The 1,141,497-nt window shown below is 46.2% G+C and overlaps 1 protein-coding gene across 3 annotated transcripts; it reads left to right on the top strand.

Moving 5' to 3' along the window:
- Nucleotides 1-184,807: 184,807 nt before the first annotated feature.
- On the top strand, nucleotides 184,808-1,118,776 carry LAMB4 (laminin subunit beta 4). 3 transcript variants are annotated; one of them, XM_069629158.1, is made up of 36 exons: nucleotides 184,808-184,912; nucleotides 267,600-267,667; nucleotides 405,118-405,275; nucleotides 415,223-415,358; nucleotides 438,669-438,742; nucleotides 439,051-439,239; nucleotides 447,355-447,418; nucleotides 468,343-468,557; nucleotides 487,840-487,960; nucleotides 514,912-515,100; nucleotides 550,588-550,767; nucleotides 598,348-598,457; nucleotides 638,060-638,139; nucleotides 646,831-646,981; nucleotides 648,439-648,627; nucleotides 660,864-661,043; nucleotides 709,137-709,258; nucleotides 717,026-717,146; nucleotides 725,631-725,799; nucleotides 733,122-733,265; nucleotides 744,109-744,340; nucleotides 756,707-756,864; nucleotides 803,783-804,004; nucleotides 836,893-837,110; nucleotides 838,754-838,850; nucleotides 863,219-863,594; nucleotides 867,131-867,283; nucleotides 926,123-926,283; nucleotides 980,169-980,383; nucleotides 1,004,973-1,005,176; nucleotides 1,014,724-1,014,868; nucleotides 1,016,433-1,016,631; nucleotides 1,063,142-1,063,280; nucleotides 1,082,202-1,082,378; nucleotides 1,086,837-1,086,990; nucleotides 1,118,427-1,118,776. In XM_069629158.1, the coding sequence occupies exons 1-36, from the start codon at nucleotides 184,827-184,829 to the stop codon at nucleotides 1,118,564-1,118,566; spliced, it is 5,736 nt and encodes a 1,911-aa protein (XP_069485259.1). In that variant the 5' UTR covers nucleotides 184,808-184,826; the 3' UTR covers nucleotides 1,118,567-1,118,776. The 3 variants fall into 3 exon arrangements, with proteins under 3 accessions (XP_069485259.1, XP_069485260.1, XP_069485261.1); XM_069629159.1 differs by lacking the exon at nucleotides 867,131-867,283; XM_069629160.1 differs by lacking the exons at nucleotides 184,808-184,912; nucleotides 405,118-405,275 and having other exon boundaries at nucleotides 267,605-267,667.
- The last annotated feature ends 22,721 nt before the right edge of the window (nucleotides 1,118,777-1,141,497 follow it).

The raw sequence follows: 1,141,497 nt of genomic DNA, 5'->3' as shown, positions 1-1,141,497 counted from the left end.
CAAGTGAAGAATAGGCTGTGTTGATAGGTGAATGTGAATGGAGACATAATGGGAAGAAGAGAGAGACATGAGTGTTTAGCATACATGCACTAAAAGCCTGGCTATAGTCCTGGCTATAATCAATCTTATGCCTTTCCCCAGACCATTTCAGCGGTGTACCCCCAGACCACCCTTCTGGTTGCAGGTCCAAATATTCGGATGGGTGTTTCAGGAACCCCATCAAAGTAGTAAGGGGGAAGGTTGTAGAAGGTCGAAATTGCAGGAGGCAGCCTTCACCGGGCGGCCTCATACAACATCGGTCTCATGTTTCGTTTCGTGAGACGTAAATTTACGTACCTAAAAGGAACATTTTGTGTGTGGACTAGCAACCTTGTGCCTCTAACCCACTCTCCCTGCTTTCCACCAACCCCAGTCTATTTCAGAGTGGTCCTCCCCGACCCCCTTTCTCACTGCACAGCTCTGCAGACCCCTTCCCCAGCCCAACTCCACTGCTTGCACCCAGCCCCGGATTACCTTTAACGGCCCTGCTCCAACCTTTTCCCACTTTCCAGACTGTGTCCCCAAAGCGGGCAAGAAACTATGCACCAGCCAAAGTGACAGTATTTGTGTATTGCACTTAGGGGGAAATGGTCTGCAGCCCCTCATTAGTCTACATTATGAACAGGGCATTAGAAATGATCTGCAAATGGGAAGACGTAGGGTATTGGGGGGAAAGACATGTCACAGGGAGAGTAGAACAAAGATTCATTGTCAAAATGAATAAGGTATAACGAGAGAGAGAGAGAGAGAGAGAAAGACCAAGATGCTGCTGAGGTCTATATGTCAAACACTGGCTGAGTCTAGCGCCAAATAAAATCAAGAACCTGCCAAGGATCGGCCTGGAAGAGACCAAACCTAGAGTGAAAGAAAAGAACACGGGCCTACTGAGGGCTATATCTCAGACGCTGACTGAGTCCAGAGATGGAGAAAGCCAAGCACCTACTAAGAGATACACCTTAGAACCTGGAAGCCACTAGATAGCGATAGTGAGGACGCCAAGATCTTGCTGAGGGATATAACTCAGACGTTGGCAAAGATCAGATGCAGAGGAACAGAGAAAGAGCCCAGTGAGGTCTTCATCCAAGATACTCTTCCAAGACCAAACGCTGAGAGAGAAAAAAGAAAGGGGGTCTTGGCCCAGGATAATGACTGTTAGCTTGTGTGGTAAAAGGAACACAGGCTTACAAAAACCCTGATCCATGGGGGAAGAAATAGTTAGTGGTAGGCGTGTTTAAGAAAGGGGTATTAACATCCTCACAGAGGGGCATATTGTGCTTAGAGGGTAATAGTATCTAAGGCTGATACAATCCCTAAAGCAAATGAAAAGTGTTTGCTGGCGGTTGAGGTCACGAAGCATGATGGATGATATAGACCTGAAACTGTGCTTCCAGAAGGCTGGTTGGTGCTTTTGCCCCTCAGAATGTTTGGTGGATTCAAGAAGTGCACTGCACACTTTATTCCTGAGCCTGTGTGCTAATTAAGCAATTCGAGGGAATTGACCAGCATTCCTGTAGAAACATTCTTGATTCACATTGAGTTCACCGATCCTGACACCTTTGGTATTCATATCCTTTGTCACTCTCTTAAATGACCGTTTTTCTAATGTGTCCTAAATATTATAAGAATTGCACCGTTGGGTTTTGATCCCTAGTCATATTACCATTTATGGACTAAAGAGCTAGGATATGTGTTGAAAGTCAATTTGTTAGTAAAATTCATGGAATAGATGTAGCTAGTGGAATTCACTAGTCTCCTCTCTTGGGCCTCCTCTCCAGTAGTTAAATAAATAACAAAGAAGAGTGTTTAGAACTTAAAGGACAACATTTTAGTAAAGGAAAAGTAGACTGTGGAGTCAGTAGCAATGAGAGAAGTGAGCATGCCTTGCCCATGGGGATACTTTTTATTGGTTGCAGAGGGAGTAGAAATAAGAGATCGGAGCATTCCTTGCCACAGAGAACACTTGTTATGGTTGTGGAGACAGTAGACGTAAGAGATGTTAGCAGGCCCAACTGATAGGGAAAGCCCTTTCAGTCGATGTAGAGACACCCATTTGGAGGAAAGTCACAGACCAGTCCTGACCCCTACAGGGAATCTCTTCAAGGAAAAAGCCTACTCCAACCTCCAAAATCATCCATTTGAATAAACCCTATTCGTCAAAGCGTGGCATTTGCAAGAGGCCTGTGTCACCATGAATATCCCAGGCATTTGAGCAGCAGGTATGTGTCTTGCACACCCAGATAAAGTAGAGGCAGTCCCTAGCCCAGAAAAAAGAAGGAAATGAAATGGATTGCAACCCACAAAGTATTGATGAATGCGTATTTATCCTCGAAACCTCGAAATGTAATGAGGTCAAAGCATTTAGCTGTCAGCTTGGTGCAAGCTGCCCACAACCCACCATTAATGAAAAGAAAAAGCAAATAGTACAAACTTGTTTCAAAGTCAGGCTGAAAATACTCCTGTACAATTCCGAGATGTTCTCAAGTTCACACCCGTGTCCTCCCCACCAATTTTCAAAACAATTCTAACAATAATTATACTAATCATGAGAGCAAGAGTGGTGCCTCAAAGCACTGAATCTTTGAACGGTGTAAGTAGGCAGTGATAAAAGTGTAGCAAAAAAGTAGTGGAATTGTGACTCCGGAGGGGGACAGAGTAGGAAGGAAGGGAGCACATTGCAACACATTTGTCAAGGGTTGCAGTCATGCTGGTTCTCAGCCAATTGAGTTGAAACAAATTTCAGTTTAGCTGTAACTGATATCCAGTGGTAAAATGAAGAAGAGTGCTTAAACTTCACAAAGAAAAGTTCTGGAATGGTGAAAATAGTTGCAAAAAGTAGTGGAGCTGTTAACATTAAAAAATGAAAATAGTGGAACACTGCTCCCGACCGTTCCCATTCACTTCGACCACTGTAAGCAGGGTCCTCAAACATGAAACCGACTCTGATGAAACCACATTGAAATACCTTGTCCCGGACGAATAATGGGCGTGTAAAGAGAAAAAGCAGGAATCGTGTCGTTTATCAAGTAAAATCGACTGTTGCACCCACCAAACAAAGGTCAATTTAGAGCTAATACTCCTTTATTTCATGACGATATCAACTGTCAAAATGAATAAGGTATAACGAAGAGGGTTATATTATGCAGTGATAATTGTTGAAAATGAACAACCCTCGTATAATATGCACCTAGAATCCAGCTTTGTAGATCTTGAGGTCATTATGAGGTGGTGGTGACGGTGAATCTTGCAGAATTTGCTAAAAACCACTGATTTTACGGGTCACCCAATTCAAGTCCGGATATCATCACCAAAATGTTGAAATGCTGCTGGCCTAACATATCACCCTTTTACAAAAACCCTCCAAAAATACCAGCAGCCAAAAAGAGGGGTTAATGACATCCAGAACACCAGTAAGGTAATGAACAGCCTGCTAATAATAATAATAATAATAATAATAATAATTTGCCATTTATATAGAGCTACGAACCCTGAGGTATCTGAGCGCTGCTTATTATTACCCACACTGTGTTGCCCACAGAGTCACACAATACATGCACACGCCTTGAAATAAGACTTGTAGCACACTATACGGGTGGGTGACACACGCCCCTCGGCTCCCAACACCTTGCATGGTCCATACAGTGAACTGCACACAGGAAATTACAAAAAACCCTGCTTCCCAAATGCCAGCAACAGGGCCACAGGAGGATAATGCACTCACCTGAACAGTATATGAAATAAACAGCTACTGGTGATTCCCATCCCTTACACACAAGTACAACAAAGGCAAACTAGGCTGAGGCACACCATGGGCCAATATAATGGGATACAGTGTGCTGTACTAACAGGTGCACTAGTGATGCACAGAGGACTAGGGAGACAGGCAGCAGGACAGACAATCATAGAGGATGAAAGACCCAGTGAAAAGTTGCATGAGGCTGACCTATGTACCCTGGATGACATTATAACCTAGGTGCTCCTGTCAATGATTAATGATTACAATTGGACTCCTCTGATGACAGAGACAGACACAAAGGTATAGCTTTCTTAGTGTTTTCTACTTTATTAAAGTAAAAAGGGTGAGATAAATGTTTATCATTCCCTATCCTAATGAGAATGTCCCTACCTAGCAAACTAAAACTAAAGCAAGATGACCTAGTGTCTAAAAAGCATCTGACCCTCACGCTCATACAAACACCACAAATGTACATTGAATATTTGGCTATCTTCTGTTCAACAAAACAATCCGAAAGTTCAAACGTATAGTTTTATAAAAGTACTCTTTGTGGCCAGGGCTGGGCTCCCTTCCTCTGGATCAATTCAGGAGTGTTCTTGGACCAGTTCTGTTTCAACATAGTTCGATTCAACTCAACACTAAAGGTTAAAGGTTTTTTTCCATCCACTGTGTCTTTCCACTTGGCAAAGATTTTTTTTTCCACAAACACTTGTTCAAGAAAACCAAAGCAATGAATCTCCTCCACACCATTCTTCCCTGTAAAGCAAATGTATCTTTCATAAACACTTTTCATAGATCAAGGCGTTTGTTTTCCTCTGCACAATGTCTTTCTCAAGTTTCAAATAGAATCTTATCATATCACAATTATTCCTCCTCTGAAATGCTCTTGTCGGGATAGCACAACTTCTACTTTTGCATAATGCCACAATTTGTCAAAATGGTGCAGTTATCAATGTCTCTTCTCAACACTTTTTTTTATCACAACCATATTTCTTCCACTCAACTGTTTCTTTCCTAATCTACTCGCCTGCCAGGACTAACTATAAATGGTCCCTTTCCTGGTTCACTCTCCTACCAGAAAGAAAGCTCCTACTACTACAGTTGATCGCCTCTTAATGGCAATATGGGTTACAGATTTCCTCAGGTTGACATCTCATACACGGAGAATTGCGGGCTTGCTGCATTCTTGCTCCTTCTGGATAGCCTCTTGGCTGTTGGCAATGTGGGCTACAGGTTTCCCCAAGTTGACCTCTCAAAAATGGAGAAGTTCCCTTCTTGCACTTTCACTTCTTTCAAATAAGCTCTCAGCTGTTGGAAATATGGGTTACAGATTTCTGCAATTTGACCTAAAAAATGCAGAATTGCGCCCTTCTTGTGATCATACGTGTTTATTTGTAAAGCGCTTATACACAAATGAAGTGCTTCAAAGCGCTTCAAGGCGGGAAGGGAGCAAGGGAATACAGATTCATTCTTAGACCTTGAAGTTTCCGAATATTCTAGCAAAATGGATTAGCAAACTAGGCTGACAGCATTAATTACTACTAGTGCAAGTGCAAGACAAGAAGGGAAGCAAGAAAGGGGGGAGGAGAGGGAGAAAAACATACAATCCTTAACTACCGTACTAGGCCAACAGCGTCTCAGTGCAAGTGCATGACAGAGAGTGAGGTTATAAGGGGGGAAGGAGAAGGACAAGAACATACAGAACAAAAAACAAATGTACTAGGCCTGGTGAACTAGGCCTAGTGCATTCTAGGTAATGTAAGTGTGCAGGCAGGAGTTGAAAGGAAGGGGGAAGGGAACAACTGCGCCCAGTCCAGCAGGGCTCTGGGTTAAGTGCAGAGAGGTTACCCTTCTCATGGAATGAATTCCAGAAATGCAGTAGTGGTGAGCAGAGTGCAGAGGCCTGAGGCAAGTGCAGGGACTGGTGGGGGAGCCTGAGACCTGTATGGCTCTGAAGTTGCACCAGGCAACCAGCCAGCAAATGGAGCGTAGTTAGAGAGAGAGGGAGGAGGGAAGTAGGCAAGAGTAGAGAGGGGGTTAACAAGGGAGAGGGAGAGAGAAAGAGGAAGAGAAGAGAAGGCCTTGAGGAGTTTCCGGAACTTAAGGAGATCAGGCTCAAGATGGAGAGAGGCGGGGAGGTTGTTCCAGCAGGAAGCACCTGTAGAGGATAATTATCTATCCCCAAATCTCTGTTTTGAAAATCAGCTCACCCACAGAGAGTTGGAAGAGGATGAGTTGAGGCCTCTAGAAGGAGAGTATTTAGGTAGAGAGTGTTGTAGATAGTGTGGGCCCCAGCCCCAGAAAGCCTTGTGGACTATGCAGAGAGACTTGAACTTGATCCTTGCAGCTACAGGGAGCTGGTAGCAAGATATCAGCATGGGAGAGATATGGTCTCTGGGCTTGTGGCCAAGCATAAGTCTTACGGTTCTGTTCTGGATGAGTTGGAGAGGTTGGAGAGTAGACGTAGGAAGATTGAGAAAGAGACTTTTGCAGTAGCCCAGTGTAGAAAGAACCAGGTCTCTTTATATGGTAAGCCTCTAAGGGAAAGTGAGAAAAGGTAGGATACCTCTGAGGAGGTGCAGCTGATAGTGGGATTTTTTAGAGATGTCCGAGATGTAATAGAAGGAGAGAGTGGGGTCGAAGATGACCCCTAGAATTGTTGCCTCACTAGTGAGTGAGGGCACAGGGCCAAGGGAGGCCAGCCAGAGTGAAAGTGGGAAAGCAGGACTGGGGGTCACAATGAGGATGATCTCAGTCTTGCTGGCATTGAGGCAGAGATTGTTCGCAGCACACCAATAATGAATTGCAGACAGCCAGCCAGGAATGAGCGAGGAGGAGGAGGCTGTAGGTAGCCTGAAAGAGAGCTGTGTGTCATCCGTATAACACTGAAAGTCAGAGGTGAAGGCAGAGATCCTGTGGGCCAGAGGGGCCATGTAGTCATTGAAGAACCAGGGAGATAGACTAGATCCCTGGGGGACACCACAAGTAGATAAAGTGATAGCAAAGCGAAAAGACCCAAATTCCACCTGGGAAGGACGGTCAGAGAGAAAGGAGGCAAGCCACGCCAGGGCCTGATCTGTGATCCCCAGGGTGTCACAGAGACGGGAGATCAGGATGTTCTGGTTTACTGTATCGAAATCAGAAGAGAGGTCAAGATGAATGAGGACAGAGGGAGAGTTAGAGTCATGATTTGAGAGCAGGTCTTACAATTTCACTTCTTTCAAATAACTTCTTGGCTTTTGGCGATGTGGGATACAGGTTTCTCCAAGTTGACCACTTAAAAATGGAGAATTGCACCTTTCTTGCAATTCCACTTCATTCAAATAACCTCTTGGCTATTGGCAATGTGGGTTACAGTTTTATCCAAATTGACCTCTCAAAAATCAAGAATTGTGCCCTTCTTGCACTTCCACTTCTTTCAAATAACCTCTTGGCTGTGGGCAATGTGAGTTGCAGGTTTCCTGAAATTGACTTCTCATAAATGAGGAATTGTGCCCTTCTCACCTTCTTTTATTTCTCCATTTAAGGGGTTTCAACAGGCCTTCACTTGATTCTCTTCGCCTCCCCCTCCTTAGGTTATTCTGCTTTCGACCTCCCTGTGACTTAATTAAGGGAGCTGCAAATGCTACGAAGCACCCAATGACTCATCGGAGGGTCACCGGTTAATGTTGGCAGCGTTGGCTTCCTTCATCGGTGCTATATGACATAGCGGCTTTCCCCTTCAACATCTCTGCATCTCGGGGACCTTTCTGTTTCTCTCACCGTCTCGGCCTCTCACCCTGGGGGCTTCTGTTGTTCCGTTCTACATGAAAATGGCTCTCTCGGCTTCATTCTGGTCACCAGCATGACCACCTCCTAGCCTTCCAGCACCTCTGCACTGGGAATTTAACACTTGACTCGGGACACTGGGCTAGTAGCTTGTTATCACTGGTTGATAACAGAACTAGGAACGGATCGCTAATCTTCAAGATGCTTAGGTGGGCATTTTTCTAATGCACATTTTTACGTGGCCTGTGCACCGTTACCAGTTTTTCTTGGTCATGGAGGTTTGAATGAGCCTCATTCTTTGCAGGGTGTTTTGCATTAACTCAACCATATTGGGGCTATATTTTCCTTATGATATGGCATTTATAACGCGCCTATACACAAGTGTTTCAAGGCGTGACGAGGCAAGGGAGGGGGAACAGAGGGAAGACAGAGACAGCGATCCTACTAGACCAGGTGACATTGAGATAGCACAAGTGCAGGGGAAAGGGAAGGGGGAAGGGGCAGTGCAGTACATAGCATCGACAGTAAAAAAAAAAAATAGAATAAATAAAAGCAGTAAGTAAAAGTGCAGCCAGCTGGTGGCAAGTGCAAGGGTAAGTGCAGAGATCAGGTATCAAGTTATGGTAGGGGACTGTAGGGATACAGAAAACAGTCCCCAGGTGCAGGGGTTGCCAGGGAGGCAGTGCAGGTGTGCAACTGGTGGGGGAGGGGACCTGGGCCCAGATCAGAGGGTAGCCAGGTGACCAGTGCAGTTTCAGCCAGGAGTTCAGCTTGGGAGAGGAGGAGAGAAAGCAGAAGCAAAGAGGAAGGTTTTGAGGTGCTTCCGGAACCGGAGATGGTTCTCCTCAAGTTTCAGGGAGGCAGTTCCAGAGGGAAGCCCCAGCCGAAGAAATAGATCTACCACCAACTCGTTGCTTGGAGAAGCGACTGACCCTGAGGGAGTTGGAGGCGGATGAGCGAAGAGCTCTAGAAGGAAGATATTTTGGAAGAGAGAGTTGAAGGTATTGAGGCCTCAGGCCCCAGAAAGCCTTGTGGACAATGCATAGGGTTTTGAACTTAATCCTTGCACCCACTGGGAGCCAGTGCAGAGATTTCCGTCCTGGAGAGATACGATCCCTGGGCTTGAGGCCAACGACAAATCTTGCAGTTCTGTTTTGAATGAGTTGCAGAGCGGAGAGTAGAGGCAGGCAGATTTAGAAAGAGGCTGTTGCAGTAGTCCAGCCTAGAGAGAAGCAGATCTCTGGAGACAGTGACCTTCTCGGGGAAGGAGACGAAAGGTAGAATACCTCTGAGGAAGTGCAGCTGGTAGTGTGACTTCTTAGAGACATCAGAGATGTGGGGAGAGAAGGAGAGTGTGGAGTCGAAGATGACCCCAAGGTTTTTAGCCGCACCGGTGGGAGCAGGAAGAGGGCCAAGAGAGGTTGGCCAGTGAGCAACAGCAAAGGAGGGAACAGGTGTGCCGATGAGGAGAATCTCAGTCTTATTGGCATTAAGGCAGAGATCATTGGCGGCACAGCACTCCTGGATAGCAGACAGACAGTCAGAGATGAGAGAAGGAGAAGAAGTGGCGGAAAGGAGCCTGAAAATGAGTTCAGTGTCATCGGCATAGCACTGAAAGTTGGGGCAGATTGCAGCAAAGAGGTGTTCTTCCCACTCCATCCAGATAATGCCTACAACATGCAGGGAATTTCTCTAAAAACTATCTAAATTTTGGAGAAACAGGTAGACGCTTCAGGAGGATTCCAGATGGCAAACAGCAGTCAGTGTAATAGCAAAACTGAGTTTGTCCATTCTTGTCAGCCACCTTACTTAACAGAGGTTTTAATATCTTGTTCAAACACTCCTTCAATTCTTCCATAATCCTAGGCAAGATGAGAGTACGTTTAGCTGTTAGGCGGTCCTGACGGAATTCACTATTTGGAAGTACTATAGTAGTACATTTAAGATATTTTGGGTGGTATTGGCCCATGGTTGAAATGCCTTTGGGTAATGAGTAGTGTAATTCAAGATGCCTTTTATATATAATAGACCAGACTGAAAGATGTGGTAAGTGGTCAGATTATATCCATCGGTATTCTCTCAAAAGGCATGTCAGTGAGAGGCAATTTTTTTAAATTTGCCATGAGAATATCTGTCAAGCTGAGAAATACACCCCAGTTAGGGACCCCAGCCCTTCACTTGGCTTCCCTAGAAGCAGTCCACCATGCTGCAGCATGTCTTATTACAGGTGCACAGAAGAACGACCGAACCACCCCATCCTACGTTAACTACACTGGCTTCCTCTCCAAGCAACAATACTGTTCAAGACTGCATGTATCAATGTATCATCTACAAAGCACTTACAAGTAGCATACCAACACACCTATTGGCTAAGCGCCACCTATTTGGGGGCACACGCTCCTTGTGCAGCAAATCAACAAAATGGCTCAAATCACAACTTGTCCACAAAGAGGGAACATACAAACAATCCTTCTCTTGTCACGCACCCACCCTCTGGAACACGATCCCGGTATTGACTCAGAATTTCCCCACAATTCTCCAGTTTTGCCAATCTCTCAAAATGTGGCTTTTTCAACAACACCTGATCAAGGACTAAACCCAATGGATGCACAGACTGCAACTCACAGTATTGCGTGACTTAAAAGATGCCAGCCCAAATGCTGGCTACCCTCACCCTGTACAGGTGTCCACTGCTCTCGAGATAGGTCTGCACTTTAAACATTAAAACAAAGAATAAAATAAAAGCTATTTGTAAAGATGACAAGCTCACGAGAAGTCGCTCCCAACCTCTTGCGAGATTATGGACTGGAACGAGGGAGCACGGCCCGAGAAGCACCACTCTGAGACCGGGCGGCAGACAGATGCCATCGCAGCCGCGGCGCTCCTCCTGCACACTGGCCCACGGCCTCCACTACAGGTCATCCCACACTCCATTCCCTGCATCACCAAGTAAGACAATAACCTACCAGTACAGAGCAGTGAGGCAACTGTGTCATATTTTGTGTACCTGTTGAGCAATAAAGCCTCCTATTCCAAGTATCCAGAGTGTGCATGTTTTATGTTGGCCACAACACTATTTCATAGACAAATAATGTTTTTTGATTCTGCCGTGCATTTCTGGCTTGTAGAAGGAGTTCAAAATAAGGGCTTGCATATTGTATGTGTCCAAATGTACATCTGCAAGACAGACATGGACCAGATTCATGGGAGCTCCTTCTAATGGTTTGGGGCAGTAGTTGAAAGCCAGCTTATCAGCCCTGTTTCAGATATGGCTCCACCATTTACAGCAAGCGTGAACAGATCTGGATCTTCTCCATGCTTTCCTGGCACAAGGTGCTTCATTCAGACTCATATTTTAAAAGAGTATCTGCTGGGTGTGAAGAACGAACGGATTTGGGCATCTTCTGAATTTCAGAAGTATTGATAGGATTCATGAACTGTTTAGGAACTGTCGTTAGTTTTTTCCGCAAAGTGTGGCAGAGATTTATGGCTGAAGCCAAAACCTCTACTTCTGCTTTCAGGTGTTCCCAGGCACTATACCCTTTCCAACCATGTGTGGCAGATTTGTTCACATATGAACTGGGTCACCAATTTTTCTTTCTGTAACTCAAAAAAAGATGTCACTTAAGTTTAAGAATATGAGGCCCACATGCTTTCTGCAGTCCTCACCTATGACTCCTGCTCCAAAATCAGTATTTCACAGCTGGACCTCACCCGAATGCAGTTCTTCTGTAGTGGCCAATGGGAATCGTGATCTTCCAATCACTTGAAACACGACATGCTGCCTCATCACGAGTTTAGCGGTAGCCCTTAAATGCAGTGGTAACGATGTTATCGCTGCATTGGAGGATCTGCCCAATCACGGGTTTGGGTGTATTTACCCCCATCTCTGAGTTGGGGGTAAATGAGCTGGGAAATTCCTGATTTTTGTCGCAATTACTGCGCGGTAATACCAGCAACGGTAATTGCGCTGAAATTTCTCCATTGGGTCCTATGGACCCAATGGGGAATTACAGTTACTGCCAAACCTGTGATCCGGCGCTAATACCACCAGAAGGTTTGCCGGTAACGTTATTAGCCTGAGTGGTAATACCACCGGGATAGCGCCCAACTCGTGATGAGGCCCATGGTCTTTACTAAGAACACTAAATTGGTGGGTGCTAATCAAATCCAATCCTGCTTCTTGTTCTAAAGCTATGTTAGCATATAGGCCACTTAAGTAAGTTTGGTAAATCTTAGCATCCAGTTTTCTGCATTTGCCACAGTTGTAGATGTATACTTCCCTCTAGTGGTTTGGGTTTAGGTTTAGGTTCACTTAGGTTGGATCCCACTAGCAGAATCATGAGTGCTGATATCATAAAATAACATTAGAAAGAAGACTGGATTAAAAGTATTTCTTATAAACAAGGTTAGTCAGGTGGTCCTGAACTCTAAATTTAGCACATTAGTCAACCACAGTACTTTCCTTTCCACCCTAAGACTTGTAAGGGCTGTGAGTTTCAGGTGTCAGGGTTAACTTAATCATGTTATTATCTTATCTGATGTAGGTGGGTGAATTTATTTCAATTCCCGGGATTCAATTGTGCTCTTGTGATTCTCTTTATTAGGTGCAGCTAAGAATTTATGGTAATCTCCCCTAGCATTTGCATTGGAGAGAATGAAAAAATGCCTCTCTGGTTTGAAACATTTACCTTATATGTTATTCTTAAATCCTAAACATGTGCAAATATAACGAATCCTTCAGATCATTTGTTGATCTGCTCCATTGTTATAACAGTCCCGTGCTGCGGCCACGGACAGCGCCATGCGTCCATCTGGGCACATTGGTGGCTTCTGTGGTGCCTGGAAACACAAACTGCAGTTCCCAGGTGAACCACTGTCACATGACCGGCAGCCACGCTCCAAACATGTCATCGAGCATCGCTCTGGTGGCGCCAGAACAACTTGCTGTAAATACAGCTCACACAGCGATGTCGGTGCTCACCAAACTACCAGAGAGTCCTGTTCCATTTGTTTGGCTGTAAATCTAATTAGCCTTGCCCTTCGATAATCGTGCTTCCGGGATCTTGCTTGCTTCTTTGGACTGCCTTAGCCTTGCTCTTTGATACTCGTGCTTCCACTGTGTACCGGAACCTGCTTGCTTCTGTGGACTGCCTTAGCCTTGCTCTTTGATACTCGTGCTTCCTCTGTGTACCAGACCCAGCTTGATTTTTGGACTGCCTCCCTGAGGCCCACGCACCAGTCCCAGCTCGGATAGGTCTCATTCACGCTACACATTTTCCCTTCCCATTAGCCCTTCCAGAGAGGCTCACAGGCAGGGGAGTTGCTAGGTCTGGAAAAGACCCGGGGCTACGCTGATGTCGGAACTGTTGGGACTGGGGGCTAGCTAGTCTTTTGGCTGTAGCTCCTGAGATTCTTTCCGGGGCTACAACCAAAAGATCAGGGGCTATAGCCCCCTTAGCCCCCCCTAGCAACGCCCCTGCTCACAGGAGATCTACAGGCTTACTGTATGTCTAATAACCAGTGTAAACTACATTTCCCATGTCACCCGGCTGTCTTCCCAGATGCCCCAGCCCAGGCGGCATGTGTCTTATCATATCTGAGTGGAGGTGCAGCTATTTGGGTCACCCCTTTATTAGAAAGAGATGACCCACTCCTCTACAACTTTGATGCATTGATTATTGGTAAAGTGTATGATACCAAACACAAGCAAGAGACCTAGAGCTACTTGATCTACCACAAGAGCGCTATGATTTATTAAGGTATGTTGCCAAATTCAATCAACTGGCTGCAGAGATTAATTGGCCTGAGGATAAGAAGGCAACCGTGTTCTACCAAGGGCTTAATCAAGAATTTAAGGATGCACTAGCTGTAATCCCTATGCTTCCCAGTTCCTATCCGGCCTTCCTATACCTTGTGTTGCGGGTGGATAACCATATTATACAAAGATGCAACGAATGCAGGCATGTCTTTGCTAAACCTACTCATCTGCCCTTAGGCGTTGTCGCTCTTCCAGTTGTGGTACGCCCTTTTTCTGAGTAAATGGGTGAGCACATGCAAATCGTGGGAATCCGTCCACTGCTCACTTCGGCTGAAAGGGAAAGATGATGTAAGGGCAACTTCTGCCTTTATTGTGAACAATCTCGACATTTTCTATGTGAGTGCTCCCAAAGACCCAAAAGGAGATTGATCAAAAAACACCCAGGCCAGTCCATGATGGGAATCGATTGGGTGAGCCCATTAGATTTTGGTTCCTTTGATAATCCGTTCACAGAACCCCTCTTATTCCAGGTGCAGGTGCAAATCATTCATAACATCAGACTCTTGTTGGAGGCACTGCTTACATTGATTCCGGTGCTTCCCGGGTATATATGGATAAAACACTATCACGGAATCTAGGTCTGTTTTCCATCTAAAAACTGAATCCAAATCTGCATGAGCAGTGAATGGGCATGAGTTGTCATCTGAACCTATCATCGCCAGTACCCCTGAATTGATGCTGGTGTGCAAAGGCATACACAGAGAAAAGACCAGGATGGACTTGATTGATACCCCCTACTATGGAATCATCCTAGGGATGAGTTGGCTCAAATTCCATAACCCATTGATAGACTGGTCCCTGGGGACAGCAGTGTTGGCTTCTCACCACTGTGCTTCTTCTTGCCTACGTAAAACCCAGTGGAATGTGACCCATTGGACTCCTTCATGCGTTGGTATGTACCAGCCATAATATAGCATTGAGAGCATTGGGAGTTCCTGAATGGTACAGTGACTATGCAGATGTGTTTGATTAAGGCAAAGCATAACAGATACCTCCCCATAGGTCTTATGATAGTTCCATTGATGGTGTACCTGTGTATGACCGTGTCTTTTAGCGTCCCCACTCCCTTGTATAGGTCCAGGAACATCTCTTTCAACGTGTCCATATCCAGCTCTCATTGTGAGAGACCCTGTAGGGATTGGACATTCAAAGGCAGTCCTTGTATAGTTTCAGATGGGTCGTATTGGATATTTATTAGCGCTAAGGATGTGGCTGTCTTGTAACTGAGAAGGCATCTCCCCATTGTGGGGCTGTGTATGGTATGACATGAATTGTGGCGGATATCCATCGTCCTCTGTGTACCAGGTCACAGCTGAACTGTCCTTTGGGTTGAAGATGAAGTGTTGCTGCCCACTGGAAGATGCAAGCTTGTGAGGGTTGTAGTGGGTAGGCGCTTGCGATGATATCATAGGCTCCTTCATTCATGACGTTCATGGTGGCCTCTGTATCATGAGAAAAGGGGTGTATAGCCCTCCCATCTGTAATGTCAATTTCAGTGCAGCACTATCGTCAGAGTTGTCGTATATCAGTCTGACGTATTCTTTGCTGTATCTGTCATGTTCATAGTAGGGTTCCTTTGTCGAGAGTTCCTGTTCTGCCGGAGGGTTTTCATATGGGTCACCCATGGAGTATCCTTGTCCCAATCATTGTTCCACTGCATGACCTACTTGTGCGTGTGAGAGGTATAGTGGTGCCTCCAAGTGTCTGCCCTGTGGGTCGACGTACAAATGTTTTACGGCTCTTATGAACCCTGGGTGGTTGGTTTGTGTCACCATGTTCTTGTTCTGGATGAATCTCCCGCTGTCTCTTTCTTGGTATGGTCGCGGGGTATGTCTCGGTGGATCATAGCTCTTGTTAGATGTTGTCTGTGTAAGTGGTCTATATGCGGGCAGCAGTTGTGTTTTCTCACAGCACATGATTTGGAAATTATTCTCTTGCTCACATCTCATGCACATTTGTCCAATTGCTGGGCATTGACCCTTGTGGGGAAACTCAAAGCCGCATCTATATAGCATTTCTCTCTGCTGGGGGGCATAGATTGGTGTTTCATGGCTCTTGGCGAGTCGGTGTGTCAGAATATCTGATCTGTCCTTGTGTGGTGGTGGCAATTGCAGCCATTTTGTCTGTTTTCTTTGGGTTTTCTATGTTAGCTGCTTACACATCCAGTCTTTCGTACACCCTCGCAAGGTCTGCTATTTCCTGTAGTGGGAGGGGTTTCTTTAACGGGTGTTCCCTAAATTGCGAGGATATGCATCCTTCTATTACTCTCACCTTGATGGCTTTGTCACTGTTGAAATTTGCGAAGTCACAGTAGGTTATCTTCCTTTGGAGACAGAGTATGAATTGGCCGATCGTCTCGTGCGGTACTTGCATACACCGGTTGAAAGTTTACCTTTCGTAGTCCCTGTTGGGAAGGATGACTGACGTTCCATTGATTGCGGCTTTGAGGCCTTGCTACGTTGTTTTTTCTGGAGGCGGGATGGTTTTTATAATCCCTTTGATCTCCTTTCGCAAAAGGTTTGTAAAGATGTCTATCTTGTTTGGTACATCTTGGTTCCCTACCGCCCTCATGAAGTCTTCGAATTTCTCCATCGATTCCTGCCATCTCTGACCCTGGTCTTCCTGTGGTTCTAGCATGAACGGATTGGGCGTTGTAGGAATGTTACTGGGTTTGTGGGGATTACTCCTGTGGCGGCTTGTGCCCCCGCATTTACTGCTGCTTCTTGTGACATTTCAATATGAGTGAGTGCTCCACTTGTCTGTTTTGGTGGATATAGTTGTGGTATCTGATGCCGACGTGGTCTCTGCATGTGTTGCTTCTCTTCTGGTGTGTTTCTGGTTTGTTGCTGAGGGTGGCCTTCCTTGGCTTGGGCTCTCTGTTGGCTCTATTGTCTGGTTATGCTCTCTGTCATTGTTGTGGGGGACACATGGTTGTTGGGGAGTGTGTCCTCATTTTGCTGAGAGTTTCCACTGCCTTTTCCATGTTAATTAGCCCCTGCCCCTCCTCATGGTAGGGACAAGTGCCTTGAGTAGCATGCGGTGTCTGTGTGTTTATTTTGCAGCACACAGCGTCCGTGCGTTCGTACTGTGTCCTCTTTTCCGGTTTTGCATGTCCTTCGTGGCATTGGTGATAATATTGGGAACACAACGTGTCCATTTCTCTATTTTGGAACACACAGTGTCTGTGTGTGCGCGCTGTGTCCTCTTTGCTGGCTTTGTATGCCAACTCTTGGCGTTTAATAGTAACAATTCTTGGTCTTCCAGGCCCTCATGGCATTTTCGGGGAGAGGCCACGTGATGCTGCCACTACATGACCTTCAGCACCTCTTCCTTCCCCCACATGGTGGTCCTCCTTACCGGTGCAGTGGATGGTGTTGCCGCCTCCCACACACGTCGCAGTAGATGCTTGCTGCTGTGCACCTTCCGGTCCGCTCCAGCGTCTTCCTTTCACTCCGCCGGGCTTCCTGTCACGAGGTTCTCCAGGCGCTGGCTCCTTCAGGTGGATACACCTGCTTCTCCTCCTCTTATGTTGGCCTTCTCGTTCGGCTGCAACACGTCTCCAGCTGGTCGTGCAGCGGTCCCTTCCTGGTACGGTTCCCGGGCGTCAACCTCCTCCAACGGTCACGCCTGCTACTTCCTTATATGCGCTGGCCCCCTCCACTGGCATCAGCGGTTCCCCTCCTGGTCCACGCAGTCTCCTCCTCAGAACTGCAATGGCGTGGGTCCTGGCACCTCATCTTCAGTTGTTGCGGCTCACTGGCCTACATGCAAATAACAACATAGGACAACTGCGGGATACGTCCACCTTCTTTAATCTCCATACACATTCGAACCTTCCCTTGTCCACTCCCCTTCCCCTTCCCTCCCCCAGCTTCCCTCTTCCCTTTGAAGTTGCTACCTCTTAAAGAGGCTGAGTCCTTTTCGTCTGTGACAGACAGGGTAGGGCCTGAGCGGGTAAGGCTCAAACAAAATCAGTAAATGCCCACTCAGCAGCGCTGTGTGGGCATTTACAGATGTTAATGACAGTGCGGGGGGTCCAACTACATTAGCTTCAGTGCCCATTTGTTAGACAATCCTGGCTATGCCTCTGCTGTTTGTGGTAATTTGATCTATCTCACAAGATATGATGACATGTTAGTGGTAGTGCAGGATCTTACTACATCAATCAGGGAACTGATGAGGTTAATAGATGATTTTGGCCTACTATCAAATTTTAAGATTAACTGGTCCAAATCTGAGGCTCTGCCCTGTACTAACTCTACAAACAATATATTAATTAGGAATTTTGGCTTTAGATGGTAACCATCAAAGATGAATTACCTGGGCATTTGGATCACTAAGAACATTTAGGGAAATTATGAGTCCAAACATGACTCTGAGTGTGCAAAAAATGAAATCTGAAATAGATTGTTGGGATTCCCTCAATCTGTCAATAGGGGGCAAAGTCAATGCCATAAAGATGACGTTGACACCCAAAATTACCTATGTTCTTAGTATGATCCCCCTCCCAGTGATGAAGTCTACATGGAAGAAGTTGGACAGCATTCTTCAGTCATTTATATGGAATAAAAAGATTCCAAGACTGAAACTGTGGAAGTTACAGCTACAGTCTGACAAAGGAGGTATGAACATCCCATACTTCGAAAGATACCACCAGGCCTTCACACTATTATGCCATTCATATCTGGAGAAGATGATGAATGGGCAATTGCAGAGTCGATTGGGGGAGGTCCTTTGGACACTTGGGCCATCCTCTCCACAACCAACACAGATTGTGAAGCCCGTTCTGATTCAACAAAATTCCTAAAATCCCCATTGAAGGCTCATGAGGTAACAATGAAACTGTGAAACTGAAACCTGGTAAGACCGACCCTTCCTCAATCTGGTTGAATCCTGTAATTAAGATGGATAATAAAGTCTTATTCTGGCTTAGCTGGTTCGCTGCTGGTATCAGGAGAATTGGAGATTTATTTGAAAGGTCGAGACGGAAAACTTTTTGAGAAATACAAATTTAATTCAAAATGATTGACTACTCGTATGACGATTACAGGAGATTGAAAAAAGCAGTGAACATACCAACATTAGACAGATCCAATTTATTGAACAGCCTTAAGAAAATAAGCATAAGTGACCATATGGCTTCTAGGATGTACAATCCATTAAGTGGGTTCTCTGAAGTGAATCTGAAGTGAATCTGAAGGTCTTAGTTGCCTGGTCAGCGTGTTTGAAGGAGCAAATGACGAAGGACAGATGCACAGTTCTTTGTGCTAACATCAAAAGGAAGTCCTTGAACATAGGTGAGAGGGGTCGTCAAGTAAAGATCCTCAACCAGGTGTTTTGGACTCCAGTTCGTTTGTTCAAGCAAGGCCTCATTGCATCGGACATTTGTTGGAGACGTGGTCATGATCGCGGTATGATGGAACATATGTTCTGAGAGTGCCTTAAGGTGAGAGACTTCTGGCGTGGTGTTGCCGGTGTGATGAACAGAGTGTTAAAGGAACATCTGGATTACGACTTTGAGCCACTGATCCTGGGGCAACCACCTTATTGGAGGATCTGGATCTAAATCAAATAACATGGGCTGTAAGAGGGGCCTAAGTGGCGAAAAAACTGCAAGACTGGAAATCAGCAAGTTTTCTGAAATGGAACAATTGGTTGGAGGAAATGTATAGCATTTGCAATATTAAAAGGATGGTTCTCTCAATGCAAAAGAAGGTGTTGTTATTTCAAAAGATTTAGGGGGCATTCCTGAGCTTGGACCTGTCTTTACCATGTTTATTTTGGAGAAGCTTGCTGCTAAGATAAGTAACTCTACCTTTTATTCAATATTTATGTGATATAGTTGTGCACATTTACATGTTCTGTGTTTACTGATTTTTGTATACTGTGATTCTCTTTGATGTATATAATCTCTCCTGGTTGGCTGGAGTTAGGTTGTGATGTGTTTTCTTTTCTTCTGTTTCTTCTCCGCCTTACCTTTCCTCCTTGATAGATATGTTAATTATATTGTTGATACTTGCTTTTGGGGGGAGGTTTGTAATTGTGACGCTGTTTTAAATTTTCTGGTAGGGGACTAGGAATATTTCTGCATATTATTGTTTGTATTTGTTCATGTCTATGGACATTTTTTTAATAAATCGATTCCAAAAAAAGATATGATGTCATGCCCGTTGGCTCCGTGACGAGTCTGCCACCTTGGCAATAAAACATCACACATGGCTTGCAGTAAGGGGTAGTTGGGAGGCACAATGCGGAGCTTGATATGCTAGCCAAGCTAGGCTAGCCATGAAGCAGCATTCAAGCTAAGGGTGTCATGCAGGGCTTGCTACTCTAGTGGGCAAAAGGCCACGCCACACATAGCGGAGCTGTTCTGAATGGCAGAGTGCAACAAGCAGACATTTTGTAGATCTAACTAGGAACCCCATTATAGTAATGTTGATTTCAAAATCGGCATTAAAAAGTTAATACTGCGGTGCAAAGCTTAATATAAATGGATTTGTAGCAACTAAACACACACAACCCGATAGTGATGTCCAGACAGAAAAGGAACGCTCACAGAGGGGGTTCCTTTAGTACAGTCGGGGGGCACTTGGTGGCACTTTTGATGTAGTCATTTAACACGAGAAGAGGTCATCCGATTTGACTTCACGCCACATAATATTTTCGGACATGTATGCACCAACACATTAGACCCCACCATTGGTGTCTCTCCACAGGTCGTTGACTATGTTCACTCTCTGGATTTGCAATATGTTCAATAGACCACATCATGCCTGTGATTACTTTTAAAGAAAGAACAAATCTTTTTAATCAGGCAATCTCGTTATTTGCTCAGGTAGCTGTCTAATCTGTTCTATTATTGCTGACAATAATCGTCTAATCGCCGGGCCATTTTTAGGATCTTGGATAAAAGTATGCACATCAGTGCTGTGCTCAACAAGAGCAGGGTAAGATTGCAGTATAAAAAAACAAAGACAGCAAGAAGTAGTCTGTGAACATCAACATCAGACATTACCCTTTACACATCCAAAGAGAAATTCAGTGAGAAACGGGTTGGGGAACAGTTCCCTTTTCCAATCGTCAAAAAGGAAGTCAAGATCGGCATTTTGCATTTACTTCAGCACTTCCTAGGGTCCAATATCAACAAGCACTTGTGGCTCAAGAGCAGTAACTTTCTCACACCTTGCTATAATATCTATAAGGAGTGTTCAGGGGAGCCACAGTCCAAATGTACATCTGGATCTATCTACTGAATAGTCTTTGTGTCCTTCTTCCTCGTCATCGTTCGAGTCTGCACATGCTGAACTTGTTCTTAACTTACTTCCGAATGGGTTGGGGATGTGACGGTCTCACCAGCGTACACTTTTACATCTCCCAGGTGGATCCAAGTTCACCTCCCTTGGACTTTAACTGCTGAAGCAGTAATGTCTTCCACAATTTCATGTTGGACTCCTATGTAACCAGGAATATTCGCAAACTCTCAGCTGAAAACCTCAACCCAATTCTAAAAAATACATTCACAGATAAGATTATTACTAATGATAGCCTGTGCTCCCTTGAATATATATACCTTAACTGCCTCACAAACATGATAGATAGCACCCTGTGTCACCAAAACCAGACGATCCGATAAAAAATCCTCCTTTTGGTTTAATGAGGAACTAGTGTCACTTAGCCGAATCAAACACTTGCTTGAACATCCCTACAATAAATCACATACTCCTGAGGCTGCTGACGCCTTCAACTCTGCGAACAAAACTTACAAAGCAGCCATCATTGCACATAAAGCAAATGCACTCAATACTAGGATTAGCAACGCATTCTCAGACTCAAAATAATTGTTCTCCATCCTTAAAGAGTTGGAAAACCCCATCCCGATCATCAACCCTGTCCAACCGAGCAAAGAATGGTGCACTACCATTCAAGATGCTCTCGCCGCTAAAATCAAACTGCTACAAAATAAAATTATCACTAAAAGAAAAGTATTAGCTGAAAAATATACCATGTCCGACTCAACCACTAGACTTATAGTAGGCAACACCCCAGCCTTCCACTTCTCTTCAGTATCCCAAGAAGTAGTGTGCAACACCTTAGCTAAATTGAGAGCTTCCAATTGCAAAGGGGACAATTTCCCAGCGCATCTAGTCAAGCTATGCGCTCCCACCAATACCCCTATTATCACTAACTTTGTTAACGCGTCCTTCAATTCTAACTTGGTATCAGCCAGCATAAAAGAAGCGTGGGTTACGCCACTACTAAAAAAGCCTACACTGGACCCTCTAATTCCAACCAATTACCGGGCCATAACTACGGTCCCATTCCTTCTTAAAATTATTGACAAAATAGCATACCATCAAATACAAACCCAACTCGAACAGAACAAACTCTTAGGAGCCAGACAATCCGGGTTCAGGCCCAACTATAGTACCGAAACCGCTCTCACCGACCTGAAAATCCAAAAAGATACTATCAGAGATTCAGGAAAAATGGCTATACTTCTGCTGCTGGACCTATCAGCAGCGTTTGACCTTGTAGACCATGACAAACTTTGTGACACACTAGCAAAAGACTTTAGCTTTAGACTTTTAGGATTAAATCATTTTTAGCAGAACGTACATCCAGAGTTGCCATTGGTAAAGTTGCGGCTGATCCTATAGCTGTCCCCATCGGAGTCCCCCAAGGTTCATGCCTCTCCCCCACCCTCTACAATGCTTATACAAAACTCCTATTCTCAGCACTAGACAATATGGGTCTCATCTACACAAATTTTGCAGACGATGCCCAGATTCTTATCCCCATCACCGGGGACTTTGCCCAAGATACCCAGACCATTAACCAAGTCTACGACATTATTCAAAATTGGATGGCAATGAACAGTCTATGGGGGTCATTACAAGGTTGGAGGTAGCCATGCCGCTATTTGCTGGATCCGGGTTCACTGAATGGGGAAATACCAGGCCATTACAACCTTGGAGGACCCGGTATTTCCCCATTCAGGACACACATCCCCATTCCCATTCGAGACCGCATAGGGCTCAATGCGAATGGGGACCATGCTAACAGCGGGCCCGTTAATAACGGGCCCGTTGTTAGCATGCTGGTCCTTTAGCGGGTCCTGCTAAGGGCACCTGGTAAAAGGACCTCGTAATGTGGTGGTAAGGGGTTGACGGCTCCGGCACCTTTACCTGCGACATTAACCCCTTACCGCCAACCTTGTAATGACCTCCTATGTCTTAATGATGAGAAGACCGAGGTTCACATTGTAGGCTCCCAATCTAGAACAGTCACACTCCACCCAGACTACACACACATCAATATTCACGGCACCTTTATCCCAGTACTTAAGCAAGTCAAAACTCTTGGCGTTTATCTAGATGCCAATCTCAACATGAGTAAAACATATCTCAACATGAGTAAAACATATCTCAGCCGTCTCATCCTCCACAGCATACACAGCCAAACTCATTGCCCTGAGCCGCCAATTCCTTACAACCTCCAAATGTATAACGTTCGCCAGAGCTCTGATCTTAACCAAGCTTGACTACTGTAATGCCCTACTACTAGGAACCTCCAACACCAATATCAGTAAGTTACAATTGCTGCAGAATAAAGCCATTAGAGCTGCACTAGGTATAAAGAAATAAGACCACATCTCCAACATTAGGTGAGAAAATCACTAGCTGCCCATCAAAGCCAGAATCATTTTCAAAACCCTATGTGTTGTACATAAATGCCTCACAAATAAAGCCCCTAGCTACCTCAACAGTGCTATAAAGAAAAATATAATTAGTAGGAAACTCAAACAACAAGTCATTACTAGAAATCCGGCATCATAAATGCACCAGAGTAGGAGGGAGCAGCTTTAGAGTCCTCACCCCGACCCTATGGAACTCCCTACCACTCAGCATAAAAACGAGGTAACTATTTCAGGTTTCAAAAAAGCGCTGAAAACTTAGTTGTTAATAAGGCTACAGACATTGCCAGTTTATCAGTGCTATCCCATCGCCACAATGCTTCGGAAGGGGATAAAGAACACCCCCTCCATGTCCTTAGCTCTTTTTCTTCCTGTGGAGCACAGCCTTGAACTTCCATTAATTGCGTTCTTGACAAATGATGACACTGTTCATTTACAATCATAATTGTGATCATTTTTTCTTTCACATCAGGAGTATCAAAACAGAAAATATCGGATGAATATGCAGCCCTTTTGGCCTCTTCGTCTGCGGCTTGCTTCTGCATGAAATAAAATCAGTTCTCTTAGTATGTGCTTCACACTTAACTATTGTGATTGCTACTGGGAGTTGTAGTGCTTTAATAAGCCTGTCCAATAATGCTGCGTTTTGCACTGGAGTGTCATCCGCTCAGAGGTAACTCCTCCTTTTCCAACTTGCTAGCCCTGCGTGCACTGTTGCCGCCACGTAGGCGGAATCACTGTACACCATCACTTTCTGCCCTGCGTGATTCTCGAGCACAACATATGCGCCATCAGTTCTGCAGCCTGTGCTGAAAAATGAGACTGTAGTCTTGCACTAGCTACAACTTCAAATTCCCTGTTAGCCCTGTGCCTTACCACAGGTGAGCCTGAATGTTTTTCTCCATGAGTTTGATCGATTATGGAAGACCTGTCCATAAAGAGAAACTCACCCGCTGATAGAGCATTCTCCTTTACCCTCAGGATCTCATCATAAAATTCCTCATAGAGCAATCATGCACTTGCTCATGCGCTGCCAATGGTTCGCTACAAATGTGGCAGGATCACTATTTTACACCTGATTATTTTGATTGCTGGATTTGATATAACTACCTCATTAGTTAGCAGAAGCTCTCTGAGACATTAATGCACTCTTAGGTTTCTCCAAAACAGCAAATAATGCATTCTCAACAAATAAATTCATGGAACACCCCATCCCTATGCTTGTAGACTTTTCAATAGCGAATGCAGCTGCTGCCAATCATTGTTCGCATGGAAAGTGTCCTCTCATAACTGGATCTAGAATCCCACTATAATATGCTAAGGGTTTGTACCCTAATGTGGCTCTCTGTGTGAGGATTGCTGTCATGACTATTCCATTTGTGTGTAAAAACAGAAAGAACTCCTCAGAATAATTGGGAATTCCTAAAACTGGAGCTGCACAAATTGCTTTTTTCAATTCGTCAAATCCTTCCTCCATTTCCTCAGTCCATTCAATTTTTTCCTTATTCACCTGTGCTTCCTTCAGAGCCTGCAAAAGAGGTCTTGTATATGAACTATAATCAAATACCTATGCTCTGACATAATTACACAGTACCAGAAACTGTTCATTTGCTTTATCGTGTGTGGTTTTTGGCGTTTTCATAATTGCCCCAGCTCTTTCAGGTGTAACTTTCTTTCCTTCATGCAAAATTAACTGACCCATGTATACCACTTATTCCGGACAATATTGCAATTTCTCCTTATCCACTTTGTATCCTTTTTTTGCTAAAACAATAATCAATTGAATACTCACCTCGATTTCAATCGAATCACAGTGCAGAACATGCTGTGCTGAGAAAACATGCAAAACCCTGTCTCTCCGTATCTCCAAAATGTATGTTTATATGTTAAGAAGGAAGGCAAACTGACCTATGCAGCACTAATGAGCTGTAGACCCGTCAGGCACTCGTCTTTCTCCAATGCCATACGTGTGCTCAGAATAACAGTCAGTCACAGAGTTGTCAACAAATAAATGATGTCTTCACAACCATCAGCCAAAATCGCACTGATGTAACTCTTTCTCACTCTAAGGCTCTGTCTAAACTCTGCAGCTACTAGTTCTGTGAAGGAGCTCACTCTAAAGAATCATCGCCTGGGGAGCCAAAAAGCAACTTGACAGACAAACAAAATAGCGGTCGGATCAAACACCCAAATTGGTAGGTGGTCAGAGTGTTTAAAAAGCCATACCTACCGCCTAAAGCAGTAGGGTTGGCAAGTATGAGCATACATTGGAAGAAAGCAAGTGAAGAGATGAGGCAGTCCTTTCCCCAACCTCTCCCCCCTCGTCAGCTACCGCATGTAAGACATTGCGAGCTGCTACCAGTGTGATGGCCCTCAGTTTACCCTCCTGTGCATTAGAATAAGATGGCTGCCCTAGCATAGTCCTGAGAAGGAAGGCCTGCCTCTGGAAAACAGATCACTCTGCGGCTCAAGCGTGGAAAGTCATGTGACAGTACTCCTGATTGGGAGAAAAGACGTTAAATAAGCCACTATTGGATTACATCAAATAGTACAACACAAATTAACACTTAGTGCATTGGCTATTGTATGGCAAAGCATTTCCAGTTATCATTCCAAACAGAAGAATGCTTTTGGGAACCCCTTTGTAGCAATGTTTTGGTGATATTTGGTGGCGTGAGCCACCAAAAAGTGCCAAAACCAATAAGAAACATCTGGAAACACTGAAGGAAAGGCCTCAAGAAAATGGGAAAATTGGTGGATTAAGGACAGAATTTAAGAAAGCACTTCAACAAAGAATGAACAATTTGGTAGGCGAGAAATTATTCAAAAAATGATGCCCATATACCAGAGGGCAGTCCAATGCCTGCTGTTTTAACTTTAAAAAAGCCCAAAATCTCCCCTGTAACGCTGACAAAGGTTTTACATACATTAGACAGGGTGCACCCACAAAATTGTCCTGGGCTTGATGTTGTGTACAATCAGATATTTAAATTCAAGATGGATCGATAGGCCCCACCTACCACAGTGGCATTTAATGACATGGTAAATATCATTATCTTTACAGCCACTTGGAAAACATGGAGTTATTGCCATATTTGACAAAAAACGATTTTCCAATCACTGTACTTGATGGCACTTCTAAACATTTGTTCTGGATCATTTTTACAAGATTGATGGAATGGACAAACAACAACAATGTATTAACAGATACACAGGTTTTAGGGAAGGTGTGGGGACTGTCCATCAAGGACGGAATCTAAACATGATCTGCAGGTGCCTATATTGCATTTGAAGATTCAACATCTGGTTTTAAGCACGTAGACAGGTCTAACCATTGCTTGTTGAAGCAGAACATTCCATCCCTCCTGTTGGCCATAGAGATGGATTAACAGATGCACTTTGTGTAAAATGTGAGGTTTGGAAAGGATGGACAGTAACAAATGCAATTTATGTGAGGAACAGCTGGGCCCTGTCTCCCATCTGTTTAATATTTATGTCAAATACTTACGCTCTTCCCTGGAAAAAAGTACTTCTGACTTCCAAAACATTGAACTATTGTTTCCAGTTATGGGGACGATATAGTCCTGTTAGCCAGATGCCGAATGGACAACCTGTCGTTGTGCATACTTACACAACCTATATCAAAGAGCGTGGGATAATGGTGAATATAGGAAAGTCCAAGGTTATGAGTTTTTGGAGCACAAAAGTAGGTATACATTCAAATCCATCATACTAAACTAGAAGAAACTTCATGTCTGTGACCTTTTTGACCACAAAGGTATATGATTCAATAAGAACCTAGAGTGAAAGGATCACATTCGTAGACAAGTTCGGTAATGGTGGGATGCAGAGGTTTGCCTCTCATGGATCCAAATATCCCGTTGACATTATTTTAATCTTATACAGAGCTTAGTCAATTGCATTGGTCCTGGGTTATAGGGAGGTGAGGCTAAGGGCTTCACCAATATAAGGGAACTTCATATTGTTGAGAATGCCTTTGCCTGCTACCTGTTGGGTGTCCCACGATCCGTCCCAACCTATAGCCGCCTGTAGGAGTCAGACTTGCAGTGTACCTCTGATTATCTCCAGATAACAACACTGCGTTTGTGCTGCTCAGCATGGCATTGTAATGAGGGTTTCTTGACAAACCACCTTTTGGAAGAATTCGTAAATAACTTTGATCCAGCCAAAAATCCCTGCTTGAACTATTTAACTGAAGACCCAAAATTGATTGGGATGGCCGAATAGGATTGTACAACCACGCTGCTAATCCAATAAAAGTGATAACATCTGTAATGGATACCTTCTTCACGTCTTGTCGTAAGGAGTAGCATTTACCCATTGTTCTGGCTCAGCAATGGCAGGCTATTTAACACTAATCTCTGATAAAAGTCTAATGGTAGACCTTCCAGACCTCAGTTTGGGCACTGTTACAGGGGAAAGGACAAGCAAGGACTTGTCTAAAAAGCTTATACCCCTGCCAGACATGGGATTATGAGACTGTGATGTACTTTTGGATCATAAAGCTTGTGCCCCTGCCAGACATGGTATTATGAGACTGTGATGTACTTTTGGATCATAATGTTTATGCCCCTGCCAGACATGGGATCATGAGACTGCGATGTACTGTTGGATCATAAAGTTTGTGCCCCTGCCAGACATGGGATTATGAGACTGCGATGTACTTTTGGATCATAATGTTTATGCCCCTGCCAGACATGGGATCATGAGACTGTGATGTACTTTTGGATCATAAAGTTTGTGCCCCTGCCAGACATGGGATCATGAGACTGTGATGTACTTTTGGATCATAATGTTTGTGCCCCTGCCAGGCATGGGATTATGAGACTGTGATGTACTTTTGGATCATAAAGCTTGTGCCCCTGCCAGCCATGGGATTATGAGACTGTGATGTACTTTTGGATTATAAAGCTTGTGCCCCTGCCAGCCATGGGATTATGAGACTGTGATGTACTTTTGGATCATAAAGCTTGTGCCCCTGCCAGACAGGGGATTATGAGACTGTGATGTACTTTTGGATCATAATGTTTGTGCCCCTGCCAGACATGGGATTATGAGACTGTGATGTACTTTTGGATCATAAAGTTTATGCCCCTGCCAGACACGGGATTATGAGACTGTGATGTACTTTTGGATCATAAATCTTGTGCCCCTGCCAGACACGGGATTATGAGACTGTGATGTACTTTTGGATCATAAAGCTTGTGCCCCTGCCAGACATGGGATTATGAGACTGTGATGTACTTTTGGATCATAATGTTTGTGCCCCTGCCAGCCATGGGATTATGAGACTGTGATGTACTTTTGGATCATAATGTTTATGCCCTTGCCAGACATGGGATTATGAGACTGTGATGTACTTTTGGATCTTTTGTCCCCTTTATGAAATGTGGATGTAGTTTTCTTGATCCCACTTTGGAGGTTATGTGGTCTGTGCCATCATAGACAAGCTTTAATGTACACACTTATACTACCAGACTTTCTCTTGCCTTGCTGTGGCCTCTTTTATTGCTAAGGCATGGAATATAAAAACTAAATTTCAAAAACTTGCAATCATATTTTGTTAGCATAAGTAGTGTTGCTAATATCGACATAATATTTTTATATGCCATAAAAAAGTACGACTTTTTATAAATTGTGCTAATTTATTTACATGTCTGGATATTCATGTTTTGAGATTAGAGGTGACTTTATGGAGTTTGTATGATATTTACTGTTATATTTATTGTTCTACGCTTGCACTCTGATGGATTGATTCAATCCAAATAAAGTACTTCAACGGTCAAAATATCTCCTGTAGCCTACAGGATTCGAATTCTGAGAAATCCTACTTACACCTATCCCAGCAGCAGTCCACCTAATATTATAGTTTTGATGTGCAGTGGAACTGGGTCTCCCCCACAATATATATGGGTATTAATAAATACTTTGCTTCATTTTATGAATAGTGGACTTGACGTGCATGTATTGATTGTAAACACCCTCTAAAGGTTACTCTTTGCCACTCACCCACAGTATCTCGAAAATCTGATACCCTGACACATGGGTCTCTAAGCTACTTACATGATGGATGCTGGTCATGTCTTTGTGGTCCTACATCACAGTCACTGCTATTCTTTACCCTATGGGCATGCACGTGTAGTATGGCTCAGTGGCAATGCACTAGACGATGGGAGCAACACAGGTTCGAATCCCGGGTCCGTACTTAGAAACCGCTTCGCTATTAAGTGCATTATAAATAACCAATAATAATTATAATAACTATATGCACAAACACTGGTTGCATATATTCTCTACCTTAGCTTGACATTTTATTAAAATGTCGGCAACGCCCAAATCCCATCCAGTTTGAGAGGCAAGGAAAGCATAGCATCTGCCACAGGTCTGGAGGATGAACATACAAAATGTGCCCACAGTCTGTGGGACACTTGCATCCCCTGCACTGCTATAGTGGATAATATCAGTCAAAGCTTCAATTTCTAAGTGGAAATTCTTAGATCAATGACCCCCCACTGGGAAATATACATTTCATTAGCAATGGTTAAGATTTATCTTCATAGATCTATCTTACTTTGGGTGTAAAAAAGCACACATTCACACTGTAATTTTGCCAAAAAATCAAATTCGAATATTTATTAGTTTTGTTGTGCAATAAGGTATAAGAAACGTAACATAAAGTGATTTAGTGCAAAAAAATACACAAAATACAATTTGCATGATTTAATCTTCATACGCTCTACACGTTTTCGTTGACATTCCACTTCCTCAGGAGCAATTGATCTTATTTTAGGTCATAAGTATCCTTCCTATTCTGATAGAATCTGTACAAACATATGTGTATCACATAAATGCATGTGCTTCCTCTTTTCATTACACATTCTACTTCCACATATATAAAATACTCATGTTGTTTTCTATGTCATGATTGGAATTAAACTCATTTACCTGGTGAGGGTCTAGAGCAATGTACATTAGAAGATTCGACTGGTGTCCCACCCTGGCTGATTTGGTGAGAAAAAGGGCTGAAACACTGTCAATAAAAATGTAGCTACGTTTGAGAAAAAGCGTACACAATTGCTAAAAAAAAGTCCAAAATACTATAAGAACAAGAACAGTGGTAATGGCACCATAAATTGAGATTCATTGAGCAAGTAATTATAACGAGTGGGTCAGGAAACCCTTCCTTGTCACTGTTCGTCCAGCAAAGGTCCCCAAGAATAACTTCCAGGACTCTGGTACTCAAGTTTATGGATGAGCTTTGGGATAAGCGCTCTGTTTCCATATGTCTGGAAAACCAGCGTGGCTCTATACGGCAATCCACAAGAAAAAGTCCCTGGTAAGATTATTACCAGTAGAAATCTTTACAGAAAGCATGGCGTATTCCGTATCCTTAGTCAGAGATCAAAGCAAGCAGTGAAGCTTTACCTGCTCTTCAGTTAAGAGTGCCATTCTGTAACAGCATTCTGCAGCCGTCATGCGTGCGAATGAAAAATTGATGCTTTCTTCAAGACTAGTCATTCGGGCATAACTGCTCACGGGAGTTGGAAGTGTAAAACATCACATTGCAATGTTATCAAATTATAAATCCCAGCCTTTCCCCAAGCGGGTGGCATGTCGATGTACTAGAATTACTGATGCATGTACTGATAGCAAAGTGATCTACCGAGAGCTCACTGATGACTACATCTGTGCACGATGCATGAATGCACATGTTCCTGTGAAAAGAGTTACCAGTACTCACGACTGGGATTCTACATCGTTCCACATAGGCACAATAGTTCCTAACCGTCCTATAGAATTATTTATATGCAGAGAGCTTGCCATTACTCCTAGATCAAAGTATATAGTGTCGCATCTAGTCACTATTGTGACGAGCCGGTCCACATGCAAGCGGTATTGGGATGTTCAATAGGCTTTTTGGACCGCTGCAGAGCTCCAACTACTTGCAGGCCTAGAGGATCAAATTGCCTTTTTACTACAGGAACTTGGGTTTCTGGATCGACTTGCCTACCCTACCAGATGCCTACTAGGTATTCAGAGATTGGCTGACAGACTAATTACAGGACCTCATGGCTCTGAGGACATGACCCCTTTGCATCATCCATTGCACTTTCTGCCCATCTAGGACTGCATTTCCTTCAAGTTCCTATGCTCACTGTTTCCTAATTTTGTGACAGTGCCTCATTTATGGTGTAACAGTTCTCTACGGTCTCGGCCACTGCCAGCTGTGTCCACAACATTAGTACCAATATGTCTCTGGGTGATATTGCCCTCCGTATGCTTGTAAAACATCATAACATATCATGCCAGAGAATTCACAGGGTAAGGTAGAAAACACTCAAACCCCTACTGCTTAGGGTTGAAATCAACAAAGGATGCCTATTTTAGTTTGGGATATTAGGTGGCGCTGAAAGCGCTACCTTTAAAGCCGAAACTAATGTCATTAACATAAGAGCTTCAAATATGGCCTTTGAATGAGGGTCTCTAATGCTTTTCCAATGGAGATGACATTTGAGGAGGGATACACAGTTGTAATCCCTCCCTTTCCCTGCCCATAGCCAATGTAATCCCTATGGCTAACCCCACCCATTGCCACCCATCTCTGAACTCTTTGAGTTTTTTTAGCTCTTCCATGGAGTCAGCCATGTTGGATGACTGTCTCTAAGGAAGCTCTCTGGAAACAAGGCAGAACTAGTGCCCATTTTTGAATGGGAAAGATACCATGCATCTTCCAATTAAAATGATATATTGTTTAAAATAGCTAAAGTAATTTGCATTGTGGGAGCTTGATTTTATTGGTGGTCATCTCCAAAATAAGACATACGGCCTCATTACGAGTCCGGCGGTAACCTAGCCAGAAAAACCGGCAGGTTACCGCCGGACTCGTATTACCATTCCGCCTCCGTGATTCCCGGAATCACCGGGGCATTACAACCCCGGTGACCTGGTAATTCCGGAGGCAGAATTCGGTATATCCCCATTCCCATGGAATCCCATAGGACTCCATGGGAATGGGGAAGTGGAAACACTGGCACCATGCTGTAATGGTGCCGGTGTTTCCATGTCCGCCTGCAGGCGGGTGGTGTTGAACCCGCCAGGTCAGACCTGGCAGGAGTGACACCTCCCGCCTGCAGAACTCGAGATCAGCTGGTCCGGAAAGAATAGTGGTGGCGGATTTACCACCACCGTTCTTTCCAGACTGGCTGACTCGTAATGAGGCCCATAGTCAGCTTAAACACATTCAGGTACGAAATGCATTTTGCATGTTGGGCCACATCTACTGAAATATAAATGTTGTGGCAATTTTATGTGACTGTGTTATAATTTTCTCAAGAAACTCTTGAGAGGGAATGATTAATGTTGATATTGGTGCCCTGACACATAATGTTGATATTGGTGCGCTGAAACGTTCAACTGAGTTGCTTACACTGCACGTTCAGTGTGTAAGTGGCTGCTGCAGGGTCAAGGATTTGACTGATGACTGGTGAGTGTGCGTTTGGAGGGGGCAGTCCCCTCTCCCCAGCCCGCACACATGTGCAGCACTCCCCAGAGTGTAGGGCAGAGGGGTGCCTTAATGGACAGGTCTGCCATCCCAGGCGATGGGCGTGCGAGCCTGGGACACACCTGTGCCATGAAGGCACAGCTCTATGAGCCTTCCTCGCCTTCCGATTTTTGACCTGCATCACCTCATCATTCTATATCCTTCAGCATGCACCGGCCGCTGACTCTGCATCAGCCGCATGCCAACATGATCATATGCTACCCCTGTTTGTTTACACGTAGTGCCCCGGCAGTTACTGGCATCATGGGTGGAGGCGGTGATGGGGCCACATTGCCACTATGTTGTTAAAGCATGTGTACAGTCAATGGGGCACATTATGCACTTGTATGCAAAACCCTCTCTCCTTTGGAACCCCCTCCCCTTCTGTGTACACCTTTCAGCTCCGGGCAGTCACTGTCAGTTGGGCAGCGACGTGCAGGGCTCGATCTCCATGGACAGTGCTTCCCTTGCTGGGAAATGTATTTTAAATGGGGCTGTCGTCAATGACCCGTGTGCTTCCAGGCCGACAGAAACACACAGTGGCCAGTTGTAGAGTTTTTCACTGGATACGTGCATATGGGTATTTGGACATTACTGTCCGATCTTGGAGCCGGATATGGGTGTCTGTTGGCTGCAGTTGGTGCATTTTGTTTAACCAGTATTTGTTTCCCTGTATTTTATGCTGAGCCTGCATAGTCCATTGGAGCCAGTGGAAACCCTTTGCAACTGGTTTTTGCTTGTGGTCGGGTATCAGGGATGAATACTTGAGTATTTTATACAGAGCTGTTGTTTTCTGATGATGTCCCAGTTCTGGTCAGGATGGGTGCAGTAGGACAATGGTTTGGCAATGTGGGCTTATGTTGAAGAGGGTGGCGCAGGGGATAAGGGTAGACTGCGTGCTCTCCGGAAGCGGTGCAGACAGGATGCCGTCATAAAACAGTTAACCAAGAATGAGGCATTGTGGGTGTGGGGCACAAGCAACAGCAGTAGAAGTGCAGAACTTCAGAACATTGATATTTCCACTTAGTAGAAAAGGAAAACTGTGCTATTGAGCTGTGCAGGTGTGGAAGGGCCTTTCTGTTTGTTCACTTAACAGGGGCGGACGTTGCTTACTTTGAATACAGCCCTTCACTGTCAGAGCCTCAGTGAGCAGACCGTTGCATGAGAGCACAGCGATTGCCTTGAATGTCGATTTAACAGCGCGGGTCCGATTTCAATAAAGCATCTGAGCCGCCTGGGAGACCCTCTGCAGGCGTAGTTACAATCGCTGCATCTGCACAAGGGCGGCATTTCCGCTCTCCAGGCCTGCTGGGACAAGGCACAGGAGGACACGCACAAGGCAATTCATGGGCTCTGAACACCTTTTCAGGCAACTGGAGCAGCCCAAGTTTCCGTTCAGGACCCACAGCCAACATCATCAAAGTTCCTTAAACATTGAACTCTCCCGTCTCCTTCTGCACAGCTATATCTGTAATGAGACACTCATCCCAGGCTGGTACTTACTCCTGCAGCAGTGCACACAATATGCACCAGGTCATCTAGGCCCTAACAAAAAGGCGGGCCGGTTTATTTAGTGCGTTATTTTGCTTAACATTAACGTGTCTCCTTGCGGGCACTTCAGGGCGCTATTACAGTCTTCTTGGAGCAGGTGGAAATGCCAGTGGTGTGTGCCTGGTGGTTTGGCGAATGTTACGTCAGCAATCGTGGTGCTGGATGAATCTTTAGGGTGTTGTGGCGTGTTCTGCCTTCTAGGATCGCTGCCCTGCACACACACAGCGGGTGACGGCATCAAGAGATTGGTGACGCTATTATGGATGCAACGCCTCTGAATATAACAGCTTGAAGCACTCTCGGAGGTGTACAGAAGCTGTGCTCCAGAGGAAGGTTAGTGAGCGCTCCACTGTCGGGCATCTCCTCCCCCCTACGCCCAGATGGGTGGCTGTCTTTCCTGGTTATGACGTGATTGGACTTGAAATATCTAGCCAGGATTTGACTTTGCACTTAGGCTGCTAGATCTCCTTGTTTCGCTCTGCCTCCTAGTGCTGCATGTCCCCACTGCTCATCCAGGGCCATATCTAGGGATGTTGGGGTCCTGGGGAAAGACTTATATTTGAACCCCTAACCAAAAGAATCGAGGGTTCTCTATGAATCTCTGGTCGCTTCCCCGCCCTACTTCGTCGCAACCATAACCCGTGCACTGACATGCTGCCGGTAATCACTGAAGCGTTGTTCAATTGCCCTTAGGCCCTGCATCCGTGTACACTGGCGTCAGAGTAATAAACTAGGGCAACGTTAGCAGTGCACGGTGACGGCACCTGCGCTCTAGCATAGACACGCCCCAACAGTAGGACACAAGCAAAGTATATGGATATCATTATAGATCCAGGACAACGATCAGCTGCCACATATGCAAGCATTGGCAATGCCAACAATGTTTTCTTCTGTGTAGGCATGGGAAAAACATTTGCCAGGCCCTGCAGTAGAGGTATTAACTGGCCACCAATGGTAGCAGGTGCAAAATGCCAGGAGTCTTTACACACAAAAGGGAAGCTGAGGGAGTGGCACTGCCCACTACTAACCAGCCCTCATTAAGGTTCTTCACCTTTCCAACAAACATTAAGGTTAGGTGGGCTATTGAAACTGTTTTCACAGTAAGAAACCATGGATGAAGCCAAAAACCAACATCACCGGTTAGTGCTGCCACTATATTAAATTCAGAAGCACACACCGGGATAAACTTAAAAAAATAGACAAATTTATTAACATATAAAGATAAAAGCTTAAACGGTGCCAATGGTCACCATAAGACAATTCGACAAAAAATAGCGATACACAATAATCAATGGTGCTAACTGAAGTCGATATGGAACAGTGCAAAGGATGTTATAGACAGTAAAGCGATAGGACAATGGTATTAAGTCACAATGGCCTAGAAGGTCCGGTGGTGTAAATGAAAGCGTCATGTGTTGTGCAAATTACACTTGTAAACTTAATCTAACACTCCATTCAAACTCACCATTACTCATTCATCCACATACATACAATTCATACCAACATGTTTCTTTCCAAAATGTAACAGGTGCAAAGTTTGTGCAAGGAAATTCATCAGGGACTGTCAACAATAAGTAACAAACAAAACAGAACACTGTTGTGCAAATACAGCTAAAACAAGACAAGGAAAAAACTTATGTCAATGCCAATTACAATATTAATATGTTGTCAACCCTCATGAGAGTGTTACTATAGACACATTTCGCAAGCCTCAAGATACTAAATATCGAGTTGGTGATGTGTCCACAATGTGGCTACTAGTTTCACCACGGATTACCTAGAAACAGTAAGAAAATGGGAAAAAATTACAATTTTTCTGGTGCAATCGCGTTCGACAGTCAACATAAGATTGCTAATACAGTCTTAATACTGTGCCTGTATAAAAGAGGGCGAATAAATTGGTCAAAAGGCTATTATTTTGAGGAAGTGGTTGCGCGGAAAAAGAGGGGGAAGCAAAGATCCACAGGCGGGAACAGTGGCAGAGTGGATAGAAAAATATGCCGGCACCAGCCTTCTGTTGTGCAGGTTGCCTTAGAACAGTAGAGAGGGGAGCCCACAGCACCAATTGCGTGGGAAGTGGTCCAACCATAAAATCATGCTCAACGGGGATCAGCTGGAGACTAGCCAAATCAGAAGAGCCATAGGAGAATGTCCCGAGAACACCGAAGGTTCACGCGTGAATCTTAATGAATGCATGCAAAACTCCTTACCGTATGCTGCTGGTGCTAAATGAGGTCACCCTTAAGCTCGGGAGCGCGAAACGTTGTTTATCGTGTAGCGAAGCTTCCCAGGGTGAACTAGAATACCAATGGGAGAACTAGATCACAATCCACACGGGTTAGGCTGTTATGCGGAAAGGGACAAAAGCAAAAGCAAAAAGAATGCTACGGTTACTGAAGTGTCATCCGAGTGTGGACTAATTATTTTCGTCTAACTTCCAGGAGCGAGTAAATGCGTTTCAATACCTTCATAAATTGAAGGGTCGGGCACCTGCGGTTACCGCTTCTATGAAGGGCACATGTGTGGCTGGTTCGTAAGAGATTGAGTGCGAAGGGACTGCCCAGTACAGTCTCGCTGGAGAACTCTGAGCGCGCGCCGCTGCTGAAAGGGAAAAGATGCATTGATTAAGGTACCCATAATACTGCTGGGGGACCATATCCAGGGAATGGGAGCTAATGGAAACACGGTGGACACAGACGTGTGTCTGTTTTCAGGATTCAGAGTCGCATTCGGTAGTGCAAAACTTAGGAGTACCTGTACATATAATAGCGGTGCCTGGCAAATGCCTAATACTTACCCATAAGCCTAAACTGTTGGCTATGCCAAAGCTTATTATTCAAAGACATGGCTTGCTCAAGGCTTGCTGACCTAATTACTGGCCCCAGAGTCCTACATGTTATTCCCCTGCTGCTGTGACTGGTGGCCTTGCGTGGGTGATGCTGTGCACACATGCTTGCTGTGCATGCTGCCTGTCATGCTGAAAGAGCCACAAGTTGACAAGCTAATGATGACCTGGCCTGTGGTGACATCATTCACCTATTTAGCCAGTTCCATTCATTTAGCAAGGCAGTAACACATGTCCTTCCTAACCAAAGTGACAACAAATCCATGGGTTGCAATCACTCGATCTCCCTCTCGGCCGGCCATGACAGGTCCACCTGTCTCCCGTACCCCAGCACGACCACCTTTGCTAATAGCTCGTTCAGCAAACTATTCCACTCTGGTGGTGGTAACATATTTCTTGTTTCTTCCCATTTTTTTTGTACCATTATTCCTCCAGAAAACAATCCTTTTTACTCCTAGACTTACCTCCACTCATAACCATGGCAATTGTATCTACCCTCCAGGTATTCCCAAGGCTGCAGTTAGTGACCTTGGATTATTGAATGCACGATCGGTCTGCAATAAATCCTCTGCCGTGCTGGATCTCATCTAAGACTCAATCTACACTTTCTTTGTATCACAGAAACATGGATCCCTCCGTACAACAGCACTGTTGCTGCCTCCCTGTCCACCTTGCAGACTTCTTTTTGTCATACCCCACATCTCATTGCTCGGGGAGCGGGCATTGGCATTCTTTATCAAGCTTCTTTTTCACTTATCTCTTCATCCTTGGCTCTCTCTACCTACTCTTCCTTTGAATTCTCTTATATTATTGTTTCTAAACCCTATTCTATATCTTTCCTGATTATCCGTCGAGCTTCTGGCCGCTGTCTCCTTTTGCGATGACATTGATCATCTCATTTCCCATATTCTTCCTTCTCCCACCCCTATCACACTGCTGGGTGACTTCAAACTTCACCTTTTGTTGACACACTCCACTCTCACTTTTCTCTCCATTCTTGACTCTTATTTTCTTCACCCTCTTTCTACTCCTGTGTCTCACATTTCTGGTTCCTGTCTTGATCTTATTTTTACTTCTTCCTTTTCTGCCTCTCCTGTTTCCTCACTCCCAGTTTATTTTTCTGACCACTATCTTCTTTCTGTGTCACTTTTCCTCAGGTTTCTTCACGTCCCCCTGTCTCCCCTTCCGTGTCACTGTTCTATTGTGTGATTTACGTAACTTTAAATCTGCACACTTTACTTCTACTTGTATTTCGGCTCTCCCCCACACCTCTTTTTCAACCCTATCAGCTGATGAGGCTGCCTCTACCTTTTCTCTGTCTCTCCCTTCCTCCCTTGACTCACTTTACCCCATATCGCCCTTCCGTCCCACTCGTAAAAATTCTGAACCCTGGCTCTCTCCTCATCTTTGCTCCATGCACTGTTTGCTCTGTTGTCTTGAAAGATGCTTGCTCAAGATCAATTCTACGGCGGATTACTCTTTTTACTTTACCTATCATGCTCTTTATGATGACTGTTTGCTCTCTGCTAAACACCTATATTTTTCTGGTCTCCTGCATACTCAGTCCGCCCATCCTAGGTGTCTGTTTCAAATTTGTTCTCGTCTTCTATCCCCTCTCACTCCTGGACTTGTCTGCTAGTTCTACTCTTCCAGCCTCTGACTTTGAGCAATTTCCCTCCTCTAAAGTAGCTCCCCTTTGTTCTGTCATTGAACCTTCCATCTCACCCAAACCTGCAACTTCTTTCACTCCTGCTTCCTCTACCTCTATTTCCTGCTTTCAACCAATATCTAATGCTGACACTTCTCTTCTGTTGGCTAACGCCCACCCCACTGCCTCTCCCACCGACCCAATTGCTTCTGCACTCATTCTCAAAGTCTACCCTTCTTTGGTATCCTACCTCACTTCTTTCTTTAATATCTGTCTCTCAACCTCCATTTTTCCCTCATCATTTAAGCATGACTCCATCATCCCAATTCTAAAAAAACCTACCACTGACCCATTACTCGTCTCATATTTTCGTCCTATCTCCCTGCTACCATATCTCTCACAACTACTTGAACGGATGGTTTCCTCTAAAGCTTCTACTTTTGTTATTATTATTCCTGTATTCTTCCACAATTCCAGTCAGGCTTTCACCCTTGTCACTCTACTGAAACGGCTCTTCTGTCTGTTTTGAATTCACTACTCACTGCACGCTATTCTAAACATTCATTCCTTCTTATCTCTTGGACTTGTCCGCTGCGTTCAACACTGTTGACCACTGCCTTTTATTGACGTCCCTTTCCTCCTTTGGTTTCCCGGGTTTGATCCTTTCCTGGTTTCAATCATACCTGTCCCAAAGAACCTTCTCTGTTTCATGAGCTGGCAACTCATCTAAATCCTTCTTGCTCGCCCATTGGCATTCTGCAAGGGTCCGTTCTGGCCCCCTTTCTGTTTTCTCTCTACACTTCCCCACTTGTTGCTGTTATTTCTTCCTTTGGTCTTTCGCACCCCTTTTATGATGACAATATGAACTTTTTCTTTCCTTTTCTTCTTTTCCCTCTAAGATTCACCACACTCTTTCTGCTTGTCTTTCAGCCATTCAATCTTGGATGTCTTCTCACTATCTCACACTTAATGCTGGGAATCAGAGGTTCTCTTTTATTCCCTTCCAACACTTTTCCCCCTTCTCTTCCTCCATCCGTTATTTCCTTCTCCCACCCCAGCTTCCCTTCTCTCTTACTGCTTGCAATCTGGGGCTCTATCTTGACTCTTGTCCATCATTCTCTCATCACATTTCTCTAACATCATCACGCGCTTGCAGTTTTCAGCTACACAATGGCCCTCATTAGGACCCAGGCGTTAAGGGGTTTACGGCGCCGTAAACGGCGCCGACCCTTAATGCCTGATTCCAAGGTCCCTTTGCGGGATGGTGATTTTAACGGCTGCTTTTTGCAGGCGTTAAAACCCATGCCGCAAAGGGACCTTGGTGCTAATTACGCCACCGTAATTTACGGTGGCGTAATTAGTGCCTTTCCCCATTCCCATTATGCCCTATGGGGCAAAAATGGGATTGGGGAAGGGTAAAATGGGAAATGGGGATTTACCGCCCCACTCACCTTGGAATGGGGCGGTAAATCCGCCAACCACCATGGCGTAAACATAGTTTACGCCATGGTGGTAAGGGTACGACCCAGGCGGTAACTTACCGCCTGGGTCGTAATGAGGTCCAATATCTGCAAAGCTTGTCCATTTCTTACCTTTCAAGCTTCAAAACTGTTGATCTCTTCTTTGATTTTCTCCTGACTCTTCTAGTGTTCCTCTGCTTTCTTTCGGCCTCCAACTTCTTGCCTTACCCCCTATAATCTGTCTTTAACTCATCTATTCATCTCCTTTATCTTCTTTCCTTTACTATCATCAAAGACTGTGCCCGAAACCCTAGTAACCTTTATCACAAGATTCATCAATGCCTCCTTCACTTCTAGCATGGTTCTTGCTAACCTTAAAGAATCTTGGGTCCTCCCACTGCTGAAGAAACCATCACTAGATCCTGCACTGCATAATAACTACCGCCCAATCACCACAGTCCTATTCTTGCTAAAGCTATTGGACAGAGCAGCCTACATTCAAATACAAGACTTCCTGGAGACCAATCACATCCTAGGTTCACGACAATCAGGTTTTAGGCCAGGGCATGGCCCTGAATCAGCCCTACTAGGCCTGAAAAACCTATTTGACAATTTTAGAGACAAGGGATAACCTGCACTTCTCCTTCTCCTTGACCTGTCGACTGCTTTTGTCTGAGTGGACCACAATATACTCTGTCACCACCTTATAGCAGCTGCCAACTTCTCCCAAGAAGCCACAACCTGGGTTGCCTCCTTTCATAAAGGAAAATCAACGAGCATCTTGTCAGACATATTCAGCGCCCCTCCCACTCCCATTCTCTCTGGCATCCCCCAAGGCTCCTGCGTCCCCCCCACCCTATACAAAATGTTCACCAAACCTTTGTTCGACCTCCTGTACTCCACTGGCATCTCGTACACAAATTATGCCGATGACACCTTGACCGACATTTATGACAATGACTCCATCACTATCAATAAAATGTACCCGACAATCCAGGCGTCGATGGCCACAAACCAATTATGGCTCAATGGTGACAAGACAGAGATCCTACTGGTAGGATCACCTGCAACACTGAAGAAACTCAACTTTCCATTCACTTCCTTCACTATCAACGGAAATCTGATCCTGGTTTCTACCTCAGTGAAAACGCTTGGATTCCATATGGATGCCACGCTCTCCCTCACGCGACAAGTGAACTCGATCGCCTTATCATCTGCCTACACAGTCAAGTTGATCAATGCTGCCAGACAATTCCTGACACCTTCCAGCTGCCTTACCATTTCTCGAGCTGTAATTGGGTCCAGACTACACTATTGTAATGTCCTCTTTGCAGGGACCTCCCAACAAAACATCAACAAAATGCAGATAATCCAAAACAATGCCCTTCAATCGGCACTCAACATCTGCAAAAGAGTACACATTTCAGCAGCCAGAAGGCAAGCCCGCTGGCTCCCCATTCGTGAAAGGATCATATTCAAAACGCTCTGTATCACACACAAATGCCTATCGGATACTGCACCAGTGTACCTGGCACAAACGATTGTAAGAGCCAATTCAATATGCCCAGCCAGCCAGGTCAATGCGCGCACACTGCCTCGCAGTTCCCAAATTTAATCGAGTCAAAGGAGGAGCCTCTTGCTTCACTACGCTAGCAGTAAAGCATTGGAATGCCCTCCCATATGCACTAGAGCAGAGGAATCATACTGGGCCTTCCGAAAAGCCCTAAAAACATTGCTATTCTCCTAACCTGTGGACATGATAAGGCGTGCCCCTTGCATGCCTCAGCAAGTGACATTGTGAAACCTCTCATATGCTTGTAATGCTTTTCCCTCCACGCTCATCTTATGAAGCTTCCTTTTTGAGTAACTGGTCTTGAAACAGCACCTTGATGCCTCCGGATTTAGGCGCTTTACAAAGGTAAAAATAAATAAATATGGGACCTGGCAAGAAACATACTTAGCACTGGAAACAGGGTGTCCTGCTGACTTGCATTGGAGTGGATTATAAGCAAGAAGTGGCAAAATACTTTAATGCTTGCCCATTAAATAAGGCGCACCACTCACCAATGTAAAAGCCTGCAGAGTGCTCATTTGTACAGAAAATGGTAAACACACTATTGTGATTCGTTGTTAACAATTAATTCTTGTGTGACATAAGATGTGCATTTATTGAATATCAGTGTTTCACAGAGCCTGGGTGTAGAGGCAAATTTTTGACTACACCTTTAAAAAGTTGTCACTGAGTGAAAGTGTGCTGCTTGTCAAAAGAGAAAGGGACTAAGGGCTAGTGAGACAGAGTGATTTGCCCACGATCACCCTGTTTCTCAAATGGAAATTTGAGATTGATCGAAGATATCCTGGAGCTGTATGTGAAATCCTGCCCACACCAACATATGCTATCACATTACGGGGACCACAAATACTGTCCACCGAGATTCTTTGCATCCTTCTCAGTTGTTATTGGTAAATATACGCGTTCACTGTTTAATTCCGCGCAAGTCATTCATTTAACCATTCCTAGTCACGTGAACACTACCCTGTTTTGAAAAATGAATTTGAGGGCATTCCTCTCAGTGGCATTGGGACTGGGGAAGAGTATCACAGCTTCTAAGTGGGGATCTTCAGACAGACTGAGCCTCGGCCGTTGGATCAATGAAGTGGGCCGATTGGCATCCCTCGAGAAACGTGTTTACAACGCCAGGGGCTGTCCGGTGGAAGTTTCAGAAGGTCTGGGGGAAATGGTCCGGAGCAGGGTGAACACTTGGCATGGAAACGCCTCATGGCATAGAACTCATTGGGCCCGTGCAGTTCAGCGTTCTGAGACGCTCACCCTGCCCAACCCCCAAACCCCCCCCCCCGCCATGTTTTGTCTTCGCTTGTAATTCCTATTCCCTGTATTGTCCTGCAAATGTGAAATAATGTACCTGAAATGCGGCCTTCTTTTGTTAAAATCGTTTGTTTGGTTTGTCTAGTTTGTTCACCCGGATTTGTGTTGAAAACCAATAAACCGATTTCATTAAAAAAAAATGATTTTGAAAATTAAGCGACTGGGCACTTTGGGAAAAATTATAGCCGGACACACTCAGACGGTTCTACTGCTTCGTGATCTCACGCTCTCTAAAACGTGTAATGCAGAAGTCAGGCTTTTCAAAGTTTCAGCTCGCAAGGACGGTAGGGTCCCTTCAATAACTGGTGTTGCAAGAACGGCGCAGGAGCCTGCAGTGTGTGTTGTCTAATAAGAATGCCTACAATGGTTGCTAAAAATACGCACTCAAATGCTGTTTCTTTCAAAATGCACTAAGCAGAGAATGGGATATTATATTTGGGGTGTTACCCCTATTTTAAGCCATGAACATGGTCCGGGAGGATAGCTCAGGGGCAATGCGTGTGTCTTGGAAACAAGACAGCGCATAGCAGGGCTTGCGCTTAGAAACTGAGCCTTGGTATTAAGCGAGTTATAAAAGCAATTATAATGTGAAAGACAAGTGATTTGTCTCACTGCGGTTTTACTTCACATTACATTTCTTTGCATAATACTCTGTCAAAATGTACATAGAAGCTTTTTTGAGACTGTTTCAAGCACAAGTGCATTGCTGGTCTTGTACACATAGCTTGTGGATATTTTGTTTACCCATCCATTGACCTCCCATAGTCATGACAATAATAATGATAATAATATTAATAATAATAATAATAATAATAATAATAATAATAATAATAATAATAGTAATATCTCTCTATGGTCATTCCCATCCACAATATTCCACTCCCTGCCAAAAGCACTTGCTCCTGGGATCTTTTGGAGCTATCGATGTCATGCAGCAGCATCAAACTTTGTGATGTGGTTGGCCTGCCAGTGTTATTTCTATGCACCATTCAAAGAGTGAACAGTATAGTTGTTCAAATAGAGGAGCAGGTGGTGTAATCAAAATGTCTTAACCAAGTGTTCTTATAGCCACTAGATGTATAAGTAAGATGTGTCCTTACATGTGTTCTTTGCACTGAGGTCCTGTTAAATTCTTATCACAGTTGATGCGTGTTCATATTTGTGTACTTACGTTTGCTAGCTAGCATAGATGGCTGGGTTGAGCGAATGCTGCTGACTGAGCACAGAAGGCAATCTATAGGTCACATGCTTGAATCCCATTGAGGTGGAATCAGGATTCCATCCATCTGTAATTGGCCAGAACTAGGACAATCGTGTTTCAGGATATTGTTTTTCTTTTAAGTAGCACAGAGCTGATACCTATGTTTTCCTTGCAGGCGCTGCGGCAAATGCTGTTGTGGTTGCTAGCTTATCTTGCAGCCAAGCAGAGCCCAGAACTGATCACTTGAAGTTGCGGCTGCTTCCGCTTTAGTGCATTTTGTTGCATCTCTACGGATTGTGTGTGTACCGTATGTTCGAGATGACACAAAGCTTGTAGGTGTTGCATTGACCATGTGTATACGTGTTAGGCATTTCGCAGGCAATGCTGTTAGATGCCCACAAAAGCCCAAACTGTTGGCATTGCCAATGCTTGTTTAATTTCATGTTATTATCTTAGGTAGTCCCAGTATGCTATCAACTTGCAGCAATTGTGTTACATGGTTTATGGATAGAACTGTTCTGATGAGAAATTCATGATTGACTTCTATTGTTATGCTCTCCACATTAATATTGACCCTTGTGTTGTTCATAACGTGACGTGTGTGCCATGTCTGATGGATTTCCTTATACTGATGTTTTAAACATTATTTCTTCAAAACAAGTTCATGTGTTTGTGCTACTGGACAAAAACCGAAATAAATAGGTAATAAATCACACTGAGCACGCATAAACACTATTCAATAGTACATTGTATCCATCTTTCCACACACGTACACCATCTCCCAATCATACAATCCCATCTTCCCTACAGATTAGGTTTGGCACATAGGCATAGATTGCAAACACACATGATACAAGCACAATCTGACAGTGACTGTCTGTACATAGTGCAGGGAATGGAGAAACTGCCATGAAAGGGCGTGTTCGGCCCTGGCCGATGGCCCAGCCACTGCAACAGCGCGTCTAGGCTCATTAGCCACACATAATCGTCGTGCAAACATGAACATAATAATTTTGGGTACGTATATTGCGTTTCGTCGCGATTACTCTCAGGGCCAAGTCATGCGAACCCGTAACTCAGCAGCCATCGTGTAACTTAGAGGCGCGAGGAGGGTGCGTGAGGGGGGTGGGGCGGGGGCATAATTCAAGGTAGGGCTGGCAGCAGCCATCGTGTAACTTAGAGGCGCGAGGAGGGTGCGTGAGGGGGGTGGGGCGGGGGCATAATTCAAGGTAGGGCTGGCGTCCAGTCTCTTTTCAGATAATTGTGTGCAACCTTCTGTGTTTTACAGGTGGGTGCGTTTCCCCTTTAGCAAATGCATGGGATTAGACGGAGAAGCGTAGTCAAACAAAGAGCGTGGCCCTGTCCTGCAGCAACAAGCAGGCTGGGGCCTTCCCGAGAGCACAGGCATGCCAGTTATTTGTGCTCGCGGCAACAGTGCGTCTGTAGTGGCTGCTTAGAAAACAGCTGTACAGCAGATTCACAAAATAGTTCCTTCCCCTGTGTATTTCCTTCCCCTGTGTATTTTTGATCAGTCACACGATGGCTGCTCCGTTGAAGGACTAAAGGGTAAAATCCATCCAGGCTTCCAGACTGTTCGCAATGGGGGTGCATGAGAAGAGTTTTCAACTCATGACTTTCGATGGAGATAATTTACCTAATTCGTGATTTGATGAGCGCAGCCCTGATTGAAACTGAGGGGGAAATGAACCCCCATGTGTCAGTGCGAGGCAAAAGCACAGGTTTTGCAAATGCTGAACCAACATTCATGATATGTTAATATAAGATTGCACTATTAAATATGTTTGGGAATTTCAGTATGTATTTTCCCTTGTATAATTGCAAGAGAAATCTAGCGTTTTCTCTCCTATCCCAGACAGATCTATCGGTGTCCCCTACCCTGGAAGGATCTAGAATTCTCCCCTACTCCAGACTGATCTAGCTTTCTCCCTTACTACCTCAGACTGATCTAGTGTGCTCCCCTACCCTGGAAGGATCTAGCATTCTCCATTTCTCCAGATTGATCTAGCTTTCTCCCTTACTACCCCAGACTGATCTAGTGTGCTCCCCTACCCTGGAAGGATCTAGCATTCTCCCCTACTCCAGATTGGTCTAGCTTTCTCCCTTACTACCCCAGACTGATCTACCATACTCCCCTGCCCCAGAGGGATCTAGCCTTATCCCCTACCCCAGACGAGTTTAGCGGTGTGCCCTCTCCAAGAGGGATCTAGCCTTCTCCCCTACCCCAGACTGATCTAGCCTTATCCCCTACCCCAGAGGGATCTAGCCTTCTCCCCTACTCAAGGGGGATCTAGCCTTCTCCCCTACCCCAGACTGATCTAGCCTTCTTCCCTACCCCAGAGGGATCTAGCCTTCTCCCCTACCCCAGACTGATTTAGCCTCACCCCTACCCCAGAGGGTCTAGCCTTCTCCCCTACTCAAGAGGGAGCTAGCCTTCTCCCCTACCCCAGACAGGTCTAGCGGTGTGCCCTCTCCAAGAGGGATATAGCCTTCTCCCCTACCCCAGACTGATCTAGCCTTTTCCCCTACCCCAGAGGGATCTAGCCTTCTCCCCTACCCCAGACGGGTCTAGCGGTGTGCCCTCTCCAAGAGGGATCTAGCCTTCTCCCTTACCCCAGAGGGATCTAGCCTTCTCCCCTACCCCAGACTGATCTAGCCTTCTCCTCTATCCTAGGCAGATCTAACATTCTCCCCTACCCCAGAGGGATCTAGCATTCTCCCCTACCACAGACTGATCTAGCGTTCTCCCCTACCCCTGAGGGATCTAGCAGTCTCCCCTAACCAAGAGGGATCTAGCAATGTCCCCTGCCGAAGAGGGATCTAGCCTTCTTCTCTACCCCAGACAGATCTAGCGTTCTCCCCTACCCCCATTCCTGGAAACTAGCAAGTGAAGTTATCAACGGTTTGAGATTGCTCATGTGATCAGAAAGCATTGGGGTCCTAGGAAATATTTGCAAAGTAAAAGTCGTGCGTGTGGGACCGCTTCTGCTCTGCATAGTGCAGTGGTTGGCCGTTAGGGCGCAATACTACTGCATGAACCCACACCGTTATATTGGAAATGCAGAATTTACCTGCATTGCGACTACTGTGACCTTGTGAAACAATGCAAGCACTACTGCAAGTACAAAATTCAAGTATGGAAGCCTGCTGTCCGTTGAAGGGTTCAGCATCTGCATTTGTTTTTGTGCTCAACAAGGATCCTAGGCGAAAGACACATCATGCTTATTAATGAGGTGGCCGTGTGCATCGGGTGCAGACCGAAGTTGTGGGCAAGTTGCAGTACTATGCAAACAGAGAACTCCGCTGCCAATCAGCCATTTAGAACATCCGGTCCACATAACGAAAAGAAAGCACGGGTGTTTGTGTACTAAGGATACTTTCCTCTAACTGGTGAACCTCTTCAAATGTGGCGAAAAGGTGGAGGCTTGGTCCAGCCATGCAGCATGGTTATTTAGTTAAGCAATACACTCCAAGGGGGGTATTCAGGCCAGTAATGACCCAGCAACAAATCTATTCCTCAGAGCTGAGTCGGACTGGGCATGAAAATGGCTGAGCATGAATTCAAAAGTGGTCCATGGTCTCAAACTGCAAGTTGTTCCTTTCATGACAGAATTTATGAATAGTGCGTGCCGTATTTATTTGGATACAGTGGGCCTCATTACACGGTAGGCGGTAAGGGTTTACCCTTAACGCCTTACTACGAGGTTCCTTTGCGGGTTGGTACATGAACGCCTGCTTTTAGCAGGCGTTAAAAAATGAACCCGCAAAGGGACCGGGGTGCTAATTACGGTACGGCAATTTGCGGTACCGTAATTAGCGCCTTCCCCATTCCCATTATGCCCTATGGGGCAAAAATGGGAATGGGGTAGGGCAATGGAGGAAGGAGGAATTACCGCCTTCCCAACCTTGGAATAGGGCGGTAATTCCCCTTTCCTCCAAGGCAGTACCGGTAAATTACCGGCATGAACCATGGCGCTAATAGTGCCATGGTTTACCGCCTACCGTGTAATGAGGGCCAATGTCTTGCAAACTGCATTTTAGAGGCTATTTGCTTAGTAACACTTGTCAAAACCAGCAGCTGCACAGTGAAGTAACTCATTGAATGGGCCCAATTTGGTCCCAAAGGTGGTGCCATTATAATCACTAAAACTGACCCAGTTTAGCAACTTGAGCCTGCACTTCAGGCATTATACTGTTGCACTCGAGGCTGGTTTGAGTCTGCTGCAGTAGGATTCATAGCAATTATTATCCGGAGACACAAAATGGAGTGGTGGCTCCGGGGCACTAATGGGTTGAGGCAGGCAAAGAATATTTCCGTGCACATGGTCAGCAATGCTAGGGACAGGCAATAGAGAGGGAGGTAGGATAAAATGCTGTGGGGCACGTGATGGATACAGGCTGAAGAAAGCGATAAAACAGCCAGTAAAATAGCTCAGCGGGTTGAGTGCTTGCTGCTGCAATCTGAGCGTGATCTGCAGGCCGCAGGTTCGAATCCTGACAAGGCCAACTCAGCCTTTCATCCTTCCAAGTTCGATAAATGAGTACCAATTTCGGTTGGGTGATATTGTATGTATAAATATGTGCTCTGTAAAGTGCTTTGGAGTAAGGCGCTATGTAAATAACACATTATTATCATAAGGAGGTAGAGCAGAGGACACATCTGGAAATGAGAAGGAGTGGTGAGGCTGGCAGAGTAGGGTGAAGAGGTTTTGAGAATAGAGGGATGAAGCTAGATGATGACATAGGTGAGGGCCTGCCCCGGAGATAAGAGGGAGTTCTCACATTAGGCTGTTAAGTTGGAGAGAAAAGGAAACTCTGAGCTTTACCATAAGGTAAAGCTTGGAGTTGGACCAATTACGAGACTGTGGTGGTGAGGCCAGAATACTAGTAAAAAGGAAAGGTCTATCATATTTCAAGATGTGCCCTGGCATTAGAGAACATATGGCTATACAGGAATAGCTAGTTAATCATCTGATATCTGAATGTGTGGCTGGGTGTTGCCTTCCTATCAGCCTTGTTTTGTGGCTCACGGTTGCATAGCCTGGACTGCCTTTGACACTGCCTGCCTAGCAAACCTTTAGATGGATCACCCATTACTGACCTGGTACTGCCTATGGACACTGCTTGCCAAGTGACCTGTTTGCTGATTACTAAGTTGTCTGTATTGATTATCCCCTGACCCCCTGAGTCTCCCTTCCACCAGATATCCTGTTTCTGACCTCAGCTTTGCTTTACTGCCTCCCTCCCGACAGTGCTCATTGCCCAGGGCCCTGATTCCTGAGGCTTGCTGTTATGTTTTCTGCAGCCTTGAGGTCCTATGAGGCTCAGTCTGTCAGGTTACCATTCATTGCTCTGATCTCCAATTGCTGGTTTCTCCATGTGTCTTCCCTTTCCTCGAACACTTTCGTTCCTGCCTTAGCCTTCAGGGACATTGTTCGGGGGTCGCCAGGGGTCGCAGCTGTGACCCCTGCTGTCTCACTTGCTACCCCTAGCCAAGTAAAACATTTTTATTATTTTTTCAAACTGGCAGCGGGCGGCTCATTAGTCTCTTACAAGGACATCCCAACACTCCCTGTTGGGGGAGAAAGGTTTGACTTCGCCACATCAGATACACGTCAATGTGCATGTTTTAACTGTACATGGTGTGCAGCATTTCTTGTGTGGTCACATGAATATGTGTGAGTGCGTGTGCATGTACATCTATTATGAATTTTAAGCCGAACCAGCTCCAAGCAGGATGAAGTCTCGTTGTGTAGGGAAGATGTTTTGTACACATGTGAATTAGGAGTGGGGGAAACTGGGGGCACTTCTTGAGTACCCAGCATGTCTCCCACCGCACGGCTAACAACGGTATCTAGTCAGTTCATCTAAACCCATTCCATCTAATATCATTCCATCAAATTATTTCCATCTAAAAAATGTCCATCTAATGCATGTTCTTGGGGGGGGTAAAGGGTTCGTTTTTGTTCAGGTGTATTTTAAAGGGTAAAAAACGGGGGCTTGAGAAAAAAAAGAAAAAAAATGCATTAGGTGGAAATTTTTTAGATGGAAAAATTTCGATGGAATGGCATTAGATGCAATGGTTTTAGATGAAATGACCATAAACCCTAACGACAGGTGATTGATAGACTCTGGCCCTCATTCCGAGATTAGAGGTAGCCATGGCGCTATTTGCACCATGGCTGCCTCCAATAGCGGGTCCGGCACCGGTCTAGTTGAATGGGGACTCACCGGTTCATTCCGACCATGGAGGACCCGGTAAGTCCCCATTCAACCAACCATTCCCCATTCCCATTTGAGCCCCAATAGGGCTGAATGGGAATGGGGAAGGCGCTAATAACGGGCCCCCGATTATCAGGCCCGTTATTAGCGCCCTGGTCCCTTAGCGGGACCCGTAAAGGACGTGTGGTCAGACCACACGTCCTTTACGGTTCGGTTCCCGTTAAGGGACCTCGGAGTTGAGCGGTAAGGGATTGCTGGCACCGGTCTCATTACCAGTGCCCGGTATCCCTTAGCGCCCCACTCATAATGACCCCCTCTGTCTCGCTAAAGACTGCATTGAACGATTGAAAAGGCCAGGCATTGCCCAGTTTTGTGTCCATTATCTGCACCGTGCTTTGCTGATGATAGTTATATTGGGTCTGTTTAATTGCTAGGACAAATATAAAATGCCAGGCAGTTTACAGTTTCAGAAACGTAAATAAAGCCTTCCTCTTCCAGTGCAGTTTAGGGAAATGAAAAGGTTTGTTTTCTAACGGAGAGAGAAATTTGGATAATGCCGCGTGGTGAAATGGTTTTGCTGCCCCATCCCCTGATAGCAACAGATGACTCGTCAGCATAGAGTAAATAAATGCACTGATTAGTATATGCTGCACTGCTTTTAAACTTTAACATTCTAATTTCTGGAGAATAAACTGGATCAGAAGCGCACATTAAATTGGCTTTGACTGTAGCAGTTTCCAGATGACAGGAGAGTGCTCTTAATCCATCATACATGCACAAAAGATGCCATTGAACTCAATTATGTGTACATTTATTTGTTTACAAGAAAGCGCAATACGTCGACTAGAGCACTGATGGCCTTGCAACTGCACGTTGCATTGTGGCTTGACAGGGGGGTCTTGTGTGTTATCGTGCACTGGTCATTAGCATCTTGGTTTGGCGATACCGGTCAATCCTCAGCTACTTTGGCCAGAAATCTGGGTAGGCAAGCTGGGTTCTTCGCTCACAAAGTGCACCCCTACTGAAATAGCTTAATTTGCTCCCACAGTGGCATGTCCTGCCCCTGGTTGAGAATACCTCTGGGCCATGGAGCAGCACTCCTCAAGTGTTGTGCTGCTGTGGGTAGATAGCACGCACCCCTAAAGTGATGTTGGAGGGTGGGCATGGCTCCTTACCTGTCCCAAAACATCTGTGCTGCAAGGGTGCACTGTTTTGGTGTGTGCCTAGTTCATTGTGTGCGAATCGACCTGTAATTCAATACTGGTTGCTTGGTAGGTCATATTCCTTGGTACTGGCCACGCCCCCTAGGGCTAATTCACCACCAAATGTCAGCACGCTTCCAACAGAGAAGGGACAGCCATTGGGCAGATAGCACAGTGAGCTAAGCGCTTTCCCTGGCTATCTGTGCGCAGCCTGCTGTGGCCGGTTCGAATCCCGGAAGAATCAACTCACCCTTTCATACTTCCAAAGTTGATAAATTAAGTACCACTCTGTGAAATAAAATGTCTTCTGTTATTTCAGCGCTCTGAGACCGATGGGTGTGTAGTGCTATATAAGAAATACATTATTATTATACACGTATCGCCGGGACTGACCGCTTCCCGACGACAATTAGACTAGCCAGAATAAATCCCACCTTTCACAAGCAGGATGAGGCCATGCAGTATTTTGTTGTTGTTTTGTATTTTTTCATTAGAAATGCAAATTGATTCCCCAGAAAATACTGTACAATGGCATTTTCATGGCTGACACCGCCCCGTTGCCGGGTGCTTTACATAGACGTGATATATTGTAGGCGCTTACCGTGTTTTCATCGCAGGCATTTTACACGTTGTCATTTTAACCGTGTACTCTGCATCGTGACCGTTTTTGCTGATTTGTTTTTTTAACTACGTACGTGTTGTGTATTTGGAGTAGGGAATGGGGGGGGGGGGGTGGGGAGTGGAGGTGGGTTAGATGGAGGATTGCAGGGGAAAGAAACCCCCCAATAGAAAATGGCGAAAATAGCAGCAGTGAAAACTACACGGTTAAAATGACAATGTGTAAAATGCCAGCAATGAAATCACCTGGAAGTATAGGAGGTAATGCATTAAACCGGGTGATGCTGGGGAAGAAGGCATGACGAGGCCAAAACATGTCTGCGGATGCTTGTTCTTCCATGCAAAGGGGACGTGGACTGGGCAGTTGCCACTGGTGTCAGTGCCAATGCTGATTTTCATATGGCTGATTCCCCTCCTGCAACTCGCAGACAGACTGAAAACGTGGCGTGGAGGCACCAAGAAAGGAATGGCAGTAGTTAAGATACATTCTAAACCTCCTACCCATAATCCATCACGTGTTCTGTGCAGCACCAGGCAGATATTAAACACATCTTCGGTAGTACAGGATTTGCAACTCTGCAAGTATATGCAATGCCGTGCTGGTGGCTGCAGGGCCACAGTGGCGGGGGTGGGGTGATAGCGCCATAAGATGCTTGGGCTTCCCTTCCTCGTGGGGGAGGTGGTGGGGCTTGAGGGCGATGGTGAAGTCAGTCGCAGTAGGTATGGGGTAGCACTGACGGGTGCAAGAAAACCAAAGGAGCGAAAGCAGGAGGCAGAACTGGGTGGATGAGTGTAGATTGAAGCAGGCCTGGGAACGCCGGGAGCAATGGTCCGAGAAGAGGGAGATGGATTAAGGGAGGCTAGTTCATGCATCTAGCCTGCTGAGGATCTGATATGAGAGGGCTAAAGCGTCCCATTGCAGACCCTGGTTCTAGTGCCAAACTTAGAGACTGTCTCATAGTCTATATCTTAGTGCATTTAATCACTGCTCTCACTTCTGATTCTAATTACATTCAGGGAACTGTTCTCGCTTTGAATCTAGTTGCATTTTAGGAACTGTTCACACTTTGGCTCCCAGACACCCCCTAAACGCAATCTAGTTGCCTTTTAGGAACTTTTCACACTTGGAATCTCGTTGCATTCTAGGACTGTCCACACTTAGGATCTAGGTGCACTATTCACACTTTGATTCTAGTTGCATCTCAGAAACTGCTTCACACTTTGATGCTAGTTGCATTTTAGGACCTTTTCACACTTTGGATCTAGTTGCATTCTAGCAGCTGGTCACACTTTGGATCGAGTTGCCTATTCACACTTTGGTGCTAGTTGCATTTTAGGTATCATTCTCACTTTCAGTATCTAATTGCATTGTAGGTCCTGTTTAATTTTTGAATATGATTGAATTTTGGGTGTTGTTCAAAATGTTATTCTAGACACATATCTAGATACTGTTCCCATCTGAATTTTAGCTGCTGAACTAAGTATCTGTTCAATGTAATGTTTAGCTGCCTTTCATTTCTGTGCATATGTTACCCAGCTGCATTTCCAGGTACTGTTTTTATTTGTTTATATCTTCTTGGCAAGATACTGCTCTCTGTAAATGATCCACATCTGAATAGAGCTACTTTTTCAGTTCTGTTTCTTGAATCTTTCTGCTTCTCGATACCTAGTGAACACTCGGAATCCAGCTACTAGACCTCGCCTTTCCATCTGAATTCCTCAGCCATCATCTTCAACCATAACTCACAGCTCACAGTTTAGAGCTGCCTATTGGTGTGACAGAAACCAAACCCTGCCCTCCCTCCCATGGCCCCCTCCAGTACACCCACCTCCTTGCCTGAAACCCCCAGCTCCCTACACAAAACCCTCTCGCACCCGTCCACCACATCCAATTCATCTCTTCTCTCACCTCGCACCCTCCTTCCCCCCTTCCTCCTTCTAACACCCCTTCCCTCAGAGAAGCCCGGGCTGCTCTAGCTAACGCCCCCCATTCCTCAGCCCCTCACACAATCACACACACACATTTAGCTCCCAGACACCCCCTAAACTCAAAAGTCACAACCAATGCAGGACATCAAACTCACCTTTGCTCCAGCCGAGTTCCCACCCCTACCCTACCACATATACTTTCCTTTCCTCCCCTCCTACTGCCAACCATGTACAATCTCGCTTTGCCTCTCCTCCAAACTATCCCAAACCCTCCTCTCCTCAACACAGCCCTCCCTCTCCAAACTCTCCTCTCTCATCTGCCTGACCCCCTTCTGCCCATCACTTGCCCCTTCAGCCCTCCCTCCTCTACCCCATCTCAACCTTTCCAAGCTCACTCCACCACCCCCCACCAATCTGACCTCCTCTGCCCCCCTTCCCTTCTCCTCCTCCCCCTGTCCTTCATGCACTCTCTTCCTCTCCAACCCCTCACTGAACGTCTTATGACTACCAGCATCCACCTCCCCTTGCCCACCATGCACACATTCCCCTTCCAAATCCTCCCTGGAACTACTACCAGAAGGTAATATCCCCAGCCCCCTCCCCTTGTCCTCCCACTCTTCCCCCACGAGCCTTACTGACTCTCCTGCATCGTCATCAACGCAAGGTCTGTCACCAAGGACCAACACATCATTTTTGACTTTGTCTCTGATGAAAACCATGATATACTCTTTATCACTGAAACCTGGTTCTCTGATGACTTCGAACCTGTCACCCACAAAGCCTTCCCACCCAGCTACTCCCTGCTTGTAGATAATAGATCCAACAGAGCTGGTGGAATAGCCATCCTCTACAAACAACTCTTCACACTCCTGCACACCGAGAAACAACCCTGCAACAAAGACTGTGAATCTCTACAAGTGAACCCCGGTATCCAGTCACTATTTCGGAATACAACGCATCGAAAACAAATCAATTGAATACTTACCATCGAAAAGCCATTCCCTTGAATGGCCATTGCCTTGAAAAATAAAATCGATGGTGCCATCGGAATGGCCATTCGCTTGAAAAAAATGTGATGGTTCCATCGACATGTTATGGGTAATTATTGGGTTGGGGTTAGGGTTAGTTTAGGGTTAGGGTTAGGGGCTAAGCCTGGGTTGGGGTTGGGGTTAGGGTTGGGGCTAGGGTTAGTTTAAGGGTTAAATTAGGGTTAGGGATGGGGCTTGGGTTAGTTTAAAGGTTACATTAGGGCTAGGGTAGGGGCCAGGGCTAGGGTTAGGGTTGGGGCTAGGGTTAGGGTTAGGGTTGGGGCTTGGGTTAGATTAAGGGTTAAATTAGGGTTAGGATGGGTCTTGGGTTATTTTAAGGGCTACATTAGAGTTAGGGTAGGGGCCAGGGCTAGGGTTAGGGTTGGGTCTAGGGTTAGGGTTGGGGTTTGGGTTAGATTAAGGGTTAAATTAGTGTTAGGGTTTGGGCTAGGAGGGGTGGGGGTTGGGGAGGCTGGGGGGAACCCCCCCCAATAAAAAAAAAACGTTACAGGGGGCTGGCCAGTGCTGAAATTTCAGCACTGGACAGCGCCATGTAACGTTTTAAAGTTAGGAAAAATACATGGAAATGCTACTTTTTACATTGAAAGTGCATTTCCATTGAAACCAGTCCATGTATATTGTCAATGGACTGGTTTAGATGGAATTGCACGTTTACATCTAAAATATAGGTTTTCGATGCTTTGGCATTCGACTGTTTGTAGTCAAAGCTTTTGATAGTCGACCCTTTATTTTCGAGGGAATCACTATAAACCGTGAACTCCAACTCACCCCCTCCATCTCCCACAGTTTCCTAGTCCTTTATAGACATCCTGGTTACAATAGACATTTTGCTGATTCCCTTAGTGATTCCCTTTCCGCATCCTAACACCTCACCCATCCCTTCCCATGTTAGAAGATTTCAACATCTGGTTTGATGTTCCCACTAACACTATGAACCTGTCCTCTCTTAGACAACATGGAAGCTCTTAACATGACCCAACTGATATCTGACCCCCCCACTCACAGAGTAGGACATACCCTTGATGCCTTATTCAGTTCTACTGATCAGATTTCCATCCTGCCTCCCCGTCCTCTAATTTGGACTGATCACTCAGCCATAGTCTTTTAACTCATTACCTCCGCCTCCTCCCCTATTCTCCTTCCACTGATCCCTCCTTCCCCTGTACGCCTCTGGAACAAGGTCATTGTTACCCCTGCCCTAGCAGACTTCCTGCTACATGCCTTCTCTACCCTAACCCTCCATGAAGTGCCATCCTCTATCAAGGTTTTCTACAAGTGGCTCTCCAAGGCCCTCATGCCTGTAACCCCCACACGATCCATTTCACAGAGAGCAGGGCCAACTCACAAGTGGTATACTCCCACCATTAAATCCCTTAAAATGCTCAAGCATTGCCTGGAGCACAGAGGGCAGGCCAAACCCACACCTCTAAAGAGAGCCACTTATGCCAGGCAGTCCAGGTCCTACAGGATTGAAATTAGGAATGGCAAACATCCTACTATAGAAACCGAATAGCCAACTCCTGTAACCCTAGCAGGGAACTCCACAGGATCATTGCTGAATTCAAGTCCCCCAGCTGTTACACCCTTCCTTCCCCCAACTCTCAAACGTTCTGTGATGCTGTCTGATCACCTTCACAATATCGCAATAGAAAGACACCGCTCCATCAACGCCAAACAAGCATCTTTCTCCCCCCTCTTCTCTACTCTGTCTCCTGTCCTGCCCCGACCTCCACCCGCACACCTAGTTCTCTCCTCTGTCTCACACCCGGTTCACTCCTAAAGAGTAGACTTTCTTCTAACTGTGCATACATCATTGCTAGATCCTTAATTAACCACTCACGCCTTTTTCCGGAAGCCTTCAAACTTTCTCATGTAAAGCCCCTTCTAACAAAGCCCAACCTGCACCCACTCCTTCCATCCAACTACTACCCTATCTCTAGCACCTGCTTTATCGCTGAACACCTAGACCACACAGCATACTCCCAGCTCTGCCTCTATGTAGAATCAAATGCCCTACTCAAACCCGCCCAATTGGTTTTCAGACGCCTCAGAGGAACGGAATCCACGCTCGTCTCCAAATGGGATGTGTGAGGGGCCTGAGTAAAGTAAGGGGTCACATATGCGAGATGGACACAAAGGTATAGTTTTCTCGCAAGTTGTCATTTGTATTAAATAAAAGGGGTGAGGCAAACATCTATCTTTCCCTAACCTAACAAGAATGTCCCTACCTAACACACTAAGGCTAAAGAAAAATGATCTAATGTCCAAAAGGCATCTGACCCTCACACTAATAAATACAACAAAATTGTACAAGGTTAGTTTGGCTGTCTTAAATTACACAGAATAATATATCAATTAAAACTCAAAAGCTTTACGTGATACTCATAGTGACCAGGGTTAGATTCCCTTTTCTTTAATCAATTCAGCAATACCTTGAGCAAAGTTCAGGTTCACGAATGTTCTATGTAATAACAAAGTTCTTGTCAGCATAGCATGCAAAGTCATATCTATTCAATACATCCTTTCACTTGGTGAAGTGAATACCTTTCTTCCAAATGCTTGTTCATAAATCAAAGCAACTGTCAATTTTCCACAATCTCCTGCTTGGCAAAACAACTGTCTTTTCCTCAAAACACAAGTTCATAAATCAGGGCAGATGTTCTTTTCTCAATGACCAACCGATTGTTAATACATCACACTTCTTTAAAATAAACACTTGAGTCAGGATGGATCAATAATCATGTTTTAAAATGCAACAGTTCATACAATGTGATGGAATTACCACATCATTTTACCACCACCTCAGTACTTTAAATCATCTTCTTCTTCCTTCGCGGTATCCTTGCCTGCCAGCATCAAACGCCTACTACTACAATTGGACTCTGTGGTAATTCTTCCTCCAAAACCCTCCACACCGGGAACATAAACGAGGAGGTTTGAACCAACAACTGCTTTTCTTTATAGTCTCTTGACTATTAACAAAGTGGGCTACATCTCTTACAAAATTCATATTCCATAAAAGAATTAGTGTTGTCTTGTTCACATTTTGGTTGTAGGCAATGCAGGCTACAGTTCTCTCCCCCTTGGTCTCTCATACAAGGAGGGCTTTGCACCTGCTGCCTTTGTCTTCTGTGTATGTAACCTCTTGGCTGCTAGCAATGCGGGTTACAATTATCTCCCAATTGATACCCCTTACCAGGAGAGTTGCACCCTGTTTTCCCTTGCATTACTCTTCTACAGATTGGGCAATGCGGCTACAATTGTCCCCTAATTGGTATCCCTTATCAGGGGAGTTGTACCCAGTTTGCATCAGTTCATTCGTTCAGTATTCAAATTATTACTTCCACCTAGCGGTCTCCTTCAGAACGCACCAGGGTCCCCTGCTTCAGGCCAACTCACTGGTATGCCTTGGCATCTCCTTCTGACTTGCTGGTGTTGCTGCAGATCTCTTTGGTCCTTCTCTGCTTCTGCCAGCTCCTGTTTGACTGCTGTGGTCCTCAGAGTCCTTCAGAGGAACTCTGGCAGCTCTGTGTGATCTCCGGTGTGACTTCAGTACTGGAGCATTTCACGGTGTGGCTTGCTTCAGAACTTCCTTCCGCTGCGCATTCTTTGCATGGCCATGGTTCCCCAGCATCTACAGCATCTCCTGCAGAGCATCCTGCTGCCGACACAACTACACTGTCAGCTTCTCTCTGCTCCTGCACCTTAATCCCTTTATATATTTAAAGGTCCCGCTCAGGTGCTCTCTGCCATAACAACCAGAATGTTAATTCTGCTTCATCGCCTCTGAAGCCCTCTGTCATGATGCCTACCCCCGGGGACCCAGACCAAGTCCAGCAACCCCGGAAGCAGGCATCAAGTTACCCCAAGCAAGCCCAACAACCCCTGCTAGGGGCTATTTGGGTGCAGTCCTGGCGCCTATGGTGCCAGGCTCATATGGAGAGTCAGTCCTGGCGCCATAGGCGCCAGGCTCATAGATTAAAATTTACCTGATGCAGACCAGGCTGCAAACTTACCTGATGCAGACCATGCTGCAAGAGCTCCAAGCCAAAGAGGCTTGGAAGGGACTATTTTACCTAGGGACTATTTTTTACTCAGGTGGGGCTGGGGAGGAATAATTACCTGGGACTACTTTGGAGGCTATTTAAACCACGCCCGAAGAGCAGCACACGCTTGGCGTTTTTCTGCATCCAGCAGCGTAACGCTCACCGTGCCTGCAAGCCTGCATCCAGTCTTCTGCCACGCCCGCCTCGAGTTTGGAGCTCCTAGAAAAAGGGAGAAAGAAGGAGAAAAGGTTAGAACAAGAGCAATACCTTTGATCCTTACCTGAATTCCCGATCCATCGCGCCTTTGAGCTAGAAGAAAGAAGTTATTTTATGCACGTCACTTCGCCTGCTGCAGCGCCGCGCTGAACTCGCCGGCCTTCGCAGCATCTTCACATTCCACCGCATCCTCCTGCATGTTTCCGCCGCACTACGGCACCTAAGGAGAAGACAAGAACAGCAAGGTGAGCCAAGGGAATACAAAGAGGAATACCCCCCATAGATTTACCTGATTTTACCACCGGGGGTACTATTCCTCTTCACGGGTCGGCGCAGCTCCCACTTCATCCTAGCTGAACCCCGGCCCCTAAGGGGAAACAAAAGGACTGCAAGGTGAAACAAAGGGATTAACAAGGGGAACCCTCCTCACCACAAAAGACTTACCTGATTTTACCGCCAGAGGCATTATTCCCCGAAACTTCATACTTTCTCTCAGCACCTGAAGAAGGGAGAAAGCAACAGGTTACATATGGACATTATTTTATTGAACCATGTTGGATAATACAAATCCTTAACAGAATATTACCGGTTGCCACGAGGAACTGTTCAGTAGGGTCAAGCTGCAACCTGCAAGGAATCAGACAAGAGTGAAAGTCAGGCATTTGAATTATTACGAACTACATACTTACGGCGTCTTGCCGGGAATATCGGAGTCAATATTGTTCTGGAACTCACCAATTCCTTCGAGCCAGTAAAGCAACTGGTTATCTACGCAGCCCTGCGCTGAATGCAGGATGGAGAGCTCATCTTTTCAAACCATCAGGTGAAACTATAAGAGGGGACATCAAAGGTGATCAGTGGGGACAACAGCAGGGTGGGGGGATTTACGCTCAACTCCACGAGTGGTTAATTCACTTTCTCCATTCGCAGAAGAATATTCCTACAGGCCAAGCAAACGAAGCTAGGTGGGCCAGTCCAGTCCGTCATCTCGGCCCTATGCGTCACATTGGTGGAGACCGCAGCTGTCCAGTCCAGATCGACGCCTCTGTGGGAGCCAGGTGAGCATAACACCCTCTTCCTCGTCCCAGTACCATAAACATTATGGGACTCGAAATCCATAATAGTTTTTATGTCAAAATTGTCCATTTGTTTACAATAGGCCATTGGGCCATTGGGAACATTAGGGTAATCATTTAAAGAGGTCTCCCCCCACTCCCCTTGACATGAGTCCCCTCCAATGTGATCCTCCCGCATGAGCCCAGGGTCAGATCAAGAGGGTCTGGGGTTGGCTATGATCTTGTAACCCTCAGGAACAAGAGTGTCAAAAGCAGTGACAGAGCTGGCCTTGAACCAGGCCTCAGTAAGGGTGAGGACGTAAAGGTCAAGGTCTTCAAGGAGGTGACAGATGTCAGTGGAGTGTTTAATGGCAGAGCGAGACCTGAGGGTTGCTAAGTGAAGCTGGTGATCGCCTTTGAAGGATTTGCAAGGAGGGAACAGGGGTGCGGTGCAACCCTTGCGGGGGATAAGGGGATAAGTGAAGGGGCGGTGGAAGGCAAGGGTGGAAATTTATCTAGAAGGAGAATGTTGGGCTGAGAGCCCTGGGCCATGATAGTGCCATTGTAATCGACATTAATGGTGCATTTGGAAGATGGGAAATGAGCCAAGAGCACATCCCATCAAGTGCCACCAGTAATGGGTGAATAGGAGAAAGGGGAGAGGACAGAAACCATAAGAGGTGTCCATAGGTTAGTTGAAGGAACAGCAAAGAGAATGTCAGTGATAGTTTGTCTGAAGGACAAACTATCACTGACTTCACCCAAATAACCCACAATTTCTCCTTCCTTTGGTCTCCTTTTATCCCCCTCTCCCTCTCTGGATTTGAAGTCTGTCCCTGGCCAGTCTGGCCTTGCCTTCCCCACTTGGGATGTGTTGAGGGTAGCACATGTTATAAGTCCTGCCCTCTTTTTATAGGTGGGTCTGCCGCAAAATAATATGTGGTGCCCCGAAAAAGTTGAATGTCCTCTTTCGTGTTAGAGGGCCTTTTTCCTGGTTCTCCTAATGTAAGTCCCAGAGATGTGATGGTATGAGTCCCCCAACTTAGTCCCTGGTGGTCTTGGGTGCTCAGTTGCAGATGTCCATGCTCACCACTATTACTCGGGTGCACAGTGCAGCCTCTCTGTCTGCCACATGAGGACATTGTTGTTGTGCTACTCTCTCACTACTGTTCTTTCTCTGCCAGCGGTGTATCGAGAAACACCAGAGAGCTGTTTTCCAGTGATCATGTTTTGTTCTTTCTGCAGCTAGTATGCAGCACTGGATAATGGCTGTCATTCTCTGGAACAAAAGCAACATTTAGGGGACTACATGTCGCCATGGGTCCCCTGATTTCTGTGGTCCTGTGCCACCCACAGTCCACCAGTCCTGGCCCGGCTTCCTCTTGTGACCCACACCCTCCCTGGGTACCTTCCTCTTTCTTTTGACAACCAGCAACTAACAACGATTGTCCTCATGAAAACAACACAAAATCTCCTTACAAACGCCAACTCCAAAGAAGACCTAATTGCGAGCAACGACTCTGCTCAATTACTGCCTTTGCCGACTGCGTAGAACTCCAAACCAACACTGTCACCAGAACCCTTCTCCGGACTGAGGAATCAAGAATTCTTCTGTTCCTCACCTGAGAATCAAGAGCAGAAATCACACTGTTAGGGTGGGGGGATGCACAAGTGGCATATTCCAGGACACGTAACAATGTCACATTAACAAAACACATTATGCTGCATCAGAATTTCACAGGTGGGATAATGCTTGCCTCTGTGTCTTTAATAGCATCGAGATTCCCCTGAGCTGTAAGCCTGGGAAATCCTATCTTCATTCTATGTCAGGACCGGAGGCGAACATTATGCTTGTTCGAATGGCTTAAAATAAAAGGTCTTAAATATTGCATCTGAAGATCAATCTGCCAACTTCATAATATCTCCATGTCTCCAGAGCACTGTTCCTCTCTAGGCCGGACTACTGCAAAAACTCTTCCCCAATCTGCCTAAATCTTTCCTTACCCCCTTCAACTTATCCACAAGGGGACTGCAAGCACACTAGCAGGTCCAAAGCCTTGGAGGGACAAAACGAGAAATGTCACTGGAATTTAAAAAGAATTCTGAATTTGGAATACAGTTCCATGATTATCCCTTGCTTATGCCAAAATCTATACATTCTGATAGATGGTGTATCTCAATGCCATACATGATCGATGGCATGACTTTTCCTATGCAGAAGTCTAATAACGGTTGGATAGAAAAGCGGCCATATCAGTGATAAATTCTCTTCATTTGCAGTGTATTTTCCACCAACACCGTCATTAGTGCTTCCTTAGCAGGTTAAGACTGTAAACGGAATCCCAGGTAGGTCAACTCATTAGTGGTTTGCAGAGTATGATCACCTGCACTCCACCTATAGCCATATATTTGTACATATTTTTTTTAACAAACAAGTGCTGCAAACATTTACTATCCTGGTCTAATATCGCACTCGGTCCATAGTTCGTTGGAAATTCTTTACCCCTTTTCTTATGAATTCGGATAATTTTAGATACTTTTCATGTTTCTCGTTATGATAATATCTTGAAATAACATGCATAGCATAGCTGCCCAAATGTCAAGAGCATTTTTAAACACATAATTGCTACGTCAGTTGAGACCTGTCACTCTCAACGTCAAGTCCCTCTTAATTAGTAGCCAATGGACTCAATGTCAAAAGCAAGTGTCCATGATTGCTCTCCAATGACCAGGAACTTAATATTTTGGGGTGCTTTATAGAGATCTGCATAGTACCGTTCCCAAATATTTGAGGGCACTGGGTTCACCTGAACTGAGGCTTGTGGGGAATTTAGCTTCCTAATTAGTGTCCAAAAGTTACATAAACTTTTTTTTAGTCTGGTTCTTAACATGTCTTCAGTGTCCTTTTGAGCTAGAATGTATCAGTGTGATTTGATCCAATGATTGTAGTCTTGCTGTCATTTTAGAACTATCCTGGCTTTTGTGTCCTATGAGGATTTTAAAGTGCTCGCTAATTTCTCAATTTGTTTCAATTACTTTTTTCTTTTCAGTCACTGTTGGATCAAAAATATGTCTTCTAGATGTAATACTATATCTTAAGACAGGTAAATCACTCAGTTGGTTACTAATGTAGTAAACAGTTCGACCCGGGGAGTTTTACTGCTATCTTCCAATGCAGTAAGTTAGGTATGAAACCTTTTTGACATTGTTTGGATGCCTGGTTATGGCTTTATTAAAATTGTTAACGTTTATGTTTTTCATCATTACGGCTATTTAATTAATCAATATTATTTTAAAAATCAACACCAAAATACAGTGATCACTAAAATTTGAATTTTGAGCATAATAGCCTAATAGCTCCCCTTTGAAACTCCTGTTTATTAAGTTTACATTTCCATTTGTTTGCAGTCATGAACTATTAGAACATCATTTTGGAGTACAATCTTCACCGATCCCACAATCTACAGTGAGGAGTTAACACATTTTCGGGGTGATTCATGGAAAAAAATGTGCACCGAAAACGGGCGCAAGCACCCGTTTCCATATTCATGGAACACATTGGGCGTGTTTTACCCGCGACCTGCACCAAATCCACGGGGGTCCAATACATCACTGCGACACCACGAACGCCTTGCACGATACGCCCAGTGAAGGCACACAATGTCCAGCGCCCACACCTAAAAAGGGGGCGGAACACATGCAATGGGGCACAACACGTGAAAATGTGGGAGTAATGGGGAAGCACTGCAGTAAAACCCTTGCAGCACCCACACGCGTGCTAACAACACGTATTCATGGAATCGAACAGGGCACACCGGCACGCAGCAAAAGACCTGCAAACCCGGAAACACGAATGCCACGCGAAAGCAGGTGTAAGCGCCCCTGCGCACCAAAGCCAATGCATAAAAGTGCATGAAAACAACAATCACACATATACAGCTACGATGAATGTACCATTCCTCGCAACAGTGATGGTGGGACACCACAGGAGGAGGAGGAGGAGGATAGCCAGGCCCCGCATTTTTTTACCCTAGACCAGGGATGCCTGATGATCAGGTCTATGGCAGGTATAGATTTCCACCTCATATCATCCTAGACCTTGTCACTGAGTGGGAGCACCCTGTGCTTCAAAACAGTGAGCCCTGTGAAAGGTTTCTCAATGTACTGCATTTTTTGGCCACTGGATCATTTCAGAAGAGAACTGCCATCGTTGGGGGCCTCTCACAGCCCACGCAGTAACGTTGCCTGTCTACACAAGGTGTTGGCAATCCTGACTACACGACCCTGAGTCCGCAGGTACATATACATGCCCAGAACACCCGCAGAAAGGCAGGCCGTGGTCCAGGACTTTTACGGGGTGGCACACTTCCCCAAAGTGCTTGGTGCCATAGATTGCACTCATGTGGCCCTACATCCACCTAGGGCCATTCAGCACATCTATCGCAATCGCAAGTACTGGCATTCCATCAACATGCAGGTTGTATGCGATGCAAAGGGAATAATACCCTTTGTCTATGCAAACTATCCAGGGTCCACCCATGATAGTTTCATATTCAGAATGTCACCCCTAAACCGGGACCTGGAAGGTGGGAGGCATGGCAACACATGGCTCATTGGTGAGGTACAAGTGCCTATGCACATGCATGCATGTCACACACAGACAAATAGACAAACCCAAGTAATGACAACCATTCTCACCTCCCCAGGGGACAGTGCCTATCCTCTGAGTGCCTACATGATGACGCCAATACGGAACCCCACCACATCACCCCATATTGCAACCAGGGCTATAGTGGAGCGCACATTTGGAGTACTCAAGTCACGCTTCTGCTCCCTTGACAACTCCGGTGGACAGCTACTATATGCACCACCAGTAGTGTGCAGGATCATTGTGGCAGCATGTGTCCTGCACAACGTTGTAACACGGCGGGCCGTACCGGTGGACATGGTGGTGCCACCGCATCCCCAACCACATGCACAGCCGCTGCGCATGGGAGGGGAAAGGGCATGTGGTGAGTGCTGTCCGTACCCAGATTGTGGCAACATTTTTCACCTATAATCCCACCCCTGCGGAGTGCACACAGGCCTGGCACATTCCAGGTGACAATTGATGATGACAAAGGGACAATAAACTGTCACAACCTTACCACCCTGAGAATGTGTCCTTGGAAGTGCTAGATTGTGTGCATCCCTAGCTACTTAAATCAACACAATCCTGTGTGACCAAAAGGCACACATTCAAGATGCAGTATGCCACTAACCCCATGTAAAACAGCACATCCAAATACTGGTATGTCACCTAAACCCTCCCAAAACCCATGTTACCTGACCGACACACCACACCATGGCATGCAATGTAAAAAGTCCAAAGTAAATGCATAACACATGACACAACTGTCACAAAGTGCACTTTGACAAATGGAAATATGTCAGAAGCAATTCCCTCTGACACATCAAAATGAAACCGTACACAGGAACATCCATTTACCAGCATAACATATCATAAACACAGGACCCAACAGTGAAAATGTCAGACAGTGACCAATCCCAATAGCACAAGAGCCTCAATGTAACAAAGCCACCACATGGACCCCTTCCATCTTGAAGGGGTCTCTGCTAGCTAAAGGGGGCAGGGCAACACATACAGCATGAAGGGTATCAATGATGGAGACAGGCAAGGTAATACATGAAGATGTAACATCAAAAAAATACACATTTACCAATATCCAAAGCAAAATGCATGCTAAACATGCACTGGTCAAACAATCATGAATCCCCACAAGGGGTGTATACACAGGTTGGACTTCAGACTGGCCACAGAAATGAGGGAAGCCCAATGCCGCTGTGTAAGTTACTATCACACGCTGCCCTCCTTGCAAGCCCAAGGAAAGGTAAAGCAGGAGTGGCATATGTGTCTGGACACCAAGCCACAAACACAAACACGAAACAAGTCTGTATGGGCCCAGCCGGAACACACAGTGGATGCCTACGGGTGCCAAACAAAGCAACACACTGTAACATGAATGCACAATAGACAAATAAAATTCAAAAATAAATAAATGGCCATGGTGGACCGGGGGGGACACCACCCAGTAGGGAGGAGGTGCAGGGTGATGCGTGGATGTTGAGAATAAAAAGAAAACTCCCTGGGTTCATGGCCTGCACGGCTAGCCTATAGTGGGATAGCTCTCTCCGCTGTCGGCACCCTCTGGTGTAACATTAGAAAGTATGCGTGGCAAGAGAGGCTGACCACGCATAGCCCTGGTAGGCTCCTCAATGGCAGCAAGCATGAAGGCCTCAAAGGTCTGACTCTGTGTGATTATGGTACGAAGATCCCCATGCAGAACCTCACGTGTTGCACAGAGTTCCACCTGCAAAGCCTCACCTGATGCACGGATCTCCTCCCAGGTTGCATGGAGTTCAGCAGAGATGTGTGTGTCAGCTGCTCCGTCTGCTGTTCTGCCTGTGTACTGCTGGCCATCTCAAGTGCAGCCAGAGTAGTTCTGAGGGAGGTGTTCTCTTCCCTCAGGGCATCCCTGTGGGCCTCTGCAGCCATGGCTGTGCGCAGAGCCCCCATTTCAGCCCGTCGGTACCTGTTGGCAGCCAACATGCCCAGTCTGTGCGAGTGGCATGTGGACCGCACTGACTGCTGCTGGAGATCCATTTGCCTTTCAGGGAGGAGAATGGAATTGGCCACCCTTTCCACACCCTGAGCCATCATCTCACATGATGCCCCATGTTGCTGTGCAAAGGCATACATGGAATTCTCCCACACAGTATTCCCGGGTGGCACACGGCCACTGCGTTACTTGACACCACACCTGTTGGGCTCAAGGACACCTGGCCCTTGCTGCGCTGGCGCTGCCTGTGGCTTCAGGACTACATTCCTACCTCGCTGAGCTTCCCCAGGAACAGGAGCAAGTAGTGTGGAGCGTGACCCTGAGTCCGTAACCACAACAGATGGACGTACCAACACTGACTGGCTCCTTGAGGGGTCTACCCCCACTGCAGGTGTGTCAGACAGAAAAGCATCCGCAGAAGAATCACTCACCTGCGACAGCAACAATGGTTCAATGTCCGATTCCTCACCAGAGGCATAGGGTTCCTCAGAGGTGTACTCCGAGACACCCCTGGCCATGATGGTCTGTAGCACCAATGTATTTTCGTGGCTCGCACACCACGGCCTCCACTGGTGCCTGGTTGGGGCTCTGAATACTCCACCCCCTCCGCCATCTCCTCTTCCTCCACTGCTTCCAATGCCTCATCACCTGCACAAAATCAAAAGAAGACATGAGCACACATGTTAACAGCATAGGCAACACACATAGGTATTACACTGTTGATAGTCGAACACATGAAGCAGCCATGCCACACATGACACAAACTCAGGCATGCAGTGTCAATGAGATGGAAGGGGAGCCAGAAAGAAGGCATGGATGCGTGTGAAATGGCAAAATAATACATGTATTGCATGGTGAATGGCACCTTCATCACACACAAGCTTGTGACTGGCATAGTCTTTCCACAAACATGACAGGTGCCAACACACAGATGGCACGTAGCATAGCCATGCCCGAACTGTCAACCAGACCCAAATGGAAGCTCAATACTACTGTCCATGAGCCATGTACAATGCATGTCATTTGACATTTCATTGAAATCACTATGATAAAACACAAATGTGTCACAGGCTGCAACGACGCCAGGTTGTTGAAATACAATGAAGGAAGGCACATGGATTCATTAATGGCAGGTCACTTTGACTTCACCCAAATAAATAGGCATGTGGAAGGTGAGAACAGGGCTCAGAAGTGTGTGGGTGCAGTGCAATGCACGTTTACTGCCTCAAATATCATTGAGAACACAGAGGCAGTAATGTAAATGTCGTGGACTGATGGCAGTGTAATGGCAAGTGTAGTCATTCTGTGTAAAGTGTTGGCAGCGGGTTGCAGGGATACAGAAAACCCCACCCCTAAGGGCGGGGGATGTCTTGGAGGCAGTGCATGGCTCAAAATGGTTGCTCAGAGTACTGTGTTGTAGCAGACAGTGTGGACAGGTGTCAATTGCATTCTTCCAGTCATCTGGGACTACAGGAGGGGAGAGGAGTACAGTAAGTAGAACACATGAGGAAGTATCAGAAGTGCCCCGAGACGCAACAACAGCAGTTGCATAAAGGCAGGGAGGCTGTACCAGAGGGAGGCTTCCGCTCGACACAGATGAGTACCCCAAACTAATGGCCATGAGGAACAACTGACCCTGAGTGAGCAGGAAAGGGATGATGAAATACCATGAGAAGGAAGGAAATACTGGAGACGGAGTTGAATGAATTGCTTGCCCAGGACCCATATGGACTTGCTGGGAATGCACAGGGTCCAGGACTGAACACTCATAGCCACTGTGAGCCTGTGCCATCCGCACAGTCCGAGTGAGATAACCTGCACCAAGGCCAAAGGACGTTCCACACAGTCCAGGTCTGGCAGAGTTGCAGAGGGAAGAGTGTATATTCACAGAAATTCGGGTACTGCCGTTGCAGTAGTTCGCCATCGGAATTACCAGTCCCATGGAGACAGTAAGCTGCTGGGGGATGGAGAGGAAAGGAAGAATGCCTCTGAGGAGGAACAGCTCACAGGGTGCCCACACAGAGACATCAGTCATGTGGCGATAGATGGTGAGTGTTGAGTGGAAGATCATCACAGGCTATCCACGACCATAGGTAGGAGCAAGAATAGGGCCAAGAGAGGCTGCACAGAGTTTGTGATGGAAGGAGGGAGCAGGTGTGGTGATGAGGATTGCCTCTGTGTGCAGGACATGGTCCGAAAGCTGTCTGCATGACAACAAGCACATATCAGTCCAATATCACATGGGTCACCCATGGAATTTATGTCAATGTAGCCTGAACTGGCAGACAATCATAATACATCACCCAAGCTACATACACATAGCTTGGCCACACACGCATCACCACTCACCGGACAATGTCTCATAATTTGGCAGCTCTCCAATGCCTTAGACCTGCTCTACTGCGGTGAAATCAGCAGCAATCTCCTCATGTGGCGTGAGCTCTTCGTGCTCTGATGGTGTCCCACTGCCAGTCACCAGATTAGAGGCGAACTTAGCAGCCAGCTTGCCTTTTGCTCGGCGTCAGAGGTCATTCCAACACTTCTGGCAATCATCTGCTGTGCACCTCTCATATCCCAAGGCGCCAATATGTTCTGTGATGCACTGCCAGTGGGCCTTATGCTGATCAGGTGTATGTTTGCTCCCTGACGTCACCAGCATGTCACAGCCGTGTTCCAGCACGTAGCTCACAAGCGCATCCAGTTCCTCACCACAGAAACTCCACTTTCTTGACATGTTGGAGGCCTGAGCCGTGTCTGGGGTCCAAGCCTCTTCTGCTGCAGCACGCTTCTTCCTCTTGGGAGGTGGTGCAGACCCTGAGTGGCTTGTGCCGCTCTGGTCAGTAGGGGCTGAAGTGCAGGTGGACTGGCCAATGGAAGCAGGCAATGGCATGATGACCGAAAGTCGGACTTCAGGTCTTGGCAGCTGGGTGCTGTTGCCAGGACCCTGCGCTGCACCTGCCTCGGTGCAAAGGTCTGGGACCAACACAGACCTGGCTTGGTGACTCAGACCCAGGGTGGTGTCCGCTGCAGCTGTCCCTGCAGCTTCCACACCCTGGCTGCTCGGGGCATCAGATGACACTGCTGCCCCAGATCCACGTGACCTGGTGACAGCAACTTTCACAACACGTGCCTTGGCCTTTCCTATACGGAAATCGGCCTGTGAGTCATCCCGTGCCTGTTCCGTGACCAATCCAGTCTGGGCCGGCTGACCTTGAGCCGGGGTGGTGTCAGCTGCAGCTGCCCCTGCAGCTTCCACACCCTGCCTGCTTGTGACAGCAGATGGCACTGCTTGTCAGGTCTGACGGATGTTGGGGATGGCAGCATCAGCTGAATCTCCCTGACCCACTTGTGGTGGGGCATAGCTGTCCCTGCATGTGCCTGGACTCCCTGCCCTCATGGATCACCCTTGCCACATCCCCCACCGTGGCCACTTTGGCCACCCTGGCCACGTCCCCCACCGCGGCCACCTCTGGGAGGTCGCCCAGCTTTGCCTCCCTTACCACTTGTTGCCCTCCCAGTCATGGAACTGATGTACTAGTGCAATGGGAGGTGCAGACAACAATTGTCCTGGGCAAATGGGGTGAAAGGAGGCAGGGCACATGATGGAAAACGTACCCCTGTGCTCCTGCAAGGCTGTATGTGCCCTCTGGGGAGATATAACGGGTCACACAATGCTCAGGCACTCAAAAAACAAAAACATACATGCACGTGACCCCTCGGTAGCCCATGTGCGATGAAAAAACATCCCGCAGGATGCTGTGGCACCCAGGAACACAAATAATGCGTATGCGGGAACACGTAGGCTACTATGACCTCGTAAATGGGGTACGCGACGCACGGGGGAAACCACAGTGGAAAAAATGCATGCACAACTCACTGTCTGCCTGGAAAAATGAAGAAAAACACACCCGCCAAAACCAGAAGTACGCACTGCCACAGTAGTGAACAAATCGCGTGTGAACCAACAAAAACAAGAATCTCACACAACGGTCTCCACGATAAGCACATACAGTGCACTGTTGTCCTGCGCAAAACTTTAACCCATACTGAACAGCAACGCACAAAGTCCCACGCGCGTCACGTAACTTACACGCTTAGGGCCTTTCCTCTGATTACCCACGCTGTTTCCGCACATGCAGAGTCACTCTGCATCCAGCTGGCCACGCAAAAGCAAACAGAAGACCCACGCTCCTGCCCACAAGGCCATTTACCTGCCTCAAGCGCCTCAGGCTGCCTCCTACGAGCCGTCTGCTGCTGTCAGCACACTCTGTGTGCCTGCTGCCTACATGCCCTGCAATTTGGTGCCTGCTCATCATCCATTGCCAGTGATCCTGTTGCTGTGACCACCTCTGCTGACTCAGAAGACTCCCGACTGCCATTCCATCGCTCCACAGCCCAGCCCCAGGACCAGGTTTCCCACCCACACCTGCCTCAGGGGTTGCCATGTCTGGCCAAGCACCATCTGAGGCAAGTGGCAACCCCCCTGGCAGAGAGGCAGAGGGCTGCCAGATTCTCTACCACCGAAGTTGGCATCCTGGTGGAGCAAGTCCTGGGGCATTATGATGCCCTCTTTCCCAGAACATTGCGACTCGACAAGGAAGGGCGGGGTAAGATCTGGGCAGACATTATGGGTGCCATCAACGCAGAGGGGGTGGCAACCCGCAACTACATACATGTTCCAAAGCACTGGGAAGACTTCAGGTCCAGGACCCTCAACAAGACCCAGCGCCTCGTCAAGTCTGAGGATGGTGGAGTGGGGCACCGGGGGCGGTTGACGAGCGATGAGATGAGGGTCCTGGAACGCATCAACCCAGCGCTGCATGCCCAGGTCATGGAGTTGGAGCTCCGTCCGGAGTCGAGTGGTAAGTGTCCATGTGTTCTTGTCCAGCGTGGTGCATGTTGAGGTGTGGCTGGAGTGTGCACCTTGGCCTCATGTCTGGCATGCCTCCGGTACAGGTGTCTGTGTGCATGTCCCTGACAGTGCTGCATGTGAGTCCATTCAAGCCTGACCCACTTCAATGGCGTCTGTGTTGCAATGCGTGATGCGCACAGCCATGTAACGAGGTGCACATGTTTGCATACCTGTGTCTGGACTGGGGCATGCAAGAGGTGTGACACATGGGTGCTAATGTCACCATCATGGACATGCATGATGTACATGTACTTGTGTCTGAGGAGTGAGTGTGTGACAGGCCAACCCCATGGATGCATGACACATGAGCATCTCAATGCGTGATTGACTCATGCAGCCCAGTTGTCCCCAAGTGCACTGTGACAGGATGTCTACATGTCCTGATGCATGACTGTCAGGTGATGTGTGTGTATGTGATGTGCATGTACCATGATGCATGTGAGGTTTAGCCCCTCCTCTGATGACGGTTGTGATGTTTGACAGTGCCACTCATGTGCATTTGCTTTGTTTCAAGCAGACATTTGTTCGGTACGATAATGCTTGTGTTCAATGTCTCCCTATCCACAGCGACAATGAAGGAAGAGGGTGGGGATGGCACTGTGGAGGACCGTGGCAGGGATGCCTCCACCAGGCAGAGACGCAAGGCCCAGTCATCCTCCCAGGTAACAACATCTTCCGGGAGCGAGGGCACTGGTGCTGCGTCCGCAATAATGGCTGCAGCTGCTGAGGGGAGGCCCAAGAAGGTGAAGCTGGTTGTGGGCTCCTCAGCAGCGGGAGGGACAGGTGAGCCCCCACAGGGGCAATCCAATGTGGCAGACAGTGGGGAGTCATCCAGGTTGGCGGTGGACGAGGAGGAGGAGGAGGCCACATCAGCCCAGCACATGGGGCCTGGCAGGGGTGATGAGGTAGGTGCAACTGGTGCAGTCCAGGGTCAGGGGCAGGAGGCAGTTCAGGTCACTGTCAAGGGGCCTGTGCCTAATCCTGTCCCTGACACTGTGCCTGCATCAGTATGCACCTGCGGGCATGCCTCAAGCCAGACCTGTCCGCAGGTAGCGGATGTGTCCACGTCAACTGACTTTCCACTAACTGGCAATTCGTGACAGGGTGGAGCCCTTGGTAGCCGGGCTTGCGAGGCGCACAGGCGACCTTAGTGATGATGTGCAGGCTTCCAGTCGGGTGCTTGCATGTCATCAATGAAGAGGTCTGGGCCCTCATAAACTGACTAGCTCAGCTAATTGTCGTGAGTTTGCTACATGTGCTGGCCACACCTGCGACCCCCTCCTCCTCTTCCTCCACTGTGCGCCAGTCGTCCTCCCTGCTATCTTCCAGCCCAGATACCACCAGGGCCCCCTGTGGACCTGTTCCAACCACGACAGCCAGTCTGTTGGAGACCACATCCCTGCCACAGTCGGGAGTTGGAGGAGGATCAGCAGAGGTGGTCACCCCAGCAACAGGAACACTGGCAATGGAGGTAGTGCAGGCACCTTGCAGCAGGGCATGTGCACGACTGCCCCGGTGGTTGTCATCATCCCAGAGGCAGTCTTGGAGGCGCAGACACAGGGCTTATTGGCAGCAGCAATTAGAGGCGACAGGACTCAGGCCAACAACATCACAGGGGCAGGTATCGGCCATCGGGCAAGAGGGAAACGTGGACCTTGGAACAAGGATGTCTTCCGTGTGGCAGCGAATAGCCCAGCATATTGGAGCAGAGCGGCAGAGGGCACGGGGGGCATGAGTCACCATGGCCAGGGTGGAGAACACCCTGCGTCAGGCAGTGAAGCAGGCGGTGTTCCTCAAGGAGACTCACAGGGAGTTTGAGAGGAGCATGATGGAATTCATGCGAGCCCTCGAGGGTAGAGCACAGGCCCGCCTCTGGGAAATTGACACAGAGTTCGATGATGCCCTGGCCGAAACTCTTGGGTGAAATGGTGAGTCGTAGGACTAGCCCGGTGCCTATTAAATAGTTATTTAGTGGTAGGTTTCCTTTTTTATGATTTGGAGTTCATGAACTTTGCTCCACATTTTGTAAATAGTTATTTTTTTATAGGGTTTTTTAGGGTGTACATATCTTTTTGAGATCATGGACCCTCGAACACTGTACATAGTTTGACACATTTGCTCATTTTTTTGATTTTTTTCAACATGGAGTAATGTTTTTTTTAAATTTATGGTTGCAATTGGAGGACATTCATTGGACATGGACCACTTTTTGGAGTTTTGCCTTTTTTTGTCATCACATTTATTTTTGTGTGAAAATTCATTTTCATTTGCATTACATTCTTTTTTCTTTTTCATGGTTATCTTTCAGTTTGTGTGGATTTTAGTATTTAATACATTTTTATTACTAATAATCAAAGTGGTGTCTGCTCTCAATGGTTTGGTGCATGTGTCACTCTTCATTGGCTCTGTTACGTGTCCCTGCTGTTGATCAATGTTGGTCATGTGTTTGCAAACATGCATGTGAGAATTAGTGATTCCCATGCCATGGGGCATGTACTGGGGAGTAGGACAAATGGATGGGTGTTGAGTTGCACTGTGGGGGGGCAGCGTGTGTTGGCATTTTAGTGGACATTTGCTACATGATTGCATGTTGGGACAATGTGTTTGGTGGGGGGGGCATGAGTCGGGGCTTGCCTGCAGGTTGCCGCCACTGGTGGGGGTGGGGGGGACATGAGTCGGGGCCTGCCTGCAGGTTGTCGTCACTGGTGGGGGTGGCGGGACATGGGTCGGGCCTGCCTGAAGGTTGCCGTCACTGGTGGGGGTGGAGGGACATGAGCTGGAGCCCGCCTGCAGGTTGCCGTCACTGGTGGTGGTGGGGGTACATGGGTTGGGGCCTGTCTGTAGGTTGCCATCAATGATGGGGTTAGGGGACATGTGTCGGGCCTGCCTGCAGGTTGCCATCACTGGTGGGGGTGGGGGGGACATGGGTCGGGACCTGCCTGCAGGTTGCTGTCACTGGTGGGGGTCGGGTTACATGAGTCGGGGCCTGTCTGAGGTGTATGGTACCATGTGGGCTGCCTGCAGGTATAGTCACAGGTGTTGGGGGCGTCCCCGGGGGTGTGGGCTGCCTGCAGGTATGGTCACGGGTGATGGTGGTCCCTTGGGGTGTGGGCTGCCTGCAGGTTATGGTCACGGGTGATGGGGGGATCCCATGTGGTGTGGGCTACCTGCGGGTATGGTCATGGGTGGGCTGCCTGCGGGTATGGTCTCGTGTGTTGGGGGGGTCCCTTGTGATGTGGGCTGCCTGCGGGTATGGTCATGGGTGATGGGGGGATCCCATGTGGTGTGGGCCGCCTGCGGGCATGTTCACAGGTGGGCTGCCTGCGGGGTATGTTCACAGGTGATGGGGGGATCCCTTGGGGTGTGGGCTGCCTTTGGGTATGGTCACTTGTGTTGGATGGGTCCCTTGTGCTGTGGGCTGCCTGCATGTATGATCATGGGTGATGGGGGGGTCTCTTGGGGCATGGGCTGCCTGTGGGGTATGGTCAGGGGTCAAGGGGGGTCCCATGTGGTGTGGGCTGCCTGCAGGTATGGTCACGGGTGGGCTGCCTGTGGGTATGGTCAGATGTGTTGGGGGTCCCTTGGGGTGTGGGCTGCTTGCGGGGTATGGTCACAGGTGATGGGGGTCCCATTTGGTGTGGGCTGCCTGCGGGGTATGCTCACGGGTGTTGGGGGGGTCCCTTGTGGTGTGGGCTGCCTGCGGGTATGGTCACAGGTGTTGGGGCATCCCTTGTGGTGTGGGCTGCCTGTGGGGTATGGTCACAGGTGATGGGGGGGCCCTTGGGGTGTGGGTTCCCTGTGGGTGTGGTCACGTGTGTTGGTGGTCCCTTGTGGTGTGGGCTGCCTGCTGGTATGGTCATGGGTGATGGAGGGGTCCCTTGGGGTGTGGGCTGCCTTCGGGGTATGGTCAACGGTGATGGTGGGTCCCTTGTGGTGTCGGCTGCCTGCGGGGTATGGTCACAGGTGATGGGGGATCCCTTGTGGTGTGGGCTGCCTGCAGGGTGTGTTCGTGGCCCTTTTCACGTGATATGGCTGGCGTGAGCGGGGTATGCGATTTCGCGGGGGTAGGGCGCGAGCAGGGTGTGCGATTTCGTAGTGGTACGCGGGGGCCTTTTCACACGATTTGGCTGGCGCGAGCGGGGTATGTGATTTCGCAGGAGTACGCCAGGGCCTTTTCACGTGATTTGGCTGGCGCGAGTGGGGTACGTGATTTTGCGGGGGTACGCAAGAGCCTTTTCACGCGATTTTGCTGGTGTGAGCGGGTTAAGTGATTTCACAGAGGTACGCGAGGGCCTTTTCACGCAATTTGTCTGGTGCGAGCGATCTGATTTTTCACACGATTATGATGGAGGGATCTGTGTGCTGAGTCACGGATCGTGCAGGGCCTTGCGCCATTTTGCACATTTAACTGACTTTTTCCAGCGCACAGGGCGGTGTTAGCGGCGTAACTGCCGCTGCTGGGTGTTCGATGTGCCACTGCTAGTCATGGCACGGGAAATCCATGACTATGCGCTGCACACAATTGCTGTTTTCCGTGACGACTGGCGCATGTGTGGCGCACGCTCCCCCTCGGGGCGTGGCGCTTGCGCTGCTTCTGTGCGGGATTCTATGAATTGGGCCCTTTGGGTGCAGGTAAATTCTTCAATATTCTGGTTTATTGTAGGAATCTATTTAAGAATTTCTAAACCAAAACTAATGTTTTTGCTTAATACTTTTGAATTATAGGACCATTATAATATGGATGTAATATGTCTAATGAAGATCTACTTAAGGTTAGTACTTGATTGGGGTGACTTCCAGATATAGAGACCTAGAACTAGGTAAGACATGTTTAGTGTTAAGTGGACTATCATGAACTATGCTTTGGATTTGTATCTGACAATCCTCTCCGGACCTTCTTTTCTTTCTCCTCTAACAACAGCACAACTAATGGATGTTTTGAGAAAATTGTTGGTTTAGATTTTGCATTGGACATAAGCATTACAGCTAGGATACAGTAGCCTTGACAAAACCCCAGGGGGGTGAAACACAATGCACATGCACCAATAGGCTTGTATAAGCATTTGGTTTTGTGTTTACGTAGTTTGGATTTTTGATGGACATATATTATAAGCTATGGCTGCAGGCCTATCTATAATTTTGCCTTTACGTTTCAGGATATAATAACACTCATTTTAAAATGTAACTTTGAATTCGGTCCAGACTTCAAGGTATAAAGTACCCAGCACATTCTGCCTAATAGTTGTATTTACCTAACACTAACATGTACACTGTTAACTCTGTTCCACAAACTGTTGTGGGTCAGAAGAAGGACAAGGACACTCTGAGGACATTTGCACCATATCTTTATGGAAGAATAAGCTCTATCTATCCCTATAGCTATGGGATATTCCCTACCTACTTTACTAGATAAGGTGCTTGTCAGTCATTGGCCAGTGTCCAAAAGTAATAAGTCCACTGTCCAAAACTAATCCTAACTGACCCTACCAATAGGTTAATCAACTAAGGCCAGGAGAACGACTCCCTTCTCACGATGGTTGCGCTTTTGCACTTGTCTTCCCTTCTTTTATAGCTCTTGTTAATATGCAATTTTTAAATAGTCTCTCCTTTATCTTTGTATCAGTTCCTGTAACTCCCTTATGGGACTGGTAATCTTTCTCTCCTCTTTAGTATGGGTTTTCAATGTCTAAATCCTGTTTTAGAGAGTTCTGAATGTGGCTTTGGCTTTCCATATAAGTATAGTTCACCTTTTCCTGGTATGGACTTTCTTGTACAATGTTTATCCTAGGGACCTTACAGTTATTTCTCTCTGTTCCACTCTTTTTTCTTGGATAATGGGTTACTTACCCCTCTTCCCAAGGTAGTGATACCCCAATTCTATTTCTCTTTTTGAGGTTTCTGTGTTTCTCTTGATCACATTCATACAGTTCAAATTCATCAACTTGGTTGTCACTCTTTTATCATTCCTCTCTGTTATGTTCCGCTCTTTGTTTCTTGGATAATGGGTTATGTTCCCCTCTTCCCAAGGTAGTAATAATCAAATGATATTCCTCACACTCTTTAATATTTCTATGCTTTGCTTTATCACATCAATACAGTTCAAGTTCATCAACTTGGGTTTAACGCGTTCATCATTTGTACTGGGACATGGTTCTCTGATTCTATAACGAATCCCTTTTTGGCTTTCCGGTATTCCCGTTCTCCCCACTTACTCACTATTGCAGGGGAATATTTCTGCTGCCTGTAGATATGGGGACCTTCTCCTTCCTTCCATTTGCTTGTCGGTTCTCTTTCTGCGCCGTCCATTTCTTGTGGGTTTCTCTCTCCTTCTCGGCTTCTCAATACCGCTATGAGTAACAAGTCAGTTCATTGCTTCCTCTGTGGGGTAGTGTGAGTGTCGTTGAACGGGCAGCCTGCCCACCACAATTGCTTTGTGGTCGTCCCACTACCAAGCTTTCTGCTTCAGCTGTCTCGGTTTCTGGCTTCTTGTCCATGCCGGGTTTCCAACACTTCCGTCTCCTGCTCACAGCAGTTCTGAACTTCGCAGGCTTTTCGGTCTGTTTCAGCTATGCCTCCTTCAAGTGTTCTATGCACAGACTCCTCTGTCGGCATCTGCCTTCCTCTATTTCTTGATCTATCTCCTCTTTCCTTGTCATGTCCTTCCTCTTCAACACACCTGTCACAGTTAATTGGAGATTTTGATTTAAAGGGACACATTCCCTTTCTTTCTGGTAATGGCATAAATTCACTTTCTCTTCATCCCAGTCTTGCAACTGGTAATTATTTGTGTATTTGATAGTCCCAAATAGGTCATCATGTGGAGGGGCATCCGGAAGTTCCTCAAGGAACGGAAGTCTTGTCCACAAAGGGGGAGTATCTCCCAGTGAGGTTCCACATGGCTCGGCCCCTAGGGAAGGTGTTGCAAAGTAGGATCACCTCCCTCGCCTTACGGGGGGAGGTCAGCCTCCACCTGGGGGAGAAGGGACAAATTCCCGTGATTCATCACAAAACCGTAAAATTATAACAACTGTACAAAAGTACTAAGTGTACAAAGATTACTGAAATATATATAAGAACAACTAGCATACACTGTATTTTCACATGTTGAATAGGGTCATTTAAAGTATAGGTTGCGTAATGCCTGCACTGCCATAGATGATTAGGTGTAACTTAATAAGTGACGATGCAACTCTCAATCACTGCACCCCCACCTGTTGCTGTGTCTGGGAAATAGAGAACAATGTGAGGTGGGATGACGCACTACAATATCAGTAATGTATTTCAAATAGTTGTATGGATAAGAATCAGAATGTCACTCTACACATTTAGTTAAGCTATAACCCACAAATAAGCCCTGCATTTTCAGGACCTGTACATACCTACCATAGCGCGCAAATAGAAGCTATACTGGATGGAGTACCACATTCATATGCAAACAAGGAAGTAACAGAAACCAAAAAAGACTGTCATGTGTTTTGCCCCGATCTTTGGTATAAGGGCTGTCATGAAGACCTCATGGGATGCATAAATGACTTCACTTGGACTTCACTTGGAAGATATAGTTTACAGTCTTTGGGACCAAAATTGCAACACAAAACCAAAAGGAATAGCAAAAGGAAAAGTCCTAATTTTTATGAAGTGAATTCCTTCAGCCTGGGTTACCAAGTCTTCTAATCCCAAGTGATGGGCAGTTCTTGTAGCCTAACCAAATGCTGGCTTTCATGCTAGAGCTGCCAAGCGCAAACATTTTTCTACTAGTTCAGGCACGGGTCTGCATTTTGCTGCTCCTTCTTTATGTTCTGCTGCATCACCTCCAACAGTTGTAGTAACAGCTTGAGTTGAAGTTGGAGCCAGGCGTTCCCCCTATTAAACTCTAGATCCCTTCTTCAGCTTCATGGTTGCACCCTGGATGTCCTTAGCATTCACCTTTCTGATCTGACGATAATCTCCTTGCCTGTTGCTTATACCTACTCCCATCATCTGGTCCTACTCTGACAGTCTTTGTCACCCACTCCTTTGGCTCTTATGACCTCATACTTCTTCTTGCTACCTCATTCTGCTATCACCACCTCTTCCAAGTCTTTCCCTCCTGATGTTACCACCTCCTACCCACCCCTCCAATCGCTTACCACTTGCTCATAGTACAACTACCTCTTCCAGTTATCCATGTGATGAATCTGTAAAGTCATCACTTGTCCCCAGCCTAAAGTCTCCACACATGTGGCCAGGGGGAGTCAGCCGCTACCTGATCCTAACCCTGGGGGTGGTATTCAGAGGGAACATTTCATGGGAGGAGATGGCTGTCAGGGAGATGGGGTGACTCCAACAGGAGGGACGCAGTATTTCTCCCTCTCAGGTGAAGAAGACCCTATAAATCCCAAGTTTCTAATGGCATGTTGTCATTTTACAGATCTCTCCAGTTGTAAAACCTGAAACCCCTTTGTGTCAATCACCCGAGGAAGGACATTGTACACACCTCATATATACATACAACACCTTTAACATCTCCTGTTCTTTATGGCTTTTGTTCCTATGCAAATTCAAAGGAAAATAGCTTTGAAAAGTTCAAAACGCTTATGAATTTCAAGTCCCATTAAGCTTCAAGTACTGAGAAGAGGAAGATGAAGGAATTCATGAGGAATGAAGGGAACATTAAGATGAATGTACAGTCTAGCTACCATAAAAGAGATCAGCTGCATGGGACCTTTACATCAAATGGGCAGTTTCCATTCAGGAGAGGAGAAGGAAGCTGCAGAGCAAGCGGAGTGGGAAGCAGTACTGTCAGCAGAGGTAAATGTACAGAGGTCAACTGTGCTGGGCAAACCAGACGCTTACAAGCATCCACTTGGAGGCACACCTACCCAGAGAGATGAGAGACCGGGAAAGGTGCTTCTGTTGCTTCAGAGGGACCACTAGAGGAGCAGCAGCCACTGCAAGGCTGTTGAGAGCGTAATCCAGCGAGAGCCCTGCAGTTTCACCGGCCCACGAGTGAGGGGCCGACTCTGGAACCAAGTGAGGGTCAGCAAAGCCGGAGAATCTTTCCAGAACCCCCAGCTTCAGCAGCAGCGTGTCACAGTCCCGAGATGCCAGAAAACACTGCTGAGTCTGTCATTGAGTATTGGGTACCCCGGGGCATGCAAAGAGGCATTTAGACAAACAAATAAGTAATTTGAATACTGACCATCTAAATTGAAAAGATGGAATTTATGCAAGTCCTCATATGAGAGACAACAATATGGGGAAAGCTGGAGTGAATGTTATCCTCTGCAAATAAACTTTAAGGAAGAAGTTGAAAGGCAGGTTTTGTACAATTCCCCTTATATGAGAAGTACATTTTGGGAAAGTTGGAACAAGTATTGCCACAAGAAAAAGCTTACTAATGTAGAAAACCAATCCCCATGTAAGAGATGCAATATGGGAGAATTTGGAACAAGTAGTAACTGAAGCTAAAGGATTATAAACAGTGAAGAGGTACAACTGTGTTATACTAATAAGGAAAATAACATTGTGGAAGTCCTGGTGAATGAAATCAATCAGGCAATCAATCCTTTTTGGGCAGAAAGATCCCTGGCAAGAGAGCACACTAGGGCATATGTGAGACCCAGGGGCGAGGATCCTGGCAGGGGAGTATACTAGGTAAATCCTCTAGATCCTGTGAAAGGAAAAGACTTTGTCGAAGAGATAACTGGCAGGAGAGTACACCAGGAGATCTAGACCCATATTGAAGAAGAAAAGATACTTCTTGCCATCCTGAACAATGTATTGTAAGAAAGAGATATTTCATTCACTCTTGAAATGGCTTGTTCTCATTGAGTCTTTTATCTACTCTTAAAGGCTCATTGGTTGAACAAAACACCCTTGTTATTCTACCTGAAATAATCCTAGGGAAGGAAAACCAGACCCCAGATTCAGAGAATATTTGATGAATTTTCCTATTTAATTTTTACACTTTATCACTTACTCAAAACAGAAACACTTACCACACACCTTTGATTGTTCATTAATAGTGTGAGGGTCAGATAAATTTTGCACACAAGGACGGTTAGTATAATTTTGATGACAAGACACAAACTGATCTTTAGTTTTTAGTTTCCTAGGCAGTGAAACTCTCTTTAGGATGGGGACAGAAAGGCCTTTATCCAACCCTTTCATTTTAATAAAGATGTCTGATGCTGAAAACGTTTCAACTTTGTCTCTGCCTCTCATTTTTCTGACCCCTCACATCCACTACATCCTCCTAGCATTACCAGCCCTCCTTACTTTAACCCCACTCCAAACTCTTGGCAACTCCTCCTATTACAGTAAACTCCAGCAGATCTTCAGCATCTCCTCCTGATGTTACCACCTCCTTTAATATCTCACCACCTTCTCCTAGCTCCTTCTCCTCTGTCTTCCAAAAGCTTCTTGTATTTCACAGTCCTTGTAATGCACTAAAAATTCCTCCAAACGGCAGCCACAACCTACTCCAAAAACTACAACTGGGGCTGGTCCCATTTATCATGTGTTTTCTCCTCCTCCTGGGTGGGTTTTGTACTGATGGTCTGTTCCTGTCAGGGATGATTGAGTGATGGCTCGGATTAGCTACATTTGGTGAGTTCTCTTTTAACTGTTTTGGGCTCAGGGGACTGGACCAAATCTATAGCTAGCCTGTCTTAAATCTCGGATCTTAGATTTACTGTTCTGACCTTTGCTGAGACTGCCTACACTGGATTGGGAGTTGCAATGTTCCCAGTGTGTAAATTGCCAGTTGTAAACATGCTAGTTAATCTCTCAATATTGTTTGATACACTGGTGGCACTATGTAAGGGGGGAGTGTGATATTTCCTTTCTTCGGCATATGACTCTGTTGCCAGGGAACATTGAAGATTTAATGTTGCTTCCTGTGTCAGTTTCATTTGTTCAAGAATTCATGGACTTGAAAACATGTATCCACAATATGTGTTGCGGTGCCCGTGGACATTCAAACAAAACTCAGTTGATGTTGTAGGTGAACTGGCAACAGCGACACCCAAACATATTCTCTCTTGAAGTGAGTGGAAGTAGAGTGGGTGAGATGTGGGTAGAGTGGTGTGAAGTGGGTTGTGGGGTGGAGTGAGGTAGGATAGAGCAGGTGGCAGGGGGTACAGTGAGGTGAGGTATGGTGCGGACAGTGTGGGGTGGGGTAGTGTAGTGGGGTGGAGTAGAGTTGGGTCAGGTCTGGGTAGAACGAGTCAGGGTTGAGCAAGATGGGCATAGGGCAGTTGGGTGTGGAGTAATGCGTGGAGTTAGAATGAATGGGGGTGGAGTAGTGAGCAGTGAGTACATTGGGGTAGAGGTCGTTTGGGCTGAGATGGGAGAGAGTGGGGACAGGGTGGATTTGTGGTGGTTGAGCGGAGTGAGGGTGGATAGGGTAGAGCTGGGTCATAGTAGAGGTGGAGCAGAGGAGGAAGGGTTAGAGTAGAGTGGGCAATGGGTTTGTGCACTAGGACCCCAACCGGCCCATAAAGCTGGGGGTTGCCCAATGGCACTTTAAGATGAATAGCAGCACCCGTGAGATGGATGGGGATGCAGATTCATGCTCTAGCATCAAATCAATAATGACAACTTAATAGTTTGGCAAAGGGAGTCCTTTTAATGACAAGTACAAAATAACATGGAGTTTCATGAATATCAGCGGGTGCTTGATCTTCCTTCTCGCTTCACAACTCCAACGAACTTCATAAAGAACACATCATTTATACTAAATCTCGTCATCACTGACGTATAATGCTTAAAATGTTGCATGCATTTCTATTGGTTCTAGGAAGGTAACTTTAGTATAGGTGCTATAGCTGTATATGGTAATGGAATGAGGGGATTGGGTAAAAACTGTTAGGTGGGGCATCTAAGCCCTATCTTAAAAATGGCTACTGTAGACATTACTAAGAGTACGACATCCCATTGGTTCTACTAAGTATAGGGCCCTAGATTACTTGGTCCACTATGATTGGATTGGCACCAACCCCACTAATTCTTTTCCACTTTGCCTAGCAGCATGCAGAATGGTCACCCAGATGCAGGGTGCTTGTCAGCTCCCCCAGCCTTCCTCCAATTATTGCTACAATCAATCATAACTTTATGGGTTATGTGTCAATTATTTCACTGTGGTTGGCCTTGAGACTGCATCTCTGTCTGGAAAGGTTCTGATATATTTGCATGGCCTACTGCCATGCGCAGGTGTGAAAGTCCCCCTTCTTCTTGCTCGGCTGGTCATGTGATTCAGACACCGTGGAATCGCCTCATTCTTCATGCAATTCGTGTATTTGATGTTCGTTTTACCCACCACCTGCCTTTGACTTCTTATCTTGACCTTTCTGAGCAGGATATTCTCTTCTTTGCTTTATTAATTGTAGCTTCTGTAAGTCCATTTTAGCTGATACGACCTTGGCTTTTTGGCATGATTTGTCTCTGTCTGAGTTTCGCTTCTGTCTTTTATTCTTGATTTGTTAACTCTGAAACTCTATTCATGCGGCCTCCAGTAACCTGTGGTTGATTCTGCCTTGTGCATAGTGGAAGTATACTTATATAAAGTGCTTATTTTGAGGTAGATATGTATAGGTGGCGCTTGCCGCAATATATCTTACTACCAAGAATAGCAAGCTGCACGATTTTCTTACTTTCTTGCAGTTCCAAGCATATGTACACGTGTAAACTAACTGAATATCTTTGTCATGCTCATGGCATAAGCTTCGTACATTTGACATCGTCCTTTCACTTTAGGTTCGCAATGTCCCTTATCCATGGCATTTCGTCTCTTTTCGTCATTCGCAGGTCGTCATATCTTCTGTATGCGAGTCAGTCCGGGTTCTTGTGATGCCGCCATTCGTCTTCCATTAAGATCTTTTTAGCTTCTTCAGGGACTGTACTCAATCTTCATTCCGTTTCATTTGTTGATATGGTTTTCTCAATGGATAACTTACTGTCCAGGTTTTCTTAGGTATAGGTACCTCAATGGGTGTGGTTATTCTAATTGGTACTGGAGAGAGCCTCGCTGCGGCTCTCTGCTGATTTATTTGCTCCTCGTTCGTCATATACTTTGGCATGAACGTTCCTGGTACTTCAAAATGGACGGTTGGAGTGCAGGCTGTACTTGGGACCTCCGCTACACTCCCCCCCTCTGGGCGATTCATTGACCACTTTCATTTCTTCCTTTGTATCCATCTTCTTTGGATCCTCTATATTCACTTTCACTCCATCTTCTGGGTCCATTTTTCCTTCATCTTCTGGGTCTATACATGACGATCTAAAGAAATGTCTCTTAGGGGTACATACTTTTACAACTCCCTTTAGACTTCCCGCTGTTCTTATGTGTTCATCTTTGTTCCACGTCATTAGTTGACACTGTCCATTTGGGCTGCAATAGATCCATCTTCCCACATCATTTCTATGCTTCCTGGGATATCAAAACTTTGTTCCTTCTGGTGCATGAATGCTGGCCTTCACAAAGTCTCTTATTTCTTCATCAGTCAGGTCATTGGGCTTCCACCCTGGGTCGACATCAATCATGATCTTCATCCCTATGGCTTTTTCCGCAGTCTTCTGACACTGGGATATTATTATCTTGATAACACAGCATCCAAGCAATATCATCAGTAGTAGGGCTCCTAAGAATTTGAATGCGACTGCCATCCATTGCAGAACTCATGAGAATAGTGATCCAAACCAACTGTCATCGTCCACTTTGTCAGTTTTCTCAATCATTTGGTTCTGTAGTTTCATCAGCATACATATGGCCTCTGTCAGAGTTCCATTTTCTTCATCGTGAGAAGGTATAAATGTGCAACATATTCTCCGATTTTTGCACAAACATCTCCATCCATGGCTGTGTTCATGTCAAGGACATATCAGTTCAGGAGAGTCATTAGTCGGATTGCCCTTAACTCTTCTTTGATTGCGTTTAATCCTTTTATGGTCGTGTTGATGGTTTGCAGTAACTCCCATCTGGTTATCTGTAACCATTTAGTATTTGCTCCAACCTGAATTCTTGGCATGAAGATTGCTGTGAACACTGAGGAAGACTGGCTGAACAGCATATGTTCTTAGGGGATAGCCTCAAAAACTTCTATGGATTTGGCAGAAAAGTAATTCTCTCGCTTCATCCGATTCATCAGTTCCACAGATCTCTTCTTCCTCGGGTGAGAATCTGCTTTCGGGAAATTGTCAATATTCAAGTCACTTTTCGGAATCACCAATAATGATCCATGATCACTGCAGTACCGTGTACCATTCCTGGAGCGTCAAAAACTTGTCCACAATTTTGATACTCCCCCATCTTCCTGGTGCCATTATTCCAGAAGCAGAGTTTCGGATTCTCCAATGGCACTATCTGTAAGGGTCCTCCTCTGTCTTCGACCCATGTCAATAGTTTAGCAAGTTTTGGCCATAATGGCTTGCATATCCTTTGTGCATTTTCAATTGCTTCTTTGCAGGGTGCAGTGACCATCCATGCTCTGCAAATCACTACTCCTTTTTCCCATCTGTCTGGTGAAAGCACTGTTCCCCAAATTTGCATTTGGCCTCTGTTCTTCCAACTTCGAGCCTCTTCTGGCATGTTTCCTTGAACGTTTAGTTTGTGATTTGCTTCTCTTCTTATTTCTGTTCCTTTAACTTCAGGCTTCTCGTATCTGATCACAATGTGTTTTGTTTTTCCATTGTTTCTTGTCTTTATGTCCTGGACATAATCATCTTCATTTGGATTGGTTCCTCCAGTTGCCATTTCAGTGAGGCATCACTTCCCATGAACTTGCCTCTGGTCTTGCACATTGCTACGTGTGATAGACAGTGTGCTGTCTGGACATCAATTTCTACAGCCACAAAGATCTTTGACTTCCCCATGCTGTAAGGTAGGAGTGCACAAACAAAGCATTCCCCTTCTGAACTCCATCTTCCAACCTCCTTCATATGCTGGTACCATATGTTGTTTCCCAAATGTGCTGTGCTGTCCAAGTAGTCGTTTAGCTCACTGCCATCTCCTTGTATGCTTCTCTTGATTCTCAAGGTTTTCATGTAGTTTGCTATAACTACATCCTTGAATGCATCCATATTGCTTCTTCTTGCTGGAGGATTCTAAGGTATCCTGGTCCATGGTGCAGGCATCTTCATCTGTGCCAGTTGAGTAGAGGAAAGTCTGGCAATCCTTTCTTTTTCCTCTTGCCTCTTCCTGGCTCTGGCTATGGATGGCCATATTGATTCCGCTATCATCTGTGCTCGTGAGATTTTGGTTGGGCTTGCACTTGCACTTTTCAGTAATGGATCGGGTGTGCTTATCAATGCTGACTCAGTTGGCTTCATCTCCAATTCCTTTTATCTCTTTACTAGTTCAGCTTTCTTCATTTTGTTTTTAACTTCACTTATAGTAGAGCTTCTCATTGTTGGCTGTCCAACCTTCCTTTCTTCTTTGGCCTGTGGTTCTGTAATTATTAACACTAGACCTGGTTTCTGTGCATTCATCGTTTGCATGCGTGTGGTTGTCAGTAACCTTCTTCCATTCTTACTCTGCCAACCCTGTCTCCGGCTTTTCAATTTGCTTGTTACCATAAGTGTGTGTGTGACATTGCTAATTACATCCATCTCAAGTTCACTCATTCCGCTATCAGACCTTCTAGGGATTGGAATGACTATATAGGGTCTGGTTGCCTTTGTGTGCTTCATGTGTATATCATTAGGTGGGTGCACTGGAATCGGAACACTTTGTGCACCAATAAAAAATCCAGTTCTAATCGTCAGTGACAGAATGCAATGCATAGGTACATGATACCCCTATAGGTTAATCTACAGCATTTAGTTCTGGAAAAATAAGGACGTCTCTCCTCCTGAGGGATGACAAGATTGCTACTTTGGTTTCCCATCTCAATCATCTGAGGAAAGAAACTAACTTTTAATGTACTCTAGACAATATTATCTCTGGATTCTGCCATTTTTCCTTTGGGTTGCAGGAACTGAAACAATTGTCCCTCTTTGCCTGGACACTGGATTGTCTATTGTCTCTGGATGCAGTTCCTTTTGCTACATATGAGAAAATGTCAAAATCGGGTAATAAATTCAGCAAGTCTCTTTACTGTGCATGTTCAAAGTACACAAGTTCCCAGTCGATGCCTCTTATTTGCTTCACTCCAGAAGACATGTCGTTCTTGTCAGTATAACAAAAGTGAAGTTTCTGGCAAAACCTTCTTGATCTGTAACTCGGCGGAAAGTTTAAAATCTTCTCAGATAGTTCTGTTGATGGTTAGAAAGTTCGACCTGCATCACGATACCATGCAAGAGCATGCTCATCTGTGTAGAATTAGCTGGGTCTCTGATGAACGTGAGGTCGTCAACACTGGCGGGCCTCCCCACAGGTTCTGGAAAATCCTCGATGAGGCGAAAGAAGACATTGCTCGCCAATCTGCTATCTTCTGGTGACAGGGACATTTGTCCTGCCCTTGCAAACATTTGGACTGTTTGTCTTTCACTCGCTATGAGCAGTTTCTGCAATCTCGATGTGTGTGGAGAGCAACTTGGATGATAATTCCATTCAGGATTATACTTAAATGTTCTGTGTTTGCTGGATCGCGAAGAAATGTCCAAACGTCTGCGGTTCAGCCAACAAGATCTGGACAGTCTTCAATTAAGCGAAAGAATAGCACGTTGATAAGCCTATTGGCTTCTTCCTCTGCTTGGGACATTTGTTTTTTCCTCGCTGTACTCCGGAAGCAGGAGGAACTGCTCAGCAATCACATTGAGCAGCCTCCTTATTATCGTTTTCAGGATCTTGAGGAAATTCAGTGATGCTGGTGAGCCTCCCCACCAATGATGGGTATAACCTTAAGACTAGGTCAAAATAACTCAGGACGTCTTTGGTGATGTTGCTACTGTGGGACACCATATGTGAGTCCGAACAATATTTCTGTGTGGAATCAGTCTGGATACTGTATTTTCTTCCAATTTGTGTGTCCTCGATCAAAGTTTGGCATATTCTTTCTTATCAAGGCTTCAGTGTGCCTCAGTCCAAAGTTCAAAGTCAACAAATAATGTTCTGGCTTATACGTGCAGTTTTCTTCTCCACCCTACAAATAGGATGCACAGAGTGTCCGTTTTTATGTCCTTATCCTCTTTTTTTGCTCATAGGAAATTTCCAAAATTATGCCACAACCTTGCATAAAAGATCTTTTGTTCTTTGCAGGTCATGCGTCCTTCTTCCTCGTCATGGATCTCGTCTGCACGTGCGGTGGTTCTTCCCCGTTATCTGTAGTCACTACGCATTGGGGTGCAGGCAGGGGGCCTTCTCCGATGTATGGCTTGATGTCACCCAGAAAGATCCAAGCTCTTCTTCCTTATAACTTGACTGCAGAGGGAGTGACGTCTTCCACTGTAAAGGGACCGTTAAATCTTGGCTCGTCCCAATTCTTTCTCGTATGATTCTTCATCAGGACGGTGTCTCCAGGGAAGATTGATGGAACACTTAGACTCTGAACTGAGTCTGCAGGAGTATCTCCTTCTGTGTCTGTGCTGCCCTGCACCCTTTTTGTCGTCGCTGCAGCTGGCCTGAAATTACAGTAAGACAAGATGGCATGCAATTCAAGTAGTTTTGCATTTCAGACCCTAAGATTTCTCCTGTTGGCTGGGCATCACATCTAGCTCTGACTTGGGGTGTCAGGGGAGGGTGCATTCTTCTTCCTGTTGCTATTTCGTGCGGAGTAAAATGATGGTCAGAACCAGGCTGGTTTCTGAGTGCAGACAGTGCCAAAGGAAGGCAGTGTAACCATCCCTTTCTTAGAGTAAGCTTCAACTTGGCTATCCTTTCCTTTAAGAAGCCGTTGAGCTTCTCACAAAAATTCCATTACCTTGCGGGTGATACACAGACATGGACTTGTGCTTTATACCAAGCAACAAGCTAATCTGTTCAAAGACTTCGTTAACAAAGTGAGCTCCATTATCTGACCTCATGACCTCACATACTCCACACCTGGGAAATACCTGTCTCACCAGAAATTTGGCCACACAGGTAGAGTCTGGGTGTGCACATGACCTGCTTCTATTCATCTAGAGAATGGACACAACACAACAATTGGGTACCTGTACCCGTTACATACTTGAATCATATCAACATAATCGACATGCAAGTTCTGAAAAGGTCCATTGGGCCTGTGATGACTCCTCTTATTACTTTTAGTGTGTGCCCAGCCGTTGTCAGGAATGGCACTCTGTCAAGAGTGGCACAGGGCACCCCGGTAGGGTTTGGGTGGCTGTGCTGAAGTAAGGTAGCAGATAAGCACACACAGCAGGAAGTTCAACAAGAAAGAAGAGTAGGAAACTATAGCTGGGAGCCAAAAGGGGCAAAAGATACAAGGTACAAACAAACTGGATTCCCTCTTGGGGTATATGCTGAAATGGGAAAGAGTGTTCCACAAACCTTAGGAAACTCCAGCCTTCTGCACAGATTGCTATAACAGAGGCCCACGCTGTATGCTCATGGCTGGGAACAACAGCAGTGGATGTCTGTAACACTGAAAACGTGACAAGGGAAGGGGCAGAGGTTGCCTGCCGGAAACCAACGGGCAAGCTCTGTACAAAGGGATTACATAAGAAGACAAGAACAGAAATATCCAGCGAAAAGGAAGTCAATGAGCAATCTAGCAGAAGGAAATGAAGGAAAGGTAGTTAGACTGAAGTAGATAACCTAAGGTGGAGTACAGAGGACTCAAGGAAGAGAACAAGGAAGCAGCAGTCAGGAAAACAGAAGGGCTGCAATGTAGGAAGCAGGTCTGCAGTCAAGAGTGGCACTAGGTACAGGCAAACTGTAGTGGACTGCGGAGGACTGTAGTAGGCTGCAAGGCAGGGAGTCCAGAAGAACAGGACAGAGAAAGATTAGTAGTAGGCGACAGACAGAGAGCACAAAAGAATAGGGCAGCGAGGTAGGGAGCCCAGAGGAGCAGGGCTGTAGACAGCGGAGGGAGCAGGCTGCAAGGAAGGAGCCCAGAGGACAAGGGCTGTAGGCAGTGAAGAGGTGCAGGCTGCAGGGCAGGGAGCCCAGAGGACAAGGACTCTAGGCAGCCGGAGTGAGGCAGGCTGCAAGACAAGGAGCCCAGAAGAGCAGGGCAGCAGGGAGTGAGCCCAGAGGAGCAGGGCCGCTGACTGTAGAGGGCTGCAGAGGACTGTAGTAGGCTGCAAGGCAGGAAGCCCAGAGGACAAGGGCTGTAGGTAGAAGGCAGTGGAGCATGATCTGCTGCAAGGCAGGGAGCCCAGAAGAGCAGGGCAGCAGGGAGTGAGCCCAGAGGAGCAGGGCCACTGACTGTAGAGGGCTGCAGAGGACTGTAGTAGGCTGCAAGGCAGGAAGCCCAGAGGACAAGGGCTGTAGGCAGAAGGCAGCGGAGCGTGATCGGCTGCAAGGCAGGGAGCCCTGAAGAGCAGGGCCGCAGGGAGTGAGCCCAGAGGAGCAGGGTCACTGACTGTAGAGGGCTGCAGAGGACTGTAGTAGGCTGCCAGGCTGAGAACCCAGCGGGAAAAGGTATGTAGCAAGCAGCGGAGTGTGATCGGCTGCAAGGTTGGAAACCCCAAAGGGCACAGGAGGGGGCTGGAAAACAGCAGAGCGTGATCAGCTGCAATGTAGAGAGCCCGGCAGGGCAAGGGCGGAGGCTGGAAGGCAGCAGAGCGTGATCAGCTGCAAAGTAGAGAGCCCGGCAGGGCACTGGATCCAAAACAGGGAAATGCAGCAACAGGAACAGCAAACAAAGTAGAGGGTCAAGGCAAACAGGAGCGGGGAGATCTCAAGATGCAAGACCCTGTGCTCCTGCAGGCAGCTGCTTATATACAGCCCTGCCCTGTTCTGAGGCAAGCTAATTGACAGCACCTGGAGCAGCACACCTGAAGACAATCTGCCTCCTCCCTCTCTGGTCCTGAGCAGGTGGAAGCAGCACTGGCCGCTAGGGCTTCTGGGGATTGTGGTCCCAATAACGATGAATGAGAATAGCCAGGAATTGAGGACTGTAGCAAGGTGCATTGTGGTAAATGTAGTTAGTTGAATAAAATAAGAAAGAACCAAAGTCGAGCAAATGGAAATTAAAGACCAAGGGGTGAATAGGAGTTGTTCAAAGAGTATTGGGAGGATAAATGAGTACCAAGTAGTCCATGATGGTTGCCAATGCGTGTGCCAGCGGCGCAGGCATGACAGTATTCCCCTCTCCATGCCCCTCTCCGGGCCCCCTGAAGACTGACCAACAAGAAGAGCATGTCCAGGGCCTGTCACACCACGAGAGAGTCTTATACCAAAAAGGCACATCATGAAGCACCAAAAACTGTTTAATGCTGCAAGGTGAGAGTCTTGAAGGGAGGAGACATTACCAATGTTTCGAACCTTTGAGGTAGAATTCAGAAAAGACAACTTCTTAGGGACCCAAAACCCAACAGTGCGTTCATGAACTGAGGAACTATGGAGATGTGCTGCAGGCTCCATGGCATATATTGCTTTGAAAGAAGTGGTCTTCCTTAGGACTGGCAATGGTACAGTGCTGAAAGGTGGAACCAGAGATTCAGCTGAAGTGGTTGCTCTAGGACGGTCGTCCAAATAGTCAGAAGCAGCCATGGCAACTTTAAGATTTGCGACAGAGACTTCAGGAGTAACAAATGTTGCAAGAACTCCATGAGTTGTAGGGAGACCAGGAATGGCAGTAGGAAGTTCAGATGCTGTAACAGCTGGAAGTATATGTGTCACAGGAGCAGAAGCGGACAGGGACGCAACTGAGATGGATGGCGTCATGACTGGTAGTTTAGGTGCTGTAGAGACACCAACAGGATCTACTGGAGTTGTAGCCTTAATAGGAGAGCTTTTAACTGGCTTTGCAACAGGTACTGTCCTTACAGGCAGAGAGGAAGGGGGTGCTTCGACTGCAGTAGGAATGATTTGAGATGCATCATCAGTAGTAGATTCAGGAGTACTAGCAGGAGGAGCAGCAGAGATTGGGCTTGCAGATCTTGTAACAAGTAGCATGGTGGATGTAGGACCAGGAAAGGGTAAGCCTTCCGAAGGCTGGCCTGTAAAGTCTTGTGTGCCCAAGTTGATACATGGATCTGGGGTATTGACAGTACGCAAAGTTGGATTCCAGACAGGTACTGGGTATGTTTCAGGATCTGACTCATGGTCAGGAGTGCCAATGTTCATAGAAGCAGAGTACATCTCAGATCTGGTCACTTCAGTAGAGGCTGTAAGTGGGAGTAAAGGAACGACGTCAAGGGCAAGAACAGAACAATCCTTTGACTCAGCGGAATCTTCAGTCAGATTATTACACCTGATTTTTGGCGTAATGGCCGTGTGAGCGATCTGGCCCACTGGAGGAGTCAATTCTTCACCATCTGAACGACAGCCTGAGTTACTGTGGCTAGTAAGTGAATGAGCGGTGTCAAGCTGTAACTGGTATGTATATGCCAAGTTCAGGTCTTCCATCTGCTCTGTATAAGTCTGTATCCTCTTCTGTGTTACCAGTACAGGCCTTAATCTGTTAAACTCTAAAGACAGAATGTCGGGTGTGGGACATAGTGTCAGATGGTCTGGTAAATTGTGTCCCTTTGCTAGATTCTTATAATGCAGATAGACAAATTCATCATAGAGGTCTAGGGTTTGTCTTTTAAGGCGCAAGAGCTGTTCTTGAAAGTGGTATGTTCCATTAGCCAGTTCTACAACTTCGGAATCTGGTGTAGCAGAAAAGCCAGGTGTTACCATCTGAAGACTGACCTTAGAGTTATCGTGGTTAGTAGTTACAGGGGAAGCATTAGGACAACCGATGGTCAGTATTGGTCTTTTGTACCCAGGACTAGCAGCTCTAACTTCAGGATACTGAATGTCTCGTCCTGTTAAATGAGTGGTATAGGTAGTCTGGGGAGGTTGTGTACCTTGCCAAGCTGATCTTGAGGATGTCACTTTGGCAATAACGTACTCTGGTTGAGAGTTTGCCACAATGAGTGCAACATCTTTGGTTGAAGCAGTGTCAAAAGAAATGCCAGAAAGCGCATGAGTGTCTTCCACTGGTTGGGCTAACAAAATCTGCAAGAGTTCGTTATCTAGCTGTAGTTCTTCTACAGATAGAGACTGTGGATCATAGTTGCAAATATCATAGTAGTTATGCATAGAAGCGTCAGAGAGCCAGTGAGTGTAGTACTGTGCTTGTAAACCTTTGTTTACTAGGACGAGTCTGTCTTTTAAACTAGGGTTCTTGTTTGCTGTCCTTAGAAAAACTTTAGATCTTTGTAGAGGTTTCTTGAACCGAAAAGAAGGCATCTTTGGTCTGTGTGTGCTTTTCCTGCCTATGGAACAGGTATCTTTTGGGTCTTGCATTCTGTCAGGAATGGCACTCTGTCAAGAGTGGCACAGGGCACCCCGGTAGGGTTTGGGTGGCTGTGCTGAAGTAAGGTAGCAGATAAGCACACACAGCAGGAAGTTCAACAAGAAAGAAGAGTAGGAAACTATAGCTGGGAGCCAAAAGGGGCAAAGGATACAAGGTACAAACAAACTGGATTCCCTCTTGGGGTGTATGCTGAAATGGGAAAGAGTGTTCCACGAACCTTAGGAAACTCCAGCCTTCTGCACAGATTGCTATAACAGAGGCCCGCGCTGTACGCTCATGGCTGGGAACAACAGCAGTGGGTGTCTGTAACACTGAAAACACGACAAGGGAAGGGGCAGAGGTTGCCTGCCGGAAACCAACGGGCAAGCTCTGTACAAAAGGATTACATAAGAAGACAAGAACAGAAATATCCAGCGAAAAGGAAGTCAATGAGAAATCTAGCAGAAGGAAATGAAGGAAAGGTAGTTAGACTCAAGTAGATAACCTAAGGTGGAGTACAGAGGACTCAAGGAAGAGAACAAGGAAGCAGCAGTCAGGAAAACAGAAGGGCTGCAATGTAGGAAGCAGGTCTGCAGTCAAGAGTGGCACTAGGTACAGGCAAACTGTAGTGGACTGCGGAGGACTGTAGTAGGCTGCAAGGCAGGGAGTCCAGAAGAACAGGACAGAGAGAGATTAGTAGTAGGCGACAGACAGAGAGCCCAAAAGAATAGGGCAGCGAGGTAGGGAGCCCAGAGGAGCAGGGCTGTAGACAGCGGAGGGAGCAGGCTGCAAGGAAGGTGCCCAGAGGACAAGGGCTGTAGGCAGTGAAGAGGTGCAGGCTGCAGGGCAGGGAGCCCAGAGGACAAGGACTGTAGGCAGCCGGAGTGAGGCAGGCTGCAAGAGAAGGAGCCCAGAAGAGCAGGGCAGCAGGGAGTGAGCCCAGAGGAGCAGGGCCGCTGACTGTAGAGGGCTGCAGAGGACTGTAGTAGGCTGCAAGGCAGGAAGCCCAGAGGACAAGGGCTGTAGGTAGAATGCAGCGGAGCGTTATCTGCTGCAAGGCAGGGAGCCCAGAAGAGCAGGGCAGCAGGGAGTGAGCCCAGAGGAGCAGGGCCACTGACTGTAGAGGGCTGCAGAGGACTGTAGTAGACTGCAAGGCAGGAAGCCCAGAGGACAAGGGCTGTAGGTAGAAGGCAGCGGAGCGTGATCGGCTGCAAGGCAGGGAGCCCTAAAGAGCAGGGCCGCAGGGAGTGAGCCCAGAGGAGCAGGGTCACTGACTGTAGAGGGCTGCAGAGGACTGTAGTAGGCTGCCAGGATGAGAATCCAGCGGAAAAAGGTAGGTAGCAAGCAGCGGAGTGTGATCGGCTGCAAGGTAGGAAACTCCGAAGGGCACAGGCAGGGGCTGGAAAACAGGAGAGCGTGATCAGCTGCAATGTAGAGAGCCCGGCAGGGCAAGGGCGGAGGCTGGAAGGCAGCAAAGCGTGATCAGCTGCAAAGTAGAGAGCCCGGCAGGGCACTGGATCCAAAACAGGTAAATGCAGCAACAGGAACAGCAAACAAAGTAGAGGGTCAAGGCAAACAGGAGCGGGGAGATCTCAAGATGCAAGACCCTGTGCTCCTGCAGGCAGCTGCTTATATACAGCCCTGCCCTGTTCTGAGGCAGGCTAATTGACAGCACCTGGAGCAGCACACCTGAAGACAATCTGCCTCCTCCCTCTCTGGACCTGAGCAGGTGGAAGCAGCACTGGCCGCTAGGGCTTCTGGGGATTGTGGTCCCAATAACGATGAATGAGAATAGCCAGGAAATGAGGATGTAGCAAGGTGCATTGTGGTAAATGTAGTTAGTTGAATAAAATAAGAAAGAACCAAAGTCGAGCAAATGGAAATTAAAGACCAAGGCGTAAATAGGAGTTGTTCAAAGAGTATTGGGAGGATAAATGAGTACCAAGTAGTCCATGATGGTTGCCAATGCGTGTGCCAGCGGCGCGGGCATGACAGCCATGAACTGCTGGCAGATTATACAGTTCACCATGAAAAATGCAACGTGCTCTGCTAAATTCAGTATAAACCAGTCTTCAGCGAGCGTTGCTTCGAAATTCTCTTTTGTCATGTGTGCTGGATAGTGCAACTGTTCCAATGCTAATTTTAACACAGCTATAGGCATTACTGGTTTACCACTGCTGTCTTGTAGCCACAAGCTTTTGGAGGGGTTTAAAGAACACCCTCGCCACTTCCAGAAATTCTTCTCCTCCTGTGGTGCCTCCTCTTAACTAGGTTTGGCCCATATTATTATAGCTCTCAGGTTCACTTCGTGCAACAATCATTTTTTCATTCACATCAGTGATTTCCACATCCATGATGGTCTCGCCCTTGGATGCCATATGCTTGGCCTCTGTGTCTGCTGCTTGATTTCCTTGTGAAATATAATATCTGTCCCCTTCGTGTGGGCTGCACGTTTCAGGACCGCTAAGCCCACTGGGAGCTGTAGTGCCTTAATGAGCATGTCCAATAGGGCTGCGTGCTACACTGGCCTGCCATCTGCTCGGAGGTAGTTCCTCCTTTTCCAGCGCGCTAGGCCTGCATGCACTGTCGACGTCACATAGGCGGAGTCACAGTACACTGTTACTTCCTGGTCTGCATGATTTTCAATTTCGAGTATCAACGCCAATAATTCTGCAGCCTGAGTTGAATAATGAGATGGTAATCGTGCACAATTGAGTACTCAAAATTCTCCCTTCGCTGTGTGCTTCACTACAGCAGTGCCTGTATATCTTTGCCCATCGTTTTGATCGATTCTCGAAGAACCGTCAACGAAGACAATTTCTCCTTCTGCCAATGCATTTTCTTTCACTCAAGGAATCTCGTCCTAAAACTCTTCATAATTCGCGCAGTCATGTATTGGCTCTCCTTCAGTGGCTGGTTCTGCTATGAACATTGATGGGTTCACTATCTTACATCGAATTATCTTAATCAATGAATTTGATATGATCACTTCATATGCCGAAGCTCTCTGAGATGTTAATGTGCCCTTCGGTTTCTGTAGGATAGCAAATAATGCGTGCTCGACGTACAACATCATGGAGCATCCCATCACAATGGTTGTAGCCTTCTCTATGGCGAACGCTGTGGCAGCTAAACTCTGTTTGCAAGGGAAGTGGCCTCTCATCACTGGGTCCAAATTCCCACGGTAGTATGCCAGGGGCTTGTACCCCAATGTGGTTCTCTGTGTGAGCACTGCCGTCATAACACTGCCATTCGTGTGTGAAAACAGGTAGAATTCCTCTGTATAATTGGAAATTCCTAGATCTGGTGCCGTGCAAATGGCTCTCTTGAAGTTCAGTAAACCCTTCTTCCATGGTCTCAGACCATTCAATTTTTCCTTTCGTCACTTGTGCCTTCTTTACAGCCTGTAACAAGGGCTTGGTATATGAGCTATAGTCAAAGACCCAAGCTCTGACATAATTGCAAAGACCTAGAAAGCTCTGCATGTGCTTTATCGTGTGTGGCTTTGGCTTCAGCCCTTTCAAGGGTAACCCTTTTCCCCTCATGCGAGATCAGCTGTCCTATGTACAGCACTTCTTGCTGACAATATTGTAACTTTTCTTTGTCAACTTTATATCCTTTCTCAGCCAATATGGTCAATAGCTGAACAGAATCGCATCTGCATCTTTCCTCTGTAGTGCTGCAAATTAGGATGTCATCCACATATTGCAAGACAACACTGTCTAATGCAATATTGCTTAAGTCCATCTGCAGGACTCTGTTAAAAATCAATGGAGACTCACAGTACCCCTGGGGCAACCTTGTGCTTTTCAGACACATCTGTCTGAATGTAAATGACGTCAAGTGTTGTGAGTCTGGGTGCAATGGGATTGAGAAAAATGCATTTTTCAAGTCAATCACCGTGAAATATTTTGCCTCAACAGGTATATTGCATAGGATTGTGGCCGGGTTAGGGACTAACGGGACCTCGGCCTCTACAATATTATTTATTGGGCGTAAATCTTGAGTTAGTCTCCAAAACCCTCCCTTTGATTTTTTGATAGGGTACATTTCGGTATTGCATGAGGACTCTGACGTCACCAAGTTGCCCTGTTCCATCATAGCAGAAACTGTCTTGAACATTCCTTCATCTGCTTCCCTAGACATAGGATGCTGTCGTACTTTGGGTAGAATTGCTCCTGGCTTCAATTTAATCCTTACTTCTCCTACTCCCTTCAATAAGCCTACGTCATAGGGGCCTGTGGTCCATACTGAAACAGGCACCTGGGCCATGTCGTCCTCAAAATATTCAGGACTAGTCTGTGCCAACATCATTCTCTGAGGCACTTCTCTCTTGATCATTCTCACCCACAAAGTGAGATTTACCTGAACTGTTGTTTCGTCTCCATCTGCTTGATTGTCAAACGGAACATCATCAGTGATGTCAGTTAATCTGTACCCTTCTTCAATGGCGATTACTGTGCACCATTGTCGGCCTTCGTCATCGCAACCATCGATCAAAGCCATTTTCTCTCACACTATAGCTGTGTGTATCATCAAGGGAAATACTTGTGCCTTCTCCTCGTACATAGGTATTCTTGGCCTAAATAGAAATTCATCTGGGATACTCATGGTTTTGTCTGCAAGGCCTGGTAGTCCCACCATTAGTACACATACTCCATACACAAATATTTCTGGCTGTAATGAAATAGCTCTAAGAGCTGTGTGTCCTGCATATCCTCTAATCACCTCGCATACATTCAAATAGTGCATTCCAGGAGTTGAACATATTATGCCCTTCTCTGTGAACGAGATTGTCATGTTTAACTTCATCATTAGGTCTCGTCTCAAGATATTTACTGGGGTTTGTCTTGAATATAACAGTGGTACATTCATATCACATTCTCCTATAGAGACTGGAAGCATATCTGTAAAAAGAACACGACTTGTAGCTCCTGTGAAGCCCTCAGTATTTATAGCATCGCCGGACAAGGAAAACTTGTCTTCACGTATACACAAGCGTGTTGCACCTGTGTCATCTAAGAAGGAATAATCTTTACCCCCTATAATGACATCCACCCTTGTTTCCTGGTGAGGGTCTGGTGTCACTGATAGGATAGAACACATCAGGGTTCCCAGTGAGCTGTCCTAGTCCATATACAATTTTGTCCCGTTTTGAGTGAATGGACTTCCTCCACCACCAGTGTTAGCTCTTATTCCAGAGTTCGCATCCTGTCCTGCACTTACTGTCTGTACCAGTTGCATCAGCGAATGTTGAGACTGTCCTTGTGGAAAACTCATCAAGTTCTGAGGTTGCAAGCTTTGCTGTTCTCTTGGCGTTTGCTGCTGCACCGTGTGATTCTGTGCAATTTCCTCACTGCTGTAAAAACACAGGTGGATTCCCCGTACCTGCTCTTGTTCCTTGGTTGTTTTGCACCATGCCTTGGCTTCTGCATGAGCATGCTAGATGCCCTGTCATCCCATGCTTCCAACATATTGGTGGTGGTCTGATTAATTGCCCATTCGACATATCTTGATTGCCATTTTGCATGTTTTGAAAGCCTCCCTGATTGTTTTGAAAGCCTCCCTGATTACTCTGCCATCCTCCTCCGCTAAATCCTCTCCCTCTGGGATAAAACCCATTATTGCCCTGATAAACCTGCTGTGGATTATTGAACTGCTGTGCGTTCGACCTGTCTGTGTTAGTGATCATTGCCCCTTCAATGGCATATTTTGACAATTTTTTCTGCACTAATTGTGACTTTTCGGCTTTTCGTGCAGCCTCTTTTTTGCGATTCTTTTCCTGCAGCAATCTGTAATAGTGCTATGGTCAACTGTATTTCAGACCACGGTTTGGCCTCGATTCCCACCAATTTATTGAACTGTTTCTATACCTGATATGGCAGCCCTTGGCATAATATATGGTAGAACACGGGTATAGATTTCCCCCAAGATTCACGATTCACGAGCGCCCATGCGTCTTGGAAATTCTGAATGTAAAGCAAAGGATCCTCCGACTCTTTCATTTTACGTGTCATTATAGCTTCCATGTCAGAAGTATCCGGATACAGCAATCGTAATGCTTTCCATACTGCGGCTCTGCAGTTGTTAAATGGCACTCCGTCGTGCGCAGTATTAACTGTTGTCACACCACGATAACCTGCATGTGTCCACACATCGTCAGCTCTGTCACCAAGTATGGCAATTAAAAGACCTTTGATATCCCCTATAGCTAACGTGTTCCCTCCCGTAATTTTTTCTAGCTCATGTATCCATTTTCCGGGTCCCGATGTCAACATTGGAAGCTTATTTTTTAGGATTTCCCGATCCATGTGTGGCCATGGAACATACTGTGGTCTCGTTCCTCTTTTCTCGAGCAATGGAAATTGTGACGCATAGCCCTCCCTCTCTTCTTTCATCGTTTTTCTGTCTATTGCAGGAGTAATGATTCTGCATCGCTGCCTACCTGGCAATGTCCTTAGTCGTCTCACATAGGGTGGTGGAGACACCCCCCTCTGACCGTAAGATACTTCTCTGTGTTGGTCTGACTGTGTGGCTGACTGTGATGCCCTAGGTGCAGACACACTAGAATCTGACCATCTTATCCCTTTTCCCCCAGAGAAGTGTTTTTTGTGTATTCTCTCTTCCTCCTTTTCCTCTTGTTCCTCTCTTTCGGCGTCTGATACAACCTGTGCCCAACTCGTGCAACTTCTCCCCTCCTCCTCGTCCCTATTGATTGTCAACCTGTCTAGGGACAGTTCCCTATTTCTACTACTTCGGGAGGCGTCCTCAGTGTCATACAACTGAGTGCTTTCCAGGCGCTCGTCCTCCCCCTTCCCCTGGGGTACTCTTTCTAGCCCCATTTCATCATATATTCTATCGATCGTCTCTCCGATGCTTCTGGTATTGAAGTCATCCTCGATATTTGCCCTAGATGTGCCTGGTACTGAATCGTACTCAGGAAAGAATTATTTGATGTCTTCCCAATCTACTACTGGGTCAGGTTTTTTAACCTCTCTTTCCAAATATTCAAGATTGCGTGCTCTCTGTCTCTGTTTGCGTTCTACATCGTCATCGAATTCTCAGCGCTTCCTCGCTTCCTCTCTGACCCTATCTTCTTTCTTTTTCTTTGCATCTTTTCATTCGTTTGCCCTTCGTATTTCTTCATCCATTCATCTCTTTATTCTTCTCTCCCTTATCTTTTGCTCTTCTTCTATTCTCTGCTGCTTCTGTCTGCTCTGATCATTAGCTGCTCTCTGCTTATGATCGCGTTGTCTTCCTTGCTCTTCGCGATATAACTGCTCTCATCTATGTCTATCTTTTTTCCTGATCCTTTCATCTCTCAATCCTTTTTCCTTTTCCTTCTCTTTCCTTTGTAAATCATCTAGCTTCCCTTTTTGTTTCGCGTCCTCAATGCCTTTACCATCTAGTTTCAATAAAATCTGACCTCCCATCCATTCGTTCTGCGTGAATGCTATCTCATCGGTTCTATCCTCATTTCTTTTCATCTTTTGCCCTCTCTCACTCTGTATCGAGAGATGTACTTGCTTGTGCCTGGTCTTTTATCTCCTTCTTGTGTCTCTCCTTGTCCCACGGGACCTTGGAGGTGATATCTCTATCTCTATCTTTGTCTGGATTTTTGTCACTACTTTGCATAGGTGACTCATATGCCGGGTTGCTATACCCCGTGGCTGCTTTGAGTTCCCTTAGCGGGTATAATCCATCGTCTTTACTGACTTTGCTTTTCGTTTCAGATGGGGCGGGTGGCGCAGAAGGCGTCTCACACCCCTCTGTGTATACGTCAAGTATCCAATCTAACGGCAGCTCCTCTTCCTTATCCTCTTGATACATCTTCCAAAGCTCTAAACTAGGTAGGCGTTTGTCCAACTTTTTTGCCAGTGTATGTGTCGTGCAAATATGTCGTCATGTGCTGCAGGACCGTCTTAGACAGCGATCCACCCTGGGGCCATGGCATAAACATTTTATTTGCGGTTCCCTTAACCCATTCTGCACTGTACTTTTTCAGCTTGGTTGCGTGTTTTGGCAATTGCTTGCACAAGTGTATTAATGGTGTCATGTCTTCCATGCTTAAATCTGTTCACCTTCACTTTATATAACACTTGTAATGCTTTTCCGTTTCTTTAAACAACTTCAACAATATGAGCGAGCACCAATCGTCGTAAGCTCCAATCCTGTTTTTTCTCAAAAAATGTACACTTTCCTTTTCAAACAACTAACATCAATTCGTATTCTACACTGTCTCAACTAAATAATCGCATAATTTTTATGCTAATTCCTCAAAGGAAAAATGTCATTCAATGCTTGCACAACAAACAACACATAAGACAGACGTTGACAGACTAGACAAACACCAGCCGGCTACACAAATCTCTGCCTCTAAATTTTACCTTGACATGGGGTGTAAACCCATCCCTTTCTAGAAAAGCGTCTTTAACCGCTTCGGTTTCCTAGTTATTCCTATTTTATTCAGGACTTTGGATGCAGGCTTCTTCTAACCACCCGGCATCTCTCTCTTCTCAGGTATCCCCCTGGTATCTCTCTCTTCTCAGGTGTCCCCCTGGTATCTCTATTTTCTCAGGTGTCCCCCTGATATCTCTATTTTCTTCCCTATATATATATATATATATATATATATATATATATATATATATATATATATATACATATATATATATATATATATATTCTACTCTACTTCTAACTGTATTTTTGTTTCCTGCCTCCCTCTGTTACCTTCCCTACTTGTTCTAAGGCATGCACTTTTTGCCAAAGCATTCAGTCTTTTTCACTCACCGTTTGCATATTTCCTCACTGGATGCTTGGGATCACCGCCTTTGTCACCTCCTCTCCTGCCGGTCACCCGATCAGCTGCTCGTAGAAGTGGGAAGGGGTTTTGTGGGGGAAAACACAGGTCCCTTCAGACCTTGACATGTAGGTTTTTTATTTATTTTAGCCATTTTCTACGGGGAGCTTCACGGTCTACTTAGCTGGATGGCAAAGGACTTGTGATATTACCGAGGACCTAGAGTTACTTTATGTCAACGGTCAATGGGTGTCTTGTCTAATTGATAATCGATAAACCGTCCTGTGCTACCAAGTGTGCATTAGGACCCCAACCGGCTCATAAAGCTGGGGGTTGCCCAATGGCACTTTAAGATGCAATAGCAGCACCTGTGAGATGGATGGGGATGTAGATTCGTACTCTAGCATCAAATCAATAATGATAACTCAAGAGTTTGGCAAAGGGAGTCCGTTTAATGACAAGTGCAAAAAACGGGAGTTTCATGAATATCAGCGGTTGCTTGATCTTTCTTTTCGCTTCACAACCCCAACGAACTTCATAAAGAACACATCATTTATACTAAAAACTCGTCATCACTGACGTATAATGATTAAAATGTTGCAAACAATTCTATTGGTTCTAGGAAGGTAACTTTAGTATAGGTGCTATATCTGTATATGGTAACAGAGGGAGGGCATTGGGTAAACACTGTCAGGTGGGGCATCTAATCCCTACCTTAAAAATGGCTACTGTAGACGTCACTAAGAGTACGACGTCCCATTGATTCTACTAACTATAGGACCCTAGATTACTTGGTCCACTATGATTGGGTTGGCACCAACCACACTCGTACTTTTCCACTTTGTCTAGCAGCATGCAGAATGGTTGGCCAGGTGCAGGGTGTTTGTCAGCTCCCCCGGCCTTGCTCCAATTATTGCTACAATCAATCATAACTTCATGGGTCATGTGTCAATTATTTCACTGTGATTGGCCTTTAGACTGCATCTCGGTCTGGAAAAGTTCTGATATATTTGCATGGCCCACTGCCATGCGTAGTTGTGAAAGTCCCCCTTCCTCTTGCTCGGCTGGTCACGTGCTTCAGACACCGTGAAATCTCCTCATTCTTCATGCAATTCGTATATTTGATTTTCGTTTTACCCACCACCTGCCTTCGGCTTCTTATCTTGACCTTCCTGAGCAGGATATTCTGTTCTTTGCCTCATTCATTGTAGCTACTGTAAGTCCATTTTAGCTGATACGACCTTGGCTTTTTGGCACAATTTGTATCTGTTTGAGTTTCGCTTCTGTCTTTCATTCTTGATTTGTTAACTCTGAAACTCTCCTCATGCGGCCTCCAGTAACCTTTGGTTGATTCTGCCTTGTGCATAGTGGAAGTATACTTACATAAAGTGCTTATTTTTAGGTAGATATGTATAGGTGGCACTTGCCGCAATCTATCTTACTACTAAGCATAGCAAGCCGCACGATTTTCTTAGCCTTTTTGCTTTTCCAAGCATATGTACACATGTAAACTAACTGAATATCTTTGTCATGCTCGTGGCATAAGCTTCTTACATTTGACATTGTCCTTTCACTTTAGGTTTGCAATGTATTTATCCATTGCATTTTGTCTCTTTTCGTCCTTCGCAGGTCGTCATATCTTCTGTATGTGAGTCAGTCCGGGTTCTTGTGACGTCACCATTCGTCTTCCATTAAGATCTTTTTGGCTTCTCGAGGGAGTGTACTCAGACGATCTTCATTCCGTTTCATTTTTTAATATAGTTTTCTCAATGAATACCTTACTGTCCAGGATTTCTTAGGTGTAGGTACCTCAATGGGTGCGGTTCTTCTAATTGGTACTGGACGGAGCCTCGCTGCAGCTCTCTGCTGGTTTATTTGCTCCTCCTGCATCACATACTTCGGCATGAACGTTCCTGGTACTTCAAAATGGATGGTTGGAGTGCAGGCTGTACTTGGGACCTCCGCTACAGGTTAATAAGGGTGGGGTCTGGATAGAGTAGGATGGGATAGGGATAGAGTGAGTAAGGGTAGAGTGAAGTTGTGTCTGAGCAGAGAGGGGTGAGGTGGGGCAGAGTGAGCTGGGAATAGTGTGGGGTAGGCGTAGGATAGTCTGGGTATGGGTAGACTAGGGAGAGGTGTGGTAGAATAAGTTGAGATGGGGCTACCCTAGGTTTGGGAGATGGAGTGGAGTGAGGGCAGAGTGTGTGGGGGAGAGAAATGTTCAGCAGGGTGGGTGGGGTAAAGTGGGGGTAAAGAAGAGGGGATCCCTGGGATAGAATGAATTGAGGTAGGTGGTTGAGTGAGATAGGTTGAGGTAGCAGTAAAGGATTGGTGTAGCTTTATTTGGGTAAGGCATGGTGAGGGTAAATTGGGGTACAGTAGGGTGTGTGGGTGATGTAGAGTGGGGTGGGAGCACAGTGAAGTGGGGGTAGAGTAGTAGGGGTGGGTAGTTTGGGTAGAGTGGGGTTGGGTTTAGTAGTGCGGTGGGGTGGAGGAAGAATACAGCAGGGTTTAAGGTAGCGGTATAGTGTGGCAAAAGATAGAGTAGGTTGGAGTATTGTTAGTTTTAATGGAGTAGAGTGGGGTGAGGTGGGGGAAGAGTGGGGTGGGAGTAAAGTGATGTGAGTAAGTGTGGGGTGGGGTAGAATGGGGTGGGAGTGAGGGTAGCGTTGAGTTGTGGTGGTAGAGCAGTAGGATTGGGCTAGAGTAGTGGGGTGGGTGTACCATTTGGTGTGGTGGGGTAGTGTGGGCTGAAGTGGGGGTAGAGTGGATGGGGTGAAGTGAGGTAGAGTGGAGCTGGGTGCTGTTTGTTGGGGTAAAATAGTGGGGTATGAGTAGTGTGGGGTAGGGGATTGTGTGGGGTGAGATGATAAAGAGTGGGTTGGGGTAAAATATGGGTGGGGTAAAATGGGGTTGAAAAGGTATGGGGAGAGTGTGATAGAGTGGGGGTGAGAGTGGGGGCAGAGTGGTTTGATGCTAGTTGGGTTGAAGGGTAGAGGTAAGTGGGATGAGGGAGGATTGAGATATGATGCGGTGGGTTAGGGGTAAGGTTATTCGGGGTAGGGGTAGAGTGAGGTGCAGTGTAACAGTAGAGTAGGAGTAGATAGAGTGGGGTGGGATAGGGATTGGACTGGGTGGGGATAGGGATAGACTGAAAAGTGGTAGATTGGGATGAGGTAGGGTAAGTAGGGTGAGATGGGGTAGAGTGGACTGAGGTGATGTAGAGTACATTGAGGTGAGGTAAAGTGGGTGGGTTGAGTTGAGTGGGGTAGAGTGAGGTAGCAGGGGGCTGAGTCGGGTAGGAGTACAATGGGGTGATGCTGGTTAGAGTGAGTGAGATAGAGTTGAGTGAGGTGGGGTAGAGTTAGTGAGCAGATTGGGGTAAGGGAAGGTGGTTGGCTTCAATGTGACTCTGACCATGCCCACGTTACAGACATGATCACTTTATATATATTTATTTAATGTGGTACAGTTTACAAGTAAAGTTTTCACATAATCAATCATGCAATTCATACTCATAATCAACTAATTAACACAATTCCTTGTTACTTAATAAATCAAAACAAAAATAATGCTGAACAAAAAGGACTTTATACCACTCATACCTATACATTTCTCATAACTTTAATAAGAACATTCCCAATTAAATTAGATAAAAGAAAATAACTTTCACTGCCTTACACTCAATCAGTTCATTAAGTTATTTACCTGAATGTTATTCTAACCATATCCATTGAGTATGTTTGTTATCTTATAGAAAGAGCATAGGAATTACTTATTCCCCCTGTCCGTCCGATGTATTCTAAACTTAAATGCTTATATTCAAGAGTTTCTCTACTGCTATACAAACATTATATAATGCTATAAGGCGAATCATATTTCTTGAATTTAGACATTCCAGCCAAAAAAGGGCCTCACTTATTGAGTTCAAATGATGAACATATCTATCGTAATAACATTGATATGTCTTGACCATAACTAGACACTCAGTCAGTATATCTTTAGCAGTCTCTTGTATTGCAGTGTTCTTACATATACGACAATAACGTTCCGTTACCGGCTACTGTCTCTCACATCCTGTCACTGCCAACACAGGAAGATGGTCAATTCTTACCAGTAATATAAATCTTCTAAATCTGGCAGAAGGACAGAGGTTCAAATATTGTTGAGGACTCCTATATGTGTATAAAATATGTGAAAGGAATTTATATCTATTGAGACTACTGAGATGCGCATAATTTTCCAGCCAGTCCCAAAGATCAACATGTTTAGCTAATGAAGTCTTCGTTGTATTGACATCACCCCCCACCCCCCAATCTAGGTGTACAACAGATCTTGCGGTAAAAGCTTTCCATGCTCTTCCTGAATCCAGGTGTCCCTGCCTCTTTGAATATTTCTTGCTTCATGGAAGCTAGCAGGAGATATTCAGGGGCATTGCACATTTTCAAATACATTTCAGCACGCTTTTTTAGCACAATCGATTTTAATGATGGTAGCCCTAATTCTAATCTGATAATGGCCATTGGAATGCAGGTGGGGAGGCCAAGAATCTTCCTCCAAAACTTGCCCTCCACTTTCTGCAGCCATTTCAGATCCATCGACATAAGTGATTCCAGGCCATAAGTAATCATTGGTAATAAGACCTGGATGTACAATTGTCAAACTCCCCAGATCGTATAACCGCTGTGATTAACTGTGAATTGATATAGAAGAGGAGTGATCTGCGTAGCCCTAGTGATGCGTGAATGTATTATTATTATTATTATTATTTCTTATGCGCAACCAAATTGGCCCGGTGGCATATGGGCGCAGATCGTTAATAGTACTCGTCCAGGAAATAGGAGGGTTGGGAGCCTAGTTATCTAAAAAGATGTGTCTTAAGTTTGTTTTTAAATTCCTTAATCGTCCCACAGTTTCTTATAGTCGGTGGTAGTGCATTCCATTTAATGGGAGCAATTGACCAGAAAGCGCCTTTTCTCAATAATTCCAGGGAGGTTTTTGGTACCTGTAGGTTCCGGTTCCAGTCTCCATTTGAGCAAAGTGAGTGCAACGCCTACTTGATTTTGTATCTATTAGCAATGTAAGGTGGTGCATCACCGGCTAAGGCCTTAAACGTGATGGTGAGGAGTCTAAACTCCACTCTTTCTTCAATTGGTAGCCAATGCAGCTTCCTTTTTACATCCGATACATGTGCATATTTACGTAAGCCCATGATGGCTCTTATAGCGCTATTCTGTACTACTTGATGTTTTTTCAATTCAACTTTATTTATGCCAATGAGGAGTGTACCACAGTAATCTAGTTTTGAAGATACAATAGCTCTAGCAATGGTTTCAAACCCCGCTTGCGACAGAAATGATCTTATATGTGCTAAAAGCCTGATGTAGTACGCGGATGAAGAAACCAAATTATTAACATGAGCTGACATACTCAGTGATTGATCGAAAGTGACTCCAAGGATTTATTTTTTTCCTTCACTTGGATGTCATGGTTGGCGATACGAAAATGTTTGGTATTCTGATGTCAATTTATCGAGTCTTGGTTTGGAGCCGATCAACATCAGCTCTGTTTTTCCATGATGCAGGACCATGCCGTTTGCGTCCATCCAGTTGCAAATGAGCTCATACATAAGAGGTACTCTCCTCTGGCTTCAATCTCTACCCCAAGATATTTATATTTGGGCATATAAAAGATCTCTAACCTGGGATGAGTAATTTTTTTGCCAGAGAAGACCATCATCTGGGTTTTCTCTCCACTGATAACCAGGCCATTAGTTTCTGTGTATGCTCACAATGCTTCAGCTGATCGTGATAGTCCACCTAAAGGATGGTCTAAAATGACGAGGTCGCCAGCATACACTAAAACGAGACATTGGGTGAGACTGAATTTTGGTGGGCAATTATGCACAGCTGCAATTACCTTGGGCAGGTCGTAGACAAAAAGATTATAAAGGAGCGGGGCCATCACGCATCCTTGTTTAACTCCTCTATTTTGATTTATGCTATTGGTCATTGTACCATGAGAGTTAGGTTTGAGGGAGACCGTCGTATTCTAGTGAAGAAGCTTCAAATAATACAGCAGACCCTCTGGTCAACCCAATAGTTCCAACTTAGACCATAGCTTTTAAACCCCCAACAAGATCAAAAGCTTCTTTAAAGTCTATGTATAGAACATAAAGTGGAGGATTACCAGCCTGCCTTGATCTCGTTCGAAGGGTATCCACGATCAATAGATTATGTGTGGTAGAGTAGCCTTGTCTAAATCCACTTTGGAATCTATTGAGTAAACCTGCCTTGCTTGCAATTCATGGAGAATAAACGTGACAAATAATTAGCCAGAGCAATCAAGCATAGACAACAGCCTATAATTACTTGTCTCCATCTTATTACCCTTTTTAAATACCGGTATGAGTATAGCAGCCTGCAAAGAACTGGGGATTCTACCTTCTGCCAATACCTTGCAAAATAATATCTCCAGTAGCTTGGGCCAAAATTTAGGGTTACTTTTAAGTACTACATTAGCAAGTCCATTAGGACCTGGCGCTCGGGAGGGCTTTAAGTACTTAATTTTGGTGATCAGTATGTTAGAGGTTACTACAAAAAAGGAATAGGAGGCGAGTTATTCATATCTGTTGGAACTACGACCTCAATGGCAACATTACGGTTTTGTAGGAAACTCTCCCACTCCCGAGCTCCAATTGGGTTGATCAAGGGTACCCTTCTACTTCCCCTGGCTTCCCCCAATAGTGCCGAAATGTTTCTGGAGTTCCCGGTGCATACCACTTGAACTGCATGTTGCCACTGAGCAAGCTTTTTTGTATGCCTCTTAAGTTTTAGCCAAGCTCTAAACTTTTTCTTAAGTGCCCTGCTGATAGAATGATATATCAGGGGAGTACGTGAGACGTATTTAGCTTGCTGAATTTCCACGCTAAGTTTCCTTTTTCTGTCTCTGATACTTCTATCAAATGGATTCCTTTTAGATGACTCATTACTTATCAGTACAGCCCTTGAGGTAGCATGACTGTTTGTAAAAGAAGAAATCCACTTCTCTATTTCATTTATTCACATTGTCGCAAACTGTTTATAGTTGGTAGTGAACTTTGCTGAAGTTATCCTTGGCGCCCTATAATTCTTATATTCAGACCAGCATATGTGAGTCGCAGAATGGTTTGCCCTCATATTACCCAAGGGTTTGTACTCATGATTATCTTCCTCAGTGGCAAAAGTTAGGATTAATGCATTATGGTCGCTTCAATTATTGGGGCTGACCATCATATCCTTAACATAAATTGCTATTTCAGGACTAATGAATATGTAATCGAGGGTGCTTTGTGCACTTCCACTGTTTCAAGTGTGCTTCCCCGGATAGTCACTAGGGGTCCGGCCATTTACCATTTCAAGGTCCCAGCATCTGAAGAAGTTTAACCAATATCGAACTTCTAGATCTTCCACTGTACGAGTCATTTCACTTTCAGGTTTTAAAAGTGGATTAGAAGTAGTACCCAATCCCCCACACATATGGCAATTAAAGTCACCTACAATTATGACAAAAAAGTTTCTGGAGTCGACAGTCCATCAAATCAGGAGGTCATGCAAGGCCTCCTGAATACACTCCCTGATGTGTGCACCCGGTGTATTGTATAGGCTTATCAAAAGTATTTTTTCCAATTCCCCACAGAAAGATCTTTCAATTTCAACAGCGATAACGTTATCATCTGATTTAGTGATTATTCTACGGGAGTTAACAGTATGTATGGCACCTATAATTTGCCCACTATATGGTCATCCCCGCTGGCCCTTTTTAGCAAAAGAATGATAAATATTATACCTATTCAAAGTAATTGATGAGGTCAACCAGGTTTCCTGGAGACAAAAACATGTATGGCTAGAAAAATAAGGTAAGGAACCTTCAGGAGACAACAAATGACTAAAACCCCTGCAGCTCCAGGGAAATATTGAACAGTTTCAACGCTCTTGGACAACCCCAGGCAGTGATTCTGCAAGCCACTTTAAAATGTTTTGGATACGCACCATATGAACATCATTTCCTCTTGGCAAAGACGATGAACCATGCCCATGTTCCAGACATGATCACTTTGTTTCTTGTTAGACAACCATGCATCGCAATTTTCCTATCTTATTTCAGAACCACATAAACCTTCCCATAATTACCTTCGATCACTCCACATGATGTACTCGGACCTAAAGTACTCCACATTAATCTTATCTCCCAGACATAGTGGATAGGCTGATCATTTCTGAAATACCTTAATGGTTATTGTGTCTCTCCAGGCCAATTACGTTACCCTTCTGTTCATTTAAATATACTGTGCATTTTGAGAGCTGGAATCCTAGAGGCTAAAAATAGTTTTGATCCACACCAAAATCCTGTGTGTGTACCAAGGCCCGACCGCAACTATTTCTTCTCTAAAATTGTTAGTACCCTAAATTGAAGACGAACTCAGAACTCCCTGTTTCAATATGTTGATAGCATACTGCACATTTTAAGTGGCACAACACAATCTCTAAATATGAACTTGTCCATGTCTGCCATGCTGCTGAGAACTGGCACCTGTGGTAGGTCAGAAAAAGGACACAGACTCTGGTTAGCCATTTCACTGAATATGTATTAAAGAATATTAATAAGGCCTTTCTCTCTCTGTTCTACAGAGTGTCCCTACCTAACAAAAGTAGCTAATATGCTCATCAGTCGTCAGTGAAAGTCCATTAATAAACGTCCACCCTCCGACTATAACCTATCGGACCCTACCACTATGTTTAACAACTGAAAACATTGGAAAAGTCTCCCCTCGCCTAAGATTTGTTAGCTTATGGTTCAGCCACTTTTCAATAGATAACCTTCAGATAACACCAGTGATCACTTTTATCAGTTTGTACAGTTCACATGTTAATGTTTTAGAGTTTTGTTTCTTATACTGTTTTCTTCTAGTAGAATGGATCTTTCTCTCTACCCCTGAGGATTTTATCCAACAATTTTCTTTCCCTGCTGGGCTATTCCTTAGTTTCCTAAATTGTTCATCAATTTTGATTTCCTGTTTTAGTTCTTCCGAATATCTTATCGCAAAGTCCAGCTTATTCTCAGGTTTCTCCTTTATGTCTTGCTCTGTTATTTCACCTATGCCTTTTCGGTAGGAATCCTTACTCAGTGGAACCTTTCCAAAATATATTTTTTCCTCTTCTCTTTTTGCTGGCTATGCAATGCTTCCTTTCAAACTGAGATGAGAATGAGTGTTCCAACAATAAATATCATTCAATTTAGTAATATTTTCCCTCTCCTGAATGTGATGAATATTCAAGTAATGATTCCGATTCGCTCTTGTTATGTTTTCTCTCTCTTGACTGTGACTAGTATGAACATTCTCTTAATGATCCTTCCCCGGGTCTCCCGTTATACCTGTTATCTTAAGTGCTTGGGAATAATGTCAATAGGATTCTCATTTGGCAATGATCCGCTTCCTTTCCAGGTGGTCTGGCATCTCGGGCCTTCTCACCCGCCTCTTCTCCCTTCGTTTGTCATGGATGGCGTTCTACCAGCTTAGATTCAGTCAGCCGTAGCAGAATCGTTTTGGCGTAGTTATATAGACCTCTGGTCCACCACAGACTCTGTGCGGTCATGCAACTAATCTTGCCTTCCTTCTCCTCTTTTGCCCCAACACGCCACGCGTCTGGTTTCAACTCATCTGACCTTCTCGCTACAGACGATAGCACACATGTAAGCACTCGGTCTCCTCTGACTGGAAGATGTTGTGAGTCTTGCTTCTGCTGTTCTACAGAGTCATTGTGCGTCTCTCTTTGAAACTCGCTAGCCCTCTGTTTATTTTCCCATGCTCGTGCCCTTGCTAGGCTGATGTAGCCATGGGGCTTCCCCTGCCCGAATCGCTGTTCCTTCTTTTCTTTGTTTTGTAAACTCTCTTCTCTTCCAGATACCCTCTTCATCATCCCAGTAGGATTGGAACTTGTAAGGAGGTTTTCAATGCCATGCTTGAAATAGCACATATTGGGCCTCATTCTGAGTTTGGAGGTAATCATGGCGGTATTAGCGCCATGACTACCTCCAATGCCGATACTGAGTCCACCCTCGTTCAATGGGGACTTACCGGTCTATTCCGACCTTTGTGGGACTGGTAAGTCCCCATTGAAAAAGCCATTACCCATTCCCATTTGAGCCCCCTTAGGGCTCAATGGTAATGGGGAAGGCGCTAATAATGGTACCGCAAATTGAGGTCCCGTTATTAGCTCTGAAGTCCCTTAACAGGTCCTGTCCTTAACGCCTGGTAAAAGGAAGGGACTCACTAAGGGAACTCGGAATAGGGCGCAAAGGGATTACCGGCACCGGTGTCCTTACTGGTGCCAGGTATCCCTTTGCGCCCAACTCATAATGAGGCCCATTGATTTTCTCTTCATATAGATTGTTAACAGAAAAATTAAAATATGGTGTTTAGGCAGGTCCTCTAGGGTGTTCCTTTTGGGAACTGGAGTCTTTGTCCCCAAGGGGGAATCTCTCCCAGTGAGATCCCACTTGCCTCTAGCCCTAGGAACGGTATTGCGGATCGGTCTCACCTCCCTAGTCTCACATGGGGCAGGGAGCTCCCTTTTGGGGATAAGGGACAAATTCCTGTGATTCATCACACACCCCTCAAACAAAGAGCAGGAGGAGCAGACTTTAAAAAGAATTTCTGTGAACCAGCCTGGCCCTGGCAGCACATGTGCTATCAAATGGACCACCTGATGTGCACATTCACTGTAAAACAGCCACTGATTGATTTAAATGGTGCAAAGGCACAGAGAAAATAAAATGCACCAATACCAAAGAGCAGGTGGGTTAATGTTCCACTGATGTTACTTTTAATGTTAGTTTTATTTTTTGTAATGTTTACTGTTTATGTTAGTTTTATGTTTAATGATAGGTTAAACCAAAGTTTATAGATTTCAACTTTGTATTGATAGTAAATTTAATTTTTAAAAAAATGTTTTGTTCACAAAATACAGCATGGGTTTGGGTGTAGGTGTGCAGTAAATGACTACAGTACTATACATTAAGTACTTTACTTGGAACATCTCGTTCTTTATACTGCACAAAGAATGATTACAATAATGAGCAGAGAACAATTATTATTAAAATCAACAGATCATTCATGAAGAGGATCAAACCCACCTCTTCTATGGCTGCTCACTAAACACATGAATGCTGTAACTTCTGTTCAAACGACAGTACAGCGATAACCGTGTCTGACTGCATGAAAACCTACTTTAAACTGAAGACGCCTGCACACTGTGGATAGAACATGTATGCACAGGTGCGATGACCCAAGCTTAATGACAAGGAGACACCTAGTGGCAATGATAAATAGCATCTGCTGTGGCTTTATTGGTTACATCTGAGGTAGATTTGGGGGTCAAAAGAGTGCAAATATGTGTCAATGACACAGCAAGAAAAAGAGAAGTATGTCCAAATATTGCTCTCAAGTTAAGTACCTTGAAAAATTAGGGAACTAGACACATAGTTAGTGCTGCTCCTGAGTCCTATCTTACTACAATGTTGTCCTTATAGCTATCCATCATCATATTCCAACACGTCTCCAAAGGTGTGCACATTAAGCCATCATTAACTATTAAGGAGTAATGATGTGAGATTTCAGTTATATCTCCCCAAGGTAAAATGACAATGCCCCTAGGAATCACCTTCAAGACATTGTTAAGGATTCCAACCGGGCGTCACACACTGAACCAGGACACTTGGGGGTCGATTCATGGAATTAATGTGTGCCGAAATTTCCTGCGCAGAGGTGCCAAAACGTGCGATTTGCAGTAAAACTGCGGAAATCGCAGTGCAAGTGCGAAAATCGCAGGGAAACCAGCGCACATCGATTCATGGAAGTTCGTGCGCGAGAAAAACATTGGATGTGCGCTGAAAAAGTGCGCCGCACATGCCGGCGCACAGGTCATCCAACAGCGTGCGCCACGGCCACTGCGAAATCGCCCATAGCGCGGCGCACATCACAAAAGTAGGCGGAACACAGGGCGTAACACTCGAATGGGAAACAACGCGTGAAAATATGGGTGTCACGGGGGAAGTACAGGAGGCAAGTGCGCGGAACGCCCACACGCTCGCCTACAATCCGAATTCATGGAATCGAATAGGGCAAACCAGCGCACAGTGAAAGACGCGCACAGGGCCAAACAAGTACGCCACAAGAAAGCAGGCGGTAGCGTCCCTGCGCCTGAAATAAATGTGCGCCAAAATGTGCGCTAACAAAAAGCACCCATATACAGCCATGATGAATGGACCATACAGTGGCCCTCTAGGACAAATGAGGTGCAAAGGGGTACCGACAAACACGGACACCCGCTGTGTGAAAAATAGCATGTGCGTGTGTTTCTGGGTGCGTGGGAAGTCCACATGCGATTAGCCTGGGTACGTGTACTTCGGGGTGCGCGGGAAGTTCCACACGCGATTAGCCTGGGTACGTGTGTTTCGGGGTGCTCAGGAAGTTCCACACGCGATTGGCCTGGGTACGTATACTTCGGGGTGCACGGGAAGTTCCACACGCGATTAGCCTGGGTAAGTGTGTTTCGGGGTGCGCGGGAAGTTCCACACGCGATTGGCCTGGGTACGTGTACTTCGGGGTGCGCGGGAAGTTCCACACCCGATTAGCCTGGGTACGTGTACTTCGGGGTGCGCGGGAAGTTCCACACGCGATTGGCCTGGGTACGTGTGTTTTGGGGTGCGTGGGAAGTTCCACACGCGATTGGCCTGGGTACGTGTACTTCGGGATGCGCAGGAAGTTCCACACGCGATTGGCCTGGGTACGTGTACTTCGGGTGCACGGGAAGTTCCACACGCGATTGGCCTGGGTACGTGTACTTCGGGTACGCGGGAAGTTCCACATGCGATTGGCCTGGGTACGTGTATTCTGAGGTGCGCGGGAAGATTCACACGCGATTTCAGCAGGGTACGTGTATTTCGGGGGTGCCGGGGAATGCTACACGTGATTTGGCCATGTGGGTCCTCCCAGGTGTTCCCTCTACACCCTCCACGGCCCCTGCAAGCAGCCCAAACCACAGGGGACTACTGTGCACCCCTGCTCATGTCCCACAGGCAACCCATCCACCATGGCCATGCTCCCCAGCCAACCCACATGTCACCTTGCACTACTGATCACCAACACATGTCTCCCAGCACCCTGACCCCCTAGCACTGTGGGGCACCCTTCACCAGGCCCCCACTCATGTCTCCCACCACCCCCACCCCCCAGCATCCAGGGGCACCCTCCACCAGGCCCCCACACATGTCCCCCTGCACCCCCACCCCCCAGATGCGCAGGGCAGCCCCCACCAGGCCCCCACTCATGTCTCCCACCACCCCCATACCCCAGCATCCAGGGGCAGCCTCCACCAGGCCCCCACTCATGTCTCCCTGCACCCCCACCCCCCAGCAGTGCAGGGCAGCCTCCACCAGGCCCCCACTCATGTCTCCCACCACCCCAACCCCCCAGCAGTGCAGGGGCAGCCTCCACCAGGCCCCCACTCATGTCTCCCTGCACCCCCACCCCCCAGCAGTGCAGGGGCACCCTCCACCAGGCCCCCACTCATGTCTCCCACCACCCCCACCCCCCAGCAGTGCAGGGGCAGCCTCCACCAGGCCCCCACTCATGTCTCCCTGCACCCCCAACCCCCAGCAGTGCAGGGCAGCCCCCACCAGGCCCCCACTCATGTCTCCCACCACCCACATCCCCCAGCAGTGCAGGAGCAGCCTCCACCAGGCCCCCACTCATGTCTCCCTGCACCCCCACCCCCCAGCAGTGCAGGACAGCCTCCACCAGGCCCCCACTCATGTCTCCCACCGCCCCCACCCCCCAGCAGTGCAGGGGCAGCCTCCACCAGGCCCCCACTCATGTCTCCCTACACCCCCTCCCCCCAGCATCCAGGGGCAGCCTCCGCCAGGCCCCCACTCATGTCTCCCACCACCCCCACCCCCCAGCAGTGCAGGGCACCCTCCACCAGGCCCCCACTCATGTCCAACTCATGTCTCCCTGCACCCCCACCCCCCAGCATCCAGGGGCAGCCTCCACCAGGCCCCCCACTCATGTCTCCCACCACCCCCACCCCCCGGCAGTGCAGGGCAGCCTCCACCAGGTCCCCAATCATGTCTCCCATCACCCCCACCCCCCAGCAGTGCAGGGGCAGCCTCCACCAGGCCCCCACTCATGTCTCCCACAACCCCCAGCAGTGCAGGGCACCCTCCACCAGGCCCCCACTCATGTCCAACTCATGTCTCCCTGCACCCCCAACCCCCAGCATCCAGGGGCAGCCTCCACCAGGCCCCCACGCATGTCTCCCTGCACCCCCAACCCCCAGCAGTGCAGGGCAGCCTCCACCAGGCCCCCACTCATGTCTCCCTGCACCCCCAACCCCCAGAAGTGCAGGGGCACCCTCCACCAGGCCCCCACACATGTCCCCCTGCACCCCCACCCCCCAGCAGTGCAGGGCAGGCCCCACCAGGCCCCCACTCATGTCTCCCACCACCCCTAGCAGTGCAGGGGCAGCCTCCACCAGGCCCCCACTCATGTCTCCCTGCACCCCCACCCCCCAACAGTGCAGGGCAGCTTCCACCAGGCCCCCACTCATGTCTCCCACCACCCGCATCCCCCAGCAGTGCAGGGGCACCCTCCACCAGGCCCCCACTCATGTCCAACTCATGTCTCCCTGCACCCCCACCCCCCAGCATCCAGGGGCAGCCTCCACCAGGCCCCCACTCATGTCTCCCTGCACCCCCACCCCCCAGCAGTGCAGGGCAGCCTCCACCAGGCCCCCACTCATGTCTCCCACCACCCCCACCCCCCAGCATCCAGGGGCAGCCTCCACCAGGCCCCCACTCATGTCTCTCATCACCCCGACCCCCCAGCAGTGCAGGGGCAGCCTCCACCAGGCCCCCACTCATGTCTCCCTGCACGCCCACCCCCCAGCAGTGCAGGGGCACACTCCACCAGGCCCCAACTCATGTCCCCCAGCACCCCCACCCCCCAGCAGTGCAGGGGCAGCCTCCACCAGGCCCCCACTCATGTCTCCCTGCACCCCCAACCCCCAGCAGTGCAGGGGCAGCCTCCACCAGTCCCCCACTCATGTCTCCCTGCACCCCCAACCCCCAGCAATGCAGGGGCACCCTATACCAGGCCCCCACACATGTCCCCCTGCACCCCACCCGCCCAGCAGTTCAGGGCAGGGCCACCCAGCAGGCCCCCACTATGTCTCCCACCACCCCCACCCCCCAGCAGTGCAGGGGCAGCCTCCACCAGGCCCCCACTCATGTCTCCCTGCACCCCCACCCCCCAGCAGTGCAGGACAGCCTCCACCAGGCCCCCACTCATGTCTCCCACCACCCCACCTCCCAGCAGTGCAGGGGCACCCTCCACCAGGCCCCCACTCATGTCTCCCTGCACCCCCACCCCCCAGCAGTGCAGGGCAGCCCCCACCAGGCCCCCACTCATGTCTCCCATCACCCCCACCCCCCAGCAGTGCAGGGGCAGCCTCCACCAGGCCCCCACTCATGTCTCCCATCACCCCCAGCCCCCAGCAGTGCGATTTGCCTGGGTACGTGTATTCCTGGGGTGCGCGGGTAGTCTCTGTTAGGCGGAAACCTGTGCAGTTCCCTCTGGGACCACTGCAAAAGGTTTAGGACTGCAGGTGTTTGGCAGTAAACCCACTTGGTAGCAGTCTGTACCACACAGATTTACTTGGTAGCTGTGGCTGAGCAGTCAGACTTCTCTCAAGAAGAGTTAGGCAGTATGTGGAGTATACAAAATAGGGCAATCTACACAGTAGAACAAGCAAACACGGAACAAGGCTTCGGTGTAAAGATATAAAGGTATTTATTTATAACAACACATCTATGGAAAACACTCGGGCACTAATACGGCAAACAACTTCAATCGCAATTACTATAAGAAAAAGATCAATCCCCCTAACAATAGTTCGACAAGTCTAGGTTCAACGGCACCACTTATTTGCAGACAGAGGTGAATGCTTTAACCTAGATGGCACTCCAGTATTCGTTAGGACGGGAGAGAAAAGGCAGGTTATGAAATCACTCGGCACCAACACTTTTACGAACAAATGCAAGGCAAGTAAGGCAGAGTCTACTGCAGATCACAAAGTTCAGAGGCCAGGCCCACTCGGAGAGAGGCAAGGCGATATGTCCCAAAAAGTGTCTCAGTGGAAATGCGCTTCGAGTCTTTATCGTAAATTGTTATGGAAAGATTGGTCCAGTTCAGAACAGAAAGTTTAAGAAAGCTTGGAGGCGACCCAATGGAGAGGCGAGGATTAAGACACCTCACTCTATCCGGCAGAAAGGGAAGCCAGGCGGACACGGTACCTTGCTTGTGGAGAGACAGCTCCGGCGGGGGCAGTTGTTCCTGGTGGTGGATGCACGTCGGGTCTTTGCCAAGAGAAGAGATGATCTCGTCGTCGAAGGAAAGTTGAAGATCGTTGCACCACCAGGGAAGAGACCAGCCGCAGTGTGCTCCGTCACAAGGCACCACCTTTTGGTCCCGGTACAGGGGTAGTGGCTATCCGGTTGCCGGGGTGCTCTGCACGGGCAATTCGACCACTGCGTCCTGGAGTGAAGAAAAAGCAAAGGGGACTGGTTGTTCCCACCAGTCAGGGGAAGAGACTCTCCGGTGGGGAGATCTCCTCTGTCGTCGGGAAGTGGTGAGTCGATTCAGCAGGGCTCCACCGGAGGTATCGTCGTTGCAGGTCGGCTCAGCTTTACCCTCGTCGGATTCTTAGGTCCTGTGGCGACTTCTGAAGATCCAATCCCAAAAGCCCTGCTTTTATGCAGAAAACCCCCATTCATTCAGCCTAGCTGTCAATCAAAACACGCTAAGTGGTGAGCGGGGTGGCTCACCACTTGGGCCAATCACACCAGAGTGCCACTGGAGTTGGCAAGGCAACTCCGTCCAGGGTGCCTAAACCCCCTCCCACACCCCCTGTGGCACCCAGACAGAATGGCACCACTTTGGAGGGCCTCTGTGTAGAGGCCCGCCAAAAGTGGAACAAAGGGCTCAACCTTTGGTTTAGGAGTCACAGAGACGAACACAGACGCCATTTTAAAAACCGAATTCTGGCAGAAAATACCACCCGATAGACTTATTTAAGATAAGTAAACCGGTGGTATGTTAGAGATTAACGAGAAAAAGTATTAATCTCCAACAATGGGAAGAATCCCATAGGGTTATATTCGGGGTTGAATATAACAAGTAGTTTCCACTGCCACCAGCCAAAACTCAACGAGGGGGGGACGGGACAGCGCCCCCTCGAATAACAGACCCAGGAGTAATCAAATTACCCCTACTAGTACGTCCACAATAGGATGGTTTGTACTAGTTCTGTTAGTAAATTTAGGTCTAGTAAAGCCAATGGTGACTTTACATGCCCGGGGAGACAGTAGTCGGTGACCTATCACGTAGTCAGTCACTCTGACTGGCTTGGGGGAAGGAGCACTCTCCAACCCCTCCTTAATCAGGGCCAATGGACCTCTGACGGGATGACCATAGAGAAGCCCGAAGGGAGAATAACCTACTCCCTCCTGAGGGACTTCTCTATAAGCAAAGAGAAGGCATGGTAGTAGAAGGTCCCACTTACGCTTAAGGGGTTCCTCTAAAGCACCTATCATGCTCTTCATGGTTCGGTTGAACCGTTCTACCAACCCATTGGTTTGTGGGTGGTACGCCGTTGAGAACTTGTAAGTAACTCCACAGGTTTTCCACATGGCTTTCATGTAGTGGGACATAAAGTTTGACCCCCTTTCAGAGATTACTTCCTTAGGAAACCCGACCCTGGTAAAAATACCAAGGAGGGCCTTAGCCACAGCCGGAGCTGTAACAGTCCTCATAGGAATTGCCTCAGGATACCTAGTAGCATGGTCTACTACAACAAGTATAAACCTGTTGCCTGAGGAGGTTGGAGGATCAAGAGGACCAACAATGTCAATCCCTACTCTCTCAAATGGGACTCCCACAACTGGGAGAGGCACTAAAGGTGCCACATTCTTGGAGCCAACCTTACCAGAGGTCTTGCAGGTGTGGCAGCTCCTGCAGTGTTTTTCCACTTCGGCCCCCATCTTTGGCCAATAGAAGTAGAGAGAGAGCCTTTCCTTAGTCTTCTTGAAACTCGAGTGACCAGCCAAAGGAATCTCGTGGGCTAACTGCAAGAACCGTGGTCTGTTCTCTTGGGGTACTACAAGTCGTTTGTAGTCTCCAGGTGCAGACTCGGTCAGTCCACTGTAGAAGAGGCCATCTTCCCAGTGCAACCTGTATTTCCCAGGCTCTTGCCCTTCAGCCCGAGCTTCTGCCTGGGGTGAAGACCTTCCAGAGTTGGACATTCTCTCTGTCCCTTACTGAAGTCTGCCCTGCTGGGTCCACCTTCTGCCAGTAAAGACTGCAGCTCAGGATGGTCAACAGGATCCAGATCTCCAATGAGTTCCTGGCCTTCCATTAGCTCTTCCTCAGAGTCTAATTCTACCACACAGGGTTGTACCTCCCTCTCAGCCTCAGCTGGAGGTGGAGTTACGGGTGTAACTTTGGACAACCGCGGGGAAGTCCTTGTTGGCTGCACTGAAATGCTGGCTGCTGGTTTCGGGGTAGAAGTCTGAGGTTTCCCTTTCGCTTCTGATTTGTTATAGACAGCGGCTGACAATTCCAGTGGAGCAGGAGTGATTTCTTTCTTCATCATCTCCTGGAGAGTACCGCGCATGGTCCTCTCTCTTGCAGGTCTGGTTAGCTCCTGTGACCATATACTAGGAGGTCTGGGGGTGTGTGATACAACTCTGTGAGTTTTCAAATCGTTACCCAATAGAACGCGTCCTGGTACCTCACTCTGTATGCTGACAGGGATCTTCACAGTCATGTCGTTACACTGGATGAGAACTGGTAATTGGGGAAGCATCTGCACAGGCCCTCCAGCTAACTTGGTGAGGCGTTTGGGTGCCTTAGCAACATCCTCAGCCTGAAAAAACGATTTATCCACCGCTGGCCCCAGTGTCCCTAATGGCAGGAGTCTCCTGACCATTCACCTGGACACTGCCCTTATAATACTCTTTAGTATTATTGGGTATTATCGGGGATAGAATTATAGACATCTAAATTCTGTTGTTCCCACAACCCCAGAGACACTTAAGAAACGCTGGCTGAGACTGCAATGGGTTCATCAGCTAGCAGTAGAAAGTTTCCACTTGCCATTTGGACTTCCTCCTCTGGAGCGATGGCTAAGGAGACAAGCTGGACCCCTGAAGGTTTACCCTTACATCTGGGATCTCCTTTCACGTGGTCAGTCGAGCCACAAACAAAGCATTTACCAAATGCTCTGTGGAATGGTGGCTTGTTCTGGCCTCCTTCCGGTTTGGCACCAGAAGACACACTATTCTGCTGCGGTTTTCCTTGTGGTTTACCCTTCTGGTTTTGTTTGGGGCCCTCTTTGGAATTTGAGTTATTCGAATTCTCTTTTGAGTCTTTCTTAGGCTGTTTTCCCTCATCCTTTTTCTGAGTTGCCCCAGAATCCTTATGAGTAGCCCTGTTGACAACCCATAAGTCAGCAGCCTTAGCTAGCTTCCGGGAATCCAATTCCTTCGAATCAGCCAAGTGCTGTCTGAGCTCAGGAGAACAGGCATCATAAATAGACTCCAACATAAAAAGATTCTTCATACCCTCATAAGTGTTCACTTTGTAACCCTTAATCCATCCCTCTAAGTTTTTCAACCCTTCACTCACCCAGGTAGCCCAAGGGGTACCATCATGCTTTTTGAGGGTTCTAAACCTCTTAAGACACTGGGAAGGGGTCTTCCCGAATCTAGCTATCAAAGCTAGTTTCACACTTTCGTAATCCGTCTTATCCGCCTCCCCCAACTCCATTACCACATCAGTCGCAACAGGGGGGAGCCTAGAGAACAACCAGGGAAGTAAATCATTCCCGGTGATGTCCTGGAGCTCATGATTGTACTCAAACAGTTTTAACCAATCCAACACATCCAATCTCGGTTCATACATACCCACTAATTCCTTCGGCATCCGGGGTCTTTTGGGACTGGAGCTCCTAGAGGAACCAGAGGAGAGAGAAGCATTTTCCACAGACAACTTTTTCATCTCTAACTCGTGATTAAGTTCTATTTCCCTGAGCCTTAACTCAGCTTGCTTCTGCTCAGCCTGGGCATTCATCCGTCTGAACTCGAGCTCTTGGTTTCTTTCAGATTGAGCCAAGAACCGTTTGTATTCTAATTCGAGCTTCATTTTTTCAAGTTCAAAATAAGCAGGGTTACATGTGGGACCTGGTATGGGCCCCGTAGGTACAGCTGGTAAGGCAGGTAGAGGAGCAGGGGAGACAGTTTCGTTAGCCTCTCCTTCCTCTTCAATCTCTTCATCACTATCATTACTTTGATTTAGATCAACACCATTACTGTTTTCTACATTTGCTGGAGAAGTTGGTTCCTCTGAACCAGTACCCAGACTTTGGTTCGCCAGCAATCTCGCTATCAGTTCTACTTTCTTGCCTTTTACAGAAAGATTCTCTTGTCTACAGAGGGCTCGTAAACTCTCCGTATTTTCACCTGACAAGGATTCTTGACTGTAAACTTCGATAGTAGACATGTTTTTGAAAGTTGTTTTTTAGTGCTAAACTTTGTGGTTAGTTATCCTAAAGTGTCGAAACGCACTCTAAACTGTATTCTCGATACAAATCCCACCGCTGTACACCAGTGTTAGGCGGAAACCTGTGCAGTTCCCTCTGGGACCACTGCAAAAGGTTTAGGACTACAAGTGTTTGGCAGTAAACCCACTTGGTAGCAGTCTGTACCACACAGATTCACTTGGTAGCTGTGGCTGAGCAGTCAGACTTCTCTCAAGAAGAGTTAGGCAGTATGTGGAGTATACAAAATAGGGCAATCTACACAGTAGAACAAGCAAACACGGAACAAGGCTTCGGTGTAAAGATATAAAGGTATTTATTTATAACAACACATCTATGGAAAACACTCGGGCACTAACACGGCAAAAAACTTCAATCGCAATTACTATAAGAAAAAGATCAATCCCCCTAACAATAGTTTGACAAGTCTAGGTTCAACAGCACCACTTATTTGCAGACAGAGGTGAATGCTTTAACCTAGATGGCACTCTAGTATTCGTTAGGACGGGAGAGAAAAGGCAGGTTATGAAATCACTCGGCACCAACACTTTTACGAACAAATGCAAGGCAAGTAAGGCAGAGTCTACTGCAGATCACAAAGTTCAGAGGCCAGGCCCACTCAGAGAGAGGCAAGGCGATATGTCCCAAAAAGTGTCTCAGTGGAAATGCGCTTCAAGTCTTTATCGCAAATTGTTATGGAAAGATTGGACCAGTTCAGAACAGAAAGTTTAAGAAAGCTTGGAGGCGACCCAATGGAGAGGCGAGGATTAAGACACCTCACTCTATCCGGCAGAAAGGGAAGCCAGGCGGACACGGTACCTTGCTTGTGGAGAGACAGCTCCGGCGGGGGCAGTTGTTCCTGGTGGTGGATGCACGTCGGGTCTTTGCCAAGAGAAGAGATGATCTCGTCTTCGAAGGAAAGTTGAAGATCGTTGCACCACCAGGGAAGAGACCATCCGCGGAGTGCTCCGTCACAAGGCACCACATTTTGGTCGCGGTACAGGGGTAGTGGCTATCCGGTTGCCGGGGTGCTCTGCACGGGCAATTCAACCACTGCGTCCTGGAGCGAAGAAAAAGCAAAGGGGACTGGTTGTTCCCACCAGTCAGGGGAAGAGACTCTCCGGCGGGGAGATCTCCTCTGTCGTCGGGAAGTGGTGAGTCGATTCAGCAGGGCTCCACCGGAGGTGTCGTCGTTGCAGGTCGGCTCAGCTTTACCCTCGTCGGATTCTTAGGTCCTGTGGCGACTTCTGAAGATCCAATCCCAAAAGCCCTGCTTTTATGCAGAAAACCCCCATTCATTCAGCCTAGCTGTCAATCAAAACACGCTAAGTGGTGAGCGGGGTGGCTCACCACTTGGGCCGATCACAACAGAGTGCAACTGGAGTTGGCAAGGCAACTCCGTCCAGGGTGCCTAACCCCCTCCCACACCCCCTGTGGTACCCAGACAGAATGGCACCACTTTGGAGGGCCTCTGTGTAGAGGCCCGCCAAAAGTGGAACAAAGGGCTCAACCTTTGGTTTAGGAGTCACAGAGACGAACACAGACGCCATTTTAAAAACCGAGTTCTGGCAGAAAATACCACCCGATAGACTTATTTAAGATAAGTAAACCGGTGGTATGTTAGAGATTAACGAGAAAAAGTATTAATCTCCAACAATGGGAAGAATCCCATAGGGTTATATTCAGGGTCGAATATAACAAGTAGTTTCCACTGCCACCAGCCAAAACTCAACGAGGGGGGACGGGACAGTGCCCCCTCGAATAACAGACCCAGGAGTAATCGAATTACCCCTACTAGTACGTCCACAATAGGATGGTTTGTACTAGTTCTGTTAGTAAATTTAGTTCTAGTAAAGCCAATGGTGACTTTACATGCCCGGGGAGACAGTAGTCAGTCCCCGGGTATGGAGTCTACGATGGAGGTCCGCTAGGACGCCCCAGTGTTACGGCACGGAGGGTGTGGTGTAACACACATAGAAAAACATATGAGACCCTATGGAGTACACATTCATGTCCAAGAGTGGGAGAAAAAGAGTCCCACTCTTGGCAGGATGGAAAAAAACAAACTCCCGAAATCCAGCAAAGTTGCTGGGGGACTCACTAGGTTAGGAAATTCGGCATAAACAGAGAATTCTCCCTAACAGTCTCCCATGCAATACCATCAGGGTACGTGTATTATGGGTGGGCGTGAACTTCCACACGCGATACCAGCAGGCTACGTGTATTACGAGGTTTGCGGGAAGTTCCACACGCGATTGGCCTGGGTACGTGTACTTCGGGTGCGTGGGAAGTTCCACACGCGATTGGCCTGGGTACGTGTATTCTGAGGTGCGTGGGAAGATTCACACGCGATTTCAGCAGGGTACGTGTATTTCGGTGGTGCCGGGGAATGCTACACGTGATTTGGCCATGTGGGTCCTCCCAGGTGTTCCCTCTTCACCCTCCACGGCCCCTGCAGGCAGCCTACACCACAGGGGACTACCGTGCACCCCTGCTCATGTCCCACAGGCAACCCATCCACCATGGCCATGCCCCCCAGCCAACCCACATGTCACCTTGCACTACTGATCACCAACACATGTCTCCCAGTACCCCCAGCACTGTGGGGCACCCTCCACCAGGCCCCCACTCATGTCTCCCACCACCCCCACCCCCCAGCATCCAGGGGCAACCTCCACCAGGCCCCCACACATGTCCCCCTGCACCCCCACCCCCCAGCAGTGCAGGGGCAGCCTCCACCAGGCCCCCACTCATGTCTCCCTGCACTCCCACCCCCCAGCAGTGCAGGGCAGCCTCAACCAGGCCCCCACTCATGTCTCCCACCACCCCCACCCCCCAGCAGTGCAGGGGCACCCTCCACCAGGCCCCCACTCATGTCCAATTTATGTCTCCCTGCACAACCACCCCCCAGCATCCAGGGGCAGCCTCCACCAGGCCCCCACTCATGTCTCCGACCACCCCCACCCCCCAGCATCCAGGGGCCGCCTCCACCAGGCCCCCACTCATGTCTCCCATCACCCCGACCCCCCAGCAGTGCAGGGGCAGCATCCACCAGGCCCCCACTCATGTCTCCCTGCACCCCCACCCCTCAGCAGTGCAGGGGCACCCTCCACCAGGCCCCCACTCATGTCCCCCAGCACCCCCACCCCCCAGCATCCAGAGGCAGCCTCCACTAGGCCCCCACTCATGTCTCCCACTACCCCCACCCCCCAGCAGTGCAGGGGCAGCCTCCACCAGGGCCCCACTCATGTCTCCCTGCACCCCCAACCCCCAGCAGTGCAGGGCAGCCTCCACCAGGCCCCCACTCATGTCCAACTCATGTCTCCCTGCACCCCCAACCCCCAGCAGTGCGGGGCAGCCCCCACCAGGCCCCAACCATATCTCCCACCACCCCGACCCCCTAGCAGTGCAGGGGCAGCCTCCACCAGGCCCCCACTCATGTCTCCCATCACCCCCAACCCCCAGCAGTGCAGGGGCAGCTTCCACCAGGCCCCCACTCATGTCTCCCTGCACCCCCAACCCCCAGCAGTGCAGGGCACCCTTCACCAGGCCCCCACTCATGTCCAACTCATGTCTCCCTGCACCCCCACCCCCCAGCATCCAGGGGCAGCCTCCACCAGGCCCCCACTCATGTATCCCTGCACCCTCACCCCCCAGCTGTGCAGGGCAGCCTCCACCAGGCCCCCACTCATGTCTCCCACCACCCCCAACCCCCAGCATCCAGGGGCAGCCTCCACCAGGCCCCCACTCATGTCTCCCATCACCCCAACCCCCCAGCAGTGCAGGGGCAGCCTCCACCAGGCCCCCACTCATGTCTCCCTGCACCCCCACCCCCCAGCAGTGCAGGGGCACCCTCCACCAGGCCCCCACTCATGTCTCCCACCACCCCCACCCCCCAGCAGTGCAGGGGCAGCCTCCACCAGGCCCCCACTCATGTCTCCCTGCACCCCAACCCCCCAGCAGTGCAGGGCAGCCTCCACCAGGCCCCCACTCATGTCTCCCACCACCCCCACCCTCCAGCAGTGCAGGGGCACCCTCCACCAGGCCCCCACTCATGTCCAACTCATGTCTCCCTGCACCCCCACCCCCCAGCAGTGCAGGGCAGCCCCCACCAGGCCCCCACTCATGTCTCCCATCACCCCAACCCCCCAGCTGTGCAGGGGTAGCCTCCACCAGGCCCCCACTCATGTCTCCCTGCATCCCCACCCCCCAGCAGTGCAGGGGCACCCTCCACCAGGCCCCCACTCATGTCCCCCAGCACCCCCACCCCCCAGCATCCAGGGGCAGCCTCCACCAGGCCCCCACTCATGTCTCCCACCACCCCCACCCCCAGCAGTGCAGGGGCAGCCTCCACCAGGCCCCCACTCATGTTTCCCTGCACCCCCAACCCCCAGCAGTGCAGGGGAAGCCTCCACCAGGCCCCCACTCATGTCTCCCTGCACCCCCCAACCCCCAGCAGTGCAGGGCAGCCTCCACCAGGCCCCCACTCATGTCTAACTCATGTCTCCCTGCACCCCCAACCCCCAGCAGTGCAGGGCAGCCCCCACCAGGCCCCCACTCATGTCTCCCACCACCCCCACCCCCCAGCAGTGCAGGGGCAGCCTCCACCAGGCCCCCACCCATGTCTCCCTGCACCCCCAACCCCCAGCAGTGCAGGGGCAGCCTCCACCAGGCCCCCACTCATGTCCCCCTGCACCCCCAACCCCCAGCAGTGCAGGGCAGCCTCCACCAGGCCCCCACTCATGTCTCCCTGCACCCCCAACCCCCAGCAGTGCAGGGCAGCATCCACCAGGCCCCCTCTCATGTCCAACTCATGTCTCCCTGCACCCCCAACCCCCAGCAGTGCAGGGCAGCCTCCACCAGGCCCCACTCATGTCCAACTCATGCCTCCCTGCACCCCCAACCCCCAGCAGTGCAGGGGCAGCCTCTACCAGGCCCCCACACATGTCTCCCACCACCCCCACCCCCCAGCAGTGCAGGGGCAGCCTCCACCAGGCCCCCACTCATGTCTCCCTGCACCCCCACCCCCCAGCAGTGCAGGGCAGCCTCCACCAGGCCCCCACTCATGTCTCCCACCACCCCCACCCCCAGCAGTGCAGGGGCACCCTCCACCAGGCCCCCACTCATGTCTCCCATCACCCCCACCCCCCAGCAGTGCGATTTGCCTGGGGTGCGCGGGTAGTCTCCCATGCGATTCCATCAGGGTACGTGTATTATAGGTCCGCGTGAACTTCCACACGCGATACCAGCAGGCTACGTGTATTACGGGGTTTGCGGGAAGTTCCACACGCGATTGCCCTGGGTACGTGTATTTCGGGGTGCATGTGAAATTTCACACGTGATTTTGCAGGGTACGTGTATTTGGGTGTGCGCGTGAACTTCCACATGCGACTGGGCTTGTGAGAGTGGGGTACGTGTATTCCAGGGGTGGGCGGGAATATTTACTCGCGACTGGGCCTGGGAGAGCGTGTTACGTGTATTCCTGGGGTGGGCGGGAAGATTCACACGGTTGCCTACAATGCACTGAAAAATAAATGGTCCAATCCTGAAACACGTACGCCAGCATGAAGCAGGCATACGTCGACCAGCGCAGCATAAAAGTGCGCGCAAGCAACAAACAAGCTCAGACGCCAGGACGAATATACCGTTCCTAGCAGCAGAGGCCGTGGGTTACCAAAGGAGGAGGAGGAGGATAGTGAGGGCCCGAATTTTCACTCCCAGAACCAGCCTTTTTGGGATGCCTGATGACCAGGTGTATGGGAGGTACAGGTTTCCACCACACATAATACTAGACCTGGTCAGTGAGTGGGAGGATGACCTCACATCACCCACCCTGTGCTCCCAAGCACTCAGCCCCCTGGAGAAGGTCCTCAATGTACAGCACTTCTTGGCCACAGGATCATTTCAGCGGACAAGTGCCATAGTGGGTGGGGTGTCACAGGCCACGCAGTCACACTGCCTACACCAGGTGTTGAACATCATCACTGCACGCCCATCAGTCCGCAGGCACATATACCTGCCCAGGACACCTGTAGAAAGGCAGGCTGCCGCCCTGGATTTCTACAATTCACAATTCCCCAAAGTGCTAGGTGCCATTGACTGCACCCATGTGGCTCTACGTCCCCCCAGGGCATCTGAGCACATCTATAGGAACCGCAAGCACTGGCATTCCATCAACGTGCAGGTAGTATGTAATGCCAAGGGAATCATCACCTCAGTATATGCCAACTATCCAGGGTCCACCCACGACAGCTTCATTTACCGAATGTCTACCCTAAGCCGGGACCTAGAAGCTGGGCGGCATGGAGATACATGGCTGCTTGGTGAGTATGAATGCCACTGCACATGCATGCATGTCAGATGCAGAGTTATCTCACTACCCCACTAATGATACACATCACCTCCTCACCAGGGGACAGTGCCTACCCTCTGAGCACCCACATGATGACGCCAATTCGGAACCCCATCATGCCTCCCGAGGTAAGATACAACACAGCCCATATTGCAACCGGGGCATAGTGGAGCGCACATTCGGAGTGCTCAAGTCACGCTTTCGCTCCCTTGACCGTTCTGGCGAGTAGCTGTTATATGCGCCCCCAGTAGTGTGCAGGATCATAGTGGCAGCATGTGTCCTGCACAATGTTGCAACACGCCGGGGCCTGGCTGTGGACATGGTGGTGCCCCCACATCCCCAACCACATGCACGCCCGCTGCGCATGGGAGGGGAAAGGGCACGGGGTGAGGCAGCCCGTACGCAGCTGGTGGCTAATTACTTCACATAGAAATCACACCCCTGTGGAGTGCACACAGCCCTGGCACATACCATCTGATAAGCAATGATGACTCAACCTGACAATTATGACGAACAAAGGGACAGTCAACTGTCAGAACCATAGCAGCCTGAGATTGTTCATGTTGAAGTGTTACAATGTGTGCATCCCTACCTACACAAACACCACCAATGCAGTGTCATCAAAAGACACACTTCCATGCTGCAGAAATGAATACCCACTTGCAAAATACTACATGAGAACAGTGCCATGTCACCCAACCCCTCCCCGGCACGGCCACACAACACACCATGGCATGTCATGCAATGTGAGAGCAAACAAATTAATACCCCAACATGCCCCAAGTGTCACCAACTACAGTGTCCCTAATGGAAACATGGCCACACATGAAATGCTCACAGTAATGCAGGACCTACAACACACATTACCAAATACTTACCAAGAATACCAATCACCTACACAACCTCCAACCTACCTTAAATATGACATTACAGACTTAAAAAATTGGTAGCCTCACTACCTGATGATGCCAGCACTTTGAACACTTCCAAGTATACAGTGTTAGCGCCACGCAAGAGTGTAGGTGCACTGCTTACAACATGGACTCCAGTTCCAAGGTGGACCGCCTTGTGAAGACATGAGAAATGGACCTGAAAATTAGGAGGATGAGATGGATGCAGAGGCACATATCAATACACCATGCAGTGTACAATACAACAACAATATGCACTATGAATGTATACACAGTATTGACTACAGACTGCCCACACATCGAATGGGAGTCCAACGTCACCATGTACATCAATGTCATTTGGGCACAACCTTTGCAAGCCCATAGAAACGGGAAGCAGGAGGGGTGTGTGTCACACAAACCCAAGCATCTGAACCAAATTCATGACAAGCCTGCATGTGCCCAGCCACAATACAGAGTATGCCCACGGGAGCCACACAAGGCAACACACTGTCCAAAAATAAAAATTAGAAAAAAAAAAAATCAAAAATGGCCATTAATGGGCCCCGGGGGGGGGGGGGGTGGAGGAGGCCACCCAGGAGGTCCGAGGACAGGGTGCACACCAAAACCCACCTGTGTGGATCTTGCGGAAAAAAAACACCTCCATGGGCTCATGGCCTACACGGCTACCCTATTGTGACAGAATCACTGCTTTCGCTCTCCTCACCCTCTGCAGCTGCATCAGGAGGTGGTGGCACTATTGGAGGCAGCCCACGCAAAGCCCTAGCCTGTTCCTCCATGGCAGCAAGCATGCGGGTGTGGTAGGTCTCGTTCTGGAGGATAATTGTGTGTAGGTCCCCATGCAACAACTCACGTGATGCCCGGACCTCCGCCCTAGTTGCCTGCATCTCAGCTGAGAGCATACGTGTGAGACGCTCCAGCTGCTGTTCTGTCCTTCTGTTTGTTGAAGCCTCAAGCTCAACAAGAGTCGTCCTGAGGTGAAGGAGTTCCACCCTCAGGGCTTCCCTGTGGCCCTGGGACTCTATGGAAATGGCTTCCCGCAGAGTCTCCAGTGCCGCCCGCCTGTCCCTGTTGGACGCCAACATGTCCTCCCTGTGTAACTGGCAGATGGAGTCTGTTGCCTGCTGTAGTTGCTCCATCAGCCTTTCGGGGGGGACAATGGAAGTGGCCTCCCTATCCATGGCCTGAGCCATCATCTCTGATGATGCTGCTTGTTGGGTTGCCATATCGTATATGGATTGCTCCCATGCGGTATTGCCAGGTGGTGGACGGCCACCACGTCGGCGGGCACCACACCTGTCTGGGGCAAGGCGAACTGCGCCTGCTGTGCCGGCACTGCCTGAGGCTGCAGGACTGCATTCCCCCTCTGATCTGCTGACCCAGGAACAAGTCTGCACCATCTCCACAACCCCAGCAGTATCAAGTGCGTCATCCCCTGCAAAGACATAAAAGAAAACAAATGGAAACAGGCATTAGCACTATGGCACAAAATTAGGGCTGAGAATCTACAGAAACAGTACTTGATTGACACATGTCCCACATTACTAAAACCCTCCCATGCATGCACCGTCACTGCGTTTGAAGGGTAGACAGATGGCACCGATTGATGACACCAAGATGGAAGATGAACACATTTGCTGCATGCTGCCTAGCAGTGGCATCACACATTGGCCAGTGATTGGCAGGTCAAATACACATGCCATCAAATAGATGGCATGTACCCAAGCCATAAAGTGAAGAGGGAGAGGAGGGCACCAATTGTTCATTCAGTCCGGTTTGCTCATGAAATTGATTTCTTCATTGAAATGGTTCAAATGTTTAACCTCGAGCTGCCAGTCCAAAATGGTCCTATAGCACAGGGACATGTCTAAACAAATCATGTCCAGGAAACAAAGCCAGTCCACTGTACCATAGCCATGTCAGACATGTGACAATAGGACTGAGAAATGCTTAGTAAAAGTGGTGGTATGCAAACAATCTGCCTGAATAAACAGAGGAAAATAAGCAACAATGTTGTGGCAAGATGACACTTCAAGGGCAACTGGCGTGGTGTTGGGCTGGATGTCTAATGTTGGCAGAAGGGATACTGCTATACCCAAATGCTGGTGCGCAGAATGTATTGGATGAGGCACATGGGTGACCCAAACCACTCAGGCACACACACCCTCACCTGGCACCCAAACAGAAGCCCTCCCACACACATCATGGACATGGATGACACACACATGCATGTGCACTCACCGGACAATGCCTTGTAATCTGCCAGTTCTCCCACGCCTTGGATCTGTTCCTCTGTGACGTAGGTCCCAGCAACCTGCTCATGTGGAGTGAGTTCTATGTCCTCTGCTGGAGACCCACGTCCAGTCACTAGAGTTGCGGCATGACTTGAGGCCAGCTGATTCTTTGCCCTGCGCTTCGGGTCATTCCAGCGCTTGTAGCATTCAGTAGCTGTGCGCCTCACGATTCCAAGGGCACTTATGATGTCCGCGATGGTCTGCCAGTGTGCCTGACGTTGTGCAGGTGTGGTCTTGGATCCTGCAACAATCACCATTTCGCGGTCATGTGCGGAAACATACTCTACAAGTGCATTCAGTTCGGCCTCATTGAAGCTAGGCTTCCTTGACGGGCCGGACTGTGTAGCCGTGTCTGGGGCATCAGCCTCTACTGGACGAGCACTCTTCCTCTTCTGCTTGGAAGGTGGTGGGGATCCTGAGTGTCCTACGCTGCTCTGGACACTAGGGGCAGGAGCCCCGGTGGACTCTGTACTTGGAGTGTGGGATTGCATACTCTGCATGGGAGTTGGTGCAGGCATTAGCTCAAGTGTGATGGTGTCAGGGGGAATGTCAGCATGATGGACTTGGACCGACACTGTCCTGGCTGGGTGTGTGAGAGGTGGGGTGGATGGAGCCGCAGCAACCCCTGCAGCCTCCCCAGCCTGCCTACGCAGGGCAGCAGATGACCTAGCTGCCCCTGATCCACGTGGCCTGATGACACCAACGTGCACCGGCGCACATGGCCTAGACCTGCTGACCTGGAAGTTAGCCATGGAGTCACCCTGTGCTAGGTCTGGTTCCACAGTGGGCTGGTCCAACAAGGGCTGAGCATGGATGGTGTCAGCCACGTTACCCTCAACCAGGGGGGGGGCATGGGTGTCCCTGACTGCTCCTCCACACATGGGGGGCTAGGGGCACCCTGCAAGTCACGGCCACGTCCCCTACCGGATCCACCACGGCCACCACTTGGGGCTCGGCCACCTTTGCCACCCTTACGGCTTGTTCGCCTCCCAGCCATGGCACTGATGTTATTGTGCGTATGGGAGTCGATGTGAACTATTGTCCTGGGCAATTGGGGGTCATATGGGTTGGGTACCAGATGGTAATCATACCCTAGTGCTCTAGCAAGGCTGTATGTCACCCCTGGGGAAAGATGACGGGTCACGCAACGCACAGTCACCCCAAAAAAGGGAAGTAAGGTGCACGCAACCTCTCCTAGACCACATGTGTGGAAAAATAAACCTGCTTTACGCTGTGGCACCCAGAAACACAAGAATGAACGTATGCGTGTCACACGTAGCCTAGAATGACCTCTGAAGGGGTATGCGACACACGGGGCAAGCACAGATGTTAAATACGTGCGCGACTCACCGGTTGCCAGGAACAAAAGCGTGAAAAATATGCGCGTGTACGCGTTGGCAACACCCCCGCCAAAAGAAGAATTGTACGCTGTCTGAGGAGACAGGACAACAGTAGAAGGGAACGCTGTTTGAGGAAACAGGCCCAGGAAAAAGAGGAAAAGAGAAAAAGCTGTCAGAGGTAACAGGGAGTACGAACTTGAAACGCCGTGAAGTAAATCGCGTGTGAACTGACAAGAAGTACAGATTTCACCAACTCGCTCTCCACGAAAAGCACGTACAAGGAAATGGCATGCTACACGTACCTTTTATACACACGTCACAGACGCGCATACGCGATGAGGCCATTTCCACCAATTACACGCTTTGACACTCGGACGTGTATCTTTTTTTTTACACGCGCCATTCTCTACGGCCATGCGCGTGACATCATAGCTGCGCATGGGGGACTTTGGGCCAATGAAATCGCATATGCGTGCAGACGCGCTTACGCGCTAAGGGCCTTTCCTCGAATTACACGCAGACGTGCAGGATTTTCACGTGCCAAATCACTCCGTATCAAGCTGGCCACGCGTGAGCACCCGGAAGGCCACGCTCCTGCCCAGAAAGCCGATTTACTGCCCCCCAGAGCCCTGAGCACGCTCCCACCTGCCATCTGCTGCTGACTGACTGCCTGCTGCCCACGTGCCCTGCCATTTGCTGCCTGCACATCAGCCAGGGGTGCTGTTGCTGTGACCACCCCTGCTGGAACCGAAGACTCCCGACTGGGATTCCATCGCTCCACAGCCCAGCCCCAGGACCCAGTTTCCCACCCACTCCTGCCTCTGGGGTTGTCATGTCGGGCACTGCAACATCTGGCACCACTGACAACCCCCGGCCAGAGAGGCAGAGGGGCACCATCTTCAGTGACAGGGAAGTTGGTGTCCTGGTGGAGCAAGTCCTGGGGCAGTATGATGCCCTCTTCGGAAGTGTGCGCACCGACAAGGAAGGACGGACTCGGATCTGGACGGACATCGTGACTGCCATCAACGCGGAGGGGGTGGCAGTCCGCGACTTCCAACATGTCAAGAAGCGCTGGGATGACTTCAGGTCCAGGACCCTGAACAAGGCCCGGCGCCTCTTGAAGGCAGCGGATGATAAGGGGCGCGGGGCCACTTGTCGGAAGATCAGATGAGAGTCCTGGAACGCATATCCCCAGCGCTCCACGTCCAGGTCCTTGAGAGGCAGACCCATCTGGAGTCGAGTGGTAAGTGTACATGCATCATGATTGTAAGCTGTGCATGTGGTGATGTGCCAGTAGTGTGCCGGTTGCACATCTGTTTGTGTGGGGCAGTGTATGGGTGGGGGTGTACAGGGCCGTGAGGCTAACACATGCGAGGGCTGTCATGTGTGAGACATGGATGGTGCTTGTGTGTGTAGGCTTGCATGCCAAATGCAGTTGTGTGGGCACACATGTTTGGATGAATGTGTATGTAAGTAGGCATGTTCGTGATGTCACGCATGTATGTTGCTTTCAGCTGCATGTATCAGCACTGTGTACATGTGCATGTGTGTGTATTTGACAAGGGTGCAACAGTGATGCCACATGGATGCATGTGACAGCGGGATGTGGAAGCCTGATTGGCAGTTGTGACATGGATGCCCATCTGAACAATGCAACAGTTGGCTGGGGTGTACACATGCATGCAAGTGTGGTGGTGTGCATGCATGTGTAGTGCACTCCCTGTGTTGCATGTGATGTCTGGCTCACCTTTGCCTGCTCATGCTGTTGTATGTGTATGGATGGTGCTGGCAGTTGCGATGTGGCTGTGGTATGGCTCATGTGTGCAAGTTGAAATGACATGTGTGTTGCCAATTGTGATGCCATGTCTGAGGTTTGCCAATGCCACTCATGTGCAACTGTCATGTGTGTATGTGTCCATTGTACAGTGCCCTGATGCCTGTGTTATATTTCTCCCTGTCTGCAGCGTCAACTGATGAAGAGGGCGGAGAAGGTGCTGTGGAGCACAGCGGCGGGGATCGCACCGCCAGCCGGAGACGCAAGGCCCGGGTCTCCTCCCGGCTTGTGATCTCGTCAGGGAGTGAGGAGTCCGGTGCCGCGACCCAGGCCGCAGCTGCCGGGGGGAGGTCCAAGAGGCGGAGGTCGGAGTTGGACTCCTCGGCAGCAGAAGGGACAGCTGGGACCCCACAGGGCCCAACGGGGGAAGATGGCACGGAGTCATCCAGGTTGGTGGGGGGTTTGGTGGAGGAGGAGGCCGTGCAAGCAACAGAGACGGGGTCTGGAGGTGGGGATTCCACTGGTGCTAGTAGTGCAGTGTAGGACCAGGGACAGGAGGCAGCACAGGTCGCCGCGGAGGTGCCTGTGTGCAATCCTGTCCCTGATCCTGTCACTGCATCATCTTGCACCAGCAGGGATGCCTATGTCCAGACCCGTTTTCAGGCAGGGGATGAGCTCACGACAACTGGCCTTCCTCTGCCTGCGGACGTGGCTATCCGGGTCCGGGTTGAGCCTGTCCTGACTGGTGTGGCGTTGCGTCAACGGGCCATGCGAGGTGACCTGCAGTCTTTTCATGAGGAGACTGCACGTCATCTCGAATGGCTCGTTGACCGCGTTGGCCTACTGGGACAGGTCACCCAGGCCGGATTCCTCCGTTTGATGGGGCTTGCTACGACCCCCTCCTCAACTGAACCCCCTATGCGCCAGTCGTCCTCCGTGCCATCTTCCCACCCATCAGTCACCTGGGTGCCCTGTGGAGCTGCCTCTGACGGTGCGGCCAGGCTGGTGGAGGAGGCATCCCTGCCAGAGTCGGGAGTCGGACTGCACCCCAGCCAGCGGAGGACGTGCAGGCAGCAGGAGGCAGTGCACGGGCAGAGGCACAGCAGCAGCAGCAACGTGGTGGGAGCCATGATGGCTCAGGGCCTTCGACATCGGAGGGGCAGGCATCGGCCGGAGGGCAGGAGGACCCAGGACGGGAAGTGTCTTCCGTGTGGCAGCGGTTGGGCCACGCCATAGATGCGGAGCGGCAGCGGGCGGAAGAGGCACGGCTCACGATGGTCAGGGCGGAGAACTCCATGCGGAGGGCCCTGAGGCGGGCCGAGTGCCTCGAGGCAATCCGCAGGGAGTTTGGGGGGAACATGTGGAGGGCCCTGTGGAACCTCGGGGCCATGGAGGAGGGCCGCCCTCGGGACATTTAGCAGGAGTACGATGATGCCCTGGCCCGGAACATCCCGAAGTGAGCCGTCGGACTAGCCCGCTGCCCTTGTAAATAGTTCTGTAGTTAGTGTTAGTTTTCCTTTGGTTTAGCATTTTTTTTGACCTTTTGGACAATGGGCCACATTTTTGTATATAGTTTTTTTTAGGTAGTGTTATTAGATAGGTTTCATTTCTTCGGTTGGGATCATGGACCCTGGATTGTTTATCTGTACATAGTTGACTTTTGGATTTTCATTTTATTTAATGATTTCCCCATGGAGCAATGGTTTTCGATTTTAATTTTCCATTGGATTTACTTTTGTGGACTGTGACTTTGGACACCTTTCCTTTGGATTATGATTTGTGGTTTTGCATGATTTCACGGACATGCTGGTTTATTCTTTTTTAATTTCCATTATTGTTTGTTTATTTTTGATTCAATTTATGTTGCTTTTAATACATATTTTTTCTTCAAACTTCAATGTGTAGTATCATCTCATTGGTTTCATGCATATCATGATATGGGTTTTGACATTCACTGACACCCATTGGGTGTATGTGAGGGACATGTGTTCATTTCCAAACTTGCAATTGGGGTTCTATCATGTTTTTGCCATTTCTAAGTGGGTGGATGCAATACTCAGGTGGGTGTTTGGCATTTGGAGGCTGACCATAAGGGCCAGGGATCTAGATTGTGGTGACATGTTGGCTGGGGGACATGAGTGGGGGCCTGGTGGAGGCTGCCCCTGGATGCTGGGGGGTGGGGGTGCAGGGAGACATGAGTTGGACATGAGTTGGGGCCTGGTGGAGGCTACCCCTGGATGCTGGGGGGTGGGGGTGCAGGGAGACATGAGTGGGGGCCTGGTGGAGGCTGCCCTGCACTGCTGGGGGTTGGGGTGCAGGGAGACATGAGTTGGGGCCTGGTGGAGGCTGCCCCTGGATGCTGGGGTGTGGGGGTGCTGGGGGACATGAGTGGGGGCCTGGTGGAGGCTGCCCCTGCACTGCTGGGGGTTGGGGGTGGTGGGAGACATGGGTGGGGGCCTGGTGGAGGGTGCCCCGGGATGCTGAGGGGTGGGGGTGCAGGGAGACATGAGTTGGACATGAGTGGGGGCCTGGTGGAGGCTGCCCCTGGATGCTGGGGGGTGGGGGTGCCTGGTGGAGGGTGCCCCTGCACTGCTGGGGGTTGGGGGCGGTGGGAGACATGGGTGGGGGCCTGGTGGAGGGTGCCCCGGGATGCTGGGGGGTGGGGGTGCAGAGAGACATGAGTTGGACATGAGTGGGGGCCTGGTGGAGGGTGCCCTGCACTGCTGGGGGGTGGGGGTGGTGGGAGACATGAGTGGGGGCCTGGTGGAGGCTGCCCCTGGATGCTGGGGGGTGGGGGTGCTGAGGGACATGAGTGGGGGCCTGGTGGAGAGTGCCCCTGCACTGCTGGGGGGTGGGGGTGCAGGGAGACATGAGTGGGGGCCTGGTGGAGGCTGCCCCTGGATGCTGGGGGGTGGGGGTGCTGAGGGACATGAGTGGGGGCCTGGTGGAGGGTGCCCTGCACTGCCGGGGGGTGGGGGTGATGGGAGACATGAGTGGGGGCCTGGTGGAGGCTGCCCCTGGATGCTGGAGGGTGGGGGTGCAGGGAGACATGAGTGGGGGCCTGGTGGAGGCTACCCTGCACTGCTGGGGGTTGGGGGTGCAGGGAGACATGAGTGGGGGCCTGGTGGAGGCTACCCCTGGAAGCTGGGGTGTGGGGGTGCTGGGGGATATGAGACCCCTGGAAGCTGGGGTGTGGGTGTGCTGGGGGATATGAGTGGGGGCCTGGTGGAGGCTGCCCCTGGATGCTGGGGGGTGGGGGTGCTGAGGGACATGCGTGCGGGCATGGTGGAGAGTGCCCCTGCACTGCTGGGGGGTGGGGGTGCAGGGAGACATGAGTGGGGGCCTGGTGGAGGCTGCCCCTGCACTGCTGGGGGTTGGGGGTGGTGGGAGACATGGGTGGGGGCCTGGTGGAGGGTGCCCCGGGATGCTGGGGGGTGGGGGTGCAGGGAGACATGAGTTGGACATGAGTGGGGGCCTGGTGGAGGGTGCCCTGCACTGCTGGGGGGTGGGGGTGGTGGGAGACATGAGTGGGGGCCTGGTGGTGGCTGCCCTGCACTGCTGGGGGTGGGGGTGCAGGGAGACATGAGTGGGGGCCTGGTGGAGTCTGCCCCTGCACTTCTGGGGGGTGGGGGTGGTGGGAGACATGAGTGGGGGCCTGGTGGGGGCTGCCCTGCACTGCTGGGGGGTGGGGGTGCAGGGGGACATGTGTGGGGCCTGGTGGAGGGTGCCCCTGCACTGCTGGGGGTTGGGGGTGCAATGAGACATGAGTGGGGGCCTGGTGGAGGCTGCCCTGCACTGCTGGGGGTTGGGGGTGCAGGGAGACATGAGTGGGGGCCTGGTGGAGGCTGCCCCTGCACTGATGGGGGTTGGGGGTGGTGGGAAACATGGGTGGGGGCCTGGTGGAGGGTGCCCGGGGATGCTGGGGGTGGGGGTGCAGGGAGACATGAGTTGGACATGAGTGGGGGCCTGGTGGAGGGTGCCCTGCACTGCTGGGGGGTGGGGGTGATGGGAGACATGAGTGGGGGCCTGGTGGAGGCTGCCCCTGGATGCTGGGGGGTGGGGTGCAGGGAGACATGAGTGAGGGCCTGGTGGAGGCTGCCCTGCACTGCTGGGGGGTGGGGGTGCAGGGGGACATGTGTGGGGCCTGGTGGAGGGTGCCCCTGCACTGCTGGGCGGTGGGGGTGGTGGGAGACATGAGTGGGGGCCTGGTGGGGGCTGCCCTGCACTGCTGGGGGGTGGGGGTGCAGGGGGACATGTGTGGGGCCTGGTGGAGGGTGCCCCTGCACTGCTGGGGGTTGGGGGTGCAATGAGACATGAGTGGGGGCCTGGTGGAGGCTGCCCTGCACTGCTGGGGGTTGGGGGTGCAGGGAGACATGAGTGGGGGCCTGGTGGAGGCTGCCCCTGCACTGATGGGGGTTGGGGGTGGTGGGAAACATGGGTGGGGGCCTGGTGGAGGGTGCCCGGGGATGCTGGGGGGTGGGGGTGCAGGGAGACATGAGTTGGACATGAGTGGGGGCCTGGTGGAGGGTGCCCTGCACTGCTGGGGGGTGGGGGTGATGGGAGACATGAGTGGGGGCCTGGTGGAGGCTGCCCCTGGATGCTGGGGGGTGGGGGTGCAGGGAGACATGAGTGGGGGCCTGGTGGAGGCTGCCCTGCACTGCTGGGGGTTGGGGGTGCAGAGAGACATGAGTGGGGGCCTGGTGGAGGCTGCCCCTGCACTGCTGGGGGGTGGGGGTGGTGGGAGACATGAGTGGGGGCCTGGTGGAGGCTGCCCCTGCACTGCTGGGGGGTGGGGTTGGTGGGAGACATGAGTGGGGGCCTGGTAGAGGTTGCCCCTGCACTGCTGGGGGTTGGGGGTGGTGGGAGACATGGGTGGGGGCCTGGTGGAGGGTGCCCCGGGATGCTGGGGGGTGGGGGTGCAGGGAGACATGAGTTGGACATGAGTGGGAGCCTAGTGGAGGGTGCCCTGCACTGCTGGGGTGTGGGGGTGGTGGAGACATGAGTGGGGGCCTGGTGGGGGCTTCCCTGCATTGCTGGGGGGTGGGGTGGTGGGAGACATGAGTGGGGGCCTGGTGGGGGCTGCCCTGCAGTGCTGGGGGTGGGGGTGCAGGGGGACATGTCTGGGGGCCTGGTGGAGGGTGCCCCTGCACTGCTGGGGGTTGGGGGTGCAGGGAGACATGAGTGGGGGCCTGGTGGAGGCTGCCTGCACTGCTGGGGGATGGGGGTGCAGGGAGACATGAGTGGGGGCCTGGTGGAGGCTGCCCCTGCACTGATGGGGGTTGGGGGTGGTGGGAGACATGGGTGGGGGCCTGGTGGAGGGTGCCCCGGGATGCTGGGGGGTGGGGGTGATGGGAGACATGAGTGGGGGCCTGGTGGAGGCTGCCCCTGGATGGGTGGGGGTGGGGGTGCAGGGAGACATGAGTGGGGGCCTGGTGGAGGCTGCCCTGCACTGCTGGGGGTTGGGGGTGCAGGGAGACATGAGTGGGGGCCTGGTGGAGGCTGCCCCTGGATGCTGGGGGGTGGGGGTGGTGGGAGACATGAGTGGGGGCCTGGTGGAGGCTGCCCCTGCACTGCTGGGGGGTGGGAGTGGTGGGCGACATGAGTGGGGGCCTGGTGGAGGCTGCCCTGCACTGCTGGGGGTTGGGGGTGCAGGGAGACATGAGTTGGACATGAGTGGGGGCCTGGTGGAGGGTGCCCTGCACTGCTGGGGGGTGGGGGTGGTGGGAGACATGAGTGGGGGCCTGGTGGAGGCTGCCCTGCACTGCTGGGGGTTGGGGGTGCAGGGAAACATGAGTGGGGGCCTGGTGGAGGCTGCCCCTGCACTGCTGGGAGGTGGGGGGGGTGGGAGACATGAGTGGGGGCCTGGTGGAGGCTGCCCCTGGATGCTAGGGGGTGGGGGTGCTGGGGGACATGAGTGGGGGCCTGGTGGAGGGTGCCCCTGCACTGCTGGGGGGTGGGGTGCATGGAGACATGAGTGGGGGCCTGGTGGAGGCTGCCCCTGCACTGCTGGGGGTTGGTGGTGGTGGGACACATGGGTGGGGGCCTGGTGGAGGGTGCCCCGGGATGCTGGAGGGTGGGGGTGCAGGGAGACATGAGTTGGACAGGAGTGGGGGCCTGGTGGAGGGTGCCCTGCACTGCTGGGGGGTGGGGTTGGTGGGAGACATGAGTGGGGGCCTGGTGGGGGCTGCCCTGCACTGCTGGGGGGTGGGGTGCAGGGAGGCATGAGTGGGGGCCTGGTGGAGGCTGCCCCTGCACTGCTGGGGGGTGGGGTTGGTGGGAGACATGAGTGGGGGCCAGGTGGGGGCTGCCCTCCACTGCTGGGGGGTGGGGGTGCTGGGGGACATGTGTGGGGGCTTGGTGGAGGGTGCCCCTGCACTGCTGGGGGTTGGGGGTGCAGGGAGACATGAGTGGGGGCCTGGTGGAGGCTGCCCTGCACTGCTGGGGGTTGGGGGTGCAGGGAGACATGAGTGGGGGCCTGGTGGAGGCTGCCCCTGCACTGCTGGGGGTTGGGGGTGGTGGGAGACATGGGTGGGGGCCTGGTGGAGAGTGCCCCGGGATGCTGGGGGGTGGGGGTGTAGGGAGACATGAGTTGGACATGAGTGGGGGCCTGGTGGAGGGTGCCCTGCACTGCTGGGGGTGGGGGTGATGGGAGACATGAGTGGGGGCCTGGTGGAGGCTGCCCCTGGATGCTGGGGGTGGGGGTGCAGGGAGACATGAGTGGGGGCCTGGTGGAGGGTGCCCTGCACTGCTGGGGGTTGGGGGTGCAGGGAGACATGAGTGGGGGCCTGGTGGAGGCTGCCCCTGCACTGCTGGGCGGTGGGGGTGGTGGGAGACATGAGTGGGGGCCTGGTGGGGGCTGCCCTGCACTGCTGGGGGTTGGGGGTGGTGGGAGACATGGGTGGGGGCCTGGTGGAGGGTGCTCCGGGATGCTGGAGGGTGGGGGTGCAGGGAGACATGAGTTGGACATGAGTGGGGGCCTGGTGGAGGGTGCCCTGCACTGCTGGGGGGTGGGGGTGATGGGAGACATGAGTGGGGGCCTGGTGGAGGCTGCCCCTGGATGCTGGGGGGTGGGGGTGCAGGGAGACATGAGTGGGGGCCTGGTGGAGGCTGCCCTGCACTGCTGGGGGTTGGGGGTGCAGAGAGACATGAGTGGGGGCCTGGTGGAGGCTGCCCCTGCACTGCTGGGGGGTGGGGGTGGTGGGAGACATGAGTGGGGGCCTGGTGGAGGCTGCCCCTGCACTGCTGGGGGGTGGGGTTGGTGGGAGACATGAGTGGGGGCCTGGTAGAGGTTGCCCCTGCACTGCTGGGGGTTGGGGGTGGTGGGAGACATGGGTGGGGGCCTGGTGGAGGGTGCCCCGGGATGCTGGGGGGTGGGGGTGCAGGGAGACATGAGTTGGACATGAGTGGGGGCCTGGTGGAGGGTGCCCTGCACTGCTGGGGTGTGGGGGTGGTGGGAGACATGAGTGGGGGCCTGGTGGGGGCTTCCCTGCACTGCTGGGGGGTGGGGTGGTGGGAGACATGAGTGGGGGCCTGGTGGGGGCTGCCCTGCAGTGCTGGGGGTGGGGGTGCAGGGGGACATGTCTGGGGGCCTGGTGGAGGGTGCCCCTGCACTGCTGGGGGTTGGGGGTGCAGGGAGACATGAGTGGGGGCCTGGTGGAGGCTGCCTGCACTGCTGGGGGATGGGGGTGCAGGGAGACATGAGTGGGGGCCTGGTGGAGGCTGCCCCTGCACTGATGGGGGTTGGGGGTGGTGGGAGACATGGGTGGGGGCCTGGTGGAGGGTGCCCCAGGATGCTGGGGGGTGGGGGTGATGGGAGACATGAGTGGGGGCCTGGTGGAGGCTGCCCCTGGATGGGTGGGGGTGGGGGTGCAGGGAGACATGAGTGGGGGCCTGGTGGAGGCTGCCCTGCACTGCTGGGGGTTGGGGGTGCAGGGAGACATGAGTGGGGGCCTGGTGGAGGCTGCCCCTGCACTGCTGGGGGGTGGGAGTGGTGGGCGACATGAGTGGGGGCCTGGTGGAGGCTGCCCCTGGATGCTGGGGGGTGGGGGTGGTGGGAGACATGAGTGGGGGCCTGGTGGAGGCTGCCCCTGCACTGCTGGGGGGTGGGAGTGGTGGGCGACATGAGTGGGGGCCTGGTGGAGGCTGCCCTGCACTGCTGGGGGTTGGGGGTGCAGTGAGACATGAGTTGGACATGAGTGGGGGCCTGGTGGAGGGTGCCCTGCACTGCTGGGGGGTGGGGGTGGTGGGAGACATGAGTGGGGGCCTGGTGGAGGCTGCCCTGCACTGCTGGGGGTTGGGGGTGCAGGGAAACATGAGTGGGGGCCTGGTGGAGGCTGCCCCTGCACTGCTGGGAGGTGGGGGGGGTGGGAGACATGGGTGGGGGCCTGGTGGAGGCTGCCCCTGGATGCTAGGGGGTGGGGGTGCTGGGGGACATGAGTGGGGGCCTGGTGGAGGGTGCCCCTGCACTGCTGGGGGGTGGGGTGCATGGAGACATGAGTGGGGGCCTGGTGGAGGCTGCCCCTGCACTGCTGGGGGTTGGTGGTGGTGGGACACATGGGTGGGGGCCTGGTGGAGGGTGCCCCGGGATGCTGGAGGGTGGGGGTGCAGGGAGACATGAGTTGGACATGAGTGGGGGCCTGGTGGAGGGTGCCCTGAACTGCTGGGGGGTGGGGTTGGTGGGAGACATGAGTGGGGGCCTGGTGGGGGCTGCCCTGCACTGCTGGGGGGTGGGGTGCAGGGAGGCATGAGTGGGGGCCTGGTGGAGGCTGCCCCTGCACTGCTGGGGGGTGGGGGTGGTGGGAGACATGAGTGGGGGCCAGGTGGGGGCTGCCCTCCACTGCTGGGGGGTGGGGGTGCTGGGGGACATGTGTGGGGGCTTGGTGGAGGGTGCCCCTGCACTGCTGGGGGTTGGGGGTGCAGGGAGACATGAGTGGGGGCCTGGTGGAGGCTGCCCTGCACTGCTGGGGGTTGGGGGTGCAGGGAGACATGAGTGGGGGCCTGGTGGAGGCTGCCCCTGCACTGCTGGGGGTTGGGGGTGGTGGGAGACATGGGTGGGGGCCTGGTGGAGAGTGCCCCGGGATGCTGGGGGGTGGGGGTGTAGGGAGACATGAGTTGGACATGAGTGGGGGCCTGGTGGAGGGTGCCCTGCACTGCTGGGGGTGGGGGTGATGGGAGACATGAGTGGGGGCCTGGTGGAGGCTGCCCCTGGATGCTGGGGGTGGGGGTGCAGGGAGACATGAGTGGGGGCCTGGTGGAGGGTGCCCTGCACTGCTGGGGGTTGGGGGTGCAGGGAGACATGAGTGGGGGCCTGGTGGAGGCTCCCCTGCACTGCTGGGCGGTGGGGGTGGTGGGAGACATGAGTGGGGGCCTGGTGGAGGCTACCCCTGGATGCTGGGGGGTGGGGGTGCTGGGGGACATGAGTGGGGGCCTGGTGGAGGGTGCCCCAGCACTGCTGGGGGGCGGGGGTGCAGGGAGATATGAGTGGGGGCCTGGTGGCGGCTGCCCCTGCACTGCTGGGGATTGGGGGTGGTGGGAGACATGGGTGGGGGCCTGGTGGAGGGTGCCCCGGGATGCTGGGGCGTGGGGGTGCAGGGAGACATGAGTTGGACATGAGAGGGGGCCTGGTGGAGGGTGCCCTGCACTGCTGGGGGTGGGGGTGGTGGGAGACATGACTGGGGGCCTGGTGGGGGCTGCCCTGCACTGCTGGGGGTTGGGGGTGGTGGGAGACATGGGTGGGGGCCTGGTGGAGGGTGCTCCGGGATGCTGGAGGGTGGGGGTGCAGGGAGACATGAGTTGGACATGAGTGGGGGCCTGGAGGAGGTTGCCCTGCATTGCTGGGGGGTGGGGTTTGTGGGAGACATGAGTGGGGGCCTGGTGGGGGCTGCCCTGCACTGCTGGGGGGTGGGGGTGCAGGGAGGCATGAGTGGGGGCCTGGTGGAGGCTGCCCCTGCACTGCTGGGGGGTGGGGGTGGTGGGAGACATGAGTGGGGGCCTGGTGGAGGCTGCCCTGCACTGCAGGGGGTTGGGGGTGCAGGGAGACATGAGTGGGGGCCTGGTGGAGGCTGCCCCTGCACTGCTGGGGCTTGGGGGTGGTGGGAGACATGGGTGGGGGCCTGGTGGAGGGTGCCCCGGGATGCTGGGGGGTGGGGGTGCAGGGAGACATGAGTTGGACATGAGTGGGGGCCTGGTGGAGGGTGCCCTGCACTGCTGGGGGGTGGGGGTGATGGGAGACATGAGTGGGGGCCTGGTGGAGGCTGCCCCTGGATGCTGGGGGGTGGGGGTGCAGGGAGACATGAGTGGGGGCCTGGTGGAGGGTGCCCTGCACTGCTGGGGGTTGGGGGTGCAGGGAGACATGAGTGGGGGCCTGGTGGAGGCTGCCCCTGCACTGCTGGTGGGTGGGGGTGGTGGGAGACATGAGTGGGGGCCTGGTGGAGGCTGCCCCTGGATGCTGGGGGTGGGGGTGATGGGAGACATGAGTTGGACATGGGTGGGGGCCTGATGGAGGGTGCCCCTGGGGGCTGGGGGTGCAGGGGGACATGCGTTGGTGGGCAGTAGTGCAAGGTGACATGTGGGTTGGCTGGGGGGCATGGGCATGGTGGATGGGCTGCCTGCGGGACATGTGCAGGGGCCGTGGAGGGTGTAGAGGGAACACCTGGGAGGACCCACACGTGCAATTCACATGTGGTGCTCCCCACGCACCCCTGGAATACACGTACCCTGATGGAATCGCGTGTGATACTTCCTGTGCACCCCTGAAATACACGTACTCTGCTGCTTTTGCGTGTGATACTTCCCGCGCACCCCTGGAATACAAGTACCCTGATGGAATCGCGTGTGATACTTCCTGCGCACCCCTGAAATACACATACCCTGCTGCTTTTGCGTGTGATACTTCCCACGCACCCCTGGAATACACGTACCCTGGTGCCACGTACCCTGATGGAATCGCGTGTGATACTTCCCGCGCACCCCTGAAATGCACGTACCCTGCTGTTTTTGCATGTGATACTTCCCGCGCACCCCTGGAATACACGTGCCATGATGGAATCGCATGTGTTACTTCCCACGCACCCCTGATGTACACGTACCCAGGACAATCGCGTGTGAAACTTCCCGCGAACCACTGAAATACACGTTCCCCGCTTGGCGGTTGCTGTTTGGCAGCCCTGTGAACTGGTCCAGGGTTAGCGCAGCCCTTTGCGATGATTTGGGAATTTTGAAGGCTTTTCCTTGCGCAAGGGTGTTCTTGGGGGCATAACTGGCGCTGCTGCAGGGTCGCTGCGCCACTCTGCGCCACGGCTGGTTTCGGAGGCTAAAATCCATGAATACGCTGTGCGATGAAAAGGATTTTTTCGCACGCGGATGGCGCAGTGTATCGCACGGGGACACTGTGCGCCAGCCGCGTGCGCCACTTTTGTGCGAATTTCTATGAATTACCCTGTAGGTTTTAGCCTCGGATGTGGTGCTCAATAGAAATGCTTTTTCTTTAATTTCAATGAATTCAAATTTAGCCGGTACCCGACCCGTCTCACACCCCCTTTTACAAATACCCCGGTTCACAATGGACCATGAACCAGGCCGGTTGGTGAAAATACAATATTTATTTATTTTTAAAATTCACAAAAATCACACAAATTTAAATATTGGGCAGCAATCACCAATGGGGTGATAATTACAATAGAAATGGAAGCAATGCACTTGGTTAACCTTCTAATAGAACATATTCAAAGCACAAATGAATGGGAGAACTTTTTGAATTAAGATAGATAGCACACAAGTTAAGGTTTTCCCCTGCAATTTCCCTCAACCCTCAAATAATCGAATTCTGAGTGGATAGAAAGAAGCAGCAGGTAGTCAGGGATAGGAGGCAGCAAACAGAATCAAAATCTGACCTTCTATCACAAAATAAGATTTGCAAAGGCTTAAAATGACACTCGGATTTTGACAAATAATTAATTATATGTGTATTTAAATAATGATCTATATATGTTTCATCACAGTATTAGGGATGTCATATCACTAACAACCATACGGTAAGGTATCACATAAGCATACAGTTCACAAAACAGATTGAAATTAAAAACCTGGTGCAGCCGAATTCACAAATGGAAAAGTTGCATTTTTTCGAGTTTGCAGTTTCAAATGCCAAAATGGTTTCTTTAAAAAACGGGTGAAAAACACTGTGCCTGATTCATGGAACATTTTGCTATGGGATTGCACCATTATATAAAACACTTCCATGAATCCGGCCCACTGAATCAGAATGCAGTTTTTGGGCAGAGTGAGAGATGCACTACACAGGGACAAGATAGAAGTGAAAGGAGGGCTATGGCTGGTGAATTGAGAGAGATTTGGAAGGTAGAAGGAGGTTCATTTTTAGGAAAATAGAGCAGTTAAAAGAGAAAATCGGTTTTAAAGATGAAAGGCTAATTTTACTTAAACTAAATTATTTAGACTATATTGTTAAAGAAAGCCACGGTACGTTCAAAGATTGATTCGCAAAGTCAACCTTTTCCCACCGGGTTCTGATCTATGTGGGAATTCATTTAAAGGGATGGTCTAGTAAAAATGTGTATTTAAAAAATAGATAGGCCACATAAAAAAAAATACTAGCATTCTCCGTTTTAAAACTTCCTATGTAAAATTTTGAGCTATTCAAGCTCAAAATTCGAAAAAGCAAGCACAGGGGCGCAGCCATTTTGTGAAATGGAGGCCCTCCTGTGCTGGCTTTTGCTTTTGTGGCACTAATGAAGGAAAAGCCAGCCAGCTGTAGTAAACAAAGGCTACCGCTGGGTGGCTTTCCCTTCATTAGTGCTGTAGGCGGAGGACGGGGACCGGAGACCAGAGCAGGAAAGCTGCAGCTGAATCTCTGTAAGTGCTATTTATTTTATTTACAAAAAATAAGCACTACCTGCATTTTTTTTCTAAGTTTTCCGGGCTGGAGGAGCCCGGAAAACTTAGAAATAAAACCGCAGCTTTAAAAACGTTGTATTTATGTTTGCGGTCGCTTTTGAAGCGACCGCAAACATAAATACAACGTTATTGTGTTGGAAAACGCTGTGTTTTTTCTTTCCAAGTTTCTCAGGCTCCTCTGGCTCGGAGGAGCCTGAGAAACTTGGAAAGAAAAACCGCAGCATTTTCCAACACAACCGCGTTGTGTCTGCCTGAATCTGCTTTACCATTTGGGGCTCTCGGGCTCCCCACGGGGAGCCCGAGAGCCCCAAATGGGAAAGCAGATTTAGGCAGACAACGCAGCATTTAGCATTTCCCATTTCGGTCTCTCGGGCTCCCCATGGGGAGCCCGAGAGCCCCAAATGGGAAATCAGCTGCAGGTAGAAACACTAAGCGGCATGTAAACATAACCGCGTGTGTTTCTGCCTGCTGTGGCTATCACTTTGGGTCTCCGGTGCTCCCCTGGGAGCACCGGAGACCCAAAGTGATAGCCACAGCAGGCAGAAACACACGCAGTTGTGTTGGAAAACGCTGCGGTTTTTCTTTCCAAGTTTCTCAGGCTCCTCCAAGCCGGAGGAGCCTGAGAAACTTGGAAAGAAAAACCGCAGCGTTTTCCAACACAATAACGTTGTATTTATGTTTGCGGTCGCTTCAAAAGCGACCGCAAACATAAATACAACGTTTTTAAAGCTGCGTTTTTATTTCTAAGTTTTCCGGGCTCCTCCAGCCCGGAAAACTTAGAAAAAAAACCGCAGCTAGTGCTTATTTTTTGTAAAAAAAATAAATAGCACTTACCGAGATTCAGCTGCAGCTTTCCTGCTCTGGTCTCCGGTCCCCGTCCTCCGCCTACAGCACTAAGGAAGGGAAAGCCACCCAGCGGTAGTCTTTGTTTACTACAGCTGGCTGGCTTTTCCTTCATTAGTGCCGCAAAAGCAAAAGCCAGCACAGGAGGGCCTCCATTTCACAAAATGGCTGCGCCCCTGTGCTTGCTTTTTCGAATTTTGAGCTTGAATAGCTCAAAATTTTACATAGGAAGTTTTAAAATGGAGAATGCTAGTATTTGTTTTTTTATGTGGCCTATCTATTTTTTAAATAAATTTTTTTACTAGACCATCCCTTTAAATTACTCCAACTATTACTAATGAGTTACAAGATAAGGTGAAGGAAAGAATGGCGCTAACACTAGGAAACAAGAACAGGGTGCACAGAAAATTAGAACAGTCCATACAAGTTGTCAGGGTATGATATGATATGATATGATTTGATTGTTTATTTATATAGCGCCTATACACAATGTGTTTCAAAGCGCTTCAAGGCAAGGGAGGGAACAAGGGAAAATACAACCACATTCTTACAGGCTATGAACAGTAAGGATGTGAAATTAACTATCGTACTCGGCCTGACGACATTTCAGATAGTGCAAGAGCTAAGACATAGATAAGGAAGGGAGGGGGAGAGTGGGAAGGAAATGGAAACAGACAGGCGACTACCGTACTAGGCCTGATGACATTTCTGGTAGAGCCGGAGAAAAACAAAAGGTGAGGGAGAGGGGTGCAGAAAGGGAGGGGAGGAACAAAATAAGCGACTATCATACTAGGCCTGACGACATTTCAGATAGTGCTGGAGGGGTGGTGGGGAGGAAAAAAACAGTAATGGGAGGGTGGAGGAAACAGACGAGGATGCTATCATATTAGGTCCAGGGATAATTCTGATAGAGTAAGTGCATAAAAGAAAGTAAGGGGAGGAGATAGTAAAAGGGAGAAAGGTAAGGAGGAGAGAAAACAGAGTAAGCAGGCAAAAAGAGTGGAGAAGCAAGAGTGGAGAGCGAATACAATTGCAGAAGTCAGTAGTAACACATAATGTTGCAAGCCAGGATACAAGATGAAGATGGGAACAGCATGATTCAGGGCCATCATGAGTACAAGATGCAAAGGAAGTCCAGCATGAGAGTTGAGAAAGAGTGACGCACCGTGAATGAATGAAGTCCATAAAAGTCAAATCCAGCATTGGCCACAAAACAGTGATAGTGAAGGAAGGCGCCAGGTGGGCGGGGGCTTGCTAAGTGGTGAAAAAGAGCAGCAGGCAGGAAGGTATCAGGTTGGTGGGGCTTAGGCCAGGTGACCTAGATCCACTTGCACCTGCTCCCCATCTGCAAAGGAAAAGAAGCTGGAGGGCTCCTTAAGTAGGGAAACAGAGCGGCAAGCAGGAAGGCACCAGGTGGGCGTGACTATGGATAGGGTTGCTTTGAGAGTGGAATAAAGAGAAAAGTCAAGATTGGGTAGACTATGTGTTATGGAATGGGGGAATACGCACAGTCCGCTCTTAAATTTGGGTTTAGGAACAGTCAACCGGGTTCTGGACTCCAGGGCTCGGGTCACCAGGTAACGGCGGACTCTCCTAGCAGAACAACATCTGGGCCTGTCTGGTCACCGGATACAAGGACAGCTGGATGGCAGGGTTGCAGCGGGCATGAAGTTAGTGGGCAGAAAGCCAGGCTGGTCTCAGGATGCGTCCCAAAAAAAAATACCATAGCTTTTCCCTTTGGTTATTGGGTTTTATTTTAGTGGGATCTCTGGATTGAGGCCTTGCTGGGATGGTCAGCAATGCTTTGGCCTTGCTGGGATAGGATCAGCTATGATTTAGCTTTGCAGTGGGATCTGGAATCTGCTATGCTTTGCCTTTGCAGTGGAATCTGGAATCTGGCAAGATGAATGTAGAAGATCAGGAACGCCGGCGCAGGAAATTCAAGAAAGAGTGTCTAGAGTCCTGTCAGGGACCCTTTTTATAGAGCATGATGACATCATAGAACTATACAGTAGGGCAGGCTTAGCTAAGCACGCCTCTAAACCACTGGATTGGTCAGGGGATATAGTTACTACCTTCCTATTAGCTAATTGGGTTTCAAGAGCATGATGTTAGATTTATGATGTGAGTTTTACAATGTCCAGAACCTCCCCCAGTTACTTTAGCTAAAATCCAGTTTTGCCTTAAATGGCACATTTGTACAGTTGGGGCCTTTTAACAAATTACATAAGCAGGTTACATATTTTATGTAGAACATGCCAGTCCAAATCTCCAGTTTGTGAGAGATTGGGCCTGATTCATGGAAGTGTTTTATAATGGTGCAATCCATAGGAAAACGTTCCATGAATCAAGCCCATTGTTTTGCCCTTCTAATGATTTTTGGTAATTTTTAGTGTGAAATATTTGGGCTAAAATTCTATAACTTTACACGTGTGTATGGATTATCATCAGGCATGTCAGTATTGAATTTTACATTGGCATCATGTACACTTTCCTCAGAATAACCAATTATCTGCCATTTCTGTTCCCAAGGTGGCAGTGAAGGCTACAATGGGCCTCATTACAACCCAGGCGGTAAGTTCCCTACTTTACCACCATGGTGTAAACTCCGTTTACACCATGGTGGATGGCAGATTTACCGCCCCATTCCAAGGTGAGTGGGGTGGTAAATCCCCATTCCCCGTTTACCCTTCCCCATTCCCATTTTTGCCCCATAGGGCATAATGGGAGTGGGGAAGGCGCTAATTACGGCACCGTAAATTACGGTGGCGTAATTAGCACCAAGGCGGGTTAGCGCCTAGCATTTTAATGCCTGCTAAAAGCAGGCGTTAAAATGTTAATCAGACGTTAAGGGTTAACGGCGCCGATGGCGCCGTTAAACCCTTAACGCCTGGGTTGTAATGAGGCCCAATGTCTTAAATATAAAACCCACAAAATTACATTAAAACTGTTAACATTTTACATTCCTGCAAAGTCTGGTTGCAAAGATAAAAGTCTGAAAAGTTTCTTAATAAAATAGCTGTTTAAACCAAATGGTCAGCACTGTCCTCCAAATATGGTCATGCCTTTCCAGCCCACCCCCCTTAGCCCAGGGTTGTCATGGAGTTTTTCTTTGAAGCTTCTTGTAGAAGTCACAGGGAGGTGTGATTTTCATTTTCACATACTATTGTCCCAGAATTTCTATTGCAAGAGTCCTCAGCCCAGATGAAACTCTGATGAGTATGTGGACTTTCTTTGTGTTTGTCAGTCAAAGTTTTCCAACCTAGTAATTATCAGCCAAGTATCCTGGAAGTTTATGGTGGTTCCCTTTTGGGGGAAGCCTTAGCTTTGCCAACAGGAAAAACCTGTTCTGGAGCTTGCAAAATCCAGCCAATGCAGTTTAATTCCTTTATTTTATTTTATTTTGTCCTGAATCAAAAACAAACCTGTTGGATAAAACATACCATATATGTTTCCCAGCAACAAACCCCTTCACATTGCTAGATAAGAGCAGGGCCTTGTCCAACATACACTTTTAAACAAGTATTATTCTTTCTTTGCAAAGGTACATTTTAAACATGTGGTGACTGCTGGCATTGTCCTTGCAAATTCGATTTTTCTCTTCCCTCTGATTTCCCACATTGTTTTGGAGCCAGAGTTAGTTTCTTGTATGCAGAACTTTGTTTAAATGTAGATGCACTGAAATTGACATAGGCCCTGATAGCCAGGGCCTCGTTGACGCATTGATCCTTGACATTTTGTAGCCAAAATGTAAAGCATTTCCCGTGTAGCTGAAGGAAAGCTTCTTTTGATTTCTTCAGGTCTGAACACCAGCCTGTCATTTAGGAATACTGCTCTTGTCTGCTGGAGCATAATGTGAATGTGGCTAAGCATGGCATTGTCTCATTAATAAAAGTATTGTGATGAGGAACAGAGGCAAAAGAGCATCAGAGCGGCATCATTTTTACATGTAAGTATTTCCTTTTTCAATGGGAACTTTGGGCTTGCAGCAAAGCAGCGCTGCTTTTTCACTCCCCTTCTTTTGTACATGTAAGAACACACTGGCGGGCTTTCTCAGTGTGCCCCCTTGTTCCATCCTGCCCAATATGTGCTTGGCAAGATGGTGCAGCCATCTTTTTGTAGCTGAAAACGCAGTTTTGGTGTGAGACAGTCGTGCTCACAGGAGCCAGCGGAGGCCTTTTGCGCTTCTGCTGAAGTGCAGCTTGGTTATGGAAGGGAGTACAGCTAAATATATCCCACAAATTCCCCCCCACCCCTGACTATTCTGAGATTCCTTGTCAAGGGCGAGTAGGGCAAAGTGGGATTCATCGGTAGGGCAAAATGGGTTTCATCAGGTGGACAAAACCGGGTTCATCAGGTGGAGTCCTTGCGTCATCAGGGAACGGTACTCCACGATCCTCCCGTTGTCTCTCGTTGTAGTGTGGAGCGACACCCCCAGCTTTTCCTTGGCTCTTTCCTTTCCTGGCCCCCGTGGAGGTCCTCCTTGGTGATGAATGGGCAAAACCAGTACAAATCTATCAAATACATAAGAACCGGTTACTACACATTTTCCCACTGACTGTCCTCCTGGAGGTTGACAGCAGTGGGACACACATACATTCAATACTGACAGTTTTTTTTAGACAGTAAAGATAATTGATCACTCACAAGACACAGATAACTATGGATTTGGCCCTATTTTTTTTTTTTGGGGAATCCCTTTCATCCTAACAATGAAGAAAAATACTTCCTTTAAAGAATTATACCTCTGAACATATCTGTTCCCTTCTGGATTTTCTTTTTCTGATTTTCATTCTCCAGATGTCTCCTCTATTTGCTGCAAAGTGTGCCTAGGGTGACAACTTTTTAACTGATTAATATGGACCAATTTATCTTCTGCCTACTCTCCTTTGGGGATGCGGGTTCTGTAGGCGTCAGGTGAAATTGTATCTACAATTTAAAAAGGACTGCGCCAGCTTGGCACACATGTTCGCTCTTTGGTCTGGTTCCTTTGGAAATTGGACAAGTATGCCCTGTCTTCTACTTGGTATTGTTTTTTGGTTGTTTTTAAGTCGTATTGAGTCTTCATCCCCAGATTTTTCCAGATTCCGCTGAGCGTACACAACAGCATGTTGAAGGTGCTTTCGTAGATTCTCAACATACTCATGTGTTGTGGAGGCGTTTATCAGTGTCTGCTCTTGTGTTCTATAGAGCAGATGGTAGCACCATCCTTCGCCCATTCATCAGCTCAAAAGGAGAGATCTTGGTTGCAGAAGAAGGTGTAGATCTGATGGCCATCAGGACATGCGGAAATCGGATGTCCCAACTTGGCCCAGAATCCGCCACAAACTTTGTTTGAATTCTCACAATTGTTTTATTGTACCTCTTAACTCCCCAACTAGAGGACCGGCGGTATGCAATGTGAGGTTTCTTTTTTACCCCAAGTATCTCCCACATCATTGTCATCTCTTTGCTGGTGAAGTGACTACCTCGGTCTGACTCAATCCTTTGGGGTAGGCCAAAACGCAAGAAGATGTGGTTGATCATCAGGGCAACTGCTGTTTCTGCCTTGCAATTTGGGGCCAGGAATCATTCCACCCATTTGGTAAACAAGCATGTTACTGTTAACATGTACTTGTTCCCCATAGAGGAGCGAATCATGGGCCTGATGAAATCTACTTGTAAATCTGACCATGGCAGTGTCATCCCCCTCTTCTGGAGGGGAGCTTGGTGTGTGAGTGAAGTTGGCTGAAATTGTGCACACACAAGACGCCCCTTCAAGTATTGGTCGAGGTCCTGCCCCATGTGTGGCCAGTATGCAACCTCCTGCAAGATTTCTAAAGTAGTGTGAAACCCCTGATGACCGGCTCTGGGCGCGTCATGGGCGTGACTTAGCATCAGTCTTCGGAATGAGGTAGGGACCACGCACTGGTCAGAGCCAGATATGGATCTCCTTACCAACAAACTGTCTTGGATTCAGAACATTTTTGGACATTTCATCAACACTCTGAGGTCCTCTTTCCCAATGTAGTCGATATCCGTCAGGGGAAAGTTCTCAGGGTCCTCAATGTGTTGATCAAATTTTCCAGTTATCGTATCCCCTTTTTGTGCCGTGATTAAATCAGCATCTGGGGTCTCCTTACTCCACTGGGCGGTTGAGAGTTCATTGTGAGAATTTGTCTGGCACCCAGTGATAGCAGGGACCTGGATTTCCCCCAACAGAGACTAGATCTCGAGGAGATCCCCCTGGATGGCTCTGGGTTTGGCCAGCTGATCAGCTAGGTCGGTTCCAGTTTTGTCCGAACCCTCTATTCTGCAATGACCCTTGATCTTCTTCCAATAGTTGGTCATCCCACTAGAGGTGACCAGATCATGTATATTTTAAATTAGCTTGCCATGTTTGAGCTGTTTATTATTAGCACATAGCATGCCTCTAGTTTTACAATTAACCAAGTGCTCCACAGACCCGTTCCGGACATAATCTGAATCGGTGATTATGACCAGTTAGTGGAGTTGGTGCTGGACGGCAGTGAGGATGGCCTGATGAACTGCCATCAACTCAGCCAACTGACTACTACAGGGACCAATTTTGTACCCAGAAGAGGGTTCCGGGGCATCATTCACCCAGGCATTCCCAATGCCGGCCACCAGTTCCTTTTCCCTGTTGTTGTCAACATGGTAGGCGCACCAGTCCACATAAACTGTGGGCATTCCCTGGCACTTGTCTTCTTCATAGACTTTGTGTGGGGAATTCAGGTACAGCTCCATGTTGTCCTGGATTTTAAGACTTTCGTCCTCGAGACAGTTTTCTCTGGCACAATCATGCAAATCAGCCAGACCTTGCGCGAGGGGACTCTTCTTGTTTTGGCCATATCTGACCTCCACAGGAAAGCCTTGCATTGACAGAATGCAGGAAGTAATTCTGGAATTACTCACATTTCCGGCCCGGATTCTGTCACTTTGGAGGTATTGCAAAAGCTGGTGTGTAGTCTCCTGAAGAGGGAAAATGGGACGTCCCCTTCCCCCGATTCTCAGCCAGACCATGGCCTAGTTCGTCACGGTCTAAGCACCCACTATGAGAGGAATTCGACCCGCTCACAAATGCCCCAGACGTAAACATCTACCGTGGCCATGCCCCACGTGGCCAGGGAAACTGCCCGTCAGTCAAGCCACATGCCGGGACCTCTGGCGAAGCTGACATAGACCATATGGATCAACTCGACTAACGCAGCAGCAATTAAAGTCACCATCGTTAGAGATGCCATGACGACATAGCCGACGGGCGGTAACACACGTGCCACCATGCACAACTGGTCAGACCCACACCAATTTTACACGAAGAACATACTCACTACCATGACATAACGGATCATTTACACAGACTGATGCATCGTTGTTATTTTTCACATAGGGCTAAGCTACAGCACTGCAGAAACGCAAGACGCAAGAAGAGCTTGTGTGCATGCTTGCAAATGCTTCATCGCTACTATAACCACGACAACATAAGGCACTCATGTATAAGGACCAATGCCGCTCACCGCGACCCCCATGTTGTGAACCATATGCCTCCTCTCATGGATCAGGCCAACGTAGGCCTCAGCCCCAGAGTAGGCCACACACTCAAAAGCCACTGGCCCAGAGCAGCTCGGACGGAGCTGCAAAGCGCTGATCATGCAGAACAAACCCTGATGAGGGCCTCACAGCCAAGGCCACAAAGTTGCAACCTACACGCCGCGCGCCCTGAGCCAAGGTTACACCTGGTGCAGCTAACCGCCCCTCAGAGCCGAAATACAAATCAAATGCTCATAATTCTGCTCCAGCCACAGTCTCACCACACGTGACCAAGCCGACCTGATGCTGTGTCAAGTACCAAGGACCAGGGAAACTCTGGGGTCTCACGTATGGGACACAGACTGCAACAATGAAGTGACAAATTGGACACTGACGGCGGTGAGAAGAAGCGTTCCTGCAGCTAATGGCTGACCTGTCCATTGTCCTCCGCTGACACATAGTCACACATTGTTTCTAACCTCAGGTACCCTGTGAGCTGGGAACAACAATGGTCCCAGGCTTGGGGGCTCGCAGATGAACCAATCAGGACACAGGGGGCTAACCACTGACGGCACTACAACCTAGCCAATCACTAACCTGTTCCATGTAGCATTTTTGGTGTAACCATTTCTAGGGACGGCCCAAGCGTACCACCTGATCTCTTCTCCGCCAACCAATAATTTACCTATATGTTCCTATACTAACACTATTACTCGGGGAGCCAACCCAAGGTGGCGCTAGGTTTTGGGGGAAGTTTCCCAGGTGACGCACGATGAAGTATCACACATGCTGAAAAGGGGCCTAGGATCCCAGAACCTGTCCCTGCCGTTTTCTAATAAACAGCATTAACGCCTTGCTCTTGCGTGTGTCTCATACTTATTGGGGACTGCGGGAGTAGTTGGGGCCTCCCTACCCCCGGAGGTCCGCGGACGGCCCTGCCGACTGCCGGGAGATCACCCCAACACTTCACTATGATGTGTTCCCCTGGATAAACGGGCAGTAATTCTTCAATTCCCACACCATTGCCAGGAGTGCCTTCTCACAATCGTTACATTTTTCCTCCACAGAAGATAAATGTCTTGCTTGCATAGGAGATGACTTTATTGACCTCATGCTTTGATATAATACTGCTGTCAAGCATGTATTTGAGAACCCTGTCTCCATGAAGAACTCCTTGTTTTTGACAGGGTAAGCTAAATGCTTGTGACAGGCTTCTTTTGAGTTGCTTTACTGCCTCGGCTTGTTCTGGACCTCACTCCCACTTGACTCCCCCTTTCAACAAATGGATCAGGGGTCTTGTGATCTGTGCGTAATACTCAATGACCTTCCTACTGTAATTAGTTAGTCCAAGGAGGCTTATTAGCTCACGCAGAGTTGTGGGGTCTTTAAGTTTTAGGAGTGGTTCCACTTTCTTCTCCTGGGGACAGAGACCCTCAGGAGTTATTTCATGTCCCAAGAAGTTGATACGGGCTCTGCACCACTGTGCCTTTTGAAAGCAGAGTTTTGCTCTGGCAACCCTCAAATGGGTCAGAAAATAACGGATTTCCGCTATTTGTTCCTCCACAGTTGAGCTTTTTATCAGGACAACATCCACATAGGCCAGGTTACCCCTTTCACCCAAGTCGAGCATGGCCTTATGTAGGATGATGTTGAATTTGTTGCCAGAGTTTATGTATCCGAATGGAGTCTGGGTCCACGTGAACTGCTGCCCCCCAAAGGTAAAGGCCAGCTTGTATTGGTCCTCCCTACTGACGGGCATAGTTCAGTAACCATTTTTCAGGTCAATGGCAGTGTATACCTTTGACCCCTGGATCTGGGCCAGCCCCTGGTCAATGTAGGGAGGGGCCATCGGGACATGTGGACCCCGTTTATTTGGCTCCCTAAGGTCTGCGCAGAGTCTCCATTGGCCATTTGGTTTTAAAATCCTCAGCACCGGATTATTAAAGGTGCTGTGGACTGGACGAATTATCCCACGGGACTCAAGGTTTACGTTGATTTCTGTCAACGTAAACCTTGGATGGATGAGAGAGGCAAGCGATATTGCTAAACAAGCACAGGAGTCATTCCAGGGTCCGTGGAAATTGTTGTTTTATGGATTTTGGTGCAACCACAGTCGTACGAGTCCACAGGAAAGAGATCTTGAAAATCTAAGAACATCTGTTTCAACTTTTGCTTTTGCCGGAAGCCTGGAAACACTTGCGGTTGTGCTATCTCAGCAGCCTCCTCCAGCTGGATGGAGAGGTCTCTGGTTAGAGTATTGACCTGGACAGAAGATTTCTGGTAGGAGAGGCAGTCATTGTGGACCTGGAATATCACCTTATCCTGTCTGATGTCACAAGTCACCTCTTCCTCCCCGTAAGTGCAGGAAGAGTACACCAAGAAATTCCCCCCTTGCCAGGTGAAGATCCTGTCTGGTGGTAAGTCATTGTCACTGTAATTGTCCAAACAGTCATTGGGGATTGGTCCTATCAGTTAATTTCCTAGATCCATGGAAAAATGTCAATCATCAACCGCCATTCCAATAATGGTGCCTGCGTCCACAGTGATACTCCTAGGGCCGCTGTTATCCATCAATATTTGAATGGTGTTGTGTTCTACATTGACTAATGGTGCTGGGTTTAACCCCAACCCCTGCTGTTGGAGATGGGCATTGAGGTGTACATATGCATCAGGATTTTGTAGTTTGTGTCCTCTTTTCATTTTCAATTCAAGTGGGAATAGTTGTGCCCGTCCTGGGATGGTGACCTCCTCTCCAATTTGTACTTCAACTGTATATGGCAGCAATTGGGCTGAACGAAATGGTTTTTCTGAATCATAAAAGTACATGGGATTTCCACCTAGTCGGGACCAGGCGTGGTAATTTATCAGGTCCAAATTAATGGCAAACCAATTGAGAATGTCACTGCCTAAATAGAATGCAGCAGGGACATCTCGCACGACCCAACAATTATGTTCTATGCTTTTGTTACCTATAGAAAGTTTGAGCATACACCTGCTATGCAGGAGATGTTTGGAATTGGGAGTTTCCAGGCCCATTTCCCATTTATTGATCAATTAAATGTGGGAATGGCTGGATCTTTTGGGAGCTGCCTGAACGTGGCTTCACTGATGAAGCTCTTACCGTTGTTAAAGCACACTCAAGCGAGAACAGACGCCTTCCCCTCACTTAACTGAATAGGGATGAACGACTGTTCTCTTGTTTTCTGAATATCAGCTAAACTTTGAGCTGGTTTCTCATCACTTTTGACTATAGAATTGGGATTTTCAGATTGTGAATCAGTATAAAATTTCAAAGTACTTCCTTCCAATGTGGAATGCCACTTAAAACTGGAAGGAAGGTTGATTTTCAGGAATGGAGAGGAGTTCCCATCACCAGTTTGTTGTCCTACAGCAATTACTGTCACGTCAGGTATTTGATTGTTCTGGAAACGAAACTCAATATGATCAGGTTTTTGTTCAACCATGTGGCATGTGCCATTTAAACTAACATGGTTGACACCCTGTTTTAATTTTATTGGCCTGTTAGTCTGAGTCCAGAGGACCTTGTTCACACAGTCTATTAGGGGGGACAATGTGCGCAGGATGTCATTCCCTAGTAGACAGGGTGTGCCCTCTGGAGTCACGACTATGACCGGGTGTTTCCCTTTGTGTCACCCAATTTTTATTTCCAAATACGCTCTCCCCTCGACAGGAATTTCATTCCAGTCGAAGCTCTGGAGTTGTCCAGGAAGAGGGGTGGGAGGGATCTGGTACCTCTCCCCCATTCCTGAATTTAGCTGATCGAAGGCACTTTTTGACAGAAGAGTGGCTTTGGATCCAGTGTCCACTAGTGCTGAAAATGTAATTGCCATTGCACTTGGACCGGGGCATAAAGTCTACCCTCCTCCTCCCCAACTGGGCAAAGGTAATGTGCATTTTGGACAAGCTTGGTGGTCATTTTATTTATTTTGGACTCAGTCCCCACACCCACCCAGTCTTCATTTAGATCTCTTGGGACCCATTTTTCTTTGGGAGGAATTCCCCCAACCCTGAAAGAGAAGATTGTTTTCCCAGAATCCTGTAAGGATTCTTCCCCTTCAAATTTGAGGACTCTAACGTCCTCCCCAAAATGGGCCTTTTTGAGGTCTTTATTTCTCCTACACACCCTCTGTTCCCTAAGTTGCAGATTTTCAGGGGCAGGAGATTTTTGTTCCGGTTCCGGGGTGTCCAGGGGCTCTTCACGGGTGAGGAAGGAAGCTTCCTCTAGGGCTGTACACCCCTCTTACCCCATGCCTCCGCCTCCGGAACCGGTGAATTGTCAGGGTTCTCCCCCCATCATTGATCTGGGGTACCAGACCCTTGGTTTGTGTGGTTCTGAGCCGCCATGTTCATCTGAGGGTTCTGTTGAGCCCTCAACATGCAACCCAGATCCTGGGTAAGGGTTTGGACCTGCCGCTCCAGTTGGGACACCTGTTCCGGCTGGTACGGGGGTCTCTGCTCATACCTCAGTTGTTCACAGGAACGGTCCCCCCTTGGCCTCCCCTCTCCCGGATTGGGTTGTCTGGGCTCCTGAAACCGGGGAAAGAAAGGAGGGTTGCCCTGCAGGTTGGGGTTTTGAGGGTACTGCGGAAAGAAACTTAACCTGGGATTTGGGGGATTACTGCCCTCCTGAGGGAAGTTAGGAGGGAAGTTTCCTGGGGGAGTACTTACCTGACGGGACCTCCCCCTTGGGTGGGTGGAGTCCATACATACCCCAAGATAGGATGGTTGCCCTTGTACCTGGGACTGATATACTCAGGAGAATTAGGGGTCCTATTAGTGGGATTACTTCCCTGATTGCCACCTATTTGTGATTGGCCTGAAGGCCTTCTTGGCCTCCGGTTTTGCTGGTTTGGGATTGGTGCATTTTTAGGCTCCCCCATTTCTAGGTCTAAAATGGGGGCAACCTTCACCTCCGCTACCTTAGCAGCAGCAGGGGTGTTGGCTGGTTTGGGGCTTTTGGTCTGATTTTTGTTTTCTGCAGGTTTTTGGACTTCATAAATGTGGGTCACCTGCTCTACGACCCAGTCCAGAGATCTTGTATCGTGGAAATCCCTCACCATCTGGGTCATAATATACTTTGGGAGTGCATGAAAGAAGGTAGTTATAATCTCCCTGCTATCCGTGCACACCCCCCCTTGTGGTTTGTGCAAAGGCGCGTTTTAGCTCCTGCACAAATTCTCGTGGGGCCTGATCTTCCCTGCACTACAAATTGTAGGCCGCTTGCCAGCCTCTTGGGGGTTTCTGTGGGCGAAAAAGTGTTTCAAGATGGCCGCCCTATAGGTGGACCATCATGAATGGTTCTGGTCCTCCAGCCCAGCAAAGAAGCTGGAGTTCTCTGGGGAGAACATCCACTTAGCATACTCCATGCAGTTCTGGTTGTCTTTAAGGTGAAAAGTGTCCATCATTTGCTCATAGAGTTCCAAGTGTTCCCAGACAGAATATTTTGCGTTTTTGTGGTAATGGGTTATGAAACTCCCAATGGCCTTAATCTGGCTAATGGGGTCTTTTGTGCAAAGGGGTAGATCAGTAGAAGCACTCCCTGGTATTCTAAAATTAGAGATTGATTGATTCAATAATGTGTAGAAGTATACATATTTTTTGAGGTGCGGGGGAGGAAACGTGAACCTGGCACAGGATCACAATAACAGTATAAGTAGAAACAAAAGTCGAGGATCCAAAGTTAGGAACCCTCCCGTCCCCTGCACTCTATCATAAGTCCATCGATTGATGGTTCAGCAATTTTAAATGCATTTGTTGTAGTTAATTAATAATGTTCTGATCAAATTAGTAGTAAGACTGAACACTCAGTGATTTTGTAAAAAACCCAAAAACAGAGGGGGGGGTTTAATTAATGTCACAGTAAATTCAATTATACAGATTTGAAGTGAAAAAGCCAAAATGACTGTCTACAAAAAAACATGAGAACAGTAAACAATGATAGTCCATTTATACAATTCGTGGCTGACGCGTTTCGGGATATTCATCCCTTCTTCTTGAGCCTATTGGGTTTGGACTGCAAAACCTAAACAGACATGAAAAACAACATTTAAAAAAACATAATATTCGCATGTAAAGTGCCAAACATAGTGGTCCTTATTGAACCCACATCGAATTCACATATATAGGTATATCCTAACTGGAGTAGTTCAAATGTAACTATCTGAGGTATTCATAAACGTTACTCCCCAATAAGGGGTACCCACTGTGGCCAGTGCACCAGGAACAAATCCATGTTCTACATCAGAAAATAATCAAAGGGATAAAGGTGATTACCCATCTGTGAGAAACATCTCCAAGGAGTGTGTGCCAAAGAAGTAGAGTTGCGGCATACCTTAAGTATAGTGGAGGTGAGGCGTAAGAAAACCCTCAAAGTTTGGTGAATTCGTGTTTCTCAGTTCTACCCACCAGCTGGTGGAGAAAACCCTCGTCTCAGGCGTGCAAGATGCCTATACATGAGACATAAATAAAACGGTTCTAAGAGTTTGGATATTCATTACACATGTAATTGGTCAAAAAAAATTATTATATTGAAAGTTTGTTCACAGAATACGCTAACAACAAAGAAATGAAGGGACAACAGTCCCTTATGAATAGAGATGAGTAGAGATGAATTAGGTCCATAAGTACATAACGGGCGTGAAAAAACAATGGAAGCATATGTAGAGCTCTCGCTTACCTTACAATCTGCAAGTTAAAACGGGAGTTACACGTGCGGATGCACTGCTTGCCCGGAAATATTCAGATGTCCCAAAATGTCCTCGGGAACCAGAGTCTAAAGTGCTCGGCTGTAAACATGAAAGAAGCAAAAAATTCAGAATGCTCCCCAGTGGAAAGAGGGGATCTAATAGAACGTGGTTTGAAATAGGTAAGGCGCCATTGATATCCTGTTGTGTTTACCTCTGCCAAGTAGTTTCAATGAAGCTATACGATCGCGTGTGAAGGCAAAAGCCGCTTCTGTTGCTAAGTGTAGCTAAAAAACGGGCGCCTCCCGATCGGGGGGATGAGATGCTAGTGTGGACTGTGGAGGGTCTCAGCGTCTCCCTGGCAACGCTCTACACAGACACCAGCCCATCCAGAACCGAGTGTGTGTGTGGGGAAGATAAAAAAAGGACTAAGTGAGATCTTCATGTGCACCAGAGCTGAATTGCTGGTGTTAAAATGAGCGCCATTGTGGAAAGTGTATTGCACAACAGAAAAGCGCCTGCTGTTGGATGACAACAAGCAATAATCCACCTTATAAGATTGAATAGTATGTTAGTGATGAGTCTCATAGAGAATTCTAATTATATTAGTTGTCAAAGGACCCCAGAAAAATTATTTTACGGATAATATAGGTTAAATGAATATACGTGCTGAGTACTATGGCCACAGCGGGAAACCTCCCAAGTGGGAGCCCTAGTATATATTAAAGAAACCTAAATACAGGACATGTTATATGTTATAAAGACTATAAAGTGCACTGGTGTAACCATGGAGACGCCCCCAATGGAGTAACCCCCTTTTTTTTCTTTTTTATTTTTTTTCCCCACACGAAAACCCACAAAACACATATATATTAAAAAAAAAAAAATTCGACCATTTGGCATTCGACCAAATGGTGTCGACCAAATTGCAATCGACCAAATTGCAGTCGACCAGTTGACTGGACACCCATCCGCACGTGTAACTCCCGTTTTAACTTGCAGATTGTAAGGTAAGCGAGAGCTCTACATATGGTTCCATTGTTTTTTCACACCCGTTATGTACTTATGGACCTAATTCATCTCTACTCATCTCTATTCATAAGGGACTGTTGTCCCTTCATTTCTTTGTTGTTAGCGTATTCTGTGAACAAACTTTCAATATAATAATTTTCTTTGACCAATTACATGTGTAATGAATATCCAAACTCTTAGAACCGTTTTATTTATGTCTCATGTATAGGCATCTTGCACGCCTGAGACAAGGGTTTTCTCCACCAGCTGGTGGGTAGAACTGAGAAACACGAATTCACCAAACTTTGAGGGTTTTCTTACGCCTCACCTCCACTATACTTAAGGTATGCCGCAACTCTACTTCTTTGGCACACACTCCTTGGAGATGTTCCTCACAGATGGGTAATCACCTTTATCCCTTTGATTATTTTCTGATGTAGAACATGGATTTGTTCCTGGTGCACTGGCCACAGTGGGTACCCCTTATTGGGGAGTAACGTTTATGAATACCTCAGATAGTTACATTTGAACTACTCCAGTTAGGATATACCTATATATGTGAATTCGATGTGGGTTCAATAAGGACCACTATGTTTGGCACTTTACATGCGAATATTATGTTTTTTTAAATGTTGTTTTTCATGTTTGTTTAGGTTTTGCAGTCCAAACCCAATAGGCTCAAGAAGAAGGGATGAATATCCCGAAACTCGTCAGCCACGAATTGTATAAATGGACTATCATTGTTTACTGTTCTCATGTTTTTTTGTAGACAGTCATTTTGGCTTTTTCACTTCAAATCGGTATGGTGAATTTACTGTGACATTAATTAAACCCCCCCCCCTGTTTTTGGGTTTTTTACAAAATCACTGAGTGTTCAGTCTTAATGGGGTCTTTTGCCATAACTCTCTTTAGTTTATTTGCCTTCTTTGGCTTAGTCACACGAGTCCACTCGGCCTCAGAGGCGCTACTGTTGGAGGATCCCACCTAATCTTCTAGGCGTCCCTGATTCTTTGAGCTTGGGAGGGGCTTGCAGAATGGTGGGGCCTAGTTTCTGACTCCTCCCTGCTTCCGGGGTTGGCGGAGGATCCCCACACTGCCCTGATTGGTTGGAGGTCGTCAAAATGCTCTTTTTGGCCCTTATTTCATTCGATTTTTCTACAAATTGAACCAACTGGTCCCTTGGAAGGTAATATTTCTGTAGATCTAATCCCCTGGCTTTCCCCTCATAGGAGACTTTCTTGTCAGAGACATCAGCTTTAATGTTTTGATATCTATGCTGGGACGCCTGTCCATCAATTTCCGGTGGGGAACTGACCCGTCAGATCCATCATACTAAACCTATTTAATTCCGCCGGCCTCATTGTTTCTGGTCCATGTGAACCAGTAGACAGGAAGTCAGCAGTGTTCAATGTATTAAATGGGTTTCAGTCCATTAGCACAGAGGTCATCATACTATGATCAGGGATGGCCCTGTCCCTCTCCACCTGTTTGGGGTCCCTCCAGTTTGTTTTAGATCTAGAATATTCTTTCTCCAACCTTGCTAGTTTTTCCTTCTCAGCTCCTATCTCTTGATAATATGCAAAGATCTGAGCATTTTGCTCTATTAGGGTTTTACTGGCCTCTATGACCCGCTCTTGAGTTTGTGGAGTCCATCATTCTCCTCACAGAGGGCCTCATTATCTCTTTGTGCTGCCTGTATAGTTTGGACACCCTGAGCCAATTTTTGTTGTAGGAGGTGAGCCTCCCTTTTCTTCACATTTGGGCCTCTATGGCCTGCTCTATCTTGTGTTCCATTTGTCTCCTATGTCCCATTAATTTATCATATTCTTCCTTTAGGCCAGTCAGTCCATGAAGGTCTGACTCCCTTTCGCCAGATTGTTTTTTAAATTACACATTTCCTGGTGGAGGGCCTCTTTCTCCTGATACAGAGTGCCCCTTTGTACCGCCAGGTCATCCCTTTGTTGTGTTATGGCGCCTAATTTCTGCTGCTCTTGATCAAATTCTGCTTGAGAGTGGAGGTCTCTCATAATTTATTATTTTCCTCTTCCAATTTTTTCATCTGATCTTGTAGAGTAACTATCTGCTCTGCGCATACTCTATTATATTTGATTTGTTGATTTAACTTCTGTTGACTCTCTTGCAGAGACTAAACCTTTTCCCTATACTCCTCTTTCAATGTGAAACTATGTGGCACCGTACAACATACACCTGGACCAGTAGGTAAGTTATAATGGGTTTATTAGTTAAGATAGTTCACAGGGCACCGGCACGTCCCTCATTGCCAGCTTCACTCTCCAACTGTCCCACTTGGAACACAGTTCAGATAACAACCAACACTGACAATTCCATCCTGACATCACCACATTGAGTGAGCAGTGATGTCACACACACACAAGCCAGACATACACTATAACACTTCTCCCTCCTTTCTCTCTTGAAAACCAAAATGACCTTACCACATGTCTCCCTCCTTACACTCCTGAAAACCTAAACTATACAAATACTTGTGGCCATCACGTACTTGCACCAACAACAACAGAAACCAGATGGACACACCCCTAAGCTAAGAGAAACTGTCCACCTAGAGCATCACTCACACTCCAAACAAACACCAATGTCCTCCTAACCTAGACTGTCGGGCCTAGACTGCCCTACAACACCCCATAGCACACTAAGAGCAGGTTATATACAATAATAAACCCCATGGAATATATCCAACCGTGCAAAGCACTAAATTCCACTCCAAACACTAAATTCCACTCCACTCCATTCCCAACAATGACAACCAACGCGAGGAACCCACCAAAATAGAATAAGGGCTAACCCTTAAACCTGGACTGGAAAACACCACGAGGACTAAAAACAGCAAACTACGCACAACCACCTGTTTCAAGCTGCCCCTTGAAACCTAGAGCCTGCCACGCCCCAGCGTTCCACAAAGCTACATTACACTAATCACCAAACCCAACCGTGCACTAACATCCTTCCACCCTGGTCTGCACCCCAGGGCACCAGGGCTGCCACACCCGGGCACTATCCCAGCTCAACAGAGCAACAACAAGCACACACCCTAACATCAGTCCACAACAGCTCTCACATTGAACACTCAACTGAAAATATGGTCAACCACAACAGTGACAAACAAGCGTCACAGAACACAACACCCCTAAATACCCCAGGTCCCTGCCAACTGCACAACCGCAGTAAACACACCTTGAGACCCCAAGTCCCGGCCCAAACTTCAAAATCACAACACAACCAAAGGGACCACCTCTCCCCAAGAACTTCCCACAAGGGAGCAACAAATAAGGAAATGGGACTCCTGGCACTAACCAAGCTTCCACAACCAGCACTAACAACACACCTACAAATTTCACTACAGTACCCAACTGCAACCCAAATTACTACACACCACTTCAGAGCCCCAAGCCCCTGCCAGACTGCACCAACTGCAATACCACCACGATATGATGTGGGACCTCTAATCATGTAAGGCCAACACCACACCCGAACCTTAATGGTTATCATCCAACGCGCTTCCTCACACACACCACTCATAATACATGCCACGCACGAGACAAATGACAACAAATGGCATGTTACTAAACTTTGGCATTAATATGCAATTGCACCAAATCGCAATGATAATCAGAGGTGCAGTCTCACTGGACGATGAAATAATCCAGTTCTCCATGAAGGAAAATTATTTTCCTTCAACAACAAAAGGAATCCTAATATGAGGGCAACAAATAAAGAAATGAACCAGCAACCCATGAGTTCAACCAACCCGCGAGTCCGGTCGGAAAGACCAATTCGGCCCCACCTGCAAAATTAATCATGCTAAAACAACACATCATAAATAGAACCTGCAACCCACGAGTCCAAACACCCGTAGTTCCAGCCCACCAGCAAGAAAAACAGGTTACATAGCAAAACACAACAGTTTTAAAGCACGTATCCACTTTAAAATAACATTTTGTTGAATTAACATCCAGGCCACAACAAAAACACATTCACCCATACTGGCCCATAACATCATATAGATACACACTCTCACCAGTCCCAACGCACAAAAGGCCACAACACAAAGACAAGACAACACACACACCGGCCTGACATCATTAGCTTACTATTGTCCTTAACAGAAACATGTTGTTCTCGTCCTCCTGATATGGACCCTCACTAGGCTATTGACCCTGGACGCAAAGCAACTCCTGACAAAATCCAGGGCAGAACGCACACCCGCCACTCTGATGAGACAGGCTGTCCTTAATACGATGCATGTCACATGTTCTGGTGTCGCACTCTCTGAAACTCCATTAACGATCCACCACGTCCTGGACCTCGACGCAACGTTGCACACCATCCAGAACATTACTGCCACAAACATTCCATAAACGCGCGCTGTACATGCAGCGCATCCTAATCCTCTTCTACGTTCCAGCTGCTCACGCTGGAACGCGTCGTGATGACCCCTCAAAGTCATCATTTTGCCCAAGGCGCCACACAATACACATATCTGGCACCCTTCCTTTAGGCGAGCAGTTCGGTGTCCATAACACCTGACAACCGTTACTCTGGTGCTCTCCATAGTCACAGGCACCTCTCACCAGGACCGCTGGAACCTTCAACATGGCAGCAGTCCGCTTCACCTGCGCTGCCTGCAAAGAGCTCCCGGTGACTGGACCAACCGGCCTCCAAGTACGATCTCGGGCAAACTCACAGCTCTCCTCCTCCGCAGCACGAGCCTGAGTGCCGCGAATGGTTGAATGTTCTTCTGCCTCTGCTAGCACTTCTCGGCCACAGGTCCCCTCCTCGTCACCTTCTGCGCTGCCTGCTCACACACACCGGTCCTAGACAATCCGGCACCAGGCTCAGCGCAAACCCGAGACACTGTACTAGATCGCCTCCCACTCCAGACTCACAGCTGTGTGACCACAACTCCAACATAGCACCAAAATGGATATTAGTTCCTTCAGCACCACCCGGCCTGCTGAAGGCACCCTCAGCACCCAGATCAGACAACTGGGGCTAAAACTCGCTGGCACCCCCAATGTGGGATGTGAACTCGATGGAGGGCGATGTTCCTAACTCTTCACTGTCCCCTCCTCAACAGGATCCCATCCTCGTTGCCAGTGAAACGATGTGACACCGTATAACATACACCTGCACCAGCAGTTAAGTTATAATGGGATTATTAGTTAAGATAGTTCACAGGACACCGGCACGTCCCTCATTGCCAGCTCTAACTGTCCCACTTGTAACACAGTTCAGATAACAACCAACACTGACAATTCCATCCTGACATCACAGCACTCCACACCGACATCACCACATTGAGAGAGCAGTGATGTCACACACACACAAGGCAGACATACACTATAACACAATGCATCTAATTGGGTCTCTTGGTATACATTATTCTGCTGTTGGAGAACCAAGTCCTCTTTTAGCTTTTGAATATAACTTCCAGATTCTACCTCAAACTCTTGGCTCTTTTGCAATTTTCGTTCCGCTTATTTTAGTTCAGTCTGTATCTGAGATAAAAGTTCGGATTGATTTTGGGCAAGAGGTGTATTTTCCTCATGCTTTTCCCGCATCACTCCCATATGAAGATACATATAGGCCGCAATTCCGACAATTTTAATCTGCTCCTCTTTAATTTTCGGAGTCATGTATAACTCGCTCAATGCTTGGTGTAATAGGCCACCGTCCTGCCATGTATCCATGTCTATGGCGGTGACCTGTTGCGCCATTTCTTCTAGCCAGACTTTTTCATCTTGTTCTGGGCATTCCCCCCTGACAAATAATGTGTACAGAAGGTGCTCCCTAGCTATATTGATTTCTACAGTGGTCATTTTGGAAAGTGTTCTTTCTTTGTTTATTTATAGAAGGGTAATCTGTATTCTATTGCTTTTTGCCTATTTTTAGGGTTGATTTAACTTTCATTTTATACACAGGCCTGGCACTCAGGATTTTTGTTTTGGGGGGCACTTCTACAGCATAACAAAGTGTTCCAGCCACACAAAGTATTCCTACTTTGAAGGTTAGTCTGCTGTGTTAGGCTGTCACGAGTGACTAAACAAACTCAATCCCCGACTCAAGCCCCCAATTTGTTAAGGAGTCCAATCGGGCATCACACACTGCACCAGGACACTTGGTCTTTGTAACGCTCACCTGATTCCCGTAGAGGCGCCGGTCTTGACTGGGCGTATACTGTATCTTCAAAGGTGATGTGTAACACACGGCTGGCTCTTTGGGCTGGACCTCTGTGCACTGTATGTCTGGCTCGAAGGGTAAGATGTCTTAGGTAAGTGAACGCCGTGCTATCCATCTGCCTCGAGGCAGGGTGCTGTAACCAGTTTCTTCACTGGATAAGAGGAGCAGGCCTCTTGACTTCAGAGGACTGCTGTCCGTCGTTTACTGCACGAACGGTAAGTTTCGTGTAATTCTAATGTCTTTAAAGTCTTTAGTAATGATGTCTCTTGTTTTGCAGGGTTCCGGCGATGGCGGATGACGGGCTGAAGTGAGTTGAAGATGGAGCCCGTGTGATGAATAGAAGCGCCTGGAAGCACGTAAGTAAGCGCTTGTTGCCTGCTTCACGATGCGCTCTAACTGTCTTTTTATTTTGCAGGTACAAGTTCGGAGCGGCTGCAGGGTGCCGGAATGCCCACTGGGTTAGATGTGGAAAGGAGTAATGGCACGTGAGTATTAAAGTTCCCCAATGTCTTTAAACGCACCTTGTTTTGTCTTTCAGATGCGGGATGCAGCGCCGAAGGCCTCCGGAGCGTGCGAAGAGTTGGTAAGCTTTTGTCTTTCAGATGCCGGAATGCAGTGTGAAGACCTCCGGAGCACACGAAGAGTAGGTAAGCCTTTGTCTTTCAGATGCCGGAATGCAGCGCGAGGCGTTGGTGACAGCCGATGGACCAGGTAAGTGAAGAGCTGTCACTGAAGACCGTAATGCTAACCTGTTCTTTCTTGTCTTTATAGGTGTTGCTGAAGACTGGATTCAGGATGGTAAGCCTTTTTCCTTAGGCCCAGGATCAGATGCAGAAGACATGATGAGCGTTCTGCTGCTGAGGATGCAGAATAACGCAAAGCAAGATTCATCCATCGGGTGTGGTTTAAATAGCCTCCTGTAGTGCTTAGGTGTCTCCTTCCACAGCCACGCCTAGGTAAGAAAAGAGTTCCTGCTTTCCAGAAGAGTTCCAGTGTTCTGAATATAGGGAGTGGCTCCTGCCCCACCCAACAGGAAAAGTAGTTCCAAACAGAAGAGGATCAGAGGCTCAACTGGCAGGCAAGTAAGCAGCATGGTCTGCTGCAGGTAAGTCCACCCAAGCATTATGAGCCCGGCGCTTCCAGCGCTGGGACTGGGCATATTTATGAGCCTGGTGCCACTAGCGCCAGGACTGGGTCCAAAAGGTCCCAATTGGGACTGGTTGGCACTCGGAACCTGGGTTATGGATCTGCTTCCAAGGGAGTTGGGAAAACCCTGACCTTTTGGAAGCAGAGATCATGACAGTACCCCCCCTCAAGGCCCCTCCCAAACCGGGCTTCTCCGGGGGTTTTGGCTTGTCAGGAAATGTTCGCTGAAATCTTTTGATTAGGGGAGGAGCGTGGACATATTCAGCAGGTTCCCAGGATCTCTCTTGGGGGCCGTAGCCTTTCCAGTCAATTAGGTAAAATAGTTTAGATTTGGAGATCTTGGAGTCCAGAATGCTTTTGACTTCAAACTCGAGTTCTCCATCAACTAGGATAGGTTTTGGAGATTTGGTTAGTCGGGTTTGAGGTTGCACGGGTTTTAATAGAGAGACGTGGAAGACCGGATGTATCTTCATGTGCGGGGGCAAGTCCAACTTGACCGCTACTGGGTTTACTATGGTAGTGATGGAATAGGGACCAAGGTATCTTGGGTTGAATGTGCGTGGCCCTTTTAGAGGTAGATATTTGGTGGATAACCAGACTTGATCCCCTACTTGATATTGAGGGGCTTCCTTCCGATGTTGATCTGCTCCTTTCTTGTATTGTTCTTTAGCCCTTTGAAGGTGAGAAACAGCTTCCTTAAAGGCTTGGGTGATTGTAGAATGCAGGTAGTCTACTGCTGGTGTTTCAAGATCTTGGAGGGGATCCAACTCAGAGGTTCGAGGGTGACTGCCGTACAAAAGAAAAAACGGGGTTTTCCCAGTTCCCGAATGGACAGAGTTATTGTAGGCATATTCGGCTATCCAAAGGATGTCTTTCCAAGTTTTTTCAGTTTGTTGCAGCATGCAGCGTAAATACTGTTCCAGAGTTTGATTGGTCCTCTCGGTTTGTCCGTCGGTCTGAGGGTGGTGACTGGTCGATAGTCTCACATCAATTTGAGCCGACCGACAGCAACTTCGCCAAAAATGAGAAATAAATTGACTACCTCGATCCGAAATTAGAACCGAAGGAAAACCGTGCAGTCGGACGATGTTTTCGAGAAATTCTCGGGCCAGAATTGCTGCTGTTGGCAAGCCTTTGAGCGGAATGAAATGCGCCATCTTGGAGAATAAGTCCACGATTACTAGAATCGTATTGTATCCGGAGCATGGAGGTAGATCGGTGATGAAGTCCATAGAAAGCGTATGCCAAGGGCGAGGTGGGATGTCAATAGGGCGTAAGAGGCCTGCTGGTCTTTCCTTTTGACTCTTGTTTTGGGCGCATACTCCACAGGACATTATAAAGTCTCTGATATCTTTTTTCCAAGACGGCCACCAGAAGTAGCGCTTGATCTTTTCTGAGGTCTTGGCCATACCGGGATGTCCTTCCATTAAAGAATCGTGATAACAAGAGATTACTTTTTTCTGTAAATCTGTGCTGGGTAGGTATAATCGTTCTTGGAAATACAATAAGTTGTCCTTTACTGCAAAGTCCTTTCCCTGCAGATGCCAATTCTGTATGTCTGCTGGAGTTACAAGTTGCCTGGCTTTATCCTTAACTTCCTCTATGGATTCTGTGGCGATTACACCCAGAATTCTTTGTTCGGGAATGATTGGTACAGGTTTAGGGTTGATCAAGTGTTCTTCCACTCCCATCCGAGAAAGGGCATCGGCTTTACCGTTTTTTGTACCAGGTCGATAGGTAATTATGAAGTCAAACTCGGCAAAGAATAATGCCCAACGGAGTTGTCTAGAGGATTGGGCTTTTGCGGTTTTCAAATATTGCAGGTTTCGGTGATCCGTAATCACAGTAACGGTGTGTCGGGCCCCCAGCAGATAATGCCGCCAAGCCTTAAAGGCAGACTTGATAGCCAGAAGTTCCTTGTCAGTAATCGTGTAATTGATTTCAGGAGGCGAGAATTTGCGGGACCAAAATGCCACGGGATGCAACTGATTGGTTACCGGGTCCTTTTGTGATAGAACTGCCCCCATGGCAAGGCTCGAAGCATCAGTTTCCACGATGTAGGGGAGTTCGGGGCGAGGGTGTTTTAAGATTGGTGCAGAGATAAATTTAGTCTTCAAATCCTGGAAAGCTTGTTCCGCCTCGGTAGACCATTCAAAACGTTTGTTTTTCTTTAACAAGGCAGTGATGGGCTGGACTATTCGAGAGAATTCGGGGATAAACCTGCGGTAAAAGTTGGCGAAGCCTAACATGCTTTGCACACCTTTTACGGAGGATGGTGATAGCCATTTGAGAACTGCATCGACCTTCTTTGAATCCATACGCACTCCGCCAGGTGATAATATGAATCCCAAGAATTCAACTTCAGTCACGTTGAAAACACATTTTTCCAACTTAGCGAAAAGTTTGTGTTGACGCAATCTTTCGAGGACCATTTTCGCGTGTTTCCGATGTTCAGATTCCGATGAAGAATAAACGAGGATGTCGTCAATGTAAATAACAACACACACATCTATGAGCTCTCTGAGGACATCGTTCATAAAATATTGAAAGGCGGCCGGGGCATTGCAAAGTGTGAAGGGCATGACCTGATATTCAAATAGCCCATACTTGGTGCGGAAGGCCGTCTTCCATTCATCGCCCTCTTTTACTCGTACCAAGTGGTAAGCTCCTCTAAGATCCAGCTTTGTATATATGCATGCTTTTCTGACTTGCTCCAGGAGTTCAGGGATCAAAGGTAACGGATATCTATTCTTAACGGTGATCTGGTTCAGGGAGCGATAATCTATACAAGTTCTAAGGTCTCCTTCCTTTTTTGGAACGAAGAACAAAGCTGAAGAAGCAGGGGACTTGGAAGGACGAATAAACCCATTTGCCAGGTATTGATCCAGGTATTGTCGAAGGTGAAGGTTCTCAGGCTCGGTGAGGGCATAAATTCTACTACAAGGAGGAGTAGATCCAGGTATCAGGTCTATCTGGCAGTCATAAGACCTATGAGGAGGTAGAGAGTTAGCCTGATCCTTCCGGAAAACATCTTGGTATTCTAGGTATTCGGGAGGTAACTGGGGAGTCTCTGAAGAAATTGCTGCCAGTGCAACACCAGGTGGAGGGTGACAAGTAGAGACACATTCTGGAAACTGGACCGTTCTTGCTCACCAATCGATCAGAGGATTGTGTTTCTCTAACCAAGGTATTCCTAGAATAATCTGAAACTGAGGGGCCTTGATCACATCGAACACGATCTTCTCATGGTGTCCATCTTGACTTACTAGCGTCACTTCTTGAGTGGTATGCGTTACTGGCCCGGAGGCTATCTCCGTACCATCCACCGTAGTAATGACGTCCTTTACAGCCTTGGGACAAAGAGTTAGATTCATCCTCAAAACCATTTCATGATCCACATAATTGCCGATGGCACCGCTGTCGACGTAAGCTTCAATTGCATGTAATCGATCCGGATTATCAGGGCTAATGAGGACCATAGGTATCACGAAATGCGAGGTCACAGAACTGGTTTTCACGCTCGGCAAGAGGACCTCTGTTCTTGTCGGGCGAGGTCGTTTCCCTGCTCAGAGTTTGTAACTTTGGTAACTGCAGCTCCTACTGCCTTCTTGGCAGGTTTCACCGGACAGTCTCGAAGAAAGTGCCCTGAGTTTCCGCAATAGAGGCATAATTGCAACTGTTTTCTCCTTTCCCGCTCCTTTTGTGTTAGAGGACCTTTCAGACCCCCTATTTGCATGGGTTCCCCGGAGTCTACTCCTTTGGAAGGAGTTGGCGGTTTGGAAAATACTCGAGCATCAAACTTGGAACGATCGGCCTTCCTGTTCTGCAGTCTGTGATCTATTTGAACGACTAAGTCTATATAGTCCGAACAATCTTGTGGGGGATTCACTACTTGGGCTAACACATCTTTGAGCTCTCCACGTAGACCTCTATAAAACAGCGTAATCCTTTTGTCCTCAGGCCATTGAGTTTCCACTATCAGTCTGTTGAAAGACGCAATATAAGCCAAAAGGTCTTGATTACCTTGTCGCAATGAAAGAAGCTCATTGTCCAAGGCCTGCCCCTGTGAATGTCTTGCGAACAGTTTTCCCATACTGAGCTGAAAAGCTTGAAAATCATGGAGGACCGGATCATCTTGATTTACTAGAGAGATCGACCAGTCTGCTGCATTGCCACTAAGGTACGAAAGCACGAAAGCTACTTTAGCTTGATCAGTTGGAAAGGCTGCTGGAGGGCATAAGAAATGCAACCGGCACTGATTGATAAATACTGCAAACCTCTTTGGGTCACCAGAAAATCGTTTGGGCGGAGCCAGAGGTACATTCCCAGGTAGGTTGATCTGCACTGGATTCATAGAGGATGTAGAAGGAAGATTTCCCCCAGATGCGGGTAACGGGGTCTGTCCGGCTTGTGACTGTAGCAGTTATTGCTTCAATTGCATCAATTGTAGCATATTATTATTATTATTATTATTAGTTGTCTAGCGAGATCATCTGTTCGCTCCTTGGAAATAATCAGTTCCCTTCTTAGAGCGTTCGTTTCCTGACGGGCTGCATGCACTTCTGCCCTTAGTTCCCCAAGTAACTGGGCTAGCTGGTCGGTATCCGAGGTTTCCATAGCGCCTGGACGGGAGTTTTGTGGTAGGCTTTGCGTTCTGTAACGCTCACCTGATTCCCGTAGAGGCGCCGGTCTTGACTGGGCGTATACCGTATCTTCAAAGGTGATGTGTAGCACACGGCTGGCTCTTTGGGCTGGACCTCTGTGCACTGTATTTCTGGCTCGGAGGGTAAGATGTCTTAGGTAAGTGAACGCCGTGCTATCCATCTGCCTCGAGGCAGGGTGCTGTAACCAGTTTCTTCACTGGATAAGAGGAGCAGGCCTCTTGACTTCAGAGGACTGCTGTCCGTCGTTTACTGCACGAACGGTAAGTTTCGTGTAATTCTAATGTCTTTAAAGTCTTTAGTAATGATGTCTCTTGTTTTGCAGGGTTCCGGCGATGGCGGATGACGGGCTGAAGTGAGTTGAAGATGGAGCCCGTGTGATGAATAGAAGCGCCTGGAAGCACGTAAGTAAGCGCTTGTTGCCTGCTTCACGATGCGCTCTAACTGTCTTTTTATTTTGCAGGTACAAGTTCGGAGCGGCTGCAGGGTGCCGGAATGCCCACTGGGTTAGATGTGGAAAGGAGTAATGGCACGTGAGTATTAAAGTTCCCCAATGTCTTTAAACGCACCTTGTTTTGTCTTTCAGATGCGGGATGCAGCGCCGAAGGCCTCCGGAGCGTGCGAAGAGTTGGTAAGCTTTTGTCTTTCAGATGCCGGAATGCAGTGTGAAGACCTCCGGAGCGCATGAAGAGTAGGTAAGCCTTTGTCTTTCAGATGCCGGAATGCAGCGCGAGGCGTTGGTGACAGCCGATGGACCAGGTAAGTGAAGAGCTGTCACTGAAGACCGTAATGCTAACCTGTTCTTTCTTGTCTTTATAGGTGTTGCTGAAGACTGGATTCAGGATGGTAAGCCTTTTTCCTTAGGCCCAGGATCAGATGCAGAAGACACGATGAGCATTCTGCTGCTGAGGATGCAGAATAACGCAAAGCAAGATTCATCCATCGGGTGTGGTTTAAATAGCCTCCTGTAGTGCTTAGGTGTCTCCTTCCACAGCCACGCCTAGGTAAGAAAAGAGTTCCTGCTTTCCAGAAGAGTTCCAGTGTTCTGAATCTAGGGAGTGGCTCCTGCCCCACCCAACAGGAAAAGTAGTTCCAAACAGAAGAGGATCAGAGGCTCAACTGGCAGGCAAGTAAGCAGCATGGTCTGCTGCAGGTAAGTCCACCCAAGCATTATGAGCCCGGCGCTTCCAGCGCTGGGACTGGGCATATTTATGAGCCTGGTGCCACTGGCGCCAGGACTGGGTCCAAAAGGTCCCAATTGGGACTGGTTGGCACTCGGAACCTGGGTTATGGATCTGCTTCCAAGGGAGTTGGGAAAACCCTGACCTTTTGGAAGCAGAGATCATGACAGTCTTAGCCTGGGATGTGGTGCTCAATAGGAATGCTTTTTCTTTCATTTCAACAAATTTCAACTAATTCAAATTGAGCCGGTACCTGTCCCGTCTCACACCCCCCTTTACAAATCCCCCAGGTCACAATGGACCGTGAACCAGGCCAGTTGGTGAAAATAGAACATTTATTTATTTTTTTAAAATTCACAAAAATCACACACATTTTAATATTGGGCAGTAATCACCAATGGGGGGGTGATAATTACAATAGAAATGGAAGCAATGCACTTGGTTAACCTTCTAATAGAACATATTCAAAGCACAATTGAATAGGAGCACTTTTTGAATTAAGATAGATAGCACCCAAGTTAAGGTTTTCCCCTGCAATTTCCCTCAAACCTCAAATAATCGAATTCCGAGTGGATGGAAAGAACCAGCAGGTAGGCAGGGATAAGAGGCAGCAAACACAAATCTGACCTTCTATCACAAAATAAGATTTGCAAAGGCCTAAAATGACACTCGGATTTTGACAAATAATTGATTATATGTGTGTTTAAATAATGATCTACATATGTTTCATCACAGTATTAGGGATGTCATATCATTAACAACCATAAGGTAAGCATCACAAAAGCATACAGTTCACAAAACAGATTGAAATGAAAAACCTGGTGCAGCCAAATTCACACATGGAAAAGTTGCATTTTTTCTAGTTTGCAGTTTCAAATGCCAAAACGGTTTCTTTAAAAAACTGGTGAATATCACTGAATTGGAATGTGGTTTTTGGGCAGAGTGAGAAATGCACAGCACAGGGACAATATAGAAGTGAAAGGAGGACTACATCTGCTGAATTCAGAGAGATTTGGAAGGTAGAAGGAGGTTCGTTTTTAGGAAAATAGAGCAGTTAAAAGAGAAAATCGGTTTTAAAGATGAAAGGCAAATTTTACTTAAACTAAATTATTTAGACTATATTGTTAAAGAAAGCAATGGTTCGTTCAAAGATTGATTCGCAAATTCAACCTTTTCCCGCCGGGTTCTGATCTATGTGGGAACTAATTTAAATTACTCCAAATATTACTAATGAGTTACAAGATAAGGTGAAGGAAAGAATGGCGCTAACACAAGGAAACAAGAACAGGGTGCACAGAAAATTAGAACAGTCTATACAAGTTGTAATGGTATGGATAGGGTTACTTAGAGAGTGGAACAAAGAGAAAAGTCAAGATGGGGTAGACTATGTGTTATGGGATGGGGGATACTCAAAGTCCACTCTTAAATTTGGGATTAGGAACAGTCAACCAGGTTCTGGCCTCCAGGGCTCGGGTCACCAGGTAGCGGCGGACTCTCCTAGCAGAACAACAGCTGGGCCTGTTTGGTCACTGGATACAAGGGCAGCTGGATGACAGGGTTGCAGCGGGCATGCAGTTAGTGGGCAAAAAGCCAGGCTGGTCTCAGGATGCTTCCCCAAAAAATACCACAGCTTTTCCCGTTGGTTATTGTTTTTTTTGTGGGATCTCTGGATTGAGGCCTTGCTGGGATGGTCAGCAATGCTTTGGCCTTGCTGGTATAGGATCAGCTATGTGTTGGCTTTGCAGTGGAATCTGGAAAGATGAATGTAGAAGATCAGAACGCTGGTGCAGGAAATTCAGGAAAGAGTGTCTAGAGTCTTATCAGGGACCCTTTTTATAGAGCATGGTGACATCATAGAATTATACGGTAGGGCAGGTTTAGCTAAGCACGCCTCTAAACCACTGGATTGATCAGGGGTGATAGTTACGGCCTTCCTATCAGCTTCTTGGGTTTCAAGAGCATGATGTCAGATTTATGATATGAGTTTTACAATGTCCAGAACCTCCCCCAGTTACTTTAGTTCAAATCCAGTTTTGCCATGAATGGCACATTACATAAGCAGGTTACATATTTTATGCAGAACATGCCAGTCCAACTCTCCAGTTTGTAAGACATTGTTTTGCCCTTTTAATGATTTTTGGTCATTTTTAGTGTGAAATATTCGGCCTAAAATTCTATAACTTTACACGTGTGTATGGATTATCATCAGGCATGTCAGTATTGAATTTTACATTGGCATCATGTACACTTTCCTCAGAATAACCAATTCTCTGCCATTTCTGTTCCCAATGTGGTAGTGAAAGCTACAGTATCTTAAAATAAAAACTACAACATTACATTAAAACTGTTAACTTTTTACATTCCTGCAAAGTCCGGTTGCAAAAATAAAAGTATGAAAATGTTCTTTAAAAAATAGCTGTTTAAACCAAATGGTCAGCATTGTCCTCCAAATATGGTCATGCCTTTCCAGGCTACCCCCCTTAGCCCAGGGTTGTCATGGAGCTTTTCTTTGAAGCTTCTTGTAGAAGTCACGGGGAGGTGTGATTTTCTTTTCCACATACTCGTGTCCCAGAATTTCTATTGCAGGAGGCCTCAGCCCAGACGAAAGTCTGATGAGTATGTGAACTTTCTCTGTCTTGGTCAGTCAAAGTTTTCCAACCTAGTTATTATCAGCCAAGTGTCCTGGAGGTTTATTGTGGTTCCATTTTGAGGGAAGCCTTAGCTTTGCCAACAGGAAAAACCTGTTCTGGAGCTTGAAAAATCCAGCCAATGCAGTTTAATTCCTTTATTTTATTTTATTTTGTCCTGAATCAAAAATAAACCTGTTGAATAAAACATCCCATATATGTTTCTCAGCAACAAACCCCTTCACAATGCTAGATAAGGACAGAGCCTTTCCAACATACACTTTTAAACAAGTATTTTTCTTTCTTTGCAAAAGTACATTTTAAACATGTGGTGACTGCTGGCATTGTCCTTGCAAATTTGATTTTTCTCTTCCCTCTAACTTCCCACATTGTTTTGGAGCCAGACTTAGTTTCTGGTATGCAGCACTTTGTTTAAATGTAGATGCACTGAAATTGACATAGGTCCAGAGAGCCAGGGCCTCCTTCATGCATTGAGCCTTGACATTTTGTAGCCAAAAAGTAAACCGTTTCCCGTGTAGCTGAAGGAAAGCTTCTTTTGATTTCTTCAGATCTGAACAACAGCCTGTCATTCAGGAATACTGCTCTTGGCTGCTGAAGCATAATGTGAATGTGGATAAGCATGGCAAGGTCTCATTAATAAAAGTATTGTGATGAGGAACAGAGGCAAAAGAGCATCAGAGCGGCAACATTTTTACATATAAGTATTTCCCTTTTTCAATGGGAACTTTGGGCTTGCAGCAAAGCAGCACTGCTTTTTCACTCCCCTTCTTTTGTACATGTAAGAACACACTGGCAGGCTTTCTAAGTGTGCCGCCTTGTTTTATCCTGCCCAATATGCGCTTGGCAAGATGGTGCAGCCATTTTTTTGTAGCTGAAACGCAGTTTTGGTGTGAGGCAGTGGTGCTCACAGGAGCCAGCGCAGCCAGTTTGCTGCTTCTGTTGAAGTGCAGCTTGGTTATGGAAGGGAGTACAGCTGAGTGAGTAAATATATCCCACAAATTCTCTACGGTGGCATGAAGGTAGAAATTGCTTTTTGCTATCTGATTGTAGGGGTCACTTTATTGGGTTTCCTAATAAAGAACTTTGCAGCCTTAATTATTTAGCATTTGCACCCAGGGAAGGGCGCTCTGCCAATCTGGTGCCTGGAAACGTGGGCAAAAACACAAAGTGTGCCGCCCACATTTTCCCAGCATAGTGCGCATAGACCTTCTCTGGATGCCGCCATTTTCATCGTGGGCAGGCAACAAGGAGCCCCTTCCTACTGGTTAACCACGCCCTCACTCTTGCCCTCACCTCCAAGACATCCCTTCTCACACCCCCTCTCACGCTTGCTAATTATCTGCTGGACTGGAACTTTCTGCTCCAGTTCCGGCACTCCATCCCATCCTCAGTCGCCACCATAGAAATAGAAAAGGAACTCTGTCCCTTTTTTATTTACTATGGCGGTGGCCATCTTGTTTTGATTTTTCATGGGCGGTTGGGCTTGCGCAATACACACAGAACCCGTCGCCCATGAAAGAATATATATTTGCACCCTAGACTGAGCTCTGCAGTGCGAATAGCACTCATCCAATTGTTGGGGGTGTGTACTTGTTTGGTAATTACACTAAGCCTTTGCTGAGGCACTTGCTTCACTCGTGCCTGCCTGGACTTGGGCTGGTGGGCTGTTACTGTCTATGTACACCCACGACGTGGGGGTGACTGCTACATTATTATCACCTAAGTCTACTGTTAGGATGTCTCTAGTTAATATGATTAAGTTGTTGTATATTGGCTGGGAGAATCGCTCAGGCGCAACGTGTCCGTCTTGGATGCAAGACAACGTAGAGCAGCGCAGGTCCGAATCCCGGTCCTGCGATTAGAGACTGGCCTCCCGTCTTTAGCACATAATGAAAGATTCATTAATTAATATAAATCAGGGATCACCCCTACCTATTGTTCCTTCACATCTGATAGAGTGTAATCTTCACAGTGCCTTTAATGAACCCAACGGTGTGCCTCTAGAATCGTACAACAGACTTTACACATGTAATGTGTGTGAACGTCCACTGTGCAAAACAGGGAAGCAAAAGAGGCAGAACTGGGTGGGCAGTGGTGGAGGAGGAGTGCTTAAGTGGACAGGGAGGATTGGGTAGGGGCAGACGGATTTGGGAGTGTATGGGTGGAGAAGTGAAGGTGTAGGGGTGACAGGCAGAGGCGCCCCCAGTATAACGAGGGAAGGGAGCTGCTGGCAATGTGGGTGGGAGTTACAAGGGTGTCCCTCAGAAAGTTAGTGGGAAAGAGGAGGTGGCAATCGGCGGGGAGAGAAAGAGGTCCTTTTCTCGACCCGTTATCACATAGAGCCAACCCTGATGAAGGTGCTTTTCTTCGGGACCTATCCTCCTAGAGTAACAGCACTGCCTGATTCAAATGCCATGCATATCTTCCCAGAGGTTTCTCTCTCCTCCATTAGCTGCATCAACCCTTAACATAAATTGGTATTGTCAACCAAATGGGGAAATATAATTCAGAGATTTTCAGTTTAGGAGTGTATTTAAAGGTGCCTGTGGCCATGAAACGCAATGCAGCCTAGGAGGCACCGCTCAGACTAGTTAATGACATTCCACACGCATGCTCGCTCAGAGCCGCCACCGCCATATTAAGAGGAACCTCCAAACAGGACCCAGGTGTCAGCTTTGACCTTTCCCCGACACTGCCTAAGGCTGGACCAAGTGGAATGCGGGGAAAGGGGTGGGGGTGGGGGGGCGCTGCGCTACTGACAGTGCATCCCTCTAGGAATAAGGAAGCGAATTCAGGATATGAAGGCCCAAATGCAGTGTGCAAATATCCATACAACCTCTTAATTAAATTAGAGCTATTGGTATTGGTACATATGCAATGTCTTCAGCTGCTTATTAAATGTACCCTGGCAATGTTTTAAGAAGCTTGGTGGGGGCAGATAGATCAAGTCTCTCTGTTTCCTCTGCCTCCTCTCTTGCGAACCTCTGCTTAAGCCCTTGGTGTGAAATAAGTACATCTTAAACACGCATGCTCAAGGAAACGCACAGCACCGACACAGTTGCCGTTTCCCATATCGACTCATATCTCCTTTACTCACACAGACCGGTGATGGCTGTATCTAATCTTGGTTGCTTATCGGCATTATATGTTAATAAGAGAGGGGGCATCTTATTCACAAATATCCGTTCGTATTGAGCAAGTTGCAAATACATGCTAGTGTACCCCCATTTTCCGCTTGTGTACCCCCATTTTCCATTGCATACGTCCGCTGTGTGCTGCTTTAAAATGCAGCGAGCCCAATATATAAATCATGTGTTTGGCATGTTTCTGAGCTGCTCTTGCTTTTTTTTTTACAGCCAGGTGCCCGGGGGGAAAGTGTTGCCTCCTTTATTTGAATGCTCTCTCCCGGGTTTGCCTTTACACGCCGCCTGCCTCTCAAAGAGCTCTCCTCTCCAGGAGCACCTTCCCTTTCAAAAACCAGGTTAGAATTTTCTAAAGTATTTTCACAAACTCGCGCTGCATTTAAATTTGAAAAGGCATTAAACTATTGCAATTTTTTTACGAAAAGAATAACAAAGCAGCGTTTGTGTCGGTTCCTATGTGGGGTTCGCGTAAGGGAGCGGTCGCAATTATTCAAACTTTGATAAGTATTTTCAAACTGGAGCGAATAGTTTTATTACTAAAGCCCAGTAATAATAAAAAATCATAAAAAATTAACATTATTGCACTGATGCCTGTTGCGTGTTTATAGTGCTATGTACTCCAGGAACTGTAGGACTGGGCGTTTAAGTAAAAATGTTATACCTAACACAAAGTAACCATGTTAACTTCTACAGGTTTTTCTCACTTATTCATTTAGAGAATCATCTCACACTGGTTCTTACATAATATGTTTCTGATAATCGAAAGAGATTACTCTTGGAACCGGTTTTTTTTTTCTTATTGAGCGGGGTCTGAGACTCAGAGTGAATAATACGTTTCAGTGTTGTCGTTTTGCACGCGCACGCTGCTGCGCACAGACTGTTCCAAAGCCATGGCACCCTTGCGGGTGCGAGAGCGTGAGCATTGTTGCGTCTGCGTATCAAGGCTAACGCCCCGCTTCCGCCTGGACGGTGGCACGTCTCCCCTGACGCCTCACTCGTGTATCCGTGTCAGCGGTATGAGCAGGAAGACTTGTGCGTGGGGATTAATCACGGTATTTTGTGTCCACTGCATTATTTCTGGCAGCCATGAAACCTATCAAGGGCAACGGGACAGAGCAGCATTGGTGTTAGACAAGAATGGATACATAGACATATGGCGAATGCGAACATTACCTTTGTGGGCTTCAATAGACAGGGAACAAGTTAGCACTCACTCCAAGAGCCGCCTAGCTCTATAGGTCAAGGAGCTGATTACAGAAACTTTGCACCAGTGCAGGTGCAAAGTTTGCATGGTATTAGCACTAGGGCAAACTTTACCCTATTTTTAAAAACACCGGGCCACATTACAAAAGCATTGCACCTCGACAAGGGCATTTTGGCCTATTAAACGCACCAGGGCAAAAATTGCCCTACTGCAAAAAGAAGCATTTTCACTACGTTTTTGCACCAGGGAAAAGTTTGCACTTGTGCTAATATGGAATGGTATTAGCACTAGTACAAACTTTGACCTGATGCAAAAAAGCATGAAAAATGTATCTTTTAGCACTAGGGCAATTTTAGCCCTGGTGCTTTTAATATGCCAAACTGCACTTGTCGAGGTGCAATGTTTTTTAATGTGTGCCAGTGTTATTAAAAATAGGGCACACTTTGCCCTAGTGCAAATACTGTGCAAACTTTGCACTTGCACTGGTGCAACGTTTCTGTAATCTGGCCCCTGGTGTTGTGCCAGCGATCTAAAACGCAAAACAAAAAAAAAACGCCTGGGGAGGAGGGGGCTAAGGGGCGGGTTTGTTGGATGCCAGAATTTTCTTTCTCAGTCCTCTGACCTGTCATTTTCAAATTTAAACAACATAATGTTTTGCAGCTACACGTTAAAGAGAATGCCTGTTAAAAATGACATGGGACACATGCATGCATGCACCTGTTGTAATTTATTTAGGCAGCTGCCCGATGTCCATGTCCCTAGCATGCCGTGTAACACTCTGAGTTGTCACACAGGCTCTTTTTTTTTAATGGCACCCTCAAACTAACACTTTCACCATGTTTCAGCTGCCTGCACTATTTTTCCACCTTCTTCAGGATGACCACTGAGGTCCAGAGAGGCCCCTGTAGAATGCAAGTGAGCCCCATATGGAGAAACGTTAAGTGGTGCGCGAGCCCGGTGTCATATCTCAGACTTGTGGCTATAAGATAATAAATATGCCTCTCAATAAAATAGGGCCAGTTAAGAGGGCCTTTATCATAGGTTATTCCCTAAGTGTCCCCGCAATAATGTCTGGGCACACCCACTTCGGAGTGTACGGTTGGCCAATGTGTGAAATGCTGCTTCCTCATGAAACACAAACAGCAGGCTTTTCATCCCCTATTCCCAGCGCTGCTCCAATATCGATCCCTTTGTAAGGAATGTGAAACGTTTAAACCATTAGCTAGCTTAAATCACTACTTCCATGTTTATTTCTGCCAAAAGTTGGCTGATTAACGGAGCAGCTGTATTTGTATTAAACACGCAGGACCTACTTTCATTAATCCTTCAGATTGATGGATGGACTGTGTTGTTGTGCTGTAGTGAATATGGCATGTAATAACCTAGATGACATTATCACTCTTGCTGTTGATAAAGCTGTGTTATTCCCGTAGAAGGAACCTAAACCCACTGTGAATGACCAGAAAGTGAGGGTGGAGAGACTACAGCGACCTCAAGTTGCATGTCCTGTAATGGCATTCATGTCCCATCAAGAGGTCGGTCTGACTAGCTCCGGTAGTTCGTTTGTAGTGTGGCCCAGCTTATCACACGTTACTAGTGCGTTTAAACATAAAACGTTGTTTAGGCAGTTGTTGGAATCCTTTGATCAGGATGTGCCAAAGTTTGATAAAACTATGCTTCAGGATGTTGGCCATTAAGTACACAGGCTATTTAATTGTTATGTTTTCCATTGGCTGTCATAAGTGTGTTCTCGCCGTCTGACTTATTGAAATAGCCCCTCTCCTGGAACCCCTGCTCTGGTGTGGCAGGCTGTCTCTCCTACTCAGCTGTCACGGAGGCAAGACATTGCCACATGATAGCTTTTCCCTGAAAGCTTTTAGGTGGTAACTGAAAGAGTGCAAAAGTGAATTAACGTGTGGATTTTCTCATTGAATGAATGGACCCAGAACAAATACGTTTTCTGAACTCAAAAGTGAATTGCAGGAAATTATATTGCATGTTCAGCCATTGCCAAAATGAATGCAGAAGTTCTTGAGTTTTTGCCAAGGTAAGAAACATGTAACCTAGCCACCTCATTCGCTGGTTGATATTGTTTGTGTATGGATTCATGGTGCTCCAAATATGCTTGTCTCAAACCATTGATATATAAATTAGCCAGAGTAGAAGTAAAACTGGCTCAGATGGCCGCTGCAGAGATAGGTTATACAAATGACCCCTTAAAACAGTCCTAGTTGTGAGGAGCTACAAATGAGACTCAGACACAAGGGAGTCATGGGTTTGGTCAAAGGCATTTATTAAAATAAAAGGGTGCGGGTGGGGAACTGCCGCCCTGTCCCTGCTCTTAGAGGTGTTTCCCTATCTAAAACCAAAACTAAGGGACTGTCAGTGACAGAATGTCCAAAGCAAAACTGTCCCATGACCAAAATACTATTCTGGCCCTCACATTCTAACAAACTAAAGTCTAAAGTGGAAAGGGTAATGTCTTTGGCCTTGAGTAAGATTGTTGTTTTTGTCTCTACTTTGTTCCCCTGCCTTGCCTTGTAATGCTCTGAAACACTTCTTTACGAGCGCAATATAAATAAAATATCAATATCAACTGAGTGGTTCACAAAATGTTCAAAAAGGAAAATCCTTAATTCCAACATAACATTTTCAACAGGATAGAGTTCCTTGTTCCAGAGGGTGGTTCCCTTCCCCTTAAGTTCTCTTCCCTTTGTTGCTTATTTAGCAAGGTCAGTTCCTTGGGTTTCTCCTGATCGGTAACATAACTGGTATACAACACAACTTGGCTCTCTGTCTTTGTCTTGTTAGGATACTTGGTGTACTTTCTTGCCAGGATTTCACTCCTCTTCCCAGGTTCAGTACAAGCCTTTTTGCTAATCCTGATGTGTCTTTCTCAGGACCTTTCTGAGTCAGGTATTTCCTATACAGTGTTCAACTTATCTTTGCCTGGTGTACTTAACTACCAGGGCTTTATTTTATGTACATACATGCAACTGCCTGGTATACTCTCCTGCCAAGGCTTTCACATATAGTTATCTTCCTTACACCTTTAATTTGCCTAGTATACTTACATGCCAGGGCTTTTTTCGGGTGGGCTATGGACACCCCTCCAAACTGCATAGTCTCTTGCTTTTGCTTTTCCTTATATTTTATCTGCCTGGTATATTATCCTGGCAGGACTTCTTTTACAGGTGTATTGCATACACCCACAAACCTAAAGTCTTGTTTTTTTATTTCATTCTCCCTTTCAAAGAAATCCTTTCTCGCTCTTTCTCATACGCTTCAGTAATATTCATTCAATTTTGGCATGGCTGCCAATACGCCTCAGTGTCCCTGCTTCCCTTGGATGGACTCACCGGCTCTGGCTGGGGTATTCTCCTTCTCCCATGGTAAGCCAGTATCTGTCGTTCAGTGTTTTCTGCTCTGTTGCTGTATCCGTTTCTTGGATTCTCCCTCAACCGCGGTCCCTGCTGGGATCTTCTGATTCACGTCTTCAGGCACTGGTAAGGCAAAGGCTGCCTCCAAACACCTGCCAATGCCCATGAGTCCTCCATTGGCTTCTGGCCTTCCGCAGTGTGTTTCTTCTCGCGGTCAGCTTTTCTCTCTTTGCTTCGCGAGCCAGTTCACTCCATGGCCCTCTCTCCAGCCTCACAATCTCTCATGTTCACGCCAAGAGAAGCAGCTTTCTCCCTCCAGCAGCTCGCTTCAGTCAGCTGCTCCGCTTGTTTAAATCTCCTGGTCACAGGCAGTGGTCAAAGTGGGCGGGAGCGGTAGGGAGCGGTGCTCCTCTACTTCTTTTAATTAAGTTTTACCGCTCCTATACTTTTATTTTAAAAAGAAACCGTCCCGGAAGAAGTAGAAACTTGCACTTTCACTGCACTGCACAGGACGTTTCCTTAAAGAGCAGGCACATGTGTTTTGGGGTTTTTATTGTGCATGGGAGGGGGCGCGGTGATGGAGTCTGTGGGGAGCGGTGCAGGCCACTAGGGAACATAGTTCCAATACTTCTTTTCGTACACTTCGACCACTGGTCACAGGTACGTTCTCGCAACAACTAGAGCGCATCCTGTGTTCCTGGCCTTCGGGTATCTGAATTACTCTGTTCATCTTCCTCGTTGCAGTTTTCTGGTAGTTATGGGAATGGAAGTCCATTCTTGATGTATTATAGGTACAGTCTGGAAATTCTGGGTAATTGTTCTTTAAAGGCAAGTCAGTTGTAGATGACTTGTAAGTAGAGGCTCAGAAGGGGTTTTCATTAATTTTATAGGGTAAGTCAGATTTCAAAGACTTATCTACTGCTCTCATTAGATGGTCTTCAGAATTCTGCTTTCTAGGTGAACAAGGAGAGGTCGAACAGTGTCCCATTAATGCATTAGGCAGGGATGGGTATCCTAAAAAAAAGAAGGGGGATACCATGTATCATCTGATGGTTCCATGATATTCTGCCAGAGGCTGTCTACCCCCAAGTGATCCTCCCACAAATAGCCACCTCCAGGGTCAGGATCAGGTAGCGGCTGTCGTTTCCTGGTACATGGGGAGAAGTCACCGCCAGGAAAGGAGTGATGACACAATCAGATTAATCACACATGTTGCCATGGGTACCTCATGATATTGATTGTGTGTCAGTAATGGTTGCTTAATTACTCTCAATGATTTTGCTTGCGTAATGCTTGTGTAAAATCTTCCCTTGACACAAAGGGCCAGAAATACCACTAAATGATGTTCCTCTGACCTCACGGTAACTTGAATGGGCTGCATGATTCAGAGTCATGCAGACCCTCCGATTATTCCCCATGTCTTGCAGTTGCTTGACAATGTTCACTTATTTATTGTGTATTGGTTTAAAGTAAAATGTTCACAATTCTTCAATACACATGCATAAAAAGCACAGTGAGCACACATTAGAAAAATGTTTTTAAAAAATGGTGGAAAAACTACAATTATACAAAAAAAGAAAATACTTATAACGATCAGAGCTAACGGACGTTCAGGGGAAACATTAATCACTTGTACAATTCAGTCACTGCCAAAATTAGGGAAATGTATTCACCCAATAACAATGGAAACCAAAAAGCTTCATATGATGACATTTGGGATTATGAACAAAATAATTGCAAATCTCTAATCAGAAGGTTCACCTACACTCACATTCAGTACTAAGATCCTCTAAAGTTTCTACAATATGGTTATTACACAACCTGCAAGTCCCCTGATCCCACTTCACTCCATATCGTGGGCCTATAACTTCAAGCGTTTTAAAAAGATCACAGTAGAATTTCATAAATATCATATGTTGACAATTTAGATTTTTAAAAATGTATTGCTGAGCGATGCAATATTTGGGAAAGATCAGTGCATACTCTGTCATTAGAGATAAGTAAATTTGCCACTCATAATTACAACACTAATTATGTTCTAACAACTTCTTTTTAATATGTCGTTGCCCTGACCATTCCCCAAGCATATTTATCTCAAGACCAATAAACTTCAATAGTGCTTCAAACCCTTTCATAAGGTTAGTAATGAGGGGGCTAGCCAGAATTTTGTGTAACTAATTAATGAAAAAAAATAAGGAGGCCTCATCTGCCACCCTCATTTTTAAATAGAGACAATTTATTTCCTTAACTTTCCTAGAGCTACAAATGAAGTCAGCCCCAAACCAATTCTTATAGCGCTCATAGGTAAAAAGCAAGGAAGACCTAGAAAGCTTCTCCAAATAAATCCTACTAGAACAAAGCAGGGGTTCTAATTTGTATGTGACTTAGCTCTATCCTGATTAGAATGAGCATAATCCCTTCGGGATTGTGAAGCTAGATAAAAGGAATCAAAGACAAAACTACATAAAGAAGATCACATTTCTTCATCTTCACTGCCAGCGTTACTATTTTAGACTTAAGTCCTCATTGAATATCAGCTTCTGCCTTGGAGGAGCTAATGGCAAATCCCAAATTTTTTAGTTCTTCCATATGTACCTTTTAGTGCTTCCAATGATATATAACCTTTTTCCTCTTATTCAGAAATCAGATTATGTTAGATTTATTTGTATTGGTGATTATCAGCCAAATAAGCCTCATCAGCATCTGCATTTAGTTGTAGTTCTACAAGAATTTGATCAAGTATAAAGATATCATCAACATAGGTGAGCCACGGCACCCTGTAATGGCCCAATTTCATCATGAAATCCCTGGCCAAAACCATTGAATCTCTCATATCCACTACGTGTAATTTGAGGAATAATTGGGCTAAACACACACACACCAGTTACCTTTATAAATATATGGATACAAATTGATATCTTTTAAAAGGATACAGACCACATTCAACCTCATCTGAACCACGGTATCGGTATGTAGAAAGGTTAAAATCTTATTAGACAACTGATACTCCAATTTTGTAATTTCTGTCGTATAATTTCTCGAAGCAGGCAGCATGTGAAGGAGCACCATCTTTCACCAGGGCTTGTTGTTTATGAAGTTGGAGAGAAGCCCATTTATTGTCATGCCCATAGTTTTGTGAAAGCCTGTTTCATATTTAGTTAATTGCCGCACATCCAAGGCCCATGTAGAATATATTTTGAGAATCAATGTTGCAAATATTTTGCTACTCATGTCCAAAGTTTATAATTATTGGGATTCTCTCTGTTAACTATTTTGTATATTAGTATTACAGCAGACATATGCCAAGTGAGGGGGATCTCTGACCTTTTAATGGCCCTCCCATATAAAACATAGAATATGTCTGGTCACAATTTGGGGTTGCTATTGTTACATTGGTCATATTTTCAGACACCTTATCACTTCCACAATATCTAATGCAGAGAACTCATCCAGGCCTTGTAAATGCATAAAAATGCCAATAGGCCTGCAGGGCAAGTTCCTTAGTTTACACACCCGACCTAAGAGAAATACACTCGCCCCATGCTGACAGTCGGCACAAGATTTACCATGGTTTCTGTAAAATGGTGCATGTCACCATAAGCACAATTCATATTTTATGCAGTGATGCAATTCAAAGGCCAGCCATGCACACTGACACTTTTACAAGTTAGTTTGATGTAAATCTCAAATCAAAATTCCAAACATCCTCATACTCACCAGCAAGGTTGAGAACCAGGGTAATAGTACTCACCCATCATAAAATCTATTTGTCAATGTGGGTGGGTTAGTACATTTTGAGAGCCCTGTCATCCATCCGTGACTCCAATGTTGGCAGCCAGAACCCTCTGACTACCATTTTAACAGATGCACAAATAAAAGAGAAATGATTGAACTTAGTTGCTTCAAGTAAATAATTAAACTGCACTGGATTTTGCAGCGCATCTTGATTAGTAACAAACTCTCAGCAGTTTCTTGAATATTATTTTATTTCTAACAGCATTGTATGGTTTCTCCCAGTCTTAGCCTGTTGTATGATGTCTTATGACAATTTTTGCATTTCTGTTTACAAAAAGAGTTAGATGCTTCCATATATTGCTTCCAAGTCAGAGAGCAAGTTACTTTAAGAAGTCTCAAGTCAGTCCTTAAGGATATTTTCCTGATCCTAATTATAGGATCCATTCTTTTCACCTGGCGATTCCTAATCAACGGATCAACAATAGCAGCCTCACACCCAATTTTACTAATCTAAACATTGGCTGACTCAGAAAAAACACAAGGGAACACAATTGCATATTCCCCAGGTCAGATTAAAAAGAGTTTTCTGAAATAGGGCTTTATAATAGTTTCTAAAGTTTTAATATTTTTGAGGGGTAGACAGCTTGATTTAAAAACCCTTTTAAGTTCAACATTTTCTAAGTCAGTCAACAGGGGGAACTCGTATTTCTTTATTTCTAATCTTACCATTAAAAATGAATGTCCCTAACATCATTCTCTGTTATAATCAAATCCTTAGATCGATTATAGAAATCAGAAGTCCCAAATACATATTCAATAGTCGAACAGGTAACTCCATTAGACCAGGTGTAATTACCCAGGATGTCTCCTGTATTCCTCCAATTGAAAACAACACAACTCTAGCAATGGGGCAAGTCTGCCAGAGGAATTAAATTCCATCCAGCCTATTTTGTGTCATTCAGGCACATGGAATATCTTCTGTTATTTTATTTTTGCAATTTGTATAGCGGACCCAACCCAGAGGCATAGGGGTGCTGATGGGTTATGACAACTCCATGCAATTTCTCGTATTTAAATATCTCTTGAAATTGACAATTAAGATCACCAGACACATTGATTTTGTTTGACGTATAACTTTCCAACCAAGACTGCAACACTCTGACCAAACACGTCTTGAGTGATTCACTATATTTGTTTGGAGGATTATTATAAATATTTATAATCAACCAATCATCTAGTTGTCATGCAGCCTCCATTACAATCCATGCTGGCAAGATATCATCAAACTCATCATTGAGGAGCTCAATATTCAACAGCAGATCATTTTTAAAAGCTATGAATAACCACCCTTTTAGCCGACCCTTAGGACCTTTAACAGATTTCTCTAATACACAAGTAGCCATTGATATGCGGTACCTCTTGCAACCCAACCTCCTGTAAGTGTAAGATCTGATATTGTTGAAGAAACTGTTATACCCTCGGATGATTTAGAAACTCTTTTGCTAGTGTAAACTGGGTGAACCTTAGGGTCACTTTTACTGGTGATATTGAAAAGTAGCCGACAACCAAGGCCGATCTACAGTCGAAGACTGCTCACACGTTATCTGTTTCATCACACTCTATAGCACATTTGTCTATGCATTTATCTAGACACTTAATCCACGTCTTAGTTTTTTCTCTTTGATTACCTACACCAGTACCAAAGAAAGTATAAGAACTTACATTGACCTTGACACTAGCTGTCCATTACACAGTGTGACGATCCATACAGCAATAGATGGCATACCCTAACAACATGAAATAATCTAGTTCTGAAAGTAACATGCTACAAATGAGTTAAAGCATATGTTTACTCCATCAGTATTGCCCTGATCCACAAATTAAATTCGGTCAAGATCCTGGGAGGAAATGACCTGCAGTCTGGGGCTCCATGGAGAAATGCGATTGTGCTGAAATGACTACTGCTAGGCAGGATTGCATGGGAGAGTAGTGGCTAAATCACACACTCAGTCCAATACCACTATCAAACCAGCAGTGATCACAATTATAAAGTTGAAACAGACGCAGACCAACAACTCTTTCACCTTTTATTGTAGCTCAAGCCGCGGTCACACCATGCCCTTCAGTAGGGGTATGTGGTGATAGCCATAGCAACCCAAACAATTTAAGTATACACTAATCTAAAATTAAAGAATGTGTTTTTATAGAACCTTTATTGGACAGACTTTTAATCAACCAATAAAATGCAATCAAACTAAGTAGAAAACACTAGAAGAACCTACCCTGTCAAAGAAAAAGGGAATGCAGACTTTTGTGCAAGGGCTCTCTGGGTAGATGAGCAGGGGTGTTCAGGCACCTAGTTGGCAGAGTGTCAATGTTCAAGATTATGGGCCTCATTCCGAGTGTGGCGGTAAGGGGTTAAGGGCACCAGTAAGGATTCTGGTGCCGTTAACCCCCTACCACAGCATTCCGAGGTCCCTTAGCGGGTCCCACTAGGGCCGGCTGGTTTTACCAGCCGCCCTTAGCAGGACCCGTTAGGGGACCAGGGAGCTAATACCGGGCCCGCAAATAGCGGGCCCGTTATCAACTCCTTCCCCATTCCCATTGAGCCCTATGGGGGCTTGAATGGGAATGGGGAATGGTTTTCGGAATGGGGACTTACCGGGTCCGCAAAGGTCGGAATGTCCCGGTAAGTCCCCATTCCGACACCACGGACCTGGACATGGGTTTGGAGCCAGCCATGGTGCTATTATCACCATGGCTGCCTCCAAACTCGTAATGACCCCCTATGTCTTTACAGAAAAACACTGAGAAGGGGGCGTAAAAGTTACAAAGTTCCCAACAGTGGACATAGGGGGCAGAGACTCTTCACAGTACCATTTCCTGTCTTTCAGGCTCAGCAACATTGAGCCAGGCTTTTAGGCATAGAGCTGGAGGTGTGGGCTGGGCAGGTGTCCGGTTGTGGTGCAGCGGGACTATGTCCAATGGTGCAGTGCTTTGTGGCAGCTGAACTGGCTTGCAAGTCAAAGATGTCGGGACATTGGCACTGGAAGACTCGGTTTTCTTGGGTGCAAAGAAGCAGAAACTAGCCTTCAGCTCCAGTAGTGCAGTGGCGTCAGCTACAAGCTTGAACAAGCAGGAGTTTAGGTGGTGGTGTAGAATTGGGATGCTAGAAGACACAGCAGATCTCAGATTTGGAGAAGGCAGTGCTTTGGCGTCGCGTGAACTTGGAGATGTGAAGACTGTTCAGTGTTGAGGCCAATGACTACTCCAGAGTTTACTGTGGTGCAGCTTGGATGACTTCAAAGGTACCCAAAGCGGAATCCAGTTGGTTCAGAGATGAGGGGAGAGCTAAAGATCACTTCCTTGTTTGCTTCTGTAGTTTCTGGGAGCCCCTATCCAGGGACTACAGGACAAGGTAAGCCCTTTGTTTGCACTCCCACTCATGGGAGCTTGGCTGGCACCTAGCTGCAGGGGATACTTCATCTCCAGTAAATAGTAACATTGTTCCAGTGCAGCAACCAGAGAGAACTCTTGGTTTAGCAGCAGTAACCCACACTGTTCCCTAGGGATGGAGAGCTCCCTTCTGCCTTGGATTCTTTCTTCACCTCCCTGCCATGTGACTTGGGATAGACTCTATCTGCAGCATAGGTGCAGTGAATTCTTGTTCTTCAGGGAGTGCACAGAGGAATACAATTAGCCCATCTCCTTTTAAAAGCAAATTGCCCCAGGGAATTGGCCCAAATCAAGCCTGCTTTAAGATGTCCAATCCATGTTGTTGTACAAGTGCCCTTTGCTTTATGCCATCACACTCATACATACTGCATTAGCCACAGGAAATAGATGGGGCTGGAAAAAGGAAGAGCGTCCTCACAGAATCAAGTTGGTGGGAACCTTTTCCAGGGCTACCTGCCCCCTTTGGCTTTTCTAACTCTGCACCTTTCCCATGCCTCACTGGACGAAGTGAGCGGGAACGATCAGGAGCCGCATTCCACTACTTTTATTTTTTTTACTGTTAACAGTTCCACTAGTTTTTGCAACCATTTTCACCATTCCGGAATTGTTCTTTGTGAAGTTAAAGCAAACGTCTCCACTTTACCACTCGATAGCAATTGCAGCTAAACTGTCTATTTCAACTCAATTGCCTGTCAACCAGCATTGCTGCAACCCTTAATACATGGGTTTCACGTTGCTCCATTCCTGCCTTCTCTGTGCCCCACCAGGGTCACAGTTCCACTACTTTATTTGGTACTCTTCTACCACTGCCATGCCTGCTGATATAAAAGGGACTCCAGTGATCAATACACTGGTGTGAGACTGACTTTGCTATGTCAGTGCTGCCTCTGCAGTGCCGTTCCCAGGAGACTTCCTGAAGGAAGTTTCTATGCCCTAGGGGGAAGGTGGTACCCTTGCTGCAAGAGAATTAAAGGGGCAGCATTCCAGCCATTGTGCCACATAGTAGCTGTGGAGACAGCCTAGACACCAATATACACCAGTCATGCCATAGCTGGCCCTTATCAAAGAAATAACACTGGTGCAATGTCAAATTGCTGTGACTGTGTCATTTTGTGTCTTTATCAGCCACCATGCCGCAACCAGGTTTATATTAGAAGATGTATATGCTAGCAGACCTACTAAGGCCTACAATTATTATAATTTAGATCAAGGGTGCAGATGATTATAAATCCACCGCAGCCTGCACAATCTTTGCTCCTCTGCAGCTGTCATGGACGCACATGTGACATTTGAATGTATCTCCATGCTACTACAGAACTAGGGCTGTAGTTGTCAGGAGACTGGTTACAGCAAAGCTACATGTGTGCACTGTAATGTTGGCATGGAGCTTCTATGAACGGGTATCCATGTCATTTTAATTCATTAAAAATAAAAAAACTAGGGTGTCACCAAATGGCATTCGGTCAGAGCCATGTAACCGCATGCAGTACTATTGCATATGATAATATCGCATTCGTTAATGCTTTTGTGTGGAGATAATTACTGCAAAACAAAAATAAACAGAATTGAATTTCAGGATTGAAACTTGGAATTTTGCAGAGCCCCTAAGCATGCAGTATTTTCAAATACAGCATGTTTTACCTTTACCTGCAAACTTGTAATCAGGCCTACATTGTCTACGGACGTGCGGGGGGTGGAGGAGAGCAGTGCCATTGTGAATCTTTGTAAGTGCACAAAATGGCAGATTCTGATTGTTCTGGGAATGGAGAAATCAGCCCCATTTCATGTTATCCAAACCACTGTCAATTTTTTCTCTTTGAAAGTGCTGATCTGTGTGGCCAATCAATGGGATGGAACATGAATTAATGGCAATAACGAACTCAAGATGGAGTTTCGCACCATTTCTCATATGCAGTCATGTCCATGACAACTGTGGCTGTGCTTTTATAAGTCTGTTTAGTAACCAGCTCTGTGTCTTGCATTAGTGTTATTATAACCCCTTTTTTTGTTTACGGTCATATTAAGGTCGTGGTATTGTTGTGCCTCTTGCAATGGGATTCTTTGAGTACTGTCTTCTCACAATGTTTGTTTCAAGCAACAGGACACATGTGGGAGGAGTGTATGGATGAACAGCGTAGAGCAGTGATGCCATGGCACTTCATCATCAATCTTTATTTCGGAATATAAATTTCAGGGACTTCATTTCACCAAAATGCCAGGGGTAGCGGACGTGACATCACACAACCCTTGACCTCTAATGACATCACAGGAAGTGATGGCATACAAACTTTCAGCCCTTGACAAAACAGGAACTGGCATCACATAGCATTGGTCCTAAGTACACTACAAAAAATATGATTACGATATCACTGTAATGTGAAATACATTTCATACAAGAAAGAATCACCTTAAGCATCGTTAATATCAATGTGTATGGGCCCATATTACCAAATTACTGTGAATGCAAGCAGACGTCCAAGGCCAAATGATAATGATGCGTTATTATATATCACTTATGCTTAAGCACTTTATATAGAACAAATGTACATACCATATCACCCAACCTGTGTTGGTACTTATGTATGGACCTTGGAAGGATGAAAAGGTGAGTTGGCCTTGCTGGGATTCGAACCGACAACCTGCAGATCACACACATCACAGCAGAGAGCACTCAACCCACTGAGCTATCTTACCGGCTATAGTAAAATCAGCAATTACATGCCTGAATATTTTCAAAGTCGAAAGCAAATTACACTCTGTAGTGGATACAATTAAACTGGTAACTGCAGGCCACCTCATCTGCAGGTCTGGTGCAAATTTGGCCACATGTCATGCTTGCGTGGATCTACATTTCAGGTTGGCAAAATACATACCATTGGGAGGGTTCATTAAATCATACATGCAAACAAACATCCTGAACAGCATGCCAGGGAGATAGGACAAATGTAGGGTCACTGTTACATTTGTGGAACCCCCTGTTTTTTTTAAGAGTCCTGAACACGAATTCCAATCACTCCAGAAAGAAAGAGCCACATGGTGCTGGCCACAGCCCAGGATGTTTGGTTTATAAGAAAGATTAAAACATAGAGATTTTCTTTTTTTTAGGGGTAGCAAAGGAGACCACAGAGGTCGCAGTTGCGACCCGCAAATGATGTCCCTGATAAAATGCATAAAAGAACATTAAAATTCCACTCTGCATATACATATCTAATAAATAGATATAAAGTAATCGTCACAACAGTAAGACAATCTCAGTTCTAAAATCATAGCTCATGTTAAATCTAAGTACCACATATCCAAACAGCCAGCAGTTTAGCAATGTACTCAGTACAAGAAGGGCTAATGGTTCTTGATATTTTTATCCCGATGTGTTACACAATTTGTCCTCAGAATAAATGCAGTTGTTAAAAAAGTAGCAACGCACATGTCAAGTCATCAGGTCTAGAATTAATTTAAACTAGAGGTTCACCATGCTAGAACTAAAAATGTGTGTTTATGCACACCCTAAATTAGTTTTCTTGTAACCGAGGTGTACAATTCACAATGAATAAGAAAATGGATCAAAGTTTTTAAATCCCCACTTCCACGTGAGCACCTTAAGTTATTCTTGACCAAAAGTTTCCATCCCAGTTTCCACGTTTTCAATGGCAAAAGACCAAGCCTACAGTGTTCTTTGAACTGATATTTGTTTTAATTGACTAGCAAGACATGCAATAGGCAGATGCGGAACAACTATTTCTTTCAGCACAACCGAGCTTCACCTCACAATGATCTCTAACTGTCAAAACATTATCTAAAATGATAGCTTGTGAAGGTAAGTAATGTGGTCTATCAAATCACTAAGTTAATCCAAAGGCTGTTAGCCCAATTTTAAAATAGTTCAGCCAGGGGACAGACTCAACCTGAAAATTCCTTACTAATCTAGCAACAAAGCCTTCATTAGATCTGCAAATAATTCCTCCAGATTAAAAACCAGCAGTGGAGGAAAAGCTGTGTGATTGTCAAGAAAATTTAAGTCAAGTTCTAGATGAGAAATAAACATTGAAGTTGTTCTAGGTATACCCAGGCGTTGACAAACAAAACATTCTGATATTTCTTTAAGTTCACTGTGCTTGCCTCTCCCAAATGGAGACTAATTGAACATTGTATTAAAGAGGATCTGAGCTTGGCTGAGGGGGATCTGTGGTGAACTGTGAATCACCCATGAAATTGGATGCATGGATATCCTACAAACATTGTGTTAAGAGGATCTGAGGCCGTCTGAGGTGGATCTAGACTTTAAAAGGCAAAGAGACTTGGGCATGGAAGGCCCTGATGCTAATGATTGAATTATATCCTCATGCTAGAAAAGCCAGAGAGTGTGCTAAACTCTAGTGTACCGCCCTGTCCCGTGCTGAAAACGCACAGAAGGGCAGCCAGCAGCCTGAACATCTTGACATATTATTTTGTGAACACTTCTTTCTTTTTCGTAACACTGTTTGCCACACTATTGGTATTTAGAGGTAAGGATTGGCAATAGGTTTATTGGTATAGGCCCTTTTATGTTGACAAGACACCACTAGGACTTTGTTATCATTATTTGATGTGGAAAGTGGGGAGGAAAGTGATATGCGGTGCCTGTAGCACTGCAGTATTTTGTCCATTTCACGGAGAAGGTGTGGCCTCTGAACTCGTTCAACAGCAGAAGCAGTCATAAGCTCCATTCTGCCGCGGAACGCGGAGTGGAAAGTGGTGAGGAAAGTGATCTGTGGTGCCTGCGTGTAACACTGCAGTATTTTGTCCATTTCACGGAGAAGGTGTGGCCTCTGAACTTGTTCACCAGCAGAAGCAGTCATAAGCCCCATTCCGCCACAGAACTCGGAGCGGAAAGTGGGGAGGAAAGTGATCTGTGGTGATCTCGGGACTCGAGGGAGCCGAGAGCCGCTTTTCACTGCTACTTGGACTTTGACACTTAATGGGACACAGTACAAAAAGCCCAGCTAACAGCGACCAACCCCAGTATTAAACCATGGAACCGGGATTTCAAATAACCCATAAAATCAACAAGGCAACTGATGAAGGAGAAGGCCGTCATCTGAGAAGTTAGCGTGCACCCAACGAGCCCTTACCGGATTGCATTGTCAAAAGCACCTTAAAAAATATGCGTTCCTCACCTTTGACACCTTCGGCAGTAGTCCATTCAGCTTTGCCTCCGTCATCCCCTCGGGCCGTGACGGAGGCAAAGCTGTCCGTGTCGTGTTGGTGACGGACGTGGAACTCCCCCACCAGACCCGGGACCCGCTGCCAGAGCTGGGGTTGGAGTCCTGGAGATCTAGCGATTGGCGGGGCCAGAGGGGCCATGGAAACGCCATCTGCCGGCACCTGTTTCTCCGCCGGGGGAGAACGAGAGCCGAGCATGCAGACTTACCTCTGGTGATCGTCCCGGCGGTGAATGTGGCTCAGTGTCAACGCCTCCTGGCAGGGAGGGGCCGGCTCCAGCAGCTTTCAGAGAAGGTGCTGATTCACTTGCAGCTCCTCTCTCCAAGGCGTCAAACACAGCGAGCGATCACGATCACCACTGCAGCGATCCAGTCCGCTACATAACTCCCTTTCACCATCTAACAGAATTAAAGGAAAAAAACCTGTGAAATATTGAATGCAGGTCTTTTGGCATCCATCTCTACCACTTCTAAGTCAAAGAATCTACAAATGGGGTGCGGGCCGAGCAATCTGCTCAAGGTCCTGGCAACAGTACACCCCGAACCTGAACTCGAACTTGCACGGCCCATTGACCCCCAAGCACTTTTCCAGAGCTCTAACACAGAAGCAGAATCCCTCTCGGACGTACAAAATGAGGAGGCCCCTAACCCCCAGTCCGAAACACTCCCAGGCTTAAACCCCAAGCCGAACTTGAACTCTGATTAGACCAGCGACTTTGAAACTTCGGACAAAATGATGCCAGTCCCTTCCATGAGGTTGTTTTCCCCTGGAACACGGTGCCTCAAGATCTGTTGAAAAACAAAAACGGGAAAGGTGAACGATCTCCTCCAACATACAAGAAACATCTCAGGCGCTTGCTTAGCCCCTGGTGGAGGAAAATAAATCACACGTACTATTCATTTTCATCCTAAGAAAAGAGGAGGAATTAAACCTAAATGCATGCCAACACTGTTACTTTCAAACGCCTTAAAAAAGTCTTTCAAAAACAGTGCAAAAGAAAATTAGACTCTTCCGCAGAATTATCTGACAATTAAATTTTAGAAGCAATATTAACACAGCGAGAGGTCCGGCCACCCGCATTGGCTGAACTATCGATCCTCCCGAAGCCCTCAGCGAAGCATCCCGATCTGGGCGTTCACAACTTGGACCCAGCGGCCACTGAAGCTCGGTTAGTAGCTTCGACCCTAACGGTCCCTGACGCCTCTGTGCAGGCAAAGCACCAGCCTCGATGGCAAGTCCTGCTGCAGCCAACTGCGTCTCCTCTTGAAGATCTTAACCTGATGAAGAAAGCTCCCGTGGACAAACACGAGGGGGGAGCACCATTGCCCCCTCAACATGATCTCCCGCGGAGTCCAGCTTCACAGAAGTTACCACCTTCCATGAACTTAACACCACTGAGAATCAGAGACCCAATACAGGATGTAGCTGACTCAGAGCAAGGAGCTCACGACTCCAGCCAGGCAGAGAACTCAACAACTACGCCTACGCGATTGTTTAACGGGGGAGACCGACAGCCTCTGCACCCTCAGAATCCATCCGGGTTTCATCCAATCGCCAGATTTCTTTTGGGTACAGCCCAAAAACCAATGGAAGATTGTGTGATACACATGGAGCTACTCCGAGAACCCCCCAACAAAGAAGTCTGAGCTACTTTCAATAATGTCCATGGTAACAATCTCTTTAGCTCCTTTTAGCAAGCTGTATGAGGCCCTGAATGACTCATTGAAGGATCAGACAATGCTTATTGCAAGGACACACGCTAAGCTAATTTTTCTGGAAGGCTACATCACCACCATGGAGTCAAAAGCGAAAGAACACCAGTCTGCGCTGGAACTCCAAATATTGTCACTAAAAAACGCTTACCATCCACCAACCAAATTGTGCCAAATTGCTAGAGGCACACAATGTAATCTGAGTCTACTAGTGGACGACGCGAGGAGGCATATTTCTTCTACGAAGACTAAAGCCTGGTGCCAGTCTACCACGACCACAATTCTTAATAACGTAGCAGCTACTACCTCCCACCATTCAAAAATCTCAGGGTCAAAAATCTCGACCACAGACCCAACGGTTTCCATTGACCTAACGGCAGGTTACCCAATCTTCAAATAATCTCAGACAAAAGTAAAAATGGCGATTGCCACCAGGGGTCGAAGTGTACAAAAAGAAGTAGTGGAACTATGTTCCCTGCTGGCCTGCACCCACTCCCCACAAACCCCATCACTACACCCTCTCCCACACACAACACAAATCCCCAAACACTAGCACCTGCTGTTTAAGGGAACGTTCAGTGCAGTGCACTGAAAGTGCAAGCTGCAATGTCTTCCTACACTTTTATTTTAAAACGAAACAATTCCCGAAACGGTTTCTTTTTAAAATAAAATTATAGGAGCTGTAAAACGTAATTTAAAAAAGTAGAGGAGCACCGCTCCCGACCGCTCCCGCTCACTTTGATCACTGATTGCCTCTAAGAGGCAAGTGGTGTTACAACTATCTACAAAACAACCTACGGATGGGGAAAGGGCTGCATCTGAGCAAGTGAGTGCAGGACATCCGGGCGAAGCTGCTATTGAAACACACTGAGACCAGCCAAGATGTCGTGAACCTGAGTCCGATTTGGTGGTCTTGGCAACCTCGCCCATTACAGCAAATGCATTTCTGCAAGATCCCGAATTGATGGACTTAACTATACATATGGATCCTGACCAAAGTCCTCAAAAAGAAAAAGCGTCAACTCCACTGTTAAGGAAAGCTTCAAACCAAAGCTCATTGGAGGCTGACCAACGTCTAAAACGAGCAACTAATTGTGCATCAAATCAAAAAGGTCCAAGCGCGTCTCAAACGATAGACGATCATGGTCGAGACATCCAGGAGTCTTGGCACATCACCCCTGTCCAACCTTCAAGATGCTGTCTCTACACCTCCTCGAATAACGATTGTAGGGCACAGCGGAGATCATGATCCATCGAGCCATCAAGAAAAAGGCGAGTGTAAGTTTCGATCCCCTGGAGGACGGAAGACAGAGGCCTGAATTGAACCACCAAAAAGCACCTGACATAAGCATATTAAACCCAGAGGCCAGAAATAGTAACATTTCCCAAAATGAGATCAGGCTTTACAAACTTGAACAAACCTCGATGATAAAGGAGGACCTGATATTAAACAGGTGGACAATTCTGCATTTGCTTTCAAAAATAACTAAGTTGAAGACACTGAGAACTGAAAATTTTGTTCTAATAGAACCCTACCATCGAGAAAGGATGGCAAAAGCCTATCTACACATCAAAGCTTGTGCATTTAAGGACCTACAGTCATATGCGTACACAGATCTTGAAAAAAGAGGTTAATGGCTAACGGAACTTGAAAACCTAAGATCCACCAAGACAACCCGTAGAGGTGAAATCAATATGGACAGCAACCGTAACCGCTTCATCTCGAAAAACTGAGGATCTTTACAAAAATTCAAGATGGGGTAGATACCCCTGTGACATTGCAGAGACAAACAAAGGTTCCCCTCATCACAACACACAAAGACACGGCCACATTTCTGGAGGTAGAACACTCGCTGTTAGCCATAATCCCGGACCTTGTGATTCAAATTTCCCGAACAAAAAACACACTAACTGGGACCAAGTCTTTTACACTAGACCATCACACCGAAACTCAAGCACAGCGAGAGAAAGAACATGTAGAAGATCTTCTCATCCTTAAAAATAGTAAAATTAAATCAATGGAAAACTAACGTGGGGTAACCCCCAGAAAAGGAATATGTGCCTGGATCCCGAAATCCTTTGAACCTAAAATTAAGAGATAGCAACCATCTCAACATTCGCAAGTCTCCTCCATCCACATCGACAACCTGACAAAATCATCCAGTGCCTCAACCATAAACCTGGGATCATGGAACACCAGAGGCCATCAACACCTAACTATACCTGGGGGGATTGACTTAGGTGCTTATGATATACTATGCCTCCAAAAGACCTGGATAGAGGAGAAACTGGCCCTTGATGGTTACACTGTAATAGTTTCTCCTGCTGTCAGAGGCCTTTTGGGGAGGCCTTCTTCCGGCCTTCTCTTGGCAGTCCGAATGGGGTCTGGAGTGATCCTCATAAAAACAAATCTGAATCCTATGGTCATCTAGCAGCCCTTCTAACGTGAGACTCCTCGGATACTTCGAAATCGTATCCCAGGAAAATCCAACTGGGAATAATTACACTCTATTGGAATCCCCAGCGAACTACCAGCGAAGCCTTTTGTGGAAGAGGCGATTGATGAATTTTTGGTGGATTATCAACTCTCCAATATAATAATCTGTGGGGATCTGAATGCAAAATGTCTGAAGCTGGATGACCCGACAACTGCAAATCCAACTAGATCATCTATCGATGAGAACAGAGTAGCCTGCCAAGAATTGATGAACTCCAAAAACTTTCATAACACCGCATCCATTTGTCAAGGGGACTTTTTGCTCCCAACATGGGAAAGAGCTTCATCGAGCGCAATCCGTGATTACATCTTCGTCTCTCAGGCCCTCTTGCCCCAACTCTCCACTTTTGCAGTCTTAAGTATGGATACAAGTGACCACAATCTCTTGACTATGAGTTGGGCTACTACTCGTATCCCAAACTCCATATGGAACGTAAGAATCAAACCTAATCAGCAACAAACGCGACTTAGGTTGACAGCCTCCAAATTAGCAAAAAAAATACACTGAACAACGAAAGGACTATGTAGGAGAAGGAACGACAGGTACAGCAAACTACCAAACTCTCCTCTTGAAATACAGTTCGCACTCTAAATCCAAACCCGGGATTGGTAACCACACATACAATAATGCTCTCGTTCAACAAAGATGAAAAGAGCAACCATAAAACAGAACTCCGCTGAAGCGTGGTCCATACTATGGATTGAATACAACAAATACAGACATGGTTAAGAACCCACCGATCCAATATATACCAGCAAGATTCCGAGCAAATGCTTAAGATCATAGCGTCAAAGAAGACAAAGGATTTCTGGGCATTAATCAGACCTACTGCCACCCAAGCCAACGAAATCCTAACCAACTCATTTAGCGAAGAAAATGGGTAGACCACTTCCAAGCGCTCTTCGCCCTCCCTGACAACGCCCGCCAGCCCGGAATGGAGATTTCCTCAGCCTTATGGGAAGATCTAACATACAAGGATGATATCATCAGAATGATTAAGAACTGAAATCTTCTAGAGCTCTGGGTCCGGACGGTCTCACTAACTTCGACCTGAAGCAAAACCCAGAAGAGTGGGCTCCTTTGATCAGTGACATTTTCGCCCGATGCAAAGTCTTTAAAATTATTCCCGTTTCATGGACATCAGCGGTGGTAGTCCCCATTTTTAAGAAAGGCTCAAGAGAAGATCCGGCCACCTACCACCCGATTGCATTATTAGACACCATTGGCAAGGTCGTTGCATCACTTCTCCTTGAAAAATTTCAAAAATGGGCCAAGTCATCTGACTGCCCGGATCCTTTCCAAATCGGCTTTTGAAAAACGCAAATACATCAGCGAACATTATGCTCCTTAACATCATAAAAAGCAAGGTTAGAGCGGGTGCTCCAAGAGTGTACCTGGCATTTGTGGACCTTAGGCAAGCTTTCGACCGGGTAGCTAGAACCAAGCTTTGGGAGAAGGTAACAGCCTCAAAGTGTCCACAATCCAATTTGGCCCCTATTAGAGTCCTCCACATGGACATAAGAATGCCTGTGCGTTTCAGCTGCCAAGGCCTCCTCTCTTCAGTGATACCCTCCATCAAAGGGGTAAAATAGGGCTGTCCTTTAGCCCCGGCCCTCTTTATCGCATTTCTCGCCAATTGTAAGGGGGCTGCAGCAACAGTTCAGTCTTTTCCACCAAAAATTGGCAATATACCCGTATCTCATTTACTCTACGGTGACGACATGGTCCTCATCGATCAAACCCCGATCGGGCTTCAAAGAAAGCTCGACCACTTGTCAAAATATCTGTCTCACAACAATCTTGAGATTAACAAAAGTAAAACTAAAATCCTTATAATGGAAAAAGCAGCAAAGAAAACTGTGAAACCGTGTTGGTCGTTGGAAGGAACCAAAATAGAGTCCGTCAACTATTTTAAGTACCTGGGTGTAACTTTTGACTGTTCTAAAACCGACACCCACATGCAACGTGTTCTCTGGTCCAAGATTCGAAACCTCACTGCCCAGACCCGAACAATCGACAGGAAATATGGAAGGTTCTCGCTGATGCCTACTATCCAATTTTATAAATCAAAAGTCCTCTCCTCGATGGTTTACAGCATGGACGCATGCCGGGAGTCCCTCCAATGATATGGCCTAAATTGGGAGGGTTTCGTTTGGCGCTACGTCCTAAATGTTCCTAAATCGACATCAATCGCCACTATACGGCATGAATTAGGTGTGCTCTCCCTATTTGTTATGATAGACAATAGTAACATGCAACTTTTCAGAAAACCTCTGATGCCAGACAGTCCAGCTATCTATAAATTGATTGCTGAGGAGGTGGCCAAAGGCATCTGCATCCCGTAAAATGTTTGGCAGGAAAAGAACAAAGCCCAGTTTAAGATGATTGCATCAACTGAAGAGGACCTGATGTACAATCCTCAGAAGATAAAAACAAAAATGGAAGACCTGGATTGGATCAAGAACCTAGACCAAGTTTCCGGCAATAAGCTATTGAGCAATCTTCCTCCAATATGCCGCAAAAGAAAAGAGATAGTGACTTATAGAAAGACATTTCCAAACAAAAGTCTGAGAGGGACATACCTGAGAGCACGGCTCAACCTTTTGTCGACCAGAGAAATTTTGAAAATTCGATCACAATCTCCCACGAGCGATTGCAGACTCTGCTTGGAAATTAATCAACCGGAAACTGTAAGGCATTTAATGATGTCCTGCGCTGCCACGCAAATCCTCAGAAAAGTTTATCTTTACCCGCTATTCTTAGACTGTGAATTCTGTGACGAAGACCTGTGGTAGACGCGCCTCCTCTCTGGCGATAACAATAGACGGACCTTCTCCTCAGCTAAAATATTGAAACTGACAATGGATAAAATTTTGAACCTCCAAATCCTGAAAGAAATCATTTTGTGAGAGGATTGTAGTTTACCCAGGATTACGTCTCGACTTTGAATTTCATCTGAATTCAATTTTAGCCCTTGTAAAAGCCTAACGTTGGCTATAAACAAGTAAAAAATAAAATATAAAATAAAATTATTTGATGGTCGTAGCTTGCTCCCATCTGTAGATTTAGGACCCTTTTTGAAGTTCAATAAACACCCTTGAACCTTGGTAACCTGTGTCTGTCTTACTGTTGATACCATGCCTTCCTTACATAGGGCAGTAGGAGTCTCAGGAGTCTCAATGTTCCTTCTTATAAATTGGGACTAGCACCCTCCTCCCTCCCCAGGACATTGACATCCTGTAAACACTATTGCATTAAACAGTATTGTCAGCAGCGTGGCCCATATGGCAGGTTGTTATTTGAATTCGATATTGGGAAAACTATTAAAACTGGGGCTATTATGCTGCCTTTGACCCCTAAAAGGAAAATTCACCTGTTTCCAAGAAATGGGAAACGTTTCATTTATCTTGTTCAGCCTCATCTGAGTAAGGATTGATACTCTTCTTGGACTCAATACCTTCACTGTTACCAAGGCCTTGCTGTTGTTATTATACAGTCCCTAGTAGTATTCTAATCAGCTATTGAGGGCAACATAGCTCTTCAGACATCCTTCACTCTTTGTTCAACTACCAGATTTGCTCATAGGTTTACAAAAAGCTGCAGAATAATGTTTTCTCACTGCCTCTTGAAACCTGCCCCCCTTTCCTCCTGCAACTCGCATCATTTAGACCTCAACGCCCTCTTACGTTTCTGAAGAGCAGGCATTTCCTTGATAACCATTAGTAGATTCCTTGTTAATTGTTTACTCTCAGTGTCCAGCCAAGAATGCTGTCTGGATCTATCATGCTTTGTTCTTACTGGCCTAATTATAACTCCCATAAAAAGGCTCATAAGGTCTTCAAAGGCTGTGATCCTCTCTAGATTCGTTATTTTGTCATCCAAGCAAAATGTATTATCACTACTAGCTATGTTCACTGTTTGATGCAATTCTTGATGGGTCACCTGTGTCCAATTTAAATGATGTAATTATTTATATTTATAATCTGATCCAATGCATTTTTGGATTTCTGATGCAGACTATCGTAGCACATTACTAGCAGGTCATGATCACTTTCACTTTGTGGCATTACCTCAAATGATCCTATAATCAGTTATTTCCGAATCCCCTTTGAACTACGGGGTAGCATACGAGATGACCTGTTATTATTAAAGGTATACTGAGCAAGAATGTCAGGCCCAACTGTAAGATTAACCACCCTTAATCCAACTCCTATCAGGAGGTCCCAGAGAAGTAAACTCTCTGTACAGATGCTACCGTTTGTGCTCATTATTGGCAAAAAATCATAAGCTGTGTCTTCAATAAAATAAAATGTCAGTTCTTAAGCATCTCCTAATTTAGCATAAATAAATCCCCCGAAAATAATAGCAATATTTCCATTATATATCATTAGCCAGTCCCATTGGATGATGTTCTGTATATCTCTTAATTCCTCAATATCAGAGCTGTGCATCTATGTCTTCTGTTAAAATAATAATATTGCGTCCCAATTGCTATCTAAAGTCACTGCAAATGGTTATCACAGGATTGTTTCAGCAACAACTGAAAAATCAGCAAACCCCCAATTGGCATCCATTCTTGGCAGATTAACGCTACATTTGAGGGACATATAAACCTTTGTAAGTTAATGTGCTCCATTGCCCATGTCTTCTGTTACATAAGAATGACATCTGACTGGAAAAAGGAACACTATTCTTCATCCTATACGCTTGCACTAAAGCCCACACTGTTCCAATATACAATTGTTAATCTTTGCAACGTGGCCTTGGGGTCAGAACCCACATGCATTAAATTAATTTGATCTCATTCCCTGTCAACCCTTTATGGATATCTCTTCAGTGCACATAGGGCCCTCTATAATGGGGAGCGCTCCCATTGTAATTTGGGAGGCCGTACAGGGGTCAGATCACTGAGGTTTGTTACGTGCCCTCTTCTTCCTATCTGACTAATCAAAGGTTTGCCTACAGTACTTTGGATCATTATTGAGTAAATCCAGGTAAGGAGATGTGCTGCAGCGGTTCCCTGAGATTTCGGGAATATCCCCATGTGGAATCCCACAACAATCAATGCTCGCAGAGCTCCAAGAATCAGATTTCACAATTCATTTAGTCAGTCTACCCACATCCTCCAAGTAGAGAATATGTTCATTGATTCCAAATAGGACAAGTATATTTGGCTTGTGTAGCACCACTGTTCCGCCATTTCGTGCCCCCATCATCAACATTCACCCCCGTCCCATTGGTTTTTTCTTGATCACTTGGAGTGTGCATTATTCACATGCCCAGGTCTTTAAAAGTAGCCAAAGGGAACGGTCATTATCTTGGAATCCTGAAGCATCTTCATGCCATACCTGTGTAAGAGCATGAGAAAAGATCTGGATTCCTAAAAGTCATCAGGAAGATCTTTCCCTTGCCAGCACACCCACCCTGGATGAATATCTCATGCCTCATCTTTAGTTGAAGTGAATGTTCCTAATATAATATAATCAATATAACACAAAACCTTATTCCTAAGGGACAGAGTGTCGTCATTCATTATGGCAGTGGTCACCGGTGTTTCTTGTAGGGTAGATGCAACCAAAATCTAGATTTCAACTCACTGGCATTATCATTATATTCTGCATTGGTGGTCTCAGAGCACCCTACTTTCGTGTACAGTAGTAGGTGTCTGAGCTATTATGGTAGTTTACTGCATGTTAGCAGCAACAGCCGGTGATGCATGAGAAGATTGTTCTCCAAGGTCATTATTGTTATTACTAGTTCCGCTGTTTCCATTATTTCCTTCCACCCGAGCATTGTGGGGCCTCAAGGTTCTCTCCTTACCCTTCTCTTTAACTGAAAGCAAGGCATCAGTAATCCTGCGCTGGGTGGAATTTATATAAAACAATAAAACTCTTTCCATCATTATCAGCCTGCAGATAATTATTAATCTTCTTACAGAACTCAGCAATTTCATTTTCCAATAAAGAAAACGATTTGCTATAATAATTTCACAATAATGATGAGAGTTTTACGCATTGCATATTCAGGCAATCTCTCCTTAAGAACTGCCTTTCCAGACAATGAATCCCCATTCTCTAGCCCCACCAACATAGCTTGTTTGTCCACTAAAATACACTGGTCCTCATCACGAGTTGGGTGGTGCAGTAAAAATGCAGTGGTAATAGCGTTACTGACGCATTACTGCACCGCCCAACTATTAGTTCGGCAGAAAATACCCATTGAGCCCAATGGATTCCAAAGAAATTGGGATTTACACTGCCACTTGTAATCTGGCGACAATTCCGCCTGACCAAGTGGCGGTAACAGTAATTGCATTGGGCTGTATTCCAGCAGATTTACCGCTGAGATAGCACCCAACTCGTGATGAGGCTCATTGTATTAAATTTGAGTGCGGCGAGTTGGAAGTTTAAACGCTGACCCCTGTGTGCAGTGCAGCAAGTGCAGTTGGCTGCAGTTGAAGGAAGGTGGGGAAGCACAGGTCCCTCTGAGCTCGAATGCATGTGTTAATTTTCAGATGTATTAACTCAGAAGCAACTTCAGAAAGAATCTGTGCCAAAATACTTTAACACTTCTAATAAAATCATGATGACTGGGTCTGGGAGAGCAACCATCCCAGCGTCAGCGAATCAAATTACAGTGGTAGTGTTGGATTCCCAGGGTGATCAGGATTTAAATCCAGAAGAATACACGTTAAGAGCAACAAACATTAAAAGAGAGAACAGAGAAGTGCAAGTGAAGGTGACATACTGACCTCTCAGTTACAACCTATGTCGTTGATGGAGCTGAGTTCTAAAGATGGACTTTGACATGGTCATGAAACTGTGGAAGCAGGTGAAGGTGAACACGTCCATCACAAATAAATACTTCCTGGTTGCCGTCAGTCCCCATTCTGAGTCAATCCTTGGGCTCGTTATATACCTTGCCGGTAGATAAAGACAAATTCATCTCGTCTCTGGATTCAGGCTCGTCAGTTTTTGAGAACCTTCAAAGGAGGCTTCGACTGTGCCATCATTAACTACATTTCGTCCTCAACTAATTAGTAAAAGTCTATTAATCTGTTAAAGGAGAAGTGAAAAAGCAAACCATTCATTTATATGAGATTCAAGAAGAATTGTACATGATGATGGAAGGGGGTAGCAAGAAATCTGGTAATTTATTTTCAATCACAAACTCTGTCCCGCAAGTAAGGGAAGAGCAAATAAGACTGACGCCAACTTCACATCACTCGGTGATTGTATTGATAGATGCGCCTCTGTCTGCATCAGTGTTATTTGAGTTTCAGAGGCCGAGTCAGCTCTTAAATGCATCTCCAAGTCACGGCCTGGCTTAAAAGGCCAGTATGATACAACCATCAGTAGCGAGATCTCAAAATGCAACTTTGCCTAATAAGACCGAAATAGGCGTAAGAAAACCAAAAAGCAAAAGGCGAAAAGAAAATCATAATAGCACATCTTCAAAATGTGTCATTGTTCCAAGGTGGATTGCTTATAGATGGGTATTATGGAGATATCCCGGATGATGTCATTCTGATTGCTGGAAGTCGAGGAAGTGTTATTCAACCCTAGCTTGTTGGAGAAATAGTCTAATTGAGCCCATTTGACTTTTCTGCTTTCTCCCATCTACAGGAAGTTGATCCACAGCTTTCCTTTTCCCCCATAGGTAAGCAAACTAATGCACCAAGGAAGGCAGCTTTATTTATTTAGTTTATTTGTAACGCGCTGGGACAGCGCCGTAGGGCACAGAAGCGCTGAGACAAGACAAACAACAGATAGACAGATACATAATAAGAACAATTTAGTCAGCCAAGACAGGGGAACCAGGAGGGAAGAAAACACTGAGATTATTCAAATAACAGAGTCTTTAGCCTGCGCCTAAAAGTCAAGATTGCCCACACACTCTAAGATCCGGTGGGAGAGCATTCCAGGGCCCAGGTGCAGCCACTAAGAAGCAGTCTTTCTGGACATGGGAGAGGATAGCTCCCAGGGATTCCACCAGGCCAATGTTGTTAGTACGTAGTGTTCGCCTAGCTGGCAATCATCTAATCCTTTTGGTTAGATAGGCTGGATGTTTGCCATACAGGCAGGTATGCATGACGCATAGAGTTCAGAACTTCTGTATTTGCAGTCATTGAAGTGATCTTCTTGCTGCAGACACATGCTCAGTTCTGCGCAGACCAGTCACCGCCCTAACTGCATTATTCTGGACCACCTGCAGCCGATGTATCTCTGTTTTTCCAATGTCCTGCAGAAGAGTGGCACAATAGTCCAGACGTGATCCAATCATCTGATCTACCTGAGGGTTTGTAGCGCTATATGAATGCGAAATTATTATTATTATTATTATTATAATTGCACGGGCCAGTGTTTCGCTGTCCGCCTTATCAAGAAATGGTCTAGCCCGAACAAGTAGCTTGACATAGCAGGAAGCATGTGATACCAAGTTACTGATATGTGCTTTCGTAGTAAGCTCCAAGTCCAGTATGAAGACCAGTGTTTTAACTTTGCGGAGTGTTGTTAAGATACAGTCGAAAATTTGAAGAGAGGCATATGCAGTAACCAATTTACATAGTTTTGGGACTGTGCCTACCAACATAATCTCTGTCTTCCTGCTGTTAAGTACCAGGCCATTAATAGTCATCTAATGATGGATGCCATTATACACGTTATTAATGGCCTGTGAGTCAAGCTCATGATTGCCGGAGAGGGCAAAGAGACACTGAGTGTCATATGCATAGTTTACATATCTAACCCCTTCCACATCCAGGCAAATGAAAAGAAGCAGAATAAAGATGTTGAAAAGCATTGGGGATAGGCAGGAGCCCTGGGGCGCCCCACACTCCAGGACATATTCTTCTGCAATAAAGTTGTCAATGAAAACTCTCCCCATCCACTTGGCAAGGAAAGAGAGCACCCAACTGGCTGCCTCAGTAGTGAAATGGGCAGTGTCTTGCAATCTGGTGGTTAGGATGGTGTGATCAACAAGATCAAACGCTGCGGTAAGATCTAATAGCATCAGAAGCAACACTTTACTTTTATTTGCATGTTGCAGAATAGAAGTTTTTAACTCAAGGAGAGTCGGTTCCGTGGTATGATTGGTTCTGCAACTGGACTGATTGGAGCCAAGAATGTTATTAAGTTCCAGAAACATTTGAATTTTATCAAGGATCTTCAAAAGAAACAGTGAGTTGGTAATTGAACGGTAGTTGGCTAGGATGTTGGGATCCAAAGAAGACATTTTTAACAGTGGTGAAATCCATGCCTGTTTAACCGAGCATGGTACAATATTCTCCCTGAATGAAAGATGGACACATTTGGTTATCAAAGGCATCAGCCATTCTGCACATGATTTCATAACGGTAGCCGGGCAGATATCACTCTTGCAGATTGTAGGTTTGATTGTCACAAGTAGATCAAACATATCAGCATCCAAAATGTCACAAACCCCAAAGGGTGGAGGAGAGGAAAGTGTGTGTTCTCTGCTGTCGCTGGTGCATGGGTCCTGTGAGATGGAAGGCATGGAGCGCTGTCCTTCCCTAATGTTAGCAATTTTCTGCCGCATAGAATTCTGAATGTCCGTACACCAGAGGGTGTCTTTTGTCACTGGGGAGATCACAGGGCAAGGGTCATCAAGCTCACCAAGTACTCTAAATAGCTCTTTAGAGCATGCTGAGGCATCCTTAGTCCTGTGTTTATAGAATAGGTTCTTTGCATTCTGTATTGCGACTTTGTAGGATTTAGCTGTTTCGGCATATCGAGCTTTGTCCACCAATGAAGATGTGCATCTCCACCTCTTCAGTGCCAGATGTTTCTTGCACTTCAGAGTTTGAATTTCATGAGCATACCATTGTTTAGAGGGTTGGGATTTAGCCAGCCTTTGCTTGAGAGGGGCTAAGGAATTAACTGCCTCTGTCATTAAAACATCATAAGCCGACACCAATTCGGTTGATGATTCAAAGCTCTCAAGGGCCTTAAGTAGTGGTTCAAAGAATGGGCGCATAGATGCAAAGGTAGGTTTGCGCAGATTCTGACACCTGACTTTTGTCTGGACAGCTCTAATTTTCTGCCCAGGTACAGGATGCTCTAATTGCAAATGTGTAGATAAATGATTCGACTGAGGGCATAGCATGGTCTCCACTTTTTCTTCCTGGATCCCATGTGTAACTACCCAGTCCAGAATCCTGCCTGCATTATGTGTGGGCTGCAAGATGTTCTGAGTAAAGCCCAAACTCTGTAGCGAGGTTTGGAGGGTTCTTGCATGTGTGTCAGATAGATAATCAAAGCCTAAATTAACATCACCCAGCATAATGGTCTTAGTGCCAGGCTTCAAACCTACGGACAGCCGCTCACATAATTGAGCAAAACTCTGGCATGTTATTAGGGGGGCAGTAGATTAGAAGTAATTTACAGGTATTGCTGGAATCAATGGCCCACTTCATCTGTAGGCATTCACAGTCTGAAATGTTCTCAAAGTTCACCTGCCAAATATTGAGGGAGGAATGAAAGATGAGAGCAACCCCTCCCCTCTTTCCTGTTGCCCTATCAGTTCCAAAGTCAAAATCTGGGGGTATTGCCAGCATCAGTGCAGGACCTGCTGCTGGATGAAGCCAGGTTTCAGTTATAGCACAGATGTCTATGGTATTGTCTTGGCTAGAGCTAAAACTAACAACATCCCATGCAGCTAAGCCTCAATAAATATCTAGTATCCTGTGTTTGCATTAAGTAGTATCCCAATCAAAATATAGAGAATTCAGCAAACTAGGCATACCCCGCTTAAATATCTATGAATTAAACCAATATACCCAAAATTGATCTGCACAAATAAAACATCCACATCAGCATTTAGATGTAATTCATTTCCAAAATGCCTTACAAGAGCATCAGAGCCCTCAGTCCACCCGTCACTATGGCAAAACAAAATCAATAATACATTTATCAATAAGGAATGGCATCTGGGCTGCCAGTCAAAGCAATTTTACTGTTGTTCGTCACTGATCCCAGCTCACGGTTGTTCCATGGATCCAAAAGTCCCAAATGATCCAGTACTAACCCATTAAATCTGCCTCAGCCTAACCTTAGGAGCACAGTCTCCTGCTTAGCTCAGCCCAGTTCTGCCCAGACGGCCGCTCGCTGTCTGCTTCACTCACAGAGGGGGTCTTCAACACCGCCCTGAACCTGCTGATCCTACTGAATAGAACTCCTCACTCAACCATCATGGGTCCTAAAGACTGCCCATTCTGCTGCTTGCTGCCAACTTCGCTCTCAGATCGGCTTTTACTAAGACAATTTTCTGGATGAAATTCAAATTCAAATGAAACATGGCTGCAAGCTCAGTAATGTTTTAACGTTGCTTCTGTTCCGGCTGCACACTGTCTGCTTAATGCCAATAAAGTTTTGTCCAGAAATGATTGGCTTAGTCAGAGTTTTATCAGGAGCTGTGAAATTTCAATCCAGATCTTAAAACCATGATGTCTTGCAATATCAACAAAGTATAGCTAATTGTGGAAACCTTGAACTAGGGTCTTACCTGTGAGTGATGAAAAATTCACCACTAATGATATGATATGATATTTTATTTGTATCACGCTCATGCACAAGTGTTTCAGAGCACGGAATGCTGCTCTTTTGTATACACCCTCCCTATGCTGCCTGTAATCCTGCATGCACCTCGCCTGCATGTAAATTGAACTGACATTCACTTTAATTTGCAGAGGGAAATATCTGTTGTCTTCATGTTGGGACTATGGAACAGAGGCCATGGAAGGAAGTGTCCACATCTAACAACCCCCCTGTTTTCTATATCTCCCTCTTTTAGATAGGCCACGCAGCAACTTACCAACATCGCCAGGCTCCTCTCTAATAGGCACACTGGCAAACACTCAGAATGCTTAGCTATCACTCATTAGGGGACACCTTTCTTACGGGATCATATATTTTCATCCGCAAGTCAACATCTATTGCTCTCCCAATATCACAGCCTGAAGCCAGCCACATTCAGCAGTGGAATGGGGCGCATAGAAATGAGTGCCCGACATAGAATTGGGGGGCAGAAGGATTATGATGTCCTTTCTAACAGCATCTGCTAAACCAGATTTCTCAGCGTTGTTCCAGTAGGTACAATCAATGTTGGGATATTATCTGCACCAACCTGGCATAGTTCTAGAATTGCAGCACAGGAATGTCATGACTTGCTCGCCAGTTCCCAAAGGGCATCAGTACACCCCTCCTCCCTCAAACACATCTCCCATCATGGCACAGCCCCTTTACAAAATGAACTCTGACCACACTCTCTAAAATTGCCCTCACATGACTGCTCACCCAAGGTGGCTTCAAGGGGCCTGGCTTTCATAATGTATAACGTGCATGTTCACTCGTAGCATTGATAATAGATGTGTGCTGCTATCCAACCCAATGGTGTTCATTCGATTGGCCTCTGAACGCTGTGTAACTGAGGGGACCTCCCAGAATTGAAACATTTGACCATCTCTGCAGAGGGGTATAGTCCACTGAGCCACGGACCCAGCTAAATGCAAGCTTTATCCTGGATCTCCAGTTCACTTGGTTGTCATGCTATGCATCCCCTGAGCATGACTATTATAGCCATGGCAGATTCCTGGATTGCCCAGCATTGCCAGTGTGTGTTTATGGTGCACCCCTTTCAGTGTCATTTCTTCATCCTGGAAGTACCATGATTCATTTCATCTAGCCAGATATTGGAATCATGAATGTGACAGTGCTCCTGTGAGCTTTTTTATTGTTTAATGACAAAATGAAGGTGGTTACTACAAAAGTGTGCTCTGTTCAAATGTAGCAGTAATTGCACCGGCGGTAATTGCACCGAAAGTGGGCAGAAAGCTGGATATTTACCACCAGATCAAAACTGGAGGTAAATCGCCAGCTGTCCACCCCTATTCGGGATTGGGCGGAGCGGTAATGCGGTGGTAATAGCGTTACTGCCGCATTTATGCCGCTCCGCCCATCCCCTGATGAAGCCCATAGAGAACAAACTACTACCCCTTTTAATAGTGTAGGAAAAATATAAAGATTGTGACACCATGATGATGCCATTCAGTGGGCTTAACTATGGCTGTGCCTGTGCCAGATACACCAGACCTCGAAATGCCACACTCTGACTTCATTACAGCACTCATTGTTTATGAGGCTCCGTGTTCATGGTATGTCCTGACGGTTCAAATAGGGAAAACTGACAGATTCAGCTTAAAAAACCACAACAGAAAAAAGAAAAAGAGGAGAAACTGAAAAAAAGAGTAAGAGGAAGAAGCATAAACAAACAGCTCAGAAATATCCCTTGCAAAGGTCCACTGCAAAAGTGGACCTCTCCTTGTACCCAGCTCTCCAAGAATCAAGACCCACTAGCAGTGGCAAAATGAAAACATTCACCTATGTAAGTCCAGATGAAACAAGAGGCAAAACATCGTATATGCCCATGTTTATTGATCTTATTTCACGGATCACGTCACCATCTATCTGTCAATAATAAACAAAAAAATGACATAACTTCCTTCCAATACCCTATGTGTCTTGTTTCTCCCAGCACTCTGGGGTTTTCTCCTTTCAGTTATATAGATCTGTCTGCTCCCAACCTCATGTGTCCTTCTCATGCCAGTCCCCAGTGTCTTTCTTCTCTATGCTTGCTGCGTTTCTTAATTCTCGACCTTCAGGGTGTGTCTTTCCTAAGCCTCCTGGTTCTCCCCTGCAGCTTCCTAACTCCTCCTTACACCAGCATTCTCTGCCTCTATTCTAGCCTCCTGCTCTCCCCATGCTCCTGGGGCTTCCAAATCATTGGTGTAAAGGGCCTCAGGTTTGGTAACTGAGGTGTGGATTGGCTGTCAAGCTCCACCCCTTGGAATGGTGTACAGCCCTGAGGTGGGACTTTGCATTGGATCGGTCCTCCTCTCAGGAAGCTTACTCTGTCTGACGTACCCTAGCAATTTATTGCACTGTTTATGTGGTGAGGGAATATAGGTGTGTCTCTTTAGCCTGATTATGTAGCGGTTGTCTCATGGACCACGCCCCTGAGGATGTCTTCAAGTTCTGAAGTGATACTTGTGGTTGGTTTGTCCCTGCTCCTAGGTCTTCCTTTCTCTATGCATCATTGTACAATATGTGCAAAATAGGAATATGGAAATTATGCAATTTGGGAAGATCTCAAAATGCAAATTAAGCAATATCTACCAATCAAGCCTTAAATTCCCATACTTAAATGTGCCATATGTGTAAACCTTCAGATTCTGAAATATCTATCCTACACTATGTTATGTTATGTGGGGGTTGTTTATGCAGCAGCACGATCACCCGAGGGTATCTCGGCACTATTAACTATGAATTACTAAGGGAGCTATACAAACTCCATTAAGCAGGTAGGTTTTAAGTTTCTTCCGAAATGGTAATAAGTTGGATTCTCTTTGAAGTTCGGTGGGTAGATTATTTCAATATCTAATTCCCTGATCGAGGAAATACCAGCTGTTTCCTCCTTATAAGCTCGAATGACCAATCTCCTGTCAGCCCTTAATCTTAAGCAGCGGGCAGTGGTATAAGTGCTGATTTTTATCGATAAGGGAGTAGCCTTAGGGTGTTGAAGACTGTTGAACATTAAACATACTCATAAACATAATTCGATTCTTCACCTACAACCCTTGAAGGGAACGAAGTGCCGGGTTCATGTGCTTGTGTTTTTTATACTTTGTTAGCAGCCTTGTTGCTGTGTTTTGAACTTTGTTTAAGCCTGAGAATGGTTCAGTTAACATGACCAAGATAGACTGCAAAGTTAAAATCCATGTGTGATGAGACAAAATAGTTAACAACCAACAACCAATGGGAAAAAGGAAGTATGGGAGGATCGTTTTAATTTCCTCACAAGAAAATAGCAAGAATTTGTTACAGCCGAGACTTGTGAATTTCGTGTGAGACCATTATCAAGAATGGTGCCGAGATTGTTTTACCACTAAATTAGGACTGGGGCATTGGCGAAAAGACTCTGGCCAGCAAGAAGGAGTCCACTTATTACATTTTTTCATTGATAACTAATATCTCTGTTTTATCAGGATTGATTTTTAGTAAGTTTGAATCCATCTGGTCCTTTACAATCAGTAGGCAGTTCCTTATCTTACTTGAAAAAGAGTTATTGTTCTCTTTGAGGTTTACCAATAGCTGGGTGTCATCTGCATAATTAAAGAAAATGATCTCAGCTTGGTGGAGAACATTATAAGAGGTTGGAGGTATACGTTAAAGAGGAGCAGTGATAATGTCGCACCCTGAGGCACACCACAGAGCAAGGAACAAGGAGAGGAAAAGAAAGGTCCCGGCTTTATCTGTTGTGAATGATCCTGCAAGAAAGATTTGATCCACTTGAAGAAAACTGTGCTGTGGATCCTCAGCATAGACGGCCTGTCTAGCAGTAGTTAGTGATCAACCGTGTCAATTGCAGCAGACAGGTCTAACAGGATTAAATCACTTGATTTATCTACCCTCCATTTTAGGTGATCCAGAACCCAGACGGAAACTATTTATGTGCTGTTCATCAGCGTAAAACCTAATTGAGCTATATTAAGTAGGTTTTCTCCTACGAGAGCAGTTTGTAAGTGAACAACCACAGCCCCTTTCAACTGTTCCAAAAGAAAGGGAAGTTGAGAAAAGACCTATAATTGGACAGTTGTAAGGGATCGAGTGTAGGCTCTTTTAGTAGGGGTTTAATTACTGAGCATTTTTAGGCTGAAGCAACAGTTCCTGTGGAAAGTGAAGCATTAAACATTGATCAAAAATGGTCGATGAATAGTGGGCATATTTCCTGCACGATTCTGGGTGGTATCAAGTCCAGTGGAGAGCCAAAAGGTTAAGAGGTGGATAACTTCAGATATGTCAAGTTCAGGCAATGTCTAGAAAATAGTGAGAGATGTAAGGTTATTACAGCATTTACCCATTAAAGAGGTTTCACTGAAAACCTTAGACTGAGTTAGTTCGGATCTAATTGTTTCTGTTTTAGCAGTGAAATGACCTACTCGCTACTAAGCAAGACTTTGTGTTGGGGTGATAGAAATCGGGTTTGGCTTCTGACAAAGATCCTTTACCAGTGAAAAAACCTGTTTGGTAGTATTAGGAGCAGCATCAATTATATGGTGTGGTGAACCAGAAGAAGGAGTCAGACTAAGATGTGACATGTTCAAGGGTGTTTATTTAAATAATTTAAAAAACGCCTATGTAGCCCTACCGCTATGTAGGAAATTCCCTGCCTAAGAAACTAAATGTAATGGTGCCCATCACATGTCCAAAAGAAATAGTCCATAGTTCAAACACTATGTACTATCTGGCCCTACCACTGAGAAAAATGTAACAAAAATATGGACTGGAGCAATAGCCTCTATCCTTGGGCCCAACCACTGGGATCTCTTTCCAAAAGAAGGTTTTAAAAGTTCTTCAGGTTATCACAATGCAGTCTCCTAGTGACTCTGCAGGCTTTGAACGGCCAGTCTTAAATCTTTATACACTTCCACCACATTCTCTTCCTTACATGGAAAAAGGGTCTCCTTAATGCAATGCCACCATTTCTGACCTGGTGTTGGAACATTTTCCTTTCTTTGGTTTCAGCATTTGAACCCTCCAGGTCCTCTCTGTTCCCAGTCTTCCATTAAATGTTTTATAGTCCAGGGCTCACAAAAGCCTATTGATCCTCTAATAGGCCTCACAGGTGGCCAAAAGCAGCTCAGGTGCACGCCATGGGCACTGGAAAAGCACAAAAGAACCACTCCCACACCCCACACCCCTTCCAACACAACCATGCATGCAGTAGCAGTAATGGAGCTGGAGGACCTGCATGCAGGGATACAACTGGAAGAGCCAGAAAGGCAGAGAGGCAGAGGAGGCGGTAGTGGCACAGGAGGAGAAGGAGGGACATCATGGCCATGAAAAATAACAATGGCAGCAGGTATCACCCCACAGGCAGCCACCCATATCCTGCATAAGGGCCATACCCTTCAACCTCAGCCAAGCACAGATCCACACGCTCTACCAGCTAGACAGGGACACCATCACCTCCATAGTGGACCTGATCCATGATGACCTGGTCAGCCTCATCCAGATCTGCAGCTGTGGTCACTGTGGCTGTTGGGGTTGGCGGGATGGCCGCAGCTGTGGTCACTGTGATGGTTGGAGCTGGCAGGATGGCCGCAGCTGTGGTCACTGTGATGGGAGGGGCTGGTGGGATTTCTGCAGCTGTGGTGACTGTGGCAGTTGCGCCAGTAGAGGCTGCGGTGTGGTGTCTGGCGGCACGGCGGTTGGTGCCCCTTGAGGTGTTTGCATGGGCCACTTCACTGCCAGATGATGTGCCTGAGGGAGTCAGAAAGGCATGTTGTCATTGGCAGTGTGGATTAATGAAGCACAGATACATGCATTATGTTGGTTGTGGCTGTGCTGTGTCAGGGACATGGCGTGGTACACACATGCTTGTTTTTTGCATACTGAGCTGCAGTATGTGTGATGTTTGTACATGGTATAGTACTGCGCTGGGGATACTGTCGTGGTGTACTACCACTTGCTGGGTACAGTGTTAGGGTGGGAATTCATGCTGTGGAATGGTGGGGTGCGGTGTGGTATGGATGGGGCAAGCATGGGCTTGCTGCCTGTACCAGTTACGGTATAGTTGTGCATTTGTGCTCAGGGGTCGGGCTGGCTGGCATGAGGGGGACACATGTTGAGTTTGTGTGCAACGGTGGTCAGGTGTGGGTGGAGATGGGGCTCAGCAGAGCTCTGATTTGATGCCAGTGGAAGCACGGCGGGCACACATGCAGTACACTCTGACAGGGTGATGTGTGTCTGTGAGGGAGTAGATGCATGTTCAGTTGGCAGTACAGGGTGACGGTGCTGAGTTAAACGTGTATTTCTGGGATGGGTCATAGTTTGGTGGCCAGGTTGTATGTCCATGTATGTACCCAGGATGTTGTTTTCTTGGGTAGGGGTATGCAGGTTGTTTTTGGCATTGTGGACAGTGAAATTCCCATTTATGTGATATGTTGGTACAGTGGTCTGAGCAGGATGTACAGGGATGTTGATTATTACATTGGGGTTATGTGTACTCACCGGCCTCTTCAGGTATCCTGGCTCCAGCCTCTGCAGCACAGACCCCTTCAATTGACTCTAGGCGCAGCACACTGCTGCAACTCTCCTGGTATCAGGCGTATTGGTGATGAGCTCCCGCTACCTGTTGCCATGCCCTGTCTCTGCTGGGCCTAGAGGAGGTTCTGTACCTTCAGACGCAGGTCATCCCATCGCTTGTGGCAGTCTCACACTGTGTGTGCTGTTGTGCCGACTGCCGACACCTTCTGGGCCACTTCCTCCCAAATGCTCTTCTTGCGCAGCTCGGTTTGCCTATGCTGGTCATTGCTGAAAAGCTCTGGTGCATCACTCTAGATGACATGCTACTGGTGTAGTTTGTCTGGTCTGGAGGGGTGGATGTCACCTGTGGTTTGAGGATTGCAATGGTTTGTGATTTTGTAATGACTGCCGGCCAGTTTCCTGTTCCGTCAATCACTTTGTTTCTGGTCACGGTAATTGCGGTACAGCAGTTTATGGTGCAGTTGGGTCTGGCATCGTGATGCCGGATTTGGAGGCACAGGCACCGAGGACGATGTTGTCAGTTTTTGGGAGTTTTTCATGGTGTTTCCATGATGCCGGCACTACCTGCGCCTGCCTGACAACCTGTAATCATCCAGTGATTCAGGAATCACAGGTTGCCGGAAACGTTGGCATTGGCTTGACGGTAACTAGGAAAACTCACTGGCATACTTGTAGTCAGGCCCATGCACTTTGTACAGTATCGTCCTGCACTAATTATTTTCTTATGGGTGGATTTCCCAAAGGTAGGATGGGCATTATAACATATTTGAAGGGAGCTCTGTATAAAAGAAAAGTTTGATCATCATCTTAACTCTCTTGTCTGGTGATGTAATTATCTCAAAGTGTGGAGAGACGTACTACTTGCATGTCTGGCGATGCTGGGATCTTCTTGGTCTACATCAATATTTTACCTAAAATTGCAGAGCATATGTATCTGTACTGTAAATCATTTGTGTTTTATAATAGTATGTTCATATGGTAACTATGCTAGGAGTCTTTTAGACCATCCAAGGACTTTCTTATGTCGACACAGCTATTTTTATTCAAGATTGCCAACTATTTATGTACCTGTATTGTAATATTGTATGTTTTCTGATTGTATGTTTTAATGGAAATTTTCTGTCCAAAATAAACTTTGATTGATTGATTAAACTCTCCTTACAGGAATGTATCCCTATGTAATAAGTCACCTATAGAGGTGAAAAATGATAAAAGAACAGGATTGTGAGAAAATAATGGGCCATATCCAACTCATGACTCATGTTGTTCTTGTAGATCTGCCACAAATATTAGACTCTGAGCAGGCACACATATATTTTTTTATTTTGAGTGAGCAAGGAACATAGTAATCTAAACAACAGGAATTAATGTGGGCTTGTCAAAATAATCTAATTCAGTGTTAGAAATTGATGGGAGCTGGGAGCTATTAAGTTCCTAGGTATAGCCTGGAGGAGCCTAGTTTGCTTTATACCAATAGCGACCAGGAGATACTTTTGGCTCCCTAAGCCAGCTGGTGCCACAAAAATATACCTATGTACCTGGGTAGTTGTATAGAAGGTGCATTAGGTAACCTCTACAAGAAAGTGAAATCACAATGGTCTATATGTACTAGACACACAGTTATAAGTTGAATCACATGTGTGTGGCAACTTTTACATTAGCTTCTTATTCTGCAGCAGAGAAAAAGTGAGTGAAGTGCCATCACAGATTTTGGGGCAGTAAAGTAACAATCAGTACGTATCTTTGCTAATCTGACATTACATCTGTGTCTGTTACTGCCGTGTTCCCTGTTGCTAAGTGAGTGGTAGCAACAAGACAGAAGAACTGTCATGAAAGAAATGTAAAACGGAAATAAAACTGAAATGTAATATAGAGAGAAAGCAAGAGTGAAGAAAAGTAAAGCAACATTGAAGAGACTGAGTGGAATTAAATAGTCAGCAATAAGGTGTTGTAGTGAGAACTCTAGCAGTAGAAAGAGGGGTTTATGGTGTTTGCACTTTCTATTGCAGGCAACAGTTTTGGCAAAAAAATAAGTTTCCTCATCTTTCAAGCACTCCATAGCGGCTATTCTGAACTGCACATCTCTCAATGTTAAATTGCAAAAAAAGTATAGTTTTTCAACCTCTGCGTTTCTTTTAATCTTCTTGTGTGCTACATTTTTTTAAGTCTTCATTTAACATAACCAGTCTTGAACTCCTTCATATGACGTTGTGTTCTCCTGGGTCATAATGAGAGAAAATGGCTAGGAAAATATTCCTGATGCTAAGAAGCTACCTGCAGCTCCTGCACCATGAATTTCAATTTCGACCCCTGCTGAATTGGACAATGGTTGTCATTACAAGTATGGCAGTCCGGAAATAAGAGTGCTGGTAGCAATGTACTGGCACCCTTTCCGGACCGCCAAACTACGAGAATGCCGTTAGGGGCATGGATCCCCCAGCAGGCCTGACCTGCAACAGTGCCGGTGCTTCGGTGTCCCCATTCCCATGAAGTCCTATGGGTCTCCATGGGAATGGGGATTTATTGTTCCGCCGTCACTTGTGATATCCTGGTGGCACTGGTATATCAGGTGGCAGAATTGGTGTTACAGGGTTGGCGGCAACCCGCCGGCAGCACCGTAAGGTTGCCGCCAACCTCGTAAGGAGGCATAATGTCATAAATTCAGATTGATTTATGTAACGTCATTAAAAGAATCCAAATGTGGTATATTCATAGTGTTCATTCCCACTGTATGAGTTATAGCCTTATAGCATAAGTTCCTAATTGTCATCTTGCACTTTGTCCAATACTGCACATTGTTTGTCATGTAAAGTGCTGGTTCCAATACCATACGATGTATCATTGTGCCCAGATAAACATTATGTACCCCAATGCATGAAGGGCACTTACAACTAAAGGCTTCCTTGTTATAGCCTCTTGGTCAACATATTTTTTTGATCTTTTGGGATTTCAGGAAAATCCAACCTTATCTGATTTCTGCCCCTAGAAATAATGTTCCCATCTAGGGGTTTATCCAAAAATACCTGAAAATGTCCATTAAATAGCAGCACTGACCTTGGTACACATGTATTCATAATTTAAATGGAAAAGGAAAAGCAGGGTCAACACTCCCATCTATTGATATATTCTGAAATGATCATGCCTGAAGATGATCCAAAGTGAAATAGGCTATATAATTTGCTCCCCTTAATAATGTATTAATTTTATGAACCATATATTTAAAAAAGTAGCAATTTGGAGGTAATTGTTGGATTCCCATAGATACAGGTCTGAAAAATATCAGTTTGCCATTTGTCAGAGAATATCAGAATGGAATGGAATGGAAACAAGAGAAAGTCACTTTTATTCCCATAATGTAAAGTTTTCAGCAACATTTGGTTAAAGAATGGCAGTTATGTCCGTGATTTGTAATCCCTAATCCTATCAAGTTAGATATCTTGCTCTATTATATGGTTCCATAAACCACTTAACCATCCAATATTCCATATATTTTTTACCAAGGGCTTCATTGTAATCTTTGTCATGAGAAGCTTAGGTTAAAAGGTGCTCTGTCCTTTGTTCCGCATGCAGTTTTGTAAATGAATATACAGATAAACCTGCCACTGTCCCCCATGCAACATCCTCTCCTGTGCAAAATGAATTATTTTAACTTTGGATAGTACATGTCTTAGGGCTCACTGTAAAATTAAGTTGAGCTCTTATCTGTCTTATGTCAGGCAACTGGAGCCTATCAAGCCCTTATTTAATTTGCTGCATTTTGGTGGTTTGTAGTTTCCTTTTCCATTATAAATGTGTGACTAGAAGTCCAAGAATGCAAAGAGATAAATAGGGCTGCATCTGCATACGCTGTGATGTTTTTGCATAAAAATAAATTATGATAACGTACAAGCAGCATTACAAGACAGATTTTTAAACTTTTTGAAACCTTGGAAAAACACACCTTGAATTGGAAAACAATAAACTGAAAACAGGAACCGCGACCTACTTAACACCTACTAACAACTCATAGACTTCCAGTCCTCATGTCAATTCCTTCTCATTTGCTCAATTCAATATATATATATATATATATATATATATATATATCCTTTCTCCCAAAAGGCACACAAGTGTGCAAAACCTGTAAATCCTTACAACCTACACCAAATGTGTACCCAAGTATTTTTCAATGATCTCTGAATCTCTGAATCTATCCACAGTCTGTTGGATGGCAGAGCTAGTATATGAGCTGCTAGTATATGAGAATGTTTTGGTTTTGCTTGCAACTTTCTTTGTGCCAGTATTTCCTGTCTTCACATATATGACTTATGCTATTCCCAACAAATAAATGAAAGCATTCAAGTCCGTCTGCGTGTAGATTTTTTTATTTTTGTGATAATTCTAGGCCCTTTTGGATGACACGTGTTTCGGCATTACACTTTGCCTTTCTCAAATGTGGGCATTTCCTAAAGTATGGCAGTCCTGATAGTCTGCTTTATTGCAGTCCAGTTACTAAATAGGGTTCAAATTCCATCTGCTGAATAAAGTCCAATTCGTGCTCAGGCGTGCTCTGACGTCATCACTTATATATTTAATGTTATATCACATATTATGAATGGAATGCAAGGCAAGCTGACTTGCCTGGTACAATATGATGCTTTTTATTTTTTAAACAATGTTTATTAACTTTTACAACAACCAATCAACACATAACACCCAACAGTACATGTTATATAATATCAAGACACCTTTTCCAAAATCGTAGCGTGTCTACTGTCTCCCCTTCACCCCCCCTTAACTCGAGTATACTCCATTTCGCTCTCTGCCGCCATTTCCTCTGGGGGTGCCTCCTCCTATGTGCTCGCGGAGGAATCATGTTCACTTAGGCGGGCCTGGGAGGACCCAGACAGTGTGGCCACTAGGTGTCTCCAGGCCATCAAGGTTCCCGCTTCCTCGCCCCCCCCTATTGGCTTCTTCATTCCATACCGCCGATTCTGCTTCCGCCCATTTATGGAGGTCATGCAACCACACCTCTACCCTTGGCATAATATTCACTTTCCAGCCCATGGCAATTCTATGCTTGGCAAGTATATAGGCCAAGTCCTTGAGTTGACCCACGTGTTTCAGTTTGCACGGTCTGGAAAAGAACCCCCACCATGCATGCCCACACGGATTCCACGCCTAACGTGATCCCTTTCTCGGTTAAGTGGTGGGCTACTTCTCCCCAGAATTTTCCAATTTCCGGGCATGCCCAGAACATATGTATCATCCCAGCGTTAATTTCCCCACATTTGGGACATGTTTGTATTTGTGCTTCCTTAAATCGAGCAATCCTCTGGGGGGTCATATATGCTCTGTGGGTAACATATAGTTGAATCTGTTGCAGTCTTGCATTCCTGGACACTTTCATATGGTATCTCTGAACCCTTCCCCACAACCCATCAATCATGAGTTCCCCAGCGTCCTCTTCCCAGTCCTGTCTCAGCTGGGTCGCTTCCTTTCCCACCCTGGACATCAGCAGTTCATAGATCCGAGAGTCCTCGTGCCCTCACTCTGAGATATCATAAATTGTTTCTATGGTTGTATCGGGTTGTACGGGTCACCGTATCAATCTGGTGTAAGTAATATACTGCCCTAGGTGTAAACCAGTTTCTTCTACCAGTGCGTTAAATTCCAATATCTTCCCATTTTGCCATACATCTCCCAGCGTTGCAATGCCCACCAATTCCCAATACATGGAAATCATCCTCCTCAGTTGCCCGTCCACTCCGGGTAATGCCACCAATGGCACCTGCGGAGAACACAGGTTAGGGTTTCCCATGGGCTGGCAAGCCCATCTTCCATCCCAGTTCTAACATCCTAGCGCACCCTTTTAGCTCTGATTTTGGCAGCCATATCCATTCTTTCAAAAAGAACGGAATACATTCAGATCTCCACAATCTGGACTCCGATGTTGAGTCTTCCATTAACCATACAGCCACATATTGTAATTGGCTGGCCAAATAATAGACCTCAAAGTTGGGCCATTTTATGCCCCCTTTGTCATACATGTTCTGCAGTTTGCAAAATGCAACAGCCTCTGCAATACAACTATCTGCAACAGTGCCACCCTCCCTACCATGGCCAAAGGGAGCTTAGCCAAAAATCTCATGCTATTCTCAATGTTTGCCGCTGCCTTCTCTGTGTTGTGTTTATATTCAGCCTCCACCGTGTGATAGATGTCAATCCCCAGGTATCTAAAGGTTCTGGTCTCAAGGTATTTGTAATACTGGCACATTGTTCCCGGGAATCCCTTCATATCTACCCAGAGGAAATATACACAACTTCTTGGGGTTGACTGTAATGCCAGAGAGCAGCGCAAATCACTCCATTACTTCTAAGATATATTGCAGGTTTTCCTCCGGATACCTCAGGTACAGCAGCATATTGTAAGCATACATTGATATTAGATGAGGCCCTCCTTTCGTGTAAATCCCCACCACCTCGTATTGTTGCCTCAGATAAATCGCTAAGGGTTCCAGCACGAGAATAAACAGCATCGGGGACCAAGAGCATCCCTGTTTGGTGCCCCTTCTGAGTTGCCACCTCTCTGAAATGATTGCTCCCATCTTGGCTCTGGCTAGTGGCGCACTGTACAGTAGTTTCACCCACTTTAGGAACCCGGGCCCTATTCCATATTCTTTTAGGGCCACCATCAACCAAGGCCATTTGACAGAGTCGAAGGCCTTCACTGCATCTAATGAGACAATTGCAATCTCTTGCGTGTCTCCTGTTTGCACTATGACACGGTGGAGCCTTCTGAGATTGTCGGATATGCTTCTGTACGAGAGCATATCTGGTCTGGTCAGAGTGTATGAGTTTGTTAATGACCTGTCTCAGACGGTTTGCCAGCACCGCCGTGAGTATCTTGCTGTCTTGATTCAGCATGGATAGCGGTCTATACGACCTGCAGTCTATGCTCGGCTTATTAGGTTTGAGAAGCGGAATGATGATGGCCTCTCACAGGGATTCCGGCAGTGTCTCTATTTCTAGCACTTCATTCAGCATTGCCAGTAACGGGGGGAGCACTTCCATTTCATAAGTTTTGTAGAACTCACTGGGAAGGCCGTCCGCTCCCAGGGCCTTACTAGTAGTTAATAGTTTAATCACTGCTTCTAGTTCCTCCAGTGTAATTGAGGCATCTAGGTTCTCTCTCTCTTCAGTACCCAGTTTAGGTAAGCCAATATCCTCTAATGTTTCCACCATCTCGCTCCATTCTCCCCCTTCAATGTCTCTGTACAGTTGTTGATAGAACTCAAGGAACCCTCTGTTCACGCCCTCTTGGGTGTCAAGTATTTGTCCGTTCTCCCCCTTTATCGATCTGATTCTTTCTCTGGGTGTCTCATTTTTATACAACCATGCTAGTAACATCCCCGGCTTGTCCCCACCTGCATGCTGCCTTTCTGTGTATTTCTTATAATTTAAGTTGCATAATCTCTCCTAGTGCCCTTCACACTCCTGCTGCAATTGACTTATGGTTTCAGCGTCCTCAAGGGAGTTATCTTCTCTACGCATTATTGCTTCTAATTTTGCTTCTGCCTTTTGCAATTCCTGCATTATGCCTCCTTGCAGCCCTTTGGATTTAGATATAGCTGCCCCCCTCACCACCACCTTTAATGCCTCCCATAGGGTGCCAGCTGATTCTACGCTTCCAGTGTTAATTTCAAAGTATTCTACAATTTCCTTTCTCAGGTCCCCCCGGAATACTGTGTCTGTCAATGCTTCCGCTCTAAGCCGCCACGTTGGGATCCTGGCTCTAGGAGGCTGGTATTGCCATGTTAAGAGCAGTGGAGAGTGGTCGGAGAGGACCCTCGCTTTCCGACCGCACTAGCTCCCCTGTCAACAACGGGGTAGCAAACATATAGCCTAGCCATGTATGCAGGTTTTGTGGGGCCGAGTAGTGGGAGTAATGTCTTTCATGTGGTTGGTGTAACCTCCATATATCTTTCAGATGAAAATCTCTCAACAGGGTCCTCAAGGTTCTGGCTGCAGGGGTAGGTTTGTCTAACTTCCTGTCTGATCTGTCAACCCTGGGGTCTAGCGTGCAATTAAAGTCTCCTCCCAATATCGCTGCACCCCCAAGGTACGGGCTAATTGTACTATATAGAGTCTTGAAATAGGCCACAGTGTCTTGGTTCGGAGCATACGTATTAATGATACACAACTCTCTGTTTTCTATCAATCCCCGTATCGTCACCATTCTCCCGTCTGACTCTACAGTGGACTGTATTAACTGAAAGGGGACATGTGGTGCTATCCAAGTGATTACCCCTCTGGCATTTCGCCGAATACATTGCCCCAATGGTGGTCCCCTTCCATTTCTTCCTTACCACCTCCTGTTTTTCTTTCGTGTGGAGGGTTTCTTGTAATAGGGCAATATCTATTCTCTGCCTCTTTAGATACAACAAGATTGTATTCCTCTTCAAGTAATTGTTGAGCCCCCTGACATTCCAGGTTGCTATCTTAAGGTCTCCCATCTTTCATCCATGCCAGTCCCGCTACTGTCCTCCCTTGTCTTCCGCACCATGCACAGTAGCGCGTGGATGTAAACCGGTTCCCTAACTAATTCCACTGCAAACCCCCCAACTCCCTTCCCGCCCCCCACCATACCCGTCCCCAACTGTTTCCCAGCTCCATCCCTGGATCTCAGACTACCCCGCATCTAGTCCCTTCCTGGCCTCCGCCGATACTTGAAACACAGCAGGGGGATACCGCCCTATGAGTATGCCGACTAATCCAACTATTGGGGTGGGAGTTCGATGCCTCCGTATCTCCCACACTCATGCCACAATATACCACTCCTGCTTACATCTCCCACCCTCCAATGGATTGTTCCTCTCCTCTATTATAATATGCTATAATCAAGTCCCAAAGTCACATGTTATACAGCACCTCAGGACCAGGACCACTGCTTCATTTGTTCATCTCGCCCTCCGTTTGGCCTTCTGCTCTGTCGGCAGTTCCGTGCATCCAGCCACGCCGTGGCCTCTTCCGGGGTATCAAAAAATAGGGCCACACTCATGCGTTCTGCTAGTGTTCTCACATCTTGCCGTAATAGGTTGACATCTATTTGCACTGCGTCTATTTTAAATTCTAACAACATTTAAAGTTCTGCCATAGATGCATCAAGCTTAGTTTCCCATGTTGCTTTCAAATCTGCAATCCCCTCCAGAATTTGTTGATCGTTCCGTGTTTGTGCCATATCCGGTTGGATGTTCTTCTCTCTATTGCTGACCCTCTCTGCTGCCTGTGGTGTTTTTGTGTACTCTTCTATCGTCAGTTGTTTCCCCTTTGTCTTTGGAAGCTAGGATGCAATGTCCGCTCTATTTTGTTCCACCCTTTGTAAAGCCATTGGGGTGTTACTGTTTGTGCATGGGCTCAGCTTAGATGGGGCCACAGTTTGGTTGCGTGCAGAAGGGGATCTATATACTCCGTATGGTTCTAGGAGGGGGGTGCCTGTTTCATGTGTGGGTCCTCCTCTTGTTCAGTCTGGGCCCCCACACTCCCACCAACCTCTCACTTCTTATCTGCTGACTACTTGTTTTGTCCCCTTTGTGCGTGTAGTCGGCATGCAACTTCCTGCATACCGCAGTTTGTAATGCTATCTGCCACGTTCAGTTATTTCCTCAGCCTGCATCCTGCACTGGCACTGCTCACGTGTTTAATGTTTCAGGCCAGCCTTTCACCGGGCCAGTGCCTGATTATATACTGGGGGAGGCCAGAGCCCTCACACAGTTCCAAAGAGTGGCCAGGTGGTGGGGGGGCCCCTCCGCTCTGGTGCACGCTTGCGCGGTGCACTGCAATCACTCAGCAGCTGTCCCCGTGGTCCGCACCCGTAATGTTTATTAGTCCCCCACAGGCGCACTTCGCATATTGCTCCATCCTGGGCTGTCTCTTAGTGTTCCGCATGTTGCCCGGCAGCTGTATTTGGCTTTGTGCGGGCTCCCAGTCCGGCTGTTCCACAGGATGCTTTGCTGCTTTCACACTACGTGCGTCCGTAGTGCACTGTGCACTATATTTTAATTTCCATTGTCTATGCCAATAATTTCACATCTACCATCGTGCTCACCCGTCTCAGCCCCACCCCCAGCTGCTCTCCTCCGTTGCCTCGTCAGTTTCTTCCTTTCCCCACAGCTCTTCAGCTGCAATAATTGTGCTTCTTCAGCAGCTCTGTACCGATCCACGAGCCGTGTTCATATCTTTACCCTTAGGGGAATGCCTCCGGGTCAGTTCCCTCTTTACTTCTTCCACAGCTGCTTTCCCACGATCGGGTTGTTGGGGCCGAGCTATGTCTCCCAGTCCGCCCTTTGCCCAAGTACTGTTGAGGGGCTGTGGGGGGGCAATCCGCTTCACCTCTGTTCCTTGCAGCATGGATGGGATGACTTCCAGCCCTCTGTCGCGCAAGTGTAGCCACCTCCGCTCTCACCCGCACTGGCGCTTCGTGGTCCCTCAGCGAGTCACTGCATTTCTTCTGCAAGCCTCCCCACATCCGCAGATGTCATCCGCGACTTGGCATTTCGTTTCCGCACGCCTTGCTCCTTACTCTGTGGTGCGGTGGGCCATCAGCTTAACGACCCTTTGTTCTCGAAAGTCACTATTTTGTCTTTCAGTCCGGGTCAGGCTCTGCAAAACTTCCATGCAACGGTGTTCATTCCTCACTCTGTGGATTCTTCCATGTTAGGGCTTGATGTATGACCGCCCTATTCATGCTTCTTTAGATGTGAAATAATCACGCATGGTTGTTCAAAGTGCATCATCTTCGCAGGATCAGCGGCGGATCAGCGGGAGCTCACGGAGAGCACGTCCTATCCTGCGGCCATGTAGCCACGCCCTTGGTACAATATGATGCTTCATTTGAAATTACTTGCCAACAATTTATTAAATCAAATGGTTGTGCACTGTGATGCTTCATTTGAAATTATGTGGCAATATTTTGGTTTATAAAATAAGGTGAAAACTTAAAGTCTTCTGGATTGGTTAACAACTGGTGCTGGGTTCTCTTTTATGCTTGTCGATCAATTCCAAATAATTGGTGGCATTCCTTTGACTTTCAGTACACATTTTCCTTTGCAGTTCCATGTTAAGGTTCAATTTGTGATGAAATCCAAACGGTATAAAAGGCGCTACCCCTTGAGTGAGCAGGTAACTACAGGCATCCCACAAGTGTACCCTTTTGTTAGTAACTAAAAAAAAATATGTGAATGAAGCAAGGAATTATTCTGGTGCCTCTAACTTTAGATTCAGACAATCTTTATTTCTCTTTTATTCTCCCCTACAGGGCTCATTTGAAAATATGGGTTTTAAGTTCCCCTCATAAACAATGTCAATATAGGTAGCTTACAAATCTGTAATGTGAGGGCATTCCAACGCAAAAGGAATTGTCAAAACACTCATATCTCTGATAATCTTGCAATTTTGATGGGGCACCAGAAGGAGGTAGGTTTCTAAGGATCACAAGGTTGTCGAGGACCATGGGGCACAATGATTTTCAACAAATAAGCTCTTGCAAGGTACTGGATAAATGCCAAACAACACACCGCAAACTCATTTCCCATTTGAACCAGTAGCCAGTGCAGTTCTCTGTAAAAGGAGGAGACATTGGGCCTCATTCCGAGTATGGCGGTAAGGGATAGCGGCCACCGGTTACGAGACCGGTGGCGGTAATCCCTTACCGCCATACTCCGAGTTCCCTCTGCGCCCTCGCCCTTAACGCCTGCTTTGAGCAGGTTTTAAAGTCGAGGGCGCAAAGGGGCCTCCAAGCCAATAACGGTGACCGTAATGAACGGTCACCGTTATTTGCATCTTCCCCATTCCCATTGAGCCCTATGGGGGCTCATTTGGGAATGGGGAAGAGCCTTGGTGAATGGGGAATTACCGCCCCGCCAACCTTGGAATGGGGCGGTGATTCCGCCATCCACCAAGGCGCTGCCGGTCCGGGTACGGCGTCAACCAAGGCGTTAATAGCGCCATTGGTTAGCGCCGTACTCGGAATGAGGCCCATTGTCAAATGTGTTCCAATTAAAAATGAGCTGCACAGCAAAATTCTGACCATCTGAAGACAGCAGACTTGAGTAAGAAAAAGACCTGAATAAATCAGGTTAGCATAATGCAATCAGGAGTTGATCTGCTCGCAAGCCACGATTTGATTGATTTTCCTTGGAATGTATGATAGTATCCTTCTGAGTTAGCAGGAAGTGAAGAATTAGTATTGCACAACCTCACTGATCAGAGCCTTAAGAATCAGGCCAGCGTCCCATAGGACCACTGCTTTTTTCCTTTGCTTGAGAAGCTGTCTTGGTAGCCCATAGTGACAGGAGGTGAAGGGAAAGTTGTAGGGTTATTCAAGAAACGGCAAGGAAAAAACAGAATCACCACCGTTTTTTAAAGAATTAAACATCAGCCCACTGTCTTTATTTATGTATTTATTTATGTATGTACTTATAAAGCGCTGAAAGCCTGCAGGCATCGGGGCACATCACATAAAACTGGGTTACTACAGAAAGACATAACACCCTATACTGAAAGTGATCTGCCTACTCATGGTGACCCTCAATCACTTGAAGATATATGTTTTTAGGCTCCTTTTAGGTTGTAGCTTTATATGAGGCAGCATGTAAAAGGGGGGAATAGAAATGTAACCACTAAGAATAGCTCTATTATGCAACCCAATGCTGACACATGTGCCAATGCCGTCAATGGTGTACATATATGTTTACTAGACAAAACAAATTAAATTAGTAAATCCGCAGCCGCAGTCAGTAATAGAAAGCTTAATGTAACTGCTAGTGATACACCTGTCCACAGCAGCCCATGAGGAGGGGAACCTGCTCGCTGACAACGTTGCACTCAGTGCTTCTCCTGATCCCAGAGAGCATTTAATAAAGCTCCCAACAACAGCACATGTGATGGAAGCATCCACAACGATTCCAGTGCCTCCGCCCATATTCTGCATCCTGCCAGAGGAGAAAAAGAAGGAGTTGAAGTTGCTCAGAAGAGGAAAGTCCAATTATCTCTCTCTCTCTCTCTCTCTCTCTCTCTCTCTCTCTCTCTCTCTCTGTCTCTCTCTCTCTCTCCCTCTCTCTCAAGACTGATCACAGCTGCTCAAAGAAATACCAGATCAATATAGATTGTATAGCAAGGAAGAGATATTAGCAGCTAGCACCAAATGGCACCAAGATTGTCCTTTGGGAGGTGATACAGCTGGCAAATGACACTGAATAAGGCCTAAATGCGATCAAGATGGAGATGTGCGCAATCCAGCTGATGATGTTGCAGAACAGTTATGTGCTGGAACTTCTCACAGCCATGGGAGGATCTGCCGAATAAATTGGCAATTCCTGTTGCATCTACTTGCCTCCCACGATGCAGGCAATGGGTCCCTCACCTAAATAACAGGGGCCCTTCAAGCCTTCAGCACTCACATGGAAACAGAAGCTCGCATTCAGCGGAGTGACTGGTTGGACAACTTTTCCTGGGCACCATCCTGGATGCAGGCAATCAGGAAGCTACTGGTTCCTGTGATCGTGTTTATGATCTTCTGTACCTGCCAGGTGGGGCCCCGATGCTGTGCCAAAGCTGTGCCTAGCGGCGCAATGATGGTCTCAGTTGGGATACAGCGTGCACCTTGCAGTACAAAAGATTGTGCAGTACAAACTGATGACCCAAAACAAGCCACGCATGGCTGCAATACAGCAAAACCTTCACCCTCTAGGCACCACCACAATTACCCCACCAGATCCTGAAAATTATTTAGAACACTGGGTAGATTTAGCTGGGGATGCATATGCATGATGTGTACCCCTGAGCAATATGCCCAAGTTGGGAAAAGTGTGCCAAAGGAAGGGTCAGTGCCATACTTGGAAGCAGAAATATTGGAACGGGAAAAAACGGAGAAGGAGGGCCAAAAGCTCAAATTGAAGTTTTGTTAATATAGTGTTAATGAAAGGGGGAATGTTGGGGGGCAATTGTCACAGCCCTCCTCCCCCCCAGTGGTTTCAAATGAGGCAAAGGCCCAGAAATTATGATAAGGCTCAAGGGGGGTCACAGCAGGGGCTATAGTGTGGGGAGGGTAGTGCATGTTGTGGGTTTAGAACAAAAGGGGGAATCGGACGTGGGAATACATCCTTACATCCATCTTTATAAAGGGTCAAGACTAGAAGATATCTCTGCGAAATCGTCTAATGGGACATCCACTCAGATCAAAATCTGGCTTTTATCTTCATAAGAGAGGTGCTGAAACCCTGTGGCACTATAAAGAGACAGCTGTAGGCCAGATATCATCGACACAGTTAGGGAATGCAGAACTGCAAAGCTTTTCACAGAGTGCTTACTCGTTCTACAGAACTTTTGATACTAGTTCAGGGGCAACATGACAAGCTTTCAAACATTGTAAATGTGTAAGAGGCTGTGGGACTGTTACGCTCACCTGACTCCCACGGAGGCGCTGGCCTGGATTGCGCTGCTGTGACCTCTTCTAAGGTGATGCGCAGGGTTCGGAAGACGAACTGGACCGGGCCCCCAAATCTGGCTTGTCTGGCTCGCAGAAGTATCCTTCTTAGGGTCTGGAAGGACGAGCTCTCCATCCTGCTTCTGATGCAGGGGCGCGTTGGTATCCAGTTACTTCACTGGATTTTCGGATTGGTGAGAACCAAACTTGCTTGGCTTCCAGGTAAGTTTTTTGATAAGAGGTTCCCCTTGTGCCCATGCATTAATGTACTAATGCTAGTGTCTTTTTCCCCATAGGGGCCGGGGTACGGAATGCCGGGGAACATGCACTGACCCGAGATGAGAGGTGAAATCCTTGTAGAAATCAGGTAAGTCTTTAATGAGCGTTTTTTGGTAATGTCTTTTCATTTGCTCATTAACGCTGATGTCTCTTTTTCCCCTTAGGGGCCGGGGTCCGGAAATGCCAGGATGCGGCGCGGACCCGAAATGAAGAGGGAATGAATCAACAGGTAAGTTTTAACATGGAGATTTAGCTTTCCTTATTCCCTTCTCTCTCTCACATTTTGTTCTGGTCTTTTTCTCCCTAGGCGCTGGGGCGTGACTGCGAATCCGGATGATCGCTGCTGAACATGGAGGCGCCCTGTAAAGGTGAGTGGAATGCGGCGCTGCAGCGATGGACGCGATGAGCTTTTAAATAAAAGTTTTCCTTTTCAGGATTGTCGGCGAGATGTCTCCGGGATGCGGATTTAGCAAGTAAGGACTTTTCCTTCTTCTGTTCTCTTCTTCTCTTCCTTTGCAGGTGATCCAGGATGCTTGCAGGCGTGGCAGAAGTCAGGATGCAGGAGCAGATACGGTGAGCGTCCAGCTGCTAGATGCAGAACAACGCGAAGCACGTGTGGCTGTTCGGGTGGGGTTTAAATAGCCTTGGAAGAAGTTCCAGGTATGTATCCTTCCTCCAATCAGGTATGTATCCTTCCCCGACCACGCCCGGATGGTAAATTAGTCCCACAGGTAAAGTAGTTCCTTTCAGGCCTCAAGGAGGCCGGGATCCTGCAGCATGGTCAGCATCATGTAAGTGCACCCAAGCACTCCCATAATGAGCCTGGCGCCCATGGCGCCAGGACTGATGTCTTTTATGAGCCTGGCACCATAGGCGCCAGGACACTGTCCAAAGGGCCACTATATGGGGTTGCTGGGTCCTTCCTTGGGGACTGGATGTCCGCTTTCGGGGACGCAGGGCTTGAACCGGCTCCCCGGGAACGGGCATCATGACAGGGACAGACTCATCCCCCAAGTCTGTACTGCTGTAGTCATTAGGGTCTTCATGAGAGTTCAGTGGGCCCACTGCTGACTAGGTGGTTTATGCCTCTGATTTGACATGTCAGCTGTGCAGTGATCAAGAGCCACTGTAAATATGGACTGGTAAGTTTCAGTATAGCCATTTGTACTTGTTTTGTTAGTTGTAGAAAGCCTAAACTAACCCGCAGCTTGTATGACATGTGAACAGGGTTTTAGCACTGCCAGAGCTTTTGTGTCAGACCACAGGCAGAGGCTCAGTGACACACTTAAGAAAGCATACTTTCATAAAAATGCACATGCATCGTATTAACATAGGAGGAAACAGTGGACCAATCCTGGAAAGCCACACCACAGATTCTTCATCTGATGAAGGTGTGTGTGTGCAAGCCAGCAACAGTCATATCAATGGATCGACATGAGGAAAGGTGGTGGAAACGTTGACGCTGACATTGCAGGTTGAGTGCATTTCAAAATTAAATGTTTAGTGTACTTCATCCTCAATGTACTTGGTTCTACCTTCCAGTGAATCCATTAATGTGTGCCTGATAATACCATAATCACAATAAAGAGGTTTTTCTTCAATTTATTTGGTTCTACAAATAAGCAGTGCCAATCTGTGAGTCCTAATCTACAGGTAGTCACAATATGGAGCTTGTGCCTCCATTTATTTGCCTGTATCAGCCAGCAAAGCCACACTGTCCTAGTACTTCACGAGTAAACATCTGGAGGTGCTGCTTCAATTGTTTAGCTCTACATACAAGTGGAACCACTCATGCCTTTTTTCTGCACTCTACCTATTTTGCATGTCTACATTTGTACTTCTCTCTTTTCCTGTCACCTACAGGAGGATAACATGACACTGGACCTTCTCTGTCCGTGGCGACTGCCTGACAGATGAGAAGCAATGCATGCAGTATTTACCTTTACGTCTCATCACTCCTGTCCTGTTCAAATGGCACCACACTATGACTCCACCGCCAGCAACAGGAGGCTGTGCTGATAGTGGTGATAAAGTGGCCATGCTAGTGGATGGTGCCACATGGCCAGGCTGTGCTAGTCCAGACATGGACAGCCAGAAACATAGTTCAGCTGAAATTGGTGTAATTTTCTAGAGCGTGACCAGTGACTATCTGAAATTTCAGCAACACTCCCTTGTGGCTGCCGTCACTGCTGGGAAAAGTGTGGAAGTAGTGGTTTTGTGTGGGTCCTGATTCAAAAACAAACAAATCTCCCATAGACCTGCAAGACCAAGGACTCTGTCTGCATCCTGCCAGGGGAGGCAGGAAGCAATCTTGAGTATTCTGAATGGCTCCCATAGGGTCATGTGACACACTATCCCATTGTTATTAACTCAATCCGTGGCAGCCAGCCCAGATGTCCACAAGTAAGGCCCAAAAGTAACAAAGGGTATCTCCCTCTTAGGGTATGATAGGGCCTATGGCAAGTGCCCCTGCTCAAGCCAGGACTAACATTATATAGCTGAACCTTTAACCAGAATCTTGCTTCCACGTAGAGCTTGCCATTCACTGTGGAGCTGCTATTACTATGAAGAACCAATGAACATCCTGTTTTGGGCCTGCTACATCTGCCTAGGCTTGCTAACTGTCTTTTGGTCACCTATAGCCCCACTCTAGCCCAACGCATAGCTTTCACCTGCTCCAACCCAGTCAACCTTTTACCCTCATTCCAACTACCCTTGCTGCTCAGCCAACTACCTCCTCCCTCTTGGGCTTCACGCATTCTCCACTGTATTAGGTTGCCTACTTCTTTTACCCATCATCATTAATGATGACCTTTCTCCCTTTCACCCCTTAACCTCCACTTCTCTCTTACTCTTCTACCACAGTGGAGTCTATCTTCTACCTCAATCCTCCCTCTCCACATCTCCCTCCTCACCCCCTGCACCCTGCAATCCTAATACTGTCATCTCCCAGGGTCTCCAGCCCAATCTATCCTCCTCGCCTTCTGCTCAAGACCTGCTCCATTCCCCCAGCCTATCACTCTTTCACTTGACCTCTGGAAAACAAGACTTTTTATTAACGCACCACTTCTGCCTATATCCCTCTCAACTTTTACTTCTTGCAAAATATAGCTTGATCTCCCCTTCTGATTCTGCTACAATACAAGGCTATGCAATACAATAGTGGTTCTCCATGCTGCGCGGCTACCTTCTCTACACCTTCACCGACCTCTTGGAAAGGACAATGGAGTGGAGTTTCTAAACAATAGGACCCTACCTCTGCCCATAGCCTAACTCTGATGGCACATCCTCCTCTTTTGAATATGACACTATTCAACTCCTCATTCCTAATTCTCTCACTGTTTTGGCTCTCTGCCGACCCCCTCATCTTCTCAACCTCTTTCCTGACATGTTGAATCACTTCTCACTGACATCCACATTGTCATGTTGGGGCATTTTTACCTTCTCAAGTCCTCAGTAGCCACCTGCCTCTTATCTGACCACTCCCTCTACTCCCTAAATGACCAGCCTACCCACTCTCGTAGGTACTCCTTCAACATTGTCTTTCACTCTATTTCATTTTACTCCTCTGACCTCTGCATTAACCCTTGTCCCTCTCATCACTCTATTCCCCTCAACATTCCGGTCCTTCCACCCTTTCTCATCTTGCAAGAACACATTCATGCAGGACTCTCCTGCCCCTTTGGTTGATCATGCAACAACCTCTCTCCTGTCTCTTTCCTCTACTCCTGACTCTTTCATTAACTCTGATTTTCTGACATTCACTATGCACTCAGGGCTCCCTTTGACTAAAACTATCTCAGACACAGATTCACACATTCCTGCTCCCATCATCAGCCCTGGATCATATCTGAGATTCCTTCCTCAAAACAAACATATGCCACACCTTGGGACTCTGGCACAAATCCCTGTACCCCACCGTTCTCAGAGCCTACACAATGTCCATGCTGCTCTCGCCACAGCTGCCCTAGACTGCACTGACACTTCCTCCTACCATTCAAACCTAATCTCCTTCCTTCTGAATTACTCCTGCAAACATTATTCCATCCTCCAAGCTTTGCTCATTCCTCCTGAACAAATATATATTGCCTCCCCCCTCTTTGCTATTTCCTTTTCTCACTACTTCTCCTATATAATCTCTAAAATGTTTGACACTCTCTTGTCCCTCCACCATCCTCGTTCTTTCTATCCCCTCTCTCATGTACCTCTTTTCTTGTCAACAGTGCTTAGCTACCTCTCCGGGTACATTAGCACCCATACTTAGAAACACCCACTCATCTTTCACACTGATTGACTTGCTTGCTCCTCAAACAGTCCCATTCACCTTCCCTTATCTCTCCAAACTCTATAACCCCTTTCTCCTTTGGAGTCTTCCCTGCATCCTTCAAATTTGCAACTGTCCCTGTCCTACTCTTTTTGAAGAAGACCTCTGCCAGCTCAAATGCTTCAGCAAACTATCTCCTGGTTAGCAAGCTACCCCATAATCTAAAGGTTCTTGAGTGTGTAGTCTTCAACCATATCAGTAAGTACCTTGAGGGTAATGACCTTGGAGATTCATTTCAGTCTTGTTTTTTTAGTAAGAACTCCACTGAGACAACACTCCTCTCGGTTGCTTTTAAAACTGCCAACCACTCCCCTCTGCTCCACACTCTGCAGGACTTTGCATTTTGCAGTTCTGCCCTATCATGGGTTTTCCCGATCTGGATTGTTACCTACATGGAAGCTCACTCCTTCAAATTTTCCTACAGCTCACAAAGCTCTGACCCCACCCCTTTCCCTATGGGTGTCCCTCAAAGATTAGACATTGGGCTTCTGTTCTTCTGCCTCTATTTTTTCCCTGCTAGACTTGTCTTGTACTTTGGGGGTCATTACGAGTAAGGCGGTAGGGGGTTAACGGCACCGGTAAGGATGTTTAACCCCCTACCACCGCATTCCGAGGTCCCTTAGCGGGTCCCACTAAGGCCGGCTGGTAAAACCAGCCGTCCTTAGCGGGAACCGCTAAGGGACCAGGGAGCTAATAATGGGCCCGTAATTTTCGGGCCTGTTATTAGCTCCTTCCCCATTCCCATTGACCCCTATGGGGGCTTGAATGGGAATGGGGAATGGTTTTCAGAATGGGGACTTACCGGGTCCCCCAAGGTTGGAATGGCCCAGTAAATCCCCATTCTGAGAACCCGGACACGAGTTTGGAGGCAGCCATGGTGCTAATAGCGCCATGGCTGCCTCCAAACTGAAAATGACCCCCTTTGACTTTAACTACCTCCTATTTGCTGACAACACTCAAATATTTGTCTTATTTCTCTCCTGCACCTTTGACATTTCGGAATGGATTATCATCTGTCTCGCTGCAATCCGTAACTAGATGACTCTCTGCTGCCTCATACTAAACTCTCCTGGATTCCAACACCATCCCTACCACCCCCCATCTCCTTTATGCATGCCATTCTTGCTCCCTTGCCCAAGACTTGCAATCTTTGGTCCTCTTGATAGAGACCTCTGACTGCAACAATTCATTGCTACCACCACGTCTATTGCTCATGTTAATGTTCTCAATGTACAGAAAATTCCTCCATTCCTTACCACCCTACGAGAACTCTAATCTCCCCACTTGTTCTAAGCAAACCTGACTACTGCCACAGCCTCATCCTTGCCCTTCCTCTCTAATCCTTCCTCCTTCTGTACAATGTTCTCACCTTCTCCACACGCACTCTTGACAACCCACCAAGATATTCCACAATATCTGCCTACCCAGACCATGCATATTGGTCCTCCATGCACAACCTCACCCTTTTAGAATTCCTTCTCCTGGTCTACAAAGCTATCAATGGTCTTGCTCCTCAGTGCCTTGCTGGCTGTATTTCTGTCTTTTTACCATTTAATTCTTTCTGCATCTCCTCTGCTCTCCACTCAACCTCACTGTCCCATGCCCTCTGTGCCTCCTCTGCACTTCCACTCCTTCTCCCTACTTTTCCTTCTCCATTGGAAGCTGTTGCACATCACAATCAGACCCAGCTTAACTGTAGATCCCCTCAAAGCTAGGCTTACATTTCACATTTTAGTCAAAGAGGAAACACTGCTCACATTCTACCTGACCCCACCTCTCCCTCCAATGCTGTGTAATAATGTATTAGTACAGTAACACTTTTTAGTTTGCATCGCTTGCCCCCAGAGTTTAATGTTACCCAAGTAAATCATCTGTTATTTTTGTTTTTTTTCGTTCCTGGGCTATGTCCCACTTTGTTCACACCCGCAAAACCTGTTTCACCACTAGTTCTCATCTTTATGCTATTGTACAGGTAACCTTCCTAGTAGTCCCTCAACCATCTGTAAAGGTGATATTGTAAGTCATGTTTTATCAAACTTGATATCCCTGTCCTTCGAGAGAATTGACATGTGATGCTTGTTCCTTTAACACATTATTGTGTCACAGTCTACATTGTTTTCCAGCTACCACCGCCTCCATTTGATTGGCGGACAAATGCTTCTGCACACGTTCTGCTTGCCACTCCTCATCCACTACGACCCCTACCTCAACCACCATCTGCCTCTCTTAGGCTCCAGTTCTCTCTACTGACTGACGCCCTCAACCTCTGACACAGATGTTAAGGAGTAATCCAATTATTCCTCTTCTCCCTATGGTACACCTGCCACATATTAGGACATGTTGCTTAAGGTGTAATTTGCAAAACACAAATGTGTTGAAGGTGCCCACTTGTGCTTACAGTGTCAACGTGCAGAACAAAAACAAGTTACAAAGACAATCAAAGGGATTCAGACAAGACTCACATGGTGGGAAGGTTTTCTCGGAACACAGACACAGTAGAGAAGGTGACTGCGACTGGGCAAAGCACAGGAATAATTCTCAGGTTGACAGAAAAGGTTTCTTTACAACCACAGGCAAGAAAGGGTGTTAGGAAAAGCTTTTGGCATATACAAATGGTTGGGGTGACACAAAAAGAGGTACATAGGAAACTACAAGAAGAGTTTTTTTAAAAACACATTATTTTTTAACTTTTTTTTATGTTTAATGGTATACAGTTTTGTTACAGACTTTTACCAAACACAAATCATAACAAAATTACACATTCACTTTCTGAGTCCGATACAGAAAACATGACTATAAATCCCATGGGCATCGGTATATTTCATGGTCTTCGGTCAGTAGGTCATGCTTTCTGTCTCATTGTCCTTAACATTTCTTAACATTTCTTCATCTCAGAAAGATGTCTATTAAACAATGTACTAGCACAAAAATGTGTTTAAAATAATTTCCATGATAGAAACGCTCCAACCACTAATCTGCAGCACATTAAAAGGAAGAATAGAGAGGAAGCCTGAAGAACACACCCAAAAAAGCAATGGGGAAAAAGCAGGGATCAAGAAACACTAAAAACACCACAAACAGCGCAGACAACTTGCAAACGCCTCCTAAACTTGCCAAATCACTTCAAAACCACCAGTTGGTGAGGAAAACCACTCCTAACACGATAGCCAAACAAAACCCACAAAGGAAGCAAGCTGTATGTTTTACAGGACCCCAAACCTTTTTCGAAAGGCTCCGGGCCAATGGATTGCTGGTTGAAGACCCCTCCCAAGCCTTGGACCCTGCAATTGGACAGTGTGCCTCTAACCCTGCCTAGAGAACGAATATGGTGGGGTTCAACCCTTGGTGAAATCCTGGGTGAATTCCATAAGGTGGGTCCAACACACATAGAAACCTCAACCTTCCAACAGGTCACATTTTTTGAATTTCGAGCACCGAGGGCCTTTGATGTTACCACCCAATACGACGGGCCGGATCGTGTGTTATTGATATTAGCACCCGGGGTTGCCAATCCTGCAACCAGTGGTGCTGAGAGCAATAATTATTTTGTATCTATGAATGGGACACCTCAGAGTGTCCCATTCATTCATACGAAATACTTACAAAAGATGGCCACGATGGAGCTGGAAGATCGGGCTCCAGGTGAAGCCCCTCTTCCATTTCCATGGCGGCCAGCAGGGACCCAGTGCGGCTAGACGCGGTGGTGGCGGGGCACCGTTCCAGCTGAAGGAATTCTGTATGTGGGGCTGGTGTTGGGAGGGACGGCAAAACAGAGGGTCAGGGAAGGGAGGGTATCGGAAGATGGCGGGTGGGGAAGCAGCCGTCAAGTTGCTCAGAACGTGGCCTTGGATCATGGGATTCAGCCCACGATCCAAGCAACCTCATTGGTTCCTACCACTCTGGCTGTTAATATGTGTTCTAGTTCTTCACATGAAGTTAACCATTCTGCCATGAAGATTAATAGGTAATTCGCCTACAGTGCCTTATGTTTTCCCTACCATTGGACATACATAAATGTGGGATCCTTTAGCAGGGCCTTATTCTGTGTGCCAGAGGTTTGCTAGAGAATGCAAACAGGGCATGAGGCACATTAGCCCTGCCTGGTACCTCCAGTGAATTCATTTTTGTTAGATAATTGCCCATTTATAAAGATGTTATCTCTGGGGTTACTGAATAATGGGTTAACCACCGCCATGAAGTGCTCACAAATCAGAAACCTATCCCGAACTCGCCCCCGACAATTACAATTAAATCAATCAGATACTTCCTGTGTGGCAACCACACATACTGCCACAGAATTCCTACTTTTCTGAGCTGCATTTAATGTCTGTATTAATTGTTATGAACAGTCTTGTAGATGTCTCTTATGAAGTAATCCTTTTTCATCTATCATGTTTCAGAATAATTAGGTGCTTTTTCAGCCTAATGCCCAACAATGAACCATACATGTTTTGCTTTGCTGTTCAGTCTGCATCTCTGCAGAATGCTGGTGTTTTTCCGGTTTCCGAATCAATACATTATAAGCCTTGTGCCCAGGTGCTTGAGCTTTGGAAGTTCTCATAACTTGTCTAACCAACATTTTCAAAGCTGGGGAGATGATGATAATGACAGCTTAGTATCTTTGTAATAAAGAGCAAAAATGTTGTCAATTGGGGTGAATCAAAATGTATTTCAACAAACAAGACAAATGTCAAAAAAAATGTGTATAGCCTGAATTAACCATTCAATATAATTGAAGCCTAAAACACTAAAGTGCTATTGTGCTACATGTAAAGTGTTGAAAGTTAAAGCCGTCAATTATTGTGATGTTAATCATCCTTCATCAAAGATATGTAAATATAAAAAACATCCAGCAACTGCAACTGATCATAAAACAAACTCAACAATATCGTAGACATCATCCAACAAATAGTTACGGTCATAGTTCATAAAGACCAAATATTTTCAAGGGCGTCATACAACTATTGATTGTGGTTATTGCAGTCGACTAGTGGACACAAGACAACATTCTTGCTGTCTTGATAATATTTGAGCTCCAGTGGTGCTAACTAAATAGAGCCATCGTCACTAGTTTCAACAACTTTGGCTTTTAATTTGTAAGCACTGTGATTATGTTCCACATAGAGTCCTTGTTTCTTTTTTTTTTTTTTTTATTAACTTCAGCCTGAATGACTCAATGTAAACATTGAGTTCTCAAGCTTTTGTTACAGGTTGTTGCTCATCAAAGTTTAATTAAAAAAACCATGTTCGTAGAAAAAAAGCATGTTATACGCCTAAATAGATATATAAATCGCTAGATAATCACAGTTTATCAAGTCGTAGTGCATCTAAGAAATTTACTACAGCACAGCTCAATTTAATGCAGTGTCCAGCACTGGCATAAGTCCACCAGTCTCGATTTCCTTCTGCTGCAGGCATAAATTCGCTTAGATGCAGAGTTCGCTGTGCTGTGAGCCGCTCACACTTTGTTAACAGATGTTCAGTTGTTTCTGTATCACTATTACAGAAGCAACACATATTATCTCTTCCTTCATTGATATGTCGGCGCCACAGCATCTCTTTTGTTTTGAGCGCGTTTAAGCGGAGTCTCAAAAATTGGGCCCTGTGATGACGAGAGGGACAGTTTGTCAGATACATGCTTGGCACGTTTAGTTTGTGGGCGCCAGGTCCGGAGTCTAAAGTAGTCGGCATATGATTGCGACGATCAGTGTTCTGGATCCAGCAGCAGAGTTCAAATTTCTTTTTTGATACTTGGGGGCGCATGATTAAGTCATTTAGGTTCATATCGGCAGCAGTTAGAATTGAGATCATCATCTCTTTCCACTCATCTAGTAACTTCGATGAGGTCTCGCCTGGTTGTGTGCAAAAGATTTGGAAAGCTGGAATCACTGGAGTTAAGCACATCTTGCGCAGAGCCATTAGTGATTTCCACAAAACGCAAGTGTGAAGCGGGTTCAAGGATATTTCGTATCTTATTTGAACCATCGAAATGTATGACGGTAGACCAAGAACTCGCCGCCAAAAAAGCCCTTTCATTTTCTGCCAAAATAAAATGTCAATATTCCATGCGGCTTCTGTTCCAAAGGTAATTGCTGGAACAACCTTTAGGGCGTAGAAGGTTAGAACTGGGGTGAGAGTGAATTTACCGTAATTTCTGTTCAGCAGCCGCGCTTGGATGGTACGTCGTATCATTCTGTTTTCTATGTCAAGTTTCCAATGGTGTTCATGTAGGTACTTGTTGAAGGTGATTCCCAGGTAGCGAATAGAGTTAACGATCCCGAGGGCTTTCCCATCGACTCTCCACGAGAAAGCTTTCCGTTTTTTGGAATCCCGTTTGCCAATTATAACGACCTTTGTCTTGTCGGTGTTCAGGGTCAGGTCGTTGATGTTTAAATAATCTTGTAAGTTTGTTAACTGCCGCTGAAGGCCAATTTGGGTACGGTCTAAGAGCACCACGTCGTCGGCGTAGATTATGCAGCCGATTTCGTTTTTATTGATTTTGGGAGGAAAGCATCTTAGATTTTTTCTGAACTCTGGCAGATCACAAATGAACAGTTTAAACAGGTCGGCTGCTAGCGGACACCCTTGTTTTACTCCTTTAGTTGTGGTTATTTGGGTAGATAGAGCGCCATGATCATTCAGCCTGATGCGGATGGCGGTTTGGGAATGAAGGGCTTTTATGGGACCGATTATGTTGTGAGGACAATTCCAGTTATTCAATTTTTGCCACAATTTGACTCGATTAATGCAGTCAAAGGCGCCTTTCAGAATGATGAAAGCCAGGTAGAGATGGGTCTTGGCCTTTAGAGTTTCCAGCTTTAGTATGTTCAATAGTAGGAGATTTACTTCCACACCCACACCTTCACGCCAGGAATCTGGAATCGACGTTGATGCAGACAATCGCAGGAACAGCATTTCAATGAACGTTGACCACTGTTCGACATTTTCCTTGAGCATAATGTTGGATATTAGGTCAGGACCAGCAGCATGTGATCTTTTTAAGGCTCGTATTGCTAACTCAATGTCCTCCTTGGTGATACTCAAGTCCCATGAAGTTAGACCGAGGTCAGGGACGGTTGATGGTTCCAGGGATGGATTACCGAAGAGGTTTGAGAAGTGTTGCTCCCATTTTCCGGCATCAATTACATTTGATATCATGGAAGAGTGCCGGACATTGCCTGTATTCAGGATTGCCCAGATTTCATGGGAATTCTTAGTGATCAGTTCCTTCATTAGTTCCTCAGCTCGTTCTTGTTCGATGATTACTTTCTGCGACTTTAGCCAATTACGATATATTCGACGCCGCTGACGAATTTTTGTTTGAATCGAGTTGTTGTCGCTGGTCGCGGAACTAGATTTTTTTATCACGCGGATATCGCGTCTCATGGCCTTTTTTTCTTGCGACAGTGTCGCTGAGAATATATGTTTGTACTTGACAAAGTCATATAATAGAGGAGTATAGTTCAAGGACAAAGCTGTGTCCTGGTGAAATTTTTGGCCTATTTTCTCGATCATTGGTCCATCAATCCGCAGGCGATTTCCTCCCGCGTTGACAGAGATAGTGGGTTTAAATAGGCTACAGTCTGATTGCCACTCTACGATACAAGATAGACGCATGAAGATTGTGATCGCTAGATGGCATCTCAGTTATTGTCAGGGTTGTATCCTCCTCTAGTAAGTTGCATGAGACACAGAAATAGTCAATTATTGAATGTGCCTTTTGATTTGACCAGGTTGGTCGTGGTGGTTGATCACCTGGGACATGTCCATTAACCATCATGCAATTGCGGTTTCCGAGAGAGAGACTCCAGTGATGACTCCTTATTGAAAGATCGTCAACTGGCAAAAGTTTGTACTTTCCAGCGCTGGGATCATAGCTGAACCAGGAGCAGTTCAAATCACCAGCACATATTATTGTCAAGTTTTTGTGAATCAAAAGTGTCTCATCGATGATTGTTGTAACCGCATCTATGAAGGTATTTGTGCTTATTTTACTTGGATTCCAATATCCATTTAGGACTAGTAAGTGATTTCTCGCAGAAGTTCTTGTTTCAGCAGTTTTTAGTAGTGCTCCTTGTACAAATGGATTCGGATTAAATGAGTCCATGAGACTCCACCAAGAATTGATTTTAATCAGCATCAGGAGCCCGGATGATGGGCGTCCCATCGGGTTTTTGATGGCCGGGTTTAATAAAGAGACAAAGCCGTCTCTAATCGGAGCATCGGTTAGCCATGTCTCTTGGAGACAGATAACGAATACATTGTCCAATTCCAGGTCGCAAGAGTTGAATAGATGGATGAATCCGCGGGTATTCCAGGATAAGAATTCCCGTTTGCATTCAACAGGGATAGCTGATGGCTAGCGCTGAAATGTAGCAGCGTGTCGTTTGACACTTTTTTCCGCCTCGATGGAAAGTGATCTTGAATTATTTGGAATTGATATTGCTTGACGAAGATCCGCACGTCATTGTTCATTGCTTCCTTGGGGGCTGCTCCTTGGTCTTGGTGGTGACGGATTAGGCCTGAGGGATAATTGTTCGATTCAGATATTGAACCCAAAGACGAGCAGGTCTTCTGTGGCGTTCAGCAGGGTATTTTTGACTGAGGCTGAGGTTATATGTAAGAGAACTTGGTCACAACATTTCTCCGTGACATACTCCACGACTCGAATGTCTTCGGATCGAATGGTGCGGAGTGATGGAATACAGGAAAAAAGTTTCATCACATTATGCCGATTCAGATTAAGTTCGCAGTCTTCGTGGTGGACATTTTGTAAACAGAGTTTACAATTCGGGTTTCCAGAGTCAGATTTTGAAGCAGCATGGACTCGTGAAATAAACCGAGGTTGTTTTTGTGACTGGAATCTTGGATGTTTGGGGTTCAAGAACCCTGAAGTTTGGTGTCCTTGTTCGGCATCTTTTGTTCTGTAGTCCAAGATGTTCTTCTGCCAGGATTCTGGTTTGGAACTAGGCAAGAGTGCCGCACCAGCAACTTTGGGATTTGTATGGAGTTGATCAGTTTGCTGGTCGGTAAAAGAACCATCTGAATATATTGAGAGATCGCAAAGATCGATCTTCGATCCTGTTGGGTTACTCACAAGACTTTCATGGTCGGACTCCACACGTTGTCTTTTTTTTGCAGGCGTCACAAGGTTTGGGTGATTGGCCATTGAGGTTTCTTCCAGTGAGATGCCATTTTGGGGCAGAGGGGCTTGCAGTTTAGACCGCAAAATGAAACCTTGTTTGGTTGGAGGTATAATATTTCTGATATATTTTCTTTGCTTCGTTTTCTGTTCACAATTTTTGTTTTTTTTCTCTTTCATGCCTGCCGAAGTGCGGTCAATTGAAACTTTTTTCACAGGTGGTTTTTGAACCGGCTTAGAGGTGATCACTATTGATTTAGCAGGGCCACCAAAAATGCCGAATGAACCAGTAGGATTCAATGGAATGGCAAATTGAGGTGGACATTTTGAATGGTCCTTTAATGTGGTATTTGAGGTAAACACTTGAGGTATTGTGTCCAGATTAATTATTCTGACTTTGTCAATTGTACTGCCAGTGCCTTTTTCAGTATGTTCATGCTCAGAAGGAATAACAGGTAGGTGTGGATTGTTTGCGCAAGCAAGAGAGGCCATAGAGTCAGGAGCAAGGATTAGAGGTTGTGATGGAGGCTTTACGATGGTATTGACCGCTGGCCTTGGAGGATCCTTAACGAGCGCCAAATTTGAGTTCATCGTTTGTGTTGAATGGCGCATCCACTTTACAGCTTCAAGAAGGCCATCTGATAGAGAGTCATTTTGACAATGGTGCCGTGCGGCAAGATCACTTAGCCGCTCTTGCCATCGCAGGGTCTGTTCCGCCTCCTGAGATAACTGAGATTGTAAGAAATTGGTCACAGCTTCAAATTTATCCATCTTTTCTTTCAGAGTAATGATTACGGAAGTCTGGTCTTTGATGGCTTCATGAAGTGATTCATACATTTTTAGGAAGGGTAGCAAAGCAGTGGAAGAAGCAGCCAAAACGTTGTTGTAAATCTGCATCGCTGCAGCGGACGAGAGACTCGGTTTAGATTTAGATCCGGATTTTCAGCAGTGCTTGACTGAGAGTTGTTGGCAGGATCAGAGTGGACGTCGCTAAAACCAGAGATGTTGACAGCTGGCAGGACATGACTGTCACATGGTAGCTGTGCGACTTTGGTGCGTGAGCTTGCTCTCCTGGATGTAGAGAGAGTGTCTTTGTTGATTATAAGCACGTGTGGTTTTAGTCGAGTCTCTTTCACGCTGAGGCCTCGCAGACCTCCAAGGTTTTCATCTTCGACTAGATTTACCCTAGAGCGAGGAGAGGTCAGTTTTGAATTTCATGAATTATGTGAATTGTCACTTGTGTGGAAAGGCAGATTGTCTAGACCAGCATCATATTGAAAGATATTTTGAGTATTCATGATAGAGTTAGTCAGGGGGAGTGGCTGAGGAAGCTTTGGTATGTATGGCCGATCTTGAGGATCTGTGCAAAGGGGCTGAGGTGAAATGGTGGCATTTTGGTGTTTCTTTGGTTGTTTTTCATTTGCATCGCCTTCTAAAAAGCGAAGATTGTTTATTTCATGCCCACTACGGCTGACATCTTGTGGGGTCATGGTGTTAGATTCAATGTCGCAACCAATCACAGCTTTGATGTTTGGGCACTGGATTTCACGTGTGTGTTGGTCAGTGGTGTACACGCTCTTACTGATGCTCGTGTTTTTCGTCACCATCTTGAGAGGCTTCCATTAACTCTGCGTCGGTGAAATCAAAGGGAGAGAAAAATTCATCAGCTGTTGCCGAGGTTAACAGGTTAGGATCAGTTCGTTTACAGGTAGCTACCAAAGACAGACCTGATAGGCTTACAGGTACATGAGGTAGATCAGTCAGCATTAGTGGGTTACATGGAGGAAGGGTTTTGGAGTGCATAGAATTGTTATTGGGCGCGAAGATTGATTCGCGCTCATCGAAGACTTCAGCGGGAGCTGCAGCCTCTGCACAGGCGGATGTATTCAGCTCACCCGTTCTGGCGAGCTGACAAGTGATTACTTCTGGAAGTAGTGTGGCCTGATCAGGAGCAATGTCACTGCTATTGGGTAAGGAAAGGTTATTCATCTCGTCCCTGTCAGCTATTAACTCGGATGTTATAGGGATAGATGTTGGGGTGCGCGATGGTGAGGAAAGGGGGGGAGAGGCGGCAACACACATTTCCGATGATAAGATGGGCCTTGAAGCTGAGACTGATGATATGTCAGACAATGCGTCAGTAGGGGAAGCTAGTTCGATAGGATGTCGAACACGTTTAGAAGTGCTTACCTTTACAGTCTCAAGAAGTGGGTCTGCTTTTAAGGCAGTCCAGGGGTTTTGCATCCGGCGCTGTTGGATGGTTTTCTGCGCGTGTGTGGTCCTTCATTTCCTGTTTGTGCAGTCATTATGAATTGGTCGCTGCCGGTCGCGGATTAACGCGCTCTCCACACGTGAGCTGAAGATTTATGAGCTTGGATCTCTGAAAAAACTTGGAATGGTAGTGCACGAATGGTAGTCCCATAAAGGAGTTCGTAACTGCGGCCCCTCGCCGGCTGATTTTCTATCTACAATGGAGGAACATAGAGTGACTTTGGGCACAACTCCGTAGGGCGCTCAGAGGGGATCAAAGAGGTAAATCCCCCGCAGTCTTCCCGGATGTAGTTTGCGCGTCACCAGCGCCAAACAGCCGCTCAACAGCCTTCAGGCTTTACCCCTGTTGGGCTTAACGCCGCAAGGGTGGTGGCCTGTGTCTTTTGGCTGCTCCCGAGGTCACGTGATCGGCACACGTGTCGTGCGTGGTCCCGCCTCCTCCAGGAAGCGTGTGGCAGGGATGATGACGGCAAGTTTCGAGGAGCGACTCGCAGTGCTGGTCCTTGGTCGGGAGACTCTATTCAGTGCAGATTAAACAGTTCCCAGTAAAAGCAGCGCACAGAGCGGGAGGCAGCCTGGTCTTTTGGCTGCTCCCCAGGTCACGTGATCAGCGCACGTGTCGTGCGTGGCCCCGCCTCCTCACGGAAGCGTGTCGCAGGGATGATGACGGCAAGAATTGAGGAGCGACTCGCAGTGCCGGTCCTTGGTCGGGAGACTCTAGTCAGTGCAGGTTAAACAGTTCCCAGTAAAAGCAGTGCACAGAGCGGGAGGCAGCCTGGTCTTTTGGCTGCTCCCGAGGTCACGTGATCGGCGCACGTGTCGTGCGTGGCCCCGCCTCCTCCAGGAAGCGTGTGGCAGGGATGATGACGGCAAGAGTCGAGGAGCGACTCGCAGTGCCGGTCCTTGGTCGGGAGACTCTAGTCAGTGCAGATTAAACAGTTCCCAGTAAAGCAGAGTCCTTGTTTCTGTATATTCATTGCTTGCAAAAAACAAGATTTGATGCCATAAATATCATTTATATCCTTTCAATAAGTGTCTAGAAATCGAAAGAAAAATGCAGTCTGCACACATACCCTGTTTAACGCTGTTAAATAAAACCAGTGTGGTGGCATGAATAAGAAAGAGCTTCAAGTGGAGCCTACATTTCTTTGCAGAATCTCTTCTCCATAATCCATAAACGTGACATCAAAAAAGGGCAAACTGAATGCCAGTTGAAAATGTAAATGTGTCTACAACCATGGTGTTTTCGAAAAAATACTTTTCCTTAACCAGTCTCTGGTGTGCTAACTTGCAAAGTAATAACTCTACAACCATTTCTAGCTGGGAACCCTTTTTGTGCATATGCAGAGAACGTAAGGAGCTATCACGTGATTTCATGTGTGTATAGCATTCGTGTTCTCTGTCAGGAAGCTTACGATTTTCTTCTACACTTTACATGTGTACAATGCGACCAGTGATCTAATGTTCGTAGCGGTGGCGCCTGTTTCTAAAGAGTACACCTGTAGCTTTATATTAGTACATTCCTGTGTGCAAAGAGTCATGTATACATTCCTGTGTGCAAAGAGTCATGTAAACATCCTAAAATGTATTCTGCTGGTAAATAGGTGAAATAATTGAAAGAATTTACCAAACACAGTTCTTTTGATGTCATTCATCGTGGTCATTCGGTCCAAAATTATTCTCTAATTGACCATTTTTCTTCGGATCTAATTCTTTCAGAAGTATTAATTTTTTCTATCGTCCACCATTGAAGCTGGTCAGGATGATGACCCATCATATTGAGGTGTAGTACAGATTTTGGAGCGATGTTCAAAGATAGGTGTGCTAACGTGCCTCGAAATTTTCCACACATAAATTTTGTTACAAGAGCATTGAGTATAGCGTTAACTAACCGTTCCACAGGCGGCCCGGCAGCCAGAGCGAAGCAAGGGTGTTTAATGAGGGCACCAGAGGGTTACCCCTCGTATAGCCAGTGGAACAAGTATTTAACGCTATTAGCACCCCGGGTTACCAAAGCGGTAACCTAGGGTGTTAAAAAAAAAGCGGCGTCCCATTCAATGAATGAAAATACTGTGTCAAGATGGCCACCATTGTTCTGGAAGGCAGGGCTCCATACAGAGCCCCTCTTCCATTTGCATGGCGGCAGGCAAAGCAAGATGGAGGGAAGCTGCGGCAGGCAGAGCTGCTGCCACAATCCGGTAAGTGGGGCTGGGGTTTGGGATCAGTTAAAAATGGACGGGAAAGGGCGGGTGGTTGTGGAGAAGATGGCTGTGCAGGACGGGGGAAGAAGCCAGAGGGGTTCCATGGAGCGTCGGCTCTGAACGGGAGTATCAGCCCACGATCCAAGGACCCTGATTGGCTGCTCTCCCCTGCCCCCGGTGCTAATAACATATAATATTATGACTTTCACCAGTTGTATGAGTGTTTACATCCCATGTTTATTTCTCCTACCTTCAAAGTAGTTTTTGGTGATGTGAATTTACACACACTACGAGTGCCACAAGGATAGTGGCCTTTTACTGGATCCAGGCCCCAAAGCGTAGTTAATGTATTCAGAGGTTTGTTCTTTATTCTATCAGCACACACAAGTGATTGTCTAAAATGTTTCCCTTTCCTAAATGCAAATAGTGATTGTTTGAGCTCAGGTTAATTCAGTTGTAAAAATGCGTTATTATTTTAAGACTAATCTCTTGATATATTGCTGTGTTGGCTAAAAGTAGTCATGCAAACCAAATTGTCTGAACCTTCCTTCGTTTGTTGTGTCTATAACAGAATAACTCTGCCTGGCCCATGACTCATTTTTGGTCGTCTGAGCAAATGTTTGTGATAAACTCTTGTTTGAAGTGTAGTGGTGATTTCCACCTGTTGATGGTAATCAATAAGGGTAGTGCAACTATGTCTTGCTCTTAGGAACTGGCCATATGGGATATTCTCTATGAGTGCCTTGGGATAATAACTATCAAAATGTAATGTAGTATTTTGGTCATTGGGTTTTCTGAAGAGGCCAACTGCTAATTGCAACATTCATCTTTGATAGTGAGATCTAACAACACAATCTCTCGTTTATTAGAAGAAGTGAATTTAAAATAAATTGGAATCTAAAGAGTTAATTGATTTGACAAAATCTTTAATTTGTCCTTTTTCTGTGTCCCAAAGTATCAGAACGTCATCAATATATTTTTTTTAAGTCATTTGCAAAAAAATTATTTTGCTTGTGAGGATGTAAAGCTCTTTGTACCTAGCCTTGTAAAGGTTAGCAAAATGCATCCCCAACACTGTGCCTTTAATCCTTAAATAAAATGAATCCTTGAATCTGAAGTAGTTTTACTTAATGATATTTCCAATAGTTCTAAAACAAACAAAGTAGGAATAGAATGTTGTGCTTCTCTGGAATCTAGAAAATCTTTCATGACTCTAATTTCCATCATAACGATTAATTCTGTCATTGTATTAAATGGCTTTCCTTCAATCAATGTATGACATCCCTAGAGTATGCTAAAAAAGGAGGTGTCTGTCAAGCTATGGGTCTAAGAATAAAGTCTATGAATTGGCCCAAAAGCTCTAGAATGGTTCCAAGTAATGGAACAATAGGACACCCTGGCTCATTTTAAGGCATGTGCCTCAGTAGCTTTGTCACTTTGAGTGCTTTCGATTATCTCTGCTATTAACCAATTCTTCATCCAACTCATATTCACTGTTCTGGGTAAATCCAACCTCTATAGAAATTCATCTATGGAAGCATTCTATGAGGCTAAACCATCCTTAACAAATCTTGTTAAAAAACGTAATGAGAGACTCGTTCCATATCTCTTTCTATATCCTGATCTAAACCAGGCTGTTCTCCTGTAGTTGGGTGAATGATAAAAAAGGGACATAGTTTCTGAGTTACTGAATACTCCTTGGTCTGGCGGCCAGCATGAAATACTGATTAGTCAATGGGTTGGTGGATGAGGAATGTTTTTGTATTTTTTTCTGATGTTTGGTTCAACAAATTGAGATCTTTTGAGTCAAGATGTTCCCTTAGTTGGGTCAAAAATCAGAGAGATCTGACTCCTGAGTTCCTGAATGCACAGTGGCCTGGGGGCAAGTATGAAATTGAGGTTAGGTGACCGATTGGCGGTGGGGATTGCTTTTATAGGTTTTTCAGCCCTTTGGAACAACAAATTGAAATAATCTGGGACACCAATTCTGCTTGTCTGCCTTTTAGTGTGATATAAACACATTTTCAGCAGATGTAGGTAGATTATTTTCAAGGGAATACAAACACTAAGAAACAAGGAATATGATACAATGACGTTGACCAGTGAATTTGAAGTCGCTTGAAACATGTATACAATGTGCGATTTTCAGAATTATTTAGTTTTTTGTTTTCTGCAACCATGCCTTGGAAAATACAGAAAACTTAATCAATGTAGTCAACTGGCAAAAACGGTTGAGGAAAGAGAGGAGTACAGTAGGTGGTTTGGAGTAGAGAGTGGGGGTAGTTTGAATGGGTGGGGGTAGAGCGTGGATGTAGGGTGGATGGATTGGGTAGAGAGTGTGCAGGTAGGGTAGGTGAGTGGGGGTAGTGTGGGTGGGGGTAGAGTTATTTGGACTAGGGTGGTTGGGGGTAGGGTAGGTGGATGAGGTAGAGAGTGTGAGGCGGGGTGGGGGTCAGATGGATGGTTGGGGTGAGAGGGAGTGGGGGTAGGGTGTTGGGTGGGCGCAGGTGTGGTTGGTTGGGTAGAGAGTGGGGTATGGGTATGGTGGGTGGGGGGTAGAGAGTGGAGGTAGGGTGGATTTTATTTTTACCAACCACAATTTCAGAGTGGTACTTTTCATCGCGGCCATAATACCCCAAAGCCCCTTGTTTTTCTATCCTTAAAACGCCACCACAACCCCATTCCAACTCATTTTAACCCCTTTCCCCACTACCGCATATATATTTAATTAATATTTTTGGTGTTTTTTGTGGTTATGTACTTCGGTGAAATTTACCACTCTGTTTTGTATTCAGTAAAATGACTGGGTACCGATGGGTGGGGGTAGAGAGTGTGGAGTTAGGGTGGGTGGGGTAGAAAGTATAGAGGTAGAGTGGGTGGGGGTAGAGAGTGTGGAGGTAGGGAGAGAGAGTCTAGAGAGAATGGGGTTAGGGTGGGTGGTTATGTAGAGATAATAGGGTAGGATGGGTGGGGATAGAGACAATGGAGTTTGTGTAGCGGTAGGGTGGGGTTAGAGAGAAATGGGGTAGGGTGGGTTGGGGTAGAGAGAGTTGGGTAAGTGTGGTGGGTGCCAGGGGTTTACTGAGTGGCTTGGGGTGGGTGGACTGGGGTAGAGAGGGTAGGGTAGAGAAGGTGGGTTGGAGTAGAGAGGTTGGGGTATGTAGACAGGGTGGGAGGGTGGGGATAGAGAGAGAGGGTTTTGGCGGGCGAGGGTAGAGAGAGCAGGGATTGGTCAGGTGGGTGTGGATGGTTGAGAGAGTGGGTGTAGGGTGGGTGGGGAAGAGAGTATGGGGGTAGGGTAGGTGGAGGTGGTACAGAAGGTATGGTTATATTATGTTATGTTACGTTAAGTAATCCTATAGAGCGCAGCATACACCGGAAGGCCTCTTGGTGCTATAAACCATCAAACCCTGGCTGAAACAGAGGCCAGAACAGGTGGTTTTAAAACAAATGGGTCTTTAAAAGGCAATGAAAGGATAGATCATTCATCACAGCTTGCAATGCAAAGGGGAGAGAGTTCCATGCTTTCCATGCTTTCGCAGCAGCCACCACCGAAAAAGTTCACCCCCAACACGAGAGATATAAGGACAGAATCCGGCCTCAATATATTTGGATCCAACTTTATAGAATGCTTTGTGCACAATACACAGAGATTTATGTGGGATGCATGGACCCACTCAGCAGAATTCCCATCCATAACCAAGCTGCATTTCAGCAGTTAACAGAAAATGGCTGCGATGGCTCCTTTGAGCACCACTGCCTCGTATCAAAACTGCGTTTTGCAGCTACAAAAGGATGGCTGCACTGTTTGCCAAGCACCTCTTGGGCAGAATGGGAAAGGGGACACACTGAGAAAGCCTGCCAGTGTGTTTCTTACATGCACCCAAGAAGAAAATGGAAAAGCAGCACTGCTTTGCTGCTAGCACAACATTTTCCCTGGAAAAGGGGAAATATTTTACGTTTAAAATGATGCCGCTTTTACGCTATTTCCATCTGTTCAACAGCACATTGCTTTTATCAATGAGGCCCTGCCATGCCCACCCATATCCAGATAGTGCTCCAGCAGAAAACAGCATTATCCCTGAATAACAGGCCATATAAGGCCAGAACTGGGGAAGCAACAGAAGCTTTACTTTCAGCCGCATGGGAAACGCTTGACTTTTGAGTTACAAAATGTCAAAAATGAATGCTTCAAAGAAACCCTAGCTCTATGGGCATATGTCAATTTCAGTGAACCTGTGTCCTGAACAAATTACTGTATAAATGAAACTGACTAGGGCTGCAAAACAATATTGTTTAAAAGAGACATCCCAGCAGCCTTCACCATGTGTCAAAATGGGCTTTTGCAAACCCAACAAAATGCCTGTTTTAAAAGTACAATCTATAAAAATAAAAATGTAAATGTTTGTTTGTTCAAAATCTTAAATCTCTGAAAGTTCTTCACCGATTGCTTTGAAATTTTGACACCACGTTGCATTCAAATAGGCGCGTGTTTTTATATGCCTACTATACATAGATGTCACACCTGTGACAGGTAAAAACATGCTTTTTCTGAAAAACAGCGCCATCTGTTGGACATAAAAGCAACACACGCTATTCTGAACATTTTACTGCCAAACCGCGGCATCTGTTGGCTGCAAAAGCAACACACACTATTTTACGATTCCATTTCAATGCTCAAATACGTGCCGAGGAAGCAGCAGAGCGATGTGCAGCAAGACTTTAGGATGCACGGTTGCGAGCATGGCGATCCCGTTCTGCAGCTTCAGATCTGCTTCGTTCTAAACAGAATGTACGTGACAGGCTGAGAGTGGCTGAAAGATGTCAACGAGAAACAGCAGATCAGCGTCAAACACAACTCCATGCTCAGCAATCACACAATTACAATCGCCTTGCATTCTGGTACAACCCAGCTGATGATTATAGTTTGAGCCAGCATTTTCTAATCAGCACCATGACTGAAGTGTGTCCTTATTGCAAGGCTCTGAAATTTAATGGAGAAACAAAAGGAATGTGTTTCGCCGCTGGGAAAATTAAACTGCCTCAACTTGGAGAACCGCCAGAACCATTAAGAAGTGCCCACAATCATTGTCAAATTAAACATATTCGAAATGTGCACTTTTTCTTTTCTTTCTTTTCCATTTAACCAGACTGAGCCACAGAAATGCATGGCTGGGGACAGCTAGTGTTGAATAAAAACTTGTCCTTGCCTAGTAATGTAAAGGGGGTTTTGCTGGGAAGCATATATGGGATGTTTTATTCAACAGGCTTGCCTCTGATTCAGAACAATATAAAATAAAATAAAGACATAATGGCAGTGGCTACACTGGGGAAATCAGCCCAAACAGGTTTTCTGCCATGGCTCAAGGGACATTTGGCTGACAACAGGAGTGGCCTAACCCCCAAAAGAAGGAGCTACAATAGATTCTAGGACACATGCATGCTAATTGCTACCTTTGAAAACTTTGAATGGACCAAAAGCACTAAACATACCATGCCCATCAGACTTTTGTCTGGGCAGAGGCCTCTTACAATAAGAATTCTGGGACACATGCGTGTGAAATAGGAAATCACACGTCCTCGCAACTTTTACTGGTAGCTTCAAAGCCAACTCAAGAGCAGCCTAATAAGCTATGCCCTTATTTGGGAGACAATGTTGACCATTTGTTTCAAAATACTATTTTATTAATAAACTTTTAAGACTTTTATCTCTGCAACAGGATTTCGCAGGAATGTAAAAAGTTAACAGTTTAAATGTATTTTTTGTGATTTTTAAACAAGACATGGTAGCCTTCACTGCCATATTGGGAACAGAAATGGCAGAGAATTGGAAATTCTGAGGAAAGTGTACATGATGCCACTTTGAAATTCAATACTTACATGCCTTATGATAATCTATACCCATGTATAAAGATATAGAATATTAGGTCGAATATTTATCACCGAAAATGGCGAAAAATTATTAGACGGATGAAACAAAGTCTTACAAACTAGAGAGTTGGACTGTCATACACTGCGTGAAATATGTAAACTGCCTAGATAATTTGCAAAAATGCAACAGTTGCTTAAATGTGTGATCTATGTGAAGAATGATTTTAGCTAAAATAACTGTGGGATGATACTTTACATTGTAAAGCCCACCTCATAAAGCTGATGTCATGTCCCTAAAAAACCAACCAGCTGACAGCAAGGCGGTAACAATCATCCCTGGCCAATCCAGTTGTTTAGAGGCATGCCCAGCTAAGCCTTCCTCACCATATATTCCTATGATGTCACCATGCCTTATCAAAAAGGAGGCTGGAAGAACTCTGGAGAAACTCTCTCCTGAATTTCCAGCGCCTGCGTTTCCTGATATTCTACATCCATTTTACCAGATTCCAGATTCCACTGCAAGGCCAAAGCATAGCTGACCCTATCCAGCAAGGCCTTGATCCAGAAATCCCACTAAAAACCACAATAACAAAAGGGACAAAGCTGTGGTACCCTTTTGGGGAGCATGCTGTGACCAGACCGGCTTTTTTCCCACTAACTGCATGCCCGCTGACCACTGCCATCCAGCTGTACCTGTTATCCAGTGGGGTATCCACGTACTGGACCTAAAGGGCAGTCTAGTCTCCAAATCTTCCCTTAGTTATGATATTTTCACACTTGGATTTGGGTATTTTTATTTAAATGATTTTGTAAAAGACAACGTCTTTGCAGAGCTTTGTTATTTGTCATAAAAGAAGACTGTCCTCAAAGTGAAACATTATTGGCTTTATTGAGTTTCCCTTGGGGGCAGATTTTTCTTAAAAAGACCCACAGTTCCTTAGTTGATGTTTATGGCAATTTTACCACTGCAACCGTGGTGCTAGGGGGTGGGTATGATTAGTACATGGTGGACCAGGGATCCTCGTGTCAGTTTCTTTTTGTTCTTCTTTTGTTTTTTTCTTAATATTTAAGGTTTTTTGTGTCCCTGTGTCCTGGATACACAGTGAAGATCCTTGATCAGTCCTTGTCTTCATTTGGATAGATCAAACTGTAGTCTGGCATATTACATTCAATTATGTTGTGCTGTTACAGTGTTGTGATGAGCCAACCTATTTCAGTGGTGAAGACCATTTTCATCAGGGCTGGGACAGCTGACAGTTAGTGGCGCTGTTGTTGATGGAAGAAGCTGAATCTAGCTCATTGATTTCAAATGGACCATTCTGTAATGGCACAGAGCAGGGTGGGGACGGGAGGGGAGGAAAGGGGGAAGAGAGAAAAGGCACAGACATGAGTTGTGGTGGGGATACATCATGTGTCCTTGGGTTGCCTTGTGTGGGTGACATTTTACCCTCGACATTGGTGTCTTCTCTCTTCGGGTGGTCCTACTTTGTGACTGTGGAACTTCAGTCCCACTGCAGGTGCTGACAGTGTTCAGCCTTCTGCCAGAAGCACCTAGATGTGGACCAAAATATGGTTTAAATCAATCTAGGCCACATAGATTACTTTTGATTGGCAATGTTCGCAAAGAACATAAATGTACAAACACATCTATAGCTGGATGCGTGTGTAATGTACATATATACCCAGCCCGGTGGTTGGCAACACAGGGGTGCTATACCCTAATGCAAGCATTACAACAAAAACACCCACAGGTCTAAATGCAGCTGGCATCTAGGAAGCTTCACATGCAACTAGCTGTGTGGCTTTTATTAAAGATGAGTGGTATTAATCAAGGAAAAATCAAACATCAAAAGCAGAATAAGGCAGAGTAGAAATAGACTGACCTGTTGTGACTCTAACTGTGCTACAACGGGTGTTATCCAGTGACCATACAGGCCCAGCTGTTGTTCTGCTAGGAGAGTCCGCCGCTACCTGGTGACCCGAGCTTTTGAGTCCAGAACCCAGTTGACTGTTCCTAATCCCACATCCAAGAGCGGATTGTGAGTATTTCCTCATCCCATAACAACACATAGCCTACCCCATTTTGTACTTTGTATTTGTTCTACTGTCTAAGTAATCCTATCCACACTCTGGTAACTTGTCCAAAACTGTTAGAATTCTCTATGCAGCCTGTTCTTGTTTTTCTAGTGTTAGCGCAATTCTTTCATTCATCCCATCTTGTAACTCCTTAGCAATATTTGGAATAATTTAAATGAATTCCCACATAGATCTGAACGTGGGGTGAAGGGTTACGTTGCAAATTAACCTTGGATCGTACCATGTCTTTCTTTAACAATCTAGCCTTAATAATCTAATTTAAGTCAAACTTGTCCTTTCTGTTTCCAAACCGATTTCCTCTCTTTAACGGCTTTATTTTACCAAAAAACAAACCTCTTTCTATCTTGCAAATCTCATCCAGTTCTTCAACTATAGCCATCCTTTCACTTCTATATTGTCCCTGTGATGTGCCTTTATCCTCCAGCCCAAAAACCGCATTCCAATTCCGAGTATTCCACCCGTTTTTCTTAAAAAAACATTTTGACATTTAAAACTGCAAAATAGAAAAATGCAACTTTCCAACATGTGATTCGGCTGCATCGTGTTCTTACTTTCAAATTGTTTTTGATCTGTATGCCTTTTGTGATACCTTGCCTTATAGTTGCTAGTGATATGACATCCCTGATACTGTGATAAAACATATGTACCTCATTATTTAACTAGACATTTAATTTATTATCTGTCAAAATCCAAGTGTCATTTTTAGCAATTGCAAAGGGTTTTGAAATCCGTTTTTGGCTCTTATGTTAATCTTCCTGACTCCTTGCTGCTTCTTTCTATCCACTCAGAATCCGATTAATTGTGGGTTGAGGAAACATTGCAGGGGGAAACCTTAACTCGGCTGCTATCTATCCTAATTGAAAAAGTGTTCCTATTCATTTGTGCTTTGGATATGTTCTTGTAGAAGTTTTATCAAGTGTATTTCAGTGGTTTACATTGTAATTATCACACCATTGGTGAGTGAGGCCCAATATTAAAATGTGTGTGATTTCTTTCAATCTTAAAAATAAATAAATATTACATTCCTACCAACCAGCCTGGTTCCTGGTCCATTGTGACCCGGGGCATTTGTAAATGGGGGTGTGAGACGAGTTGTGTGCCAGCTCAATTTCAATTTGCAGCAAATAAAGATAAAGCATTCCAATTGTGCTCTACATCCAAGGCTAAGGGCAAGGGTCCTGGTCCGGTGTGTATCGCCCGATTGAAATCCTTAACACTTAAATAGAACACGTTTCTTCACCAGGAGCCAGTGCAACACGCAAAGGAATGGAGTCATACAAGAGCCAAAATGGGAGTATAGAACCGCCCTGGCTTCCATCTTTTATAGCAGCTCGAGGTGGCGGAGCAAGTAAGCTGGCTGTGCCACGAAGAGGGAGTTGCAGTAGTCGATGACACTTAGAATCAAAGAGAAAACCACTGGGGCATGAAACAAAGGGGAAGATAGGGAAGGACCTTACGAAGGGTCATCAGGTTTAAATGCCTGAATTGACAGACAGTGGCGACTTGACCTTCATCGACAGAGAGGCTGAGATTTGTACACCTAGATATTTCACCACTGCAACTGTCGAAGGACAGGGCCCAAGTGTGGAGGGACACAAATCAGAGGTCCAGAAAAGAGAAGGGTCAGAGGAGCCTACAACCAGTACCTGTTTTTTCAGCATTCAGCTTAAGCCAGTTGTCAGCCATCCATCCTCCCATGGCCTCAAAGCAATCCCTCAGCCGCCTAGCCATCTCTGAAGAAGAGAGATCAAGCCGCAAAATAATGTGCCTATCGTCGACGTAGGAATAACACATGAAGCGATGGGAGAGGATAAGTCTGATCAGTGGCTGGATATAAATGTTGAACAAAATGGCAGATAAAGTGGAACCAACTTAAAGGCACAGATTTAGAATAAAACGGTGAAAGATGGATAGACTGAGACCGTCACGACAGAAAGTAGGAGAACCACTCAAGTACCTGTCCAGAGAGTCCAGCACAGGTCAAATGAGCGATCAGGGTGGGGTGATCAACAGTATCGAAGGTGGCTGACAGATCGAGTAAAATCAGCACCCCCACACCATCCTGATCAACATGGCGTGCCCTGATCAACAAGGATAGGTGGTTAAGGTTAGAGATTGTGACAACTAGGTGGGTGAGGGTAGAGAGGGATGGGGTAGGGTTAGAGGGTGGGGGTAGGCTGAGTTGGGGTGGGTGAGTGGGGTGAGAGAGTGGGGTTGGGATGGGTGGGTGATGGTAGTTGGTTGGGGCAAAAAACATGAAGAAAAGCAGCCTTGGGAGGACTTGTCAAAAGTAGCCCAAAATAGCCCAAACAAAACCCAACCAGCACATTCAATGGGCATGGGGTCGGTGGGTGATGGTAGAGAGAGTGGAGGAGAACCCCCATTCCCTTTCTCACTCTCTTCTGCAACAATGGTTTCTGCAATTTTGTGGAGCAAGCACCACAAACAATTCCCCAAAACCAACAAGCAAGCATAGAAAAATGCAACACTTATAGCTTGTACATAGGTTTTAGATAGGCATTTGCCAGGCACTGCTATCTTATGCAGAGGCAATCATACAATTTTCCAGATGTTGCCATCTTATGGCTAGGTAACAGCAATATGGCCGTGGCTGACAAATACCCATCCAATGGCTACGAAAAAGCCAAAACTGTTTTTGTTGCCATTGCTTGTTTCATTACCATCCCGATGCTTGTCAGGGGGAAATATCATCCGCGGTGCGTGCACTGCCACAGGAGGTCCATTGTGCAATCCATACGGCCGAAATGGATTTGAAGCTACTTCTGTTCTAGCAATGTGAATGCCCTGCTCAAAAACAGTCAGAATTAGGCAGTCATGTACATAATGTATCCTGCAGCTGGAAGCTTCATTTAAGTACTCTGCCACTTTGTGATGCATGCTTTTAGGGCGTGGTATGCTTTTTACCTCCAGCTCTTCTCTCTGTTTGATGATTTATTCAATGTATCAATGAGTTGCTGTAAGACCTAATGCATGCACCCAAACATTCAAATTCTGAGCAGAGTGGGTGAACGCTGCATATTGTTCATGTTTTTCCTTCTTCTTACAGAAACCAATCAATTTCTCGCTCTTTTTCAAGGACGATGAGGCTGCCTCTTTTACTTGCCTACATTCTTGGTATGTGCAATGCCTTTTCTTACATTTTGACTTTATTGACAATAGTACGATCAGGTTTAGCAATTTAAAACAAATGCAGAAATGTAAAACAACCTACACTATGAGAAGCATGCTATTATACGTGGTTGCTCACTATCCGGTCCTGGATGTCGATATCTTTCTACACCTTAATTCTTCTTAAGCAAAAGTTATCGTTTTTTCTGGCTTTACCATTCTGCCTCCATTATCCTTTTCCGCTATTCCCCTCCATCTCCTGCTATCTACGCTTGTAATCCTGGGTTACTGGTTGACACCTCTCATTTCTTTTTCTCCTGTTTCCACTGCTGCTTAGTCCTGATGTTTCCTCCTTTATAATATTCGAAGGCTCATCCTTTTCTATCTTTTCTTGCTTCCAAACTTCTAATTTCTCTGCTAATGTTTTCACATCTTGATTATTGATCTTTGTTTCTTGCTGGCCTTCCTTCTAATCCATTGGCTCCTCTTCACTTGATCTGTAGTTCTTCTAGTTGCTTCCTCTTTTGTCTCTGCCCCTGTGCGATGGTGCCTCCTGAACTAACTCATCCTTGCTGTTTGACCTTCGTGTGTCATTGATATTTCATTTTCTCTATTATTTTCAAGTGCCGTCATGGTCTGGCTCCTCCATATCTTTCCTCTCTGATTTTCCTTTGCTGTTCCAATCACACTCTTAGATCTCAATTTCAGGTTCTTTTGGTTGTCCCTTGCCCTCCTTGTGCCTAATCTTGATTTCAATATGTTTCTCTCCCTGCTACCAGACACTGGGATACATTTCTGTGTCATTGGGTATTTCTCTTCTTTCACTCTCTTGGACTCTCACCTAAAAGACCATGTTTAGCCTCTGTCCTTTTTCATTTGATCATGTAATTTAATTTATTTTGACTCCTCCAGTCACTCTCTTAGATCCCATTCTCAGTTTCTTTTGGATGTCCATTGCCATCCTTGTGCTTAATCTTGATTTCGATCTTTTTCTCTCCTGCTCCCAGGCACTGGAAGACATTTCTATGTGTCATTAGATCTCTCTCTTCCCTCACTCTCCTGGACAGTCACCTAAAAGACCATTTTAGTCTCTGTCATTTTTTTATTTGATCATGAGATTTAATTTCTCATATACGATGTACCGATGCTTTACATTCAGTACTTTGGTGGAAGTGCTTTTTAAGCCAAATTAAATACAAATACAAATAGTTTCTGCATAGTTATCCTGTTCAGAATATGTGAAATACATATTTTTGTCTTATTTCCCTTTCGAAATGCATCTTTCCTGATACTGTATTATGCATTATTTTTCAATGACGCACAATCTTTTGTTTGAAAAAACTAATATGGGTCATCAACCTATTTACCTTTTCAATAGCAGGTAGCAATCTTTAATCCCTGTTGAAACCCAACCTTAGTAGTCGCAATAAGTTGCCTTTTCCAAACATCTTGAAGTCAGAACAACACACTCATAGGGTAGATTCACCAAAATGTTACTATCAATAATACTGACTTACCCTTGACTCTATGGCACTCATTATAAGTGAGTCGGTTCAGAAATAGGCTGCTGGTAACAACAGTGCCTGTGTTTCAGTGTTCCCATTCCCTTGGAGTCCTGTGGGACTCCACGAAATGGCAATTTACCGTTCCACCGTTGCCTGTAATATTGCGGTATTACCAGGATATTGTGTGGCAGAAACGGTAAGCCTAGGTTGCCGGTAGGACGCCAGTGATACCAGTGGCCTGCCAGCAACCTCTTAATGAGGGCCTTATGTTTAAATCTAGGTTTAGGCAGAGTTCGTTCTTTGTACATCAGCTCATGTAGTATTGAGGTGGCTAGTGTTTTTTTATGTCAAGGGAGGACCCGATGTGTCTAGTGTTTTTTTATGTCAAGGGAGGACCCCAAACACCAGGCAAGCTTACTGGTTTGCACATGATTAGCTATGCCCTAATTGTGTATTAGATCATGTTCATGCCTCCTCACTACTATTCGGGTTGAGAGCCTTTCTTGGAAACTACTATTGAACCCACTTCTTTCCAGCAGCTTAGCAATATATCAAGCAGTAAAACCTAGAAAAAAGGCTGGTTCCTAATGTTTGGGGTTATGCTTTCTCACATCTCACGGGGACATGTCAGACCCCTGTGATTGATGTAGTGTGTGTGTTACCAGTTTTAGTTCTCTTGTGTAACTTCCACATCCAAGAAGTCTGTCTGCCCATTCCATGTTTCCAGGGGGCTTTCTGTTGGAATATTGTTGTTTGAATGCATGTGTACAATGCAAGCTATCTATTTATCTTTGGCAAGGAGTACATCTAAAATGTTCACCCTTCTGAGAACTGTGGATTGAGAATACTTGAATTGTGAAATAATGACAACTGTTCTTCACAGGACTATGTAATGTCAAACACTGTATCAGCACAATAATGTAAGTTCAAGAGCCTTCGAGTAGTACAATAAGTTCACAATATTTTAGCTTTTTGTGCGATTTGCGAAATAAGGTTCGACTGAGTATGACCTCACATCTATATAAATGCAGGTGAAAACTCTGTGGTTGGCATTTACTGAGACACCAGTGACAACCCCAACCTCTGGCAAGTTAGGAAAGGAAATCTGTGCAGCTGGTTGGTAATTTAGGATTAGTAATAGTGTGGGTTATGGCATACAGGGCATTGGTAGAGTTACAGAATTAGGGTAGCATTCTGTGGGAGTTTATGGGGATACATGATTTGTGGGTGGAGGGGGTTCACCAAACCAGTGATAGACAAGCAGTGTTAGGTGCAAGCTTATTTTATAGGTGGAGGAGAAGGGCAAAGCAACAAGAACTCCATGCATTTTGTAGACAGGCACAAAGGCATGTTTTGTGGGCAGAGTTGAAGATCCGAGCACTGTTAGGTTCATTTGGATTTTGTAGGTGGAGAACACCAAAGCAAAGTAGCATGCCAAGGCATTGTTGGACACTGCGGCAAATTCCATTGCTTTTCGCTTGATGTGGCCGGGTGTGTATCCATGGTAACCAGCTAAGTGAGGCTGGGTCAAGGAGCTGAATTGGGAGGATCTCCTGATTTACCCCTCTACATCCGGCCTTATGGCAGGGGTGTATCACATGCAGTGAAGTCAAGTCAAGATCCCGTTCCTTTAGGAGTTCCTCATAACATGGAGATAAATGTGAAAATCATGATACTCCCTGGATGTGATGAACCCAAAGATATACTCTGCCATAGTAGTAATTCCCTCATAAGATCATGGTAGAATAATGAAGGTTATCGGCCCAAGTTGGCAGGGAGAATAGTGATCAGAACAGCCCGGCAGCAATGAGGCAAATGGCAAGCTTTAGTGAGAGGGTTACCACACTCACTCTGTAGATTTGCCAATACCATGAAACATATGGCTCCACTGTGCCAGTTGCTTCCTGAACATGCACAAACACAGAATCCAAGATGATGGCGAGCGAACATAACAGGCTCATATAATATGGAGGGGGGCTAATAGATAGGGAGGAGTGGCCTGATCTAGTGGAGAGTAACCAATTGTGACAAATTGACATCTGCCCTGTCAGAGTGTAAGGATGAGTAAAGGCTAAAGCGCCCACTCAGCCCTCACACTTCAAAAAACCAAGAGCCAACGCAATCATAATGGTAAAATAGGCACAGTCAAGAGATATATCTCCTTTGCCTGTTGTGGTAACGCGGGCGAGGGAAGAATATACTCTCAAGAGGGGTGTAAATGTGGTCCAGTAGCAACCCCTACCAGCAAAGTATAACAGTCGAAAATAAAGGAATGTCCAATCAAGGTTCTATACAAATATATCCTTTAATCAAACACATTATATACAATAATAACTAAGTAGAAAACACCGTAAAAACGTGCCCCTGTAGAAATAACACAGAACATGCAAAGATAGAAAAGATGCAGCACTCTGGCTAATGAGTCAAAGGCAAGCAAAAGCAACAATGTTCTGGAAAAATAATATGCACCTATGAGTAAAAAGGGTTTAGAGTGACCTAACCAGTCTCTACGGCCCACTAATGGACCAAGGGGGCAGAATGAACCAAGAATTCCTGGTGCTGTGCGAAGGTAGGGAGAGAGCAAAAAACTGCAACGGTGGGTCCTGCTCGTGCAAATGTGCTGAACAGTTTCTGAAATGGTTCTATGTGAAAATGTCCCCAGGAAAATGTAGTCATGTGAAAAAGTAGTCAGCAAAAACGTAGTTTTAAAAAATCACGTCATTTAATGCAAGCAATGCAAATTGTGAAAATGTTGCCATCGATAAGGCCGCCAAAAAAGCTATTTTTTAATATAGAAAAGTACATGTCTGTAACCCCAACAATGACTCAAACCACAAATAAACCCTCCACAATCACCCTAACTTAATTCATAAACCTTACCCAACTACCTCAACCCTTATTCTACCCTAAGCCCTTAACATACCCAGCCCTAGAGCGCTTTATAATATTTTATTTTCTTGTCACTGAAAACACCAAATAAATAGAAAATGAATAGTGAACATAACTCCAACCCCATCACCAGCTCTCCAATCATTTCATATTCCTTGACCGAAACCAAACCCTTGCTCTAATCCTAACCTTAACCTTACCCTAGCCACAACTCTAAAACTTACCTTCGCCAGTAGGAAAGCTGAGCAAGTTAAGCACTGCTGCAATCTGTGTTTGATCTGTAGGTCGCATATTCACATCCCGGCCAGGTCCACACAACCTTTCTGCCCAAGGTTAATATAATGGATAAAAGCGCAAAATAAATGACAAGTTATTATTACTCTAATGCTTACTCTACACTACACTAACAACAAGGTCTATACTAACCCCTATCTTACACCAACATCACCAGCCTCCTCCAACCTCCCTATCCCTTTAACTCTTACCCAAAACCATTATTCTAACAGCCGTCGCTTTACCATAACCCTAACCCGGCAATCACAAGCCTACTAAACCCTGGCAGCACTGCATTTTTAGCTACTTTTCTCACCTTGAAACACTTGTGTATAGGCGTGATATAAATGCCATATCATATCATATACTTTTCAGCTACATTTTTTGACAACTTTGTGCTTGGTGATTTTTACACTGCAGAGTTATTTTTACCACAATGTTTTCACTGACTAAATGTTTGTAGGCAACATTTTCACTGGATACCCTTGAAACATGGTTGAAACAGTTCAACTGCAAGAAACACTAGGATTCTGGTTGTTTTGGCTCTCAGGGTGCTATGAGTACCTGAGTCCTTGTTCTAGGGCACCCTAACACAGGGGAGGCTGGTACAGAACTACAGGGCTCCTCCAACCTGGTGAGGTCCTGGGTACTTCTGTGGTTGGCAGAGAGACAGGTCCTGTTCCAGCAGCAGATCACCCCCAATGGTCCATGGGAATGGTTAGGGGACAGAGCTCTCCTTTGCCTGGAGCACCTTCCTTCACCTCACAACTGGAGGACTCTGGAAAGGACTTCTCTCCCAGCAGGGCTGAACAAAATCTTCTCAAGTGATGATCTAAAGATGCTTCAAGATTATTCAAAGAAGTTGTGGGAGACCTCTTCTTTTGTAGGCAAAAGTCTCCAGTTGATTATGGTTCAAAATACCTGCTCTTGAAATGAGTGGACTTTGCCCTTCTGACATCACTCCCAAAGTGCTTTGCTCCAGAGAAAGTGAGGGGACAGGAAAGATAAAGAGAGGCAGAGAGATTCAAGATGGTTGAAGTCTGCTTCCCTTGAACAGAGTTCACCTGACCATTCAAACCCTGCCTCTGCTCTCCTCTCTAAGAACAAAGGCCTTCAGAAATGCAGCCCACTGGTATGGGGCCTGGATCTATGTGAATGGGTATGCCCATTGATTCCTGTTGACATGCCAGCATCCTGTGGAGTGGCTATCCGTGGGAGTAGGGTGTTACCAGTGCTTACAAAATAACAAAGATAGGCAATCGCACTAGGCTACAACACTGTCAGTAGGGAGGAGTCTAGCCTGTCTGGGGAATACACATAAGCCTTCCACAGTTCAACTGGGCCTACAGGGCTGACACATGTGTGATATCAATTTAATGTGACTCGGATAACTCTTACAGATGCTGACCACCATACCCTAACTCAGGTATGGCTTATTTTTACAGTTTCGCCTGCCGCTATAACAGGATCTTCAGAGTTATGCAGGTTTTTGAACAGGGTACATATTTTAAATGCAGCCCCTGCGCTGCAGATGCTTGGATGCCTCTGCAGCTCACAAGAGGGCACCTGTGAGCCCTGAACCTGCTCTTTGCCACTGGTAGAGCAGGTGCTGCGAAACATGATACTTATTGAATGCAGCAGGACACAAGTGTACACTATGCTTTTGACATGGAGCTTATGAAAGGGGAATCTGATTAGCAGATTTCCCCTTCAGAGATGGAATTACCTGTATCATTTTATTATTTACTTAAAAAAATAAAAAGCCAGGGTTTTCACATCCTTTCCAGATGGGAATTAATCACACCAATTACATAAGTAAAAGCACTAATACAAATCCTGACATACCTGGGCAGAATGAAGCAAAAGAGTTCCTTCGAGGCAAGCCAGGCTCCTAAATAGGGTCCATGGGCCTCATTACAACCCAGGCGTTAAGGGTTTAACGGTGCCGTCGGCGCCGTTAACCCATAATGCCTGATTACCATTTTAAAATGCAAGGCGCTAACCCGCCTTGGTGCTAATTACGGCACCATAATTTACGGTGCCGTAATTGGCGCCTTCCCCACTCCCATTATGCCCTAAGGGGCAAAAATGGGAATGGGGAAGGGTAAATGGGGAATGGGGATTTACCGCCCCACTCACCTTGGAATGGGGCGGTAAATCCGCCATCCACCATGGTGTAAACTCCGTAAGGAAACTAACCGCCTGGGTTGTAATGAGGCCCCATGTGTTTCAAGAGGATCGTGGTCATTTGGAGATGTGGTGTGAAGGCACAGGAGTCTGGAGAATAAAGGACAGAGAGGAGGTGGGGAAGTTGGGGAGGATGGAAGAAAGCTGGTGAAAGGTGGAGAGAAAGGAGAATGTGAAGCTGCGAAAGGAGTGAGAAAGGGTGGAGATAGGGAGAGAGAGAGAGGAGGAGAGCGAGAAAGGGTGGGGATAGGGAGAAGGAGAGAGGGGGAAGGGGTCCTGGAAAATGAGAGGAGGAGACTGGGATGGAAGGCGAGGGAGGAGGTAAAAACCAAGGCAGAGGTGACAAGTAAGGGAAAGGTGGTGAAGAAGTACTCAAAGAACACCCAGGCAAAGGAGGAGCTAGAGATGGTGAAGAGGAGGAGTAAAGAGGAGGTGATGAACTGGGATAAAGAGGATTAGCAGGACGGGGAGAAAGACTAGAAGGTGGATTAAAACCATAAAGGTAAAAGACAGGGAAGAGTGGAAGAGACCGGGAAACACAAATCTCAAGGGAGGAGAGGTGGAGAGAAACAATAAGTTGAGGAGAGAGACAAGGTGCAGCTCCGCACCCCAAGCCCCTTAAGAACAACATTGTCTGGAGTCATTGAGGAGGCTGGTGAAATTGTGTAGCAGAGGTGGGTCCCCAAAACAGGAAGAGCTGACACACTACTGAAGTTAGCCTACAGGTCAGCCAAAGCGCTGCAGAACCCGATGGAAAATCTTAGGCATGGCCTGGAGACTCTCAGCCCTGTCCACTGTGACTGACTGGGACTAACATTCAGGTGCACCCAGGCCCTGAGACTGAAGAGAAAGGGTCTCCAATGAACCAGAAAACAGAGGAGGAAAGGAGACTATGACCAAAAAAAAACATTAATCAAGAAAGTGTAGTGGAATTGAAAACCAAATACAGTGAGTGACTGATATAGTCCACCAATGGAATCCCAGATTGATTAACTTCATATCGATTGAGGAAACTTTCACTTACAGCAGAGTAATTTGCCTCTTTGAAACCCACAGAGAAACCATCATGTTTTTATGTTTCCTTGTCCTTATTTAACCCAGGCATTAGGAGCATCTTGATTGTTCTTACCGACTTCTTATTAGCAATCAGAGAGAAGCCAACTTGTGTTTATGTTACCTTGTTGTTGGTTAACCCAGAACATCAGGAAAACCGTTTCTTTTGCTCAGAGACTTTTAATTTATTGGAAATCACAGCAACAACATCCTGTGTTTATTGGCCGTTTCATTAGTTATCAAAGAAAGAAGAAGTAAAAACACGTTAAAATCCAAAAGGCACATCCCTGGGACTTCCCCATAGTGACAGGAGGGAAGAGACAGGGGCTAGGAGAGGTAGGTTAGGGGCTGTGGGTATTTGTATATATTATTTAAATGCAACTAATGACCATCCCAAAAAATACGTTGTCAGTATTCAGAACCAGTGTCTGCGTAGTGTTGATCCCACTTGACCTCTTGACATCACATGTGCACTTTGTAACTGGCCTCCCACACCCCTACCCTATATATTTCAAGACTCTAATAATCACAAGTTGTTAATACTTATGAATCAGTTTTAATTAAAATGAACACGTTTTATAAAGTGAGCCGACACGTGTATTGACCTATTCAAGGTCTTCCTTACGGCTGTGATAACAATACTTAATATACCGACATATTCATGACACCTTTACATAAGTAAAGAAACAATCCTCGAAACAAAATAACCAATTTGTTGAAGGTTTAAATTCACAGCATAATATAAAATTGGCAAATATCTGGCACAATAAATGAAATGAAAAAGGAGGGAGGGAGAGAAGGGAGGTAGCAGGGTGAGGGAAAGGAAAAACATCAAAATCATTAGTCATTTATGGATTTATTGCTTCAAATGGTCTAATCTCTGATTAATAGAGTGTCACCACTATTCCATAACCAAACCTATATTTGATATGTGGTATACATGCCCACCACCAATAGAACAAATGTTCTGACTCAATTTTGGAAGACATCAAAATCATTAGTCGGTTACAGTTATATTGCTTGCAATTATCTAATCTCTGATTAATAGTGTGCCACAACTATTCCATATTTTAACTTACAATTCTTCAATTCATATGTGGTATGTCTGCCCACCACCAAGGGAACACATGTTCCAACTCCATGTTTGGAGTGCGTGCTTTCTTATTTACTTTTAAACATCGATAGATGGAATCAATTTTCAAAGCTAGGTTCGTTCACCCCTTTATCCTGATGGATCCTAACCAAGAGTTCACAATCATCCTTATTTGCAAACCCTATTTTCCAACCATGCAAGAAATGTGTGTTTTAGCTCTAAGCAGTGCCTTTGCCCGGTCACGTTGGCTATAAACATATCAATATTTACCTATTCACTCATCGATTTCTGCTTCAGAATGCAATTTCTCAATTGTTTTGGTCTATTCCTAAATGGTTATATCTGTCAAGGCATCATGAAGTAAGACACGTACAACAGTTTCAGTTTCTTAATGAAAAGGACTTTTATTTCAAATGTCAGGATGGATTAAGGCCTAACTTTCCCTACGCTAAATTGGGATTTCCCTACCTAATGAAACTAAGGATAGTCTGTGTCAGTAAGTTCAACTTCAAAGTATATCTGTGTCCAAAACATATGCTTGCACTCACAATTGAAGATATACAATGTGTGCGGATGTCAGCACAAAAAGAAACAGTTTTCAAAATAAACGTTCTGAGCTTCTTCCAGCTCGGTCCTGTTGAGCTTCCCCTTCCCCAAGTCCAAATAGTTCCACAAAGAAAAGCGTGGGGTTCCCTTCCCCAAGCGTAACACAATACAGAAATATCTCAGGGGTCTCTTCCCCAAGATCAACAAACTTCCAGAATATCTTGAAATTCCCTTCAACAAGATCAACACAGTTCCAAGAAGGCTCAAGTCTCTTGAGATACAGCAATATTGTCCCAAAAATGTCAATTCTCTTGAGAAGCACCAGTTACACAATATCCACTGGCATACCTTTTACTTTTATCATAAATGCCTTTTCATCACTTCAGCACTGCTCTCACACAGCTCTTTCTTGGCTCTTTCCCAGATTGGGCTAATCGGTCTAGGCGCAGTTGTCAGACCACCCGGTCCACCCATTACAGGTCTTGCGACCAATAACCCTTGACACTTTGTGATGCTTTTGATCCTTCTCCAGTAACACTGGTTTTCCACTTGGCACCAGTGTCAACACTTGATGTTTGCTGTGGTTTCTTTCTGCAGTCTTTTGACTTTGCCACAACTTGTATTTCAATCATATATATTGGCAGTATTTTGGCTTTGCCATATATTACATTCAGCTTGATCTTCTTAGTTTTACAACTTTTTTCTCAAAATTGCGTTCATTTAGTTCAAAGTTGTTCATGCCAACTTTCCCTTTGTTTCTCAATACTTGCAACTATTTTTACTTCTTTCAACATAGTACGTTATTAAATTGCCATATGTTTTCTTTAGTTTGGTATTCAATATTGGTAGTTTTATTTTCCCCAATACTTGGCCTCTTTTCCATGTCTCATTTCTTCAGATTATTGGGTAATTTATGCACAACTCTTGTGGCTTCACAACTCTTGTTCTGCATTCGCCCCAGAGCACCCCGGTATGAGTACCTTCTCTTGGGTACTCACTGGAGCTGTGATCCATCAGGCGTCCTCGAGCTGATCTTCGTTCTTCTTTCTCTTTTCCCAGTTAGTTGTTGGGAGTTACAACTAGCAGCGTTCGCTCTCTGAGAACCTTCGGGCTGCATCCCATGGCAATCAGGAGTTCTCTGTGTTCCCCAACTCCAGCTGGGAACACATAATACCGACTAGTAGTGCTGGGGCTTAGGTCCTCTCATGGCTCTCAGGTCGCAGCACCTTCTTACTCCCCTGGGCACACATGACGTCCTCTTTGCTGGTCTGGTTCACGTTTGCTCCTCGCCACAAGCCAGCCACCTACCCTCCAGGCAAGTTATCCCTTCAATGCGGTGTGGGTCTTCTTTTAAGCACCTGTGGGCTCTTAATAGGCTGTTGGTGCAGGAAGGTTGCCTGACCCCCATTCTGACAATTAGAAGGACATCCCTGATCCTTCATATGCCTCTTCCTCGTCACAGTACTAAAGTGGTGAAACTGACTAGAAGTGTGTATTGCTCCTAATCGCCTCTACCTCATCCCAGTTTTAAAGGGGCACATTTAAAGTTATAGTGTGTGTGTTTGCAAGAGGTATAGATCGACAAAACCCCATGATGGAAGGGTGCGGGTAGGATTCATTTTCATAGGGAAGAGAGGGATACCATGTCTCACCTGCAGATATACTCTACCCACTCCCCAAGGACCCTCCAGCCAGGTGATCCTTCCTTGCATATCCACCCCCCAGGGTCAGGATCCAAAAATGATGGCCTTTCTTTGGACACCTCAGAGGAAGATCCATGGGGAGTAGATGGGAGGATACCCTCAGGGGGCTGGGCCTAGTAATTTCACATGGAAAATCGGAGAGGAAGTGGGCGTTGCGTTGATCTCGACCTTTCCTGTATTCCACAGTGAAATAACAAGACTGTAGTTCCAGGAACCACTGCATGACCCGTGAGTTGGATTCCATCCGCTGATTTATCCAGACTAACAGGAGTGGTCTGTAATCAGCCTGAACCTACGGCCTAGCAAGTAGTATTTTAGATGGAGTATTTCCCACTTGATAGCTAGTACCTCCAGCTCAATGGCAAAAAAAATGTTCTTCCTAGGGAAGAGCTTTCGACTTATGTTCAAAATGGGCTGCTCGAAGCCGTCATGATTTTGTGATAAGACCGCCCTTAAACCCATTAATGAAGCCTCAGTCTGGAGAATGATTTTATTCCTTTCTTTAATGTGCATTTTTCAGGCGCTTATACAGTAAGTCAATTCTGTTTCAAAGCGCCAACAGGGCAACAGGGAGGGAACATGGGATTGAAATAGGGGAAGGAACTTGGGATTGAAACAATAAATACAGAGGCGGATAAAGACAAACCTACTATGCCTTGGGAGTATTTCCTATGTACAGGAGCAGGGAGAAGAGGGGAGTCAGGGTAGGTGCTGGAGTGTCCGCGCTCGTGGGTGAGCAGCAGATGTAAGTGCCTAGCGTGGTAAGTGCTATGAGACGTGGAGCCGCATTAGGTGGTAAGTGCGAGCCTACAGGATGGGGTATGAGGGTGCTGAGGCAAGTGCTGTGAGTGGCAGTGGCTGAGCCGATTGGGTGTGGAAGGCCAGGACCCCGAGGACACATAAGGGCTCTGGTCACCAATCAAAGTGACTGTGAGATTAGGAGAGGAGGGAGGAAGAGAAGGAGGCGGTCATTCGGAAAGTCTTGAAGAGCTTCTGGAATTTGAGGAGGTCCTGCTCAAGACAAAGAGGAAGGGGGAGGCTGTTCCACAAGAGGGAGCCAGCTGAATACCAGCTGAAGAAAGAGATTGGTTACCGTCCCTCTGTTTAGCGAAACGCTTTACACACAGAGAGTTAGTGCTAAGGGAACGTAGAGGTCTAGAGGGGGAGCATTTAGTGAGAGAACGTTGCAGATAGCGTGGTCATAGGCTCCAGACAGCCTTGTGGAAAATGCAGATGGGTTTGAATTTAATCAGTGCAGTAACCGGAAGCCAATGAAAGGTTTTTTAGGGCGGGAGAAATGTAGTTCCTGGGCTTGAGGCCAAGGATAGGTCTTGCTGCCCTATTCTGGATTAGCAGGAGGGGTCATAGAGAGGAAGAGGGTAGATTCAGGAGAAGACTATTGTAATAGTCAAGCCTAGTGAGAACCAGGGCTCAGGGGGCATTGAGCTTCTGGGGGAAAGTGTGTAAAGGGAGAATTCCTTTGAGAAGGAAGAGTTGAAATTCTTTGGAGAAGTCAGCTACTTTCAAGACATGACTTTGACAAAGGGTTTGGTTTAAAGTGTAGTAACAGATCTCATCTTCCTCATCCCGCTTGATCTTTTGAGGCTCTACATTTTTCAATTTATCTGTAAGGCATGAGGTCTTACTAGAAATGTTTGAGATGAACCGACGGTACTTTTGGATTAAACCGAAGAAGTCTTTTAGGTCCTTTGTTGTTTTCGTAATGGGTGTATAGATGATGAACCATCCCATTGCGCACAAAGAACCCTAGATATTTTACAGCAGATTGGGCCAGTTTGCACTTTCTAGGGTTTGCAGTTAACCATAGTTTCGTAGTACTCTCATAATGGTGTTAAGGTGGTACAGATGGTCTTCCCATGTCTTTCTGTGTATTACTATGTAGGCTCCACGAAAACCTGAATAGGGCTGTAGAATCCTATCCATTAGTCTTTGGAAAGTTTTGTGAGCCCCATGCAGGCCTAATGGCAAGACCTTAAACTGAAATAGGCTTAAAGGGGTAGCAAAGGCCATTTTTTCTTTGTCTGGTCAGTGTAGGGGAATCTGCCAATAACCTTTCGTAAGATCTATAGTAGAAAGATAGACAGCATTACCCAGCCTGTTGATAAGATCTCCAATAGGCAGCATTGGGTGAGCGTCAAAGGCAGAGATGGTATTTACCTTTCTGAAATCAATGCACAATCTCCAGCTCGCATTAGGATTTGCCACCAACAAGATCGGAGAGGACCAGGGGCTAGTAGATGGTTTGATGATGTTAGCCTCTAACATTTGCTTTACCTCTTGAATGATGGTTGCCTTTTGGGACTCAGGAATTCTATAGGGTTTTAAATGTACCACTTTGCCCTCTGGAGTGTGGATACAATGATAAATATCATTCACTCTACCTGGTGCTTCATTAAACATGTCTCAAAATTGGGCTATGAGATCATATACGTCTTGTTTCTGATTGTTAGTCAGTTTGGGAGGAATTAAGGCCATATTATTGGAATCCTCAGGTAAAAAGCTGTCCCAACGTTGCAACTCTTCAGATGTCATGCCATTCCTGATTTGTTTAAACAGGGTGTTAGTCACACTCCCTATGATTTTTTCTGGTGATACAATAGGAGTATTTTCCGTGTTGACGAGGGCTGGTGGATCGGGATACCTGGATAGTATATCAGCCTTCCTGTTCTCTTGCCCTGGCCGATACGTGACCAGGAAGTCAAAATCTGCAAAGTACATAGCCCACTGCAAATGGCGCGGGGTGAGTGTGCGTGCTGACTTTAAAAACTGCAGATTCCGGTGATCAGTTAGTACTGTTACCGTATGTCGTGCTCCTAAGAGATAATGCCTCCACTCAGCAAAGGTGGCCCTGATGGCTAATAACTCGCGATCTGCAATGGTGTAATTTTGTTCTGCTGGATTTAGTTTCCTGGAATAGTATGCCACTGGATGTAACTGACCAGATTGATCTTGTTGGGAGAGAATGGCTCCCAATGCATAGCTGGAAGCGTCTGTCTCCACCAGAAATGGTTGCGTTGGGTCCGGCTGCAGGAGGACTGGTGCTGAGGTGAAGGCCTCCTTTAACTGCTTGAAACTTTTCTCGGCTTCTGCACCCCACAAGAAGGACGTTCCTTTCCTGAGGAGCTGTGTTATGGCTAACACCTTTTGAGCAAATCCCTGAATAAACCTATAGAAGTTTGCGAATCCTAATACAGATTGTACTTCTTTTTTATTTCTTGGGGCTGGCCAATCCAGGATGGCTTGGACCTGGTGTACGTTCATTTTGACTCCTTCTGGAGACAAGATGAATCCGAGAAACTCCACTGTTGTACAATGGAATGAACATTTTTCTATTTTCGCGTACAGGTGATGTTCTCGCAGTCGCTGTAAAACAGATTTTACATGCTGCACGTGTTCTTCCATATTCTGGGAGTATATCAGGATGTCGTCGATGTAGACGATAACAAAGATATCCAAATAGCCACAAAGGACCTCATCTAGGAAATGTTGAAAGGCAGCAGGTGTGTTGCAGAGACCAAATGGCATGACTTGATAGTCGTATAGTCCAAACTTCGTTCTGAAGGCAGTCTTCCATTCGTCCCCTTCACGCACCTGCACCAGATGATAGGCCCCTCTCAGGTCCAACTTGGTATAGATGGTGGCTCCACGAACTTGGTCCAACAGCACGGGTATGAGGGGTAAAGGATAATGATTTTTTACGGTAATACGGTTTATGGCGGTATTCAATACACATCTGGAGATCTCTGGTTTTCTTTGGCACGAAAAACAACGGTGAAGAAACCCACGACGTGGAATGGCGAATAAACCTGTTTTGCAGATGAGTTTCTATGTAGTCTTTCAGATGTTGGTTTTAGGCTTCCGTTAGTGGATAAAAACTGCTGCACGGCAGCGTAGCCCCAGGCTCTATATCAATCCTGCAATTGAAGGAACGATGAGGGGGTAAGGTCTCTGCCGCAGATTTGCTAAAGACGTCTTGGTATTCCTGACATTCAGTAGGCAACCCTTCCAAGCTTCCTGTTTTTGTGGCCCCTAGGACCCTGATCATGCATCCATTTTTTTGATACAATGGCTGTTACAGAAGCTGGAAGAAAATTGTACCGTACCACAGGTCCAGTTGATAGCTGGGTTATGGAGAGCGAGCCATGGAAGACCTAGTATCAGCCCAAACTGAGGGGCGGCTATGACATCGAACCATATACATTCCGAGTGTCGTTGAATGTCCAACACCATCTCCCCAGTATGCTGCGTCACAGGTCCGGATTTCAACGGTGATCCATCTACTGAACATACCGCTTCATGGTTCTTTTTAGTGCTCACGGGTAATCCTAACTTCTGTGCGTATACTTTATCCACAAAATTCCCCGTAGCTCTGTAGTCCACCATCAGGGTTAATGGATGATCCTTTCGAGGCATAGATAAGATTCCAGTCACAGTGATGTGAGTTTCCTGTATGTGTGCGATGTTAGCTAGCATATGTCTAGGGGCGTTACGGGTGTTTTGGCTCGACAGATCCGTCCCTCTCACTGGGGAGCACCAGTGTTTCCCTGTGGCTGAGTCCCTTTTGTCTTGGCCTTGCACTCTTTCACAAAGTGCCCTGACTTACCACAGTACATGCATAATTTTTCCCGTCAACGTTTTTCTCTCTCTTCCTTGGTAATAGGTCCTCGAACCATCCCTATCTGCATGGGCTCAGAGTCCGGAACCTTATCGCCTTTTCCCGTGGTCATAGTGGGTTTATGATAGTCGAATCTTAGTGGACCTGGCTTGTTTTCCCATTTCTTTTTGTCTTGCCTTCTTTCAGCCTGACGGTGATCCAAACGTAAGGCTAGATCGATCATTGAGTACAGGTGTCCGGTTGTGGATCAACCTAGCTATGAGGTCCTTTAACTCTTCTCAGAGCCCCTGGTAAAAGAGTGCCAACCTCTTTTCATGCGGCCAATCAGCCTTACCACTAGACGGTTAAAGGCTGTAACATAAGTGATTAAATCCTTATTACCTTGCCGAAGGGTGAGCAATTCACGGTCCCTGATTAGTGAAGCTGCCCTCCGATTGAATATCTTTCCAAACTCCTCTTGGAAACCTCTCCAATCGTATAGAACCACGTCATCTTTCTGCACTAGGGGGGTAGCCCAAGCTGCAGCATCCCCCGTAAGGTAAGAAATAACAAAGGCTATGCGTGATTGGTCAGAGCGGAATATCGTGGGCTTTGTGAGGAAATGCAATTGACACTATGTAAGGAAAACTGAGTATTTCTGTGGGTCGCTGCTGTACCTTTCTGAATTAGCTAGAGGTATTGGGGGTTCAGTGGTTACCTGTACCTGAACCGGAGTGGGACTTCTGGAAGGCAGTGGGCTCCCCTGGGCTGTAAGAACTTGGACCCGGGTAGCCAATGTGGCACAATCCTGGCTAGTAGCGGCCAACTTGGCCTTCAGTTCATGCAGGGCTTGGGCAATTTCCTCCATTGCGGCGTATTCGTGCTGCTTAGGAGCTGTACAATACACAGCTCGAGCTACTGTTAGGTTCTGTTGTTGGTCCTCAGCGCAGAAGCAGCACGAACACCTACCTCCCCTAGGCAGTCTTGGCACCTGGTTTGTACAAAGCACAGGCCACCGTGACCCCCCGGGGGAAAGAGGGTTAGGGTCCTTGGTTTGGATAGGTTTCGGGAAGAGAGGATCACCGGGTGGAGGGTTAGGAGATTCATTAGGGACTGGTAGGGGGATTTTTAGGGAAACATGCTCCAGGGCTCTTGTCCTGAGAGCCTTTCTACAAACTCTTACAGTTACATACCATTCTTACATTGGTTGAGGTTCAGCACTCAGTTGGGCATCAGCACAGAGTTTGCCCCTTGCCTGTTACTTTATACTATGCAATGTTCACACCTGTAATGTCTAGAATGCCCTGAGTTGCCCCTTCACAGATTGCACCTACAAGCGTAACACAGTATTCACATCTACTACACCATAGCATTAATATAACTGTAAAATAGCATTGCGCACAGAGCTTTACCAAATATATAACACATAAACAAAAGGTAACACTTAGCTCTGGATGTTCGTGTCCATATGGTTAGTGGCAATGTTCAGAGGTCGGGGCCTTGCAGCCTCGGGGTGCCAGAAGCGGCGTTAATGCCTGCCAAGGAGGAAACAGTTAGTATGGCCTTTCTACCGTGCACCTTCTTAAGCACACGACTGTCACATTAACATAAATGCAGGCCGAGCGTGCTGCGCCACATGCGGTTAGTTTTATTGGCACCGAGTATCCCTCATGCGAGAACTCCATCTGATCTCCCAAGTGTCATGCGGGGTAACACGTGATTAACAGTCACGTGCTCGAGCGACCCTTTTGTGACATTCAGCATGCAGTCTTGTTCTTTTCGGTGGCTCTCCATTCTGGGCTCCCTTTGTCGTGGGTGTCCATCTCCTTCCTGTTCTGTCCTCAGGCCCTTCCACCTGGACTTCCTTTCCTGTGGCCCTCCTTTTCTTGCTGCCCCACTTTCTGGGCTCCTTTTGCTGCTGCTGTCCTTTCTGCGCTCCTTTTCCTGCTGCCCTCCTCTCTGGGCTCCTTTTTCTGCTGCCCTCCTTTCTGGGCTCCATTTTCTGCTGCACTCCTTTCTGGGCTCCCTTTTCTGCTGCCCTCTTTTCTGGGCACCTTTTTCTGCTGCCCTCCTTTTTGGGCTCCTTATTCTGCTGCCTTCCTTTCTGGGCTTCATTTTCTGCTGCCCTCCTTTCTGGGCTTCTTTTTCTGCTGCCCTCCTATTCTAGGCTACATTTTCTGCTGCCCTCCTTTCTGGGCTCCTTTTCTGCTGTGGGTCTCTTAAGCCTCCCTGCTACTTGTGCAGCGGGCTGCCGTCTATGTGAGCGGATTGCCTTCCTCTCATTTCTTGCTGTTGGGCAGAGTGCCCCCTTTTTGCTGCGGGTGGACTTCCCCCTCTTCCTACCACCTTTCCTTGACCCCCTCCGTTCTTGGAAAATCTTCTCTTGGGGCTGTCTCATTTGCCGTTGCCCCGCGGTCATTAAGATCTTCCCCCATCACCTGCTCTTTGCGGTACTGCTATCCTGTCGTTTTCCGGTCCTGCTGTCAATCCGGTCACCTCCTTGCTTCTTCTCTTCCTTAGTGGCCCTCCGGCGCCATGCGCCTGATTCGTAGCAGGCCATTTTATGTCCTGGTCCTTATGCCGTCAGTGATCTGTTACATGCTGTGTGCACCATGAATCTCACGTGGCAATCGTCCTTGTGTCGTCCCTGTGTTAGCTCCTCTGCAGCACCACTGTGCTAGACTGTTCGTGCTTGACCCACTATTGTGTGTTTCACTGGGGTAGCTGCTGACCAGCTGAGGGGATCAGGTCCTACGCAGTATCCATCCAAGGGGTTCTTAGTTCTGCATAAGATCTCTTGATGCTCCTTGGGTCCTCAGTGGGTGATGTGTGGCGTTGCCAGACCTCCTTTTCCCATTGCCAGCTCTCAAGTCGTTCCCGCGTTATTGGTGGCACGCAGATGATCAATCTCTAGTAGTCTATTCCCTCCCTGGCACCATAGCGCTGCTGCTGGGCTGGTCATGCTCGGCCCCTCTTCTGCAGTACGTACTGCTGTGCTGGCCTTCCCTGCCACACGGTGGGCCTGGCTGGAGTCACCTTAGCTCTGCTGGGCACTGAGGTCCTCTCCCTGGGTTGTGCACTGGGGTTCAGTGCTGTTGGCAGCGTTTGCGGGTGCTACCTCTGATGTTTCAGTCATTGAGTGTGGCAAGTCGTGGGCTTTGTTTGTGGCGTTACTTCTGCCTGGACATAGGTGGAGATGTTGTGCGTATGTCTCTGGGCCTTTAACCTATGTGTTTGTGGTGCTCCGCGTGTTTCGCTGGTTGCAGGAGCTTGCTTTTGCTCATTCTTGCAGGTTAGCAGGAAATCGTTGTTCTTGCCCAGATACATTGGCAGGTTGACATCATATTTCCCACAGCCTCGTGAGTGTTGGTGGCAGCTGTGGCGTATGATGCGTGGGCTTGGGTGTGGTATGTTTAGCTCCCACTTTCCCTTCTTTTCACTTTTTCCAGCACATTGTGGTATATGTTAATGTTCTGATCTGCGCTGCCACATGCACGGTCGTGGTTGGCTTAGGGTATGGTCCCTGGGCATGGGCAGAGTATGGTGAACTCCCGCCGAATTCTAACAGTTGTCTGGACACAGGGATGTCCGTTGCAGTCTCTACAGTGCTTGTGCACTCAGCTGCCATACGTGGTGGTTGTCCCAAACCTCCTTACCGTCAGCTTCCAGTTGCCGGATTCTCCTGCTGGAGCACACGTGTCATGCGCGCGGACTGGACCGTGATGACCTCCTCTCCGGTAGCGGGTGCGCAGGTTGTATCTGAAGCTGCTGCACGCTGCAAGGCTTGCTGTCACCTTCCGGGTGCTGGTGCGCACCATCCCCTCTCTGCTTCGCAGGCCGTGGAGGTCCTCTTCTGCTGATCTTATTGCTCCCATTCTTTCCGCTGCACTGGGCTTTCTGCGATCTCTGCTTGCCGGCTGCTCTGTCTCCCTCCCTCCATGGTGCGGGCTTCTGGGCACCTTTCTTCCACCGTGCGGCCTGTTCAGGTCAGGTCTCCTCTGCCGTGGTAGGCGCTGTGCACGCCTCTACCTGCTGGGCACCATCTTGATGTCGTGGGGGTCCTCGTGTGCCACTCCTCCTCTGTGGGCTGTGCAGCGGGGCGCAGCCCATCCGTTCGGCTCCTTACTGCAGGGCGTTGATTCGCCCCCGTCACAATGTTGGGCACATCGCCACTCCTCCTGTCCAATGTATTGCGCAACGTGGGCTGGGCCTTCTTGTCGCTGGGTGCACCGAGTCCTTTGCTCTGCTGCACAACGTGGGCGCTCGTTTTCCCCTCGTCGCCAGTTGTTGTAGTCCTCCCTTGGACCACACTATGGTGTTAGCATGCACCTCTGCGCTTGCGAGCCCCAAGGGGGCCATATCATACAAAGACACGTGGGAGAAAGCTCAGGGAACAACCTCCTTTGTTGCCCTCTACATGCATCTCTCCCGGGCTCTAGTAGCCCCTCCTCTTCCTCCCCTGTCCCTGGTGTCAAGTCCTTCCTCCTTGCCTTAAGGTGGCCCCTCACTTAAGGTGGCACACTCACTTTCACCCTGCAACAGTTCCCAAGATAATATATCCAAGCAGCTCAGGATTCCCTTCCCTAAGGTGAGTGTCATTTTTCACCAACAATCTCAGAATGTTCAATAAGAGCTTAAATTCATCTTTTCCCAAGCTGGGTGTACTGCTTCAAAACCAATGTTCAGTTCTTACGCACGCTATCCCCATAATTTAGGGTTGCTGGGTTATCCACACTTGGATGATTCAAATATAGCCCTTTTACTTTCAATTCGATATTTTGCTCACATTTCGTTGCTCCCATCGGCTGCTCATTTGCAGAAACTCTTATCTCACCATTTTGGTTTCATCGGATGCTTTCGAGTGCGTGCTGCCTGAACGCGACCCCTCTGATACAATGTTGCTTCACCAACTTTCAAACGCGCACCGGGTTCCTCTCATTCATTGGAACTGGTCACGTAACTGTTCTTTCTCCCTCTTTCAGTTCGCACAGTCAGGATCTCACTGCTTCCCGCAGACATCTCTAGACTGTGGCTCCCATTCGGGGAACAAGCACCTCTCGGCTACAGCACAGGAACCGCATACTTCCATGGCTCCCTGCTCTCCCCCGCTCCTTGGAGACACGGCTCCCTCTCCACGCAATGACAGTCTACCACACTTTGTCCTTCTCCAGCATCTCGGCACTCCAGTCCTCTCTTGGCTTCTCGTGGGCTGTACTGGCCTTTCTGCTCCTCCTGCCCACATGCCTCTCACTCTTTCCAGGCTTCCCCGGTGTCCTGGACTTCCTGGGCTTCTCTGGCTTCTATAGACCCGTGAGTCTATAACAGGCTGCAGGTGTAAAGTCTCAGCCTCAATTACTTAACCACAATTAGTCAACTTAACTGGACAAGCCTGACCTTCAGCTCTATAGCCTTCAGCCTCCCTCTTCTTCTTCGTCTCAGTACTACAGTGGTGTTTCCCATAGGTAATCTTCATTACTCTTGGGGTTAGTTTCTTCTTCTCAGTACTTAGTCTGACTTCAGGGGGAGAAGTAGTATATGTGCAACAATATCTTACAAAGGCTGAGCGAGGGTAAAATGAATCACTGTTAGCAAATGGGGGATACCATGTCTCACCATCTGACACCCTCTCCCCAATCCTCAAGGATGCTTCACTGAGATGATCCTCCCTCGCTTGTCCACCCCCAGGGAAAGGATCCAAAGGCTATGGCCCTATTCTTGCCACCTGACCAGAGGTACTGGGGAAGTGGAAGTGAGAGGACCTTCAGGTTTCTTACAAAGGCCCTTCAAATACAGCTATGCAACCCTAAAATCAGGTAAAAAACTGGTAATAAGGTATGGCATCTTTTCATTTCATCTTTGTCCCAACTCATTTCCTTGTTCACTTAAAACCCAATTGTGCTCAATAAGTACAAGGATTAAGTCAAAAAGTTCTCATTTCCTTTCAGTTCTTGTCCATGGCATTCCGCGTGGTTTGTAACAGTGGCCATTTTTTATTATTGCGATATATAAACATGCTGTATCTTAAAGTGCGATCAATCATCCAAGGTTACCAACAATTTATTTCCTGTCAAAAGTGCACCAGGCATGCAATTTAAATATATAGCTGCAATTCTGAGAAGTGAGGTTGTGAAAGTGCCATCATACTTAAGGGACACATGCACCTTTTTAAGAAAAATATGTTTTTATTATTTTTAACTGATGTACATTATGTTTAATCAGCAAACATTCAAACAAAAGGGTTCAATAGATTTTATGGCAATGTTCAACTCCTTAACTCTGTCATTAAGTTGTCTTGGTTTCTCACCTTTTGCTGAACATCAGTCCGATATCCATGGCTCTGTCGGTATAAGGGTGTATTGTTTTCATCTGGGGTATAGTCTTTATTGTTGTAGCCTAAAGCGTGACATATCTGAGTTTCTCCACTGTCAGGAAGTGACTTCTTTTGTCCCGGTCTGGTTCCTTCTATCATTGCGTTTGACCATAGTCCTGGATGTGTTTCCATAGTTCTATGTCCCTCAACATAAACAAATCCCTATCCCTGTTACCCCCCTCCCTCCATAACTCCCATTGCGAACGTCCTATCCCCCTCCCTCTACTCCTTCCCCTCAGACCAAAGTGCTGCTCCCTCCCGCTGTACCCCGTGACATCCGCCCGCTGCCCTGCCTTGCCATGGGTGGGGTGCCCCTTCTATTAGTGATTCCATTATCTCCCTCCTACGTTTCCTGTGTTCGCTACTCTGCGCGCCCTAGGGTGGCTTCAGGTCTTGCATGGATGCTAGTTCATTCAGTAGTTGACCCCAGTTTATCTCCAGTACATTTGTCCCATTTGGCTCTCTTAGCTGGAGTACACATTCCACCTCTGCCAGCCCCCATCTATGTATCTCACGTACCCACAGCTGTATTGACGGGCCAGTTCCCTTTTTCCATTCCATCGCTATCCTTCTTTTGGCTAGTATGAGGAGAAATCTGGCAATTTTATTATGACTTTTATACCTTTTTGCTCCCTGCAGGAGTCCCCACAAACATACCTCATAAGAGCATTCATAGTTTCCTCTCAGCAGGTTATTTATTCTGTGTACCACCCCCTTCCAGTATTTCCCCACCACTGGGCAACTCCAAACCATATGCCAGAAGTAGGCATGATCCCCATTGCATCGTGCACAGGTGTGTGGTGCCGTGCTGTTGATCATGTGGATCCTTTCCGTTGTTAAGTATACCCTGTGTAAGTAATAGATTTGCGTGAGCTGGAATCTCGCATCCCTGGATACCTTTTTAACCTGTTCCCACATCCGAGCCCATTTCTCTTCCGTGATGGAAGCCCCCACATCTCTTTCCCACTTCTCAAGATGTTGTGCAGCACTCCGCCTGCCCGTATGCTCATATCTGCCTTGTAGGACCGAAAGTATCTCGCCAGTGGTTCCAGGGCCAAGGCACATATGATGGGGGAGACTGGGCATCCCTGACATGTTCCTCTCGATAAATGCCATCTTCCCGATACCCATCCTCCTGTCTTAACCCTGGCTGTGGGGTGTTATATAGCAGTCGTAGCCAGTTTAGCATCCTTTGGCCCAGGCTGCATGCTTCCGGCACCTTAAATAGCCATAGCCGCTCCAGAGAATCAAAGGCCTTGACCACACCAATCGCCACCAGAGCCAATTATCTTCGCTAGTGTTTGACCAGGTTATTAGATGGTGTACCCTACGTAGGTTCATCCCGGTGTCCCATCCCCCTACAAATCCACACTGGTCTGGGTGTATTAACCCCAGTGTCACTTTTGCCAGTATGTTTGCGATTACTTTCCCCAGGATTTTTGTGTCTATATTTAATAGGGAGATGGGTCTGTATGAGGCGCAATGTTGTGGATCCCCCCTTTTTTAAACAGCACCGTAATTATCGCTTCCCTCATTGAATATGGGAGAATTCCCTTCCTGGGTGCGTGGTCATAGACTTGCTTCAATTGGTGGACCAAAGTGTCTGCAAACGTTCTGTAAAACTCCACCGGGAACCCGTCACTGCCTGGTGCTTTGTTGGCTTGCATTGATTTAATTGCCTCCCAGATCTCCCCCTCCTCTATGGGCATATCTAGGCTTTCCCTGTCCTCCTCGTTTACCCTGGGCATGTCTACTAGTTCTAGTAGGTCTGAAGCTACTAGTTCTGAGTATGTCTTTTAAGACAAATACAGTTGTTGCTAGTACCTCTGGAAGAACCCCATTTATTCCCTGCTGTGATCACACCAGGTCCCCTTCCAGGTCCCGTATTTGTGTGATTTCCCCCCCTGGTGTTTCCTGTTTTGTTAGCCAAGCTAACAGCCGCCCGCCTTGTCACCTTCCCAGTGGATCTTGGCTGTTTGTGCCCCCTTGTCAAACTGCTCCAATGAATTCAGAGAACCCTTGTGTAGGCTGAGTTTTCCTTCTAGTGCATCCCCCACCTGGACGCCCCCCTCTGGCTCCACCTCCAGTTGCCTTAACTCGCCCTCCAAGCACCTTATGGTATTATCTAGGGTTCTCCTGACACCCACTGCTTGGGAGATGCAAACCCCTCTTAGTGTCACCTTAAATGCCTCCCACTGTATTCCCACGTCCTTCACTGACCCCTCATTGATCTAAAAAAAGGATGTGATTGCTTCCCGCAGGGTCTGAACATTGGCTGTGTCTCCTAGTAGCCCATGCCTCATGCGCCACAACCTCGTATCTGGCCAGGTGTACATGCCCTTCATCCTGGCGATTAGCGGCAAGTGGTCTGACAGAGTTCTGTTTAGATACCTTGGATCGTGAAAGCTATGAAACCTTTCCTTCCCTACGAACAAATACTCGAGTCTGGAAAATTACCCATGTACTCCTGAGTGAAAACAGTACCCTCTCTCCGTTCCATGAGTTTCCCTCCAGAGGTCCACCCAATCCATCATCTCTATCACCTGTTTCAGTGTTTCCCTTGTTTGTGGTTTCGTGATGCCCCCTTTCCCAGTGCGATCTAGTTCCGGGTCAATTTCACAGTTATAATCCCCCCCAAACATACAGCCCTGTCCGATGGCCACTCGTGAGCTCCAACACTCAGGGGAAATAGGACCTGTCGTCCGCAGTTGGACCGTATGAGTTCACCACATAGATCTCGTGACCCTCCCATTGACCCACCAAGGATATTGTTCTGCCTTCCGTGTCTCCTGTTGTGCACATAACCTGTATGGGAATCCCTGGGGCGAACCAGATCAATAAGCCTCTTGAATAGGTGGAGTATGAGGAGCCAAACACCCTGCCCCCCCATTTCGTTTCCAGTTCCTTCAGCTCCTTCCCCTGTAGGTGTGTCTCTTGCAATAATGCTAGTTGTACCCCCTGCCTTTTCAAATAATGACCCACCCAAACTCTCTTCTCGTTGCTTCCCAGCCCCCGCACATCCTATGTACCTATTTTAAGGTGGGTCCCACCTATGCCAGTTTTGGTATTGCGTCCATTTGGACATGTCGCAGGTATGTAGCCATTCCTTCTTATGGCCATTATCTCGGGGCTGAGCAGCACTAAAGCCCATGTTATCTTCAGCCCCTAGCAAGTAATTAACCCCAACTCCCTCTTCTCAAACCGCACCTCCCCTCCCCCTTCTGTGCCCCCCCTCAACTCTTCCCCCACCCTCCCTCCAGCCCCCTCTATGCCCTTCAACTTGTCTCAACCGGGAATAGCCTCCAACTCGCACCTCTGACGTGGCGCATTGGATGGGTCCCGGTTCGAGATGGATAACAGGTTGCCCTGCTCCGGCCATCCTGGCAACGTTCAGTCATTGTTCTCCCTTCTATGGGCGTCACTTCCTTTCTTGTCCTCTCTCTGGGCCACAGTGCTATAATTTCTCAGACTCTGCCATTGGGGGGTCACCTCATTCCCTCTGCTGCCAATCATCCGGGTCTTTCGTCGCTTGTTCTGGGTCTCTCCTCGTCAAACAGTCCCAGGCATCTTTCGGAGAGATGAATATATGGGATCGCCCTCTGTCCACCACTTTCAGTTTTGCCGGGAAGATTGTCATGTAGCAGAGATTTAGTTCCCGCAGTATGCGGCGGACTGAATCAAAGGACCTTCTTTGTTTCTGCACTTCCTGTGTAAAGTCCGGGAAGATCAGAATTCTAGCCTTGTCTGCCTTGATGTATCTGGCTTTAAGTGTTTCCTGCAGCACTGTGTCTATGTCTCTAAAGTTCAGGATTTTGCCAATTATTGCTCTGGGCTGTCCCCCTGGCAGATATGGTTTGCCTGGTACGCCATGTGCTCTCTCAACTGTGAAAGGTTTTGATAGGCATTTTGGGTGTAGGGTCTCCATTATCAATTTTTCCACATACAGTTCTGTGCTAGGCCCCTCATGACCTTCTGGGACCCCCACTAGGTGTATGGTATGCCGGGAGCAGCCTTCGGCATCCTCCACTCTCATTTCAAGCCTCTGTGTCGCTCCGACGAGCCCACGCATCTGGTTCTTTAGCATGGTCAGGTCGTCCTCCACTGCGCTTACACGTTGTTCCACCTCTGTCACCTTTTCACTGGTTTTGCGCAGGTCGGCCCTCAGTAGGGACACATCGGTCCCGACTTGCTGTATCTTCCTCTCCAGTGATGTGCAGGACTCCTGAATGGCTGCCATCAACCCGTCCAATGTGACATTTTTGCTTCTTTCCCCCCTCAACCCTATGGTGTCTTCTTCTTCAGTGTTCTGGGGGTATTTCTATAAAAAGTAGCCTGCAGAGAAATGAGAAATGTAAAATGCTCTGTGAGAAGCAACAGGCCATGGTAGTTGCAATCTTGTTTGAGACTACCGAAAAAGATATGTGGTTAGTAGGCAATACAATAGATAATCAATCAGTGAACAGAGAATGTTTTCATTTGAGATCTGTTAAAGCAGGATACATTTCACTAGAGATGTATGAACCCTGAACATGTAGATCTCATTAATATCATGTTATGTTATGTTATGTTATGTTATGTTATTTTGCACTTATATAGCGCCTTATATACCATGGGTATGGTCTGAAGGCGCTGGTAGGTTGAACGCCCTTGGGAACCGAAGTTCAGATCAGTAGAGAAAGTAGAGAGATTCAAAGGTGCTCGTGCGGTATTCGAGTAATAGCTGCTTCTTAGTGGTAGGTGTGGTGGTTGAGAGATCAGGAGAATGTGTTAGTTCTTGCAGGTTTTATGCAGAACGGCTGTGGCTGCGTTAGACCTGAGGAGAACGCCTGGCTGGGGTGTGTGAAACCAGCAGTGTTTACTTAGAATGATGTGCAGTGAGCGGCAGATGTTGGTATGAGAACAGTTATACCGAATGGTGTCATAGTATCTCTGTGTTCTAGTTGAGTGGTGATGTAAAGGAGAGAGTAAGCGTGGTGGTGTGATATGAATGGTTATATGCTCTTTCAAACGCTCTCTGCATTCCAAGCCATACTATATACGTAACTCAATTCTATACGCTCCAGTCCGTCCAATACTCCGGTCTGCCCCGCGTGCTCTACTCTGCCCCGCACATGCACTCTTGTCTGCCCCACACATGCCCTCTTCTCTGCCCCACACATGCCCTCTTGTCCGCCCCACGCATGTCCTCTTGTCCGCCCCACGCATGCCCTCTTGTCTGCCCCACGCATGCCCTCTTGTCTGCCCCACGCATGCCCTCTTGTGCACACCCATCCGCTCCATACACTCATCCTCTCCATACACTCATCCGCTCCATCCACTCATCCGCTCCCTACACTCATTCGCTCCCTACATTCATCCGCTCCCTACACTCATCCGCTCCATACACTCATGTGCTCTATACACTCGTGCTCTATACACTCATGTGCTATATACATTCGCCAGGTCTGTTCATGCATCTGCTCCGGCGATCTACACAATCTCCGCACTTCCGCATTCATCCACTATCCACACTCGTGGGCTCTACATACTCGTCCGCTCCACATATTCATCTGTTCTCCACACTCATCCGGTTTACGCTCATCCGTTCTGCATATTCGTCTGGTTTGCGCATTCCTGCATTCTACTCGCTTCGCTGAGATTTGCGCACTCATCCGTGCTACGCACTCCCCCTCTGTACCCCCTCTCTACGCACTCACCCCCTCTCTATGCACTCACCCCTTCTACGCACTCACCCCCTCTATGCACTCACCCCCTCTAAGCACTCACCCCCTCTACGCATTCACCCCTTCTATGCACTCATCCCTTCTGCGCACTCATCCGCTTTAAGTACTCATGCTTTTCCCGCATCCAACAGCAATATCCTGTTCTATATATTCATCTCATACACTCATCTGTTCTATAACTTCATCTGCTCTGCACACTCATCTTCTCCATATACTCATCTGGTCCATACACCCATCCGCTCCATACACCCATCCGCTCCATACACCCATCCGCTCCAACACCCATCCGCTCCATACACCCATCCGCTCCATACATTCATCCTCTCCATACACACATCCGCCCCATACACTCATCTGTCCTATACACACATCCGTCAAATACCCTCTTCCGCCCTATATACTCTTCCGCCCTATACACTCTTCTGCTCTATACACTCATGTGCTCTATAGACCCAACTGTTCTATACATTCATCTGCTCCGGCTATCTACACACACTTCCGCACTTCCGTATTCATCCACTATCCACACTCGTGCGCTCTACATACTCATCCGCTCCACATACTCATTTGTTCTACACACTCATCCGGTTTACGCTCATCCATTCTGCACATTCATCAGGCTTACGCATTCCTGCATTCTACTCGCTTCTCTGTGTTTACGCGCTCATCCGCTCGTCCGCTCTACACACTCATCCGTTAAATATGTTTATCCATTCTATACACTCATCCGATCTACATATTCATTCGATTTCCACATTCATTCGAACTATATAGTGATCTGTTCTTCCATTCATGCATTCTTCCTCTCAGCGCGTTCATCTGCTCCACCTGCTTCATCTATTCTAACTATTTCATCCACGCCATTCACTTTGTTCACTCGTCATGCATTCTGTCCATTTCAGGAGTTTAAATCTCGTTACTGATTCCGTAAGATTTACTCTTATTAACCAATTCACTACTTTGATCTACTTTATTCGTTTAATTTTGTTTGTCCTTCTAGTTTATATTGTGGATTATTAGCTGTCAATTTCTTGCATCAGGTAATTTGTTGGATTGGTGTCATTGAGTTGCTGTTAGTCTGTTTGGGTTATTTGGTACAGGTTGGTTTTTAGGGGAAGAGCCAGGTTTTCAGCAGTTTGCGGAAAGATGTTAAATCCTTGGTTAGGCGGATGTGGGGTGGCAGTGAGTTCCATAGCGTGGGGGCCAAGGCTGAGAATGATGATCTGCCTAACCTGACTGAGTTTGTCTTTGGTATGATTAGGAGGCCGGCTGAGCTTGATCTTAGGGTGCGAGGGGGTTGATAGGGTTTTAGATTGTCTTGAAGATATTGAAGTCCAGTTTTATGCAGTGCTCGATGGGAGATGCATAAGGTTTTGAAGGTCACCCTTCAGGCTACTGGGAGCCAGTGCAGCATCTTAAGGGCTGGGGAGATGTGGTCTCTTGGGCCGAGTGCAAGTAGCAATTTGGCAGCTGTATTTTGTGCCCTTTGGAGTTTATTCAGTTGGTACGTGTGGAGTCCAAGGTATAGGGGGTTTGCGTAGTCCAGTCTTGATATAACGATTGATTGGACTGCAGAGAGTCTGTTGGGAAAGGAGAGATATGGAAAGATGCACCTAAGGGTTTTAAGGTGGTAGTGGCAGGACTTTGAGACGTTGTTGACTTGGCGCGAGAGTGTTAGATCAGAGTCAAGGGTGCATCCAAGATTTTTCACTGAGTTGGAGGGGGTCGGTGAGTTGCCCATGGCGGATGGCCAGGGTAGCAAGTGCGGAAGAAGTTCTGAGTTGCCACATACCATGATTTCCGTTTTGGAGGGCTTTAACAAGAGGTGGCTTTGGGACATCCAGAGTTCTATGTCAAGGAGGCAGGAGGCCAGGTCAGGTCAGGAGTTGGGTTTTGAGTTCAGGAGTTTTAGAATTAGTTGAGTTTCGTCGGCGTAGTTGTAGCACAGGATGTGGTGTGAACGAATTATCGGTGGGAGGGTGATCAAGTAGAGATTGAATAGGAGGGCGGATAGACATGCTCCTTGTGGGACTCCTGTGTCGACTGGTCTGGCTTGAGAGGTATGGGTGGAGAGTATCGTTATTTGGTAGCTATCTTTGAGAAATTAAGCTATCCATTTAAGAGCGGTTCCACAGATTCCTAGGGAGTGGAGGCGGTCTAGGAGGATTGAGTGATTGATTGTGTCAAAGGTGGCGGGTAGGTCAAGAAGGATTAGTGCGGCGCATCCCGCGGAGTCTGCTGTCATTTTAAGGTCATCCCAGATTGATGTTAGGGTGGTTTCAGTTCCGTGACGGGCTCTGAAACCTGATTGTGCGGGATCAAGGAGGTTGTTGGCTTCGACAAAGGCATTTAGTTGTGAGTAGGCTTGGCAAGGATCCAGCGGAGAGCTAGATGGTTTGCGGACAGATAGAAGTTTGAGAAATTGCTCTGGAGATATTGGACTAAAGGATTCGAACGTTGGTCGGGTAGTGGTCGCAGCCGATGGACTGGGCGGTATGGGGGAAGTATTGTCTGGTGGATGTAAGAGAGCTAGCTTGGTGGCTAGAGTATTTGTTCTTTCGAGAGCTGTGGTGTAAAAGTGGAGGGAGAGTGAGTCGCACAGTGATTGGGAGGGGGTCGAGATGGTGGTGGTGCAAGCGGGTTTGGTGAATTCGGGGATGATTTTGTGGAGTTCTTTGCTTGGATTTTTGCAGTTTAGGATTCGGGAGTTGTAGTGGGCTTTTTTTTGCTTTCCGGATTTCAGCCTTGTACTGATAGAGGTGTCTCGCCAAGGTGGCCTTGCTCTCCTGGGTTTTGTTATACTGCCATTTGCGTTATAGGTATTTATATAGTTGTTTAGGGGTCTTCAACTCCGGAGTGAACCATCTGGGGAAAAGGCCAAGGCGTGTTGATGGTTTGCAAGAGGGTGTGAGCTGCATCAGAGATGCATTGAGCCACGAGTCAAAGGCGTCAGGAGTTAGTTGTTTATTGAGTTGGCAGGTAGATGGTGGAGACTGGAGGAGTGCGTCAGCTAGGTCCGGCACAATTATTAGTTTTTTCCGGCATTTGCGTAGATTCGGAGGTTCGGATTCAAGCACGCAAAGGGGGTCAGGTGAGTGAATGGTGAAAGAGAGAATGAAGTGATCGGACAAGATGATAGGGGTGGATGGGTTTAAATGAATCCGGATGTTGGAGCTAGAGATGGCATCAAGAGTGTGTCCTTTATAGTGAGTCGGGCCATTTATGTGGGGTTGGAGGTTCATTGCGTCTAAACCGTCAACCAGAGAGTGTGTCATAGGGTTGGTGGGGATGTCGAGCCATATGTTGAAGTCTCCAAGAAGGGTGAGATTGGGATGGTTTAGTTGAAGGGTGGAAATAGAGTCGCAGAGGTTGTTTGCAAATTTTCTATCGTAGCCAGGGGGTCTGTAGATAATTAGGAAGCTATGTGAGAGCGACGGGGAGAGGGATAGTTTAACGAGGAGAGATTCGCAGGAAGGAATGGAAGGTTGGTTGTCGATGATTGAGGCGCAGAAGAGAGACTTGAAGAAGAATGCTACTCCCCCTCCTCTAGAGGGACGGTTCAGTGGGATGAGGGAGTAGTCAGGGAGGAAGGCTTCATTGGTGATTGGGGCGAAGTCGTCCGAGAACCAAGTTTCGGTGATGAAAACCAGGTCTGGTTTGTCAGAGGCGAGGAGGTCAAAGATGCAGTGTCTGTTTTTTGCTACGGATCGGGCATTAAATAGGATGCAGTTCACATCGGCAGGCTAGGATGGTCTCGGGGCTGGAGCGGAAGGGGATGTTGGCAGAGAGAGTGGAAGCTGGAAAGGGGACGGGGTAGTGTGGGTGATGATCGTTGGGAATAGTGGGCGCGCTGACAAAATGGTGCACTTCGGGCAGGATTGGGTGATTGCATGTGTTAGGATGATCGGGTTTGGCTCGGGGGATTTGAAGGTGGGCTGTGGGCGGTTAGGAGTTTCAGTTGCAGTTGATGAGAAGTCGAGGGAGAGGGGTTTCAGGAAGGGTGAAGCCAGGGGGGAAGTAGGTGATTGGGGAAAAGAGGAGGTGGGTCGAGACAGGGGAGGTGAAGAGTGTTGAGAGATTGAGGGGGACCAGGTACGTTTCCTCTTTAGTTCCTTTGTTTACGATTGGAGTGTGAGAGAGGGTAGGGAGGTCAGAGGGGGAGAGGGATTCGGCTTCGGTTCTTGCTAGGGCCAGGCGTGCAGTTTTTAGGGAGGGAAAAGGGTGTGGTCGGTGGTGGAAGGTGGCAGGGGTTTGTGGGCAAGGCGGGGGGTGGATGGTTGCAGGGCGAGATGTCCCTGGTATGATAGTGAGAGGAGTGGGCATGGTTATCCTTGGCCAGTCGGTGGCGGGGTTCAGGGGAGGAGTGGTCTTAGGGTGGATGTTTGCAGGGCGGGATGTCCCCGCTATGATAGTGAGGGGAGCAGGCATGGTTATCGTTGGTTGGTCGGTGGTGGGGTTTGGGGGAGGAGTGGTCTTAGGGTGGCTGGCTCGCCATCATGACCCTCTGGCTTGGTGTTTGGAGAGGGGAATGGTATGGAATGCGAAGGAGGGTTGGTTGATTTGGGAAGAGGGGGGCCGAGACGGGAGGGAAGGCCGATTGTGAAGTGGGGGCGGTACATGGTGCTCGTTTCCAACAAACTTTGTCTTCAGGTTCAAATCTGTTATTAGTCATTATTTACAACCGTGAATCTGCGATTGTGGGGACCAGACTCTTTGCTCAATTATAAGATTGAGTTGCAGCTTGGAGATTTAAGAGTACTGATTCCCTTAAGATTATAGTTATTGATGATATTAATCTCCAGTACGAGCCGCTTGAAATTATGCCAACATCCTTGATGAAGAAGATAGAGTCTAGGATATAGGAGAACTAGTGGCTCACTAACCAAAGAGGAAGTATGAAAATGGTGAGGAAGTGACTAGCCTAATGATGCCATCTCCCTACAGGACTTGCAATGGCAGACGGCCCGATAGGGCAAGTCCCCACATATGATTATTTGGGGATTAGAGTAAAGGAGGATTGTACATGGAAGGACCAGCTAGATAAAGCCAAGATTGCCTTGGCTAGGCAGAGCGGTGCTCTAGTCAAGTTCACTAAGAAACATGGGGGCGGTGCTGTGAGGGTTGCCCTTGAAACACATAAAACTAAGGTGAGACAGCACTTTATGGCGCCAAGCTTTGGGGGCTGGTCTTACAGTTTGGCCCTGGTAGTGGTGGAAAATAAATGTTTAAAGAACCTTCTGGGTATGCCTACTAATTTATCAGGCTATTGTAGTAGCTTGGAAAGCCAATCCCATTAATGGATGAGCTAGAGGGTGGACCAAGGAGAATTTAATTACGTACAGGCAGGCTTCAATGGATGTGATGTCCCAGGAAAGAGCAATGCATCTGCTATGGTTCCAGCACTTAAAAAAAGGAATATCAAATATTGATTTCTGAACTAAACCAGACATCATTTTTAGTGGTTACAAACCCCTCATTAGGGAAGCCCTAAATGTAGTGCAGAAGGATGAAATCCATTCATGGTGAGGGGGGATAGCTGAGGGGCAATGTGTTTGTCTTGGAAGCTGGTATTAAGCGCGTTATAAAGGAACAATTATATGTAATTATAGCTGACTCAATCTAATCAATTTATAAGATATGGCTCGTTGAAACAGTCTCTGCACTATGAGGTCTATTTGGATAGAATGCATCCTAAGTTGACAAGATCTTTGTTCTTTAAAGCTCCCTGGAAATTCTTTCACGGGCTGCTGTTAAGAATAAGAAGAATTATAATGCCATGCCCTTCTGTCTATTTTGCCCTAATGCAATTGAAGATATGATTCACTTTGTTTTGCCCTCACTATGGAGCCCTGTGGAGAAGTATCCATAAACCTCTTTTTAAAATTCGATTAGTTGAAAATGCTGCAAGACTCTTGCAACTCGTGCAATTGGCAAATATTTACTTAGGGCATGGAGAAGAACACAATGTGTCAATTTGTTTATATTGGTTTGCAATTTTAACTACGTGGAACCCTTGTAATTTTGGCAAGTTTTTTTAGCATATGTATTTGTGGCTTTTAGAATGACTTTCTTGTGGTTGTGGTGTATTGATTTCACTGTATTTTATTAGTAAGTATATCTTGGAGCGTTTTTGTAACATCTCATGGAGTGTATTTTATCATTGTTTTTATTCTTGACATTAACAGTATTAAGTGTTGTTTTTACACATGTTTCTTATATGCATTGTATGTGTTTGCTTTTATGACATGCTTTGCCGAAATGAAGTATTAACGAATGTAAATATGGCACGTCCCCTTAACCGCTCCATAAATGAGGTGAGAAAGGCACGAGGCTGCCTTAGAGACTCACCTTCCTGTAGCACGGCATGCGCCGGGACCGAAGTGGTGAAGACGTGCAGAAATGGGCTCCAGACACTGAGACAGCATGTCAGTGCAGAGTTTAGAGGGGCGGGGGAAGGAGTGGTGAGCAGGAATTGGGCACCTGGGCTGTGTGTTGAGATATCGCGTGAAGCTAGGTCTTGAGAGATCTCGCACGGGAACCCGGAAGAGCCAGGCGAATAGAGGCGAAGCAGCAGAAGAGAGAGCAGAGGATACGGAGCAGGTCAACCTCCCGGCGCTCCTCTCTTGAGAGGAAATAAACCCTTTCTACTATCTTCATGGCACTACTTCACTCAGCACAGTTGAGGACCGCACTAGGACTCTATGCCTTATAATTTAACATTTCCTCCATTGCTGATACCAGTGTCACAATAAAGAGTTGAGTCTGTTACACAGAAGCATCCTGCTCATTATTTCACTACACATTTTGCAACGAGGATCAGGACTTGAACCCACGTGGCGGCATGCAAGGAGCAACTCCACCCCTGCTTTTTCTACAAACGCCAGGTAGGCCTATCATTCCATGGCCACAATGGCAACCCCTATTCACTACGTACCTGAAAGCACTGGGAGGTGCGGGGTACACGGCTGCAAGGTACAGAGCCATGTTATTGAATGCGCTAGGCATGGAAGGCCAGAAGGTATTTGCAAGCCTTACGCCCGAATTGGTGGCTGATGATAAGGACGACGTGTACAAGTAGGCGGTCAGGAGAATAATAAAAGGATTTGCCAGCAAGGAAAATACAGAGGATAAGGTTCTATAGTCGCAAGCAGGAGGCATCCGAACCCGTGGAAGACTATGTGACTAAGCTACGTGAATTAGACGCACTGTGCAATTTTGGAAATAACGCAGAGGGACTGATCTGCGACATGCTAACGGTACACACCAACAGCAGGAAAGTGCAGGACAAGTTTATTTTAGGAAAAGAATTACAGCTGGAAAAAGCCGTCAAGATTGCGAGGGCGGTTTAGGAGACCGCAGGACGACGGAAAGAATATGTTGGTGGACCCGGCCCAACAGAAGTCCAGGCCATCGCCTTCCAGACCAAGAAGGAGAAACCAGTCGCTGATGCAAGAGAAGGGAGGTTGGGAAGGAAAGAACCATTGAAGTGCGACAGATGCAGCAGCACAAAGCACTTGGCAAACGACAGATAATGTCCCGCAAGAGACAAAGAGTGCTCAGTGTGTAAGAAAATCTGACATTTTTCGCTGGTATGTAGATGGCAAAATAAGAAGGTTACCAACGTCAATTCAGAGTACAACGCAGAGAGAGAATCCTCATCCGAAGAAGAAGGGAGGCCCACTGTGTTAATGGTGAACAGCCCATGAGCCAGTAGAGAAAAGCCCCACTGTGCCATCAGAGTAAATGGCATGGAGACGAGAGGCATGGCAGACTCGGGTTCGGACTTAACCATACTGCCCCCTCGCACATCCAAAGAGATGATGGGCACCGAAACGGTTGAAGTCCTCAGCACCCGCCACAAGCCCACAGTGTTCGGAGTTGCATCCATTGACTTACTAGGATACATCAAAGGGAAAGTGGAGTTCAAGGGGAGAGAAACTACCACAATGATGTATTTCAGCCAGGAAGGCTCAGCAGTCCTAGGTTGGGACGATCAAGCCAAACTCAAAATCAAACTGGACCCAAGCACAGAGGATCAAGTGTTGACAGTCAGTACAAGAGGAGAGCTGGTTGTCAAAGAAGATGTTCCCAAGCTGTTCTCGGAAGGGCCAGGAAAATTCAAGAACTTCATACTTAAGATACTGCTCAAGGCGAATGCAGTCCCCGTAAAACACAAAGTAAGGCCTCTGCCAGCGACAGCCAGAGACATACTCAGAAACCAGCTTGACAAAATGGTGAAGGAGGGCACCATTGAGGAAGTCGAAGCCTCGGAGTGGTTGAGTCCTGTAGTTCTCATTAAGAAACAGAACTCACAAGACATAAGGGTGTGCATTGATATTCACGGCTTAAACCTGGAAGTCACCTCAGACAGCTACCCCCTTCCAAGCATTAGTGAGCTCATGCTCATGATGAAAGAAGCCAGTGTTCTCCAAGTTAGGCATGAGGGATGCATATCATCAAATTCCCTTGCACAAAGACTCCAAGCCACTAACTGCGTTCATCACCCCATTTGACACCTATCAGTTCACCAAGATGCCCTTTGGCCTGTGATCTGCGGCTTCGGCGTTTCAGCGAATGATGGACTTACTACGAGACATAGGAAACATGTCCTACTTCAAGGACGATATCCTGGTCTACGCTGCAGACAAACATACGCATGATGTCACTTTGAAGAAAGTCCTCACTAAGCTACAGGATGCTGGAGTCAAGCTAAAGTATGAAAAGTGTGTCTTAAGGGCATGCGAAGTTGAATACTTGGGGTACAAGATTTCGTCACAGGGCATAAACCCCAAACAAAACTTGGTACGAGCCATAATCAAGGCTCCGGAGCCAACTAAAAAGGAAGAACTGAGATTGCTTTTAGGACTCGCAGAATTTATGCTAAATTAATCCCCAGGATTTCAGAAATTAGGATGCCACTGCAAGACCTACTAAAAAAAGGCACAGAGTTCACATGGCTGGAAGCCCAGAAAGAAGCAGTGAAGAATTTAAAACGGTGCATAGTGGGAGCACCGTTCCTACAGTCATTCAATCCGGAATGGAGTACAGTCATCACCACGGATGCCAGTGTGTGCAGGTTAGGTGTCGTACTCACCCAAAAGAAAGGAGACGCAGAACATGTTCTGGCATTCACCTCTAAAGCCCTGTCCATGGCCGAGAAGAACTACCCCACAGTGGAGAAAGAGATGCTGGCCTGCGCATGGGCTGTTGAACATTTCAGGACTTATCTGTGGGGCACCAAATTTAAACTGGTCACCGACCATAAGCCCCTTATTCATATGCTCAGTCCAGGAGGGACAAAATCGTCGACACCCCAGTTGGCATGCATCGCCGCCAAACTGCAGGAATACACTTTTGAAATTAACCACATTGCAGGATAGGGAAATGCTCAGGCGGACTGCATGTCAAGGCTACCGGAGGACAAAGACAAAGCCACCACCTTCCTGCAGGATGAATGTATTGTAGCGTCAATTCAAGACCTCAGTAGTGCAGATTTCCTAGAACTAAGCGAAGGGCATTGGAATGAAGAAGACAGTAAAGGCCTTACGATGGTGAGACTCAGAGAGTGGGTTAGGAATGGATGACCAGATGAAAAGTCTGTAACGGAAGGCATGAGGCCGTATTGGAAAGTGGCAGAAGAAGGTTCATAGGTGGACGGATTAATCATGAAAAACGATCAAGTGATGCCACCGGTGGGGATGAGAAATCTGTGCAGAGCCCACTCAGGACATCTAGGGAACACCATGACTAGGCGAAGAGTGAGGGAAGCGTACTGTTGGCCCTCCATGGATCAAGAAATGTGCGCAATGATAGAGAGATGCCATGAGTGCCTCAACAGTGATAAACGCTTAAGGACCAGGCAAGCTCTGATGATTCCCACGGAGATCCCTGAAGCAGTGTGGTCCAAAGGTTCCATGTAATAATGTCCCCACAAAAATATCGCCATGCAAAAATATCGCCGAAAAATGGCTGTTTTTTGTGGGGACATTATTGCATGGAACATGCGGGGGACACCCCCGAAACCCCCAAACCCCTTTTTTTTCTTTCTTTTGTTTTTTTGGCTGCCCCTATCCCCATATATATGGTCACCCATATAATATCGCCACAACCTTTTCCCGGCGATATTATGTACGGCGACCATATATGGGGATAATATTACCTGATACCGGTCCAAAGTGGGGTTAGACTTTATTGGACTGTTTGAGGCAATGATGCCTGAGCACCGGTATGGCATAGTACTGGTGGACTACCTGTCGAAGTGGGTAGAAGCAGAATTTGTCCCCAACACCACGACTGCCACAGTCATAGAAGATCTCACGTCCATATTTCAGAGGGAATGTCTCTCTAAAGAGCTATTCACAGACAATGGGGTACAGCTAGTATCGAGGGATATGGAGCAATTCCTGCACAAAAACAACATTTATCAAAGAAAAGCCGCGCTGTACCATCCCCAAGCCAATGGACTTGTGGAGAGAGCCAATAGGTTCATTAAAGGAGCCATTCAACTGGCAACCGATTCAGGTATGGATCCCCTCAAAACCGTCAAAGAGGCCATTTCGGCCCACAAGTTAACTCCCAACGGGATCACCCAAATTTCGCCATTTCGCATGTTGAGAGGGAGGAGAGCAGCGTCTACACTGGTACCATCATGGTTGACCAGAGTAAGAGAAGATGACAAAGTAGGTATGACTGAAGTTGTGTGGAGACTGGAAAATAGCAAAGCACGCATGAAAAGATGGAGCGACCAAAGAGGAACAACCCAAGGTCGCAGGGTCATGGAAGGAGACTGGATCAAACTACGACTACCAAGCAAGGACCAAATGACAGGTTCGAAGTTCAGTGAACCAATAAGAGTTATCCATAGAGGGACCCACCACGTCCGCACCGAGGATGGCCGTACATGGAACATGGAGTGGGTAGCCATGTTTGAAAAGCATTGTGAAGCAGAACGGTCACGAGAGGAACCCAACCCTTGCAAAGGCCCCGATAGTGAGATTGCACGAGAACAAGAACCAGAAGCCAGTGCGAGAGAGATCACAGAGGAAGTAACAGAAGGAGATGCATCGGAAGCCGCCCGGGAAACAAGTCCAGTACTGGACACTAGTGGCAGGAAAGAAGATCGGCCGAGAAGGGAGCACAGAAGACTGGCGAAGTATAATGACTATGTTATGCAATAAGCTTTGCTGCGTTATCAAGGGGAGGTGTGTTGAGATATCGCGTGACGCTAGGTCTCGAGAGATCTCGCACGGAAACCCAGAAGAGTCGGGTGAATAGAGACAAAGCGGCAGAAGAGAGAGCAGAGGACACAGAGCAGGTCAAGCTCCCGGCGCTCCTATTTTAAGAGGAAATAAACCCTTTCTACTGACTTTATGGCACTACTTCACTCAGCACAGTTGAGGGCCAGTTGCCCTAGGGCTCTATGCCTTATAAGTAAAAGCTTCCTGCATTGCTGATTCCAGTGTCACAGTAAAGAGTTGAGCCTGTTACACAGAAGCTACCCACTCATTATTTCACTACACTGTGTGCAAGTGCTTAGGCATGGGGAACAGTGTTGAGAGAGAGCAAGCCAGGTGTATGACTAGGGGGGACTATGGGGAAAATGCTGCTTGCCGAGCGGAGAAGGAGAAAAGAGTCAAGCAGCGGCGGGCGCGGGGGGGGGGACAAGAGACAAGCAGCAGGAAGGGAGTGGTGGGCAAAATATTTTGCTGAGAGCTGTGAGTGCCAAAGGGGTTAAGAACACATGGTTTTGGATCACCAAGTAAACGCACTGGAAATACACCGAGAAAAGAAAAGGGGGCGCGGTACAGTACGGCCACAAATATAAAATACAAGGAGCGAGTGGGTTGTTCGGCATTAGACGCATATTCAGCGCAGGTACTCCTTGCCTTGCCAGAGTGTTGCTCTTTGCCCAGACACAGGGGCTAGAGCATGACCCTCACAGATCTGGCTTAGCCGAGTTATTGCATGCAGGCGCGAGCAGACGGCTTTCAGAAGATTTGGCACAAAGCCTCGCATACCACCAAAATGCTTTACATGTCCTGAAATGTACAGACCTTTTTAGGAAGGGTGAGGCCTGTGATTAATCAAAACTGCAGAGCTCAACTTCCATAATTCGCTCAAAATGTTTTCTTACTGAGTCACTACAAGACATGTTTCAAATTTAAAATTGTCGGCATTCTTATGTTGCCATAATGCTCTTTGCTTTTATGCAGATCGCCAGGATTTCGTAACTGAGGTTTTGGAGGTGATTTATCCCCTGTGTAGGATGTGCATATTGAAAATGTACACTGTGAAGTTGCAACCTTGGATACTGTTTCCATAGTGATTTCAATGGCTGGCTTTTGAAGATATGAATTCGGAGTATCTGCTATCATCAAAGTTGGAGATTTGATTTCAGGCAGTAATGCTTGTTCAATCTTGCCTTGAGAAAGCCCCCCTTCTTGGGGTACAACTGAGGGCCATACATTCGGGACGTCTTCATTTTGGCACATATTGCGTCAATGAAAACGTTTTTTTTCACATGTCTACTAACCCACGAAAACATTTGAATGTATAAATCTATGTTTGATTTAACAATTTGAAGTAAAAACAAAATGATGATACAAACAACCTGATTTATTTATTTTTAAAAGGGGAGCATGCTTTGTGAAAATACAAATTTCAATTCTTATGCAAAGATACAGTGTTGCTGGACCTGTCCTGGGTACACGCTCCCAGCCAGACCCCTCTAAACCCTCGCCCCTCCAAGGGGGAGAGGGTTGCTGGAAAAATGAAATACCGAATGGGACAGCGGGGGCGGCTTGTAGAGAAAGGCGTGGTTGTGTACTCCTTGTGCTTGGGGTTCACGGGTCTCTGTGCAAGCCATGCATGGAATTGGGACCAGCTGAAGATGTGTGGGGGCCCATATTCAACATGATGGTTGGGCGACCCCTGCTCTGAGAAACACCAGTCTGAGGCACCACTGGTGTGCATATATAACAATGGGGACAAAGATAAGGTTAATAACCATTGATTATCACTAGATGGCCAGCCACCCGCCTGCTGAAAGCAATAAACCCTTCTTTGTCAGCAAGGGGGATGTGGAGGAACCAGTTTCAGAAGGCAATAAGGTGATAACACTTCTGTATATCCCGTGGGAAGTGACGGCCAGAAGGACTCCAGGAAACGCAGCTTGTAATAAGAGTGCTTAAAGGCACACATTTTAACCCCGGGAGAGAAAATAAAGAAAGGAATATATTGCCCAGTTACAAATCTGCTGACTGACAAAATGGCGGCAGTTGCAACCTCCCCCCCACCCACACCTGAGGCCAGAGGCCGCTTTCATGTGAAAAGAAGGCCCGGCGACGTCCCTGCATGCCATTTATTAAAAGAAGGATTTTGGTAGGTTTTTTACATTTTTTGTATGGGAGTATGAATTTCAATCTTTTACTGCTCAGGATTCTAAACTGAAACTCAAAGGGCCCGATTCATGGAACGTTTTCCTATGGGACTGCGCCATTATAAAACACTTCCATGATTCAGGCCCTCAGATCTCTAGAGATTTCATGACTTAACACTAGTATATGCAAGACTGCTTAAAATCCCTTGGGCAATATGACATAGCTTTCTGTCATTAGATGTCAAAATCAAGAGTGAGTTGCACATGCAGAATGATAACAGAAGGGTGTGCTTGATGTCCACGGTGTTCTTAGACATGCTAGCTTAAGCATGATACATCAATACTGATCAAATCCATCACTTATTTTTCCACATTCTTTTTAAAATGCGGTAACACGTGTGCCTTAGAAATTTTACGCTCCGTCATGTCAGAAACACGTGACTGGCTGCTATTTTAAGGATTCATAAAAGGCATCCAGGCTGGCACGGGCATGTAAGGTATGGTGCTGAAGTGACTATTTTGCTATAATGAAATGCCGTTCATCCGTTTTTGTGACATTTCCCAAAAATGAAGTCAGTACTGCGAATACGTGAGCTAGAGACTGCTGTCCCGAGAACGTTATTTCAGCCAAACGAGACCACACGTTAAATCCCAAACCGTGCATCTGATTGGTTGATAGATCCTGAAAAGGTGTTGGTGTGTTGGCATACCATATTTAAGAACCCTGGCATATATTGGCAAACCGCTGTACTTCCAAAACAAAGGTGAAAAACGTTGGTTTTACAATTTTGTCAAATCCGTTCCTTTGTTAAATTATTCAGCATGGCTTCCTGTGCCATTCAACGGCAGTGCCATCTTGGGGCAAAACACATACACACTTCATTCATATATATAACATGCTGCAGACACACATGCCGCACCTATCTACATACATGCGACATTTATTGGCAGTCTCACATGTGTTTCATATTAGCACCCTTATGCCCACTACATCCTAATACCCACAGTGCCCCATCGCATCAAGACCTGGGTGCCCTGGCCTACATTAGGTGCAGCTGTCCAGACACCCTACTAGTACACCAGGACCCCATTCCCCTTTAAATACCAATACCCCCCCCTCTCAAATCCCTTGTCCCCATCAACATAGCTGTTAGCTCCTGTGATGCCTTCTACTTCCATCAGATATTCTACTGATGCCGCATCAATAGGACCGTCAGGTCCCAATATCAGGGCTCTGGCACATAACTTCCGGAGGGCCCCTGGCCCTTTTTTTCAACAGTCTCTCTATCCCATCAGTACCTAATTGCGCACTCCCTTCCGATAACAGTAGTCAATCTTCCCGCCAGGTCCCCCAACATCACGTCCTCTGAGGGCCCCTTCATCATTAGGTTGCCAGTGTTTTTCACCCACCACCAGGTCTTGGGTAGCACTCTCACATCTTTTGTAATGCACCATGCTAAAGTCCTTCATGAGTCATTAAAACTCCTGGATGATACACTGCTGTTACTTTGAAAACTTGTGGAGAGAATATTTGGGGAAGTTTTTTGAGGTTGATTTGCAATTTACTAGAGACTTGCTGTGGTCCCAGTGTATGTGGGGTACAAGAAAGACGCTGATTCTGGCGATGACGCGATTTTTAATGCTCATTCAGGAGGACTTTACGGAAATGGAGCATCACACTCCTGACTAGGTTTAAGATGTCCTGATATACAGGAATTCTGTGAAAATTGGACTTAATTGAGTTAAGTTACGAAATGTTCCCAACCAGATGGTTCAGTTAAATGGGAATCTTTTGAAAATCAGTAATAATTGATCTCAATTATGAGTTCTTTTTTATCAGTTTTAAATTGGATGTATATTTTAGGTATATTTTGGTAACAAGAAATGTAAATGTAAATAAGTCTCTGTGAATATGTTCTTTTGTATTTTCTTTAACTATGTTTTAAATATTTGTAAAGGTGCCTTGTGCCAAATACAAATAAATACATTTTTTTTAAAAAGGTCCTTCACCTGGATCTTGTTTTCCCACCTACTCTCAGGTCTCTGGAGGTGTCATCCTCCCCACTTGAAAACCCCATGACCCCCAATTAGATATCCTGTGAGGATGGTCTCCATGAGGTCCCCAGATGCCTCATTCTTATCACCTCCACCAGTGCCCCTTCCCATATGAGGTCCTATGAGGATTCTGCCTCATCAGTTGCCAAGTGTTTATCCCAGTGCCTCCTCCCCCTATCAAGTGCTCAGTGGCCATACCCTCTGAGCACACCTCTCCATTAAATCATTTGATGCACATTACCCTTAGAAGCTATTACAATCCCCTGTCCCATTTAGTAGTCCAACTTATGGTCCCTCTACATCAGCTCGTCTGTGCCTTAGAGCTCCCTTCCCAGGTTTCCTCACCTCCCACATCAGGCCCAAGGAATCCCCTCTTCATCTTGTCGTCGTATGGCCCAGCAACCTAGGGACCATCAATGCCTCTCCTCTAATAGGTCCTCCAATAGCCCATCTTCCATTAGTTTCGGTATCCAGAGAACGTATCAGGTTCCAAGTGCTCCCTTACCATGTCTGCTCTCCACTATCCCTTTGAACCCATCAGGTTTTCCAGCATCCCCCTTATGTGTTGCATATATTATCATCAACTATCACACCATTAGATACTGTGAACAAATCCCCTATTCAGCTATGGGGACATTTAGTGAGGTGACAATGGAGGCCAGGGAGTGCAGCAATCTACTTGATGATGGACCCAGGGAAGGTATGGGGAGGATTTCCTGGTTGGCCCATGCCATCCCGAATATTTTGTAGGAGTAAGGCACATTATTTCTGCACATAATACTCTCCGTTAAAGGGGACCTAGTTTGCCTGTGGAATTTCATTTCACCAAGGAAATACACAGAGCAGGTCCTACAAAGTGGATCCCATGATCAGATAAACCATTGCTAGGCACACCTGCGAACAGAACCCTGTAGACACTCACCACAGACCCAGAACAATTGCATCACTGATCGGTGAGCCCAGCATCTACGTGCATGCAACTTCTGTCCAAACTCCTTTCCCAAGATGAGGAACCAGATTATTAGAGCCTCAGTCGGAGCGCACATGAGGAGACATGCATCTGTATTATGTGCATCCAGTTTTGCAAACTGTACGTGTTAAGAGTGAATTCCAGTAACGCACACTAGGAAGGAATAGCTGCGGACCTTTGCCTCAAGGCCGACCAAAGGGGAGAGGCCCCGAAGGATTGAGCTGACAGACAGTACAGTGTGTGTTTGGGGGAAGAAGTGGCTGGAGCTTGGAGGAAGTAGATGGACAGAGGATCTTGGAAGAATGATGGGGAGACAGGATCTCGGCAGAAGGAGTTGAAGTGGTAGAGAGGCGCATGAAGGAAGGCGGTAGAAAGAGGAACATGGAGGGAGAAGGAGGATGGTTACCACCTAGAAAGTTTCCATCTGCAGGAGGGGAGCTGAGTAACCACTGGAGGGTTGCCATAAGGAAAAGGATGGGGGTCAGCAAGAGAGTGTGACGAATGAAAAGGGGAAACATTCCAACAGGAGGCAGAGTGGGTGAGTGCATGTGGTGATCAGGAGGATAATATGGAAGCAGATAGGAAACACAGGAAGGTTTGCTGGAAAGACAAAGGAGCATGTGGTGTGCTGACTAGGATGAGCAGCTGAAGCTCAAGTATAGAGGGGTTGTAGTGCAAGTAGAAGCCCGGACTCTTGGACTGGTGGGTGGTAGAGTCATTAACAGCCTGAATGTGGGAGCTGGGGGAGTGGCAAGGTTGTTTGTGATTTGAAGTCAAATGGAAACTTTGTAACGAATCCCGGTGTCAGAGATACAGAGCCAACTACCAAGCCAACAAGAGAGCATGAGATGATCATACATCACTCGCAGCTCAAAGAGACCAAGGAGAACATCAAAAGTCTCTTAGCAAAGCCTGTGATAGCCAGAGGGGGCACTATCAGTAAGCCTTATGACAATTTGAACACATTTCTGAACTTCTTCCTTTTGATTTTTACATCTGCATTGAAGTTGTATTGCATTGTGGAGAAGTCATCTTGTTTACAATCAATTTAGAGTACAAGGGGTTGGTAGCAATATCATCAGACAGAGAAGGATACAAAGTGACAGATGTATGTGTAACTTGTTGAACACAAGAGGGGGAAATCCCACTTCCTGAATATCTGCTCTTAGAATATCCCCTGTAAGCATAGCAATAATAATTGTGTCTTATTTTAGTATGATATGCAGTCTACACAAAAAAGGAAAATCCTGAAAAACAATATTATGGAAACCTTTAAAAAAAAGAATCCCCATAATATAAATTGTTAAATAAATACATTGAAGCAAAAATACAAGAATGATATCAAAAAGGAAAATAAATGTGTTTATGATGATAATAATTTGTCCCATTTTGTTGAGATAGTGGGAAGGAGAAGCATGCAACTAATATAGCAATTCAAGAACACCGGTTTGGGAAATCAAAAACAGTTATGTACCGTAAATATCCAAGAACCAGATTGGCAAGATTGAATAGTCCATCTGAATCAATTGTATAAAGATTGTGACAGGGGATTGTGACTGATAACACTTCGAACACAAAATACTATACTGCTTATTTAATTACTAAAGAACACATTTCCTCCTACATAAAATAAATACAATCTTTTCATGCTTGCGGTCCTGAAGAATTACCAATGGAACTAATAAAATTAAATATGTTGTTTTGGGTCTCCCATTTTTCATCAGGTGCTTACATTTTGTCTCACACTTTTGCCAATACTGAATAATAAGAACAGTTCTTTTACGATCCAATTGAATAAAATGGGAAAAATAAGCCCCCCCCAATACTTACAGAATGATTGCCCTACAAGCAGAGCATAACCATCTTATCAAATCTTATCAAAGCACGTGTTATTGGGTTTACATGGCTGGCTCGATCAAGATAATATTATACAGTTTATTCAAATTGGTTTCAAAAAGGGTTCCTCATTAATTGATAATGCATTTGGGATCTCGTATTTGATTACTAGGTAGGAAAATTGCAAAGAAGTATGCCTAACTGTAGGTTTATAGCTCACTTTTGATAAAGTAGATCAGCTTTTTCATGGAATAAAAAGAGTCAGGTGGGAATTCCTTGTTCGTTATTGGATTTCTTGACTGATTTACATACAAATAACTGGACAAGTATCAGACTTTCAGACGCTGGCCAGTGATGTTTTTCTATAAAGTTAATAAATGGTGTGAATCAGCACCTATATTATATAAGACGAATATACTATTTAATAAAACTATGGGCTTAAATCCACAAATTGTAAGTAAAACAAAAATATGACTTATCATATGCAGACAATGTTTAGTAGGGTAGGGTTGCATAAAGCACTGTTGGGTTTTAATAAACATTTAAAGGCACCTTATCTATCAATATCAATCAAACAAAGATTATGATATTTATTGGAAGACACTCAAAATTTAAATACTCTTGGTTATTTAAAAAAACATAGGCTCGAGGTAGAGAATTCTATTATTATTTCAGAGTTCTATTAGATACTTAATTTAAAATCACTATAAAACCGTGCAAATGAACATTTTACTCACGATGTATAAACTACTTACATTTCAAACAATATTTCTGATGAAATCTTGGAGTCCTTTATTGAAATTATATGAGTTAATGATAATATACTTATTCATGCCTCTGTCATTCCTACGCAGGCCTACTCCTCTTTCGAATGTCTCATCTGTAGTCTCCATCTCTCTCTCCTAGCCATTCCCTTACTGTGGCTACCATCTATCGGGCACCTGGTCAGATCTCCTCCATCCTCTCTGAGTGGGCAGACCTCTATTCGTACCTCCTGGTCTCAACCACTCAACTCCTCCTTCTTGGAGACTTCAACATCCACCTGGATGCTTCCTGTCCTTCCTCTGGACTCTTTCGCAACCTCTAAAACTCTCACTCTCTATCCTCCCCTCTAGCCCGACTCACTAAACAGTGCACACTCTGGATGTTCTGATCTCTACAGACCTTCCCCTTTCTATCCCTCTCATCACTCCTCTCTCCTACAGTGATCACTTTCTCCTTTCCTCCCAGCTCACTCTCTCCACCCCCCAGGCCAAGCCAACCCCAGCACTGCCAACTACCTTCTCGGTTATCCGACCCATGAAGCATGGGTCAGATGAGGCTTTTGCCGCCACTTTCTCACCCCTCCCTCTTCGGCTGACTCACACCCTGACACAGCCCTTTCTATGCTCCACTCTGCTATATCTGATACTCTTGATGTTCTTTCCCCTGTCAAGAGGATCAGCTTGAAGCCCAATACTAAGTGCAACTCCTGGTACGACTCAGACCTCGTCACCCTTAAATGCAAGTGCAGGGTGGCTGAGAGGAAATGGCGTGCTTCCTGTACATCCTCTGAAAAAACTGCCCTGCCGCCTGCTCCAAAGGTAATACCGGATTTCTGTCCGCAGCAAGAAGAGAGCCCTCATCCAAGCCTGTGTCTCTGCGGCATACAACAACTCAGCCAAACACTTTAAAATCTGGAAACAGCTGGCCAATCCTGCTGCAGTCTCTACCTCTTCTATCCCTCCCAGGCCCTCTGCACGGCCCTGGTTTCTCATTTCATCTCTAAAGCTCAGGACATCCTGTCCGCTCTCCTCCTCCCTCTATTCCCCTCTCTTCCTCTGGCCCTTCTGTGGCCACATCTCCTCCCACCTTCTCTGCCTTTCCCCTGTTCTCCCCAGAAGAGGTTTCCAGACAAATCTGATCTATGAAAGTCTCATCAAAATAGGTTCTCCCATGTTCCTCTAAAACCATCAAGGATCACATTGACACCCTGGCTCCTACTTTGAATGACTTCTGCAACCACTCCTTCACCACTGGAGTCTTCCCTTCCCCCTGAAGCACTCCCTTGTGCACAATCTTCTTAAGAAACCCTCTGCCGACCTCTCCTGCCCTGCTAACTACCGCCCAATCTCCATCACTCCTTTCCTGGTCAAACTCCTGGAAAAGCTGTCCATCTCCCAGTTTAATCTTCACACTGAATTGGTTGGTTGTCCCCATGACCATCAGCCTGGCTTCAGAGCTGCCAGAAGCAAGGAAACTGCACTCTTGAACATCTGTGAAGAGCTGCTCTCCAACTTTGACTCCAATATCCCCTGTGTCCTCTTCTTACTTGATCTCTCTTCTGCCTTTTACGCGGTCAACCATGGCATCCTGCTCAACCGTCTCTATAATAACCTGGGTATCACCGATCAGGCCCAGGCCCTGGCTTGGCTGACCTCTTTCCTCTCCGATCGACCCTCCCAGGTCCAACTTGGGTCCTTCCTCTCCTCTATTTCTATATCTACCTGTGGTATTCCCCAGCGGTGTAACCTCTCTCCCTGGCTGTTCAGCCAATACCTGCCACTTCTTACCCAACGCATTGCCGCTCTCTGCCCCAACTTTCAGTGCTATGCGGACGAAACTCAGCTCATTTTCAGGCTCTATTCTATCACCTTCTATTACAAATACAGCAACGGGATGAATAGAACAAAACCGATAGTTGCAGACAAGTTAAATTACACACAAAAAACATAGGCTGAATGGAACAAATTTGATAGTTGCAGACAAAAACATAATCAGGTCGGTTGCAGACAAGAACTATATACTACATCCTGGTACTAACCAGTAGTAATCATCCTTGTACACCTGAATCCAATCTACCTCCCTGAAGATTGCTGAAGCATGAAAGCACACACTAGGAGGAGAACACCACTGGATTGTGAGCTGATTACAGCTGGGACCTAGAGTTGTGCCCCTGCCATCACTCTTTTTATTTACAAATCTTAAGGGCAATTGGGGTTCCAAAGCGGCAGCACACAGGTTACCTATGCCTGACCCTGGCATGCAACACTGTTGGTAACTCCCCACCCTCCCCCACGAAGGGCAAATACTGAATAATGGGTGAGCATTGGATCATGGCTGCCTTTGAACTACAGGAACCAGAATTCCTTGCTGCAACATCCTGGCACCAACCAGTAGGATTCAACTTTGCACACTTGCATCAGATCTGCCTCTGCAAAGATTACTAAATCATGAAAGTGCACGCTAGGAGGAGAACACCACTGGACTGTGAGTTGATTAAAGCTGAGACCCATAGTTGAGAAATATATATATATATATATATATATATATATATATATATATATATATATATATATATATATATATATAGACATTGTTTTCTTCTTTTTGTTTCCCCATCTGCAAGCTATATGGATACAGCACCAAATGCCAGCGGCAAAATTGGCTTACCTATCCTGGTCAGCTTGTGCTGAGGTATTGTAGAAATTTGTCTGGAATGGGCAGGTCACCTGTGGTAAGATTGGCTGAGTGAGTTGGTTTGTTGGCACAGATAGGTTTCTGGGAAAAATTGGAAATAATAAATTGTGGGCTCGAAGGCTATATTAGCTGTCTAAATTAGAATTTCTATAATGTAATTATATAAGTATGCCATGTATGTAGTGGGTAAAATATACAGTTTTGAATGGTTTCAAATAGCAGAAAAGATGATGTGGCTTTTGTAGAGTAGCCCCTCAATGCACACACCAGAAAAAATACAACCCACTAGGGAAAAAGGCCCAGCACACCTCTTGGTTTAATCTCATAAAAATACAAGGTACTCTGCTGCCATTGAGAGCTATGACAAAAACAGCATAAGCAATGAGTTTTAAAGATACACAACGTCACAAATGACGTATATTGCATAGGCTACAAATCCATGTAGATTGTGGTGCGACCCTATAAACATAAAGCCTGCTCCATACGTGATGCAATTGGTTCTGTGCATCTCCTTCCACGTGGGGATCTTCTTCTTCCGTAATCAGGTACAAAGACACTAATTGGCAGTTTAGTTTCACAATTCATTATTTCATAGTGCTACGGTGCACTTGGTACCAAGGACATGAGTGAGGCAGATACTTTTGAGGTTGTGTTAACTTCTCAGAACTATGTGAACCCCTGCTCCATCCCAGACACACCAGCGCCTCCACAACTTTACCACATGCACTAAATTTGTTACTTTTCTCCCCTGGCACCTTGCGGCACAAATCACATGAACCGATAGTGGGGGCAGCCCGTCACTGCTCTCTGATGTTCCTGATCGATTGGCCACTTTATAGTTTTATGGCCAGGAGTCTTGGGCTGGTCAGTGCACTCAACGGCTTGTGTCCTGCGCTCGGGGGTCCCTGGCCGCTATAACTCAAATATCTGGAGTGGCAAAGGCCTAAAGCCCTACCCCCCTTCATGTGGTATAGCTCTTCAAAGATCAATTCTGGCCCTCTCTTTGCCTTGCAGGGCACATTCCTTCTGGGTTACATGATATGATATGGCATTTATAACGCGCCTATACACATGTGTTTCAAGGCACGGTGAGGCAAGGGAGGGGGAACAGAGGGAAGACAGAGACAACGATTGAGATCGCGCAAGTGCAGGGGAGAGGGGAAAGGAGTGTGAGGGAAAAGGGATGGGGCATTGCAGTTCATAGGATAACAGTACAATAAATAAAACCAATAATACAATAAATAGGAAGTGCAGCCAAGTGGTGGCAAGTCCAGGGTAAGTGCAGACAACAGGTGTCAGGTAGGGGGCTTTAGGGATACAGAAACAGCCCCCGAGTGCAGGGGGTTTCCAGGGGGGCAGTGCAGTGTGCAACTGACAGGGAGGAGGCCTGGGCCAGAGAACAGAGGGTAGCCAGGTGACCAGTGCAATTTAAGTTTCAGTCAGGAGTTCAGCAGGGGAGAGGAGGAGAGAAAGCAGAAGCAAAGAGGAAGGTCTTGAGGTGCTTCTGGAACCGGAGATGATTCTCCTCAAGTTTCAGAGAGGCAAAGAGGGTGTTCCAGAGGGATGCCCCAGCCAAAGAAAGAGATCGACCACCAACTCGTCGCTTGGAGAAGCGACTGACCCTGCGGGAGTTGGAGGCGGATAAGCGAAGGGCTTGAGAAGGAAGATTTTTGGGAAGAGAGAGTTGAAGGTATTGAGGCCCTAGGCACCAGAAGGCCTTGTGGACAATGCAGAGGGTTTTGAACTTAATCCTTGCAGCCACTGGGAGCCAGTGAAGAGATTTCAGTCCTGGAGAGATATGTACATGCATTAGTATATATATGCACTAATGATAAGACACAACAGACAACTGTCTGTCTTCAATGAATTATTGTTCTGCAGGGATGCCAGGGCTGTGAGCAGAACACACACACACACACACCCTTCTCACCCCGGCGACAGGATTATGCATACTTGTATAGCTATGGCACTGGGCCTCAATGTAACGCTCACCTGATTCCCGTAGAGGCGCCGGTCTTGACTGGGCGTATACCGTATCTGCAAAGGTGATGTGTAACACACGGCTGGCTCTTTGGGCTGGACCTCTGTGCACTGTATGTCTGACTTGAAGGGTAAGATGTCTGCAGATAGAAAATATGGGATTAAGGAACTGGGTTATTGAATGTCTCTCTCTTCTTCCCTTTCTCTTCTCCTGTAGATCCCCAAAGGTTAACGCTCTCACCTTAGGTAAGTGAACGCCGTGCTCTCCATCTGCCTCGGGGCAGGGTGCTGTAACCAGTTTCTTCACTGGATAAGGGGAGCAGGCCTCTTGACTTCAGAGGACTGCTGTCCGTCGTTTACTGCACGAACGGTAAGTTTCGAGTAATTCTAATGTCTTTAAAGTCTTTAGCAATGATGTTTCTTGTTTTGCAGGGTTCCGGCGATGGCGGATGACGGGCTGAAGTGAGTTGAAGATGGAGCCCGTGTGATGAATAGAAGCGCCTGGAAGCACGTAAGTAAGCGCTTGTTGCCTGCTTCACGATGCGCTCTAACTGTCTTTTTATTTTGCAGGTACAAGTTCGGAGCGGCTGCAGGGTGCCGGAATACCCACTGGGTTAGATGTGGAAAGGAGTAATGGCACGTGAGTATTAAAGTTCCCCAATGTCTTTAAACGCACCTTGTTTTGTCTTTCAGATGCGGGATGCAGCGCCGAAGGCCTCCGGAGCGTGCGAAGAGTTGGTAAGCTTTTGTCTTTCAGATGCCGGAATGCAGTGTGAAGACCTCCGGAGCGCACGAAGAGTAGGTAAGCCTTTGTCTTTCAGATGCCGGAATGCAGCGCGAGGCGTTGGTGACAGCCGATGGACCAGGTAAGTGAAGAGCTGTCACTGAAGACCGTAATGCTAACCTGTTCTTTCTTGTCTTTATAGGTGTTGCTGAAGACTGGATTCAGGATGGTAAGCCTTTTTCCTTAGGCCCAGGATCAGATGCAGAAGACACGATGAGCGTTCTGCTGCAGAGGATGCAGAATAACGCAAAGCAAGATTCATCCATCGGGTGTGGTTTAAATAGCCTCCTGTAGTGCTTAGGTCTCTCCTTCCACAGCCACGCCTAGGTAAGAAAAGAGTTCCTGCTTTCCAGAAGAGTTCCAGTGTTCTGAATCTAGGGAGTGGCTCCTGCCCCACCCAACAGGAAAAGTAGTTCCAAACAGAAGAGGATCAGAGGCTCAACTGGCAGGCAAGTAAGCAGCATGGTCTGCTGCAGGTAAGTCCACCCAAGCATTATGAGCCCGGCGCTTCCAGCGCTGGGACTGGGCATATTTATGAGCCTGGAGCCACTGGCGCCAGGACTGGGTCCAAAAGGTCCCAATTGGGACTGGTTGGCACTCGGAACCTGGGTTATGGATCTGCTTCCAAGGGAGTTGGGAAAACCCTGACCTTTTGGAAGCAGAGATCATGACAGTACCCCCCCTCAAGGCCCCTCCCAAACCGGGCTTCTCCGGGGGTTTTGGCTTGTCAGGAAATGTTCGGTGAAATCTTTTGATTAGGCGAGGAGCGTGGACATATTCAGCAGGTTCCCAGGATCTCTCTTGGGGGCCGTAGCCTTTCCAGTCAATTAGGTAAAATAGTTTAGATTTGGAGATCTTGGAGTCCAGAATGCTTTTGACTTCAAACTCGAGTTCTCCATCAACTAGGATAGGTTTTGGAGATTTAGTTAGTCGGGTTTGAGGTTGCACGGGTTTTAATAGAGAGACGTGGAAGACCGGATGTATCTTCATGTGCGGGGGCAAGTCCAACTTGACCGCTACTGGGTTTATTATGGTAGTGATGGAATAGGGACCAAGGTATCTTGGGTTGAATGTGCGTGGCCCTTTTAGAGGTAGATATTTGGTGGATAACCAGACTTGATCCCCTACTTGATATTGAGGGGCTTCCTTCCGATGTTGATCTGCTCCTTTCTTGTATTGTTCTTTAGCCCTTTGAAGGTGAGAAACAGCTTCCTTAAAGGCTTGGGTGATTGTAGAATGCAGGTAGTCTACTGCTGGTGTTTCAAGATCTTGGAGGGGATCCAACTCCGAGGTTTGAGGGTGACTGCCGTACAAAAGAAAAAACGGGGTTTTCCCAGTTCCCGAATGGACAGAGTTATTGTAGGCATATTCGGCTATCCAAAGGATGTCTTTCCAAGTTTTTTCAGTTTGTTGCAGCATGCAGCGTAAATACTGTTCCAGAGTTTGATTGGTCCTCTCGGTTTGTCCGTCGGTCTGAGGGTGGTGACTGGTCGATAGTCTCACATCAATTTGAGCCGACCGACAGCAACTTCGCCAAAAATGGGAAATAAATTGACTACCTCGATCCGAAATTAGAACCGAAGGAAAACCGTGCAGTCGGACGATGTTTTCGAGAAATTCTCGGGCCAGAGTTGCTGCTGTTGGCAAGCCTTTGAGCGGAATGAAATGCGCCATCTTGGAGAATAAGTCCACGATTACTAGAATCGTATTGTATCCGGAGCATGGAGGTAGATCAGTGATGAAGTCCATAGAAAGCGTATGCCAAGGGCGAGGTGGGATGTCAATAGGGCGTAAGAGGCCTGCTGGTCTTTCCTTTTGACTCTTGTTTTGGGCGCATACTCCACAGGACATTATAAAGTCTCTGATATCTTTTTTCCAAGACGGCCACCAGAAGTAGCGGTTGATCTTTTCTGAGGTCTTGGCCATACCTGGATGTCCTTCCATTAAAGAATCGTGATAACAAGAGATTACTTTTTTCTGTAAATCTGTGCTGGGTAGGTATAATCGTTCTTGGAAATACAATAAGTTGTCCTTTACTGCAAAGTCCTTTCCCTGCAGATGCCAATTCTGTATGTCTGCTGGAGTTACAAGTTGCCTGGCCTTATCCTTAACTTCCTCTATGGATTCTGTGGCGATTACACCCAGAATTCTTTGTTCGGGAATGATTGGTACAGGTTTAGGGTTGATCAAGTGTTCTTCCACTCCCATCCGAGAAAGGGCATCAGCTTTACCGTTCTTTGTACCAGGTCGATAGGTAATTATGAAGTCAAACTCGGCAAAGAATAATGCCCAACGGAGTTGTCTAGAGGATTGGGCTTTTGCGGTTTTCAAATATTGCAGGTTTCGGTGATCCGTAATCACAGTAACGGTGTGTCGGGCCCCCAGCAGATAATGCCGCCAAGCCTTAAAGGCAGACTTGATAGCCAGAAGTTCCTTGTCAGTAATCGTGTAATTGATTTCAGGAGGCGAGAATTTGCGGGACCAAAATGCCACGGGATGCAACTGATTGCATACCGGGTCCTTTTGTGATAGAACTGCCCCGATGGCAAGGCTTGAAGCATCAGTTTCCACGATGTAGGGGAGTTCGGGGCGAGGGTGTTTTAAGATTGGTGCAGAGATAAATTTAGTCTTCAAATCCTGGAAAGCTTGTTCCGCCTCGGTAGACCATTCAAAACGTTTGTTTTTCCTTAACAAGGCAGTGATGGGCTGGACTATTCGAGAGAATTCGGGGATAAACCTGCGGTAAAAGTTAGCGAAGCCTAACATGCTTTGCACACCTTTTACGGAGGATGGTGATGGCCATTTGAGAACTGCATCGACCTTCTTTGAATCCATACGCACTCCGCCAGGTGATAGTATGAATCCCAAGAATTCAACTTCAGTTACGTTGAAAACACATTTTTCCAACTTAGCGAAAAGTTTGTGTTGACGCAATCTTTCGAGGACCATTTTCACGTGTTTCCGATGTTCAGATTCCGATGAAGAATAAACGAGGATGTCGTCAATGTAAACAACAACACACACATCTATGAGCTCTCTGAGGACATCGTTCATAAAATATTGAAAGGCGGCCGGGGCATTGCAAAGTCCGAAGGGCATGACCTGATATTCAAATAGTCCATACTTGGTGCGGAAGGCCGTCTTCCATTCATCGCCCTCTTTTACTCGTACCAAGTGGTAAGCTCCTCTAAGATCCAGCTTTGTATATATGCATGCTTTTCTGACTTGGTCCAGGAGTTCAGGGATCAAAGGTAACGGATATCTATTCTTAACGGTGATCTGGTTCAGGGAGCGATAATCTATACACGTTCTAAGGTCTCCTTCCTTTTTTGGAACGAAGAACAAAGCTGAAGAAGCAGGGGACTTGGAAGGACGAATAAACCCATTTGCCAGGTATTGATCCAGGTATTGTCGAAGGTGAAGGTTCTCAGGCTCGGTGAGGGCATAAATTCTACTACAAGGAGGAGTAGATCCAGGTATCAGGTCTATCTGGCAGTCATAAGACCTATGAGGAGGTAGAGAGTTAGCCTGATCCTTCCGGAAAACATCTTGGTATTCTGGGTATTCGGGAGGTAACTGGGGAGTCTCTGAAGAAATTGCTGCCAGTGCAACACCAGGTGGAGGGTGACAAGTAGAGACACATTCTGGAAACTGGACCGTTCTTGCTCGCCAATCGATCAGAGGATTGTGTTTCTCTAACCAAGGTATTCCTAGAATAATCTGAAACTGAGGGGCCTTGATCACATCGAACACGATCTTCTCATGGTGTCCATCTTGACTTACTAGCGTCACCTCTTGAGTGGTATGCGTTACTGGCCCGGAGGCTATCTCCGTACCATCCACCGTAGTAATGACGTCCTTTACAGCCTTGGGACAAAGAGTTAGATTCATCCTCAAAACCATTTCATGGGGGCGTGGCTAGCGCGCAAGCGATGCGGACGTGAGCCGAGTGAGCTCCCGTAAGCGCCGACACAATCCTGTACTTTTATCCTGATTCCTGGGGACATCGAGCGACATCAACGCCACGATTGTGCCCGTGAAGCTGTGGGCTACGACCGGCTGAAATCCGGGCTGTCGTCTGCCCGTTTAGAGGGCTATAATCTGCAATTTACCGAAGGCCGGGGGCCCCGAACTGCGAAACCAAGATGGCCGCCGGAGCTTGAGGGCAGACCACCTCCTATCTGATTGGGGCTTGAAGCGGCCTGGTGTGGTACGGCACACGCAGTGGACACTGACTTTTCTTACAACCGGAGGTCGGCCGGACAAACGGCTCCTGCTCTTGGGCTGTCTCGACCAAGCCCCGAGTGGTGGAGGACGGCAGCGGCCTGGCCCGACGGTGCTAGAAGGTAGGTGGGATTAACTCTCCCCCCCCCCCCTGCTCCATACAGACGGTGGATTCGTGGAACCTGTGTGTTGGAAAGTGCTTGGAGGACCCCGAGGCCTTTCACCTGGCCTGTTGCGGGGCTGCGACACGGTACACCGGAGTAGATCCGGAAGGGCGTAATTAGCACTGTTCGACCTACCGTGCCGGACGCCCCACGCCTCCCCGGAACTATGGGGAAAGAAAGGCAGAAGAAACCCTCCACACAGAGCAGCATGGACCAATTTGCCGTCGCCACCACCCCGGCCCCGGCGGCCCCAGCAACGCGACCGAACTCCCCTAATGGGGAGGGCCCTCTTTCTCTCCATGATGTAATGGCGGCCATTGCTAATTCCCGATCCTCCATGGAGACCAAAATAGATAGCATGGCGGCAGACGTCTCCTTCCTACGCCACGATCTACAGAAGCTAACCTCCAGAACGGGAGAGGCGGAACACCGTATTTCTGAAGTGGAAGACAACATAGGCGGGATTAACCGCCAACTGTCCCAGGCCTTAAACCGCCTTAAGACCCTTGAATCAAGAGTGGAGGATGGAGAGGGGCGATCCCGTCGCAATAATGTCCGTATCCTGGGTCTGCCAGAAGGGGAGGAGGGACAGTGTATGGAGCTGTTCTTGGAGCAGTGGCTTGTAGACATCTTCGAGGCCACATCCTTTTCAAAGTTCTTCTCAGTGGAGAGGGCTCACAGAATGCCGGCGGGTAGACCACCCCCGGGTGCCCCGCCACGTACTATCATCGCCCGCTTACTCAACTACCGAGATAGGGATGCCCTCCTGCAACTGTCGCGGGCACAAGGCTCGATTACCCATAACGGCTCCCGAATCGCCTTTTTCCCGGACTACACCCGAGAAGTGCAGCGGGCACGACAATCGTTTGAGCCACTCAAGAGACAGCTGGCCCAACTAAATGTGAAATATGGCCTGCTCTTCCCGGCCCAATTGAAGATATATCATGGTGGAACCACGGTTCATTTCAGCGACCCGCAAGAGGCATGGAAATGGGCGGAGGCCCATATAGAAGGTGATTGGACTGCGAGACCGAGGAGACCGAGAGGAAGACCGAGGCCCAGGCACGCCTCCCCGAGGGGAAACCTGGAGAGGAATGAACAGGGGGTCCTGGACCCCGATGCAGATCAGCGAGAACATTGACCGGACTGTCGCCCCTCTGGCCTAGTAATAGCGCTCTGAAGTATTCTTTCTTTGTACTCTTAAGCCGGACGCATGAGTAGTCCACCATGGAAGATGTTGACATTGGCGCATGGGAGGGGACTCTGGAGGAGCCTCTGAAACCCCCCCCCCTAGCCGAACTTCCTTCTTTCCTTCTCCTTTTCCCTCCCCCCCCCCTCTTTCTTGTTCATCTAGACCCGGCTCTAGGGTCTGGGTTTTTGAGCTGCTACCTTAAGTTGAAGGTCCAGCTATGTTTGGGCGACAGGTACTTCGTGTTGGGGTGGAGTATAGGGTGGGGGTAAGTTGGGAATGTTTGAAAGTTTGTTTGTTACTTCAAGACTGTCATATGTTTATAAGGGACACGAACCACTGTCTTTGGTCGAAGTTACCACTCCACCATCTCTCACTGATTGCTACAATTGTACAGACCCCCATCATGTGTGATAGATATCCTGTGCACAGACTCACGAGACACCCATGCGACACACCAAATCCCTGAAGTTCCTCACCTGGAACGTGAATGGGATGGGGTCCGGGATTAAACGGCGCCTGGTTAGGCAATTTCTAAATAGACACTCCCCTGATGTGGCCCTTTTGACAGAAACCCACCTGGCCGGATCACACTGTACCTTTTTTCAGAGGACTAATTACCACCTTGCCCTTCAGGCGGGGTACACAATGGGCTCCAGGGGCACCCTCATCCTGATACACAAGCGCATTCCATTTACTCAGCAATTGGTTGAGCGCGACCCAAGGGGTCGATACGTGTTCGTCATGGGGACCATCTGGGGTCAGACGATGGCCATTGCCGCAATTTATTCCCCACCCGGGTTGGGACAGGAATTACTGGACGATCTTACTACCCTTATAGGGAAACACCATCCTGATACGTTCATTCTGGGGGGTGATTTTAATGATACCATGAATGATAACTTTGACCGTTCCCATCTCCGAAATCGCAACCCTGACACCTCGACTAGATTGGCCAATTTTGCATCGGCCCTTGGGCTCCGAGATGTATGGAGAGAGTTACACCCGACTGATAGGGAGTACTCCTTCCATTCCGGCGCTCACGGCTCCATGTCCAGACTGGACTACTTCTTCTTGCCACATACCGACCTCCATAGGGCAATGTCCGCAGATTTACTCCCCCGGGGCATTTCGGACCACTCCCCCCTCTTAGTTGAATTGCGTATGCAGGGTCCCCTTCCCCCTAGAACGTGGAGACTTAACAATTATTATCTGGGGTCCCCGGAACTGATAGATCGCCTGGAGGAAGTTTCTGGTGAATATTTCGAAATTAACGAGAAGTCGGTGGACAGCCCCGTGATATTATGGGAGGCCTATAAAACAGTGCTAAGGGGTGAAATCCTTTCTTGGACGACACATAAAAGAAACACCCGGTTCCGGGAAATATTAAAGGCCGAGGAGGAAGTGAGAAACAGGGAGATTGAGCATATATCCGATCCTACGCCCGAGACCCACCGATCCCTCCAGCGCGCCCAGGAGTGCCTCCGTAACAGAACGATGGATGACGCCAAGCAGGCCCATTGGCAGGCTAGGGCGAGGGTGTATGAACTTGGGGATAAGTCGGGTAAACTGCTTGCTTGGTTGCAGAGGAGAGACGAGGGGCAGTGCTATGTCCGGGAAATTGTCACGGCACAGGGCGACACCCAACATTCGGACTCTGGGATTGCCGAGGCCTTCACAGAGTTTTACGCAGATTTGTATCGGGCTCCGACCTCACCGCTAAACCCCTGCCTCCTAGAAGAGGTGACGCTGCCGACCCTCTCGGGGCAACAGAGGGACCAGCTGGACTCTGCTTTATCAGAGGCTGAGATTGCAGAGGCACTGTCTCAGCTCCAGTCGGGAAAGGCACCGGGCCCGAACGGATTCCCAGTTGAAACTTGGCAGAAGCTAGGAGTAGACAAAATGGCCGCTCCTCTACATAGGATGTTTCTTGCTGCCCGGGAACAGGGTACCCTCCCACCAGATCTTTGCAAGGCCACTATTGTGGTCATTCCCAAGCCTGGCAAACCTCCACATGATTGTGCTTCTTATAGACCTATATCGCTGATTAACGGGGAAGCTAAGGTCCTTGCTAAGCTATTAGCGAATCGGTTGCAGTTAGTCACATCCTCCTTGATCCATCCGGATCAATGTGGTTTTATGCCTGGCAAATCGACCCGGATGAATCTGCGCCGCCTCCATTTAGCATTGGAGAGATCCCCGATTATAAACGAACCCTTGGCCTTGTTGGCAATCGATTTTGAAAAGGCGTTCGACTCCATTCGATGGGACTACCTTTGGGAAATAATGCGCCGCATGGGGTTCCGAGAGGCCTATTTAGGCTGGGTGCAGCTACTTTATACTAACATCAAGGCGGAAATGAGAGTGAATGGCTGGTCTTCTGGGTCCTTCCCCCTGGGCCGTGGTACGCGACAGGGATGCCCATTGTCCCCTCTTTTGTTCGCTCTTGCTATCGAGCCATTAGCTCTTTGGCTTCGCCAAAACACCGACTGGAGAGGATTCAGATGGCCAGAGGGACACGAGGATCGTACATCCCTGTATGCGGACGACCTCCTTGTGTACCTGGGTGACCCACTAACATCCTCTGCCATTGTAACGCAAATGTTAGTCCGCTTTGGGGAACTCAGCGGACTCAGAATCAACTGGGGGAAATCAGTCCTCTTTCCGGTGAAGGGGGGGGAACAGGCAATCCCCCAGGACTGCCCGTACCGGGTGGAACGAGAGGGGTTTCGTTACCTGGGAATATGGATATCCGGGGATTTAACAAGCTATATAAGGAACAATCTCCGACCAATCACAGACCGCTTTATTATTGATGTCCGGCACTGGAAACTCCTCCCCCTGACACTTATGGGAAGAGCGGCACTTTTTAAAATGATGACCCTCCCTAGATTCCTCTATGTCCTTCAAAATGCCCCACTTAAAGTCCCCGACTCGGAGTTCCACCAAGTGGAGACACTTCTCAGAGACCTCATATGGGGGGGAGGCCAGTCACGAATTGCGTTAACTACACTCCAAAGATCTATTTGGGAGGGAGGAATAGGAGTTCCCCGCCTTCAAACGTATTACTGGGCATCACAACTGGTGGTGGTTAATGACCTTCTCCACGGGGACCGAGACCTGCCCCATATACGGGCTGAGATAGCCACTATGCGCAACACTGACCCGCTGCTTCTCCTCTATCAGCCCCTCTCGAGAACCTCTCCGCCCACAACCACTACGCATATGATCACAGTGTGGAGACAGGCACACCGATTCATTGGGTGGGAAAATAAAGCTACTAGAGCACAACCCCTCTGGCGGAACAACAACCTAGCTGAGACCCAGAAGTTGGAACCGTGGCCTAGGTGGGTGAACGCGGGGATTGCCAGGATTGGGGATATGCTTACACAGGAGTGTTTGGCCTCATTTGATGACCTACAATTGCGATTCCAGATTCCGAATACGGAACATTACCATTACATTCGCCTCGCCCATGCTCTGAGACCCTACCTGACAGCAGATACACAGTTACCGGACTATACCCCCATAGAGCGTAACATCCTTCCGGCGCATATCCCTACCAAATGCACTTCCATCCTTTACAATGCTATATCCTCCTTTGCTACCCCCGAACTGAATGAACTAAAGGCAAAGTGGGAAGTAGATGTGGGGGTGATAGATCCTGAGGATTGGATACAAGTCCTTATGCATCCCCGGGAAATCGCCATTTCCTCTAGGCTTCGACTAGTGCAGTTGAAAATACTACACCGGGTCTATTACCCTAGGACACGTCTATATGGCTGGAAACGGGCTTCTAACCCAAACTGTTTGCGGTGTGGGGATGGGGAGGGGACCTTTATTCACATTTTGTGGCTGTGTCCCCAGATACAAACTTTTTGGAACGCATGCTGTAGGGAACTCTCCCGAGTTCTGACTCGCACCATACCACTGGACCCAAGGGCTTTGCTTCTGGGCGTGCCCTTTGAGATAGAAGCTAATAAGTGGGAAAGATTGCTCCTACACACGGCGATGGGGCTGATTAAGCGCAATATAGCGCAGAAATGGGGTGCCCCTGACCCCCCAACGCTGGAACAATGGAAATTGGATATGGACATATGCGCTATGATGGAGCGTAGGATTTACTCGGCACGAGGCTGTCCCAACAAAGCGTCGAAAATATGGGACAGGTGGGAGGAAGGTGTGGCCTGAGTGTCCCATGTACAGGCGGGGGAATGTGCACTGGGTGTTTTGTTTTGGGCTTGTACCATACTATACATTATTGAATGTGATGAGATGATCGCTCAACTGTTGATGTTCTGGGTACCTTTTCTGATTGTGAACGACTATGACAGTCTGGAGTTGTTTTTGTTTGCTTGTTGCTTTGTTATTATGACCACTGTATTATGTTAATAACAATAAAATACTGTATAAAAAAAAAAAACCATTTCATGATCCACATAATTGCCGATGGCACCGCTGTCGACGTAAGCTTCAATTGCATGTAATCGATCCGGATTATCAGGGCTAATGAGGACCATAGGTATCACGAAATGCGAGGTCACGAAACTGGTTTTCACGCTCGGCAAGAGGACCTCTATTCTTGTCGGGCGAGGTCGTTTCCCTGCTCAGAGTTTGTAACTTTGGTAACTGCAGCTCCTACTGCCTTCTTGGCAGGTTTCACCGGACAGTCTCGAAGAAAGTGCCCTGAGTTTCCGCAATAGAGGCATAATTGCAACTGTTTTCTCCTTTCCCGCTCCTTTTGTGTTAGAGGACCTTTCAGACCCCCTATTTGCATGGGTTCCCCGGGGTCTACTCCTTTGGAAGGAGTTGGTGGTTTGGAAAATACTCGAGCATCAAACTTGGAACGATCGGCCTTCCTGTTCTGCAGTCTGTGATCTATTTGAACGACTAAGTCTATATAGTCCGAACAATCTTGTGGGGGATTCACTACTTGGGCTAACACATCTTTGAGCTCTCCACGTAGACCTCTATAAAACAGCGTAATCCTTTTGTCCTCAGGCCATTGAGTTTCCACTATCAGTCTGTTGAAAGACGCAATATAAGCCAAAAGGTCTTGATTACCTTGTCGCAACGAAAGAAGCTCATTGTCCAAGGCCTGCCCCTGTGAATGTCTTGCGAACAGTTTTTCCATACTGAGCTGAAAAGCTTGAAAAACATGGAGGACCGGATCATCTTGATTTACTAGAGGGATCGACCAGTCTGCCGCATTGCCACTAAGGTACGAAAGCACGAAAGCTACTTTAGCTTGATCAGTTGGAAAGGCTGCTGGCCGGCATAAGAAATGCAACCGGCACTGATTGATAAATACTGCAAACCTCTTTGGGTCACCAGAAAATCGTTCGGGCGGAGCCAGAGGTACATTCCCAGGTAGGTTGATCTGCACTGGATTCATAGAGGATGTAGAAGGAAGATTTCCCCCAGATGCGGGTAACGGGGTCTGTCCGGCTTGTGACTGTAGCAATTGTCTAGCGAGATCATCTGTTCGCTCCTTGGAAATAATCAGTTCCCTTCTTAGAGCGTTCGTTTCCTGACGGGCTGCATGCACTTCTGCCCTTAGTTCCCCAAGTAACTGGGCTAGCTGGTCGGTATCCGAGGTTTCCATAGCGCCTGGACGGGAGTTTTGTGGTAGGCTTTGCGTTCTGTAACGCTCACCTGATTCCCGTAGAGGCGCCGGTCTTGACTGGGCGTATACCGTATCTGCAAAGGTGATGTGTAACACACGGCTGGCTCTTTGGGCTGGACCTCTGTGCACTGTATGTCTGACTTGAAGGGTAAGATGTCTGCAGATAGAAAATATGGGATTAAGGAACTGGGTTATTGAATGTCTCTCTCTCTCTTCTTCCCTTTCTCTTCTCCTGTAGATCCCCAAAGGTTAACGCTCTCACCTTAGGTAAGTGAACGCCGTGCTCTCCATCTGCCTCGGGGCAGGGTGCTGTAACCAGTTTCTTCACTGGATAAGGGGAGCAGGCCTCTTGACTTCAGAGGACTGCTGTCCGTCGTTTACTGCACGAACGGTAAGTTTCGAGTAATTCTAATGTCTTTAAAGTCTTTAGTAATGATGTTTCTTGTTTTGCAGGGTTCCGGCGATGGCGGATGACGGGCTGAAGTGAGTTGAAGATGGAGCCCGTGTGATGAATAGAAGCGCCTGGAAGCACGTAAGTAAGCGCTTGTTGCCTGCTTCACGATGCGCTCTAACTGTCTTTTTATTTTGCAGGTACAAGTTCGGAGCGGCTGCAGGGTGCCGGAATACCCACTGGGTTAGATGTGGAAAGGAGTAATGGCACGTGAGTATTAAAGTTCCCCAATGTCTTTAAACGCACCTTGTTTTGTCTTTCAGATGCGGGATGCAGCGCCGAAGGCCTCCGGAGCGTGCGAAGAGTTGGTAAGCTTTTGTCTTTCAGATGGCGGAATGCAGTGTGAAGACCTCCGGAGCGCACGAAGAGTAGGTAAGCCTTTGTCTTTCAGATACCGGAATGCAGCGCGAGGCGTTGGTGACAGCCGATGGACCAGGTAAGTGAAGAGCTGTCACTGAAGACCGTAATGCTAACCTGTTCTTTCTTGTCTTTATAGGTGTTGCTGAAGACTGGATTCAGGATGGTAAGCCTTTTTCCTTAGGCACAGGATCAGATGCAGAAGACACGATGAGCGTTCTGCTGCAGAGGATGCAGAATAACGCAAAGCAAGATTCATCCATCGGGTGTGGTTTAAATAGCCTCCTGTAGTGCTTAGGTGTCTCCTTCCACAGCCACGCCTAGGTAAGAAAAGAGTTCCTGCTTTCCAGAAGAGTTCCAGTGTTCTGAATCTAGGGAGTGGCTCCTGCCCCACCCAACAGGAAAAGTAGTTCCAAACAGAAGAGGATCAGAGGCTCAACTGGCAGGCAAGTAAGCAGCATGGTCTGCTGCAGGTAAGTCCACCCAAGCATTATGAGCCCGGCGCTTCCAGCGCTGGGACTGGGCATATTTATGAGCCTGGTGCCACTGGCGCCAGGACTGGGTCCAAAAGGTCCCAATTGGGACTGGTTGGCACTCGGAACCTGGGTTATGGATCTGCTTCCAAGGGAGTTGGGAAAACCCTGACCTTTTGGAAGCAGAGATCATGACACTCAATTTCAAAATGGAGTCTCATTACATGTGTGATATTAATACCAGAATTCACTACGCTTCCACCACAATCCAGCTCCTGTGGGTGACCCCCTTCCATTATCCAAGTTCCCCTACAACATCTCTTTCTACAATTTCCTTTTCTTAAATTGTTGAGGGGTCTGGGACTTCCAGCACCAGTCCCCAACATTCTCCCCTTTCAGGTGACCCCCCTCCAAAATCCCAGTTCCCCTACAACATCTCCTTCGACAATTGCCTTTTCTTAAATTGCTGAGGGGTCTGGGACTTCCAGCACCGCTCCCCAACACTCTTCCCTATTGTTATTTCTATATTAATGAATTCCCTTACCATCTTCTCAGCTTCCTCATACCTCCATTTCCTTTGCTTGGATACCCACACTCTACATACTGAACGCACACTTTCTCCTGCCTGAGAGTACTGCTCCAGAGTGCAAGTAAGATACATGCAGCCCCTATCTCCTTCTAAGTCAACCCAATGCTCTTCATATTTTTGGACTTAGGTGGTGCCATAGTAACTGTTACAGGTTGCAATTCTTTGCTCTATTCTCATCATGCACTGCATATTTGGGTCAGGTTTTTACCTGCCCAACTTTTGTACTGCGAGGTGCACTGCTTTCCCCAATTGAGACCATCATCATCACACTATTAGGGACCGATTTAGCACAGCATCAAAGTCCCAACTGGCAAGTGCAGTAGATCACCAGCATGAACACCACTGGCACTAGTATCTTCTCAAATGCTCCCAGCCATGATGGTGCCTATGAGAAGAGATCATCAAACTCATCACTGTTATGATTCCCTGCTTCTGTCTGCATATGTTTTCCAAGGGTGTGTACGGCCTCTATTATCTGTGAGAGAGACCTATTTGCGGCATCGTTTGGGGGTACATAAGTGTAGCAAGATTTGCCTATTCATTTACAGATGCCCCCTTCCATGGCTGTGAGCAGATCGAGCTCATACCAGTTCTGCAACATCATTAACTGGATGGCTCTCAGTTCAACCTTGATCATGTTGAATCCTTGCTCAGTATCATTTGCCAGCTGTATCAGTTCCCATCTAACTATTTGTAGCCATTTGGCATTGGCTGCTGTTTGTATCTCTGCCAAGATCCGGAATCCAGGGAGCTGCAGTGGCAATGCAGAGGCGGTTGGCCCTGGCAGTGGTGTGAGGGGTAATGAAGCTCCCTGGTCTCATAGTTAGGTCTGCTTCAGGGATCACAAGAAAAGCTGATTGCATATCCATCAATGCTGCTGTTCTTTCTTGAGGTCTGGAATGTTTATTGTCACATTGCACTTGTCATTGGTACCCACAGGGACATCTCCTGCATTATAGAAGCACAGTTGATATTCTTCTTGTTTCTGTACCTTCACTGTCCTCTCCTTTGCTTCAATCCATGTTAGCTTTGCCACATGCTCCCCCCGGTACTCCTAACATGCCTCGTTTACCCTCTGAATTACTTATTTTCTATATCCTATGAGTCCTCCTGCCATACAGCTCATTGCAGTCTCTTCCCACCGATTTCCCACAAATCTCACTCCTTCCAACTGCATGTATGGTTTTTGTAAGCACTGTGGGCTTTTGGCTTTACGGCACACTTCTGTTCATCTGGGTCCATCATCACAAGGTGTATGCTGAGCACTTGGAACGTGCTTCGCAGCCTACAATGTGCTAGATGGACAAGACCTTGAGCATCCAAAAGCCGAACATCTTGAAGTATTAGTACGTTGGGGGATCCCGACGCATGTGGTATTAGGGGGCAAATATAACACCTTCCATTCACCCTCTGTTTCCCCACTGAGCTCATGTCAGCGCAACAACTGTTACTCATCTCCTTGGTGGTGCATGTCCTCTATCATGTCAATACATAATCCTCTGTATTCATCATACATTTTCTTCTTACTCTGCTTTCTAACACATTCTAATATGCTTGCATAGGGCACATATAACTTTGCATCTGATAATATATTTATATTTATTTTTCATGTCAACACATTCCCATTCGTTGTTGTATTAGTGTAATTTCACAGTAGTGTGTTATTGTCCCATTCTGATATGTACACGCGCCCATGGTACAACCATGGTACACCTCTCTCAGATATCCCCCCTTTTTATATGGGGATGTGTAAATGCATCACACACATATATGCAGAGAAAAACACAATTATGATGTCTCTTCTTAACTTCATGTCGTACATAAGTAATAGGCGCATCGATAAGTAATTGTAGTTTCATTATTAGATAAAAAGGGAAGGAAAAAAGATAATTTGCCAGAAACAATGGGAGTATACTAGGGCTTAAAATAAGAATGCAAATCGACGCAGCATTCAGTTAAAATAGACCATTTCTGAAATTCTGTATGTAGTTCATATACATATGTACATCTGGTGAATTGCTTTGCAAATGTATGATCACTGTTATTAAGCTCTACTCATGTACTACTGTTGGGTTCGTTAGTGGGGGGTGTGGCATTCGGAGTCCTTCAGACATCAGAAAGGTGTAACCAATATCGCAACTCCTGGACCTTTACTGCAAACGGAGTGGCATACACAACAGTAAAAGGCCTGTTGTACTTTGGTTCACTCTGCCTGCTGACAAAGTTCCTAATGAACACAAGATCACCAGGAGACTATTAAAGAGGTTCTGATGTTGGCGAAGCAGATGCAGCGCTGGTTGTTTCTTCAGATAGCCGTGGTGCTATCTGTTGAGAAATACATTTGATTGATCTTGTCAAAACAGTCAAATAATCCTTAAATTCCTCACCTAGAATGGACGCTGCCATGTGAGCATCAGAAGCCTTCATAACAGGGGATGGAGGCATGTGCATTTGCTGCCTGTTACCACTTCATGTGGCAATAAGTGATGATCCCTAAAGGGCTGCCTGTGCAAACTGAATAGAGCAAGGGGAAGACAATGCACCCAGTTTCTCTTAAGTGTGGCACACAACTCAGATAATTTAGCCTTTAGCAATCCATTGATTCTCTTCCCTACACTGTTGGCTTGGGGGTTGTAAATTGTGCACATCTGATGCTTGATGCCCAATAACATGGTCACTTCTTTAAAGAGTTTGTTAAAGAAATTGATTCCATTGTCTGACTGCAACACATTGCAAACACCCCAGCAAGGAACACCTCATACTAAGAATTTGGCAGCGCATTTATCATCTGGATGTGCACAAGGACCTGCCTTGATGATCAGGTACCTACACCCATTACACTGCTCTCCCATATCAGCATAATTTATATCAAGCTCCTAAAATGGCCCAGAACTGTGAGGTAGTGCACCTCGTATCGTTCTTAGTGTGTGACTAGTACTGCAGGTCTGGCATGTGATGCAATTTATCACCATTTTGCTAAGAACTTCCTGCAGATTGGGGACAAACCAGTCCTCCTCTATATCCGCAGTGATATGTTGCTTTGACAAATGAACGGATGATGCAACTGGTCAAAGGCAACCAGCAACAGTTTGTGCGGCATAACAACTTTACCTGTGCTTCCTTGTCACCATAATAAATCTTTGGGGGATTGTGTACACCCTCTTTTCTTCGTAACACCTTCTCCTCCTGTGGGGCTCGTCCTTGCAATTCAATTCTTTGTGCTATTGGAAGTGAAGTGTCTGGTGCTGGCAACTGCTCTTGTCCCTGTGCTATTACTGGATACTCAGAGATGTTAGGCAGTTGGAGATAAGTGGCCTGATTGGCTACCACATCCATGGTAGCATTGCAGAGTGAAAATTTCTCTGTATTATTGGCATTGGCGGTGTATTTAACCACCACCGACATGGAGGTCCAGCAAAGGGCTTCAATCAGTTTATCCAGCAATGCTGCATGTAGGACCGGGGACCCGTCAGCCTTCTTAAACCCTCTCCTTTTCCACCTCACAAGCCTTGAATGCACTGTTGTGGTCATGTAGGCTGAATCCGAATAAATGGGCACCCCTGCAAGGTGTCACGCTTTCTCCCGCACACCCTCTCCCTGCTCCCTCCGCACGCCAGGTCTCTGCCAAAATCCATCAGGGGATCCCGTTTATGCACTCTGGCAGTCGGAGACTGCATCATCTTACCCGCCATACCAGGACACTGTTTGGAACAGGGGTTTACCGGCCATCCCAGCGCTGGAAAGCACAATGGAGACTCCCACTGGCAGCCCGTAACAATCCACATTGTTTGCAACGATCCTCGCGTCACGTGAGAGGGCCAACACGATCACGCATCACGTGAGGGGGCGAGCACTACCAGGAGTCACGTGGCGACAACGCTTCCGCATCACGTGATTTCTCTCAAGGATTCAAATGCGGCCAGGAACACGGAAGCGTTGCTTCACAGCTGAACTCTTTCAGTACTGTACGGCTCTTGTTCCTTGTTTTGAACCTTGCTCCTACGATCTGTCACGACCTCGGATTTTGTCTACTGGATTGCTTTTGTCTAACCCTTGGCATTTGTGAACTTTGGCTTGAACTCTGTCACGACCTCGGATTTGTCTACTGGATTGATTTGTCTACTCCTCTGGCACCTTTGAACTTTGGCTTTGCATATTTTTACGACCTCGGACTTGGATTTGGATTGCCTCACGGATTTCGTTGTGTTTTGGTATTCTTGGCCACCGGCCTCTGCAAGGCGTTCGCCTGGCTGCATAACCTGGATTGCCTCAAACCTCGGTGTGCGCCCATCCACAGAGTCTCGCACACCAAGCCCCGTCCAGGGCCCCACTATCCATCTGGGTGTCATTTCCTATACACTAGGTAAGCGGTGCTCTTTTCCTTGCTGGGTATTATTGTACAACACGCACATTGTTTTGATAGTCACTTATTGCCTTGCAGTGCTCCAGGGGTCCTTCTGGCTGTTCCCGGTTCCAGACCTGACGGCTCACAAAAAATCCTGTGGCCTCAAAGACTGCACAGACACTGAATAACTCGTTGTCTGTGTGGTACTTGGGGACGGAGGCTTACTAATCTACACGACCATCAAGACCAAGTCCGTAACAGACTGTGAAGCCTGCTTGGTCGTGCTGATTATGGATACCTCCGCCGGGGACCCTGTGACCGCTCTAATGCAGGCTGTCGCGGCCCTTAGGACCGACATGGCCGCCGCAACCACTGCCATTCACCATCGTCTCGACGCCTTACAAAGCGCACGCCAACCTTTGCCTATTGACGCTGAGTTCGGGGATCCCGACCCTCCACTCCAGCCTGCCCCTACTCTGCCTCCTACTCCCATGCCTGTTCTACTCCCAACCCCTCTTCCCCTGGCAGCTCCAGAACGCTACCAAGGCGATCCCCGCAAATACCGCACATTCATCAACCAATGCAAACTACATTTTTTGTGCAGACCCCAGGCCTTCCCCGACTCCGTTACCAAGGCCGCCTTTCTTCTGTCCCACTTATCCGGTGTAGCCGCTACTTGGGCGAATCCGTTACTAGAGAACGACCATCCAGCCTTGTATGATTTCGAGCTACTAGTGTCCGAGATGGCGAAGGTGTTCGATACCCGATATAAGGCCCAATCACAAGACCTGGAACTCCTTGAACTATCACAGGGCAAGCTATCTCTGATTGAGTACATCACTCGTTTCAACCAGCTTGCAGCCGAAACGTCCTGGCCAGAGCAGAAAAAGGCGATTGTCTATTATCAAGGGTTATGCAACCCCATGAAAGACGCCCTCGCGATGGTTCCATCCCTTCCTTCTGTTTTCTCTGATCTTGTTGATCTCACTCTCCAGGTGGACGCTCGCAGAACCGAGCGTAAAGCAGAGACGTTTATTTCTGGTCAGCTCTCTTCCGCTCCAACTGCCACTGGTGGTGAACCTATGCAAATTGGTGGCATCCGTAGTCCTATAACCTCAGTTGAGCGGGAACGCAGGAGAACCAGTAATGCCTGTTTTTACTGTGGGACTAGTGGGCATTATGTAGGAGAATGTCCCCGTCGACCAAAAAACAAAACTCTGGGTTTTCCGAAGGCTCGCCCTTGAGATCGGGGGTACCGGCGAGCCCTTCATTGACCCCCACTGGACCCGTATTTGGCCCTATTAGACCCATAGTCGTACAGGCACTGCTGAAACCCTCTAGGGAGGTCATGCATGCCGTATGCATCGTGATTGACTCAGGGGCCACTGGCTGTTTTCTTGACATCACTTTAGCCCAGCATCTCAATCTGCCCCTAGTTCAGAAACAACATCCTGAGCCTGTACAAGCGGTTGACGGCACCCCCCTTTCGTCTGGTCCAATCAAACAGCCGACTGCCCCTCTAGAAGTGGTGATTCAGGACACCCATAAAGAAACCATGTCTTTCGACCTTATCACCACGCCCCAGTTTGGTATCATACTGGGCATACCCTGGTTAAGACAACACAACCCCTTGATCAATTGGGGCACTGGGCAGGTAACGTTTGAATCAGATGTATGTCAGCATTTCTGCTTAACAGAACCCGAGAGACTCACCTCTCCCGCCGCTATTCTTGGCGCCATGGCCTCTTCTCGAATTGAGGATGTTGATCCAACCACACCTACACATACCGTGGGGGCTGTTACAGCTGGTATTCCTGCTGACTACCACGATTATCTGCCGGTTTTTGATAAAGCCACGGCAGAGGGTCTCCCTCCGCATAGGCCTTATGACTGCCCCATTGACTTGATTCCCGAAGCGCCAATACCAAAGGGTAGGATTTACTCATTATCCCATTCCGAAGAAACCGTTTTGAAGGACTATATACAACAAGCCCTACGGTTAGGCCACATTCGTCCCTCTTGTTCCCCAGCCGCCAGCCCTATCTTTTTTGTGCCCAAAAAGGAGGGTGACTTACGACCATGCATAGACTATAGACGGTTGAATGCCATCACTATAAAGAACAGGTATCCCATCCCGCTTATCTCCACCTTGCTTGATAGACTGACACGTGCGTCCATCTTCACTAAGCTGGATCTAAGGGGGGCATACAACTTGATCCGAATGCGCCATGGAGACGAATGGAAGACGGCGTTCTGCTCCCGACAAGGGTTATATGAGTATACAGTAATGCCTTTCGGGCTGTGTAACGCCCCTGCCACCTTCCAGCGTTTCGTCAATGAAGTCTTCTCTGACATTCTTGATGTCTATGTTGTTGTCTATCTGGATGACATACTAATATTTTCGTCCTCCTTGGAAGAACATGTCATGCATGTCAGAGAAGTCCTATCCCGTCTCAAGAACAATGCTTTATTTGCTAAACCTGAGAAGTGCTTGTTTCACTCGAAGGAGGTGGATTTCCTGGGCTTTCACATCACCCCCGGGGGTCTCTCCATGAATTCGTCGAAAGTTCGAGCCATCATGGAATGGCCTGCCCCGGTCAATGTTAAACAGCTCCAGTCTTTCCTTGGCTTCGCCAATTTTTACCGACGCTTTATCGCCGGTTTCTCAGCTATTGTTTCTCCCCTCACAGCCTTGACCAGCCCTCTTGTTCCGTTTAATTGGACTCCCGAACACCAAAAGGCATTTGAGGCACTGAAATCTAGGTTTGCCTCGGCTCCGGTCTTACAACACCCAGACCCAGAACTCCCGTTCATCCTAGAAGCAGACGCCTCCTCTTTCGCATTAGGGGCAGTTCTTTCCCAGTCTTGTCCAACTACAGGCCGTCTCCATCCGGTAGCCTATCATTCCCGGAAATTCACTCCTGCCGAATCCCACTATACAGTTACCGAAAAGGAACTGTTAGCCATCAAGGACGCCCTCCAGACATGGCGACACCACCTCATCGGGGCAAAACACCAGACGGTGGTATATTCTGATCATAAGAATCTGCAAGATCTAGCTACGCTGAAGTGTACAAACAGCAGGCATGTCCGCTGGCATCTCTTTCTTGCAGCATTTGATTTCGTGGTGAAACATAGGCCGGGTCTCTCCCACGGCAAGGCGGATGCACTTTCCCGGTCTCCTGGGGGGGATCCGTTACCTCTATTTCCCGACACATTGTTAAAAAAGGGCCACATCATCTGTGTTTGTACCCCATCCCCTCCTATGCTTACCACCATCAGACACTGGGTTTCCCAACACCCACATGCCTTAAATGAGTGGGATGTTCAACTACAGGAGGGGTTGCCTTTTATCCAAGGGAAACTATTTCTCCCAACCAGCGATGCACGCAATCAGGCACTCGCTTGGTCTCATGATGCTGCAGTCAACGGGCACCCGGGGCAAAAACGCACTCTAGAACTCCTACAGCGGTGGTGCTGGTGGCCTTCAATGAGGAGAGACATAGAGAACTACGTCAACACATGTTCGATATGCGCTCAGTGCAAGTCATCTAGGGGGCGGCCTCTGGGACTGCTCCAACCACTACCAGTCCCGCCCAGGCCCTGGCACACGGTCTCTATGGACCTTATCACTGACCTACCCCGCAGACGAGGCTACGACACGATCTGGGTTATCGTTGACTCCTACACAAAGATGGCCCGCTTCATACCTTGTACGGGAATACCCTCAGCACCCACATTGGCCCGTTTGTTCTTTCAGTCCGTTTTCTGTCTGTTTGGTCTCCCGCAGGTCATTGTTTCGGACCGAGGGTCCCAGTTCACGTCTTGTTTCTGGCGTGCTCTCACTGGCCTTTTGGGTATCGATTCACGCTTCTCCTCTGCCTATCATCCAGAAAGTGATGGGCAGACCGAGAGAGTGAACCAGGCCCTGGAACAGTATCTGCGCTGTCTTACCCTCCAGTACCAGGATTCCTGGTTTAACCTGCTCCACCTAGCTGAGTTTGCCTATAACAATTCCTGGCACTCGTCTACTGGTTTCTCCCCTTTCTATTCCTTGTACGGCCAGCATCCTCGTGCCCTTCCTCTTCCTGATTTCCCCTCCGCCACTCCTGCTGCTGACGCCTGCGCTCGTGACCTGGTCGCGATCCATGCCCAAACACTTACCCACCTGCGCGAGGCCCAGGCGGTGATGAAAACCAAGGCAGATAGGAGGCGGCTGGCGGCTCCTAAATATTGTGTGGGTGACCGGGTTTGGCTCTCGACCCGCCATTTGCATATACCTGGCTGTCGCAAGCTGCTGCCTCGCTTTGTTGGTCCCTACAAAATTGCTAAAGTCCTGAATCCTGTGGCCTTGCGCCTTTCAGTTCCACCTACCTGGCGGATTCACCCTGTTTTCCACACCTCCCTCCTCAAACCCTGTCTTGCTCCTACCCGTCTTAGTGCCCCTCCTGCTCCTGTTTCTGTGTCCTCTCCTGACGAGTACGAGGTCAGTGCCATTTTGGGTTCTCGTTTCCTCAGAGGTCGTCTTCAGTATCTTGTGGATTGGGTGGGTTATGGCCCTGAGGACCGCTCCTGGGTCCCTTCCCGAGACGTGCACGCCCCAACCCTGGTTGCCCGTTTTCATAGGGACTACCCATCTAGCCCACGGGGTCGTGGGCCTTTGAGGGGGGGCTCTGTCACGCTTTCTCCCGCACACCCTCTCCCTGCTCCCTCCGCGCGCCAGGTCTCTGCCAAAATCCATCAGGGGATCCCGTTTATGCACTCTGGCAGTCGGAGACTGCATCATCTTACCCGCCATACCAGGACACTGTTTGGAACAGGGGTTTACCGGCCATCCCAGCGCTGGAAAGCACAATGGAGACTCCCACTGGCAGCCCGTAACAATCCACATCGTTTGCAATGATCCTCGCGTCACGTGAGAGGGCCAACACGATCACGCATCACGTGAGGGGGCGAGCACTACCAGGAGTCACGTGGCGACAACGCTTCCGCATCACGTGATTTCTCTCAAGGATTCAAATGCGGCCAGGAACACGGAAGCGTTGCTTCACAGCTGAACTCTTTCAGTACTGTACGGCTCTTGTTCCTTGTTTTGAACCTTGCTCCTACGATCTGTCACGACCTCGGATTTTGTCTACTGGATTGCTTTTGTCTAACCCTTGGCATTTGTGAACTTTGGCTTGAACTCTGTCACGACCTCGGATTTGTCTACTGGATTGATTTGTCTACTCCTCTGGCACCTTTGAACTTTGGCTTTGCATATTTTTACGACCTCGGACTTGGATTTGGATTGCCTCACGGATTTCGTTGTGTTTTGGTATTCTTGGCCACCGGCCTCTGCAAGGCGTTCGCCTGGCTGCATAACCTGGATTGCCTCAAACCTCGGTGTGCGCCCATCCACAGAGTCTCGCACACCAAGCCCCGTCCAGGGCCCCACTATCCATCTGGGTGTCATTTCCTATACACTAGGTAAGCGGTGCTCTTTTCCTTGCTGTGTATTATTGTACAACACGCACATTGTTTTGATAGTCACTTATTGCCTTGCAGTGCTCCAGGGGTCCTTCTGGCTGTTCCCGGTTCCAGACCTGACGGCTCACAAAAAATCCTGTGGCCTCAAAGACTGCACAGACACTGAATAACTCGTTGTCTGTGTGGTACTTGGGGACGGAGGCTTACTAATCTACACGACCATCAAGACCAAGTCCGTAACACAAGGCTGGAAGTGCTACAATAAGCACTATGAGTGCAGCCTAGGCTCAATAATGCGTGGACAGCCTTTTTTGTACCAATATCTCGTACTCACCATCCATTAGGTGGACAACTGCTGCACCCATTTTTATCAGGCCTGTCTCCTGGTCAATGGTTGCTGAACTGTCAGCAAAATGTATTTCTCACCCTTCAAGTGGGCTATATTTTACTTTTGGTATATCTGCCTCCTCCCCCCTCAAATGTCGCAAAGTCATGCTTAGCACTATCTTCCTCAGTACACAGTTCTGTCAGGAAAGTGGTGAGGTTTTCGGTCTTGTACTGCACTATGTGGATGTATTGGCTGGATCAAATAACCTCATATGGGGATGCCCTCTGTGTGGTTAGCGTAGATTTAGATTGTTATACTATGTTAAATACTGCATGTTCCATGTACAATGTTACTGAACACCCCATGGTGATTGTGGAGCTTGTTTCTATTGCGAATGCGGCAGCAGCAAGTGCTTGCTCGAAAGGGAACTGCCCCTGCATTACCAAGTCTAGCATTCCACTGTAATAGGCCAATGGCTTGTGGCCCATAGAGCTCTTTTGAATGAGTATGGCCATCATCATCTGACCATTAGAATGGGAGAACAAGTAGTTGCCAACACTGAGGTGGTGGAATTAACCTCTTTTAGTTTGTTAAAGCTTGTGAGCATGTCCTTTGTCAATGTTATTGTATGGTCTGTCTTTTGTGCTTCTTTACGTCCTTGCAACAAGGGTCTAGTGTACACATCGTAATCTAGGATCCATGCTTAGCAGTAATTACACTGCCCAAGGAACTTCTGCATTCCTTTGACAGTTTTTGGCTGAGGAGCACTGCGCACTGATGCAGTGTGTTGTGCTCTAGCACCTTGAAGTGTCTCTTGTGCTAGATGGAATTACCAATAAATATCTCAGACCAAATAACCGGACAGACTCAAGAAATATGGCACAGTACTACGTTATTCTTTATTTAATAAAGCAGCGTCATCTGACAGACATCAGACCGATGCTTGAACACTCACACACAAATTTGATTGCAGAGGGGTCTTAAACTGCAACATGCGTCATCTATGATATCATCCTACGTGGCAAACCAAAAACCTATTAGCAGGAGGCATTGGATTAGGGGAACATATCTACTTATAGAAGGTGTACGGGTTAGTACTTTATTGTCTGTCTCTTATCTGTAAGACAAACCTCAAACTACCTCTACATACATGTAATACTAATTATAGCAAACACAATGGCAGCATATTGGTCTATGCAACATTGGATAGCAGGTTGCCCCATAGACTCACTAATTGGTTGGCATTCCCACCCAATCTTAGACTTTCGACTCGGCTAGCAGCTTGTAAGTAAACCGAATCCCAGGTGCTTAGATCATGTCAGATTACTCCCCACCTTCCCAATTAGTCCATCATCTCTCATAAGTTCATCCATGAGCCAAAATGTCCTGCCTGTAGTTCACCTTGTAGCCTGCTCTGTGTTCTAGGACATTCGAAGGAGTGAAAGCACATCACTATCTTCATTCAAGACTTAATGAATAGCCCTTGTTTTTGACTTTTGGGTCATGTGTGAAGAGACCACGAATTTGTCCATTTCAGCTCTTATTTACTGCTATTTGATTTAATTATACTGCATGTCATTGCTGCTCTTGGCCTCTAGACACTTGCTCACTCTATCTTGCATAGACTTTATAACAATAATTTTGCATTTATATAGCGCTACAAACCCTCAGGCATGTGAGCGCTGCTTAATATTACCCACGGTGTGTGGTGCTCATTTATCGACCTCGGAAGGATGACAGGCTGAGTTTGGCCCTGCCGGGATTCAAACCTGCATTGGCAAGCTCTGCACGGATGTCAAAGCGAGCGCTCTACTCGCTGTGCCACTTGACCGGCTATGCACCTTTAATTGTCCCATACTTGGCTCTTGCAGATGTTTTCTTCTTCCTTAATCTTAGAAAAATATGTCTCATGTCCATGACTCATCCATCTGCCTCCCTTTGTTCTTTGTAGCTATTCCTTAAAAATATTTTCCTTGATCCCAAGCCAACATCGACTCCCCTTGTTTTGCACACAAAGCTGTTTTTCCAGCGTCTCCTGACTCTCCAACCCTGATTGGCTTCTGAGGTAGTTGAATTGAATATTTACACAAGCCGGCATCAGTTTTCCAATAATTGCCATCCTTGCCACTTTATATATTCCTCGATAGCAAGCTTCTATGCATTTTCCTACCTTGCATCACTGCGTATTTCAACTTATTGGTCAATAAGTAACTTTATCCTCTTTTGCATTCATGATTCCTTTATCGTTTTGTACATGTTTCTCTTGTTACTTCAGTTACATTGTCACTCTTAAGTATTTTCATATCGTTACAGCATGACATCATATATCTTCTTTATGACATCACTTTGCCCACGTCAGATTTCACTCAGTGCTCCATGATGTCCAATGGTGCATGCTGACATACTTGCATAAGGCATCCTTCCACACTTTCAGTGCGTGGGTACATTCGATACGGGTGTCTGAGTGCATATAGTCTCTCATACACTCTGAGGTATGGGCATAACAAATGGGGCCCACATATAGCCCTTCTCCTACTGTTCCAATTTGACAGCTGTGAGGGGGTGGTAGCTAGGGAAAATGTGTCCACCTGCTCCTCTACATTCCCCCCTCTGGTCAAGTTCTCAACCACATTCCTCTCTTCATTCTCTTTTCATTCTCCTTTATCATCTCTTCATATGATCGTTTCTTTGGAATCCATATCTTTGTCACCCCCCTCAGGTGACCTGCATTCTTTATATGTTCATCCACACTCCAGGTCATGTGACAGCAATCCCCTGATGGTCAACAGAATATCCACCATCCCACATATTTTGTATACTCCTTGGGATAATAGAACTGGAGGTGCAAGAGTACTTTTCTTTATTTTCCCATGGGTACTTTCTTCATTTTGCATCTGCTCAGCAGTTACAGCATCGATATCAATCATGATCCTCATCCCAATAGCTTTCTTGGCTGTCTTCTGGCAATGCCCCAAGATTATCCTCGTGAGACAAAATCCTAGCAATACCAACACTAGTACTGCTCCAAATAATTTGAAGGCGTTTGACAACCAAGTTGGAATCCATGAAAGCAGAGACGAAAACCAGCCGTCGTCCTCAATCTTGTCTACCTCATCCTCAATTTTTCTCGTATGCAGGGTTGACAACATCGAGATTTTTTCTGACAGAGTCCCATTATCTTCATCATTAGCAGGTGTAAATGTACAGCACGAAGGCCCAATCTTGGCACACAAGCCTCCTTCCATTGCTGTAATTAAGTCCAGGACATACCTGTTCTGGAGGGCCATGAGCCTGATTGCCCTCAACTCTTCTTTGATTGCATTAAATCCTTTTATTGTCATGTTAATCTTTTGCAGCAGCTCCCATCTGGTGATTTGCAGCCACTTGGCGTTCACTGCAGTCTGGATTCCTGGCAGGAATATAGCTGTGAATATCATTGCTGTTTCATCTGGAATGTTGTAATATTCATCTATTGATTTTGCTGAGAAGTAATTGCTTCTCCTCTGTCTGCTTCGGTAAATCGATCTTTTCTTCCTTAGGTGTGTGTCCATCTTTGGGAAGTCTGTAATCTGCAGGTCACTTTGTGGTACCACTAAGGCTGGTATTGCACCAATGAACAAACTCCTCCCCATTTTGGTGGCAACTTTATATATGCTCTTGACCCACAAGCCCCCTTAATGGTCCATCAAGAGTGCTGTTCGATCCTTCATGCTTGGTACATCAAAAACTCGCCCACACTCGCGATTCTCTCCAACTTTCACTGTACCATTATTTCTGAAGCATTAGATGCATTCTTAAGGAGAAATATTTGCAATTGTCCTCCCTCATCGTCGACCTATGTCAACAGCCTTGCAATCTTAGGCCATTGGGTTTTACATTACTTTCCTGCATTTGCCACAACTGCTTCCCATTGTCCGTTCAATGCTGTTGCTTTGCAAACAACCAATCCTTCCGCCATTCCTTTGTGAGTAAGCACTGTTCCTTTAATTTGTAGTTGTCCTCTTTCCCAGCATTCTTGTATCTCATTCCCTTTCTTATCCTTGCATTGCGGCATTTTGTTTTCTTCAATCTTGATTCCTGCTCCATTTATTCCAGGTTGCTCATATTTTATCATTTGATGCATTGTTTCTCTCTTCTCTCTTGACTTAAAATCTTGTACATAGTTGTCTTCTCTCTGAGATGTTGCTTTATTCACCCACACTATGGATGCTGTTCTGCCTTGGAACTGTCCTCTGGTCAGGCACAGGGCGAGATGTGTCAGGCAGTGTGCCTTTTTCACTGATATTTCTATTTATATACATATGTTAGAGATTCCCAAAGCAGAAGGTTTGAGGGAACACACGTAGCATCTTTCATCTGACGTTCTCCTTCCCACCTTTTTCATGTGCTGACACCAGAGGATATTCTTTAAATGTGCCGAATTGTCAAGATACGTATCTATATTCATGATTTTCTCAAACATCCCTTTTAAATTGAAGTAAATTCCTAGTAAGATTATAAAAGATGCTGTTCGTGATTTCATCAGGGGCCACAGTAAATGTTTAATTGTCATTTACCATCTCTGTATTGTTTCTTTTAACTTAACACCACCATTTTTATTCCATGGAAACGCATGGATTTTCTTGATGGCATTGAGCCTCTTGTGTACTGAAACCTCCCCATGTTTGCTGAAATCTTTAATATATAACTTTGTAAGTCTCTATAAATCACACCTTTTACCTTTTTATCAAATACTGCAAGATGATTGCAACAATTATCCGAAAAATGAAATAGTTATTCTTAGAATTTCCCAAACACGTTATGACATTAATGTATCTTCATCTTCTTATTAAGAAGATAAGCTGGATAAGACTGTAATATATAGGTGAAAACAGCATACAGGAATATGTGTAATATTATTGCAATGGGTAACATAAAGATAAAGATTGCTTTTCTTCTTTCAGCTCTGGTACTTTAATGCATAGTTCCTTCAGCTTGTCTAAACAAAGTTCCAAGATAACTGCAAGTCTGTTCACCCCTTGTCAAATGTTAAAGGATATTGGCCTTTAGTCCACAGTGCTGCTGTACTCTTCACTTCCCTTGTCTTTATTCTTGGCCATAGAATATGCATATGCAGAACTTCTTCTCTTGCTTCACTGTGGGTAGTAGCATATGGCTTGATGTCGTGCAAATGAAGTCAGGCTCTTTGTCCTTTTAACTTTGGTGCTGTGGGTGTAACTTCTTCCACCTCCAACGGACCCTCAAAATGAAGAGTGTTCCATGTGCGTACAAATTTACGCAGCAGCACCTGGTCTCCTGTGATAAGCTTAGTTGTTTTAACAAATCCTTTGCTTCAACGGGTTGATCGTCTTTGTCACTTCTCTTTGACCCCTCCCTTTGATTCTTGACTTCTTGAAACATGAAAGAAACCCTTGCAGCCATAGTTTTTAGGTAATCATGCATCTTGTCACCTAATGTCTTCACTGCACTATGGGCATCAGTTTTTAACCTATTTGAGGAGTAAGGAGCATTCTCATGCAGCCTCCAGTCACAAACTCATGAGGAGTTAGATGGTGATCTCAGCCTGGCTGACTCCTTAGAGTGTATTGGTCTAGGGGTAGGCAATGTAGCCATCCCTTCTTCAAAGTTATCTTTAACTTTGCTATTCTTTCCTTCAATAATCTGTTTAATTGCTCACAGATGCCATTTGCTTGTGGATGATAAGCAGAAAAGAAGTTGTGCTTAATGCCTAATAGAAGAACTGTTTATTCAAATAGCTCATTCACAAAATGCAGTCCATTGTCAGACTGCAAAACCTCACACACACACCATCTTGGGAACACTTCACGCACAAGGAACATAGCAGCGCACATGGAATCAGGGTGTGTGCATGGACCAGCATCGATCCATCAAGAGAAAGGAATACCACGACCAGCAATTATCTGTAACCGTTGCATGTCTGCGGAATACTTACACAATCAATTTGTAGGTGCTGAAATGGTCCATTGGGTCTAGGAATTGCTCCTCTCACTGTTTGCAAAGTGTGCCCTGCAGTACATTTCTGGCACACAATGCAGTTTACAATAAACTGTGCCACATGTTCTAACAAATTCAGCAAGAAACATCCCTCTGCAATTGTTGCAGTGAGGCTCTCTTGAGTTTTATGTGCAGGGTAGTGGAGTTGCTCCAATGCTACCCTCAATAATTCTAGAGGTATAACTGGCCTTCCAGTGCTATCCTGTCTCCTAATTGCCTCAGTGGGGGATAAAGAACCCCTTGCTTCCTCTATAGATTCTTCTCTTCTTGTGGAGCTCACCCTTGTATCTCATTTAACTGGACAATAGACAGCATGTTAAAGCCCTCCTTTACCAACATGCATCGACCTGTCATTTGTTTAATACTTTCAATTTCAAAAATATAAATGGCTGGAAACTAGGCTTCCTTTTTGGCTTCTAAATTTGCGACTTTGTTTCTGCAAGAAATTAAATCTGTCCTATTAGAATGTGCTGCCCTTTTTAAAACTTCGAGCATCAAATGGGAGTGCTAGTACTTCAATAAGTTTATCCATCAAGGCGTATGCTGCACTGGAGTACCATCTGCATGGAGAAAGCCCCTCTTTTTTCAAGCATGACAGACCTGCGTGTACGGTTGATGTCACATGGGCAGATTCAGAGTAAACCGTCACTTCCTCATCTTCAAATCTCTGAAGCGCTACGATAAGCACCACTAATTCCACAGCCTGTGCTCAGCAATGCGAAGGCAATCTTGCACTTGTCACTACCTCAAATTCACCCTCTCAGTTCTGCTTTACTACTACTGATCCAGTGTGCCTTTTGCCAGTCGTTTGATCAATTTTTTTAAGAACCATCAATAAAAACAACTTTCCCTCCTCCTAAGGGCATTTTCTCTAGCTTGGGGAATTTCATTATAATTCTCAGTATAGGTTGTTCAATCATGTATATAATCACCCTGTCATACTGGTTCAGCTATGAACGTTGCTGCTTTCACTGTCTTAAATCTGAAAATTTTAATCGCAGGATTCAATATTATTACCTCGTATCATGATGCTCTCTGTGTGATCAAAATGTACTCTTATGTTTCCCTTAAATCGCAAATAATGCATGCTCAACAAATAATGTTACTGAACACCCCATTGTTAACTTGAAATATTTTTCAATTGCGAATGCAGCAACAGCTAAAGACTGATTACAAGCATAATAGCCTTTCATAACTGGATATAAAATCCCACTACAATAGGCTAATGGTTTGTGTGCATGTCCTAATGTCATGACTTCTCCATTTGAATGAGAAAATAAATAAAAGTCTTCATGATAATCTGGAATTCCTAACACAGGGGCTGTACTGATCGCCTTTTTTAATTCTTTAAATCCTTCAGTCAGTCCATCGGTGCATATTATTTTGCTCTTGCCCACCTGTGCTTCTTGAAGCCCTTTTAAAAGTGGTTGAATACAAGTACTGTAATCGAAAAATCAGACCCGGCAATAATTGCATAGGCCAAAAAACTGTTCCATCCCCCTCACTGTTTTAGGTTCTGAGGTCTTCATAATTCCTTCTGCTCTCTCCAGTGGCACATTCCTTCCTAAATGGGAAATCGACTCTTCCTGACAGTATTGTAACATCTCTTTGTCCACTTTATATCCTTTTCCTGCGAGGATAGTCATAAGCTTAATGGAGTCTTCTCTACATCTTTCTTCTGTCTCACTGCACACCAAAATGTCATCCACATATTGGACGATTGCACTTTCGAGCAGAACATTGCTTAAGTCCCTCTCGGAGACTCTATTAAAGATTGAAGAGGACTCACAGTACTCCTGGGATAATTGAGTATGTTTCAGGCGGATCGTTCTATACGAAAAGGAAGTCAAATCCTTTGAGTCTTCTTGAAGGGGAATTGAAAAGAACGCATTTTTTAAATCTATGACTGAAAAATATTTGGCCTTAGATGGGATGTTGCACAATAATGTCGCAGGATTTGGAACCAAAGGAAATTCATCTTTGACTATATTGTTTAGAGAGCGAAGGTCCTGAATAAATCTCCACAACCCCCACATCAATTTTCTCACTGGGTACTGTGAGAAATCTGAGGGTGTTCTCCCCAGTAGTCGGATCCATTGCTCAGGTGGTCAGGAAAGGGCCGTCGCTATTGGATCCCAACCCTGTGGGCGGACCAGCGAAGGATGATCACCTGGGCAGGGGTTCTTTGGGGACTGCTGGTAGGATGCCTGAAGGCGAGACATGGTATCCCCTGTTCCTTGCCCCAATCCATCCTACCCACCCTCGTTGTTCATGGGATATTGTCCCCCAAGTCCCATCCTACCCCTCAACCTTCCCTCATGAAAAGGGAAGATAAAATATCCTGGACGGCTAGGGAGAACAAACCCTTTTATAACACTTGGCCCTAACAGTGCCTTTCTTTGTGTAAGACCCATTATTCATGAACCCAGAGTGAGAAGGCGTGTCGCTGCATATGTCAGCACACAAGGAATGTGATTGCTAATGTCATAAGATCCAGGCCATGTGGCACCGAAGAAGGACAGTGGTCTGAAATGCATAGGCCAAATACATGACCTTTCTGCCTCTGATATGCACACCAATGACTTGGTGTGATGAAGCTGACTAAAAAGAAAATATATTTACACAGCAAATAATTTGCAAGAATCTCTTTATTTTACTTTACTTCAAGAAGTTTCACAATAGTAAACAAATTGACAAACAGATTGACCCTCCTTGGGCTAAAGGGTGTGTGGTCCACACCGATGGCTCATAAGCCTTGGTCTTTTCTCTGCACTTATAGGTACCCAGCACGGTGGTACTGAACAGTGGACTACACCCCACAAGAACAAATTGGAATATAAATTACATTTTTAGAACACACAACAGAGCTAAGCTGTGCCTACTCACCACCACAGACAATAAGTACCAGCAATGGAGTCACTGACTGCGGGTTCATACCATATACCATCCAAATATATTCCGCAATGGTTCCAGGTTAGAAAGGCAGTGAGATGCTGCCCACGCATGTCTGGCAGCCTCTTAAGAAGATTGCCCACAGGCTCAGAAAGACTCTGCACCATTCCCCATTAGCACCCGGGCAGTGGGAATCAGCCAATCAGATGGCTAGGAAGACGAACATGAACCGCCAGGACAATCCCGCGTTTCAAACTGCCTGATGGCTGGCTTCCTCTGCTGCCATCTTCCCCCACCGTCTGTTTCCTTTTCTTTTTTTATCCTCCGCCCCACCCCCACCCAACCCCCTGACTACTTACATTTTTTCAGCTGCGGCGAATACCGCTGCCGCATCCGCTCCTTCTCCTTGTGTCCCACAGGCCACCATGGAAATGGAAGAGGGGCTCCTGTGGATCCCCTCTTCCCTTTCCATAGTGGCCATCTTTGTAAAGGATTTTCCCTCATTCAACGGGACGCGTGCAGCGCCCCAGGTTACCGCTTTGCTAACTCGGGGTGCTAAGGGCATTAACACCCGATCCCGCCCACCGGATCTGGTGTTAATGCTGCATTATGTCATGGAGGAAGCAGCAAGTCACCTCAGGGAATGAAGATATCTAGGAGACAGGATGATGGATGCCCATTTGATACCTCAATCAACAAAGCCACAATGACAACACAAGCAATCACAACTACTGAAACAATTACTTTTTAGAAGTTAGTGTTAAGACATTTTTTTCGACTGTACCCGGAAAACCTTGTATTTTGAAAAAACGTATTAATCAGAATGCTTCAAGATCTAATAAAAAATGTATGATTTTATCCGTTGGGTTCTAATGCCAGAACATGCATTGACATACGCGAAACACTTGTGGTTCTCAGTTAATACCCTAGGGATGTATATTTCTGATTCCTCATTGCCATCAATTAGTCTTGCTGTGGACGTCATCCTCAGCACCACCTGTTGATTTGACGCAGAAGGCGTTATTCCGTAGTGACCCCGAGAAACAAAAGACTTTGGCAAGCACAAAGCACTTATACAAAAGCTGTTTGTGCCTGTTCATGGTGGATTAGGACAGAAACACTAATCGGTATGAGTTAGCTAGCATTAAGCAGCCCTGTGTACTGAGCTGTATCGGTCTGTGCCACTACTGATGATAGTCCAAACCAAGCTGTGCAAATACATATTTTTACCACCACATCAACACCCAGGCACTTCTACAGATGACTGTGTGTTACTGCATCTGGACAAGACATGGCAACAAAAAGTACACCTTCCCTTATTCAAAATTGAACAACCACATTAAAATGAATCACCCCTCGGCACGCATCACAACCAAAACCCTCATGAAAATATATGTACATGGCTTTAATATTCCTAATGTTCCCTCCCAGGTTAGTAAACTACTTCACCCAATCATGGTAGCCATATTAATTTAGATAGATAACCAATCAACACCTATTCTTCAATATACATAAAATATTAATGTACTAGTCGAATGTGTGCATTTATGAATGTGAGATCACCAGTATTGCATGCACTTATATTAGGCAGGTATTTGGAAATTCTCTTTATTACCAAAGCATGGTTCAATTATGTTTTTTCCCAATGAAAATTGTTACTTCCCTTATACCCCAGGGTTCCCTTGTACCCCAGGGTTCCCTCATACCTCAGGGTTCCCATTCATTTGCGCAACCACTATTAAAAAGCAGGCAGCGGCGTAGCCCTCGCATACACATCTATGCGAAAAATACACTGACAGCCCCAAGACGTGTGATAGAGGTCAAGATGATTATATCGTATAAGTCCTCGTATTCCTTTTGGCTCTTATACAGACACCCTAAATGAAATAAAATGGTATTCTCTAATGAATTAAAAGAAACACAAGCAGACTTAAAACTCTGGACAGACAATACCAGAGACCACGTCAAACAGGATATTAGAGATCAAACCAAATCACTAGGCTGCCAATGTCTGGCAATACTAGTGATCGCTAGGCTGCCAATGCCTGGCAATACTAGTGATCACTAGGCTGGCAATACTAGTGATCACTAGGCTTCCAAAACCTGGCAATACTAGTGATCACTAGGCTGCCAATGCCTGGCAAACTAGTAATCACTAGGCTTCCAATGCCTGGCAATACTAGCGATCACTAGGCTTCTAATGCCTGGCAATACTAGTGATCACTAGGCTTCTAATGCCCGGCAATACTAGTGATCACTAGGCTTCCAATGCCTGCCAATACTAGTGATAAAGGCCATAAACTAGTCTGGAAAGCAGTCAAAACAGTCATGCCTCTGACATTTGTACATGCACATTGTACTGTTCTTCTCACTTATGAATTTTACTATTACACACTGCTAAGATGAATTTCTAGCATCGGGCCGGGTGGACAGATTTCAGGAGGCCACCATAGTTATAGTGAACAGGGAACTCTGAGCGGCTAGTGTGAGGGTGCAAGAGACCGACACAGCGGGGACATAATGATTGCTATACACTTTTGTTATATTTCAAAAGGAAAAAGAAAAACCTATCGATCCCTAAAGCTATAAACCAGCTGTTCACAGACAGCACAATTCAAATATCTGAATCTTTTCTTAACGCGACAGACATGTTCTACTGTTCTCGTTTCAAGTTGTATGCTGTTCGCACATTATTGCAATACTACACACGCTGTCAACTAGGTTCTGTCTGCTGGTGGAGGTTTAATGTTGATTGGGTTACCATTCGGCAGAAATCACTTGTTATCATCCTCTATCTTTATGTTCACTGTGCCCGCATGACTTTTTAATACTCTGTTTAACGAGTAGACTGCAAATCACTGTTTATCTTGTTTTAGAAGTGCATTGCATCGAATTCACAATAGCACGATTGTATTGACATGGGGTGTCAATACTCTCTGTATAGAAAAGAAAATATTAGAGATTTCTTCATGTCCGGTTTATTTACGTACCAGGTGTATATCAATGCTAATTGATAAGGCACGTGGACATTAATTACCTCTATCGGAATAAGGTTTGTCATTTTTACACCATCTTAAATGATGCACAATTTGTGAACAACATTTCGCACACACAATTTTAACCCACACAATTTTTGCATATGTGTATTTTGGCCTTGTAATATTTATGATAAATATCCAGTAATTTATCTTATACTTAGCTTGAAAAAGATGCATGTTGCGACAATCTGAACGTTGTCAGTGTTTATTTACTATTACATTTGTGCAACGTCATCAGGACTCGCACAAAACAGAGATGGTGAAAATAGAAACGCAATGCACAGGCAGTGCAAATAGTCTTTAGTCCCTTCCGCATTAAACACAATCCTAACTGAAAGGCAGTCCAATTCCTAAGAAGAGTGGAGCCTATTGCTCAAATGTACTTGGAAGGCTGGCGCATGCGGTAATGCAGATGGGCAAAACGGGGTCTCTTCAAGGGTCTGTAGCAGCTCGGGAAGGTGGGAGAGGTGATGTAGAATAAGTTCCCACTATTCGTGGAAGGTTTCCCCAACAGGGAGGAGCAGGTTCCAGAGTTTGGGAATAGTTCGGTAGTTCACACTAGCAGTGGAAAGGAGAGGACCCTCAGGGGCCACTCGTGCGTAAAAATGGATGGGTGAGCTAGGGGACACCACCTGTAAGGGTTGCAATTACTCACTGACCCCCGGCGCACTACGGACCAAACTTTGGCATCGAGTCCACTTCCGTTGCAGGTTCAAATGCGGCAATCTCGCGGCTCTGCGGCTTTCTGCGACGAAGATACAGCGTTGATTCCCAAACGTGACAGTGCCGATTTCTCCGCTCCTGATGGATGAATGAGGCCAGTTCCACTGTAGCAGGCTTCAGGGCACAGAGGACCACAGCTGCAATAAACTTGCATAGTTTGTCACCATGGCTGGGTGACACGTTAACCGCATAAACTCCTGTTCGGGCGCACTCACTTTACTCCAGACGTGGGACCGCCAGGTACGAAATTTGGTGTGAGAGTGCCATGAACACAGAACTTGCGATTTACCAAGTTTCAAGGGCCTCCTTTAAACGGTGGTGGTATCAGGGCAAAGGTCCTGCGCACGCTGATCAGCCCACTGATTGGTCCAGGGACACTTCTGAAATGGCTTTCTTGCAGGTTTTGATGAAGGTGCCAGGAATAGTTGGTCCCACTAATCTAATGTGTCCAAGCGTCTTCGCAGACCTTCTAGGACGACCAGATGCAGAGGGTTTCCACGGGCCGACAGCGGGCTCAGGGTGCCAAACCTTCCAGCAGGTCACCAGTGGTTCCTCGACTCGGCATCTTAGTTTCAGGATACTTGGATCCTATCCTTCGTTCAGTGAGAACTCCATGATCGACATGGTATGGGTGTTTGGAGCCTTCTCCTATCCAAAATCTCCTTCGCGCCAGAATAAAGAGAACCCAATGGGAGATCTGCTCACATACAGGCATACCATACGTGGACCAATCATGGACCGCAGTGGTCCAAAGGATTCACAGCCCACCAGACTCTCTGGCACCCAGGATGTGTATTGGAACTAGACAGTCAAGCCCACATCCAACAATTTGGAGCTCAGAAACATTCAATCCACTTTGTAAATGGCAAGTAAAGGTGAACATGTACTTGTTAACACGCGGCGAACAAATCACAAGTCCAATTAAATTATTCTGTATATCATACCATGGCAATGTCATCCCTCTTTCTTGAAGAGGTGCCCGGTAAGGGGAGCACTCGGGTGCAGTTGGGCATATGCCAGACGTCGCTTTAAATATATGTTTAGGTCTGGACCCAGTGTGATCAATAAGCAACATCACATAGAATCTCCATCAGATTTTGAAATCCCCTTTGACTGGTGGTAGCCACATCATGGGCATGATTTAACATAATAATTCGTACTGAGGTGGGCACTACCCACTAATCGTAACCATATTAGATCTCCTAACCAAAACTCATTCTTGAATTTGAAATATCTTCTGAAATTTCATAAATTCTCCCAAATCTTCCTTGCTCTGGTAAACTTGGTCTGATAAGGGACGGTTTTCTGGATCATGTAGATATTGGTAAAATGTTCCAATAAGTAGTTCTTCCGTTTGAGCAGCAATGATATAGATATCCGGGGAATCCCGGCTCCATTGACGAGTGGGAAGTTCAATTTTAGCAGGAGATTGCGACGAGTCTCTGCTATTATTTGTATTTGTATTACTCCTAGCAGGTATTCCCTACTAGTGGATTACCCTTATATAGCTCCAGTTTTGGTAATTGATCTGACAAAACATTTTCTGTTTTGTCTAGAACCTTCATCTTAGAATGACTTTTAATCTTTTTCCAATATATATCATTATGATGTAAACATCTCCAAATAATATGTTTTCCATGTTTCAATGGTTTGTTGTTAGCGCACAGCATAACTCTGGCTTTCCAATGTCTCAACTGTTTTATGAATCAATTTCGGGCATAATCTGAATCGTTAACTATCTCTTGTTCCTGGAGTCAATGGTTTACAGCTGTGAGCATGTCTTGATGCAAGGCTATGATCTGTACCAGCTGAGCACCACGTAGATCAATTTTATAGCCAGTTTAGGGTTCAGGGGTGACATTCCTTCAAGCATTTCAGAGATCCGCTACTAATCCCTTCTTGTTATTTTCTGTGATTTAGTAAGAACATACATCCACAAATGGTCAGCATTCCCTGACTGGTGGTTTTTTTGTACTCCTAGTGAGGAAAAGCTAGATATGCCTTGCATTGCCAGTTGTTTGAAATCTGCATCTTCTATACAGTTATGCTCTACATATTCATGTAGGTCTGAGCCATCAAACTTTTTATTTTGCCCGTGTCTGGTCTGTATTGGGACACATTGCATAGGAAGTGAAGTGGGAGAATGGAACAACAGGCTCCCGCCAATCCCCTCTCGCGCTTGGCCTAGAGGATCACGGCCGAGGCACCCGCCACGAGAGGAGTTTGGCTATCTACCAGACGACCAAATACCCTGGTACAGGAACATACGGATGTGCCCACCCACCTGCCCAGCAGCCCGCCCTGCCCATGCCGACACCTGCGGCATGGATCAACTCGACTAAACCAACACATCGTTAGAGATGCCATGACGACCTAGCCAACGGTCGGCACACCTGTGCAAACATGCACACTGGACACTCCCACACCAATCCACACGAAGAACATACTAAGTGCTATGACGTAGGCGACGGACACACCCACGGACGTGCATCTTTATTATTTTCCACACAGGCTCTCAAATGCAGAAACACAAGACGCATAATGAACTTAACTAAAAAGGCTTGCTCACGCTTCTTCTAAAACCATGTACCATAATGAAGAATATAACGGAGACACGATACTGGGGATAGAGCAATATGATACCGTAACCTAAAGCCTGTGCACCAAACAGTTCCACTTATGCACCAGGCCCAAGTAGGCCGCAAGCAAAAGCTTCCATGAACATTGAATGAGCAAGAGCTCGGTTGCTGACCCTGCAGAATGAGCCCGCCGAAAGCAGACAGCCGAGGGCACAATGTTGCAAAATCGCATGCCACAAGCCGACGCCAAGGTCGCACCTGCAAGATAAACCAGGCACACAGTGGAAAAAACAATATTAATTGTGCAGAATTCTGCCTCAGACACGGTCCCACCTCACGTGACCAAGCCAAACCTGATAGGATGCCAAGCCCAGGAGGAAGGAGACGCCTGGATCCCACGTTTCAAGACACAGGCAGATACAATTAAAAGACTCAATGGACATCTGCGACAGTGGGAGTAGTCGGCCTTCCAGCATATGAATAAATCCTCACATTGTCTGCACCTACCCATAGTGAAACATTGTTGCGAATGACAGATGCACCGCGAGCTGGGAACAGCGATGGTCCCAGACTGGGAGGCTCGCGAGCGAACCAATCAGAACATGGGGCTCTTACCACTGACGCCATTAACATTGACCAATCCTCAGGGGTCTTCATGTAACAATTTTCATGTATCAAATTGAAGGGACAACCCAAGTATATCACCTGACTGACCCTCAACCACTAACACCGTTCTCTATATGTATGCTATACTAACCCTACCACTCGAGCAACCAATCCAGAGTGGAGATAGGTTTTTTGCTAACTTTCCAAGGTGACGCAAGTAGCGCGTCATACTAAGGTAAAAAGGGCCTGCGAGCCCCACGATTGTGTGTGTGTCAGGACGGACGCGTACGATCCTTGACCCATCCCTGCCGTTTTGTTTAATAAACAGCAGAACCACCTTGCTTCTTGCGTGTGTCTCATACTCTGTTGGTTTTGGGATATACGGGAGGAGTTGGGGCCTCCCTGCCCGGAGGTCTGCGGACGGCCCGGCCGACCCCGGAAGAATTTCCCCCCGACAAGTTGGAGGCACTGCTGAGATCTGTTTAAGATCTGCTTTTTATTTTATTTTTCCAAGTATTCCCGTTGCGAGGAGGTCCGGCGCCGCGGCCCCCTCTGCCGCTGCCCCCTTCTGAGGACTACAGGACCATCGCGGAACTGCGAGAAGACCGGACAGCGCAATCCGGAGATTGGCCTTCGGGAGCCGGTTGAGAAGTATCCCGCCCGCGGTTGGCGAGTGTCCAGACGTGGTCCAGACAAGGGGAGGTGGCGAGCCGCTTGGAGGGGTGCACGCAGTCGAGCGGCCGCACATCAGGAGAACTTGGTGAGTATGCCACGCACAACAAGCAACGTGAAATTTTGAGGGAGGGGGGAGGAATTAGATAAGGGAGGTGGGAGGTGTTGCACAGGTGCGCGGCAAAGGTTTGACAATTTAGTGTTGGCAATGAAATGAATGGTAGCCGAACGAGTGCGAGAGCAGTCGGCTACGTTACGCGAGAGAGGGGGGCGGAGCACGAAAACATCACGTGCGGCCGCTCGTAGACACTGATCGGCCTAGGTCGCGACTACGTGTAAGGGTGTGTGTGTGCGCAGTTTCCTACGATTTGGTAATTATTGATCAATGAGTAGATGAGGATCCCTATTGATCGAGCAAGAAACTCGATAGGTAGATGACGTGTCCCTGTAGACGGTAGCTAGCTGGTTGCCCAATACGGAAGATAATTGGCTAGTTAAGCCCTCCTGTCGAGGGGCGTATCACACGCGAGGCGACGCAGTGTGCGCAGTCCGTTTATATTATTGATTACCTTGTTCCAGGAGTGACAGGAAGACAGCTGTGAGGTTAACGGGGGTAGATTGCAAGTGTATTAAGAACTTACCAGTAGTTTGAAGAGATCGGTGACGTCACCAGTAGGACTTTCATAGGATATCCCGAGCACAAGGCACCTTTCTTTCTGAGAGTGGTGGGGAAGAGAGTTGTGGTAAGGGAGTGGAAACAGAGATAAACGGTAATGAGTTGATCGGGGGAAGGCGAAACGGGGGACGTGGCTGCGCACGGAGAACGCTGGCCACGGCAAGTGTAGAAGAGGGAGGAGGAGCAAATGAAAATAGGACGGCTGTATAAGAACGTCACAAGGGGTACGCAGCCGCAGGGGGCTACGTGCACCTCGGCCGCAGGGGGGCGTAAGGGCATTCTGTAAAGGAAGAAAAGAAAGAAAAGAATATACAAACGTAAATACTATATTTTAATAATTTTCCTTAGCGGACTATCGCAAGTCCCCAAACTCACGGGGCCAGGTAAAGGTATAAGGCTGTGTATTGTAAGTGTTAGTAAGATAACAGCTACCAAATAGGGGAAGGATAACAAGTGGAGCGCTACTATGTCACACGGGGCAGGATCGGGAGGGTGGGGGAACACCCTCATTACCCCACTACAACACATATGTAAAACACTGTCACCCCATAGGGAGAAACTGATCAAGTATAGCATAGAGTGGACACAGGGGACGGACAACAAAATGACAACACCATGGCCGCCTAATGGTAGCTTCGATCCATATACCCAACATTCACTATTAAACCATCTGCATAACACATACAAGGGGAAGAAGTTGACACACCACGTGGATGCGTTTAGCTTATGGAGGATGTTCCAGGGGTCCCGACCAGGACCAAATGGAATGTTCACTGTGGGGGAAACACCGGAAGAAAAAGAGATTAAGGAGAAAGGAGAGAATGGGGAAAAGGAGAGTGAAGGCCCAAAGAACACGGGGAACGGACAAGAGGGAGGAGAAAAGAATAATAACTCAAAAGAAAATGAAATAAAAAAGGAACAGAGCGACGATATACCCCTAGCGAAGGTAGTGAAAACAGAGGGAGGGGGGTTGTACCCTTTAAGAGAACTAGGAGAAATAGAAAGAGAACAGTTAAGGGCGGCTGAGGGGTACTCGAAACCGGCATACAGCCCGCCACCATATGCAGCTCATAGGAAGGTGCCAGTAGGGGAGAGGAGGACTGGAGAAGAGCAAACTGCGGAAATAGGACATGATGAGTGGGTAGCTGCGCAGATACTATTAAAATTACGAGGTTCATTAACAGGAGAAGAGAAGGAGGTAGTAAGGAAAATGGACGAGGATAATACCAGGGAGAGTGAAATGAAAGGGGAAGAGCTGTTACGACAAAAGGAAGAGATTTTGGAGGAACGACTAGCAGAGTTAAGGGATGAGCAGAATGAACTGATCAAACAGCTCGAGAGGGAGGAAAGAGAGAGAGCGAGGGAAAGGAAAGAAGGTAATAACGAGTTGGAAAAAATAAGGGAACGAACTGAGGAGCAAAGGAGAGAAGCCGAAAGGGTAAAAGCAGCAGCAGAAAGGGTGTCAAGAGCAGTACTACGAGAGAGGAAAAAGGAAGAAGAAGAGAAAGAAAAAGAAATGGCAATGTGGAAGAAGAGATTACTATCAGAAACGACTAGGAAATACGAAGAAGGGAGGGTGATAGAGAGTATATTAGAATGGGAGAGGGTGAGATGGGAAAGGAAGAAAGAGGATGAAAGGATATTGGAAAAGATGAGTAGTGAAGTAATGGAGGAATTAAAAAGGAAAAGGGAGGAAATTGGTAGAGAGATGGAGGAGAGAAATGAAGGGGAAAGAGAAGATAGGAGAGGGGAGAGTGAAGTAAGGAGGTATGTATATAGAGACACAGAAGTAGCAACAACATCAGCGCAAAGGGGAGCGGTTGGTAAAGGAGAAAAGGGAGAACCGGACCTAATAGACTTAAAAACAGTAACGATTAAGGGGAAAAAGACAGAGTGGGGGCTGCCATTTACAAATGACTTTTGTAGTGAGGAAGAAGAAGGAATGGAGAAGGAAGGAAGAAATAGTGAAAGGGAAAGCCTAGATAAACTATATACCACCCGGACCAATACAGACTCACCATGGATCTGTAGGAGAAAGGATGAACTGGAGAGAAATGAGGAGGAAGAGCAAGGAATAGCGGAAAGACAGACACATGAAGCCACACCGTCACCATCACACCCTCCCCCATCCCACCCTACATGCTCAACCACCTCACGCTCATTACGTACAACCAAACTCGCGCCCTTCACAAACGAACTGACACCCTATGCAGGTAGGCTTAGAGACCTCCCTAGACGCAGGCAGGAAGGACGAATACACACGCCCACATTAAATACAGGAAATGATGAAAGAAGGGGAAAAGATGGAGAAGAAAGAGTTACGAGCAGGGGAAATACAAACGAAATTGACGATGTAGGAGAGAGGGAAGAAGAGGAGGGGTGTGAGGACTCGATTTTATGGAACCCAAGGGGTAAAACGAGACACAACGTAATGCCACTTCTGGAGAGGGGAGGGGTTAGACCACAATACGTCCCTTGGAAGCATGCAGACAAAGAAAATATAAAGTGCAGGCTCCCATCATTAAGTGGAGGTGCGGGTAAATGGATATATGAAATGGAAAAACACACCGCAGGACAGAAACTGGCAGTGGGAGATGTAAAGGGCCTTCTAATATCTATACTAGGGGATGCAGCGGATGACATTTGGAAGAGAGCGGGGTTCACTGGGGTAACAATAACAAACACATCGCACGATGGGGCACCATTCGCAAACTGCAGACATGCACTATGGCAGGCACTGAGGGTACAGTACCCGGACACATCAGACATAGGAGCAATTACCTCACGCAAGATGCGTGAGAACGAAGATCCTGTTGATTATATCCAGGAAATCCAAGAGAAGTGGCGCATGGAAACTAGAGAACAATGGGACAAAACACCAGCAATATTCTATCATATACTAGTACAAGGGCTCCCAGAAGGAGTTCAGAAACAACTGAAGAAAGTAGTGGGAATGGAAGCAAAAGCATGGGCAGAAATACAACTGACAATAGTGCACTATTGCAGGATATGGCAAGGAAAAATGAAACAAAAGGAAGAGGACAGGAAAACGGAAGAGGCTAAACTAGTACAGAAAAAACTTAATAAATACACAATGGAAGGGGCACTAACAACTACACCTGCAACAATGACCCAAAGCCCCACATAAGTAGTGGCTGCACAAGATCCCTCCCAAATACCATCCTCACAGACTATAACACAACAGGTGCCGCCACTCCAACCATACACGACCAACATGGGAGGAGGATACTCAATGCCAGGAGCTGGGTATTATAATTACAACAGGGGAAGAGGAGGAATAATGAGAGGGAGAGGATACGGATATAACACACAACAACAGGTGGGAGGACTTAGAAATTCCTACCCCACCGGGCAACCAGTATACCAGGACAACACAGGAAGCTTTCCATGGCAGAATAGGGAACCACTGGTGTGTTGGAGTTGTGGATTAGTAGGGCACATGTCACGCACGTGTAGAGTAAGACCAGGAACACCATCATGGAGCGAACAGGGACAACTAAGGCCCACACAGGAACAGCAGGGCATACAGCAACAGCAGACGTTGCAACAGGGAAATGAACAGCAACAACTAGTAACACAACAACAGCCACAGGCATATTCACTGCCACAACAACAGGTAGCGATAACACAACAACCCCAAGCACAACAAACACAACTGGGTAGGGTGACGGTCTTGGGACATAACCCTTACACAGGAAATGGTCAATCGTTGTACCCTCAATAGGACAGCCCACAGACGGCCTTGGTGTGTCCCATCCTGTCGGTAACACCTAATAGTGCGGAGGAACCACGCAAAGAGGTAACGATAGGTGACAAAAAATTATCATTCCTTGTTGACACTGGGGCGACCCGGTCTTGCATAAGGGAAGGTATATTTAAGATGTCAGGCGAAGCCATGAACACCCAAGGATTCTCTGGGGCTAGGGGGTTGGTTCCCTTTACTGATAACATTCCCTTATCAATAGGGGATTATGACATGTCAGTCCCACTTTTATATTCTAGGGTCTCACCAGTAAATATACTGGGGAGAGACATCATGAACAGGTTGAATATGACGATCTCCTTTACGGAGGACGGCATAATTTGCTCTACTCCAGGAATTAACATGCTCACAGCACGACAAATTATGCAAGCATACTGCGGACAGACAGCGATTAGGGCTGAGCCAGTAGATGGCGAACTATTCCAGTACGGGACAGACATGGCATTTGCATGGATGCCAGGGATAGAAGGAAAGATCTGGAGGAGGCCAGCAGCCTATTTGTTCAGACCAAAAACACCAGCCAATGAACCAGAAGGAAAGGTGATTTCAGTGAACATAGAGAGCATTATAGCAACAGCTGAGTACATTGCGGTACATGCCCAAGACAGAGAAGGAAGAGCATGGAGGGCAGTGATAGCACTAGCAGAAGGATGTAGACTCACCCGGGTGTCAGATGAGGAGCTGTTCTCAGAAGAAAAGGAGGAAGGTGAAATGGTGTTTATGATGAGTGTGGAGATATGGCTAAGAGTGGCGTACAAACAAGTGGCACAGAAAATTGCAATGGCACTTGAGGCACCCACATCCACCCCAGTTCCCTTCTTTGAGGAGGATATGACAAAAGTACCCACATCATTATGGACTACTAGCCCCTATGACGTGGGGTGCATAAAAAGTATAGGGGGAGTAAGGATAAAATTGAAAAAAGGTGCAATACTCCCCAGAAACAGTACCCACTATCAAAAGAGGCAGATGAGGGCATATATGAAACAATAACGGCCCTTATAAATAATGGCATATTGGTCCCCTCAGAATCACCATGTAACACGGCTGTATACCCAGTGTGCAAGGCTAGAGGGGGGTCTTGGCGCTTCATACAGGACCTCAGCCCCTTGAACAACATAGTGGAAGCAGAATACCCCATAGCCGCAAACCCGGCCACAATATTGTGTGGCATTCCAGCAGAAGCATCACGATTTACAGTGATCAACCTTAAAAATGCTTTTTTCTCAATACCATTGCACCTAGACTCACAAGATCTGACAAGCTTTACTTACAGAAACACAAAGTGGAAACACACCAGATTGCCACAAGGGTACTGTGAATCACCCTCAATCTTCAACAGAGTAATACAGATGGATTTGGGTAACATTGAAGTGGAAAGCACAGTGTTGCAGTATGTCGACGACATAATAATTTGCAGCACAAACAAAAGAACATGCAGAGAGGACTCATTAAAGATGCTGACAATATTGGCTGAAAAAGGTCACAAGGTAGACATGGAAAAGTTACAGTACTGTCAGGAACAGGTACTTTACATTGGTCAGTTCATATCCCAACATGGAAGAAAGATTGCACCACAAAGAGCACAGGCCATTTCAAAAACGCCAGTGCCACAAACAGTGAGGGAACTGCAGCAGTTCCTGGGTCTGTGCAACTACTGTAGAGCATGGGTATTTGATTACAGCTCATACATAGGACCCCTGCTTGAGGCGTTAAAGGAAGCTAACAAAGGGGAGAAAAAATTGGGGTGGACAATGGAAATGAAAGAGGCTTTTGATAAACTGAAAGATGCGATATCAACTGCTCCGGTACTGGCAACCCCAGATTATGAGCGACGATTCTTTATATTTTCACATTGCGACTCAGCAGTAATGAAAGCAGTGTTGGCTCAAAAAACAAGCATGGGCTACAAACCAGTAGCGTTTTACAGCGGCCACTTAGATCCTGTGATGTTAGGTCATTTACCTTGCGAACAAGGTCTCGCCGCAGCTGCTTTTGCGGTAGAGAAAGCGTCAGCAATCACCATGGGGTGCCCAACCACACTATTTGTGGAACATGCACTATTTGCAATATTGAATAAACCTAAGTCCACCCTAACCACGCAGAGGGCATCAGGTTATGAGATCATCTTATCAAGAGCTGAACTATCAATTGTTAGATGTGGCTCGGTCAACCCTGCAAGGTTCTTAGCAGAAGTAATTGAGGAAGGAGATTATGCACACGATTGTACGCAAATTACTGAAATGTACTCATGTACTAGAAAGGTTGAAGAGAACGCACTAGAGGGAGGTGAGCTCCTGTTCATTGATGGGTTATCAACAATTGACCAAAGGGATGGGATAAGAAGGACTAGGGCAGCGGTGGTAAAAATGATGGAGGTACCGGCGTGTTTTTTTTCAATGAAATGTGTACAACTACCACAGCATTATACTGCTCAAGCAGCAGAACTGGTTGCACTGATTTTGGCGTTGAAGGAAAGCTTTGACAAACGAGTGACCATATATTCTGACAGCGCATATGTTACGTCCACTGTCCACTCAGGGCTGTCGAAATGGAGAAGAAGAGGGTTTAGGAGAGCTGACGGCACTCCAGTGCAACATGCTCTCTTATTGGCTGAACTAATTGAAGTAATAAATGACCCCCAAGAATTAGCTTTGGTCAAATGTACCGCACACACCCATGAAGAAGATCATGTCTCAAGAGGGAATGCAGCAGCAGACGCACATGCGAACTATGCTGCATATTTTGGTGAGATATGGAACCCCCCCAGAGTCAGAGAGAGGGAGAGGGAGGGGAATGGCTAAGGAGATGTTGATAAGAGAAGGGTACACCCATCTCCCAGCCACACAGATAATGGAGCTACAAGCGGCTGCACCAATGGCAGAAAAAGAAATATGGGTAAAAAGAGGATGCACAATGTCGCCAACTGACGCACTATGGCGCCAGGGTGACACTGGAAAGATTGTAATACCACTGGCACTATTGAACACCGCCCTGAGCCAACTACACCACCCAGCCCATACAGGCAAGGAAGAAATTGCAGCACGAATTAGGGAAGACTGGTTCTGCCCCGAGTTAAATTCTCATGTGTCAAATTTTACCAGCAATTGTCTCACATGTCAACAGTTTACGGCCGGTCACACTCTGAAGGTGATAAGAGGTACTATACCCCGGCCAGAGGGACCCTTCCGACATCTCAATATTGACTATGTTGATATGATCAACGTATGTCAAGGAAATAGGTATATGATTGTAGTAGTATGCCCATTCTCGAGGTGGATTGAAGCAGGGCCCTGTTCACACCCAGATGCATTCAGAGCAGCTAAATTCCTAGTGAGGGAGGTCTTCCCCAGGTGGGGAGTGTGCGAGGTACTGCGGTCAGATAATGGCCCGCATTTCGCAAACAAAATGTTCCAACACATCACATCCTTACTGAACATCAAGCATAAATTTGCATGTGCATACCACCCGCAGGCCAACGGTATATGCGAACACCTGAATGGCCTACTAAAGGAGGCAATTGCAAAAATACAGCAAACAACAAAGAAGAGTTGGTTGTATTGCCTTCCACTAGCCCTATTTGAGCTAAGGAATAAACCAGGTTCCGACCACCACCTCACCCCTCACGAGGTGGTTACCGGACGTCAAATGCGCCTTCCCCTGACGCCAACATCAAGAGCATTCACCGACCACGAAAATACTGCAACTGTTCTTGGTGATGAAATGTACCAATATGTGTCTTCTTTGATTACTAGTGTAGTGTTTGTGTCTCAACAGCTTGAGCGCACGCGGGGCGGGTCTAACAGCGATCAACAAGAAAACGCGGATAAAGAATTGGAAAAGGAAAGACTCTGCAAAGTTGCTAAAGGTGACCACGTACTACTCCGCAATTTCAACAGAAAGTGGGACAGCCCATGCTTCACTGGCCCCCATCTGGTAGAGGAGGTATCAACGAGAGCAGTAAAGCTACAGGACAAACGTGCCTGGAATCACCTACACGACGTAAAGATCTACAAACTCCAGACCCGCCCCAGCGCCACCGACAGGGCCACTGGTAGAACAGCAACAGCATCGCCAACGGAGGAAGGCACTTCTACCACAACTAACGGCCAAAGTGTCCCCATACCCTGCCACCCCCCAGATTCCCCAGAGACAACTACTAGAAAAGAAAGGGGTGATACCCATACCACCCACCCCATGGTCACACGATCAAAGAGTAAAGAGACTCCCGCCAGTTGAGCCCCAAACCCTCTGCCCATCGGCCCCCTACCCACTGCAGTAATAACTGAACTGAAGGACATTGTCTTGCACATATACATATGTAAACACCTGAATGTTCTCTTTCTTTTCTCTCGCACATGCAGGTACAGCGTATTATTGTACTGCTAAGAAAACAGATAACTAACAAATTCACTGCCCAGGAGTAGATGGTACCCTCAGACGATAACTACCCAGAAGAATTGTCACACCAATTTGTATATGAAATAAAAAGGCCAACGTACCTGAAAAGAAGGAGGGTGCGTGTCTACTACACAGCATTCCTCTAGGCCATAGAACATTCAAAGCCCCACCTCCAACCATACTTGCCTGCCCTAAGAGATAGATCGCTTAGATTGGCGTGGGAACAGCTCTTCGCCTGGGCACTGAATGACTATTTGATAGGGAGAGCTTAAAAAACAACAACTAACACTAATAACAAGCATATTGAGAATTTTCAGGCGGGCAACTTTAACATCGCAAGAATAAGCTGCCGGACTGCAGCAAGGTAAGAGCAAAATGCCGGTGAAATTAGCCTCTGTAATAAAATTGATAGGGATTTTAATGATCACCGGGTTCTTGGCTGCCTCTGTATGGCAGAACAGCTGTGCTATCAATATTATTGCTGTACCCAAACCTAATGCACCCCCACCCCCAGCTGCAACAGGTGTTACGTTAGGTGGTACTAGTAAAATCCCACACAAGGAAAATAGAGTTAAACGCAGCACATACTCAGATAATAAAGGTATTGACAACTACATACAAGATTCAGCAAACATCTCAAACAACATATGGTACCAACACATGACCCACATAGGTAAGCAGACAACAGAAGACAGCTGCTACGTTTGCTCATTAATCCCATACGCCATGAGCGCTTCTCGAACATTCGTTGCCACGGAAATAGAGGAAAAGATAGCACGATGTATAATATACCTGGCACTGTTCCAAACGAAAGGAAGATTTCAAGGGACAGTGGTGAAACTGGTGTGGAAAACACGAGACACATATCCATACGAAAACAACTTCCTCAAGACTTATTTGAGTTACCACAAGAGCAGTTTACATGCTGAAGCATTCAGATACATAACAAGTGGTCCTGAAAAAGGAGAAACAAAGAAAGTAACACTACAGTACCTACCATGTGATTGGTACGCCACTGAAGTTCCTGGTAAAAAAGGATGTTGGGAAAGGCCACTGGTGACAATAACAGGGAAGGTGTACATGGACAACAGATGGGACATAGGAGTGGTTGGCAGCAACATGATAACAAGAGAAAATATTTCAACTATTGATGAACACAACCATAGATGTTGGATGACTTGGGTCAAGTACGTACCCATGCTCACGTAGATCGAGAAGGATGAAGACCCAATAACAATACTGCCGCTAACTGCGCCTAAGGTATGTTACCAACATAAAGGAGAGGTGGACGTAGGATACAACACCAACTGTGCAAGCGTGATGGAGTTACCTGAGGGGGGAGCAGGAACAGCAGTAGTAATGGACCATTACTGGGCCTGTGGAGAAAAGGCATACCACACACTGCCCCCTCTGTGGAATGGTATATGCACAATGGTGCACGTTAATGTACCATCACTAGTGGTACCCCAGAAACATGTGAATGTGGCGAACTTCCCCAAAATGGATGAAGGGAACAAGAGGAAGAAGAGATCTGTACAACCTCAGAAGGGGCCAGAGAACAAAAACAACGGCAATAATACTGTCCTGAATAGAAAGAAAAGACAAGGAGAACCTCTGACAGGAAATTACCTATGGGGAAGGTCGGAAACAGCACTCACTTCAATTCCGCCAGAACACAGACTATTCAGCAGAGCAGCAATGTTCTTCTCCTCAATAATACATCCAGGACTACAGGCTTACGCAAACGCAAAATGGCTCCAGATAACTAGATGGGAACTAATGATGACGATTAATTCTACAGTAAATGGATTCAACGCAATAAAAGAGGAACTGCGAGCTGTGAGGATGGTAACACTCCAGAACAGATATGTACTGGACCACCTCACAGCAATGGAAGGAGGAGTTTGCGCAAAGATAGGACAATCATGCTGCACATTCAGCCCTGCCAACGATGCTGACAATGGTACACTGACAGAAGCAGTTTCACAATTGGCCCAGATGCACTCCAAAATGATGGATGAAAGTAAAGGTGTGAAAAAGGATGAGAGCTGGTTTTCAATATTATGGTCATGGATGCCATCTTGGCTGTCAGATGGACTAAAGATTATAGTTGGATGTACTATCTTGGCTGGAGCTACACTGATCATAATAAGATTTTGGAAGGCCCGGAAGGCACGCACCACAGACGAGATGATCGAAATGGTTGGTATGCAGCCCTTGATGCCAACAGGTGACGGCCAACACACAGGCACAATCATAAAAGAGAGAGAGAAGTTGCGCAACCAGATCATCACCAACCACCTGGACCCACCATCTGTGAAGCTCGAAAACCCAAGAAACCCAAGGAGCTACAGGGAAATGGGTATACTGCACTCCCGGAGGAACCTGTGCATATATGTATTGGTCATTTGAAGACCATGTTAACCACTATGGACATTTGGGAGGAATAACTAAAATATGGAGAGTGAGAGGAGATAAAGAAAAGGATATGTTTGTGGTCGACAAGTCGACCAGAGGGGGGACTGAAGTGGGAGAATGGAACAACAGGCTCCCGCCAATCCCCTCTCACGCTTGGCCTAGAGGATCACGGCCGAGGCACCCACTACGAGAGGAGTTTGGCTATCTACCAGACGACCAAATACCCTGGTACAGGAACATACGGATGTGCCCACCCACCTGCCCAGCAGCCCGCCCTGCCCATGCCGACACCTGCGGCATGGATCAACTCGACTAAACCAACACATCGTTAGAGATGCCATGACGACCTAGCCAACGGTCGGCACACCTGTGCAAACATGCACACTGGACACTCCCACACCAATCCACACGAAGAACATACTCAGTGCTATGACGTAGGCGACGGACACACCCACGGACGTGCATCTTCATTATTTTCCACACAGGCTCTCAAATGCAGAAACGCAAGACGCATAATGAACTTATCTAAAAAGGCTTGCTCACGATTCTTCTAAAACCATGTACCATAATGAAGAATATAACGGAGACACGATACTGGGGATAGAGCAATATGATACCGTAACCTAAAGCCTGTGCACCAAACGGTTCCACCTATGCACCAGGCCCAAGTAGGCCGCAAGCAAAAGCTTCCATGAACATTGAATGAGCAAGAGCTCGGTTGCTGACCCTGCAGAATGAGCCCGCCGAAAGCAGACAGCCGAGGGCACAATGTTGCAAAATCGCATGCCGCAAGCCGACGCCAAGGTCGCACCTGCAAGATAAACCAGGCACACAGTGGAAAAAACAATATTAATTGTGCAGAATTCTGCCTCAGACACGGTCCCACCTCACGTGACCAAGCCAAACCTGATAGGATGCCAAGCCCAGGAGGAAGGAGACGCCTGGATCCCACGTTTTAAGACACAGGCAGATACAATTAAAAGACTCAATGGACATCTGCGACAGTGGGAGTAGTCGGCCTTCCAGCATATGAATAAATCCTCACATTGTCTGCACCTACCCACAGTGAAACATTGTTGCGAATGACAGGTGCACCGCGAGCTGGGAACAGCGATGGTCCCAGACTGGGAGGCTCGCGAGCGAACCAATCAGAACATGGGGCTCTTACCACTGACGCCATTAACATTGACCAATCCTCAGGGGTCTTCATGTAACAATTTTCATGTATCAAATTGAAGGGACAACCCAAGTATATCACCTGACTGACCCTCAACCACTAACACCGTTCTCTATATGTATGCTATACTAACCCTACCACTCGAGCAACCAATCCAGAGTGGAGATAGGTTTTTTGCTAACTTTCCAAGGTGACGCAAGTAGCGTGTCATACTAAGGTAAAAAGGGCCTGCGAGCCCCACGATTGTGTGTGTGTCAGGACGGACGCGTACGATCCTTGAGCCATCCCTGCCGTTTTGTTTAATAAACAGCAGAACCACCTTGCTTCTTGCGTGTGTCTCATACTCTGTTGGTTTTGGGATATACGGGAAGAGTTGGGGCCTCCCTGCCCGGAGGTCTGCGGACGGCCCGGCCGACCCCGGCAGAATTTCCCCCCGACAGAAGACTCCATTGAATGAACCTTGAATTAGAAAGATTCCCAGTCCATATCCTCTCATTCTACATATATTGCAGAAGCTGGTAGGGGGTGTCTTCTATAACGTGTTCCCCATAGATCAACAAAGGTAGTTTGTCAACGCCCAGGCCATTTTTGGAGTGATTTTTCACACTCTGTACCTTTTACTTTGACAGTTGATAATCACTTGCACATGATGTTATATTATTAACCTGTTCATGCCTCTAAGACAAGACTGCAGTTATATAGAGGCCAAAGAAATCCTGTTTCTAGGAACTCTTTTTTTAATGGGATAATCTAGGCAGGGAGTTTGCAAAGGCTTTTTCTGTTCAATTGATCCATAGCCTCTGTGAGTCCCTGCCATCAATAAAAGGACCATAGGCTGAGTGGTGATGCAGAATTCTCAATGAATGTACGACTGTAGTTAGTGATTTCTAACAAGATGTGCGCTGTGTTAATGAGTGTCAGCATGTGAACTCGTCACATTTATTTTTATTTTTTGTATGTCTGTTAGCTTTACACTCAATAAACCAAGAGAAGGATGCTTAGGCTCACTTTCTGGGAAGTGAAGTCTTCCATTTATGGTGTGGTTCACAAACTACAAGAATGCACTCTTTGGCTTCACGGGTTTCCAGATATTATTTAGATATATTTTCAGAATCAGTGAATTTGGGGCCACCTTCCCTGACGCCCTATTACTTGACTTCCATGACTCCACCCTTTGCCCTGCCCTCGGTGCTCACACCTCTTCCTCACCAGTGGTGGGTGCAGAGAGAACGTATTTGTCAATGCAAGCACTAGCTATAGTGCATCTAAGCGGTGTGATAAAATGTGCCTTTGTTACCTAGTGCAATGGTACCTAGTTTATCAACGTAGGAAGGATGATGGGCGGAGTCCGATCTACCAGGATTCGAACCTGTGTCTGCATGTTCCATACACGTCTCAAGAGCCATGAAGTTGATGAGCTAAGTAACTAGCTACGCATGAATGAATGCACTATGTATGAATGCTTCATTGCCACCAATTTTGTTGATTATCCGCCTTGAGTATAAAAGCCTCAGAACCTAACATTACACAGGGCAACAACAATGCACATGGAAAAATACTAAGTGTGACGCCGTCTATTTTTACGTACTAAAGGTAAATGTAGATTACACAGCTGTAGGGCAAGCGTAGCTTCTCCTACAATAAACACACGGGTAACATATCTACCATGGGCACGGGTTGACTCCCAACCGAGCACTGTAATGTATGGAATGCTGCGTGCCTGAAGCACATTCTGAAGGGAGCCATAATCCCCAGATGACAGACAAAGTTAGGCAGCAAATATTTGCACTCCATGCAGGGCTTCTAAAATGAAATGATTGATGCGTTTGATTTTTATTTTCTGGAGAGCCGCTTTTATAATACATATACGTATGCACCTTTTAAACAAGTTTAGCCAAGCAGAAGCAAACACAGGTGAAGTCTCTCAGGATACTCGCTTTCGCGGTTGTTCAGGACGCAACTTGTCGAGGAGGCCAAGGCCCGCAAGGGGCCTTCAAGGCATAGACTGGGAGGCCACAGTCACCAGCTCTCGGGTGTCAGGCTCTGGTTTATGTTCCAGTCACGGAAAAGCTTCACAAAGATGAGACGTATCATCGAGTTGTCTAAAAATGCGACTTTTTGGAGGAAATAATATTTGGGTTGTACAGGTGAATAAAATACACAATGCCGCTTAAAGTGCTACTTCACTTCACTGGCCAAATATATCTTTATTTTACATCCATGGGTAGAAAGTTCAGCAGCGAAAAGCGAACACGTCTGAAATGTATGGCAGGCTTGTGCCCGCGAAGCAGATGGCGTACATGGCAAGTGTCACTCATTGTGAGTGATTTCGATTCACGTTTTAAGCAGCACAGTTGTCGGGAAGATGAATTTCCACAGACTTTTTCAGAGGGGGTGTGTGGCAGGTAATGTTATCTCTCTTTGGCGATAGGAGGCGTTTTCAAGTAAGAATGCATTGGCCCTCACTTGGTCATAGTCCGAAAAGGCATGGCAAGGCTTTGGTCACACGCGTAAATTGGACCCACTTTTCAGAATCGAACACATATATATCTGCTTGCAAGTCAGAGTAGTTTTAAACAGATACAGCAACATAAGCTGAAATACCTGAGATTAGAACGGAAGACCCTAAGATCTGAACAGACGTTTTGGACCTTTAAATCGAAAACAAATTCCTGGCTTGCGAGCAAGAACTAACGAAAACAAATTCCTGGCTTGCTAGCAAGAAATGCGTACGTGTCTGACCGTTCTCTGTATCTCAACAGTATTGTATGTCTTCATGTACCTTCTTTGCGACCATCATGTGACCTGGTCACTTGCACTTAACACTGGTACTCTTTGCCTGCATAATATGTAACTACAAGTAACCTGTTGTTCTTGTCTAAGTCTCTGGCGCCCAGTTACCTCAGGGTTCAGCGCGCATTATAAATAAAGAAACTAAACTAAACCGCCTCATGAATCTGACACGTGCTTGCACTGCCTTTTCTTTCTGTATTCCTGGTCTTAAACAGCCTTCATTGTCCAATGAATGTATTTGAGTTATTACTCTTGTTCTCACGCTTCTTCATTGCACAGAGCCCTATTGATTTTCATCACAGTTCTTGTTGAGTATGGATTCGCCCATCAAGGCTGCATCATGGATCAATGCTGACTTAGGTCAAGTGGCTTTTGGGTGCCTCTTCCTTACAAAAACGCACATATTATGGTGTCTTGATGCTGCGGTAGTAAAGAGGAGGGCAACCCAAAAACCAAACGGTAAAAATAATCCAAAAGACCAAATAATCGCACCTCTTAGCCAGGGAAAACCAGGTTTATTACATGCAAAAAGGACTTGGACAGTCCCATAGAGCCGGAATGACACGGAGCTCGTCACTTCCCAAGCAGTTACAGGTTGTATAGCGGAAAACGCAAAATCTGAATGCACAAGTTACAATGTTATCCCACCACCCTCAATGCCTACCGCCTGTACAACATGCTAATACCCCCCTATAGTCGGTTGGCCACCCATTACCCTAGACACGTGGAGCACTACATCGTCGCTATTAAATCCATGTATGGGATTAGATGTTTGAACTTATTAACATATTAATAAATCGAGACAGTCACGTAATGTGCACCCCTCTGATACGGGCGCGATCAAAGTTATCTGGCGAGGCCAACTCTGCTTTGATAAGGCAATAGGCATTCTCATTATAACAGACGCCACGGCGCACACTAGCTGCACCCCTGACCTTGTACTAAATGTATTGCCATCAGCTCTGCTCCGTCTATCCAAATCACAGAACGGTCCAGACATGGCACTCCTCTTATCTCATTCACCCCCAGGTGCCTGGGTTATGATGTGAATGGGGCAGCGTTCTTGAGTCTGAATTTCAGGGATTTATTTGTTTTCGGTTATACGTGTGCTCGTAATTACAATTGGGATGACCGCCCATGGGTGAGGGCAGTAGCGTTCTAAATCTCCTTGCCCATTGGCATCACAAAACCTTATGACCTATTCTCATGAATTTGTCCTTCAATGGGTGCATCCCTTCCTGCTCTCCCAACAATAAACATTCCATTCCCACCACATTCAGGCCCTGCAGCTGGATACACTTAGCGTTTATCTGTGCACCGTGGGTGCCTCTGACCTCAAACTCTCTCCTGGGGAACAGAAAAGGACATTGTTTTTGGGACTGAATTAAACAGAACCGTAGCTCCACATCAGGGCCTGAAATCTATTGCGTTCATGGATTACTAGCCCTTAAAACCCAATATGGCGACACTTAGCCGGTCAGATAGCACAGCGAGTAGAGCGCTTGGCTTTGACATCCGTGCAGAGCCTGCCGACGCAGGTTCGAATCCTGACAGGGCCAAACTCAGTCTTTCATCCTTCTGAGGTTGATAAATGAGCACTACACAACGTGGGAAATAAGCAGCGCTCAGATGCCTGAGGGTTCGTAGCGCTATTAAAATGCACAAACAAACTTCTGCCATGTTAACACACCACCCTCGCTTCTACCACAGTACCTTTCTAACTCCATCTTCTGCTTGTTTCAGCTTTTTCTGTGCAGCTCACTACAGACCATAACATAGAATACAACAACTAAACACAGGGCCTATAATACTGTCCTATCTATAACCTCTGTAGCCACAACATTAATACGTTTGTTGCTCTTTCTGTGTAGCTATAGGTGAGTATCTAATATGTGTCAAACCTAACTAAAAAACAATACATGCGCCTTCTGCTGCACAAACCTCAGTCTACTCCCACAAAGGTACGCTTTAATAGGTTTTTCTCTGCCTGAACTTTTTTGCCTGGGTGGGATGCTGTACGTGCATCCCAACACGGTTCAATTATGTCATGTCACATTCTGGGTTTGCCGAAGACCTTGTTCACGGAGCCAGCTTTCCCTCTGTGACAAGACATTGGTTGGTCCACATTCTCCTTCTCTTTCCTGATCTAATGTGGAGTATATACCCACAACTCTCCCCTCCCACCACCCTCACTCTCCATCTCCCTCATCTCCTGTGGGGGACACCGCTGCATCCCCTAGTCTCCCTCCAAGCCATGCTCTAATTCCTCCTGTGACTCCCCCTCAATCTCCCAGGTGTCAAACAAAGCTCACCCTGTACCCTCAGCCACTCCCCTGTCCCCCCTGTATTATCTTTATCGTCATGCCACCGGCACTACTGCCCCATCTTCAGCATGTGGGAAAATGCATGTGCTATTCCCCAACAGGATGCATATGACAACAAGATTACTGCTCTGCAGGAGTACATTGCTAATTAGTAGCTAAACAGCCTTCTCAGCCCCACACTCCTACTAAACCCGGAGTGATTCCAGTGATAGAGATGAAGCAGGCGCAGCACTAAATGTATACCTCCTTCAACTTGTGTAGTAGCGCAGGCAGAGGGAAGGCTATATTTTCGGGAGGGGTATGAGCTAATAACAGTAGAAACCCAAACAGCAATATTACAAGGCCTCCAAAATAAAGGAATGTCCACTCACTCAAACATATTTAAAGTATAGACATTTTAAATAATGAAAGGCAAATAACTGTCTAAAAACACCAGCAAAAACTCACCTCTGTAAAGAAATACAGAAAATGCAAGCGGTTGTAGAATAGATCCCTAGTTAGATGAGCAGGGGTTTTCAGGCACCCAGCTAGCAATGCCAAAGTCAATGTTCTGAAAGGTGTTTTGCAAGAAAAAGGCAGAGAAGCAGGTCTTAAACACCACTTTGGTCCCAGAAGTGTACTGTGGGAGAGGGCCTCTTCAGAATACTTTATTTATTTGTCTTTGCCACTCAACAGCATTCAGCCATGCTTTTCGGTGTCGAACCAGTTGCTGGGCACATTCGGCATGAGGCCTGGGTCAAGTTATGGAGCAGCGATGACAGATCCCAGTGATGCGCTGCAGTTCGGTAGTAGCTTCTGCTTGTTGGTAGAAGATTGTGGAAATGGCAGGCAGTGCCAGGTCAGCAGTGCTGGAAGACTCAGTGACCTCCGGACAATGAAGTGGAGACTTGCCTTTGGCAGTGAGTGGGCTTCAGTGGCCCAACACAGCGTCAGGGTACTGCAGCAGTGTTGCCTTGGAGCTCAAAGACCAGGCAGCGGTGTCAAGTTGGGGATGAGAGAAGAATCGGCAGGTCCCAGATGCAGACAGCAGAGCTTCAGCCTCATCAAACTCAGAGATGCAGGGGCAGCTGACCGCTCAGGTACTGGTTCATTAGGGTGTTTCCCATGCAGAAGATTGGACAGTGTCAAAGGTATGCAAACCAGTGTCAAAGTGGTTTGGAGATGCAATCTGGAAGACAAGGGGCAATTCCTTAGTTCTGCAGTCACCCCCACTGTTCTCTGGGGATGTGTAGGGGGCAGAGCTCTCCCCTGCCTCGGATGCCTTCTTTCTTCACCTCCCTAGCAGAGGACTTTGGGACAGAATGTATCCCCACCAAAGGACCAGATGAATTCTTCTTGTCCTTGTGAAAGTGCAGCGATGCATTAAAAGAATGAGGGGCAACTCCTCTCTTTTTAAATGGAAAACGCCACTGGGGATTAGTCCAAAGCAAGTCTGCTGTAAGGGGTCCAGTCCCTGTTGTTGTAAAAAGTGTTTTATACTTTATGACATCACACCCAGAGCACCTTACTTACACAAAATGGAGGGACAGGAAAGAGAAGAGAACCCTAAAAGAAGGCAAAATGGCGAGACACTTCCCCAGGCCTACCTTCCCAGCCTGGCTACTCCAACCCACCACCCTCCCGTGTCTGCTGACTACAAAGGCATGCCAGTGATCAACATGCTGGTGTGAGTCTGCTTTGTTATGCAATGGCTAGCTCTGAAGCAGCATCCGAGTAAACCTTTCGCAGGAATTTTCTATGCCCTGTGGTAAGGCGTTGCCCTTCTTGCTGGATCACCAAAGGAATCAGCATCATGGCTATTTGTCCAGGTAACAGCTGTGGAGACAACTGTCTAGTAACCAATCTACACCCATCATTTCATGGTTAAGCCCCGCTTACAGAGCTGTCACTGGTGCAATATCAAATTGACGTGGCTAATATATTGTATGATTCTAGTAGTCACCATGCAAAACCAGACAATGCTTATATTTGCAGATTTGCATGCCACCAGACTGTCTATATCACACATCCACCAGCATTTACTGCAGAGGTGCAGACAGGTGAAAGGCTACCTCTGCCTGCTCGGAATGTGTGTCGTAGCACCTATCAGGAATGCACGGGTGGCCTTTGAACCTGTTCTGTTGCACGGTAGAACTGACGATGTAAATGTCAGTCGATTGATTACAGAAAGGTACCCGAGTGCATTATAATTTTGGCATGGAGCATTTTGAAAGGAGGGTCTGCTTATCAGGCTTCCCTTTTAGAAACAGAAATACCTGCATCAATGTATTGTAGAGAATTCAGTGGTTTTACAGCTTTGCAGATGGTAATCTGTCACAATTCTATTTGGGAAAGGTGGCCTGACTGGCAAAAAAGTTCACAGAAAGTGGTTGATTCTGTAAATCGACCACAATAGGGATTTTGAGTGACTGCGTGAATGGCGGTGCATAGCAAAGAGCAGCGACCATGCAGCAGACACTGACAGTTATGCTGTTAACCTCATTTGCGCAGTTGCTAGGCAGGATTGGAGCATTTTGACAATAGGCTTTTTGGAAGTCATGCAGGCCACCACGCAGGTGGTGTGTATGCTGTATGAAAACTGTAAGTATTTGGTATCCTACTTGACCTGCAAATGCCTACCACTAATCCCTCTGTAGAATCCCAATACTTTAGAGGTTTTTTGATAAATTATGTAGAGGAGCAGTGAATAAGAGGGAGAGAAAAACCATTATACAGAGGCTGTACATTAAAAGGCAGAACTGTACGCAGCCGGAGCTTGGACAGCCAGTTGATGTTTCTGGGACGAAATCAGAGTCAATCGCAGTTAACGAGACTGTTTCCTTACTATGAAGGTGGTCCATTCGAAAACAGAGGGCGTGGCAACTCATTTCCCGTGCATAGAGATATGGATAGTCCATTAACTGTAAAGAGGGAAGAGAGACATCATATTGGTAGTGGACCTTTGCTGTGGTGATTGATCCCAATCAGTGGTTATTGGTGGCTGGTCAAGCGCAGAAGACCAAAGCAGAGAGCGGGACAGTGTGGAGCCAGCTTTGTTCACCATAACGGGAATATATACTACTAAGAAGATATATATTCTATTGGAAATTACAAGCTCAAGGGAGACAGAAGGCAATAAGTTGCATCATCACTTTTATGAAGAGACCTCCACATTGCATGCTGGGAAGTTTGCTGTATCCTCAGGATGACTACGGTAAATAATTCTGACATCCAACAGTTGTGGGCCACCTCATAGGGCACATTGCTTGACTAACATCGCCTTTGGCCATTATCAAAATACAAGTGGGAGTCCTCTGCACAGTTGTAAAAACAAGACTGTGTGTGCATCAATTGAGCCAAAACTTAATTTAAGGTCTGAGTTCAATTAAGATTATGGGTTTTAATGTACACGTTACCTATTCACCCTTCTCTCTCATAATACTCATTAGTACTTGGGTAAAGCAGTGCCAAAGAACAGATTTACACAAATCTGAAATTGACACCTTGCCAAAGAATATATTATGGAATAGTTGTGAGATTATTGGAAACAAGCAATGGACACAAACTACAAAGAAGCCATCTCAGTCCTTCCAAAGGCAGTAGAAGGTGCTAGGTTCCAAGACAGGGACAGGAGCAGAGAAGGGCAACCAGTAGAGGCATGTAAGTCACAGAAAAACAGTGGTTCAGCCCAGGAAGAGAGAGGCTGGCCACAGACTTGCAGAAAGGCTTAAAAGTATTGGGGACATGCAGGAAGACTAGACAACACTCCCAAGCTTCAGTAGGTAGGGAAAGCCGCTAATGAGCAATAGGTGAAACGAGGAGTTCAGTGAAATAGTGCACTAATCAAAAGATGTGTTTCAAAGTGATGTCATTGTGATCACCTCTACCTCACAGAGCCCAAAGGGAGTGTCCTAGACCTCCTGCCCCAGTAGGAGCTGTGGTAGGAACAGAGGTAGAGAAAAAGCATATACTTGTCACTGTGCATCAGAAGACAGTGTGGGCAAAGAACCCCTACAGTGGATATCCACACTCATCCATCCACACAGGACTGATTTACTAATGTCATATTTTATTGATGGTCCACTTGCTTCACACCTTCTACTAACTCCTTTTGTATCAAAACATGCACCATACACAGTATGTCAATATACAGTACTTCGAATAGTTGCCCCACACTTAATACATGTGCTCTTATGCTTCTGACTTAATTCTCAATAATGAACACTCAATGAATGCTTTTACACTAAACAGGAGAGTAACTCTGTTTATTATTAGAAATGAGTAATAAAGAAACATTGCTACTTTCATTCTAACTACACATTCTCCAGCATGGGGTCTGGCATGGATTGACATGCTCATGAATATTCCCCGGCCTCAGGCTGGGAATCCTCGGTAAAAGAAAAAACAGTTTCACTTTCACTTTAAAACTGTATTTCTCCTTTAAACCAATCACTGTGCTCTGTGTCATACGTCCCCATCCAATGACAGTCCTCTCCCTAAGCTCCACTCCTGGTGGCCATCTTCAGATTTGTGCTGCACGCTTCAGTGTTGGGAGTCCTCAAGTTGCTCTCTGAGCTATTTTTGTGTTTATTTGTTTTTTCATCCAAAATAGTTCGTTTTTTGACCAATTTTTGCTTAATTAGATTCGACAAAAGAGGAGGCTGGTTGCGGGGATCCTCTACCGGCAAAGATCTTCATCCACTGTTGGATTGTCACCAAAGTTTTGAAAATGCCTGGCATTGGGCCTAATTCACGCCTTTCAACCATGAGTCGAGAGAAGAAGGAAAGTCGAAGCCTCTACAAACTCTGCGCGAAGTGTGGATTAAGGAACGTCTTTGTGGAAGATTGTCATCGTAAATTCTTGTATTGCCTGCATCTGGAATATGATGAGGAGGAATGCGAGGTGTGCAGTGGTTTCTCAAAGAAAACCAAAAAAGACTGCTACAGCATGCTGTCAGTGTGGCTCAAGTCGAGTAAGGCCACTGACTCAGCCACAGAGCAGAGTCAAGCCTCATCTTGAACCGGCCGGTCCGAGGAGTGAACTCCCTCCGTGAGGAGGTCGAGATCCTTTGAGGACACCCCGCTCATGGGTGTCCAAGAGAAGGCCAAGCTCTGCGACCGCTAGCGCTGATGGGTTCTCCGCTGATACGGGCCCGAGGCAGGCAAAAGACGATCACCGTCACCATCGGCCTCTTCTGTGAGCCTACCATTGAAAGGGTCCGCTTCAAAGAGTAAGTCCCCAAACCCGGCAAAACTCTGTGTGTCTGCAGATAAGCAAATGAAGGACAAGTCCTGAGAGGACTCTGTGAAGCTGGCATAGACCTTGCAGCATTCCATGTCAACGGAGTCGACGACGGCACCATCGAGAAAGGCACCAACAAGCTCATTGTCGACAAAATCAATGATGACCAATGCAATAGCGCTGAAGGAGGGTGGGTCTACAAAGGAGGTGGCGGCCACTCCATAGGTGTCCTTACCCCAGAGGCGAGATACGGCTGCAGAAGCAGCGACAAAGGCGGCGGCCACTCCGGGGTCAGGGAAGGACCCGGCCACTGCACAGACCCAGTAGCCTCCTGAGAAGGAGAGAGAGAGAGACGGTCCCTCTGGTGTAGCTCTCCGGGTAGATGGTCCCAGACAGACTGGAGCAGATCTACTTGAGTACCAACAAGGATGAAGATCTGCAGGACAATTCCTACACGGATCATGGGGGGCTCCTGCTCACAAGAGGAGGTATGTCAGCCCAGAACCTACTCCGCTGGCTCCGTCCACCCCTAGACCTAGGGAGCTGTTGCTGGATATTCTAACAACCCTGCACACACTGATCACCAAAATCAAGCAGAGGATGCCTTCACAGGACATGCAGGGGCCTCTGATGCTAAACTCGCCCCGTGAAAGAGGAAGGCCAAAGGAGTGCTGGTCCTCACCATCATCTGACTCCTCCACCACCACCACAACCTTGTTGCAAAAAGACCCCACCCAGAGCTCTGAATCCACACACAGGCACGGACACAGCTACCTCGTTCACCGACGAGGATGACGACTCCATCGTGCCAATGGGGAGATGCTGCATGTGTACAAGCCCCATAGGGCCTCCCCAGCAGACGAAGTTGGATCCTTCCATTCTGTCATATCAAGGACCTCAGAACTGTTTCAGTTAAACCCCGTGGAGACCAAGAAAGAATCCTGCCTATACCAACGGCGCAAGTCAAGAAGAAAGACAATCTGTTCCCTTCCTGGGTGACGTCTGGGAGAAAGTCCTGGTGCTAATAAAAAACCTGAGTACAGCTCCGACCAAGCAGGACAGGCTGGAGAAAAAGTACAGGGTGCCAGATTCATCCCCCCGGTGCTTAAGGTCTCAGCCCTCGCCATACTTAGTGGTCTCACCAGCAGCCAGGTAGCACTCAGCAAACGCGTCATCAACAGTCATGGTACCTCCGGACCAGGAGGGGAAGAAGCTGGATGCATTGGGCAAGAGAATAATTTATACGGTAGCCTCTACCATCATGGCAGCTAACGCCCTAGCCATCTTGTCCCAATATGACCCGGAACTATAGTTCAAGTTGGGTCCTATTCTGCCCGAAGACAAGAAAGTCGAGGCAGTGGAACTCTTTCAGGAAGGGGGGGTGGCCTCAAATCAGGCCATCACGGTGGCTGTGGACATCAAGATTGGGTGAAAGCAACTCACTTCTGCCCGGATGTTCAGATGAACGTACTGAATATGCCATTCGACAGGGAGAACCTCTTCGGAAAGGCGATCGACAAGTCTTTACAAGTGACAAAGACCAACAAGGAGATGGCATGCTCCTTGGAAACTTTGCAGAAGCGACAGCTGTCATCCATTCGCTCTTTCAGAGGAAAACCAGGAAGATCCTCCAAAGGCTATAATACACTGTACCAACAGCCCTCATGCTCCTCCTCTTAAGAAGCATACAGGGGTCGCTCTCAAGGCAGCGGAGGCCAGCAGCGGCACCACGCACATGGCAGAGCTCCAACTGTCCGTGGCCTCTTGGCACTCCTGCACCAAGTGTAGCCCCTGTGTCCTGTTATACACCCACAACCCCAACAGCCCCACCCCCCCCACAGGGGTGTTACCCACTGCAAGTAGCCACAGGTTGCACTAATCCCAACTATGTGCCCTATTCAGCCCAGCGACAGAGGGCCTCACCAACCTATGAACATGTCTCACAGCCCCCAGCAGCAGATACCACTCGCAACCCATTAGTCATGGAAACAGAGAACAGGGCACAAAGGGATTTAGAAACAGCGTTGCAAAGTACAGCGGCAAAGTTAGCATGAATAAAGCAAGAAAGGGAAGACGGGCAAAGAGCGCCAATAGACACTGATGAATGAAGAGCGGGTGTTATTTTAATTATGTTTGATAGCACTGCAATTAAGGCCATGCACATTGATGCAGGAGCCACAGAGGAGGAATCGGGCACAGATGAGGAGCAGAAGATGAGATACTGCCTTAGATGAAACCGAGAGTAGAACGTTTGTGGTGTCCAAGACTGAGAGCATGACCAAGTCGCATGTCGGTGGAGAAGGGGAAGCGAGTGGGGAAAAAATGACCAGCTAAGCAGGTGGGAACACAGTTTCCATTGTTAGGTAAAGAAACTGGCAGAGCACAGTACGTGCCCTGGCCACGCATGCATAGAAACAATTTGATTAAGGCACTGACATTGCTCGTTGCGTGAGCAGGCAAATGGATATATGCACTTGAAAAGCAGACAGCTGGCATTACACTAGCGATAGGACGATAGGAGACATGAAAAGTTTGTTTGCTGCATTATTAGGAGACGAAGCGAATGCTATTTGGAAAAGAGCAGGGTATCCAGAGGGTGATGACAACCATGACAGGTGCATTTTAAGGATTGTCAAGTTAAAGTGTGGGCTGCCCTAAAAGCAGCATATCCTGATACCCTCATAAATGTGGACTAGGTTGACACAATATTTAATCTTTTAAAACCATCAAGAGTTCTTGCTACAATCACATAAAAATCGAACACAATTGTTTGATAATCAATAAAAAATACATCTATAACCATTACATGTCAAAGACATAAAGCTCTTTCCAACCCCATATGGGTATGGCATAAATCCCAATCCATCTTGACTAAGACTTAAAGCCCTGTCCAATATTAGAGACAATTAATATTCAAATATACTGCTCAATTCAAGGCAACACATTTTTGTCAAACGAAGTCAAACACATATATCAATATGTCATCGTAAAATGCTAAGCACATCTCAAGATATAATGAAACGCATAATTCTTTTCACTGTTTCAAATCAAAAAAGCATAAAATCATAGACCAGTATTAATGCACATTGCTTAGGCAAGCAATCCCTGTTGCAATATAAAGGACTGAAAGGTGCTGACAGGATTTCAGCATAGCCCAGTCTTCAGCCAGTCAGCCAGCCAACCAGCCCCTGTATAGGCACATGTAGTGTATTCATAGGTTTTTAGCATGGACATCTGGACATCCCCTTACCATCAGAAGGTTCTGACAGTTGATGGACAGACCCTATTCATCTGATATTTTTAACCTTTATAATTGCTTGATGTAGGCAAACAAATCTAAAAGCACACCCCTCTCTAGAAAGTGGCTGAAATATCAGTTCCTCGCAAGGGGCTTTCAGGGTCTGGCTACGTTATCAATCTTTAGTACGTCGATTCTTGGGGGCATGGTGCTCTTAAGCATCGCGTTTTATGAGTTCTAGCTCATCAATCTGAGCATCTCACCATATTCTCAGTTCTAGACCTGAAAGTCAAGGCGGTCTTGTTGTCATGTGTGATCTTAAGACTGCCATCTATTCCTTTATTGTGGAGAATGAAATGGATTTGCTGTCATGGCCTTGCAGTCTGTCTGAATGCATTTGAATTGGCTCTTGTACTGACCTGCTGTTTGCTCAAATGTACCTATTTAGACACGTGTACATGCATGCTTCCATGAATGGGCTGTTCAAAATGCTTAGCAATTTGCTATATGGTTACATGAAAGGCAACACATACAAATGCATTTCACATTGCTGTTTTGAAAATTAGGCTATTATAGGCCTTTAAGAACCTAAAGCAATTTGAGTGCTTCTTGCTATTCTAAATATACCATGGCGAACTGCTCTTTGGGTGCATAGCACATTAATTGCTTTTTTGGGTGAAGACACTATATTCTAGCACTATCTTCTACTAGGCCTTGTCAGGCCAATGCCAAATTACTATTAAGGGGAATACTGACATGTAATGGTATCTCATGTGCTGCTAGTACCCAGCAGGGGTAGAATGGATGAACTACCATGTCACTTTCCCACGGGTGCTTGATGTTGTTGTGCCTGCATGGCATTGAAATGGTTGGTCGTTGTTAGGGCCTTCAACTTGTCTTGCAAGGTTTACAGGGTCTGCACCAAGGTTGTGGATTTGGTACCACCTGCAGCAGCCGCCGCCATACTGATGGTGTGTTACAATGCTTCTCATCTCTGAAGGGTCCCAGGACAGGCACAGGAGAAGTGAAAGACAACCAGTAGATCATGGACTGGAAGGTTTGTAAACAGCAGAGAAGTCGTTTTTCAGACTATGATGAGAGAGGGCTGGTCCAAGACTTGTAGGAAAGCTGAGAACACATACACATGCAGGAAGACTGGACAAGACTTGTTAGCTCAGTAAGGCAGAACAAGTTGTTCAGATGAAATGTGTATAATGAGTAGTGCAGTTAAACAGTGGACTAATCATAAGAAGTGTATCTAGTTGCTCGTGGGTAGCGGACCAGCTAATGCCACAGCTCACGTGGTTTAGAGGTCTACATACATTGACATCGAGACAGCAATCCAGTGAGGAAATCTAATCAGCCTCTTGGGAGAGGGAACATGTAAACATGCACACCTGTAGTATTGCCAGGTAGAGGACGTGGAGAAACCAGGTGCATGTCGGTAAGTGAGAATTTATTGAACTTCAAAAAGGGTTTGCAAAACGCCTATCACCTTCTAAATCTAAAGATGGGAGCAAGCTGCAGCCATCAAATAGTAATAATGCAGTCCTAGTGGTGTCTTGTCAAAATAAAAAGGGCCTATACTAATTAACCTATTGCCAATCCTTACCTCTAAATACGAATAGTGTGGGAAACAATGTTATGTAAAAGAGAGAAGTGTTCAAGAAATTATATGTCAGGATACTCAGGCCGTTAGCCTCCCGTGACCATATTTTCAGCACGGGATAAGGTGACACACTCAAACTTGGCACAGTCTCTGGCTTCTTCAGCACAAGGGTGCAGTTCAAACATTAGCATCAGGGCCTTCTGTGCCCAAGTCTCTTTGCCTTTCAAAGTCTCTTCTCTCAGAAGGCCTGATGTGAAAAACAAATAAAAGGTTCTTTACTCAATTTCTCAGGTGATTCACTATTCACCTCGGATCCCCCTCAGCCAGGCTCAGATCCCTTTTAATGCAAGGCTTGTGGAATTTCCATGTATCCAATTTCTCAGAGGTTGCAAGGTTCACCCCGAATCTCCCTCAGCTGTTCAATCAGTCTCTGTCTGCCGGGATCAGACCAATTTTAATTCACTTCAAGACAAACTTGCTTTAAGCCAAAGCTTTCAATTGATCTCCCTCGTTCGGGCATGGACCAACTTTATCTACTGTAAGAGGATTCAATTCAACACTACAGCTAAGTCAATGCCTAGTCTGGGATACTGAATGGAAACCCTTATTGATATATCTTTATGTCCAGTTCATGCATTCTGGATGACTACCCCTATATAACACCCCTCTCTTGGAATCCCCCTGGCCCCACTGAGCCAAGAAGTAGTTCTGTTTTGCAAGTTTAAAAGGTTTATTTGATGATTTAAACAATCGATATATATATATCACACTTTATAATAATTAATAATTGAATATGACACTTAATATGAGCAGTAATCAATAATGGATAGTCTGGCACTAGCACACTTGTGAATAGGAACAGAAGAATAAGGTGGTAGAGAATGCTTTATATAAGTTCAGATGGATGCAATGTTGAATGAAAATGCAATACAGAAAATACTCAAGATGATTTCAACAAAACAATGTAATCACTTTTCTCTGGCAATCCACTCCCCCCTTTATGCAATGCAAGGAAATGGAAGGAAAGCACACAGTTCTCAAAAATGCAATCAAATGTAATTCAGTTCACCCCAGCAAGCTTAGACTACAGAAGTTGGAAACACAGGCCCAAAATGCTTTTATATGTGCTGGCAATGAAGTGAAAAATATGCTAAAATGCTTTTAATTCCCTCTAGAGGTTCAGGGTGAGTGGTATCAAGTTAATATTAGTCCAGGCTCACTTTAGCAATGATTCAGGGATGGTTCTTAAGAGGCAAACAAATTTTTAGCAAGGAAAGCAAGAACTGCTGTTTTCACACGTGGAAAAATTTGCAAATTGCGGCAAATTCACGAGTGCGTTTTTCGCGATGGCGGCAAAAGTATCGGGGGTAGGAATGCGGTTCTAAGTTCGTAGGAAAGCCAAGATTCTAAGCTTTCAGAGGAAAGTTACTGCAAGTCTCTAAGACAAACGGTCACGGAGTTATGAGCGATTAAATAAAGGTAGTTTTTCAGATTTGAAATTTTAAAGTTCAAAAAGACAAGTGACAGCTAGCAACTAGAAAATGACAGGTGACAGCTTTGCAAATGACAGGTGACAGTTAGGAGGCAGTTCTACTTAGATTAAAATAGGTTGAATTATATTATTTTAACTAAGAGATTGGTTCTGCACAGTTCTGCTAGGTACTCACACTATATTCTTGAATTAGAATGGGCCTCGCCACGGATCTGGTCAGGTTTTAGACTGGACTCTGGTCTGGTCTCTGCACTTCACAGTGATCTGGGTCACCTCTCTGGTTCTGCTAACAGTGGTCTGGGTCAGCTCTGCTCTGCCTCTGGTTCTGGATATTGATAGATTTGAAGTCTGGATCTCTGGATGTGGTATGGTCCGGCAGAGCGCGTTGCAGCAAATGGAATTGAAGGTCCCTATCTGTCCTGAGTGTCTGCTTTTATGTGTTTTGAAAATGGGTGTGTGTGAGCAGCATCACTAGCCAGCCCCTCTCCACTTGTCATTGGCCACTTCCTCCTCTTCCCCTTGATTGGGGGAATGAAATGAAGTGTCATCATGATGAGGTCTGTTTATGGCACAGAGAACCCACCCCTGTCAAATTACACACAATCTAAATTTTGACCCAAAAGACATATTTGCACAGGTACACATTTGTTTAAAATTACATGCACCCATCACATATCACAGGAGGTATACCCTGTCCAAATCTGCTCTTCCTGGGAGCTTGCATTCAGAAATGGCAACATATTTCACTTTTTGGTCAGGTTACCAATATCAGATTCTTACTCAAATTTATACACATGTGCGCAAGGAGTATGGACATTACTTGATGAAGTATCAGACTTTTAACATGCATACATTTTAAGTAATACCCTCTTAACTGCTAGTTTGCCCCCAGATCATGCCACCGGTTCTAAAAACCTCTTAAAATGTGGGCAGAAAAATCACAAGAATTATGGTATCATTTAAATAATTATGACAAGTCCGTACTATGAGTTATTCATCTTTTTCTAAAACCATATTCTGGCTACAGGGGTGTGTCTTTTCAGGTCACATGGTACAGAAACCAGTCTTTCCACTTTCTTCAAGCTCAGCCTCTGTCTCCAGTTTCTCCCCCTCCCAGATTCTGCCAGAGGAAGCCATTTTTATTACCCCTGCAATAAACCATCTGCCTGGGCCCTGGAAGGCCCTTTGTTCAAGAGGAAGCCATTTATGGCCACTTCCATAAACCCTCTGCCTGGGTCCTATGTTTAGCCTCTAGCAGTCCCTTGGTAATCCAATCAGAGAAGTGTCATATCCCTTTTGGTGGGAGAAGCAAAAGGCAGGTAGGCATGGGAGCACAGCAGTTGTGCAAGTCTCATCTCCTGTCGGGGGTAGCTGGTGGACAGAATACAGTTTCATTAAGCCAGGTTTCAGATAAAATGTCACTTTTTGTTACCCAGTTTAAGTCAAGACAATGTTTACATATGCAGCTAGAATGCTGATTCTAAGTTCAAAACTATGGCATTTCAACAATTGCAACATATGTGACACTCAAAAGTAGGTCACTCATTTCTTTCAAACATTTACATTTTTAGTGTCTTTCAGTCCAAATTTACTTAAACGGCTGAAATCCGTTTTCAGCTCAGTTTTCAGCTCAGTCAGTCTTGTTATAAACCTTCAAGTCACTTCAGAATATAACTTTACATTGGATCCACCTCTCAGTAAGTCTTTCTTTGGCATGCTTTGGGTTCATCTATTAAGTTTTACACATATAAAAAAATCTGGTGCTGTTTTAAAAGGCCGGCTTTCTGATAGTGGTGAGTACTGATACTGCACCCATTTTCGGGATTTAAGAAAATGAGTTCCCCACAATTCTCTTCTCCCGGTCTCCGGATCGTCCTCCTTGTCTCCGGATCGTCCTCCTTGGCCAGTCTACAGGTTTTCTTTCTCCTAGGACGACAAAGGGAGAGCGGCAATACCTATTCATGGACATTTCTCCCCCACCATTGATATAGTAGGGTGGCATATACATTTATAGTCAAAACATATGAACATGCACATTTCTTTTTGCATTCAAAAACAAAAACACCCACATTGAGAAACTCAGAATTTGATAGGCGATATGTCGGATATTTTAAGTTAAAACTGAATTAATCTGAGACAGTACCCTCTAGGATTCCAGAGGATTCCTCCAGTTGTTGCAGAGTGTGCCTGGGATGGCAACACTTCAACTGGTTAATGTGGACCCACTTGTCTTCCCCCTCTGCCAAACCGCCTTTGGGGATGCGGATCTTGTAGGCCACACGGGAGATTTTGTCTATAATCTCAAAGGGTCCCTTCCATGTAGGCAAAAATTTTCGCTGTTTGGCCTGGTTCCTTTGGAAATTGTATAGATAGACCCGGTCCCCCACCTGATATTCCTTCCTGGAAGTCTTCAGGTCATAGTGGGTCTTCATGCTATCAGCTGATCTTTCTAGATTCCGCTGAGCATAAGCAAAAGCATGTTGAAGGTGTTTCCTTAAATTCTCCACATACTCGTGAGTTGTGGAGGCATTTATTAGTGTCTGCTCTTGGGTCCTGTAGAGCAAATGCTGAGGAAGCACCATCTTGCGCCCAGTCATCAACTCAAATGGTGACATTTTGGTTGCAGATGAAGGGGTAGATCTGATGGCCATTAGGACCAGAGGTAATCGGATATCCCAACTTGGCCCAGAATCTGCCACAAACTTCTTTAATATGCTCACAATGGTTCGGTTATATCTCTCTACTGCCCCAGAAGAAGCTGGCCTGTAAGCAATATGTAACTTCCTTTTGACCCCCAGTATCTCCCACATCTTTGTCATCACTTCACTGGTGAAGTGGCTACCTCTGTCTGACTCAATCCTTTGAGGTAGACCGAAACGGGAAAAGATGTGGTTAATCATCAGGGCAGCTGCAGTTTCTGGCTTGCAATTTGGGGCTGGGAGACATTCCACCCACTTGGTAAACAAGCATGTCACAGTCAACATGTACTTATTTCCCCTAGCAGAGCGAATCACGGGGCCTACAAAGTCGATTTGTAAATCTGACCATGGCAGTGTCATCCCCCGCTTTTGGAGAGGCGCTCGGTGCGTGAGGGATGATGGCTGAAATTGTGCACACACAAGACACCCCTTCAAGTATTGGTCGAGGTCCTGCCCCATGTGTGGCCAGTATGCAACCTCTCTTAAGATTTCCAATGTTGTGTGAAACCCCCTATGACGGGCGGTGGCCGCATCATGGGCGTGACTTAACATCAGGCTTCGGAATGAGGTAGGAACCACCCACTGATCGTGGCCAGCTTTGGATTTCCTTACCAGCAAACCGTCTTGGATTCGGAACATTTTTGGACATTTCATCAACACTCTTAGGTCCTCTTTCCCAATGTAATCGGTGTCCGTCAGGGGAAAGTTCTCAGGGTCCTCAAGGTGCTGGTAAAATTTACCAATTATTGGATCCCCCTTCTGAGCGGTAATCAAATCAGCATCAGGGGTCTCCTTACTCCATTGTGCAATTGAAAGGTCGTTGTGAGCATTTGTCTGGGACCTAGTGATAGCAGTGACCTGGATTTCCCCCAACAGGGACTCAATCTCAATTAGATCCCCTTGGATGGCCCCGGTTTTGGCCAGCTGATCAGCTAAGTCATTTCCAGTTTTGTCTGGTCCCTCTACTTTGGAATGACCCATGATCTTTTTCCAATAGATGGTCATCTCATTCGAGGTGACCAGATCATCAATGTTTTGGATCAACTTCCCATGTTTCAAGGGTTTGTTGTTAGCACATAACATGCCTCTGGTTTTCCAATTAACCAGGTGCTCCACAAACCCGTTCCATACATAATCCGAATCTGTGATTATGACCAGTTCGTGGAGTTGATGCTGGACAGCAGTGAGGATGGCCTGATGCACAGCCATCAATTCTGCCACCTGACTACTTCGGGGACCAATTTTGTATCCAGCGGAGGGTTCTGGGGACTCATTCACCCATGCATTCCCTACGCCGGCCACCAGTCCTTTCTCCCCGTTGTTGTCAACATGGTAAGAGCATCCATCCACATAGACAGTGGGCATTCCCTCACACTTGTCTTCTTCAAAGACTTTGTGTGGGGAATCAAGGTATGCCTCCGTGTTGTCCTTGATTTTTAGACTTTCGTCCTCGAGACAGTTTTCTCTGGCCCAATAATGCAAGTCAGCCAGACCTTGCGCGAGGGGACTCTTCTTGTTTTGGCCATATCTGACCTCCACAGGAAAGCCTTGCATTGACAGAATCCAGGAAGTAATTCGGGAATTACTCACATTTCCGGCCCGGATTCTATCACTTTGGAGATATTGCAGAGGCTGGTGTGGAGTCTCCACTATGATGTGTTCCCCCTGGATAAATGGGCGGTAATTCTTCAATGCCCACACCGTTGCCAGGAGTGCCTTCTCACAATCGTTGAATTTTTCCTCCACAGAGGATAAAGTTTTGCTCGCATAGGAGATTACTTTATTGACCTTGTCATGCTTTTGGTATAATACTGCTGTCAAGCACGTATTAGAGAACCCCGTCTCCAGGAAGAACTCCTTGTTTCTGACAGGGTAAGCTAGGCAAGGCGCTTGTGAGAGGCTTCTTTTGAGTTGTTTTACTGCCTCGGCTTGTTCTGGACCCCATTCCCACTTGACCCCCCCCTTCAGGAGATGAATCAGGGGTCTGGTGATCTCTGCGTAGCCCTCAATGAACTTTCTGCTGTAATTAGTCAGTCCAAGGAGGCTCCTTAGTTCCCGCAGAGTTGTGGGGTCTTTCAGTTTCTGAAGTGCTTCCACTTTCTTTTCCTGGGGACAGAGACCCTGAGAAGTAATCTCATGCCCCAAGAAATTAACACGGGTTCTACACCACTGTGCTTTCTGAAAGGAAAGTTTTGCTCCGGCGGCTCTCAACTGGGTCAGAACATAACGGATCTCCGCTATGTGTTCCTCCACAGATGAACTTTTGATGAGGACATCATCTACATAAGCCAGGTTACCCCTCGCACCCAGGTCGGGCATGGCCTTATGTAGGAAAATGTTAAACTCATTACCGGAGTTAAGGTATCCGAAGGGAGTCCGGGTCCATGTGTACTGCTGGCCCCCAAAGGTAAAAGCCAGATTGTATTGGTCCTCCCTACTGACAGGCACAGTCCAGTATCCATTGGTCAGGTCTATTGCAGTGAATACCTGTGACCCCTGGATCTGGGCCAGCCCTTGGTCAATGTAGGGCAGAGGCCATCGGGAAGTATGGACCCGTTTGTTGAGCTCCCTGAGGTCGGCGCAGAGTCTCCACTGGCCGTTTGGCTTCAATATTCCCAGCACCGGATTATTGAAGGTGCTGTGGACTGGACGGATTATTCCCCGGGACTCAAGGTTCTTAATTATTTCAGTAAGGGACTCCATTGATGCGAGAGGCAAGCGATATTGCTTCACAAACACAGGAGTCATGCCAGGGTCCGTGGGGATTGTTGTTGTGTGGATGTCAGTGCGACCACAGTCATATGAGTCTACCGCAAAGAGATCTTGGAAATCCAAGAAAACTTGTTTCATTTTTTGCTTTTGTTCCAGAGTCACACAGGCACCAGCTAGGTTGACTCTCTCTTCCACCATCTGCCTGAAGCCTGGAAAGACTTCTCGTTTGGCTATCTCCGCGGCCTCCTCCAGCTGGGTGGAGAAGTCCCTGGTCAGAGTGCTGATTTGGACTGGAGGCTTCAGGTGGGAAAGGCAGCCCTCATGGACCTGGAAAATCACCTCATCCCTCCTGAAGTCACAAGTCACATCTTCCTTACCATAAGGGCAAGAAGTGTACACCAGGAAGTTCCCCCCATGCCAGGTAAAAATCCTGTCTGGTGTCGTATTGTCATCACTGTCACTGTCAAAGCAGTCCTTGGGGATTGGCCCTAACAGTTCATTACCTAAGTCTATGGAAAAATGTCGTTCATCAACCACCATTCCAATAATGGTGCCTGCGGCTAGAGTAATACTCTTTAAGTCACTGTTATCCATCTCTATTAGAATGGTGTCATGTTCTATGTTGACTAATGGTGTTGGGTTTACCCCCAACCCTTGCTGTTGGAGAGAAGCATTTAGATGTATGTAAGCATCAGGGTTTTTCAAATGTTGTCCTCTTTTAACTTTCACTTCCAGGGAGAATTGTCAGGTCCTTTCTGGGATGGTGACTTCCTCTTTGATCTGAATTTCAACTGCATAAGGTAGCAATTGAGCTGACCTAAATGCTTTTTCTGGATCATCAAAGCCCATGGGATTATCCGCTAATCGGGACCAAGCTTTGAAGTTTATTAGGTCCAAACTAATGGCAAAGCGATTGAGAATGTCACTGCCTAAGTAAAAGGCGGCAGTGATGTCTCGCACGACCCAACAATTATGGACTATGCTCTTGTTGCCAATGGAGATTTTGAGCATACACCTGCTTGGCAGGAGATGTTTAGAATTAGGTGCTTCCAGGTCCATTTCCCATTTGTCTATCAGTTTGAATGTGGGAATGGCTGGATCTTTTGGGAGTTGGCGGAACATGGCTTCGCTGATGAAGCTCTTACCGTTGTTCACACACACTCGAGCGAGAACAGAGTTCTTCCCATCATTTAACTGAACAGGGATGAACAACTGCTCTCCAATTTGCTGAATATCAGCCAGGCTCTGAGCTGATTTCACATCTTTCTGGACTATAGGAGTGGGAGTTTCTGATTGTGGATTAGTATAGAATTTCAGAGTGTTTCCTTCCAGCGTGGAATACCACTTTAGACTGGAAGGAAGGTTGATTTTCAGAAATAGAGAGGACCCTCCATCACCAGTCTGTTGTCCTACTGCTATTACTGTCACGTCTGGAATTTGGCTATTCTGGAAGTGAAATTCTACTTGGTCAGATTTTTGTTCAACCATGTGGCAGGTGCCGTTTAAACTAACATGGTTGACACTCTGTTTTAATTTTATTGGTCGGCTAGTCTGGGTCCAGAGGACCTTGTTTACACAATCTATTAGGGGTGACAACCTTCTCAGGAGGTCATTCCCTAGTAAACAAGGGGTGCCCTCTGGAGTCACAACTATGACCGGGTGTTTCAACTTGTGTCGCCCAATTTTAATGTCCAAATCTGCCGTCCCCTCGACGGGAATTTCCTTCCCGTCAAAGTTCTGGAGTTGTCCAGGAAGTGAGGTGAGAGGAATTTGGTAATTCCCTCCCTGCATTCAGTTCGTCAAAGGCCCTTCTGGACAGAAGGGTAGCTTGAGATCCCGTGTCCACCAGCGCTAAAATTGTACCCTGCCCCTGTACTTGTACCGGGGCATAGTATCTCCCCTCCTTCTCCTCAAGGGGGCACAGATAATGCACATTTTTGGACAACTGGTGGGCTAACTTTCTAGTTTTGGACATCGCTAGCGAAGAGATTTGGGCAGAATTCTGTGGAGAGCCTTGGGAATCTGAAAGAAACAATTGGCAACTGGAGATCAGAGCCATTGTGGGTTCCCCTGGCTCCGGTTCCGGGCCCCCCCCTTTTTGGAGGCAGTCACCAGGATGGGCTTGAACCAGGGGATTTTCTTGCTGTTGGTTCTGGGATGAGATGGTGGGCGGCGGTAGCTCAGTCTCCACATCTCCCCAGTCTGGATTTGCATCCCTAGGGACCCATTTTTCTTTGGGCGGAGTTCCCCCCTCTCTGAAGGAGAAGATCCTTTTCCCAGGATCCTCTGAGGATCCCTCTCCCTCAAATTGGAAGATCTGTACCTCCTCCTCAAACTGAGTCTGTTTGGGTCTTTTGTTTCTCCTACCCCCCTCTGCTCCTTAGGAGGCAGACTTTCAGGGGCAAGAGATTTTGTTTCCGGTTCCTGGGTTTCCAGGGGCTGTTTACAAGTGAGGAAGGAAGCTTCCTCCAAGGCTTTACACCCCCCTTCCCTTTGTGCCTCCTCCCTGGGAACCGGTGAGTTATCGGGGTGCTGCCCCCGTCATTGTTCTGGAGCACCAGGTCCAGAGTTGGGTGCGTTCTGCGCCGGCATGCCCATTTGAGGGTTCTGCTGAGCCCTTAGCACGCGACCCAGCTCCTGTGCCATGTTCTGAACCTGGCGCTCTAACTGGGAAACCCGCTCAGGCTGATACGGGGCCCTGTTTTCTCCCCTGGGCTGATCCCGGGAAGGGTAGCTATCCCTTCTCTGGTAGTACCCCTGGTTGGGAAGATTTTGGTACCCCTCCACCCTTGGCCTCCCCTCTCCCGGATTCGGTTGTCTGGGCTCAGGGAATTGGGGAAAGAAGGGTGGAGGATTTTGGGGTTGGAAATTGGGTGGATACCTGGGGAAAAAGTTCTGCCCAGGATTCAGAGAATTTCTGCCCTCCGGTGGGAAGTTAGGAGGAAAGTTCCCTGGGTTAGGTTCTTGGCTGGATCTCCCCCCTTGGGCTGGAGGAGTCCACACATAACCCAGGATGGGTCGATTTCCCTTGTAACGGGGACTTACATAGTCAGGAGAGCGAGGGACCCCATTTGTGGGACTACCTCCTTGACTCCCTGTTTGTGACTGGCCCGAGGACCTTCTGGGCCTAACATTATTAGGTGCAGGTAGGTTTTTAGGCCCCCCCATCTCCAACTCTAAAACGGGGGTGACCTTTACCTCTGCCACCTTGGCAGCAGCAGGGGTGTTGTTGGCTTTGGGGTTTTTTGGCGCATTATTTTTATTTTCTATTGGCTTCTGCACCTCATAGATCCGGGTCGCCTGTACAATGACCCAGTCTAAAGATCTTTTCTCGTGAAAATCCCTCACAAGCTGGGTCATTATGTATTTGGGCAAGGCATGGAAAAACGTATTAATAAATTCTCTGCTATCCGTGCGCACCCTTCTTGTGGTTTGTGCAAAAGCACGCTTTAACTCCTGCACAAATTCTTGTGGGGCCTGATCCTCCCCACATTATAAATTGTAGGCTGCCTTGCGAGCCTCTTGGGGATTTCTGTGAACAGAAAAATGTTTTAATATGGCCGCCCTATAGGTGGACCACCTGGAATGATTTTGGTCCTCCAGCCCTGCAAAGAAACTGGAGTACTCTGGGGAGAATGTCCACTTTACATATTGGATACAGCTTTGGCTGTCCTTCAAATGAAAAGTCTCCATCATTTGCTCATAGAGCTCCAAGTGTTCCCAAACAGAGTACTTGGCGTTCTTATGATAAGGCGTGGTGACACTCCTGATTGCCTTAATCTGTTTCAATGGGTCCTTAATCAAGGCCCTTTTTGCCTTATTGGCCTTTTTGGTTCGGGTAACCCTTGTCCATTCATCTTCTGACTCAGAGGCACTGCTCCCAGAGGTTCCTGTCTGATCTTCCAGGCTTTCCCGGATTCTGCGAGCCTGGGAATGGCTGGTAGAATGTGGGGACCTGGTCTCCTGTGTCCTGTACCGTTCAGAGGAGTCTTCAGATTCCTCTTTGCTGCCAGGATTTGATGGGTACCCCCCCCACTGACCTAACTGGGCAGAGGTTTTCAGGATGCCCTTAATGGGCCTACTCTCCTGGGGTTCCCCACTAAATTTCCCTGTGCCTGGGTGCCCATACCCGGATGCCCGCCCATCCATTACTGGGAGGTACTGGCCTATGAGCCCCATGCTTCTGGCTGGATAGTAATCTGCCATCCCTGTGGCCTGGTGCTCATGTGCGCCAGGGGACATGGGGGTGTTAGAGTCCAGGGACTGAGAGAGATAAAGGCCTCTGGTACTAGGGCTCCTGAGGTTATGCTCAGGAGTTTCCCTTTCCCAGCGAACTTGGTCTCTATCCGCCCCTGCTCCCTGTTGCAATGCAAGAGCCTGCGCCTTCAGTTCCTCAGTTAAGGCCTTACTAGACTCTATCAGTCTCCCTTGCATCGCTACCTGTTGTTGGAGCCTATCATTGTGCTGGCAGAGAGCCTCATTCTCTCTCTGCGTTTCCTGATTGGTCCTGGAGCACTGGGCCAGTCTTTGCTGCAGGAGGGTTACCTCCTGAGCTGTGTCCCTATTGGCCTGCTCCTTTCTTGCCAGAGCATCCTCCACCTTCCTGGTGTGCTCTAACAAGTTATGGTGTTCTTTTTGGAGGTCACCCAGTCCCTGGAGGGCCAGGTGATTTTCTTCCATTTTCCTTTTTAAGTGGCAGACTTCCTGGCCTAAGGTATCCCTTTCCTGACTAAGAGCCTGCATCTGTGCCACCAGGTCGTCCTTTTGCCTTTGGAAGGCACCAGCTTTCTGGTGCTTCTGATCAAACTCTGCCTGGGTATCCAGGTCTTTCAGAATCAGTTTATTGCTCTCTGCCTTCTCCCTATCTAGGTGGCTTTGCAGGGTGACTACCTGCTCAGCACATACTCTATTGAAGTCTAACTGTTGCTCCAGCTTTTTCTGGCTCTGCAGTAGGGAGTCCAAACCTTCTTGGTACTCCTTCTGCAAGGCCAGAAATCTGGTATCCTGGTCAGCCTTTTCCTGTTGCAGGATGTCCATATCCTTCTTTATTTTAATGATGTGCTGTCTACTCTCATTTTCTGACTCCTGGCTCCCCTGCAGCCTCTGCTCAGAAGAGACCAGGTCAGATTGGACCTTCTCTAACGCCATCTGTCGCTTATTCGCCAGATCTTGGCTTTCAGTACATTTATCCTGCATGTCTCCCATATATAGGTACAGGTATGCCGCTATCCTAACCATCTTGTCTTGTTCATCCTTAGCTTTAGGAGCCATGTATAGTTCACTCAGGGCCACATGTAAGGGACCCTGATCTCTCCATATATCTGACCCTGTTTCCGTGACCTGTTGCGTGATGGCCTGCAACCAGACCATGCGGTCCTAGTGAGTCCACTCAACTCTCACAAATAACTTATGTAAGAAGTGCTCTCTGGCTATTTTCATGTCTACTAAGGTCGTCATTCTAGAGATTGGTCTCTGTCCTGACTTACAGAAGTTTATATTATATTTTTGCAAAACAGACCTTTTCCTTAGAGCGTTCCTTTGAGGAGTGCTTTACAGCGTAACACAGCATGGTGATCTGACCGGATATGTGTATCTGGTCAGCTGGCACACTGTATTAATCTGCACAAATAGTAGATCTAACCCAAACGTCCCGGACGAGCCCCCAATTTGTAAGAGGATTCAATTCAACACTACAGCTAAGTCAATGCCTAGTCTGGGATACTGAATGGAAACCCTTATTGATATATCTTTATGTCCAGTTCATGCGTTCTGGATGACTACCCCTATATAACACCCCTCTCTTGGAATCCCCCTGGCCCCACTGAGCCAAGAAGTAGTTCTGTTTTGCAAGTTTAAAAGGTTTATTTGATGATTTAAACAATCGATATATATATATCACACTTTATAATAATTAATAATTGAATATGACACTTAATATGAGCAGTAATCAATAATGGATAGTCTGGCACTAGCACACTTGTGAATAGGAACAGAAGAATAAGGTGGTAGAGAATGCTTTATATAAGTTCAGATGGATGCAATGTTGAATGAAAATGCAATACAGAAAATACTCAAGATGATTTCAACAAAACAATGTAATCACTTTTCTCTGGCAATCCACTCCCCCTTTATGCAATGCAAGAAAATGGAAGGAAAGCACACAGTTCTCAAAAATGCAATCAAATGTAATTCAGTTCACCCCAGCAAGCTTAGACTACAGAAGTTGGAAACACAGGCCCAAAATGCTTTTATATGTGCTGGCAATGAAGTGAAAAATATGCTAAAATGCTTTTAATTCCCTCTAGAGGTTCAGGGTGAGTGGTATCAAGTTAATATAAGTCCAGGCTCACTCTAGCAATGATTCAGGGATGGTTCTTAAGAGGCAAACGAATTTTTAGCAAGGAAAGCAAGAACTGCTGTTTTCACACGTGGAAATATTTGCAAATCGCGGCAAATTCGCGAGTGCGTTTTTCGCGATTGCGGCAAAGGTATCGGGGGTAGGAATGCGGTTCTAAGTTCGTAGGAAAGCCAAGGTTCTAAGCTTTCAGAGGAAAGTTACTGCAAGTCTCTAAGACAAACGGTCACGGAGATATGAGCGATTAAATAAAGGTAGTTTTTCAGATTTGAAATTTTAAAGTTCAAAAAGACAAGTGACAGCTAGCAACTAGAAAATGACAGGTGACAGCTTTGCAAATGACAGGTGACAGTTAGGAGGCAGTTCTACTTAGATTAAAATAGGTTGAATTATATTATTTTAACTAAGAGATTGGTTCTGCACAGTTCTGCTAGGTACTCACACTATATTCTTGAATTAGAATGGGCCTCGCCACGGATCTGGTCAGGTTTTAGACTGGACTCTGGTCTGGTCTCTGCACTTCACAGTGATCTGGGTCACCTCTCTGGTTCTGCTAACAGTGGTCTGGGTCAGCTCTGCTCTGCCTCTGGTTCTGGATATTGAAAGATTTGAAGTCTGGATCTCTGGATGTGGTATGGTCCGGCAGAGTGCGTTGCAGCAAATGGAATTGAAGGTCCCTATCTGTCCTGACTGTCTGCTTTTATGTGTTTTGAAAATGGGTGTGTGTGAGCAGCATCACTAGCCAGCCCCTCTCCACTTGTAATTGGCCACTTCCTCCTCTTCCCCTTGATTGGGGGAATGAAATGAAGTGTCATCATGATGAGGTCTGTTTATGGCACAGAGAACCCACCCCTGTCAAATTACACACAATCTAAATGTTGACCCAAAAGACATATTTGCACAGGTACACATTTGTTTAAAATTACATGCACCCATCACATATCACAGGAGGTATACCCTGTCCAAATCTGCTCTTCCTGGGAGCTTGCATTCAGAAATGGCAACATATTTCACTTTTTGGTCAGGTTACCAATATCAGATTCTTACTCAAATTTATACACATTTGCGCAAGGAGCATGGACATTACTTGATGAAGTATCAGACTTTTAACATGCATACATTTTAAGTAATACCCTCTTAACTGCTAGTTTGCCCCCAGATCATGCCACCGGTTCTAAAAACCTCTTAAAATGTGGGCAGAAAAATCACAAGAATTATGGTATCATTTAAATAATTATGACAAGTCCGTACTATGAGTTATTCATCTTTTTCTAAAACCATATTCTGGCTACAGGGGTGTGTCTTTTCAGGTCACATGGTACAGAAACCAGTCTTTCCACTTTCTTCAAGCTCAGCCTCTGTCTCCAGTTTCTCCCCCTCCCAGTTTCTGCCAGAGGAAGCCATTTTTATTACCCCTGCAATAAACCATCTGCCTGGGCCCTGGAAGGCCCTTTGTTCAAGAGGAAGCCATTTATGGCCACTTCCATAAACCCTCTGCCTGGGTCCTATGTTTAGCCTCTAGCAGTCCTTTGGTAATCCAATCAGAGAAGTGTCATATCCCTTTTGGTGGGAGCAGCAAAAGGCAGGTAGGCATGGGAGCACAGCAGTTGTGCAAGTCTCATCTCCTGTCGGGGGTAGCTGGTGGGCAGAATTCAGTTTCATTAAGCCAGGTTTCAGATAAAATGTCACTTTTTGTTACCCAGTTTAAGTCAAGACAATGTTTACATATGCAGCTAGAATGCTGATTCTAAGTTCAAAACTATGGCATTTCAACAATTGCAACCTATGTGACACTCAAAAGTAGGTCACTCATTTCTTTCAAACATTTACATTTTTAGTGTCTTTCAGTCCAAATTTACTTAAACGGCTGAAATCCACAGCTCAGTCAGTCTTGTTATAAACCTTCAAGCCACTTCAGAATATAACTTTACATTGAATCCACCTCTCAGTAAGTCTTTCTTTGGCATGCTTTGGGTTCATCTATTCAGTTTTACACATATAAAAAAAATCTGGTGCTGTTTTAAAACGCCGGCTTTCTGATAGTGGTCAGTACTGGTACTGCACCCATTTTTGGGATTTAAGAAAATGAGTTCCCCACAATTCTAGGTTGCTTTTGGCAATCAGCATTGCCATTCCTAATGGTTTCAGACTACTGTGTGGGTAGTCCAATGGTGGTTTTAGGCAGTGCCCTTCTGTGCCCATAACATCGGCAAAATGGGTGGCAGCCTATTCTTCATGCACTTCCCTGGGCATTTTCTGGGAAACTCTGGCCATCATGATGTTTTCCATGTCAGTACTGCACAGTTTTTGAGGTAGGGCTCGGATGTATGGGTAAAAACATCCCACACTACTTCATCTTCAACTTTCTTTACTTTATCAACATTGAAGACCTTCGATTGTGCATGGGATTTTGCTTGACCCTTTGCAGGACCACTTTGATTCACAATCCTTTACCACTCTTTCGCTTTTGCAAGGATGCAGGGATTACATTTAAAACCCTCTGCATTGGCCACAAGGCTTTCTGGGGCCCAATAACTTTAACTATCCCTCCGTAAATACCTCCCCTCTCGAGCCCTTTGCTCCTCTACTTCTAACTCCCTCAGGGTCAGTCGTTTTTCAAAGAAACAAGCTGGGGCAGATCTCTGTCTTCGGCGGGAGCCTCCCTTTGCAACAGCCTCCTGACCACCTTGAAACTTGAGGAGAACCATCTCCAGTTCTGGAAGCTCCTCAAGACCTTCCTCTTCGCTTCTGCCTTTGCCCCTCTTCTCCCCTGTTGATCTGCTCTCTCACAGCACCATGCACCTGGCCAACCTCTGTCCCTTGGGCCCAGGTACCTGCTCACCCTGCCTCCCTCCTTCACTGCATCCGGGACCACCCCTGGCACTGGGATCTGTATCTGTATGCATACAGTCCCCCACTCTTCTTTGGCACTTATCAGATATACCCTATCTGAATAATCATGCACTACCCTTTCACTGCATTTATTTATTTATTTATTTCACTTATTATTTATTATTTTCTTTCCTCTGTTCCGCACTTTCCACTTCTCCCCCTTCCACACACTTTCCCCCTTTCCCTTTTCCATGCACTTGGCCTAGAAAGATCATTATTTTTGCCCTCCCCTGTACCTCTCCCTTTGCTTGGTCGTGCTCTGAAACACTTGTGTATGAGCGCGATATAAATAAAATATAATTTCATATCATATCATACCTCTCAGTTGGATAACTTACAGAGATCTTCGAATGAGCACGCACGCGGTGCCGGACCACTCTGTCAAAGGTATTGCATCTTGGTCAATGATATTTTATTTGTATTGCGCTCGTACACAAGTGTTTGGTTTCAAAGTTCAATCACTCATCTTTTGTTCAATTTTACTTGCGTTGGTTTTCACATGTATTTCATATACTGTTCGCTTGAGCACTCAACATACAATGTTCCTGCTTGCAACCTTGGCTTCAACACAGACCGGTCTGGTTTCGGCCATGGCAACTCACCGGCTGTGTTGATTTGATTGGTGCTGCTTTGTTGTGGGAGCCAAGGACAGTACCATGGCAGCAGGAGATTTTCCCCACCTTGATTATCGATGTGGGAGTGCCCCGGGTACTTCCGACACACACAATGCAGGATTCTTCAGCTGGGTTTCATGGTCTTACACATTCTATTCTTGTTGAAAAGGTCAAGGGCACTTCCCTCCTCGCAATCCCCTTCTGTTTATCTGTCTTTCTCCTCATGTTAAACTGCCATCTTGGAAATTCTGTTTCCTTGTGTGCTTTGCCTCGCTCGTACAATGCCTTCTCTCTCCTCTGAGTTTCTAAGTAGCAAACCTGTTAGGATGGGGTAAAGTTGTTACAGGGAAGGGGATACCGCGTCTCACCATGCAGCACCCCACTCCCACTCCCTGAAGACCCCTCACCCAGGTGACCCTCCTGCACTGGTCCATCCCCAGGAACTGGATCCAAAAGTGATGGCCGTGTCCGGCCCACCTGGATGACAGATCCCCAGGGACTAGTGGTTGAGATACCTTCAGGTTTCTCACAAGTAGCTTTCTCCATATAGAATGTGGAACGGGATCCAGAGTCTCAGGGGCCCTTACAGAAGACAAGTCCTGAATTTTGCCCATAAAAACAGAGTAACTACGCCCACATGGATCTCGGAACCCAGCAAGTACCACCAAGGGAGCTCAGCGTGAATGATTTAGAAACGGAACTGCTACAGTTACATAGTTCTATATAGCTGTGCTATATAAGACATAATAAAATACATCACATGCACAATTCAGCTGTGCATTGGTTTCGCATTCAGTATGTCTGTAGTAAGATAATAATCATAGTAAAACTGTTTATCATTCTGTATCAGAATATGACAATTACAAATGTACTATCTTTCTGTCTGGCGAAGGTCTGGGAGGACGGCTGTATGCACAGGATGACTGTGAGAAAGGACACTGCCATCCAACGGTTGGAGATCTCCTCGTGGGGCGCAATGGTCAACTGACTGCCTCCTCCACCTGTGGACTGAATGAACCTGAGAAATACTGCATTTTAGGATATTTAGAGGTTTGTTTTTAACTTACATTCATACTACACATATGTATTCATGTAAGCAACAGGTCGAACTATATCTCATTGCACCTCTATGTTCCTCAATGTTTGCTGGAATTATCACGTTTTCATTGCCCTCTTGTTCCTCAATGTTTGCTCGGGCGAGCATATTTGTGATGACCCTTTCTACCTCAATGTTTGCTGGGGTGATTATGTTTGCATTACCCCCTTAAGTGGCCAAGAGCATAGGGGGGGGCATTCAACAAAGGCTATGCGTGAAGGCCGCAAGAGAATACACAGAGCTATATTGTCTGCTGCATTAGCTGGAGAACATTAAAGTGATCTGTGAGGTTTAGAGGCATATTTGAATACCCCATGTCACTTTATATACTAAATAAGGTCCCCTCAGTAGAACTTTATAAGTGGGATAAAGTACACCCCACCCATCTGCACATTTAAATGTATTGTGGGGCTCCATGACTATATAGAGGCACATGGCCACAGACTGGATGCCTTTAGAAGGACCTTTAACTCAGGTAAATTCAATATCTTTAATCCGTGCATTTAGGGAAATGTTACTCCTTATAATCTTAAAACCAGTACCCCTTTAATGCTTGGCCACGTGCTCCCTCTGATGCAACACCTCCCCCTGATTGAACAATTTGTGTATAATCTGTAGTGTAAGACTAAACGCATTGATATGTAGCTTGTAATTTGTTGCAAAAAATAATTTTAATTGTTTTATCAGAAATCACAGTAAAGCTTTGTGGTGCAAAATTAGTAAAAACATGCAAGTAGGAGGCTGCTCCCGTGTGCTAAAGTCCAGCGTGGTCTAAACAAACCTTCAGAATTAAATGTCTCCCTATCAACTCATGAGACTATGAATTGTCAGAGAAATGTATCAGTACAAGGTTATCTGAAGACATTGCCATCCCTCTCACTAAGGGTTTATGTGTTGTTTGCTCAAGATTCAGAGAGTAGCCTTTCACACTGACTGCGGGGTGTGGCTGCAGGCATTGTGAGGTCACAACAGATGCAGAGTGGTTTTATAACCAGACTGCAATAAGATAATGATGTGCAGATTTTTACGTAGATGCTGCAGGCTTCTTTGTATTACAAGCATCCTACTATATACGTAGGGCTTCGTGTTTTCAGTGGTTATGTTTTGTGAATTCCAATGTTTTCCGCTGTTTAACAAACCCTTAAATCTGTATTGTCTCAAATGATATCTTTTGGTATGCGCCAATTTTGGTACCTTTTTAATTCGGGTGAATGTTATTGAAAAAAACACATTATATTGTCCATGTAATAGTTGTAGATTTCAATGATACTTTATTTTTTTCTCATTGTTGATTTAGCACAAGTTATTCATCACTTTACTTAATTTTTCTCTCTATATTCATATTGCTATATTTCTTCCTCTCAACACGTGTTTTACCTTGTTTGTGACAATGATCTTTGTTTCTTTATGAATTTTCAAACCAATTCTTGCATTAGCTTTGTATTTCTTATGACTTCAGACTGTTCGTTTTTTGGGACAGCTGGTTTGTGATCCTTGGCTTTGGGAGATACGTTTGCCTCCTTTTCTGTTCATCCGCGATAAGAAATACAAAGCTAACAAGTTGAAGCTCCTGGGCTGTGGCCAATGCCATGTGGCTCTTTGTTTCTAGAGGGGCTGGCTGTCTTGTTCAGGCTTCTTTATAAAAATAAAAAGGGGGTTCCACAAGTGTAACACTTTGAGCAGTGAACCTAAATAAAAAAAGAATAGGAATAACAAATAATTTGTCTTTCTGGAATTCTATACAATAATTGCTGGACTCATTAAAGGTTTATTTTAGGGACACTTAAGGCGCGAGTCACTGATTTAGTGGGCCTCATTACGAGTAGGGTGGCAAGGGATACCGGGCACCGTTAAGGAGACCGGTGCCGGTAATCCATTAACACCCTACTACAAGTTCCCTTAGCGGGTCCCTCCTTTAACGCCTGCTTTTACCAGGCGTTATGGACAGGACCCGCTAAGGGAAATCAGAGCCAATAACGGTACCGCAAATTGCGGTAACGTTATTAGCTACTTCCCCCTTCCCATTGAACCCTATGGGGGCTCAAATAGGAATGGGGAATGGTTTGGTGAATGGGGACTTACCGGTCCCGCCATGATCGGACTGGACCGGTAAGTCCCCATCTCACCAAACTGGACACGGTACCGGTATGGACCTCCATACTCGGAATGAGGCCCAGTATGTTCTTAAACTTCTCAAATTTACAATGCAGGCAAACTACTCCAAAAAGCATTTAGAGTAGAATAAGCATCCATTTCAGACTATTTATTTTGCTTTTTGCAAGTTGCAGTTATAGCATGTTTTTTCTGCTGATACATATGGTGATCCATTCTTGTATGAAATGCGTATCACGTTACAGTGATATTGTAACCATATTTTTAATAGGGGGTCATTACGAGGTAGGCGGTAAGGGGTTAACGGCACTGGTAAAGGTGCCGGAGCCGTCAACCCCTTCCCGCCTCATTACGAGTTCTGCTTGCGGGACCCGCTAAGGACGCCTGGTAAAACCAGGCATCCTTAGCGGGTCCCGCAAGCAGACCAGGGTGCTAACAATGGGCCCGTTATTAATGGGCCCATTGTTAGCACCCTCCCCATTCCCATTGAGCCCTATGGGGGCTCTAATGGGAATGGGGATGCATAGGGTCTGGGTTCCCTGAATGGGGACATACTGGGCCCTCCAAGATCGGAATGGCCCGGTATATCCCCATTCAGGGAACCCGGACCCGGGATCCGGTATGGGGGTAGCCATGCCGCTAATAGCGGCATGGTTACCTCCATACTCAGAATGACCCCCATAGTGTACTTAGGAAAAATGCTATGTGATGCCACTTCCTGTTTTGTCAAGGGGTAAAGGGTTGTGTTCCATCACTTTCTGTGATGTCACTTCAGGATGGGGTCAAATGACATCACTTCCTGTGATGTTATCAGAGGTCAAAGGTCATGTGATTTCCCTTCCACGACCCCTGGCATTTTGGTGAAAATACATCCCTGGCTATTTCCCTCATCAAGACTGACAGCGCATTCCACATCACAGGAGCCCAGATATCAAAGCTGGTCCCTCCGAGATTTTTTAGGTTGTAGCGTGGGCAGGGCATGGTTCAATTTTTATTAGATCACACATTTTGTCTTATAGGAGCCTTTTGCATGCGTGAGCAGGGATACAAGAGGGCATTACCAGACATGCACTTGTACACAAGGGAGTTTGCCTTATCTTGTACTCTTTGCTCCATCGGGAGCAGGTGGAGCTTCCGGTGAGCCTCTGATACGTGCGCTTGCTTCCTGAGCACACATATTGCATGATCCGCTGCATTCTGCACGGTTGGGATGCAGATAAATACGTCATTCATTGCTTCTGCCCGTCCTCCAGCCAATGCTGCACAGGGGAGAAAAATTGCTTACTAAGACAACGTACTGCCCTTACCCCAGGCAGGTGCAGAAGGACATAGAGACAAGTTAAGCTGAAGATGGCAAAAGTAGTCAAACTAACATTGTAACAGTACATGTGCATGCATGTAGACACAAAGGAAATGTATACTCAACAAGAATAACACGTACAATAGGTAATATATGCATTTATTCTTGAAGAATACTAACATAGCATCCACTAGATGTGAAGAGCACTAACAAAACCAATGTATAAGCTAAATACAACATGAAAGACACACAAATACTGCCCACTAACAAGGAAAAACAGATATAAAGGGGCAGTCATCTTCTCCCAAATGGAATCCGTGCATGCATTTAAATAAACGAAGGTCCCAAGAATTCTAGAGAACTCAAAGTGCTAAATTCACAGAACTACAGATCTGTCCAGAACTCAGGCAGCTAACAACCAAATCCAAGGTTACAGTGAAATTGGGGAGGATAGCAACAGCAGAGAGAAGGCCACAAGCAGTATACTTGAAGATTAATTAAGAGCAAAACCAGTTTTTGTTTGCCAGGTGCAGTCAAACTGTAAGCCAAAAGACTCCATGAATAATAATTCGAGAGTGTCTCCAGTGGCAACAGAAAACATGACACACACATTAATATTAGCGAAATTCTCAATAAATACTGGATAAATCCATTCCCAACACGGCCCCATCACACCTAACCAGTATTGGAGAGCACTGTCTATTCATTGGAAGAAAATACAGATAGGACAGCCGCCGTACTCCCTACATGTACACACAAACATGAGACTTCGCACAAGGCCAAGTACAAAGAGATTACGCTGGTTTATGGCCCAGGAATAAGGGAAGGTAACTTTCTTAATTGGAAGAAAATCAATCCGTGGACCTCTCTCACCCTACATCATAAGGGCAAATTCCACACATTTCAAAAGCCTTAATTGGACCCATAAAGCAGCCTAGATTCAGTTCTATCATCTGGGGACCTTTGCCTATAAAAGACGGGGTCTTCCACCAATTCTTTGAACCATCTTGGGAATCATCTTGAAGCATCTCTGTATCATCTCTTGAGAATATTTTGCTGGACCCTGCTGAGAGAGCAATCCTCTCTAAAGTCCTCCAGTTGTGAGGTGGAGGCAGGTGTTCCAAGGCAGAGACAAGCTACATCCCATAACAATCCCCACGGACCATTGGGGGTGATCTGCTGCTGGAACAGGACCTACCTCTCTGCCAGCCAGAGCAGTACCCAGGACCACACCGTGTTGGAGGACCACTGCAGTTGTATGCAGACTCCCCTGTGTTTGGGAGCCCGAGAACAAGGAATAATCTGTCACGCCTAAGGGCCTGCCTAGTTCTCCACCACATGCCCCTCGGGCTCTTTCATTCAATAAGGGCATGGGGAATAGATCTGTTAGGAGGGTAATTGCTCTCCCGAAGAGTGTGCGGCGTTTTGTGGCTCCTTTCTATTCGCGCTGGCAGCTACCGTGGAAGATCGCTGCAGTGGTATCTAGGGGAGGCAAAGCGGACTACAATACCCAGAAAACCTGCCCTCTCAATGTAGTTCTTGTACTTTCGCTCGGACACGCCCCTTTTTGGAATATGAGCTGCAGCAGCCTGTGGCTCGCGGCTTCTGATTACTGTTACCTCGGCATTTTGTGAAGTCTTCGTTTCTCTTGAATCTGCTTTCTCGTGTATCAGACCCTGTTTTTCCTCCTTACGGACTTCCTTCTGGTTATTCCTTAAACACTGTGTTAACCCCGTGTACCAGGACCCTCGTTTGGTAAAAGGACTGATCTGGATCTCGCTTCATTCGGCTACCGTCTGCCCCTCAACCCGACTTTATTGCCTGCTTGCGGACTGCCTGTCTACTGTTTTGCCTCATTGCTGCCGACCTGTGTACCGAACCCGTTGGCCTGCTAGAAGACTCTCCTTTCATGGAACAATTCCTACCTGCATTTCTGGAACAAGTAATTCTCCTGCCGAAAACACAGCATTCCGCCTGCTGCTGTTTTCAAACTACATTTTCACCCGCGCTGCAAAACTACAGATCCCAGCATCCATCTGCTTAGCTGCTGATTCAAGTACTAAGGACTGCATGACTCTGTACTCTGTGTGCTGCCCATTTGATGACTTCCTAATTTTGACTCCTGCTTCCTTGGATTGATTACTGGCATCAAGTGCACACAGGACGCTCTGCAGTAGGTGCACCTTCCCGTATCTAGTGCGCTCCTCGTGTCGTCCGGGTACAGAACCCTATACTAACCTTCCCTATTTTTTGTTTTACACTATCGTTGTTTTCTGATACTTTGACTTTGGACATCTCTCTTTACATCACTGGTAAGGGTAAAGGAAACATTTAGTATTTATTCTTTTCTCCCATCATAGTCAAAACCTAATTCTTAGTTTGTGATTGTAGGGTGGTCTCCAGATTATTCTGTCGGGATTTCAGGACAGTTTAATTCAGGTATATATAGTGGGGGGTTAAAAGGTGGTTCCTCTTGGTGACTGTGTGACTTACCTGCTGTCTTTATTCTTTCAGCTGGGTCTGTGGCGGTGCGTTCTCCCCGCTCTTTTAAGTGATCAGTCACCTTGGTTGTTACACGCAAACAACAGGGTGTCATATCATTGAAAATGTCTAACATCCCTCATAGAGAGGAGGCTCGGTTGGAGGCTCCATAACGAGCTCTTCAATGAACACTTATTGATCCGATTCCTAGAAGTCCTGGCTCGCTGGCTTTTGTGCTCCCCGACTGGTGAGTAACATAATCTTGTTCACAAGTCCCTGGATTGGGACTCACAGCACCCTGAGAGCAAAGACAGATGGATTCCAGTGTTTCTTGCTGTTGAACTGCTTGGAGCATGTATCAAGAACTGTTCAACACATTTAAACCAGAAGTACCCTCTGTTGCTGCCTTTTGCTCTATCCCGATCTTCACACAGCCCCAAGAAGTCTGGTTCAGTGCTGCTGAACCACCAAGAACCACCAATAACTTCAAGGAGGGATCTATTGACTGCTAACAGCCCCTGTGGTCAATTTGTGGGACCTAGACACTGTTAGGTCACTTTGAAACCTTTTTGCTCACAAGTACATATCCTTTTCCAACAACATTGTTGCTTTTGCTTGCCTTTCGCACCTGCTTCATTACCCAGAGTTCTGTGTCTACTATCTTTGCTTGTTCTGTGGTCTTTCCTCAGGGGTGGGTTTTGTGTAGTGTTGTTCTACTTAATTATTGTTGTACATGGTGTGTTCAATTAAACTGTACATATGAGTGTAGAACCTTGATTGGACATTCCTTTATTTTTACTTCGCTGTTTGGGCTGCTACTGAACCACATTCACACCCATTTTAAGAGTATAGCCTTTCCTCAGCCTTGTTACCATGAAAGGCAAAGCAGGTTTATCTCTTGACTCTGCCTGTTTTACCTTTATGATTGAGTTGGCTCTTGGTTTGTAGAAGTGTGAGGGCTGAGTGGGTGTTTTAGCTTCTAGTCATCTTTGTACTCCTGCAGAAGTTGATTTGTCACATCCGTGGCAACGCTGGGATTTGCAACAGACTGTGCCTACAGCCTACTAAGCCAAAATAAGAGTGTACATTTAACCTTTAGTTTCACTGCCAAGGTATATTTTTTAATTGCTCCAGCATGGCTCACAGTGTGTAAAGTGCACAATGCATCTACTGTGTGTGAGATTGGGTCTCCCACAGGTTGGTGAGGTTAGTAAGACTCATCTGCTGAGAAACCTCAGAACATTGTTAGGTGATGGTGGGATTTCATTTGTATGGGAAACACACAAAGCTTCCAGTGGGAAAATAAGTGTTGCGGGTGGTGGCACCCAAGGACAACCTGGGCACCACATCCCCAAGAACGTACTCCAACCAACTGAGGTGGGTATTAAACCTTTTGAGGGATTTACACATCAGGCTTATAGTCACACTGTGGGTGGGCTACATGTAAAAGAACTGGCACAACTCGGGGCATATCTAACTTTAACGCATGTGAGACTACCATTGAAAAGTGGAGATGGAGCTACACCAGCACTTGAGGGACGTGAGTGACACCAAGCCTGTAGAGCGTGAGAAAGCTGCAGGCAGGTACCTGAACACTTAAGTCCACAAGAAGGCAAAGGAATACCCACCCAAATCAGAGACAAGTGATTATAATAAGCACACGGAAGGAAAGGATAGAGGATCTGACCCTCATCCAAGAAAGGTCCCCAAAAATTCAAAGGGAAATCCCAGACCCCTGGTAGTGGTAGTAGTAATTTATATAGTTTCTATTCCCATTAGTATGGTCTCAATGTGCTGGTGTTGGGAACACCCTCAGGGACCGAAGTCCAGGTATGCGAAAATTCTTGAAGGCTTAAAATGCGTGTGTGCATTTGACCAAGATTAGGGATTAGATGGGCTGGCTAGATACCAGTAAGCCGAAGAGGTCATGCATGTGAGTGGGTGCTGAGGTTGTTACAAGTGTGTGGGAGTGCACAAGGCTCATTATGTGTACAGCTCAACAAGAAAGCAGGTTGTGGGTACCTCTAGCACCAATGCACCCACACTGTACAAAACCAGGGGTTGTTCCCAGTGTGAAAAATTGACACATAGGGAGAGGGATCCTGTCTGCAAGGGGAAACCCGAGCAGGCACTAGTGACTGTGGGGTCCCAATAATAAAAAAAATGATACCAGATTGTATATAGCGCTAGCTCACCCGAGTGCATCAAAGCGCTGTAATAACAGTTGATTTCATTACCCACCATGTGGTACTCCCCAGAAAGAGGAGATCACGGTCAGTGTGGGCATTTTAAGATATGAAACCCCAGTAGGCCAGGGAGTGGCGGAAAGTTACCTCACTCTGGGTGCGAACGGTACTAGGTCCTTTGAGCGGGTCCCAGTTCTTGCCAAGACTCAAATATTTCTGCACCATGTCTCCAGAAATTGCAAAAAGTCTCCCTACTTGGGTGGCAGCGCTGCTAGTGTGGCACCTGTCAGGCAAGTGGTGAAGGCATGGTCATACTCCCAAAGTCCAAGTCTGCCGGTAAGAGGATTTGATAGTCTGCAGTACTGTCTCTTGAAAACAGTAGGGATTAGTTGGAGGAGTGAAACCTCCCTGCAGCGTGTTGCACATAAGCCCAATCAAATCAAAATAAGTCTTTTCTCTTAAATACCATGTTATCATATATATGTATTATCTCACTGGCCCTCATTAGGACCCTGGCGGAGTGGGTTTCCGCCAGCGCTAATCGCGGCGGACCCGTCCGCCGTACTACGAGTTCCCTTAGCGCCATGGAGGTTTTCTCCGCCTGGTTTTACCGGGCGGAGAAAACCATGGCGCTAAGGGACCTCGTTGTTAATTACGCCGCCGTACTTTACGGCGGCGTAATTAACTCCTTCCCCACTCCCATTATACCCTATGGGGCAAGAATGGGAATGGGGAAGGGTAAAATGGGGATTGGGGATTTACCGCTCTGCCAAGGTCGGCATGGGGTGGTAAATCCGCCAACCCCCATGGCGCTATCGACGGCTTTCCGCCGTGCTTCGCGGTGCATTTAGCACCGCGAAATCCGCCAGGGTCGTAATGAGGGCCACTGTGTTTGGATTCCTCTTTTAAAGTGTAGATACCCATACAAATGTCAGCCTATAACACAAAATAACCTGGCAGCAGAACACCCCATAGTGCAGCTATACAGGTGTAGAGCAGTTACTGACCGAATGTGGCTTCTTTACATCTGGGGTGGTGGCAACACATGTAAAGATACACTTGGGAAACATACAAGTGTAACCTAGGTAATACGCCATCATGGGTGAAACCGTATCAGTGGTTCTAGAGCCTTTTGGAACTTACCCAGGCTACATAGGTCTTGTGAGCCTTAGCTGTAGACAATTTCAATTGAACTGTTAATAACATTTTAAACCAGTTCCTTAAAAAGGGGAATGCTGTCTCAGTCTGATTTAACGAATTCGATGTGCTCTGCTCGTTTCACTGATTTTTTCCCACCTGTGAGGCAATCACTGGTCAGTTATTGCTGCCATACTGACAACATTGCTGGTACAGGACGGTATTAGTCAATTACTGAGCGGACAAAAATACCAAATGCGAAAATGCTGAAGTTTGTTTTGGGGATTTCGCTGCAATTATATGTATGGGATGGGGTATGGTAGTAAATTATCTAAGGGGAGTATCGGGGTGGGGGGCGGGCAGGCAGTCTCCGCATGCATATTGCGTGTTCTCAATGTCACTGGGCCTAGTAAGATCGTTGTTTTGTACTCCCTTTTTCCCTCCCTTGCCTCGTCGCGCTCTGAAACACGTGTGTATGAGCGTGAAACAAAGAAAAATATCACAACAAATAAAATATCATATCATAATTGCTCAAACAGAAAAAAAAAGAAAAAATGTTTTCATTCAGTATTTTGACTTGGTAGTATCTTGTTAAATAAACAAGACACGAGCAAGAAAGTTAAAAACTAAGCACGTGCTATTAATGTAGAGATTACTTCACAGTGCTATATTTTTTGTCTTACAGGCTGAACAGAAATGCTTTATTTGTGATTCCAGAAACCCATATAATCCATATACTGAGTCCAACAGTCACCTAGTAGAGAATGTTATCACAACCTTTCAACCTGACCGAAAGAAGAAGTGGTGGCAGTCTCAAAACGGTAAGGTGTGCCTGTCACCCCAACAATGATGTTTTACAAAAGCAGTGCCTTACTAAGCTAAAAGAGCCCTGCAGCCCCAGCTCAGTGGCTTTCCTGCACACGTGGCCCTTTTTTACAAGCAGTCTTTTCTGGACTGCTACTAGATAAATACCACAAACAGAAGTATGTGCCAAGGATCAGAGGTGGTGGTCTGGGATGAAGTAGTTCTGTCTTTCCCTAGTCAGTCTTGCGATCCAGTTATGCATTCTCAATGGCAATATAGCATACAGCTGGTTAGTGCCAACATGGTAACCTGTCATCTGTATATAAGGCTAGCAACATTTGAACTAGTTCTCTGTCTGATAGATCTGGATTCCTTCTGTCTATTGCAACAAGGACAAGTTATACGTGTCGAATACTTCAACTAAGTGTTGCTCTCAATGGACAATTCTACTCATAAACCCCTTTTTCCGAATTATTTTCAAATTTTTAAGATCTTTTTCACGTATTCACATCTATCAATCAATCAATCACCGACTTATATAGCGCACCCTTCACCAAAGTCATCATGGCGCCTAGAAGCGGGACACCTGCGAGAAGCAGGGGGATATATGACTTTCTTCCAATGCGATCTGTGCATCTTGCCAAGAAAGACATGAAATAGAAGAGTTTCAGAATCTTCTCATTAAGCTTTGATCTCGACAGATGTTGTGCTGGTACAGCTGGTGTAGCTGCATTTGGGAGGTTATACCCAGCTTTGTCTTGACCTTTTACATGATCAGCTCCTGAGATTTGTGGACTAATTGTCCCTATATTTGTTTCTGATCATGCTATTATTTGAATCCACTCTAGAAATCACATCACCTGGTCTAGTTTGACGAGAGCATCATTGAAGATATTACATTTCTTCAAACAATTGTGGCTATCCACTTGCTTAGACAAGGCTTGAAGGCATCCCATATTGCTAGTTGTGTGGTTGAGAAAATATTCAGTGCAAGATTCATGTTGTTCCTAGAGGCATTAGAGGTAATAATACTTTTAACTTTACTTAAGTCCTGTTCTAGAAATGAACTGTTTAGGATTAAGAAGAGTGTTGAATGGTCCGCGAGATGATTGGCACATTGTATATGACCTCTAACACTTTACACACTGTGCCGTTACTTGGCATCATAAAGTCAACGTTGACATGTTGCTATTGTTTAGATAATGATAACTCCTTTTATCTGAGGTAAGTATCCCTCTAGGTATCTGCATGGTTGTGGTCTATCTGTAACTGTGGTCTGCCTCTAGTCACCCTCAGTAGAGCTTGAAGAGTAGCTTTGGTTATTAGGTTATTGTTAAAAGGATAAAAATAAAGATCTGTGCAATGACATGAAAAAGAACTGACATTTTATAGACCTACCGGGGCATGTAATGTACACATGACATGGGCCCTATTCAGAAATAAAATGAATGTTTATCACATTTAGCTCAACTTCGGCAATTAACCATCCAATCAGATTTAATTTATTTTAAGCATCTTTTTTAACGTTGATTTGATTAATTTTACCTGAGCTGTTTTTTTACGAGCAATATTATTAGTCCTTTCACTCTATACAGTCACTTTTGAAGCAAATGGCCTCCTTGCAAGAATACTGTGACCGAAAATTGCTCTGGAAACCATTAAAAAGTGTCCTTTTCTGTCTGCTTTTTAGTTGAGTTTTCATTCATTCTAGAAACATTTGGATAAACCACTCTGCCCTTTACATATGTTTCCATGAATCTGCTGTTCCTCATAATTTGACTCTGTGTTATTTGTAATGGATTTTATGTATTTAAATTGTTTGTAGTGTTTCCTAAACCCCTTCCTCTAACTAATTGTGTATTTTGTTCTTAAATGATCTTTACTAGCACCTCTCTTGTCCATCCTCTGACAGAAGACCATATTCCTTCTATCCCCAATGCCCAAACCCATAAAGGATGCCACAAGGCGCAAACTGTAGACGCGGCTATCCAGTGAAGACGATTCAACTCTCACACAGCTTTCCTTAGACCTGTTTAAGGTGTTGATCATATTTAATCGAAACATTTTACCTGTCATTATTGACTAAAATATACACTTTTTACGCTGATTCACTATATAAACTTTGACTGAAAATAGATTTTATTTTATATTGGGTGCACTGAATTAGACTACTAATTCTAGAAAATAGCAATTCTCAATGCTCTTACGTGTATAGCATATGAATCCGCTCTTATCCTTATTGCATAGCAGCACGACCGAAATATGTTTTAATACTTTTTATCAGACTAATTACAATTATTATGCTGCAAATGGTACAATGCATTAGACTTTCGAAGTCTCATACACATCTTTATCAGATGGTGTTCACAGAATACAACGAGCAGTAAAAGGACACACGCATGGACATTATCTTCACTTTGAAAAACACAGGAGAACATCCTCACTTTATCTGCAACACCCAGCCGGAAGAGTAAAACAATCCACAATTCTAGCATTATTGGCAAATTGCATTCTAAATCGGTGCAAGTTACTGACGTAAGAAACTTGCTTGTCAAGTGTTTAAAACATTAGGTGCTAGTGTATTTTAAGTGTGGGCTAGTCATTTCCAAATGCAATGTTTGGCTGCACCTTTCCAGCAGCCCAAACCATGTAATTACCTTTAGTGATTACAATACCCTAATATGTTTAGGAATGGTACTTTAAACCACTGCAGGAAATGACATTGTAGGCAGGCACAAGTTACTCACCATAGGCACGTTAAGGTAATGGGCAAAGATGAGGGCACAAGACACCAACAATGGAAATGTTGGGTTTTTACGCCCACATGATTGCACCCGTTCTCGAACCTGAGGCATGCAGAAATAACAGTGGGCACTACACCTTCAAAGCATTGCTGACTGACTTGCTTTTGTATTGGTCATATAATATGCAAGCTGTTGAGCATAAGTAAGTGCACAGCGTGCAGTGCATAGAGGCTGTCAACCATAGACACTTACCAGTGGCGTAACACAAGATCTGGGGACCATGCTGAGGTCCTTTCACACCAACTCGGCAACAAATCATGAGTCGCCCAACACTCGGGGCCGGCCTAGATTACCACGCTTGCGCAATACGCATACACGTGTTGCTGAAGGGGTATGCCACACACTGCACTAGGAGAAAGATATAAATATGTGTTTTAATGCAATATACAACACACTTTCTGAGAATAATTGGCTAAAAAGCCACAGTGTTTGATTTTGTTGTGTAGGGTAACACCAATCCAATACATGCAAGTCACCAACAGTGCACATGAACATGAATGCTTTGCTATTAAAAATGCCATGCCACAATGAAAACATGTCCAACTGGCTGCACAATGTAGACCAGTGTAGACACATAATAACATTACAGTAAAGCATGCCAGGCTGCATTAAGACATACCTAGACTGGTTGCACCAAAATGCCAGTCGAAGCAATGGTACTCATCAAGAAGAGAGCATACATTCATGCCTGCGTCTCTGCGGCCTCTAACAACACAGCCAACATCTTTAAAATCTGCAAGGAACTGGCCAATCCTGTTGCGGTTTCTACCTCTCCTGTTCCCTCAACAGGCCCTCTATACTTTCTCCTCTCGCTTCTCTGCTAAAACTCAGGACATCCTGCCCACTATTTCCTCTTCCTCTCCCTCTTCCTGTCTCGGCCCCCTTTGGTCATCTCTCCCTCTCTTCCTCCTTTCTCCTCTTTCTCTATAACTCCTGACAAGGTTTTTAGACAAGTCCCATCTATGGAAGTGTCTTTGATCAGGTGCTTGCCTGCTCCTGCAGAACCAGCAAGGACCACATTGACACCCTTGATCCAGCCTTGGCCGATTTCTGTAATCATTCTTTTGCCACTGGAACTTTCCCCTCTCCCAAACTCTTGGAAAAGCTGGCCAACTGCCAGCTTACTCTCCACACTGAATATGGTGGTTGTCTCCATGACCATCAGTCTGGCTTAAGAGCTGCCAGAGGCACGGAAACTGCTCTCCTAAACACCTCTGAAGATCTGTCCGCACCGGAGAGTACTGAAAAGTACTGTTTACTGTGGAAGAGCGTTGCTGGTCCTTTTAATCTTCTCTACAATTGCTGTGTTTCGCTGTGGCTGCGTGGCAGAAATCTACCTGGAGGATTTTTTTCACTGTGACACCGTTTCGGCCCTGGCCCCTTTAAGAACTAGGTGATCCCTGAATGGTGACTCCGCCCCCTGGGACCCACATCACTGCCCTGCTTCCTATATTTACCCACAATCCAGCGCACCCGCGCACACACCGGCAAGTACTGAAAAGTACTGTTTACTGTGGAAGAGCTCTGCTGGTCCTATTAATCTTCACTACAATTGCTGTCTTTCGCTGTGGCTGCGCGGCAGAAATCTACCTGGAGGATTATTTTCACCGTGACATCGTTCGGCCCTGGCCCCCTTAAGAACTAGGTGACTGTGTGCATTTTACCGTTGATAGCGTGTTTTTTACGCTGCCTTGCGCTGCCTTGATTGTGAATTGGTGGACACTGAAATCTTAAATGCCTCATTTGTTTTTATTGAAGGTGTTCCCTGAATGGTGACTCCGCCCCCTGGGACCCACATCACTGCCCTGCTTCCTATAATTACCCACAATCCAGCGCACCTGTGCGCGCATTGGCAAGTACTGAAAAGTACTGTTTACTGTTCATGGTGCGTGGCGCGGGAGACCACGTCAAGATTATCAATTGTTGTTGGTGAAAATCAGGGAGAGCTGCACCCTACATGGTGATAGGCGGTAAGCTCACTGGAAAATTGATTAGTGATAAATTGTAAAGCTTAATCTTTACCTCATCGTGAAAAGGAGACATATGATTCTCAGGGCTCAGAAAGTTCTACCTGTTAAAAGCCCCAGACGTAGGAAAAAAGACCTGATGGCGATAAAGAACAGGTTGTCTTCCCTCGCATGTTCTACCCCTAGGCAAAGGTTTTCTATGAATGGGACACTGGGGAATGCTGATATCCGGCAATTTTGTAATGGATCACTATCTGCTTTCAGAGCTAAAACAGCTACCTCGGCAGGTGTGCGACCCGAAACTATAGAGCTTGATACACAAGCTTTGGAGTCTGGCATAAATAGCCCCCCAGTTGAGGAGGTGGCAAATGATCAGCTTAAGGCTGGTAGTGAAAAGATTCCTCTCACTGATAAGTCTATAACTGATATTGCTATTTTGAAATCCTTGCCTGCCACTTGTCTGACTCCTAAGCCACTCGAGGGCAATCCTCAAGAAAAACAGGATAGAAAAGCAGGATATAGCAATCATTGATCTAGAACCAAATGATTCTGTGTTCTCGAACAGTTTGATGTCAGAGAACCTCTCAAGTACTCCTATAATGTTTTCTGACAGTGAGCAGAGTGGTGAAGAATCTGATAGAGAAGTTCCCCACTCACCAATAAATATGTATCTATCACCTATACATGCCTTGATGCTCAATCATAGCACAAATACATCTCTAGTCTGTACCCAAGAGAATAATAACATTTTGAGCATAACCCTAAACTCTATGAATGTAACAATGCATCCTTTGTTTAAAATGTTGAGATTATGGGAATGTAAACTAACTGCATTGGATGGAAAATGGGACAAAATACCTCAATGGCTAAGTGAAAGAGATGAGGCTATTAAAAGCAATCAAACCAAGAATGATGTGAATCAGACAAGTGTTGCTGTAGTAGCCACTCAAACTGAACCCAAACTGAACCCACTGTAGGGTCTTGTCAATTGTGTAAGAACTGTATCCCTGAAAAATCATCTGAGGTGATTACACCTGTATTGCCTTGTTTTCCCGAGATCATTTATGACAGATTTATGGAACGAACATTAGGTCCAAATGGGACCCCTATCACAGAGGAGCAAAACGAAATTAAATCAAGCGACAATATAGTCAAAAAGAACGCTCCTGTAGTAGAAATTAAAAGAAATACCTAAAAAGCTACCCAAAAATCAACCAGCCTTAAAGAGTAGCGGTAAGACGTCAGTAAAACATTTCTTTAAAACCATTTCCCTACCCAAACAAAATACTCTAACAACCTCGCAAGCGATTAAAGAAAAATAACAGTTACTTGCGCAGTCCAAAAGACTGCATACTCTTAAGTTTACCCCAGTTCAGGCAATGGATTATTCACCATTGGATGAGCTGATAGAAATATCGGATGTTGAGAACGTTGAGCGAGAGAATGAATCTAGTCAAGAGCAACAAAGCTTCTCAGTGAAAGGTGAAAAATTATGCTCAACTAATGATCCAAAGAGCTGAAATAAGGAATCCCGTTGATGCCTACATGGCTGAGACTTGTAACCCTGTAGTGGCTGCTTCCGTCTCATCTGACTGTATCGAAAAGGTGGTTGACCTTGTTCAATCAGAATGCTCCATAGCCAAAAACAAAAAGGTGCTAGGTAGAGAAGCTGCTCCTGAAAGAAGGGGTGGAAGCAAGGAGTTACTGAGTAGATCGGATGGGGTAGAAAGAGAGAAACAATGGCTGGGCTTGCCACCTGTTGCTATGCCTCAGGCCTTGAATACACCAGCTCCTAATGCACTTGATGACTGCGAAGGGTACCAGAAAAATTTCTCAAACTCCATTATTACTTTGATTGAAAATGCTGTTGGTAAGGTGATAGCTAAGAACTTGCCATCAAAGCAACCAACTCCTAATACAAGCCTGCCCAATGTGGCTGAGAAGATGGCAAAGAGTGTGAACAGAAAACCCCCTGCGCCGTACTCTTTGGTATTAGCTTGCAAGCCCCCTCCGACCACACAATATGTTCTAAATAGGAGAGCTGTGGGGGCAATATTCTCAGAGATTCCACAATTAGAGGGTATTGTGTCCTCTGATTTTGCTTTGGTCGAGTTTGTAACAGAAGGGTCCCTGAACTCGGTAAGGCTTTGGATTAACTCTAGAGTTGTCCAAAATTTTATCTGGCAGAATAAAGAAGAGCTTGCCAAATTGGGGTTCAGTCTAATGTTGGATACATTGGAAAAAACTGTGATACCCATGAAAAATAGAAGTGTAAGATTTGAAAGCCAGCCTCCTGTTCAGGCTATGAACGGTACTAAAAATACCTCTATCAATACTACATGCGTATGTAATAATCACTGTACGCAGAATTAACAAAGAATAGAAGGAAAAATATCCCTTGTGAGCTGGAACACACAAGGGTTTAAACATTTGATTAACAATGATCTAAGTAATCGAAATAATTGGGACATAGTACTCTTACAGGAGACGTGGCTTTCGGAAACACCACTTTGGGAAAATTATGAAATTCACACAAATGCTGCCATTAATTCAGCCACTGGATGGCCTAGTTCTGGTTTACTAATAGCAGTGAAAATGGGTAGAGGTTTAACCTCGCAATTATGGGCCACCCCAAATAAATATATGCTTCTAGCAAAAGTGAAATTTGAGAAAACTGAGGTGGCTGTTCTAAACATTTACTGGAAACCGATTGCCATGTCTGATGACAAATTTTTCCTTGACCTAAATTCTCTGTGTTAGATTTAGTCTCAGCTGACCCTAGAGTTAGTGCCCTAATATTGGCAGGTGATCTAAATTTGAGATGTATGGGCCACCCTGAGATTAAAAAGCAAACGAGATATTGGAGATGGGATACCCTAGTTAAAGCAAGGGGGTTGTTTATGCTTAATGGTGCGTTAGCCCCAGACTTACCAGCAGTTGAGACACGGCATAAGGGTGACAGTAAGTCGATTATTGATTACATATATGTAAGCAGAGAACTTTGGCCTTTAATGACAAAGTTCTCTGTACTAAGAACTAATATAAGCGACCATAATATGTTGACTACTGAATGGAGGATGTGCACAGCGCCCCCAGGAAAAATAGATCTAATGCAGAGCACTAGTGTGGTGAATATGAAGGGGAATCGCCTTTGATGGTCAGATTCTGAGTTAGTGCAATTAGACAACAAGCTGAGATATATGTCTGAGCAGCATGACTCATGGTCGGGCAAGTCGAAATATGTGTATACTGACGCTATTCAAGCTATAAAACAGCATAGAGCTAATGTAACGCGTAAGCGCGTCCATCTACACTATTTTGACCCTGAAATCAAGGTTCGTAAAGCACAACTCAGAGCTGATCTTAGGCATTTGAGAAATGCACCCTCCCCTCAATGTCAGCAATTAACGAAAACTCTTAAAATGCGCTATAAAAATTGGCTAAAGTCACACCAAGCGTCCATGTTACAAGAAGACGGATCTAGTATGTTAAAAACGCTAGCCAGCAAGAATATCACGAGAATGTGGGATATGATAAATCAATCCATCGCTTCCCCACAGCTAGTTAGAAAATCAACGACGGTTTCGTCACAACTATGGGTTGAACATTTTAGCATGCTGTATGCTCCGGCAAAGGGAGAGATACCAATAGATATTATGAAATCACTCCCCCCTTTCCGTTTAGAATTTGAATAGTTGTAAATTTTAAACCTCATTAAATCTGCAAGTAACTCAAAAGCTAGTGGTCCTGATGGGCTGTCCAATTTCCAACTGAAAGAGAACCCGGATATTTGGACGTCAATTCTGTTTAAGATCTTCTCCACAGTGAATTTGACTCAGTCTTTACCCCAGTCCTGGACTCAAGCAACTATAGTCCCGATATATAAAAAGGGAGAGAGAGTGTCACCTTGGAGCTATAGACCCATCTCCCTTTTAGGTATTCCCAGGAAACTATTTGCTAAGATCATCCCTAAGCAGCTACAGTCTTGGGTGAGAGAAAAAGGGCTGATTGACCCTTTTCAAGCAGGTTTCATGGCTGGGCTAGGTACTATCCCGAATATTATTTCGATAAATATGATTCAAGCCCAACAAACGAATCGAAAAATAATCCACTATATCTGGGGTTTATAGATTTTCGAGCTGCATTCGATTCAGTGGATAGAAATTTGCTGTTTGAAAAATTGAAGAAACATGACTGCCCAGATTCCCTCCTCTCATTGATAATTTTACTTCACTCAAACACGTCAGGATTTCCCTTGATGGCAAATTAACTCCCGTAATTAAAACAGAGCAAGGCTTAAAGCAAGGGTGTTCCCCCGCGGATTTTCTATTCAATTTTTTTGTTTTAGATTGATTGATTGATTGATTGATTTATTGATTTATAGAGCGCTTTACACCAAGGCGATCTGGGGCTCGAATTCAATAATTGTAATGGTGACCCGCCAAAACTAGGAGACCAGAAAATTGCTCATTTGCTATATGCCAACAACCTTGTATTACTGTCACAAACACCACAAGGCCTTCAAAATATGTTGACCAAGTTAGGCCTCTATGTACAAGCTAATCGGATGGAAATTAACATTGCAAAGGCCCAAATCCTAAGGTGTGGAAAACAGCAAATTACTAGGAGTAATATCTTTTCGTGGAAAATACTGAATGAACGTGTACAGACTACAACCCAATATAAATACCTCAGGGTGTTAATCAACGTTGTAATATGCAAACAAGCAGGAGACCTTGTAAGGGAGCTTAAAATGCAACAGCTTGTATCGCAATCATGATTGTTGATCACGAAGTATGGGAAGTTTTCCATGAAATATGTTGTTTTATTTTATAAAATGAAGGTTCTCCCAATATTGCTGTACGGCATCGAAGGGTTCTTGCCAAGAGAAAGTGCTACTGGGATCAACTATAGTCAAGTTACTGGAAACAGATCTTATGCCTGCCTAACTCTGTGCTGATGGCTATTTTGCGTTATGAACTGGGATTGACATCTATGTATGCCCAAGTGTCCTGGAAACAGTGTGCCTTGCTACGCAAATGCCTCTTGGAAAAGGGAAGTAACAATATATTGAAAGTGATTGCGCATCATCTGCTGAAATCTGTAAATCCCTTCGCTGCTAAATGGAGGAAACATGTATTTAATGAATTAACCCTGGCAGACACTACAATATAATTATTACTATCAAAGCCTGTTAGGGCTAAGGAAAAAGTACATCTGGCTGATTGGGTAGCAAACATGACAAGGTGCTCCCAATACAAAGATTTTGACATCTCCCTATTTGGTATAAAAAAATATGGGTTGATGTCAGACTACTTGTTGAAAAGCCCTTCTCCCAAAGTAAGAATGGGATACTTAAGATTCCGGTTAAACTTATGGTACACAAGGGATGTCCTTTGTAAAAGGAAAATGTTGGCAAAAGAACAAAACTACTGTAGATATTGTATTGTGCCAGAACAAAGAGAGACTCTACAACATCTCCTCGTGGAATGTGTAGCACTCTGCGATGTACGAACCAGATGTTTTGCACATACTCAGGTAGTACAAAGACCAATGGAGAGTGATGAAAGACGGCATGCGCTGTTCTCTAGTAACCGCCCGGGAATTCAGATTGCCATAGTGCAATTCTTTCAAATTGTGCTCCCCAGGTTAGAGGTATATACCGAGTAATGTATTATCTATAAGGCTATTAGGTAACTGGTTGGTTGAAAATAAGAGGTAAAGTCGAGTAAAGTAGCATTTAAGTGGAAACTTTGTAAATAGTATGAATTAGTGTGATAATCTGTATAAAAATGAATGTTATTAATTATGTGATAATATGGGTATTGCAAGAATGCGTTATCTTTTAGCCTTGTAAGATTGAAAATGATTGTGTTTTTGTATTTAAATGTTATTTATATGTTAATGAAATTTGAAACGTTGTAACACAACTATAAAAAATAAAATAACATTTTAAAAAAAGAAGATCTGATCTCTAGCCTTGATTCCAGCATTCCTTCTGTCCTCATCCTCCTGGAACTTTCCTCTGCTTTCAACATGGTCAACCACGCCATCCTGATCAATTTACTCTGTGAGAACCTGGGCATCCTGGATCAGGCCCTGGAGTGGCTGGCCTCCTTCGTCTTGGACCGCCCCTCCCAGGTCCAACTTGGTCCCTTTCACTCCGCCACCTCTCTCTACATGTGGCGCTCTCCAGCACTCTATCCTCTCACCTTTGTTTTTCAACCTCTACTTTGCCCCTTTGGCCCACCTAATCTCTACCTTCTCCTCTAATTTACAGCATTATGCAGATGATACCCAGCTTTCCTTCAAGCTCCACTCAGCCTTCTCTCCCTTCTCGCTCATTCCTGGTGTCATCTTCAGCTCCACTCTCTCTTTCTCTCCTCACATCTCAGGCGTCGCCAAGAAGTCCCACTACCAGCTGCACCTCCTCAAAGGGACTCTTTGGCGCATCCAAGTGAGTTTCAAGTGAGCTGTTGAGCTGCTGTGAGCTGCTGCTAAGGACTTTGTGGGCTTTTGTGCAAACTTTTACTATGTTTTCATCGTGTACAAGGTCCTATGCGCAAGAGGAAGGACTATGTCCAACTGTGAAGCGAAACATTGTTTGTGGATAATTACTTCAGCCTACGATGATCAGAACCCAGTGCGTGTGTTTCAAATCCCGCCCCCAAGCTCTCAGGAAAATCACATAAACACCGGATGTTGCGCATCCAGCGCGCATTCAAGTGAGTTTCAAGTGAGCTGTTGAGCTGCTGTGAGCTGCTGCTAAGGACTTCGTGGGCTTTTGTGCGAATTTTTACTACGTTTTCATCGCGTGCAAGGTCGTATGAGCAAGAGGAAGGACTACGTCCAACTGTGAAACAAAACGGTGTTTGTAGATAATTACTTCAGCCTACGACGACCAGAGTAATTGACTTTATAACTTCTATACTGAATGCTTTGAAGTGGGTTGGCCAGGAAATAGTGGGCTGGCCAGGAAATAGTGGGCTGGGTGAAGTGAGCTGGGCAGGGCTGATCCCCATTTAGCTAGTGCAGGACTCGTAGTACGCAACCTACTCACGTTGCTTTTTGTCCCTTTTCCTTTTCCAGACCCAGTTTGTGTGTTTCAAACCACGCCCCCAAGCTCCCAGGAAACTCACATAAACACTGGATGTCGCGCATCCAGCGCGCGCATCCAAGTGAGTTTGAAGTGAGTTGTTGAGCTGTTTGGGTGAGCGGGTGCGTGTGTTCAGTTTTTGGCTTTTTTTGTTTTTGGAATGTATGTTGTGGTTTTAAATAGTGTTTGTAGATTTAGTTACTATTTTGATATATTTTTTATTTTTTGATTTGAATTATATCATAAACGAAATACATACGTTCTCTTACACTAGGTCTATTTCTGGCCTATTTATAATGGCTAGTGGACTGCGTAGTATGGCACAGGATCCATCATGCGTTTGTCATATAGAACCTGCTGTACACAGCGGGTTAACATGTAATATCATCGACTCTATGGTCTGCTCGGGTAATACCTCTTATGTTGACCCTTTACTTGTGGAAAAAACATACGGCACAAGAAATTAAGCAAATAGCCATTGATTCATCTGTCCATATTGCACAGATTCATCTGCCTTCCATGGGGGAGGAACAAGACGGTGCTTATAAAGCAGAATTTACCACTCCAATACGGGATTATGGATGTATGGTTGAACTTGATCATTTGCATCATCGGAACCTTTGTTCCTCCCCTGCAGTGGTATCTCAAAAGAGGAAAGGAGGTAGTCTTGACCTGGAAAATATTATCAATCTTGATAAGCAAGTACGATCCTCTATTGAGTTGATAACCCCTTTGGTATCACGTAATTCTAAGAGCAATTTGAATCTGCCTATTCCTATGTGCGCTGACCATACTTTCCAAAGTTATTCAAAGGTACCCTTGATAAATATAACGGATAGCCCCACGAATATGGATATAGACAAAGAAACGATTCTGGACTGTTGTAATTGCTCTCCGGAACAAACTCAGCCAATGATGAATTATAGTCTACAAGATTTCTTATCAAGGAATTCAACTGTGGATGATAATGCTGATACACGTCCTTATACCTTCCCAGTGATTATTAGGATCCTCGAAGGGCCAAGACCTGTCTCATTTAGAACTGAGAGACATTAAACAATCAATGAAACAGGTTGAGTCGAAATTAGATAAAATTGAAGGATTTATACTGGCACGTGAATTAGGTATTCCTAAGCAAGTCCCTTCTATGGATAACAACAGTATACACTCTCTCAGAGGCGATGTGAAAAAAGCACGCAAACCTTGAGTGAAGAGATTGTTGAAATTAACAGTCCTCGTGCTTGTATGAGTGAACACGGAAATGTCCCTGTTCCCTATGACCACGGACTGAGTATAGGTTCGATCAATGAAGAGTTGATTGTTTTAAGGGCCCGGATAGGAGAACGTATGCAAAAAACCACATTGGTCGAGGTGATGGACAGTCCATGTGTGGAAGGATTGGACACTCCTGATAGTATGTCGGCTCTTCTAAATGCTTTGGTACATACAGAAAATTAACAGGATGTAACTGATGATACTAACGACTCAACGGCTTTCATGTCGCGAAGAGTTTAAAAAATGATTTATGCGCATTGAAAAGAACAGCAAAAAGGAAAAAAGAGGCACTTTTGTTGGCAAAAATAAGCAACGTAATGATGAGAGTAATGACACTGTACAGATCCCATTGGGAGCAATGGTGTCTTCACAAAATAAAATGTTACATCCTGTTGAGGACGATCACATTGATCTTGCTCAGCTCTCAGTTGAGAGTCAAGCAGTACTCTTATCATCTAATTCGAAACAAAGTGAGCACTGTGTTAATACCGATAATCGGGAAAAAAAAAGAACAAAATTGGCTCTTTTCCTAACAAGCAGAGCAATGCACTATCGCCTGCACTTGCTCCTCAAGTTTCTAATGAATATGTTCTAAAAAATTGAATAACGTATGTACCATCTGCCCATGCAGATAAATTGCAAAAAAAAAATGTAAACTCCTATTTCCCGGTGTGTGGTAGAAGTTGCTCGACAAATCTTTCCGAGTACGGTAACATCGCTTAATTTAAATGTATCCATGACCTCTGAATCTCGGAGTATGCCCCAGCATAGGAGACCCTATCTGGAAGCATGTCATTTTCCTGGAAAATGCAACGATTCAAACATTGTGGTTGATAAGGATAAATTCCTTATCATAAATGGTGCTGGTAAAGTGAGGGATCTATCTGAAGTTACCCAGCATAAAACCTTTAGTAACACAATAGGAAGTACGCTTGAAAGAAGGACTACTAGTCCCTCTATTGCTGAAGCCCACAAATGTTTTTCACACAGATCTGGAGTCTCTAAGGATTGTTGTATGAATCCTGGGACTGTTCAGTTAACTACCAACTGTGCAGAAATTTTAAAGACAATAAGAAGAGCAATGGATGAGGACTTGATTACATCTGAAAGCCTAATCAATGACTTAACGGATAAATCAGGCGACAAATGCCATTGAATTCTTCCTTGTCTTTAAATCTACCCATAGAGGTTCAAGGTAATGGTACCTCTAGCAATATACAAGATCCCATTAGGACTTCCAATGAGAAGCCATCTAGAAATGGAAGTAATTTGCAAACGAGGGGGAAGGAATTTAACATTATTGGTTTGGAAGGCAAGCTAGTGCCCTTGGTGCTACACGCATTAATAGGGCTTACTTCTTGGGGATATTATCCTGCATTCCGCAGTTGAGAGCACTTACCACTACAGATTTTATAAGGATCTCATTAGCAAGAGATAATAACTATAGAATGATCTGCTATCTACCTTTGGAAGCAATTCTGAAGTATATCTGGTCTCTCAGGGCGGAGATAGGAGAACAAGGTTTTACCTTATTTACATTTAGTAACAAACAAAGTCCGTAGGAATTTATTGCATACTCACGACAGGTGGAAACTGTGAGTAGCACCAAGGGTTGTGAAACTAAAAGCAATAATAGTGATCAGAATCAAACAATGACACATCTCTTAGGATTAGCATCCAATAATAAAAAACATATCCTGGCTTGAACCTATTTTAAGAATGATTGTTGGTTCCGACACTCCACCACCGGCTCTCTAGCCACCTATAGGAGGGCGACTTAATGTCATCTCTTGGAATTCTTGTGGCTTTTGAAATTTTGAGAACTGGTTTAATTTACTAGCTGTTGACAAATATCCTGATATACTCCTATTACAAGAAACTATGAAAAGGGAGGTATTAATCATTCCTGGATATAGAACATTTTGCTCTCCTGCGATTAGGGCTAATGGCGGGTGACCATCAGCTGGATTAGCGATTGCTATTAACAACAATATGATGTGTCATACGAAACTTGTGTGGGAGTCATGTAATCTTCTGTGTATCATATTGAATTTTATGAATAAAAAGACCAATCCAATCTTGCTAACAAACTTATATTGGAATCCTGCGTCCATATCAATTTAAACCCAATTTGATGAATTAGATAATTGCTTTGAAATACTATAGTGCCAGTGCTATAAATAAGGCATTAATGCACTTTCGAACAAATGCTGCAAGCATGTTTAATCATCCTCACCCTTTCGACCCAGAATGCAAAAGGTTAAAAAGAGAAAAAAATAGGGATTTGAGAAATTTGAAAAAGAACAAACTTTGTGTGCCTAATTATCATATACTTAAGAAGCATATTATGTTGAAATTTAAGAACAAGATGAGGGAAATTTGCATATTAAATTATAACAAAGATAACTGCGTATTAATTAAAGCTATTTGTAACTATGATGCACAGACTATTTGGCAAACTATTAAGTCTATTAATGGTAAAAACAAGGTTTTATCTGCAAATTTGATCCCTGCTCAGATTTGGCAGGAATATATGTCAGAGAAATTTAAACTGCCAGGTGTATTTGAAACCCAATCATTTGTACCAAAAAGCTATAAACATTTAGGATATTTGCAATGCTCACTGGAGGACATAAAGTGGGCTATTGGTAAACTATCCTTTTCAAAATCTGCTGGACCTGATGGGATTCCTCCTTGTGTGTATAAGTCTGACCCTGAGGTATGGGCTAACATCTTAAAAGCTAAATTCGAAATGATAATTTCCTCTGGGAGTATTCCCCAGGCCTGGGTCATTTCGAATATGATTCCAATTTACAAAAAAGGGGATCCGTCATTAACTGAGAACTATCGACCCATCTCTTTGATTAATACAGAAGCAAAGATCTTTGCAGCATTGTTACTTTATGACCTAGAACAACAAATTAATAAACATGCTCTCTTCTCTAAATTCCAAATTGGCTTTAGGAAGTCCATGAGCACTGTTCTAAATGGTACCATATTGTCTCATATACGTTTTGGCACTAAATGTAAAGATGCATGTCCTGTTTACATGGCTCTAATTGATATGTCTGCAGCGTTCGATTCTGTAATTCGAAATATTCCATGGCATAAAATGGTAAAATTGGGTATACCTGCAAATCTAATATACTGGCTTGTTCAACTGCATTCTAACACATCCTACAAAATACGGATTACAAAAGATGAAGCGACTACAGACCCAATAAAAACATTCTTGGGTCTGAAGCAGGGATGTAACCTTGCCGCTACTCTTTTTAATCTGTATATTTCCGCTTTAGATCACCTGTGGAGAGAGATAAATCTGTTTTCAACCAAATTGGGAATACTTTGTCTGCAATGGCTAGCCTTTGCTGCTGATCTCATTTTCTTTGACCCGACTCCATCAGGATTGCAGTACAAATTGAATTTGTTTGAGAAGTTTGAAAAAGAGCACAATTTGAGCCCCAACCCAGCGAAAACTGCTATAATGTCATGTGGCTTAACGAATAGGAAGAAAAAACATTTCCGATGGCAAATATTGAATACCACTATTCCACTAATTGCAGAAACTATTTATTTGGGATATTATGTGGTGGATAGGAATTTGATTAAGGTATGGGTTGATCAATTGAAGATAAGAGCTAGACCACTTCTCCTGCAATTAAAAATAATTGTGGCTAAATAGTGTAAATATTCCTTATTGACTTCATGAATGTAAAAATTGAAAGTGTGCTCCTGTGTTCCCAGGACGTATGTCTATTGAATATGGGCGCATATCTTGAGTCACTTCAGGGTCGTTTACTGAAATTGGGTCTACAATTACCATTGTCATTACCAAATAGTATACTCAGACACAAGCTTGGGTTGATTGCCCTTTCCACAAGCAGGAAATGGAGGCAATTAACAAACTATGGAAAAATGATAATGCCATCTATTAATTCCCTATATCTGGATTTGGAGACTAATTTACGACTGAATAATGTTCGTTCACTAAGTATATACCAGAAAGAGATGCTAGCATATTTATCCAAGGCTGATATAACAACTGCCGATTTATGTTTGAGACCAGGTTATGCTAAAAAGCAAATATTTGAACAAGACTGCATTAGGACTGTCCAAGAGATGGGTACTCATAAAGAGGCCCTCGGTCAGGTTATTTGGAATTATTTCCATGTAAGATTATTTGAACAGCATACATGAGATTCAAGATGAACCTATATCATACAAGAGAAAGAACATATCATTGAAGAAGGAGGTAGATGAGGCGAATATCCTAAAATGTCGCTTTCCGCTTTGTAATGAACCAGTGGAAACGCTGAAACATCTTGTATTAACATGTAATCACTTTAAAATACAGAGGATTAACCTGTTGATGAAGTTTGTAAATAATCAATTTGAAGACTGCTTGGAAGTTTTGTGGGCCAAAATGATGAACTGTAATCATCGGCCATTGATTTATGCTTTGGGATGGCTTTTGAAGCATATTGAATAGGAATCGTTGATGGATAGGATGTTGGAGAAGAAATTGTATTTTATTGTATGCATAAATTTGCCTTTTTAAATGCTTTTAAAGTTTTCTTTTAAATTGTATGTATATATTTTTCTATGATGGATATTTTGTAAAGGTTCATTTTTGGACCATGGACAAATAAAAAAAAAGGGACTCTTCCCTTTCTTACTTTCCCCCGGAAACTCACTGTCTCCAGTGCTCTGGTTCTCTCGAGGCTGGACTACTGCAACAGCCACTTTCTCAATCTGCCTTCCTCTACTCCCTGCCCTCTGCAACTAATCCAGAACAGGACTGCGAGACTTATCCTTGGACTGAAGCCCAGGGACCATATCTCTCCAGCCATGAAATCTCTCCACTGGCTCTCGGTGGCTGCAAGGATCAAGTTCAAGACCCTTTGTATTGTCCACAAGGCTTTCTGGGGCTGGGATCCGCTCTACATCCAACACTCTCTTCCAAAATACCTTCCTTCTCGAGCTTGAAGGGTTAGATGCTTCTCCAGGCAGAGCGTGGGGGGTAGATCCTTCTCCCCTGCAGGTGCCTCCCTCTGGAATGGCCTCCCTGCCCCTCCCAAACTTGAACTGGACCACCTGAAGTTCTGGAAGCAGCTCAAAATTACCTCTTCTCCTCTGCTTTCTCTCCCTCCCCTGCTGACCTACCTGACCTACCTGTCTGGTGTACCAACTAGTTGCTTGGCTACCCTCAATCTCACTGAGTCCACCCTCTTTCTTGATCAGTCGCCCTTGCACTGCCTACGGCCTACCACGCAGTTAGGGGCTGTAACTGTAACCCTACAGTCCCTTGTTCTCCTTTCACTACCCAGAGCCGCGCTGCCTTGGCTGCACTTATTCTGAGCATTGCTGCCCTGTTTTCCCCTCCCCCTTGCATTGCCCCCTCCCTTTCCCCTTGCACTTCTCGTTCTCGCACTTGCACGATCTGATTGACACAAGGCTTAGTAAATAATTTGTCTTGTCCTCCCTCTGTTTTCCTTCCCTTGTCTTGTCTTGCCTAAAACAGTTGTGTACAGGTGCGTTATATATGGCTTATCATATCATATAATTTTATCACAGATGCCCAGAAAAATATACAGTGCCGTAGTAAGAAACGGCTAGACTGGCAGAACCTAACTGCCTGTCTAGCCAGGTAATTACACTTAGCAGGACTGCTTTATCAGAAATGCCCAGTTAAAAAAAGTCATACCAAACTGAGGAATGACTAGACTGGCTGCACCAACATGCCTCTCTAGCCACTTATACCACATACCATGCCTGCTTAGCATGGACATGGACGACCATTATGATTTATTGCACAACCCCACCCCCCACACATCCCTTCCCCCTCCCATTCCATACCTCTTCCTCCAAAATCAGCTAATTGGCCCAGAATTACCTCCACGCCCCTCTTCCTTGTCCCAGTGCCTACGTATGAGGCTCCTTGCCTGACATGTAAGTACTAGGAAGTGGAAGAGTGGGACTAGGAGTAATTAAGATTACATGTAGCTAAATCAGGCATTACCTTCATGTACCTCTACCTTATCCCAGTACTTGTGTATGAGGCATAGTGCCTCATACACAAGTACTGCCTCATACACAAGTACTGGAATGAGGAAGAATAGGGCTAGCTGTAATGAAGATTACCAATAAGTAATCAAGGCATTAAACACAAGCAGTGGTGCAACACCACTGAGCTGACTGGGCTTCAGCACTCCCCCCCCCACTGAAATTGGGGGCTATGTTGACTGGACCTGGCTGACCTACAGAGCAGTTGCCAGACAGAAAAGGACACAGATGTTAAACAGCACCTAGGTTTCGCTGTTAACAAGGGCAATTACTAATGTACAGCATTTCACTGTTAGTACCTGCATTCAAATGACACATTTTTTTAAGCAATTGAAATTGGGATGTGGGTTTAGAACTTGCATGCCAGGGGAGTGATTGGAAGGGTAGAGAGGGAACAGGAGACCAGTCATTCTCACAGCAGTCCATAAGTGGGTGCTTTCAGACTTAAAGGAGAGAGTGAACTGCTTGTAACATTGAAGCAGCACTAGCATAGTCTCATTAAAATCCGTAAAGAAGTTAGGTGCCCCCAAACAAATAAGTTTGCTCCTCCCCACCACACGTGAAGTTAGCACCTCTGCCAACATTTGAAGGGTTAGCCCCCCTGAAATGTTGGTTTTGTTGCACCCCTGAACACAAGCACACACACCATTCACCATATATACACACACACACCCAGCCATTCATATATTTAAGAGTGCACTCTTTCACCATACAGGCACACCCATGCAGCCACCCATACATTTAAGTGTGCAACCTTTCACCGTACATGCACACCCAGCCACCCATACATTTGTGTGTACCCTTTCACCATACACTCACACATGCAGCCACCTATACATTTAAGTGTGCGCCCTTTCACCATACCCTCACACAGACAGTCACCTACACATTTAAGTGTGACACTTTCACCATACCGGCACACCCAGGCAGCCACCCATACATTTAAGTGTGCATCCTTTCACCGTACCCACAAACGCATACCCAGCTACCCATACATTTGTGTGCACTCTTTCACCATAAACTCACACACGCACACGTCATGGGGTTGAGGGGAGCCATAATACTTCAAAAATAAATTGGTTCTTTTTGTAGTCACTCTGACTTCATAAAGAAATTATTTCCGTTAAGGACTGAACCATAGCGGAAATAATTTCTTTATGAAGGCAGAGTGACTTCAAAAATAAACTATTTATTTTTGAAGTCATAGGGCTTCCCCGACCCCATGACATGGAGGCCTCCAGCCTAGGGTCTTCATGTCATGGGTTGGGGGTAGCCCCTGGACCTCAAAAAGAAAGTTTCTTTTTGTATTCGTTCTGCCTTCATAAAGAAATTATTTCTGTTACAGAAATCATGTCTTTATAAATGCAGAGTAAATTCAAAAAGAAAATGTAAAAAAAAGAAATGTTGGAAAAAAATCTTTTTTTTAAAACTCTAAGTGGGGCCACCTCCCAGAACACGTGTTTGCGGGGCCCCCCACACTGCGATGCTGCGGGGCCCCTGTTACGCCAGTGACACTTACCTCTGTCTTAATTGACTTATTTTTTTATGTGCAAAGTGCCTCTCGTAAGCCTGCTTGGCCACTTCAGTTATTGAAGATAAATGCATGGGTTTGGCTGCCAGGGAGACGCAGACAAACATTGCATTTGGAAAAACTATAACGTGGATTAAAGCAATGGAATTTTAAGCCGACCTACACACATCTGTAGACTCTTTACAAGGAAGATGGGAACACCACGCCCTCCGTTCAGATCACGGGCGGGCTTTAAGTCTTGCCCTCCAGTGCCATGCATGTTTTAGCCAACGTACTGGGTCCCACTTAAAGATGCCTTACATTTCCTTTTGTAAAAACGTTCTGTGCAGCTGTCTTATGTGAGTAACTTGTGCCTGCATAAAATGTAATTTCTCACAGTGGTGCAAAGTGGCATTCTTGGCATTCTTGAGCTGAAGGGGGGGGGGCTGCAGTCCCTGCAGGTGATTGCGTGGGCGAGGCTTGCAGGCAGAGGCAGAGCAACATTGCATCTTTAGACTCCTTGAAACGTAACTGCAAATGACACGCCCATCTTTCAGGTTGTGGGTTTTATTTCTTGCCCAGTGCTGTGAATATATTTTCAAACTTTTGGTGTCCCACTTAAAGATATTTAACAAGGTCACTTTCCTTGTTTGCATTACTTTAGAATTTTTCCCGGTGGTGGTTTTTGTCGATTTTTTTTTTTTACATGTATTGCGAAACAAAAACAAAGAAAGGCTTCGTACTTCACTGCGCTCGCCACGATACACCTAAAGAAAAAAAATGCTTCATTCTGATTTGTGTAAACTGATTTTTTCTGGATCTACAGGCAGCATTGTTTTTTCAGATTGTGACTCCAAGCCTAATGTCACATCAAATATTAGTTTCTAAGATATACATTTTTCCAATGCGCCAGACACCAAATCTATGATACTCATAACACAGAATAATGTTTTAAAAATTATTATTATGTTCTTTTTCCAACCAAGATTGGTTAGTGAGCCATTATTTGCTTAACAGCTTTACAGTTATTGCCAATTATTACCATGTATTGCATGTATTGTGTGCTTGTGTGTAGGGGATTGGGGCGTGGGGGTGGGTTAGATAGGGTTGGTGGGATTCACCCCATTTAAAAACCAAAATAGACGAAAACGACCACAGGGAAAAATGCATGAGTAATAACCAAAGCAAGTGACCTTGTTAAAGACATGCTTAATTTTGCAAACACATCATAAACAACCTCATGTGAGTAACCATTGCCACTTAATATGCAATTTGTCAGCACTGCTAGAATTCCTTGTTCTGTGGTCCATGGCGATTGAACTGGAGATTTCCTCCTGTGTTATTCTGTGTGAGAGCGGTGTCCAGCACTGTCTTCTTTTGAAGCTCTTTTTATTCTTTGAACACCATCTGAAGAAGAAGTCTATGGGACATTGAAAAATAATGATTGCTTCATCTAAGAGCATCAATACAAGCTGTTAAAACCGGGATTTTGTGTTATTTTAATACTGGGCAAACAATCCTCAAACCTTTCTTTGCACACTGTGGTAGCCAAACTACAATACACATCTGCACACCTCTTGTAAGGCTCAGGTTAGTGGGGCTTGCTGATCATGTCCTTACAGTATTGCATGTATAGCAGTGATTATGTGGAGCTTAAAGAGGCACCATTCCACATTTGGCATTTCAATAGCAGCTAAATCCTCCCCAGGAGCCGCCGTACTTCTAAATACTAACATCTGCTTGCCTTGCTAAGTAGGTCCTAAGGGATCTTGCAGACACCCCAGTACACGTTAGTCAGAGTCCAGCACATTAAGCTGCCAATACAAGCCATGTTTCATATTTCTAGGAACAACCAACAAACTTGATAAAGACCCTGAAATTCAGCGTTGAATCAGTCTGTGCTTGAGCGCAAGTGTTACTGGACACCAAGCTCTCCCATGTGTGTTTTCAGTGAAATGCCAACAATGTTCACATTTTAGAGCATTTCAACTAATAGACTCCTTAGTATAATTGAATGAGCAACATTTGACAATGTAAAATAAATATCACTGACAATTATTTAAAAAAGCAAATTAAGAGGGTGTTGTCACAACTTTCGGCACTGTGGCATCAGTGATGGCATCCCAGAGCATCCACAGTTCAAGTTTGATTGTTACCCTGCAACAAATTTTATACCCTTCACTTTCAGTTAGTTAAACGTACATAAAACACATTTGCTCGTGAATTGATGCGATTCTGTTTGAAATACAACAATGAAGTTTTGACGACAGGATGTTTTGATGTTTTGTTAAATGTACCCAAGCTTGAGTAAAAGTCATCAGTGTTGGGTGTAAGATTAAAAAACATGGTGATAGGTGCCCACACATGCATATATTGTTTATTTGATTGCTCTTATTACTGCAAAATGTTCTTCACCTAAAGAAGCAGAACTCCTCCTAACTTTGCTTTTCCTAGAGAACCGATTAACCAATCACATATTGCACGAGATGTCACTGTATCTGCATACCAACAACTGTAAATGTGATTGCGACTTGCAAGTTATAACTGCTAATATCACATCAACTAGATTAACCTGCTCATCTCTGTGCTTACTTGCTTTTTTTACACTGTAGGTATTGACCACGTCAGCATTAGATTGGATCTTGAAACCTTATTTCAGTTCAGCCATCTTATACTGACGTTTAAGGTAATTAGTTACTTTTGAAATGTGGTTATTTTCATCCATAATCCTAAAATGGTGTCATTTTTTGCAGAGCAACATAATTTCATGGAAGAATAACTCCAGGCTAAATAACCATCGCTCAACGAATGAGATATTTAGGTAGCAGAAATTGTGATGGTGGACTATCCCGCACTGCACATGCCAACTGCAATTGACATCATTCTTATATCAATGGGGGAGAGGGTGGAGTTTTAGGTTTGCAAAGCAAGCAATAGGATATTTGCCATTAGCCTATTGAATGCCCATTAACATCTCAAAATTACATTTTGCAGACTTTTCGTCCGTCAGCCATGTTGGTTGAGCGATCCAGAGACTATGGTCAGACATGGAAGGTGTTTAGGTATTTTGCACAAGACTGCGTGTCAGCATTTCCAAATGTCCCCACTGGTGAAGCATCGAGAGTCGACGATGTAGTCTGTGATTCACGCTACTCTGACATTGAACCCTCTACAGAAGGCGAGGTACTGTTCTCTTGCTCCATAAAATGTGCTTAAATGTTTTACTGAATTCTATTCTGCAAAGACTGCTTGGGTCACACTCAGAGCTGTGTTCTCAGTTGGGTACCTACATATTGATTCCTCCTCTTCTCACTTGGCGTAGTAACTAACATCAAAGTGTAGCACACAGTTTCCCCAAACAAATGAAGGCATTCATATGGATTTAAAACCTGTCTGTTAAATTCTGGACAATATATGGAAAGATGCAGTCAAAAAGATGCCAAAGCATCAATCTTGATATCCTAGCCTGATTGGTATATAAATAGGTTTACTTTTCTGCTTCAAAAGTTGATTTATCTTAGTTGGTTATGTTACGAAATTACAAGATTGAGCAATGGGATTTCTTTCTTTCAATATATCATTATTATTATGCTTGGTATACTCAATCATATACATTCTTTTAAAAATGTTTTAAAACAGTGTGTCAGGCTATGGGTAGATGAGCACTATTCCCCTTTTAGAGTCTTTGTAAAATGTTTGTTTTTACCTTTGTGCAGGGAGATTGTTGCTTGTGTAAAGGGTTTGTTGCTTCCAAATGTGTGGAGCCAAACAGGAGAACGGTCAGCCATCAGACCAGAACACTTTTACTATGGTGCAGATATCTGCATGGGGGAGGAGAAGTGTATGAATCTAATGAGAACAAAGTTCTGGATTCTGAAATGAATAAAAGAATGGTTCCTTGGGGGATGTGGTCAACACGCTGGCAATATTGACCATCTCACAAATAAAATTCAGATGATCCTCTGTATTTCTGTTTCATGACTGTGACAAATTGCACAGTCACACCAAGCATGGTGTCCCATTCCCTACGTCCTCAATGAACGGTTAGAAAATGTGAACATTAATTTAAAAGGAGAGATTGCGATTCTTTATGGAGAAACTCACACTGTCAAAAAACTAACATGCAACCGCTACATGGTTCCGGAGGCGAAGACATGATTCAGTGGGCCAAAGCCCATATTACCGTCTCTACTGGAAGAGCCTACTTTGAACGTTTCTATCTATATGAACACCAAGCACAGTAGAGAGTCTGAGGCATCCGTCTGCAGAATCCATCTGCCACATCATACTCACCTGCCCTGCAATCACTGGAAATCCCTGCAAACCGTAGGACTCCATGCAGGATTGCTGGTGGGGTGCCTAAATTACCTCCAGATCTTGACTGGTGGCAAATCGTGCCCCCCACTGCAGTGTCTAGAGTGTGCCATGTCAGGAGTCTGGCTGACGGGAACAGGGCAAAGGCTATAGCTCAGAGTATGCACTGTAGATTAGGAGAGATGCACTAGGTAATGCTAGCATATAAAATAAACAGGGTACATACCAAGCTGGTCTGAGTTGTAACAGGTATTCACAGGAACTACAGGGGCAGGAGCTGGCTGTAGGCAAAGAGACACAAAAAAGCAAAGGCATGCATATATACTGGGCAACACTGATTGATCAGAATAAAGGCTGAACTGGAATATGATAAGGGGTCTCCAGGGATTAGAGAAAGCCCTCGGGATCGCTACCAACAGAATACTCTCAACAACTGGCAAACAGCTGCGCCATGAGTTAGGCATGCCAAAGAGACCATTGTACTCAGTGAAAGGGTGAAACACGAGACCACATGCTGAGGCAGGTAAGACTCAAACTGACTAGATGAAGGCAACAGAAGTCTTTCCCTTATCTGATCTGAACGGAGACCAACCCAGGGGTCACACTCTAAATGGATATAGGGCGGAGACACAACAGTGGGCCAAGATGTAATATAGGCGGAAAGCAGTGCAGAAAGAAATAACCAGGTACAAGACAGATAGAGAAACAAATACAACGCAGAGGCTGGAATATCAGGACACACAAGGCAACGGACTTAGACAAGATAGGTCGCTGCCAACACAGCGAATACAAGGGGTTCAGGAAACTCAGAGTACTTAAGAACAGACATTAGAACTATGGACTGAAGTATGATACTATTGCAGGCAAGGAACAAACAGGAAAGCTTCAAGAGACTGGGATTACAGAGAGAAAGAGGGGAAATGCTAGGCAGAGATAAGATAAGTCTGTGAAGCAGAAATGCTGATGGAAAACAGGGTGTTGCAGAAAGTTAGAAAGGCAGCAGAGATATCAGAACATAACTGGATGGCCTTAATAGAAGAACAGGACAGATGCTGTAACACAGCAGCAAAGGCAGGAAGGGTTTCCGAAGTCAAAAGCTGGAAAATCAAGGAAAGGTTTAAAAACAGGCAGACTGCAAAAGCAGACTGGAAAGGGTGTTGCAAAGCAGTAACAGCAAACAGGATTCAAAAGCCAAAACTCCCAGCAGAGCAAAACCAATAGGTTCCATACTGCTATAAATTCAAGTAAAGAAGCTTATGTAGATTACTTAATAGGTGTACCAAAAAGGTATCACTGAACCATTCAAATTAGGCTACTGTAGACTCAAAAAGCAATCGAGGTATTCTCAAGCTGAAAACAGTAAACACGTTTTATTTTTTATTTCTTAGTAAAACAAAGTAGAGAAAGACATTTTTTTTAAAAAGACAAACACATTTTTACATGAATGACCCAAATGTTTATAATGAGTAACTTGTCAAAACAGAAACAAAAACAGAAATAATCATCTTATTGTAGAACATCAGACAACGGATTATGCAAACTGAGTGGTGGCTTAAAACTGAGCCAATACACTCGCATATGGCTTGTATTCAGCCAAAACACAGATTTCTGGATTTTATGAAATTAAGTTAATCAGTATTCTTCATTTATTCATTTAACTGACATGTCTGCCTTGTGATAGTGGCAGTCCTAAAGTCTTCAAAAATGTTGTTGGTTTTTTGAAGCTGATCACGGGAGTTAGTGATGGCTGTGTTCCCTAAAAAGAGCTTCTCTTCTTGTTCTAGTTCCTTCTGTATTTCAGCACTCAGTCTCTGAGCAGTTGTGATAGTGAGGACCATCAGGTCTCTGCTACATTTAATGGCAATGTGACTAAAAGTAGTGGTATACTCTGTCAGTTAAAAAAAGGCAAGGTTCATTGCGAACGATTAGTCCTGCAGGGATGGTGTCTGCCCTGAGATGTTCACGGAGAAAGTGCCCATGTAGTTCTGTTCTGAGGTTTTTCTTTTTGAGTTTCAACAGGTCATCGCAGCATGTTGATTGAGCCACACCAGTACTGGGTCCAGATGAATCATATATTGATGGGCCTTTCATCACTTCTGCAGTTTGTTCAAAGGAATAGCTGAAGGTTTGTGCTTCTGCCATTCCGTGTTTTTCCAAAGCTCCCCTGCTAGAGATGCCGCACCGTTGGGTAAAATCCTGTGGTCACCCTCCACATCCATAGAGAATATTAAGGATAAATCCTGCAGCTATGAGGTACACAATAAAGGTGTGTCCTGGGGAACCCTGATTTGTTGAGGGTAAATTATAAAAAGAGATCCCCAAGCAAACCGGTTGCTGAACAAATTTAACATGAAAGAGAGGGGGAACTGTCCCAAAAAGCAGTAATGGAAAGGGACTCTAAACTAAGCAAAACCAATAGGTTCCATACTGCTATAAATTCAAGTAAAGAAGCTTATGTAGATTACTTAATAGGTGTACCAAAAAGGTATCACTGAACCATTCAAATTAGGCTACTGTAGACTCAAAAAGCAATCGAGGTAGTCTCAAGCTAAGAACAGTAAACATGTTTTATTTTTTATTTCTTAGTAAAACAACGTAGAGAAAGAAAAAATGTCTCAGTGAATATCTCAGGGCAGACACCATCCCTGCAGGACTAATCGTTCGCAATTACCGTTGCCTTTTTTTAACTGACAGAGTATACCACTACTTTTAGTCACGTTGCCATTAAATGTAGCAGAGACCTGATGGTCCTCACTATCACAACTGCTCAGAGACTGAGTGCTGAAATACAGAAGGAACTAGAAAAAGAAGAGAAGCTTTTTTTAGAGAACACAGCCATCACTAACGCCCGTGATCAGCTTAAAAAAACCAACAACATTTTTGAAGACTTTAAGACTGCCACTATTACAAGGCAGACCTGTCAGTTGTTTCTGTTTTGACAAGTTACTCATTATAAACTTTTGGGTCATTCATGTAAAAATGTGTTTGTTTTTTTTTTAAAAAAATGTCTTTCTCTCCGTTGTTTTACTAAGAAATAAAAAATAAAACATGTTTACTGTTCTTAGCTTGAGACTACCTCGATTGCTGTTTTAGTCTACAGTAGCCTAATTTGAATGGTTCAGTGATACCTTTTTGGTACACCTATTAAGTAATCTACATAAGCTTCTTTACTTGAATTTATAGCAGTATGGAACCTATTGGTTTTGCTTAGTTTAGAGTCCCTTTCCATTACTGCTTTTTGGGACAGATCCCCCTCTCTTTCGTGTTAAAAAAAACTCCCATCGGAAGCAGTTGACTGAACAACTGCTTCTGTTCAAACTGAGTTTATGATGCCCGTCCAGCCAACAGCCCAACAGGGTGGAACTGGTTGCAATCTCAGGTAGCTGTGTTCAATCAAACCCAGCCCCAGCTTCAGTAGCCTGCAGCTGTGGATTGTAATTAAAGTCTCTTGAGCTCTCAGCAGCGTAGCCTGCAGTAGCTTGGAACAGGTGAATGTAATCAGGGACTTTCCAGCTCTTAGTAGCTTGCTGCAAACAATGGTACTTGGTATGCCCCCTCCAGCCCTCTGCCGCTTGGACAGCATACATGTACCAGAATGCATCTTCTGGTTTAACCCAAAACCCGGAATGGAAAATGAAATTAGATTGGTCCAAAACTGCAGTGATAAAACAAGTAAATTAATGCAGGGGCAGTTTTATGTTTTAATTTCGCAACTATGTCATAAACAGAGTTGTAGCAGTGCTGGGTGACAGATGGGCAGTTTTGTGACAGCCGGTGCGGTAGTGTGCCACTTGACAGGATTACCAGCACGTTTACACTGCCCAACATGTTCCTAATGAGGCCCATTGTTTCTAATGCCACACAGAATTGTGTGGTTTGTTAAGAGTCTTGATATCCATAGAAAATGTCTGCTGCCATTAATTAAAGATCCATTTTTTGTGCTCCTTAATGGAAGAGATACACATTTTGACCCACCTTTTAATGACTATGCCAGTTTGGGGGTTAGTGTCTGTTCCAAGCATCTGCTGTTTGAAGTTGCCATTACTTGCTGGCCATGAATTCATCAATGTTATTCCAAGGTATACAGACATCTAAACATACAAAAAATAAGGCCATGAAAATCCTAAACATTGTTTGCAGCAAGCTACTAAATTTGGAAAGTATTTAGCTTATTTTTATGTTACATACAAGCCTTCGTCCTGGTTACACAGAGTTGTGTCCATTAATCTGTTCAATGGCTTAGTCACAGTGAGTTATAATGAGGCCTGTTATCAAGAAAACAGACTCTGCATTCCTTGTTACAGGACAGCTCTGCATACACATGCAATTTAGGTTCAACCTGTATTCAAACTAAGTTGACCATGTCAAGGTTACATGTAAAAGAAATACTGCTCTCTTTCTGCCATTTCTACTGGTGATGATAATCTTATAAAACGTGGGCCTATCAATACATTTAACTCAATCTTACAAACACCATATAATACACATTTTGTCTTTCATGCCCTTGCAGAATACTAAAACATGAATGCACAGTTTGCTATATTTTTTATGCAGCATGGCAACTCTTTTGCCTTAGCGTAAAATTAAAAACGAATAAAACAACTGTACCTGTTACATTTTAAATTAGTTTACATAAAACTTGACTGCAGACTCATACTTTTCTGTTCTAATCACAGTACTTGTGATATATTTGTTTGCAGCACTTTGGGTGTGTTTCGTTCAAAACACACTTTGGTCTGTTCAATGTTGATCGAGGTAGCTAATAACCCAACAATTCTTGTTAGATTAACAATAACATATTTGGGGACTTTTTATGAAATCCTAATTTCAGAGACGTAGAATCCAATTATATTACAAAATTCAGCAGTACATGGCCTCAATTAACTTTGCTTGAGATCAGCAATGTTCTTGTGCCCCTCAGATGCTCCAACGCCTTCGGCTTGCAATCTGTTCCTGCTTGCTACTCCCCACATGACTGACATTACTGCTGGCTGCAGAAGTCCGAAGTCCGGGGTCAGTGTTTGCTACCAAGATGAGCATGGATAGTTCGGACACTGACCTGTTGGCACTCTCACAAATTTGACTTTGAATACTTTGCCTTGTTACTTGGAATCCTCCACTTCAGACTTGACCTCTGGCTCATGTCACAGATAGTCTTAAGCACACACTAACTCCCACAGATAGTTTAAGGGTTGTCTTTCCCTCTTTCTTTCTCTCTCTGTCCCTATGTTATTATTCAACGACACGTCTACTCCTAATCTCCCCCTACACTTTAAAACTCTCTACTTCTACTACTCTCCACTATTCACCACTACTCTTCACTCCTATCACTATTCACTCTCACTACTCTCCACCTCAACTACTCTCTGCTACTCTCCACTACTCACTGCTCGCACTGCTCTCTACTATTCTCCCCTCGCACTCCTCTCCACTCCCAATAGTCTCCACCCCACCTTATTTCAGTCATCCCACTTCTCAATCAGCCTAACTTACTCCCCTACTCTCCCACTGTGTCTGACTCGCTCATCTTACTCACTATACATGCACTCTCACACTCAAGTACCACATTCTCAGCAATACTTCAACTTGCACACACTCTTTGTAAGTCTATAGCATGCTCAACTCCACCATCCTTCCTGGTCACTTGGTCTTCCATCTCCTCTGTTGGCCTCACCCAAACAAGCCACACTCTCCCATTTTGTTTGTCCAATTGTATCCTCCACCCCCCTTTCATTGAGTCCCTCACTCACCTAGTTCCCCAAGAGAATAACTCATTTGCTCTTCCCTTTGTGCCGGGACACACAGGTGGAAAACCAGAAAGTGCCCTTTAAGCTCTTCCCTCTGCATAACAAGAGTGTCCTGATTTCCAGTCTGTAGCGTGCAGTGCTTCACCGGTTCTGTGTTCAGTGCTGCGTTTCCTGCCGATGGGTTGTAGATTTCTTCAATCACTGGAAGGAGTTCTGGGATCACTGGTTCTAAAATGGAAGTGAAGAAACACTGACCAGCAGACTGTAAGGCTGGTATGGGGCGATTGTAAGTGGTACACTTCCTTTATAACTAGGCTCATATGGAGGGGACATAGACTGGGACCCTCACAACTCACTCACCCTGACTATCAGGCAGGACAGGCTCTGGCAACCACCCTCGTAGTCCTCCTGCAATCTGGTGAGAGGGGTTTGCATCGTCCGTTAACAGAGTCACATCCTTGACAATGTAGGATGCCAAAACCACATTGCCAACATGGATTTTTACTTAGGCTGCCCTCCCTCTCCTTCCCAAGACTGCTTGAGATTGGAAATTTAGCAATAGATTATTTTCTCAATGCTAGTTTTTCTTTAAAAAAATATGATTTAAGCACAATGTTTATGACCATGGACTTGGAGACATTATTGGGCCTCATTACGAGGCGGGCGGTAAGGGATTACCGGCACCGGTAAGGGCACCGGTGCCAGTAATCCCTTACCGCCCTACTACAAGTTCCCTTTGCGGGTCCTCCCTTAACGCCTTTTTTTTCCAGGCGTTAAGGACGGGACCCGCAAAGGGACTCTGGAGCTAATAACGGTACCACAATTTGCGGTACCATTATTAGCGCCTTCTCCATTCCCATTGAGCCCTATGGGGGCTCATATGGGAATGGGGAAGGGCCCTGGTGAATGGGGAATTACCGGTCCCGCCAACCTTGGAATAGACCGGTAATTGCTCCATTCACCAGGGCGGAGTCGGTAGGGTTTTGGAGGCAGCCATGGAGCTAATAGCTCTATGGCTGCCTCCAACCTCGTAATAAGGCCCCTTGTCCTCTTAAACTGGAATTCTGGCTCCAGGCTCTACCCTGTGCAGAATGGAATTAAATTGAAGTATTTTTCAAATCGCAAATACCTAAATGTTCAAAGTTTTCCTCAAATACATGAACTATTAGACCTGTATCTTGTGTTCATGATACCTTTGTGACTCTAAATATCACAGTTTCTGTTCTTTCATTTGCAGGTTGTTTTAAAGGCATTGGATCCTACCTTTGAAATTGAGAATCCATACAGCCCCTTTATTCAGGGTAGGTATCTGTGTATGCAGCCTATTAAAGCATATCTTGTTTAAATTCACTGAAAAATGTAGTGCAATCCACTATCTGTAACTGAGGAACTCAGGGCTGTGAACACTCATTTTTTTACTTTTTTGGAAAGTAGTATTGCTAGCATTGTATGCTACTTTTCCCATATGCTAAGTGTCTATGCATCTGACATGTGTACTTTTGTGTTAATGCTCTTCACAAACACAACCAATAATTGAGTTCTATGAAACAGAACACTTAAATACAAAAACATCAAATAAATATACTATAGCAGAAAACAACTGTAACATGAAAGTGTATTTCCAAAATTCAAAGAAAGAACATTTATAAAATGCAATCTGGAAACATAAAGAATTAATGTTTGCTGTTCATTATACAGACAATTAAAACAAATGTAATACAAACTCCTTGTTAAGACATGCAACAAAATAATATTGAAAAATAGTTAATTAAACATGTTTTAAATATTATTTAGGATACTCTGGCAGTGGGCTTATCACCACAACACAGTGAGGCACTTAGTTATTTAAACTCTATCTGATCCACTCTTCAAGTGGGATGGTAAGGACAAAAAAGTTCTGGATGATTATTTTTTTATTAATTCAACCATGAACTTTTAAAAATATGAATCAAATCACCCCAAACCACTTCTGCCAAAAATAGTTCACCCAGGATTTAATAAAAGATTTTACACCAGTGCGCCAATGTCACACAACTCAAGGTGTCCCCAGTCGTTATAAGTCACTGCCTCCGCTTATGCCTGGACATCTTCCAAATGTAAATATTCTCATTTTATCTCAAACTAAACTGCAATTCCAAATTATCCTGAATTGAGTCAGACTCCAGACCCCAAAAGAACACTGGTCGGCCATCATGTGCCTCGATGCTATCACCCCAAAACCTCCTCAATTAGCAAGTCTTTGGAATTCTACTTACATTCCAACCTCGCAATCAATTACCTCATTTAAAAAATGTAAAAGAAATCTGCTCGGTACTAATTTAGCCTACTGCAGCATCAAACCATTAATCTGACCCAACCACTTCTGTGGAGAGTTTATTACTACTGCTCAAGGCTTACACCAAGTTCCAATCATTATACAACAAATCAAAAAAACGAAACTCTACAAAACAGAATTAGGGGGTACACATGTCAAGAAGCACATGCACCACCCACAGAAACTGGTGATGATACTGGAGATAAAAAAGCAACCAAACTGTCCCAGAGGCAGACCTTCCCCTTGACTCGCTCTATCCCTACACGATATCTGAAAATTGGAAACCTCATCGTTAGATGGCGTTTTGCTCCCCATATAAATCTCTGCCTCATTCCTCCTTCTAACCTCAGAATCCCTGTGTGCGTATGTAACTCTGAACATGGCAAAACACAACCCCCTTTGTCCTGTGTAAAATGATCCACTGTGCCCACATCGCCATGCTCACCCAATAAATGTAAACGAGGGGACTTTCATCCAATTGAAAGTGGTTTGCTAAGTAATCCTTCGAAATTGATGGTATATCACGGTAGGAGCCATAATTCACGCCGAGTGCAGGAAGCATGACCATTTTGAAAACATGTAAACAAGTGCCTCGTTTTTAGGCAACACATATGAAAATAAATGGTGCTTTCGGCTAAAGAAACTGATTAGCATATGAGGTTAAGCAGGAGCCATGCAACTGGTGCCATCTAATATACTGAACAAATGTAATCATATAATATTACCTTATTAAAATACATGGAAAACATTTGCAATGACTTATTGGACTAAAGTTCAAATGTCAGTAAATGATCCAATATTGAATCCTAGCTGCCTACTTACACATGCAAATCGAGCATCAACCACAATAGCATGTGTACAGGCATTATTTGACCTGGGGTGGAAGGGTGGTGAGGTTGTCAGAACACAAAAATGCTCATAGTTATGGAAGGGAAAAATGTAATCTGAGGAATGCATTTCAAGTAGCTTCTACGCATGCTCAGAAGCGCACCATGGGGACTGCATTGCCATGCGGGTCAAACTACTGCCCATGCACCATGCTACGGCTCCTTTGGATTATGTTCAATCCCTATTGTCATGGACTGATAAGCTAAAATGTGTTGGAATGCTGATAGGCGGAAATAATAATATAAAAAGATAGTAATTAGCTCTGGTATTTCAATTTACATTTGATAATGCCCACATAGTACTTACAGACTATTACTGACTAGGATTTACCTGGGAGATTGTGCCCCTATAAAACCACTCTAACCGGCACTGCGTGCCTTACTGTCGCTAGTATTAGCATGCAGTGTTGTTTCTGTGCATAGTTAAGACCATACCACATATATAATTCCAGGGGTACAATAACCTGCATATGTTTAGAGAACAAAATATCCTTTTTGTCCTTCACTTGTGAGATCACAAATGTCAGATTAGGTGTTAATTTTCTAGTTGTGGTGCCACCCTAGCTGTGAGGCCAGTAAAAACGTACTGAAAAAGTTGAACATGGAAGAAGCTTGCAGCTCTTGCAATCACACCCTGCACTCTAGGGAAACGCTGCCTGGGTGCATTGACTTCCAGACGGCTGCACATCCCAAAAGCAAAAGACTGCCCCTAAAAGAACTGCCACATATTTCAAGGGACCTACTAAGAGCTTCAAATAGAGTAATACCTTGTATGACTATGGTACTATGTAGAGTAAAGTACCTCATCAAATTTATTGGCTTTTAAAAAGCGTAGCTTTTTTTGACTTTATAGGGCACAGAAGCTCTCAGTGGCTCATTATATCATGGCAAATGTTAGGAGACATTAAGCTGCATATAAAGCTTGAGTGGAATTATGGTCTTCCTTTTGAATGGGCATACATTGTGCAGCCAAGCTTTGGTAGCCACCCGTTTCAGCCCATCCATTCCAACCAAAGCTATTTTAGTGCAACCCATTTCAATACACGAGCATTTCGCTGAAAATGCAGAAGGCAAAAGTACAAAAGAAGCCCCTTGAAATATGGAAATGAAACTTACCTATTTAAATAATGAACCGTAGGGGGAATAGGGTATACAAATAAAAATAACGAATAACAAATAAACAAAACAATAAAGAAGTGTAAAGTTAAGGGTGGAGAATGTTCAGCATGGTTAAAAAAAAGAGGACAGTGGGTGTCTTTCCACATTTTATAACACATTTTATTTTATTCATTGTGTGGTTTAGTACAGATTTGAACTTTTCACACATCTTATTGCATTACAATGTTTTCCTTTAAGACCAGTCATTCATTCACATTTTAAAACACATCCTAAAATTTTGGATCCTAAAACACAGTCTCAATTTTCAAATATGTATACAATTTCAAATTTAAATCTAAGTAACATTAAAACGATTGCACCTACCTAAAAGAAAAGTAAAATTAATACAAACACACCTTCTTATTTAGATTAAAACTTATTTAAAACAACATCAAAAAATTCTAAGGGCTTTATAGACAGGGAAATTTCATTTGTATTCATGATTCTTGCCCATAAATCCTCCTCTAATATGCTGGGGTGCAACTAAGTGATTCTCAACCACAGGGTGAACAAGGCCGGACAGTAGACACACAAGTAACGTTTTGTCCTTTAGCCAACAGTATCGACACATCTTTCCCCCTCACTTATCCCCAGCACCTCCATTTTGGAGAACAAGTTTAATTTTACTCTTAACATTTGAAACCTGGATTCTCTAGACGGATGTTTCCTCAGATATGGGGCCAGCATATTATAGTTCTTTATTGTCCAGGCAAAATGTCAATAAAACACAGATACTCCAACAATCCAGCTCTGAGCTAGATCCGCACGTGTCTAAACAACTTTCGCTTTACTTTATTTGGATTTGTGGACAATTCATGTGTTGAGGAATCCATTTTTGCAATACTCTGCATGCACCATGCGGCCCAGTACACCATGACCTCGCAATTACCCTTTGTCCATATTTCATTAAGATGGAGACAAAATGAGGCATTGGGTGGTGTAACAATACTGGCATATAACTTAAGCTTTCCCCAGTCAATTACCATCTGGAACGGTAATTGCCCCAACTCGAACAGTATTCCTGCTATTGGGACTGAAGCTGGTAAATACAACACTTTACTCCATAACATAGCCTCCAACATTGCTCATGCTCAGCTTACTCCATCTTCCCATGTGTGTGCCCCAAAAACCAATTTAGGAAAATATGTTGCTTTAACAACTTAATTGCAGGAAGTATAGTTGATTTGGACAAGCTGACTAGTTGCAGCTTGGAACTTTGACTTTACTTCCGCTTCTGGAGCATTACCACACTTTCCATCATAAATACATGAGCCCAAATACTTATACGTGTTAACCACCTCCAGAACTTGACTTCTCATAAACCAACCATATTGTTTCCATTTACAGGTCCCCCTATTGAGCACCAAGATTTGAGATTTCATAGTATTAATTGAAAGATCCAATTTCCTCAGGAAATCATCGACCGCCTGTAAAGCTCTTTGCAAACCTATCAGAGTCATGTCGCAGATGACAATGCCATCCGCGTATGCTAAGTATTTGTCATGGGTACTGGCCAGGGACCCCCTGTTATGCCTTTTTCACCACTAGTTAACGGTAATATAAGGAGAGGACATTAGGAGCCATTTGGGTGGGAGCCTGGCGTGCAAAGAACTCCTTTAACCCATACAGTAATCCTTAGGAATGCCCATACTACAAGTTATATAGTTAGGTTATCACTTCCTGTTACTGTTTCCTGTGTGCCAACCAGGAACTAGCAGCACGCCCTAGTCTCTGAGCGTGGCTGCCTGTATAAGCCATGCCCAGAGACCGTCCCGTGATTCGCATGTTCTCTGTTGCTGAATGCACACGCTTACCTTTGTTCGGATCCAGCGTTCATTGCTGCAACGTCTCTTCTTCTGCATGCCGACGCAGCTGCTTCTAGGAAGAACAGAGAAGAAAACAGAGAAAACAGTGAGTACACGCTGTTTGTACCTCGCCGCCCGCGCTACCAGAATTTAACTTACTCACCTCAGATGCCGCCCTGTTGGAGCCAGAGCCGCTCCCTTCTTTCACGTCAGCCCAAAGTCTTCCGACCTGCAAGAAGAAACGAAAAGACATAAACATTAGTGGAAAACTATTCCTTTGCCGGCACTAGAGCCATAATACAAGAACTTATCTGAACTGAATTTACCTGAATAGGACTCCAGTGAAGTAACTGGTACCTTGCTCTAGAACTGTGTTACAAGAACTTACCTGAACTGAACTTACCTGAATTGGACTTCACCAGTGAAGTAACTGGCACCTTGCACGACTTCAGATCAACCAAGTGGAGTCAACTGGCCCGCCTCCGACTCGCAAAAGGACTTATAGTCGGACTTCAGTCAGATCCATGGCAGCAAACCCCAGTCAGATCCACGACAGCAAACCTGCCAGCACATCACTCTCGCAACCAGCAGCACCCCTGCTGATGCAGGACGGAGAGCGCACCAACTTTAAAGAGAAGGTGAGACATCCCCTAGTTCAGCAAACAGTATTCAGGGAAGAAGGGTGTGAGGGGTGGGGAGTGATACTTACATGGGCCCCCACTAATTTCTCCTTCTTTTAACAGATCACCTTTCCCACAGTTGGCAAGAAGAAGGAAGGGAATCGGAGGTTCTTGTTGCTCCCGCAGAGACCCAGGTGAGCGTGACAGAACGCAAAGACCTCCTTAAAATCTCTGCCTGAGCAATGGAGACCTCAGAAGTTGACCAGCTGAGACGGTTTTATGGGAGGGCAAAAGGGGCACTTGCCCAGGGACCCCACCTTGGAGGGGGCCCCACAAGGCTAGCTGATCTGAAGAAGTAAGATTCCATTGTTCACCAGTCTTAAATAGCACACGTCAGGATATTTTATGGGGTGCTCTAAACCCATTGACTTTCTGTTTGGGCAAGTGCATTCTGCCTTGATCAATTCATCATGTATTGCTTTCTGTGTTCACTGTGGTATACATAGTTTGTGTGTTCCTTATGGCACAACTCTGTAGCATTATTTCCTTCCTGTGGGAATTATGTAGATCATGTGCAATAGACAATGGTGAAATGCATATTGATAAATTGAGTACCACAATGGTTCAGAAGTTAGCTCAGTGTATGAAGCACCTATTGCAGAGATATGTGTTCATATGCAAAATTAGAATATCACATTCCAGCAAGGCTGGCTGAGCCTTTCCTACGTCTAAAGTTTATAAACCTGCCTGCATATGTACTTGGTTTTTCAGAACAACATCTGGTATTAGCAGCAATGTACCTGTACCAGAATGGGGTTGCTATTAAAACTAACATATCATCCATATGGTGAAGGTGAAGTTCTAGAAATTGGTTTGTTCAGATTGGGTGTTGTAATTCTAGGCAATTGCCTCCAACGATGGCATTAACTATTAGTCCAAGAGGTGAATAAGTATCCAAATTCAAGACTATGGAACAACAGTGTTCATGTTTGTATCCTGGATTTGCCAGCAGACGATACAATGATCCTGGTCAAATCATCTAATATATCTTACATTACTGTGCTGTCTTCTGTGAGGTTTGCCTCCTTCCATGCTGCTGGTATTGTTTAGCCCATTACTTGATCTTTCTTCTTTTGTAGGCCATTTGGGTGGAAGGGTTGGTAGACAGAAGAGAGCGGACCATATGTTGCAGGCCTCAGGCAAGCATATTTTAAGGTCTGCTTGTTTGACACAAAAAACGGTTTGCTTTTTGGTAAAAGTCAAAGGTTTTTATGCACATTTATAAATGTAAATGTCACAAGCCATTGTTTTGGAAATATTTAAAGCTTTAAAATACAAAAGACAAACCCAGATTAAATGTGTTAAATCACATTGATTGGTATGCATGTTCTTATATACTTCACTTGATGATGGAGAGAATGAAGCTAGAATCATTCCCATTTTGCATAACACCCATCTATAATATTTTGATTAAAAATGGCCATGTTTGGTAATGTGATTTGTTTACTTTTCCAAGTCTGTTTTTTAGTTCATGGTAAGAACTGGAAAAGAAAGTGTTCAAATGCAGAAATTGCTGAGTTGGCACAAATCCCATCTTCACCCCTTAAACCATCTGTGATCCTGGGCATCTCATTTAATTTTGTATTTTGCCGAACCTCTCAATATTGCTAGTCCCTAAACATTTCAAAATTGTCACCCCTTCCGAGGGATTTCCTTCTCATGGTATGATCTGCATAAAAGCCTTATTCATTCTTTCACTGTGTAAATAGTGAGCATATTCATATCGCACACCACAGGCATTTGTTCCTTTGATATCTAATGGCAACACTATTTGAAAACCATATCCCACTTCTAATCTCAGTCTGCCTGGATAAAGACGCCTTCCTGGTAGCTTCCAATCTGCCTCCACTATCCATGCTACGGTATGTGTAGCGTTCCCCTTCCTTCCAATTGGTGGTCTCTATCCATGCATGAGCACGTTTGCATTCTGTGAGGCAGCTAATGTGAGTTATCTGTCTATTATGGGTTACATGTACCATTTACATATGGTGCTGCATTAATACTACATCTACATTCCTGTATGTACTAGAAGAGTAACCCCTTTTTAGACTTCTAATGTTGGTCTTCAAATGCTACTTGTTTATCATTCTGATTAGAGCAAGAATGAAGAGGGCAAGGGGACTTAATGGGAGTAAACATGCTTATTACGCTGTGAGACAGCATATCAACCTATAGGTTGTGAGCACGATGAGTAGGGTGTTGGGGGAGCGATCAGTATTCTTGATCCCTTCATTCCTTTGGTTTGGTGGAGGGGAGCCCCAACTATGTCTGTGCCCAGGGACCCAAAAGTGCTTAAGATGACCCCGTTGACCAGTTGTCCCAGTTTTTAGGGGAATTGCGGGCCGAGGTGCATGCGGCCCGTGCTGAAACAAACGCCTTAAGGCGGGAATTAGTGGTAAACAAGGACAAGACCGATGAAATAGGCTGACAGTTGCTACAGAAACAGGCTGGCCTGGCCCCACTGCCTGGGGGAGCTATGGCGGGTCCACCCTCACAACCCCAACCAGTACACCCTGTGCAGGTGGTTGTTCCGGGTAATATTCCATTAGCTCCACCGGAATGGTTCACGGGAGATCCGAAGAGGTTTGGGGTTTGCATGAATCAGTGTCGCCTCCATTTTTGATGCAAACCTGGATTATTCCCAACAGATCAGTCCAAGGTGGCCTTTGTATTGTCATATTTGGGGGGTCATGCGGCAGACTGGTCGGTCCCGTTGGTGAATAGGGATGACCCATTGCTGCGCAATTATGCTCGTTTCCAGCGTGAGCTCGAGAAGCTCTTAGGCCATCATACGCAGGGTCAGGCCTTAGACGATGAACTAGTATCCCTCTGACAGGGCAGCCAAGATCTACTGGTTTATGTGGCTACATTTAATCGGTTGGTAGCCGAGGCAAACTGGCCTGAAGAAAAGCGAACTACTCTGTTTTATAGAGGTCTACGTGGAGAGCTCAAAGACATATTGGCACAGGTAGTGAACCCCCTCGATGCTTGTGCGGATTAGATTGATTTAGCCATTCAGCTGGATCACCGCTTACAAAACAGGAAGGCTGACCATACCCGTACTGCGTTGTATGTGCGACCAAAAGAAACACCAGTTTGCCCCTCTGTTGAAGCACATCCCGAACCCATGCAATTGGGTGTAGTCCGACCCCCTCTCACCAAAGCCGAGCGTGACAGAAGACGCCAGGAGCAGTTATGTTTATACTGCGGCCAGGCCGGTCACTTCCTTCGTAGTTGCACAACCAAGCCCCCTCGGAAAACGGTGGGAGCTATCGATGGGAGACGTAAGGACACAGACGAGGTGGAAAACTCCATCGCCCGGCTTACCTAGAGGTGGGTTTGTCGAGCGCGGGAAGGAAACACATGACCTGACATTTTGCTATTCCAGTGATCATCGTAAATCCACTACACCCCTCTAGAATGCACGCGCTCTAAACATTTGTGGACAGCGGCGCGGTTGGAAATGATATGAACCTGAAGACTGCAGAAAAGATAGGCTTGCCGGTGTGGAACAAGGACACCGCTGACAATCTGACCGCAGTTGATGGCACACAACTACTTTCAGGCCCAGTAACCCAGTGCACCACCGAAGTCACTTTGCTCTGTCAAAATGGTCATAAAGAGGACATTTCTTTTGACCTCATTGCAGCCCCACAGTTCCAGATGATCCTTGGTATACCCTGGTTGGAAACACATATGCCACAGATTAACTGTCGTGCTAGAACATTGATTTTTCCCAGAGAATGTAACCATTGTTATGACCAAGACCGTGCGTTGATACATCCACTTTTGGCATCCCTGAAGGTGGCACCATGCTGGGGCCACTTGGAACCTTGCCCACTGAATACCAGGACTTTCAAGATGTGTTTGCTAAGGAACAGGCTAATGTGTTGCCGCCCCATCGTTCCTACAACTGCCAGATCGATTTAATACCGGGAGCGGAGGTACCCTGTGGCCGAGTCTACGCCTTAACTGAAGGCGAAAACGCCCATCCAAAGGAGTACCTCGATCAGTATTTAGCAAATGGATTCATACACCCATCAAAGTCACCAGCAGCATCTCCCCTATTCTTCGTTCCCAAGAAGGAGGGGGATCTGAGAAGGTGTATCAGTTATCGCCCACTGAACCAGGTAACCGTAAAAAATCGGTACCCGCTACCGTTAATATCAGTATTAATCGATCAGGTACAGCAGGCATAAATCTACACCAAGCTCGATCTCTGAGGGGCCTATCACCTGCTACGTGTAAAAGAAGGTGACAAATGGAAAACTGCATTTCGCACCCGGTACGGCCTTTACGAATATCAGGTGATGCCGTTTGGACTTTGTAATGCCCCAGCAGCATTTCAGCATTTCATGAACGACGTGCTACGCGAGCTACTGGACGTATGTGCCACAGTATACATAGACGATATCCTCATTTATTCGGCTAATCTTCAGGAACATATATCACATGTGCGGGCAGTCCTCCACAAGTTACGTGCTAACCATCTGTACGCTAAACTTGAGAAATGTAGCTTCCATGTTACCAAAGTGGAGTTTTTGCGGTTTGTACTGTCCCCACAAGGCATCAAAATGGACAAAAGGGAAGTGGAAGCCATCCTCACCTGGCCCTCACACACGTCTTTAAAAGGGGTACAAAGCTTTCTTGGCTTTGCGAACTTCTATCGATGCTTCATACCCGGTTTCTCTAACGTGGTACACCCAATAACTTCACTTCTGCACAAACATTACAAATTTGAATGGACACCCGACACAGAGAAGGCATTCCATGCCCTAAAAAACAAATTCACCTTGGCTCCAATCCTGCAGCATCCACAACCCAATCTTCCCTACGTCGTGGAAAGAGATGCATCAAGTGTCGCTATGGGCGTGGTCCTATCCCAACGAAACCTGGAAACTGGTTTGCACCCAGTCGCGTTCTGGTCTAAGAAGTTTACCCCGGCCGAATTAAACTATGCAGTCACCGATAAAGAGCTACTAGCAATATGAGACACCCTCAAGGAATGGAGGCATTACTTACTTGGGCTAAGCACCCCATTACAATTACAACAGATCATCAAAACCTGCAATACTTACGCTCTGCCAAGGCGCAGTCCTCCAGACAATTATGTTGGGCCTTGTTCTTGACTGAATATGACTTTGTGATCACTTACTGACCAGGGGTCAAGGACGGTAAGTCTGATGCCCTGTCACGTATTGGGAAAGGAGAAGAGGCCTACAACAACCGGTAAACATCATCCCAGGCAACACTATCCTAGGCCTCTGCGTAGGCAGCCCTTCACAATTGGATGTGCTCCAACAAGACGTCAAGAACTGTATGCATACAGCCGAACTGGAGGGTTGGGACAAAAGAGGTATCCATTTTACAGTTCAGGACGGTCTTCCATACTACCAAGACCGACTGTATCTACCAACACGAGCCTTACAAGAAAAAGAAAAGTGCTCACCAGCTACCAAAAGTCGTTACTTGAAGGTCATCCTGGCGTCATGAAAACACTTGCAAAGATCAAAAGATCCTATTGTTGGCCAACGTGGCGAGAAGACACCAAAAACTTCATAAAAACATGTGGGATATGCACCCAGAACAAGGCTTCAAGACAAAAACCAGCATGGCTGTTACAACCTCTGGAAATTCCACCTGCACCATGGCACACGTTATCAATGGACTTAGTCACGGATCTACCTCCTAGCTCTATGTTTAACACCATTCTGGTAGTATTCGACCTCTTTTCCAAGATGGCCAACTTCATCGCTTTAAAAGGATACCATCAGCCCAGACCCTTGCCCAGATATTCCTCGAACACATAGTCAAGTTACACAGGTTCGCGTCTGTGATAATATCAGACAGAGGGAGTCAATTTGTGGCAAAGTTCTGAAAGAAATTCTGCTCATTAGCTGGAGTGGAAATCCAGTTATCTACCAGCCACCACCCCCAAACTAATGGGCAGATGGAGCGCACGAATCAAACGCTGGAGCAATACCTACGCTGCCTTCTGCAGTAGACAGACCGCGCTTGGATGGATATTATGTGGATAGTGGAATACGCTTATAACAGCTCAACACACACCTCAACACAATTGACCCCCTTTTACACCTTGTATGGACGAAGCCCGAGGACTTCAGTGTATGACCCATCTGATGCACTAGAAATGCCAGTGGTCAAGTCCCTGCATGAACGAATCACACAGGCAGCCAAGGATGCTATAACACATTTAAAGTAAGCCAAAGAAACACAGAAAAAGTATGGCGATCAGCACCGGGCAAAAGCCCCGACTTATCAACCAGGAGACTCAGTATGGTTAGCATCCAAGCACATCGCCTTGAAGGGGCCTAAAAAATTCCAATCTACATTTCTCGGCCCCTTTACAATTGAAGCTGTAATCAACCCCGTGGCCATGAAACTAACCCTGCCCTCTTGCATGCGCATGCACCCAGTGTTCCATGTCTCATTATTAAAGCCTGTACACCCGGAAACTAGAGTACGAACACCCCCAGCTCCAGTTATGATACAGGGTGATGAACCAAAGTACGAGGTTAAACAGATCCTAGATTCCAAGGTAGTAAGGGGAACATTGTACTACTTGATAGACTGGAAGGGGTACAGGCCGCAAGATCGGTCATGGGAACCTAGTAAGAGCATTCATGCTCCCCGATTGCTACGTAGGTTTCACTTAAATAACCCCACTAAACCTAGGCCAGAAAAAACATCCTTGAGAGGGGCCTTGAGGGGGAGGACTGTCATGGGTACTGGCCACAGACCCCCTGTTATGCCTTTTTCACCCCTAGCTAAAGGTAATATAAGGAGAGGACTATTAGGAGCTATTTGGGTGGGAGCCTGGCGTGCAAAGAACTCCTTTCACCCATACAGTAATCCTTAGGAATGCCCATATTACAAGTTATGTAATTAGGTTATAACTTCCTGTTACTGTTTCCTGTGTGCCAACCAGGAACTAGCAGTGCGCTGTAGTCTCTGAGCGTGGCTGCCTTTATAAGCCACGCCCAGAGACAGGCCCGTGCTTCGTGTGTTCTCTGTTGCTGAATGCACACGCTTACCTTCGTTCTGATCCAGCGTTCATTTCTGAGGCTTCTCGTCTTCTGCACGCTGACGCAGCTGCTTCTAGGAAGAAGGGAGAAGAAAACAGAGAAAACAGTGAGTACATGCTGTTTGTACCTCGCCGCCCGCGCTACCAGAATTTAACTTGCTCACCTCAGACGCTGCCCTGTTGAAGCCGGAGCCGCTCCCTTCTTTCACGTCAGCCCAAAGTCTTCCAACCTGCAAGAAGAAACGAAAAGACATAAACGTTAGTGGAAAACTATTACTTTGCTGGCACTAGAGCCACAATATAAGAACTTATCTGAACTGAACTTACCTGAATAGGACTCCAGTGAAGTAACTGGTACCTTGCTCTAGAACTGTGTTACAAGAACTTACCTGAACTGAACTTACCTGAATTGGACTTCACCAGTGAAGTAACTGGCACCTTGTACGACTTCAGATCAACCAAGTAGAGTTAACTGGGCCCGCCGCCGACTTCCAAAAGGACTTATAGTCGGACTACAGTCAGATCCACGACAGCAAACCGCAGTCAGATCCACGGCAGCAAACCTGCTAGCACATCGCTCTCACCACCAGCAGCACCCCCGCGGATGCAGGACGGAGAGCGCACCAACCTTAAAGAGAAGGTGAGACATCCCCTAGTTCATCAAACAGTATTCAGGGAAGAAGGGTGTGAGGGATGGGGAGTGATACTTACCTGGGACCCCACTAATTTCCCCTTCTTTTAACAGATCACCTTTCCCACTGTTGGCAAGAAGAAGAAAGGGAATCAAAGGTTCTCATTGCTCCTGCAGAGACCCAGGTGAGCTTGACAGTATTCTACTGTTACATTTCCCAACTTTTGGGGATTTGTCCTTACAGTGAGTCTTCCAACAGGCTAGCATATCCTTAATATAAAACAGAATAAAAACTGCCCCCAATTTGTCTCTATGCAGGTAGAGAAAGAATCATATGAGTCCAGTCTGACTTTAATTTTTTTCCCCTGATGCAGTGCCTCCAGGATACCAATTAACGCTTGGGGACAGACACTATCCTGCAAGCTCTTCCAAAGGGTTGCCCTATTCACAGTGTCAAATGCTTTGCTAACGTCCAGGAAGGCCAGCTAAACCGGCCTCCCCTGCTCCTTAGTTTGCCTAAAGAAAAGTGCTAGGGCAAGACTATTAAGTTCCTACTCCCTTTTTTAAGCCTGCTTGGTAAGGGTCCAGACAGTTTGTGCCCCTGGCACAGATTTGTAATTCTCTCAAAATCAATTAGGCAAACACTTTATTTGAGGCATACAACAGGGAGATGGGCCTATACTGCATTGCTGATAGTCTATCTCCTCCCTTAAAAATCAAAACAATGAAAGCCGCGCCCCAAGTTCCCGGGAGCTTTCTATTTACCAAGATGTTACCAAACAAATGTGACAAAAGCTGAGCCCATGGCAAGATATTTGATTTGAAAGTCAGGTTGGACAGACTGTCTGGGCCGGGGGCATTTGATTTTTCACTCAACCTAATCAAGGAAGCAATATCATCCAAGTTCCAACTAAATGCCCCCCCCCCCCCAACTAACATCTGCGAATTGGGCCCATCCAAGAGCCCCCTTCTTTACATTCACTTCAGTAAAATGCTTCACACAAACGTCTTCCGATATTGCTTGGGTTTGCAAGTATTGGTCTGTCCCCTATGACTGAATCAACTGCCAAAACCTCATAGGGTTATTGCCCAACATGAAGCTCAACATTTATTCCGCGTTGTTAATCCCCATTAGGAATTTATGGCCTTTTAGCGAATGTTTGTAATTTTGTTTTACTCTTTTGACCCCGTTGAGCTCCCATGGTGACCCTGCCCTGCGTATTGTCCTTATCTCTAGTCACATTTGCTTTTGATACTTTTGGACCAAAGAATCAAAACCATGGGTTTTCTCAACCTTCCTTGCTTCTTTTTCCATGTGCTTTGCTGGCATTAAGCCCCCCAAGACGACGGAAACACAAGGAGCAAAGCCATTCAGGAAGCCCAAAACGCTCCCCTCTTCACAAAAGAGACTCCCAATTTTGTCATCAAAGGCCATAGCTATTCTTGGCGACCACTTTACTGCATGATTACTTGGGTTCATTCCAACCTGTAGGGTCCTAGTCTCAGATTGTTCAACCCTAAGAAGTGGAAGCTTAAAGCAAACCATAGAATGGTTGCTTAAGTCTGTAGTTTTTACATTCAGACTTCCCCCTTTTTTAAACAAGTCAATTGAAACAAAATAGTAGTCTATAGTAGACTTCCATGGGCCATTTTGCCAGGTAAAACTCGGGGGTACATCTCCCAAATAATGTCTATTCAAAGGCTCCAAGCCCCAAGCCTCTAACTCCTATCGATCCCGAGCCTCCGTTGCCGCTTTTACCCTCATCTGTTCTTGGCACCAGGAATCATCCAGGCATTCAGCATGAAAGTCACCAAGGACCATAACTGAGGCTCCCTCTTCAGGGATTTCCCAAGTACTAAAAAGGACAGAACGTTCCGAGCTTCCTCCATTTTAACAGATTCTGGGTTTAAATATACGTTGACCAACAAATACTTGCTAGTCCCCACATCACCTGTTCCTGTCCATTCAAGCAAAATGGCCAGCACTCTCCTATTCAGATCTATTTTATTGAAATAAATTCTCAAATTTCTCTTAATAGCAATTAAAATCCCTCCAAATGGATCTGCTTTGACGTTAACTGCATCAAAGCCATCTATATTACGTATATCCATCAAAAGAGTTTCCTGTAAACACCCTATATCCTAAGTTTGGAACAGGTTTGGATTATTAATAATATTCACAACACCCCTTGAAATCCAGCATACAAGAGACAAGCCCGTTATTCAGGCTTTCTGATTGTAGTCAGTCCTTTGTGCACCTTGCTTCGTACAAACTGCACAGAACGCCGTAGAGACCCAACCATGTTGGTCCGGAGGGCACTCTGTCGCTCCACCTCCCTATATCCAACCCCTGTTTAACCGGAGACCAATCTTATTATAATAGAGGTCACCACATCAGCAACTCCAAACCCTAGTGAGAGGAATGCTTCATTTTCTCCCAAACAAAGAAGGTAGATATATAATTACAACAGAAAGGAACAAAACCCCAAAATTCAATGAGTTGACTGGAGGTGAAAAAGTCCATCATTTCAGTAGGATGACTTACATTGCGTTGGTCTTGCAGTCAGATGGCTTTCTTTCATTAAAATGGCATTGATGAGAGTTTGTCCATGGGGGAAGAAGTTTTGCCCCTCTCTATGAAAGGCCAAAAGCGTAGCATCTGAACTCTAATCTGATATCACCAAGATACTAATAAATTAAATCCCCGAAACACGAACAGGACGGCATGTGCAGTGAACTTTCTGCCACCCAAGTTGTCTCCTGTAACTGCACAACATATCTAACAAGGAAACCTAACTATACAGTTTCACCACTGACCTGTGCCCGAGCTATAACGCTTGGATGCACCAATCATATATCCTAGAGACATGGATGCATCACCTAAACAAACCAAACCGTAAGGGCAAGAGATGAGGAAGGCTTATAGGTACCTGAGACCCTGCCAGAACCATCTACTTCATGGATCCGACAGACTTATATCATGACATTCTCAATAGAGTGCATCACTCTAGACTGTCCTCATTGCCATTTCTATATACTCAGAATGCAAATAATTCCATTACAATAACACTGAAAGCTTTGCCATTTAATCATTGGCCCTCATTACAAGTCAGGCGTTAAGGGGTTAACGGCGCAGTAAAGAGCGTCGGCGCCGTTAAACCCTTAACGCCTGATTCACACTTTAACGCCTGCTTTTTGCAGGCGTTAAAGTCCAAGGCGCTAAGCGACCTTGGTGCTAATTACGGCACCGTAATTTACGGTGACGTAATTAGCGCCTTCCCCATCCCCATTATGCCCTATGGGGCAAATATGGGAATGGGGAAGGGCAAATGGTAAATGGGGAATTACCGCCCCACTCACCTTGGAATGGGGTGGTAATTCCGCCATCCACCATGGCGGAATCCGGCATGGACCATGGTGCTAATAGCACCATGGTCCACCGCCTGACTTGTAATGAGGGCCATTGTCTCAATTTCACGTATGGGTTATTCATGGGGATCAACCGATATCTAGAACCATCTACAAAGTTGTTAAGGTGACTGTTGATTCTGTTCTAGTCATTTTAACTATGCCACTGATTAAATATAAATCAGTCATTCCAGTCAGCACTGGAAGAACTGTAGATTCATTCACCAACCAAAGTTCTCCAGCGTATCTCTACTGCCTACTCTTAACCTAACTGGGCAGCCACACTTTACAGAAGTGTTTGGAAAAGGATGTTATATATGCAGATTATTTTCAGAGGAGCCAGTAGCTGATTAGGAGGGTCCCAGTCACCCAGCACCACAGGGTTGCAGCCAGGGCCCAATGACTGTTCGGGCAACATTCGGAATTGTACCCTCAAAAGGCTTTGTGCATGTTGAACCCACCCTTATAGAAAATAGTCTTATTTGTGGCTGTTCAGGACTGAGCGGCCCTCCAATTGGACACTGGTGTTTACATTGTTGGCCTGCAGCCTCCAATAACCCCTTCCCAGCTAATCGCCGGCAGCACTGTGAGGTGGCCTTACTGTGGCTATAGCTAGACAATATTTCCAGACACCTTATTTTTCAGAGGTTATTCTCCTTTCCCTACGGCTACGGATAGTTTTACTACTTATCTCACTTTTCGTCTGTGTTAGTAACAGTTGAAATGGTTTCTGGTAAGTCTCCGCAACAACCCAGCAATCTTTGCCCTTACTCTACTAGGTACTCTTATTTTATATTATTCATCAAAATATTACCCGCTAATACATATCACACAGCAGGGTAACAGGCTGACACTTCGGTGCCAGACTTTCACTGCAAACAGAATGGCATTCACCCACCCCTTCACTCTCTACTTCACTTTAGGGTTTCCATTTCCATTTACCCATCACACTGTCTGTTCTCGACTTAGCCACTCTTGTGCCTCCAGTCTTGGCAGTCACTGTATTACTATTGCAGAATGTGTTTATCCGGAGAAATGTAAAGCATTCCCTGGCAATATAAAGCATCCATTCTTCAAGAGGTTTGCTTGAGAACATCCCAAGTCCATCACACAGCGACTGGCCACAGTCATGTATTCTTATATATCAGACACCTGAAAATGTACCCACTAAATGTTCTGCTCTCTGAATCATTAATTCATGTTGCTTGGATCAACATGCGCCCCCCCACACTATCACTGAGAGCATCCTGCTCCCTTTAACCTGCCGTGGCCTTTGTTTTAGTTACCCTCTCTTTCCACTGCCACTATAACTCTTATAGCTTTCCCTCTTCCTCTGTCTGCAGACCATGCTCTGAACACCTTTCAAGGGGGGTGGGGGGTGTAATCCTCCAACTTCCAGGCTAGACTCTGTACTCTGAGATCACTAGGGTGGTCATTTGGTGCACTGTAAAAGCGTTGCAATGCACCATAATATAACTATAGACATGATTGCGGTCTGCCATACAGGCCCCTTGTAGTGTTAATGTTGCTGTTATTCTAGGGTTTTGAGTGTGCTTATATCACAGTGTAGGTGCTTCAGAGCATGGGGCTACTGTGGGGTGGCGGGTGATGAGGGGTATTATGAGGGGAAAAGTGTCTCCTCCGACCCTTATGCTGTCTGGAACAGATGCGATTTTGGGGCTCTTCTGAACTTCAGCCATGAGAATCTAGATTGTGACCATAAAAACATTGGCACCTGTGCTGTCGTATGGCCGGAAGGGTTTATGATGCAGCCTTTAGCCATCTCGTCAGTTGGTTGTGGTAGAAGGGCGATGGGCTATGGTAAGCATTTTGGGCCAGGCACAGTATCTTGAACTCTATGCAGATCTTAACCATGAGTCAGTTATGTGCACTTATGTGCCTGGATCAACGTACTGAAGCCCCTACAGGCCAAAATGTATGTCTGCAGCCAACTTCTGCATCTGCTTTTTGTGTTGTTTTCTGACTGATTGCACTGGAAAAATCCTATTTTTTTAATAACATATTTTATTGGTTATTTTAAAACATACATACAACATACCAACATTTTCCCCCCCACCCTCCATCCCCTGGTCACCGGGTTGGTCCATCAATCTGCTCGTGTCTTGCCACTCTGTACATCACTTTCCAGTACAGTGTTACTTGCCGATTTCCTTGTTGTGCTCCTGCGCTTCCCCCCCCCTTTTCTTCTTCCTCCCCCAATGCTGGCAGTCCTCAGGTCACACGTGCTTCCCATTTTCCCCACATTTTTGTGACCTTTGCTGGGCACCCCCGTGCTGTGTATATTCTGTGTTCTTTAGCCGCGCAGATGTCCATTTCCTTTGACCATTGGGCCACTGTTGGGCACTCCGGGGCTCCCCATTTCTGCACTATGTCACGCTTTATCATGCCCATTGCTATGGAGAGAAAAATACCCTCCCATTTGTTTGAGGTGTTCTCATCTGGGGCCCCCAGTAACATTATTGCAGGCTGTAATGCTATCGTGCGACCCAGCGTCCTTCCTAATACTTGAGAGCATTGTGTCCAGAAGGTCTTGATTTTGGGGCATTCCCAGAGGAGATGGATGAATGTGCCTTCCTCCCCCCGGCATCTCAAGCAGTTGGGATCCGTTGCCCTTCCCCAACCGAAAAGGGCCACTCGGGGGTAGTATACCCTATGGAGTATCTTGAGCTGAATCAGTCTTATTCTGGAGTCTATTGCAATTTCGCGTGGGTGCATGAGGACCTGGATCCAGTCCTCAGGTTCAATGGCCCCAACATCCCGTTCCCATCTGGCTTTGAGGCTGACCAGTTCCGGGGTAGCGAATGCATTAATGGCCCTTATATAGGATAGTTGTTACCTTGGTGGGGATGTGTTGTGTGAGTAGGTTATGTTCCAGGGGTGTACAATCTGGTGCATCGGTAAAAAAATCCTATTTTATTGCAATAAATTGCATGTCAGAAATGTGCCTCACCCAAAGGTGTGACCGTTTCAGGAAGTAACCAACTAAAATGTTGCAGTTTAATTTATCAAAAAAATGTTTTGGCACTCACTTTCACAGCACTTACATTATGAAAAGTAAATGACATAATTCCTTAGAAAGTGAAAATGGACAACTGCTGCAGACAGCAATGGGCCTGCACTAAGAATATAAGGTGTATATAGGGCGAAGAGTAAATATGAAGCATGGCTTGCTCCAGCATCTTGGTTCCCACAACTGTTTTCAGCAGCTCCTATCCCTTCTGCCACCTACTTAGCCCAGAAATCTCCCAGTGATGTGCTATGACCTTTCACAACACTGCCCCGACGGGCGTTATTGTGGCAATGAAAGTCTGATTTGTCACTATGGGCCTCATTACAGGTACGGCGGTAACCATGCCGGTACTACCAGCAGGATGCCGCCGGACCTGTAAACATTTACTGGTGCCTGACTTGCCGATAATAGCAGGGCATTACAACCCTCGGCGGTCCGGAAAGTCAGGCGTCGGTAAATTGTAATTTCCAATTCCCATAGAGTCCCATAGGACTCTGTGGGAATGGGGAACATGGAAACACTGGCACCGTTAATAACGGTGCTGGTGCTTCTGTGATGGTCTGCTTACCGTGGCTGCTTTGTCCGGCAGGGTCCGACCTGTAGGGCGCAGCGGCTCCGGCATTCAGACCTGTAATATGCTGGTAGGGAAACAACAGTGCCGGTAAGCTTACCACTGTTGTTTCTGGACCGGCAGGCTCGGAATGAGCCCCTATATCTTTGAACAAGGGGCCACAGACAAGTAGCCCTTTCAGCACCAGTGCAACTAGGTGGTTCCATGTGAATTTGCCACAGGCCAGTCTCGGTGAGTAGTCCTTGTTTCCCAGGTCCGGCTCTTTTTATTTTATCTGGGGCATACCTCCACAACCTCTCAATGTGCCCCTCCTTTCTTTCCTCATCCAAGCCCCCTGCAAATGCTGGGAACGCCCTTGCAATCCCCCATCTCCTGCCTTCCCTGATCCTCCACCCACTCCTCCCTATCTGCCAGCTTTCAGCCTCCGTGGCCATCCACTCGCGCCACCTCTGTCGTCACCCCATAATGCCCCTCCCACCTCGCTCTGAATCTTGTCAGCCCGGCAGCTCCAGTGCTTCTGGGATGGCACCACCATAAGCAAATTCAGGCATTTGCGGTTCCCGACAGCGTTCAGTAAAGGAGTCCGGGAACTTCATTCAGTTGAAGTGGACAATGCCCTCATAGGCATGCGCCTATTGTGTCCGTTTGGAAATACAGCCCTTGCTGAATAGCTCTTTTTGTTTTTCTTCTCCCAGATCTGATTACCTTGACGAACCTGAGAATAAACTTCACAAAGCTGCACACCCTGGGAGATACACTGCGAAGAAGGCGACAAAGCAGCCCCCTGGACAAATATTACTACGCGCTCTATGAGATAGTGGCGCAAGGGAACTGCTTCTGCAACGGCCATGCAAGCCACTGTGTTCCAGTGCAGAATGTGCGAGGGGACGTCTTTATTCAGCCTGCGATGGTAAGGTGTCAAGCTACGGCTCTATAAAGAGGAGCACATAACATTCCATGTTTAATGCAGATGCCAAAGCTAAAGGTTTAAGACACGTCTTATGTCAAAAACGTACATTTTGCTTTTTCTACATTCTTTGTTAACTACCCCTAACCGTGCATTCTGAATTTAGGCTGGGACGCTGTCTTACATGCAGTTGGCCTATTGGGCCTCTTTATGAGGTTGCCGCCAACCCTGTAACACCGAATCCGGCACCTGACTTCCCGGTGCCAACAGGACATTACAAGTCGCGGCGGCGCGCGAAGTCCGGTGCTGGATTTTGTAAGTCCCCATTCCCCTGGGGCTCGGAAGCACCGGCACCATTGCTGATGGTGCTGGTGCTTCCATGGCAACGCTGCCTGCCGGGGCCGCTGCACAGAGTCAGACCTGTCGGGCGCAGCGGCCCCGGTAGGCAGACTCGTAGTGTGGCGGACCGGAAACAAGGGAGCGGGTGAGCTTACCAGCACCCTTGTTTCCTGACCGCCACACTTGTAATGAGGCATGTGTTTATTGGTTAAAAGGCTCCACTGTCCATCATAGGAAAGATTCATGGTGATCAAAGCCTTCCCACCAAAACCACAGAAGAGACTCCAGGAGATAACACCTCATCATAGGCACCGGTGTGAGGAAGCAAGAAAGTAATTATTGCATCGCGTCAAGGCTGCGCAAACAATGTTTAGTAGGGCACACGCCATAAAAGTACAAGCATTAGACATACATCAATCCAACAAATGAGGGGAAAGCGTATTCTTCGCATCTGTTTGATTGATGCATGTATACTGCTGTTTTAAATGTGTTATACTTTCATGGCTTGTACCGAATAAAGTTTATTATGGTGATGAACAGCTGCCAAACACCCAAGCTTAGTGGATGCAGCAGGAGATAAAAGTCAAGTGTGTAGGTTACTTGGAACATAAGACTAGGCAGACCAATGTGAAGAGCTGAATCTTTAAAATCAAGAGTGGTTGATATATTCTCGAAACAATGCGGATGTTCGGATTTCAGCTGTTCAACAAAGTAGTCAGTGAGATGGTGAATTTCGGAAGAAGCAGAGTTTAAAATAAAAAAAAGGTTCTTAGCAGGAAAACAATATATTCCTAATGGCAATGACCAACATGGCAATTGAGTCCCCCAGCCTGCAGTCGCCTGGGCCCAGAGGTGATATTTGTAAAGGGGGTGGGAGGACAGTGCTCATGGACAGCTGCATCTGACGTTGGGCCAACCAAAGGCAACCCATCCAGTGACCACGTGACGCCTCTTCTCCAACTAGAAAGGCTGGTTCCAAACAAAGACCTAGTCAATTGCATATGAGTTTCAATGAGAATCCAACATGCGGAACGCCTCCCCAATTTTAAACACCCTGGTAGCTGCAGCAGGTCCAGAAAAGGGCAGGCATTGAAGCCCTCAAATTGAAGTAGCGAGTGGATTGCAATGGGGCGCCGATCTGTGGAGCCATCAAGTGAAAGCAGCATTGGAGATGATAGGATCCAGCAATACTCATTCCAGGGAAAAAGCAAATCGTTTTTTGAGGGTCCGATCACAGCAAGAGCCCAAGTGCACAGGATTGATTTCATGGAGAAATGGAAAGCAATCATACACACACCTTTAAATTGTTACACGCATGGATCACAACGTATATGTATCGTTTTTGGGATTTTATTACGTTCATGCCCAGACAAAGCCCACAGGTGGCGAACTATCTGCACGTGCACTAACAGGTGAGTCTCTTTCAGGACACAGTTACTCGTAGGCACGAGACTTTATCAGAGGATATCAATAAGGGATTGAAACATATTTACTTGGTAAAGAATGCCCTACATTGAGCGCACCCAGATAGGAGGTTTCTCTTAAGCACTTTGTCATGCTGTTTACATGTGCTACAATGACCCTACATTGGCTGCTGCCAGTTGAGTTACTATCAAATATGTTAGAATCAGATTTGACAGCTGTCTATATATAAGTGGCTGGCACGGTGTTATGGTAACGCAGTGTGCTTTGTTCATTGAGTTTCAATGAGGTTTGCCTGCACCAAAGCGTATAGGATGCCATATGCAATGTGCAGATCAAGCCAGCTAAGTGCAGTGTGGCCCCTCTCATTCATCAATGCTTGCGTGTGCTTGTGTAGCACAGAACAAACTGCACTCAATCCATCCTCAAGGCAAAATCCCAACTAACCATCCAAAGTTGTTTACCACTAAATAATTCTGTAAATTACCTCAAAGCATTTTTCCGGAATGGTAAATTACAGCTGAATTGGTAGTTTGATATCTCCAACTTATCTCCCTAGCTCTTGCATAAATAATCATCATATTTAATGATTTCTTCATCTTAATCTTCAATTTCGCTTTCTCATTGAAACATGGATCTCTTCTTCTAATAGTGGTTCTCCCCCAGCTCTGACGACTTCTCTTACTTTGCTCTCTCCCACTCCTCTTCTGTTATTGTTTATTCACTTCTCATGGTTTCATTTTGTATATAACTGCCCCATTTTTCTATTTCACCTCTTTTTATAAACCTGACCATCCTTTTTCTTTTTATTGTCTATCGTCCTCCTGGACATGTTCCTTCTCTCTGAGATGACATTGACTCACTTCTCTCCGTCTTCTTTCTTTCATTCCTTTTGCTGTTTTTACTCTATGCCTCTAATTTTCTCATTCTTCCAGTTCCTTTGTCTGCGCTATTGATTTGTTTCATTTGTGGTAACTATCAACTCCTCCTTCTCACATGTCTGCTTTGCCTTTTGATCTTGCCATTAGTACTCGTTCTCACTTCCCTTCTCTTTCTGCATTTCTTTTTCTTTCTGCTTGTCATTTCTTTCTCTTTTTGACCTATATCCTCCCCTCATAAATGCCCCTTCTCTGTTAAAACACTTCCTTTCTGAGTCTTTTTCTTTGTTACTTTGATGCTTCTTCCTTCTCTTTTAACGTTAATTCCTCCCTCCTCTATTGCTGACGTTCTCTCATCACCATAATATTTCCTCTTCTATTCTCATATCTAAAATGTCCTCTGCATTGAATATTTTCTATGTCCTCCCACTTCTTTTTATTCTCAAAAACCTCTTCAACCATGGCTGATCTCTTCTTTACCATTCACCTTGTAGGTGTATTCGTTCCCTGGAGCAGTCGTGAAAATAACCTCACTCTTCCTCTGATCTCCTTGCCCTTTCCTTTCTTCATGCTTCGGATGACTTGCTTATTTAATTCTAAATGTCTTTACTATCAATCTCTTATTTCTACTCTCTCTTGTACCCTTGCCTCCTGCTCGGAGGAAAACTGCTCTTACTGTTGCAGTCTATGATTCTTATTTGACTTTAAAAATTCAGAATCATTGGGGCGCTGCTGATCAGCAGAAGGATGTGGATGTGAACGCTCGGTGCTCCGCGAGGCCACCACCATCCTATCTTTATATCCTGGTTGAAGGTGCACGTTTTTGGGCAAACAACAGCAAATTCGTGCTGCTTTCCTGGTGTGGAATGGTGCAGGGAAGCACCAGAACAAAGAAGCTCCTCAAGGATGCTGAAGTACAGGCGCCATCTTGCCCGGGTCCCAGGATGAGTTGCGGTACCTCTGGCTGACACATCGGCTCCATTGCGGAGCTGCTGGGGGAGACGGCAGGGGGGCGAGAGCAGGACATGGTGGGCAGCAGACGAGGGGTGCTGCTAAAAGAATGCTGGTGGGGAAGCACTGAGGGACTGTAGTTGTGCTCCCCTTGGCATGGCTGCTTGGACACAGAGCACCCGGTGGGATCGGCGCAGGAGTGTGGCTTTGCAGCTATGGGCTCCGGTTGAAACAGACACGGTGGAGCATATCCCAGAGGGTCGGGATCATTAAAACTGGTGAGCCACCCATCGCCTTTCTGGGCCAAGCCCTTTCTGCACTGGGTGCTTGGCGGCATTGCCTGCAGGGGAAGAACCAGCTTCCCAGGGCTGTGGCTCCCTGCTAGGAGGCCTGTGGCTCTGCTCAGAGGAAGAGTGGGACGTTGGGCCCGCTTATTGGATGCTGGATCAGAGACTGAAGCGTTTACCTGCAGCAGCCTTGTGGGAGTTCACAGGAGCCTGTGGGGAGTGCAAGATGTACTGGTTTGGTGACAGGGGAGTGAGTGTGCGACCTGGAGCCCATTGACTGGTAGGGGAAGAGCGTGGGACCTGGCACAGCTGACATTGGCATTGCAATACGTGGAAGCACTGTACACCTGAGGCGCAATCCAGTGTGGCCTACTTAGGCAGCACAGATAGGAGTGCGAGGACCACACAAGTAATGAAGGGCTCCGGCGACCTTCTGCCAGAGGGTGGTGCAAGGGGTTGGAATCACCCTGTCGGGGAGGGTTCCCCACTGCAACATGGCAAAAGAAAAAGGCAAGAAAGCACCAAAAAAGAGCAAAATAGGCTGGTTTACAGTGAATGGTCTTACAGCTTTCGCAGCCTGCTGCCCTCAGCATCCCTAATGTTGGGGCTCCCACCCAGGAACCCTCTATCTCGCTCAGGGACATTATCAGAGACATGAGTCTCGGCCTTCAGTGGAGGAAAAGATTGATGGGCCATCCTCAGAGGTCTCCTTTTTGCAGCAAGACTTCTGCAAGTTATCCTCACTGGGTGGGGGGGGGGAGCCGAACAACGGATATTGGATATGGAGAACGCTTTGAAGAAGCAATTAGTATTGGTATCCCAGAAGGTTAAGTCCCTGGAAAGCCGATCGGAGGTCAGTGAAAGGAGGCCAAGTCAAAACAACCTTTTCATTTTAGGGCTGCCGGAGAAAGCAGAGGGATCCTGCATGACACTCTTTCTCGAGTATTGGCTCACAGATCTTATGGCGAACAATCTCTCTAATTTCTTTTCAATAGAAAGAGTCCACAGAATACCTACAGTTAGGCCCATTCCAGGCACCCATCCACGCACTTTCGTCTCAAGGCTCTTGAACTACAGAGACAGGGGAACTCCTGCAAATGGCAAGAGCTATAGGACAGATCACGTTTAATGGTTCCTGCATTGGATTCTTTCCAGACTATACCCGGGAAGTGCAGTGGGCATGACAGTCCTTTGATTCTATTAAATGGGAGTTGCTTTCCAATGGTATAAAATATGCTCTCTTTTTTCCCTTGCAACTGAAAGTGTATCATGGGGCGAAGGCGCTCCTCTTCAGCACTCCAAGGGGGGCATGGGCTCCACGTTGTGGAAGGAGGCACAGCGACCGGTGCCAGAACAAGTGTCATCCTCGGCCCCACTGTGCTCAAAGGATCCAGCGACTTTAGAGGACAATTGTAATGCCCCTGAGCGGGTGGACGTTAGGTGTAATGTTTGATATTAACCAAGTGGGAAATGTTTGATTTTCATGGCAGATGTAACTTCAACGAGCCGGGCCTAGGAGCTGCGGAATGCCTGGAGATAGGCCCTGTTGGATTTTAGTTGTCTCAGAGGACACTCCGCTCATCGTTGACTTAGTTAGTCTGTGTATGTTCAGCATGGACATGGGGTGACAGGTGTTTCAGTTGTGGGTGAAGTGCAGGGTGGGGGGAGTTTGGGAAGTTTTTCTTATGTTGCTCGTTCACATTGCTTGGCCGGGATGGTGGGGGAATCATTGTGGATGGTCTTTGTTTTATCCTTGGGTATTAGGGGCCACGGGGGCTTCCCTTCCAAGGGGGCCTCAGACATGCCTTTCTGGAGAGGATGGCACGTGACAGGGGGGTTGCCTTATTAATGTGGAATGTGAATGGGCTGTGCTCCAGTATTTAATGAAGGCTAGTGTCACAGTCACTCAATAGATAGTCGCCGTATTTTGCCCTTCTCACAGAAACTCAATTAGCGGGGTCAAAGTTCAAGTTCTTCATGAGAACCAACTATAAAACGGCTTGTCATGCTGGATTTACCAGGGGGGCTTGGGGCACCTTGATTCTTATACACTAGAGGTTTTCCGATCATTGTGATGCACATGGGCCCCAGGGGAAGGTGTGTACTGATCCTGGGGGAACTGTGGAGAGCCATCTGGAGCACTGTGGCTGTTTACACCCCCCTTCTCACGCGGAAATTACTTAATGACCTCCAGAAAAATATTGTACAGGGTGAGGTAGACACGTGGGTCCTAGGAGGGGACTTTAATGATGTCATGACACAGGGTTTGAAAGGTCCCATATTGGTGGCAGGGATACGGATCTGCCTGGTAAATTGTTCTCCTTTGCTACTCCAATGGGTTGGTTAGGCACCTGTAGGTGCTTACATGCAGGGGAAATTGGGTTTCCATTCTTTTCTGCGACTCATTCCTCCATGTCCTGGTTAGACTATTTCTTCATCGCACAGGGTAGCAGTCATAGGCTCCTCTTGGTTACATTCTTGGTGAGGGGAATTTTGGATCACTCACCGTTGCTTATTGCCCTTAAGAGTGGGTGCACAAAACCCTCACCGGCATGGAGGCTGAACTCGTATTACCTGGGTTTCCTTGAATTCTCCGAGCCATTATCGAGCAGTACCCGGGAATACTTTTTCATTAATTAGGGGTCTGTGGACACCCCAGTCACCGTGTGGGGGGGATTCAAATCGGTTCTTAGGGATGAGTCGATTTGACAGGTAGCGGCATAGCGGAAGCAGTACATGCCAGCAGTAAGGGAGGCAGAATTAGCTCTGGGGGCGGCAGAGGCACATTTCATTGCATCTGGGTCACGCAGATGATGCTTCAGAAAGCCCAAAACACACTCCGCAATGTAGCACTAGACAATGCTAAACAGGCGCTCTGGGTCAAACAGAGCCAGATTCATGAGGATAAGGCAGGTAAAATGTTGATGTTGTTGGATAGGAGGATAGGTGTAACAGCTATGTGAGGGCCCTGCAGGATGACACCGGGAATGCTCTGATGGAGGACGCAGACATTGCTAAGGCATTTGCTGTGTACTATGAGCCCTTATACTGTGCTCGGAGGGGACAGCCCTGGAACGGTAGGCCGAGGGGGATTGACCCAGCAGTTCTTCCACAGTAGACAGTGCAACAGAGATCGGATCTGGAAGCAGATATTTCAGAGGAAGAAATTGTAAGAGCTATTTTCCAATTTCCGTCAGGGAAATCCCTGGGCCCGAATGGTTTGCCAGTGGGCATCTGGAAGATACAGGGGGAGGTGGTGGCTTGACCACTCCAGCATTTATTTTTGCAGAGTAGGCAGGAAAGTATATTTCCCAAGGATCTGAGGAAAGCACGTATTGCAGTCCTTCCCAAAGTGAGTAAACCACAGGAATATTGTGCCCTCTATAGGCTGATTTCACATATAAATGGGGAGGCAAAAGTCCTGGCGAGGGTTCTGGGCAATGACTTGTTAGGGGTTATAGGGTGCTTAATCCATCTGGATCAGTGCGGGTTCATGTCTTCAGAATCCACTCACATGAATCTATGCAGGGTACATATGGCCATAAGTTAAGCCTCCATGAACTTGGGTCCTCTAGCTTCACTCTGAGTGGATTTTGAGAAGACTTTTGACTCTGGGATTCCTTGTGGGGAACTATGGAAGGTATGGTATTTGGGGAGGATTTCTTGAGTTGGGTGCATCTGCTGTGCAACTCGTCAGTGACTGAGGTTATAGTTAATGGGATCTGTTCAAGGACCTTCCCCCTGGGGTTGGGGACGAGGCAGAGCTGTTCCATATCTCCTCTACTCTTCATTCTGGCAGTGGATCATCTAGCAGTGGAACTTAGGTTGAGCTAAGACTGGGAGGGATTTATATGGCCCATGGGTGGAGAGGAGTGGGTCTCTCTGTATGCGTAAGATCTACTGATTTATAAGGGTAATCCCTCTGACTCCTGCTGAGTAGTGACGCAAATCCTAAACGATTATCAGGGGTTCAGTGGCCTCAAAGTGAATTGGCAGAAATCGGTCCACTTCTCCATACAGGGTGGAAACGCAGCAGTTCCGCCCACTGAATCTGACGGGCAAAGCATCCCTTTTTAAGATGCTATTTTTACCTAGGTTTCTGTATGTGCTGCAGAAAGCCCCTCTCCCTGTCTCCAAGGTGGTCTTCGGAAGGATCTAAATTATTCTCAGGCAGCTTTTGTGGGGGGTACATGAATGCATTGCCCTAAAAGCCCTGCAGCACTCTGTGTGGGATGGTGGGATTGGCCTACCCTGCTTACAACGATATAACTAGGCGGCTCAGTTGGGAGTGGTGAACCACTGGTTGCATGGGGACCACAGGTTGCCTCACGTTCAATCTGAGTAGGGTTGGATGATGGGGAAGTCTCCTGTGGAAGTGCTCTATGAATTGAGACCAAGGTCACCTCCACTCTTTATCAAGTATTGTCTGCCTTCGGGACGCAGGAACTGATTCACCTCAAGGACAGATGGGAAGGGCATGTAGGTTCACTGGATCCTGAGGAGTGGGTGGAGGCATTGATGTTGTCCAGGGAAATTGAAATATCCTCCAGGCTTCGTTTCATACAATATAAGATCTTACGTCGGGTCTATGACTCCTGCATTATCTTGTATGAATAGAGGAGGACAGACAGCGACTGCTGTTTTCAATGTGGGAGGCCTGGGGGCATGTTCTTTCACACATTATGGAAGTTTTCTCAAGTCGAACATTTCTGGTGGAAATGTATTGACAGGCTGTCTGCTGTCCTAGTTCTGCAGCCCCTGGTACCTAAAAGGGGTACTCTTTGGGATATGGGTTGTGGCCGGGTTCGCTAAATACAAGAAGGTGGTCTTGTGTGTAGCTCTGTGACAGATTAAGAAAATGATTGCTCTTTTTGCATTTTGCATTTTGACCCCTCTGATTTATCATTCATTCTTCTCTTACCTGTCTTCTCTTTTAATGCACCTAATTTTTCTTGAATTTCTCCTTCTTTTAAACATGCCACTATTCTTCCTATCCTTAAAAAACCTTTTCTTGACCCTCCTCTTCCTGTTATGGTATGATAACCAGTACGTATTATGTGCTAAACTACTGCTACTTTGGTGAAGTCCCATGGCACTGATAAACTGTTCCAACCAGGGGCGTTGCTAGGGGGGGCTAAGGGGGCTATAGCCCCTGATCTTTTGGTTGTAGCCCCGGATAGAATCTCAGGAGCTACAGCCAAAAGACTAGCTAGCCCCCAGTCCCAACAGTTCTGACATCAGCTTAGCCCCGGGTCTTTTCCAGACCTAGCAACTCCCCTGGTTCCAACACCACATGATAGTTAAGATGTTTCATTTAATTGATGATGCACAGCGTTTTTAATTTCTTTCTGAACATCAAGTGGTCTTCTGTGCTGAACCGTGTCACTGGGAGTCTCTAAGGAGCAGGATGGTCCTACCCTCCTATGCCTTCTAAACTTGGGAGCAGATATGTCTGGCCTTAGTTGTACGTGGGGCACTAGTTGGTTAGTTTAGCAAGGTGTCCGTTATTTTCTAAAAGATGTGTGACCGTAATGATAAACAAGGCAATGTGTTATGCAAAGAGTTTTAAAGTGTATGCATGCCAGGACTGGCAGCCGATGTAAAGATTGCAGCGCTGAAGATATATTTTTCAAATCGCCTGAATTTAAAATAAGGTACTTGCTGCTGTGTTTTGAACCCTCTTTACACGTGGGAGCAAGTACGCAGGAAGACCTAAGTACACAATATTTGTGAAGTCCATATTTGCTAACACACACATAATGATTGCTTGGACTTTGCCTTGAAAACGAACACGCACAAGTATCTACTTCATCATTCTTAGATGATGTAAGTTTTTCTTCACTGTAGCAGCCACCTGAGGTGCCATTGAAAGTTCAGCATCCAGTAAGATGCCAAGGTTTCTCTCTGCTAAAACTGCAGAAGGAAAACACCTCTTTTTCACTCCCAGTTCAATCTAGGTCAGTTTCCTGGTGACACTCCTACCTCTGGAGGGTCGGAAGAAGGAGGCAGACACCCAGTAACATTTTGAGTGTGGTTTATTAAAACAATAAGAATAAGCCCTGTGCTTCCCTATCCCTATTGGGGTTTCCCTGCTTACATAAATAACTCAAGGTGATTGTCATTTGTCAGAGCATCCAAAATGAAGATGTCCTCTGTCCAAAAGTAATTCTAACTGACCCTACCACTATATGACTAACTTAAATTATACTAGGAAATGGCTTGCCCTTCTTATTGCTCTATTATGGCAATGTCTCTATGTGTTCCATAGCTCGTGTTAGTAAGATATCTTCAGATCATCTCTTGTCATATTCTGGACAAGACCCTGTAGTTCTTTTATAATGTACTGAGGTTTGATCTCCCCTCTTGGGATAGTTATTCCACAGGGCTTTATAATTCTCTTTCTTATACCCCCTGCCCAGTGTATATGGCTTTCTGATCTCTGTCTTTTTTAATTTGGCTATCCTTTGTAGCAATGTGAACCTTACCCTTTCCAGGAGTGGTTCAGTTTGATCCCTTCTTCTCTGTCGTACTTTACTTGACTTCAGCTCTCAATTAGATTCCCATGCTTCTTCCCAGGGCGTTTGTGTCCCGTTCTTAAAACCTTCTCTTTCAGAGTTATCCGCTATTCTTGGAAGCACCCTTTCGTCACTTTCACTGGAATTAATTTCTCTTGGTATCCATTCCTTGATACATTCTGTCTCAGGCTTATTCCGTATTTTCGTGGTTACATTCATACAGTTCCACTGGAGTTATTTTCAGTTTTTCATCACTGTCATTGAGACAAGTTTCTCCTCTTACATAGCGATACCCTGGCAGCCTCCCGTTACTCCCGTTCTCCCTGTTACCTACTGTGTTCATAGGGCAACGCTTTCAGGCTCACCATTTGCTCAGGTTGTTTTCCTCTACTCGGCCACTCGCATTCCTCCTTGGCATTGGTATCTCTTACTCACTTTTCTTCATCTATGCGACGGTGTCGGATGACAGGTTGCAAGGTCTCTTGTGGGCTCTCTTGCTTTGTGGTTTCGGTGCTGTTCGACAGGCAGACTGCCCACTACGAAGTCCTCGTGGTCATGCCACCACTGGGATAATGCTCCCTTTCTTCTTTGTTGTGCTCTCCTTGGAAAAGCAGAGGTTCTTGCATTTTTCCTTTACTACCTAGGACTTCTACGAAGGTCGTTGGCACCATTACTCTCCTTGACTCTGCCTTTTTCCGGCATCACCTCTTCAAAGAGTTTCCCCTGCTTACGCTCTCCTCTCCTCTCTCTGGCCGTGCTTTGCCTGTACTCGCCATACTCTTCTCCTCTAGCCTCCTCGTCTGAGGTAAATGTACATCTCCCCTTAAAGAGACAAATCCTCTTTTTTTGTACACACTAGGCTATTTCAATTTTGTCTTCAGCAACATCTCTGGAGCTTACAATGATCATTACATCTTGCAATCCCACATATATGCTATTAGGGCAGATGGTCTAGGGAGGTCCTCATCGGAACGGGAGTCCTTGTCCCGTAAAGGGGAGTCTCTTTCAGTGAGTTCCCACTTGCCCAGACCCCTAGGGATGGTCTTGCAGAGCAGGATCACCTCCCGAGCCCCGACGAGGGAGGGTCCCCTTGGGGAGAAGGGATGAATAACTCTGATTAGTCACATACCAGAAGAATCTCTGTTTTTGTAGGGTACATTTTAAGAAAATTATGTCATATCTGTGAGGTTGGCATCATGGAAGGAGACACAGACTACACATTCAATGTAACATTAATAACTTTATTAACTTAAATGTCAGGATTGCTTAAGGCCTCACCTGCCTATGCTAAGGTGGGATTTCCCTACCTAAAGAAACTAAGCATAGTCTGTGTCAGTAAGCTCAATTTGAAAGTCTCTCTGTGCCCAAAATCTATGCTTGCCCTCACAACTAAAACCAAAACAATGTGTAGGAATGTCAACCATCAACTAAACAGTGTTCCAAAAGTAAGATTCTGAGCTATTTCCAGCTCAGGCGTATTCTACCTCTCCTACTCCCCAAGTACAAACAAGTTTACCACAGTGTTCAAGTTACCTTCTCTTGTATTTAAGGTCATACAGTTCCACACCTTTCCTGGGATTCCCTTCCCCAAGTTCAATACAGTTTCATTACAGCAAATCTCAGGGTTCCCTTGCCCAGGTTTAATGCAACAGTTATCACAAAGGGAAGTATCTTGAGGCTCTGACTTTAAGATAAGTTCTAACAACTCTTCATAGATCAGGGTTCCCTTCCCCAAGCTATAAATGCACCAATAGTAGTTTGCCTTTTGACACAATAGTAGGTTTCCTTATCAAAGCGTAGGGGTTCTCTGGTCTGGGCGCAGTTGTCAGACCACACGGTCCACCCATCACAGATGCCGCATACAGAAACCCTTGGTTCACCTGCTCACCCATAGGCTCCTCAGTGTCTTGCCTCTGTGTTCAGGTTTCTCAGTTTGACTTCTTATTTTGTACACATTCAGGCCCTTATTCACAGAGCGTTTTCCAATAGGGTTTTGCCATTATAAAACACTTCAATGAATTAGTCCCTCAATGTCTTGTTGTATTTCGGGGTCTGATTCACACTTCACTTCTGGTGACCTTTTTCCCCCTTCATGCTTAGCTTCCTCCACGTACATGAGTTACTGGCCGTTAAGCATGATTTTGGGGGTTTATCAGTTTGATATTCAACAAACAAATCGTTTTTTCAAATGTAGCTTCAAAAACAAATCTCTCCGTTTGTTTTTCAATATTGGCAGGTTTGCTGCTTTCTTTCAGTTCGTTATTCAATATTGGTAGATTTTCTGCTTTCTTTCAGTTCGTTATTCAATATTAACAGATTTGCTATGCCTCACGCCCCTTGCCTTTCTTTCATTCATATAACTTCATAGCTCCATCTGTAACTAAAGCATTTATTCCCTCTGTGCTGTTTACTACTTTCACAGCCCACCCGGAGTGCCCCGGTTTCTGGGTGACTTCCCCAGGTGGCTCTCACTGCTTTACTCCTTCGCTCTGGCTGCTGCTTCGGGTTCTGCAAGCTCTCGTGTGGATTGGAGCTCAGCTGGCATAGGCAGCTTCAATACCTCTGCAAGGCCGGGCACTGCGTCCTCTTTGCTCTGGCCTCGCTGCAGCTGTGTTTGCTCCCACTTCACACAGGAGGCTTCCCTTCGCTTGGGGGTGTTGCCCGGCATCCCCTCCTCACCTCGAGTCCCACCAAGGCTGCCTCTAGGCTCCCAGGGTTTCCTGCTGATCACTGCCCAAGTTCCCCAGGTCTCTGCCTTTCTCCACTTCATGGCGTCTCCTTTTATACATCCATGGTCGTTCAATAGGCTGCAGGTGTATTCCATTATTCAATTATGCCTGACTCTAATCAAGAGAACATGCCTGACCTTCATAACTTGCAGGCATCTTCTTCGTCCCAGTACCTAAGTGGTGAAAGTGAGTGGTGTTCATTACTCTCAGTTGCTTCTTCCTCATCTCAGTACTAGAGTGGTGAGAGGGTGTGGTGTTCATTACCCGCAACTGTCTCTTCCTTGTCTCAGTACTGCTGGGTGTCCCAAGAGGGGAAAGAAGGGGAGCTGATCTACAGTAACCCATCAATGTTGGGGAGGGTTAGGTTGGTTGTCATTAGGATAAGGGGGATGCCATGTCTCACCTAAAGCCACCCCACTCCCAAACCCCAAGGACCCTTCACCCAGGTGATCCTCCCTCCCTGTCCATCCCCAAGGTCAGGATCCAAAAGTGATGGCCTTTCCCTGGCCACCTGCGCAGAGGATCCAAGGGGAGTAGGAGTGAGAATACTCTCAAGGTTTCTCACAGATCCAAGTATTAATAAAAATCATCCAAGGTGAAAGAGATAGTAGAGCATCACCAGTGTAATTATAGATAGTCACTCCCATAATCCTGATGAGAGTTGCCAGTGGAGAAAAGGAGATGTTTAAAAAGTGTAGAGATAATAAAGATCCCTGAGGCACTTTACATCCTGTACATGCAAAATGTGATTCAAAAGGAGCAAGAACAACTTTGTCATCTATTGGTTAGAAATAATTTGATCCAAGAAACAGTCAAACGATCTCTTTCCTATCTAGGTCCGTGGTGTAATTAGAATGTTGTAATGTATGTTATCTGATAGGTCTAAGTGTATGAGCACATTTACTTCACCATGGTCTGCCTTCCGCATCCAGAAGTGCAGCAATTACTGATTCACTACTGTGTCCTGGGGTTCAAAGCCTGCCTTGTATTCATCAGATAATGAATTTACATCTATGAAAGATTGTCGGTAGTGCATTACAACTTTCTCCAACAGCTTTAAGGAATAGGGAAGATATGCAATTCGTTTATATTTAGATAGATCATATTAATATAGGCCATTTTAAAAGCGTTGGGTCCTATGCCTGAAGTAAGCTATTTATTGAGTAGAGCTCTTTAGAGATAAACTATTGGTTCTGTACTTTCTGAAACTTTCTGATACCTCAATGGACGAACCATCACCTGATGCAACAGAACATTTGCTGTTTCTCACCAAGGTGGAATATTGCACCTCATTAAGAGTCTTAAACACCCTAAACAAGGTAACTGGATTTTTAATTAGCTTGAAGGTACCTATACTAATATGTTGACACATATTCTGATCTTTTTTATTAAATCCTTTTGTAGTCAACTGCCTTTTGTTGGATGAAGTTATAGCTACTACGACACGGTTATTGTGATAAAGTTGTTTCGTATGTTGTTATAACAAATATTTGTATAACAAAATATTATTCACGTTTTTTCTTCTCACCAGACCCAATTGAGTAATTAACCAGGAATGACAAGACAAATGCCAACATCCTGACATTTGCCTTTACAGTTTTTCAAGGACTTCATCTTAGGAGAGTGTTAAAGAGGTCCCAAAGCCAAATAGCCCTCTAACTGGTATTTGTCAGAAAAGAGACAATACAGAGTGATTGTGGTATGCAAAATGCATGGTAACCCAGTTTCTTGCAATAGACTGGGGAAAAAAGAAAGATTAAAATCCAAGCTCTCACTCCAACATTCTCCAGCATTTGAACAGACAACAGGAGTTTATATAGTACAAATGAGTCCTTCTGATGTCATCATGATCAATGAGTTATGAAAACCTATCGCTCCTGGTCATTGTCTCCCTCTAGTAAGCTACATATGGAATCCTCTATGTGCACAACTAGGGATTGGACAATCGTGATCTAAGATTCCACCCATGAACATTCCCATAAAAAGTGTGTTGCTCATCACATTTGATTGTTGGTAGGCCCTTAATTACTTCTGCAGTGAAAAAATACATGAGCTCATTGGTTAACAGACGGTCACTCTGTCCATGAACTGGCTGCATGCTGACATGTTTACGTGGATGAGAGAGAGAGAGAGAGAGAGAGAGAGAGAGAGAGAACGAGCATATCATCTTTGTTTTTTATTAAATTAAACAGCCCATGTTATCTCTTGCTGTGGTCACTGGGCCTCAAGGAGTTATTCTCGCAACAGTGATCGCCATCCTGGTCTTGACACATTTATGAATAACCATTTTGTGAGTCATTTTGCTTTCATCATGCTAAGATTTCATTGCAGCAATTCGTGTTTTTTTCTAGCTGCATTTTGCATGCCTCTGTCACTCCTAGTCGATCGCAGAGACATTAATCGGCCAACTCCTTCTGACTTCCTGGGATGTCCAGTTCGTCCCATGGACTTGAAACAGTCTTCTGTTTTGTCGTAACTTAATTTATCTCGACAGCTGAACGCACACAATCATATTTTGTTCCGCTATGCAATACTCCTCTACAAAGCCTTGGTCTTTTGACATTGCTTTTAATGTAGCTACCATCTAGCCGGCCGCAGCATTTTCTCTGATTTGTTCAAGCATGCTCAGCTAGGCTTTTTCTTAAAGCTGCAAAGCTGAATCCTCTGCTGGTTTTATAATGGCAGCTTAGCACATTATGTTTCTCTGTAGGTCACATTTGATATCTACCGAGTCCCGGTGCATGCCTGGCACATGATATTTCTACCCATGGGTACACTGCAACATGACACTACCTATTAAAGTCATGCTGCCCTACATGTGTAGTGAGGCTGTATCCTGGGTACATGCCTTCATGTCACCTAGTTTATTCTATTTAGAAACTTACTACTTGTGCAAGTTAATGCCTCATCTGTCCCTACTTGTGTAGCGAAACAAACTATTCTTTGTGCCAGCTGCATTTCCAGGAGAATTTAAAGTGCAGTTTCAAATGAGTCATTTCTGATTTTATAATGTTGTTTCTTCTGAGGAAGGCAGGGGGGCACATGCCCTCTAGTCAATAACTGCCCCACTACAAGAGTATAATTTGGTATGCATATCTCTCTGAGTTGATGCTGAGAGAGCAGGTGTAAACTAATATATTTTTAAGCTTATATCAGTTCATTAATTGTTTCAGCTTTGTGTGGAAGTGCTTATGTGAAATATGTTGCAACAATGTCAAGATGGATGGTTATATTGCCTGCTGATGGCATCCGGGCAGTGGCTGTCTGCATAGTATACCAGTTAGTCATTTCATATTAAGCTACAGCTGGTTAATTCATGGTTGTATATCTATGTAGTGTACAGGTATAATGCGGAGCCAATTGGGTGAGTAAACATACACATTTATTTATATTTGAGCATATACGTAGCAAGCCCCGCCAGCTCCTTTGCCTCTCACTCAGTCCCTCTCCAACGGTCCGACCATACATTCCTTACTCTGTCAGGCCAGTCATGTGACCACCCTGGGCATCCGCGTGGTAGCCGGATGGTAAGCCATACTGCACTGTATTACAGGGCCTTTTACATGCTATTTTATCAATCTGTGATTTACAGTGATGTCATTGTTTTGGTATCCTCAATTCTGATCATTTTTAAATGGTTTAGGTAGATTTCACTGAAAAGAAATCAGTCCCAAAAAATAGACCAAAAAGAAACTGTCCGCATGCAACATCATATTGTATGGTGGTACATGCGGTCATTCCCCATCCCTCACCCCTCACTTACCTCTTACCTTGCCGCCTGGTCCACTTCTGCCCTCTGTCGTCAGATCCGTCCCTCTAACGAGGGCCAGATCTGACATTTTCAGGGTCCCTTTTTCTTTTTGTTGTTGTCCCCTGCAAACCTCCAAGGCAAATACACACCCATCATGGGGAGCGGGGGACACCCCCACAACCTCTGCTCCACATATTCGGTATGTATTAGCCAATCTGTTCGAATATATTCGGTTGAACGGGGTGTCCGGTCAAAGGATCGACACCAAAAGGATCGAATGCAATAGGGTCGAGTCAATAGGACTGAAAACAAAAGGTTTGAATTTTTTTTAAAATATATTTTTTTTGAGTTTCCTTATAGGAAAAAAAAAGTGGTTTTACACCAAAAATGGGTGTTTGGGGGGGACCCCCCTCCCTCAAAAAAACAAAACAAAAGAAAATCGACCCTTTTGTTTTTGGTCCTTTTGATTCGAACCTATTGTATTTCGATCCTTTTGATTTGATCCTTTGACCTACAACCGTTGAACGGTACAGGCCAAATTCAGTCAAATGTACCATTCAGCCAAATATATTCGAACACATATACTAATACCTTTTAAAGGTCTGGAAATACAAAGAACTTGAACAAAACTAACGTCCCTGCTTTTTGGGATGCTATTTCAAGGGGATAAAAATAAGGAAGAGACTATTTAAAAATGGGAGAATGGAAAACCAAAGCAAATTTGAACGAAATCCTGCAACTAATAAAAACATCTCCTACAAAAAAACGTATCTTCACTTTACAGCTCTAATAAATAAATAGGTTAAAATACCATGTAAATAAATGCTACATATGCTTCTTGAAAGGGGTAGATCAAACATGTTTGACCTTGCCTAATCTTGAATTAATTTCCAAAGTGTTCATTAACCAACACATCAACAAAGAATAATATAGCAATTGAAGCATAACACTCATGCTGGCATGAGCCCCAGAAGACCATGCTAGTGACAACGGTGTGTGTGCTACAAATGCTGATGAAATAACATAAATAGTAATAGCTTCACATCAGAGCTACCGCCCCTTACCGTAAAAATATAACCTCTTACCTATTAACATTTATTGCACAACCCATACTCGAAACTGAAAGGAGTCATGTGGGCCCACATTAAGAAGATGATACTAATCTCATGGCATCCTTAGAATTAAAGATGGCCACAGATCAACATTCCTCAGATGACATCAAGCATCAGTGTTTCCTAGCAAAAAAGAAACTGATATACCTGAAGGATTATCCTCTAAAACACAGCCCTTGACTGCCCTTCTTAAAATAAGGGTCCACCGCTGGCCTCCATGTGAGGAATCCAACCTTCTAGGCTGTCTTGTCAAAGACCTCTACTTCATATCCACTAGGCTTTACTCACCAAGGCAAGTATTTGTTTTCAAGTAGCGCCTTTGACCCATTACAACATGCAGGGGTAGATGGCTTCCATTTGTCTCATTTATCCTATTTTCATCACAGGGCAGTACTAGTTTGGTGATGGAGAGGAGCGCCACAATTATTGAGAGACCTTTGATTAGCATTGAATCCATGTTTTGGAGACTACAAAGTCACAACTGGAACTACTCAGTTAAGGTAGTGTAAGACTGAGTGTCTGCGTCTTTGGATTCATACGTATGCATCCCCAACAGAGATCAATTTAAGGAAAGTAGCTAATAATAAATACACAAGGTCAGTCTGTGGCCTGTCCTTTCTGGCACCTGGACCCCCTAACAATGCTTCAGCTTTTCCCGGGCAGTCCCTGTCCTCTTCCTTGCTCTTGTGTTGGGTGGGCCTCTTTTACTGTGATGCTACCCCTGTCTGTGTGGTGCGACCCTTGCATTGTTAGTGTGTCTCCAGACCATGCTCTGTCTGTCCCATCAGTGTGCGGAGCTTCTCCAGGCGGCTGTCGCCTAGGGGGTGTGGCCTCTTGACACCTGCGTCTAACAGAGCAAGTGTTTCATGCGCCCCTCCATGATCACTCCTGGAGGGCTGGCAAAACTGCAGCTTCAACAAGCCCACTGTGCCCGTATGGATGGACAGCTGTGTTACTTTTTTAGGGATATCAGCTGGAAACAATATTATGATGCGTCATGAACTGCTCAACCAAGGGAAGAAATATTGTGCTCACCAAATGCATCTGCTATGTGAGAAACTCTGCTGCCGCATTTCAAATCGCACAGGTTGCTCCATTGAAAAGATTGGACCGGAAGTAGAGATGTCGCCCTAGCAGGCCACATATTGCAGGCTGAAGCCTAGACGCTGATAACAGGGAAGTTTGGCTTTATATGCGTGACTTATTTACATCCCACAGGCCCACGTTGCCTCTTTTTTCCGATGTAAAAAGGAAAAATGTAAGTGATTTACTTTCTCAGACGCTGTTTTTATTTGATGTAGGTCCATGGCAAATGTGTCTGTCAACATTACACAGATGGCTTGAACTGTGAAAGATGCAAAGACTTGTACAATGACGTTCCTTGGAAGCCCGCCGAGGGATTACAGGACAGTGCCTGCAAAAGTAAGTTTAAATACACACAGAGGATTGAGATTTTTAAGGGAGTCACGTCATGCAACATTTAAAGCAGATTGCTTTTGAGAAATGAAACAATAGAAAAAATGAGCGCCTCTATAACGAAAATAGAAGATGAGAGGTAAACAACGCTGTCCTATGGATGATTGTAATGAATGATGTGCTGTTTGTTCGAAAGGATAGTACAAGGCGAACTAAACATTTATTTTATTTTTTTCAGTTCATTTTGAGCATTTATAGAATGCAAGCCTAGCTTTGGGAAGCAACAAAGCTCTGTACATAATAGGCATAAAAGTGCAGGTTTTCATTGACACAATAGGACCACTACATATCCTAAGGCAACAGCACCCTCTAGCGGTGACAACAGGAAAAGCTATACGAATTGGCATTGCCTGCATGTATCCTAAGGCAACAGCTCCCTCTAGCGGTGACAACAGGAAAAGCTATACGAATTGGCATTGTCTCTATGGGCCTCATTACGACCCAGGCGGTAAGTTACCGCCTGGGCCGTGACTTTACCACCATGGCGTAAACTACGTTTACGCCATGGTGGTTGGCGGACTTACCGCCCCATTCCGACCTTGGCGGGGCGGTAAGTCCCCAATCCCCATTTACCCTTCCCCATTCCCATTTTTGCCCCATAGGGCATAATGGGAGTGGGGAAGGCGTTAATTACGCCACCGTAAATTACGGTGGCGTAATTAACTCCATGGTCCCTTAGCGCCATGGATCTTAACGGCTGCAAAAAGCAGCCGTTAAGATCTCCATGGCGCTAAGGGACTTCGTACTCAGGCGGTAAGGGTCGGCGCTGTTTACGGCGCCGTAAACCCCTTACCGCCTGAGTTGTAATGAGGCCCTATGTATCCTGAGGCAACAGTTCCCTCTAGCGCTGACAACAGGCGAAGCTATGACTGCATTGGACAAACATGCTGTACAAACAGATATCTGGCCTTTTATGATATTGTTAGATAATAGATAGTTAAGGGAGGAACAGTCCATACACCATGGAGCCTTTTCACCAGCTGTGCTTTAACAGTAAAGCAGGTACTATTCCAGAATAACGCCTGTTTTTCTGCTAAGCATAATTAAAGGTTTTACCATGCCTATGCAAAAAATCCTGGTGGTTATGCCCCAGGTAAATTACACCCACCCACAATGCATTCCTCTGGACTCCATAATCGGGAATAAACATAACCCAAAATAGTACAGAGAATGACCGTTACTGCATGCTGCAACAATGATTCCATGGGGCGGTATTAGCACAGCAAATCCTGCCAAAGTTCAAATGAGGTTCATAGCATTTACTGCTGGCATACCATTTAGGGCAGCAGGGTATAGATAACATTTACAAGGACCATGCAACTTCTAAAATGGGGGTGCATGGCGGAAGCGGAAGGGCTGTTTGGTTGGTTATCCCAGGATTCGGTGGGTTCAGGGGGGGGGGTGTCTTCTGAGGTGTGAAGTAGGAGGGCCTTGAAGAGGAGGGTCTTGATTTGGTTTCTGAATTGCATGATTGTGGGTTGGACTGTTGTTGATCTATTGTCTTGTACTGTGTGTTACTGATTTATAGAGCACCTTTGCCAAAGTGGTGCACATGCTTAACATTACAAAAATAATAATAAAACAAGTTTATGCGAAATTGACACGCAGAGGAAAGGAGATAGCAGAACGTTTTCTTACAATTTAAGTGAAAATGTGTGAAGGAAGAGGAGGATCTAATTTGAAGGGGTTAAGAGTTCCAACGTTTAAGTTCCAAGAGAGCAAAGGACTGGAAATGTGATGGGGAACATCAGGGTTTAGGTACTACAAGTAAGAGGGGACCTTGAGAGTGAAGGGGCCGAGAAGGGACGGGCAGAGTGAGCAGTGAGAAGAGATAACAGGGAGCACATTTGTAATGACATTTAAAAATGGGAGAGCACACAAGATTCAAAGGACAGACAAGAAAAAGACAAAAAGGAAGGGGAAATGCATGTGTGGGGTGAGAGGGAGCAAAAGGTACGAATGGAGGAGTTTAAAAGAAAGCAAAGTGGTGTAAGACCGATGAGTAAGACAGAACAGTAGGAAAGGTATGAGAGAAGCAGAGTATAGATGAGTAGCTTTGTAGCATTGGAAAACAGAAAAGGGCAAGCTTTATGAATAATATGGAGTTGATGGCGACAGCAACTTTTGTCTCTGGGGGATAGCACAGGGGCAACGTGCTCACCTTGGAAGCAAGACGACACGGAGCAGATTCGATCCCCGGGTCCTCGCTTAGAAACCTCAGGGTAATAAGCACGTTATAAATACCCTTCATATCATATCATAACTAGCTGTATTAGAGATATATGTAGCACAATTCTGCATTTGGCCCAATTGTGTAGAGTAGCCTTACCCTGCATTTAGCCTAGTTGTGTATGGAAGCCATAATCTGCACTTAGAATACTTGTGCAAGGATATATACAATGTTGTTTGTACAGCTAACCCATTTTCTCCCCTTGCACCCCGCACCTTCATAACTTAGCAGAAGGCAGAGGCTCATTTCACACTCCCTGCACTCACATGTGACATAATCAATTTTGCAAAACACCTCTGCCATAAGAATGAAGCTACCTAAAACGACACAACAGCGAATTGTAGCTTTCCACATAATTCTCTATCTCCTTAAACACAATCCACCCTGCTTATCTCATAGTTGACCTCTGCTGCGCCCATCCACACGCCATTCAGACATGAGTGACTAGCAGGGTCTTGGCCACCCTCACATAACTTGCAATGGCAGAAATGCACCACGCACAATAGCACCTTCCGAATTCTCCCAATTTTGGACTCCGGTCCCAGTCTCTACCTCTCCTGTCCCCTCCCAGGCCCTCTGCACTGCATTGGCCTCTCACTTCATCTCTAAAACTCAGGACATCCTGTCCTCGCTCTCCTCCTTTCACCTCCCTCCCTCCCTACCCGGCCCTTCCTCTGGCCCTTCTGCGGTCACCCCTCCTCCCTCTTTCTCTGCCTTTCCACCTTTCTCTGCTGACGAGGTTTCCAGACAAGTCCGATCTATGAAAGTCTCGTCTAAACAGGTTCACCCCTGTTCCTCCAAAACTATCAAGGACCACATCGACTCCCTGGCTCCTGCCCTGGCTGACTTTTGCAACCACTCCTTCGCCTCTGGAGTCTTCCCTTCCCCCCTCAAGCACTCCCTTGTGCACCCTCTTCTCAAGAAACCCTCTTCCGACCCCTCCTGCCCGGCTAACTATCGCCTTATCTCCATCACTCCCTTCCTGGGCAAGCTCCTGGAGAAACTGGCCATCTCCCAGTTTAACCTCCATGCTGAATCTGTTGGTAGTCTTCATGACCATCAATCTGGCTTCAGAGCTGCCAGAAGCACGGAAACTGCTCTCCTGAACATCCGTGAAGACCTGCTCTTGAACCTTGATTCCAACACTCCGTGTGTTCTCATTCTGCTCGATCTCTCCTCTGCCTTTGACACTGTCAACCATGCCATCCTGCTCAACCGTCTCCGGGAAAACCTGGGTATCACTGGTCAGGCTCTGGCGTGGTTGACCTCTTTCCTTTCAAATCGACCCTCCCAGGTCCAACTGGGGTCCTTCCTCTCCGACATCTTTTTCTCCACCTGTGGTGTCCCCCAGGGATCTAATCTCTCTCCCTGGCTGTTCAACCAGTATCTGGCACTCCTTGCCCACCGCATCGCCGCTCTCTGCCCTAATTTCCAGTGCTATGCGGATGATACCCAGCTCATTTTCAGGCTACCCTCAGCCTCCCCCTCTCCTTCCCTCATTTCTGACTGTCTGTCTGCTATCCAAGAATGGTGTGCCGCCAATGACCTCTGCCTTAATGCCAGTAAGACTGAGATTCTACTCATCGGTACTCCCACTCCCTCCTTCCCTGTAGCTCTCTGGCCTGCCTCCCTTGGCCCCCTCCCTGCTCCTACCTGCAAGGCAAAAAACCTTGGGGTCATCTTCGACTCCACACTCTCCTTCTCTCCTCATATTTCTGACGTCGCCAAGAGGTCACACTACCAGCTGCACCTCCTCAGAGGTATTCTTCCCTTCCTCTCCTTCCCCCAGAAGCTCACTGTCTCCTGAGCCCTGGTTCTCTCGAAGCTGGACTACTGTAACAGCCTCTATCTTAATCTGCCTGCCTCCACTCTCCGCCCTCTGCAACTCATCCAGAACAGAACTGCGAGACTTGTCCTTGGCCTCAAGCCCAGGGACCGTATCTCTCCAGGACTGAAATCTCTACACTGGCTCCCAGTGGCTGCGAGGATAAAGTTCAAAACCCTCTGCATTGTCCACAAGGCCTTCTGGGGCCTGGGTCCTAAATACCTTCAACTCTCTCTTCCCAAATATCTTCCTTCCCGAGCCCTTCGCTCATCCGCCTCCAACTCCCTCAGGGTTAGCCGCTTCTCGAAGCAACGAGCTGGGGGTAGATCTCTCTCCGCGGCAGGGGCCTCCCTCTGGAACAGCCTTCCTGCCTCCCTGAAACTTGAGGAGAACCATCTCCGGTTCCGGAAGCACCTCAAAACCTTCCTCTTTGCTTCTGCTTTCCCTCTCCCTCTCCCCTGCTGAGCGGCTAATTAATTTTCACTGAAGCTGCACTGATCCTGCAATTGGACCACTCTAAACGGCCTCGGTCCTGGGCCCTGCCACTCTCCACTTGCACTGATGCCCTGGAACCCCTTTGCACTGCGGGTCTGTCTCTGTATCCCTACAGCCTCCCCTCCCCCAGCACTTGTTCTGCACTTACCTCACACTTGCCACCAGCTGGCCCTATTTATTTATTTATTACGTACGCCTCTTACCTTGTACTGCACTTCCCCCCCTCCCCTTCCCCTTGCACTTTTCCCCTCCCCTACCCCTGCACTTGCGCGATCTGAATGACACCTGGCCTAGTAGGATCGTTTTCTGTCTCCCCTTGTACCCCCCTCCCTGCCTCGTCGCGCCTTGAAACACTTGTGTATAGGCGCGTTACAAATACCATATCATATCATATCATATCATATCACCAACGGTGTTCAGCCAAAGAGCGCTTTCAGACCATAATTATGGTGAAAGGTTCTATGCATATGACAATAATGAGAAACATGAATGAAAAGAGAGAGAAGAGGCAAAGTAAATGCCAAGATTATGAGCTGAGGTAGATAGAGAGATATTGGTTGGAGGAAAGGATATTCAAGAAGGAGTTAAAAGGTGGGTGGAATAGAAGCAAAGAATAGTGTATCTCAGTTTTAGAGGTATTGAGATGTAAGAAAGGGGCATGCATCCAGGACTGGGCTGCTAGGAGGCAGGTAGAAATAGAAGTCTGCAGAGAATCAGAGAAAGAAGAGAAGGAAACATAGATTTGGAATCATAACTGTAGAAGTGGGAAGATAGGAGAAATGAGGAAACAATAGAAGAAGGGGGAGTGGTGTATAGTGAAAAGAGAAGAGGGCTCAAGACTGAGCCCTGCGGGACAACGGGATTCTGTTTTCCTGCCCAAGAAATAGAAAAAGTAAGGTCAGGTAAGATTGAAACCATAAATGAACAGTACCGAAAAGGCCCAGTGAAGAGAGGATACAAAAAAGGGTGAGGTGACGGAAGCAAACCAAAAACCAAAAACAGAAGAGATGTCTAGAAGACTAAGCATGGAAGAGAGTTTAGAATGTAGAGAAGTTAGGAGTGAGTTCGAGACACTGAGGAGAGCTGTCTCAGTGGAATAAAGGGGTGGAAACCTGATTGATGGTGAAGGAGTAGGGAGTAAAGATCACGGTATGATGCAACTTAGAAATAGACAACGTGTTCAAGAATTTTGTGTAGGGACGGTAGAAATGAGGTACGACAATAGTTAACAGGAAGAAAAAGATCTTGAGAGGGATTTTTTAGAATCGGCCAAATAACTGTGTGTGCAAAGTCCATAGGGAAGATAGCAGAAGAAAAAGGCATATTTATAAATGAGTGATGAAGGTGGTTCAAGAGGGGAAGCAGTAGGATGAGATCGGGATAGATAGAAAGCTGCATCAGAGTCAGCGAGAGAAGCAAGGTTATACCTGGATAAGGACATTGGAACAGGAGTTACATCAGGAGACTTAGGGCTGCAGGAGAGGGATGGCCATAGTTGAGAAATTGTATTAGAAATGGAGTTAACAAAATCAGAGGGAACGAGACAGAATATGATAGAGACAGGAGGTGAAACAATGCAACGAAGAAACTGAAATCAGCGATGGGGCAAGGAGAATGAGAAATAATGAGATCACAGAATAGCTTTTTTTGCATTAGCTAAAGAAGAGTCATCAGATGGAGAAAAGAAGAAAGGGAAATGAGATCAACAGACAAATGTGACTTTTTCCAACATTGTTCCTGCAAGTGGGAAGTAGAGAATCGATGGCTGAGTTAATGGCAGATTTAATGGCTGAAAGAGCATTGTTACTGAGTGAAGGACACATTTTGTTGAGACGAATTGAAAGGCCTGAGGTTGTAGCAAGTAAATGTATGAGTGTAATTCATAGATTCAGTGTGAATGGGAACTGAGAATGAAAAAGGTAGTAGGAATTGGTCAGAAGATATGAAGGCAGAGGTAGAAATAGTGGAAGTCAATGGAAAAGAGGAAACAATTAAGTCCATGGAGGAGCTGAGCTTGTGAGAAGGATGAGAGGAATACTGGAAAAGATAATAGGAATCAAGTAATAAGAAGAAGGGAGAGGTTGTGTGCAAAGTAAGGCTATGCAGATTGAAGTCATCAAGAAGAAACAAAGGGAGGGTAAAGGAAGAAGAAAAGAAAGAAGATAATAGAGGTCCTTTTGAGAGACGAGAGAGGGCCAGGAGGATGGTAAACCATTAAGAAAGAAATGGGATATGGTTTAGAAAATAAATAAACTGTATCTTCCCTCTTTCTCTAAACCATATCCCAAAGGAAGAGAATGAAGGAGGAGAAGTAGGTTGTGGAATTAAAGTGTAGGTGGAGTGATATAGAATACCAGTCCACCAAACTCTACCAGTCTGATGTGGTGAGTGGGAGACAGTTGAGAGGGGGTATGTGAGGCAGGAGTTAGTGTCATTGGGAGAAATCCAAGATAAGCTCAGGATGTGTAAAGGAAATAAGAAAAGGTTGTTGAGGGCTATGTTGCCGATAGAGTGGGGATTAAGAAGCACTATAGGAATGATGAGAGAGTGAGTGTAAGAAGGATTAGAGATTACATTGGATATGTTACATGAGTTAGAAGAGGGGTGTTTAGCATTACAAATAGGTGAGCAAATAGGGAATGGAGCAGGCATAGTACAAAAGTAGGAGAATACAACTGCATCGAAGACCATAGAAAGCAAAGGGAGTATGGCAGGCAGCAGAAAGATGGAAAAGATGTGCAAAACTTTGTAATGAAAAGGCAGGCAGTCACCAGCATTGGAGATAAGCAGAGAAAGTGGGTTGCAGAGCGGCATTGTACTGAACCGTGGGGTCAGAGAAGATTTGATAGCATGACCAGTTCCACTATCTCTAACACGAGCAAACTGCATAGAGGTAGCCCTTAGTAGATGCTGCCCTTTGGAAGGGAAGCTCAGTTCTGGGATGCCCTAAAGAGAAAGAAAATAAGGAGGATGAAGTCACGTGACAGGTCACATGATCAATGGCAAATGCTGGGTGAGAGCGGCCTCACCAGAGCATGTGGTCCTCTGTGGAGTGGAGCCGAGGAGAACAGTGAAGTGAGTGCCGCTGGCAGCAGCAACAAGGTTTGAGGCCTCAGTTCAAGATAATGAGGGGAGCACTTCAGCACTGGGTGAGGATGCTGAAGTTGCATAACAGGTCACATGACAGATTATAAATGACAGATGGGAAGAGCTTGCAGCCCAATGTAGAGTTGAATGGGGGTAGGACTGTGAAGCGAGATCCCATGTCAGCAGCAATAAGGAGACAAAGTACTCAGACCTCAGTTCCAGATGGTAGGTGCCAGATGGTAGTGGGGGGGCACTAGACAAGGATGCTGAAGTCACGTGATAGGTCACATGACTGATGACAAATGCTAGGTAGGAGGGGCTTCACCAGAGCCCGGGGCCCAGTGCAGAGGGGCACTATGATGGGTATGGGCATCACAGGTTAGAAGCATAAACAGGGAATGTTTGGTGCATGAATCTTTGTTTGCATTTCTTCTTCTGAAGTGCGGTCAGGTCTAAAACATGGCTCCCATGATTTCCAGGAATGGAATCAGCTGAGTAACAACCTAACTCCAATGAAGTCCAATGGACGATCCCACGTAAGGCTCCAACCACCACTTGTGGTCACTATGAATCTTATTAGATGATTACAGTGAGGTAAAATACAAGAGTAAAGATTCAGAGGGGTATGAATTGAAAATGGAACAATCTTTTGAGTTGTCTCAGAACACAATAGAACATCTTTTGCCTACGGTTCCAAGCATCCAGCAACTACTGTACACCGACACCTGGCATGTGACAGGTCAGGAGAAGTGGTCAGCATGCTATTGCCAATTATAAATGGAATGCATCCAGAGTAACCACTGATCCCAACTTTACTTGATCTGTTCAATGTTTCTACATTCTCCGCAGAGGCTGGTGGGATGGGGCAGTTCACAAAGGCGTGCTAACACATGTTGAAGACACCTCATTACAGTGACTGCAGTCATGACACTCTGGTGACGTACTGCACACAACATGTTATTTGGCAGTCACTCCTTGACTCACTCTTGGTTCTGGGATACAATAAACCTGGTCTTTGTCAAGAGCTCCAAATAGTAACTAGCAAACTGCCTTGGATATCTGAAGCAATTTGCACAGGAACACTGAAGCAATTTGGTACAAAGCTACGATGCAATGTCCCGTATTTAAACGCTTACATATTTGACTCCTACTCATGCATCGAAGCAACATTTGGAGCACTCACTGTATATCCAGAGTAAGTCAATGTGAAGACTGGTGTTGGAGAAGAGCAATGGGCCTGCCCAAGAGTAGTCCTCATTTTTGTTCCATCAGGCTCGAGTTCAGCCTACATCCAATTTACCTGGAAGAATTGAGCCAATTGGTTGATTGGTGTACTGGCGTACTTGGGCTGCTTGAACCCTCATATTCTACTTTAGAACAGGCCCTTAAACAATCTTTCTTGCAATAGTCATAGCTGCTGATAGCAGGGGTACAGCCTTAGTTTTATCTAATTGGTCATGTGAAGAAACCTCTTATTCTTCAATGACATGCATGATCATGAAAATTCTAGGGCTGCACGATTTTGAGAGAGCATGTATGTTCACCAGTCGTGTTCTGTAGATGGCATGTAGTAGGACCTGTTTCAGGTACCTGTTGGAATTTCCCTACCAAGATTTTATGAAATCACTCTACAATTGAAGTTTGATTTAACACTTCATAGTGTATAGCTGGAGAATCAAATTATCTAGGAGGGCTCTGTGTCTGCTCCTGTTCTCCGTTGCATAATAGATTGTATTTGAGCTTATGGTCCATATCCCTCGACTTGCTCATATGAAGCCCATCTGAGAGAAGTAAAGAATGCAGTTTAGACAAGAGGCTCTTGATATCATTGCTATGGCTTTTGATCATTTGGAATGTTGAGTTTGAATATGCCAGAGGTCTGGGGGGGGGGTTACTACGAACTCACCAGTTTAGCTCCCAAAGGCCCTACAACCCTACCCCCAGAATAAACGGAGGACTCAGCCAAGGGCAAGTTAGAACTGTTGTTTATTATGAAAACTGACAGGGATCACACAGGACATTCGCACATCTCCAGGGTCACAATTCCAACAAACATGTCACCCCTTTTGATGCAGAATGGTGTCAGCACCTGGGCCTTCCCCCAAAAACCTATTGCACGTATTCATTGGGTGCTCGGAGTGGTAGACACTATGGATTGCCCATATACATCTTACTCTATTGGTCCTTCCATGTCAGGTGGCTGACCTGCCCCTTCCCCATCAAACTATTACATTGTTGCAGGGTCGTAGGATTACCATTGGCCCTTGCCCCCTGTCATCCACCCCTGTATGTCTGTCCCCTGATTGGCAGGAACTGGTCTCCTCGGGCCTGGGACCCAGTTTGGTTCTCAGCCCTCTGTGCACTTCTACAAGGTGATGTGAAATGACTATGTGTTCCCAATGTATCTGGTTGCAACACCACTTTTGCCTATGAGAGTGTTCTCCAAATTGCAACATTGTTAACTTGTTCATGTTTCACTTCTAGTCTGGGTTGCTGAGAACTATTCATCTTCCCACCATGGGTGAATACCCATTGTCTAGCTCGGCCGCATCACATGGTTGAGGACCACAAAATCGAGCTCTTCTAGTCTGCAATCATGAGGATTTATTCTGTTTTTCTGCAGGTGGCTCCATGTCATCTTAGGTTTGGATTGTGCTGATTGTGTCTGACATTGTCTGCAAGCCCTGGCCTTCCCGCTTTGTGCAGCCTGGTTCTGCTCTTTTATCATTTCTCATCCTGCAGTTTGATGCCTTTTATGTTTTCCATTGCACTAATACTAGGATTTCTGCAAACTCATATATTGCTATATTGTCTATAGGTTAGTCCTATTTGGTCCTGCCAGGCTCCTTATATCATCCCGCAGTTCCATAGGGTTAGTTGCCATAAGCATCTGACAGCTTTCTCTGCATCTCTTTGTTGTATTGCGTTCAGCTTTTCTGCACTTAGCTAATGAGAAAAATAATAAAAGCTTTGACAGTATTTATATGTATCTGTCCTCTATCTACAGATCTGTGTAGGCATGTTCTTCATGTATACGAGTGTGTGTTTGTGTAAAACTGTTCATGGTTGCGAGTGTACTTCATGACTAACACGGCTACGTCATGGTGTCACTAATGACATCAGCATAGTGGTTCCTCTGCATTTAGTCAACTTCATTCATCATGGCGTTTGGGTCCATGACCACTGTTGAAGCACTTGTATCCATAAATACATTCACTGGATAAGGTTGGAATGGCTTTCTGAGGGAATAACTCTCTGCATACATGTCAGTCACTGGTGCTCCTGGGGTGTGTCTGAATAATGAGTGGCTTTGTGCGTTCTTGACTCTTTGGGCCGTCATGTTCATGTGGATGAGGGGGGGCATTCCTGGGACCATCTCTTCACTCGTGAGACCGCCAGCACTTTTTGCTGGGTTTCTGGACCTTCCTTTTTCTTTCAGTCCTGAATAAGTGGAGCCTTTTTCCACACATGCATTCTTGAGGGCACTGTCTTTTGGAACGCTATTCTTTGTATTCACCTGTTCTATGGAGTCTGTCTGCTCCATAGCTCTTAAAGGCATCAGTGTTCTTTTCCTGCAGCACACAGCTCCTTATGGGCAGTACAGGCTGGGGACTCTCAGGGTCCTCCTTTAACATAAAAGTTCTATATCCTTAAGGAGCTACAGTTCTTATACTTTAGTGTCTCTCCCAAAACTCTATAGTCTGAGAGATTGGCACACACCACCTTCAGTGGTGTGCAAAAGGGATACCTAGTATCCCCCTTCTCTCTGCTCCTGTGACTTTTTAGTCGCCTAGAGAATCACCTAGTTATGGCTGGTGGCATTGGACATGTTGTACCAACTGTTGTGTATTTTTTATACAGCAAGCTATGTCCATAGCCTCTGTAATGCACAATAGAGGCACCTAAGTACCAACTTGGAGCCTCCATTCTTTTTTCGCTGTTAATAGCATGGTTGTTCTTTGTTAGCCCTTCTTCTACCATTCTGGGAGGGGTGGGGGTCCGTGTGTGTGTTTTGCCTTTGGCAGGAACCAGTAGGTAGCCCTGCCTAGGCTCCAGTGTGTCTGGGCAGGCAGGAAGTAGGGGTTTTGTTGTCCACCCCCTGTCTTTTGTCTGCCAGAGTGCCTGAATAAGTCCAGCTCCCACAGGGGGCCTGGCTGTCTTGATTGGACAGCCAAAAACCCCCTTCTGTAAAATGCTGAGTGATATTGCAGATGAGTGTGTGCTGGAACTGCATAAAAGGTGAGGCTTCTGGAGTGTAAAGCAAGTGGACCAAAGGAAACAGATGTAACCAAAGAAGATGACCAGAGATGCCTGCAGACACTTTGAAAGACCGTGAAGCGACCACTGCTCTCCTGACCCCGTTTTCTATGCAACAGAGGATCTCCAAAGAGGACAACTCATTCCCTTTGGCTGGTGGGAACAACCAGTCGCAAAACACACTTTTAAACAAGCCATCTCTCGAGGACCCTTTCAGAGCTGTGGACCCCTAATACCAGGAAACCTGATGCCCATTTTGAGTGCATCATCATGGAAAGGCTGAATCTGTCCAAATCTTTGCTGAACCCGTAAGAACACTCCAGAGATCCGATCCAACTCACCCAGATCCCCTCACCAGAGTGTGGGACTGCAGGAAGTGAAGAAGATTGACCCGGCGATCTGTGTCCTTTGTTTGTGCTGCTGAAAAGGTGCCAAAACCGCAGAGTGAACCAAGAAGTTGCTGAAAGTCGTGCTACAGGTCCTCCCTCAAGACTGCTGCTGAGAGACACCGTCCATTGTCCGGCCTTTCGTCATCAGACCAAGGAATCAGAGGTCAGGTCCAGAGCTGCCACATCACGGAGAAACCAACACAAACACTTTCTTCAAACCAAAGGTACAGTGGGGAAAAAGGTATTGCTTACCAGATTCTAAGAAGTCGCTCCAGAGCGATGGAGTGCATGCAGAGGTGTCCAGGGCAACCCCTTCTTACCTCTGACCCAAGCCGCTGCTTGTGTCCCCTTCTCAAGTCCGTTTTTAGTCTCCTGTTGCTAACTTGCTGCTTCAATACTTTAGACACTGGAAGAAATCCGCAGGAACTCTTTATAATTCGCTGTGTGTCAAGACTTCAAGCCCTCTCTGAACTCCCTCTAGCTAGAGCTCCGTTTTTGGACTTAAAAGACTTGCCAGGTGAAGAAACTGTCTCTAGAATCTTAAACTGAGCTCATGTTGCACTAACCACTTATTTTCCTCCCTTTAAGTGACTTTCCTATATGTTCTTTCAGAGTAAATGCATTACAGTATGACCTGTTGAAAACCGCATGAGTGTGCAATAACAGATAATATGATAACATTGCCTTTTCCCTTTCGAACGTTGCTACAAATGTAACCGCGAACAAACACAAAAGTGAAAGTGCCCTTTGAAATGTATTATCCAGTATACATATGTGTTCTACCATAAACGTTTGAAGTATTTCAAGTAATTCTGGTGTAAATATAATAAATATATATTATGTAAATATATGTATAAGTGCTTCTTTGCTGTGCCTGTCTAACTAGTTTCAGTGTACTTACCTAGAGCTCACATCTTCCTCTTAAAATAAGCCTGACTGCTCTGCCACTCTACCAAGGTCCTGAGTTAGTACTATGTGCTGGGGAGCTACAAACCACGGGGGTTAGTAAAGTCTTATTGCCAGTAGTACATTTGGAAAACTCCCCTAACAGGGGGGCAACGTCTAAAGACTTGATAAACCATTTCTGTGAATGTTATTTTAATTCATTTGCTTCCTGAATACCGTTTGTATTATGCAGCCATGTGGCCATCCCTTTTCGATTACAATCTTCCTTACCTCCCATAGGTATTCATTAGAAGCCCCCATTGTAACAAATTAAAGCTGTTTACCTGTTTGTTTGTTTGTTTTGTTTGTTTGTTTATTTATAGGGCGCCAGAAAACCCTTGGGTAGCTGTGCGCACAGAATAACAAGAATGCTTAGAACTTGGTTACAGGTTGCATATTACAGGTTGTAGGTAACATAAATTGTATACAGTAATTACATTATGTACATTCTATACATGTAAGGGTGGAAAGGTAACAAATTATATACAGTAAATACATTATGTACATTTTACATGTAAGAGAGGAGGGGTACGTGTGTCATCAGATCACAATGCTCAGGGTCACCGGTTTCAGAGGTTGTTGCGTCGAAGCCAGGTGTGGGTATGGTGCCTGAAGCTGTTGTAGGGCTGGTCCCTTCTTAGTTCAACTGGTAGGGTGTACCAGTACTGGGCTGCTTGCACAGGGAAGCTATTACCTCCTGTTTTTTTTAGTCGGAATCTAGGGGTTTGGAGGCAGAAAGAGTTGGCTGTTCTGGTTGGTCGTGCAGTGTTTTTTCTTATTATTCCATCCCTAAGGTATGGGGGGGCTGCATTGTTCAGATATTTGAATGTTAGTGTGACAATTTTGAAGGTAATCCTATTGCTAATTTTTAGCCAGTTGTATTTTCTCTGCACATTCGAGATGTGCTCTCTAGCTGGGAGGTTCAGGGCCATTCTGAGCATGTTGTTTTGTAGGGTTTGAAGTTTATTGATGATGTATTTATTTGTGCCTGCATAAAGTGCATTGCAGTAATCCAGTTTTGAGAGGATTAGTGCATTGGCTAGGATAATGCAGCTAGCTGGTGAGAGGAAGGGTCTGCATGCTTTAATAGGTTTACCGGTATAGGCTGTGGATGAGGCCAGGGAGTTCACTTGTTTCCTTAGGGACAAAGTGGAGTCCAAATAGAAACCGAGGGTTTTCACCTCTTTGGCGACAGGGATTATATTGCAATCGATATTGAAGGAGCTGTAGTTGGAATCGAATTTTTTTAGGTTTTTGGTTGAGCCTAGAATAAGGATCTCTGTTTTTTCGTCATTCACGCAGAGGCCATGGGTTGCCATCCATGCTTGAATGAGGGTGTACATTTTGTTTACTAAAGCTGTATCCGTAGTGAAATTGCCCAAAAGGGGGATTAGGATCTGGTTGTCGTCTGCATAATTTGTGTAGGTGACACCCAGTCTGTCCAATTTGTCGAATAGAGGTTTAGTAAAGATATTATACATCGTTGGTGAGACACAAGAGCCCTGTGGGACTCCACATGTTGTCTGACTAGGGTCTGCAGAGTCTAAGGTGGAGAAGACTTGCATGCTTCTGTTGTCGAGAAAGGATTCTATCCAGGCTATGGCTTCACTTGAGAAGTGGATAGCTGACGCTAGGTGTTTGCACAGTACTGTGTGGTCCACTAGGTCAAAAGCCGCCAACAGATCAAGGAGGAGTAGCATAGCTGTGTTTCCTTTATCGTTGAGCTCGTCAATTTGGGCTTTGAGATCTATAAGGGTGGTCTCAGTGCCGTGTTGCGGTCTGAAGCCCGATTGACGAGTGCTGAGGAGTTGGTTGGTGTCCAGGTATTTTTGGATTTGGAGATAGGCCACTTTGTCAATTATCTTCAGGAGGAAAGGGACAGTAGTGATGGGCCTATAGTTGGTGGGGATGGAGGGGTCAAAGGTTTGTTTTTTAAGCAGGGGGAGAACCCAGGACTCTTTTAAGCTACTTGGGACAGTGCTAGATGAGAAGGAGGCATTGATGAGTTTAGTGACGAAGGGGGCAAGGTCACTGGCGGCATCCTTGATTATCTGGGCTGGCCAGTTATCGCCTTTGCAATTGAATGGTTTTAGTGAGGCAATGATTTTTTTCAGTTTCATGAGTGGAAACTTTAGAGAATTTGAAGGGTGTTAGGCTAGGTTTGAGCGTGAGCGTGGGCGTGCTGGGAATTTCACAATTTTTGATTGTAGTGTTTTTACTTTATTTGCGAGGGCATTTTGGATATTGGTACACCATTGCTTGTCTTTGGGTACGTTATCAGGTGGTGATATGGGGGATTCGAGTTCTCGCAAGATTGCGAATAGTTCCTTTGTATTGGAGCATGCTTTGGAAATTCGGTCGTTATAGACTTCTTTTTTAGCTTGGATGATTGCTTTCTTATAATTCGTAGCGCACAGTTTGAGTTCTGTAGGGGAGTGTTGCCATACAGTTTCAAGCTTCCTTTTTTCCAGTCTCAGTTCTTTTAGATGGGGGGTGAACTAAGTATTAAGGTGGGATTGTTGCTTACTTTTACAGTTTTTCAGTGGGGCGATGGTGTCCATGGCTATGGCCATGTTGTCGTTGTATATTTTAACCATGGTGTCTGGGTCAGAATCAAATGGCAAGGCATTGATGTTTGGGAGGAGCAGGGGTAGGATATTGTCTGGTGTGATGTTTTTCCTGGATCTAGTAGGAACAGATGGTGCCATTGTTTTTTCAATTCTGGGCATCTTGTTAAGTGTTAAGTAGAAATTGATGAGGAAGTGGTCAGTCCAAGGCTGGGGTGTAATTTTAGTGATAGTAGTAGGGCAGTTGGAAGTGGCTACCCAGTCTAGTATTCTCCCTTTTTCGTGGGTGGGGGTGAGGACTTTTTGAGTGAGGCCATGCCCTTCAAGCACGGTAGCGATGTTTGTCATTTGGGTCGTTAAGACCTAGGTTAAGGTCGCCAAGGATCATTGTCTGGGATGACTTTTTTGTGTTGCCCGCTAAGAGGCTGGATAATTCCTCTTCGAAAAGGCCTAAGGGCCATGGTGGCCTGTAAATTAGATAAATAGTTAGGGTTTGGCATGGGGATATTGGTAATTTAGTGGCCAGGTGTTCATAGGATTTTAAGGTGGGCAGTGTTGTTAACCTTACATTCAGGTTGGAATTGGCGATGATGGCTAAGCCACCACCTCTGGCGTTCGGGCGGTCTTTGGGTATTGCTAGGGAGAGGGCTGGACCTGCTGTGTCATGTAGCCAGGTTTCTGTGACTGCTAGGAGGTCAAGGTTATCTAAGGTAAGGAGGTCGGCTATTTCAGTGGCGTGGGCCACGACTGGTCTAGCATTGATCAGTGCTCCTGTTATGGAGGTTGTTTTAGGTGCACAGTTGGTGTTAGAAGTAACCAGGATGGGTTCTTTCATTAAGGTGCTAGCAGGTAATTGTGGTTTAGGTTGCGTTGAGCTCCTAGTGTGGTTTTTGGGTATGGTACGGCGGTTCAAATAGGCGTTGCTAGGTGACTGCAGTTCGTAGAGGGTGGCGAGTCTAGCGCAAAGCCTAGAGTTTCTGTGGAGAGTAGGGCAGGGTGCATGTTTAAATTGGTCCATAGTTGCCAGCATAAACTGCAATAACAGCAGTGGGGCGTATGTTAATAGGGTTGTGCTAAAATGAATTCTGCTAGAGTTGAGGATATAGTACTATATAATGTGTCGTATAAATAAGTGATATGAGAGCACAGGATCCTAAGGCTGGCACAGTAGGTGGTCACTCGATTAGGGCACAGTGGACTAGGATAAGGCTAAAACAACTATTCAGAGGTTCTAACTTCGCTACTGGGCTAGTCAATAGTCTAGGCAATAGGCTAGGCAATAGTCCGAGTCAAGTGCTGTAGTCACAGATCGTAGTGGGCAATACAATGTGCTAACACGCATATGTTCACAGTGGTAAGTAAGCCTGGTAAGGAGCATGGTAAAATATGGCCTACGAACAGCAAGAGGCACAGTCAAGAGGGCAAATGTGGACTATAAGTGACCATAGGTACACTCAAAATGGCAGATGTGGCCTAGGACAGAGCAACATAGGCATATCATATAGTTCAGCTGTGTGAGTGCAGAAAAGCAGTTCTAGCAGGGGGGCTAGATGCGGTTTTGCCAAATGTACTACAGGATACAGCAGTTTCAGCACAGTAGGCAAGTCATACAGTTTGGCAAGCAGAATACTGGGAGGCAGTTCTAGCAGAGGGGCTAAATGCGGTTTGCCAAATGTTCAACAAAATACAGTTTCATCACGTGTATACAAGGTAGGCATAATATGCAATTAGGTTACAGTGAATATTATGATGAGACAAATAGTTGCTTTGGGATAATACCTGTATTATTTTATGGTGTGTTGTGTGCTATTCATTCCTCACCATGACATGCCACCAAACACTGCCTTTCTCTCCCTAATCTCTCTTTCAGTTACACCTATCTCACCTCACTCCTTCATACACAATATATTCTGCTCTCCATCCACTGTTCTCGTAAGCAGACTAGGCACTGGTGGCCTCAGGTGACCTCAGGTGAGGTTTACAATATGCCTCAGACAAGCTCTGAAATTATTATGCTGGCGATTGAAGCAGCATGGAAACAATAAATGCACTTAAAAGCATAATTACGATTCTCTCACTCGCCTTAAACAAAAGGGTGTTTTAGAACCTTATTTAACTGCTTTTCCTGACCCGCGAGTGTGCACTGTTTTTACGTGACTTCGCTGGAATATTCATTTTACTAGAGAAATCAGGGTGAGACGCAACATGCCTGATCCTTTCTGTTCTTATTGTCTCTATTGTAATGAACCAAACACGTCTGAGACCATTAAGCATCTTTTGTTCTATTGCCCACAATTGTTGATACTTTGGTTGCAATATTTTAGTAACTTGGTTAATAGTATTCTTTTTATTGAAAGTGAAATATTGTGGACTAGGTGCTTAGCTGGATATCCTACTTCGGTGACACTAGCAGTGGTGAGGTTCCTCATGTGTTTGCAGTTAGACAAATAGTTGCTTTGGGATTATCTGACTCTAAGAATACGAATTGACTATTTTTGTATGAATATTAATTGTAAATTCGGTGTGATGTTTTTAATATCTATTTTATGATATGTATTGTACATTTAATGATGTGATCTTGTATTGTTAAGCTTAAACATGTTTAACCAATAAACAAAACAAAAAACTACACTGCCTTATAAGAAGCCTTCCACAACTATAGCTCAACGTACACAGTTTCCTATATTTTTACGTTTGCAAAATGGCTGGTCCTATGCATTCAGAAGCTCTTTTGGTCTTTTTCAGTGGGTAGTAGACTTCCTCTCTGCATTGCATGTCTCCCTTTACATGTTTGCAGCTAGTCTAGCCTGGGGCAGAGGAAGGGCAATGTTGCACCGTTTCTGTGTTCACAGCGGGCGCATACAGAAACTACACAGTTAGGAGTGTGGGGTGTTTGTACTGGCTTGTCATTCTGGGTGCTGTACCATAGGTCACATACGAACAATTAATATGTATTTCCCAGGTATTTAATGTAATCCTGCCTGCATATCTAAATGTTTTCTTAGCTCATCTATTGCCCAAACCATCATTTAAACTGCTGGTGGCAAAGGGCTTGAGTCTCAACATCAGCAGTAAACACATTAGTGTTGTGACAGATTTTCATATAAACCCACCTTTTGTTTTCAACCCCTTAACTGACATGTGTTTTCTCCCCAGTGCCAAGGCCTTTTTTGGTATGTCACCATTCAATCCCTTGTAACCTTTTTGTTACAAGAGATATCTCGGCCAAAATGAGCCCCTTTTTGTTCCCACATGTAGGCGGTTGTAACGCCACCCAGGAATCCTAGTTTGCTGTAGGGGGGTGAGAGAAAATAATCAAGAAGGGAGAAAATGTTGTGTTTTTTCAAAAAATGACAATAAAATTATGTACAAAGAAGACTGTGGTTTTTTCCTTGTAAGAGCTAGGAACAAATGGTTAGCTGTGCTGAATTTCCAATTTTCCTGGCTTTCAAGAACAGGTTGAGTGGAAACAAATTTTTTTTTTGATGAGGTAGGCCATTTTGCCCTTTTTTTCCAATAGGACATGCGTGGACGGAATGGAAGAAGAGGGTAGGAAAGCTGAATGGGAGGACAGAAAGGGATACGTTTCGGAAAAGTAGAAAAAATTCCAAGTTTAGGAAGAGGTGATTTGCGCAGGTCAGGCAACAACTATGTAGGGAAAAATTCCATAGTTTGGGGAAAAAGCGGAAAATGACTGAAAAAAGGGTATGTGGTGGACATGGTTGGCCTGGTACGGCAATGGCTTCTATGAATTTTGAGAAAAACAATGTTCTGCTACATTCCCCGACTCTTGCAGTTAGGAAATCACACATTTTTTGTAATGTTTCACAAAACAAGCAATACCACAAGCCAAAAAACAGAGCCATGGTACACAGGAGTTTTATGCTTACGGCCTGAACAGACGTACTTAGCATGTGTAAATAAGGGAAACAAATGGGGTGAGGAAGGGCAAGCATACATTTTTTGAAAGAGCACAGGCAGACCTTTTGAAGGGTGGGTGACCTGTGCAAGTTTCAAAAGTGTATAGTGCCTAAAGCAGAGACTAAATGTAGGTCACCTCGAGCCGGAGATCGAGGGAGAAGGGTTCTTACCTTCTCTCTTCACTGCGGCAGCCGAAATAATGGCTGCCGCAGTGAAACTACGTTCAGTTTCATGTTGGCGTGCCTTACACACGCTGACGTGAAACTGAAGGTAATCTAACCCCCGGGCCATGAAGAGGGACCTCCCCCTCATATAGCCCGGGGGTTGGATTACAGTTTTGAGCGATCCCTGCTTAGCCTGGATCGCTCAAAACAGAGCGCCTAAAAGGACAAGCTATCTCGTCCTTGCAACACAGAGGTAATGCCAAGGACTAGATAGCTCGTTGTTGGCACTAGAGAGGTTAAAGAGTTTCCAAGTGTATTAGCTCTCTAAATCACAATTTCTCTTGCCTCGTCTCGGTTGTTGAAGCACATTTTTTGTGTTTCATGCCCAGGGAATCCATTCTGGGCCTGACGAGTGTCCTAGGACTCTGGGCTTCCACTTGGTAGCTAGGCAACTGCATATCAGGGAATGGGGTTCGGAAGGAGTGGTTTATATGCAAATTATTCCCAGCAATGCATAAGAGGGGCACAGTCTCCACAACAACCTAGGAATCCTTAAAGGTTTTCTGGCATGGCACAATGACTGCTAGGGCTATATCCTCAGCAGAGAACATGTCTATTAAAAGCCACCCAACTGGTAGTGTCTTCAGGGATACCTTTGAGGCCATTTGGGGCTAAGGGGACCTTCAGTGCTGCACTTTGGGCACAGTGTTGTCTACATTGCTTGACAATAGCAGATTCCCTCCTGTTGTGATGTAAGTCAGTCTTGTATTGTATCACTGGCCAGGAGTGCATGCTGATGGAATTTTGATGTATGCATGATAGACAGCTCAGGAGAATGTTGATCGAATGTGTGTGTGAGTGTTCTATGAATGTCAGTTGGGGGCGTGAGCTGGGAGTGAAAGGATGGCCGGTGGGGCTGTTCCTGTAATGTCCACTTGTGACTACATAAACCTGTGATGTATATACTGCGAGTAACTGGATCTTATAGTGTATATATGTACAATAGAGCTTCTTGGACTAAACTACGTGGCTCCACAGCTGGTTTGTGTATGGCTGGATAATACATAACACCTCCCCACCCCTCAATGCTGTGAAGTAACCTAACTATGGCTTTAAGCGCTATGTAAGAACACAACATTGTCTGTTTTTCATCTGGGGCCAGCAGTAACTTATTTTCTATATCACCTCCCATGTCAATTATTATTCAGGAATGTACCTGTGGTAGCATAAATAGACATGGCAGACCTACATATCTGACAGGATTTCCTGAGCATGCTCGCGATCCCCTCACAAACCTAGCACTACTCAATCTCTATCTTATAGTACTCCAAAACCACACTGAAATCCCAGTGTGTGTAATAGGTCCATGCATACCGTTCTGTCTCCACTCTCTGGAAGATAGTCCATACATCATGGATGAACACACACCCATACCTATACAAGTATTGGGCCCTGTCTAACTCCCTCGCCGTGGCTGCAACTCCGTTCCCACTTTCCCTCATTCTTACTCCCCCCCCCCCTGTCTTGCCATCCTTTGCAGCACACTATGTTCTGGTGACTCCAGGAGGGAGTACAACCTTGGACAAGGTTGCAGCTCTCCATACTGTAGCGACTCAGCGCAGTACCATGGCAGAGTCATATAACACAGCAAAGTACACTTTCACAAGCCATGATGCTGCACCCATGCCTTACCCAGACGCTCAAACCCCTTACTTTAAGTGATCTTCTGTCCTAGATGTATGGGGCAGAAGGAAGCCAGAACTGTGGAGCCTGTGTGATGTTTGGTGATATCGTGTTGGGGGCAGGAAGCATTCATTTGGCTTCTATCCCATAGAATGTCCATTGCTCTCCTGCTTCTATCTTGGGGGCAGGAGGTAGCGTCATGTCTCTGTCATATCCAGTACCACCGACATGGAGCGAAAGATGGCAGCACAAGTGCATCATTGTGGCAGACTCAGAAAGGCCCTGTCGTAAGGCCCCTCTCCCTCCACCACAACTTCAAGCAGCACTGAAAACAGTACAGGAGGGGGAAAGGTGCAAGGGGTGACGCACGTCCTAATGTTGTTTTCTCATGGTGGAAGGGGTGGACTAGCCTACGGGGAACTCTGGAGATTTCCCGGTAGGCCTCGGCACCCTGAGCTTCTGTTGTGTGTTAACCTATTTTATTTCCACTTGTTCCCATGGGAAAAGGGTTGGTTTTGCTAATAATGGGCCACTTTGAACATTCTTTCCAAAGCCTCTTTTGGTTTCCGGTCCGGAGTCCACCCTTGCATGGTGGTGGCCGGGTAGTGCCCTCATTCGGTTCCCTGCTGATTTCACAACTTCTCCTTCCTATGTAGTGCTCCCAACGGTTGGCCCTCCTTTCCCTCCCAGAAGTGTAAAATTTGCTGCTTGAGGATGGACAAGCGGTGGGTGTTTTCCATACTTTATTCCACGCGTACTGTCTCATCAGTCTTTTAATGAATTTTGCTAGTGGAAGGGGGAGGCCAAGCGGTGAGACCTACACAAATTAAAGAAAGTTCTTAGAAACCTGTATGCTCTTACTGCCCCAGGTGCTCCAACATCCGAGCCAGCCTTCCTGCTGAGTGAATTGCCCCCACCCCCGCTCCCAATCCTTCTTGTGTTATGGTACCAGAAGTGAATGGTGATAAGAAAAACAACCCACACATCCACTGATTAAGGAATCCTTATTAATACTGCCCAAGCGCATTTAGCCTTCACTGATTTCCCATGTATACAATGGGCCGCCAAGAGAGCCCCTTTCAGGAGTCATGTCTGCTCACGTGGATGCTGTCGGTCCACCTCATGAATGCAGCCTACCCTCTGTAGCTGACTCCGGGCTAGAAGAGACATGTGTTTACCTTGCCTACATTTGTCACGGAGACTGCGCTGAACTGTGGCACTGCCATTGCCACTCTGCAGGACTTCAAGATTGCAGGCAGGGTCCTTACGGCCTTCGCTGACCCAAGGCTAAATAATCCCAATTAGCAACATGAAAGTAGTCCTTGTGGAACCCCACAGAGAATCATGAATTAATATTATTATTATTATTATATTTATTGAGCGCAGACCTAGCTTAGGGACGCAATGGAGCACTTTACATTCATATGCAGCTCTCCTAGTCATGTCCTTTTCCTGGCTCTTTCTCTCCAGTGCTAATCCTCCACTCCCCAGTCTTTGGTCTGCTCCAAGCACCGAATACCAAGCCCCAGGCTCTTTTAGACTACTCTTCATGTATGTGATTAGCCTCTGATTGGTTATTGCCCAGCTTCTCCCTTTCCCCAAATGATGATTGGGTGTTCTCTCTTTCCCCTTACACTCTCCCAGATGTTTTTGTTTTCTGTTGTAGAAAGACCCTCTATCCACATACACAACGGCAGTACCAGGGGTAACGGAGAGAGAGCAGGGGATAACACCCGCAACCCTTTGTGTCCCCCAAAAGGAATCTCTGAAACAGTCTTGTGGGCAAATTTGGGTTGTTTTATCGTAAGGAACAAACCACGGCTGAAAAAAACATAGTGGTTTTGGCCGAAATTACGGGTTGGTCGTTATGGTAAAACAACCCAAGTGAAATACATTACCCACTCTCACCCCCTTGCCCCCTTACTTATGTTGCGGCGGCACACTTTGCTGTGTGCCGCCGACTCGCTGTGTCCCTGCGACGCCTGTTCCCATTCACTTCCGTGAAGCAATGAGCTGATCTAAAATGAGGTGGATTCCGAGGGAGGACACATGAGTCTCACTGAGACGCGCACCGTGTGGGGAAGTGCAAAGGATAATACTTATCTGCTGAGAAGTGGGTCCACAAAGACCCCGTCCATGTCAAGGGGGCTCTGCAAGACCCCCCACACATGGCAAGAGGCATTTCCACCCAGCAGTCCTAAAGTCCACCAGGCTGGCACAGAACCGGACAGCAAAACCTTTTTTCATTGCCTGCGTGGAGTGGTTTTCCTTCATTTACTCCACCCCATCGGGGCGTTATCAGCTGGCAGGAAAAGCTAGAGTTAGCGTCTATTGCAGGGCACAATAATCTCTTTCCTAACTGGTCCCCTGCAAGACTCTGGATGAAGAAAATGTTCACTTTCCTCATGACATCACTGAAATCATTGTACACACGTATAGGGTGAACTGTGAATCTCTGTGACCCTCCTCTTGCCCTGCCAGATGAAACTTGTCCCACAATAATAGGAAAAGCAGGAGAAACATGGCTATCCCCCAGAATAAGAGTGGGATCTCAATGGATTTTGAGAAATAACTGAGAAAGGAAGGAGTATGAACAGTTATCCCCATCCTCTGTAAATCTAGGCCCAGGTAATGCCACCTAATGTCCACAGAGCTGTCTCTTTCTTGATGACATGGCACAGGCACCCTGACGCATTCTCCATCCCCTCGTCCATATGTGCAACATGAAAGAGGTGAAAGAACAGATGGACAGCACAAGGTCCCCGGAAGCAGAAGCGTGATGGCAGAACTCATATCCTGCCCTCTGAAAGAACAAAAGTACTCTCCCCGGGTGTGCCCTAACATTTGCGCCTCCATTCCCCAAGCTCTGATGGCTTCTTGAGAACACCGCTGGGAGCTGTATTCCAAGTGTATAGAATTCCAGAAAGAAAGCAGACCTTTCCTTTCATTGCATCCTCATGAAGAAGCAGACTCTAATTTGACATCCCCCCAAAGCCCTGCCATGTTGGGTATCAGTTCTACCCACAAACCAGACTGGGCAGAAACTCTGCCCTTGAGACGGACGTGCCAGTATCATCGCTGTGGACATGGGCTACCTTTTCACTATAGCTGTGGCTCTGGGTGAAGCATGATTTCTCATCAGGGAACCATTTTTAGTTTATCTTTTTGCTCTCATAATTCCTATACATTGAGGTTCCAGAAATGGAAAACCGAGTACACATATATTTATGGGGGATCTTTTTTAGGAAACTCAATGAATCGGTGGCTTCTTATGCCCCTAATAGCTGTGCCTTCTTGCGTATGAACATGATGCAACATACAACCGCAAAATCAAATAACAGGACAGGAAAGCCCATGCATTCTGGATAGGGGTTCTCCAGAGAGAACTTTGGCACTTCTTGGGAGTCATGTAAAGAGTTAAACTGCCATCAGTTGCTGTGTAGAGACTGTGTAAGCATGCATCTATGCATGCCCGAGTGTTCACTGGGTTTAGTCCCATTAGTGCACTGTGCGCTTTTCCCCATACAAACCCCAAAATATACGAAACAAATGGAAAAATGACAAGAATCTGTGTGGTGGAGCCAAACCCCCTATGACAATATATGATCTATTTATGAAGCATGGATGCTTACACACAACTGGGGAGTGAGCAGAAAACACATAAACATCCACGCAAGATTTCACACATGTATAACTTGCATGCATTTTTAAAAGCAGACATTGGGGGTCATTACGAGTTAGGAGGTAGCCATGCCGCTGTTAGCGGCATGGCTAACCCCTTACCGGGTACTGGGTCCAGGTTCCTTAAATGAGGAATTACCTGGCCATTCCAACCTTGGAGGACCCAGTAATTCCTCATTCAAGGAACCCGGACCCGGTACATCCCCTTTCCCATTCGAGCCCCCATAGGGCTCAATGGGAATGGGGAGCATGCTAACAACGGGCCCGTTAATAACAGGCCCGTTGTTACCAGGCAGCCTTAGCGGGTCCCGCGAGGAGACCTCGTAATCGGGCGGTAAGGGGTTGACGGCTCTGGCACCTTTACCAGCGCCATTAACCCCTTACCATCCAACTCATAATGACCCTCATTATGATCCCAGCCAATATGATCCATCAAGACGTTTTTGTCTCTTCTGCTTGTACTCCTTGTTAATCCACCTGGTCTCCTGGTTGTGGGGATTTATTAATGGCCTAAGTTCTGACACACTCAAAATGGTTCCCTATGCCTTCAAGGGAGTGTAGGATCAGACCGAGTCACAATGGCTGTTATGGGTGGGTAGAAATGGCCACAATTTTAGGAAACAGGGTTTTGATGGCCATATTTCCTTCCCACACCATCATGCTTCTTATATCTATTGAGTAACAGGAAAAACATTTGGACCAGAAATGGTTGGAGAGTAGGTGACGGAGATGACAGAGGCAGTCTGGGGGAAAGGAAGGTCCATATGTGGATGAGAGTGAGCTGGTTGGTGAGAGGGTAGCATGGAGGGACATGGACCAAGGACAGAGACAAGGGACAGACGTAACTAGACTGTGCAAAGGTGGCACAGTGCCATTATAATTGGTCCAACCTCAGTTAAAGTGCAGTTAAGGTGGATTAGATAGATAGTTGCACAGGGTCCAGGCTCTCCTGAGCTGTCAGATTATGTTCACCTGTAATCGTTTTCCATACACAGATGTTCTTTAAGAACGACACATGTTGGTAAGAGTGAAAAAGAACTCTATTTGCAGCTTTTCTCGTGATATCTGAAGTTGTTTGTAGTAGAGCAGTCAAAAAAGGGTTTTTAATTAAATACTTACTCACAACACCCAACATGAAAGCAAACCACACGCAATCTCACCTCAACACCACATGACAGCTACCGACTGAAAACCCACCAACACCCAGTGACCGGTTTCTCCCGACTAAAACTGCCAACAGCACATCAAAGCTCTCTTGCTCATTTCCCGCTCGATCCGACTAACAAAGCCGCCGCCACTTGCATTGCAGACCCGCCAGAGCAGCAAGAGACCACGCAGCTGGTAACATTGCACGGTACAAGAACCTTTAACATAACATAACATAACATAAAAGACCGTCTACCAGCATTAATGGTAAGATATTTTTACCATGATTTCTTTTCCTGCATGAAGAAGATGTAAGTGTAAGGTTTCAAACCATTCAAACTGCAGAAAGGGGAATAGGAAGAGAACAGAATATACATAAATGAAAGAACAAGTTAAATGAAAAAGCCCCACATTTAGCGAAAATGCAGGTTTTAAGACCCTTTTGAATGATCTCTTCATGTAAGTGATGTGTCTTGGTACTGACTGCTTTGTTTTTTTCTCTGGTAGAGTGCAACTGCAATAGCCATTCAGAAAAATGCCACTTCGACATGGATGTGTACCAGGCCAATTATGGCCTCAGCGGCGGAGTGTGTGATGACTGCCAACACAACACATTTGGACATCACTGTGAATTGTGCAAGCCGTTCTTTTACCATGATCCGCTGCGTGACATCTCCGACCCCTATGCGTGCATTCGTAAGTCATCGTCCCAGAAATACACATGGTGATATAGGGCCTCTGTTTTGCCTATGAGTGTTTAAGCTTCAATGTTCAAGTCGACGTATTGCACCAGATTTGTGAAAGCAGATAACGGGTGCAAGCCACTGTCCTGAAACCATAATACTTGATCAGAGCCAATGTACAGATATGGGTCATTGACAGGAGCAATTTGTCACTGACGTTTACACAAAACTATTGGTGCAAAATGGCATGTTTGCACTGGTCGTCTTTGCACTTGTTGGTCGGTGCAAGTATCAACGAAAGCCTTCCCTTTAGCAGTGCACATCTCACTGCACTAGTGCAATGTTTATAACCAGGCCGAATCGAGATCCTTACATGCAAACGTCCTTCCAGAGATGCACACGTTGGACTCTGATAGTACCCATGTTGCACGGTTGTACAAAAAGGAACTTGGTATCCGTGTGACTTCCTGTACGTCAGCCTTTTTATGTAGGTTTGTATTACCACAGCATAATTTGTATTTACCCATTTAACCCATGGTGGAGAATCCTGAAATTGCACAGAGCAATCTTCATACCTCTGTGAGAGGACCAGAAGCAGAGCCCATGCTCATTATGTAGGTCTCTGCATCTGTATTAGTGCACCAGTAGGTCCACAGATGTTCTCTGCAACTGGATGCCTGCAAACAGCCATACCCTGCTTCTGATTTTAGACACATTGTCTCCTTGTGAGTATTTGGGAGTTCTAGGTCTGTGGTTCAAAGCAGCATGCAAGCTTCTCAGCTCTTCAAGCAAGTGTCTTTTCTGTTCCTCAGGGAGGTTAAGGAAAGGATCATTCTCCTTTCTAGATTATGCCGTCTTCACTCCCTTGGTGGGAAGGTTTAAGTCCTTTCAGATCTTAGATCTTCAACAAGTTGACCAACTGAGTGTGCACCTTCCACACCATATATAAACACAACCTAGCCGGGTTTGTTGTGTTGTTTCATGACCCTCTCTAGTGTCCAGGGGGTGCGGGTATACACATTCTTTTGCAGCATTCCCATGGTGCCTTGTTTCTAGTGGAGTTTCTGGGTGGACGGTGGGTGGACGATGCTGAGCATGCTGGGACGTCCAAAATGGTGGAAGTGAATAGGACTGCGCCTGAGCTCCTGGGCTGCCTTACGGCCTCCCTTGCCCTGCTGCATTAAGAAGAAAGGGCTCCCAACTATATTCAGAAATCCTTTACCTTCTTCACCCCCTGTGCTTCGAGCTCCAAGGGACTGTTTTGGGATCAGATCAACCTTTAACGGTTTCCCCCTTTGCACCTAGATGAGGCGTGAGCACATCACTTGATTTGACAAGGGGACCTTTTGGGGTTGACAGCAAATCAGCTAGATTACAATCAGCTAGAGGGGGTGTTAAGGAGAATTCTCATTTCTGTTCTAATTCTCTTCAACCTTAGAGACCCCCAGCTCGTTTGCTGGACTTTAGGACTTTTAATTTTAACACTGGGGTTAGTCAGCCCCTTTTCTCACTCTCTCATGTGTTTTGACCTGATTTTGATTATGTATTTTCTTTGTTTTGGAGTCTGACAAACTCCATAGGCATCTTCTTTTGTATGGTGACACACAGCACCTTCAGTGCAGTGTCACAGAGCAATCCTTTAGATTCCTCATAAGGTTTAAAAACCTTTTCTTGTCTGAAATACTGTTAACAGGAATAGTAAAGTGAACTTGACTTTACTTACCTTTTCTCTTTGTAGGTCCAGCACACACCATTTCATGTGGTGTGATCTGGGGTTACCTAGTAGCCCCTTATCCTACCTACTCATGTAACATTTTGTAGGTTACCCTCACTACTTTAAATGGTTGGTGGCAGTGGTTTAATGTTTCTACCATTGTGCTTTTCTACCTCAGGCTGAATCCTCAGCTGCAGTATAGCGCCCATGGGTGACCATTTTGTCAAAATGGCCCCTGTCTTCTTTTTTTGCCATTTTCTGTTTGTGAGGTCTTTTTTGGGTTTTACTCTTCACACCAAGCCAGGTTTGAGCGCTTTTTTCATTTTGCTTTTGGCAGTACTGAAACCTGCCTCAGACTCCATTGTGTCTGAAAGGGTTCCCGAAATGCCCCTGTCCTTTGTCTCTAGGAATGCCTGAATGCACCCAGTCCTGATAGGCTGGCTGGCTGTCCGTTCAGGACAGCCACCCTGCTGCTTGAGTGACAGCCTAGGCTGTACATGAATGTGAGAAACATGCTTAAAAGGCGAGGGTTTTGGGACTAGAGGCAGAGTCAACCACTGGGAAGAACACCTGGCAAAGCAAACGTGAACAAAGCTTGCTGCATCCTCCTGGACATTCGAATTGCCCGGTGAAGCCCTGCTGCTGTGCTGGTAAAGTCATTTTTCTGAACGACAAAAGAAGCTCCAGAAGGGATGGCTTCATCCCTTTGGTTAGTGAGACCAACTAACCCTGAGACGAACTCCACTGGACCATCTTTCTGTGACTGACTGTACTTCTTTGCTGCTGCAGCAACCCAGTGTCAGGAGTCTAGAAATCCACAGTCGAGTGCAACATCTGCAATCTGGCCAGAAGCTCTAGGAGTCTCCTAAGGACCCTCCAGAAGCAGGACGAAAAGAGCTTGAGTCCCTTCACCATAGTGCAGGACTCAAGGAGTGAAGGAAGCCCAACCGGTATCCAAGATCCGCGGTGGTGGTGTTTACTGTGCGCTGAAACCACGAAGTGCCGCTGATCCAAAAAGAGCCTGTAGCTGCTGCCGACTGCCGAATTGATGCTGCAGGAGTTCTCCAGACGTCCTCCCTCTTGTCCCCATGACTCAGGCTCAGGAACCCAGGATGTGCATCGCTGCAACCAGACAGAAGCCAGCTGGATGACTCTTCTTCTAACCATATGTACTGTTCAGACGTGGGGTACTTACCTTAGTGTCTTTATATTTGCTCTTCTCAGTTGAGACTTGCTGTAGCTACTTTTGTTAGAGTTGATTTCAGCTCTTCCCACCACAAGTGTAACAGCTTGTGACCGTACAGTGATTTTCTACAAAAACTCTCTAACGTTGTGCAAGACTTTTTATCTAAGAAGTGCCTCAGCTCCATAGACTGTGCTCCAATTGACCCTGGCTGTCCTGGCTCACCGCAGACTCTTCTAGTCCAATGACATTTATATTTTCTGTCCCTCAGAGGTCATAACTTGGTTTTAAACTATTGTTGCTGGGAAAGGTTTTGTCTAGACTTCATTGAAAGATTTAAGTATACTCACATGCCCTGAGAACCTGTTTAGCCTTTTTCCTTCCTTTAACCTTTCCTTTCTGCAAACCTCAGAATCTGCAAAGTGCACTAGTGATATATAAATGCCATTACTGTCCTAGTTAGTGAAGTCACCTCTGGTGTGTGGGAAGTGTGTAAAAAGCATCTCTAAAATCCACTAGCTTTGTGCTGATTCAGGAAAAGCATTTTAAACTATATTTGAGTGTTACATGTCTTGCCCTTTTTAAAGAATGTATATTTAAAAACTGATGTTAAATAAATAAATAACTACTTATAACTGAAACCTTGAGTATAAGTGTTACTTGGCTTCTAGTATTTATGAATTTCATTGGTACAGCTCTACAGCTCACATTAACCCCTCTTGTGCTAGGCCTGGCTGCTCAGTCACACTGCCAACTTGTGTAGTACAGGCCTATACCGAAAGAGGGGTTATAATATGATATGGCATTTGTAACGCGCCTATACACAAGTGTTACAAGGAGCGACAAGGGCAAGGAAGGACAGAGACAATGATCTTTCTAGGCCAAGTGACATTGATTTTGCGCAAGTGCAGGGGGGAGGGGAGGGGAAAAGTGCCCGGGGAAAGGGTAGGGGGCAGTGCTGTACATGGGATCAAAACAATAACAAGAAGTGCGGCCGGCAAGTGGCAGGTGCAAGGGTAAGTGCAGACAGCAGGTGTTCAAAAATGCAGGTAGGGGGGACTGTAGGGTTACAGATTCACACCCAAGTGCAAGGGTTGCCGGAAGGCAGTGCGGGTGTGCAACTGGATGGGCAGGTACCTGGGTCCGAAATCAGAGGATAGTCAGGTGACCAGTGCAGTATCAGGCAGGAATTCAGCAGGGGAGAGGAAGGGAGAAGGCAGAAGCAAAGAGGAGGGTCTTGAGGTGCTTCCGGAACTGGAGATGGTGTTCTTCAAGTTTCAGAGAGGCAGGCAGGCTGTCCCAGAGGAATGCCCCAGTCGAAGAAAGATATCAACCACCAATTTGTTGCTTGGAAAAGCGACTGACCCTGAGGGAGTTGGTGGTGGAGGAGTGAAGAGCTCGAGTAGGAAGGTATTTACGATGAGAGAGTTGGAGGTATTGAGGACCCAGGCCCCAGAAGTTACCTACTACCAAGAGGACAAGTGTGGTGTAGTCTCCCACAGGGTTACTACATCAATTCTTGCCTAACATGGGGGTGTTTTCTTAGCCTCTGCATTCTGTGTAATGTCACTGATGGCTTCAATAATTCAAGGATTCAATTATGTAGTTTAGTTATTTTATTTGTGTGCTTCACAGTTGGGCTGATGATGAACTAACTACACAAAGGCCAGACAAAGGGGTATCTCTGGCCTAGCCGTCAAGCTCTCAAGGGCTCTTCCTTTTCTTCCCTCTCTCTCTATACGAATCTCACCTTTTACTATCTACTCTCACTCTTTCCTATCTCCAACTCTCTCTTTCTCTATCTCTCTCTTCTGCCACTCACTCTAACATACACTCTTACAACAACCAGTCTATTCACTCAAGTGTGGCACCAATCTCTGTCACGCACAATACATTACCTGCAGTTTCATCCTATCTCCAGCAACTCCTAGGCACTCCACTCCTACTTCAGTCCTCCACCTGGCCTCCCAGTGCACCGGCTCACCTCCTGAACTCACCCGAACACCCGTCATCCAAGTACGAGTCTTTTATATGCAGGCTTTCTTGTCTCTCTTCCTGCTCCCTCTTCCCATTGGTCTTTAATAGCACGTGTCCGCTAGGCCAATCTGCCCCTCTGCCTTTCAGGGATTGGGTTACAATGATATGCAGTGTTAAAATCTCTACCTAGCCTCTATTGCAATGAATGCGTCCAGTGCATTTTATATATATATACATATATATATATTGTACCTTTGTACCTTGTTAATTTGTGGGATACAGATTAAACCAGTTATTGGTTTTGATGATATAAGCACTACAATGAGCTGGCCCTGATGAAGGACACATACTCCGAAATGCATAGGCCAAATAGAGCTCATTTGATGCATCTGCCAAACCAGTGATGTATAACTGTAGAGCATTAAGGAAATAATGAATAAAACTTTATATTTTAAAACGAACATCAATAAGTCTTCTGAAGAATTATCATCTGCAACTGATCAATAACAAGCAGTTATACCACTTTGTGGTAATTGGGAGTGCAGCCCGCACCGCTGGCTTCACAGCCTTAGTGTACATTTTTTCTCACTATAGTGAGCCATTTCACGGAGGCACCTTACCAGCGCGTTTGCACCCCGTCTTTAATCGCATTCACATTAGACAAGTTGAATGAACTACTCATGAACTGTGGTGGTGCACGTTCACCTCAACCATATTAACATTGCCACTATCTACATTCTCAAGTATGTCATCCCGTACTTTGATCAGTGCCGTCTCCGTTCCACGTCCCGGCCTGAAGCCGGACTGGAGTGTATCAAGAATACTGTTCTCTTCCAGATGCTTTTGGAGTTGCATGGTCACAACCTTTTCTAGAATCTTAGTAGTGCACACCAGCCCAGCAATAGGGCGGTAATTAGCCAATACATGGGGATCCAAACTAGTTTATTTTTTTAATAGCGGTGTCAAGTATGATTTCTTTAAATCCCGTGGCACACATCCCTAAGCCAGCGATGCCTTAACAAAGGTTTGCATTGGTCCGCTCAGGACATCTGCATGTTTTTTGTGCTTGGTATGCGGGGATAGGATCATAGCTATGATTTGTTGGTTTTAGTGCACCAATTTGGTTTTTGATGTTCTCTGGTGGTATGAACCCTGTGAAAAACTGACAAGAACAGAAAATATATATCTGAAGAGGTTACTCAGATTACTGAACAATATCCCTTTTACGTCTAAAGCTCGATGTTATAGATGTGGGCAAAAAGATCAAAGTAAAGCGCCTATTTTACTGGATCAGATTGTGGACTGCTTCATCACATCTAAAACTAGGCATGGTTTTGGGCTTAGCAGACTTCCAAGTTAAGTTTATGCTTTCTCTTGCCAGAATCCGATGGAATTGATAAGGTCTGTGGTGTAACAGAGTTCCGTGTAATATTAAGTCATCCTCCTAAGACCTGTGGGCATACTTTTGAAGGAAGATGCCATGGAAAGCTGTTACACACTTTCTCATGAGCGCATACTCAGGGTCCATGCATTGCTGCTTCTGAAGGCTGCCATGTCACCTTCCAGGGGCTGGTTTGTTTTTGTACTGTGCACAGCTGAATTGTATTTGTATCCACGCTGTAGTTGTCGGTGATCTTGTGTCGCCTCCAATGGGCAAGACATCTAGCGTGGGGTTAACCACTCACACCACCTATTAACTATAAAACACAGGTGGAAATTGGGGTTATTTGGCAAAGCACGTGTCCTTGCAGAATCCACCTTGATTGTGTTCAACAAATGAAAATAAAAAAAACTCAGGAGAGTTGATAATGCAGGTGGCATTGCGAACACTATGACATTTTATGTCATTTCCTCAGTGCAAATATGGGTTTTATCCGTGGTTTCTCCTTTTTTTCCTAGTTGCTTCTCAGCTGTCGGTATTAACTGTGTCCAGCAGAGGGTGGTAGTGTGACATATTTTCTTCTCGACGGATCATATTTCTACAGGTTGTTTCACGAGGAGATTATCTCTTTACTTGCTCGTACCATTGATATGCGCATGTCTTAAACAGATCATTTTATTTCTTAATACTGAGATTCTTTTCTATTTGTCATTTGCTCTCTGGTTCCAATCAAAGTAGATCAGAAATCACACACCAGCCCCTAACATGACCCAATGTACTGATCATTCTATTACTCGATTAGAATTTGATGCATTAAATCGGAATGTATGTTATGTTTATGGAACATATTGTGTGTGTGTCCCATGCCGAACTAACGTGTCTTTAGAGAAGTTCTTGTTTGTCCACTGTCGCATGGAAATGGCAAGGCTAAATATTATTGAACAGGCTTTCGAAGGGGTTCTTGGCAAGGTGTCATGAATCGCAGGGTGTGTCCCTTTTGGGCTTCATGGTCCCTGTCACAACGGGCTTGTACACATTAATACTTCCAATATGGCCGTCCAGCGTATTCCCTTCTCGCTCCATGCGTTGGAGGTAGCCTTTCTCTATTTCTAGACCACGCCTTCCGCGGCTCCGCGCGTCTCAATGCTATTGCGAAGTAGCGACCAGACGTGTGCTCCGTAGCTCGCGGTTCTTCTCCTTTTCCACACCCGCTTTCCCTTCCTTGACCTCCCCCTTCTTCTTACCTCCTGGATTCGAGTTCTAGCGAACTTGCATTGCCTCCTGGATTCCTGGATTCGGGCTCCTGGAAAACTGAACGCATTCTGGATTCGGCAGGGACACGGACAGCCTTCTTTAAAACCCGCTCCATCCGTAAGAAGGCATCAACCAAGGACCCGGTAAAGAACGGACTTAGGTGAGAAGGAGGGAACTCCTTGACAGTTTGAGACGCCACCCGATCGAAAGCGATATCGACATGGAGGCTGCCGTGCAGGAACTGATGCGTCGTATGCAGGAACTATCAACCGAGGTACAGAATCTGAAAGCAGAGAACGCCGCTCTCAAACAATTGGTCCTATCCCGGAATTCTGCTACAAAAGAAAGTGTTATACTGGGCGGCATCGTGGATAAATACGACGGCTCAGCAAAAACCCTTCGTGCATTCCAGGATTCGTGCTTGGTTCACTTTACCTTCAAGCCTTACTACTTTGCGACCCCCAGGGCCAAGGTGGGTTTTATAATCTCTCACCTTTCCGGGAATGCCTTAAATTGGGCCACTCCCCTCGTTAACTCTAGTGATGCCCTCTTGGATGATTATGATGGGTTTATATGGGCCCTTAAAGGCATGTTTGACTGCCCTGAGCAGGTCTACAGCGCAGAAGAACGCTTGTTAGATTTTCAGCAAGGGGCCCAGGATATGCTCACATATGTGACCCGATTTAAACAACTGGCAAAGGAAGCTGACTGGTCCACTGAGGCAAGTTTTACCCTGTTCAGGAGAGGATTGAACGAAGAAATTAAGGATGAGCTGGCCAGAGTGGCACGATCAAGCTCGTTCCAGGCACTAATGGATCTTGCCATGCAGATTGACTTCCGTATCCAGGAAAGGAAGTCAGAAAAGAAAAAATCCAGGGGAACTCCTTCCAAGGTATCATTTGAGGGTACCCCAGACCGGACATCAACCCAAGCCCAGTCACGGAATCCGAGCCCATGCAGATTGGGGCCTTTCGTGGACCCATATCTCCACAAGAGAGAATGAGGAGAATTCATACAGGCTTGTGCATGTACTGTGCCTCAGATAAGCATTTGGTTAGGGAATGTCCTTTAGCACCCCCTCGGCGTTCGGGAAACGCCAGCTCCCGATCCTAGATGGAGCAGAGCTTCGGGAGAGAGATGTTTGCTCCACATCCATTCCATCCTTGAGCTTTCCTGGACAAAACAATTTGGTGGTACTACAGGCCTTTTTATCACCATCCAAGAATACGAACTATTCCATTTTGGCCTTGGTAGACTGCGGAGCTATGGGAATATTCATCGATCATGAGTGGGTTGCTAAACATCGGATTCCCTACAAAACACGAAGCACCATGCAACCTGTGGAAGCTATCGACGAAGACCCCTCACATCAGGGTCCATAAGCCTGCAGACCAAGGAGATCCAGCTTTCAATAAATCACCATCAGAAGCTGATCAGGTTTGACATTATTAAGTCAGCTCATTACCCCATGGTATTGGGCATGACCTGGCTACAGAAACACAACCCATATATCAACTGGTCTGCGGGTTCTCTATTCCTAGGCTCGGAGTTTTGCATGTCTCACTGTCTATCCCTAGAACCTCCATTAAAACACCCAAAGAAACCAACAAAGGAACAACGGACACCACTAATGGTATCCAATGTCATGCAAGTTCCTGAGGCCTACCAAGCATATGCTGATGTGTTTTCGACTGCCATTGTCCAAGCCTTACCCCCACACAGACCTGAAGACTGCGCAATAGATACGGAACCCTCTGCAGTGATTCCCTTCGGCAGGATGTTCATTCTTTCCGAACCTGAGAAGAAGGCCTTAAGAGAATACCTGGATACCAACCTTGAAAATGGCACCATAAGACCTTCGAAATCTCCTGCTGGTGCTTCTCTATTCTTTGTTCCCAAGAAGGATACCAAGGAACTCAGACCCTGCCTTGATTATCGCGGGCTAAATCAATGCACCCTCAAGGACCGGTACCCGTTACCCCTGATTTCGGATATCCTGGAAGCCGTGAGAGGCGCAGTAATATTCACCAAGTTGGATCTCAGGGGCGCCTATCATTTGATCCGTGTCAAGGAAGGGGACGATTGGAAAACCGCCTTCAGAACACCCTTTGGCCATTATGAGTATCTAGTCATGCCCTTCGGACTGGCTAATGCCCCGGCAATTTTCCAACGCTTTATGGACAGGGTGTTTTCTGACATGCTGTTTCTTTTTGTTATTGTATATCTGGATGACATACTGATCTTCTCCAAGGACCCTATACAACATGAAGAGCACGTGAAGGCAGTGTTGCAGAGACTCCGAGATCATAAACTCCTGGCCAAACCTGAAAAATGCTTGTTTCATGGAACCTTCGTTCATTAACTAGGGTTTATTATTAGCCCAGAAGGAATTGCTATGGATCCTTCAAAGGTAAAAGCCATATTGACCTGGCCTGCTCCTACTTCCGTGAAACAAGTTCAATCTTTCCTGGGACTTGCCAATTTCGACAGGAAATTCATATCTAATTCCTCCGAGATAGTACAACCAATTGTTGCTCTCCTGAAGAAAGACACTCCTTTCCTCTGGTCAACACCACAAGATATGGCGTTCCAGCGTTTAAAGGCAGAGTTTACACAAGCTCCTATCTTGGCTCAACCCGATACTAGCCGTCCCTTCCTGGTAGAAACGGACGCTTCAAATTACGCCATTGGCACAGTCCTGAAACAAGAATTAGGAGATAAACTGGAACACCCAATTGCTTACCTCTCACGAACCCTGACTCCTAGTGAAACACATTATTCAGTCATGGAAAAAGAATTGTTAGCCATTCGCCAAGCCTTCACTGAGTGGCGACATTTACTTCTGGGAGCTAAACATCCAGTTCAGGTCCGTACGGACCACCGGAACCTCCAGATTCTACAGTCTTTGGAGTGTAGGAACAGTCGTCAGGTGCGTTGGGCATATTTCTTCGCCCAGTACCAGTTCCATATCACTCATGTTCCAGGATCACAAAACCTAATTGCTGATGCCTTATCACGACGACTTTACTACGAGCCCACTGAAGACAAGGCATATCCTCAGATGTTTTCCCCCACGATCTTTGTGGCCCAGGCAGTCAACCTCCTTGAAGAAATCCAAGCCCAAACCCAATCCTCTGATCTGTGGAAGGACACATCCAAAAGAAATCAATGGAAGATAAACGTCCGGGAAGGTTATTTGTTCAAGGACAATGTATTGGTCATCCCTACAAAAAAACTACAATAGAGAATAATGAATCTCTGTCATGATACCCTACACTCCCGACATCATGGTGTCACCAATACCCTCCATCTGATACAAAGGCAATTCTGGTGGCCTAGAATGAGACCCGACGTACGGCAGTACATTCAATCCTGTGTTGTCTGTAGCCAAAATAAACACGATAACTAGAAACCAGCGGGCCTTCTACTACAACCTACACTGCCAACAAGGCCTTGGGAGATTATCGCTACGGACTTCATTGTGGAACTGCCACCTTCCTGTGGGTACACCACCATCATGGTTACCATAGACTTGTTCACTCATATGGCTCATTTTACGCCCCTGCGTAAATTACCATCCTCTTCTGAACTAGCAGGAATCTTCCTGGACCACATATTCCATTTGCATGGACTCCCTTCCAAGATCATATCGGATCATCGACCTCAATACATCTCACAATTATGGAAACATCTCTGTCAATGCTTAGGGATCCAACGTGCCCTTTCGTCAGGTTATCACCCTCAAACCAACGGAATCACAGAACGTCTCAATCAAACCCTGGAACAGTATCTTCGATGCTTTGCCACCAAAGTCCAGGATGACTGGTCACTCCTGATACCCGTGGCTGAATTCGCCTACAAGAATTCTGGCCATTCGGCACTTATGATCAGCCCCTTTTATTGCAGTCAAGGATTTCATCCATCGGTCCTGCCTTCTGTTCTTCCTCAATCTACACCAGTACCTACAGTTGACTCCTGGATCAAAACCCTTGTCAACATACATAAGGCAGCCAAGGAATTCTTGGAGAAGGCCAGGAAACAGACCAAGAAATATGCAGATTCCAGAAGAAGACCTGGCCCTTCTTATGCAGTCGGTGATCAGATCTGGTTATCCTCAAAATTACTACCCCAACATCTACGGCCTAGTAAACTGGCCCCTCGGTACTATGGTCCATTTTCCATTAAAGAGATTATAAATCCTGTTTCTTATCGGATCAAATTGCCAGAATCCTGGAAGAAAATACACCCAGTCTTTCACACATCTTTACTGAAACCTTACTATCCATCCTCCCGAAAGTCCTCCAGACCTCCTCCTATACTGGTCGATGACCAATTGGAATATGAGGTATCTCGGATTTGTGATTCCAGGTATAGAAGGGGCCAGCCCTGGTTGAATGGAAAGGATATCCTCCTAGCGAAAGAACCTGGGAGCCTATCTCAAACATCAAGGCCCCAAGGCTGCTCAGAAGGTTCCACCTCATCCACCCGGGCAAACCAGGAGGGAAGGGTCTTCGGAGGAGGCATGCTGTCATGAATCGCAGGTTGCGCCCCTTTTGGGCTTCGTGGTCCCTGTCACAACGGGCTTGTACACATTAATACTTCCAATATGGCCGTCCAGCGTATTCCCTTCTCGCTCCATGCGTTGGGCGTAGCCTTTCTCTATTTCTAGGCCACGCCTTCCACGGCTCCGCGCGTCTCAATGCTATTGCGAAGTAGCGACCAGACGTGTGCTCCATAGCTCGCGGTTCTTCTCCTTTTCCACACCCGCTTTCCCTTCCTTGACCTCCCTCTTCTTCCTTGACCTCCCTCTTCTTCTTACCTCCTGGATTCGAGTTCTATCGAACTTGCATTGCCTCCTGGATTCCAGGATTCAGCCTCCTGGAAAACTGAACGCATTCTGGATTCGGCAGAGACACGGGCAGCCTTCTTCAAAACCCGCTCCATCCGTAAGAAGGCATCAACCAAGGACGCCGGTAAAGAACGGACTCAGGTGAGAAGGAGTGAACTCCTTGACACCAGGAGGCTGACCAGCACATAAATGAGAGCTTTCCTGGCTGACAGATACACATAAAGGCACTGCATGCACCTGCCTTCCCTATGCTTCAGACACCTGTATGTTATGCTATTGTGTATTTGTATAGCACCTTATATATCATTGGTATGAACTCAAAGAGCTATGGGTTGAAAGCCCTTGGGGACCGTAGTCCAGGTCAATGAAGAGAGTAGAGAAGCATAAAGTGCTGGGTGCACTAGGTATGTGTGCAGCCAGTGTGGTTTGCGCGGAGGTGGCTGCATTCTAATGCTAGGTGCAGTGCAGTGGTTGTGAAGATCAGTGGAATGGGTGCAGCAAGGTGGGGCCTCTGAGTCTGCATTCTGGCAGCCTGCTGCCTTTGTGGGAGAATTATGTGTGCATCTAGGACGATTTTTTTGTGGGGTATAGCTGCGTTCTTGCAGACTGTTGAGATGTTCAAGAAGTAGTGTAGGAATGTGTGCAGCTTGGCCGAAATTGATCGAGGGGTATAGCTGCATTCTATTGTTTGTTGGTGTAAAGTGGAGAATGAGCATATTGGTAGGAGTGAGTGTCTGTGCTTACAGGTTGGAGCCCCTGTTCCTGGCTACTTTCTGGAACCCGATGAGCTGGCCGTGTCTGTCTTGGTGGTTCGCTGTAGTGGATCTCCAGGCTGCTGCGGAGTATGTTGTGTTTTCCCAGTTGGACGGCCCATCTTCCAGAGGCTATGTTGTAGGTGTCAGAGGGCCCACTTTCTGGCTTCTTGGTCATAGTCCAAGGTGGGTGACAGAGTAATTCCGACACATCTGTGGTTAATGTATAATACTCTGAAGAGCCCAACCAAGCATAGTCGCTATGGCGCCATCGGGTGTTGGGGGTTCCCCGGCCCACTCCTGGGTAGGCCATGGATTTCTGACCTCAGCATATACTGCCCTGTGCAGGTATGACCCAACGCAATGCACGAAAACACATGTTTTATGGGACTCTGCAGAAGTGGCTCTGCGTGTCGATTCCAGAGCTTGATGCAGGTTAACAGGAGCAGGGTCAAATATGGTAGGCTGACAGGGTGCCCACGACGGTTGGTCTGCACGTCAATTTCTGGGTGGGTAAAGTTTGACAGCCGCAGGTCCAATTGCATTTTAGCTATCTGAGCAGCTAGTTACGATCTGGGAATGCAGTGGTGCACAGGAGTCTACAGATAGGCCTGCATGACAGTAGTTGGCATCTCCTCGAGTGATAGCGCTGTGCTTCCCTATGGGAAGATATGATTAAGTTCAGATTATGGGTGCTGTTGTGCTCCAGTTTCCAGGTTTATATATACAGATATATATCTCCTGGACTTAGGGCATGGGTTATGTCCAGTCAGGTGGCAGTGGGCTTGCCTGGTCATGGCATACTATTATAGTGATGTAAAGACTTAGGTATGGAGTCGTGGGCAGTTGGATTGGGAGTGCTGGGGGTGGGGTTTCTGGCCAACTTGATGGCACAAGGGGAGCTATGCCATGCCATTGTAGTCGAACCAGGGTGCAGAGAGCCTGCAGCTGCCTGGCCCAGAGTCTGATAGTCTCTTGAGCTGGCTTTCGTGCCCTGAATGTTACTATTTCTACGTGGTGATGCATTAGTTAGCCAGCTTCCGTGGCCCAACTGTTCCTTACTTTGTACATAATGCCCCTCTGGCCGAGTTCTGGCCATTGGTCGAGGATGTCACAGCCCAAGGTGGTCCCTTTCATGGTTGGGGAAAAATCCAGGGTTTCAATGTTTTGCGGAAAGCTCGGTAGTCCTGGTTGTGTCGAATGTGGGGAGGCTGCGAGTTCCATAGTGTTGGAACCCAGGTAGAGTAGCTGGACCCTCTAATCCTGGCTGAATTGGCGTCTGGAATCACTAGCAGCAGGGCCGTGCTTGACCGTAGGGTGCGTGTTGAGAGGTAGGGCATAATCTTCTCTTGTAGGTATGCCGGGCCAGCCTTGTGCACTGCTCGGTGGGAGATGCATAGGATTTTGAAAAAAAGGTCCTTCGTCCAATAGGGAGCCAGTGAAGGGTACAGAGAGCAGGCGAGATGTGGTCTCTCTGCCCTAGTGCAAGAAGGGGTATGGCGGCCTCGTTTTGGACTCTTTGGAGTTTGTTAAGTTGGTAGACTGGTGCACCCAGGTAGAAGGAGCTTGCATAGTCCAATCTGGACATGGCAATGAACATAATAGCAGCCAGTCTGTTGGGGTAGTTGAGGTAAGGGAAGATGCATCTCAAAGGTCTGAGGTGGTAGTGACAGGATTTGGATACATTATTGACCTGGTGGGACAGGGTTAGTTCAGAGTCCATTGTGCAGCCAAGGTTTTTGACTATGTTGAAGGTGGGGAGGGGTGTTCTGATGGAGGGGGGCTATGGATGTGGCTGCAGGGCTAGAGCTGTGTTGCCGCACATCATGATCTCTGTTTTTCCTGGGTTTAGAAGGAGGTGGTTTAGTGTCATCCCATAGGTCTATATCTCTGAGACAAGCTGCTAGGTCGGGTCATTGATTGGAGATAGTTTTGGGGATTCTCATGACAATTTGGGTGTCGTCAGCATAGTTATAGCTGGTGAGGTTGTGTGAGCGGATGAGCGCACGCAGAGGGGTCATGTAGAGTTTGAAAAGGAGAGGAGAAAGGCAAGCGGCTTGGAGTACTCTGGTGTTTACAGGGCTCGCAGTGGAGAGAAAAGGCGAGAGGAAAGTGATTTGTTTCCTGTTGTTGAGGAATAAGGCAATCCAGTTGAGTGCTAAGTCTTGGATTCCTAGTGAGTGGAGTCAGTCAAGGAGGACAGAGTGGTTAATGGTGTCAAAAGCTGCTGAGAAATCAAGGAGAACCAGTGCAGCGCATCCCTCAGAGTCTGCTGAGACTTTGATGTCATCCCAGATCGAGATCAGTGTGGTTTCTTTTCTGTGGCGCGGCCGGAAGCCCGATTAAGTGGGGTCTAGTAGGTTATTGGACTCTGCAAGAAGGTTGAGCTAAGAATATGCAGAGCGGTTGAAGAGTTTCGCCAGGAATCGGTTTTTGGAGATGAGCCTGTAGTTGATTGGCTGGAGGGGGTCGAGACATGCTTTTTTCAGAAGGAGTTTGACATATGCTACTTTGAAGGGTTCTGGGAAGATGCCAGAGGTGGGGGAGTCATTTGGTATGGACCTTGCCCATTCTACTGCACAGGTGGAGGTGAAGATTTCTTTGAGGAGAGAGACGGAACAATGGTCATGGGGGGGGGACTCAGAGGGTCTGCTGTTGGACAGTAGTTTGAGGAACTCCTCGCTCGAGATGGGGTTGAAAGAGTTGAAAGATGGCTCTTTGGGGGCAGGGATGGTGGACTCTCAAATAGCTGGTGTTGGGCAGGGGATGAGGTTGGACAATTTGGCATTAAGGGTGGCTGTACTGTCTAGTGCTCTGTTGTGGAAGTGTTGGGAGAGGGAGTTGCAGAGCATTTGCGAGGATGTGGTTGGGGCAAAGGTGCAGAAGAACTTCACGATTTCCGAGATGATCCTGTGGAGCTCTTTGCTGCTACTGAGGCAGTACAGGATTCTTTTATTGTAGTATGATTTTTTGGCCTTTCGGATCTCAGATATGTAGTTAAAGTGATGGTGGCCGAACACAGACTTGCTAACAGGGGTTTTGGATGCTCGCCATTTGCGCTCGAGGGCGCAGTTATGGGTTTTGAAGTGTTCCGGTGGGGCGTGAGACATTTGGGGGTAGGTCCTTTGTGGGTAGCAGCAGGGCAGGAAGGGGTGAGAGGGAGGAATGAGTCGTTGAGCCAGGAGTGAAAGGATTCGATAGGTAGTGGTATATCTGCGGTCGGGAGTGTGCTTAGTAGGGCTTCAGCCAGGTCGGGTAGTACCTTGACCTTCTTCCAGCATCTGTGTTCAAGTGGGGGGACAGGCGTGCCTTGGGTGGAGAGTGCAGTGTGCCAACTGAGACAGGTAAGGCTGAGTGGTCTGTCCAGATGAGGGGTCTGGGGCTGTACAAAGAGATGAGGTCAGATGAGCTGAAGACTGCATCAAGAGTGTGGCCTCCAGTGTGGGTGAGACCTGTGGTATGCCAGTAAAGGTTGAGTGCCTTTAGACTGTCTACCAGGGGTCGGGTCATGGAGTTGTTGGGCACATCAAACCAGATATTAAAGTCCCCCTGTAGTGTGAGAGCTGGGTGGCTGACCAGAGTGACAGCTAGTGAGTCACAGAGACTGTTTGCAAAATGTCTGTTGTATCCAGGTGGCCTGTTGATGAGTAGGAAGCTGTGTGAGAGAGTGGGTAACAGTGAGAGTCTGTCTAGCAGGGATTCGTAGTTGGCTATGCATGTCTGGGTTTCGGAGAGTGAGAAGGAGATATGAGGTTTGTGTAGGATGGCTATTCCTCCACCTCTGGAAGGTCTGTTGTGGGAGATGAGGGAGTAGTCGGGTGGGAAAGCTTTGTGCGTGAGTGGTTTGAAATCGTCTGTGAACCATGTTTCAGTGATGAAGATGGATCTGCGTGAATTTTCCATCGCGGAAAAGTCTGCGACGGAAAAGTTTGCATGAGAAATGTACGAACCACAAAAGGTTTGTACATTTCCCATGCTAACATACATTAAAAACCCCTACAAATCCACACCCCCACCCACACCCACAATACACCCACAGCACACCCACACCCCCAACACACCCCCAACATACCCCCATCCTACTTACCTTTGAAGAAGCTGAGTCCCTGCGGCGCCAGTTCCCTTTCACTTCTGTGATCAGGAACTGGCACTGCAAGGGCCTTTTCTTTTTTTCTTTTTCCAGGATGCTGCGGTGGTTTCCCCCTCAATCCCCACTCACTATACTGCAAAGTATAGTGAGCGGGGTGATGCTCGGACACCCCTGCAGCTCCCGTACATTTTTCTTCTCGGGTGTGCTGCGGGGGTGTCACCCGCAACACCCTGCTCACTATACTGTATAGCAAAGTGAGCTGGGTATTGCGGGGGACACCCCGCAGCCCCAGACTTTTCTTTTTTTTTCATTTGGCGGGGGGCTAGAGGGATGTCCCGGGCAACCCCCGCTCCCAGTAGCCCCCAAGTCAGACCCCACCGAAACACCAAGTTCAAACTTTTGGTAGTTCAAACTTTTCGTGGTGTGTGTTTTAGGTCTTTTGGTGGGGTCGGACTTTTAAAGTCGGTCATTTCGTACAATACTGATGAAGATGAGATCGGGACTGTCGGAGAATAGGAGCTCAAAGATGCTTTGTCTGTTTTTGGCCACGGAGTGGGCATTGAATAGGAGGCAGGTGACTTGATGGGATGTGGTGGTTTCCCTAATGCTTGTGGTCGGATCGACTCGGCTGGACTCAGTGGCCGGTGGGGAGGTGTCCGTTGCAGAGGGGGACGTAGCGGGAAGTAGGGTCAGAGAAGTCAGAGTGACTGAACCCGACTGAGAGGTGGTAGTGCTGGTTCATGCCCAGGATTCTTGTTGAGGGGGTGGAGAGTGAGTGAGGTGGGTCAGGAGCAGGAAGCGTGAGTGGGTGGTGGCCGGTCTGCGTGAGATCAAATGAGGTGGATTGGGGGTAGGGAGACAGGCAGAGAGTGGAGCTGGTGTGGTGTGTGGATTCTGGCTGGCTGATGAACGGGTACGAGACTGGGGGGAGATGGAGGTATAGATGAGGTAGGAGAGAAGTCGTGTTCAAAGAGGGTGAGTCAGGGAGTGGCTAGCAGGGAGGTTCTGACAGTTGGGCTGGGGCCGGTGGGGAGGGAGGAGCGATTCAGGAGGGTTGAGGCAAGAAGAGTCGAGGGTGAGAGCGATCTATGTTCCTGGGCTTTGTGCGTTTGGGTGCAGGAGGTGTGTTTGAGAGTGTAGGGGGTCGGAGGGGAAGAGGCCTGAAGCAATAGTTCTGCAAAGAGCAAGGCATGCCATGCTGAGAGAGCGGAAAGGGGTGAAGGGTGTGGTCTGGAGATGGAAGGTGAGGGGTTGCCAAGGGAGTCAGGGGCATGTGTGTGGGGGGTGGGCATAGCAGGTGATGAGGAAGGGGGTCCTGAATGGGTAGAGTTAGGGGTGGGGTAGTTTGAGTGGGTTGGGGCCAGGTTTTTTTGTGGTTAGAGGTGAAATGGAGGGAGGGTGTGTAAACGGGCAGAGAGATGGGATTAGTGGTGCAACGCGGAGCTCTCCAAGTATGAGTGTTTGATATGGAGGAAAGTGCATGCATCCTAGGGGTTCTGGCTAAGGTGGGGAGGGAGGAGCATGCGGGACAGAACTGGGAGGGAAATTCCTGCGAGGAGGTGCAGATGATGCGGTAGTGGTGATGAGGTTGTGTTGTTTGGAGCGCCAGAGCGCTCCTCTGGCTTGAGACTTGGATGTTGTGCAGTGTGTAGAAGTGGGGTGGGTGAGGGTTATTTACCAGTTTAGCAGAGACAGAGGGTGGAAGTGAGGGGATGTTGTGTGGAAGTGTGTGGATGTGGGGTAGGGGAGGGGTGATTCTTGGTGCACCAGATAGCTCCTCTGGTCTGAGAGTTGAAGGGGGTGTAGTGGGAGGAGGAAAGGTGTGAAGGGTCAGAGCTTAAGAAGATTCTGGTGCCAGAGTTGGAGATAGAGAGGTGTTGTGACGTGTTGCCAGGGTTCGTGAATGAAGGTTGAATGAATGTGCTAGTATGGAGGTGGTGAGCCAGGTGGGGTGCTTTTTGTTTTTGCCAGAGGGTTTCTTTTGTTTGTGAGTTGGGAATGTGTGCAGTGAATGGGAGTGATGCTCTCTAATGGGTGTGGAGGAGGGAGAGGTGGTCTTGGTCATCTCTGCATTACTGTCAGTTTTCGGTTGCCAGTCATGGTCGTGTGAGGGAGCAATTTGGCATGTGAGAGATGTTCCGGTCTGAGTGCAAGGTGCAGGTAGGGAGCGCTTAGGTCAGAGGTACCTGGGTCCAAGACACCACGGTCGTTTAGGCTAGGTGGGGATTCCTAAACTGTCAGTGAGGTCCCACACCTGAAAGCTGCCTCGGCAGTTAACATCCATATATTAGACACATGGACAGTGCAAAAATGCCCAGAATGGGGAGCAGCAGCAGAGAGACACTGAATTGATGTAAGATACTTAAACAATGGGAGAAATGTCTATGCCTAAAATGGGGTACAACAGTCAATGCAACAACACCTGGATCTGGGACACCTGGATAAAGGGAGGAAGAGCCTAAAATGGGGGGACAGCAGTATGTGCAATAACACCTAGATTTGGGATACTCGGAAGAGGGAGAAAACACCCACAATAGGGACAAACGTAAATGTAATACACCTAGGTTTGGGACACCTGGATAGTGGGAGAGGGCGCCTAAATGTGGGCAAAACACCTGGAAAGTCCAATAAAGCACCCAAAAAGAGGGCACAGTAGTACATGCAACACACCCAGACTTGGGAAATCTGGATGGTGGGAGACAGTGCCTAAAATGGGGCACAACAGTAAATGCAATAACACCTGGATTTGGGAAACCTGGATAGTGTGAGAAAGTACCTGAAATGAGGGCACAACAGTAAATGGAATAACACCTGGATTTGGGACACCTGGATAGTGTGAGAGAACTCCTAAAATGAGGGCACAACAGTAAATGAAAAAAACACCTGGATTTGGGACACCTGGATAGTGGACGAAAGAGCCTAAAATGAACGCACAACAGTAAATGCAGTAACACCTGGATTTTTTTTTTTTAATTGAAACCTTCAGTTTACAATAAACATTTGTTACAATCGTTCTTCACATGTCATAGAAATCATTTTCATTGCTTTAAGGAATAAAACAAAAAAACACTCGATCTGATACATTTTCAAGACTTAAGGAAGTGAGAAAAAATCTGACTTCATTTGCACATCAAGTTTCTAATGTCTATCATACCATAAAACTTCATTGCAATTTGCTATCAAAGTATCTTTCAGACAGTCTACTGATCCTCCTTTCCCAATATCATGTCCATATAGTTGACAATTGCGCTTTACAACTTTTTGTTGTTTCCTGATATGGCATTGGTCCACCAAGCTTCCATATCCTGATTTAGCGGAGCAAATTTTCCAAGATGTAAAGTTTGCTGATTGGTGGTTTCACTGCAATCGATTAACAGATGTTTTATCAATTCAATTGCAGAACTACAGAAGCGACATGAGTTGTCAATTACGTTTTTGTCACATCGAATCCACATCATCTCTTTTGTTTTTAATGCATTTAGTCTCAGTCTTAAAAATTGAGCGCAGTGATGACTAGATGGTCAATGTTGGAGATATCTCGATTGGACATGTAGCTTATTTTCGCCAACACCTAATGATATTTCAGAGTAGAGCTTTGCTCGTTTTTCTAAGTTTGTTATCCAGGACCAGGTTTCGAATTTCCTATAAGAATTTCATCTAGTCGGTTAAACCACATTCCTAATAGCCGTGTTTGAACACCCTTTTTGTCATCCACAAATATCTGATAAGCAGGAGTAGAAGAACTCATGAGCATTTTTCGCATGGCGGCAATCGATTTCCACACTACTATGCTGTGCAGAGAATTAATAGCCAATTCATGCTGCAGCGCTGTCATTTAGATGTAACGTGGGAGTTTTAGTGCTCTACGCCAAAAATATCCTTCTGGTATTTGCCAGTTATTCTGTTGGATGTTCCACCCTGCTTCCGAGCCAAATGAAATTGTAGGTACCACCTTTTGTAGATAGAAGGACATCATGGGAGCTATCATAAACTTTCCGTATTCGTTGTAAATTTTGGCAGCTTGAAGGCCAAACATTGTCATCCAGTTTATAAGATCTTGATACCAAGGAAGTTCTCATAGAGAGGTGTTATACAGAATCCCTAGATACCTTATTGAAGAAGCAGTACTAAATGATTTGCCTCCGATCTTCCATCGAAAAGACTTGTCCGTCTTTCCTCCTGGTGGTCCGATTGACATGATTTTGGATTTTGCAGTGTTTATTTCAAGCTCATTTTCCAACAGATAATTGAGTAATTTATTGAACAAGCGCAGAAGCCCTATCTGTGTACAGTCGATAAGAACCAGATCGTCTGCATAGATGACGCATCTTATTGGAACATTATTTATTTTTGGGGAAAAACAGTGTACTTGATCAAGGGCGACGGGGAGATCAGATATAAATATTTTAAATAACTCTGCAGCCAACGGGCATCCCTGTTTTACGCCCTTTTCAGTTTTCATCAATCATGTTGGACAGGTCACCCTTTTGAATTAGTCTTACCTGTATTGTCATCTTCATGTGTAGTGCCTTCACTGGTTCGAGAAGCTCAGAAGGACAATTCCACTGAGACATGTTTTGCCTTAACTTTTCTCGATTAACACAGTTAAAGGCTTGTCTCATGTCAATAAACGTGAAATATATATTTCTTTCACCTTTAGTGCTTCCAGTTTCAATATATTCAGGATAAGAAGATTTACTTCTATTCCGACACCCTTGGTAAATTCAGGCTGGCGATGATCTACAATTTTTGCATAAATCGGCCATTTAGCCAATTTTTGTTGTAAAAATGAGCCGCAAATGTTTCCAATAGTGTCCAAAAGGGCATTCAAGCGATAATTACCAGGATCATCCCGATTGCCCTTCTTATATATTGGAACTACAATAGCCTTTAACCGTGATGTTGGAATCTGCTTTGTCAACGAAATCCTGGCAAACAGAACTTCAATAAATTTTGCCCATTGTGTTTTGTGTTTTTTTAACATCACATTAGAAATTAGGTCAGGGCCAGCTGCACGTGAGTTTTTCAGATTTTGAATTGCCAGTTTGATGTCTCCAAGAGCAATTTTCATTGGCCAGGGAAACCTACTGTCAAGATCTATCACTGGAGTTTCATTTTCCGATTTTTTTATATACTTTAGTAAAGTGCTTCTCCCATGTCGCTCCAGCAATTTCATTTGAAATGGCTGGACTAGATTTTGAATGGCCTTCATTCAGTATTGCCCAAATTCCACGTGTGTTTTTTGTCACCAGAAGCTCCATCATAGTTTCAGCATGCGCTTGTTCTCTAATTATTGCAAATGATTTAGCCCAATTACGATAGCGTTGTCGTCTGATCTTTGAGGCTAACTTGGCTTCTTCATTTGGTAATTTCTTTAGCTGTCTCAGATCTCTATGGAGAGTTTTATTTGCACTCTGAATTGCATGGCTAAAGAGATGCTTATGAGCGAAGCCAATGACCTTCGCCAATACAAAGGTCACCGTAAAGTCTGTCAGCAAGGGTGCATAGTTCGAATCTCGATGTTTAGATGAATTGAATAATGTTTCACTCAGATGTTGTATTAGAAACTTGTTTAGCCGTAGCCTATTTCCGCCTCCATTTATGGTTACTGGTTCGGCATACTTTGAAGCGAATGGCACCCATTTCATAAACCAACAGAGCCACGAGAGGTCGTGATCACTGTTCTTCATGCGAATCACTTGTAGATCAACAACTTTTTCAAGTACATTTCTTGAGGCCCCTACATAATCCAGAATCTTGTGGCTCTGCTCTCTGTGCCAGGTAAAATTTGGTGGTTGGTCGCCCTTTCCATTTAGCATTGAGCAGTTTCGACTTTTCAGAGAGGAGAGCCAACTTTGGCCTCTTGTGCTTACTAGATTATCTGGAATACGGGTATGTATTTGTTGCTTTGTATCTCTTGTAAACCATGAACAAATCAAGTCACCACAAATGAGTATTGACAGATTGTTATAAGCTAGTATGGCGTCATCAATTAATTGGCTGACCTACTGTACAAAGGATTTTGTGCTGATCTTTGCAGGATTCCAAAACCATTTATTAGTAACATGTGTCTGCGGTTTGAAGTCTCAAGTTCTTTTGACTGAATAATCGTTCCTCGTACAAACAGATTTGGACTGATAGACTTCAAAACGGACCACCAGTTGTTTATGTGTATCATGGTTAATAGGCCAGAGAAGGGTCTGCCGGACGCATTTTTCCGAGCAGAGTTTAAAAAGATGTTAAAGCATGTGCAGGGCGAATGGGTGGGGTTGGTCAAATTTCACTATCACCAGTCCAGCCCAGACTGGTATGCCGACCTTGTGTCCTAACTTCCTATTATTGGAAAAGTCGCAAAATGGGCAATCTCCCGAAATTGCCTATAGTGATAGCATATAGGGCCGGACCCCACCCTGTGAACGGCGAATGGGTGGGGTTGTTCAGATTACATTATCGCCATTACATCCCAGACTGGTATGCCGAGCTTGGGTCAAAATGTCAGGCCACCAACTGTTGTGGGGCTGTAGCCAAAAATCGCAAAATGGGAAATCTCTGGAAGTTGCCTATACTGATAACACGGGACTATTGCATGGGGTTGGCCACATGTCACTATCGCTGGTACATCCCAGACTGGTATGCTAACCTTGGGCCACCTTTTCAGTCCACCAACTGCTATGGGGCTGGAGCCAACCCCAAACATACAAACACACTTTCACAAATATATATATATATATATATATATATATATATATATATAATAGATTGTAGAAGGTGAATTAGTAATTTTTTTGTTTGTGGGATATTTAAAGGCGATTAAATGAGTGACTCCATGTTATCTGGACACCACAGGGATATCTTTTTAAAATCATTGGTTTCTGGTATGTTAATCAGTAGAACCAAAACAAAAATGACAACTCCCTTGAATCCATTGAAGGACCAGGACTGGAGGACATGTGTTCAGGTGACATGGAGCACCTTGCCAAACTATGCTGCTACTAGAGGCAGACATACACAAAACGTTTGAGTAATTAGGCAAAAAAGCAATTGAGTTACCCTTTATGTGTGTGAGAGAGAGAGAGAGAGAGAGAGAGAGAGAGAGAGAGAGAAAGAGAGAGAGAGAGAGAGAGAGTTATTTAGTGTGAAGAAGTCGTATCTGCAAAGGTAGAAAACAAGAATTAACAAAGCCAGCAGTTTTGTCTTGTATATAGTGAAGAATGTGTCTGTGTTGCTACTGTAGGTATTGAAATCACATGCCCATGTACTCTCAAAATGTGCCTAGCACTACAATTGCTTGTCCAATTTACCATCATTTGATAGTTTTTACCAGGATATGTTACCATGCACACTTGCCATTCACAATGAAATAAATAGATAACAGGGTGGCAATAGATGATGTTGTGGCAGCAACATCTAGGAGAGTGCCCTTCATTTAGACAACAATCATACAGATGGGTTAAGGAAAATTAATTCCTATTTGTATGGCTGTTGTATATGTTTTCTACTTATTATGTGTACTTATTAATTTCAAGTACAACTCAATAACATGTTATTTAATTTGCAATGATGTCATGATTTTGTAGAGGGAGTGCAGTGTGGGGTAGAAGTAGAGGAGCAACGTGGGGGAGGGATGGCGTGTATTCTGGTGTTTCACCCTGGATGCAATATTGTCTAGACACTGCCCTGCCCAGCATTCACTTGTACCACTGATTATAATATTCATCCATACTACACCTTTCATCAATGCAGGTAACCCTGAGAATGCCCTGCTCCCAAGTGTACTATGTTATGTTATATTATGTTGATTTATACCGCACATTGCTGCCATTTACATGTTCTCCAGGTGCTCTTGTGGATCTCAAAGGGAAAGTGGGGATGTGATAGTTAGGGGAGATAGAGGAAGAGACAAAGCGTTGTTCTTAGCTGTTGGTGTCTGTAGGACAAGGAGCAACTGGCATCTGTGTGGGTGTGTTTTCTAAGTGGGTTTTGGTGTGTACACCAGATGTGTATTGTTTGCAGATGGTAGCCATCCAGTGTTTAGCTTGTTAGAGTGTTTGAGTTTATGGGTGAGATTTGTAAGAAGGTTATGGAGACGTGGTGTTCTGCAGAGTTTTAGTGAGGATGTTTTCTCTAGAACTTTGTGGCATGCCTTGGTCAGTATGTGCTGGGTAAGCTTGGTTGAATAGTACTGCTGTTAGTAGATTTTTGTGGACGTAGCAGCAAAAACAACAGGGCACAGTGTAAAAATTAGATTCGTGTTTGCTGGGATATCCACGTTGATACGAGCATGAAAAGTGAACAGCTTCAAGTATGATGCTGGGAGATTAGACTTTCCTAGTTATGAGGTGAAAGAACCTGCAAAATCTTTTGTTTGGGATTTCCCAATGTGAACATTGTACATATTGGTATGGGGAAATATATTCCCCAAGATGTACCTATGCAGGAAAATTGACAGAGTCAAAATTGTGCAGCCGCTCAACGCACCATTATAGGCACTTAGGTTTGAGAAGTCTCAACGACTGGCATCAACACTGTTAAAGAAACAATTCAACACACACACATAGGGCACTCACACTCAGGTGTGATGCACAATTGGGATTGTGGTAGGTTAGAATCAGGAGACGGACACAGAGGCATGATTGTTAAAGAAAAAAGAAGACCTAAGCTCTCCCTAAGCCTACAACTCCAACCCTACTCGATGTCAGGAGGTTTAAACAGAAATAAAGTAATCGGTCCAGAATCCCAATCTAAGCTAGTTCATGTCCCGCCCACTCAAAAGGAAATAACAAACAAACACAGGCATTGGGAACTGCCCAATTAAAGGGATGGCTGCTGGTTTCTGGCCTCCACCTCCTGGTCTCATTAGCATAGGCCCTTGCCTGTGTATATAGTTCCAATAGTACTGTTCACATCCTACTGGAGGGTCGTCCCGGGACTCCAGTCAGGTCTCCTTTACTGACTTCCTTCACTCTAGGTTCCTCACTGTCCTTCTCCCTTCGCGGATACATTGGTCTTTCTGGCTCCCCCTACTCTGTGTGGTTTCAGTCTCTTCCCCACTCTGAGGCTCTGCTCCCTGTCACTCCCCCCTCTGAGGTTTCTTCCTTCTTTCCCCACTCTGGGGCCCCCCCTCTTTCTCCCTCCCCACTCTGGGGCCCTCCTTCTCTCTTCCTAGTCTGGGGATTCTCAGTTCTCTCCCAACTCAGGGTCTTCTTGCCCCCTACTGTGGGGCTTGTTTCTTTCTCTATCCCCATTGCGGGCTTCTCCGTTTTCTCCCCACTCCAGGGCTTCCTGGTTCTCTCCCCACTGTGAGGCATCTCGGTTCTCTTCCACTATGGGGCCGTTCTCCCTTTTCCTTGCTTTACTGTTAGCCTTTCGGTCCAATGGAGCCACTGCGTACCTTCTTCTTCTGAGTGATGCTCCTCAGAAGAGTTATAAAGTCTGCAGGAGCCTTCTCTCGCCACTGAGTCGCTTGCATGACACATTAACTGGATTCTGCATCAACAGCTGACGAATTCTCTATCTCACTCACTGAGTGCGAGCCCTGTTGGTGGCTTCTCCTCGGGTCTTTGCCCCAGCGCTCCAAGGTACTTTGTTTTTGTCTGCACAACTGGGCAGGATTCCTACAGTTACTGGTCCATTGCGGATTGCTGCACTTTCATAGGGCAGATCGCCGGGACGCAGAGTCTGGCTTTCTATCTTCCTTAATGGCACCTCCATTGAACTACGCTGGCTTCATGCAGTGGCTCTTTTGATTAGTTCTGTCAAGGACGCTCCTCTGGGGGGCTGGTCGGTCCACCTCTCTGCTGTCTACCATGAGAACCTGGGATGGTTTGAGCCAGAAGCCAAGTCAGCCATTACAAAAGGTGTTATAGCATTATCATACTCCTTAGCTCCCACATGTCCCGTAAAGGTGTTTGAGTCTGATGGGGCAGGATGGTGACCTGTACCCCTCTCTGAGGTTTTACTGTACCCTAAGGGAGGGTCACCTCCAGAGGTATCCAACTTACCCTGTACCCTAGGGGGTGTTATTGTACCGGGCTCACTTCCCTCGTCCCAAAGTGGGTGGCTACCCATTGGGGAGAGGTGACGATCGTCACAGGGCATAATGTCCGGGCAATGTAATGCACCATCCGCAGGAGACCCAGCTCGGAAGGATCAAACAATAGTGCGCCAGAAATTATAAATGCAGTGTGGTTTTGATGTGATACCCAGGTGGGGAGCAAGAGTTTAGGCCACTGGAAACATTCTCCTATTGGTCCAAGGTGTTGTGTTGTTTTAATATATGTAATGGTGTTTGTTTTGATGTTGTAGGAAAGCACCTAGACGCTCACACCAGGAAAAATATGGCTCGCTAGGCAAAAAGGCCCAGTACACCTCTTGCAAGGATAACTAGGTTTATTTCCACACAAAAATGGAAAGCGTCAACAAAGAACTCTGCTGCAACTGAACGTTCTGCCAAACTCTGCATGAGCAGGACATTAAGAAGGTACATTGTGCCTCATTACGAGTCTGGCGGCAACCAGCCGGTTTTTCCAGCTCGGTTACCGCCGGACTTGTATTACCAATCCGCCTCCGTGACTCCCGGAATTACCAGGGCATTATGACCCTGGTGTCCTGGGAATTCCGGAGGCGGAATTCGGTAAATCCCCATTCCCATTGAGTCCCATAGGAGTCTGCAGGACTCGGGATCGGGCGGTCCGGAATTAACAGTGGCGGTGGGTTTACCGCCACTGTTATTTCCGGACCGCCCGACCCGTAATGAGGCGCATTGTGTCATTGGTGACCAGCATCGCTTTAAAAACAGCAGCGCTCAGGTTAGAGAAGATATCACACAAAGCAAAGGTAACACTCAGCGGCTGGAGGCCAGGAAAATGGCGACGGTGTGCGGTATGAATCTCACTAACACAACATAATATAGTACTGCGCATGTTCCAGAAATGCAAAGAATAAGTGTTGATTTAAAGCCTTTATTCTGTCTCAGGACCAGGCAGACAGGTGTTACGTGTTGACATGTTTGAAAATCCATCTCCCATTCAGTTTGAGTTTACAAGCCTTATACTTGGATGGCATTTGCAGAGGGCAGTGATTGTGACCAGCTCCTGTCCTCAGTTATGGTTTTCCCTTGGCTTCAAGAAACTCAGGCTACTAATATTCCGCATGATGGGGCCTGCCTCTTCCTGATTGGTTGATGCCAGTGGCTTCCATTGGTGGCCACTGAGAGTGGCAGGAAACGGATCTATGTGATTACTGTGCATTTTTTACTGCGACACACGAAAATGTCGTTTTCTTGTTCTCCCCCTTTTCACCGCATATATATGTGCGAGAAGACCGCCGCAACTCCCCCACCCACTCCCTACCACATCCATTATTCACTGTACCCATCCCCCTAGATATATATCGGTTGAAATGGGGATCGTTTGTTGCAGTAAATAAATGCGCAGTCATTGTGAGATCCGGGAGGAAACGCCTTGCGGGGAAAATGCTATTCACTTTCCTTGCACTCCTACTTTCCTTGTGTGTTTCTTGCCTATTTTGGCATACAACATGTACATTTTTCTGAAACCTTCTCTGTCTTTTCTTCACATTTACCATTTGCTGTCTGTCATGTGAAGTAGCGGGCCCACACTGTCCATCTTGAAAAAGTGCTTTAAGTTTGAAACATGTATCGATCTATGCAGGAACACAATGCAATCATGTTTGACTCCAAACACACTCTTGGCATTTACGGTGGTTACTGTGTCCTATGTTACTTCTTGATTTGTGTCTCATTCCTTTGCATTTGGCCTTCCCCGTGGGAATCAAACTTCAGGGGAAGATGCAAAGCTGGCAGGGACCACTAGTAGCCGTCTTCTGCCCCAACTAGAAATAGTCATTATTAACAGAGATGAAATTATAAAGATGTAACAGGCACAGACAGGACTTTAATCCTTGTCATTCCATCATTCCAATTGTCCTCACAAACCCCCCGCGTATTTAAGGGGGCCAATCCCAGCCACCCTCCTGCATTAGATTAGTCAGCCAATGGTCACCTATGTGTCAGGAGCAATCTTACACTAAAGGGGTGCGTGGAAGTGATGGCTTTGTGCCCTCTTCATTGGCAGCCGGTCCCTCCGCATTGATGCAAATCCCTTTTGAGAATCAGGGATTTGCATCCTGGGGGAAAGCAAGTGTAAGATGCAAGCCATAAATTGCGCCTGGCATCATGCGTCCATGGGCCTTTGTGGGTTGGCCCCATTGTGTTCCAAAGTCTCTGCTTAGAACATTCAAGATGTCATAAAATAGGGCCCTTAGCTTTCTCAAGGTACTCAAGCAGAAGACATTGTACATAATCAATCCTGCTCAAGTGAAAAGGGGCAGTAACTTCAGAATGGACATCAGGTCCTTTCCAATGATTGCCACATCATGTTATAAATTAAGCTGTTGTATTGGGTAGGCAATAGCTGATTTTAACAATTCACTGAATACACCTGTTTGCCAGTTGTTTTTCTTCACTTTTCCAGACTTCTAGAGGACAGTGAAAGAAGCTATGTAATGGTAACAGGGAACTTCATAAACCAATAATTCAAACTGCGGAGTCCGGCCTAACAAATTCTACCCCTCAACGCATATCACAACATATACGGCTCTCCTCCAACCTAGAACAAATTGTTTCCTGTCCTCATTTGAGACATTTCCGGTTTTCTGATCCGTCTCAGTGTGACTATCTCGATCAGTGTCCCACTGGCTAAACATGTATGACCACATTCACAAAGATCACCATCTGCACGTTATGGCAGGTGTAAGTTATGAGTAAGTGTAGTCTTAACTTGTGACTGGGCTAGGTATTCATTCACAAGGAACCATGTCCAAGACATGGGTAACATACACTTGATGGAAATTAAGCATGCAATTGGTCGGATTCACAAAGAAACCTCACGTTGATCTCTAGTACGGCAATTTCTGGTGGTTAGTTCAACAATTCCATTTACATCACTCAGAGATGTCAGTTAGTTGTGCAGATCCATGGTGGAAATGCAATCACATGCTTGTGAACATTCATTTAAGATGCTACTCGTTGTATCTTTACCACAATGTGCACTTCCATTGCCCCTCCTTCGTACAGCCCTCAAAACACCAATTTCCACAGGTCTGGTAGTGACGTAGGTATGCACAAATTACACGTGTTTGTGTAATTTGCTAAAAAATGCATACATGTTCAAAATACATAACTTATTTTGTAAATTGTGTATAACCAACCATGTGTGTGGGTTGTGTGTAACTTGCACATGCATAAGTTTGCAAGAAAAAAGGGGCACAGTTATTTTCTCAAACCAGCATCCTTCGATAGGAAAGGGAAGTCACCCTGTACCCCCACCCTGGTTGTTTTAGTACAATTACTCTTTTTTACTATTTCAAATCATAACAATCTTGCCCACAACCTCTCCCACTCCATCATAAGTCACACGTATGTCTAGAAATATATTTGTGAAGGCGACTGGTAATGTATATGTATATATGTATTTATAGCAATAATTTATTTCGACCAATAATAGGTCATAAATGTTACATGAAATAACAGTAAATTTCACAAATAAAATATGCATCATTGATAAAATACAAAAATACACAGTGGATAAAAACTAAAGCGCATTTAAAAAGATAAAATTACCCGTTGCACACGAGGTACTCATAGGTCAGTCCCGGCCGCAGTTAAGTGCTTGAGCCGCTTCCTCCCTGCCATCAACAATAAATGCCCCACACCATACAGCACGTCCGGGTCACCAGCCAAACAAAAGTGCAACACCATTGTGGCCTTATTGACATTGAGAAGCATAACTAGAGGTAACAAGTATTTCCTCCTTGTATAAATGCACAATGCTTTCCACTTCGCTAGGGCAAATGGACAAGTGACTGAGTGAGAAGCGTTCCAAATGTGCTTTTGAGTGGGCAGAGGTAAAATGTCAATGCGCGTATTCATATACAGGGCCCTCATTTGTTTGGACGACATACTATCGAGATAGCATTCAAAACTAGGAGTTGATTTCCTGGATAAGTAGGGAGCTAACGTAACTGCGCACACAAGTTTGACTCTAGAATCTCTCTCCCATTGGACCCTGACAGCCTTCTTAAATAGTGCTTTGAAGTTCCCTGTGATAGAGTCAGGTTGCAGCCAGTAGCCTTTCATCCCTGCCGCGGTCAGCTTCCTACGTATAACAGCAGTGAACTACTACCTGGGGGAATGACGCAGCATTCCCATATTGGGCAATTTACAGACCATATGGGATTTCAGAACCACCCCGGCTCGCATGGCCCCGAAATTGGCCAGTGGTGGAGTGGCACATCACTCCCCCAGGTCGTCATTTGGAATGACCCGGAACCAGGGCAAACTTGGTCCTCCCGGGAAGGTTATTACATCACTGACCGCTCTTCTATAGTGGACCAGTTTGCTATTAGACCACAGCCTAGCCCAAAGGAACACTGGCCTCATCTGATATATGTATTTGAGAATGTAATTTGTGTTGCACAAACGTTGATTGAGAGCGGCGGGGACTGTCTGGGACTTAGTACAATCTTATAAGGGTGGGAGAGAGCTGATAAACCAGACGCCGGTCAACGACAAAGAGGGAAGGCCTCGGTCACCAAAAGATGCAAGTAGAGGGAACAGGGGTGATAGGATTCAGCTGCTGGATGTCAGTTAAGTGTGTTTCCATTTCCTCTTGAGATCCACGAGAGGGATGAATGTTGGAATGGTGTTCCATTTCAGTGTGCACTACAGCAGAACTCTTGTTTACTGGGTTTTTCCTTGTTGCATTTCCTGCTTTTTGATTTGGCAATTTCTTGGCCTATTGTGGTTCGGTGACTGTTCGAGGGAGAGCTGTGCTGTCAGATGCAATTGGGGAGGGTTATTTCTCACAGTTCTGTAGGCGATGTAGATGGTCTTGAGGATGATGAGGGTTGAAAAGGCACCCAATGTAGTTATCTTGAGGTGGGATGGATGTGGGTGTATTTCTTGACTTCTTGGATAAGTAGAGCTGCAGCATGCTGAATACCTTTCAGAGAAGACACTGACGGATTTGGAACACCTGCGTGTAGGGTGGTAGCCATCATTCAGGTGGCAGAGGACCGATGTCTGGGCCATGCTTCTGAAGTCTGACTCTGGGATGAATTGCAGGAATGTCTGGGGGAGTGTGAGGTGGCTCACAGAGTTAGTGCTGGGCAGGATGCACTCCCACGTTTTATGACTTAACCAGCACCAACGTCAACAAAGATTTCTTTGAATAATTCATCGTTTTTTAGAGGAGCAAAGGTCAACGCACCCTGGCTAAGTGCGGAATTTGTAATTGAAGTGCAAGACTGCCCTACTCTTAGGACAGGCTACCTATGCTCACTCACGTGATATATTATTTAGTGAAGTTTTAGTGTGAGTGCATTCATCAAAAACAATTTCAGTACTGTCATTTGAGGTTGTAATAACATAATACTTTTCAGCAAAAAGTGTCTAATTTAAACTGATTAATATCCAAAAACTTAGATTCTTGCAGCATGACAACTGTAGACCATCTTCAAAATATAATAGCGCCAGCAAGCCAAATGATAGCACCAGCAAGCCAAATGATAGCGCCAGCAAGCCAAATGATAGCTCCAGCAAGCCAAATGATAGCACCAGCAAGCCAAATGATAGCGCCAGCAAGCCAAATGATAGCGCCAGCAAGCCAAATGATAGCACCAGCAAGCCAAATGATAGGGCCAGCAAGCCAAATGATAGCTCCAGCAAGCCAAATGATAGCGCCAGCAAGCCAAATGATGGCGCCAGCAAGCCAAATGATAGCACCAGCAAGCCAAATGATAGCGCCAGCAAGCCAAATGATAGCTCCAGCAAGCCAAATGATAGCGCCAGCAAGCCAAATGATAGCTCCAGCAAGCCAAATGATAGCGCCAGCAAGCCAAATGATAGCGCCAGCAAGCCAAATGATAGCTCCAGCAAGCCAAATGATAGCGCCAGCAAGCCAAATGATAGCTCCAGCAAGCCAAATGATAGCGCCAGCAAGCCAAATGATAGCGCCAGCAAGCCAAATGATAGCACCAGCAAGCCAAATGATAGCACCAGCAAGCCAAATGATAGATGCATTGATGTTTAACGCGTTTCGGTTCATACATGCCTAAGAAAAATAAAAACAATTAGCAAATGTTAGCACATTAGAAAGGAGAACTCAATTGGATGTAATCAAAAGTACAACCCCCAGCCCAATTCAAGTATAACAAAAAAAGATACCTGTGTATGTAAGAGTCTATTATTGAGAACGTAACAGATTCTCTGTTCCTGTAAATAGACCATAACGGGATTCAGGTCGCCTTTTTTAGGAGAGCATCTTAATACTGGTATAATTTGATCATGTGGTTAAAAGTTACCTTTATTTATCCCCAGAATCACATGGTAAAGCTCGAGATGAACAACCTATGGTAGATGGAGAATAGAAATATATATATAAAGCATATAATGCTATTTGTGCGAAGCCTTTAGCATAACTTCTGTTATGATATTCACTGCACATCAGGTTGGTGCAGAATCCTTTTATCCCAGATTAACATGTCACAATCTGCATGGTCTTCTATGTATATATATGTATGCGCATGGATTCCAGAGGATGCAAAATTGGTAAAATAAATCTTTGCTACTATGCAGCATTTGTTTTGTTGTGAATTTGCATCATGACCTCATCCGCGCGCTGACAGCAGGGCGCGCTGCATTGCGCTCCGATGATCAGAGGGAGCAATGTGCCGAGAGCCCTGCCGGCAGTGAAGTCCTACCTGGGGGAATGACGCAGCATCCCAGTATTGGCCAATTTACAGGCCATATGGGAGTTCAGAACCACCCCGGCTCGTATGGGCCGGAAATTGTCCAGTGGGGGAGTGGCAGGACGTCATTTGGAATAACTCCTTTTTGTTCTTAGAATGCTTTATGAAGACCCTCCATGAGTTCATTGCACAGTTCTCTGATTTGCATCCAAACTTCAGGTGCATTTATAAGTTGCTGCACAGCTAATTCCCACTTTCATCACTCTTAGGGTAACACATGAAACCCCTCTGAATACGGCATTATAAGCATCTTTTATTTTTATTTTTTATTGTGATATAGTTTCATTAAAAAAACTTTTTACACATTTCCTTTCCTCTAAAACTCAGATTTAGAAACATCACTATTTTAGATGTGTTAGTTTCGGTTAATCTCAAGTATCAACAGTCTTCTTTCAATGTGTTAAACCTTAGTCCATTCCCACAATGTCTTGTCTCTTCAGGCTCATCTACTGAGTGTTCCCTCTTTGTTTCATTAGTTTTGCAAGTAAGTCTATTCCTGTACACTTTAACCGTGTAATTCTCCCGTGTAGAAATTCACTCCACCATTCTTCCTTCGATCTTGGCCTGTACTTTCTCAAATGTTTGCTTAGTACTTTGTCTCTGTCGTTGTTTACTGCTTCACATTCAAATAGCAGGTGCTTTACATTTACCAATGTAAAGTGTCTAATTTAAACTAAGCATCTTTTATTCGTAGCAGCACTAAGTGGCAAACCAGTGAAAGACAACGCTATACGTGGGTAGCATAAGGGTTATTATTTGCGGAGAATGACCGGTTATTGTGTTGTGAGCTGCACACTGATTTGTTTAGACTTTCGAAATGATGGAATTAGATAATAATTATTTGCTATGATGCCAAAGGAGAAAACTGAAAAAGTACATTGACTCACTGACCACTTCATGTCCTGCCCTCCTTTGATTAAAGAGAATTGGTGGTCTACCCACTGCCAATCCCCTCACACGCTGCTCTTGCCTCTACCCTCAACCATCAGATGGCGATCTCGGGGCCCACTCCACTCCTGTCCAGTCAGTCTAAAAGTGCACTTCCATGGGAAGCACATGGACTTCATGACAGGAGCGGCAGCACTTCCATGGGAAGTACAGAGACTTCATAACAGCAGCAGCGGCCAGAGGCTGGATATTATAGAAGCGTTCTACTGCCATTTTCATTTCTTACAGCCAAGTTCTAGCCTCAAAGCGGATTATTAAGTCCCATTTTCCCCATTCTTTACCCTTGTTAAGGTACACCTTGGGTTTTATATTGCAAGAGATGTATGGGCTGTCCTTAAGTTCTTCAGTGACATTTGGAGGTAAGCAAAATCACTTTACCTTAAAAATAACGGGTTAGTATTGCAACAAATGTATAAGGGTTCCTTGCAGTATTTTGTAAATGTTAGTCCATTCACTTTGATGGAACTGTTCAGTTGAACAGCAGGCTTGCTTTGTAAACATTTGTGTGTGTTTGTGCTGCAGCTTGTGACTGTGACCCCGAAGGCACTCTGTACAATGGAAGGTGTGACAGCCAAACGGACCTGGCCCTGGGAACAGTGGCTGGCAAATGCCTCTGCAAGGAAAATGTTGACGGCCCTCGATGCGACCGGTGCAAAGCGGGCTACTTCGGTCTGAGCGCTAACGATCCTCTTGGCTGCCAGTGTAAGTAGCGTGTTTCTTATTTCTTAGTTTTTGGAGCTGCCAGAAATTCAATGTTTATTGTTTCAAAGCAATGTTATTATGAACACGCTTCCAAGAAAGCTGGGATCTGTTGGGGTTACAGGATATATAATGTTAACCAACACCATTTTCCGATTCGAGATCCTTGTCTTGCTTAGCAACAGCCACTAGCTGTATTTATTTCCCCTCCTCCCCCACCACCACTGATAGGCCTAATGGTTAACTGCACCTCTCCACTCTCTTCATTGCGTGGCATTGGACGCAAACTGCACTTTCCATGTGCAAGCTTTAGGCCATCCTGAACATGTGGCATTATCCAGGGTTTTGTGGGGCTGGCCCTGAGAGCCTTCACCAAGATGGCGCCGAGCGCATGCTGATGAACAGTGACATGCCATGCTGTGCTTAAGCTTGTCCGGGCTTCCTGGTAACGTCAATGGTAGTTTAGAAGTTTGAGCACTCGACTTTGCAAATGGAGCAGCCCAGAAACTGACTTTGAATCTTGCATTCAGTGCCTTTTTTCATGGCTTAAAATGGTGCACAGTTAAAACAAAAAAATTTTTTTTAACTGTGATTTCAGTTTAATTTTGGTGGTAACCAATCACCTGTACAGCTTGGTAGCTGAGAGTTTCTGTTTGTGTGCCTCTGAGCTTCAGGTGATCCCTTTCCTGATCACATAAATCCTCTGCCATTTTGGAACCTCTAGATGAGGATTGCTGTTTTATTTATTTATTTTTATATTATTATTTTTTTTTCATCTTCAAACAGTGGCTACACATCACTTAATGCAGCAAGATCCTGTGGCTAGAGTGCTTGTTTGTTTGCTAGTCTTGTGGCTTGATATCCCGGAGTTCAAAGATCAAAGTACTGATTGCCTGATATCTGTGCAATTTTAACAAAAAAAACATAACACAAGGGTATACAAATTGGGTCAATTACAGGATGGTGAGAAAATGAAGGAGCAGAAGCAGCAACGCAATGTATATAATTACCTCATATTCATCGTGGGGGCTGTGCGTAATCCACTCACTGGGCCTCATCATGAGTTTGGCGGAAACCCTTAAAATCGGCGGTAAAGCTATCAGCGCCGAATTTAAGTGTCCGTCGGATCACGAGTACAAATACTGCCGGCGCCATTAGAGCCGGCGCAAGTACAGCCGGCTGTAAAAGTGTCGGCTGTTAAAGCGCCAGTATCATTGCGCGCTAAAACATAGCAATCACGAGTCTGGCGTAGGCGCTATTAGCGCCAGAAAAGCAGCGGATAATCTGCCGAAAATACCCCCAGCAAAATGCTGGAGGTAAAAGAACACAGGGCACAGCAATAAGGGCCCAGGTGAAACCAATGCAAATCAGAGGCCTACAAAGGACCGACCCATGCACAACACACCCTCTCCAACACCATTACACCAGCAGGAGCAGGGAGGAGACAGCAATAAGGGCCCAGGAGAAACCAATGCAAATCAGAGGCCTACAAAGGACCCACCCGTGCACAACACACCCTTCCCAACACCATTCAACCAGTAGGAGCAGGGAGGAGACAGCAATAAGGACCCAGGTGAAACCAATGCAAATCAGAGGCCTACAAAGGACCCACCCATGCACAACACACACTTCCAAACACCATACTGCCATTTGGAGCCGGGAGCCTTGATGTGGACATTTACCTGCTGCGTCTGGTGCTACAGAGGCCAGCCAACCAGGCCAGGGCCCTGGGAGCGCAGAAGTTGGTGGGGATGAGGAGAAGGAGGAGGAGAGCAGCACCAGCAAGGTGGCCAGCCATCCCCAGGCCTAGGCCAACACCCTGGGCCCTGACTGATGGCCAGTTGGTGACCGAATATAGGCTGACAGGGCAACAATCACCCAGTTGCTGGACACAATCCAGGCTGAAATCGGCAGCCGTATAGCCATCAGCACAGCAGTGCCCCCGCTTGTGAAGCTTGTGTCCGTGCTACAATTCCTGGGGACTGGCAGCTACCAACACACCGTTGCCATGGTGCATGGCATGGCCCAGTCCACATTCAGTGCCATGCTGGGACAGGTGCTGGATGCAATGTTGATCCATGTGAATGAGCACATTGCATTGCCAGCCACACAGGCACAGGTGAACCATGCTGTTGCCCAAGTTCCGAATGTAATAGCAGTCCTGGACTGCACACATGTAGCACTCGTACCACCCCAGGCACATGAGGCAGCCTACAGAAATCTGAAAAATTACCATTCCCTGAATGTGCAGATGACATGTTGCCCTGACCTCACCTTTAGCCACTGCTCTGCCTGCTACCCAGGATCCACCCACAACTCCATGGTCCTGGGCAACAGTACCTTGCCAGCGTACATGGAAAGGCACCAAGGCCAAAACACATCGATGCTGGGTGAGTACAAATGTAGTCCGTAATGCATGTTGAATCAAATCTGAGGGGGCTGGTCACACACAGTGAAATCCTTGCATGGCAACAGGCAGCACCATCACTGCAGCATTTCCATGCATGTACCTTGCACAATAACCCTTGGACATGTCCAACACAGCAGAACACACCCAGTCAGGATGTAAAAGACATGTGGCAGCACAGTGACATATGGAAGGCCTACTACCACAAAGCCTCCTGTGTGAGTTGCACTATAGTTTCCCACCCTGACACAGTACAGACATCCCACCCTGGCCACCCGACAGTCATGCCAATGTTACACAAAAGTTGGCACATCCACAAAACCACTACACATCAGTAGTGTGATTAACAACAATGTACATCCCTGAAACACTGACCCCTGATTGGCCAATCACATGCCTGGAGAACAGTACATAATAGTGGCAAGCAGCAAATGCAACAGCAGCCAAAGGGAATGTCAATGACACATGGGCCAACCACTTGTCGCATGCACAAGCAGATGGAAGGGTCCCCTCCTCCAGTGGCAAGGAACAGAGTACTGTTGCATTTAGAAACAGAGGCGTAGCAAGTTGTGAGTACTCCATTGAATCAATGCTGCTCCTAGCACAGCACACTCCACAATGTAAGTGACCAAATGATAAGTAGACCACATGTAATACATGAGTGTGATGCACATAACTACTCACAAATACCTAGTTAAGCAGCTGTATGGCAACCTCACACCATGCATGACCTGGGAGTGAAAGGTTGGATGCCAACATTGCAATAAGATGGCATGACCTTCTCGACACAAACCTGATCCTGATGATAATGTCACTGATGACTGAGTCTTGTGCACCCACTGTACTTACCTTGTCCCCATACCTGCTTAATCTCCCCTGCAGCTGATTCTGGATATCCCCAGTACACATGGCTCATGACCCCTGTGCGCCATCCACACACTGCAGCTGATCGGGCATACAACATTGCCCATGGACGTACACGGATCTGCGTGGAGAGGGCATTTGGACTGCTGAAGGCATGCTTCCGGTGCCTAGCCCGTACGGGAGGGGAATTGATGTATGCACCTGAAAAAGTTGGAAAAATTGTACTGACATGTGCCATGCTGCACAGCATTTGCGGTCGCAGGAATGTGCCACTGCCACCCGATGCTCATGTGCATCCATCTGAGGATGGGAGTGAAGATGATGATGTGCCAGAAGGTGTTGCACGTGCACACAGGAATGGGCTGAGGGAGGGGAGGTTTTCCAGATAGGGCTTGATTGATAATTTTTTTTGATACAGGTGACGGCGACATTTTGCACATGTCACTTGAACATTAAAGAGCACTTAATCACAATCACAAATTTCCATGCTTTGTATGAATTCTAAATGTGATTTATTCAAAGATTGGCTACCCCCCTCCCCCAGTGAACACCCAGCACACAATCCCCTCTCCCCCAGTGAACACCCAGCACTCAATCCCCCCTCCCCCCAGTGAACACCCAACGCACAATCCCCCCTGCCCCCAGTCAACACCCCACAACAGTGCAGGTAGGTGCATGTTCTCAGGGCACCCACAACAATGCCATGTCCAACTATGATGGTCGCGGGTGCTTTCCATGTCCTGGCCCCTCTGGTGTGCAGGATCTCAGGTGGCGCAATGAACGGCGCCTAGGAGAAGGCTCAAGGGATCCCTCTGTGGGTGTAGTGGTGGTTGATGGGACTGACCTGGTTGCCTGCAGATGCTGACGGAGAAGGTTGTTCCCTTCCCTTGTCAGCTCAGTGAGTGCAGATACTGCCTCGCACAACTCCCGTACCCTTTGGCCAAATCCTGTCAGGGCTGAGGTGCATTGCTCCACCACTCTGCGTGTGCGCGCGTTGTCTCGGGCAATGTACTTGCAGCCATGCCATATGGATGCGCTGATGGCCTTGATGTGCCGGCTGTGCACTTTGGCCATGGATTCCACTTTTGCCTGTTTGGCCTCAATTATGTCCAGACGTCCCATCACAGCTGCTCCTGTGATGAAAGGTACCCCTGGTGTGGCGGGTACCGGCCTGCCACTTGTGCGCTGTTGGAGGGGGCTGCATGGGGTCATGTTGGCGGCTTGGATGGGGCTGCCGGGCTCTGAGTTCCCGTCTTCAGGGCTGCCATACGATGGTGTGTCTACATCTGGCTCTGGTGTGTGGACACGATGCACATGCACACATGGGGTTTGTGCTCCCTGTGTTACTGGCCTTGGGATCCCCCGTGGTGTGCCCATCCCTTCGGTGTCGCTGCTTCTGGGGTAATGCAAATGTCCAGCATGATGCGCAGCTGGAGGTTTCTGCCCCACATCGGGCTCTGACCCAAAGGTGACTTCCTCTGCATCGGAAGTCTGCATGGTGGCTTGGGGTGAGCTAGGTGCTGACAGCCTGCGGCCACGTGGGTGCTGCGGCGGTCTGGTTGGGCTGCATTGTGATGATGTGAGATGGGCCTGGCGTCGGTTCCCTTCCACGCGGCCCCTTTGTGGGGTGGTGGTGATGGTTGAGGTACGCTGCCTCGGGCGCTGTGATGGAGTGGCCTCCTCACCGTCATCGTCATCCCGTGAGGTTTGCTGTGTGCCTGTGGGGTACCTAGGGTGTGGATTGAGTTCAAGGCAACCGACATAAGTATCAAGCAGTTCATGCCATCAAGTGGGATTGTAGGCAGTATCAATTATGCATGCCACTTGCATTTTGTTCCATCTCCATGTAGTAATTGGTGGAATGTGTGAGCGTGGAGGAACACTGCATGGAAATGTTTGTGTGCCATCATCACATGCTGGATTGGGATGCACCATGCTCAGGGTCCTGGGGGTGTATTCATGTACATTCACACTCTACGTAGCTGTCCCATGGCTATGGATGCACTTGCAGGGGAGTCTGGGCGGCACTATGGTTCAATGGTTCAAGGGCTCAGTTATGGGTGTCTGCAGTGCCTCACGCTCATTTCTTCACATTCATTCACTCAGGGTCTGCATGTGTGGTCCTTTCAGATGCATGCATTCGGGGTGGGTGTCACCTGCAGTCGGCTCAATAGCAGTGCCTTCCTCCGCTCCACCAATTCCCTCTATGGTGCCCATGTCGATTAGGGCAGTCATCTTCTCCTCCCAGGGTGTGAGTTCGGGTGGTGGTGGTGGCCCTTTTCCAGTGCCCCTGCTTGCACTCCTGTGCTGTGAGAGGATGCCACGCACTCTCACACGCAAGTCATTGAGGCGCTTGAGACAGTCTTCGCCATCCCGGGGCACCCGCCCCACTGCAGACACCCTTTGGCTGATGTTCCACCAGATTTGTGCACGGCGCTGCCCACTGGTCTTGCGCTGCTGCAGTTCTTCATGGTGGATCTCTGCCTCCTCCACCAGTACAGCCAGCTCCTGGTCACTAAATTTTGGCTTCCTGACCCTGTCCAGGGCTGACTTGCCCACAGTGCGCTCCTATGACATAATTCACTCATCCCAGGGGTTAATAGCTTGCAGGGGCTGTGATATCCGATGGATTGTGATTTCCAAGATGGCCACCGCTTTATTTCCCATTCTGACGGTGACACGTTTCCCGCACGCTAATAGCGTGCGCTTATGGCACTAGCTATTAGCGCAGTATGGCGGTAGCGCACGGTGCACTGGATTTACGGGTTCTTGGGCCTTTTCCCGTCAAGCGCTATTTGCGCTACTGCCATGTCCCTGTGCGCGTGCAAGCAAACTCGTGATCTGGCGGACTAGCCGCCGGGGGGCTTGGCGTTAGCGCTAATTACGCTCAATGGGAAAACTGCTGCATTACCGCCCAACTCATTATGAGGCCCTCTGTGTTGTCTGCGTTGTCTCGGGGATCGATCTTTGTGCTATGATATCTTTCTCACATGTTATTCTAATACTGACTGGGGCCCCATCAGCAAGAAACAAAGTACTCGACAAGACAACCAGGCACCCTAAAGACTGAACCCCAGGGTATGTCGTCAGAAAGAGAAACAGTACCTGACCCATGAGAGAGTCTGCAGAGGAGTCGCCCTGATCCATGTGTGAGATCTAGCCCGATCCCTGCTACAGCCAGTGAGGACAGGAAAGCATCCACAGTTGCCAAGCACCAAGTGTCAGGTCCAGAGCAGAACAGATGTCAAATTTAAGTCGTAGGAGATTTCGGCATTGGCGTTCCCCTGGTATCAGAAAGCAAGTCATGACCCTTTTTCATGATCTGGTGGTCCTATGATCTTTTTTGGGGAAAAACAACTTATAGCTTCATTGTGAATCTTACACCTCCAAGAAGCGGACACAATAGACTTTCAAAAATAATCTATTTATATTATCAAAAATTCTATTTGTTTAATAAATATTCATACAGTACAATTAAACAAATAGAAGCAATTTCAATTGAATGATTGAAACCCAGGAAGAAATGCTACATTGATATGCACTGGAGAACTTATTACATGTAGAAAAACCTTGTTTTAGTTAAAAACACTACTTACAGACAGATCCACAAAATCTATTGGAATGACTGCAATCAATTGAAATAGCTTCTATTTGAATTGTACTGTACGAATATTTATTAAACAAATGGAATTTTTGATAATATACATTGATTCTTTTAGCTTTAGCTTGATTTCGGTAGGATGTCTGCGAACCCGGATTTATCGGGCTCCCATAACCCTTATTGCTTTCCCTGCCTCAAATGTCTCGGTTCGTCCAATTTCAACGGTGTTCCTTCTTCTGGAGGGTTCACTTCCCATCTTCTGCTCGGCAGCTAATGAACTGCCCGTCCATAGCTTGGGGTTCTGTGCTCTCCACTGCAGTCTGGTCTTGGCATTAGTTAACAGGCCCCAGGCCCACAACTGCTTCTGTGTGGTCGCACCACCAGGCGAGACAATCACTTTACTGTCTCTTTCTCTTTCATTTTCTTGGCTTCTTCGCCGATCAGGACACCAGCCTTCTGGCATCTGATGAGTGACTTGTTCGCTGCCCATGCTACCACTGGCTTTACGGCCTAGTGTGGCTCTGCCCCTTCAGGACGTCTTCCGTTCAGAGGCTCGCCTCTGCGTGGGATTCACTCTCCTCCATTCAAGGTTCCTTGTCATTTTATGTGCGTCATCTCAAACAATAGGGGTGTGCCATTCTTCTTTAACTATGGAGTTTAGGCATGATCAAGCTTTGCCTGAACCCCAAGAAATCATCCAAAGCAGGGTTTCCAATTCCCATGTAGGCAGATAACGTGTCCTGGACACAGAGTTCCTTACCGGACTGGGAACCCTTGTACCGAAGAGGGGAGTTACTCCCAATGAGGTCCCACTTGGCCAGAACCCGAGGAAGCGTCTCCCCCAGAAGGCTCACCTCTCTAGCTTCAAATGGGGTGGCACCCCTCAGGGGAGAAGGGACAGATAGCCCAGATTCATCACACTAACTATCATGTTAAGTGTCAGACACAATAATCATGTTATGTGTGAAGGTTCCAGAGTCCAAATATCTCATGATCTCTCAGGGTGTGCTGTGAGGAGTCAGCAATGTAGACATATTTTCAAACGAAGACATTTATTAAAATAAAAGTAGGTTGGGAAACAGCCTAACTGGTCATTTTCTAAGAGTAAGTTCCCTACCTAAATATCAACACTAAGTCTATGTCAGGAAGTCAGTAAATGAAAAGCTGTCCTTGTATCTAAAATGTCCTATCCTGACCCTCACACTAAAACAAAACAACAAAGGGTACAAGGGAATGTCTTTATTCTTGGTGTTGGCAAAAGTGTTCCCAACCCAAAATGTAATAATGACTCCACCAAAAATGTTCTCCAAGGTAGAGTCCCTTGGATCCATAGGGTGGTTCCCTTCCACTGGTTTCTTAAATAGAATGACAAAAGTTCTACTTTAATTAACAGTTCCCTTCTTTCTTCACTATACTCACAAAGCTCTTTTTCAATTCACAAGTTTGCTACAGTGTTTCTGTAAATGTTGTTTAACTCTTTAGATTGCCTGGTGTACTCCCCTGCCAGGAATCTCCACTCAATCTCATCCACCTGCTATACTCGCCTGCCAGGATTTATTTTATAATTCCTTCAATCAGTGTCCATGACCTGATATATTCGTCTGCCAGTTTTTCTTTTATAGTTACTTTCAGATTCTCTGGTTTACTCTCCTAGGAATCTTTGCATATCTTCAACTGGTTGGTGTACCTGCCTGCCAGGACTTCTTTTAATTGACTGAAAGTTCCTTTGTTATACAAAAGTGTTCTATACCATGAAGTTCTTGGTATATTTGTTTATGGAAGCACTTGCTCAAACTTCTCCCCCACACTGGCTTCTCTTGCACCTGTATTGGATTGGGGTTTCTCTTGGTACTGTGGGGGTCATTACAAAATGTTCTGGAAAAATGCTGGTAAAACGGCCGCTACTACCAGCTCTGGCATTTTTCCTGGACCTTCTTACTCCAAGTCTGCCTGAAGGGGCAGCAAAGTACGGGCAGAAAAATCACTGAAGCACTGTTAACAATGGTGCTGGTGCTTTAGTAGTTCCCATCCCATGGAGTCCTGGAATGGGAAATTACCACCGTTGCCGGCACCCGTAATATCCCAGTAACACCGGGATATCGGGTGCCAGAAACGGTAAGGCGTACCACGTACCACCAACGTAATTTCGGTTGGGATGATAAATGTATGTGAATATGTTCTCTGTAAAGTGCTTGGCTTAAGGCGCTATATAAATAACAAATCATTATTATTATCATTACTTTGTCTTGACTGCATTAAAATATTCCTTTTATGATCTTTTCATTGTTAACAATCTCATATTTATGAAATGCGGCCTGGTGCACTTATCGGAACGCCCCGGGGTCCCTATCTGCTTTTGGCAGACCTGCCAGTCTTTCCAACATCTCCGACTCTGCCTCTGCCTTTGTGAACAACTGCCTCATTCGCTTTCCACCCCAGAGTCAGCAGATGTCTCTCTAGCATTCTGTGCGGCTCTGCGGTCTCACACAGGCTTCCTCTCTTGGTCTGGACTGACGAACCCTGCTTTCACGAGCGGCCCCACACCAGAAGCTTCTGCGCAGCTCCTCCTTTCACCACAGCTTTTCCTGCTCATCGATGGTGTCCCTCCTTCTGTCCCAGTAACCTGTTCTGTGTCTCACGTTCGCGAGCCTCCGTCTGGAGTTCACTGTCCATTCATCATGTTAGTGCATTCACCCTCTTTAAATGTCCCCTGCAAGGTAGGCTTTGAAAAACAATTAAACTGCATGTTGTATTTCTAGCACCTTTCACTCTCCACAAACTCTTTCATCTTCCCCCTCGTCTCGGTAGCTGAGTGATTGTGGGAGATGGAGTCCATAAATGTCATTGGGCTTTTAACTCTCAACAGTTTTTTCTCAGGACTTTTACAATAAGGCATATTAGAAGCAGAAGGTGATATATGTGAGTTGTGGGTGTTTGGGCTACAGGTGAGGCCGGACCAACATATATTAAGGAAAGTGTTTCTGGATTTCTTCTACGAGGGGAAACCGTTAGATGACAATAGGTCATTAAGGTGATGGTTGTCAGAGAGCCTGCCTCATGGGAACAGGGGTGAAATTGTGTTTCATCCATTGAAGTCATAACATCTTCATGGTGGTTGTCCACTCCCATGTGATCCTCCCTTATAAAGCGTCCCCAGGGTCAGGAGCTGGATCAGGTAGTGGCTGCCTTCCCCTGGCCACATGGGAGGGGATTCCCAGCACGGAATCGGTGATGACTCCACTGGATTCATCCGATACCCTTCCCCTAAAGACCCGGCTTCCCGCACCAGGGTTATCCTTTGGATAATAATCAGCGGCCTTCCCCATATGTGGAAGAGTACTCTTGATCTGGGTTTCCCATTTACAAATAGGACCATCTGAAGAAAACCCCTCATCTTTCCATGATCAAACTGGGAAGTATGGAAGAGATGTATTACTGGTGTTTGTTTGGATGTTTTCAGAATTGGGGCAGTCATTGCCAATTATCATCTCTACGGGTAGTCCTGGGATGACAGCAGCATTAATTACAGTGGATCCCCCTTGAACCCTGATGGTGACTGGGGTCCTATGATAAATCTCCTCATCTCCATGTACGCAGGTGACCTTTATCGGAGTTCCCTTTTTCTGGTCCCTGGGAGATATTAAATTATATCTTACTGCTGTCTGCTTACTCTCTGAATAAGTTAGGGCTCTAACCGGGACTCCATTTACTACCGCAGAATCATGGTTTTAGAAGGAGGGCTGGTGAAAAATAAAATCCTAGTGGCCTCCGCTTCTTCCTCATTAAAGTCATCTTCCTCCCAATCCTGTCCTACCGTGTAGCCAATCTGCATTGGTTCTTCCTTCTTGTTGGAAGGACAGTGTTGGGCTACATGTCCTAATTGCCTGCATGAAAAGCATACTATAGAAGTAGGTTTCGAGACATGTCCCTCTTCAGAACTTCATTCTCCTTTTTCTCAAATTATCACAGGTTTCCTCTATCCCTTGGGTAGGTCTCTTACCACGGGTTTGTAACAACAGTCTTGATTTCTATCTTTACCCAAAAAGGGGGAGAAACAGGAAAAAGGTGATTGATTGAGATGAATTGACTCTTTGACATCCTTTGGGTGTATGTTTTTTCCTGTCATGGTTCTGTGTAGAGAATGCTGTGCCCGGCACTATCTGTGAAGACAGGAGATGCTGGGTCTCAGTAAGAACTAACGTAATAATGATGTAAGCACAACCCTCCTTTATTTGTGCTACCCCTAGACAGCGTGACCTTTGGCCACTAAGGCACTGAGCTTCGGGTTTACCTGTTATGCAGGTTGTTGTGCAGGTGGTTGGGTGCATCAGAGTTCCTGAGAATCTGCCCCAAGCCAGATGGTAACTGCTGACCCTCCCCCCCCCAACATCTGTTAAAAGTGTCTCCACCTATTGAATTATGTGAAATAATACCCAACCAATAAACTGGTATGGTCACAGACCCCAATCAAGCATACCATCAACAGAGGACAATCTGCATTATAATTGCTGTTGTTTATGATCTAAAACAATGGTAAATCACACACGGTTACAATTCTTGTAGACCTTCACTAGCAATAAACATATAATGATTATTAAATCCAGTTCATTGTGGATCAGTCTCATTCAACTGCGGAGGCAAGGCCAAAATCACATATTGACTGGGAATATGCTTAAACTACTGCCCCCCAGGGGATCTATTAGTACTCAGTGAGAGCCCTACTTAACCTCTCTATCACCCCTTACAGACACCAGCCCAGGGCCATCTCTTGGGGTGCAAGTGGCGTTCCTTTCTCACTTGCATGCATCACCCTCTATGCTGTCAAGAAGTCCAGCCATCTACTATTCCTCTGCCCCTCCTCTTCTATGCCCGATGAGGCTACTAATCCAGCAGCCTGGTCCCTGGTGGCTGTGTAGGCTCCGGGTGGAATATCTTCCTGCCCATATTCCTTTCCTCTTCAGGATAAAGACGTGGAAGAGATATAAAAAGTATCTGTGTATGTGATGTGTGTGTGGCAGGCCTCTCTTAAACGTAAATCAAAGACACCTATGAAGGCATTCTCTGACCCAATGACCAGCATCCACTGCTGGTATCTCTTCTCTTATCAGACACAACTTAACGGGGAGCACCAGCTTTACTCCCTCTCCAATATCACGCTGTACCCTCTATCTGGAAAATGGCTAGCAGCTACTGCTGGTATCTCTTCTCTTATCAGACACAAGTTAAAGGGGAACACCAGCTTTACCCCCTCTCCACTGTCACACTGTACCCTCTATCTAGAAAATATTGTTTGCACACCCCTCTAAGAGTCAGTAGGTCTGTCATTGTCATGATCTCTGCTTCCAAAAGGTCAGGGTTTTCCCAACTCCCTTGGAAGCAGATCCATAACCCAGGTTCCGAGTGCCAACCAGTCCCAATTGGGACCTTTTGGACCCAGTCCTGGCGCCAGTGGCACCAGGCTCATAAATATGCCCAGTCCCAGCGCTGGAAGCGCCGGGCTCATAATGCTTGGGTGGACTTACCTGCAGCAGACCATGCTGCTTACTTGCCTGCCAGTTGAGCCTCTGATCCTCTTCTGTTTGGAACTACTTTTCCTGTTGGGTGGGGCTGGAGCCACTCCCTAGATTCAGAACACTGGAACTCTTCTGGAAGGCAGGAACTCTTTTCTTACCAGGAACTCTTTTCTTACCTAGGCGTGGCTGTGGAAGGAGACATCTAAGCACTACAGGAGGCTATTTAAACCACACCCGGTGGATGAATCTTGCTTTGCGTTATTCTGCACCCTCTGCAGCAGAACGCTCATCGTGTCTTCTGCATCCGGTCCTGGGCCTAAGGAAAAAGGCTTACCATCCTGAATCCAGTCTTCAGCAACACCTATAAAGACAAGAAAGAACAGGTTAGCATTCCGGCATCTGAAAGGCAAAGGCTTACCTACTCTTCGTGCGCTCCGGAGGTCTTCACACTGCATTCCGGCATCTGAAAGACAAAAGCTTACCAACTCTTCGCACGCTCCGGAGGCCGTCGGCGCTGCATCCCGCATCTGAAAGACAAAACAAGGTGCGTTTAAAGACATTGGGGAACTTTAATACTCACGTGCCAATACTCCTTTCCACATCTAACCCAGTGGGTATTCCGGCACCCTGCAGCCGCTCCGAACTTGCACCTGCAAAATAAAAAGACAGTTAGAGCGCATCGTGAAGCTGGCAACAAGCGCTTACTTACGTGCTTCCAGGCGCTTCTCTTCCTCACACGGGCTCCATCTTCAACTCACTTCAGCCCGTCATCCGCCATCGCCGGAATCCTGCAAAACAAGAGACATCATTATTAAAGACTTTAAAGACATTTGAGTTACTCGAAACTTACCGTTCGTGCAGTAAACGACGGACAGCAGTCCTCTGAAGTCAAGAGGCCTGCGCTACCTATCCAGTGAAGAAACTGGTTACAGCACCCTGCCCCGAGGCAGATGGAGAGCTCGGCATTCACTTATCTAAGGTGAGAGCGTTAACCTTTGGGGGTCTACAGGAGAGGAGAAGAGGAAAGAGATAGGGACACCCCAATAACCCCAGTTCATTAACCCCATATTTTCTATCTGCAGACATCTTTCTCTACACGTCAGGCATACAGTGCACAGAGGTCCAGCCCAAAGAGCCAACCGGGTGCTGCACATCACCTTTGAAGATACGGTAGTCGCCCAGTCAAGACCGGCACCTCTGCGAGAATCAGGTGAGCGTTACAGAACGCAAAGCCTACCGCAAAACTCTCACCCAGGCGCTATGGAAACCTCGGATACTGACCACCTAGCCCGGTTACTTGGGGAACTAAGGGCAGAAGTGCATGCAGCTCGTCAGGAAACGAATGCTCTAAGAAGGGAACTAATTATTTCCAAGGAGAGAACAGATGATCTTGCTAGACAATTGCTACAGTCACAAGCCGGACAGACCCCGCTACCCGCATCAGGGGCAAATCTTCCTTCAACATCCTCTATGAATCCAGTGCAGATCAACCTACCTGGGAATGTACCTCTGGCTCCGCCCGAACGATTTTCTGGTGACCCAAAGAGGTTTGCAGTATTTATCAATCAGTGCCGGTTGCACTTCTTATGCCGGCCAGCAGCCTTTCCAACTGATCAAGCTAAAGTAGCTTTTGTACTTTCGTACCTTAGTGGCAATGCGGCAGACTGGTCGATCCCTCTAGTTAATCAAGATGATCCGGTTCTCCATGATTTTCAAGCCTTTCAGCTTAGTATGGAAAAACTGTTCGCAAGACATGCACAGGGGCAGGCCTTGGACAATGAGCTTCTTTCGTTGCGACAGGGTAATCAAGACCTTTTGGCTTATATTGCATCTTTCAACAGACTGATAGTGGAAACTCAATGGCCTGAGGACAAAAGGATTACGCTGTTTTATAGAGGTCTACGTGGAGAGCTCAAAGACGTTTTAGCCCAAGTAGTGAATCCCCCACAAGACTGTTCGGATTATATAGACTTGGTCGTTCAAATAGATCACAGACTGCAGAACAGGAAGGCCGATCGTTCCAAGTTTGAGGCTCGAGTATTTTCCAAACCGCCAACTCCTTCCAAAGGAGTAGACTCCGGGGAACCCATGCAAATAGGGGGTCTGAAAGGCCCTCTAACACAAAGGGAGCGGGAAAGGAGAAAACAGTTGCAATTATGCCTATATTGCGGAAACTCAGGGCACTTTCTTCGAGACTGTCCGGTGAAACCTGCCAAGAAGGCAGTAGGAGCTGCAGTTACCACAGTTACAAACTCTGAGCAGGGAAACGACCTCGCCCGACAAGAATAGAGGTCCTCTTGCCGAGCGTGAAAACCAGTTCCGTGACCTCGCATTTCGTGATACCTATGGTCCTCATTAGCCCTGATAATCCAGATCGATTACATGCAATTGAAGCTTACGTCGACAGCGGTGCCATCGGCAATTATGTGGATCATGAAATGGTTTTGAGGATGAATCTAACTCTTTGTCCCAAGGCTGTAAAGGACGTCATTACTACGGTGGATGGTACGGAGATAGCCTCCGGGCCAGTAACGCATACCACTCAAGAGGTGACGCTAGTAAGTCAAGATGGACACCATGAGAAGATCGTGTTCGATGTGATCAAGGCCCCTCAGTTCCAGATTATTCTAGGAATACCGTGGTTAGAGAAACACAATCCTCTGATCGATTGGCGAGCAAGAACGGTCCAGTTTCCAGAATGTGTCTCTACTTGTCACCCTCCACCTGGTGTTGCACTGGCAGCAATTTCTTCAGAGACTCCCCAGTTACCTCCCGAATACCTAGAATACCAAGATGTTTTCCGGAAGGATCAGGCTAACTCTCTACCTCCTCATAGGTCTTATGACTGCCAGATAGACCTGATACCTGGATCTACTCCTCCTTGTAGTACAATTTATGCCCTCACCGAGCCTGAGAACCTTCACCTTCGACAATACCTGGATCAATACCTGGCAAATGGGTTTATTCGTCGTTCCAAGTCCCCTGCTTCTTCAGCTTTGTTCTTCGTTCCAAAAAAGGAAGGAGACCTTAGAACTTGTATCGATTATCGCTCCCTGAACCAGATCACCGTTAAGAATAGATATCCGTTACCTTTGATCCCTGAACTCCTGGACCAAGTCAGAAAAGCATGCATATATACAAAGCTGGATCTTAGAGGAGCTTACCACTTGGTACGAGTAAAAGAGGGCGATGAATGGAAGACGGCCTTCCGCACCAAGTATGGGCTATTTGAATATCAGGTCATGCCCTTCGGACTTTGCAATGCCCCGGCCGCCTTTCAATATTTTATGAACGATGTCCTCAGAGAACTCATAGATGTGTGTGTTGTTGTTTACATTGACGACATTCTCGTTTATTCTTCATCGGAATCTGAACATCGGAAACACGTGAAAATGGTCCTCGAAAGATTGCGTCAACACAAACTTTTCGCTAAGTTGGAAAAATGTGTTTTCAACGTGACTGAAGTTGAATTCTTGGGATTCATATTATCACCTGGCGGAGTGCGTATGGATTCAAAGAAGGTCGATGCAGTTCTCAAATGGCCATCACCATCCTCCGTAAAAGGTGTGCAAAGCATGTTAGGCTTCGCTAACTTTTACAGCAGGTTTATCCCCGAGTTCTCTCGAATAGTCCAGCCCATCACTGCCTTGTTAAAGAAAAACAAACGTTTTGAATGGTCTACCGAGGCGGAACAAGCTTTCCAGGATTTGAAGACTAAATTTATCTCTGCACCAATCTTAAAACACCCTCGCCCCGAACTCCCCTACATCGTGGAAACTGATGCTTCAAGCCTTGCCATGGGGGCAGTTCTATCACAAAAGGACCCGGTAACCAATCAGTTGCATCCTGTGGCATTTTGGTCCCGCAAATTCTCGCCTCCTGAAATCAATTACACGATTACTGACAAGGAACTTCTGGCTATCAAGTCTGCCTTTAAGGCTTGGCGGCATTATCTGCTGGGGGCCCGACACACCGTTACTGTGATTACGGATCACCGAAACCTGCAATATTTGAAAACCGCAAAAGCCCAATCCTCTAGACAACTCCGTTGGGCATTATTCTTTGCCGAGTTTGACTTCATAATTACCTATCGACCTGGTACAAAGAACGGTAAAGCTGATGCCCTTTCTCGGATGGGAGTGGAAGAACACTTGATCAACCCTAAACCGGTACCAATCATTCCCGAACAAAGAATTCTGGGTGTAATCGCCACAGAATCCATAGAGGAAGTTAAGGATAAAGCCAGGCAACTTGTAACTCCAGCAGACATACAGAATTGGCATCTGCAGGGAAAGGACTTTGCAGTAAAGGACAACTTATTGTATTTCCAAGAACGATTATACCTACCCAGCACAGATTTACAGAAAAAAGTAATCTCTTGTTATCACGACTCTTTAATGGAAGGTCATCCCGGTATAGCCAAGACCTCAGAAAAGATCAAGCGCTACTTCTGGTGGCCGTCTTGGAAAAAAGATATCAGAGACTTTATAATGTCCTGTGGAGTATGCGCCCAAAACAAGAGTCAAAAGGAAAGACCAGCAGGCCTCTTACGCCCTATTGACATCCCACCTCGCCCTTGGCAAACGCTTTCTATGGACTTCATCACCGATCTACCTCCATGCTCCGGATACAATACGATTCTAGTAATCGTGGACTTATTCTCCAAGATGGCGCATTTCATTCCGCTCAAAGGCTTGCCAACAGCAGCAACTCTGGCCCGAGAATTTCTCGAAAACATCGTCCGACTGCACGGTTTTCCTTCGGTTCTAATTTCGGATCGAGGTAGTCAATTTATTTCTCATTTTTGGCGAAGTTGCTGTCGGTCGGCTCAAATTGATGTGAGACTATCGACCAGTCACCACCCTCAGACCGATGGACAAACCGAGAGGACCAATCAAACTCTGGAACAGTATTTACGCTGCATGCTGCAACAAACTGAAAAAACTTGGAAAGATATCCTTTGGATAGCCGAATATGCCTACAATAACTCTGTCCATTCGGGAACTGGGAAAACCCCGTTTTTTCTTTTGTACGGCAGTCACCCTCGAACCTCGGAGTTGGATCCCCTCCAAGATCTTGAAACACCAGCAGTAGACTACCTGCATTCTACAATCACCCAAGCCTTTAAGGAAGCTGTTTCTCACCTTCAAAGGGCTAAAGAACAATACAAGAAAGGAGCAGATCAACATCGGAAGGAAGCCCCTCACTATCAAGTAGGGGATCAAGTCTGGTTATCCACCAAATATTTATCTCTAAAAGGGCCACGCACATTCAACCCAAAATACCTTGGTCCCTATTCCATCACTACCATAGTAAATCCAGTAGCGGTCAAGTTGGACTTGCCCTCGCACATGAAGATACATCCGGTCTTCCACGTCTCTCTATTAAAACCCGTGCAACCTCAAACCCGACTAACCAAATCTCCAAAACCTATCCTAGTTGATGGAGAACTCGAGTTTGAAGTCAAAAGCATTCTGGACTCCAAGATCTCCAAATCTAAACTATTCTACCTAATTGACTGGAAAGGCTACGGCCCCCAAGAGAGATCCTGGGAACCTGCTGAATATGTCCACGCTCCTCGCCTAATCAAAAGATTTCACCGAACATTTCCTGACAAGCCAAAACCCCCGGAGAAGCCCGGTTTGGGAGGGGCCTTGAGGGGGGGTACTGTCATGATCTCTGCTTCCAAAAGGTCAGGGTTTTCCCAACTCCCTTGGAAGCAGATCCATAACCCAGGTTCCGAGTGCCAACCAGTCCCAATTGGGACCTTTTGGACCCAGTCCTGGCGCCAGTGGCACCAGGCTCATAAATATGCCCAGTCCCAGCGCTGGAAGCGCCGGGCTCATAATGCTTGGGTGGACTTACCTGCAGCAGACCATGCTGCTTACTTGCCTGCCAGTTGAGCCTCTGATCCTCTTCTGTTTGGAACTACTTTTCCTGTTGGGTGGGGCTGGAGCCACTCCCTAGATTCAGAACACTGGAACTCTTCTGGAAGGCAGGAACTCTTTTCTTACCAGGAACTCTTTTCTTACCTAGGCGTGGCTGTGGAAGGAGACATCTAAGCACTACAGGAGGCTATTTAAACCACACCCGGTGGATGAATCTTGCTTTGCGTTATTCTGCACCCTCTGCAGCAGAACGCTCATCGTGTCTTCTGCATCCGGTCCTGGGCCTAAGGAAAAAGGCTTACCATCCTGAATCCAGTCTTCAGCAACACCTATAAAGACAAGAAAGAACAGGTTAGCATTCCGGCATCTGAAAGGCAAAGGCTTACCTACTCTTCGTGCGCTCCGGAGGTCTTCACACTGCATTCCGGCATCTGAAAGACAAAAGCTTACCAACTCTTCGCACGCTCCGGAGGCCGTCGGCGCTGCATCCCGCATCTGAAAGACAAAACAAGGTGCGTTTAAAGACATTGGGGAACTTTAATACTCACGTGCCAATACTCCTTTCCACATCTAACCCAGTGGGTATTCCGGCACCCTGCAGCCGCTCCGAACTTGCACCTGCAAAATAAAAAGACAGTTAGAGCGCATCGTGAAGCTGGCAACAAGCGCTTACTTACGTGCTTCCAGGCGCTTCTCTTCCTCACACGGGCTCCATCTTCAACTCACTTCAGCCCGTCATCCGCCATCGCCGGAATCCTGCAAAACAAGAGACATCATTATTAAAGACTTTAAAGACATTTGAGTTACTCGAAACTTACCGTTCGTGCAGTAAACGACGGACAGCAGTCCTCTGAAGTCAAGAGGCCTGCGCTACCTATCCAGTGAAGAAACTGGTTACAGCACCCTGCCCCGAGGCAGATGGAGAGCTCGGCATTCACTTATCTAAGGTGAGAGCGTTAACCTTTGGGGGTCTACAGGAGAGGAGAAGAGGAAAGAGATAGGGACACCCCAATAACCCCAGTTCATTAACCCCATATTTTCTATCTGCAGACATCTTTCTCTACACGTCAGGCATACAGTGCACAGAGGTCCAGCCCAAAGAGCCAACCGGGTGCTGCACATCACCTTTGAAGATACGGTAGTCGCCCAGTCAAGACCGGCACCTCTGCGAGAATCAGGTGAGCGTTACAGAACGCAAAGCCTACCGCAAAACTCTCGCCCAGGCGCTATGGAAACCTCGGATACTGACCACCTAGCCCGGTTACTTGGGGAACTAAGGGCAGAAGTGCATGCAGCTCGTCAGGAAACGAATGCTCTAAGAAGGGAACTAATTATTTCCAAGGAGAGAACAGATGATCTTGCTAGACAATTGCTACAGTCACAAGCCGGACAGACCCCGCTACCCGCATCAGGGGCAAATCTTCCTTCAACATCCTCTATGAATCCAGTGCAGATCAACCTACCTGGGAATGTACCTCTGGCTCCGCCCGAACGATTTTCTGGTGACCCAAAGAGGTTTGCAGTATTTATCAATCAGTGCCGGTTGCACTTCTTATGCCGGCCAGCAGCCTTTCCAACTGATCAAGCTAAAGTAGCTTTTGTACTTTCGTACCTTAGTGGCAATGCGGCAGACTGGTCGATCCCTCTAGTTAATCAAGATGATCCGGTTCTCCATGATTTTCAAGCCTTTCAGCTTAGTATGGAAAAACTGTTCGCAAGACATGCACAGGGGCAGGCCTTGGACAATGAGCTTCTTTCGTTGCGACAGGGTAATCAAGACCTTTTGGCTTATATTGCATCTTTCAACAGACTGATAGTGGAAACTCAATGGCCTGAGGACAAAAGGATTACGCTGTTTTATAGAGGTCTACGTGGAGAGCTCAAAGACGTTTTAGCCCAAGTAGTGAATCCCCCACAAGACTGTTCGGATTATATAGACTTGGTCGTTCAAATAGATCACAGACTGCAGAACAGGAAGGCCGATCGTTCCAAGTTTGAGGCTCGAGTATTTTCCAAACCGCCAACTCCTTCCAAAGGAGTAGACTCCGGGGAACCCATGCAAATAGGGGGTCTGAAAGGCCCTCTAACACAAAGGGAGCGGGAAAGGAGAAAACAGTTGCAATTATGCCTATATTGCGGAAACTCAGGGCACTTTCTTCGAGACTGTCCGGTGAAACCTGCCAAGAAGGCAGTAGGAGCTGCAGTTACCACAGTTACAAACTCTGAGCAGGGAAACGACCTCGCCCGACAAGAATAGAGGTCCTCTTGCCGAGCGTGAAAACCAGTTCCGTGACCTCGCATTTCGTGATACCTATGGTCCTCATTAGCCCTGATAATCCAGATCGATTACATGCAATTGAAGCTTACGTCGACAGCGGTGCCATCGGCAATTATGTGGATCATGAAATGGTTTTGAGGATGAATCTAACTCTTTGTCCCAAGGCTGTAAAGGACGTCATTACTACGGTGGATGGTACGGAGATAGCCTCCGGGCCAGTAACGCATACCACTCAAGAGGTGACGCTAGTAAGTCAAGATGGACACCATGAGAAGATCGTGTTCGATGTGATCAAGGCCCCTCAGTTCCAGATTATTCTAGGAATACCGTGGTTAGAGAAACACAATCCTCTGATCGATTGGCGAGCAAGAACGGTCCAGTTTCCAGAATGTGTCTCTACTTGTCACCCTCCACCTGGTGTTGCACTGGCAGCAATTTCTTCAGAGACTCCCCAGTTACCTCCCGAATACCTAGAATACCAAGATGTTTTCCGGAAGGATCAGGCTAACTCTCTACCTCCTCATAGGTCTTATGACTGCCAGATAGACCTGATACCTGGATCTACTCCTCCTTGTAGTACAATTTATGCCCTCACCGAGCCTGAGAACCTTCACCTTCGACAATACCTGGATCAATACCTGGCAAATGGGTTTATTCGTCGTTCCAAGTCCCCTGCTTCTTCAGCTTTGTTCTTCGTTCCAAAAAAGGAAGGAGACCTTAGAACTTGTATCGATTATCGCTCCCTGAACCAGATCACCGTTAAGAATAGATATCCGTTACCTTTGATCCCTGAACTCCTGGACCAAGTCAGAAAAGCATGCATATATACAAAGCTGGATCTTAGAGGAGCTTACCACTTGGTACGAGTAAAAGAGGGCGATGAATGGAAGACGGCCTTCCGCACCAAGTATGGGCTATTTGAATATCAGGTCATGCCCTTCGGACTTTGCAATGCCCCGGCCGCCTTTCAATATTTTATGAACGATGTCCTCAGAGAACTCATAGATGTGTGTGTTGTTGTTTACATTGACGACATTCTCGTTTATTCTTCATCGGAATCTGAACATCGGAAACACGTGAAAATGGTCCTCGAAAGATTGCGTCAACACAAACTTTTCGCTAAGTTGGAAAAATGTGTTTTCAACGTGACTGAAGTTGAATTCTTGGGATTCATATTATCACCTGGCGGAGTGCGTATGGATTCAAAGAAGGTCGATGCAGTTCTCAAATGGCCATCACCATCCTCCGTAAAAGGTGTGCAAAGCATGTTAGGCTTCGCTAACTTTTACAGCAGGTTTATCCCCGAGTTCTCTCGAATAGTCCAGCCCATCACTGCCTTGTTAAAGAAAAACAAACGTTTTGAATGGTCTACCGAGGCGGAACAAGCTTTCCAGGATTTGAAGACTAAATTTATCTCTGCACCAATCTTAAAACACCCTCGCCCCGAACTCCCCTACATCGTGGAAACTGATGCTTCAAGCCTTGCCATGGGGGCAGTTCTATCACAAAAGGACCCGGTAACCAATCAGTTGCATCCCGTGGCATTTTGGTCCCGCAAATTCTCGCCTCCTGAAATCAATTACACGATTACTGACAAGGAACTTCTGGCTATCAAGTCTGCCTTTAAGGCTTGGCGGCATTATCTGCTGGGGGCCCGACACACCGTTACTGTGATTACGGATCACCGAAACCTGCAATATTTGAAAACCGCAAAAGCCCAATCCTCTAGACAACTCCGTTGGGCATTATTCTTTGCCGAGTTTGACTTCATAATTACCTATCGACCTGGTACAAAGAACGGTAAAGCTGATGCCCTTTCTCGGATGGGAGTGGAAGAACACTTGATCAACCCTAAACCGGTACCAATCATTCCCGAACAAAGAATTCTGGGTGTAATCGCCACAGAATCCATAGAGGAAGTTAAGGATAAAGCCAGGCAACTTGTAACTCCAGCAGACATACAGAATTGGCATCTGCAGGGAAAGGACTTTGCAGTAAAGGACAACTTATTGTATTTCCAAGAACGATTATACCTACCCAGCACAGATTTACAGAAAAAAGTAATCTCTTGTTATCACGACTCTTTAATGGAAGGTCATCCCGGTATAGCCAAGACCTCAGAAAAGATCAAGCGCTACTTCTGGTGGCCGTCTTGGAAAAAAGATATCAGAGACTTTATAATGTCCTGTGGAGTATGCGCCCAAAACAAGAGTCAAAAGGAAAGACCAGCAGGCCTCTTACGCCCTATTGACATCCCACCTCGCCCTTGGCAAACGCTTTCTATGGACTTCATCACCGATCTACCTCCATGCTCCGGATACAATACGATTCTAGTAATCGTGGACTTATTCTCCAAGATGGCGCATTTCATTCCGCTCAAAGGCTTGCCAACAGCAGCAACTCTGGCCCGAGAATTTCTCGAAAACATCGTCCGACTGCACGGTTTTCCTTCGGTTCTAATTTCGGATCGAGGTAGTCAATTTATTTCTCATTTTTGGCGAAGTTGCTGTCGGTCGGCTCAAATTGATGTGAGACTATCGACCAGTCACCACCCTCAGACCGATGGACAAACCGAGAGGACCAATCAAACTCTGGAACAGTATTTACGCTGCATGCTGCAACAAACTGAAAAAACTTGGAAAGATATCCTTTGGATAGCCGAATATGCCTACAATAACTCTGTCCATTCGGGAACTGGGAAAACCCCGTTTTTTCTTTTGTACGGCAGTCACCCTCGAACCTCGGAGTTGGATCCCCTCCAAGATCTTGAAACACCAGCAGTAGACTACCTGCATTCTACAATCACCCAAGCCTTTAAGGAAGCTGTTTCTCACCTTCAAAGGGCTAAAGAACAATACAAGAAAGGAGCAGATCAACATCGGAAGGAAGCCCCTCACTATCAAGTAGGGGATCAAGTCTGGTTATCCACCAAATATTTATCTCTAAAAGGGCCACGCACATTCAACCCAAAATACCTTGGTCCCTATTCCATCACTACCATAGTAAATCCAGTAGCGGTCAAGTTGGACTTGCCCTCGCACATGAAGATACATCCGGTCTTCCACGTCTCTCTATTAAAACCCGTGCAACCTCAAACCCGACTAACCAAATCTCCAAAACCTATCCTAGTTGATGGAGAACTCGAGTTTGAAGTCAAAAGCATTCTGGACTCCAAGATCTCCAAATCTAAACTATTCTACCTAATTGACTGGAAAGGCTACGGCCCCCAAGAGAGATCCTGGGAACCTGCTGAATATGTCCACGCTCCTCGCCTAATCAAAAGATTTCACCGAACATTTCCTGACAAGCCAAAACCCCCGGAGAAGCCCGGTTTGGGAGGGGCCTTGAGGGGGGGTACTGTCATGATCTCTGCTTCCAAAAGGTCAGGGTTTTCCCAACTCCCTTGGAAGCAGATCCATAACCCAGGTTCCGAGTGCCAACCAGTCCCAATTGGGACCTTTTGGACCCAGTCCTGGCGCCAGTGGCACCAGGCTCATAAATATGCCCAGTCCCAGCGCTGGAAGCGCCGGGCTCATAATGCTTGGGTGGACTTACCTGCAGCAGACCATGCTGCTTACTTGCCTGCCAGTTGAGCCTCTGATCCTCTTCTGTTTGGAACTACTTTTCCTGTTGGGTGGGGCTGGAGCCACTCCCTAGATTCAGAACACTGGAACTCTTCTGGAAGGCAGGAACTCTTTTCTTACCAGGAACTCTTTTCTTACCTAGGCGTGGCTGTGGAAGGAGACATCTAAGCACTACAGGAGGCTATTTAAACCACACCCGGTGGATGAATCTTGCTTTGCGTTATTCTGCACCCTCTGCAGCAGAACGCTCATCGTGTCTTCTGCATCCGGTCCTGGGCCTAAGGAAAAAGGCTTACCATCCTGAATCCAGTCTTCAGCAACACCTATAAAGACAAGAAAGAACAGGTTAGCATTCCGGCATCTGAAAGGCAAAGGCTTACCTACTCTTCGTGCGCTCCGGAGGTCTTCACACTGCATTCCGGCATCTGAAAGACAAAAGCTTACCAACTCTTCGCACGCTCCGGAGGCCGTCGGCGCTGCATCCCGCATCTGAAAGACAAAACAAGGTGCGTTTAAAGACATTGGGGAACTTTAATACTCACGTGCCAATACTCCTTTCCACATCTAACCCAGTGGGTATTCCGGCACCCTGCAGCCGCTCCGAACTTGCACCTGCAAAATAAAAAGACAGTTAGAGCGCATCGTGAAGCTGGCAACAAGCGCTTACTTACGTGCTTCCAGGCGCTTCTCTTCCTCACACGGGCTCCATCTTCAACTCACTTCAGCCCGTCATCCGCCATCGCCGGAATCCTGCAAAACAAGAGACATCATTATTAAAGACTTTAAAGACATTTGAGTTACTCGAAACTTACCGTTCGTGCAGTAAACGACGGACAGCAGTCCTCTGAAGTCAAGAGGCCTGCGCTACCTATCCAGTGAAGAAACTGGTTACAGCACCCTGCCCCGAGGCAGATGGAGAGCTCGGCATTCACTTATCTAAGGTGAGAGCGTTAACCTTTGGGGGTCTACAGGAGAGGAGAAGAGGAAAGAGATAGGGACACCCCAATAACCCCAGTTCATTAACCCCATATTTTCTATCTGCAGACATCTTTCTCTACACGTCAGGCATACAGTGCACAGAGGTCCAGCCCAAAGAGCCAACCGGGTGCTGCACATCACCTTTGAAGATACGGTAGTCGCCCAGTCAAGACCGGCACCTCTGCGAGAATCAGGTGAGCGTTACAGAACGCAAAGCCTACCGCAAAACTCTCGCCCAGGCGCTATGGAAACCTCGGATACTGACCACCTAGCCCGGTTACTTGGGGAACTAAGGGCAGAAGTGCATGCAGCTCGTCAGGAAACGAATGCTCTAAGAAGGGAACTAATTATTTCCAAGGAGAGAACAGATGATCTTGCTAGACAATTGCTACAGTCACAAGCCGGACAGACCCCGCTACCCGCATCAGGGGCAAATCTTCCTTCAACATCCTCTATGAATCCAGTGCAGATCAACCTACCTGGGAATGTACCTCTGGCTCCGCCCGAACGATTTTCTGGTGACCCAAAGAGGTTTGCAGTATTTATCAATCAGTGCCGGTTGCACTTCTTATGCCGGCCAGCAGCCTTTCCAACTGATCAAGCTAAAGTAGCTTTTGTACTTTCGTACCTTAGTGGCAATGCGGCAGACTGGTCGATCCCTCTAGTTAATCAAGATGATCCGGTTCTCCATGATTTTCAAGCCTTTCAGCTTAGTATGGAAAAACTGTTCGCAAGACATGCACAGGGGCAGGCCTTGGACAATGAGCTTCTTTCGTTGCGACAGGGTAATCAAGACCTTTTGGCTTATATTGCATCTTTCAACAGACTGATAGTGGAAACTCAATGGCCTGAGGACAAAAGGATTACGCTGTTTTATAGAGGTCTACGTGGAGAGCTCAAAGACGTTTTAGCCCAAGTAGTGAATCCCCCACAAGACTGTTCGGATTATATAGACTTGGTCGTTCAAATAGATCACAGACTGCAGAACAGGAAGGCCGATCGTTCCAAGTTTGAGGCTCGAGTATTTTCCAAACCGCCAACTCCTTCCAAAGGAGTAGACTCCGGGGAACCCATGCAAATAGGGGGTCTGAAAGGCCCTCTAACACAAAGGGAGCGGGAAAGGAGAAAACAGTTGCAATTATGCCTATATTGCGGAAACTCAGGGCACTTTCTTCGAGACTGTCCGGTGAAACCTGCCAAGAAGGCAGTAGGAGCTGCAGTTACCACAGTTACAAACTCTGAGCAGGGAAACGACCTCGCCCGACAAGAATAGAGGTCCTCTTGCCGAGCGTGAAAACCAGTTCCGTGACCTCGCATTTCGTGATACCTATGGTCCTCATTAGCCCTGATAATCCAGATCGATTACATGCAATTGAAGCTTACGTCGACAGCGGTGCCATCGGCAATTATGTGGATCATGAAATGGTTTTGAGGATGAATCTAACTCTTTGTCCCAAGGCTGTAAAGGACGTCATTACTACGGTGGATGGTACGGAGATAGCCTCCGGGCCAGTAACGCATACCACTCAAGAGGTGACGCTAGTAAGTCAAGATGGACACCATGAGAAGATCGTGTTCGATGTGATCAAGGCCCCTCAGTTCCAGATTATTCTAGGAATACCGTGGTTAGAGAAACACAATCCTCTGATCGATTGGCGAGCAAGAACGGTCCAGTTTCCAGAATGTGTCTCTACTTGTCACCCTCCACCTGGTGTTGCACTGGCAGCAATTTCTTCAGAGACTCCCCAGTTACCTCCCGAATACCTAGAATACCAAGATGTTTTCCGGAAGGATCAGGCTAACTCTCTACCTCCTCATAGGTCTTATGACTGCCAGATAGACCTGATACCTGGATCTACTCCTCCTTGTAGTACAATTTATGCCCTCACCGAGCCTGAGAACCTTCACCTTCGACAATACCTGGATCAATACCTGGCAAATGGGTTTATTCGTCGTTCCAAGTCCCCTGCTTCTTCAGCTTTGTTCTTCGTTCCAAAAAAGGAAGGAGACCTTAGAACTTGTATCGATTATCGCTCCCTGAACCAGATCACCGTTAAGAATAGATATCCGTTACCTTTGATCCCTGAACTCCTGGACCAAGTCAGAAAAGCATGCATATATACAAAGCTGGATCTTAGAGGAGCTTACCACTTGGTACGAGTAAAAGAGGGCGATGAATGGAAGACGGCCTTCCGCACCAAGTATGGGCTATTTGAATATCAGGTCATGCCCTTCGGACTTTGCAATGCCCCGGCCGCCTTTCAATATTTTATGAACGATGTCCTCAGAGAACTCATAGATGTGTGTGTTGTTGTTTACATTGACGACATTCTCGTTTATTCTTCATCGGAATCTGAACATCGGAAACACGTGAAAATGGTCCTCGAAAGATTGCGTCAACACAAACTTTTCGCTAAGTTGGAAAAATGTGTTTTCAACGTGACTGAAGTTGAATTCTTGGGATTCATATTATCACCTGGCGGAGTGCGTATGGATTCAAAGAAGGTCGATGCAGTTCTCAAATGGCCATCACCATCCTCCGTAAAAGGTGTGCAAAGCATGTTAGGCTTCGCTAACTTTTACAGCAGGTTTATCCCCGAGTTCTCTCGAATAGTCCAGCCCATCACTGCCTTGTTAAAGAAAAACAAACGTTTTGAATGGTCTACCGAGGCGGAACAAGCTTTCCAGGATTTGAAGACTAAATTTATCTCTGCACCAATCTTAAAACACCCTCGCCCCGAACTCCCCTACATCGTGGAAACTGATGCTTCAAGCCTTGCCATGGGGGCAGTTCTATCACAAAAGGACCCGGTAACCAATCAGTTGCATCCCGTGGCATTTTGGTCCCGCAAATTCTCGCCTCCTGAAATCAATTACACGATTACTGACAAGGAACTTCTGGCTATCAAGTCTGCCTTTAAGGCTTGGCGGCATTATCTGCTGGGGGCCCGACACACCGTTACTGTGATTACGGATCACCGAAACCTGCAATATTTGAAAACCGCAAAAGCCCAATCCTCTAGACAACTCCGTTGGGCATTATTCTTTGCCGAGTTTGACTTCATAATTACCTATCGACCTGGTACAAAGAACGGTAAAGCTGATGCCCTTTCTCGGATGGGAGTGGAAGAACACTTGATCAACCCTAAACCGGTACCAATCATTCCCGAACAAAGAATTCTGGGTGTAATCGCCACAGAATCCATAGAGGAAGTTAAGGATAAAGCCAGGCAACTTGTAACTCCAGCAGACATACAGAATTGGCATCTGCAGGGAAAGGACTTTGCAGTAAAGGACAACTTATTGTATTTCCAAGAACGATTATACCTACCCAGCACAGATTTACAGAAAAAAGTAATCTCTTGTTATCACGACTCTTTAATGGAAGGTCATCCCGGTATAGCCAAGACCTCAGAAAAGATCAAGCGCTACTTCTGGTGGCCGTCTTGGAAAAAAGATATCAGAGACTTTATAATGTCCTGTGGAGTATGCGCCCAAAACAAGAGTCAAAAGGAAAGACCAGCAGGCCTCTTACGCCCTATTGACATCCCACCTCGCCCTTGGCAAACGCTTTCTATGGACTTCATCACCGATCTACCTCCATGCTCCGGATACAATACGATTCTAGTAATCGTGGACTTATTCTCCAAGATGGCGCATTTCATTCCGCTCAAAGGCTTGCCAACAGCAGCAACTCTGGCCCGAGAATTTCTCGAAAACATCGTCCGACTGCACGGTTTTCCTTCGGTTCTAATTTCGGATCGAGGTAGTCAATTTATTTCTCATTTTTGGCGAAGTTGCTGTCGGTCGGCTCAAATTGATGTGAGACTATCGACCAGTCACCACCCTCAGACCGATGGACAAACCGAGAGGACCAATCAAACTCTGGAACAGTATTTACGCTGCATGCTGCAACAAACTGAAAAAACTTGGAAAGATATCCTTTGGATAGCCGAATATGCCTACAATAACTCTGTCCATTCGGGAACTGGGAAAACCCCGTTTTTTCTTTTGTACGGCAGTCACCCTCGAACCTCGGAGTTGGATCCCCTCCAAGATCTTGAAACACCAGCAGTAGACTACCTGCATTCTACAATCACCCAAGCCTTTAAGGAAGCTGTTTCTCACCTTCAAAGGGCTAAAGAACAATACAAGAAAGGAGCAGATCAACATCGGAAGGAAGCCCCTCACTATCAAGTAGGGGATCAAGTCTGGTTATCCACCAAATATTTATCTCTAAAAGGGCCACGCACATTCAACCCAAAATACCTTGGTCCCTATTCCATCACTACCATAGTAAATCCAGTAGCGGTCAAGTTGGACTTGCCCTCGCACATGAAGATACATCCGGTCTTCCACGTCTCTCTATTAAAACCCGTGCAACCTCAAACCCGACTAACCAAATCTCCAAAACCTATCCTAGTTGATGGAGAACTCGAGTTTGAAGTCAAAAGCATTCTGGACTCCAAGATCTCCAAATCTAAACTATTCTACCTAATTGACTGGAAAGGCTACGGCCCCCAAGAGAGATCCTGGGAACCTGCTGAATATGTCCACGCTCCTCGCCTAATCAAAAGATTTCACCGAACATTTCCTGACAAGCCAAAACCCCCGGAGAAGCCCGGTTTGGGAGGGGCCTTGAGGGGGGGTACTGTCATGATCTCTGCTTCCAAAAGGTCAGGGTTTTCCCAACTCCCTTGGAAGCAGATCCATAACCCAGGTTCCGAGTGCCAACCAGTCCCAATTGGGACCTTTTGGACCCAGTCCTGGCGCCAGTGGCACCAGGCTCATAAATATGCCCAGTCCCAGCGCTGGAAGCGCCGGGCTCATAATGCTTGGGTGGACTTACCTGCAGCAGACCATGCTGCTTACTTGCCTGCCAGTTGAGCCTCTGATCCTCTTCTGTTTGGAACTACTTTTCCTGTTGGGTGGGGCTGGAGCCACTCCCTAGATTCAGAACACTGGAACTCTTCTGGAAGGCAGGAACTCTTTTCTTACCAGGAACTCTTTTCTTACCTAGGCGTGGCTGTGGAAGGAGACATCTAAGCACTACAGGAGGCTATTTAAACCACACCCGGTGGATGAATCTTGCTTTGCGTTATTCTGCACCCTCTGCAGCAGAACGCTCATCGTGTCTTCTGCATCCGGTCCTGGGCCTAAGGAAAAAGGCTTACCATCCTGAATCCAGTCTTCAGCAACACCTATAAAGACAAGAAAGAACAGGTTAGCATTCCGGCATCTGAAAGGCAAAGGCTTACCTACTCTTCGTGCGCTCCGGAGGTCTTCACACTGCATTCCGGCATCTGAAAGACAAAAGCTTACCAACTCTTCGCACGCTCCGGAGGCCGTCGGCGCTGCATCCCGCATCTGAAAGACAAAACAAGGTGCGTTTAAAGACATTGGGGAACTTTAATACTCACGTGCCAATACTCCTTTCCACATCTAACCCAGTGGGTATTCCGGCACCCTGCAGCCGCTCCGAACTTGCACCTGCAAAATAAAAAGACAGTTAGAGCGCATCGTGAAGCTGGCAACAAGCGCTTACTTACGTGCTTCCAGGCGCTTCTCTTCCTCACACGGGCTCCATCTTCAACTCACTTCAGCCCGTCATCCGCCATCGCCGGAATCCTGCAAAACAAGAGACATCATTATTAAAGACTTTAAAGACATTTGAGTTACTCGAAACTTACCGTTCGTGCAGTAAACGACGGACAGCAGTCCTCTGAAGTCAAGAGGCCTGCGCTACCTATCCAGTGAAGAAACTGGTTACAGCACCCTGCCCCGAGGCAGATGGAGAGCTCGGCATTCACTTATCTAAGGTGAGAGCGTTAACCTTTGGGGGTCTACAGGAGAGGAGAAGAGGAAAGAGATAGGGACACCCCAATAACCCCAGTTCATTAACCCCATATTTTCTATCTGCAGACATCTTTCTCTACACGTCAGGCATACAGTGCACAGAGGTCCAGCCCAAAGAGCCAACCGGGTGCTGCACATCACCTTTGAAGATACGGTAGTCGCCCAGTCAAGACCGGCACCTCTGCGAGAATCAGGTGAGCGTTACAGAACGCAAAGCCTACCGCAAAACTCTCGCCCAGGCGCTATGGAAACCTCGGATACTGACCACCTAGCCCGGTTACTTGGGGAACTAAGGGCAGAAGTGCATGCAGCTCGTCAGGAAACAAATGCTCTAAGAAGGGAACTAATTATTTCCAAGGAGAGAACAGATGATCTTGCTAGACAATTGCTACAGTCACAAGCCGGACAGACCCCGCTACCCGCATCAGGGGCAAATCTTCCTTCAACATCCTCTATGAATCCAGTGCAGATCAACCTACCTGGGAATGTACCTCTGGCTCCGCCCGAACGATTTTCTGGTGACCCAAAGAGGTTTGCAGTATTTATCAATCAGTGCCGGTTGCACTTCTTATGCCGGCCAGCAGCCTTTCCAACTGATCAAGCTAAAGTAGCTTTTGTACTTTCGTACCTTAGTGGCAATGCGGCAGACTGGTCGATCCCTCTAGTTAATCAAGATGATCCGGTTCTCCATGATTTTCAAGCCTTTCAGCTTAGTATGGAAAAACTGTTCGCAAGACATGCACAGGGGCAGGCCTTGGACAATGAGCTTCTTTCGTTGCGACAGGGTAATCAAGACCTTTTGGCTTATATTGCATCTTTCAACAGACTGATAGTGGAAACTCAATGGCCTGAGGACAAAAGGATTACGCTGTTTTATAGAGGTCTACGTGGAGAGCTCAAAGACGTTTTAGCCCAAGTAGTGAATCCCCCACAAGACTGTTCGGATTATATAGACTTGGTCGTTCAAATAGATCACAGACTGCAGAACAGGAAGGCCGATCGTTCCAAGTTTGAGGCTCGAGTATTTTCCAAACCGCCAACTCCTTCCAAAGGAGTAGACTCCGGGGAACCCATGCAAATAGGGGGTCTGAAAGGCCCTCTAACACAAAGGGAGCGGGAAAGGAGAAAACAGTTGCAATTATGCCTATATTGCGGAAACTCAGGGCACTTTCTTCGAGACTGTCCGGTGAAACCTGCCAAGAAGGCAGTAGGAGCTGCAGTTACCACAGTTACAAACTCTGAGCAGGGAAACGACCTCGCCCGACAAGAATAGAGGTCCTCTTGCCGAGCGTGAAAACCAGTTCCGTGACCTCGCATTTCGTGATACCTATGGTCCTCATTAGCCCTGATAATCCAGATCGATTACATGCAATTGAAGCTTACGTCGACAGCGGTGCCATCGGCAATTATGTGGATCATGAAATGGTTTTGAGGATGAATCTAACTCTTTGTCCCAAGGCTGTAAAGGACGTCATTACTACGGTGGATGGTACGGAGATAGCCTCCGGGCCAGTAACGCATACCACTCAAGAGGTGACGCTAGTAAGTCAAGATGGACACCATGAGAAGATCGTGTTCGATGTGATCAAGGCCCCTCAGTTCCAGATTATTCTAGGAATACCGTGGTTAGAGAAACACAATCCTCTGATCGATTGGCGAGCAAGAACGGTCCAGTTTCCAGAATGTGTCTCTACTTGTCACCCTCCACCTGGTGTTGCACTGGCAGCAATTTCTTCAGAGACTCCCCAGTTACCTCCCGAATACCTAGAATACCAAGATGTTTTCCGGAAGGATCAGGCTAACTCTCTACCTCCTCATAGGTCTTATGACTGCCAGATAGACCTGATACCTGGATCTACTCCTCCTTGTAGTACAATTTATGCCCTCACCGAGCCTGAGAACCTTCACCTTCGACAATACCTGGATCAATACATGGCAAATGGGTTTATTCGTCGTTCCAAGTCCCCTGCTTCTTCAGCTTTGTTCTTCGTTCCAAAAAAGGAAGGAGACCTTAGAACTTGTATCGATTATCGCTCCCTGAACCAGATCACCGTTAAGAATAGATATCCGTTACCTTTGATCCCTGAACTCCTGGACCAAGTCAGAAAAGCATGCATATATACAAAGCTGGATCTTAGAGGAGCTTACCACTTGGTACGAGTAAAAGAGGGCGATGAATGGAAGACGGCCTTCCGCACCAAGTATGGGCTATTTGAATATCAGGTCATGCCCTTCGGACTTTGCAATGCCCCGGCCGCCTTTCAATATTTTATGAACGATGTCCTCAGAGAACTCATAGATGTGTGTGTTGTTGTTTACATTGACGACATTCTCGTTTATTCTTCATCGGAATCTGAACATCGGAAACACGTGAAAATGGTCCTCGAAAGATTGCGTCAACACAAACTTTTCGCTAAGTTGGAAAAATGTGTTTTCAACGTGACTGAAGTTGAATTCTTGGGATTCATATTATCACCTGGCGGAGTGCGTATGGATTCAAAGAAGGTCGATGCAGTTCTCAAATGGCCATCACCATCCTCCGTAAAAGGTGTGCAAAGCATGTTAGGCTTCGCTAACTTTTACAGCAGGTTTATCCCCGAGTTCTCTCGAATAGTCCAGCCCATCACTGCCTTGTTAAAGAAAAACAAACGTTTTGAATGGTCTACCGAGGCGGAACAAGCTTTCCAGGATTTGAAGACTAAATTTATCTCTGCACCAATCTTAAAACACCCTCGCCCCGAACTCCCCTACATCGTGGAAACTGATGCTTCAAGCCTTGCCATGGGGGCAGTTCTATCACAAAAGGACCCGGTAACCAATCAGTTGCATCCCGTGGCATTTTGGTCCCGCAAATTCTCGCCTCCTGAAATCAATTACACGATTACTGACAAGGAACTTCTGGCTATCAAGTCTGCCTTTAAGGCTTGGCGGCATTATCTGCTGGGGGCCCGACACACCGTTACTGTGATTACGGATCACCGAAACCTGCAATATTTGAAAACCGCAAAAGCCCAATCCTCTAGACAACTCCGTTGGGCATTATTCTTTGCCGAGTTTGACTTCATAATTACCTATCGACCTGGTACAAAGAACGGTAAAGCTGATGCCCTTTCTCGGATGGGAGTGGAAGAACACTTGATCAACCCTAAACCGGTACCAATCATTCCCGAACAAAGAATTCTGGGTGTAATCGCCACAGAATCCATAGAGGAAGTTAAGGATAAAGCCAGGCAACTTGTAACTCCAGCAGACATACAGAATTGGCATCTGCAGGGAAAGGACTTTGCAGTAAAGGACAACTTATTGTATTTCCAAGAACGATTATACCTACCCAGCACAGATTTACAGAAAAAAGTAATCTCTTGTTATCACGACTCTTTAATGGAAGGTCATCCCGGTATAGCCAAGACCTCAGAAAAGATCAAGCGCTACTTCTGGTGGCCGTCTTGGAAAAAAGATATCAGAGACTTTATAATGTCCTGTGGAGTATGCGCCCAAAACAAGAGTCAAAAGGAAAGACCAGCAGGCCTCTTACGCCCTATTGACATCCCACCTCGCCCTTGGCAAACGCTTTCTATGGACTTCATCACCGATCTACCTCCATGCTCCGGATACAATACGATTCTAGTAATCGTGGACTTATTCTCCAAGATGGCGCATTTCATTCCGCTCAAAGGCTTGCCAACAGCAGCAACTCTGGCCCGAGAATTTCTCGAAAACATCGTCCGACTGCACGGTTTTCCTTCGGTTCTAATTTCGGATCGAGGTAGTCAATTTATTTCTCATTTTTGGCGAAGTTGCTGTCGGTCGGCTCAAATTGATGTGAGACTATCGACCAGTCACCACCCTCAGACCGATGGACAAACCGAGAGGACCAATCAAACTCTGGAACAGTATTTACGCTGCATGCTGCAACAAACTGAAAAAACTTGGAAAGATATCCTTTGGATAGCCGAATATGCCTACAATAACTCTGTCCATTCGGGAACTGGGAAAACCCCGTTTTTTCTTTTGTACGGCAGTCACCCTCGAACCTCGGAGTTGGATCCCCTCCAAGATCTTGAAACACCAGCAGTAGACTACCTGCATTCTACAATCACCCAAGCCTTTAAGGAAGCTGTTTCTCACCTTCAAAGGGCTAAAGAACAATACAAGAAAGGAGCAGATCAACATCGGAAGGAAGCCCCTCACTATCAAGTAGGGGATCAAGTCTGGTTATCCACCAAATATTTATCTCTAAAAGGGCCACGCACATTCAACCCAAAATACCTTGGTCCCTATTCCATCACTACCATAGTAAATCCAGTAGCGGTCAAGTTGGACTTGCCCTCGCACATGAAGATACATCCGGTCTTCCACGTCTCTCTATTAAAACCCGTGCAACCTCAAACCCGACTAACCAAATCTCCAAAACCTATCCTAGTTGATGGAGAACTCGAGTTTGAAGTCAAAAGCATTCTGGACTCCAAGATCTCCAAATCTAAACTATTCTACCTAATTGACTGGAAAGGCTACGGCCCCCAAGAGAGATCCTGGGAACCTGCTGAATATGTCCACGCTCCTCGCCTAATCAAAAGATTTCACCGAACATTTCCTGACAAGCCAAAACCCCCGGAGAAGCCCGGTTTGGGAGGGGCCTTGAGGGGGGGTACTGTCATGATCTCTGCTTCCAAAAGGTCAGGGTTTTCCCAACTCCCTTGGAAGCAGATCCATAACCCAGGTTCCGAGTGCCAACCAGTCCCAATTGGGACCTTTTGGACCCAGTCCTGGCGCCAGTGGCACCAGGCTCATAAATATGCCCAGTCCCAGCGCTGGAAGCGCCGGGCTCATAATGCTTGGGTGGACTTACCTGCAGCAGACCATGCTGCTTACTTGCCTGCCAGTTGAGCCTCTGATCCTCTTCTGTTTGGAACTACTTTTCCTGTTGGGTGGGGCTGGAGCCACTCCCTAGATTCAGAACACTGGAACTCTTCTGGAAGGCAGGAACTCTTTTCTTACCAGGAACTCTTTTCTTACCTAGGCGTGGCTGTGGAAGGAGACATCTAAGCACTACAGGAGGCTATTTAAACCACACCCGGTGGATGAATCTTGCTTTGCGTTATTCTGCACCCTCTGCAGCAGAACGCTCATCGTGTCTTCTGCATCCGGTCCTGGGCCTAAGGAAAAAGGCTTACCATCCTGAATCCAGTCTTCAGCAACACCTATAAAGACAAGAAAGAACAGGTTAGCATTCCGGCATCTGAAAGGCAAAGGCTTACCTACTCTTCGTGCGCTCCGGAGGTCTTCACACTGCATTCCGGCATCTGAAAGACAAAAGCTTACCAACTCTTCGCACGCTCCGGAGGCCGTCGGCGCTGCATCCCGCATCTGAAAGACAAAACAAGGTGCGTTTAAAGACATTGGGGAACTTTAATACTCACGTGCCAATACTCCTTTCCACATCTAACCCAGTGGGTATTCCGGCACCCTGCAGCCGCTCCGAACTTGTACCTGCAAAATAAAAAGACAGTTAGAGCGCATCGTGAAGCTGGCAACAAGCGCTTACTTACGTGCTTCCAGGCGCTTCTATTCCTCACACGGGCTCCATCTTCAACTCACTTCAGCCCGTCATCCGCCATCGCCGGAATCCTGCAAAACAAGAGACATCATTATTAAAGACTTTAAAGACATTTGAGTTACTCGAAACTTACCGTTCGTGCAGTAAACGACGGACAGCAGTCCTCTGAAGTCAAGAGGCCTGCGCTACCTACCCAGTGAAGAAACTGGTTACAGCACCCTGCCCCGAGGCAGATGGAGAGCTTGGCATTCACTTATCTAAGGTGAGAGCGTTAACCTTTGGGGGTCTACAGGAGAGGAGAAGAGGAAAGAGATAGGGACACCCCAATAACCCCAGTTCATTAACCCCATATTTTCTATCTGCAGACATCTTTCTCTACACGTCAGGCATACAGTGCACAGAGGTCCAGCCCAAAGAGCCAACCGGGTGCTGCACATCACCTTTGAAGATACGGTAGTCGCCCAGTCAAGACCGGCGCCTCTGCGAGAATCAGGTGAGCGTTACAGTCATCAATACATAGTGTTATCTATTCCTTTCATGGCTGCTTTGCCCATGCCTAAATGCACAGGCTGGCCTCTCTCAAAGAACCTCATTCGCTGTGCAATGACCCACAAAATGTCGGTTTTCTTATCACTGTGCAGAGGGATTCTCCCCTCCCCAGAGCAAGGAGTGGAGAATCTAAGGAGACCCTAACAGGGACCACACCCAGTCAGAGACTCTGTTTGTACCACCATGTTTTGCTATCCAAATGTGCACGGACACTTCATCACCAGTACATGTGTAGAGCAAAGAAAAATAATTTGAACGCAGGTAGGCAAAGCAATAACTCACAGCCAAATATGTAGTTAGTGAAATAATGAGCACTTATACGGATATTTATTTATAGCTTGGAAGCAACAAGTGATAACACAGAAATAAATCACAGAAAAGACAGAGAATTCAGAAGAAAATACATCACCGGGGTGTAACTGAATCCCTCATCTCGCCAGAAGCGGCTGGAAGACCCCGGTAACAGCCATGCAGAGAGCACAACAGCCCACAGGAAGGTTGGAACAAGGCGTCCCCCCTCCGACTAAAGTCTTTTGTGGTTTCCCCTGACCTTCCCGATAGCTCCGCATATATGTGCCCTCCTCAAAAGGGGTGGCAATTTCTCGAACCTTCTGACATTAGCATTTGCGCATTGCTGAGTGACTGTTGATTGCCGGCCGGGTCAACCGACAGTAACCCCAAGGAGCAAAACTTCCCTTTTCTTCTAAAACACCACAGAACAAAATTCCATAACTCATAGCAAGACATAACAAAACCAGCTTTCCCAGCAGACTGTCCTTGACTGGCTGCATACCAGGTTTAGAAAGCATGTTTTTCAGCAAAGCAAATTCAGCTTTCAGCAAAGTCAGTACAGCTTTTCACTGAGGCATGGAATAAATATCCATTATGGCTCTGAGTGCCCCCAGAATGCACTGGTCACCCGCGCCATGTTTTAGCTCAAGCATAGCAATTCCACCCTTGGATATTTATCTTCCATAGCCCAGTGGCAGAGGAGCCGGTCTCTGGAACTGACGAAACATTAGAACCAAGTTAGGAATACATTGAATACAACAACAACCAAGTATTATAATAGCTAAAATAATGCAAATGCAGGCCAAGTCGTAATGCAGTGTACCCCCAATGTCAGGAATCCATGAAAATAACCAATCCCACCAATTCCCAGCATAACTTTGAGATACTTGGGAAATGAGGTCCCTCAAACCTCTAATATGACTTTCAATGGATCGTGAATGGTCACTTAGATTAAAACAACACATACCTTCCACTGCGTTACAGCCCAAATTATGTTTCAGCAAGAGATAATCAACGGCAGCCCTGTTTTGCAATGTTGATTTTCTAATAACTTTGCTATCAAGGAGCAACTCTTCTAGTGCTTGAGAAGTATGATTCAGACCTTTTACCACTAAACATGCTAGTTTAATCAAAGATTTGTAACCCCCAGCAGCTAAACCCCAGACTCCCACTAATGAAAGGGCTAACGCCAGAACTTCAGTCTCTGATAGCAAATGCACATGTGAATCACAATCTGGGGATGGACCCACAGACTCGAAAGTTGACCTTTTGCTTTGAGATATTGCTGGGTGTAAAGGGAACATCATTAGTCCTTATCGAGTTAAGGCACATGGACCTCCGGAAATGTTAGCTGGAATGTAAGTGTATGTGATGTTGCCACAGGAAAAGAGCCATCCTGTTGGAAGTTTCACATGATTCAGATGACTGGCAGCTATCACTGTATGATTACAAGACATAGTATTATTCACACTGGTACATGTGCTTTTAACTCGTGAACAAAATCTTCTCTCGAACATCGTTTGATTTTTCTGTTTAGTTAAATTGAGCTGTTGGCATTTGCCAATTTCTTTAACATTGCAGGTCATAAAGTAACACTCATTGCCTTGAGTTACATTGTAGGTTATAATACGTGTCAAGTTTCTCCATTTGCGATCCTGGCAAAACCTGCAGTACTCATAGACAGAAAAGGATTGTCTGATATCGGAATCTTGAACCAAAGAATCATTGTGTATGATGCTGGAAATGTGCTTTAGAACCGGAACTGGCGTCGCACCACTACTAAGCATGTAGTTAACAAAGCTTCTGCATGTTACACATCAGTAAGGCAAAAGTGCGTAATGTTGAGTACTTGCTTTGCCAAGTACGTCCACATATTCTCAGTTTGTTCAATTATCTGGGAATATTTTCGTCGTCCTAAAGATATCTTTTGTATAGCTGGCATCAATGTTGTTTTCGCTTGCACCTGACGTGTTCGCCACATTACACAAATCCATGTTTTCGGTCTGGCTGGCTTTTCGGCATCGATAACGGGCTGCTTTCGGATGTCATTGCTCATCATCATCGGTTTCCCATGGATCGCTGGCACAGATGTGACATTTTTCATTGGTAGCAGCATGCCCTTTGACTCTTCCAAATGGAGTCCATTTAGTCCCACAATTACACCAGCCAGACACAGAATCTACAAGGCAAAACCAGAAAAGAGATATCGGTGTCGGAAATCACTCTCTTAGGTAACATTTGTCTGCGGGCACATACTGCCATTTTTCTTTACCAGGTTTCATTACTAGGACTACCTGGTCTTTTCCTGATGCAATAACATCTGCGGGTACTGGCGGGCCACTTGGTCTTTTGACCCACACCTTTGCACCCGGTATCATACTGTCTGAAGAGCCAAAACCACGATCCCCACGGGAAGTTAACACTGTGGGAGGCTCCCCCTTTTTAATCATGGACAACTTAGCAGGGATGATAATTAACTGGGCTACTCTATCGCCCATATGAATCGGTAACACTTGGTTCCCACTATTCTTCAAGATGACTTTGATCACGCCTTGGTAATCGACGTCAATGACCCCTCCTAACACTTGGACTCCCTTCAATGCTAATCCAGATCTAGGGGCAATCCATCCCATATGCTCTGGGGGAATTTGTATTCCAATCCATGTTTCAATCACAACAATCCCTCTCGGGTCTAATCTGATTTCTTCATGAGAATGCAAGTCTACCCCTGCTGACTCAGGAGTCGCCCGATAGGGAGCTAAAGAACCTGGGGTAATTTCCCAATACAATAGAGTTTCTCTGACTGAGTTGGGTTGAATCTGTAAAGTAGGAGTCATTAGCCGCATCAAAGGAGTTTCATGATTATTCACAGGCCTATTGTTTAACACTTGCACTGCATCAAACACACGATCACGCCAGCCTGTTAAACTGCCATCTCCAGATTTGCGCAGCTGCTCTTTCAACAAACCATTCATCCGTTCAATTAATCCTGAAGCTACAGGGTAATAGGGCACTTGATAGAGCCATTCAATACTCTTTTCCTGACAGTACTCTTGAATTAATTTGTCTTTGAAGTGTGACCCATTGTCATTTTGAATCTGCAAATGCACCCCATAATGCAACGTGATCTGATCCAACAACTTAATGGTGTTCAGTTGTGTGGCACGCATGCACAATAAAACCATCATGTATCCCGATTATGTATCCACAATAGTGCATGCATACTGACAACCTCTATTGATTGGCAGGGGTCCGATATAATCAATCTGCCAAATTTGACCTGGTAATTCTCCTCTTCGCAACGTACCCTGGACAATCTGAGGGAAAGGCCTGTGCAGTTGGTGTTGGCACACTGGACATTGCAAAATGATTGTTTTCACTACCTCTAAAGGAATACTGATTCCTCAAGCTTGTGCCCACCTGGTAGTAGCCTGTTCTCCAAGGTGCCCACATTTCCGGTGAGCCCACTTGGCCAAACCCTCCAAATCGTCTTCCTCAGCCTCCGCATCCACAGATGAAATCTTGGTGTGTTCATCTGCAACAGAATTAAACCAACGCTCTAATGAATCTGCGGCACAATGCGCATCTACATGATACATAGTGACTTCACTTTGTGATAACATCTCAGCAATATTTTGCCACAGTTCTTTTCCCCACAACTCTTTTGAATGAATCATCCACCCATTCTTTTGCCAGGTTGGCAGCCACACCGCCAATCCATTCGCCACTGACCATGAATCTGTGTACAAATGACATCGACCAGGGGTCCCTTGTTTCAATGCTTGGTAAACTGCGTAAAGTTATGCAAACTGACTGCTCTTCCCTTTCCCTGATGTGGTCAAAATCTTTTTTGTCTTGGGATTGTAAGACACAGCTTTCCAGTATCGCTCGGTTCCCACATATCGGGCAGAGCCATCTGTAAACCAGGCATGTTCTGTCTGCTCTACGGTCAGATCACCATAAGGTACTCCCCATTTCACGGGAGACTTGCGTTTTTCAGACACTTCCGGCGGTATGTAATCTGAGGGTGGTATGTTGGCCACTTGCTCATGTAATTTGGCAATCCCACCCTTCCCTGATTTAGCTCTGTCTTGAATGTACCATTTCCATTTGATTATGCTGGCTTCTTGAGCGTGTCCTATTCTGTGTGTTTTAGGCGAGCTCAGCACCCATTGCATAATCGGGATTTCAGGCCTCATCAGCACATCATGCCCCACCGTCATTTGCTCAGTATCGACCAGGGCCCAATAACATGCCAGCAACTGCTTCTCAAACGGAGTGTAGGAGTTACCAGCATCGAGTAATTTACGGCTCCAAAACCCCAATGGCACACGTTTCCTGTCTTGTTTCTGCCACACACTTCAGTTAGCATAATTGTCTTGCACAGACACATTCAACTCCACTTCGCCTTCCTTCAATGGTCATAGATCAAGTACCTGCTGCACGGTATCTTTTGCCAAATCAAATGCTTTTTGCTGCTCTTCCCCCCACTGAAACTCATATTTCTTTCGTGTTACTTTGTAGAGGGGGGCCAGTATCTGCCCTAAATGGGGAATGTGCTGCCTCCAAAACCCAAACAGCCCTATGAACTGCTGAGCTTGCTTTTTGTTCATTGGAGTGGTAAACTCAAGAATCTTTTGTTGGGCCTTTTTGCGATGCCCGTTATGCCCATTATGCCACTGAATCCCTAGGAATATCACTGTCTCAGCTGGCCCTTGAATTTTGTTCGGGTTAATATCCCTCCCTTCCTTCTTCAATCCTTCCATAATGACTTCTAACTGGTTTTGCACACTTTGCTCATCCTTACCCTGAATCAAAATATCATCAATGTAGTGAGAGATTTGTATGTCAGGTTTACACGGTATCTTGTCTAAGTGCTCTGCCACCACCCGGTGACAGATAGTCAGGCTATGTATGTACCCCATAGGTAGCCCCGTGAAGGTGTACCGACGCCCGCTCCATGAAAATGCAAACTGCTCTTGGCACTCTTCAGCAATTGGTACAGAGAAAAAGGCATTGGCTAGATCTATCACTGCATACCAAGTCCCCTCAAACTTTTGGACATTCTCAATCAAGGTAATTGCATCTGGGACTGCGGGCACCAACGGAGGAGTGTGTTTATTTAATTTGCGGTAATCCAACGTCATCCTCCAAGACCCGTCCCTTTTTTTGACAAGCCAGAGTGGGTTGTTCCACGCGGTAGTAATAGGGCGTAACACACCCGCCTCTACGTACTCTTTGATGGTGTCTGAAATTTCCTTGTGCCCCCCGGAATGCGGTATTGCTTCATTGCTACCCGCTTGGTCGCCAGAGGCACCTGCACTGGGGCATCTTCAATTGGCCTACGGTAATGGGTGTGCAGGTCAATGCACTCACCCCAAACTGATACGTTTTACCTCCTAATCCCAAAGTCTTCTTCTAGAATGTCAAAATCAATTATGTACTCGGGTATCGGGGCTATCAACACTTGGTATATTCTTCCTAGTCAAATTGCCTATTTTCATATCCACTTCTGTTTGTATGGCGGGGGTCTCCTTCCCCCCTAGCCCAGTAATGGTAAAGCGTCTACCTTTGAATCATGTTGGATTTCCATGAATCAGAGAGGCCTCCGCCCCGGTGTCTATCAATGCTCGCACCCCTTGTGTATTTCCCGCCCCCCAAAAATCTTAATATTAGCATGGGGCCGCCTATCAACTTTTATGTGAGCGGATGCCACCGGGGCTCGGCCATAATCCTAGTCAGATTTTGAATGAGTGTAACCTGACTCTGCCTCTAACATTGCACTCACCACCTTTCTCAAATCAGCATATGTTGGCTGGTATGGGGTAGGTGTCCCCATAGACCCTTCTTCTTGTTCTTCCTCAGGAGGAGCGAAAGGTGAGGTGTCCCCCTGTGGCTTAGTCACTACCTGTTTCTTAACCTGTTTATAGAGCTCTTTGGCTGCAATCCCTCTCTTTTTGTATAGTTCATACATTACTCTAGTTTCAATGCCATCAATTTCTTCTCGTGGCACACCATCTTTTAACAAAGCCAAAAACATGTCCTTTCTGGACACTCGGGAGTCTCTACTATCTTGCCTTCTGCCTTCAGTTCTCCTCTCACTACGCCCCTCTCTCTCTCGGGGCTTTTCATCACTCTTATCCCACTCCCCTAAGTCTGCCAATTGCCGGATGGCATCCACTACTTCATCAGTGGGTTTGCCCGTCATACCTACGAGCAAAGTCATAATGACACTTTTGTATGCAGGCGGTGCAGTTCTGATCACCATATATACTGGTAGAAACTGAGAGTGGCACGGGCCCCATGTTTCCTGGAGCATCTACATGAACTGCCTCTTTCATAGCATGCTCTCTGACCTTTTGAATCGCCTCTTTCAAAGTATACCACTTTGTTTCCTCGCTAGTCCAATCTGTGGTAATGGGATACTTACGGTTACATGCCTGGGCTGCTAGGTGCAACAAAGACACCTGTGAATCTTGCCCATTATCATCAGGGGGCGGCCCTGCCCTTAAGACCTCCTGTACATTGATGTCAGTTGACAAAGGTAGAAAACGCGGTGAGTCCATGGAATCTACCAACAACCCCCCGGCGCCCTCATCTAGCAATCTCACCATCCATGTCAATTAAGGTTCCCCTGATTTTTGCCTCAAACGAGTAATGATTTCCCCAACCTCCTGCTGGGTGTAATCCACCAGTGTGGTTAAATCCACAACCCCGCCCGCAGGATTCTGTGAGTGGGGTCCGGCTCGCCGTCTTCTAACTGGCTTAGCTACCACTGTCTTCTGATTAAATTCCGCTTTGGGATCTGACTCATTTGCCGAGCTGCTCTCTGGGCTTGTTGAGTCAAAAATGTCTCCATCCCACTTATCAGGGTCCCAATCCACACCTGCGGTAGCGATTACAGCTGCCACTTTTCTTTGATTGACCCCTCCCCGTCTTTCCTATACTTATACCGGGCTACTCTGACTGCTGCCCTCCCTGCCACAGCCTGATATTATCAGCTTTATCTTTACAAAGTTTCATCTGGATCTGCTGCATCAATGCAATTTGCTTTTCTGCAGCCAACTCTTTTTCTAATCTTGAAATATTCTCGTTCATTACCTCATTTTTCTAATGCATTTTCCTATAGGCATGCAGCAGGACCCAACCCCGCCTGCCGAGTGTGGCACATTCCTTCCCTCTGTTGTAAACAAAACATTACTTCTGACGGAGCAGCATCCCCCAAGCCATCATCTCACATTTCACACAGTCCCGCTCCGTACGCCCACACCTGGGCTAATTTATCATATGGGCCTTTAGTCTAACCTGGAATGGTAACATCTGGACATTCACCGCCAGCGGGAAGGCCCTTTTTCCTGAACAAACTATTCATCATTACAGTAATTGGCAAAACCTCTTTTTCCTTTCTCCTTTCAACACTGCAGTTACTCGCGCAGGCACGCACACACACAAAACAACCAAAAAAAACAGATTAAGACAGCCCAACACTCACTGCCAACTGAAAACAATATTTTGCCTGCAATGAAATCAAAGACTATCTGTTTAAACAGATTCTTTGATATTTGGAAACAATTCATCACAAATATCCTGCTTCCAGTGCCAAAATGTTTTGCTCTCCAAATGTGCACGGACACTTCATCACCAGTACATGTGTAGAGCAAAGAAAAATAATTTGAACGCAGGTAGAAGAAGCAATAACTCACAGCCAAATACGCAGTTAGTGAAATAGTGAGCACTTATACAGCTATTTATTTATAGCTTGGAAGCAACAAGTGATAACACAGAAATAAATCACAGAAAAGACAGAGAATTTGGAAGAAAATACATCACTGTGGGCATAACTGAATCCCTCATCTCGCCAGAAGCGGCTGGAAGACCCCGGTAACAGCCAGGCAGAGAGCACAACAGCCCACAGGAAGGTCGGAACAAGGCATCCCCCCTCCGACTGAGGTCTTTTGTGGTTTCCCCTGACCTTCCCGATAGCTCTGCATATATGTGCCCTCCTCAAAAGGGGTGGCAATTTTTCAAACCTTCTGACATTAGCATTTGCGCATTGCTGAGTGACTGTTGATTGCCAGCCGGGTCAACCGACAGTAACCCCAAGGAGCAAAGCTTCCCTATTCTTATAAAACACCACTGAACACAATTCCATAACTCATAGCAAGACATAACAAAACTAGCTTTCCCAGCAGAATGTCCTTGACTGGATGCATACCAGGTTTAGAAAGCATATTTTCCAGCAAAGCAAATTCAGCTTTCAGCAAAGTAAGTACAGCTTTTCACTGAGGCATGGAATAAATATCCATTATGGCTCTGAGTGCCCCCAGAATGCACTGCGCACCAGTGCCATGTTTTAGCTCAAGCATAACACACCACTCACCGGAAAGAGGTCTACACCCGTCTCAGCCCTCTCCCCTTCTCCTTACAAAAGAGCCCAATTTTCCTAACCAGTCATCGTCATTGAGTGCAGTCAACTGTCAGTCACCAAGCTGCTCCCCAGAAGCCTCCCAAACGACACCATACTGACTTCTACAGTCAAGCAATGTCATGACCTCACACCAGGAACGATAAAGCTGAGAAGTTAACCCCATGCAAACCCAGGCAGGGTTGTGTGTCTATTTCTTTGCTAGCAAAATAGAAAACTTCATTCTGGCCCTAACAATTGATATGAGGGTTACATAAGCAAATGACATAGCAAAGTAATGTAGTGTGGAATGGTGAGAGAGGGACCTGTGTAAGCATTCCCTATGCATCATTCAATGCCTGGAGTTGGATGTTGGTGCACAGTCAGGTGGGTGTTCCCCTTTGTATCTTTAAACTGTGACCTTCCATCTAGGAATCATAAACTAATAGTGAACATATACTTGAATATCCTGTGTGCTCATCCAGTAATCTACTGTGATTTTTCAGTCATTCGATACTTTAGACAGTACTAACATGAAAGACCCTTGTAATGAACCAAGAACCTGGTGCAGAAACTGCAGTTTTGAAGAAGTGCACCACTTTTGCCCTGGGGTCATACAGGGAAGTCCCTTCTGTAATAAGTTTGCTTCTGCAGCAGTGGAAATCCTGCCATTGGGCATTGAAAAGGGGGTGGTGCCTCATTTTCACAAATGTATTTTATAAGCAATTAAGGGAAAAGGATGTGCACCACCGAAGGATGAATAATTACAATGGTATGGACTTCAATAACCATCCAACACTATGGGGGCAGCCCCGTCTATATTTTGCACCCCATTGCACCTCTCACAAAGGCTTGTCAGAGGAGGCTAGCAGGGGTGTCACTAGCCTTTTGGCCCCTTATGGGAGGATCTTACGTTTTCCTCTGAAAAGGCCGGCAGGGCAGAGCCACCGCAGCTGGGGCAGTGGTTCCTGTATTTTCGTTCGCAGAACTCAGCCCAAGGCTCTGCAGGAGACCACCCATTTCCCTCGATGAAGGGTGCAGTGCCTAACATCATTCCCATCAAGGGAGGGCTTGGGAACCCATAGAAACGGATCACTCCCAACAAGGATGCCCTTGGAAACCCAGGGAAACGCTGGGAGGCTCCCAGCATATCGTCGCAGATTCACAGATGAGTCTTACATTCTCTCAGGGATAAGGTGTGCGTTAGCTTTTGCTCTTTTATGGGAAGTGCATTATGTAAATGTATATAAAATTGGAGTAAAAAATACAATTTGAGAAAAAAAAATGTAAAATTGGATTTTTGTTTTTTAAAGGAATGTTGTCTAATGTTGTATTTGTGAAAGTTTCTAATTTGTTTTTTTGCATTTGGGAATCAAAACACAAAAAACAAATAAATAAAAAAATAAGCTTTTGCTCTTGTATGGGAAGTGCATTATGTGATGGGGAACCATGCAGGATTTTGCACCAGACAAAGGTATGGTATGTAAGTAGTGCACAAAGGCACAGAGCATCTTCTGTTTATTACTAACCATCATGATGAATAAGAAAAAATATTATTTGTCTTTCTTGATATAGAATAACATTCAATAAAATATAAAGATATTTTTGAACATTTTTAAGAATGGTTAAACCTTTAAGAAATACCTACACCGTAGGAATGTTAGATTGTCCATTTGTAAGTGTTTGTGATGCCACTAATTGAGCCACCTCCAAGATATCAACCTGTACATGAATATTTGAATGCACTCTTATACTGTTTGAATAATTTGTGAAATTGAAATCTGATTTCTTTGTCCTGCCTTTATTTTTTCAGATTGCAGCTGTAATCCTTGGGGCAGTCTGCCGGACTCTACCTGTGATCCAGTTACTGGAGAGTGCCTATGCCAGCGTCTTGCCACTGGACGATACTGTGATGAGTGTCTTGTATGTACTCCTCTTGTCACATTTGTCACAGCAGGTTGTGCACAACCATTTCTATGCATATAATGAAATGGGTGCTCAGAAAAGTATTTTCTGTTAAGTGTACATTTTTTATAAATATCTCCACTTAGATGTGAAAATGATTGTTTTCGTGCCCCATGCATAGATCAGCTGCAGTATATGTGACTTATGCTTTACATGGAAAAAGTGACCTGCTCTATAACCTTGATTCTAGCCATTCTAAACCTCCTTCTGTTCTCATTCTCCTTGATCTTTCTTTTGCTTTTGACACGGTCAACCATGCCATCCTGCTCAATCACCTCTGTGATAACCTGGGTATCACTGGTCAGACCCTGGCCTGGCTGATATCCTTTCTCACTAATCAACCCTCCCAGGTCCAGCTGGGGCCTTTCCTCTCCTCTATCTCTCTCTTGCTACATGCGGTTTACCCCAGTGGTCTAACCTCTCTCCCTGGCTGTTGAACCAATACCTGGCACCTCTTGCCCACCGCATCGCTGCTCTCTGCTCCAACTTTCAGTGTTATGCGGATGACACCGAGCTCTCTTTTAGGCTTTGTTCAGCCGACTCTACTCCTACTCTCATTCCAGACTGTCTATCCATAATCCAGGAGTGGTGTGCCACCAATGATCTCTGCCTTAATGCGAGTAAGACTAAGATCCTTCTCATCGGAAACACCAGCTCCCTCCTTTCCTCTATCTGGCCGCCCACTCTGGGCCCTCTTCCTACTCCTACCTGTGAGGCTAAGAACCTTGGGGTCATCTTCTAATCCACCCTCCCCTTCTCTCCTCACAATTCATGATGTCTCTAAGAAGTCAAACTATCAGCTGCACCTCCTCAGAGGTATTCTTCCTTTCCTCACTCTCCACCAGAAGCTCACTGTGTCCAGAGCTCTGGTCCTCTCTAGGCTGGACTACTGCAACAGCCTCTTTCTAAATCGCCCTGCCTCTACTCCCCCTCCTCTACAACTTATGCAGAACAGTACTGCAAGACTTGTCCTTGGCCTCAAGCCCAGGGATCGTATATCTCCAGCACTGAAACTCTCTTCACTGACTCCCAGTGGCAGCATGGATCAAGTTCAAGACCCTTTGCACCGTCTACAAGGCTTTCTGGGGCCTGGGACCGCACTACCTCCAACACTCTCTTCCTAAACACCTCCCTTCTCGAGCTCTCCGCTCATCCACCTCCAACTCTCTGGGGGTCAGTCACCTTTTCCAAGCAGCGAGTTGGGGGCAGATTTCTTTCTTCGGCTGGGGCGTCTCTCTGGAACAGCCTCCCTGCCTCTCTCAAGCTTGAGCAGAACCACCTCTGGTTCCAGAAGCAACTCAAGACCTTCCTTTTTGCTTCCGCCTTCTATCTTCCTCTCCCATACTGACTACCTGTCTGGTCCATGCACTGGTCTCCTGGCCACCCTCTGAACTTGAGCCCAGGTCCCTGCATTTCCATTTGCACCTTGCACTGCCTCTTGGCTCCCCCAGCACTTGAAGTCTGTATCTGTAACCCTACAGTCCCCTCTCTCTGCACTTATGAGCCAACCGTTGACTGCACTTTCTATTACCTGCACTGAGCCAGCTGCTGGCTGCACTCTTGATTACCTGCACTTCTCCCCCCCTTTGGCGCTTCTCTCCTTCCACTTCCCTGCACCTGAGCAATCTCAATGACACAAGGCCTAGTAAGATTGTTGTATTTTCCCCCCTCTGTTTCCCCATCCTTGTCTTGTCGCGGCTAGTAACACCTGTGTACAGGTGGTTTATAAATGCCATATCATATCATATCACATCAATGTAATTGTAATTGGTTATTTATAATGCACTTAATACTCAGAGGTTTCTAAGCACGGACCCAGGGATCAAACCTGCATTGCTCTGCATTGTCTTACTTCCAAGGTAAGCGCGTTACCCTGGAGCTATCCTCCCGAGAATGCTTCCTCTGTAGCTTTTGTTCCAGTCCATGAAAGTTCAAAATGTGTGAGGCTACTGAATTCGTCGAATTTGGGCACTCATGTGTCACAGATGGTCTCAAGAACACACCAACTCCCAAAGATAGTTCAAGGGTCTTTATTTTTGATTTGTAGACAAGAGCTTGTTAAGGGACAATGCCTTTCTATCTAACCTACAATTATGCAGTCCATCCCTAGCCCAGACATCCTTCAGCGCAAGTCTGGTAACCCTTAATATTTAACAAACTGCCTAACTCTAGCTGAGGGCCTAAACTAAAATTTCTAATCAAACTGAACTTCCTCAGTGAACAATCGTGGGGACCCTACCCGAAGAATCCCCAAGGTGATGTAACTCAAGATATTTGTGCTTACCGACACTTGATGCCCCCATTTGATCTTTTCTATACACGCTTGGATGTTCCTCTCCCTATATAGCCCTTTCCTACTTCTATTCTCCTCTTTCACCCACCATCTCCTCTGATACTTCCTCCTCTATCCCTCTGATGTTCCTCTCTCTCTCTTTCTCTCTGTCTTTCCACTACCTCCACCTTTAAATATTACTCTCTCCTACTCTCACTCTCCTGCCCACCTCTACTACTCTCCACCGTTCCACCTCTACTACTACTCTCCACTCTCCAACTCCTACTAATTTCCCCACTCCACACCACCATTACTCTCTGCTCTACTACTACTCTACCTACACTGCTAATATGCCACCCACACCCTCTCTCTCAATCACCTTCCCTTTCACTTTCTGTCACCTTCTCACTCACTCTCTACTCCCTACAATCCACTCATATGCAATGTCATTCAACCGCAATTGCCACTTCCTCTCATCAACCTGCTCCAAGCTCCCTCTGACCTCACCCAAACAACCCACAAATAACTGCTCCCTGGGTTTCCTTTTATCCTACCCTTTTTCCTCCCATTGGATATCCTCTCCTGCTTGTTCCCCGGGCCAATCTTTCCATGTTCCACCCCACTGGGTGGTGTGATGCAATTGGCAAAAGACATAAAATGGGGTCTAAGCCCTGCAACATTCCTGTGTGGAGGTCCACCTCGGTTTGCTAAGAGTGGTACAATGTTGTGAGTTATTCTGTTCAAGCCACAGTTGATGTGAAGGCCTCCCAGGCTTGTTAACCTGTTGGTTGATCTGGGTTGCCACTCGGTGTCTCTGTAACAGGTGAGCTTGTTGTATCTGTTAAGCAGTTTTGAGCTTTTCACATGTGTGCTGGCTTCCACTTTGGTCTGCTGTGCTGCTTTGTGTAACCTCTTCCTTTCATTGCATTGCTGGATTGGGGGCATTTTTACACCGCAATTCTTTGGCAAGAATTTTGCAATTCTTTGGCGTTTCAGTTAGGCTGGCCTCTCGTCTTTCTACCGTTTGACCTGCTGGAACATGTAGTTTCCTACACAATAGAGAAATAAACTGGCCAGCATTGTGCAAGCTGCACAAGCATAGTGGCAGTATAAGAAAGGACATGGACTGGGGCCCTCCCAACTGCCACCTTTCCCCGTAGGATTGGCTGTGACTTCCACCCTGATAGGCCTCCCACCCCAGGCTAAGCAGGGTCCCCATACATTCTTTACAGGATCAGCTTACTCATCCTGTCACACATTCCAAATTTGTTGTGCTGAAAACATCTTTGAAAAAAAACTCTATTTGCATATGGCTCCCCATAGAGCTTGAAAAATGCACAATTCAATCCAGTAATTGTAGTGAATGAATGAAACAATTAGAAAATCGGTTAACCAAACTCAAGATAAAATGAAATCTCTCGATATATATGGACATGCACAGTATTCATAAAAGGACAAGCATAATGGAAAAATATACCCCAAACCCAACGCCAGCCCCCAAAACACACACACACACACACACACACACCATAATAATCCACTAAATGCACATAGACAGTCGCAACTCCTTTTTCACACACACACACACACAGAGATACACACACACACACACACACACACACACACACACACACACACACACACACACACACACACACCTATTGATACAAGTACAGTTGGGTCATAGGGACAACATGAAATCTAAAATACACTGCAAAGTGAAAGCTATTCAACAAAACGCACAAGATGATATGCCCCACGAAACAGCCAGTGGGACAAACAGACATGAGCAGTAGGTTCAGAGGAACACAATTAGATGAAAATATTTGTGGCCAAAGGGACAAAACGAAATGAGGAATATACTTCTGGAGAAAACAATCTGTAGCAACAAGTTGATAATCACACTACAGCACACCATCACAGCGTACTACTGAGGAGGATGCTATGCCATTTACCGCAGCAGCTTCCCATCAGATCATGCAAACATAAACAATTACACCAACGTAGCTAAACAGCATATGCCATCATACACCACGCAACTTAGTCACACAGCAATATGGTAACATGGACCAAACTGAATTAAAATATAAATTACCCATTTTACGGTCCGAAAGGCACAAGGACATGTGCTTTATATTTCCCAAAAAAGGATCATACTGAGCAACAAAAAATGATCTGACGCAAATCACAACAGTACATTATCACCACATGCAAACATGACTTTAAATTATGTGCACACATGTATCAACATAGTATACACTATCAAAAAATCATGCAACTCACAGCTACAAAACAGACCTATCAAATAAAAAAATATAACATGCAACATACAAATGGAGGGAGAAAATGGAATGAAGACAATACCATGCAACAAACAAAACTATATGCAACAACTTGGAAGTAATACGACACCTAAAAAATATAACACCATACAACACAGAATTCACAAACCATCACAAAATGCAATCATAAGTAAGTGGAAGGTGAGCACATCATACATGCTCCTAGCATGCATGTGTAACACTACAACAGTGGCACACTGCTATTTTTTCAGAAATACAAATAGCTTGGATCAGTTTAAAAAATGCACTCAGCAGACATATAGCTCGGCATTGCATCACGCTTTCACTGTGAATTTAATACACTTCTGAAACAACCCCAACAACCCAGTCACACTGGTGAAGTCCGGGACAGCACACTCTTAACACACCACAGAAACTGAGACCATACTTATTTCCGATGCAAACAATGAACAGAAGAGATCCCTCAATATCGTGAAGCTGCTGACAAATTCCAGCAAACTTGGGCTCCAAATAAAAACTCCCACCAACATGGACATTATTATGTCCATTAAAATATGTAGCCAAAAGACAAACAACCTAAATTTAGATTTGAAAAAAGGCTATTAACTCATTTTTAATTCCACAAACGAAGCACATGAAAACTGTAAAATAAGAATGACTATGCATACTACTTACTTAACATATATTATTTTAACATACATAATTGCAACTAGAAAACACAGAATATTTACCTCTTTCTTTTTTTAAGCATTCCTTTTTATTATGATTGGTTTATTACAAACCTTTCATTAAATAAAAATGACATGCGTCCAATTCATTCCATTTTTTCCTCATTATTTATCCTCATCGGATAAACTAACACTTCATTACATCTTCCAAGAAGAAAAATAAAATAAATATACATATAATCCCCTCTTACTATTTACAACATTAGGGCCTCCTCCATGAATTTCAGAGCCGCAGACATCATCGATGTATTATCCCCAATTAAAAACATGTCCCACCGTTCATCCATTGTCAATGTTTGGCATCAGGCTTGTACGTTCTACCAAAAGATGCTTTGATGACTCAATTACTTCTATCACCTTGCAATACCTACATATTGGGCCCATTTCATCACATTGTCTTCTATTGTTAAGCACCTATCTTGTCGGCAGGATGTTCAATCTCAGTCACATAAATAGGTCACGCTATTTGGGACTTGGAAACTTAGAGAGGTAGGCCGGCACTTGATTGATGGCTCCATTTTCCAATTTCAAAACAGATTTATGTGAGAGTCGTTTGGCCTGTGTCCCTATCCAGTCTAGTATCATTGCCTGGTTCTTTACCTTTCCCGGCTTCACCATAAAGATATCACTTGTTAAATCAAGATCACTTAGCCCATCCCTACAGTCTTGTTTACATCTGTCAATGAGGCCATCTCTACTCAATGTCTCCATCTCTGTGCAATTTCCGGTAAAGAGCCAGAGATTTCCAACGAATGATCGAGTGGATGGACTGCAGACCCAGTTTGTATCTGATTAATGCAATCAGCAAGCCATTCAGGAGATGGAGGACCATTTTCCAATAGTATCCCTCCATCACCTCCCAGAAGGTGGTGGAGACATTCAAGGCCGCTTCCACTATATATGTAAGGATTGGAACCACCTTCTGTTTATAGATGGTTATACTCAGTATTATTGAGAATTTCCCAAACCATTTTTGAAAAATGACAGCTTGTATGGTCAGTCTTTTACACTGCAATCTTATCACCTCCATCCATTGTTTTTCAATTACACTAGAGTTTATGAACACTCCCAAATATGTCATTGACTCCACACATTCCAGCATCTCGGTTCCCATACACCACTTATAACTAGGCTTCCTCTTTCCACGGGCATTCGATGGGACCATTATTTTAGTTTTTTTTCATTTATCCTAACATTTGTTCTTTTAAGGTAAGTTACAAGTTGGTTTAATCAGCGTTGCAGTCCCATTGGCGCCTGGTCAATAATGACCAGATTGTCCGCATACATAATCCATGGAAGTGACTGACCATATATCTTTGGAGGAAATGCTTTAACACCTACCTGACTAGCCGCAGGATCTGACAAATAAAGATTAAATAATGTGGGGCAACCTTGTTTAAGCCCAGTGGAAGTGGGATTTTTTTCTTAAGTTGTCATGGGGGAAAACTCCATTACAAACTTGTCAGTCTGCATGCATAGATATAGATCGAATAAAAAAACAATATGCATTGAAAGACAATACTTATAGTAATTTATAGCAGAATAAAAAATAGTATATATGGAAACAATGCGAATTAATGACATACTCACGTATACAATTTGTACTACTACATTCAATAAACACCATATAATGTGGGCGTTTTTGCACAAAATCAATACAAATTCAATGTACATGGGCCAATTTACAAACTGGTAAGAACATATGTCTATAAACACACGCATGTGAACAATTAAATGCATACCCCACCCCCAAAATGGGGAAATCATTGGAGAACAAATATTTTAAAAAAATGTAAAAGATAATATTACTTTTTCATTTAAATAAACAGTAAAACAACTTAAATTAAATCACTATAACATATACACCCAAACATATTAAACCAACCACGTAACAAAAACATATACTCTTACTACCTTCTTAATACATTTTAGACCAAACAACAAACAACATTCTCATGTGGAATGCAAGAAACACACATGCAATAGCACATACAATACAATACCAATATGCAGACAACACATGAGTAAAGGATTCTGCAAAATGTGTTTTATTTTATATGTTTAGTGTTTATTAAATCGTTAAAACTTAACATTGGTGTTCCATGTGATTGTATACATGTTTTACTTTTTCTAGATGTAACCTTAACTTTTTTCAAATGTTTTTGATTTTCTCCAGTCATACATATGCATTGTACTTCCAACTGATGCATTGAAGTTTACAAATGAAAATTCCAAAATGCTTTCTCTTATGAATCCAATGGTTTCATCACTCCTTTTCCTGTAGGGATCTCTCCCCATGTGGCCAGGGGAGAGCAGCCACTACCTGATCCTGACCCTGGTGCGGCTGTATGAGGGAGGATCACATGGGGGAGACAACCTCTGGGAGAATATCGTGGCTCCATCAGATGAGACATGGTATCCCCCTTTTTTCCTTGAGAATACCCTATCCCTACCTCATGCCTTAATGGCATACTGTTACACCTCCCCTCATCCACCTGTGAATGATGCTGAAGACCTTCCAATGACAACTGTATGTGAGTCATCAAGATCTGACTTGCCCTCTAGAATTAAAGAGAACATCTTCTTAGCCTCTACTAACAAGTAATCCATAGCTGACTTGCCTTCAAAGGACCATTTTCCAGGCTTTACCTGTTAAACAAAAAGTATGGACTTCAATTTCCATAGCTACCAAAAAACTGGAACGAGGCAAATGAACAGAGTAATGTAGATCGGCCAGGCCAGGATCACAGGCTGTGCTCTAGTTGTTGAGAGCGCATACTGTGACCGGGAGATTTAAACAAGTCAAACAGCTGACTGGGGCGCGCTGCTGGAGGGAGAAAGCTGCATCTCTCTGTGAGATCCAAGAGACAGTGAGGATGGAGAGAAAGCTGTGAAGCCGACCGGCTCGTGAACAAGAAAAGGAAGGAAAGCTGACTGTGAGAAGAAACATGCTGCAGGAACACAGAAGCCAAAAGAGGGCTCCTGGGCATTTGCATGTGCTTCGAGGCAGTTTTCACCTTACCGGAGTCTGAAGACACAAAGCAGAAGGGACCACGAGAGGCACAGAAGCCAAGAGGCAGATGTGGCAACTGAGAGGGAAACGCTGAACAACCGTAACCAGCTTGCCATTGGAAAAGTAGAATATGCTAGCCAGATAGCCAGAATGGGTGATTCTACCTGAGGGAAGCAGGGATGCCATGGTGTATTGGCAGCCATGCCAAATCTGAATGGATATTAATGAAACATATGAGAAAGAGTATTTTTTGGAAGGAAGAACAGAAGAGAAACACAAGACTTTCAAGTTTGTGAGTGTATGTAACACAATGTAAAAGAAGTCCTGGCAGGATAATATACCAGGCAGATATGATATCAAGTAAAACAAAAGCAAGAGGCTATCCAGTTTGGAAGGGCAAGGGAGTATACCAGGATAATCCAAGCTATAAGGAAGATACCTATATGTGAAGCCCTGGCAGGAGAGTATACCTGACAGTTGCAAGAGTGTGCATCTAAGAAAGCCCTGGCAGGAGAGTATACCGGCAGTTGTAAATATGTGCATGTAAGAAAGCCTTGGCAGGACAGTATGATCAGGCAGTTGCAAGTGTGTGTATGACAGAAAGCCCTGGAAGGGAAGTACACCAGGCAAGGACAATGTGAACATTGCATAGGAAATACATGACTTAAAGAAATCCTGAGAAAGACATATAAAATAAGGATTTGTAAAAAAAAAAAAAGAAAAAAGGCTGTTCTAATCACGAGAAGAGGACTGAAATCCTGGCAGGAGAGTGTACCAGGTATCCTAACAAAACAAAGGTAGAGAGTCAATCTGCTTTATATATCAGTTGTGTCATTTATCAAGTAAAACTCATGGGACTGATATCATTGAATAAAGCACAAAGGCAAGAGAAATCCAAGGGAAGAGGACCACCCTCTGAAACTAGGAATTCTATCCTGTTGTAACTTTTGTGTTGGAGTTATGCATTTTCCTTTTTGAACATTTATGAACCACTCAAGGCCAAAGACATTACACTTTTCACTTTATAGTTTAGTTTATTAGAATGTGAGGGTCAGAATAGTACTTTGGACATGGGATGGTTTTGCTTTGCACATTCTGATGCTGACAGACCCTTAGTTCTGGTTTTACCTATGTAACTTTCTTCTAGTGCATATATGTTTCCCAAGGTTCGGATTCACCTTATCTGGACTAGCGCCAACATTCCTGACACATTTGGAAAGTTTTCATCAACTGTTCCATGCCTAAAATAATTGATGAAAAAAAATGTTATTTTACATGGGACTTTCCATACAGACTATGCCCAGAATAATCTAAATATTGCCTGCTTCGAATGTAGAGTTTTTTGGAAGAAACCTAGGCCTTACTCTGAAGTAATGTATGGAATGCAACATTAAAAAATCACATCAGAAGAAATCAACATATTCACTTTCAAATGACAAAACAAATGTATTATTATTTCTGAGCATGCAAAGTAGGTGTGGAAGACTAAAAATTCAGTTTATAGCACTGTCCACACACCACTCTCTGCATGCAGCACACACAACAGGCGGCAGAAGCTCATAAAAGTCAGAAGGATAACCAATGGTCGAAGGGACAACGGATAGCCAGTTTTATGCTGTGGAATGTGCACAGTCATCCTGCAGCATTCAACAAACACACACACCACCCCTCCCAACCAAACAGCAGCCACCCTCTAGCCATTAAACAGTCTAAAAGAAGACATATTGGCAATTATGTTCATTGGTTCACAACACCAAAAATGGAATGGTTAATACATCATGTAACATACTATATACTAAGAATAAAAAAGAATTTCCTGCAACACAACAGACAAAACATCCACTATCTGGTGGTAAAGGTGAGTTGCCCTGCTCAGTTAAATTAACCCAGTGTCCATCATCACTTTCGGGCTTGCATCACATTCAGGCCTCCAGCACCATCATGTTTAGGCTTAAAAGATCTAAGCCATTCTATTAGCCCATTTAGTTCCTAAATGCCAATGCACATGGTTGTTTAATATTAACAAATATATCAAAACAACACCAAAGTTCCATCCCCTTCAACGTTATGTTTTATAAACATATATAAGTGGATCATTCACAAGATATTACACACGTACACCAACAAAACAATACGAGAAAAGTTGATACTCTGATCAGTCACAATAAATCTGCATATACCAACAAAATAATAAATAATAAACAACAAATAGCGGAAAATAATATGCATGTAATTATAACCTTGGGACTCCAAGAAAATGTGCCCATGTACTCAGCACTCACTGCTGCATGGGACCAGTTGCTGCACACAATCCACTGACAGGGATACCAGCCCACACCAGCATACCTCAGGGCCTCTTCTCACATGTACCATACCTGAAAGTAACCACTACTGAGGTGGCACACAGGAGTCACCTATAATAAGACTTTTCCATAGTTACAATGGATTGATGCTCTATGTTGCAGACCTGTCCCTCCAACAACCTCCTAACTATAATATCCTCAACCTCTACACTCGAGCTCACTATGCAGCTACCAACTATTCCACTAGCACACAGCAATTGAATACCCCTCACAACAGACATAAATAAAACAGAACACTGTGCCTCCACAATAAGCTTACATAGGTCAGTGCTGACAAAGGCATCCTAGTAACATGGGCACACAATGCTCCCCTTAGGACACACACGACTCCATGATCCCAACACAGAACATCTGGAAAAAATGCATGCAGTGCTTTGGGTTCTTTCAATCTGCACGAATAAACACAACCACAAAGCTAGCTTGCATTTCTCCCTCTCCCCACAAACCTAACCCACTCCATCTCTTTGAAATCTGCCAGATTTGATTTTCATTTACACTTTCGTCTGTTTAGGCCTTTCGTGAGAGCAAAATAAAAAAGATAAAAACATGTATAATTTTAAAACCACGTACAATGTAAACACAGCCACAGACCTAAACATGATATGTACTTTCATAGTAAATACCATCAGCCTAGAAAGACATTAAGTAAAATACAAAGTGCATCAGAAAGTGAAGAAAATCTTACAACTGGAAGATTAAAAATATCACATCCTAGACTTTGATAAAGGTAACTGTTTGCCATCCAGGGAGAGCAGGGGAGAACAAGAAACATCATGATTGGCTTGCTCGCTCGCGGCATCAAAGACCATAACGCCCAGGCACCATGAGCTCAAAGGCTACTGATCCTGTTTGCTCTCAGTCGCCAGGCACCATAAGTAAAACCTGCATTTGATTCAGTGATCTCGCAATCAAAATCGTCCAAGAGAAATGATAGAGCAGCTCTTCCTTCCTTAAAAGAGGGGGTACTCCTTATGGGATCGTAGACTGGACATAAGAATAAAGTGTGGCAGGACTTGCACATCTGCATCTCACACTATGCATTTTGGAATCGATAAGCCATTCCATTTTTGATAGTATGAGCTAAGGTTCTGTAGATAGATTAATATTGACAGAAGAACTGGGAGAGTTAGGATTCCCAGATATGGAGGGACACTATTTAGGAGCACAGCTATGAGTGGTTTATGACGATTTAAGAGACAAGGAGGAAAACAGTGCGTTATATTGGAAAACACAACGCAATAGCCAGTAACAATTGGAGAATAGCTGTGTGCCCCATTAGCCTCTCTATCAAGAAGAATTCGCAGTAACCCAACATTGACACCACTTTGGGAAATATGGAACAAGGGAGTAGTGAAAAAACCTATATTGCAGCCATCATGGCTCATTTGCATTTGGGCCCCTCCTTTTTTGCCCTAAATCTCAGAGTCAGAATGATTTCAGAAATTAGTTCAAGCAGGCTTTGAAAGCGCAGGACAACCGGGCAGACAAGGAGGTTTATAGAAATCGCAGAGCTAAGGAGCTATAGCCTGCTCTGAGGATAGGAAGGCTATCAGACTTCCATTGTTTGCAACTAAACAGGGTGATCTGAGAGGGAAAATTAAATGTTGAGATGAGTACCCGAACCCTGTGGTAGGCAGAAATGGACATCGAAGTCACAGAGACAGACTATGGGCAATGAGGTGAGATGGAACAAGAAAAATGTCAATATCCAATCAATTTAAAATGCATGGTATTAAGCTCACAAAGAGGTCTCATCTGCCCACAATAAGATTAGCTAAAATGTACCTGGGCATGGGAGAGGCATGCTTTTTGTTTTGTATTTGTATCTATTTGAAGAACAGAAATGACTAACAATAACACATTTACACATGTCAGAAGCATTCCCTTGAAGGGTGCCTATACAACAGCATATATATGAGAACACGTAGTGAGCCAGTTTATAATGGTGTAAATAATTAAGATATATGCCAGTGACAAAACAAACAGAAACAAATTGTATATAAGAAAATATGTGATTAACAAAGGTATCCTTAACTGTCAAGATAAAGAGGAGTACTCAAGGCAGTGGTGGGTGGGGGCGATGTCAGGGGGAGCTCCCTCGTTAGCAAGTTAAGTGAAGTTTAAGCCAAGATTTGAAGATATCCACAGTTGGGCTGGCTATGATTGTTAGTGGCAGTGGGTTCGAGTGGAGCGGGGTGTGTTGCGAGAAAGAGCTAAAGTGAGAGGAGGCACTTAGAAGCTATGGGGCAGTGTGGTTCAGTGAAGAGGAGGATCAGAGGGAACACGCTGGCGAATAAACTGAGATGCAATCAGACAGATACTGAGGAGCAAAACCATGATAGTTTTGTAGACTAGGAGAAGGAACTTGACAAGAGAGCGGTTGTGCATGAAAAGACAACTAACATGCTGTCAGTATTTAGATGTGGAGGAGGGTCTGGATAGTGTAGGGGGCCAGAAGAAAGACACAGAGTCTCAGAGGAAATGCTGTATATTCTTTTTTATTAAAGTGAAGATATAAGGCCTAACTTTCCCTATGACTATGGGTGATCCCTTCCTATATTATTAACCCAGGCTTCCTGTTTGTCTGTTGGCAATGTCCAAAGAAATAAGCCTGCTGTCCAAACTACCCTAACTGACCCTACCGCTAAAGAAAACTAACTTAGGTCAGGAGAATGACTCCCTTCTCCTGAGGTACACCTCATACCAGTCTTTAATAATTCATTCACAAATAGTCTCGTGATTAGGATCTTTGGGTTGAAGAAATCAGTAGATGTAGGGAAGTTTTAAAAAACATTGCACTATTTAGCGGTTGTTTTTCGGAAGGGTCTTGCCTTGCTTTTGAAAGGTTCATCTGTCTGAGTTTGAAAGTACTGAGGCACTTTTCCTTTTTGTGTAGGATGGTACAGAAAAAGCAGCCACTGTTTCCCATGACCTTCGCTACCTGTAATTGTGAACTGACATCACAATTTCAGGATTCTTATAAGCTTGTCTAGTCGTGGTGTCGCAACTAGAGAATTATAAGGATGGAATCTTTTGCAACTCTTGATTGCATACAATTATAATGCTCATGCTATCATGGCCATGAATGAGATAAGGGCTAGGGTGGTAAACAATATTATCAGTATTGCACATTTAGAAGACCATTGGTTGGGACCTGATACTTCATTTCTTTTAGACTGATGTGCACGTTTACACATTTCTACAGAAGGGCAAACCAAGCATCAGGCTTTGAAGGTTGATAGCCATAAGAGGAGAGAGTGCATGCTGATAATAAAGGCGTAGGCTGAATAATACATCGTAAACCGTGTAAAGAATGGTAGTGGGCATACAGGGTACTGGACAGTCATGTAAGCACAGGTTTATTGATTTTATTCATAACAAAGCATTCTGCAATTATGCACAGACAGTATATGTACGTATGCAAATTCTTGGCCTGCTATTTTAAATGTATTCTGAAGCTAAATGGCAACATTGGGCACACCAATGTGGGAAATATATTTATTTTGCTTATTTTTCAGTCATCAACATAGCTCATATAGAGCAGTAAAGCACTGACAACATAGCAATCAAAGAAACATAACATTACTAAATATATATACCTCTATGTAAAATTACTTACAAATATAATGTAATATGATATACTGATATATATTTATTATATATATATAAAATATATTCAATTATGTATACTTTTTATAAAGATCAGTGGGTAAATACTATCTATAAAAGGTTGAATTTATTTCATGTTATATTTAGTGTTAATGTTGTTTTTATTTTATGGTCAGTGTCTACTTATGCATGAAATCTTAATTTTGGATTTCCCATATGTATATTCCTCAACATTGTACAGATAGAATGCTTAACTTAACAAAAAAGATATCCCTCTGATGTCCTTGTTTTTTTAAGTGAGTATTGTATACATTTGTTATGTAATTTTACTGAGATTAATATTGTGCACCTCTGTCATTTGCATGATGTTCAGGTGTTCTGAAACCATGGATGACAAACCCAGCTTCCCAATGTACACTGGTTAATGTCAAACTTTGATTCGTGCAATTTGGCTGGAATACCTTCGAAAATGTCAAGAGAAGATTTCAAAGCCTTTGTTGTAGTTTTGACCTAATCATACTTCATGAAACGTGGTTATTGAAGCCATGGGGCCTAGGGGGCTGTCTTATTTTTTCAAAAGTGCAGAAAAGGTACCCCTAACGAAAAATATGGGGGCCAGCCGATCTCATGCAGGAATGTGGTCTGTGGATATGCTACAGACTGTTTTAATAGTTGAAGTATTAATACTGGCAGCATGATAAAATGAAACACATGTCTGGCCAGGACATTTATTTTCAGCATTGTTAACCGGCTGCATCATGATAGTTCCAACAAAGGTAGCAGGCGCCCCTCTCTCGGAAGAACAAGGCATGATAACCTGTTCAGTGGTTGTTAACCACATTGAGAGTTCGCAGCCATCTGCTTTTTGCTCACTGTACCTTTCACAGATGGGAAATATCCATTTGCATATCAGTCTTTGTCCTGCCCACATGGGCAGTCCAGCACCGAAATGCTATGGCAATTCCTCTCTGAACAAGAGTACCACCAGCAACCCCATACACGTGTTTCAGCCTTGTTGGGCATCATCAGTGAGGTGAAGCTGAGCCTCTCTAAGCACAGTGAGCAGGGAGTCCACGTCTGGTTGCCCCCAGGTAACCTAGGGTGACCAACCCCAAGTTCCTTCAACAAATTCAACAAAGGTAGCAGGCGCCCCTCTCTCGGAAGAACAAGGCATGATAACCTGTTCAGTGGTTGTTAACCACATTGAGAGTTCGCAGCCATCTGCTTTTTGCTCACTGTACCTTTCACAGATGGGAAATATCCATTTGCATATCAGTCTTTGTCCTGCCCACATGGGCAGTCCAGCACCGAAATGCTATGGCAATTCCTCTCTGAACAAGAGTACCACCAGCAACCCCATACACGTGTTTCAGCCTTGTTGGGCATCATCAGTGAGGTGAAGCTGAGCCTCTCTAAGCACAGTGAGCAGGGAGTCCACGTCTGGTTGCCCCCAGGTAACCTAGGGTGACCAACCCCAAGTTCCTTCAACAAATTCAACAAAGGTAGCAGGCGCCCCTCTCTCGGAAGAACAAGGCATGATAACCTGTTCAGTGGTTGTTAACCACATTGAGAGTTCGCAGCCATCTGCTTTTTGCTCACTGTACCTTTCACAGATGGGAAATATCCATTTGCATATCAGTCTTTGTCCTGCCCACATGGGCAGTCCAGCACCGAAATGCTATGGCAATTCCTCTCTGAACAAGAGTACCACCAGCAACCCCATACACGTGTTTCAGCCTTGTTGGGCATCATCAGTGAGGTGAAGCTGAGCCTCTCTAAGCACAGTGAGCAGGGAGTCCACGTCTGGTTGCCCCCAGGTAACCTAGGGTGACCAACCCCAAGTTCCTTCAACAAATTCAACAAAGGTAGCAGGCGCCCCTCTCTCGGAAGAACAAGGCATGATAACCTGTTCAGTGGTTGTTAACCACATTGAGAGTTCGCAGCCATCTGCTTTTTGCTCACTGTACCTTTCACAGATGGGAAATATCCATTTGCATATCAGTCTTTGTCCTGCCCACATGGGCAGTCCAGCACCGAAATGCTATGGCAATTCCTCTCTGAACAAGAGTACCACCAGCAACCCCATACACGTGTTTCAGCCTTGTTGGGCATCATCAGTGAGGTGAAGCTGAGCCTCTCTAAGCACAGTGAGCAGGGAGTCCACGTCTGGTTGCCCCCAGGTAACCTAGGGTGACCAACCCCAAGTTCCTTCAACAAATTCAACAAAGGTAGCAGGCGCCCCTCTCTCGGAAGAACAAGGCATGATAACCTGTTCAGTGGTTGTTAACCACATTGAGAGTTCGCAGCCATCTGCTTTTTGCTCACTGTACCTTTCACAGATGGGAAATATCCATTTGCATATCAGTCTTTGTCCTGCCCACATGGGCAGTCCAGCACCGAAATGCTATGGCAATTCCTCTCTGAACAAGAGTACCACCAGCAACCCCATACACGTGTTTCAGCCTTGTTGGGCATCATCAGTGAGGTGAAGCTGAGCCTCTCTAAGCACAGTGAGCAGGGAGTCCACGTCTGGTTGCCCCCAGGTAACCTAGGGTGACCAACCCCAAGTTCCTTCAACAAATTCAACAAAGGTAGCAGGCGCCCCTCTCTCGGAAGAACAAGGCATGATAACCTGTTCAGTGGTTGTTAACCACATTGAGAGTTCGCAGCCATCTGCTTTTTGCTCACTGTACCTTTCACAGATGGGAAATATCCATTTGCATATCAGTCTTTGTCCTGCCCACATGGGCAGTCCAGCACCGAAATGCTATGGCAATTCCTCTCTGAACAAGAGTACCACCAGCAACCCCATACACGTGTTTCAGCCTTGTTGGGCATCATCAGTGAGGTGAAGCTGAGCCTCTCTAAGCACAGTGAGCAGGGAGTCCACGTCTGGTTGCCCCCAGGTAACCTAGGGTGACCAACCCCAAGTTCCTTCAACAAATTCAACAAAGGTAGCAGGCGCCCCTCTCTCGGAAGAACAAGGCATGATAACCTGTTCAGTGGTTGTTAACCACATTGAGAGTTCGCAGCCATCTGCTTTTTGCTCACTGTACCTTTCACAGATGGGAAATATCCATTTGCATATCAGTCTTTGTCCTGCCCACATGGGCAGTCCAGCACCGAAATGCTATGGCAATTCCTCTCTGAACAAGAGTACCACCAGCAACCCCATACACGTGTTTCAGCCTTGTTGGGCATCATCAGTGAGGTGAAGCTGAGCCTCTCTAAGCACAGTGAGCAGGGAGTCCACGTCTGGTTGCCCCCAGGTAACCTAGGGTGACCAACCCCAAGTTCCTTCAACAAATTCAACAAAGGTAGCAGGCGCCCCTCTCTCGGAAGAACAAGGCATGATAACCTGTTCAGTGGTTGTTAACCACATTGAGAGTTCGCAGCCATCTGCTTTTTGCTCACTGTACCTTTCACAGATGGGAAATATCCATTTGCATATCAGTCTTTGTCCTGCCCACATGGGCAGTCCAGCACCGAAATGCTATGGCAATTCCTCTCTGAACAAGAGTACCACCAGCAACCCCATACACGTGTTTCAGCCTTGTTGGGCATCATCAGTGAGGTGAAGCTGAGCCTCTCTACGCACAGTGAGCAGGGAGTCCACGTCTGGTTGCCCCCAGGTAACCTAGGGTGACCAACCCCAAGTTCCTTCAACAAATTCAACAAAGGTAGCAGGCGCCCCTCTCTCGGAAGAACAAGGCATGATAACCTGTTCAGTGGTTGTTAACCACATTGAGAGTTCGCAGCCATCTGCTTTTTGCTCACTGTACCTTTCACAGATGGGAAATATCCATTTGCATATCAGTCTTTGTCCTGCCCACATGGGCAGTCCAGCACCGAAATGCTATGGCAATTCCTCTCTGAACAAGAGTACCACCAGCAACCCCATACACGTGTTTCAGCCTTGTTGGGCATCATCAGTGAGGTGAAGCTGAGCCTCTCTAAGCACAGTGAGCAGGGAGTCCACGTCTGGTTGCCCCCAGGTAACCTAGGGTGACCAACCCCAAGTTCCTTCAACAAATTCAACAAAGGTAGCAGGCGCCCCTCTCTCGGAAGAACAAGGCATGATAACCTGTTCAGTGGTTGTTAACCACATTGAGAGTTCGCAGCCATCTGCTTTTTGCTCACTGTACCTTTCACAGATGGGAAATATCCATTTGCATATCAGTCTTTGTCCTGCCCACATGGGCAGTCCAGCACCGAAATGCTATGGCAATTCCTCTCTGAACAAGAGTACCACCAGCAACCCCATACACGTGTTTCAGCCTTGTTGGGCATCATCAGTGAGGTGAAGCTGAGCCTCTCTAAGCACAGTGAGCAGGGAGTCCACGTCTGGTTGCCCCCAGGTAACCTAGGGTGACCAACCCCAAGTTCCTTCAACAAATTCAACAAAGGTAGCAGGCGCCCCTCTCTCGGAAGAACAAGGCATGATAACCTGTTCAGTGGTTGTTAACCACATTGAGAGTTCGCAGCCATCTGCTTTTTGCTCACTGTACCTTTCACAGATGGGAAATATCCATTTGCATATCAGTCTTTGTCCTGCCCACATGGGCAGTCCAGCACCGAAATGCTATGGCAATTCCTCTCTGAACAAGAGTACCACCAGCAACCCCATACACGTGTTTCAGCCTTGTTGGGCATCATCAGTGAGGTGAAGCTGAGCCTCTCTAAGCACAGTGAGCAGGGAGTCCACGTCTGGTTGCCCCCAGGTAACCTAGGGTGACCAACCCCAAGTTCCTTCAACAAATTCAACAAAGGTAGCAGGCGCCCCTCTCTCGGAAGAACAAGGCATGATAACCTGTTCAGTGGTTGTTAACCACATTGAGAGTTCGCAGCCATCTGCTTTTTGCTCACTGTACCTTTCACAGATGGGAAATATCCATTTGCATATCAGTCTTTGTCCTGCCCACATGGGCAGTCCAGCACCGAAATGCTATGGCAATTCCTCTCTGAACAAGAGTACCACCAGCAACCCCATACACGTGTTTCAGCCTTGTTGGGCATCATCAGTGAGGTGAAGCTGAGCCTCTCTAAGCACAGTGAGCAGGGAGTCCACGTCTGGTTGCCCCCAGGTAACCTAGGGTGACCAACCCCAAGTTCCTTCAACAAATTCAACAAAGGTAGCAGGCGCCCCTCTCTCGGAAGAACAAGGCATGATAACCTGTTCAGTGGTTGTTAACCACATTGAGAGTTCGCAGCCATCTGCTTTTTGCTCACTGTACCTTTCACAGATGGGAAATATCCATTTGCATATCAGTCTTTGTCCTGCCCACATGGGCAGTCCAGCACCGAAATGCTATGGCAATTCCTCTCTGAACAAGAGTACCACCAGCAACCCCATACACGTGTTTCAGCCTTGTTGGGCATCATCAGTGAGGTGAAGCTGAGCCTCTCTAAGCACAGTGAGCAGGGAGTCCACGTCTGGTTGCCCCCAGGTAACCTAGGGTGACCAACCCCAAGTTCCTTCAACAAATTCAACAAAGGTAGCAGGCGCCCCTCTCTCGGAAGAACAAGGCATGATAACCTGTTCAGTGGTTGTTAACCACATTGAGAGTTCGCAGCCATCTGCTTTTTGCTCACTGTACCTTTCACAGATGGGAAATATCCATTTGCATATCAGTCTTTGTCCTGCCCACATGGGCAGTCCAGCACCGAAATGCTATGGCAATTCCTCTCTGAACAAGAGTACCACCAGCAACCCCATACACGTGTTTCAGCCTTGTTGGGCATCATCAGTGAGGTGAAGCTGAGCCTCTCTAAGCACAGTGAGCAGGGAGTCCACGTCTGGTTGCCCCCAGGTAACCTAGGGTGACCAACCCCAAGTTCCTTCAACAAATTCAACAAAGGTAGCAGGCGCCCCTCTCTCGGAAGAACAAGGCATGATAACCTGTTCAGTGGTTGTTAACCACATTGAGAGTTCGCAGCCATCTGCTTTTTGCTCACTGTACCTTTCACAGATGGGAAATATCCATTTGCATATCAGTCTTTGTCCTGCCCACAGGAATTGCCATTGTATTTCGGTGCTGGACTGCCCCTGGGCAGGACAAAGACTGATATGCAAATGGACATTTCCCATCTGTGAAAGGCACAGTGAGTAAAAGCAGTGGCTGCGAACTCTCAAGTGGTTAATAACCACTGAACAGGTTATCATGTCTGTTCTTGCGAGAGAGGGGCGCCCGCTACCTTTGTAAAACTATTTGTTAAGGAACCTGGGATTGGTAACCCTAGGTCTCCTGGGGGCAACCAGACGTGGTCTCCCTCTCACTGTGCTTAGAGAGGCATCAGCTTCACCTCACTGATGATCCCCAACAAGGGTGAAACACGTGTATGGGGTTGCTGGTGGTACTCTCGTTCAGATTGGAATTGCCATTGTATTTCGGTGCTGGACTGCCCCTGGGCAGGACAAAGACTGATATGCAAATGGACATTTCCCATCTGTGAAAGGCACAGTGAGTAAAAGCAGTGGCTGCGAACTCTCAAGTGGTTAATAACCACTGAACAGGTTATCATGTCTGTTCTTGCGAGAGAGGGGCGCCCGCTACCTTTGTAAAACTATTTGTTAAGGAACCTTGGATTGGTAACCCTAGGTCTCCTGGGGGCAACCAGACGTGGTCTCCCTCTCACTGTGCTTAGAGAGGCATCAGCTTCACCTCACTGATGATCCCCAACAAGGGTGAAACACGTGTATGGGGTTGCTGGTGGTACTCTCGTTCAGATTGGAATTGCCATTGTATTTCGGTGCTGGACTGCCCCTGGGCAGGACAAAGACTGATATGCAAATGGACATTTCCCATCTGTGAAAGGCACAGTGAGTAAAAGCAGTGGCTGCGAACTCTCAAGTGGTTAATAACCACTGAACAGGTTATCATGTCTGTTCTTGCGAGAGAGGGGCGCCCGCTACCTTTGTAAAACTATTTGTTAAGGAACCTGGGATTGGTAACCCTAGGTCTCCTGGGGGCAACCAGACGTGGTCTCCCTCTCACTGTGCTTAGAGAGGCATCAGCTTCACCTCACTGATGATCCCCAACAAGGGTGAAACACGTGTATGGGGTTGCTGGTGGTACTCTCGTTCAGATTGGAATTTCCATTGTATTTCGGTGCTGGACTGCCCCTGGGCAGGACAAAGACTGATATGCAAATGGACATTTCCCATCTGTGAAAGGCACAGTGAGTAAAAGCAGTGGCTGCGAACTCTCAAGTGGTTAATAACCACTGAACAGGTTATCATGTCTGTTCTTGCGAGAGAGGGGCGCCCGCTACCTTTGTAAAACTATTTGTTAAGGAACCTGGGATTGGTAACCCTAGGTCTCCTGGGGGCAACCAGACGTGGTCTCCCTCTCACTGTGCTTAGAGAGGCATCAGCTTCACCTCACTGATGATCCCCAACAAGGGTGAAACACGTGTATGGGGTTGCTGGTGGTACTCTCGTTCAGATTGGAATTGCCATTGTATTTCGGTGCTGGACTGCCCCTGGGCAGGACAAAGACTGATATGCAAATGGACATTTCCCATCTGTGAAAGGCACAGTGAGTAAAAGCAGTGGCTGCGAACTCTCAAGTGGTTAATAACCACTGAACAGGTTATCATGTCTGTTCTTGCGAGAGAGGGGCGCCCGCTACCTTTGTAAAACTATTTGTTAAGGAACCTGGGATTGGTAACCCTAGGTCTCCTGGGGGCAACCAGACGTGGTCTCCCTCTCACTGTGCTTAGAGAGGCATCAGCTTCACCTCACTGATGATCCCCAACAAGGGTGAAACACGTGTATGGGGTTGCTGGTGGTACTCTCGTTCAGATTGGAATTGCCATTGTATTTCGGTGCTGGACTGCCCCTGGGCAGGACAAAGACTGATATGCAAATGGACATTTCCCATCTGTGAAAGGCACAGTGAGTAAAAGCAGTGGCTGCGAACTCTCAAGTGGTTAATAACCACTGAACAGGTTATCATGTCTGTTCTTGCGAGAGAGGGGCGCCCGCTACCTTTGTAAAACTATCATGATAGTTCCAGTTGTTTCCATCTCTCTGTCTTGATTTATCTCATACACGGGGGTGGATAATTGCATGCGTATATCTGGCCTATGTTATTGCTTACCTATATACCTAGGTATTTTAACTTCCCTTTCCCCATCTGGAATGGGAGATCCATCAATGGTTCTGCTATTTTGTCTGCATTCGGCCCCAGAAGTAGGACTACAGACTTGCCCAGATTCTGCCTCACTGGCACATCCTTCCGTACTCATCCACAGGCCTTGGGGAGTCAGACCCTGGGTGGACTCACCTCTGCCTGGTTCTCTTTGAACTTCTGAGCTGTTCCTCCTCCTTGCTGGGCTCTCAGCTCCTCCTCGCTCCAGAACTCATGGCTCACGTTGTCCTGCCTACACTCCTCCACAGCCGCATCGCCTGTCTGCTTAGCTGTCACTCCTGCATCCTCCAATAATCTCCTATACCATATAGCTTGAACCGAAGTAGTCGCCTGTTCTTGCAAAAAGTGTGGGATCGCTGTTTAACATCATGACCAAGGGGAAACATTGATTAATTATGAGGGATTCAATCTATGTCATCTTATCAGGCAACCATAATGTTTACTCCCCGTAGCGGTCTCCTACAAATTATATGTTAATTTTCTGCTAGACGATGACCAGTCAATATATTTTATACATTATATCATTTGAGTTCGGCTTGCTAAGGCTTATATTTTTTAAACTGTCAATAACCATAAGAACTTCTAATTTTTTACTAAACTCTAGTTAAATTTGATATGTGATCACCCACAGTTCAGCTCTCACAACAAAGAAGTAAAGTGGTCATGAATGGTGCCGGTGCATCCATCGAGGTCTGCTTACGGGTGCCGGTACGCCAGCCAGGTCAGACCTGGCAGGCGTTAAGGCGTAAGCAGAACTCGTAGTTTGCCGGTGCAGTAACAATGGTAGCGGCAAGCTTACCCGTACCATTGTTACCGGACCGGCAACCTTATAATGAGGCTCATTGTCCCTGAACAAAACGCATTGTTTTAAAATACCAGAAAAAATACTGCTAAATACAAGCCATATATTGGAATTAACTTACATTAGTAGTAGGTTTTATGAGGAGAGCACTGTCAGAGTAATAAGACATGAGCATCTAATAATGGATGCTTCATAAGAACACGTACACATAAAACTCTGAACCTTGACTGAGCAGAGATATAAGACTTGGTCTATTATGCGTCTGTTTAATAAAAATAAACTGTTGTTCCCAGGATATCTGTTGAACATAGTTTCAGGTTATTTCAAAACCCCAATTAAACATGAAAGCTGCAGCCATTGGAAACAAAGTCCATTTACAATCACAAAATAATTAAATCAATTATTGATGCATATGAATTAATAATACATTCATATATGTTAAATAACTTTGTTCTGCCTGAATTTGCAAAAATCAAGGATGTCTCTGAATTTAGAATTTTATTAAGATTCTGTATATATAGACTTCGGCAATGGTATAGATCCATACCAGAAATGATAAGGAAAATAGATATTTAAGTCCAATCAATTTGGTCAGGATTCCTAAGGCTAGAAGGGGTGGCATGGGTGGTAACAAACAGCACCCCTTTATGAATTGGCCAAACCCATTAGGCCAGTCAAAGCAAAGAGGAGGATTTTGGGCCTGTGGATATTTGAAGAGAACCTAGTACATGTTCTGTCTATTCGGCCATTGCTACATCAAATGATGCTGCATGGGTGGAGTTTTATTGTGTATTTAAAGAAAGTGGACCACATAGATAGTTGATACAGTTTATGGGAGATGTATGGAGCCAGGAATGAGATGCGGACACAGGGGCATCATGGTTTTAGCAATGAACTTTCCCTGAAAACAAAAGGGGTTGAAAAATGCCTCTCTTTTCCTACACTAACAGGTATTTATCTACCTAACAGAAAACTAAGGGTCTGTTCAATGTCAAGATGTCCAAAGCAAAAATGCCTTCTGTCCAAAGTAATATTCTGGCCCTCACATTCTAAAAATCAACTCTAAGGTGAAAAGGGAAATGTCTTTGGCTTGTAGTAGTGCACACATGTTTAAAATGCAAATGCGTAACTCCAACACAAAAGTTCCAGAAGATAAAGTTCAATGTTCCAGAGGATGGTTCAATTCCCCTGGATTTCGCTTCACTCTGATTTATACTTTTAAGAATTTCATTTCCTTGAGTTCCTTTTGATCAACAACACTGGTATGGAAAACAACTTGGCTGTTAGTCTGAATCTTGGTAGGCTATCTGGTGTACTTTCCTGCCAGGTTTCTTCTCCTCTTTAATGTATTTCAACACAATCTTTGGCTAATCCTAATGTATATCTATTAGGACTTTCTTACGTGATGTACTTTACACAAAGTCCAACTTGACCTTGGCTGGTATGCTGTCTTTCCAGGGCTTTCTTATATAAACACAGTTTCAACTTGAATCTGGGTGGTGTACTCTCCTTGCAGGCCTTTTCTCATGTAAATACTCTTGTGACTTGAATCTGCCTGGTAGACTCTCCTGCCAGGGCTTTCTCATCGGTACATTCCTCACACTTACAAACTTGACAGTCTCTTATATGTGTTCCGTTCTGTCTATTTAAGACATATTCATTCTCTCGTTCTTTCTCATATGCTTCATTTACTTTCATTTGCCTTCAGTAGGTTTGCCAAAATGCCCCGGTGTCACCACTTCCCTTGGGTGGACTCAGCGATATTGTGTCATGTGCATTGCTTCTCTCATGGCAAGCCTGAGTGACTCTTCAGCATCCAGCTCCCTCTCTCTGGGTTCGCCGTCTCTGCTCCGTGGCTTCTTTGCTCCTCGCAGCTACTGCTCCCCTGCTCTGGGTTCCTTCATGCTCGAGCGGTGTGGAGGCTGCCTTTCGGTACCTGCGTATACTCAGAAGCCTTTCTTCCTCTTCTGGCATCCTTGCAGCATATCATTTCCTGCAGTCTACTCTCCTCTGCCTCTTCTGCAAGCCAGTTTGCTCCACAGACCTCACACCGGCCCAGTAGTCACTCGGTCGACACTGAGAGGACAACACTTCTCCAGCCAGCATCTCTCTCCTGTCAGCTGGTTCACTGGTCACAACTAGCGCACAGTTTGTGCTCTTCGCCTGAAGTGATCTTCACTACTTGGCTCATCTTCCTCGTTACATTATTTTTGTATTTAGGGAAAGAAAAGTAAGTTTGTGATGACTTGCATACAGAATAGCAGAAGTATTCTCAGTAGCCTTGAAAAGTGAATGAGGGGAGTTATTACAATGTCAATTATATGCCATTAAGGCATGGGGAATGGAGGGGGTATCCTTAAATGAAAAGGGGGGATACCATGTCTCAGCCAATTATGTTGTGTCACTCCCCTGAAGGTTGCTCCCCCATGAGATCCTCCCTCATATAGCCACCCAGCGTGAGGATCAGGTAGCGGCTGCCATCCCCTGGCCACATGCGTAGTGGTCACCACTGGGAAAGGAGTGATGACACCATCGACTTCATCACGGAAAGCAGCAGAGGAAGAGAGCAAGTCCCATATGAGATATGCTAATTGGGATATAGCTAACTGGATATAGCTGATTGAAGAAGGCCTTTTTCAAAGGGAGCCGAAAGCAGAAGCATTTCCCGAGACAGAACCAGGTTGTCTGAGAGCGATTTGGGAGCAAGGGGACACCCAGAAAGAAAGAGCTTACCTGTCAGAGGTGCCTGGAACTGTTGTTGTCCCTAATTTTCCTGGGCCTTTAAAACACAAGCCAAAAGTGAGTATAATAACCCCAGCACATTCAAATATATGTTGCAAGAGTTAGTTAAATCCCAAATATCAACTGAAAGTATTTTGGGGAAATTGTTATGTCACTAAACATGGACAAAGCATGTAAATAAACATGTTTGGAAGTATATTTAAAAATAGAAAGCCCTATAATGTATAATTGCTCAGGGAATATTAGTCTCTGACAGTTACCAATTATTAATTAATTCCCTGAGTTTTCACAGCAATAAATGATATCTGGGTTTGTGAGCATGGTGTACAACATGACTTGCAGATTGTCAGGGATTAGTAGACTTCTTGACCTTTGAAACCATATTTTACATACAAGGATAACCCTTTCGCACAATTTTTTACCCATCTAAGTGAGACAGGAGGGTGGTTAGTTCCCCCACTTTATCCCCAAGAAAATAATGTCAATTTAAATAGTCAAAATCATTTTTCCAAATAACATTGCACAGAAAAGAAAGGATTCTGCCACAATTTGACTCCTAATGCCAAGTAAGGTAAACATGTTGATTCCTTTTCTGTTTCACTTTTTATAATCTCATGCCTGTGCTAATACATCAAGATATTTTGTTCTCCAAAATAAAGGCTCTACCCTTAGCCTAAACCCATCAAATTTGAAACCACATCAACCCTAACCAACATTCTTGTATCTATGCCCAAGCTGGGGAATCAATAATGTCCAATATTTCAGAGTTGAATCAGCCCTAGAATAAGAAAGTCATATGTGAACTCAATATTTTGTCTCTGACGCCAACACTTGTCGATGGTGTCAGAGAAATGTACGTGAATTGCATCATTGCAAAGTGTGCTCTAAGAATGTTTTTGTGTTTTCTCTGAATACAATGCCTAAAGATAATTTGTATGTCTGTATTTTTTTCTTTTAATCTAGAATAGTTATTTAACTTTGCTTTTATATGAATGGAAGTCTGTGTGCATTCTCAATATAAACAGCAAAATAATGTTTGGGCATGTTAGCTTTTTTTCTGCAGGCAAGCTTTCTGTATTTATGTGGAATTTTGTGGGTGATTTCTCCAACAGTGCAATTTAGGAGACCTCCTTTAATTCCTAGATATATTATTTTAAATAAAGCCGAATATGAATAGTCATATTAAAAAAAACAGCCTATCCCCCCCCCCAGATTTTGAAGTGATATTATCATGTTGGGTGGCATTAAATTAATGACATTTCTTAGTAAAAGAACAAATGTTAAACATGCAGACATATTTCATATATTAAAATTATCACAAGCTGCAGCTGGATAGAGGAAGTGGGGACCATTGAGAGGAGAGCTAACAAAGGCAGGTGGATCCTCTCCGTAGGAGTTGAAGAGGAACATTGGAGAGAGGAATCTGGAAAGGAGGTGGTTATCAAGGAGTGCAGGTCTAGCCCTAAAGAGCAAGTGACCTCAGAACCGAAGAATGAAGTAGTGACAAACCCTGAGTCATGAAAGGACGAGTCTGAAAGGGAAGCAAGTACAAGTATATGGCACCGTTTCAATGAAGTACTGAATAATCTAAGTAACAGAGACAAGCTAGGAAGAGGATGGGTAATGGTACCCCTAGGAATGAGCATGTGGGGAGACATTGAGGGGTATAGTGATAGAGGATTGGTGGGCCAGAGAGTCAGGACACGAAGATAGGGAGGTGATGATTGAGTTCCAAGAGAAGCAAATCCCAAAACCAGTTCAGGTTGTGGTTGCCTTAGTGAGAATGTTGTTTATTGTGAGATGCTCCAGAAAACCAGCTTGCAGCAGGTCCCATCATTTGGAACAATGCGAGGCAGTCTCCTGCAATTTATGAAAACTACAAAAGAAACAGCCAAGAGAACCCAGGAAGATCAAGACAGAAGGAAAGGAACTCTTCAATCAAGAGACAGTATGGGGTCATTTTCCTAAGTGTGATGTATTTATCATGCATAAACGTTATACATAAAACATGTTACCAGATTTTCCCTGATTTATACAGTGCAGCAGAGGCATGAACAGAATTACTTTTTCCTCCATCCCATATGCTCCACTATACAAATCCACATGCATTAACACTAGTCCTGGGCCAACTTTTCCTACCATATTACAGTGGTTCACAACTTGAACTGCAGTATTTCTATGGGGACGAGTCACAGCTCAAAACTTGGACTAACTCGAAATAGTTGAAGTATAAACAGCAAAATAGAAATTGCTTGAAAGTGGTTTCAATCAGCTTGTCTACTTTGAGCCAATAGGTCTATAAGGCACAAATCGGACTTCAGCTTTTTCAAATAGGCATATTGATTCAAATCGCTTGATCTTTTTCAAACCATGGGATCCCATTGTCGACTCTGTGTTGAGTCGGTACGACCTAGTAGGAGAAAGTGAAATTGAATTAAACAAGTAGTACAGCTCTCCCTCACTCCAGATTGATTCTGTACTGCAGATATATTGTCAACGCCTGCTCAGTTTAATTGATTTAAGAGCTGGGCAGTCACTGTTAATTATATCCTGGCATCCAGGATGGCTTCAACTTTCAGCCACCCAAAGTGTCATGTCACTGTCTCAACAGACAATAGCACAAGCTGTGCTAAAGGATTCTATGCTCTTTCCTACAGCCAAGTGCTTCTCAGGGGCACCTGCACAGTTCGCTCAATTTAAGGGATAGTCATTGGTTGTTATCTCCTGCCTCCTACAATGTCTGTAACTTTCTGCTACTCCAAGTGTGACTTCACTGTCTCAACACACATAATCACAAGCAACGATAAGGAATTCTATGCTCTCCCTGCACCTGAATGTCACCCGGGGACACCTGTGCTGTTCACTCATTTTAAGAGATGAGACACATGCTGTTCATTATCTCTTGTATCCATGGATGTCTGTACCTTTCTGACAACCCAAGTGTCACTTCACAGTCTAAACATACAATAGCACAAGCTCTGCTAAGGGATTTTATGTTCATCCCTGAATCTGAGGGTCACCCAGGGAAAACTACAAAATCAAAGGTCTTGTGTGTGTCACAAACATATCAGATGCTCAAGCTGATTGCATTCTCAGTTATTCCCTCCCAGTATACAGATGCCACTGGTATATAAATGCTTAACCCTCCCTTTTATAATCAGTTATTTTTCATGCTACCTCCCCACCTATGACTCCAACTTAACGGAAAACAAACAACCAACAAACAACCCACAAGCAAGAACCCAAACAAACCTGAACCCCAACAGGACGCCAAACCGACCATCTGCAAACACAAAACACTGCAACTTGGAATACACCTTCGCTAAGACACCAACAAGAATCAGAGCAAAACTTGAATCCATAACCATCCACATCCCCCTACATAACAAAAGACTGGAAAAGCCACACATACAAACGACCAACCACCATGAACCAGAACTAGGAAACCTTTCCGTCAACTTAATTGAACTCCTAAACGTAGAGACTGAGTCCCCATCCCCAATGTCAACAAACTACAGCCTCACCCAAGAGAGAACCCCAGGAAATTAAAACCCAGCAAACATCACAGAGGCTGGAAGTCAAGAAAGGATATGCAACAACTTACAAGGAAAAACAAACACACTACACTGCAGCTTACTCAATGTAAGGTCCATGGCAAAACACAAAACCGAAATCTATACTTCCAAAGTGTGGGTGCCACCGGCGCACTTTTCTACTCAGAAACATGGCTATTGGACAACAACAAGACAATCACCCATGAAGCCATACCAAACAACTTCAAACTAATACACACCAATAGAGAAAACCAAAGCCGAGGCAGAATCACAATGGGTTACTTTGAGGAATGTGAGGGCGTCCTCACTTTTTTCCCCAATATATTCTCCTCTCAGTTGGCCAGAGAAAGGCTGTTTCTTTCAGATCCTGACCCTGGGGGTGTATATGCAAGGGAGTATACCTGGGTGGATGAGGCTTGGGGAGTGGAGATGAGGCACATTTGGATGAGACATGGTATCCCCCATTTCCCTTATCCAGTTTATTGTCATTCCCTTCCCTATCTTTCCCATACATCATTTCCCACTAGATATCAATCAGGTGCTGGGACGAGGAAGAGACACCACAGACCTATATATCCCCTTTTATAATGACTCCCACATACACAGAAATCACTTTGGTATTGACACGAGGAAGATGCATCAAACATGGAAGAAACACTGTTGGTTTGACACTGAGGGGTCTAGTCTTTCTGACATCGTAATTGAATTTTAAATTGAGAATGCGGTGGCAGGAGAGAGACTTCTCGTTTGAACACAGCGGGACATGAGAGGAGAAGCGGAGACCCAGAGAGGCTGCCGAAACAGAGGAGCAGGAACCAGAGAGAATCCAGGTCGAGACTTGCGAGCAAGCCGGGAGAAGTAGAACCAGTTTTGTTGGAAGCTGTGAAGACGCTGGGAGCAGAGAGGGAGCGTTTGCAGCTACAGGAACGCAAGGACATGGCTTACTAGTGCTCCAGGCAAGGCAGCAGGGTGAATCAAGGTCCTTCTCGGAGGTGCCCAAGGCCGTGGAAAGGTGGCACAAAGCAGAGACAGCCAAAGGAGGCTCTCCGGCACCATACAGAAGCCGACCGACACGTGACTGGAAACCGGTGAGTCTGCCCAGAACGCAGTGGGACTCCGGGGCATGTTGAATGCACAGCAGAAGCTGGGAAAGTGCATAACAAGTAAGGGTTCGAAACAAGAAGACCAAGAAATGTAAAAGAGGGCATTATTAAAAGCTGAGTTATCAATCAACGGAATTAATGGTTGTAATGAACATTTTCAAGAAGCAAAAAGGCAAAGAGGCATTGCCAATACTCGTGAGCAAATTTCAAATAAGCAAGTTATTATTGAAAGGAATGAATGGTTGTAATGAACATTGTCAAGAGGCAAGCAAGCATTGCCAAGAATCAAGAAACAATAAATAGGTTTCCTAGAAGGAGAGTGTACTGGGAAGCTTATAACTGTTTGTGTGAAGAAGCAATAACAGAGACTGAGTTTCCTAGCAGGAGAGTGTACTGAGAAGCTTATACTGGTCTTTGTAAGCAAAAGGCTACAAGTGAATGGTGATACAACCAGATATAACAAAGTATCAAGGATATGTGAATGAACATTAAGTCAAGCCTCATTGAAAAGCTGAACCTGTGGCATAATGCATATAAAGCCAATCTAAGTAGGGTGTATCAGTTGCATGACGAGTGCATCCACCAAAGAAGAAGCCACTTTTGTGATTGAACCAAAGAAGACATGTATGTGAACTGAAATGAAGGAATTGAACCCTAAACCTTGGTGAAAAGTGACTAAAGCAGAAGAGCTGGGGATAAACCCTTTTCCATCCAAGAGCTGGAAGAAGCTCTGAACTTGTATTTGAACACTTTTTCATTTGATACTGACATCCCTACACATTGTATACAGTTAAATGTGAGGGCAAGTATAGGGTTTGACACAGACAGACATTTGTCAGTTGTCTGTGTCTACTTCATGATGCCTTCCCATTACAAAGACCACATTAGCGCCACACCCCTCCCCTCAAAGAACTTAAAAGACTGCAAATCCTGCCTCATGAAAATCAAGCTCAAAGATCAAGCCAACGTACTGTTCCTTCTGATCGACAGACTGCCATCCTACAACCCGAACTTTGCAACGAAGCTCACTGATTCCATTGCCAACCTTTCCAACTATCATGATCATTTTCATCCTCAGGGATTTTAACATCTGGCTCAAAAGAGAGAACAAAACCACAGCAAACTCACACAGTGCCCTTCTTGAAACACTTCACTTCAAGTAAATAGTGAACGGATGCACCCACAATGTTGTACACACCTTGAATTCAGTCTTCTGCAGAGACAGGCTCTCTAGCACTGCCGCATCAGTACCGCTGACAGGGAGTGACCATCACCTGATCCCTTTCACCTCCAAACTCCCTACCCTCATACTGCCTGGAAACACAGTAGATTATTGGCCTGGAATCCTTAACAGAACTTCTGGAATCAACTAAAGCAAACATCTGTGAGATAAACAGAATGACCCCTGACTCAGCGATAGAAAAACGTGATGCCTGGATCACAAGGTCCCTAGAGCATAGACCAATTAGCACCAGCAAAACCTTTGAAAGCCACTGCAAAAAAATCGCAGCAAGGTGGTTCACAGAACTCAGGGAACTCAGAAAAACAAACCAGAAACTAGAAAACTATGAAGAAACCAGGACAAACAATCTGAGAAAATAAAATACCGATGGCAACTCAGGTTACACAAATCAGCAGTCCTTAAAGAAAGAAAAACATACAACGCCACAAGAATCCAATCGGCAACAAACCCACAAAAATAACTCTTCAAAATCATCAAAGAAATCAAAAACCTTTCATCCTGCAACAAAGGTGTCATACCATCTCAATCACTATGTGACAACAACACCAACTACCTAAGAACAAAAATGAAAACAATCCAACAGACCATTGAAGCAAGCCACACAACAATAAACGCAAGTACATTTATGGAACCACCAACAACCGGCACTCCACTAAACGCAGCAACACTCGACCAAATTGAGCCCATAGATGAAGAGGTTATCGCCATACTAATAAATGACACCAACCTCGCCAGATACTCCAGTGGCCCATGCACCCCAGGCATCTACACGGAAATCCTCGACCAAAGTACCCCAGCATCTTACTTCCGACTACTGATGAGCCTATCCCTAAACACAGGAATAGTAACAAAATCTTTCAAATCCGCTTTCATCAAGTCACTCCTAAACAATGAAACAGGAAAGCGCAGAAGATCCCACCAACTACAGACTAATATCTAATCTACCCTACAAGGCAAAGCTACTGGAGAGCTACACATACAAAATCCTAATCAACCAAGTAGAAACCAACAGAATACCTGACCACTCACAAGTCGGATTCAGACCTATGCGAGGAACAGAATCAGCACTTCTATCCATTTGGCATGACCTAAAAATAAATACAGACAACACCAAAAGCATCTCCGTTGGCACACCACAAGGCTCTAACCTCTCCCCACTCCTTTTCAAAATCAACATGGTGCTAAATGAAAATCATTCGAAACCACGGACTGACCGCCTAAAACTACGCAGATGATACCCAATTCATTGTCAAGTTAGCCACAACGCAAGACCCAAATAACACCCTTAACGATTGCCTCACTGACATACACAGCTCAATGACAACCAACAACCTCAAGCTAAACCCAACAAAAACAATAATAAATATGAATTCATGATCTCACCAGCAGAGGATAACGCAACAGATACACAAATGAACTGGCCACCTGGCATGGGAAAACAACCAGAAGCATCGGCCATGATAAAAAATATGGGACTACTCATGGACAACAGCCTCTCACTAGAACCATAAGTCAACGCTGTGGCAAGGAAATGCTTCTCCCTCCTGCGACCGCTTAAAGGGATCCTCGCCTACCTCTCCTTCCCACACAGAACCCTTGCAATCATCTCCCTAGTATTATCAATAATCAAATCCGTGAACAGCCTTTACCTTGGAATGCCAGAATGGCTCACTAAAAAACTCCAGCGCATCCAAAACACTGCAGCAAGGATACTCCTGAGACTAAACAGAAGAAACCACATTGCACCAGCCCTGAGAAGCCTACACTCCCAGTAAAAAAAATGTATTAACTTCAAAGCCCTCATCATTGCCCACAAATCACTACACGGACAAGGAGAAAAATACCTCCAAGCCAAGATAAAACGCTGCCAACCAGGAAGAAACCTAAGATCAACCGTAGACCCCCAAATTGAAACAAAACAATATGAAAAAAGGAAATTCAGAGGAACCGCAGGAGATAACAAAGACAGAAGACCACCTCACCTTAAGAAAACGACTGAAAACCTGGCTATTCAACTCACAGTGATTAGCACAAAACAGGCACTGACAGTAAATACCACTGGGGACCTGAGATAATCCAATGACAGTGCGGATTCTGGAACAACAATAAAACAAACGCACCATACCAACCACTAACTATCCCTACTCCTCGCTTCTCTCCAGCATACCCACACATACCTCACACAACCTAACATGTCAGACTCACCTCACACAAACACACAACACACACATCCAGCATAAGAACTAACTGCCAGAAACAAACACCCCAGTCACTGGACGTTGCCCCTCTGGACACAATAACCCCAGTGCGCAAAATCCAGACACACTTAGAAAGCTGACCTGCACAGACACCAGTTTCTCCTGGTTCTACAAGCACCAACAGAAATGCACAGACTCTATCCTATTCCTTCTTCCCTCACTAACCTACCCAATCCCTTTCTTACAGAACCATATGTATGCCTGGAGACCATGCTAATGCTAACAGTGTATGGTATGAGTCAATTTAATATAACATAACATTTACAAAGTTTGCATGCACGCTATGTGGTGCAGAACACAGTCTTAAGGAGGCTTTTGCCTGCTTTTAAACATGTTTTACACTTCTTACTATCAATGTTGAAAATTGCATGGATGGGGCCTTTTTTCACTTAGGTGGAAAAGAGTCAGGTTCCCGCCAAGCAATTTACGAGGTCTTTAATGACCTCCTGTGAGTAGTGGTCTGAACCCTGGAAAGGCTGATGTGAGAAAACCTATAGACATTTTTGTTTTCTTTAGCAAAGAAGCCATTCTTATTTACTTCCAATCGCTGAAGAATTGCAACATATTTGTTCTCTCCATACAACTGTTATGGGGAGGGGATGGTGAACTATTCACACCACCTACTTCTGTTGAGAGACCTTTTTCTTTTACTGTTAAAGCATCCTGTTTGTGCAATTCTATTTCCCTTCATGACATTGGGGTTACCCCTTTCCCCTTAGATTGTGCCACATTTGTGGAATCAATAATAAAAGAAAACTCAAATAAAAATTGCTTGTGAATGAACATTATTGATCTATGTCTGCTTTCTGACACATGCTGCTTCACAAAAAGCAATAACAATGCTCTTGCCCCCTCTCAGGCAAGCACCCAGAAGCTAGAGCTATTGGAGCTGCTAAAGCACAATCTATGTGCAAAAACTAACGGTGTGACTAAAAAGTGACTTGGTAGTGTAAGGTTGCAGAAGGCAGAGACTGACACACAGGTGGCGAGTTTGGGGCTACAGACTTTTATTAGCCAAATGAAAAGCAAGAGACACCTAACTTTCCCAACTCTAGGAGGGGGTTCCCTGCCTCAACTAAAATACTAATGGGTCTGTCAGAATGTCGGTAACTTAAAGAGTCCATCATCATGTGTCAAATCCTATATCTGTCCCTTACACTTCAAACTAAAGTCTTAACTACTTAAAGTTCCATTCCCAGGAGAATGACTCCCTTCTCCTGCTATAAGATTCCAAAAAGTCACAAATCAAACAATGGTTTTCTTCTTCCAGCAAAAAACCAGGGTGAATGACTCCCTTACCCTGTTTGAAAATCCCAAAATTATAGTTCACAAAACTAGCCAGGGATAATGACTCCCTTCCCCTGGCTGAAAGGCTTCTGTATAGTTCACCACTGTAACCAGGGGGAATGACTCCTTTCTCCTGACTTCTTAACTATTGTACCTGGTTAATGAGAACCAAGAGAATGACTCCCTTCTGCTGGTAGGATATGTCGCTATCACCAAGAACAGTGGGAATTACTTCCTTATCCTGGATCATCCTTTTCTTTTTCTCTTCTTTGCACTTGAGCTACCTGGATCACTCCTCTGCCCAGTACTGCCATGAGGAAGAGGACTTCTCACATTGAAGATTTTTTAGTGTTGGGTACACAACCCTTGGTGATCTTCTTTTAATCGGTTCCCTTGTGCACTCTCCTGCTAAGGACTGCCACGGGGAAGATGACTCGAAATGCTGCTTCTCTTTGGGGTCCTCAACCCCTGTTTTCTTCTTAAACCCAGCCCCCTGGGTTCGCTCTCCTGCCAAGGACTGCTATGAGGAAGATGACTCATGATGCAACTTCTCAGGGTATTTCTGACCCTTCCTGGTGATCAGTGGGATTTCTTTGACCACTCAAATGAGAAATCTTTCTTCTTAATTCTGTTGTCAGCTTCTCAGGGTGTCAGACCCTTCTTGGTCTTTTCCACAGCCCAGTGACCCTTGCAGCATGATCCAAAGACCCTCCTGCACACCCTGTCGGCCTGCTCATACCTCTGTTACCTTGCGGGACCTTTTCATATGGTGGCAGCACTTCCCGGGACTAGAGCGGGTCTCAGCCTGCCTCCTCCAGTCATCTGCTACGGCAGCTGTCTGCTCCGTGTGGTTTGGCTCCCTGCAGTATTGGTACTGGGGTGGTACCGCATGGTCCCCCTTCTCACAGCGTTCATACTACTGTCTCACCTGTATGTTGCAGTACCCATCGATTTCGGACCCTGGAGAGCCACCTTCCACTTCTTGACAGTTTTCTCTGCTCTCTGATCTACGTAGCGCAATTGCTCCCATATCTGACAGCTTCCATACCTGTAGCTACTCCGGGGCTGGCTTGACAACAATGTGAAGAGGGATGGGGAAGCTTACCGCCTCCTCCCCCTCCTACTAAATTCATGACAAGGAAGAAGGCCAGAAGAAACTGTGATCACCCATGCTATTTTGGACGGATTCCCAACTGACCCATGATTGAAAAGTATGTCTAGATGTATCCACTCAGCCAGCCATACAGACCTGGGACAATGCAGACATATCCCTGTGTGGATGAAAAGACGCAGGCCATGAACAGGGACACTTCTATTGACAGTCTGGAATAAGCACCAAGAAGCCATGTTGCTGACATCATTAGAGACAGCACGACATAGCAGCGTTAGACATGAAGCACACCTGCCATCTGCACTTCGGGACATAAACACACACTCGAACACATCAAGAACACAAGCGTACAGTTCTATAGTTAGAGGACAGATACATATGTATACTGTCATTGCTTTTATTATTTTGCCATTAGCCAAACGCAGCAAGGCAAAAACTGCAAGAGACAAGAGATCCTGAGCAAAGCTTGCAGATTCTTGCACGCAAATAACTCTATGGAACTGCAGGAGCACCTTTGGGACCTGACAGAACCAAGTGCGACTAACCTCCGGAAATGTAGAATAGCATGGGCACTCTAGAAACTGCATTATAAGGTTTGGGAAAATTACAGCAGGTTCCAGGACTCACAGCAAGAGACGAGCAGAGCGAAGTCAGGCTGGACAGAGAGAAAGACTTGTAATATAGGACCCGCAGCCAAGGTCAAGATATAGGGATGATATTCCAATCCCCAGACAACAAAGAGACCAGCTGCAGAAAAGACTAATAAATCCTCATAATTCAGAGCTGCACAGCTCAAATTCGTGGGCTCTGAACACGTGACACGGCCAAAGCTGTCTATGGACAGCGAGCAGCGGTGGGAAAGGAGCACTGGTCCCAGGCCGACAGACACAGACATCGACAAGTATGCAACAATATGTAACAATTGTTGCGCCGATCAGGAGAGCACTCTCATAATCTAAGGTTGCACACACAAGTTACAATGCAGACACATAGTCATTCTCATTACCTTGAAGAGGTACTCAGAGAGCTGAGAACCCTTGCGGGTCCCAGGCATGGGGACGTCAGTCTAGCCAACCACAGTTTAGTATCCTAGGGGTGGGTAGCAACGGGCAAGACCCAATGGTAAATCCACCAGACTGCAGCATTGTTATAGTTAGTGACTTGGGGATGGACCAGGCCAGCCACCTGATATGCAAGGGCCAGTAGAATAACATCTATATTGTCCACTATAGGTGGTAGATTATGTGGTACCCAATTGGTTGGCCCGATAGGTTTCCTGGAGAAGGACCCAACTTGTGACATCATGCTGATGACATATCACAGTAAAACCGGCCTGCGAGCCAAGGAAGAGTGTGATGTGCATGGATTTGTCTTGTTCCTGTGCTGATACCTGTTGGCTTTGTCTGTAATAAACCGCAGTTTGAACTTGCCGTTGACTGGGCATCCTGGGGGTGGGTGTTGGGCCCTCCAAGTCCACAGACTTCCAGTGTCCCTCTGGCATAACGGGGAGCCCCTCCCAACAAATGTAAGTCTGTTGTTGATATTTATGCAATGTTGCCAGCTTGGTTCTTCCTCTCCTTCAAGGGATCCATGCTTATAACTCTGTGAGACCAACTTGTTCCAGTACCTGGATTACTTGGTTTCTTCTAGTTCTTCTTCATTTTAGTGCTTTCAAAGACATTCGGGTTGTCTGCCTTACAACAATATATTGGTCTGCTGTCTAGAAAGAGGTTAGTAGAAGAAAGAGGGGTCAAAGTGTGGGTGTGTGTGACATTCTTATAAGGGCTGTAGCCTAGATATCCAATCTTCCCCAGGAGAAGTGACAACATCTATGGAGTCGTCACAGTAGCCAAAACTATAAAATATCAATTGATGGTGCTTAAGTGTCAATCTATTATGAGTATGAGGACAATCTTTTAGTGATGCTAAAACTCCACCTGTAAAGAAATGGTGGGGCTTAAGCACCGGCTGTGCCAAAGCTAAGCAGCCTAAGGAAAGCTCCAGATATTTTCTTCCTTGGCAATGCAACTCTCCTCTCTGCACACTCTATATGAAAATGTGTGTCTCACTGGCTTGCTCTAAAACTCCACCAAGGACTGATAGGGATTGTCTGGTAGTTTGGTGTGTTATAATTTGATATTACCCCATGCATGTTGTTATACCGACTCTGTGCAGTAGTGTTAAAATTTGACAACATACAGCCTGAAGTAAACATTTACAGTACATGATGTGCGGCTACTCCAATGTATGAGCCAGAATTCCACTTTCCTGTATTCACATTAAAACAAACGTTATGAATATGTTTCTTTTTTTTTAAACTCAACATATGACCTGCATTTTCTCTGGCCTAGTGAATGTCTTATACTGCCTTGTTCCCATCATCATGATCATGTCTGTTATGCGCCTTTCTTTAAGCTACCTTTTTATCTGCTGCTTAGTTCTTTTTAAAGTATTGTGCTGCCATTGGGGCATGCTTTGCACTGCATTCATGTGTTAAATAAATAAATGATCAAGGCATTGGTTATCTCATTGCTCTGATCTCTTAAACCCAGCACCAGGATACAGAAATTAATGAAAGAAAAGAAGGAAAATCGGCTAGACGTCAGTCGCTTCAAGTTACAGCGCACCGGCAATTCCATGGTTGATTTTGCTGCCGCATCTCTCTGGAACAGTTTGCCTTCCTTCCACCTCATGCTTCAAAAAGGCCCTAAAGACCTACTTATTTGCTCCTGGCTAGACCTCTCTCTGCTCCCTGACGTGACCTTGTTTGATGCTCTCTCCCTGTTCTGTTGATTACTCCTCTCTTGTTCCACATTTTACCCTCTTCAGCGCCCTGCAGAGTGGCGATATTACAAATCATTAATAATAATGAGAATACTAATGCTAATCTGAGTTTGCAGTAGTGTTATCGTTGACTTGTGCAGATCAATGTCCTACAGTGCAGACTTACATTTGCGTTGCATTGTAAATATCCCATCTCAGTGCCACAGATAAAGATATTCTTCTTGTGTTGTTGCAGCCTGGATACTGGGGCCTTGGCAACAGTCTGCACGCGTGTACATCATGTGACTGTGACATTGGTGGAGCATACAATAACCTGTAAGTATACTTGTGCTATGTGTCTTGAGCTTGAGAATAGTGACTGGAAGAGCAGCTCTTTTTGCTGTGGTGATGGTCGGGCAGCCATTTTAGATCTGTTTTGCATTTGTGCACTCATAGGGCAGAGGGATAAAGCATTGTCCAGGATCATCCAACGACACACTGGTCTTCAATATGAAGTTCGACAGCTGTGTGCAATACAAGGGAGGCGGTGTGATTATGCAGATGTTTCCAGAGGCGAAGCCTCTTTGAATTCGATACCATTTAGTTGGGATTGTGCCATGTGCAAGGACACCACCACTGCCCTTTGAACGTTGTGTTTAAATTAGTTAAATTCCTGGCAATAGCACATTCGCTTCTGTTTATTGATTGCCCCCTATCTCCTATATGGGACTAGACTGTGGCTTCTGTCAAACATTTCTAAACAATCCACATTGAACAGAGATTATTATTAATTTTCTTGTATGCCTTATAATGTATCCCCCGGTGGGGGACTCATACCCTCTAGATATTGAAAGGCAAATGTAGGATTAGGTTCAATCAGAAATGTAAGAGGCAAGGAAAAAGGATGCAGACATTTCTATTAGCCACTTCAAAAGCTATTTCCTATTGGCCAATTACAATACAAACACTAACTATAACATAACGGATATGTAAAATGCAGACACTATTTTAAGTTGTATTTAAATCTCCTCCCTTCTCCTGCCACTATTTCCAACACCCTTCTGGCCTCTCTCCCACCTCCTTCCTCCTCCACCGCCTCTCTGTCACCCATCGCCTTCTCCTCTCTGGCCCCTATGCCACTTATGTCTACTGCCTCTGCCACCTCTCAGGCCCTTCTATGCCTCCGCTGGGTGTGCCTCACCCCTAAACCCCAGCCTGGAAGTCTTTCAAATGGGGCAACCTGCTCCATGTCGCTTCTCTCAACTCTCGCTCTGCTGTCAAACATTCCTCTGACATCTGCTACCTCCTAAAAGATCTTGACCTGAATGACCTCCCTCTCACTGAGGCATAGTTCACAGCCAGATCTGTTACAAGGTTTGACACTCGCCTCCCTCGAGGGCTACAAAGTCCTCTCCGAGCCCAGAAAAAACCGACTCGGACGTTGAGTAGCCCTGATCTTTCTGGAGTGGATCCGTGCCTTTGTCATTCCTACGCAGGCCTACTCCTCCTTTGAATGCGTAGTCTGCTGGCTCTCTATCTCTCATGGAGACCTCAACATCCACCTTGATGCTTCTAATCCCGCCTGTGCGCTCTTGCACAACCTATGCGACTCTCTCTCCCTTTCCATGCTACCATCTGAACTGACAGACTCTGCGGTATACACCTTGGATGTTCTCCTCTCCTCAGACATCCCCCTCTCTTACCCTCTCATCACTCCTCTCTCTTGGACTGACCACTGTCTGCTCTCCTCTCACCTGAAACGTCTTGCTCCTCAAGCAAAGCCTACCCCAGAACTGCCAACTTCCTTTTCGGTCATTGGGCCCATGAAGCGAGAGTCACTGGACGCATTTGCCTCTAATTTCTCTGCTCCTCCTACTCCTGTGGCTGCCATACTCTCTGACAAAGGCCTCTCTAGCCTGCTTCTCCAACACTCTGGACATCCTTGCCCTTGTCATGAGAATCCATCAGAGGCCTACCTCCAAGTGCAAGTTTTGGTGCGACTCCCACCTCGCCGAGCTGAAATCAAGTGCAGGGTGGCTGAGTGGAAGTGGAGGGCGTCAGGCGCATCCTCTGACAAACTGGCCTACCGCCTGCTCCAAAGGCACTACAGACTCTGTCCTCTCCAAGAAGAGGGTCCATATGCAAGCCTGCGTCTCTGTGGCCTCTAAAAACATAGCCAAACTCTTTAAAACCTGCAAAGAGCTGGCCAAGTCTACTGCAGTCTCCACCTCTCCTGTTCCCTCGCAGGACCTCGGTACGTCTCTGGCTTCTGATTTCGCCCCTAAGACTCTGGACATCTTGTCCTCACTTTCCTCTTCCTCTCCCTATACTTCTCTCAGGCCCCCTTTGGCCACCTCTCCCTCTCCCTTTCCTTTTTCCTCCTTCTATCTGACAACACCTGACAATGTCTCTAGACTAGTCCTACATATGAAACTGTCGTCCAAACAGGTGCTCCCCTGCTCCTTCAGAACCATCAATGACCACATTGCCACCCTCGCTCCAGCCTTGGCTTATTTCTGCAATCACTCTTTCGCCATTGGATCTTTCCATTCTCTCCTCAAGCACTACCTTGTACACCCCCTCCTAAAAATGCCTTCTGCCGATCCTACATGTCTGGCAAACTAACGCCCGATTTCTATCACTCCTTTCCTGGGCAAACTCCTGGAAAAGCTTGCCATCTCCCAGATTACCCTTCACACTGAATCTGTTGGCTGCCTCTATGACCATCAGTCTGGCTTCAAAGCAGCTAGCGGCACGGAAACTGCTGTCCTCAACACCCGAGAAGATCGGCTCTCTAACCTAGACTCCAGCTAATCATGCCATGTGAATCTGGGCATCACGGATCAGGTCCTGGTGTGGCTGACCTCCTTCCTCCTGGACCATCCCTTCCAGGTCCAACTTGGGTCCTTTCTCTCCACCATGTCTCTCTCCACATGTGGTGTTCCCCGGGCTCTATCCTCTCACCCTGGCTCTTCAATGTCTAACTGGCCCCTTTGGCCAACCTGACCTCCACCTTCTCTTCTAACTTTCAGTGTTAAACAGATGACACTCGGCTCTCTTTCAGACTTCCCTCTGCCTCCTCTCCTCCCTCGCTGACAGTCTATCCGCGATTCAGGATTGGTGCACCTCCAATGATCTTTGCCTTAATACCAATTAGAAGGAGATCCTTTTCAATGGGACACCTACTCCCACATCCCTCTCTCATTCTGGCTGCCCTCCTTGACCCCACAACCCTTGCCTTCCTGTGAGGCAAACAACCTTGGTGTCCACTTCAACGACACTCTCTCCTTCGCTCCTCACATCATGGACCTTGCCAAAAAAGGCCCACTTCCAGCTGCACATCCTCAGAAGCATTCTAACATTACTCACTTTCCTCCAGAAGGTCACTGTCTCCAGAGCCCTGTTTCTCTCCAGGCTGGACTACTACAACAGCCTCTTTCTCAATCTGCCTACCCCTACTCTTCGCCCCCTGCAACTAATTCAGAACAGGACTGCAGAACTTAACCTTGGCCTCAAGCCCAGGCACTGCCTCTCTCCAGCACTGAAATCTCTCCACTGGCTCCCTGTGGCTTAAAGGATCACGTTCAAGAACCTCTGAATTGTCCACAAGGTTTTCTGGGGCCATGGCCCACAATACATCCAACTCTGGTCTGAACTACCTTCCTTCTAGAGCCCTTTGCTCAGCTACCTCCAACTCTTTGAGGGTCAGGCGCTTGTCCAGGCAGAGAGTGGGGGTAGATCTCGCTCCTCTACAGGTGCCTTCCTCTGCAACAGCCTGCCTGCCCCTATCAGTCTTGACCCGGACCACCTGAAGTTCCAGAAGGAACTGAAAACCCTCCTTTTCTCCTCTGCCTTCTCTCTCTAACTCCCTTGCTAACTTACCTGTCTGCTGCACTGACTGGTTGCTTGGTTCCAGGCTCCTCCATGACCAGCCTTCCTTTGCACTGCCTCCTGGCCTACCTCACACTTAGTGGCTGTAACTGTAACCCCTACAGCCCCCCGGCCTCCTTGCACTTACCCAGAACCACTTTACACTGGCTGCACTCACTCAAAGCCATGCTGCCCGGATCACACCTCCCCCTTCCTCTCCCTTGCACTTCCTCCTCTCCTTCCCCCTGCACTTCTCGGTGTTGCACTTGCACGATCCGAATGACACAAGGCCTAGTACGATCGTTTGTCTTGTCCTCCCTATGTCTTCCCTCCTTTGTCTTATAGTGCCTAGAAACACTTGTGTACAGGTGCATTATAAATGCCATATCATATCATATACATACACACTGCACTTTTACAACTAACACAATTTGTTTATGTCTCTACTGGTCTAAGTGTCTGGGCTGCAAATTGATTGTATAGCGACGAAGGCAGACAAATTGCAAACACTATAAAAACTGCAGTGCACTTCTTCATTCAATTTCATCCCTGCCATCCATTGCCTTGAAGACTGACCTGCCACCCTGTTTCTCTGTGCCCTTAATGACTGAGCCGCTGGCCCAGTTGTCCACCAACTATCTCGTATATATGTACTCTGGCTGGGATACATTTTTGAGCCCCAGTCAGTGCATTTGTCTATCTGCTCGATAGTCAAGATAGGGTTCCATCCCTAGACTTGTCTTGGCTAAGATGTATTTAGCTGCCATGTTTCTTGCATAGCAGATATCCAACCTATTTTTCAGCACCCAATCATTGAATTAGTTCTTAAGGACACATTTTTACTGGATGCCAAACTTATCTGTTTGAACTATAGGCCTGCAACTTTTTAGATGTATGTCTAAATCTCACTTAAAGTATTTTTCTCCACGAATTCATAATCCTCTCTCTTTGTGACCTGCCTCCGGGCTAGTATTTCGTACATCTAGTACATGCTGCATCCCTAACCTAGCTTCCTTGCGTCTCTGAACAGGGATAGCCTTTGACTCCATGTCTCTCACTTATGCTTTACCCTCTAGAGTCAGGCCCCCTTCAACAAAAAAGAGGGCCCCCTTACCCATCATATTATTCTTGTTTTCCGTGGTGGAGGAGCCAGCCAATCAGGAGGCTTGCAACGTGGGCTGCATCTCCGGATGTTAACCCTCGTTCCAAGCCACCTGGTGGGCACCTGCCATCTTCCCCCCACCCCGGCCCCATTTTTAAAGCATCCTCCCTCCCCACTTTCCTTATTTGCTGCAGCAGCGACACTCGCAGATGGTGCAGCTTCCTTCTTCCTTTCCTCAAGCATGAGGCCTCCAGGGAAACCGAAGAGGGGCTCTGTGCGGAGCCCCGCCTTCCCTTTCCATGGTGGCCATCTTTGAACAGTGCTTTCATTCTGTGACCGGTATGCCGCAAAGTGACCCGTTCACGGAATGAAAATACTTTCTAATAGCCCCATCCCAGCCCATGGGATGTGTGCTAATGTCGTTAAGCACCCATTCCAAGGGCTGGTAACGCCCCAGAGAGCTAATTAAAGTCCCTCGCGAACCAGGCCATTACCACCTGTTCCAGCCCTAGGAACCGGTTTTAGCGCCGTATTATGTATAGACTGTGCTCCATTGGACCCTCCATCATTGTTACAATCTTAATTATCGGCCAAATACGGCCACAATAGTGACTACAATCGATATATATTAGTCTTCAAGTAAACCTTCTTAAATAAGTGGTAAGTGCATGTAATTGCAGGCCTATGACATGATATCATATGATATGGCATTTATAATGCAAGTGTTTCAAGGCGCGACGAGGCAAGGGAGGGGGAACAGAGAGAAGACAGAGACAGTGATCTTACTAGGCCAGGTGACATTGAGATCGTGCAAGTACAGGGGACGTGGGAAGGGGAGAAGTGCATGAGGAAAGGGGGAGGGGCAGTGCAGTACATAAGATAACTTTAAAAAATAAATAAAATAAATAAGAAAATAAATACAGAGTGCAGCCAGCTGGGGCAAGTGCTAGTGTAAGGGCAGACATCAGGTATCAAGTGCTGGTAGGGGGCTGTAGGGATTCAGAAACAGTCCCTGAGTGCAGGGTTGCCAAGGGGGCAAGGCAGGTGTGCAATTGGCATGGAGGGACCTGAGCCCTAGATCAGAGGGTAGCCAGGAAAACCAGTGCAGTTTCAGCCAGGAGGTCAGCAAGGGAGCAGAGGAGAGAAAGCAGAAGCAAAGAGGAAGGTCTTGATGTGCTTTCGGAACCAGAGATGGTTCTCCTCCAGTTTCAGAGAGGCAGGGAGACTGTTACAGAAGGAGGCCCCAGAATAGGAAAGAGATCTACCACCAACTCGTTGCTTGGAGAAGCAGCTAACCCAGAAGGAGTTGGAGGCGGATGTGCGAAGAGCTCGAGAAGGAAGATATTTAGGAAGAGAGAGTTGAAGGTATTGAGGCCCCAGTCCCCAGAAGGCATGTGGACAAAGCAGAGGGTTTTGAACTTAGTCCTCGCAGCCACTGGGAGCCAGTGCATAGATTTCAGTCCTGGAGAGATACAATCACTGGCTTGAGGCCAAGGACAAGTCTTGCAGATCTGTTCTGGATGAGCTGCAGAGGGCGGAGAGTAGAGGCAGGCAGATTTAGAAAGAGGCTGTTGTAGTTGTTCAGCCTAGAGAGAACCAGAGCTCGGGAGACAGTGAGCTTCCGGGGGAAGGAGGGGAAAGGAAGAATAGCTCTGAGGAGGTGCAGCTGGTAGTGAGACTTCCTAGAGACATCAGAAATGTGAGGAGAGAAGGAAAGTGTGGAGTCGAAGATGACCCAGAGTTTAGCCTCAGAGGTGAGAGCAGGAAGAGGGCTAAGAGAGACCAGCCATAGAGCGACAGGATAGGAGGGAGCAGGTGTACCAATGAGGAGAATCTCAGTCTTACTGGCATTGAGGCAGAGATCATTGTTGGCACACCACTCCTGAATAGCAGACAGACAGCGATGAGAGATGGAGAAGAAGCGGCGGAAGGGAGCCTAAAAATGTGTTGAGTGTCATCCACATAGCACTGAAAGTTGGGGCAGAGAGCAGCAATGCAGTGGCCAAGATGTGCCAGGTATTGGTTGAAAAGCCAGGGATAGAGGTTAGACCCCTGGGGAATACCATGGGTAGAGATAGAGATAGATGAGAGGAAGGACCCAAGTTGGACCTGAGAGGGTCAATCGGAGTGGAAAGAGGTCAGCTAAGCCAGGGCTTGATCGGTGATACCCAGGTTATCAGGAAGACAGTTAAGAAGGATGGCATGGTTGACTGTGTCGAAGGCAGAAGAGAGATCAAGTAAGATGAGGACACAGGGGGTGGGGTTAGAATCAAGGTTGGAGAGCAGGTCTTCACGGATGTTCAGGAGAGCAGTTTCTGTGCTTCTGGCAGCTCTGAAGGCAGACTGATGGTCATGGAGACGACCAACAGATTCAGTGTGAAGATTAAGCTGGGAGATGGCCAGCATTTCCAGGAGTTTGCTGAGGAAAGGAGTGATGGAGATTGGCCGATAGTTAGCCGAGCAGGACGGGTCAGCAGAGGGTCTCTTAAGAAGAGGGTGCACAAGGGAGTGCTCCAGGGCAGAAGGGAAGACCCCAGTGGCAAAGGAGTGGTTTGGAATTCAGCCAGAGCAGGGGTCAAGGTGTCAATGTGGTCCTTGATGGTTTTGGAGGAACAGGGGTGAACCTGTTTTGAAGAGACTTTCATAGATCAGACTTGCCTAGAAACCTTCAAGGGCCAGAGAAAGAGCAGGGAGTAGAGGGGGCAGGGTGAGAGGAAGAGAGAGAGGACAGGATGCGCTGGGTTTTAGAGATTAAATGAGAAGTGAGGGCCGTGCAGAGGGCTTGCGAGGGGACAGGAGAGGTAGAGACTGCAGCAGGATTAGCCAGCTCCTTGCAGATTTTAAAGAGTTTGGCCGATTTGCACTTGGCTTTGGGCTTCAAGAGGATACTCATGACAGGGACAAGAACATCAAGAGTGGAGCATGGAGAGGGCTGTGTCAGGGTGTGAGTCAGCCAAAGGTGGAGGAGGGGCTGAGAAAGTGGCAGCAAAGCCTCAACTGACATGCGCTTCATGGGTCGGATAACCAAGAAGGTGGGTGGCAGTGCTGGAGTTGGCTTGGCCTGAGGGGTGAGAGAGTTAGCTGGGAGGAAAGGAGAAAGTGATCACTCCAGGAGAGAGGAGTGGTGAGAGGGATAGAAAGAGGGAGGTTTCTGTAGAGATCAGAACATTCAGTGTGCCCTGCAGAGTGAGTCGGCGAAGAGAGGAGTATAGAGAGTGCAAGAGAGTCACAGAGGTCGCGAAAGAGTCCAGAGGAAGGACAGGAAGCAGCAAGGTGGATGTTAAGGTCTCCGAGAAGGAGGAGTTGAGTGGTCGAGATCAGGAGGGAAGAGGAGAGGTGCGCCACTCAGAGAGGAAGGAGGAGATCTGACCAGGTGGCTGATAAATGGTAGCCACAGTAAGGGAATGGCTTGGAGAGATTGAGAGCCTGCAGACGAGGCATGCAAAAGAAGAGTAGGCCTGCGTAGGAATGACAGAGGCAGGAATCCACTCAGGGAAGATCAGGGCTACACCCCCTCTGGAGCAGTTAGACCTGGGCGCAGAGAGGATCTTGTTGCCGTCACGGAGGAGAGTGTCAAAGCTTGTGACAGAGCTGGATGTGAACCATGTCTCGGTGAGACCGAGGACATCGAGGTCAAGTTCTTCCAGGAGGCAGCAGATGTCAGAGGAGTGATTGACAGCTGAGCGAGAGTTGAGAGTGGCTATATGGAGAAGGTTGCCGTTCTTGAAATACTTCCAAGTAGGGGTACAAATCAGAGGTATGCCCTGCAGAATTGTAGAAGAAACCAGAGGAGGGGCAGAAGAGGAAGGAGAAGAGGGCAAGGTAGCCAAGGAGGAGACGGCAGGGGGAAGCAAGGCAAATAGCTCTTCTAGCAATAAAGGAATAGGGAAATAGGGTCATCGTTTGTCAACAAGGGCATGGTGAAATGCCCTGCCAGTCTACGTTGAATGTCTGTTTTGGTGCTGTCCAAATCCATTATAATGAACATTATGTATGTCATCAATTGGTGAATGATGCGAGTCCTGCTGTGGTACTGACTTGATATTTCATTGCAGGTGTTCGTCGAATGATGGCCAATGTGAATGCCTGCCACATATTGTGGGTCGTCAATGCAAGAGACCAGCTCCCGGATACTACATTGTACCCCTGGATTACTATATCTATGAAGCTGAGCTGGCACAGCCACTTTATGCATCAGAATCCATTGTAAGTATACAAAGAATTTCCCAGTTGTGTGCTTTCATGATTGTGCACGTTTAGTCTTCAAAAATGGGTATATTATCATGTAAGTTAGATGAAAACTACAGCTTGTTGTGCTTAATAGAGCAACAAATAATGACACTAAATCTTTAAAATGTGACCTTTTTTTAGGCTAATTCATACTTTTAAGGGCTCTCTATCATGATAGCCTAGATCACGGGTCTGCAGCCTTTGACTCTCCAAATGGTTTGGACTACACTCCCAGCAACACTAGCTAGCAATTCCGAGGGATCATGGGAGAGCCAATGGTTGCAGACACATGGTATAGGTACCCTTCTAATGCAGTTATAGAGGAAGGGACCCTTGCAGTCTAGAAAGAACACAGCAGTTATAAGAGATAAACGAAAAGAAGCATCATCTAGGCAAGATCACGTGGTGCTTGCTGTATTTCTGGACAGCCAAAGCGTAGTCTCTAGTCTTAAAGGACTACCAGCCTAAGTGCATTGGCATGCTAAAAAGATGGGGTCCTTGAGTTTTGCAGGACATGCACGAGTGGCGCCTTTAGGACCAAGGCACTACACGATGGCTTTGCATTTCAGAAGGCAATGGTGTAAAGCATTGCCAGTCTCAGTGCTGCTGTCAGGAAGGGGAGGGGTTTACACAGGTGCAGACACATCCACGTGCTCTGCATACTGAGTGGCTTCAAGCTTATACTCAGATGAAAGGGCAACTTTAAGGAAATCGGGAAGTAACTTTTATTTTGGGGCAGAGTTGTGTACGGGGGAGGGAATAGAACATAGGGAAATTGAAATGACATAGCAGATAGTTGTTAAATTCCTTCATTGATGTGTAATCACAAAAGGATTGGGCAAACTTTGAGAAACTTGGTTCAAGAAAGATCTGCCCCAAGCTGAGAGGGCTGATGTTATATAGATCCATGAGGTTACTATATACCCTAGATATGAGTGCAGCATCAGAGGAGGGGGGGGGGCCTTGGGTGTGCAGACTGAGGAAATACAAGCATTTGAGGTCAGAACAAGCAGTGCACGAGATGTCACGTGGTGCATTGTGTGAAGGCTTGTGGATGCACAGGGAGACTATAAGCAGAAGGAAAGGGCATTCTGAAGACATTCGATTTAGGTGAACAGTGCCTAAGTAGTTCTGAAGTACTTACCTGAGCAGTGGATACAGACCTGCCATTCAGAAACTGTTGTGTTTGCTCTACTTATAATCAAACCGTAGGCCGGGGAGGGCATATCTATCTGTAGTAAAGCAATGGGGGTGTTTTCTAACATGCATTAGTGGTCTCCAGAAAATGAATATGTAGGTCAATGTTTTGTCCTACTTTTCTTCAAGTGCTGTTTTGAAAGTTGGCTCCTAAGTGAATACACGGAGGTTGGAAGGGACATTTCAGTAGGTTGATATCATAATCCTGTCAATGAACCCATTTACTTTCATCTCAGGTTAAAACTACTGCAGCTCCAACTGCAGCGCCAACAGCGCTGCCAACTGCAGCGCCAACAGCGGCGCCAGAGTTGCCAAAGTGCGATGACTACTTCCGCCAGCAGGGCATTGCATATAAATACATAAATGGAAGGATCATTTTGAAAAGCACGCCGAAGGACAACGGGAGAGAAAGGAGGCAGGCCCAGGTAATCGGCCATTCAATAGGAAAGCTATCAAATAAAACGCGTTATTTGTTTTTTGGATGTGCCCAGAGGAAATATAATGATTTTGTCACGCATGTGGAAACGCAAAGTTTTTACAGATGTGGTACTTCACTTTCTAACATAAAAAAAAATATTAATGTTGTGAAACGGTTCTGTGATTGTTTTACGGCATTTTGTTTGCTGATTGGCAACTTTGCAGAATTTCTTTCAGCGGATTGTGCTGCTTTTATTTACCACACACAGTGGGGGGGACACCTACACCCCCCGCTCGACTCAACGTCCCACTACACATCTTACCCCAACTTACGATCTACCTGTTTGTGGTAGAAAAAGAACAGCAAAACAATGCGGCAAAAACGTACTTGCCATTGGGTAAAAGTGATGTTCACCTTCTAAAATAGCTACACAATGAGACATGGGGCCTCATTCCGAGTACGGCGCTAACCAATGGCGCTATTAACGCCTTGGTTGACGCCGTACCCGGACCGGCAGCGCCTTGGTGGATGTCGGAATTACCGCCCCATTCCAAGGTTGGCGGGGCGGTAATTCCCCATAGGGCTCAATGGGAATGGGGAAGATGCAAATAACGGTGACCGTTCATTATGGTCAACGTTATTGGCTTGGAGGCCCCTTTGCGCCCTCGACTTTAACACCTGCTCAAAGCAGGCGTTAAGGGCGAGGGCGCAAAGGGAACTCGGAGTATGGCGGTAAGGGATCACCGCCACCGGTCTCGTTACCGGTGGCCGCTATCCCTTAGCGCCATACTCGGAATGAGGCCCAATGGTGTTTTAGGAGAATGTTTTGCTATGAAAAGAAGTACATTTAAGGTTACCGACTCACTAAAGTGATGGAGGGCAGAAAGAGAAGTGCAGTCTGATCCTTGCACCCATACACCCCTGCACTGCATGTATGTCCCTTTCTATACATTGGGTACTGGGTGCCAGTCGAGGAGTGGACTGTGGGCCCAAGGACCTGCCGTTCAGTCAGCCTACAAGGACATATATACATATTAAGTGCTGTTCTGATAAGCCTTTTACCATTTACCAATGTCCAACTCAATGGAGGCATCACAGCTAGCAACATTTTTTAATCAGGAATCCCAGGCCACAGCTGACTATGTCATCCTGACCCACAATATGTATCTTGGTACTTGTGTCGCGGATGGTGCCACAGATAATAAAGAGGGACCATGTCCATCACCATTTAAGTTTCAGGCTACCTAGCAGTGAAAGGCACCAGTCACTCAGGGGTCTTCACCTCAAAGGAGTGCCCAACAGCCTATATTTATTTAGCTCTGTAAGGATGTCTGTGTATTGGCGGCTGAGAATGTGCATTATTTTCATATATAATCAGCGTTGTATGCTTACCCTCTAATTCAATTAAATCAGCTGATATTTAGCATAATTTCATGTTTTGGTTCGGTCTTCAAGTCCTCATCTAGAATACGCTGACCTGGTGATTGATAATAATTGCATGTCCATAACCACACACAGTATATATTTCACTTTATTCAATAGTGCGTAGCTACCCATTGATCTTGCCTCAAGTCAGTGCTCGTACATCTAATCATGGAGTCCATGTCAAACCTAAAGAGTATGTAGTGAGGATCCAAGTGCCCTGACAAAGATAAACTGCAAAAGTAGAAAGAAGGAAACTTGCAAAAGAATCTGGAGGCCAGGAAAAGAAGCTGCAATAAGCACAGCTGGGACTAGATGATAGAGCAGTAGTTAATGGAAATGTGATTAAGTCCCAGAAACTGGTGTCAAAAGGCACAAGAAACTATTGTTAAGGAAAGGAGGGCATAACAGTAAGACGTATCCATTGTGACAGGGTCCGAAACCTGACCTGTTAAAAGGGGGGTGGGGTCCCCTCTCGACCTTGGGCAGGAGGACTATAAGCAGAGCCGGCCTTAGGGGGGGCGCCGAGCCGGGCGACCGCCCAGGGTGCCACGCCCCCCAGGGCGCCATTAGCCCCCACCACGCCAGCTCGGGGGAGTCTTTGAAGGGCTCCCCAAGCTGGTGTTGTGGGAGAAGGCGCCGGGAGGTGGCATTTTACTGTAAAATGTGCCCGCGGCGGGGGGTGCATTTAAATGCGCCCCTCCACCACGGGCACTTTTCATAAGAAAAGGTGCCATTAGACACCCACCACGCCAGCTGGGGGGGAGTCTTTCAAGGGCTCCCCCGAGCTGGCATGGTGGCAGACGCCTCAGTGTCATTGAATGCACCCGCAGCGGCGGGCTCATTCAATGACAATGGGGTGCTAACGCGCCCTATTTAACCTCCTCGCCCAGGGGAGGAGGTTAAAAAAAAAAAGAAAAAAGTTGCCCATCCTGGCCCGCCCCCTTCCGGCCCGCCCCCTGTTAACCAGGGGCACGCAGTGAGCGAGGGGGGGCGCTATTTCGCCCAGGGCACTGCTGCCCTTAAGGCCGGCCCTGATTATAAGGGCATTTGCCAAAGCCAGTACTGCCATAGAGGATTGATTGATTGATTGATTGATTGACATTTTATTTCTATCGCGCTCGTACACAAGTGTTTCAGAGCGCGACAAGGCAAGTAGTAGAGGAGTGTGAGAGGATGATTTGAGTGAGACCAGGGCGATTGAAAGGCACCAATTCATGTGATCCTTATTCTTGTGGGACTCAACGTTAGGATCCACCTAGATGACCACAGAGGGAGTAATACAGATATGCTGGTTGGCTTTAGGCCTTCACCACTCGCTAGCCAGATTTTAGACAGTAGCAGCTACTGATCTCTGGTGACCACCTAGGGGCTTAGGGAAGTCTAGGCTAAAATGGAGAGAAAGAGAGATTGAGAGGGACAGCCTTTAGTAGGAACCTATTTAAGTTCACAATTTTAACCCTTGAATCATCTTGGTGGGTTCAGTGTTCTTGAGGCCATCTGTAACACATGCAGATGCAGACTTCTTACAGGAGAAGGCCCACTCCAGCATTGCATGACCTTGCACTTACTAAGCTGTATAACATCCTACCCCTGTAGCAAAATTCATGAGATCCTGAAAAGGCTGCGTGCCCAGATGAGGTCTGAGCAGACCCACTCCCACTGACCTGGACTGGTAGGTCAGGATACTATTTTCCCTAACATCTCAAAGGGAACCTTTATAACACAGAGCTGTAAGGAAGATGTGTAGTACCTTCATCACAAATAAGCCAGTCACTGTCCAAAAGATCTGTGGATCAATACCCATCCTGCACTTCATATTGAAATAGTTTGAACTGTTCCTCCTATAAGCACTGCAGGAGTTTGGTCAAAAGCCAACCTATTACCGATTACACAAGCATCATTTAGAGACTGTCATGCCACCAGAGAACAATGGCCCACTCCAGCTGATATAACCCAAATGTATACAGTGAGGATGGAAGAAAATAACCTGTTGTTGTTGTGAAAATCTCCACATGCAATTGTTTGCCCCAAATCATAGTTGGGGGAAACATTAATTCACAAGCCCACTAACTCAAGGTGGCCTCCCTGAATTCATTGTATTTGAACTTTGATCTTGAAGATGGGCCTAGAGCTAGCAAGGCAGTTTAAAGGAGCAGCAATCGGCAATGAAGCAGAAGAAATTGGTTCTTTTGGCTGCCCCTAATTGGTATCACTGGAAGATCCAGTTTATAAGAACGAATGCATCCCTGCAGAGGCTAATAATCCTATTTCATGATGTAGGGTGGCATCAGTGGGGCAAACTCGCAGAGACATTTCCTGTATAGAGTAAATAGAGACAGGGAGGTGGCATCACTCCTATTCAATGCATATATGACTGACGTGCTAGATTGGTAGGAACGGCATCTTTTCTCCACACCACAGAAGTGAAATGTGCAACCCTGATGTATACAGGTGGTGTAATTATTCTGGACTGTTGGACTGTGCTGTGTTAGGGTTCCAATGACAGCTCTAATCTGACTGTACACACCAAGGACAACACATTCAGGTCAACAGTGATGAAGTCAAACTGGTGGCATTCCTCATGCTAGTCTTCAAGCTCAGGGGGACAGTCCAAGATAGGAAGGTACAAACAGTGCACTAATGAATATCCACATGGCAGACACTCCCAAGAACAAAGTAACTCAGTCCCCAGCACTCACCAGAGCAAACAGTGCAGCGGCGGGGCTGAAGCATGGTTCTCCAGCATGGGGTCTGGCATGGATTCACATGCTCATGAATATTCCCCGTCGTCAGGCTGGGAATCCTCGATAAAGAGAAAATCAGTTTCAGTTTGGTTTCCGAACTGTCTTTCTCCTAATAACCAATCACTGGTCTCTGGGTCATACTGCCCCCAGCCAATGACTGCCATCTACCTAAGCCCCTCCTCTGGCAGCCATCTTCAGATTTTTACTGCACGTTCAAGTGTTGGAAGTCCTCGTGCTATAGCTCTCAAGCTTTTACTGCGTTTTGCGATTTTTCAAGGAGTTTAATCTCATTTTTTCGGTCAATCGAGCCTCAAGCTGCACCGTTTCTACTTCCGATCAATGGGGACCCATTTCGGAATTTTCTACACCCCTCAAGGGCTAGGTTTGCGTCGAGTTCCGATTCTTGGAGGATTCCAGAAGATCTTTGAGGCCTACCCCGCGTCGACATGGCCCAGGGCAAGGGGAGCACGACGCCCGGATCCAAACTGTTCAGGAGCTGCCCTGGAGGCGGATTGCAGAATGTCTTCAAGGAGGACGAGCATTCTAGATGCTTCTACTGCCTTCACGAAGACAAAACGCACGTGGAGAAGGACTGTGCGTTTTGCAAGAACATGTCGGAGCGGACCATAAAGGATCGGCATATCCGCCTCACCAACTTGCTGGAAGGGAAGAGCCCAGCAGCAGGTGAGAAGAAGAAGAGGTCCGAGCGGTCTTCTAAGACCTTTGAGGGCGCTCCGGTGACCAGGGCCCAACAAAAGGCAAAGCACTGTGAGTCCGCGGGCGCTTGGAGCGCCGAACGGTAGGGCTCTTCGGCTGCCAGGCAGGGCGCACTTTCACCGACGCCATCAACCACGAGCCAATGCTCTGGCTCGGGGAAAAGGAAGTCGGATGAACCCGGGTAAGCTTCGGGAGAAGTCCCGGTCGATCCCGACGGAGACAGCTGAGGGGGAGCAAGGCGGCAACCCTCCCCCCCAAGGTGAAGGCCTCAAGCGCATCCAATGTCGTGAAGGCCTTGATTTACCCGGCTAAGGCCTCTATCAAGGGAGTCGTGGCGTCCCTGGCAAAGCCTGTGGAGGCTACCCCAGTGCAGGCGACCTCGGGCCCAGAGTTTCCCTGCCACTGCGGAGGGAATCCTCTTTTCAGCCCATCGATAAGACCCCCGTGAAAACCCCGGTGGAAAAAGAGGGAGGGGCGGTGGCCATCACGGACACGGATGCAGCCTCTGAAGAGGAGCTGGCTGAAGTTGTGAAGATCCTGGACAAGAGGTTCGAGGAAGTCCGGTCCCATGGGAGGGATCCCAACGAGGCGGACGAAGAAAGCGATGGTGGTGCCGACGAGGTTCCCATGGAGGTGGAGGATTCCACTCCCCAACCGTCGCGCCCGTCGCAGCCGGTACTTGGGCAACAGGACAACTCAGGAGCAATCTTGATGGCGATCCAGGCCTTGTGTACAGAGATAAGGACAAGGTTGCCCTTACCCCCAACGGACGACCCAGCGGAGCCTGGACCGTCGGGAAGCCCTCCAAGCAAGCGGAGGAGAACTCATCCCCCACCGCCTTCATCTCCTTCCCCGGATCCAAGGGATGACACGGGAACAGAGACAGCCACGACGGGGACGGATGACGACGGTGGTGACGATGGGATGGGCCTTCCATCACCACTTCCTCGGGCCTCTCCGCCTGACAAAATTGGCTCCTTCCATGCCATGATCGCCCGGGCATCCGAGCTCTTCCAGCTCTGCCCCGTAGAACAGAAGAAGGAATGTTTCCTCTACCAACGGCATGAGGCCAAGAGGAAGACGGTCCTCTCGGTCCCGTTACTTGACGACATCTGGGACGAGGGGCTGGAGCTCCTGAAGAACCCATCCATGACCCCTGCCAAGGAAACCGGTACGAGAAGAAGTACCGGGTCCCGGATTCCGCCCGCATGTGCCTTAGGGCGCAGCAGACCCCGGATTCGGTTGTCTCAGCAGCGGCCAAGAAGAAAGCGGCAGGGGTGACGGCTTCAACTTCGACCTCCCCACCGCACGGCGAAGGGAAGAAAATGGACGCCATGGGACGACGGGTCATCTCATCGGTGGCAACGAAGATTAAAGTGGCCAACCCCCTCGCGATTGTGGCCCGCTACGACAGGTAGCTGTGGTTCAAGATCGCTCCTCTGCTGGACTTTCTCCCAGACAACAAGAGGGCTGAGGCCCTGGAGATCCTGCAGGAAGGCGAGGTGGCGTCAGACCACACCATAACGGTGGCCACAGACATTGCTGACACCGGCTTCCGCCAGATGGGCAACAGTGTTTGCCTTCGCTGGCGTGGTTGGCTCAAGGCAACCGATTTCCGCAAGGAGTGCAAACCAGAGTTTTGGACATGCCTTCCGACGGGAACAACCTGTTTGGCAAGACAGTGGATGAGTCACTGCAGGCCATCAAGGCCGACACGGAGACGGCGCGGCCCTTGGGAGTTTTACAGCAATTACGGCCGCCCTTTTGGAACTCCAGAGGCCTCCAAAGGATTCGGCGGCGGCTCCTCGACGTACCGCCAGGCGGCCTGCTCCTCATCGCAGGAGGCCTACAGAGGACGCGGCAAGTCAGGAGGATCTTGTCGTCGTCAAGGCAGCAAGGCCGCTACCAAAGAGGACTGAACCGGCCGTTGTGTTGGGCCCCCACCTGAGCACCCCGGTGGGAGGCCGGCTGGCGAAGTTCGTCAGCGTGTGGGACTCCATCTCCACCGACCGATGGGTGCTGGATGTCTCGAGTTCCTAAAGAAGTGCCTCCACATTCCACCCGTGGTCAGGAAGGAAAACCACGTCCCTCAACTGCTGCTGGAAGTAAGGGCGATGCTGAAGAAAGGAGCCATCGAGCTCGTCCCAAAGAGGCGCCGGGGCTCTGGAGTGTACTCACGTTACTTCCTCGTAAGAAAGAAGACCGGCGACTGGCGACCCATCCTGGACCTTCGTCGTTTAAACAAGTACATCAAGTCCCAGAAGTTCCGGATGGTCACCCTCCAGCACATGCTGGGGCAGCTGGAGGAGGGCGACTTCCTATCGTCGCTGGACCTGGAGGATGCCTACTTCCACATCCCCATTCTAAAAGGACATAGAAAGTTTCTCAGATTCGTAGTTCAAGGGCAGCACTACCAGTTCAAGGCCCTCCCCTTCGGATTGAAGTCGGCACCCAGGGTATTCACCAAGTGCCTAGCACCAATGGCGGCGCGGCTGCGCCTGCAGGGGATCCACGTTTACCCCTACTTGGCCAATTGGCTCATCCGAGCAAGGACAAGAGAACTCGCCATCAAGCACACAGCGAAGACCGTCCAGCTGCTCACAGATCTGGGATTTTCCATCAACTTCAAGAAATCCCACTTGGTCCCGTCGCACGTCGCACTGTTCCTAGGAGCCAGGCTCGACACAGTGTCGCGATTGGCCTCACCATCGGAGGAAAGGACGAAGGCCATCCTGGGCAAGGTGCAACGGCTGTCGACCATGGACGTGGCCAGGGTGAGGTCAATCAAGTCCCTGCTCGGCATGATGTCCTCGTGCATCTACCTCATGCACCTGTGCAGGCTGTGGATGCGTCCACTGCAAGAGTTCCTCGACGCCCGTTGGATGCAAGCGGCGGGCAGCTTCGAAGACAGGCTCTCGCTCAATGAGACCTTCCGCCAAGTGATCTGGTGGTGGGGCACCTGCGCGCACCTTGCGCGGGTATCGACTTCCAGACCCGACACATCAGGAGACGGTGACAACAGATGCCTCCCTGGAGGGATGGGGAGCGCACACCGGAGATCTCCACGCAAGAAGCCTTTGGCTCCCGGAGGAGAGGTCACTACACATCAACGTCCTGGAGCTCCGAGCCGTGTTCTGAGCCCTCAGGTCGTTCCTTCCGTCCCTCAAGGGCAAGGTGGTGAGGATCTTCACTGACAACACCACCACGATGTTCTACATCCGGAAGCAGGGAGGCACCAGATCCCCAGCCCTATCCAAAGAGGCCCAGGATCTGTGGCACTGGGCCTTCGCCCAACGGATGTTTCTGGTACCCTTCCACCTGGCAGGAATAAAGAACACCATCGCCGACTCACTCAGCAGGGAGCTGTGCTTGTGCCACGAGTGGGAGCTGCGACAGGATCAAGTGGATCTGCTTTTCCAACGATGGGGCAATCCCCAGATCGACTTATTCGCGACGCCGATGAACACCAAGTGCCGGAGGTTCACCAGCAGGTTTCGCCAGCCAGTGAGCATGGGTGATGCCTTCTCATTCCCCTGGGACGGCCTGTTAACTCTATGCGTTCCCTCCGTTCCCGTTGCTGCTGCGACTCATCAACCAACTCAGACGGTCCCGGTGCAGGATGATCCTCGTTGCACCAGCGTGACCGAGACAGATCTGGTTCCCGGACCTTCTGGACATGTCAGCATCCCCCCCAGTCAAACTGCCAATGGACGCGGATCTCCTCTCCAAAGAATGAGGCGCCATCCTCCACTACGACCCAGGGTCGCTGAACTTGCAGGCCTGGCTCCTGCAGCACTAGAGTTTGGAGGGTACGATAGCCCGACGGACTGCAAGGAGGTGCTTGCAAAGGCCAGGGCGTCCTCAACTCTCAAGTGCTATGGACACAAATGGAAGAGGTTTTCTGTCTGGTGCCGGGTACAGAAGATTAACCCTCTACGGATTATGGCCCCTCAAGTGCTGCCGTACTTGCTATCGCTGGCCAAGGCGGGGATGGCCCATGCCTCCATCAAGATCAATCTGACGCCTATCTCCCTCTACACTAGAACTCCAGGAAGCTCATCCCTGTGGTCCCATCGCCTGGTGAAGGAGTTCATGAAGTGTCTGTTCCGATCGTTCCCGCCGGTGAAGGCTCTGGCCTCGGCGTGGGAGCTCAATGTGGTGCTGACCCGGCTCATGGGCCCGCCTTTCGAGCCTCTGCATTTGGCACCGTTGAAGTTCCTGTCGTGGAAAACAGCGTTTCTTGTGGTCATCACCTCCGCACGACGGGTGGGAGAGATCCAGGCCCTCTCCTGCAAGCCCCCATACCTGACTTTCCATGAGACAAGGGTGGTGCTGAGGACGCACCCCTCCTTCATGCCCAAGGTGCCTTCAGACTTCCATCTCAACGAGCCCTTGGTGTTAACTGTTTTCTTCCTGTCTCCTTCGTCGCCGGCCGAGAGGACTTTGCACTCGCTGGATGTAGCTAGAGCGCTGAAGTTCTACGTGGACCACACGAAGAGTTTTCGGAAGACATCACAGCTGTTTGTGAACTTTGGACCTGTGAACCAAGGGAAGGCCCTCTCGAAGGCTTCCATTTCCAGATGGCTCTCCGGCTGCATCCTGCACTGTCACCAGTTGGCAAACCGACCGTTGCCCAGCCGTCCGAGAGCCCATTCAACCAGAGCAATCACTGCTACCACGGCGTTCCTATCTGGTTTGCCCCTGCTGGACATCTACAGGGCTGCTACGTGGAGGTCGACGCACACCTTCACGAGATTCTACTGTGTCGACTGGGATTCTAAGGAGGAGTCCAGAGTCGGCCAGGCAGTGCTGCGTAACCTGTTCGCCTGAAGGTGGGCCTGGTGAGGAGGTAAGAGATGCTTAATGTTGAGTTGATGAAATGCTTAATGTTGAGCCTTGCCACCTCCCGTGGTTGTGCATGTGTGCACTGCTATGTATTCTTGTATTCATGAGCATGTGAATCCATGCCAGACCCCATGCTGGAGCGGGAACAAATTACTTACCTGTAGCTGTTGTTCTCCAGCATGGCTCTGGCATGGATTCACATGTGAACCCTCCCTCCTACCCCTCTGCGGCTCTTCACTTGGTCCTACTGCCACTTTACGTGCTACCAAATCCAAAGATGGTTGCCAGAGAAGGGGCTTAGGTTGAGGGCAGTCATTGGCTGGGGGCAGTATGACCCAGAGACCAGTGATTGGTTATTAGGAGAAAGACAGTTCAGAAACGAAACTGAAACTGATTTTTTCTTTACCGAGAATTCCCAGCCTGACGACGGGGAATATTCATGAGCATGTGAATCCATGCTAGACCCATGCTGGAGAGCAACAGTTACAAGTAAGTAACGTGTTCCTTAGCACACAGGTTAACATACACATTCTGCAAGCAAAGTGTGTAATATCAAGATCCACCCCTCGTCATACATGGCTCCCCTTCGGGGCTAAAACTCCCCAGTCTTCATGAGAAAATAAAGTCTCAATTATTGTGCAGGTCACTAAGACGTACATGGACAACCAGGGCCGTAGCTTGAAGGCTAGATCAAGGCCGTTATGGCGAAAGTGGCCCAGGGTCCAAGCCCAAACACTGTGTGCTAGATATCTCACACCTGAGCCAGCATATGATCTGGGCGTTCTAACAGTTTCCGATATAGCAGAGGTTTAGGCAGAGGAATAATATGTCCAAGATCCGTTTGGAGAACGTGGTACTGTGGACTTACGGCGTTACCCCCAGGGAAGCCTGCAAATACCTTAAGATACAGCTGGCAGGGACCTCTAGAGAAACTACCAAACAGGTACTGACAAATATGTTCTCACCGACACTCAGTACATTGCACATCTAGTGCACCAGTCAACTGTGCACAGACAGTCCTATACACTAGCTGTACCTTGGGTAGCTAGACACCCTGTATCTTTAGTGAGAGGGCACTGAAGAGTGTGATGAGCAATTATGCGCATTCTAATCCCTCCTGTGTGCAATTGCAGACCCCACCAGCAGCTAAACCAGCTGATAAGATTGGAACAGGTTTCCGTCGCAAGAGGGATTGCTAGGGCATGATTTAAACATTCTCAAAATCCAGAGGAGAAGCCCATGTGCTTCTGTGCTTTTAGAAGAGTCCTCGACTGATGAGGTGGCAAAACGCCTCACCAAGACAAGATGTTCCCCTTACTCAAACAATCGCTGACCAGTCTGGTGATACAAAGTATATCAGTGGAAGCGGCACTCTCATTGGATGTCGATATCTATCTGACCGCTGTAGAGGGCATGGTTAGACTGGTCCTTGAATCTTGGTAAATTGCTGTTCAATTTTAAATCTACCCATTGTAGGAAACTGCGGGAATAAAGTGACCCATCTTTGGTACTTTTGTGAATTAGCCACGCATCGATGGTTGGGCGCTTAGGGACATTGTCATGAGAAGCAGGGTGGTGCAATGCCCCAGATCATCTTGAGCGAAATACTGCCGCTTCCTAACTCCCAGAAATTCAAGAAAGTGATGAGGGGCAGGGAGGGCGTCAATTCTGTGCCAATCAATTTGCAAAGGCATGAGTCTGGCCTCAGGGCCCCGGTTCTGTTGCTGATTTAAGTTTTAATTCAGCGATTCTTACTAATAAAATGCCTCCTCTTGAAAGGAGGAAGAGATTATCCCATTATTAAAAAATGGACACCGTGGTTGTCCGAGAACAAGACCAATTTCCTTAATAGACTCCCTCAGGAAACATTTAGTAAAGATCCTGTTGAGCAGGCAAACATTATCCTGGCCCCTAAGCTATTCAAATGGGATTCCAGGAGGGAATGGACACCTTGGAACAGTGGCTGAGGTTGTCCGGGCTGTTTAGGAAATACGCTTCACTTGGAAACATTGCCCTGTTGCATAAATGCTTTGATCAAATGCGTTTTTTACGCAGGAGCAAAGTTTGCCCTACTAATGCTGTGCAAAATTGCATTTGCACCAAAGCAAAGTGTCTACAATACAACCTCAAATGATATTAACCTTTGGTTACAATGCCTCTTAAGCATTTTTGAAGACTTGAAGGGGTTCGCCACCCTCCTTACCACACCTGCACCTTCAGCAAAGGAACAATTAAATACTTTTAATACGGTTACAATCTGTCAACAAACAAAAAGCAACATGCCATCTCTGGCCATGAGGCATCAGAGAGTGCTAATTAAAGCAGCATTGCCGCTATTCTGATGTTCATGTCAGCTTGAACAGACCTTTTAGCCCATCTCCTAAGTCCGAAGTACTGTGCATGCATAAGTCGATGTGTTTGCAAGTTGTTATCATAGCAAGATTTTGAATGTATTGTTTAGAGTACCAAATGAAACATTAGCCACACAGTGATAATATGTGTCTCCTTGCAGCATTTTCTACCGACAGACACCCCCGTGCAGACTGTGTTCCGAGAACCCACCCCAGGATCGCCAGTTACGTGGACCGGGCCAGGGTATGCGCGCATTCTGAGTGGCGCAGGGTTGAGATTCACGATCGACAACATTCCGTTCCCCATGGATTTTGTGATTGCCCTTCACTACGAACCTGAGGTAACTTTTTTTTAGTGTTTCTGAGACACCAATGATGTTGGGTCTAGCTTGCATATTCGCTTGAGCATCGTTCTTTTGACTGAGAGTCCTCGTGCCGACATTGACTCACCATGTCATGGATATGTGGTTCTCAGCCCTACGCCCGCCAATGGGTGGCAACCACTTCATCTGACCCTTTCCCAGGTCATGTAGACTGGGATTCCCAGATACGTTCTTAAACCTCTGATGCTTTAGACCAGGGGTCTGCAGCCTGTGGCTCTTCAGATGTTATGGACTACAACTGCCATGGTCACTCACCATTGAATATAATGGTTAGGAGTGATGGGAGTTGTAGTCCAAAACATCTGGAGAGCCAAAAGTTGCAGACCTCTGCTTTAGACTTATCTTAGAGGTAATGATGCCATCCCAACTATGCTCAGTCTTGGGGGCAAAGGACAAACCATTTCTAAATCGTCAGGGTTCAGGACTATCTGAAATATAACAACCATGGTGAGCGCCCCTTTCAACATGTTACTGTGTAATAATAGGCCATTGACCCGGCCATGGGAATTTCTGTGGCCCTGAAGCTCTGGCAGATAGGAACATCTCTCAACATAGGAATGTCATATTGGGAAACAGATCTTAATCCCATGCCAAGTCCTGACCCTGAATTTCCCTCTCTCCAGCATCCCACTCTCCTCCCACTCAGAGGATGCTGGAGCATTGTGTAACGCGCCGGCATGCTGGCTTAGTCGCGCGAGGGTGCAAGGCCAAAGGAGCAGAACGGATGCATCAGCCAATTACCCGGGAAAGCCTTATAATGGAGAGCAGGGAGATGGTGACCTTGCACAAATGATGATTAATGTGATGCCCTGTATGGTTCCTTTTAGGAGAAAAGGGCCCGGGGCTCCTTCTCAGTAGCCCCAGGTTGCTTATCTAAGGCTGCCAATTCGCACTGTGCCAACAGTGCTAGGCTACCCATAGGCACTAGGGAGACTTGGCTCCTGTTTGTGTACTGCTGCTGCAATATAGGCACACCACTAAGAAAGGAGGAGGCGACATGCATTGTTAGAAAAGCAAGGTGTACACTTATTTTCCCCGCCTGACTCTCACTACTATTGTGTTTTCCCGAAAGAAGACTGTGCAGCTCTGCTGTGAGCCACTCCATAGTGGCATATTTTGCATTGATCATCTTGGTAAATCGGCTAAAGTATCGGTCATTCGCTTTTGCCTGAGAATAGAGTAACACGGATGGATTCCGATTTGCTGAGCAAAGACATTGGGCCTCATTACGACCCTGGCGCTAAGTGGTTAACGGCGCAGTAAAAGGCTGCGGCGCAATTAACTACTTAGCGCCTTACTACGAGGTCCCTTTCCGGGACCCGACCTTAACGGCTGGTCTGGACCAGCCGTTAAAGTAGGGACCCGCAAAGGGACCTCGCAGGCAATTACGGTACCGCAATTTGCGGTACCGTAATTGCCGCTTTCCCCATTCCCTTTGAGCCCTATGGGGCAAAAATGGGAATGGGGAAAGGCCATGGGGCAATGGGGAAATACCGCCCCGCCAACCTTGGAATGGGGCGGTATTTCCCCATTTCACCATGGCGGACTCGTTACAACACCGGCACCAACCATGGTGCTAATAGCGCCATGGTTTAGCGCCGGTGTTGTAATGAGGGCCATTAGGTTGTTTTTAGGGCTCCTGCCCTTTGGAACATTCGCTTTGGACTTTTTCTGGGTTCCCTCTATCATTTATGCTGCATTCTCACACTGGCGAACATTCATTAACCTGGTAAGGAAGCAGGTGCTGGTTTCACAAGTGAGTTTCTACAATATTGTGGTTAAGCAACTCAAAGCTGAACTCTCTAGAGGCTTCTGGGGGCTGGGGGAGTAAGCTCCCACTTGGACACCTAAAGGTAAAATAAAGACACCCCAACTGGCACAGGCCATTTATGTATAAAGGGGAAACTACTTTATGAAGAAAGCCAAATCATACTGAAGAGCAGGCCAAGGTAAGGGATGTGGGTCAACCTCCCACCCTGACTGGAAAAACAATTAAAAAGCTGTAACTCTTAAAAGACGTTTGCAGAATTTGTCAAAGATTAACATTGGGTTACTGTACACCTTTGTAAAAGTAAAAGACTTCATTAATGTGTAAAACAGTGATATAATCTGATAACTGAACCATGGCAGCTATGGCAAAACTATGTGTTACAATGCCCAATAGGAAACACGATTTGACAAAGCAATCAGTTGTCGCTTTTGTGTAGGCATCTGGTTTTCATATTTGAGATACTGCTATGATATCACTCCTTAGCCATATGATGCCAGCAGCTGTTTAATCTTGCAAGCGCCTGGCATATTACAGCATTCTAATGCCTGCACAAGGTCCAGAAGTAGTGGCTTTGCCAATGCTTGGTTTAACAGGAATTGAGTGCAAGGAACAGATGCAAGAAAACACATATTTCTTATAAATCAAGTGGCTGAAGGTACTTTTGTTTCAGACATTTTTTTTACACTCGGGGCTGGCAACAGCTGCAATGAAGTCATTACCTTTCAGAAAACTACTCAGAACTAGTTTAAAGGGCTTCAAGGTGTGTGTTTTGGGTGTAGGGATGGGCACGTACTGGGTGATGTGAGGGGTCAGAAATGAGAGCCGGACAAAAAGTTGTCATGTTTTTGGTTAAAGACTTTTATTAACATAAACAGGTTGGGAAATTGCCTCTCTAACCGTGCTCTAAGAGGAATTTCCCTACCAAAAACTAAGGATATGTCTGTGTCAGGATGTCAGAAATCGAAACCGTCCCTATGTCGAAACGTTATATCCTGACCCTCAAACTACAAACACACATAACAAAGTGAGAAGGGAAATGTCTTTAACCTGGTGTTTGCAAAAGGTGTTTATGAATGAAAATAGAACATCTCCAACATAAATGTTTTCCAAAGTAACAGAACCTTGCTTCCAGAGGGTGGTTCCTTTCCTCTGGATTCTTTAATGGTATGACAAAGTTTCTTGGTCTAACAGTTCTTTGTGTTTTTTCTTGGCCCACAACAATCCTGTTAAGTACAAAGATGTTTATCCGAATCTGCCGTCTAACCACAACTTCTCTGCAAAGAAGGGCATCAGTAACCTGCAGGGAAGTAATCTCTCCTCCCTAGCGCTCATTTCCCATCTGTATCACACTCCTGCACTGATCTCGAAAAGCGCATAACTGCAGTAAATGTTTATGTATATAATCTATGTTGTTAGTTTGTGGTCCTACATGTTCTCCCCCACTTACATCAACTCCATCATCTTCTACTTCACCATTTAGAAAAACACCCTCTATGGGACTCCTCCACTCATTGTCCTACGGTACAGCCTTTCTGTTTCAAGGCCTCACCCTCACCATCTTGTTCAATAAATGCAAATACAAATAAAAATGCCCTTTGCAATATTTCACAAGACACTAATACATTTTACAAAGTATGTGGCCCCCTACAAGCCATTGAGGGTGAATCCCAATTCAGGGCACGCTAACCTTTACCAGGACCTTTCACTCTGACTGCTTGACTTACCTTCTGTGGCAGAGGATTCTCCTCCTAATCCACCCTGGATTAAGTTGTGCCCTAACAGCTGTCACCATTTGCTATATGTGTGCTTACTCTGCGGCAGGCCTTTTTTTCTTGAAATGGTCTAAGTGTCAACAGTGGTACAGAAACACCACCTAAACTATCCTACTGTACCTGGCGACCTTAAACCTCAGCCGCCAAGGTGTAGTGGTTTATTCTGGGCTCTCATTGTTTCTTTTCAGGCTCTGAACATTTTCCATTGCTAGCTTCGTGCTCATTTTTAGTTTTGGCTATCAGGTGGTGCTGTAGGAGAAGCCTGCAATCCAGAACTATTGCTATGGGAAGTGTAGTCAGGGGAGAGATCGATTGTGTGAAGATACACATAGCCTGTGGGTGCTGTTTGTATTTTTACCCACCCATTGATTACCCATTGACTTTCTAAACTCTATGGTAATTCCCACTGTGATGACTTCAACGGATTCTCCGGCAGTAACCTCATCCCATGTAGCGAGGGAACGGTAGGTCCTGACCCTGGGGGCAGTTATATGAGGGAGGATCACATGGGAGGAGACAACTACTGGGGAGATGTCATGACTTCATTGGATGAGACATGGTATCCCCCGTTTGCCCATGAAAAAAGAACCCCGGTTGCCAACACCCTAATGGCCTTTCTGCCATGCACCTATTCCCCCTTTTATGAAAAATAGAGAAACCTTTTCCCAACACCCTTTTGGCCAAATTCCCATCACTGGTCTAAAAAGTAAAAGACACCTTTTTCAGTTCTAATTCCCCTTTATATAGAACTTGATTTTCATATGGAACCATTGAGAGTGACATTTCAAGTACTATGCATCAGTTGACATCAATGTACTCCAATTCCCACAACCACCTAAGTACTGGGACACTATAAACACAAATAACAAAGTGAGAAGGAAAATGTCTTTTGACCTGGTGTTTGCAAAAGGTGTTTATAAATGAAAATAGAACAATTCCAACATAAAAGTTCTCCAAAGTAACAGAACCTTGTTTCCAGAGGGTGGTTCCCTTCCCCTTGATTCTTCGATGGTATGACAATGGGCCTCATTATAAGTTTGCCGGTCCGGTAACAAGCGTACCAGTAAGCTACTGGTACCGTTGTTACCGGACCGGCAAACTACGGGTTCCGCTCGCGGGTGCCTTCCTGCCTGCCAGGACTGGCCTGGCAGGCGTACCGGCACCCACGAGCAGACTATGTCGGATGCACCAGCACCATTCTGAATGGTGCCGGTGCATCCGACTCCTATTCCCATTGAGCCCTATGGGGCTTAAATGGGAATGAGGAGCATTTTTTCCAGCGCCCGCGAATGGGCATTTACCGGGTCCGGTGGGGCTGTAATGACCCCGTAATTGCCCATTCGCAGGTGGCAGTAAAAATCGCTTTTACCAGCAAGGCTATCACCAAACTTGTAATGAAGCCCAATGTCTCTTGGAGTTGACCAGGTACAGGAACAGTGCCATGAATTGACTTATACCTGTTAGGAACTTACCCGCGAGGTGATGTTTCACGGCAGAGGTACATGAAACCATAGGTTGTCCCTAGGAACTGTGCATGTCATGAAGAATGGCACCTGTATCAAAGATGAGGTCAGGCTCAGAGACATTGCACTGGCACCTGGAAATGGGACTGAACACTTCCGGTTCATTCAGATAAATCCCATTCACACACGAAAACGGTGTCTGATCAACAGATGCATTTCAACCTCGTTTGTATTGCATCACATGAAGAATTCTTCCAATCACCTTCAGTCAGGAGATTCTGTTGAATTTCATAGAGAGATTACTAACCCCATTTCTTATCTATTGTTGTCTGAACATAGATCTACATTAAGGTCATTTGCAGAGAGACTATTTCATGTCACAGCACTTTGTCTTACATTCATACGCATGCCTGCTAAAGTGTCCCAAGTCCCTATGCACTTGAAATATTAGTTCCAAGCTATATCACATTGATCTTATCATCCACAAAAGAAACTCTGGGAGGAGATATTCTGAAGTCCTTGGCTGTCCCTTGTGAGTATCTGAGACTTCCCGGTAAACAGAAAGGTGGGCTATTGTTTTAATATGAGGTGGTAAACCTTTCCCTGTTGTTTTCACAGTGAGATTCCCATCACCACCTCCTTCCCGTGATCAACGGTACATGGATGTTTCAGCTGTGGACCGGGGAGGCGTTCGCTCATTCGATAACGCCCAGCATGGGAGCTCGGGTGGGTGATCTTGTTCCTGGTTCACAGTCCTGGAATCCTACAGTGAACTATACAAGAATCCAACAACCGAATTCCATGGATCCAGGCATAGTCCTGGGGTGAACAGAGAGCATGCCTCTGTTGAGGTCGTGGGCATATTTAAATGAGGGGTTTTGGAAGTTGGTAAGAGTGTGAGTTGCACATTTCAAAGTTAATTTTATCAGGGGAGAGAAAGGAGCCACCAGGAGGCTGCAGCAGTAGACAAGATGGCTGAGGGCCAGAGCGGAGATCAAGTTTTAGTTGCAGGGTATGCAGTGGGAGAGATACACATCTTGCACATTTTGAGAAGGTTTCGGTGTGGAGGGTAAGTGGGAGTTTGAAGACTGGGACGTGAATGACTTCTTTCTTGGAAAAGTTGAGCAGATGGTACCTGAGAGAAATCCAGTGCGAAACGGCAGTGGGACAGTTGGATATATGGGACCGGGATAAAGGAAGAAAAGTAACAAAAGGTTTGGTCTAATCTGCAAATGGCTGGTAATAGAAGGCAAAGAAAGAGATTCATTTTCCGAGAGCAGTGGTGTAGAGCATGAAGAGGAGAAGCACACACACAGGCCTAAGTAAAACTCCCACAGGCAAGGAGTTTGGAGTGGAGATTCCAGCATTCAAAGTTGTGGAAAAGGATTGGTCAGACAGACGGAGGGCAACCCAGTCTGCGACTGAGTCCTAAATGCCAATATACTGAGAAAAAGAGACAATAGAAGCAAAGGGATAAGTGACCTAAGTGACTGCTGCTTTTGTGAAGTCTCTGCTATGAAATCCAGATTAGAGTGGGTTACCAAGGCCGTAAGGCTGCAGCTAAAAAGTGATATGATTGAACACTACACGTGCAGTGGAGTAGTGAGGAACGAATGACACAGATCAGTAGATGGCAGGGTTGTTAAGGTTGGCAAAGGCTTTCCTGAGGATGTGTATACTGGTAGCCATCTTGTAGCAGACAAGGAGAGTCCTGAATGCAAGAGAAGCTGAAGAGAGGGAACTTGTAAGAGTAGGCCAGTGTTGTTCTTTCATTCAGGGTCCGGGCAGCAGAGGGTCTGCAGAAGCACATGATGGGCTCTCAGTCTTGGTTGGTGCCATCTCAGTGAGAAAGTGGGAGATAACAGCAAAAGGGAGGAGGGATTGAAGTCAAGTGGTAGTGGGGATAAGGATAAAGGGGGGAACGGATATGAGAGTGGTCACATTGTCCATGAATTAGAATATTTTAGCGGCTAAGTAAGAGTCAGTCAGTGGATTGGGGAATGAGTAGATGGAACAGTAGTGGGAAACAACCATGGCCTGTTGAGTAGAAGAATGTTTGTGGGGATGAGAGTAGAGGGAAGGGAATAGGTTAGCATAGAAATGAGATTTGACTGAGACACGGTCAGTAGGCAGATCAAGGATGGTTATGTTGCAAAGTGAGTAGGAGAGTTGAATTTGCACCACTGTTGCCAGTGGAAATGCATAGGGGTCTTCAACAGGAAAATCGCAGGAGGGCCCTAAAGTTATGGTCCTGGTTGCAATGGGGAGAAAGATTGTGCAGGATAGTGGTTATCAAACAAAGGTGCAACTAGAAATTTGAAGTCCAAGAACCAAGTTGAAAACCCTCACAATGAGTGACGTCAGTTCCTCTATACATGGGTGATAGTCTCAATACATGTTCAGATTTGCAGGCAGCCAGGCCCATCTCATGTATGTGGGGTTAAGGCACCTTGAAGCTCACACTAGCCGTTATATGATACAGGTGATCAACCAAGAGTCCCATCACAGGGGGTCAGAACCTCACCTATATGTTTGGGATGATGGAAACACCTATAGCCTTTGATGACCACAAAGGGAGACATGTAGTCAGATGCTCACTCTGGTACTCCCAATTGATGAACAGGTCTTGTATTTGTATTTATTTGAAGAACAAGGATGTCCATTTTGAACAGAAGTGACTCGCTATAAAGTATTTAAAAATGCCAGAGGCATTCCCACGAAGGGTGCCTCTACATCTAGTTACGGTTAAGTTGCTAAACTCATAGGAAGAGCACTTTTCTGGTGACTTATAACTTTGCTCCCCCTGGAGGAATCCTCATCAAACTTTGCATAATAAGTGAGGTGAGGTTTCGTGCAAGGGGGGCAAAGTTATAGGGGGGTCCCAAAACATTTTTTCCCATAGAATGAATGGGGAAAAAGTTTGCGCATGGCTACAGCCCGAACGGCTGGATAGATTTTCACCACATTTGCGGCAGGAGCGGGGGCTTGGGTCAGAAAGTGTGCTTTTGTGTGTTTGGTGGAAATCCAACCAGTACTTTTGTTGCAAATTACTGAAATGTATGTCCCAAAAAATTAGTGATATCTCGGTCCCCTTCACTGTTCACTCTGCGGACCGAAGTGTCATTGGCCTGCAGTACGCCGTGATGTCGGCGAACATTGGACGCGGCCGGTGGTTGGCTGGAGGGAAGCGTACTGTGCGTCAATGTTTTCGGGAAACACTGCCATGGTGTATCGGAGGTCAGTGTACTCAATGTGTTGGTGGCAAGAAGGGAGGGAACGGGTGGGGAATGAGAAGAGGTTCATGTGACATATGTAACGGAGGGGTGCCTGCATTTTTCGCATGTACTGCGTCTAGTCGCAGTAGCTAGACAGACGAGTACTTTGTGTGGTGATTGGAGGCAGGTGTCATAACAGCTTCTGCCGCGACCTGTTTGCAGCAAACTCTTTCCGTGGTGAGTGGTGGTAGATCAATTTTAGAAGGGGAATTAATTGCACATGACATAGGTTGGATGGGAGCCGGGTGGCTGTGCTATGCGGATGGAATGCGGTAGTTGGGCATATGGTGGCATGCATGGGTGCAGGAAGTTGAATTGGGTCTGTGGAAGGATTAGACTATTGGGTGCATAGGCGAAGGCTGTAGACCATAGGGCATGCAATGAAGAGCGTAGGGCTTCAGCATACCCATCGCAGTAACGCAAGTGTTTGTGTGCATCCGGTACAGGGTGGTGCTTGCATAGTGCGGTGCACATTGGTTGCGGTAGGCCAGTGTTGCAAATTGAATGTGGGTAGTTTGGCAGTGACACAATAATTTGGGAATGGAAGTGGGGATGGCCATAGTATGTGAATGAAAGTGCACAGGGTGCAGGAGAGAGTGTTTGCTTTCTACATTATGGTAACTGGTGCAATTTGGTGTGGCATAGTTCCATGGCGGTGCACAGGTTGGGTAGGAGTGATGGTGGTAGTGCTGTGTATGTGGAAAGTCCAAGTTGGTGACATGGTGAAATGGATGGTGCCATTATGTAGCAGTGAGAGTGTTGAATGCCTAGACTGTTGGGTGCATGGCCGAAGGTCGTAGGCTGTAGGCCATGCACTCAAGAGGCTAGGACTTTAGGACACACACAGCAGTAATGCATTTTGGATTCCAGATGCAATAGAGCAGGAGAAGTGCATGTTTGCTTTTGCAGGTGAGGACACTGTTACAACATGGTAAAGCTTTTGATGTGACTTGGCGATGGTGCTGTGAAAAGTCATGCAGTGTGGGCACTGCATGCTGGGTTTGCATACTGGGAAAGGATATGGTAGAAGTGCACCTTGATTGTGCTTGGTTACTATGCTGTGTGCAGATTTATTGAAGTAGAGCCAATGTTGTGAAAATGTGGTTAGGTTGATAGTGACACAATAGTTTGTGAATGGCAGTGGGTAGGGGTGATGGAGGCTGTGATATGTTTGTGGCTGATACTAATTGTGACCTGTTTTCGTGAATGGGTGTTTTATGGTGTGAGGGAGTTGGGTTGAAGTGCTTTACGTATGTTATGTTTTTGCACATTGTTAGCTGCCCACATGGTTACATGCATGGATTCATAGTGTTGTGCTGGGTGTGGGCAAGGGTGGACTGTTGTGTGCATGGCGAAAGGTGTGCTGGGTGCAATGCAAGATCATTGTGGATGCTGAAATAGGGCTTCCTGTAGGAAAAGTTTCTGGTGGACGGGCTTTGGAAGCAAAGGGAATGTGCTCTCAGAGTGTTTAATGGGAAATATGGAGTTGTGTACAGAAATGATAGTGTGCAATGCCGAGGTTCAGTATGTTATTGGTGTAGGTGTTTTTTTAATTTTTATAGTCGCCAGTAGGCGCCATTAAGGGAGTGTTTCAAAATTTGAGTGCAAAGGGATGAAGTTTTGTGTCTGCTTTACTGGGGTGTGGCCCTAGCTGTAGCTGGGAAAGCACACATGCCACATCATGGCCTTCTGAGGATGGAGCGTTTGCAAATGGAACTGTGGGGATTCTCCATTGAGGATTTGAGGGTGTGGTTCACCGGAAGGGGCGGTGATATATTTACCCAAAGTTCAGGGCAGTGAGGTTGGCAGAGATGGACAGACAGTAAAATGCTTATAGTCAATGATACCTTTGTGCACGATCTGCACAGGTATGCAGTGATACTGACTTTCAGTTGGAAGGAGTGCAGGCTTTTTGGGGCACCATTTTTGAGTGGGGTTTCGGGTGCATGGATCTCATTTGCAAATATGAGGTCTCTGTTGGTACTGTAGATGTGGTGGTCGTGCATTTTGGAGGACCACATTTGGGGCCCATGTCGTGCTCACGTTTGCTTGCTTACTTAAAGAAGTTGATGACAGCTGTGATGCAGATATTTCCTAATGCAAAGGTGATTTTCTCATCAATGACACCAAGAGGACAATGGGAGAATGCCAGTGTAATTTGTCCACAGCCAGAGGTCGGGAGATGTTGGATAAACAGAAGCATGTGCGACTTTATGTGCAGTGCTGGGATGTTCTGCACCGACTATGCTATGAAAGCATTAATAACCAGCAAGATTTCCAGTGGTTTTCAAGGAAATGGCATTTTTTTTACCTCCATTGGCAATGCTGTTGTGTTTGTCACTCTGCACGAAGCATTGCAGAGAATTCCGTAGAAATGTAAGATGAACGTTCATCTTCAGTCGAGAAAAATGTCAGGAGGAGAAGCAGACAGTGAGCAAAAGAGAAAAACAAGAATGTATTTTACGAATGCACGTACATAACAAAAACACAACAAAAAATAAAAATATATATATAAGTGTTTTAGAGACAATCCTAAAGACACAATCCCACCCCTGTTTCGCATTCCCCCCAATACCCCCTCCCCCTCCAGTTTCTAGCACGATAATGCCACGTTTAACTTTGAGGATTAGACGTGGCACATCTGGCTCTTTTTAGGATAGCAGCTATGGCATTGGTCCTATGGAGGCTAAAACAGTGGACAATGTGGTTGCTTGTTGTGGTGTGTACACAAACACTGTGACAGAAGGTCTGTTTGTACCAATAAATGTAGGAGCCTATGGTGAAAGTGTGCAAGGTAAGGGGCATGCATCCTATTTGTATGCAAGCACTGCACACTTGCTTAACGTTGCTAATATGCATTCCCTGCTGCTTTTGTGAGATCACTTTTTCGACATTTGTAGTACATGAATTATAGTGGGAAGACCATATTGTGAAGTGTACAACGTACGTGGCAGGCATTATGTTGTTATGAATGCAGTGTGTGCATCATATGATATGATGTGCTATGGTATTTTGTGCCATTTGTATTGCGCCTACATACAAGTGTATGAAGGCATGCAGAGGAAAGGGAGGCAGAGCGGAGGCCACACAGAGACATGGATTCCTCTAGGCCAGCTGACATTGACAGTGCACAAGTGAATGGGAAGGGGGAGGGCAAAGTGGAGTACATGGGAACAATAGAAAATAGGGGTTGGTAGAAAGCCAGTGCAGGGGTGGAACTGTGGGTAGGGGGGTGGCCTGGGGCACAGATTATAGGGTGGGTAGGAAACCAGTGCACAATACTTTTTAGCTAGGAAGTGAGTAGGGGAGAGGAGGGGAAAAAGATGAAGCACATGGAAAGGTTTTCAGGTTCTTTCAGACCCTATGATTCTTCTCCTCAAGGTCCAGGGAGACCACCATCTGGTTGCGTGTAGAAGCAACTGACCTTGAGGGAGTAGGAGGCAGATGAGTGAAGAGCTGGAGTAAGCAGATATATCGGAATTGAGAGTGCAAGGTATTGAGGTCCCAGGGACCAGAAGGCCTTCAGCATAATGCACTGGGCTTTTATTTTATTGTTCGCAGCCACTATGAGCTATTGCAGACATTTTAGTCCAGCAGCGATATGATCCCTGCCGTTCAGGCCAAGGACCGGTTGCGCACTCCTCTCATGGATGAGTTGCTGAGGACGCAGAGTGGAAGATTTAAAAAGAGCCTGTGACAACAGTGCAGCGTACAAAGCACCACAGCCGTGCGGACACTGGCCTTTTGAAAAGTGACGGTAGGTTGCTAAGATACATTTAGCGGTAGCCTTAGTGCGTTCTTTTTATGAGTTATGTAGTAGGTGGGTTAGTGGGGAACAATTTTCGTAGCATTGTCGGAAGGAAAGAACAGAGTTCCTGTTTCCCTATTATAGTGTATGAAATGGATAAATGAAAACGTTGCAAGCACATACCAACAAATTGCCACTTCATGGTTGGAGATGGGAGGAACATCAGTATGCTTTTTAAACACGTAGTGGACGCTTAGAGGCAGATATTGTGTGCAGAGGCACTTATAACAGAGTTGTGAACATACTGCAAAATAAATGTTCATTCATTTCTTTTGTGGTGATGGGTGCTTATGTGGATGAATGTGCATGTATAACTCCTGCAATGTTTCACTGAACTTTCCACTGGACGTGCTTTTCAATAACAGCACATGTGCAGGCTAATTTTGTAACGGTACATATGAAGTCTTGTGGAGAACTGACATTGTAAGATGCTGAAGTCTTGGAGGGCATTGGTGATTGTGTGTGTCTTAGCGATACCTAATGAGGGCGTGGTGGGAAGAGAATAGTGGAAAGGGCAGACCGACTGTTCGTGATTTACTGGGGCGCGGCCGTCACGATACTTTGCGAAGCACATGTGCTACATTCTGCGCTTTTGAACATGCTGGCAAATGGAAATGTGATTGCTGCAATTGTCCAATCAGGTGGTTAGAGTGTGCGTCACAGGAAAGGGCGGGCATATTTTGTTTAATTACTCTGTGTATTGAGGCTGGCAGAGATGGCGAGAACAGTTTTAATAGTGGGTGATCGCTTTGTGCTAGATCTGCTCCAGTATGCCGTGGAAAGAGGACTTAATGGCAAATTGAATTTGGACGAAGTGGAGACTTTGTGGTGCAGTGCCGCTGTCCGTATTTTCGACCATTTGCTTGCAGAATGTCGACGAGTGGCCACCTTAGGTACTGTACACGTTGTGGTTGTGCACTATGGAGCATTGCTTTTGGGTTCCATAGCTTGTGCAAGTGTGTACCGTCAACTCAAAAAGATGATGAAGATGATGAAAGAAGTGCAGCGCATTTCTGCTACTGCGAAGGTGCTTTTCTCATGTATACCACCAAGTCCAGTATATAACTATCCCAATGAATGTTGTCGGCAGCCAGAGGTGCGAAAGCGTCTTATCAACAGAAGCATGTGTAACGTTTTGCGTGCTGCTGGGATAACATTGGTTATCGATATGTGCACCTTCTCAATGGAAATGGTATTTCATTGTCTTTAAAAACTGCTTTTTCAAGAGCCACCACTACAAAGGACATCCCCTATCCTGGTTGACATTTATTCCCCTTCTCCCGCGCATTCACACCTGGAAGAGTCAGCGGACGTCGTACAGTTGCAGGATTGTACGTGTAACATACGCCCTTTTTGCACATGGCCACCTTAGATTTGGGACTGTGGAGCACACAAGATTGCGTAATAAGCTTTCTGGGTGTGGAGTGCACGCACAGACTGTGGTATACAGTATATTTGTCGAACTAAATGCAGAGGGTGAGCTTATGGCTGTGTGTTGAATGAGCCACAGCATATGTTTTGTGGGTGAATTGCACATATATTACTTGACAGTGAATGGAAAACTGAGTCCGGTGGGAGTTGGAGTGTATCATGTGGGCTTGTACGCGTATGGAGCACCTACAATGAAGTGATTGCTTTTGGTTTGTCTGTGTGAGAATTTGGTGATGCTCAATCACAACGATACTATTATTTTTGATTGCGGAGGTACAAATGAACACCATGTAAAATGATTTTAAGTGCCATTTGTGCTGCGGGAGGCAGTAGGCCAGGTAATGCTTCTGTTTCTGATCTCCTGCATAATTGTGTATCACACTTTGCAGACACCCATGTAGGTGTATTATTTTTTATTTGGTCTGGAAATGGAGAAAGCGTGGAACATTGTGAAGAAGTGTATTTGTGGCTTTTTACAACTTGTGCTATTGTCGTACTGTACAAATGGAAATCTATTGTTTCACAGCACAAACAGTCTTCCCCACAAATAGCATTCCTGTTGATATAACTGCATTCCGGATTCTGCACGCTCTACACACATTGCCTTGCTGCCCTTTTTGGAAGTAAAGGAATAATGTTTGTGTTTGCTGTTGCGCACTTGCGCTCATGAAAGCGCACTGCAACAGGCACAACTATCTGTCTCAAGAGCCACCCATTTCTACCTGTTTCCACTGCAGTGTTTCCACATTACCACGGTTCCTTCCATTTAGCACACAATTGTGTGGAGGGTATACGATGTGCATCGCACTGCCTCCCTTCATTTCCACTTACATTGTGACACTCTGAAAGCAGCTTTATATCATAATCAGCCACAAAAAAATTATTGCTAAAGGGACGTTATGGTGAAGGTGTGGTACTACAAACATAGCATCATTTCTAAATACACTATGCTAAAGCAACGTTATGTTTACAGTGCCCTAAAAAAAATCTATGAAATGCACTAACAAAAAACGTTGTTAAAGGGACGTTATGGTTAAGTTGCACTAGCAAAAACCTATGAAATTTAATGGAAAAACATTCTTACAGGGACGTTGTCAGTGATGTCATCAATGACATTTGTGATGTCATCTTTGATGTCATGGGTGTTAGTCTTAGCAGAGCACAGTGCTGGCGGCAGTTATGGTTGCTTAGCTTACCATAACTGGCGAATTTGTGGGGTGTTTCAGTTTGACCTGTAACCAGAATGTCCCTGTAAGAACTTAAGAATGTTTTGCATTGAATTTCATTGGTTTTTGCTAGTGCAACTTAACCATAACGTCCCTTTACAATGTTTTTTGTTAGTGAATATATATATATAAGAATACATGTGACTTACAACAGTAACATTTACATTTATCTAAGCAGCCAAATGCTTCAAATTAAAGAGGAGTACTATTTAAATATATATATGACTACATTATTAAGCATCACTGGAGGTGGGGGTGAGGTCAGGTAGGGGTGCGTGGGAGTGTAGAGAGGACAGAGGAACTCCCTCTTTAGAAAGTATGTGAAGTTTAAGCCAGACTTTGAAGATATGAACAGTCATGCTGGTTTTGATTGTTATGAGCAGTGGGTTTCAGTGGAGCGGGTGAGTAGGGGAAAGAGCAGAAGTGAGAGGAAGCACAGAAGGGTATGGGATGGTGAGTGCCGAGTAGGATTGAAGGGAAGGAGATGGTGAGTAAACTGAGATACAATCAGACATGTACTAAGGAGCAAGACCATGATAGCTTTGTAGAGTAGGAGAAGGAACTTGCAAAAAGAGCGGTTGTGCATGGAGAGCCAACCTTCATGTTGTTGGTAGATAGAAGCGGGGAGGATCTGAGTAGGTTGTAGAGAGTGTGGGCAGCAAAGTTGAGGACTTTGTGTACAGAGAGGAAAGATTAGATAGGAAGGCCAAGGAGTATGCTCAAGCTGTGCCCAAGTTTGCTGGGCACGAGAGTAGAGATTGAATTTCTTTTTTTAGTGGTTAGTGAGAAATGGTTGCATTTTCTGAATGTTGAGGAGGTTAATACCAGCTGCAGAGGCTGAGGTAGTGATGAATTGTTGCAGTCATAAGTCGCTATGAAAGAGGACCCTAAGATTGCAAGCCTTGGGGGGACAGGGGGACAAAAGCTCAGGTGGGAAGGAAATACGAGAGGGCAGGGTAGGGATTGCATTGGAAGCTGGGAGAATAAGGACTTCCATTTTTGAAGAGTACCGCATAAGGGAGCAGAGAGCTATCCGGTGATGTATTGCAGTGAGACAGTTTGTAATCCATTTTGAAATGGCTGGGTTGGAGAAGATAAATTAGAAAAATATTTCTGTGTCATCAGCAAAAAGGTGACAGTGAAAGCCGAAGCATGATTTAAGTCTTGCTAGGGCTGAGGTATAGAGGCTAAAGAGCACAGTTCCAAGGACAGATCATTGGGGGACACCAATGGCGAGAGAGGTAGGGTCAGAGGTTTGTGAGTTTAAAGAGATTTTTAAGGATCGATTATTCAGGTTGAAGGTGATCCAGGAAGAGCATATTTGAAGAATCCTGGGTCTTGGAGAGTAAGAAGGAGAGAGGAGTGGTTGACAGTGTCAAAAGCAGCAAAAAGGTCCAAAAAGATGATTATAGAAGATGTGTTGAAGTAGTGAGCATTAGAGAGAACATTGTTGACATGCATGAGTGCAGTCTCAGTGGAGTGCTTACTACAGAAACCAGATTGAATGGGATCTCTAAGGCCATTATTCTCAAGGTATTTAGTGATCCGGCCGAACACCTGCCACTCAAACACTTTTGAACAATGGGAAAGGAAAGAAACTAGGCAATGGTTTACTGGAACCTTTGGGTCAGCAGAGGGTTTCTTCACTAGGGGTAAGACAGTTGCAGATTTGAAGGAGGTAAGGAAGAGACCAGTGGAGAGAGAGAGAGGTTAAAGAGCTCAGAGAGATGAGCGCAAGTGATTGAGACTAAGAGGCTGATTCATGGAACAAACATGCGCCGAAAATCGTAGTGCAAGCAGGCGCAAGGTGGAGCAAGCGTGAGAAAGCAAGCGGACGCGCATGCGTGCGGTTCAAGGAAGGCGCTGCACTTGTTTCGCACTGGTTGTGCGCCAAATCGGTGCATGTCGCACGCGGGCATACATGTCATCAAATGGCGTGCGCTACGCGCACAGCAAAAGCGCACATAGCGCAGCGCACACAACAAAAGTAGGCGGACTAGTGGGCGTAACATGCAGAATGGGGAATAACGCGTGAAAAAGAAGGCGTAACTGGGGAAGTACTACAGGGAACTGCACAGAACGCCCACACGCACACGAACAACCCGTATTCATGGATACGAATACGGGAAACCCGTGCACGGCAAAAGACACACACACAGGCGTGAATGCGTCCGCCACACGAAGGCAGGCGGAAGCATCCCCGCGCACAGTATAAAAGTGCGCGCAAACAACAAACACGTATATACAGCTACGATGAATGCCCCATTTGTCACAGGACTGATCGTGGGACACCGCAGGAGGAGGAGAATAGCCAGGGCACACATTTTTTCACCACATACAAGCCTTTTTGGGATGACTGACGACCAGGTCTACAGCAGGTATAGGTTTCCACCCCGTATCATCCTAGACCTGGCCAGGGAGAGGGAAGATGACCTTACATCCCCTACCCCTTTGCTCCCAAGCATTGAGCCCCTTCGAGAAGGTGCTCAATGTCCTGCATTTTTTGGCCACTGGGTCATTTCAGCAGACTACTGCCATAGTGGGGGGGGGGATCTCACAGGCCACGCAGTCACGCTGCCTACACCAGGTCTTGGCAATCATGACAGCGTGCCCCTCAGTCCGCAGGCACATATACATGCCCAGAACACCCGCAGAAAGGCAGGCCGTTGTCCTGGACTTTTACAGGGTGGCACACTTCCCCAAAGTGCTCGGTGCCATAGATTGAGCACATCTACCGAAACCGCAAGCACTGGCATTCCATCAATGTACAGGTGGTATGCGATGCAAAGGGAATCATCACCTTTGTCTATGCAAACTACCCTGGCTCCACCCATGACAGTTTCATATGCAGAATGTCTGCCCTGAGCCGGGCCCTGGAAGCTGGCCAGCATGGCGACACATGGCTCCTAGGTGAGTACAAATACCCTTGCACATGCAAGCATGTCACACACACAAATACACAAACCCCAATAATCACAACCATTATCACCTCTCCAGGGGACAGTGCCTACCCTCTGAGCAACCACATGATGACGCCAATCCGGAACCCCACCACACCACCCCAGGTAAGATACAACGCGGCCCATATTGCAACCAGGGCCATAGTGGACCGCACATTCGGAGTGCTCAAGTCACGCTTCCACACCCTTGACCGCTCTGGGGGGCAGCTACTCTATGCACCCCCAGTAGTGTGCAGGATCATTGTGGCAGCATGTGTCCTGCACATTGTTGCAACACGGCAGGGCGTACCGGTGGACATGGTGGTGCCTCCACATCCCCAACCACAGGCACAGGTGCTGCCCATGGGTGGGGATAGGGCATGTGGCGAGGATGCTCGGACCCAGCTTGTGGACACATTTTTCACCTAAACTCCCACCCCTGCGGAGTGCACACAGGTCTGGCACATACCAGGTGACAATCGATGATGACAAAGAGACAGTCAACTGTCACAACCTTACCACCCTGAGATTGTTGCCATGGGAGTGCCACATTGTGTGCATCCCTAGCTACTTAAACACAAGCAATCCTGTGTGACCAAAAGGCACACATGCAAGGTGTGAATCCCACACATTTGCAAAACAGGCCATGACTATCACTGGTATGTCACTCAAACCCTCCCAAAGCACAACATGACATGGCAAGCAATAGCCATACACCAACACAGTACCAATAAGGTACACATTGCCATGTGAAAAATGTAAATTGGCATCAGACAATGATGCCTGACATGGAATCAGATGAAATGACTGACCAACAACCTCCCACTCAAAAGAAGTCATAACCAAATGCATTCCAAAAGTCGAATTTGTAACATAGCAATGAATGCCTGTCTACATGCACATTGTGCATTGAAAAATCAACACTGCAGCATCTGTGTGCCGTGTCCACCTCCTGCAACACACTGCTCAGTGCACAGCACAGTTAACAGCCATTGCGTGTGATGCACACCCTGAGCATCACATCTAAGCGACAAACCACATCAAAAAGCAAATTAGGCATGTACAGGATCCACAATTGGTCATAGGACATGTGCTGCAGGGACACAGTGGGCACCAGAAGGAAAACAGAGTGTACACGTGAACATGGAAGGGTGGTTGTACATGTAAGGCATTATAGTGCGAGTGTGTGGGTCAGTAGGGACATGCACTCAACATATGCATGTGCAATCAAGTGACCATCAGTGTCCTCTACACATCACATGTGAACATTCACCATGTGTACACCCCAGCATGTCAAACCACAACTATCCCCTCACGCCTAAAAGGTAAACACAACACATGAACAGGCATTGATCAGCAGAACACATCATGAACATAGGATACCACAATTACAATGTCAGGGAGCCCATCACACTGCAGGGCAAGGCAACTATCACCAACCAAGCACCACCCCTCCCTCACAAATCACCATGACCCACTGAACAACTGCACCGGGGTTATGGAGCCTACATCCTTGAATTTCACCTGGCCACAGGATCACCCTTCCCCTTTGTCACCATCTCCCACCTTGTGTGTAAAAAGTTGCCTGCACCCTCAGAGTCCACCTTGATTTGCAAAAACACTACATCCAAGAGAACTCAAAGCAGGCCAACACAGAAGCCAAGCAAAAAGTCTGCAGGCAGAAAAACTAACCAGAACAGCCTCCAGTAGATGACTTGAAGTTGCAGTACCTCACAAAGGCCAAGTACTACCACAATGACGTAACAACCAAGGTAGCACAGTAAAACAATGTCACAACAGGATGTGTACCATGTGTGGTACATAACATAGAATGAAGCACCACAAACAGATGTGTACTGTCACTGCTCCCGTGTACAGGTGCAGGAGTGGCACGAACCAACCACCCCCACCGTGGTCTGGGTGGCTGCAAGGTCAAAGTCACACAGGAATCTGAGACCCTGGTGGGGAAGGAGGGTCAGGTATATGGAGTTGGGACAGGCGTTGGCATACTGGATAACCGGAATGAGGGCCAGGAGAGGGGAGTAGGATTGACACAGGAAAGTAGGGAATGGCCAAGAATGTAGTACTCACATTAACACATACACAATCATACCAAACTTGTTCATCATAAACATAGCAGCAATTCACTGAAATGGAAGTCAAAGAGAAACTTATCTCTGGGGTGAGTGCTGGCCTCCTGCCTGCACACTCTCAGGTCCGGTAACAGGAGCACCTCAATGCTGCAAAGAGAGCCACAGTTAAAAATCTGTGCACGCAGCTACTAGCGGTGCCGGCCTCTCCCCTGAACGGAGCAATTCAGCAGGCAGGGAGTCCAGCCGCCCCCATCAAGTGCAGCCCTGGACAGCGGATAAGTGGCTGAGAGTGGCCCCCCCTCGGCGGGAGTGAATTCCCCCCCCCCGACGGCCCGGTGGAGTCGGGGCAGGAAGATCCTCGTCCCCCCCCCAGCTGGACACCGAAGACCCCCACGATCTGGGGGGGCCCAGTCCCCTGGCTTCCCGTGGGGCGCAGATCCTGGAGACTGCTCCTGGGGGGAAGGTAAGGCGGCACCTGCCGCAAACTGTGGGAGTTTCCTATCCCCTCTGGCCTATCCTCGCGCCCCAGTGCCCAGTGGGGTGACCAAGCCAGCCGCACAGACGCGGTCCCTCCGGGGGAGGACCTGGGACTTGAATTGGCGGCGGAGGCCGCGCCTGGTCCCCAGTATCGACACTCCCGGCCCCGGAGGGGTTCTCCTCGCCTTCCCCTGGAGACACCAATTGGCCAGGAGAGCAACCGACGGTCCGGAGTCCCTTCACCCGAACTCTGAGATCTGAAAAGACCTAGTAGCCCCGTACACAACGAGGCCTCCAGCAAAGACTCCACAGGGGCCCGTCTGGCCTGTAGAAAGGGTTAAAGGGGGCCCTAAGAGGGGACCAGGTGCCCTATAACAGACATTCTACCCCCGGGTGGGTCGGGCTCCGGCGTAGTCCACAAGAAGTAATGTCTAGAAACCTGAAAGTCACCAAACAGACAGACATTGCGACACTGCTATCCACTAACATGGGAGAAAAGAACAAGAAAGGAGAACGCAGTGACGTGGTGGGTCCCACCCAAGAACCCAACGAGGGGTCTGCAGCCCAGGCGGTGACCAAAGCCGACCTACAGGAGCTCCTCTCCGCCATAACCAAGGAATACCAGAAAGGGACAGAGGAACTGAAAGACAGAATTGCGTCCCTTGATAGGAGAGTGGGCGAGATTGAAACCAGAACAACAGAAATAGAAACCACCCTGTGCGAACAGAACTTTGAGATCGGGGGGGGGGGGCTGATAGACTCTCCGCTCTGGAGGCCAGATGTGAGTCCCTTGAGAACAAACAAGAAGAGGCTGAAAATAGGTCCAGACGCAACAATATTCGCTTGAGGGGAATCCCGAGCTCGGTCTCCGACGAGGAGCTCAATTCCTATGTCAACGACTTATTTCGCTTCATCATAACGCTCCCAGATGGAGCTCCTTTGGAAATGGACAGGGTCCACAGAGTTAGAGCCAGACAAAATGCAAATGTTGTGCCGGATGTCTTAGCAAGAATCCACTTCTATAAAGTAAAGGAAGAAATTATGCAGGAAGCTAGAAGTTCGGCCCGAATTCTCTTCCGGGACGCCGAAATATCCCTATACCAGGACCTAGCTGCGACTACCCTCGCGAAAAGAAAGGCCCTTAAGCCACTAACCGAGTGGCTGCGTGAACGGAAAACAACATACCGCTGGGGCTTTCCCACCTCTTTACTCTTCACCTGGGAGGGCAGGTCTTGGTCTATCCCTTCCCCCAAAGAGGCCGAGAGGTCATGAATCCGGAAAGTGAAGAGGGGGCCCTCCCTGAAGTTGCCGAGGCCCCCGGAAGAACCCGTGGGGAATCCACCAAAGCCTGGACTAAGGTTCCTAGCCGCCGCAGACTTCGTGGCCCTGCGGGCAAGCCCAAAAGGAACAACAACCGCTGAAAGGGCAGCCTAGAACACTGAAAACACAAGCTCCCCCCTGGCCGAGCTATCTACTCCCCCGCTGGGGGGGGGGCCGAGTTACCTCAAGATGCCTTTATCACTCAAATCAGTCAAGCTTATTCTGAACATTTACTGGCCAAAGGAAGAGGCAAAGTTTGCCTCCATGCTGAGTTTACACACCGGTCCGGCCGTATGACCCGTTGGTTGAAGGCTGGTCCGGAAACCTTGTTATAGTTGGATGGGTGGGGGGTGGGGAGATGGGGGGGGACAGGGTGGAGAGAAGATCATCATAAAGATGGAAGGACGGAGAATTTCGTCACGCAAAAACAAGGAACAAGAGAGCCTCAAGGAATAATCTGAACCGACCTACGTGAAATCCAAAAGATGGGTTCGCTAGACAAAACCCTAACTATTACAACCTGGAACGTGCAGGGGCTTAATGCGCCTAGAAAGCGGAAAGCAGTGGAACACAAACTAGACCAACTAGCAGCCGACATTGTCTGCATTCATTAAACCCACCTCATTGCGGAGGACGAAAGCCGACTAAGATTTTGGCGCTACCCGAAACGCTACTTTGCTTCGGCCACAAGAAAAAGAGAGGCATCGCTATCCTACTAAAAAGAGACATCCCATTAACACAGATCACCATCAAAAGAGACCCCGAGGGCAGATTTCTGCTTTTGGAAGGCCTCCTAGTTGAGCTACCGATCACCGTGGTGGCCATTTATGCACCAAACAAAGAGCAAGACCAATTCCTTCTCAGCCTTCTTCCAACCATCACGTCCTTCGCAGTGGGCTGCCTAATAATTGGAGGGGACTTCAATCTCCCCCCGGATCCAATGATGGATAAGTCGCTTCCAGCCTCAAGGGAGGACTTCGGCAAATCCTTCGCCCTGGCGAAATTCTTGCGGGAAACCGAGACAATAGACATATGGAGATTCCACAACCAGGGAGAAAGGGACTACACCTTCTTTTCGCACGTGCATAAGGGCTACTCACGGATTGACCTCTTGCTAGCTACGAACAACTTGGCCCCCTGTGTGGCGAAGATTCAAATCGGACCAATTGCAATATCGGACCATGCACCAGTCACGATGGCGGTGTCTATCCACGGGGCCCCGGAACCTAACCAGCGGCAATGGAAACTGCAAGATTACATCCTTACCGATATAACGGCTAGCTCGGATCTCACTGAGGCGATTCGGAATTACTTCTCCGAGAACACAACCCCCGACTCCTCAACAGCAATGGTGTGGGACGCCATGAAACCAGTGATTCGAGGGGTCGCAATGGATTTGACAGCCAGACTCAAGCGCCAAAACCTACTGAAGCAACAAAAGCTCGAGCAAAGACTCACAGCCTTGGAAAACAAACTCAAGGCCCAATACAGGAAAACAACGCACCAAGAACTTAAAAGAATTAAAAGAGAGCTCGAGATTCACCTGGCGGACCGGGCCGCCAGAGCATTAACTTATACCAAACAATACTATTACCTGAACAGTAACAAAGCGAACAGGCTCCTAGCGCACAAACTGAAAAAGCTTCAGACCAGGAACCACATCCAATCCCTGCAGGATAGGAACGGCTCCTTACACCACCTGGACCCTGAAAAACTCGAGTTAATGGTGCAACACCACGAAAACATCATGGCAGGGCCCCCGACAGCCACTTCAGCCATCACCCAATTCTTGACCTTAACGCCAAAGAAACAGCCACCTCCATCCCTAGCGGACTTAGAGGGCCCTATCTCAGAGGAGGAAGTCAGCGAAACGATCCGCCACCTAAAGAACACAACTCCTGGCCCGGACGGGTTATCGGCGAAATTCTACAAAACATTTGCTCACCTGCTAGCCCCACAGTTGGCAAATCTATTCAATTCATTCCTGTCCACTGGTTCCACATCCCCTTCTATGAACGAGTCAATAACAGTGCTGATCCCTAAACCAGGAAAAGACCAAACACAATGTGCCTCGTACAGGCCCATAACGCTCCTAAACAACGATGCGAAAATATTTGCAAAAATATTAGCAAACCGGCTGTCCCCCTTCCTCCCAGAGCTTATCCACCCGGACCAGACAGGATTCCTCCCGGGCCGGGGTACCCAAGACAACATCCGCAGAACCATCAACATCATTGAATCAGCAAACAGACTGGGCACAAAGCTGGCAGTTCTCTCCTTAGACGCGCACAAAGCTTTCGATATGCTCGACTGGGGCTACGTTGGGAACATTCTAGAGCACTTTGGCTTTGGCCCGAATTTCGCAAAATGGGTCCTGGCCATCTACCAAAGACCCTCTACAAATCTTCGCCTCAATGGGGCCAAATCCAGTAAAATAAACATAACTAGAGGCACGAGACAGGGATGCCCTCTCTCCCCACTCATATTTGCCCTATCCATGGAACCATTCGCTGAAAGGGTCCGCCGAAATGCATCAATATTCGGCCTAACGATTAAAAAAGAATCCTACAAAATCGCGCTATACGCAGACGATGTGCTCCTCACACTCACTAGACCAGAAGAGTCAATAAGAGCCCTATGGCAAATGCTCGAAGAATTCCGAGTAGCATCGGGATTCACAATAAACATCACCAAATCTGCCGCACTGGGCATAAACATCCCAAGAAAGTCCAAAGTTCATCTCGAAGAGGAGTTCCAAATTCCCTGGGCAGGAAGCAGCTTCAACTATCTAGGGGTGCATATACCCAATAAAACTGAGAAGCTGTATAAGACCAACTTCCCGGCATTCTTCAGAGATCTGAGAAATGACATCAACCGCTGGAAAAAACAGGAAATCTCCTGGTTCGGCCGAACTACTGCGATAAAAATGAACCTCACCCCACGGTTGCTATACTATGCCCAAGCCCTGCCGGTGTCAATCCGGGAAAAGGCCCTGCAAAAACTGCAAGGAGAGGTGCTGAATCTAGTCTGGGAAGGAAAGAAATCTCGTATCCCAAAACGCATCATGCTCCGAAGTGCCGCCTTGGGCGGCCTAGGGGTCCCAGACGTGTCAAGGTACTGCCTCGCGGCCCAACTGGCCCCGGCCTTTGCCTGGAAACGTCCAACCAACCGACCCCGGTGGCTACAACTGGAGGAAGATTGGTGCCCGACCCCACTGGAATCCTTGCCCCACTCCAGGGAGCCCAAGGGGGCCCGGGACCTGGGCCCCCTACCAGCAACAAGAAACACAGTCGCCAGCTGGAAAGCGGCTGCACGCCGGTGGAAATGCAGAGGCACAATGGGTCCACTCACGCCAATTTGGAACAATCCTGACTTCTCCCCCGGAATTACACCAAATCAGTTCACGGAGTGGCGAGCTGGCGGCTTAGAAACTATCTCTGATTTCTTTGAGAATGGCCTCCCTTTAAACTTCGAAGAGTGTAAAGCAAAGTTCAAGATCCAGGAAACTGAAAGGTTACACTATTCCCAGCTGAGGCACTGGCTATCGCACCCTCAGGTCAGGAAACTAGGCAGCAGGGAGCTAACGGCATTGGAACATACCCTCTCAACAACCCCCCTTAAGGGGAAAATATCCGCTCTGTACAAAATACTAGATAGAACATATCCCACGAAAAAAGAGCCATATATGGTGAAATGGGAAGAGGACATCGGGAGACCAATTGAACTGGAGGAATGGCAACAAATCTGGTCTCGTGCACTGAAAAGCTCCAAATGTGTGACGAACAAAGGAAATGAGTTTAAAGTCTGCTACAGATGGTACAGAACCCTGTCAATCCTTAACAAATGTAACCCGGCGATCCCAGCGCAATGCTGGAGGGGATGCCCGGACCGCGGAACCCTATTCCACCTCTTCTGGTCATGCCCAAAAGCCACCCTATTTTGGAAAAACATCCTGGAACAGATTAAAACAATCACTGGACTCAACATCCCCTGGGATCCAGGGATCGTGCTACTGGGGGCGACAGGAGAAGGCCAATTCCCCCTAACCGGCAACCTGGCGGACCTATGCTCCCATCTCCTGACAGCTGCCAAAATTACCATCGCCAGACTCTGGAAAAACCCAGAGAGTCCGTCCACACAGATGTGGTGGTCCAAATGCTGGGAAATTGTCGCAGCGGAGAAAGTCACAGCCATCAGGTCAGGCAATAAACCCAAATTTGAACGCACATGGGCGCCCTTTCTGGACTATGGGCAGAAATTCCCTGGGGTGGCGAGACAGCCACCTAACTTACGCTGGATGGAAACCCAAGACTGAAAAAGAACGCATAGCCCCAAGCCGAACAGGAAGCTGAGTTCCTCCAGCCCTCTGAAGTGCCAAGAACGATCATTCGATTTCCCCCCGACTTGGAAGATCCAGTGCTAAAGTACCCTGCTGAAATCTAGTGAAAGCGTCACCTCGAACCCCCGAAATTGTCTCCTTGCCGAAATAGGCAGTCGTCTGCTCTTATGTGAAAACAGCTCCTTGTGAAAACAGCTCTTTGTCCCTTGTCCCCCTTCCTCCCCCCACCCTGTTGTAGTTATTACTTTTATTATTTTTGTTATTGAAGAGAATGCAAGACTGACTAAGACTTAAGCACGCAAAGTACTGTTCTCCTAGATTATAAGTTCTAACAAACTGGCAAAACATGTAATGATCTCAACTTATGCATGACTAGTTATGTTTAAAACAATAAAAATAAGTTTGGAAAAAAAAAAAATCTGTGCATGCCCATAACACACAAACACACCACCAAATATTCCCCAAAGTAACAAACTACTCTACAAACAGACAATCTGGTGTGGATGCTTCGTACCCATACGTAACATTACCCCTGTGATGGTTCATACACAGTCAATGCAGTAAGTCAGGCGCCGGTGGGTGCGTGGCAAATGGAACACCAATGTGCCACGAATCACACAACATGCAATGTTCCCTGGGTAAGCAGACAGACGCATCTAGCAAGGTATGACTTCCAAACAAGTCGTGTTCCACCATGACCCAAATAAAGTAGGCAGTGCATGTTTCAAATTCTACATGGAAATGAAATGCACTGCAACCAAGTCTGTTCCTTGCCGTCTGTCCCTGTCAGCTGCTTCTTTCAATGTCTCGGAACGCTACGTGGGTGATACAAGTGCCTCAATGGACCATGGTGGACCGGAGGGAATGTGCCACTGCCCCTGCAGGTGCCCCAGACAACCTTACAATCAACTAGCCATGAGTCCACCAACACATCTGAGCTGTATTGTGCTTTTCAACACCAATATCCGTCCAAGCTCACCCTCAGTGCTGCTACAAAGCATGCATGTGCAACTGGTCTGGTGGAAGGTTTGCTGTGTTGTGGCCCCCCTGTGCTGCTCACCTTGCCTGGAGTCCCTTGAAACACATCAGCAGTTTTCGGATGTATGATTGCAATCCCTGTGCCTCTGCTTGTGCACACATGTGCATGTGGGCACCACCAAACGTGTCCAGATTCCAGACGTCCAATGGCCCATGTCTGCTGGCAAAGGTGGCCTGGAGGCTCATCCCCCTGCAGAAAGGGCATGAAACAAATGATTAATGCATTAGATTCATCTGTGTGTGTCTCTTCAGGCATCACAACACGGGGCCATGTCAGAGACGTACATCAAAAATCACACCACAGTCCGTCTTTCACAGCCAAAGTGTGGAACACACTATCTACGGCATGAATTGCAACAAGCACATGTACAGTAAAGATAAGAAACATACTACACAATGCATAGCAATGAATGTACACATGAATCATGAAACACCCCATCTAGCAAAAGCAGAACAGTGGTCAGTAACACCCCAATCATCCCCACTAGGGGTGTTAACACAAGTTCCACAGCACCAGACATGCCACAGATATGACAGTCCAAAGCCCTTGTGTAATCGGCTGTTACACCGAACCATCCTTGCGAGCCCATGGATAAGGGAAGCAGGAGTGGCATATGTGAGTCAAGGACCCCAAGCAGCAAACACATACACAAGAAAAGCCTGAAGGGCCCAGCTGGAACAGACAGTGGATGCTTTCAAAAGCCACAAAGCACCACACTGTCACATGAAAGCACAATAGACAAGCAATTTTAAACTATATTAACTAATTACACTAACTACGAAAAACCTACTTTACCTAATTAAACTAACTATCAAACAGAAACTTAACTAACTAAACTAAAAGAAAAATCAAAAATGGCCACATACGACCTGGGGGGGGGGCACCCAGGAGAGGGGAGGTACAGTGTGCTGCTCAACACCCATATGCGATGATGCTGAGCCAAAAAAAAAAACTCCATGGGCTCAACGCCTGCACAGCCGGACCTATGTGGGAGATAGATGGTCGTCTGAGTCTGGCTCATCCTGGAAAGGAGGACGTGGCACAGTAGCCTGGCCACGCCTAGCCGCAGCTTGCCCCTCGTCGGCAGCAAGTCTGCCGGACGGGTGAGCCTAGTTCTGTGTGGCGATGACACGTAGGTCTGCATGCAGAACCTCCCGTGATACACGTGCTTCCTCTTGCAAGGTAGCACGTGTAACATGGAGTTCCTCCTGCAAGGCCTGGCTGGACAACCGCTGCACCTCCCGGCAAGCCTGTAGCTGAGCCGAGATGGTACGCTGAAGCTGTGCAAACCTCTCCTCTGACCGCTCCCTCTGGGACATCAGAAGGACACCCAGAGTGGATCTGAGGGAAGCATACTCCTCCCTCAGGGCCTCGATGTGTGCCTCTGCGTGAGCAGCAATTGCTTGACGCAGAGACGACATTTCAGCCTGGCGTGCCCTGTCTGAGGCCGCCATGCCCAGCCTGAGCAAGCGGGCCATGGACCGTGTCGCCTGATGCTGGAGAAGCACCTGCTTAGCAGGGGGGAGCACGGATCTGACCCCACGCTCCATGCTCTCAGCGATGTTCTCCATCGCTGCCCCCTGCCGTTCTGAATTGGCAGTCATGTCTTGCTCCCACGCAGTATACAGCGGTTGCGCACGGCGACCGCGTTGTTGGGCTTGACCCCTGCGGGACCCAAGGACCGGTTGTCCTCATCGTGTTGGCACCGCCCGCGGCTGCACGACTACATGCCCCTGTCAACGTGATGTCCCAGGCACATCAGTGACTGGTGTGGAGGGTGACCCTGCATCCCGATCCACCACGGGCGGAGGTTCCAAGACTCTCTGACCCCTCAGTGCAGGTGTCGCGGACAAAGGAGTGTCCACATCAGAATCACTCACCCCTGACACATGGACCTGATGCTCATCCAACTCGACATGGACGCCAGAGTCATCATCAGGGCTGGACTCATAGGCAGCCAGAGACAAGATGGCCTGTAGCACTTGGGGGTTTTCATGGCCTGCCACCCCACGTCCCCCGCTTGTGCCGGGTTGATGTAGTAATACCAACCCTGTGCCTGGCATGACAACACCATCCTCCGGCTCAATTGCGTCATCATCTGAAAAATAGAGAGAAAAAATGTCACTACACATGTCAGAAGCACACAACACACACCGACAACATCAGGCAGACATGTGACACACAAAATAGAACCTGGCATGCATGCTGGGTCAACTTGGAATTGCTTCTGTGATCAGACCTGTTGAAAGGTGGCAGTTTGCATTGAAGTGGGTCTCTGCAGTCCAGCCAAGGTGTATGTTACTCACTACCTACATGTACAAGTACTTCATGGTTTGTGTCAGAAAATGTGAAGGCAGTGCAAGGTCAACTTCAGGTATCACGTGCAATGTGCATTCAATGGGTAGCATATCTACAAGCAAAGCACTCCTCCACCCAAGTGCAAAAGCATGGATGCCTAGCATGTTATCAAAAGGCTGACCATAGACCTGTTCATTGACAGGCAGTGTTGACTAGCATCACCAGCTTCATGTGAGTCAAGTGACAACACTGCAAATGATGATGGGACAGTAAGCAGGACACATGATGAAATGTCTGGAGTCCACCCACGTGTGAAGAGAACACTACACCAGTTGGACAGAGTCATTGGCCATTAAACAGGCTGAGGACTGTGACCCACCCAGATTGTCAGACCCTAAACATGTGTGCAACGCAGTACTGAGCCACAGTAGACATGGGAAGGCTGATGAAATGCCATGCAATGTATGTCACCCAGGTATTACAGTGATCATCCAGTCAAGGACACATAGGGGCATGCGTGCAATGCACATGGAGCATGAATGGGCACTCATGTCCCTGCGGGGCATCTGACCTCTGCACAGTACAAGTGAGATACCCTGCTTCAAGAACTAAGGCTGTACCACACAGCATATGTCTGGCAGATTGGTTGCGGGAAGGTAGCATGTACACAGGACACATTAACAGGGAAGTACCCAACGGCAATATTGAAGCAGACCAGTGCAAAGTTGGAATTGGGGTGCAGAGCAGGGGGTGGAGGGGCAAGGGAGCATGCCTACATGGGGTACCCGCATGCAGGCAGAGGACACATGCACGTCAGTCATGTTATGACATCGTGCCTGGGCTGAGAGGAAGGTCACCCCACGCTACATGCAGAAGGGCCAGTGAGCTCGGACATGGACCGGAGGGGCATACTGGTAACCAGCATGTGAGTAGGGTGCAATCGTGTTGATGCCGACAGTCCCCGTCTGCTCCACATGTCCACCATCCAGCAGAGCAGACATGCATCACGGAAGCATTGCATTACTTGCACATCCGAACCGTGTACACCTCACATGTAGTGACAATCATGCACAACACATCCCACAAGTAAAACACACACGTCCTCAACAAACACGCATCAACACTCACTGGACTGGGCATCAAAGTCCAGCATCTCTCCCACTCCTTCGACCGATTCAGATGGTATGAAATCCGCAACAAGTGACTCATGCGGAGTGAGGACTTCCTCCTCTGGTGCAGGCCCACCGCCAGTCACCAGAGTCAAGTTGTAATTTGAGGCACGCTTAGCCTTAGCACTGCGTTTGATGTCATTCCAACGCTTTTTGCACTCTTGCGCCGTGCGCACCTCATGGCCGAATGCACTGACATTTTCCGCAACATGCTTCCAGTGGGTATCACGTAGGGCAGCCGTAGTCTGACTATTGGCACCCACTAGCATGTCACGGCTGTGGCCCCGCACGTAGCCCACGAGGAAGTCCAGTTCCTGGTTGCAGAAAGGCTTCTTCCTCGACGTGCAGGAGGTTGTGGCTGTGTGTGAGGTCCCAGCCTGTGCTGCAGGTGCAACCTTCCTCCGCTTGGATTGTGGCTCAGACCCTGGCTGGCTAATGCCGCCCTGACCAGTATGGCCAGTGAGTTCGGTGGATTGAGCCAAGGGAGTGGCAGGTGGAGGGACGACCAATGGCCTGACTTCTGTCAGTGGCAGCTGGGTGCCCTCTAATGGACCCTGCGCAGCAACATCCGCTGTGGCAAGGTCATTGACCGCAACTGTCCTGGTTGACAGACTCACAACAGGGGTGTTGTTGGGTGCATCTGCCCCTGCACTTGCCAACACCCAGCTGTTTGGGGCAGCAGATGACTTAACTGCCCCAGGGACATGTGTCTTTGTCAGGGCAGCCCTGCGTGCCCCTACGGTTTCCCTCCTGGCCTGTTGGAAATCTTCCAAGGGCTCCTCCAATGCCGACGCAGGCAGCGCTGGCAGACCCTGAGCCTGGGTGGTGGTGTCCACAGCTGCACCTGAAGCTACCACTACCCTTGGGCCCGTGGCAGTCGATGGAACGGACTGCCGGGTCACACGGGCGCCAGTGCCAGATGCAGAAGCTGCATCTCCCGGAACCACAGGGGTTGGTGGCATGACTGCACCGACACATGGCACGACATCGTGCTCAAGTGGCGCACGCCTGCCTCTTCCCCCTCTGCGGCTGCCCTGGACACCCTGGAGTCCCCCTACTCCCTGGTCACCCCGGCCACGTCCCTGACCACACCCGCCATGAGGAGTACGCCCAGCTGAGGCGCCCCTCACCTTTGGTGTCCTCCCAACCATGGCACAGATGTAGTAGTGCCGGCACAGATGGAGTAGTGCCAATGGGAGGTGTACACCACAATTGACCTGGGCAATTGGGGTGAAGGGGGTGGGAAGCAAGATGTTAACAGCCCTCCTGCACCTGCAAGGCTGTATGTGATCCCGGTGATGTAGTGACGGGTCACACAACGCTCAGGCACCCCAAAACTGCTGGAAAACCATGCACGCAACCCTGCAGCCTACGTGCGTGGAATTAACCTCCCGCAGTACGCGGTGGCACCCAGTAACACGAAAATCGCGTACGCGTGGGACACGCAGGCTACTATGACATCAAAAATGGTGCGATACACAGGGGCACCCTCAGTGGGATAAATAGCGTGTGCAACTCACCTTCTGACTAGCGCGAGGCAGAAAAACACATATAGCCAATACCCCGGCCAAAAGAAGAGATACGTCCTTGACAGCTGTGAAGTTGTGATGGCACGCGAAACAACACGAAGCAGCAACACACGTCGGTCTCCACGAAAGGCACGTACAGCGAACTGCTGGCCCCGCTCACCTTTAACCCATGCTGAGGGAAACGCCTGCGCGTGTCACGTCACTTACGCGCATAGGCCGTTTCCTCGGATTACACGTATTCACACAGGGAAGTGCATTTTTTTCGCATGCGCGCTAATCCACTATGCCCACGTCACGGGGTAAACGCCCACGCACGCCCCCGCGCATCACGTCACAGAAGCACTTACAGGCAAAGGGCCTTTGGTCCAATGAAATCGCTGACGTGCTCACGCGCTAAGAGCCTTTCCTCGAATTACACGCTGACGTGCAATTTTTTCAAGTGCCAAATCACTCTGCATCAAGCTGGCCACGCGAAAACACACGGAAGACCACGCTCCTGCCCTGAAGGCCATTTTCCTGCCCCCCAGAGCCCTGAGCACGCTCCCACCTGCCATCTGCTGCTGCCTGCCTGCCTGCTGCCCACGTGCCCTGCTATTTGCTGCCTGCACATCAGCCAGGGGTGCAGTTGCTGTGACCACCCCTGCTGGAACTGAAGACTCCCGACTGGGATACCATCGCTCCACAGCCCAGCCCCAGGACCCAGTTGCCCACCCATACCTGTCTCTGGGGTTGCCATGTCGGGCACACCACCATCTGAGACCACTGGCAACCCCCAGCCAGAGAGGCAGAGGGCCACCAGCTTCACTGCCACCAAAGTTGGTGTCCTGGTGGAGCAAGTCCTGGGGCAGTATGATGCCTTCTTCAGAAGTTTGCGCGCCGATAAGGAAGGACGGACCAGGATCTGGACGGACATCGTGACTGCCATCAATGCGGAGGGGGTGGCAGTCCGCAAATTCCAACATGTCAAGAAGCGCTGGGAGGACTTCAGGTCCAGGACCCTCAACAAGGCCCGGCGCCTCTTGAAGGCAGCGGATGCTAAGGGGCGCCGGGGCCACCTGTCGGGACACCAGATGAGGGTCCTTGAACGCATATGCCCAGCGCTCCACGTCCAGGTCCTTGAGAGGCAGACCCGTCTGGAGTCGAGCGGTAAGTGTACATGCATACTGATTGGAAGCTGTGCGTGTGGTGGTGTGCCAATAGTGTGCAGGTTGCACATGTGGTTTTGTAGGGCCATGTATGGATGTGTAAGTATAGGGCCGTGAGGCTAACACATGTGAGTCCTCTCATGTGTGAGACACATGGATGGTGTATGTGTGGGTAAGCATGCAGGCCAAATGCATATGTGTGAGCACACATGTTTGAATGACTGTGTATGTAAGTTGGCATGGTAGTGTTGTCACACATGGATGTTGGTTCCAGCTGCATGTATCTGTACTGTGTACATGTGCATGTGTGTGTATTTGACAAGGGTGCAACAGTGATGCAACATGGATGCATGTGACACTGATATGTAGAAGGCTGATTGCCAGATGTGACATGGATGGCGATCTCCTCACTGTGACAGTTGGTGGAGGTGTACACATGCATGTAAGTGTGGTGGCGTGTGTGCATGTCTAGTGTACTCCCTGTGTTTCATGTGATGTCTGGCTCATCTTTGGCTGCTCACGCTGTTGTATGTGTATGGATGGTGCTGGCCATTGGGATATGGCTGTGGAATAGCTCATGTGTGTGATTTCAAATGACATGTGTGTTGGGGATTGTGATGCCATGTCTGAAGTTTGACACTGCCACTCATGTGGAACTGTCATGTGTGTATCAGTCCATTGTGCAGTGCCCTGATGCCTGTCTCCTATCTCTCCCTGTCTGCAGCATCAACTGATGAAGAGGGCGGAGAGGGTGCTGTGGAGCCCAGCGGCAGGGATCGCACCGACAGCCGGAGACGCAAGGCCCGACTCCCCTCCCAGGTTGTGATCTCGTCAGGGAGTGAGGAGTCCGGTACCGCATCCCAGGCCGCAGCTGCCAAGGGTAGGTCCAAGAGGCGGAGGTCGGAGTTGGACTCCTCGGCAGCAGAAGGGGCAGCTGAGACCCCACAGGGTCCGACGGAGGAAGATGGCATGGAGTCATCCAGGTTGGTGGGGGGTTTGGTGGAGGAGGAGGCTATGCAAGGGACAGAGACGGGGTCTGGAGGTGGGGATTCCACTGGTGCTAGTGGTGCAGTGCAGGGGCAGGGACAGGAGGCAGCACAGGCCGCCGTGGAGGTGCCTGTGTGTAATCCTGTCCCCGATCCTGTCACTGCATCATCCCGCACCAGCAGGGATGCCTACGTCCAGACCCGTTCTCAGGGAGGGGATCGGCTTACACCAACTGGCCCATCTCTCCCTGCGGATGTGGCTATCCGGCACCGGGTTGAGCCTGTGCTGGGTGGGGTGGCGTTGCGTCAACGTGCCATGCGAGCTGACCTGCAGTCTTTTCATGAGGAGACTGCACGTCTTCTCGCATGGCTCATTGACCACGTTGACCCACCGGGACAGCTCACCAGGGCCGGATTCTGGACCTTGTTCTGCCCCCCTCCTCAACTGAACCCCCTATGCGCCAGTCGTCCTCTGTGCCATCTTCCCACCCATGTGTCACCTGGGTGCCCTGTGGAGCTGCCTCTGACCCTGCGGCCAGGCTGGTGGAGGACACATCCCTGCCACAGTCGGGAGTCGGACGTCCAGCAGGGGTGGCCACATCAACAACTGCACCCCACCGGAGGAGGATGTGCAGGCAGCAGGAGCCAGGGCACAGGCAGAGGCACAGCAGCAGCAGCAACAAGGTGGGAGCCATGATGGCTCGGGGCCTTCAACATCGGAGGGGCAGGCATCGGCCAGAGGGCAGGAGGACCCAGGACGGAAGTGTCTTCCGTGTGGCAGCGGTTGGGCCATGCTATAGATGCGGAGCGGCAGCGGGTGGAAGAGGCACGGCTCACGATGGTCAGGGCGGAGAACTCCATGCATAGGGCCCTGAGGCGGGCCGAGAGCCTCGAGGCCATTCGCAGGGACCTGGAGGTCCAGGTGTCATCATCCCTGCGAACCCTCGGGGCCATGGAAGAGGAACGCCTCCGGGACATCGAGCAGGAGTTCGATGATGCCCTGGCCTGGGAAACCAGAAAGTGAGCCATTGGACTAGCCCGCTGCCATTGTAAATAGTTATATAGTGTTAGGTTTCCTTTTGTTTTTCTTTTCATTTGGGGCGCTTGGACAATGCCCCACCTTTTTGTATATAGTTGTTCATTATGTAGGGTTTTTGTAGGTTTCCTTTCAATGGTTGGGCTCATGGACCCTGGATGTGTACTTTGTATATAGTTCCACAATGGATTTCACTTCATTTGCCTTTTTTTTTAACCATGGATCAATGGATTTTTCTTTTTTTTCACTTTGGATTTGATTTGACGGACAGACTCTTTAGACCCATTCGCTTTTGGATTGATTTTTATTCTGGTTTTACACATCTTCTTTTTCATATTTTGGACATGCAGCTTTTTATTTATTATTTACATTATTGTGTGATTTCATTTCATTCCCTTGCTTTTGTGTCTAATACATTTTTATTTGATACTTCATTGTGTGGTATGCTTTCCTTGGTTTCCTGCATGTCACGATGCATGTTTTCTCATTCACTTGCACCCATTGTGTGTGTGTGATGGACATGTATTGATGTGCATACTTGCCATTTGGGATGTTTGATGTGATGGGGATTTCAATGTGGGGTGTATGTAATACTTGGTTGTGTGTTTCGACTGGGGTGGCGTGGGGTGGTATTTGGGTGGCCATTAGGCCCATGATTGTGGATCATGATGACGTTGTGGGGGACATGAGTGGGGGCCTGCTGGCAGGTGCCCTGCACTGCTGGGGGTGGGGGTGCAAGTGGACATGAGTGGGGGCCTGCTGGGGGGTGGGGCTGCAAGGGGACATGAGTGGGGGCCTGCTGGCAGGTGCCCTGCACTGCTGGGGGGTGGGGGTGCAAGAGGACATGAGTGGGGGCCTGCTGGCAGGTGCCCCGCACTGCTGGGGGTGGGAGTGCAGGGGGACATGAGTGGGACATGAATGGGGGCCTGCTGGCAGGTGCCCCGCACTGCTGGGGGGGTGGGGGTGCAGGGGGACATGAGTGGGACATGAGTGGGGGCCTGCTGGCAGGTGCCCTGCACTGCTGGGGGGTGGGGGTGCAAGGGGACATGAGTGGGGGCCTGCTGGCAGGTGCCCTGCACTGCTGGGTGGTGGGGGTGCAAGGGGACATGAGTGGGGGCCTGCTGGCAGGTGCCCTGCACTGCTGGGGGGTGGGGTGCAGGGGGACATGAGTGGGGGTCTGCTGGCAGGTGCCCCGCACTGCTGGGGGGTGTGGGTGCAGGGGGACATGAGTGGGACATGAGTGGGGGCCTGCTGGCAGGTGCCCTGCACTGCTGGGGGTGGGGGTGCAGGGGGACATGAGTGGGACATGAGTGGGGGCCTGCTGGCAGATGCCCTGCACTGCTGGGGGGTGGGGGTGCAAGGGGACATGAGTGGGGGCCTGCTGGCTGGTGCCCTGCACTGCTGGGGGGTGGGGGTGCAAGGGGACATGAGGGGGGGCCTGCTGGCAGGTGCCCTGCACTGCTGGGGGGTGGGGGTGCAAGGGGACATGAGTGGGGGCCTGCTGGCAGGTGCCCTGCACTGCTGGGGGGTGGGGGTGCAGGGGGACATGAGTGAGGGCCTGCTGGCAGGTGCCCCGCACCGCTGGAGGCCGGGGGTCCAGGGGGACATGAGTGGGACATGAGTGGGACATGAGTGGGGGCCTGCTGGTAGGTGCCCTGCACTGCTGGGGGGTGAGGGTGCAAGGGGACATGAGTGGGGGCCTGCTGGCAGGTGCCCTGCCCTGCTGGGGGTGGGGGTGCAAGGGGACATGAGTGGGGGCCTGCTGGCAGGTGCCCAGCACTGCTGGGGGTGAAAGGGGACATGAGTGGGGGCCTGCTGGCAGGTGCCCTGCACTGCTGGGGGTGGGGGTGCTAGGGGACATGAGTGGGGGCCTGCTGGCAGGTGCCCTGCACTGCTGGGGGGTGGGGGTGCAAGGGGACAAGAGTGGGGGCCTGATGGCAGGTGCCCTGCACTTCTGGGGGGTGGGGTGCAGGGGGACATGAGTGGGACATGAGTGGGGGCCTGCTGGCAGGTGCCCCGCACTGCTGGGGGGTGTGGGTGCAGGGGGACATGAGTGGGACATGAGTGGGGGCCTGCTGGCAGGTGCCCGCACTGCTGGGAGGTGGGGGTGCCAAGGGAGATGAGTGGGACATGAGTGGGGGCCTGATGGCAGGTGCCCTGCACTGCTGGGGGGTGGGGGTGCAGGGGGAGATGAGTGTGACATGAGTGAGGGCCTGCTGGCAGGTGCCCCGCACTGCTGGGGGCGGGGGTGCAGTGGGACATGAGTGGGACATGAGTGGGGGCCTGCTGGTAGGTGCACTGCACTGCTGGAGGGTGGGGGCGCAAGGGGACATGAGTGGGGGCCTGCTGGCAGGTGCCCTGCACTGCTGGGGGGTGGGGGTGCAAGGGGACATGGTGGGGGCCTGCTGACAGGTGCCCTGCACTGCTGGGGGATGGGGGTGAAAGGGGACATGAGTGGGGGCCTGCTGGCAGGTGCCCCACACTTCTGCGGGGTGAGGGTGCAGGGGGACATGAGTGGGGGCCTGCTGGCAGGTGCCCCACACTGCTGGGGGGTGGGGGTGCAGGAGGACATGAGTGGGATATGAGTGGGGGCCTGCTGGCAGGTGCCCTGCACTGCTGGGGGGTGGGGGTGCAAGGGGACAAGAGTGGGGGCCTGATGGAAGGTGCCCTGCACTGCTGGGGGGTGGGGGTGCAGGGGGACATGAGTGGGACATGAGTGGGGGCCTGCTGGCAGGTGCCTCGCACTGCTGGGGGTGGGGGTGCAGGGGGACATGAGTGGGGGCCTGCTGGCAGGTGCCCTGCACAGCTGGGGGGTGGGGGTGCAAGGGGACATGAGTGGGGGCCTGCTGGCAGGAGCCCTGCACTGCTGGGGGGTGGGGGTGCAAGGGGACATGAGTGGGGGCCTGCTGGCAGGTGCCCTGCACTGCTGGGGGTGCAAGGGTACATGAGTGGGACATGAGTGGGGGCCTGCTGGCAGGAGCCCCGCACTGCTGGGGGGTGGGGGTGCAGGGGGACATGAGTGGGACATGAGTAGGGCCCTGCTGGCAGGTACCCTGCACTGCTGGGGGGTGGGGGTGCAGGGGGACATGAGTGGGGGCCTGCTGGCAGGTGCCCCACACTGCTGGGGGTGGGGGTGCAGGGGGACATGAGTGAGACATGAGTGGGGCCTGCTGGCAGGTGCCCAACACTGCTGGGGGGTGGGGGTGCAGGGGGACATGAGTGGGACATGAGTGGGGGCCTGCTGGCAGGTGCCCCGCACTGCTGTGGGGTGGGGGTTCAGGGGGACATGAGTGGGACATGAGTGAGGGCCTGCTGGCAGGTGCCCCGCACTGCTGGGGGGTGGGGGTGCAAGGGGACATGACCAGGCTGGGTTGCATGCCCATGGTGGATGGGCTGCCTGCGGGACATGACCAGGGGTGCGGGGTAGTCCCCTGTGGTGTGGTCTGCCTGCAGGGGCCATGGAGGGTGTTGAGGGAACACCTGGAAGGACCCACACTGCCAATTCACGTGTAGGACTCCCCACGCACCCCCGAAATTCACGTACCCCGCTCTGACAGCACAATCACGTGTGAAACTTCCCGAGAACCCCAGTAATACACGTACCCCACTCGCACAGGGCCTATCGCCTGTGAAACTTCACACGAACCCCAGGAATATTGGCCCTGTGTGAGCGAGCTGGGGTACAGTTCTGTGTAGTTCTGGGGTACAGCGTGAAGTTTTACGCGTGAAAGGGCCCTGTTGAGTGGAGTATGTGTATTCCTGGGGTTCACGGGAAGTTTCGCCCGCGATTTCATTAGGGTACGTGTATTCCTGGGGTTCGCGTGAAGTTTCACCCGCGATTTCAGCAGGGTGCGTGTATTACGGGGTTCGCGTGAAGTTTTACACGCGAAAGGGCCCTGTTGAGCGGAGTACGTGTATTCCTGTGGTTCGCGGGAAGTTTCACCCGCGATTTCAGCTTGGTACGTGTATTACGGGGTTTGCGTGAAGTTTCACCCGTGATTTCCGCAGAGTATGTGTATTACGGGGTTCGCGTGAAGTTTCACACGCGAAAGAGCCCTGTTCGAGTGCAGTACGTGTATTTCAGGGGTGCGTGGCAAGTTTTACACACGAAAGGGCAACGCCCGTGCACAATATGTCACAGACGCGCTTACGCGCTAAGGGCCTTTGGTCCAATGATATCGCGTACGTGTGCTGACGCACTTACGCACTAAGGGCCTTTCCTTGAATTACACGCTGACGTGCAAAATTTTCATGTGCCAAATCACTCCGTATCAAGCTGGCCACGCGTACACACACGGAAGACCACGCTCCTGCCCTGAAGGCCATTTTCCTGCCCCCAAGAGCCCCGAGCACGCTCCCACCAGCCATCTGCTGCTGCCTGCCTGCCTGCTGCCCACGTGCCCTGCTATTTGGTGCCTGCACGTCAGCCATCTGCAGGGGTCCAGTTGCTGTGTCCACCCCTGCTGGAACAGAAGACTCCCAACTGGGATTCCATCGCTCCACAGCCCAGCCCCAGGACCCAGTTGCCCACCCACTCCTGCCTCTGGGGTTGCTATGTCGGGCACATCTCCAGCTGGCACCACTGGCAACCCCCAGCCAGAGAGGCAGAGGGCCACCAGCTTCACTGCCACCGAAGTTGGTGTCCTGGTGGAGCATGTCCTGGGGCATTATGATGCCCTCTTTGGAACAAGACGCGCCAACAAGGAAGAACGGGAGAGGATCTTGGATGACGCAGTGGTTGCCATCAATGCGGAGGGGGTGGCAACCCGCAACTACCAACATGTCAAGAAGCGCTGGGAGGACTTCAGGTCCAGGATCCTCATAAAGGCCCGGCGCCTCGCGGAGGGGGGCCGGGTCAGCCTGAGCAACATCCAGATGAGGGTCCTGGAACGCTTAGGCCCAGCGCTCCACACCCAGATCCTTCGGAGGCAGACCCGTCTGGAGTTGAGCGGTAAGTGGCCAAGCATTGCTGTGTGAGACAGGGCATGTTGCAGTGTGCTGGTAGTCTGATACTTGCCTGTATGTGTGACATAGGCCATGTATGGATGTGTGTGTGCAGGTACATCATGGTCATGCATGTGAGACCAGTTATGTGTGAACCACATGGTAGGTGCATGTGTTTTAATGTCCACCACAGGACCCACCTTATTTCACCCCTATACTCCAGTCGAAATCTGATTTTAATCAGGTCCACATATATTGCCCAGTTTTGTTACACTATCAAGACCACTGCCTTACTGCTCTGCTGCCACTGACTTTATTCTGCTACTGGACATGCTAAGGTGCCACTCCTGTCTGTCCTGGTCATGCTTATGGGCCCATACAGAAACTGTCACACATGTGCAACAGGAATACTGCCCCGTTTTATCCATAGCTTAACTGGTACAGAAAAAGCTCCACAATATATCATCAGGCATTGCAGCTTTTGCAGTGATGATTTGGAAAGGCAATAGGTAGTTAAGGTTATTGTATGTAACACAGTATTCTGGCACATGCCTGCTGTATCCTCATTTTTCTTATGTTGCTTTTTCTTATCACTGTTCGTCAACAAAGTTGATACAGACAAATAACTAAAGAGGTGCACAAATGAAAACTGACAATTCCATCATATAATATGTGCGTTTTGGGACTTAATGTTTTGTAAGTGGATTTGTTTTTCACAGAAACCAGACAAGCGTCAAACAATTTATGCAATGAAAATTGGATCAACTTCAATGTAGCAACTTCATTAGAATCTGTACAAGGATGATTGTGGTGTTTTGAGACGTGTCTATCTGTAGACGATAATGAATTATAAAACAGGATGTTAGATTGGTATCAGTAGATCCCTGACACTGTGGGTACTCCAAGCAGTATAGAACAATATTCTTGGTTTTCTTGCTAAACTTGTGATTTTCCTTCCAACAAATAAAGACTTTGGGCTTCATCACGAGTTGAGCGGTTTCCCAGCGGTAAATCTGCCGGAACCCCCATCCAACGCAAATAGCGTTACCGCAACTTGGTCTGGCGCTATTAGCGCTGGATCACAATTTGCCATGGCAGGGTAAGTCCCCATTTTCTTTTGAGTCCATAGGAATCAATGGGGCATTTTCAGTGCAATTACTGTGGAGGTAATTGCGCTGTGGTAATTGCACCGAAAAGGGGCAGAAGGTCAGCGCATTTACCTCCAGCTCAAAGCTGGACAGAGCGGTAATGCAGTATTTGTAGCATTGCTGCCACATTTTGACTGCTGCGCCCAACTCCTGATGAGGCTTGTTTTATCAAAATTGATCCTGATCTTATAATGTATGCAGTGTTCCCGAAATGCGCACAATGTTCAAGTCTGATGGAAATTAGATCTAACAGTGCTACGTTTTCATATGACTAAATCTGCTATTGGCACATATGGTATTCTTGTCCCATTCTCTAGAAGGGACACATTTATGTGATAGGAGCAAACACATTTATTTTGCTGAGGTGCTCCAGAAGATCTGACAAATATAAATTGAACAAGAAGGGAGCAAGTGCGCACCTCTACTTATACTTAAACTAGTATGTTGTCATTATTTTCACAAACAATTGCCAACCTCACTGGTCCCTAATTGTCTGAGAATTAAATACAGGGACAGTTATGTAGGTGTAGGTTGATAATTGTTGAGTCCAAGACTGAGGACGATACACCCTCAGAAAATCCTTCCAAGCATGTACCTATGTTTAAATATAAATGAGGATATCTGGTCAGTACGAACTCTGACACTTGCAAAGACGTTGAGCCACAGTGTTCATAGGGTGTTGTGGGATCTCAAATCTAATATTCTCTTGGCTGGCAGGTGTGTAGAAAAAAGTAAAACTTCCTAGTTACAGAGATTAGAAACATCAGAACACATTGACTTAATTAGGCTTCAAAGCCCTGGATGAATGGAGACATTTAGGGAGATGTGTACACCACCATCTGGTGAGAGATGTGCAACCAACGCAATGGTGAAACAACAATTCCAACCAAACGACAAGACACACCTCTCTAGAGGTAGTACCTATGGAGCCAGGCACTTCTTCAGGAGGGGAGGAGTGTGGCTAGGGCAGTTCAGTTGGTCCACATAATCAACTAAAGACAACATCTATTACTGGTCATGTCACACATATAAACTCTTTCAGGTTAAATAAGAACTTTACGTACACATAACACATGATGGAACAGTGTATGTATAAATAACAGTGGTCAGTTAAGACCAAATACACCCCTACTACTAACATACTAACATGTGAGACCATTACCTCGTGATAGGCACCGCTCCACTGCACATATAAACTATGGGGAGGGAGAGTCTAACAAGGGAGCCTACGTACAGTAAAACATTACATTTCCACAGTTGTTATCAGTGCCCAAGATGCCACACAAAGAATAATCTGTGTATTCCCGACCCTCGGGCACATAGTAATATTATTGATCCAAATGTACAGTACACAGTAAAATACAGACCCATTGAGATAAAAGTGGAAATCCACCTAGCCAGAGGGCACCAAAAGGCAAGAATACATCTATCCTGATTGTACTGACATGTTACACTCGTAGGAAACAGAGATACAGTAAAACCATACAGTGATACAATATAACCAAGTATTTCACATTGGCAGGAGTGGAATGTAAGACTTTAAAAATGCATTTAGAATTCAGAGCAACCCACCACAGGGGAAACCAGAGGAGACCCCCCTTAAAGAGATCTAGGGCCAGGTCCGAGCCCAAGCAGCCCCAGGAGGAGATGCGGGCAAGCAGGATAAACTCCAATACAGACCATTGGGGAAACGTGACTGAAGCAGACCTACAGAGATTTCCAACAAGGCATCACAGTGACCTTGAGGATAAGTGTCAAGAATAACTTACCAACCTAGTCCCAGAGATATGTACTCAAGGTTATGGTTCCAGAACAGATGGTTCCAGGAAGACGGAACAACCCAATGAGTACAGCTCTACTTTTGCAGGGCGATTAAAGGATCTGTTAACTCAGGGACCTACACCATGGATCAATGACAAAAAACGATGGCCACAAAGAACAACAATTACCCTTTTTTGGAGTAGCAGAGGTGGAAGTAACAACAGAAGTGACTGCAGGAGGACGGCAGAATCCGGACTAGCAAGTTCTGGTCGCTCGAAAGACAAAGTGAGGCAGTCCACCAGCGCAAGATGGCTCCACAATGAAGTCTATGTTGAGGGTGAGTACAAACAAGCAGATGGGGAGGGGTATTGGTTCCCAACACCCTTCCATGCGACTGTAGCATTTAACAACAAGGCAGGGGGCCCAGGCTGTTAAAACTGTAAGCATGAGTAAAAACACCAGAAAATGGTCCCAGCACCCGAAGCCAGACCAAGTCTGCAAGGAGGAACAGGGGAGGATGAGGAAGGCCCAGGAATGATGACCAGCAGAACTGGGGCTGAGGCCAGGACACAGAGTCCAGCCAGTATGGCCAAATCCAGTATTAAAAATGCAACAAAAGCTTCAAAGCAGTACAAATCCTCCAGCAGGTAAGTGCATCTGATCCACCCCTGAAAATCCAAGATAACTGAGTGTAGGAACCGGACGTCCCCAAGTCACCGATAACAGAATGGGGTTTAAAACAAAGGTTTTGATGGCCCACCTATCGCGTTAACCCAAAAGCCAACAAACACCTGGGACAATCCCGACAGGATGTGCAATTGACCCCCCCAGGGACAGGGACTGGTCTAAACCAGTTCAAACCACTCTGGAGGGTGCAGCGATGGCCTCAAATGAACTTATCTGTGCACAACTGGCACTTTAGGCCTGCATCATGCTTTCCCATGACAAAGGAATGCCCAAGAAACAGAAATGCTGATGGTAGGACATAATAATACGTTTATACCCACATGGCTGCTATAAAGAAACATTGGGCTACCAATCTGTAAAACATGTTGCACACCTGGTGAATCCATAACTAACTTATTGCTGCCAATAGCCCACTCCCCTAAACCAATGTAGGATGATGTAATCACACTAGTACACAAATGGGGGTGGTTAAAAATCACCCCCGTGATAGTTGCTTTACGGCCTACCAGGGCCTTATAATAACAAAAGGTTGCAGTGGGAGGGGGTCTTCAGTAGACGTCCCTCCGCCCACAAAATGAAGTCAAAGATTCAAAAGATAACAGAGGACAAAAGCACAAAGTCTAAGGGTCCTTTAAAAGAGGTCGTAGAAATGTTTAAAACTCAACCACCCGTACATCAAAATTCACCATCGCACGATTTAATCAGAAGCACTTGATGCTCCTATTTATTGCGGCTACATGTTGACATTCTTTTCCATTAATGCTCAATAGACTCCTTCAAAGCATTTCACTCCCACAAAGAGGACGTGAATCAACAGTGATGTCAGTGAGGAGAAAGGTTTGAGAAGTGTGGGTTTCACATGTATTTTAGGTGTTCATTTTGAGTAAGTCATGCGTTACCTTTGTTTTGCTGACGTATTTGTAAGCTTGAACATTGATTAGTCTATGCTTTGTCTATGTTTAACCAGGAGACAAGGAAGGCCGTGCCCCCTCAGCTGGGCATACCAGTGGGTAGCACCATCAGGCCATGCCTTGACTGCACTGTGCCCAGCACACGACCAAATCTAATGTCTTGTGTTAAGTGCGGCTAGAAAAATACAATGACAGCCTCTGACGTCAAAGGTGCGTGCTCCCACATATTGTCCAACACAAACAAACGAATGTGTTGTATCTATTTCTTTAATGCAAAGGATATAGTTCTGTTTTCAATTTAAAAACCTGTTTGGGATTTTTCCAACACATGTCAATATCCATGTCACATATTGAAAAGGACAAAAAAGATACATAAAATGCATGCACTAAACACGCACGCGATAGCCACGAAATGTACAATACAATAGATGGAGAGCAGAGAATGTTCAAATTCCAAAAAGCCTCAGAACCAGAGCAGGTGGCACTAGCTTCCCAGTCCTCGCCGCCACCAACTGGAACTTATTACCCGCCGAGATTAGAGGTAGCAAATCCCACCTGTGTTTCAGGAAAGCAATAAAAACGATGCTGTTTGTATAAACCCCTCTTGGGCCCTGTCAACTGTACAACCGATGTAATGTCAAACGTCCTTTTTTTTCCCAGGCTAGGGGTAGATACGATCTTGATGTAACCTCCTCTATCTACCCCTCCTTGCACTGAAACTAAGTCATTATCTTGCAACAGCGCCCCGATGCCTCTGGGCTGTGTGGCGCTTTACAAATGTAAAAATAAAAATAAAATAAATGTTGAATTGATGGTCTCTGTGCGGGTGTCTTTATTCTGGCGAGGCAGCTGCTTTACATGCCCACTTTCTACACTCCATGTAAGGCGTTTAAGCTTGAGTTGAGAAACTATTTCGAGACCCACCCCTGATTCTATAGGTTAGGAGGATACAGATAAAGATTTTCAGACTACACTTTCCATCACAAGAGAGACGTTCTTTTCTTGGCCACACAAGTTGTCCTCCCTCAAAGAAGGTCCAGCCGTTCAGAATGACCGACATTTTGGGATGTTAAGGAAACAAACTGTACTCAGATGACATTCTGTGTGCTAGGGACTGGCAAACAACTACGTTTTAATGAAAATACTGTGTTGTGAATGTGAAGTGTTTTGTACATTTCATGGTCTGTATCATTTGCTGTCAAGTGCGTTTTTAGTGTTGTCAGATTGGGTTTCGCCAATAATCGAAACATTTCTGGAAACCCGTTTCTATTTTATTTTTAAGTGCAAGAAATTCAAATGTACCTTGCAATAAATAGATAAGTAAATGCAACACTTTAGTTGCTTTATTTTTGACAGTAGTTATGAGCATATACGTTTGACGTGCAAGCTCATTCTATATTACGTGAACAGAAGAAGACCACCTGAACTTAAGAAAACAGCGAGAAATGTGACCTATCAACTAAAACCAGAATGGAAGCAGCACTAAATCCTCAACCAACAGGCAACCATTTATGGAAACATCGACCAAAGGAAAAATCCACTCCCAAATTACAATAAAATACATGGGCTGAGAGGATAGCTCAGGAGCAAGTCGTTTGTTTGGAAGCAAGACAACGCAGAGCAACACAGGTCTAAATCCCGGTCCTGTTCTTACAGACTGGTCTCTGGCATTCAGCATGTTATTAAAGGTGAATTGATTAATTAACACATATATCTGAACTCTGAGGTCAGAACCATAGACAACAAATTCCCCAGACACCATTCTGGCTAAATTGGAGCATCAAGGTCCTTTGCCAACTAGTTCTACAGTCAAATAAAGTACACCAGACCAGGCATCTGCATTTTCTTCAACACAAAACCTGGAAGAACCCACATCCAGCAGGTGCCACCATATGTCAATGCAAATCAGACTGAAGGCCTGTTAAAAACAAGCATTGGCACAGCCAAAAATGTTGGCTTGTGTATAAGTATTAGCTAATTCCCAGGCACTGCTATTAGATGGCTAGGTACTCACACCATTTTGCACCTGCTACCACCAATGGGAAGTTAATTCCACTACGTCTGATCCTGACAAGTGCCTTTCCCAGGCCGACACAAAAGCCCAAACTGTTGCCATTGTGTAGAGTAACCTCTCAACAACAAGACAAAAAAATAACAACCCTCTGGGGAAAATGACTCAGTGCACCCTTTTGTGAGATAAACAAGAGCTTCATTTGTAAACACAAAGGAAACGGTGTCAGGTTATCATAAGTCCACTGCCGCAGAGCTCTCTCTCTTCTTCAAAGCAATCAGCACGTTATAAATGCGAGAATCATCATTTGTGACGTATGAAATATAAGTGTCCATCCCCCACCCTCATTGGCTGCTGCCTATTTACAAACTACTGACCACATGTAGACCCCTGGTTCATTGGTCGCGTCTTCTCTGACTCTGAAGTCTTCCCACTTGGGTGATGATCTCTTCACCTTGGGTCACTGTAAAATGATTGGTTAAGTCTCTGAAAACACTGGCCTGCCCTAAGACCTAATCACGTGATGTGCACCTGGCCATCAACATGAGCTCATTGGATAACTTTGAGGTCAGTCTGGTCCTTGCGAATAAAGCATCTTTTTTCTCACCTCAAACACACAGGCGCCCCCGTCGTGTCTCCCCGTCCTAAACATATAAGAGCTGGCATCATCCTTTGCTCTCCCCAGTTCAAATCAGAGACTTTGTTATCCTCTGCTCCCCCATTATCAACTACCGCTCCCGAAGGGCAGGCCTGGGTTTCCTGAAGGTTCCGCTAATCAGTCTAAATTGTGAAGGATATAAGAGTCTTGCTCATGGTAGTTCAAATGGGATGACCATTATCCTGGGGGCGCTAGTGTCCTATATCACTGCTTGTGTTTTGGCAGCTCAAGACCCATGCCCTGGCTCCCATTGGTTTGTCCTTCACAATCGGCCGCAGCCCTTACTCGTGTTGGACCGCACAAATTCTTTTCTAATTTAGCAAAGCTTAAACACAAGATGTATCTGTGTGTTTTTGTTTATGTTCCTTACTTCGCCTGGGATGGGGGAGGAATATTCTACCACAAGACCTCATTGTGTCGTGCTTTCAACACAGCCTGCGAGGATTCAGGCCTACCTTCGAATATGGTGTATCGTGCGCATGCAGTGTATTCGCCTAGCATTCTATGAAGCTTATTGGTTGTTTTCCCCATAAAGTCTAGATGTGGCTATATGGGAGTTGTCGCAATAAAGATGCCATCTTCATTGTGCTATTTACTGCCTAACAAAACGCATCTAACTTGCCTGAACAGGCTTGCTATGCTGAAAGTTACTGAGACGTCGCCATTATTCCATGTATGTAAGCCTTTTGAGTACCTTCTCCTGCAGAATACAGTGAATGATGACGTTATCAAAGAGATGTATGAATAATTTGAAGAACAGTCAGCAGATTCAGTAACAGTGGACACTGATTTTGTTTTGTGTGTCCATGTTTCAGACCTCGGGAGATTGGAAGGCAAAAGTAGTGGTTAATTCCACGGAACCCTCAAGCAGTGCCCGCTGCAGAAACACGGCGACCCTGAATGCAGCTCAAATTGTAACCCTGCCTGCTGCTTCCAGGTAGGTCTCGAACATGCCCATGTTTTAACTCGTATGAATTTGAGCACTAAGCACTACTGTCTGTATAATAAGAAAGGGGACGCACGAGAAGAGCTATTTCAAAATCATGAAACCAGTCGTCCTTTGAAAGCCTCATCATCTCATATCACCATGCTATTCTGGATACAAGGGGCAGTATTGTGGGACATTTGCCTGAGCTCTGGCGAGGGCCTGTTCCTGGGTGTCCTGTCATGAGAACCATATGAGTCCGTCCAGGCGGGAGTGGTGCGTGTCTGTGGTGCCAGGACAGACAGTAGATCCAGAGAGGCTTCTGAAGAAGAGGTATCACCTCGAAACGCGTCAAGCCATTGAGAGTGGAATTTCCATCAACTTTTGATTATGTTGACATTATAATGTTGTTATGCAATTTCTCCTGTCTTCACTACATTTTTATGTATAAATAAATAGGTGTTCACTTCATCCCTGTACACCTAAAATGCAGAAACCATTGTTCCTCTGTTTGATGTTATAAATTTTGTCGAATCAATTCTCTAAAGAGTGCTTAAAAACGAATATTGCTAACTATATCCTTAAGAATCTACGCCCTTGTTGCGTAGTCCAAGAGTGTGCAGGGGACGGGAGGACTCGAACTTTGGGTCCTCTTCCCTTGCGGACATTTGCACTTGAGCAAATGCTCTTTGCACATGCACAATGACACTAGTGCCAGTTCAAATACAGCAGGGGTGTATTTGCACTGGCACAAATGGGATTGCCAATAACACGGAAGGAGGTAAAAGGGAAGAAAAACCCGTAATAGACCACCCTCAAAAAGGTCAACAACCTTTGGTACTATACATTAGGGTCCAACAGGCATCTTGTTTATGTTCCACATCGGTAACCTTGGGTCAACAGAGTGATTGAAGAAAAGAAATCTGCCCTTTTATCATTAAATCAACAGGCAATTTCTAGAAAAATATATAAATTTTATTGATAAGCACAAAGGTCAATCATAAGAATATATACAGGGACAATACATACATTGAAGAACAAAGCAGTACATCTGTACAGATAGTTCTGGCATTAAGTAATTCGAAGAAGAGGAACAATATCATTTACTTATGTTCAAATTGACCTCCCATGTTCTTCAATTTCAACAGCAATAAAACAAGAAAGAGACATCAGTGCAACGCCATAGAAAAAACAGTCAGTCTCAGGGTGTGTAGGGCAGGGCAAGGTAACTGTCCTCATCATCTCATATCCCCATGCTATTCTGGACACAAGGGGCAGTATTGTGGGACATTTGCACTTGAGCAAATGCTCTTTGCACATGCACAATGACACTAGTGCCAGTTCAAATACAGCAGGGGTGTATTTGCACTGGCACAAATGGGATTGCACATGTGCAAACAGGGTTTGTGCTTCTGCAAATGTACCTTAATTTCACTGCTGATTCTCGTTAACGTGTTTTTAGCTGATCCACTTGTGCCAGTTTGGATCCTGTTTCCAGGTCATCTTGGCTGGAAAACCATCCCAATCCGGTTAATTCGGTGGGAAATCTATCAGTGAACGGCGATTCTTCTTTCTCCAGTGCAGATCTTACCAACTCGGTCACCAGCAACTAATGCTCCTTAAAAAATGTTTGCCTCCATGGAATTGTATTTTCAAAACGTTATACATGTCAAGAAATCGACCCCGAAAGTCATTGATTAAATACATCACAGCGTGTGTAGAATTCATATGCTGGGGAGATCTGTGCCCTACACTGGTACAGCCATTCTGGCCAAGAAGACTTGTTGTCTGGCTGAGGTGCAGGGAACAGTTACTGAGCTCAGCCGGTCCATTAACACGACCACCACTGCAGCTAAATAGGAGCCATCCTGATACCAGCTTGGTTAGCACAGACTTAGATTTTGAGGGCAGAGTTGGAGAGTATGTGGCACAAAGCTTGACATGTTGGCATCTCTTTCCCTGATAAGAATTCTGGGCACAATTCACAGAGGATCTGTAGTAACTTAGAAGTTGCTAGGAGATAATCAGATTTAGACCACATGTCTTTAAAGATATGCCAAAAGCATTTGCACTGCAGCAAATCTGCAGATGCCTGGAATAGCTTGACAATACCAGGCCGCAACTCAAAGTCACAAAGATTTCCTTAGGTATGCTAAGATGTACTCCAGTAAAAATCTTTGTGAATAAAGATGGCTTCTCTGAACGTCTGGTGCTAATAGCATTATTTAATGTGCTCTAGAAAAAGGTCTTAGGAATTGATTCCTTAAAATTCAGCAAGGTTGTAAAACTCTGAGACCAGCTTTCACCAATGGATGGACGTGGCCGCCCAGTGGCAGCCATAGCTATTGCCATTCACTATGGCACCACCAGGCATTAACTCTAATTTCTGCTGGCAAGAGCGGGTGGGCCTGATCAGAGGTCTCCACCAGCAGGAATTTCACCACCAGCGGAGTCCTTCGCTGAGCCCTGTTGGGTGGAACAAGGCCTTTTTTCCTGGGAACATACCTCCAAGCCTCTTGGGACTGTAAATGACATTTTAGTTAATATGTATGTGCTGCTGTTTTCATCTTCTATTCTTCTCTTTCCATGTCAGGCTAAGACAGAGAGGCCCACCGAATATCTTATGAAGGGTTCTATAAATCAGTTATAACATAGAATGCTCACAATAACAACGGTCTCACTGAGGAAAGATATAAACAAGGGCTGTTTTGCTTGCCATTACACACTGGTACAAAGATCAGCAACAGGTTTTTGTGTGCACGTTAATTACTTTAGCTTCTATGTTGTCATCATCATCAACTTTATTTCGGTTAGTTAACCATAAAAGTACATGTAAGATAAAACATAGGACAATTAATTTCTTTAAAAGTAAAATAAATTCGATACAACCCTTTAATCACAGTTAATGTATAAGTAAAATTCAATATTTTAAATCTTAAAACAACAATACAAATTTTGACAAGTAAATACTAAACGTTAATTATTCATGACAGTGGATAAAACAGAATTGGAGGAGAGCCAACAGCTTGCAGCCTCTCTTACGCTCCCATAATAATACCTGGCTTTTGGGCTAGAGACTTGGTTGTTAACATCCAAACCCTATGGATGTAATATGCGGTTGGTCTAACAACATTAATGCCCAGACACTGACCTAGACATTTCACAGCACTAGCTGCCTGCTGAATTCTAACCGCTCTCCATATGGGGGTGGGGAGGAGTCAGATACATATTTCTAAGGGCAGCAGAGCCACTACAAAATAGCAAGAAATGCTTAAGTGTCTCGTTACCCTCCTTACATAGTGGGCAGATGCTTGTATTACCGGGTAGCCACTTTTGCGTGACTACAGCCACCGGGGAGAGTTCCCAATCGGAAGCGCAAATACAGTGTGCCGTTTCATAAACTGGGCATATCGGGTCCAAATATTGTTTATAACCCACAGTGTGCCTTAGTTGTAGATATTTGGGGTGCAATTTAAGGGGAGCAGCGTCCACCAACATCTTTTCTTATCACACACATGGCTTGGCTTGTGGTTGTGGGATTCTGCCATACATCTGGTAAATCCATATCCTGGAAGGATGACTTTACATCGGAAACCCACTGTAAATGTTTGCCTCCCACCATCGTCAAAAGATTGAGTACTGCATTACGGTATTTCTCGAGACTGCGCTGCCTCCAAAGTCTAGCCCAGAAGACGACAGGCCTGGCACCGATCTGATCACCTACTGGGGTGCATCCCAGCTCCAAAAATACCAATTCTGATGGTTCATTTGCTGGTAACAGTAATAGTTTCTTCAAAAGCTTTTGTTCAGTAATACATAACTTCGACACATTACTGTACCCCCACAGTTCGGAACCGTACCGGGCCGAGGGAATAGCCTGTTTGTGGAAAAGGGCCACGGCTGGGGAGATTGCACCCCTGCCATGCTTGGCATGAAATGCCAGAATTGCTCCACCAACCTTTTCTAGGGCCGTGGATGATATTAACACCTGAGCTGCCCAGCCACCCTGTTTCCTCAAATCTCAGCCCGAAAAATCATAACATTCCACCTGTTCCAGCACAGAACCATCAACTTTAACCTTTAGTGGGGTGCGCTTTATGCCTTTTGGGCGGAAAACCATCACTTTAGATTTTTCAATATTCAGGCTGAGATCTAGCTCATTACACATCTCCACAAAAACAGCCAAAGTTGTCTTCAACCCTTGGGGAGATGTTGCTATTAAGACTGCATCGTCAGCGTAAAACAATGCCGGATATTTATCTGCGTCGATTTTGGGACAATCCAGACACTCTATCAATATCCTGTCAATCACTTCTTGTATCTACATTTTAAAGAGAAAGGGAGCTAAAGTGCAGCCTTGTCTGACCCCTCTGTCAACAGCGAAGGGACTAGTCGTTTCACCACCTGCCCCAAAACGGACGCTAGCTGTGTTTAAAGAATAAAGTTCTGGAATAATGTTAATCAGGACAACCGGGGCATTGCGTTTATGTAATATTTGCCATTAAGTAGTTCTACAAACTGAGTCAGAAGCTGTTTTTAGATCAACAAAAGCTACATATAAGCTCATCTTCTTTAGAACGATATATTTTTGTAATAAAAGGAAAAACATAAAGCACTGATCGATCGTTCCTCTGTTTTTTCTTAAGCCTGCCTGTAATTCGTGAACTTTACCACCCCTATCCGCCAAATCTTGTAGATGTTTCAGGATTACCTTATCGAATAGTTTGTCAATGCCATCCAATAGTCAGAATGGGTGGTATTACCCTGGGTTATCTTTACCACCCTTTTTATAAATTGGAATGATCACTGCCTTTCTCCAAGATTCAGGGACCACCCCTCTGGCCAGGATTGCATTGAGACTCTGGAGAGTACAGGGGCCCAGATTTCTACTTTATCCTTTATTAGATCAGTCGGAATAAGATCTGGTCCTGCAGCTTTCCACTGCTTAGGGATTTTAGGGCTGTAGCCACCTCTTCGCTAGTCAGTATCAGAACCTCACCCCCGCCAAGAGCTATTGGGGTACGGGGGAACATTATTCTGATAGAGATTGTCAAAATGTGACCGCCACCTCTCCTCTTCGATATTACATCTGTTACCCTTAGTTCCGTCGTCAGTGGCAAATGGTCACTTTCGGGTCTCTCTATTACTTCAAAGTCGATGATCTTTGACCAATCTGATCCTGTGATGAAAATGTAATCAATAAGTGAATTCCCATTGGGCCCCCTGTAGGTTAGTTTAGCAGGTTGGTCTTTGCTAAACCGCCCTTTGCATGCCCACAGGTTTAGATTGGCAAACAAACAACAGCAGGCCAAAGCTAATTTATGACATCTTTTCGGGGTGGCAGCTACCAACTGCGGAGTATCCCAAGCATGGTCCTGATCTCCCATAGGTTTTCCAACTCTTTTACAGGTTCAATTTGGAAATTCAAGTCTCCAGCTACAATAATGCTACTCCTGGAAAGTACTGGCGGAGGTCTGCTGTTAATGTGTGTCTCAAGGAAATTCCATACTGACACACAGAGAGTTGATGAGGGTCTGTTGTATATATTGTAAAGGTAAAGTGGGGCATTGAGATCTTTCCTAAACAGCAACACTTGAAGGTCAATAGACTCTGCAGGGCAGGATTTGGCCCTCTATCCCCGGGTGATTTCAATCAGCACCAACAGGCCGCCACTAGGGCGGACCTTGGGGCCCCTGATTGCTGGGATTGCAAAAAGTCTGGTACTGCTGGAAGGGTACCTGCTCAACAGCCCACGTTTCCTGTAACATAATAATGTGGAAGTTCCTCATGAACTCACACCAATCGGGGTTGTCCATCTGCCGCTTGAGACCGGCTATATTCCAGGATAGCAATCCGATTTCATTGTGGACCCTCTCTAGTGTACCACCACCACCTCCCAGTCAATTTACTTCCTCCAAGTCGGCACATACAGGGACACAATTCTCTTTAATAATACTGCTACGTGGGGCAAGTCCCCGCTGGAATGTTCGCTGTTGTCCCCTGGGGGGGAGGGACTGGTTTGGGAGCTTGGTGGTAGTTACTTGTGCTTGTTGTACCTCGAAGAAGATCTCTATAGATCTAAACAGAATGTTAGTATTTCTGGGGGGCTAAGCCCTACATTCGATACCACACAGCCCCTCTACAAGGTGCCATGAAACAAAAAAAACCTAAGACAACCTATAACATTGCAAAACCAGTAAATACATTTGTTAATCAGGGATTCTTGGTTTTGAAAACAAATATGGGGCAAGCTTGGTAACATTCGTCATTACTATAGATGGAGTGTTTATTCGCCCACCTACACTAGGTCGTTGCATCGGTCTGTCGGGGACATGCGCACCACCAAATAGTGGAAGTGCGTTTGAGCCCGACAAGGGGGGTGCCCATCCATCAGGGTGAGGTGATCTCTGGTTAGCTCTCACTTCCCCGAGGACAACCATGCCTGGACCCGAGCCAAGTCTTGTAAAACTCACAGCTGGAGTGCCAGTCGGCCAACTCTGGGCTTTCTGGGAGTTCTGCCTACGGACCGGGAAGGAAGCACCTTAGCGCCCTATAATGGCATCGGAACTCAACCTGCCCGAGGGTGCAGTACTTACTGGTTCAGGGGAAAGGGAGGCTACCTTATCCCTGTCACATTTAATTTCCTCCACCATTTTCCCCATTTCCCCATCCCACTTAGCCATTCTTAATATAACTGGAGCCTTAATGTCAATTAGCAATTGCTCAACTAGCACTGTTGGTATACAGCCAGAACGACATCATTCAGGGCTCGGACCAGAATCACAAGTTTGGGAATCAACTTCGCACCAGGATCTGGGGGTACTTTGCTCTGCTGGGGCCTGAACCCGATTGCCCTTTTTTTTCTGTGAGGCCACCTTCCATTGACAAGGGGACTGGGTGTGCTGGGAAGATGGTGAGAGGGAAGTGCAGCCAACGACTGGTGGGAGATCACACTGAGAGGCTGAAAGTGGTTGCTTAATGGCAGCACGGATGAAACAGAGCCCGGGTCGGGACACCAGCCACCGGTGCCCCGTGGACCCTATGGCAAGAATCTGGAGGCAGAGCCCCCCAGGGGACAGAATCCAAAGGGGGAGTTGGATTGGGTGGCAATAGCAAAGAGTCATTAGGTTGCATAGACTTTGTTAGGTCAACCGGAGAAGACTCAGGATTAATGAGAGGTCCAGTCTTCACATGCTGATGGATTTCGATTATGTTGTGGCCCGTCGTGCCCTGCCCCAGCCCAACATTGGTCGACTCAAGCTGATAGTTGCAACAACTCAGGAAGAACTACACAACTAATTGCATGCTAAATCATGATCCAGTGGCCGTGTTTCAATAGAACAATGGTATTTATCATTGTGCTTACCCACACTTCGGCTGAGGCATCTCAGTATGAGTATGGCAGTGTGGTAAGAAAGTAGCAGTGACGGAATTGCTTCCGCATTTACTACACCGTATTCCAAGTTTGTTACGAAGGTTAATGGATTTCTTCGACTTTACCTCTAAAGAAATTGAGAAATTACCACCGGCGGCGATTTCTCAAAAGCCCAGTGGAGTCCTGTGAGACTCCATGATAGGGAATAACATCAAATCAGAATCTTGAGGATTTGCCTCTGGTTCCCATGCGGTAATCCGATGATAATGCGAGATGAGCTTGGCGACTTTACCTCTGGCAAATCCACTAAATTCATAATGAGGCCCAATGATTGAACAATATGGTCTAGTTTATTGAATTCCGTGGCATACAAATGGTAACTCTTTTTCATTGTATTCAAACAGAATTGCTCTGCTGGACACTCAGGTCTGCTTGGAACCAGGGATAAACTATCTGATAGATGTGTATTTTTCTCAACTACCTGCCACGGACTCCCAGTCGAAGCCACACATCTTGATAGATTCGGTAAGTAACAGTAAGACCAAATGTTCTTGGTTAGTTGTTGTGTTGTTTTTTTGAATTGTGTAGTTAATTCGGCCACACATCACATACAGTGTGCATGGGATTGACAGCAGAGGGGCCACACATCATGGATCTTAAAATGTTAGAAATAAGAGATCTGCTTTTATGCCGCAGTCAGCAACAAACCGCTAGGGGTTCTTCAGGCTGGTACCACAGATGGTACCCGCCCAACTCATAGGGCACAAATCATAGCGGCTGTTTTGTGCATTATTTTGTGGACATTTTTAGGTTACTTTCATTTTGCGGGTTGGGGATTGGGGGGCATAGAAGGGGGTTATGTGAAGCATGCCTCCCATAAAAAAGCCACAAAAATGCAGGGAAACAGCCGCAGTGCATTGGCCTCCTATGAGTTGTACCAGATCCACCACAGATGTCGTGTTAATACTGAATTCTCAGCATGCTGTGCAACACCTTGTGCACTATTCCTGATTTCACAGCATGCTGTGCAACACCTTGGGGGTCATTATGAGTTGGGCGGTAAGAGTTAACGGTCACCGGTGATGATGTCGGTGCCGGTAAACCCTTACCGCCCTATTCCGAGGTCCCTTAGCGGGTCCCAGCAGGAACGTCTGGTCTGACCAGCCGTTCTCTGCAGGTCCCGTTAAGGGACCTTGGAGCTAATAACGGGCCCGCAATTTGCGTGCCCGTTATTAGCGCCTTCCCCATTCCCATTGAGCCCTATGAGGGCTCAAATGGGAATGGGGAATGCTTAACTGAATGGGGACTTACCGGGTCCGCATAGGTCGGAATGTCCCGGTAAGTCCCCATTCAGCCAGACCGGACCCGGACCCGGACCCGGGTTTGGAGCCTCCAAACTCGTAATGACCCACCTTGTGTGCTATTCCTGATTTCTCAGCATGCTGTGCAACATCTTGTGCGCTATTCTTGATTTCTCAGCATGCATTGCATCACTATTCCTGATTTCTCAGCATGCTGTGGAACACCTTTTGTGCTATTCCTGATTTCTAAGCATGCTGTGCTACACCTTTTGTGCTATTCCTGATTTCTCAGCATGCTGTGTAACACCTTGTGTGCTATTGCTGATTTCAACGTACATTCAGGCAAACCGAGATCAGCGACCCAAGTGCATGTCTCTCATGTGGCACATCTATAACATTCCAAACCCTATGCAACTATATGCCAAATAAAATAGTGGACAAAGGCACTGATTTTTTAATGTGTTTTGGCTTGCTCTTTTCTACCATATATTCCATATTCGGGGAAGCCTTTAAGACCTGCAGCCTCATTATAAGTTTGCCGGTCCAGAATGAATGTGCCAGTAATTCTGTTTACCGGCACTTTTCCAGACCTGCATACTCAGAGTTTGATGGTGGGGTGGTCGGAATTACCTCCAACTCTGAGGTAACACTACCACCACACCATCATAAACTGCCGGTATTACTGGAACCAGTATTACCGGCTACTCCCCCCATGTAGTCCTATGGGACTCCATGGAATGGGGAATAACTGTCCTTACTGGCACTTCGGATCCCTGTTTGGTGCTATCCCGCTGGATTTACCGGTGGGACACCACCAAACCTATAATGCATAAAAGGTTAATTGATTATGTATGTGCACATTGTCCTTCCTGCAGAATAAATCCCTTAAAAAAAAGCATTGGCAAAGGCAATAGTTTGGGCTTGTTTTGCTCCTTGTCAGGTTTAGTGACGTTAATGCCACATATATGGCAAAGCATTTCTAACACAAAAGAGATAACGTTGCATGATAAAAATCGGGACATCTGGTTGTCCTGGTAATTGGCATGCTTGAATTAGCCATATAGCAAAATGTTCATTTTTGCCTTCTGCGGCCTCTTAAACCAATGAGTGGGTTCCTTTTCATGGTTATGCCTATCAAGAGTCCCTTTGGAAAGCGCATTCTTTCATCCCGTTCAGCAACCAAGTGATCGTTTCTTTGCCAGCTACTCTGCCCCACCCTGCTGTGTGCTATCTCCCTCCCGCCATGCATGCAAACCTCAATGGAAAGGACCGCCATCATTCTTCTGTGAACGTGAAGGACGATGAAGGTCCTTTCCTTAAGAAAAGAAGGGTTAAAGCCCTGCAGCAAGGAGGAGACTCCCAAGGGCTACCCCACCCTAGGCTATGAGGTACTGGTTGGCAAGTGTTAACATGTCCCTACTATAAGCTAGTGTCTCTCGCTCTCCCTCTGCTCTGCCCCTTATCTTCTCTCTTGCTCTCCTGTTCTCCCTTGCACCCACACCCTCTCTCTCTGTCTCTCTCTCTGTTATCCAAATCCCCTGACACTCTTTTGTGCTCTCCCAGCCCACCCTGAGCCTCTTTTCTGCCCCCAGCCAATGATTGTGAACACACTGCCACCTCAACTATCCTACTACTGTGATCCTCTTTTGTGCTTACCACCAACTTCCTGTGTGCTAAAATCTACTTTACAGTGGCCTTCAGATGCACTGAACAAAAATCATAGTACCATTCACGTGTGTTGCTTCCACAAAACTGGAAAGAAAATGCAAATTAATAGAGGGACCAAAACGTGGCATGCTGAGTAGGTGAGAACACGTTCATCCTGGACTCTAACCATGTTTACATTCTGTGTGCGACTGTTAGTCCAGGGACACAGCAAAACGTCCACATCCAGACCAGTGGCCGAAGTGTACGAAAAGAAGTAGTGGAACTGTGTTCCCTACTGGCCTGCACAACTCCCCACAAAGCGCATCACCATGCCCCTTACCATGCACAATACTAACCCCAAAGCACATGCACCTGCTTTTTAAGGGAACGTCCAGTGCACTGCGCTGAAAGTACAAGTTTCAACTGCTTCCTACACTTTTATTTTAAAACTAAACCATTCTGGAACGGTTTGTTTTTAAAACAAAAGTATAGGAACGGTAAAACTTAATTAAAAGAAGTAGAGGAGCACCGCTCCTGGCCGCTCGAGCCCACTTCGACCACTGCTCCAGACCCAAACGCGCGCACCAGACCAATCAGCTCAACATCCCAACCTTTAAAAGGACCAAAGCTGGAGGATCCAGCTTCCCTGTTATAGCCCCCAAATATTGGAATGCCCGCCCTACCGTCATAAGGAACGAGACCGCTCACTTCTCCTTTTGTAAAGCACTCAAAACCATGCTCTTCAACTAGCTCACCCCAACCACAAACTTACAAGATCCGCGGCTCCAGGAATCCGAAGTTACTCTGGTCCTTCTCTGAAACCACTGAATCTTTGCTAACCTCAATATTCGTCCCTCCTTCTTTTTTCCCTTGTTCTCGTTCCCCTTAGTCTGTTTTACAACTGCATTGTCAATATTACCATAACATTTTTGTATCTTTATGTATCTAAAGTAACCTTCAACTGTCGTCCAGCTGGCTCAATGGAACCTAGAGCCACAGATAGGCGATATTACTGCTCTCATGTAACCAAGTACGCTGTCTGTAACAAGCGCCATGATGCCCCCGGTCCGCCTTGGTGCTATATAAATTCAAACAAATAAAATAAATACATTCTGTGGGCTCCAGGTCTCTTGACATATTAAGCTACGAATGTGTGTTACAACATAACTTGGTAAAGTTCACTTTTCCATTGTTTGCTTTTACACTGTTGGTAAAAAAGAAAAAAAAATAGTCAACCAAAACTCTCGATTCCTCATTGTGTATAGGAAGTTCAGGACCAAATTCCCACTATGCACACTCGGGATCAATTCCCAAAACATGCATAGGAGGCAGATAGATGCGTCACACTGGCTACTCGAACCCTCCTACTACTGGAAAGTTCGGCCTCCGGAACTCCTCCTTCAACTGAACATTTCTCACAATCTTATGATTGGAACCTAAGGGTGACTTGTTCTTCGATGTCCAGCGTGAGAAGGAAATGCTGTGCCCCTGCTTCACTTCATGACACTTTAGTCCAACAAAGTGATGTGAAATCCTGGGGGCCTAAAAAGGGTGTGTGGCTTAAGCGTTGGGTGTAGTTTACAGAGTGCTGGGAGTGCACTCTACTTCAAATTTCCCCCATCTGAAATCTGAAAAGCTCTCTCCATTCACTTGCAGTACAAGACTCCTTTCTAGATGGGCTCTTGGAGCCTTTTGCACTGTTTGGGCACTTTTCTTAATAGTGCTTGTTATAGGTCACCCTTTATGACAGTATCCATTCATCTTAATAAAGCAATATGAACTGAGCAGGGGGGGGGGCAATACCGACTCAGGTAATACCCCGGGGCGCATAGTTAAAGGCGTGGCTGAGTCGGTAATGCCCCGCCACGAGGGTCACATAGCCATTAGTACCCCGGCCCACAATAACTGCGTGACCGGGGCACTAAAAGAATTTTTTTCTGTCCTGAAACGCTGCTGTGTTTTGGGACAGACAAAAAAAAAGAAACGACCAAAAAACTGGCCGCCGGGAAAGGGAAAACAGAGTCCGTTTTCCCTTTCCATGGCAGCCAGTGGGAGCGGACGCACTGGGAACAGAAGTGTTCCCAGCGAGTCCGCTCCCGAAAAAAAAAAGGAGCAGAAGGTAAGTGGGGTTGGGAAGGTAGGAGGGGAAGAAAAAAAAGTTTTTTTAAAAAATGTACCTGCATCCCCGGCAGGGGGACGATGGAAGCCTCCAGCCGTGTTGAGGCGCGGAGCGGGCATGGCCCCGCTCCGAGTCTCCACACGGCTGGAGGCTGCCATCGTCCCCCACCGGGGACGAAGGAGCAAGAAGGTAAGTGGGGGTGGGGAGGGCAGGGAAGTGGGAGGAAAGGGAAAAAAACATTTAAAAAAAAGCCTTACCAGTGTCCCCCGAGGGGGGTGAAGGCAGCCTCTCAGCCATGGGGAGGCTCGGAGCGGGGATGCTCCCACTTCGAACCTCAACATTGGCTGAGGGGCTGCCACACCCCCCCACCGAGGACAAGGCGGCTGGAATCCCGGCCAAGAATCGAAGGATTCTCAGCCGGGTAACGACCCGGCAAGAGCTAATCAAAATGCGTGTTGCATTCTGCTTGACTCTTGCCGGGTACTAATTGCCATTACTATTGCCATAACAAATAACTGAGTAGGAAGATAACTGTGGCTATGCAAGTCTTATTTTTTAATCACTTCCTCGGTTTGTATTCATATTACCTTCATAGTATTGTTGATTATGTTTCATCTGTAGTCTCAAAGAACAATTTTTCATGGACATGTCTCCATGTAAAGAGAAGATACCATGCATGTGTATGTTGGTCAGCCAAACATAAGGCTTTGATAGACATAGATATTTTCCTAGGTAGGTTAAGGCACCTGATGCAGGGATCTGTGTTTCATCTGCTGGTCACATGTTTGTATCCCTGTAGGGATGACTCTGGACTATAACCCTAGGCATCTCCCACTTCAAAGAAACAAACCCTGATAGAGCAGTGGGCTCCAGAAATGTGGGCCCTAAAAGTAAAAACCCTTCCACTTTTGCGGGCGTACAGTGAGGATGCCATTGCATCAATGCTTTTTACTGATTTCCAAAGAATCTTCCAACTGGGAGTTGGACTCACACGCCCCTTTGCGACTATTCTAAAGTGGTGAAGCTGAAGTGGGGGTTCTAAATTGACTCTTAAATATGAACCATACTGGAGTTCCACTTACACCAGATTCTCTTGTCAAGACATGCTCTGTCTGAACGATGGGGGAAGTCGTATCAAAGGCGATTCACGGATGACATCAGAAGTTATGGTCTACAGTTGTCCATAATTCTTTTTAAACCCTTCAAAAGAGACTCATTTTGAAAATTGATATTGTTCCCTCATAATCTAATGGGAACAATGGAAACTATGGTGGAACAGCCCCTCATGCCCAGAGGACAACTGTAAGAGGTGGTTCCTTGACCAGATTCACACAATATGCTAGAACATCTAGTCATTACCAACATCCTGCCTAACCAGTGATATAGGTAAGGCTGTAACCTTGGGCCCACACATTCCTGTGTAAAACACCATAGATTAGAATGTGTTCCTCATCAGACTGCACACTCCCTATCTTTGACTCGATTGTACACCATAAGTGTGCAAACAACTAATCAAGACTCACTATTTTCTTCATTGTAACTATATTGTAATAGTTCTGCTATGTTATTGTGCATTCATATTGCCCCTTATATACCATTGGTATGACCTCAAAACACTGTGGGCTTAACACCCTTAAGGCACCGTAGTCCAGGTAACGTTGTGGGCTGAACACCCTTAAGGCACCATAGTCCAGGTCAGTGGAGAGAGTAGGGTGGTAAATAGTGCTTGGGTGCACTCAGTATGTGTGCAGCCAGTGTGGTTTACGTGTTGTGTGGCTGTATTCTAATGCTAGGTGTGGTGCGGTGCTTGTGTGGGATCAGTAGAATGTCTGCAGCAAGGTCGTTGACCTCGGGTATGAATTCTGGCGGTGGTGGGGCTTGTTTATGAGATTATGTGTGCAGCTAGGACAATTATTTCGTGAGTTATAGCTACGTTCTAAAAACTGTTGAGGTGTTCATGGTGGTGCGTAGGTATGTGCGCAGCTAGGCCTCAAATTGATCTAGGGGTATAGCAGCATTCTTGTGTTTGTTGGTGTAGAGGAGAAAGTGAGGCTATCAGAAAGTGAGGCTATCGATCTGTCTGTGCGTATTCGTGGGAAATCCCCATTCCTGATTACGTTTCAGTACCTGCTGAGCTGACCCAACATATTCTAGAGGTTCGGTGCATTGGTTCTCTGAGAGAAATTCTCTGTCTTAGTGTGGAGTTTGTTCTGATAACCAGGCTTGCGGATGACTTTCCCTGCTTGGCAGTGTCATTGGTGTTCAGTTGCCCTATTCTTAATCTTTATTGGGTTAAACTAATTTCAAGTCATCCCTCTGTGTCGTTGATTCTGCCATTGTTTATTGGATGATACCTTCTTGTTGTGTAGTTACGTCCAGTTCTGTTCTGTCAGACTTACGAGCCCTTTTTAGTAATTGACCAAGCTTCTTCCCACATTCAATTGAAATACACAATGTGTATTGAGGATTTCAACCTCTTTATCAAGTTCTAAGGGGTATAAACATAAATTATGTTTACCAAGCTCTGAGTCTAGCCTCCCCTTCCATTTGATCTGTTATATAATTTGACATAGATGTCTCTGTCTCCTCCTGTTCTGTCTCACTTCGCTCTAGCTATTTAGCCTTCTTGACTCGTCCAAAGTAGGTTCTGGCTGTCTTATCTTGTTCTCCTTCATCCAATCTCTATGAAATGCGATCCTAACAAAGGTTGACTGTATGGCAAGTGCCTGTTATGTTACGAAAATGCAAATAAAACGTTTTTTAAAATAAAAAATCGGATCCTAACACCTTCAACTTTCGGAGGTGTGTGCCTCTTTTTATTCAGTTGCTGGAATATTAATTGTCCCAATGAGTTCTCTAATTGGTGGATCAGTTTCCCCATCGGTCCCTGTGTTCGCGATTGGCTGTTCCCTAATGGTTCCACCTACTCCCCAAGTATTTGGCTTTTATATTTACTGATTGTTAGGTGTGGCATGCTAATCAAGAATGGGAATTGACCTGTGCCCTAGTGCCAGTGGTGTGAGTTTATAAAAGTCCTGTCTGCCATGTTAGGATCCAGGTGGCCCCTGGACTTCAGGTGTGAAGGCGCCCCTGCTCCTCTGTGAGTTTGTTCTTCGAGTCACAGCATCCTCGCACTAATCGCAGGCTCTGTGTGTTCTTCCTGGGTGCTGCAAGGCTTCCATTTGGTTCTGGTGCGCATTCCTTGCCTGGGGCTTGTTCACCCAACATGTGCTGGTTGTTGAGACCCGCACCAAGCATGAATTCACAAATGGGGCCCAACTGGATATCAAATCGCCTGCTTTGCAAGCATATCATTTACAGCTTTCCCGGAAATCATTTTCTCAGTGTTATTTCTCCCTTGGACCTGATTACTGGACATCCCCCTCCTTTCCATATGACCCTTATTAGTTTCTGGGTGGTATTTCTGACCTTGGAAGCTGCTGCATAACTAGGACATGCAAGGGTAATCTGTGGAGGTTCCGCGGATCCTCCAGGCACCCTCCAAGGGTCGCATTACGAACCATGTGGCTTTGTCTCGCCCCCTGAATCTCCCACTCACTATCACTGGATGAAATCCAGGCAGCTATTCCCCCATAAAACACATGAAAATGCATTGGTGGGACACAAAATGATGGGGGCCACATGCAAAATGCGATCAAGGGACCCTGGTGATTCCCAGACATACATAAGCCTTGCGCCAATCTAGAGGCCACTGTATAGCGTGGCAACTGCACCGTAAAGGCTGCATGGGTGTGTGTTATGCCCCTGTGAACATACTAACTCCTGAGCTCTTTTAGCAACCAGAGATGGATCGTTGGCCAGAAATGTCTGACAGTGCCCTGCTCCAAATAACGAAGGTGTAACTTAAATGATGTTTGCTACAATTGACCATTACATGTGGGAATGTTGCTAAACCTGTGCATTGTGCAATTATATCCATAGCTTGGACTTATTGCCAAGGCTGGGGCTGAAGATGTTTGCAGTAGGCAGGAGCTGGGCGGGTACCAGCAGTATAACTGCATAGAAGTGGCTTCGGAATTCCCTCTTCCTCCGGAGGCCTGTGAGGACCTTATAGTTAGCATTTCTGCTCGGATGCACAACGGAGCTCTCCGTAAGTATACACACTTTCATGTCACAGTACATCTCATGTGAAATGCGTGTTGTTGCTAAAATGTGAAACATCTCTACAGTTGTTCATATTGAAGTAAGAAGTGTGTTCTGGAGCCAAAAGTTAAAACAATGTTTCTACCGCAACGAAAGGACCCGTCAGGAGATAACTCAGCTGTGGGTCACAGGTGTGGGCTGCACATCAGCCATTTTCAGAGGAAAGGAGGGTGTCAAGGAAATGCCTTAAAAGAGAACTGGGCACAGTGAGGATGCCATTCCGTCTGTCCTTTATTTAACCCATGAGGGATTCCAGGAGTGGGGTATTGTTAGCTTGCCTGAGCTGGTCCATTTTGAAAAGTCTGCAATGGAGGAACTCTACATTTTGAGGGATATGTTTTCATGAACTAAGCTATTCCTTGTGTTCCTCTCTTCTCAATTGAGGCAAAAGTCCGTTCATTTTTCCATGGGTGCCAAATTTGTGGTGGCGGTGGTGGTTTTATGAGTCAAAGACACACAAGTCTCTAAGCAGATACAGCGCAACTCCAGGAAACACAATGAGTTTACACAAATCCATGTACATAATACTTTAATCCCCAACATCTTTGACATAGATTATAACTGCGTATTTACAGGTGCAAGGCTCCAGAAACACTCCAACTGTGAGATTAGTCACAGTGATCCCAGTGAAAGAATCTGGTCGTCGAGGTTACATAGTTGATCACTCAGAAGTGGGGTGGCTTCTTGTCAACCACTTATAAACATCATAGAATGCGCTGGATCAAAATTTGTGAAAACGTGGAAATGCTTAATTGTCCTTTTGAGCAAATCTGAAGTTATTTTCCCAAGGTTTAGGCGAGTTCATTGCCGCTTACGTAGGGATATGTTTAGACGCATCCCAAGATATGCAGGTGGAAGTCAAAATACATGTCTGGTTTGCCTACACCCACGGGACTAGAGGAAGCATGCCATGCAAAAAACAGGAGTAGAATATTCAGCCACATTTCTGCTTTGTCAATCAAAGGCCTGTGCCCTGTGTGGCCTGCTTGAGGCTTAGAGATTGAAAACATATACAATTCTGTTATGTTCATTTTAAATGAGTTGTAGGAATGCACTGTTTGAACTGAGTGTTCACATGGCTCGTGCCACTGGCGGGGTTTGTGTGCTTCTTAAATTAGTAGGATTTTGGGAGGGCAGACAGGTAAGTACATAAGGGCTAGTCAGGCTCCAAGCTGGAAAGAAAATCCAAATGTGGAGAGTGTCGGAGCAACAGATTGACATGAAATATCTTTCATTGAGTAGCAGCCTCAGCATTAAGACGCTTTTTGGATTGCAGGGGGTTGGGGGTGGGGGGGCCTGTGGCTTCTGTGTTTGTGTCATATTTCCCTCCCGAGTTTCCCTTGAGTACAACTCCATGAGTCCAGTGAAAAGAACGATCTGGGAAGTAGCTGGCCCTGCACGAAAGCTACCTGCAGGCTCACGAAAGCCACATTGAGGGGTCCTGTATCCCGAGGGCCTACAGGGTGAATCTATAGTCAATTTAAGGATGCTTTTGGACTTGTGAGGATGCTGGTTTTTCACAATCCGTTCCTGAAGATACATCAGAAGGACCCTCCTTAACAGCAAGACTTGATCAGTGTTATCTAGGCGAAGGGACCTTACCTGTTGTACTTTTCATATATAAGCACAATCTCACCCGCCACCTGTGCTTTGTTAGTTTGCTCATTATCTCAGTTAGCCTGAGGGGTTGTTTCTGCCTTTCATAGGCCTGATTGAGGCCATTGTGAGGTTTATTGGCCCAGAGGCCTTGTTTCATCTTTTGGAGTTTGCTGCTTAATGGGGGGTGCTACCCAGCTGTTAAGTATGCCACCCTCCTGTAGGTGAACCCTTTATAGAAGGCATAGAAGGCAGTCGTGCAATGGCCTCCAGGTATTCACTCCTACGTCCATTGAGGGCATGGAGCCTTACTGCCTACTCTTGCCTACTCTTGCCTACTCTTTTGCACGTGTATCACAGACTTCATCTTGGTGCCAAAGCTTCTTTCATCACCCCTGAGGGCATGAGGGCATTAGTGGGAGTGGCTGTGGTGGTATTGAAGAGCCCTCAGTCTTCAACATGTAGGCCCTCTGGTTGCCCTTCGTCACTGTAGTCAGAGCAGTGGGCAGGGGTCTGTGGGCCTGGCCTGGGCTCTGAAGCCTCTGCTCTGAGTCTTTCCCGTGATCAGGCTGGCCTAGCACCTATGTTGGCTCCATCGACCTTGCTGTTGGATGGGGGTTGAGAATCCTGACGGGGCTGGGATGGGAGACAAGCATTACTTACACTTGTTTTTAATGCCAGTCTGTTAGGGTTGGCTCTTATACTTGCATGTGTGCTGAGCCAGGATTGATGTCACCATCAGAATGTAGGCTGTGAGTCTGGAGTGTGAGATTAGAATGTTTGGAGTTGAATGGGTTCTAACCCAGGCAGTTAGATTAAGTGAGCCTGGGTGGTGGGAGTCAGTGGGCTCCTGTCCCTTTCCTCTTTATCTCCTAATAACTATGATAACATCTGATCCTTGTAACAGAAGAACCCTAATAAAGTGCGTACCTGACCTGTGTATCCTGAGTGTCCCTTGGAGTGAACCATATGACCAAGAGCCGGTCATAACAATTGGCGACGAGGATGGTCCAAGGTATGGTGAAGGAGGACCTTGGAGTGGACACCAAGTGAAGCAAAAGGAGATACAGGTACCTGTGTGATGTCATGTGAGAGAGGAGAAGAGACTCTGCTGCGAGGGGTGCAGGCAAGAGGACAAGTGAATGCAAGGAGAGGGGGAGAGCCCACTGCCCCCCATAGACTGTTTACACCCACCACCCAGGGCTGTTTGAGCCAGTCCACCAGGGCTGGAAGGGACAGCCTGTCAGAGGAGTCCCCTGGGAAGAAGGGATAGTGCCCTGTTTGAGGCCAGGAGTCATTAGAGGCTGTCCAAGAGTCTGGAGAAATGGAAAGCACCCAGGGCTGGAAGGGACAGCCTGTCAGAGGAGACCCCTGGGAAGAAGGCAGAGTGCCCTGTTTGAGGCCAGGAGTCATTAGAGGCTGTCCAAGAGTCTGGAGAAATGGAAAGCACCCAGGGCTGTTTGAGTCAGGCACCCAGTACTGCTTTAGTCAGCCCCCAGGGCTGTTGGAGGCGGCCATCCAGGGGTGTCAGAAGCATCCTGCCCCATGGAGCCTGGGGCAAGGATGGCCTGTTGGAGTCTGCCAGGAGCAGGCCCCCTGATACATGAGGAGACATTGGCAGGGTTGCATGAGGCTGCCCAAGTGTGCCACCATATCCTGAGTGACTATGCCAGCATTATTTAAAAAGGGGAAGTGTAATTTCCATGCCAAGTAAGCGTAATTGTGCCTTTTTATGCACCTGTAAGGCTAAAGGTTTTAATGAGTATAGACGCTTTGCTGATTTGGTCTGAAGTGGGGACCACGCAATGAGAAAACGGTTACTGTTTGGGTTTGGGTATGATAGTAGCTTTTGTGGATGATTAGTTTACGCTTGCAGAAGAAATTTTGGAGTTTCATTTATAAAGTAAAATGTCATAATGGATTGAGCAACAATGTGACAAGTTGTGACTGAAGAGTGCTGTTGTGCATTAGTAGTGAATTAACATGAGAAGTAAATGTGCGAATGATGTTGCACTGAGAATAGGAAATGCATTTTATTTTAGATGTGACCATTTTTAGGCATTGCAGGTTGGTTTTAGAGTTGGCAACATGGACGTTTAGGTCTCATTTAAAGTCGTTTTCCACATTTGTGTTGTGACAGGGGTTGTGTGTGAGTGGCACATATGAGGTTGATTGAGGTGGACAATCAAAGGGTGTTGATCCTATTATGCTTAGTATAACGTTTTGAGGCATTTTAGCATATTAGGTTGCCCGTGTAATGGCGACATGGACTTTTAGAAAATGTGACTTGGATGTACTATGTTTCAACGTTCTGATCATCCTAACACTATGTTTTGCTTGTGTGTGTGTGGTGTGAGATTTGTGATCTTAAAGCACAATAAGAGTGATGTTGTTCATTAATGGTTACCTCAATCTTTGAGGCATTTCAGCATTTAGAGTTGCCCATGTTTTGGCAACATGGACTTTTAGGAAATGAGATCTGCAATTTATAATGTGATTATTGGTATGTCATTGCAATGCTTACTATAACCATTTTTGAGACATTGTAGGCGTGAGGTTTTGTTTGTTCGTGTATGGATGTGCAACCCATGATGACTGCTAGAGTGACTGCAGCGCTCCTTAGCAGTTAACAATCTATGTGGGGGTTGCCTGTATTTTGAGCATCCTGTATTTCACGTGTGTGTTGGAGTAGTATGTGAATGTTTTAGTGTTGGTGCATGACCAGTGCACCAACTGAAATCTTTTAAAATCTTTTGGGGCTTTTTGGAATGTGTTTTAATTGATGTACATGACCAGGGTTGGTCAGGGGACTCTGCGGAGTTGGAGGTGTTTGGTGTTTTGAGGCCCTGTGGGGTCAGTGATGTTACTAGTGGTAGGCTAGTATGGAAGCTGGTTGGAGCTTTGATTAATTGGTTAGTGACTGTGAGGGGTCCAGAGGTATCTAGTAGGAGACTAGTACCATAAGCTTTGCAAAGCTTTGTTGTTGTGATGATTGGTGGCTCTGAGGAGTTCACATGAAACTTAGTGACGCTTTTATGTTGTTTTGGATTGTGGCTCTGCGGAGCAGTCCAGAGGCATCTAGCAGGGGACTAGTGCCTAAAGCTGTGTGAAGCTTCTATGTTGTTTTTGATGGTGTGTAGCTCTGCGGAGTTTACTTGAAGCTGTGTGAAGCTTTGATGTTTTTGGTGACCTTGGAGTTGTTAATGTCCAGAGATTTCTTGGAATTTTGAAGATGCAAGTGACATTGCATTTAGTGTTTTCTTTTAACTTTAGGTGACTTTTGGAATTGTTCTTGAGTCCGCTCTTGATTAATTTCAGAAGCCTGGCAATGTTTCATTTGCAGCTGTGTTCACTTTGGGGTGTTTATTTGGTTTTGAAGGGCTCATTTGTCTGGCCAACATTTGTAGCGTTATGCTGGTGGTGGTTGTTTAGTGACAGATGGTTGCGTTTCTTTATTGGTGTGATGAGGTGAGTGACTGGTGATTAGGTGTGTCTGTGTTGCTTGAATTTTGTATTGGATTTGACAGCGGCATGAGTTGTGACTGTGGTTTCTTGGTGACCCGGGTAGATTGTTGGGTTGTTAGTAAGTATCTTGCGCAGTTATGACAGTACCTGGTTTTTCCCGGTTTTGGGAGTTAGTACTCGGAAGTGGCAGTTCGAGGTTCCTTTGTGGCAGAGAGGAACGGAAGGAGCTTTGTGTTTGGTTGGTCTTGGTAGTGTTGTGGTTTGTTTGCCGAGGTGGCCGGTTAGTGCTCGAAAGTGGCAGTTCGAGGTTCCTTTGTGGCAGGGGGGAACGGAAGGTGATTTGTGATATTTTGATTGGTTAGGAATGTTAGTTGTGGTGGCTGGGACTGTCGTAGGATGTTCGTTGCGCCTGTTTGTTCAATCTCTGGGGTTAGCGGAACTCTGCTTAGAGTGAGGTGTGTCTTGCTGTTGTGAAAGAGTGTGTTGTTCTTTATGCAAGAGGAGGAGGTGTTAGGGTTGCTTCCTCTAAGTGTGTGTTTGAGGTGTGTTTGTTGTATGAAAGGAGGTGTTAGGGTTGGCTCTTATACTTGCATGTGTGCTGAGCCAGGATTGATGTCACCATCAGAATGTAGGCTGTGAGTCTGGAGTGTGAGATTAGAATGTTTGGAGTTGAATGGGTTCTAACCCAGGCAGTTAGATTAAGTGAGCCTGGGTGGTGGGAGCCAGTGGGCTCCTGTCCCTTTCCTCTTTATCTCCTAATAACTATGATGACATCTGATCTTTGTAACAGAAGAACCCTAATAAAGTAACCACTATGCGTACCTGGCCTGTGTATCCTGAGTGTCCCTTGGAGTGAACCCTATGACCAAGAGCCGGTCATAACACAGTCCTAGATTAGCCAGTCATGATACGGGCCTCATACACTATTATCTTCCGAATTGTCACCTGAAGGAACTACTGGGATTGGAAGCCCAGCATTCTTCTCACGTATGTCCCCATGGTTGGACACTCCAGTGTGCGGGATCCTCTTGGCCCATAGTGAATCACTGAGTCTTAGTTTCGCCAGGAATTCACATTTTATTTTATTTGCATTTTTAAAGCACTCACACAGCCCGGGGGCATCGAGGCGCTGTTACAGGTATATGTCTCTTAGTTGCGTATTTATAACGCACTTAATACCCAGAGGTTTCTAAGCGCGGACCCGGGGATCGAACCTGTGTTGCTTCGTGTCGTCTTGTTTCCAAGGTTAGCACGTTGCCGCTGAGCTATCCTCCTAGGATGTTAGCTCTAGATTTCAGCACCACCTACTGGTCAGGTGTAGATAGCATGTTCTGCCCTACCAGGTCAGCATTTGGATTCATGGGTTCATTTCCTCTGTTTTTGGGAGTTTCGGAATAACTTGGCTGCGTAATTTATTTTTAGGCTATATATTTGAAACCACTATACGGTGTGTGTTTCCAACAGTGCAGAAGGGCCCCCGGCGTACAGAATATCCTAAAACACGAATTACAATTAGGAATGAAGAATCAGGGATCAAGGATCAGGGTGCAACATAAAAAGGCAGAAGAACTAGTAAATAAGATAGTAAGCCACCTCAAGGCGATTGGTTTGTAAACCTTTGCGAAAATCCATTTCAGTAGGCCGGCGACGAATCGCATCAGACTCTAAATTCAACAATTAGAGTGACTGAAGAGAACGCATAATTGGATCAATAAGTGTATGGACATGCGACCTTAACACTGATTTCCTGCTCGTTCCCGGGTCCTCCCCTGGAATCTGCGACTTGGCAGGGAGGTAGGGGGGGATGGAATGGGGCGCATGCGCTGTGGGGGCACATCTACGTTTCTTTTTGAAGATTCATTTGTTGTTGAGTATTGGAAATGCAAGTGTTGTACATTTAACAGAAACACCGTTTGTACTAAAGTAAACAACGTTGCACCTAATCTCATCTCACGCTTTCTCTGTCACATGTAAGGATATCATTCACATTATTTATTTGATTATGAAACAAAAAAGCTGGACAACGAAATGAGACCATTTTCATAACTGTTGGCACCATAACAATGCTTGTACCCTCGTGGATTGTGTCACATGCACACCTGTAACGCAGTTTCTGGCACGGGGTAGTAGACATCCTTTCTGTAACACTATTTATTGTAATAATATTAACCACATATTAACCACAGCTCCATTTTCTATTTTATGCAGAATGCAGGTGCGATGGCGAAGGCTCTCTGGGCGCCAGCTGTGGTAAATTCGGAGAGCAGTGCGTATGCAAGTCCAATGTTGTGGGTCCCTGCTGCGACAGATGTGCCGCGGGGTTCTTCGGTTCCGGCCCTGATGGCTGCACTGGTGAGAACACTGAATCCTGGCGCGAGATCCATGGCCATAAGTTAGACCTCACATGCCTGCATCATGCTTGGCACGTCCACTTTTGCTAGTATGTACCGCGGTGGCCGGAGGAAATGATTAGCATGCTACGCTTGTGAAACATGGCAGCCCTCAGAATGTTTTCCGACCCATGTGCTCTTTTTCTCTTTCTCTGTATAATGTCACAGGATGTGCTGGGTGAATACACTGCAAGTGTGTCCCCATAAAAGAGATAATAAGACTGACAAGATATCTTTGAGAAATTATGTAGTCCAAAAACCTACATTGAATTTTGTATTGTCAATTTTAGTTTATATAATGATGCTAATATATTATTTATGTAGCGCTTTGGCCAACACGCTTTACAGAGAACATACATAGATACAATATCACCCAACCAAAGTTGGAACTCATTTATAGACATCTGAAGGATGAAAGTATGAGTTGGCCTTGCCGGGATTCGAACCTGCAACCTGCAGATCACACACAGATCGCAGCAGCGAGCATTCGACTCTCCGAGTCATCTTACCGGAAGATATCAAACCTAACAAACAAAATACCAAAATGCAATTAATTGCAGAAAATAGCCATCATAAAATACCCCAACACCTCTATACCAGATTCTGGTGCTGTAAAACACAGCAGCCCGGATCATTGCAAATCCTCCTGTATGTGCCCATGTATCGCTAATATTGTGAAAGCGGCATTGGTTGCCTGTCAAGAGAAGGATCGCGTTCAGGCTGCTTACCTTAGTCCATGACGCCCTTTATTGGCAAGCTCCATTTTATCTCAAACATCGTTTCAAATGGCACAGTTCAGCTCGGTCACAGACATCTGCTAGCCCTTAGAACATGCTCGTTAATTGCTTTAGATTGCGATGCTATTAAAGAAGAGGGAAGTACGGAAAGTACTCAGAGGGCTCAACAATAAAGATCTGAACAAGGAGGAGTTGAGTGTAGAGAGAAGAAGGATACGACAAAACTATAATCATTGGTCCAAATCACATAGACATATTAGATTACAGAATGATGGCAAACAAATGCCAAGAGCCCTAGGGACCATAACTAGGGAAACCTCTGGGCAATTGTAAACAGGAGAGAGCAGAGACAGGTGTCCATTCAAAGTACTGCTATGCAGGAATCTGAATGGGTGAAACATTTTTCTGATCTATATGGTCCGGAGGGTGACATTCAGGACCAGGGCCAGAGCTCGAGTTGTTGGGGGTTTAATCTTAGTAGTGACTTAGTAAAGGAGGCCATTGAGAAAGCATCAGGATCAATGGCCTCAGGACCAAATGGCCTTACTAACCAGATCTTTAAATCTAATGATGTTCTGTGGTCAAATATTTTCTTTAATGTCTTCTTGAAAATTGTTAAGGGGCCTGTTAACTGTTCGGGGTCTGGGTTGACTTGTCTGAGGCTTTCAATACCGTAAATAGAGAATGTCATTGGGGGAAATTGAGGCGGTGGGGCATCCCGTAATCTCTTCTATCCATTATAGTACAGCTACACAATCATTCCACTCTGAGGCTAAGGCTTGATGCCAGAGGAAATGTATCTCTATTTAATTTATACCTAGCGAATTTGGCTATTGACATGCAAGGGAAGGGACTCTCTAGTCCTATGGTTAGTAAGGAGAGGTTGAATTAGATTGCATATGCAGACGACATCATGCTACTGGATTATACCCCCCTAGGACTACAGAGATTACTGGATGTACTGGGCAATTATGCAAGGGCGAATAACTTAAAGATCAATCAGGCCAAATCTAAAATAGTAACATTTAAACACCCCCTCACTACCCTACTTTATATGGAAAATGTCTGGTCAAGTCATCTCTAAAGACAAGGAGGTCCTATATTTGGGGTTTAACATCCACTCCTTTCCATCAAGGGAGTATATAGAGGGCATTCTCAAAGAGAAGTTGACTAACCTTGGGAGTCAGATGAAGAAATTGAGTGCAACGTATTGCAAGTTTTCAATTAAGCCTCTCTTAAAATTCTGTGCCATTAAAATCATCCCAGTTCTGACTTACGGCATAGATGTACTCCCAGCAATTACTACAATTAATTGGGAGAGACTGGAAGGTCTATTATGGAAAAGTGCTCTTTTCCTTCTGCAATCTCTTCCTATGGCTTCCTTGAGGTATGAACTTGGTCTCCTCTGCCTGCGCTATCATGTTGAGTGGAGAATAGTGTCCACATTTTAAACTTATTAGCTCCCCGCAAGAAAATACTCTTTATGGGGACCTCAATATAGAGCTTCTGATAGAGGGGAATCGGTTCCTAGCAGGTCTTATTGCATATTCAAAGGATATTTTGATCTCCTGTGATTGCAAAAACGAGTGATTTGTACGATAATCTAATGTATGTCAAAAAAAGAATTAAAAGAAAGGATTGGATAGCTACAATCACTGAAATGAGATCCAAAAAATGGTCACCCTCCCACTCCCTCCACGATTAACAACTGGGTGTCTTGCAAGGTTACTTGGGGTGATTTCCTAATGTTTCTTAGATTTCGCATGAACATCTTATCCACGAGGGAAATTCTTCATTCCAGGCATAAGGAAATCTACAGTGACAGTATATGCCAACGTTGTGCCGATGCATGTGTGGAGACCTTACATCATGTTCTCATTGAATGTCCAGGCACTCGTTTGCATGGAGTGCAAAAGTTTGCTAAGTTTGTGGATAAGATTTGGTGGTTGGAGACCCAATCCTTTTGGGATCGTCTTAGCTCTGGTCATGAAAGTCTACTAACCTGGGTGGTGATGACCTTTTTACGTGAGCTCAGTAATCATATGAAATGAAGGGTGAATTATGTGAAATGATTCTTCTTCTCCTTCCTTTTTGTTCCTTTTAATTTTTTCTTTTTGTTTCTGTTTTACTCTTGTATGAAACTGTATATTTTAAGAATGTAATTTGTTTGATCTCATGTATTTATTATTTTTATACTGTAATTAGAAAATCCTGTGAAAAGTCAAAATTGTTATATTTATATCGACTGTAACACAATACAAAAAAAAAAGAAAATTGGTTTACATTGACCATGGCTTTTGGTTACTCTAGCTGGGTCATGGAAGCAAAACATTGGAATGCTCTCCCGGGGATACTCACAACATTAATAAGCTACTGGCTTCCAGGAAAAAGTCATGGCACTCCTCCTCTAATATGGTCTGTTTCATTTGTATTTGTTTGGTGCTTCCCCACTCTTGATGTTCTCGTCAGTAGAGCACTTATATACCCAATGGGCTGCCATGCCTTTTCATCCTATATCACAATATCACAATCACATGAAGTATCGCCATAAATAAATAAAATAATCGAAAACTACATCTTACTACATTTGATATGGTGAAACAGTCCATCACAAGTCACAAAAGCAAACCTAAGAGCCCCCAAAAAATTCTCTGACTCCAGCAAATAGTCGGTTATTATAAATGTTCTTCCAAATATTAAGTAACCACAAAACGTAACGCATTTGGCTGCCCATCCTTTAATCAGATTGCACCATTCAGTTTAAAAATGTTCTATCTATTCATGGAAGGATATGATATCTTCAACCTAATAATGTCACTTAATTGGCTCAAAACTATAAACAAAAGTCATAGGGACCCAGTCTCCCAACCACACACTCTGCACTCCCTGCTCTTCTGGGCACAACATACGTCATAAGCATTAAGCTGATAGCGCCATATGAGTAAATACAACCTTCTGGCCCCTATACCGGGTACCTCAGGGATTTGTGTTTGAGGTGCAGAAGACTTTACTATTTTTAGAAACGTCTTCACTAAATGCTACTCTGCTTGTCTTTCGATCTTCAGCATGCAATGTTCTGGGCAACTCCCTGCCCCCAATTTGTGAAGTGGACAGTCTAGGGGCATTGCTAGGGGAGTTCTAGAGGGGCTATAGCCCCAGGTCTTTTGGTTGTGGCCCCGGATAGCAGCTCAGGAGCTACAAACAGAAGGATAGCTAGTCCCGACAGTCCTGACATTAGAGTAGCCGCGGATCTTTTCCAGACCTAGCAACACTCCTGGGGGACACTCCAATGACAGAATTCTCAAACCTTGCTACACATGTATTTATTCTAAATAAGGGGACATAAACCAGGCATGCTTCTGGCGGGGCACAGAAATAAAGTGTTGGCTGGCCTAAAATCCTGCACAGCCACAAATAAACCAACATATTCATACATTCCAATTATCATTCAGCCAGTTCTCAGTGGATCCGTAACTAGGTCAATTGGAGAGCTGGCCCCCAGCCTTTTCCCTTCCAAAATTAGCCTTCTAACTTTAAAAGATTCACTCAGGCCAAGTGAAACACAACCTCAGCCCCAAATAAAATTGAAACTTCCTGCAACACACAGTAAGTAAAGAGATGGGTTTAAGATCCCTTATCAGCTACTAAAATTAGTATTAGCATGTAAGCCAAAGTACTTTGCTCTTTTTTAATTAATCAGGTGCCAGGGTTTTAGTTCATCTGTTGGCATACGTATGAGTGCTCGACGGTAGTCTGAAGTCTCACCTGCTTAATGGACAAGGAGAACTTCATATTATGTTTTCCCACTTGCATAATCATAGTTTTGAAATAATGAATAATGTATGAGTACATCATTACTATAGCAATACTTCTGCAATGGCTCAGTGCCCACCACAGACTCACTAAGATCCTACCTAGTTTAACGATTTCAGATAAACAGGAGTAGATCAAGGCCATAGAGCCCCCCCCCCACACCCCCCAGAGAAGGAGGGAACCATGCACTGTCTCCACATTTATATAAATATTAGGTGTAGATTGAGGGTCTTTGTTCTGAATAGGAACTATTTAAGAGACCTTCTGAGTGTTCCGAGTAAAAAGACCAACAGATATGTTCTTATATTGCAATAATAGCACTCTGGCCCACCACTCCAAGAAGGTCAAAGGCAGTCAAAAGCACAACGTTATTCAGGCCTTCCAGTTCAAAACTTTTGGGAGCTTAAGGCACCTTATTTTCCCTGTCAGGGTTTCTGCATTCAAATTTCTAAATTAGTTTGCAGTTTCATTGGGTAATTGCATTTGAACTGCATATTGGTCCCCAAATAAATGACTAATATAATTTACCCAATCGCAAACAGTGCCCCTCATGCTTTTGACTGAATGGAAGCTTGCATTTTATCCGATGAGTGGAAGTAACTAGTTTTCATTTGGTAAAAAATGTTTAAGCTGCTGCTTCAATATTTTATATTTGTAAACATGTGATTGTGTAGCGGGATTTCCATCTCTTTGAACAGAATGTCTGAGCCGACAACGATTCTACCTCGCTGCTCTTACTTACCCTACATTTTGACAAGGTCGATGCATAGTTGTCATGGAGAGTCTTCCGCTGTTCCACTGATTTAGTATGAGAAAGCTATAACCTTCACATAAACCACAGACAGTAGAAATGTGTATACTTTTGTATACGGTTAATTGATTAACTAATCTTACTGGCATGCTTTTAATGACACTAGTCCAAGATCGTGCATTCAGACACAGGAAGTCTGTCCTCAATCATTCATAACTTTTGGAATGCAAGATGCAGCTGAAAGCCTCTACCTCTTGTGAGGAGTCATGAATGAGAGACGGACACAAAGTTGTAATTTTCTCAACATTTGTCATGTTTATTAAAAATAAAAGGGGGGCAGGATAAAGACCTATCTGTCCCGATCCTAACAAGAATTTTCCTACCTATCAAACTAAAGCTAAAGAAAATTGGTGTCCAAATATATCTATGAAACTCTTGTGTATAGGCGCGTTATAAATGCCATATCATATCATATCTGACCCTGAAACTAACATATACAACCAAAATGTGTAAGGTCCATATATCTGTTTCCAGTTCAATGGAAATGTGCAAAGGTTCAAAAGTATATCTCCAACAAAGCAATCCTTGTGTCATGGGTTAGACTCCCTTACCCTGAATGAATCAATTCAGGAAGTCTTTTGAAAGAGTTCTGTTCCAACAGTGGTCTATTCAGTTCAATGATAAATGTCTCTTTCATCCAACACATTCCTCAAATTGCCAAAGTAAATGTCTCTTCCAAAGAACACTTGTTCAAAACCAAAGCAACAGTTTCCCTCATGAAATATTCTTCTCAAGATGTCAAAATGATTAATTAGGAGGGTGTAACAATGGTCTTTTCCATGGAATACTTTTCTCAAGATGTTAATACAAGTGTTTCTTTTATAGAGGTTTTTCTTAGGGTGTTAAAGTACGTGTTTCTCTCATAGAATACTTTTGTCAGAATGGCAAAACAAATGTCTCTTGTTGTACAATAGGTTCTCAGGATGATAAGGTAAATGTTTTTTTTCCACAATACTGTTTATAATGACAATGTTTTCTCCTTTACACAACTGTTTCTTTCCTGGTTTACTCCCCTGCCAGGAATGATTTCCACTTCACATAACTACTCTTATGCTGGTTTACTAGCCTGCCACAAATGGTTTCTATTTGACACAACTGTTCCTTTCATAGTTCACTCGCCTGCCAGTAATGGTTTCTACTTTTCACAACTGTTAATGTCTCTCTACTTTGGCAATATTTGTTCCATGTTTCTTCACACTGACATCCCATATGAGGAGAATTGTACAGTATTTGCACAGTTCTTTGCTTATGGCAATGTGGGTTCTGAGTTTCCCCAAACTGATATCTCACGGGAGGAGAATTACACCCTCTTTGCCTTTCTGTCTCTTCTTCAAAGTCTCTTGACTGGTGGCAATGCAGGTTTCAGGTTTGCCCAAACTGACATCTCATGTGAGGGAAATTGTACCCCTTGTTGCCCTTCTTTTCTACTTGGTCGGTATTCAAATTGCTTCCTCAAGTGTCCTTCAACTTTATAACACATTCCACGGACCCCAACTCCATTTGGTTGACTCACCAGTTTAACGTGTATTGATAACGAAGAACCGTTATCAAGATAGATTCCCTCGCTCACACAGAGCCTCTCTTGGTTCCTGCGTTGGTCACTCGCACCTCCGCCAATTGCCGTTCTGCAAGGCCGCATCTCATCCGGTCCTGCAGTGGCTGACTTTCACAGCAGACTTTCTCCTCCTGTACGTGACTCCTCCAGGCAGATGCCTGTGAGCGTCATCCTCCTCCAGCATGGCTCGCCAATGTGACTCTGTTTTGGCGTTCGTCTCCGGCTCTGCATCCTCTGTGGCTTTCTGCTCCTTCTCCTTCCTCCAAACTGTGACCACCTCATCTACTTCCACACATCTGATGATTCTTCAAACAGCTAGTCTGCATCTCCAGCTCAAGGTTGTTTCTGTTCCACACTGACTCCTCTCTCCTCTTCTTCATCCCAGTATCATAGGTATTATGGGAATTTAAGTCCATATTGTTATTAAGCTTTCCAAGGCTTTATGCTTTCAAATGATTGTTGGAATTGAGTTTGTCAGAAACAGGAGTTGTTATGTGAATATTAGCGGTTACACTACTTGGCTCCACTTTGCAACACGCCATTAGTCTTTCCGGGTGATAGGAAGAATCATGTGTTAATGGAGTTTCCACTTCCCCCGATATGTTTTTCCTCCCATATGATCCTCCTTCATAATACTACCCTTAGGGGCAGGATCAGGTAGTGGCTGCCTTTCCCAGGCCATACAAAAGGAGGCCAACTCCGGGATTTAGTGATGCTTTCACAGGATTCATCACACTCTACACTATTGAGTGCAATGCTCTAATTTCCTCTTTATACCATCTGCTCCACAATGTTTAAATTGTGAGAACCAGAGTATATTTTCTTCTCTTTTAGAGTCCACGTCTTAAGAATGTGTTAGCCATTTAACTTTTTCAGGACAAGCTGATGTTCTTAATCTTCTAAACAGCTTCAGGAAAAGGATTCATTGTGATTATATATTAAGGCAATGCACAGGCTCACACTCCAGAATCTACATTTTGATTGTTTTTGTTTTTGTTTTAAAAGCAGAATCATGGAATTGTAATGAGTTTTAGACAAACAATGTACTTTAAAGAAATGTCTATTCACCATTTTATAAAATTTGTCGGGTACTTGTGTATTTGAAGATGTTCTTGCTGGAGTGGATAAGAGAGCTTGGATATGTGTCAAATTTCAACCTCTTTCAAAATGGCTGCATGTTTGCAACACATTTGCCACTTCTGCATGAACACCTGGAGTAACAAGACTTGAACCTCTACGTCAGCATCCTTGCCTCCTCCAGACCAAGATTTTGTTTATGGAGTTTTCTTAAACAACTTCAGGGATGTAATGGGGTTTTAAGCTCATCCTTTAGATTGGTTTCCCTTTTCCTTTCACAGGAAGATGTGTGTGTGTGTGGGCATTGCATCTGAGATGGAGCTGGTGCCTGCAACATTCATGGTATGATAGCAGGCCATGATTAACCGTATTATTTAATTTATAAAGGGAGCTGTAGGGAGGTTTAATGAAGAACATTGGCCTTACTTGTCACTAGACTGAGGATGACAGGCAGTTATATTTGAGGGTAGCATCTGTTAAAGGGAGCTGTTAACTGCAGTCATGCCCCTGGATCAGGAAAGTTCAGATGAAATGAAAATCCCTGCATATTAAGCAAACTAAGATCGAATGTATAATTTTTGCAAGGAAGCACTGCAAACACTGGATGTAGACTTGGCTTCTAGATATTGTCTTGAGAGGTGCTTCCTCTGCCTGAAGCTGATGTCTCTCATTTTAATTGAATTTACAATTGAGCATTAACAGTCATGTGCACGTGATTAAGATGATGTCAGATTACCCGTTTAGTTTGAAGATGTTAACCTTTTTTGTTTGAAAGTGTATTTCAATAAGACATTCAGGCTCTTGTTTGGTCTAGAATTTATGCAGTGAGAGCCATGTTGGTCGGCTGTTCGAAAAAGCCTTTGGTAATTGATTGGATCAGTCATAATACTGTGATATCGGTACTGATCTAATACCACATCAATAAGAACAAGTTGCAGTTGGTTGCTCCTGGAAACTGCATAATGCTTTTTATCAAGTGTATGTAGTTAGACTTCTCCAAGCAGAAATTTCCAGAGGATTAAGTCTCCAGGCAATGTCTAAGGCTAGAGACGTATAGGTTTACACGGTGAAACACCTTCGATTAACCATTTGCAGGGATGCATTTGGTGATCTAAGATTTACTTAAGATAAATCCATGTATAAACTAAGAATGATTTTGATAGGATTTTGATTACTTAGAGTTCATACTATGCTTTTGGGACTGTTGAAATGCTGTTGGTTTAATGAATTATTCTGTTGATTCCGATTTAAGGTAGAGTTTGTCTAATGTACAACCGCTAAAAAAAATAACATTATTGAGGCAATTCTTAGCGTTGACCCAGCTGTGCACGTGAAAAAGAAAATACGGAGAACATTTTACATTAGTAGAATGCAAATTGAACAGCTGTGTGTAATTGTGTGGGCAAGGTCCCCATGCCCCAATAGACCTAAGTAACACTTAAAACAAAAGAAGCACAATCACACTGTGCTGTCAAGACACATACAATGTATCTGGGTTGTATTTAGCCTTAGGACAAAGCTGACACGTGTTTCGCCTTCACAATCTTCCTCTGGACAAAGCAGAGTGTAGAGGTGTAGAATGAAGCCAGGTGAAATCACCTTTAATCGTCACTTTTACTCTGTTTTGTTGAAATTGTAAATGCCACCTGCTACGTACACTTGTGGAAAGCGTTTACTAATGGATTCCTATAGGAGATGCCTGCTTTTAGCAGGTGCTAAATGGAGGCAGATTCCATAGGATTCAACCCGCTCAAAGCTAATTTACTACCAAGACGGCGGAGGTAAGCACGGCAGAGATCTTAACACGGCTTTCTGTCCCATCTCCACCTTTAAAGCAAATGAAAAAGCAATAGAGAGGAAAATGAATGCGTGAAACCATTACGCCTTGCTTTTACACCTTCATTCCCCACTTCTCTCCATATACAATTAGCCCTCATTAATATCTGTGAGGAACCTTTGGTCATAATAAATGTTAATAAATGTTAGTGGATATTATTTGCATACTACTGGCATATTCTGAAAACCCAAATGAGTTTTACTTTTCAACAGCCCAATGAGCTCAGCCCTAATTGCTAATTCTGTGATTGTTTTCAGATTTGCGCTTAATGTATTTCTATAGTAAGCCTGTTTTTCCATCACCTGCAATGAGAAACGTAGGGATTTTCAGTGATCTTTGTCCATTTGGTGTTTTCGTTGTATGACGCACATTTCTGAGCCCCATACTAGAACCATCCACTGTTCAATTTCCTTGGTGTCATTCATTTAAAAAGGTCACATAGGTTCCTCGGGGTTTCGTGTTGGAGACCGGAGTACTGATTTTCTTGAGCACTACAATGCCTTGGTTCATTATTTACTGAATACATGGAGTTATGTGTTTGTTAATTTATTCAGCACAAGACGACACCTCGTTCTTAAGCTTGCTCGCTTCAAAATGTTGTGAGAACAGTCTCCAACAACTATCCCCACTCAAACCCCACTCGTGTTTGATCAGCATAGTTAATGTTGGTATAACGATTAAGGTTAGAATGTGGATTTGTTTAATTGATAAAATGCAAGCAGGAGCCAGCGCCAAAATGTTACATTGACAGTGGTAGCGAGTGTGACATAAACACATCCCAAGGTAGATTGTTTCTGGAAGACTGTAGAATTGAAGCCTCACAACGGTTATATTGTAAATACTTTAAAATTATATTTTCTTTTTTCAACTCGTGATAAACACATAGATAAATTGGTAGAACTATTGTCCACATATATGAAAACCATTCTCTGTTATATTACTAACCTTCTTTTAAAATTATTTCCTTTCTCCTAGTATGCGACTGTCATGATCAGGGTTCAACCAGCAGCACGTGTGATTCAGTGACCGGGCAATGCTCATGCGGGCCAGAGACCCAGGGCCGCCGTTGTGATCAGTGTCTTTCTGGATATTTCGGATTTCCCATCTGTCGAGTCTGTGCCTGTAATGGCAATGCTGAGCTCTGCGACCCTAGGACCGGGGCCTGTCTAAATTGCAAGGGATTTACAACTGGAGAGAACTGCGAAAGGTACAATATGACACTTTACACAAGCACTGTTGGTCTGCCCCACACCTCAACTATGCTTCACAGGGACATCATTACACATATTTGCCCTATTTTACTACACTTACATAATTTTAAAATATGTTGTTAAATACAGCAGCACAAGCTAATCGCATTATTGGAAGAACCATTGCAAAGCCTGAAAAGTGTCAATCTCCCATCTCAGGTAAAATCACCAACAGAAGATGTTCCATTCAATCTTCAAATCCTGGGAAACAGGACTTAGCCTGCAATTCTAGCAGTAAAGCTAAGAAATGGCTATTTGGTCATACAATCCTACAACATGCCCCGCAAAATAGTGAAATATTGTGTTATTGGGTCACCCCTCTATCGCTATTGTCAAAGCCAATAATTAATGCATCGCTGTCACAAGGACAGTTCCGGTATTCTTGAAAGCTGAACACATCTTGGCCTTAATGAGGAAACCTGCCTTTAATACATTTTGTTGAATTACATGTAGCAAGTCAGTGTCAATCTTATATCACTAAATAGTGATTGCCTATAAAATGTAAATTACTAATTTAATGTCTTTGTTGTATATTTCTTCTCAATACCGACAGGTAATGGAACAATGTACTAGAGGAGGCTGTGTTTATATGTTAGCCCAGGACAGTTATTATATTAGCTATGTATTCCCTGTATAAATGTGCAGTGTATAACTAGAACATTCCATGTTGTGCTGTTCTGACCACTATGCGGTTCCTAAACTGAGAGCCTGTTGGCGCTCTCTAGAATTGAGGAAGAGAGAGAGAGAAAGACAGAATGTGAGAGAGTTAGTGAGTGTGTGTGTGTCTCCTGATCTCTGTACATTCTAGTTTTACTGGAAAACACACACATTTCATTTACGTATTTATGGTAGTGTTTTGTACAGTGTAAATTAGGAAATGAGCGGGCACTGCTTGGTTCAAATTGCTTGTTTGTTAGAAGATATTGATTAATCACAAATTCATTTGTTTATGGGGTGCAGCCCACAAAAATGTGCCAACGTGTTGGGCACAAAATTATGGACAGAGAAAAGAGACCTAGGCTAATTGCCTTCGGTGTGGGCCGTACACCCTTAATTCCCACTGGGGATTATAAATAGTTTCGAAAATAATTACAATGAATGCTTGAGTCCTTTTCTGTTTTCAAGTAAATGATCCAAATTTTAATTTAATTCTTCAAATTAGAATTTTTCAAATTATAAAAAGAATAGTTGCTTCCTGGTTCCTTTGTAAGCAAACATCAAAAAATGGCCAATGCATTTCGGATATTATAATCCTTCATCAGGGCCTTATCCAATCTATGTCCAATCTATATTACACTGCATATCGATTCCGACAAAATATTATTAATACGTTTTTTGTATGTGCATTTAGGTTTGATGAAAATCATGAACAGGCTAGCCACATACAGGAAACAACATAAAAACAAAGCAAGACATAAGAAAAGTCATAACTAAAGCATCAGCAACCTTCAACATGTTATTCAAAACGAAAAGTGTTTCAATGTTAGATATCATGGTGTGCGCCTCTACCATCACTTTTTTCTTGTTGCGTGATCAGTATGATCATGTATTAAGCAACTGTCTGCGTTATCACCGTATGGTATATGATCCTCATGCTAGCTCTAATCCGTTCTCTTTCCAGGTGCACATCCAGTGTTATTATCTATGTGCTTTTTAAATACTATATTGTCTAGCCCTTCTCCTCCAGTGTCTGACTGTCTATCGTGTTATTGTTAACATGCATTATTGGTGGTATTCAGGAAATTCTGACCTGGTGTGAGCCAGCGTCTGTAAAGCAAAGCGGCTCGGGGCGTTTAGCCTGATGATAACCAGCGTCTACGACACTGCGCGGCTCGGGGCGTTCCTGTGGTATCCTACGGGCAATGATTAGAAGGCATCACCTTCACCGGTTTGAACAGTGCCATTGGCACAGAAAACCATTTTAGATCACACTAAGCTATGCTAAACACTCACTCAATAGGCTATTCACAACATAGAACAACACAATGCTCTGACATTATTTTGGCCTATCACTTGCATATCAATGTATCATAAAGGTGTGTGCTCCTATGTATTCTATGAAACTAAAACACAAGTGCATGTATTTTGCACTTCTTAGTTATGCCTACATGTTTCAGCTCTACAGTGGAAGAAATCCGGAGCCTTCCTCAGGGGTAAATACATTGGATGCAAAACTCAGCAAATGATTGTTGTCTGAGTGAGCTGATGCATTCAGCTCTTGTGGGTGCGCAAACTATGTCAGACCAATGAATTAAGCAGAAATGTCTGTACAATTTATACAAGAAAACATCACAGTGCTTGCATTTTGTCAAGACAATACAGCTTTGTTGTGTAAAGAAACTAATGTTATTTGTCTTTCTTAAGTCTATGGAAGCTTTTAGAATTGTGAAGACAAGCAACCTCCCAAAACAGGGAGGCTTTACTTTGCAGTATCTCAAATCCCAAGTAGGAATGAATTGCTAAAAGTATTTGCATTTTCCTTTCATGTTTGAGTCGGCTATGCACTTGCCCATATATGCACGTCTTGTGTAAAGTAGCCTTATCCCTGGTGCCATATTTATATCTACTGATGCTTTGGAGGGGAACATCTCCGATTTTAAACCTTACATAACTATTAGTAATATATGTGTGCCTCGCATAAGAGAAATGAATCATTATTCGTGCGTCTCATGCGAATTCTCATTGTTGCTTCGCTTGTACACAAACTCCTAAATACACAGATGAAAAAGCAAAGCCTCTATTTGCTCTTAGTACAAGCAATTGAACGCCTACCTTTCATCACTTCCATATTATCGCAGTCAAATGCATAAAGTAGCCACAAACACCTGGCCTTTGGGCTTACTGCACAAAAATACCCAGACTTGCTTTTAAGTGGAAAAGGTTGCTTTAATGTGACAGGCCACAGCTCACAAATAAACGCTAACCTGGCTCCCTGGCCTTAAAGACTAACATATCTGTTTTAACAAATTGCCAAACAATTAAATAAATAAACAGTTTCCATTCCCGCACAATGAAATAATTAAAGCATTTCAAATTCCTTCCTTCCTATCCTTTGCTCCCTTACGTCTCCTTAAAATCCTCTCAACCTTCATTCCCGCTTTCTCCCATCTTCTTCCTGAGGCCACGCCCCTCCTTCTTCAATACCCGTTCCCCCTCTTTGTACCCACGGGGTAGCCCGTTCATGCAAACAGCGCCACCCTCTTCCTTTACCGCGCTAGAACCCCATTGTGCATCCCCCACCCCTCCTCCAAACAGCCATGTCCCCGGCACCCGAAAAACCCTCCCCTGAGATGTTCTTTCTGCCCCACCCCCTAACCTAGGTTTTCCTCTATTCCCAACTTTTTATTATGTCTTCCACTGCCAACATAGCGTCCATTAAATAATAACTGTTTCCGTATACCGAGAGATGCACTCCGTCCGCCTGAAAAACTAAAAAATCCTCATAAATTATCTCCTGATGCTCCAGCACTTGCACCCCCACAGTACTACAAAACTTCCCGATCTCCCTGTTAATCTTCTTTCTTGTCCTTTCCACTGCCCCGTCATTCACCGCCCCCTCCAAACTCTCCTCGGCAATAACTTTGTACAAACCAACCTTACCCTGGGCCATATTTCCCTTAACCAGCTAAGATCCCTTTTCATCTTGCCTAACAATGATACTCCTGTGTCTCTGACTAAGTAATTCTCCCCTGCATGTACAATTATTCCTTCCAGAACCCCATGGCACTCCCTCAATCCCGACAACATGGGCAGCAGTTGGTCCCACCTAAGCCCCCCTACCCCCGACCATCTCACTAATGCAATGTTGTAGCTGCAACCCAGTTCTGTCCCAAAAATCCTTTTTTCCATCTCCTTCCCTGCCCATTTTACAATTGAATGTCCACAAATCCATATCCGTGGCAACTCACCACTCCTCCGTGCCCCATCTGCAAAAGAAAAATTGTTGTGATTTTCTGTCCACCATTTCCAACCCCCCCTTTAACCTCCCCACCCACTACACTTGTCAAAGTTCCTAACCGGCCCCTTTCCCAAACTCTCTGATGTACCCCTTGTACTTTCCCGACCTCCAGCACCCCAGACTTTTAACCTTCTTCTCTGATGGCCCCATCCTGCTACCCTCCGATGCCTTCCCCATCCTGAAAGAATGAGTTCCAAAAACCTCTGCTCTCTCCCCCAAGGCCACCAAAGCCCTCCTCATAACTCCCAATACTTGTGCTGCCGACACTGCCGACCCGTCCTCGTGCTGAAAGACCAACCCTTCTCTTCCCCACATGTCTCCTTCCAAGATAATCTTATCCTCACTGGGCACAACTTCTTACTGCCCCTATCCAGAAGCAACTCACAGCCTTTTCCTTTCTGGTCCGTCTTCGAACTTCCTATTTTAATATCCACACCGAACTCTGAGAAATGAACATCCCCCAACCTTAGACCTCCTTCCCCACTTCTCCCCCACCAGCTCGGACACCCTAAATGCCCCAAAGAAACACCAAGTGAATCATGTTGAAAACATGTCCCCCTCCCATGCTGTCCAGCACACCCCCTCTAAAGCCTTACATAACCTAACCAACATGGCCGCTGATATCGGTCTCCTGCTGTCCTTTTCCCTCCTGTTCTATCTTGCCCAACCTTCCAACATTCTACATGCCATCTCTCCGCCACTTGGCTGAAAGCCCCAGAACCATTTCCTGTAAAAAGCAATGCCTGCCAGTTTCCCCGTTATTGTTGCCCTCGACCAGCCCTTGTCCATACACACCAGTAGAAAGTTAATCACATCCTCCCTTCTTCTCTCCTCTGCGTCCACCCTGCCCTTCCAGCTGCACGCTCCCCCCTTATAAATTCTGACCATGCCCTTTTGTATGCTGTCCTAGATGCCGGGGCTAGTGAATCCCCCACTAAGGACAGTGCTCTCATTTACCTAGCCGCCACAGCTCCTCCAGGATCTGATGGCCGCTCCAGTCCGCTCCTAGAATCTCTGCCACTAAAAATGAGATAATGTATCAGCAATGCCATTATCCTTCCCTGGCATGTGCGTTGCTCTAAACACCACATTCCACTTCATACAATCTAGTACAAATTGCCTCATTAATCTACCCACCCTCTAGTCTTTTGCTGACTGCCTGTTAAACACATTAACCACTGCTTCCCTGTACCTTCCGCAGCCTTCTCCTTAGGAACCTGCATTACCTCTGGAGCCACTGGCTCGTCCACCTTGTCAGTTTGTACTTCCACCGAGGATACACTTGTCTCCCACTCCAAGGTCGCTGTGGTCCGAAACCCTGTTTCCCCACCTAACCCCTGTGCCCCAGCTCCCTCCCTGCATGTCCCCCACCTCGTGCCCGACCTGTGCTAGCTGCAGACCACTTCCATTCCCGCTCACCTCTTTCTGCCCCGCCGTCACCTAGCTGCGGCATCCTGGCCTCCACTCCGACACTCCTCATCTCTTTCCTCACTGGGCTCCTGCTGCGGGTACAAAAAACCTCAGCAGACTCCCCTAACCAATTTCCAAGCCATCCTCTTGCACTTCTGCCCGCCGAACCTGACCTTCCCTTTCAAACCTTAGACCCCTTCTTACTCTTTCCCTCCCTCATGAACCATTTTGCTCTTCATCCTCCCACTGTCCAACATTCTCTTCCTCCATCATCCCCAATGAAATAACATTATTGTTGGGAGCGCACGCTTGGGCCGGGCAGCTCCTCTTCCAGTGAGGTCGGGGCCTCCGCCCTGCCGCTCCATTGATGTCTTCTCAGCGGGGCCGTGACGACCCCTGCTTGCTCCTCTCTTCTTGGGTGATGGGTTCTCTCCTCCACCCTTTGCTCCTCCGTGCTAGGGACCATGCAACGCCCTCTAGTCTGCTCTCTGCATTCTACCGGAGGGGCCGTTCTCAAGCCCTCTCCTGCCGCCTCCTCAGGAACCACGGGGGCCATACTATGGCCTCTGCCTAACACCCTCCAAGGTGGGGAGGTCATTCCGCACCTTACCCTTACCTCACTAACCGACAGGGACCGGTCCCTCCTCCTTCCACCTGCACTCTTTTGCAGGTATTTACCTCCTCTGCCCTTCTGCACAGTTAGCCCTCTTGGGTCCGAGCCGCCTCTAACCTGCTTCATGCCCACCTATGGCCCCAGACCTTTAGTTCCCGACCCACTGCCTGACCCTTCATCTACCTCCCCCCCAATCCTGGACGCTCTCCTAGGTACCTCCCGCCTGCTCCTTTTGACCCCTTTGTCCCATACCCCACTTCCTGCTGATGGGCTACAAGCCACCACCGCAGCGAGGGCACCATCTGCTGCTGCTCTGTGCTGAGGCCTACCCTCCACAGCCCCCCTCTCCCCTGTAAGTTCTCCCACTGCCCTTTGCAGCTGGGCTTTAGTTTCCCTGCTAATGATACTCAGAGCCTCCCTCAATGCCTGGGCGTCCACCAAGCCCTTACTTTCAGATCCCTTTCCTGCCATCTTCAGCACCTAAAATTAATTCAAATTAATGCTGCTGTCCCTCCAACTAAGCTGGCACACCCACACCTTGATAGTAACTCTCTGCGGAGCCTGACCTGAATATATCTGTTGAAGCAGTACCTGGCTTCCTCCTGCAAACCTGTGGGACTCTCTTGAATTATAATATAACCCCAATGGCCTGCAGGCACCGACCCCTTGAGGACAAGGAAATGTTCCTTACAAGCAGTGAATGGCAGGGGATCATGACCCCCACACTCCTATAATAATAAATCCTTGCCCACGAAATTTGAACATTTATTTTTTTATATTTAAATTCTTTTGACCCTCTCCCCCACACACCCCGCTAATTATCTCCTAGCAGGGTAAAATGCTATGTACCCTGCTGTGCAGCTTCTCAGCCCACACGACAAATCCCTGCCCAAACGTGTGCTGCCCTTTAAGGGCTCCACACTGCCACCGGTGGCGCACAAATGGTACTGCACTGCTGTGCCTACGTTGTCGGTGCGCAGCCTTGAAACCCACAGGCTACCAAGACTCCCTGTTACAGGCCTTTTTGTCCATATCCCGCCCCTCCCACTGGGTGAAAATCACATGGTGCAAAAAAAGGTCCCCCTCCGGACCCACCAGGGACCTGACCGCCCAAAATGGGCCAGCAGCTGCCGCACTGCCTACAAACAGACCGGATGAGCCTGCGACACTCCTGATGAGTGTGTGTTGTGTGCCGGGCACCGCGATGTGGCACCGACAACGGTAGGGGGAGGTGATTTTATTACAGCACTCCAGAACTAATATCTATACTTATAAATATATGTAATCTTTATCTTAAAAACTGCCCGCACGCCAAATTCATTCCTTAACTATACGCCCTACCTCAATGCCATTATGAAACAAGGCCCAACGCAGGGAATGCTCGGGAGCGGCAACCTGGACAAACGCTCGTCCAACTGTTGCTTGCTCCTGAACCTTCCCTACCACCTTTTGTATCCCCCTGCGGCGCACTATGCCCAAGCCAGCTCGCGTTCCCCCCGGGGTACCCCATCTGCCACACTGGTATGGCCATTCATGGCAATGAAAATGAAAGCTGAGTGGTAACACTCAAAACGGTGCACATTCATCTCTTAAGAGAGATCGATCAAACAGAAGAACACCTCCTGTGACCCACCCAAGGAAGGAACATACAAGCGCCAGTGGCCGGTGTCTAGAATTGACCCGTCTCTTCAAAATTGAGCAAAAAAGCACCAGTGACCATTATATGATTCTGAACAGAAATACAGTCCTTAAAACATTAAAAAAGGTGAAATTTCTGAAGAATCTAAAATCAGACGACTTTACCCTTATTGAGCCTTATCACAGAATGAATAAAGCAAAAGCCTTTCTCCACATTAAATCCCATGCGATGGTCGAACTCTCACAAGAAATATATGGGGAGCTCGCCCACCTGGGTTTTAACCTCTATGAGATGACATCTTCAACCCGAAACGATCGGCAAAAAGAAAAAGACACTCATTCTCCAAGAAGATATTATAGATATAAATCCCGAACAGAAGACCTGTACGGAGCAACGAGAAGGGAAAGAAGTCCACGTCCAATTACCAATAAACCCCAAAAAACCAACGGTTCTATACCATATGGCTCCACTCCAAATGCTTGTTCAAGACATACCATAAGGAGAGGCGAGAAAACAGCCTACAGAGAGGACGACAAGACCAAACAAGATTACGAACGTAAACAATTCTACTCGACAAGCCATCGAAGTCATATCCAAGACGAGAGATTGTCGGTACCTATTCGAAAAGCCATAGAGAAATATGCAGATCGGTCTCCAATCGCTTCCGAAAAAACTCCAAAGGAAAGCAAATGGACCTGATTCCGCTCTATCCTAACATCAGGAGACAAAAGATAGCAACCATCTGGGGGGACATTGACGAAGAAACACTCCCCCAACTCAGCATACTCAACAGACGCGAGTGATACCATAAGTATAGCATCCTGGAACACCAGAGGGCACGTGCATCTCACTAGGCCTGACTCGCATGATCTTGGCTTACACGACATCATATGCCTTCAGGAAACGTGGCTTCAGGAAAAACCTGATTTAGATGGCTATTACATCGAAATCTCCCCGGCATTTAAAGGTCCCCTGGGCCGTCCTTCTTCTGGTTTACTGACAGCGATTAAAACAGGATCTGGCATAACCATCACAGAAGTTATAACCTGTAGCTATGAAATTCTGGCTGTGATGACCACATGGAATTCTACATCTGCTTTTTACAACTCAAATACAGCAGAGCGGGTAGCTATCATAAACATGTATTGGAATCCGCAAAAGATCTCTACCGTGAACATGTGCGATAAAGTGGCAAACATCATCGACGAGATCGCAATCAAATACAAATCTCCAAACATTCTGATTTGCGGCAACCTGAACGCAAACTGCCTACCATCTAGCAAGCCAGATGGATATGACTCGGTAAAATCCTCTGCTTCAACTAGAGGTCTGGCGTGGAACACCATCATGAAATCCAGAAACCTGTTGAATGCGGCCACTGTTACGCAGCAAAATTTGCTGATTCCGACTTGGGAACGCGGTGGGTCCTCTACTACCCTCGACTACATCTTTGCCTCTGAATCAGTTTTTTACAATATAACTGCCTTTGAAGTCATTAAAACAAAGTATAGTGACCACAATCTACTCAATGTTTCCTGCAAAAGCAATCGTCCTACACCTCAATACTATGACACCGCCATTGAGACGAATTCTCAAAACACCCGCTTACGTATGATTGATTCTGATGTCCAAAAAGTCGATGACCTATTTTCCATCCAAATGTCTGATCCTACATCTAGAATGGACTTGGCAAGATTGAGTTACATTCCGCTTCTTCTTCCGTTTAAGAAACCGAGAAAAATCAGTAATCATTCTCCCACTCAGCACACCCATGAATACAACACAGTCTTAGTCACCAAACGTCGATCTATAAGAAAACTAAAGAGAGACGCAGTAACTAAGAATCAGCCGGCACTCTGGGAAAACCTTGCCGTAGAAACAAGACATTATAAACAATGGCTGAGAAATTCTAGAGAGTTACTTTACCAATCTGACACCGAGGCGATGTTGAAGGCTCTGATAAACAAAAAACCCCGCGACTTTTGGTCGTTAATCAATAAATCGAATAAACTTCAAAACTCGCAGATGATAAACCCAGTTACAGAAGCTAAATGGACCGACCATTTTCGAAAACTGTTCGAGCCAGTGAAAGGAAACACCTACGAACCAGAACAACAAAAAGATTCAGCCTGGATCGACCAGATAGAAATCGACGAAATCAAATCAATTATTTTGAAATTGAAACCATCGAGAGCCCCGGGCCCCGACGGGCTCGCGAACTGCGACCTTAAACAAAATCCAGAGGAATGGGCGAACCTTATCTGCTCAATTTTTAAAGTATGCCGAGAAAGTAAAATCATTCCGGACTCATGGTCAAAAGCTTTGATCGTTCCGATCTTTAAAAAGGGAGCCAGAGACGATCCCTCGAATTACAGGCCAATAGCCTTGTTAGATGCCATTGGAAAAGTTTTTGCTACAATCCTACTGAACCATTTTCGCAAATGGGCAGCTACTGCTGGCTGTTCAGATTTTCTCCAAACTGGATTTCAAAAAAATGCGAGTACGAGTGCAAATATTCTGTGCTTGAACTTACTCAAAGACAGAGTTATGATTGGATCTCCACGGATTTACCTAGCGTTCGTTGATCTGTCGGCTGCTTTTGACAGAGTGAACAGATCCAAACTATGGTCCAAACTTAAGTGTTGGAAATGTCCTGCGACCATTTTGGACCCAATAATCAAACTTCACTCCGAAACCAGTATAAAAGTACGCCTAAATAATCAAGGTCTAACGTCTAACTCTATCCCGACTTTTCGAGGAGTAAAACAGGGATGTCCCCTGGCCCCTGCTTTGTTCATATCATTCCTAGGAGATTTCAAAGAGTCCCAATCTAAAATCAGATCCTTTCCTACGAAAATAGGCAACACTCAGGTGCCTAGACATCTATATGCGGATGATTTAATATTGCTTGATCAGACCCAGATCGGTTTGCAAAGACAACTAGACAACCTATCAGCCTATACCATCGAAAATAATTTGGAAATCAATAAATCGAAAACCAAGATAATGATTCTCCAAAAACAAGGCACCAAAAAGAAAGTGGCTTTCAATTGGCTCCTCTATGACACCAAAATAGAAGTGGTTGAGTCGTTCAAGTATCTCGGAATTCAACTCGACAGTACAAAGTGGGCCAGGAACCTGCAAAATGACCTATGGGCGAAGGCTAAGAATCTAGCTTCGCAATTGAGAGCTGTTGATCGGAAATACGGGAAATTCTCTCTGCAACCAGCCATCAACTTTTACAAGGCCAAGATTATCCCCTCGTTGACTTACGCCATGGACGCCACTCCGTCTATTCCTCAGGGCCTCTGGCTTAAACTCAAAGGCTTTATCTGGAGATCGGTGCTGGGTTTACCTAACTCCGTTGCTGTAGCCCCGATCCGACGGGAACTCAGTCTTGTTTCCCTAAAAGCGGTGGTAGATATCGCAACTCTATATCTGTACAGGAAAGTCATCCATCCGGAGAGCCTAGAAATCTATCGAATAATGGCCGAAGAGATCGAGAAGGGCAATAACCAAAAGATGAATAAATGGGCTCAGGACCAAAATTTGAAACTGGAGGAAATCGCTTGTAACAAAGAAGAATTAAAGTACAATCCTGTTAGGATTAAAACCAAACTACAGTGTACAGATTGGATCCTGACTATCGAAAAAGCAACTGGTAACAAATTATTAGCCCATCTTCCAACGAACATCAACAAATTGAAAGAACCAATGGCATATTGCAAACGATATCCTAACAAAGCCTTAATGAGAACTTTCTTAAAAGCCCGTCTCAACGTTCTCCCGACGCAGGAAATTCTGGCGATCAGGACAGGATCCACGGCAAAAGCCTGTAGACTTTGCAAAAACGCTGAAGAAATAGAATCCATCAGACACCTGCTAATGCTCTGTCCTGCTCTGCACCAAGAAAGGATGGCCTTTTTCAGCTCCCAGACTGCTAACTCGTTTGCAAGTAACGAAGACATCTGGTGGAATCGCTTAATCACTGGGGACAAGACAAGATGGCATACGGCGTCTGCTAAACTGTTGAACTTAGCATTTCAAAAAATTACTTTGACCACCGTCATTTGACTCTGCATCTCTTTATTGGTGGAAGCTTCGTTCTTGTTCCCCTGGTGATGCTTTTCACTCTTCTTCTTCTCTTGAGCTCTTGTAAAAATCTTGTTTGATTATACACAAGTAATAAAAAAATAAAAAAATTTTTAAAAAAAACGGTGCACAACAGTAGCATTCACCTGGACAATATTGATATTTTATGCTACCTATCCTTGTGCATAGAAACATCAACCAAGGACACCACAGAGCCACCTAATGAGTTGCTTGCTCACTGCAAAATAGACTTCATAGAGTTTGGGCTCCCTTTATCAATTCCTCAAATGTCATGTACTTCCGTTAAGCTAACAATTTTAAATCATCACCAAAAAATGACCCAATGCTACGAAATACCCAGCACTATGATCATCACAAAATGGCTGCAAAGTCATTTCTAAAACTATTAACTAATTTGCCATTAACAACAAAACCAAAATCAAAATGTAGACAGCCCTTGGAGCATCTGCCACATATACTAAAAAGAGAAAAGATGGAACTCGAGACTGCCATTATATAACATATCAAATGAACTTGATGAAAGTTGAATCATTTCCTCAGGCAGTTGACCCTGATAGGACTTCACTCTTTTTGTATGTTTTATTCCACAGGTGCGTGGATGGTTACTATGGAAACCCCCTTTTGGAAGAGCGTTGCCGTCCTTGTTTGTGCCCAGATTCTCCTGCAAGTGGTCAGTATTTTGCAAGGTCTTGTTACCAGGACCCAGAGAGCTCAGAAGTGATCTGCAACTGTCTCCAGGGATACTCTGGTAAGAGTGCTTAATATCTCACATCTACACTGAAAAGCAAGCTATGTATGTATGGGAAGGTTTGGTGCAATACTTTAGTATGGTGAATACAGCAGCACGAGACAATGACCTAATACACAACTCCTATATAAAAAAAGGCACATTTTCTAATATTCACACTCACCGATAAATTCTCTCGAGTTTTGGCAACCTATTCTGGTGGGTAAAAAGATTGAGTTAACGAAAAGGACCCTAAGGTCTATTCAATCAATTCTTCCTTCTTCTTACCAGATTTCTCATTATGTATTTGTGATATTATGAACAATGGTTTTATGACTTTTAATTACACTTTGAGGTGAAGTGTGTACTATTTATAATTTATTTATTTTATTTATTGTGCATTTGAAGGCGCTTTTATATCAAGAAATTGTTATATTGTAGGATGATTAATTTATATTTGTATTTATAGATATTTCGATTTTGTAAGGATTTTATGTAAGGTTTAATATTTAACCATAACATAATTATATATATACCCCAGACTTATGAACTCTCCAATCACTATAATTGCAGTGACTGGTAAGAGAACAAACACATTTCAAGGCACACGGTTTCAAAGTGAAAAAAGTGTACAAATATATTTGTTTAAAAAGACATCCATATCAAAATAAATACATGGACTTACATCAGAGCTCTGTTCCTAGGATGGAACAATTCATGCCACGCGTTGGGGCTTCGCAAGGCTTTTACCAGTTAAAGGCGGTTTTCCTCAACCAATTCCTACAGGCACCTGCTGTATTCGGGGTTGAGGAACCTTTTCTCTTTTTTATTGATATATTCACATGCTCTGACCCTTTTCAAGTTTGCAGTGTGCCAGTAGGTTTCTAGGGAGCATGGTGTACCTCTAATTAAGGGAAACCCTTTTAATGTTTGATGTATTAGAAATATGAATATGAAAGTCCATTAGCACAGTACTTCAAAAAGATGTTAGGAAAGCAGTGTTTTTCCATCCGATGTTGTTTTTATGATGATTATACCATTACCACTAAAGACAATTTGTTTAATGGGACTTTTACATGTAGCATAAGTTGGTGGTTATCAGTTTTCAAAACATAATTTGATACTCTTCAGTGCTGCTCTCAACTCAAGAATGCAGTCCTCAACTACTACTTTAGCACAGGAGTATTAATGTGGTAATTTTAGAGTATACACGGGATGGGGCCTAGCGCAGTGTGGAGTGCACTATTGATAAGGTCCTCAATATATCTCAAACTCTGAAGCCCTGATTTTGATGGAGTTGGTGTTCACATACAGAGATGCCAAAGATATGTTCCACTTGTTTCCACTCCAGATTTCAACATTTGATAGTGGGACATTTGATGGAGCTGAAACATTTTCAGCTGTGATCTCTGTGGTTGCACACAGCAACCAACACATCTGTCTGACTCCGTTCATAGTCATTCTTTACTTACACAATGTGGTGCTGAACTGTTTGTGACTTAAGAAAAATTGAATGAAAATGTTTTCCCTCCTCCATTTTCAGGAAATAAAGTCAGTTTAGTGAAAGTGCATGTCCCCATTTATACAAGAAGACGCTTTAATTAGCACGTGTGTGGCTGCGTGTGATAACTGTGCTAGCTATTGCATGCCGGCTTCTTTCTGGAAGAAAGTGTTGTTTACCCATGTGGTGTGTTTTGAGAGATTTGCACTGCAGACATTTGCAGGTATCCTCTTCCCCCACATCCCTGAACCAAATGCTGCACCCATTCTGCACTTTGCAAAGTGTTCGTTCGGTGGCACAACACATTTTATACCTGGCAAAGCACCATCTTTGTTCCAGCACTGCGATCCTTTGGCTGGTGCAGAATTTCTCTGAACCTGTGCATGCCCTTGTGCTTTGCAGTGGGGATGTGATGGATGAGACCGTCGCTGCTGGTGTTGTAGTCTGTAGATGATGGGGATGTAATTGTTGAAACCGTCACTGGGGACGTTATGAGTGCTGGAGATGTATCCACTTGATTTGGAGGTAGTACGCTCCTTTAACTATAATGCGGAACATCGATCCCTGGCATAGTAGCAATTCTCTCTCGCCTGTTGCTGGTTGACTTCCGGACCAGTTTTCAGAATGTGATGGATCATCCCCTCTCCAGCTCGACTGCCCAACTACACACTTCCTTCACTCTTCTCTGCGCTCACATTCTGCACAGTATGGGGGGGCATCCTTTTCTCTGGGAGTAACAGCCAAAGTGTACCAATTGACAACAGCTGCTACTTCCCAACTGCATTCCCTCCGCACTTCTCCGCACAGTGTGAGGGGATTAAATCACGTTGGGTGCAGCAGTCTGTAGGGTGGGAAGGAGTGACCCAAGTGTACCCAAGAGTTATGTACACAGAGAGTACAAGATCTTCTACACTCTTCTGCATTATATTACAGGGCTCCTATATCTGCTTTATCTCACTCCTCTGATTTGCAGTCCTCAACTCCACATGGAACCCCCTTCCTTTCTCACCTACTGCCGTCTGTCTTCACAGAGTTCATTGATTCTTGAGCACAGGTTTAGGCCAGAGCAGAGACAGCCACCCTCTTCCCAGCACGACTCGGCATTTGGCTCTCCTGGTCCTGTGAGCTCCAGCTGCTAGCACCGAGACCGGAAACCGATGGTGAATGAGGAAAGGACCCTGCTATGTCAATAACCTGATTCAAACCACACCACTAGAAAGTGACAGCTTACGACGCTGAGCTACCCGTTTGTCCATAAATGCATTAAAAATAGATGTATTAAACCAATCACAATGACAAATGAACAAATGACCAGTAACTAAGGGTGCTTGCCTGTGAAAGTGGAGCAAGACAGAGTCAGTTTGTAATGTACTGTCTTCAATACTGCTAGTAATGGGCTGCCGTGGGCACACCGGGTCTGCTAGACAAGGGACAAACCACAGACACAGGGTGTGTATAGTTATCGTGCTTGCCGCCGTTCTGCTTGGCACATGCGGTGCACTGCCTTTTATTCAAACCCTGTCATGACCCTTTTATGACAAGTTTCTTAAGGGCACATGCCTACACTGCTCCCTTTTCATAATGAAAACACGAAACTACTGCAAACAGCAAACAAACAGACCACTATGTATGGTAATGGGCGCATTCCAGGCTATGGCTGCTTTATCTATCAAGCACATAAACGTGCAGGTATGTCGGGCTTCCCTGGGATACACAAAGGGGGTACCTACGTGGACTTTCCGTGGTTTACTTTTCTTCTACCCCCGGGTCGGGAGACCGTCCTTCATCCCCTTCTGAGTTGGGATCCTCACTGAGGTTATCTTGTGATCCATCTCCCCCTCACTAGCGGGGAGATCCTCCAAGGACTACTCTTCAGGCTGCTTTGAGAGAGGTCAGGCAGTGTTAGAGACAAAGTAGGCATTGACAAAGTGAGTTATGGACGGTGCGAGAGTGATTGCACACAGCTTGACAATATGGGCTGGGCAAGCATCTCCTTTGCAATTCGAGGGTTTAAGATCTTGGATGGTTTGAGCATTTTTTCCATAGTGAAAAGGTTGAACTGGGGGGGCATGGAGATGGTTTCTGGGGTGGTGGGGATCTCGAAACAGTAGCTTTGGCTGAGAGCTGGATTTTTTTCGCTGAGATTTTGTCTCATTTAGCATTGTCGGTACTCTGCTGTAGATTATGAAAATGTTTTCTTATTGTTGGTGTAGGATAGCTTACCATTCATCAGCTGGTATTAGGTAGAGGAGAGATGGGTAGTGATTCTGGGTGTCTACCAGCATGCCAAAGAATGGAGATGTTCCTGTAGTGATATAAGTGTTATTGTATGAATACTCTGCCGTGGAAAGGTATTTTGCCCGCTCTGTCTCTTCTTCGGTACAGTAGCATCTGAAATACTGTTCAAAGTTCTGGTCTACGCTTTTGGTTTCCCATCACTCTGAGGATGATATGCCCAGGATAGATGTGCTTCAATAACTAAATGTTTCTGTAGTGTCTTCCAGAATCGCAAAAGGAATTGTGGTTGCCGTTCTGATATGATACATTTGTTCTCATTTTAATATAATACAATCGGGAAGACCATGATGTCTCATTACCATTTTCAAGACAGCCTGTGGCATTTCTGCTGCTGGAGGAATGTTTTTCAAAGGTTCGAAGTGAGCCGTTTTCATGAACGAATCAACCGTGGTGAGAATGGTATTGAATCTGTCCGCTGTGAGGTAAGATCTGTAACAAATTCTATACTAACTGCATGCCATGGTTGGGTTGGTACAGGAAGAGGCATCAATAGACCGGCTGGCACGCGTCTCAGACTCTTTGCTTGAACGCAAATATCACACCCTCTGATGTATTCCTCTATGTCTCTTGATTGCTATTTCCACCATGCATACCATTGCACTAATTGTGAAGTTTTTCTTTAGCCATAGTTTCCAGCCAGAGTGCTATCATGACACCACTGGATAAGTTGTTGTTTTTCTTCTTTTGTTTTCCGGCTATCCATAAACTATTACCATTATATTAAAGACCATCAGTTTCATGGCGGTCGTCTTCTTCAAGAAAGAGAATATCATGTTAGGGGTGTATGAATCATGCCTTTGCTCCAAACATACATTAGCAACGGTCTGTAAGGACATAACCACTTTCTCAGGTGGGACAAAGGCAATCCCTCTTGCTCAGGGTTTTCATCGGGGTGCTATTGTCTGAACAGGGCATCCACTTTGGTATACTGTGATCACAAAATCAGACCTACTGAAGAACTGTACCCATCCTGATTGCCATTGATTCGTGTTTCTTGCTGTTTAAAAAAATCCAATATTTCGATTATCAATTAGGATGGTAATGGGGGACATTGTTCCCTCTAGGTAATGTCTGCATTCCATGAAGGCATCTATGATGGCGAGGAGTTCTTTTTCGAATATAGTGTCATTTATTGCAGCAAGATTCAATTTTCTTGATTGGAGTGCCACAGAATTCAATCCTTACTTGCTGGGCTGTCGTTTGGATAACACAGCCCCCAGAGACAAGTTAGAAGCATCTGTGTCTACCATATAGGGTACGTTAGCTTCCGGTAGCCACAGAAAAGGAGCTGTGGTGAAAGAAGTCTTTAGAGACTGAAATACAGCTTCAATCTCTGATTCCCGTTGGAGCTCTATATGTAAAGATACTCTGTCTAACCTGGGGGAATCACAGTCCACGTTATGGCTACACCCAGCACGAGTCAAAAAGAAGTTGTATGATCTTGACTGGATCCACGCGTTATACGCTCGAGAGAATTCAGTGATCTACGGAAACAACTTTAAAGACACAAGAGTGAGGGGATCGCAACCACCATACATCACTAAGTTTCCTTGTAAGTATAAGCGTGACAACTTCCTGTGGTGCAGAAAGAACCTATATCCCACTAGGGAAGTAATTAAGGTAAGGAAGTCCCCAGATTTGCTGGATTTTTCATGCAGGATTTGTGGTCATGATCACGAAACATTAATCCACTTGATTTAAATTGTCCGGGTGCTACGGACATACAGACAAAATGGCTGGCTAAACATTTCAACAAATGCTCGACTCTCTCAGATGACAATAGGTTGATGTCAAGTGTGCAAATTTCGTTGACTTTCGCCCTGCTGCTCTTTTTGAAGGACCTCTTTGAGTTAATAGAGAAAAAATCGCTTGAAGACTGGGTGTACACTGGGAAGGATTGAGTGTTTAAACTCTATTAGCCCAGTGGGTGTCCACTGCACGCTACTGCTAGTCTACCTCTTTGTAAGTGATGGATAAAGTTCTGGAGCTTGACAGACTACTTTCTAACTTTCTTGGTCCTACAGTTGTTCTTAAATAATTCCTCTTTTAAATCTTTTTCTATTCCCTTTTTGTTTTGTTATTTTCTTTCTTTATTCTCTTCTATTTTTATTCCCATCTCTAATTTTCTATTTATACTTTTCTTTTCCCTAAGAGATTGCAGATGGGCGACATTGTTTTTTATAGAGCAACGGTTTAAGTTGCAAACAAAATCCTAATAAAATTAAAAAAATAAAAAAAGATTTATGTTTAAATGCAACATCCTTCCGTCACAGAGTGGTTAATGGTTGGGCCCTGGGTATTACCCAAAAAGAACGAGGGTAAAAAGATTGAATCCCAAAAGACTGAATATGGGATGCCCAATTGGCTGCATATATATATGTGGGGGAATAAAGCTAATAATTAAATATAAAGGGGGAGGGGGGAAGGGTTTGGGGATCTCCCCCCGCATATATATGTGGTCAAATGGGGAGGAAAGGAATCGGTCGTTTGGGATTCGTTTTTTTTATTTTTGGACAACTCACCCAAATTCGGGCCATGCAGGAGTATTGGGCAATGAACCAACGATATTAGTTTGCAAAGCCTAAAAACAATTGGAGATCTTTAACATTCCTAGGTGCAGGCTAATCCAATTCTGCTATAATCTTGCTTGGGTCCATGTCTACTCCCTCTTGGGATAGCACATATCCGAGGAAGGAAACAGTAGTCTGATTGAAGACACAGTTACATAGTTTTGCATAGAATTGATATTTCTGTAACAGTTACAACACCACCTGAACATAGTTGAGGTGCCAGTCAGTCAGTGAGGTGCCACCAATATGCTGTCTAGTTAGAGTATGACAAAATGTACTAGATCTGGAGGAAGAACCTTGCTTAGAAAGTGTTGGAAAGCAGCTGGAGTATTACAGAGCCCAAAAGGCATAACTAAATATTTGTAGTGACCCTCTCGAGTTGAAAAGCAGTCTTCCATTCATTGCCTCTGTGTGTTCTAACCAAATTCTAGGCTCCACGTACATCGAGATTTGTGTACATCCTAGGTGTTATGCTCACCTGATTCCCACGGGGGTGTCGATCTGGACTGGCCCGCTGTTGCTTCCACCAGAGTAACACGTAGAGCCGGGATGACAGACTGGACAGACCCACTTAGCTTCGTTTGTTGGACTCGTACGAATATCTTTCTGCAATGGAGAAGGGGAATTAACCTCCCGTAATCTGAGCGTTAACCCACCTTCCCACTCCCCTTGTCTGCCCACAGAACACTCCTGAAGTCCCCTCTTAAACTCACCTGATGATTTGGAAAGATGAGCTCTCCATCCTGCGTCGAGCGCAGGGGCGCGTAGACGACCAGTTACTTCACTGGCGTGGAGGAATTGGCGAGTTCCAGTATTGACTCTAAAGTCCAATCGTTCGTAAGAGTTCAAAAGTCTGATCTTCACTCTGCCAGATTCCTTGCAGGTTGCAGATTCAAACCACTAGAAGAGTTTCAAGTGGCAATTGGTAAGATCCAGGTAAGTCTATTGTGGTTCTTCCCTTTGGGGCCGGGGTACAGCGATGATGGAGAATTAACTGCGCCGACCCGAAATGAGGTGAGTACCCCCCTGTGGTAATCAGGTAAGTCTTTGGGGTTAGGTTTTATTGTCCTTGTTTTCCCCTTAGGGGCCGGGGTGCGGCGGTGATGCAGAATTGACTGCGCCGACCCGAGATGAGGTGAGTACCCCCCTATGGTAATCAGGTGAGTCTTTGGGGGTAGGTTGTATTGTCCTTGTTTTCCCCTTAGGGGCCGGGGTGCGGCGGTGATGCAGAATTGACTGGGCCGACTCGAGATGAGGTGAGTACCCCCCTGTGGTAATCAGGTAAGTCTTTGGGGTTGGTTTGTATTGCCCTTGCTCACCTTTTTGTTCTTGTCTCCCCCAGGTGTTGAAGAATGGCCTAGAGATGCTGGGTTCGCGATGGAGTAAGGAATGCAGCCCCGGATGGTGAGTTCAGCGCGGCGCTGCGAGGCACTGTGAAGGCTTCTCTCTTCCAGATCGACGATGTGCTGGATCAAGGATTCAGGTAAGGGTTTTGTTCTGATCTCTTCTCCTTCTCCTTTTCTTGTTCCAGGTGTTCCAGGGCTGAAGCGGGCGTGGCTAAAGACTGGAGCTGCTGAAGACACGATGAGCGTTAAGCTGCAGAACGCAGAATAACACGAAGCACGTGTGGCTGTCCGGGTGTGGCTTAAATAGCCTTGGAAGAAGTTCCAGGTAAGTATTCTTCCACAGCCCCACCCGAGAGGAAAGGAGTTCCTGAGGTAAAATAGTCCCTCTAAGCCTCATTTGGCTTGTGGCTTCATGCAGCATGGTCTGCATCAGGTAGGTATGCAGCATGGTCTGCATCAGGTAAGTTTTCTGTAATGAGCCTGGCGCCCATGGCGCCAGGACTGACTTTATTCTTATGAGCCTGGCGCCATAGGCGCCAGGACTGTAGCCAAATAGCCCCTAACTGGGGTTTTTGGGCATGCTTCAAGTGGCATGATGCCTGCTTCCGGGGTTGCTGGGCCTGGTCTGGCTTTCCGGGGGCAGGCATCATGACAGCACTCCCCCTCAAGGCCCCTCCTAAAGCTGTTCTCCCTCTCGGCCTAGGTTTGTCTGGAAATTCTTGGTGGAACCTTTTCACTAATTGAGGTGCATGCACATGGTCACTAGGCTCCCAAGATCTTTCTTGTGGACCATAACCTTTCCAATCAATGAGATAGAAGAGTTCTGATCTTACCCTTTTAGAGTCCAAGATATTCTTGACTTCGAATTCGGGTTCTCCGTCTATGAGGATAGGTTCAGGTGGGGTGGTTAGCCTAGTTCCTGGTTGCACAGGCTTCAAAAGAGACATGTGAAAAACAGGATGAGCACGCATATGACCAGGCAGGTCCAACTTGACGGCCACTGGGTTAATTATAGCCTTAATAAAATAAGGTCCCAAATACCTGGGGTTAAAAGTCTGTGTTCCCTTGAGTGGTAAGTACTTGGTGGCTAACCATACTTGGTCCCCTACTTGGTATTGCGGTGCTTCACTCCTGTGTTGATCAGCATCCTTCTTGTATTTATCCTTAGCCTTTTGTAAATGTGCAGTCTCCTCTTTAAAGGCTTGTGTGATAACAGCATGGAGATGGTCCACCGCGAGCATCTCTAAATGCTGGGGAGAATCTAAATCTGAGGTTCGAGGATGGTGACCATATATGGTAAAAAAAGGGCTTTGTTTAGTTCCTGAGTGTACAGAATTATTGTATGCATACTCGGCGATCCAAAGAATGTCTTTCCAATCCCCCTCAGATTGATGTAGCATACAACGTAGGTATTGCTCAAGAGTCTGGTTGGTTCTCTCTGTTTGACCGTCGGTCTGGGGATGGTGGCTGGTTGAAAGCCTAACATCAATTTGTGCCAGCTGGCAGCACTTCCTCCAAAAATGTGAAATAAATTGACTTCCCCGGTCCGAAATTAACACGGAAGGAAAGCCATGTAGGCGGACAACATTTTCAAGGAACTCCTTGGCCAGGAATGAAGCTGAAGGTATTCCTTTTAAAGGAATGAAATGGGCCATTTTAGAAAAAAGATCTACAATAACTAGAATGGTGTTATAACAGTTGCACGGGGGTAAATCCGTGATAAAGTCTAATCACAAGGTATGCCAAGGAGTAGTGGTATGTCTAGTGGTTGTAATAATCCAGCGGGTTTTTTCTTTTCCCCTTTATTTTGAGTGCAAATGCCACAAGACATGACAAACAACTTGACATATTTTCGCCAAGTGGGCCACCAAAACTGTTTCTTGATTTTGGCTTCAGTTTTTGCAATGCCAGGATGCCCTTCCAGCAAGGTGTTGTGGTAATGAGAAATGACAAGTTTCTGTAGTTCCTCTAGTGGCAGAAATAGCCGGCCTTGGTAATAAGGTAGATTGTTGGTGACAGAATACTCTGGACCTTTCCTTGCCCAACCCTGTAAGGCATCGGAATCAAAGAGTTGATGGACCCTTTCTTGAATGTCCTCCAGAGAGTGTATGGAGGTCAGACCAAGGATCCTCTGTTCGGGAATTATGGGTACAGGTTCTAAAGCTCTTTCTGTTTCTCCCATTCCAATTCGGGACAGGGCGTCAGCTTTTCCATTTTTACAACCTGGTGGATAGGTTATTACAAAATCAAACTCGGCGAAGAACAATGCCCAAAGGAGTTGGCGTGAAGATTGGGCCTTGGCTACCTTTAGGTATTGTAAGTTGCGGTGATCAGTGATGACCGTAATGGTATGTCTGGCGCCCAGCAGATAGTGCCGCCAAGCCTTGAAGGTGGACTTGATGGCCAACAGCTCCTTGTCGGTTATGGCATAAGTTAATTCGGGAGCCGAAAACTTTCTTGACCAAAACGCCACTGGGTGCAGCCGGTTAGTTTCGGGATCATTTTGGGAGAGCACTGCTCCCATAGCTGATCTGGATGCATCTGTTTCCACTATGTAGGGAAGCTCTGGGCGTGGGTGTCGTAATACAGGAGCAGACGTGAATTTCTTTTTTAACTCTTGGAAGGCGTTCTCGGCTTCTTCTGTCCATGCAAAGCGTTTATTCTTTCGCAATAGTGTTGTAATGGGATGTACAATGTGTGAGAAGTCCGGGATGAACCTGCGGTAGAAATTGGCAAAGCCGAGCATGCTTTGAACTCCTTTGACTGAGCTTGGCGAAGGCCAATTAAGAATTGCGTCCACCTTACGTGTATCCATCCGGATTCCTTTCGGGGTCAGAATAAATCCAAGGAACTCTACTTCCGTAGTGTGAAAGATGCACTTTTCCAGTTTAGCATATAACTTATACTGGCGTAACTTCTCTAGGACTGCTCGGACGTGCTTTACATGATCGGATTCTGATAGGGAGTATACTAAGATATCGTCGATGTAAACGACTACACAAACATCGATGAGCTCTCGGAAGACATCGTTCATGAAGAACTGGAAGGCCGCTGGTGCGTTACACAGTCCGAAAGGCATCACCTGTTACTCAAATAATCCGTACTTGGTACGAAAACCAGTCTTCCATTCGTCACCCTCTTTGACGCGTACCAGATGATATGCCCCCCGAAGGTCTAGTTTTGTGTATATACAAGCGTTCTTTACCTGGTCTAGTAGTTCAGGGATCAAAGGCAATGGGTATCGATTCTTGATAGTTATATGATTCAGCGCGCGGTAGTCAATGCATGTTCTAAGGTCGCCTTCCTTTTTAGGCACGAAGAACAAAGCGGAAGATGCAGGGTACTTGGACGGGCGGATGAAGCTATTAGCAAGATACTGGTCTAGGTACTGGCGCAAGTGGAGATTTTCAGGTTCCGTGAGGGCATAGATTCTGCTGCAAGGTGGTTGTGCTCCTGGTGTGAGATCTATTTGATAATCATACGATCTGTGCGGTGGTAAGGTGTTTGCCTGCTCCTTTTGAAAGACATCCTGAAAGTCTTGGTATTCAGCAGGTAATTGTATGGCAGCTGGGATTATTGGGGCCAGTACTGAATTTAAAGTTCTCTTTGGGTAACAGGTGTTAGCACATTCTGGGAAGGTTAGTCTCTTCTCTCGCCAATCAATACAGGGATTGTGTTTTTCCAACCAAGGGATTCCCAGTATCAGTTGAAACTATGGAGCCTTGATTAAATCAAACACCATAACCTCTCGGTGTCCATCCTGACCCAGCAATGTCATCTCTGCAGTGGAATGAGTTACGGGCCCAGAGGCAATTTCAGTTCCATCAACAGTGGTGACAACATCGGCAGTGGTCTTTCGGGTGAGAGATAGATTCATCCTGGAGGCCAATCCGCAGTCCAAATAGTTTCCTATGGCTCCACTATCTACGTACGCCTTTACCGCGTGCATGCGTGATGGCTGCTCTGGATCTATAGGGACCATGGGTATGGTGAAATGCGAGGTCAGAGTGTCCTTCTTTAAGCTCGGCAAGCTGACCTCTACGCTTGCCGGGCGTGGTCGTTTCCCGAATCAGGTTTCAAGTGGTTTTCGTCTGCTGCTCCTATAGTTTTCTTGGGTGGTTTTACAGGGCAGTTCCGAAGGAAATGACCAGTAGCCCCGCAATATAGACATAATTGCTGTTGCCGTCTTCTTTCTCTTTCCTTTTGGGTTAAGGGTCCTCTAACCCCCCCCGATTTGCATGGGTTCTGAGGCATCTACCCCCTTAGAGCTTACGTAGGTTTTAACCAAGACCCTGTTTTCAAACTTGGTTCGATCAGCCTTTTTGGTTTGAAGTCTGTGATCTAACTGGACCACAAAATCTATATATTCAGCACAGTCTAGAGGCGGGTTCACGACTTGGGCTAAAACATCCTTGAGTTCTCCCCGAAGCCCTCGATGGAATAATGTAATTCGCTTGGCTTCAGGCCATTCGGTTTCCACAACTAATCTATTGAAAGTTGTAATGTAAGATAAAGATCCGGATTACCTTGCCGTAAGGATAAAAGTTCGTTATCCAAAGCCTGTCCTTGGGAATGTCGGGCGAACAGTCTTTCCATGCTTGTTCGAAAACCTTGGAAGTCTCGAAGAATCGGGTCATCCTGATTTACTAGCGGAATGGACCAGTCCGCTGCACTGCCACTGAGATATGACAGTACAAAAGCTACCTTGGCTTGATCGTTTGGGAAAGCTCCAGGTCTACATAAAAAGTGTAAGCGACATTGATTCATGAATATAGCAAACCTTTTTGGGTCTCCGGCAAAGCGTTCAGGCGGAGCCAAGGGAACGGCTCCAGGAAGGTTTATCTGCACCGGGTTACTCGGTGGGACCGGAGCTGGGCTGGCCCCGAGTCCAGGTAGAGGTGTTTGTCCAGCCTGGCTTTGTAATAGCTGTCTGGCCAAATCATCTGTTCGTTCTTTTGATACTATCAATTCCCTCCTGAGGGCATTGGTTTCCTGGCGGGCGGAATGCACTTCGGCCCTTAGTTCCCCTAATAATTGGGCCAACTGATCAGTTTCCGAGGTCTCCATGACGCCCAGGTGGGTATTTGTGGGTAGGCTTTGCGTTCTGTTACGCTCACCTGATTCCCACGGGGGCGTCGATCTGGACTGGCCCGCTGTTGCTTCCCCCAGAGTAACACGTAGAGCCGGGATGACAGACTGGACATACCCACTTAGCTTCGTTTGTTGGACTCGTACAAATATCTTTCTGCAATGGAGAAGGGGAATTAACCTCCCGTAATCTGAGCGTTAACCCACCTTCCCACTCCCCTTGTCTGCCCACAGAACACTCCTGAAGTCCCCTCTTAATCTCACCTGATGATTTGGAAAGATGAGCTCTCCATCCTGCGTCGAGCGCAGGGGCGCGTAGACGACCAGTTACTTCACTGGCGTGGGGGAATTGGCGAGTTCCAGTATTGACTCTAAAGTCCAATCGTTCGTAAGAGTTCAAAAGTCTGATCTTCACTCTGCCAGATTCCTTGCAGGTTGCAGATTTAAACCACTAGAAGAGTTCCAAGTGGCAATTGGTAAGATCCTGGTAAGTCTATTGTGGTTCTCCCCTTTGGGGCCGGGGTACAGCGATGATGCAGAATTAACTGCGCCGACCCGAAATGAGGTGAGTACCCCCCTGTGGTAATCAGGTAAGTCTTTGGGGTTAGGTTTTATTGTCCTTGTTTTCCCCTTAGGGGCCGGGGTGCGGCGGTGATGCAGAATTGACTGCGCCGACCCGAGATGAGCTGAGTACCCCCCTGTGGTAATCAGGTAAGTCTTTGGGGTTGGTTTGTATTGCCCTTGCTCACTTATTTGTTCTTGTCTCCCCCAGGTGTTGAAGAATGGCCTGGAGATGCTGGGTTCGCGATGGAGTAAGGAATGCAGCCCCGGATGTTGAGTTCAGCCCGGCGCTGCGAGGCACTGTGAAGGCTTCTCTCTTCCAGATCGACGATGTGCTGGATCAAGGATTCAGGTAAGGATTTTGTTCTGATCTCTTCTCCTTCTCCTTTTCTTGTTCCAGGTGTTCCAGGGCTGAAGCGGGCGTGGCTGAAGACTGGAGCTGCTGAAGACACAGTGAGCGTTACGCTGCAGAACGCAGAATAACGCGAAGCACGTGTGGCTGTCCGGGAGTGGCTTAAATAGCCTTGGAAGAAGTTCCAGGTAAGTATTCTTCCACAGCCCCACCCGAGAGGAAAGGAGTCCCTGAGGTAAAATAGTCCCTCTAAGCCTCATTTGGCTTGTGGCTTCGTGCAGCATGGTCTGCATCAGGTAGATATGCAGAATGGTCTGCATCAGGTAAGTTTTCTGTAATGAGCCTGGCGCCCAAGGCGCCAGGACTGACTTTATTCTTATGAGCCTGGCGACTTAGGCGCTAGGACTGTAGCCAAATAGCCCCTAACTGGGGTTTTTGGGCATGCTTCAAGTGGCATGATGCCTGCTTCTGGGGTTGCTGGGCCTGGTCTGGCTTTCCGGGGGCAGGCATTGTGACACTAGGCCCTTGAACTTGGTCTGGATCAGTGGTAAGGGGTAACGGTTTTTCATGGTAATGGCATTCATTTGACCCTAATCCGCACAGTCATCCGGTAATAAAATTGCAGCAAAAATGTTGCAGATAAAAGAAATCGCGACAAAAATGCTGTGGTTTGACTCAGTAATGGTGTACCCCATTATACCATTTAAGGGGAGCGGGGATTGCGAGGGTGAACCCCGCTCCCTTTCAATAGTATAATGGGTTCGGGGGTTACGGGAGTGTCCCCTGCATCCTTTACTTGATTATGGGACCAGTAGTCAGATTTTCTTTAATGTATTCCTTAAGTACGGGTTCTCAAGGTGTTAATTCATAGATTTTGCCGTAGGGAATTATAGCATTTGGTATCAATTCAATTCGACAGTTGTACGAGGGAGGGGGTGGAGAGTATCTGCTTCTTTGGGGTAAAATACATTTTGAAAATCTCGATACTCTTTAGGTTTACCCTTGATGATAGCAGCCACTCCTTTTGGAGAGATAGTAGTTGGTTTGTTAGTCTTTGATACTGTCTGCGTTTCGAGGATCGACTCCAAAAGGCACAATTCTGAACAATGGTCTGATTTAAAACAGACCATTCATGTGGCTAGTCAATGTATGAGTTGTGTAACGCTATGCAGGGCATCCCCAGGATGATTTGGAAATGCGGTGGATCAATGATGTCCAATGATAGGCACTCATGATGTTAGACCCCACATGTCATATTGAATGATTCCGTTGGTTGAATTATGGGCCCTGATGTGAGAATAGACCTGCATACGGAGTGGATGGCTTCAGCCTGTACTTTTATCATGAAGGCTAAGGTGATGTTGTTAGGCAAACTGGGTATCCATAATGTTGCTGGTGGCCCCACAATTAAGTAAGGTTTGGGTGTCAATAGAAGCCATGTCCTTCATGTTTAAGGTAATTCCTATGAATATGAGATGCACAGCAGGCATAGGTTGGGGGACTATGGCATTGGAAGGGGGTTATTGTTTCTTTATTGGATCTGTCAGTCCACCCATCTTTACTGAGGACCATAGATGTTGCTCTATCTTTTGGGAAATCCCTCACAGGATGGCCGACTAAACCTTAGGCGAATATATAACTTGTGCTTTTACTTTGTTCGCGCTCTTCCTTGCTAACCGGCCCACGTAAGCCCCAAACTGCATAGGTTCAGGAGTGTCATTATTAGAACGGCGTGCAATGGATTTGCTTATTTCAAATTTCCTTCTTTATCCTCTTCTTTTTCACTGGCATTATTCGATGTTTAGAGCCAAGTACATTGGGTCCTCCAAATTGTCGGGAGAATAACCTGTGAGACAGCGTCTTTCGGGTCCTCTTTGAGATCTCCATAATAAAACATGGTCTGAACATCTTCTAACCACGCTGTTTGTGCCACTAAGTATTTAAACTGGGCTATATGCCATCAGCCCCCTAGATCCTTGTTTGATATCTAGCAATTCATTTTTTACAGATCCTTCACAGTGTTTACATTCAAACATTTATCTAAATGCCGCTAGGAAGTGATCAGAATCGTCTAAGATCTATCCAGAGCGAAGCCCATGTGAGGACCTGCCCATTAAGATTCCTTAATATAAATGCCACTTTAGGTCTACTGTGTTAAACAGTTGTGGCCGATTCATAAAATGTACAAACACTGGGCCTCATTACGACCCAGGCGGTAAGGGGTTTACGGCAGCGTAAACAGCGCCGACCCTTACCGCCTGAGTACGAGGTCCCTTAGCGCCATGGCGGATTTAACACCTGCTTTTAGCAGGTGTTAAAATCCATGGCGCTAAGGGACCTTGGGCCTCATTACGACCCAGGCGGTAAGGGGTTTACGGCAGCGTAAACAGCGCCGACCCTTACCGCCTGAGTACGAGATCCCTTAGCGCCATGGCGGATTTAACACCTGCTTTTAGCAGGTGTTAAAATCCATGGCGCTAAGGGACCATGGAGTTAATTACGCCACCCCCACTCCCATTATGCCCTATGGGGCAAAAATGGGAATGGGGAAGGGTAAATGGGGATTGGGGACTTACCGCCCCGCCAAGGTCGGAATGGGGCGGTAAGTCCGCCATCCACCATGGCGGAGTTGGGAACTTAGCGGCATGGACCATGGTGCTAATAGCGCCATGGTCCTCCGCCAAGGTCGTAATGAGGCCCCTTGATGTTAATTACGCCACCGTAATTTACGGTGGCGTAATTAACGCCTTCCCCACTCCCATTATGCCCTATGGGGCAAAAATGGGAATGGGGAAGGGTAAATGGGGATTGGGGACTTACCGCCCCGCCAAGGTCGGAATGGGGCGGTAAGTCCGCCATCCACCATGGCGGAGTTGGGAACTTAGCGGCATGGACCATGGTGCTAATAGCGCCATGGTCCTCCGCCAAGGTCGTAATGAGGCCCACTGTCATCAATTTAGGAAGGTCCCCTGTGCTGTCTGTATACTTCACAGGCATAGAAGGCAAGGGTAGTTCAGCTCCCACTCCGGGTTCCCGGAAATCAGTGCTTCTTCCCATACTGGCCTGACCTGCCCCATAGTTAAATTGGAAAGTATCAGGCTTAATCCTTCCCATGGGCCTCATTACGACCTTGGCGGAGGACCATGGCGCTATTAGCACCATGGTCCATGCCGCTAAGTTCCCAACTCCGCCATGGTGGATGGCGGACTTACCGCCCCATTCCGACCTTGGCGGGGCGGTAAGTCCCCAATCCCCATTTACCCTTCCCCATTCCCATTTTTGCCCCACAGGGCATAATGGGAGTGGGGAAGGCGTTAATTACGCCACCGTAAATTACGGTGGCGTAATTAACATCAAGGTCCCTTAGCGCCATGGATTTTAACACCTGCTAAAAGCAGGTGTTAAATCCGCCATGGCGCTAAGGGACCTCGTACTCAGGCGGTAAGGGTCGGCGCTGTTTACGCTGCCGTAAACCCCTTACCGCCTGGGTCGTAATGAGGCCCCATATCTGTTACTCATGTACGATCTGGTAGTCCCCCTGTCCCTACTACTCCAGTGGGAGGAGGTGCATTGTGCTCCACTTGGATTGCTATATTATTCTGCAATTCCACTTTATTGGCGATGGCTACGTTGTCAGCTTGGCAATCAGCCAACTCTGTCTGTAATGACTTTGAGGTTGTGACTATTTCTAGTATTGTTCTTCCATCCTGTACCACAGGCACACCTTTGGGTATTTGCAATCGACTGGTGCCTGTGTTAAGATCCATAGAATCAAAAGACGGATTTCCAGAAGTTGCTGCTGGATGATCATGGCACAACAACCCAGATTGCCTGTGACCTTTGCCCTGTAATAATGCACAGGGCAATTGTCAAGCCCTTCTCCGGTCTGTCTGCCTGCGTGGTTTAGATGCTTGTGACTTAAGATTAATGATTTGAAGTTCGGGGGAGGGAGACAGGTAGTTCAAGAAAGAGGATCAAGCAGAGAACACAGGTTGCATAGGAACACATAATAAACATCAATGATCATTGCTGCAAAGGATGCAAGTGAATGTTATCTCTGATAATGCTACCACTAGAGAAGAGGGTAAAAATAGGATTTTACCAGAACAGAAGCAGACCGGGACCTGTACTTTATCCAGAGACATCTGTCTTCCCCAAACTATGCGTACAAGCAAAAAGTTGTGTCTGCAACTTTTAACCCCTCCCCTTTGCTTCCCTGTACCCAGAGAATCGTAAAGTGTTTATAATAAATGAACACAAAATTAAATAACCTAACAATGAAGGCCTTAAGTCTTCCTGACTGGCCCTGACTCTAAACAATACCTTATTTAACACATCCGGATCTCCAGTACATTGGTAGTTGCAAAGACATGATGCTGCACATCTGTGCGGCTTGAATGCTGCTGTACACAGAAGGAGTTTAAACAACTTCCAGGTCCGCTTCTGTAAGATCTGCTGAGATTCTGTCTGGTAAGCCACTGTCTTGGGGTCAAGCACCAGGGCAGATGCCAGTCCGTGTGTTTCTGTGCTTTTTGGGAGGTTTTGGAGTGCTGCCATGTGTACCGGCATGTCAAGTAAGAGAGGAGACAGGGACCGGACATCTGCAGCTCCTCAATGAGGTGAGAGGAGGAGACCTGGACTGCAGGGTACAACTTCGGCCGGGACCATGTGTCCTAACACTGCCCTTGAATGTTGCCCAGTCTCTTGGGACCCCCTGCTCTGATCTGCTCTCCATGACTGCTTTCCCTGGAGTGCCATACACCTATCGTTGTCACCTTATGCATGGTCCTTTACTGTCTCCAGCTACCAGCATATTTTGAGGCCCTGTTCGGCTCGCCTCCTGGTCACCGACCATAGTGCTTGAACTGTCCTTGCTCTACATAAATCGTAGGCGATTGTTAAGATAGATTTCTAAAATCTGGCCCGGTGAACAGATTTTAGGAGGCCAACCTAGTTATAGTGAACAGGGAACTCAGAGGGTAGCCAAAACCCAATCAAGGTAAACGTGGAGAGCAGTCAAAGTAAGTAAAAGGCAGTGGAATGAAAGGTTTAGAAATCAAAGGGACTTATTCCCAATGTTATCCTTTGGAAGACATGGCGGATAAATGCTTTTTTTTTACCCCCTTGACTCCAATTTTCCCAGATAACTTGATGGATCTGCTGGTGGTTGCTGGAGGTTGGATTTCCCACCATTGGATCTGGTAAGAGGTGCCCAGGAGCTCGTGGGGAGCTAGGGGGGACCGGCAAGGATTCTTCCAGTTGGGTCCAGAGGCAGAATGTAACTCTTGGTGAGGAATAAAGGCATGATTCACCGATGGGGGAAGGTGAGGTCCAGCAACAGTCTCCGCATTCAGGCAATGACAGGCATCCTTCCAGTCGCAGGAAACAGAAGCCTCTCTAGGACAGGATCCCTTGATGCTGGAGAGCTGAAATTCGGAGCGAAGGCGACTTTTACCACAGGCTGGTGACTACCAAAGATCCGGGTGCACCTGCAGAATTGCAACGATTCTAGCGAGGTAGCCCACAGGAGACGCTAGAACTGTCTCAATTTTGTGGTTGCCCTACAAGAGAGCTGGTCCGTCCACTGGGTGGTGCAGGGACACTTCGGAATGCTCAGAATGGCTAGAACCCCGAGAAGGCATCGAGACAAGTTGGTCCCACTAGTTCATGGGCCGAAGCAGCACTCAAAGTATTTGTAGAACAGGCAGTCCAACAGGGCTTCACCGGTCCAGATACAGGATGACAGGGCCAATGGAAGATATGTCCCATGTTGTGATTTGATGAGGACATGACATGGGTGGGGAGAAATTATGGGACATTTCCAAAACTCTAACATGTCTGTATTGATCCAAGAATACCATTCTCCACTCTTCCACTCTTCACACTGATAGCAAACAAGCAGGAGGACTGAAAAAAAACATTCTCCTAACATCGATCACCACAAGCCACCACATTATATGGGACTCAGTCGCCAGGGTATGATCTAGGACAAATTCAGAATTATGAGGCTCCTGCGCATGGGAGGGGTTCCAGGTTACCAGCTGTACCTTCCAGACAGAGTAGGAACCCATAGACGTCCCATCAGCCTCAGTATTGGTATTCTTAAGGGTATAGGAACAACATTCTAATGGCCTGAGTGAAATAACCTGCAAATACCAAGTGGTATTTGAGGAGGGTCAACATAAATAGGCACATATCCTTTGCCTTGGGAGACGAAGGGGCCAGCATGACAGTGGTTCCATATAGATATTGGGATTAATGAGAAGAGTGTTCAATTTCTTTTAAACATTCAGAAGGATTTCCCTACAAATGTGTTGCTGATGCGACATGGCTAAGACACATTTTGCAGGAACTTTGTAAACTTGTAACAGTCCCAGAAGGGAAGCCCTGCTTAGGAGCTTGCTCTTGGAGTTGAAGAGCTACCCAAATCCTGCAAGAAGAAGTCATGTGCAACTTCTTCCAAGACTCCTACAATAGGCCCTGCACTCTCCAGCCTCCTAACAATTGTATGCATTTTTTTCACAAACAATGACTACTTTCTCCTAACGGAAAGAATATAACACTCAGTTATAGACACTGAAAATAACCTCCTATTGCCACCAACATGTTTTAAGACTGTATCTACTAGGATGATTTGCTAGATGTCGTCAATTCTCCCCGGTGGGGGTGCCTTTTCCCATGAGACCAGGGAGGTGAGGCAGTACCCGATAGTCCCCCTGGGGGTGGCAGAATGTGGGAGGATCTCATGGGGAGGGACTCCCCCTCTAGGAATAAGGACAACCATCTAGGGTACAGCCCTTATGATAACATCACACCCCCCATATACTCTAGCTTCTCCTTCCTCTTCTTACCTCTTTGTAGACAGTAAATCTGTGTACTGTCATAAGACAGAGCACCTTAGGGAAGGTTCTTGGAAGCATTGAGATGAAGTTGACCCGTGGAGCAATCAAGATGAAACCTGTGAAAAAGCCGAAGGACTTATACAATGGGCCCAGATGCTGCTGGCAGCATTGTATAAGCATTGACAATGGACTAAACGCTGTGCTTTGGGCAGCCGCGGAAGACTGCAGGTGTGCTGCACACCGAACATGGTAGGTACAAGCCTGCGTTGCTTATCCGGAGGGAGAGAGCTCCAAGGACACTGGCAGTCCACTGATCAGAAGATCCGCAGGAGCAGATTGGTGCACAGCAGTGTCGATAGGAGGCCAGAAGGCGGGCAGCAGTTGGGAACACCATTGCACAGCCACAGGGAAAGCAAAATGCTGGAGATTCCAAGCCAAACCGAATGCCCACCAGCCTAGGAAGCCCGGCAACATGCCGAAAACCCCAACAAGGTAAAGGGTGGCATGGGAAACATGGAGGGAATGCAGGGTGGCTAATCAAGAGGGCGCATGCAGTTGTCTTTGGGCCCCTTTGTAATCATAATGCTTGGGTGGCCAGGCAGGGGCAGAAAGCCTACAAACCTTCTCCTCATCGTAGTAGTGGAACAGAGCCCATTGACCACCAGGGAAGGGTCGAAGACTCTAAGCACCATAAAGAGAACTTGAGAGGAATAGTCCCTCGCAACAGTGGCAGAGATAATCCCACTGGCAGACAAAGGAGGGTCAGGGACACTAAACAAAATACCAGTCCTCTTCCTCATGGCAGTACTTGGCAGGGAAATGAACCAAGTGTGCCACTTCAAATAAGAAGAGAAAAAAGGCTCTGGGACCCAAAGCAAGAAAGTGAGATGAGTCATCTTTCTTGTGGCAGTACTTGGCAGGGAAGTTAACCAAGTGGGCCAGTTCAAAGAACAAGAGAGACAGGTGTCTGGGACCCAAAGCAAGAAAGTGATATGAGTCTTCTTACTTGTGGCAGTACTTGGCAGGGAAGTGAAGCAAGTGGGCCAGATTAAAGAAGAGATGCCAGGGTCGGGGACCCTCCTAACACTTAGAATTGGGTTTTGTATGTATGAAGCCTAATGAAAAGAAGACATGGGAAAGACAGTAATTCCCCATGGTTGTAATGAACTGGTAACAAGATGACAGGAGAAGGGAGTCATTATCTTGATAACCTGCACCTGCAGTAAGGTCCAAAAAGGCTTGGGCAAGGGAGTCATTCTCCCGGGCTATCTAAGACCGGATGTCAGGAGGAGGGAGACATTCTGGCCCACCAAGAAAGTATTGTTTGGAACTTTACTGGCAGGGTAAGAGAGCCATTCCCATTGTTTGGAACTTTACCATCAGGGGAAGGGAGCCATCCCCCCTGACAATGTGTGAGACACAAGACTGTTCTAAGATTTAGGAACTGTTTCATCAAATCAGGAACCATAAACCAGGAGAAGGGAGTAATTCTCCTGGGACCAGAACAGGACTGCCTTATTCTATAGTGTCTAGTGTAAGGGACAGAAGTAAGGTTGTCTTGACACAGAACTGTGAACACCTTTGAGTTCACAGACATCCTGACAGTCACCTTATCTCTTTAGGTGAGGCAGGGAAGCCCCAATTAGGAATAGGGATCAATAGGTGTTCTCTTTCTTTCCTGTACAATAAAGGTCTTTAGCCCCTAACATGCAACTTTGTGTCATCCTCCTTCTTTTGCACCATTACACTACTCACAACTAGTTCTGACAAAGTCAGCTTTGGGTGACCATCTAGGGAAGAATCTGAAATTCTTGGGCTGGAAATGCTCACACACATTGTTAAGAGTAAGCAGCGGTGGCGCAAGGAGGACCTCCCTTAGTCTCTGCCCAACTTTCTTTATAAAATAAGCTCCCATCGTGAAGGGTACAGAGACAGACTGCTACAATATGTTAGGAAACGTTGCTGGTATTGAACAGCCTCCATTCAGCCTCTTCTTTTTAGTTCTGTCTTGCACTGCAGAATAACCAACTGGGGAAGATCTGCTTGCTACTACATATCCTGAGAGCAGTGAGTATGCAGAAGGGTGTTATGAGTAATATCCCGAGGGCTGCTACTGTAGGAAAGGCTTCCACCTACGCCAATCACCAACACAAAGAGAATCTTGTGTCGGCCAGTATTTCGTGGTGAGCACGCTAAGTAAAGTTTCTCATTGGCAAGTCAAGAAACCATCACAGAGGTTGGAGAAATAAGGGGTGCAACAACCACTGTTTCCTGCCCACACAGAGGCCACAGTGTTAGCACAGATTCTAGAAAGTATGATAACCAGATATTCTGGGCAACCCATTACTGATTATATACTGCAGAGTGTGGTTTAGTGCTGACAGCATTGCTTAGGCGGTACACAGGCAACTTTGGAGGCAACGCCATCTGGCCACAAATATTGCAGGCGGGTGCTGAGCGACGTGAAGTGTGGTAGAGTGCCGACAGCCCTTCTGAGGTGGCACATTACTGTGAGGAAGCAAATTTGTTACAAGGACAACTTTGGAGGCAACACCATCTGACCACACATACTCTGGGCGGGCGTGGAGAGCCAAAAGGGCGGCAGAGTGCTGGCAGCACCGTTTACAGGCCTGTGGAGAGACTGAGATAGTAGCGCTCGCTGCAAGTGGGGGCCCAGGATTTCAAGCAGGGGTGTGGGTGAGTGAAACTCTGTAACCTCTTGTGAATTACATAGCAGAGTCATGTCCACAGAGATGCAGAAATGTACATCTGAGCTGCTTGACCAGGCGTGGGCCCTCCCATTGCTGGCCTCTCCCCCAGTTGATACATTACCAATTACTAGTGGACAGCCAGAGCTGAAGCCAGAGCCTGCAATTCCATTTACTAGTGAACTGTCAGATTTGAGTAAATTGAGTATTGGGGCAAAAAAGTGTCTAAAATTATAAAATTACTTTGTTCTTTAATGTGACTGACAAGGATAATGCGGATATGCTATAAAATGCAGCAAGAAGGCTTTCTGTTTCCGACGCAGAGCTATTGAGTTTAAATCTGAATCAACAATAGGCGGGTGGCTGATGCGGGAGACTCCTGCATGGATTCCCTACCTACTTTGTCAGATGGTAAAACAGATGGAAATCTGAGCTCTTTAGGGTCCAACAATGTTTAGGAGAGAGGATTATACCTCCTTTTTAAAGCAGTTTGAGCCATCGGCAGAGGATCACGAGCACTCTGTTTTAGACGCTTCGAACTACGTGCTGTCGTCTTTTGTCACTCTTTATGAAAATATTAAAATGGAGGTGAAACTCCATGCAGTCATCTTGGAGGCAGTGACGCATAAACTGGACACCATAGCGAAGGTGGATGAGCTTTGCCATCATTTTAAGCTTCCCCCCCAAGCAGGACTGATAATCATGCGAATTCAAAGGGGCCACTGGCCCGGGCTTGCTGTTGCTGCCTACAGATTTTAAAGTGCAGCTGCAAACCGTGCAGGTGGAGCCTTCTGGCAGCATGCCCCGGGTGCCGAAAGGATTGAGCCAGTAATTGCTTCTCTCACATTGGATGAAAATTCCATTACGTCATATAGGGAGAGGGCTCCAAATAATGCATTAATACCAAAAGGTCTGATCCAGGATGAAAGGAAGTAATAAGCACCAAGAAAATAAATATAAAAATGTTAAAACAAAGCGCAATAATAGGCGAGCCTCAAGAATATTTTTAAGAAATCTGCTGCAACCACCTCCTGCTTTAGAGCAGGTTGCGGTCCATGAGCCAAAAAAGCAAAAGGAGGCCATTTTGCAAAAAGCTCCCATTGTGCCGGCTGGAAGGAACGTTATGGACTTGACCCATTGTGAAACATCAGATGAGACAACAAATGAAGAATGTGCTTTGTGTAGTATTACATCCAATTAGGCGGAGGTTATCAAAAGCCAAGCTGAGACCACGAAAGATCTGGTAGACAATCTAGAAAAGAAGTTGCAAAACAAACTTGCACTAATCCTCCAATGTCAACACAAGGAGCAACAAGAAATGCTGCGGGCAGTATTGCAAGGAACCAGTGTGCAAAAGAGGCAGAGGATTCCAATGGGGAAACCTGGCTTGGAATCCCCAGCCATTCAGGATTCAAGTATGGTCTTAACGCTAACAAATATTAACTTAGCAGCGAAAAGTATGACTGAGGGAGCTAGTCCGTTGAGTAAGCCAATGGAAAGCATGAGCTTGGCAGTGGATACCTCAGGCATGCGTGGGGGTCGAAGGTCATTTCAAACAAGTCTTTAGTGGTCTAAGTGGTGTGACATCGGCATATGGCCAGGGTTGTAGCTCAAGTAGTCGACCCCAACTTGTTAACCAAAGGTCAGAGTGGTCATCCACAAATGTTGTGCAAAGGCCATCCACGTTTTGCTCCATCAGAGAGACTGCCCCTGGAATGTATTTTTCAAAAGTAACAGCCAGTGGTAATGAATCGGAAGAACGTGCTATTGTTATTTTCTGAGGTGCCGAATTTGAGGGCAATTTTTACCAAAGATATCCCGAGAGTACAATTTATTGATGACAATCGGGTTGACTTAGCTACCTTCGACATAAAATCCATGATAGTCTATGACGCTATACTCAAGGAAGCTATCCTGATGAGACAACGTGGCCATGATATAACCACGTTCTTACCCTCACAGATGTTAAACTCCCACTTAATTCTGCAGCACCTCACCCAAAAGACATTATAATAGCCCTACACAAGGGGCGATAGTTGCACCGGGAAGTTACTCTGATTCCGGGTGACATGTCTTCTAAACCAATACATCTGCACTGGTTGTGGCAAGCGTTATGCACAAACACACTTGGGAGGGGATCTAAGGGCCAGGCACTTAAGCAAACCCCTAAAACTTGTCGCATGGAATTCTCCTGGGTTTAGGCACCGTTTTGGGAATGGTTAGCTGGGCAAGTTGTTAACGTCTTGTGAGGTTAGACTTCTTCGGGAGTCTTGGTTGACCTCTTGGCCAGCAATGGAGGGTTATTCAGTTGTGTTTTAGGCTGCTGCACCTAGTAGGGGAGGTCGTCCACCTGGATGCCTAATATCTGCTGTGAAACTCAGCCCTTCTTTATCTAGGATAAAGTCTCACGCTCGGCATAATGGGGACTCGGATTCTGTGTTAGATTTTGTATTTGTGGATCCATTTTTATTTGGCAATTGAGGGTTCTGGATACAACATTTAGTGATCACAATTTGGCTATTCGACTAGGCTCCCGGGGGAAGTATTGGTAAATCAAGGTAGAAATAGAATAAAATGTAACGATCAGCAGATTGTATCTTTTAATCATAACATACATGAAATTTGGGGAAACAGTAGATTTGATTGTAAACTGCAGACATTTACTCCAGAATCTATGCATGCCTTCAGTGATGCGACAATTAAGGATCATTTTTGTTTGAATCGGAATGCCAAACTGAATTGTGTAAACTCAAGGGGCCATCTCCATGTGTTTGATCTACAGGTTAAAGATCGGAAAAAAAACAGTTGAGTAAGGAAATACGTAGCTTGAAGAAATGACTGTTGAACATGCCTTCTCGTATATTGGACATTAAAAAAGCATACTAATCATATATTAATGGGGTCCGAAATTATAGGTGCCATCTATTGCAAAGAGAAAGTGATATCATACTAGCAATATTAAGAAATAAGGATGTTTCTAACTTCTGGAAAATCATAAATGATATGGGGGCAAGTCAGTCAACTATGCAGGCTAATATCATCACACAGTCAGAGGGGGCCCTTTATTTTCATGGCAAATTCGCCTTGGATAATATGAGCAACACAACTATTAGCCAGAAAAACAGGGTTATAGACACATGGCGCATGGAATGTAATAAAGATGACATTTTGGCCATAATTCATAAGGCAAGCAGGTCACAGGCTATGGGCTCTAATATATTATCTAATTCGCTCTTTAAATCGGCCCTGAACAAATAGGCTGGGTTTTGGGATTTTCTTTAAGCAGATATTGGGGTTTGACTGCTTTCCTCAATCACGGCAAACATTATTTGTCATTCTGATCTACAAAAAAGGTTCACGCTTAACTCCAAAGGATTATAGAGCCATCATGCTGATGTGCGCCGATAGTAAAATGTTTGCGTTCTTAGCACTAAAACACCTAGAAGCATGGGCTATTATATAGGAGGTCCGCAAAAAAAATCAAACAGGCTTTTGCAAACTTCATGAAACATCTTTGTGTGGCTTCTGCTGGCGCTGTCTACCAGCACTTGCTTAGAGAAAAAAATATGAGTCTATTTTTCTTGCTTCAATAGACCCAAGGCTGCATTCGATCTAGTAGACCAGGATCTTCTGTGGCCCAAATGAGCAGGATGGGATATCCCGGAGCACCTGTGGACGAGTCTGATTAGACTCCATGAGAACTCCAATATGCCAGTCAAATTGGACTTTGACAGCAATTGGTCTAGCAAAACCGTGACTAGGGTAAGTTTGAGGCAGGGCTGCGTGCTTGCATCATGCCTCTTTAATCTGTTTGTTGCCGATTTGGAGGAAGAACTGACAAAATCCCCCTAACTTGGGAGATCTTAAATACAGCTGGATCTCTTGTGTGGATGACTTTATCTCTTTGATTGTACTCGTAAAGGATTACAGAGAGTGACTTTCACCTTTGCCTCATGTGCAAAGGCCAATGGTTTGCAAATGAATCCTGAGAAAACACACATTTTGCAAGTCACATACGGGAAAAGGCCTGCTAATTTTAAATGGAAGGTGATTAATAAATTGATGGTCCTCGTGAATAATCTAATTTACCTAGGGTTACCGATAATTAATAAGCCTGTAAAGCATAACATTTGGTAATTCTTAACACCTAAGTCAACAGCATTGGAAGGCCAGATGAGAAATATCAACAATAAATATAGCACATGTTCGCTTGTCCCTCTTGTCAATTTTTATGAGGGTAAAGTTGTGCCGAAACTGCTGTATGGGATTGACACGATGCAACCGTGGGTTCAGGAGAAACTGTTTGATTAGAAGCCCTAATTTGGAGAAGGGCATTAAGGCTTCAGAATTGCACCTCGAATGCTGTTATCCAGTTCGAATTTGGTTTGAAATCATTGTTAGCCAGGGAAAATTGGAAATGCCTCTTATTGTTCCAAAAAATGATCAACCCTGCTGAGCAGTCGTTATATGGTGATATGTTTACTTTAATAGAACACAATTAGGTCAAAACTGTGACAGGCCTCTTGCAAGATCCAGATTTTAACAAGACTGACCTAGTCATGAGACCTGGCAGTGTTAAACATGCTATCTATAGAGCCGATTGGATTGCAACTACTGAATCCATCCCTGTGTATAAATCATTGGTTCATTTAAACACAGACCATAAAAATGTGGGTACGTTGGCCTCTTATTTCCACTGTTTTCTAAGAGCTAAGAGCTGAAGGTAAGTCAGACACCTTACCGGCAAGAATCACTGGTATTACCGGCAGCAGTATTACCAGTGCCGGTAATACTGGCAAATCCCCCCATGGAATCCAATTGTTGGACTCCATGGAATGGGGATTTACAACTGTTGCCACCACTTACAATCAGGCGGTAATACTGCCAGACCAAGTGGCAGTAACAGCAATACAGTTTGGTGGTATCTGGGCAGATTTACCCCACAGATTCCAAAATACTTGTAATGAGGCCCCCCTGTGCAGACCCTATCCCATTTGACTGAGCTGACCACGCCACTACCCGATTATCAGTCAGCCACTCAGCTACGGGTCACAAAGGTCAGGCTGAATGTCCCCTCACTGAACGCTGCTCATTCAAAAATGTCCCAATCAATGAGCTAGAAGCAAACTGTGCAGACTTCCCCACCACAGGAAATGCCTCGGGCCTCCTGAAATTATTCAGCAACTCTTCTATGAAACTGGTGGACACTTATTCCCCCCTAAAATCCAGCCAGGCTAAAACCAAACCATCTGCCCCATGGTACACCCGTGAGCTAGCCTCCAACAAACGCTGAACCAGAGACCTAGAGAAACAGTGGCGCAAAAACTATGACTCAGGAGACCTCACCAACCTCAAAGCTCTGCGCACAAACCATAGGATTCTAATTACTGAGGCCAAAGCTGCTTACTACTCCACCACCATTGTGGCAGCCTCTAACAGGAGCAAAGCCATATTTGAAGTAGTAAAGCATTGTACCAAACCCTCACCCGACCCAGAGGTACCAGTGACTCAGGAACAATGTAACACAGTCAACATATTTTTATTGAAAAAATAGACAAAATCTGTGAGACCATCAACTCACCTCTCACCAGAGACCTGGAAAGCATTAGCATCCCCTGCAGCCCGGCATGCACTCTGCCCCTCTGGACCAAAGTTCTCTCTTCTCTTTCCCCCGGATCTCCTAAAAATGATTGCCTCCCTCAAACCTACTTATGCTCTGATGATATAATTCCGGTCTCAATCATTAAACAATTGATGGGCCCGGCGCTCAATGCACTCCTCAGCATCATCAATGCCTCCCTCAAAGAAGGATAATTCCTGGACACCCTCAAGACTGGTCTCATACAACCTCTTTTGAAAAAAACAACCCTATATCCAGATGACTTGGCCAACTAGAGGTCCATTACTAACATCCCATTTATTGGCAAAGTCTTTGAAAAAGTAGTTGCTACACAAATGCTCCAATGAATCGAACAACAGCTCCACCTCCTAAATGACTATCAGTCAGGGTTCCACACAAAGTGTAGCATCGAGACAGCCACCATCCAGGTAGTGTATGATGCTTTCCAAATCATGGATAAGTGATGACTCATGCCTCCTCGTCCTCCTTGACCTCTCAGCTTCATTCGACACCGTTGACCACCGTATCATTCTCTCCCTCCCTGCTGACAGGTTGGAATTCTCTGGCACTGTCCTCAATTGGTTTGCCTCAAACCTCTCAGCAGACACCAGGCTGTCCAGAGGAACTCCTTGCATTCTAATCAACTCCTGCAGAGTCCCCCAAGGCTCTATCCTCCCACCAGTCCTGTTTAACCTTTACATGGAGCCTCTGGGCACTCACCTCAAAGATCCCAAAATAGTCATCGACCAATACACAGACACTATTTACATGAGAGTAAATAGCATGCAGGGCATTTTTTGTCCCTGTGATTACCTAGCCATCATCCAGTCCGGGATGTCGACTGCCTACCTCAAACTAAACACATCCAACACTGAATTTGTCCTCATCGGTCTGCCTGCTAAAAAACAGCTTGTCCAACAATGGCTCAATGCTATGCGCTTAGAAGGATTTCATCCACAACTCTCAGACTCAGCACAGTCCTTTGCCTTCACCATTGACAGCACTCTGTTCTTTCAGAAACACATAGCCAAGAAGGACCAAATAGCCTGGCTCAGAATCTCTCCCCTTTGAAAAAAATCAAACCCTTCATCTGCCGCAGGATTTCTGAACCGCACTACATGCCCTTGTGGTCTCGCACATCGATGGGGGAAAGGCTCTCCTGACATGGCTGCCAGCTGCTTACTTGGCTCCCCTAAAAGCAGTCCAACATGGTGCAGCATGTCTTTTTACAGGAGCATGGAAATTTGACCAAATTACCCCCATCCTATGCAAATTACATTGGCTTTCACTCCAAGCCTGGATACTGCTCAACACTGCATGTATCAGCTACAAAGCAGTCACGTGTGCAGGCAACTAAGCTCCACATATCTGGTGGCACACGCTCCTCGCTCAGCAAATAAATCAACCAACCGGCTTATATCACAACTTGGCCATAAACACGAGGACCCACAACCAATCCTTCTCATGTCATGCACCCACCCTCTGGAACTCGATCCCGGTGTTGGCTCGGAATGCCTCCACAATTCTCCAATTTCGCAAATCTCTTTCAACAACACCCCACCAAGGAATAATTCCATTGGATACACATACCAACGCACAGACCTCACAGTACTGGGCTACTGCTAAAAGATGCCAGCCCAAATGCCGGCTACCCACACTCTGTACAGTGCTCTGCTGCTCTCGAGCTAGGTCTGCGCTTTAAACAATAAAATAAATGTTTAAAAAAATACAGAGGGCAAGAATATCTGTGGCAGAACCAAACTGACTGGGTCAAATGGTTGTGTATGGTGATAAAATTGAAATGATCTGCTTTGGTTAACAGCCATCTGACATTTCTCTGTGAATTGTTTATATGAAAATCACCCAGATTGGGTATATTGACCTAAGTGCCATGGGATGAGGGCCTTACAGCCACTAAGGCACAGCGATCGCTGTACAAGTCATACCGAATTTTGAAATCAACAATCAAGGTCCATCTACTGAGCGATACAAGAAATAATGTATTGTTGAAAGGCCTTGATGGCCTCTAAAATTGTAAGCCCTCGGAATATCAGATTCAAATCTTCCGTTGACCGATCAAAACCCTGGTTCAATTAGTATAACACTAAACCTTATCTTCTGAAATCATTTTACAGTCAGTCATAACAGGAGATACAATGTTACAAAAGAAGTCCTCTGTGCTATCAAAAAAGGTTTCATCCGGACCAAGCCCAATTTTGGCATTAAAATCACCTCCTGCAATGATACAGTTTATTGTGGAACACTACATTTATTTATATAATCGAGCATCTCTACGAGGTCACCTAAGGAGGATTTTGGGATGTTGAGTCAGAAAATACTGTGGAAGTTGATTAGAAATAGAGAATTCCCAAAATCATTTTTCAAGCAAAGGGTAAGAATAGTACTCAAATTAAAGGGGCAAAGTGAGACTGTTAGGACAGTTTTTATGACGTGCTACCAACTTCTTCAAAACCATTGAACTGAGGCAGTACAAGACTCCACTCTTAGTATAAGACCGTACCACCTGAGTACATGGTAGCGTAGACAGAGCAGCCAGGCTTATCTTAGGAGGGAGAGAGGGCAGTAGATACAGTACAAGTGAAATTGTAATACAAATAATCCAAAGAAACACTGAAACACTATGTATTGTAAAAAATAAAGGATTTATTTAAATACAGGTAGGCCCAGATAAATCTAGGGGTTAAGTAAGTACTAACGCATTATATAAAATCACAATATAAATACACAACACTATACTTGAAATCGACAGACCCAAGTATAAACCTTATTTGGAACACCTAACAGTAGTTCTAGGGAAGTCAAAACCTTGTTATACACATTTAGTATAGGTCAAGCCTATTATTTGGGGTAAAAGACCAATGATTACTTTCAGGTAACATTCAATAATACAAGGGCAGTAGGCCCTTCCAGTTGTACAGTGACTCTTGGAACAAATCACATAAACAGTCAACTGGACAATATACTTTTGGTGGATAGTGAACACTTATCCTAGGTGCAGTAAAAACCTATAACTACTTTTGTCATAACACACAGTTATACCAGGTGAGTAAAACCTAAGGATGTAATATACCATTACAGATGCTTTTGAAATCAGGGAACCCCAGATTAAGGTAAGCAATAACTCTGGTAACTTATTTTAGATGGCACACAGCTAACACAAGGTAAGTAAAACCCACTTACTTTAACTTCACAATGAAGGGGAAAGTAAAACCCAATGTCACACTTTACTGAATAGTTATTCTAGGTAGGCAACAACCTAATGTAGACTTATTAAGGACAGGCTAGCAGCAAGTCAGGGGAAGCAAGACTCAATTGGGGGACACTCATACAGTTATCCTAACAGGACTAACCTGGTGATACCAACAGTTGGAGGACACTCATACAATTACCCTACAGGAATAATCTGGTGAAACCAACACATTACTTTTGTAAAGAGGCTCAACCTAATCACAGGAGAGTAAAATACCTTCACATCTACTTTCTATTAGACTGGCAAAATAGTGGCCAAGGAAAAAAAGATGTTAACCAAACTTCTAAGAATAGTGCATCACACATTCAAGATCAGTAAGAATTTTTGTAACTGTTCACTCTTAGAATTACAGTTACCAACCAACTCTTTACAAGTAAGTAAAACACTTGATTTATTTTCTAGGCAGAAGTCCCAATCCCTTCAAAGTCTTTCCCTTATCCTTGGAGCATGAGTGTTCTCAGTGGCAGAAGGGGGTCACTAGGACTAGTGACCAACAGGCAGTGTTAGAAGAAGTTCTTTAGTAGCAAAAGTCAGAGTTTACTGACAAACAGGTGAGTACTTTACTTTTGAGTTAGAAGAGGGTCCAGGGGCTTCTCAGAAGACAACCAAGCAGGATTCTAGCAGTGGGACTGGGAGCACTGGACGAGGGACCTCCCAATCACAGAAAATACCCCAGGACTACACAGAAATTCCAAAAGGCTTAAGGTAAGTATATACCCAAGCCAACACAGTACCTCAGCAATGAAGAAGAGATTGCAGCAGGAGAACTTCAGGGACTGCTGCCAAATACCTGGTCTGTGGATTCCTTGTCCTGGAGACTGAACACAAGAACTCAGAAGGGACTTTGCAGTAGGGATCGATGAAGAAGGCACTAGGCAAGATTTCTCTTGCAGCTGAATGCAGTTCTGCAGTTTTGGCGCCTTTTCAAGGAGCACAGAAGAAGACAGAAAATTGCAGTTGAATTCTCATCGCTTTAAAGGTCCAGCACTCTTGTGAGGGGACTTTTCGGACTAGATTTGTGTCTCTGGAGATTCACCAAGATGCCCACAAGGTTTCAGTGAGATTCGGAATTCAGAAGATCATCCACCGCACAGTGGCAGAAGGTCCCAGGGTATTGGAGTATTGCAAGAACGCAAGATTGCAGCAACTTGTGGGATAGCTCAAAACGCAGGTCTTCTAGAGTCTAGTGGGTCTCACTAGGCTCTGGGCTCGGGTCGTTGTTTTCAGAGTCCCCAGGTCGATTGGAAGGAAGGGCTGCAGCAGGCTCAGGTTACACAGCAGGCTCTCCGGTCGCTGGAAATTGTCTCCACTGCTTTTCCTTCATCATCCTCTTCGGTTTAAGTTCCAGTGGTCGACATGACTTCAGCTTCCAGGTTTCCAGCATTTATCAGGAACTACAGGACAACCTCTGCATTCTCTCCCCGCATTTTACAAGAAAGGGGCATCTGGTTGTCCAATCAGGACAACCAGCACCCCACTGGGATTTGTCCCAGTTGAAGCAAGGCATAAGACAAAGGCGAAGGAAGTTTTGGACTCCTCCCCCACTTCCTATGCTTACAGACTGACTGGAGCCTGGGCGGGATGTCCTGGAAACTCCCGCCAAAGACAAAACTCACACAAAGGAATTTCCCACCCTGGATGTCAGGGGAAGGAACAAGAAATGAAAAGGAACACTAAAAATGCAGAAAAAGAAGACAGGGGCCATTTTGGTAAAATTAGCACACTTAGGTGCCTTTAGTGCAGCTGTGATCATAGCCCGCGGTAAAGGTGCACCATATTGGTAAAAGGTATCACTGCCACCAGCCATTAAAGGTAAGGTTGTTACTGTAACAGAATTGTTACAGTTTTAGTGTGAAAGGGGATACATTGTATCTCCCCAACACTCCACATAAGGTGGGGTGTGCTGGTTTCACAGAATAAAATGTAAAAGGGATCCAGAGATCCTTTCTACACTTGGGAACTGTAGTTCACTCAAGGTTAGCACAAGAAAGTTAAATGGGGAGCCACTAGCGCAACCCAGCAACAACAGGCACTTGTTGCCAATAAGTTGTTAGACATGATAACTTTAAAAAGACACTGTGGAGAGTCTTAAAAATGACACCCATAAAAAGAGTTAAAGATTAGGTAAGTGTGGAAAAAGGTTCCCACTCACTGAGGTATTAATGAAAAATATCCCACTAGAAAAGCAAAACGTTCTGGGGTTGAACCAGGAAAGGAAGATTTACCAGCTCTGTGGAAATATTACCTAACAGAGACCTCGACTTCAAGGGATGATCTAATGAAAGTGACAAAGCCACCCAAAAGTATCCAATACTTTTTGGGATATTGTGGCCTGAATTTATTAAGAGCTATGGCAATCTACAAATAAATCCTGTGCGGCCCAAGTTTTCTGCATTAATATTACATCAAAATTAGTTTGTTTGCAAAGAGTCGCTGTAAGAGGTTATTGAGCCTTGTTTATTTTCAGTTCAGGGCCCTCAAATTTGAGGTTTGAATAAGGCCATTTTAGGGAAGGGGACTATTATACTGGTTTTCTTTCTCAAACCCAGCAATTACTAGACACAAATGGGGCAGTGGCATGAAGTCTATATTGTATTGTGTTGTATTGCATTTGTCATTTATATAGCAGCTTTTCCCATTTGTATGGCCTCAACGTGCTTTGTGGTAGGAACACCATTGGGGGCCAAAGTCCAGGTTTAGCAAAAGTTCTAACAGGAGACTTAAGATCTGTGTCGGCATTTTGCCGAAATTAGGGCTTAGGAGGACTGGTTATGCTCCACTAAGCAGCTCAAGCGGTCAGGTACTTGGGTGGGTGCTGAGGGTGGTCATGCCAGAGCGCTAGTGCAGGAGACTCGATGTGTACCCAGCTATACCGAATTTGTTGTATGTTGTTGCTGTATTCTAATGGCAAAGGTGTTGAAGCAAGTCTGGCGTTTCAGTGTGATCATTATATGACAACTAGACCATATTTTTGTCATAGCAGTAGCTGCATTCTAGAGTGCGTGGATGGGAAGCCATGCCTGTGGCAGATGTCCACAGAAGTGGTGCATATTTACATACCTTAAACTCAGAAGGAGTTTATCTTTGGTGTTGCTGTGTCCGATTTTTCCGGCACTATGTATCGGCTACCCCTAAATCTACCAGGGTGATGGGTTGGTTGTCCTAGAGCATCTTCTAGTAGGGACAGACATGCTCCCCCGGAAAGGACCCGGCTACATGTTTTCTACGTTCAACAGATGCTAACCAAGTAATCTGATAGGCCCAATGTCAAGGAACACCAGCATGTAACCACTGTGCATTCCAATGGCTAAACTAAGCATTTGTAAGTGCAAGGGGTTGCTGACCATTATCTTGGAGCATCATGGGTACTAACAGGTAACTTGGAGGGTCATGGGTGGGCTGAACCTTCTAGGCGTAATGCTCTAAGTGAACCACATGTGTTAATTAGATGCAGTGTCAGGCCACCTGCATGTCTTGGCCCAGCCCTATGTCATGTACATGCATGTATTGTAAGGATCTCACTTATGACCTATGATATATTTCCCATCCCCAAAATTTCTAAGTGTGTCACATTTCATATTCCAAACAGCCATTTAAGTGCGTCACCATGCCTACCCTCAAAATCAATGTTAAGTGCATGTCCACTCCTATCTCCAAAATACAACAAGGCACACATTGATTTCTATCCCCAGTGAACCTTCTAATCAAGTATTCTGAGTGCTTGGGCAGGTCACTTTGGTACTGGATGGGACAATCCATCTAAGTGCATAACATATGCTATCCCCGGAGTCCTAGTAGGTCTACCTCATTAGCTACATGCAGTGATCCATCTTGTCAACCATTCTGTGTATTGGCAAGCCCATTTAATATTTGATAGGGCAGGAGCTACCGGTACTGGTCCTCTAGGTATTTGCCCGAGGCGGGAGATAGGATGTGACGCCAGTGCATATTTCAACACCTGCCCGGCTCTCCAGAAACATTTCAAATGCAGAGAAAAAGTATTTATATAGCTTTTCTATGTACATGCTCCCATCAGATTGTCAGGTATTGTTCAGTAACCAGAGCCCATCTGTTAGAGCAAAAGATGTGCAGGGACTGAAGTGCGATCGTGTGCAGGAGTGGGGTTGAGTTTAGCAGGGCGGTTTGCCGCAAAAACACCTGGCATCCACTGCAGCGTGTCTTGCTGATATTTCGCTAAGTCTAAGGCCGGAGCTTATGTGTGAGGAAGGCCATGGGACTGCAGAGGGAGAAGGATTTAGGTTGTGTTAGGGAATAGCCATGTTTTGAGGGCCTTCTGAAAGCGAGGTGGTTGTCAATGCAGCGGATGTGGATAGGAAGACAGTTCAAGATGGTAGGAGCTTGGATGGAGAAAGACAATCCTCCCAATCTGGTGGAGTTGCAATGGGGGATGACAAGGAAAAGCACTATGCCAGATCTGAGGTTGATGGTGGGTTGGTATTGTATGAGTGTTTCCTGGAGAAATTCGAGTCTGGTGTTGTGGATGGTCCAGTGAGTGGTTCACATTGCTTTACAGGTAGTGTGTTGACCAATAGGGAGCCAGTGGAGGACTCCTAGTGCAGGGCTAATGTGTTTTCTAGGTGAAAGGGTATGAGGAGATGGGCAGCTGCAGTTTGCATTCTCTGTTTCTTGAGCTGGAAAGCCGGTGTGCCTAGATAAAGGCAGTTTGCATAATCTAAGCAGGAGAGGATGATGGTGAGGAGGCAGAGATTCGTTGTGGGTAGGTGAGGTATAGGATGATTCGCCTGAGGGTGCATAAGTGGAAGAAGGAAGTTCTGGATGCTGAGTTGATGTGTTGGGAGAGAGATACATTGAAGTCCAGCGTGCATCGAAGGTTTTTCACTGAAGTGGAATTTGTCAGGTGGAGGGGCATAGAGAGTGGTACCAGGGGATAGGTTGGTGTAGGAGAGCGGTTTTGCTACAAACTAGGATTTCTGTTTTTGCAAGGTTGAGGAGGAGGAGGTGGTTGGTCATCATCCGGTGGTCAATATCAGAAAGGCAAGATGAGAGATCTCGATGGGTGGCACCCCTTGATTTGGGGATTTTGAGGATGATCTGAGTGTCATCTGCGTGGTTGTAACAGATGAGGTCATGAAAGCGAATAAGTGCGGGGAGCGGGCCAAGGGAGATAATGAAGAGCAGTGGAGACATGGATGCATTAGATTGGGATTTGCTATGCACTGCTCTCATATGCTCACATACACCATTTACAAGCTGTTCCCATCATATGGCCAAGTAGTGCATTTATGGCAATGCCTGACAAAGTCCTACCCTATACCTGCACACAAATCAAAATGGATGGCTTTGCCAATGCCTGTTTTAGATAGATCTTTTTTTAACAAATATGAACGTGAAATGTCTAGTTATAATGTAAAACTTCAAAACGTTTTGACATTGTCTTTCACAGGGCATTGTTCACATCTCTTTTCCATTAAAAGGAACTAAATATGAAATAAATGCATGCACAATAGCAGATATGGTTGGGTGTAATCGTTTCATTGAAACATTGATTTGTTTTAACAAAAACTGAACTTCAGTAGCTGGAAATTATAAATCAGTAAAATGTGTTTCCAACAAAGAAACTGCCCAAGCATATTTGTAATTTTGTATATCATACACAGCTGGAGAACCAAAATATCTTCTGGTTTCTTGTATCTATGTTTCCAGAGGGAAAATGCTCCTCCTGGAAAATGCAATTCACACCTTTGAAGCATCAAATGAAATCCGACACCTTAAGGCCCAGCTGTTGTGACATGAATTCCAAGCTTACATTGGCGCAAGCCCTTCTTACAGCAAAGCCCGCCAGGCAACGTTTAGGCAACTATATGCCAGAACGTGTTCATTGGCAATTCAGATTCTCTTACACTCTGACACTCTTCAATGTAATATGTTCCCATCTGTTGACTTGGACTTCAAAACTAACAATAATTAACTTTGTAAAATATATGTGCATAGCCAATGTTTAGCTTTAACTTCCACGATAAGAACTTCATAGACGAGGAAGCCATCGGTTCAAAGGGAGCTTTCATTAGTCCCGCTAACACCAAGTTAAGACTCCATGTCGGTGGAAAAGCTGTCTTTGAAATCAGTTTTTCTCTGTTGATGATAACGTTAATGGTAATGATTACATTAACATTAATGTTGATGATAATGTTAACGTTAATGATAACTCAGAAATGTGTTTGTTGTTGTGTCAGTAAGATCAGGGAGAAGAAAACAGAAATAAAAAACATTCAATGCGCTATTAACAAATACTCGGATCAACCCAGAACACTACATTAACAGCTCTTGTGTTAGTTCGAAAGAAGCTGAAAGTCATTCATTGAGATGTGCAGAACAAATTGCACTGACATATGGTCAATACCACTGTAATGTGCTCAAAGCTACCATTCTGTTGTTAGAATAAACCATTACAATTTTAAAGTAAAAGTACACAGGGACCGCTTCCTTCCCGATGGAGATTTCAATGCTGTCTTCTAATTGATGACAAAAGGGCTTACTACAAGTACAGCGGTGCAGTATAAACCAGCGGTAAAGTGGCAGCAATTCAATCACCACGGTATCGAGTGATTACAGATGAAACAATCACATAGAGGGAATTTATAACGGAGCAAAAACATCGAGAAAGAAAACAACACATTTTTGGGGAAACATAGGTGGGGTGGGGTAAGGGGATAATACTGGTGGGTAGGGGTTTGGGGTCAACTTAAACACATAGAGAAATAGGAGACTTGGGGGGGAGGGGCGCACCAAATAGAAGTAGGAACCCTTGCTTCTCCCCCTCACTGCACACACCAGTTTCCGCCTCTGTGTACTTATGAGGGTTGGCTTTGACTACGCACAGGCACAACAGGGCTGATGCTTGAAACTATTTTAGAGCACACATCTGAGACGCGCAACAAATGTTCAATAATTGCACACGAAATAGATGTGCACTATCCACTTTGCAGGATGTGCAAGTGCACAGAACATGCTCACAGTGAGGACAAAAAATGCACACAGCAGGTGTTAAATATGCAAATCAGCAAAATCTAACCTGCAGAAGTGGAATGTTCATGGAGCATGGGCAGGGAGGCACGCAACACCATATCCACACAAGTCTAGCCAATGTTAAGCCCCAACCATGACCCATCAGCATTTGCTTCAATCACAACGTGCAGCAAGTGGCCCAGAAAATTGAGATAGTGATGGTCCCGCCAAAATAAGCCACACCTACCGCTTCAATCAGAACACACAACATAATCAAGAACGTAAACATTTCCAAAATGGCGGATTCAGTGGTCATCATGCTGTTGTGCCGACTCAGGAGGAGAAGTGAAAGGATTTAAAGGAGGGGGTTCCCCTATTCAAACTGTCTGATGAGGAGGTCATCTTGAGATACTGTTGTGCCCCACCCTAATAATACTGGAGATGCTAAGACAGTAGGAGGTCCTCGCTTTACCTGCAATGAGAGGACATGGCATACTACCAAGGGGGAAGCTAGGAGCAGGCTTGCATGCCTTGCTGAGTGCCACTGGTACCACAGTGGGGCTCTCCCAGTCCTCACTATCACCAGTCCTACACCAGAGACTCTGCATGATGCTCGCCTCTGCTATGCATCGTGCAGCCATGCCCCATGACGCACATACAAGAGCAGGAGTAGTGAGGGAGTGCATGCACATAACAGGGTTCCCTGGGCTATGCACGCCATTGCTTCAAGCCATGGGGCCCTGGCCCCATCAGAAGTCACAGAACACCTGTACTGGAGCAGGGCACGCACTGGCATTCAATGAAGGTACAGAGGCTGCGAGATGCATGCCACCTCATCGTGAAGGTGAAAGCTAGCTACCGCCGCAGCAACACATGGCAGGTAAGATATTTACCGCAAGAGTTGGAGGCAGGACAGCCCGGCCATAAGCGGTTGCTTTGTAAGTCAAGATACTCAACCTTCCACACACACACACCCATATGAACATGTAGCACGACATATGACATCATGCTTCACTCATCCAGAGGTGACGGTGGTTAACTTGAGAGGAGGCAACCGCCCACCCCTTTCAGGAACCAATTCAGCAAAGGCCAGCAACATTGCAACACTGCACATATACCCCCATGGAACCCCAAATAGAATGCATTAAGTATACTGGTGCCATGCTCCAGGTGCCTAGGCCAGTCCAGTCCAGTCCAGTGCAGTGGTAATGTATGTGCTTCAATCTGCATGAAAGCATCATAGTTGCCTCTTCTGTGCTACAGAACATTGTGCTCTGGTGTGGAAGTCACACAGCCACACGTCCCACGGGGTGCAGTAGATGGCTCGGATTCTCACCCGTGATTCTCAAGCACACACCTGTCCCCCTTGCCGACTCATGCAAGATAGGAAGGAGACTCACCACACAGCTGAATTGCAAAAAACAATTATGTTACCGTAACCTCAGACCTACTATTTGCAGGAAACAAGATCTAAATAAACCATAAATCCGTCAGCGAAAATCCTGAAAAGCTTTAAAGATAACTGGAAACTCAAAGCCAATACAAATGCACAGTGTACACTGTGATTTGTGGGCATGATGCTTTCTGTGACTCAAGAAAGGTGCCCTCGCGGCATCAGCCATCTCCACTCTCTCGTGGCCCTAATGTGGTGCCAGGAGGCGTGGGCGGGATGGCTAAATGTGCTCCTGAGCGCAGACATTTGGAGGTGCGTTTTGACTCAAACCAGCCATCAGTGATAACACGTACCACGGTGGATGCAATTCGGTTGGCTGTTCCAATATTGTGCACATGTTGGCACATCTGTAGATGGCATGCCTTTGGACAGCGCCATGCCATTGTGCAGTTTGCCATCTCGTTCATGGTCTATCTTACCTACCAGACACTACCTGCGACCTTGTTGATAAACCCAAGGCGACTCTGCCCTGGAGTGGACCATATGTGTCGACGGCCAGACGGTGGGTGCCGGCTCATCTCCCCCTCCCACGTGGTGTAGGACAGTGTGCAGAGCACGTTTCTGTGGCCCTGCCATGGCACCTCCCCCTCCCACGTTGTGTAGGACAGTGTGCAGAGCACGTTTCTGTGGCCCTGCCATGGCACACCTCTGGGTGCCTCGGGTTGGAGGACTCTGTGTCAGTTGGGACAGTTGTTGTGGTAGGAGTTGGAAACACTGTATCTGCACTCACCCTTTAAAGTCACCGGCTGTGCCTACCCTGGCCAAGGTGCCCACCTCAGGCTAGGCCTGTGTGGAAGGTTCATCCAGGAGCTGCTCCCCTTGATTGTTCCACTTTGAGAGGCTGCGTGTCTGGATTTATGTCGTCAAGGTTGTGGGGGTGTCATCTGTGTGGAAGAGGAAAGGAAAGGACTGCATGCATGAGTTTGGTTTCTAAGCGCAGATCCGGGATTCGAACCTCTGTTGCTCTGGTTGTCTTGCCTCCAAGACCAGCGTTTTGCCCCTGTGCTATCCTCTGACATTTCTTTGTTCATTGAACATTGCTCCTGTATGGGTACACCTGTCAAATCCCATTCACCTAACACCTAGCCAACTGTTCAGGTTATTTATTTATTTATTTATTTGTATTTGTATAGCGCACTACAGCAAAAAGGCATTGAGGCACTGTTACACGAAATTGTATTGTTCACAGCAAGGAAGAAAGTTTAGTTCATGTTAGTAGCTGAAGGGTTACATAGAGCATACCCTTAGTTGTTGTTACATTTACACTCAAGGATGAGGAGTACAGTCAGGAAAAAAAATACATTACAGATTTCAGATCCAACCTTGGATGGACCAAGGAAGAGAAGCTGTGTTCATACCAATAACATCGTCTTAATCGCTTTGCGAGAGGGAAAGTGTGAGTCAATCCCCCTAATGTGATGTGGAAGGGTGTTCCAGTGGGTTGCCGCCATGGTGGGGAAGCTTGTACCCCCAGCTCGAAATCTCAGAATCTTGGGAATGACAATTCGATTTGAGTAGGCCTCTCTGATGAGTCTAGTTGAAAGGGGTTTGACAATTCTTTGTGCCAGGTAGAGAGGAGCAAGATTATGGACGCATTTATGAGTAAGGGCGAGAGTTTTAAAGACAATCCTTTCTTTGACAGGCAGCCAGTGAACCTGCTTCCTTGTTTTAGAGATATGCTCCCTTTTAGAGATACCTATTGCGGCCCTATGAGCATTATTCTGTACTATTTGGAGCTTGGAAATATTTTTCCCAGAGGTCCCTGCAATGAGGGCATTACAATAGTCCAGTCAGGAGCCTATAGTTGCTCTTGCAATGGTGAGACAGTTATGTTTAGATAAGAAGGGTCTTACTGCATTGAGCAATTTGGAGTGGTATGCAGAGGTACATCTGGATAGTGAAACCTGTACATGTCTGTTGACATGACCCTATTGCCGAGGTCTACAAACTGTGGGGCGCGTCCCCACAGGGGGGCACGGCCGCCTCGTAGGGGGGGCGCCAGAGCCCAGCATGTAATGTAAAAAAAAATATATATTTTTTTTTAGATTGGAGGAAATGGGAGGGGGCAGCTCACATGGTCAGACCGGACCATAAAACGGTCTTAGGCACCAATGAAAACATGGCCAGCAGTTGCAAATGGATATTCAGTCCTTTAGTCACAGACTGTTTGAATAGTACCCAAGGGGTTGTTTTTTATTCAAATGTAAACAAATTGTGATATTTTAAGAATATTTATTCAGCAACAATGGTCAAAACTACTAGCTGCATAGTGAAGCAACTCCTCAAACTGGCCCACATTGGCCAAGAAAGTGGCCCATTTTGATTGGCCTACACTAGCATTTTGCATTTTTGCTACAGTCATCGCTCTATTGCCCCCTTGTGCAGTCCAAGCCTGCCAACTCATCCATAATGGGTGAGGGGGCGTCCACCCACTGGCCACCTCACCCATTATAAAGGAGCCGAGGAGCCAGCCCAGTGAAACACTGAGCACTCCCTCAGCTGCTTTATCCAGCTGAGGGAGTGCTCCTGGGATAGCTGAACTGTCAAAGGGAAACACGGTTTGACTTTGACAGTTCATTTGCCCAGCCGCACATGATCACTGAGCCATGCAACGTTGGGGGTGTTTTGCTTCGCCAGCCTTGCATAGCTCATTGGAAATGCTGGCTGGGGCACTGCATGTATGTATGTGTGAGGGGGTGCTCCTGCGCCTCCTTGCACATACGGGCAGAGCAACCTAGAGTGGGGCATTTTAGCAACCATGCGCAGGCCCCTGCAGAAGGTAAGTTCATGGCGATTTATTTTTTATTTAAATGTGTATGGATGTCTGTATGTTTGTGTTATGGGACTGTGGTGGGAGCAGGATGGGCGGCAGCACTGGGAAAGTGGTGAGAGTAGGGTGGGGGAGAGCTCAGGGTCTGTACTGGGAGTAGGGTGCGGTGACGGCACGCAAAAGTTCATAGCGATTTCTACATACTGTCCATCCGGCACTTTTAGGGGGGCCCAGCCTGCCCAAACTTGGCTCAGGGGGGCCCGAGCCAAAAAAGTTTGAAGACCACTGCCCTATGGCAATAGATGTACATGTCGCCTTAGATGCATGGACGCTGCTGTCTTAACACACATGCATTCAGTCATTGACACTGACTATGAGCTACCTCAGATATGTACCCATAGGATCATGTGCGTCTAAGCTGACATGGGAAGACATAATAATATACACACCATCAGGACTATGATGTCTGCAACTTCACACACGCATGCACTGTGAGGGTACAGGATGCCACTTACAGGGAAGTAGCCAGGAGGATAGCTCAGACAACGCTCAAGACAACGCGAAGCAACACAGGTTTGAATCCTAGGCTCTCGCTTCAAAACCTTTTCCGGTATTAAGCACGTTATAAAAGAACAATTATAATGATTAAAAAATAATTTGACCTATACTTGACATTAACTCTGCGTCACATACTATTGAGTGGGGATATTCTGTACGCGCTGTGGCAGACAAATACACTGCATAATGTCCCCCATACCAATGTACACAGGCAGAATAGTGTGCTTTTGTAGCAGCTCTCCTGGCTTTGGATCTGCTGTATCTGATTCACTGATGCCTCCTACTGTGACTGTGTGCAGCACCACTGCTACAAACGTCATCCACAGGCTTCATCTGGCTTTCTGTGGGTAGCGCTCCCCCAGTTTCACTGGCAACATGAGCATGCTGGGAAGTGAGCTTCTCTTTGGTGATCCATGTCATGTCCTTGCAGCACTTCTTCACCCTTTTAGTGGTGCTCTGGCCACACCAAGTACGTTGATTTGTGCAGTTAGTGCAGTTCATAGTACATTCTTCACCACAATAGCAGAAAGCAAAAGTGCTCTCAAGCGCTTCTTTCCCCACCCAACCCCGATCCCAGCCTCCTTCCTGCTTCTTTGCTCCCTCCATCCTGCCCACCATCACGATGATTGGCCACTAGGGCCTTTGCAACTTGCAGCGGGGAACTAGTCCCACTGCCACAGGCATCAATTAACCACATCCACAGGTAAGGCCACCCAAGACCTTTGCACTTCCCCAAGCATCCATTTTTAATTTTAAAAAAAGAAAAGAAAGCAAACACGCTCTCGAGCACTTCTTTACCCACCTGACCCGATCCCGGCCTCCTTCCTGCTTCTCCGCTCCCTCCTGCCTCCATCCCGCCCACCAACACAGTGATTGGCCAGTACTCCCTCTTAACATACCTTCCCAGGGTAGCCCCACTGCCCATGCAGCCCCTGCGGCTAAGGGCCCAAGCAAAGGGTGGCTCCTACAGCGGCGGCTCCAAACTGTGTCTGCATGTGTCAGCAGGGGAAGTCAGTGGCCAGCCGTCAACCAGCAGCGACTATCAAGGTAGGTGTGGCCTGGGTGAGGAATAGAGCAATCACTCTATCCCGGAAGCCATGCCACATAGCAAACCAAGCACTGTGAATACTAGCCTGCGTCGCACACCTTGAGAATTGCTGATATTGACTTGCATCACATCTAGAGAGTACCACATTAAGACAGTACTGTAAATACTAGTCTGTGCCACATTGGAACAGTACTGTGGATATTAGCCTGCGTCGCACTCATAGAAAATTGTTAATACTGCCTTCAGTCACATCTAGGAAGTGGCACTTTAAGATAGCACTGTGAATATTAGCCTGCGTCGCACGCCCTGAGAATTGTTAATATTGCATTGAGTCACATGGGCATGTTTTTTCTTGTACTCAAACCGCATTGTGAAACCTAGGCCTCTCTCCCACTATACAGGACCCTCAAATCTAGGTGGGTTTTCTCCTGTACCCAAACTGCACTGTGAAACCTAGGCCTCTCTCCCACTATACAGCACCCTTAAATCTAGGTGGGTTTCCTCCTGTACCCAAACTGCATTGTGAAACCTAGGCCTCTCTCCCACTATACAGGACCCTCAAAACTAGGTGTGTATCCTCTTATACTCAAACTGCATTGTGAAGCCTAGGCCTCTCTCCCACTATACAGGACCCTCAAATATAGGTGTGTTTCCTCTTGTACTCAAACTGTGTTGTGAAACCTAGGCCTTTCTCCCATTTCTAGATGTCTAGAACCTAGGTGTTTCCATTCCTGCCTGCCATTCTGTGAAACCTAGGCCTTTCTCCCAGGCAGTAAGGGATCACCGAGAGGGAATAGACAGGAAGGGAACCAGAGATGGTAAACAACCCACTAACTCAATAGCTCAAACTTCGGCATACTTATCTCACCCAAAATTCCACACAACCAGCCTCTTGCACAGCAAACCACAAGCACTTCACCACATCGCAACAACAAACAATGAACACATGAGTCACACCAACACCGCACGAGGCCTCACATCGATCCGATATTCGCACCCCAGCTCGGCGCACAGTGAAAACAGAACTGAAGCTGCCAACGGGACACCCCTCCCTCACTTTCCTACTCCCTCTCCACCCGACTAACCGCCCCCCACCCCACCTCTTGTCTGCAGATGTGCCTGGGGACCAATTCCGTTGGTGATGGGGCGCGGTACAAATACCTTTAACATTAACATTAACAATACTGACCCTTTGCCCGTGGAGCTTGAATAATATTTCTTCATGATAAGCCATGAAATCACATCAAACCCTCTTCACCCTTCACCCTCTCTCTCTCTCTCCATCTTGGCCACCCGTGTTGTCTTTGAATGCCTAGAGATTGTCCTGGCTGCAGGTTGCAGACTTTCAAATCAGTCAAGTCTTGTAGAATGGTGTTTGGAGGTGAATTCCTGTTTTGCATGTTTTTTTAGGTTAATTGTGCGCGTTTTTGAACATTAATCATGCGCATTTGACAGATGCACACGAAACATGCACATCTCGCGAAATGCATCAGAAGTTGCCAGTTTTTCTGCATCTTTTGCGCATTGATGTTCGCTTCTTGCACCTGGTGTATTTTCAGGGATTTTCTTTGTAAACTCACGTGACGCAGTGAGATGCGCAATGGCGCAGCTACATCTCTGCAAAATCGCTCATCTCAATGACATCTTCATGTTCTTGTAAATTTTACCCCTATATGTTTTGTGTTAACATCACTGAATTCTGAAGAAAGCAAAGCTGAAGAACTCGATAGAGTCACGTAATTCTCTGCAGGGCCAATAGAGGGAGCCTTGGTATCGCAAATAAAGTCAACCGCAGAATATTTCAAGTTCAAACTTCGGGGATTCACTGCAAAATCCTAAAAATCATTTCACCCACTGAAATGTGAAATCCTTATTTAAACAAATATTTAAGATGTTCAGTGGAATCTCATTTATAAGTTCACAGGAAAAATAGTTTGTAGTAATACTGTTTTCTTTTCTTCCCCAGGTAATCGGTGCGATGACTGCCCGGCTGGTTTTTATAGCGACGTCGAGCAAGGAGGCAGATGTGTGCCGTGTTCTTGCAGCAACAACATCGACAGCACAGACCCGGCGTCTTGTGATAAGTTCACGGGGGAGTGTCTGAAGTGCCTGCACAACACACACGGGCCTAGCTGCCAGTTCTGCCGGCCTGGGTTCTTCGGCTCTGCCCTCGAACAGAATTGCACGAGTAAGTAGCACCCCCCACACAGCATGCAATTCCCCTCCACCTTCAGCAGGTGGACACCCCTGCCCCCACCACACACACACACTCCTTTTGCAATATGACAGATCTAAACTCAGTTTTCTCAATGTGTGATTAGTGCTCATTTGCAGAGGCCATACATGTTTAAAAAAAAAAAACATAGAAGGTGACCAATGGGCTTTTTAGTTTTGATCACAAACTTAATGTTTGGAGTGTGGGGAGAGAGGGTGAGGGCATTCGGGCATTTGTGCATTTGTGCACATCCAGTGTGTTTTGTCCATGTTCCAGGGGGATTATGACCCCAAAACGATGGGGAGACAGGTCAACCTTCTTTTGAGCGCAATGATCTAAGGGCAGTGGTCGAAGGGGGCGGAGGCAGTGCGCCTCTCCTTTTTTAAAATTAAGTTTTACTGTTCCTCTACTTTTATTTTAAAAAGAAAGCGTTCCTGAATGATTTCGTTTTAATAGAAAAGTGTAGGAAGAAATTGAAACTTGCACTTCGGTGCACTGCACTAATGTTTCCATTTGTTTAGGGAGTTCAATGATCGAAGTGAGCAGGAACTGTCGGGAGCGGTGTTCCACTACTTTTATTTTTTTCTGTTTACCATTCCTCTACTTTTTACAACCATATTCACCATTCAATATAGAGGATTTGTCCATTCATGTCCATGTGCAAGTGTAAAGTTGTAATAGGAGCCTTAGTTACTAGTAGAGTATTGCAATGCCCGGATGCAACACCTTGTCACATGTTGCACCAGGCTTCCGCCTACCCTCTCCCCTGCTGAGACCAAAGTTCCACTGCTTTTTTCGATACACTTCTACCACTGAAGGGGTTGTATGGCTTGTGGGGGCCACGTGGCAATGGGGTTTGTGGGGAGTGGGTACAGGCCAGCAGGGAACATAGTTCCACTTCTTCTTTTCGTACACTTCGACCACTGCCTAAGGGTGTGTAAAGAAAGAAAAGGCCAATTTCCTGCAAACAATTCTGGAACAAAGAAATCAATGCTGCGTTTTTGAGTTAACTTTCAATAAAAGGATATGATTCCCATAAATCCTCTTCCACAAACAATTAATGCACAGATAACCATCAAAATGTGTGTGAGAATGTAAGTCCTCTTTAGCCTGGGGCTTCTTGACCTTTTGGGACTGGATGAGGATTTTTGGACTTCACAGTAGAGAACTCATCAGTATGTTACTAAACAAAATGGGGATTGAACGTGCAGTGGAGCTCTCGAATTACAAGCATTAGTTCAATGCATGTGTCACACTGTCCCATAAGTAGGGGTGAGAAACGTTTTTGCCCTTGAAACGAAAAGTGCGGACGCCGCACTGGAATCCGCTTCCGCCTGTTCCATGAAATCAGCATTATGGTTCTGCCGCCACTGAAATTTTGCCGGTTTTCTGCGTTTTCGCGCAGATCGTGTTTTTTTTGTAGCATGACGAGAAACTTTGCAAAGGTCTTTTTTTTCGATCGTGTCTGCTTTCGTGCAGTGACACAAGAAACTTTGTGCAGGTTTTTCCAAACCGTGCTAGTTTTGCGCAGTGCCATGCAATACGTTGCACAGTTTTTTGATCTGTGATAGATACGCGACACAAGAAACTTCATGACACTCTTTTAGATTTATGGTAGGTTCGCGCAGCGGCACAAGAAGCTTTGTGCAGGGCTTTTTCAATTAATAATAGCATGAGAAACTTTGCGCGGCTCGTTTTGGTTCACGGAAACACCACGAGAAACTTCACACCGCTCTTTTCGATACGCTGGGGTGGCGGAACGGCGGATTGCAGTGAAAGGGAATGAAATCTTACCGATTTGGCTTCCCCAACTGGCAGAACTGAATTTCACCATTTCACCCAGCCCTACCCATAGGTAGCATCCTACTAGCAACACATTTTGACATTTTCCATTATGCTTCACTTAGGCACTCATGCTACATTAATATGGTTTTAAAGTAGTATTTTCGGAGCGCTTTGGCTGGGCCGTGGAGTGGTGTACTGTGCCTCCGCCAGGAATATCCAGACCTTAGTCATCTGGAGGAAGAAAATAAGCAGGAGTCAAATAAGAAGATGAGAAAGCAGGAAATATGTGCAATAAATAAAAGGGGGGCATGCAGCAGGGGAAGAATGTTTGGTGTTAGCATGGATGCATGCCAGTGTGGGTAGGCAGAGCATAATTCTGCAAAAGGGAAAGGGCTGCTGTGTCCTAAAGTGTTGTGATGATTGCATTGTTTTCAAAGATTTAGTTGGAAAATTGCTAGTAGGACATAATATAATGTTGGATGAATGACGGGCTTGTGTATGTGCTCGGGCAATCCTGCATATTTTTAAGGCGTATTATCTCTGTACGTTGTATCCCAGGTAAAGACTTCAAAATGTTAATTCTATGTCTGCCAAGCCTAAACCAAGATTGGCATAGTCTAGAATGGTCTGAGTACAAAGATTATTATTAAGAGTGCAGGTACATCTGCGTTTTGTGTCATGTCCTGCTAAACTTTATCTGAGTTCACGTTGAGACAGTGTGGTGTCTTACTGGAGAGTAGAATTTTTAAAGTATAGAAATGCACAGCCAACAATAGTGAGAAAATATACCCTGGGCTCCTTATACAGGCTGTGTTCCTTAGACTGTATGAAAGGTAGAGGTGGATGGGCAACAAAGAGGTGTGAGGGTGCCGAAGGAGGAGACAGGCACACAGGTGGGTCTGTAAGAGGGGTTTCCCTGCCTCAACTAAAACACTAAGGGTTCTGTCAGAATGTCCATGTAAATCAATAGTTTGGTTTAGTTTTATTATTTGTAATGCGCCTAAGTAGGCCTATAGGCATTGGGGTGTTAACAATACCAATAACAAGAATAGTACAACAAAATACAGCAAAGTAAACCATACAGAAAAGGCCACACTATCCCGACTACACAACGAGAGGGCAAAATTGTAAGAGGAACAATGATGGGAAACTTACAAAGGGGAAATTCTGATCACAAGTAAAAAAAAAACAATTTCAAAGCTGATAACAATGCATTCCTAATAATAAAACTGCACAACAAAAAATCCTATACCACAATATTCAGACTAGAAGGGACATCGGACATATTATTACACAGACCCAAGAACTGAGGAAAAGTACTGTGACCACAGCCCACTACTTTGCAGTCTTTGTTATTAGGGGAACACCAATCCTCAATCCTTACTTTTTAAAGAACTTGTAGGTCCTATGATCTCACGCAACCATGCTCCACTCTCTAAGCCATCCCAAGACCTTGTTCTTTACGGCATCCGTAGGTTCATTCCATGTGGGCTTGTCAACATTCATAATTCTAATGTTGCTTTTGTCCATGATGACATTTTCTAGATTCTTATTCAAAATAGGAGGCATTTGATATTTCTTAATTCTAATGTCACATGAGGACACTGGCCCAGCAGCCATAGGCATAACACCTACAGAGCCATCTGACCTTTGCAGAAACTGTACATTTTTCCCGGACTGTGCGTTACCACCAGAAGACCAAGTATGTCTACCAACAGTTTCTCTTGTCATGGATAAGGACATTGTCTTCTCTGATAAACATGGAGGATTCATCTGCAATGTGTTACTATCCTTATGAACCATAGTAGCATTACTCCCATCTTCCTGAACAGTTTGACAACACATGTCTTTTGCAGGTGAAATAATAGGCACATCCTTCTCAAAAGAAGCAAACCATAAGCAAACTGTGAAAGACTATCACAATGATTAGGCTTAGGTATGATAACCTCTTTATAAGATTGCCAGATCAGAGGATTACTTGAATGGCCTTCCTTCATGGACTGTCTTGAAGTAACATCATAAGGGATTTGTAGGGGTGCTTCAAATAAAGCTCTCTCTGAGTTCTCAGTTAAAGACAAGTGTGAAAAAGTCAGAGTGGATTGCAGGACATCTATACTTCTTGTCTGACCTCCTATGAAGGGCTGCCCCATCTGCAGCAATCTTAACAGCTTCATCCCCAGATTTCGCCGGGTCAAGATTTCACATAGCAAAACCCATAATGGAGCCAGATTCAGCGGGTATCATTTTTATTACCTTATGGACATTAGATGGCACCTCATAATACTCCTCATTAACCGTGCCCTCTACTTTTGACTCCCTTAAGTGCTGCCCCCCTCGGGAGAAGTGACGACATCTTGGGATTCGTCACAGTGGGTAGGTAGGGTGAGAAGAACCTGTCCTTCTGTATGCAGTGACAGCCTGGCATCCTTCTGTTATGTTTTGTTGTGATATGCGACTATGGTTTGGTTGTTACCAGAAGGCTATATTGCGTGTACAACGGATTATGCCATATTAAGTATGAGGAGCAGGGAGAGGATTTTTCAGGCTGTATGCCAACAATGTAAATACCAGCGCCCCAAAGATAAGCCCTGAACAGTCCCACAGCCAACCAGCTAACCAGCAAAAGTGATTAGAATTGGCATGTAAGTGAATGTGCTCCAATTTTAACTCATAGGTAAGAGAAATGGTGATCTGGGCAGAGTGTACACCTGGAAACACTTTAAATAATAGCAGGAGGGAGAGGTCAGAAATGCATATTTGACCTTTTTGTGACTCCCTGAAAAATTAACACAATTTTCAGTTTTCATTTTGGCAAAATGTTCAGTTTTATTCTTTATGTTACATAGCTTTTATACTACAACAATCAACAATGGAGCCACAAAGCTCTTGTCAATGCTATAACTTGAGCTAGGTAAATATTAACCCTCTAATTCAAGGTTGACAATTGGTTGTTTCTCTAATGAAGATGCAGCGGGTGGTGTGATGATTTGGACCCTATGCCCAGGGTAACCAACAAAGAATTTAAGTACAACAGATTCACAACCACACTGCGCATACACTTTAAGTTTAGATGAATGGAATATTTTAGTGAAAGTGAAAACAGCCGACAGGTGTTTCGACCACAAGGTCTTCTTCCAGGCTTGACTGTGTTCTGTTCTCCCACTTGTGGGAACTTAAAGTGTACTGTTTTTGGTAAATTATATCAGCCACAATTGCATGGTTCTCAAATCAAATCAAGAAGAGTGGATGCACGGCGAGCTGCCAGGCACGTCAGAGTTGAGAGCGACATAATCCATAACCTGCTTAACAAGATGGAAGACAAGACAGAGGATGTTGCAGACGACAGTTGGTTTGCATCAATCTTCTCATGGGTTCCACAGTGGATGGCAAACATCTTCAAGTCTCTTGGAGCGGTGTTAGTTATGGTAATGTTTGGATTCTGTGTGATAAGGATAATAATTACGCAGTGCAAGAAGACAGCCAAGAAAGCAGTGAGAATGAGGATTGTGATTGATGTTGAGTCAGGGTTTGGACCCAAGGAATTGACTGATGAAGAAGTCTGAGAATACATAAAGGTCAGCATAGTAGCACCTGAGGGAACGCAGTTCCTGTATCCAAAGAATCACAAGAAGAACGTGGGACGATGGGTCTATTGCAATTCGAATGGACAGAGCAGATACATGACATGGAGTGTGGATGAACATATCAAATCAGCCGGTTCCTTGAAGGGAGTGACGAAGATCTGGACCCCAAAGAAGCTTTTCTTCAAGAGTACATTTCAAGATGTGGAGACCAGTGAAGGTTTGGTTGATGACTTGACCAGAAGGGGGAGACTAGAGGAGCAGCCAAATGCCTCTGCGGGAAGTCCCGCCCCCCTACTGCCTGTATGTTGGAAACCTGAAACTGCAATGTGCTTGACACTAGTAGTTATGACCATACCGCCGCGAGTGTTTGAGAAAAGGTACACGTTAAGAAAGCCATACCAGATGTATACCAGAAGAAATGACAATCTCTTGAAAGAGCTCCCAGAGGAATATGAAAATGAGAGAAAGAGAAGCTGGTGATGTCACAAGAAGCGAGAGTGATGCACTAAGAAGTTACGAAGAAGATGTATGGACTTTTTAGAAACTGATGATGAAATAAGGAACCGAGTGAACATTCCCATGCGGAAAGAAGATTGCATGTGTGTGTGTGTGTGTGTGTCGAACTCCAGAAAATGCGATCCGTTCAATAAATGTACAGATGCAGCAACGCAAGTAGACTAAGTGATGATAGACGCTAGCTATGCGTAGTGAATAGACTGCAGGTGAAGCCGCCATTATATAGAAGCTAGACATCGGTGTCACAACCTTTAGTAAGTTCAAACCCATGGAGATAGAAGGATTGAGAGCTAAGTGTTGCAGCAAAGAATTAGCTGAAGATCGCAGACTCAAACGATGAAGCTGCTTGGCCTGGTATCAAAGTTGGAGTAAGCCAAGGCCGGTTATCTATTCTCAAAGGCAGCAATCGTGAGAATCTGGCTCACTCTTTGTCAAGGTGGAAAGAAAGAACACCATGAGTATCAAGTTTTATTAATTTAAGACAATTAAATGCTGCAAATCAGGCTGAAGTACGGTCTCCTGTCACGTGAGCCGAGGATGAAAATAGTGTTGGGCATTCAGTTCCAGAACTATGAAAAGAGCGTGCCCTCACTCCCTTATGTTCCCAGAGACAAGAGTACAATGCAAGGCTAAGTTCAAAGACAATTTTCATGGCAGAAGGCATGAACGATGAGAGATGTTGGGTTAATTGTGTTCGGAGGTACAGTCAAGTCCACCTCTTGGCACCTGGGTATGAGCTTACGTGCTGCTAGAGAGCCGAATGTTCCAGACATCGCACGAGCATGCCAACCAATTGTAGAAGGCAATATAACCAAGGGCCATATAGTTTAAGAGCCAAAAGTATTCTGTGTACTTAACAAGTGTTGAGGATGACTTGCACTAGAGGCAGGCTTAAGTTGTCCACCTGCAGTAGATGTCCTTTCACAGCACAACCCCATATAGAAAGTATACTTAGATGTTCTTCTTGAACCAACCACAACTCTGTGGGTTTTTCGTATTTGCCATTTAGTATGATGTCACGTATGACACATTTTTATATAAAATACTGTGTTTATGTGATTTGCGTTGAGAGAAAATGCTGTGTGACGGCCGTTGATGTCCGTTGTATCTCCCTGTTTTAGACAATCGATATTTAAACAGTAAATTGGACTTTGCCAACTTCCTGAGTCGGTCTGATTATTTGGTATAAGAATTACTCTGCATCCTACCCACTGCATGCCATGCTACCTATTAAGGACCATATGATCAATTGTGTAAGATACAGTTGTAACTTAATTGATGCCAGAAAAATCTGGCAGATTGAGCCCTACTCTCTTTAACCAATTGCCCAACCAATATTTAAGTCGAGACCTTTTTCTAACTTTCTGGGACTCCTTCTGAGTTTGGCAGTAATTCAACAGTAATTCCACTGAATTACCTCCAAAATCAATTACTGTTACCATCACTCAGTCCCGTGAATTTACCACGCAACTGCAAGTGGTGCTATGGCAGTGTTAAGCCCCATTTCTGGGGTTGTTACAAATCATGGGGAATTTTGGCAGATTTACCACTCACATTTATTCCATCACAGTAAATCCACTGATTATCTGGTCTTAATTTGGAGATTTTACCTACATCATTATACTTGAGCTAAATCCTCCACTTAAAAGCCAAATTCGTAGTTTAGCGCTCTGTTGAATGCAGCAGTAATTCTGGAAAAAAGGGCAGTAACAGAGTTACCCCCACTTTTTTACCGTACTGCCAAACTTGTAATGAGGCCTCCCTGCGTGTTGTTATTTGTGATCAGAATCTGCCCATGATGGGGTCATGGCCTTCTGCTGAATATTGCTTCATCGACTGGTGTGCCAATGAGCTTGCAGACCGAATTATCTCAAGCTCCTCTGCCAAACACCAATCTTGTATAAAAAGTTAATAAATGCGGAATATTTTCGAATTGCTGCTCGTCATTTTACACACCACACAAGATCTCCTATCACAGCTTCTCTGAACACTGGTTCTACCAGCACAGTTTTGCAAATGTAACACACACACCCTGGACTTACTGCACGCTCCATGACTGAACGCAGATAGCTTGTGTAAGATAAAGAGGTGAGGGCACAGGGCGGATCCTCATGGACGTGTGATAAAGGACAGACTGTAGGACAAGAATAGCTAGAGGTCTGCCCATAGATAATTAGAACAGCTGCCAAAGTGCGGTTGGTAGGGATGGCCAGGGTGGGGAAAGGAATGGCAATGAAACTATACCAGACACAAAATCAAAATGGATTCGATATACGCAAAAACAATGCTTTTCTTCCATCTAATTATCATTAACAATGAGTTTCTTCTAGTGCTAATTGGGATGATAGACATTGGGCCTCATTCCGAGTCCGGCGCTAACCAATGGCGGTAGTAGCGCCTTGGTCGGCACCAGACCCGTACCGGCACCAGGGCGGTAATTTCCCATTCCCCAGGGCTCTTCCCCATTCCCAAATGAGCCCCCATAGGACTCAATGGGAATGGGGAAATTGCAAATAACGGTGACCGTACTTTACGGTCACCGTTATTGGCTAAAAAGCCCCTTTGCGCCCTCGTCCCTAACGCCTGGCAGGTGTTAAGGACGAGGGCGCAAAGGGAACTCGGAATGTGGCGGTAAGGGATTACCGGCACCGGTCTCGTTAACAGTGACCGGTATCCCTTAACGCCATACTCGGAATGAGGCCCATTGATTCTCCATAACCTCTAGTTAAGCCTCCATCCTGACATGATGTTTGTTAAGTAATGAGCTAGTATTATTTGATTGATTCGTATTTGAGGACGAGGTGGCGGAGGATCGAGAGAATCTGGGATCCAATTCATTTCTGTGAAGCAACCCCTCGAGGTGGTGCAGGCCGGAACACCAAGTGCTTCTCTCCCCTCTCCAAGGGGTCCATATTGAAGACGTCAAATGCTCACAAAACCCTTCATGCTGAAACAGGAAGGCTCACCCCCGGCCCTGGAGGGGGGAGGGGGAGTGAGGGAACCCTCAAAATGCATACACAGGCAGGACTGCAGAGATGACAATTGCTAAAAGGCAGGGACGCGCAGTGACATGCAGGTTCCATGAGAGTTCTGCCTGGCCCCAAACAGGAGGGAATACATTAAGCCCACACACCTCATGAAAATCAAGCAATTACTGAATGTGGCAATAAGATAAACCTGGAAAAAATTGCTCAAGCATAAAACAACATTCTTGAATGCTGGGCATTTAATAAATCAAGTTGTTCCGAACAGTAGATGTTGGTTGCAGCGAAGTGTTTTTGGTGCTTCAGAATTTCTTCTTATAAAGATGCTCTGCAGGGTTTCATTTTTGGATAGATTTTGTTAGAAAGTGGCAGGAAGTTGCAAGACCAGTTCAGGCAATAGGTTTTAGTTAAGAGAGAGAGGTAGGAATTAATAAGATATTGTGAAGAGAGAGGCAGTGATTTAAAATAGGACTTAGTTGAGGCAGGCATTTTAAAAAGGGCTAAAATCAGCGAATGGTAGGAAAAAGGACAGGACATCATTTCTTTACTACTACTCTAACTATACATTATCCCTGTGATGCATGGCTTAAACACACATGACATTCCTTGTCAGTTTGGGGAGATGAACATCAAAGAATTGCTTAGGGGCAAACCTGACACTAGGGTACCTTCAGGGACTGCAAATCAATGAACCATCTTTTATAGCCAGACCAAATACCTGTCTCAGGTTGTGAAGCTGTGACTAAAAACTGTTAGAATTGTTTTTAGGCAAGAGGATGCATTCAGTAGCTCTAAATGAGTGTTTCATCTTTTTGTGGTGAGAGAAAATGCTAGCTGTAGAGAAAGGGTCTTATCATTTAGTGGGTGCGAGAAAGAGATCACATTCAGTGGCTGTTAAAGTACCATCTTTGTGTGACCAAACCAGATACCTTTGCAAACTGTGAATAATAAATCTCATAATTAATTTTAGGCATTAGATGACATTCAGAGGCTGTAAGTGTGTGTGTCAACCTCTGTGGCCAGACCAAATACTAGTTGCAAAAATAAACAGTTCGATTTTTTGGTAGGCAGAAAGTAATTACATTAAGTGACTGTAAATCAGTGCACTGTCTTTTAATGGCCACACAAATACCTTTCACAAGGTGCAAAGTTATGAATAAGAGGTTTTAGAATTGTTTTTATGCAACAGAGTGCTTTCAACTGCTTTAATTGATCCCACAATGTGACATCTTTATGTGGCTACAGAGAAGTGACCATTTTGAGTGTCAACATGTCCGAATAGCCTAAACGTTCCAGAGGCTGAGGGAGGCATGTGGAGGGGCTTCAACCGGTTGTTCCTAGGGCAGAAGATGTAGAGGAGATACAGATTGAGTGTAGAAGTGTAGGATGTGGGATGCTCCTGGTCTTCACCACAGCCCACTCCCACTGACGATGAATCTGAGGATAATGACATCCACCATAAAGGCAGGGACCCATCTGAGTCCAGCCAGGCCATAACACATGATATTTGGAAACAGGTCATAGAGATGAGAAGATGGAGGAGAATAGGTTTCCACTTGAAAAGGTATTCAGGAAGGACTACGCTTTGTTTTCCAAATAGTTACATTTTTAAAGATAGGTTTGCTTAATGCTAAACGTTGCTCTCAGATACCCCCATGAGATTACATAGATCTCTGTCTGATGAGGACCCAGCAGCTTTATTTTTCAACTTCATACGAGTGGCTAAGACCACTAGGCGGCCCATCGATAGATTGGGACAATATGTAGCACTGATACTAACAGGCGAGCAACAGGCACTCTATCAGGTCCCAATCTCAGTTAGGACCACTCAGTCCCAATCTCAATTAGGATCACTCCCTATGTAAATCTTAACATGTAAATCCTCACGAGGTTGTGTCAAGACCCTGAACACTTCCAACAAAAGCTGAGAGCCTCTAATTACAACCTACAGAAACACCCAGACAGCTTTTATATAGGATCAACAACTTCCTGAATAAGTGGTTAAAGGGGAAGAATTTAGAAGCACTGAAAACCACAATGAAACTAAAGCCGCTTATGGTAGATAGGTAAGAAGGGCTTGCTCATCCTCTGCCTCCTTACCTTCAGAGAACAGCATGACAGTTATATAATTTGAGCTTTGTGGATGAAAGAGTGTGCAACTTCTCAAACCCTCCCTCTCAGGACCACCTCAATTTAAAGTGCCATGCTGTGCTCCCGAAAGCAAGGCATCCTTTCCTGTGCTATGATTGGGACCTGCCTAAGCCCTGAGTTTGAATATGGACGCATAGATGAAACCATCAGTCCTTTTTCCGTAAGAACTTCAGGTGGGTTGTAGACTATATTGGGGAAGTCTGTCCCAACAACCACTGAAAGGCCAGGCCAACATTTGTAAAGCTGAGGTAGAATCTGTCATATCACTGAAACCGGTCAGGATATTCACATTGAAGAGCTCTTGGATGCAAACTATAAGGACATCGGAGTAAAATTTAGTGCTGAAGCGAGAATGGGGAAAAGGGCAGTAAAAAAGATATTGGCTCAGAGGCCCAAAGTGGTGGAGTACAACATCCTGATATAGTTTGTGAATAGACCTTCAGCGACCTTGTTAGATTCAGGGAGCCAGCAGATGGTGATGATGCAGGTTGATCTGGTTCCTCCAGGCGAAGAAGGTGCATCCATGGAGATAGAGAAGTCTACCCCCAGGCTTGTCAAGCATTCGCGGTGAAGTGCCGAACTGTCCCCGTGGTGGCTGCATTCATACCTTTAGATCATAGTCCTGGTTACCAACTTACCAAAGTTTCACCAGTTGCTACACATGTTTTAACCGGCTGCAGACTGTTCTACAGAAGGAAGGTCATTGCAACTCCACAGTGTTCCCCAATATTTCCTCTTGTTTGGTAATAGCCCTCAAGCTGCCTCACCTAGCCCAGATGTAAGAAACACCACAATGTGTTCGACACATAGGGGGAATATTCCCTGAGGGGGGTACTCCACTAAGCCTGTGGAAGTTGGGGCATTCAAGAAGGGGGGAATGCAATGTTATGGTTATTGTTATGTTATTAGCCTTATTTACTGCACAATTCACATTTGTAGAGCATTGTTGAACAGGATCAGGAGACTCTGGGGGCCAGAGAAATAGACCTGCTACGTGAATAGATCACTTAAGGAGGAATAGGGTAGATCCACCAAGGATCACTCTTCCATACTCAAACCTTATGTGCAGGGGAACCAAAGTGGAGGTGGCTTATCCAGAGTCAGAGGAGAATGAAGGTATTGAATGTGCAGCCCTGAGTTTCATAACAACAATAATAGAAACACATCAGACACCAACTTTGAGCATCAGCGTAAATGAACATCTCATGAGCCTGGCTCCATTTCATTCATACCGTAGAGCGGGCAGACAGCTTGTTCTGAAACACAAAGGCTCACCATAGTGATCTGAGGGGTGATGGACTGGCAAACCACATACATGAGCAGAATTTCAGAGATGGCAATCACCAGAGATACAAGGAACCATCTTGTAGATCCATGCAGGCACCATGAAAGTTATTTCTGAACCCAACATGGTGCAAGGACCCTTTAGGCCCTCACCCCATGGTTCTGACAAAGCCGCATCAGAATAATATTAAGAAGGGTGGGGTAGTGGGACCAGGGAGTCCAAACCAATCCTGGCCCCTGGCTTGATAGTAAATCAGCGTCGCAAGTCCCTGGAATGATTGTTGAAGTTTGGACTGTTGAAAGGTTCTAAGAGGAGGCTGCAGGAGACACAGTGTGAGAGTTAGGACAAAGATGCAGAGATGTGGTGCTGGTGGAGATAAAGAGGGAGGGGCATTTTAACAAGCGCTGTAGCCCAATCCCTGTCAAATTCTAGAGCAGACAGAAAATAAAGCACTTTAGCAACAGCCTTCTGGGGTTGTAGCCCAGTTGCTGCTCAGGGCCAGAGAAATATCAAGGCGAGAGGAGATGGGAGCCTGCTTGCTTGGACTGAGACATTTGACCCTCTTAGAACAGGCCGTTGCACTCTTTTGTTCTGCCTTCATCCTGAAGCCTTAAGACAACGCTATCCCTCTGCTCTTCTAGTTGCAGCCACATAGCCCCCGTAGGAGTTCACCCAGCCTAAATCCCCAAATCACCCGCACCATCATGTGGGTTTGTCTCACCCTGAACATTCGGATCCTGGTCAGTAAGGATCAGGTTTGGTTCAGGGACTTTGGAAATCCTTCCCACACTAATGTTTTGCTTCTTTCGCCCCTCTTCAAGATGTTCATAGTCCATCCAAGTAGCCGTCCTGCTTTGGCCTAACTTCCCATAGTTTTGGCTTTGGGTTTTATTTAGCGCAAACCTAGCTAGGAAGCAAAATCATTCATTCAACTCTTGCTGTGGCAAAAATAATCGTGTTGAACGTCATTGCTTGTGTCAAGTGTTCTGTTGTTCCACACCATGACTGTATATTTACCTCAAAGCTAATAACGTGTTATATGCTGCCTCTTAGTGGAACAAATCCGTGGGGCATCTGCCAAAACTAGTTCCTATTGACAGCTGAGAGATGACGATCATGCAATTGGAGTATCTATGTGCTTATGTTAGGGTTTCACTTGTAAGGTATGTTTGCCCCTGTCCGAAAAGCAAAGGTGTGTGGTTGAGTTAGGGCAGTACCTTTCAATATGGCTGCTTTTCATGGCAAGACTTAGGGCCTCATTACGAGGTTGGAGGTAGTAGCGCCATGACTACCTCCAATACCGGTACCGAGTCCGCCCTCGTTCAATGGGGACTTACCGGTCTATTCCGACCTTTGCCGGACCGGTAAGTCCCCATTGAAAAAGCCATTCCCCATTCCCATTTCAGGCCACATAGTTCTCAATGGGAAAGGGGAAGGCGCTAATAACGGTACCACAATTTGCGGTACCGTTATTAGCTCTGAAGTCCCTTAACGGACCCCGTCCATGATGCCTGGTAAAACCAGGCGTTAAGGAAGGGACCCACTAAGGGACCTCGGAATAGGGCGCAAAGGGATTACCGGCACCGATGTCCATGACGGCGCCCAGTATCCCTTTGCGCCCACCTCGTAATGAGGCCCTCAATATTGTTTTGTGTAATCATCTTCACTGGATGTATTTGTCTTTGGTAACTATAATTCCTTTGCTTCTGGCTGTGCTTTCCTACATTATTCAGTTTTTAAAAGTTCTAATTTGAAATGTTTATAAAAAACATGAATGGCATATTTTGTATGTTTGGAGGCCAAAAACACTTGGAAGTTATTTTTACATAGGTAGTTTTAATAGATCACTGCCCCATGTCACAGTGACCCCACTTTCCAGTCCATTGTTTTCATTTAACATTTTGTCCATTTTGAGAGATTTGTTTTTTGTCAATTTCAGCAGAACAAATTAGAGTAAACCACCTGATTGCAATTATTTCTAAAAGGCAAGTCCAGCACTGGCGATGTGGCGTAACAGTGACATGGGGGCATGTGAACATGGCAATAGCCTGAGCTTTTTTGAATTTTATAATAAAATGATGCAACTAATTATGTTTCTGAATGTGAGATTTGCTAATCAGATCACACTTTCATAATGCTCCATGCCGAAAAGCATAAAGCATACACATACTTTGCAGGTACTGTCTCCTGACATCGCCAGCGGCATAGCAGTGCCAACAGGGCAGGTTCTAAGGTCTCTTGTACATCCCTGAAGACAGCGGCTGGAACTCAAAGTTCAATAGGCAGGGGTGGCTTTTTGACTACCTTAAAAGAGGCTCTTTACCCGGGTCAGACTTCAAAGACTTTTCTGACTTTTAAGCCCCGGTTCGCTAAATTTCTAAAGACATCTTAATAAACTATGATATTTTGCTGCTGAAATCTTTGCCCCTGCCTACAAACCCAGAGTGCCCCTTGATTTTAAAGTCTTCTTTCTCTGTGTTTTCCCTTAAATGATTGGGCCAATAGTGTTTTCATAAGTTGTGTGGATTTTTGTTAGTTTAATTAAAGAACCTATTTGTAGATAACCTTGGTTGGACACACTCTTATTTTGGTACTACCTTACTATTGTTGTTTAGACTGCTTCTGTACCAGCTCACATGCCTCCTGAAGAGTACAGCCTGACCTCAGCCCACGTTAACAAAAGAAGGGTCAGCGTTCTACTTGTAGGGCTTTGCCTGGTTCACCTTCATGACTAGGATCACTGCTGGTTAAGTAGTAGTGTGGGCTTCACTAGGCATATTAGCCACTAGTCATCCCTGTACCTCCCGCAGAGAAGTAGTCATTTGCTGTGGGGGTGTGGTTACAGGGCCATGCGATAGGACGTGATTCTATGTGCTCCTGCTGATCCTGAATGACCCTGATGGAATACTGTGGCTACTGAACATGGTGCTACAAACTAATTTAGGTGTAAATGCATGAAGCAGTCAGGAACCAAAGTCTACAAGCTGAAAGCGCCCGATGCACAAGTTACAGAACGCAAGCGGGAGAGGCTCTGTAGCAGCTGAGCACGAATAATGCAAGATGGTGGCCGCATTCAGACAACGGACTGAGCAAGCAGACCTCCAAAACATCTAGACACGGGGAGCACAGTTGCTGAGAGTCGGACAAAAGCAGTTTGAAGAACAGCTAGCAGTGTGATGAGATTGGATGGTGCTGAGGAAGGACCCCCATAGCGGACGGAACACAGCTGGCGGGTGCAAGATCCCCCGCAAGGACAAAGATACGGCCGGCGAACTCAGAGCCGACGACTGTGGCAAGCTCCATTTCAGCAAATGGCGAGGGAGACAACTGGAGGTATCGTAATACAAAGGAGGGGCCCCCACGCGCACAAAACGAGACGGGGTGGCAGTGGCGATGCACTAGCCTAGGACTCTCATCGGGCAGCTGCAGCGAACTTGATATGTTTAAAACATACGTTAATGGAGGCGAGCGTTGGGAAGCACCTTGTGGATAAAATCAACATTGTTGCAGCAAAAGGAAGGAAGGATGAGCGTGGATGTGGACACATAAAAGGAAAGACTGGGCGGCTGCAAGATGGGAGCTCACAATGAATGGCGGAACGAATGGTCGAGCTACATTGTGGCACACTACTTCATTTCACAAGCAAGAGCAATTATTGGAGTTAGGCCGTGCTCGAAGGAAAATGACAAAACAGAAGTGCTGAGCTCCGGCCGCAAAGCTCATACGGGAGGCTCAACACACTGGACAACTCCCACTGGTGTCGGTGCGCGAAAATCAGCTGGAACATGACAGGCACACACATGATGGTGGGTGGGTGGCAGCATGTGCCGACCCAGAAGAAATGATCTGAATGTAAGGAAGCGCAGATCGCGACCTCACAGAACTCACTACGGCTGTGCACAAGAGTAATAACGGCCTTAAAGAATTAAGAAGCGCAGCAAATTGTGTTTTCCCAGAGGTGAGACCTGAACAGGATTGCACAAGAATAGCTTCAAAACGGCAGGAGAGGTGGCTGCGAGGATAGGGTTGCTCATGACTGCAGAGCAGTGTCACGGTCGTCGAGCAACAAGGTGGGTTCTGAAAACACCCACAGTGATCCATGGGCCCAGGAAAAAGTGTCTGCAGGGTGAGCCCGAGCATTGGTTAAGGGATTGTGGCAATCAGACTGAAGAGTGTGGTAGCCCAGGGGACGAAGAGTGGGCCCTGAACGGACTCCCCTACAGAGAGGCAGCCCTGAACTGGAAAGGGGCATAGGGGTGAACCCACCGGAGTTTAGCCAGGAGTGGACAACAAAGAGGAGCACCAGACAAGAAGTGGAGGCTGTCTCCTGCATATTTGGGGACTGGACGCAGACACTGTGATTGAGCCAACATGGAGCTCAGGTGCAGTGAGTACAGGGACGAGTAAGAGCAACGAGTGGGACAGTGGCGCAGCCACGACAACACCAGCGTATACCCTACGAAGCGCATGTGAGTCATAGTAGCTGCACCAGGCGTGTCTGTGTTATAAAGTGGAGTAGCGGGTTCCAGACACTATATAGACATATTTGAGCACTGATAAGCGGTCTGTGTGATCCGGTAACTGTTGGCGACCTCTGGGGGACAATAGCAGAATGATAATCATGAAGGGCATTGGATAGAAAATCCAATCAGGGAAACAGAACCTCAAAAGTCAAGGTGCAGCGCCACGCCAGACCTGAAAGTGGTAAGGAGCAACAGCGTGGATGGGAACAATAATGGCATCCAAGCCTAAAAAGGGTAAAGGAAAACAGTCCTCTATTGATGCGTTTGGCAAACCCGCCCAAACAGCAGACAGTGCAATGGCAACGGCCCAGCTGACACAAGGCGCAGAAACTCCCGGAAGAGGGGACCATCAGATTCTAGAGGCCATAGCAGCTTTATAGTCTGCACTGGAATTCAAGATTGATGCGATCAACATCGACGTGAACGTTTTGAGACAGATGTCAGGGCGCTAGCAGAGCGCACAGGGGTGCTAGAGAAGGAAGTGCAAGCGAACAGGAGTAGCTGCAATGAGAACACCAAAGAAGTTTCCATACTGCAGCAGCAGGTACGGAATCTTGAAAGTAGACCGGAGGAGGTTGAAGGACGAACACGGAGGAACAATGTACAAATTATTGGGCTCCCAGAAGGGGAAGAAGGACCTAACCCGACAAACTTCATTGAAAACATGCTGCTGCAGGAAATAGGCCCTGGTGCGCTCACTCAAGGGTTCACAGTGGAGAGGACGCATAGGGCCCTGATGAGTAAACTACCACCCAGGGCTCAAACTCGGCCATTAATAGCCTGGATTCTAAATTACTAAGACAGGGAGAAAATCTTAGAACACTTTCACAAAGGAAGAACGATCCGTTGAGCATCAACGAACATCACGGCATACCCAGACTATACCTTTCTGGTGCAAAAACAGAGGATGAGCTACTTGGCAGTCAAGAGGAGATTACCTGCAGCTAATCTCAAATACATGCTGCTGTATCCGGCTAAGCTGAAGGTCCTATATGAGGGCCGCGCTATCTTCTTTGAGACTCCTGAAGAAGTGAACAAGTGGATGGATGCAGAGAACATGCCAGCTGAGTCAGAAGACCAAGCAGGAGGCGGGAGCAACACATGAATCTGTAGTGTTTAGTTGATGCATATTTACGCAGAGTAGTGCGCATCACAGAATGATCTGCCATAATTGTAATGCACTGTAGGGTCATATTTGCCGACGGTACAAGTAGTTACATGCAGGAACCACCGGTGCTGTGTCTGATAGTGGCGGGGCCAGAAGGAATCACACTATAACCCATATTAGTTTTGTTAGGTTAGGATACTAGTAGTTTCCTACTGCTGCACTCTGTGGGATGCACTGACCAACTAGGCTCTGCCCTGCGACATCACTGTGTGCTGGTGGCACCAGAACCAGCAAAATGGCTGCAAAAAGCCCTATGCGTGCTAAAACCTCCGAAAATTGCGCAGTGAAACCGGAAAAGTTGGCTGCCAATCTACTTTGCCTCTGTCAGTGGTGGAACAGGAGACCACACTGCTAAAACCTGTCATTGGGCTACCCACAGAGGGAAAATGGAAACTACATGAAAGGCAGTGCATCATTGCAAGGAAACTCAGAAGTGCTCTGAAATCCGTTTTTCCTTGGTTGCTGAAATTACAAAATAATGATTCGAAGCATCAGAAAATATCCAACCTCCTTGCTGGGTGTTAAGCGTCACTTTATTTAAGGAATCCACATAATCACACAATGTCAGGAGAAGCAGAATCCATCATAAGAATATCCACATTAAAAAGTGTGCTTGTTTGTGAAAATCTGTAAGTAAAATATGGGTGCAGTACCGCTGACCGCCTGTGTGACAGCTGTCAGTTAATTACATTGGAAGCTTAACTTGTGCAAAATTGTAAAAATGTGTAAAATACAGTATTGTTAATATGAAAATTCTGGTCATGTTTTAAAAGTACTCAGAACTCTGTGCTATGTTCAGGGACAAGACTACAGAATTTGAGGTTTTGTAGCAATTGTAGTGATGCCAGAAACATGAAACTTCACATGAGTATGCCCAGATGTCATGCCCACATATGTGTAAAAATGTGGACATATCTGACATTGGGTACCAGACCTAAAGTGCGACAAATTGCCAAATCTAGACCCAAGCTCTCGCCGAGGCGGGGCTGGGATGAATACTTACTCCACCAAATCTGTGATATCAATATGCTATTGCTAGCAAGTTGGTAAAATTTTAAATATGTCTTGCATGAAAAATAGATTGCATGTGCAGAAACCAGGGGGAGGTTCTCCCTGGATCATAAAATACAGCGTCATCATGACACTCTGTTTTCTTCTCAAATCAGGGGAGAGGAAATACCGTAACCAATAGAATCCCTAGGGGTGTGCCTAGTATAATTCAGCATACCCACCCTTTTAGGAAATACATAAATAGAGACAATTTAGGATCTAGAGAGACACACATTCACCCACCATCCGATTGCTGGCGGAGCACTTCGCAAGAGAAATCCATATTCCAGATTCCAGACTCCAGACTCCAGAACTTTGAAAGCAGAAAGGCCCATTTCCAAAGCTGAACCATTCTCAGCTTGGCCTTTAATAAATCCTGGAACCAGATTTTACCCCAGACCTCCAAGGGGAACCAAAAAGAACAGCCTGGCTGTGTTGTTGCTGCTTGGCAGAATCCAGAGATCCAACCCAGTAGAACAGAGCTATGACCAGATAGCTGAAAACCAGAACCAACCTGTCAGATCCAGTCCAATTCCACCGTGCAGTGTCCAGAGTGCCGTGCTGAGTGCAGAACCAGAGCGCCTTGAGTCCAGTCCGGTGTGCTAGCTGAATTTCTGTCCAGAAAGTCTCCCTGACCAGATCCCTGACGGGTCCATTCCTAACATTGGTAGTGAGTATTTATAGCATAGGATTGTCCCTAGCAAATATCTTATCCATAAGTAATCCTATCCAAACCCATTCTATTATATCCAGAACTGTATTGGAGAAAATCTTTTGTCTTACCTGAATCTTTCTCTCTTCCCTATAGTCCTTCGGTAATAGTAGTGTTAAAATCATCTTTGCGCTAATATATTTTCCGAAGAAAGGCGAGCGTCTCGGCAGGCAGAAACCATCCAGAGGCGTCGCTGGGCTGGTGGCTGTGCTGTCGTGTAGTTTGCGGCTTCATAGTCTCCCTATTGTAAAGAAATCTTGTTTGTAATTTTAAAAGCGCATTTTTATTTAGCTATTTTGACTCTTTCTAAAATAATCAACCTCCACAAAAACCTTGATAACTTCATTACCGTGTATGCTAGAAATGTCAGTGTCTACTTGAAGCTAACATCCTCAGCTTTCCAGTGCACCCAAAACCGCATCCCAACTCCTTCTAGTTATTTCGCAATCACGCTTACCGCGCAAGGAAAATTTTGCCGCAAATTTTTCATTTGGCTCAAATCCATCACGTGTGAAATAGCTGCTCATTGCATCTGACCTCAGAATTAAGTTTTCAACCTGCTAGTTACTCAATAATCATTGATAGTGTTTATCTGAAACAATACAAAGCGGCTCCCACTAGTATTTAATCCATTTTAGTGAATTAAATCCATTTTCATTGTTTTCCCATTCATTCAAAGCCACATTCAAAACCATTTTGACAAGTTGCAATCATTCCTGTTTTTCTCTGAGTTTGCTGGGGGAAATTGGGATTGATACTGTATTTGTTGAGTGTGTATTCCTGAAACCTGTTTTCTCTTTCCATCTCTTTATACTGCATATTGGGGGAATGAGTAGTGTGCAGGGGGAAAGAGTAATCACATTGCATTTTGATTGAACCCACACAAAGTATTATTCTATGCTGCATTATTTTTCCTATAATTATTCCGTGTGATTAAAGAGAGTTGTTGTGACATCACCCCATTGGTGATCCTTGTATAAATATTAAATAGTGTGATATATATATGTCTTGTGAAATACATAAAATAAATCCTTTTAACTTTGCAAAACAGCCTGCTTCCTGGTTCAGTGTGACCGGGGAGGGGATTCAAAGAGAGGGGTTTGATATAAGGGTATATCATTCAGAAATAAAAGAACTTATAGACATAAATAAATAATTAAGGGTTCCAGCTGTGCATCACATGCTAGGCATTGACTTAGGTGGAGTGGCGGGTTGAAATCACTTACAACTCCGAAACCGGTACCAGAGGCTGGGATAGGAGGGAAATGCAGAGATGCCTGAGTTCCTGATTTGGAGCTCGGCAACAGTTGGGTAGTGGGGGAGGTGGGGAGAGGGGGAGTTGGGGCAGTTAAAAGAGGGGTGGACCTACAGATGCACTCAGGGCAGAGCTAGGAAACTAGCCATGTGGAGAGTATTTGCTGGACGGGGCCTTGATGTGAAATAGGGGAACTTATCATAGCGTTCTGGAATGTCATGGGCTTGAACAGCTATATAAAATGCAACAGAGTAATGGCCTATTTGAGACGCCAGAAAATAGATACTTCCCTACTACAGGAAACGCACCTCTCCAAAGAAAAGCAGAACACCTTGGCATGGAAGTGGGATGACTGTCGGTTCGTCATACTCAGTTTATGCCAGAGGGGTCCTGATATGGGTGGCGCCAACAGTTCTGTTTACAGTCCTTAAAACCTTCATAGATGAGGATGTTAGGATGGTCGTGCTACAGGGGTTAGTGGAGAATAGAGAGATTTGTGTCATTAATACGCACGTGCCGTATCAGGACACAGCGGCATACTTCCGGTCACTGTATCCCAAGAGGGCACATTGATATGGGGGGGGATTTTAACTGTAACCCAGCAATGGATAGATAGATGATACATAGTCACCCAGCTCCTGCGGCTAAAGCCCTAAACATGTTACTAAACATATTTAGGTTATCTGATGTGTGGAGAGCAATGAACCCCCAGGATAGAGTATACTCCCACTACACCGCTTTCAAGAATCTGTACACAAGGTTGGATTATGTGCTTGCTGGGGAGGAATTATTGGGACAGTTCACAAGGGCAGAATATAAGTGGAGGGTGCTGTCAGTCCATGCACCCCTAGTGGTTACGTGGCAGTTTCTCCCCCCCCCCGACCTCTCATGCTAGAATGCCCACATGGAGACTTGGGGTTGAGGCGCTCAAAGATACGGGATTTCGCAAGACTCTGAGGGAAGAGGTCAAAGAATATTTTACACACAACACGGGTGGTGGTGGTGAGAGGGGCCACTGTGGCAAAGTCAAAAGGGATGCGGGATGTGATTGTGAGAGATCTGCGTAAAGCAGAAGCCACACTAGAAGCCACTGAGTTGGCAGAGGATAGATCCCAATACAGGGCACAAGAGGTTTCCTGCCTGCAGAGAGAATGCTTGGAACACTGGGATAGACTAGGCAAGTTACAGGAAATATGTGGAACGACAACATGCAGATGGAGACAGGCCGGGTGCCTGTAGGCCTGGCTTTACAAAAGCGAGACCAAGAGGGAAACGATCAAAGCGGTGGTAGGGAGTGATGGAGAACTGTGTGAGACGCAGGAAGGGGTTAACAAAAGATTTTAGGATTATTATAGGAAGCTATGTGAGGAAACCTCGGAATGCACGATGTCAGAGATTGAGGATGCGTTGTCACAGATTAATTTACCCAAGCTAGATGCAGTTGAAGTAAACAGAATGGAGGTCCCCATAACTGCAGAAGAACTAGAGCATGTCATACGAGAGCTGCCAACAGGCAACATTCTGGGGGCAGACGGACTGCCCGGCGAATTCTATAAAGAGTATAGAGGTGAGATAATAACCCCATTGCTAGCAATGCTTAATGAGACATTTCACGAAGGCCGACTGACTGGGTCACTTAGGGAGTCAATATATATTCTCATATTGAAACCTGGCAGGCCGGCTACAGCCTGCGGCTCATATAGGCCCCTGTCTCTGTTGAAACAAGATTGGAAGATCCTCACTGCCCTGTTGGTCAACAGGCTTAAACCAGCCATTGCCAAGTACATACACTCAGATCAAACGGATATGTTCCCCATAGACACATCACAAGAAACCTGAGACGACTGCACCACATTATAGACGAAACCCAAGGCAGCACACACCAATTAGCGGTGGCCTTCGCTGGATGCGGTCAAGTTTTTTGACTATGTCAGGTGGCCTTGGCTGATACCAGTGCTAGCAGTATAATGAGCCGATGGCGAGGGTTAAAACAGGTGCAATTATCTCGGAACAATGGCAGCTGGGTAAAGGCACAAGGCAGGGTTGCCAGTGGTCCCTGATGCTCTTTATTTTAGCACTGGAGCCATTGGCGGTCTATCTCTGATAAGAATATTTAGAGGCGGGTATCGCTACACCGGGAGGAAGGCACCTGCTCTCATTGTACGCTGATGACCTGCTTCTGTACCTGCAGCATCCGGAGGTCAATCTGCAATATATCCTAGATGTGTTAGAGCACTAGGCGGCTTTGCCAGGCATTACAATGAATGCCCAGAAGTCGAGTCTGTTCCCACTGGGAGGATATGAGGGACAGCCCGAGCGCACTCTGCCGGTGCTACCGATCAGATGGGAAGTTGATACATTTAGGTACTTGGGGGTTGGCATATATCATGACCCGAAGACTGAGCAAACTCAGAACATGCAGAAAGCAGTAGACAAAATAAATAACTCTATGTCATTCTGGGCTAGGTTGCCGTTGGCAATGATGAGGAGAGCTGCTTTGTTAAAGATGGTGGTGCTACCGAGACTCGTTCATTATTTGGCTAATGTCCCATACGCTATCCCAAATAAAAATTCAGGAAATTGGATGCAATATGTAGAAGCTTCCTGTTGTACGACTTGAGGTGCAGGGTGACTCTTAAGAAGCTCCAGAATTTGCATGAGCAGGGAGGGATTACAAGTGCCCAATTTTGAGGGATACTTTGTCGCCAGTCAACTACAATTTATGACCAAATGGCTGTCTGACGAACAGACACAGGAGTCACAGTTGCTGCAGGTGGCGGCTGCCCCATTTTTTCTTAAAGAAGCAATATGGACAATCTTATCTCGTGAATCCCACCGCCCTAGTTATTGAAATTGGGGAGGGAGACTCTGTGCATGCTTGTCTGCTGATGGGGAAGGCTACACCATATGCTCCACTGATCCCACTTGTCACACTAAACGAGAAAGATAGGCAGACAAGACTAAATGTGAGAGAGTATTGGGAGCCCAAGAGAGTAGGAACGGTCGGAGATGTGCTGAAGGAAGGGGTACCTCAAGATTTTGCAGAACTGGTGGCAGTTACGGGGATACAATTGGGACAACATCTTACGTACACCCGCCTGCTAGCTCAGCTTAGGCTGCAATGGCTGGTGGTAGAAGGGGGTCTACAAGAGGACATAAAGCTAGAGACACTTAGAGGGCGGACACAAGGTCTTGAGGATATACGAGTTATTAATGGGCAGGCTGGGAGACGGGATGAACAGGTCAGGCAGAATTGGGAAGCAGAATTGCAAGAACAAATCTCAGACGAAATGTAGGGAACAGTGATGGCTTATCACAAGAAGGTGTCCAGAAATGCTAGAATACAGCAGATTCAATTGGATGTGACACACAGGGTATATCTGACCCCTAGTAGAATAGCTAAATTTGGCCAAGCGACTGTACAATCCTGCCCGAAATGCTGATTAATCAATGTGGAGCTGGTTCATATGTTCTGGGCCTGTGCTAAGATTAGACAATTCTGGGACGAGATAGCGCGAGTGTTGGCGCAGGCGGGTATAACTTTAGATACCAGAACCCCCAAGGCCTGCCACTAGGTAGCTTTGCAAGACCCATGAAAGCTAGACATGTGAATGAGTTAAAAGATCTGGCATACATACTGGCAAAACTCAGGATAGTGATGGGGTGGAAGGCACATACCGGGCCTGCAATACGAATGTGATATGATATGATATGATATGATATGGCATTTATAACACGCCTATACACAAGTGTTTCAAGGCGCGATCTGTGGTGGGCAGACCTTCAGAAATGGATGCATGCAGAGACTGTGGCTTGGCAAGAAGCAGCCGGTTGTGACCCGGAACATAGTATTATGGGGCTGGATGCTTGGAAGCAGATATTAATGGATATAACCGCTGCAGGGTATCAAGATGCAAATGAGGAGAGTAGGCAGGTAGAGAGTAAGGTATAAGGCGAAAGGAGTAGTAGAGGAATTCTTGTTGCAAAGTGCTTGGGTTATTAATACAATGTAGGCCGGTGGTATGGGGGAGTTGGGGGGAAGGGGGTACAAGCAGACGTAACCTTTTGGTGTTAAATTGTACATCGTTATGTAAGTCTGTAAGTTACCATGTTAAATGAAAACAATAAAAAATTGTTATAAAATAAAGTAGTCATTTCCCGACATATGTTTCATCCTATAATTGTTTACTTTTTAAAATGTACACCTCACCCCACGCCCATTCCCCGGCTCCTCAAATTAGACTCTGACCCTCCTTTTGGGGTAGACCTTCCAGGCATTCTAACTGCTACTAAAATAAAGACAAGGTTCACATTATCACCTGCCCTGCAAATATATAAATGTGGGGATTGTTTCTATTTATTTAGGACAGGAAATTAGTATGAGTACATCCCAAAGAAAGAGTTGAAACTGTTACCTTCATGTGTTGTCAATTGCAAGGTGTCTCACTTGTTTGCAAGAAAAGATCCCTGTGCTTCTGCACAGTCCAGGCATAGATTTAGCAAATGTATAAGACTCCCAACAATTTGATAAGGAGAACATTTGTACAAGAAGAATGGACAGCCATAAACTGTGTTCAAATGCACTGATCAAAATGTGTTTTAAAGGAGAAGAATACAAATGCATTACACATGCCAATACTATGCACCAAAATAGAGAATGTCCCAACGAAAAGCCTGGAACAGATTGGCAATCAATTTTCTACCTGGTAAAGTCACAGCAACATTAATACCTTCTGCAATTCCCTTTTTATTCTTATAATACAGCCTGACTTAAAGGCTTTTTTTATAAAGAAAACTAAATCTTCTAACATGAAGGAAAGATGAACCAGTTAGCATTATAGCCCAAACAGTCTCATACTGTTTACACTTTAATGTTACAATCATACGATGGCAGAAGGGGAGAAGGTGCAAGTGTATCTAGGTCACCTGGCCTAAGCCCCGCCCACCTGCTGCCTTCCTGCTTGCCGCTCTTTTTCCCTACTTAAGGAGCCTTCCAGCCTCTTTTCCTTTGCATATGGAGAGCAGGTGCCAGTGGATCTAGGTCACCTGGCCTAAGTACCAGCCACCTTCTTAGCCTTGCCTCTTCCTTCCTGATCATAACTCTTAGATCAAGGGCGTCTCTCGCGTCCGAAGTGAAGGGCAGTCAAAGAAAAGTGCATTTCCTGTTTGGACATGTTCGGACCAGGAGGGCCCGGGTTCCGACCCCCTGCTCAGACAGCAGGTAAGCATGCACCAATATGTGTTTATTCCATCTGTCCCCACAGGCCATCCCCACCCCTTCTAGTCCCCCTGTGATGTTTCCTTGTGCTCCCCTTCTCGCACACAGGTGTTTGCCTGTTTTGCTTGATTCTTCTACCCTGCTCCCCCTCCCCCGCTTCAGCCTACTTCTGCAGGAGTCTGTTCCTGATACATTCTGGTTTCACCATCACCGTCTTGTGGCCAATGCTCGATTTGACTTTTATGGACTTCATTGATTCACGGTGTATCACCCTTTCTCAGGTCTCATGCTGGACTTCCTTTGCATCTTGTACTCATGGTGGCCCTGAATCATGCTGTTCCCATCTTCATCTTGTATCCTGGCTTGCAACATTATGTGTTACTACTGACTTCTGCAACTGTATTGGCTCTCCCCTCTTGCTTCTCCACTCTTTTTGACTGCTTACTCTCTGTTCTCTCCTCCTCTCCCTTTCTCCCTTTTCCTATATCCTCACCTTACTTTATTCTATGCATTTACTCTATCAGAATTGTCTCTGGACCTAGTATGATAGCAACCTCGTCTGTCTCTTCCCCCCTCACCCCACTATTGCCCCCCTGCCCCAGCCAGCACTATCTGAAATGTTGTCCCCCCTCCCCCACTGTTACCAACAACCCTCCCCCTCCTGCACTATCTGAAATGTCATCAGGCCTAGTACGATAGTCGCTTGTTTTGTTCCTCCCCTCCCTTTCTGCACCCCTCTCCTTCACCTTTTGTTTTTCTACGGCTCTACCAGAACTGTCGTCAGGCCTAGTATGGTAGTCACCTGTCTGTTTCCATTTCCTTGCCACTCTCCCCCTCCCTTCCTTATGTATGTCTTAGCTCTTGCACTATCTGAAATGTCATCAGGCCGAGTACGATAGTTAATTTCACATCCTTACTGTTCATGGCCTGTAAGAATGTCAGTGTATTTTCCCTTGTCCCTCCCTTGCCTTGAAGCGCTATGAAACACATTGGGGGTCATACCGAGTTGGGTGGTAAGGGTTTACGGGCACCGGTAAGGATGCTGGTGCCGGTAAACCCTTACCGCCCTATTCCGAGTTCCCTTAGCGGGTCCCAGCAGGAATGGCTGGTCTGACCACCCATTCTCTGCGGGTCCCGTTAAGGGACTTAGGAGCTAATAACGGGCCCGCAGTTTGCGGGCCCGTTCTTAGCACATTCCCATTGAGCCCTATGGGGGCTCAAATGGGAATGGGGAATGGTTTACTGAATGGGGACTTAACGGGTCCTCCAAGGTCGAAATGACCCGGTAAATCCCCATTCAGTCAGACCGGACCTGGACCCGGGTTTGGAGGCAGCTATGGTGCTAACAGCACCATGGCTGCCTCCAAATTCGGAATGACCCCCATTGTGTATAGGCGCCAAATAAATAAACTATCTTATCATATCATACTCTCCCTACAATCCATACTTGGGAGCCTTTTTCCTCCTTTTCCTATATAATCACTGCAAAGTTAACATCTGCAGTCTGACTATACAATTTACAGAACCCATTACAGTATGTTTCTCAGCTTTCCCATCCAATTTTTCTAAGGACTTGTTAATGTTCCTCCACCGGCCAGTCAGATGGCAAATCAAAGGGATGTCATTGCCTTCTAGGAAGTGTTGCCAAAGTTCTTCTTAGCCTGCAAACATCTACTCATGGCTAGCAGCGCCCGCCTTCTTTCCTGCTTAAAGGCCCAATTGGTACTGAGAAGATGTTTGGCCGTCTTAATTGTGTTAGTCCTACAGAAACGGCACAAACGGTTCTTTTCAGGGATAGCCATTCTTGCCCCAATTTTGTCCCATGTCTACACCACATTAAATTTCAGACGGATATATTCTTTGCAAATTTTCATATTAGGAAATTCCTGTACATAGGCTCCCACATAGGGGCCGATAGCTTCCACTTTGATATAATCTGAACTGCTACCCTTCGCTGCTAAATCTACCCAGGTCTCTTCGTGATCCACGATTTTCATGTGTACTTTCAACATTCGTTTATATTTATGAAGTGAGAGAATCGAATTGTCAACAGTCAGCCTACCTTCCATCTCACCGCTGTCTCCCACATACTTGCACAAGCCCTTAACGTTTTTCTGCCACCAGTTTCCTGCCCGCTGTCTCTAATGCCTTGCTCCAGATGCCATTATGCACTGACGTTAGTTTTTATAGTGAGTTGCTGTTGTTTCGTCAAAACCATGCAGGCAGAGTTGATGTTAAACTCACTGCATATAAATTCTATAGGAGTGTGAGGGGTCGGGAATGAGGGGAAGACACGACGTTGTAATGCTCTCAACATTAGCCATGTTTATTAAAAGAAAAGGGGTTTGAAGGAAGACCTCTCTTTCCCTATACAACAGGAAATGTTCTTGCCTATGAAACTAAAACTAAAGAAAATTGACTGTGTGTCCAAAATACATCTGAACCTCGCACTAATATACAAAATCAAAAGCTACAGGGGAAATGCTCTTGTTTCCAATTCAACACAAATATGCAAAAACATATATCTATAAGTTCAACCAAACAGGTCTTGTGTCGAGGGTTTGTCCCTTTACCCTGAATTGTTTCAAGAAACGTTTTTAGAATGTTCCATTTCACCAAAGTACAAGTAATTAAAATGTCTCTTTCACTTAATGTTCTCCTCAAGATGACAAAGCAAATGTTCTTTCAACATCACGGGTTGGATTATACCAAAAGAAAGTCTTTTGTGATTTTCAGAATGACCAGATGTATTTTCCACACACTGGTTGAGATTTAGTAAGAGCCGAGTCTTTCTTAATTTTCAGGATTGCAAAACAAATGTTACATTACAACAAAGATTTGATATGACCAAGTATCTCTTTAACATAAAATGGGATTTCCTGGTGTACTCCCTTGCCAGGAACTCCCCAACTGAACATATACCCTGCTTTACTCTCCTGCCAGGAATATCTGCCTTTTGGTCCTTGTCGATCCCCTGGTATTCTCTCTTTCCAGGTACCTTTTCCCAAAAGGTTCACTACCTGATATACATTGTGCATCAGGTATGTCCGCAAAATTCACTTTCCTTTTAACTTAATTGTACCTCTTCAATGATTGAGCTTTGTTAACTGCACTTACAACTTTTGCCAAATTCTCCCACTCTTATATCCCATATATGGAGGTTTGCTCAAGTTCTGTCTGTCAACTTCCTTCTTAATACAGATTGGCTTTTGGCAGTGCTTGTTCCCAATTTCCCCAAATGGACATCTCATATAAGTCGAATTGTACAGGTGTTGCCCTTGTATTTGTTCTTTAAAGTCTTTTGGCTTATAGTAATGTGGTTTCCAAGTTTCCCCAAATTGACATCTCATATAAGGGGAGTTGTACCACTTTTGCCTTTGTACTTCAAATGTACTTGATCGATATTCAAAATATGTTCCCAAGTGTTCAATAACTTGTAGGCATGTCCTGGAGACTCCAACTCCACTGGGCCGACTCACCAGTTCCACGTGCAGCTACGGCGGAGGTTTCTGGTTCGGTAGGCTTCTCTCACCAGTCCAGGTCTCTCTCGGTTCACGCTTCAGCTCTTTATCGCTTTGCCGATGGCACCTTTTCCATTCCCCAGGACTGCATCTTCTCCAGCCCTGCAGTGAAGATTTCTCATCTAGCAGTCCCTGCAAAGCTCCCGCTATGAGGTTACTGGATTTCCTCTCTTCTGGCACCTTACACCTCCAAGTGGCTGCCTTCAAGCGTCTCCATTTCCCAGCCCGGCTCGTCTCTACAGTTCTGCCTCTGGGTCCACTTCTGCTCCGCGCACTCTGCAGCTTGCTTCCGCTTCTCCATCTCCTTCTATCACCTGCAGGTGATTTCTTAGTTTAAATGTTCCGCGCAGATGAATGAGTGATTGACAAATATACTGCATGTTATACTTGGTATCGTTGTTGCTCTGCATTAACTCCCCATTCCTCTTCTATGTCCCAGTACTCAGGGCTTTCTGGGAATTGGAGTCCCAAGGATTTTCACGTTGTTTCAAGTTACATAGTAAAACACTTTTTTCTACATAACAATCATCATCAACATCAGATGTCAAATGTGTTTTAGAGGTGTTATTTACATGTGCGGACTGAATAAAGTTCTGTTTGAGATGTTGGTGAGGAAGGATAGCTCCGAGGCAACGCGTTTGTCTTAGAAGCAAGACAGCGCAGCGCCACACAGGTTTCGAATCCCGATCCCACGCTTCGCTGGTATTAAACATATTGCAAATGTACAATTAAATACATAGATACAATTTTACAGCAGTTGCTTTTAAGCTCTTACAATTAAAGAGTTTTGTATAATGACAACATGTCATTAGTGACTTGGGAATCAGAAGGTTTTCACAGAAGAATACCACGTCACTCCTGTCAGAGCCATCACTTCCCCCTGACAGCCATCCCCTCCCCGCACATGTGATCCACCCTCAGAATACCAGGGCCAGGACCAGTAGCCGCTGCCTTCCACATAGGAGGGTACATTAGGCTGGGGATTAGTGGTGACTCAAGGAGTTACTTGGGGAAGGAGAAATGTTGATCTGATACATCCACTCTCCAACCACTTTATAGTTTTCTCTTTTTTCCAACCCCAATCCACTCCACCATGCATGAGTTTAGGCAAGATCTGCATTAGATAAATAGTCCTAAGTGCAGCCAGGGAGTAACCAGAGCGTGTAGATTCAAAGTTGTAAATTCCCCCCTGTTATTGTTGCATCTCTCTTTACAGCTCTCTTGTGTTGCTGCCCAGTTCAACTTCGAATTGCAGATGACTCCCAGATATTTATATCCGGTGACTTCTTCAATATTCAGACCATTCAATGCCCACCTGTACTTGTTCTTTCTCCTACTCTTAGGCCCTATGAAAGACATGCCATGGGCCTCATTCTAAGTGTTCCGTTCCGGTAACAACGGAGCCGGTAAGCCTACCGGCACCGTTGTTATTGGACCAGAACACTAAGACTTTTTGGGCAGGTTCCATCCCACCGCAGAGTTTCACGGAAGCGCTGGGACACTGCCATTGACCGTGCCGACGCTTCCGTGGTGCCCATTCCCATTGAGTCCTATGGAACTCAAATGGGAATGGGGATTTACATTTACCGGTGCCTGACTTCTCAGAGCACCAGGGTCATTATACCCCAGTGCTACCGGGAAGTCAGGCACTGGTAAATATTGCAAGTCCGTCGGCAACCTGCCGGTTTTACCAGCATGGTATGGTCTTAGTCTTGTTTAGGTTCAAGACCAAGGGCCTCATTACAAGGAAGGTGGTAGCCACGGTGCTATTAGCGCCATGGCTACCCCCTTACTGCCGTCGGAGGCCGGGTTCCCGGAATGGGGATTTACCGGCCTACTCCGACCTTTGCGGGACCGGTAAATCCCCATTCCGGGAACCATTCCCCATTCCAATTTGAGCCCCCACAGGGCTCAATGGGAATGGGGAAGCAGCAAATAACGGTACCGCAATTTGCTGTACCATTATTTGCACTGAAGTCCCTCAGCGGGTCCTGTCCTTAACGTGTGGTCTGACCACACATTAAGGACGGGACCCGCTGAGGGACCTCGTAGTAGGGCGGTGGGGATTACCGGCACTGGTGCCCTTACCGGTGCCAGTAATCCCCTACCGCCTTCCGTGTAATGAGGCCCCAAGTCATGTTCAGTTGCAAATGTAGCTAGTGAGGCCAGTAGATCTTGCAGCCCCACTGGCTTAATATTCAACAGCACCAAGTCATTGGCATTTCTAATCCAATCGAAGGGTATGTTTCCCAACTTACCTTTACTGTTAATTCTTTCTTTGACCGCGGTGTCCCAATAGAGACTACTAATATTTAGTAAGCCTCTGGGCAAGCCCCATGCATTTAGCTTCCTCCATAAGGTAGCTCTTCATACTGTGTCAAACGCAGCACTGAATTCCACAAACGCAGCGGAAACAGGTTGTTTGCGAGTGGCCCAAGCAGATTCCACTAACGTGGTCATCAGAATTAGGTTGTCTACTGTCGAGCATTGCGAAAACCAAGTTGATTATATGGTAAAATATGTTGCTCATTAGCCCATATTTTTAATTCCACCAATAAGAACTTTGCATAAATGTTCACTGGGGTGTCCGTCATGGCAAGGACTCCATCGCTCTACGAGTCTTTGTGTGAGCCACATTTATGCACCCGAACAATGATACTTTGTTTCCATGTTTTGCGTAATAGACCTGTGCGACTTAAGATCTCGAATAAATGGTTGATATCTCAGACCATCTGCCTAGGTTGATCTTCATCAGTGCTGTACATATACCATCCAGGCCTGGTGCACGTGATCGTTTGCTATTGTTAATCAGCTTAGTCACCTGATGGACATTTCCATTGTAGTGTCAATTAGATGTAATCCAGGGACCACTCTGGACTGGGTTCTTTATCCAAGGCTTTCTTAATATGCACAGCCCAGGACTCCGCTGATGCCCCCTCGATCTCCCTTCGTGGGTAGTCATTGGTTTTGACAATTTTCCAAAAGGCTCTCGACTCATCATCACCGTCAATAATGTTCGCTTTGTATACAATTGTTTTCACATTAACAATGTATTACAAATCATTGCCCTCTTAAATTTGTAATGAGTTTGTTATTTTCTTCTTTTAAGGGTGTGCTTGTAATTCTTTGGGCATTAACCCAATAGAGTGTCCCCCCGATGAAGAGTGTGCCTGCGACCAAGAAACTGGCCAGTGCCCTTGTTTACCTAATGTGATTGGCACGGACTGTGACCAGTGCACACCGGGGACCTGGAACATGGTCAGTGGAGAGGGGTGCCAATTCTGTGACTGCGATCCCAACACTTCGGCCAGCAACGAGTGCGATCAGGCAAGTTATCATAGGCCTCCATTGGGTGGATGTGCCCGGAAGCAGGAAGCAGCAGTGTTTTGTTTTGTAATCCACTCACAGTTACTTGATTTCCCGGAATTCAGAGACTGAATGACATTCGAGTTGTTTTTTTGCACATATCCGTTTTGCTGATTTCTCTTTGCATGCATTACATTTCTTTGCTCGCTTAGTGGGAGGTTGACCGATGTCATTTCACCCTGTATGATGCCCTGGCATGTGCAATCTATAGAGCATACCTCGGCTCTTAGTAAACACACGCCTTCATGCACCTGCATGCCGACTTCTTGGGCCCATAGCCAGCATCACAAGCCTAGAACACGCATTCTGGTGGCAATCCCTTGCCTTTTCTTCGAGATCCCTGGCCCAAATGCTTTCAAGTTATCATTGCAAGCATATACCTATCTGCTGAGGAGCATGTCACTATAGGGTGTCTCCCAGCAATGGAATGATCGACTCCTGTGCTGTCCACTGACAAGGAAGCAGGGGTGTGTGTCTCCGTTCCCGGGAACCAGGCTGGGCCCTCATTGGGGAATGGGGGATGAGTGGGAGTTAGACCAGCAAGTCCATTCTTTGCAAATGCTGAAAATGCGTCTGAGGAGAAATGTTTTCAGATTTCACTGAAGGTGAGTTGATTTTGGGGTGGAGCCTTAGTGGCGGAGCCCGGACACTCCACAGCTGTGTCTCCAGAACACGTGGTGCTGTGCATTCACTTGGGTCTTGGCTGGCAGAGAAGTGCAGCTGGACCCGAGGTCCTTTTTTGGCCGTTTAATGAAAGGCAGGGTGCCCCTTTGAGTTGCTACGTTGCAATACAACAGAAAAGACAAAATATTCGGCTAGAGCTAAATAGCAAGAAATTATCCGTCCAGAGCCGAATAGCTATTTTTCAGCTGGAATCCAGCCAAATACTTACTCTAAGCCGAAATTCAGTACATCTCTAACTCTCAGGGGGCAGTATTGTTTTCCAGCCCCTCTCCCAAGCTTCATAATAATTGGCAAAGGAATATGGCAGAGGTAATTAGACAATGCATTTGAGTGTCGGCCCCTCGTTTTTGGAAACCCATGCCACAGTCTCCCTTCTGAGTGACCTTTGCGGGTGTCTGCGCCACACTGAATAATGTCTCCACCTGGACAGAGGAAGCATCTATGATGGCTGGGCCTTAAGAGTTTGGCTTCCCAAACGTATTCATGGGCCCCATGTTGGGGTCAACGCCCCGTGGAGATGACTTGATTGTTGCTTGTTGAGTGTTGAGGACGCTCTGTGGGGATGACGATTGTGCAGAGCAGTTCCTTTGTGAAAGAGTAAAGTTGCAATAAAGCTTGCAATCTGAGTTGATCACATTCCTAGAGTGCTTTTCTGGTCTCCATTGTCTTCCGGGAAATGCAGTTCTTTCATGATTTTTCAGTAGGATAAAGGTTTCCAGAGGTCATTGAGCAGCCTAATGTTCCAAGGCCCGAATTCAGTCTGTTGTTGTGATGCTCGGCAGAAGCGGGTTTGTGTTCCGTTGCTTCCAGGCGAAACGGCCTTCTACATCCTGCTAGCGACTTATTGTTCCTCAACTCTGGCCGCATCTTTCAGGGAGTGGTTGCTAATCTCGATGTTATTGCCCATGTCTTCATTACAGTTCACTGGCGAGTGCCCCTGCAAGCCCGAGTTTGGCGGGAAGAGCTGTGATGACTGTGGCGAGAACTACTATGGCAGTCCCAGAGTGAAATGCATCCGTAAGTACAGCGCACCTGATGCCAATGTGGGTGTTTCATTTGCCTTGCCTCCTAATCCTGAAAACTCCCTGTAAGGTCTGTAACAAGGAATCAACCAGTGGCGTGTCCAGACTCTTTTGACTGTGGTGGCCCAAGTGGGGCACTGATTTATGCAGTGGTGGCATGAGGTATGAGGGCGCACACACACATAATGATCATAGAATAATGGGGCGGCTGGCAGCTGGTGTGGCCACTCAGATTCCAGGGGTAGCATGTGCCACTCCGCGGCCACGCCACAGGAAACAAGAAATCCGAGGCACAGTGTGGATCTACACAGCTTCTGCACTGTAGGTTTATTCTGGAAACAAGACCCGATGTGTGGGATGTCCGCAGCATGGTAATGCCCAAGTGGTGGTTCATGCAATACACGCCCACATTTGAACAGTTGGCAGAGAGAATGGGAGGAGAGGTGGTCTCAATGATAACTTGCTGACTCTGGGACCCCAAGACTTGGCTTCTAATGCAAGCTCCAGCCCTTGACGACATCGTGTGATTCTGCACAGATCGCTGAATCCCAGTCTGCTTCACATTAGAAATATGTGTAATAAAAATGTGTGTGCAACTGTGCAGTGTCATGCTTAGAAGTGACCCCGTTAAATGTTTCCACCCACATTTCAGCAAACCTTGGACTCTGTAATTTGGTCGCACCCAGACCCTCCACCTCACACAGACACACCGTCATCCCCCACACATAGCAGCGTGGGATGCTTTCCGAGGGAAAGCACACACACTTGGCTGCTCTGTGCAGCCAGTGCCCAAAGACACACTTGCAAACACAACATTTCAGAGTTAATCCCAAGGATCGAGCCACTCACATACACTGAGCACTTTGGCAGTGCACTTTGGAATTGGCCGCCCTCACCCATTCGAATGTTATCTTTATGATGGCGTCAGGAGATGTGCAGCTGTGCGTCTCCCAACTTTCCCCTTTGAGCCATGGAAGTTATGAATTGAATAGTCAGATATTGATAACGCACCAGGGTCCTTCTAGGATGTGCCCGCTCAAGCTCTCTTTAGCCAATCAGCTGCTGCCAGGTGCACAGAGGGACTCTCATTAAGCCACTGCACCTTGCTTTGGCTTTGCCCATCCCGCTTTTTGCCATTTTCCTCCTTTGCCTTTTTGCTTCCTAAAAAAGACCTAAAATGCCCTCAACCAAGCGTCGTCGACCCTGCCCTACAGGAATCAAGGAGTTGATAAACATTTATTTAAAGAATTCAGTCAGACCCATAAACATTTTTTAGCAAGATTTCTCAGGGACCCTTATAAAAGAATAATCTGTTTTTAGGGCCAGGGCCAAAGTTTAAAACATTTTATTTTAAATTGGTTCTTTATTGAAGATTTAAAGGAGCGCAATAGTCAAACATACAGTAGTGCAGAGTAATTAACCCATAAAGTACCGCTAAAATAGCGGCGTCGAAACATTTATATCATGCCATAGATCCCAACTTACCTTATACATTCACACTTAATCTACATTAAACTCCACTCCCCCCCCCTAATTTCAGCCCTTACCCCTTCCTCCCCCAGGGAACACCATGTTTAGAGTTCCAGGAAGCTGGTCTAAGCGCCTGTAATGATGATGAGCGGGACTAGTCAGGCTCTGAAAGCGGGTGCTCCCGGGAAATCGTGAACCGAGTGTGTCCGCATGCTGCAATAACCAACCTGGAATTCTGATCAGGGTACAAAGTGGCTTCTTTCCAACTTACGAGGTGAGCCTTCTGTAATATGGCATGAATGAGAGCCATTCTGCATCCATATGGTCATGTGTTTCAGACAATATCGCCGTCATACTCTTCATTTCATAGTTTTCATATGCTTTGTTAAGCCATTCCCTCCGAGTCAGGAGATATTGCCTCTTCCAGTGAATTGTGATATGCATCCTTGCCGATAACAATGCATTTCTTACCATGTGGGGCAATCCGGCATATTGGCCTCGGAGCCCTCCACTCCAAACAAAATCAATAGGGTGCAAGGGGCCTTTCCATACCGTCAATCTGCTTCACTCAAGCCAAGATCTCTTTCCAAAAAATACTTGAGCTAGGGGATATTCTCCACACCCTCTCCAACATATAGCACTTACCCCCTGGTACATCTTGGTTAGTCTGTGTGGTGTCAAATGCATTGCTGAAGCAGCCTTTAGTTATGCATCTTATATTGCTTTGCTGTCATCGAGGACCAGACTTTACTATGAATAATTGACCATGCTTCTTCGTGTTCTAGAATGCCCGGTTCCCTGCCCCACAGTGACATACCACGGGAAGGTCGAATGTGTTTTCTGGTCAATAGGGCTATGTACAGTCTGCAGGTTAGGCCTCTAGAACCCATTTGCCTGTCCAATACTTGCTGAAAGGGTGTTTTTACCATCAACTTAATTGTCCTCCCCACTCATGGTCAATCAGCGTTCTCTTCAATTGCAAATACAGTAGTGGGGGCATCGGCCGAACCAGCAACGCCTCATCCAACTCTGTCTTATTTAAGAAATTTGCGTCCTTCCATAACTGGCCTGCTCTCACCAATCCTCCCTCATAGTAGAGTTGGTACCTGAGTGCCTCTGCTATTTTATCTCTAATGGGAGGTGCCCATACGCATAGAAGTGGCGATGACCAAGATGTCACTCCTTTCATATCTGTCGAGTTCATCCATTGCCGCCACAGCATCGCAAGGACATGGTGTGTCCGCAGCCACACTTGCAGCTATCTATAGGGAACCCACAACCATTCCCCAATAGTGACTCGAGATGATAATCCATTTTCCAATCCCACCCACTGTTTATGCATATTCTCTCTCAAGTGGTCTACTAAAAGCCGAAATGTTGCCACCCTAAAATATTCTTTTAAGTCTGGAAGTCCCACTCCACCGCTTATATTTGCCAATATCAGGGGTGGATATGCCATTCAAGCTCTCTTTGTGTTGAGGGATGCTGCTTCTGCTGTGAGAACTGGCCTCACTGATGCTATCCGTTGAATATTAGCTGTGAGGGTGCTGCTTTTCTGTTCTGTGAGTTGTAGTTTATTTACTGAATGTGCTAGTGTTTCCGTTCCGTCCGTGTAAACTGTGCTGTGAACTGTGCTCATGTACAGAGACAACTCTCTGAAGCCTGAGAGTATGTCCTCGGAGAGAGAGACAGCACATGTGTATGGCTTGAAGGCCTTTCTCTGCGGCCTTTAAAGACAACCCAAGGGGAGGATGTAGCGCAGTCACAGGGCGAACATACAGTTTGCTGTCATCCTTTGTAAAATTTGAATTTGTTCTTAGGAAAAGGTTGCCCATATAATCACAAATATCATGCAGAATCGTACATTAGTACCCGGCGGACGTGTGTCCACGGGATACACTTAACGTGATTGGCTCGTTTCCGAGCCATACCACGGTGTAATCCCGTGGAAGCACGTATGTGCCTAGGTTTGATCCCGGTGGGGGGCGTGGCAGCCTCTTAGTCAATAAGGAGGCTCGAAATGGGGCAATCCCTGCTCCGAGCCTTCCCATGGCTGGAGGCTGCCTTCGCCCCCCACTGGGGATTCAGGTAAGTTTTTTTTTTCTCCACCCCCTCCCCTGCAAACTATCCCCAACCCCACTTACCTTCTTTTTTCTTCTTTTCTCGGGAGTGAACGCGCTGGGAACACTTCTGTTCCCAGCACGTCCGCTCCCGATGGCTGCCATGGAAAGGCAAAATGGACTATGTTTTCCCTTTCCCGGCGGCCATTTTATTTGAGTTTTCTTTTTTTTCCGAAATGCAGCAGCGTTTCGGAACAGAAAAAAATGCCATTAGTACCGTGGTCTAATGGGCCAGGGTACTAATGGCAATAAGCCCTGAGACGGCGCACCAATACCGCCGGCGGTAATGCCCCCGGGGCCTCGTTAAGGCCCTCACTACGCTCAGGCCTGTAACCATGCCCCCGGGGACATTACCTGGGGTGGCATTGGCCCGCCGTCTCGTGGCTTATTGCCACAATATAGAACAAAGAAAGATATACATACATATGGGTCAGGATAAAACCCTATATGGGATCAGTAATAAGCAGAGCAGTTTCCTGTAGCACAAGCTCCACTTCCATCTCTTTAAACAAAAATCTATGAATCGAAGCTTCATATCTTTCCAGGCCAGTAGAATTGAGCCAGGGCCAAAGAAAAGTCTAAAACAAAACAGGCAATCTTCGATACTCGTTCTTTTGAAAAGCTGTCAGAGTATCAGGCCACTTGAAATATCAGAGTTAACTGTGAGATCGGCTTCCCAAGGTTCAAGCAAATCAGCCACAGTAAATCTTGTTTGCAAATAGATTAATAGAGTTTTAAATAAAAAAATAATATATTGTGCATTTGGTTTATCAAGACATTAAGCACATATATATATAATAATAACGCATGTAAACGATACAATAGTTCCATATATGTATACACTGTAATAAACAGATTAAAGAAATGCAAAGGAATTTGATATTTAAGAGATCGCAATTTCGAAAAATCCTCCACAGAGTTTTCTATTTCATTATATACAACAACATAAATATAAGTGAATTGGATCAAATGTCTAAAATGCTTGATTTTCTAAAATCCTTAACACCCTCTTCCATAAAAAATGCGCTGCAGCAATGATGACAATAGGCTCTGCTCTGTAAGCACAGTTCCGGGATTGATCAGTCTGAATCCTTTCTACGGTAGTGACTAGCTTCCCATAGCTCTGAAGGTAGAAGGGTTTTAAATTATTGCATTTAGTTAGAACGGGCAATTTCGACCTCAAACTGACTGAGCCGACACAATCGCAGACCACTAGTATAATGTACTGCTAGGGTCTAGACAATGGTGTGGCGCTACCCAACGTCACAAAAAGGAAGTGGATAGATAATGATGTCCCAACAAACATGTGGTCCAAGGAAATACAACAAAATGGTGACATTGAAGACAAGACATTTTGAAGGCCTATATGGCTCGCATTTACCCCTCTTGAGATAGACCCAGCTGCTCAGTCACACTACCAACGTGTGTAGTACAGACCTATTCCAAAAGGTGGGTTACCTAATACGAAGCAGATAAGTCTTGTGTAGTCTCCCACAGTGTCACTGCACCAATTCTTACCTAACACAAGTACCTTCCTACCAGCCTTCCTCTTGCCTGAAGTTAAGCATGGCTGCTCTACTACAGCTACCATAGGCGAGTCTGGTCTTTCCTTTTGGCTGACACAGGATAGATGGTTACATAGCACTCACTCGCTATCCAGTTTCAAACGCGTTAACTTCTTCTGCAGTTCATGGAAAATGCAGTGAGCTCATTTCTCATTCAAACCTTAATTATAATTGACTTTTGAAAAAAACCTCTGCACCTTGAGACTGCGATCTATGAAAACGTTGTTTGAGCTCCGAGTGACGCCCTGCTGCCTGTGGCCTTTCATTCAGGGGAAAGTAGAAATTAGACTGACCGGTATCAAAGATAATTTCCTCTGGAAGAGCAACGAGATTATTTCCCTGAAAAGTCAGAATATAAACCAAAATTGCATGTTTTTCTTTGTTTTTATTCAGCACAGTAGGGACCCAATGTGCTTTCTGTAGATCAGCTGTCTTCTCCAAATTTAATCAATTGTCCACTATGATTCTTTTGAACATTTTAACAATTAAGGATTTTTAAGCCAATCATCTGGCCTTCTCTCTGGTACTCCAAGAAGACGGGTTGTTACAATGGCTTTCAGTCGCCTGAGATTCTTTCAAAGGTTCACGCTTTTCCAGCCACCTGCAGTGAGCATCATGCAATTGGCCAAATTGGAGACTAAGGACCCTGTGAAAGCTTCTAAGCCAGAGTCATGATTCACTGTCATCCATTTGATATCAGGTAGCTGAGAACTCTGTCTACCTATAGATATTTGACTAAATACCTTTGTAGCTGGGAACAAACCTCAATTGCGCTACTAGTTGATCCATTTATTTAAGATCAGTAGGGGGGTGCAGGGGAGATAAACCAACCCTGACACTGGGTTGTATACAATAATATACTACTTATAGATATTTGAACATTAGCCACATTTGCCCCCTAGTTAGATGGTTCATACCTGTATATTGCTGCATTTCTCCAGACCTATCTCTCACCCAAGAGATATTGTTATGATTTCATGCACTGATGTAGATTTATTGTACCCTAAATAATACTGCTTTCTTCAAGGCCACAGGAAGATCGAACATGGTACTGCTTGTTGGGGTGTCAGGGTTGGGTAATGCTCTGTGCCCGACTCCGTTGCAATGAGGTGTCCTCTGTGAGAAACCTGAGGGTTTCTCCCTATTTAGTTCCCGGGGAGCTGTCATCTAGGTGGCCAGAACAAAGGGTTTTAAAAAATTGCATTTAGTTAAGATATGATATAGAGCCATGGCTATTGGGTCCAGGTCCTGGGGGTGGACCAGTGAGGGAGGATCCCCCGGATGGGGGGGTCCTCTGGAAGTGGAAGTGGGACACGGATGGGTGGGACGCGGTATCCCCCTTCTTCTAACGCCTTTTCCCGATACTGCCATGTAGGATACTAAGGAACACTACGCTCCCCATTTTCCGGCACAAACACTTTCGCACAATACGAAAGACAACAGACTAACACCAGAGCCATTTACCTGACATGTCCCAACACAATGGTCAGGCAAAGTCAGGGAATTGACCAGAATCAGGCACACCTGATGGCCCTTTCTCTTCCCCACAGGGATAAAAGGTAGAGCACAAGAGCACAACACGGGGAAGGCAGACGGCATGACGAAACAGCTATCCAAGCACTGCCGTTCAAGAGGAGAAAAACAGTGAGAACCGAAGGGGCGACAAGGGGAGAAGCAACCTTGCCTTTTCCGACATCGGCCAGCAAAGCCTCCCTGAAAGGAATCGTAAGAGCACAAAAAATAGCCAATGTGTGTTGCAGCAAATGTCAACGGTACACAGAGCATACCTGCACTGATAAGCAGGACAGAGAGGGACGCCTGTTACCGTGGCATCGTCCTTGACTCCACATCCAAGGAAAGTCAAGTGGTTCATCACAGCCTGTGAGTCGAGGGGAGAACTGATAAGAAACCAAACTGTGTTGAATGAAAGACAAGTTAAGGAAAGTTCAAACAACTGTTAACTCTTCAAGGGGAAACCAGCTGCAGAGGGGTCCGGCACCACATGGGTGCTCAGACGATAGAGTTTGGTAAATTCCCCCTACTGTTGAAACAACTGAAACCAGAAGGCCGTAGGACAGCCGGAAGAGAAAGGTCAAAGTGGTCATACAGGGGTCTTGCAAAATCCTCTGTACAGTCGAAAGTCCTTGACCGGCAAACTGTTTGAAACCAAGGGAAGCGAATCCTGCATAGTGAGAAAATAAAAGGAACTGTAAGGTTGGAAAGAGTGAACCCGACAGAGGGATGCCTACAGAACGGGGTGAAGCATGATGCCTGATGAACACTGTGAGGACAAAGAGTGAACCTGACTGAAGGATTTCCACAGTCAACTGTTTAAAAAGACATTAAGATGTGTGAATACGAAAGGTGATCATATGTTTGCATACAAGCCATAGTGAATCTGACGGAGGGAGGCTGACAGTCCAGAGGGGTCTGAGCCCAGCGGAGAGGGACCCAGGGGTGAAGAACCATCACCCAAAGAGAGGCAAACAGTTGAGAAGGGTCTGAGCCTGGAAAAGGGGGACCCACGGGTGAAGTCATCACCCAATGTACATTGGAAAAGGATCTTTTTGTTTGTTATTTTTGGAATCCATCAGGCCATCGGAGGCAGGAGACATTTTGTAGAAAAGAGACTTAACCACTGAAGGTCATGATACCTGATGCAGAACTGTCATCTTGTGCTGGGAAAGCTTGAGAGTGTGCTGTGCTCAGGAGTGCCGCCTTGTACCGTGCTTAAAACATGGGGAAGGGAGACCCCCGGTTACCACATTCTGACTTATCATTTGTGAACACTTCTGTCTTTCTTGTGAACCATATCCCACCCTCTTTTTTGTATTTAGCGTAAGGACTGGCAATAGGTTTGTTTCTTAGTATAGGCCCTTTTATTTGACAAGACGCCACTAGGACTGCCTTATTATTATTTGATGGTTGTAGCTTGCTCCCATTTTAGAGTTAGGTTTAGATTAGGTGTTTTTGCAACCCACCTATACAGTTTAATAAACACCCTTGAACTGCGATCACTTGTGTCTGTCTATTCTTGATACCATGCCTTCCTTACACCTACTCTTCAACGGTATCATCTGGCAGACACACTAGACCATCAATGGGCATGCATCATGCCCCAGGGGTTCCAAGCCACTGCTCGTTCACATGCAATCTGGTGCCAGAGTTGGATGTCTTGAGCACACTAGGACCACAGTGGGACCTCTTGGTCAAGCACCAACAGATGATTTTTACTGCAGTGCGTGAGAATGATGATGCCGCCAAAAAGTCCATGATGCTGTTTTATGCAGGTTGGGACATATGCCAAATATTCAGAATGTTACCACCAGGCGACTGATCCTATAGGGAGGCCCAACAGACATACCTCTGCCTGTTAGTCAAGGTCCCACAGAACTGCAAGATGCCTTTCATGCCCAGTTACTCCAGCTGCCCAAGTCCTGTGGCATGCAAGATGAAATAGTTGAGATAAGGACTCCGATAATTCAGAATTTCGCCTCCTCCCAGCTGCAGTGGCACATCGTAAAACGACCCGGATATACTACTGCACTGAATACTCGAATTGGGCTAGGTGCTTAATGTGGCGTCAGCATGAGCAACTCACATGGAAGAAGCTTTTAAAACACTCCATGCTGAAGAGGCCCACGCGGTAGTTACCAGGCCTCCTTCGCAGCCTTTGATGAAGACAAGTGGTCATCCAGAAAAATCAAATGCACCGCAAGGTGCGGGAAAAGCAATTCATTTATTTAAATGTATAAAGCGTGCAAACAGCCCTAAGACATCGAGGCGCTGTTACATATGATGCTCTTATTTACAAGGGGCATGTGAAGGGCATTTAGACATCATTGCAGGCTTAGTACTTATATTGCATATATTACAGGCAGACATATTGAGAACGTTTGTATACAGTTTTTAACCCGACTTAAACAAAGTCAGGTTTAAGTGAAGAGTAGTGTCTTGAGAGCTTTGCGAAAGGCTATATGGGAGGTTTCGGCTCTTAGGGGTGGAGGAAGGGCATTCCATTGCAGGGCTGCTAAGTAGGGGAAACTGGCGCCGCCAGCTCTGACTCGCTTGACTTTGGGTACTGTGAGCATGTTAGAATATGGTGTTCTCGTTGGTCTGGAGGATGCAGCTCTGAAAAGCAATGATGTGCTCATGTATGTATCATCAGAGCAGAGACACCTTCAGAGGCTGTCTGCAGTGTTCCGATGATTGAGGCATTCTGGCTTCAAGCGCAACAGGGAGAAATGTAGATTCCTCCAATGCAAGGTGGATTTTGTCCGTTTCCTCTTACAGTAGAAAGGTCCATTCCCAGCTCCCTGAAGGTTGAGGACATTAAGATGGCTGCCCCACTGACACTATCAGAAGTACAGAGTTTTTCGGGGATGGTCAGTTTCTGCTGCCATTTCGTCCCGACCCTGGCCACTCCCACTTAGCCCCTGGGAGCATTTATGAAGAAGGGCAGTGATTGTATCTGGGCAGTGAAATAACGGACAGCGTTTGAGGAACCCAACGCTGCCCTCTTTGTGGACCGGTCAATAGCATGTTTTGATCCCATCCTCGTCATCATTTGCGGCGGCCACTGGGGCCGGGTGACAGTTCAAGCCAGACTCCGGTACCACTAATGGAAAGATGACACACACGCATCAATGGAGCCACTGGGAATGTGAGCGTGGGTGGGACCTCCTTATTAATTGAAACCTTGACATCATGCATCAGGACACACCCGGGCACAGGACGTCCTCGGTCACAACACTGCTCCTAATTAGAGATTTGAAGAGGTGGTTTTCCAAAGCACCAAGAGACTCTCTCGCAGGAAATAGTTTCCAAAGAGAGTCTAGATGAATATCAATGTTGTATCAAAATACATTCTAGAGATCTTGATGGAAATCAGAGCCCGAGCTATCCCCGCTGGCGGGCTCTACGAATTTTACCTCACTGAGCAGCAGCACCAAAGAAGCAGTGTTGGCGTCTGCTAACAAATTCATGAACACCGAGAGCGGCTTAGCATCCGCGTTCCCTAGAAAGCAGTGCTTAAGACATCTGTACTGTCTCAGGGTTTGGGCGGTGGCAGGACACACACGGAACAAATACTGTTTTTTTTGTGCCCGGTCCAGACTGTGTCAGCCGTTGCAGTACCGTGGTTTTGAAGTTCAATGACAGCAATGCACCAGCCACTGCAGGTCAAACATGAAAAGGATTTGACTTCTTGTTAAAGGGCCCCATCCTCACAAATTGCATCTATTGCCTATTGTCCAACTCTAGACTCTGACGGCTAATGGTCATTCCATTAGCTGTGGACTAATTAATGTAATCGGATATTCTCATCTATTTGAAAGCCTTTATTATAAGGTGTGGGTGTCTGTACGATTCCTTAACTTCACCACTTACGGAATTTCACCAGGATACATGTATTAATGAGCATTGATTGGAAAAAAACATTCACCTGAAAACATTGGTCAGTGTTCATCAAACATGTTTTATTTTAATTTTACATAACACATACTAATATAATAAACCCAACTATTGAATAGCCAAAACTGCTCTCGGGTAAAAAGAGGGGTGAGGGGCAAAGTGCTACAAGTGTGTGAAAAAAAGGATAGGCACTGGGGTAGATGTGCACAAAAAGTGCAATAGGGGAGAGAGAAAGGGGCACACTGTAAGGATTGGAATTTGGTAAGGGCTAAGGGAGGGGCGCAGTGATTCACAAAAAGGGGAAAATAACCCCCTGCCCCAACAATACTGACATTTCAGAAATCTGCAAAATGTTGGGAGAAATCGTTTCTTCGCACCCAGATATGAACTTAAAACCCTTAAAATGGAAGAACAGAAATATTTAGACACGCCAGCGCAGGAGCATCCCATACATTACTTGTAGGTGGGAGTTATGCTGGCATGACGCACTAACTGGTAGGGGCTATTACCGAAATTAGAGACTGGATGAGTGAGCGAGTTAGGGCAGAACACATCAGTAGCTTAGGAAAGAGGGCGCTTGCCACAGGTGTGGAACTTCCAAGCGGCAACATTACCCCTGTGATGGCCATGGCTGATAGCGCCCTTATGACCTCTGTGATAATAAAAATGAAACGAGGAATAATTAACACACAGAAGGCATGTCTTGCATCAAAGCAAAGTGAGGCCAGCAAGCAAACTGTGGCCCAGATGTGCAGCTGCAGCAAAGCAATAGATGAAACAGTGATGCGGATGGACTGGAAGGCTGGCTGCTTCCTGTCTCTAAAACAAATGGCCATTAATAAAGAACAAGACGCAAAACGAAGTGTCTCTTGATGCTAACATCTGAGGGACTCACTTTATTGCTCCGATAATGATAAACAGCAAAGTCAGCCGAGAGCTATAATACGACAATCTTCTTCACCCACGTGACCCTTTTACTCACCCGCATCCCTTCAGGTATGATTGTCCCCTCAGCCATAACAACACCCATAGCAATCCTCTTTGACGCCAGATTAATGTTGTCCTAATTGGAGCAACCACTGAAGCTTTTTAAATACGTACCCTATGTAGATGCAGTATTTCATTTGTTGTACAAGTTTGTGTTGACCACAATGCACTACACTTTCACATCTCTAAGAGCCAATACATTTGATATTATGTTTATTTAATTCCTTGCTCTGCTGATTCAGACAGAATACATTTGTAATTTGAGATTAAAGGCAACAAGTGTTGCAGGCCGCGCCAGTGCTTCATCAGGGATTTTGTGTGTCTGTGTCGCAAAGGCCTGCCCTTTTAGACACAGATGTGCAGGAAGGCTGCTAATATTACAATACATAGATTATATATCAGCAATAAGCCCTGATGAAGTGCACTAGTAGCTTGACCCAAGTGTTGGCTGTCATCCCAAATTTCCTTTGAATTTGTTGAGGAAAGAATGCAGTAAATATAATTTCAAATTGAATGGATCTTAGTTGCGATTGATTGTTTCTTGCAGTCATGTTGGTTGACCAGACTCTCGCAACAACCAATGGTCTTTTACTACACTCTGCAGCTGTGTCTACCAAGTACACATGCATAAAAAGCCATGACCAGCTGCCCGCACCAAAGCTTCCTTGTGATTGAATGGTATTTAAATTGCTCAGTCATGTCTCTTTCCACCTGATTGCATTCATGCCCTCTCCCTTCCAAATCACGTGTTTTTTTCCAAATTGGCCAGTCTGCTCTTGTGCATAATTTACCTGTCTTATGTCCAGATCTTCTTCTGGATGCCTGAGCATCTAATACATACAAATAAATAGAACACGTGGCATGCACATTGCACATACATGTCAGCAGGAGACTACCTTACACTTGTGCAGCAACAACTGCAACCTCTAAGCGGATGAGCATGTATGTCTTAAAGCAATGGGTCATGCTTGGGAAGGGAGTGAAATATAGACATATCATCAGGAGTTCGGCGGTAGCCCTTAAATGCGGTGGTAACGCTATTACCAATGCATTTAGGGGTTTGAGGGGTCTTTTACCTCCAGCTTTTTGCTGAAGGTAAAAATGACCACTTTCCACCTGTTTTCGGTGCTATTACCGCTGGCAGTATTTGTGCCGGTGGTAATTGCACCACCCATCCCCATTGGGTCCAATGGACCCAAAGGGGAATGGGAATTTACCACCTTACCACTACTCATGAGCCGGCACAAATTGCAGTAATGCTATTTGCATTGGTGGTATCCCAGCGCATTTACTGCTGGGATACCGCCAACCTCGTGATAAGACCCACTCTTTACTGCAAAGTATAAAAACGCATCCCCATAACCAGCGAGCATTGTGAAGTAGTGTGCACTTCAACTATCTCTAATTGTTATAATATGTAGCATTTCTTTTTGCTTTTCTTCCAAGATGTATGGCAGCCAGATTCTGCAGCTCACTCGTGCAATGATTTAGTTTCATTTTACACTTCTGACTGGTCATGTCAGGCTTGTGCCTTTCAGAAGCAGGCTCGTTCTTATCCCAAGGGACATTTCTAGGCACTAGGCAGCCCAGGGAAAGCCACTGAAGTGTGCCTCCCATAGCACGTATACGGCTCATTGCCATACAGCGAACACGGCCGCATCACGCAACCATTGCACAGTGTTATACCCAAGGCCAGTGTGCCTCGCATTGCCTTAGGCACAAACACGGCAGCAGCTTCCACAGCCACATGTTCCAAAGCCTGGGTGCTGGAGGTGGAAAAGCAATTGTGCAAGCACACTCCAGTCTCAACTCAATCAAATGCTATGCCGCAAACAGATCCACCACCATTCACCAAACACTGTAGCATGTCATTCCATTCACAATTCTATTAGGAATTCTAGTCAATCTTTCCTGTTTTTCTGGGGTGATTCCCCCTGCATTAATGCATGCTCTTGTAATCCCTCTCCTCAAGAAGCCATATATCGATTCTACTATTTGGTCAAATTTCCATCCGATATGCCTTTTGCTTTTCTTGATTAAAGTTCTTGAGTCATTGATTAGCCCCTTGCTTGGTAAATTCCTTGAAGGGACTCACCTCTTTGATGCCTTTCAGTCAGGCTTCCCCCAAGGACGGGGCACCGAAAGTGTGCTTGTCTCGGTAGTGGACGACTTGGCCTGTCTACTTGGTCAGGGTGGAGTGGGTGCACTGATTTTGTTGATCAGCTGCATTTGATGCTATTGACCACTCCACCCTGCTCAATCATTTATCTGGAGCAGGCACTGTGCTATTGTGGTTTCGGTCTTTTCATACAGATCACACTCAGCCCCTTTCATTGCCACCCTTTCGCTCTACCTCAGCCCCTTTGACCTCTGGGGCTCCCCAGGGGTTGGCCCTGTCCCCCATTTTGTTTAATGTTTATATCCAGCTGTTGGTCACCCTTATCCACTCCCACGGCTTCTGGTGCTACTCCTACGCTGATGATATGCAAATCATTGTTCAGTTAAATCTTTTGAATCATGATACTGTGTCTCGACTGAGGGGTTGCTGGAGCCGGTGGGTTGTTGGATGGTCGACAACTGGATTAAGTTAAACAGAGACAAGACAGAGGTGATGGTGGTCGGCCCCTCGTCTGCATCAGCTCTGTGGTCCTTAGCTTTCTGGCCCTCTTCCATTGACCCCTGCTTGCCCCTGTATGTTTAGTCAAAGACCAGGGTGTTAAGCTTTCGAGATATTTGTCTTCTGCATCTCAGGTTAGTGCAATCTGCCAGTCTGGTTACTTTCAGCTAAAGATCCTTTGGAAAGTTATCTGTTTTCAAACATTACATTTACCTGCACCGGTGGCAGCATCTTCGGTCCTCTGTGTACCCGTCTATTGCAACTTGCTGTATTTAGCTCAACCAGGCTTTTTGATTAATCCCTTCCAGGTCCTACACAATTCAGCTGCTCGAGTGGCGACCGGCACTCCTTTCAGAAGGTATTACCCAAATTGACTGTGTATAATTGACCTTTTGTCCTAATTGACTGAATTATAATGGTCCTAATTGACCTTTTACACAGTTGACCTTTTACTAATTTTATATACATATTGTGTTGGTGTTGGTTTATAAATAATATAAGGAAATAATATAAGGGGATTGGGTGGGGGGTTACAGGGGTTTTTGGATTGGGTGGAGGTTTGTGGCGAGTTCCCCCGCATATATGTCCTAATTGATCTTTTAAATTCAGTAAATTCTCCCACGATCAATTCTCAAAAGGACATTCGTATACATCCTTTCAGAACTCATATCTTCCCTGTTCTCTGTTCTTTGCATTGGCTTCCAGTCACCAAACAAATTCATTTAAAATGTCTTTGTACCATACACCAAGCATATTATGGCCTGGGTGCAGAATACTTGCAACATAAATGTCGCCCTTATGTTTCTGTGTGCTCTCTACGCTCACAAGATGCTGGCCTTATCCAGGTCCCCACCTACAATCTTGGTCAGGTGGGAGGATGAACTTTTTCCATTGCTGCTGCCAAACTCTGGAATTCTCTTCCACGTACACTTGGGGTCATTGAGAATCATTTGCTCGTCGGCAAGTCATTTAAACCTCTTGTTTTAGTTGGTCTCTATTGTTCTCTTCCTTTATTACTTCTTTCTGTCTTGTGTCTGTTAGTGCCAAGTTGCCCTCGTGTGATGTTGTACTTTAGAAAAGAAAAAGAAAATGGATGATGGCCCACAAGTTGTGATGCCATGAGGGAGACAAGACACAAACAGCTTGAGGGACATGCCACTTAAATGATCACCTTTACGAATGAAAAATATTGGAGTCCATAAAACCGTACAGGAGTTCGTTCTTGTGTAGTGCGGGCTGGAAAATATGCTGACATTTTTCAGATGTTAGCCAACCAGATCATAGTTAACAAAGATGGATTCAGTTTGTATAGGTTTCCAGGAACTCATGAGAAGCAACCTCAATAGCAAGACAAGTAATTGCCAGATAGGGCAGAGTTCTGACACTTAGCATAGCCACACCAACACTAAGTCAGTAAGATACAAAGTGGTGAGATAAAGATCCAGCCTGATGTAGATTAGGAGGCACACAAAATTCAGGCAGAGGGGAGAGTTGTTAGACTTCCCTTGGAATAACACTCTGGTTATTCTACCATAGAAACTCTTTTGAAAAAGGAGGTGATACTTTGACACAACAAAACCATTGAAATTCTGCAGATAATTCAGGCAAAACCACCTTAACTGCGCAGTGTATGACCACAATGATGATAACAGAGATTGCATCACTGGTGCCATCACTAATTACATCATATATGACATAACAGATTACATCACTGATGACAACAGACGTAACATCATATATGATTTGACTGATAAAAACACTGATTACATTAATTACATTTTCAACTTTTAGGACTATTTTCTTTGCCATGAAATATATATACATATTTTCAAAAGTATTTTATTCTGCTGTAATTTCTTTACATTTAGTTTATGATCCACAATTTGAAGTACATACACAAATGAGTACAACAAAAAATAGTATAGTATGTAACAATGAATGTCCTTTGGCATGTTATCTGTTACAGTAGAATAAGAAGTCTTAATTTAGTAAATGAATAACTGAACGTAATATAAATCCAATTACATGTCTAAAAGTAAATCTTCAATTTATAAGCTTCATTAATATTTTTTGGGAAAACTCATGCTGAGAAATCTTATGATATATCACAATAAATACGTGCATGTACTTTGTTTTATATGTTTTTTAACAATTCCCAATTTGAAAACAATACGTTTATATACTATTTCTATGATAAGCACAATAGAAAATGTAAATCTGTACATTTAGCCTTTTCCTGACACTCAGGATTCAACATGTTTCTCTTTCTCTCTATTCATATACTACTGTATATACATATCATATTATCTTACAAATATCTAAAGTACATTTGGCACTATCCGGTACATTCTATGGAATGGATTATTTTAATTGCTTGTTATTACATATTTATATTTTAAATGTCATCCTTTAATAAATACTACAAATTAATGTACCACAGGTGCTCATATCATACATGTGTAACCGTCTATTGTTCTATGCCATGTTCTTATTGTTAAGTATAATGAAAAAGCATATGTACCAAAAGCGTGACCCACAAATATTTTAACCTACATAATGAGTGATCTCATGTCTGTTGTCATCAGTGATGTCATATGATGTAATTAGTGATGTCAGTAGTGATGGCATCAGTGTTGTATTATCTGATGTCATCATTGTGGTTATACACTGCGCAACAGGGGGCGAGTAGTTAAGGGGTATTTATCTGAATTGTCTGCCGAATTTCAAGGGTTTTGTTGTGTTAAATATTGACCTTTATATATCTTTAACTAAGGTTGTTTCACTGAATTTGAAAGGTTTTGTTGTTATATATTTTACACTTTAAATCTGATCACCTTAACTCTCTCTTAACTAAAGTTTTTTAATTGAATTTCAACAGTTTTTGTAGTTTCTTGGCCACTGCATATGTTGTACCAATAGGTTTATTTGGGGCCAAATCCCCATAGCCTGTCAGCCATGGCCACTGTGCATGTTGCACCAATAGGTTTCTTTACGGCCCACTAGCGATGGCCTTCTGCCATTACAAGTGGGTATGGCCTACGGATGTGGCCACTTTACATGTGGCACCAATGTGGCACCAATATGTTTCTTTGGGGCCCACTAGCCATGCCCTTCGGCCGTGGCCACTGCACATGTTGCACCATTAGGTTTGCTCGACCCACTATCCATGGCCTTCTGCCTCGGGCACTGCCCATGTTGCATCTTTAGGGCCCACTATCCATAGCCTTCAGCTTTGATCATTGGCCACGGCTGTCAGCCTTGGCCACTGTACATGTTACACAAATAGTTTTCTCCATGGCCACTGCACATGTTGCACCAATAGGCTTCTTTGGGGCTCACTAGCCTTGGCCTTCAGCCGTGATCAGTGACCACAGCCTTTGGCCTTGGTCACTGTCCATGTTGCACCAATAGCTTTCTTTGAGCCCACTAGCCATGGCCTTTGGCCATTACCAGTGCCCATGGCCTTCGGCCGAGGCCACTGCACATGTTGCACCATTAGGTTTCTTTGGGGCCCACTAGCCATGGCCTTCTGTCTTGGCTACTGTAAGTGTTGGACTAATATGTTTCTTTGGGGCCACTAGCCTTGGCCTTTGGCCTTCGGCATTGACCAGTGTACATATTGCACCAACAGGTTTCTTTGGGCCCACTCGCCATAGCCTTTGGCCATGGCCACTTGCCATAGCCTTCGGCCATGGCAAGTGGCCATGTCCTTCAGCTGTGGCCACTGTCCATGTTGCACCAATAGCTTTCTATGGGGCCCACTAGCCACTGTACGTGTTGCACCAATAGGTTTCATTGGGGCCCACTAACCATGGCCTTCAGCCATGCCCAGTGGCCACGGCCTTGTACATATCACACCAATAGGTTTCTTTGGTAGTAATGGTCACTAATGACATCACACATTACATCACTGATGTCATCTCTGATAGCATCACTGATGGTGTCACTAATGACATCACTGCTATTAGTGGTTTGATTAATTTCATTTTGAAATATGACGACTCTGTTTTGTTACATATAATTATGCACACGTTTCATTCTTACAAAGTACATTGTATTCTTCCCTTGTTTCTTTAAATGTAGTGTACAGTGCATAATTGTAGGTGCATACATATAGGGCCTGATTCATTGAATTATTTGAGTGTAAAACGGGGATTTGCGCGCCATTCTGCCCACAAAGCCCTGTTTGACGAATGGGGATTTGCAGACAGACCGGCACGCAAATTCCCGTTTTGCAGGCAAATAATTCCATGAATCAGGGCCATAGAATTACAATGAAGAGAGTATATAAGCATTGTGTACTTTGCAAGGTAATCTGTTATAGTGGAATACAAAATCATAATTTATTTTCCAAAGAAATGACTCAAAATATTAGTAATACAATTGCCATATCTATAATTAAATATTTACTTTCTAATCTTCATTTCTTTTCTACAAAGGCAATTATATTGTATATGTAGTATAAGTAACTGATTTGTTTTTGTATATTAGCCAAACTTTGAATTCTACTATTACATTGTATATTATATTTGATTTCTTTTTATAAAACATGTCATTTATAAAATAAGGTGTTGAGTTAATGTTATTACAGAAAGGAGAATTGTAAATTAAAATGTGTACGTTTGCTACTTTCTTAACAGTTACCATTAAACATGTTTCTACTTCTATCTATTCTTATTTGTTTTACTACTACATATACGTATTATATTATGTTTGAAATACCTGAGATAGATTTCCCTCAATGATGTATGTTTCCTGCAATTAAGTATTGTAATTCTTTACTAATACATTCAATTCAAACCATTTGTATAACGTTACATATTTTTATTTTACATTTTAAAAGTAGATAAGTACTATAAATGAATGCTCCACACGTAATCATTTGATATATCAGTGTGTTGTTCCAGGTTATGTTGTTATTATTGTGAAGTGTAATACATTAAAATATGTATTAAGTGAGGTGAAAAAAGATAGTCTAATTTACATGATTAATAATTCATCTTAATTCATCTTAATAAAAATACATCAATAGCAGGGAGTAACCTAAGGGTTTTTAATAAAAACAGATCACAAGATAAATGCAATCAGCAAAATGCATATATGAAAGAAGAAAGTGCTATATCATGTGCAGTTATATACATATAATTCCTATCCCACAAGGTAGCCCTGGCTTATTCCATGGATTACCAGCCCCCCATGGAGGAAATTAATTTAGAGTAACAAATGCTCTTTGCAAAATAAGCAAAAAGTGCGATGCCCAATGCAATTAAATCTATTTTTCCATTCTATACGCAGCTAACATACCTCAAGATAAAAGTATACCACGGGACTGGGCCAATCTATCTCTATGCAGCCGGGCACAGTGTATATTTTAACTACCAGGTTCACCACCAGTATTTCACATGTGCTTTTGCAGCATTCCATCGCATCTGCAATACTGGCAATGCCTCTTGCCCTAAGGATTGGTTTCTGGTATTGCACCCTGAGTGGTGGTAATTGGTCACAGAAAAGCAGGAAATGTATGCAAGTTTCATCACCCATTTCACACAGTGGCATATTTTCGTTTTACCTGCCTTCCAGGTACTCATGAATCTTGCAAGTTTAAGAGTGCCTATTCTAAACTCTAGATATAGGGATCTCGCGTAGGCTGGACTAAAGACATCTAGGTACTCCTCATACCCAAAGACCCCCTTAGCTTCAAGGTAGCATGACCCCAAGTTTAACCTCTGACACGAGTAACCCATAATCCTTCTAAATTCTTGTAGAATGGCATCTTTAAGCCTTGTCCTTGAAGCTTTGGCCAGAACATTATGTTCAGCCCACATTCCCGGCAGTTGTAATCAGTGATGACAACATTGTGGGTATACGCTGCGCAACAGGGGTCTCATAGTTAAAGTGCACTTGCTTGAAATCTGATTGCTGAATTTTAGGGGTTTTGTTGTGTTAAATCTGATCAACTTAACTCTCTCTTAACTCTCTCTTAACTCCTCATACCCAAAGACCCCCTTAGCTTCAAGGTAGCATGACCCCAAGTTTAACCTCTGACACGAGTACCCCATAATCCTTCTAAATTCTTGTAGAATGGCATCTTTAAGCCTTGTCCTTGAAGCTTTGGCCAGAACATTATGTTCAGCCCACATTCCCGGCAGTTGTAATCAGTGATGACAACATTGTGGGTATACGCTGCGCAACAGGGGTCTCATAGTTAAAGTGCACTTGCTTGAAATCTGAGTGCTGAATTTTAGGGGTTTTGTTGTGTTAAATCTGATCAACTTAACTCTCTCTTAACTAATGTGTTTTCATTCAATTTCAAAGGTTCTGTTATAGTATAGTTTCCTCATGGCCCACTAGCCATGGCCTTTGGCCATGGGCACTGTACATGTTGCATCAATAGTTTTCTTTTGAGCCCACTAGCAATGGCCAGTGGCCACGGCTGAACGTGTTGCATAGTTTCTTGAGGTCTCACTAGTAAAAGCCTTTGGACGTGGCCACTGTACATGTTGTACTAATAGTTTTCTTTTGGGCCCACTAGCCACAGCCTTCAGCCATGGCCAGTGGTCACGGTCAAACATGTTGCATTGTTTCTTGATGTTTCTCTAGCTATGGCCTTCGGCTGTGGCCTCTGTACGTGTTGCACCAATTGCTTTCTTTTGGGATCACCAGCCATGGCCACTGGCCATGTCAAACCATTAATTGTTACCAAGCACCCATAGGCACCTGCCCAGTAGATGTAGGCACCGCAGATGCTAAACCAACAGAAATTCTGGCGGTAGAGTGCTGGTTCGACAAATCCTGCGATAATGGGAAAAATGGCTCCGAATTAAAAAGTCCTCCACATCCTCACAGGCACTCAACATGTGTCCCCCTTCTTTATTCTAGGTCCCCTCACTCCACTTAATTGTTTTCTTCCCTCGCTTATCCTCTATCCTCTTCCATTACCCCATATCACTCATTGCTTCATGTGACACACTTCTTTTCTGAGTGTCTCTTGCAGTGCTGCTGTGGTAATCTCAGAGGATTGCTGCGGTCTTCCATAGATAAACCAAAAATGTTCTACTCGTAACTGGCTCCCCAACCGACCCCAAATCCCCAACTTCACATGGGGCCTCATTACACGGTAGGCGGTAAGGGTTTACCGGTACCGGTATTTTACCGGTACCGGTAAACCCTTCCTGCCTTACTACGAGGTCCCTTTGCGGGTTGGTACATTAACGCCTGCCTTTAGCAGGCGTTAAAAAACGAACCCGCAAAGGGACCGGGGTGCTAATTACAGTACCGCAATTTGCGGTACCGTAATTAGCGCCTTCCCCATTCCCATTATGCCCTCTGGGGCAAAAATGGGAATGGGGAAGGGCAATGGAGGAAGGAGGAATTACCGCCTTCCCAACCTTGGAATAGGGCGGTAATTCCCCTTTCCTCCAAGGCGGTACCGGTAAATTACCGGCATGAACCATGGCGCTAATAGCGCCATGGTTTACCGCCTACCGTGCAATGAGGCCCATGGTATCTTATTTGCCACTCCCGACCTCTAACCTGATGTGATTGCAATTGCTATTGGTATTTATATAGCTTCTATGGCCAGGCCAATTAAGCACTGTCATTCAAAACAATCAGTGTTCCCCTAGGAGTGACTACATAAACGGAAGAGTTCTGAGTTTCTTTTTGAAGTCGAGAATGCTATTAGCCTCTGTAAGGTAGTGGAGAGTTCATTCCAATGTTTGATGGCATCCCTTTTCCTCCTTCAAATAGAATTTTGACTTTTTTCGCTGGAACCTTCCTCGACAGGAACTCAGTAACCCTTCCTCGACTGGAACGCCAGATATTTTTCCACTAGGCTAGGAGGGGGAGCAGGACCAAGAGGGCGTCCCAGGGAGGTCAACACCCTTAAATAGCCCCCCGCCTGTCCTGGTCCTGCTCTCCCTCCCTCCGTCGCCCCCTTTGTGAAGTGCTTCTGTCCTCCATTAATTTCTTACTTTCGCAAGGTCTGATGGGTGGGGGCCCCCACTAAGGGTGGCACCTGCCATTTGCAGCCCAGAGGTCGGCATGTTTTCCTGCCAGAGAATGTATACCAGCGGCACAAAAAGGTTAACAGAAGCACTGCTTGAAACCCTAAACACAATCCCAGGCAATCCCTCTGCATGCAGGTGTGGGCATGTCAGTAGCAGTAAATAATGAGGGTGGGGCGGGGGCACAATGACCACGCCTACATTGCCCAGCTGTCCTTTAAGGCCCATGAGCTGACCCTGAATTGACCCGCATACATGCGCCTTTTGACTTTAGCCAATCCAGGGTCATGAAGATTCCTGGGGGATGTTGTTTTTTACAGGATTTAGCTGGCTTCTGTCCTCTGCCCACTGTCAGTATGTCGTTGATGTGGATGTTAATTATCAGTCCTTTGCTGCCTGTCCCTGACTTCAGGGATGGATTCACAGCGGCCTCAGTAACGCCCCTTCTCACGGAGCCTCGTGAAGGCGACTGCTAGAAGCTGCCCTTTTTACACTTCTTCCATCCTGGGGACTATCACTGCTTCGGCATACGAGCAAGGGTAGAAGTGTACTGAAAAAAGTAGTAGAGATGTGGCCCCGGCAGGGGAGAGGGTAGGCAGAAGCATAGTGCAACATGTGACCAGGTGTTGAAGCTAGGGCTTTGCAATAGTCTAAGTGACTAGTAACCAAGGCTCCTATTACAACTTTACACTTGCACAGGGACATGAATGGACCAATCCTCTATTTAGAATGGTCAATATGGCCATAAAAAGTTGAGGTATGGTAAACAGAAAAAAATAAAAGTAGTGGAACACCGCTCCCGACCGTTCCCGCTCACTTGGATCACTGTATACGAGTCTCACTTTAAGACCTGGCAAGCCCACATGATGCTTATATGGAGACATGGGGCCTCATTATGACCCTGGCGCTAAGTGGTTAACAGCGCTGAAAAAGGCTGCGGCGCCGTTAACCACTTAGCGCCTTATTACGAGGTCCCTTTGCGGGACCCGACCTGAATGGCTGGTCTGGACCAGCCGTTAAAGTAGGGACCCGCAAAGGAACCTTGCAGGCAATTACGGTACCGCAATTTGCGGTACTGTAATTGCCGCCTTCCCCAGTCCCATTGAGCCCTATGGGGCAAAAATGGGAATGGGGAAGGGCCAAGGGGAAATACCGCCCCGCCAACCTTGGAATGGGGCGGTATTTCCCCATTTCCCCATGGCAGACTCGTTAAAACACCGGCACCAACCATGGTGCTAATAGCGCCACGGTTTAGCTCCGGTGTTGTAATGAGGGCCATGTTCTTTTTCAGCTTGTTAACTCAAAGAGAGTGTAGTACTGTGCATATTGGCCTAGAGAATAATGCTACCACCCACCTAAACTACACAGTATGTTTCCACGTTGAAGGAATAAGGTTATATCATCATGTGGGACTCATTCCATTAAATATAGATTATGCTTTTGTATGCAATGATGTTTACATAGCTCTCATCTCACACGCTTTCGCTTTCGGTAGGTATCATACACCTTGTAAACAACCGACTCACCCACCAATCCTCCTGCACGACCATTCACGTCAATGGGCTCTCACCCACCAAAAATAAAATCGGGTGTTTTCACCCGCCTTGGCTACACAAAAGGTTGAGGGTTATGTATTACATACCACCCACGCTCCCTCGGGGATCGACAGAGAACCCCTATTGGCCACGCTTTCCCACTCATGGTAACCATGAATTGAAATCTCACTGATACAATTTCAAAGCTCCAGTCCTAGTTTTAACTTTGGATGCTGGTACTTGTAGTCCTAGATTTTCCCATTATAAACCCAGGACTGCAAGTCTGGATTACGAAGTGAAAACCAGGACTTGACCATCATCTCCCAAATGGAATGGATAAGGTTGCCATTGATTGATTCATTGATTGTTTATTTATTATGTGCTTATGCACAAGTGTTTCAAAGCGCAACCATGCATGTGAGGGGAAGACATAGGGAAGACAAGACACACGATCTTAATAGGCATGGTACATTCAGATTATGGAGGTGAACAGAAAAGTGGTTGGCGGGCAATAAGGATTATGTGCAATTAATTCCCCTATTAATTGAGTTGAGTTGATTAGTTGAGCTAGCCCTAGCCCGTTAGGCTGTTTGCAATGTAACTTTCCCGCATGATAAAAAGCATAACATTTTTCTGTGTTTTTATTTGCAGCCTGTAGGTGTAATCTGAACGGAACGCGGCGGCCAGTGTGTGACAAACAGACCGGTGCTTGCAACTGCCAGGTGGGCGTCATTGGGCGGCGCTGTGACCGGTGTGCCCGGGGCTACAGGCAGGAGTTCCCGAGCTGCCCCCTCTGCCACCTGTGCTTTGATCAATGGGACGACGAAATGACTTCCCTTTTGCAAGCTGTTCAAGGACTAATTAGGTTCACTGCCAACCTGGACGAGAAAAAACGCCCGTTTCCGAGCTGTGACATCTACTTCAAAAGCCTGGAAGAGAAGCTGTCTGCCATCGAGGGCCTCCTGAAGAGCCCTGTTCTTTCATCCGAGGAATTCCTGAAAGTCCGACAGTATCATGACAACATTCGGTAATATTCTCTCTTCCCGGCTGCATAGCAGTATAAAGTACTAGGGAGAGGCTGGAATGCAATTTCTTGAGATAAGCGATTAACAAGGGGGCAAGCGGCTGAGATAAGCTTTGATCAGCATTTTAGAAGCATCAAAGGGCGAGAGACGCTTCCTGCCTCTGAGGCGGCAGCTGTATTTTGCCTCTCATAAGGGCCTGATTTTAGACACTGATAAGCAACCATGGTTTTACAAGTCTCTTGTCGAGAGAATTCAGCCACTCGGAAACAAACTAAAGGCTAGTATTAAGTGCAACATGAGAAAGTCAATGGACCTCGTTATGAGTGAAAAAATGCTAGTAACACCCGATCCGGCATTTTTAGCAGACTGGCACACTCCTATTTTGCCGGTAGGGGCATGGAACAACCGACATGTCTGACCTACCGGGAGTTACGTCCCCTACCGCAAAGAATTACTCCAATCACCCGCACCAGTACTACCAGCGCTGGTGATTGCGGAAAACCCATTCCATAGGGGACACCATGGAATGGGAACTTACCGCCGTTGCCAGCACCCATAATATCCCAGTAACACCGGGATATCGGGTGCCGGTAACAGTAAGGCAGGTTTGCCGGTAACCCGCCGATATTACAGACGGGGTACCGGCAAATTCGTAATGACCCCCCAATGTTTCAGTTTATTTCATAGTATTTTTTTATGTCCCTTTTCAGGTTGGCTCTTTGAGGACTGTGTGACAGTAAGGTGTGCTACGATGAAACATGAGGCAGCGTACACAATGTACCCTCTGCCTCCTTAGATGTCAGGCACAGAGATAATTTTATTTCCTTTAATATCTCCCGACCCCGCACAACCACTTCACCTCAAGTTCATGGTTTGGACCTGTTTCAGAGAAAGAAATCCCTCAAATTGGCACACATCTGCTTCAGACCAGCGCCGCCGTTGGGTTTCCCTAAATCTCCCTTCCCTACACAGGGATTTTGGAGACACTTTCCCATGGCACCATTGAGCCGACTGTCGGCTTCAGATATGCAGTATGCAAGAAATGAGAGATACAGGTGGCAGGCTACTGATACTTGACTGCCCCATGCCCTCCCGCTCACATGAGATGGGCCGCTGAGCAGTGCTAGGGATGTATTAAGGTTCTCCTGCACCTCCTGGAGAAAAGGAGACTGCAGGAAGACGGCAACTGCCAGGATCAAAAGCTGATCAGTGCCAACTTCTAAATGGTATTTATTCTCCACTCGGCAAACCACTTGCTCAATGGATATACCAGCCTCACTCCATCCACCTTAATGCTGGACAACCACATCAACACCAAGTCCTGATCTGAAATGTCATTCAACCGATTTGTTCAGTCCAATTGACTTTAAGCACTGAGAAGTGGCCAAAGGCGACATGTTGAAGTGTTATAAAAATAAATAAATACATGGTTCAAAGAGAGTGGCCATGAGGTAGCTGTCCTTGAGATGGTCACTTGGGTTCAGGCAGATGCAGAGAGACCCACCTATACTTGCTTATCCCTATTTCAAAGGTCTTGGGGGTTTCTCTTTGCTGTCTCTTTCCTGGCAAATACCAAAACATGTCTGGGATTGCTTGTGTTTCCATGCCGGGCAGTTGTACGTTAGCCTTTTTGTCAGAACCTCTATCGTTATAGGCAAACGGCCAGGAAAGGTTCCACGTGGTTAATTCCCTTCTGTAATGGGGAAAGCATCTGTTATTTGGTCGGAAACCACAGGCCCTTTTACAGCCGTTTACCTGTTTCATACCAGTATTTTCCCCACAAAGCCTCGAAGCTCAAGTCCCTTATTGCTAGATGGTACCAACCAACTTTAAAGCTCTGACGAATTAAAAAAAGGATCAGAAAAATCTCAGGTGGGGTGGTTTTCAGTGGGGATAATATGTTCCTCGTGAAGATTATTCACTCACTTCCACCAACCCCCAACGTTTTTCACTGAAAAAGTACTTCATTTTAAACCAAAGAAGAAGATATCTGTCAAAGATGCTCTAAAGGGTTTTGTCCGGCATAATCTCTACATCAGCAGACTTTAAGACTAGTGGATCTCCGCGATCAATAATATCAAGAAGTGTTAATGTTAAAACAAGCAAATCAAGCAAAGCCAAGCACCTGCATGGCCATCTGCAGTATGGAAAGAAGATTCCTCAGATGGTTTCTAACTCCCTTAATCGTGCACCTGGAAATTTCACCCAGGGGTGAGTGCACAGGCATGAAGGGTTTGCAAGTTCTACTAATGAATTTTCACATTTTCCAACAGTTCCTCCACAATCCTGGTACAATATTATAGTGTAAAGAAGTCCTAATTTAAACATGCCCAGTAAAAGTAGATAGGCAAGTTGCCATGGTCCAGAAAAAGGAAAATGCTCTCACCCTCTGTCCATCCAGTAACCCACCTCTTTCCCTCCTATTTTGACTTTGTTTTCTACAGCCTCTCTTTCCCTTTGCTTGAGAGTCGTCCTCATCCCAATATGCGTTTCTCCCACTCTCTTGCCTCTTTCCATCTGCCTTCTTCCCCACTTTACCCATGTCTGCCTCCACTCTTCTGCCTCTTTTCTCGTCACTCCAACTGCACTTCCATCTCTCCCCTCCTCCAAATCACGTTCTAGTGTTTCATTTGGGCCTGAAGCCCACCACGCTTCTCCTGATAACTCGCGGGTCTGGTTCACCAACACCAGCTCCATGAAGACACAGTACCAATAAGTACCGTTTTGCTAGCCCACTTACACTGCAACCAGGCTAAGCGTGTGCCACCTAGTGTCCCTCTGCAGGTGGCATGCTAGGCAGCCACCTTGGATTGCCTTGTTGTAGCACTGGGCAAGGCCAGCTGAGCGTTGGCTTCACTAACCTACCCAAATCTTCAAAGATTGTTTGCTGCCTCGTGCTCCATTGGCACCTGCTGTCACACGCTCCACAGAATTAACCTGGACCGGGGGACCAGGGTCACTTGCTGTAGACAGAACATGAATTGCCTTCTTAAAGAGCCTTTCTTGACCAAAACCTGGCATTGCTTATTCCAGAGTGAAAAGCAGTTACACGGTTGCCCATAAATGATCTAGATTTCATCCATTTGCATTCTCTTGCTCTTGTGTTCGGAATAACTTGTGGGACCAATTTAAGCAACCCGCTTTCCTCCATGTTGTTGCCAGAAGGCAACTTCTGATCAATTTAAGGGGTATGCTTACTTTTAGACTGAACTTTGTACTGGTGTGTATCTTTGTGGGCATTGCCCCATTGCTGGGCTGCATTTTGGCAGTGATTTTTGATGTAAAAGTGGGCATGTTATTGTGGGTTTTTAAGTGCTGCATGCGACTAATGAGTGTCCCGAAGGTTGTCTGGGTTCCTTAGTCATGGCAGGCCAGTTGGAATCTGAGTGATAGATTTGCCAGCCTATCACGACTGGTTGGACATTATTTACGATGGTATGTGTGGCCATCTGCTTCATGTGTACCGTGTGTAATGACCATTCAAGGCCTTTTCCTTCTCTGACCTTGATTGTGATGCAACCTACCTTTCCTGAGACAGGCTTCTTGCCGATGCCCTGAGTCAGAAGGTGGTCTTCAACCACACTATGGATTATTTTGGACAGAGCAAACCTTGGAGCCCGTGCAAGACAGCAAAGGAGCTGTCCAACTTAGTCTGGCCGTCATTGCCAAACGCTAGCGAGCCTAGTGAGAGGTGAGGAACCCATCACTCACCACAAACCTTGTCTTCTGTCTGGGGCTATGTCCTTGTCTAGGAGTGTGTGAGTGTTGGTGCTCTTCGCATGTGTGGCCTGTGATCACGGGCTACTTTTACATTTGTTGATGTTTGCCTTAAGGCGGTATGTTTGTGTTTTTTACATTGATCTGGGACTATGGCTCGTTTATGGGTTACATTTGAATGTGGCATGTGTATGTCTGATCTACGTTCAATTCATCCATTCATTTTCCAAGCTGTTAAACATGTGTTTCCCTTTTTCCTTTGTGTAGTCTAAATCGTCAAGAGTTCATTATGTGATGATTCTTCTTCACTGTGTGTTTGTCTGTGTTGCATTGGCCCCTGGTAAGTCTGTCTTTCCTTTCAGGAAAGATCAAATGCTCGGCTAGTTGTCCTCTATAAGGTGCAGATTCCACCACAGTTTCGGTTGCACGGATTCGCTCACCAAAAGGCACTGGGCAATATTTTCAATCATTCCCATTTCCAACTAGATGAAATTCCGAATTTGTCATCAGGGAAACTTGATGGTATGAACCAAAAATATTCTCCTTACAATCACTCTTTTAGCAGGCAGATTGAAACATTATTGGGGTGACCATCTCCCTATAGTCGTATTTATATGCTGTCAGCATTTGCCACACAGCGCCATGCCAGGTCGTTTGCTGTCCTATTTGTGCAAAGTTCTCCCAGCCATGAAATGTTAGAGCTTCCCCATTCCCTGTTAGGGTCTTCTCCTTTTTAAGGCAATGTTGGATCAGTTTGGTAAGTGCATTGAGTAATCCAGGCCACCCCTGCCCAACACCAATTGACCTCTATTGTCAACATTCTCCAGCTCTCGCCCTTCAGCCTGACATCCAGGCGTCTGTTCTCAGCAGTAGTCATCTCTTTGGTAGATGCTGTGAAGCTGCCACCGGAGGCACTTGCCCCGGATGAAGTGCTTGATTGAGTAAGTGTGCACACTTCAACAGCACCAATGTGTACTGAATCACATCAAGGTACTGATATTACTATTCGAGGTGTTGCGGTATTAATAGCTTCAATCTTAGATTTCCCTGAATCCTGCAAGCACAGTGTACCAGGGGACTGCCACAAAATAGTAGCTCCAGGCAATAAAAGTAATCCAAAAAGAAACAGAGCGTACACCAAAAAAGAAGTAACGCATTGGACCCAAACAACTGAGAAGCACGGTTCAGACAGCCCTGTGGAACTGAACTGAATGAAGTGAGATGTCAACGCTGTCGTCTGCGGCTGAATATTTTATACATCATTTCCAAATTACCATACAACATTTTAGTTAGATTTTTAAGGCAGGTCACAGAAGCTGATTGGTCGGACTACATCAGTCCCCTATAGCCAAATATATGTGCAGTGACCCTAATTGGACAATACCCATTTTGGCCACAATTATATTAATACCCCTTGTGACGTCACTAATCTTTCCACACTGCCCCTCATTTATGTGATTGTGCTGCTCAGTCAAAAACACTTGTTTGCCATTAGTTGACAATGTTCAATGTACAACATAGCTTGAGATGGCAAGGGGCAAGACATTCACACCAAGTCAGATCAATGTTGTGCCCCGTGGACGTCAGCGAGGACACTGTACAATGTTGCACCCTAGGGACACCAACACTCTCCCTGCTGGTTGTCTCCTCATCCTGCCCCTTATAGCCCCTGCCCCAATGCTCTGACCTCCCTTCTCACGCCTCACTGCCAAGTGTAGTCTGAAAAATCTATACCACACCATGGCTGGAGTTTTATTAACACTATGTGATTTCTCTTTCTCTGCCAATTCTCAGGTGCCTAGCTAATTGGCCTCGGAAGTATATTTTACTGTGACTTCTCTGTGGCTGTGTTCTACTGGAAAACTTCAGTTGTGCAACATTTCAGCACCCTGTTTCTGCTGAGTGCTCAAGAAATGCATAGTGCTTGTCACACAAAGGCCTGCAGCTCTTTTCTTATGAGCTTTCTGCGAGAAATGCTTCCCTAATGGGGGCCTATAGACAAAATGGCTTCTTTGTTGTTCACATATTGATCAAAAGTCCCCCTATCACATGCCCCCCTAGAGCATCTTGCACCCCACCCGGTGCCCGCTCTATACAACTACCCCCTACTATGCCCAAACGTCCCACCCCTTATTGAGTTACCCCATGGAACTTGCCCCATGGGACTTCTCGCGCTGTGTCTGCTTTGCTGTCACTTTACGCAAGCAACACTGCATTCAGTGACATCCCCACGCCGGATGTCACCCACCACGTCACACTTTCACGTCAGAATGTTACTTGCGCAACTGGTATGTGCGCCCCCCTTGGCAGCGTTAGATCTGAACCTTTACAACAACAGTAAGGACTCTAAATTCTTGTGGAAGAGGATTCCGGAGATGTCAATATGCAGACAATAGACAATTGTATCTAATAGTTTGTCAAATGGAGACCTACAGTGTTTAACCAAGTGTCCACATGATATTAATGGTTTCACATTTTTTTAAACTGAATCCAGATAAAAACAGAGTTGCTGCTAATAATCTCACACGGGAAACCTGATTCATTATTGAGGGAAAGCTTCCAGAATGCATATACTTCTGTAGCTCTTAGACAGTCTACTTCCACAGTAAAATGTTTTAGGTTTAATTATAGATTCACAACGTTCCCTGATCCCGCAGAATGTCAGGTCAAAGCAGCAAATCTCCATCTACATTCGTTGAGAGCAGTACAACCTCATGTTACAATTTCACATTTTCGAACATTAATCCAAACACTGGTTCTCTCATAAATAGATTTTGGATTTTTTTTTACATATGGGGCTAGCACAACCATCCTTTCAAGATCTGTTTTAAATGCTGCCTCAAGATTGCTATATGGGGCTAATAGGTTGTCCATATTTCAGCAATTTTGAAGGCGTTGTATTGGCTACTCATTGAACAAAGGTTCACATTCAAGATGATATGTGTGGTATACAAAGCTCTTTATTTTAAGGCTCCTGAATATCTGTGTAACAAATTGAGAATTTCATGTGGCTCAAGAGGATTACACAGTCGAAAATCACTATATCAGGAATTGGCAAGTTTTAAATGTTTTTTTTCAATGAACCAGTCATTCTCGGGGGGAAGACGGGGTGGTAATATTATAGGATGCCCTGCCAAAGGAATTTGACTGAAGACTTTTAAAACTTTAGAAAACGTGTTAAGGCTTGCTTATGGAACATGGCTGGTTAGGATTTTGGGGTGACAAAACTTTTTATCTGAATTTTTAAAAACTGTTTTAGGTTTTCACTGTAAAATTACTTTTTAAGATGTGATCTAAATTTTAAGCAGGATTCAGAAGCTGTTTTAGAATAATTTACACATCTGTTTTCTGTAAATATTGTGAAATAATATTCTTAAACATTTATTCATTGTACCGCACTCTGATGCCCATGGGTCAAATTCCCTCTCTAGAAAAACTGTCCCTCTGAATGGCAAAACCGCATGAGTTTATATAATGAAATAGTAGCTTTCAGATTGTCTTTGCCTGCTGGGTAAATTATATCCTCCACTATAAGTCAAAGAGGTTCTTGCAAACAAAACATGACTATACCTGCCAAGTAATGGCGTCAAAGAGAAATCTTTGTCTGGGATGAATCCAACATTATGGTGGGACACCCTGAAAATGTGTTGGGATGTGTAGGGGTGTTAATCCCCACTTGCCTTGAATTCCCATGAGGTGCGCCAGAATGGTAACCCTTGAGTTGGAGAGCATTTGGCCGTTCACTAGGATCCCTCAGTGTTGTATAAAACTGAATGTTACTAATGTATGATTACAATTCCATTCCATTGTTCTTTGTGACATGTGTGAAAGAGGTATGCAGCGACTGGAAACAAGGGGAGCCGTATGAGTTGCAGGCATCTCCTATCAGTTTAGCTGAGAGAGCAAAGATGTGATCCTCGGTAAAGCAATGCAACGCTATCTCCCCATCATCCCTAGTCTCAGCAGCAGGATTGCATGGGTATTGTATCGACAGTGGCAGACACGTCCAGGGAGTAGGGTGCCCACTCTAGAACTTTCTTCAGTTCCTTAACCAGGAGAGCGTATTTGCTTTGTTGGCTAGAGAGCCTAGATGGAAGAGGATTTGGATAGTCCAAATGATCGTAAGGCTCTTTCTCAACCGTTCTTTACCCTCATTTTCCAGTAATGGGGATACGTGTGCATTTCAGGATCCTCAGCATGTGAAGCTGTTTCTTTCCTGTGTAATTTCTGCATGTTTAAAGCTCTCTGAATACAAACCTTGGAGCAGGAATGCATTGATGACATTGGTCAGGGGATAACCCATCCCGCAAAAGGAGCTACTTGGTAGGCTGTGGGTTAAAAGGGCCTCAGGAAGGGAAGTGTTTATTTTCCTGGAGAATTATTGGGGCCCCTTCTCTGATTTCATTTGCTGAGACAGGAGTCGCCACTGCTTTACAGCTCAACTGCTCTTTTCTGAATTCACTTGCTGACTAAATGTGTTGGCAGCTCCTTTTAGCTTCTACCTCCTGGGCTGCAGTAGACTCAGGGGAGTTTGTTTGCATTTGGCAGTCTTTTAAAGGCAAGCAAAGGTATCAAGGTACACATTTGTGCTCAGAATATCCGCTACTTGGCAAAGAACAGTGTATGAAAATTAGGAATTGAGTTGTTAACCCACCCAATAGTAAAATAGAGTTACATTTGTCATTCAGTTTGTGTGCCCATCTCGAGCCCCACTCTTGACCTGTGGTTCAAAAAATATTTATTTTGATGAGCAGAATGGTCAGTGTTTGGGGTAGATACATTCCTAACTGGTGCTAGGGGAAGTTCGACAGCCAATGATGCACTGCCAAGTAAAACTGTGTCCGATGGGTTTAACTCATTAGTGATCCCTTAATGCTCCCATTCTTCCCCCCGGGATTGAATATAACATCCAAACCCCATTGTTACAAGTACTCGGCCCTCAAGGCATGTCCACTCTACAAAGAACGGTCCAAATGATGTGACCAACAGAAACATCTCAGTCCCAACCTGTGAGTCTGTAGCCTCCTGGGTACCATATGCTAATAACATAAAGCTACAAGGAAATGGCCAAAGTGAACAGTTCACAAGCCTACTCTTCAATGTTAATCTCACTCTTACTAAACAGACTTGTCGCTTGGTTCTCCGAAGGTTTATAATAGGACTCTCTAGGACGTTGGATTTGAGAATTCATACCAGATCCCGCCAGGGCTGGACTGCTCTACCGGGACACCAGGACATCCCCCGGTAGGCCTCTGGCGGCAGGGACTCTTTGGAGCGGAAGGATACACATTGCGTGAATCCGCCTCCGCCTGGGTGGTTTGCTGTGAATTGCCTGCCTGCAGTACCGGCTGCCACCACCGATTGAGGCAGGCACTGTGCAGGGGCGTTGCTAGGGGGGGGCTAAGGGGGCTATAGCCCCTGATCTTTTGGTTGTAGCCCCGGATAGAATCTCAGGAGCTACAGCCAAAAGACTAGCTAGCCCCCAGTCCCAACAGTTCCGACATCAGCTTAGCCCCGGGTCTTTTCCAGACCTAGCAACTCCCCTGGCACTGTGTATTTATTTTTTCTTCCCAGCAGGTCTGGGCATTGGCAGATGGGCTGACGGCCCGCACCTGCGAATGAGGGCCTCCTGGGCTGGGAACCGGAACCACACGTGCCCTGCACAGTGCTGAACATCATATCAAGGAACGTTTCGTCACAACCTCATACCCCGCCACCCATATTCACATTCTGTTTTGCAAGCCCTTGCATTGAAAAAGACTCCTTTCCCGCTCCTCCGCACCAGTAGTCTTGCTCCCGGTCAGGAAAAGGCCCCGCTGAGAGATAACTGCCTGATTATTAGCCATGCATATGCAGCATGACTGAAGACAGATTCTCGCCCTCGCCTATGCACAGAAGTGAGCCATCGTCGTACCCCAGCCCCCATCCCCATTCACAAGGGATACTTTCCGGTGCCCACAGGGGCTGCACCCACTGTGCTGAAGACTCTCCCACTTGCCACATATAGCGGACAGGGGGCTATGGACAGGCACACAGCTAAAAGGCCCTTGTCGTGGAACGATGCCAGACGTGCGCTTCCTGGGCCCTGGAGACTTCGAGCCCGGCGAGGCGAGGAGAAATGTTTCGAGGACCCCCATGCTCCGAAGTGGTGATTTATTTCAATGCAAGTGGCATGTTCGGGTGTAAAGTGCCTCATTGCCCTGTCATGGGTGCTGACTAACACGGTCTCCTCGGTTCGCCTCCAGCGTGTGCCTTTTCTGCAGGGAGAAGGATACGTCGTTCATGGTTAAGAAAGGCTTGGATCTGCATTACTGGAAGCACCGCCCCATGCTCAAGAGATGCGCGCACAGCAAGCAGGTAAGTGTGTGTGCGCGGCCTTGCCACTGTTCCACTTGTAGAAAAGTGGCATTCTTCAGTGTGTTAGATACTGTACTGCGACTGCTCCACGTTTAAAATGTAATGGGTTGGTCACGTCAGTAAAAAACAGCAAACCGAATGCGTTCATTTGACGTTGTCGCATTGATAAGTTAACCATTTGTGTTAATGTTCATTCTCGTTATTTGCGTGCATAAGTACCGGAAGACCGAATTCCTGTGAATACTGCTGCTTCCCCCGCCACATGTGACTTCACGTGGCATCTGTAGGGAAAATAACACAAACAAGGCCCTTAAAGGGAGGGGGGGGTCTTGTTGAGAGCGAAAACAGTGAGGCACCCGTGGGGTGGAGGGCCCTAGGTCAGGGCAGTATTGTTTGCATGTATTGAGATCTAACTTACCTTGTCTCTTCACTGTTTGGGCGCTGACAAGAGACCTCAACCAACAAATGACTTCCCCATCACCATAAAACAAATGACCCCTCCTCCTCCTTCGAAGCGAAGCGCACCAGCTTGAGGGGTATTACAGCTTGGCTCTAAGCTCGCACGCCTTCACCCGCCAAAGCCACTAACCCACCCATACAATTCAATGGGGTCTCATGCTGCAAAAAACAAATCTTCTTTTTCACTCACCCTGTTAATTCAAAAGGTTCAGAGGTATGGGGCTTGTAATTCTAAAGTAAACTTCGTTGCCCTGTTTCCCTAGGTAAATTAGATTAGGGTCTTGTAACCGAAATACGACGTGCCAGCAGTATGTCGCAGTGGGTTTATGCATTAGCCTGCGTGATAGGATAGCTCAGGGGCAACGCCTTTGTCTTGGAGGCAGACAACGCATAGCATCACAGGTTTGAGTCGCGGGCTCGCACTTAGAAACTATCTGTTATAAATGAACAATTCCAATTATACTTGTGTACATTGTAGGTCACTGGAAGGATAGCCCAACAGCCAGAGATACCGCAGCCTTTCTCCACTTTATCAGGGACCATAACGTGTGCAAGATATCGCCCCAGGCGGCAGGAGACGCCTGGGCCGATATCTTTTATTATATAAAGAAGTGACTTGTAAAACGAATAACACGAAAGTCGAAAACCATCCTTTCTTATCTTTTCTAATAAAAATATATAATAAAAGGTGTGGTGATTGAAGTTGCATGGGCTCAGCCCCCACTGGCTGAGCAGTCACTCGTTGATTGGACTGATTTGGTCACTCATACCTTAAGCAAAGCTGGCAACTTTCCCCATTCTATTGGTCTCTTCCAGTTTCTCCTGGTTTTTGCTTCCAATTCCATGATGGAACTTCGTTTTGTATACCCAATTGTAAGAGTGGGCCTACAAGTCCCAGCATGCAGTGCAGGGAAACCGGGACTGGCTTGAAGAGACATGTGTGGAATTGGGAAAGTTGGCAAATATGCTTAAGAAGGTTTCTCCTCCCTATTGGATGGTTGCATTTCTTTGCACGCTGGGGTAATTCTTTGCATGCTTCCCCTTTGCTTTGTGGTAATAGCTACTACGGAGCTGCAGTAATGCTGCTGAATTAACAAGTCCCCTGTATTCTGGAGAAGTCCAGTAGGACCCACAGATAGAGCCTCAATTAGCAAAGTGCTCACCAGGGTGATATTGGAGTGTACGTTTCTATATTTGCGTATAATCACGTTTATGCTAGTAGAGTTCAGCATATCTTTGGGAAAGGCTTGTACAACGCTGTTCACTTGCAGTCCAGTCTATGATTACATAGCAATCCGTAGCATGTTTTCTATAATAGTAATACAAGTAGCTGTGATCAGACCAGTGCTTAGTTGATATTTAGTTGAACTCAGTAACACGTGTGCTAGAAAGACTGCAACGGTAACCGGCCCGCAAAGTATGTTCTTGCACAGCCAAATTAATGGCCACTTTTCATTTAAAAAACAACCATTCTCCATTGCATAGATACTCTGGGCGACTGTTCAATTACTTTGTAATGGGGACAGCTACCATGGGTGTTGCTAGATCTGGAAAAGATCTTGGCTTCACTAATGTTGGGATTCGGGGCTAGCTAGCCTTTTGGTTGTAGCCCCTGAGCTTCTATCTGGGGCTACAACCAAAAGACCGGGGCTATAACCAGGGTTGGACTGGCCTTTAGACCTCGGGCCTCTTTTGTATGGTATTTCATTAGGAAAAGTGTTGATCTTGCTAAAAATATGTAATAGGGGGCCACTTTGAAAATTATTTCCAGGGCCTCTTTTGGTTCCCAGTCCACCCTGGATCCCTCCTGGACCTTGGTATTAGGGTTGATGAGAGGTCCTTCCTGTGCCTTGGCTTCAGTGCTCAAGGCAGTCCTCCTTACCTTGGAATTCAGAATTCACAACTGATCCCCCCTGGACCTTGGTGTTAGGAGTAAAGCTTAAGACGGTGCTAACCTCACAAACTGCGCTTAAACATACATATGCCACATATATGTGGTATTGGTTTGGTGGAGGTAGAGTTTTTTAGAGAATAAGGAAGAAAGTAAGCGAGACACCTGGTAAGTGTTTAAAAAGTAAGGTTTCTGTATTTCAAATTTAACAATAAAGCAAAAGGTATTATTTGCATTGCATTTCAATTTTAATCAAGGAAAGAGGTGAAGAACCACGTTTTGGTAGTCAATAAATCATACATAAGAAGAACTTGGATCACACCTTACATATGTGCTAAATAGCATTCAAAAAAGAAGAAACTTGTTTTCCCCAACACGTGTTTCAACCTATCTAGGTCGTCATCAGGGCGTAGAGTTAATAATAGTGGATGCAATTAACATATTCAATCAACAATCTTTGTTGGCAGAGAGAGTCTGGGGAGGGGAAAAACACAGGCGGGGGGGCGGAGAAGACACAGGAAAAGACCATGTAATGATGAAACACAGAAGGGAGAAAAGAAAAAAATAATTAAGTGTTAATGACTGAGAAAATGAACTCGACCATATAAATTAACATTTTCAAACTTAGCTATATATTTTGCGATTAGTATAATTCTTAATATTCAACTATGGAGCTGATATATAACAAAGCACTGACATTTTGACATTTCCCAATGTGATAGTATTAACTTTCCGTATGTTGATAAAAGACAGGGGAAATATTTAATTTGTATCGGTCAAAGCACCATTCATACAAGTTTCCGTGACTGGTAAGAAGAATTGAAAAGGCCATGTCTATCTTGAGCAAATGTCAATGATAAGGTATAATATTAAATTACCTTTGGTGCAGTTGTGCCTAACGTCTATAGATCATATGTTTTCTTTTTTGCGTCAAAATGTGATTCATATTGGCAATCCAGAATTAGTTGTAGACTGGAAATCAATTTCCTAAGTGGACAAGAAAGTTTGGTGTGAATGTGATATAGATACTACAGCGAGTTTAGCTCTTAGATTAAAGGTTCACTTGTAAAGTTACCTGAATGGTCAAATTGTGTTGCAAATCATTACAAATGTCCAACATGGTTTCCCATTATATATTCATGCCGTATTCTGAAATAATATAAAAAGTATAGATGTGTATGAGTTAAAGTCATTGTGCAATTATGAGTGAAAATGTGCCTGACGTGTTTTAGGTCGGAGCTTACCGGCTGGAGTACACTCTTCTTGCGCCGTCGGGCTGAGACTGAGGCATCGGCGAATGCTGCCGTTGCTATAGTAGCATGACAAATTTTTGCGGTCACGTGATGCATCACGTGTCCCGGAAGTGAGTGAGAATAGCAGTCAGATCGTAAGGAAGGGCGTGTAAGTTTTGTTATAAGTATGATTATCAGTGGGCCAGTTTCGAGAGAATTGGGCTGATACGTCATTGAATTGATAATAATGTTGCCAGTATCTCCGTGCTTGTGTAACCGCAATATAGGTGCCCAGGGATCTATGAGGTTGTCTTGTCATGTGATCGATCACCTGTCCATAGTTGCTAAGCAGCTGTGTTTAAACAGGAAGAGTTCACCAATATTCAAATTTTTCCTGCACGCCTTGTTGTATGTGTTTGACTCAGATACAGAGTAAATTGAGCTGATGATAATTTGTTTGTGAAATAAAGCTTATCATGACACTCGGCCTATTTGAGGAAAAGTAGTGCTTTAGTAAAAATCAAAGTTAAACTACAGTATATAAACCATATATAACAAATTTATATCAGTTCCATGTATCTCTAAAATTCTTCATAGAAAAACATTTAGCTCATGCTCTTTGTTGAGACCGAGTGACAAGCAACAGAGTTTGCAAATTATTTTAGCTTCTTGTTGCCGTAGTTTCAGCTCTCTGTCACCTCCTCTCGGATGTGGTTGAATGTGTTGGAGTCCAACAAATCTAATGTCTTTAACGTTATCCATTTGATGATGTTCTTGCCAATGAGCTGCCAAAGGTAATCTAATATCTTGACTGTTCAAACTGTTGAAATGTTCCCGTATGCGGAAGCGTACTTCTCTTATGGTACTTCCAATATACATTTTTTGACAAACACATTGTATTCCATATATGACAAACTTTGATCGACAATTAATGAAATCCTTAATCTTGGTGTTAGGGTTCATGAGAGGTCCTTCCGAGGCCTTGGCTTCAGGAGTCATGACAGGACCCTCCAGGACCTTGGCTTTAGTATTAAAAACAGTTTCTCCCTAGACCTTAGTTTCAGACTCCAGCACAGGTCCCTCATGAAGCATCCCCTTGTATCAAGGGAACATCATCAGATATGTTTGCTTACTCCGGGTCAAAGACACTGAATGTATATCCCAGGCAATTGTATACCCATGGGACTCTGGTGAAATGGACTGTGACTGGTTACCTGCCAGGCTTCCTTGTCTCCCTCCCTTGGATTGGTCATACTTGATCATTATCTTTCCTCTTTCTATCTATTTAGGGATTGCTTCTTGTTGTTGTGCAATGGGTGTATCAGTTTCATCCACTCTGGCCCGTCACATGAGAGACCAGAGAGCTAATGAAAATGGTATTTGGATTATCCTTTCACTTTCATAAGATCTTTCCAAATTAGACGTTTACACGATCCGTGACGTCCAAAGCTCTCGTCACTGGAGGTGCAACGGAGACAATCGGGTGCCTCGAATGCAAGCATTATCTGTCTGTTGATGCCTGTATTTTGAGATTCCTAGCTCACCACACCTCCTACTTGCATTATTTCCCTGCTACCTTCACCTCTGTCTATGTCTATGTCTTTGTCTTTGTGCTTATAACGCGCCGAAAGCCCACGAGCATCAGGGCGCGGGGAGTGCAGAGAAACTTCAATTCACATTAGAGTACTTTCTGAGTGTGTGGTGTCTACACCATTCTAAGGATGCATCAGGAAACTACTGACTTATTGGAATAAAAAGGTTTTTAAGGCTTTCCTGAAACTGAGATAATTACCCTCTTGTCTGAGAGACACTGGTAATCCATTCCAATATTGGGCCGCCCTAGCAGGGAAGGATCTTCCCCTTCCTGTGGCTCGTTTGACCTCTGGTATGGTCAGAAGACCTGTGTCTGATGATCTTAGACATCTTAAGGGCACATACCTAACAAATTGTTTTTTTAAATAGCCGGTGCTGCCCCAAAAAGACATCTGTGGACTATCGTCATTGCCTTAAATTTTACTCTATCCTCAGCCAGTGCAATTCTCTTCTTCCTTCTGATATATGGTCCCTCTGATTTTTCTTTTTGATGATGCGCACCGCATCGTTTTGCATTACTTGGCATTTATTTAGCTCTCTCTTAGGAGCTCCCAGTAGCAGAGCGTTGCCATAATCCAAACAGGACAGCACGATTGCTCTCGCAATGGTGGCTGAGTTGATTTCGTTTATAAAGGGTCTAATAGCCCGCAGAAGGTGTAGATAGTACTGATTATTTTTATGCAGGTAGTTGACTTGAGCGCATGAGCCCAGTGAGGCTTCCACCATCATACACAGGGTTTTTACTTTCGGTACCACAGGTATGATGGCTTCTTCAATTAGGAAGGCCTTGTATTTGATGTCCAACTTGGATCTGGCCTGGGTTGGTAAAGAATATGCCGATGTTTTCCAGCAGTGAATAGAGACTTCTTATGTAGAGGTTGAACAGGAGTGGTGACAAACTAGCTCCCTGAGGGACTCCGAAAAGTATTGGGTTTGCTTCAGAAAAATGTTCACCCCAGTGTATTCTTGCCTTCCTGTCTTTAAGGAAGATGCTTACCAAGCCTGTGCTGTTGGCGAACATCCCACTAATTTATCCAGAGCTGACTGGAGAAGCTGATGGTCTACCAGGTCAAACGCAGCGCTGAGATCCAGCAGCATGAGTAGCCCAGGTTTGGCTTTCTCAATCAGTTCCAGCATGTGTGTTTGTAAATCCAGCATGGCTGACTCTGTGCTGTAGGCCGCCATGAAACCTGATTGTTGTTCGTGTAACACATCTACGGTTTCAACATGTTTTTGTAACTGATTGGTAGCTATTTTATCTAAGATTTTTAAGATAAAATTCGAATTCGTGATGGGGCGGAGGTTACTAGGATCCTTAGGATCCAGCCCTGCTTTTTTCACTAGAGGAGTTATTGTGACCTTTTTGATATCATCTGGAACAACTCCCTCCAAGAAAGAGGCATTGACTATCCTTGTCAGGATTGGTGCAAAAAGTTCTTTATGATCCAGAATGATCTTAGCTGGAAGTATGTTTTCGCCACAAGAGGTTAGTTTCATTTTCGACATCACCGAACATAGATCTTCCTCTGAGACCATTGAGAAATTAAAACTCTTCCACCCGTCTAAATTGGACTTTTCTGCCGGGGGGGTCTCATAACTGGTGGTGTCTCTAGCTCGGATGATATTATCTCTTGCTTTAGATATTTTAGCAGCAAAACCTTCTTGTACCTTGTCACAGTCTTCTTTTGATGGAATATGTGGAGGAGAGAGAAACTTAGGTTTTTCCATATCCTTGAGTATCTCAAAGAGTTTGCTGGTTGAGTTAGGAGCAGCCTCTATTTCTTTATTATAGTACTCTGACTTGGCTTCTTTAACGGCCTTTTTGTACGCTTGCTCCGCACATTTCCAGTCCTCCCTGTTTTTCTGAGTTGGATTTTTGCGCCATATTCGTTCTTTAGCAAGTTTTACTTGTTTAAGTTTATTAGTGTGCTCATTGTACCATTTACTCTTCTTGCTGTTTGTCCTTATCAGCTTACTTTTTAATGGTGCATACCTCTCTATCATCGCCTGCATGTTGTTGGTATATTTTCTTAGCAGATGTTCGCAATCATCATTAACTGTGAAGGACTCCAAGGTCTGGAGTAGACAAGGTTTTAATTGCTCTGATCCAATGTTTTTAAAGTTTCTGCTCATAACTCTTACATGTGGATTCTCTAACTGCTTCAAGGAGGGATTTAGGAGTATCTCTAGGGTCACCAGACTATGATCAGACCATATGCATGGCTCTCTCTTTATCTGTGTTGATTGTAAACTATTTGTGCAGATCCAGTCCAGCTGGTTGCCCTGTGGGGTGGTGGACTCATTGTTTACTACTTGGAAGGCCATATTATTTATGACATTTTCCAAGGCAATGGCCTCTTTGTCATCTGGATTTCCTCTCCACCTGTTCATATCCCCTACTAATAGAGTGGATGAGTTGTTGAAAACCAGTTTATCTATTTGCGAGGATAATTCATTTTCAAAATCTGAGATCAGAGAAGGTGGTCTGTATATCACAATAATATTCAGACAATCATTGGGAGTATGAGTTAGTTTTAATTGGATGGTGTCTCTGTAAGGCCTCCTCCTGTTGCCCTCACCTTTCATGCCCAGTTTACCTCACTTCCTGCCAGCCTCTGTCATCCTCGACCAGGATGCTCACTCTGCATCCTTAATCTGTGCAATGCAAGCTTGGAAAGGAAAAGGGGCCTTGACTTCAAACGGCCATCTTTGGGCCCAGTTCCCTTATATGAAAGGACTTGCACGTGCATATCCTTTCATCAAAGCCTCTTTGGGATAACCTATAGCTGTTAGCATGCTAATGGCAATAATGGCCACCATAGTGGGTCTTGCTGGCCTAGTATTGGCACGTCACCCTCAGTAATCGCCCTCGTTTTGCTTAGGCCATTACTTGAGAGTGGTTGGCAGTTACCAGCCGCTATGGCCTGCCTCAATGGCCATTACCATCATATTAAACACTTCTCTTGACCACCAACAAATGTGAACAGAAAGAAAAACAAAAAGAGAAAAACGAAGAAGTAATTCTTGACAAAAATTGAAATTTGAAATTGTGAATTATCTTACTTTACATTGGGCCTCATTACGAATGTGGCGGTAAGGCAACAAGGGTGCCATTCAACTCGTAATGGGCCGGTAATGGCCCATTCGCGGGTGCCGTTGCCGGTAGCGAGTTTGGCGGTAGCCGTGCCCTTACTAAGGGCACGGCTACCGCCAAACTCATAATGAGGCCCATTTTCTCCTTCAGCAAAGAGAATAGAGGAAACGTCACTTTGTGCGATATTTATAGAGTATTTAAATAATGGCATGGCAGAAAGCAGTCAAAACGAGATGGTCCTGTGTAGCATAAGGCGTTTGATACAATATTAGTCGACTAGCTTCTTTACTGCACCTGTCACAAAAATTCTACTTTCTAAGCATTACCAGGTAATTTGCTATACTACTACATTTCAAGTGATTGTACCATAATTGTATTTTACTTTGTATTAATCTGGATTGCATTTGTGATTGGTTTGCTGCTAGAATATGTACTTGTATGGTCTCCGCGAGAGTTCCTCACCATCTGACCATGACTGCTACCATTTCCTATCTTTCCCTTATAGAGGGATAGGGCAAGAAAGAGAGACAGCGAGAGAAAGGGAAGATAGACCAAAATAGACCGGAAAAACAACTGGTGATGCCATTTATCAAGATAAAAAGGGAACTAAGGGATCCAGGAAAGGAGTAAGGCTTAAAAACAAACTGAGCATTTTGGGAATATATTTACAGGTGTAATCCATTTCACACAAAAAGGACAAAACAGTAAATGACAGCAGACATTGTGTTATTATGAATGTTGACAGTCCATCAAGGGCATCCGGAGGACAACCTGAGAAATAAAACACCTTGGAGGATAATTAAAACATATGACCATTAGTGGTAAGAGGGATCAATGTGAAATGGCTGAATTGGTTACTTAGTTGCATCCTTCTTGTATGCTTCTGTGAGTTGTTTGGTTGCTTTTTAGATATAAAAGGATCAAGCACAAGAACATGAAATAGCCATATAACTTCAAAACATGCTCAGATTTGAATTATGATGCTTAAATGACACCCTAAGGACAGGGATTTAAGTGGGACGGTTCTAGCTGTGACTGAGCAGTCTGCAAAAGGTATCCCAGAGTGGGGGCTCTGCAGGGGCACCCCCCACTAGCACCAACCCTTCCAGCGTGCCCTTTCACCATGCGCATGGTGAAAGGGCTGCCTTCAGGGAATGGCCCTGCAAATGAAGAAACAAAGGAAGAGGCTGGTGCAGGAAAATGAATGCTAGTAATTCACCTGCCTCTCCCAAACAGAGAGGAGGGTGGATTGTGCTGTCTGATGCAAAACAATGCAATGCCAAAAAAGTATAGAACCTGGCTCGTGCAAATGCAATCAAAAGGGATCATGTAAAGCAATCCAGGTGGCATAGTACAAGAGCAGTGTGGCAGTGCAAGAAACCATATCACGTGGATTTTAAAGAAAGCAAACCTCTGGGTAAACAGCTGTAAGGGTGCAGATGTAAGACTGTGACACGGAGGGGTCATGTGTTCAGGAGAAACTTTTATTCAAGTAAAAAAAAAAGGAAAGGAAAACCCTATCTTGCCCTAACTATAAGAGAGGTTTCCCTGCCTCTACTAAAACAACTAGTGTGAGTGTCAGAATGTCCAAAAGCAAAGGTCCCAATGTTTGAATCCTAACTCTATCCCTCACACTCTTAAGTTTAAACTAAATGCAAAGAAGTTCTTTTTAGCCCGAAGGGAGTGTCGCTCTTCCCCTGGACAAAAGACAGTTCTGGAATCTTGAGTTCCTTAAGTGTCGGGGAATAACTCCCTTCCCTTGTTCAGACCACTTATAAGTTCATCAACTGCTGGGGGGGGTAGTTGTTGGGGGATCTCCCTGCCCCAGCCTACTTTATGCTTGAAATACAGTCCCACAGTTGTTGGGGAAATCTCTGTTCCCGGTTGGCCCTTCTAAAGCCTCCACCCTGTTTCTTTGTCCACAACCCTGATTGTCAGATCTGGTTCTTTCTCATCAGGCCCTGCACCGAAGAAGAATAGCTTGGACACAATTTCAAGCTCTAGTGGGTCCCTGACCCTGTTTGGCAGACTGGGTCCTTTTCACCAGGCACTGCCTTGAAGAAGAGTAGCTTGGCCACACTCCCAAGCAGTGGTGGGTACTTGACCCTGGTAAGAAAACCTGATCGGGTCCCACCAGGTACTGCGATGAAGAAGAATATCTTAGACTGTTCTCGAGGTCCTAAGTCCCTGACCTTGCTTTTTCAGCACCTCTTCCGCTCTGACAGGCTCTCCTGGATGTTCTGGAGCTCTCTGGGGCTCTCTGCATTTCTGCAAAAGTACTCAGACAGTAGGCAGGAGACGGAGTCAGGTTCATTAGGTTTTATTCAGCCAGACTGACACAAACAGCATTGTTGTCAAGTACACAAACCCCTGCTCCCTGCTGAAAACAGAGCTTTCTTTTATACTTTTCAGAGAAAGAGAGCATTACCCCCACCCTTTTCTAAACATGCCCAGGCAAAACTCTCCATTGACTATACTCGCGCACAAGGCAATTATTCCTTATCTGTTTAAACCTTCAAATTGAATTACATTCTGGCACCCATCCTTGGATTTTCCTGGCCACACTACTCAAATATGGTCACGCAGCTGCGTTCTTTGGCTGGAAACTCAGACATGGCCGCATTATATGTCTGGTTTCAGACTGCTTATCTAGTTTCTGCAGGGCACTGTGGCCTTGAATTTTTCAACTCCAGGGCTGACTCATACTACCACTGTCTGCAGAGCTTCTTCATTTAATGCATTCAATTTACTCATTAAAAGGCATTGTTCGAATTAAAGGCAGAGTTCTTTTCGGTCTGGGTATAGTTAAACACTTAATCATTTTCCTACTCAATTTTTATAATATGCATTCTGTACCTTTCCTACTTACTAAACCATGATAAAAAGCTTTTTTGACTTTATAAACATAACACCATTAAAGTACTAATTCTTTTTTTTTTAATTCAAATGTTTTGTTTGGTTTTACAAACTTTTCATTTCTGTATTACACTACTAAAAATAGAAAGAGAGCATCAGTAACAATCAATACTTGCTATTCATTCATTCATTTCGAATTTTCCTTATTGATTTCCAACCAAAATTTAATTATTGTCAGAATTAGGCGTTTATCTTGACCTCTTAGCAAATTGTCCCATCTTTCTTGAGTTGTTAATTGCTTATGCGATATCCCGAAATAATCTCTGTGCAAAGATCTTTGATCCTTCAGTGCCGGGCAGATCATAATCAAATGGAATAGAGTTTCCTTGCAGTTCGTGGCCTTACAAAAGCGGCACTCAGGAATTATTTTTATTTGATTTGACCATTATCGAATGATATTCTCAAGTTGGTAAAATGTTAAACCTGAAACGGAGAAACAGATCACGAATGTTACAATCCGGGAAGAGATTTAAATAAGCAGGCAATTCATGAAGACCTCTTGTTTCTGTTTGACATTTTAAATATCTTTTGTATTTATTTTGATCAGCTATGGTTTGGATCCAATCATTGGTCTGTATTTTACGCTTTGCGTATTGTGGTCTGTTGATCAACATTTCCTCAGAGATATCTTCGGCTTGCATTTTCATTTTGATATCAGAAGCCCATTTGGTCAGTGCTGTAATGTGTAGTGGTGATTTTTTTTCTCTCAGGATTTCCAGTGATGGAATCTTGTCTTTGGAAATTATTTTCCAGAGGAGGTCCATTTGTTTCCACAAAACTATTGATTTGATGGATTGAATAGCTAGTTGATAACGTATTCTTGCCATCGGAAAAGACTTTGGGAGAGATAGAGTTTTCCTCAAAAACAATGCTTCATACTTGGGCCAGTGTATAGTTTCTTGGTTGATCAGAGACTCGGTTGCTTACGTCAGGATGGGAATTACTTTTTGTTTATACAAGGCTATTGTAGGTTTTATAGAATATGTTCCGTATTTTCTATGAAAGAAACAGCCATGTCTGGCCAGGGATCTGGTTTTTCCCTCGATATGATTTTTCCACTCTTGTTCGTTTGCGGAAGAATTAATCATTGCACCCAAATATTTCATTGACGTGGTTATGGCGATTTCGTTTCTTTCTAGACATATTTTTAGATTAGGTTGGGATTTATTGTTTTTTCGCGAGGCGAGTTTCATTGTCTTGGTTTTATTGCTGTTAATTACCAGGTCATTTTCAAGCATGAATTTTTGAGCTTTATCAAGAGATTTTTGTAGACCCGATACAGTTTTGTCCAAAATAATAATATAATCGGCATATATTAGTGTCTCGATACACTCGTTGTTAATCTTTGGAGGATTTGCTGCTGAATTTTGGATTTTTTTCGCTAAATTCATGGGTGCACAGATTATAAAGGCAGGCTGCCAATGGGCATCCTTGTTTCAAACCATTGGAAGTGTGAATGGGAGGGGTTACCATTCCGTCATTGGTTAGCCGGACTCTGACAGAAGTATTTGAGTAGAGCTGCTTGATCGGATTCAAAATAGAAGCTGGACATCCCGAGGCAGTAAGCTTGGACCAAAGCTTTGGTCTGTTCACTGAATCAAAAGCCATCTTTAAATCTATAAAGATGGCATATACTTGATGTTTCTTGGTTATTGCCTCGTGTTTGATCAAGTTCAATAACAGGAGATTGACGTTTGTTCCGATTTTCTTGACGAAACCAGTTTGCCTTTTTTCTTGCTTTGCATTCACCTCAGCCCAGATGTTGAGTTTTTTTACAAGATATCCCGCAAATAATTTCCCCAAGAGATCCAGCAGAGCTATGGGTCTATAGTTTGAAGGGCTTTTGCGATCGCCAGCTTTGAAGATAGGGATCAAAACAGCCAATGTCCAACTACGAGGGATTTGTTTTGTTTTTTCGATGAGTTGAAGAAGAAGAATGAAGAAGGCTGCCCATTCGTTTGGACTTGCTTTGAGCACAGCATTTGATAATCCATCGGGTCCCGAAGCTCGAGAGGGGTTCAGAGCCATGATGGTATTTCTTACATCTTCTACGTCCCAATTGAGATTCCAAGAACTCCATTTTGTATTGAGTCAGTTAATGTGTCATTAGGATTGGGGTTATAGAGTGTTGTAAAGTGCTTAGTCCATTCCTGAGCTTCTACTTCTTGGATCATGGTAGTTGCTTTGGAGGAATCGTTCAGCAACGATCATAATTGCCTCGTAATTTTCTGTTTGAGTGCAGCTAGGATTGCTTCGGCATCATTCTGTTGCATTTGGGCCTTGATTGCTTTAATTGTATTTGAATATTTTTGTTTTTCTTTTTTTATTTCAGTTTCAAAATCAGTTTTTTTTTTTTTAGCAGCCTAATTTGCTTTTGAAGAGATTTTTTCTTCAATGCGATTTCTGAGTTAAATTGATGTCTATGTGAATTTTTAAATTTGTTTTTCTTATACCTTGGTTGATAATATTTCTCGAGAATCCAACTGTAGTTCAGTTTTGTTTGATCCTGGAGCAGGGACTCTTTAAATGTTGTTAATATGCCAGGTATTTGATGAGTTTTGATACGGAGTTTATTAAGACCATTATTAATCTCCAGAGCTGGTAAGATTATTCGTAGGTATTTTGTTCTTACTGTGTTCCATGTGATTCCTATTTGGTGGTGATCACTGGTGGACTGAGGAACATTAGCAGTAGACGTGATTAGGTTTCTTATCCCTTCCGATGTAAAGATGTAGTCGATTATAGATGTCGTATTTTCTCGTGACCATGTCGGCAGAGGCACTCCTTTGTTGTTCACAGTGGGTTCAATTAATGAGATATTACGGATGGATAGTTCTTGAAGCCATTTTTTGGCTCTAGCTGATAATGCGTTTGACTCCAATTTTTGACCTTCTTTATCGAATAAATGGATGTTGAAATCCCCTGTAATTATAAATTCTGCTCCATGGTTAGAGGAGGCAATATTATCAATTTCGTCATATATGGAATCAAGGAACTTGTTGTCGTTCATCGCAGTCGGGTTCCAATATATATTGAAGATGGTAACACAGATGTTTTTTGTGCACTGATCTAAATCTTTGTTAGGAGTCGGTATGAGAATGGTCATGTATTGTGCCCAAGGGTGAATGTTCTTCTTTGATATAATTATCCTTGAAGGAGTAATTTTTACGAGGATCAACATCCCTGATGCCGGTCGGCCTTGTTGTGAAGTAATTGCGGGATTTATTAAGGTTATAAAACCTTCACAGACTACCTCTTCTATTAACCAAGTTTCCTGTAGACATATTGTATCAATTTCAGTAAACTCAATTGAGCCTTCAGTGAGAAGGTGTTTATGGCCTCTAGTATTCCAGGAGCATAAAGAGACTGAGCTCACCTGGGTTGGAGTTCCTGTTGGTTGTTATAGGTAGGTTTTCTTGTTCTGGGGCCGTTGTTCATGCCTCATATTGGATCTTGAATTGGTGTCAGAATTCCAATCTTGGTCACGCCATATCCCTCATTTCTTCACAGCCTCATTTGTGTATGTGAAAGAGTTTTCACCACCATTATGTCTTGACATAAAGGGCAAGTCGTTACGGTTTATCTGTGCATTTTGTACCTCTTTATGTGTATTCTTTTTGTTGTAGTAATAAGAATCGATCATCGCGAGTTTATTGCTACATTTATTCCGAGCCATTAAACTCGACACAATAATATCTTCAGCTTCAAACCCTAGAATTTCCAATTGGTGCTTAGTGGACAATACGCAGTACATTAGTTCTTCGCAATAAAAATCAATCTGTACTGCTTCCATTCGTTCTTTGTTAGGGAAGAGAATCACATCAATGTCTCGAGAGTTGATGTCAGCTAATTGTGGGATAGCCTGTAGTAGTCGTAGAACATTAGCTCTATTTAGTGTTACAGGCTCGTCGATATTTGTCGAAATGGGGGCTAGAGATATTCTGAAAGCGTAAGATCTTTTTGTCGGGTTAAGAAAAGTTGGTCTGACTAATGGTGGATCCGGTTGGGGGGGTAAGGTCACATTATAGCTTGTTTTCTTTTTCGTTTCTACATGAGGCCATGATTCGTCGTTTGACACCTCTGAGTATTCCAAAGAAATGTTTGTTGAGTCCCGAGTGGAGGAGCTCATATCTGAGTGATTGAGAGATGATTCTTTACATTCATCGAGGACAAGAAATGCATTGTCTTGTGGATCCAAGGAGATGGAGTTCTCCTGATTTAAGTCCTTATGATTTGAATCCTCCTCAGTAGCACTGTCACTGTCTGGGGATGGTGAGGTCCCTTTAATAGAGGTATCTTGATTGATTACCGCCATCAATGCTTCTAATGGTTCAGACTGTGGCTGGTCTTCACGTTTACTTGGCGTGTTCACTCTAATATCAGTTGGAGTAGTGGTGACAGCAGCTACCGGGTTAGTGGGCTTTGCCGTTGTTTTTAGTGCATTCTTGATTGTGTTCTCTTGCAAAGATTTTTGCATGGATTGCATTTTCCTTAAGAATGCCTGTTAGCCTGTGTGGGGTTTTTTGGGGTTTTTTTGTATTTGATTTGGGGTGAGGTTCTTTTCCCACTAGGCCTTGTTTTGTCAGATCAAAGATATCAAACGGGGTGCATATTGCCGGTTCAGCATTAGAGATAGGCATTGTTTGAATAGTTTCTAAAGTACCACTGTTGAATGGTTGTATTTCATATTGGGTCCACTGATCTTTTTTGAGGACATCTGTTTGGACAGGACTAGTTACAGTTTGGGTTTGTTTTGTTATCCAGATAGATTGGGCCAGCATGTCTTTAGTAATAGAAGATACAGTCTCCATCAAGTTTTGTTTGTCAGCACGATCGATTCTCGCAACTTCAGCCAGACGGCTTTGCCACGATCTTGATGCCTCTGCCTCATAATTTAGTCGTTCCTGAATGGTTCCAATAAAGCTTTCTAGGTGAGTTTGCTTTGTCATGATCATGGCTAGTAGAGTAGCTTGATCTTTAGTCGAGTCCACCATTGCTTCTTGCAATTTTAGAAAAGGGATCATAGCTACAGATAGTACAGCTACTAGCGAGTTTTGAAGATCTAACATCGTGGTTGGAAGTCTTTCCGGTCGCTCCTGGGCGTCTTTGGATACTTCAGAGATCTTATGTGAAGAAAAGGAATCGTTCTCCATTAGGTCTCGGGTGGACTTTGAGGAATTTCTTGCGGGTACCTGAGGTCTTTTCGGTGCAATTGGTGTTGAAGTATTGACTTTTGGAATTGGAGTATGATTCAATATTTCTCCCAAAACTTCTTCTCTTTTCTCTTGTGAATCCATAATCGCATCAATCTCGGTTATATCGAGCGAAAGACGCGCGATGCGAACTGAAAGTGGTTTGGATTTCTCGCTATTGATCGTATCAATTGGTAAACAAGTCGATTGCCATTGTTGTTTGGCTGTTTTTGCTCGTTCCCTAAGGGTTGGTGTGTAGCAAGGATCCTCTAAAATGAGGTTACAAGCTGATTCAGCTGGTTGAGGAGGATGTGCTATGATACAGCATGATTGTTTTATAAAGAGCAAAGAAGTAGGATCATGGTGGGTTTTAGGTGTTGATCTATCAGCCTTGTCTTGGATAGTCGTGTCCGTTTCTTTTTGTATAAGTTCAGTAGAACTTACAGGTAAAGGCAATTTTAAATTAGAGGTTGGAAGAGCGTGAGGAGGGAGTGTATAATTTGATTGAACTGGTGGTAAAAGGGAATCAGGCTCAAGGGCCTGTATTATCTGTATTGACGACAATGTGCATACAGGAGTTTGCAAAATTGCTAATGGATTTCGGGCCTGATCTTCGGGCCGGTGTGTATCCGTCATCACATCTTCTTGCGGATTTGAGTTTAATTTCAGTATTTGCTTTCCTTTTATCAGAGTTTGAATCGGGCTTTTGTTTGCCAAAGTAACCGTTTCTTCTAATTTGCCTTGAAGGTGGGTGCGTGGTTTAGTGAGTTCCATTTAGTAGTTGATCAGGCACACAACAGAGTACAATAATGGTTGACTGAGTCGTGTAAGAGAGTTGCTGTTAGTGAAAATAGCACTTACCGCCACACCCAGCCGCAAACAGCAGAAAACAGCCGTGCCCTTTACTCCACAGCGGGCTTCACGCCACAAGGGCCGCGGCTTGCAGTTTTTATGAGGATTTCCTGTGGGAGTGTCAAGAGTGGGTCATGTGACTCCAGTCACGTGACGAGTCAGGAAGCAGTTCTGGGTACCTCGCTCGCTTCAACTGCTGACGGCTCCAGCCGTCAGACTAACGCGAATCGGAGCGGAGCAGAACTTCCCAGGTCAGGTAAGCAGGCAGAGACAGCAGAGTCAGTTCTCCAGCCGCACAGCAGAAAACAGCTGCGCCCTTTACTCCACAGCGGGCTAATATCTTTTCAACCCTATGAGTTCTATTTTCACACATTTACAATACTAAACCAATCCACACAAATTTGTATGCCTAGCTTTAAGTGGGGGGGTGCCCCCTACTGCATTCAGTTGCTGGTACCTCATCTTGATTTTGGTACATCCGTTACAAGACGCTCTTCTAAGCTGTAGTGCAGTCCTGGTTCCTTTTCACCAGGCACTCCGATGAAGAAGAATAGCTTGGACACACTCCCAAGCTGTAGTGGGTCCTTGACCCTGTTAGGCAGACCTTGTTCCTTTTCACCAGGGTCTGAGACAAAGAAGAATAGCTTGGACACACTCCCAGTCTCTACTGGGTCCTTGACCCTGGTAGGCAAACCTGGTCTCCTCCCACCAGGTACTGTGATAAAGAAGAATAGCTTGGGCGTACTCCCAAGCTGTGATGTCAGATACAGACTTGGTTTTCTCCCATGCCAAATACTGCTTGCATGCGTCATTCTCACAGTTCTCTTTGGCAATCTTCTGGTTTCATGTGCAGACTTGCTTTACTCGTCTGCCAAGTATTGTTTCAAACACAAAGTTAATCCGTAGTTTCAGAATCATACGTTTCTGAATCCTGGTCCTTGTCACTTCTGTCAGACTCACAGTATAACTTGATTGATCCCTGTTCACTCTTGTGGGGCTTCTCAAAAGTCTCTCTTCTGTTAATCAAAAAGGTTTCTTCCGGTAACCCTTTTCAAAGGGATGTGGGTTTCCCACACTCTATTCGGTCCCCCAACCACTGTCTTGGCCACCCAGATACCCGTATCATCTTGGCTGTAGCACAGCAGCTACTCACAGAGTCTCTGAGGTCTTTCCCAGCTATATTAACACATTGTAGGTGTTTTGGGTATGCCGACGCGGCTCTGCAATCTTTCTCCCTCAGTGTTGCAAGCGGCTTGCCCAGCCCTCACGGTCTCGTGGTGTGGCTCTGTTTGCAGTTGGTTCTCCCCACCTCTGGTTCTCTTGTTGGCTTCACTGGGCCTGTGGGGACCGCCTCGCCAGCGCCTCTCCGCCTCGGTCTGCCACTGCAACTTTCCTTCTGGATTTGGTTTCCTCTGCAGCGGCTTCGCAGCCGGCAAGTATAGCCCCACCCATGGACTGCTCCTGCAGCTCCGCATAAGTCTCTGCTCGCATTCTCTTTGGCTTGTCTTCCCCTGCGGTGTTTCCACAATTCAGAAGTCTAGCTCTCTGTCACTCTTGCCCGTCTGTCGTTTGCAGACAGTACTGTGTCCGCTCGGCGCGCCAAACGTGGTGGCATGTATTCACTCGCCCGTCTGTGGAGGATCTCTCTCCTTTCCTGGACGTACTCCGTCTCGTGGTTCCTCCTTGGCGGGTTTGACATTTGGGCCTCATTACGACCGTGCCGGTATCCTGGCGGCAAACTCGCCAGGATACCAGCAAATGCTATTACTGTTTCTGCCAGTCGGTCCGGCGACATTGCTGCCGGATTACGAGTGCCGGAGTGACGGTCTAATTCCCCATTCAAGGAGTCCTAGGGGGGGGCATTTGCCGTCATTAGCCCCACCAGCAATATCGGTGCCAGTTTTAAGGGAATTTTTTGCTGGTAAGTTGCCTGCCTTACCTCCAGATTTTAGCTGGAGGAAACACAGATGTCCCACCGGCAAACCTGTAATCGGAATGCCAGTATATGTTTATACCGACACTTTAATACGAGAACGGCCGACTCATAATGAGGGCGTTTGTCAAGTCCTTCATTGCTTTTAAGTTGGTTCTTTCCAATCGGCTGTCGAAAACCACTAGAATGGGCAAAGTGGTTCTGGCAGGTACTCTGTTGTTGGGGAGAAGTTGGACCCCCATCAGGGCTTCTGGGGGTCAGCTATGGGAGGCCCTAACACCTCCCATTTTGCCCAAAGAAATGCAGCAGCGTCCCAAGCAGGCAGCAACATGTTCCAAACTGTGTTTATTTCTGGGCAGCAAGAAATAAAAAACACACAGAGAGCTTCGTGCACAGCGAAAATCCAGGCTCCGTCTCCTCCGGGGCTGGCTTGCAAGCCAGCTTTGTAACACACTGCAGGCTGACCTCACAGAATTGGACCAGCTCCCAGAAACCTATCTCATCCTGCGATTGGCTGCTAAGTGATAGGTTACCTGTGGAGCCCTTATAGGAAGCCTAATCATTGGACATCAGGACTTTTGCGTCAGTGGGCTGGTTTTAACTGCACCACCCCCATTACCTAATTCTAAAATTGTTGCATTATGAACTTGTTCCCATTAGTTTTAGCTGAAACAGGCTTTTCACCCCTGGGCTCTCAGCGTTCATTGGCCAGAGCTGAGCCATTCTTGTTACAATTATGTTTCAAATGATGTGTGGGTCTTTGCAAACATGCCTTTCGTTCCCAGCGGCTTACTCATATTTGTGAAGAATTAAAAAATGCTTGTTTGCCAGAGTTCACTGTCGTTCAAGGAAAGGAATCTTATTTTACTGTAAGACCTTGGCTGCTACTGGGTTTGCGAGGAGCATTGCTGAAGTCAGCACAAATCCCCACTGCGGCTGGTGTTCAGTGAGACAAATGTACTTGGCTGTAATTTTCCTAAGACATGGCTTTACACTGTGCCATTAGATCAGGTTAATTCATATAAGCATCTGCAAGCCTTTAAACAGGAATTATTGTGTTTTGTAGATTCTGGTATTGCTGCATTGAGGCTAATGTAGCATGTAGGTCGCAATGTTGGTGAAGTGAGTGTCTTCCAGCATATTTGTCACCCATGGGTGCGCTGGTGCCTGGTTCAAATGATAAGTGCGCTCCTTATTCTTCCTGCTGTTCTTTCTGTCGATGTGCCTGGGGTGAGGGGCATGAGTTTGATCTCGATTTTCCCTCTTCAGTGCCCTCTCTGGTCGCCTTGTCGACCACACCACCAAGCAACATTCACCTCCTTCCGGTCTGCATATCTTTGTCAATTCTCTGAAGTGTCCATAATTGTTCACATTATTGTCGATGAACAGTACATGTAGGAGTGTTCTCCTTCTGCGTTCCACCACACTCACTTCCCTTTGTACTTCCTTGGATCACAGGGAGTGTCCACCTTTATTACTGCTGGAACCATGTCGCGCACCGCTATCTTCTCCCTTTGTCCGGCTCTTCCTTTCACCATGTCTCTTATTTGCATTCCGATTTCTTCTTCTGTTGATCTCTCGCATCTTGCAATGGATCTTGATCTTGCACAATGATGCTGCGCTCGGTACTAGTGCTTCAGTTATCACCTTCAACCGACCAGCCAGTCATGATGGCATCCATTACTATGGAAAGGCTAGCCAGTTCTTGTCTTTCTCTGTTCACATGTGTTTTCTGCTGAACAGTCTTTTGTGTGCTGGTACTTCATCCAATGTTGCTTCTGTCTCGCTCGAGAAGTAGTTCCCCCCTCTTTTCACTCCTCTGTCTGTTTCTCTTCTTCCGTTGTTTGGGCTTTTTGTTCTTTGTTCAGTCACCTCCTCTTCCTTCTGTTGTTTTCCATCTTGGGAATGTGTTATGCTCCACATCTTCCTTGGGCATTACCAACAAGGGCATGCTGATGTGCACCAACGAACAGTCTCCTCCCCAATCCGGTGGCAGTTCCTCTTGAGCTTTAGATCCATATGCTCAATAGTTGTCCATAAGCACTGATGTTCCTGCTCTCATCTCCCTACTTTTCTCAACCTTCTTGCATCCAGCATTTTCGTCCACTTCTTTTCACTGTTGTGCTGGTAATATAAGGCTAGTGCCTTCACAGTATAGGTCCTTCTTCATTCTCCACCCAAGTCACCATCTTCGCTCTCTTGTCCCACTCTGTTAGGCACTTATCATATTTTTCTTCCTTTATTTTTTCTTCTCTTATTTTTTGTTTCTCTTTTTTTTTTTTTTTTTTTTTTTGCAGCTTGCTCACTGGTGCATTTGCTAGTTGTTTCTTCTCTCTCTGGCCACTTCCTACATACAGTTGTTCTTCAATGAGCTGCCAGTAGTTGTTCATCATGAGTAGTGTCTTGATGTAATCTTCTTTCATAGGGGATTGCCTCTTTTTACGTCAATCTCAATGTTGCTGTCTTCCCTTGCAACCTTCTTCACGTTTGGAACACTTTGAAATACATGGGCATCATGCTTTGCTGTAGGTATTTCTGTTGCAATCAGTTCTCTCAAGGCACTCAAGGCATAGGTGATTAAAGAGCAGTCAGGACAGCTCTCCCCAGTGGTGTCCCTACCAATTTTGTACATGTGTGCATGTTGTTGGTTACTTCTGCTATGTGTGATGTGTATCCTTTACTCCCTTTGTGTCTGCAGTTACACTGTGCTTACCTCTCCTTACTTTGGCAGCAGTTTTTTCCTCACCCTCTGACACCGTAAGTCTTCCTGCTTGGGTTAGGGAACGTTAGTAGGGGGTACAGCGGTAATGCTCACTATTACATATAATTTTTAAATGACCACCCCCCATTATTTCGTTCATCATTAACAGTCCCATCATGATGTTAAAAGTCCTTATTGCTTGCCCATAACCACTTATGCTGCTAGGTCCTTGCAGCTGATGAGATGATAAAGTTGCCCGCCTGAAAATCGCAAGAAAGGCGTTAATACGTTAGTACTTGTTAGTAACCTCAAGCTCTGCGAACTAAACAATCACTAAGGGCAAAAAATGAAACTTCCCTCCGGACATTTCTTGTTGAGGGTTTCTCAATGTGTGTCGGACAGTATATGCACTGTATTCAAGTTGGGGAAAAGTTTGGGCTTTGTATTCAATGGAAGCAAGGAAATATACTTCAGGGAAACGTGCTCTAAGGGGTCTGATGTTCCTGACAGAGTGGGCAATTTAGTGGGAAAGGCTTCAGAATGGTTGAATGAGTAGGCCTCAGGGTAATTAATAGAAGATAACATTAAGAAAATTTCCTACGCAATTCTAACAGCATACATGCGCAACAACCTGCATGTGTGAGGAAAAGAGAAAGAACAAAAAGTATTACAGCTGTCGGGTGCACAAAATATCATTTAAATCCTGTTTCAGCATGCTATGCACACTGTGGTGTCGGTCGCTATTCTAGCTGCTTGTGTGCGTTGGACCATAGGATGGCCATGTTCCCCTAACTCGAGAGTGTTCGTGCTGTCTTGCAGTGCATGAAAATCTGTTGCGTTGGCCCTGTTGATCGTTGCTCCCTCGTTGCCAGGGTGGCCACCGCTTTGTAGGGCTTGACGCCTTGCACATCTAACAAAGTGTGTCAGGAGGGCAAAATGTCCCACTCTAGTCCCTAGCCATTGGAAATTTAGTTGTCCGTTGTCTTCAGGCCTGCCCTGGGTCCTTTGTATCTGGCAAGAGATGAAAAAGAAGCGTTTGACACCTGAGAATTGACATATTCTTCAATTTCTTGACCTAACCTCTATGCACTACTCTTACACTATTCAGTGTCCTAGTGGGAGGAGCCAAGGGTACATTTATGCAACATTCTGTCACCACCTAGTGGGCGTTCAATGGCGGTTTGACCGTAAATTGTTACACAATTTGAAATTTACCTGGAAAATGGGTAGACAACCACTATCCTGTAGCTGTATCCTTAACACATCTGGATCATCTGCACTTAATTTAGGTGACTATACTCATGACACACTTGGATCATATATACGCAATTTAGGTGCTAGTGTACAAATGGGCCTTTGAGTCTTTATATTTACTGTACTTTTGCTTTAAGCTATTTATAGTGCGCGCCTTTGTCCCGGGGGCATTGGGCACTGACAAGCTAAACAGGGAAACACCAGGGTGGTCAATCTGTCATATAGGGTGGCTGTGTGTCTAAATTAAGATGATCATGTTCCTTAGTTAAGATAATCGCAGGGTTTTTAAATCTGTTTTTCTATGGCTCCTCTCACAACTTCTCAGGGCGTGCATCGCAGTGAACTGCAGGCATTTTAAGCTGGTACTAATGAAATTTGCTACGAACTATTCGCTATCTCCCCCCTCTTTTATCTCTTTTTTCTTTTTGTTTTTGTTCTCTATCAATCCCAACCATCGCAATTTACTCCCATGCTCTGTATCCCACCCCATGTCCACTTGTTAAACCCTACCTACTCTCTTAATTACTAATTTAAGTCTAGTATTGTATTACTCCACTACTTTCATTACGGTTACAGTTAAACAATATATTTCTCCCCCCATTATCTACTCCCAAACTTTAATACAACCACTATTCTCCAATTCGTGCAGCAATGACCTCTTTCGCTATGTGTGTTTGCTAATGCATTTGTGCCAGTGCTGTGTTCAAAAGCGCTGGTGGCATTACCACTTGCACTGTGTTATTTTGTCGCCAAAAGGTGTCTGTTGGGAAAATGGATCATCTACCCTTTACCCCTATTTCTCTCCTCCAGTGGTGAACCGTCAATGAAATGTATGCCTCCCCCCTCAAGTGCACCTTCCTCCACCTTGTGTGTCTCATTTAATTACTCTGTGTTATTCATGTATGCATGAGCCCAGTCTCCTCGCTGAAAGATGTGTGCTCAGAATGTAGCTGAATGTACTCTCTTGTGATGCGCTATCTTTATGCACCCCCCTCTGTACTGTGCCCCTCCACTATGCCTAAACAATCTTCCTTACTTTCAACATGTGTATGCCTTGTGTTGGACAAGTTATGGCTTGTCTGTGAATAAAATGGTCATATCCAGTCTGTTCATGATGTCACTAATGTCTCTACCCTAATGCATGGCCTAGTCGGCCACTGTCACCCAGAAAAGAACATTTTTTGTTACCTATCACCACCCCTATGCAAATGTCCTCTGCAGTGTTGAGTGTTCGTGAGTGTGTGTGGCAAGGTGAGACAAATCACGTTTGTCTTGGGCTGTCCTATTAAGAGTATAATGTCAATCTATTTCCTTTGGAAGGGTTGTTCCCCACCAAGATGACCCCTCCCAGTCATGTAACCGGTACTGTTGCTATTGTGTCAGTGTTCTGTATGGGTGCTGACTGCTGTGCAGTGTCCCTGGGTTGTGATGCTTGTAAGTCCTGGGGTAGTGGTGCTGTCATTTGGTGTGTCTGTGTCTGTACATGTAGTGGTGACAGTGCTTGTGTTGGTGCTTGTGGTGTCTGTTGAAATGATCCCGTCCTGCCTCACATATCCTCCCCACATGGGCGGGGCCTATTGTGGTGGTTGTTGATACTGCTATTGTGATGCTGTTGCGTGTGAGTTGGGGCTGGTATTAACTGGCCCTTCCATTGCATACTTTAATATTTCATTTTGCACCAACTTGTCCTCATCTTCCTTTCTCTACCTCTGCCATTTGTTTAACCGTCTTCTCTTGCCACAATCTACAATGCATACAGTCAATTTCTAGCGCGCTATACTTCCTTCCTCTCTTCCATAACCCCATGCATGCTGCACCACCCCCTACTGAGCCTCTATCATGTTTGGCTGTGATGTCTTATTCAGTCCTTCTCTCCTCCTCCCATCTCTTCCTTTCCCATTCCAGTGCAACCCACTCACTGGCCACTTTTATGGCCCGTTCATCCTCCTGCTTTTGTACCCATTCCCTTGCCATTTATCCCTTCTCCACGCTCTTTTCTCATAAGCTCCCTCTCTTCCTTCCTCCTCCATTCCCTTTCTTCCCTTTCCGATTCCCCCGCTCTCTTCCTCTCTCTCCTCCCAGAACACTTTCATTTCCCAGTCCCTCTTCCTTCTCTCTTCTCCCTCCATTTGCTCTGCCCAGTCAAGCTTTTTGCGCTCCTTCTCCCCACTCTCTATTGCTGTGGTTACACCTCCTTGCAACTCCTCCTTTATCTTCCCTTTAATTTTGAAAAAAATATATATATATGTGTGCTGCTATTTATTCCTTTGTACCTGTGCCTTCAAATCTGCTTTCATGCACTGCAGCCCTCCCTTGCTCGCTTCTGTGCTGTTAGTGGGTTGTTCTGCCCCTTCCTGTTTGTTCCCTTTAGTGTATTGTGATGGTTTGTATATACTTTTTAAATGTCCTTCTGCTGCTTTAAATTCTCTCATACAATTTATTCCTTTCTTACCATCTGTGTCATCAAATATTACACTCCCGGAGGTGCAGAAGGGTGAGACCCCTCTTCCCTCTGCTCGTGCTGGTTCAGCATCTGCTGACGCCTCGCCACTTTCCTTTCCTTCATGCGCCACAGTTCAAGTGTAGCCAGGCGCTTTTTCAGCCTCTTTCCCGTGTAAGTGCTGTGTATGTGTGTCAGTAGCAATTGCTGCACACCTCTGGAGAAGCCGCCCATCGGCAGCCATGGTCTTATTTATTTGCCTTCAGTACTTTTGAATCTTTGCACACTATGTTTTTTACTAATTTATCTTGGCATGGGGCTGTGTCCTACATAACAGTTGAAGGTGAGTGATTTTTCTGCTACCCCTAAATGCATTATGCTTTTACCTCACCTCAAGTTGATAATTTCAATAATCCGCTGTTCAGGGAGCAAAAGTTAGAAAATAGTGTAACATTTCTCTTCTCCTTTTTTTTATTTATTTTTTAAATTTCTATGAGCCTTCTTGGCTCTGCACCTTAGCCAGTGCACTCCACGTGCAGCCCATCTTCACCAAACCATTGCCTTCTCCGGCACACCCCCATAATCTTACGCATGTGTCTTCCACACACCGCCTCTGGGTCACCTCTCCTTCCTCTCCAAAACCACACCACTAGCTCCTCACCATCAAAAATCGGTATCCTATGCATCAATCTAAAGGTGACGTCACCAAACTAAAAACACAGTACAAATGAACAGACAAATGTGCATACACAGAACAATAACCCATTTCTTCCAACCCCACAAAGATCCCAAATTAAAACCCCACAATCCCCACAGCTGTCGTCCCGCTTCAACTGGAGCAATGTAATCCACAATAAACTCTTATAATCGACTGTGCACGCTGCGTCGCCTCGCATGTGATACGCCCCTCACCAGGGGAGCTTAACCAGCCAATTATCTACCGCACTCGGGAACAATCTAGCTACCTCCTGCGGGAAACCATCATCCACTCACCGAACTAAAACGCTCAATTAGCAGGGAACCTCATCTACTCATTGATCTACAACGTCAATACATAGGAAAGCCATACCCTGTACATGTAATCGCCATCCAGACCAAACAGCGTGGCACTCCGTCCTATACGTGGGGAGTCACTACCCCACCCAATAGCCTCATAAACACAAGAAGGGACCACTGCAACCGCTCCAGTCCCAACTACAATTCACGTGCCATTCACCACCAATACGCCACATTTTTGCGACAATGTACAATCTCCCACCACCCTATTTACAATACCTCCCCCCAGTTCCTATCCAAACAAAACAACTTAATATTTCTGCAACATACTGATCAACAATACATCCTAATACTTGAAACATTTGCCCATTGTTACCCCACACAATCACACCCTCCCCTCAAAGCCCATGTTGCTGGTTGCTTGAACTTGTACTTACATTTCCTATGGTACACTGGCACTTGCTCTGCTACCGGACCCCCATCAATGCGCTTCACCGGACCCCTTCTCCTGCAGGGCTCTCACCTGCCCTCAAGCGGGGTATATCCAAGTGGCCCCCGATGCCTTTAGCCGGTTACGTGTTTTCCGGTGGTTTTCAGGTGCAGGCGAGGGTCCCACAGCTTCCTTGAGTCGGCGACAGGGAGTGCAGTTCAATGCAGGGCTTGTGCAGGCAGTGCCCATTCACCAATGTCTTACAATCAGCAATGAGCCTCACAGAGGGCACCAACTTGTTGGGGGGAAGTTGGACCCCCACCAGGGCTTCTGGGGGTCAGCTATGGGAGGCCCCAACACCTCCCATTTTGCCCAAAGAAATGCAGCAGAGTCCCAAGCAGGCAGCAACATGTTCCAAACTGCGTTTATTTCTGGGCAGCAAGAAAAGAAAAACACACAGAGAGCTTCGTGCACAGCGAAAATCCAGGCTCCGTCTCCCCCGGGGCTGGCTTGCAAGCCAGCTTTTTAACACACTGCAGGCTGACCTCACAGAATTGGACCAGCTCCCAGAAACCAATCTCATAATGCGATTGGCTGCTAAGTGATAGGTTTCCTATGGAGCCCTTATAGGAAGCCTAATCATTGGACATCAGGACTTTTGCGTCAGTGGGCTGGTTTTAACTGTGCCACCCCCATTACCTAATTCTAAAATTGTTGCATTATGAACTTGTTCCCATTAGTTTTAGCTGAAACAGGCTTTTCGCCCCTGGGCTCTCAGTGTTCATTGGCCAGAGCTGAGCCATTCTTGTTACAATTATGTTTCAAATGATGTGTGGGTCTTTGTGCAAATGTCTTTCGTTCCCAGTGGCTTACTCGTATTTGTGAAGAATTAAAAAATGCTTGTTTGCCAGAGTTCACTGTCATTCAAGGAAAGGAATCTTATGTCACTGTAAGACCTTGGCTGCTGCTCGGTTTGCAAGGAGCATTGCTGAAGTCAGCATGAATCCCCACTGCGGCTGGTGTTCAGTGAGACAAATGTACTTGCCTGTAATTTTCCTAAGACATGGCTTTACACTGTGCCATTAGATCAGGTTAATTCAAATAAGCATCTGCAAGCCTTTAAAAAGGAATTATTGTGTTTTGTAGATTCTGGTATTGCTGCATTGAGGCTAATGTAGCATTGTGAAAACAAAGATAAAATATCGAGGCTGAGTACCCAAAAAGGAAATACACCGAACACGGGTTACAAAGGAACATACAAAGATCTTTATTTTATGCTGAACAGTTTCAAAGGACAAAAACAACAGATAGCTATCAGCCCTCAGTACAGCACAATGAACTCCAGCATGGTTCGTTGTGCTCAGGGAGTGGGACTGTACATGAGAATAGTCGCACCTTATATACCTTTGAAAACATGATGTCCAACCCTACTGTGGGTTAATACTAGTTAATACATTACGGATCTAGGATTCGTGCCGAGTTCACACATCTATACGTTTAGGGTTTACTTTTAATACATACGCCAACAAGCCTTAATGGCAACAGTGTACTTTAGGATTTCTTATAGAGACCTTATTAAACATCTATACAATGTAGTTTAAACAAGTGTTCTCAGTTCATTATTTGAATACATTGTTCGTAACATATGCTCGCGGATTATCTTCATTGGCACGAGTAATCCTTTACACACAGGTCAACGAAGGACAAGGTCTCAGTTCATGACCCTAACAAGTGGCCTGCAGGCAAGTTACACATTAGTTTATACATAGAAGTCAAGACGGCCATGTTACATTTTCGGAATGACACTGTCCACCATTTTAGCTCACAGGGTGACTTTGCAGAGAGAACCTAAAATGGCGGATTGACCTAAAATGGCGGTTTACATTGATTCTAAGGTCGGGACCTTGCAACACGGATTTCTTCGCAAGTGGCTTACAAGCAGCTTGGCGTAGGCCAATATACATATATTCATCACAATAGGAGGCACGATATAATTTCCCGTTTGACAAACCCTCCTTTTGGCCAATGCCAAGTGCTAAACTACTTCTGATCTTCTTGCAAACAACTCCATGTATCATCATCCATGCACCCTGAATCACTGTCGGAAATATCTATTGCCATTAGATCAGTTGCTAACATTTTCTTTCAACATATATTCTTTGGAGTTTTTATGTGGGGCATGTACCTTATGTCCTATTGTACCTATCGCCTGTGCGCAACATCCCCCTAGCATCGAAAATATACTAGGTAAACACTGGCTACAACAGCAAAGAAACAACAGAATTCCCAAAATGATAATTAAGACCGACAGCACCTTCCAACCACAAGATCGCAAGAAGTCCCAGAACCAAGCCCTAAGATCCCAGTTTCCCTCGGGAACATACACTTCTGAACTAAGGACGTGCAGATTTTGTATTGCCTTAAAGATAGTTGGGGAGGAATCTGGCACAAAAACACAGCAAGTAGACCCCACTAATTTACACACTCCACCACATTCAGCCAGAATGACATCTAATGCCATCCGGTTTGAAGTGCTACTAATCTTATTGCCTTTTGTTCTAATGTCATATTGTTGAGTATGTCTGTGGTCCGGTTGATGGTTCTCTCCAGTACTCTCGCTAGTCTTCTGATGTCCTCTGAATTCGCTATCTGCCCCCAAAATGGCACGAATGATTTTGCTACATCTCCCAAGACCTGCGCTGGAGTGTCACCATTCTCGTCCCGCCGTGGACAAGCCTTTGAAACCTCTACAGTACTAGCTATAAACACCCCGGGTAACAGGATCCCTAAATAACAAGTTCCTTGCCAATCCCTGGGTAACCATGGAAATGCTACATTACCGCAAACAAAGTAGACAGGTTCGCCTACATACAAAGGTCTGTCTTCCCCAGTCAAATTCGCAACGCTGGCGCAACCTTTAAAATTTCCCATTGACTGAGTACCATTCCTCTGTATGCAGAAAGAAACTGAATCGGGGCTATGGTTAACAGTGTACGAAGGAGGCATGGCATCCTTATTGCCTATCGGAGCCATCTTAAAAGAAATCAAAATTGAAAAGGACGAGACAGTCTATCAGAAGGCCTAATAGAAGCAACGTTAGGCTTACTTCTATTTGCGAAAAGCGAGCATCCCAGGGGAGTCAGAACACGTTTCTCAAAACTATTCAAATGAGTACCATCAAAGTTCCCCGAGATGCTATTGTTCCAACGGCCAAAGAACAGTGCTCTAAGAGAAGCATAACAAGCAGTTGTCAAAGGTAAAGGGTGAATATACCAACCTATCCCCTTATCCCCATGTTGCGGCAAATGCAAGCAGAACCAACAGTTGGACCTATTAAAAATGGCATGTGTAGCATTCATGATAAGTAACAATGTATTGTTGTGATATCTTTATCTATGCTGGGAGTCCCTAGGAGAGAGAGTATGCAAATGCACAAAAGGAGTAGAAACAGTGGGTACATTTTCAGTCGGTAACAAGGTTTCGAATGGATGTACTTCTTCCAGGTACCAGAGACTTAGCACAGTTACTATTATAAAACCAATTAACATTATAAAAAGACAGCAATACGTTTTCGGGGCCCAAGAGATTTGTCCATTTTCCCGGCCGGTCACACGATCATTTATCAGTCCAGTATGAGCGGTAGCGGTTGCAGGCATTGCAGTCTTCAAACGACAAACCCCAGTGTTATTAGCTGGTGACCTTCCGGCCGCGCGACTTCTTAGTCTTTCCACATCCCTAGCCAACAGAAACCCCTTTTTTCAAACAATTATCTGGTCAAAAAGCAAGCCCTTGATGAATTTCCTTTCTTCTTCGAATGCACAGCCGAACCGTGCCGTAAGTCTATTTTCTTGGACGCAAATTGTACCTTGTTGTCCCCGGTACTGATTGATCCGAGAAGAATGTGTCGTCACTTCCCGTTGGAAGCGACGTATCAAGAGCAAGTGAAGACGCAAGATCCGGAACGACAGTTTCCGGAAGCAAAACTTTTGGAGAGTGTGGTGACAAAATGGCAGCTTGCCCAAGCCTCACGGGCTCAGAGAGATTCTCCAATGCACTCTCAACGCTATTTACTGCTTCGGGATCGTTGGTTGCAGCGTTAGCGAGGGGTTCTGTTTCTTCTGTATCGTGTGGCACTGGGTGAGGAAGTCTCTTGAGATGCGTCTAGTGGATCCAATTTTTTCAGCCTGCGACACGCACTGCCGTCTGTGTGACCAGCAGGACCTGGAATGGGCCCCGCCAACGAGGTGCAAGGCAAGAAGAACGCTCAAATGCCTTGGTGAGCACCCAATCTCTGGGCCGAATACTGTGGCCTGGGCCCTCGTATCGCACAGGTAAAGCCTCTCGCACCTGGTGATAAATCAAATACAAGTTTTTAGTCAACTGGCTACACTAATCTGAAAGAAGTACATTTTTCGACATTCTTTAAAGATCGACATTTCGGAAGGTTCCAAATATTGGCAGGTCTCCCCATTACCACCTCAAATGGAGAGAGCCCAGTCTTAGTTCGAGGAGTTGTACGCATGGCTAGTAACACGATCGGTAAGGCGTCCAGCCATTTTAGTTTGGTGCCGGCACACGTCTTAGCGAGCTTGTTCTTAATGATACCATTGTGTCTTTCTACTAGTCCGGCGCTCTGAGCGTGTCTGGCCGAATGGAACCGTTTGTCGATCTGTAATGCCGCACATATCTGCAGAATTACAGCAGCGACAAAATGTGGACCATTTTACGACCAGATGACTCTTGGTAGCCCTAACCTGGGAAAATATTCTTTTAACATGGTTTTCGCAGTAGTCATGGCTGTAGCGTCCTTAACAGGGAAAGCCTCGACCCATTTGCTGAAAGCACAGATGACAACTAACACATATTTCAAATGATTACATCGTTCCATTTCAATAAAATCAAAGTGGATGACCTCAAAGGGGACAGAAGGTGGCTCGACACTTCCCCTTGGAGTTGATGTTCCCTTTCCCACATTGTGCTGTAAACAGATCATGCAGTTTTGGACATAGTGCTGAGCTATTTTAGAAATTTTGTCATTCGCCCAAACTTTTTCTAACATTTTCGTAACCTTCTGGGCACATATATGTGTAGGGCCATGGGCCATGACGACCATCATCATCACATATGCGTCAGGGAGTAGCCATTTCCCTTCAGCTATGTCCACCCAACACCCATCATCATCGAGTTTCCCCAAGCCCTTAGCCCACCTCTTGGATTCTTCTAGCGTGGCATCGGCTTGGATATCCCTTATGGACCCAACACCTTCATACATTGCATAGGCATTTACAGTCTCCCTTGAAACATACATCTCCGTAAAGAGATTGGTGGCAGTCTGTTTAGCTATCTGATCAGTGAAAGCATTCCCTTTTCCTATATCATCTATAATCTTTCGATGTGCTGCACATTTCACGACAGCTTACTGAGTAGGGAGCGCAAGTGCTGAGAGCAGTTGTACTATTAGGGAGCCATGCTGGATCTTTGTACCATGTGAAGTTAAGAACCCTCTTTCTGACCAAAGTCTCCCAAAGTTGTGAACCACCCCAAAGGCATACTGACTATCAGTATATATGTTTACTGTAAACCCTTCGGAAAGTTCACAAGCTCGGGTCAATGCTATAATCTCTGCGGCCTGCGCGGAGTTATGTGTGATTCTCTTGGTTTCCATGACCGTGCTCAATGTGGTGATTGCATAAGCAGCTGTGGATGTACCAATCCGGAAGTTTGAAGCAGGAGCCGTCACAAAACAGCTCCCCTTGTGGATTGTTCAAAGGAGTGTCTTTCAGATCAATTCTACCCTTTGTCTCTTGTTCGGTAGTATACAGACAGTCATGTGACTCTTCGTCACTGCAAGTAGTACCTTGCGGGAAAGGTAAGAGTTCAGCCGGATTAAGAACACAACACCTCTTAATTTGTATGTGAGGAGCGAAAAGATCAATTCATATCGCGTCAACTGTGCGGAAGTGAGGTGTTGCGTTTGGGGTCTGTTCAGTAGAACATTTACAGAGTGAGGCATCATCAGAGTTAGATCATGGCCTAGGACCATTCCCTCACTCTGTTTTACAGACGCAGCAGCAGCAGCGACAGCTCGCAAACAACTTGGCAAAGCGCATGCTACAGGATCAAGGGCGGAAGAAAAGTAACCGCATGGCCTATTCTTCCCTCCATGTTCCTGGGTTAATATAGCCAAAGCACATCCATCACATTCATGCACAAACAACACAAAAAAAAGGCCTTTTCATAATTTGGTGTGCCCAAAACCGGTGCCGAGCACAATGCAGTCCTGAGCAGATCAAATGATTGCTGGTGTTCCACGTTCCACGGCAATGGCGAAGAAATGCCCTTCTTCGTCAAAGCCAACATCGGCTTAATCACTAGTGAGAAGTTCGGGATCCATAACCTACAGTAAGAAGCCATACATATCAAGGTTCTAACTTCTTTCTGCGTATTTGGGACAAACATTCCAGAAATGTGTTTTATTCGTTTAGGTGTCAATCTTCTTCCCTCCTTTGACAGGCGATAGCCTAAATAGGTGACCCCCTGACAACAGTATTGAAACTTTTTAAGCAAAGCTTTGTGACCATGTTTAGCCAGGTGAATAAGCAACAACACAGTGCCCTCCTTACAAGCGCTCTCAGAGTCAGCAGCTAAAAGTAGGTCATCAACATATTGAAGCAATGTACCAGAAGAGGGCAATTCAAGGGTATCAAGTTGTTCTTTCAAAGCCCTACTGTAGATGCTAGGACTTTCCGTGTAACCTTGCGGTGCACGGGTAAAGGTGAACGAGCGTCCCCTTAAGGTGAAGGCGAACAAGTATCTACTGTCCTTGTGTATAGAAATACTAAAGAAAGCATTCTTCAGATCCACAACACTAAAGTAAGTAGCTGTAGCCGGAATCATAGTTAATATTGTCGTCACATCAGGCACAATTGGAAATTGCGGAGCGACGACCTTGTTAATAGCATGCAAATCAATTATGAAACGGAATGGAATTGCATTATCGCCTTTTTTGTACACGGGCAAAATTGGACTATTGCACAAACTACCTGCAATTTCCTCAATCACCCCTCGATGTACAAAATCGGAAACGATGCATTTCAAAGCTTGCTCGCCCTCAACTGAAATCTTATATTGTGGAATGCGTGGCAGCTTTATTCCATGTTTCAAGACTATTTTAACAGGTTTGATCTGTAAAACACCAACATCATTGTCGTCAATTGCCCATAAACACTCTGGTACATCACTGAATTCTGGTGGCAAAGGTCTGGTTAAGAATTGAGAGGCAGAAAGTTGCTGTGGTGAAATTGTCAAACGCACTCCATCAGAAGAACAATGAATTACCGCATTTAATTCCTTCAACAGATTCAACCCCAGCAAATTCTCTCCACAATTTGAAGTCAAAAGGAATGGACAATGGTCCATGAAGAGACCCAAAGAAATAGGTACCGGCGAAGAAACTGGGCAAACAACTGGTGTGCCAGAAAACCCTACGGAAACATTGGTTTGCCCTGACAGTGGAATGTTTGGAACCTGAGAATGATCAATGGAACACTTCTGTGCCCCAGTATCTATCAAGAATAGATGTTTCCTATTTCCCACTACCATTTCAACGTAGGGACCTTTCTGATTGACAGGAATAGGCGTAGGTTCCAAACCCTGCTTTGGGCAATCCTAACGAAACAGAATGTCATCAAAAGGAAGTTCTTCAGATAGATATGCAGCAGAAGGATGATCAAATATGTTTCTAGTATCCACACTTGGTAGCTGATTATCCTGCGAAAAAGGTTGCTGTGGATCCTGTGTAAACTGACCTCTACCAGGGCCCCCTGCACCCGGGCGACCTCTGGATCGTCTACCCATGTTTCCAAATGTGTTATTCAACCTTTGTCGAAGGACGGGGCATTGTGCACGCTAATGACCCTCTTGTCGACAATAGGCACACTGGTTAATGTTCACAGGACCCAAGGGCACATTCCCTTGTGGAACATACTGACCTCTAATCTGTGAACTACCCTCTCTAGAGCCTCTAACAATTTGTTGTAATAATACTTTGGTCTTTAAATCACCTTTTCTTTTCTCGACCCTTTCCTTTTCATTAATGACACGATTCTCGTAGTACTGAGCCATGTGCAGTACTTCTGATTGGGACTTCGCCTGCCAAGCGCTCTCAGAAGACATAATTTGTGACTGGATGTCAGGCAGCAATCTACGCACAAATTTGTCCACAAATAATCTTTTCCCAGACTCTGTGCCTAAGTCTTGTCCACTGAAATCTGAGAATACCTGTTCGAACCGATTAAAGAACTCGGTAGCACCCTCAGACTTCCCTTGGACACAGGCCGTAAGCTTGTCCCAGATAATCCTCTTTTCGGGGAATTATGGTTTTCAATTTAGCAATGATTCTATCAGTCTAGGTTAGTATCACCTAAGGCGGTCTCTCACCAGCTGGCCTTTCTCCATCGAGTCTGTTAATGTTAGCCCATGTATCTCCCAACCCTGCTACGTCATCTATAGTCCTAACCTGTTTCCACAAATCTACAGGCAGGAGTACGGGAAATAACAGATCAATATCACACAAGGTGAATACTGAGGACTGCAAGACAGACTCTATTTCTTTATAGAATCCTGTCTGATTTTTCCTAATGTCAGGAATAGATTGTCTAATAGTATTCACTTCCTGTCTTGAAAACGGGACATGAACAAACTGTGATACATAATGTGCAGGAATGTTCACAGCAACCGCATTCGTTGCAGGATTAGCTGCAATCTCAACCTTCCGGACAAATGTCGGAGGAACGTCTCTCATAGGCAACTGAAAGGTAGGCAGCTCCGAACGCTTACTAAGCAACAGAGCCAAGTCGAGAGCTAAAGCAGTCGAAGAAGTGTCAATGAAAAAGATCTCTTATAAATACTCAATAACTCTGTGGGACAACTAATCTTTCTCTTTACACATTCATCCTGCAGGTACTCTATCATTACCTGTATCACTTTCCTCTGCGTTTCTAGCGTATACGGACTATACCTGTCATATACTTCAACTGGAGTTATCGATATGTCTGAAATCCATCTAATCGCATCTTTCGTACAAATTTGTGTTTCTTCGGATATCGATTTGCGACACGGAAGGAACCGTTTCTGTACATACATACTAGCCTCATCATCATCCTCATTCTGTAACCTTTCCAACTCCTTCCTGTACTCAAATATCCTCTCGACATGCTCATGTACTTTCTCCACAGTGTCTCTTGAAAACGCTAAAGTGTTCAGATCTCTCAACCCTTGTGGGACATCTGCATTATTTAATTTGCCCCACATCACACATAAGTGTATACCTAAACCTTTCATGAAAACATTTTTCTCAGGAAAATTATCCATATTAGAAAGTGTGGCAAGAACATTAGCTCGATCATCTCTCTCTATACAATGCTTAGCCCATGCAATCGAATTCCGCTTCGTCTCTGGAGGTACAGTATTACGAGTGACAACCCTTGACCCCACACTCTGATCGACTACAAGCAGTACAAGACCACTTGGAAGAGGGGGAGCAGGTCAGTTCAGTGGAGGTACTGTTACTGGTGCAATAGGAAGAGGCGGAGGAGCAGGTGGAAAACAAAAACTGGAGGAAAAGGAACAACAGGAGGAGCAGGAACAACAGGAATAACAGCAGGAAGAGCAGGAATAACAGCAGGAAGAGGCAAAGCGGCAGGGAGAGGAACATACGCAGGTGGCGCAGAGGCACCAGGCCTTCGTTCATTTAACAATTTATCAATAAATTCATCAGAAACATGAAAATCTTTAGAAGGATAGATTTTCTGAATGCCAAGTGAGAAAGCCCTATCCATATTCCTAGCCGACTCAGAATGTTTATCTTGGTCATATAACAATGCTTTTCGGTGTTCGTTTTATGACGGCGCGCATGTTTTTCTCTACTCTTAAGTTGCTGCAACGCTTCTTTTTTCCAATTCTGCAAAACATCGAATGCTGCAGGTCTAGCCTTTTTCTTTAACAAAATTGATTCTAAATACTCAATATGAGGGATTTCAAAACTACCCCTGATTGGCCACTGAAGTTCGGAGGCATGTCTGGTTTGTCTGTGCCAAATATCATTAAACACTATACTACCAATGCCATGCTTACAGTACATAGTACAAGCCGTCGACCCCTCCTCTGGTGCCGGATGGCTAAATTCCAAAGGTTGCCTATCACTGTGGAATAACGCCCTGAAGCAGGTAGACAATTTCCCAGGCATATCAAAATATTGGTGTTACCTGGTCAATAATTGTATTTGCAGATACAATGCGCCAAAACAAATTATCAGGATACTTAAGAATCGGGTCACAACTCACCTGATCAATCCTAAGGAGGTCCGATCAGATTTCAAAGATTCTTACCTAACTAATCTTACCTCGTGTTTGGTGATTTCGGCAAATCTGCCCGCCTCGATAAGTGGACCCTCGTCAAGATGCCGTCTTGGACCACAAGCTAATCGTCCAGGGATTGGGTCTTGCAGCGCTGCTCAGGTGTCGCGTCTCTTTCAGAAGGGGCTCCTTTATTTTGTTACACAGTCCGATAGCTTGTGTCAACCTTCGACAATCCGGCATCAATCTTGAGGGTCCCTATTCGAGCACCAACTGTGAAAACAAAGATAAAATATCGAGGCTGAGTACCCCAAAAGCAAATACAGTGAACACGGGTTACAAAGGAACATACAAAGATCTTTATTTTATACTGAACAGTATCAAAGGACAAAAACAACAGATAGCTATCGGCCCTCAGTACAACACAACGAACTCCAGCATGGTTCGGTGTGCTCAGTGAGTGGGACTGTACATTAGAATAGTCACACCTTATATACCTTTGAAACATGATGACCAACCCTACTGTGGGTTAATACTAGTTCATACATTACGGATCTAGGGTTCGTGCCGAGTTCACACATCTATACGTTTAGGGGTTACTTTTAATACATTCGCCAACAAGCCTTAATGGCAACAGTGTACTTTAGGATTTCTTATAGAGACCTTCTTAAACATCTATACAATGTAGTTTAAACAAGTGTTCTCAGTTCAGTATTTGAATACATTGTTTGTAACATATGCTCGCGGATTAGCTTCATTGGCACGAGTAATCCTTTACACACAGGTCAACGAAGGACAAGGTCTCAGTTCATGACCCTAACAAGTGGCCTGCAGGCAAGTCACACATTAGTTTATACATAAAGGTCAAGGCGGCCATGTTACATTTTCGGAATGACACTGTCCACCATTTTAGCTCACAGGGTGTCTTTGCAGAGAGAACCTAAAATGGCAGATTGACCTAAAATGGCTGTTTACATTGATTCTAAGGTCGGGACCTTGCAACACGTATTTCTTCGCAAGTGGCTTACAAGCAGCTTGGCAAAGGCCAATATACATATATTCATCACAATAGGAGGCAATGATGGTGAAGTGAGTGTCTTCCAGCATATTTGTCACCCATGGGTGCGCTGGTGCCTGGTTCAAATGATAAGTGCGTTTCTTATTCTTCCTGCTGTTCTTTCTGTCGATGTGCCTGGGGCGAGGGGCAGGAGTTTGATCTCGATTTTCCCTCTTCACTGTACTGCTCTACACCTCCTCCTCGTCAAAGTACTGGATGGGTTATTACTAAAGGTCTTCCTCGTCTCAGTACTTCTGGTCTACTACAAAAGTACATGGGCTAGGAGGGTAGTTGTAATGAGAGAGGTGGTGAAGGAGAGGTGGGAGTGTTATGGGAATACCACGTTCTCTTCAGATAGTCATCCCCCATCCCATAGGTGGGATCCCTCCCCATGAGATCTTCCCGCTGAGTACCACCCCGAGGGGGAATATTGGGTGGTTGCGAAGCCAGACAGCTATGATTACTATGCCTGATGGCAATTGGGATAGTGCCATGGCTTAACAGGAAAAAATGGAAAGGGGTGGGTTAGGGGTGGGGAGGCAAGGTGGCTGCAAAAGACAGGCAGCTATGATTTAACTATGCCTTACGGCAGTTGAGGTAGTGCCGGAAGTTAACGGGAGGAGGCAAGGGGGTGGGGAGGAGGGAAGAGTAGGAGAGGAGGGAGAATAAAGGGGGTGAAGAGTAGGAGGGAGGCAAAGGAAGGGGTAAAGAAGAGCAGAAACATGCAAGTGTTGAAGCAAAGCACAAAGAGTAAGGGTTCCATGTAATAATGTCCCCGCAAAAATGTCTCCTGACAAAAATGTTATTTTTTTTTACAAGGGGAAGCAGGGGATATCCCTGCAACCCGTCCCCATAAATAATGTCACCATATATAATGTCGCCAATGGCTTTTCCCGGCGACATTATGTATGGGAACATTATTACCTGATACCAGAGTAAGGAAAGATACTCCAATGATAAGGGACCACATAGGAGAATAAGTTTTTATGGGACAGGGACCAAGGAGGGGGTGGGGTGTTGGGCAACCAATTAAAAGAAAATGATAACCGAAGGGAGCGGAAACAAGAGCTGAGTGAGAGATCAGAAGGCCTCATTTGAACACAATAAAAAGATAGCGAAGCAGAGGACTGGTAGGGAGCAGCAAGAGAGGGAGAGATATCAGAATGGGAAGGGAGCAGAAATAGGAGGCAAATAGAGTGGATTGGAGAAAGAGCACAAGCAGGGAGAGCAAGAAGAAGTGAGGGGCAGCAGTCAAGATGAGGAAAGACCAATGTAAGACCAAGTCTTGCCTGCAGAAACGGGTGAATTGTGTGGTTTTGAACAATAGAAAGTGGCAAGAGAAGAAATGTGATTGATAAAAGAAAATGGAAAATCAAAAATATCCTTTAGTCATCAGGCAATCCAATATACTTGGACTAGGAATGCACACCTTCGCATGGCAATTCGTCACCACTTCTACCCCCCTCTTAACGTGTTTTCAGTATGCTGCACGCTGCTGACCTATGATGAGACTTCTGCGGCGTGGCTTGATAAACAGTAGCCTTGCCCAATATCCTGAACTGAAGTCTCTGCAAACAAGGCCATGTTTTGGTCCCAGTGGTAATATATGTTATGTTGATGTATACCGTGCAGCGCTACCATTTGCATGGTCTCCAGGTATGTGCCATCAAAGAATGCCAACTCCAGTATGCATCACAGGACAAAGTCACTGGCAAGTAACAATGACCCCTCTTAAAGTCACATGCCACAGGCTGCCAGGCACAGACCTGCATTAGAAGTGATATCACATCCACCAATAGCAACATGAAAACAACGCATTCTAAAACGAGTTCAGCTTTAGCAAGAGAATGGTGGGTGTATAATGTATTTCAGGAATAAGTGCAAATATGCAGGTTACTGTAGACAAATGTCATATTGACATTCACCATCATGCCTTTGATAGACTGGAGTACATGTTAAAAATGAGCACAAACATACATTTATTAAAGTGAGGGTATGCGGGGGAGGTTCTCCCCACGCATTTATTTTAGCTAAGATGTGTTGTTATAAATTCGAGGTTTTCTACCTCACAATAATAAATCGATATTTTCACCCCAATCCTCAAGAATAATAGTAGACAGCGGACAATACCGAGATAGACTGGGGAAGAGTTTAAACTGAACATTCTCTGTGATGAGGATCAATAGTCAGACCCTTTATATCCTAGTGGAAGGGAGGAGCACCTGGGGTGTTCCAGAGACACTTGCATGGCCGAAGGTAATACAGACAGGTATATTCAGTCCTGCAATGTTCAGCCAAGTACTCTTAAGAACTAACGGTCCTGATATGGGACCAGTGTGGAAAGTGGATAAGAGCCTGAGGATGCCAGAACGTCAGAGGTAGCGGGGAAAGTGTCAGGCGCATTTCTACTACCTGGACCTCAGGCAGTTCATAATAATAAAAAACAGTATCAAGGGGCTTGGTTACTGTGGAAGTCCCCCTTTATAAAGGTCGAGGATACACACTGGAAAATAACTGGAAACCAGGAAATGTCTTAATGCTAAATACATGGGCAGTCTGGAAGTACTTGACAGTCCTTGCTCTCAGGGACGTCATTTCACTAAAATGCCTGGGGTAGCGGAAGTGACATCACACAACCCTTGACCCCCTGATGACATCACAGGAAGTGATGTCCTTTGACACCACCCCGAAGTGATATTGTGGGAAACGATGGAACACGACCGTTCACCCGTTGACAAAACAGGAAGTGGCATCACATAGCATTGTACACTACGAGAAATATGGTTACGATATCACTATAATGTGATGTACATTTCATACAATAATGGATCGCCATATATATCATTAAGATCAGTGTGTATAGGCCCATATTACCAAATTACTGTGAATTCAAGCATGCGCCCATGACCAAATGATAATGATGTGTTATTATATAGAACTTACACTTAAGCGCTTTTTATAGAAAAAATATACACCAAATATCACCCAACCTGTGTTGGTACTCATTTATCGACCTCAGAAGGATGAAAGGCTGAGTTGAGGCGTTTAAGAACAGACTAAATCAGTGACTCACCCCTGAAGTGTGCCTGAAATAAACCATTAATGAGTCTAGCAATTATTGTATAGAATTCCAGAAAGACACATTATTTGGTATCCCTATTCTTTCTTATTTAGGATCAGTGCTGAAAGATTTGTGCCCCTCCTGTTCTTATGTTTCTTCTTTTTTTTTTTAAGGGGTCTGAAGAAGAAAGCCAGCCACTCTAGAAGTAAAGAGCCACAGCCCAGGAGCTTGCACTACCAAAAAAAAAAAGTTTTTCTTTTTTTCTTTTTATTTCTTTTTAGAGGTCGCAATGGAGACCTCAGAGGTCGCAGTTGCAATCTCTCGCCACCCCTAAATGACGTCCCTGCTTACTATTCCCGTTGCCCGGTATGTGTCTGTTTTTACAAGTTACAGGTGTTCAATTTAACACGCTGAGCCAGTAGGATGTTCTCCAAATCATTGGGCCTCATTCTAAATCAGCCGGTCCGGTAAAAAAAAGTGCTGGTATTCGTGGATACCAACACTTTACCGAACCGGACAACTATGGGTTTGGCAGTGGGGCGCCTGCGTTACCTCCGGCTGCCTGAAGGTAAGGCAGACGCCCTACCAGCAAAAAAAGCCCTCATTATCGGCACCGGCATTGCCAGTGCCGCTTATGACGGTAAATCCCCATTCATGGAGTCCTATGGGACTCCATGAATGGGGATTTACACCAGCACTCGGAATTCGACGGCAATGCCGCCAGACCGAGTGCCGGAAACGGTATATACATTTGCTGGTATCCTGGCAGCTCTACCGCCAGTATACCGGTAACGTCATGTTCTTTCAATCAACCATCCAGTTTGCAAGAGAATTACACTGTTTAGAGAAGGGTCTCAAGGTCCAATCCAAAAGAACAAAATCCAGTTCGTGCTTTGAGGCTACCCAGATAAAACACCTTTAAGTATAGAGAATCCAGATGGGAGTTATTTAGATAGTCAATGGTTGTCTTGGGAAACTGGTGTGGGTGTGGGTGCTAGAGATCAGCACTGGATACTTCCGCCATGATGTGAGCAACCAACCCAACTCCTGCCGGTAGCGGAGCTGCATCCCATGCACGGTGGTGCAGTGAAAGATCAGCGTTGGCTATTAACCCAAATTTACGTGTTAGCCTTGCTGTTCATTGTGTCTCCCATCCTTGCCTCAGTCTTCGTTCCCCCATGTTTTATATGGCTGTATTCTTCTGAATGTTTCTCCCCCTACTCCGCTTGTCAGGAGTAAGGATTACTTCTGCAAAATGCATGCAACGTTGTATCATGTGTGTTTGATGTGCTTTTTATACGTAAGATGTGTTGTTTGCATATATTTCTTTTATTGAATGTATGGACAATAAATGACTAATACAACCCATGCTCTTCTGCATTTCACCCCAACTCCCATCCCTTTGCTTGGGCTTCACTCCAACGCCAACCCTCCACTAGGTGTGCCTTGATGTCACTGCAGGCCCATCCACACAGCCCAGTTCCTCCCAAAACACTGTACTAGGTGTGCCTTGATGTCACTGCAGGCCCATCCACACAGACCAGTTCCTCCCAAAACACTGTACTAGGTGTGCCTTGATGTCACTGCAGGCACGACCACACAGCCCTGTTCCTCCCAAACACTGCACGAGGTGTGCCTTGATGTCACTGCAGGCCCGTCCACACAGACCAGTTCCTCCCAAAACACTGTACTAGGTGTGCCTTGATGTCACTGCAGGCCCATCCACACAGACCAGTTCCTCCCAAAACACTGTACTAGGTGTGCCTTGATGTCACTGCAGGCACGACCACACAGCCCTGTTCCTCCCAAACACTGCACGAGGTGTGCCTTGATGTCACTGCAGGCCCATCCACACAGCCCAGTTCCTCCCAAAACACTGTACTAGGTGTGCCTTGATGTCACTGCAGGCACGACCACACAGCCCTGTTCCTTCCAAACACTGTACTAGGTGTGCCTTGATGTCACTGCAGGCCCGTCCACACAGACCAGTTCCTCCCAAAACACTGTACTAGGTGTGCCTTGATGTCACTCCAGGCCCATCCACACAGCCCAGTTCCTCCCAAAACACTGTACTAGGTGTGCCTTGATGTCACTCCAGGCCCGTCCACAACCCAGTTCCTCCCAAACACTGCTCTAGGTGTGCCTTGATGTCACTCCAGGCCCGTCCACCACAGCCCAGTTCCTCCCAAACACTGCACTAGGTGTGCCTTGATGTCACTCCAGGCCCGTCCACACAGCCCGGTTCCTCCCAAACACGGTACTAGGGGTGCCTTGATGTCACTGCAGGCCAGTTCCAGTTTGGGAGGAGAATCCAGTTCCTCCCAAACACTGCACTAGGTGTGCCTTGATGTCACTCCAGGCCCGTCCACAGCCCAGTTCCTCCCAAACACTGCACTAGGTGTGCCTTGATGTCACTCCAGGCCCGTCCACAGCCCAGTTCCTCCCAAACACTGCACTAGGTGTGCCTTGATGTCACTCCAGGACCGTCAACTGCACTAGGTGTGCCTTGATGTCACTCCAGGCCCGTCCACAGCCCAGTTCCTCCAAAACACTGCACTAGGTGTGCCCTGATGTCACTCCAGGCCCGTCCACACAGTCCAGTTCCTCCCAAAACCTGCACTAGGTGTGCCTTGATGTCACTCCAGGCCCGAACACACAGTCCAGTACCTCCCAAACACTGCACTAGGTGTGCCTTGATGTCACTCCAGGCCCATCCACACAGTCCATTTACTCCCAAACACTGCACTAGGTGTGCCTTGATGTCACTCCAGGCCCGTCCACACAGTCCAGTTCCTCCCAAACACTGTACTAGATGTGCCTTGATGTCACTCCAGGCTCGTCCACAGCCCAGTTCCTCCCAAAACACTGTACTAAGTGTGCCTTGATGTCACTCCAGGCCCGACCACACAGCCCAGTTCCTCCCAGAGACTGCACTAGGTGTGCCTTGATGTCACTCCAGGCCTGTCCACCACAGCCCAGTTCCCTCCCAAACACTGCACTAGGTGTGCCTTGATGTCACTCCAGACCTGTCCACAGCCCAGTTCCTCCCAAACACTGTACTAGGTGTGCCTTGATGTCACTCCAGGCCCGTCCACACAGTCCAGTTCCTCCCAAACACTGCACTAGGTGTGCCTTGATGTCACTCCAGGCCCGTCCACACAGTCCAGTTCCTCCCAAACACTGCACTAGGTGTCCCTTGATGTCACTCCAGGCCCGTCCACACAGTCCAGTTCCTTCCAAACACTGTACTAGGTGTGCCTTGATGTCACTCCAGGCCTGTCCACCACAGCCCAGTTCCCTCCCAAACACTGCACTAGGTGTGCCTTGATGTCACTCCAGGCGCGTCCACAGCCCAGTTCCTCCCCAAAGACTGCACTAGGTGTGCCTTGATGTCACTCCAGGCCCGACCACACAGCCCAGTTCCTCCCAGACACTGCACTAGGTGTGCCTTGATGTCACTCCAGGCCCGACCACACAGTCCAGTTCCTCCCAAACACTGCACTAGGTGTGCTTTGATGTCACTCCAGGCCCGTCCACACAGTCCATTTCCTCCCAAACACTGCACTAGGTGTGCCTTGATGTCACTCCAGGCCCATCCACACAGTCCACTTCCTCCCAACCACTCTACTAGATGTGCCTTGATGTCACTCCAGGCCCGTCCACAGCCCAGTCCTCCCAAAACACTGTACTAAGTGTGCCTTGATGTCACTCCAGGCCCGACCACACAGCCCAGTTCCTCTCAGAGACTGCACTAGGTGTGCCTTGATGTCACTCCAGGCCTGTCCACCACAGCCCAGTTCCCTCCCAAACACTGCACTAGGTGTGCCTGATGTCACTCCAGACCCGTCCACAGCCCAGTTCCTCTCAAACACTAGACTAGGTGTGCCTTGATGTCACTCCAGGACCGTCCACAGCCCAGTTCCTCCCAAACACTGCACTAGGTGTGCCTTGATGTCACTCCAGGCCCATCCACACAGTTCAGTTCCTCCCAAACACTGCACTAGGTGTGCCTTGATGTCACTCCAGGCCCGTCCACACAGTCCAGTTCCTCCCAAACATTGCACTAGGTGTGCCTTGATGTCACTCCAGGCCAGTCCACACAGTCCAGTTCCTCCCAAACACTGTACTAGGTGTGCCTTGCTGTCACTTCAGGCCCGTCCACACAGCCCAGTTCCTCCCAGAGACTGCACTAGGTGTGCCTTGATGTCACTCCAGGCCTGTCCACCACAGCCCAGTTCCTCCCAAAACACTGTACTAGGTGTGCCTCGATGTCAATCCAGGCCCGACCACACAGCCCAGTTCCTCCCAGACACTGCACTAGGTGTGCCTTGATGTCACTCCAGGCCCGACCACACAGTCCAGTACCTCCCAAACACTGCACTAGGTGTGCCTTGATGTCACTCCAGGCCCATCCACACAGTCCATTTCCTCCCAAACACTGCACTAGGTGTGCCTTGATGTCACTCCAGGCCCGTCCACACAGTCCAGTTCCTCCCAAACACTGTACTAGATGTGCCTTGATGTCACTCCAGGCTCGTCCACAGCCCAGTTGCTCCCAAAACACTGTACTAAGTGTGCCTTGATGTCACTCCAGGCCCGACCACACAGCCCAGTTCCTCCCAGAGACTGCACTAGGTGTGCCTTGATGTCACTCCAGGCCTGTCCACCACAGCCCAGTTCCCTCCCAAACACTGCACTAGGTGTGCCTTGATGTCATTCCAGACCCGTCCACAGCCCAGTTCCTCCCAAACACTGCACTAGGTGTGCCTTGATGTCACTCCAGGCCCGTCCACAGCCCAGTTCCTCCGAAACACTGCACTAGGTGTGCCCTGATGTCACTCCAGGCCCGTCCACACAGTCCAGTTCCTCCCAAACACTGCACTAGGTGTGCCCTGATGTCACTCCAGGCTCGTCCACACAGTCCAGTTCCTCCCAAACACTGCACTAGGTGTCCCTTGATGTCACTCCAGGCCCGTCCACACAGTCCAGTTCCTCCCAAACACTGTACTAGGTGTGCCTTGATGTCACTCCAGGCCTGTCCACCACAGCCCAGTTCCCTCCCAAACACTGCACTAGGTGTGCCTTGATGTCACTCCAGGCGCGTCCACAGCCCAGTTCCTCCCAAAGACTGCACTAGGTGTGCCTTGATGTCACTCCAGGCCCGTCCACACAGTCCAGTTCCTCCCAAACACTGCACTAGGTGTGCCTTGATGTCACTCCAGGCCCGTCTACAGCCCAGTTCCTCCCAAAACACTGTACTAGGTGTGCCTTGATGTCACTCCAGGCCCGACCACACAGCCCAGTTCCTCCCAAACACTGCACTAGGTGTGCCTTGATGTCACTCCAGGCCCGACCACACAGTCCAGTTCCTCCCAAACACTGCACTAGGTGTGCTTTGATGTCACTCCAGGCCCGTCCACACAGTCCATTTCCTCTCAAACACTGCACTAGGTGTGCCTTGATGTCACTCCAGGCCCATCCACACAGTCCACTTCCTCCCAAACACTCTACTAGATGTGCCTTGATGTCACTCCAGGCCCGTCCACAGCCCAGTCCTCCCAAAACACTGTACTAAGTGTGCCTTGATGTCACTCCAGGCCCGACCACACAGCCCAGTTCCTCTCAGAGACTGCACTAGGTGTGCCTTGATGTCGCTCCAGGCCTGTCCACCACAGCCCAGTTCCCTCCCAAACACTGCACTAGGTGTGCCTGATGTCACTCCAGACCCGTCCACAGCCCAGTTCCTCTCAAACACTAGACTAGGTGTGCCTTGATGTCACTCCAGGCCCGTCCACAGCCCAGTTCCTCCCAAACACTGCACTAGGTGTGATTTGTTGTCACTCCAGGCCCATCCACACAGTTCAGTTCCTCCCAAACACTGCACTAGGTGTGCCTTGATGTCACTCCAGGCCCGTCCACACAGTCCAGTTCCTCCCAAACATTGCACTAGGTGTGCCTTGATGTCACTTCAGGCCAGTCCACACAGTCCAGTTCCTCCCAAACACTGTACTAGGTGTGCCTTGCTGTCACTTCAGGCCCGTCCACACAGCCCAGTTCCTCCCAGAGACTGCACTAGGTGTGCCTTGATGTCACTCCAGGCCTGTCCACCACAGCCCAGTTCCCTCCCAAACACTGCACTAGGTGTGCCTTGATGTCACTCCAGGCCTGTCCACAGCCCAGTTCCTCCCAAAACACTGTACTAGGTGTACCTTGATGTCACTCCAGGCCCGACCGCACAGCCCAGTTCCTCCCAGACACTGCACTAGGTGTGCCTTGATGTCACTCCAGGCACGACCACACAGCCCTGTTCCTTCCAAACACTGTACTAGGTGTGCCTTGATGTCACTCCAGGCCCGTCCACACAGCCGAGTTCCTCCCAAACACTGTACTAGGTGTGCCTTGATGTCACTCCAGGCCCGACCGCACAGCCCAGTTCCTCCCAGACACTGCACTAGGTGTGCCTTGATGTCACTCCAGGCACGACCACACAGCCATGTTCCTCCCAAACACTGTACTAGGTGTGCCTTGATGTCACTCCAGACCCGTCCACAGCCCAGTTCCTCCCAAACACTGCACTAGGTGTGCCTTGATGTCACTCCAGGGCCGTCCACACAGCCCAGTTCCTCCCAGACACTGCACTAGGTGTGCCTTGATGTCACTCCAGACCCGTCCACAGCCCAGTTCCTCCCAGACACTGCACTAGGTGTGCCTTGATGTCACTCCAGGCCCGTCCACACAGTCCATTTCCTCCCAAACACTGCACTAGGTGTGCCTTGATGTCACTCCAGGCCCATCCACACAGTCCACTTCCTCCCAACCACTCTACTAGATGTGCCTTGATGTCACTCCAGGCCCGTCCACAGCCCAGTCCTCCCAAAACACTGTACTAAGTGTGCCTTGATGTCACTCCAGGCCCGACCACACAGCCCAGTTCCTCTCAGAGACTGCACTAGGTGTGCCTTGATGTCACTCCAGGCCTGTCCACCACAGCCCAGTTCCCTCCCAAACACTGCACTAGGTGTGCCTGATGTCACTCCAGACCCGTCCACAGCCCAGTTCCTCTCAAACACTAGACTAGGTGTGCCTTGATGTCACTCCAGGCCCGTCCACAGCCCAGTTCCTCCCAAACACTGCACTAGGTGTGCCTTGATGTCACTCCAGGCCCATCCACACAGTTCAGTTCCTCCCAAACACTGCACTAGGTGTGCCTTGATGTCACTCCAGGCCCGTCCACACAGTCCAGTTCCTCCCAAACATTGCACTAGGTGTGCCTTGATGTCACTCCAGGCCAGTCCACACAGTCCAGTTCCTCCCAAACACTGTACTAGGTGTGCCTTGCTGTCACTTCAGGCCCGTCCACACAGCCCAGTTCCTCCCAGAGACTGCACTAGGTGTGCCTTGATGTCACTCCAGGCCTGTCCACCACAGCCCAGTTCCTCCCAAAACACTGTACTAGGTGTGCCTCGATGTCAATCCAGGCCCGACCACACAGCCCAGTTCCTCCCAGACACTGCACTAGGTGTGCCTTGATGTCACTCCAGGCCCGACCACACAGTCCAGTACCTCCCAAACACTGCACTAGGTGTGCCTTGATGTCACTCCAGGCCCATCCACACAGTCCATTTCCTCCCAAACACTGCACTAGGTGTGCCTTGATGTCACTCCAGGCCCGTCCACACAGTCCAGTTCCTCCCAAACACTGTACTAGATGTGCCTTGATGTCACTCCAGGCTCGTCCACAGCCCAGTTGCTCCCAAAACACTGTACTAAGTGTGCCTTGATGTCACTCCAGGCCCGACCACACAGCCCAGTTCCTCCCAGAGACTGCACTAGGTGTGCCTTGATGTCACTCCAGGCCTGTCCACCACAGCCCAGTTCCCTCCCAAACACTGCACTAGGTGTGCCTTGATGTCATTCCAGACCCGTCCACAGCCCAGTTCCTCCCAAACACTGCACTAGGTGTGCCTTGATGTCACTCCAGGCCCGTCCACAGCCCAGTTCCTCCGAAACACTGCACTAGGTGTGCCCTGATGTCACTCCAGGCCCGTCCACACAGTCCAGTTCCTCCCAAACACTGCACTAGGTGTGCCCTGATGTCACTCCAGGCTCGTCCACACAGTCCAGTTCCTCCCAAACACTGCACTAGGTGTCCCTTGATGTCACTCCAGGCCCGTCCACACAGTCCAGTTCCTCCCAAACACTGTACTAGGTGTGCCTTGATGTCACTCCAGGCCTGTCCACCACAGCCCAGTTCCCTCCCAAACACTGCACTAGGTGTGCCTTGATGTCACTCCAGGCGCGTCCACAGCCCAGTTCCTCCCAAAGACTGCACTAGGTGTGCCTTGATGTCACTCCAGGCCCGTCCACACAGTCCAGTTCCTCCCAAACACTGCACTAGGTGTGCCTTGATGTCACTCCAGGCCCGTCTACAGCCCAGTTCCTCCCAAAACACTGTACTAGGTGTGCCTTGATGTCACTCCAGGCCCGACCACACAGCCCAGTTCCTCCCAAACACTGCACTAGGTGTGCCTTGATGTCACTCCAGGCCCGACCACACAGTCCAGTTCCTCCCAAACACTGCACTAGGTGTGCTTTGATGTCACTCCAGGCCCGTCCACACAGTCCATTTCCTCCCAAACACTGCACTAGGTGTGCCTTGATGTCACTCCAGGCCCATCCACACAGTCCACTTCCTCCCAAACACTCTACTAGATGTGCCTTGATGTCACTCCAGGCCCATCCACAGCCCAGTCCTCCCAAAACACTGTACTAAGTGTGCCTTGATGTCACTCCAGGCCCGACCACACAGCCCAGTTCCTCTCAGAGACTGCACTAGGTGTGCCTTGATGTCGCTCCAGGCCTGTCCACCACAGCCCAGTTCCCTCCCAAACACTGCACTAGGTGTGCCTGATGTCACTCCAGACCCGTCCACAGCCCAGTTCCTCTCAAACACTAGACTAGGTGTGCCTTGATGTCACTCCAGGCCCGTCCACAGCCCAGTTCCTCCCAAACACTGCACTAGGTGTGATTTGTTGTCACTCCAGGCCCATCCACACAGTTCAGTTCCTCCCAAACACTGCACTAGGTGTGCCTTGATGTCACTCCAGGCCCGTCCACACAGTCCAGTTCCTCCCAAACATTGCACTAGGTGTGCCTTGATGTCACTTCAGGCCAGTCCACACAGTCCAGTTCCTCCCAAACACTGTACTAGGTGTGCCTTGCTGTCACTTCAGGCCCGTCCACACAGCCCAGTTCCTCCCAGAGACTGCACTAGGTGTGCCTTGATGTCACTCCAGGCCTGTCCACCACAGCCCAGTTCCCTCCCAAACACTGCACTAGGTGTGCCTTGATGTCACTCCAGGCCTGTCCACAGCCCAGTTCCTCCCAAAACACTGTACTAGGTGTACCTTGATGTCACTCCAGGCCCGACCGCACAGCCCAGTTCCTCCCAGACACTGCACTAGGTGTGCCTTGATGTCACTCCAGGCACGACCACACAGCCCTGTTCCTTCCAAACACTGTACTAGGTGTGCCTTGATGTCACTCCAGGCCCGTCCACACAGCCGAGTTCCTCCCAAACACTGTACTAGGTGTGCCTTGATGTCACTCCAGGCCCGACCGCACAGCCCAGTTCCTCCCAGACACTGCACTAGGTGTGCCTTGATGTCACTCCAGGTACGACCACACAGCCATGTTCCTCCCAAACACTGTACTAGGTGTGCCTTGATGTCACTCCAGACCCGCCACAGCCCAGTTCCTCCCAAACACTGCACTAGGTGTGCATTGATGTCACTCCAGGGCCGTCCACACAGCCCAGTTCCTCCCAGACACTGCACTAGGTGTGCCTTGATGTCACTCCAGACCCGTCCACAGCCCAGTTCCTCCCAGACACTGCACTAGGTGTGCCTTGATGTCACCCCAGGGCCGCCCACACAGCCCAGTTCCTCCCAGACACTGCACTAGGTGTGCCTTGATGTCACTCCAGACCCGTCCACAGCCCAGTTCCTCCCAAACACTGCACTGGGTGTGCCTTGATGTCACTCCAGGGCCGTCCACACAGCCCAGTTCCTCCCAGACACTGCACTAGGTGTGCCTTGATGTCACTCCAGGGCCGCCCACACAGCCCAGTTCCTCCCAGACACTGCACTAGGTGTGCCTTGATGTCACTCCAGGGCCGCCCACACAGCCCAGTTCCTCCCAGACACTGCACTAGGTGTGCCTTGATGTCACTCCAGGGCCGCCCACACAGCCCAGTTCCTCCCAAACACTGCACTAGGTGTGCCTTGATGTCACTCCAGGGCCGTCTACACAGCCCAGTTCCTCCCAGACACTGCACTAGGTGTGCCTTGATGTCACTCCAGGGCCGTCTACACAGCCCAGTTCCTCCCAGACACTGCACTAGGTGTGCCTTGATGTCACTCCAGGGCCGCCCGCACAGCCCAGTTCCTCCACTGCAACACTTCAGTCTGCTTATTCTGGGCAGACTCCTCAAATCTGCGAACTTCTGTGGGTCTCCTCTCTTGTCATATTGTGACATTCTACTTCCTAAACGCCACAGCTTGCATGAAGGGACCTGCATTCCTACGGGACTGCTATGCCAAGCATTGTAATAATAATAATTTGGCATTTATATAGCGCTACGAACCCTCAGGTATCTGAGCGCTGCTTATTATTACCCACGGTGTGTGGTGCTCATGTATGGGGTGCGCCTGGCAAACATGTGCATTGCGGGGCCCTGGGTGTGTTTTTAATGATGTCACTTTTTTCACGCGCACAATCTCTCCAGATGTGTGCACAGCTGCCAAGGCGGCACTTTAATGGGAACTGATATACGGTGGGGGGCGGGGGCCTGCGCAGCTGCGGCTGGTTTTTCAGGAGATCCCATAGTGTGGGAGCCGGGGGCTTGATTAGGTGGAGCGGAAACACCCCCCAAAACTACCGTGAGTGCAGACGAATGCCCGCCCGTAACATGTGTTCACTGTCATATTCTTTTTCCCAAGGCAAGAAGTTGATGACATTTATGACAGTCTGAAGGAGTTGCAGGAACTCTCGGGCTTGAACGCCACCATCGATGAGCTCATGAGGGAGACGGACAGGTTGTTTAAGGAGGTGGAGAAAATCCGGCAGAGACACACGAATGCCGAGGACGCCCAAGTGAAAGGTACAATGAAGTCTGGTTCTTTTTCGGGGGTCTATTCCACTGGTGGGCTCCACTGTTGGTATGACGGTATTGATGAATTAAAGCTTTGCAATTTCGACAAATAAACTAACTTTAATTACTACAAATGTTTCTAAACCACGAAGAATTGTACAACCATATACACAAAAGAGCAGTCTATATTTCTGGCTCCGAAAACACTCATGCATACAAAATACATAGGGTTACATTGCACATGCGTAAAAATGATACCACTAGAACATACCACTTGTCCAGAGAATTGTCAAACACACCGCCACAAGAACTCTCAAAGAGTGGTACTCTAACCTTATCCTTGTGCCTAAAACCAAAAAGGCCAGTGCAGGCAGATCCAGCATTCCCACGATAGCCGCCACACAATGGAACGCCCTTCCTCCTCACCTAAGAATGATTGAGTCTCACCAAGCCTTCCGCAAAGCAATCAAAACAAAACTCTTCATCTAATACCACCCGATTGCTTTCTTATGGCTGAGAAAACCTTGTGTGTGTATTATTATTGTTGACTTATGTACCTGCAACTAAGAGACCTCACGGTCACATGTAACCTTCCTATTGCAAAATGTTTTATACACCTCATGTAACAGCGCCACGATGCCTCTGGGCTGCAGGAGCGCTATACAAATGCAAATAAATAAATAAATAGATGTGATTGCAAATAAACCTTGACCAAGAGCTAAACTGTGAACATTTTGCTTAGAGACTACACTGACGATGGGCCTATCAGTGTGAATGTGTAATAACATACCGTATCAGAAGTCTCCCTCAGCTGGACAGGAAGTTGATTCCACCATAAGACGGTGCCACTCCAAAGAAACGCAGAGGGGATGTACCCGTCTTGTGACCTCCTAAGGGAATTGACCTCTTCTCTTTGGGCTACGGTACCCACTGATATCCAGTGTTTAGAAGACACATTTCGGTGTTGAAAAAACACTTTATTGGTACGAAATGCAACCTTTAGCTCAGTAAACACATTTTGGGATAGAACCATAGACAGTTAAATATGATTTGTGAGTGTTTTTCAGGTTGGGGAAACGCAGGGAACTAAAGAAATCTGCCGCAAGAGTAAGGTGTTTGAAGCGGAACAGAAAGCATTGTGAGGGAGCAAGCAAAACCTGCACGTTCCTATGGCGAACCTGCAAACCTCTTAGTGGAGGAATTACTTCCGTAAGGACAACTCAAACCTACGCCTACTTTAGACGCAACTACGTTCAGTGGATTAAGGACAACAACCGATAACTCACCTTGCCTACCCTATGTATACTATGTAAATATGCACATTCGTAAACTGTTTATCACTGCATCTGTCGCAACTGCCTTAAATTTGTACACACTGTAAATAAATACGTACCTATATACACACTGTAACTATTGTACATCACTGTAACCAAGCTGAGAATAACCTTGTTGCTCCTGCGCCCTTATACCTTCGGGTCTGGCACGCAATATAAATAAATAAACAAACAAACAAACTTATTTTACCTAGTTTTTGGTTGGGTACATTTATTGTGGACTACATTGAGTTTGGTCAAGTATCTGGCAAATCTTCCCTCCACCTTACAACTTGTACTATTCTCAGTGAATTTTTAAAGTAGTGGGGAGAAATGTTCACCAGCACTTGCCACTAGAGAGCTTAGCAAGTGATCTCTATGTTCTCCTGCACATGCCATGAGAGCTTAGCGAGTGATCCCTATGTTCTCCTGCACTTGCTGCTTGAGAGCTTAGCGAGTGATCCCTATGTTCTCCTGCACTTGCCATGAGAGCTTAGCGAGTGATCCCTATGTTATCCTGCACTTGCCATGAGAGCTTAGCAAGTGAACCCTATGTTCTCCTGCACTTGCTACTTGAGAGTTTAGCGAGTGAGCCCTATGTTCTCCTGCACTTGCCATGAGAGCTTAGCAAGTGATCCCTATGTTCTCCTGCACTTGCTGCTTGAGAGCTTAGCGAGTGATCCCTATGTTCTCCTGCCATTGCCATGAGAGCTTAGTGAGTGATCCCTATGTTCTCCTGCACTTGCTTCTTGAGAGCTTAGCAAGTGATCCCTATGTTCTACTGCACTTGCTACTTCAGAGCTTAGCGAGTGAGCCCTGTTCTCCTGCACTTGCCACGAGAGCTTAGTGAGTGATCCCTGTGCTCTCCTGCATTTGCAATGAGAGCTTAGCGAGTGATCCCTATGTTCTCCTGCACTTGGAACTTGAGAGCTTAGCAAGTGATACCTATGTTCTCCTGCACTTGCTACTTGAGAGCTTAGCGAGTGATCCCTATGTTCTCCTGCACTTGCCACGAGAGCTTAGTGAGTGATCACTGTGTTCTCCTGCGCTTGCTACTTGAGAGCTTAGCGAGTGATCCCTATGTTCTCCTGCACTTGCCACAAGAGCTTATCGAGTGATCCCTATGTTCTCCTGCACTTACTACTTGAGAGCTTAGCGAATGAGCCCTATGTTCTCCTGCACTTGCCACAAGAGCTTAGTGAGTGATCCCTGTGCTCTCCTGCACTTGCAACGAGAGCTTAGCGAGTGATCCCTATGTTCTCCTGCACTTGCTGCTTGAGAGCTTAGCAAGTGATCCCTAAGTCCTCCTGCACTTGCTCCTTGAGAGCTTAACAAGTGATCCCTATGTTCTCCTGCACTTACTACTTGAGAGCTTAGCGAGTGAGCCCTATGTTCTCCTGCACTTGCCACGAGAGCTTAGTGAGTGATCCCTGTGCTCTCCTGCACTTGCAACGAGAGCTTAACAAGTGATCCCTATGTTCTCCTGCACTTGCTACTTGAGAGCTTAGTGAGTGATCCCTATGTTCTCCTGACTTGCCATGAGAGCTTAGCAAGTGAACCCTATGTTCTCCTGCACTTGCTACTTGAGAGCTTAGCGAGTGAGCCCTATGTTCTCCTGCACTTGCCATGAGAGCTTAGCAAGTGATCCCTATGTTCTCCTGCACTTGCTGCTTGAGAGCTTAGCGAGTGATCCCTATGTTCTCCTGCCATTGCCATGAGAGCTTAGTGAGTAATCCCTATGTTCTCCTGCACTTGCTTCTTGAGAGCTTAGCAAGTGATCCCTATGTTCTACTGCACTTGCTACTTCAGAGCTTAGCGAGTGAGCCCTGTTCTCCTGCACTTGCCACGAGAGCTTAGTGAGTGATCCCTGTGCTCTCCTGCATTTGCAATGAGAGCTTAGCGAGTGATCCCTATGTTCTCCTGCACTTGGAACTTGAGAGCTTAGCAAGTGATACCTATGTTCTCCTGCACTTGCTACTTGAGAGCTTAGCGAGTGATCCCTATGTTCTCCTGCACTTGCCACGAGAGCTTAGTGAGTGATCACTGTGTTCTCCTGCGCTTGCTACTTGAGAGCTTAGCGAGTGATCCCTATGTTCTCCTGCACTTGCCACAAGAGCTTATCGAGTGATCCCTATGTTCTCCTGCACTTACTACTTGAGAGCTTAGCGAATGAGCCCTATGTTCTCCTGCACTTGCCACAAGAGCTTAGTGAGTGATCCCTGTGCTCTCCTGCACTTGCAACGAGAGCTTAGCGAGTGATCCCTATGTTCTCCTGCACTTGCTGCTTGAGAGCTTAGCAAGTGATCCCTAAGTCCTCCTGCACTTGCTCCTTGAGAGCTTAACAAGTGATCCCTATGTTCTCCTGCACTTACTACTTGAGAGCTTAGCGAGTGAGCCCTATGTTCTCCTGCACTTGCCACGAGAGCTTAGTGAGTGATCCCTGTGCTCTCCTGCACTTGCAACGAGAGCTTAACAAGTGATCCCTATGTTCTCCTGCACTTGCTACTTGAGAGCTTAGTGAGTGATCCCTATGTTCTCCTGCACTTGCTACTTGAGAGCTTAGCGAGTGAGCCCTGTGTTCTCCTGCACTTGCCATGAGAGCTTAGCGAGTGATCCCTATGTTCTCCTGCACTTGCTGCTTGAGAGCTTAGCGAGTGATCCCTATGTTCTCCTGCCATTGCCATGAGAGCTTAGTGAGTGATCCCTATGTTCTCCTGCACTTGCTGTTTGAGAGCTTAGCAAGTGATCCCTATGTTCTACTGCACTTGCTACTTGAGAGCTTAGCGAGTGAGCCCTGTTCTCCTGCACTTGCCACGAGAGCTTAGTGAGTGATCCCTGTGCTCTCCTGCATTTGCAAAGAGCTTAGCGAGTGATCCCTATGTTCTCCTGCACTTGGTACTTGAGAGCTTAGCAAGTGATACCTATGTTCTCCTGCACTTGCTACTTGAGAGTTTAGCGAGTGATCCCTATATTCTCCTGCACTTGCCACGAGAGCTTAGTGAGTGATCACTGTGTTCTCCTGCAGTTGCTACTTGAGAGCTTAGCGAGTGATCCCTATGTTCTACTGCACTTGCTACTTGAGAGTTTAGCGAGTGAGCCCTGTTCTCCTGCACTTGCCACGAGAGCTTAGTGAGTGATCCCTGTGCTCTCCTGCATTTACAAAGAGCTTAGCGAGTGATCCCTATGTTCTCCTGCACTTGGTACTTGAGAGCTTAGCAAGTGATACCTATGTTCTCCTGCACTTGCTACTTGAGAGTTTAGCGAGTGAGCCCTATGTTCTCCTGCACTTGCCATGAGAGCTTAGCGAGTGATCCCTATGTTCTCCTGCACTTGCTGCTTGAGAGCTTAGCGAGTGATCCCTATGTTCTCCTGCCATTGCCATGAGAGCTTAGTGAGTGATCCCTATGTTCTCCTGCACTTGCTGCTTGAGAGTTTAGCAAGTTATCCCTATGTTCTACTGCACTTGCTACTTCAGAGCTTAGCGAGTGAGCCCTGTTCTCCTGCACTTGCCATGAGAGCTTAGTGAGTGATCCCTGTGCTCTCCTGCATTTGGTACTTGAGAGCTTAGCAAGTGATACCTATGTTCTCCTGCACTTGGTACTTGAGAGCTTAGCAAGTGATACCTATGTTCTCCTGCACTTGCTACTTGAGAGCTTAGCGAGTGATCCCTATGTTCTCCTGCACTTGCCACAAGAGCTTAGTGAGTGATCACTGTGTTCTCCTGCGCTTGCTACTTGAGAGCTTAGCGACTGATCCCTATGTTCTCCTGCACTTGCCACAAGAGCTTATCGAGTGATCCCTATGTTCTCCTGCACTTACTACTTGAGAGCTTAGCGAGTGAGCCGTATGTTCTCCTGCACTTGCCACGAGAGCTTAGTGAGTGATCCCTGTGCTCTCCTGCACTTGCAACGAGAGCTTAGCGAGTGATCCCTATGTTCTCCTGCACTTGCTGCTTGAGAGCTTAGCAAGTGATCCCTATGTCCTCCTGCACTTGCTACTTGAGAGCTTAGCGAGTGATCCCTATGTTCTCCTGCACTTGCCATGAGAGCTTAGCAAGTGAACCCTATGTTCTCCTGCACTTGCTACTTGAGAGCTTAGCGAGTGAGCCCTATGTTCTCCTGCACTTGCCATGAGAGCTTAGCGAGTGATCCCTATGTTCTCCTGCACTTGCTGCTTGAGAGCTTAGCGAGTGATCCCTATGTTCTCCTGCCATTGCCATGAGAGCTTAGTGAGTGATCCCTATGTTCTCCTGCACTTGCTGTTTGAGAGCTTAGCAAGTGATCCCTATGTTCTACTGCACTTGCTACTTGAGAGCTTAGCGAGTGAGCCCTGTTCTCCTGCACTTGCCACGAGAGCTTAGTGAGTGATCCCTGTGCTCTCCTGCATTTGCAAAGATCTTAGCGAGTGATCCCTATGTTCTCCTGCACTTGGTACTTGAGAGCTTAGCAAGTGATACCTATGTTCTCCTGCACTTGCTACTTGAGAGTTTAGCGAGTGATCCCTATGTTCTCCTGCACTTGCCACGAGAGCTTAGTGAGTGATCACTGTGTTCTCCTGCAGTTGCTACTTGAGAGCTTAGCGAGTGATCCCTATGTTCTCCTGCACCTGCCACAAGAGCTTAGCGAGTGATCCCTATGTTCTCCTGCACTTGCCACGAGAGCTTAGTGAGTGATCGCTGTGTTCTCCTGCGCTTGCTACTTGAGAGCTTAGCGAGTGATCCCTATGTTCTCCTGCACTTGCCACAAGAGCTTATCGAGTGATCCCTATGTTCTCCTGCACTTACTACTTGAGAGCTTAGCGAATGAGCCCTATGTTCTCCTGCACTTGCCACAAGAGCTTAGTGAGTGATCCCTGTGCTCTCCTGCACTTGCAACGAGAGCTTAGCGAGTAATCCCTATGTTCTCCTGCACTTGCTGCTTGAGAGCTTAGCAAGTGATCCCTAAATCCTCCTGCACTTGCTCCTTGAGAGCTTAACAAGTGATCCCTATGTTCTCCTGCACTTACTACTTGAGAGCTTAGCGAGTGAGCCCTATGTTCTCCTGCACTTGCCACGAGAGCTTAGTGAGTGATCCCTGTGCTCTCCTGCACTTGCAACGAGAGCTTAACAAGTGATCCCTATGTTCTCCTGCACTTGCTACTTGAGAGCTTAGTGAGTGATCCCTATGTTCTCCTGACTTGCCATGAGAGCTTAGCAAGTGAACCCTATGTTCTCCTGCACTTGCTACTTGAGAGCTTAGCGAGTGAGCCCTGTGTTCTCCTGCACTTGCCATGAGAGCTTAGCGAGTGATCCCTATGTTCTCCTGCACTTGCTGCTTGAGAGCTTAGCGAGTGATCCCTATGTTCTCCTGCCATTGCCATGAGAGCTTAGTGAGTGATCCCTATGTTCTCCTGCACTTGCTGTTTGAGAGCTTAGCAAGTGATCCCTATGTTCTACTGCACTTGCTACTTGAGAGCTTAGCGAGTGAGCCCTGTTCTCCTGCACTTGCCACGAGAGCTTAGTGAGTGATCCCTGTGCTCTCCTGCATTTGCAAAGAGCTTAGCGAGTGATCCCTATGTTCTCCTGCACTTGGTACTTGAGAGCTTAGCAAGTGATACCTATGTTCTCCTGCACTTGCTACTTGAGAGTTTAGCGAGTGATCCCTATATTCTCCTGCACTTGCCACGAGAGCTTAGTGAGTGATCACTGTGTTCTCCTGCAGTTGCTACTTGAGAGCTTAGCGAGTGATCCCTATGTTCTACTGCACTTGCTACTTGAGAGCTTAGCGAGTGAGCCCTGTTCTCCTGCACTTGCCACGAGAGCTTAGTGAGTGATCCCTGTGCTCTCCTGCATTTACAAAGAGCTTAGCGAGTGATCCCTATGTTCTCCTGCACTTGGTACTTGAGAGCTTAGCAAGTGATACCTATGTTCTCCTGCACTTGCTACTTGAGAGTTTAGCGAGTGAGCCCTATGTTCTCCTGCACTTGCCATGAGAGCTTAGCGAGTGATCCCTATGTTCTCCTGCACTTGCTGCTTGAGAGCTTAGCGAGTGATCCCTATGTTCTCCTGCCATTGCCATGAGAGCTTAGTGAGTGATCCCTATGTTCTCCTGCACTTGCTGCTTGAGAGCTTAGCAAGTGATCCCTATGTTCTACTGCACTTGCTACTTCAGAGCTTAGCGAGTGAGCCCTGTTCTCCTGCACTTGCCATGAGAGCTTAGTGAGTGATCCCTGTGCTCTCCTGCATTTGCAATGAGAGCTTAGCAAGTGATCCCTATGTTCTCCTGCACTTGGTACTTGAGAGCTTAGCAAGTGATACCTATGTTCTCCTGCACTTGCTACTTGAGAGCTTAGCGAGTGATCCCTATGTTCTCCTGCACTTGCCACGAGAGCTTAGTGAGTGATCACTGTGTTCTCCTGCGCTTGCTACTTGAGAGCTTAGCGAGTGATCCCTATGTTCTCCTGCACTTGCCACAAGAGCTTATCGAGTGATCCCTATGTTCTCCTGCACTTACTACTTGAGAGCTTAGCGAGTGAGCCCTATGTTCTCCTGCACTTGCCACGAGAGCTTAGTGAGTGATCCCTGTGCTCTCCTGCACTTGCAACGAGAGCTTAGCGAGTGATCCCTATGTTCTCCTGCACTTGCTGCTTGAGAGCTTAGCAAGTGATCCCTATGTCCTCCTGCACTTGCTACTTGAGAGCTTAGCAAGTGATCCCTATGTTCTCCTGCACTTGCCATGAGAGCTTAGCAAGTGAACCCTATGTTCTCCTGCACTTGCTACTTGAGAGCTTAGCGAGTGAGCCCTATGTTCTCCTGCACTTGCCATGAGAGCTTAGCGAGTGATCCCTACGTTCTCCTGGACTTGCTGCTTGAGAGCTTTGCGAGTGATCCCTATGTTCTCCTGCCATTGCCATGAGAGCTTAGTGAGTGATCCCTATGTTCTCCTGCACTTGCTGTTTGAGAGCTTAGCAAGTGATCCGTATGTTCTACTGCACTTGCTACTTGAGAGCTTAGCGAGTGAGCCCTGTTCTCCTGCACTTGCCACGAGAGCTTAGTGAGTGATCCCTGTGCTCTCCTGCATTTGCAAAGAGCTTAGCGAGTGATCCCTATGTTCTCCTGCACTTGGTACTTGAGAGCTTAACAAGTGATACCTATGTTCTCCTGCACTTGCTACTTGAGAGTTTAGCGAGTGATCCCTATGTTCTCCTGCACTTGCCACAAGAGCTTAGTGAGTGATCACTGTGTTCTCCTGCAGTTGCTACTTGAGAGCTTAGCGAGTGATCCCTATGTTCTCCTGCACCTGCCACAAGAGCTTAGCGAGTGATCCCTATGTTCTCCTGCACTTACTACTTGAGAGCTTAGCGAGTGAGCCCTATGTTCTCCTGCACTTGCCACGAGAGCTTAGTGAGTGATCCCTGTGCTCTCCTGCACTTGCAACGAGAGCTTAGCGAGTGATCCCTATGTTCTCCTGCACTTGCTGCTTGAGAGCTTAGCAAGTGATCCCTAAGTCCTCCTGCACTTGCTGCTTGAGAGCTTAACAAGTGATCCCTATGTTCTCCTGCACTTGCTACTTGAGAGCTTAGCGAGTGATCCCTATGTTCTCCTGCACTTGCCATGAGAGCTTAGCAAGTGAACCCTATGTTCTCCTGCACTTGCTACTTGAGAGCTTAGCGAGTGAGCCCTATGTTCTCCTGCACTTGCCATGAGAGCTTAGCGAGTGATCCCTATGTTCTCCTGCACTTGCTGCTTGAGAGCTTAGCGAGTGATCCCTATGTTCTCCTGCCATTGCCATGAGAGCTTAGTGAGTGATCCCTATGTTCTCCTGCACTTGCTACTTGAGAGCTTAGCGAGTGAGCCCTGTTCTCCTGCACTTGCCACGAGAGCTTAGTGAGTGATCCCTGTGCTCTCCTGCATTTGCAAAGAGCTTAGCGAGTGATCCCTATGTTCTCCTGCACTTGGTACTTGAGAGCTTAGCAAGTGATACCTATGTTCTCCTGCACTTGCTACTTGAGAGTTTAGCGAGTGATCCCTATATTCTCCTGCACTTGCCACGAGAGCTTAGTGAGTGATCACTGTGTTCTCCTGCAGTTGCTACTTGAGAGCTTAGCGAGTGATCCCTATGTTCTACTGCACTTGCTACTTGAGAGCTTAGCGAGTGAGCCCTGTTCTCCTGCACTTGTCACAAGAGCTTAGTGAGTGATCCCTGTGCTCTCCTGCATTTGCAAAGAGCTTAGCGAGTGATCCCTATGTTCTCCTGCACTTGGTACTTGAGAGCTTAGCAAGTGATACCTATGTTCTCCTGCACTTGCTACTTGAGAGTTTAGCGAGTGAGCCCTATGTTCTCCTGCACTTGCCATGAGAGCTTAGTGAGTGATCCCTATGTTCTCCTGCACTTGCTGCTTGAGAGCTTAGCGAGTGATCCCTATGTTCTCCTGCCATTGCCATGAGAGCTTAGTGAGTGATCCCTATGTTCTCCTGCACTTGCTGCTTGAGAGCTTAGCAAGTGATCCCTATGTTCTACTGCACTTGCTACTTCAGAGCTTAGCGAGTGATCCCTATGTTCTCCTGCACTTGCCACGAGAGCTTAGCAAGTGAACCCTATGTTCTCCTGCACTTGCTACTTGAGAGCTTAGCGAGTGAGCCCTATGTTCTCCTGCACTTGCCATGAGAGCTTAGCGAGTGATCCCTATGTTCTCCTGCCATTGCCATGAGAGCTTAGTGAGTGATCCCTATGTTCTCCTGCACTTGCTGTTTGAGAGCTTAGCAAGTGATCCCTATGTTCTACTGCACTTGCTACTTGAGAGCTTAGCGAGTGAGCCCTGTTCTCCTGCACTTGCCACGAGAGCTTAGTGAGTGATCCCTGTGCTCTCCTGCATTTGCAAAGAGCTTAGCGAGTGACCCCTGTGTTCTCCTGCACTTGGTACCTGAGAGTTTAGCAAGTGATACCTATGTTCTCCTGCACTTGCCACGAGAGCTTAGTGAGTGATCACTGTGTTCTCCTGCAGTTGCTACTTGAGAGCTTAGCGAGTGATCGCTATGTTCTCCTGCACCTGCCACAAGAGCTTAGCGAGTGATCCCTATGTTCTCCTGCACTTGCCACGAGAGCTTAGTGAGTGATCACTGTGTTCTCCTGCAGTTGCTACTTGAGAGCTTAGCGAGTGATCGCTATGTTCTCCTGCACCTGCCACAAGAGCTTAGCGAGTGATCCCTATGTTCTCCTGCACTTACTACTTGAGAGCTTAGCGAGTGAGCCCTATGTTCTCCTGCACTTGCCACGAGAGCTTAGTGAGTGATCCCTGTGCTCTCCTGCACTTGCAACGAGAGCTTAGCGAGTGATCCCTATGTTCTCCTGCACTTGCTGCTTGAGAGCTTAGCAAGTGATCCCTATGTTCTCCTGCACTTGCTGCTTGAGAGCTTAACAAGTGATCCCTATGTTCTCCTGCACTTGCTACTTGAGAGTTTAGCGAGTGATCCCTATGTTCTCCTGCACTTGCCATGAGAGCTTAGTGAGTGATCCCTGTGTTCTCCTGCACTTGCTACTTGAGAGCTTAGCGAGTGATCCCTATGTTCTCCTGCACTTGCCACAAGAGTTTAGCGAGTGATCCCTATGTTCTCCTGCACTTACAACTTGAGAGCTTAGCGAGTGATCCCTATGTTCTCCTGAACTTGCCACGAGAGCTCAGTGAGTGATCCCTGTGTTCTCCTGCACTTGCTACTTGAGAGCTTAGCGAGTGATCCCTATGTTCTCCTGCACTTGCCACAAGAGCTTAGCGAGTGAGCCCTATGTTCTCCTGCACCTGGCACTTGAGAGCTTAGCAAATGATCCCTATGTTCTCCTGCACTTGCCACTAGAGAGCTTAGCAAGTGATCCCTAAGTCCTACTGCACTTGTCATTAGAAAGCTTAGTGAGCTATCCCTACGTTCTCCTGCACTTGCCACTATAGGGCTTAGCGAGCGATCCCTGTGTTCTCCTGCACTTACCAAGAGAGTTTAGCGAGCGATCCCTATGTCCTACTGTACTTGTCACTAGAGAGCTTAGTGGGCTATCTGTATGTTCTCCTGCACTTGCCACTCAAGAGCTTAGTGAGTGATCTCTGTTCTCCTGCACTAGCCACTAGAGATCTTAGCGAGTGATCCCTATATCCTACTGCACTTGTGATTAGAGAGCTTAGCGAGTGATCCCTATGTCCTACTGCACTTGCTGCTGCAGATCTTAGCAAGTGATCCCTTTGTTCTCCTGCACTTTCTACTTGAGAGCTTAGTGAGTGATCCCTATGTTCTTCTGCACTTGCCACGAGAGCTTAGTGAGTGATCCCTGTGTTCTCCTGCACTTGCCACAAGAGCTTAGCAAGTGATCCCTATGTTTTCCTGCACTTTCTGCTTGAGATCTTAGCAAGTGATCAGTATGTTCACCTGCACCGACTACTTGATAGCTTAGCGAGTGATCCGTATGTTCTCCTGCACTTGGCACGTGAGAGCTTAGCAAATGATCCCTATGTTCTCCTGCACTTGCCACTAGAGAGATTAGCAAGTGATCCCTATGTCCTACTGTATTTGTCACTAGAGAGCTTAGTGAGTGATTTCTATGTTCTCCTGCACTAGCCACTAGAGATCTTAGCGAGTGATCCCTATGTCCTACTGCACTTGTTATTAGACAGCATAGTGAGCTATCCCTATGTTCTACTGCACTTGCCTTGCCTTGCGTAGCCTGTGTTTTTTTTTGTTTTCAGCAATACCATGATGCAGCTAATTCTGTTCCTGAAAGTGAGATTTGCTAATCAGTTCCCACTTTCATAAGCTTCATGTCAAAAGGCATAGTACACACTTGTCCCTTCCTGGGGATATCTTCTAACATCCCCACCATCAGCTCTTCAATGCCAGCAGGGCAGGTTCAAAGGTCACAAGTGTATGTCTGAACACCACATTTGGAATTCAAAGTTCCAGCAGGCAGAGGTGGCGTTTTACCAATCTGCACTTCTGCCTCAAAATATTATAATTGTGGACTGTAACAGCCAAGTGGCAGTTATTACATTCTAAAATGTAAGTCATATATAGTTATGCATGGTGGCTACTGTGATTACAGACTTATACAACCACAAGCATTAGATGTCATATTAGTGTCATCTTGGTGAGCAGTGACTCATGCATGACAGGGCCTTGTGTGTATTAGCCACCTGGCCATGGTTTACCCACAGCAATCATGTTGGGTCAAACTAGGACGCTTCTCCTTGATCACCCTGGGGAGGGTCCACTCTTTGATCACCCTGAAGAGCATCCACCAGGAAACAGGAACCCTCTCTGGGAGGTTCCCTTGAACCTGGTACTTCAAAGGCAGTCCTGTCATGCCAATGGCCATCTCATATCAGATGAATGAGGTCCGTTTGAAGAAGGGAGACATAATTAGAGTAACAAAGAGAAGGGGGTCAGACCAGAGAAGGGCTCTCCATTTTAGATTTTCTAAGGCTCCCAAACTTACTGTTCCTCATCCCCACTTCCTGCAGACAAGACAATCTCTGTATGACAGCAACAGGCAGAGGACATTTGTTAGAGCAGTCTCAGTGGACCTTTGACAACAGCCCTGCTTTGGGGAAATCCAATATAGCCAGTGCTTTAAGTGGGGTAAGAAATTGAGGGGGGGCCCTTGTTTGGGGCGTGGCTTCCATTGTGGGCGTGGCCTAAAACGTGCACAAATCATTGTAAGGTGCGCAAACAAATATATAAATGTATGTGAGCATTTATATATTTGTATGCGTACTACTATGGTTTGTGTACCTTTCAAGCCTTATAAACATACCAATGTTACGTATTTCTATGTTTATAAAAAGGTGGCTTGAAAAGTGCACAAATCATAGTAATTTGCGCAGACTTATGTGCTTACCTTACTATGGTTTGTGCACTTTTCAAGCCACCTTTTATAAGCATAGAGATTTATAACATATTTCTATGTTTATAAAAGACGGCTTGAAACGTAAACAATTCAAGGCATCTTTTATAAAGTGTTGAGGACGGACAAAACCTGAGGTGGCTTTGTCCATCGACAAAGCTTTATAAAAGATGCCTTGAATTGTGCACGTTTCAAGCGGTCTTAAACATAGAAATATTTCTACGTTTATAAAAGATGGCTTAAAACGTATACAATTCAAGGCATCTTTTATAAAGCTTTGCCGATGGAGAAAGGCGCCTCGGGCTCTGTGATCTCTGCTCAGAGCAGATAGATCACTGAGCCCGAGGCGCGCCTTTCACCCTCTGTAAACCCGCTGGCTCTGTGATCTAATCTGCATATTAGATCATGGAGCCTGCAGGTTCGCTGAGGGTCAGTAACCTGGCGAGGGCAAACAAAGGAACTGTAACTTCCCTGATGACCCCTCAGATGAGGGGTCATCAGGGAAGTTACAGTGACTGACAGAAGTGCCAGCCAGCCTCAGTGTGCCTGGCTGGCACTTAGGTCAGCTCGCCTGAAATTAAAATGGCGGGCGCATCTCCCGTCGTGGCTGCGGCGGGATAATGCATCCCGCCAATGTTGTGTGGGATGGGGGGCCACTTTTTGGAGACTGTTGGGGCCCAGCCCCGGCAGGCCCCGGCCCACTTTAAGCACTGAATATTGCATTTGACTACATAAAGGTGGAGACCCTCTCGTTAATTAATCCATCTCTGGATGTCATCTATAACTCATTTGGGGAAACAGTCTATTGAACATCTCTCTAAATATAGGCAAAGACAGAGAGCTCCAAGGAAGAGGAAAGATCTTCTACCTAACCATCCTAAGGGCCTATTTGGAATGACGAGCTGGCTGTACAAGACCTACTGTAACTGAAATACTGGTACCCACAACCCGGCTCATGTGAGGTGACAAAATCCTCCAATTGCTCTATGAAAACCTTCTTGGTTGGGAAAAGCAGAAGTAAGGCCTCTCCTTTCCCCTGAGAACCTGGACGTGCTCTCCCGGGAACCACAGAACCAAGGAAGTGGCCCCTTGCTCTTTCTGTATTTTCAACCTGCCTCAACACTGGTTTCCGCACATTAGATAGAGTGAAGTATTGCAAGAGAACTGCTGGAGTCTAATCTTTGACCATGATGCGTGAGCGTTTCTACAAATGAAAGTTTCACTCAATGCTGAAGCTCAATTTTCGCCGCATCTGAGACCTGCTGAGTCATCTAACATCCACAGCTTGACACTACTTGCCTTCTTACTAAGGTCTTTCACCTCCAAGCCACCACCACTGCAATATACCGATGTCATGTTGAGCCAGCTAAGCCCACTCTCTACCAAATGCAAATCTCTGTTTTTTTGCACCCGAGGCTGCTGAGTCTTCCAGTGGACACACCCGAAGTTGCCTGCTGACCCAAGCATCTGCGACCTACCCGCGCTTCCTGCTGCCTAACTGTGGTGCATCATTGGAACTCATTGCCGCTGCTTCCTGACTCAGCCCACCGGGGCCTCATGAGAGCACACTGTGGAAACGACATTGAGGGACGACCCAAACGATCGTATAACTCCATTATTCACCTGGATTACGATACAGGTTACCATTTACTGTCCAGACTGTTCCGCTTACCAGTTAACCCTCAGCTGGCGCACTACAGGCGCAGCGAATTTGGATGCCGATTTCCATGACGTCCAACCACTGCGCCCTCTATCTCCCACAGGAAGATTTAACCCACCACGTGCACCAGGAACTCCACAGTCACACGCGGTTCTCCACTGTTATAGGGTCCTGGTACCCACTGCCCTGATGAAGGCGGATCATTTTCTTCTGTTTTGAAGAGAAAACTCTATTTGTCTACAACCGCCAAAACGCATTACTGTTAAGAGGGGAATGAAGGTCCTCCACAGACTATCTCATCCAATTTGGACCTTGAACCATTGACAGTCCACCCCCAGAAGGAACACCCTTTGAGGTTCCTCCTGATCTCCCCCTTTTGCGTTGGTAGACCCAACCCCAGCTTAGAACAATTCCAACTTTGGGGCTCTACCTTAACTTGATACAAGGAGGTTTTTTCCGTTTATATAAAATGTTTTTATTTTCTTTTTTTGTCTCTTGCTTTGTTGTGAGGTAACAACCTAGTCAGGAATACTAAACTGATCTTACAAATAAGCTTTGTTCTTGACCAAATGGAGAAACTGAGCATGTAAATGACATATATTTTCTTTCATGTTTAGTTTTGCTCCCTTTTTTCTCCATCTCCGTAAATTCTTTCTTTGATTTCAGCTATTTTATATTTACTTTCAAGAATATGTAATTGTTTGTCAACTTAATACGCCCCTTTATGTTGGGCTTCACTGTCTGTAAATTCTTTGTTCTTTTACACAAAAATCTATTTGTAATTGCAACATGTTAAATGTTATTTATTGATTCTTCCGTGTCCTCTATGATGGTATTCTCAATAATATCATTTTGTTGTTTTGAAAACTTGAGGCTCACAAGGTGTCTTTTTGTTCTATATAATTGTATATAGAAGTTACAACCTATGTTGTTAAACAGGATTGAACCAGATAATTGCTCTAAATAATTCAAACCTAACAGGGTCAATCCTTGGCGCACCAGTACCTTCCCTTTTTGTTGATATCCTGACTCAGCCCAGCCTGACCCTGTGCCGAAGCATCCATTCTCCCAGTTCAATGCCAAAATACCCTGGCTCAACACTATTTTTCTCTGAAAGACAAGAACAGAAGTTATTTGAATTGGCCCTGTCTTCCTGGTCCTTCCTGGTTCACCTTGAAGGACCCTAGTGAATGTTAAGCCTCTTTCTCCTCCTATTTAAAATACATCTTCAAAATGACATTTTGCTGCTGAAATCTTTGCTTGAGCACCCATGTTCAAAACCTAGAGTGCCATTTTAATTTAAAAACTGCTTTCTCTGTGTGTAACCTTACAGGGGTGGGCCGGTAGTGTTTTTATTAATTGTGTGAATTTGTTTTAGTTTAATTAAAGATCCTGTTTTTACAGAACCTTGGTTGGACATTCTTTTATTTTGTTACCAGTGTACTATATTTGTTTGTGTTGCTTTTGTACCAGCTCACACCAGCCCAAAAGAGTATAGCCCGCGATCTGCTCACATTACCAAAAAGATGCGAAGGAGATATACATGTGCCCGTTTCCTTGTAATTTTCGGTCTAGTAGTAGTAGGTTGGGGCTTAGTAAGCACTTTAGCCACTACTCATCCCAGTACTCCTGCTGATCAGTAGTCATTTCATCACACCAGAATTTCCCCATGTCACCCTCATGTCTCATGTGACACTGTAATGTCCAATGAATTGACCAATGTGAATCAAATAGCCCCTGATCTGCCCCATATAGAGAGGCAGATGTACACGTTATCTCTAGTGCCTGCCCACTCACCTCTGTCATACTGGAAGAATAACAGGAAGAAATTGTGTATGACACCAGGTATCATCCCAATACCAATACCGCATCGAAGATACGAGAGATGTTATGCACTCAGACAACCGTATCAAATGAACCCTCACACTGACGTGGTGGACGGGTGTCTGCATACACCATTGGACATAGAAGAGCTATAAGTGAAATCAGACTAAGTGACATCATAAAGAGAAAACACAAGGACGCACTGAAACAATATGCGAATACTTAAAGAATGAAGATGTAACTGAAGCAACAAAGTAAACTTTAAAGTGAATATGAAGAAATCATATACACTAAGAAGATAAGTGAGAAGAGAATTAGTAGTAAGGATAGCTGAGGGGCACCACGTTTGTCTTGGTAGCAAGACAACACAGCGCAGCACAAGTTTGGTGGTATTAAACGCATTATAAAAGAATAATTATTATAACAATATATGCAGAAATGCAAAGTAGATGAGACATATAGAAGCTTGCTGCAGTAGAAAATATAACACGGGTAAAGGGGCAATGAGGAAAACATGGACGTCGACTCTAATAAGGAAGAAGTCTTATAGAGAGAGACCATAACTGCAGAACTGACCGGCGCTGGAAAACAGCTTTGTGCAAGAAGCTTGCCGGTCCATCCCTCGCAATCTTCTGGGTCTAGCAACCCGGCCGTAGCCCTCGCGTCCTTTTTGTTTGAAAGAAGCTTGCCGGTGAGTGTGCGCCCAGGATCGTGTGGGCTTAGTGCTCTATGTGATTTTGGTGCTCTGTGTGCACACCATAGGCCTAAAGCCCCTTGATTCCCGTGCTTTTTCCATCCTTCCCTCCCGACTCCCTCCTCCAGTCCCCTCGAGCCCTCCCGCCTCCCAGCCCGCCTCGCAGCCCGCCCCGAACACTGATTGGTCCATCCCTCGCAATCTTCCGGGTCTAGCAACCCGGCCATAGCCCTCGTGTCCTGTTTGTTTGAAAGAAGCTTGCCGGTGAGTGTGCGCCCAGGATCGTGTGGGTTTGGTGCTCTCTGTGATTTTGGTGCTCTGTGTGCACACCGTAGGCCTATTGCCCCTTAATTCCCGTGCTTTTTCCATCCTTCCCTCCCGACTCCCTCCTCCAGTCCCCTCGAGCCCTCCAGCCCCCCACCCCTTCCTGGTCCCGCTTCCCGAACCGCCCATCCTGCGCTTCCTCACTGATCGTCCCAGGCCAGCCCTCTGCCCGGCAGCCCCAGCGGCTAAGGGCCCCAAGGCCAAGGGCGGCTCCAACAGAGGCGGCTCCAGGAAGTGTCAGCAGGTGTCCGCAGGGGAAGCCAATGAAGCCAGCAACTAACAGACACCACCAAAACCATGAGTGTGGTATGGGTGGGGAGAAGAGCAATCACTCTACTCCAGCAAGCCCATGCCACTCTATCTTACCTCCAAATAACATAGACTGCCATAATGTTAGCATGTCCACTCTTAGATGGGACTGAGAATATTGGCCTGCGTCACATCTAGATGGAATTGTGAATGTTAGCATGTGAAAGTTGCATTTAGAAAGTGTGCCCTATAGCCTCTCCTTGAATTTTAGAAATGTGCCCAATAGCCTCTCTGGTAAATGGAATTTAGAAGTGTGCCCAACATCCTCTGTGAAAGTTGCATTTGGAAATGTGCCCAATAGCCTCTCTGGTAAATGGAATTTAGAATTGTGCCCAAGATCCTCTGTGAAAGTTGCATTTAGAAGTGTGCCCAATAGCCTCTCCTTGAATTTTAGAAATGTGCCCAATAGCCTCTCTGGTAAATGGAATTTAGAAGTGTGCCCAACATCCTCTGTGAAAGTTGCATTTAGAAATGTGCCCAATAGCCTCTCTAGTAAGTGGAATTTTAGAAGTGTGCCCAACATCCTCTGTGAAAGTTACATTTAGAAGTGTGCCCAATAGCCTCTCTGGTAAATTGAATTTAGAAGTGTTCCCAATAGCCTCGCTGGAAAATTGATTTTAATAGTGCGCCCAGTAGCCTCTCTGTGGAAATTGAATTTAGATATGGGCCCATTATCCTCTGTGAAAGCTGCATTTAGAAGTGTGCCCAATAGCCTCTCTGGTAAATGGAATTTAGAAGTGTGCCAAGATCCTCTGTGAAAGTTGCATCTAGAAGTGTGCCCCATAACCCCTCTGCGAAATTTAGAAGTGTACCCAATAGCCTCTGTGAGAGTTACATTTAGAAGTGTGCCCAATAGCCTCTCTGTGGAAATTGAATTTAGATATGGGCCCAATATCCTCTGTGAAAGCTGCATTTAGAAGTATGCCCAATAACCACGCTGTGAAAGTTGCATTTAGAGGCGCTACCAATAGCAGCTGTGAAAGTTAATTATAGAAGTGTATCCAATGGACACTCTGGAAAGTTGCATTTAGAAGTTTGCCCAATAGCCTCTCTGGAAAATTGAATTTAAAAGTGTGCCCAGTAGACGCTCCGTGAAAATTGCATTTAGAAGTGTACCCAATAGCCTCTGTGAGTGTTACACGTAGAAGTGTGCCAAATAGCCTCTCTGATAAATTGAATTTAGAAGTGTTCCCAATAACCTCTGTGTGGAAAATTGTACTTAGAAGTTCGCCCAGTAGCCTCTCTGGGAAACTTGCATTTAGAAGTTTGCACATTGAAAGAGCATATAACCCATCATACCCACCACCACTCTTACTCTCTCCTTTACATCACCACTCAACTAGAACACAGAGATACTATGACACCATTCGGTATAACTGTTCTCATACGAACATCCGCCGCTTACTCCACATCATTCTATGTAAACACTGCTGGTCTCACACCCCCAGCCAGGCGTTTTCCTCAGGCCTAACGCAGCAACATCCATTCCGGATAAATCCTGCCAGAACGAACACATTCTCCTGATCCCTCAACCACCACACCTACCGATAAGAAGCAGCTATTAGACGAGTACCGCACGAGCTGCACACATAACCGGTTCTCACACGCACCTTTTGACTCTCCCTACTCTCTCTACTGATCTGAACTTCGGTTCCCAAGGGCGTTCAACCTACCAGCGCCTTCAGACCATACCAATGGTATATAAGGCGCTATATAAGTGCAAAATAACATAACATAACAACGAACAAAGAATATCAGTTTGGCTTAGGATCAAGGATGCCACGTCAAGAGGTAACTGCAAGGCACAAGGGGAGTCAAAGAGGATAAGCTACATACGCACAACATATTTCTCTTAGATTAGGTAAAGGAGTGAACATTTGCAAGTGCCAAAGTGCAAGTATTGAGCAAGATGGAAAAACCTGGTCTAAATACAAGGTAAAAATTGACAAAATTGTGGTCTCCTCACACGTGGTGCAAGACCAGAAAACCAGGCCTATTCATTAAGCTCCAGACAAAGATAGGGATGTACATACACTCCCTTATAGGTTCCAAGGAAGAGAACAGTCAGCAAGGTCAACTACAAAAAAGAAGCTTTGGGCCTAACTGATGGGAGATAGTAGGCTAATTGGCCAAGTGGGCAGTTGTCCGACGTTGTTCGCCGCACCTGGGTTTCATTTTGCTTACATGCTGCTAGTGAGCCGAATGTCCAAGGTTGCGAGAGAATGCCAACCAATCATGAGGGCCTATGCAGCAGTGCACCATACATTTTTGCAGGAGCCATTCCGTGGCTGTTATTCTGCTATTAATTTGTTTTATGCGTAGTTAGAGGTAGTTCAAGGCGTGCCTATCAGATAAGGGCCAGCCAATTATGTTACTAGCACCTAAACGAAGTATAGGTATGTATGTTCCCCTAACCAACCCCTCCTTTCGATAGTTTTTTTAGGCTTGCCATGTAGAATGACGTCATAGCTGATGTACATCAAGGTATAAAGCCTTTGTGTAATTGAAATATAGTTGAGAGTGATTGAGCTGCAATATGTTTGTTCACCAGGTTTGCCTACTTTATTTGAGCTGATAATAAAGTAGTATTTTGCCATATTCTTTGAGTCTTTCCGGTTATTTGGGTCTGAGATTGTTTATTGGTAATTCCGATTGGCACTTGGAATGCTCCAGGTGGTACTGCACATCCATATCACAATCCTTGCCACCAGACCTGCCCGATGTGACATCCTTATATACATTTGTTAGGGACATTTTCACTTTTTCAGCTTTCCCTTCTTTGACATCAATGGAGATCCCTAGCATATCTGTAGTTGACTCAAATTTCGGGCTGATTTTTAGGTGAGTGATGAGGTTTATTTTTGCCCCACTCACTTGCTTTACACATGTCGATTTGGATGCATGGCGTAGTCCACACTGCAAGCAGAGCTTCTCCCATTTTGCTTTCCCTTTGTTTGTTTTAAAGTCGCATAAGCAACCTTAAGAAAAGTGCTGCAGGGACCTTTTTTGTCACTTTTTCTTGTACTTGTCAGTAACCTTTGCTAACCATTTTGATTTGGATAGAACAGGATGGAGGCAATTCACTTATTTTAATTTTATGGTGCTCAACTGTGCACCCGTGTTTTTACCACAACAATGCCCTTTTGAGTGCAATATCCTCAAAATGGCTGCTGCTCATGGATCCAGTGATCGAAGTGAGCAAGAACGATCGGGAGCGCTTTTGCACTATTTTCTTTTTTCTGTTTAGCATTCCTCTACCTTTTTTGAACATATGTGATGCTGGGAATGCATCAGAGGGACAGGGCCTCTGCATCATTGTACTTTATTGCTTTTTATCTTGTGTTCTGTCTTGCTTTCCACGCAGGAGTTCATGTGGGACTCCTGGGGGTGCGGCTCTTCCTCTATTTGGTTTGGTGAACAGACCCTTGGGATACCTTTATGGCACCCATGGGTGGGAGTACGACCGTGTACTCCTAACGTATGTTTTTGGGCACCTGTGTGTATCCCACCGAGCAGGGTACGGGCTGGTGGCAGCTCCATGCTGAATTGAAAGGCGCCCTGCACCTCCTCCATTTTGGGATGCCCAGGCCCTGTCATTGGAATCAGTGGATTCCTGATAGGAAACAAGATGGCCCCCCGTGGCCCCTTGCTTTCTATTGCCTATTACCTTACTTTTCCCGAAGTCCCGGGAAGCCCTAACTCTGTCCCTTCCCCCTGACTCGCTGTTGGGTGGAAGTTCCATATATGGTATTGTGGGGAAGTCCAGGCCAGACTGGCTGGATCCTTCCCAATGACAGTATGTTGTGGGTACGCCCGTGGGGTGGCACCTGGGTGAATGGAGTGTGTGACGAATACGCCTTCTGTGTTGTGGGTGTCTAGTATCTGGTGTTTGACACAATGACTGAGACAGCCCTACCCGAAACTGGTATGAATGCAGTGTGTAGTGCTGAATGGCAGAGTGCTTGTCCGAATCCACATTCTGTGTTGTGAGTGTCTGGATGGAGAAGAATGGCCTGAATGAACTGTGCGCCTGATTGGCTGCCTGACTGCCTGAAAGCCCTTCTGAGTGATTGGTTACCTGAGTGTGACCCAGCAGAGTGAATGGGAGATCAACAGTATATCTGGGGGCCTCTCACTGCTAGAAATCGTTCAGAAGCTGAAGTTGAAACTGATGCTTAACTTTCAAGCCCACTGGAAGAAGAAGAACTGCTTCTGCTGTCCTTCGCTAATCTGAAAGTTGCTGTGCCTTCAAGGAACTGATCCAAGAGAGGACCTGGCTAGGAGACCTCTTCCCGAGCTACGAAGGACCATTGTGCACCAGCTGATGTTTGCCAAAGCTCCCTGGTGGACAGACCTACGAAAGGCTGCCGACCGGAGACAGGGACCGCTGTAGACTCACAAAGAGAAGCCCCCGGACCTTGAAGTCCATCACCATCGACGACCGCCGTCGCTGACCGGAGCCGCAGTGCTCCTTTGACTAAAGATATTTGATCCAAGGACTACCTTGCTCATCCTCGTCGACCGCTTTCGCCTGCTGGAGAAAGTCAAGGCCGCCAACGACTGAGGAGAATCTGCCGGTGGGTTTCCCGCCACCGAAAGACCTCAGAGACACCGACGATGCTACTGAAGGCAGCCGTGGTCCCGTCCTGTTCGCCAGACGCCGACGACCCAATGCCCTTGCTGGGCCAAAGTTCTTAATTGACTCTTTGCAGCACAGAACACTTGTCGAGGTGCACCGCACGCCTCAGCTTGCAGGACTTTTTGGACCGATCGTCAACGAGCACTGCAAGAACCGAAGTCGTTGCCGTAACGACAGTCTTCACCCTTTTTCCTTGTGGGATCTTGACGATCCATGGCTCCTGCCTTAAAGGGAGCCGCTCAAGTAGGCTCTGTCGATGACCCGACATCGAAATCTACTATTCCAGGTACATTGGGGTTGTAAAACTATTTAGAAGGAAATTAGACTCTTGTGAACAATATATGGCTGGGCTTGTGCGATATATCTTTATTTACAGGTTGCCCGGGTGGGGGGATCCTCATACAGAAGTGTGCCTGGTGGTAGGGGCTCAGCATTCTGCCAATTGTTCTAACCAACTGCTTTCCTCCTATGTCTATTGCTTGCTCTCTGTATTACTTGATTCACATGACATTTAAACTAAGCCCAGTTGATGCACTTTAATGAAATCTGATAGTAATGTGGTACCCCGTAGAACTGTGTATATATTTGCCATTGTACATTAACTGAGCACAAAGTGAGTTATTGTGATTGTGTGTATAACCTTGAACCTTAATTATATAAAGACTGTGTTTTAACTAATACAGTGTGTGGACATTCCTTTGTGGGTGCTTGGGGACTACACTGTACTTAAGAACCAGCCCGCATCACCTCCTGAGAGCTAAGCCTTGATTGCTTGCCACAATACCAATAATAGAGTATCTTGGCTGGGGTCCTCTCTGCCTCTCCTCTGCCATATAGAGAGCAAGAGTACAGACACCCACCTCCAGGCTTTACACTAGTGGCAGTGGTGGGATGCTTATGGTTTTAAGAATCATTGTGTAACCTTGCCACTTACAAAATATCTACACTTTGTTAAATTGAGGTTTAGTTGTGTACTGGATAACTAGATTACAAGCAATTGAATCTATTGTGAATTGGAAATTGACTTGGATGAGCTTAGAGGCTCTCCAGAGTGCTTGTGAAGCCAGGGAGTTAGACTTTGAGGATAAGTCTAGGGCTGAGCTGATAGCTGCCCTGGTGGACTGCCAAACTGATTGTGAAGCTCTTGAAGGGGGGATGTAATCAATGAGGGCTCTAACCCTGGGGTGTTGTTGAATCTGATTCTGGGAACGGCACCATTCCTACTGCCTCTGTTTCGTCCTCCAGCAATGTTTCTTCAGGGAATGCCTTGGAACTTGAGTTATTAAGGATGAAATTGGCCTTTGAATACCAAAAGTTGGAAAAAGAAGCTGAACTTAAGAAAGAGGAGTTGGCACAGCAAGTGTAACTCAAGAATAGGGATCTTGAACTCAAAGACAAGGATGCTGAATGTCAGAAAATCCAGCTAGACAAAGCTAGAGTGGAGACTTCAGAGAAATCAGTTGAGAGTGTCAGGTCCCCAGCCACCAAGTTTATGAAAGGTTTGATTGGTGTGCATGCGGAGGGGTCTGATATCCTCCAATGGATTGAAGTGTTGGAAATGGCTTGTGGAATCCATGATGTTGACAAAAGAGATTGGGCTAAGTGTTTTTTTTAGCAGAGTGTCTCAGTCTGGATATGACTGTATTCTGAAACTGAGTGTGGAAGAAAGGGGTCAGTATGAGTGCATGAAGTCTGCTTTGATTGCCAAGTTTGGCAAGACACCTACCCAATACCTTAAAAGGTTCAGGGAATTTAAGAAAAGAGAGAATGTGTCTTGGGTTGACAGGGTGAGTGCTGCGCACATGAGCATGATGGGGTGAATTGATGGTTACAAAGTGAAAGCGTTTGTTGCATTGTCCCACCTTTTGTTTTTTGAGCATTTTTCTGACGCCTGTTCACTAGAGCTGTGTCAGTATGTTGCTGACCAGAACATTTTAGATCCCTTGAAGCTGGCCAGGCTGGCTGACAAGTGGGTCTCTGACCGGGTGTCCCCTAACGACTCCAGTGGGAAGGACAAGGACAAAGAAAAGGGGACCTCTCAGATGGCAGATGAGTCCCAAAAGCAGCCACAGTCGAGTAAACCAAAACCTTCCTCTCCTAAGACCCAAAAATCTAATGGGGATAAGTCCTGTTTGGGTGGGAGTAAGAATAGTGGTCCACCTGCTGCAAAGCAGGCTCCCAGTGGTTCCAGTACCATACCCTGCATTCGTGGCCCTTGTTGGGACTGTGGGGTTCTGGATCACATGAAGGGTGACCCCAAGTGTAAAGGTAAGGCACTTAGAGTCCAGGATGTCACCCTGACCTACCCTTACCCCATGTCTGAGGTGGAGGCCACTGTCCTCCCCTCCTCTACAGGGATCACATTCGGTGCTGCTATAGAGATTTCCCTAGTGTCCCTTGGGGGCTGGGACCAGTACATAGAAGTACTGGTGACAATCCCACAGAACACCCGTAGGTTTTTGAGAAGTATCCTCTTGAATGGCCAGCCTTCTACTGGCTTGAGAGACACTGGGGTGAGCATGACAGTGGTGGAGAGGACCCTGCTCAAGCCAGAGGACTATGTAGGTGCTCCTCTGAGAACCACCAGGTTAGCTAGTGGGCCTCCCAAATTATCGCTTGTAGCCTTAGTCAACATTACGATTGGAGACAAGACAGCGAAGCTTCCTGTCCTGGATCATTTGGTTGATTTGGTAGAAATGGGGATGATCTAGGATGGTCTACCCATGGCTGCTGCGGCGGTCACCCAGTCACAGGTCACACCATGTCCGGCTGCAAGTCCGGTACCCTCGCCGACGGGAAAACCCAAGGCACGAAGAAGTAAGTGCAAGAAGGCCGCCTCTGCAAAAGGGACACCTTCTCCTCCTGCTGCTCCTGCACCACCCATTGAGATTCATGCTCCGGACAGGCTGGGTCCAGTGGAAAACCCAAACTCAACTCCTGAGGGAGAATAGGCAGAAGACCCTCCTGCGGGAGAGGTGCTCAACCCGGAGGACCACCCCGACCTTCAATGCCTGTGGGCTGAAGGGGGACCCTCCTGGACGGACTTCTGTAAGGGTCATAGAGAGTGCAACTCTCTCTCGAGGGTTTGAGAAAACAGGCCCTGTCCCAGGCACTAGGAAAAGTGCCTAGGACATTCCGGATATATTGGGAGGGTGCGCTCCTTGTCAGTGAGTCCACTAAGCCTGAACTTGGTGCCCTCAAGAGGTTGGTGGTACCCCAGATTTACAGGCCTTCCTACTGCAGCTTGCACATGAGGTGCCCTTAGCTGGTCATCTTGGAACCAAGAAGACCAAGCAAAGGCTCTCTGCCCATTTCTACTGGCCCCGGGTGGGAGTAGAAGTGGAGTTCCACTGCAGGAAATGCCCCACTTGTCAGTTGTCTGGCAGGACTGGAGGCATTGTAATTGCCCCACTGCAGGTGTGGATTCCCTAAGGAGGTTGTCTCTTACAGAGGATCCAACTTAATGTTGAGTTACATGAAAACCATGTGGAAAGAGTGCGGGGTAACCTGCAAGTTCTCCACCTCTTACCATCCCCAGACCAATGGTCCGATCGAGAGATTTAATAAAACTCTCAAGGGCATGCTAGGCGCTTTGGAAGAGCCCCTAAGGAGGAAATGGGATCTCCTCCTACCATGCCTGCTGTTCACTTACAGAGAGGTTCCTCAAGAGGGTGTTGGTTTCAGCCCCTTTGAGTTACTCTTTGGCCATCCAGTGTGGGGGCCCCTTGCCTTGATCAGAGAAGGTTTGGAAGCCACCCCTCCAGGTCCTGCCAAGAAAATGAGGGACTATGTGTTAGGCCTCGGACGGAGGATGACACAGATGATGGATCAGGCGACAGCGAATCTCAAGGCCAGCCAGGAATTAAACAAGTACTGGCATGACCATAAAGCCTCACAAGTGGATTGGACTCCAGGTCAGGAGATCCTTGTGATGGAGCCTACCAAGCCTCAAGCTTTGGCAGATAAGTGGACTGGAGCCTTCAGGATAATCTCCAAGATGGGCGAAGTCAATTATCTAGTTGACATGGGAGTCCCTGGGGTAGCCCCTCAGGTATTCCATGTTAACAGGCTCAAGCCTTTCCATAGGCGAGCCAAAGTCTCATGTCTCTTGCTGGCTTCAGAGCAAGAAGAGGATGAGAGTGAGCCCCTTCCTGATTTGCTGCATAGCAACCCCCAGGATGGCTCAATGGAGGGAGTGCATCTCTCTCCAGATCTGACGACAGAGCAGCAGAGGGCCTGCAGGGCTTTGCTCCGGCAGTATGCCTCTCTGTTCTCACTGGCACCAGGCCTTACACCGTGGTGTAGGCACGAAATTGGCACTGGTGACAGTGTGCCTATCAAAAGTAGGTGCTACCGTATGTCAGATTCAGTTAAGAACCACAACCAGGCTGAGGTCACCAAGATGTTGGATCTGGGTGTTATTGAACCCTCCACCAGTCCCTGGTGCAGTCCAGTGGTCCTTGTCCCCAAGGCAAGTTCCCAGGCAGGTACCAAGAACTGGAGGTTCTGTCTGGACTACAGAGCGGTCAATACCGTCACCAAAACTGACGCGCAGCCATTGCCCAGAGCTGATGAGCTTGTGGACACCATAGGTGCTGCTAAATTTGTGAGCACCTTTGACCTTACCTCAGGCTATTAGCAAATAGCTCTGATGGACCATGCCAAGGAAACGACTGCATTTTCAACACCTGAGAGACTCTACCAGTTTAGGGTCATGCCTTTTGTGTTGAAGAATGCACCTGCCACTTTCCAACGTTTAGTCAATCATGCACTCAGTGGACCGGAGGCCTTTTGTGTGGCCTACTTAGACGACATCGCCGCCTACAGTATCACTTGGGAGGAGCATTTGACTCACTTGGATAAAGTGTTGCAGGCCCTGAAAGGGCTAACCTCACTATCGAGGCCACTAAGGGCCAGATAGCTCAGGGGAAAGTCACATAACTTGGTCATGAGGTAGGAGGGGGTCAAATCCAACCTCTCACCAGTAAGGTACAGGATATACATGACTGGGAGACTCCCACTACTCCAGGGGTGCACAACTAGTTTTGCCAGAGGGCCAAATGTACCTTACAAGCTATCTACCGGGGGCCAGATTGTTTGTGTGGGGTAGCCGGGCGGGGCACGTGGTGAATTTACGACCCCCCCAGACATCTATATTAAGTATGTGGGGGAACAAATGGGCATTTTGAGGTGTACTTCTTGTCTTTATTGCTATTTGTGCTTTCAATTCTGTAGTACACGTTATTAACAAGCCAGAAGAAAAACTGAATTGGCCCTGGGCTTCAACATGTTATCAATAGTGTGAGAACAGAATCATCCCCGCACGCCCAGCAGCAATAACCTAACAGAACTGGCTGTCCTGCAGCTGAAAAAGAGATGTGCAGATGTGGCTGACTAGTGATCTCCCACATTGACTACATGACTCCACACGCCACCACAAAACACCTATGCTTTCAGAACTACTGCCACAAAAGACTTCAATGCCCAATATCAACACTGCTTTGTCACCGGGGCAATAAATGAATGTTCTCTTTACAATACTTTTTACAATACTTTTATTTGAAGCATCATACAAAGGTGGTGTGTACAGGCCATGGAAAGAAAATATAACCAATATAGTTTTTTTCTATACTGCTTATTACCATGCTTTATAGCACTAGTGTTGATAAAATTGTGTACTAAATTGGAGGGGTGTAAATATTTCCCCCAAATATGCCAGTGTGATGGAGCGTAGCAAGGGAGCCCAAACCAATCAAGAGGTGTTGGGGGTCGCAGGGGGTCTCCCCCCCCCCACCACCCCGGGAATAATTTTAAAACACAAGCACACATAATGACATACATAATTTAAATTAAAGTAGTTTCTGGCATGGTCCTGATGTTTCCTCCCAGTGCTACAGCTCCTGTGTAGCATAAAAAAGGAGCAAAGAGCGCTTCCTGGTTCGTGCTCATGAACCTAAGAGCCGGAGCGCTGATGACTAAGAGCCCATCTCCCTTTGTATGTGATAGGAGGCTCAGGGGCCTCTCCCTCATACATACACACATGCAGTTCATCAGCCAGCATCCCCAATGGGCCATGTAAGGTTGGGGAAGCAAAATGCCCCTCTTTGACATGGCTCACTGGATAAATTCCAATGAGCTGCAAGACTTATCCTTGGCCTCAACCCCGGGGACCACATCTCTTCAGCCCTAAAATGTCTCCACTGGCTCCTGTTTGCTGCACGGATTACATTCAAATCCCTCTGCATCATCCATAAGGCTTTCTGGGGCTGGGGACCACGGTTTCTACAATAGGCTCTCACCAAATACTCTCCCTCCAGATCTCTATGCTGCTCCAGTGCCAACTCTCTGCGTGTCAAGCGCTTCTCTAAACAGCAAGCTGGTGGCCGATCTCTTTCCTCGGCTGGCTCCCTACTCTGGAACAGCCTCTCCCTTCCTCTCTGTCTCGAGCCGTAGGTTGGTGCAACCTTGCCCATTATGGAGAAGTGCCACTGGTGCACCGTCAAAGAATGTATGCACAGAGTCGGTGTGGATGGAGATTAAATACTGTTGACTTTGAAGTCATGGACATGAACTGCACTGTTGGTAATAGTGATTTTTGAATACATTAATGACTCATAGACAGGTGCTACAGAAGAAAGCTGCCAGTGTAGCTCAGCAGGATGAGTGACTGTTGCTAAGATGTTATATATTTAAAACTGGCTGCAAATCCTATGACTTTGCAATTCCTTATAAAAATAAGTGCTATAAAATGTATGCGGCCAGGGGACATGTTGGGCTGCTAGCTTGCTTATAATCAGGGCGAGGGTGGGGGAATTTTTCTCACGCAGTGAAAATCAAAAATTGGCACCCATGAACCCACAGTTTAATTTCCTGATAACTCTTGTCAGTGCAAAAGAAGCATTTATTTGTGATTACGCAGCTTGACAAGCAGCTTTAGAAATGTATCCTGTGAAAAAACACAAAGGAAAGGACAAAAACAACGGGGTATTTGTGACAGACAAAAAAAAATAAACACATTTCAAAGGACACAAATGAATGTAAATTCCAGAAGCATGTTTCAGTTTGGAAATGTCTTTTGTTGTTTTTTTTTTTACCAGTGTAAGTTGCACATTTGGTAAACTAAAGTGTGCCCACCATGTACATAGCCTGCTTTTATCAGTGATTGCCCCCACCCCAGTGATATTCATGGCCCATTGCTTCCTGTGGTGTCCCTTTCAGGCCAGATGAAAGAACACAGGCAAATGGAGCCTGCTAGGCGCGAATGATGGCTGGACTAAGGAGCACCTTTAAGGCCCTTGCAAAGAGAACTTTGCTGGAGGTCTGGGAGGAGGGGAACAGGCCATCAATTAGAAAGGCAATTACCCCCCTCCTGAGATGCCTCGCCTATGCCAGCAACATGTCAGGCTTCAAAGACTTTCATAATGAAGTGCGGCCAGCTTTGTTTTCTTTTGCTTGAAGTGGGCCGCACTTCATTATGAAAGTCCTGTTCTTCAGGGGCCCGCAAAGCACAATACCGCGGGCCGCATATGGCCCGCGGGCCGTATGTTGTGCACCCCAGCACTACACAAACCCAGGTAAGAGCCTTTTTGGGCCTCACTGGGTATTATCGCAACTTCATGGCGGACTATGGAACCATAGCTGCTCCTCTGACAGCTCTGACTTCGCCCAAACAACCAAGAAGGTTAATTGGACAAAAGACTGTCCGAGGGCCTTTGTTGGCTTGAAAGAAAGTCTGTCTAGGGCACCTGTGATGTGTGCGCCTGATTACAGCAAGCCCTTTATCGTCCGGGCAGATGCCTGCGACAACGGAATTGGAGCTGTCTTGTCCCAGTTAGATGACAAAGGGAGGGACCATCCGACCATATTCATCAGTAGACAACTCAAGGGTAGAGAACTTAGGTGGGCTACTGTTGAAAAGGAATGTTTCAGTATAGTTTGGAGCCTTAGGCGTTTTAGGCCTTACCTTACAGGGTCTACCTTCAAGGTCCAAACAGACCATAAGCCCCTGAAGGGGCTTATGCAGATGAAGGGAGAAAACCTGAAACTGCTCAGGTAGTCCATTAGCCTGCAAGGGCTAGACTTCACCATAGAACATAGACCAGGGAAGAGTCATGATAATGCAGATGGCCTTTCCAGAAGGTATGTTGACTATCTGAATGAGAGCGTCAATCTCATGGGAGATTAGACGCCCTAACCTCAGTCTGGGGGTTGGGGGTGATTGTGATGCTGGAAATGCATCAGAGGGACAGGGCCTCTGAATCCTTGTCCTTTATTGCTTGTTATCATGTGTTTTGTCTTGTTTTCCGTGCAGGAGTTCATGTGGACTCCTGGTGGTGCGGCTCTTCCTCAATTTGGTTTAGTGAACAGACCCTTGGGATACCCTTATGGCACCCATGGGTGGGAGTACGACCCTGTACTCCTAGTGTATGTTTTTGGGCACCTGTGTGTGGCCCACCAAGCAGGGTACGGGCTGGTGACAGCTCTGTGCTGTATTGACAGGTGCCCTGTGCATCCTCCATTTTGGGATGCCCAGGCCCTGTCATTGGAATCAGTGGATTCCTGATAGGAAACAAGATGGCCCCGTGGTCTCTTGCTTTCTATTGCCTGTTACCTTACTTTTCTCGAAGTCCCGGGAAGCCCTTACTCTGTCCCTTACCCTGACTTAAAGTTGGGTGGAAGTTCCATATATGGTATTGTGGGGAAGGCCAGACCGGCTGGAGCCTTCCCAATGACTGTATGTTGTGGGTACGCCCGTGGGGTGGGACCTAGGTGAATGGAGTGTGTGACGAATACGCATTCCGTGTTGTGGGTGTCTAGAATCTGGTGTTTGACACAATGAATGTGACAGCACTGCCCGAAACTGGAATGAATGCAGTGTGTAGTGCTGAATGGCACAGTGCTTGTCCGAATCCACATTCTGTGTTCTGAGTGTCTGGATGGAGAGGAATGACCTGAATGCACTGTGCGCCTGATTGCCTGCCTGACTGCCTTAATGCCCTTCTGAGTGATTGGTTGCCTGAGTGTGACCCAGCAGAGTGAATGGGAAATCAACAGTGTATCTGGGGGCCTCTCACTGCTAGAAATCGCTCAGAAGCTAAAGTTGAAACTGATGCTTAACTTTGAAGCCCACTGGAAGAAGAAGAACTGCCGCAGCTGTCCTTCACTAATCTGAAAGTTGCTGTGCCTTCAAGGAACTGATCGAAGAGCGGACCTGGCTAGCAGACCTCTTCCTGAGCTACGATGGACCATCGTGCACCCGCTGACCTTTGCCAAAGCTCCCTGGTAGACAGACCTACGAAAGGCTGCCGACCAGAGACAGGGACCACCGCAGAATCATGAAGAGAAGCGCCCGGACCTTGAAGTCCATCACCGTCGACGACCGACGTCGCTGACCGGAGCTGCAGTGCTCCTTTGCCTAAAGACATTTGATCCAAGGACTCCCTTGCTCATCCTCGTCGACCGCTTTCATCCTGCCGGAGAAAGTCAAGGCTGCCAACAACTGAGAAGAATCCGCCAGTGGGTTTCCCACCACCCGAAGACCTCAGAGATGCTAACGAAGCTACTGAAGCCAACCGTGGTCCCATCCAGTTGGCAGACGCGGACGACCCAACGCCCTTGCTGGGCCAAAATTCTTCATTGACTCTTTGCGGCAACGAACAATCATCATTGAGGTGCACCACATGCCTCAGCTTGCAGGACATTTTCGACCGATCTTCAACGAGCACCACAAGAACCAAAGCTGCTGCCGCAACGACAGTCTTCAACCTTTCTCATCATGGGATCTCGACGATCCGTGTCAATGCTTTAAAGGGAGCCGCTCAAGACGGATCTGTCGACGACCCGATGTTGACTTCTGCTATTGCAGGTACATTGGGTTTGTAGAACTATTTAGAAGGAAATAAGACTCTTGTGAACAATATGTGGACTGGGCTTGTACGATATATCTTTATTTACAGGTTGCCTAGGTAGGGGGATCCTCATACAGAACTGTGCCTGGTGGTAGGGGCTCAGTATTCTGCCAATTGTTCTAACCAACTACTTTGCTTCTATGTCTATTGTTGGTTCTATTTATTACTTGATTTGTGTGACATTTAAACCAAGTCCAGTTGATGCACTTTAATTAAATCTGATAGTAATTGTTTTACCACGTAGAACTGTGTATTTATTTGCCATTGTAGATTAACTGAGCACAAAGTGAGTTATTGTGATTATGTATATAACCTTGAACCCTAATTATATAAAGATGTGTTTTAACTAATACAGTGGATGATTGGGGGCTACACTATACTTAAGAACCAGTCCGCATCACCTCCTGAAAGCTGAGCCTTGATTGCTTGCCACGATACCAATGGAGAATCTTGGCTGGGGTCCTCTGTGCCTCTCCTCTGCCATACAGGGAGCAGGAGTATAGACACCCCCCTCCAGTTCCATATTTTTACAACAACAATGCCCTTTTGAGTGCTATATCCTCCTAATGGCTGCTGTTCATGGATCCAGTGACCGAGTCGGGAGCGCTGTTGTACTACTTTTATTTTTTCTGTTTACCATTCCTCTACCTTTTGATATGATATGATATGATGTGGCATTTATAACGCACCTATACACAAGTGTTTTAGTGTGACCATATTCACCAATCTACACAGGGAGTGTACCCATTCATGTCCCTGTGAAAGTGTAAAGCTGTAACAGGGGCCTTCGTTACCAGTCACTATTGGAATGCCCGTCCGCAACACCTTATCACATGTTGCAATATGCTTCCCCTACCCTCTCCCTGCCGAGACCACAGTTCCACTACCTTATTCAGTACACATCTACCACTGCATGGAATAAGTCATGTTATTTGTACCACCTTGCTTTTTGGCCAGTGTCCTGCCCTTTTAGGCTGGAAAAGGGTACATGCTTTTGAGGGGTCTGGACAAGGGCTCCCGGTCAGTGCTGTGTTGTTTTGAACTGCTAAAAACTGGACATTAGGGCTGTTTGGTCCAAATCCACATTCCAGCCAGGGGATATCTGTTGCTAGGCAGCTGGCTATGCATTATTGAACAGCCACTGTCAGTTTGAATGGTGCAGGACCTTGCCTTTGGAAATCTAGGATTGCTCCTATCTTGGATTTAGGATATAAGAAGAGGGTCTGGAACCAGAGACCTACAGCTCGGGACAATCATTGCAAAGGTCATCTGCCAGGGGACCTTTGGACCATCTTCAAGTGAACAGAAGAAGACCTTTACTGGGTGCTGTCCTCTCTTAGACCAAGGCACCTAACCAGTCTGAAGATTTGCACAGCTCTCCTGCTCTTTCTGGACCTCAGAAGCATCACTGGAACTCCCCAGTGTTTGGACAATACTGAAAAGTGGCCCTGCTTCTGCCTGGATACCGTCTTGCCTGCAGGTTCGAGACTCTGCACATCCAATGCTCATGGCACTCAAACCTGCAACTACTGTTCAATGCCATAAACAGGGGACTGCTTGGAGCCTGGGTTCTACCACCTTTAAAATTGTGCCTGCTGTTCCCCGTGTGAGGTCACATAATCAACGCATTGTGCATGTAGTGTATTGGTTGTTTATCCATGTTTATTGTGTTTTCCTTCCCACTTCAGTTTATGTAGTACTGCCTTTGCTTTGCATTACTAAATATCACTGTGTGTGCATTAAAGTGGGGAGATGTCCCTTATGTGGGTTACCATTTGTGTATGTGTTCATGTAGATACTGTTTTTCTCCAGTCAGGCAGAGGCCTGCAACCTCTGTCTCGCCAGATGTTTTGGACTATGACTCCCATGATCGCTCACCATTGAATATGCTGCCTAGGGCTGATGGTAGTTGCAGTCCAAAACATCTGGCGAGCCAAAGGTTTCAGACCCCTGATCTAGTGTGTAGTTGTGTAGGCTTTTAATGCATGTGTGCTTTTCTTAATAAATAATATTATTTGTATGCATCAGTGTGGACATTCAATTACTTGCCAACTTTATTTAAAGTCAATTTTATTTGTACCACCCACCAAGTCCTGGATTCTTTACAACTAAGTCTTAGTGCTCAGCCTAACAGAAAGCGTTTTTTTAGACCAAAGTGTAAAAACCCCTTGTAGGTCAACTAGGTTAGCTTTCCAGAACCCCACAGCGTGGGTACTGAAAAACTGTTTTAGGGAAAGGTGTCAAAAGGTGGGATACTTTTGGGACTCAGTGAAGCATTACTAATTAAGCATAACTCTTTTTTGGTGGTGGGGAAACCCAGATCCCCATCAGAGCAGATTTCCTTCAGCTTTTCCGTTTTGCACCTGCTCCGGGATTCTTCTGTGTAAGTCTCTGTGTCGATAGGTTTTAAACTTTCGACATGAACATTTGCGCAGAAGAATCCTGGAGCAGGTGCAACATGGAAAAGTTGAAGGAACTCGCAAATGCCAAGGATCTGGGTGTCTCCAACACCAAAAGAGTTATGTTTTATTCATCCTGCCTGTGCTTTCCATTTCTGAATATCGCTGTGTTTGCACTACAGTGGGCAGTACTCTCTTGTGTATGTTATAAATTCTCTTTATGTATATGCAAATACTGTTTGTGCTCGGTGTGTAGTAGAGTAGACTTTTTTCTGTTAAGGTTTTTTTTATTAAGTTTTGTAATGAATAAATACAGAATATAATAATTCCAGTGAGGCTAAGAATCTTGGTGTCATCTTTGACTGCACTCTCTCCTTCTCTGCTCACATCTCTGATGTCTCTAAGAGGTCACACTATCAACTGCACCTCCTCAAAGGTATTCTGCCTTTTCTCACTTCTCCCCAGAAGCTCACTTTCTCCAGATCCCTGGTCCTCTCTAGGCTGGACTATTGTAACAGCCTCTTTCTAAATCTGCGTGTCTCTACTCTTCGACTGTTACAACTTATCCAGAACAGGACTATGAGAATTGTCCTTGGCCTCAAGCCCAGGGATCGTATCTCTCCAGCTCTGAAATCTCTCCACTGGATCCCTGTGGCTGCAAGGATCAAATTCAAGACCCTTTGCATCGTCCACAAGGCTTTCTGGTGCCGGGTGCCACACTACCTCAAACTTTCTCTTCCTAAACATCTTCCTTCTTGAGCCATCCGCTCATCCAACTCCAACTCTCTGAGGGTCAGACGCTTCTCTAGGCAGAGAGTGGGGGGATGATCTCTTTCCTCTGCTGGGGCCTCCCTCTGGAACAGCCTCCCTGCCTCTCTCAAACTTGAGTAGAACCACCTCTGGTTCCGGAAGCAACTCAAGACCTTCCTTTTTGCTTCCGCTTTCTCTCTTGCTCTCCCTTGCTGATGTCCCTCACTGCTGCGCATACTGGTCAGCTGGCCTCCCACCTTAACTCAGGCCCAGGCTCTTGCATGGCCAGTTGCACTCGCACTGCCTCTGGGCTCCCCCAGCACTTAAGGGTTTGTATCTTTAACCCTACAGTCCCCTGTCTTTCTGCACTTATGAGCCACCCTCCGGCAGCACTTATTGAGTTACCTGCACTTTTCCCTTCCCTTCTTCCCACTGGCACTTCTCCCCACCCCTCCTTCCCACACTTGCGCAATCAGAATGATACAAGACCTAGTAAGATCGTAGTTTTGTCCTCCATCGTCCCCCACTCCCCCGTCCATGTCTTGTCAGGCCTAGTAACACTTGTGTATAGGCACGTTATAAATGGCTGATCATATCATATCATAACCCACAACTAAATATACATAATTAGAAGTAATGCCTTCAAAGTAAATGTATGTGTTTAAACAACGGGATACCCATCAGCTCACTAGCCGTGCTCCCATGTTTCCCTAGCTCCTGCTCCCTTCTTCCCATGAACTTGTCCCATGCTTCTATGCAACCTCTTCTATGTTTACTCACCCCAGTTCTAGGGGTCTCCTGATCTCCTGGCTGATGCTACCAAGCCTGCAATCCGTCTTGCCAAGGGGTTGCACTGCCTTGCCCTCAATGACATTCTGCGCCTCCCTGAGTTTGTCATACATGTCAGACCCCACAGCACACCAGAGTGTCCCCGACCCCCTGCATTCCCCCCTCCTCTATTCTCTCCCGTGTGTCTGAAACGGCCTGAATGTTTCAGTGAGAGACTTCCTGCAAACAGGACCCCCGCCAACTGCCCCAATTCACCTCATTCCTGGATAAACTCGTCCCATGCCTTATTTCCATGAGACCTGACCTATGCATCCTGTGGACCCCACACTGACTGTATCACCTTCGTTACTCTCTACAGTTGTATCTGGGGCACATTCCCACTGCTACCATCGGCAACATGCCCTCTAAATTACTCCAGGCAGGGCTCTCCATCCTCATCAAAATGTTCCTCCTCAGCCTCTCCCTCCAGGGCTGGACTGGCCTATTGGGAACTCTGGAGATTTCCAGGCAGGCCTCTTTTGTGTGGCATTTCCAAATTATCACATAGGAAAAGGGTTGGGATTGCTGAAATTGTGTAACATGGGGCCACTTTTAACATTATTTCCAGGGCCTCTTTTGCTTCCCAGTCCACCCCTGCCTCCTTCTCCCTCTCTTCGCCATGTCGGTAACTGTATGGTTTTGATTGAATCCATGATCCCCCCTCCAGCCCACCACAGCTCTTCTCCTTGTGAGTTGGCTGCCCCATGCCATGCTCTTTCTTCACTCTATCGCAAAACTGCCACGCCTGGTCAATTCGTGTCTCTTCTCGCACCCTGGTGCATTGGGCATAGAGCACACACTTTTCCTTAACTCTTTTGGCAAGCTGCCACCAGGTGCCTCGAGGCCATACTACATTCCGAGGCCTCTGATGAGTCTTTCATGACTTCTTTGCTTTAATACCTTACCCTTCTAGTAGGCTTCTGTTCTTGCCCACACCCCCAAGAGGGCAGCACCTCTTTCTTTTGTCCCTACCCTTTATCTGTGATGCTGGCATAGCTATTTGCTAACCCCCATGCTTGCCTTCTATGCCTTCAAGCATCCATTTCTCTTTCCTCCTCAGCTCCCACATTTCCTCTGACCTCACTAGCCATCTGGTGGCCCACCAGCTCTTCTTCCGGGGACGCTCTTGCTCCCTGAAGTGGCCTGCTTATCCTTCTTTGCCAGAGAGCGGCATGTCAGGACAACCGCTTGAGTCTGTGAACTGTCATTTCTTCCGCATTAGTCTTTTGAGAATCTTGGCCAAATTTTCAACAAACCAAAAACAAACTGGTGAAAATGATGAGATACGCTAGCGCATTTCATCATTTCGATTGTACCCTATTCTTCGATTTAGTTGACTAATTGCTTTTCTTCACTCGTCCTCTGATTTCCTTAGCCTTTGCTTGTCTGCTGTCTCTCATCCTGGTTTCATTTGGTGCGCTCTGAGGCCCATGGGCATGCAGCGCCTTGTTAAGAATTAAAATAAATAAATAAATGTGTGCCTAAAAGATGTGCCATATTCTCAAAGAGCATTTGAATGTGCGCATCATCGATGCTGGCATTGACATGCCATGTCTGACACCCATCGCACATTTGAAATACTCAAGGGGCATTTCAGTGAGCAGCCCTAATTCCCAAATGATGGGCTTTGAAATGTGCATAAATGAGTCACATTCCCCAGTGCCTATTGGGAACAGGTGCTGGGGATGCACAAAGCATGACAGTGATTTATAAATTTGAAATATTGTGCTATTTTGCACACAGTTGGGTTATTATTGGGCTATTTTTGAGGCAGGTCTGTTATTTTGGTCTGCCCGAGGCTAACCCTCTACCCCATCCCCACTCTCTCTACCCCCATCCCCACTCTCTCTACCACCAACACCCACCCACCCCCTTTAGATGTGCTGTTTGGAGTTGTTTTGGCTATTTTGGGCTACTTTTGACGAGTTCTTCCCAGGCTGCTTTGTTCTTCATATTTTGTGCCCCCAACCAACTATCAGCACTCACCCCACTCTCTCTACCCCCACCCATTCCCCCACCCCACCCCCACTCTCTACCCTCACTCCCCTATCCTGCTTCATCTCTCGCTGCCCCCACCCTTCCCCACTCTCTCTACCCCACCCATCCACCATACCCCCACTCTCTCTACCCCCACCTATCCTGCCCTCACTCTCTCTACCCCCACCCATCCTACCCCACTCCCTCTAATGACCCCCACCCGACCTCCACTCTCTCTTCCCCCACCCTTTCACCCTACTACCACCCTCCCTCCCCTACTTCCACTCTCTCTACCCCACCCTCCCTCCCCTACTTCCACTCTCTCTACCCCCACCCTTCCTTCACTCTCTCTACCCCATCCACCCTACACCAACTCGCTCTAGCACCCACCCTACTCCAACTCTATCTACCCCCACCCTCCCAACCCAAAATCTATCTACCCACGTGCACCCACCCTGGCCCCAGTGGCAGATTTAAGGCAAAGGGCCCGTGGGGAGCACCTGGTGTGGGCCCTAGGTGGGTGGGTCATGGAGGCGGAGCTTTGGGTGGGCGGAGTTAAGTGTGGTCACAAGAGCAGGACGATGAGAAAGAGGGGCGAGGGAGACAGAGAGGGCCAAGGGAGAAGTGAGATGAAGGGATGAGAACGAAGGAGAAAGAAATATAAGTAAAGACAGGGAGGCTGGGAGAGGTAGTAAGAAATGTTATATAAAGTGAGTAAAGAGAAAGAAAGATGGAACATAGGATGGAAGAGGAAGTCGTGGGGGAAGGGCGATGGGGTTAGAGAAGAACACAGGTGAGAGAATGGTAGAGAAACAGATGAAAAACGAGATAGGGCGATGGAGGGGAAGGGAGAAGAAGGCGGGCAGGACAAGAAAGATAGAGAAACACACTCAGTTAGAGAGCCACAGAGGTAACGAGGTGGGCCCCTGAGGGCAGCCTGTGTGCTGCAGGGGAGCCGTGCAGCTGCTATACGTAGTGCTGCGGTCCATGAATTCCCCTCTGAGCCAGGCCCTGAGTCTCTGACTCACCAGGCCAGGGACGGTCCCTGTCCTGGGGCTTCCTTTGGGGCAGCCCCCAACTTCAGGGCGCACATCAGTGCAGGCGGCACTGTACGGGGCCGCAGCCTGTGTTCACTCCATCCAGCCAAAGGCAGGCATTTCCCTTCACTGGTGCAGGTCGTGATGGGGGAGTGGGTTGGAGTGAGGCTTTCTCATTCATGATTGTCCCCAGCTCATGGTGCTTTTCACAAGAAAAGCCCACCAAGATATTGAGTCCCCTTCACGGCTTCGGACTGTAGTGTAGCGCTTAGGGAAGGAAACCGCGGCGCTAGCGAATAAGACAAGAAACTTGGCCTATACTCGGTGCCCTGCCTCCAACACAGCCAACATGTAACTCATACCTGGTGGCCTGATCCCCATTCCCAAAATAACAAACGCACACCCTAAACAGTTCTGCTCTTCTTTCACAATTTTAGGCTAAACTTTTGACACTGTGAAAGAAGCGCAGAACAAACGCACACACGACTGAACTCGAACTGGAGTGACATCACAACAGAAAGGGCCTTTTGCTGTGTGGAAGGGGTGGGGCCTGGGACAGGGGCCCCGTCGCCATTTGTCTGCCTGGCGACCGTTAGATCCGCCTCTGCCTGGCCCCACTCTCTCTACCCCCTCCATGTTTAAAATTCGTATTTGATTCGATTTTCGCCAAGTATTAACAACTCCTAAAGTTTATAAATTAAAACAATATACGCTTTGACGGTGTAGGTTAAGCATTCCCCTCAGGTGAGTACAGACAAGAAGTTCCTTATTCGAATTGTTAGGATGACCGGATATGTATTTAAGCGAAACAAAATCATTTCCGGCAACAGTGTGATTGTGCGCATGTGAGGGTTCATGTCAGCATCCACCTTAGATTGGGATTTTCGTCCAGGGTGGTCCAGCTGTAATTACTCTCTGTTCGCAGTTGTGCGCTCCGTCTTTTTCAATCTGAACGGCGACAGGATGTTTTCGCAAGGCGCAGAGAGGCCTAAACGAGGATTCCCAAAGCCGCTCGACAAAAAACATGAACGTGCAGGCTCATAGCGACAGATATTCATCGAACGGTAAACATCGGGGCTCCTGCTTTAAAGCCATAGGCACTTCTTATAACCTCTATGAGGTAAGGCAAAGCAAGTTTTGAACTTACAATGAGTCATAGGCGAGCGAGCATTCTGTACATGTGTGGGAACCAAAGTGGGAGAGCAGGGAAGACCCGCGAAGGGAGGCTGCAGAGAGAGGGAGATCGAGGCCTGGTAGCGTGAGATAGCAGCAGCAGTCCTGGGAGCGGCCCTTGGGCCTCCGCAGGGGGAAGGGAAGGCTGCAGCCAAGGAATGTGATCCGTGGAATGCCGGCATAGCTGGGAAAGTCAAGATGTCACGCATGGGAGGATTGCTGGAGATAAGGCTCGTGTTTCCATTGTGTTTACAGGCCTGCTTTTCGGAGGGATTCGCTTGAGTGCGTTGCGCCATTCTGGCTTTCAAGGAGGGATTTTCTTGCTAGTACTAACTTGCTCATTCCCAAAGGTCTTGTTCTCCCCTCCCCAATTTTGAAATGATTTTTCCTCCAACCAAGACAGACACTTGCCCCCCCCCCCCACACCCTCTTTTGATCTTTCTTATAGAAATGTGCACTGGGCATAATATCCGGATGCACATTTTTTTTCATGCCCATGATTTTTACTACTACATGGCCAAAAAGTCCCTTTTGATAATATGCAAAGTATGGCGATAAGTTCCCTCTTTGGTGATATTGTGTGCCGGTGGTGCATTAATGTCCCATGGCATACATCAGTTGTATGGGGCGGAATGTCAATCGATATCCAATAAATAAATACATATAGCACGCTCGCCTGTTGGCACATTTACCATTACATGCAACGCAGCCAGTTTATGAGTTTCTCTAGCAGGTCAGGTAGCCATCTCGGTCTGTAGACAGCGAGAGCTTGCACTGTCTATCCTAGGGGGTCTTTGCTCAGTGATGGCTGTTCAGGGTCTGGAGGCTGCCTACTACATAGGCAGGTGAGAGCTTGACCTAAACTTCCACACTAAGCGTGGCCTTTCGCGGTTTGGTTCTTAAGCACTGGCGCCCTACCGGAGGGCTGCATATATAACATGCAGTGGCACTCAGACCGGCTGCCATTTTTGGGCTGCTTCTTGGAGCGGCGTCCTGCAAAAAAGAGAGGTGGGAAGAGTAAGTTAGCTGTGCTGTTGCAGATCAGAAGAACATCGGACCCTGCGTGCTGATCAGCTTCTAAGTATTTGAGTGCACGTGGATGTATGGGTTCAGTGTATTTATGTGGTTGGTCAGGCACTTTTTCCAGAAGCAAACATTCAGGCAGCCAACACTGTCCATTGTCAGAGTGCCTTCACTGTTCTTAGAGAGGCACAGCTCCACCTCACTGTTGATGCCCAACAAGGTTGCTGTTGGTACTGCTGTTCATAGGAGAATTGCCTAGCATTTCGGTGCTGGACTGCCCCAGGGCAGGACAAAGACTGATATGCAGGGACATTTTTCCTCTGTGAAAGGGAAAGTGAGCTAAAGACTTGGTAGAGTCTTTCCCAGGGGCCATCCACCCAAGAACAGGTCAATGGGCTGTGTTCGTGCTGGTAGAGGGATTCCCAGAACCCCCCTTGTTTTGCATATTAATTAACTTTGGGTCTCACTCTAAGTTACCAGGGGAATCCAGACGTGGACCCCTTGTTCACTGTTCTTAGAGAGTCACAGCTCCACCTCACTGATGATGCCCAACAAGGCTGAAACACGTGTATGGGGTTGCTGTTGGTACTCTTGTTCAGAGGAGAATTGCCTAGCATTTCGGTGCTGGACTCCGCCTGGGCAGGACAAAGACTGATATGCAGGGAAATGTCTCCTCTGTGAAAGGGACAGTGAGCTAAAGACTTGGTAGAGTCTCTCCCAGGGGCCATCCACCCAAGAACAGGTCAATGGGTTGTGCTCGTGCTGGTAGAGGGATTCCCAGAAACCCCCTTGTTTCGCTTATTAAGTAACTTTGGATCTCACCCAAAGTTACCAGGGGAATCCAGACGGGGACCCCTTGCTCACTGTTCTTAGAGAGGCACAGCTCCACCTCTAACAAAATAACTCAGCATTTCTGCAAACATATCTCACTCAAACATCTCACACAAGCATCTCTCAAACAACAACCGGTACACACTTCACAACACCGCAACAACACATAAGCAACACCAACAGCACACGAGGACTGGCATCGACCCAATACTCGCACGAAAGTTCAGCATCGGGTGTATACCAAGTTGAAGCTGCCAACAGAACACCAATGCTCTCACTATCCTAATCCCGCTTCACCTACTAACCCATCCCACCTTCTCATTTACAGATCCGCCAGAGCTTGGGGACCAACTCCGTTGGTGACGGTGCGCGGTACAAATACCTTTAACATTTAACATTCACAACATTTCAATTATTTACTGGTGCAGGCTGGCCAGGAAGTGATGGCGAGGTGCGTCAGCACATAGGTAAGCGTGCATTTGGTGACAGTAAGACATGGATACATCTAGAATATATTTTTGCCATGGCAAGTATTTGCATTAATACAGTTAACAAATATACGGTTGGGTCTTGTCGGGTATAGCAGAGAGAGGAGTTGGGGAGGTGTTCGACTGGATTTCTACACTCTGGCCTAGTGGACAGATGTGTGGGAGGCCAACCTAGTTAGCAGGGTCAGTCTGGGACAAGAAATAGGCCCGGACACCCAAAAAAAAGTGGCCCACCCCTCGCCTCACGACCCTTGACCTCTGATGAAATCACCAGAAGTGATGTAATTTGACCCCACCCCAAAGTGACACCCCGGGAAGCAATGAAACACAACCTTTCACCCCTTGACAAAACAGGAAGTGGCATCAAATAGCATTGTTCCTATGCACACTAAGAAAAATATGGTTATGATTTCATTAATATGATATACATTTCATACAAGAATGGATCACCATATGTATCATTAATATCTGTGTGCATAGATCCATATTGTCAAATTACTGTGAATGCAAGCAGACGTCCAAGGCCAAATGATAATGTTATTGTATAGCACTTACGCTTAAGCTCTTTTTTATAGAACAAATATGCATACAATATCACCCAGCCTGTGTTGGTACTCATTTAGCGACTTAAAAAGAATGAAAGGCTGAGATGGTCTTGCTGTGATTCGTACCTGCAGATCACACACACATCGCAGCAGTGAGCGCTCAACCCACTGAGCTATCATGGCGGCTATAGTAAAATTAGCATTTATTCTGCAGTGGATACCATTAAACTGGTAACTGAGATTTAACAGCAGACCAGTTAAGTTCATCTGCAGGTCTGGTGTAAAGTTGGCCGCATGTCAAGCCTGCATGCATCTACTTTCAGGCTTCAGAGGCTGGCAAAATAGGGAAAGCAGCGCACTCACAGGACATCCCATACTCTGAGCACCCGTTACCGCATACATGCAAACAAACATCCTGAACAACATGCCAGGGACATGGGAAAATAGACACATTACAACAAAGCATTAATTGTGGCACAATAAAATAAATGGCCACTTGATGTGCTATGGCCAAATATTTCTACACTGTACAGAAGCTTTTAGGCACAAGGATTTTGTCCAGTGACCGAGGACACCGAGATGGAATGTCTTGTGATGATCGTAACAGAGACAACGGCAGAAAAAAAACATAGGGCCTCATTACGACTTTGGAGGCAGCCATGGTGCTGTTAGCACCATGGCTGCCTCCAAAATCGTGTCCGGGTCCTGGTTCCCTGAATGGGGAAATACCGGGCCATTCCGACTTCGAGGGCCCGGTATTTCCTTCCCCATTCCCATTCGAGCCCCCATATGACTCAGTGGGAATGGGGAGGGAGCTAACAACGGGCCTGTCAATAACAGGCCCGTTGTTAGCTCCCTGGTCCCCTCGCGGGACCCGATATGGACGTCTGGAAAAACCAGATGTCCAGAGCGGGTCCCGCGAGGGGACCTTGTAATAGTGCGGAGTGAGCCCATACTATTACTGCAACTTGCGAAAGGCAAAATACATAGCCGAAATTGATGCTTATTGTACTCTAAAATTGGTTGTTTATCACTAATATCACTAATACATATTTATCACTATTTCAACAGCACAGCAACTCCAAGGGACACTATGAGTCCTGGAGTGGCGGCACAGTGACAACCACCGGCCCGGCCCCTCAACTTTGCATGCTGCAACAGCATGTGAATGATGCATGCATCATAATTTATGATGCACACATCATGCATGCAAATAAATCATCAAAGCAAGGTAAAAGGTGTTACCTTGCTTTGATGAATTATGCCGTTGCAGGTGTTATTTATTTTTTCCAAAATAAATATTATTTATTCAAAATTATTATTTTTTTCAAATTATTTTTTTTGCCCAAACCGGGCCAGGCATGGGCAAAAACCGGCCCCCAATCCTCACAGACGATTTTGGCACGGCCACGGGCCGAGGGGCCAATCCGACCCTGCCAGTTAGTGAACAAGGAAAACTCTGGGAGCTATAGCCAAACCAATCAAGGTAACATGGAGCGTGGTCAAGGCTACGTCTCAGGAAGGGTGAGCCTGGTAATGGGTCCACAATGAGTCCACGAGGCAAGTAATCAAAGATTACACTTAGATAGTTATAAAAATACTGTATTTATTTATGGGTAAGCACACACTATAAAAATGACTATAAGCAAGTAATACTATCACGCAACACTCATAATAAAAAACATATATGTAGCCAGGGGCAGACTGTTAAGGGGGAAAATGGGCAGTTGCCCCCTAGGCTGGCTGTGCTATTGCCCCATGGGCCAGAGTGCCAAAATTTAAAATAAATAATTGATCCTTCAGAATCTGGCCTGCCACAAAGAAACTGAGTGCTGCAAAGCCTGCTCAGATTCTGGGTAGATGGGGCTAGGCATTCGTCTTTATTTCAGCAATGGTGTAGATGTGCCTGGGTGGCCCTACACATGGGCCTCCACAGTGAGTGAGAGGGAGAAGAGTCTAGGCTGCAGGGGCATGTCCATGCTGTCCAGTGGCAATGTATGTATTAAAATACCAGGTTCTGTGACCCTGGATGGTAATGTTGCACAACTGCTACCCATACACCATTGGTCTGTTACAATCCACAGCAGCCTATCACGATTCCTACTTGCCAAGGAACTAAGGGTCTATATCTTATTAGAGTTTGTCCTCGGTTTGATTTTGGATGAATGCTTTCACCATTTGTTCTGGTGAATTTCTTGATCATCAGTGTGTTCATACAAAAAGTATTTTAATAGCACCTGATGGCACCCATGGATGTTACTTGTATAGTGGTTATAGAAATAGCTGTTGGACTGTTTGTGGTACTTACGATTGGACACAGTTGAAAATAACACATAGAAAGATGTATTATTCAGGTATTAATTATTAGAAGACTACAAACTAAGGGGGTCATTGAGAGTTGGGAAGAATTTTTAATATCACGGAAGAAAGGTGCCAGCTCTGTCTGTGGTATTTCAGAAAATTCACCCTACTGAAAGTTTACCAACAGCACAGGTGGTATTTCCTGAATACCTCCAGTGCTATTTCAGAAATACCACCTCATATGCCGGTAATGGAAAAAAGTTGTTTTTAACATTTATTTTGGAGCCATTTTGACAAGCGATGTGAAGGAAGAAATTGATTATATACAGTAGTGGCTCATATCACTATTGTTGACTTTGTGTATGCACAAAAGGGTCAGTTGTGGCCATTTGATGCATTACATGGGTAAGATGGTAAGAGGTGGCGATCAGAGATACCCACCTTTTACCCCCGCAATATGGCTCTTTGTAAAAAAAGAAATGCGTTCACTCTATTGAAGGGACGCACATGTGTTTCAGTTCTGTACAGGAAAAGAAAGATTTAACACATTTTTTTTTCTAATATTGAGGATGGAATAGGAGAACATAAAGACCAGCTTTCTCAATTGGACCTATGGAACCAGGAAGACGGGGCTCAAATCCCCAGATTCCACTCTTCATTCATTGTGTGATCTTAAGCAAATCACTTTTGAACACTGTCCATAGAGAAAGTCTCACTCAAATGGGCTTATACTTTGTATTGTTACTCTATAAATAATGATAATTTGATCAATTTATGTTAAGCATACTGGTAAGGACGCAAGAATGACAATTCAGGGTCTAAAGTTGCGGGTGTGGGCGCACAGGGTGCAGATAAGGATTTTGTGTTGGAGGAGGATTTTGTGGATGGAAGAAAGGTTCCAAAAGTCAGAATAGGATGTATTGTAGCAAAGAAAACTGTTCCCAGCTTTCAAAGGGCTTTTGGCAACAGGTTTTGCCAAAGCCAAACAAATGTAAAACCTTTCAAAAGTGTTCAAAACCTTTACAGGTGGAGATGGAGGGAGGGGGGCGGGCACATGTAAGTATTGCTGTAACTCACCCCCCATACTCTGGTTTCTCTTCAGACTTGGCAGGTCATCAGAGGTCAGTTTTCCAGCTGTTCTTTCCGGTCACAAGAGCCTAGCAGCCGCGGGTGCAAGAGATGTCCCGGTTGGATTCAGAAGCTGGTGCAACCTGTTCCTGTTGATGAATGCGTCTCACACAAATGCAGCACTACTCTAGGCACTGGACCAGATGCGGGAAAGCCGGTTTTGATGAAAGTTGTCAACGCACAGCAACCAGAGGGGACACAGTATTTGCGGTCAGTTGGCCTCCTATCTCCGGTTCAATTGAAGCTGGAACACACGAAACATCGCAGGATGGACTTTGGTAGATCAAGCTGAGGGTCTCCAACGTTCCAAGCCAAAACATAGAACTACAATGCTTCTACCACGGTAGCCCAAACTGGAGTTGGTCAGTCTAGAGCATGGTCCCGGGGACACCTCTGAATACTCCAGATGACTAGGCACTGAACAGACATCGGGAATGGTTGTTCCCACTACTCCAAGGACCAAAGTACCACCACAGGCCTTTTAAAGATCACTGTATAGACATGGCTCCACCGAGACTGCAGCAAATGTTGGTAGCCAGGCCATTTTAGGACGGGTCCATAGGTCTTCTGACAGCTTCGCAGCTGGGAAGGATACTTGGCTCCTCACAGGGTCTCTCCAGGACCTCTGGTGCATGGCTGCAGGACTCCTCTTCTTATCCAGAAACTCAGGTGAGACAGAAACTCAGCTCACACAATGGAATATCTGCCCCTCACACACACACCCCGGCAGTGGTCCAATCAGGACCACTGATGTTGTAGCTCATGCATACTCTCTAGACATACAGAAACCAGTTTGTGGATTGGGACCAGACAGTCCCAGCCCACTTCCTGGGAACACACGCACATGGCCCTGCATTAGCCTTTCCCAGGCAAGTGTGTGACCATAAAAGGATTTTCCTGACCTGGCAAGGCAGGAAGAAAGCAATAGGACAAAATGGGCAAGTAACAAAAAACCTTATGGCACAGCCATGTTGGGATGCTAGCCACTGTTAGTAGCCAAATGCAGTAAATGTGGTAAGGCTAACAAAAAGTACAGTAAAAATCATCAGAAAGTAACTGCTGCCACCAGTTTGCCATTAGGCACATCTAAAATAACCACAAAAAACCTTTGAGTGTGACCTAGGGTCATACAAAAGAAACTCCATTGCTCTGCATTATTAAATGCATTGTACAATGATAAAGCGTTACCCAAAAAATAGTTACAATGTAAAAAGAAAAGGGAAACATAGTTTCCCAGTACTGACAGACTTAAGGACTGGTCAGTTTCCCCATAACAATGAGCAAACGTGCAGTGGGGTGAAGCTGAAGGCTTCATTTCACTGGAAACAGTCAGGACAAAGTACAAAGAAAAGCAAAAAGTCTGGTGGTCCATAGAAATGGAGGGAAAGTTGCTACAAAGAGAAAATGTGCCTAGTAGGAGGGTAACAGAGTAATGCTGTCAGAAGCCTATGCCCCCTTTGTTATATCCCCCGTCCATTACTGACGATCATTTCTGCCCCATGCCGTGAATAGAATAGAGATTTCTGGTGTGGTGGATGGGGTCTGCAAGGTGTTTCGTGCATGTAGAGAATATCCAAGGAGGTGTGTTCCTGCAGTGTCTGGATGGATGGCCAGTGGCTGTTGTTAAGATGTGAACATTTAGAGGAAGAGTTTACTATTTCTTCCTTCTTCATATCTCCTCTCATTAATACAGCTTTGCCGTTAATAAGAGTCAGTCTAGGTCTTAACATATTGGAAGGAACTCATGTCCATTGCCCTGTTCATTACTTTCACCTCCGAGTAGCTGATGAGTGTATGTCAAGTCTACCTATTTTCTGGCAAAGCTTGGGTAAACATTGCCCCTTTTATCTTCATGAAAAATCCCATTGTCATCTGTTGGATGTGTTTCGGGGACCTAGACTCTATGTAAAGGCACCAAAATAGGGAAGCAGTTGTAAGTGAATCTCTTAAACGTGTCCTCTCCTCTCATCATTGCGCCTTGAAACACTTGTGTGTAGGCATGTTATAAATGCCATATCTTATCATATCATTCAGGAAACACTTACTTAGTTTAGGGAATCTCCTACTGTGCCAATATGCTCTCCGTTGCTTGCGAACTATTTCTTGCAGCAAAGCCTAATCTGGTAGGCTCGCCTGGGGAACAATTTTGTAAATGAATGGGTGTGACCTCTGTGTGGCAAATGTATCCCTCCTGCATCTCTTCTCTGGTATCTAGTCTCCGCCGGTGTGGCTGATTGAAATACTTCTAAGAGGATTAACCTGACTCTGCTCTAGATCAGTGACTGCCTGTTACCCTGAGCTCACCCAATTTCTCTTCTCTGCATTTGGCACCTCCTTCAGCCAGGGCCTTGGATTAAAGTGCTTCTTGATATCTGCTGGATATCCCTTCTGGTTCTTGCTAGGGTAATGCATGGAAAGGATTGACAGATTGATAGCTCTTTCTCGATTCTGTGGGTGGTGGTGCATGGCCGTTGATGGTGGAGCGATTTGTATGGTTAATTCCGATAACGCACGAGACTCTTCCATGCTAACTAGTTACGCACCTCATTCATTGGATGAAAGTGCTTCTTGATATCCGCTGGATATCCCTTCTGGTTCTAGCTAGGGTAATGCATGCAGGCTCCAACCATTTGTGAAACAGGAAGGTGTTGGCTGGAAGATTTTTAACTATTCATTATCTCTAGGGAACTCTCCAGACCATTGGTCACCCTGTCATGCCATTACAGATGGGTAAAGACCCTATTCGGATCATGCTTAGTCCGACCCCAAAAGGGACAGTCCAACCAGCATTGATAGGACACATCACTTTATCACAAAAACCACATGCAACCCCTCCCATATTTTAGTCTCCCTGGACATCGGCAGTAAGGTGTAGCTTGAGTCTCTAGGCATGGCAAACTTGGACATACGGTTGAGCATACCCGACCCATTCGAGGTGACTTTATCAAGATGGAAAGGTGATGGCTGGAAGGTTTCGAATTAATCATGACCTGTGGAATTGCTTTGTGGAACCCTCTAGACCATTGCTTTTCTGCCTGTCATGCTATTACATAACGGAACATACCATATGCACATCAGGCTTGCTTCCACCCTAAAAGTGGTATCCCTTCAGCATGAAACCTGCACCACCACCCCAGATATATTTCAGGTTTGTTGGCCAGGTGTAGCTTAGCTTTCTAAGCATGGCAAGTTCAGGACCTACACTGGGGCATACCTGTCTACTCAGGGTGACTTTAGCAAAACCGAAAACGTGAGGGCTGGAACGTTTTGAATTAGTCATAACCCCTGATGATGCTCTGGGCAACCCTCCTGACCAATGTCTTTCATTTTGCCAAGCCATTACAGAAAGGGGAAATACGTACTAATGAAAAAATCCTAACGTACAAATCCCTAAAAGACTTGCCACTCACTCACAATCGCCCAAAGGTTCCGTTGAAAAATTTCCCGAAAAAAAGTTGAGGAAAATTCTCCTGCGGGCCCGCCGGAATCTTCTGCACACGAGAGAAATTTTGGCCAAAAGAGCGCTGGCTAATTCTTCTTATTGCCGGGTCTGCGGCCTAGTTGACCAAATAGAATCTGTTCGTCATCTACTCACTTCATGTGTTGGACTGGCGCAGGAAAGAAGGGCTTATTTGACACCACTCATCACGTGCCCTTTTACACTCGACGAAGAGACAATATGGTTCCGTCTAATTGCAGGCGACTCCACTAGATGGTCCAGAGCGGCAGCTAAATTTCTCGAAGTAGCTCTGGTAAAAGCTAGCCACATTGGCTCATCGCCTGCAACCTCAGTAAGAGACCTTCAAGGAAATTCGAGAGTGGTGTCGTGAGTCCTGGGTCAACTTCCAACTTTCAAAAGTTCGCCACAACACAGTTTTGTAAAAAACCCTAACAGGTTAATAAACAAAAAAGAAAGGGGAAATACTATATGCAAATCAGGCTTGCTTCCACCCCAAAATCAGGTATCTAGACCAAGTGGCTAGGTCATCTCCCTTCACACAAACAACTTCAGACATGTTTCAGGCTCACTGGCCATCATCAGTGAGGTGTAGCTTAGGTCTCTGGGCATGGCAAGCTCGGGACCCACACCTGGACATACCTGTCCTATTTGTTGTGACTTTAGCAAAATAGAAAGATCATGTTTAATTGAATCCCTTTCAGCCCTCACTATTCTATTTTGCTAAATACACCCATCTGTGACCATTTCATACGCCTGATGGAATCAGCGGTGTGATAATAGACCTGTCACATCTAGCAAGTTGAATTCAATCTGTGACCTTATTGGGGAGCCTCTTTCTATTATTTATTTGTACATATGATTAAGAAAACGGGTGGGACTGCTCATGCTCATGGACGTTGAAGAGCTCCTTAAACATCTTCATGTAAGCCAAGGGGATTTTGCCCTAACCCGCCAGCTGCCATTTGGTGCCAGACCACAGGGGGAGTAGTACATCCCCTCTGCCAAGACCAGCTGCAATAGAAAAGTAATTTTAGGCAACCTCGTTATGAAGATAACATAAAACAGGAGATGGGCTACTATCCAGTATTAGCACATTTGACCTAAAAACATTTGACCTAAAATATTCAATCGAATTTTTTTGACCTTTCTTTCGGTCAAATTTAATTAAATATGTATATGGGCGTGGGTACGTTTATAGATTAGGTTGAGGGGAAGTGGGAGGGTTGTGGGGGGTTTCCCCCCGCATTTTAGACCGAAAAAAAGGTCAAATAAATTTGATCAAATGTGATTAGGTCAAATGTTTCAGGTCAAATAGACCCAAACCTACTATACTGAGTGTTCCCTGTCTTCTACATTATCATGTGAAAAACCATGACACTCGCCACACAAAAGGTGTTTTCAGCCCAGGGGTCAATTATATTGTAACACGTTGAATAAACACTGGGCACCACAGCGTCCCATGTCATTTCCCATTTGGAAAGTCCCCACCACTCTTCGCCCCTTTAATACTAGTCTACCAGGGTAAGCCAACCTATCTGGTAGGCCTACAGCAGGTCTCTTACCACACTCTCTGTCATGGGACTTTCACCACTATGTCTGTCTTAACATGCAAGTCTATTAACCCCGTTGAATCAACCCTTAGCCCTGATACTAACCAATAGCTGCTGCAGCCAACCATTGGGACCGGCATCACTATAACAAAAATGTAGGCAGTGTTCATGAAATGTCCTTCGCAGTCTTACTGTAAGGGGCAGCTTGACTCATGACCTGCACACTCCTATACTGCCCAATATCCACATGCTGGCTCACGGTAGCCATGTGCCAGTCACTGCTGCAGCATGGGCAAACCTCGCTCAGTGAGAAGCTTGTGCCATCGGTGCTTCGGGGACACCCTGGCACGAATGGGCATCCCGGTTATGCACCCATACAGCGCATCACATGAGCATTGCCCATTCACTGCCCCAGCACATGCGGCTGCGTGCCAGTCCCTGTTCAGGGCGCCTCCAGCACTCCACTGCGCCCCAGAACTATGAAGAGAGGGGGGCATGCAAAGCTGCGCACTTCAGCCTGTTTCGAAGATCCTCCCAAGGCTCACCTCTCTTCTCTGGGCCGCACTACTTACACGGCCCGGTTTCCATATCTTCACACCCCGCCCCATCTGGCCCCTGCTCCTACAGCCCTCATATCCATCATTCACGCAACCCATGGCTGTATTCCTGTCTGGCTTGTTAAAGCGCTAGCTTTCATTGCTTGGTGGGGCTTCCCCTGAGAGATGAGGCCCAGGACTTAGTTTCCGCTGGCCTTTCCCGCTCACACTGTACTATGTTTCCGGTATCTCTGCTCTCCACATGCCTTCCCCTAGGCCACAGCTGGCATTCACGGTCAAGGACTGGGCTGGCCAACAGCCTTCCCCATCATGTGCCTCTGCCCAGCTTCTCCGTCAGGCCTGGGGTGCGAGCTTGAGGCCACGCCCCCTCAGGGATCACACTCCACCTGACTGCTCCCTGTCCTACTGTCTTACGTTTATCTCTAGCCCTCTCTCTGTCCAGAAACGCAGGTCCCTCCATCCGGTCACTGCAGGGGTGACCTCGCCATTCTTCTTGCCCCAAAGTTCTAAGGCATCCCTGCAGAAAATGCTTCAGGGTAAGCACAGTGGTGCAGTAATCACAGTAAAGCACTATAGATGTATACCTGTTGAACAAACTATATGTAAACAACCCTTTATGTATGTGTTTCTTATGTCTTTTAGTAATATATGTAACCGCAATTTAGGCTGGCACTAATTGGGTCAGGGTTTAAACTCACCCCTACACAATCCACCCTCCTGCCAAATTTCTCGGTCACCAGAATGAGTATTCATACGTCTGTTTGTGTAAAAAGAGGTGTTTTGCCTTTCTCATATTCCAAAGACGTCCGAATAGCGATGATTGAATGCCTACGCGAGGTATCTGGTCATTCCATCTAATGCCATTCCATCGAATTTTTTCCATCAAATTTTTTCCATCTAAAAAATGTGCATCGGATGCATGCTTTTAGGGGTAAAGGGTTAATTTTTCTTCAGGAGGATGTTAAAGGGTAAAAAAACAGGTGTTTGGGTCGGGGGGCAAAAAAATAAGAAAAAAATGCATTTGATGCAAATTGTTTAGATTGAAAAATTTGATGCAAATGCATTTAGATGCAAGGAATTCGATGCAATGACCATAAACCCCTTTGCGAAGATGCGTTTTGCACATAAGATCTTAATAAAAACGTTTACAATAGAATTTAAAAAACATTTAAAAAAAATGTAGACACCAAATTTAATTTAAAAATGTACAGGTAAACTTTAAATATTTTGAAACTCTAAGGGAGAGGTGAACAGTTGACACATTTCCTCGAGTCTTGTCAGGGAAATGTAAAGCTTATATACTCTGTGTGATCAGTTTGTGTAGATGCCTTCAACAAGATCAGCATGCACTACGACGCATCGCTAAATGCGGAAATCAAAACGTACGAAACGCTCCCCATCCTGTGGAGCTCCAGCAAGACCAGAGGAAACATCAAGGAGACCCTGAGAGATCTGGCCCAGAAGGAAAAGGAAAACACGAGAAAGCTCAACAAGATGAACTTCCTGGATGTGGCCAAGCTCAATACGAAGGTAAGTGGTCATAAGGATGATAACATGTTCTTATATAGCGCTTCAAGTCAGACTCCTCCAGATTCTAAGCTCTGTAATAAAAAGTGACTGGTTCCTGATTTACTGACCTCAGAGGATGAAAGGCTAAATCTGTCCTTACACGGGATTCAAACATGCAAAGTGCATGCTGCTCACCAGTCAGAGTACAACTCAGTGATATCATGACTGTGCAATGTTATGTAATCTTACTGAGAATAATAACATGCACCACTGCCATTTGCATGGTCTCCAGGGTCTCTAATATTTCTGGAAGCAAGGCGACTCAGTTAGAGTAGAGGGGAGAGAAGGAAAAAGCAAGGTAGCTTTGCTGTTGTCTTAATGCGTGCAGTTCAGAAGAGCCCGGGTAGTGTGAGAAAGTCAGGTTCTAGGTGGCCTGTGCCAAGGGAATAGAGCAGTGGTCGGCAGGTTGTGGCTCACTAGATGCAGCAGCCTACAACTCCCATGATACCCCACCATTGATTTATGGAAGGGGCTGATGGGAAATGCCGGCCAAAACTGTGACAAATCAACTTCCGGGGCATCAGTGGTCCAGAGATAAATATCGGTTTCTAAACCATCAATCCCCCCACACCTCTGGTACACCAGAAGGGATCCGAACAGATTGGAAACACAAGCAAATTATAAGCCTCCTTCTCCAATTTTGGTAATGTGGACGGAAGGGCAGGCTTATCTCCGAAAGGTTGTGGATCGTTGCTTAGTTGCAACACAGCAAGAATTCAATTATTACCCAATGATAAAAGGTACTTTCCAGTTAAGTTTGTGTACATATATATACTTTATTATCATCATAGCAGACAGTTCTAGCACACCACGAAATGCAATCCACCCTGTAAAGGAATGCAGAGGACAGACATTTTCAAAGAAGGAAAAGGGTTGCACTCTGGATACTGTCAGGAGGGTAGTTCGTATAGTAAATAATCACAACAATGCAAGGATACTTGGTTTCAGCACAAAATGAGAAATGGGTCGTAAACTGTCACTATGGGCCTTCAGAGAAGGACCAGGGGGATAGAACCACAATGTACCTTGTGCTGTAGGAGTTTGTGGTGCTTGATAGGGTCAAGTCAGCTTCAGGGTGCTTTGCAGCTTCTGCGACAGAGTTCAAGATGGGAGACAGCAGCCGGTATCAGGCAGCAAACAGTTCAGTGAGCGTAGCTGGACAGATAGCTGCAGGCTGGCCTACATGGTGCCTCGGCGTCGCGAATTGTTGTCTCAGTGCTGGTCGGTGGTTCTGAAGCACTGGTCGAGGAGTCTCAGAAGTCTTTAAGTGACTGTGGCGTAACAACAGTCAGCATTGCAGTCGGTTACAGCTCGAGGGACTCGACTGGCTCGAAAATGTCCTTTAAGGTAGGTGTCGGTAGATGCTCGTCAAGGCACGTCTCCTAGCTTCTTCACTGGGCTTGTGTAATCCTTTAAGGCGGATAGCCCAAAGCTGAGGAGTGTGTTGCAGGCATCTTCCCTCTCCTTGGTTTCGGGTTCAGAGACTCTCTGACACTTCCCACCTGTGAAGCTTGCTGCAGAGCCTAGCAGGGCATGCTGTGTGCTGGCTGGTTACTGGTTCTGGGCTGCTGGAATGTCCTCTGGATTTGGTATGTTCCTCTGTTCCCTGGGAGATGTTTAGGGGAGGGGTCTTGCTTCCACCTTGGACATCCTGGGCTTCCTTCACTGGCGGAAGATATAAGGTATACTGTATCTTCAGCCAGGGCCCAATGCAGAGTTATTCTTGTTACTCCTTGCAAAGTCTTCAGATGATTTGCCAAAAGAGGGGCTTGCCCCTCTTTTAAAGCCAAATGGATCACAGGGACCAATCCCGGGTACCCACCAACAATTTCCTGTGTGCGTGAAGTCATAACCAGAGTGCTTTGCAACAGAAAAGTTAAGGGGCGGGGGTTAACCATATGTAAAACTAAGTCCCACCCTTCTTCTTGCCTGTTGTGGATCAAAGGGTCTCTCTGATTAATGGAGCTCTCTGTGGTTCCTGATTAAAGCAGCAGGCCTCCCTTGAAGCTGCGGGGAGACCAGACATTCTGGCTCTGGCAAACCATATACTCATAATTTCTGAATGGGGTGCCCCAGCAGGGATGACTACTGTAAACATGCAGTCCCAGACATGACATTTCACTGTCAATCGATACTGAGGGCGGGAGCTGGACACACTGCATATGAAAGGGTGTTGGGGTTTCCCAGAGACATTGCTAGGGGGAAGCTCAGAGGGCTATAGCCCTGGGTCCTTTAGTTGTAGCCCCGGATAGAAGCTCAGGGGCTACAACCAAAAGGCTAGCTAGCCCCAAGTCCTGACAGGCCCTACATTAGCTTAGCCCCAGATCTTATCCAGACCTAGAAACACCCCTAGGGTTTCCTGTCTCCTTTGATAGCCTCTGCAGCCAGGCCCCATGTGGGCCTGTTTGAATTAACTCTGATCAGTCTTCTAATGGTGTCACCAGCTACAGGGCTCAACAAAAGGACAGGGCAGAGCCTTTGTTAGTTTGGCTGGCCATGGCAGGGGGAAGGTCTGGCCCTCCCCTTCTAGAGATGCATTGTGTACTCCACCTGTCAGATCCCAACTAAATATGACAGCAGGGGTCTGCGCCTGTAGGCTGTGTCCTCCCAGAGTACACAGGTCTATGCGTATGTCGTGCAGTGAGTATAGATAAATGTGTGCGGATTAGCCGCACACATTTTCTAGAGGTTGATCTACCATCATTCAATTCCATTTAAAATTTCAAAAAAGCCCATGGGAGCGCACAGCCAAGGTGCGGATGGTCGAATACCTCACAAAAATATCCAGAGGATTTCAAGGTGGCAAACACTTGCAAATAAATATTTGTCATTGGATGGGAGCCTCACATGCCCCTGGTGCTAGGGTGCATTGAGAGGGGCAGTGCTATATAAGAGTCTGTAGAGGCCAGTCGTTTGATGTGTGTAGGGAGGGATTCCAAATTGCCAACTGTGAGTAACATAGTTGGTTAGAAAGAGAATGCTCCTGGGGCTCTGCTCCCCAGGAGAGCAATGCTGGCACAATATTGCATATGTTATGTTATGTTATCGGTACTTGTATAGCGCACCGTCACCAACGGAATTTGTCCCCAGGCGCTGTGCCGGATCTGTAAACAGGAAGGGTGGGGTAGGGTTAGTTGGGAGGAGGGGAGAAGGAGAGTGTGAGATGTGGTGTGCTGTTGGCAGCTTCAGCTCGGTATACACCGAGTGCTGGGCTTTGGTGCTAGTATCGGATCGGATAAAGGCCTCGAGTGCTGTGGGTGAAGTTTATGTGTTGTTGATGCGGTGTGGTAAAGTGCATGCGGTTTGCTGGGAGAGAGATGGTTGTGTGGTTTTGTGTGGGTTTAAGTATGCAGAAGATTGAGGGTTGGGTTAGTGGGGTCTGTATCCAGGTTCAGGTACTTATGATTCTGTTAGAGTTGTATACCTATGGGTTCAGATGTTGCTGTGGGTTCGGATGTTGCTGGTTCCTGGTGGCCGACTCAATTTGGTGGTGTTGCGCTGATCCAACTGTATCCTATTGAGTATAGTTTGGATTGGTGGGTGCGTCTGAACCTAATCTTCAGGTGTGTGACTGGGTGGGTGATATCTATTCTTATGTGATCTAGTGTGACCCTGGTCAGTTAAGGCTTTGAGTGGATCAGGGTTGCGGTCAAGTTGAAGTGTTGTCCTAGTGGATCCGTCTTGGTGAACGTGTGTATTCAGACGTTCGTATCCTTCTGTCGCGACAGATTCTTTGATTTCCGTGGGGTGAACATCCTTGAGACTGTTGTTTAGTTGTAGTCTGTGTGGTGGGGCATTGTGCTTCCTGCTTTATATTGGTGGACCATGTGTAGTGATGAAACATTCTGTTTCTCACCCATTGCATTGGGCCCGTGATGCAGTGCTTCCTTTCCCTCTCTATGTTTTGTTCTAAGGGCTGTTGGGGAAGGTCTTAGTTAGGTCCTGGTTGTCATGATGCCTACCCCCGGAGCACCAGGCCAGGTCCAGCACCCCCGGGAGCAGGCATCACGCCCCCGGGTAAAAGCCCAGCGGCCATTCCGCGGCTCACCTTTTGTCTCTTCTTCTCTCCCCTAGGTGCAGATGTGGCGACCGGTGCTGAGAGCCGCGATGGAGCCGGGCGGCGTCTCGGGAACAGGTGAGTGAAGCGCGGAGCTGCAGCGAGCAACGCGGTGCTTTTAAATGGAAGTCTTCCTTCAGGAATGCTGGTGTGAAGGTTCCGGATGCAGGTAAGAAGGTTGAATAAGTTCTTGGTTTTCACCTTTCTCTTCTCTTATTCCCTTACAGGTGTTACAGGTTCGAGGCGGGCGTGGCTGGAGTCCAGGTGCAGGAGCAAACACAGTGAGCGTTCAGCTGCTGGGATGCAGAACAACGCGAAGCACGTGTGGCTGTCCGGGCGTGGCTTAAATAGCTTTGGAAGAAGTTCCAGGTGAGTATTCTTCCACAGCCCCACCCAAGTAACAAAATAGTTCCTTCAGAAAAATAGTCCCTCCTAAGCCTCATTTGGCTTGGTTCTTCATGCAGCATGGTCTGCATCAGGTGAGTGTGCAGCATGGTCTGCTTCAGGTAAGTGCACCAAACACTTTCCCTTATGAGCCTGGCGCCTATGGCGCCAGGACTGATGTCCAACATGAGCCTGGCGCCAACGGCGCCAGGACAGAGTCCAAAGAGCCCCTATAAAGGGCCGCTGGGCTTTTACCCGAGGGCATGATGCCTGCTTCCGGGGGTGCTGGGCCTGGCCTGGTGCTCCGGGGGAAGGCATCATGACAGCACTCCCCCCCAAGGCCCCTCCCAAGGTCGTTCCTTCTGGAGGTTTCGGTTTGTTTGGGGAATTCCGATGGAACCTTTTTACCAGCCGAGGTGCATGTACGTGATCACTGGATTCCCAAGACCTTTCCTGAGGCCCGTACCCTTTCCAATCAATTAGATAGAAAAGTTTTGATTTTGAGATCTTAGAATCCAAAATGTTCTTCACCTCGAATTCAGGCTCCCCATCTATCTGAATCGGTTCTGGTGGCTTTGTTAATCTGGTTCCTGGGTGCACTGGTTTCAAAAGTGACACATGAAAAACGGGGTGAATCCGCATGTTAGCTGGTAGATCGAGCTTCACTGCCACTGGGTTGATTATAGCTTTGATCGAGTAAGGGCCTAAATACCTTGGATTAAAAGTTCGAGGCCCCTTGAGTGATAGGTGTTTGGTAGCCAACCATACTTGATCCCCTATTTGGTATGGAGGCGCCTCTCTTCGATGCAGATCCGCATTCTTTTTGTATTTCCCTTTCGCATGTTGCAAATGTGCAGTTGCATCCTTGAAGGCTTGAGTAATCGTAGAATGCAAATGGTCCACTGCGGGCATTTCAAGGCTCAGAGGTGAGTCCAAGTCTGAAGTACGAGGGTGATGTCCATATAGGGTATAAAAGGGGCTCTGACCAGTTCCAGAGTGTATCGAGTTATTGTATGCATATTCAGCCACCCATAAAATGTCCTTCCAATTACCCTTCGATTGGTGCAACATACATCGTAGATATTGTTCAAGGGTCTGGTTTGTTCTCTCCGTCTGACCATCGGTCTGTGGGTGGTGGCTGGTCGAGAGTCTTACGTCGATTTGTGCCAGTTGACAACACTTTTTCCAAAAATGAGAAATAAACTGGCTTCCCCGATCGGAGACTAGTATGGACGGGAATCCATGCAAACGGATGATATTTTCGAGGAATTCCTTGGCAAGAACAAAGGCTGAAGGTAATCCTTTCAACGGAATAAAGTGGGCCATTTTGGAAAATAAATCCACCACGACCAGAATAGTATTGTAACCATTACAAGAGGGCAGGTCCATGATAAAATCTAGTGACAGGGTGTGCCAAGGTGCTGGTGGAATGTCTAAGGGCTGAAGAAGACCGGCGGGTCTTGTCTTTTGACCTTTGTTTTGGGCACAAACTCCACAGGACATCAAGAAAGATTTAATATCCTTTCGCCAGGAAGGCCACCAGAATTGTCGTTTAACCTTTTCCTCTGTTTTGGCAATGCCAGGATGTCCTTCCATCAGGGTATCATGATGACGGGAAATAACCAGTTCTTGCAATTCCTTTTCTGGCAAAAATAAGCATCCTTGGAAGTAAGGTAAACCATCCTTGACTGAAAAGTTAGACCCCCTTTTGATCCAATCCTGCAAGGCTGAAGAGTCCAGGAATTGTTTCACTCGTGCTTGAATGTCTTCAAGGGTTTGTAAAGTGGTTATCCCCAAAATTCTTTGTTCGGGAATTATCGGCACAGGTTCTGAGTTTGTGTTTATTTCTTCCATTCCAATTCGGGATAGAGCGTCCGCCTTACCATTCTTATAGCCGGGGCGGTAGGTGATTACAAAATCGAACTCAGCAAAGAACAAAGCCCATCGGAGCTGTCGAGACGATTGAGCCTTGGCAGTTTTTAAATATTGTATATTTCGATGATCAGTGATCACGGTGATGGTATGCCGGGCACCGAGGAGATAATGCCGATAAGCCTTAAAGGCAGACTTAATGGCTAATAGTTCCTTATCGGTGATCGCATAATTTATCTCCGGCGGCGAGAACTTTCTGGACCAAAATGCTACGGGGTGCAGTTGGTTGGTTTAAGGGTCTCTCTGAGACAGGACAGCTCCCATGGCTAAGCTGGACGCGTCGGTTTCGACTATATATGGGAGATCGGGACGCGGGTGCTTCAAAATAGGTGCGAACTTAGCTTTCAACTCCTGAAAGGCCTGTTCGGCTTCCTCGGTCCATTCAAAACGTTTATTTTTTCGCAAGAGTGCAGTGATGGGTTGCACCACACGTGAAAACTCCGGGATAAACCTGCGATAAAAGTTGGCAAAACCAAGCATACTTTGGACACCTTTCACCGAACTAGGTGATGGCCATTTGAGGATGGCATCCACTTTCCGTGAATCCATTCGGACCCCTTTAGGTGTCAGGATGAATCCGAGAAACTCAACCTCGGTGGTATGGAAAACACATTTTTCCAGCTTGGCAAACAGTTTGTGCTGGCGCAGTTTCTCTAGGACGGCCCTGACATGCTTTCTGTGATCAGATTCCAAAGAGGAGTACACAAGAATGTCATCGATATACACGACAACACAGACATCGATGAGTTCCCGAAGGACATCGTTCATGAATAATTGGAAGGCTGCAGGAGCGTTTCACAACCCGAAAGGCATCACCTGGTATTCGAATAGTCCATATTTTGTACGGAAGGCCGTTTTCCATTCGTCGCCTTCTTTTACTCGTACCAGATGATAAGCCCCCCGGAGATCTAACTTGGTGTATACGCAAGCGTCCTTCACCTGGTCAAGGAGTTCATGGATCAGAGGCAGAGGGTAACGATTTTTAACAGTTATCTGGTTCAAAGCGCGGTAATCGATACAAGTTCTAAGGTCGCCTTCTTTTTTAGGCACGAAGAACAAAGCTGAGGATGCCGGGGACTTTGACGGGCGAATGAAACCATTGGCGAGGTATTGATCTAAATATTGTCTCAAATGCAGATTCTCTGGTTCAGTAAGGGCGTAAATCCTGCTACAAGGGGGTTGTGCACCGGGCACCAGATCGATTTGGCAATCGTACGATCTGTGGGGAGGTAACGTGTTGGCCTGTTCCTTTTTGGAAGACGTCCTGAAAGTCTTGGTACTCTGGAGGTAGTTGCACGGGCACAGAGGTTACTGATGCTAGATTAATCTTTGGATTTTCTGGGTAGCAGGTTTGTGCACAATCCGGGAAGGTTATTCTCTTTGCTCGCCAATCAATTCGAGGATTATGTGTCTCTAACCAAGGGATTCCGAGAATAAGCTGAAACTGTGGAGCCTTGATTACATCAAACACAACTGCCTCCGATTGGCCATCCGGACCTACAAGTGTCACCTCAGCTGTGGAAGGTGTTACTGGTCCAGAGGCAATTTCGGTTCCATCTACTGTGGTGATGACATCTTTGTTGGTTTTAGGACACAGAGGGAGGTTTATCCTAGAGACCAATTCTCGATCCACATCGTTTCCTATAGCCCCGCTATCGATGTATGCCTTTATAGCATGCAACCGTTTAGGCTGTTCCGGATCTACGAGGACCATTGGCACAATGAAATGCGAGGTCTGAGAGTTAGTTTTCAAGCTCGGCAAGCGGACCCCTACGCTTGCCGGGCGTGGTCGTTTCCCGATACAGAGTTTCCATGGATTTTATCAGCGGCTCCTACCACCTTCTTGGGCGGCTTAACCGGGCAATCTCGTAGAAAGTGTCCAGAGGACCCACAATAAAGGCATAATTGCATCTGTCGTCTTCTTTCCTGTTCTTTTTGAGTTAGGGGTCCTTTAACCCCTCCTATTTGCATAGGCTCCAAGCCATCAGCCCCCTTGGGGTTAGCGTGGGTCTTGGCCAACACCCGGGTTTCAAACTTGGACCGATCTGCTTTTCTGTTTTGCAGCCTGTGATCCAATTGGACCACTAAGTCTATATATTCAGTGCATTCTTGGGGCGGATTTACAACTTGTGCCAGGACATCTTTAAGTTCTCCGCGTAGACCTCGATAGAATAACGTGATTCTTTTATCCTCTGGCCAACCAGTTTCCACAATTAGTCTATTGAAGGTTGAAATGTAGGATAGAAGGTCTTGATTGCCCTGTCGCAGAGATAGAAGTTCGTCATCCAGAGCCTGTCCCTGGGAGTGTCGAGCAAATAACCTTTCCATGCTTGTTTGAAATCCTTGAAAATCACGAAGAATCGGGTCATCTTGAGTTACCAGTGGGACTGACCAATCGGCAGCACAGCCGCTGAGATATGACAACACAAAGGCTACCTTGGTCTGATCATTAGGGAAGGCCCCAGGTCTGCATAGGAAGTGCAAACGACACTGATTCATGAATACGGCGAATCGTTTGGGGTCCCCAGCAAAGTGTTCAGGTGGGGCCAGCGGCATGTTCCCAGGTAGATTAATCTGCACCGGGTTACTGGAAACCACAGGAGCGGGGTTCCCCCCGGAACCGGGTAAAGGAGTTTGTCCAGCCTGGCCTTGCAAAAGCTGTCTAGCAAGGTCATCAGCTCTATCCTTTATTACAATCACTTCCCTCCTGAGGGCACTAGTCTCTTGACGAGCGGCGTGTACTTCGGCCCGTAATTCCCCCAGTAATTGGGCCATCTGGTCAGTTTCGGAAGTTTCCATAGCGCCTGGGTGGGAATTTGTAGGAAGGCTTCGCGTTCTGTAACGCTCACCTGGTTCCCACTGGGGCGCTGGTCTAGTCTGGATTGCTGTGGCCTCTTCTAGCGTGATGCGCAGGACCCGGCACACCGATTGGACAGGGCCTCCAAATCGTGCTTGCCTGGCCCCTAGGAATATCCTTCTGCAGATGAGAAAGGGGTTAACAGTCTGCGGAATAGTGTGCTAGCTCCCCCCATTCCCCCTTCGTTCCTCTCTAACTTCCTCCAAACCCCGGTTTAAGCTCACCTTATGGTTTGGAAGGATGAACTCTCCATCCTGCTTCTGGTGCAGGGGCGCGCGTTCGTCCAGTTACTTCACTGGTTTTCAGAATGGCGCTGGCAAAATCCACTTGACTTTCCTGAGCGATGCGCCGTAAGTATGAAAGTTCAAAGTTCAAGTGAGGCCCCCTTTATGTTGTCTTTCTAACCTGTGATCTGTCCTTCATTTCAGGTGCAGAATGAAGGCGATGCGTCGAGGGGTTAAACTGCCGAGGTGAGTAGTGATGAGGGCGATCCCTCTAAATGTCCTTATCATTCCCCAGAAATGTCTCTTGTCCTTTCCCCATAGGGGCCGGGGTACGGTACCTGCCAACGGGGCGGCGCCGACCCGAAATGTGGAAGAAAAGCCGGTAAGTATTATGGCTGTTAATCAGGCTTTCCTTCTGTGTTCCTTCTGCTCACCTTTTGTTTCTTCCTCTCTCCCCTAGGTGCAGAGATGTGGTGTCCGATGCTGACAGCCGCGATGGAGCCGGGAGATGTCTCGAGGACAGGTGAGTGAAGCGTGGCGCTGCAGTGAGCAACGCGATGCTTTTAAATGGAAGTCTTTCTTCAGGGATGCCGGCGAGAAGATTCCGGATGCAGGTAAGAAGTTTGAAATAGTCTTTGGTTTTCACCTTTCTCTTCTCTTCCTTCCTTGCAGGTCTTCCAGGTTCGAGGCGGGCGTGGCTGGAGTCCAGGAGCAGGAGCAGACACGGTGAGCGTTAAGCTGCAGGAAGCAGAACAACGCGAAGCATGAGCTGCTGTCTGGGCGTGGCTTAAATAGCCTCCAAAGAAGTCCCAGGTATGTATCCTTCCCCAACTAGGTATGTATCCTTCCCTGGCCACGCCCAAGTGAAAAAATAGTCCCTATGAAAAAATAGTCCCTTTCAGGTCTCAGGGAGGCCGGAAGCGTGCAGCATGGTCTGCATCAGGTAAGTGCACAAAACACCTCCCTTTATGAGCCTGGCGCCTATGGCGCCAGGACTGATGTCCAACATGAGCCTGGCGCCATAGGCGCCAGGACTGAGTCCAAAGAGCCCCTATAAGGGGCCGCTGGGCTTTTACCCGAGGGCATGATGCCTGCTTCCGGGGGTGCTGGGCCTGGCCTGGTGCTCCGGGGGTAGGCATCATGACAGCACTGCTCTGTGTGTAATGCACATTGTTTTGAATTTTATTTGTTTTTTTATTGGTAGCCAATGTAGTGTTTTCAGCGCAGGTGCGGTGTGTTCTCTTCGGGGTAGTTTCAGAAGTAGTCTGGCTGCCACGTTTTGAATGCATTGTAGTTTTTTTAGGAGTCGTTCAGGCATGCCTAGGTATAGGCTATTGGCGTAGTCTACTTTGGACATGACGAGGGCGATGATGGTGGTCGTTTTGTTGGCAAACGATAAGAACGGTAAGATTCGCTTTGCCGATTGCAGGAAGAAGAAGCATTTCTTGAGGAGAGCGTTTACTTGTGGCTTTAGCGTGAGATTATTGTCCATCAGAACCCCCATGTTTTTTACAATCGCCGAGGGTGCTGGGGTAGTCCTGAGTTCCCTTGCCCAAGGGATGAATTGGTTTTCTCCTCCATTTTTTGTGACAATCATTATTTCAGTTTTGCCTGGGTTGATTTTGAGGGAATTGGAGTTCATCCAGAAAAATACATCGCGGAGGCAGTTTTCTAGCGTTGAGTTTCTTTCCGGGTTGTCTTGTATTTTGAAGATTATTTGTGTATCGTCAGCGTAGTTGTAGCAGCTGAGGCTGTTGCTTTTGATGATTCTGATAAGTAGATACAGGTAGATGTTGAATATTAGCGGGGAGAAAGATGATCCTTGTGGTACTCCACAGGTGGAATCTCTCGGGCTGGGGCCAGCGTTGCATACACGTTTAAATAAAATGTAATCTATAGAACATAAAACTTTCATAATACTTTCTGAACTGTAATCTCCCTATAAACACTAGCAGTTTACTTTCTTATCACATGACAAAACGGCAGCTTGTATCGTGTGCGTGTTACTAGTGTTTAACTTTGATGCAAGATCATATGCCAATTGCTTTATATATGCACATGTTTGCATTAAGTGGATAAAATACTTTGTTAGCCAGATGAAAAATACAACAAAAGATCTTGCGGGGATGATATCTTTACACTTGTTTTCATTGCCACAACTGGAAAGAAGGAACCGACATGGTCTTAAAAGCTAGCACACACATGAATGAGTGAGCCTGGCAAAGGGATCTTGCGTTTGTTTTCTCTGTTTATAAAAATTATGAAGAAAAAAACCAAGCTGGATGTGTAGCTCCTACTTATCGAAGCACTCCTGAGCAAGGAACCCGAGGCAGAGATGAAGTGGTTTGCGCGGGGTCACAGCACTTGAACTAGTGGTGAAGGCAGGGGTAGAGCTGGGGTTTCAGGTTGCTCACGCTTCAAAGGAGGCTAAAACCGCACCTCCTCCTCCATCTCTTCATTCCTGCGTGGAGGTCACATGATTTGTGTGCACGTCCATGTGGTTGTTAGATAAACTCAAGAAGTAAAATGAGGAGCTATTCTATACACGTTGGACTTGTCACAGTAGCGGAAGACAGATCACTGGGGTGGTATCAGGAACAGTATACATGCCTGTTACATTACATTATTACACCTCTTGTTTATTTACATGGGCAGGCACTGCGGACATTCACAGGCTAACAAAAATAAGGTTTTTAATATTATAGATTAGACCTTGCATCAAAGTTAAACACTAGTAACACGCACGCGATACAAGCTGCCGTTTTGTCATGTGATAAGAAAGTAAACTGCTAGTGTTTATAGGGCGATTACAGCTCAGAAAGTATTATGAAAGTTTTATGTTCCATAGATTACATTTTATTTAAACGTGTATGTAACGCTGGCCCTACCCAGAGAGTAGCAAAAGGCCATACAAAGTTCAAACGGGGAGGTGAAAAAACGTACAGTATTTTCTGAACACGATAGGGGATTTTAGGATCGAGAAAGGATAAGGGGAGCGGAGGAGGTGTATTTGTAATATGTTACATGTTGTGTTGCGTTAGGACAGATGTTCTAACATTTGCACTGATGCTAAGGACTGAGTAAATGCACTTAATGCCAATTGTGCTGCCTATGCAAAACGGAACAGAGCTAACAGGTTATTCACCCGTACATTCACACACATGATTCTGCAGTGGAGTGAAGTTAATTTTCTCTTTTTGTCTGCCAGCATTATAGGGAATAACACACCGTTTCCTCCAAATTTAGCTAGGACCTTATTACATAAAGTTTTGAACCTGAGTAAGAAAATTGACCTCTTGAAAACATTTGTCATGTTGTCCTATTCAGCCAATCAGTGACTAAAGGGGCTCCATTTTGCCTTTTTGAAAGATGGACATTTGAGACAAACTCTGTTTCTTTTTGTCTCACATAGCAAACATAGCACTACGCTCATACGCTCATATGGCTCATGTACCACACAGCAAACATAGCACTACGCTCATATGGCTCATGTACCACGGAGCAAGCATAGCACTACGCTCATATGGCTCATGCACCACACAGCAAACATAGCACTACGCTCATATGGCTCATGTACCACACAGCAAACATAGCACTATGCTCATATGGCTCATGTACCACGCAGCAAACATAGCACTACGCTCATACGGCTCATGTACCACACAGCAAACATGGCACTATGCTCATATGGCTCATGTACCACGCAGCAAACATAGCACTACGCTCATATGCTCATGCACCACGCAGCAAACATAGCACTACACTCATATGGCTCATGCACCACACAGCAAACATATCACTACGCTCATATGGCTCATGCACCACGCAGCAAACATAGAACTACGCTCATATGGCTCATGTACCACGCAGCAAACATAGCACTACGCGCATATGGCTCATGCACCACACAGCAAACATAGCACTACGCTCTTATGGCTCATGCACTACGCAGCAAACATAGCACTATGCTCATATGGCTCATGTACCACGCAGCAAACATAGCACTACGCTCATATGGCTCATGTACCACGCAGCAAACATAGCACTACGCTCATACGCTCATATGGCTCATGTACCACACAGCAAACATAGTACTACGCTCATATGGCTCATGTACCACGGAGCTAACATAGCACTACGCTCATATGGCTCGTGCACCACACAGCAAACATAGCACTACGCTCATATGGCTCATGTACCACACAGCAAACATAGCACGATGCTCATATGGCTCATGTACCACGCAGCAAACATAGCACTGCGCTCATATGGCTCATGTACCACGGAGCTAACATAGCACTACGCTCATATGGCTCATGCACCACACAGCAAACATAGCACTACGCTCATATGGCTCATGTACCACACAGCAAACATAGCACTACGCTCATATGGCTCATGTACCACGGAGCTAACATAGCACTACGCTCATATGGCTCATGCACCACACAGCAAACATAGCACTACGCTCATATGGCTCATGTACCACACAGCAAACATAGCACTATGCTCATATGGCTCATGTACCACGCAGCAAACATAGCACTACGCTCATACGCTCATATGGCTCATGTACCACACAGCAAACATGGCACTACGCTCATATGGCTCATGCACCACGCAGCAAACATAGCACTATGCTCATATGGCTCATGTACCACGCAGCAAACATAGCACTACGCTCATATGGCCCATGTACCACGCAGCAAACATAGCACTACGCTCATACGCTCATATGGCTCATGTACCACACAGCAAACATAGCACTACGCTCATATGGCTCATGTACCACGCAGCTAACATAGCACTACGCTCATATGGCTCATGCACCACACAGCAAACATAGCACTACGCTCATATGGCTCATGTACCACGCAGCAAACATAGCACTACGCTCATATGGCTCATGTACCACGCAGCAAACATAGCACTACGCTCATATGGCTCATGTACCACACAGCAAACATAGCACTATTGTCATGATCTCTGCTTCCAAAAGATCAGGACTTGCCCGACTCCCTTGGAAGCAGACCCATAACCCCGGTTCCGAGTGCCAGCCAGTCCCAATTGGGACCTTTTGGACCCTGTCCTGGCGCCAGTGGCACCAGGCTCATAAAGATGCCCAGTCCCAGCGCTGGAAGCGCCGGGCTCATAATGCTTGGGTGGACTTACCTGCAGCAGACCATGCTGCTTACTTACCTGCCAGTTGAACCCCTGATCCTCTTCTGTTTGGGACTACTTTTCCAGTTGGGTGAGGCAGGAGCCACTCCCTAGGTTCAGAACACTGGAACTCTTCTGGAAAGCAGGAACTCTTTTCTTAGGCGTGGCTGTGGAAGGAGACACCTAAGCACTACAGGAGGCTATTTAAACCACACCCGATGGATGAATCTTGCTTTGCGTTATTCTGCATTCTCTGCAGCAGAACGCTCATCGTGTCTTCTGCTTCTGATCCTGGGCCTAAGGGAACAAAGGCTTACCATCCTGGAATCCAGTCTTCAGCAGCACCTGTAAAGACAAAGAAAGAACAGGTTAGCACTACGGTCTTCAGTGGCAGCGCATCTCTTACCTGGTCCATCGGTTGTCACCAACACCTCGCGCTGCATTCCGGAATCTGAAAGACAAAGGCTTACCTACTCTTCGCATGCTCCGGAGGTCTTCGCACTGCATTCCGGCATCTGAAAGACAAAAGCTTACCAGCTCTTCGCACGCTCCGGAGGCCTTCGGCTCTGCATCCCGCATCTGAAAGACAAAAGAAGGTGCGTTTAAAGACATTGGGCAACTTTATTACTCACGTGCCATTACTCCTTCCCACGCCGAATCCAGTGGGTATTCCAGCACCCTTCAGCTTCTCTAAAGCTCCGAACTTGTACCTGCAAGATAAAAAGGGACAGTTAGTGCGCATCGTGAAGCAGGGTACAAGCGCTTACTTACGTGCTTCCAGGCGCTTCTATTCCTCACGCGGGTTCGATCCTCAACTCTCATCAGCCCGCCATCCGCCATCGCCGGAACCCTGCAAAACAAGAGATATCATTACAAAAGACTTTTAAGACATTTGAAGTGCCCAGAACTTACCGTTCGTGCAGTTAACGACGGACAGCAGTCCTCTGAGGTCAAGAGGCCTGCACCCTTATCCAGTGAAGAAACTGGTTACGGCACCCTGCCCCGAGGCAGATGGAGAGCTCGGCGTTCACTTACCTAAGACATCTTACTCTTCGAATCAGACATACAGTGCACAGAGGTCCAGCCCAAAGAGCCAACCGTGTGTTACACATCACCTTTGAAGATACGGCATTCACTCAGTCAAGACCGGCGCCTCTGCGGGAATCAGGTGAGCGTTACAGAACGCAAAGCCTATCGCAAAACTCCCACCCAGGCGCTATGGAAACCTCAGATACCGACCAGCTAGCCCAGTTACTTGGGGAACTAAGAGCAGAAGTGCATGCAGCCCGTCAGGAAACGAATGCTCTAAGAAGGGAACTGATTATTTCCAAGGAGCGAACAGACAATCTCGCTAGACAATTGCTACAGTCACAAGCCGGACAAACTCCGTTACCCGCATCAGGGGCAAATCTTCCTTCAACATCCTCTACGAACCCAGTGCAGATCAACCTACCTGGGAATGTACCTCTGGCTCCGCCCGAACGATTTTCTGGTGACCCAAAGAGGTTTGCAGTATTTATTAATCAGTGCCGGTTGCACTTCTTATGCCGGCCAGCAGCCTTTCCAACTGATCAAGCTAAGGTAGCTTTCGTGCTTTCGTACCTTAGTGGCAATGCGGCAGACTGGTCGATCCCTCTAGTTAATCAAGATGATCCGGTTCTCCATGATTTTCGAGCTTTTCAGCTCAGTATGGAAAAACTGTTTGCAAGACATTCACAGGGGCAGGCCTTGGACAATGAGCTCCTTTCATTGCGACAGGGTAATCAAGACCTTTTGGCTTATATTGCGTCTTTCAACAGACTGATAGTGGAAACTCGATGGCCTGAGGACAAAAGGATTACGCTGTTTTATAGAGGTCTACGTGGAGAGCTCAAAGATGTGTTAGCCCAAGTAGTGAATCCCCCGCAAGACTGTTCGGACTATATTGACTTAGTCGTTCAAATTGACCACAGACTGCAGAACAGGAAGGCCGATCGTTCCAAGTTTGATGCTCGAGTATTTTCCAAACCACCAACTCCTACCAAAGGAGTAGACTCCGGGGAACCCATGCAAATAGGGGGCCTGAAAGGACCACTAACACAAAAGGAGCGGGAAAGGAGAAAACAGCTGCAATTATGCCTCTATTGCGGAAACTCGGGGCACTTTCTTCGAGACTGTCCGGTGAAACCAGCCAAGAAGGCAGTAGGAGCTGCAGTTACCAGGGTCACAAACTCTGAGCAGGGAAACGACCTCGCCCGACAAGAATAGAGGTCCTCTTGCCGAGCGTTAAAACCAGTTCCGTGACCTTGCATTTCATGATACCTATGGTCCTCATTAGCCCTGAACATCCGGATCGATTACATGCGATTGAAGCTTACGTCGACAGCGGTGCCATCGGCAATTATGTGGATCATGAAATGGTTTTGAGGATGAATCTGACTCTTTGTCCAAAGGCTGTAAAGGACGTCATTACTACGGTGGATGGTACGGAGATAGCCTCCGGACCAGTAACGCATACCACCCAAGAAGTGACGCTAGTAAGTCAAGATGGACACCATGAGAAGATCGTGTTCGATGTGATCAAGGCCCCCCAGTTCCAGATTATTCTAGGAATTCCTTGGTTAGAGAAGCACAATCCTCAGATCGATTGGCGAGCAAGAACGGTTCAGTTTCCAGAATGTGTCTCCACTTGTCACCCTCGACCTGGTGTTGCACTGGCAGCAATTTCCTCGGAGGCTCCTCAGTTACCTCCTGAATACCTAGAATTCCAAGATGTTTTCCGGAAGGATCAGGCTAACTCTCTACCTCCTCATAGGTCTTATGACTGCCAGATAGACCTGATACCTGGATCTACTCCTCCTTGTAGTAGAATTTATGCCCTCACCGAGCCTGAGAATCTTCACCTCCGACAATACCTGGATCAATACCTAGCGAATGGGTTTATTCGTCCTTCCAAGTCCCCTGCTTCCTCAGCTTTGTTCTTCGTTCCAAAAAAAGAAGGGGACCTTAGAACTTGTATAGATTATCGCGCCCTGAACCAGATCACCGTTAAGAATAGATCTCCGTTACCTTTGATCCCTGAACTCCTGGACCAAGTCAGAAAAGCATGCATATATACAAAGCTGGATCTTAGAGGAGCCTACCACTTGGTACGAGTAAAAGAGGGCGATGAATGGAAGACGGCCTTCCGCACCAAGTATGGCCTATTTGAATATCAGGTCATGCCCTTCGGACTTTGCAATGCCCCGGCCGCCTTTCAATATTTTATGAACGATGTCCTCAGAGAGCTCATAGATGTGTGTGTTGTTGTTTACATTGACGACATCCTAGTTTATTCTTCATCGGAAACTGAACATCGGAAACACGTGAAAATGGTCCTCGAGAGATTGCGTCAACACAAACTTTTCGCTAAGTTGGAAAAATGTGTTTTCAACGTGACTGAAGTTGAATTCTTGGGATTCATATTATCACCTAGCGGAGTGCGTATGGATTCAAAGAAGGTCGATGCAATTCTCAAATGGCCATCGCCATCCTCCGTAAAAGGTGTTCAAAGCATGTTAAGCTTCGCTAACTTTTACCGCAGGTTTATCCCCGAATTCTCTCGAATAGTCCAGCCCATCACCGCCTTGTTAAAGAAAAACAAACGTTTTGAATGGTCTACCGAGGCGGAACAAGCTTTCCAGAATTTGAAGACTAGATTTATCTCTGCACCGATCTTAAAACATCCTCGCCCAGAACTCCCCTACATCGTTGAAACTGATGCTTCGAGCCTTGCCATGGGGGCAGTTCTATCACAAAAGGACCCAGTAACCAATCAGTTGCATCCTGTGGCATTTTGGTCCCGCAAATTCTCGCCTCCTGAAATCAATTACACTATTACTGATAAGGAACTTCTAGCTATCAAGTCCGCCTTTAAGGCTTGGCGGCATTACCTTCTGGGGGCCCGACACACCGTTACTGTGATTACAGATCACCGAAACCTGCAATATTTGAAAACCGCAAAAGCTCAATCCTCTAGGCAACTCCGTTGGGCACTATTCTTTGCCGAGTTTGACTTCATAATTACCTATCGACCTGGTACAAAAAACGGTAAAGCTGATGCCCTTTCTCGGATGGGAGTGGAAGAACATTTGATCAATCCTAAACCTGTACCTATCATTCCCGAACAAAGAATTCTAGGTGTAATCGCCACACAATCCATAGAGGAAGTTAAGGATAAAGCCAGGCTACTGGTAACTCCAGCAGACATACAGAATTGGCATCTGCAGGGAAAGGACTTTACGGTGAAGGACAACCTATTATATTTCCAAGAACGGTTATACCTGCCCAGCACAGATTTACAGAAAAAGGTAATCTCTTGTTATCACGATTCTTTAATGGAAGGACAACCCGGTATGACCAAGACCTCGGAAAAGATCAAGCGCTACTTCTGGTGGCCGTCTTGGAAAAAAGATATCAGAGACTTTATAATGTCCTGTGGAGTATGCGCCCAAAACAAGAGTCAAAAGGAAAAACCAGCCGGCCTCTTACGCCCTATTGACATCCCGCCTCGCCCTTGGCATACGCTTTCTATGGACTTCATCACCGATCTACCTCCATGCTCCGGATACAATACGATCCTAGTAATCGTGGACCTATTCTCCAAGATGGCGCATTTCATTCCACTCAAAGGCTTACCAACAGCAGCAACTCTGGCCCGAGAATTTCTCGAAAACATCGTCCGACTGCACGGTTTTCCTTCAGTTCTAATTTCGGATCGAGGTAGTCAATTTATTTCTCATTTTTGGCGAAGTTGCTGTCGGTCGTCTCAAATTGATGTGAGACTTTCGACCAGCCACCACCCTCAAACCGACGGACAAACCGAGAGGACCAATCAAACTCTGGAACAGTATTTGCGCTGCATGCTACAACAAACTGAAAAAACTTGGAAAGATATCCTTTGGATAGCCGAATATGCCTACAATAACTCTGTCCACTCGGGAACTGGGAAGACCCCGTTTTTTCTTTTATACGGTAGTCACCCTCGAACCTCGGAGTTGGATCCACTCCAAGATCTTGGAACACCAGCAGTAGACCACCTGCATTCTACAATCACCCAAGCCTTTAAGGAAGCCGTTTCTCACCTTCAAAGGGCTAAAGAACAATACAAGAAAGGAGCAGACCAACATCGGAAGGAAGCCCCCCAATATCAAGTAGGCGATCAAGTCTGGTTATCCACCAAATATCTACCTCTAAAAGGACCACACACATTCAACCCAAGATACCTTGGTCCCTATTCCATCACTACCATAGTAAATCCAGTAGCGGTCAAGTTGGACTTGCCCCCTCACATGAAGATACATCCGGTCTTCCACGTCTCTCTATTAAAACCCGTGCAACCTCAAACCCGACTAACTACATCTCCAAAACCTATTCTACTTGATGGAGAACTCGAGTTTGAAGTCAAAAGCATCCTGGATTCCAAGATCTCCAAATCTAAACTATTTTACCTGATTGACTGGAAAGGCTACGGTCCCCAAGAAAGATCCTGGGAACCTGCAGAATATGTCCACGCGCCTCGTCTAATCAAAAGATTTCATCGAACATTTCCTAACAAGCCCAAACCCCCGGAGAAGCCCGGTTTGGGAAGGGCCTTGAGGGGGGGTGCTGTCATGATCTCTGCTTCCAAAAGATCAGGACTTGCCCGACTCCCTTGGAAGCAGACCCATAACCCCGGTTCCGAGTGCCAGCCAGTCCCAATTGGGACCTTTTGGACCCTGTCCTGGCGCCAGTGGCACCAGGCTCATAAAGATGCCCAGTCCCAGCGCTGGAAGCGCCGGGCTCATAATGCTTGGGTGGACTTACCTGCAGCAGACCATGCTGCTTACTTACCTGCCAGTTGAACCCCTGATCCTCTTCTGTTTGGGACTACTTTTCCAGTTGGGTGAGGCAGGAGCCACTCCCTAGGTTCAGAACACTGGAACTCTTCTGGAAAGCAGGAACTCTTTTCTTAGGCGTGGCTGTGGAAGGAGACACCTAAGCACTACAGGAGGCTATTTAAACCACACCCGATGGATGAATCTTGCTTTGCGTTATTCTGCATTCTCTGCAGCAGAACGCTCATCGTGTCTTCTGCTTCTGATCCTGGGCCTAAGGGAACAAAGGCTTACCATCCTGGAATCCAGTCTTCAGCAGCACCTGTAAAGACAAAGAAAGAACAGGTTAGCACTACGGTCTTCAGTGGCAGCGCATCTCTTACCTGGTCCATCGGCTGTCACCAACGGCTCGCGCTGCATTCCGGCATCTGAAAGACAAAGGCTTACCTACTCTTCGCATGCTCTGGAGGTCTTCGCACTGCATTCCGGCATCTGAAAGACAAAAGCTTACCAGCTCTTCGCACTCTCCAGGGGCCTTCGGCGCTGCATCCCGCATCTGAAAGACAAAAGAAGGTGCGTTTAAAGACATTGGGCAACTTTATTACTCACGTGCCATTACTCCTTCCCACGCCGAATCCAGTGGGTATTCCAGCACCCTTCAGCTTCTCTAAAGCTCTGAACTTGTACCTGCAAGATAAAAGGGACAGTTAGTGCGCATCGTGAAGCAGGCTACAAGCGCTTACTTACGTGCTTCCAGGCGCTTCTATTCCTCACGCGGGTTCGATCCTCAACTCTCATCAGCCCGCCATCCTCCATCGCCGGAACCCTGCAAAACAAGAGATATCATTACAAAAGACTTTTAAGACATTTGAAGTGCCCAGAACTTACCGTTCGTGCAGTTAACGACGGACAGCAGTCCTCTGAGGTCAAGAGGCCTGCACCCTTATCCAGTGAAGAAACTGGTTACGGCACCCTGCCCCGAGGCAGATGGAGAGCTCGGCGTTCACTTACCTAAGACATCTTACTCTTCGAATCAGACATACAGTGCACAGAGGTCCAGCCCAAAGAGCCAACCGTGTGTTAGACATCACCTTTGAAGATACGGCATTCACCCAGTCAAGACCGGCGCCTCTGCGGGAATCAGGTGAGCGTTACAACTATGCTCATATGGCTCATGTACCACGCAGCAAACATAGCACTACGCTCATATGGCTCATGTTCCACACAGCAAACATGGCACTATGCTCATATGGCTCATGTACCACGCAGCAAACATAGCACTACGCTCATATGGCTCATGCACCACACAGCAAACATAGCACTACACTCATATGGCTCATGCACCACGCAGCAAACATAGCACTATGCTCATATGGCTCATGTACCACGCAGCAAACATAGCACTGTGCTCATATGGCTCATGTACCACGCAGCAAACATAGCACTACGCTCATACACTCATATGGCTCATGTACCACACAGCAAACATAGCACTACGCTCATATGGCTCATGTACCACGGAGCTAACATAGCACTACGCTCATATGGCTCATGCACCACACAGCAAAGTTACGTCTCTCGTACCACGTGATCGTCCCAGAGCGGGAAGGCAGAATCTGGAGCGAGCGTCGTGGCTTAGATCATAGGTAGCTCTTCCTCCGAGATTTGGAACGGTAACAGCAACGATGCACACGGTTACCAGGCGAATTTGCGACTCGCTGAAGATTGGACATATATAGCCATTACTGAACAAAGCTAATTTGTATGCTGACTATCTGGTTGACTACAGGCATCCCTTTTTCCCATTTCTTGATTCGTTTTGTCAAGTTCGTCTTTGTCCAACTGAGGAATTCACAAGCCCTGTGGACCGTGGGATCCAGTGTCCTTACTAAGACTACTATTAGACTGGTACTTTGAACTCTACCTGCGTTGTCTTCTTGTATGCCACGCTCTCAAAGTTCTGAACATATACATTGGGGCATCCAGATCCAATTTGTTTGAGATCCCCTTTTTTTGGTGCGGATGCACAGTTACCCCCTGGACTTACTGACAGGATTGTGGAATCAGCCCCCATACAGGGTCGAGATTATGGTGAAAAAAATGTGTTTACTTTTTAAAAATGTGTAAACATATAGAAGACAAAAAAGTTTTTTAATCACACCTGGGTACGTTCAGACAAAAACACAGATGAACAATCCCGAATCTATGAAATTCAAGGGAATGCTATGTCCTGACGAAGATGGACATCACCTGCATGTTTTGCTAGATGTGTTATTTCCATCGAAACTACTATTTTCCAATGGTGCCATGTCATTTACATTTATCATTTGTTTTTTCCTTCTTCATGACACCTTAGTAGTCGACGCACAGCATCCCATAGTTAGATTTTAGTGTGTGTGCTTTACTGTTTTGTTGTTTGGAATTCAATACAATTTCTTTCCATAGTTCGGTCTTTTGTGTTCCTGCTTTGATTATTGAAATGAAACCTTCTTTGTTTGGTTTTCTGGACTCAATATTATTTTGACTGTTTTTTTGATATTTATTTGATTGTTTATATAATTAGTCTGGTCAGAGCGACTGGGGGTCCCCCACTTGAGTGATTCCCTTCACTCGCTTGGGGCACCACCCACGGCATGCCCAGATTAATTCCTAGGTTTCATGTGATCAACTGACTTGCGACCTTTCGCAGTAGTCACTATTTGACATTAATATTACTAACAGTATGCACCTTTTTAGCCAACTGTAAGATACAATTTTGTATATTGTACTAGAGCTTTAGACAATTTAATACTCTTTTAGACTATTTGTATAAAATAAATATAATATTACAAATCAATTGCTTGTTCTATGTGTGATGATCTGTTGTGCAGCTGGGGGAGTCCCTTTCCTTGTATATATGGTTGAATGATGTCCCTTGAATGAATTTTTTGGCCTTTCCGTTGGCTTGACCGCCATGTAATACCACACAGCAAACATAGCACTACGCTCCTATGGCTCATGTACCACACAGCAAACATAGCACTATGCTCATATGGCTCATGTACCACGCAGCAAACATAGCACTACGCTCATACGCTCATATGGCTCATGTACCACACAGCAAACATGGCACTACGCTCATATGGCTCATGTACCACGCAGCAAACATAGCACTACGCTCATATGCTCATGCACCACGCAGCAAACATAGCACTACGCTCATATGGCTCATGCACCACACAGCAAACATAGCACTACGCTCATATGGCTCATGCACCACGCAGCAAACATAGCACTACGCTCATATGGCTCATGTACCACGCAGCAAACATAGCACTACGTGCATATGGCTCATGCACCACACAGCAAACATAGCACTACGCTCATATGGCTCATGCACCACACAGCAAACATAGCACTACGCTCATATGGCTCATGCACCACACAGCAAACATAGCACTATGCTCATATGGCTCATGTACCACACAGCAAACATAGCACTACGCTCATATGGCTCATGTACCACGCAGCAAACATAGCACTACGCTCATATGGCTCATGTACCACGCAGCAAACATAGAACTACACTCATATGGCTCATGCACCACACAGCAAACATAGCACTACACTCATATGGCTCATGCACCACACAGCAAACATAGCACTACACTCATATGGCTCATGCACCACACAGCAAACATAGCACTACACTCATATGGCTCATGTACCACATAGCACTACGCTCATATGGCTCATATTTTGCCCCAGTCCAAACATCTTACTGTTACATGGCGTGTGGAAAAACCTTGTTTGCTTCATTTCATACTATGCAATACTGGTGCTGTGCATATTTGCTCACTTTTTAACATTGATACAAATGTTTAATAATATGACCCCAGATACGAAATGGTTCTAAATATTAATTTGTAAATTTACTATATTTTACCTCAGTCTAATCAGCTCAGATAAGCTCTGTTTGTCTGAATCTCAATAACCATACTCAGAAAGATGTATTAATTTCTCTGTGCATTGTCTCTCAGACTTTAAGATGATTGACAGTTCCGCTTCATAAACATGATTTTTGGTGTTGAACATAGTTGATTCTTCCAATTGCACTTGACAGATCTGTGGAACAAAAGGAAACACATCCTGTGACCAGTCTCCCTGTGGTGGCGCTTTATGCAAAGATTACTTCGGAAATAAAAAGTGTGGTGGACCAAACTGTGGTGGAGCTCTTGCCCTCTCAACGAAGGCACTGGAAAAGGCTGACAACGCGGATCTCCTGCTGAACAACTTCACGCGGCACCTGCAAGAGTCCGAAATGCAGGTATGACTGAGCCCATTGTGCCCCCTAAGTAGAGGGTCAGTGTGCTAGCCATTGTCCTTACATCTTTATGCCCCTGTAAACATGACAGATGTTCTACATGCATGCACACGGAATCCCAAAAATAATAGGTGGCCTAACAATTTAATGCTAAAATATTTGGCACACACATACAAAAAACACTTTTACCTCGTGTTTTGGGCGCTGCAGAAGGCTGAAGTTAGGTGTACATGTTTTTTTCTGTGTGGTGTTTTTAATATGGCGTTGACTTTATTGTTAGTTACTGTTAGGGTGCTTTACAAAAGTACACCTTAGGTTGGACTTTAGAGGACTCACACTTGGAACACAGGGCTCCAACTCTGTAGTATAGGCCTGAAACACACACGATTTGTAGGTAGCAATGGCTGAGCAGCCAGGCTTCTCTTAGGAGGGAGGGCTGTAGGGAGGTACACAGGTAAAGGCGATTCTTCAGAAAGGTAAGTACTATCACACACAATAAGTAACTTACAGCAACTAAGGCAAACTTTACAGTAAGTAAATCACTTTTGCAACACTTTGAGAATGGTAATATGCAATTCAAAGGTAAGTAAAACACTTTTGTAATATCTGTTTCAGGTAAGAATGAATTAAAACAAAACCAACATAAAGCAGGTAAATACTTATAATACTTTCACAGAGGTCTTAGGCTTTAGCAATCTATCCCTATCTAGTTATGAGAGTCTCAGGGTCATATGGGAGGTTCCTGCCACACTTAAATGTGGCACAGTGATTCCTCTGCTCAAGAAGCCTTCCCTTGATCCTTCGGTCACGCTAATTTTCATCCAATATCGCTTCTCCCGTTTTTTTATAAAGCTGTTGGAATCTTTGGTTGCCCTGCGCTTGGACGATTTTGGGAAAACCCATCTTTGTTTGACTCTTTTCAGTCGGGTTTTAGATCTGGGTGTGGCACCGAGACTGTTTTGCTGTCGGTGCTAGATGATCTCTCGCTGATTTCTGATCATGGTGGAGTGGCAGCATTGATCCTCCTGGATCTCTCTGCCGCTTTTGATACTATTGATCACTCCATCTTAATTGGTCATCTTTCTGCTGCTGGGGTTTCTGGTTCGGTTCTCTCTTGGTTCCATTCCTTTCTTTCTGACCGCTCGCAACTGCTGTCTCTGCACCCTTTTCTCTCTGCTGTTTCTGCTTTGGTGTGTGGGGTTCCTCAGGGTTCTGCACTTTCTCCTACCCTGTTCAATATTTACATCCAACCTCTTGTCCCTCTTATCAGCTCCCATGGCTTCAGATGTTACTCTTATGCTGATGATACCCGGATTTTGGTTCAGCTGGACCTTCTCCATCCTACCCATGCCACTCAGCTGAGAGATTGTCTGTTGGGTGTGGCAAGCTGGATAAGCGACAATTGGCTTAAATTGAATGGGGATAGATCTTAATTTATGGTTGTGGGTTCTGGCTCTGTCACGTCCCCCTGGACCCTGTCTTTGGGGCCATCTTCTTTTGGTTCTTTTCTGCTGCCTACCCTGTTGTTAAGAATCTGGGTGTTAAACTGTCTGCCTCTCTGTCTATGTCTCCTCAGATCAGCTCGGTCTGCCAGGCTGGTCATTTTCAGCTGAAGGGTCTTGAGAAAGGTACTTCAGTTTATTCCTCTTCATCTTCGCTCTCCGGTTGTTGTGGCCTTGGTCCTTAGCCGGATTGGCTATTATAATTCTCTCTATCTTGCTCAACCTGACTATCTGGTACACCATCTTCAAATTCTACAGAACTCAGCTGCCCAGCTTGCTACCGGCTATTCCTTTAGGGGTCACATTTCCCCAGTTCTGAGGGCTTTGCACTGGTTGCCAGTGGCCAAACGTGTGCAGTTTAAATCTCTGTGTCTTGTACACAGGGCTTTTCACGCGGTAGGACCTGAGTATTTGCAGCAGAAGTTCTGGCCTTATGTCCCTGTCCGTTTGCTGCATTCGAAGGATCGCTTCCTTCTAGCTGTGCCTAAATTTTGTTGTGCGAGAATTGGCGGCTGCTCATTTTCTGTTAGGGCTGCCAAGCTGTGGATGGATTTGCCTATTGTGCTTCGCTCTACGGCTGCCCACTTGCGATTCAGAAGGGCTTTAAAAACTCTACTCTTTTAATTCTTGCTCAATTTTAGTTCTTGTTCAGTCTTTAGCGCCAGGTTGCCTGTTGGTGTCAGTTGCGCTGTTCGTAGGTACAAAAACGGATAACATAATATAACATAACAAACAAGCAAGGCACAAGCTGTAGAAAGTCCAAAAGTTCCAGAGGAAGTCTTCAGTAGCAAGTAGGCAACACTCTTTGTTGGGGAAAAGGTTCTGGAACTTCAGAGAAGGCTCCCTGTAGGCACAGAGGCGCTGGGCATTGGCGAATGTACATGGGCAAACTCCCAAGCACACAAATCAGCACTCCAGCAACACAGGAGCAGCAAAGCAAATCTATGTAAGTTCTACCAAGAGTCTCACTGTACCTTAGACATGGAGAAGAGGATGCAGCACAATGCCCCCACGATGCAGCAGCAGCAGACACGGTCACCGGATTCTTGGTCTGGCAGACGAAAGAAGGGACACTGGAATAGATCTCGGAGCAGCAGTTGAGTGAAGAGGCTCCAGATAAGGGATTCTTTGTGGTTCTGTGATTTTGGCACCCTTTTCAAAGCACCAGTAAAGTACGGTTACTGGCCCGGTCGATTTGTCTCGCTTTCTCTGTCCAGTATTCTGGTGAGGGGACTTTAAGGAGTGTAATCTCGTCTCTGGAGGTCAGAAAGGATTCCACCAAAGTTTCAGGAGGATTTGATCTTCAAAAGATGATACACTGCTCAATGGCCACAGGTCACAGGGTATGGGCGGTTTTCAGCCGGTGAAGGTCACAGCTTGCCGTGGAATGGCTGGAAATGCGGGTTGTCTTCAGACTGGTTGGACCCACCAGTTAAGGGAGAGAACCATTCTTTTCAGGGCTCTCATGATGCTTGGAAGAAGGGGTCAGCAGGGGTCAGCAGCAATTACTCAGAAGGCATCTCCGGTCAGCTGAAAGCAACTGCAGACATCTTTTCTCTTCCGCCTCATCGATTCTTCAGTTCCAGTGGTCAGCTTTTCCTCAGCCTCAGTCTCCATGCCTCTTATGCAGAACCCAGCCAATCGGCACCCATGCACCATTCAAACTGTGGGTGGTGGCTGTTCTTTTAGGACAGCCAGCCTGCCAGTTGGAACTGGTTCCAGGCAGGCACAGCAGAAGACAAAGAACAGCAGAGTTTCAGGGTCCTCCCCCATGTCCTGTCCTCACAGACACACTGGCGCCTTGGTGGGCTTCACAAAGGGTTCCTGCTGAAGACAAAGTCAAACGAGGACCTCCCACACCCTGCATGGCAGAAGGAGGACCAAGAAGGGACAAGCCATCTTGAATTGGCGAAAAATGTATACTGTCACCATTTTGGGTCAATGGTGACCACCTGTGCAATATCATGGCTGTGAGTACAGCCTGGGAGTAAAAATTGCACAACATTAGGTAGGATAAAACCACTGCCACCAGCCATTCAGATTAGCTTTGTCACTGTAACCAGAAAGTTACAGGAGCAGTGAGAAAGGGTATACTGTGAAAACCTCTAATCACTCGACATAAGGTGGGGTGTGCTGATCTCACAGTAGAAAAGATTAATAGGGTACTAAATATGCCCCTGTCCTTGGGAAGATGTGTTCCCACAAGAGAGATAATAGAAAATAAAAAGGGAAGCCCAAGGGGCTCCCAGCAACACTGCACAGGGATATGATATGATATGATAATTTATTTGTATCGCGCTCGTACACAAGTGCTTCAGAACGCGACAAGGCAAGGGAGGGGAACAGGGGAGAACAAAACGATCTTACTAGGCCCAGTGACATTTAGAACGCGCAAGTGCATGGGAAAGGGAAAGGGGAAAAGTGCATGGAAGGGGAGAGTGGAAAGTGCGGAGCAGAGAAGAACGTATAAATAATAATAAATAAAAATAAATAGATAGTAGAGGCAATAAACAGTGGTAGTGCAGTCAGAAAGTGGCGTGTTTAAGGCAGCAGACTGGGTAAGTCTAATAAGGGAAGAAGAATAGAAGAAAATGGGGGTGTGGGGAACTGTATGGGTACAGATACAGTCCCCAGTGCAAGGGGTGGCCAGGAGGCAGTGCAGGAGGGTGACAGGGTGAGCAGGTACCTGGGCCCAGGGGACAGAGGGTGGCTAGGTGCACAGTGCCAAGAAAGCAGTTCAGCAGGGGAGAGGGAGAGCGAAAGCGGAAGCAAAGAGGAAGGTCTTGAGGAGCTTCCAGAACCGGAGATGGTTCGCCTCAAGTTTTATAATGGCAGGGAGGCTGTTCCAGAGGGAGGCTCCAGCCGAAGACAGAGATCTACCACCAGCTCGTTTCTTTGAAAAACGACTGACCCTGAGGGAGTTAGAAGTAGAGGAGCGAAGAGCTTGAGAGGGGAGGTATTTGCGGAGGGATAGCTGAAGGTATTTTTGACCCAGGCTCCAGAAAGCCTTGTGGACAATACAGAGGGTTTTGAATTTAATCCTAGCGTCCACTGGGAGCCAGTGGAGAGATTTCAGAGCTGGAGAGATACGATCCCAGGGCTTGAGGCCAAGGACAAGTCTCACAGTCCTGTTCTGGATTAGTTGCAGATGGCGGAGAGTAGAGGCAGGTAAGTTTAGAAAGAGGCTGATACAATAGTCCAGCCTAGAGAGAACCAGAGCTTGGGAGACAGTGAGCTTCTGGGGGAAGGAGAGGAAAGGCAGAGTACCTCTGAGGAGGTGCAGTAGGAAATTTGACTTTTTAGAGACCTCAGCGATGTGGGCGGCGAAGGAAAGTGTGGAGTCAAAAATGACCCAGAGGTTCTTAGCCTCGCAGGTGGGAGTAGGAGGCGGGCCAAGGGAGGCCGGCCAGAGAGTGAGGGGAAAGGATGGTGAAGGTGTGCCAATAAGGAGGATCTCTGTCTTGCTGGCATTCAGACAGAGATCATTGGCGGCACACCAAACTTGAATGGCAGTTAGGCAATCAGAGATGAGAAAGGGAGAGGAAGTGGCCGAGGGAAGCCTGAAAATGAGTTGAGTATCGTCAGCGTAGCACTGGAAGTTTAAGCAGAAAATGGCAATGCAGTGGGCGAGAGTTGCCAGGTATTGGTTGAAAAGCCAGGGTGAGAGGTTAGACCCCTGGGGAACACCACAGGTAGAGAGGAAGATAGATGATAGGAAGGACCCAAGTTGGACCAGGGATGGTCGATCAGAGAGGAAAGAGGTCAGCCAGGCCAGTGCCTGATCAGTGATACCCAGGTTATCATGGAGACGGTTGAGCAGGATGGTATGGTTGACCGTGTCGAAGGCAGAAGAGAGATCGAGTAGGATGAGGACAGAGGGAATGTTAGAGTCAAGGTTGGAGAGCAGATCTTCACGGATGTTCAGGAGAGCAGTTTCTGTACTTCTGGCAGCTCTGAAGCGAGACTGATGGTCATGAAGACAGCCAACAGAATCGAAATGAAGATTAAGCTGAGAGATGGCTAGCTTAGGAGTGCTGTGTGCTGCAAAAGTCAAACATAGAGGCCATAACACCTGGGGGAAAGCATGTCTCTGAGATAAAGGTATAAAAAGAAATGCAAAAGTATCACAGAGATAGGGTAAAAGAATGAGTGAGTGTGAAAAGAGTACTCACTCGGGAGAACTTACAAAACATTCTGCAAAAAGTGCTGAAGGAACTCACATGTAAAAGAGATTTCACATAAAAATGAAAATCTACCTAACACTTCTGGATACAGATGGGTTGCAAATAACAAAAGGACAGGGATAACCTGTTAATGCATCATCGGACAATGGACTGTCCTTTGGGAGAAGCGGAGCATAGGTATATTGTCTCACAAGCCTGGGTGTGAACCGCAAGGAGGAGAGAGGAGACGGGTGACTGAATACAAATGGTGTCTAGCATTGACGGAAGGGATTGTATTATACCGGAAGCATGTAGGGTGCTGGTTATAGGACGATGGTTGGTAGAGTTGGGTTTTAAGGGAAGTCCTGATGAGCGCAATGCTGCGGCCATGCAGATGCATGAGAAATGTGTAATTGCAGGGTGCACATGGCTATGGATATGCGTGATTTGTCTCCATCATTTTCGCCAGGTCTATTGGATGTTCACAAGGGATTTGTGAGCAAAGTACTCAATACGGTTGGGGTGGGAGCCCTTGATCCTGTTTTAGAAGTGTGCAAGTGAGGTTCTCAAAATGCATTCTGAACCTTTTTTCGGCCTGCAGTATGGTAATTTCATTGGTCTACATAGAGACCACTAGCATAACCTAGGGAGAAGTTAATAAGGGCACAATGGACCATCCAGTGGCCACCCGCGTGCATCCCGGTGTCTCCAGGCCCCTCCGGTATCCATCCTCCATTCCCACCCACCTCCCAACCCTCTCACCTCTTCTGATTGGCTGACCCCTTCCGTGTTCTCAATTATTGAATCGGCACTGCCTGTGTGTGCCTACTGGACCCACGACCTTGCCAGGTGAGCATCTGCCCCTCTAGCCCTTCCAGGCCACTGAATCCGGCTATAAAAATGTACATTTGAATCCCCCGCCACCCGCGTACATCCCGCTTCTTCCAGGCCCCTCCGGTGTCATCTCCATTCACACCCGCCTCCCAACCCTCGCACCTCCCCTGATTGGCCAATAACCCAGGTCATAAGTGACCCTCCCAGGGCGGCCCTCTGCCCGGCAGCCCCGTCGGCTAAGGGCCCCAAGGCAAAGGGCGGTTCCAACAGAGGCAGCTCCAGAAAGTGTCAGCAGGTGTCCGCGGGAGACACCAGGGAAGCCAGTAGCCAGCCGTCAACCAGCACTGACCACCAAAAAAGTAAGTGTGGCATGGGTGGGAAGTAGAGCAATTACTCTACTCCAGAAAGCCCAGCCACTCTACATTATTCTACCTCTGAACTGTGAATGCTTGCGTATGCCACACTTTAGATGGAAGTGTAAATGTTAGCATGCACCACACATAGATGTAATCAGTTGCACACCTCCCTCTTGGTCTAACAATTCGAGACAGTGCACTGAATGTTTTCTGAATTGTACTCCACCACATAAGACTGTCACATAGTGCGCTCAAAGATTACTAGAAAGTTACTTAGATGGATTTGTGTACATTAGCCTAAGACGCATCTAGATAGATTTGTGAACAGTAGCATGTCCCACACCTAGATGGAATTGTGAAAGGTAGCATGTGCCACACCTAAACGGAATTATGAATGGTAGGATGTGCCACACTTAGATGAAATCATGAGCATCAGCCTGAGTCGCATCTTGATATAAATATCAATGTTAGCAAGTCCCAAACCTAGATAGAATTGTGAATGGTAGCATGCGCCTCACTTAAACGGAATTGTGAATGATTGCATGTCCCACACTTAGATGGAATTGTGAATGGTAGCATGTGCCACACCTAGATGAAATCATGAGCATTAGCCTGAGTCGCATCTTGATATAAATGTGAATGTTAGCATGTCCCAAACCTAGATAGAATTGTGAACAATAGCATGTCCCACGCCTAGATGGAATTGTGAATGGTAGCACGTCCCCCACCTAGATGGAATTGTGAATAGTAGCATGTCCCACACTTAGTTGGAATTGTGAAAGGTAGCATATGCCTCACCTAAACGGAATTATGAATGGTAGCATGTGCCACAGTTAGCGATGAAATTGTGAGCATTAGCCTAAGTCGCATCTAGATAGAATGCAATTGTCAGCATGTCCCACACTTAGTTGGAATTGTGAAACGTAGCATGTGCCTCACCTAAACGGAATTGTGAATGGTAGCATGTGCCACACTTAGATAGAATTGTGAATGCTAGCATGTGCCTCACCTAAATGGAATTGTGAATGGTAGCATGCGCCTCACTTGAATGGAATTGCGAATGGTAGCATGTTCCACACTTAGATGGAATTGTGAACGGTAGCATGCCCACACCTGGATGGAATTGTGAATGGTAGCATGTGCCTCACTTAAACAAAATTGTCAGTGGTAGCATGTGCCACACTTGGAGATGAAATTGTGAACATTAACCTAAGTCGCATCTAGATAGAATGGAATTGTCTACATATCCCACACTTAGATGGTATTGTGACTGGTAGCATGTCCCACACTTAGTTGGAACCATGACCATTAGCCTGCTTCACATCTTGATAGAATTGTGCATGTTAGCATGTCCCAGCATGTCCCTCACCTAAACGAACTGTTAATGGTAGGTAGCATGTGCCACACTTAGATAAATCATAAGCATTATCCTGAGTCGCATGTGGATAGAAATGTGAATGTAAATGTTAGCATGCCCCACTCATGTGTCACTGTGTACCCTGCTTTCCTGTTTCCATGGTGTTGCTATATATCTGTATGCCCCCTCCTGTCGCTATAAGCCCAGCACCCTATCTCTAGGCGTCTGTGTGTCGCTAAGCTCCCTGCCATCCTGTTCACCTGCATGGTGTCGGGTGCTTTAAAGATAACCATCATATTACATCAGTACGCTTACTCTCTACTATACACCATCACTCAACTAGAACACAGCTATACCCCTGATTAATTCGGCCTAGCAGTTGGCATACGAATACTACCCCATGAACAGCTCATCACCCTAATAAAACACAGCTAGCCGAGCACATTCCGGCTTAGTCGCTCACATATGCGTCCTTCAGGCCTAACGCAGCCAGAGCCCAGTCTGGGTGTCCACCCACCAGACTGCACACATCCAAACGATATCTCCAGCACCACACCTAACGCTAGGATGCAGCTAGCACCCGGCAATTACATCAGCTGCACACATATCTGGTACACCCACGCACCCTATGACACTATGTCTCTCTACTGACCAGAAGTACGGTTCCCAAGGGCGTTCAGCCTACCAGCGCTTTGAGGTCATACCAATGATATATAGAGCGCTATATAAATGCCAAATAACACAACATAACATAACATAAAATAAGTTAATAAGGGCACAATGGACCATCCTGTGGTTTTGAGCTGGTGCCTATGGGAGGACTGCTACACACCTGCTTTACATGCAACATTGAAAGTGCCACCATTGACAGAAAAGAGTTGCCACCGAACAGTAATAATAATAGTATTTTCAATATCACTTCGCACAACCGCCTTTGCCTTTACAAGGTGCTACACATAGCAGGCATACTCAATAAATGATTCTTTCTAGTGTGCTTTTGCAAGTACTGGCCCTCCATTGAATATGTTATGTGACCAGATAGCTGCATATGCAGTACTAAGCTAACAAGCAATTGTTTTGCTTAGTACCTTTGAAGCTCAAAGAATAAACGTATTCATTATGGATTTTCATTACCACACTGTCTGGCTGTGCCTTGATTCTCGTTTGAATTCCTTTGATAAATCATTTCAGTGGCACGTGGGTGTCCATGCTCCAACCAGTCATTCTTTCTTAATGGGGTTATTATTTAATATTGTGTTTCAAAACGTACCTGATTAGTTAAACAAGGATGATTTTTTTCATATTTAAAACACAAACTACTTCAATATTTATTTTCAGATTAAAACCATCAGACAAATGGCAGCTGAGTCCAAGACCAAAGCACAGAAGTTGAATGAAACACTACTTAAAGCTATGAAAAAAATGGAAATGGAAAAAGAAAAAACAAAAGATCTCATCCAGCAAGTGAAACTCTTTTTGATGGGTAAATATGATATACAAATATAATAAAGGTCTGTTTTAGGCACCAACAGCACAGCTGTTTAGCCTTTGTGTTGTGATCCACACCCTTTTCTTCCCACGTATATGGAAATGCTGCCAGCTATTGGATTCAATTGGAAATGCACAGTTCATGTGTAATTAGGCAGAGTACCTGCTGGGGAGACCAATGAAGGAGCTGGACTTGCCCTGGACTTGAATATAGAGGTACATAAGAGGGATGGGCGAGGAGACAGGGTGCATAAATGTTAGTGTTTTCACCCTATTAGATTGAGCATAGACATAGTAAAATGACTTCTACTTACCACAGTAAATTGAAGTTTCTCTTCTTTGGTTTTGTTTGATGTAATACCATTAAAGGTGTAACTTACATAAATGTTAAGCATTCAGACAAATTTACTAGGTATATGAGCATTAGTTATGTATTTATTGTCAAATTACAGGGTGCTTTGAGATGGTGATATGATCATCTAGAGTTCTCTGGGATTCTGGAATTCCCAAACTCTGTCTCCTATCAACCCCATCTCTCTTAGCCTCTCCAGGTATTCTGGACTACAACTCACATCAGCCCTATCCAGAATAGTGAATGGGTATTGTAGTCCAACACATCTGGAGAGCCGCAAATTGCAGACCCCCGCTTGACTAGTACATTCATCAGGGCATACCAGCATCCTAAATCCTTAAGTGCAAACGTGTACAGAAGTTTTTCCGAAAATGCGTAGAACTCATATCTTGGTCCCAGTAGGCTGACATCACTTCCATCTATATCAAACTGTTTCGATATTCCAGATGTTGGGAAAGAAAACGTGGGTTTTATGAAAGTCTGTTTAACTTGGAAGCCTTTCATAACAAAAAGAAAACGTTGCCACTCCCCAATTTCAATTCTTGTATGGGTCACTAACCACCAGAACAATGACAGGACCAAATGCTAACCTTGTATAGTTGTTACCAACAACATGGGTTTGTGAACAAACAACAAAACACACCTTTGAATGCAGATAATGTGGCTGGATCATTGGCCGAGGCTCCTCCTAAGGCGCGGTTGACATCTTTAATCACACATCACAAAGTGTGCTGAGAAACATCAACTTTCAATATTATTGGATCAGCTCCACATACTGACAGTGCAATACTAAGAAATCAGAAAATGGGGACATTGATTGCCCTGGCCAGTGAATCCCTAGTCAGGAGTGTTACTTTTCAATATCTTGCACCTACAGGTATAGTTAGTGTTCCACTGAAACCATTTGAGGTAAAAGCACGTCTATGGTAAACAGTGCAAAATGTCAACAACAAAATACAATAATATTCTGAATTTGGGTCGAGAAGGAGAGATCAAAAATCCGACTCATTTGGTGAAAGTGCTCTAGCACATCAAAATGGGGGGTTATGGGGAGAGGTTGAGCAGTCTATACTCAGGGATTGGGGAGATGACTTCAGCTTAGGACGCATCACTGTATTTTAAGAATATACTTCCTATTAAGTCCTATCACTCATTTGTAGCCGATATTCTATCGAGAAGTGAAACTATTCTGTTTTTTTTCTCCAAGATGAGTTTGTGCCCCCTGAAGACATCGAGAAGGTTGCAAATCATGTACTAGCCATCAGTTTGCCAGCCACTCCTCAGGATCTGCTGAAGGTGATCAGCAAAATCAAGACATTCTGTGACGACTACCAAAAGAACAAAACCTGGTTGAACCAACAACTGGAAGAAGTAGAGAAACTCTCAGATGCAGCAAAACATGCAGAGTAAGTGTACATGAATCTGAGGAGGCCGGGTATTGGCACACAAGTATGCTAATCCAATCATCTGGGAGATGCAGGTGTTTCTGTTATCAAATCAATAATACTGGGCTTCCCAAAAGAATGTTCACTTGAAAACTGCCCCACAACTCCTTAGAAGGTACAACACATTGAGTTTTCCTTTGGATAGGAGATCTTCTATTGTCCCACAAATTACTTCAGAAGTCTAGACAGGTTTTCTTTTAATAATAATAATAATTATTAGGGTATTTTTTGAGGAGTGCCAACCTATCTTCGGGAAGCAACGGAATGCTTTACAATCATACGGGGAAGATCCCTTTGAGGGAAGCAGATAGGGGAATGGGGAGCTAACAACAAGGAGGGGGGTGTATGGGCAATTTAGCAAGAAGGGATCTCTAAGCAATCAGGCAAGGAAACATTGGGGAGCAGATCACCCAGTTTCCGGTAGGGTGGGAGTGGAGGATGTGTGTACATAGCTGTTTTGGAGGAGCTGTCCCTTGAAGAGGATAATCTTGAGCTCCTTCCTGCACTGTAGAAGAGAGGGGGCGAGTTGGATGATGACTGTGAGGAGGTTCCAGAGTCTTGGGACGTAGACAGAGAAGGCCTGTTTTATGGTCCTTTTCTTCCTGCACCATTGGGGATCAAGTCTGCACACTTCCTTCTGGTGGATCGTAGGCCTCTGGGGATGCTGAGTTTGTCACTGAGGTATCTCACAGACTTCAGGATGACAGCCTTAAGAATGATGCAGCAGGATTTGAAGCAGAAGCCAGTGCATCAGTGTTTCACTGTCATACAAAACATTCCTCTTTTTCAGCATGTAAACAAAGTATATGCTGCTGTTGGTCAAGTGCTGTCATGATGCTGGCATGTAAATACCTTCTGTTTGAATTCCCTGCATGCTCCTTGATTACACATCTGTGATTATCGAATGTGGCGGCCTTAGTGGATATTGCAGCTGAAATGCAGAGACCATGCTAGAGCCGGCACTGTGCTCTCTGCACTATATAGCTATTTCAACCAGCACAACTCTCTGTAGAGCGCATGAAGGTTTCTGTGGTGCAAACACCCCACCTTCGTTCCTCGAACATCATGTATTTCAAGTTTTTTAAGCTGTGAGATGCATCGAAAGTAGGATCGGTGGAAAACCCTCCAGCCTTCTGAATCCTGAACAACAAATTAATTCCCAGCAGTTTCTGGGAGAGAGGGGCTATCCTACCTGGTGAGAGGAAAGTCAGAAATCGCCTGTTTTAGTTACATCCTCTTCCAGTCATCAGTCAGGTCAAGCAATTATATCCTTTGTACTTCCTTCTTCAGCCCCCAGCTGTCTATGCATCAGCGCTAAGGGACCACTCGTTGGACGTTTTGCACTTAAGAAAAACCCTAACATAACATAATTTAAGGAACTTTGCTTTTAGATGTAGTGGGTGCTGATTCCCCATCCTTCCATTTTAGCGGCAAACCTCAAAATACTCTTATCCTATTACATGTTATAGTTTTTACTGAGGTATGAGATATGGGAGTGGTATCACACGCGTGACTTACCATTTCAAATAATGGTAAAAGAATGAGCGGGTGGATATTGCTCTTGCTATTAGAAGTGGGGGATATGTGCAACGTATTCTGAATCAGTGTTTCTCTCGTGTTGTATGTGTACCAGTTCTGCTTGAGTAGGACATCTTCCAGTTGACACGATTCAGAACATGGGCATGTTCCATATCAACTCAATCCTAGCCTCTTCTGGGTCTCATAATCTTTGACAGTCAGAGTCCGCATTCTGTGTACATATTGGCAGCGATGTGCCCTTCGCCAACTTAAGATGACACAAGTATTGCACCTAACGTGCGCTGATAATGGGTTAGTGTGTATGCATTGTCTCACGCTGCCAACTATTGGTGCTGAGGGTGGAGGAATGGGAGGGGTCATTAAATGACACTTTCTGATATGGTAAAAAGCTTTTGGGTGCTATCAAACAGGGATGTTTCTTTGTTCCCATCTAATAAGTGCACAGTAGAAACAAGACTTTCTTTCTTAATACACTTAATTCCTTCTACCCCGCAAACCACAGAAATGAATGGCTTCTAGGTACTCAGCAATAGAAAAAGAGTTGGGGCGCAAAAAAAGAAAAAGCATAATTGCAGCCAAATTAGAATAAGGGAGGAACAGCAGTGATGATGGGCACGCTGGGGAGCAAAGCCGGGGAATACAGAGTATGGAAGGCCATTGACCTGCCTGCTCAGGGCAGCCACGCCCTTCCACCTAGAAAATGCTTGCCCTCAGTGTTGGAGGGGATGATCAACGCAATACTTTACTTTGGAGCTGCATTATAGACTGCTGCTTATATGGACCTATGTCTATAATATGGGATTGATTTCTTCAGCTCACACCTAGCAGATCTCAGCCATTGAGGTGGTTTCAGTAGACATATGGTTTCTCATATGTTCTCCCTTTTTAACATCCCATGTTTATATGTTTCTGTTACTTTGGTCTGGCACCCAGTCGCAGCATAGATAAAAGTACCTGCTTTATCTATTTCCTCCATCGACCTATCAATCAAACTATGAATCAGGCGAGCAAGCTGTCAATATAATAGTTGACCAGTGCACAGTTTTGAGGATACAAATGATCACGAATTAAAAAAAGAACTATAACTTGTGAAAGCTAAAACATGGGGAAAGGCCTTGCCTTTGATAGAGAGAGCCCATGTACTTAAGCTCACGATCACAGTGCTTGCCTTTTAAAAGCAACCTTCCTATTGAAATGCTACAAAATAAAACCATGTTTCGTTTATTAAAACATGTCATCCTTTTACTTTATTCACTTTTAAACTACTTTACTTCACTGCCACAACTCCATGTTCCTTACCCCTGTGTGCTATTGGCGATCGTTGGCATTATTGACTTGGAGAATAACACTTCCCGGGCGATGGCCCTCGGCTTTGCATCGGGTCATAACGCGGGGTTGGGCCATTGCCCAAGATAACGCTCCCGCTTCAGTCTTGCGGGCTATATTCTTACATTATCTATCGCAAAAGGCCACTCGGAGGTGGGCTCCAATTGGAAAACGTGATGCATAATTCCAGTTAAATAAGTAGAAGCAGGAGCCATCCTACACATCTACCTGTATACAAGCCTGATATTATAGTTATATTATCTGAGGGGGGGCACTCTACCAGCCTTGCACTAGAGACATTTGTCAAACTTTTGAGTCATTTCTAAGAACAATTTCAAAATGTTCTTTTCACATTACCCTGTGTGATTATTATGCCTGATATAATACACATGGCCCACATGAGTTAGTACAAGGAACTACTGATTCTATCAAACTTTCAAGAGCAATATACTTTCTTCCTTTACTTACATGTTCACACAAGAAAACTTGTTAAAAAACAACTTTATTTCATGGAAAACCCTGGGTAGATGTCTAAAACTAAAAAATGAATATGTGACTTGTACTCTCTAATCCAATTCTGCACTTGCTGTGACCCTGCTTCCCCTCCTTTGTCCTTCGTCTTTCTTTGATGTGAAATCCGTATTGTATTCCAAATGCAATACAGTCTCATGGTAAGCCACCAAAATGACAAACTCCACCGAAACCAACTCACAAAGACTTGGAATCCTCCTAAACTCCTTTTTTATGTCCTGTCGCCATCTAATTCCTGAATAGTTTGCATCAGTTCCACGCAACAAAACAAATAGTCAAAATAGGGAGCAGGACTTAAATCCTCACTTTGAAACTAGTCCTAAAACACTGTCCATGTTGAAGCAAGATCATGTATGACAGACGGCACTGTCTTATGTACAATCTGTGCTCCCTGCACCAATCCGTGTGGAGGATCTGCATTATGCTTGTTCAGCGCTTACTCATCATCACACATGGCATGTCCTCAATCGGCTTGTAGTGGAAGGCCTTAAAAGCAGACTCACTGGAACAGTCCTTAAGTTTCATAATGTCCTCCAGTCTATCCCGAACATCAAAGCCTTACAAGTCATTGCACTAAGAGCTGAATAAACGCCCAGCAATCAGGTCTCTATACTTGATGGGTTCATCCACATTACCCACCATTCAATCATAGGTACTGGCTCGCTCTTAAACAGTCTAGCGAGTGCAGCAAGAAACTGGTCCTTATTGCTATGAATATTAGGAACATGTGCCATCCTATAGGCCTTTAACAATGCACTACACAAATCTGGGGTTTGGTCAGAAAGGCTGAATAGCACAATGGCTCAGTCCCCGCCTTAGTATGTATAGAACTGGGAAACATAAACCTTTACAAGGGCAACATTGTAATCATGTTTCCAGGGTGTTGACATCGAAAACGTCTTTGCAAGACAATATACATAAAACCATATTGTTTGTTCCCAACGGTGCCTTCAGACTGAGACTCGGATAGCCTGGCCAGTCTTTACACAGGTGAGCTGCTCTGCTAAAATCCCACAGCCATGTATAGTGAGGAGTCAGAAAATTTAATAAATACACTCTTTTCTCTAGCCAGCATCCCATAGGCTGTTCAACCGTGGGGCTACCATCCATGGACTTTAGGTCATCTGAAATCCCTAAGCAATGCACCCCAACAGTGATAAAAGATTTAGCTTCTACTAAAATAAAGGAAGCCAAATATTCAGCACGTTCAGTATACGTTTTGGACATGGAATCAAACTGCTATTCTACACACCAGCCGTGCCTTCAATCTCCTGGCTGTCAAGGGAGTCGAGGAGGGAAGGCTGAGTTCAGCTGCTGGTTCTGAAAGGGTACACGCTTACCCGTATGTCCATAAAACCTCCAATCTGCAATTCTAGCGACTGTTCCAGAATCATTGGGTTGACTGCCTCAGCCGTCTTTGTGAGAAGAATCCAATTGCAGAAAAGAGGCACCGGGAAAGTATGGAAAGTTCCAGCATATCATTCCTGTGCTCTTGAAGGTCGTGGTTGAAAGAGACTGACACCGCTTCATCTCTGACTGATGCTATTGAACTTTGAACCCGTTGTTCCATCACCTAGGGTTGTGGGCACAGGGCCGGTCACATTGATCATCTCTAGGAAGGCTGCTTTTTTAGCATCTTTGCTGGCATACCCCAGCACAGTGTCACTTTTCATAAATCATCAGGCCCATAGGAGTAGAAGAGGAAGAACTCGTTTGGGCCCATAGACTTGACCCTTTATCGATCTCTTTGTATTTGAGAAACTGTCAAAGTCACAGTCTTAGGACGTCTTGCTTGAGACTCTGCCTATGCCAACTGGTACAAGGTCTGGCATGAGTCCTGTGGGCTTCCAACCAATCATGAGAACAGGTCTGAGGATGTCAGACACTACCTGGCACACAGTCCTGTCAACAGCTTCAAACAAGGCTCTTTTCAAATGGATGGCCAGCACTGTCTTGGGAGGATAGTTTAGCGGCAACGTGCTTGCCTTGGAAGCAAGACGACACGGAGCAACACAGTTTTGATCCCTGTGTTCATGCTTAGAAATCTCTGGGTATTAAGCGCGCTATAAATAACCTATCATATCATGTCACTCTATTGGTGTAATCGTGACCATCATCTAGTTCAGGGATGCACAACTGATTTTGACAGAGGGCCGAAAGTACCTTACATGAGGGCTATAATGAGCCGAAAAGTAAATGTGGGCGGGGCGGTAGGCGGGGCGTGGCAGGAGGCTTTTTAAACCCCCAAGTTGTACTAAACACATGGAAAAAGAATGTTTTTGAGGGGTAAAGATTTTTATTTGCATTTCAAACTTACATTTTGTACAACACATTTTCCATTGTTATAATTTATTTCTATTTAGTTATTGTATCCCGCCTGTTTAATTAACTTATATATATTTTATTGACCCTAGATTGGACATGCCGTTATTTTGGACTGCTACAATTTGCTATTTGGGTTGCCCAAGAGGAGTATGGCCTTCGTTGAGTCAGGTTTCCTCAAAAAGCCAAAGATGACCATCTCCTAACTGTGCCTGTTTTAGCTTTATTATTGGGTTCACTCTTGGAGTGCAACACTATGCCCAATGGCCCCCTCACCCCCAACCAAACACTATGCCCCAGGGCCCCCAACCCCCAACCAAACACTATGCCCCATGTCCCCCTCACCCCCAACCAAACACTATGCCCCATGTCCCCCTCACCCCCAATCAAACACTATGCCCCATGTCCCCCTCACCCCCAACCAAACACTATGCCCCATGTCCCTCACCCCCAACCAAACACTATGCCCCATGGCCCCCTTACACTCAACCAAACACAATGCCCCATGTCCCTCACCCCAACCAGATTAAGCCATTTTAAAATATTCAGTCATTAGTCACTGAGCCAGTTCTCGTGAATTGAAATGTCATCCGACACGCAATGCACAGCTTCCCCGATGGGAGACCCCATGTCTCCTTAAGTGGGCTCTCCCTGAATTATTTATTTATTTTTCCTTGACGCAAATATTCCTAAAGAAAACGTAAGTGCTCCTTTCCATGGTGTGGCCATACCTGCCTACATTTGAAAATCAAAAACCCTGAGATTTGTGCCCCGTCCACAGCCACACAAGACTACGCCCCTTTGCACACGCTCCACAAACACGCCCCGCCCTCATGTCAAAATGTGCAGGTTGCACTTTACAGTGGAATGCAATACATGTTATTAAATTGGCTATTCTTAACCACCCAAATTGCATAGGACGCATGGCATACGCCTTCCATAAAATCAATAGACACACAACAGCAAGAGAGGATATTTTCTTCAAATAGTGTTTTTGAAAACGTTAAAATACCGAAATTGGAAATTTCGCCTTAGTTGTTTGTTGTTTTTCATCCGTGTAGTGGTGGGGTGTTCAGCATGCAAACCTGATGTCTGTGGTTCAATCCCTGGGGTCGGCATGAATTCAAAGAGAACCTGCAATGTTTCTCACTTTAGCTGGGGGTGACCGAGTTCACCCTCTGAAAAAAGTGGGTGGACTCAGTCCACCCACGTGTACCCTCAACCCGAGCCCTTGCAAACTGGCGAAAAAGAAGGAAAGCTGAAAAAATAAGAAACGAGGAATACTGCTTTGACACCGGATTGAAAGCAGTATTACCGTGTTTATTTTGCTTAAGTTTTCATTCCTTTTGGTCAGTTTGCCTTATGTTTTAGTCGCCCTTCAATTTAGGGTGACTAAAACATAAGGCAAACTGGCCAAAAAGAATGAAAGCTTATGCAAAATAAACGCGGTAATACTGCTTTCAACACCGGATTGAAAGCAGCATTGTATATTTATTTGGCCCCTTTCTGCATTCTTTTTGGTCCCGCCCACAACAACCGGGAGACTCCAGGGTCTTTCCCGGAGACCCGAGCAGAGGCTAAAAACCCAGAGTCTCCGGGTAAAACCCAGAGGTTAGGCAGGTATGGGTGTGGCGCCATGCAGAAGCTGCCATGGGGATGTTTCTGCCAGCGCCGAGGGCATGATGATGTAAACCATGCAACTGTTAGGGCCAGCTTTTTACATGTAAGTGGTGTCGCTCCCCTCCCCTATCCTAGCAATTCACACTGGCAGTAAATGGTTCCCGTTTCAAGAGGTGCAAGAAGCGATCAGGCAGTATTAAGCACTCTACAGGAGGTTAACATCCCTACCAAAACAGCAACCAAAACTAAAAGGTTAAAGGTACTCTAAGAAAGATAGGAAATGAAAGAAGGCAGCCTAACCCATAGTGCTTATTTTAATAAAGATGTCGTAACTAAAAAGCCACCATAGTGATTATTTTTATTGTACCAGAAAGCCAAAAAAGAAGTTGGTTGTCCCGAAGTTCTGAACCTATGTTATCTGATGCTTGGATTATTTCAAACCACCCCTGGTTGCGCTCGAGCCTTTCTCCAGCTAGCAAGCGAGTGCACAGAACCCCTCGGCCAACCAAGACAGGACAGTTCATACTGCTCCATGTATGCATAGAAGCAAATACTGTACTGTAGCTAGAGACACTAGAATAGTACTTGTAGCCTGTATTATTTTTTCTTGTTATTTCAAAGCTTCATATTTCCATGTCAACAGACTCAGGATATATTCCTCTGCATGTGCCTTAATCTACTACCAACAGTAGAGGTGCTAACGAAAACCAAATAAATTTCGTCTTGATCCACTATATGTCGGTGCTGTGAAAGCACTGACCAACCAGAAACGCTCTACCTTATAATTATAGAATGTCCAAATCTCGCGAGCGAAAGAAGAACATACTCGGCTATGCTCCCTAATGAAGCTGTATCACTACATAGCAAAGAAGGATGGGCAACCCTGATGTTGGGTAATCGCAAGAGGCTCCTATTCAGAGTAGTACAATTCTGGAAAGAAGTGATTGGCAAGACTCGAACATAGTGAAGTGGTCGTACATCAGAATTAAGATACGGTCTACCTTCTACCGATCGACCTATCGACTGACGGAGGGCATGAGAAAGGGGGAACCCCCTAGAACTCGAAGCATACAAGCGAGACATATATCTGCTTGGACTACAAACACACACCTTTTCGTCTGGACTCCCTCCTCGCTTTTCTGATGCTGACGCCTCCCCCTGTTTTTCTTGTACTTGGATGCAGCTGAAACTGAGATTCCTTTCGCTTTGTATTCTTTGTTTTTTTTCTTTTCTTTTCTGATTTGCGTTCTCTGTTTTATTTTTGGGATAACGTTTAATTATGAAGGAAAATGGAGCTGATAATGAAAAAGTTTGTATACAACTAAACCATTTAATTAAAAAAAAGCTTCATTGCTTGAAGGCATCAAAACAAAATCACCAAAATAAATTTTGGAATAGGCCGATTCAGAAAGGGTTTGGGTGGGGTGAGAGTCACCACAGCTCTGCCGCCCTCTTGCCACTGAAAGTGACTGTGCTCTGCTACAAAAGGACTATTGCATTGCACTGCACGACAGCACACAATGCTCACTGCCCCCCCAACCATGTCTCTTTCTGTTTCTATTTACACTGTTACAAATCCAACAAAAGCAGCCACTGGAGAAGCTAGTTTTGGCTTGTGTATGGGGTTCTATAACCTATGCCTCTACTGCAGTCGCTCAGAAACACGCTGTTCTGTAGTATATTAATGAACAACCTATAGCTGTAGTCTTGGCTCCCCATGCCCCCGACTCTAACTTCACACCATCCGTGAACATAAATACTAGTGTTTGTAGCTGAACGGCCGCCAAACGTACATTTGTGAGTTCATTGGAAACCACTGTCAACTGTGAAATCTTTACATTACAAAAGGGCAAAAAGCAGTCAGAGGTAGAGATGAGACAAGAGAGAATTCAAGTGTACAGTAGGGTTCATGGGGGCAGTTGGTGGATGTGGGATAGGATCGCAATGGACAAGAAACTAAGAGTGTTTACCTTCTTCACAGCCATGTTTTAAGTGAGTGATACGGCACAAGAATGGTGATTAACCTACGGTTTGTTGTCTCTAGTTTTGTGAATAGAGGTCCTTTGTACCGTCAGTTAAATGAGTTGCTGCACATTTGCAGACAGTCCCATATAATGGTGCAAGTACCTTCGACCTTTGTGTCAAAACCTGGCAATGATGTGCAAACATACATCGAAATGTCTTGCGTGTCCCCACACCCTCAACTCCATCCTTAACCCTAGTTGCTGATTGAAAGCTGCTGCCAAACACACATTATGGAGTTTATTTAGCTTCTTCACACTCACACACACACCAATCACGAAATATAACAACGGAGATGTCATTCGAGGGAGGGGTTGTGATGAGCAAGGAATGAGACTCTGACACGAGGGAATCATGATTTTGGTCAAGGACCTTTATTAAAGTAAAAGGGGTTGTAGAAATGCCTCTCTGTCCCTGCTCTAAGAGGTGTTTCCTTACCTTAAACTAAAACTAAGGGTCTGTCAATGTCAGAATGTCCAAAACAAAACTGTCCAGTGTCCAAAGTACTATTCTGGCCCTCACATTCGAACAAAATCAACTCTAAGGTGAAAAGGTTAATGTCTTTGGCCTTGAGTGGTTTATAAATGTGCAAAAGGGAAAATGCATAACTCCAACACAAAAGGTCCAAAAAGATAGAGTTCCTTGTTCCAGAGGGTGGTTCCCATCTGCTGGATTTCTCTTCACTTTGTTATGTATTCCGAAAATCAGTTCTTTGTGTTTCCCTTGATCAACAACACAACTGGTACACAAAACAACTTGGCTCTTTATCTTTATCTTGTTAGGATACCTGGTGTACTCTCCTGCCAGGTTTTGACTCCTCTTTTCTCGATTAGCACATCCTTTTGCTATTCTTCATATATCCTTCTCAGTACCTCTATAGATTCTGCATTTTCCTATACAGCTTGTCCTTGCCTGGCGTGCTTCTCTACCAGGACTTTCCTATATGCACAATCTTGCAACTGCCTGATATACTCTCCTGCAAGGGCTTTCTTATATGCACACACTTGCAACTGCCTGGTATACTCTCCTGCCAGGGCTTTCATATATGCACACAGTTGCAACTGCCTGGTATACTCTCCTGTAAGGACTTTCCTATATATCTATTTTCCTTGTACCTTTAATTTGCCTGGTGTAGTCTCCTGCCAGGGCTTTTCACATGTAGGCTCTGCACACGCCTCCAAAATCGATAGACTCTTATGTTTGCTTTATCTGATAATGTATAATGATAATGTATCTGCCTGTTATATTATCTTGCCAGGGCTTCTCATATATGTGTATTGCATGCACTCACAAACATGAAAGTCTTTCACTTTTTTTCTGTTTTAAAAAAATGTTCTCTTGCTCTTTCTTTTTCATGTGCTTTGTTAACAATTATTTGTGTTTGGCGTGGCTGCCAATTTGCCCCGGGGTCCATGCTTCCCCTGGGCGGATGGCTGTTGCAGGTGTACTCTATTTCTCCAGCACCAAATCGGTGGAAGTCGTTCAGTGCTTCCTTCCTTCTCGCTGCCACTATTCCTCAGCTTCTTTGCCTCTCGCAGTTCCTGCAGGGCTCTTCCGCTCCGTTCCGGGTTTCGGTAAGGCGAAGGCTGCCTCTCAACGCCTGCAAACACCCAGGAGCCCTCCGTCAGCTTCTGCCATTCCCGCAGCACGTTCTCTCTTGCGGTCCTCTTCCCTTTCTTGGTTCTCGAGCCGGTCGGCTCCATGGAACTCTCTCCAGCCATGCGGTCTCTCCGTTCGTACCATGAGGAGCAGCTTCCTCCTGCCATCGGCGCACCACCCTCAGCTGCTTTTCCTGTTTAAATGTCCTGGCTGCAGGATCACAACAACTAGAGTGCAGCTTGTGTTCTTGGCCTTCTTTGATCTACATTCCTGGGCTCATCTTCCTCCTCACAATATTCTTGTAGTTATGGAAATGGAAGTCCATTCTTGACAACTTGCATGAAAAGTCTGGGTAATTGTTTTCAGAGATCTTTAAGGGCAAGTCATCTCTGGATGACTTGTAGGTAGTCAGATAAGGTGTTATGAGTCTTAAAAGGCAAGTCAGATTTTGACGGCTTACATACAGATCTTGTAAAAAGGTCTTCAGTACCTTTCCTAGGTGAATGAGGGGAGGTATAACAATATGCCATTAAGGCATTGTGCATGGATGGGGTATCCTCAAAAGAAGAAGGGAGATATCATGTCTCGTCCTATGGCGCCATGATATTCTCCCAAAGGCTGTCTCCCCCTTGTGATCCTTCCTCATGTAGCCACCCCCAGGGTCAGGATCAGGTAACGACTGCCACGTCGGGAGAGGTCACCGCCAGAAAAGGAGTGATGACACCATCAGATTCATCAGAGGGTGCAGCAATGGTAGCAATGTTAGTGATCGCTTTCATGGAACACCACAGTTTTGTCAAGCAATTTCAATACCACAAACAATTAGAAAACAATCACCATTATATTAATTCTGCAAGTTATCAATGGCTGAGGTTGGATAGGTGACCAATGGGAAAGCAGCTTGTGCTAAACCTTTGAGCAAGACACTAAAGTGTAGTAGAGCAAGGGTTCATCAAGAGGTCTCCTGCACAGCCAATTGTTTCTGTTTGTAAACCAGAAACAAAAATGATAAATCCACAATTAATAAATGCTGCGAGGGCAATCAGCGGACAAGGAGCAGAATTCCTACAAAAAAAAATAACAATCTACAAGCCAACGAGACCGCTCAGGTCAACCAACGAAATCCGACTGGAACAAAAACCTTACATCAAGGAGAAACTCAGAGGCACCGCTTTCTACCACTTAGCCGCGAAAACCTGGAACAACATCCCAAAAGTAATAAGGAACACCAAAGATCACCTTAAATTCAGAAAATTACTAAAAACCTGCCTCTTCAACACCGGAGACTAAAACCGAAACAACAATAAGACAAACGACTCATCAAAAAAGGACATTGACAAACCCCTAGAACCGACAGAAGTACCCTGGGCACCAGTAGGGCTGACGCTGGACACAGGGGTCCACCCGCGAGACCCAGAGAAACGGATACAACTACTCCAGCCAACCCTTACTATCCCTCACCGCCCGTACAGCCACAACTAGGTTCCACGAGGCTGTGGAACGGACAAGATACCGCCAATCACCACACAACCGGGTGTATGGACACTAGCAGCGGCGCTAGTCATGTGGAGGGGGTGAGGAGCATGCAAGGTTATTAAGGGAGCGGGCGGAGGGGACAGCTAGATCCTCAAACGGCCTCGAATGAAGAAACGGGCACGTACCTCCTGAGGCTCAGGGTGTACAAGCATCCCGTCGGGTAAGATTACACGAGCCCAACCGGTTCAGTGCAGGATAGAGATGACTAACGAATACCATTAACAATTTCCTTCTCTGCATACACCTCTCAAACTCCAAACCAAACACAACCACAAACCTCTAGCGCATCAAACCGCACGAACTTCACTACACTGCAACAACAAAACAAAAACACACATAGACTCGCACATCAGCACACGACGACTACCGGCCGCATACACCCCAGGCCCAGCCGACGGAACCACCGGGCTGAGGCTGCCAACAGCACATCACTGCAATCTTGCACTTTTCCAGCCTCCACCCACTAAGTGCATTAAAGTGCAGGAGTCTTGGGCAGATTATATTCTGTTAAGTGGCCCCAGAAGTCCCAGCTATTCCAGAGGTACTGGAATCAATCCAAACGAAACTCAAGGAGGAAGTAGACAAAGTGCAAGGCAAAGTTCAGCTTTATTATCACCAAAATAAAGCAGGCACAGCATACAAGCATATACATCTCGAGGCTCTCATCGAGAACATGTGAAACAATACTTTAAGTACCTCGGACGTGTCATATATGTGTCAGACATCATCACAATTTTACCAAACCTACGGAGAATGGGGATCAGCTAAGGGACCCAGCTACATATAGTTTGAATGGGATTTAGACATTTGATTGGGTTAGCTGAATATGATGGCTCCTCCTGAGCACCCCAATATTGACAAAAAATAAAAATGCATCACTTCTAAGAATAACAATTGGCTGGCATACTACATGGTGGGTGGTATGACACTAGGGCATTTGATTGGTTGGCTTCCTACTAGCCAACCTTGAAATTTGACAGGTCGTTAAGATATGTGCTAAACTGGTATTAGGGGGAGAGAGGTGCATGGATTGTTTTCTGTTCATTAAAGAAGCTACCAACCCTTATTCCTTGGCCCTGAGCCCATGCAATCCCTTTGTATTTGACCTTGTGTGGCGGTTAGTGCTCCATGTGTGCTTTTAGGAAGTACCACAGGCATCCTTATCTATTGACTCCTAATGAATAGACAGTGTTCTCAATTATAAATCACGTGTTAGGGGGCTGTGTATGATGTGGAATTAACTTCTATTTATTGGGATTTTAGCTAATTCTAACGTGTGTGTCATGTCTTCTACTTCCACTGGGACTCTCTTGAGTTATTATTCGTGGAGCTTGCTGGCTTACTATTCTGTGCACCTGCCAACCAAAGGATGGTTGTCTTCATATAAACATTTTTAATAGTGTTGGGAGTATCCTGCTTGTGTCTGGGGAACTGCTATCTCCTACCTTCACTTTGCTATTGTCATCCTCACTATATTAATTGCTAACTTCCACCTTAGCTCTGCACAGATTTGTATTTCTGTGGAGTCAGCGTTTCTATGTGTTCCGAATTCTTGAGGACTGGACCTATTTAACATTTTAAAGAGGATGGCTGCCTCATTACTCTCTGATTTCTATGTTAGTTAGCTATACTCGTGTGTCATTTCTTTTGCATTCAGCTTATACATTGGTTATGTTAATGTTCTTCGTGTCTTGTGGTTTCTATGTTAATATTTGTCATGTATAAATGCATATTTTACCTAGTGTGCGTGTTCTTCGCGTGGAGTGCATATTTGCTTTCTGTCTAATGCACGTGCATTATTTGGTACAACGTTAACTAGACTGCATTTGTCATCTTCAGCCTAGATTGTCTTTATGTCTTTAGAATTCTTTTATAAGGCGTTTAATATCTGTGAGTGGTTTCTAAGCCCAGGATCGGGATGTCTTGCTTCCAAGACAAACGTGTTGCCCCTGAGATATCCTTCATCTTGTACCTGCCTGGGATAAGGGCAGTATGGTTGTCTTACTGAGTAACGCTTCTCACCTGTGTAAAACCTGATTGGGCGGGCAGAAAATGTGGGTGGTGTATACATCTGCCTCCCAACAATTCTGTAACCTAGTTGATTGAGGTTTCACCCAATTGATGAGGCATGGGCCTTACACCAAGTTAGAACCCTGTTCCCCAGTCTATCATGGGTACACCAGGGCGGCGTTCAAACACATGGTGCCCACTGCTAAACAGAGAGACAGGCGTCTGTAATGGAGCAATGACACGTGTCTTTAAACCGTTTGAGGCAGTAATATAGGCCTATGTTGATGAGTGCCTGGAAAGTATGGCTCTGAATTCTGTTCCACCTCAGGCAGGTGGAACATGTAAGCCTTGGTGGTGGGTGCCGGCGGGTCCCCTCTGGGGCTCTGCCCTATATCTGAGCTACCTACTTGTAACATCTTAATAAATTGAATTTGAGAGATTTTACCCGCAGCCTTTCTGGATTGATCCTTACAACACTGGTGACGAGCTGGCTTCAGATCTCGTGCATGAGCTGAAAAGAGATGATATTTAGATATTACCCGCTGCAGGGGGTGCAGGAAGAAGTTTACACATCTACTGCCACTTGACAGCTGGAAACCCACCACCCAGGGCGGATTAGAAAGGCTGCTTCCAGAATGCAGCTTCCAGAATGCACCCAGGAAGAGGATAAGGGTGCTGCCAGGGCACCCATGGTGTCTGCATAGCTGTTGGACCTAAACGTGGCGGAGATCACCCAGGACGACTTGTATAGAGGTGCCTGTGTGCACCCAGGATTCCTGCAACAAGACTGGCTGCAGGGTTATGAGAGAGCTCTGGGACTTCCTTGGCAAAGTAAAAGGCTGGTGAGAGGCGCCTAAGCATGATCAAACATCACTCAGGACCCCTACACAGCAGGCAAGGCCACATGGTAGTTGCTTTGATGTCCCAGGACAAAGTAAGTGGAAGGAGAGGGGGCCGGGTGCATCCAGGTGACTTGATCAGCTTGCAGGGCTACACGTGGAAAAGGGGGCCTGGGAAGTCAAGAATTGGTGAAAAACTGTCAGCAGAAGGGCCTGAGACTGTTTATATATGGTGTGTACTATGGAGCAGAGGTAATGGTCCACAGATCATACTATGGGGCTAAGTGAATGGTCCTTACCTGGCAATGACTTTGCTGAGTGGATTGCGTTGGATCAGTTGGCTCAAAGGAGCTCTGCCATGCTCCCCTGCAAAGCAACATCTGCTGACATCATCACTTGGCTGGAGGGGTATGGCATGGAGTGGAACTCTTCCTGTTGTTTGGGTTCCCTTCTGATGAAGGTATGAAGATGCAGTGTCGATGACCTCCGGTGAAGAGGAAATACAGCTATCTACTTGCTGGTGCGTACTCACGACTACAGAGCACTGTGGCAGATGGAAGTTGAAGGAGAAGTTGTTCATAGCCTCCTTCAGAACTGGATGTGCATTCCGGAGGCCAGCAGACTTTTGGAAATGCAGCACATGAGCAATACCACCTCTGTGTTTATACGGAATGAAGAGAGTGTCAGAAGTGAGGTATTGAAGGCATCCTCTTGCGTAATGGACTAGTAGAGTGTCATCATCAGGTACCATTTCAATGTCCCGCCGACATGCAGAAGCCAGTGAGGATTTTCTGCAGTTTCTCTAACATCTTGCATCTGACATCTGGTATAATTATGCAGAAAGCTCGTCTAGTGACTGTGTTCATTCTCTCTCTCCCTTGGGCGACATGCTGGCTGCTGCTACCTCAACAAGCAAAGAGGGCTCTGTGATGAATCTGATTGTGTCATCACTCCTTTCCCAGAGGTAGCCTCTGCTCGTGGACAGGGGACGGCAGCTGCTACCAGACCCTGAGGATGGCTATTTTAGGGAGGATTACATGAAGGGAGGCAACCCTCAAGGGGAAAGCCTGGCTTCATCAGATGAGACATGGTATCCCCCTTTCACTTTTAGGGATATCCCTTCCCTGTGCCTTAATTCCATACTGTGATTTCCCCCCTTCAACAACCCTTACAACCTGCTAATAGTATCCCTCCATATTCTGTAACCAACAGATTACTAAAGACTGAGATGAGGAAGAGGGGCAGAGAAATGCTGAACACTCAGCAGAATCAGGAGGAGCCAAGTAGTGTTTGGAGGGAGCTGCTTGCCTCCAAGCAACTCCCTTCCTGGAAGCGGGAGTTTAAAGATTGAACAGCTGCAGGTAACAGGACTTGCAGTCGGCTAGTTACTGCCGGGAAAACCAGCCTGAGGAGCCCACAGACGAGCAGGGAGAAAGCGGGAGAAGGAGGACTGCAAGAGCTGGTTTGCCGTTCTGTGATCGCAGCAGGAACAGAGGAGAACCCTTCCTGGTGACCGTGGCCCGGGGAAGCTGTGCCTGCACTGTCCAAACATGGAGAAGGGCTCAGCAGTGAGGCGGGAGCCGCAAAGGACGTGGAAGCTGCCAGCTGAAGCTGGTAAGGCCGGGGAGAGGAGACACGTCTTCAGGGCGCTTCCGTTTCTTTGCCACGGGAGATCTGAAAAATGCCAGAGAAAGCTGGTGAGCCCTGAGAAGGAAAGTCGGGTCCCTGGTGCATTTCGGCAACTCCACCATGTACCAAAAGTGCAAAGTACATGAGTCAGGTTACCCGGAGTAAGGAGGCTGGGTCACTGGGACACTTTATAAGGAAAGTGAATGGAAGAGGGTTTGAGACCCGGTATTTTGGTGAAAACAATACAGAATATTGGAACTGCGTGAATACAAGAAATGCAAGAATAAAGAGAGAACATGGCAGGGGAGTATACCAGGTGTTTGGACATTTAACAAGGAAAGCAAATTAAAGGGGGCTTAAGACCCAGTGTTTTGGTTTAAACAATGCAGAATATTGGAACTATGTGAATCAAAGAAATGCAGAAACAAAGAGAAAGCCTGGCATGAGATTATGCCAGGTGTTTGGCGAATTTGGGACCTGCACCTAAATTGTCCGAAGGAATTACATGAGAAAGCCTGGTGGGAGAGTATACCAAGTGTCTTTGAAGTCTACGACCCACACCCGAGTTGTATTGCTTCGAAAAGAGAATACCAAGGAGTAGTCCTGCCCTGGAGGTTTTGAAAAACAGTGTGGAAAAGACTTGGGGAAGGGAATTGTTTCCCCAGGAGAGGATTGCAACACCAAGGGGAGAGGGGCACCCTCTTGGGCCTTAAATGACTTGATTATTCTTTGGAACTTTTGTTTTGTGGAGGGAAACTTGGGGAACAGAGCCATTCCCAGGAACTGTGAACATTATCTGGATTGTGTACCACCTCAGGCAGTTGGAACATGTAAGCCTGGGTGGTGGGGGCCGGTGCGTCCCCTCTGGGGCTCTTCCCTATATCTGAGCTACCTACTTGTAACAACCTAATAAATGGAACTTTGTAGATTTTACCTGCTGCCTCCTGGAGTCATCCTTACAACACTCCCTTAAGTCAGTGAGGTTCTCCTGTAGGTTTTGTAAGTGGCCACAGCAGACTACGCACCTGCAGACCCAGCACTACACTCCCCACCACTATGCACTATGAGAGCACACTTCCACAGACTGGCCAGGGCCAAGGCAGCCCACCACAATGCCTTGTCGCCTTCGAAAACACAGCAGGCCCTCAGTACTTGATCATCTCTAAAGTGGCCACAGAGTGGTGAGGAACTCCCGCTGCCTACATTAAATGGTGCCCTTATGCCTCAGTACCACACTGACTGACACGACCAGAGGCATCTTGGTACAGTGCAAATAAATATCCTAAAACAATGTATACACATAAACCAACGATGTCTGCTGCTGTGCCCTTTATGCTAATATTGATGTATCCCAACCGCAGAACAAAAATAAAGTAAAGCTAATTATGAGACTGACCTACTTTCCTTTGCAGGTGTCAAATTAGATCTTCAGTAGTCCAGACTCCTTATTTGTAAATGTCTATGGACAATTGAAGTTGATGGAGGAAAACATGCTCAATGTGAACCTCACTCAGTTCTAATATATCTAAACTGAGAGGACAAATGAACAAGTATGCGAAGAAAATTCATGTGGTATTTTAATTAACGTATGCTGTAAACAAAGAATACTGTTTGACATAACAATGTAGAATCACAAAATAATGTCTGCGTGAAATCTCAAAAGTGAAGGAAACAAATGAAGTCATCATAAATCAAATGCAATAATAAAAACTGTGAAAACAAAAGGAAACCCAATTCAATAACACACTTCAATTCCTAATTGTACACTTGATTGTGCCATTCAGTGTAACAAGTGTCACCGAGTATCCATTTCTTGCTAAGTGAATAGTGTGGAATCCTGAATTTCAAACAATAAGCAGGACCATTCCAATACATGAAATGTTCGCTATTCCTTTGAGGATTTCCCAAGTAGTCCTCTTGTATCCTAAGGCTATATTAGGCCTATGTCCGGGTCTTTGGGTAAAAGATATCTTTGTCTACGTGTTGTTTGATGGCAAACTACGTGGTGTTTGATGGTAAACCAAACTCTTCACGTTTCGGCGGTAACTAGACTCAATTGGCCCACCTTCATCAGGGCGTCAGTTAGGAGACCCTGTGTGAAAATATATAAAGAGCAGTCAATAAAGGAACCTCTCAATCAGTGCCTATATTTATTTAGCAGTGACAGAATATATTTTTTTTTTTAAAGTAGCCAGCCTTTATTTTACCTGCTGGTACTTGAATCCCAAGTGTCGAGTCGTGTCTGGAGTGGAGCACAAAGCAGTTCTTGAAGCTGGTCGCTATGTAGTTGCTGTAACTTAAGCAGCCTGCATTCTGCATTCTTTTCAACCCACTGTGGTATTTCTCTGACGGTCCCCCTTGGGACTACCTACAAGTGCAAATAGTGTATGGCCTGTTAGAGAAAGGATTGAGTGCTTGGAAGTGTATTGCAGACCCAAATCTGTTGTTACAGTATTTACCTGTGGGTATGGAGGCCCGTAGCTGGTAGTAGTCGGGTCATGCTAAGGAAACATCTCTTCATAATTTAAGAAGTAAATGGATCGCTCAACCATATCTGCAAAGGGTAATCAATTACATGTATATATAAGTATATAGAAATGTGGCAAGACTGGCCCACTAATTACTGTTCTCTTAGCAATACCCATTAGTGATTACCTGTAGGTGCAAGTTCAATATTTCATATTTTATGATTTTGACTCAGCAGCCTGTTGAGTTTGGCAGTCTGTTCCTGAAAAGGTGAACAGATGGGATATTTGATGTCAGGTCATCCTCAATCGGTGACAGTAATAGAGCATGCTATGGCTGAAATCAGACTGTATAATCAAAGGATGATTGCGTATTACCGCAAAAATTATAGTCAAATATGAAAAGGCGATTAGCGTCTGCCCGGTCGTCTAACGCACTTTGATGGATTGCGCATAGCTGCACCATAGTCTATTGTTACAACAGGATACAAATGCTCGCTCCCCTTGGATGTGCAAAGTAGTAGCTGAATTGTGTGCTGCTGTGCCATTGCCATCACATTATCGAAAGTCCAAACGTATGCATGGTGGTCGATGAGCATACAGGGAATTGGAAAGTGGGCCTTTGAGGAACATTGAAAAGTGTTGTGTGTATAATAAACATAGTGTTAACTATGCACAAATACATTCACAGGTGTGCTGTACAGGTGGCATTAACTGTTATATATGAAATATTGAAACGTCTGCAATGCAACTGTGCATAGCTCTCAGGTCAAGTGAAGGGTCTTAACCCTTGGTATTACATCGTTGTTTTCCTAAAAAAAACTTTCAAGATACGACCCTTCAAATTTGCATCCATTGCAATGAGGACAATGACAGAATCTATTATTAAAGCATTTTGGAAGTACTCTTTGTGTAGCAGGCGCATCTCCATGGAATGACTTTCCTGGAGCCATCAGGGGAATGGAGACCAACTTGCATTCTGCTAGAGAAGGAAAAACATTGGCCCTCATTACGACCCTGGCGGAAAGTGACTGACCGGACCGCCACAGCGTAAATAGCGTTTCCGCCATTGCACGAAGGAGCAAAGTGCGGCCCATTCCGACCCATCGGGCACGAGCACCACGCCATGGCGGAAGTGCAAAGTCCGCGATGGCGGAAATGACCCCAAAACGGCCCACACCGCCGCCGTACGGCGCCCTAGGTGCAATACCGCCACCCCTCTTAGCGGTCACCGCAGTGTGCGCCTACCGGAAAGTACGGTGACCGGAAATATACGGAAACGGAAGCAAAAACATGGGCCCGGAACGGGAAACATCCCGCCGTACACCTATAAAACCACTAAAACCACACAACCACTAAAATCACTACCCTGAAACACACCCCAACCCGTCATCCACCCTAGCGAAACCAAGAAAAATGGGAAAAGTAGCGAAGAAAGCGTGCGACCGCAAGCGGCAGGTCCACTTCTCCCGTGAGGAACTCACCGTGCTAACAGAGACCCTCCAGGAGAATGCTGCCGTCGTCTTCTCCACGCAAATGACCAGAACGGCACTTGCAAACAAGAAGGCCACATGGGCTCTGGTGGCACAGCGGGTAAGTGCGGTGGGGACCGCACCCCGCACCCCACAGCAATGCCGCAAGCGATGGGACGACCTGCGGATACGCGTCCGCAGCATACTCTCTGCCAACCGCAACATTGCCACAGCCACCGGGGGAGGTCCTGAATCACCCATCAAGTTGACCCCCTGGGAAGAAATCTGTGCCTCCACCATCGGAATGGAGAGCATAGAGGGAGTCGGAGGGATGGAGAAAGGAGTGCAGACATCCGAAGATTCAGGTAGGTGGGCCAAATAAAACAATGCCAAATCCACACAGTCCATCCATGTGAAGTACCATGCGTCCACATAGTGCAACAGAAACACATGTCCAGGAGAACGTCCACACACATCGGCCTGATAGCGCACGTTAAAACCCACAATAAATACATAAATAATTAAAAACCCCTAAAACACCCACTACACGTGCAGCAGGCACACCCTAACTGCAGGCTGCCAAACAACTGCACCCTCACTCCACACACAAATGAAAGCACCTCCAAGGCCCCGACCCAAATCACCCTCAGGTACCACCCCAATGCATGTGATACAATGCCATTCCAATTCCCACAGACCCATCAATAACCCTCGCCCTCCTTTACTCCACCACAGGGTCCGATCCAAACGACGAGCTACAGGACACCCCTACCAGCACACCTGCAAAGAGGGCCAAGACCAACGGCCAGAGACCCTCCACCTCAGCTGCACGCATCAAGACACGGCAGCAGCACAAATCAGGTGGCAGCACAGAGGAGGGAACATCAACAGGCACCCCAGCAGCCAGCATGCCCACACCACCACAGGTCCCCCCAATGGATGCCACAGAAGGCACTGCCTCTGGTGGCAGCAGCACCATAGGTGACACCCCATTGATGGCAGCATGCTCGGACACAGAAAACGGGGATGTCGAAGTCAGATCCATCCATGACCTGTCCCAATCCCCCTGTCTGTCCCATCCCGTACAACATGAGGATACCACGCAGGAGCACCCACAAGACGACGACTGGCCATCCCCCACAAGCCCTGTGGCAAGGCAACATGAGGACAACAGCCCCTCTGTGACACCCCCGCAAATGGCCATGGCCCAGCAGAGGCAACAGTCCCTCGACCAGTTAATCGTGCAACAGCAGCAACTGGCCACGCTCCTCAAGGACCATGCCGATGAATGTGGGGGCACTAAGGCAGACATAGAAACATCAACTGAGACACTTAGGGCAGAAATGGAGAGAGGTACAGAGACGCTAAGGGCACAAATGGAGAGTAGCACCGAGAGCCTGAGAGTCCAAATGGAGAGTAGCACCGAGAGTCTGAGAGTCCAAATGGAGAGAAGCACCGAGAGCCTGAGGGGGGAACTGCATGCGACGTCCAAAGACGTATGTGCCGAACTTGCCGCAGTGCGCCGTGTGCTCACTGAGCTCTCGCAAACCCTTAGGGACATGCATGGACGTGAGCAGGCAGACACATCATCCGTTGCAAGTTCCGTCCAGGGCAGCCCCCAACGTAGATCTGGGAGGAACCTGCGCTCCACAGGCAGGGGTGCCCCTGATACCCGCAGAGGGGGCTTGCAATAGCGACAGCCCACTGACAATGAGCATCTTTGGACACTGGTGTTCGGGGGGGAGGTAGGAGGGTGGAGGGGGTGTGTTGGGTTCACTTGGGTGGCGGGTCGATAGGGTGTTCAACATGATATCACATATGCCATAAACAGTGCACGATCAACCAATGAGATGTGTGGACATTGATCTTTGTGTACTAGGCCATCATAGGCGTACAGTCCATATTGTGCATGTCCCAGACACACACAGTGCCACGAGTCCCGTGTCCATGTATCAGCCACCAGGCGTGAGTGCTAGAAGCATGCATCAATGAGATGCTGACGAATGTCACGGGCCTCCGGTGCCTCGCAGACTCCATGAGGTGCTGCCACATCCCCACCCTCATCATGACCATCATCAGGTGCTTGCAGTTCTGCGTCAGGGGGCATGGGCACATTTCTACGTACGCACATGTTGTGGAGCATGACACATGCCATGACCATCTTTGCAACCTTCACATGGCGGTACAGGAGTGCCCCGCCAGACCTGCTGAGGCAGCGGAAACGACCCTTCAGTAGGCCGAATGCCTGTTCAATGACTACACGGGTACGTGAGTGGGCATGGTTGTAGTCCTCCTCATGCTGGTCCCGTGGGTTCCGGACTGGTGTGAGGAGCCATCTCTTCAGTGGATATCCAGCATCACCTGTATGTGGACGAGAAACGTATGATGTGGAATGCCATTGCTACGTACGCACACCCCCCCCCCTTCCTGCCAGGTCATTGCCAAATCACATACCCCACATAATCATGCATGTAATGAGACTCACCGAGTAGCCAGGATCTGTTCCCTGCGTGTCGCTCCATGTAGCGTGGTATTGTAGAGTTCCTCAAGACCATAGAATCATGGGTTGATCCAGGGAATTGGGCACAACAATGTGTAATGATCCTGTTGGAGTCACACACCATTTGTACATTCAGGGAATGAAATTGTTTTCGGTTGCGGTACTGGGCCTCCATGGCATGTGGGACGACCAATTCCACATGGGTGCAGTCGATGGCACCAATGCAACCCGGTATGCCGGCAAGTGCATGGAATCCCACTTTTGTGTTCGTAATTTCCTGCTCCGAGCGTGGTAGAGAGATGTAGTCGTCTGCGTGCTGCAGGAGGGCATCGAGCACTTGAAATAGTGTCCGTGAGAACAGTGGCTGAGAAATGCCATGCAACTGTCCGACTGTGTGCTGGTAGGTGCCTGTGGCCAGGAAGTGGAGTACAGACACCACCTTCAGTAGGGGTGGGATGGCGGTTGGGCTATCTATCATGCTGACAAGGTCAGCCTGTGTCATGTCCACAATGGCGGCTATGGTGTCCCGGTCCAGACGGTAGAGGGTGTGGATCTGCTCATCAGTGAGGTTGAACGGATGTGCTCGGAGGCGTGGGATTGCGGGCTGCCTGCGTGGTGGTAGTGGCTGTGCTGGCGGCCCTTGCTGGCCCTGCCTTGGCCTCCTCCTCCTCCTGCGTCTCCTCCGTGCGGCCGGTTGTAGTTGGTGTTCGTCTTCTTCTTGGAGTTGGAGTACTTGCAGTGCTATCAGGTCCCCCAGGGCCAACATCGCGAGTCCTGCCGGTAGCATTTCGGTGTGGTTGTGGGAGGAGACTGGCTGTGCAATTTATGTGTTTTCAGGCTGTATGGCCTCCACCTGTGGTGATTCATTCCACCTGTGCAAACTGCTCTCCCCTTTGGCCGAGCACGTCCCGCGCACAACGCTGCAATTCGGGGAATGGCATCTTGCTATTGCAATCATGTATTTGTACCCGATGGCCGTGTAAGATTGGTTGATATGTTCATTCTGCTGTGGTCCCATTGTTTCACATACTATCTGTGCAGTCGCGAACAGACTTGTGAAGGGTCAGTGGAACGTAGTACTCGAGTAACGGTGGGCCCTCATGCATCACTGTACCGAGTTGCAACGACGGGCGGGGCGTCCCATTTGTGGGTGAAGGCAGTTGCCATTTTCACACACAGCCGCACTCGATGGAATAATTAGTGATTTCAAACGGCCACAGATGCTTCTTCGACGTGATGTTGCAAATGAGGAATTCGAAGGGCGGCGCTTTCGGTTTTCAGCTAGCGGCGAGGAAATGCCCACAGGTCTGACTGCAAATATAACGTACTATTGTTCAATGTCCTTGAGACAGGGGCCATGGCGAGGATGCAATGATTGATATGAATAGTTTGGGATGCGCAATTGCGACGTGGGCGATGAGGCCGGACGTTCCCAAATACATGTTACTTCACTACACTGGAATTACGGGCTGGGGCACTGTGGATTTTGCAGGCTGCATAACGCACAGACTCAATGGATATTTCTAATGTTATGTGAGTAAATATTCAGGCGTTTTAATCCCGGGATGAGGGAATGATGAATGGATGCATGGGCAGGTGATTTGATACAGAGTTTGCCATGTACAGGGCTTCTTGGGATCTATCCGCCTCCCCTACGCTATGTGATGCAGGGCTGCCATAGTGGGACCATCGTCTATCTGGCCTTGTTGAGCCCTCCCTGTCTCGACGCGCCCTCAGACACTTGTGTCCATGCACGTTAACATTCCCATCTGATGGATTCTGTTTTGACAGACGCATGCACAGGTACACTCGTTTGTGATGGTGTTTGCACCTCGATATAGATGGTTATGAGTCGCAAGTGGTTTTGGGGTGGTGATGATCCTTTGGAGTGGGCTAGCATGCATATGGCTGTGGATTTAGTGTGATCATTGGAGTGAGTTGTTCGAATGTAGTTCTGATGGCCATTCTGTTCTTTTTCTTTTCTTTTGGTTGACAGGTATCTCCTCCCCTTTTGCCACTGCCATCTGTATGCCACTCCTGCAGATGGGTTTTACTCCCGACACCTGCTGCTTCGTGTTAATCAGTGGAGCAGCATTACGATCTTATGGGACGATCGCCAATGGCCCACATGCCCTTACGCAGTACTGGTGGCTCGGAGCAACATTTCGGCCTTTCAGCTGGACTAGTGCCTCCCCATTGGGACGGCCCTGCGGTTCTGTGCGCTTCCATGTTGCCTTTTCGTACGTGAATGTGGCTCTGTGTACCATGAGGGAACAGGGCGTCACACAAGTAGTGGCTGGTCATTTCTTGCGGATGCAGCCCACAATGGTGAAAAGTGTTTTGGAGTTCATGGCCTGATGGCTGTATGGGCTTGGTGATTTTGATGTGCATTAAATTTCTATTCTGATTTGGCCCGTGTAGCGTTTTTCTTTGCAAGTGATGTGGCATATGCCTATTTGGGGGGCGATGTATTGTGAGGAGATCTGCATTGGGTTCCAGCTTCGGAGTTTAGTTGCGTGGTACTGTACTGGGCGCGTTTGCCTACAAAGCCCGTGAGGTCAGGGATGGGGGCTGCCAATATGACAGTTTGAATGTTGTCATGCTCAGGGGCGGTGGATTGGGTTTTGTGTAACAGATGCCGGTCAGCCAGGTGGACTGGTGGAATGATGTGATTCTCGGAATATTGCTGGTCACAGGTGCCTGTGTTTGCGTGCGTTTCTTGGTGGGGGACTGTGGTCATGTCCATTGGGATGGCTTCTGTATTCGTGCCATCTGTGCCCTGCAGCTCCCATTGGCCCCTGTTGTGTTTCTTTTGTTCGTTGGCATGCATGGGTGACTTGTACATTTCACTGGTTGCATTGTGACTTCATTGCACCTACGGGGAGTTGTACTTTGTGGGCAGGGAGCGGCGTACAGGCACTCCGCCATGCTTGATGGCGTTAGGTACATGTCCGCTAGGGTCGGAATTGGCGTACCCTTGCGCCATGGTGGTGTTTGCGGTTTGGCATGGCGCGCGCGCGCGTTCTTGGTGCAGTTAGCGTTGGCGTTCACTACGGTGTCGCTAATGGCTTCGTACTTTGCGGTGACGGGTCATAGTCGCACCGAGCGCTATTCGATGGCGGTATTGCATTTCCGCCATCGTTTTCCGAATTCCGCCAGGGTCGTAATGAGGGCCATTGTCTTCTGGAAATCATTCGAACTTGACTCCTAGACTTATGGCCTTCATGGTGCTCTCCCATGTCTCTTCCTTTTCTGTTTGCACTCGTCCGCCACAGTTGGCCCTTCTGGCTGTCCACCCTTATGCCTCTACCTAGCAGCATCTTATGTGGTTGTTGTTATGCTCTTCCCCATGCTGACCTCCCTCACACTTAGATGACATGAGCTGGCTGTTTCCAAAGGCTGTGAAGATCATCCTACCGTTCCCTTCGCTTTACCTTGGAGGCACCACAAAGTGGGTGCACCCGATAGAAAGCCAGTAAAGAAATAACTGAGATGCAATTGTGTGTCTGTGTGTGTGTGTGTGTGTGCGCGCGCGCATGTATGCGCGTGTCTATGTGTGTGTAGAAATGTCTTTATTGAAAGTTAAGTTCTCATTTCCCCAGCCCATCACATCATCACATTCAGAATGAGTTGGTTACGTGACATCCCGTCAACCTGTTGGGCAAAAGTATTTCTCTGGCAGCAACGCGGATAGGATAACTCAAGGGCCACGTGCTTGCCCTAGAAGCAAGATGACAAGGAGCCCCACGGGTTCGATCCCTGGTTCCGCGCTTAGAAACCTCTGGGTATTAAGCACATTATAAATAACTTATCATATCATATCATATAACGTGTGTGAAAGTAACATGAAAGAAGCCAAAACACATCCCTTTCAGCTGCAATGGTTTTTCCAAAGCCGCTGGAATGTCTGGGATTGAATGCCCTGCTTAGGCCCACCTAGTTGGTGATCGTCTACTATCAGGGAGTTCATGGGCTGCTCAGCTGTAGGAGTGGGAGAAGGGATCATGTTTCTTCTAAACAGGTGTGTTCCCCAAATTTACAGAGCTAGCCAGAATGCCTTTATGGAATGTATTATATTACTATTGTGGTTTCCACTTGGAAATAATTAATTGACTAAAGTATCCCCCATATATGATACCAGTTCGAAACCAGGGTCCCATTAATGAAGTTATTTTATGAGACCATTGTTTTGGCAAAAACAATTCATAATGATGTGTATTTGCAGACTGGCTAGTTTATGACTACAAGGGGATTGAGCTACATAGCATGCAATCAATATTTGTTGTCACATTCGGTACAATAATATGGATACAATAAGAATATAGACTTTTAAGAGTACACCAGGAATGACATGGTGAGTGTGACTTCCAAGGTTTACAAGCTAGAGGTAAGGTTAGGGATTGAAAGGCAGTCCCAGTCTTTTGTTGGTGCAGCCTTCGATTATGCTTGACCTTCAATGCCAGAGTGGGAGGGTTCATCCTCTGGGGCCAGTGTTGGTGGATCTCCAGAAAGCTTTGTGAAACGTGCATACATGCCCAGGTGGCTTTTTACCGCTGCGGTTTGGACAGGTAAGGGTCGGTAAGGTTGTAAACTGTGGCCTTACCCTCCCAAAGATTGTTGGAAGTGAGTGAGGTTGATGGTGCCCGGAAAACGGGTGTGAAAACTGAAACAGATTTGCAGACGAGAGAGGGCAGCAAACATCAAGCGGTCCAAAGGAAATGAAGGCATGGTCTAGTCATTGGGCCTCATTACGGGTTTGGCAGTAGCCATGCTGCTATTGGCGGCATGGCTGCCTCCAAAACCGGGTCCGGGTTCTCTGAATGGGGTATTACAGGGCCATTCCGAGTTTGGAGTGGAGGGCCCGGTAATTCCTCCCTCGGGGAACGCAGGCCCGGACCTTCCCCATTCCCATTCGAGCCCCCATCGGGTTCAATGGGAATGGGGAGGGAGCTAACAATGGGCCGATTACGACCGGCCCGTTGTTAGCTCCCTCGTCCCCTCGTGGGACCCGGTAACAACGCCTGGTTTTACCAGGTGTCCTTACCGGGTCCCGCTAGGGGACCTCGTAATTTTGAGGAATGGGTTTAACGGGTCCACCTCCATTAGCAAAGCCCTTTAACCGATTCTGCAAAAGTCGTAATGAGGCCCATTGACCCAAATGCGAGATTGTATATTCAGAATGTATCATGTAGATTATAGCCTTACTTTATTACTGATATAACGTTACGGCATATCTGCATACATTCTGAAATGTACCCTGGTGTATTGACCTATTGTACTTTCTATTATAGAGTGTCATATGCGTTACTCCCTATTATTTTTTGGGTGAGAATCGTTGATTCCCGTGGATTCCCTAATCACTTACAAAGGTGTTTACTTACCGAGGTGTCTTAATATGTTGCCGTCCTCTGTGGTCCAATGCCTTTCAGTGAGGAACTGTGTGTTTACTTAATACTTACCAAGTCTGGAGGAGAGGGTCAATTAATTCCAGGCCTTATGTTAAATTATCCCTTTTGTGCTATGGCTCCAATTACACCCGATTCCTTTAACAGTTAACAAGTACGTACAGAAACAAATACATGTTAAGTATAGAAACCAGTATATGCTTAATATCTCCTAGAGTATAATCTATGTGTGTCCTCTGGGTGGTCGAGGAAAGGTGTCCCTCTTGCTCAGAGTGGGAGTTTTAGGTCCCTTTTACTACTATATATGGGTACACATTGGTAAGATTGTAACTCTTCAAACTCTTCAAACTCTTGCCTTCCATTTTACTCACAGCAGCCATCATGAATCAGTCCTTTTCATCCCGCTTCGGGTGGCTGAGATGGTATGGCTCGTGGAGGATCGAGATCATTCCTTCTCCCTGTACTCACTTTCCCCTTTGTGTTCAGCGCATTCCCCTTTGCACCACCAGCACTTGGTTTTCACACTCCTACCAGTCGGTTGGGTACCCCTAGATTATCTTTCCTCTTACGGAGAGAGAGATTAAAAAGTGTTATCTGACGCAGAAGCACTGGCACCTGAAGGGTCCACTCGAGTGCATCTTGAGTGCATCACAATTCTAGCATTGAATCTACTAAAACCTGCATTCATAGGATATTGCCTGGCATCACATGAGCTTTAATCCCTCTTTCCAGATCAACATGCGTTTGATCTAACACCAGTGATTACACATGTACCCCTACTACTTCAATCATACTCCTCTTCGCCCAAATCCTCTTCTACCTTCTCAATTGTTGGTCCTTCTCTATTCTAATTTTCCTTCCTATGTCCTCTCATCTTCTTTTTTTCCTTTTCTCCTCTGCGGACCAGAGTCTGGTGTACCGAGGGCGGGTGCACAACACAACACCATACGAACACTCCTCAGCAGTGTAAGGCCACTACAGTGGTGATGAGGGCAGAATAAATGCTTACTAGCATTGCAGAAAATCACATCCCAGTCAGCCACCAGAAAGCAATAGCAAGTATAATATGGTAAAGACTTGTGTGATTTTCATCATTTGTATCAATCACACACAGAAAACCAAACTAGTTTTCTTGCTGTCACAAATATGTAATACTAGCAAATAAAGTGCCTGTTCTTCGCATGGGTACTATATACAGACATGATAACACTGTCATCAACTGTTGACAATCACGGAGCAGACGTGGAGGGGAGGGGAGAATTGGCGTGCTGCAGCATAAAGGGAGCTTCTGTGCACTCTCCCTACCTGTCGCCTAACTCTGGAGCTGTGCAGTATATTTTGGTGCAGATATCTCAGGAACGAAAACATGATTTTACCTCTAGGTTTTGTTCCTGGCATTGAGACAGTTAAAATTAACTTTGGCCAGTCCTTCTATGACCACATATATGTTTTGTGCGTTGAAGTGCAAATATCTCAGAAACAGTGCATCCTAGGCCCTTGAAACATGGTTTTCAAGGGACCTTGAAATGCTGTTCCTCACGTCCAGATTCTTGACATGAGCTCTGTCCGGTCCTTCTATGACCACCTTCATGTTTCACCACTCCCAGGCTATGTCTCGTGTGCAGGGGCTGAAATCCGGGGAACGGGGTGGGTGTACACATGCAATATAGCCAGTGACCTCCAGAAGGTCCTAACAAGTAACTGTCCAAGATTTGTTGCAGATTGGTGGAACTGTGTGGAATTGTACGAGGAACAAACAAACAGATTTTCGGTTTTATATATAGAGATAGATTACGTGAAGCTTATCAAAAGGATCCCTAATCTCATGGATCCATGGATCCTTGTCAGTTTACAGTGGCCCGTCTGGCTGGTATTCTTGGACCCACAATACAAGCTACTACATGATTGTGAGTGATGTAGAGGAGCAGCTTTGTACATATGCTGTAGATCCCTCACCCCTACCTCCCATGTATTGGAAACATGAGATCCTGCCATGCCTAACACCAGCCATAATACCAATACTGCAGCTAGTGTTTGAAAGAAGATACCCATTAAGACAACCCTACTGAATGTGCCCTCAGTGTGATCATAACCTACAGGAGGAAAATCCTGAAGGAGTATGAAAGGAAGCCAACCAACAAATTGATGATGTCATAAAGAAATGTGTACGACGTCCCGAGGTACCAGCTGAAGATGATGTATAGATCCTGAAGAAACTAATGACGAAGGAAAGAATCGAGTGAGCTTTCCAATGTAAAGAAAGACGATTACACGTGCACAAAGTGTCACAGAAAGACAACTATTCAACAAATGTACAGACACTGAAATGCAAGATAGATTAAGTCACCAGAGAATCTAGTTATGAGTAGTGAATAAAATGCAGGTGAAGCCGCTGTTGCACAGAAAACTGGACATTGGTATTATGATTTTAGTAAGCCAGATCACATGAAGCGGGAGTGGAAAACTGTGTCGCAGCAAGAATAATAGGCTCATGGAGATGCATGGCAAGGCTGTCTGGCTTGAAGTCAAGACTAAAACAACTAAGGTCAACTACCTATTCTGAAGAAGAGTAAGTATGTGGAGGATGAACCTTCTCACATTAAGGTGCAAGATAGAACACCAAGGATGCCAAACTTTAATTCATTTAGAGCATTTAAAAGCTTCAAAATTGACCAAATCGTGGTCTCCGGTCACGTGAGCCCAGGATGGAAATAGAGTTTGAATTTGGAGTACTAGACACAATAGCGAGTGCCCGCACTCCCGTATATTTTCAAAGACAAGGGTGTTCTACAAGGCCAGGTACAAAGACAGTTTCATGGCAGAAGGCATGGGTGATGAGCGATGCTGGGCTAATTGGGTGGTGAGGTGGTTACATGCCCTATCTCCTTGCACCTGGGTCTGGGCTTACATGCTGCTAACTGAACCAAATGTTTCATACATGGAACAAACGTTCCAACCAATTATATCAGTCCATATAACGAAGGACCATATAGTTCGAAAACCAATGAGAAACTGTGCATCTAATGTTTCTGAAATTACATGATTTTTAGAGATAGTTATAAATTGTCCACCTGATAACGGGTAGCCAACAACAATCCTAACTCCTATAGAAAAGTATACTTAGATGTCTCCCTTAACCAGTCCTGACCCTTGATAGGTCTTTCACTATTGCCTCATAGTATGACGTCACTCTGATGCATTGTGTGTATAAAAGTGTTATTTTGTTTGGAGATCATTGAGAGACTGAGCGTACATCCGTTCATGTTCATTATAACCTCCCAGTTTTAGATAATTGTTAATAAAACAGTGCTTTGCCATTTCTTGAGTTGGTTCCATTATTTGGGCTCAGAATTACTCTGATGTGATCCTACCCATTACATATGCACGTTCCTAAAGGGCCATAAACTCAGTGGCATGCAAAATCGTGTTAAGATGACAAAGCAATATTGAGATCTGTCAAAAACCTGGCTTATTTTTTAAAACAAGGCCAGCAATGGATGCTCTGAGACTTGTTCTACCTCAACATAGCAGCCAGTAAGCTGTTGCTCATGGGCCTGCATCTTCAAATAAACTGGCCTCGCTAACTGCCCCCCACAAATGTCAATATGTAAAGTCTTTAAAATGGGAGTGCTATGCAATAGAGATGCTTTTTTCATAGTTTACGTCAACAGCATCCCCAAACAAGTATTTACTCATTTCTGTGAGCCATGTGGATTCCTTGCACTAATGATCCATACTACAAAGATTGTTTTGGTCTTTGAAGTGATTAAGTCCTGACACGACTTGAAGGCCACGTACAAAGGACTTCATAGAAAGACACCATACAAAATGAAAAGTCTTCAAAACTATGTAGCCTGCCTCGCCTTCAGCCTGTGCTGATTCGACTGTATTAACCTGGTCTTTAGAGACCTGCACGCTGTTAATGCTATCCCTGAAGCAGTCGGGATGTGTTGTTTGATTGGATTTCCACAGCATCATCCGATGTTCAGCTTTCTGTGGCTAGCTTTAGCGGCGGTAGTAACATCAGACTGTTCAAGTCCTCTCCAACCACTCGATAGCCCTCAATCTGGTAGACATCTTGATTCAGCATTTGTTGTCTCCGACTGCAGTCGCGCAGTGCTCTCTTGAGAGAATGTACGTCTTCCTGTGCAACAAAGATTAGAGACTAAGCCTATTCCAATTTCGATTGGGTGATATTGTATGTAAATATGTGCTCTGTAAAGCGCTTTGGATTAAGGCGCTATATAAATAACACATCATTATCATTATCATTAGTAGACTTTCACTCTTCTCCTCTGAAGGGTCATTCGGGTGTCCTGCAGGGATTATGTTGTTCCGCCTCTGGTGTATAACTTCTAAGATCCACCTTGTAATTGAGTCTAGCGGCTTCATGTTCTGTGTTGCTGAGGACACACTGTTTATTTTATATGTTGTGGGTGACACTCCGAACAACTGTGTTGAGGCAGCAGACAGTTTCAGATGGTTGTAGGGGCTTCTAGAAAACCTATATTTTACTATATATTGGACCTCATTAGGAGGACGGCAGTTCTGTAAAAAGTGGCAGTAAATTGGCAGTCATTCTGTTGCTACCACTTTACTGCTGCATTATCATACTGCTGTACTTCGAGTTTGGGGTTAAGGTGGAAATTTTACCTCCATCAAACAAAAAGCTGGAGAACAATCTTCCACCTTAACGCTAAATATCGTTGGATTTACCATGCAGAATTACCACAGTAAATCCACTTAAAATCCCCATGGAGTTCCTTGCAGGGATACAGGCAAACAGAGAGGCTTGGAAAAGCCACAAGTAGTTGAGGGGGCAAAGGAGCGAGTTTGCTATTGTCATCTGTATCATCATGTCACTTAAGGCGGGGCAAACTGGTGTGTTCAACAATTGATAATTTGTTGCTGGTCAAAAAAAGAATTAAGACCAGTCCATTTGAACCAATTTTCGCACCTCCCTCTATTTGCTTTTCCTGTCATCATGATCCTGGATTAGAGCCCCTCTTGCACCTTGAAACTTCAGCAGCGTATTCTACAACAAAACCCCAAACTAAATAAGAAAGAGCCTCTGCTGACCCATCCATCCACCCAGAGATTGTCCCTGTACAGTGCTGTCTTGATGGGAATATTTCCTCTTACATTATTCATTGTTATACATTAATTGTTTAAAATAGCTAGATGCGTGCTCTTTGGAACATCTTACTACCCACATTTGGCACCAGGTGGATTGGCACAGATGATGTCCAAACACAACCCCCCATTTACTTTTAGCCTGCTATTGCAGCAACAATCAGCCATTCTACTGAAGAGGCTCTGGAGAAACTGACACCTCAGACGTCTCGCCTGATTGCACAGTCATTACAAGGGCTGTTGATCCTTAGATCAGACTGCTCAATAATAGGGCCCATTCAAGTCTGCTCGCTTAATTAGTGCGCTGAAAAGCACAGCTGCTGCTGCTGACAGGCCAAACCCTGCACATTAATCAAATTGTGATATGACGCTCAAAGAGAATTAGGTGAAACGAGTTAATATAACTTGCCCCCAAAAAAATCCAATTCTATATTTTAGGTGTACACATATGAAATTTTAAAGTTATTATTTAGCAACTGGAAAATAATCATGTAAATAGTCACTCATGAGGGCCCTCTCTGAATAAAAACTCTCCACGAGGCCTAGAATTGCACATGTCATTGAGTGCATAATCTTTGGAGAGCTGGAAATATGTGCAGCTAATAATAAATATTATTATCTGCGTTTGAGTTTTCAATCCCATTGGGGACTGGATGGTGGGACTTTTCAGGGTTTTGGGAGGTGTGGGGCTTGGGGCCAGGGCCTGCCCTAGGATTTGCGTGACCCTGGGTGGCAAATGATGTGTGGGCCCCTCTAATTTGCATAAATAGTGAGATCAGTGATATCACTGAAAGAGTAGGTATCATGGGAAGTTAAATTAAAAACATTTTGCCATGCGTAAGGTAGTAGACAAATACACTGTGACGTCCAGTATATGAATTGTCAATATTCATATTTACCTATCTGGCAATATCAGGAGTGAGGCATTTTTTTGAAGTAGCAGACAGCTGAATACCTTGTACAGACATCTAATTTTGGCAGGAAAGGCATAGAGTGATACAAGGATTTGGCTAGAAGCACCCATTTTGGTTAAGTGGAGAAGCTGGGATTTGAGACTAGTCTGCAATTCAGGAACTTGAACACATCTCTTCCCAGATGTAATTGGTAGAAATACTGTTTGCAAAAGGTCTTTTTTGAAACTCTTGTTTGAAAACACTATCTGTGGAATGCATTGCAAAAAAATGGTGAGTGTGTTTTGCTAACTGAAACTAACTGATGTTTATATTTTTATTGTGTGTGCATATTTGGGCAATACTAGCACCTAGATGCTTACGGGCTTAGCACGACAAACTGACCTGCCACCTGCTTCAAATGCAGACAGTACAGACTCTCCATCCGTGCCAACAAAAGGGCCCAGATGCAGGGAACTAGCCAACCCTTCTGCAGTCTTCTCCTCCCCTCTTCCGTCCCAAGCCCTCTGCAACGCACTGGTCACACACTTCACCACTAAAACTCTGGACATCCTGAGAACACTTGCTACCCACTCCTGCAACCTCTCTCCCACCCACTTGCCTCCTATGGCCTCCCACCCTCTTTCTTCCTCTCTATCCTTCTTCTCCCCTGTCATACCTGATGAGGTCACCAGAGTTGCCCGCTCTATGAAAGTTTCCTCCAAACAGGTTTCCTCTTGCTCCTCCAGAACCATCAAGGACAACATTTACTCTCTTGCCCCGCTCTTGCTGATTTCTGCAACCACTCTTTTGCTACTGGATCCTTCCCCTCCTCTGTCAAGCACTCCCTTGTGCGCCCCCTCCTAAAATAATCTTCAGCAGACCCTATTTGTCCAGATAACTACCACCCTATTTCTATCACCCCTTCCTCTGTAAACACCTGAAGAAGCTGGCCTTCCCCCAACCTACCTCACACACAGAACTTGTTTGAAGTCTCCACGACCGTCAATCTGGATGCTGCGTACCCAGAGGCACAGAAACTGCTCTTCTGAACACCTGTGAAGAACTGCTTGCATCCCTTGACTCCAACTCTCCAACTGTCTTCATTCCACCTGATCTCTCCTCTACCTTTGACACGGTCAACCACTCTAACCTCATAAAATGGCTCCATGACACCCTGGGTATCTCGGAGCGGGCACTGGACTGGCAGACATCTTTCCTAACTGACCGCCCGTCCCAGGTTATTATGGGCACTTTCTCCTCACCTACCTCCTTCTCCACCTGTGGAGTCCCCTAGGGCCCCACCTCTCCACCTGGGTCTTTAACACTTACCTTGCTCCGCTGGCATGCATCATTTCCTCCTTCTCCCCCCAACTTCCAATGATACGCAGACAACCCTCAACTCTTCTTCAAACTTTCTGCTGACTCTCTTGCTTTTTCCTTCACCCCGCACTGCCTGTCTGCCATTCAGTCCTGGTGAACTTCCAATGATCTCTGCCTCAATGCCAGCAAGACTGAGATCCTTCCTATTGGGACGCCTGCTCCCTCTTTCTTCCCCTCACTCTGGCTATACTCTATGGGCTCTCCCCCTTCTACTTCATCCGAAGCCAGAATATTTGGAGTCATCTTCAACTCCTAGAGCGCCAGAGGACCATTCCGGTGGTGATAGTGTGTGGTATAAATATCTTTTAACATTAACATGAACTCCTCTCTATCCTTCCTCCCTCACATCCAGGAAATTGCCAAAAGGTCCAACTTTCAACTCTTACTTCTCAAAGGAATGCTCCCTTTTCTCACTTTCTCCCAGAAGGTCAATGTTACCAGTGCTCTGGTTCTCGGTAGGCTTGACTACTGCAATAGCCTTCTCTTAAATTTACCTTCTTCCTCCCTACGACCCCTCCAGCTAATCCAGAATTGGGCAGCAAGATTTATCCTTGGCATCAAGCCCAGGGACCACATCTCTCCTGCCCTAGAAAGATTGAAATCCACTCTGACAACCCAAAGAGCATCAGCATACAAAATCATTCTCTGCAGCCCAAATATTCACATTATGCGTAGTAAAACAGTGAACCCTGCAACCTTCATTACAAAAGCCTGCACTGAAGAAGTTATAGCACGACATGACTGTGTGAGGGGGAGGAGGATGACATCCCCAAGGCAAAGGACAGGCCACCTGAGAGGGGGAGATCCTCTTCATTGACGGCTCAGCAATGATTGACCAGGACACGGGTCTCAGACATACTGGGGCGGCGGTATATATCTAGTAGATGTTGAATATGAAACATTGATTTGGAAAATGCTACCAAATGTATTAATCCCAGCCCAGGCAGCAGAACTGATTGCACTTACCGAAGCCTGCAAGCATCACAGCGGTGCCACGTGACCATCTGTTTGGACTCGGCATACATCACTACCACTGTGTACGCCGGTCTGTTGAGGTGGAGGAGGAGGGGCCTTAGAAGGGCAGACGGGTCCTCAGTACAGCACGCCGCGATACTAGATATGCTCCTCTTCCCACTGTCCAAACCTTCTGTCGTGGCAGTCGTCAAGTGCGCCGCCCACACTAATAAAACTGATGAAGTGTCACTCAGAAATGCTGGCGTAAACACAGCGGCCAAACTTGCAGCATACCTCCCAGCTCTTAATGTAGCTGAATATATCCTCAAGACACCTGCCACTGATCATCACCTCAACAGCTACAATGCTGTTCCTGTTGTGCAAATTATTGAAGTACAGGGAAGCGCCCCAGATGAGGAGAAACAATTGTGGGTAAAAAGAGGTTGCACACAATCCCCTACAGATCTATTGTGGAGGCAGGAAAGTACAAGAAAGATAGTATTGTACGCAACCTGCTAATGATAGCATTTGATCAGCTCCATCACCCCTCTCACAGCTCCAAACATCACATTGCCGCAGACATACAGGAGGATCGGTTTGTGCCAAATCTCCAGGAACACTTAAAAAACATGGTCATTAGATGCACAAGGTGTCAAAGTTTCAGCAAAGGCATGACCCTATGAACATGTGAGAGAGATGCAGTGGGTCACGATATTTGATCGTTGTTGTCTCCCCCTTCTCACATTGGGTGGAGGCGGGTCCTTGTGCACATCTGGGTGCCAAATGCACAGCCACATTTCTGGTCTGCAAAGTGTTCCCCGATGGGGCACGTGCGATGTGTTAAGGTCAGATAATGACACACACCTCTTTAATTAATTGTTTAAGGAGATTACTACACTGCTTGGCATCAAACACCGGATGTGCACGATTTATCACCCCAGGCCAACAGGGTTGTGGAAAGAATCAACAGACTGCTAAAAAGTAAACTGTCTAAGGGTTGCACCACTTTAAAGAAAAACTGGATGCATTGCCTACCCTTAGCCCTGTACAGTTTGCACACACAGCATTCTGCTCCAGAGACCTTGATACCCAGTGCACACATCCTTTGTCTCCTTTTAAAAAACTGAACATCCCCATGCCACTGTTATATCGAGGATATGCACTGAGGTAAGCATATCACATAACATCCATCACTAACACAACTGAATAGAATTGTTAAGGACCTACAATCAATGTTTAACAGAGTTGAGGAACTGAGTGACATCTTCAAAGAAACCCCTTTAAATGCATACAAATAACCAGATAGTTTTGCACAGTCCCTCACAAGAAGCACATTTCTACCAGATCAAGAACAGAGACAACAGGCAACAGTAGTCCAGCCTAGAGAGAACCAGGGCTCTGGAGACAGTGAGCTTTTGGGGGAAAGTGAGAAAGGGCAGAGTCCCTTTGAGGAGGTGCAGCTGGTAGTGGGACTTCTTGGTGATGTCCGAGATGTGAGGAGAGAAAGAGAGAATGGAGTCGAAGATGACACCAAGGCTTTTTGTCTCACAGGAAGGCGAAGGTAGAGGGCACAAGGCGGGCGGCCAGAGTGAGAGAGAGAAAGCAGGTGCAGGAGTCCCATTGAGAAGGATTTCCGTCTTACTGGCATTAAGGCAGAGATCGTTGGAGGCGCACCAATCCTGAATCGCGAATAGACAGTCAAGAATTAGCGACAGAGGAGAGGAGGCTGACGGGAGCCTGAAGGAAAGCTGAGTGTCATCCGTATAACACTGAAAGTTAGAGGAGAAGGTACAGATCAGGTGGGCCAAAGGGGCCAAGTAGACATTGAAGAGTCATGAGGAACACCACATGTGGAGAGAGAGGTGGTGGAAAGAAAGGACCCAAGTTGAACCTGGGAGGGTCGGCCCCCAAGGAAGGAAGTCAACCATTCCAGAGCCTGACTTGTGATGACCAGATTCTCATGGAGTCGATTGATCCAGATATCATGATTGACTGTGTCAAAGGCAGAGGAAAGGTCAAGGAGGAGGAGGAGGAGGACAGAGGGAAGACTGGAGTCAAGATTAGACAGCAGATCGTCCCGGGTGTTCAGGAGGGCATTTTCTGTGCCTCTGGCTGCTCTGAAGCCAGACTGATGGTCATGGAGACAACCAAATGATTCAATGTGGAGAGTAAGCTGGGAGATGGTCAGATTCTCCAGGAGTTTTCCCAGGAAAGGAGTGATAGAGATCGGGCGTTTTCCTGGCAGGTGAGATCGGCAGAAGGCTTTTTGAGGAGGGAGTGCACAAGGGAGTTGAGGAGATAGGGGAAGGATCCAGTGGCAAAAGAGTGATTGCAGAAATCGGCCAAGGCGGCAGCGAGGGTGTCGATGTAGTCCCTAATGGCTATAGAGGAGCTGGGGAGCAGCTGTTTGGATGACACTTTAATCGGTCGGACTTGGCTAGAAACATTGTCAGGTGTTGTCAGTGAGTAAGAGGAGAAAGGCGGGGAAGAGGGAGAGGCGGCCTTAGAGGGGGCCAAAGGAGGTAGAGGGAGAGGAGGAGGAGAACAAGGACAGGATTTCCTGAGTTTTAGTGGTGAAGTGAGAAACCAGAGCTGTACAGAGGGCCTGGGAGGGAACAGGAGAGGTGGAGACTGCAGAAGGATTGGCCAGCTCCTTTCAGATTTTAAAGAGTTCAGCAGTGTGGTAAGAGGCCACAGAGTCGCAGGCCTGGATGTGGACTCTTTTCTTGGAAAGGACAGAGATTCTGCATTGCCTTTGGAGCAGGCGGCAGGCCAGTTTGTCAGAGGATGCGCCCAAAGCACTCCACTTCCTCTCAGCCCCCCAGCATTTGCGTTTTAGGGGCGACGAGGTGGGAGTCATACCAAGAGTTGCACTTCGAGGTAGACTTCAGACAGATTCTCATGCCAGGGACAAGGATGTCCAGAGTGTTGGAGATAGAGAGATGCAAGTTAGAGAGGGCTGTGTCAGAGTGTGAGTCAGCTGCAGGAGTAGGAGGAACAGAGAAAGTAGAAGCAAAGGCATCCACTGACACACACTTCATGGGTCGAATGACCGAAAAGGTAGGTGGCATTGTTGGGGTGGGCTTTGCCTGCATGACAGAGATTTTCAGATAAGAGGAAAGCAGAAAGTGGTCAGTCCAAGAGAGAGGAGTGGTGAGAGGGTTAGAGAGGGGGATGTCTGAGGAGATGAGAACATCCAAGGTGTGTCCATTAGAGTATGTTGGACCAGAGGGTACAATCGAGAGAGAGAGTGTGTTGGAGATGTTGTGGAAGAGGTCAGATGGGGGATTAGAAGCATCCAGGTGGATGTTGAGGTCTCCAAGGAGGAGAAGTTGAGAGGTAGAGGCAAGGAGAGAAGAGGAGAAGAGGAGAGGTCAGCCCACTCCGAAAGAAGAGGGAGACCTGGCCAAGTGGCCTGTAGCTGGTGTCCACAGCCAGAGAGAGGCCAGGAGGGATAGAGAGACTACAGACCAGACATTCAAAGGAGGAGTAGGCCTGCATAGGAATGACAGAAGCAGGGACCCACTCCGGAAAGATCATTGCTTCTCCACCTCTGCGACGGTTGGTTCTGGGTTTGGAGAGGATCTTGTAGCCATCAGAGGGAGAGTGTGAAAACTTGTGACATAGCTGGCCTTGAACCATGTCTCATGAGAGTGAGGACATCCAGGTCAAGTTCTTCGAGGAGGTGGTAGATGTCAGAGGAGTGTTTGACAGCAGAGCGAGAGTTGAGAGTAGCGACGTGGAGCAGGTTGCCACATTTGAAAGACTTCCGTGGTGGGTTACAGGCTTGAGGTATGCCGTGCAGAAGTGGTAGAGGGCCCCAAGAGTGGGCAGAGGTGGTAGACGGAGGTGGCATAGTAGCCCGAGAGGAGGGTGCACAGAAGGCGGTGGAAGAGGGAGGTGGCAGAGGAGCCAAAGAGGTGCTAAAAGGAGAAGGAAGGAAGTTGTTATGACGCGGTAGATGCATATCGAAAAGGAGGATATTGGGCTGAGGGCTCTGGACCAAGACGGTGCCACTCAGATAGACATTAACGATGGTCTAGGAGGAGTGGAAGGAGTCCAAGAGGACCTCCCACCGGGTGCCACCATTAATGGGAGAGCAGGAAAAAGGAGAGAGAACAGAGACCATATAACAGGTCTATAGGTCTGAAGAGGGAATGACAAAGAGGATGTTGGTGCAAGTCTGTCTGGAGGAAGCACTGATGTAGCTATCAGCGACAGGGAGGCCTGGGTTGGAGACCAAGAGGTCCCTATTGAACTTCTTCCTTTCCAACTTCGTGAAAGGGATATGATGGGAGATAGAGTAGCAGTTAGAGAAGACGGGGAGATGGAAAGCACCATAGAGGGTGCGAGGGGAAGTAGGAGGAGGAGTACGTGAAAGAAAGAGGAGGGACGCACAGGCCAGTTCTGCACAGCACAAAATGTGCAAGGGGGGGTCAAACAGCAGGAAACACACAAAAGGGGCAGACAGGTACACTCAACAGTACAAAGGTACTTCCAGCAGGGAGGGGACCTAGGGAGTGGGAATGGTCTAATGAGACAGAGTTAACAGTACCACAATTACCACCAAGCAAACCAAATTCGACATTTCCTAAAAGGAAGGAAAAGGCTATGTTTTTTAAACACAGCAGCAATGCAGAAACACCCAGATTCAACTTTCTTAAAAGGAGGGAAAGGTCAAATTTAATACACACAGCAGCCATGACTTTCCTGGGAGATGTGTGGGGAGGCTAAACCATATAATGTAATGAGAAGACTCTGTGTGGTGCGGTAAATGACGTAGGATGATTGGAGGGGGGTGGATCAGTTTAGTGGGGAGCAGTAAGTAAGGCCCCCCCCCGAGCCCCTACCTGATTGGTTGCGGAAGGTTGACAGCTGCATGCTGCTTGCTTCCCCAGCAGACACCGGCAGACACCATCTGGAGCTGCTACATTGGAGCTGTCCTTAGCCTCTGGGTCCAGAAGGGGTGCAGTGGGCAGAGGGACTGCACTGAATTCTAAAATCAAATAGGGCCTAGTGCCCAATTAGGATGGTCGGGCAGGAAGAGCAGGGAGTAAGAGGAGGGACAAAGGGGAAGGGAACAGCAGCAGCCGAGGCCGCGAGGTGCCAAGGTTTTACTATTTAAATCAGGGAGAAAAAAAAACAGTGCTTGATCACACCTATATGGATATATGCATAATACTAATTTGTTATTGATATAGCGCGTATATCCAAAGTGCTTTGCATAGAACATGTTTATACACAATTATTACCCAATCGAAATTGGTACTCATTTTATCGACCTCGGAAGGATGCCTTGCCGGGTAACGAACCTGTGACCTGCAGATCACACACAGATCGCAACAGCCAGCGCTTTGCCCCTTAAGCTATCTTACCTGCATAAAGACTGACACCCTCAAGTCCCCATGCTACCTTGCTGGGAAGCTCAGTATCTCCAGAGGTCTATGATACACCAGAAGCCAGGACAAGTGCAGACAGGAAGAAAGAACCAGAATACAGACATTCACTTACATGCTCTGTCTGGGCATGGGTTAGCCATCCAAGATATATATTCAGCATTTAACCGGCACTAGATAATCATCTTACCTGCCATATGTGATCCGATTCCAGGTAGAGGGCAGAGGTTAATCGTTCCTGGATCTGTGATGGGCAGCTCTTGTGTATGAAGACAGGACAGAGTAATTCCATAAATGTGACCATTAGTTTGTTATCATGGGAAGATCCAGACAAATTATGAAGCCCTTGTTTGCCGCCTTCAGTAGGTGGATTAGGCCTGCAATTGTTAAGGCCTATAAATTACAGCGTATACCATCCTTTTGCTGGCAGTCATTTTTCCGATTAATTTTTTACTGACAAAAATCCATTGACTAAACTCATTGAAATGTATATGGGGGTGGGTAAGGGTATAAAAGGGGTTGGGTTGGTGTTGGGGTAACAATATAGGTAAATTGAGGATTTGGGGGACCCCCTAAATAAAAAATTGAACATTTTGGTAAATTTTTTCAATGGCGTTTTGTCTGCAAAAAATCCACCAAAAAACAACTGTCAGTAAAGTACCATAGAACCAATTACAGGGGGTTCCATGTCTCCGCTTTGCTCAAGGAAGATCCACGGCGGCTAAAAGGGTCATGAGCGGAAGCTCTTGGAGTCCCTCTAATTGTTGTCTGTAGAACAGCCACTTGGGCTGCTACTAATATTTTAATTCAACATTAAAAGATTAATGTGGGAAGATCGGATACAATTTTAGATGCAAATTCTGTACTTCGTGCAATTTTAGTTCCCTGAATGATGATACTTGATTGACGTTTAAACACACGTCAGCAGTTTTTGTTGTGTTGTCGTCTGTTATGTGTGCCACAACCATATATGTGCTGTGAGTACAGACGCACATAGTAAAGAATGGGAAAACAGAGGATACCCGGGGGTAATGCCTACATTACATATGGTAATCCCTATTATTCTGGGTCTCCTGCATCATCCAAGTACTCATTGTCCTCCCAGCCTTTCCAGATGGTAAATACTCATTGGATACGATTACCGGACGCACAAGGGAGCCCGCTCCCATGTTGCATTTATGAGATGGGGAAGAGACATCGTCGATAATAGAGGTTAGATGGTGCCATTTCTTTTTCTTTATTATGTTCCATAGTGTAGCATGGAGACCTTAAGCAAAGAGTATTTGAACGAGGAAGGAGACACAGAGTAAGTAGGCTACCATAGGCAATCTAGGCAGATTGCATGATGTTGGTCATACCCTCTGCAACTCAATGCAACACACCAGAAAACACATTGTACTTGCCAACTACACAAGACCCTTCTGTGCTCCAATGGTATAGCAGGCATTACAGACACTGAGCAACCATTTTACTTCAGAGACCTTGATGCCCAGTGCACACTTCCTTTGTCTCCCTTAAACAAACGGAACATCCCCATGCCGCTATTATCACAAAGATATGCACTGAGGTAAGCATATCACATAACATCCAGCACTAACACAACTGAATATAATTGTTAAGGACCAACAATCAATGTTTAACAGAGTTGAGGAGCTGAGTGACATCTTCTAAGATACCTCTCTAATTGCATACAAATAACCAAATAGTTTTGCATGGTTCCTCACCAGTTGCACATTTCTACCAGATCAAGAACAGAGACAACAGGGAACATCCCTATGCAATGTTAGGAGATGCAAAACCTGCCAACAAATCTGCACCGAATCAGCTGTAAAAAACAAATACAAGGAACATACAATTGCAAATCATCAAATATGGTATACCTCATCCAATGCAAGAAATGTCAGCAAGGAAAGTATGCTGGTGAGACCTGCAAGGGGAGGAAGGATAGCTCAGGGGCAACGTGTTTGTCTTGGAAGCAAGAAAATGCAGTGCAACACAGGTTCAAATCCCGATCCCGTGCTTAGAAAGCACTTGTTGGTATTAATCATGTTATGAAAGAACAATTATAATTATAAGGAACTATGTCAAAGAATGAGCCTGCACAGGCACATCATCTTGAAACATAAAACAGGTGGCCAACACCTCACACAAGATAGGCAAATGCTGTATAACCTATCAGTCATGGTACTGAAAGGTGACCTACCGAGTACCACACGAAGAAGAACATGGGAACTCAAGTACTTATAGATTCTCAATCTGAAAAATGCTGGTCTGAACATTGACATAGGATTTATGTCACACTATGGCCTACTTTGAGCCAGAGCCCCTCAAGGCAACCACATCGACAATACCTGAATATGACCTGTCGCTACTACCTCTTGCATACAACATTTATAAACAATGTTTAGAGCCCTGAATGGGTAAGGACACAAGCATTATGTATGGCAACTTTGGATGTCTGAGCAGAAGCTGTGGGTACCCATTATTAAAGAAGAGGAATGCCCAGCAAATATGTGGCACAACTAGGATGCATTTGGACATAGCAACTTTGAAGTTTAGGGAATATTTTTGAATTTCCTCCACCATATATGCATACAAGTAGGCCTACGCAACACAGGCAATACTTTGGCGGTGACTGACAGGATGATGCGTATACACATTGTAATTGAAAAAACGTGAGTCTGCTTATAATATTGGAAACTGCATACCACCATATATGTGAAAATCCTTACTGTGCAGCGAAGATGTAAAAAGCATATAATTTTCCTCCTCAACATGTGTGCCTTTGAATCTAACATTTTGGAATTTGTCTACAACAGCATTACTGTTTTTTCTTAATGCTGGGTTACACTCATTATACCCTTTAAACGTTTGGGCACATTATGCACAGCGAAGAATTTGCATGAAATTAACTTCTCAGTGAGGGAAACGGCCTCTCTTTGTTTGGAAACTAAAACAGACACATGGGGTTGGAGCACCAGAACCGTTGGATTCCCTCGCTTGATTCATAGTTTATGTTTCTACCCTGCTGCGTGTTTGGGGTTCACTTAGGACAGTACCCCACTGCCCTAGAATATAACATTGCACTCCGGGTTTGAACCCTTCGGACTCGCGCCAGGTATCAACAAATGATGTTGAGAGTGTGATCTCTCTTAGCAATGAGTTTGAAATCCTAGGTCGAGGTGTACAACACGTATTTTAATTGTATAGCCGACATGTGTTTCGACCCTCAGTGGTCCTTTTCAAGGCAATTCTGGTTTGTCGCTGAACCGTTAATCCTGAACTGGGCTGGGGGAGGCCCCAAAGGGAATGAAGTGGTGGTTCCACAAGGTTGATTGTAGCTGGATGGCCTGGTGTCTGTGTAGGGCACCGTCAGTAGCCGCCGGACTCACGCCAGGTATCAAAAGATGATGTTGAGAGTGTGATCTCTCTTAGAAATGAGTCTGAAATCATAGGTCGAGGTGTACAACAAGTGTTTTAATTGTGTGGCTTACATGTGTTTTGACTCTCAGGGGTCATTTTCAAGGCAATTCTGGTTTGTCGCTGAACCGTTAAGCCTGAACTGGGCTGGGGAGGCCCCAAAGGGAATTAAGCGGTGGTTCCACAAGGTTGATTGTAGCTGGATGGCCTGGCGTCTGTGTAGGGCACCGTCAGAAGCCGCCCAAGGAAGGAAGAGAATTGGGGCAAAGAACAGAGGCCTCAAACAATGGGACACAACAGCACAAGATGAGGAATCTGTCAGGAACAGAGTGTGGTCTGTCGATGTTATGCATGCATAAGGTCATGTCACACTCATCACAAGGACAGCGCCATGTTAGAAGTTGACAGGACTGATGGAAATAGGTTTTTGTTATACTCATCTGCTTTACTGATGTGTTCACACCTGTGTTTGTCTTCCAGGGAAGCAGCAGCAGCTTTGCCAAATGTAGACGAAATAAGGAAAAACCTGAAAGAAGCCGAAGATATACAAACTAAAACCAGAAAGATGCTCAAAGCTGTGAATAATGAAATAAAAGAAGTTACAGCAACAATATCACAGGTTTCTTTTGCTCCAATATTCTCACAGGTTTAAGAGGCTGAACGTGGCTGCGTTACATTGTGTTCTGTGTTGTGAGATGTTTATGTCAGCATAAAAGAATAATAATGTTACTTTTATTCCAGTCTCAATTCAACTAGCGTGAATGTGCACTTTGTTGACTATCAATGATAATGTATGATGCAATTGTACTAATGCAAGGTTTATGATCTTTCCAACGAAAACTTTCCAACTAAAGTTTTTTGCATCGAAACCTATCCATGGAAATTTTTTGCATTGAATGCAATATTTTGTATTTTTATTTGGGGGGGTACCTCCGCCGACCCCCTATGTTTTACCCTTAAAAACCCACCCCAACGAAAATTAACCCTTTACCTAACACATATATGCATTACATGCATACTTTTTCGATGGATAGGTTTCAATGGAAACCTTTTCGTTGGAAACACTAGATACCCTAATGCAAACACAAGAACCAGATGGTAAGTGCTTTCACCATGAACGAGATGGTGTCTTTATGTGAAGGACAGGCCATGATCTCGATTCTATAAACTATGTCTCGCTGTCTACTGACTCTGGAGAATCCATGCCCTTTGTGAAGAGCTCCGCACTCCGAGCCAGTAGACTATGGGTCCGGGGCAGCATTTGGAAGGTCCCCTTGTCACCCTCTCTTGTTACCCGGTGTATGGCAGGGGACAGCTTCAAATCCTCTTTCAACCTACCCCACCCACAGCTGACATACATATCCATGTCTCTAGAAAGAAAAATGAAATGCTTAAGTTTACCCAAAGTCAATTTCATTTGTATGATCCAATGTAGAAGCTTGCAATTCTTCAACAGTGGTATCAGAGAGGATGTTTTCTATCTGCAGAGATGGGTTCCATGAGTTCCAGGGACTCACACTTGCTGGAATGTTTCAAATTCACAGTTCTCCTGGCAAGGGTTATCCCACTTCTGACACACAGTTGACTAGTCATTGTCTCCCGGCTGAGCTTTCACGCACCACAAATACAATATTATGCATTATCGTCAAACTAACATCTTCTGCACCTTCAGAGGATTCAGCAAAACTTTTCGTGGGTTTTGCCAGCTAGAAATTCCAATGTTGGGAGTACAGGAGAGCAGGGCCCATTGCATAGAGCTGCAGAAAGGTTTGGGAAAGTGAAAATGAAGTCAAAGATGATGGGCAGGCAAAATGAAAGCTTGGTCTGCTCTCTAAACCCGAACGTGATGCAAGGTGCACCAAAATGCAGTAGCCAATCCTAGCCTGACCACAATCACCAGACACCAGTGCAGGCACTAACCAAGAACCCAACCCACAGAGAGTGCAATAAAAAACAGAGGCCTCAGTCTGCATGGTTGGTTGTTGGAGAAGGTTGTGGCAACTGGTTGGAGAGTACAGAAGAGTGATACAAAGAGCATTAAGGAGATGTTGTAGATGAGAGCTGGGGAAGACAGAGGAGGGGTAGAAGAAGGAGAGGTAGTAACAACAGAAGAGGTGGTGGTAGTTACAGAGAGGCTCTGGTAATGATAGAGAAGAAGGAAATAGTAGCAGGAGAAGAGGTGGCAATGTCCGAGTACGAGATGATAACGGCAGGATATAAGGTTCTGACATCAAATGAAGCAGTGGTAACAACAGGAGATAAGGTGGTGACAGTAGAAGAGGAGGTAGTTACAGCAGAAATGGTGGTGGCACTGGAGGGAGAGAGATGATAGATGACAGCAGGGGAAAGCAACCCCATAGCCAGCAAGAACATGAAGGCATGAAGAGGCCAGGATGACACAAGGCAGGTTGAGAAGGTAGGTGGAGGAACAAGACCCAGGCAATGAGGACAGAGACATAGTGGTCAGAATGATAGATAGTGTCAGAGTCTTGAGGAACAGGTCCCCGCCCTTAGGAGAGATGAGGTGCTATGGATCAGAGGTGGTAACCCTTAGGGCCACCTCACATTGAAGGAAACGCCACAGTTATAGAAACAGCTGGTCGAGGAGACAATCCAATTTACCAAGAACCTTTTGGATTTTATGAAGCAAAGGCAGAAGAAAGAATTGTGAACTCTCTTGAAACCAGCAACAAACTACTGGGAGACTATCATGGGTTTGCGGAAACCAGCGAGCCCCCAGGTTGTTGAGGCATGATCATGCCCAGTGTAAGAGATGTGGTTTTGGTTTCTGTTCAGGTTATCTTTTCAGACCCTTTGTGTTCATCTCCTCTTTTGTGTAAATACATCTGATACAAACAGTGTCAGATCTCCATGCGCATCCCATGCGAACGTCCCGACACCTTTCACACACAATATTGTGGTCATGTGATTAAATATGTCACACAGCAGTTATCTACAGCTTACATCACTTTCCTTGATCTATACTGCAAAGGGCGTAGAAGCTTTGGGTCCCAGATCAGAAATGCGCTTCTGCAGAGCTGTGCAATCTGACAAATGTAACCAGTATAAAAGCCAATCTAAAACCTTCCTGTCCTTAGTGGCCCAGTGAAATGACAACAACAACAACCCAAGCGAGTAGTTTGGATAGTGTGCACTATACAACTGCATTTACTTGCCCACTCATTAACTACGTCTAGCGACAAAGGCACCTCGGGTGGCAACACTGGAGGGCTCTGAGAGACTCTGGGGGCCAGTGGAGGCCACCCACCATGCAATGACTCCTTCTTCCCCAGATCGCAGCAGCGAGGCAGTGGAAGCCACATTTAGCATCACGAAGGGCAGCCTTTGCTCTGGGAATAGTCCCCTGTGTGATATGTGTAGAAGAGACTCGGACGAGAAACGTAGCTGAAAACCCAGATTCATTTGCTGTGGGACACACTGAGCACCGCACTGTGCAGGGAAAGAAACAACCTATGCAGAGAGACAGGTGCAGCCGCCGACCCAAATAGTGCAAGATGGTTGGAGGCTATATAATGAAATAACATAGGGAAGGAGAGAGAAGGAAAAAGCATGCAGCCACACACTAGGTTTCATAGTTTATTTACTGTTTATACGTGAGTTATTTCACTGTGTTGTTTACTTCCCTTAAGCATAGCAATGAACTGTACTATATTGAAAGGGACATATGGTTGACAATGGGCAGGTCCTTGGATTGAGCCTCTATTAGAAGAGTAGAGGGAACGCTGAAGAGCAACCATTATAACAGTTGGAGCAGAGATGGATTGATTGGCAGTAGAATGGTGTGGAGAGTCCCAGGCGGGCCGTGGCCTTGAGCCTTTCCCGCCTGTCCGTGTATGCCAGGAGTGACCTGGCATGGAGTAAACGCCGGGGCCATGTGAGTGGGGTGGCCCAGGTGACGACTTGGCTATCTCTGGCAACGTCTTGCCTGGGACCAAATAGGGTTGGCGTGGAGAAATGACCTATGCCACGAAGGGGTAGGCTGGAGTCCTGGCAAGGCAACAAGAAGATGGTGAGCACCTACTCCCGAGCCACGTGAGCAGGGTGGCTACTAGGCGCGAGGAGGGGGGGGGGTGGATCTGACTGGTGTGTTCAGCTGGTTCACCTTAGGGGCAGTTGGGGCGGCCCAGAAAATCTGATGACCCGAGCCACGTGGTCCAGCCAGCCCGGGAGGGGGACAGTGGCCTGTGAAGAGTCCAGCCCACTCTGAGGCCAGACAGGGTGAGCTGCAATGGCAGAGGTCCCTGGTCCCTGGGCACGTGCACAGTGTAGCCCGGGAGAGGGACGGCACCGCATCTGAGCCACGGAGTGCACCCGGCTGGTGCTGTGGTCCAGCAAGCATGGCCATTCTGCCCACTGATACAGAAGTGGGGCAGGGCGGCCCACTCTTCTGACCACAGTCCTAGATGCAGAGTGGTGAGCAGCCAGGCCTCACATCTGTTCTCCCAGGTAGCATGGCAAGGGAGCATGGCCGCCGTGGTGCACTGCAATCTAAGGCCGGCAGTTGTGATGAAGGGCCGTGCCCAGCCGGGTCATGGGATGCTGTGATTTACATTATGCCGGACCCATATCAGTGATTGACAGCATCACCACTGTGGGAGGGGGCCCTGCCATGAAGAACAGCATCCCAGGACCACAGCAGTGACAGTGGCATCCTATGAAAATGGGGCGCCTCATGGATAAAAGCGTCATTCAGTATGGCACCCCAGGGCTGTTGCTAGATCTGGAAAATATCCAGGGCTCCGCTAATGTCGGTACTCACGGCTAGCTAGTCTTTTGGTTGTAGCCCCTGAGCTTCTATCCAGGGTCGCAACCAAAAGACCCGGGGCTATAGCATCCTCAGGCCCCCCTAGAAACTCCTCTGCGGCCACCCTGAAAACAGAGCGTGGGGAGTGCAGTCAGCGCACTTGACGGCCCCTGGGATCAAGTGAAATAAATCAAAGCACACAAGGTACTGTGCACAGATAGTGGGCAGGATAGCAGCCATTGCAAAGAACTATGTGCTTGCTGAAAGGGACATGGCTGTCTGCAGCAGACGTGTGTCAAATTATTTACATATGTGTAATTGCAAAATATCATGTACACGTATGTATTCATTTATATATGTATTGTAGGGCCCGCAAGGGTACTGATATGTTTGTACTTTCATAGGATTACAGCCTGGTTCTGAACACGGAATGGGTCTGGGACATTTGCTTGTGGAATAGTGAACTCGTTATAGTGCACATTCCCAAATGTGAACGTGATTTGGGACAACCCCCAATGTGCAACACAACAGCAAAAAAACGATATTTTTTCTCCATCTCTTCTAAGTAACCTAGCCCAACTATCTCTTTTTCAGATCATCTAGATCCCCTGAAGAGCATGCAAACGGCAGTGAGGCATGTTATGATATGCTATGATATGGCATTTATAACGCGCCTATACACAAGTGTTTCAAGGCGCAACGAGGCAAGTGAGGGGGAACAGAGGGACGACAGAGACAACGATCTTACTAGGCCAGGCGTCATTCAGATTGCGCAAGTGCTGGGGAGGGGTAATAAATCACAGTAATTTAGCATGACATTCTGTCCATTTTACAGGAACATTCTAAATGAAGCACAGGGCAATTGCTTGGTATTATTATGAAAATGGCTTGAAACATTATTCTGGGGCCATGTGAAAAAGCCATGGTATTTGTTCTGGTGAAAATGTGAAACTGACAGCAGTTCTGAGAACAATTGAGAAACTAACATGAAACTGTGCTAACAATGTCAACTCTGCCAGGGCTCTGTTGAAACTGTCGTTGCATATATGGCAGGTTTGGACATTTTCTTGAGGCAATGAGGAACCTGTCACCGAGAAATAGATGACATTTCCCGAAACCTATTCCATACATGCCTGTGTGTTTAACTCGGGTGACCGTGGCATGGTACTGTTGAAACTGGCATGACCCTTTTTTGAAGTCATTGTCTAGAGACAATGGTGAATCTATGTGGCCTCTAATAACACAGCCAAACTCTTCAAAATCTGCAATGATCTGGCTAATCCTACCGCAGTCTCCACCTCGCCTGTTCCCTTCCATGCCCTCTACATGGCTCTGGCTTCTCACTTACTTCACCACTAAAACCCAAGACATCCTGTCCTCTCTCTCCTCTTTCTCGCCCTCTCTCGGCCTCCTTCTATCTGCCTATTTCTCTCCTCCTCCTTTCTCCTCTTTCTCTCCGATTACGCCTGATGACGTTTCTAGACAAGTCAATCTATGAAAGTATAGTCCAAGCAGGTGCTCGCCTGCTCCTTCAGAAACAGGAAGGACCACATAGTCACCCTCACTCCAGCCTTGGCCGCTTTCTGCAATCACTCTTTTGCCACTTGAACATTCCCCTCCCCCTGCAGCACTCCCTTGTGCACTCCCTCCTGAAAAGAACTTCTGCCGATCCCTGCTGTCTGGCAAACTACTGCGGGATCTCTATCACTCCTTTCCTGGGCAAACTCCTGAAACAGCTGGCCATCTATCTCCCAGCTTACTCTCCACACTGAATATGTTGTTTGTCTCCTTGACCATCAGTCTGGCATCAGAGCAGCCAGAGGCACGAAAACCACTCTCCTGAACACCCATGAAGATCTGCTCACTGATCCCAACTCTAGCCTTCCTTCTGTCCTCATGCTCCTTGATCTTTCCTCTGCTTTCATCAGGTCAATTATGCCATGCTGATAAATCATCTCTGTGAGAACCTGGTCATCACGGATCAGGCCCTGGCTTGGTTGACCTCCTTCCTCCTGGACTGACCCCCCAGATCCAACTTGGTTCCTTTCTCTCCACCACCTTTCTCTCCACGTGTGGTTTTCCCAGGGCTCTAACCTCTTACTCTGGCTTTTCAATGTCTACTTGACCCCCTTGGCCCACCTCATCTCCACCGTCTCTAACTTTCAGTGTTAGAGGAGATGACACTCAACTCTCCTTCAGGCTCCCCTCAGCCTCCTCTACTCTTTTGCTCATTACTGACTGTCTATCCGCGATTCAGGAGTGGTGTGCCTCCAACAATCTCTGCCTTAATGCCAGTAAGACTGAGATCCTTCTCATTAGGACCCCTGCTCCCGCTCTTCCTCTTTCACTCTGGCCACCCTCCTTGGGCCCTCTTCCTACGCCTTTCTGTGAGGCAAAAAACCTTGGTGCCATCTTTGACTCATCTCTCTCCTTCTCTCCTCCCATCATGGACCTTGTAAGAAGTCCCACTATCAGCTGCACCTCCTCAGAGGTAGTCTTCCTTTTCTCACTTTACCCCAGTAGCTCACTGTCTCCAGAGACCTGGTTCTCTCTAGGCTGGACAACTGCAACAGCCTGTTTCTCAATCTGCCTTCCTCTACTCGCTGCGCTCTGCAGCTAATCCAGAATAGGACTGCGAGACTTGTCCTTGGCCTCAAGCCCAGGGATTTTATCTCTCAAGCCCTGAAATCTCTCCACTGGCTCTGGGTGGCTGCAAGGATCAAGTTCAAGACCCTCAGCATTGTCCACAGGGCTTTCGGGGGACAGGCCCCGCACTACATTCAACTCTCTCTTTTTAAACACCTTCCTTCTCAAGCCCTTCGCTCAGCCACCTCCAACTCTCTGAGGGACATACGCTTCTCCAGGCAGAGAGTGGGTGGTAGATCTCTCTCCTCTGCAGATGCCTTTCTATGGAATGGCCTACCTACCCCTTTCAAACTTGAGCCGTAGCACCAGAGGCTCCGGAAGCAGTTCAAGACCGTCCTTTTCGCTTCTGCATTCTCTCCCTCCCCTGCTGATCTACATGTCTGCTGTGCTGATTAGATGCCTGGCTACCCTCAGAATCTTAATGGGCACCAGGCTCCTCCACGACCAGTAGCCCCTGCACTGCCTGCGGGCCGACGGCGCACTTGGGGCTATCTGTAACCCTACAGTCCCCTGCCTCCATGCACTTATCAAGAGCCGCGCTTAAAGCAATACTGCCCTGATTGCACTTCCCCCTTCCCTCACCCTGGCATTTCCCCTCTTCCTCCCCCCTGCACTTGCATGATCTGAATGACACAAGGCCTAGTAAGATAGTTTGTTTTGTCCTCCCTCTGTCTTCCCTACCTTGCCTTGTCTCAACTAGAAACACGTGTGTACAGGTGCGTTATAAATGACTCACCATAACATATATATCATAACTAGCATGGTCATTTTCTGTGGCACAGTGGAAATCTGAATGACAACATGCCTCTGTGGTGCAACTCTGTGTCATGTGTGATGAGGTTACACTGAGGAGACAGGGGGATGGGATCAGGGAGACCCTGGGAGCCACAGGCACTGCCCGCTCCTAGAAGTAGGATTGCTGCCCATGAGACAGTATGATTGGACCTAGTCTCTATATCCAGTGATAGGGCACTGGTCCAGTCAGTAGGAGCACTCTTTTTATAGTCCCTTTCTAGGAGAAAAGGATGAATCGGACTGGAGGGGGAAGACTTCACCTTTGCTGCAGACGGGACCAAGACAAATAAGTTTAAATCACAGGAAGGCTGGAGAAATCCACATGCAAAAGAATTTATGGGACCCATCCTCTTGGAGAAGTCTGTCGCCATCTGGGAATCAAACCATCTCTTCCGGACAGACAGGCTTTTAACCTTCTAACACCTCCAATGCAGAACTCGAAAATCAGGAGATAATCTAAGATTCGGAGGCTGTGAAAGACCTCCCCCAAATCTTGGCCTTGGTCCAATTGTAGCGTTAAGCTTGGTATAACGGGGAATCTTAGTCCAACTCAGACCCTATGATGTCCTAGAGGGAACCATGAATAACAGTATGGATGAGCAGCTGAAAGTGAAGAGAGAATTGAAGACAGTAGAGACACATCACACCCTATGCGACCCAATCACCTCTGTTGTGTTGTAGAAATATAGTGAAATAAAAGATATTGGAACATTCTTTGCTTATTTTTAATGAGTAGCAGGAACGTCAAGGTGCCCAAAGGGGCGGTTTGTGGTACCTTTGCTGACCAGTAAACTGCAGGCAGAGTATCGGATCTTGAATCCAGATTAAGGTTTCAAAAACAACAGCCTCAAATGCAGAATCCTCAGAAGGCTCAGCTGATCCTACGTTTCACCATCAAAGACAACAAAAGCTACTTCTGCAGCTTTGATAAATGCTCTGACAATGCTTTTGCTGAATTCAAAGCCCATAAATAAGTTTCAAAGGGTTTACCTTAAAAGAAGTGATGTGCACGCTAGTTCTGGAGCAACTGTAAAACTCTCTGCACCCTTATCTCCAGAAGGCTATGCAACAATTACACTGACCTACCCTGGAGTAAGCCCCAGCCAAAAGGAGACCAAGAATGAGATCACAGAGGGAGATAGAACAACCACAATCTATAGTGCAACACCTTCCTAAATAGTGAGTCAGCCTGCAGTTGGCAGCACCCATGGATCCAACCCATGACCTGGAGGAAATACAAATGCTTTAATTCAATAACCACCACTCAGAGGAGAAGAGTGACCAACCCTTAAGTGTTACATATGCAGGAAAGCAGCACAAATCACTCAGATCAGCCTAGAGAAATGTGCCAAGGAGCTCACAAGTATGTTGTGATCCAGAACTTGTTCTGGATGACCGGGTAGAATGGTGGCCGGAGCCAGAGTAGTCCCCAGGATATCACTTGGACAAGTTAGCCCATGGGGCCAAAGGAAAGGACTGTTACATAAATGTGGATCTGGATGGATGAGCTGTCACCAATAACTCGACTCTGGGAGCTTTTAAACAGCTATCATGGTAGATTCAACATTGGGACCCACAGAACCCCAGAAGCAGGAAGATGACCTCTGCAACATAGCAGTTGCACCCCCTGGTAAACTGGCCAACGCCAACAAGCCGAATATCCTTTGCGTCTCCCTGCGACCATTCAAGCATTTCGATGGTTTACTACAGAAGAAATGGCATTCGCTCAACAGAGTCAGATGGCGGAGCCGGACAGTCATCAAGGCCGTACCACAAGGCCTTTGGAGCTCTCTGCAGCTCTCTGCCGTTCGCCACTTCAGCGGTCTGATCGGAGCCTTCCCCAATGGCACCGTTCTACCCTGAAAGGTAAGCCTGATGTAAACAACTTTACAGCTGGCTATTTCATCCCCCTAAGACGTATTCACCTTCGCTGCCCTTTGTTCTGTCCATCCCCTTCCACAACCCATTTTCTCCCTCAGTAAGCCTCATACACCTTTTCCGCAATGCTTTGCCCACCCGAGACCCTCCGCTCACCTTGTAGCTCCAACACGCAGCCTCTTACGTACAGTGAGGTGGTCCAGGGCCACAGGGACATTAACAGCTTTCCGGTCAGCACCAAGACCCTCCTCCTGCATCCACTTTGCAGGCTAGACCCAGTATTCAACCACAAGGCTGCTCAGGTAACAATCACTGAGAGCTCTGCTCTGCTGAGCCCCAGACCACATACACAGTATGCCCCAGCCTCACTATTACCCGTGCTTGAGGCGCAGGGTACTGCAGGAAGCGCTGACTTCACCAGGCCATCCCAAACTTTGGGATATGCCAAGTGAGCAATATTGCCCCATTAATATGGAACATTACCATACCAGCAAGTTCAAATCAGCCACAGAGGTACCTTAAACCTGCAGCCTGCCAGCCCGAGTTTTGGTCCCCCTTTGATACTGCCCATGTGGGGAATGTACCCCTCCAGGATTTCCTTGCATGATCCTCCTCGTAGGGAGGTCAGCTGACATTGCAGCTCTTCCACCATTACAGGGGGCATTCAAGACGTTAGCAGCCTTTACCTCAACCCCAGCTACCTCGGCAGCACGAAACAGTAAGATTGGCAGTCGACTCGCCTGCTCCATCCCTCTCTGCCTCCCAGCCCAAACCACAAGGAGAACAATTCCCTAGACACTAGAACACAATAAAAGTTCACTACAGCCATACAAATATGGGTCATCCCTGCTCTCAGAGCACCAGCACTAGACAAGGGTATACCCAGCATACCACAGCTACTCTCCTCGCCAAACCTGCCATCAGCTACCCCCTGCCCATAAGATAGGCTGTCGCACCAAACACCACAATCCTACCTAACCCTGCTATGACAAGCAAGACCACCAGAGGCAAAGCCACAACAGCCCAAGCTCACACCTCAGCACCCCTGCCCACACCTCAAGCAGCCTATCCGCCTCCAGAAAGAAGCCCTCATCAACGCCAGATCCCTCCAGCGCATGCCCTCAACATTCATGGCTGGATTACTGCCCAAGATCTTGACTTGCTCGCCATCAATGAAACCTGACTCCAGCAAGCTTTTGGCCCAGCACTTTCTTTAGCCCTACTGGATGGCTACGCCATTCTCAGAAATGACAGACTTATCTCAAGAAGTGGAAGTGTTGCACTCATCTTTAGAGACACTCTACCAATTTGAGTTTCCAACAGTTCAAGGAAGGGAACTGCAAGCTCCTCTCGGTTAAGCTCTCATCCTTCCCTAAGGACACAATTTCTATCCACCTTATATACCGAACTCCCAGACCTACATCCTACTTTGAGGAAAACCTCTGACACATGGTTGGTGATAACATTAAACACACCTCCAGAATTATTTTGCTTGGGGATTTGAACCTAGGACACAATGACCCCACAGACACTGCTGCCTCAGCTGTGTCCAATGCACTCACAACCCTCAGTTTCACCCAATGTGTGTCAGACACCAGCCACATTAAGGACGGAACCCTGTACTGGATAGCCGACCTAAGAGTCAGATCTCTATCACTTCCAATACACCATGCCCATGGTCAGATCACCAAATCTTGTCCTTCACCACCCCCCTTGAAACAGCATCCTCCTGCCATCTCAGCCCTACTGCCCACCTTGGTCCGTAGCTCCCAGAAATTCTCCAAAGACTCGATCTCCCCACTCCTCTCACTGCTCTTACCAGTGCACTTCAACTCAAGAGACCCGACAGTCTTAGCAGTCCTCTACCCTTACCAAGGCAGTAGGCGCAGTTGCCCCTCTTCTACCCAGGGAAGCTAAACCCATAGGGCACATTAATTCCTGGTTCACCGCCGACCTCCATGCCTTGCGTTCAAGAAAATGACAAGTGGAAAGCCTTTGGAGAAAGACTCATACCGACCATTCCAAAGCCTCATTTACCTTGATCTCCAAAGACTACAAGCAGGCCATCATTGCCACCAAAGCAGCAGCCTATAACACAAGAATCAATAACGCTAGCTCGAACTTCCAAGAAATCTTTAGAATTCTTAGAGAACTAGAAACCCCTTCCAACCCCTCTCCACCATCTCGAAAGATGAAATATGGAGCATAAACATTCAGAAGGCCATGCAGTCTAAAATAGTCCCTCTACAGCAGAACATAGAGAAGAAAAAACTATGATCACCCCACCTTCCACTCCCCTCTCCACCAAATCTCAGATAACACCATTTCACTAAAAGAAATCTCTGAAACAGAAACATCCAACATCCTCAGCAACCTCAAACCGTCTAGGTGCAAAGGAGACATCTGCCCTGCTAGCACCATCAAATACTGTTCATCAACTTTTGTCCCATTGATTACCAAATTCATAAACGCCTCCTTCATGGCAAATCTAGTCCCAGACAGCTTAAAGGAATCATGGGTTCTGCCCTTACTAAAATAATTATGCTAGACCAGTCAGCACCAAACTACTGCCCTATCCCTACTGTCCCTTTCCTGCTTAAGATCCTAGATAGAGCAGCCTACAACCAAATCCAACTCTTTCTAGAATGCTTGGCATGTGCCAGACAGGCTTCCAGCCAGGCCAATGCAAGGAATCAGAGCTACTGGATCTGAAAAACCAGCTAGACGCATTCAGAGATGAAGGCAAGCCAGCCCCCTCCTCCTCCTTGACCTCTCAGCCGCCTTTGACCTAGGGGACCACAAAACACTATGCCACCACCTCACAGCCACAGCCAATTTCTCCCAAGGAGCCATGACCTGGATAGTTTCCTTCCTAGAAAGGAGAACCATGAGAGTCTTCTCTGACTTCGCCAGCTCCCGTCCCATCCCGATTCCTTGTGGTTCCCACTAAGCTCGTGTGTCTCTCCTCCCTCTACTGTCACTCTCGTTTCCTGTCACTCTCTGGCCAACCTCTCTTGGCGCTCTTCCTGCTCCCACCTGCGAGGCTAAAAACCTTGGGGTCATCTTCGACTCCACACTTTCCTTCTCTCCTCACATCTCTGATGTCTCTAAGAAGTCACACTATCAACTGCACCTCATCAGATGTATTCTTCTTTTCCTCTCCTTCCCCAGAAGCTCACTGTCTCCAGAGCTCTGGTTCTCTCTAGGTTGAACTACTGCAACAGCATCTTTCTAAATCTGCCTGCTTCTACTCTACGCCCTCTGCAACTCATCCATAACATCTCTGCACTGGCTCCCAGTGGCTGTGAGGATTACGTTCAAAACCCTCTGCATTGTACACAAGGCCTTCTGGGGCCTCAATATCTTCAACTCTCTCTTCCTAAATATCTTTCTTCTCGAGCTCTTCGCTCGTCCGCCTCCAACTTCCTCAGTGTCAGTCGCTTCTCCAATCAGTTGGTGCTAGATCACTTTCTTCAGCTGGGGCCTCCCTCTGGAACAGCCTCCCTGCCTCTCTGAAACTTGAGGAGAACCATCTCTGGTTCTGGAAGCACCTCAAAACCTTCCTCTTTGCTTCTGATGTCTCTCCTACTCTCTCTCCCCCGCTGAACTCCTGGCTGAAACTGAAACTGCCCTGGTTACTTGGCCACCCTCTGATCTCGGGCCAAGGTGCACTCACCCGCCAGTTGCACACCTGCACTGCCTCCCTGGCAACCCCCGCACTTGGGGACTGTTTTCTGTATTCCTACAGTCCCCCTACCAGCACTTAAAACCCGATATCTGCACTTACCCTTGCACTTGCCATCAGCTGGCCATACTTTTTACTTATCGCTTTATTTATTCTATTTATCCCATGTTCTGCACTGTCCTCTACCCCTTCCCCGCCACACTTTTCTCCTTACCTCTTCCCTTGCACTTGCGCGATCTGAATGTCACCTGGCCTAGTGAGATCGTTGTCTCTGTCTTCCCTCTGTTCCCTTTCCCTTGCCTCGTTGTGCCTTGAAACATGTGTGTATAGGCATGTTACCAATGCTATATCATATCATAAAATATTTTCACCAGACCCCTCTTCGACCTCCTGGACTTCATCAGCATTTCCTTCATGAACTATGCCGATGACAAACAAATCCCCATCCCTCTGTCAGGCATCCACGCAGATGATTTCCGCACTATTAACACAATCTATGCAACTACCCAGTTGTGGATGGCCAACCAACGGCCTTTGTCTCAACAGCGACAAAACAGAGATTCTACTAGCAGGTTAACCAGCGATGCTGAAGAAGCTAGATGCCAAATTCACCTCACTCACGATAGATGGATGGGGTCCATCTGGATGCCTCCCTATCACTCACCAAACAAGTGAATGCAAACGCTTCCTTAGCGGCTTAAACAGATAAACTCATTAATGCAGCAAGACAATTCCTTAAACCTACCAGTTGCTTAACTATCACCCGGCCATCATTGGGGCAGGACTGGAGTATTGCAATGCCCTCTTTACAGGGACTTCCAAACAGAACATCCCCAAATGCAAGTAATACAAAGCAATGCTCTACGCTCAGCTCTCAACATCCCAAAAAGAGAGCACATCTCAGTAGCAAGAAAGGAAGTCCACTGGGTGCCTATTTGCGAAAGGATTATCTTCAAAACACTCTCCATAGCGCACACATGTCTCTCAAAGATGGCCCTAGAATACCTGTCTCACAAAAGGGTGAGAGCTCAAACCTGAAGACCAGTAAGATCAGTCCATGTGCACCGCCTGGCCTTACTGAAATTCAAACAACTAAACGAGGAGGATCCAGCTTGCCCACTGTGGCTGTGAGCCAATGGAACTCCCTCCCGCCCCAAGAGCAGAGGAATTGTAGTGGCCCTTCCATAATGCCCTAAAAACCTGACAGTTTGCCTAACCGGCGACTCTTCACTCATTGCCCGCCTATCCGACCTGACTTCCCTAAGGTAGAGCAGGGGCTGGAAGCCATGGCCCACTCTCCTAACATAATACAATTTACCCTAACAGTGTTTCCCACTGTTGGATGCCTTTTTGTCTGTGTGTAACTGGTTCATCAACAGCGCTCAGATGCCTTCGGGCTTAGGAGCTTTACAAATGCAATAATTATCCATAAAAAAAAAGATTTCATCATCTCAAAATAACTCACTGTATGGTGCCCATTACCTGCATCATTGGGGATCAAAAGGTCTACATAAAGGCTCACATAGATCTGGAAGAGAAGAATAAAATGGTTCCAGTCAAGGTGGCCACGATGCCCAGTTAGCCGAATAAGAGTTTGCTGAGAATTAACCTTCCATCATTCCCTCAATGGATTAACAAGACACAAAAAAGCAGCTAACACATACTTTGTCACATACCATTTGCCCACAAACTACACAAGGTGTAAAGACAAACCAAGGCGATGTGTTGGCCATAGGAGAACTGGCAACAGGTTGCTCATGGGAGGACAGAACACAGAGGCATAGCCCCAGGACTTTGAAGAAAGGTCTTAGATATGTTCCCTTTTCAGTGCCTAAGCCAAAGACCCAGACTACCCCACGAATACCAGTCTTAAAGGAGAGCTACAGGGAAAGGGGTTATGTAACAAGGTCACATCGAAGAGGCTAGCAAAAGGGGTCAGGAAATCCTGGGGGCAGGATGCCATTGCCCACTCCATGATGCGGGCCATAGATGAAGTATATGGGAGATGCCCCTGGGCTCCATCCCATTCCCAGTCTTGTTTGTAAAGTGTCCCACTATTTCCCAAGTTCTTTACCAGGAGTAAGAGTCAGGTCAACCAAACTGTTTTAGCCACAACATTAGGGTCTCAGACTTCAGAACTATATTCTGATAGAAGGGGTGTTAAAGATACAGATTGTGTAGCCTACAGGACTGCCAATGAGAAACTTCACAAGCTGCATGGTACTGAGGATCTCTGTACGCATCCAGCAAGCATTCGGTACACAAACGCTGCTCACGAACACAACCTACCACAGGCTGTTAGAATTCATGCTTGTGTTACAGAGTCAGAAAAGGCTACGGCACTGGTGTGAGACACCCACAGACCAGAGCAGGGCCACTCAGGAGAAAGGTAGCATTGACTCCAAAATGGCAATCTATCTTGATATAACTTTTGTGCACGGCATCCTGAGGCACTCTGTCGCACCATTATGCCCACATGAGAGAGTTGTATTCAAATTGACCTTTGACAAATCACAATCCCCACTCTCATTCCATGCACAGTGGGTGCACTTTCCAAAATGTCAGGGTGAATTATCCACCTGGCTAAGATATGAAAAGGGGTAGAGCCAGTATGAGGGTGTAGGGATGAGGAGACATATCAAGATTACAGAGAGAGGTGTGCAGAGCAGTGAAGGGAGAGGTTGGAGTTGAGGAAGGGAGAGACAGTGGGTGGAGGAGATGCAGGGTTGAAGGAGCAGACTGACAGATGATCAGATAAAGAGTAGAGAGAGAGTGAGAAAAAGAAGAAGAGGGGGAACACTGCAGAAGAGAGAAAAGAGCAGAGGAGGTATTAGCACATACTGAATGAGAAGGAGGAAAGAAGGAACCAGTGAAAACATAATAGGAGAGTGGAGGCAAATGTGGGGAAGAATAACCAGAAGAGCTTGTAAAATGGAGAGGGAAAGCCAGGCGTGGGGAAAGACAGGACATGAAAAGCAAGGGAGGTGGAAGAACCTCAAAGAAGGCAAGAAAAGGGACAACTTGGAAGGGAGAGAGAGATAGAGGGAATCAGCTTACAACTTGAACAAGGAAGACGAGGTAGGGGTGCAACGCCATAGGCCAGAGAAGGAGGAGGAATCTTAAAGTAGAGAGAAGAGTGGGGAGAGAGTCGGAGACAACAACAAAAAGCTGACATTCAGAGACAGGTGGAAGGAGAGATTAGCATGTGGCCAGTTTTGGGCACAAGGCCTAGAGATTTGACCACTTTAAACCCTCTTCTAAGAAGGTGTTCCTAAACTGGTGGAAAGGCTACAAACTGATGGCCAGAGATAAGGGCCTGAGATAAGTGACGGTGTATTAGTTTTAAAGAAGACGTGTCTAAAATCCAAATATGTAGGGAAATACGCTATGACCTAGAGCCATCTGTTTAGTCTAGTGATCCCGTCAAATCACCTAGTGTGCCTGCTGGGGGCAACTCGTGCCAGAGTACAGAAGGACCAACTTGGAAGTCAGATGACCACGATATCTTCCAAGATCGAAGAAGGAACAAGAAAGAAGTACTTGGGACACAATAAAAAACCAAGACTGCAAGTGACTATTTTGAACTGCTTGATGGCAGACTTGACTCAGGGATTATAGCGAAGGACTGAGCACCATGGCACCAGCGAAAGGTAAAAACACTGGTGACTGCCAAAGCACTGTTCCACTATTACCACTCTCTCCAGTGATGTTTCAGTCAAAACGAACTCCTGTTTGCGATGCGAATAAGATCAGTGTAGAACTTGAAGTCAGTCTTCTCTCAACTGTTAATTCCTTGGCCATCACACATGGCACTGTTAAAACTGGCATGACAATTTGCTTGAGCCATGCTCATTTTCTGGTGTCAATGTGGAAACTAGAATAGCAATGTGCTTAGCTGGTGCAACATTGACATGCACTGTCTATGCTGGCCTGCCAATGTCTGTAGGCAATGTGAAACTGGCGTGGCATTTGTCTGTGGGTAACATGTGAACCAGCATGAACATGCGAGTAGGTGTGGCAATCCTGGCAGGGCACTAATGAAAAACAATGGTATGACCATTTTCAAGAGCTTTGATCGTTTTCTGGGAACAATGTCGAAATTAGTGACAATGCATAACGAGAGAAAACCCTGGCATGGAAATCTTGAACCTTGCATGACAATTTTCTGGAAGTACTGGGAACATTATATTTTACTTTACTGGGGGAAATGTGAAATCTTGTGCTTACAACACTGGCATGGCGCTGCTGGAACTGGAAAGCAGTTATATGGAGGGAATGGTATGCCCATTACTATGGGTAACTTGAATACCTGCATGACAATGAGCACACAATGAGAATCACTGGCATGTCACTATCCTGAAGGCATTGTCAAGCGGGCAGTCATTTCCTGGGAACACAATTAAACATATGGCAATGTTCTTACTTTATTAAACAGCAGTGAGGTGGCACAGATGTGTGTCTACCTCTGATCCAGTGTTTCTTCGGAGCACTATACCGAGATGATGTGATACTTTATTTCTGAGGGAGAAAAAGGCCTTCACGTTGTTGCAGACCTGGCATTAGAAGATGTTGGGAATTGCAAGTTCTTTACGGTCAGAACTGCTTGTAAATCTTAGGCATTTGTTCATCCAAATTCTGATGAAAAGTGGCCTGAAAAATGAACACTCGGCGCCCATTATTTTCAGATTTGTCATGGGGGAGAATTCCACGTTCTCTTTAATTGGGTGCGAGGTGGCTCACTCACTTTCCTAAGTTGCTTCTATTTGCCTTTGATCTTACGATGGCAAAGTTGACACATAAGCCCACATTTTAGGAAGTTTTCCACTGGTAATAAATGGAAGATTTATTTTTGTATTCAATACGTAGGGAATAGAGCAGTGGATCAAAAAGATCACGCTCAATCTGGTTTGCTAGTTAATATAATGAACTCTTATTCAGAGTTTGGAGACTTCAGGGTGAAAGCACAACTTTCTTCTGGTTTCAGTTTCGCTCAATATTGGGCATGTACATTAGGCCTGTTCTACCATAAAGCAATAGCAGCATGAATGTATCATGGGACGTTTGGCGGAAGAATGGCCTAATAAGGGAAATACACCATAATGTTGCCCTCATTTGTGCGCCACCGCAGTCACTGCGACTTTGTGGGTGCACAGAACACTGACTCCCATTACTGCCCCCAAGCAGAGCAGAGGTTGCGGGGGTGTCCCTTGCTCTCCTTGGGGGCAGTAACGGGCGCCACCGGCTGCAAGGGTGTCACCCGCTTACCATTGTGGTAAGCGGGGGACAACAAAGTTAAAAAAATTAAAAATAACCTGCGGCGGCAGCTCCGACCAACGCAAGTGGGAGGAACCGACACCGCAAGGATAGCAGGGAGTCGGTGGTTCACACAGAAGTGTGCCGCCGTTAAGGTAAGTGGGGTGGGGTAGGGGTAATGCAGGGTGGGGAGGTGGGTAAAGTGAGCTATTTGATCACTGTGTGGCACCGTAAATGGTGTTGACATTTTCGTCGGCGCAGTTACGGGCGGTGCCGTGATCACATAGATTCCCTAATAAGTTGCAGATTTGCTCCATTGCATAAAAATTGTAATTTCCTGCAGCCCTGTACATAATCAATTGTTACCAGAGTTGTCTTCTATTTTCCTGAATTACCTACACTGCTATCCTTAAATCATACTCTTTTGAACATAACCTTGGGGCCAGATTTTAAAAGATGAAGGCAACTGTGCTTTACAAGAACAAAATCAATATCCATTTGGCCTGTTGTTGTTTCAGGCACAAGGAAAAGCAGATCGGATTGATGACAATCTTGATGATTTCTCTAAGAGGCATGAAAAGCTGCAAGAGGAGATATCGGCGTTACAGGAGAAGATGCTGGCGAACAGGAACCAAGCTAAGAAAGTGAAGAAGGAAGCAGAGTCTGCCTTGGATGAGGCCAACATGGCCGATGACGTAAGTATTTACTGTCACCATCATGGAAACTACTCTGCATTCTTACTTTACGAGATCAATACCATGATTCAGTAGTATGTCTGTAGTGTCACAGATGGCCTCAAGAAAACACCAACTCTCAAAGACGCTTGAAGGGTTTTTATTAGAATGCTTGTAAAGTGTCTCACTAAGGGCCACCCCTCTCTCTTTCATTTCCTGTGTGCTTGGACCTTTCTAACCCAGACATCCCTAAATTCCAATATGTTCACTATAGATGGGCAACTCCTACTATCTAAAGATTTAGCTGTATACCATTGGGGACCTAAATGCAATCACCTTATCTCTCTCACTCCTTCCGGGGCCAGTCGAGGTGGATCCTACCCTGGGGTCCCACAATAAGAATGTAGTTACGAAGTGATGCCTACCAGTAAACCAGATCACACTATACTTTGGTCTTTCGTGCTCTTGTATTCCCTGCCATGATGTACTGTCGATTGTGGTGACAGAAATTGACCACTCACAATTCTGGTGGATTGATGAATACTTTATTAGTAATGCAGCAGCAGACACACAACCAACGTAAACACGAGAATTTGCTGCAAGTAAACCCCCATCCCTCATGTGTCCCGGTCTTTTATGCCCACATATGATATTTTATTTGTATTGCGCCCATACACAAGTGTTTCAGACGAGTTTCAACATCAGTGGAGTGGTCCCAACCTGGCAGGGTCACACCTTGCAACATTATTGCTGACAGAGAACACACCCTCATTATACGGCCGTTGATGCAGCTGGCCGTCGATGCCAGATGGACTCTGCCGTGCTCGTTAGTGAAGACAGCATAGCGTATTATGTTTCTCCAAGGCCAGATGGAAAAGGCAAAGGTGAGGAAATAGAGAAGTCAAAGGAGTTGGTGCAGAGTGGGATTGCATCTCATTCGCACATATCGATGCATGTGCATAGTTATCTTAGAATGCAAGGTATGTCAGCAGAGTATGAAGGTAATCTACGCCTGCTACAATTTTTTCCTTCATGAGGGAGGGACAGCTCGGGACCCAGACAGGGTTAGAAATTGCTCTAACTAAAAAGTAGCAGAAAATTATGTGGAGAATAACCCCCATAGCAGAAGGAAGCTCGAGAGAAAAGAGTGGTGCTCTCAATCAAACTCATAAATCTGAGTTACAACTCAATTGGATTATTGAGTGTCAAATGTATGCTTCGAGGCAGAAGTCTATGTTGTTCTTAACAAAATGAAGCAGAGACTGGGTGACTTAAACAATCCTATGGTAATCAGTTGGTAAAAGGAACTTAAGAAACCCATGGACAATCCCACTGTGCCTCCTGCAGTCCTCTTTTTATCTCTCTATGGCATTTTCATTTCATATTTGGACAGATGTTGCATTCTGGGGGCTTGTGAATAGGCCACATGTATGCACTTTATAACTAGGGTTAGGTGGCAATTTGGCCAGTAGCCCCAGGATTCTGGTCTGAAGATCCCATTCAAAATGTAGTGTGTCTATTTCTAATGAATGCACATCGACTCCCATCCTACTATCAACAATACAGGCATGTGTGGTCAGCTATTAAAGGTGCTAGAATAATTTTGTATCCATGGGGCCACACCAGAGCCCCTAAATATACCACTCGACGGTGCTTGGAGCATAGCTTGCACCAATTGCTTTGCCCTTCGTGTCACTTTAAGGATCCCTGGTAGATGCTCTCTTGTTTCATGTATGGACCATGCCATATCCAAATAGGATACCTTGGTAGCCTAAAGCAGATCATTCACTCCCTCCAGGGAACCCCGGAGGGTCATGGTTGCTAAGTTACAGGACTGGAATGGCACCAGTCCTCACTTTGTTGCTCTCTACTGCCTTTCCACCCACACCCAACCAAGTCTCCTCAGCCGCAGGTGTGCACTCACATGCACTACCTTGGTTCTTGTGGTTTTAGCACGTTGTCAGGCAGAAAACTCAGTATCTAACAGATGCATCCTTACTCTGCCATCTCTAAAAAACACTGATAGAGCTGACCAATTTCTTGAACACATCTGCACAGTTCCTAACAGATACACACAGATCCCGGATATCTACAAATGTAAACTTGCCTAACTCACAAATTAGCACAGGTGAAAATATTTATCTATGGCCATGCAGATGGTCATCAGATATTTCCAAATGCATTTGAACTCATCTGCCTTATCACTTGCTTTACAATGTAAGTTCATAGCATCAATTAAAATGTGTATGGGGATGTATAGGCTTGGCTCAGATAGCCATTTCGGTCCGCCAGAGTAGGTATGTAGATGAAGATTGTCTTGGGTGTAGAATGCTGCACATGAGTATATGATGACTGGAACTGGCTGGGTCCATCATATAGCATTATTTGAGTATGTGAGCCTGTAATTGGTCATGTACGGCTGTACTTGGGTGTAAATTGGTTGTACCTGTCCATCCGAAGCTACACCTGACATATGGGATCAGTGCATGGTTATATAAAGCTGCACCTTGCGTGTGATTTCAGGTCTTTGGCCTGTGAGGTTTTATGTAGTACATTAGGCATTGCCTTCACATATGAAGGAGCCGCTAGTATTTCTATGTATTGCTATTTGCTGAGCGCGCATACAGCACAGGGCAGTTCCTTGCCACTGAGTCTATGAGGGAAGAGTGGTAGCAGCCACATGCCTGAGTGAAGATCCTGCTTTTAGATTTGCAACGGAAAGTGACAAGAGAAGAACAAGAGCAAAAATCAAGAGGGAGAGAGTTCCAGAGCAATGGGGCAACAACGGAGAACGCGCAGCCACCTTTATAGGTGCAAATAAATGTAGGGATGGCTAGATGTGTGAGATTTGAAGAATATGCTGGGGAATATTGTTTATAAGGAATTGGGTTTATATGATGCGGTCGATGCCTGGCTTTGCAGGGCTTCCTCGAGCATATGTTGATTGCACCTGGGCCTGTAAAGTCATATCTAGCATATGATGGCCGTATCTGTGAATATGAGGGTGTACTTGGCATAAAGGATACACTTGTGCATGTGACGAGCTGCTTGATGATGAGCTATTACCTTGTATATGATGCTTGTGCCTTGACATATGAAGTTGTGTTTGGCGTATGAGGCCACAAGCACCTGCCATAACGATGGAAGTACCTGGGCATGTGAGCTAGTTCCTGGACGTATGATGCTCTACCCTGTTGTTTGGGGCTGTATCTGGATGTGTATTATTGTACCTGATATATGGAAGCAGTATCTGGCACATGAGACAGTTCCTGGCCAAGCCATGGCTTTACCTAGGCATGTACATTTAGAAGATGAGCACAGTATTTCTGGGTTAGCTCTCTTATTGGCTCTATGCATACGGCCTAAGGGTGAGTGGAATGTTCTTCGGCAGCGAGGAACCAGTGGATTCTGCTCTCCAGTTTCATAATGCCAGCAAAGCTGAACTTTCACAAGCTGGGGTGGGGTACTTCTGAGCATGTGATTGGAGTGTGCAGCATTAGTGCCAATCAGGGCGTGCAGAAAATACTGATATTCTGATTGGCGGAAATTCAACATGCTTCTTTAGTGGGAATTTTCAGCTCTCGGCTGTATGATGGCCAGGTTTTCCCCAGCTCTAATAGGGATATCTGAATTGGAAAAGCTACAGCAGGGCATCCTTTTATTTAAGCAGATGTCAAAGTGAGCAGGAACTAACAGTAACAGAGTTCCACTCATTTTATTGTTCACTGTCCACAGTTCCACTGCATTTTACAAGCGTTTTAATAATCCTGGGAGTGTCATTTTGCACATTTGAAGGACAACTGTTCATTTTCCTTGAACTTTCTTTGAACCCTTGATTTGGACTCCTACTGAGATGCTAAGCAGTCAAATAATGCGTAAAACCTTCTGAAGTGCAGGAACGACTCTGAGACATGAAACCCTAGAAATATATTCTGGAGAACTGTCTACTCTTTTGCAGCCTGTCCACCTGTCCATCTGCCTGCAACCCCACATGCCCAATGCGTGTGTTCTTCCATGCTGGCACCCTTCCCCTCCAATTGTGCCGGAGTCAATTTTCGACACCTTTTTTTAAAACACGTTTTACCTCTGCTTTTATGTTATTTAAGTCTTTTCAAGAGTATATTAGAAAAGCATGCCTTTCATAAGTAGAACTGACAGTAACGTGATAGACAAATATCAACATGTTGTATGCAGCCCATCTTCTGAAATGTCTGAAATAACAGCAAACCATGCATCACAACTAGGCCTCCCAGTAGATGTACATTAATACGAACAACACTTACCTTTCTCGTTGAGGATAATGGTTGTGCTTGGCAGTAAGCCCTACCCCCGATCAACCCAGAAAGCAGGATCAGCACTCATGGTATCTCACTTTACAAAGAATGTAAACACTTCACATTTTCAATGGATTTGGGTTCATCATTTGTAAAAAGAGAGTTTAAATGATGGAGCTAACCCACATCAAATGGTATTTTACAGGAACTGGTGACTGTGAAAGAGCGATATGATTTTCTCATAAACAATTTGACAAAAAGGGATATCCCTGAAGAAATCCGTGAACGGGTGAAGAGGATCAAAAATGAAGCTGAGAAGGTCTCTAAAGAAGTTGATAAAAAATTGCAAAGGATAGAAGGTACATTATTGCAGAATATGTTCATGTGTTTTAAATAAATGTGGGGAGACTGGTGTTAAAAAAAACAGCATCACCATTCAGGATTTCAGGCACTCATCGTCTTGTACCCCAGGAATGACATTACGGCACTTTTCAAAATTAATCACGCATATCTAAATTCAAAACATAATTGATAAAGAGCCTAAGTACATGACAACACGTTATGACTCATAGTCTGAGCAAACATGGAATGGTGTGTAGCAGATGTTGCCAGATTTTAGAATGTGAGTTCTCAAAAGTAGTTAAAAACGGAAAATGCAGATGTGTGTGTGTGTGTGTGTAGTGCACAATGCTGCTACTGCTGTTTGAGCTTCCTCAATGGAGCCCTAGCCCATTATGATCATATGTGTATGGAATTGTGGAGCCCACCACAGAGTGTGTCAGTAGTGTGACGCTGCAGTGATGTCCAGATTAGCTGCTGTCTAATTTGCCACAGGTGGAGGCTCTGCTGTGCTGGTTACCATGTAGATGATTGTTGCTGGAGTGGCAATGCGCTTCTGCTGCGCAAAGCCTTTGGGATAGAGCCTTGCCCCTGCTGGTGGTAATCAAGGAGAAAAGGACTACAGAGATGAAGGCTTATGGATCTAGTTCTTATGCATTGAAGATGCGTTTCGTTTAGCACCTGCTCACCAGTGCAGATTCCACTGAAACTCATCTTGATTAAGCAGGTTGCTGTATATTTGCCTGCCCCCTAATGTCCTCTCTATGTGCTCCTAGCTGCCAATATCCCGTCATCCTCAGTGTCCTTGGGGCCTGCAAAAATATTGGCATCCTTCTGTCCCTTAGGACCCTGTCTCCCTTCATCCTTACAGAATGCCCTTCCTTGAGGTGCGTGGGATTAGCCTCATCGTGCTATTCCACACTCTGCAACAGAAACTGGCTGAGTGGCCTGTTACACCCAGGCGAGGGCCTTTGTGGGCAACCTGAACATACAACACAGGAGCCGGATTACCAGATCGAACCTTCTCTTTATTACTCCTTCAACAGACTAACTTGTTTTCCCACCGTCCCTCCCTTTCCTCCTACCTCCCACCTCCCGCCTCCCGCTCCCTCCCATCGTCCTGGGTCCCTCCTTCTTAAAGGGGCCTGTCTGGTTTTTCATGGTAACATGGCCAGCACCCACATCACACCATGGAAATCATGCCCAATCAACCCACCTCAGCTCACTCACATGCTTGTACCCTCACACATCATTGTGAGTATCACATGTTGAAGGTCCACCAGCGACAAATCATCTTTTGTCCTACAAGGTGATGCAGCAAAAGACTTTAGCCCTGTGTGTGATTGTGGTCCTGTATGGAAATGCATGTAACCCTGTTTACCAAAAGAATATACTTGGCAATTGACATATATGCTCATCATTGTGAACTCCTTCAGTCATGGAGTCACACCAGAGGGTTGGGAATATGGTGTCAGAGGTAGCCTAAGCAGCAGTGAGTCATGGACATGTCAAAAAAGCAAGCGAAAATGATGTATACTGGAACAGTGGCAGCATTTACAACCATAGCATGTGTGTATGTCTGTTGTTAGAATGAGTGAGATCATTTTTAAGTCTGTGACATAAGATCCTCGCAATGTAGATGCTACTGGAAAATGTATTCTGCCTGAGGGCCTCCCAAATATGATTTATATTTTAAGTTCTTTTGACCCTGTTAAGGCTTGCAGGTGTCCTCACTGTTGGCTGAAAGGTTATCACACCTGTGTTAAATGCCAGTGTGAGGTCCTTCATGTTTAGCTACCAACAGCATAATTGTACCTTATTGGATCATGGGTACTCCTTTTCTTACGTGTATATGGAATGTCAGGTTTCTGTGGTGGGTCCCGAGCCTCATCACACTGATTGTTATTATCTTCTATGGGGCGTAGAGATAGGTGTTTGAGTTTTACATGCAGGGGTTCTCCAATGGCAGCTTTCTCTCTATGATACACAGGGCTGATTGTGGATGTATCAGTGCCTGCACTGGGGATGTCAACATGGAAGTAGTGTAGTGCAATGTCATGTACAGTGATCTTGAATTTGTAGATTTAGTGCAATCTGGGAGTAGAGTGAGATTGGCAAAATGAAAATATACTAGACATTGCTAAAATGGGAATATATACTGGGATTTTATAACTGGAAATGGACTTTAATTTTGCAAACTGGGAACATACTGGAAATTGACACTGGTAAAGTGGGTGTTGTGAGGTGTTAGCAATGAGGCTAGGACACAAGGGATTCATAGTTTTGGTGAAAGACCTTTATTTAAAATAAAAGGGAGTGGGAACATGCCTCTCTGTCCCTGGACTGGAGTTGTTTCCCTACCTAAACCCAAAACTAAGGGCCTGTCAAAGTTAGAATGTCCAAAGCAAAACCGTCCTGTGTTCAATGTTCTATTCTGGCACTCACACTCTAACAAAATAAACTCTAAGGGGAAAAGGGTAATGTCTTGGGCCTTAAGTGGTTTATAAATGTTCAAAAGAAGAATGTGTAACTCCAACACAAAGTTCCAGAAGGACAGAGTTCCTTATTCCAGAGGGTGGTTCCCTTCCCCTGGATTTCTCTTCTCTCTGTTCAAAGATATCAGTTCCTTGAATTTCTGTAAATCAACAATGCAAATGTTCGACACACAAAACACGTGGATCTTCACCCTTATCTCGTTAGGATACCTGGTGTACTTTCCTATCAGGTTTTCACTTCTTGTTTCCTTAGTTTTACACAACCATTGACTGGTCCTGATATATCCTTCTCAGGACCCCTTTTGCTGATATTCTTCCGATATGCTGTTCAATTTATCTTTACCTGCTGTATTTCTTTACCCAGACTTTCCCATATAAACACACTTGCAATTGCCTGGTATTCTATCGTGCCAGGGCTTTTCCTTCTTGTGTGCTCTGCACACACCTTCAATTGTAAACACTATTGTTCACATGTGTTTTGCACACACTTCCAATTGATATGTTTCTTGTTCACGTGTGCTCTGCACAAACCTTTAAATGTAATATCCTCTTTAGTCTGCTTTATCTAATACAGTATTGGGTTGGTAGTCCCACAGATATGCGCTGTACATCACAAAGTGATTGTTCAATTTATATCCCAAAAAAGAACACTTTTATTCAATCCAATTACAAAGAAACCTGAGCAACTGGTAAAGCAGACAATGCTGAAAATGAATCCAGACAAGACAAAGCATTAACAAATTATGCAAACAAAGGTGCCCCAGGCAATATAAGCAGAATATTTGATAATGCATACAATGCAGGGCATTAGTCCACACTGGACATGATTCAATTGTACAAATGTCAAAAAGAAGTCCTAGATGCACTGTTAAACTGTTAAACAAGGGTGCCTTCACAACAAAAGTGCCAACACGTGTTTCGACCTGTACAGTCTTCCTCAGGGCACACAACAATATTCCTGATTGGTTCACATCGTTATCATAACAAATATATATCACTGCTTAGTATAGCACTTCAAATATCAATGATGTTAACATGAGTCAAAGTAATTGGTACAAAAGGGAAAAGAGAGATTTAAAGGGAGGGAGGAAAAGGGAGAGAAGACATAAAAGTAGCCATTAGTAAATGATCATTGTAAAATTATACATTCCCATTGTGTTCATTTGTTTGCTATATTCAATACCCACTTCTTGTGTTTGGGCTACAAAACCAGTGATTACGGTCACATTAGTGAATCACACATACAGCACCAACAGTCATTATACATAGTTATGAGGGATCTACCGGTTAGTGGGATGTGGGACACCAGGTGCAGAGTTAAAGCGTGGTGGGATACGGGTTAGCAAATCACTTGGTGCCCCATTTAGACAGTTCCCCTTGCAAAGATCTAAAATGCTTATAATTATGCTGTAAGGCTATATCTGACCAAAGAACCATTTAATATTCTCCATATATAAAGATTTTTATTAGTCAAAATACCTTGTCAATGCCGTTTGTTAGAACTTGTCCTGTTTATTAGGAATGAAATAAGTCCAAATGTTTTCGTGCGGATATCAGTTTTGTTGGAGTTGTCTCTGATACCAGAAACTGTCATCATCACCAGTCCTGTTAGGACAGAGTTACGAAATTCTGTAAACTAGCAATACTTCATGCTCATATGTGCGGTTTTATTAAAGATATATTGACATATGCGTAAAAAAGCTACATATATTCTTACCATTAGTTGGTGATGATTTGTGTATGCATCAAATTACGGGTGTCTAGATCTCTTGGTATTCAATGTTAGGTCAGTAGATGGTGGAATAGTTTACTTGTTGTCTGTTCACTAATGAACCTCAGACATTGTCTAAGATAGAAAACGTAAAGAAGGTATGTGTATCAGATACGGTGTGGCTGATCTATCACATTATAAACATGAAGACCACTTTAAATGCAGTCTTACCATTGATTGACTGTAGAGGGGAAATATTGTGTTCTAAATGGCAGTCGGCATGACATCCAATATTGAGTTTTTGATATGTTTGCAAGTCAGTGCTGAAGCAATGTGGCTTCCCGAATCGAGCTATTACGGCATTCACAATGGTCTGAAATATAAGCCATGAATAATACATATGTCAGAATATTTACTTTTAAGAACTGCCCCGATTTTTGGTAGTCCACACTAGCGTTCCTCTCTCATATTCCTTACCCGTGTGAGCGATGTCTGATCACTAGTTCACACCCATTGTATCCTCAGTATAACTGGTAGCCATTGCAACCAGTCTCTGATGTTCCTTTGCTATGACTTATAGACGTTCATGGATTAGTCACGTGGCAAATCACTTGTTTACAAAGAGCAATTGTTAAGGTGCATTTGAATTACAACTAATTGTAAAAGTTAGTCCACACTCTTCCCTGTTATGGGAATTTGGTGGGAATTAGGTGGGAATTGGGTCTTATGCAGGTAGTGCGGCATAAGACCATTGCACTGTTCTTTAATTTTCTTAACGTTTGACACATTTAGTCATGTGAAGTTGTCGCGCAACATATTACTTTCCCTTTTTTTAATATTTGTGATTTTCGATAAAAACTCTCATATTATGTGGTGAAAATACAGAGTTGATTTTATTATGGTGAAGTTTTACCACGTCCAATTCCGCTAATAATATCAACCCTGTATATGTTATTTGTTAACTCAGGATTTAGATGCGAGGTAAACTCTCCCTTGATTGCTATAATATATGAAATTATATTAATCATATGATATAACATGGTGTCACAAATACTCCTCATACCGGCAAATCTTACAGGCGCTATATATTGACATTAGAATAAATACATGCATTGTATTCTTGAAGTGCAAATGGTGCCAAAGATATGGCAAAGTGTCTCGTGCTCTCCTCATTTCAGCAGTCCTAAGCAATTCCATTGGGTCAATTATGAGTTAAAACTGTCCCCCTAGAAATGTATGAACAAAGGTGCTCTCCTCATTTCAACCCCCTTTGGCGATTACACTGGATCCATTATGATTTAGCACTAGGCCCTAGAAGAGCATGAGGAAAAGTGCAAGTAATGGGAGCACATTACGTACTTGGAACACGTCAGTATACAGTACATATCGAACCGCCTTAGCATAAGTTGAAAATACAGTAGATCATAGAAATATGCTTAATTCATGTTCCTTATTAGGGCCAAGTTTTAAACATCTCAAGTTACAGATGGTACGAGCCTCCAATTGTCACAGATGTAATTCATGATCGCCTCCTCTGAGATGTGCTTTGGCCTGTTGTAAGCCTACAAATCTGATGTCTTTACTATTATCGTTTTGATGAAATGTTTGCCAAAGAGTGACAAAGGGAAGTTTTGGGTCTTGGCTATTCAGATTGGCCAAATGTTTGCGAATTTTAATTCTTTGTTCCCGAATAGTACTTCCGACATAAACTTTCTTGCACACACACCCCACTGCATACACAATGTATTCTGTTCTACAATTCATGAATTCTTTGATCTCCATTGGGAGTCCTCCATGGCATGCGAAAGTTCTCATAGGCGAAAGGGCAAATTTGCAAAAATTACAATTTCTACATTTGTGGAACCCAGTCATGGTATTAATGAGCCAATTTAGAATACCCTTACTGTCAGATTTCAATTGAAGAAATGAGGGGCTCCATTAAGGCATTGGGCATGGATGGGGTATTGTCAAAAGTGGAGGGCAATACCATGGCTCACTCCTTTTGTTTGTTTGTATAATTGATTCCGAAATAGGAGAACATTCTCAGACATTGCAAGTCTGACACATTCAAGGATATAATTAGTGGGAGTGGAAGTGATGTGGTCTCTCTGGTCTAAAAACGTTCTCAAGGCTTCTAGACCTTGTTGCTGTGGTATTGAGGTGTACAAGGCCTCTACATCCATAGTGGCCAGAAATTAATCGTCTTTTGTGATAATCTTGTCTAGTACGTGAACAGTGCCTGTGGTGTCTTTCAGAAAAGATGCCATCTGATTCAAGAATGTACCTTAGGCAGAATGCATTGTTAGATAATGGCGGTCTCCACCAGACGGCCTGAGGCTCTGCTACGCTGGGGTCCGGATTCATACCACGATTCCTTGCAATAGGTAAGAGTCTGTTTTGCAGACCACCATTGCTACACTGTATTATCAGTACATTCATGTCACGCGGCTACTGTTTCACGTAGCTCGCATTCGGAGTAGGGCTGAGTCACACCATCTAACACTGTGTATTTGACTATGTCCATTGAAAGCATGCACACGGTTGTAGGGCACTCCCTGGGTGGATACTATACCTTCCTATGTGTCACTAATAGAGGTGTCTCTCCTTGTCTCGACAGGCGCGATCTTCTTTTGACTATGTGCAACTCCATATTTGGATGCACCAGCATTTAAACGCCATTCCATACCGATATATCCGGTCTGTGAAGGAAGAGCGGTATAAGACCTGCTTTCCTTGGACACTTGATGTTATTATTCAATTTTGACCTCCCTCCCGCCAGATTTGGTATTAATACCTCTGGTCCTCATTGGCAGATTGGACTTGCACAGGATCACTGTATCCCCCGGTCAGGACCATTTGGGAGTTCAGACGGTTTTCAACTCCACACCATGATTTCAAGTGAACACGGTAAGATTTGCGGATCAGTCTCCACATGACCTCCATTATCTAACAATGCATACGTTGCTATTGATTAATACGTTTACGTTTTTGCTTATAACCCACATACACTCCTTACACACCTCTCTGTCTGATTCTTCCGACAGAGTCCACAGGAAATTCCTACCATAAAGTTGCTTCATCCTGATGAAGGCCGACACAACAGCAGCTACATTATTCAGCTCTATAAGGCCGAAACACAGTTGTGTTGACTATATGACTTTAAGTCCCAGTGTCCAACTTACACACTGTTTTAGAATTGTGCATTGAAGCACTCTGTACTGTTATTTTATTATTTGTTACTCATGTGATCCTTCTAGGTTTTCAGGGTATGTATATGTTTTGAATCACAATCCGAGGTATTGACTTTGGGTGAGCACTAATTGTATCATATATTGATATTGTATGTAAACTATTGAGCTTCCTGAGACAGCTTTCAAGTTGAATATCACTCTGTGTTATGTTTTAAATGTGTCTAACAAACAGCAACCATTGTGACAATGTGGTAATCCATTATAGGAGTGGATGTATTGGGTTCTGTGACACTGCTCATGTGTATTTCCTTAATGTTTACCTACCTGAGTAGAGCAGGGTTGTAACCAGCAGTCCTGTGTATTATAACAGTTCTAGTGCAGCCCATGGCTGTGGGCACAGTACTGACCCCCATTGGGTTCTTTACTTTTCACATACGAACCAACGGTCTCAACTAAATTACCATCATGGAGAAGGTTAATATCATTTCATACACAGGCGACTATTTAAAAAAACTATTGGGAACGACATCAACCCTTAGTAACGAGGAGGGAGTCCTGACCCGAGGTTTATCAAAAGACGAACTTGAAATATTGAACCAAAAGAAGAAGAACCGTATCAGGACAGAGATGCAAAGCAAATTTATGGTAGAATATCTGAAAGCGGGCATCATCCCGAGGGCCTCCAGGTCAAAAACATTCCCAAAGTCTTTACCGACAATCCTAAATTCACCAAGAACTTCAGTGGTGTAGGGAATAAATGTGGCTGTGACTGGATTATACTAGGAATTGACACTGCGGATGAAGAATGTAAAAAACAAGAAACTGAACTGATGGAATTAGAGAAAGAATTTCTGGAAGACCAAACCGTACAAGACGCTAAGGATAAGTAGAAATCGAGAAATTTAAGACCATCACGATAGATGGGAAAGTAGAAAATTTCAAGAAAGATCTACAGAACTACGCAGAAGTGAAGTCATAGCCCTACCTCCGCGAAACCTATTAGATGGACCAACAGCAAGGAAACTACAATAGGAGAAATCGGGCAGTGACATTCTTTGGGACTTCAACAAGCAGTGGCAGTGACCAAGGCACTGCTACAGCATGCACTTTTCCTTGTTGCATTTGTAACAACAGTGCCCCCAAACCATATGCTCTTGTAGCAACACTAATGGTGCCTTCTTTTTTAACATCAATTTGTTTCATTGCCAGAGCTTGAACTATTTCCTTCTTTATTTCCTCAAAACAGTTATCAGTGTGCCTAGCCCAAATAAAGGTAAAATAAGGAAAAACAACACAATAAAAGGGTGCTTTTACCATCTCAAGTTTAGCTTTACCGGACATTCTTGTTCCCACTTAATCTTGTGCTAACCTAGTTTCATTCTTGAAGAAGAGCATCTGTTACTGGAAGTTGTCTTGTTACTGCTCGACAGATGTCCAGCTCTATTGTCACCCAGTGCAAAACCCTGGCTTTACCATCGACTGTGACCTATCATTCAAAAGACATGTTACCATCAGCATGGTACCAGCTTGTTCTCCTTCTCCAAATCAAGCCCTATATCCCTGCCTGAGATTTAGAACAGCTTTCCAAGCCCTGGTCATCTCCTATTTGGATGGTGGAAATGCCTTACTCGCAGGGGTCTCAGATGCCAGCTTGGCACTGTGGAAAGATGTCCATCGTGCTGCAGCTTCTGTCATCACAGGAATAAGAGGATGTAACCACATAACCCCCATCCTCATGGAACTGCACTGGCTATTCCTTCCAGCACGCATCATATTCAAGACAGCCTGCAGCACCTTTAGATCAGTCACAACCTACTCTGCCTAGCTGAGAAACTCACCAACTCTGGTACCAGATGCAATGACATCACCAAACTGAAAATAAAGAACTCCAGGAGAAAATTCTAGGAATCAAAGCATTTTCCTCCTACAAATCCATGTATTTGGAACAAGTTACCAAGGCAGATGAGACTGATCTTTTCCATCCTACACCCCAGGAACTAATGGAAGGCCATACTCTTCAAAGAGAATCTCACCAATAACTGATCACTCAACCTTCCTTCACCCACTCTTGAGTTCCTTGTGTCCATCACCGCAACTTCTGCTACCTGCACGCCCTACCTGTATCTCCCCTGGGAGTGTCTCCCATGTACATCACTCTGTTGCTTCTCCAGCTACTTTTGTGCTCATATATACGAAATGTCAAACTATGGGAAGGCATCTGCAAGGACATTTTTAATGGATTTGTCCAGTCATAACAAGATTTCAGTCGTTAATGGGGGAGTAAAAGGAAAATCCAAATGGATGGCAAGAAGAATTTAAGAGAAAATCCTTTTTCGTCCTGTTCCTGCTCTGTTGCTGCCCCCAAACAAAGTCAGTTTAGAGGTGAAAGAAAGAAAAAAAGAGGAACTCAAACAATGCTACCAGTGATTTCCTCACTGGAAGGTTTTGTGAGAAGTTCTTTCAATGAAATCTGGCTCACTTTGGGCAAAAGGCTCAGGATATGGGGCAAAGAACAGGTTAAATCGGAGTTATGTGGGACTTTTGCATGAATATTGCCACATCAGTTTCATTGAGACGGTAACCAGTGATGTTACCGAAAAAAAATACCAAATTAACTTTGACTGAAAAAATACTGAAAAATAAATATATATGGGGTGTGGTTAAAGGGTTAAAAGGGGCAGGGGGTTGGGGGGGGCTAGAAATGTGGGAAAACAGGGTTTGGGAGGGGGTCCCCGCAATTTAAAAAACAATTTTATTTGATATTTCTTTTTTTTTGGTAAATATTGATACGATAAAAATATCTTTGGTAACACTACTTGTGAGTGACTGAAGTAAGGAGAGCAACTGCATTCTTCTTTTGGCTTGAACAAGCTATAGCACCTGTGCAAACCAATTGCATACTTATCGTCCATAGGCCACACTGTCAACACATGGTTCTATGAAATGTTAAGGGCTTCAGCTTGGCTCATTACATCTTGGCTTTACACTCTAATTGGGCTATCACATTTTGTTATTGTGATAAATGGAAACATTTGTTTCATCACATGTACTTTCATCAAAGTTCTGATTGAGTTAGGAGTCAATTTTGCCATCAGGCACATGGATTCAAAGCAATGTGGTAGACATTCCATATCCGTGATCCCAGCACGACTGCTGATTTTCTAGAGAGGGTGCATGGTTTGTGGAGGCAGTGCTGGCCTTTGGGGAAGAGACTATTGTTAGGCTATTTTGTGGACTGTAGAGCCACAGGACTACCTGATGTTATTCTTATATTGGGATCATGAGTGGCAAGCTAAAAAACGGACTTGGTGTGCCCTTGGACCCAATGTTCCATGTTTGGTGGTAAAAGAATGATGGTAAAAACTCTGAATATACTTACCAGGTCACCTGAAGACTGTATATGGGAAACCAGCTCTCTGTGATTTGCCCCAATTCACATTGTTTTGGTATACCTTGTTTTTTTGTTACATGTGGTAAAACGAAAATGCCACATTAGCTCTACACCTGTCTATATGCTATCACAATTAACTAGGACACATACAAAATAGACCAAGGCTGACTTACTTCTTTTGTATATACTTTATAAGCAATTAGAATTTATGAGAAATAAACATGTACAGTGTACTGAGTTTTCACATGACGTTTCCTGTGGTTCAAAATGAAAATGAACATAGCTGCAAGCACATTTCATTTTTAATGCCTCCACCCACGGTAAGGAGCTTTTTCTCACAATGGACTTCAAACACCCTTTTTGTGATAAATGGCCAGAACACTGCTATAACTGACCTTAAATCTTATCAGGTGGTTAACTTGAAACCTGCTTCTTGGATAATGAATGAACACATAAACTTAACTACCCACATTTGTAAATGTAGGACAGAATTCTCCAGCCTGTAACTGCCTGTAAAATGCACTCACAAACAAACAGATTGCACACCTTACTTGTACTTGTGAACTCACCTAAAGCACACTTGGTTCTGTGTGCCCTCAGGCTGCAATGATGGAATTCACTTCCTCCACTCAGCTGGTGAGAATCTCTCTCCACTGTACAGAGCCCTCAATGGAACGTTTCTTTATCTGCTTGTCTTCCCTCTCGGCAGGATAGTTCAGCACACACTCTTCTGACAGCCAGCCTGCTCACCATCAGCCAATCCAGCACACCCCGAGCGAGCCGAGCCCCTCCGACAGACAGCCCTTTTAAACTCTCTCTGTGATCTGCTCATAAAATGTACGCTAACCTACAGAAAGTGTAAGAAAATGTCTGCCCCTGACAGTGATGTCATGTGCCAATAAAACACCACCTCCCTTTGTCAAGCCTCCAGAAGATGCCAGAAAGCACTTTTTCCTTCAGCCTGCACCATTGCACAGAGATTCAGGCAGCAAATGATGAAAAATAGTTACATTTCTCAGTGCTGGTTTCCTGCGGCAGAAAAAGAACAATGGAGCTATTTTGACGGACTTCACATTCCTCAGCTCACACCTTGTCAGGTCTTCACCGCAAAATAATTTTAATTCTTCATGTTTATTTTCTTTTGCCTTTTTCTAAGCACACTGCACAGCCTATGCTGATACCATTTCCTAAAATGAGCTGGCTTGTACCATTGAACTGCACCAAAAGGTTGCACCAAAGAGCTATGGACTGAGCTACCTTGAACATTATTGTGGGGATACAATTAGTAAATTAGGGGTTTTGGGGTTTACGGGTTAGTATTTATTAGTCGTTATTGCAAGTCAGTCCATAGTGAACGATGGTGTAGTGCACTATGCTACAGTATGGTTACCATGCAAAGCTAGGTTCATATTTTCTTTTTGTCATGTAAACAGAGCGGGCTTACAACAGAGTCTTGCACCTCTTGCTGTCAGAGTCTGAGTCTGCTAACATTCTGCCCCTGCTGAAATGTGGAGCCCCACTGTCCCTACATACTCCCCCCTTTGTTTCTGTTCAGACCTGGCCTACCTATCGGGTCCTACAGAAACACACATTAAACTCTGCAACATTTAAAATACATGTGCCCCATGCATTTGAGTTTTCCCTTTCTCTACCGCCAACAACGCAAATATAAATGTAAACATTTTGACTGTATGCACTATTAACCAGATCAAAACAGCTACCATTGCAATTGACACAATCACCAAATCTCTTTCTGCCCAGGTTCCCCAAGTGAATGCATCACTCTGTGTCAGGGCTAAGTCACTCATAGTAATGTTATACTTATTTCAATTAATTTTGATTGTATGTATGCTTTCATGCTTCAACATATAATCAATATTCAGGGTCAATGCGAACAAAATTGATATTTTGCACCTTTCCCTCCCACAGATCACCATCCACATGAAATAGTGTCAGTTCACCAATCGACACCACTATATCTTCAGGAACAGACATGTAAAATATATTATGCTGTAACGGCTTGACAAGGAATGAACCATGATTGAGATGTGTAATTGGTTACCAGTACTCCGGTACTATGCTTGATTAATTTAGCGTAGGCCAATTCTTCATGCTTTGGGCTACTTATAGACACTTCACATCCTTCTGAGACACCCTGATCTGCCCTCAAGCCACAAATCACACCCGCTGCATCAGGAACAAATGGCTTCCCAGGACATATATAATTCTGTTCTTTGAATTTTACACGAGTATTTAATTTTGGGATCACGTACAAGTCGGGTTCCCAGGCTTGAAAAGCCACCAATTCAGGAGTCACAATTTTGACATATTTGTCCCCCTTCCAGAAACCTACATTATGCACTAATTTAGTTTGATACATCAATTCTGGAGTAATGAATGGGATACACAACAGAAAACCTATTTCCATTCTTTCTACATCAATGTACAATGGGATTGCACTTTCCATTTCAAATGCAATTATTTTCTTGGCTCATTTCCACCTCTCTTTATGTAATCAGTGTCATCATTTGACGAATAATATCAGATGACTCAAAGTACAGAGGTATATGGCCCTGAATCAGTTGAGACACCCTGTTTTGAACTTCCTGTAGAATATTGTCAGGATACTTTCTATTGGATTTACGACATTCAAAATGTCCTCCAATAATTTGTTGTGTTTCACAATGACACTGGCACTATGTTCTATCTAATATTTTAATCCATTCATTGAGGGTCAAAATTGTCTTGTTTACATATTGAACCACCTCACTCCGTTCACCCTTAAGTGCATCTAAGGTCTGCTGGATCATTCTCAAATCATGCACCAGTTCTCGGGCTTTACTTCCTAATGTGTTCACTGATAAAGCATTAGCTGTTAATATTGTTGTACCTACCACAGTGCCAATTATAATAATTACAATTGTCGCAACCAAAAGGCCGGCCACTCTTTTTCCCCCCTCTTTTCTTTGAGCTAGATGAACTCATGAAAGTCTTTTCTACCTGCAACATCACATCCTTCACCACTCTTTGAGCTCTCTCTTTGTGGTTTTTTTACCCATTCTCTCACTTGACTATATTTTATTTCAGAAACATTAAGAAACCTCTCAATTACCAGCTCTAGATTCAAACTAGTATAGATATTTTGATAGAAAAGTCTTATGTTCCCCATTATAAAGCCCAGAGATTCTTCCACTGCAATTCCCGAGACTGGTCCCGGTTCAATTATGACTCGTCCTTCCACTGAAATGTTATATGATATTGTCATCATAACTACAGATACTAAGATGAACCAAATAACACACTGTGTTTTTCCGTAATGCCTGGTTTGCAGCCACTTCATCTCCCCTCTGCTTCTTTTGCGGGATTCCTCCCGTGGAACTCCTGTCATCCGGTGGACTCCAAGGTGGACTCCAAGGTCCTAGGATCCAGCGGCTGTCTCCAGAAGCACTGGAAGGGCAATACGTTAATTTCTAAATCAAAAGAGTAAAAGACAGATTAAGAACCAAGTACACCAAACTCATTAATGTTCCCTTTCCTTTGAAGTTTGCCTGAAATAAAACTGTGGATTAAGCACAAAAAAAAATATACAATATATACAATGATGATTCAAGAATATGTCAAGGTTATTTCCCCACGACCACTGTAAATAGCACATGGATTAAGCACAAAAATACAATATGGCACATCTTTTCATCTCTGGCTGTAAATAAGCATGAAGATAACAAAATTCAACATGGTACTTTCAATCAAGAAACAATAGAAACATTAATTAATTATTGCTAGAAAGGTTCAGCATCCATTCAAAACACCTACTGCTCTACTCATGCCTCACCCCGTGACACTTACCAAACCTAACAAACCCCATTCTCCAGCATGGGGTCTGGCATGGATTCACATGCTCATGAATATTCCCCATCGTCAGGCTGGGAATCCTCGGTAAAGAAAAAATCAGTACCAGTTTCGTTTCTGATCTGTCTTTCTTAGTAGTAACCAATCACTGATCTCTGGGTCATACTGCCCCCAGCCAATGACTGCCCTCTCCATAAGCCCCGCCTCTGGCAGCCATCCTCAGATTTTTACCGCAAGCTCAAGTGTTGGGAGTCCTCGTGTTTAGCTCTTGAGTTTTTTGCTGCGTTTTCACGGTTTTTCAGGAGATTTTCTCATTTTTTCGGTTTATTCGAGCCTCAAGCTCCACCATTTCTACTTCCGACAACGGGTAGCCGTTTCGGAATTCTTGTACGCCGCTCAAGGGTGAAGTTTTCGTCGAGTTTACACTTCTTGGAGGATTCCGGAAGATCTGCGGCCTACCTCAACGGACATGGCCCAGGACAAGGGAAGCTTGACGTCCGGATCCAAGCTGTTCAGGTGCTGCCCTGGATGCGGATTGCAGAACGTTTTCAAGGAGGACGAGCACTCGCGTTGTCTCTACTGTCTTCATGAGTACAAGACGCACGTGGAGAAGGACTGTGCGTTCTGCAAGAACCTTTCGGAACGGACCAAACAAGATCGTCGTTCCCGCCTCGCCGCCTGGCTGGAGAAGGGTGTTAGGCAGAAACCTGTGCAGTTCCCTCTGGGACCACTGCAAAAGATTTAAGACTACAGGTGTTTGGCAGTAAACCCACTTGGTAGCAGTCTGTACCACACAGATTCACTTGGTAGCTGTGGCTGAGCAGTCAGACTTCCCTCAAGAAGAGTTAGGCAGTATACAGTGTTTGCACAATAGGTCAAAAGAACACAGTAGAACAAGCAAACACTGACCAGAGCTTGGTGTAAAAGAGATATAATTATTTATTTAAAACCACATCTAATAAAACACACTGGCACTAATATCAAGCAGTTCAAAAACACGGTCACTAAAAGATATACACTCCCTTCAACGATTAGTTAGACAAGTTTTAAGTAAAGCAACACTTATTTGCAGACAGCGGTGAGCGCTTAACGAAGATGGCACTCTAATCAATCGGTTTACAAGGGAGAGAAAGGCAGAGCAAAGATAGGAACAGATCCCAACACTTTCGGAAGAACACAGTAGGAGAAGAAGGCAGGTTAAAACTGTAAAGTCAAAGTTAACAGGGCCGGACCCACTTTAAGAGGCTCTGGTCGAAATGTGTCCAAGGTCACATGGTTCACAGTGCCCACAAGTCTCGCAATCAGTTCAGAAAGAGTTGAACCAAAAGAAAGGGACCAGTTAGATGGTCAAGGTGGCCAGCCCAGTCCAGAAGGTTAAGGGATTATTATTACCTTGTAGCAATCTTTAGAAAGGGAGGCCTGGTGGACACAGTACCTTAAAGTGGTGTGAATACTCCAGCGGGGGAAGTTGTTACTGGCAGCGGATGCAAGTCGGTGCTTCATCCGGGGGAAGAGAGGCTCTCGTCGGGGAGGAAGACAGGAGTCCGTTGCACTGCCAGGGAAGAAACCAGCCGCGGAGTTCTCAGTTAAAAGGAGCGGTCCTTTCATTCGCGGTCCAGTGGTAAGTGGCTATCCGGTTGCCGGGGTGCTTGGAACGGGCAATTCGACCACAAGACGTCCTGGGATGCGAGAAAAAGAAGGTAAACTGGTTGTGCCCACCAGTCAGGGGAAGAAGACTCTCCAGCCGGGAGATCTTCTCTGTCGTCGGGAAGTGGTGAGTCGGTTCCGCAGGACTCCATCGGTGGTGTCGTCGTAGCAGGTCGGCTCAGCTTCTCCCTCGTTGGATTTTCAGGTCCTGTGGCGACTTCTAAAGTTCCAGTCCCAAAATCCCTGCTTTTATGCAGCACACCCCCATTCACTCAGCCTAGCTGTCAATCAGACATGCTAAGTGGTGAGCTGGCGGGCTCACCACTTGGGCCAATCACACAAGAGTGCGACTTGAGTTACCAAGGTAACTCAGTCCAGGGTGCCTAAACCCCCTCCAACACCCCCTGTGGTACCCAGACAGAGTGGCACCACTTTTGGAGGCTTCTGTGGAGAAGCCCGCCAAAAAGTGGAGCAAAGGGCTCGACTTGGGTTGGAGTCGCAGAAGAGAACACAAACGCCATTCTAGAATCGAGTTCTGGCAAAAAATAACAACCGGCGAATTAATATTAAATAAATAAACCGGCGGTATGTTCGAGGCTATGAGAATTAAATAATTAAAGTTGGTAGCCTCGAACAATGGGAAAATCCCATGGAGATATATTTGCGGTCGGATATAAAAAGTAGTATCCACTGCCACCAGCCAAAACTCGATCAGGGGGCTCGACTAACAGACCCCGGGGTAATCAAATTGCCCCAACCAGTACGTCCACAATATGATGGTTTGTACTAGTTTCTGTTCATAATTTGGGACTAGTAAAGCCAATGGTGACTTTACATGCCCTGGGAGACAGTAGTCAGTCCCAGGGTATGGAGTCTATGGTGGGGTGTCACTACGACACCCCTGTGTCACTGCACTGAGGGTGCTGTGTAACACACATAGTAAAAACACATGAGACCCTATGGAGTAAAAGACCCCATAGCCTATAAAACACATTAACAGTCAAAGGAACCCCTCAAATCATGTCCAAGAGTGTGAGGAAAAGAGACTCACTCTTGGCAGGAGAAAAAAACAAACTCCAGAAATCCAGCAAAGCTGCTGGGGGACTCACTAGGTTAGGAAATTCAGCCTAAACAGAGAATTCTCCCTAACAAAGGCCACAGCAGGTGAGAAGGCGAAGAAAAAGTCTGAGCGGGCTTCTAAGTCCTGTGAGGGCACCCCGGCGACGGGGGCCCAACAGAAGGCCAAGCACCGCAAGTCTGCGGGCACCGGGAGCGCCGAAAGGTCGGGCTTTTTGGCTGTCAGGCAGGGCGCTACTTCCCTGGCACATTCGACCACGAGCCAGCGCTCTGGTTCGGGGAAGAGGAAGTCCGAGAACCCGGTTAAGCCACTAGAGCGGACCCGGTCGATCTCGAAGGGGGAGCAAGGTGCTGACCCTCCGCCCCAAGGCAAAGGCCCAGAACGCACCTAAGGTGGTGAGGGTTTTGATCCATCCGGCAAAGGCCTCTGCCGAAGTGGTCGCTGCGACCCTGGCGAAGCCGGATGAGACTACGCCAGTGAAATCGGCCTCTGGGTCTAGAATATCCCTGCTACCGCGGAGGGAATCCTCTTTCCAGCCCATCGTTAAGACCCCCGTGAAGCCCCCGGCGGAAAAAGAGGGGGGGGGGCCCGGTGGCCATTAGAGAATCGGAATCAGCCTCTGAGGAGGAGCTGGTAGAAACCGAGAAAGGCCTCAACGAGAGGTCCATAGGACTCAACGAGAGCATAGGCCTCAAGGAGAGGTTTATAGGCCTCAACGAGAGGTTCGAGAGGGTTCGATCCCAGGGGGCGGCCCCTGCTGACGTGATCGAGGATAGCGACAATGGCGACGTAGAGGGCCCAGTGGAACGACCCTTCCGTCCGTCGCAGCCATTACCCGAGCCATAGGATAGCTCGGCGGCCATTTTGTTGGCAATCCAATTCTTATGTACCGAGATAAGGATGAGATTACCACGGACCCCGACGGAGGATCCAGAACCGGGCCCGTCGGGAAGCCCTCCGAACAAGCGGAGGGGAGTCCACCCCGCTCCGCCCTTCGTGCCTGCAAGACCTGTGGACCCCTCGTCCTCACCGGACCCTAGAGAGGATACGGCGACGGACACAGCGACGGGGACGGACAATGATGGCAGTGATGACACAGCAGACATCCCGTCATCACTCCCCCCGCGGGCTGCCCCAGCCGATGAAATTGGCTCTTTCCACGCCATGATAACCAGGGCATCCGAGCTCTTCCAGCTCTGCCCTGAAGAACAAAAAAAGGAAGGGTTTCTATACCAACGACGAGAGGCCAAGAGGAAGACGGCCCTCGCGGTGCCTTTGCTCGACGACGTCTGGAACGAGGGGCTTGCGGTCCTCAAGAACCCTTCCACGGCACCTGCCAAGAGGGACAGGTACGAGAAGAAGTACCGAGTCTCCGATGCCGCCCCCTTGTGCCTCAGGGCCCAGCCCACGCTGGACTCTGTCGTCTCAGCAGCGGCTAAGAAGAAGGCAGCGGGTGTGGTGGCTTCAACTTCCACTTCCCCGCCGGACAGTGAGGGCAAGAAGTTAGACTCCATGGGACGACGAGTCATCTCATCGGCGGCGACGACGATTAAGGCGGCCAATGCCTTATCGATCGTGGCCCGCTACGACAGGGAGCTCTGGTTCAAGATAGCTCCCCTGCTAGACTTCCTACCTGACGACAAGAGGGCGGAGGCCCTAGAAATTCTGCAGGAAGGCGAGGTGGCGTCGGATCACACCATTACTGTGGCAACGGACATTGCCGATACCAGTTTTCGCCAACTGGGCAACGGAGTTTGCCTCCGACGACGAGGTTGGCTCAAGGCGACAGACTTTTGCCAGGACGTCCAGATCAGAGTGTTGGACATGCCGTTCGACAGCAACAACCTCTTTGGTAAGGCGGTGGACGAGTCTCTACGGGCCATCAAGACCGACTCGGAGACGGCCCGGGCCCTAGGGGTGCTTCAACAGTGACGGCCCTTTCGGAGCTCCGGAGGCAGACAGGGTGCCTCCAAAGGTTCCAGCGGTTGCTCCTCCACTTACCGCCAGGCTGCCCGCTCCTCTTCCCAGGAGGCCTACAGAGGTTGCGGCAAGCAGGGGGGATCCCGCCGTCATCGCCAAGGAGGCCAAGGCGTGATCGTGTTGTCGGGCCCCCACCGAAGCACCCCGGTGGGAGGCCTGCTGACGAAGTTCGTCGGCGTGTGGGAGTCCATCTCCACCAACCGTTGGGTGTTGGACACCCTGGCCAACGGGCACTCGCTGGAATTCCAAAAGAAGTGCCCTTGCATTCCTCCCGTGGCCAGGAAGGAAAATCACGTGCCTCAACTGCTATTGGAGGTAAGGGCGATGCTCAAGAAAGGTGCCATCGAGCTCATCCCCAGAAGGCTCCGGGGCTCTGGGGTGCACTCAAGGTACTTCCTCGTCAGGAAGAAGACAGGCAGTTGGCGCCCGATCCTGGACCTGCGCCGCTTAAACAAGTACATCAAGGCGCAGAAATTCAGGATGGTCACCCTCCAGCACGTGCTGGGACAGCTGGAGGAAGGCTACTTCCTGTCGTCTTTGGACCTGGAGGATGCTTACTTCCACATCCCTATTCTAAAAAGGCACAGGAAGTTCCTCAGGTTCGTGGTTCAGGGACACCACTACCAATTCAGATCCCTACCGTTTGGATTAGAGCCAGCACCCAGGGTTTTCACCAAGTGCCTGGCACCAGTGGCGGCGCGGCTGCGCCTGCAGGGGATCCACGTTTGGATGACTGGCTAATCCGGGCAAGGACAAGGGAACTCGCCGTCGAGCACACAGCGAGGTCCGTCCGGTTGCTCACGGAGCTGGGGTTCGCCATCAACTACCCCAAATCCCACCTGGCCCCATCGCAGATAGCACTGTTTCTGGGAGCGAAGCTCGATATAGTGGGGCAATTGGCCTCCCCTTCGGAGGAGAAGACCAGGACTATCCTGGGCAAGGTGCGGCGCCTCCTAGCCACGGACGTGGCCAGGGTGAGGTCCATCAAGTCCCTCCTCGGGATGATGTCCTCATGCATCTATCTTGTCCCCCTTTCAGACTTCGGATGCGTCCGCTACAGGAGTTCCTCGACGCCCGCTGGCTTCAGGCGAGGGGCTGTTTCGAGGACAGGATCCCTCTTGACGAGGAGTTCTGTCGGGCGATCTCATGGTGGGGCATCCATGCTCACCTCACAACAGGCACGGAATTTCAAATCCCAGCATTTCAGGAGACGGTGACGATGGACGCCTCTCTGGAGGGTTGGGGGCCCACACCGGAGACCTCCACGCAAGAGGCCTTTGGCTCCCAGAGGAGAGGTCTCTCCACATCAACATTCTGGAGCTCCGAGAATGTTTTGGGTTCTCAAGTCGTTCCTTCCATCCCTCAAGGGCCAAGTGGTGAGGATCTTCACCGACAACACAACCACGATGTTCTATGTACGGAAGCAAGGAGGCACCAGATCCCCAGCCCTATCCAAGAAGGCCCAGGATCTGTGGCACTGGGCAGTCACTCAGGGGATGATTCTGGTTCCCTTCCACCTGGCAGGAATAAAAAACACCATCGCCGACTCACTCAGCAGGGAGCTGCGCTCGTGCCACGAGTGGGAACTGCACCAGGATCAAGTGGATCGACTCTTCCGACGATGGGGCAAACCCCAGATCGACCTGTTCGCGATGGCGACGAACTCCAAGTGCCAGAGGTTCGCCAGCAGGTTCCCACAGCCGAGGAGCATGGGCGATGCTTTCTTGTTCCCTTGGGACGGCCTGTTTCTATACGCATTCCCTCCATTGCCGTTGCTGCTCCGACTCATCAACCAGCTCAAGAAGTCCAGGTGCAGGATGATCCTCGTCGCACCGGCGTGGCGGAGGCAGATCTGGTTCCCGGACCTTCTGGGCTTGTCAACGTCCCCACCAGTCAAGCTGCCGGCGGAGCGGATCTTCTCTCTAGAGAAGGAGGTGCCATTCTCCATCACAATCCTCAGTCGATGAACTTGCAGGCCTGGCTCCTGCAGCGCTAGAGTTTGGAGGGTACGATATCTCGGCTGATTGCAGAGAGGTTCTTGCAAAGGCCAGGGCATCCTCCACCCTCAAGTGCTACGGACATAAGTGGAAGAGGTTCTCTGTCTGGTGCCGTGCACAGAAGATTAAGCCTCTGCGGATTACGGCCCCTCAAGTGCTGCCGTACCTACTGTCGCTGGCCAAAGCTGGACTGGCTCACGCCTCCATCAAAATACATCTGGCGACCATCTCCCGATATACCAGGACTACGGGACGGGCGTCCTTGTGGTCTCATCGCCTGGTGAAGGAATTTATGAAGGGACTATTCCGATCGTTCCCGCCGGTGAAGGCTCCTGCCCCGGCGTGGGAGCTTAATGTGGTGCTGCCCAGGCTCATGGGGGCCCCATTCGAGCCTATGCATTCGGCACCCTTGAAGTTCCTGTCGTGGAAGACAGCGTTCCTCGTGGCCATCACCTCCGCACGACGAGTGGGAGAGATCCAGGCCCTATCTTGCAAGCCTCCATACTTGACTTTTCACGACACGAGGGTGGTGCTCAGGACGCACCCCTCCTTCATGCCCAAGGTGCCGTCGGACTTCCACCTCAATGAGCCCTTGGTGTTACCAGTTTTCTTCCCGTCGCCTTCGATGTCGGCCGAGAGGACTTTGCACTCGCTGGATGTAGCTAGAGCGCTGAAGTTCTACGTGAACCGCACGAAGAGTTTTCGGAAGACGTCACAACTGTTTGTGAACTTTGGGACTGTGAATCAAGGGAAGGCTCTCTCGAAGACTTCCATTTCCAGATGGCTCTCCGGCTGCATCATGCACTGTCACCGTTTGGCAAACCGACCGCTGCCCGGCCGTCCGAGAGCCCATTCGACCAGAGCGATCGCTGCTACCATGGCGTTCCTGTCTGGTGTGCCCTTGCTGGACATCTGCAGGGCTGCTACGTGGAGGTCGATGCACACCTTCACAAGATTCTACTGCGTCGATCGGGACTCCAGGGAGGAGTCCAGGGTCGGCCAATCAGTGCTGGGCAACCTGTTCGCTTAAGGTGAGCCTGGTGAGGAGGTAAGAGATGCTTAATGTTGAGTTATTGTATTGCTTAATGTTGAGCCTGTTGCCACCTCCCGTGGTTGTGCATGTGTGTACTGCTATGTATTCTTTTATTCATGAGCATGTGAATCCATGCCAGACCCCATGCTGGAGAAGGAACAAGTTACTTACCTGTAACTGTTGTTCTCCAGCATGGGTCTGGCATGGATTCACATGCGAACCCTCCCGCCTACCCCTCTGCGGCTCTTTACTTGGTCATACTACCACTTTACGTGCTACCAAATCTGAGGATGGCTGCCAGAGGCGGGTCTTAGGGAGAGGGCAGTCATTGACTGGGGGCAGAATGCCCCAGAGATCAGTGATTGGTTACTACTAAGAAAGACAGATCAGAAACGAAACTGATCCCGATTTTTTCTTTACCGAGGATTCCCAGCCTGACGACGGGGAATATTCATGAGCATGTGACCGATTGCTTCAGATGGTTGATGTACTTGGATCTGAATTTAAGGTAGGATTTCTCCTCACGTATAGTGTGGGGCATTGAGTTCCATGCTTGGGTCGCCCGGACGGGCAAGCTTGCACCTCCAACCTTGGTCAATCTGAATCTAGGGATGATAAGTGTGTTGGCATTGGAAATTCTGGAGGGTCTGGAGGATCTTCTCTCTATAAATCTATCTGTTAGATAGAGAGGAGCCCTGTTGTTCAAGGCTTTGTGTGTAAGGGATGCAACTTTTAGTAGAATTTTATCATGGGTCGACAGCCAATTGTTATTACGCCTTATCATCGTAATGTGTGATCGTCTAGGGATACCAAGGGATGCTCTCAAGGCATTGGTTTGTAGAATTTGTAGTCTGTGTAGGATGTGTTTGTTGGCTCCAATATATAAGGCATTACAGTAGTCAAGTCTAGATAGAACGAGAGCTCTAGCTAGAATCATGCAGTTGTCATTAGAGATAAAGTGTTTATCTGCTCTGATGATCTTACATGTGTAAGCCGTGGCTGAGGCCAGTGAGTTCACCTGTTTATTGAAGGAGAGAGTGGCATCTAGATGGAAGCCTAGTGTCTTCACTTCCTTGGCTACCTTAATAGAGTTCCTATCGATCTCAAAGGCAGAGTAATTCTGGCCTAGTTTTTTTAGATTGGAATGTGTACCTAGAATGATCAACTCACTTTTGTCATCATTCAGGCACAGACCGTGAGTGGCCATCCATACCTGGATGATGAGATACACCCCATTCACCAAGGCCAAATCCTTGTTTAAATCCCAGAAAGCGGGAGGAGAATCTGGGTATCATCTGCGTAATTAGTGTAGGTGATACCAAGATGGTCCAGATCATCAAAAAGAGGCTTAGTAAATATGTTGTATAATGTCGGAGAAACACAGGAGCCCTGAGGAGTGCCTGATGACACACGTTTAGATTTTGTGATAGAGCAGTCATACGCGTTGGCTTCTTCTGATTACATAGCCAACGTAGATGGAATTAGACCCATTACATCTCAACTTGATTAAGATGAACCAATGACCCCCTGCAAGGAACCTTATTGATGTACGAATAATTAATTAGCCCTGATTTGAAAAAGGCCAGGAATGTCAGAAACATGTTTTATCACTATAAGGCCAATCTAGAACCTTAACAATAGACACGCTTTCACTATATTGGGCGCAGTGTCCTGGATGTTCTTTGTCTTTTTGTACTACCAAGTTGTTTGGTACCTGGTCCAATTACGTCCAGCGGTTTTCGCTCTGCGCTTGAGCATAAATGTGACTTTTTCTCTGTGGGAAAATGAATGAGGAATAGCCCAAAACTGCGTTTGTTTGCAAACATTCAGCCAAATCTGTCATGTGAGTCAAAAGTTATTAGTAATTAATTTTTGGGGTTTTCTATTGAACTTGATACTCACCTTAGCTAAAGTGTGGTGTGTAGTGACCGCTGCACTATAATGTATTTATGGTTAAGTTGCTCAACCTATAGGAAGAGCATTTCACCCCCGTGGACGAATCCTCACCAAAACAAGTATGTGGTCCCGTCAGATTGATCCTGCGAAGTTTGGTGAGGTTTCGTGCGGGGGGGGCAAAGTTACAGGGGGGCTCCCAAAATGTGTGGCTTTTCCCACTGACGCAATGGAAAAAAATATTTCTCACGCCTACAGTGCAAACCGCTGGATGGATTTTCACCAAATTTATGGCAGGAGCGGCGGCTTGGTCCAAAAGCGTGCTTTTGTAAATTTGGTGTAAATCTGCCCAGAAGTTTTTTTTTAAAAGCCAAAACGTAGGTAAAAAAAATGTGTGTTATCTGGGTTCGGTCTGCGGACTGACTTCCCCGTTCGGTCCAAGGACAGGCATCTGATTGGTCTAGAGGACGACGTGATGTCCGCGGACATCGGGTGCACCTGCTGATTGGTCAATAAAAAACGTGAGGTGCCTCAATTTTTGGAAACGCCCGCCATGTTGAATTCACGGACGCAGCATTGCACTTGTCAAACTAATGAAACTATTTCTGGGGAAGTAAGGGTTGGTGAGGATGGATGGGATATGGCCTTAAAAAGTCCAAAAAACAGGTGCTATTTCAACTCCGATGTCCACTAACAGTCTGGATGCCCAGAGAAGCCCTGAGATGTTCGCGAACATCTGGGATGTTCGGGGGCATCTATGCCTATTTCTGCATTAAAGGGTTGGTGAAATGCAGTTTTTGGATGGCTGATTTGGCGCCACTTGATAAATCTGCATGAAATTTTGGAATTTCATTCTAGACCTGTCTCCGAATGGTGCTGCAAAGTGTGGTGCTGTTTTGCCAAGAGCAAACAAAATTAGAGGAGGGGTCCCAAAATATTTTAAAGGCTTATAAATGTGGTGCCATTTGACAGATCTGGACAAACGTTTGCAGTAATATTTTAGACCTAGATAGGAATGTTTTTCCAAAGTTTGGTGTGATTTTGTCAAGAGGGGACAACATTAGAGGGGGTCTTAACATTTTTAGATGGCTTATAACTTTCTTGCCATTTGACGAATTTGAAGAAAAGTTGTCAGAAAGATTACAGACCCAACCTTGAATGTTTGTGCAAGGTCTGAATGGATTTTGTCAAGTGGGGGCTAAGTTACATGACTATTTTATGTACGTACATTTTGACACTTTTTAAAAAATAAAATGTGGGTGGATTTGCAGCAAACCCATTCAAAGAGCATTGGCAAGGACCTTAAAGTATGGTTTTACAAATGTGTCCATGTCTTATTTTTCGAAAAGTGTCATAATATAGGTTAAAAAAAGTGATATACCTTTGGTGACTGAGGTATATCCTGTGGCCATGGGCAGTGGCCAGATTATCCGGACAATCTGGCTTCTGGGCATGACCACGGGGGACTAGCAATCGAGTTAAAGTGGGCATGGCCACCAGGGACCGGCTATGTGGTAAAGATTTTCGAAATTGGGATAGGTTTGAGTGGGGAAATAAAATTCTGCTTGTGGGTACAGGTTGAAATGCTGGATGGGATTGCAGCAAATATGCACGAGGACGGTCAGCAAGAACTTCAAAGCATGGTTTTGCAAATATGTCCAGTATTTTTTTTTTTTTTTTTAAGTATGAAAATGTAAGTACACAAAACAGTGATATAACACTGGTGTCTGGGCAATGGGCCTGGCCGTCAGCATAGAGAAATGTGTACTGTAATTTGCTCACTAGGGCATGTGGCATGGGCAAAGCGATGGGTTTGAATGGGAAAAAATATTCTGCTTGCGGTTACAGCCTGCAGTGGTGGACTAGATTACAACAAACTTGCGCGATGAGTATTAGCAAGGACCTAAAAGCATGTTTTTGGAAATATGTCTTTTGTTTCATTTTTACAACTTGTAAGAATGTAAGTAGAAAAACTAGTGATATACATTTGGTGTCTGGGTAGTGGGCCTGGCCCTCGGCAAACGCAAATGTGTACTCTGATTTGCTTATTGGGAATGCAGCATGGCCGAAGCCCAAGCCCCATGGATTTGGAGACTGGCCATGGCTGCAAGCTATGTGCACTGGCCATTGGTTACATTATTAGGGTATAATGGACACTGAGCTAGGATGCAGGGTAGGTGCAGTGAATAATAGGGGTGGTTTGGTTTGGCTGTGGTCATGGTGGAGCCTTATGCCGTAGGCAATTGAACTATGATTTCCATCCCCAGCATGCGCTTCTGATAACGAAAGACATTAGTATGTGTTGCAAAAAATATGTTTCTTAAAGGAGGTTTATAGTTCTTTCATATATATGAAAAGATGAATTATTAATAACTTATATACATTGATGTAACACCATGAAACATTTTCACTTATAAAAACCTATTATATTGACAGAAAAAACTTTGTTAAAGGGATGTTATGGTTAAGATGCATCCCACCATTTGGACTCCTTTCCTCCAGTAGTTAGCCAGTGGCGTCCCACCTTGGCTTCCGAAATACAGATGCAAAAGATGCGTAGAAGATTGTTAAGTGGCATTTGGTGTGCAGAAGTTTAATATGGTCATAGGATTATATGTACAGTTTTTGGAAGTGATTGGTGGATGGATGTGTGACTGTTTGAAAGCAGGCATTAAGGGAGTTTTACACATATAAAATTAAAAAGGGTAGAAGGGCTGCCCTGTGCGAAGTTGTGCACGTACCATCCGGGTCTTTTAATGATCCATGGCCTGGAAAGGGGACTGTGGAGCCCATGGATAGTTATAAAGGTTCATCGATTATGGTCCTTATTGTATGCTAGAGAAAAGTATTTGTGACAGAAAATTGTTTCTGTCCTTTTATATTTTTCTATAGTATTCAATTGTCTTTTCGCACCCTGGGTGGGGAAGCCAGCCAATCAGGTGGCTAGGAATGCAAGCCTGAACTGCTGGTACAAGCTCTCATTCCAAGCTGCCTCTCGGCCGGCTCTCCCCGCCACCATCTCCCCCCCCCCACTACCTTCCGCCCTCTGTAAAAAAAAAATCCTCCCACCCCCTACATCCTACCTTGTTTCGGGTGCCACCGCCGCATTCACTCCTTCTCTCCACTTCCCACAAGATGCCATGGAAAGGGTAGAGGGGCTTTGTACTGAACCCCGACTGCCCTTTCCATGGTAGCCATCTTGGAAAAGGATTTTCATTCCTACAGCGGGATGCCGTGCGCATCCCTCTGTAGGAAGGAAAATCCTTTTTTTTAGCACCCGGGTTTACCACTTTGGCAACCCGGCATGCTAATTACCTTCATATGCCCCGTTTCACCCTCTGTAATGGGGGATACATGCCACATTATTTCCATTAGCTTAACACAAAATGCTAATGGAAATGTTGAAGAATTTTATTATTGAGTCTATCTACGTTATTGAGAAATGTAAAGTAGATGCAGTCTATACGATTATTTCTTTTAGTTCTATTTTTTAACTTTGAAAGGAGTTCCTAAAGGAACCTTTTATTTATTTTTTATTTTTTTGCAGGAGAGGTCAGAAAGTATGAAGGGGCAAGTGGACAGGGGAAGATGTTGTGCATGTGTTACATCTAAGGTATAGGGCAGCGTTTCTCATGCTCCTTGACTGCAGCTTCAAAAGCATTTTGAAATTGCTCCCCCATGCAGAGTGGTGTGTTGCAGTATATATAGAGGACTGTTGTCTTCGAAAGATATGGATCAACTGCCTCTTTTGTTGCTTGCAAGGTAGCTAGTGGGATTTTGTCTACCACAGAAGTAGGCTGTGTGGTTACAGTATTGGTTGACGAAGATGAGGTGGAGGAAGACAGCCTACTACTTGCTAAGAAAGGAACAACCTTTCTGAAAGCATTGCAGTGGGTGGATTTGGTGTTGCAGTGCATGGAGGTGGTCCCGTAGGAGTACTGTCCAGGTAGACTGCGACTGAGTACCACTTAGTGCATTTCACTTTGGTAGCTTTAGCCTTTTGTACACTCCCAACAGTGGTGAAGAACTGCCACACCCATGAATCTCTCTGGGTGCTAGAGGTAGACACTTCTTCTACCTCATCTTCTTGATCCTCCTCATTGTCTTTGGAAGTACTGCACTTTCTTTGTTGTGTTGGTCCTCCAGCTGGTGGTGGTGCTGGCTCTTGGGGAGGAGGGAGGTCAATAGCTGATGCCATTTTTAAAAGAAATAGCAGTTTTGCTAATATTCTTCCAAGTATGTTCTCTGTACTAGATTGTTAATGGATAATGAGTAGGTATAGGTGTGGGAGCTGTGCAAGGGTACATTTTGAGCTTGAAAGTTCCTAGATCAGTCGAAAAATGCAGTTACAAACTGTCCTTGAAGCACAGACCCGATCACGAGGTTTGGACGCCTTCGTGGACAAGTCATCATGCTGCGTGCGAGCGCATGGTCACGTGGCACTGTCGGGAAGATCTGTGATGACATCAGACGTTTGCGGATGTCGACTGATGCAAAAACAGTGGGAAAAGTTGCAAAAAGGGTATAGAATTGTTAAACATAATGCTAGAAGGTGGGAAATGGCAGAGCTTTAAGGTGAAACATTGTAAATTGGACAGAAGTGTTGCTATATTGGGGTAAGTATGATATTAGTAAGTTGTAGGAAAATAGCATACACTGGTAAAAACCATGAAATTCAGTGAAAACGTTGTTAAAGGGGCGTTATGATTCAGTTGCCCTAATAAAAACCTATCCATATTATGTTTCCAAGTAAAACCGAAAACCCCCAGAAATTCGCCAGTTAAGGTAAGCTAAGCAAACATGACTCGCGCCACCACTGTGCTGTAATGTCACAGAACAGACATTATCAAGCAACTCTTCATTGGGATATGGTATGGAAATTTTCTTGTCACAGCTCAATATTAGCTATTTATGTGAAAACAGTTACGGTACAATTTAATGATATTATAATAATGAAAAACGAATGTGCAGGCTGCATACAATGCTATTTGTGCCACTTTGCATACAGTTCAAAATATATTTTGGGTTGGATAGAAATGACACCTCATCACATTTTAAATGTATTGAGAATGCACAGTTTCTCTATTTAATCAATGTATTTTGGTATCACCTTCCCAAGCCAGACCCCTTTCTGAAACTTAACAGGAAAAAGAAAAATGGTGCCAAAAGAGCATATATGTCATTTAGGGAATGATCACACTCACTTTGGATTTATCTTTAAAGGAGTGGAGCCAGCAGAAACCCTTTGGTGTTCCCCAGAAAGCCTCAGTCAGCAGGCCCTCTCCTGGTCCTTTCTTCCCTTTTCTGGAAAAAGCAGGCCTGTCTCAAGTTAAATTGGTTCAGGATCCCCCATGAAAAAGGCCTTCATTAGCAGATAATAGCCATATTCACCACTCATTCCAGGTGGTCAATGCAAATCTCAGTGGTGTCTTAACCTCCCCCCAATTGGAAATTGTATGGAGGGCTAAAGTGAAGAGAATTTGTCAGAGAGTTTCAACTATCCAGCATTGCCCCAAGCCAACTCAGAGCATCTTAATGTTTCTGTGTACCTAGACAAAATATAAACCATTCCCATCAAAGAATATGTCAATGGTTTCATTCTTTTGTGCTCCACATTTTAAAACCTTGCCTCATTACATGGAAGGCGTTAATGGTTAACGGCCACCGTTAATGGTAACGGTGACAGTTAACCATTACCGCCTTACTACGAAGTCCCTTAGCGGGTTGGTGCTTTAACGCCTGCTTTTTGCAGGCGTTAAAAACCAACCCGCTAAGGAACCTCGGAGCTAATTACGGCACCGCAAAATTGCGGTGCCGTAATTAGCGCCTTCCCCATTCCCATTGAGCCCTATCGGGCAGAAATGGGAATGGGGAAGGGCAATGGCGGAAGGGGGATTTACTGCCCCACCAACCTTGGAATGGGGCGGTAAATCCCCTTTCCGCCAAGGCGGTGCCGGTATTTTACCGGCATGAGCCATGGCGCTAATAGCGCCATGGCTCACCGCCTTCCGTGTAATGAGGCGATGTCTTTGTAGCACCGGTTGTGCTATTTTGCGGGTTTAAGCATATTCCTGACCACTTTCAGGCATTTTTGCATTTCTAATATAAGGTGTCATATCGTCCAAGCAATGGCCTTTCAGACGGACTGGCTGTGGCTTTAAAGTCATTTAAAGCCCAGTCTTTGGGGTCAATTCATTTGGAAGTACCTGATGTATGCGTGAAACTCCATGCAATTTGTGGGGTGCTATTTCTTTATAGAGCATAGAATTATTGATATCCCATCAGTGCACCCTTATCATGGTAGCAAGTGAGAAGAGAGAGAGAGAGAGAGAGAGAGAGAGAGATTGTGTATTGTGCATCCACCAGTCATTAACACATAAAAGACATCAGCTAGTATATAATGGAGAGGAGTGATGTTTCTATGATAGTAACTGGTTTATGGTAGTAGAACCCTGGTGTGTAATAAGAATACCTAGTATAGGGTGGGAGTTTGTGGTTTTATGATGGCAGTACTTGGCATGTGGTGAGAGTACCTTGACATATGACTACAATGAATGGGTTATAACGTGGCAGCCCAAAAACACATGGGCATATTATCCATATTTTGTGACATATCATAACATATCTGCCTAAATGATGATACTAGTAGACCCTATGGAGCCCATACCAAACTCCAAATATTATACACTCCTTTTTAAAACAGCCCAGTCATACATAAATGCACTCGTACAGCCACGCACAAACAAATCAAACACACAAAAACTCAAATACAGACGCATACAAAATATCCCCAAACCGAATATACATCAACTCTGCACAAATACAGCCTTCTATACGTTACACAAAACATACATCTTGTAGGAATAGAGTTTGGACACATTTTAATCCTTCCTGGGTTCATAAATCAAGTGCCATTGAATGTAGGGTAATAATGCAAAATACCAAGGGGACGATATATAGTTTCTGCTGAGTATTGCCTTTAAACCATCAGGTGGAAGTTTAACAATTAATGTTTCAGACTCTTTATACATGTGTATAGCAATAGAACATCCAATGATCTGTCAGGCAGTGCACATCTAAGGGTGAGCTGGCATTTCATTGGCAGATATGCTTTGCTTCAGTAGCGTTTGAATAGCAACAGGATTTCTTGAAAGAAATAAGTGCCCACACGTTCGTCTGTTCTGCTTTCAGATCTGGAGAAGACGATTGATGATTTGAACTACACCAAGCAAGAAATGGAAGATAATCTCTTACAATTAGAGAAGCAAGCCACTGCACATCGAAATGCAATTACAAAGCGAGAACGTGAATATGCGACCTGCGGCGCCTAGAAGCCATGGACCCAGACATCTCGATGACTTGAATTATTTGTGCAAAGGGAGTGCATACGGTGCTCCTACCAGGATGTGTGGGGTGATTGGAATTTGGATATATTTATACTATTATGTGTATGAGGTGGTCTTTTTTAAATCATATTTGAACTGTATAAAGCTGTATAGTCATACTTGACAAATAAATACTTGGTTTTTGAATAGGTACAATTTTTTCAGTTAGCATGTTTATGCTAACCTTTATCTTTTTCCCCACTTAGCAAGCGCCGCCCACCTAGTGCCTTCCTGGTTGCCGCTCTTTTTCCCTATTTAAGGAGCCCTTCAGCCTCTATTCCTTTGCAGATGGGGTGCAGGTGCAAGTGGATCTAAGTCACCTGGCTTAAGTCCCGCCCACCTGGCGCCTTCAAGGTTGCCGCTCTTCCCCCTCCCCACCACTTAGCAAGCCACGCACACCTAGTGCCTTCCTGGTTGCCGGTCTTGTTCCCTATTTAAGTAGCCCTGCAGCCTCTTTTCCTTTGCAGATGGGGAGCAGGTGCAAGGGGATCTAGGTCACCTGGCCTAACCACCACCCACCTTCTTAGCCCTGCCTCTTCCTTCCTGCTCTTAACTCTTAGATGAAGGGCGCCTCTTACATGGACGTCTGAAGCGAAGGGCAGACGAAGAAAAGGGCAATTCCTGTTTGGACCTGTTCAGAAGAGGAGGACCCAGGCCCCGACCTCCTGCTCAGACAGCAGGTAAGCATGCGCCAACATGTGTTTACTCCCTCTGTCCCCACAGGCCATCCCCACCCCCTCTGGTCCCCCAGTGATGTTTCCTTGTGCCCCCTCTTCTGCACACAGGTATTGCCTGTTTTGCTTGATCCTTCTACCCTGCTCCCTCCCCCCTTCAGCCTACTTCTGCAGGAGTCTGTCCTGATACATTCTGGTTTAACTATCATTGTCTTGTTGTCAATGCTGTATTTGACTTTTATGGACTTCACTGATTCACAGTGTGTCACCCTTTCTCAACTCTCATGCTGGACTTCCTTTGCAGCTTGTACTCATGGTGGCCCTGAATCATGCTGTTCCCATCTTCACCTTGTATCCTGGCTTGCAGCATTTTGTTACTCCTGACTTCTGCAATTGTATTAACTCTCCCCTCTTTCTTCTCCACTCTTTTTGACTGCTTACTTTCTGTTCTCTCCTCTCCCTTTCTCCTTTTTCCTATCTCATCCCCTCCTCCCCTTACTTTCATCTATGCACTTACTCTATCGGAATTGTCCCTGGACCTAGTATGATAGCAACCTCGTCTGTCTCCTCTCCCCTACCCTTACTCGTTGTTTCCTCCTGCTCCCCTCCAGCACTATCTGAAATGTCGTCAGGCTTAGTACGATAGTCGCTTGTATTGTTCCTCCCCTCCCTTTCTGCACCCTTCTCCCTCACCTTTTGTTTTTCTCCGGCTCTATCAGAAATGTCGTCATGCCTAGTACGTAGTCGCCTGTCTGTTTCCATTTACTTCCCACTCTCTCCCTCCCTTCCTTATCTATCTCTTAGCTCTTGCACTATCTGAAATGTCGTCAGGCCGAGTACGATAGTTAATTTCACATCCTTACTGTTCATGGCCTGTAAGACTGTCATTGTATTTTTCCCTGTTCCCTCCCTTGTCTTGAAGCGCTTTGCAACACATTGCGTGTAGTCTTTACAGGCTGACTCTGGGCAGTGACCCCAGCGGGAGCTGAAGGTGGTTGCTCAGCAGCGCCGCCAGAGGAGTGACATAGCAAGGTGCAGAGGGGGAGGAGGCCCGTACACCCTCCAAGAGAGACGAGCTAAGGACAGAAAGAGGAAACAGTAACTCGGGATTCTGTGACCCGGGGCTGGGAGAGGGCTGCGTGGGTCAGAAGAGCTGCCCCTGCGCAGTCATTTTCTGCTCACCCTGGCATGCGCAAGCTTGTGGAGGTACACACTGCTTTGTGACGCAGACAGGGAGCACCAAGGCCAGGCCCCTCGAGTAAAGACTGAACTGGTCCAGAGTCTGGGCAAAATGATAAAAGGTGACAAGGGCCAGTGCACTCTGGAATTCGATGGGCAGCAGGCCGGGAAGAAGGCAAATGCCCCGGAGGAGCGCTACCCCCTGCCCCAGGGGATCCAGGGATGCAGCTGGACCAGTGGAGAGCGTGGATTTGGACATGAGAGAGATTCTCCTGCACTTGAAGGAAGGCATAGGGAAACTGGAAACTAAATTGGACTCCCAGGGTACTAACATGGATTTAATACAGCTGCGGCTCGATAAACACGGGGCTAAGCTCGATGAGGTGGAGAGCCGAACATCAGGCCTGGAGGATGCAGAGGGGACGGCACCGACTAGACTGGTGAACCTGAAAACAGCAGTCAAGGTCTTCACAGCCAAGAATGAGGATCTGGGGGGCCCGGCGAGATTGAACAATATACGCTTGGCAGGGTTTGAGAACAGCAGGCAAACGGACCGCATGGAAGACTTTGTGGAAAGGCTCTGTATCTCCCTGTTTGGAAAGGAGGAGCTCTGTCCAGTGTTCATTGTGGAACGTGCACACAGGGTTCCGGCAATGTACCCTGTCTTGGGGGCCGTGCTGCGCCCCATCATAGCAAAACTCCTCAATTACAGAGACCTCGATGCAATCCTTTGGTTGTCCAGGGACAAAGAAGAGCTGATGTTTAACGGGGATCAGATACAAATGTTCCCAGACTTCTCAGCAACGGTGCAGGCGGCTAGGAGATTGTGTGAGTGATGCGCAGGCTCTGAGAACTGGAAATCAGATATGCTATGATGTTCATGGCAAAATTACAGATCCAGTATGCTGAGAAAGTGTATATTTTTGTTGCAGCAGAAGAGGAAGTAGGTTTGTGGACAGCCTCCCAAAGAAGAGGCTGGGGGGGTTGCCCCGCAATCTGGAACATGAAGCGGCAGGTTCTTCCCAGAGTCAGACCTGGGCATGGGGAAGGTGCAGGCCGCTTGTTGTACAGGAGGGTGGTGCGCACTACCCATCTGGGGAATACTATGATAGTGTCTTGTTAGAGGGGGTCGTATCTGCAGACATTAGGGGGAGGGGACAATGCCCTTGCCCCTAAATTCCTACGATGGGATGGGGGACTATGAACTATGCACTATTGATCCTGTGGCGGTGGCTTGATAGGTAGATGATTCCGGTGGCCTTGCAAGATGGTTCACTTAAGGCCAGGTGCCACAGTTGGCGATATACTGGGCGGATGTCCCTCTGCTGAATCAATAGTGTTGGCTGGGATTGGGGCTGGAGAGAGGCGCGAGACCCGTGTGTGAGTCTCACAAATGTTGTTTGGGGGGATGGTTGGGGGACAATGCGGGGTCGCCCGGACGAGCTGGGATGTTGTCCTGTGGGATGGGAGGGTGGCAGGGGAAGGTGTTGGGGGGTTGTTTAAGGTTGTTTGAGTGTCTACATACATATATCACCAGTAAGGTATTTCAAGGAGGGTTGCTTCATTTATGCTGAGTTCATTGCTTAATGAGGAAAGGGCACCGACGGTGTAGCACCTTGAACAACTCAGATTAAGAGGTGGGGCTATTAAGATGAAAAGCTTTAAGCTACTCACTTGGAATATACGGGGGGCAACCGCCCAGAAAAGGTCAGGCAGGTCCTACTCTACATGAAGCGTCATGGTGTACAGGTGGCATTCCTCCAGGAAACCCACTTGGTGAGTCAGGAGGAGGGTAAATGGGCACAGCAGTGTGGGTACCATAGGTATTTTTGATCATACTCTTCCTACGCGAGGGGCGTGGCCATACTAGTACACAACTCTCTTAGGTTTTGCTTATCGGAGATGGTCAAGGACCAAGAAGGCAGGAGGCTATTATTAGATGGGTACATTGAAGGGTTGAACGTTACGCTCCTAAATACATACGCCCCACACGTGGATGAGCCAAGATTCTTTGACTGGGCGGCTGCCCATTTGTCCTGTACGGCTGACTCCCTGATTCTGTGGGGCGAGGGGGATTTCAATACGGTATTAGACAAAAGTATGGACAGGTCCACAAGTGGGGCCCATCGCCAGTCCAGGGCTAGCCAGAAAGTGCTAGACCTGTGCAAGATATATGGCCTGCTGGACCTCTGGCGGGCACAACACCCCACTCTCGGTGAGTACACATTTAAGTCGGGGGTGCGTCACTCGGTTTCCTGGAGTGACCTCATACTGGCATCTAGGCAGGCGGGGTGCACCTGGGGCCCTGTGAGATCTTACCAAGAAGGCTCTGAGACCACACACCGGTGACTTTGGAGTGTCTGGTCCCTGGGATGGTGGTGCGGGGAGGAAACTCACGGTTTAATTCTAAAGCGTTAAAAGATGGAGTTTTTCACGATGAACTGTGGGCGGAGATACAGGCCTATTTTGCTATCAATGGGGGAACAGTGGAGTCCACTGGGGTTTTGTGGGAAGCCTTTAAGTGTTGTGTTTGGGGTATATGTCTGAGAAAGGAGACAGGAATACTGAGAAGGATAAGGGCCCAATTGGGGGCCAATGAAAATAAGCTGAAAGATTTGGAAAGCCTGTATCTGGAGACAGGGGATGGAGTAGTACTGGCGGACATTAGGAAGGAGCTGGATGTGTTCCAGGCAAACGCAATACAGGAGGTGCACTATATGCGCAGGTTGGCCCAGGTTCAAGTTTTTTGGGAGGGCCAGAAGACAGGGGCAGTCCTGGCGCGGCTGTTGGTGGGGGAGAGGAGACCGACCAAGGTGGACCATGTGAGGAATGCCGGGGGACTATGTGTACCGAACTGCAGACACTGGGGAGACCTTTAGGCAATATTACAGCGCCCTCTATTCATCCTAGAGTACGCACTCAACAGACAGTATTAATCCATTAATCCATATCTGGGGGGTAGAGTTGTTTTGGCTGTCATCTGAACAGCGGGAACATCTAGATAGGTAATTGACACTAGCGGAAATTTTAGGGGTAATCACGAATTTGCCTGGGGCTAAATCGCCTGGGCCCGATTGCCTGACAGGTGAATTTTACAAAGCCTACAGTGACATAGTAGGCCCACATCTGCTTAGGGTGTATCAGGAGGCGGTGCAGCGGGGTACCCTTCCTCTGAGAAGCCACAATCACGATCCTGCATAAGGAGGGGAAACCGGTAGAGCTGTGCTCCTCGTACAGGCCTATCTCTCTTCTCAATTTGGACAATGAAATCTGGCTAAAGTGCTGTTGAACCGTCTTCCCCCCTTCATGGGCAGCTTGGTGCTAGCAGACCAGTCGGGATGTATACCTGTTAGGAACACTACTTATGGACTGTGCAGATTGTTTAGCATTATCAAAGGGATAGATCAGGAGGTACCGGAAATTGCGGCCCTCCTTGATGCTGAGAAGGCGTTCGACCCTGTTGAGTGTAAGTTCATGTTCTGTACCCTACGGCAGATGGGCCAGCCATGTAGGTTCTTGGAATATGCAGCTCTACTCTATAACTCACGCACCGCGAGAATAGTTGTCAAAGGCGAAAGGTCGTCCCCGTGTCAGATGACGAGGGAGACACACTAGGGCTGCCACCTCTCACTGCTCCTGTTCGCGCTGGTGATAGAGCCGTTGGAAGCGGGGTTAGGGAACGACACCTCAAGAGGGGCATCCAGTTCTACTCCCATAAAGTTATCCTTTCCCTCTACGGAGTTGCCAAAGCCTTATTTGTGAAAAACTCAGTCGAGAACCTCAATCCCATTATGAGGCAGATAGTCCAGTTCGGAGAACTGTCTGGACTTAACATTAACTTGTTAAGTTTGTGATCTTGCCTCTAACAGCCAGGTTAACGCCCTTTAGCGATGACTATGGGTTTCCCTGGGAACTGGATCACACAAGGTACCTTGGTTTGGAGATATTGCGAGATCCTGTCGTTTTGTTCAGCGAAAACTATGGGAGGGTGGTACACAAACTGCAAGAACAAACTGGCAGGTGGATGGGTCTCCCGCTCTCCCTGATGAGCAGGGTTGCAGTGGTTAATATGGTGGTGCACCCCGAATTCCTATACCTGTTTCAGAACCTTGCTTTCATCTTCCTTAAACACTTCTTTAAGAGGCTTCAAAGTATCGTACTAGAGTTTTCGTGGGCAGGGAAGACCCTTAGGGTCCGCTGGAGGTACTTACACAATCGAACCGGGGGTCTGGCATTTTTAACAGTATTTTTGGGCGGCACAAGCCCACTTACTCTCCTTTTGGTAAGAGGAGAGGCCCAGCAGGCCCGACGTGCAGATGGAGAGGTCATTGGCAGCACCACACCTACTGCGAGCATAGGTTCTCGAACAGCACGGGAGGCAGGGGAATGGTACCTGGGTAGTTACTGGCACGTGTGTTGCATGGAGGAGAATGGTGGATAAATTTGGAGTGGAAACGCTGTGCTCCCCAACCATCCCAGTGAAGTTTATTCGAGGGCTGGAGGTCATGAATGAATGCGTGCATGCAGTCCTGGTGGATGAATTGGGAATCGGGAAGATGGGGGACTGTTACGTGAATAGCGAGTTTCTGAGCCTGGAGGAGTTCAAGGGACGGGGGAGATTGCTCCTTGGGCATATTTTTATATTTCAGGATCTGATATGAATTTAGGTCCTTCTTCCCTACGTTTCCACAGCAACTGCCTGTTTTTTACTGCACGAAATGGTGGAGGAGCGGGGGAGGGGACTCTGATCTCCCAGATCTATAAGAAATTGAGCGCTGCCATGCCAGAGTTGGGAGTGAGGGCGAAGCAGCGGTGGGAGAGGACGCTAGGATTGGAGATCTCGCAGGAGGCCTTGGATTATAACAGGGCCCAAACCCAGGGGATGTCACTCAATGCCCGATATTAGCACATCTGCTTCAATTATATGTACCAAACTTATCATACCCCAGCCAAGCTGCATAAAATCTATGAGGAGGGTAAGAGGTGTAAAGCAACAGATGCAGACTTTGCACAACTGGTGTGGAAGTGTCCACCTATTGTCATGCGCCCCTTTTTCATCAGACATTGGGACAGATGAAAAATGAGCCGCCATTAACTGTGCCGTCACGTTTGATACGCTCGGAAGCAGCGGTCTAGTCTTTTTCCAATATGGCTGCCCACTGTTTATCTGTGCACAGTAGCCACCGGCTCCTCGCGTTTCAACTGTGAGTTTTGCTCTCTCCCTTTGTTGCTACGCTTCTGTTATTTGCCTTGGCTTTGCTAAGCCCTGCTTTCTTCCGTCTCCTTCCCCCTTTCCTCCCTGCTTTCTTGTCTCTCGCTCTGCCTCCTGTCCGCATCATTGATCCCTGGTTCACCTACCTCTCTTCTCTTGGTTCTCCTTTGGCTTCTTTACTTGTTCGGAGCCCTGTCGGATACCTTCCAGGATACTCTGCTCCGATCGACTTTCCATCTGGATCTTCAGTGTCCGTTCCGAGGATCCTTCCGTGGACGGAGGATTCAGGGTTTTTTGCCCAGGTGGCTTTTTCCCCTTTTTTGGCTGTCGCGGTCCTGGGGCCGTTGGTTCCCAGAATACTTCCGCAACCAGGGTGGCGTCATTCCGTGGCAGACCATATCTACTAAAAAAGAAATCGTTAATCAAGGAAAGAAGAAAGAAGTCCTCCAGGATATTATCTTCAGGTGAGGAGGAAGGGGAGGAAACTGAAGTCGAAAGTGATTTGGACATTTCTGATAAACCAGCAATTTGTGACACCTATAGCGCTGTTTTGGGGAGAGGTATTTGAGACGGGGCATGCAATATTTAAGGAAACGATAGCCCTGGACCCTTTGGTAGTGCTGCTTGGCATGACTACGGGACTGGCAAGGTTGTACATGAGGCTGGCCGGCCTTCTGCTGGTTCTGGCCAGAATGCGGATTGCCAAGGCATGGTGGAAGGGCCCGGTGCCAAAAAAGGCAAACTGGTTAGAGGACATTGCCTACTGTCATGACTTTGAACTGCCATATATTTGCACGTTACCACTACATGGTAACGTGCAAATATATGACTTCCACAGCTTTGACCCCCTCGTCTTTACTGACACCTGCTCTTCTCTTCTTCCATCTCTCCATGACTTTTCCTCATTATCGGCGAATGATGCTCTTTCCTTCCTTTCCTCTGCTATTTCATCCTCCCTTGATCAACTCTATCCCCTTACTTTCTTCCGCCCAACCGGAAACCCTCTCAACCTTGGCTCACCCCTCAACACCTCTCTATGAGGCGCCTACTCAGACGTCTCGAGATGGCTCAAAACTCCCTCGCTTTCTAACAAAACCTCCTACTTCTCTTACCACACCATCTACGACTCCTGTCTGACCTCAGCTAAATTCTCCTACTACTCTAATCTACTCCAATATCAAGACACTCATCCCCGCCGTATCTTCCAAACTCTCTCTCAACTCCTCTCTCCCCCTACTCCTAATCCCTCCTCTAATTCTTCTCTCACTCTGACTTCGCTAACTTCTTCTCTTCTAAGATTGTTTCCCTTCGGCAAAAAATACACACCCCTCCCTCTGATGTCCCTTCTTCTCCTCCACCCCTCCCCCCTCCTGCTTGTCCATCTTCTCTCCCGTCTCCCCATCTGAAGTTTCCACCCTCTTATCCAAAGCCCACCCAACGTCTGCCCCCACTGACCCTCTCCCTTCCCTTCTCATCCCTAAGATTTACCCTCTTCTTATCCCCTACCTCACTTCCTTCTTCAACATCTGTCTCTCTTCAGCTACCTTTCCCACTGCCTTTAAACATGCCACTATCATCCCCATTCTAAAGAAACCTTCTGCTGACCCTCGCCTCACCTCCAATTTCAGAACTATCTCTCTTCTCCCATTCCTCTCCAAACTTCTCAAACGCCTTGCCTACTCTCAACTTTCATCCTTTGTCACTAATTCCTCGCTCTTACCACCGTTCCAATCAGGCTTTCATCCTAAACACTCAACTGAAACTGCTCTCACTTCTATTCTTAACTCCCTTCTCACTGCTCGCCATGCCAAACAATCCTCTATCCTTATTCTCCTTGATCTCTCTGCAGCCGTTGACACTGTTGATCACCCCCTTCTCCTTCATACTCTCTCCTCCTTTGGCTTCAAAGGCACCGTACTCGACTGGTTATCCTCCTACCTCTCTTCGCGCTCCTTCACTGTTTCCGGGGGTAGCCGGTCCTCTTCCCAACTATCCTCTTGAATATGGCGTGCCCCAAGGCTCTGTACTAGGCCCTTTCCTCTTCCCTCTCTACACCCCCCTTCATTGCTCCTATTATCTCCTCGTTTGACATCTCCCATCACTTCTACGCTGACGACACTCAACTCTTCCTCTGTTTGACCTCCTTCTCTACTGACCTCCACCTCCAACTCTCTTCCTGCCTTACTGCCATTAAGAACTGGATGTCTTCTCGCTTTCTCTCTCTCAATACAGTCAAGACAGAAGTGCTATTCTTTCCCTCTAACGCTCTTCCCACTCCCTCCCCTCCCCCTTTCATTCACTTCCCTCCCTCAAACCTTCCTATCTCTCTTCAAGCTCGTAACTTAGGTGTACTCTTCGACTCCTCTCTCTCATTCTCCCAGCACATCTCCCTCACTTCTCGCACATGTTGTTTCCACCTCTGCAACATTCGCAAAATCCATCCCTCTCTCACTTTCCACGCCACTAAACTCTTAACCTCCTCCCTCATCTTCTCCCACCTCTTCTACTGCTCTTCCTTGCTCTTCGGACTTCCTACTTCTCACCTCACCCGTCTTAAATCCATCTACCACTCAACCTCTCTCTCCTACCTTGGCTGGCTTCCCTTCCACTCCCAACTTAAATTCCAATTTCTCTGCCTTGTCTTCAAATATCTCCATGGTCTTGTCCCCCCTTATCTCAACTCCCTTCTCTCCTTCTACTCCCCCTCCCGTTCCCTTCGATCCGCTGACCATTTCCTCCTCACTTCACCCCCACCCCACTGTGCCTCCTCCCGTTTTGGCTCCTTCCAACTCTTAGCACCTCTACACTGGAACTCCCTTTCTCTTATTATCCGTTCTTCTCCCACCTTCACGTCATTCCGCACTTCCCTTAAATCTCTCCTTCTCCATTCTCCGCCTTAAACCCCTTCCCCCTTCTACTTCTCCCCTCTTCCTCACTCTTTTCCCCAACTTTCTCCCCTGCCTTCTCCTACCTTCCCTCCTCCACCCTCCCCCTTCCTCCTCCTTTCCTCTTCTTCCACTCCCCACCTTCCCTGTCCCTCTCCCCGTCCTCTCTATCCCTCTCAGTTAATTGCTCTTCTCACTGTTTTATTGCTTGATCAATTCATATTGTAATTGCTTCACTGTTATTTCGTTCATGTTTTATGTACTGTTGTTCCATGTACAGCACTTTGGCGTAAGGCGCTTTATAAATGAATACAAATACATGCACTACCGCCAGTTGTGTAGGGTTTATATGTTACATTTTTGCAGGATGGTCCGGGTCAACGGGCCTTGCCGGGCTAAAAATGCTCCCACATGTGAATATGTAGGTAGCACGGGTGGAGGGGGCGGGGGAGGCAAAGAGGGGAATGGATATCCTGTAATGTGAATTCTGATGGCGGAGGGGGTAAAGGGGGTGGAGGGGGAAGGGACAGTGCCAGCCCATCAGGACTGAGACCTGGGTATACAGCCAGAGAACTGAAACAATGGCAGACGGGGGGATATTTCTTTTTGCTTTTTCCTTATTACTGTGGTGGACACTCGGAATGTTATGTTGGTTGGTGTTGTTGGCCTATGTAAAACCAATAAATACAGTTAAATAAAGCCAAAAACCAAAGAAAAGGTCTACTAGAAACAGAGTAATTAGGATGGTTATTATCTCCAGAGTTGGGTAGTGCTTTGGGAACTAAACTGAAAGAAAATGTCATTTGGGGAGAACAAACCCCTTTAAATGTGTCTTTGGGAAAATTAAAATGTGTGCAACTTAAACTTCCTGAAATGTCCAGGTCCTTGTTTATCCTTCATCCTTCATTGCAAACTCGTGGACTCTTGGGTCAAATTGTTGCAGTTTTAAAGGGGGTTTCTGACCACTGGCATTGCATATTTTCTGGGATTCTCAAGACACATCAGGAGAACAGGCCCAGGATCACCATTTCCATGGTCCGACTTCTGGGAAAGAGCGATATGCAGTTGTATCTGTCATTTTATCAGATTGTCCTGCAGGTGCTTAGGAATGCAGACTTCTAGTGGGAGGGTGGCTTTTGGGTGGTAGGAAAAAGCACAGAGGAGGGCCCTTGCAGGTCAATAGCAGATGGGTCTACTGCACCACCCTACAATTTCCACCCAGTCTTGGTTTCAGTCCCTCTTTTCACCACTCTAAGCCTATGATATTCTTCTGGCCAGACACTCATTCCTCCCTCTACCTCTAACTCTTTCCCAATCTGACCAACCTGCAGGCTACCTGCTGCCATGAAGTTCTCCTTAACCTCCCATCTCCTCTTTATTTCCTCCTGCTTATTATGGGCATTTTGTTACCACCTCTTTAACTCCTTTAAGCACCTTCATTTCTCCCTCTCATCTCCATTCTCAATTGCAAATTCCCCTTGCCAAAGTGTGTAAATATCTCTACTTCCCTCTATGCACCTTTCACATGCTCCTTAAGTCCCCTTGCTAGTCTCTTCAGCCACCTCCACTGAACTACCATCAGTCTTCTCTAGACTCCCACTAACCTCCTTCTTCACCTTCTGGTCTTCTCCCCCTACACCCGGGCTTTGTCTTCTACTCACCTACACCTGACTTCTCTTCTTTGCACTCTTTGCTATCCATGAACTTCTCCACTAATTCTTCACCACGCTCCTCCTAAAACTCTCCAGGCACCTCCTCCAAGACCCCACAAAATATCTGTCCTCGGCCTCTTAAAACTTCTTGAATACTCCATGAACCTCCTTCCCAAACTACTCTGAGGCCTTTGACAAAATCTTCACCAAGCTCTTCCCTGGTTGAGAGATAGAGAAGAGGTTTGAAGAGAGCAACTTCCTCCATACACCTACCACCTCTTTCCTTTATTACTGTCAACACCACCTCCTGCTGCAACAATACCCTCTTCAACACTGTTATTACCACCACCTGCTATAACAGCACCCTCCTGCTTAACTCTTACCAAACTGTTCTCTTCACACATTACTTTTATCCCAATGTGCTCCACTATCCGGCCAAGTCCCAACTTCAGGCTCTTCTTCAGTGTACCACACTTATGGAATGTGGGGCAGCCTTTTCATAATGCTCTTGGGTTAGACTTTGGAAAAGGATCTGCTGCTGTAATTCAGAATGTTGAATGGATGGCCACGATTGGCTAGGATTTCCAGCCTGATTAAGTCTGTGCAATTACAATATGAATTGATCAAGCAATAAAACAGTGAGAAGAGCAATTAACTGAGAGGGATAGAGAGGACGGGGAGAGGGACAGGGAAGGTGGGGAGTGGAAGAAGAGGAAAGGAGGAGAGTCTGTGGGGCCCGGATCAAGCCTATATCGGGCTTGGCAGTCATCTTCAAATTTCTAAATAGATAGAGAGAGTGGGGCTGCAAGGGCTGTATTGCCACAGAGCAGACCTGAATCCTCTTTCTTTGCAGATAAGTTAATTTATTTGGGTGCAGGGGCATTACATAATCTGTTTTTAACTTGTCCATGGTATTTGCATGAAGGGCAATGGATCCACAAAAGTATTAATATTACAAAATATCCTTTGGCTGAAGACAACAGAAACGTGGACACGCAAAATAACGTTACTTTAATGAGCAAGTCTGGGTGTGTAGAGGCATAGAATAAGGGATGTTACACAGGCCAAATGTTCACCCACAGCTTGAATGTTTATATGAAAAAAGATTTTTTTTCTGGAAAGAGCACCTGCCAGAATATATACACCACTCTTGTATGGCATTCCTTCCTGAACTACTATATATTAAAGTCAAGAGAATTTCTAATAAAAAATGTGTGTGTGGGTGGGGGTGGGGGGGTGAACGTGTATGTGTGTGTGTGTGTTGCTCATAGGGCGGCTTTCTAGGAGAATCATGTTATAGGGAATTTGAAATCTGTCGTTGCGCATCTGACGGGATGATTTCATACAGGCAGTATGAAAGTGACATGGGCCAGTTCACTGAAGCAATGGGGTAGGGGCATGGATACATTATCTCTGGCACTCTATGAATGCAGCATGGGGAATTTTCTGTGACCATTGTATAAGTGTCATGAAGGTTACTCAATACTAGAAACAGGTTACAAACTGTAAAGTAAACTAATTGACTATGGATTTTAAAGTGATATTAAAGGGGCTTTAAAGTGAACCACTTAAAATAAAATGTCTCTCAGCCTCAGGGAGTACCAGAATGTTCCCCCCCAGGGGAGTAATAATGGAGCACAAAGCAAAATCTCTGACAAAACAAATCTCTCTCTCCCAGCCCCCTGGTTTACGTTCCCACATGAGGGCATCCTGTTCTCGCCTGCACCCTACGCAAAACAGCCCCTCTCTTCTGTCTCCAGCTCCTACTCCAAATGCTTCCACTTTCAAACTAGTCTTGGCTTCTTACAGAGCTTCAGCCCCTCCTCCCAACCGCTCGCTTGTGAAATGGGATTAAAGTGTGTCAGCTGTGATGGGATTGGCTGTTGGGCTTCATCCCTTTGGTTGGCTTACAGTCCATATATGGAACATGAGATTGGCTTGTACTTCCTTTGAGTTGTTCTCTCTCTGACTGCCACACCCTGGCCTTGCCTTTCAGCCTCTTTCATGGGGAAGTGAACTCAGGTGTGTCTCTTCAGGCAGCTGGTGGAGGCATTGGCTGGTGGGCCCCATCCCTGAGGATGACTTCAACTTCAGATGTGGGACTTGGGATTGGCTAGTTCCTCTTCAAGGATTGCCCGCTCTGATTGTCAAGCCCTAACCCTGTCCCTGGGGTGGACCTCCTGGGCCTATCTGTTGTTAACTGTATGGCAGTGGGGGCCTTGTATGATGGATGGTTGGTTAACTGTTGAGTTATCCTTCTTAATTCAGGTCCCCCTCTTCCCTCTGTAGATGTCATTCTGTACCTGCATGATGGAATCCAAGTGTGGCGGCTCCGCCGTACAACTGTTCTGGGATTCCCTTCAAGGACCAGTATCTACAAAGTCACCAGTTTCAGTAGGAGAACAAACAATGTGAATTGGGGAGAGCCTGTTTTCCCTGATCCTGTATGTTCTCTGCTTCCCAGTTTTAGGGGATGTGTTTTTTAAAGAGACCTGGCCCCTAATTGGCACCATGTGACTGTTCCCTTCTGCACTGAGATTGGGACCAAATGAGGATGACCAGGGGACGCTCCCCATACCACTCACGGGCATATCATCTGCCAGTTTAGGAGGGCACCCGGCCCCCACAGTATTTACAATGGAGGTTACCAGAGGAAGGCAGGGGACTTCCTCACACTACCAAATACCTATATCATGCCTACACAAAATTCTAAACTGTTTGCCTTGCCAATGTTTGTTTCCTTTGGCTTTTGATTTAGAAGTGGTTCCAATGAGCTTGCAATAGAAGGCGGTCTAGTCATGGCTAGAGCATCTGCCCAACATGATTCTGAAATATGCGTATATTGTTACTGAAGACATTGTAAATTGAGGATAACATGTTTGTGATATCTGTATTGGGTGTGGAAAAATCCAAAGATTTGAAGATGGTTTTCTAGCACTCGGGGCTACAGAGCACTGAGGTCTTATTTCATTAATGACTTATGACAATATGAGCAAAAATATTTTTTCCTCTCCCCGAAGAGCCACCTTTTCAAGAAATATCATAAAATACACTTGGTGGCTTAAATCAAAATTTGACATAGTAGTTTTGTGTAAGCAAAGGCTGAGTTACGAGGTGATTGTTTGAGCAACCCCGAAAATATAGTAATAAAACATAACCAAGTCTTAAGGCAGTCGCCACATATCCACTTTTAAAACAATCTATGGGGCTCATTATAAGTTTGGTGGTGCAGGGAAAAAGTGACGATAATTCCATTATCGCCACTTTTCCTGCACCGCCAAACTACCAGTTAACATGTTGATTTTGCTCCTGCTACAATGCTCATAATGTGGGCCCAGTGTTGCAATATATGTTTGCGTCCCCACCCAAATTAGCAACAATGCATTCATGAAACCATTCATTCTACCGCTATTTCAGATGACCCACATGATTAAACTCACCAGTGCCCTCAAACTGGCCAGACTAGATTATTGCAACATAGTCTACTTTGAAACATCAAAAAATGAGATTCAGAAATTCAAACCAACTGGGATCAGGGTGCCAGAGTTTACCTCAAACTAATTAAATCAAAATACATCAATCCTGCTCTTATGTAACTTCACTGCAATGCATCCTAAAGTAAATAGAGTCAAGACAGTTCTTCAACCTTCACTGTGACCATTAGTGATTAAATAACTACTGTCCAGCAGTTGTACAGGGATGAGAAGTGGCTTCAAAGCTCTATACTCAGCCCCACACTGCTACTAGAATGGCAGTGATCCCAATAATAAAGGTGAAAGAGGCACAGCGTGAACTGTATAACTCCTTGAACAAAGGTTATCATGGGCCGAGGGCAGTCTATAGTCTTCAGTGGGGTGCAAGCCAGCATGTAAGCATCTTAAACAACAAAAGTGTGGTTAGTACCAAAATAAAAGAAGTGCTCAATCATGGTTCTATAAAAAATAAGACGTTTATGAAACTTAAAGGACAGACAAACTAGTAAAAACACTAACAACCCAGCTCCGTAGTGAGATCCACAGAGAATGCAGACTTTGGGAGAAAAGAGCACCGTGCTTATTAAGAATCAGGGGTCTGCAGGTAAATAGTCTTGCAGAAACTCAAAGAAAGTTCATGGTCTGACGAATCGCAGGATTCGGCCACTTCGCCCCATTGGGTGAGCTTTTCACTGTCAGGCTAGGGAGGAGAGCCCACTCCGCAATACCCTCCCTAGGGATAGAGGCAAGCCAGACCTCACCAGGAGAGACTTCCTAAACAACATACTACTAGCCCACACACAAAAACATCAAATAAAGGCAAATATGAAAAACAACCCAAATATGTTGTCATCCAAATACATTAATGGCCCCTGTAAAGGTAAATCTATACAGTACTCAGACGAAGAAAACCAATGGAAGAATACAGAGCATGAACCAAACAAAGAAGGACTTCGGCATTGCGCCAGGTAAGTCCAACAGCAGTGTAATAGACAACATGAACAATGCTGATACCACTTCCTTCGAAGTAGCCCAAAGCGGACCGGAGAGAAAATGACCAGCCAACCTGACAATGAAAGGAGAAGGTCCCAGCCTGTCAAGAGTCCAAGTGACATTACCACTGAACAATCCAGGAAACATGGAAAGCGGGAGACCCGGGAGGGGGACGGAAGATTATTACTGGAATGCTCATACTTGTCCCAGTCAAGATTTAGTGCTAAGAGTAACTGAAGAGAAGGAGAATTATTCTGGAACACTCATTCACGTCCCAGTCAAGACAAAGTGCTAAGAGTAACTGAAGAGAGTGAAAATCATTACTGGAACGCTCATACTCGTCCCAGTCAAGACAAAGTGGTAAGAGTAACTGAAGAGAGTGAAAATCATTACTGGCACGCTCCTGCTTGTTCCAGTCGAGATATATCATTAGGAGTGAAGGAATGATAAAAGAATCAATACTGGAACACTCAAATTCGTCCCAGTCAAGATAAAGTGTGGATATCGAATAAGGGAAAAGACTTAACTCTGAATGGGAACAAAGAGATAAACTTAGTCTACAAAAGAAAAGGGACAAACCGAAATGGAATAAAAGAGGATAACGACAAGGAAAGAAAGAGTAATCGAGTGAAAGAGACAGTTGAAACCTTGAAGAACCCAGTATATGAACTGTGCGATTTGACGAAATAGTTACCAAGAACTAAGGATACTTTATTGAACTGAACATGGTGAAGAACCAGCCCACAGGAGAAGGGAGTCATTCTGCCATACTTTTGTTATTCGAATAGTGGTAGCGTTAGGACATGTTAGTTTGGACAGTGTACTGATATTGATGTGGACTCTCACTGAGGAGCACCTTAGTTTTGTTAGGTAGGGAACATCCCTACTATTGGGAAATATAGGAGTTTCCACCTTTCATTTAATAAATAAAAACAGTGAAATGGAAAATTAGAGTCTGTGTTCTTCTTCTGACCCGCCACAAAGGACATATCTTTGAGTTGTAAAAGTGGGTCTCAAATATCATTATGTCCATGTACAAAAACTAGGGGGACAGAACCACTGAGTTATACCTTTTATTTCCTTCCTGGGGCTTGACAGCGTCAAGCCAAGCTTCTGAGTTCTTTCCTGTGCTTTGTCGCTTCGATACTTCACAGAATTGAATTAGCTTGATGGGGCGATCAGTCAATGTCAAAGGTTTGATGTCTCAATGGTGGTCTCTACAGCTGCTCAAACAAGCATGAAGCACTCAATTACCTTCAAATCAGCAAGGAAGGCAGCTCCTTTGGCCTTTGCAGTACTATGCAGCCTGCCACTGTATGCCTCTGGAAACATGAGTCTGTCTTCGGCCCTCCACAGCAAAGAAGGTTTCCAAAAACAATTGCAGATATGCCACTTCAGCTGCCTGTGTCCTGGGGACCAGTGGCCAGCAGCAGTTTGTTTTCCTCCAATAATTCACCTCAAATATCCCTCAGATGTAGTTAGGAGGAAAGCGTTATCTCTCCTCTCTTCGACGAATTAAGGGGATTTAACCAGCTTTCACCCCAACAATGTTCCAGTGGAATCTTCTTTAATTTGTTCCCAAGATAGTTCCAAGCTCTTTCAAAGAGGTTCTTGGAGGGGGCCTCCCCACGTATATAGTCACTCTTGCACAGTGAATTAGTCTATTCCACTCCACTTGCACGGGACCAACTCTGACTGCTATAACAAGTTATTTCTTGTGATGCAGTCTCCCAGATCAGAGTGTCTTGTTTGCAGGACGTTAGGGAGGTGTTGGGTTGAAGGTGAGGCCTAGGTATATTGAAGGACTGGCCCTTTCTCCAGTGTAAACGTCATCATCTCAGCTGCTCTGTATCTCCCCATTTACCTGTCCGCCTCAGATCAAACGGACTCCAGTCATTATCTCCCTGATGTGACCTTTACATTATGTTGCAGGGGAACCTTTAAAGCTCCTAGATCCTACCCTATCCCTAGAGGAGGTATCTCCTGTTCTCCTGAGAATGGTGTTGAGGCTTCCCAGCAGGGGACAAAAGGTCAACCATATGTTGTGGATGAAAACCGCCATTGCTAATGCTAATAAAGAGGTCTTCAACACAAGAATTCTCAATGGCAAATCTGACACTAAAGAGTTATTCTCCATCCTAAGAGAATTGGAATCGTCGGTACCCCCCACCGATGATTGCATCAAGAACAAAGCCTGGTGCGACAACATCCAACAAACCCTCTCAAATAAAATAGCCCTCTTACAAGCCAAGATAGAATCTAAAAAAGCTAATCTCTCCATCGACCACTCTACTACAGAACCCAACACTACTAAACCAGACTGCCCCACCTTCCACTTCTCCCCAGTCACTGAGGACGAAGTTATCCACATAATTGCTAGCCTAAAACCCTCTAACTGCCAAGGAGACCTGTGCCCTGACTCAGTCATCAAGGATGGAGCTAAGGATCTAGCCCCTTTCATCACCTCCCTGATCAATTCTTCATTTGAGAACTCGTCCGTCCCTAACAAACTTAAAGAGGCATGGGTCCTACCACTTTTCAAAAATCTAACCTAGACCCCAATATATCAACCAACTACAGACCTATCACGACCGTCCCTTTTCTCTTGAAAATACTAGACAGAGTGGCATACATCCAAATACAGCAACATTTGGAAGACGATAACCTCCTAGGTCTGCGACAATCTGGCTTTAGACCCAGGCATGGGACTGAAACAGCTCTCCTGGACCTAAAAATCTAAATGGATGAAGCCAAAGACAGGGGCAAACTGGCCATTTTGCTCTTGTTGGATTTGTCAGAAGACTTCAATTTGGTCGACCACTAAATCCTGACCAAACACCTCTCCTCGGCTGCTGCATTCTCTCAGAATGCCACCAATTGGATTTGGTCCTTCCTATCTGACAGAACGACGAGGGTCTTTGCCTCATCTGCCACGGCTGACCCCGTCCCAATCAAATGTTGCATTCCCCAAGGGTCTTGTATTTCCCCCATGCTTTATAACATCTTTACCAAGCTCCTTTTTAACCGGCTTGACGACCTGGGTGTCACATATACAAACTATGCTGATGACACCCAGATCCTCATCACTCTCACTGGTTGCTATGAGAAAGATGTTGCAAAACTAAATGAAATCTACCTTGAAATCCAAGCATGGATGGCGACCCATAGTCTGTCCTTAAATGATGACAAGAAGGAGCTGCTGATTTTGGGCTCCCAAGCCCGCCTCAACAAACTCGACCCCCAGTACCAGTCTTCCACCATTGATGGAAATGTTATAAAAGTCTCAGAAGAAGTCAAAACGCTGGGTGTGTATCTCGACTCCACACTCTCGTTTAAAAAACAAATAAATGCCACTATCTCTTCCACTGCTTACACTGATAAACTTATCAACGCCTGTAAACCATTTATATCCACTAACTATTGCCTTACACTGGCTAGAGCGTTGGTTCTATCCAGATTGGATTACTGCAACAAACTCTTTCTTGGTTCCTCTAATCACAATCTGAACAGACTTCAGATTCACCAGAATAACGCACTCAGATGTGCCCTCAATCTTCCCCATAAGGCCCACATCTCCACCTTCAGAAAGGAGGGTCACTGGCTCCCTATTCGTGACAGGATCAAATTACGATCTCTAGTTATTACACATACATGCCTATCCATGACGGCCCCACGTTACTTATCAGATAAATGTACTAGACACAGCACATCCAGACCAACTAGATCTCCATACCTGCACCAACTAAACATCCCTAGGTTCAACCTGAAAACAGCAGGGGGAGCAAGCTTCTCTGTGCTAGCCGCAAAACATTGGAACGCACTCTCTTTGGAAATCAGATCAGATTCCTCATTCTGGTCATTCCGAGCTAAGGTGAAGGCTTTGCTCACATCTCAGCAATAATTTGCTACTCGCTCTCATACCATAATTGTGCTACCTTTGGACTCGGACCATTCTGTAACCTGGTACATCCTTTAACTCTAGCACTTTTCTCTGACTCAGACCATCCTGTAACCTGGTCTTCTATTTTTGTATTTATTTCCTGTCCTCTGTTATGTACTACATGTATAACCTATGCAACATCTGTAACCCATGTTGTTCTCTAAGTCTAATGCGCCCAGTTACCCCAGGGTTTGGCTGTGCTGTACAAATAAACAAACTAAACTAAACTAAACTCCCAGAGCCTGGTTGTACAGCTGCAGGTCACAGTCGATAAAATAAATAACAATCAGATTAGGTTTTGGCAATGCAACTGTATTTCTTCATATTCCACTATATCTAACTAGATATAGCTTTCTTTTTATATATAGCCAAATAACTGCCTCCAGACAAATGAGGCTCTTAAAGGTAGTTTGAACATGGGTGGCAGTACTTTTAAAGCATGCTGGAATTAATTTGATTCCAGAAGACTGTTTAAGAACCAAATTGGGCTTCCCCTTTACAGTAGCCATCCAATTGTGTAAGGGAAAGATGGCCCAAGAGACGTCTGAATGGTTTAGTGTGTTCCCCTTAATGCACAAGGCCCAGTGCCAAAAGGGAAACCCACAGGGGCAGTGATTACACAACTGCTGTCTGTGCATATTTGAATGTAGATGTTACTCTCTAGCTGTCATGTGGGCATATCACATTGCAGCTGTTGGTATGTCAGTAGGCAAGGTCTAGGAGAGAACACATGTTCACTATACCTTTCAGCATGGAGCATTGGAAAGTGAGTTCTTTTTTAGGAGAGCACTCTTTCTGGGAGAGGAAAACACCATAATTTTGCAGAGCAAAAATTTAAAAAGGTCAGGATTTCACATCTTCCAGTTGGTAATCTGTCATACTACATTAAACACCCCGAGAAGGATATCACAGACTACCATTTGTGTTAAGGATCATATGTAATATCATCACTCACAACATCTCTCATTTCTTTGAAACTATTTACCTATGAGACAAACTAAGATCTATACATTCTCCATACAACTTCTGCTTATCTCCTAATATCAGTTCCCAGATTTCACAAGCAGACGTTCAGTGGACATTGCAACATGGTTAAAATGTGTATCTTTTGGAACTTCGAACCCTCCACAATTAGGGATGAGACTGATTTCTTGAAGTTGGTGAACCAAGTAGAAACACATCTATCCACCCTCTCATTTGCATCTCTGTAATGCTCTAACGCAATGAACCAGTACACCGCTCGGTCTTCCCAAATGCTGCATATTGTGAAAGTGCCCTCTTCAGTGACCCCTAAGACCTTTCCTTGCCTGGTACTCTGAAGTGGACCATTGCATGACCATGATACCAATCCTGTGACAAGGTGGCTACTGCTTTGCATGAATACATTCATCAGTAGTGGCTTCTAAACTCCTACCCAGCCCCACACTACTACTAAACCAGCAGTGTTCTCAATCATAAAGGTGAAACAGGCGCAACATGAATGATACAGCTCCTTTGCTTCATTAAGGTAGCATGGGCTGAGGGAACGCTATACGCTTCAAGATGGGTGTGAGCTAGCAAAGAAGCACACAAACAATGATAGCACTGTGGTATCAAGATAAAGGAACTGTCTAATCAATGTTAATTTATTTTTTTAAAAGAGACTTAGTTAAACTAAAACTACATACGAATAAAAACACGAGGACACCAACCCTGTAAAGGAAGATACATACAATGCATACTTTGAGAATAAAGGGCACTCTGGGTCTGAAGACAAGGCTAGACCGGGAATAGCTATTTCACATTCAATGATATGCTTTCAAATGGTATGGAGTGGCATCTTAAATTGTCACTGAGGTTCGTGAAACCAGGCCATTATGACAAAATCAATGTGAATTCCTTTATCTTCTTCTTAGGTGACTCAATAGCATCGAGCTTGGCTTTTAGATAGAGTCAGTATTGAGAGGGTCAAGTCAGTTCGGCACAGTCCAGTGATGCGGTGCAGTCTCAGTGATTGGCTTGAATCGGCTGAAGAACAGGCAGGCGATGGTCGAGTCAGCAGCGCAAAGTGGCTGAACCACTTCAACATTGTCCAGCAATGAAATGTGGTCAGTAAGCGCCCATCAGCCCAAAGACGACTGGAGAGCAGACAGACGATGATCGAGCCAGTGCCTCAATGTGGTAGGAAAAGCATTGAGTGTCGAAAGAAGCTCAGTGGTTCTTGCAGCAGCTGTAAAGTAATTTCAAAGTGGTTGAGTCCACTCAGAAGTAGTTCAAGGCAGGACGCAGAGCCCAGAGCTAGTTCTTGGTTTTATGGTTGGACCAGGACCCTGCTTAGGGATAAGGTGAATCCTTTTTCTATCTTTCCTGGCCAGGATGGTTGACAGAGATCATTGCAGGGGCTGTCACTCACCAGTAGGCAGAATACAGGTTGCCAGTGTTCAGGAAACTGTCAGTATCCGTATGTCTTTAGGGGACAGAGATCCTGTATCATTCTCCAGCTCCCCCTCTTACCTTTTTGATCAGATAAACCAATGCAATACATGGGGAGGCGATGGGCACAATAATACCCTGTTTCAGGAGCTGTTAGGTAGTCCAGCTGGTGTGGTACTACACAAGACTTATTTCTTGGTATTAGGTAACCCACCTTTTAATATAGGCCTGTACTACACAGGTTGGTAGTGTGACTGAGCAGCCAGGCTTATCTTAAGAGGGGTAATGTGAGCTGTAGAACTCTATAATGAAATCAGTAAGCACAGGTATCCAAGTAAACACTTACACACTTAAAGTTACATATTATGTTTTTATCTATGCACAAAGATACTTAAAGCATCTTTTTAAAAGCAGTAACTAGCAGTAACATTAATCTCAAGTTATGATTCAATTAAAA

This window comes from Ambystoma mexicanum, chromosome 12 (assembly GCF_040938575.1).
Source record: "Ambystoma mexicanum isolate Mex_15411 chromosome 12, UKY_AmexF1_1, whole genome shotgun sequence".
In the NCBI taxonomy this organism is placed as follows: domain Eukaryota; kingdom Metazoa; phylum Chordata; class Amphibia; order Caudata; family Ambystomatidae; genus Ambystoma; species Ambystoma mexicanum.
Note: the sequence above shows the minus strand (reverse complement) of the source record. Positions and strands in the feature narration are given on the sequence as shown.

Excerpts from the sequence above, each read along its gene's own strand:
- LAMB4 (XM_069629158.1), top strand. The coding sequence starts at position 184,827 with ATGCTCTCTCCCGGGTTTGCCTTTACACGCCGCCTGCCTCTCAAAGAG. Across the intron at positions 487,961-514,911 it reads ACAGGACAGTGCCTGCAAAA|AGTGCAACTGCAATAGCCAT; the intron begins GTAAGTTTAAAT and ends TTTCTCTGGTAG. Across the intron at positions 1,005,177-1,014,723 it reads TGCAAGAGTCCGAAATGCAG|ATTAAAACCATCAGACAAAT; the intron begins GTATGACTGAGC and ends ATTTATTTTCAG.